Here is a 1153433-nt window from a genome sequence, read left to right as displayed (position 1 = left end):
CAAAAGCACTCACGGAAGCCACATGCGAATCATGCTACAAAATTACCTAGTAATCAGAACTATGTGAATATCAATCTCGAAAAAAATAAATTAGGGATCACTCCCAGACTCCCTGGGATCACATCCCTTAAGCTAGTCACTGCGAGACTGCTGTGCGAAAGGGGTCGCGGGTGAGAAGCACCGGAAAAAAAGACCACGGTGACGGCAGAAGGACGAATGAATCAATCCTTTTGACTGCATGTAGTTAAAACTCGCGCTAGGGGCCCGGAGGCCTAGGAAGTAGGGAACTGGCCTCTGATCGGCTGGAGGTTTCGGTCAAGTACTCGCTCCGCCGACTAAAATAAATCAATAACAAAATTCTGGCTTGTGCTAGAACTCTATCCTTGTTCAACAAATGAGAAGTTCACAAGCTGTCAGAAGCTGTTTTGTAATTTTTTATCTATTTTTTATTTTTTTATTGTTATTTTGAATTTTTTTCTGTGATTTTTTGATATTAAAGAAATGTGTGTGTCGGTTTTCTCCATGTGCTCCCAAATATTCTTGTCAATATTTTGATGGTTTTCTCCATGTACTCCCGATTATTCTTGTCTATATTTTGATGGTTTTCTCCATGTACTCCTGGTTGCGTCTGAGAAACAGATCTAAGCATGAAGGATTTTTTTATTTAATGAGTAATGTCATTAAATTCAGAGTTAAATTTAGTTAATTGAATTTCTGCTACTAAATCATCACTTGTAATATTTTTATCAGGTGTAATTCAAACGAAAATACCATTACTCAGTCATATTAATAATAAGCTCCGAGATATCTGAGAATCACTAATAAGCAAGACGAACTTCCTTCTCCTTGGTGCTTAGCGAAGCCATCCTTCTTTTGCGATCGTTAGTGAGCATCCTGCATCCCACATAAAATAACTAAATAATATTTACCTGTAAGCAGCATGTGGTGTCATCTGTTGCCAAGAATCGACACTACTTTAAACGGGTTATTTTGAATGAGATAAATTAACTCTCACCACTGAATGGTGCTATTGTAGTCAGTTAGAGCCAAGTAGTCTCGAAGGCACGTAGCCTCGTGTCCTTGAAGCTTCGTAGCTCTGTAGCCTCGCAGTATCGTAAACTTGTAGACTCGTAGTCACGTAGTCTCGTAACCTCATGGCTCGTAGTCGTGTGGTCATGATGCCTTGGAGCCTCGTAGACTTGTAGCTACGTAACCAAGTAGCCTCGTAGACTTGTAGCTACATCTCCAAGTAACCTTGTAATCTTATAACATAATGCTGTTGGAGCAGTTGGAGCAAAAGAGAAAATTCAGTTGAAGACAGATGCGCCAATTGAAGCCTTATAGACTTCTAGCTACATAACCAAGTAGCCTTGTAATGTTATAACATCATGCTGTTGGAGCAGTTGGAGCCAAAGAGAAAATTCAGCCGAAGACAGATGCAGCAATTGGAACCTTGTAGACTTGTAGCTTCGTAGTCAAGTACTCATGTAGACTAGACTTGTAGTCCTGTATTCTCGCAGTCTCGTAACCTTGTGTTCTAGAAGCATCATAGCTCTGTAGCTTCGAAGTCTCGTAAACTTGTAGACTCGTAGTCATGTATTCCCGTAACCTCATGGCTCGTAGTCGCGTAGTCATGATGACTTGGAGCCTCATAGACATGTAGCTACGTAACCAAGTAGCCTCTTAGACTTGTAGCTACATAACCAAGTACTCATAAAGACTTGTAGTCCTGTATCCTCGCAGTCTCGTAACCTTGTGTTCTAGAAGCTCCGTAGCTCTGTAGCCTTGCAGTCTCGTAAACTTGTAGACTCGTAGTCACGTAGTCTCGTAACCTCATGGCTCGTAGTCGCGTAGTCATGATGCCTTGGAGCCTCGTAGACTTGTAGCTACTTAACCAAGTAGCCTTGTAGACTTGTAGCAACGTAACCAAGTAGCCTTGTAATCTTTTAACATAATGTTGCTGGAGCAGTTGGAGCTCTGTAGACTCGTAGGCAGTTGGAGGAGTCTTGTAGATTAATAGAATTGAAGCTTTGAAGCCAAGTGGTCTTGTAGCCATGTAGCCTCGCAGTCATTTGGAGCCGAGTAGACTTGTATCCATGTAGCTCCATAGCCATGTAGTTTCGTAGCCACGCAGCCTTTTAGCCATACAGTCTCGCAGCCATGTATAACTCGTAACCTGCTAGATCCTTGTAGACTCATAGCCTTGTCACCTCATAGCCTCTTAGACTCGTAGCATCATAGTCAAATATTATTGGAGCTGTTGAAGCAAAGGGCAGTTGGAGCCAATGACTGTTAGAGCCAATGACTTTTGGAGTCAAAATACTGTTGGAGTCAATGACTGATTGAGCCAATGACTATGGGAGCCAATGACTTTTGGAACTAAAAACTGTTTGGATTCATAAACCGTAGGATACATTATATTCTAACTTATCATTGACGATCGCATCCTACCGAGTTGAATGAACGAGAGAAAGCACCTCTTTTTCGTTAAATGAGCTTTCGTTTTGTAGAATTTCCATCCAAACGTGCTTCGTTTTGATTAAATGCTTGTCCTGCGCGAACGATGCATAGTCATTGTGTGTACATTGCGTATATTGCGTACATTGCGTACATTGTGTGTACTTTGTGTGTATTGTGCGTCAATTGCGAGAACATTACGAGTTTGTTCTGTTTACTGTGTGTACTGTGTATTCATTTCGTTTCCTGTGTGTACTGTGAGTTCATTACATTTATTGTGCGTAAATTGCGTGTATTGCGCGTACATTGTGTACATTGCATGTTGGAGCTTTGGATCTTTGGAGCTGTTGGAGCACTTGAAGCTGATGGTCAATTGGAGCATTGGAGCCAAATGTAGATGGATCTGATGGCGCGAATTGTAGCTCTTGAAGCCAAATGTAGATGGATATGATGACACGAATTGAAGCTGACGACAGTCGTCGTGCCCTCCTAAATGCAGAGGCTGTACCTGTCCGCCGACGTGGGCCTAAGGGAGGTATGTTCCCCCTAGTGCACCGGCTGTGAAGTGCTACGAGCAGGGACGCACCCGCGTGCGCCCTGGTACGTCAGCGGACGTCAGGGTGTTGTAAATAGTTATGTTTTGTATGCACATTTTTAAGTAATCACGAGCCTCCACAATTATATATATGTGCGACGTAACAGAACTCTCACGTCTGGAATAGTGTATGTAAATGCTGTATAAATACTTCGCTTGTGTTTAATCTGTAACTTATTAATTAATTAATTTGTGTTTTCGTTTCATTAATTAATTATTTGTCATGTCGTTTAGTAATTCTTTGATTATTCAAGGGCTATGTAATCGCAGCCTGGCGCACCGCGAGGCGGGCCTCTCCCACGCCGGCCGATTTCCCCTCCCCTCCTCAGCGGCCCGCGGGCCTCGGTTCGCGGACAGGCGGAGGACGGCAGTGGCGAACCAGATGCGGGGACGAGCGGACGCGCGCTCGCTCCACTCCGCTCGGGAGACGTGGATCTTAGCTCCGATTTCGCAGTCAGTGTAAGCGTCACGGGACTGCCTCTGCAGTCGAGCTGCTCTATATCCGCATTCGTTGTACCGCTGGACTTTTCTCAGTCATTACATATCGTTTCGGGACTTTATTTGCATAAGTCATAGGTCGTGTATGTGCCTCTTCGAACCGCCGAACTCTCTCAGTCAGTACGTGGAGTTACTGGACCTTTTCCGCTTGTGTGACGGGTCGCGTATGTGCTGCGTAGCACTGCTGAACTTTCGTAACCGGTACGATTCGCTACAGGGTTGCATTCTCTGTCACATCGGGTCGCATTTTGTGGCCAAGAGTTATTTCCGGGAGTCCGGGTCGTGGTGGGGAGGACGCTCGTTCCGCGACGTGCCGGCCAGGCTGCGGCAGGATTCTTTACGGCATAAAAGGGGCTCGTGAAAACGGACATCATCGTATTATCCTTGTTACCATCTAACATTCCTTCCACATACGCAAAGTTCCCTCCTGGTCCCTTACTTTCCGGTTCCGGCCACGTTGGCCTGAACTCACTCTCCCTCAACGACGAGAGCTACATGGGCAAATCAGGACAGTTCACCACAGGAAATTAGGGACCATAGGCCGAGGGACTTCAAAGCTCTTGCAGCCTAGCGTATATTGGTGAGATCTAATTCATGAGAAGAGAACATATCACACCTAAACGATTATTTTCGATCATATGATCCTCTTTTTAAAATGTTGTTTTGACTCGTGAGTTATATAGGAATGTATGTCCGGGAGCAGGATCCAGGGTGAGGTGCCAGAGGTGCCGACCGCCATATTGGTTTGTGACATCACGGCGGCCATCATGGATGACAGTGGCCTTGACCTTTGACCTTGTCTTGACTTTGACCTCCATAATTTGCCAAAATTTGCCCAAAATTCCGCACAATTAGCCAAAATTCGCATAATTTTCCATTTTTTGGAAAAAAAAATTCCACCAAAAATTCTCAAAAATTCCTCAATTCAAAAATTAGGATTTCAAAAAACTTCAAAAGTCTTTTTGCTTTAGAAAGATTTCAAAATCCTAAAAGAGGCTTAAGCATCCATGTCTACAGTCTCCGATAAGCCTCTGATGTCATCTAGGATTTCATGACCGCCATCTTGGAATATGACGTCACCGTTGCAATTTCAGTTACAGCCGCCATCTTGAAAATCCATAATATTTTTATGTTAGAAAATCGGGAAAATTTTTAAACGTCATTAAAAAATTAATCCATCGAATTAAATAATAAAAATCTTAAAAAAACACCATTGCACTTTTCGTTACGGCCGCCATCTTGAAAATCCGTAATTTTAATGCGAGAGATTCGAGAAAAATTTCAAAATTCATCAAAAAATTTACTTATTAGAATACTGATTTATTATTTCGATTCCTGTCCTTGGTTCTAAACCGCTAAGAGCAAAAAAACAACAGATCCTTCCTCCACAGAAGCCACCTACAGACTGACCTACCACCACCATAACCAAGGTATATATATCGTCAGCTGGTATGACGTTATGTCCGCCATCTTGTCTTCATCCGCTGGAGACCACCATCTTGTTTTCGTCTGCTAGAGTGTGCTGATACCATGTTAGTATAATTTTATGTTCACCACCCATACAGCACAAAATGTTACAGATATGTTTCAGAAATATAACTTTTGAAACATTGTAACATGTTTGAAACATTTCGCAACCTACCTGAAACATCTCGGATATATTTCAGAAACGTCTAAATGTCCGCCCTGTGAAATATTTCAATGAAACCTCCCTGCAACATCAAATGGTAATGTTTCTGAAATGTTTCAATGAAACCTCCCTGCAACTTCAAATGGTAATGTTTCTGAAATGTTTCCACTAATGTCCCATCAATATTTCTGAAACATTTAACCGAAATATTTCCATAAATGTTCTGAAATACATATAAAATGTATCATGTGACCCAAAATACCTCTGGAAATTAGGATGACTGAGGGTATATTTATAATTTAAAAGAGTATTGCACTTTAACAGATACCATAATGTTACAGCTGCATTGGTCAGCTAGTTGCAGTGAAGTGCAGTGACTGTGTTCCAATTCATCACAGCATTCCCTCGTACACGTCCTCTTGATCACTTTTTGCATAATGCCCCTTGACCACACCCTTAGAAAGTGTTAATCGGTGGATTGATATGATCTTGTTCGTATCTTCTTGTTTTCGTCAAGTTTTGCTTGTCCATAGCAATGTGTCATTTTTTGATTATATAAAAAAATAGATATTGTAATATTATTTTGTTTGAAATTATTTTAAAGATGTGCTCTGGTAGGGCATAGAATGTAAATTTTTGTCATTTTTAATGTAATGATAATTGATTATATTTCTTAATAATTTGGCTTGTACAATAATTAAAAATTTACTTATAATTTCTAATGTAAGATTAAAAAGGCCTGCCGACAAAATCCAACAATTCAGGTAAATTAATGAAACCATATTCTCCACCCTACTGAGCTTAATTTATAATTTATATATATATATATATATATATATATATATATGTTGACGACAGTCGTCGTACCCTCCCAGATACAGAGGCCGTACCTGGCCACCGACGCGGGCCTGAGGGGGCCTGTTTTCCCCCCAGTGAACCCCAGTGTGTGCGACGGCCAGGGACGCACCCGCGTGCGCCCTAGCATGCCAACGAGTGTTTTTTCTATGTGACTTTATCTTTTATTTCAGTGTGTATATATTTGTAAACGATTAAGGGATTTGAATGTGTGTAATTAACTTATTTTATTTATTATTCATTGTGCAAGTTCGCTGTGTAATTAATGTCTCGTGTATGTCTTTGTAAATAATTCAATAACTTTTTCTGAAGTGTTTCGCCGTAGTATGTAATTGCAGCCTGGCGCGCCGCGGGACGGAGCTCTCTCCCACGCCGGCCGATTTTCCCCTCCCTCCCCGCCACCCGCGGGCGCTGGCCCGCGGGCGAGCGGGGAGAGGCAGTCGCGTCCTGGTCTCGAGCGGAGACAGACGTGTTCGTTGCTCCGCGAGCCGCGCACGTTGCGCTCGGGATTGAACGTTCGCTCAGTCCGCAGTCGGTCACGGCAGCTGAGCTGCCACCGCGAATCAGCTTAGCATTGTTAACTTACGAGTCATCGGGAGACGTGTCTAGCGGGCAGTTTCTACAACGCGAACGTGGTGCTACGAGTCTCTGAACTTTTCGCCGTCCACGGAACATTACGTAACGGGCCGCGTATGTACAGCGCTCCGTCTTCGGGCCCTCTCTCACTGAGTCAGCCTAGCATTAATAAACTTTACGATTCGCGCCGAAACGTATTTGAGAACCGCCCCATCATCAGGGAGTCCGTGTCGCCGTGGTAGGGCACTTGTTCCGCGACGGTTCCGCCAGGCTGCGGCAGGACTTTATAAGCGTTAATAAAAGACGGCTCGTGAAATTCGTTAATGCCGTGTTCTGCTTGCGACAACCTACCAACATTCCTCGCAATCACTTCACTCTCCCTCCAGGTCCCGCCTTTCCCGGTCCCGGCCACGTTGGCCTGGACCCACACCTCTCCGACGAGGGCAGTACGGGCATAACAGGACATTTATTTCAACGGGAAAACGGGGACCTGAAGCCGAGGGACGTCATTGTGTGTGTGTGTGTGTGAACCAAGTTAAAGAAATAATTTAATTAATAAAGACATCAGATGTTTTCCCAGGTCAGCGTACCAGACTTGCCTAACATTAATTTTACAAACTATTTTATTATTCTAAAAACAAATTATGGTTATAAAAGTAAAATTTAAATAAGTCTTCAGTATGCTTGCAAAGTGAATGAAACTTACATGAATGTAATAGGTAGCCCAGCATTGGTGTCCATGGTTCCTGTCCATTGCATTTTATTTTAATGGGGAATTTGAATGTGATATAGTGGCAGGCAGGCATGCATCTACATCAGTACATGGGGAAAAAGGGACAAGCTAATGCACAAAGGTTCCATTATTAAATACAATGACAATGTCATCTTGTAATGAATAAATTAAATTGAGGCTCCCCAAGCTATCTGGATGTGATCTCCTTATGCTCAGCACAGAAAGTATGCTAATATTTACTTAATCCATAACAACCAAACCCCACTTGCATAGGAGACATGATTACTGAGCATTTTAAAATATAATTTTCACAACCCAATGTGTTATGGCCACTTCAAGTTTGTTTTTGAGTATCATAAATGAGCACTTGTCCATCAATGTCTTTATCTGTATTTGAACAATGTCTTGAGAATTTGGGTATGGTTTTCTATTGCATTCCAGATGTTGACATTCTCAAAAATCACGACACTGTTATTGTGTACATATCAGTGGTCTAGATAATCATGTGGTATTACATTAACTTAAAATACTTGATACACACAAGAAAAAAAATCGCATTCAACCTCAAACAAATGTTATAGAAATAAAAAAATAATATACCTATATACAATACACTAACATATTATAATAGAAAATTCCTACTTGTATGTTGCACAGGAAACCGGTATTAACATAATGAACAGCCATGAGACTTGACCTGTGCTCGTATTGTGATGTACTTTTCTCCTTATTTAATGCTATAGTAAGTATATATGGCTGGTGCTTGTTTTTTGGACATTTGCAAGAAAAAAATGTGCGCTTGAAAACCCTCAAAAGACATGTAACAATTTTATGTTATAATTAATGTCTTTTTCTTCTTAAACACACTGACGTCCCTCGGCTTCAGGTCCCCGTTTTCCCGTTGAAATAAATGTCCTGTTATGCCCGTACTGCCCTCGTCGGAGAGGTGTGGGTCCAGGCCAACGTGGCCGGGACCGGGAAAGGCGGGACCTGGAGGGAGAGTGAAGTGATTGCGAGGAATGTTGGTAGGTTGTCGCAAGCAGAACACGGCATTAACGAATTTCACGAGCCGTCTTTTATTAACGCTTATAAAGTCCTGCCGCAGCCTGGCGGAACCGTCGCGGAACAAGTGCCCTACCACGGCGACACGGACTCCCTGATGACGGGGCGGTTCTCAAATACGTTTCGGCGCGAATCGTAAAGTTTATTAATGCTAGGCTGACTCAGTGAGAGAGGGCCCGAAGACGGAGCGCTGTACATACGCGGCCCGTTACGTAATGTTCCGTGGACGGCGAAAAGTTCAGAGACTCGTAGCACCACGTTCGCGTTGTAGAAACTGCCCGCTAGACACGTCTCCCGATGACTCGTAAGTTAACAATGCTAAGCTGATTCGCGGTGGCAGCTCAGCTGCCGTGACCGACTGCGGACTGAGCGAACGTTCAATCCCGAGCGCAACGTGCGCGGCTCGCGGAGCAACGAACACGTCTGTCTCCGCTCGAGACCAGGACGCGACTGCCTCTCCCCGCTCGCCCGCGGGCCAGCGCCCGCGGGTGGCGGGGAGGGAGGGGAAAATCGGCCGGCGTGGGAGAGAGCTCCGTCCCGCGGCGCGCCAGGCTGCAATTACATACTACGGCGAAACACTTCAGAAAAAGTTATTGAATTATTTACAAAGACATACACGAGACATTAATTACACAGCGAACTTGCACAATGAATAATAAATAAAATAAGTTAATTACACACATTCAAATCCCTTAATCGTTTACAAATATATACACACTGAAATAAAAGATAAAGTCACATAGAAAAAACACTCGTTGGCATGCTAGGGCGCACGCGGGTGCGTCCCTGGCCGTCGCACACACTGGGGTTCACTGGGGGGGAAAACAGGCCCCCTCAGGCCCGCGTCGGTGGCCAGGTACGGCCTCTGTATCTGGGAGGGTACGACGACTGTCGTCATATGCCCCCCCTCTCCCGAGGCCGTCCTGGCCCCCGACGCCGACCTAGACCGGCAGCCGCGTCCGCGTCCGGCCACTTGTCTGGTCGTCGGAGCTCGTCACGTCATTCCGTCCGGGTCGGGCAAACTGGGGCAGGAGCTGCATCACGCTGCAGCGTAACCCCCCGTCGGTCGTTTGTCTTACGTCGCGGGGTTTGCGCTGACTCCCCCACTCGTAGTCCCGGAGGTAGTGGGGGGCCGTCTTCTCACGCGTGGACCGGCGCAACGCCGGTCCCCTCCCCGCGTGAGCGGTCATCCTCGGCTCCCCGGAAGGCAAGTCCAGGACCACCTGCTGGGCCCTGTCGACATCGCCCTCCCCACTGAGGAGCCGGACCGTTACCCCGTCTGTCACGTCCTTGCTCACGTCCGTCCCCGTCACCCGCCGTTCCCAGGAGTGGACGTACCTCCGTCCACGTCTCTGGGTAGGCTCCGGCAACGTCACCACTGGTTCACTCAGGTCGACCAGGTCGCCCTGAGCAGTGTTGTCATGTGTTACGTCCTCGATGAGTGGTCCATCAGTGTCGTTGGCGTAGGCGCTGACGTCATCAGGCGGGAGCACCCGGTCCACGAAGCGCTCCAGCTCTGCCATGCTTGCGCCACGCGGACCCCTTCCGCCCCTTCTGACTGGCGTCCGTTCCCCGCCCCCTCTTGCCAGTTGCCAACCACCGTTCCCCTTTTTCTGTCCCCCCGTAGGAGGCTGAGTCGGTGTCGTCGTGGGGGCCCGTCCATGTGTCGTGCCCCAGGTGTCGTCATCCCTGTCAACGTTCCTGCCAACCCCCTGCAGTGACTTGGGGTGGGCGTGTCCTCGTCGACGTCCCAGATCCGGCTCCGGTGGCGTCACCACGGGGTCACCGAGGTCGACCAGGACTCCTACTGCGACGTTGTCATCGGTCCTGTCCCGTGTGTCACCGTCCCCGTCAGCGTTCCTGCCCACCCCCCGCAGTGACCTGGGGTGGGCGTGTCCCCGTCGACGTCCCAGATCCGGCTCCGGTGGCGTCACCACGGGGTCACCGAGGTCGACCAGGACTCCTACTGCGACGTTGTCATCGGTCCTGTCCCGTGTGTCGTCGTCCCTGTCAACGTTCCTGCCCACCCCCCGCAGTGACCTGGGGTGGGCGTGTCCCCGTCGACGTCCCTGATCCGGCTCCGGTGGCGTCACCACGGGGTCATCGAGGTCGACCAGGACTCCTACTGCGACGTTGTCATTGGTCCCGTCCCGTGTGTCGTCGTCCCTGTCAACGTTCCTGCCAACCCCCCGCAGTGACCTGGGGTGGGCGTGTCCCCGTCGACGTCCCAGGTCCGGCTCCGGCGGTACCACCACAGGGGCGCCGAGGTCGGCCAGTACACCTTCGGTGACGTCATCCTCGGCCTCGTCACCGTCCACTGGTCCGCTGTCGTCGTGGTAGTACTCGTCGTGCGGGTCGCCTATCAGTCGAATGTCGTCCCTGTGCACCTTAGTTGTCCGTCCGTCGGCGCGACGCACGAGGTACGAGGTGGTGCCCAGTCTGTCTACGATCTCCTGTGGCCCCGCCCACTTAGGAGCCAGACTGGCGCAAAAGCCCCGCTCGCCAGCCGACAGGTGATGACACTTAACAAACACCTGCTGGCCAGGCTCTAGTCGTGCTGGGGGCTGGTGCGTCTGCGGCGTACGTCTAGTCAGGTAGTCAGCTTGGCGACGTCGGGCGTCTTCGCGCAGATCGTCCGTGGTCATGTTGTGCAAGTCGGGGGTTGCGCGCGCTTCCCCGGGCAGGGCGAGGTTCCGGCCCTGCACCAGTTCAGCGGGGGAATGGCCCGTGACCGCGTTCGTCCGACGGCGCAGGCAAAACAGCAGCGTCGGCAGGTGCAGGTCCCACTTGGTGTGGTCCTCGTCCAACCGGATGCGCAGCTGAGTTTTAATGTCCTGATTCCGCCTTTCGGTCGGATTCGCGCGCGGATGGTAGGTGGGCGTCGTGTGATGCTCCACCCCCCAACCCGCGCAGGACACTCGCCAGCTTCTCCCCGTGAACTGCACCCCGTTGTCCGTCAGCAGGACCGCGGGGTACCCGTATCGCGGGAAGAACTCGCGCTCGAGCAGGGCAATCACGGTGCCGGCTTTCACGTTTGGTACTGCGAACGCCTCCGCCCAGCGGGTGAAGACATCCGTGACCACAACAATGAATCGCCGACCACGGGACGTGCGAGGATACGGCCCCATAATATTCACCGCCACAGTGTGGAAGGGATTCCGGGGCCGTCGTGGGACCTGCTGCTCCTTGCCGTCGGGTCGCCTGGACTTCCGCTCCTGGCAACGCAGGCAGGCCCGCACGTAGCGTCTCACTTCTGCCGCGTCGCCAGGCCAGCGGAACGTCCGTCTGACCTCACGCAGCGTCTGCTCCGCGCCCGGGTGTCCCGCCAGGGGGTGGTCATGCAGGTAGCTCAGGACCCAGCGCCTGGCCTCGGGCGGCACGTGGGTCCGCCACCCGCTCGACCTGTGAGCCCCCCTGGTCTGGAGCACCCCGTTCAGGCTCCGGCAGCCCGGTATCACCCCCTCCCCACACTCTGTCAGTCGGGTCCGGGTGTCGGGGTCCCGGAGTTGCGCCGCGTGGACCCACGCCAGCAGGTCAGTCATAGTCTCGGGTCGCGCGTCGGGTGCAGGAGCAGTGGGGCTTGTCAGCGCGTACAACGCGCACGGTCGCGGCACCGTGTCCTCTACCCCGCGCTCACGCTCAGGGAGGAGCACTTCCTCCCAGCCCTGGTCGTCGTGGAACTCATTCTCAGGGTCCGGATTCCGGGACAACTCGTCGGCCAACTGATTTTCACGTCCAGGAATGTGCTCGACCGTGAACGAGAATTCCTGGATCAGCATGGCCCACCGAGTGAACTTAGACTTCCGGCCCTGAGCGGAGTCCAACCAGCGGAGGCATTGGCTGTCGGTTCTCAGCGTGAATGAGCGGCCCTCGACGTGGTGACGGTACCTCTGTAGGGCCCAGACCACCGCAAGGCACTCTTGCTCATTCACGTGATACTTCCGCTCAGCCTGCCCAAACTTGGCGCTGGCGTACTCGATCACGCGCCTCTCGCCCCGGTCATCCATCTGGTACAACACCGCCCCCATCCCCTCCTGACTCGCATCCGTCTGGATGAAGATGGGGCGGCTGGGCACCAGGCGTGAGAGCGTGTGACAGTTCCTGAACCGGCGCTTCACCTGTCGCAAGGCCTCGTCCGCGGCGGGGGTCCACCGGAACTTAGTCTTCGGCGACAGTAGGTCCGTCATCGGGGCCGTCACCGTGGCGAAGTCGGGGACGAAGGACCGCAGCCAGTTGAGCAGCCCCAGCAGCTTCTGGAGCTGCTTCCTGGTCTTCGGTGCCCCCTTTCCCTCTATTAGCTCCAACTGCTCAGGTCGGGGGCGGCACCCCTCCGCCGTCACTATGTGTCCTAGGAACTCTATTTCCGTGGCCCCAATGTGGCATTTCTTTGGGGCGCACGTCAGTCCGTGTCTGGCCATACGTTCTAGCACCAATGCCAGATGGTGCGCGTGTTCCTCCCACGTCCTGGACCAGATGATAACGTCGTCCAGATAGGCACTGGCGAACTCACCAATGTACCCATCCAGAACACGTACCATCAGGGCCTGGAACGTGGCAGGGGCGTCCATGAGACCAAACGGCATGGCGCAGAACTGGTAACGTCGACCGTCTGGTGCCGTAAATGCCGTCTTAGGGCGGTCCTCCAGACATACCGGCACCTGCCAGTAGCCTGATTTTAAGTCTAGTGTCGTGAAAATAGTGGCGTCCCCCAGTCCTGCCAGTGCGTCTGTGATATTGATCTGCGGGGGCGGGGCGGGAATGGTCAGTTTGTTTATCGCCTTGAAGTTTACGCAAAAGCGTAGACTTCCGTCTTTCTTGGTGGCCAGCACCACCCGTGAGTTATACGGGGAGGTGCTGGGTTCCACTACCCCGTCACGTAACATCTCGTCAATTTGAGTCTGTATGGCCTCCCGTTCCCGGATGCCAAATCCGTATACCTTCTCAAAGGGAGGGCGGTGCGGTACCATCGGTATCCGGTGCTCCGTCACGTTTGTCCGTCGTAGCCGGTCCGCGGCCGCAAATACCTGTGCCTGAGAGGTGAGGACATGGTTGATGACATCGACGTACTCCTCTGGAACACCGTGCTGAAGGTCTTCTAGGCGAATGACTGACTGAGGGGGACTGGGGGGAACCTGGTGCACGCCGTACACCGTCCAGCGCCCCTGGGTGCCGAAGAGCATCCGGCCAGCTCGTACTTCCACGGTGGCGTCGACCTCGTGCAGCCATGGGACCCCCAGAATCAGCCCCTCGCGGAGCTCGGGGACCACCCAGGCCTCGACGTGGCTGACGTGACCAACGATGCTCATTGTTACCTGAGTGATGCCCCCTGCTGCAACGACGGCGTCCCTGGTGGCCAGCTGCACCAGCTCCCTCCGCGGTGTCACTGCCTCCGCTCCCACCAGGTGGGCCGCGATGTAGGTTCGGCTGGCGGCGGTGTCCACCAGGGCCAGCATCTCCCGCCCGTTAGCGCGGACAGGAATTCGCAGCAGCTCCGGCTCCTCGGGGCCGACCTGCCCCAGCTGTGCAGTCGTCTGTCCCCCACCGCCCCCGGCCACCTGGCCGTCCGGGCGTGGGGAACTCGCGGCGAGGTCCGCGGCTCGCTCCGGCGCCGACGTGTTGACGTTCCGGTGGTCCACCTCGTCGACGACAGGTCGACGAGGCGGCTGGTCCGGCCCTGGTATAACCGGCCTCAGGGCCGCGGTGGTGGCGCCGGCAGTCAGCTGTCCCCGCAGTTGCCTCGGCGTGGGGACAGCTGATGAGGAGTAGTCCCGTTGTCCCCTGCTTCCCGGCGGCATACAGGACGTTAGTGCGGTAGGCGCCGGTGGTGGTCGACGTGTTCTGTCAGTTACTGGGACTGCCGGTGGCTGGCGGGCCGGGGAGCGGCACCCAGTTGTCCCTCCGCCCCCGGTCCTGCGTTTCCCGCCTGCGACGTGTTGCCTTCGCGCGCCTCCTCCCACGCGGCTCTGGTGGGGCAGAGGCGATGCAAATGGTACGCGTCCGGGCAAAAACGGCATCGCGGCGGACGTTCGTCCCTCTCTCTCGTATCTGTCCGCTCGTGACGTCCTCCTCCTGTCGCAGCTGGTTCCGGGCGTTCCCTGGTGCCACCGCGGTCTGTTGTCCTGCGCGGTCCCGCGCCGCCGGCGTAGCTCACCACGGCCAAGTCACTGTCCGTGACCTCTGTGACGGTGACCCCCCGCGGCCCCGAGCGAGCACGGGGAGCTCTCGCGCCCCTGAGTGCCGTCCTCCACTGCGACATGTCACGTTCGATCACGCGGGCGAGGGCCACGAACTCCTCCGTGTCACGACCAGCAGCCGTCCTCATGAAGGGGCGAAACTCTGGCAGCAATTGTTCGACAATGGTTGGCAACGCCGCACTCACGTCCCCACTTGTCCCCAATCGGCGGAACATGCGTAACTTCTCGTAAATGAACTGCTCTGCACTCTCGTCCTCCTCCTGGTTTCGGCAATAAAATGTCCGCAAACACATTGCCCGCGCCTGATCGTTATCAAACCTAGTTTTGACTTGGCGTACAAAATGTCCCCACTCGGTATCAAAACTCCCGGCCATTGACCACCAGTTCCTTGCCTCACCGCGGAGCTGTCCCGCCACTCGCGGCGTCCACTCCGCCCGTCGCACTTCGTACAGTTTTAGGAGGTGTTCACACTCCCGCAAAAACTCCCGCGGGTCCTCGTTGTCTCTCCCCGCAAACTCTGGCAACTCAAACTGCGCGCTCACGTACCGCACTACCGGCCCATCTGCGTCCGCGTGCCTGTCCCCCTGTTCCCGATTACTGTCCTCAACTGTGCTGTCCGTGCTGTTCGCGCCCTCGGCCGCGCCGCCGGACCCGCACACCTCGTTTTTTACGTCCATTTTCGCGGAGTCTCCCTCCTCACACAAGTCCGTTTCGAAACTGATTAGATCGTATCTTTCTTGTCCCGCCTGTTTCCACGCCATCCTGTCCTCCTGTGCTACTGATCCGCGGATCGTGAACACAATCTCCCCCAGTAATACAATACGATCCTCCCCAGCGCGTTATCTTCAGTCCGGGATACCGCTGCACCGCCGTCTTGTATTTCTGTCCCACACGACGCGCTATCTCTCGCCGAAACGTCTCGTGTTCGCGCCGTTCCCGCGCTGCGTTATCTCCCGCCGGCGCGCCGGCGCGACGTCTCGAATTCGAGCCGCTCCCACGCCGCGCAGCCGCATCTGCTTCCGTTCTGTCCTGCACCTGCGCGCTTGCGTGCGCTTGCGTATGCTTACGGCCACACTAGTTGGGCGCCAAATGACGTCCCTCGGCTTCAGGTCCCCGTTTTCCCGTTGAAATAAATGTCCTGTTATGCCCGTACTGCCCTCGTCGGAGAGGTGTGGGTCCAGGCCAACGTGGCCGGGACCGGGAAAGGCGGGACCTGGAGGGAGAGTGAAGTGATTGCGAGGAATGTTGGTAGGTTGTCGCAAGCAGAACACGGCATTAACGAATTTCACGAGCCGTCTTTTATTAACGCTTATAAAGTCCTGCCGCAGCCTGGCGGAACCGTCGCGGAACAAGTGCCCTACCACGGCGACACGGACTCCCTGATGACGGGGCGGTTCTCAAATACGTTTCGGCGCGAATCGTAAAGTTTATTAATGCTAGGCTGACTCAGTGAGAGAGGGCCCGAAGACGGAGCGCTGTACATACGCGGCCCGTTACGTAATGTTCCGTGGACGGCGAAAAGTTCAGAGACTCGTAGCACCACGTTCGCGTTGTAGAAACTGCCCGCTAGACACGTCTCCCGATGACTCGTAAGTTAACAATGCTAAGCTGATTCGCGGTGGCAGCTCAGCTGCCGTGACCGACTGCGGACTGAGCGAACGTTCAATCCCGAGCGCAACGTGCGCGGCTCGCGGAGCAACGAACACGTCTGTCTCCGCTCGAGACCAGGACGCGACTGCCTCTCCCCGCTCGCCCGCGGGCCGGCGCCCGCGGGTGGCGGGGAGGGAGGGGAAAATCGGCCGGCGTGGGAGAGAGCTCCGTCCCGCGGCGCGCCAGGCTGCAATTACATACTACGGCGAAACACTTCAGAAAAAGTTATTGAATTATTTACAAAGACATACACGAGACATTAATTACACAGCGAACTTGCACAATGAATAATAAATAAAATAAGTTAATTACACACATTCAAATCCCTTATTCGTTTACAAATATATACACACTGAAATAAAAGATAAAGTCACATAGAAAAAACACTCGTTGGCATGCTAGGGCGCACGCGGGTGCGTCCCTGGCCGTCGCACACACTGGGGTTCACTGGGGGGGAAAACAGGCCCCCTCAGGCCCGCGTCGGTGGCCAGGTACGGCCTCTGTATCTGGGAGGGTACGACGACTGTCGTCAACACATATACTAATTTACAGAGGGTCTAAATATGAAACAATGCAGTCTTAATACAATTTCATCATATAGCTTTATAATCGACATATTGTTTTCCATTTCACACAAGCTCAACATAAATGAGACTGGACTAGAATCGGCTGTCCTCACTAAACAAAAAACTTGTCTGACCAGCCTAAATGAAGTGAGATGGTGGTGAAGTAGTGGAATATAAATGGGAATGAAACAAATGTGCAATGAGAAATACTTTTTAACATTGCAATGTCACTTTCCCTAATTGAAAGACTTATTGTATCAGACAAGAGCTCAAATTGATCCAACTTCCCTAACATTGAGTGGCCAGTGACTTGCTGAAGATACAATAGTGGCAGTCCATAAAAAATCTGGTTTCCTTAATTTTTTCTATAGATAGCATGTTAATCTACCTAAAGTTCGTGGATTAAGCTAGGTTTTATATTTGTATTTTAATACTACCAAATTGACTAAATAGCCTAAGGATAAAACAACAAATACAATATGGCAATAGTATATAGGGTCTCTAAAATCCAAATTTTCAAAGTAAATACACAAAATAATATTAACACAACAGTACTTCCACACAAACTATATTCAAATGAGATCACAAATTTATTGTAAACAAATAATATAAATAATTTTGTAATATGCAGTACAAAATTTTAAAATAATATGAATGGCGAGTTATACTTTGTACAAAATAGAAGGTAGCTAGTTTGGCCTAACTCGTCAACAATGAAGTCATTAGAGATAGAGACACTTATTCAAACAGACAATAGGGTTTTGGATTGTAACTTCTATGATCTATGTTATGAAACCAGCCAAGAATGCACCTGAAGTAAGTTAAGAACCATGTATAACCATAATCAGAAAGCCACACCAGGTCAAACCAGGTTCTTTCCATTTGAATACTTAACAATAGAGGCAAAGATGCAAAGGGGTATTTTCAATAACAAATAACAACATAGTCTGAGAAGTAGACTTTAATAAAAAAAACTATATATAAGTATATATAAATAATATATACAATACATGAAACTTTTAACTGACTCTCTATGCAGATGTTTTTGGAGATTTTTGCTGGAAAAAAAAGAAGAAAAAACAATTATTTTTAACTTGTTTCAGGTCAATTATGACATGTATGTGAGATTTTTAAACATGTAGACACTAAGTTGTTACATTATTTATTTTTAAATTACCATGCAAACAGAAAAAAAAAGTTTCTGATGCCAATGATAAATTTCAAAACTAAAAGTATCTTAAAATGGACAAATTGGTATTGCAACCTATGCATTTTTTTTTTCAAACTTATTAAGCAGGAATACTTCTTTACTGGGAATTTCTTAACATGCTATTTACATTCCTAATAATCAATTTAATGGTGTCTGGTTAATGCAAAGAGGCCCATGACATTGTATAATAACACATTTTAAGCAAAGTTTTAAAAGAAAACTTAAATTTAAATCCTAATGATTTCCTAATAAGTGTCTGTGTGAACAGTGCCTGTGATGTTACATCATTACAATTCAGCCCATGTTTTTGTGCAATAATACTCTAAAATTTCTAGTAATTTTTTGAGCAGATTCTCAATATTATCCTTTGTAGTGCACATTTAATGTTTATTTTCATTATTTAAATTGCTACCACTACATAACTATACACATGTAATCTAATAAATCATCATTTAATGTGTTTCCTTTATTGTCATATAATGGATGGAATTAGGTTTTGTCAAACTCTCCAAATCAAACATACTTGGTTACTACCATAATTTAGCATAAAAAAAACTAATTTAAATAGAAAAACCAATGATGCTTATGCTTAATACAACACAACTCGAAGACTTGTACCTTCTCTGCGGTAAAGGACAAGATTTATTTCAATTATTTTGCGCTGCAATTCCAGCCCACCAATAAAATGAAGGCCAGATTGCAGAAATAAATGCGAAATGGCAATTAATGAAACCGCTGTCTAATTATATGTGTAGGCCTAGTGCATTCACTTACAATAAATTACATTTATGACAAGCCAGATATAATAGCAGGCTTTATTAAATTTCCGTTAATAGTAATACGTAGGCCTACAACATACGATGTAAGTACTACAGAGTGCAGAACATAACATAATAAAAATAATTACTTAACCAGTAGAATTGTAAATTATTTCAAATAAAAAACTTCAATATTTATATTAAAATAAACACAACATAATTAATTTATGTGTTGTGCACAGTAAATAAACATTAATTACCCTTAACTACATATTATAGGTTATGAAATATATTTACTTAAGTATATTATAAAAGCCCGAAGGTGATAACTGAATAAAATAAATTGGTTTAATCAAATGCTATTAAAACCAAAATATTTAGGAACCTATAAGCGTGTGATTTTTAACTAAAGATAATAAATAACCCATACATTAGCATTCGTGTTCTACAGTCAACGACCATATATAGCTACAGTAAGTAGAAAACTCATTAGATGCTTTCGCAATTTTATTAAATCGCGAATATCCTGTTAATGCATCACATAAATTAAAAAATCAGACTGAAAACAGCGCACATATAAATATGGCACGGGAATGTTAAGCATACCGACAAAAAAAGACATTCCTTAACCTACAGATTTACACATTTCGAAGACGCATAAAAGAATGTTTCTATACCGGTACTTGCTTAAGTGCGAAAGTAAAAACAAAAAAAAAGTAAACTAACATGAAATAAATAATGTTAAAACTTACAATTTATTCACCACATATAAAAATCCAAGTACCAAAATACTGCGCCAAAACAAGAAATAATACACAAAGACAAAGATTTCTAAACTTCAGTGCCAACAAACATGATGGGAAGTTTCAATATAATGTCTCAGATACATTTCAGAATCAACCACAATGTAATATTGCCAAACGAATCTTGCTGAAATGTATCTGAAACTTCATTTATAGACATGAGTACTATGTGTCCAATGAAATGTTTATGAAATATTCCAGAAACATGACAGATGAAATGTAATCTATTCGAAACATAGTAATGTTACTGCAATATCACAGACATGTTACTGAAACATTGTGTGCTGTATGGGCATACATTTGTCCTCAACTGTTCACATTGAACTTTGACCTTGACCTTGAACTTTACCTTGACCCTGAAATTTTACCTTGACATTGACCTTGAAATTTGACCTTGAATTTGAAATTTGACATTGACCTTGAAATTTAACCTTGGCCTTGAAATTTAACCTTAACCTTGAAATTTTACTTTGACTTTGAAGACCATTATGGATACGTCATTTTGTGTTCAGTACATGCTACCAGGAGCTACCACCTGCTAGAAGTCATTGCCACCATCTTGTTTTGGTCTGCTGGAGGACTCCATCTTGTGTGTACATGTCCAGTGGCATCTCGTCAGGGCAAGCAAGGCAAGCAGTGCTTGCCCAGGCAGTTTCCAGACATCGTATTTTTTAAATAAATATTTTATTCAGAATAGTATTTTACTTTGGCTCGTGCAGTTAGGTGTATGTATTTTTTACACTATCTTCTTGGGACCCAATACTGTGCGCTATAAGAAAAGAACTCGTTGACACACAAGACATGCTGTTTTCGAAGCATTGCTACGTTTAGAAGCACTGGTAGGACCGCTTTCAGCAGGAAGGCTGCTGCAGTAGTTTCCTTTCGGAAGGGGGGTGGCATGGTACAAAGGTTCGAGGAGGGGGTTGACTGTAAAAATACGTGTTAGAAGCTAGGAAGGTAACACTTTCTTGCCAAACTGAAGCGAACATGGCCGAAGCAGAAGGTGGAATTCTTCCGCTGACTGCTTCGGCTATGTCCGCTACAGTTCGGCAGGGCAGGTGGCGAGGTGGCGTTTCAGGAATGATTGACGTGCCAGTTTCTTGGTACACGTACCAGTTAACAGAGTTTCTGATCACGTATGAAGATAATTTATTTTGTGTTGGTACGAAAAATACTATGATTTAATTTTTACTATGCTACAAATAATTAACAAAAAAGCCAGTTTTAGACTTAGGCGAGTTTCACAGTTAGTTTTAAAAATATGCGCGAACTGTGACGACAATTTTTGTCATGTGAACCAGTATTTGGACTGAAGTACCAATTTTTGTAGGTCAGTACCAGTGTTGTCTAACACCCACAGAATAGGATAATACAGTGTTACACGAAATCGTAATGTTTGTTTGCGCGCGCGGTAAACATCCACAAGAATAGGATAGTGACACTATTTCTTCAGCAAAAGGTTTCATCAGTTTGCCGTCGTCCAGGGTCTCGGGCTCGAGTCCCGGTGCGGCTCCTAGTGGGAATGGCTGTTGTCGATGTAGTGTTTCCGGGTGGGCGCCAGACTAGCTCTGTTTCTAGTCGATAGGTGGGTCGTGGGGTCGATTGCCCTGCGTGGCCCACTAGGATCGTCGGCGGTGTTGCGTGGGATATGAGGAGTTCCCTACTTGGTGGTGGTTGGGAGTCGTATTATTAATTGATTAGGCGCTGAAGTAGTGCAACAAATGACATGCGTCGTTTATTCATGCGACTGTGGGTTTGGTGTAATACTGTTGATTACACACCACGTCGTACAGAGGGTGACGTCACACAATACAGAAGTTACACAATTACACAAAGTTAGTTTAAAAGTTATGTAATAAAGGCGTGGCACAAGTTCACAAAAAAATGTTACGTGATGGTGCGTTGCACAAATTTACTGAATGTTACGTGGTGGCGCATCGCACAAGTTTACTCAAGAACGTTCCAGGTTCAAGGCGTCGCACAAAATTACTAAATGTTACGTATTAGCGTGGCACTAGGCGGTTCTGAGCCTGGTAATACAAAAGCGGGGTGGGGGCGATTGGAGGCGGCCAATCCCGTATATCAATGTCTCGAGGCGGTGTTTGCGTCCACGGTAGTGGAGCGCGGACCGCAGCTAAATTCGTCCAAGTTCCCCTACGGGGTGGTGTCAGCGCCGGGGCGACTGGTTTTAGTTCAATTTCTGTGGTTCGGGAGGCGGCCCGTGCCGTATACTGAAAACTACCCCGCAGACCAAGTATGGTGCAAAGGGTTTTAAAAGTTATGCGGCCGGATTAAGTCCTGGACCGAAAATTGGACCGGGTACGCACGGAGAGATTAGAAAAAAGAGGTTTCGAGGAAGTGACTATAATTACCAGAAGTGAGTTCAATGCAGACAATGGATGATGTCTCTCCGTGGGACGTGCGTCCGCCCCGGTCCGCGAGTCGCGCTGTACTGGCGTGATGTGATGGCATCCGGCCGAGGCTCTGTGTCCCTCGCGCCAAGGATGACCTCATTACGTTATTTTCTAATGTAACATGTTAGTAAGAGATTTTAAGGGCGCTAAATTCCTACATTAATTATTAAGGTTAAATTAACATTACTCATCCCTTCTACAATTTAGAGTTAGTATGTTTACGAATTGTGTCCTTTAAATTATACGTCACACCAGAGACTGTTCGTCTCTCGCCGGTGGGGGGTAGTAACGAAACACAAGGGTTAATAATTGTCACATGGGTTAATTAACTAATCTAGGCAGAAGGCCGCCAGGGGAACACTCACACACGTATCGACACATTTACACACGTGAGTGCCCGGGCACTCCTACGTCGCACTTTCGTTAATCAACTTTTAATTTATACGTAATATTGTTTAATATTCTGTGTGTGTTTTAGCAACGTGGTCGGCTGTAATGTCGGTCTGTTTATTATGGGGCTGGGTTCTACCTTGGCTGCTAATGGCTCGCCTGACTCGGGTGGGCCATGGCTAGGGGCGCGTTCCGTTAGCGGGGTTGAATGCTGGCGGTTGCAGGTCGGGCTTTAGGGTGGCCTTCGGTCGGATGACGTCAAGTTTTCTAGAAACTTTTGAAAATGTGTTTTTCCTAGTTCTATTTTCTAAGATTTTTGACAGCACTGGACACCTGTATAATATACTGCAGACCAAACAACACGACATCAGTTTCTGTATTCAGGAAATACAAGAAACGAAAGCATTTCTCTGTCAACTCAGAAACGATTTTGAAAGTGTTTTCTGTGGCACGCTAAAATTCGGCCTAGGACTAAAAAATAAACGTCGGAAACAAAAAGAAGTAGAAGACCAAACGCGAGAGTATTCGTGGCTACATGCTGAAATATTAATTAGACAATATCATGACACAAATCAAAACTCGGTTCGAAAACATCAATAAATTAAAATTTTTAGAACTTATAAATGCTCCAAAATTCCAGTAGTTTTCACAGAGATTTCCTGAGATACAATTTAAGTCCCTAATCGAATATTATGGCAGTTATTTTGAACTTGATAAGCTACGGTCTGAACTCAAAGTTGTGTATAGTCGAGATGCTATGAAATCCAAAAGTGTTCAAAATTTTCTTAAATACATTCATGACAATGATTTACAAGATGCTCTTCCACAGTTCCATAATTTGTATGTGTTGGTGGCAACAATACTGTTTACAACATCATCTGTGGAGCGTTCATTTTCTACGTTAAAACGAATGAAAACTTACTCACGAAATACAATGGGGCAAAACAGACTATTTGGTCTCGCACTTTCCTCTATAGAGAAGAAACTTTTGTCAAAAATAAAACTGACAGTTGAGTTTTATGAATGTGTCACGGCGGAATTTGTGAGAAAAAAGGAGAGAAGAATGAATTTTGTGTACAAAAGTTAGGGTAGTTTTGTTGTTTGTTGTATGAAATCTATTCAGAAGGCCTATATTAACCTATAAGGCAAGTACCCGTGAAGAGTGTAAACTGCTTTGAGGCATAGTGATCTAAACAGCTGGGACGTTGCGCATAATAGGTGAGTTTGTGAAAATCATTAAAAATGTTAATTCTAAATCGTTTTTTACTGTTTTGTAGATACCTACAGTTTTCATTTTAAAAAATCTAACATGTTGTCATAAATATTACTGGAATGCTATAATTTGTTCTATTAAAGATTTAATTAGTATTGCAATTTAAAAATTTATTTTCTGTCAATGAGAATTGTAATACATATTATAATTCTCGCGGTACAAAAATAATACAGATATTGACTGGCTAAGTCTTTGGGTTTGATAAAGGTATCTTTGTTAAATTCTTCACTCAAACAAATTAGGTATATGTACCATAAAAATATTAATATGTCTACCAGGTGTATATTATATGTTTAGGCACTAAAACCACTTAAATAGCACCAATTTGCCCCTATAATTTCAATTTTTCTCGGGAGAGGACCCCCGGACCCCCCACTTTATGAATGGGACGGATGTTCCTACACCAGTAGTAGCTTCCCCTAGTGGAAAACTCACCCCTTGCCATTGTACACGTCTTATAGAGTACATTACTATTATACTTGTCTAAGTTTTACCCGCTAGAGTACAGTAATAATTTATTATTACTAAGGTGCCCGCCATCTTGGAATTTGGGCACCATATTGAAATCGTGTAATTATTTATCTAGAAATTCAGGAAAAAAATCCTTAATTCATCAAAAAATTCACTCATTAAAGTAATGATTGATTATATCAATTCCTGTTCTTGGTTCGATCCTTGAATGATGCAAAAAAAATTGACTTTGTGTAAAAAATAATTTTAATAAATCATGATCAAAGTCCTAAAAGAGACTTTAAATCATCTACTACCATCATCCTTTACACCATTACGACCACCATCTTACATATTTGTATTTATTGACTTATTAGTTCAGGAAAAATTCCAAAATTCACCTAAAAAATCACACATTACTTTACATATTAAATCGAAACTTGGTTCGATCTATGGACGAAACTAAAAATAAATTTAATTTAAATACCAGAAAAGTGTCAGGTTCGAGAAATAAAACACCGCAAGTTCTTTTACAAACATAGTATTTATTACATAATTTCTATCCTATTACAGGATCGCTTGCGAAAGCCAGTAATCTTATAAACATTTAGCCCTGCATAGACATGAAACGACTAATTCTTAGCTCCAACAGCTAAAACTGCTCCAAATGCTTCAAATGCTCAACAGCTCCAACTGCTCCAAATGCCCCAACTGATTTCAATTACTTTTTTTAATGAACTTGACATGATTACTTGCATGACTTTATTAGTACCTATACATTTTGGCTGTCAGTGGTGAGTTTTTTACACCTTTAAGTTATAAATTTTATTTAGAAATGAGATTTCAAGAAATGATAAAATACATTTCGAGAAAAAAATATATTAATTTTTCTTCAAGTTTATACAAATGCCTTTAATCGAAGCCATTATTGTATGTAGCCAGATTCCCTCAGTTCGTTGAGTATGAAGGATATTTCTTTGATGCTCGAATAGTTTCCTGCACAAAGCGAGCTATGTAGAAGTCTTAGCATGTCAACCAATATGTTAGGATCTTCCCATGAGGTATAATTAGGGTTGCCATATTTTTTCACGGACCAACCGGGACAGTTCTGTCTTTTTTACTTTAGGTTTTAGGGATGTCGGTTTCGTCGTGGGGGGGGGGGGGGGGGGGTTATGAAAACAGTAATGTAAAAAACACTTAAAATATAGAATAGATAATCTTTGTTATTTTATTCATAATGGTACACAAACATATTTTTACAAAACAAAACAGTTTTCTACTTGTTGTACCACTCGTATTTTTCACTTGAGTGAACCTTTCTCAATAAGTCCTTCTTCTCTTTAATTTTATCATACAATTCATTGCAGCTAAGTCCGAAGTTAACTTTGCACACCATCAAACCGCGGACTGTGGACTCATGCATCAAACCCCGTTCATCACTCCAGGCACTGTTCATCATCGAATAAACCCGCTCAAATGGGGCGGACGTTCCAGGAAGACAGAACACAGACTCAACAACCATTCCAAGATTAGACATTGCGATGTTTTCTTGCTTGATTTTTTACGATCGTTTTCCTTTTCTTCTCTTTCCCAATCACCTACTTTAGAAGCCCAAAATTTCTTGGCAAGAACAACCTCATCAAAAAGCTCGTCAGTGTTAACCTTAGGTTTTCCGAGATTCTTGTTTATCAACTCTGCTGTTCTTTCAACGTTTTCCAATGAAATGATGTTTTCATTGATCCAGACAAAGTCTCGTGCTTCACCGAAACAGTCTTCCCACAGGTCAAGATAAGAGATACACCGACTGTAAAATTCTTTGAAGTCACTGGCAATGCGGTTGCAGTCTACATTGTCTTTCCCTTGAAATGATTTTAAGAGACATTTAGCCCCCTGGGGAACGAAGTTTGACTCTTTTCTTTCTTTTAAATTCTCCTTCAACAACTGTAATAAATGAGCAACATCAGTAGCACTGGACTTACTTTTTTCCAAGGCTGAAATTGTTTTATTAAACAATGTTAGCTGGCCATGCACAAACCAAAGAAACATTTCACCACATTCATCATCAAAAAAGTTTTTTATCAGAGCTGGACACATTTCTTGAGATAAGAAAGTACTCCTTCAAACCAGGAAATATTTGTAAAATTCGTTCAATTGCAGGCATGAGGGCGAGGAATCTTGTATTACTGTGTTTTAATAATTTACAATATTCAACATCTGCAAACTCACAGAACTCTTTGAGCTGAGTGACCCTTACTGTATAGATGTGAAAATACTTTTAAATCTTTACTACAAGGGCTTCGACTTCAATGGGAAGCACATCTACTGCAGTCTGGACTGCGTTGTGGACAATGTGAGCTCCACAACCGATACCATTTATTGTTCTCCCCAGTTCATTCTTTACAAGAGTAAAAACATTGTTTTTCCCTGCCCTCTTGATTCCACCAAAGTTTGTGTTGCAATTGTCACCACAAAAGCCCACTACTTTATCTTCCAGTTTATTTTCCTTGATGACTGTCATAAGATGACTTGTTAATATTTATGTCTGCAGTTTCACCAGGTACAGATTTAAATTCTAGTAGTTTGACTTGCACTCCAGATTCCTGTTTAAAATAACGCACAACTATGGGGACAAGTTTAACCTCTTTTCTGTTGGAAGCATCCATACTTAGCGTAACAAAATTTGCATTTATTACATCATTTTTTAATTCTTTCAGCGCTAAAGGTGCTATTCCATTTAATGTTATAGCCTAACATTTGGTTTTTCCCAATGAAAATTTTGGTTCAAAAAATTTGGAAATCAATCTAGAGGAACATGTGTTGAAATTGAAGCTTATGTTGTGATTTGATGTATGATAGGCGAATGTCGCTTATTTAGCAGCTATTTCATATTCAGAATCAAGAGGATTTGTATTTTTGAAAAAAGTTGATATTTTTGACGATCCAGCAAGGCTTAGTAAGCTATTTTTGTGTTTCTTTGAGTTTAAATGGTCGTTAATATCAGTTTGTCCTCCGTGAGCAACGGAAAAGTCAGAGCCACATTGTTCACATTTGACTCTATTATCGTGTGTACATACCTTTTTTAAAAACGGAAATTTACTCTGAAGGCTTTCACTAAATTTGCAGACTCTTTTCGGCATGGTTTTGAGGTTAGATTACTCGATGAAAAACACAAAGTCACACTGACACACAAACTGTTACATTGTTTTGCCTACTTGATGCAAGGAAAACTATACAAATAGTTATTAAATCGATTAAGGCAATATATTTAACTCCTGTAAAACACACTGAAATGACGATGAATAGTTAATACTTAATATTAATAATAAATTAATAACTAATACTGCACATGTGTACATGCTAGTACGTGACTGATGGAATGTTGGAGATGGCGACTACCGCGAGATTCCGTTAGTGCTTGGTACAAGTCGGGCAGTTTCGTAAGTGGTAGGTATATATTTTGGCGCTGCTAGAGTGGGGAAACATATTGACAATGACAATCACGTAGGGGCGGGATGCGTATTGGTTGATTCAAGGTTACGTCGACTGCAGGCTTCGCCTCCAACGGACTTCTCTGCTGCAGACTTCTGTAAATTTGTATTACTGTGTTACTTACCAAAATGTTACTGATCACACACGAGCAGATTAATATTTCTCTGATCTAATAATTTTGCTCAATTATTTCCAAGAAACTGTGCCCTGAATCTAAACCGGGACTATTTCAACAACCGGGCGGGACACCGGGACAACCCAGTATATCCGGGACTGTCCTGGCGAAACCGGGACGTATGGCAAGTCTAGGTATAATCAATCTCTTCTGCTACGTTCATCTTCCTTGTATGTTTATAATAAATATTATTATCCCTGATGTCTTCCGTTTTAACATCAACCACAAGGTCACTTTCGTCATCGAGCCAGTGATTATCACAAACTTGATCGGGATAATTTATTTTATTACGTCGTTTCCATCGTTTTGATCTCAAGCCACCATCACAGTCTTCGCCCTTGCATGATTTAGGTGCTTCAGCACAGTACTCAATAATGTCAGCCTTAGATGTGTCAGCACAGTCACCGATCATGTCAGCCTTAGATGTGTCACCACAATCTTCAATCATGTCAGCTTCAGATGATTCATCACAGTCTTCGGTCTTGTCAGCTTCAGGTGGTTCTCCATCTTTCACATTTTCATGGAGACGACCAGATATTGGTGTAAATATATTTTCATGTCTAATGTGGTCGCAACTTTCTTCGTTTGTTTTGAATTTTAAATTATTATCGTGATCTAGATCAGTATTTTTAGCATTATTTTTTTAGCCTTCGATCCTCTTCCGCGATGTTGTAGCACAGTCTTCGTTATAATTATTCATCTTAGTTGTACAGTTATTGTAATGTCTATCCAAATAATATCTTCTATCAAAGGATTTCTGACACTAACTGCAATTACACTAGCTTCTCTCATGTCGGTTAGCATTCTTTCTCAATGTAAACACCTTGCTGCAGTATCTACAGTGATGTTTTGATACAACTAAAGGCAATGGACAAGGGTACATGTTAGCTTCTGCGATTAATGGCAAATGCAAACTAAGAGCTCTAATTAAAACCATTCCTTAAATAGAATTCTTTAAATATTTCGTCAGCGAGAGTTCAGTTATCTCATGCAAAGGTACTTATAAGTAGTTCTGCTATTCAACAACAGATGTCACCACGTGTTGCATGCAGGTAAATATTAATTATTTCTTTTATAGGGGATGCGCACTAACGATCGCAATAGAAGGATGGCTTCGCTAGACTCCAAGGAGAAGGAAGTTTGTTATTCCAGTTAGGGCCGTATTCCAAGACACAAAAATAAGGGTTTAGGTGTTGAATATGCAATACCTGTACCCTAACCATATTCCAAGTGCAAGATAGGACACGGCCAGTCCCTTATTTTTAGGGCACTGATTTTTTGATGTCCTACCTGTTGCCGATTTGATCCATAACTATATATATGTATATATTTTCCTTTTTAATAAACTTTAACGGAACTTTTACGATTACAATTTCCCCCCTAAAATCTTAAAAAACAGCAAACAATAATGTGGCCAAAAATTCATCGTTTATTCTTGTACATCCAAAATTAAATATTTTATTTCACATTATAATTCCACAGTTTTAAAAAATAAGCTAAAATTACGATGTATTCCACGAAGTACAACTGTTTATAGCCTCGCACAAGTCCTCGTTTATTAAAATGGCTGCCGATCTGATACCTTATAGGGGTTCAGTTAGGACATGTTTTGGAATATGACCCGAGAGTTAGGGTACAGCAGGTGCCCAACAAGGCAGTGCATATTCGCTACCTTACTCAAACGTCTTGGAATACTGCCCTTAGAGTTTCTCAGATTTTTCAGAGCTTATTATTTTACTGAGTAATGATATTTTTTAAATTCCACCTAATAAAAATATTGCAAGTGTTGATTCAGTAGCAGAAATTCACTCATTAAATGTAACCTTGAATAAAATGACATGTCTCATTAAGAGTAAAACTCCTTCATGGAGAGATCGGTTTCCTAGAAATAACCAGAAGCACTTGGAGCAACCACATGAATGATCGCAAGCACATGGAAAAAACCATCAAAATATTGACAAGAATAATCAGGAGTACATGGAGAAAACCATCATAATATTGACAAGAATAATTAGGAGCACACAGAGAAAAACATCATAATATTGACGTGGATAATCGGGAACACACGGAGAAACCCACCACACATTTTCTTTGATAACATAAAATTATAAAAAAAATTAAAAAAATTGAAATAAAAAAATTACAAAATACAAAGAATTCTGGCTTGGACTAAAACTCTATCTTTGCTCAACAATGAGAAGTTCACAAGCTAGCAGAATCAGTATATCCTTGCTGACCCCAACTGGCACCTCTCCTACCTTGTCTGTGGCGCCATCGCTGGCTGTCTCTGCATCGCCATGCTTGTCGCCTCCTCGCCCGGCTGCCTACCCTGCTGGTGTCGCTGCGGCTCCAGCTCCCGTGGTGGTGCCGTCTGCTTCGTTTGCACCGCCGCCTTCGCTCCAGTCGTCTGCGGCTGCCATGACTCCATCCCCGGTGCTGGCCAACCGTTGCACCAATGCCTGGTCGACCTCCCGCGCCCATCACCGTCTGGCGTGGCGGACGGTTCTGCTGATCTGATGGAGGCCACCGAGGGACGTCTCGGCAAGCGTGCAGTGGCCACCGCATGGTGCAATGACTCTGAAGAGTGGATGGATGGCGCACATCCCAAACACCAGCAAGTGAAGTCCTCTGGGCCTCTCGGTCCTCGTCGTTGCGGTCTGGTGATGAATCCGGAGGCCGCGGTGCAGAAGCTTCTCCTGCTCGCTCCGCATCATCCCGGTCTCGTGGGGTGGTGTGCCAGCCTCAGGGGTCTGTCCCACAGCGCGGTGGACGTAGTTCTTCCCATTCTGCTGGCCCCCCGCGCGCGCCGCCCGCCGCGTCGCTGCAGCCGTCTCAGCCATCCGCGGCTACGCTACTCACACAGGCTAAGCCGAGGAAGCCACCGCTGATCAGTGGCGTAGCGTGGGTTGGGCGGAGGGGGTGGCCCGCCCCGGGCGGCAGCCCGCAGGGGCGGGTCGCCGGTGAAGCGGGTTGAGATCTGATCTATGATTCATTCATTACATGTGTCAGACACACTTTAATGTTCCATTTTTATCTAACATTTTGCGCACCAACTATTTTTTAATATTTATTTAAAAGAAAAACTGCGAAATCACTGACAGAGCTCTTATAACGTTTGTTTGTTTACATAGGAACGGCAACATCGCATCACGCCGCGCGAGCCGAGTTGAGCGGCACTCATTATTATGTTCATTACTCATACAAAATCTTTTGTTTCACGCGTCGGCCCGTTTCAATGCCTCTCTTTCGCAATCATTGAATTTAGTACTACGCATTGTACTGTAAAGTTTGACCTTAACCCAGGGCAAACCAAACAACTTCCGCAAACCGGGACACAGTAAAACTCATATATTGCCCCGTACCGCGAGCGCAGGTAAACCCAAAAAAATATTAAAACCCAAACTAATAGCAGGCTTAAAAAATACTAATAAGGTTGCGAACAGTGAGAGGAGGCAGCAAGTTAAAAAGACGCAAAATTTATATGACAACATTTAATAAATATATATATCATAAAATCGTTTTATCACAAATCGGCGCATCCATCATAAAATACATACCCTATTACTACTTATAAAAATAGCTATACAATAATACTAAAAAAATACTTTAACAATTCCCCCCAAAAATTATAATTTGATCATATACTTCGGAGCTCCGAAAATTAAATATAATTACCAAAAAGGCATTTAAAATATATAAGAACATATTAATACAAATACAAATACAAATATAGATACGCAACGGGCGTATCACCGCTGTAAATACCAATTAACATAGGCGAAATCTAGCAAAAAATGGACACACCTTAACATGCAAATAAATATACCAAAAAATTAGCAAATTACAAATTATGGGTTTACAAGCCCTTCTCAGTTAAGTCATTTTCTAACGGTCGACGCCTTTTTTCTTCTAGGTCTGGCAGGGATTGGGTGAAACACGCTGAACGTAAAATCCCTGTTTCAGTTTTATTAGTCCGTTAATTTAAATCCCAAAAATCCATAAATTATAGTTTCGCACCAGGGGTCAAAGGGGTGAACGGGGCGGTGGCACGGCTGGCACTTACTTGCTTTTTGACGTCGTGATGTCCGGTCACCAAATACACTCGTTTGCTCACGAGTGTTTTTAATGGCAAACCCTTGCCATTATACGTTACCATAGCTACAGGTAATTGTTCGGATATGACGAATCCTTCGCCATACCATCTTGGAGTTTATTTCGGCGCACATAATTCATCCTTGGAAAATCCTCGCGATATTCACACACGCCTCACCAAACAACCGCGTTCATCGTACCAAAACGTTCTAAATTATATAAATGAACCCCGTTCATATTCAAAAAGGAACACTCGTATACAGTTACTTCGATGTGGAACCATCACCATGTTCAACCCGCGTTTTACTTCACGTGCGCGCCCGCCTGGGCCTACCAGGCGACTCCGCTCGCCCGTCTCACCTGACGTCACACAATCAGCTGTTCTGCTCGCGCGCCGTCTAGCGCAGCGATTACCAACATATTCGGTAGTGTCCTCGAACTTTCCAGACCAATTTAATAACTTAAAATCTTAAACTTAAAAATAATAAGACTAAACAAGAATTACAAATTTCTTTTTTAAAACAACATATAACAAACTTAAATCCAAAATAACTCGTATTACCAGTGCATCCGAAAGATTAATAAAATACGTTAACCATTTCTGCCAACATAAACATTATCAAAGGTAGCAGCTGTAGCACACATGCTACAGTACTGATCTTTGTTTGTTTTAGTGCATCGTGAAATACCGTTACGCAATCACGCTTTACTCGTATGTTTGTTTCGCGAGAGTTTCGGATACGGAACGAAAGTCATTTTGATTGTGTTTCGATCTTTTAAATACTGTTACGATCGCGCTTGGCTGCAGTGCTTGGCGTCGCCGCGCTCGTTCGGCCTGTCTGCGCCCCCTTCCACCCGCATCCTCTCCCTGGTATCTCGTGTCATACTATCTCGCAACTTCCTGACCGTCGCAGCGCGCATCTGCCTCAGATCGAGTTACTTAAAAGAGGCCGCACTGCGGCATAAAAGGACTCAAGACATGTTTATCGGCGCATTTTGTGGGAACCTGATGCTGTTGCGTTTATCGGCATTCTTTGAGCAGCCGCCGCGTCCTTCGCCAGGACTCACGACGCGTTTCTGGACATTTCGACGGCGAAGGTCGCGCGATATCTCGGAGACATACCCGATTGTTCTGGACGGGAACCCAAGGGCTATATAAGGAGGTAGGCCCGAGGACATCAGTCAGTCTGAGTCGGAGACTGAGTGAGTTCTCCCGCGGCGGAGATCCGGGCAATAGTGCCGCGGGTGCGGCAGAGTGGCGAAGTCCTTGGACGAAGGTTCCAGGGCAGGGAGTGAGTGAGTTCAGTGGAGTCGGGAGTTTCCGGGCGATAGAGTTGCGGGCGCGGCGGAGTCCCGAGTGGAAGTTGCGAGCGAGTCGTCGTGTGGGATCTCGGCGAAGGATGTGACGGCGGCGGCGGAGTGCGGCGACGGGCAGTGGCGTAGCGTGGGTGGGGCGGAGGGGGCGGCCCGCCCCGGGCGGCAGCCCGCGGGGGCGGGTCGCCGGTGAAGCGGGTTGAGATCTGATCTATGATTCATTCATTACATGTGTCAGACACACTATAATGTTCCATTTTTATCTCAAATTTTGCGCACCAACTATTTTTTAATATATATTTAAAAGAAAAACTGCGAAATCACTGACAGAGCTCTTTATAACGTTTGTTTGTTTACATACGAACGGCAACATCGCACCACGCCGCGCCGCCCGGCGCGCGCGAGCCGAGTTGAGCGGCACTCCTTATTATGTTAATTACTCATACAAAATCTTTTGTTTCACGCGTCGGCCCGTGTCGATGCCTCTCTTTCGCACTCATTGAACTTAGTACTACGCATTGTACTGTAAAGTTTGACCTTAACCCAGGGCAAACCAAACAACTTCCGCAAACCGGGACACAGTAAAACTCATATATTGCCCCGTACCGCGAGCGCAGGTAAACCCAAAAAAATATTAAAACCCAAACTAATAGCAGGCTTAAAAAATACTAATAAGGTTGCGAACAGTGAGAGGAGGCAGCAAGTTAAAAAGACGCAAAATTTATATGACAACATTTAATATATATATATATATATATATATATATATATATATATATATATATATATATATATATATATATCATAAAATCGTTTCATCACAAATCGGTGCATCCATCATAAAATACATACCCTATTACTACTTATAAAAAATAGCTATATAATAATACTAGTAGTATAGGAATGACGGAACTAGATCTGGCGCTGGCGCGTGGTGCCGGTGCCGGTGTCCGCCATCTTGGATTTGTGACGTCACGGCGGCAAAAATTCCTCAAAATTCCTCAAAAATGACTCAAAATGACTCAAAAATTCCCGTTTTAAGAAAAAATTTCCCGTATTCGAGGGAAAGATTCCCATTTCGAGGGAAAATTTCCCGTTTTATTCCTCAAAAATACCAACGGCTAGAAATGTCCTGATAGAGGCTTAAGCATCCTTAACTCAAGCCTCAGTTAAGCCTCTATCAGGATGTGACCTTGACCTTTGACCTTGACCCCGACGGCCATCTTGGATCCACCATCTTGGATGACATCATTTCGTTTTCTCGAACATTCCGGCATTGTGTTATCCGCCATTTTGAATTATGACGTCACCGTTGCAATTTCCGTTACGGCCGCCATCTTTAACTTTTTTATTCATTATCCGATTTTAACGAAATTTTTTTTTAAAATTATAAAAAAATTTAAATAATAAAATTTTAATAAAATTTTTTTAAAAATCATACATTAACGACACGGAGTTTGGAGTCCTCGGTTCGAACCCGGTGAGGGCAAAGAAAAATTAAAAATGGCGACCGATCCTTCCCCTACGGTGGACGCAGGCATACTGACTCCCTCCACTTTTTTTTTCAAAGCATAAATATATCGTCAGGTAGTATGACGTCATGTCCGCCATCTTGTCCTCGTCTGCTGGAAGCCATCATCAGTGTATCGTCGGCGAGAGTGCGCTGACGCCATGTTAGTTTAATTCTTATCCGCTAGAGTGCAGTAATCATTTATTATTGCTGTGACACCCGACATCTTGTCATTTGGCTGCCATCTTGAAAATCCATAATTATTTAGCTAGAAATTCGGGAAAAATTCCAAAATGCATTAAATAAATTTGTAATCTATATACTGATCGATTAGGTCGACTAAGGTCCTTGGTACGATCTAGGACGATGCAAAAAAATTAAATATAACATCAATTTAACATAATAGTAACAGGTTCGAGGAATTAAACACCACAAGTTCTTTTACAAACATAATATTTATTACATAATGTCTATTCTACTACAGGATCATTTGCGAAAGCCAGCAATCTTATAATCATTTAGTTCCGCAGCGGTGTGAAATGACTAATTCTTAGCTCCAATCGGTTTATACTAGACAGAGTCCAGCCAGAACCTTTACAGACATAGTCCACCTCTTCTTGACAGAGTTTCTGGATACCGTTTTTAACAGTTTGCTTCACATCGTTAGAACTGTAAATTACTGCAGCCGATGTCTTGAATGCACACTTCTTCACTTTGTCATCGAACGGATATGGCTTTCCATATATACAGTCCAACCACAAGTTATATTTCAAAGGTCCGTTTGTTGCTACATCATCAGTAAGCTGATTGATTATCTTCTGTCTGATATCGTCAAGAAAATTACAAATGTCTTTCGACTCACCTAACGTATTTAAATAATAGTAGTCCTTCAATGTTCCACGAAATGCAGACTGCGCCAAGTAGAAACCATTATCGTTCACTTGTAATGCGCCGAACACAGTCTTAGGTTTATTTTCCTGTTCAGACGTCATACCAATCGGTTGCTGCACATCAGTTTTCTTGCTTGTACGCTCACGAGCCTTCAACCTAAACCGAGGAGTCGAAATTTCTGCAGGTAGTTCAGCAGTAGGCACACGGACTTCACCTTTACAGTTTTTCGCATGTCGACGCAAATTATCAATTCTAGTAAACCATTCATGACACTCATCACATCGAAACTTCATGCGAGATGGATTCTTCGTGCATTTGCTCCGCTCATGTCTTCGTGCATCATGGGAAAATGCGAACGACGTATCACAGTAGCTGCAAGGATACCGTGGTGATGAAGACGATCCTTTCAGACCCGATCCAGATACAGACGTTGCAACAGTAGTACCATTTCCAGGCATCCTCTTATGCACATCGATGCATCGTTGTTGCGACGAAACCTTTACTTTCTGCCGCACAGCAGGACCTTTGCATGCCTTCATGTGCGTTTTCATATTATCTTTTCTGGCAAACTGCTTATGACATTTCTCACAAACAAACATTTTACGATATAGGTTCTTGGCACATTCGCTCCTCTCGTGTCGTCGAGCATTGCTGCTGTTTGAGAAAATCTTGTCACAGTAACAACACCGATGTTCGTTAGTTGTTGTCGATTCGGCATCCATTGAAGCCTCCATCGAGGGCGAAACGAAGTTCGTCGAGTTTTCCTGCACAGCCAGCACTACCGGCATTAAAGTCTCTTCTGCTGGTGGTATCGCGTCTGATGAAGTCTCCTCCAGTGTTGTCGCCGTGGTTGTCAACGGAATCTGCTCCTTCTCCGTCGTAGATGTCGTCAAGGTTCCCGTAGTCGACGGTACAACCTCCATCGAGTTCGACGTTAAAGACGGTAAAGACGCCATCGAGGTCTCAAGAACAGATAATTGACACGACTTATGCACCAGAAGAAACAAACTAGACGATCCTTACACCGCCGACGTCAGTAACAAACTGAGCGATCTACTGTCTAGGACTCGCTTATATACATGCACCGTATGGAATAATACGCTAGTCAAATCAAGAACCATGTACAATAATACTAGAGTCAAATCTACAAAATTAAAAAAGAGGATCATTTGATCGAAAAAAATTCGATCTCTCCAATATACGCCAGGCTCCAAGAGCTACAATTCACGTCATCAGATCCATCTACATTTTGCTCCTATGCTTCAATTGACCATTAGCTGCAAGTTCTCCAACAGCTCCATCAGCTCCAACACGTAATGTACGTAATGTACGCGCAATACATGCAATTTACGTACAATAAATGTAATGATTACACAGTACACACAGGAAACGGAACGTACACACAGTACACACAGGAAACGGAAACGTACACACAGTACACACACAGGAAACTGAACGTACACACAGTACACACAGGAAACAGAACGTACACACAGTACACACAGGAAACGGAATGTACACACAGTACACACAGGAAACGGAACGTACACGCAATTTACGCAAAGTACACGCAATGTACGCAATGTACGCAATGTACACAATATATATGCAATGTACACACAATGACTACGCTTCGTTCGCGCAGGACAAGCATTTAATGAAAACGAAGCACGTTTGGACGGAAATTCTATAAAACGAAAGCTCATTTAACGAAAAGGAGGCACATTCTCTCGTTCATTCAACTTGGTAGGATACGATCGTCAATGATAAGTTAGGATATAATCTCTCCAACAGTCTATGAATCCAACAGTTTATATTTCCATTAGCCATCGACTCCAACAGTCATTGACTCCAACAGTCATTGGCTCCAACAGTCATTGCCTCCAACAGTCATTGGCTCCAACGGCCTTTTGGTTCATCAGCTCCAATGATATTTGGTTAGAATGCTACGACTCTAAGAGACTATGAGACTACAATTCTACGAGTGTACAAGACTCCTCCAACTACCTTCAAGTGTACAAAGCTCCAACTACTTCAGCAGCATTATGTTATAAGATTACATGACTGCTTGTTTACATAGCTACAAGTCAACGAGGTTACTTGGCTACGTAGCTACAAGTATACGAGGCTCCAAGCCATCATGACTACGCGACTACGAGCCATGAGGTAACGAGACTACGTGACTACGGGTATTCAAGCTTACGAGACTGCGAGGCTACAGAGATACGAAGCTTCTAGAACATACGTTTACGAGACTGCGAGAATACAGGACTACAAGTGTACACGAGTACTTGACTACTTCTTAGCTTCATCAGCTCCAAATGGCTCCAACAGGTCCAACAGCCTCCAAATGGCTCCAACAGCTCCAACAGCCTCCAAATGCTTAACACAGCTCCAAATGGCTCCAAATGCTCCAAACGACCTCCAAATGCTTGACAGCTCCAAATGTCTCCAAATGCTTAACACAGCTCCAAATGGCTCCAAATGCTCCAAACGGCCTCCAAATGGCTCCAACAGCTCCAACAGCCTCCAAATGCTTAACACAGCTCCAAATGGCTCCAAATGCTCCAAACGGCCTCCAAATGCTTGACAGCTCCAAAAGGCTCCAAATGCTTCAAAAGGCTCCAATTATCGCATCTGTCTTCGTCGGCATTTTCTCTTTTGCTCACACTGCTCCAACAGCATTATGTTATATGATTCCATGGATACTTTGTTACGTAGTTACAGGTCTACGAGGTTCCAATGCATCATGTTTACGAAGCTTCCAGAACACAGGGTTACGAGACTGCGAGGCTACAGGACTACGAAGCTTCCAGGACACGAGGCTACATGGCTACGAGACTACATGACTCTAACTGATTACAATAGCACCACTCAGTGGTGAGAGTTAGGTTATCTAATGCAAAGCAAATTGATGCAAGTAGTTCTGGCTGTCATCAACAGATGTAGCCACGTGTTGCTTGCAGGTGAATATTAATTAGTTATTTTATGTGGGATGCGGGATGCTCACTAACGATCGCAAAAGAAGGAAGGCTTCGCTAGACACCAAGGAGAAGGAAGTTCGTCCATCCTGTTAGTGCTTCTTAGATTTCTCAGAGATTATTTGACTGAATAATGATATATTTTTTTTAAATTTCCACCTGATAAAAATTTACAAGTGCTGATTTATTGGCAGAATTTCAATAATTAAATGCAACCTTGAATAAAAAATGACATGACTCATTAAGTAAAAAATTCTTCATGCAGAGATCAATTCCTCATCAGTAACCAGAAGCACTCGGAGAAAACCATCAGATGTCTAGTCAGGAATAATCAGGAGGACACGGAGAAAACCATCATAAAATTAGCAAGAATAATCAGCAGCACACGGAGAAAACCAACAAAATATTGACAAGAATAATCAGGAGCACACGGAGAAAACCACCAAAATATTGACAAGAATAATCAGGAGCACACGGAGAAAACCACCAAAATATTGACAAGAATAATCAGGAGCACACGGAGAAAACCGCCGCAAGTTTTCTTTGATATCATAAAATTTCAGGAAAAAATAGTAATAAAAAATTTAAAAAAATAAAATAAAAAAAATACATAAAATTCTGGCTTGTACTAGAACTCTATCTTTGTTCAACAATGAGAAGTTCACAAGCTAGCAGAATCTGTTTATGTATTTTTTTTATTTTATTTTTTTTAATTTTTTATTACTATTTTTTCCTGAAATTTTATGATATCAAAGAAAACTTGCGGCGGTTTTCTCCGTGTGCTCCTGATTATTCTTGTCAATATTTTGGTGGTTTTCTCCGTGTGCTCCTGATTATTCTTGTCAATATTTTGGTGGTTTTCTCCGTGTGCTCCTGATTATTCTTGTCAATATTTTGTTGGTTTTCTCCGTGTGCTGCTGATTATTCTTGCTAATTTTATGATGGTTTTCTCCGTGTCCTCCTGATTATTCCTGACTAGACATCTGATGGTTTTCTCCGAGTGCTTCTGGTTACTGATGAGGAATTGATCTCTGCATGAAGAATTTTTTACTTAATGAGTCATGTCATTTTTTATTCAAGGTTGCATTTAATTATTGAAATTCTGCCAATAAATCAGCACTTGTAAATTTTTATCAGGTGGAAATTTAAAAAAAATATATCATTATTCAGTCAAATAATCTCTGAGAAATCTAAGAAGCACTAACAGGATGGACGAACTTCCTTCTCCTTGGTGTCTAGCGAAGCCTTCCTTCTTTTGCGATCGTTAGTGAGCATCCCGCATCCCACATAAAATAACTAATTAATATTCACCTGCAAGCAACACGTGGCTACATCTGTTGATGACAGCCAGAACTACTTGCATCAATTTGCTTTGCATTAGATAACCTAACTCTCACCACTGAGTGGTGCTATTGTAATCAGTTAGAGTCATGTAGTCTCGTAGCCATGTAGCCTCGTGTCCTGGAAGCTTCGTAGTCCTGTAGCCTCGCAGTCTCGTAACCCTGTGTTCTGGAAGCTTCGTAAACATGATGCATTGGAACCTCGTAGACCTGTAGCTACGTAACAAAGTATCCATGGAATCATATAACATAATGCTGTTGGAGCAGTGTGAGCAAAAGAGAAAATGCCGACGAAGACAGATGCGATAATTGGAGCCTTTTGAAGCATTTGGAGCCTTTTGGAGCTGTCAAGCATTTGGAGGCCGTTTGGAGCATTTGGAGCCATTTGGAGCTGTGTTAAGCATTTGGAGGCTGTTGGAGCTGTTGGAGCCATTTGGAGGCCGTTTGGAGCATTTGGAGCCATTTGGAGCTGTGTTAAGCATTTGGAGACATTTGGAGCTGTCAAGCATTTGGAGGTCGTTTGGAGCATTTGGAGCCATTTGGAGCTGTGTTAAGCATTTGGAGGCTGTTGGAGCTGTTGGAGCCATTTGGAGGCTGTTGGACCTGTTGGAGCCATTTGGAGCTGATGAAGCTAAGAAGTAGTCAAGTACTCGTGTACACTTGTAGTCCTGTATTCTCGCAGTCTCGTAAACGTATGTTCTAGAAGCTTCGTATCTCTGTAGCCTCGCAGTCTCGTAAGCTTGAATACCCGTAGTCACGTAGTCTCGTTACCTCATGGCTCGTAGTCGCGTAGTCATGATGGCTTGGAGCCTCGTATACTTGTAGCTACGTAGCCAAGTAACCTCGTTGACTTGTAGCTATGTAAACAAGCAGTCATGTAATCTTATAACATAATGCTGCTGAAGTAGTTGGAGCTTTGTACACTTGAAGGTAGTTGGAGGAGTCTTGTACACTCGTAGAATTGTAGTCTCATAGTCTCTTAGAGTCGTAGCATTCTAACCAAATATCATTGGAGCTGATGAACCAAAAGGCCGTTGGAGCCAATGACTGTTGGAGGCAATGACTGTTGGAGCCAATGACTGTTGGAGTCAATGACTGTTGGAGTCGATGGCTAATGGAAATATAAACTGTTGGATTCATAGACTGTTGGAGAGATTATATCCTAACTTATCATTGACGATCGTATCCTACCAAGTTGAATGAACGAGAGAATGTGCCTCCTTTTCGTTAAATGAGCTTTCGTTTTATAGAATTTCCGTCCAAACGTGCTTCGTTTTCATTAAATGCTTGTCCTGCGCGAACGAAGCGTAGTCATTGTGTGTACATTGCATATATATTGTGTACATTGCGTACATTGCGTACATTGCGTGTACTTTGCGTAAATTGCGTGTACGTTCCGTTTCCTGTGTGTACTGTGTGTACATTCCGTTTCCTGTGTGTACTGTGTGTACGTTCTGTTTCCTGTGTGTACTGTGTGTACGTTCAGTTTCCTGTGTGTGTACTGTGTGTACGTTTCCGTTTCCTGTGTGTACTGTGTGTACGTTCCGTTTCCTGTGTGTACTGTGTAATCATTACATTTATTGTACGTAAATTGCATGTATTGCGCGTACATTACGTACATTACGTGTTGGAGCTGATGGAGCTGTTGGAGAACTTGCAGCTAATGGTCAATTGAAGCATAGGAGCAAAATGTAGATGGATCTGATGACGTGAATTGTAGCTCTTGGAGCCTGGCGTATATTGGAGAGATCGAATTTTTTTCGATCAAATGATCCTCTTTTTTAATTTTGTAGATTTGACTCTAGTATTATTGTACATGGTTCTTGATTTGACTAGCGTATTATTCCATACGGTGCATGTATATAAGCGAGTCCTAGACAGTAGATCGCTCAGTTTGTTACTGACGTCGGCGGTGTAAGGATCGTCTAGTTTGTTTCTTCTGGTGCATAAGTCGTGTCAATTATCTGTTCTTGAGACCTCGATGGCGTCTTTACCGTCTTTAACGTCGAACTCGATGGAGGTTGTACCGTCGACTACGGGAACCTTGACGACATCTACGACGGAGAAGGAGCAGATTCCGTTGACAACCACGGCGACAACACTGGAGGAGACTTCATCAGACGCGATACCACCAGCAGAAGAGACTTTAATGCCGGTAGTGCTGGCTGTGCAGGAAAACTCGACGAACTTCGTTTCGCCCTCGATGGAGGCTTCAATGGATGCCGAATCGACAACAACTAACGAACATCGGTGTTGTTACTGTGACAAGATTTTCTCAAACAGCAGCAATGCTCGACGACACGAGAGGAGCGAATGTGCCAAGAACCTATATCGTAAAATGTTTGTTTGTGAGAAATGTCATAAGCAGTTTGCCAGAAAAGATAATATGAAAACGCACATGAAGGCATGCAAAGGTCCTGCTGTGCGGCAGAAAGTAAAGGTTTCGTCGCAACAACGATGCATCGATGTGCATAAGAGGATGCCTGGAAATGGTACTACTGTTGCAACGTCTGTATCTGGATCGGGTCTGAAAGGATCGTCTTCATCACCACGGTATCCTTGCAGCTACTGTGATACGTCGTTCGCATTTTCCCATGATGCACGAAGACATGAGCGGAGCAAATGCACGAAGAATCCATCTCGCATGAAGTTTCGATGTGATGAGTGTCATGAATGGTTTACTAGAATTGATAATTTGCGTCGACATGCGAAAAACTGTAAAGGTGAAGTCCGTGTGCCTACTGCTGAACTACCTGCAGAAATTTCGACTCCTCGGTTTAGGTTGAAGGCTCGTGAGCGTACAAGCAAGAAAACTGATGTGCAGCAACCGATTGGTATGACGTCTGAACAGGAAAATAAACCTAAGACTGTGTTCGGCGCATTACAAGTGAACGATAATGGTTTCTACTTGGCGCAGTCTGCATTTCGTGGAACATTGAAGGACTACTATTATTTAAATACGTTAGGTGAGTCGAAAGACATTTGTAATTTTCTTGACGATATCAGACAGAAGATAATCAATCAGCTTACTGATGATGTAGCAACAAACGGACCTTTGAAATATAACTTGTGGTTGGACTGTATATATGGAAAGCCATATCCGTTCGATGACAAAGTGAAGAAGTGTGCATTCAAGACATCGGCTGCAGTAATTTACAGTTCTAACGATGTGAAGCAAACTGTTAAAAACGGTATCCAGAAACTCTGTCAAGAAGAGGTGGACTATGTCTGTAAAGGTTCTGGCTGGACTCTGTCTAGTATAAACCGATTGGAGCTAAGAATTAGTCATTTCACACCGCTGCGGAACTAAATGATTATAAGATTGCTGGCTTTCGCAAATGATCCTGTAGTAGAATAGACATTATGTAATAAATATTATGTTTGTAAAAGAACTTGTGGTGTTTAATTCCTCGAACCTGTTACTATTATGTTAAATTGATGTTATATTTAATTTTTTTGCATCGTCCTAGATCGTACCAAGGACCTTAGTCGACCTAATCGATCAGTATATAGATTACAAATTTATTTAATGCATTTTGGAATTTTTCCCGAATTTCTAGCTAAATAATTATGGATTTTCAAGATGGCAGCCAAATGACAAGATGTCGGGTGTCACAGCAATAATAAATGATTACTGCACTCTAGCGGATAAGAATTAAACTAACATGGCGTCAGCGCACTCTCGCCGACGATACACTGATGATGGCTTCCAGCAGACGAGGACAAGATGGCGGACATGACGTCATACTACCTGACGATATATTTATGCTTTGAAAAAAAAAGTGGAGGGAGTCAGTATGCCTGCGTCCACCGTAGGGGAAGGATCGGTCGCCATTTTTAATTTTTCTTTGCCCTCACCGGGTTCGAACCGAGGACTCCAAACTCCGTGTCGTTAATGTATGATTTTTAAAAAAATTTTATTAAAATTTTATTATTTAAATTTTTTTATAATTTTAAAAAAAATTTTCGTTAAAATCGGATAATGAATAAAAAAGTTAAAGATGGCGGCCGTAACGGAAATTGCAACGGTGACGTCATAATTCAAAATGGCGGATAACACAATGCCGGAATGTTCGAGAAAACGAAATGATGTCATCCAAGATGGTGGATCCAAGATGGCCGTCGGGGTCAAGGTCAAAGGTCAAGGTCACATCCTGATAGAGGCTTAACTGAGGCTTGAGTTAAGGATGCTTAAGCCTCTATCAGGACATTTCTAGCCGTTGGGATTTTTGAGGAATAAAACGGGAAATTTTCCCTCGAAATGGGAATTTTTCCCTCGAAAACGGGAAATTTTTTCTTAAAACGGGAATTTTTGAGTCATTTTGAGTCATTTTTGAGGAATTTTGAGGAATTTTTGCCGCCGTGACGTCACAAATCCAAGATGGCGGACACCGGCACCGGCACCATGCGCCAGCGCCAGATCTAGTTCCGTCATTCCTATACTACTAATACTAAAAAAATACTTTAACAATTCCCCCGAAAAATTATAATTTGATCATATACTTCGGAGCTCCGAAAATTAAATATAATTACCAAAAAGGCATTAGAAATATATAAGAACATAACTCCGCTAGACTATCAAACTTGACTATATTGTCGATTGAACAAGAATTGGCTGCTAATATTGATTTTGACAAAGTTATTTCTGACTTCGCTGCTCATAAGGCCCGTAGAATCCGCTTGTAAAACCGCTCATCCTATTTTAACTTCAATAAAAGGTACCTCATTGCATGTGAAATTTAATTTTAATTAAGCACCTATAGAATGGGGGCGGCAAAATGGGTTTCCCGCCCCAGGCGCCGAGATGGCACGCTACGCCACTGGCGACGGGAGTCCCGCGGCGGAGACCCACGAGGGGTGCTGCGGCGAGAGTTGCGCCAGAGTTTCGGCCCAGCGAGGTGTGTTGAACGAGTGACTGCGGAATTGACATTTATTTAAGTTTAATTAATTATTTGCTAATTTAGAAGATTATTTGTAAGTGACAAGTAGTGGTAATAAATAAAACTGTGTGTGTGAAATAAAATCTTTTAATTGGGCTATCCTTTACGAACCCGCAGGGAAATCGTAACAATACTGTTGAATCTTCTAAAACTAAACATTTAGAACTTTACCCAATCTTTGAACTAGTTTTTGAAAATGAAAAGAGTCAAAGAAAGCGGTGTGGATTCCGCAAAAAAAAGGCTAAGAAAGAAGCAGATGCGAAGAAGTCTCAAGGTGCATTACTGAAATATTTTAGTTCCATTTCTGGTTCGAAAGCCACGTTAACGTCTTCGGTGGCATCCTGCAGCAGCGGAAGTGATTCCAGTGTAAGTAGGTATATGATTCCTCCATCTAGAATCATGCATGGCCTAGAATTACTCCAGTTATTTATAATTATTATTTATTTATTGTTTACAAAAGTTACAATAATTCTTACATTAGTCTCGCAAAACCTATTCACCTAGGTTTGTCTGCGAGTACGGAGTCACACTCGTTCATTAAATCTTATTTTATAATACACTTAAAATTGCTATAATAGCTGTTTGAACATTGATAATTGTTTAAAAAGTATGGAGTATATTAACATTAATTACATTGAGTTAAGGTACATCTTTTTAAGTTTACGACTGAATTATGTCCTGCTACTTGAATTTAAAACTTCAATAGGGGATGTTTTGTAAATCAGGTAGTAGTCTAGGAATATATTTTTTTTTTGTTTTTGGATAACTTGATTATTTATGGTACCTGTCATACAAAGAAAACATAATTTTTCATTTAGCTCAAAAATGGCGCCAACGATTTTTCTCAAATTTCTCGTCATTTTATCTTTTAATAACATCTATAACATGGCTTACTCAGTCAGTTTTTACTGGGAAACTCTAAAAATGGTAGCTGCCATACAAAATCAATTTTGTTTGTAAATTTTCCTATAAGCCCGGCAAACCGCGCCGTCACCAAAACCACTTTTGTTTTGTGATAGATAAAATACTTATTTGAAATTCGAACGTGTCCTCCGGCCAATATTCATGGGAATACATAACTTATTTTACAGGTACAAGAAGAAGACGTACCTGCCGTCGCAGTTGGAAGTATTTCTGGTCCCACCACAGAGCAGGGTTAAGACGAAGTCGACTCATCAAAAGTACCTCAAGCATCTAGTCATAAGCATGTAGAAAAAGTGAATGTTGCCAAAGAAGACATAATTGAAATCGTGCCTTCTGCTCCTGCCAAAATCAAAGATGTGAATCTCGACGATGTAGGTTGCTGGCCTTCTCCTATGACCGACGAAGTAAGAACGCTTCTAGTACGTCGCGGATCTGACTCAGTACAGCACATCGATTCCAAATTTGCCGATGTTTTTCGCTCAGGGACTTCAATGAAAGGCGGTACCCGAAAACTATCCAAAGAGTGGTTCTACAAACCATTATCTAACGGCGAAAAGGTTCTCCGAACATGGATGGTGTACTCGCCTTTGAAGCAATCCTTGTATTGTTTTTCTTGCAAGCTGTTTGGCAATTCAGGCTCTAACTTCGCATCTGAAGAAGGATTCAACAAATGGTGGAAGCTAAATCCAAGAATAGGAGACCATGAAAATAGCCTGGGCCATGAACAGAGCTTCTTGAAATGGAAGGAGTTGGATGTTCGCCTGAACTGTAAAGCAACCATCGATCAGAAACAACAAGAAGTTTTCGAAAGTGAGGAGAAGAAGTGGAGGGATATACTGTACAAGTTGCTGAATATTATCCAGTTCTTAGCCAAACAGAATCTGGCCTTCAGAGGACATCGAGAAGACATTCGAGGAGATGATAGTGGCAATCGCGGGAACTTTCTGGAGTTAGTGCACCTCCTAGCTAAATACGACCCTCTTCTAATGGAACACCTGACAAAGATAAAGCTGGGAGCAAGAGTCTCAGTTTCGTATCTATCTCCAGAAACCCAGAATGAATTTATAAACTTACTGGGACAGCAAGTTCGATCCACCATCATCCGTCGTATTCAAGAAGCTAAATATTATTGCGTAATCTTCGACAGTACACCAGACATCTCCCACAATGACCAAATGAGCCAAGTTCTGCGATACGTACATATCGAAGGAGAAAAAGTCGCAGTGGTAGAATCTTTCATTGACTTCTTCGAACCAAAAGGAAAAAATGCAGAAGATCTCAGCAACGATATAATCGCGAAGATAACATCAGACGGACTGGACATACAGAATCTGAGAGGACAGGCTTATGACAATGCTGCCACAATGTCAGGGATCCACAATGGAGTTCAAGCCCGGATTAAAGCACTGAATCCGAAAGCTATATTCGTTGCATGCACAAACCACTCACTAAACTTGGCTGGGGTACACGCTGCTTCTGAATCAGTGGATTCCGTGACGTTTTTTGGAACTCTGGAGAAGCTGTTTGCCTTCTTTTCCGCATCAACTGTTCGATGGAACGCTTTAGTTGCCGTCACAGGTCAAGCAGTAAAACGAGTCACTGAAACGCGCTGGAGCGCTAGAAATGTAGCTGTCAAGATGCTTAAAAATAAGTTTGAGGTAGTTCTTGAGGTACTGGAACAATTAACAGATTCATCTCAAACTTCCGAAACAAGATCGGGAGCCAGTCTTCTCCTGACAGCCATGCAGTCATTTAACTTCCTAACTTTTCTTGGCTTTTGAGCTGCAGTGCTACCTGAAGTAGATGACGCACAGATTTACCTGCAGCAACGAGGACTAAGTGTGGATAAGTGTGCTCAGAAACTCTGCGCTTTGAAAACCCTCTTAGTGGAAAGTAGAGACCGTTTCGTGCAAGAAGCAATTGACTTTTCTAAGACTCTCTGCGAAAAACTCGGAATCGAACTCAAAACGAGAAGAATTCGCAGGAAAAAACGCATGCATGGCGATGAATCTTCTGAAGATGCAGCTTTGTCTCACGAACAGGAAATCCGTCGCGAGATTATCACATCATTCGACAAGATCATTCAAGAAATGACGACTCGATTCCAGCAAATTCAAGAAATATCGGACAAGTTCGGATTTTTGATGCCAGCGAAACTTTTGGACAGCAAGTTCGAGTGTGATCTTTCCCATGTATTAGAAGACATCGACAAGGACGAGTTTCAGATGGAGCGGAAGCGTCTTCAGCAGTTTGTTGTTGTTGCCTGTTCTGAATCAGAGGAAGATATAAGTGGTAAAGGACCACTGGAGCTCCTCCAGTTCATTCAAAAACTGAATCTCGGAATTTCGGTTCCAAATATAGTCATCTTGATTCGTATATATTTGACTTTGGCGATTAGTGTTGCAAGTTGTGAGAGAAGTTTTTCGAAGTTGAAGCTAATAAAAAATTACCTCAGATCTACTATGAGCTCCGCTAGACTATCAAACTTGGCTATATTGTCGATTGAACAAGAATTGGCTGCTAATATTGATTTTGACAAAGTTATTTCTGACTTCACTGCTCATAAGGCCCGTAGAATCCGCTTGTAAAACCGCTCATCCTATTTTAACTTCAATAAAAGGTACCTCATTGCATGTGAAATTTAATTTTAATTAAGCACCTATAGAATGGGGGCGGCAAAATGGGTCTCCCGCCCCAGGCGCCGAGATGGCACGCTACGCCACTGCCGCTGATTGTGTGCAAAGGGAGACTTTCTCCATCGGCGATTAAGGACATGGCTTCACTGCGGTCACTGTTCACAGCCGACTTTAAGTCGATGCACTACAGCCGCATTTCCACTTACCAAATGGCGAATCGCGAGGACCACTTCCGCATGGTCCAGCATCTTCGTGCGTCTGGCATGCGGTTCCACTCCTGGATGTGTGCTGAGTACCGCAATGCGATGATCGTCCTTCGGGGCCTGCATATTGACACCCCCACTGAGGATATTTCTGGGGCCCTCACGGAGCGCGGCATACTGCACTCATCTGTTGTCTGCTTGCAGTCTCGTCAGGAGTTTCCAGAGCCACTGCCTCTCTTTCTTATGATGCTTCAGGGTACTTCTCCTCTCCACTCGGCCCTTCAGCTGACCAACCTTTGTGGTGTCGGTGTTGTGGTTGAGCCATTCCGGGGTGGTGAGAAGCTGGTTAAGTGTTTCTGCAGCCAGGAGTTTGGGCAGCCACCCACAACTACGACGAGGCTCCGCGTTGCGTTCGCTGCAGGGAGGCCCACACCTCGCAGCAGTGCCTTCGGCCTGTGTCCGAGCCTGCAACCTGCTGCAATTGCCGTGGCGACCACCTGGCCAACTACTCCTAGTGCCCGCACCGGCTGCAGAAATTTGCCAACCTCGACAAGAAGAAGGAGGCGGCCACCCACCGTCCTCCACCTGTGGCGCTGCCGACTCCTTTTGCTGGCCGCCGGCGAGTTCCCGGGACGTCTTTCGCTGCTGCACTCTCTGGTGCTCCACCTCCCGCTGCTGATATTCGGGCCACGCCTGGTGCCGAGCCGTCCGTCTCCGACACCATTAGGGAGCTGCTGGTCTTCCTTCGCGGCCTGGATGTGAGCTTCAGGTTGCAGCGCCTTATGCGTTACCTCCCGCTGTTGCTCCGTGCCTCCACCTGGACGGCGCGTCTGGATGTCTTGCTAGCAGCTGCTGCTGATCTGTGCGCCTCTTTCCTGGCATCTTCCTCGATGCTCCCTTCTGCTGTCCATGGGTGACTTACTGTTGACGTGAAATGCACGCTCTCTGGTCCCTCGTCTCCCCGAGTTTCTTGCGGGTCTGTGCACGCACCGTCCTGCCATCGTCAGTGTCACGGAGACGTGGCTCGCGCCCAGTGTCCGGCTCCAGGTCCCTGGCTACATCGCTCACCGGTCTGATCGTGTCCCTGGGCCTCGGGGAGGCATTGCTCTGCTGGTCCGTGCCGATCTCCGCCACCATCGTCGTGTTCAGCCTCCTGCTCCATCTGTAGAGGCGGTCGCCATCAAGGTCTCTGGTGTGCAGACCCCTTTCACGTTCCTTGCCCTCTACATTGCTCCGCACATCGCCTTTCCTGCGGTGCCGCTCGCGGCGTTCCTGCAGCTGGACCGCCATTATGTCTTTGCCAGCGACTTCAACTGTCGGCATGTCCATTGGGGCTGCGCGAACACGCACTCTCGTGGCCACGGCCTTTATCGCTTGTCTTGCGCTGCTGGCTTTGGGATCTACGCGCCTCCCACACCGACCTATTTCCTGGCATGGGCTGCCCAGCGCCCTTCTGAGCACGACTTCTTCCTCACCACGGGGCTGCCCGTCGTGAATGTCGCGACGAAGCTGTTCTTGGCCTCCGATCACCTCCCTGTCTTTGGCTCTCTCCAGCTGCAGCCTGATTTTGGGGGTGTTCGGGAGCATCTCGACTTTCGGCGCGCTGACTGGCATTCCTATCATTGCCACCTGGATTTACACTTGGACCTGTCGGCTGTGCCTTGTTCGCCCCAGGCCTTGGATGTCGCTGTCGAGGGGTTCACGTCCCTTGTCACCATGTCGGCCGCCATCGCCATTCCTGTCCGTCGGGCGTCTCGGCACGGCCCGCCTCTGCCGGTGACCATTCATAATCTCCTCACGCTCCAGAATAGGGCGCGCGGCCGGTGGCAGTATTGCCATGCTGCCCCTCTCCTATTGGAATACCGGGCCCTCCGGTCTGAGGGGCGTCGTGAGATTACCGCCTGGCAGGTGCATGTCCAGCTGACCCACATTCTGTCGCTCTCCTTGACGCGGGGCACGGTCTGGACGTTTCTTCGTCAGCTGCGGGACAACCGCTCTCCCATGCCGCCGCTGTGCCTGGACGGCCGGCCCCTGGAGGACCCGGTCGCTAAGGCCGAGGCGTTGGCCAATGTGTTCCACGGGACTTTCCGGCACCACGGTCTAACCCCTGGCCATCTTCCTGCGTGTTTTCCTGACCCGCCTCCTGTGGACGTGATGCCCGGTCTCCACCTCTCCACCGTCTCTTGGCCACTTCTCGGGAGGTGCAGCGGTCCCTGGGACACCTCTGCACCGGGACGGCACCTGGGTACGATGGTGTGCAGGTGCAGCTTCTCCGCCAGCTGTCGCGGAAAAGGGTCATCTACCTGACCCAGCTCGTCAATGCCGTCCTTCTGCTGCAACACTTTCCTCTCCCGTGGAAGACCGCCGTGGTTGTGCCGATTCCCAAGCCCCGCCAACCTGGACACTTGCCCACTGCTTACCGTCCGATCTCGCTTCTCCCGATGATGTCGAAGGTCACCGAACGGGTCTTGCTCTCGCGGTTGCGCCTCATCACGGACCAGCTGTAGCTCCTGCCGCCGAAGCAGTTTTGTTTCCGCCAGCGGCACTCCGCTCTCCATCTGGTAGCTGTGGTTGCCGAAGACATCACCGCGGCGTTCAAGCGGTGGGAGCACTCCGTCCTTGTTCTTATCGACCTCTCGCAGGCATTCAACAGCCTCCATCACTTGTTCCTTCTTCGCAAACTCCGCTCTTACGGTTTCCCGGAGTATTTTCTGGGTGTTTTAGGCAGTTTTCTCTCTGGTCGGACTTTTCGTGTTCGTGTGGACGCGTCCCTGTCGGCCTTGCGCCCCGTTGCTGCCAGCACGCCACAGGGTGTCCTGGTCAGCCCTATGCTGTTTATCCTGTTCGTGGCGGACATCCCGACGCCCCCGTCCATGAGGATGCTCCAGTATGCTGATGACACCGCACTCCTGCTTTCTGGCCATGATGCTCTTTCGCTCGGGGCCCGGGCGCAGCACGGCCTCCGGGCTCTCAGCTTCTACTTGCAGTCCTAGGGCCTCATGTTCAACCTGCGGAAGACGGTGGTGCTCTTCTTTACGAAGCGACACTGCAGGCCCCCTGCTCCTCTGTCTCTGCTCGGCGCCATCATCCCCTGGGCGTCGTCGGCGAAGTATTTGGGTGTCCACCTCGATCCGACTCTGCTCTGGACCGACCACGTACACCAGATGACAAAGCATGCCCGCACGGCGATGCGGGCTCTTCAGCTGGTCCTGTCGTACCGCAGTCCGCTGCCTCTGGCGCTACAGGTCCGCCTGTGGCAGTCCCTTGTACTGCCGATCCTGCTGTGCGGTGTCGCCGTATGGGCTTATGTGCCGCCTTTCACCTTTCGGCATGTTCGCACTGCCTACAACTGGTGCCTGCGGCGTATGGTTGCCTGCCCTCACCACACCGCGGTCGACCTGCTCTACCAGCTGGCCGGTGTGGAGCCCACTGCAGTTGTCGCGCGGCGGATTGCGGCCTCTTTCTTCTACCAGTGTGGGTGCCATCTCAACCAGGTATCCAGGGTATCGCTGTCTACGATCCGGTGGCTGCGCACCACCACCGCAGGATCCGCGACTATGTGCTTTGGGACCCTCCCTAGTGCTGAGCTCTGACCTTGTGGGGACCTGTATTCTTATGCTGATGCCTCCTGTCTGTCTGCCCTGGCTTTTCGGGTCCTTGCCTCTTGCCTGTTTTTTAACCCCGTGAAGTGGTCGGTGCGCGTCACTTGAACTTCGCGCCGCGCGGCGGGCTTCGGCGCTCCTTCCCTTCCTATTCCCCCCCCCCTCTCTGCGTCTAGTGCTGTGTTTGTCTTCCCCTCGTGAGGTGTCCGCGCATGCGCGTGGCGCCCTCTTGCTTAATTAAAACTAGGTGTAATGCCATGAAGGCTCTTCTTGTTCGTTAGCAGTCAGTCGGTGCTGGTCGTGAATTAAGCATGTAGTCTGATACTTGCTTTAGAGAGTGTGTGACAGCGGGGAGAATGCACGTAAGTGTTGTAAGGTGGTGACCCTTACAGTAATGTAAACGGTACTTGGTAATAGCTGTATTATAAATTCCATTTCGGCCGTCACCATCTAAATTCTATTTGGCATTTATTGTTTTCCTTGATCATTTTTTTGTATTAGTACCATGCATAGTTTGTTTGACGTCTCTCCCCGTCTGGTCTACAGTCTTCGTTAGGACTTGTTTTTACGTAATGTATTTAATGTATTAATTTGTGAATTTTCCTTTTATATCATGCTTTATCATGCTTTACAGTAAGCTTATACCGCCTAGTGTAGGTTAGGCCGCGGTCGCCTGCATGTTCATTTGACGTTTTTGTATTCTCTAATGGCATGTTAGTGTTCACGACATTCATTATCCTTGTGTGTAAGCGTTAATACTTAATTGTAAAATTTCTTTCAAGTATCTATCAAGTTAATATTATGTATTCTATCAAGCATTTAATCCTAAAGAAAATATAGATATGCGTTCACGTATTTTGCCGTGGCATGTGTACTAGCACTATCAGTACCTATTAAGCAAGTATTAATTATATGTGAAAGAATGATGTATTTGTATAATGAACCACGTGAGGCCTTTGCCCATGATTAAACGAACTAAGTTAATGTAACTATTTGCTACTTCAACCTTTGCATCCATCCTTGGCTATAATTGTTAAATTACCCCTTTTTGAACACTATTTACTCAGCATAATTTATTCAGTATTTTTAGGATAGTGTTACACGCAGTTGAAGGTTCACGTGAATGTACTTCACCTGTTTACACTGTCCCATGAAGCTCATGGAAGCCTTCAACTGCGCGACTCTGCTATGTTATGCTGACCATTAAAGTGTTTGTTTTTCTCTTTTGTCTTGCATGCACCATGGGGTCACCGGTCACGGGATGGGTGTATCGTCTACGCCGTGACGATCTGGTTCAAATCCTCTCCGAGGAGGGCGTTTCCTTCGAGGAGGGCGCTACTGTTGCTGTTTTGAGGAGCCTACTCGTCCAGCATGTTCGTAACTCCTGGGAATCAGCTGATGAGGTACCGTCTCGGCAGTTCCCACCCCCTTCTGGCCCCACCTTGAACTCAAAATTTAATACAAAAATATTTTTTTCTAACCTTAAGCTTCTTCCTCGGCTTGATAGCTGCGAGCCACGAGCTGTTTTGGATTTTTTAAGTGCGGCATCACGTCTTGAAGGCCTGAAATTAGTTAGTGAGGCAGAATTGTTAAAGGCCCTGCTGAGTCTCTGTGGAGCCGCATTTTTGCAATTACTCACTGACGCAATTACTCAGAATCTTTCTTTTGCTCAGTTCAAAAGCTCAGTTTTGCAATTTGCCTGTCCTCCACGTGTGCTTGAGAGCTGTAAACGAGACTTAGTATTTAGGTTTCAATTGCCTAACGAGCCCACTCTTCAGTTCATTAATTCCGTGGCCAATTATGCGGCCGTTCTTAATTTAAACCTCACAGAAACGGAGTTAGTACAAACTATATTAGGGAATGTCTCTCCGCTTGTGCTTCAACATAGCACCATGCTTAGTCCTCCCACAACTTTGAATGCTTTACGCAAGTGGAGCTCTGAAGTGGAGAATCGCTTGCTCGCTGTTAGAAAATATAAGGAGGAATTCCCCATTTCTTCCACATCGCGGTTTTATAAGCCTAAAAACTATTAGAATTTAAGCCTGCTGTGAATGTTTATTCTCAGTCTGCTCGTGCTACGCGCGCGCCGCAGCTCGTTAATTGTGCGGTTAGTGTAACCGAGCCCCTTGTCGGCTCCGGCCGCGCTACTGACAGGCGCCCCCCTCCCACTAATGCGCCCGGCCTTAAGGCCAGCCGGTCCAGGTGTGCCAACTGCGGAAAGTTCGGTCACGCGGTGTCTGAGTGCACGCAGCCCGCTGTGAGCCGCGATTTACGCAAATGCTTTAGGTGCAACCGCGCAGGGCACTATAGGGATCAGTGTCCGGGAAACGGGCCCCGATCAGGGCGTATGAGCGGTCGCCGCGATCGTCGTCAGAGAAAAGCCGCCTTTCATAAATTTCACAATTTTTTTCATGTTAATTTGTTTAGTGATATTGTCCCGGCTTTAGTGGATTCCGGAGCCACTCGTTCTTTGTTGAGTGCTGATTTTTTTGATTCCTTATGTAATAAATTTCCTGCATTGCAGAGCTGTGTGACTACGTGCCCTGACATCATTATTTGTGTAGCTAACGGAGAAGTAGTACGCGCTAACATGACAGTTGAGCTTCACATAAAAAATTGCCGGATTTTCCTGGAACTGGCATTTTTACGTTATTCCTGGTTTGTGTCATTCACTTATCCTTGGTCTGGATTTTCTGGGGAAAACTCGTTGTTTGATTGACGTGGCTAATCAGCATCTTGTTTTTGGCTTTCATCCTTCATTAAAAATTAAATTAATTCCGCAGAATGCCGCCCATGAAGTCATGTCTTGTCCTGACATGAGTGACGTGACCTTCAGAGACTCTCTGATTTCGGACGTTTTCAGTAGTTATCCTGACGTAATAAACAGTCGTATAGGTAGGTGTGATGTATTGCCCTATAAGTTTTATTTAAAGGATCGCACGCCTGTTAAGGCCAAAGGCCACAGAGTATCACCCCCTAAACTACAAAAAATGAAGATTATTGTCGATCGCCTCATGGAAGCTGGGGTCATTGCCCCATCTATTTCTGATTTTAGCTCGCCTACTTTTCTAGTACCTAAAAAGGAGGCTGGAGAATTTCGCTTGGTTCACAACTTCAAATCTCTAAATGATAAGGTCATTCAGGACTCTTACGAATTACCGACGGTAGAGAGCGCTCTACAACACCTAGGAGAGGCAGCCATTTTTTCCGTCATCGATTTGAACGCCAGTTTCCATCAAATCCTCCTGCATCTGGATTGCCGTAAATACACCGCATTTTCTACCCCTTGGGGACAATTTCCGTTCAATAGGGTGCCCATGGGAGTTTCATTTGGTAGTCAGGCCATGAGCCGCGTGCTGGACCATATTCTTTCTGATTTAAAGTATAAATTTGTCTTTAACTATATTGATGATATTATTGTTTATAGCGCTAGCTTAGAAGAGCACAAACAACATCTAACTCAGGTATTTGACCGTCTTCGAGCGGCTGGGTTAACTGTTAATCCTGACAAACTTCGTTTGGCCCAGGACCATGTTAAGTTCCTTGGTTACATTATTTCTAAGGGAAAGCTCATTATGGACCCTGGCAAGGTTTTACCCATAGTTAATTTTCCGCCCCCTAAAAACGTCAAAGGAATTCAGAGATTCCTAGGCATGACAGGTTACTATGCACGCTTTATACCGGACTATGCTGCGGTCTGTGGTCCGTTGAATAAGCTGCGCAAGAAAAACACAGCCTTTGAATGGGGTGACGCGCAACAGAAAGCCTTTAATAATCTTAAGGCCCTTGTCTCTTCTCCTCCCGTTTTGATCCTTCCGGATTTTCAGCGTAGGTTCGCACTTCAGGTCGATGCGTCTAGTATTGCTCTAGGAGCCGTCCTAGGTCACCTCGAAAATGATAGATTACATCCCATAGCTTATGCTAGCCGATCGTTGACAGACGGAGAAAGGCGTCTCGGCGTGTATGAGAAGGAGGCGCTTGCATGTTTGTTCGGCGTTGAGAAGTTCGCCTCGTACCTGGACTGTCAGGAATTTGACCTGTACACTGACAATCAGGCACTTAGCTGGTTATTTAACCACCCTAACCAGCTAGGGAAATTAGGGCGCTGGGTGTTACGGCTGTCCCGCTTTAACTTTAAGCTACACCATCTTAAGGGTTGTGACAATGTGGTCGCGGACACGTTGTCACGGATGTTTACCCCTGAGGAGTTTGACACCAGTGCCTTGCCAGTATCTTGTTCTGAGCCGATTAGTGCCGCGGTGTGCAAGGTCTTCCCAGAGTCTTTTCTTAGTATCCGTGATTGTCAGAAGGATGACCCGCTGTGCGTTCACATACGCAGGGATTTGCATCATGGCACTGTTACGCCCTACGTAGAGGAACAAGGTGTAATTTATTACACAGGGAAGTCTGGCAAGCAGAGGAAGGCAGTGGTCCCTGCCTCCCTTCGTCCGATGGTTCTTAAGTACTTTCATGACTCATTGTTGGGTGCTCACTTGGGTATAGAAAAAACGTTCCGCCGCATCAGCGCGCATCTGGCATGGCCCAAACTACGAGCAGACGTGCGTCACCACGTGCGGTCCTGTGTTGACTGCCAGGTTTCTAAACCTCCGCAATGTGCCAAGGTTGGCCTGTATTGTGCGGATCCCCCGGTTGCTCCATGGCACGTTCTGCATATGGATATTTTTGGTCCTCTTACACGCTCCAAAAAGGGAAATATTTGCATTCTAGTGGTTCTGGATATCTGTTCCAAATTTGTGTTGTTACTCCCCTTAAAAAATATGAAGGCGATTAGTATTGTTAAAGCCTTAAGAGAGCAAGTGTGGAAATTTTTTGGTGCTCCTGCTATGATAACCTGTGATAATGCCCGTTACTTCCGGTCTGTATTATTTAAGGATATGTGTTTGAATGGGCTATTAAACCCATTTACAGTAGTCCCTATTGCCCCCAGGGTAATCAGTCTGAACGTGTAAACAAGGTGCTTAAAGCCACTCTTACTGCTTATTACAGGGATGATCAGTCGTTGTGGGACAGTGACCTTGAATTCATCAACGTGGCGTTTAATTCTGCTGTCCACATGGCGACAGGGTTTCCCCCTTCCACCCCCTTCATGGGCCGTGAGTTGACCCATCCTTTGCTTAACTCCTGGGGACTGCCGCCTCTGGAACTCGCCTCTGACAGTGATTCCCTGGAGGCCATGCTTGACGATGTGAGTTGTAATCTTAAGAAGGCCCGCGAGGCTGTAGCCGCCTCTTATAATGCTACGCGGAGACCACATGGTTTTGCTGTTAATGACTTTGTACTCTTAAAGAATTTTAAATTGCCAAAACTGGCTGATAATGTTAATTCAAAATTGATTTCTGCTTTTGTTGGGCCATTAGTGATTGATAAATTTTTGGGAGACAACACGGTCCTATTGCGTAACCCTTCTGGTTCTAGAAAATATAAAAAGGCCCATGTGGGTCAATTAAAGAAATTTCATCAATAATTTTTTTTCCTTTTTTTAGACTTAGTTTTTTTTTGCTGTTGTTTGGGTTTTCGTGTTTCCTTCTCTTTCTTTTTTTTCCTTTCCTCCCACCGATGCTCCCGCCACGCCCAGAAGAGGACTTGGCGCCGCTGCGCACCCGAAGCTCCTCGCCCTGCCCGAGATAGCGTGACCGCAGCCGCCCGCCGGGTTCGTCGTGTCTGCAAGGCCACTTGCTTGCTGGGACGTTGGTCGCCGTCACGTCACCGATGAGGAGCGGTGGCATGGAGTCGCCGCCGTCTCCTGCCCGTGAGGGGCCGTGACGCGTGCGGAGACTGACTCTTCTGCAGCGGCCGCTTCGGATGGCCCTGCCTGCCAGGCGCCGAGCGTGGGCAGGCGGTGGGGACGCCCGCCGTTCTTGCCCTGGGTTCGCGCTGGGTGAAGGCATGCTGTTCCTGCTACTCTGGGATGAAGAAGATGCTGTCCGATATTGAATTTATTAGGGACGTCCCGTACTCTAAACATTCTCTTTAGCGCTGAAGAGTCTTTATTTCAGTGGAAACGCTGAAGAGTTTTTATTTCAGTGGAAACGCTGAAGAATCTTTATTTCTGTGGATACACTGAGAATCATTGCTAGGTGTCCTACACGGAAAATTATGCCAGTCATGAACTCACTTCAAGAAATTGTTATTTAGAAACATTGGTTGTATTTGTATACACATAGACATGTGTTGAACTCACTTCAAGAAATTGTTATTTAGAAACATTGTTTGTATTCGTATACACAGAGACATGTGTTGAACTCACTTCAAGAAATTGTTATTTAGAAACATTGTTTGTATTTGTACACACATAGAATTGTGTTAACTTGACATTTGAGTTACTTCAAGAGTTGTGACCGGACCTGCAGTTCCTCGTGTCCTTGTGACTTGGTTGGCGAGGCTCGCGGTTGCGTTCGCCAAGGGTGGGGGAGTTGAAGTAGTCGGTGCGCGTCACTTGAACTTCACGCCGCGCGGCGGGCTTCGGCGCTCCTTCCCTTCCTATTTCCCCCCCCCCCTCTCTGCGTCTAGTGCTGTGTTTGTCTTCCCCTCGTGAGGTGTCCGCGCATGCGCGTGGCGCCCTCTTGCTTAATTAAAACTAGGTGTAATGCCATGAAGGCTCTTCTTGTTCGTTAGCAGTCAGTCGGTGCTGGTCGTGAATTAAGCATGTAGTCTGATACTTGCTTTAGAGAGAGTGTGTGACAGCGGGGAGAATGCACGTAAGTGTTGTAAGGTGGTGACCCTTACAGTAATGTAAACGGTACTTGGTAATAGCTGTATTATAAATTCCATTTCGGCCGTCACCGTCTAAATTCTATTTGGCATTTATTGTTTTCCTTGATCATTTTTTGTATTAGTACCATGCATAGTTTGTTTGACGTCTCTCCCCGTCTGGTCTACAGTCTTCGTTAGGACTTGTTTTTACGTAATGTATTTAATGTATTAATTTGTGAATTTTCCTTTTATATCATGCTTTATCATGCTTTACAGTAAGCTTATACCGCCTAGTGTAGGTTAGGCCGCGGTCGCCTGCATGTTCATTTGACGTTTTTGTATTCTCTAATGGCATGTTAGTGTTCACGACATTCATTATCCTTGTGTGTAAGCGTTAATACTTAATTGTAAAATTTCTTTCAAGTATCTATCAAGTTAATATTATGTATTCTATCAAGCATTTAATCCTAAAGAAAATATAGATATGCGTTCACGTATTTTGCCGTGGCATGTGTACTAGCACTATCAGTACCTATTAAGCAAGTATTAATTATATGTGAAAGAATGATGTATTTGTATAATGAACCACGTGAGGCCTTTGCCCATGATTAAACGAACTAAGTTAATGTAACTATTTGCTACTTCAACCTTTGCATCCATCCTTGGCTATAATTGTTAAATTACCCCTTTTTGAACACTATTTACTCAGCATAATTTATTCAGTATTTTTAGGATAGTGTTACACGCAGTTGAAGGTTCACGTGAATGTACTTCACCTGTTTACACTGTCCCATGAAGCTCATGGAAGCCTTCACCCGTTTATTGACCTTGCATTTGGGTGTATGACTATTTTGTACTCTTGCTGTTTTGTAAGTTTTGCTGTATGCTAGGTTTTTTGTATGTATTATAACTTTTCCTAGCATTCTTATGTATATGTGTTGTTCTCACCCTGTTTGATATGTGCTATGTGTTCTGTGTTAGCTCAGAGTCGTTGGAACGTGCTGTTCCCTCGGCTGCCCGGGTTCATTATGTAAACCTGTGTTGTGTTGTGTTGCAGTGATGAAAAAAAAAAAAAATGCTGCCCACAGACGTGCTAACTGCTGCTACCAGGAAAATACGGTAAGGGACGCCGTCAGAAACTAAGTCCCTAACGGACTTTGAAAATATTTCGGCTCAGTTGAAAGACATCTTACAGAAATTTCGTAATGAAATAGTTATCGTTGGACTTAGAACATTTTCGTAGAGTGAGGACATAGAAAAATTTCCCTCATCTGTTGGATAAAGGGGAATGTCTCGTGAAGAAGTCACGGGATATAAATATGTTTAACACTTGTAGTCTGATGTGGATGTAAAATTTAACAGTTCATCCTTTTTCTTTCGTATGTCACGCACTGTTTGTTCCCCAATGCCATATTCTTGGGACAGCTGTTTCGTACTTCTTCCTTTTTCTAGCTGACTGATAATTATTAATTTCTTTTTTAATGTTGAGTACCACTCGTTTGCGTTTATTAGACATTACTGTCAAAATATTACTACAGAAAACAATACCACACAATACAACTGCTGACTTAAATCTACGCGAGCCAGTATCAGTCGCATGAGTCACGCAGCAGCGGCACCGCGTCAGCGCTAACTTGAGCCCAGTTCACAAGGTCGCGTAGAACACAAGCGCGCACGGTTAACAGGGGTGCATTTATGATTGCTCCTGCTGTTTTGAAGTTCATGATGCATATTAATACTTACCAACTATGCATGTACCGTGTTTCGCAGCATTATTCGTCGAGAATCACAGCATAAAATGCTCAGTCACATCAATAGCTTACAAATATAAAAAAAAGGTTAAAAAATTATATTGGTTTTTATGGTTTATGGGAGTGAAATATGGCACTATAAATTTACAAACCGGTTATCCGCACCCGGATAATCGGGAGTCTACTGTATTTATAATATACTGCCCACTTTTGTATGGTAATACAGGAAAACCTCAATGTAAACAGAAAAAAAAAAATCAGTACTCATAAGTGATGTTTCACAAAGGGGGCGAATATTCTATGTAAGCATTGTAAGCAGTGCTTAGAGTTTGAAAATATTATACATGTTTGTTGAACAACATTCTGAAGTGGCTCGTTTCAATGATGCACGCTTATATGGCGAGCTCATAGTCACTCTCATACCACATCTGTCTCTTCCAATCTGAGTCTTCGCGATCTTTCATTGTAATTGCTGTACATCTCTCTCTCTCTGACCTCACGTCATCACTACAGGCTGGCTGCAGCCGGCCGAGCGGCCTCCTCACCCTCTTGCCCTGCTCTTGTGCTTGTCGTAAACACCCCTCTGTGAACACTTCTCCCTTGCATACAGGCGACTAAGAACTCCTATTGGCCAGACTGCTACCCCCACTCTCGACAGAGTGCCCGCTCAACTGAGAGTACCGTTACCATCCGCCTGCATGTTGAAAACCTAGCTGCACATGCTATAAGCACACTGTTTCTTGCTTGCAGCCAGTATCGTTAGACTGAAAATTTGTGACTACTTTGTGCATAGAGGGGAGGGGGGGGAAGGGAAACATTATCTTCACACTGAGTTTAGTGAGTAGTTGCCCTGGCAACAGTGTTTTTTTATGAAACGCATAGTGATATTGTTAGAAGTGTGGTTTAAGTACAAGATCTAATAAGTATATTGCAAACAAGGTTTTTTCAAGACTACTCTCAGCAGCTTTGTCTTCTTTCTCCCTCTTTTTCCAAATGCCATGGAAATGTTTGTACTCGCTGACACGCTGAGGCACATGTGCCAACTGTAGGCCGCACCAAAAAATTGAATGGCAAACGCTTCTCCCTACTTCTTGTAACACATTTCCATCACATTCACTACAATTACTCCCACCAAATGCCTTATGCAGAGAGTTAAGATATTACACATAAAAAAACCCACTAACACTACTATATAAAACCAAGGATGCTGTAACATACTAAACTTGTAAGAAAATCTCCCTACTTGGGCAGAGACTATAAATGCCCTTTTAATGGTGGTGTTGATAAATATATATTCTATCACACATAGTAGTTCCATATAAAACCACTAACATTTACATTACACCATTACTTTATCTTCAAATAACACAAACATATCCCAAACACCAACAATACCTTTAAGTACTCTTATCTTCCAAGAATTTTTTTTGGGGAATAAACTGAGAAAAGTCATACCCTATTAAAACCTAACTGTATTTCTGCTTAACAAGCTAGCACATAATACTGATTCCTCAAAATAAAATTGAATGGAGTGTGCTTCCCTACTTCCAGTTACACATTTCTGTTCTTAGACTTTTGTCGTATTTATGAAGTTACTCCCACCAAATGCCGTACCACTGAGAGCTAAAATTTTACACATCAAAAAACCTAGAAATTGAAAAGGTTCTGTTCAAATAAACTATTAGTTAGCCAAAGTTAGATTATAAGCACACATTAGAACATTAAAAATATTGTTGTACAAACTGCCAAAATTTTAATCTTGTCAGTTTGTACTCTGTATTAATGAGATTTGCTGTAATTACCTGACCTGGTTTTCCATACAATTATTTCTCCTCAATGCCGTAGGGCAGGCCTGCCACCAAATTAGGTTCCTAAATCCTCTTTAAAAATCCTGTTAAATTTATAGCCATAATTGACATAATTTATTTTTCGCGGTAATTTTAAATATACATTGCATTCCTAAACATAATTTTAAAAAAATCAAATAAATGTAAAAAATTGTTAAGATTTGCCACTTACATTACAAAACTAATAGTTGGTATCACAATGAAATGAAAAGTAATTTAAAAAGTTTCTCTTCAGTATAGGCTTTGGTGCTTTTCTTATTTACAAACAACTATAAATACATCCATACAACTGAAGTTATTTACAAGTTTAAAAAAAATTTATTTCACATCATTAACTAGCTTTTTCATGTTCTGTGCTCTTTTCCGCATCTCGTCAGTGGGCTTGAAAGCTAGACCTGCAGATATTCTCATTCTGCAATGCAAAAGCGCATTTAACATTGGTGATTCCATTGATGATCTGTGAGCAGTTTTAACCATCTTGAGATTACTGAAAAACCTTTCCACAGCAGCATTGCTGTGGGGAAGAATTAACATGGTTTTTGCAAGTTTTGAGAGCACAGGGTAAACCATCACATCATTTTTCCTGTGCTGAGACACACTGTGCCAGTAGGAATCTATTTCTTGTTTTGGTAAGGCTGGTACAGGTTCCCATAATGAATAAGATATAAACTCATCATTCAGTCTGTCATCTGGCCCGATGACATTCGGAAACCTGTTGGCAAGCTTCTCTACTTTGTGCCAGTCTCCTGATGGCTTGTTGCAGGGATCAAAAATTGTAATATTTTTTAACACATCATCCTCAAGAGGCAGGAGGCGATACAGCTCTTTATTTCCTGTCTGATAAAATTTTCTAACATTCCCAAAAGAATCTTTTTTCTGTTCGGTGGCTAAATTACAGGTTTCCAAGAAATCTCTGGTTTTTGTGACCAATAAAAATTCCTTCATCTGGCTGTTGGTTTTCACGCTTATCGTCTACTTTTGTGATACCACATTCCTGAATTATTGGAAATTTCACGTAGCTTGCAACAAATTGCCTGAGCAGCACACACATTTCAGGATAGAGTTTATGGATGTATGGTCTTTCTTGCTGAAACAAAGTGTTGAATTTGGAAAATCTTGGCAGTACAGCTTGAAGGAAGAAAAAGTAAAGTTTAACCAAATCTGAGTGTAAAGTACTGACAATGCGATAAACAGAATCTGATTTGCTTTCTTTCCCATCCAAATAATCAAAATACTTTATCAGTGTAGGCCACTGCTCTAACAAGCGCTCCACACACTGTAGGAGGGCCAGCCATCTTGTGAAACAAGGTCGAAGAATGTTGTGGGTCTCCATTTCCAACATTTCCTGAATATCCTTGAATTCATCTTTCTGCTTTCCTGAGGTTTTGAAGTGCACATAGAAATCTTTAGATAACTCTCCACACACGTCTGGCAGCTCACTGCAGGCATGAGATGCTGCTAGGTGAGCCACGTGGCATGTGCAATGTAAGAACCATACATTGCATTGTTGTTGTTTCACCCTGGATAGCATTGAATTGAATTCTCCAACCATCGCCTTTGCTCCATCAGTTGACATACTTAAACAATTTTTCCAGGGAATGACATCCTCTTCAAATGAGTAGTTCACCAAAGCAAAGAGATTTTATCCAGTTGCAGCACCACTCAAAGCCATTACTTTGTACAGATGAGTTTCAACAATCTCCGATGGCAAGAACCTTGCTAACACTACAACCTGCCTAGTAACTGTAACATCAGTTGAGTCATCAATCATCAGTGTGAAAAATTGTGTTTGCATTGCATAGGTAACATAATCTGCAGCTGATGTACCCAAAGATTGAATAATTATCTGGCTAGTTTTAGTGCGAGAACAATGAAAGTTTCTTGCGATTTTGCTATCTGGAAACATTTGCGGGACAAGTTTCGTGAAATTATCACTGAGTTTCACAGATAAATTGTTTTCAACTCAGCCATTTCAATTCTTGCTCCCATTCTTTACGATAATGCTGTTTGTAAAGTGACCTGTCTGGCGAAGCCTTTCAGCTTTTCTCCATCATAATCAGCTAAGCCCAAAACTACTACTTAAATCACGTAAGAAGTTTGTAAACAAATGCCGCACCTAAAACATTGTCATGGCAAAAAATTCCAATGTTTATTGACGCCATGACACTTCTTAGCATTTAACTCAACAAACAAAAAACATTTCCCCCGAAACCATAGATATTGTACTTCATGAAACAATGTGTGGGAGTACGTATATGTTTTTGGTTTGTGGTTAAACGATTGGACGTTCCATGGCGCTACACCTAATTTGAGTGTTTGCTTGACTGTTGGACGCTTGTATGGTTTGACAACTTCAAATAGGTAGTTGAATGTAAATATTTACACGAACAAAATTCAAATATGAAAATATCGGCGAAGCGTCATAAATATCTGTGAATGTCGCCGTTTATCCGTTAGTCCGTTTTAAGCTTCAAATATCTGTGAAAACTGATAAAATCCGTAAAAACGGCAGGCCTGCCGTAGGGTAATCTGAGAAATCCATCATTAATACTTTTAACTTCTTAATCGCCATACAGCACAAAAATGCTAGTTTTCATCAAGAAACATGTACATTCATATTTACTTTCTAATATATTTTTATTAATGATAAGATTACTGCATGCTCAAGGTGCTCTGTATTTGACTCTTAAAATTAATACTACATATTTTTCGAAGATATATTTTTGAGTAACATTCATTCCTGATTTCTTCTCTCCAAAAATACGAATTGCAAAATATTAATTTAAACTGTAGACAACATTACAAATATTCCTTAAGAAAATTGTAATAAATAACGACATTTAATGAAAGCTAAAGGAAGCTTACAGAAGTGAAAACACAATTAATAGTTTTAATAACTTTTATCTTAACTTGATGCTAGAGATGAGTAATGTTGAGGGTGCACATATTGTTAATGATGAAAATAATTCCCACCCTATTCTTACAAAAAGGAATGCATTGTAACCACTAAAAATGTTTGTTGCAACACAAATATGCAATTACTATATCACATCTTACATAACTATTGTATCAGACTACCATGGGCTTATAGGCATTCAAAATGACAAAAACTCATAAAGCACTATGTGATAAAGTCCCAAACACAATACCTTTTACATAACACAGCTTTTTACAAAATTGTTTACAATGCAAAGTTTTGACTGTAACAAATCAATTTTTTCTTGGACTACTTACATAATTACACAAAACATTACAAAACAATGTTGTTTGTTCTAATGGTAAACCATTATAATGATCACTGCACATTATTATACATCAAACATTTCTTTCATAAAAGAAAACAAAATACCAGGTTTTAATATTTCTAATTGGAAAACTGGGTGAATCAAGCCGAATAATGATCACGAAGTTCCCAACAGTAACTTAACAACTTGAGAACTGCAAATTCTTTGAAGAACATAATTACTCTAAAGGATGCAAGTTTTCCAGAAGAACGGGGTTCTCATAAAATAACTTTAAGGAATCATTCCCATTACTGCGAGCTATCAATGGCGTTGAACCAGTTGCGGGTGCCATTCTGGTCGGAGGGTATCCTGATCTGCACCAAGTGCACGGGCCCCCCTGCGGTCTGGATTGCCTGAGGCGAGCTCAGAGTCATGATGGAGGTCTCTTGACCCTGATCGTCTCCCTCCTCGTACGCCATCTCCCCTGCAGAGAGCATGTTGGGAGTGGCGGGGACCACGAGCGCGTGACGGCCCTCAGCTCCACGGTGCTGTGGGTAGCCGGCCGCCGCAGTGGTGGTGATCTCGGCCATGGACCCCACGTCCCTGTGCAGGCTCGCCAACTCGCTGGGGTCTGCGAAGTGCACCTGGCCATCGATAATCAGGTGCTCGTCTGCCTCCAGCTTCTCCGAGTACACGTGTTCCTCCTCTCCCTCCTGAATCAGCACGTGCTCCTTCAGCTCCGCGATGTACAGCTTGGTGTCTGTGTCGTGGCCCGCCGAGCCCTCTACGATGGTCATCTCCACCTCGCCGGCATCGTCGCCCGCCGTCAGCACGTCATCCTCGTTGGTCAGCCGGGGCTGGTTCACTACAATGGTGTCGTTCATGTGCCCCTGTGACTGCATGTGGTTGTACAGCAGCGGCTTGCGCATGAAGCCAGTGCCGCACACCAGGCACTCGTACGGCTTCTTGTCCGAGTGCACGAAGCGGTGGGCGTTGCGGTTGTCCCGGCTGTTGAATGCCTTGCCACACACCTCGCACAGGAACGGTTTCTCACCGGTGTGGATGCGACGGTGCTTTTTGAAATGCTCCGGATACACAAAGGTCGCTTCACAAATGGGGCACTTGTAGGGTCTCTCTCCGGTGTGTGCAGCTTTCACGTGGTAGTCTAGCAATCGTCTGCGCTTGAAGCCTTTTCCGCAATCCATGCACTTGTAGCGCTTATCCTGGTAGTGGGTGGCTCGCTTATGTGATTGTAGGTTGCTTCGTTGACTGAAAGTAGCTCCACAGAACTCGCACTGATAAGGCTTCTCCCCGGTATGAATGCGTTCATGGTCCCTAATTTCTGCCTTGCGGGCAAAAGCTTTTCCACAGGTTCGACATATGAAAGGCTTGTAACCGGAATGTACGACACTATGGACTTCTAGATTGCGAGCTGTGCCGAACGCTTTCCCACACTGGTCGCACACGTAGTTACGCATTCCATTATGGGTACGTTCATGTTGCATTAAATTCTGTTGGCTGAGAAACGATTTACCACACTCGCTGCAAGCAAAAGGCCGTGGTCTTACCTCGTGGGTTTTGGCATGAGCTTTAAATGTATATTTAGATGCAAAGTCCTTGCTGCAGAGTTTGCACTTATACGGCCGAACACCCAAGTGAGTATTTATGTGCTCGTCTAGAAGATTACGTGAGCTGTAACGCTTACCGCACGTTTCACAAGTCCATAACTTTGCTTGCGGATAGTGCATTCGCTTGTGCACACGGAACAAACGTAAGTTACTAAATATCCTATTGCAAACTTCGCACTGAAAGTCCCCTTCCTCTGCAGCGACATGATCGTCCAAGTGGAGAGAGAGTTCATTCCTTTTCCGGAAGTCCTGACCGCAGATGTCACATATGTATACACGGATACCGTGGACGGTCTTCATGTGAGTGCTTATTCCCTTCATGTCTCCAACAACTTTTTCCTCCCCAGTACACAACAAACACGCAAATTCATTTCCTTCACGCATTATCACTTGTTCCTGATCCACCTCGTGCACTGTGATCCTGGCTTTCTTCTTCATCATGGGCCGTCGGCCAATGTAATGCTTCATGTGGGTAATCTCTCCCGGCTCCAGCTTGATCTTCACGTGTAGCTCGCCCTCAGCCTCCATCATGTCGCCGTCCTGGGCAGCCGGCACCACGTTCAACTCGTCTTCACTGCCTACTTGAGTCGTCATCTCTGGTTCCAACATCGCAGAACTGTCCTGAAACACAAACACAATTGTATTATAGATCATGGAGGTTTTTAAACACTAAACCGTAACAATGCTAACATTTATAGTAAGTGGGAGTGTATGTGACCCTGAGGAGATGACAAAGGTCGACCACCACCACACATTTCCTGAGCACATATTCAAATTTGTTGCATGCGTAAAGTTGAGACCCTGTGTGTAGTAAATTGAAATTGAAAAAGTGAATAATACCGTATATACCCGAATCTAAGACAACATTTTTTACCATAATTTATAATTCAAAACAAAGGGGCCGCCTTAGATTCAGATACACTGATTTTTTAGGTAAACATACCTATTTTGGGTCAATGTTTTTGGGTTGTGCAGTAGTTACTGGCTGCACATGTTACGATCAATGTTTTTGGAATGTTCTATAGCACAAGATGGCACCCATCTTATAGACTAGTTTCTTGTACAAAAACATTAATGTAGGTTATACAGTACTTCCTTTATGCGATTATTTTTTTTCAGTTGGACAAACGGTTCCGCGAGTTATGTTATTTACATTTTAAACACAAATTATTATGTGAAAATGGCCGACCACCTGGAAATTAGAGGTACGTCTGCAAGCCGTTTTACTAAAAGGGAAAGAGAATTCTATGACAAAAACTTCAAGATGATGGTAATAAAGGGATGTTAGTGTTAGATGCATTCAAAGGACATTTAACGCCAGAGGTGAAATAATGTTATTAAAGGTATGAACACCGACCTTGTTATTATTCCTAGAGGCATGACTTCAAAGCTGCAGGTATTAGATGTGTGTATCAACAAACCATTTAAAGACCGTCTAAAAGTGCTATACTCTGAATGGCTCTTGGCAGGCAACCATGCTATAACACCAACAGGCAAAATCAGAAAACCAAGTGTAGCAGTCTTGTGTCAGTGGATTAAGGCTGCATGGGACACAATCTCATCGGAAGTGATCATCAAAGGCTTCAAGAAATGTTGCATTTCTATTTCATTGAAGTGAAGATGACAACAATGAAGCTGATGCATCTGCATAATGAAACACTAACAGTTTCCAACAGTTACAGTACCAGCCATATATGTATTTCTTTCTGTTTGTACATAAACTGTTAACAGTATTTCAAAAGTGGTGGTTGAAATACTTTGTAACATTCATATTTTCAATTTTATATCTAATTTGTTGGCATGTGTTTAATCTAATTTGTTGGCATGTGTTTAATACAAAATTTTTTTTTTTTCCTGAAAACATGAGGCTGTAGTTTGGGGGTCGTCTTAGATTCGGGCATATACGGTAGTACAGTGAAACCTCTTTAATATAAACCCGAGGAGACAGAAATTTACCCACTTTGTAATAACGAGGTTTGTAATAACCATATCTTTCCATAATGTGTACATTACATATGTCAAAAAAAAAAAAAGCACAAATTTCATTATTGATTTTGAAAATATTTCAATGTTTGTATATAGTATATACAGTTGAAAAACAATTTACATAATTATTAAAAAAATAATATACTAAGTATTACAAAACTACATAAAAAAAATTTGCATAAGTAAAAACATGGTTAGACTACGTAAAAGTTAACACAAAATGTTTTACAATTTTGAATGACATGTTGCTAAATATTATTACATATCTAGATCACTGAGAAGATTTAGGTAAAAAAATGAACAAATTTTGGTCTGCTTTTCATTTTTTTTTAATACACTTTGGACAAAGCCACACAGTTGGTCAAAGGCTTTGATTGTTTCAGTGTCAGCATCGCTGCACTGTATTACTGTTTCCAGAGTATTAAGAGCTTGCAAAGCTTCAGTTCTTTTGGGCAATGCAAGTGTTGGTGGCTCTTCACAGTCTACGGCTTCTGTGTTAACATCACCATCAGTGGTGTCACAGTCTGTCAACTCAAAGTCATCTGGTGTGGATGATGTAAGAAGTCCGTCATCTATTTTTACAAAACTGTTAAACTGTTCTGTGAAATTTAGCTTACTTTGAAGAATTTCCCATTCCTCTCTATCCACACCAGCACTGTCACCAGTATCACACGAAGAAAGGCCAATTGAGGCAGAACTGCCACTGGGAACATGAATGGTGAGGCTGATACTACCAGGGCTGCAGTCCTCTGTAGCAGATGATAGGTAGTTCAGGGCCTGAAGCTTCTTCATTGGTGGCTACTGTAGGGACTAACTTCTTGAAACAGTTTTGAATCACTCACTCACTCACACACACACACACACTCACACACACACACTCACACACTCACTCTCACTCTCTCTCTCTCTCTACCCTTGGTTGAAGGTTGGCATTGAACAAAGGTGCTTGAAAAGATACAACTGGCAAGGGGTGAAGGAATTTTTCAGCAGCACGTGAAGGCTTACAAAAAAAGGGGGAGGAAAATGCATCAGAGCTGCCACGTTTAGGGTGAGACTGGCCACAAATATTCAGACTGACAAGGGATGTTTTGAAGTTAAGTGTTCGTGCTTCTACTGAATAGTGTACATATTATGTACTGTTGAGTTTTGCATCCAAAATGGCTTCCAAAAAACAGCAAAGCATTAGACTTATACACAAAATTGGCGATAATACAAGAGCGTGAACTAGGATACGTCAGCAAGAGTGAAATTGGAAAACGATATGACCTCAGCTTGTCACCACTTTTTACTATCTTAAAGAACAAGGACAAAATAAAAGATACGATGTTGAAAGGTAGCGTCCCCGGGAATAGCAAACGTTTACGGGAGCCCGACCATGTGGAACTTGAATCAGTTCTTTTTGAATGGTTTTCCCTGCAGCGCACTGCTGGATTGCCAATTAGTGGGCCTATGATTAAACAAAATGCGTCAGAATTGGCTCTCCAAATGAAAGTTGATGATTTTACGTGTAACGAAGGTTGGCTGCGTTGTGTTAAGGTAAGGTGAGGGATTTTTCAGCATCAAATATTGGGTGAATCCAATCAGTATCTGTTAGCATCAGCCAAGTTAACGATTAGTATCCTGTGTTGAGTAAACTTTTGAAGTGCTACGAACCTCGATATGTGTACAATGCTGATGAATCGGGTATGTTTTATACTTTGTTACCTGACAAAACACTGACAGTTAAGGGAGTGCAATGTAAAGGGGAGAAAACACAGCAAAGAACATTTGATATTTCTCCTTCGTGCAAACATGGATGGCAGCAATAAAATCAAGCCATTCGTTATTGGTAAATTGGCAAATCCCCGGGAATTCCGTGGGGTAAAGAACATTCCGTGTACGTTGAAGCCAACAAGAAGGTGTGGATGGTGTCGAAACTTTTTAAACAGTGGCTGCACTCGTTTGATAGCAGAATGGGCATGAAAAACAGAAAAATATTTTTTTTTGTCAACCATTGCCCTGCACATCCTAAATTGACCCTTAGGAATATTAAAATTGTATTCTTACCTCCAAACACAACTAGTGTGTTACACCATCTATATCAGGGTGTGTTTTGCCTGGTGAAACATCACTTCCGTAAGATGTTGGTGCATTCCCTAATGCAAAAACTATCAATGGGAAAAATACTTGTCAAGTGGAACATCCTAGATGCAATCCGTGCCATAGCCGTTTCTTGGGGTAAGGTGAAGCCACAAGCATCTCCGGATGTTCCAGACATGCTGCCTTTCATCAAAATCCTCACGGCCCCAACAAATTGTATGTTGATGAGCTTGAGACAGACGAAGTAAACCAAAAGATGGAGGGAGGTCAAGGTGAAATGCAAGAGCCAGAATGTTGGAATTTATTGACGAGAGAAAATGCAAGTTGTGTGTCAGTACTCAGACTCTGTCACAGCAGACAATATCTTCATGTTTGTGGTGAAATGACTGACAGTGAACTAATAGACCTTGTTACAAACAAGGACTCAATTAGTTCATAAGACGATGAAGGGGGTGAAGGAATGGACTGTGACGTCCCTACTTAAACAGCACTCATGAAAGCCTTGAATTGCATTAGCAATTTTTATAGGTCTACAAGGGAAACAACTGAAGAGCTAGCCACATTGCAACAAATTGAAACTTTTGTCATTAAAACTAGCGTGAGAAACTAAAATAAATTACTCTAACCAAATTTTTCAATAAGGTTGTGTAATTCTCTGTTTGTATTAATTCACCATGCTAAATGTAAAATTTTAATACTGCATAGTGAATTCTAAGTGACATTTCTTTTTAGATTAAAAGACAAGTGTTTTGAATGCATATCATATAATACAAACAAAAATACTGTATTTATTCGCTAATGAAAGCACATATTGTGCCAATTTTGAATTTACAAAATTTAGTGCAACACTAATGAGTTTTCCACTTTGGGAATCAATTAAATATAATTCTACGTGGATTAATGAGCATAAAGCACTGTGTTCCATTGCTCCCTCATGCATCAGACCAATTAATTCCATATGAAAACGAAAACCATTGCAGATAAAAAAAAATCACAGAGACCTTTTCAATTTGCAATTTAATTTGCTACAACTTTTATTCAATGCATTTTTCACTGAAGTGCACCATTTTTGAGTTAAGGTGTGAAATTAAGAAATTTTTAAAAGTTTCAGGAATCTTAACTTTTTCTTTCAATTTTCTATATTGGTTATTACGAGTATTTTTCCCGCCATTGTCAGCTCTCGTAGTAACGCGGTTCCTCTGTATTTGAGTATTACCTATGTTTTTAATTCGGAGAACATTTTGGTCAGGAGTGGAGCATGAATGCTATTAAAAGCAGTTTCTATTGGCCTGGGATGGATAAGGAAGTGCAAGAAGGAGTGAGAAGTTCTATGATCCGTCAGCAGTTAAAAGCACAAAATTCACGAGATGTTGGTGTCTTCTCAAACATAGCACCTCAGTTTGTTTGGGAACGTGTATCTTGACTGTTTTGGATCTTACCCAGATCAAAGACGGGGAATTCTAGTCTCCTAGTACTTGTAGATATGTTCTCAAAGTATGTGATGACTTACCATGAAGAATCAGAAAGCCATGACTATTTCTAGAATCTTGTTAGAAAGTGTATTCCATTTTTTTGTTTTCCTGCTTTTATAGTAACCTACAATGCAAATATTTTTGTTTCCAATTGGGGTATTCGTCTAGTACAGACACGACCTTATCAACCAGCCAGTAACCTGGTAGAGAGTTGAATGAGATGTTAAGGGATTTTCATCTTGATTGTAACCAGGATTGGGATCTTCTCTTCATTTTTTGCTTTTATAAAACAGTAGCATTAGTCTGAAACTCATAACACCATAAACCAAATATTTTTTGCTTCATCCCTTGGTCAACGTCTGGGAAATAGGCCTTGAGGATAGCCCTGATAAGCCTGTTGCTCAGAGCCCGCCATTTCTGGTTAAAAACCAGTGAAAAACTAAGAAGCATTACGCTTAAAAATAAAAAAAAGCACAATGATAAACAAGATCCTGTTCCCTATCATATAGATGACCAGATCTTAATGAAGATTCATTTCCTAAGCAAAGCAGTAGACTAGTTCGGTAGTACACCGGGTGTTAAATTTGAAAAATTTATTACAGTAGAACCCTGTTATAACGAATCTAAAGGGCGTAGTTTATATGTTCACTATAGAGGGGAAACTTTATATCTGGGAAAACTTTTATATTGGCAATTCATACTCAAAAGCAAAATCTTAACTACACATAGGACTATGCCAAGAAAAGAATGAATGAAAATACTCAAAGCAACAGTTTTATGAGCAAATGCAGATATTATTTTTAATGAACTACACATGTACAAACTTTCTATTACCTAATGGTTCTTGGACATTGGGGTATTATCCTTTTTTCAGGCATTTAATACTCTGTGACGTTTTCGCAGCTTGTGAAAGAAGATTGTTCATCTTGTTTAATATTGTACTTAATGTGGATGTTGCAATTCCCAGTTCCTTTGCTGTTAACACGTGCGGGACAGTAATGTCCAGTTTATCTCGCACAGATAATGCCTTATGTTTTTTACCGCGTTTTTCACCCTTTTTTATGTACGTATTTCTTATTGAAGCACATTTGCAGCTTAATAACACGAAATTATTTTTACTGTCAAAAGTAAATAAACGAAAAATAACGAGTCTGGCGCATCAAAGATCACTACGCATCATTTAGTATCGCAGTTGCTAAAGCTGGAACGAAATTTTCTTACGTTCTATGGAAAAATTTAGTCCACAGAGTTCTATCTAGTGGTAGTCTTACGAACCTTACTCAATCAAAATGTCCGTAACGTGAACGATAAAAATGAGACGTAAAAATATTCAATTTGCTGCTATAATGTCCATACGTATTTGTGTGGCTGTAATTTATGTTTAATTTTGATAACATATTAAATGTTAACGCGTTCGCCCATTCTTTAACTATGCAGGGAAAAATATTTTTTATTTTCACCAAACTGATCACCATTTTTGGCTACACGTAGCCTACCGAGGCCACTCGAATACGACTTGTTTATAATATGAACAGTGGACAATCGAGTAGCGTATTGCTGAGAAAAACTTCAACGTGATCCAGAATAGACGTTTTGTGAAAAAACTTGTAATTATATGAAAATATTTGAGATAAATGTGCATTATGCCGGAAAAATTTGTTCGTGGTACAAGGGAAAACGTATCAACATTGACAAAAGTTGTGCGCTATATCCAATAAGTTAATACATAACCTCACATCATTTTGCCGGGACTGAGACGGAAATTCACAATAAACGGGAATTCATTATAGGCGGGTTCACTATAAACGGGTTCTACTGTATTTGTATTGTATTGTTAAAAAGGATGAGGAGAGCGACGTTTTCTAGAAGACATAAGAGCCTGATGTGACAGTTTAGTAATTCCTTTTAGGTTATAGGAGACTATTATTGTGATACCCAATAAATTTATATGTTATTACTATCTCTTGTATTATTATTATAGCTATTTACTGATGTATATTGTAACGGTTCGTTACAAAGAAAATAAAGATTTAAAGCGTCGATTTTCGTTGTTTTATTTTTTAAACTAGAATGCATAGACAAATTGAACCCAATGTTTCATTCACTCGTTTCACACATACATCTGCCCGTCGAAAACTGCCCTCAGTTCGCTTGATGAGATTTAATAATAAAATAATAACGTCGATTAAGTCCTTCAGTAATGTTTTACTGCAAGTACACGAAGATGGTGCGACCTCGAACAGGGCCGCACCCAGCGAAAAACGAATCTCGCCACGAGCCAAAACGCCTACGAAGGTGGCCGCAATTTCTAATTATACCCGAAACGAAATATATAGAAAATTAGGTTGATTTAATAATAGGCCTGGCTCCGGCCACCAACGTGGAATTATCTCTTCAAAATACTTCTACATCATCTGCGAGAAGCCACCGAACGCGACCTACTCGTCCAGCGTTCGACGGACGACTGGTGAAATCCTGCCACTGTCTCCTCCACGCAGGGAGTAGACGTCACATGACCTCACCGACCAATCACACGCACTCTTCCTTCTCGCTTACAGATACAAGCCAATCACAGAACAAGTTACAATACATGAAAAAACTTTGTACATACAGAACTCTGGGCTTCCCCTGATTTGTCTCTTTTCAATTTCACATCGAAATCGGGGACTTCCATTCTCGTTCTCTCTCCCACACCGTGAGAGAGCAGTTATCACTCAGTTCCCACGCAGGGGGGAAATTACAGTCTTTATCTCGGTTGGCGGGGAAGCACTGTTCCTTTCTCACTTACACTTACAGGCCTCTCATGCCTCTCTTTCTAACCATTAACACCAGCCCAGACACAGTACCGTGTTCTAGAATCATCCAACACGTTAATGCACATTATAAACAACAATTATAATACAAATTACTTTACCAAATTAAAATCATTTCGAAATAACCTGAAAAAGTAGGCCTAAACAGGCAAAAATCTAGAACAGCGGCTTCTTTGTGAATAATTACATAAAAATTACTAATGATAGAAAATGTCTGTTAAAACACAAAATACCTTCTTAAAAACAATAGCGAGTGAAAATAACATATATTAATATTCATAACGTTTGATTCTACTGTCTCATAATATACACACCACTCTAAAAACATTGACTTATATATATTTACTTATACAAAAAGAAGTTTAAAAGAAAATTATTTATTTGGGAGGGCAGGGTTCTGCAATGCTACATAAACCCCCCCCCCCCAACTTTTCAATTAAATTAACACTACATTTAATTGAAAAGTTACAAAAGTGAAAAAAAAATCTGTACAAAATAAATACAAAAACATCCTTAAATTCAAATGCATCCTGTCATTACACTCTTGTTTATAAAAGAAATTCAAAAACAATTATTTTTATAAATTACAAAGATTAATACCAATTTTCTGTTAAATTTAAAAAAGATATTTCAGTTTTGGTACAGTCAACAATCCTCATCCCTAATGTTATCTTAGTTTTATTAATACAAAATACAAGTAGTTTCAAATTTAATTTCTTCACAAATTTCAAGCAGTGTTCCCTGGTTTACGAAGAATCTTCCTATCACATCTCAACTCTCGTTGGAACAGCTGTGGACACCTCTACACAAACTGCAACAACTCCGACAAACTTAAATCTCGACGACATAACTATCTCAGCTGCACTAGCTGGAACAAGGACTGCAGGCATTACGTCCCTCTGACCACCTGAAACCAATCTCGACGACAAAAACAAACTCGACGACAAAAAACAATCTCGATGACAAAACAATCTTGACGACAAAAACAATCTCGACGACACCTACTTCAGCTGTGGAGCACCTCGACACTAGCTGGCAAATCGAACCCCAACTGACGATGAACAACAACAATCGCCTTCTCAGTACGACAACTGCACGACGACGGATAACTCTTCTATTACCAGGACCCCACTACTTTTATCCATGAATCAACCAAATCCTCCACCCCTCATACTTGCACCAACAAACTTTAATAACACTGCTAACTCAGACTGCTGACCAAACTTCTGATTCGACCTTTCTGCTGCTGATGCCTTTAATTTTATTATTATGATTATTATGAAGATTTTACTAATAGAATAATAACTGAAGATCTCATGAATAATATATATATGAAGAAACACTATGACGAATAGAATGACAAATACATTTTTTAACTTCCTTCCACTCTCAACAGTGAATCCACTATCTCCCTCATACAGCAGGTTGTTGACCCGTCTTCAAAAAGACGCAACCAAACCTTCATTTTATTTGGCCATCCTGGTCCCAGGGTCTTACTATACGGTATGGTTAAGGGGTGAAATACTCCACAGAACCAAGATCACCAGACTCATTTATTCTATGAAGAGAACAGGCTTGGAAATCTCAGCGGAAAGACTACTCCATCCAGTAACATTTTTGGAACTCTCAGTGGAGCCGTAACATCTTCTCCCTCATGACATAACATGCCCAGAAATCTCAGCAGGGCTGTGTCATAAACCTCACTAACAAACACGTCTAGAAATCTCTGCAGGGAACCCACGGCTTTACAGGCAGACAAACATGCCCCTAAACCTCAGCAGGGTTTCCATTTGTCATTCCAGGCAGAGGAATTTGTGTTGTCGAACCTAGAGAACGACATGTAGGTCCAACAGACCGAGAGACCCCTCTTCCCTATCATTCCTAGCTCCTGAGCTAGCCGAAAGGTAAGGGGCGCCCAACTAAAACCCTTTTAGCTGCTAGTCAGCTCGGCTAACCTACTTCACACCACAATATAAGTATCACTTTACAATGGTAGCGATAACTAAATGGTACAGATATTACAGTAAAGTTTCAAACTGTATTAAAACATATTTCTTAATTTACACCTTTACATACAAACATTTCAACATTATTTATTCTCTACACAACATTTTACTTTATATTCCATGGTCTTAGCAATGACACATGCCAATTCGTATGATTCACTCTGTACACATTATGGCCTACAATGGCCTCAACTTGATATGGTCCATCATATAATTTGAAAAACTTATGAATATTATTATCAATCAGCGAAGACAACTTATGTAAAGCAATCAAAACTTCATCACCCTCCTTAAAACTAATTTGCTTAACATTTTTATCAAATTTCTTTTTTCTCACACTAGCTTTATACATTAGTTTTTTCCTAGCATTTTCTAACTTGTCTTTTAACTGCATTTCCTCATTTTTAGGAAAATTAATTGCCTTTTGCAATCTCGTGGTAGGCAAAACCTGTAACATCAATTCAACAGGTGTGTACCCTGTACTCTCATGCCAACAATTATTTATCAGTTTTTCCACTTGACTTACAACAATTGCCCAATGGACATGGTTTTCGTTACAGTACACTCTAAACAACCGTCCCAATTCTCTCATCACCCTCTCTGCAGGGTTAGCAGCTGGATGGTATACCGCAGTGTATCCTAACTCAATACCCAAAATACTAGACAATGTTTTCCACTGCTCACTTCGAAATTGTGGTCCATTATCAGAAATTATTTTTTCTGGAAGGCCTACCTCTTTTACATACATGTCCATTACCTTCTCAGTAACCACTTGAGCGGTAGTCCTTTTAATAGGATACAATTTTACATACTTGGAAAAAACATCTACTACAACCAAAATATACTTAACACCACCTCTTCCTTTAGGTAAAGGTCCAAATAAATCAATACACACCAATTCTAATGGCTTGCTTGCCAAAATATTACCCATCAAACCTTGACATTTTTGATTCATTACCTTAGTTTGTGCACATAACAAACATGATTTGATACACTTAGACACTGTCCTATACATATCCCTAAAAATACAAAACTCTTGAATATATTTAACAGTTTTTGTTACACCAAAATGACCACATTCATTATGCATTAGAGCACATATTTCATTTCTTAAATTATTCGGAACACAGAGTACCCACTTAGGAATACTACTACTTACATTTTGAAACAAATGACCATCTTTGATTACAAATTTTTCCTTGATTACATTTCTACAATATGAAGATTCTAATTCTTGTATTACCTTACTTAACCGGGAATTCTTGTTTACCTCTTCAGCCAATTTCTTAGAAAATTCCTCTATACCCTCCTTTATTTCTTTTATCTGTTTACTTAAATTGCGAATTTGAAACTCTTTTACTCTTGCTGATTGTGAATCTGTTACTACTCTGGATAAGGCATCTGCAACTACTTGTTCTTTGCCTGGTATATGTTGAATGTTCAAATTATACTCCTGCAAGGCTAGGATCCATCTGGTAATACGCCCATGTAAAAGTTTACAAGAGCTCATGTGGCATAAGGCCTTATGATCTGTAAGCACTGTGGTTTCCCTTCCATAAATATATGCGCGAAATTTTGAAACAGAAAATACTATACTAAGTAGTTCCTTTTCTGTGGTCGTGTAATTTACTTCAGCTGCATTTAAAGCTCTGCTGGCAAAACTAATTGGAATCTGTTCCCCCTCCTGATTTATCTGAAAAAAGCATGGCACCTACTGCTTCATTAGATGCATCACATGAAATGTAAAATTTTTCATCTAATTTAGGATGATATAACAAAATCTCCCTTTCCAATTCCTGTTTAAGCCTTTCCAATGCCTGATCCTGAACTTCACCCCACTCCCAGCACTGACCTTTCTGAAGAAGTTTCCTTAATGGTCCACAAATATGACTGAAACCTGGAATGTATTTACGAAAAAAATTGAAAAACCCTATGAGTCTCACTAATTGTTTGCGGTTCTCTGGTGTGGGATAGTTCCTTACAGAATCCAGCTTATCAGGGTCAATATGAATTCCTTTGGCATTTACAACATTTCCTAAAAAGGTAAATTCATCTTTCAAGAACTCCGATTTCTGCAAGTTAGCTGTCATGCCCCCTTCCTGTAGTTTTTCAAGGACTAATTGTATTACATGGCTGTGTTCTTCAAATGTTTTTGTAGCAATTAGGATATCGTCCACATAAATTGTTACTAATTCCAGTACTTCCGGCCCCAAAACTTCTTCCAATCCTCGAATAAAATGACTCACAGAAACATTTAAACCAAATGGCATTCTTTTGAAACAATATGTTTTCCCTTGATACAAAAATGCTGTACTAGCTCTAGAATCTTCAACTAATGGTATCTGCCAATATGATGCAACTAAATCAATTTTTGAAAAATATTTACAACCCTCAAACTTTTGCAACAATTCTTCCATAGGTGCTGGTGATTCCCTATCTGTTATTATTATTTGGTTTAATTTTCGAGCATCCAAACATAACCTAACCCCTCCATTTTTCTTTTTTACCACTACCATGGGATTTGAATATTCAGAGCTACGCCTTTCAATAATATCCATACTAATCATGTTTTGGATCTCATTTTCTACTGCAGGTCTCAAATTGTAAGCGACTGGGTACTGTCTCTGCACAAAAGGTTTATGCTCCCTTACTTTTAGTTCACATCTGTATTTATTATTTAAACCTGGGAAATTAGCAAATGCTTTACGTTGTCTCTGTAAAATCTGTCTTAATTCTGCCTGTTGCTGATTCGTACCCCCTTGAAGCAAAATTTGTTCAACCTCAGTTTCTGTAATATAGGCCTTTTCTAAAAAATTACATTCCAATTCTAGTTCATTTGCACCCATTTCTCCCTTTAACATTTGTAACTGAAATGACTGTGTTTTCCCATCTACCTCAAAAGCAATTTTAGTCCCCATCAAACATATATATTGTTGTGAATAATCAATAACAGTTTCATTTCCTTGTAGCCAATCAGCTCCCAAAATTATTTTAACACTTAGCCCTTTTATGACAAGGAATGCAATCCACATGCTAATATCACCGAATTTTACTTCTAAAAGGACCTGTTTTTTCACATTTTTGTTTCTAACCACGGTAGCCCCTACTATAGTGACATTAGATACTGGTAACACTGCTAAAGATTTAGTGATTTTATTTCCTAATGAGTTAAAAAATTCTTCCGACATCGCAGTTACTTCACTGCCAGTGTCAATCAACATTTTTACTGTTGTTTTTACATCACTAATTTCCCCCAAAATATAAGGACATGTACCCATTTTTCCTTGAACAATTTGGTTACCCAATTCTTCAATATCATGTAATAAGTCATCTCTATCATGTGAGGTAATTTTATTATTACAATTTTGCAAAACCTGGCATTGTGATACTGCCCCTCTTGCATATGCTTGTGGGGGGGTCTGAGGCTAGATCCTCCCACCCAATTGGTTTAAATTTCTATTGTCTCGCCTCTCTTGTTGCTGTGGTTGTCTCTGCCCTTCTGGTGCCCTCCCTTCTTGCTGTTGTTCTCGCCTCCACCTGGGTACCCTTTCATTACCTTGTTCTTGGCGAGGAGGTTGTTGCTGGTAACCCGGCTGGTGGGTCCTCTCCCGGGGTGGTCCCTGCGGCCTGCCCTGGTACTCTGGGTCCCTGCCACGGAGCCCCTCCTCTCGCTCATCTCGTCGATCAAGAGTTTCAAGCAGCGCCACTACCTCCTCAACACTTTTGGCTCTCAATCCTAGGATGCAGTTTTGTACATGTCGATTAAAATGATGTACCACATGAGAGATGAACCGCTCATCCGCTATAGGATTACTGAGGTATTTCGCCTGACTGTGTAATTTGTGGACATAACTAGCCATGGGACCATCCCTTCCCCGGTGTTTCCCTGAAAACAAATATTGCAAAAAATCATCCTGCACATAAATTCTCCAATATTTTTCCAGGAAGGCTTGCCTAGCATCTGCAAAATTGTTCCACTCACTTTCCTTTTGCATTCCCCATTGCAATGCATCACCTGCCAATTTTGTTACAAATAATTCTATCTGCTGTTCATCAGATCCTTTAAGATATCGAAATACTTTGTCACATTTTGTAATAAATTGGATAGGCGTGGCCCCCCTGTTATCCCCATAAAATTTTGGAACAGTTTTCTCAAATGTGTTAATTTCATCAATGGTGAGGACTGAGCTACGAATGGTGCCATTATTATCACCTCGAAACTTCTCGAAATGGTTACCAATTCTCCGATTTTCCAGTAAAGCTTTTTCAATATTAACCTCAAACTTGCTTTTGACATCCTCAATTTCTTTTTAATTTAATAAAATACCCCAGGCATTCACATTTGCTTTACCATGTACTTCAATGAGCTCATTGTGGTCCCTATCCATGTTAATTTGAACCTGACTGATATTTTCCTGTATTGCCGATATTTTTTCTACATGTTCTTGTATATTATGTTTGATTATTCCTACGCTTTCCTTTACACTGCCCACCTCCCCATTACAGTTTTCCAAGCCAGTCTGTAGGTTATCAATTACGAACTCACATTTCTCAACCCTTTGTTCGCATGTACCCAATTGTTCTTTCATTTCTGTTTGTACGCGGTCAATTTTAACCTCCATCTTAACCAGTTCCTGTTGCATTTGTTTTATCATTTCAGATTCCACCTGTGAAATTTCCTGCCTTATTTCCTGTGTGTTTTGTGCTAGACTCTGTTCTAATTTTAGAGTAAGATCCTCTTTTAATTCCTGCTGTCCCTGTTATACCTGTTCAATTTTATTTGCCATTTCCTGCTGCCCCTGTTTCATTTCCTGGCTGTTTTGTTCGGTTTTCTGTTGTATTAATAATAGTAATTGCAGAATTTGGTCTGATCCCCCCATAACCTCAACTGAGCTATGAACAGTTGGATTTGTTCTCTGTTTACTTTCGGCAGGATGTTCCATGTTTTCAGTTACTTCCTGTTGACATGAAAAATCCTGTTCAATTAAACTTGTCTCAAAATTTGGATTTGACTGCTCAGAATCATCTACATTTTCCTGAAAACCTATAAAATCTGATTCGCTACTGTTGGTACTAGTGTTATCCATATTGACATACACAAATTATACAATTTTACACCAATACAAGATAAATTCTCAAAACCAATATAAATAACATAGTTTCTCTTAAATTTTTCACTTGCTATTATCGGCGACTCATCCCACGTTGTCCCGCGAAGCGACGATCTCGAAGTCCCGCGATGCGACGATCTCGATGTCCCGCGATGAGACAGGCCTGGTCCCACGACGCCTTGGGTCGCTCTGTCCTGCGATGTACCGCTTTCCGCCGGTTCTCTGGAACACTTCACTCGCTGAAACAGCCCGCCGTCTCTTGCCGCATTCTCCGCTCAGCTGTGCCAAAAATTCTGGATACACTTCGCCGTTTTCTTCTGAACTGTTCAATATTTGTCGTAGAATTTTTTTGTCCTTTGAGGTTATCGTAGTCACCAACTGTTTCACGAATGTTTATATTTTCTTCTCTGCTGCCGAAATGTTCGTCTTAATCTCAGGGTCGTGTCCAAATTCAAGCCGCGCGGCCGGGCGCCAATTGTAACGGTTCATTAGAAAGAAAATAAAAAGATTTAAAGCGTCGATTTTCGTTGTTTTATTTTTTAAACTAGAATGCATAGACAACTTGAACCCAATGTTTCATTCACTCGTTTCACACATACATCTGCCCGTCGAAAACTGCCCTCAGTTCGCTTGATGAGATTTAATAATAAAATAATAACGTCGATTAAGTCCTTCAGTAATGTTTTACTGCAAGTACACGAAGATGGTGCGACCTCGAACAGGGCCGCACCCAGCGAAAAACGAATCTCGCCACGAGCCAAAACGCCTACGAAGGTGGCCGCAATTTCTAATTATACCCGAAACGAAATATTTAGAAAATTAGGTTGATTTAATAATAGGCCTGGCTCCGGCCACCAACGTGAAATTATCTCTTCAAAATACTTCTACATCATCTGCGAGAAGCCACCGAACGCGACCTACTCGTCCAGCGTTCGACGGACGACTGGTGAAATCCTGCCACTGTCTCCTCCACGCAGGGAGTAGACGTCACATGACCTCACCGACCAATCACACGCACTCTTCATTCACGCTTACAGATACAAGCCAATCACAGAAAAAGTTACAATACATGAAAAAACTTTGTACATACAGAACTCTGGGCTTCCCCTGATTTGTCTCTTTTCAATTTCACATCGAAATCGGGGACTTCCATTCTCGTTCTCTCTCCCACACCGTGAGAGAGCAGTTATCACTCAGTTCCCACGCAGGGGGGAAATTACCGTCTTTATCTCGGTTGGCGGGGAAGCACTGTTCCTTTCTCACTTACACTTACAGGCCTCTCATGCCTCTCTTTCTAACCATTAACACCAGCCCAGACGCAGTACCGTGTTCTAGAATCATCCAACACGTTAATGCACATTATAAACAGTAATTATAATACAAATTACTTTACCAAATTAAAATCATTTCGAAATAACCTGAAAAAGTAGGCCTAAACAGGCAAAAATCTAGAACAGCGGCTTCTTTGTGAATAATTACATAATAATTACTAATGATAGAAAATGTCTGTTAAAACACAAAATACCTTCTTAAAAACAATAGCAAGTGAAAATAACATATATTAATATTCATAACGTTTGATTCTACTGTCTCATAATATACACATCACTCTAAAAACATTGACTTTTATATATTTACTTATACAAAAAGAAGTTTAAAAGAAAATTATTTATTTGGGAGGGCAGGGTTCTGCAATGCTACAATATGTTTGTATTTATACTTTGTTACTCTAGTTCTGTCAATTAGTTATATACCGGTGATGTGGTAATTATACAAATGGATATCACGAATCAATATAAATTAATTCTTTACATGGAAGGACAGGTATTGCAAATCAGAGTGGAGGAGGTAGCATTGTTTATTCCCAACCAATTGGAAGTGCCTGTAATGCAAGCAGTAGTTATTGACACTGTTTCAATTCCAGCCAAATATGAGAAGATAATAGCAGCCAGTAAAGAGACACTAAGAGTAACATGAGTTACATAATTTTACCTGATATTACTACAGGATTAGAGAAACTTTTAACTGCTTGAAGCATTCCTAAGGTTTGCGAGGTTGTACCAGTAAGGGATGCCAATCTCAACTCAAACACAAGGATTGTGAAACCAGGAGAACTAATAGCTGGCTGTCCAGTCCTCTGGGTAGTCCAATATGAAGCTACTACACCTCATGAGCGCACTCTACCACAACTTAGCTCTGAATTAGAGCAGTTATTAAAGCAATCTCTGGAGAACATTGCCCCTGAAGAAGTAGAAGTTAGTGCTTTTCTACAAAACAACCAGGATGTGTTCTCCTTGGGGGATACCAACCTTGGAAGAACAAACCTAGACTACCATTGCATTAACACAAGCAATGAAGAACCAAACAACAGGCAATATCGTGGCTCCTTTAGAAAAGCAACATGAAACTGGGAGATGATTACAGATATGATGAAGTGTGTGGTAACAGAGCCATCAGCGAGTATCTGGGCATCCACAGTCGTTTAGGTAGCAAAGAAAGACGGCAAACAAGGTTTTATGTGGACTACCACAACAGCTACTTCCTTCCATGTACCAACGATACTCTCAACACACTTGGTGGTTCTCGACACGACTTGAAGAGCGGTCCCTGGCAAGAGCAGCTTCATACAGAGAATAAGGAAAAGACAACTTTCTAAACAGAAAGTGGATTGCTTGTTTTTGCCATTTGGATTATGTAATGCTCCTGCAACTTTTGAAAGACTGATAGAATTTGTGTTGCATGGCTTGACTTAGAAAACACGCCTAGCATACCTGGATGACATTATTGTGATGGGAAATACTATGAAAGAGCATCTACAAAATCTCCAGGAGGTTTTTAACAGGCTTCATTCACCATGCACAACTGAAGCTACACCTTAAGAAGTGCTTCTTGTTCCAAGAAGTAACATTTTTAGCAGGGTTGGCTGGTTTAAACCAAATGGTTTTTATAAAACACCCAATGGTTTCTTTAAATAATGTACTTTAAATATAAAATCTTAAATATTTTTAATGAAAGGTCCGATTCCACTCTAATAGTAACAAAAGTTATCTCAATGTTTCAAGTGATTTACAGAACAAAAAAATATATACTAATCAAGATAACGTCTAAATTATCTGAATAGGTTGAAAATTAAACCAAACTAAATACTCCTATAAAATTAAATTAATTAGTGAACTGTAGACAGTGTAAAAAAAAGTAAATAAATAAATTTATTATTAATAATTCCTATTATGTGGGAAATCCCTGGACTACTGTAAATGACCTTTCTGTGGAAAACACCATTTTATGGAGAATCCTCCTCCTGTGGGAAAATACCCTTTCTGTGGTTAAGTCCCAGTCAGATGTGCAGATTTGCTGGACTTCAGTTCTTTGATGTTATAACTTTTCTGGTTCAAAATGAGCGGCAGAAAGTAGGATGTTGTATGTCTCATTTGAACATGCTGAGAACTAAAATAACTAACATAAAAAAAGGCTGGTTTAAACAAAAAAGTTTTTTTTAAACCTGGTTTTTTTCCAACCCTGATTTTTAGGACATGTGGCATCGCAGGATGGAATACAAAAGATCCTGATACAATCCAGTTTGTTAAGAAGTGGCCTCAACATAAATATAAACATGAAGTAAGTATTATTTTGAAAACTGTCCACGATACAGACATAATTAGAATATATTTTTTTTCTGTAAAAAAATTACACTCGCAAACATATAAATGGCTGCAAAATTTCCCTAATTATAGTAGAAAAAAATTCCAAATCCATTAAAAAGCTAAGATAAACTGTTTTTCATGGATATCATACAGGGGCTCCTTGAGGTGATTACCATTTCAAGGTCAATTACTTGTAACTCTTGACCTTGAATATGCTAACTCTGAAAAAGACAAAAAAAATATATATTATTGCTGTAACATTCTACCACCATATACTGGCACCCCAATGACAAGATAGCACGGGACCAACAGGAGCTGTTCCTGCAGACTTTTGCATGTAAGGCAGAGAGACATACCAGTGCAAAAAAAATCTCTTACTTTGCGGATACAGTATGTGTATTCATTAAAACAAATATCTAACAAGTATCTAGCTTTGCATTGTAGATACAAATTTTCAACAAAGCAATTATTTTTAATATACTTAAATACTGATAATTCAACTAATATCAAATTCTAATTTTTTTGTATCTAGTCTTTAAAATAAAATTTATTTAAAAATACTGTGTCAATATCATTGCAAAATATTAGCAGAAAGACTTTATTAAAAGCAGAAAATTATGTTTACCTGCAAAATATAAAGTTTCTATTTGTTTGTTTCTAATATAAATTTATATTTTTACTCCAATCTTGATGAAATTCTACACTTGACCTTCAAAATAAAAATCTTAAAATTGGCAGAATGATTTACATTGTCATATATGTCTTTAATACCAACTTTCAAAAACTAAATTTGTTGATTGAACTGACATGGAATGTCTCTTGAATATGGGAGAATATTCCTGATTCACAATGATCATGATGCAATTACCGTATTGGTCCGAAGATAGGCCGACCTCGAAAATAGGCCGACCCCTTCAACAGCACACTCAAAATCAGGGAAAAATAAATTTTAACTAACTAAAATGATTATCAGCAGCATATTACCACAGTAACACTTCAACTAAGTTAGTATTTATTGAACTGACCAAAATATTTAAAGAGTTAATATTTCCGTTTATCTTCACATTATTTTGTAGTGGTGCCAACATTTTACACGGCAATGGCTAAATTTTCTAAATTCATAGAAATTGTGACGTAAAAACATTTACCTTCACGTTTAATTTTGACGTAAAAAAACCCAAAATAGTTTCATGTAAAACGTGTATGAATCAACCATAAAACAGCCAATATTGCAAATAGGTTTTATTGTTCTTGTTACTGTTGGTATGTACCGGTATTTGTTTATTCGTGTCACAACTACAAGTTACCAACACTGGTGCTAATTTGTTTTTCCTGTGGTAGAAGAGTAAATAAAGCATACTACGGTAAATAACCGTACTGCAAAATTGCTGTTTTACTAACTGTTAACTGTAAATACCACATTTTACAAGCAAATAAAATTACAGCAGCCTGTTAAATACAGTTAAAAAATAACCAGATTGAGCTTTTAAAAGCTATGTGCTACAAGCGACCATATCTGTGTACTTAACTTAAAATATAATACGTTATTGGGGTTAAGTGTGTTTACTAAATTTCTAAGTTGGAAAAATTACTAATTTTACGTAAGTACGGCGTAATTTTAGGTCAATGAATTGTATATATGATAACATTTTTATGCTATAAGTGATTCTCCTAGAAATGTATGTGTTTAAATATACTATTTTGGCTAGTGCCCCATTATAGGCCGACTCTAGATTTCAAGGTTGACAAAACTGGCAAAATAGGTCGGCCTATTTTCGGACCAATACGGTAAGTGGCTGTTGCAGTTCAAAAACCCAAAAGGACAATTTGCTAGGTGGATTGAGCAGATACAGCAGTATTATTGCTGAATAGAACACAGGAACGACTGAACTCACAGCAATGATGACGCCCTCTCTTGCCCTCCATGCAATGTAGACTGCAACCATTGCAAAAGGGCAGAGTAAACGAAGAAATCAAAGACATCCGATGTATGACTATTGTTAACAGTGAGGATAGATGGGACCATTCAAGCCTAAAAGTGGCACAGCAACAAGACTCTGACCTACAACTCATTATAGACAAGACTGCTGAGGGTTAGAGGACATCCATCATGGCACGAGATATACAGTGACTGTGAAAGCTTATTGGGCACAATGGGATTTCTTAAGGATGGTGGATGGGTTGCTGAAGATGGCATGGGAAAGTCCAAATAGGAAAGTGGTTCCATGCAGCTACTCCTACTAAGGAGCCTAGTTCCAGAATTGCTGGGAAAAATGCATGATGAGACCACAGGTGGCCATCTTTGAGTAAATAAAACTCAACCAAGATTCGTCAGTGCTACTTCTGGTTAAGATACCATCACGACATAGAAACTTGGTGTAAAAAATATGACATGTTCAGCCAGGAAATGGCCACTATTATGTATTCGTTGAAAAATGAAATTCTACAATGTTGGAGCCCCATTTCAGAGGGTAGCCAATGACATTGCTGGGCCATTTTCAAGACTAAAAATGGTAACTGGTACACCTTAGCCAGAGCTTATGTTCTTCTTAACCAGGAAGCCAAGCCACCACTGTGGCCGACACACTAGTCAATAACCTCGTGTGCAGATTCGAGCTACTGATGTGTGTGTCGGTTACTGAGGACAATAGCAACGAGACTAGCTAGCCAACCAGCCAGTGTGTCAGCACGCAAGAGGGGAGTAATGCAGGTAGCACCCATACCTCTGCGGTAATCCAATTAGTGCAGCACCTCTCTCCCTCGCTCAAGCGTTCGGCATGTTTCCGGAGCCCTGTCTGCATGAAGTGATGTAACCAGGATAACATTGCTCTAGGAGCTTCAAGTGTTAAGTCTGAGATTCTGATGATACAACACTTTGAAGAGCTACAAGACCTTTCCAGGGTGAGGCTGAGAGGTATATTATTGGGGAGGATGACCTGCGAGGGCAGCAATAAGCGGTGGTTTTTGTGTAAGAAGAAGTTCAGATCACCGAGGATTGGTACATTGGAGGTGTTGCGGCATGGACGAGTGAGAAGTACAAAGCATTGTGTTGGGACCGTGGTGCATAAGAGAACAGTACACAGATCCAGTGTCGAGCCGAGCTCCAGTAGTGCACATATGAAAGAGTTATTAATTTGTGGCAAACATTAAAATTTTTATAATATAACTAATAATGTAAAATATGATAATAAATTAAACAGTTTTTAATTAATTGGCCATCCTTTCGAACATGTATTCCCACACGTGGAACAATACTGAAATACACAATTCAGTAAATATTACCGTTGATACTTATGTTTTGTATAGATAAAAGTACTCATTTTCACAATAAATGAATTCAAGATTAGTATTGCAGATGTTTTTGAGTGATTATCATAGCATCGGTTATTTCATAGAAAAATCTATACCTGCTACCATGGATGCTGGCAACAGTTTTGTTGAAAGCTTTTAGCAGAGCCTGTATGAAACATTCCATTTTAGCATACGACCTTAAGTCTGTAGATAAAAAGATGTCACAGTTAAGCGAAGCTTAGTAGTAATGCAGGTAAGTGACTATAAGAAAAAATATGGTACTCTTCTGCTGATATTTCTGAATAATTAGACCAATCAACATGTGCAGACTCATGTTCAGCTGGATTTAAAGTTATTTGCTTATAAATAAACAGTCTATTGTCGTAAGTATTGTCTCCATGACGATCCATTACCAGCAACTCTTCCGTGATGCCGTACTCTGCAACTTGCAAACCAAGGACTTTAGCTAATCCACTGTACCTAAATCAAACCAACTAGATGGGACAAACATAGGAATTGTTAGGTTTATTGCGGCAGTAGTGTTCGACAGCACAATGATGTCACAAAAGCTCTGAGAACGATGTTACATGGTGGCAAGCACCAAGAGACTACATGGCAAGACATAGGTACGAACCCCTGGCTCGTACTCCTCGTCGCTCCGACTGCTGGGCTTCTCGCGGGCGTGCTCCTCTCCGTCTTCTCCCTCGGCATCCAACTCGAGCGAGGCCTTGCCCCCCTCCACCTGCAGCACGAGGGTGCGCTTGTAGCTGTCCTGCAGCTCGGCGCGGATCTCCGCCAGACGCACCTCTATCTCGTCCGCCTCGTTCAGCAGCTTGTAGCACTTCTTGCAGATCACTGAGCTATGCACTGTTCCCTCGTGCACCTCTTGCTCCAACACGGAGGAGATGGATGCGCTCAGCGGCCGCTCTGACGTCGTCACCACCGCATCGCCCTGGAATACCTCGACGCTGTTCCGCGACGACACGCCCAACCGGCTGTTGCAGATTAGACACTGTGTGTTTGTTTTCAAGCTAGACGTCTGCTCTTTTTCCGTGTCAGCAGTCATCGCTCTGCAACAAAATATACAAAAATGTATGTAGATTCTATTAATGAAATGTAACTATGTCTATATTTTTAAAAAATACAGTTAAAGGTCTTCAATCTGGAATTCTATGGCTCCACACATTCTGTAATCATCAATTGAGCTACTACTGTGCTACCTGTGTTTTATAGCTAGCGCCCAAGTTTATTTAACTTCTCCAGAGAACATGAATGCATACTTCAAAATGGAATTTGTGGCATTTTTACCGTCAGAATCAGTTGATGCATAGAAAAATTCTTGGATTGAATGTAGTTACTTTACAAGCAAAAGATTATTTATTAATAAAATCATAGATTCTAAACAACCCTTTAAAATGCTATTGAGTGGTGAAACTACTACACATGAAATATTTAATAGAGGCCTGTGTTGTGTTGTGAATGGTAATGCTTAAAATACGTCTCCAGATTTTGAAACTAAATATTTTATCAAAAAAGTTTAACAATAGTTGAATATTTCAACTGAAATAAATGCATTGAGGTTACTCATTAAAGTGCAGTAAAAGCAAATAGGTTGCTTTTAAACACTTAGACTGGTATTCCAAGACAAAAACAATGGTTTAGTTATTGAATATGCTACACCTTTTCCTTAACAGTATTCTAAGTGCATTTTTATTTTCAGGTATTGAAAATACTTTTTAAATTCCCTGAGTTTTGTTTCTGAAATTTTTCCTGTCTACTGCAACCTTGAAAGTGACTAAGTTAATCACAACATAAGTGATTTGAATACTACCTACACCCTACTCAAACTAATAAACCAAACATATGATTTTCTACTAATGGATTTATTTTAACCAATAAATAAATCGAATGTTTTTTTTTTTTTTTTTAATTGTTCAGGCCAGCTCTTATTAATTTTATTTCTTAGTTCTACACAGCAATTATGAATTCCTTTCACAACCCCCCCCCCCCCCCCCCCCCAAAAAAAAAAACCCACGATAGTAGAAAAAGTATGAAAATTAAAGAGAAATAATTATCATTCTGTTATTACCTTCTTAAAGTTCAAGTAAACAAGAAAATGTTGCAGTGAAAAGTTTAATGAGAAATAAATAAAAGGAATTTTTGTTCTTAGTTTATTTAAAAACTTGAGTTTTGATGAAGTATTTTAATGCTTGTGTACAAATTGTGTGCATAATAATGATGGAAATTTTTGAAATTGTCTAAATTCTATTAAGATAGCTGCAATATGACAACACTTAGAAAATGTCATATATGTTAATAACTTTTTTTGTTCTGACGATAAGATAAAGAATAAACCTTAGAATAAAATGTGAAGCAATGGTGTTTCATCCCAATAATTGATTAGTTGTGACTTTGTCCTTGTTACAACCTTTTGTTTATTTCATTGTAAAGCTTTTGTAACTTTAAAGTTACACTTGCATTGTTTGGCTTATCACATTGTGAGTTCTTGGTAATTTGTAATAAACCACGATCCAGAGTAACAACCCTTACTTCAAAGTTTGTGTAGTGTCTGTAGTGTAATTAAAGGTTGCTACACATTTTTGAATCTCACTTTTCCAGGTTTTCAGTCTATATGAAAACTTTTATAGATCATTTTATATGATTGAAATCGTACTTGGTTACTTATCATGGAAAGTTTATAAACTGCAATATTTATCTAGCATACTTGCAGCAAGACTATTTGAAATTTTTATACCAGATGTACTTTCAGAAAGTTCAATCTCTTAGTATTAGTTAGCTTAAGTATTATTTTTAACGAGTGGTTTGACTATATGCAATTATACATTACGTAGCACAAACAAAAAAATTGTCAAAATGTACTAAAACATGAATTTCTATTATTCACATGTGCAGGCATACACATGAACAAATATACAATTGTAAAAAGATTAATTTTTAAAAAGTACCTACACATTTCTAAGAAGTAATGGTAAAGCTGCTATTTTGCAAGTTTAAAATAGCAAATATGACATGGTTAAACATATCAAATGTTCGTAGAATGTACAAAATCTCAGACTTTTCAAAATGCTGATAATAAGTATATTCACACGACCCCATCCATATAAATAAAAATGAAATGCTGTTCATTGGTAAGCGCATAACTTGAGAACGGCTGGACTGATAGGGCAATATTTTTTAAATTATCATTATAATTGAAATCTGTTTTAATGGAAAAATAAAAAAAATAGAAAAAAATATATTGACTAGAGATTTTGAAAATGAGTAAAACTTAAAATGTCATAGGTAAGCATTGACGTCGTCCGGGCCTGCGGCCCCTTTGAGCCCGATGACACCGCCCAACCACCGTTTCAGTTCAAACCTCCCGCTCGTGCGTGCGTGTGTGCGTGTGTTTCCAGCCCGGCAAGAGGGCGCCTAGCTGCAGTGCGCCGCACCCCTAAGTATACCAATTAATATTGTAACCCTTTTTCTTTTATTCTTTTGCCCCAGTGTCTTGTTGCAGTGTAATCATGTGTTTCTCCAGTTTAAATATTACAATTAATTATAAAACTATAGACGTTGCCCGGGCGGACCCGAATAGGCACGGACTTGGACGAGGGTAGGAATGTTTTTATATAAACTCTCAATAACTAAGTAAATATTAACTAACTTTAAATTTCCAGTATTTTTATATATTGTTTAATGTAATCTGTAATTTACTTAACTTTCGCCGGGGCACGGAATCACAGAATGTAATAACGGTAATTGTGTTGGCGCGAAGGGCGCCATGTTGCCACCTGCAAACCATGATCTCACCCCAGTCTCCTTCTACAGCCGGCCGAGAGCGGACGTCTCTGTCGACACCCCGAGGACATCACCGTTGAGTCACTGAGTAATAATTCCATAGTTTAATTTATTCGAATCTCTTTCTTTCATCCTCGGGGCCTCTCTCGGTCGGAGAGACTGTTTAAATAATTAATATTAACTCCTCGGAGTTTTTAATATCACCATCGTAATACGTAACGACTTGGGGCGGCCACGTGCGTGGTCCGCCTCTTCACCTAAGCCGATTCGTGCCCCGGGCCTTTTATCAGTTGTATCAGTGGAGGAACGTGTATGGAAATAAATCGTGAGTACAATAAACTAATTAACTGTGTTACGTGTCTTTGTGTTCGGGGGACCACGTGGGACCCCAACCTGGTCGGTGGCGTGTGGGACGCCCTGAGAGCCCACTGCGTGTTAGAAGCGTGCCCGACGCTGAGAGCGGGCTTAGGTAGGGTCGAGAGCGGCGCGTTCACTATCCAGAGGGCCAAATATCTCGCAGCACACGGGCCACGTAACGCCCTGGGCTAGAGTCTCTCGCCGGGTCCATGTGCCCACTCACGTGGTGGCGCCCACTAATTTGCTTCAATAATTTCTCCATAACACCGTACGCCCTCAAATGGCGCCCAAGAGCGTGTGGCGAGATATTCGTGTCGTGAATACCAGGTCCGCACGAGTTAGCGCGAGTTAGGCGGTTGTGCACCGGAGCGCGAGAGACAACGGTACCGAGCGGCCACGTGACCAGCCGAGCGCGTGCGCTTCCGAGAATTCGCAGCGAGCAGCCAGGTGGCTGCATTCCTGGCAACAACAACACACTCCGAGCAGTAAGTTACCGCAGGACTGATGTGGACGGAGATGTTCGTGAGTAGTTCGTGAGAACGTGGACGTGAGGACTGTTCGTGTGAAGAGTACCACGTGTGTAAATATGTACGCGGATGAGTGCATCGGGTGTTCCTACCCATTCCCGAGTTGGGACTTGTATGGCAGGACCGCCGCCGGGTATGAGTGTGGCTATTGCACCGAGTACCGCGTACACGGGGTGACGAAGTGTGGAGCTAGGTCGTGTCCCGGAGGTAGTAGCGAGGGCTACCGCTGCCAGGAATGTGCCGGCCTGTGGCATCGTGGCTGTATCGGCGGGCGTGAAAGGACCATACTGCGCAAGTTTTTCACCTTCACGTGCGCACGATGTACCGCCTACCTAGCCACCCAGGCGCAGTACGAGGCAGAGACGCCGAAAAAGACGCCACTCACGCCGACGCCAACCATGCCGAAAAAGACGCCGCTCACGCCGACGCCAACGACGTCGCTCATGCCGACGCCAACCACGCCGAAAAAGACGCCGCTCACGCTGACGCCAACCACGCCGAAAAAGACGCCGCTCACGCCGACGCTAACCACGCCGACGGCAACCACGCCAAAAAAGACGCCGCTCACGCCGACGCCAACCACGCCGAAAAAGACGCTGCTCGACTAGCCGACGCAGCCCGTGCCAAGGACGCTGCCCGTTGCCGGAACGGCACTGCAGCACCAAGCCCACTCCTCACGCACGACGCCGACACCAGCACCACGAAGGTACGTCCTGACGTCACCCGCACCGCCACGTGTTACGTTACCGACGCCTACCGTCCCGACGCCGACGCCCGTCGTCCCGACGCCCGCCGTGCCGACGCTCATCGACTTGACGTCTCCCGACACAAGTTCGATCCTGCCGCCGCCTGCCACACTGCGTTTCGTCGACCCGACGCTACTTATCCCGACGCCGACGCTCGCCGTCCCGACGCCGACAATTCCGCTCCCGCCACCTCCTGTCCTGGAGCCGCCAACCCCGGCACCTCTCGTCGACCTGACGTCTCCCGACGCTGGTCCAAACGCATCATCGCCAGCAAGACCTTGTTTCGCCGACCTGACGCCACTCATCCCGACTATGATGACGCTTGACTCGCCGAAGCCAACCGAGCGACGCCCGACAACGACCGTCCCGCCGCAGTCTGCCACGCCATCCAGCACACGCCTCGTGTCGGAGACACCTCCCGACGCCGGAATGACCTCGCCACCGCACCGAACCGCCGTCACCAAGGTCATTTCCGGCGAAACCCGCATCGTCTCCGCCACACGACTCGCCACGGACGCCTCCAGACTCGACGCCGACGCTTCGTGTCACCTTGTCGCCACCACCTGGCTTCGACGTCATCATGCCGTCGTCACCGCCACCAGATGCGCAGTCGCAAACAGGACGCTTTGCGACACGATGTCCAGGGCCCTGACGCCGAGACGCCTGAGCGCCGCCCCGCCGCCTGGGTTCGCTCCTCTGTGCCCGCCTGGCTTCGAGGCACAGCCGGTTGTACCTGCCCGAGTGAGACAGACGCGCGCGACGCCGACGCTGACGCCGCCTACATGCCCGCCGGACGCGACGCCCGGAACGACCGAGACGCCACGACGCCCGATTCCGATGCCGATCGCCGCAATACCGGAACAGCGGTCAAGTGCCCTGCCGCCCGAGACGCCACCAAAATGTCGCAAGTTGGCAACATTGGGACGCCGCACCGTGAAGAGTCGCCTGAGCTCCCTGCGTCCGCCTGTCGCGATGCAGGTCGACGCCACGACGCCGGGACGCCCGACCGTCCCACCACCGAACGTGACCACCACCCGGACTTCGACACCTGTCACCCGTCTGTCACGACGGGCCGCGAAGCGCCCGCCTGTCGGCGAGGCTGAGCCGGGCCGTGCCGAGCGCCGCCCGCGCTTGCTGCCCGCCTGCCACGAGCCGCCTGACCTTGGCCGCCGCCACCCCTGTCGGCCGGCGCCCTGGCCACCGCCGAGCTGTCACACGCAGCAGCCGCAGCAGCCGCCGCAGCCGCAGCTGACGCAGATTTGGGGCTCGGGACAACTGGTGGGTCACCACCCACAAGGTTAGTCAGCCAGCGCCCATTCTGTCCGTGTGTATCGTCCCCCATAGTGTAAATATTGCTCAACTGTCATGTAAACATTGCTCGCCCTTCCGTCGTGTAAACATTGCTTGTCCGTCCGCCATGTCAACATTGCCACCTGTCCGCACAAACGTAAACATCAACATTGCCACGTGGGAGTGCGCGACGTAAACAGTACAGGCAACGCCCCCCAACCATCTGTCAAACGGCGCTGTCATATCGGCCTACTTTCGGAGGGGGCAATTGACGTCGTCCGGGCCTGCGGCCCCTTTGAGCCCGATATGACACCGCCCAACCACGGTTTCAGTTCAAACCTCCCGCTCGTGCGTGTGTGCGTGTGTTTCCAGCCCAGCAAGAGGGCGCCTAGCTGCAGTGCACCGCACCCCTAAGTATACCAATTAATATTGTAACCCTTTTTCTTTTATTCTTTTGCCCCAGTGTCTTGTTGCAGTGTAATCATGTGTTTCTCCAGTTTAAATATTACAATTAATTATAAAACTATAGACGTTGCCCGGGCGGACCCGAATAGGCACGGACTTGGACGAGGGTAGGAATGTTTTTATATAAACTCTCAATAACTAAGTAAATATTAACTAACTTTAAATTGCCAGTAATTTTTATATATTGTTTAATGTAATCTGTAATTTACTTAACTTTCGCCGGGGCACGGAATCACAGAATGTAATAACGGTAATTGTGTTGGCGCGAAGGGCGTCATGTTGCCACCTGCAAACCATGATCTCACCCCAGTCTCCTTCTACAGCCGGCCGAGAGCGGACGTCTCTGTCGACACCCCGAGGACATCACCGTTGAGTCACTGAGTAATAATTCCATAGTTTAATTTATTCGAATCTCTTTCTTTCATCCTCGGGGCCTCTCTCGGTCGGAGAGACTGTTTAAATAATTAATATTAACTCCTCGGAGTTTTTAATATCACCATCGTAATACGTAACGACTTGGGGCGGCCACGTGCGTGGTCCGCCTCTTCACCTAAGCCGATTCGTGCCCCGGGCCTTTTATCAGTTGTATCAGTGGAGGAACGTGTACGGAAATAAATCGTGAGTACAATAAACTAATTAACTGTGTTACGTGTCTTTGTGTTCGGGGGACCACGTGGGACCCCAACCTGGTCGGTGGCGTGTGGGACGCCCTGAGAGCCCACTGCGTGTTAGAAGCGTGCCCGACGCTGAGAGCGGGCTTAGGTAGGGTCGAGAGCGGCGCGTTCACTATCCAGAGGGCCAAATATCTCGCCGCACACGGGCCACGTAACGCCCTGGGCTAGAGTCTCTCGCCGGGTCCACGTGCCCACTCACGTGGTGGCGCCCACTAATTTGCTCCGATAATTTCTCCATAACACCGTACGCCCTCAGCATATAACTTGAGAATGGCTGGACCAATTTGGCTAATAATTTTTTTTTAATAATCCTTACAATTCAAATAAGGTTTTAATGCAAAAATTATTTGGAAAAATTGCCCAGAAAATTGCAAAATTGGAGGAAAACTAAAATATATTTTTTCTATGAGATAAACCTGCATATAGGGTACATACAATACGTATTGGTGTGCCAAACACAACTTCATAATAGTAAAAATATTCTTTATTACGTTACATTATTTGTTATTTGTAGCCATAAAAAGAAATAAAGACAACATATTTAAATGCTGGCTTATTTTTGGGAGTATAATTAGATAACATTGAAATGTATTTATAGCATTATATTCCTTAATCAGTAGAGAGATTAGAATATGTTACACTTTATTTATTTGACACCATGTCAGGTCAGTCTAGTGGGAAATGTCACAGCTTCAGCGTCCTCTTTAATTACTTTCCTTTGCTCTGTTTTTTGCTTAGAGCAATTAACTTTATTTTGATTTGTGCAATTACCTTAATAAGTATCATTCTTTTTTTTTTAACCGCAACAGTTGTGATCTCAGATATAGAGAATTATTCCTTCCTACATGGGCAAAACCTTATTTTCTGAATTTTATTTTTTAATCTGTGACCTGGCCAAAGAGAATTGCTTCCTCTGTGATCAAGGTCGCACAATAATTTTTCTCTCTCGTAATCTTCAGTTTTTTTAATCTCAGTTGAAATCATAGAAAAGAGAGGGAGGGATAGAAAGGCCACTCTCTGAATAACAGCTAGAACGCTATTTTCCGCGCTGTTGTGGCCGTACACAGTACTAACCGTATAAACATTGGTGGAAGAATGACCTAAGTAGCTATTTATGCTAAAACCACCTATGTCACAAGCTAGCATTACTATTGAAGTTTGCAATCACATCTACAGCATTAAGAGGTTGGAGAGTTTTCAGCTTCTCGACGTTTATTCTCTGTATCCATTCATTGTATACCGTTTCTTCGTAAACTGGGAAGCTGTGTCTAACAGCAAATTTATCATCACAACCAGGCACACAGCTTTTTCGTACATGTGGCGGCATTGTATTTTACTTAATACGTAATTTTATACTCAATTTAACAATCTTACCTCAATGAAAATATGACCACTAAATAATTGAATAAATAAACGCGATATTTTCCAGTTTCCACCTACGAAGCAATAAGCAAGTAGCACGCAAATAACCTAAAGTTCTAAAAAAAAATACGAAAGAAAACTTGCCGCCATTACAAATGAGCCTTGGCAACGAATCGTAAACAAACATTGAGCAATGAGCACACTAGCGCTCTTACGGCCGTGCACACAAACAAAACATTGTTCAAGCATCTCTCTAATGAGTGCACATCCCGTGGTTGAAATGTTATAATCTGTTGTTCGTTCATCTGAATGTTTTCTTGAAAACATTTTTGTAGTTTTATCTCAAAAAAACAAATTTACAGATTAAATTTCAAAATACGGCGAGTTTTGAGGTGATAAACGTTTATAAATCATTGTTAAAGTTAAAAATTAATCTATTGTCAATTTTTAGTTGAATTGTATTTTTTCACAATGCTCAATGTGTCACAATTGAAACAATTGTATTGAATGAAGCACATTTTAATCATATTGCAATTCTACCAATAAGATGGAACAATTTAGGTTACAGAACTAGCAATGCTACAAACCAAACAAATTTTTGATCTAATCAAACTGCAGAGCAACACAAAGAATGAAATTAAAATGAACGGAATTGATTATCAAAAACACGTTAAGCACATAGGCTACACAAGAATAAAAAGAAAATGCAAATGGACATCATCGGTCAGTAGAAACCAATCGAGAGACAATGAATTTGAATAATCGTGCAAGCAAGATATTTCAATGCGCCAACAATTGATGTCGCCATTGTCGTCGTCTGTGAAAATATGGAATCCTGTAATATCATTCTACATCGGCGGAACGATCAGCTGCAGCGTGTGTACAAAACACACAGATCATATGATGCATTGTAATATCCCATAATATTTTGGCAAGGTGAAGATGGTTATCATTACGGGTGAGTGAAAAATCTATATTTTTTCTAATACAATAAGATAAGCTATTTTAATTGACACAAAAATTTATTTACAGGTGCCAAAACAAACAAAAAAGCGAGTTATATGAACTATTATTCATATCAACTGATGGTTCATCAAATTGAGGACATTCATACCTTGAAATATCAGGGTCTACTTCACCAATATTCTGTCATATATACATCAAAATTGAAACAGAGCTTGAAATTAATCAGATTGAACTAGAAAAACTCAGTTCCGAAGAGTATATCTAACTTCGAGCCATGACGTATATTCGTCATTATGGAACCCCAGATTTGTTTATCAGGTTCACATGCAATCCACAGTGGATAAATATTCAACAAGAGTTATTCTCTGGTCAATCGTCATGACATCACCATTGAGTCTTCAAACCGAAATTGAAATCACTGATGTATTTCATTGTGAAGCATTCCATGTTTGGAGATACATGTTGCTGGATGTATTCAGTGGTGTGGCAGAAACACTGATTGCCACACACACATATTCTCTTGGGTTGATTGAGAAGATAAGACAGAATGAAATTGATGTGATATCAGCAGAAATTCTAGATGAAGAAGATCAATCCTTGCATGAGGTTGTTACTAAGAACATTATTCATGGCCCATGCGGAAAATTAAATAATAATGCTCTGTGTATGGAAAATGTTCACAGCTTTACCCACGAGCATTAGCAGCAGAAACAATTACTGGAAATGACGTTTATCCACTATATTGTCGTCGATCAATGGAAGATGCGGACAATGGAAGATCAACAATTGTCAAATGAATCAAAAGAACATTGAAGTTGATAATTGTTGGATAGTTCCGTATTCGCTATTACTCTCAAAGACATTCGAAGCGCACATTAACGTTGAATCTTTCCATTCCGTGAAATCCATCAAATACATCTGCAAGTATGTGACCAAAGGAAGTGACATGGCTGTGATTGGAGTTGGAGCGGAGAATTCAAATGTTGAAGTCACTCAATATCACAATGACCGATATGTTAGCAGTAACAAAGCAATTTGACACTTTTTTTTTTAATTTGCCATTCATGAAAGACATCCCACTTTTGTTCACTTGGCTGTACATCTGGAAAATGGCCAAAGAGTATACTTCACTGCGAAGGACATATCACAATCAGCTAATAGACCACAATCTTCAACATTGACCAGTTTTTTTTTAAATGTGCCAGAATGATTACTTTGCCAGAACTCTGCTATACTCCAAAATGCCAAGCTATTATAATTGGGATCAATCGTCAAAGAAATTTCAACAACAGAAACAAGGAAATCCAGTTCCAGGTTATCCACATGTATTTTCCACCGATGCATTAGGTCACATTTACAGTCCATCCAAGCAAAGACGAGTGTTTCTATTTGCAATTGCTATTAGTAAACGTATGTGGCCCAACTTCATTCCAACATCTACGAAATCTTAATGGTGAACAGTGTGGCACATATAAAGAAGCCTGTCAAAGTTTGTGATTGCTAGAGAATGAAAATCATTGGGATTACACCCTCAGAGATGATATGATTTTGTCAAATGCTCATGAAATACGAAAATTGTTTTCGATAATTATCTCAACATATTTCCCATTGAAACTGATTGATTTATGGTTTAAATACAAAGATGACATGTCTGATGATATTTTGCATAAGATTGACGTCAACCAGGGCTACGCACTCCCTAAGCCCGATGTGCCTCACGCCACTGCTTACCCCCTCTCCTCCCACCAACACCCTCTGTTACAAGCCTCCCGCCAACAAGTGCGTGTGTGCGTGTGTTCGGTCGCCCTGCGCGAACCCTTTAGGCGCCCACCCTAACTGGAGCAGTGGAGTCTGCATGTTTTTTAAATAATGTAATTCTTAAATATCTGTAATATGTAATCCTTAAATCTTAATTAACTTGCAATTTTTAAAAGGTTTTAATAGTTATATTTAACTGTCTTTAATATTAATGTACTAACAGTAAGTTCAGCACTTCCTGCAGCCATGACACCCGGGGCCCGGGGCAGTCTCTTCCGTTCGCAGTGCGGGGTAGGACGCACCTCAGCACTTAGTCGACTTCAACATTTTCTTGTAACCGATCCGTTAACATCCGCCATCGTAGATATTTTTTAAACCTTTTTTAATCAACCTTCGAGGCCTATCCCGGCAGCAGACTGTTTAACTTAATTAATTAAAGCTCCCCGGAGCAATTTTAGATTAATCGGTGCACTTATACTATCGGAGCTGGGCCACACGGTGTCCTAGTCAGCAAGAAACCTGGACTATGTGCTGTTTCTGTGTGCGTCTTGAGTGTACGTGTCGTCGCCAATAAAGCTCTATATTCACTAGACTCGTTGCACTTAATTCTCGACCACGAGTTTCCCAGCACAGAGACGGAGGTGTGTGGGGCGCCTCAAGACCCCACGAGCAGTAACACAGCATGCCCGCCGCTGAGAGCGGGCCGGTGAGTGCTAGCGGGGGAGTCGAGCCTAGCTCCACATGGGTCACGTCACGGCCCTGGGACAGAGTCGGTAGCCGGGTCCACATGCCGATCCACGTGGTGGCGCCCATGATATAAACGTACGCAGATTTGAAAACCCGCCATATGACAAGATGCTTACTATAACTTCAAATCCATATTTGCAATTAAGCGAGGAAATTCACGAGCCATTGATATTAATTGAGGACATGTGCTTGATGATTTAGAACAAGGTATTACCTCAATTAGGCATTACACTGCCCAATCATCCGATGCACGACACATTTAATCAAAAGTTAAAACGCAAAAAACAATATGATTGTGATGCATCGAGAGAATAAGTTCGTACAAATGTTCCGCTCTTGAATCGTCAACAAAAATATGCGCATGACTCTGTCATGAAATTTGTAAACAATGGAACTGGAAAAACATTTTTTATCTCATTGATTTTGGTAATGATTCGCTCCCAGGATGAAATTGCACTTGCACTTGCTTCATCAGGAATCGCAGCTACATTATTGGAAGGTGGTCAAACAGCTCAATCAGCACTCAAGTTGCTGTTGAATATGCAAATCAATGAAACTCTAACATGCAACCTTTCGAAGAACTGTGCAATGACCAAAGTTTTGCTGCAATGAAAATTAATCGTTTGGGATGAATGTACGAAGGTGCATAAAAATTCTTTGAAGGCATTAGACCGATAGATCTACGAAACTATGAAAACTGGTTTGGAGGTGCAATGATTCTTTTGGTAGGTGAATTTTGCCAAACACTGCCAGTAAATCCACGGTCAACGCCAGCCGATGAACTTAATGCATTTTTGAAGTCCTCTATTTAGTGGAAACATGCGTGTTGAGTAGCAGAATGACCAATCTGGAGAAGTATTTTCAAAACAATGGCATAATCCCAACTGACATTTTGACTGGCTGCATTACATACATGCCCTGCCAATTTTTGCCAATTCACAGTATCAAAAACCGAACTCATCCGAAAGATATTTTCAAACCTGCTCAAAATTACAAAAATCATGATTGGTTGAGTAAACGTGATATATTGGCTGCAAAAAAACATTGAAGTCGAGGAATTGAATTTTAAGATTTAAAGCGAAATTGCTGGAATATTGATGAAGTACAAATTGGTGGATACCGTTACTAGCCAACTATCCAACTAAATTTTTTAACTCGCTGGAATTGCCCGGATTGCCACCTCACAATCTCCAATTGAAAGTCGGATCGGTAATCATAATGTTGAGAAATATCAACCATTTGTAATGGCACCCGACTTGTGGTGAAGAAACTGATGAACAATGCCATCGAAGCAACAATTCTTAAAAGAAAAGTACAAAGGAGAAAAGTTTTGATACCATGAATTCCAATGATTCCTACCAACATGCCATTCTACTTTAAATGCTAGCAGTTTGCGGTGCAGATTGCATTTGCAGTGACTATAAACAAATCACAAGGGCAGTCATTGAATGTCTGCAATATTAACCTTGAAAATCCATGCTTCTAGCATGGTCAATTGTATGTCGCCTGTTCCCGGGTCGGAAAAACATCAACTTTTTGTTTGTTTATGCGCCTGGAAACAAAACAAAAAATGTTGTGTATCATAAAGCATTGCAGTGAATGAAATGATGTCACAGCAAACCAATAGAATAAAAATATTACTATTTTTTATTGTTTAATTGCAATTCTGACTTCATTCATTTGTGACTAAGTGTTGAAACAAAACCGCATGGTTCCAAGATGATCACATTCCAGGCACATCACACATTTCCAGCATTTCAACGGTGTACTGCCGATAGAATTCATCTCACATGTAAAATTTACTAATATCCATAATTCTGAACGTACTCCTCCTTAAATTGAATATCTATGGCCACAATCGTTAATAAATACAATGATTATTCAGAATACCTTTTTTCTTTTCACCTTTACTTTGTTTACACATTAATGATAGCTTTTCATAAATTCACAAAAATATTACCAACACTTTTATTGAAATTTGGACAGGACAACATCTGTCGGATCAGCTAGTACAATAAAAATAAAAACTTGTGGCAAGTAGGTACACAAAATTATCATTCACAACATTTTAAGGCTACTGCTTGGCAATTTAAGATATTTCATCTTCTAATAGTTAAGCTTTTTCTGAACATTCAACCATTTCGAAGCAGGCAATAGGAAAATCACAAAAGGCAAAATCGCTGTCATTTTTGTTTACACACATCAGGTGGATCCATGGTATCACTTTTCATTTGAAGATATATATTTTCAGCACTTATTATCCAAACCGTTTATCTAATTGATTATTACATTATTATTCCTTTCAATTTAGATATTAACCTACTTGTGTTGCACAACGTTAAAAAGTGTAAAACCAGAAATCACTGCGGCAGAACATCTGGAGTCAAGGTCAAGGTATTCCAATTGCCTATTAGCCAGGTTTACCAGGAGGAAATTTATTCCCCCCCCCCCCCTCCTACATTTACTGATAAAGGTTCTAAGCTATATGTTTATTAAACATTGTTAACCCCAAATCTGATGGTAGTCTTCTCAAAACAAATTTTATAAAATGCAAAGTTATTAAACATTCTAGCTGATTGTAGCTTATATGCACAATCTAGGTACGTATATATGTATAAAAAATACTATTTTTGAACTTACCAATACTACAAAATACTAATGAAATCATCACAGCATGCCATGGAAGTGATAACAATTTTTCCATCTATTGCCCACATTGATTAGTCAAAATGGCCATTGGTCACAATGTACATCACAGCATTATGCTATTCCAAGATCAGTGCCTAACGTTTAGTCTAAATCGCAGGACACGCAATAAGGTCTATTATGGTTTGTTAAATGCTGTATTGCCTGTCATGTTTGAGTGATAGAATTAAAAATTACAGGAGAAAAAACACGTTTTCTTAAACAATTTGAAAACTATATATTTTAACAGTGTAAGAGTGTGTGTGTTTGTTCATAGTATGTATAGTAAATTCCAGAAATATATTTGATTTCCTTGACTTTTCCAGGATACATGGAATGTCCTGACCTTTCCCAGTAGCAACACTGGTTGAGGTGTTTGTGGGGAACATGGCAGGGCACGTTCACAGTATACGTAAAGCAGGTTATAAAGATGCAGGATGATTGTTCATATAGAAGTACAGACTGAAGCAGGTTGAAAGGGTATGGCAAGTTGCAGTAAACAAATGATTAACATCTTGAAATCTAAAAAATACTACAATAACTTGCAAAATGTGCATCATATAAAAAAAATTATACAACCAATATGTTTCTGTCAATTTTCTATCAAAATAAAATTTTATGTTTATTAAGAAGCACAACCAATTAGTTTATTTATTATGATGCCGTAAGCTTGGAGGGTACGTTCTGGATGTTATGTCGCTAATAGGGCGCCACCGTATGAGAAGGGCACACGGACCTGGTTGAGACTCCCCCAGGGTGTAACGTCATTTGTGTGGGGACGAGATTTTACCCTACTAGCTATCCAGAAATTACACAGAACTGGCCCGCTCTCAGCATCCCACACACCTGAGACTTACTGGGCGGTTACACATGGTCAGAGAGCAATATGGTTTTCTTACACTATTTTATTCACTAGAAATATTGTGCACGCTCTTTTACAACCCCATATTTTAACTGTCGAAAAGCTTAAAAGCATGAATCGGCTTAGGTGTGGTGCAGGCCACCCCCGTTGTAGCACAAAAAGGATTCACGTAATCTATAAATTAATTAATTAACTAAGCAGACTGCCGACCGAGGCAGGCACCAAGGATGAAAGTGAAAGTGATTTAGATAATGAAATTAAACAAATGGATGAGATCCCCGGGGTGCTGGTACGTCCTACCTCGGCCAGTGATAACAATAGACTGATGCCAGCAGAGCGCGCTCTTCGGAGTAAAATGGCATCTTCGCACCGAACTAGGAATCGATTATGCTTATCTGGATTTGTGCCAGCGGTTTTTAAAATACGAACACACAAAGCACTTTTACAATTAAGACACCTCATTTTATGCCCTTTTTGCTTAAAGAAAACAGTAAATTAAAATTTATTATTTAAAACAGTTACTACTTCGGCTATGCTCGGGACTGATCGGCTGCATCTGTATTCAGGTTACTTATTTCCTTAAAACAACTAAACAAGATACTTTACATTGTCAGCAGCACACAAAACACTTGGCACAGGGAAGGTTTACAATATAATTTACTGTTTCTATTTAAGACAACGATGCACTGATAGTACTGCGCCCTCTTGTGGTGGTCTGTGGCGCGCTATTCAAACACATGTCACGTGCATCAGCAAAACAGCCAGGAAGGAAAGGCTAATGGCTGGGGAGGGAGCTTAGTCTTAACAGGCTCGTTGGGCAAGGCCCCGTCCGATGTTAAATAAATGTGGTATTTTTTATCCTTTTTGCTATTTAAATTATAAGAAATACTTTGTACTATGCCCTTTCAAAATGTAATTTAAGTAAAAACTATCTTAGTAAACACTGGTAACAAACACTCACACTTTAAATACTGCCTATCTGCAATTGCTCAAAAAAATATTATTAAGGGGAAAAAAAAAAATAAAACCCAAAAGATTAAATTACCGGTCCACTAAAAAAATTACTCGGATGATTTATTGAGGAATCAAAATATTTGCTCATTGTTTATCAAAATATTTGTTTATACTAACTTTTCTATTAAATCATTTATAGTGACATTTGACATGAAGTCATTTTAAAAGGTTTTCTCAATAACAACCAGTTTTCGTAAATACTGACTCTTTACTTAAAGCCTAAAGCAGGGATTATTAACTAAGCAAGAATGCAAAAAATCATGATGCATAAAATTCAATAACTATGTTTCAAATACTTTTTTTATTAACTAGTATGTGAAACACAACACAAATATTGACCAAATTCCAACTTCTTGAAATTTGGCACGCGTTTCCCCCTTCCATATTTGAAGTGAAGTAATCCGAAAACTTTAAAAGCTACAGACATTGTGTGCCTAGAAGGCAACAATGTTATTTTTTCTAAAATACGTCACCATTTTACTGTTACAAACTTTAGCACAATGAAAGAAAATAAAACTTTTAAATAAAATTATTGAAAATTTCCAAAGTTATCATCATAAACATGGATTATCAAAAGAAGCCAAGGACACAAATTTGTTTTCTACTGATTCACATTTTCCAGTTATAGGGTAGGTGACAACCTAAGACTTGCTTGCTTTATAAACCACTGTGATTTTCTTGCATTATTGCAATCCTTGCGTAGTTTATAAACCCGGACTACAACCAGGTTTATAAACTATTCAAAAAATGCAAGAGACAATTTTAAATAACCACAGATTTCCTATATCAGTTCAAAAAATTCTGAAACATTCAAAAATTCAAGAAATGCCAAAATTAGTAACATGTGCGAAAACCTCACCTGGGAAAAATGGATATTAATAAATTCAAAAATCACCAATGTTACAAAATACACAGTAAAATTAAATCACTCATTTTTGCAACCAGATACAACAGTTCACAACACCCACATTTCCAATAACATACAAACATCTTGTTACAAAAAAACAATTTTGATGCTACTCCAGACTCTTCAAATCCTTTGTAACCCAAGAATCACAAGAGAGTTGAAACACTCCAAACCTCCCAGCTAGCTCAATGTTTTTGGTCTAGGGTGCACATTCATAAACACTTAAACAAATTAGTTGGGCACTGAAAAAATATGTTAAGTTCCAGGAGAAATGTTACTATCGGCAATTGGTTACAGAAATAATGTCTCTCTGACACAAACTGATATTAAAGTATTTTTATTAATACTTCAAGAATATTCAGTTATCATGACCACCATCTTGCAACCATGAGAACAAATACACGTAAAGTCCGCACATAGCCTCTTCACCGCTTACAAAATACAATTTTACTGTTCGTAGGTACTAAAAAAATCTTCAAAACTAGCTCACAAGAAAATCCAGTGGTTGCTTGCAACACATGGGAAAAACCGAAGAACTCAATCCTCAGGACAAAGACAAAGTTTACTCGATCAAAGTTTGGGCTAATACCAACAGCTATGGTCAAAAAATTATAATTGAACGTTCCAAAACATGAAAAAAGTTGATTATATACCGCAGCGCCTAAACCACATTAATAGACTCGCATTAATATGTTATTTGTGAGCCACCGCCCAATACGCAACAGACCGGTACCTCATACAGACAATGACTGAAGAACAAGGCATGCAGCTACATCAACACGCAGGGAAGAGGCAGATGTGTGGCTTCACCACCCAATCTCAGCACAGCACTCACAAAAACCCCGCAGTATACAAATTTCCTACCTCTTTTCAACCAGGCTTTTCCGGCAATAATTACAAGAAAAATCACAAAGTATTTTCCGATTGGCTGTCGTTTTAATGTGATAACATTGTCTCTACTAGGAAAGGACAAAGGGCGCTCAACCAATCACAAAAATACATGGAAAAATATAAGCCAGTCATGGTGCATGGAAACAGCAATTTGATTAACTTCCGAACTCTATCTTACACAACAGGTTAACTATTACATGAGCTCATTCAAACAAAGAACCCTCGCAAAAAAAAATAAAAAAATACCAAAGAAATTTATCTTAACATGCATTTACGAATAATGAAAAAAAAGCAATGCTTAAAAGATATGTGAAAGCATATAAAAATAATATAACCATCCAAATAAATAAGGAAAAATTACTTCTCGCGGCTTATTCACCATAAAACCAGAAAATCATCAGAAAATAGAAAGCATGAACCAATGTAAACTAAGATCATCTATACTAATATTATAAAGCTGAATAGTTTGTTTGTTTGTTTGAACACGTTAATCTCAGGAACCACTGGTCCGATTTGAAAAATTCTTTCAGTGTTGGATAGTACATTTATCGAGGAATGCTAAAGGCTATATTATATTAACAATAACATTAGGGATCCTTACTAAAAGTCCAATTTAGAATCAAATGCGTTGGAGGGGGTTAGATACAACATGAACTACACGTACGAAGTGTGTGTTGACAATGCCGCAGGTGCTGGAAGTTTATTTCCTATTGCCTATTAACATTGTTGCCACGCACTAGATGCCTTATCATTCTTAATTTTCCCATACAAGTAAAAAACACCAGTGTGATATTAACAACGAAGCAATCAGTACCCTCATAAGAGTTCAATTAGTATTTAAATACTTTTTATCACTTTAAATCGCAAACCTAAACTATTGTTTGTTTTCCTCTCTCTATGTTTAATTTGTTTTTTATTGCCCTTTTTTTCAAGTATATATATATTTTACAGACTTGAAACTTCACAGTAATGTTCCTTATGTTACGCAGGATGACATTTTCCGAAAATTAGATCCCAAGGGTGGTTAAAACCAGGCAACAGTGGGTACTTTGTCTGCATGAGAACAGGATTTTGCATTGTTCATGCCTTCTGCATCTCCATGGCAACGGGCATCGCGCGGCAGTGGCGTACCCACAAGGAGGGGCATGTATAATGAGCGGCGCAAGTGATCTGCCTGTATACTGCCGTAGCGAAGTACAGGTACATCAGTTGTACGTTGCGTGCACTAGTCGGGAAACCATCGGTGCTATTCATTTTCTCTCCGGTACATTATACAGCATTGTAAAAAATTTTCACTGAATTATTTTTTATTTACCATTACTGTAAATGGGAGATGAGGCTTAATTTTTTTCCATTAGTATAGCCGTGCGAAGCCGGGTCGGGCAGCTAGTAAAACATATATGGTAAACACAGGAATACTACTTAATAGGAATAAAAAGTTAGTTATTTAAATGATAGTGAACAACCTAACCATTGTTCTGCATATGATAAACAACCTAAATCCTTAATTCAGCTGTTTAACAAGTAGGAAGGCCCAACGAGATGAATGTGAAATAAAAAAAATTATAATTTTCCATCCAATCACGTTCAATGCATTTGTAAAGTAGGTTGACAAAATTTGCAGATGCAAGTCTCTCCATTATAAATTTATTTTATTTTTCTTGAGTCGCTTGGGTGTTAAGTTACTGAAAAAAGAATCAATATTTTATTTTACAATGCTGGCTGATTAGTGTAATGATAAAATCATTACTACATAGTATGATTTTAAAGTTTTCATTATTAAACTTGTTTGCAAAATTTTAAATTTGTTTTCATACAATTATTTTCCAAATAAACATTTAATTGTTATTTGATAACTTTTTTTATAATTTCATTAAAACAATCTTGTAAACATTGAATGCTATTTATATGTACTGTAAATCTTATGAGGATAAAAGTTAAAAATATATGTGTTGCTTGGTTAAAAATTGCACGTTCACAATAACATGATATTTTGCTGTCAGATTATGTCCTTCCCATATGATTCCACTATAATGCTTACTAGACAGGGCATTAACACTGTATCAATTCTAGTTACAATGCCAATTAGTAATTGTAGTAAGCTACCTAAGGGGCTTCAGCATGGAATAAATAAAAAAGTTCTTTTTTTACTAATGTTCCTTAATTGTCACACAAAACTCTGTTTAGTATTTTGAATATCTCTAACCAAACCAACCATCAACACTAATTTACAGTAATTTGAATGTAACTAAACTAGCCAATTTTTTTTCTTTCAAAAAATCAAAAATGCTTTATTTTTTCTACTAGATTTTGAATAATTTCCTATGAGGATGTTGTGATACTTTGAGTAGTTTATAGTTTTAACGAGTGGCTGGGTTTATACTGAATACTATTAGTTTTAACAAAATTGTTTTAAAATATTCGAAACTGCTTTTAATTTCTCTTTAAGGGCACCGTCTGAACGTTAGAAGAAAGGCACTGTAGACATTTAAAACTATAAATCTCAGTAAAAAAGTACTTGAGATTTTTATTTTTTGTTTGCGCAGGAAAGAAATAAAAAGTACAGTCGACATCTGTATGGTGGGTTTAAGTTGTCTTGTGCCCGAATTTACACTTTTCTGACCCTGCGAATATCACGAAAATTGCCTTTGTCAACCTACCTTTTTGCGAGTAAAAACCATCAAAATTTCAGGAACTCAACAGTCGGACATGCCCTAGAAATTCTTGCATTGATTCCTGCACTTGAGCAGCATGTCAACACTGAGAATTCTCAATGGCAATACTAGCTATAAATGTCTGCATCGACGAAACCGCTCACCATCTGGTGGGGCCCTCTAACAGCCTGCTGCCCGCTTCCCCTCACGCCGCGCTACAAGGGGAGAGGGAGGTAGAATGGCTGCCGCAACTTTTTCGAGCACAGTCATCACATCAGTTACGTCTCCTCTCACGAACGCTCGCATCAACCAATATTCAGTAGGATGGCAGACCACGAATAAATGCATAACTTTCACTAACAGTATCACAGTAAGTTGATTTGTGTACATAAAATCCCATCAGCTGTAGTGGCCTTGCATCATGCTACTACTGGTGTGCCCCACTGGGAATATAAGATAAGGTTTTTGCATAGAAATTGTAGATGCACACTTCCGACTTAACAAATTTAAAATTTCCTACAGCTGGACATACTCCGACATTAAAAAAATATTTTTGAGTCAATATAATCCAATGTAACTCCAATAAAATCATGTCTCAGACGGTGAATTTTCTTGTAAATTCAAGCACTTCCTTAGTTTCACTAAAAAAATAACTCTTGTATTCTTACAAACTAGAACAAAGGACTTTTAGGTATTTTTTTTTTACTAATACTTTTAAAATTTCAAATGCAATCTTTGTATGAATCACAATTAGTGTAAATTATTTCTTCAAGATCAGATAAAATTGGTTGTTTCAAAGATTAAAAAAACATATTAGCACAATATTAGTACTCTGTTAGTTATAACACATTAAAATATTTAGTGAAGAATTGATCCATCTGCGGTAGAGGCTTGCATATTTGCTTCTATTGAGGATGAAACAAGTTGAATCTCCATTGAAGCAAAAGGCATTCAGCAGGTAATAGTTCAGTAGGAATGTACCAAAACAACAACCTACAGTATGTTTGCTTTAACATCTGAAAGTAACGATAATGGCTTGAGGGCATCTTACAATATCTCATTACTTATAGCAAAATCTGAAAAAGAACACCATTGGACAACAGTTAATTTTACCCGCTGTTGAAAGGGTTATAAAAACTGTTCTGCACAAATCTCCATTAGACATACTCAAAAGAATTCCTTTGGGAAACAATACTGTACAAAGACGTATTGATGAAATGAGCTCTGATGTTGAAAGTTTCTTGTGTAATTATCTGCAAACAACTCATTTTTCTATTCAACTGGACGAAACAACTTTACCTGGTAATGTTCAATTTGTTATGGACGAAGAAATTCATGAAGAGCTACTATTCGCGAAAACTTTGGAGACAAGACACTAAAGGTGAATCAATATTTAATGTTCTGATTTTTTGACGTGACGTCTAATAAATCGATGAACGCCGGCTGCACGCACGAAAAAGTGTCCCACTACGGATGTGTTCTGTTTGCTCATTGTACGCATGCGTGGCATCTCTCTTCCACTCGATTGGAACAACCATCGATTTGACTTTTCAATTATATTTTCGTCGTTTGAATTATTAATATTATGTAATTTAACGATCGTCCACCGATTTTCAGGACAATCGGTACGGTTATTCAAAAGTAATGTTGAAAATTCAAATACGTTTTGAACCAACAATGGTGTTTTACAGTTACACATAATAATTCAAATTACACCCGGGATCTTTTGCACAATGTTTTAAAAAATATTATAAATTATAAATAAGTTCGGTGTATTTCGGATGCATATTTGTTATAAAATCGTGTTAATATTATACCCCTACCGTGAACAAAGTATATATATATATATAACATTTGAAACTACAGAACCTTAGTACGACCTCGGGGGCGTGTGGTTAGCGTACCCGGCAGCTGTGAAATTTTTTTTTGTACTTGTAAAAATAAATATGGCGCACACAATATTTCAAAAGTAATAAATATATTTGAATTAATGAATGCAAATAAAAGTAAATTTATTAATTCAATTGCACATTTCATTTCACTCCTTTCTATCCATACAAAATAGTGATAATTCAATCAAAATGATTCAATTTTATTCATAAATGTATGCAGAGGTAGATTTTATCATGCAAAAAGATTGAAAAATTAAAACAAATTCTTATTCAAAAAATATAATATTTTTAATGCCTAAATGGTTTGGTTGCAAAAACCTATTACGGCTCAGTCTCAGGCCGAATATATTTCCTTTTCTTCTGGATCAATCATTTCATCAATGTTTTGTTATGACGTTGTCACGTAAAACTATCGTCCGTAAACCAACTTTACAGACTACCAATTTTTTTTAAGGAAAAATCGATTCCATTCACAAACGTTATTTCAGTGGCAACAGATGGAGCTCCTGCCATGGTCAGGCGATATATGGGTTTATAAGCCATCTTAAAATAATTATACAAGAGGTAACTGCAATTCACTGTGTCATCCACCTACAACATCTTGTAGCGAAAAATTTGAGTGATAGATTGCACCAATTGCTTAAATTTGTGATTATGCCGTTAACAAAATAAGAAGCAATGTGTTGAATACACGTTTATTTGCACAATTGTGCGATGACTTCCAACAATTGCTCTTACATACTGAAGTACGCTGGTTGTCGAAAGGTGCATGTTTAACAAGATTTTACTCACTTTTTGAATCAGTTTTAGAGTTTCTGGAAAGTAAAGATCCAGATTTAAAAGAAAACCTGATCAATTTCAAAGCAGACATTGCATATTTGACAGATTTGTTCAAAAAATTTAATGACATTAACTTACAATTACAAGGGGACAGCCTCAATTTAATAAAAACAAAGGGTGTAATTTCAGTTTTTCTTGGAAAATTGAAATTTATGAAGCAAAATATAGTCAGCGCAAATTTTCCCAGTTTTCAAACTTGTCACAGGTAGAATGCCTTGATGAGGATATTCAGACATACGTTCAACATTTAATTGCCCTGCATGATGACTTCAAAATCAGATTTGAAGATATTCTGACGATGGGAATACCACCATGGTTCATACACAGAAGTGGAGAATGTGATATTACAAGAAGAGCTGCTCGAACTGAAGGTGAAATTTAAAAATGGATTCAAACATTTTGGATGCAGGCAGAAATACCCGAAAAATATCCTGAGCTTTTGATTGCGTTTCCCTTGTCATATCTTGTCGAAAAAAGTTTTAGTGTCGTTACAAACCTTTTAACAAAAAAAAAAAAAAAAGAGCAGATTGAATATCATGGAATGGGGAGATTTGCAGTTATTTCTAACAAAACTGAAAACAAATATTGATAATTTTCTGTCAATCCATCAAGTACATCACTCCCATTAAAATTATGACAATTTTGTGATTGCAATTGTAGAAGTTACGTTACGTTATTAATGTTTAATTTTAATTATATTATGACTGTTATCATATTACAATGTAATACGATAACAATAATAATTAATAGTGTAATAATTACATATTTGAATAAATACAAGACAAAAATATATAATATTTTTTATTTTTATCACTCCGAATGGGGAGTTTTCTAAATGAAATAAGAGAGAACTGATTGGTTCCTTGTGCTGTGAGTAGATGTCGAAAAAGTGAAGTTGGATGTAATCACTTTTTTGATTGGCCAAATTTTTCTTTTTTGACATCCACTCACAGCACAATCAATTAAAAAATTAATCAATCAATTCTAACTAATTTTTGAAAACTATTAATTTGTGGTTGGAACTCAGCCGCAATGCAAATTTCCATAGTAAGATCTAATATTCACATTTTTTGTTGAGTTTTGGGAATATGGTAGAAATGTAGCTGCAGGGGGTCCACCGGAACCAGCTAAATTTTCAAAGTGGTCTATGAGAAAAAAAGTCTGGGAACCTCTGGTCTAACACACAACACAGCTGCTGTCTACCTGTTTCAGAAAAAACTTTAAAATTTTTTGAAGCAGAGATTGAAGAGAACTCCCACGAATATATTATAATTTTCATATGGGTCTAGTGCACAATATTAACACAGAAAAACTTTCTGAACTTGTGTCACCACAAGAAAAACTTTCTTATTGCTGCAGTATGGCATTTTTCAGCAACAGCACATGGGAAATATAAAATAATTTTTTAAAAAGGTTGTTTTATGAAACTGTTAAGTCAGCCTACATACTACAGATTTCTTAACTATATTACATTAATAATGAAATTAAAATTAAATTTTTAACACTTACATCTTAGGCAAAATTTATTCAGAACTTCATGATTCGTGAAGTTCTTATGGCTTCTTCAGATGTTATTACATAAATCCTTCCTGTAAAAGTGGTGGGATCAACTTTACAAAGTACATCTGTCAGTGGTATCCAATATGTCCGGTTGTCTTGGATATAAAAATGATGATGAAGGACCAGCAGGATGCATAAATGTCACTTTTAGTTAATCTTCATATTCTTCTTCAACACACATGCCAGCCACCAATTTTGGTCATATACAGTGGTTATATATCCACTAACTTCAGGGCTTTTTGGATAGTCACTGTTTTCTTTGTTGTATCTTCAGAGAATATTTTTACATGTATTTTTGATACACTTGAATTTACAGGCATATAAGCATGATATTGCTAAGTTCCCTTAATAGTTACTGCTTGGCTGAAACGGTTATTCAGAAATTTCTTAAGACTCAACATACTCATCTTATGTGGAGAAGGTGAAATTAATTTCAGATAAATTTTCAACTGACCATTCATAATGTTGGACAGGAGTTAAAATTTGGTCGTCATATGGACGTTGTAGGCTTGCTCTTGCAGCAAGTCTCTTCACTGAGCCCCCAACTCCATCACATGGTCCTTTTCCATGGGCAGTAGCAGAAATATGCTATTCTGCCTCTACACCAAAGTCTTGCTTATGATAACATAAGTTGATGAAGTTTTTCTTATTTTTATATTGTGCAGCGCATCCTTCTGAGTAATAATTTTTTTTTGGCACTGATTGAAACTTTGTTGTTATGAATTCAACAAGTTTTTTTTCTGGAAAGTATGCACAGAAACAGTGTTATGCTCCAAACATGGTGAAATTACAACAAAACTTAAATGCTTAAGTATATTATTCTCTCTGTAATAAATAACAAATTAGTTTATTATCACATCATCACTTGCCCAGTGGAAACTTTGAGCTTCGTCCGAACGACAATATAGTTTTCAGAGAAATCTAGGTTTACTGCAAACTCAGACTCTTTAATATTTTCTTTTTTGTCATTAATGAATAATGACTGCTGCTTTGCAATAAAATCGTGCTTTATTAAAATGGTCAGTTTATCACAGAAAATATTTATAAAATCATTAGATTTCTGTAAAGTTTTGAAACTGCAACGATCAATAAACACACACTGATGAAAAGTGATATTTTGTATAAGATTTTCTTCAAAAGCCCCTTAAATGATTTTTCAAATTGGGGCAACACCTGGGCATTCTGTAAATTCACTTGTATAGCAATTAATGTTTGGTGGATTACACAGAAATTTTGCCAATCAGTGTTTATATGTATTTAGTTGTCCGTTTGTCAAAACTCTTAATTTCGTATTATCTATCATTAACTTCAAGTTCTGGTGGATTGTGAATACACAGACTGAAGGTGTACCACTTTCGGCTGCCAGTATGGAATGTTTTTGTCTCAGCTCAGCCAATTTTGAAAAACCTAGTGTAATATTTGAGAATCTTTCCTTAAACAATAAGTAAGCTTCCTTCAGCTTACACAATATGAGTCGTTTTGACATTTTTGTTTTAATTCCATTCCAATTGACTACAGTGGCTTTCTAAAATACCCCTTTCTTATAATATTATGTTTTTGCCTGTCTCACTATATAATTTGGTGCATTAAATACCCACATTATTTTTCTAATGCCCCATTTATCTGAGAGACACCTAAATATCATTAACTTCTTAACTTTATTTGTTGATGTAGAAAACTTTTCTTTGAGGTTTGGTAAAACTGACTCACCTAGATTGTCATCATCACTAGATGAATCTTCAGCTGCTAAAAAGAGTTTACGCTTCAATGCAAAGTTTATCTTTTTTACTTTCTCTGTAGAATAATGCTTAAAGCGAATTTTCTTTAACATTAATAAAATACTCATCTAGTTCAACTATTGAAGTATTGTGTCCTATTACAATTTTTGGATCTAAAGAAAAGGATGGGTCATGTGGCTGAGAACTGTATTCCTCATAGTTTTGACTGGAAAACAAGACAGGCCAGAGGGGTCAGGTTGATTAGTATTATCTACCTTTAAATTTCCAATTTATTTCATACAAAAATCAAAAATTTTGGATTCTTTAGGTATTTCAGGATATAAACCTAACATCCAAGATGTTACATTTCTCAATCTCTTATTGTCCTTAATTGTGTGATTAGTTTTGTTTAGCAGGTTAAAATATTGAATTTAATGAATTTGTTTTTACTTTCCATTGTCTGTTTTAAACAATTTTTTAAACTTTTGGAAAAAGACCATCTCACTAACATTATATAGGCCAAGCTTATTGTATTTTTATTGTGTTTTTCAAAAAGCTTCAAAAAATGTTTATCATGTAGTACTAAGAAAATAATATTCTTGTAAACACTCACTAAATACAAATTACTTTTAAGGAATTAATAGAACTTATATTTTAACTTATTTGAGCACAAAAGATTGTCCACTTTTAAACACCTACATTTTGTACGGACACCCTACTCATACCAACTGCAGATGCAGATAAACAATATAACACAGACAGTAGAGAGAACTGAGAGTGAGTCTGTCTCAACGTGACTGTGAGGCTCTTGTCAGCTCATGAAACAATCAACAGGCTACCCACTACCGGTATTAGTCTCCTTTCATGTCACAACTTGAAGAATCATCTGGAACAGACTCTGCTGATTGTTATTTATGAGTGTCTCCTTATATTTTCAAATAAAATGCATAATAAAGTAAGTTATAAAAACTATTTCCAACTTAATTAAAAAAAATTATTTTGTAAATAACTAAATTGTTGTCTTAGAAGCAACCCTCCTAAGTACATAATTAATTATGGTAATACTAAATCACCATCGTAAATAAATTAAGTAAAATTAGGGTACATAGTATTAATCTGAAACAAAAACTTATAAAACATCATTTTTTAAAATTATTATTTAACTAATAACATATATGAGCCTCCCACTTTGAAATTTTGAGAATCACTTACCAAAAGTATAAACTATTATTAGTTTTTTTTAATTTTCAAAAATGGACTTTTTATAACAAAATATGTTGTGTTGTACATCAAATGAAAGAGTATTTAAAACTGAGTAAAATGACACTACTCCCATCTCTCTAGCTCAATTAGAAGAAAAGCTATGGTGATTTAAAAATGTCGGTTACTTTTTTTGGCAGATTTTGGGAAACTTTACATAGCTGTAATTTTGAAACCATTTGAAATATTTGAAAAAAATTGGGATTTTTCTTAATCTGTATAACAACCTTCAAACCAAATTTCATAAAATTCTGAGGTGGTCAGGTTTATACCCTGTTTTGATTTGATATGGAATTACCCTTAGCTACATTAATACTACTACTAAAAAGTAAAAATGTTTGGTTAGGTTAACTGCATTTTATATTAGTAATTCCAAACTCAATTATTCAAACAATTTTATCTATCACACCATACACACAATTTTAAAGTGTTAAAAATTGCTAACTTAACCAAAGCCACTTTTAATGTAGCTACTCTAACACAATTGACTATTATCACAAAAACATATTATTTGCAATATATAACCTAATTACACATTAAAATTAAAAAGCGGTAATTGTTCTGTATCATGTACCAGTTTAAGCTTTGATCCTGATGGCATGATCCTGTACATTATGACCCTGTGGTACATGATGCTTGCTGTTTTAATTTAGTAAGCCGAAACATCATGCACATAACAAAAAACTATGATATAAGTATAAATTATGATATTAAGTTGAATAAAAAGGAAAATATAATTTGTATTCAACTTACAAACATTATTCATTGTTTTATGACAAGTTTTTTATGGGCAGCATCTTTTGACACACTAAATTAAAACTACATGCATCATATACCACAGGATCATAATGTACCGGATCATGCCAACAGGATCAAGAGATAAATTTGGAAAGGTGATACGGAACTTTTACCAAAAAACATTTTGTAATTTTTTTTCACATAAGTGACTTCTTCAGAATCACCCTCAATTTATCACTTAGATAATTATCGGACGTGGCGACTTTTTAGAACAGAAAGAAAAAATATCTGAAAACATGGTTTTCACACACTACACACGTCCCTAAATTTACTCTGAAAGGATGTTTTCATAATTCCATCTAGTTTGCGAAAAATTAAAATTTTAATCCTACAATACAATACCTGTGCTTTTACGCTGCCGCCGCCATTCATTGTTTACCAGCGAAAAATAGGCATATATGTTTTACATATACTAGAGATGTTCCAGATTTAATCCTGAAAGGAAGGCTTTCAATTTCTACAGGTTTCTGAAATTATAACATTTTATTATAGCTTACATTACAATACGTATATGTATTCATGCAAACGCAGACATTCATTGTTTACCTGTGTGTATTGTTTTTTAATTTTCTTTTGGAGAACTTTAGTCATTGTAGGTGTTGTAATGATGAAATCTGTTTAAATAATGACTGTATTGCAATTGTAAGGAAATTTTAGTGCTTATATTGCATGTTTGTTGTTTTATTAAAATAAATAACTGTATTACTAAATGTTTGTTCTGTTACATTGCATTTAAATTACATACTATTTTAAGTCAAACTGTAACGAACTAATGTAATGGGAGCCAAAAATTTGAATTGAATTGTCAGCGTTCATTTTCTGTGAGGAATATGTGCTATGCACTGAAGTAGCTGGCACATTGAATTTTGAAATATTTTCAGGGAATTCTTTGATTACAGCCGTCAAATATTCTGTGTTTGATAGGGCTGGTGTTTCAAGTATCCAAGTTTATCCCTGGATCCTGAAGGTTTGGTCCTGATGGCATGATCGTTTTGGCTTTGCTTGCTGTTTTAATTCAGTATGTAGGAAAATCCTGATGGCATGATACTGTTGGTTTGATCCTGTGGTACATGATGCTTTCTGTTTTAGTTCAAACGTCAAAAGATCCTGCACATAAAAGAAATTGCAAAATTAGAAAGAATTATGATTGTAAATTGAAAAACAAAAATATTTTTTATTCAACTAACTATCAAAATTCATTACATGAAAAAATTTAATGTTTTACAGATCTCCCGACGTACTGAATTAAAACCGCAGGCATCATGTACCACAGGATCAAACCTTCAGGATTCAGGGATAAACTTCAATATATGAAACGGAAGAATTAGCATATTTTTTATTCTCCATAGTTGGTTACAGTTGTGCTAAACAAAGATGTACACGATTACGGACAAACAATGACTGGAAGCAGTGTGAAAACACTGGCTTCATAACTAAGCTTTAAACTGTTATTTTTCACAAACCAGTAGGAATTAAGAAATGTTTTCAGGGTAAATTTTGGGATGTCTCTAGTACTTAAAAATATATCAAGTATTTTAAATTACTTTTCGTTCCGCAAAGCCGTGACGTCCAACTCTGGTATTGTAACGTAAGTTATAAACTATTATCTTTCACAAACTAGAACAAATTAACAAACCATCCCTTAAGGTGCATAGGGACATGTGTAGTGTGTAAAAACCATGTTTTCAGATTTTTTTTTTTCCTTTCTGTTATAAAAAGCCGCAATTATTAATAATTACCAATAATTACCTCACTCAACAAAAGCTAAACACAATTTGAGGTTCACAAGGTTTACATAATTTTTATAGCCTACAAGAAAGTGTTGTGGTGGGTGGGTGATTTCCTGAGGAATAGAAGACAAAGAGTGAGAGTGGGTGAGGAAAGCTCCGAGGAGGGGGAAGTGACGTCGGGGGTGCCACAGGGGAGTGTGCTGGGGCCTCTGTTGTTCACAATTATGATAAACGATCTGGGGGAGGGCATGAAAGCCAGATGGAGGCTATTTGCAGATGACTGTGTAGTGTATGAGGTTGTGGGGGAAGGGGGATGTTTAACAGAGGACTTGATAAGGTTGGAGCAATGGACGGAGAAAAATGGAATGTCCTTGAATGTTGGTAAGACAAAAGTTGTCAGATTTACAAAGAGGAGGAAAGTCACACGAAATGTATATTACTGGAAGGGGCAGGAGATAAGAGAGGCAGCAGGATATAAGTACCTGGGGGTGACACTGAAAAATGACCTAGGATGGGCGGAGCACATAGAGGGGGTGGTCAGGAGGGGAAGGCAGGCGCTGGGGTTGCTTGGTAGGACCCTGCAGGGAGCTGGGAGGAGGACAAAGGAGAAGGCATACTCCACATTGGTCAGGCCAATGTTGGAGTATGCGGCGGCGGTCTGGGACCCCTACCTGGTGACTGAGGTGAAGGAGCTGGAAGGGGTGCAGCGCAGAGCGGCTAGGTGGGTGATGGGAATGTGGAGAAGGAGGGAGGGGCAGGATGGGAAACTGCATAGCCCAACGGAAATGATTAAGGAGTTGGGGTGGGAAACGTTACAGAGGAGAAGAAGAGTGGAAAGGTTGGTCAGGATGTTCAAGGTGCTGAAGGGGGAAGGGGGATGGGGGCAATTGGGAAGCAAAGTACATAGAGGGGAGTACAGAGGACGAAGAGACCACAGATGTAAGCTCCAGAGGGTGTGGAGGCGGACAGAGAGAGGGCGGAACACCTTCCTGGTGAGGACGGGGAGGGAGTGGAATGGGCTGGGGGAGGAAATGGTGGAGGTCAGGGATGGGAGGGAGCTGAGGAGAAAGCTGATGGAGGGGGGGGGGGAGAGGGGAGTGAGTGGGAGTTCTTGCCACCGGGTGAAAGCCCAATTGCAGGTTAAGTAATAATAATAAAAAATAAAACTTGATAACTATTCACTAAACGCACACCAGAATATTACAAGAAATATTCATTTTAATCTGCAAGCTAGTTTAAAAATAAATTGTAAACACAGGCCAAGTACTAAGTACCCTTTAACAAATCAACACATACCTAAAAAATACATATTGTAGACATAACGAATTTGATTATGGTTAACATTAAACGGTTTATCTTTTGCTCGCCATTATATTGCTAAATCATATTCGATTAATTGTAATTCCAATATTGTAAAAGTACTGTAATAAAACGATATATTAAGTTCAATAGTTTTGCCTCCACTAGCATGTGCGATTTACTTAAAATGTATTAACAAAAAACTCATCATTAGCTTCTATCTGATAGGCGCTAAAAATTTAAAAGCAATATCAACATTAAAAACACGTCCGTCAACACCCAGAAAATCGTGAAACATGTAATTAAATAACCATAACACATGTCCCCGGTAAAAAAAAAGTCAATTTTTTAAAAACATAGTTGGCACACCACCGTTAGGCAACGTACTTTCAAACTCGAAAGAAAAATACCTGCTTCGTACTTCAACGATGTTCTGAAACTAGTTTGAGCAGGGATAAATTGTGTAACTATGTTAAATTCCCCTCCGGACGAATACATAAAACCCTTCCAATGAGTTACCAAAAAGCTTGAAATACCTTGGGACCCAATAGTACGGCAAAGGTTTAACATTCTCCACGCTTTATAAATGAAATAACACATATTTAACACTTATTAGCTACAAAAATGCAGTACTCGTAAGAACATTGGCTACGTAAAATTCTTCCTAACAAAGACATACAGCGAAATCGTAAGTATTATATTTACCAATCCCAAAAATATATTAACGTCAACGGTAAGTTGCCAGCCCTGACCAAACAATATGGCGAAGAGAGGACCTTGGTAGGAAAATTATAGTCACAAAAGCCATGGCATAGAGTAGAAAGTGAAGAGGTAAAATATTTACAAACTAAATTAGACAAATAGAATATAGATTAAGCTATAAATAAAATCATTCAGTGGAATTAATTAATTATCTTTGATTGAAAACCAAACACACATTATTAAATGTATCTAACGTAGCGCATCAAATTTTTAGTCTGTAAAAAATGCACAAAGATATCTGGTAAGTAATGTTAAAAAAACAAAAAAAATACTGTTGCAAACAATTGAATAAATATATGTGTTAAAACAAAAATAACAAAAATATTATAAACACAAAAATATTGGTGAATTTTTTTACTAATGCAGTTTTTTGGTCATACGCCATTGCAATTTGGCACTGTTTGCAATGGAAAAATTCAAAAATCAAATCAATAAATTAATAAAAAATATTAAGACAAAAATTTCACAGTAAACAAGACTGAATCCCCGATGTCAGACAAATAGAACCAACGGTGAAACCTAACAAGTATTAAGGCCATCACAACGACGACAGCATGAACAAAAAATATTTATCGTCTATATATATATATATATATATATATATATATATATATATATATATATATATATATATCTTGAATATAATAATGAAGGAATCACTGAAATTCAAAGACAACCAAAAACAAAACATTGCCACTCTGCTAGGACCAACAGACCGAAATGAACATCCAACAACACATAAAAAAAAACACAGTCATAAATACATCCAGAAGAATTCTTTCAGAATACTAAAAATCTGTTTTAGAGAAAGGACTCAATTTCAGTAGGTATTGCTTATCATAGAATCCCTGTTTAAACATAGTTTCTTTTGTATAAATCGCCATATTCAAGCTGCCAGCAGTCGAACAGGAGGAGTTTTGGTGGACCATTCGGACTGCCATTACATCAGCCAGGTCACCAAAACCAAATCTTTCCTCTGACGAACTTAAATTCATCAAAATACTAAAAGTAGATTCTGACATTGTCATACTTCCTGCTGACAAGGGCTGGACCACAGTCATAGTAGGCCCAAAATGCTATTATGATAAAATTACTAACCTGATAACCTCAGACAAATATGTTTATCTGAACTGTTGTGGGGGGTTAGCCTGAGCTAACCGGCAACATTGAATTAAGGGAAAAGGAGGTGACAGAGAGGCAGGTGATACTAAGTCACTTTCCAAAATACTATATTTATTATGGAAATGGGAGCAGGCCCAAACACTTAACATATTAATTACTGACTCCTACAAGATACTTTCGAGTCTCTATTACTTAACCTAATACATCACTGTTCATTGTCCTCATGAGGTATCATTCCCTGTATACGATTCATTAATGTCACTGTTTCCAAGGGGGGGGGGGGGGGAGACCAGCGAACACCGTCCCAGTTCATTAAGCACACGTAGGTATAGTTTTAGATGTCAAAACACAACGGTGTACACGGGCCGATTCTACCCCTCAGACTTTCCAGTACTTGCCTTTATAATCGCAGCCATCAGAGTCTGGGGTAAACAGGATATCACTCGTGTGCTAGCTGTAGAGACCGAAAATGGGCTCTACCACCAACTGCGACGAAGTCCTGTAGCGAAAGCTGGGCCGCTTGACATGGTAGAAGACTCAGGTGTGCAGTCCGGCTATAAGCTCGCGAGCAGGTATGTGCGCGAGCTAATATACCAGGCAGCCGAATGACGTCACGTGTTACGTAACCGCGGCAGTCGACTGACGTACTGCGGTACCACTTACACTAGATGAGGCCGCACGAGGCTCGGACGTCCCGGTTGTACACCCCGCAACAGAACAATGATCCAACTTCTAGCATTGAATGCAAAGTGTACCAGGACATAAAATAACACCAGAGCCACATACCAGAAAAAACCAGGTGCGCCCTAACAAATCACAGCAGTAAGCCACCTCACATTTATGGCCTAACAAAAATCCACAATCCAGGCCTGCCTTTGTGACCCATCATCAGCTCTTGTAATTCTCCATACCAAAATCTCTCCAAATTTCTGCTCAAAATTGTTGAACAACTCACTAGCCAAACACCTACCTTCATTACATTTTCTGGTCATTGCATCTCCATAACCAAGACATTAGAAATAGCACCAACTGACATACTGGTAAGCTTTGATGTTAAAAGCATTTTTACTACTATACCTATACCAGAAACACATACTGTTGTGTAAACCAAATATAAATATGACAGCACCTTGAAAGAAATAACAGAAATTGAACTTATTACTCTCTGTGTCAATACAACCTATTTCCAGTACAAAGACGAATTCTATAAGCAAACCCATGGCATGGCAATGGGTTCTTCACCTTTTCCCTTCAAGGCCAACATTCGCATGTAGAGTTTCGAGCAAGAAGCACTGAACACAACAAACACTTCACCTAAAACCTAGCTTCGTTATGTTGATGACACTTTCCTTGTTTGGCAACATGGCCCCAAAAAGTTAGAAGAGTTTGTCCAGTCCCTCAATTCTCTCAGGTCATCTATACAGATAACATATGATATGGAAACCAAAGAGAACCTTCCTTTCCTAGATGTCCTAGCTTGCAGGGAAAACTGAAAAATCAACACTTAAGTCTACAGGAAACAAACTCATACAGGCAAATACCTTTATTTCAATTCCAATCATCCAAAAAGAACCAAAACTGCCATAATTCACATTTTACTCAACCAAGCTCAAGTTATTTGTTCCTACAGGAAATCAGTAAATGAATAACAAAACACGTAAAGTATAAACTTCTAGCAAATGGCTACCCACCTGACATAAAACAGCACATGACATCAAAAAATATCCCTAATCACTCAACAAAAATCTACAGATAAATCAAGTGCTATATTAATGATTCCCTATGTTTGTGGTCTCCCGAAAAAAAAAAAATGTTTGGGAAACAAACATAGACTAAGAGCATATTTGAAGTCAAATTCCACTATCAAAAGCATGATTACCAGAGTAAAATCAGCCCTATATAAGTTTCAATATCAGGACTGTGTGTATCAGAGCCCCTGCGAATGTGGTTGCATGTACATAGAAGAAACTGGCAGTGCTCTTTCAACACACATTAAGGAGCACAAAAGTAACATAAAGAAGGGTGAAACTTAAAAATCTAGATTTGCTGAATATGCATGGGACAATAGCCATAGAATAATCTGGGACAATGCTGCACCACTCATACAGGAAGAACACCCAAATAAAAGAAAACTTAAGCAATCAGAACTTATTGTCAGCAATAGCAATATTATCAGTCAACAAAGCATTGAATTAAAAATATATGGATACTTTTAATATAAAAAAATTTACTACAGAACTGCATTGCAAACTAACATCAGCCAATAGGCTCAGATAAATGGTTTAATGGAACAACCCCCGGTAGCCATTTCTGGCTTACTGACATGGCTATCCCCATCGCCATGGCTGACTCAAGGACCGAATACCTGTTTGTAGCATCGAAATCCGGAGCCCGCAAGTAGTACCAGACGATGGAAGGCTTTTCATAACCTCCTGTTTGAAATTATAAATTGTCGTTAATGGGAGGTGCTGAATAAAATGTGCATGCAGGGCTGTTAAGCAGCATAATAAAAGTGTGTCCAAAAGGGCCTGTGAAATTCAACTAAGCTCATGGTGTTCCTATGTTAATTTCGGAGGGATCTAGCCCAAAAAGGGGGCCCGAGTTGAAGGGATTTTAGGTAGGTAGCTGAAAAGGAGGCCACATCTGTTCAGCTTGATTTGAGGCAATTATTAAATATTATTGCTGTGGGTTGGATATTTATTTAGTTCTACTGTGTGACTAGGTGTTGTAAGGCAAGCGAATTCCCAAGACCATGGGCCACTGACCCCCTCCTTTTAGCAGGAGTAGGGACTAGGCCTGCAGAGGGTATAAGTCCCCTCAACCCACAGCTGGCTCGGTGTATATCTTGGGCAATGCAGCACTGCAGCTAGCATTTCTGTTAGCTTAAGGATCGCACCATGTGAGATGGGTTGTGTTTGGGGAATTAGCCCAGATAGGTTTCGGTCTCTGGGGGGAGGCTGATTCTTGCAGTGGGCGAGCTGTGCTGCATGATGGGCGCCCTGGATGTTTAGTCCAGCCTCCAGGAGTCGAGTGGCCTTCTGAATTGTGGCGAAGGCCACTCTGTGGAGGCTAGTATTGTACCCAGTGGCCCTCGACAGTGTGTGGCCAGTTGAGCGCAATTCCTCGTCCACGTCTTCAGCCAGCACCCTGGCACCCCTGGTACCCCGTAGGACAATAAAGTGTCAGGGCATCGTCTCTGTCACAGGCTCGGCCCACACTGATCCGTAGCTGGCTGTTGTGCAGGCTTCTGCGCTGCTGAGACTGCCTCTTTTCTCTTGACGGACAGAGAGTGTCACCGTGCAGGTAACCACAGGTGGCAGCAGAGGCGAGTAATCTGGGGTGACTAGGAGAGCTGCAGTGGTACTTTTTTTTAGTTGTTAGAACAGCTCTTTGGGTCCCCACTGTACTGCTCCCCGCAGTAGTGTTGACTTGGGCTGAGGCATCTTGCGTTTCTATGTCAGGCTGTGTGTCTGGGTCAGAGACAGTTGAGGCTGTCGACTCGCCTTCTAGGAAATCATCGCAGTCGAGGACCGCTCTATAAGTGCTCCAGGGAATGTAGCGAACTAATTCTGTTGACATACGAATAGCTGGTTATTTGAGTAAAAGTTTGACTTCTTTCTTGACATGTAGTTCGAGGTTCTCCAGCACAATCCTGTCCCACATGCAGACCACGGCATGTGCTCCATTGGTCGTGCATGTGCCATCTTAGGTCGTGGGTGCGCGAGCTGCAATCATCTGGTGGAGCTTTTCTTGCAGAAATTGTCCATGCCACATCACTTCCGCGAAAAACATGAACTGTTCCGCGTCTTCCGGTTCATATGGCTTGTATTTTCGGGCTAGTCCTGAACCAGGTTACTTTGTTTGCTGTAGGCGTAGCACCTCCTCAAAGCTGAATGAAGGATTCAGCTCGAAGCTATCGTATGGCGATGCTTGGGCCTCAAAGAGAAATTTCTTTATCGTGCTTTTCTTGTTTTCTTTTGCAGTTGACATGGTGCAGGAGCGAAGGCAGAATGCATCCGCCTCGTACCACAGCGAGGAGACGAGTATGCGATGACGGGAACCGATGTCAGTTCTCGAAATGTCGCAACTGTTGTCATTGTAAAACCTTTAGGTTCGTCAGTGAAATCGTTTTTGTGTTGTCCATAGTACTTGTTTATATTTATTGTTGTGTTTATATGTTTGCTGTGTTGTCCAGGTTTGTTGTATGCCTGCATTTAATCTGTCTCGTCGTTGTTAGCCCACTGTGTTCGTCTGATATGTTATATTATTTTCCATGACTAAGTTTCTTCAACAGAATTCTTGTGCTGTCTGATATTTAGAGATTGAAGGTTTTTGTCCATGCTGTCGTCGTTGTGTTGTCCATAATATATGTTTGGTTTCATTGTTGGTTCTGTTTGTCCGACATCAGCTAATTCAATCTTGTATTCTGTAAAAAAATTTTCATATTTTTATTTATTGATTTTTGATTTTCTGTAAACATCACCTTGGCAGAAGGCAGAAGGCGTCACAGGTATATACCATAAGCTGGTATGATGACATGTCCGCCATCTTGTCTTCATCTTCTGGAGACCACCATCTTGTTTTAATCTGCTAGAGTGTGCTGATACCATGTTAGTATAATTTTCTGGTCACCATACCTTTGTCGTCAACTGTTGGCATTAAACTTTGACCTTGACCTTGAAATTTGACCTTGACCTTGAAATTTGACCTTAACCTTAAAATTTCACCTTGAACTTGAAATTTATCCTTGGCCTTGAAATTTGACTTTGACCTTGACGACCATCATGGATCCCACATTTCATTATCAGTACATGCTACCAGGAGCTATCGCCTGCTAGTGGTCATTGCCACCATCTTGTTTTCGTCTGCTGGAGGACACCATCTTGTATGTGTACTCGTCTTACCATCATGCTAGTTTATTCTAACCTGCTATAGTGCAGTAATTATTATTAATGAGGTTCCCGCTATCTTGAGATTTTGTGCGCCATCTTGAAATCATGTTATTATATAGCTAGAAATGCGGGAAATATTCAAAAAGTCTCCGAAACAATCAATTATTAATATACAGATTGTTTCGATCCGCTCCTGTCCTTGGTTCGATACTCGATCTATGTAATAACATTTAATTTTATGTAAAAAAAATAATAATTTCAATAAACCATGTTCAATAAATTAAAGACTTTAAATCCTCTACTACCATCATCCTATAAGCCATCAAGACCAATATCTTGGAAAAATTGTAATAATTAACCTAGAAATTCAGGAAAAAGTAAAAAATTCATTAAATAAATTTACAACAAATATACTGATTAATTAGGTGGACGAAGGTCCTTGGCACGATCCTGGACGAAGATAAAAGAAATTTAATTTAAATACCAGAAAAGTGTAAGGTTCGAGAAATAAAACACCACAAGTTCTTTTTACAAACATAATATTTATTACATAATTTCTATCCTACTACAGGATCACTTTGGAAAGACAGCAATCTTATAAACATTTAGCCCTTGATAGACGTGCAACAACTACTTCTTAGCTCCAACAGCTCCAACTGCTCCAAATGCTCCAACAGCTCCAACAGCTCCAAATGCCATATGCTCCAACCACTCCAAATGCTCCAACAGCTCCAAATGCTCCAAATGCTCCAACAGATCCAAATGCACAAAATGCTCAAAATGCTCCAATAGCTCCAAATGCTCCAAAGGCTACAAATGCTCCAATTGCTCCAAATGCTCCAAAGGCTCCAAATACTCCAACAGCTCCAAATGTCAAATGCTCCAACAGCTCCAAATGCACCAACAGCACCAAACACTCCAAATACTCAAACTATTTCTATTACTTTTTTTTATCGAACTTGACATGTTTACATGCATGACTTTATTAGTATACATTTTGGATGTCAGTGGTGACTTTTTTACACCTTTAAGTGATAAGTTTTATTTAGAATTGAGCTTTCGAGAAATTATAATATCCATTTTGAAAAATTTATTAATTTTTCTTCAAGTTTATACACATGCATTTAATTGAAACCATTATTTTATGTAGCCAGCTTCCCTCAGTTCTTTAAGTACATAGGATATTTCTTTGATGTTCGAATAGTTTCCTGCACAAAGAGAACCATGTAGAAGTCTTAGCCTGTCAACCAATATGTTAGGATATTCCCATGAGGTACAATCAATCTCTTCTGCTACGTTCATCTTCCTTGTATGTTTATAATAAATATTATTATCCCTGGTATCTTCTGTTTCAACACCAACTACAAGGTCACTTTCGTCATCGAGCCAGTGATTATCACAAGCTTGACTAGGATAATTTATTTTGTTACGTCGTTTCCATCGTTTTGATCTCAAGCAACCATCACTGTCTTCGCTCTTGCATGATTTAGGTGCTTCAGCACAGTACTCATTCATGTAAGCATTACAAGCTTGATCAGAATAATTCATTTTATTACATCGTTTCCATCGTTTTGGTCTCAAGCTACCATCACAGTCTTCGCTAATGCATGATTTAGGTGCTTCAGCACAGTACTCATTCATGTCAGCATTACAAGTTTGATCAGGATAATTTATTTTATTACGACGTTTCCATCGTTTTGGTCTCAGGCCGCCATCGCAGTGTTCGATCTTGCATGATTTAGGTGCTTGAGCACAGTACTCAATCATGTCAGCCTTAGATGTGTCAGCATAGTCATCGATCATGTCAGCCTCAGTTGTGTCACCACAATCTTCAATCGTGTCAGCTTCAGATGTTTCATCACAGTCTTCAGTCTTGTTAGCTTCAGGTGGTTCTCCATCTTTCACATTTTCATGGAGTCGAATAGATATTGATGTAAATATCTTTTCATTTCTAATGATGTTGCTACTTTCTTCGTTTGTTTTTAATTTTAAATTATTGTCTTGACTATTAGTAGTATTTTTAGCATTAACTTTTTTACATTCTTCATAATCATTATTGTCGTCTAATATCCTGCCTTCTTTACTCTTCCACGATGTAAGAGCACAGTCTTCGTTATCTTTATTCTACTTAGTTGTACAGTTCTTGTAATGTCTACCCGAGTAATATCTTCTACCAAAGGATTTATGACACTGACTGCAATTAAATGGTTTTTGACAAGGACCCAAATTACCCTCGCTTCTCTCATGTCGTTTAGCATTCTTTCTCAAGGTAAACACCTTGCTGCAGTTTCTACAGTGATGTCGGTTTGATACAGCTACAGGCAACGAACCAGGGTACATGTTAGCTTCTGCGACTAATGGCAGATGCAAACTAAGAGTTTTAAATTAAACCCATTACTTAATTAGAATTTGTTAAATATTTCGTCTGCGAGAGTTAGGTTATCTCATGCAAAAGTACTGGATGTAAGTAGTTCTGCTTTTCATCAACAGATGACGCCACTTGTTGCTTGCAGGTAAATAATATTTATTTCTTTTATGCGGGATGCGGGATGCTCACTGACGATCGCGAAAGAAGGATGGCTTCGCTAGACTCCGAGTAGAAGGAAGTTTGTTCTTCCAGTTAGTGTTTCTCAGATTTCTCAGGGCTTATTATTATTTGACTGAATAATGATTTTTTTTATATTCCACCTGATAAAAATATTGTAAGTGGAGATTTAGTAGCAGAAATTCACTAATTAAATGTAACCTTGAATAAAATGACATATCTCATTAAGAGTAAAACTCCTTCATGGAGAGAGCGGTTTCTCAGAAATAACCAGAAGCACTTGGAAAAACCACAGGAATGATCGCAAGCACACGGAAAAAAACCATTAAAATATTGACAAGAATAATCAGGAGCACACGGAAAAACCATCATAATATTAACATGGATAATCGGAAGCACACGGAGAAAACCACCACACATTTTCTTTGATAAATTACAAAACAAATTAAAAAAATTAAACACAAATTACAAAACATACAAAAACTGATTCTGCTAGCTTGTGAACTTCTCATTGTTGAGCAAAGATAGAGTTCTAGTCCAAGCCAGCATTTTTTGTATGTTTTGTAATTTGTGTTTAATATTTTAAATTTGTTTTGTAATTTATCAAAGAAAATGTGTGGTGGTTTTCTCCGTGTGCTCCCGATTATCCATGTCAATATTATGATGGTTTTTCCGTGTGCTCCTGATTATTCTTGTCAATATTTTAATGTTTTTTTTCCGTGTGGTTGCGATCATTCCTGTGGTTTCTCCAAGTGCTAGTGGTTATTTCTGAGAAACCGATCTCTCCATGAAGAAGTTTTACTCTTATTGAGATATGTCATTTCATTCAAGGTTACATTTAATTAGTGAATTTCTGCTACTAAATCACTACTTGAAATATTTTTATCAGGTGGAATTAAAAAAAAATCATTATTCAGTCAAATAATAATAAGCCCTGAGAAATCTGAGAAACACTAACTGGAAGAACAAACTTCCTTCTACTTGGAGTCTAGCGAAGCCATCCTTCTTTTGCGATCGTCAGTGAGCATCCCGCATCCCGCATAAAATAAATAAATATTATTTACCTGCAAGCAACACGTGGCATCATCTGTTGATGAAAAGCAGTACTACTTACAACCAGTACTTTTGCATGAGATAACTTAACTCTCGCAGACGAAATATTTAACAAATTCTATTTAAGTAATGGTTTTAATTTAAAACTCTTAGTTTGCATCTGCCATTAGTCGCAGAAGCTAACATGTACCCTGGTTCGTTGCTTGTAGCTGTATCAAACCGACATCACTGTAGATACTGCAGCAAGGTGTTTACCTTGAGAAATAATGCTAAAGAAATGAGAGAAGCGAGTGTAGTTTGGGTCCTTGTCAAAAAAATTTAATTGCAGTCAGTGTCATAAATACTTTGGTAGAAAATATTACTTGGATAGACATTGCAAGAACTGTACAACTAAGATGAATAAAGATAACGAAGACTGTGCTCTAACATCGTGGAAGAGGAACGAAGTCAGAATATTAGACGACAATAATGATTATAAAGAATGTAAAAAAGCTAATGTTAATAATACTGATAGATCAAGACAATAATTTAAAATTAAAAACAAATGAAGAAAGTAGCAACCTCATTAGAAATGAAAAGATATTTACATCAATATCTATTCGACTCCATGAAAATGTGAAAGATGGAGAACCACCTGAAGCTAACAAGAATGAAGACTGTGATGAAACATCTGAAGCTGGCACGATTGAAGATTGTGGTGACACAACTGAGGCTGGCATGATCGATGACTATGCTGACACATCTAAGGCTGACATGATTGATTACTGTGCTGAAGCACCTAAAGCGGTCAAGATCGAACACTGCGATGGCAGCCTGAGACCAAAACGGTGTAAACGTCGTAATAAAATAAATTATCCTGATCAAACTTGTAATGCTGACATGAATGAGTACTGTGCTGAAGCACCTAAATCATGCAAGAGCGAAGACTGTGATGGTGGCTGGAGACCAAAACGATGGAAACGATGTAATAAAATGAATTATTCTGATCAAGCTTGTGATGCTGACATGATTGAGTACTGTGCTCAAGCACCTAAATCATGCAAGATCGAACACTGCGATGGTGGCCTGAGACCAAAACGATGGAAACGTCGTAATAAAATAAATTATCCTGATCAAACTTGTAATGCTGACATGAATGAGTACTGTGCTGAAGCACCTAAATCATGCAAGAGCGAAGACTGTGATGGTGGCTTGAGACCAAAACGATGGAAACGATGGAATAAAATGAATTATTCTGATCAAGCTTGTGATGCTGACATGATTGAGTACTGTGTTGAAGCACCTAAAGCGGTCAAGAGCGAAGACAGTGATGGTTGCTTGAGATCAAAACGATGGAAACGACGTAACAAAATAAATGATCCTAATCAAGCTTGTGATAATCACTTGCTCGATGACGAATGTGACCTTGTAGTTGGTGTTGAAACAGAAGATACCAGGGATAATAATATTTATTATAAACATACAAGGAAGATGAACGTAGCAGAAGAGATTGATTGTACCTCATGGGAAGATCCTAACATATTGGTTGACAGGCTAAGACTTCTACATGGTTCGCTTTTTGCAGGAAATTATCGAACATCAAAGAAATATCCTTCATACTTAAAGAGCTGAGGGAAGCTGGCTACATAAAATAATGGTTTCAATTAAATTCATGTGTATAAACTTGAAGAAAAATTAATATATTTTTCAAAATGGATGTTATCATTTCTCGAAAGCTCATTTATAAATCAAACTTATCACTTAAAGGTTTAAATAAGTCACCACTGACATCCAAAATGTATACTAATAAAGTCATGCATGTAAACATGTCAAGTTCGATAAAAAAAAGTAACTGAAATCAGTTGGAGCATTTGGAGCATTTGGAGCATTTGGAGCTGTTGGAGCATTTGGAGCATTTGGAGCGGTTGGTGCATATGGCAATTGGAGCTGTTGGAGCTGTTGGAGCATTTGGAACATTTGGAGCTGTTGTAGCATTTGGAGCATTTGGAGCTGTTGGAGCATTTTGAGCAGTTGGAACTGTTGGAGCTAAGAAGTAGTCGTTGCACATCTATTAAGGGCTAAATGTTTATAAGATTTCTGTCTTTCGAAAGTGATACTGTAGTTGGATAGAAATTATGTAATAAATATTATGTTTGTAAAAGAACTTGTGGTGTTTTATTTCTCGAACCTTACACTTTTCTGGTATTTAAATTAAATTTCTTTTATCTTCGTCCAGGATCGTGCCAAGGACCTTAGTCGACCTAATTAATCAGTATATTGGTTGTAAATTTATTTAATTAACTTTTTACTTTTTCCTGAATTTCTAGGTTAATTATTACGAATTTTCCAATATTTTGGTCTTGATGGCTTATAGGATGATGTTAGTAGAGGATTTAAAGTCTCTTTAATTTATTGAAATTATTATTTTTTTACATAAAATTAAATGTTATTACATAGATCGAGTTATGAACCAAGGACAGGAGCGGATCGAAACAATCTGTATATTAATAATTGATTGTTTTGGAGACTTTTGGAATATTTTCCGCATTTCTAGCTAAATAGTTACATGATTTCAAGATGGCGCACAATATTCAAGATGGCGGGAACCTCAGTTATAATAATTACTGCACTGTAGCATGTTAGAATAAAACTAGCATGATGGTAAGACGAGTACACATACCAGATGGTGTCCTCCAGCAGACGAAAACAAGATGGTGGCAATGACCACTAGCAGGCGATAGCTCCTGGTAGCATGTACTGATCATGAAATGTAGGATCCATCATGGTCGTCAAGGTCAAAGTCAAATTTTAAGGCCAAGGACATATTTCAAGGTCAAAGTGAAATTTCAAGGTCAAGGTCAAATTTCAATGTCAAGGTCAAATTTCAATGTCAAGGTCAAATTTCATGGTCAAGGTCAAATTTCATGGTCAAGGTCAAATTTCATGGTCAAGGTCAAATTTCATGGTCAAGGTCAAGGTCAAAGTCCAATGCTAACAGTTGACGACAAAGGCATGGTGACCAGAAAATTATACTAACATGGTATCAGCACACTCTAGCAGACGAAAACAAGATGGTGGTCTCCAGCGGATGAAGACAAGATGGCGGACATGTCATCATACCAGCTTACGGTATATATCTGTATACCTTGGTATTGGTGGCGGTATATCAGTCTGTAGGTGGCTTCTGTGGAGGAAGGATCTGTTGTTTTTTTTGCTCTTAGCGGTATCGAACCAAGGACAGGAATCGAACTAATCAATCGGTATTCTAATAAGTAAATTTTTTGATGATTTTTGGAATATTTCTCGTATATGTAGCATTATAATTACGGATTTTCAAGATGGCGGCCGTCACAAAAAGTGCAACGGTGGTTTTAATGATTTTTAATATTCAATTCGGTTGATTAATTTTTTTAATGATTTTTAAATTTTTTCCCTGATTTTCTAACATAAAAATTACGGATTTTCAAGATGGCGACCGTAGCGATAATTACAACTGTTACGTCTTTATACACGATGGTGTTTCTGTCTCGGACAAGTGGTGTTATTATTACTTCAAATTAAAAAAAATTACAAGTCCGAATATTCATGTTATTTTTAAATATACCTTATTTAATTCTCAGTCTGGTAAATGTCTCGATGGCCATGCAGTTAAAGGCGTATGTTTTCCAACCTAGATATCAGAGCTGCGATGGTTCGAATCACAGCGCTTCCAATGTATTTTGTATAAAAAATTAAATTTAATATGTCGATAAGGACCATAATAGCTATGGTAGGTAATGGAACATCGACCTTATTGGACAAGACAGAGATATGCTGGCGCCATGGGGAGGAAACTGGAATAGAAAATCGTTGCACAGGCTTTTTTTTTATGATGGACCCTTTTTTTTTGTTAGTTCGTCATTCGCCATGATACAGGTGACCGCGCTAAATGCAATATCACACAATCACACTAAAGACTTCAACAAGTATAGCATAGCTACTTGTACTTGTAACGAAGTTTCTACATTAATTTTTAAAATTATTCAGTATTATAATAAAAATAATTTGCTTTGAAAATACTCCGCTAAAATAAGTAGGATATTTATTTGACTCGCAAGGGTTGACTTGCTGGCGCCATGTTGTGTTTAGTGGTAAACAACAACTTGCATCTGGTAAATTAGAAATAATTTTAAAATATTTGGTTAGCAAGAAAACGTGAAAAGATAAAAATGTCTGGACGATATGCCTATGAGCGAAAATGTGCAGTAAGATACTGTCGTTCAAAACCAGAAGAGCAAAGATTTGTTTCTAATGAGTTTAGTGAATATTATTATAAAATAGTGCATAACCAACTCCGTGTTCATCAGATTATTAATAATAATGTGTACAATACAGCCTCCATTTCTGGCACAACCTATACATCGTCTTCTATTTTCATATTTACTGTAACTAAAATTGAGTTATTGTCAGTAGTTCATAAATCAAAAGGTAAACGTTCATCAGGTTTAGATGCTGTACCTGATTTTATTATTAAAGACTGGTATTGATTATATAGTTGACCCATTGTTATATCTTTATAATGAATCTTTAATGCAAGGTTATTTTCCTACCTTATGGAACTGTTCAAAAGTTATTCCCTTGCATAAAAAAGGTCTTTGTGACGCCTGTCAGAATTACAGTCCAATATCTCTTCTGTCCTCATTCTCAAAAATATTAGAATTATTAATGTTTAATAGATTAATGTAATTTTTTGAGAAAAAATAATTTTAGTGGGCAGTCAACATGGATTCAGGCGTTGTAAATCGACGATAACTGCACTTTATGAATTTATCAGCATTATAACTATGGACCTACACAGAAGGAATCATCCTTTTGGGCTATTTTGTGACCTAAGTAAGGCTTTTGATAGTGTTAACCATAAAATATTAATTAAAAAGTTAAGCACATATGGTGTAAGAGATACAGTGCTTAATTGGTTAACATCTTACTTGTCTCAGCGTTCACTAGTAGTCGTAGTACAACGTATAGATCCCTTAACCAACATAAAATATAATGTTCATTCAGATAGGCAAAACATATCTGTTGGTGTTCCTCAGGGTTCTGTACTAGGACATTTGCTTTTTCTTATATACGTTAACGATTTGCCTAAAAATGTTGTATTATATGCTGACGACACTAATATATCTATACATGGAGATAACTCTTAAAGTTTAATTGCAAATATTAAAATTTTAACAAGGGACATCATAGATTGGTTTAAGGCTAAAGTAGGTATATATAGTTCATCCTGGGGCAGGGGAGGAGGGAGGGGGATTCGGGGATTTTGTCACTTCCTTCGACCATGCACACACGAAAAAGTGTCCCGTTACGTTCATCACCCATGTACGCACGAAAAAATGTCCTGTTACAGTAGTAGGATATAGCCGTTTCTGGGACAGGCGCAGGATCCAGGATCCGACCTTGACCTTTGACTTTGACCTTGAACCCTGAACTTTGACCTAGACATTGAACCGAGTCCTTGACCTTTGACCTTGACCTTTGACCTTGACCTTTAACTTTGACCTCAACCTTAAAATTTGACCTTGACCTTGAAATTTGACCCTGACATTGAAATTCCACCCTGACATTTAGCCTTGCGACCATCGATGTTGCCAACCTGATGACGTCATCTAATTCGTATGCCAATCCATATGCTAACCTAACCTAACCTAACCTAACCTAACTTAATCCATATACTAAACTATGCTAACCTAACCTAACCTAATCCATATGCTAAACTATGCTAACCTAACCTAACCTAACTTAACCTAATCCATATGCTAATCTATGCTAACCTAACCTAACCTAAACTAACCTAATCCATATGCTAATCTATGCTAACCTAACCTAACCTAAACTAACCTAACCTAACCTAATCCATATGCTAATCTATGCTAACCTAACCTAACCTAACCTTACCTAACCTAACCTAACCTAACCTAATCCATATGCTAAACTATGCTAACCTAACCTAACCTAACCAAACCTAACCTAACCTAACCTAATCCATATGCTAATCTATGCTAACCTAACCTAACCTAACCTAACCTAACCTAATCCATATGCTAATCTATGCTAACCTAACCTAACCTGACCTAACCTAACCTAATCCATATGCTAATCTATGCTAACCTAAACTAACCTAACCTAACCTAACCTAATCCATATGCTAATCTATGCTAACCTAACCTAACCTAACCTAATCCATATGCTAATCTATGCTAACCTAACCTAACCTAACGTAACCTAACCTAACCTAGCCTAATCCATATGCTAATCTATGCTAACCTAACCTAACCTAACGTAACCTAACCTAACCTAACCTAATCCATATGCTAATCTATGCTAACCTAACCTAACCTAACCTAACCTAATCCATATGCTAATCTATGCTAACCTAACCTAACCTAATCCATATGCTAACCTATGCTAACCTAACCTAACCCATGCCAATCTATGCTAATCCATGCCAATCTATGCTAATCAGTATGCCAATCTATGCTAATCTGTATGCCAATCTATGCTAATTAGTATGCCAATCTATACTAATCTGTATGCCAATCAATGCTAATCCATATGTTAATCTTTGCTAATCCATATGTTAATCCATGCTAATCCATCCGCCATTTTGTATTTCTAGAAATTTCCACCAACTTCGAATCGTGATGTCACTGTTGCACTTCTCGTCACGGCCGCCATCTTGGATTCGAATTTTTTTTCGAACTTCAACTTTTCGAAATTTGATGTAAACATTAGCCGCCATCTTGTTTCGTCTGCCGGTGGCCACCATCTGGTTTTCGTCTGCTGGTGGCCGCCATCTTGTTTTCTTCTGCTGGAGGCAGCCATCTTGGTTCTCAAGTTGGCTGCTATATGTCGCTAGTATCGCGCACCATATTCAAAAATTGTTGTCAGAGGCGCCGCCATCTTGGTTCTCAAGTTGGCTGGTAGATGGCACCACCGTCGACATATTCTAGTTCATATAATCGATACCAGATGACACCACCATCGCCATATTTAGTTCCTAGTGTTGCTACCAGAGTGTGCCACCGCCGCCATCTTTAATTCTTAAAGTTACCGCCGGAGTGCACCACCGACACCATCTTTAATTCTTAAAGTTACTGCCGGATGGCGCCAAGTGTTATGTAGTCAGTCGAGACAAGTCGGGAACGAGTCGAGACAAGTCTAGACAGTCGAGACAAGTCGAGATAAGTTTGGAACATGAAGCCATATTCTAAACTATGTTTATTATATATATGTATGCCTTTATATGTTTAGGTTTGATGATAGAGTAATGCAAGGGAATGGCTTTTCATTTATATTTGCGACAAACAAACCATCCATCCGATTACATTATTCCAAGTGACCATATTGGATGATGACATCACCGTTGCAATTTCCGTTACGACCGCCATCTTTAAATATATTATCCGAGTTTAATGAAAAAATTTTTAAAATTTATAAAAAAACAAACTTTTACGACACGGAGCTCGGAGTCCTCGGTTCGAACCTGGTGAGGGCAAAAAAAATGGCGACCTATCCTTCCCTCGTGGTGGCTGCAGGCAGACTGACTCCCACCACTTTTTTTTTCAAAGTATATATATCGTCATCTAGTATGACGCCATGTCCGCCATCTTGTCTTCGATGCTGGAAGCCATCATTATTGTATCGTCAGCGAGAGTACGCTGACGCCATGTTGGTTTAGTTCTTATCTGCTAGAGTGCAGTAATCATTTATTACTGTGACACCAACCATCTTGAAATTTGACCGCCATCTTGAAAATCCATAATTATTTAGCTAGGAATTCAGGAAAAAGTTCAAAATTCATTAAATAAATCACTCATTAATCTACATATTGATTCAATCGATTCCCGTCCTCGGTTCGATACCCGATCGATGCAATAATGTTTAATTTTATGAAAAAAATAATAATTTCAATAAACCATGTTCAACATTCGTAAAGAGACTCTAAATCCTCTACGACCATCATCCTATCAGACATTAAGACCACCATATTGGAAATGCGTAATTTTAATGCTAGAGATCCGGGAAAAAGTTCAAAATTCATTAAATAATTTTGTAATCTATATACTGATTGATTAGGGTCCTTGGTTCGATCCCTGACCGATACAAAACAACTTTAATATTTTAATAAATTACCACTAAAGTGTCAGGTTTGAGAAAATAAAAAACACAAGTTCTTTTAAAAAAACTTTTATTACATAAATTATACACTACCACAAGTACAAAAAACACACAGACAAATTACCAAAGTTTCGTGGATCTTTCGATTCAAACAGCCTTCTTACTATACGGACTATGTCCTTTACATGACTTTAAATGTCTATTCAGTTTATCAGCTCGACATATTGGTACACCACAATTTGCACACAAAGTCGAATTATCTTCATTCAAAGGACAGTGATATATTTCGTGTCGTTGTGCACTTCGAATATTTGCCAATGTTTTGTTACAAAATATACAGCTTGATTCCGATGAATGTACAGCCAGTCTATCACAATTCCTGAGGTGCCGTTTTAATCTTCCATATTGAACAAACTTGCTTAAACACCTGTTGCACTGATATTTAATGCGTTCAGAGTTATTACTACAATTGTGTATTACATAATACCATAATTCCAAGTTTTTGATCTTCTCACAGTACGTGCAGTCGGGTGATGGAACACCGCTGGTTGCTCCTTCCTTCATCAATGCCACTGGAACTGTTGACAACCATTGTAACACTGCTGACATGTTAACTTCTGAAGTCGTTGAGGTCTGCTCTGCGGAAGATGTTGCACAAGTCGAAATCTCCTGCTGTGCTGAGAGAGCAGGTGTAGCTGTAGACGTCGTTGTCATCGTGCTCTGCACTGATGATGGTAGACCTTCGATCCAGGTTGGTGTAGATAGTGGTAATGATACCATCGAGTTCTCAAGAATAGCTAGATACAGGTCTATTATGTTATACAAGTCTAACTATCCGATCCGTTCATCACAGCAGCCAGAGACGGACTGAAGTCCTTATCACCAGGGTCTCACTTATATAGTCTCATCAGCCGGTACAACACACGAGTCAAAACAATAACCAGGTTCATTATACTCGCACTTTACTTTCTCGGAGCATTTTTTATAATGAAGATGTAAGCTATCAAGACGTGAAATTAGTTTTTTGCACTTATTACACTGAAATTGTATTCTTTTAACATTATTAGAACAACTGCTTCTTTCATGTCTGCGAGCATTTGAGGTGATAGTAAATGATGCGTCACAGTATTTGCACTGACGCAATGTACGCTCTTCATTAGTTGAAGAATCCATTGCTGAAGATGAAACTTCAGCTGATGGTGGAACAGCACATATCGAAGTCTCCTCCAGTGTTGTCAGAGGCGTTGCCAACGGGATCTGCTCCAACATCGTCCGCGCTGAGGTCATGGTTCCCGTAGTCGATGGTACATCCTCCATCGAGTTCGACGTTAAAGTCGGTAAAGATGCCATCGAAATCTCAAGAACAGCTAATTGACACGACTCATGCACCAGAAGAAACAAACTAGGCGATCCTTACACCGCCGACGTCAGTAACAAACTGAGAATCCTGCTGTCTAGGACTCGCTTATATACATGCACCGTATGGAATAATACGCTAGTCAAATCAAGAACCATCAACAATAATACTAGAGTCAAAACAACATTAAAAATGAAGGACCATAAACGAAAAGGCAGCACAATAAAAAAAAGCAGCACATTTGTAAACACCATCAACAAAAAGGAAGCACATTTTGGAAGCACAATCAAAAAAGGCAGCACATTATGGAAGCACAATCAAAAAAGAGAGCACATTTGGAAGCACCATCAACTAAAAGGAAGCACTTTTGGAAACACCAGCAACAAAAAGGAAGCACATTTTGGAAGCACCATCAACGTAAAGACAGCACATTTTGGAAGCACAATCAATAAAGAGAGCACATTTGGAAGCACCATCAACAAAAAGGAAGCACATTTTGGAAGCACCATCAACATAAAGGCAGCACATTTTGGAAGCACAATCAATAAAGAGAGCACATTCGGAAGCACCATCAACAAAAAGGAAGCACATTTTGGAAGCACCATCAACATAAAGGCAGCACATTTTGGAAGCACAATCAATAAAGGAAGCACATTTTGGAAGCACCATCAACATAAAGGCAGCACATTTTGGAAGCACAATCAATAAAGGCAGAACATTTGGAAGCACCATCAACAAAAAGGAAGCACATTTTGGAAACACAATCAAAAAAGGCAGTACATTTTGGAAGCACAATCAATAAAGAGAGCACATTTGGAAGCACCATCAACAAAAAGTAAGCACATTTTGGAAGCACCATCAACATAAAGGCAGCACATTTTGGAAGCACAATCAATAAAGGCAACACATTTGGAAGCACCATCAACAAAAAGGAAGCACATTTTGGAAGCACCATCAAAAAGGCAGCACATTTTGGAAGCACAATCAATAAAGGCAGCACATTCGGAAGCACCATCAACAAAAAGGAAGAACATTTTGGAAGCACCTTCAAAAAGGCAGCACATTTTGGAAGCACCATCAAAAAGGCAGCACATTTTGGAAGCACAATCAAAAAAGGCAGCACATTTGGAAGCACCATCAACAAAAGAAGGAAGCACATTTTGGAAGCACCATCAAAAAGGCAACACATTTGGTAACACAAGTTACGAGAACTAAGTCTTAGTTAGAAATCAGAATGCAAGAAATAAAAACATTAAATTTTTACTTTTAATATTTAATTTATTTCTTAAGAATATACAAATAGAAGTAAAATAAGCCATTATTGTATGTAGCCAGCTTTCCTCAGTTATTCGAGTATGAAGGATATTTCTTTTATGCACGAATAGTTTCCTGCACAAAGCGAGTCATGTAGAAGTCTTAGCCGGTCAACCAATAAGTTTGGATCTTTCCACGATGTGTAATCAATCTCTTCTACCAACATCTCACTTGCTTGTTTATTATAAATACTTTTAATATCACAATCGTCCCAGTGGTCATAATAAGCGTTATCAGATTTATTTATTAAAACACACCGTTTCCATCGTTTCGGTCTCAGGACACCGTTACATTCTTCGATCTTGTCAGCTTTAGGTGCTTCATCACAGTCAATGCTTTTGTCAACAGCCTCAGAGTCACTGTAACAATCACTGTAGAAGACATCCTCTTCACCCAGATTACCATATGAATTCGATATCGATGATGTCGAAGTGCCATTATCGTCTTCATGCTTCCTTTTTAGGAGTCCATCATTTTTACAAAGTAAGAAAGATCTACTTGAATTCGGCTGGAATGTATTCTCACTTTTCACGTTAAGGATTCTTCCATTGTCTTCATTCTCCCATAAAACATCATCATCCTTCAATTTAAGTTCTTCGTCGAGATCGGAAGAGCCACGAACATAATCTCTCTCAAGACAAGGAAAATTATTGTCGTAATGCAGATCACTATTCCTTAGTCTAGTAGATCCATCGTTGTACTCTGGCTTGTACGCAGGCTTAATGTTACAAGTTCTGTCATGTCTTTTTAAGCTCTCTCTCCGCGTAAACGACTTGTTACATCGAACGCAACGTATCATATTGAGTAGTGAATTTTTAACACAGTCATTCTTCTGGTGTTGTCTTCCATTCTTTCTCAAGATAAATTCTTTGCTGCAAAACTTACACCTGTGTCCTTTCGATACAGCGACAGACACCGAATCAAGATTCATATTAGTTACTGTGACCAATGTTAGATACAAACAGACAGTTTTCCAATTGGAACCATTACTTAAATATTTTTTTTTTAAATATTTCTTAAGCGACAGTTAAGTTATCTCATGCAAAGGTACTTGTTGTAAGTAGTTCTGCTTTTCAACAAGAGATGACACCACGTATTGCTTGCAGGTAAATAATATTTCTTTCTTTCATGCGGGGATGCAGGATTCTCACTAACGATCGCAATAGAGGGATGGCATCGCTAGACTCCAAGGAGAAGGTAGTTTGTTCTTCCAGTTAGTGTTTCTCAGATTTCTCAGAGTATATATTATTATTTGACTGAATAATGATTTTTTTGAATTCCACCTAATAAAAATAAAATAGAAGCACTCAGAGAAAACCATCAGGGATGATGTCGTTTATAAACATCATAAATTACCAATTTTTTTTTTAGAGTAATTATGCTTGGGCTTGGATGCACAGTAGGGAATAATGTAAATTTTTGTTTGTTGTTATTTATGTTACATTGCTTTAATATATCCAAATAAAAAATATGCTTTGTTGTTTTACTTGATGCAACGTAAATAACAAAAAAAAAAATACGTGAGTCCCTACTGTGTACCCAAGCCCAAGCGTTAAGCCTTGCAGGAATTTTTTTTAGCAGTATGGAGGCGCGAATTGCCAACGTGTTACGTCGATAGCACGTAATGTGATGTATAAAAGAAATTATAATCTTTATTCAGGTTATGGGGGAACAAAATGTACAGGGCCAAGTGATAATCTTGGATACGCGATACAGAAATTTTACTTATTTATATTATATCAGTATTAATGTACGGGATACATGGTGATGGTAATTAGACTTTACATATGTGCTTCAAAATTATCAGCAAAACAACAGAATACAATGAAAAACACTGGAATACAACAGAAACCAACAGAACGTTTTGCAACAGAAAACAACAATACCCAACAGAATACAATGAAAAACAATGGAATACAACATAAACCAACAAAAACCAACAGAATACAATGAAAAACACTAGAATATAACAGAAACCAACATAACTTTTTGCAACAGAAAACAACAAAACCCAACAGAATACAATGAAAAACACTGGAATACATCAGAAACCAACACAACTCTTTGTAACAGAAAACAACAATACCCAACAAATACAATAAAAAACACTGGAATACAACAGAAACCAACAAAATCCAACAGAATACAATGAAAAACACTAGAATTTAACAGAAACCAACATAATTCTTTGCAACAGAATACAATGAAAAACACTGGAATACAACAGAAATCAACTAAACTATTTGCAACAGAAAACAACAATACCCAACAGAATACAATGAAAAACACTAGAATACAACAGAAATCAACAGAACTTTTTGCAACAGAAAACAACAAAACCCAACAGATTACAATGAAAAACACTGGAATACAACCTAAACCAACAGAACTCTTTGCAACAGAAAACAACAAGCCCCAATATAATACAGTGAATAACACTGGAATACAACAGAACACTCTGCAACATAAAACAACAACAACCCAACAGAACACAATGAACAACACTGGAATACAACAGAAACCAACAGAAAACAATAAAACCCATCAGAATACAATGAAAAACACTGGAATACAATAGAAACCAACAGAACTCTTGCAACAGATTGACGTTGTACCTCCTCTTTATTTAAACAAAAACCCGGGTCACAGTCCTGTCCGCGGCACAATTTTCCGGCCATGGCCATTGTAGTGCCACCACTCGTCACCAGATGGCAGTTGTAAAATATGAACAGACAATGTATTATAGTTATGTTCAGACATGTTATGATTGTAAATATTTATGAAGATTATTAAGTGTGTAGTGTAAGTATGTTTCGTAGCCTTGTAAATAATATTGTAAATGCAAAACATCCAAAGGGATAGCAATATGTAAAGTTGTAACATGAACGATTGTAGAAGGGAAATGTATATATCATGCGGGCTTAACAAGCCTAGACAGCGGAAAAGAGGGAGTTCGCCTTCGGCAGCAGAAGGAACCGGACGTGTGGAGCAGCTCTTCCAGACCTTCATGCTACAGTGAAGAAGTAGAAGAGAACTACAAAGCTGTGTGCACTTTTAAGTGCTACACAGCCCGTCTAGTTTCCTGTGCGCTTCTAAGCACGCAGGGGGTAACAACTGCTGACTGACTGACACGGACAAATCAGTGATCATCAGTACTGCTAACACCCAGAGTGCAGCACCATTTGGCCTAGCCGCGACCCTGGCTAACTAGCCCCAGGGAAGCGGTCAGTGGGTGTGGCAGTACAGTTAGGCTGCGACTGACAAAGACCACTTCAAACTCGAAATGGACACTTCCGAACAGGCTCCCATGACAGCAGGCGAGTGCGACAGTGACGGCCCATGGCAGACGAGCCAGGGCAAGCGCGTGAAAAGACACCACGAGGTCATGACAGGCCAGGCCGGGGGCCCCTCACCCCCCGCGCCCCCCGCAGCGCCCTCAGCGCCCACCGTGTGCGCAGCGCCAGCACAGCCGCAACAGGCAGCGACCAAACCGACCAAGAGCCAAATCAAGCCGCTGTTCGTATTCATAGACAAAGGGCACAATTACCCAATGATCTACAGCGCCCTGAAGAACTCCCTTCAGGAGAAGTTCACAGTATATAATCGTGGACGCGACCAACTGCAAATCCAGACCGCGAGTGTGCCCGAGTACCACACAGCAATCAGGGCCCTTAAGGCAATTGACGCGCAGTACTCCGTCCTTCTCCAGAAGGACGAAATTCCGAAAAAATTCGTTTTCCGGGGAATCCACAGGGAAACCCCGAGCGAATTTCTTACCGAAGTGTTCGCATCCATGCAGCTGCCAGTCCAGTCGTTCTGGTTTCTGGACAACCGCCAAACCAGACAAAAATGTGACAAGCTCGTAGTCGAGGTCCCTCAGACCTGCGACACGGAAAAAATCCTCGTGATTCGCGAATTCGCGGGGATGCTCATTCGAGTCGAGGACTACCGCCACCCTGCGGGTCCCAATCAATGTAGCCATTGCCAGCGCTTCACGCACGTCGGCAGGGGCTGCGCGGCCAAACCAGTGTGCCGATGGTGCAGCGGACAACATCGCGCTTCCGACTGCCCCCACGGTGGCAACCGCGACCATGTAAAATGTGCAAACTGCGGCGGACCACACGCAGCAAACTACCGCGGCTGCTCCGAGTACAAGGCAGCATCCCGCCAACATCTTCCCGCGCAAATCCGGAAGGAACGAGAGCGCCAGTCTAAGCGGGCGATGCGTGACAACAGGCGAGCTGCGGCTGCCTCACAGCCACAGCCACAATATCCAGGCCCCTCTGGCCAGCATCCATGCCCTTCAGGCCACCAGGGACCACCGAGGCCCAACCCATGGGGCCCTCCCAGGCACCCGGAGCCACACTACTTCGGGCAATACCTGGCCCAAGCCGCGCACAATCGGTACGCTCCACTCGCGCAGGAGCCTACCTACAATGAGCTGGAGTTCCCAGTCATCGCCAACGACTACCGGCCGCGACGACCCTATCAAGGGCAACCAAAGCCGCACTTCAAGAAGCACCACAGCGGCCACAAAAATGGTGGTGGTGCTTCTCAAACAAAAAAGAACACCGAGAGAAAGGAGCAGCAGGCCGCACCGGCGGCCCCTGCCCCCTCTCCGCAACCAACTCCGCGGGCCAAGCCACAAGCTGCCCCCGCCCCACCACCTGCCAAAACAATGGCAGTAGACGCGGCCCCAGGCCCATCGACCGAACCACAGGCCGTGCCACACAGTGAGCCCGCACCTGCGTCAGACATGTCGCAGTTCCTCCAGGTCTTGGAACAGTCCGAGACCTTTAAGGCTGACCCAGTTCTGGCCGCGACCATCCTCCCTATGTGCCAACTCATGGCCATATGGTGCAATCCCGCAACGGAGCTTAAAGAAAAAATCAGAGCCACAATGGGCTTTGTCCAGGTCATCACTGCTCGCCATAATGGCAGCAAATAATCAGGCACACGACACAACACAATCGACCAACAATACCAACTTACACAAAATCCTTTTCTGGAATGCAAATGGAATTAAAAATAAAATGAACGAATTTATTCATCACCTCAACAAATATAAAATAAATATTGCGGCAATAAATGAAACACACTTGCAACAATCCGATCGGTTCACAATTTTAAATTACGTCACATACAGATGCGATAGGCAAATTAATAGAGGAGGAGGCGTGGCCTTAGCGGTGCATAAGAGTATAAAACACTCAGAATGCCAGCTTCCTCCCTTTCCAAATTTAGAAGCAGTAGGAATAAATCTGGTAATAAACAGGCAGCAAATTAAATTAATTTCTATTTATGCGCGACCCGGCAGATCACTAGCAATAGCAGACCTAGATTTATTATTTGATGTAGGCCCTTCGTTTTTAGCTATCGGCGATATAAATGCGAAACATATAGAGTGGAACTGTAGGTACCAAACAGCGAATGGTAGACTACTCTACATGCACCAATTAAATAGAAACTATCATGTCTATGCTCCCTCAGAGCCCACGCATGATTTTGGTAGACAAAACACACGACCAGACATTTTAGATATTGCACTTAATAAAAGAGTAAATTCCGGATTTGAACTTGAAGTTGTACATGAAATGTCTTCCGATCACTTTCCGGTACACATTGTATTTGATGATGCAAAAACAGAGTCAAACACGCCTCGTAAAATCAAAGATTATAAAAAAACCGACTGGGGGGGTTTTCAAAATTATCTCCGAAATAATCTACCGGACGCGGCCGAAATAAACATAACAGACAGTGAAAATCTAGAGGCAGCAATCACTGAATTAACAACAAAAATTCAAACCGGAGTAACCAGGTGCATTCCAGAAAAGGAGATTAGGTTAATGCATGACGAGCTGCCAGCATACATAGGCCAATTAATTTCACAAAAAATTCGACTGCGCCGCGAATACACACGACGTAGAACGGCCCAAACCAAGCGTAGAATAAATTAATTACGAATAGTAATCTCGGACGAAATTGCCCTCTGGCGAGCGAGCAATTGGGACAAAAAAATATCTCGGCTCAAAATCCAGGACAACAGCGCCTGGACCATGACCAGACGCATCCTAAATAAAACAGATAAAATACCACCACTACAAACAGACACTGGTATTGCCTTCCAACCTCGTGATAAGGCAGAAGCCTTCGCGAATACACTTGAAGCTGCGTTCCGGCCTCACAATCAGCCGTGCGACAGACAATTCACTGCCCAAATATACAGGGAATTGCGCCTGAAACTACAACAACCTGCAGTTGCAGAACCAGTCCCTACACTAGCACAAGAAGTCAAACGTGTTATTAAACGCATGCGACCTAGAAAAGCCCCGGGGAATTATAGTATACAGGCTATCGTCCTAAAACAACTACCAGACGAAACACTCGAATACTTAGCAGCATGCATAAATGCTATGCTAACACTACACTACTTTCCGACACAATGGAAAGAAGCTAATGTTATAGTATTTCATAAGCCAGGAAAAGATAAATCCTTGCCGCAAAACTATAGGCAAATTAGCTTACTAAATACACTCTCTAAAGTAGCAGAATGTATATTATTGAACAGACTTAAAACACACATACGAGAAAATAACATATTGCCTGACGAGCAATTCGGTTTTCGTAGTGCACACTCGACTGTACAACAACTAGTCCGCCTAACGGAAGAAATAACTAGCGCATTTAATGTGCGGGATTATGCAGTAGCTACATTCCTGGACGTAGAAAAAGCCTTTGATCGAGTCTTTCACGCAGGTCTAATCTATAAAATGTATGAAACAGGCTTCCCTGACTGTTACATTAAATTAATAACATCTTACTTAGCCAATAGGACATTTAGAGTCACAACAGAAGGCTCTAAATCAGACATAAAACCTATAAATGCAGGCGTGCCACAAGGCAGCATTTTAGGCCCTGTTTTTTTTAATATATACGTGAGCGACATGCCAAAACCTGCACACCGCCTTGTAAAATTAGGCTGTTATGCGGACGACACAGTCCTATACAGCCGATCGCATAACCTACAATTAGCCACAAATAGGCTACAAACCGCACTGAGATCCATGCAAGATTGGTGCACAAAATGGCGCATAAAAATAAACACTACAAAGTCAGAAACTGTAATTTTCACGCGTAAAAATCTACCACCACACGATCGCAGGCCTGTATTAAACCTGTTCGGCGACCAAATTCCCCATAAAGACGTTGCTAAATACTTAGGTGTTCAAATGGACCGCAAACTACTATACAGGATTCACATAGATTCGAAGAAGGGACAGGCACATGGCATAATGTGTGCATTGTACCCAGTAATGAGTAGGCGCCTCGGAGGCACAGTTAAAAACGGACTGCTGCTCTATAACGCCCTCATCCGCCCAATAATTACATATGCAGCCCCTGTGTGGGCTATAGCAGCTAAATCACACCTTGCAAAACTACAGCGAATACAGAACAGATGCATTCGCATCGCCACAGACGCTCCCCGATACTGCCCAGTCGAGGCTCTCCATCGGGAAACGAACACAGAAACATTCATCACTAGGACAATATGATCCAGATGAAATAATTAAATTTAAGCGACCGAAAATGGTACTTGCGCACCGACCACCGTAAAGCGCTGTGATTGGCCGGACCCTCCGGCCAATCACAGCGCGCGCGCGCCCAGAGTCCGGACCCCGACCAAATGGTTGCGGATTGTTCAGAGAATTCCGTCCAGCGCCGAGTGTGGATATACTGTAATGGGTGGCCATGCCGCTGGGCACAATACACGAGCCTGCTGGCAGCTCAAACACTTACATCAAGCTCTCACACAGCCCGTACAACACCGTTAGAAATAAAGCGTAGGAGTTGTTGTTAGGGACCCGCGATGAAGGAGTGGGCAATTTCTCTAACCGACCGACTGCCTTTTGCTGGCGACAGGCGATCTGAAGCTATGTCCTCTCCAGAGTGTGTCCCGACACTTCAACTTGCGGGTAACACAATACAAATTAATTATTCGTAGCTTCATAGCGTAGATGTTGCGGCTAGGGTCTTGCAATGACGGATCAGGCAATTTCTCTAACTGCCGACTGCCATCTTGGCGACAGGCGACCTGAAGCTATGTCTGTTCCGGAGTACGACCCAGTGCCAATACTCGCGGTTAATTAATGCAATGAACAACATCGTGCGTACACAACATATTACACTTCTTCCTTATTTTAGGTACGCGAGCTGACTGGCAGCTTGGTGGGAACAACAACATGTTGCCCCTAAAGACCAGTGCCCACCAAAACAAATGCGGACAAAAGGTCCAAGCTCCCAAATTGCTTAGTAGAATTTTTCTATCTGTCCAACTCTTCTTCCAGGACCATCCTTCTTTTCCTGTACTCAACCTGCCTGCTAATAATGCATGATATTTTGCATCCCGCATGAAAGTGCCCAGGGTTTTCCCTCTGTCTATGGAGGTTTTACCTGGGCCCAACTTATCTAGTAATTAGTCTAGAATTAAGATAGGGGAGTTAGTCATGGCGCCAATTGCTGCCATGGCTGGCCAATCCCCGAACAAAGCACACGATGCATGCCTCCCTTTCTGCATGGCTTAAACCCAGCATGATTAGGCGTAAGGGCTTCGGCCTGGGACGCACCCAGAGTCTTTCCTAACCCAGACCCCTCCCAAACAAAATACACTTAGTTTTAGTTAGGTTAGGAAAAAGAAAAAAAAATTAGCCTAGACAGCTCTCTCTTGGCAACATGAAACCACAAAACCCAACAGAATACAATGAAATTCACAGGTATGCCTTAGAAACCAATATAACTCTTTGAACCAGTAAACAATGAAAAACACTGGAATATAACCGAAACCAACAGAATTCTTTGCAATATAAAACAACAAAAACCAACAGAATACATTGAATAACACTGGAATACAACAGAAACCATCAGAACTCTTAGCAACAGAAAACAACACAACCCAACAGAATACAATGAAAAACACTGGAATACAACAGAAATCAACAGAACTATTTGCAACAGAAAACAACAATACCCAACAGAATACAATGAATAACACTGAAATGCAACAGAAACCAACATAACTCTTTGCAACAGAAAACAACAAGACCCAACATAATACAATAAAAACCACAGAAAACAACAGAATCCATTAGAATGTTTTTCAACAAAAACCAATAGAAACCACTGAAATACACTAAGATTTACAACAGAAACCAACAGAAAGCGGCCAATTCCCGCATTAAATACAACAGAAAATCCTGTTGTATCCTATTGCATTTCAGTTGGTTTATGTTGTAAAGTTCTGTTGTATTTTCTGTTGTTTTCTGTTGTAAATTTTTGGTAGGGTGGCGCTATCTTGGAACAAACAACAGAAACAAAGTCGATGGCATCCAAGATGGCGGCCTCCAGCAGAACAGAAAAAATCAAGAGCGATGCTGGCGGTATCTAGGAACAAACAACAGAAACAAAGTCGTCGGTATCCAAGATGGCGGCCTCCAGCGGAACAGAAATAATCAATACGGCGACAGAGACGAAAATTTCATCATAATGAGTGGGGCGCTCGATTATAGATGGCGGATCCTAGATGACCACCTTGATCTACTTGTCCCGTTATGCTGCGTCCCGTAACACTGTGTCCCGTTACGCTGTGTCCCGTTACGCTAATCCAAGATGGCCGTCGTGACGTCAGAATCAGAGATGTGGCTTGGCACCGGCACCTCGCGCCTGGAGCCTGCGCTCGGAGCCCTCAAAACATACTACTGATTCATTATAACATTTTGTCATCATAGATAAAGTAAATCATATTAATACTCTTATTGTTGAAGTAAGTGTAATTATTGTAACTTTAAATACACAGCATAGTCCATTGGGTTGGTTATTTTACACTAGGCTAGGCATATTTTTTTTTTACTTACAAAAACAATAAATCTCATAGACATAATAGAACGTATATTACATGTGAAAGTGTGAATTCACACAGCCCTTGTGTAAGTTAAAGAGAGCTTTCTTTTAATTTTATTATATAAGCCCTTCTTTGATTAGGCGAATGACATACAGAGGTACACAAGGTAGAAATATTAGAAAAGGAAACTTAACTCTCGCATGAGGAAGTAGAAAATGGATCGTATTTAAAGGAAAAAAAAGTGGTGGTTTGCTTAAAGCTAACCCTTTTATTGTTATTGTTTTCATTTTTTCGTTTGAATGTTTTAAGAATTACAAAATTACACAGAACAATGATACTGGGAACCCGGCCATCAAAACTCATAGATTACAAATAGACTATTAAATGTACCTGAAATACAAATTTAACAAATTCCTTTGACGTACTAAGACATGTCATAAGTTTTAACAAAAACTAACATAAATAATATGCTAGGATGTTAAAACCTTTGTCCCAACCAGTACGAGACTTTATATATAAATAAATAAATAAATAAATATATATATATATATATATATATATATATATATATATACCTATTTATAAAGTAACTATTTTTGGTTTTAAATATTCTGATATAAAAGACTGTTCATTCGCGATGACTAGAAACGAGAAGAGGTGACGCCTCAAATGTTAGCCAGTTGGAAAGATGCGTGGAATTCATGTGCATTCAAAACGGAAACCTGATGCTGATATGCCGCCGGTGACGGAAGCCACACACATGGTACCAAGGCCAAGGCGTCCTCTGCTATACCATTACTGAAAGTAAATGAATCAACAAAATATCGTTAAACAGGGCGAATAAGATCAGAAAATTGAATAGGATCAAAAATGGGTAACATTACATTTTGAAACATACCTAATGTACCTACATTGTTTTAATATATTTCATGATAGTTCGAATAAATAGTTATATTAATTATAAACCTGGCCTTGTCTATAACAGCCTCATTAACAATATTTTTTTGTAAAAAATTGTTTGTCTGTAAAGTTGCTTTAACGTGACGTCATAACAAAACATTGATGAAATGATTGCATACTTTTATGAATAAAATTGAATCATTTTTATTTAATTATCACTATTTTGTATGGATACAAAGAAGGAGTGAAATGAAATCTACAATTTAATTGATAAATTTTCTTTTATTTGCACTCATTAATTCAAATATGTTTATTACTTTAACGAAGGGACTATTTTAACTATAACTTTTATACATGTTTGCTATTTAACTTCAAGATCGTCAAGAATGTTTTACGCTTTTTCGCAATTACACATTTATCGACGAAGTTTGATCGTCGTAAAATTAAACGTAGAATTTAATAAAAATTGGTTGTCTGTAAAGTCGGTTTACAGACGATAGTTTAACGGGACAATGTCATAACAAAACATTTATGAAATGATTGCATACTTTTATGAATAAAATTGAATCATTTTTTTAAATAATAAAAGAATAAATACTTGAAATTATACTAGTAATCAGATTTTTAAAATGCAAGAATAATTAACCTTTATTGCCGATATTGTTGTTGTAATAAGCAATAAGCAATGAAAACCACATTAACTTTTCACATCACTTTATAAACAGTCGACGAAAAAGTTCATGCAGGGGTGTTGCCAGAGGGGTTTTTAGGTCTTCTAACCGCCCCCCCCCCCCCCTTAGCCAGTATTTTTTTATTATCTGGTCGTTGTCATAATGGGTCTCGATCTGATGTACAAAATCGCCCCATCCTGTGCTTAAAACTCCCCGCCATGGACCACCAGTCCCTCGTGTCTTCACGAAGGTGCCCATTTTCCAGCGACTCCCATTCGCCCGGCTACACCTTATATAGTTCTAGGAGATGTTCGCACTCCCGCACAAACTCCTGTGGATCCTCATTGTCGTGACCCGAAAATGTCGGCAACGTGAGTGGCGCACTCATGTACTGAATCACTACGAGTCGATACATAAGCCGTGCGTGGCTGCGGACGTCAGAACTCGCGGAGAACGGAGTCGCAGGTCCGCACTCCTCGACAGTCAAGCGGCGAATGACTCGCCCCTCCCACCTTGCGCGCGCCCTGCGCCGTGCGAGGGGCGAGAGGTGGAGGGGGAAAGTCGGTGCGGAGAGACCGCGTGTTCGCTCTGAGCCAGGTGCGGCCCTTACATAACTATACATAAACCCTATTGACATATAATTATTATTTAAGTTAAATTTACAATATATACAAAATTGTCCGTCTTTGAGCGATCCTTATCATAGCCGCTACGGCGCACGCAAGTGCGTCCCTAATACGTCGGACAGCACTGCACTGCACTGGGGGGAAAAAGGCCGTGCCCCCTCTCAGGTACCCGGCGATGGGCAGAAACGGCCTCTAAGCCTAGGAGGGCACTACGACTGTCGTGAACTCTTTTTGATAAAAAAAAAAAAAACAAAGATTACATTATTTACATACCGGAATAAATACCACATAAAAATGAATATAGCTATCACTTTACTGATGTCGAAAGAAGTTATTTGCATTTGAATATCTTCAAGGAATAATTTTGAGTTTGAAAATATTTTTCCATTATCTAAATGTGTATACTTTTGTCATTGTTCCCATTCTTTACTCAAGTGAACGAACCCTTGTTTCAGATAAAAATCTTCGACATGAATATATATATATTTTTTTCCCAATATCTTTTCATTTTACACCAGAAATGCGATGTTATATAAAAAAGAAATAATTAAAGTGATATTTCTTATTTGTGTTCAATATTTACTGTCCTCTAACTAGGTACTGTACAAGAAACTAAAATATAATTTTTTCCCTCTGGGATGTGATTTCGATACAGTTTGTATATTAGTGTTGGTAGTGTCGCAGTAAAGTGTGGAGGTACTAGTTTTTCGTTCTTAGGGCCGGTTTTATGACCCCCGGCTAAATCTTCAGGTTAGATAGCCTTATGGTTAGGCTAGCCTCCGGTTAACGAACGAGGGGTGTATTATGACCCATATGTAGCCTGCATATCCGGACGTGCGTTGCCAACCTGGCAGCACACAATATACCACACTCCTCTCCTACCCATAGTAGCTAACAAACAAACAACAACGACACATGGACAAAGAGTACTACTAGAAATGTATGTTCACACACATCACAGGTTCATCATTTTTTTGGGGACCCTGTTCCTTTTGGGGTACCGTTGTTGACTACTGGCATCACCACTCACGAATACACTGTCTTCCCCTAGCACAAATCCCTTAAACCCGTTTTCCGCATTACTACACCTACTCCTTTCTTCATCTTGGACACTGCCAGCTACACTTTCCATCACGTTTTCCTGTGGCTCCTTTTCTGTCAGTGCTGCCCTGCCGCCTGTAGGCTCCGAAGTTGAGGATGTTTGGTGGCAGGGTGGCAGCTGTGTTTCTCTACCACTGACCCGCATGTTGTTGCTGCTGACTGTGTTTGCCTCCATCTGCAACAACGGTGGAAGGAGGTGAAGCTGATCTAGATGGTGGCGATGGGTGACTCCGCTGGCCCCTTGCACACTGTACGTGAGTGGAACCAACTTGCCAACGAGCACTCCCTTCTCCCAACTCTGTTTCCCACGTGCATAAACGGTAAACCCAACACTGTCATTCACATCAAAAGCTCTGTTCCTGAGGGTGGAACGTGAGACCACCGAACCCATTTGGCGAGTTGCAACAGTGGTGGCTACAGACGGGGATAGTAACGACAAACAGTTACGAACAACCCTACCGAACATTAAACTGCTAGGTGACTCCCCCATGACCGTATGGGGGGTTATTCTGTAGCTCAACAAGAAGCGAGGTAAGGCTGTGTTGAGCGGAACATTAGAGTGAACCAATGACTTCAGTTTGTTTTTAAAAGTTCTGACCATGTTTTCCGTCAGACCGTTTGAGGAAGGGTGATACGGAGGTGAAAATGTGCCTTATGGCATTGTGTTTACAAAAACGATTGAACTCTTCCGACGAGAACTGGACACCATTATCTGAAACTAGCAGTTCTGGCAACCTGTATACACCGAACCACCAACGCAACTGTGTTATGACTGCATCCGACGTAGTACTTAGAAGCACACTGATTTCTGGCCATTTTGAATGGCTATCCACAAGGACTAGGAAATGCTTTCCCATGAATGGACCGGCGATATCCACATGAATTATTTGCCAAGGTCGATCGGGCCACGCCCACGGCAGCAGGATTGACTTGTCCGGCAAGGAATTGTTCTGGGAGCATGGGGTACAACAAGAAACTACCCTCTCCAAATCCTTGTCTATCCGATGCCACCATACATACAAACATGCCAAGGCTTTCATTTTGCACATACCAAAGTGGCTGGTGTGCAACTCCTGCAACACTCGATCCTGCAAGGCTTGGGGAATGACGACCCGGTACCCCCACAAAACGCAGCCCCCTTCTAGTGCAAGTTCGTTTCTTTTGTCATAGAACGGTATGAGCATGTCGGACAGTTGCGTGGCCCAACCATCTCTAAGGCACCTAATAACTTTACCTAACACTCCATCCCTTTCAGATTCTCAACTGATTTCCTGAGGCGTCACTGGCAAAAACTCTGACACTCCAACATCCAAATATGAAAATTGGGTTGAAGAAGGCTCAACATTTGGAAGTGGCAACCTAGAGAGGCCATCAGCATTCGAATTGGCATCACCTTTGGCGTACTGAACTGTGTAGTCGAAACCCTGAAGAAGCACTGCCAAACGCTGCAGCCTATTGGCAGCGAGCTGCGGAATACCACAATGGCTACCTAGAATGTGTGTTAATGGTTGATGATCGGTAATCAGGGTAAAGCTTCGGCCATACAAGTACTGGAAGAACTTTTTAACTCCAAATATAATTGCTAATGCTTCTTTATCTATCTGAGAATACCCTCTCTCTGCAGACGACAAGGCGCGAGAAGCAAATGCAACTGGCTTCTCTTCCCCGCTGGGTAGGATGTGGCTTAGGACTGCTCCTACACCATACGGGGACGCATCGCATGCCAAACGAACTGGCAAATCCGGGTTGTAGTGTATGACAACATGCGAGGAGACAATCAGCTGTTTTAACTCTTTGAAGGCAGAATCACAGCTTTGTGCCCAAACCCACTTTTGACCCTTTTTCAAAAGCTCATGTAAAGGTGACAACACCGTAGCTAGGTTAGGCAGAAAATGGGCATAGTAATTAACCAGACCTAGCCACGCCCTCAACTGGTTGACATTACGAGGTGGCGGCGCATCTACTACCGCTTTGACTTTTTCATCACTCGTATGCAACCCCTCCTTATCTACCCTATGCCCCAGAAAAGAGACTGATGAACGGAAAAATGCACATTTCACTTTATTTACCTTGAAACCAGAGTCCTTCAGACATTGTAACAGTCCATGAAGATTTAGCCAGTGAATTTCCTTGGTAGTTCCTGGTACCAAAAGATCATCTTGAAAACACACAACACCTTCTAACCCCTGTAGGACTTGCTCCATTGTGCGTTGAAAAATAGCAGGGCAAGACACTATTCCAAAAGGGAGTCTGCTAAACCGAAACAATCCCCTATGCGTGTTGATAGTGCACAGCTCCTGCGACTTCTCATCGACCTGCAACTGCTGGAATGCCTGGGAAAGATCAATTTGAGAAAACTCTACCCCCCTTGAAGCTTGGAAAACAACTCATCAACTCGCGGTAAAGGATAATGTTCCACAATGAGGTTCGGGTTGACTGTGATCTTAAAATCAGCACAAATACGGACCGTACCATCACGTTTTGCAACCGGAACGATTGGGGTGGCCCACTCACTACATGACACCGGATGAAGTACACCTAACCCCAGAAGCCTGTCTAGCTCTTTATCAACCTTGCTCTTAAGCGCAAAGGCCAGGAGCCTAGCAGGTAAAAAGACTGGTACTGTCCCTTCACGTACATGCAATGACACCTTACTTCCAATGAACGTACCCAAACTGTCATCGAACAAGGCAGGGTACTGTTTGGTAATGACATTCAGCACTGACCTGTCATCTGAAGTGGCCCTGATATGGTTGAGACTCGGTTTTGGCAGCTCTAAAGCATCGTACCAATCCCTGCCAAGAAGTGGAGGGCCTCCATTTGGAACTACAAACAAATCTAGCTTCTTGGGCTTGCTCCACTTCACTTGCACCAGTACTGTAATTGTCCCGCACGGGTGTATTGCACCGTTCGTGTAAGACTTGAGACTAATCCGTGTCGGAGACAATGAGTATTTTGAAAACTGTGTCCTATACAGCCTTTCTGTAATAGCGGATATAGACGCGCCACTGTCGATTTCCATATGCAGCACCACGTCCCCCACCGACACCTCCATAACCCAAGGTCATGACCTGGCTGCAAACCCACACAACTGGAATAGAGACGCAAAATCCTCGTCCGACATGTGTACACTTTGGCGATCAGGGTTTTCATGCACAACATAATTATGACGGGTCCGGTCCTTCGTATCAGTCGACATGATGTTCGGGCACATTCGTTTAAGATGTCCTATACTTTTACAATTATTACACTTGTACTTACGGAACTTGCAGTCACGCACATAATGAGTAACATTTCCACAGCACAAACACCCGTGCCCGCCCTGGTTTTTGACGCCATCTTCCTGCGAACTTGTTTTCACTATGTGTACATTTACTGGTACCTCGGCCTGTTCCGCCGAGCTGTGTGAAATTTCAGCTTTTGGCACATTTACATTAAGGACTGCATTTCCCATGGCCGCTTCATGCTGAACTGCTATGCCTACTGCCTTTTCGAAGGTGAGGTCATCGGTTTCCATGTAAAGCCACTGGGTAATGTTTCTGTCACTTAACCCTACCACAAACTGTTCACGCAAGGCGGTGTCTAAGAAGGTACCAAAATTGAAAGAGCAAGAGCCCGTTAATTTCCGTAAATTCACCACAAAATCTGAAACTGTTTCCTGTTCTTGTTGGACACATTTGTGTTGTGACGCTCGGAAATCACAGACGGCCGTGGAGAAAAATGGCTCGTCAACAAAGTGACTAGCTCGCTGTAGGTGCGCTCCGATGGCTTCTCAGGCTCACACATATTGCGTAGCACTTCATACGTTTGTTTCCCTACAGACGAAATAAGGATTGAACGTCGTTTAACTTGATCCTCTGGCTTTATTCCCAAGCCATTTGCGATGAAAAGCTGTTCCAGCCTTTCAACATACGAGTCCCAAGTGTCCTCGCCGGGCGTAAAACTTTCAACTTTAAACCCCGACATTCTTTCTGAACATTACACGAGCCGTAATGCACGCAAAGAAACCAATACCACTCTCGTCGCCAATGTAGTAACCTTGGGATTACAATGTACAAACTGCGCACCAGTCTTTGTTTGGCCATGTATCACAATCCTCCATCCCGGAACTGTATATCCGGACGTGCGTTGCCAACCTGGCAGCTCACAATATACCACACATTTATTTTCACATTCAATTGTATTCATTGAATTAGAACCATGTCTGAAGTCGTATGAAGTTCATTTCATTCCTGGCATATGTCCACTGTATTATGGAAAAAAAAAATACAGATACAACTTCTACGAAACATGCATTTTATAGGTAATAATAACCCTCGTTTTGCAATTTTAAAATGCACTAATTTACACGTATTCTTAAGCAGGAACATTTAAGTTTATATACATTGCATACGTTTATGTACTTCATGATCAATTAAAGTCAAATAATAATATACGACTCGACGAGAATCGAAAAGCGTGACTACACTTTCATGTAATAATTAATAAAAAATTGACGAATATGGCGAAGCATTTTATATTTAGTAATAAAGTATTCCATCTCATCCTGGAAATATTCAATAGAATTCCTCAAATAGTCATCATCACTATCAACAACTAATCTCGCCTGAGACATCGCCATTTTATTTTCTGTTGCTTAGTCTCCAGTTAAGCAGCTAGCGGCAGGTTCATCCACCCGCTAGGTTAGCCGGGACTTTAACTGGAAGGTAGACGTAAACTGGGAGTCATAAAACCAAAATAAGAGCTAGCCTGTGGTTAAATTTTAGCCGGAGGTTTAGCCGGGGGTGCAGAAAACCGGTCCAGTACTAGCTTTGAGCGAGCTCTTTACAAGGATTTCTGGGTGGCTGTCTGAAATCCCTGCTTATTAGCCACAATAATGATATCATACTTAAAGCAAATGTCTTTGAGCATTTAGGTGGGGAGGGGGAGGGTTTTATAACCCGCCATTTTCACCCTGATAATTGAAAAAATTTCCAAAATTTTAATGAAGATAAATATTACTGTGTGAGATGCCATATTGTCTACAGCTACTACTGTAGGCCCATATGTCAGTGTGTACGTGACGTCGTACCTCCTCTTTATTTAAACAAAAACCCGGGTCACAGCCTTGTCTGCAGCACAATATTCCAGCCATGACCCTGGTAGTGCCACCACTCGTCACCAGATGGAAGTTGTAAATGTGACCGTGGGCATATTCCTCTCTCCTGCTCCCAGAATTTTCGCTAGCGACTCCTTGTGAGACCGCGGGCACCTTCCTTGTCAGCACGTCCTCGGTCAGCTGCACTGGGCCGAATGGTCCACTCCTGCCTCAGAGTGTGAGGCTGCTCTACCCAAGAGCTGGCGCTGGGCAAACACCACGAGTACCGAACGACCGAGCGACGTCCACCCCGTCTCCACATCTTCACCAAAGACGAAGCGGTGACATTTGGTGCCCAACGTGGGGCACACTTTATCATCGAGACTATAAGAGAGCACGAACAGCCAGCAGCATTTGGTGACCCGAAGTGTGTATATTCACTTAACAAGTATAGAAGAATGTATGTAGGACAGACAGTGTAGAAATTCATAAATAATGCTACCACACAGACTGACAACCACATGTGAGATGGGTCAGCCACCAAGGTACTTTGACATAATGACAGGAGAGGGACAGTGGCACGACACATCTGAGGGCAAACCAGTGAGATCGGAGTTAGCAACGGGTACATTGGTTTGGGACACAATATCAACACCAAGGCCCACACAGGCACCGACACAGAAGGCAGGGGCAAACTTCATAGACTGGGAGGTGCTTGCAAGCCCAGCAATGCATCCAAACATTGATATGGGGCGGACAGCTACCACAACAGGACGTATAGTGCTATCAGTGTTTAGTGGGCTAGCGCATGAGGACCCATGTGAGTTTGTACAGTGGTGTAAGGGACGGTTGACACAAAGTGGGGTGCCGATTGAAGAATGGACACAACGCACGAGTGAGCAATTACGCGGGCAAGCTCGTGAGTGGTGGAACCTGTGGGGACGCTATGACATGCAGTGGCACGAGTTCACTACCGGCTTAACACGGCGTTTTGATGACCGCATGGCAGTCATGAGCTGTAAGGCTCGCTTCTACGGCGAGTTCCAAAAGGACTCAGAATCGGTAGAGTAGTTCGTGGCAAACAAGCTGCGGCTGTACTGGTGCATAGCCCCAGGAGAAGACCCCGAGCAAGCTTTGCCAGAAGTTACTGCATTAATGCGAGAAGAATTGCAACCATTCCTCAGGCCATACTGCAATGGAACAGTAGAGGACTATGTACGACTGGCAACAGCTACCGAAGGCAACCTAAGACACCTCCTGTGACGTCGGACCGGGACAACTGTCCCCGAACGAGGACCCAGACATCAGGTTGGAGCACCTGCAGGGACAAGCAGGGACATACCGCAGGAACATCCATGGCAGACAGCAACACGGGCGATCGAGGGCCCATCTGGTGGGACAGGCCAGAACATATCTCCAGAATGGCGGAATGCAGGCAATCGGCGCGATGGAGGCCGACCACCACAATGCCATCTTGGATGCCCACAGGGCATGTATCACTGGCATCAGGACTGCCAGAGACACCAACAGCGACAATAACCAGCGGGAAACGGGCAGTAGGGGGTGTAGGACCTACAGTCCTAACACCCGCACCAGCCAATCCCCTGCCGCAAGCCACAGAGAACAACCTAGAACAACTGGGGCAGCACACCATGCTAGAAAACCGACTGATGCGGATCCCCATCACCCTGAAAGGGAGACAGACTGCCGCACTTATAGACACAGGGGCGAGCCATGTGTTCGTCGCCCAGCACTGTGTACCACCCGCAGATATCACACCCAGACACTGTGCCCTGCGCCTTGCTACGAACACTGGAACTGGGACAGCCATTGGAGATGCCATCATCACTGTGGGTATACGAGAGATGGTGACCCAAACTTCAGCAGTCATGGTAGAAGGACTCAGAGAAGATTTGGTACTCGGGCAGCCATGGTTGGTAGATCAGGATGCCTTGATTTCGCCAGCATCAGGCCTGGTAAATTTAGGAAAACATGAGCATCTGGCAGTATATACACTAAGAAGCATACCACCTTCCCACAGGTCACACGACCACAGGCCAAGAGACACGACCTGTCGCCTGCTCACTGTGGGAGAAGATGATGACCCACCTCCAGCGGACCTGATCGAACTCAAGCAACAAGTTCTCGACGCCCAACACACCTCCCCAGATGCTGAGCGTCGACGAGCAAAGCAAGCGGAAGGATTGGATGAGATATGGACCATGTGAGAGGGGGCGTGTTGTGTACGAAGGGGATTGGAACCAACCAAGAGTGGTGCATCTATGTACCACCAGAAGCACGGGAAGCCGTTCTGCGCTTCATGCACGATCATGATCTGGCAGGACATACAGGAGCTGACCAAACCCGACGGGCAACCAGCCAGCACTACCACTGGCCCGGCATAGCCCGGGACATACGGGGGTATGTAAGGACCTGCGAGAAGTGCCAGGAGCGAAAGGCACGGCAGAGTGATGGGACCGAGCAGCAGCGGCCGCGCCTCCCCACTACCCCATTCCAGTCCATCGCGCTGGATGTTATGGGGCCGTATCCCCATACTGCCCGAGGGAAGAGGTTCCTGGTGGTGGTCACAGACCTCTTCACACGATGGGTAGAAGCATATCCTACCAGTAACATCCGAGCCAAAACCATTGCAAGAATCCTGCAGACGGAATTCTTTCCACGATGGGGATACCCCAGGGACCTCCTGATGAAGAGACGTAACCAGGAGCTGAAAGTCCAAATGCGCATACGTCTGGGGAACGACCATACCACATGGGATGAACACATAGCGGAGGCCCTGTTCTGCATCCGCCGCAGGACCAATGCAGCCACAGAGATGTCCCCGGCACAAATGGTCCAAGGCCACATTATGCCCATGCCCGGCGAATGGACTGCCCACAGAGTGACAGATGAAGGGGAAGACCCCGAGGATCGCTGTCGGCGGCAAGGGATTGAACTGACAACAGTGCGAGAACACCAGAGGGCCAACACTCAGCAGATAACCCCGCAGACCACATGACAACCACCAGAGCTACAGCCAGGTGACCACGTGTATGTCCGCACATATCCCCTGTCCAACGCAATTAGGAACTACTGTGCTGGACTGAGCCCCAGGTGGTCGGGACCACACTGCATCCTGAAGCAGCTGAGTCAAAGCACTTATTTGGTGCGCCGGGGTAGACAAATGCGAAAATTACACCGGAACCACATCCGGAAAACAGCACTCCCGGAAGGGGGCAATGCCATGGAGGTCCCTACTCCAGATGTGACAGGACCGATGCCGGACAACCACAAATCTGTCACACCCCAAGGAATGCAGCATCTGTTCCAGGGAACACTGAGCCCAAGGACAAGAATGGAGAGGCCTGCAGAAGCCCCTGCCACGACCCCGAGGCGACAGCACCAGAGGCACCCAGCACGAATTCAGATTCTTGATGTCACTGGGACACCAGAGGCGGGCATAGGCACCACGAAGGAGCAGCCCCTGGTGACAGAACCGGATGACATTGAGACAACAGAACCACCTTCCCCTAGCCGAGGCGGATGGGGGCATGGTGCCTCCCTCGCCGATGCCGAATTTCGGGTCAAGGTGGAGGAACCAGCTGAGGACAACCAGAGACACCGCCGACGACGACACCGGCCCCCACTGTACCTGAGAGATTATGTCACCAGCCGCGAACTGGACACACTGGTGAATGGCGACCCAGGGAATCCGGAACCGGCAGGCCCGCCCTGATGCTCGCAACTACGAGGAGAGAAGGCATCATGTGCCTGCTGGAGGGCGCGCGGACGGCCTAGACCCGGGCTTTTCCAGGGGGGAGGGGGGGGGGTCTGACGTCGTACCTCCTATTTATTTAAACAAAAACCCGGGTCACAGCCCTGTCCGCGGAACAATATTCCAGCCATGGCCCTGGTAGTGCCACCACTCGTCACCAGATGGCAGTTGTAAATATAAAGAGACAATGTATTATAGTTATGTTTTATATGTTAATATTGTTAATATTTATGAAGATTATTAAGTGTGTATTGTAAGAATGTTTTGTAGACTTGTAAATAATATTGTAAATGCAAAAGATCCAAAGGGATGGGATTATGTAAAATTCTACCACAAACTGGATTGAACTGAACTTCGCGTCGCATCGCCTCTAACTCGCGGACATATGACTGGCAGCCGACCCGGGGAAGGTTTTTAATTCCTTAAGGGTCACCTCGAGCCTAGCCTGTTAAGGTCAGCGGCGAGCTCTCCTCTCCCAGCCAATACGGGAGAAGAAATACCATTATAAGCTCTCCTCATCCAGCCAATCTCGGAGAAGAAACATCATTATAAGCTCTCCTCTCCCAGCCAATCTGGGAGAATAAACACCAATACAAGTAATAGTGGATTTATTGGAATACCTCTCTCTCCCTCCCAGCTAGCGACTCCTAGTGAAACCGCGGGCTTCCTTCTCTCTCTCTCATCCTATCTGTCTCTGCCTACCCATCCGCTAGCGACTCTTTGTGACACCGCGGGCATCCCTCTCTCCCACTACCAACCTTTCCGCTAGCGACTCTTCGTGAGACCGCAGTCATATTCCTCTCTCCTGCTCTCAGACTTTCCGCTAGCGACTCCTTGTGAGACCGCGGGCTCCTTCCTTGTCAGCACGTCCTCGGTCAGCTGCACTGGGCCGAACGGTCCACTCCCGCTTTAGAGTGTGAGGCTGCTCTACCCAAGAGCTGGCGCCGGAAAAACACCACGACTACCGAACGACCGAGTGACGTCTACCCCGTCTCCACATCTTCACCAGAGACGAAGCGGCGACAACGTGTCAATAGTAGTGTAAAAGATTTTAAATACATGTGTTCAAATTATATTTTTTTTTTCAAAATTCCTGTACCCTCCTCCCCGGGAAAAAAATCCCAATATCCACCACTATTATCACATAATTTTTTTTTAAGCAAAATAAGGCTTTCAGATTTTAACACACTTAAATTAACTTCTCCATGAATATTTCAAGCATTGGTATATATCTAAATTTTATTATTACAGCATAAATACTACCAAATACGTTTTTTTAAAACATTAACACCTTGTAATGTTTATAATTTAATTAAAAATATTAACGCATAATTCATTTTATTAAAATTCCCGCTTCATTTGTCGCCACTTCGGAGAGCATTGCACACTTTCGGAGATATTTTTCGTTTACTCAAGCTTCTTGCAAGATTATCACACCGTACGCGATTCCAACCTCGGGTGCTGGATATTTGTGAATATCTTTGATAAGAACATTGAAAACAATTTAAAAGTGTTTACTTCTAAACAAGCGTAGAATTATTTAAATAAATGGTAAGTTAAATTATGTACGTTGTATTCAGAAAATTTTAAGTAATACTTTATTTTTATTTTTAAATTTAACATATTACTGTTGACATGTGTGTATGTATGTGGTTTATATAATTTGATATACTATTTTTTAGTTGCCGCTGTCATTATTGAGAACCGCTCAGAATCATCCAATGGTGAGTTATGTAATTTAAAATATTAAGACGGAAATTGGAAGCTGTTATAACCAGAGATGAAATCTCTGGTTATAACAATATCCGTTCTACAATGGCACGGAAACAGACGGATCACGTATACGGAGCTCTTGTAAAATTTCATAATTACGTCTAGGTTATGAAATATGAATCAAATAAAAACATTGGGTTTCGAGATCGTAGTATAGGCAGAATTTACATATATTATAAAAATAAACCACAAACCTATAATACATGACTATGTATTATTCTACTTTAAACATTTTTTAACATGTTTAGAACATAAACATGTTACCACCGAAGCCAAGTACTCTGCTTCTATTGGTCGCACGGAGTAACGTAAATGTAAGAGCTCAGAATTCCCGAGCTAATCAGTATGGGTCAGTTTCCGCCTGCATGCCATTGTAGAAACACTGTTCTGTAAGATCTGTCTCCATTTACGTAATCCTCCGTTTCCACGTCATTGTAGAACGAGCCTTAGGCCGAGTATATGGTTACAGTGGCAGCCTGTTTCTAAACATGTTGAATTTATTTTAAGTACAAGAATATTTAGTATTCTATTATGACTTTGTGGTTAATTTTTATTAATTATGTGAATCCTGTCTGTGGTATGATCTCAAAGAATTGTGTCTATACATATAGGTAAATATGTATTGTACGGATTAGCGCCAAAAAAAATCGTACAAATATGAAATAACTTTCATTATATGCTATCTTACGTCCTCTCTTCAGAACCGCCTGCGGAGATAAAAAATTCCAATTACTTTAGGAGATATCGAATTTTTTAATCTTCATTTTTTGGCGATTTTTTTTAAAAAAAATTTAAAAATCCGAAAATACCTTTATTCTGTGCTCTTAAACTTCCTCTTTTCATTAAACCCGGCTGAGATAAGAAATTCTAAATACTTTTGGAGATATCGAATTTTTTAATTTTCATCCTGTGCACTCATGCGGCGATAACGGTTGCTTGTTTACAAGTATGATTTTTTTTTTTTTTTGCGATGTTCCCGAACGGAGAAACCTAAGATGCACATAAAGTTCTGCCATTCCCGATTACACCCGAACAATTCACCTTCGGCCAACCTCGGGTTTATTTATTAATATTAATATTTCTCTGTTTATTTTAATGTAGCTATACTAACCTAACTAACCATCCAAATGGTTTTAAAGCGTTTTAATGTAGCTAACCTATCCGACCACTTCAATATTTCAATTCATTTTTCCTGCGCAAAAATAAATAAATCCCGAGGTTGGCCGAAGGTGAATATTCGGGTGTAATCGGGAATGGCAGAACTTTATGTGGATCTTAGGACTCTCACGTGAACGAATACATCATGTAAAAAGAAACTTACGTGAGTTTATTCTGTTCATCCTTTTTTCCCGGTTTGTTAGGTCAGGTCAGCTACATTATAAAAACTTTAAAACTAAACAACCAATAAAATTAATTTTATTATTTTTAATGTCTGTTCAGTTTCAAAGTATTTATAATGTAGCTGACCTGACCTAATCTACCTTTGTCCCATTTTGTTAGGTCAGGTCAGTTACATTATAAATACTTAAAACTATACAACATGTAAAATAAATTGATATTATTTTTAATTTTGGTTTATTTTGAAGTATTTATAATGTAACTAACCTTACCTAATGGAAAATTTCTGTTATTTAGACATTCACGCGCACACGGCAAAATATAAAATGGCGACGGTCAAATTATTACACACGTCTGGTATAGCAAAATAAGAACGGCCATATCTCCAAAAGTATTTGGAATTTTTTATCTCCGCAGGCGGTTCTGAAAAGAGGACGTAAGATAGCATATAATGAAAGTTATTTCATATTTGTACGATTTTTTTTGGCGCTAATCCGTACAATACATATTTACCTACATATAATATATATATAATGAAATTAATATTTTGTAACCTTAAAATGTTATTTATGTCATTGGTTGTCATTTGTTACGTTAGCAACAGATGCGGTAGTAAAATGTTCCTTGAGACCTGTCTCCGTTTACTTGATCAGTCTCCATTTATGTGATCCATTTCTGTTTATATGCCATTGTGGAATGGGCCTTATTCATTAGGCTATCAGCTGAATCGCTGCCCAGTAGACAGTGGGGAGTGGGATGACAAAAGAAGACCAAAAGTAGACAGTTAAGAATGCCCAAATTCTTCAAGAACGACTCCCGTATGCTTTCTGCCTAGCCAAACATATGGCCGTCTTCGATTTGCAGGTGTGAAATTTGGCAATACAGAATTGTCATTTCAATTAAGAAATAAAATTAAGTAAAAAAAGTTAAAACAAAACATATTTCATACAGATTCCCCTATTTGGTAATTCTGAAAGAGCTACTTTTCTGGGGAAAAAATTAAACATTTTTTTTTATTTTCCAAAATGTTTTTTAATCATTTCCTAAGAGGCTGTTTTAATACGTCAAGTAGTTTATCAGCAGTATACCATTTTAGTAGGTAGTTAGGTTAGGTTAGGTTTTAATATTAACATACTGTGATATCGTGAGAATGATGTGTTTATGTTGGGTAGGTATATTTAAAATAGTGTAAAATCATTTCAATGTTTCGTTAGTAATCACCAGTTTAAAATGTAGATTACTTAACATAATCAATTGCCCTTTGTATTTGTAGTGTTTTTAATGTAGCTAACTTAACGGGAGCATCCATGCACATGATATCTATGTATTTTTAAGTAGTTAAACTAATATTTTAAAGTATTTTTAATGTACGTATTGTAACCTAACCGACCATTATCAAAATAGTTATGAAAGTATTTGTAATGTACCTACCTAACTTAAAATAACCATAATGTTAAAACACTAAACTACTGGTAAAATACTTAAAGTATCACAATGCCCTCATAGGGAGTGATTCAAAAAGATGTTAGGAAATGGAAAAACAAATGTTTTGCAATTTTTAATTTTTTTCCTTCAGAAAAGTGGCTTTCCTTTGAAAAGTACCCATTATTTATTTACACATAATTGTTTAGCAAAATAAAAACTGACTTTATAAGCTACTGTTGCATTATATATTGTAAAAAAAAAAAAAATTAATGATATTATTTGATGATTCTGTTCAAGAGCATTATAATATTTTAAGAAGTGGGTACCGTATTACCCAAGCAGTTTACTTATTGTTTTTCTTTTTAATTGTCAGTTACGGTAACCACATTACAAATACGGTGCAATTATGTGAATGGTTGGTTAGGTTAGCTACATTAAAAATAATGTTGCTTTGTTTTAATAGCTGGTTGGGTTAGGTTAGGGATATTTATTATAATACTGAATGCTGTTTTGCAGGACAGTGATGGAACATTAGCTCAAAAATTCCAGTGTTTTTCTTGTGTATGCTAGTGACAAATTTGAGAGTATGTAATTTCGTTTGAAGTTCACTTTACTGTTCTTCACTAAATTTCCACAAACGTGAGGCCTATAAACAGTATGTAAACATGTAACTCTTCACATTTGAATATTATTCTGAGAGGTGAGTAGTTGTTGCTGAATGTATGTTGTTGGGTCATTCCATGCCAGATCATCCAGTTAAGATACACATTATTCACCCCACCATCTCAGATTTTGATGAAATTTGGTAGGCTACATGGTATCTTCAGACAAATATAAGAACCCATATTTTTCATTTTTGGAATATTGGCTCTAGTTTGGAATTTAAAGCCCTGGTGGATTTTTTTAATTTGCAACTAAAGTCGAGTGACACTCATCTTGTTTCAACTACATTTGTAATAACAGTTGTTATTAATGTAGAATCGTGAAATTCATCATACTTATTCAGAATTTTACGTAGATTTCAAATACCACTCGTAAAATTAAATTAAATGCCCAGAAGTACGTACATGCAATTTATGTTAGAAGTGGAAAAAATGTATTACCAAAAATTGTATGTATCATTTCAGTAATCCTTTTATAAATTTTTTCTATTAATATTGTTACAGTTTATAATGTGGGGAGAACTGGGTTCGTAAGGGATAGCCAAATTAAGTTTTATTACATTTTTATTGATTACTAATATTTACATTAATAATAAATAATTTTACTTCAAAATGTCCAATCTCAAATGAAATCACTGGCACTTAAAAATGTTTATCACTCAAGTCACTCAATGTCTGTCAAGTTCCGCAGTTAGCGCTCCTCACTGGAGCTAGACTCAACAGTAGTTCGCCCCTTACCTCGAGCCTGTCCACACACAGTCTTGTGTTACTCAGTCGCCGCACTTTCACAATCCAGTAGAACTTTGTGTCGTGCCCCACTCGGGGAGGGAGGTTCCTCTCACCCTCTTCGGCCAATGTCGCAGTTCCCTTCGCTCGGAATCCGCTCTGAACTGTCGCGGAACTCGCTCGGAACTTAGCGCTCACGCGGCACACTCTTGTCATGGGACTCGTCGCGGGCTCACGTTGCTGAATTCTTGCCACCTGCGGCACTCCCAAAAAACTGTCGCGGAGGCCGGCATCACTGCTTAAGTAGTTTGTGGCGCTCTTCTGGAACCTTCTTGTCATCCCAGGCTGACCCGACGCCCGAACAATCGAGAAGGGTGGTGTCGCTTGCTCACACTGCGACCCGCGGAATTCCTAAGGCCGTTCAGCTATAGAGAACAGCATCGAGGTAGGACGATGCGTGGGAAGCGGAGGGGGGTAGCAATGACCTTCATAATCCGGGCAGGCGCGCGTGGCATGCCTTACGCCAGCGGACCTCACGTGGCCACCGTACAGGGCCGCCAGCCAGTTCCGATCCTGGCATCGCGGTCTGGTCTCTCGCATTCGTAACAATATTTACAATCTTGGGCTTGGTACCATTAGAAAGATCACAAAATTTTCTACAAAATAGTGAAATAAAATTTGTCATGTGGATATTTACCTTCTCACCCTCACCCCACCTAAAGAAATGTTTTGGAGGGTGTAATTTTTGTTAACTGTTGTACATACAGTTCATTAGTTTATATAAATAAAATAAAATGACAGAATTACAGTACCTAGTCAAAGTTAGGCCTCCTAGCTGTGCTCATGAAAACTGCATTTTTTTACTACACCGGTGTCACTTGATGTTGTTCATATCTGAAGTAGGCCTAATTTAAGTTCTTTATCAATATAATCTATGAAGAAGCTGATTCCAGTTTGACCATTTTGATGTAATTTTTCTCTCACTTATGGATGTCAGTGTATAATGCACTCTTCCAACCTGAGAGTCAAGTTTCGGAATCAGCAGTGTAAATAATGTTTCAACCACTAACCCAATATAACACTTATCATCATAAACTGAACACATATACTGATTGTTTTTAATTTTGAGGCTCTGTGTTTTTTCAGTAAGAGTACTCTAATGAAAAATTCTCATCAGAGCTAATTCACTTAGCTGCCAATATAGTTTTAGATAGTGGAATGAAGTAGGTAGTGCAAGGATCTTGTTCCAGGCACAGTTGGGAACTCCGAGAAATTCTTGCTAAGTTTTTCTTCCACTTTGAGAACGTCGTCTTTTTTGATCAGCTGAAACTTAATTTTAATAAAGTATACATTGCAAAATTGAAAAATCTTCTCAGTTGTCAGAATTTTATCTTTATACGGTCTTTGCAAGCTCACTCTAGATACTGCCCTTTTAACACATCCTCTAACACCATCACAAGCTATTTTACCATGACTTGTTGCACGAAAGGTCCAAGAAGTTTTTAAATCAAAATCTTATAAGTGATAGCAGAGGTTGACCAAACTTTTAAAATTCTTGGATTGTGCTGCACTACCATCTATGATATACTCCACTTGATTAATGTTAAGGAATTCTTTATAAATTAGTAAGCTGAATCTTCTTTGAATCTTATATAAAAAGAGAACATCATGGTTTAGTAATCTGAGATAAAGCAGAAAGACATATTATACGTTCCTCCATACTTTCTGAAGGACAGAATTGCTGGATGTAATGTGCAAGCAGAACACACCCAATGATATGACTGAATTTCGTCTTGGATAACAAAATAATAGTTTTCTGCAAAGTCCATGTTCATTTAGCCGAATGTTTTCTTTCTTCTGTTTCACATAGTTTAACTGCTGTTTAGGGACGAATGAGTATGGTATTAAAGCTGCCAGTTTCTTCAAAGGCAGATCAATAAACTCTCATAAAAGAAGGACCAACGTTTGTAAATGGCTGCGATCAGTAGTGACCCATTGTGAAAACTGAATTTCACCTTTATCATCAAAATCAGTAAAAAGTTTATTACGTATTCTTGTTCTTTTTCAGAATTTGGACATTTAGGACATATTATTAGCATGCAATTGTGCCGCCAATTAGCATTTTTTGGGCACTATTTAAAAGTTGAAATTTGAAACATAAATTTTACCAGTAATTTTGCAGCTAAAACTTAAACTTTTTCCGCTCTCTGTACACTCCCATTTAATCGTTGTCAGGCCAGTCTCCCCAATCCATTCCCAGCCCTAGATCTGATTTTGCAGAGTCTTTTGCGAGTCAGCCTGTGTATATTTTTACCCCAGCTTGGGTGCACGCCCGTCGCCTGTAATTATCCTCTGATCCGTGGTCAAGACAGCTTATCTCTGTGTTCTAACAGAGCCTATTTTTCTCGGAGCTCTCCTGAGGCAAGCACCGAGAGGCACACTCGCGAGTCGTTTTTCTCAATGTCTTGGCACGCATCTGGCCTCTAATTTTCCACCGTCATGCAGTTCCCCCCCCCCCCCCCCCCCCCTCATTTACATCTTTCTTCAGCCTTTCCAAGGAACCCTGCGCCCAGTTCACTGACTGGCCACTTACCCCGGCTGAAGCCAAGGACACCCATCAATCTTTGAAATTACCGCCTCTGCCCTCTCGTGGCGGATTTGCGAGTTATTTCCCCTGGGTGTTTGAACGCCCGATAAATGCCTGCCCCCTGGCACCTCACGCCACAAGCAGTGCCCCGTAATTCATTTCCAGGCCACCAGAGCGCTGCACTAGTACCCTCCATAAGCTCCATGCTTTCAAAGTCGCCTTGTGCGAGAGATGCACGAGACAATCTCTTCTTGTTTTGGACACCCCTCAGTAGGTCTCGCTGCGATCGGGTACTAACACCAACGTCGAGATATCAAAGTCAGTATTTCTCAACCACCCCCTCGGAAATCTTCAGAACCTTTCGGTCCGGAAGCCGAAGTTAACCCTGCCTTTCTTTTGAAAGCAATCACCTGTTTTAATCACGAGTCGCTGCCGCCCCGCAGGGACTCCGCGCTGCGCTAGCAGACAGACCACCTCGGATCATCGGCGAGCAGACAGCAAGACTTCAATCAGTCGTCGTACGAAAATGTAGTCGGCTAGTCAAGGGATGTTGTCCGTAATCTCTTTCTTAACCAGTGATTATCAGTCTGTGTGCCTAGTAGAAATAGTTACAATTTGCTAATTTTCCTAATTATATTCATTTATGGAAACGTCCGCGCCTACGGCTTGTGTTCGGCGCTGGTCCTCGCCTCGCATCATGGCGGGCTACCTTTCTGAGCGCTAGGAGCCACTCCCTGTTTGGTGAGTTTTTGCCAACCTTTTATTCGCCGACCATCATCGTTTTTAGTGGGCATTTTTTGCCAACTTACTGACTCTGTGAACCAGTTCTGATCATGTTCGATTTGGGCTTGTTCACAGACAGGGTTCAAGAGCCTGCAGCGGACATGACTACAGATTCCTCGCTCCCTTCCTCGGGGATCCAGGACGGCTAAGGTGCCCTGGTAGCATGTAACAAATCACCTTCGGCCAGCTGACTTAAAATCTCCACACTTCCAAATTCTTAGTGATGTCGACAGCATGACAATTAGATCACTACGTTGAAGAGACTGGAACATCCTAAATTTTTCCTTGCGGGACTTTAACAACTCTAAGCACTAACTCTGGGATTTTTTATCTTAATCTTTTATTGTTTCTGATTCTGTTTATCTATGCCATATGAAACCTAATAGTAATATTCAAATTAGGGCCGGCCAATACATTAAAATGTTATAGTTTTAATATATATGTCAACCCATTCATTAAATGTTATAATTTTAATATATTTTGTAGTTGGAATGGCATGTTCTAGTAAGTGTGTTTTAGGGTTTGTGGATCGGATCTGTGGCAGTGTTCCATAGATGTATTTGAATGCTGTTTATTTGATTTTTGTTTTAGTCTTTCTGAATCTTTCTTAGATCAATTTTTATTTTGTTAGAAGAAGTGATGATAGGCCTACATGCAAGTAAGAAAATTAAATTAGATGTACTTTCAAAAAATCCTTTCAGCACGACATATGTATTTCAAAGACATAGTTCTGTTCCAGTTAGTTTTAAGATGATTTGTTCTTAATATAAATTTTTCCATGCACCTGTTTTATGAGAGAAATGAGGTATCTTTGTCACAAAAAAAAACAGTAATAAAATTATTTTACTTTCGGATCCTCTAGAATTTAAGTTATTTTGTATTTGTGTTACCATTGCCTCATTTCCGGCATAGTGTTGAAATATGTAAAAGTATTTTTAAATGCAGTTTTATTCTCGGGAAGTAAATAATTTCCAAAAAAAAACAATTTATGAAATAAATCACATGAACTGAAATTGTGTTAGAAATTCCTTTCATAACCTAATTTTTTAAAATCAATTTTTAAAGTACATTTGCATGTGCCAGCGATGTTAATTCAGTAGATGGAGTCAATTTAATATTTTATGAGTTTAAAAATGGCTTTAAGAAAGACTGATAGAGGTTTTTTTTATACAGTCTTGATTGAATTCTTGTAATTTAATCTAATTAAATTAAATAATTTAATCTAATAAAATTAAATTTGAATACTCATCTGGATGCACTAAAGCATTTTACACCATCTTAGAATTCTCATGTTTATATAATAATGCGTTGGTCAGTAAGTACTGATTGTCTTTTACTACACATAATAAAGGTCATATAAACGGCATTGGCCGTGACATACACACTATAACCAGATTTAAAAAAAAGAGTGGGAATACACCACTAGAGTAAAGTTAAGGTTTTAAACAATTTACAAACCAACACTTTTCCTTAAACTGTTTGAAAGTAGGTACAAAAAAATTTCAATTCATGACATTAAAAAACAAACACAATATAGGAACACAAACAATAAACACAAGAAATTGTTTAAGACATAAGATATTGATGACGTGGTTATGTTTTTCCCTGGTTAGGGGCTTTGTCAAGATATCTGATATGTCGTCTGCTGAGAAATAATTAACATCAATAGTTTTGTCTTGGACATGCCCCCTAACAAAATGATGCCTGATATCTATGTGTTTGGATCTTTGGCTGGTTACATTGGTTTTAGGTAGATGTATTGCCCCTTTTTTGTCAAAATTCACAATGGATAGCTTGCATTCATGTTTGGGTTGCAGTTAACCACACAACATTCTAAACCACAAGACTTCCTGAACAGTGAAGCTTAGCGCCATGTATTCACTCGACTGTGCTCAAGGCAACTGTTCTTAGCTTCTTACTAGCCCATGAAACCAGTCCGCCCATGAACTTGTCGCTGCAGCTAGTAATTGAGTGTCAGTTATTATTGTCACTCCCCCCCACCGGCATCTCTGTAGCTAAGTAACTCATGGTTCCCTTTTTATCACACACTAATTTCAAGTCCCTAGTTCATTTCAGGTATCTGAACACCCTCTTGACAGCAAGCCAATGGCATTTTTGTTGGTTGTTGTTAAATTGACTCAAGCAATTAACAGTACAAGATATGTCTGGGCGAGAAACTTGGGACAGGTACAGGAGACTGTCAATAGCTTGCTGGTATGGTACTGTCCTACCATAATTCACATTGTCACTATCACGTTCCGTTTTGTGAAGGGTCCCTAAGGGTGGTCCCGGCCTCCTATTCTGGAGGTTGCACGTATATTTCATCTAAGTGGCCATGTAAATAAGCAGTTTTCACATCCATAAGCACCATCTTATGGTCTTCCTTTACTGCTAGTGCAAAGAGGTATCTTAGTGAAGTGTGTTTGATTACCGGTGTGAAGATTTCCTCGTAGTCTATACCGAGCTTCTGTCTGCAACCCTCGACTACTAGTCTAGCCTTGTATTTATATTCCTTGGAGTCCGGATTTTAATTTTAAACACCCATTTTGATTTTAAAGACTTTGCGCCATATGGTAAGTCTACCCACTCATAAGTTTCATTAATAACAAATGAATATAGTTCTTCATCAATTACTTCCCTCCACTTTGCAGTTTGTGGACTTGTCAAAGCTTCCTCTGTTGTGAGTGGCTCGTTGTTTTCTGCAGCAAAGTAAGTCACAAAATCTGGATCAACATCTTTAGGCCTTGGGGTGTGATGAGAGCTTCTTAACTGTGAAGGACTGCAGGTTTCTTCAAAGTCATTATTTCCCCTGAATCCCTTGAAGGACTCTTTGTCTGAATCTGCAGCAAAGTTATTGATTTCCCTATACTGCTTAGATTCTGGTTCTTGAGAGATAAGTTGTTCATTATCACCAACAGTGATAATGCCACAGTTTGTGGCAAAGGACAACCTTCACTCGCCGGCCGTAGAGGAACAAGATCCGCAACTGCACCAACAGTTTGTGAGGTGAAATCGCTGCCTTCTCTCACCATTGAAGGCATTTTGTTGAGTTTATTTTCCTCTAAGAACACAACGTCTTTGCTGATAGTCACTTGTTTAGTTATTGGATTGATGAGGCAATAACCTTTCGTATTATCACAATAACCAATGAATATCAGTTTCTCGGATTTGGGGTCCCATTTTTTTCTCTTCTCTCTTGGAATTCGGGCCATGGCTTCACAACCGAAGATCCTGATTTAACTGAGCTTGGGCTTCCTTGAATATCAAGCTTCAAACTGTGTCTTTCCTTCAATGGCTTTCGTCGGGCTCCTGTTGAAATGGACAGAAGTCACTACAGCTTCGGCCCAATACATTTTCGGCAGTCCTGCAACTTGTAATAAACACCATGCCTTTTCAACAATTTTCTGATTAGCATGCTCCGTGACCCCGTTCTGCTGTGGTGAAGCTCTGACAGTGTGTTGGTGTCTAATGCCCTTCATTTTCAGGAAACTGCAGAACTCACTGTTTACGAACTCTGCCCCATTATATGAGCGCAAGATTTTTATTTTGTGACCCTTCTGGTTTCAACGAGTGCACAGTATTCTTTGAACAGACCTGATCCTTTGACCTCAGGAAATTTACATTTGTGTACTGAGAATAATCATCTACGAGGACAAAAAAGTACCTTCTGCCTCCAATGGATTCTGTCTCCATGGGACCACATAAGTCCGTGTGCACCAGTTCCGAGGGTTCCTTTGCTCTAAAGATGCTTTGTTTTATTGGAAAATGAGATTGTTTGCCTTTGACACAAACTTCACATGGGGCCTTGCTTGTCTGCAGGTTCTGCACCCCATCTGCAATTGTTTTTAACAAGTTCATATCTTTTCTGTTTAAATGACCTAACCTGTGGTGTCATAGATCTTCACTACAAGTGACAGCATACACTCTATCAACACATGGAGACTGCACTGTGTCTAACTGATAAATGCCATTTTTCAATGATGCCGAGGCTATCAGTTCATCATTTGAGTTCATTATTTTACCACCATTTTTATGAAAAATCACGGCATTTCTTTTGCTTGTGATTTTACTCACTAAGAGTAGGTTGGCTGCAATGTGTGGAGCATAATGCACTTCGTGGGTTGTGATGAGACTGGTCTTGTCATTGACTGACAGCTCAAGATCAACATTTCCCACAGATTCTGTCGTGAGAGGATTGTTTGCCATTAGGATTTTTAGCTTAGATACTGAACACACAATTCCTTAACTTATTTTTTTGGCAAATGCACTGATGCACATGGATCTAAATACCTCTTAGTTACACTGTTTTCCATGTTTATTAACATACATGCTAAAAATGCATTGTTGGTTTTTAGTCAAAATCATTATCCCTCATTTTTTCATTACTCTTTAACTTGACATGACAATCTGCAGCAAAATGTCCAGTCCGGTTGCAGTTGTAGCATTTGCGAGGTGCTGCATGGGGTTTGTTTTTTTGTTGTTCCATGATGATCGATTACTGTAGAAGGCTGTATCTATATTGGATAATAAAACTTGGCTTAGACAGATTTTACTTCTTTCAGCAATTTGATTTTAATAGCCTCAGCTGTAATTGGAATTCCTGAGCTCTCCAAGGCCATTATCATAGGTTTGTACTCTTCCGAGAGACCTGCTAGCAATAAAGTATTAAATCCATTCGTCAGATATCTCAAATTTAATATTACGTAGGCATTGAACTGTTATACTCTTCAACTGATTTTCAGTTATCTAAGCAAGTTAATATTAACTGATGCAACAACCAGACTTTCTGAGTGAGGCCAGAATCTTCAAATAGCATTTGGATCTTGTCCCGCGCTTGCTTTGATGTTTCACATTTTTCAGTGTGGTGGATTAAATCCTTCTCTACTAGTAATGAAATCTTGGCTAATGCCTTGTGATCTTTTTATTTCGCTTCATCTATCTTGATGTTTCCTGGGACGACATCCTACTGGTCTTCTAAGCTTAACAAAGCTTTCATATGAAATTTCCAAGTAGGTAGTTTTCACCACCTTTTAGTTTTTTCACAAAGGATAGACTGTTAGACGCCCTAACGTCACAATACAAAATGTTCATAATATCAGCACTCCTGTGTCGACCGAACTCTTTAATCAGCACTGATTGACACACCTGGGCCCATAACCTTTCTTGGGTATATGCAGTTTAGATAATAATGTTTATATAATAATTGGTCAATAAGTACTGATTGTCTTTTACTACACATGATAAACATCACACAAACGGCAATGGCCGCAACACACTATGATCGGATGCAAAAAAAAAAGGTGTGGGGATACACCACTAGAAATGAGTGTAAGAACCACAATGTTTTTATACAAAACATCTGACATCTGAATGAACATCACAGGCCCATATTTAGTGACAATTAACTGTCGCAGCTAAAACCATCCATCCATCCGTTAAATGTATGTGTTTGCTAAATTTTTGACGCGCCGACTGATGAAATTTTTCGAGCCCTCCGATTGCCTGCTGGTCACGAGATGGATGGGTGGAGGTGATGGGCTATTGTAATTCCGGGCTAAATCAAAATGTATTTCAGAACTTTATTACCTTTTATTAATGTTTTTTACTCCATACACAGGGGTTCGCAATTGGATGAAAGCACTGGTGTAAATAAACCCCTTAGCTCAGCTTAGTTTGCCTGGTTTGTTTTGTTTTCACAAAAATTTCTGTAAGTCGTTACAGTTTCATTACTTTTTGTTCACAAAAGAAGGATTTTTGTTCCATAAAATCAATGAGTTTTTTGCAGCATAAAACAGCTATTCAGTAGATAAATACATAGTTCTTTCCTGTTGGGTACAGAATCGTTGTTGCTGATGCCACTTTCAATATCTTGCAAGCATTTAAACGTTCTTCACCTTGTGATTACTTTTCGTTTTAATTTTCTCCATTTCTAACTCTGTTGAACTTCATACACACAGTAGACAGTTCTTGAGGAAACGCACATGTGCTTATAGTATTACAGTGCTCACATGAATATTGGTGCCAGAAATGTTATAATAGTAATACCAGTTAGTAGTGTCGGTATTCAGAACTAGTAGGCTTGTTGCCGTCTGTATCATGCATTATGAAAGTGATAAGAAATACAGCCTTCAAACAAATTCCGATTAAAAAAAATTGGTTGTCTGTAAAGTTGGTTTGTGGACGATAGTTTAACGTGACGTCATAACAAAACATTGATGAAATGATTGATCCAGAAGAAAATGAAATATCATATTCGGCCTGAGACTGAGCAGTAATAGGCTTTTGCAACAAAACCATTTAGGCATTAAAATATTATATTCTTTGAGGAAGAAATTTTTCTAAAATTTTTCTATCTTTTGCATGATAAAATCTATCTCTGCATACTTTTATGAATAAAATTGAATCATTTTTATTGAATTATCACTATTTTGTATGGATACAAAGGAGTGAAATGAAATCTACAATTTAATTAATAAATTTTACTTTTATTTGCATTCATTAATTCAAATATATTTATTACTTTGGAAGTGTCAGGCGCGCCGTATTTATTTTTACAAGTACAAAAAAAAATTTCAGCTGCCGAGATTCGAACCGATAACCAATTAATAATATTCCACGCACAATATTTGTTTGAATTTCTTCTAGCATATTCTCTGTTGGACTCGAAATATTTACACGCCCGTGGGCTCATAACTATAATACGGTGTGTGATATAGTTGATCAAATAATAACTCATGACAAATAATTACCAATGTCAAACTAAAGCGTGAAAAATATCATACCAGCAATAAATATCTAGTTACACAGCTAAAACAATACTCATACAACACTGTTTAAATATACTGATTTACACTAGTAATTAAAATAATATGTACTTGTGAGAACGACATTTCCTTGCGAATATACTCCCGTGGCGCGGTGCACAACAATAACCTCGAACCAGTACGCCACCACGTGCCGGCAGAGTTCTCTGTACCGTCCGCAACATACCAGAGATATGCCACGCATGCGTAAACACATTAGTAGTGGGACGTCCGTAGTGGGACATCCGTAGTGGGACAATTTCGTGCGTGCAGCCAGCATTCATCGATTTATTAGACGTCACGTCAAAAAATTTGTAATTAAAGTTGTACTTAAAATATGTCCATTTTTTTAGAATAGTCTGGTGTATTTTAGTTTGTTTGTTTTCGAAGGTTTTGAGTCAGCTGGTGTGATGGAATTCCAAACCACAGACAGATTGATCTAATTGACATCGTGCGTCTGCATGAGGGTCGTGTAGAAATGTGCTGTGGGAAGCTGTGGAGCGCAGGGGCCGGCCCAACTCCCGCCGGTAGAGCAACATGAGGGTGATTAGTGAATTATTGAATAATGATAACTAATTAGTTACAGAAATAAAAATATAACATAACTACATAAGTAATTCTGTTGTAGAGCGAGAAATTATACTCTATATTTTCCCTCCCTTTTCCACAGTTGTAGCTTTTTTTTGGGTGCCTGAAGCATATTCAAATATTATGTTATAATAAGAATCAAGAAAGGTTGGCATATGTATGCATAATTGTGATGCATATGCACAGGTATTTCAATATAAAACTAACCAATAATAAAATAATTTATTGCTGACATAACCTACATTATTTTTAGTTAAAACATTTTGTAGTGTATGTGTGTGTATGTAATTATATGTATGTATATAATCTGGGGACATACAAAACATTTTTTTAAGTACAAATTTGTGTCACTAACATTGTGGCTTCTGTTGTGTGTATGAAAATTGGTCATTTTTAGCATTTTAAAATGTCAATGGTAATTTAATTAATTGTTTTATGTAGTAAGGTATCAACAACTTTAAATAAAAACCAGCTTAATCTACTTGAAAACATTTACAATTTGTATGATTAAAGACTACTATTTTTTATAGAAGAGATGAAAAACTAATCAAATTTTCCCACAAAGTAATAATAGACCACTAGATGTTATTAAATTATGAGACCATTTACAATCTCTCCTTTATTTTTTAGGAGCTTTGCGATAATGAGAGTTGGCCAAAATGGTTTCTATTAGATAAAACTTGTTTTTATTTAAATTTGATATCTTAGTATTTAAAATAGTTATTTAACTTACAATTGACCTTTGAAATGGCCAAATATTACAAATTTAAAAAAAATGGCTAGTAAAGCCAAAGTGTTAGTGATAAGAATTTTAGGGAAAAAAACATTTTCCAACGCCCATATATATATATATATATATATATATATATACACATACATATATAAACGTATATGTGTGTGTGTGGATGTCTGTATATGTGTATGTATATTTGTATGTATGTTTATATTTCTTTATTTATTACAGTTGTGACATGCATGCCAACACCTCATAGAGAGGTTACTATGGTGTGCATGGGGATATAAAAAACGAAACAAAAACAATGAAAAAGCAGTAACACAATTAAAAACATAACATGTAAAGAGATACAAACAAGATACAAAGGAAAAAAATGAACAATAGACATGGACACAATAACAATTGATTTTTAATACAATCATACTCTACAGGAAGAGATGAAATAAACAAATTGTAGACATAATTTTACTGTTTATAGTGAATAGTTGGGTTCAATATAACAATAGAAAAAGAACTAATTATTGTAAGAATAGAAATAAAATATGGAGACTATGTGATTCAATTTAGTTTTCAAGTTGATCAATATTGATCAGATTTGATCAAATTTATTGTAATTCTTGACAGTCTAAAGATAATATAATTGGTTTTATTAATTGTACATAATGTAGATTTTAGACAACTATGAAATAGGGGAACCCTTAAACCAGTGTTGTCCAGAACATATTTACAATTAATTTTATAAATATAGCAGTTTTTTTTATAAACAGTAAGTCCAAATAGTCATGCCGATCAGACAGAGAAGTTATTTTAGGCAGAGAAAAATGTTTAAGAATGCAAAGTTTAATTAATTTATTTTGAATATTTTCTAATTTTTTGATATCAGATGAATTAATGTTGCTCCATAATATTGAACAATAGTCAAGTTAAGTTTAGATCTTATTAGTGCTGTGAAAAGAGATAAAATAGAATCACAATTTTTTTGTGTAAAAAAGTAATGTATTTTATTAGAGCTAGTGTTCTATGAGAGCTATAAGTTAGGTATTCTACATGCTGATGAAAAAATAATTTCAAATCTATAATTTAATAATTCCAAGGTTTTTAAACTGTAGTTTTTGGGATTAAAGCATTTTCTAATTTATAATCATATTTAATGGGAAGATATTTTCTGGTAAAGGATATTAATTTAATTTTATCATAGTTAAGAAGAACTAGATTTTATTTACACCATGGAGATTAACTTCATTATTATCTATATATATATATAAAGTAAATGTGTAACTAAAAGTTCAAATATATAATTATTTACTTTTTTATTAATTATTTATTATGATACCGGCCAAGTGCATAATGTTATTAAATGTAAAAAAAAAGTAGGGGAAAAGAATGACAGTGTGGAAGTGGCCATTGATAATTTTTGAATGGTGGAAGGAAGGAAAATATACTATGGTATTGGCAACAAAATATCACAGTGGAAAAAATACAAATTATAGTGTCTGAGTTTTGAATGATAGTAGCGGTCGTTTATACGAGGAATATCATTATAAATTTAATAAAAAGTATGTAATAAGAATTAAGTAAGTAATAATAAATTAGTTGGATATGTGGGGTAATGAGAGCAGTAGTGATGAGATAAGAGGAAGTTGTGTATTTATATTTAGAGACAACATTATATGCTGAATTGCGATTAAACCGAAATAACACCGAAAAACATGTCAATAACCCATATAACACCAAAATTTAAGTTAATACATCATGTAGCACCGAAATGCAAGTTATATAATGGAACTAGGCAGCATTTAACCAAAACTTAATTCAAATCAGAAAAAAAATAATATTTAATGTTTGAAATTCAAGGAATGTTGTTATTTGCAGACAAAATGTGCATCAAAGTGCGTGGACCAGAATTTAATTTTCAGGTAAGTAGATAGTGGTAAAATTTCAAAATCCTTGGTGGTTTAGAAATTTTTTCAGTCTCTTTTCCACTTCTATAAAGACATAATCTTTCTCTGACGATTTTGCAAATTGTTTAGGTAGCAACGTGGCCTACCTCTTCTACGACAACTATAAAACGTAACACACAAAGCTAGAATGCAATGAAAAATATGACAAAAATTTAACTCAAAAGTTAGCAGAGAAAATAACGCACAATCTGAGAAATTAAGAAGACTTGACATAGTGAGTACTTTATTACAGGCCTTACTGCATGAATTCAGGAAGAGTTATGTGTATGGTCATCTTACCTCTGTTGTGAAAAGAATTTGTTGAGTCACATATATTCATAATATTTTTCTAGATGTTCTAAGTATTTTACTTTAAATTATCTAAATAAAATTATTACATTACACAAAATGTTTTACATATTCAATTGGAAATCAAAAGACCAGCAAAAGTTTGATTTATCCCCAATTTTGACATACAGAAATTAGAATTAGACAGGTATTTATCATTAATTTACAGAAAATAAATTAAAAATTTCCAGGTATCATGTAAAGATACGCCATGTGCTGTCTTCATCCAGCAATATCTAGGATCACTGTTTGCAGTATTTTGAATGTGAATATTTTTGATTTTTGTACCTAGTGTTAGTTAGCTGTGTTAATGTTGCTGTCAATCAAAATGCTGCATGCTGAAGTTTGTGTGAATGTGTGTACCCATGTATGTATGTGTGAGAGATAGTGCTATATAGCACTATAATTTTATTAATTGTTTAATATTTTGTGGTTTCAGCTGGTTGAGCTCAAAAATGGAGAAACTTACAACGGTCATTTAGTAAGTTGTGATAACTGGATGAACATCAACTTACGAGAAGTCATTTGTACTTCACGTGTAAGTAGTATCGAGCAACTAAAAATATTCTATTGATTATATAGTAATTTTATACGTTTTACATTCGTCAATGTGGCTGGAATGACAAGACAGGTGGCCTGTCCCATGATTCCCACTTGGTCCATGTTAAACGGTGAAAACAATACTTGGATATTCAGTTTTGTATCTGTTCTGTTGGATCGACTCAATGTTTTTATATCAAGCAAAATGAAGGCTTTTTGGTTTTTAATGTAGGTAGTGTTCCAGTTGGTTGATTTGTAATTATTGGTTTGGTAACTTACAGTTTGGATGCAATAATCATTCACTTACAGTGTGCTTTCAAGATTAATATTAAACATTTTGAAAATGAATTAAAAAAGTTTCAGAGTTATAATCTTTTGCTTCTTTTACTGTCTCAAAATACATTTCTCAAATGCTTCAAACACAACTTATATAATTTCACCACTAATAGTTTTCATCTTTTCAGTAAAATAATTCTAAAAAAAATTCTAAATAAATTCTAAATAAATTCTAAATAATTGGTAAAATATAATATTTTTTGACCGCCACATGTAATTTATAAGTTTAAAGTAAGTCAGTAATACACATACATATTTATTTTGAAGATTTGGTGTTTTTATAACAATCATGGTAAATCTGTATCTTGATTTGAAATTTTGTGAGTTTCGTTATGGCATAAAATACTTAAAAAGAATTAAAAAATATGTATTACCATTTATACACATGTGACCGTTCTGAATACAAAATCTAAAATATTGCCTATTCAAATACTGCCTCACCAGATTGCCTTTTAGTAGCAGTTGAAACTTTTATGCCAGGTGTATAAACTAAGCAAGAAATGCAAGATTGTAAGCTGCAAGAAGGTCAATAATTATACATTTGTTTAGTCTTCAGGTAACTTAATATCTTAAAGTAAGAACCTAGTTGCTTATGTTACTCGTAGAACTTACTTTCTTTAAAACTAAATAAATACTCTTAACTACTCAAGTTGACTAACGTCTCTGTCTATAAAATTAAAATAGGTACTTCTATTTCATTGAAATAGCTCCTCACGGGTATTACACTATCTAAAATTAGTTTAATTCAAAATCTCAAGAAATAGTTTACTCAATCTTTCAAAAGATCAGGTTACTATCATCACTCAGAAGGAAACTAATATTTATTAAGCCTGGGCACCATAGAAAACTTGATAAGTAAACACTCAAAACAAACTACTATTGGACTTTCAACTCAGAAAGATGATTAAAACCAATAGAAAAAAGTTAGTTTGACAATTATTAGATATCAGCATATGCTATTCCCAGTTCATCAAAAAAAAAAACTTAGTTACGAAAAACTAAACTACAAATTAAACAATTTGTTGAACACATACACTTGGCATCAGTGTCACTGATGAAACTAGAATTTGAATTCAGATTAAATAATTAAATCAGTCGGTTTCATGTTTCCAAGTTAACTAAAAAAAAAAAAAACTTTAACCAGCTAGGTGTGATAGTGTTAAAATATTACAAATTACCTTTACCTTACTAGTCAGTACAGTAACCAAATAAGATAAAGTTAATACTCAGGGATCACTTCTGGGATATACTTAGTGAGAAACAGTAAAGGAGTTAACATTAAAATATGGTTTCTAACATCAATTAGCAATTCAAGTAAAGATGTAAATTAAAGCAGCAATCATCAACGTTAAATTGACTGACTAGCTTTCGAAAGAGAATGCTTGTTACCTAATATCATATAATCAACATTTACCCTGGATCATACCTTATTTTGCCGCAATACAATGTGAATTTTGTGGAGGGTTCAACTGTCAGAAAGAATTAAATCTTGACTTATGGAGAGAAGCAATCACTGATTGTCAGTTGACCTTGTGAATCGCGGTAGCGATGAATGTTCGAAGAAACCATCGAAAAACCCACAGCACTCTCGTCATTTTCCAGAATCAAGTGTAGTTTGACAATGTGGCTCATGACTTGATTATCCATATGTCCTGTAGAATTACATTGGTGGAGTCCATACCTTGACTAATTCCATAACTCGGTATCTACAAAAAATTCACTTAAACGTTTGTTCTACCAATAATGACATTCTTCGCAAATTAATGTTCATGCTCTTTCTTTATAATTCTTATCAAATGAGTAAAACTTCTTGTTCACCATAAGTTAAAATTTAACTCAAATGTTCCAAGCAGAATGTTTCTTCTTTGGTTGCTCCCGCTCCCAGTCAGTTGTTTTTAAGTAAAATAATAGAAGCTAAATTTAACAAAAAAAAAAAAAAAAAACTATAGGTCCAGTAAATTTGAATATAACAAGCATGTTTATAAAGTTATCATAGAGAAAGTAACATAACCTGGCATTACTCTGTGAACTTTAACAACAAAGAAGAAAAATAATTAAATAATTAAAGTTGTGTGAATATTTCTCCACAATATTTTATTTATTGAAAACTATAGTAATGTTATTAATACATCAGTACCAATCGTTACTGAGAATCTGGTTATGTGGGCCATTAGAAATCTTAAAGCCATTGGTTCTAATGGTATACCTAATTTTATAATCAAAGGCTGTATTAACATATTCATGCCACCATTAACACAAATCTTCAACACTAGCTTAAGAAATACTACCTTTCCTTCCACATGAAAAAGTGCAATGACACCTATCTTTTAAAAAAAAAATAAAAGAAAAAAATGTTAACTAATTATAGACTTATTTATTTGTTATGTAGTTGCTCAAAGGTATTGGAGAAAATTATATGAAAGCATATAAATTTTCATTTGAAAAAATATAATAATAAAAAAAACATTGATTTCAATCTGAATGATCCACTATTAACAGATTTGTTTGGTTATGTAAACAATCTTTCTAGACAGCAAACTGATGCTATCTATTTTGATATGAGTAAAGCATTTGACACATTACAAAAAACTTAATTCTTAAAAAAATGTGCATCTTAGGATTCGACAAGCAGTATGCAGCCTGGTTCTCTTAACCATCTCACAACTAGATACTTCTCATTCACAGTCTCTAATGTTTTGTCTTCAAGCTTCTCTGTTTCTTTGGTTTTGCCTTAAGGCAGTAATATATCTCCACTTCTCTTTAATATTTTCATAAACTATACTGTAAGTGTAATAAAAAATTTAAAAACTGATGACATTAAATTTTATAAAACCATAAGTAGTAAAGAATATTGTGAAGACCTTAACATTTTAGCTGTTTAGGCATTGTGCTCTAGCAATAATTGTATGCCACTTAATTATGAAAAAATATTTTGTATTCCTTTCTCAAGGAAAACATATCTTATTACCTTTAATTATTAAATCACAAGTAATGACATTAAATGTGTGAATCATATAAAAGATCTATATTAGATATTAAACTTTATTTTCATCAGCATGTGGTTAGTCTTCTTAGTGGTACACCTATCCCTCACTTAGCACGACTAATTTGTTCCTAAAATGCTAGTGTTATTTGAAATCGCGTATTCTGAAGCATTAGTTTCCATAAATAGCAAGGCTAATCTATTTAATGTGTTCCAAAATATGTAGGATAATATACTTAACATAATATGAATGCGTTGAATAACACTCAACTATAAATATCTCACACCATTTATCTTTATATGCCTCCCATCGCACTTTGTTTGACAAATACGACACCGCGTAATGGGAGATACATGGTTATGTACTTTATCGTAAGTCACTTTTACTGACAGTGAAACCGATATTACTGTTTGGATGATTACATTTTAATTTTTCAAAAATTAAAGTGCTTATTCGAGTATCACCACCTTGTTCACACCAATCCTGACAGGCCAATGATTATTTTTTTAATTGCAACATTCATTTAACAACCTTTTCCATGTGAATTATCTGTTCATTTCTGTTCCGGTATCTAATGTAAATATATTCCCGCTAGTACAACCAACAGCATGAGACTTATATAAACTTTTGGTAAGAGTCCTTATTTCGTACGATTATGCGCACAGTTGACTTGCTTAAAACTAAAGTGTGACCAACATAAGGGTGGCCTTCATGACAATCTGCATGCCGTAATACTTCTAGTTTTGTCTCAAATACTTGAACACGATGCATTATGAGTGATCATGCACATACAGTTACCGGCAGCTGAATGGGCAGACATTGCTTATGTCTGAGTGAATTCCCTGTCACTGGCTAGTCTGAGTTCACGGCCCGGTTTGTGGCCAGGTGTCAATGGTACGGCATGGCGGCATATGCGCAGATGTAAAAACATTTGGTCCTTTACACTCCATAGCTGCAATTTAACTTGTCATAGCTGATGTTTGTACAACAGCCGATAGCGTAGACAGACCTGCGCGCGCATCTCTTCCCCCCTTGTTTGGCAAACTGTATCCCACGGCACATCTGTTGTTTACAGAAGTTGAAACAGACTTCGTGGAATCGTGCTCAACATTTTTTTTGCCTGCCGAGATTTCGTGCTAACTGAAATTTACAGATGTGCTATTCAAAATTCACATTGCTTTAAATGAATCTGCGCAATCTGAAGATCTGCTAAGTGAGGGACAGGTGTACTTCAATAGCATTAGGATTATTCAAATTTATTACTGTTTTCGCATTGATATCTGACTCAATGCTGTGTTTATTCTTCACTTTAATAAAATCAAAATTAGAATATTACTCTGTAATATGGAATGCAATAACTGCTATGGACTCCAAGAGACTAGAATATATACAGAAAAAACATAGAGATGTATTTATAAAAAATTTCAGTCAGCCAACATCTGCTACATTTTTATCTGATTTTAAAATAAATTCTCTTTTCATTAGATACTCTACTAATGAGGCACTTTTTCACATTTTTTTAATTGCTCATTTTTAATATTGCAGATTGGCTTAAGAATCCTATATTATAATAATAGAACAAATGACATTTTCAATATGATAAGTAACCAGAATAGCTTAATAAGTAGGTGTGTTAAAAACTACATTACTTACTATTACAAACTAGAACCTTTTACTTGAAAGAAAATTAACCGCAAAGATAATAATTCGAAACTATTGATAATATATGACTCAATTGGCTTTGCCAAGGTACAGTTTTGACTTGGTGCTCACAAGTAACACTAAATAAAATTAGTTACAATATTATACATTGATAACATGAAAATGGTGATTTAAAATTCTGGTTAATTATAATACTTATAAAATGTGTCTCTCTGGATAGCAATTAATAAAAGGAGTAATATAAATATGGTATTGAAAATACTGTGTTCAAAACTACTAGTCATTCTCCAAAGAGAAAAATAACATAGAGTAAACCAACTTGAGTGTGGAAATACTATCTTCCCACTCTATGGGAATTAAATGATTGGTTTGCATTGCTCAAGTTATTTTCAAAGAAAGAATGAAGGCTGTTATATCCCAGGCTGGCCCAGCTAAACAGTTTTGAATAGTAACAATTCTTTTGAAAAGTTTTTGATATTAATATATGATGACTTTGAAGTTTTGTTTTGAGGTTTGTCTTTCCGCCAACATTGAGGATGAAATATTAATTTAAGATAAAAGTTTTATTTAGTTGTTTTTAAAATAAAAATTTTTAAGCAGTATTTTGTTTTATTGTCACAAAAATTTCATGGTAGATCACAACTTATATACCAGTACAGTTTCAGTTACAGATGATTTCATTTCACACTGACTCCGTTACTTGATAAAAAAATTAACTGATATCTTTCACTTAAATATATGTCCCAAGTGGTGATCACGGTCACCCTGGGCCAATGTCGACACCTGAGGTGAAATTTATAGTTATGAAAAAAAGATTAAAATTTGGTCTGGCCTCGACCAGCAGACGTGAAATTATCTTATCACACTTACATAAATAAATTCAGCAAGTTGCAGACGACACGATCTGTTGTTACGATGATCAAGCGACAAATAGTTGTACAATAAAGTTGCCTCCCCTCACAAAGGTGAAAACAAAGGGAGGCAACCCTGTGGGTCAACAGGCCAATCACAATACAGAACAGGACACATGACCATGTATGGATAAATGCGCTGCTAAAATTGTTCTCTGAAAGTCTGGAAACACACATCACACCATAGCATCGTTTGTTGTGATTGGCTGGCGAGAGAGCGCCCAGCCAATCTTCTGATCCATTGCTGCGCAGTCATGTGTCCTGGATTTTTCCCAACAACGCACTAAATACTGGTGCCGGAGTGTCTCGCCCATGTCTTTCTTTCTTTTTAAAGCTTCTAGAGTTTTGAAGCTAACCAGGAGTCTCATAGCACATATGTTAATTTTAACTGACCAGACAAAGCAATAAAACAATAAATAATTTTTAAAAATACCTCACTCTTTAGGTAAAATCTAACCATAATGATTAGTTATTACTTATGGTTTATTAACATGAACAAAATACCCTAAATACCAATGAATGATAAAAGGAACATGATTATAAAATACGTAACATAACACATTCTTAGTTAAAATGTCATTGAAAGCAGGGGGCAGGAGCTACGCTATGTTACGGAAACCAACAAGTTTCATGGTGTTCGTCCGTATTTAAAAGGATGATTGGTATTGGATATTGACTAGATCAGCAACAAACAATCTGTATGATAAGGCAGTTCCCTGATTGGCCCGGCTCTACTTACAATGGCTGGAGGGTATAAACTATTCTCTAAACCATGCCTTTTAACTAGGTTGATGTGAAAACATTGCTATGAATTTTTTTGTTAAGTTATCTGGTATAAATGATAAAAACCAGCACTTTTTTATTACAATATTGGAGTACTGAGCATAAATTATATAAATTACATTTGCTGTTATATATTGTAGTGTTACTTAATTTTTTAGTTTTTGGATTTTTATTCAATGTACTATTGTTTTAGAACTGTGGTGTTTAATGTGAAAGTGTATTTCACAATTTAATAATAAGCAGTAACTGTGTGAAAATCAGTTAATCTAATGTTCAACCACAGAGTGGATATCAGAAATGCTACAACAGAATAAAAATAGTTATCGCACCTATAATTATCTATACGTGTGCATTTTTAAAAGTAATAAAAGAAATTTGTTATGCAGCTCTTTTTCATTTCACATATTATCTTTTCGTACACCTGAAAGTCTCAACACATAGTACATTGTTAAGTTGTTGAGATTGTTGTTGTTTGAAGGTAAGGTAAACAGGCAGTATAATACATGTGAACATTTGCTACCCAAAAGTGGAAGCATCCTGCTGTGATGTAACAGCATGATTTAGAGAGCAGAGATTTTAAGTTAGTGGAGTTAGGTATGCAAATGTTCAGAGCCAAGTGATATGAATAAATGTGTCATTGTGCTAGCAAAAATAGTTGAGAATGTGCTGTAGTTGGCAAGCTGTAAGTGCGATCTATTTCCAGGATGGAGACAAGTTCTGGAGGATGCCCGAGTGTTACATCAGGGGCAGCACCATAAAGTACTTGCGGATCCCAGATGAAGTTATTGACATGGTAAAGGATGAAACGATAGTCAAAGGGAGAGGCCGTGGTGAAATGAAAGGCAGGGGTGGCCAGGCGAGAGGACGTGGTGTTGGCAGAGGTAAGATGCTGTTATGGCCTTTGCATCTCTCTGTTATATTTTATAGTTCAGAGAATAATAATTTACTTTGGAAGTGGCAGGCATTGGAAACAATACAAATCAACATTTTAAACCTCAGAGGCAAAACTAAAGGCCAACAACGAAGAAAGTCAATGTCTCCCTGAAAACACTTTGGGGACAGTGGATTGTTAGCTTCAAATTAATGAATAAAAAAAATGCAGGTTCTTCTATAGCTGTGCTTCTATTTATTTTGCTTTCATAGTTAATTTTAACAAGAGAAAACAAACATAATTCTGATAATAATAAGTTGGTTTAATAAAGAAGTTAATTACTTAAAATTTATAATAGGGCTAATACATTAATAAGTTAAAATTTTATAATAGGGGCTGGACCGTAAATATTTAAAACAATAATATGAAATAAAAATCCATTCTAAATATTAAACAAATAGCCAATTTACATGTTCACCCTTTCCGGTGGTGCTTAGAGTTAGTACCTATAGTTATTTACAATACCAGAATTATAATCATTAACACTTAGTGAAATATAAGTTGCTGGCATCCTGAGATTGTGCCGAACTGGCTTGCTGTGGGTGTCGCGGAGAATTTGGAGGTAATATTGTCGGAGCTTGTTAGTCGGGAGTGATAATTTATAGCCGGGCCACCAGGTGGTGCCTTGGTAGTCTTCGGGTACTGAGGACCAGAAAAAAACCGCAAACTCAGCTCTGTGTCTGGGACCCTGTCTGTGAACAAGCCAAATCCGAACAAATTAGACCTGCTTCACAGCCAGTTGTTAAATAGGCATAAATGCCCACAAAAAAGGGAATATTCGGGGAAGAGAATGGTTGTCGAAAACTCAACCAAAACAGGGTGTTGTAGCTGGAACTCAGGAGAGGTCTCGCCACAGTGCCTGCGAAATCTGGACCGAAACTAGCGCGGTGGCCGCGGAAGCACTCATAATTTAAATTTAACAAAATTTAGCAAATTATAAAATTCTCTACACTAAAGCACAGTCGGACTGATAACTTTATTAAAGCTTAGGGAAAGCATCCCTTGACGAGGCGACTACATCCTGGTAGTAGTAGCGAAGTTGAATCATACTGAGGGCTGGCCGAGAAACGATGTAGTCAGTGCGGAGTCACACGAAGGAGTCCCTGGTATGGCACCTGTGTCGTTTAATTAAATTCAGCACTTGCCTTGGAAGAGGGAGGGGATACTTCGGCTACATGGCCGAAAAGTTCTGAAGACGTCCGAGTGAGTGGTCGAGAAATACAGGCTTCGATAGCTCGGTGCTGCAGTTGGCACCTGATCGCAGCGCTATCTACTGGAAAGTGGCCGAAACAGAGGCGAAGTCGACTCGCACTTCTCGAACGAGAATATTTCAAAAGCATGAGGCTTATGGAGGAGACTGGTGGAACTCTCTGGTGGCTCGGAAAAGAACGACAGGAGAATGTTTGTTGCGAGAGGCGCTAGGGGGCAGGATGTGCTTGGCCAAGACTCAAAGTAGTTGATAACTCCACCACTAGAGGTCAGAGGCGGTTCATTTGAACACCAGTGTCCAGACCTAGAGACAGGCCGTCGCTGGCCCGGGTTAAGCACCGTTCAATGCTCTGGGTGGTGATTCGTGGAAAAGAGGGAAGGAGGGGGGTGCTGGCTCGTGAGAAATGTTTTACCCGGAGCACCTATACATGCTCAACAGTCCTGGAACATTAATGGGGCATGACTGTAAGTGCTTCACCTCAGGGAAGCTCTGATAAACAGGCTGCCCTTAGAAGCTGCAGAGATAAGCTGTTCTGATCACGGCTGCAGGCCGTGTTTCAGTCGTGCACAAAGGCAGAGAAAATACGAGGCAAGAGCTAGACTTGCAAAGATCGGCAAATTCTCAGATATGGCGCTGGGGACGACTTGATGAACTAGCTGAACAAAATTTAAGTGGGAGATTACAGTGGGATGAACAAGTTTAAATTCAAGCTATAAAATTCCTGTTAAGATAATAATATAAAATTCAAATTTAAAAATTGTGCCAAAAATCACTATTGGTGGCACAAATCCTGTTGTACTCATTTCACTGCCAATTTACAGATAAAAAAAAATTCTGCAAAATTAATTCACCAGAGTAAACATGCGTGTGGTTTCTGCCGGAGTCGGAGCCGACCTGACCGGCAGCTATTGGAGCAGCTGTGTTTTATTGCTGGCCAGCCGACACTGACTGTGCCTGTCTGTTCTCATGTCCGTGAGTACCGACGATTGAACTGAGATCTTGGTGGTGGAAGATCTTGAATTCCATTCTCAGAGTTATATTTTATGACATGTGAGGCTGACTGTATGAAATGAATCCTTGGAATTGTGATGTGCAAAACACAATTTTTTACATATTTTTCGGGCTTCTTGTTGCAGTGTAAACATTTTGTCACAACATTTGAAGAATCTGTAAGGCTAAGCTACAGCAATGTTACATAGCCTTGTAGAAATTAATTTTGATTGCTTTCTGTCTGAGTATCTGGAGGAGTCAGGGAATCTTGCTGGACACTGTAATCTAGCTCTTTTTATAATTTTTCCTTGTTAATAAATGTTAAATTGTTGGCTGTTATAGTGTATTTGCTCAGCTTTGAGTGTTATTATAAACATACATTAGGGCTGGGCGATTAATCAAAAATTACGGTTTCGATTTGATTCCATAAATAATTGAAATTGTATCTTTCGTTTAAATTAAGATTCGAAAAATTAGAATTTTGGCTAGGTCATTTGCATGGTGACAATTTCCCAACATTCAGTTTATTGTGCACATAAAGGTGTGGAATATAACTTTGTATGTACGTAAAACCTCAACGAATATTCCATTTAGCGACGCTCTTCCTATGTACTACGAACTTTGGTACTGCCAAACAATCATGATACATAATGTAATTTTTACCTCTCATCCTGTAAATAACAACACTCATTTTGTTCAAAATAGGAAAAATTCTCTTTACTACAAACGGCCGACATACATATTAACTATGCAATTGGAAAGTCCTCGAACCAATCGTAAAATACGTTTTCATTTCTGGGATGTGATTATAACCTCGATCATTGAAAGCAGTAAATAAATAAGCTCTAAGTACATTAGCTTCATAGACACTATACCGACGTGCATGCAACACTTCCCACAAAATGGCTTCCGAATTGAGTGCCTGCAACTTAAGCGCTAATGGTGGCAGACTTTAGTACCGTGGCTTGGACATAAAAAACGTCCGACATCAAAGCTGTGCATACAACAGCAGTCGTTGCACTGTATCTGTGATAACCACTTTATTTTTTTTTCGGGGATCCGGTACCGTGTATTTTGTTTATGTATTTTAAGGACGAAGTTTGATAGCTACATATGTGGTAATTGTGTTCTTTGTCTTTACATATATTCCTCGACTGCAGTATCACGCATATCGACGGCAACATTAATGGAAAATGCAAGTGTGATAGTTCTGTAGCAATGAGAAATGACCCATTATGTTTTTTTTCTTTTAACACGTACAATACCGTGTTGAGTTTCTAGCGTGAAAACAATCTTTGTTTTGATTGCAGAAATGAGTGAAAACGTGAAAGGTGTATTTAAACCTCGAAGTGCAGTTTGGAAATTTTACGAAAAAGTGTCCGAAACTCATTCAAAGTGCAAAACATGCGGCAACAAACTCAAACAAGTTCACGGGAGCACAACCAGCATGGCGAGACATCTCGCAAAACACACAGACGTATATTCAGAATTTTTAAAATTGCAATCTCAAATGAAATCTGTGGTACTTCCATCTTCATCTATACCGAAACATAAAATTGTCCAGCAGACATTGCAAACTGCATTTTCTAGGCAAGAAAAATATGCTAATGATCATCCCAGAGCAGTTTCCATTACTAATGCAATAGGCAAAATGTTGGCAACAGATCTTCAACCTTTCAGCATGGTCCAAGATATAGGTATTAGAGACCTCATGTCACTGGTCGAACCAAAATATAGCATGCCTGACCGTAGAACATTTGCAAGACGTGTGATTCCAGATCTTTATGAACATCATCTTGAAAGAATAAAAACAAAACTGGCAACAGACATTGACAATGGAGTAAATGCCATAGCTTTAACCACAGACATGTGGACTTCACGAAGTAATGATTCTTTCTTATCATTAACAGCTCACTACCTTGATGAAAATTTTGTACCTTCACATTTGATGCTGGGAAATTCTCCCTTCACAGGCGAACACACTGGAACTGCAATTGCACATACCTTAACTGGAATGTTTGAAAAGTATAACATTCCAAACTCGCTACCAGTATATGTTGTGTCGGACAATGCCAGAAACATCAAGTTGGCATTGTCAAAGACACCTTGGACTGCCTTCAGTTGTCTGGGTCATACATTACAACTGGCAATCAATGATGCAAAGAAAGAAACGCCTGGAATTGAGACCCTTTGCAAGAAAGCTCGTGCAATTTTAGGGCACTACAGAGGCAGCACACAAGCCCGTCAACGACTCCACGGTCTTCAAGTTTTAATGAAAATATCTGAAGAGTTAATTCAAGAAGTTGAAACTCGCTGGAACAGTGAATTTGCCATGTTGCAGAGACTTACTAAACAAAAAGAACCAATTTCAGCAGAAACTGCATCATCTGGATCCATTGACAACTTGAATTTAAATGAATGGAAGGTGTAGTTAAGGTTCTTGAACCTCTAAATCGTGCAACTCTAGAATTCAGTAGCCAGAATTTCCCAACAATTTCAATGATTATACCCATCATAGATGGTATAAGAAATATGCTACATTGTTTTGTATCAAAAGCAGAGTTGGGAGATGGAATTTTGTTTGCCAGGAATCTGTCGAAGGCTATTTTATCAAGGTTTACACATATTAAACTGACAGAAGAATATGTTGCAGGCATGATTCTTGACCTCAGGTTTAAAGCAGTTCTACTTGAAGCTCATGAACGAGAAAAGGCAATTGCCTTTATAAAGCGTATTATTCATTTTCATAACAATGTTAATGTGCCTGCCGAGTGCATTCGCGTACAGACAGAACAAATTGAATGTCAGGCTGGGCCATCTGTAAATATTTGGAGCAATTTCGAGGAACAATGTGCCAAGAATGAATCTTGTTTCGTTGAAGCATTCAGTGATCCGGTGGAGCATGAGATATCAAGATACCTCAATGAACCTGTTGAGAAAAGACATATTAACACATACGACTGGTGGAGAGAAAACAAGACTGTATACAAATATTTGTCAGCTGCTGCTAGGAGATTCCTATGCATTCCTGCAACATCAGTTCCCAGTGAACGTTTGTTTTCTGCTGCTGGAAACATTGTAACATCTCGAAGGCAATGCCTCTCGCCAGATGTTGAACAGTTATTGTTTTTACATGAAAACATAAATGCTAATTAGCAATAAAACTGATAGTGTCAATAACAGTGAAATAATTGATTTCTTATTCAGTTTATATATAGAAAATAATATGTATGCTTTTGATTAATCTACACTATTTCCAAGTACCAGTTTAAAGGGCATTTATCTTCAAATATGTAAGAAATTAGGGTAAGTAATATCATCTGTTTGTAATATTGGTTAAGAAATATATATCTGAAGATTAAAGAATGTTTGCCTACATTGTTATTAACTTTTTTACACTTTTGTACCTTATGCATTTGTTCTAGAATTAAGGAATCTAATCGAAATTTCAATTTTTTTTACAGTAATTCGAATCGGAATCAAATCGAAATGAAATCTGTGGAATCGCCCAGCCCTAACATACATAGTTTGAATTTCTTCTGTTATTGTACCTGTTATTGTGTTATGTTTCAGGAGCGTTTGGTGGTCGCGGTGGTAGATCAGCTCCTTTGGGTCGCGGGGGCCCTAAACACCCTCTCAAACAAAAGAATAAATAATACCTTTACACATGTATCTGTGAAGATGTCTCTGAAATCCTGTTTTCATGAAGTGGCAAACTGCCTTTACTTTTTTTTTAATTTTCTACTGCTGGAGAAAATTGTATTACTTGAAATGTTTTGTTACTAAAGTGGTCAGTAAATGTAATTGAAAGAATGGTATTTTTATTCTACTGTGTCATAAAGTATATATATAAAAAAACTAATTTAAAAATGTGATTACAGTGTTAAATTTATGTTCCTGTTGGCTTGGCATAAAAAATCAGGATGGCCACTCAATTCTAAATACAAAATTCCAGGTTTTTGCAGTTTTGTAAAAATTATTTGAACTACGATTTAGTTAAGCTTAAAGCTTGATTTTTGTAAATAGTTTTTAATGACCTGCATGTTTTTTTTTAAACATTTCTTAAACTTCTGATTTGCATAAACTGAGTACAAAGTAGGTCCGCTATGGCTCCATCGTCGTACCAAAGCACTGAGCATAAAACTGTCTTCCGGTAGTTCGTGACGCACTGTTGAAAACACACTACTACGTACTTAGGTAATTCCATGCCGGGAAGGAACGGGTGAAGATCAAGGAAAGGAGTTTAGTCCAACTAGGCTTATGGGGTGAAGCCCCGGTCGATGTCAATATATATAAACAATTTTTATCCTTTGTGGCTTCCATTTTCTCTTAAAGTTTCTTCCACATAAGCACTGGCTCAGGAATAGTGCATTTATTTTTATAAACATCAAGGGCTATGGAAATAGGCTTAAAAAATTAAATAAATCCTCTAAATTTCATTTCAAGGCAACTACCATTGCATTGTATTCCAGCACACTTCACTTCGGGAGGATTAATGTGTGAACATTATATTGTCTATAACATGCATTAGCAAAGAGGTTGTTTCTGATATATTTTATTATGTGTAACATGTGTGTCACACTTGAAATGTTTTAGATTTGTAACACAACAAACAAACTTTGAAAATAAAATATTTTAATGTCTGAGTAAAATGTTTTTGTAGTACACTTGCATATGACAGTATGTATTGTCTGGCAGAAACATGAAAGCGATACAGCATGTCTCTTAATATATGTATTTGATTAGCTAGTCAAAAAGTTATAGACAGCTTTATTTTTATTTACAAAAGACAATATTACTTATTTTACAACTAGTTCAATGCCACAGTTTTATTTTAAAAACATGGGACGTTTGAAAATGTCTTAAGTATTGCGGTTTTTGAAGTCTAACAATTGTTAACTAGAATATCAAAAGGAAATGGGAAAAATAATACAAGTTAACCTAATGTTATTTTATAATTCATATTCTGGTAATGTTATAGTTTAAACTAATTTTTTTTGTGTCCACTTAATAGTGTTAAAAATTACTTGTAAATAAAGGCTTATTCATAAAATACAGAAAATGTCATCATATGGTCCACTGTTCAGGAAGGCTATGGAGTGCAGGGTAGAAATCATTAAAAACAATGGTAAAATTACTATTGATATTTTCTCATTTTTAATTAACTAAACTATACAGTTATCTTTGACTGCAAATGCCTTCACAACTACTGAACTTTCCATAATCCAGTAGATATATAATACTCAATTTTAAAAGAAAGTGTACAATTTATTATTTTACTTATTCACATGACCCAATTAACTGTCAGGTAATAAATGTACATATATTAACTTGTAAATATAATGCTAATAGTATAATGGTACATTAACATACACACCAAAAATAAAAAAAAAATAAAAAAATTTATCCAACTTCTTAAGCTCGACTTCAATTATCAAGGACTTGAATTTTACTTGACTACAAAAATTATCAAGCGTGGACTTGACTCGAATGTATAAATAGTGAACTCGGCTCGACCCAAAAAATTTCTGACACTAGTTATATGGCAAACAAAACTGTTCCGCCACCAGATGGCATTGATGTTTCCTAATACATTTGTAATTTGTGTGTGTGGTGCACCAGGATATATGAATCTGAAGCTTCCCACTGTTCTGTTGCAGACAATATATCATTTTAGCAGGTTGTAATAATGTCCAAAATGGAAGCACTTTTTTCTAAGACCATCCTAATTAAAAATAGTATGAGGTAGATAGTTTTAGTTCCTTTACTGAAATTATAAACCATTCCTCTGCATTTTTCACATATATTTGTAACCATATGTCTATAGGTGGTGAACAACTTTAATTCAGACCCCCAATATCAAAATGTATTAGAGCCCTAATTTTGTCATGCAATTGGTAACAGCTAACAGGCACTTTGTGGGACCAAAAAACTAAAAATTTACAGTATTAAATTTTTTACACCCCCTACTAAACTATGTGACAAAGTTTAATACTTATGTGAACATCATTTTCAAACACAGAAATGAAGGTTGATACAGCTTGGATTTGTAATGTGAGTGAAATTGTTGGGTAAAAAATCAGGTAAGAATTGCTACTCTCGGTGCTGTATATATAAAACACGCCAAAAAATATGTGGAAAATAAAGGCGATCTCAATTTATTTCAAGAGAATAATTTTGCTACAGGACAAAATTTGCTGTGGTTGTAAAACTTCATTTAATAAAACAATATTCAGATCAGTATTAACTCTTAAATTCTTTTCTGTATTATTTACAATAAAAAGGTTGTTCAAACCCAACTTCAAATATGTAAACCAGTCTTGGAAAGCACTTTAGACTATGTCGTGTAAATGTTTTCAACTTATTTTGTAGTGAGAAATCTGCAACCAAAGTTGGTCGGTCAAATTCAGACTCACCTGTACGTGCGCACACGTATACATGCATGCACATGCAAATGTGCACACATGCACAAGCACCATAGAGGGTAACACTTTTACACCAGGAACATAAGTAGTGTAAGAGTATTAGAAATTGGAATATTTCTCTATGCAATATGTGTTGGATTTTTATTCAAGTTAATTTTTTTTCTTTTTTTTCCTTTGGTGTCTCAAATTTTTACAGTTTTTGCAATCAACAACCAGCAAACTTATATTTTGTACAAAATTATTCTTTTTACAATGTTAGTTGTATTTAACACCTCGTTCAGGCTAAAAGAATTTTCAAGTGAGACTGAAATGATTAATATAATATAAGTAATCATTACAATTTAGCAATTTTCACAATATCAGCTAAGATACGTTATGTGGTTATAAAATACACATGAAGATTTGTAAGAGATTGATTCCAAGTGAAAAAATTATAATTTTGTAAGAATTATATTAAGAATTTGGTGCTTCTCAAGATTAAAATTGTAAGAACTGCACAGAAATTTTGTCAAAGGAGATTGATGTTATTTCACTACGCTAATACAATAAGTCTACGATGTCAGTGTTGAATAACAACTGATTGAGAAGTATTGAGCATTTATAAGCCTGGAGTCAACACAGGTGTCTACAGACACTGAGGAAATGATTTTAGTGACATTTTGGGGACCCTTTAGCAAAATATTTCGTGTAACTTTTTGGGTTTAAAATGCATCAACATTTTTAGTATTTATGCATAAATTTATGGGTTAAATAAAATTTGTCTTACCTTATTAAACTTGGTATTTTCAATTGCAGGTAGAAACTATTCCAGTCTATATTTAGTTAGTATATAATTAACACAATCAGTACACAAAGTCAATGTACACTATGTTTAACAAATACTCAAAATACCCTTAAATAATTAGCACAGTAAAATGTAATAACTGTTAAACATATGGATGCTTGGAACCACATTTCGCAGTCTATCCAATATTAATAAATAAAATTTTATAACTTATGTATTTACACGAGAGAAATGTTTTAAGTCTGTTTTTTTAAAGCCTGTATTCTCTCTCCAAAAATTTTCACCTCTTCCTTATGTTGTTCCAGTATTCTAAATTTGGTGGCTTGGAGCTCTTTAGTTTCTGATAAGGCTCTCTTCTTTGCTTTTGCAGCTTCGTCTTTCTTTAAGCTCTTCTCTCTCAAAGTTCTTGTCTCTTCACAGATGCATTTCTCATAGAAAGAATCATGTTTTTGGTCACAGCAATGATCTTAACACCTCCTGCCGAATGTATGGCATCACAAACTCATCTCTGTGCTATAAGTGAGGCTTCTGTTAGGTTTTCAACCAGACACACACTATTTATAGAAAAACCTCTCTCCACTGCAGCATTGCCGTGAAACATTACAAGCAATTTCTGGAAAAATTTTAACAAGTTTGTGTTGTCAATTTTAGTCAAACAAATCATATTGACAAAAAAGCATCCAATTTTTGAGACTTCCAGTCAAATTTATTGACAGCTTCTTTTACAGCATCATTTTCACATAACAGTAGGTAATCTCACTTTACGCAGTCAGCTACGTGTGGTGCCATGTGTCTACTAGATACGAATACCTCCAAAGCAGTGGTGATACGACTGTTTCTTAACACACTACTTTTCATGATGTCAGGAGATAAACAAAATGCTCCTTTTTCAGCTGTGATGTTAGTTTCGCTAGTCAAATTTTTGTTTTCTTTGTGACCGCGCTGGTTATGTGAATACTTACGCATTCTGGTGAGGTGGTTTCGAACTAACCTTGCCTCGTAGTTCTCTGATTTGTCGTAGGAGGTCTCTGTATGCTGCGCGCTGGTAGTGCCACGATGGAGAAATTTTTGTTTGCCGTAGCCAGCTGTTGGTAGGGCTAGGGAAGTAAATTGTGAGGTTTGCGTCTGTATGGCGAGTTGTGATTGAAAACGTTGTGGTTTTTGGGGTGTTCTGTCGACGATGTAACTTCAACGAGTGGAGTTGAGCCGCTGTATACTATGGCAGTATTAAGCAATACGATTTACGAGTGGTGTTTGCGACGAGAATACTATGGCAATATTAAGCAATACGGTTTACGAGTGGTGTTTGCGACGAGTTCGTGCTGCTAGCTATTGCAGTGAAACGGCTTGGTGCCTGGTTGTACTTCAATTCCGATTACAGCAAACGTGGCGAGTTTAATGTAATTCATCGTGGTGGATGGTTACCGCATTTAACCAGGAAGTTCCGCTTGGTCTGGCACTGCTGTGTTTTCGGCCAGGATGCTATTCTTTGAAGCATGTTTTGGAGACCTGCCTTATGTAAGCGTTTTCGTTTACTAGTCCAGGAAACCAAGACTTAAAAAGCCACAAACCTGTGAAAAATTTGTCCAAAGCTGAATTTTTGCACAGTTGTAGATTTGACTATGCTTAATAACATACCGAAAGTTTACCGCTGTAGACCTTGTGCGTATCACCGAAAATTTTCATTTAAGTCCTAGATGACAGTGACTTACATCAGTCCATTAAAATGCCACCCATTTGTACAGTTTTAATTTAGACTGTCCATAAAACTACCAAAATAATCTTGAGACTCTAATACAGCTATTAATGTTGTAAAAAGCATAAATTGTTAATATTAGAGATGTGATATTAAGCGATTAATTCATGACATATTATTTTTTATCTTTGCCACTTAGATAAAAATACTATTTACACCAATTTGAAGAATCCAATGCGAAAAATGTCTAAATAAATGTTTTTGGTTATACCTTTAGCTTTAAGACAGTATATTTATAAAGAGTCTAACGTAATTAGTTGGCTCATTAAAGCGGCCCGAGCATTGCAGTGTACTGCGGCCGTACTGATCTCTCACGGCCACCGCCGTTCCAGCGCGGCATTGCGACACACTGCGTACTGCGACACTCATTCAACTGGGTCTTATTTAGGGATTACTTAAAACATAGCTAATTCATATGAGAGGGTGTATGTTACATGTAATGAGATATGCATTTTTTTTTCTTATATGAATGTTTTTAGATACAATAAAATTAACAATAAACGATTTCTGCTTGGAACTTGTAAATGAAAAACTCTAGAGGACCTCTGGTTTTATATCTGCATGGATTTATTCTGTTTAAAAAATTTTATTATTAAAAATTATTTTTTTAGCAACAAATTTTTTTTTTATTTCTGATACATCGTTTTATTTTCGATCAGAACAATGCAAAATTTTAATGTAGCCTGTATTCAACAAAATGAAAAATTATATATTTACTTCTTTAAAATCTGTTTACTACAAAAAAATTGAATAAAACGATACATTGTAAATGTACTCTAAGTTATTTTTTTTTTTTCACTTTTACAGCATAATTCCTATAATAATAGGTTTTTTTTCCAGAAAATATATAAAACACGAGTTGTGTTGTAAAACGTATAGGTAGCATTACATATTCAGTTTTTTTTTTAATAAGTTAATGTATTTGAGTGCTGCGCCTAGCTGACGTCGTTGGATTGCTAGTGGCAAAGAGCGGTGGTGGATGTTTTTGCAAGAGTTTGACCACATTTTATGACCCTACCTGTGAGAGGGTGTTCGTACCAGAAATTCTAACGGTTAAGGAAACTATCCATTCTCTGTAGTCACGTACGGGTGTGCTACTCGCGCAATATTGTCAAATATCACAACTTTCCGGGACGTTCGGTCATTTCTCGGTTAGCTCTGTTTCGCCATAGTAAACGGAACAAAATCTTGTCTGTAGTGATTTCATATTCCTATTACCGTAGTAGTATGGCGTTTGAGGACAAACCAAGTTTGCTGTATACTGGGAGCCTACTTAAAAAAAGTATTTATAGAGTTATTAAATTATTTACGAAACACAATTTTGTGGATCGTTTGGGAAATTATCATTTAGGACTTAACTGCTCGTTATTGGTGTGATCACAAGGGATCATCTGTAAACTTTTTGTATATTACTAAGAAACGTTTATTCTACAACTGTACAAAGTTTCTGCTTTGGGAAAATTTTCCATGTTTCTTAACAGCGAAATTCGTCCCGACCACAAGCCGACTTCGGCAACCTCACAGTAGTACACACTACACGGCTCGGATAGCTTCAGGGGTCAAACAAATTGTATGAATCCCTTAACAAATATACCCATTTAAAGAAGAATAAATATGCAACAACGTTTATTGAAAGCGATTTTCACGTAGGGCTCTATATATTTATGTAAGATGTATTAACTTTTCCGTAAAATTGAATGAAAATGAATTTATCAACTTTAATGATTTAAATTGTCTATTTTATATAAAGATGTTAAAATTGTGTAGTTTTTATTACAATCCTCAGATAGGGCAATGTTTCTAGATTATTTTGGGTTCCATACTGTCAGTCTACTCCATAAACTGCATTTGCAATATCCATTATTGTGGATCGTTGCAAAAAATTGACATTTTGGGCTTAACTGCTCGTTTTTGGCCTGACGCACAAGGTTTGCATCGGTAAACTTTTGATATGTTACTAAGAAACGTTCACTCTACAACTGTGCAAAGTTTCTTCTTTGGGATAATTTTCCATGTATTAAAAACCTTTGTTTCTTTACAGCGAAATTCGTCCTGACCCGAGCCTACTTCGACAACATCGCAATAGTATACACAGGGTGGCCACTACATTTGTGATAAAAAATTCCAGGTTTTTTCCAGGTTTTTCCAGGTATTTTCAAGATTTTCCAGGTTTTGCAATATATATACAAAATGACATGTTTTTATTTATGTAATACATTATACAAAGCACACATTTTAAAACACGGAACTGTATAGTACTAAATATAAAACAAAAATGCACAAAATGTGATACATACCCAACTAAAAAAACAGGTGGCAGTTTACTAAATATATATTTGCCACATAACTTTAACCTTTTTTGTGTTTAAAATTTCTTCGTCTATGAGAGCGGTCTGTTTTAAGGCATCACTCATTATTTTGACTCTTTTTGCCTTGGTTCTTTTCTGTTTTTTTTGAACCAAATATATTTGGTATATTTTGTGCGTATTAAACAGGGCACAACACTGGCCGGCTGGTGGTTATTTTCATTCAAAACGTGGCTAAAGAACTTGCATGGATCAAGCTGAAAACATCAGGCTATACGTTAAGTTATAAGGAATCTTATTAGTGTCATGAATTGAGATATGTTTTTCGAGTAGATATACACATCGACCTACCGGATGCTCGCCCGCGTCTTGTTTTAACTGTTGCAGCGATGTTTATTTTGACAGCTCAAGCAATTATCTTTTCCCGTGAGTTGATAGAAAAAGGTCGCTTCACACAGCATAAAAAAAGGAGCTACGCCACTTATTCCCCACGCAGGAAACACACTGGCTGCTGTCTGTCATCCCCCGCATTTCCCCTTCATTTCTTCTAACATTCCACGTCCCACCTCTCGCGCGAGCAATAACGAAGCGATGTAGCAATTGCACCACACATTGGGTCGTGTTTATGCTTTGCTGGTGACCGCAGGAGGTCCAACATGCTTTTATTCGGTATATATGATCTTTCATTGCGTTTTTTTTAAAATATTTTTTTCTGTTTTTCACATTTTGGTCAAAATTTCCAATTTTTTTATGGTTCCCGAGAATGTACTCGTAAAATCACTGCTTCGTTAAATCCGGTGTTCGTGAAATCGGGGTTCTGGTGTACATAATAATTATATGTTTAGTATTATTATTTTACAAATTGTAAGTGAACATAGCAGTACCGACGTTAAAGGTAAGTTAATGCGGAAGGTTTATCGGCCGGCCTCAACACGCTGAGAATATTTATAAAAAAACGTGTTGTGTCGTTAGTTACTGGACATATTTGACAGTTTATTGATAAGCGATGGATTACAAGACGTCGTAGTTTATAACACCGCTAAACCGTTGGAAGCTACTAGTATAAATTAAAGTACTAATAAAACTTTGTTACAGGAAGTGTGGGCTTCATCCTGAGCAGGTTGAGTGGAAACAAAATTCTGTAACTTGCAGGTTTCTTGATTGGTTAACTTATTTATAACTCTTTTGTAATTCTTAGATTTGGCATGGCTTGTAAATGCTCCCCTACCCATCGTATCGATCTTGAAACTTTTATTGCATATCTTGCATCTCGCACAAGTTCTGTCTTTCGCATCCTCAGTAGCCCATGGAACCTCAAGACTCATAACGACAGGAATACCTAGTAGACATTGCCGCAATAGCTTCCTAACAAACTGCACAGCGTAAGACTAAAACCGCTCGAAGACTTGTACTGAACAGAACAAATTAGAACAACACCCCGTGTTGCACGCCGTAGTGCGGTTCATATTCCCCCTCCCCCTCCGCCTCTTAGTGACGTATTGCGTCTATGAGGAAAGAAGAAACATGACACGCCTGGGAACACTACAGTCGCTGCCAACATGACACTGTACAGATTTGCCGCGTGATTATCAGACGCCGCGATGTACGTCTTATATAAGTTGTGCGCATTTACACCGCAGCATTTGCCCAGGAAAGAAATAAAATTCCAGACAGTTTCCCGGTTTTACCCGGGCCCTTTCAAATTCCCGACATATTCCCGGTTTTTCCCGTTTTCCCGGTTTGGTGGCCACCCTGTATACACTACGCGGCTCGGATCGCTTCAGCGGTCAGACAAATTGTATGAGACACTTAAAAAATATACCAATTTAAAGATGAATAAATATGCAACAACGTTTACTCTAAGCGATTTCCATTTTGGGCTCTTTAAGTTTATGTAAAATGTATTTATATTTCCTAAAAATTGAATGAAAGTGAATTCGTTAACTTTAATGATTTAAATTGTCTATTTTATAGAAAGATGTTTAAACTTTGTACTTTTTATCACTATCCTCAGATAGGGCAATGTTTCTAGATTATTTTGGGTTCCATACTGTCAGTCTACTCCATAAACTGCATTTGCAATATCCATTATTGTGGATCATTGCAAAAAATTGACATTTTGGGCTTAACTGCTCGTTTTTGGCATGACGCACAAGGTTTGCATCGGTAAACTTTTGATATGTTACTAAGAAACGTTCATTCTACAACTGTACAAAGTTTCTTCTTTGGGATAATTTTCCATGTATTAAAAACCTTTGTTTCTTTACAGCGAAATTCGTCCCGACCCGAGCCTACTTCGACAACCTCGCAGTAGTATACACTACGTGGCTCGGATCGCTTTAGCGGTCAGACACATTGTACCAAGCTCTCAACAAATAAACTAATTTAAAGTTTAAGAACTTTGCAACTACTTTTATTTAATGTTTTCACATCGGGCTCTACGTGTTTTTGTTATACGTATTTTCATTTGTGCCCTTTTTTCAGAACACCTCTCTTCTAATATTATTGAATAAATATCATATTTAGTCAAACGTAGTGAAAGATTTTTAAATTTAATCATTGAGAATAATGTTTTGAGTAAGTTTTGGTTTGCTATTCTGAAAGTATACTATAGTAATTACGTTATAGTGCCATATTGTTGAGTGGTCAATAAAGTATTATTTAGGACTTAACTTCTCGTTTTCGGTGTTCCGCGCAAGGTTTGCGGAGGTAAACATTTCAAATGTTGCTAGAAAACTTGAATGTTACCACTGTTTTAAATTTCAGTTAGGAGCAAATTTTACAAAGATTAAAAATCTTCGATTTCGTGGGAGTGAGAGTGGCCACAGCGTTTGCGGCTGTGGCTCTGTCGCAGTGCGTAGACGACATTGATAAGCTCGGGAGTCTCTAGTGATCCTATAAATTAAGCTAGAATTTTGAGAGATATGTCCCTGGAAAGCTTAAGAACTATACAACAACTTTTGTTAAAGAAATATTTGCGTAAGACCCTTTATTTTTAAGTGAATTGTCTTTTTATTGCCTTGACTGATGTAAAAAAACTTATTTCATTAATTTAACATTTTTTTTCTTACCTTTAATATTAACTTTTAGAACTTTATTCATTATAAATGTGAGTAGTAGTGCTTTAAGATTATTTTTATATAGCTATCGAGAGTCTACGGTTAAAAGTGCGAAAATGGGAAGCATTTTAATGAACTGCTGCAAGTCGCTGTCATCTAGGACTTAACTGCAAATTTTCAGTGATACGCACAAGGTCTACAGCGGTAAACTTTCGGTATGTTATTAAGTATAGTCGACTCTACCACTGTGCAAAAATTCAGCTTTGGACAAATTTTTCACAGGTTGAAACCTTTGTTTCCTGGGCTATACTGTCGACGAGGATTTGAACTGTTTTCCTTTGCTCATGATGAGCGATGTTGGGCAGCAAAGTAAGTTTTTGGCACTTAGTTTTAGCACCTCCCTGAATTTGGAGTAAAAGATGTGAGTGAACTTGCTAAGACTACCCGCAAGTTAAATGAAAAGTGTCACAGTCAGCCATTTATATTTTCAGTAATTTATTATCATTTTCAAGTTTGCCTGTTGGTGAGCGTTGACTATATGGTGTAAGATACAGTAACATATTTTAATTTGAGAGCGCTACTAGAGAGAAAGTTTATTTAATTTTCCTCAATAAAAAAAAAAATTATCAGTGCGACATATTGCCGATGGTTTTTTTTTGATGGTGCATATTGTAGGCATTTAGATGTGGTCCTACATTTTTCTTTTAGTGAAAAAAGTTATACCTTGAGGCAGGTATGTGTGTATAAAATATTGATGTAAAAGTATATTGAACTTTGAGAGAGATTTATATACACATACGTCCTTCATGTCCAAGTTTTAAAGTATCTTACCTTGTATTATTAACAGTTAACTGTTCTTTATAACATGTACCTGAAGCAATGTTTATTTTTTAAAGTTAATTAATATTCCATTATGTATACACACACTAAAGATTTGGTTATCTGAAGGAAGTAATGTTAAAATTAGTTCTGTTAAGATACATGCTGGTACATGATCTTATTTGTGGCAATTAGTGATTTTTAGTTGATGTTTTACTAATATTGTGAAGTATTTATTATTGCAAGTATTTTACACAGCCTGTACTGTTTATGTAGGCACATTATATTTGTATTCTTGGGGGGAGTACAAAGTTATGCTGGCATAACCTGTGCTGTATTTGGAGTCTGGTTATTAATATTTGTTGGTATTTACTCAGTCTGAGGCATGTGGTGTGGCCTGCGACTACCATCTCCAACCCCTCCATATTTTCATTTAATATTTGTGCGTTATTATTTTTGGTAAAAGTAATGGATTTATTAAAGTTAATAATTGATTACTATTATGAATGTTCCTACTAATATTTAGTGATCAGTGTAAATTTGCTGTGGAAGTGGTCAATGTAATTGTTGATGAGTACAGTATTAATTTTGTGGCCAAGTACAGGTAATAAATTCACTTTACTTCGACCTAGGATATTTTTTCTTTCCATCAGACTGCCCTACTTCCTCCCCTTCCGCTTAACGCTGTGGTTAGTGGAGATAACGGTGGTCTGACAGCTTTACTTCTAAGAGGACACTTTGCAGCCAGCTTTGAAAAGAGATGTTGAAAGTAACATTTGCCTTCATTTCTGAAAGTTAGTACTTCTGCCTCTTTATGTCTTTGCATGCAGCTTTGGCACCAAACCCTATGCCTAGGTTGCTAAGGGGTTTTAGGAAACTTGCATCATATGCATTGACATTCATCAGTTGAGTACCTGAGACGTTATACCTTCTACCACAGACTTCTTCAAAAATTTGGTACCAATACCCATCAAAAGACAAAGAGTATCTTGATACAGCAATGGAAACAGTGGATCTTTTGACTGGAATTTAATCAGAAAAGGCTCTAACTGCAATGAAACAGACAAAAGAAACTCTAGTTTTGCTAGAAGCAACTTGTCTGCCAGGGCTTCTTTCACTTTTGTGAAGTTTTGCGAACTAGGTGGATTTTTCTCTGTCAAGCTTACATACTTCATAAGAGCTGGAAACATTTCAATAGCTCTTTTTAGAACTCTTGAATTTTACACCCACCTAATATGACAGAATTTCAGTGGGAAAACTTCAGAAGCTGTTTTCTGAATATAGTCTGCTTGTCTAGATGGGAAGTCTTTGAAGAGATAAAATAATGCCCTCAAAAACTCATAAACATGCCAGCCAACCACATTGTGTGCTGTCTTGTATACACCTTGAACTATATGCTATGAGCATGTTCCAGTGTCAAATATTTTGCCTTCATTTTCGTCTAATATGTTGTTATGGAAATCTCGGAAATCACGTAAAAATTTAAAATTTGCATTGGGACCATCTGCAGAAATTTGCATAATGTGATTCATTGGCAGGCCTAAATTTGACATAGTAGTCATCAAAGCATTGACTAAATCTTTAGCAGTTGCTTGTTCCAAAAATGCTGAAGTGAGGTAACTTGTGGCAACTGAGCTTGAGTCATCATTCCAGTACCAAACAACTATATCCATCTGACCCTTTTGGCTGACCTTGTTTAGGCTTTCATCAAAAGAAACAGTAAAGAATGGCACAGATTTGACTTCTTCAATCAATTCATTTTGAAAGTATGGCCCAAGACCATACGTCATGCCATACGAGACCTTGTCTTTCTGCATCTGAAATTTCTGCGCAATGGCAATGTACGGAAACATATGCAAAAATAAATCTGAACTGGAACCTGAACTGGGTGATGAAGTATGTGTAACTGCTTTATTCAATGCCCAAATTATTTCTGCCCTGGTTACATTTTCCTTCAGAACAAATCCGCTTATATTTGATGTACTTACCAAGCTACTGGGTGTATTGTTACTATTACTGTTTTCATTAGTAGAGACAGTGTAAGCATTCTGTGGTTCAATAACAGACACTGAAAGTGAGCTGGAACAAGGGACTGAATCACCTGCATATGAGCTTGAAGTAGGCCCACTGATATTTCCAAAAACTTTTAGTGATGTTTGTTTCCCTGTGGGCAAGACAGAAACCCACTTAGCATGACATTTTCCCTTTTCATGTGTTTTCACGCAATAAACACCACCATGAGCAATATCAAATTCACTATTATTACATAGTGTACACAATGCCTTGCTCTATGAATTTTCAACAGGCCTCAGCCACAACATCCACGTTCCTTCGGCAGTGCATGGCAAACTGTACCACTGCTCCTGAAAACTGCATTTCCCGGAAATTTTATTTTAAAACACTACCGCATAAATTTTTCTTACACAATAAGATACATTTTTGACACTCCCACAGTCTGCAATGCACGTTAGATGTTAACTAGCTAGCCTATACACCACAGCACTATTGGCAAGACTGAGTTGTATAAAAAACGTTTAAGCCTTGATACAAAACCAAGAACACTTTCAACGTAACGCACTGAAACACTGATGCTGAATTAATCAGATAATATTTACCAGAAAGAAAAGGAGCACTATTTACTACTTTAGTTCTGTTAATTTTCTTTTACTTAATGCTGGAATCCTGGAATAACACAAGTAAATTACTTTAAAAATATTTAATTTCTTCCACTATTTTCTCTACTTTAGACAAAACAGACATTATTTCATATTTTAACACTTTGGTGCTATAACTTACAACAACACATATCTAACCTTAATACTGTTGCTGAAAAATAGGTCATATTTATTCCCTGCCAATTCACACGGATGTTTTGACGAATTCGCCCACTGCACAAGATATCTTGTATGCGTGATAATGTTTGGAACAAAGACAACTACAAATAACTGTACTAATATTAAACACCAAAAGAAAAATTATAAACATCAACACGGCCATTTTTTTTCCATTATTTCTGTAGACAGACGCTTCCCTATAGATTATATCTTCGATTTTTGTCTCGATCTCTCAATGCGTTGTCCAGTTCCGCATATCGATAAAATAAAGAGTTGTTGCGTATGTAGACAAACTGCACGGTGTATACAGCAAAAAATTATTGTAAAAACTATTTTTTTCGGGTCATTAAAATGTATATAGGTACTTTTTTGGTACTTTCGTGACCTAGGTGAAAGTTTCGTCGCTTTTCCGTTACTTTTGTGACTTTAGTAACCTGTAGACACCCTGCAACACAGGCTAACACTGATTAACACTGATAAGTTGATTTACATCACAGAAATAGTCGTTAAGTATTTCAAGAGACTACTGTCTGCAAGACTTCTGCTTCAAGAAATGCAAACTGAAGGAAGGAGTTCTACCGCCGTTTCCTAGGCATAGTTCCAGACCCAAGAAGAGAGTGTAGCAGCCTTGGTCCAGACGATAAACTCATCAGCGACAAACGACATTCCTTTACCGAGGACTATAGAGCCGTTGGTAGACTTTGGAGGGGCTACTTTGGTTAACCATAACCGAACTATACCAGGACATCTTATGATCTACGGTTTGGAAATACGAACAGTATTCATTTCTACAAACAAGTAAGACCTATTTAAACCGTGTAATGTGTGTTGGTAATATGGTACATTCAGTTGATGATTTCTAAGAGACAAAATATCTCTGACATGGATAGGTTGATAAGAATACCAGTTTTGGGACATAAAATCCTTTAGTTGAGAGTTCCTCATTGAATATAGTTAAGTTATTGCTCTGGTCATGCAATAATTGTTTGCATTCCACCATGAACTCTGATTTAATTTGCATAGTTTTGAAATTGAGACCATATTAGTCATGTTTGTCATTGGATGTCAAGGACTTATTTGCTTTAGAGTTTTGACCTTTGAACAGGGCATTTGACATATTTAAAAGTATTTGGATGATTAATTATATTTGTCTTGAATAATACTTGTATACCTGAACCAGTGGTCCTGCTCTACCACGCTGATTAAAGTCGAGATTAATTCTAGAATCACCACAGTCGAATCATATTTGTTATTTAAGTAAATATATAATTTGTTTGCTATTGTAACTAATTTTTAATACTGAAGGGGTCTGTAATATAGATCAAAGATTAAACACAGAATTGTTATTTCACCATACCATCTGTAAAGGTATTATGTTTTTATGTTCATTAGTTTACATTTAGAATAGTAATTGCTTCTTTTGAAAATTATTGAAAATATTTTTTTTATTCAGTTAATATGCAAAAGTATTATGGCACCCAACTATCATCGAAGGTGTGTTTTTCTATGAATCTGTAGGAGTAAAATTTAAATGTTGATCGTTACAATGAGCGACCAACAATTCTATTTATTCTTAACCGCTTGCAAAAAAAACAAAAGGCAGCTTATTGCGGTCAGCACAGTCCGTTTAGCAGTAATGCCTTTTCCCTCACAACTACACTACAGTTTAAACTACTGTCTAAATTAGGTTTCCAATGTTTCTCCAACACCACAATTTTTAACAACTTTCTGCCATTAGAAGAAATCTGACGTTTGATAGAATTGCTATTCAAAACTAACAAACATAGAGGTACTTGTGTGAGGAAAAGATTTATGTGACAATCAAGTAATAATCAACAAAAACACAAAATAGAACTTGTAAATCTGTAGCACTTTTTAAAAAATTCTGCAAACAACATGCACGTTGAAATATGTAACTGTTGAGGCTTTTCAAGTCTAAGACAATATGTAAAATAAGTAAAAACATTTCAATGCTAAAATCATAAAACTATTTTATTATTAAGTTATAAGTAAAGTACACTCTCAATATCATACTTTTTTATTTTTATAAATACCAATGCACACAACTCTACACATGTCGAATTAATTTACACAGCTCTTCTACAGTCTAGTACACTTCAATGGTGCACATGATCTTTCTTGTAGAAGCGCAGTCCACAGTATCCACAAGAGTGATTTCCAGGTTTATCCTGCAACAATAACATTCACAATGTGGTTGCTAGTTATCATAACTTGATACAATTACATTCACATTGTGGGTTATGAATGTTATTGCATGGAATATCTTGCAACAATGATATCCATCAAATAAATCTTGGCTTTGCACACTTCAACAGGGAACCTGTGATAAACACAGAAACTTAAGCTGTGGGGTGTACATTTTGCCTGAATGCAGCACCTAGGATGCAAAATTTTCTGTATGGAAAAAACAAAGATCCAAAATCACGATCAACTAATGCAATGTATCCATTTTTAGGTTGTAACTGCTAATTATTTCCAAATGTAAAGGTCTAGCAACACTTCCAGTGTCAACTGCAACCCCCAAATAAAACTTTTTTGACATTAAAGAGACTGAAGAACATTAGGTGACATAAGATTAACTGGACTCTCTCGCCTGGCTTTTCACCGTAGCATACAAGTAAAAACAAAAGAAGTTGCCTTCAGGTTTATGAAGATGCCAAGGTGTATTTTTGTAGGACACCACAGATCTCCTGCTCTTGCAAACTAATTTATTTCCTTTGCATTTCTACAATTTTTCATGTTTGTTGACTAAAGCAAAATGCCTAATTATGTGTTATGCATGGTGGTGCATAGGTGTACCCAACAAAAATGTGCTTTATTTTGGGGGTTGGGGGTGGGGGGTGGGGGAGGTTTCAGATGCCACTTTACACAAGATATTAAAGTAACATTACTTTGGATTATATTGTGACAGTTTTTTCCAGTTTTAAATTTTTTTTGTTATTATTGGTGGCATTGATTTTGGGATGGGTCAGTAATTGTCGTGTTCTGTGTGCTTGGCTCTCTGATAGGGGTGTGCGAATATTCGTAAACACGAATAGTTGCGAATAGTAACTGACGAACTATTCGCATTCATAAGTCAAATAGCAAAATTTAAAATTGTGAATACGTATGTACATGGCTGTTTTATTTCTCGTGGTGGTTCCAAGAGCTTCAGTTTTCACCAGCTTCTAATGCAATTTCCAAAGTACTTATACATTCTTACTAACATAACCGCAATGTATTTTTAAAAGGTTCATTTCAAGACAAAAACCAAACCAAAATCATCCTACATTAAATCAACATGTTTCAAAAGCCAGACTGTAAACATAAACACGACGCCATTTCCAAACTTATATAGTTAGCAGAAATGCCAACGACTACCGTATTTTTGATGAACGGTTGCCATTGTTTACAAAACCGTTAAAATTAACGGTTTCAAATATTTTATTCAATGATAACCTTTTTATATATTCGTTTTGAGTATTGAAGTTAATCACGGAGTTTTTCCTGTCATATATGTTGACGTACAATGAAATGATTTTCCCATGCTACACATTTTTTCATCCAAATTCTTCCATTGTGGTAACCGAAAGGAAAAACAATAAATAACAATTATTAAATATTATTATATACTAGCAGACCCGACAGACGTTGTCCTGTACACACGTCGTTAATTCGAAAATTTCAAACATTCTTCAAATAAGCTGTAACAATCTGGACTGTTTTGATGAAAATTATAATTCAAGAGTTATTTTAATATCTAACTTCATTACATGTACACTTATACAAATTCGACCGATCGGTAGCATGTGAGTATATACTGTGTGTGTAAGTATGCATATACTGTATGAGTGAAGTGAAATGTAGAAGCTGTGTTAACTAAAAAGATGCATCTATTACCACACTCCACGGATGAAATTTGTAGACTGGATAATAGCAGCCACTGTCTATGATTATTGACATGGATATTTCTAGGCGTCACCGAAAATTTTAAGTGAATGAAATGACTGATTACAGGTTGGGATATTATCCGTGGAGTGTGGCAATAACAGCATCGTAAATACAAACTTAATCTTGTTTTATGTAAAGGTAAACAATCTTATAATGAAACTATTTTATAACATTTATTTATTAATTTACAAAAACTTAATTTATCTTAATGCTATTGGATGTACAATATTTTTAGTTAATCCTTGAGGTGTATAAACAAACAAATTCGATGGTTTTCCAACTCTGGAACACGCAACATATAATTGACCGTGAGAAAAACACGTATTTTCTAAATCTAAGCCACAAATTGTCATGGTTTGGCCTTGTGACTTATTTATAGTCATAGCATATGCCAAGCGGATTGGAAATTGTAAACGTTTGAATGGTATAAGTGAATCTGAAGGAATCATTGGGATCCGTGGTAGAAGTACAACCTCACCTTGAAATTTTCCACTCAAAATAGTAGCTTCAAGAATGTTGCCCATGATATTTTTTTTATAACTAATTGCGTCCCATTACATAATTTCGGAGCATTCAAATTTCGAAGCAAAATTATAGGTGAACCAACCTTCAGTCGCAAATTATGTGGTGGCATTCCAGGTAAATCTACAGGATAGTTAACAACTTCATCAGGATCAACAACAGTGTCGATCGATTTAAATGTAGTTTCATTACCAGGCAGTAATTGCTGTATTTTGAAATTGATGGCATCAACATCTAAATTTTTCGCAGCTAAAATTGCTCGCTCTCGTAGCCATCCATGATTAGTACAATTATTTCTCAAATCTGGAAAGATACTGTTTATTAACTCATTTTTGGTAGCCACCACGTTGCAAAAATTCTCTGGAAGTCGAATATATTGTGTATCTTCATACAATTCAATTTTACTATTGCCAATATCCAACAATTGTTCAGAGAATCTTGACGCTAATGGATCATTTTGAAGTTGAACGCGCATATTAATAGTAAGGCATAATTTTCTGACACTTTGCCATAGATAAGATTCTTTTAAACATGCGTTTATTTCGTCTGCATATGTCGCGCGTGGAATGACTGGTAATGTTTGTCTGAAATCACCAGACAGCAACAATAGAGCACCACCGAAAAGCCTAGTATTATCCTTGATATCTTTCAGGGACCTGTCGAGAGCTTCAAGCGAATACTTGTGGGCCATGGTACATTCATCCCAGATAATAATTTTGCATTTTCTCAAAACTTGAGCCATGCCTGAATGCTTCTTTATGTTACACATTGCTTCGGGATTTGTGTGAACATTCAAAGGTAATTTAAGCGCTGAATGCGCCGTCCGTCCACCATCAAGTAACGTTGCTGCGATTCCTGATGAAGCAATAGCCAATGCAATATTATTTTATGATCGGATGCGCGCAAGTATCAATGAAATGAGGAATGTTTTACCAGTACCACCTGGTGCATCCAAAAAAAAGAATCCACCTTGTTGCGCTGCAATTGATACATTAATTTGATCATATACATTTCGTTGCTCAGCAGTGAGCAATTGTTCATTATTGGCAACAAAAGTAGCCAAAGAAGTTCTATCGAACAAGTGTTCCCGTTGAACATCGCTGTTGATGGTATCTACTGCTGGGCGGTTCGGCGCTGGCATGCCGAAATGGATGAGCGGCATTATCGAAATAAGAATACAAATATGCTCAATAATTATTAATGACTCATTATATATTTCTGCGGAGAATTCGATATTTTGATTTTGATTAGTAATTCTAATCCGATGTAAAATATCCTCACTCATTGAGTCTTTATATTTGTCCCACAAAGCAGATGCTTCAGACGGAAAACACATTGTCAATATTATTGAAAATAATTGACGAATTTGTTGTGGAGATGAGCTCAGTGCTGCATCTGCAAGTGTGAGATCCCAATGGTTATCATCCTCCAATAAATGTAACTCACGACTCGCATCAAAGAAAGTGTCGTGTAAAGTACCATTGACTTTTCGCAAATATCGGAAAGATGTTGGTCCAGGAACGGTAACCAATAACAAACGCAAAAAAAAACATTCGCGTTGCTTAGGATGAACTGTATATACTCGACCTAAAGTATTTGTCATAAATATGTCGGTGAATCCTGGGACTGGAATGCCTCGTTTCCGTGGTTCCCAATTTTTTTATTGTTTATTCCACGTAAAAATTTTAGGAACATCAGTATACATTAATGTCCTTGCGAATTTACCAACAACATCTTGTCGGCAACAAAGGTTGAAAAATTCAGTAAGAGTTGTTTTTGGAGCCGTTAAAGCTTGTTGTAGTGCAGTCTGTTCTGTAAAGTAAACACGCTGTCCGTTTTCAAGATGCACAGCCAAATGTATAACAGCAGGATCCCTTTCATGTATAGGAAACGTAAAAATGCGCAAAATAGCTTCGTTACTGCTTATGTATCGACCCATTTGATAAGGTGTAATTTCGTCATTGTCATTTACATTTTGAACAGCGAATACAGCTTTATCACTGCCCTTGTGAACATACTTACAAATGTATTTTATAGATTTCACTGAACTGCATAGTTCAACGTTTATGTGCGCTTTATAGGTTTTGCACAGCAATGGTAAATATGGAACTACCCAGCGATTATCAATATCTACTGTCACACCGTTTAACAGACGCAATTCATATGATTGACCGCCATTGTCTACGTCTCTACGCCGGTAAGATGGATAACCGTCAATATTGGTGATAGTATCAGATTGGAATGGATTTGGAAAATGTTTCGTACATTTTCCATTGTCCATACATGGTGACATCATGTTTAGAGTACCACATGGACCATGGATCATATTAGTAGTTACAATGTCAAACAATTCTTGATCAACATTCGGATCTGGAATTTCGGCTGAAATAATTTTGTCGATTTCTTCTGGGCGTACTTTATCCACCAACCAAATCAAAATATGCGCATGAGGTAAACCTCGTTTTTGCCATTCAACAGAGTAAAGCCAACAATGTGTTTCACCAAATACCGAGTGATGTGTAATCAAATTCATCAAAGATTTTAATTTTTGTTTAAAAACACGTGCAGTGATATCATGGCGATGCATCGATGTTTGACCTGGCAACAACAAACTTTGAATTTCATCCCAGTTTGGATTACACGTAAATGTGATAAAAAGATCTGGTCGGCCATATGCACGTACGTAAGTCATGGCGTCTTGAATATACTCTTGCATATGACGCGGACTACCAATGTATGATGATGGGAGAATATATGCGCTACCGATGTTGTTGATGTCATTAGATGCATCTACGTTACCAATAACGGCGTCACGCAAATGAATGTACTCCTCAGCACGAAGTTTTGTTTGATTAAATTTTATATATCGTAATCTCTCACTTTCGATTTTCACGTACATATCGACAATATACTGATGAAATAGCTGTCTGCATCGGAGAATGGTATTGTCTTCATTAGCACGTATCATCAATCGATATGCGTAGAAGTTCATAGCACTAACTTTCTTGATCAGTTCTTCACCTGCAAATAAATATATATATGAGAGATACAGAAATTATTTGGAAAAAAAAAAATCTGTAAGATAGTCTATAAGTTGTACCTGTAGTTGGATTCCTTTGTTTAATACTTAAATGGTATCCATCTTCTTCTTCCCAAAATATCAACGGATACTGCAATGCATCGTAAGAACGATGATTGTCTTGAATTAATTGCATCGTATTATCTCTGCGTTGAATGCAAATGTCCCGACGTTCACATGGGTCACCAGCCATAACAACTGCAACTTCATTAATAGTTGGAACATTATATGTGCCTGCGTGCTCTCCGTAGGGCACTTTGTCTGCTTTAATAATAATGGCGTAGTTGTCGTTTTGCAGTCTGCTAGAAAAAGTCTTGAACAATTGCAACAACTGGTTATGGTTTTGCAAAAACGTTTCCAAAATGTCCACAATTTCTCGTTCCTCCATCTGCTCTATATAGTTGTAAGCGCAGCGTGTGTGTGATTGTTGCTCCTCATTGCCCATAAAATAAATTTGGATCGGCATCAGGCATTGGGAGCAATGAACCAATTTGGTGGTACACTTGACCTTGAATTTTGAATGTAGATTCGAAATTACGACCATCTTCATTATGAACAATTTTTGTTGCTCCAAATGATGTCATTTGGAAGCATGAATTGAATTTACGAATTTTTCGCAAAAACAATTTCGATTGAGATTTGGTGCCAGCTAAAAGTGTTTTTAAAGGTTCCGGCGGTGGATTTAGCGATGGCAGTGAAATTTTTCCAGATGCGCAACATAAACCAGCTGATTCACCTTTGTACTTGAAAGCATGACAATGTTGACACTTTTTGTCCATACTACCAATCGAGATTAATGCATGTGACGAATAGTTGATTTCAGGATCATATTCAAACGCAAGGCGATTGAGTGATGCTCTTGTCAATGCTCGATCATTTTGCATCCGGCGTTGGTTACGTTCTCTATGTGCATCCGTCGCTTGTTGACGTGCCTCTCGTTGTCTTACTGCATTAGCACGAAGACGTCGAGTGCGTTGTACTGAATTTTCATTCGCACGTGTAGATGCAACTTGATCTCTCAGATTTGCATTATCCGCCGAGTGTTCTTCATCTGTTCTATTTATTCGACGATCATGGACCAATTGCGCGTTCGGAGTACGTCGACCAATATTTCTGGCTCTTCCTCGAAGACGTGGCATTTTTCTGAAGAAAAAAAAAAATACTGTAAAATAATACGCAACGAATGTGAGTTTTTTTTATTGAGAATGAAATTTTAATTAATTAACAAAAAAGATTTATTGTAACAAATTTTAGATAAAAAACGTGTAATTTTATTTTTTTGCTTGATAACTTTTAAAATGAATAATTTTTTCCAAAGTAAATAATTTTTAATAGAATTTTTTTCAAAATTTTTATAGTTTTATTTTAAATAGTTTTTTATTTAAAAAATTAATAATTTTTATTAAAAATGATTGAAAAAATTCGTTATGGAATCAATAAACTACACAAATAATTTTTATATTAGGGTGGTTGTTAACAAATTTATACGAAATAAACTCAATAATCCAAAACGAATATGAGTTAATTATAAAAATAAAATTTTTAATTATCACCGAAAACGATTTAAAGTATGTAATTTTTAATAGAATTTTTTTCTAATTTTTTAATAATTATTTTTATTTAAAACATGAATAAAAAAAAACAATTTAAAAAATTTATTATGAAATTAATGAGCTACACAAATAAATTTTTAGGTTAGGTTGGTTGTTATAAAACTCACGTTATAAAATTCTAATTTTTATTAAAAACAATTGAAAAATATGTTATGAAGTCAATAAGCTACCAAATAATTATTAGGTTATGTTGGTTGTTATAAAACTCACATTATAAAATTCTAATTTTTATTAAAAACAATTGAAAAATATGTTATGAAGTCAATAAGCTACCAAATAATTTTTAGGTTAGGTTGGTTGTTATAAAACTCACGTTATAAAATTCTAATTTTTATTAAAAACAATTGAAAAATATGTTATGAAGTCAATAAGCTACCAAATAATTATTAGGTTATGTTGGTTGTTATAAAACTCACGTGTAAATTTGATAAAAAATTTATACAAAATATATACTTACTTCAATTCCACCCTAAATTCGCAAAAAGTATCGTTTTTTAGGAACACTTCAAAACTCTTCAAACATCAATTTATATTCATAGTTAATATTTTAATTAGCACATGACTTAAGCGTACACAATAACACAAAATTTCACATATTTTTCTCAATTTGATCGCAGCACCAACTGTTGGGACAAACTGAAATTAAAATAGAATAATATTTAATATTTGATGCAGCGATGGTAGCGCAGTCTACTGGATCGAATGTAAAACATTCCAAAATTAACAACTACTTATAAATGAAAAATTAGTTAAATAAACATTTTCTAATTTTTATTAAAAACAATTGAAAAATATGTTATAAATTCAATAATTTTAAAAAAGGAATAATTTTTTCAAAGTATGTAATTTTTAATAGATTTTTTTCTAATTTTTTAATAATTATTTTTATTTAAAACATGAATAATAAAAACAATAAAAAAAATTATTATGAAATTAATGAGCTACACAAATAAATTTTTAGGTTAGGTTGGTTGTTATAAAACTCACGTGTATTTATATTTATACAAAATTTATACAAAATATATACTTACTTCGATTCCACCCTAAATTCGCAAAAAGTATCGTTTTTTAGGAACACTTCAAAACTCTTCAAACATCAATTTATATTCATAGTTAATATTTTAATTAGCACACGACTTAAACGAACACAATAATAACACAAAATTTCAAATATTTTTCTCAATTTGATCGCAGCACCAACTGTCGGGACGAACTGAAATTAAAATAGAATAATATTTAATATTTGATGCTGCGATGGTAGCGCAGTCTACCGGATCGATTGTAAAACATTCCAAAATTAACAACTACTTATAAATGAAAAATTAGTTAAATGAACATTTTCTAATTTTTATTAAAAACAATTGAAAAATATGTTATAAAGTCAATAATTTTGAAAATGAAAAATTTTCTCAAAGTATGTAATTTTTAATAGAATTTTTTTCTAATTTTTTAATAATTATTTTTATTTAAAACATAAATAATAAAAACAATTTAAAATATTTATTATGAAATTAATGAGCTACACAAATAAATTTTTAGGTTAGGTTGGTTGTTATAAAACTCACGTGTATTTATATTTATACAAAATTTATACAAAATATATACTTACTTCGATTCCACCCTAAATTCGAAAAAAGTATCGTTTTTTAGGAACACTTCAAAACTCTTCAAACATCAATTTATATTCATAGCTAATATTTTAATTAGCACACGGCTTAAACGAACACAATAATAACATAAAATTTCAAATATTTTTCTCAATTTGATCGCAGCACCAACTGTTGGGACAAACTGAAATTAAAATAGAATAATATTTAATATTTGATGCTGCGATGGTAGTGCAGTCTACCGGATCAAATGTAAAACATTCCAAAATTAACAACTACTTATAAATGAAAAATTAGTTAAATAAACATTTTCTAATTTTTATTGAAAACAATTGAAAAATGGTTGGTTGTTATAAAACTCACGTTATAAAATTCTAATTTTTATTAAAAACAATTGAAAAATGTTATGAAGTCAATAAGCTACCAAATAATTTTTAGGTTAGGTTGGTTGTTATAAGACTCACGTGTAAATTTGATAAAAAATTATTTTTTTTGCTTGATAACTTTTAAAATGAATAATTTTTCCAAAGTAAATAATTTTTAATAGAATTTTTTTTAATTTTTTTATAGTTTTATTTTAAATAGTTTTTTTATTTAAAAAATGAATAATTTTTATTAAAAATGATTGAAAAAATTCGTTATGGAATCAATAAACTACACAAATAATTTTATAGAGAAATGACACACACTCACTATTTGTGTGGCTATGAAACATGATTTTTTTCTGCAATTTAAATTGTAATATACAAAAAGGGTATTGAAAATTGAAACAAATATGGCGACACTATAAACTGTCAGGATCTTTATTTTTTTCTTACTCTCTACTTAGTTCCTTACAATAGCAAAACTTAATGGCTTCTAATAATGCGTTGCAATTTTTGCTTATAAAGCGTGTTTTTTTTAGTTTTTCTTAACTCAGAATCGAGATAAAATATCCAATTGTGAATCTAAACCATCCTCGAATCCCCGTGAACTCACACACAAAATTTCATCAAAATCGGTCCAGCCATCTAGGAGGAGTTCAGTGACATACACACGCACACAAGAAATATATATATAAAGATGAAATAAAAATTCATGTCCTCCATATCTCTTAAAAATACTAAGTGAACTTTTTTTTGTGGTTTCATTCACAGAAAATATCTTGTATAAACTAAATATATGAAAACCCGCCATTGTTCATTCGTGTTGGCCAAGTATCGACATCCATTGTCTTAAGGTTAAAGTGTTAAAACGTACTACATGGATAGGCTTAACCTTCGTGTTTGGTAAAAAAAAACATTAAGACAGGTTTATTATTTAAAATAAAATTAATTCTGGTTAATCAACGTAATGGATGCCCGGCAAAGGAAGAGAATCAAGTTCTAATTGTTTAAAACGTGGTGAACCAAACACTTCAAAGACTAATTTAATATGGGACTACTTCATAAAAAACTAGCAGATGGCAGAATGCAAAATGTACCACTGCATTCTGAAAACTCCAACAGGTAACCTATTTTAAATTATACTTGATGCATTATTGAACACGTTTTTTTTTAACTCTTAAGTAAAATGTAACATTAAATCACTTCATGTATTTATGGGTAATAATAATAATAATAATAATAATGATAATGATGATAATGATTGTAAAACATGTTTGGAAATGAAAGTATTTCTTCTTAAGGGGGGAAAAAGTTTTTCTTGCTTAGTTTGCCCATATTTATACATTCATTTATCTTAGGTACTGATCAACCACCTATCTGCAAGACACAAAAAGGAATATGCCCTTTACACCAATTAGCAGAGTAAGATCACTGATGGTCAGCCTAAGAATAAAAAGTTTTCCGAAGAAATCAAAGGAACATCACATCATACTTGATGCCAAAGTGGAAGCCAGTTCAAAAGAAGCACAATCACTTACTCATAAGATCGTAAAATTTGTAGTTTCTGGTTTACATCCATACAGTATCGTTGAGGAAGATGGATTTTGGGACCTAATTAAAGATGCTTTATCCACTATATACTGTACCTTCCCGTACAACATTCTCAAGAAATGTGGTGCCAAGTTTATTTCAGTCAACCAGAGCAGAATTGAAGAGAGAACTTCTTGAAGACAAGGGTAAAAATGTGCAGTCATTTTCCTTGACCACTGATTTTTGGATTTCTAGGACAAATGAAAGTTATGCCTCCTTAACAGGACATTATGTTACAGGTGAATTCGAGTTGAAATCAAAAATGCTTAATTGCTCTTACATGTCAGAATCTCACACTGCAGAGAACATCAAGGTTATGATCACAAGTCTTTTACTGAGTGGGAGATTCCTCAGACTGTGCCTGTGTATGTGGTAACTAACAATGCACACAAAATCCGTGCTGCAGTAAATTCTATGACATGGATGTCAGTGTCATGATTTTTCGTTTTGCTCATTCTTTACAACTCAGCATTCATGATGCAGAAAGTATGACGCCAGGAATCGAGAACATGTGCAAGAAACCCCTTAAAATTGTTGGGCATTACTCAAGAAGCTCCACAGCACAATATCGTCTTCAACAGAAGCAACGTCAAGTGGGATTCGAGTCTGTTCTTGAAGTCATCCAAGATGTGGAAACAAGATGGAACTCCAAGTTTCTAATGCTAAAACGACTTCTAGTTTTGAAAGAAGCAATTGCAGCTGAGCTTGCATCAGACCCTAACTGTAGTATCGACAGTTTATCAGCTAGTGGGGTGGTTGAAGTGTTGGAACCAATTGCTCAGGCAACTGAAGAAACAAGTTCCGAAAGCTAACCAACATTGGGCCTGGTAATACCACTGTTGCAGGGAATGCATTGTGTGTTACGAAACCATAAACAACAACACAAGCCTGGAAGTGTCTTTGCACAAAATTTGTGCAAAGCTCTGAAGTCAAGATTTCCCTAGGTAGAGCAAGAAAAACTGTACCTTATGGCTACTGCTGTCGATCCAAGAATTAAGACGGAAGGGATACATGAGGAATGTAAAGTACTAGCCAAACAATTTCTACAAGAAGAGTTCAGAAAACTGAGAAATAAGGTAAAAACTTTGTCTGAACAAGATACGCAGGTAATGACACCCGACGAGAATGTTACCAACACACAAACAAAAACGTGCACAAAGTCCGTATGGGGATGGTTGGAATCCATTCCAATCAAGAAAGAAGAAGTGACTGCCGACACTAAAGTAGAGGATCACGTTGAAAAGTTTATAATCATATCTAGGATTCCCAGATCAGCAAACCCTCTACAGTGGTGGAAAGGAAATTCCCAAATATTTCCTTTACTCTCTGAAGTGGCGCAGCATTTTTTTGGCTATACCAGCTACACAAGTCAGCAGTGAACAAGTATTTTAAACAGGAGGAAATGTCGTCCACAGCAGACGAGAAGTATTACTTTCCAGCCATGTTGAAGAATTGATTTTCCTTCATGAGATTTGTAAAAAAAAGTAGTGCACTCTAGTGAACTGAAGCGTGTGAACTGTATTAATACATCTGAACCTATAGTCCTTGAAACATATTTTTCTTCAATTCAAAATGTGTTCTTGAAGAGTTTTCAAAATAATCTTAGTTTCTCATTGAAGTAGAAAGTCATTGTTTTTCTATTAAGTGTTTTTTAATGTGAAGACAATGGAAATGCTCTATTTATAATGTTTGTTAATTTTAAATTTTTTAAACCTTTAGAACTGTTCTTTTGGACTGTATTAAGATAATCAACAATCTCGTTACTACTAATTTTGAAGTGGTGGATAACGTTATATAAAAAAATTTAAGAAAATTGTTCAACCATATTTTAACATTGTTAGTTTGTTTAGTTGATTTTTAAAAAAAACATTTAAAAATTTATTAATCTACATTAAAGAATAACATATGGTGATTACTGTAGTACTAGTATAACGTTTCTTTCCTATAAAGTCTCGTAAAAAACAATAATATATAAATGATTTAGCAGTTAAAACTGGCCCAAAAATGTTACATCATAATTTGTTAATTTATAGTTTTTTCAGTGTGGTAACACACACACACACACACACATATATATATATTACAACTATTCCACTTCGAAACTATTCGCATTCTATTCAAAAATTTTACTATTCAATTCGAAAATATTAGACCCTCAAAATCCACTATTCGCACACCCCTACTCGCTGAGTAGGTGGCGGCCGGGCGTGGCCATGAAAGTGTTCTGTAAGCCTTGTTGTTGTTGTTGTTGTTGTTGTTGTTGTTGTTGTTGTTGTTGTTGTTGTTGTTGTAAGCAGGCTAGGAGCGTGCGATTGCTTGGCGAGGCTGCCAGTTGCAGTTTTCCAGGTACCAACCATAACCTCCCCATCCCTTTTTTGGTCGAACAGCAGTTCTCAAATTCAGCAGTGGCAATGTGCTCGGACGAAAGAGATGGTGGGGGGACTGGGTACGAAGGTTGCATGGAGGGCAAGAGAAAGCTAGGACAGGATCGGCCCAATGAGGGTGCGGGTTTGTGGGGAGAAAGACTGCTGACAAACAATGGAGTGGATATGGTCGTTTTGTGAAGAAAAAATGATGAGCCACCAGGAGGAAGCTGTGATAAGTAGACACGTCATTTAGCACTCAATGCTTAATTCTTCTGGAATGAGTAAGTAATAATCTATGATGGTTTATTTGTGGCAGGTGTCTCATGTGTGTTAGATAGGCTACTTGAATGACTCAGTAAAATTATGTTAATTTTTGATGCACAAGAGCTCTTATAGTTTAAACTAATTTTTATTTGAGTTTTGTCTGTCTCAACAATATCTTTGATTTAATAATTATAACCTAACAGATATTATTGTTTAAAAATCGGGGAGGGTAAGAGCCTGGGTTGCTACAACTGCAATAAAACAAATTAACAAGTAATTAGCCATTTTGAGCATTAAAAAAATTACTATAGTCAACAAACATGAAAAATTAAAACAAAAATCAAAGGAAATAAATTAGTATCAAAAGCACAATATTATAAATAAAACAGGAGCTGTGGTGTCCTACAAAAAATTGGTTGTCTGTAAAGTCGGTTTACGGACGATAGTTTAACGTGACGTCATAACAAAACATTGATGAAATGATTGCATACTTTTATGAATAAAATCGAATCATTTTTATTGAATTATCACTATTTTTTATGGATACAAAGGAGTGAAATGAAATTTACAATTTAATGATAAATTTACTTTTATTTGCACTCATTAATTCAAATATGTTTATTACTTTAACGAAGAGATTTTAAATATAACTTTTATACATGTTTGCTATTTAACTTCTTCCAATCTGTGTTATTCTGTTAAGGATATATGTGTGTGTGTGTGTGTGTGTGTGTGTGTGTGTGTGTGTGTGTGTGTGTGTGTGTGTGTGTGTGTGTGTGTGTGTGTGTGTGTGTGTGTGTGTGTGTGTGTGTGTGTGTGTGTGTGTGTGTGTGTGTGTGTGTGTGTGTGTGTGTGTGTGTGTGTGTGTGTGTGTGTGTGTGTGTGTGTGTGTGTGTGTGTGTGTGTGTGTGTGTGTGTGTGTGTGTGTGTGTGTGTGTGTGTGTGTGTGTGTGTGTGTGTGTGTGTGTGTGTGTGTGTGTGTGTGTGTGTGTGTGTCTGAGCTGCACTGTTAAAATTTCTGGGTATAATTTTTCTCACAACATGTGCACCAGGAAAAATGGCCTAATTATGTTCACAATTTAATAATGCTGACTTAAAAAATTTGGCCAGCATACAAAACAAGAAAATCAAGACTGAAACTTTTGAAAAGCTGTTGTTCCAACAATATAATATTAGGAGGAGAAAAGCCCAAATGTGTAAAAGAATAACTAAAAGCTGAATTTTGGCACAGCTTTGGCGAACAACATATCAAAATACTCTGACTTTCTCATGTTGATACAAGATCTCTTTTTTATAATAGTCTTAAGGTGGAATTCATACTGGTCATATGACCTTGAAACAAGTGTAGCTTGTAATCATACTTAAGCACTATTTTCAATCCATAGTTGATGTTATGTTCACCAACTTTAGGTAATGCTTCATAAACTACTTGTTTTTCAAGTAACTCCCTGATGTTGACCGAAATGTTGGTGAAATCTTCACCTTCGACGCGGATATAACCCAGAAGCCAAGCAACTCCAGACAATGAGCGCAGTGATCATTATAAGTTAATAGTCAAAAAATAAGTAACGCTTTTAACGCTTTTTTCACTAGAATTTAGTTGCAAATAGGTATTAACTTATTTCTCAACAAGAATTGATAGTCAATAAAGCATTGCTTGTCTAGATAAGTAGATTTTCATCAAGTATGGGCTGTAGTTGACTTAATGATGTGGTGGAATTTGGATGGACACAGGCAATCACATGATGATATACAGCACAAACACAAGATGATATATTGTATTTAGCTCTTGAAGTGAATATAACCTTTATTAATTTTGTTTAAATAGTTTTTTTGGCATACGGTACATTGAACACTTTGGAAAATATTCATGAGAAAGTATTTTGCTATGATTTATATGTAATGGAGGAAAAACAAAGCATGAATTATCAACAATAATTCTAGTAAATAAAGGTTTTTTTTTGTGATTTTACTAAGCCATGATTTTTTTTAAACACAAAAAAACAAACTAAATAAAACAAGACTTATCAAATAATCAATAGTTTGAGAAATTTTTTTCAACAAATATGAAAAGTAAAAATATATGTTGTTCGGCCATAACAACAATATTTTACATTAGTAACAGTTAAAAATACAGTTTCTTGTGAAGCGTAAGCGTAAACACTTTTTAATCCATAAATGATAAATAGCATTAACTTGTCAAATTTCTTTCGCATATGTACAGCTCTATTCATTTACTATAAATGACACTACTATTTACTTTTGCATAAATTTTTTAATTAAAAATTACATTTTATTTTGAATGTCAAATGTGGGAAGTTTGGTGGAGGTAAAAAATAAAGGCCACGTGCCTACCTAGTGTAAAAAAACCAAACTAATGGACTGAGCTATGTATTTGAAGTTGTTATACAACAATTAGTTAAACAAATAACTACTAGTAACAATACAATTTTTTGACGTGACAACATCTAATAAATCGATGAACGCCGGCTGCACGCACGAAAAAGTGTCCCACTACGGATGTCCCACTACGGATGTGCCCTGTTTGCTCATTGTACGCATGCGTGGCATCTCTCTTCATGCTCATTGTACGCATGCGTGGCATCTCTCTTCCACTCGATTGGAACAACCATCGATTTGACTTTTCAATCATATTTTCGTCGTTTGAATTATTAATATTACGTAATTTAACGATCGTCCACCGATTTTCAGCACAATGGGTACGGTTATTTAAAAGTAATGTTGAATATTCAAATAGCCTACGTTTTGAACCAACAATGGTGTTTTACAGTTACACATAATAATTCAAATTACACCCGGGATCTTTTGCACAATGTTTTAAAAAATATTGTAACACATTATAAATAAGTTTGGTGTATTTGGGATGCGTATTTGTTATGAAATCGTGTTATAAAAACGAAATAATATTATTCCCCTACCGTGAACAAATTTTTTATTAACAGTATATACCATCTGAAACTATCAATATTTAAGATTGGCCTCGTGGTCTTGTGGTTAGCGTGGCTACTTTATAATCCAAAGGTTGTCGGTAATATATAATATTGTTACGATTTCCCTGCGGGTTCGTAAGGATAGTCCAATTAATAGATTTTATTCCACACACACAGTTTTATTTATTACCACTACTTGTCACTTACAAATAATCTTCTAAGATGGCAGATAATTAATTACAGGTAAAGAAATGCCAATTCCCCAGTCACTCGTTTCACACACCTCGCTGGGCCGCACTTCCGGCGCAACTCTGACCGCAGCACCCCTCGTGGGTCTCCGCCGCGGGACTCCGTCGCCGCACTCCGCCGCTGCCGTCACACTCTTCGCCGAGATCCCACACGACGACTCGCTTGCAACTTCACTCTGGACTCCGCCGCGCCCGCGACTCTATCGCCCGGAAACTCCACCGCGGGAAAACTCCCGACTCCACTGAGCTCTCTCACTCCCTGCCCTGGAACCTTCGTCCAAGGACTTCGCCACTCTGCCGCACCCGCGGCACTATCGCCCGGAAACTCCGCCGCGGGAGAACTCACTCAGTCACCGACTGACTGACTGACTCGAAGGTCGGCCCAACCTCCTTATATAGCCCTTGGGTTCCCGTCCAGAACAATCGGGCATGTCTCCGAGATATCGCGCGACCTTCGCCGTCGAAATGCCCAGAAACGCGTCGTGAGTCCTCGAAGGACGCGATGGCTGCTCTAAGAACGCCGATAAAGGCGTCTGAGTCCTTTTATTCCGCAGTGCGGCCTCTTTTAAGTAACCCGATCTGAGGCAGGTGCGCGCTGCGACGGTCAGGATGTCGCGCGATAGTATGACACAATATACCAGGGAGAGGATGCAGGTGGAAGGGGGCGCAGACAGGCCGAACGAGCGTGGCGACGCCAGCACTGCAGCCAAGCGCGATCGTAACATTGCCCCCTCCTTAAACCTGTTCGTCCCGAACAGGTAATGCATTTCCTCCTGGAGGTCCCCATGCTTCTCGAAGTTTAGGCCTCCTGCCTTTCCTCCATCGCGGGCTGTACAGTCTCACCAGATAACCCTCTCTCTCATTAGATGTAGCTTCTCTTGTCACCCGGCGACACTTCTGCGTCGCAGATGCCCCATGTCGTTCAGCCAGCTGCCCGAGACGGGCTGACCGATGCCTTGGACAGACCCGATACTCTTGAGTGCATTGCTTACTGCCTTCCAACGGTTTCCTTGTATCTTCCCTTTTTCTCTCCATTTCTTCTCTCGCAGCTACTTGTTCGCACAGCATTTCATCCCGGCTCCTCTTCGTCTCTTCTTGGTTACTTGTGCCCTCTCGGTTCTTCTGAGTCTCACCTGGACTGCACTTAGTTTCCCCTTGCACCCTCTTCATGACCCCTTGTGTTCTCATTTTCTCTTCTCTGTCTTTCTTCCCCTGTTCTTGGTCTTTCTTTACCTCTTCTTGGTCTTCCTGCGTCTCTTCTTGGTGTTTCTTCGTTTCTTCTTTGCACTTCTCTATCTCTTCTTGACTCATGTACATCTCTTCTCGGCTTTTCTTCATCTCTTCTTGGCATTTACCCCTCTCTCTTTGGTTTATCTTCATTTCTTTATGTTCAATATTCCTTACTTTGTAACTCATCTTCACTTCTGTACTTTTCTTCAGCTCTTCTTTCATCCTCATGTCCTGGCTGTTCTCTCCTTGGCTGATTTTCTCATGACTCTTTTTCTCATGACTCTTTTTCTCATCACTGTTCTTCTCATCGTTGTTCTTCTCATCGTTGTTCTTCTCATCGTTGTTCTTCTCTTCGTTGTTCTTCTCATCGTTGTTCTTCTCATCGTTGTTCTTTTCTTCGTTGTTCTTTTCTTCGTTGTTCTTCTCTTCGCTGTTCTTCTCTTCGCTGTTCTCCTCTTCGCTGTTATTCTCTTTGCTGTTCTTCTCTTCGCTGGTCTTCATTTCGCTGTTATTCTCTTCTTGGATAGTCTTCTCCTGGCCGGTCTTCTGTTCGCTGTTATTCTCTTCACTGTTTTTATCATGGCTATTCTTCTCTTGGCTGTTCTTCTCTTCTAGGCTTATCTTCACTTCGGTCATCATTTCATTCCTCACTTCTTCTTGGCCATGCTTCAGTTCATCCTGACCCTTCTTCATTTCCTCTAGGCTATTATTTGACCCGCTCTTCTTTTCTTCATGGTGGTTCTTACTCTCCTTCCTTCCACTCTTCATTTCTTCCGTAAAGTTCTCGATTTTGGTTACCATTTTTTCCATTTTATTATTGATCTCTTCTAGGGCAACCATTATCTCCTTGTATTGCTCGTCAGTAAGCTCTTCAGTAGCCATCTCTCTTTAAATCATTTACTAATAATTAAACAACCTAAATAATAATAATTTTTTGAATACTGTTCTTAATTTTAAATGACTTAGACGAACCTTCTAATTAAAATAACAATAACTCTATTACATTCAAGACTATCACTGACTACAGTAAATTCAAACTAGCTCTAGAAAATTACAAATTCACTAAATTTCTAAATGCTAACTTTACTCTCGAAAAACTAAATCCTATTTCTTAACTGAATCCTGAATCTATTAATTAGGGCTATCCCACTTCTGACACCAAAATGTTACGATTTCCCTGCGGGTTCGTAAGGATAGCCCAATTAATAGATTTTATTCCACACACACAGTTTTATTTATTACCACTACTTGTCACTTACAAATAATCTTCTAAGATGGCAGATAATTAATTACAGGTAAAGAAATGCCAATTCCCCAGTCACTCGTTTCACACACCTCGCTGGGCCGCACTTCCAGCCCAACTCTGACCGCAGCACCCCTCGTGGGTCTCCGCCGCGGGACTCCGTCGCCGCACTCCGCCGCTGCTGTCACACTCTTCGCCGAGATCCCACACGACGACTCGCTCGCAACTTCACTCGGGACTCCGCCGCGCTCGCGACTCTATCGCCCGGAAACTCCACCGCGGGAAAACTCCCGACTCCACTGAGCTCTCTCACTCCCTGCCCTGGAACCTTCGTCCAAGGACTTCGCCACTCTGCCGCACCCGCGGCACTATCGCCCGGAAACTCCGCCGCGGGAGAACTCACTCAGTCACCGACTGACTGACTGACTCGAAGGTCGGCCCAACCTCCTTATATAGCCCTTGGGTTCCCGTCCAGAACAATCGGGCATGTCTCCGAGATATCGCGCGACCTTCGCCGTCGAAATGCCCAGAAACGCGTCGTGAGTCCTCGAAGGACGCGATGGCTGCTCTAAGAACGCCGATAAAGGCGTCTGAGTCCTTTTATTCCGCAGTGCGGCCTCTTTTAAGTAACCCGATCTGAGGCAGGTGCGCGCTGCGACGGTCAGGATGTCGCGCGATAGTATGACACGATATACCAGGGAGAGGATGCAGGTGGAAGGGGGCGCAGACAGGCCGAACGAGCGTGGCGACGCCAGCACTGCAGCCAAGCGCGATCGTAACAATATAATAAATATATTTGAATTAATGAATGCAAATAAAAGTAAATTTATTAATTGAATTTTACATTTCATTTCACTCCTTTGTATCCATACAAAATAAAATAATTCAATAAAAATGATTCAATTTTATTCATAAATACATGCAGAGGTAGATTTTTATCATACAAAAGATAGAAAAATTAAAAAAAAAATTCTTCCTCAAACTGCCGTCGGCTGCGGTCTGGTGTTCGAGTCCGGGTGCGAGTTCTAGCGGGGTGGCTGGTCTTGTTAACGTTTTATGTTCCGGGAGGGCGCCAGGTTAGCTCGGTGTCTAACCAATGGGGGGGGGGGGGGGGGGTCGTGGTTCGTTGCCCCAGCGTGGTCCGCTAGAACCGTCGGCGGTATTGCCTGGGAATTTACGTTAAAGAAGAATGCGTGGGATTGCCGTAGTAGCGACGAGCCTTTATTCAAGGGGTTGACGTCACACCATACAATTACTGAGCACAGACATGCCCCTGAGGGCTACTTGTCCGTTGCGAGGTGCAGGCCGGTACATGTTCAATGTTTCGTGGCACTGGTTACTCGGGTAACAGTATGCAGGCAAAGTACACTTGATGCATGAGAGGCGCGCACAGATGACGTGGTGCAAAGTTACATTAACAAAGTACACTTAATGAAAATTAGGTGCGCACAAATGACGTGGCGCAAAGTTACGTTAACAAAGTACACTTAATGAAAATTAGGTGCGCACAAATGACGTGGCGCAAAGTTACGTTAACAAAGTACACTTAATGAAAATTAGGCGCGCACAATTGACGTGGCACACAGAGTTTGTGGGTGACTGGAGTCGGCCAGTCCCGTAAGCGATTGTTTCTACGCGGGTGCCGTGCCCACTGGGGTGGTACACGCACCGCCACTAAACTTGGCGAAGTTTCCCTTGCGGGTTTGTGGTCAGCGCGAAGGCGCGTGGCCTTAAGAAAAGTTCTCTGGTTTGCGGGAGGCGGCCCGTGCCGTATGCTGAAGAGCGACCCTGCGCACCAGGTGTGGTGCGGGGCGTCTTTACGTTTACGCGGTCGGATTAGGTCCTGAACCGTAAAAAACGGACCGGGCACGCACGGAGAGGTGAATAGAAAAAGGTTTGGTTTATGCTAAATGACTATATTTACCGGACGTTACTTGCGATGAAGACAATGGTTGTGGTCTCTCCGTGGGACGTAGGTCCGTCCCGGTCCGCGAGTCGAGTTGAACTGCCGAACTGGCATGGCGTCCGGTGGCGCGTCGGCCCCTGCCGCGCCAAGCTTGACCTCATTACGTTAAAAACTAAATGACTGCGTCTGGAAGAGACTTTAAGGTCACAAAATTCGTAATTAATTGTTTGAGGGGGAATGGGTGTGGTTCGTCTCTAGTCCACTCGGATTTAGTGTGCTTTATAATAATAATGTCTGGTTTGGCCGTTCGGCTCGGTGGCTCGCTCGACTCGGGTGGGCCACGGCCAGGGGTGCGTTCCGTTAGCGGGAGAGTATACTGGCGGGTGCAGGTCGGGCTTAGGGATGGTCGTCGGTCGGACGACGTCAAACGCCCCCCCCTCGAGAAGCCCGACCTTGCGCCGCTTATGGTCCCGCCACGTGGTAGCACCCCTAGCTCCGGCAGCCCTGTCCAGTTGCGGTTCGCGGCTCTGCAGCTGATAGGCCCCGCGTTCTGGAGCAGGTGTGCGCGCCCGTGGTTCGGCAGCTGGTAGGGTCGGCGCTCTGGACCTGCTGTGCACGCCACCCCGGCTGCCGCGGTGGTGGACCGGCCGGGGGCGGCGTCGTGGTGCCTGTGGAGGCGGGAGTGTTGCTGCCTTAGGGGTGGCAGCACGTCCGAGCTGGCGGGGGCCGTGGCGGCCGCAGCTGGTACACCCTGTCCCTTGCGGATGGGTCGTCCTGGGTTGGCGGCCCAGAGTGATGGGTGGTGGTGTTTCGCTTTGTGGGTCTCCCGAGGTCGTACTCAGCCAGATACCTCGGGTGTCGCCGGTCTCTTTGGGGTCTCCCCGTCTGTGGGGTTGGTGGCGCGGGTTCTGTTCCGTGCGTTGAGTGTGTCCTTGAGTCTGCCGGCATGTTCGGTTGGTCGGGCCTCAGTTGTTGGTCCCTGACGTCACCCGCTAGCGACCCACTTGCGTAGGGCTGCCTCCTGCGCTCCGGGATACCTGGAGCTTCGCTTGTCTCCGTGTCGTTGGGGTCGAATAGCTGGCGTGGCTCCGGTCCTGGGCGCGGTGCAGGGTTTCCCTCATCGGGTTCGTCTACGAACATCCGGAATGTGGCGTCCGCGAGAGAGGCCGTGTGTCCCCATGCTCCGCGTGTCGGGCTTACTAACTGGTCCGCGTCAAGTTCCTCTGGTTCCACTGCGATTGCCGTCACGTAATCCGGTTGCGGTGTTAAGTCCCCAGTCGTCATTTCAGTGATCGTGGCATGTTCGTATTCTGTCGTTCGTCCTGGCTGGTGCGGTGTCGTTGCCTCGTGCGGGACTTCTGGCGCGGGTGATAGTAGGTCTTCCGCGTTCTGTGCGTTCGCCTCTAGTATCGGTGGTGCGTCATCGCGGCCGTCACCTGCGGGTGGTGGACGGTGACCCTCCTCCGGTTCGTCGTATCCTGGTGGTTCGTCAAAGTTCTGGTCTCCTGGGGGAGGTTCCCCGGGAATCGAGGCGAGGCGTAAGTCGTCGTGGTGGATTTTACGCACTCGTCTGCCCCCGAGTCGGACCAGGTATGACGTCCTCCCTAGAGGTTTCTGCACGGTGTAGGGCCCCCCCCAGCGGGGTGCCAGCCCGGCGCAGTAGTTGCGAGGCGCTGCGGACAGTGGATGTAAGCGAGCGTATACGCGATCACCTGCTCGCACCGCGGGGGGCTTCCGCGCGGTTTTGGGGGTGATTTCCTGCGTATAGTTCATTTGGCGCTGTCTGGTGGCCTCGTGCATTGCTGTTAGGCGCCGTGCACGCTCCCTCTCTCCTTCCCCGGTGTGTGGGACGCCGTGAGTGGCCCACTCGCCTGGTAGTGGGAGGTTGTTCCCCTGTACCATTTCCGCCGGGGTTCGCCCGGTCGCGGCGTTTACGCGGTGGCGGGTACAAAACAACGCGTCGGCGACGTGCTGGTCCCACTGGGTGTGGTCGTCGCCGAGTCTGAGGCGGAGTTGGACCTTCAAGTCCTGGTTCCTGCGCTCCGTGGGGTTGGCCCGGGGGTGGTAGGCTGGGGTGGTGTGGTGCTGGATGCTCATCCCGTTACACCACTCCTGCCACTGTTTGCCAAGAAATTGGCTGCCGTTGTCCGTCAACGCTGATTGCGGGTAGCCCCACCGAGGCAGGAACTCGTGAGTCATGAGGTGGATGATGGTGTTGGCCCTCGCGTTGCTACAGGGGTAGGCTTCCGTCCATCGCGTAAACATGTCGGTCACCACGAGCAAAAATCGCTTGCCTCTGGGTGACCTGGGGTAGGGCCCCATCACGTCTAGCGCGATGGTCTGGAATGCCTGTGTTGGTTGGCGGGGTTGTTGTTGTTGTTCGCTGTCCCGTCGGCGTGGTTTACGCACTTGACATACTTCGCATTCGCGCACGTATTCCCTGACGTCCCTTGCCATCCCGGGCCAGTGGTGGTGTTGTGAGACCGCTCTCTGGGTTTGGTCTGCCCCCGGGTGGCCTGCAAGGTCGTGGTCGTACACGAAGCGGAGTACCGCCTCGCGTGCTTCGGGTGGCACGTATGTCTTCCAGCCTCCCGCGCCCCCTGGGGCACGATTTAGGATGCGGTTAGCTTCGACCCTCCAATTTGCGTGGGGTTCCTCCCTTAGGCGATGTCGCCGTCGGTCGGCCTCGGGAGACTGTTGTTGGGCTGCTAGTACCCGGAGGTCCAGGTCAGCGGCAGTGTTAGGTGGTGTGTCAGCCCCTTCCTCATCCGTGATTATGCGTGTGCACGTGGCTGGTGAGTGGTGCCAGCTGTCCTTCGGGGAGGGGGGTAGCATCTCCTCCCACCCTTCGGCATCTGTTACTTCGTGCTGATCGCTAGGGTGTCTGGATAGCATGTCTGGCAGTTGGTTTTCCTCTCCGGGTACGTGTTCCACTACGAAATCGAACGACTGGAGAAGGAGGGCCCAACGTATCAGTTTCCCCTTACGCCCCTGCATGGTCTGGAGCCAGGTAAGGCAGCGGTTGTCCGTGCGGAGGGTGAATGTCCGCCCTTCGAGGTGGGGACGGTACTTTTTCACGGCCCATATCACGGCTAAGCATTCTTGTTCATTGCTATGATATTTCCGCTCAGCGGACCCGAATTTCGCGCTGGCGTACTCAATGACCTGCTTGTTCCCCTGGTCATCCATTTGAAATAGTACCGCTCCTACCCCTAGCGCGCTTGCGTCGGTCTGGAGGATCAACGGGCGTTCGGGGTCAATGCGTGCTAAAGTATGACACCTGGTGAACGCGCCCTTTACCTGTTCAAATGCCTGTTGGGCCCAGGTGTTCCAGCGGTAGCGGGACTGGGGGGACAGTAAATCTGTGAGTGGTGAAATTACGTGGGAGAAGTTTGGTATGTAGTTCCTTAACCAATTCACCAGGCCGATGAATCGCTGCAATTGTTTCCGTGTGCGCGGGGTCTCTGCCGCTGCGATTTTTTGCGGGTGGGATGGTTGCGGGTGGCTCCCTTCCGCATTAACCATGTGCCCTAGGAACTCTACTTCCCGCGTGCCTAGATGACATTTCGCCGGGTTGGCTGTTAGGTGGTGGGTGGCGAGCCGTTCGAGGACTAGGGCAAGATGGCGACAGTGGTCCTCCCACGTCTCCGAGAAGACGATGACGTCATCTAAATATGCGAGAGCGAACTGGCCAAGGTACCCCTCCAGCACTCGGGTCATCATGGCTTGAAAGGTTGCTGGCGCGCATTTTAGGCCAAACGGCATGGCTCGGAATTGGAAACGTCGGCCATCGGGGACCGTGAATGCCGTTTTCTCCCGGTCTTGCTGCCGTATGGGCACTTGCCAGTACCCCGACTTGAGGTCTAGGGTGCTGAATATCCGGGCTCTACCTAGACTGGCTACAGCGGTCTCGACGCTGATCCGTGGGGGTGGTGAACTGATTGTCACAGTATTTAGTGGGCGGAAATCCGCGCAAAAACGTAATGTGCCGTCCTTCTTAGCAGCCAGTACTATGCATGCGTTATATGAGCTGTTGGAGGGCTCTATTACTCCGCTGTGTAGCATCTCCATCACCTGTTCGAGTATTACCCGCTGTTCGCGAAACCCGTACCCGCGAGGTGACTCGTAGATGGGTTGATCGGTGGTGGTGGGGATGGAATGTTCGGCTACCGTAATGCGCCGTAGGGGCTCGGTGGTCGTGAACACGTCCCGTTGTTCGCGTAAGATCTTGTTCACAGCGGCTTCGTATTCTGGGGGAACGTTATGACGCAAGTCGGCGAGAGTCACGCATTCATTTGCCGGTGTGGGGGCTCGTCCTATGGCGTAGACTACGAACCTTTTGGACTGACCGACATTCACTTTGGCGGGGCCTAGTTCCAGAACGGCATCGTGTTCGGCCAACCAGGGCTGACCTAGCACGAGCTCTTCACTTAGGTCACTCACAACGATGGCGGTCACGTTAGTACTTAGCTCTCTTAGGCTTACCTGGACGTCAGCGTACCCCACCATTAGGCCGGCGTGTGTGGCGGTGGCCAGGCGTAGCTCACCCCGGTGTGGGCGGAGGGAGCCGGGGGGTACCAGCGAGGGGTGGATGAACACGTGGCTCGCTCCCGTGTCCACGAGTGCAATGGCTGGTGTGTTGTTGACCTCTACCGGTATGCGGAGCAAGTTGTCCGGTGGTTGGGTCAGCTGCCCGAGTCTTGGGGGTTTGTGCCCCCCGGGGGTCGTGTTGGTCATCGCGTTTGTTGGGTCGGCGCGGTGGTTCGTTACCAGTGCGTTCGTGTGTGCGGTAGTTCCCGCGGCCGTTGTTGTCGCTGGAAGGTGGGTGGTGGTCACTTGGGGGGTTGGGGGACTCTGTTTCAGTTCCCCCTTGGCCCGTTTCCCGCCGGTTGTGTGTCGCGCGGCCCTTGTTGGCGGCTCTCCCTCTGCGTATTCCCCTTCCGTGGGCACTCATTGTGCCAGTGGTAAGTGCCCCTTGGGCACCCCAGTTGGCAGTGAGGCGGTCGGGGGGCTGTGTTGGCGTCCGCTTGAGGCCCCTCCAGCGCGTAGGGCGGGCGTCGGTCGTCGGGGTGTGAGGGCCTGCGTTGTTGGGGCGGTGGTGCCCCTTGGATGGCTAGTGGGCGCCGGTCGTTCGGCGGGTTGGGGTCCTCCCGGTTTGTCCTGCGCGGGTTTCTCCACCAGGCTCTCTGGAAATTTTGTTCCGTGGCTACTGCCAGTTGGACGTAGTCTTCGACGGTGGTGGCGCGTCCTATGCGTAGGAAGGGCTGGAGTTCGTCTCTGAGGAGTAGTGTGATGGTGGGTAGTGCCCTGGCTGGTTCTACGAGTAGTGATATCCGGCGGAATAGTTGTAGTTTGTGGGCTATGAAATTTTCCACTGGTTCCCCCTCTCGCTGCGTGCTACTGTAAAATTGTGAGGTGCATTGTACCAGTGTAGCCCCGGCGTTGAAACGGTGGTTGAGGGCCTCTGCGAACTCGGGCCACTCCATGTCGGCCCGTCCCCATAGTTGCCACCAGGCGAGGGCGGGTCCCCGCAACCGTTCGCTGGTCCTATCAGGCCACTCGTCGACGGTTATCCCGCTGCGTGCCAGGCGCACTTCGCATTGGTGTGTGTATGCTAGGGGGTCTTCGTGGGGTGCTCCGCTAAACTCTGGTAATTTCGCCATGTAGTTCGCTGTCCGCGTCGTGTCGGTACGTGTGGCCTCGGGTTGGGTGATGGCCCCGCCCTCGGCAGCGGTGTTGGTGCAGGTTGCGTGTCCGCACTCCTGGCGCGGTTGTGGTTTCGTATCGGTTGCGGCGGTTATTGGTACAGGTTGTAGTGGTATGGTTAACCCCGTCTCTATTTTTCCCTTCCAGATCTGATCCCAATTCACTTCCCATTGTTCGTGTTTCGGGTCGGTCTCCGGTGGTGTTCTGTTCAGTGATCGGCATTGGCAGGTGTTCTGCCAAGGTAATGGTCCCGTTAGTAGGTCCATTGTTCTCGGCCGTTGGCATTGCGCGCATGTCGCGTGGGCTCCGTGTGACAGCATGGTGCGTGGTTATTGACAGCTGAGCTCTGTTGACGGGGCGGGCGCACGTGTTGTCAGTTCGCCAGCGGCGCAGTCTGTGCTGTTAGGCTGTTCCACGCGCGGGCCGCGCTGGCCGGCTGGATGGGTGCCCGGACAGTCGCACAAAGCGGACGGGTGGAGGATTGAAAGGGGAGGGGAGCTGTCTGGATGGCTGCGCGAAGCGGAGAGTTGATAGGGGGTGGATGGGTGGGGGTTGAGCGCCCGGATGGCCGCACAAAGCGGAGAGTGAAGAACGAGGGTGGTTAGGTGGGAGGGGGGGAAGAGTACTCTGACCGCCGCGCGAAAGTGAAAGCGGGCGGGTGCGGGAGTGACGGGGGGTTGGGGGTGGTGCTGGGCTGTGATGTTGTTCGCCTGCGTCGCACGCTCTGCTGGAATGTCAGCGCTGGGTGTGGGGGTTGATGGATCCTTTGTCCGCCGCTCTTGGCGCGTCCAAAATGGCCGTTTTCTTGCCGTTTGCTCAATTTTCACGTTTTTTGCTTAAAATTTTGCCACACGCAGGGGCGCCATTTGCCGTCGGCTGCGGTCTCGTGTTCGAGTCCGGGCGCGAGTTCTAGCGGGGTGGCTGGTCTGGTTAACGTTTTATGTTCCGGGAGGGCGCCAGGTTAGCTCGGTGTCTAACCAATGGGGGGGGGGGGGGGGTCGTGGTTCGTTGCCCCAGCGTGGTCCGCTAGAACCGTCGGCGGTATTGCCTGGGAATTTACGTTAAAGAAGAATGCGTGGGATTGCCGTAGTAGCGACGAGCCTTTATTCAAGGGGTTGACGTCACACCATACAATTACTGAGCACAGACATGCCCCTGAGGGCTACTTGTCCGTTGCGAGGTGCAGGCCGGTACATGTTCAATGTTTCGTGGCACTGGTTACTCGGGTAACAGTATGCAGGCAAAGTACACTTGATGCATGAGAGGCGCGCACAGATGACGTGGTGCAAAGTTACATTAACAAAGTACACTTAATGAAAATTAGGTGCGCACAAATGACGTGGCGCAAAGTTACGTTAACAAAGTACACTTAATGAAAATTAGGCGCGCACAAATGACGTGGTGCAAAGTTACGTTAACAAAGTACACTTAATGAAAATTAGGCGCGCACAATTGACGTGGCACACAGAGTTTGTGGGTGACTGGAGTCGGCCAGTCCCGTAAGCGATTGCTTCTACGCGGGTGCCGTGCCCACTGGGGTGGTACACGCACCGCCACTAAACTTGGCGAAGTTTCCCTTGCGGGTTTGTGGTCAGCGCGAAGGCGCGTGGCCTTAAGAAAAGTTCTGTGGTTTGCGGGAGGCAGCCCGTGCCGTATGCTGAAGAGCGACCCTGCGCACCAGGTGTGGTGCGGGGCGTCTTTACGTTTACGCGGTCGGATTAGGTCCTGAACCGTAAAAAACGGACCGGGCACGCACGGAGAGGTGAATAGAAAAAGGTTTGGTTTATGCTAAATGACTATATTTACCGGACGTTACTTGCGATGAAGACAATGGTTGTGGTCTCTCCGTGGGACGTAGGTCCGTCCCGGTCCGCGAGTCGAGTTGAACTGCCGAACTGGCATGGCGTCCGGTGGTGCGTCGGCCCCTGCCGCGCCAAGCTTGACCTCATTACGTTAAAAACTAAATGACTAGGTCTGGAAGAGACTTTAAGGTCGCAAAATTCGTAATTAATTGTTTGAGGGGGAATGGGTGTGGTTCGTCTCTAGTCCACTCGGATTTAGTGTGCTTTATAATAATAATGTCTGGTTTGGCCGTTCGGCTCGGTGGCTCGCTCGACTCGGGTGGGCCACGGCCAGGGGTGCGTTCCGTTAGCGGGAGAGTATACTGGCGGGTGCAGGTCGGGCTTAGGGATGGTCGTCGGTCGGACGACGTCAAAACAATATAACATTTTTAATGCCTAAATGGTTTGGTTGCAAAAACCAATTACGGCTCAGTCTCAGGCCGAATATGATATTTCCTTTTCTTCTGGATCAATCATTTCATCAATGTTTTGTTATGACGTTGTCACGTTAAACTATCGTCAGTAAACCGACTTTACAGACAAACATTTTTATTTTATTTTAGTATTTAAAATCAATTAATAAATTGTACAAAAAATCAAAGACGTGGCATTATCAGTTCTAAATCTATAGATATATAACTAGATACATGCATCACGTTTTAATATTGCTGTAATTTCCGCCCACCTGCACAAATATTTCATCAGCAAGCACCACCCAGAAATCTGTTTGCTAAACAATTTTATAACAATCCATTATTTGTTATGAACCAAAAGTGACACATCAATTAAAATTTCCCTTCGAAATATCTTGTATCACTCCCTCCTCTGTAGCCTGTAGGTGCCTTCTGTAAAAACGTAACTTATTATAGCATCAAAAAACACCTTCAGAAACTCTATGATAACTATTAGCTACTTATTTTCTAAACAGACTACAGTGTAACATGAAATTTGCTTTACAGTGGAGTAGACACAAGTGGCATACCTATCAGAGTGAAAATCTGTAGGATATCTATGGGGTCTCTGTGGAATAAAGTTTACTATTTACTTTCGCAGTTAAGATTTTGCAGTTGCAAGTGTGCTCCCTCAGTGATGGGACTCTTTGATTTGGTGGAGGAGTGGGCTGGCAAGGGGGGGGTGGGGGTCTATGAGGTGGTGAAGAATGCCTTGTGTGTGTGTGTGTGTGTGTATAACCCCAACCTTGTATGTGTAGGTGAGTGAGCGAGTGTTGAGACTTATACATCATTCACTAATAGACTCTGCTCTTCACTAAGCAACACCTTCATTATGGGTAGTTAAAATAAACTCATGCAAATAATTATAGTTTGGGCGCCGTATAGTAAAAGTTAATTCTGAACACCTTATCAAGTATCTGTCTATTCTCAGGTTACGTAAATAATAAATTACTTGAATTGAAGTTAAATGTATTTTGTTGAAAAACCAAAACCAAACCCTACAACGTGACAACTTCCTGAACAGAATCGTAGTAGCCACAGAAATTATGTTGGTCTCAACTTCTTTACGAACCAGTAACACATTAAACAAACAGAACTCATAACTGAGGAATTCAAAATGTATGTTTGAGTACTGCTTCGCAGTCTCGTGTATGACTCTACGTTAAATACAATTAAATATATAAGTTGACTAGAGCAAAACAAATGACTCTAAACTTTATAGCAAACTTGGTTGCACTCGGTTCTAGCTCTGGCAGATAGCATCATAAATAAGAGATTCTATTAAAATTCTACAGGAACCACTGAGCGTTTCGTAGGACAAAGCAATAATTATCTTTAACACTGGTCTGTAATGTTAATGAGTGCAGGCAAAACAAGTGTGATTTCAAAGTTGTTAGCATGCTCAGTTATGCTGCTACATATATCTTGAATGCCTTAGCTACCAACACTAAAACTACAAAACTAAGTACTACACATGGAACACTTACTTAAATTCTAAGTCAAAATACCTTGAGTTGAACATTGTAAGAACATAAAACCTTTGAAACATACAATGCTGCCGATCAAATAATTCTTACAATATGAGATACAGAGGCAGTCAAACTAAACACCTCCGTAGGGAAACTTCAATATATTCCAACGCATTTTTGGTCTTCGACAGTTCTCGGGATGCAGATCCTTCGTGTCTTGGTTCGGGCGTAGATCAGGCTCGTGCAATCAGGAACATTTGCGACGTATTCTATTCCCAGATGAATAAGAGCGCTTCTTCTTATAGCTATGCGCTAAATAATTGTACATCCACCAATTTCATACACTTAACACATATCAGGTCAAGCAAATAGTGCCTCTTTATTTTACTTTGCACTTGTAACACAGTTCATGAAATATTATCACTCCAACGTACAATAACTTTTAAAGGTTGCATATTTCGTAGAAATAGGAGTGCGTACGAACAATATACAGTTTATATCAACTTCCTCCAGCTACTTACTGGGACGAAAGTAAAGTATTGAAATGGTGCTATATTAAAATAATATCAGCACAACTATAACACCACGAGTTCAGCTTGCTAATTAACTCATAGCAGCGAATCATTTCCATCAATTAGTGGTGTAAAACAACCAAAATTACACAAGAATATGAATTTCATGTTTGTCACATCAGAATAATTCCATGATTCTTTTCCTAGAACGTTTTTAATCGTCACTATGTACGAACAAAAAATGTATCTCTCCAACTTATTTCCAGAGCACAAGCGAAAATAAAATGTTTTAAATGATATTGCTGTGAACTGTCCATGGATTACAAAAGTTTCTCAGCGCTAATGAAATAATCAAAAGCATAGCATAAAGTCGAAGCTTAATAATTACCATCGAAAATGTAAAACAAATTAATGAGAATTTCTAATAAGGTTTTACCTTATAGGGGGTGGAAGAGCTAGATGCTCCACCTGGGATCTACGCCCATGAGATAACATACATATTCAAATTTTGGAAGGAGCAAATAACTAGAGGGTTTTAAGTGATATGGAATACCTCAGAGTTAAATGAAAAACCCAAAATTGGGGGGAAAAAAAATAGTAATAAAAAATTTAAAATAGAACAATTTTACAAAAAAAAACCCAGCAACCTCAAGAGTCACGAGTGGCTTGCAGTATGTAGGTCTATATTGTTTTAGGTCATTCCTCTAGTTTTTTTATTTGCGGGGGAAGCAATTTCTTCCCCCCCCCCCCCCCCCCCCGTAGTACCACCACTGGTATACACTCTCAAATGGCCTTTACATGAAACTGTTTCACTATGTCTATCTATCATTTGTTTGTGTGTATGTTTGAACGTAATCACTCTCACAAGTTCATCTTTCTTTCTGTTGCACTAGCAACGGAAATATAACTTGAGAATAGTACATCTGTTTGGAATGCAATCTTTAAAAGTTATATTTCCTTGAGTGGAGATGTTCTCATTTTAGACTTTTATAAAGAATTGGAGTGTGGAGGGGGTGTTAATATAAATTTTATGAGAAATCCCATTTGCATTTGGCAATGTTTCTCAAATGCCCAAAATTTTCATTCCTTACATTGTTAAATTCATCATGGGTGTATATCATCTCACTCCAAAATAGTTTAAGATTTCTTTTTTTTTTTGCTTTAATGTGATTTATCCAAAGGTAATAAAAACTGTTCAATTAATTTTTTCTTAAAAATAATATACCTCTATTGAAACTTTTACTTACTCACAGGCCATGTTATGTAATGTTCAATACATAAGGAAACATCTGAATATTGCCTTACATAAAATTATATTTTACTTCACTAAAACTAATAAAAAAAATCCATTTATACATGCCTTTCTCAAACCTTCTAAATAAAAATAGAAAATGCTCAAAATATTTTTGGAGGCACAAAAAGTACCTAATGACTTACAACCAGCACTATCTCTTCAAACTGCAGCACGATAATTGTTCAAAATTAAAAGTATTAAGAATACAAATTTCTGTGTTGGATCAAAGCGATACATATATATGACTAATAACTTACATGCTTAACATCCAAATACATACAGTTGCCATATTAGGTTCTGAATTTTCAGGTAAATAACCTTAAATAACATTAGTTCTAAACCACTTACACTAAATTGCATAGGGTTCTACCTTCTACATCAAACTTTTAATCCCAATAAGACCAATGACAGCTGACTTTATTAACTACAGTAGGTTGACTCAAAGCACTGTGCTATAAATAGGCATCCTACTAGTATCTGCTAGCATTTACATTATGACTACTCTTTGGCTCTTGGTAGATGTCAAACTAACACAATATATTAACAAATGATACTGAAAGCTAATAACCATGCAAATTATCTCACTATCTCAGTTTATGTACATACTGCAGATTAAACATGAGAAAGTTGACCATTATTACTTCTAACTATGATAATTATTTGTGGTAAAGATGTTATTTTGTTTAGTAAGGTTTTAAATCACACGCTTAGGCACAGAGGTTTTGGCATTGAAGTGGGCTCTAAACCATTTAAGTACTGACTCTGTTCTCATATTTTTTACTAGTCAAGCCGGGGTACTTGGAATAAACATACTCCTCTCTTACCACATGAGCGTGACATTTCAGTGATCCAGGTAACAGTGGACACCGTAAAAACACGATGATACATCATACTGAGGTAAAGCTCTAAGTAGCTACTCAGTGTTTTTGCTAACCATACTGACATTGTCACCAGGGCCACTGAGAGAAGCCAAGAACCCCTCCCTTGTACAACTTGTGACAAAAATTTAGTCACCATAATGCACACTAACAGATGGATAGTTAAGCCTGTACAGATGACGCAGCGAACGAATCCCGTGCTCAACCATACGCACATTGCCTTTATGTGAGCATAAGGCAGTAGCAATCAGTGAGACATTGATGTTTCAAGCAGTCAGTGATTGTAAATATGGGTAGATGTAAGAATATAACAGTGGCAAGAAGGGGAAATTGGGTTTGGCTGTACCCATGGCCATACGGTGCGTGAAGTTGCTGGATTATGGTGTTTTGCAGCGGACTGTTCAACGTGGTGTACTACACGTGGCCATGAAACAAGACATCAGAATTGTGGTCAGAAAAATATCCTGACTGAGAGGGACCAGAGATGCGTTTCACGAATTTCTTATCTCCGCCGCTTTTAATGAAAAGAGGAAGTTGAAGAGCATACAATAAAAGTATTTTCAGATTTTTAACATTTTTTTTCCGCAAATACCGCTGAACTACATATGATGAAATTTAAAAATTCGATATCTCCTAAAGTATTTGGAATTTCTTACCTCTGCCGCTTTTAATGAAAAGAGGAAGTTGAATAGCATACAATAAAGGTATTTTCGGATTTCTAACATATTTTTTTCGCAAATACCACTCAACTACATATTTACCTCTGGTGAGAAACTCCATACAATTACGTGACCTGTGCATATTGCATATCTTGCAAGGATTCCTGTATCTGTACCTCGGAAGCATAAGACAGTATGTACACTTGAAGGCAAATTCATTTTCAACCACAAACTTGACCATGTTTGACATTCTTTCTAGTGGCATACAACACTAAGATATGCAAAAAATTTTAAAATTCACATATTTTGGGTAAAAATAGTTCAGAAAATATGTGAAGCATTATTTAAAATTCTTTAAACTGCTCTCATGAAAAATATGGTTTACCTGACATAGTGCGTTATGCCTCCAAAGTAACAATCCCGAAACTCAACAGGGCCTTCCTGGAGTCTGGACACTCCCATCTCGAAGGCCCTCAATATCACTTTGTCTCTGGCAAATAAGCAACAATACCCACTGCACTTGCTCGATAATGTGAGACTCACCAAGTTGATGTAAACTTTAGGGTGGCCAGTCGGGCCCCCACCGCCATCACACCACACAACTCTCTCTTCTTTAGGGGTTGCTGGCACTTGGGCAATCAAATCAATGGCAAACTTGGTGTTTACGTGTTTGGGTCTATCAATGAATCTGGCCAGGCGATAATCATCAGCTTTCCATTCCTAAAAATTTTAATACATTAGTTAACACCACGTAGGCATAATACTTGTGGAGTTATGTTCTGTATAATTTTATATTTCATACAGATCTTTTACATCTAATGTAGCTACATTTTCAACATGGCACCATCACATTGTTATGATTATTGGCTTATAAAGAAGGCAGATTTAGTAACATCAACATAACATACTTAACTTCCAATTTTACTGCTATCTCTAAATCTGAGGAGGAAATATAGATAATACAGTAAGTTCCCAAGGTTGGTCATGTGATTGTTGTAATAAAAACAATCTTAAAGGTTGGTCATGTTAGGTGAGCTAAATTGAAAATACCTTGGAAACTGAGATGGGAAAAAAATAAACAATTTACTTTTAGGGTTGAATTCATAGTGGTGATATAAGCAATACTTGAAAAAAGTACTGCTTATATGCATGCTTAAGTATGGCATTAAATTCATAGCGAACAAAAAGAGCACTGCTTATTAGGACTACCTCAAGTAATACTTCACGAAGCACTGCATCAAATAAGTACTGCTCAATACGAATTCACAGTCATGAAATAAGTTTGCCTTGTTTCGTAAGTATTCATAATCAAATAAGCCATGCTTATTCATTGATATAAGTAATACTTCTTGAAGTCGAATATCTAGGTGACTCAAGTACTGTTACGGATTTGTTTGTTGTAAGGAATAGGTTATGTAAGGTATTAATTCCCGTTAATTTTTCCATATATTGAATTAAAATTGAGAGAGTAAACAAATTCAATTTGGGGAAAATAAGCGAAACAAATCGTTGCCGCTTAGTCTTGTAAACAATACAGGCTACGTACATAACCTCTTCTGCAGCTAGCGTGTTGTTTCGCTACCACGTGATTAACTTCACCCGCTTATAGATCACAGACACAAGATGGCCAACATAATTTAACAACACAAACATTCAAAACATATTTATGTAGTTGTAAATTCGTTTTTAATACATGTTCATATTTATGTTATTCAAGTTCACTATCAAATAAAGTATAATTATAATCTTACGTATTAATTTCATTATTTTAATCGCATACCTATATGGTTTGAAACGTGGGCATTTTTATTTTCAAACAGGTAAATATGTATTTACAGCAGTATATTTGCTTGCGTTACGTTCACACAAAATTCGTCCTTTACTTTTTGAGATACTTCATCAAGTACAGCATAGCCAATATAAGTAGTGCTTGTTCAAGTATTACTTCGTCACGTATAGGTTTATGAATTCATTGCTGGAATAAGTACTACTTGAAGAATAAGCACTACTTTATAAAGTATTACTTATTCGCCAAACAAGCCTTCGACTATGAATCCCGCCCTTAGACTGGATTCTAGGAATTTCAGTACTCAAGAACTGTATTGAAGTATGCAGAAATATGTGTTTTGGCATGACAATTCAATTCAATAGGTTTTTATTGTCACAATTTGTACACTTTACAGATTTTGGTATTACAACAGGGCACTTCAGCACTCAGTGCTCTTTTACCTAATTTAATTTGACATATATTTACATTTCTGATATGGTTATTGTAAAACTATGATTTGTTATTAAAGGAAAATTTAAAAAAACCTTTAGCAATGTCTTTTGGAGCCTCTTTTGGCTCAATGCTTTTTGTTTTGAATCTATACCTCAAACACATTTAGACTATATATTATTTACACATTCATAGGAACAAATTGTCTTTCACTGTACATAAAATTAAAAACATGGCTCTATAATTTAACTATTTACATACATGGCACTGTGGTGGGCGTCCATGGATATTCACGTCGGGTGAGCACAGTGGTCGGTGTCTCTTTGGTTGGTTTCACACGCGTTACCGATTCAGGGTGGCCTGCCAGGGTGGTAATCGGTGATGAGTTTGTGTGGGTATGGGCATGTTATGTCATGTTGTCCGATGTTCTGGATGAGTGTGGATGGGTGTTGTGCTGCTCTGTTGAAAAATTTGTCTGTGTATTGTATGACTAATTGACATGGTGATGGCGTGTCTGCGAGTTTGTGTAGTTGAATGTTAGTTACGTATTTGTATTTACCGAGTGTTGCTCTGAGTAGTTTATTGAAACATGTATTAATTTGGTGGAAATGGATATCGGGTACATGAGCAAATATAACAGAGGAGTACAATAGAATAGGGACGATGTACGCCTTGAAGAGGCGCACTCTATCCTGTCTGGCAGGGGGCTGTGGGGGCGGAGAATGGTGGACAGCGAGTTAAATGCGTGGTAGGCCTGGGCAGTGGCAGACGAGAAGTGCGGTGAGAAGCGCAGTGTGCGATCCAGCATCACACCGAGGTATTTCACTGAATCGCTCCACTTGATCACTGCGCCCCACACGAACAGTGCTGGTGGCAGACGGGGGCATCGTCTGGTGAAAAATATGGCTTCAGTTTTGGAGGCGTTTGGGAGGATGCCCCAGGAGGTAAAATACGTTGTAATAATGTGGATGGCCGAGGTCAACCTGGCGTTTATTTGTAGGGGATCATGTTTTACCATCAGCGCGGTATCGTCCGCGTACATGACGATCGTGCATTCGGGGGGTTGAGTAATATTGTGTGTATACAGGGAGAATAAGAGGGGTTAAAGCGTGGACTCCTGCAGTGAGCTCTCTCGAGGATGACAAAAATTAGTAAATATTGCTGAAACAAATATTTAATTTGTTATAATCTGTAGGCATACTTTCTTTACAGTAGGTAATTTAAATTATATTCAAAACACTATTTTTGTTTTTAATGAATTTTACAGCACAATTTTGCTGTACTATATCCATTCACACTACATAATACTATTTGAGAATCCAGTATGAAATTTAAAATTCTTTTCTTGGGGGAAAATTAAGGAACATTTGTGCGTAACGTACTCAAAAACACTTTATATTTATTAACACTTTGAGTGCTATGGACGTAATTTTACGTCCTTCGATTTCTTTTGAGAAATGCGACGGACGTACTGGTACGTCCATGATCTAAAAATAGGGTACTTTCCTTTGGCTAGTCGTAGCATTACGTCCGCCGTTTTACCAGTAAAAGTTCTTTGTTCATTTTAGTTTTGAATTCCACCGCTAGATCGCATAGGAATCAAAAATGTGGGCCGATAGAATCGATTGTTTTGCTTCGGCCAACCTGACACATTCTACGAATGCTAGGTGGCAGTTTAGTTCTCAACTGCGCGACGTTTATGAAATAAACACATTTGTTACAGCTTTGCGTACTATACATACTGGCTTACACATACACGATAATTTAGTGCTGTACACAAATAAATGGTACCGTTTTATGATAGTAGGCTCTTATTTTTGTAAGGATTATTTTTGATATGAAAGAAGGAAAATTTCAAAACATTTTTTTGTATTACTATCTAAGTACGTTTTCTTTTTTCTTTTTATTTATTAGTTTGAATGGAGCATCTTTTGTATTTATAAGCACTAACATGTATATGTTGGAATTATTTTGGGGGCTTTTACTGTTTCTCTACCTGTAATCTGTGGGTTTGAAAAGTCCAAGGGGACTTCCCTGTCTTCTGTGTTCCCAAAGATAGAAGGTGTTATATTTATTAGGGATTGCTGTGTGTGAATAAATAAATATTGTGGTAAATAAACATAAATAAGGTACCAAAAATGTTAAGTGATACAAGTGAAAGTAACTCGCAAAATGAATTTGAAGATAGTGATCTGGACCCAGAATTTTTTGTATCTTCAGATTATACAGATTCAGGTAGGATATATTTATGTATTTGTTTTTATGTTTCGGCCTGATAGGGTTTTCCATTGACTGCGCAGATGTGCAATCAATGTATATAGAAAACAAAACAAAAAAAAAAAGCAATAAAAATAATAAAAAGTATGATGCATGGTTTCAAAAATTTCTAATTTCAACAGTAAAAAAATATGAACATTGCTGCGCTATGGTTTAGTAGAAATCATAACTGTAATGTAGAATCTTACATTTCTTGGTACAGAAGCAATATTTGTTGCACATGCATATTTTGCTTGTGATTTCGCATGAAGTCCTATAGTAATTGAAATTCATCATAAGACAATTTTTCTTTTTTACATGGAAATCCTAATTCACTTAATTATTTTCCACAGACAGTGATGATGAAAATGATTCTGAAAGTGAACCTGAGAGTATTAGAAGTTGTTCAGTACCAGGTGTTGGGGGAAGAAACAGGGGGCAAGGGATGTGTACATGCTCACCACACAACATTAGGCTAAGATAATAACATATAATGACAGGAGGAGAAATGAGAAAATAAAACCTGCTGCTGTTGTCAGTTACAATGCTAAGAAGTTTGGTGTTGACCTTTCAGATCAGCACATGTCATACAGAGCTTTCAACCACAGATCTGTGAAATGGTGAAGGAAGTTGGCATTTCACATGATCCTTATTGGCATATCTAATGCATGTATTATGTACAATCAGAAAAAACCAAGATAATTATCAATTACATATTTTATGAAGCAGATTGCCAGTGACTTGGCTGTGTTCGAAGAGGACCCACAAGATAAGCCCAGTCGTTCTGGAGCTAGTTTTGCTAGACTCACGGGGAAACATTTTCTGGAAAAAATTCCAGTTCAAGATGGACAGAAAAAGAAACAAACAAAGTGTAGAGTGTGTGCAGAAACAGGTAGATCAAGGACTGGGACAGCAATACTCAAAGTGTTAATTTGGTAAATGTTTTGTTTTAAGTATCCAACTTTATCCCTTGATCCTGATGACATCATCTAGTAAATATTGATCCTGTAGTACAAGATGCTTGTTGTTTTAATTTAGTACGTCAAAAGATCCTGCACATAATGATCGTACGTTGAATAAAAAATGTATGGTAAATATTTAAAATCGCGGTAGATGCCAAAAAAAATGCTAAAAATCTGAAAATACTTTTATTCTGTGCCCTTTCACTTCCTCTTTTCAAAACAACCGGCGGAGGTAAGAAATTCCAAATACTTTAGGAGATATCGAATTTTTTAATTTCATTATATGTAGAGTCGCGGTAGATGCCAAAACAAATGCTAAAAATCTGAAAATACTTTTATTCTGTGCTCTTTCACTTCCTCTTTTTAAATCAACCGGCGGAGGTAAGAAATTCCAAATACTTTAGGAGATATCGAATTTTTAAATTGTCATCACAATACCTGCGTAGTATGCGGCGATGACCATTGTTTCTTGTCATAGATAATAAGGTTTCTTGTTTACGAGTATCATGTTTCTTATTGGACAATTTTGTCACGTGACTGTTCCGTTATTGGCCAGTATTCAAATGAACCAATATGTGATTATTTATTCAGTGATTGGTCAGTATTGAAATGAACCAATACGTGATTATTTATTCATTTATTGTTCAATACAATGTTTAATTAATCGGTCAACTTCTGCCGTGAACGACTACATCATTTCCTTATAGTGACAAAGGAAATGTACCCGCCTCCAACTTAGGTGAGTTTTTAAAGTTTCTAATTTTAAAGTATTATTTTATTTTTTTTGGATATTGTTGCGCAAGTAATAAGTAAAAAAAAAATTACGTGAGTTGTTGATGTTCATCATTTGTCCAGGTTTTGTTAGGTCAGGTCAGTTACATTATAAATAATTTAAAACTAAAGAACCATTAAATTAAATTCACATTATTTTTAATGTTCGCTTAGTTTGAAAGTACATATTTATAATGTAACTGACCTGACCTGATCAACCATTTTATTTATTACGCATTCACTAACACACGTCAAAATAAAAAATGGCGACGTTCGAAGGGTTAAACGGGCGTTGTATTGCTAAATTAAAAAATTCGATATCTCCTTAAGTATTTGGAATTTCTTATCTCCGCCGGTTGATTTGAAAAGAGGAAGTGAAAGAGCACAGAATAAAAGTATTTTCGAATTTTTAGCATTTTTTTTGGCATCTACCGCGATTGTAAATATTTACCAAATGTATTTTCCTTTTTATTGAACGAATGATATAAAATTTATTTTAAAACAAACATTTCACATCACAGATGCGGCGACAATAACAGGCCTGTGCGAAGCTTTGGGCGGTTTCCCGGCTTGCATAATGAACATTATGTCCGCTTCATGCAGGCCGCTGTGATAGTTTTATGTTGTTTAACACAATCATTTCAATAACACAACTCTACTATACATAAAAGGCGAACTTCTCTTTATTCAATCTGACTAGCTACAATCGTAGATTGCAATAAGCATATGCACAAGCCCTGTATTAGTGTTGAGCAGAGTTCGCTTCAAGTATACGTGATTAAAACTGTGTTATTGTTAAATCCAGTAAAACTGGCCACTTAAACTTGCATAAGACTCTGAAGTAAATTATGTAAGGAGTTACTAACTTGTCCCGTGTGAGTTTTTTTATCAACAGGCAGCCATGATTCATCGTTCGAAAATAGTCTAGGTAGAATTAATGAAATGTTAACATTTTGACGCAATTGCAACACTTTAGAATTCACTATCGTACACAATCTTACTGCAGACGCCATTTCTGCTTTAATCATAGATATATAAACATAATTATTCGTCTGAACATATATATCATGGAGAACATACTGGTCTTTTATTTTAAAACTACGATCATTCTCAGCTTATATTAGGGCGGTATTCCAAGACGTTTCAGTAAGGTAGCGAATATGCACTGCCTTGTTGGGCAACTGCCGTACCCTAACTCTCGGGTCATATTCCAAAACGTGTCCTAACTGAACCCCTGTAAGGTATCAGATCGGCAGCCGTTTTATTAAACGAGGACTTGTGCGAGGCTATAAACAATTGTACTTCGTGGAATCCATCGTAATTTTAGCTTATTTTTTAAAAATATGGAATTTTAATGTGAAATAAAATATTTAATTTTGGTTGTACAAGAATAAACGATGAATTTTTGGCCGTATTTATGTTTGCTGTTTTTTTATGATATTAGGGGTGGAAATTGTAATCGTAAAAGTTCCGATAAAGTTCATTAAAAAGGAAAAAAATATATATACAGTAATGGATCAAATCGGCAACAGATAGGACACAAAAAATCAGTGCCCTAAAAATAAGGGACTGGCCGTGTCCTATTGTGCACTTGGAATATGGTTAGGGTACAGGTATTGCATATTCAACACCTAAACCCTTATTTTTGTGTCTTGGAATACGGCCCTAAGTCTACTAGGCTGGATATTGCCATAAGAATCAACGAGGCGGCTGGTTATCGTGTTGATATTTTCTGTTTGCTGTAGTAACTTAGGTTTTTTAGGACCAATCTTACCACAATGTTGTTAACAGAATTTTAACTACGGGTACCTAGTTTAAAGTTACGTACTTAAACTTTTTAAACAACTTTTATGCATTTTTCACTTCACCAAACATTTCTTGTGTTTCCCTAACTTCAAACAGTTAAGTAAATTTGTTAAAGTTCGCTAGAAATTCAATTCCAAGCAGTGGTCAAAATTTTTTTTCGATTTTAAAGTCATTTCAAGTTACATTGGTAAACAAATATAGTTATTAAAGAATTAAAATATTTTATTTACTTTAGAGGTGGGTTGTTACAGCAATTTTCGGTATCTGTTCCAACCTGATACTGATACAGTAATGTACTAGTAACAAGTATCTGATACTTCTGTATCAGTTATAGCAGTAGCGGTCCCAGGACCGTGCGACCGGAAGGAGAATCTATTACATACTTTTTCACGCCCGGTAATTCTCTACCACTGTTACTCTCATGCCCGCCTGATACAGCCAGTATCAATCAGTTCAACATTCACTGCAGTTCGTCCTGGCCGTGTATTACCATGTACATTGTTGCGGGCTGTCATGCTTTTATCTTTGAAAGATGTGTGCAATGGGAGTGCATGACTTGATGTAGGCTTTTGGACATACGCCATTGCTTAGCACATGTATGTCTGCAGAAGAAAACTACAAAAAAACACAAATTACAAAAAACACAAATTAAGCAAAAATTGCTGTTGTCAGGATTTAACGCCACACAATATTCCACAACAGGAATATGGTCAACAAACAAGGAAAAAACAAAGAAAAATGGACTAACAGAACGAAAAAAAAAAAAACTACAAATGATGACAGCACAAAAATTCCGAACCCAAAAAAATTCAACACAATAGTAGAAACGAGACAAAAAACACAGCAAAACGAAAAGACGAAACAAACACAAAAGTTTTCCAAAAAATCAAAAAACAAAAAGAGAAACGAAAAAAAAACCCACAAATGATGACAGCACAAAAAATATTGAACCCAAAAAATTCAGCACAACAGTCAAAACGAGACAAAAACACGACCAAAAGAAAAGACAAAACAAACACAACAGTTTTCTAAAACAGAAACAAGCGACGTTTCGGGAACTGCTATCTGCTCCCGTCCTCAGGAAAGTATACTATTAAAAAGTTACAATAAATAAATATTAAAATGCACCATTAAATAATCTAAGGACATAAATAGTGTTATAAAAAATTAAATCATCTTACAATAAACTTTACGCAAAATAAAAATAAAAATAATATCCAAGACGACTGAGGCCGCCACAAGTGGCCTCAGGCCTGTGTCAGTCTAGATAAGCTGAGGACTTCGACCTACCACCGCTAGAGCTTCTCATCACAGCCGGAGCAACATCCACTTCCAGGAGTGCAGTAAACACCTGGTGGCGCCCAACCCAACTGAAGGATGTCTTCTGGATCCTGTGCAGCACCTCTTTGCAGTGCACCAGATGGACCCATCATTCCTTGTGTATGCTGCAATGCCCAGTTTCACCTACAATGCCTTGGTTTCATGGAACAAGTCTTTGAACAGGCATATATCCACATATGCCAGCCCTGCAGATATCTTCTGGTGGAGAAGAAGCCAACAGTTCCAGCTCCCCGGCGTTGCTTTGCACCGAACTGCCCTGGGACAGCCCTAGTCCTCGTCACCTGCCAGGCCTGCCATCGCGACTACCATCTCACCTGTCTAGGCTGGGAAGATACAACACTGAACCTTGCTGGGATGTCATTTACCTGCTCCCAGTGTAGAGTTAATCCCACTGCAACTTCAAGTACAAGATCTGCAAGTGCACCTCGGCCCTTTAGAGGTCAGGATCATGAGGACCCTGTGCAATCCGTCCACCAATGGGAGCAAGCCCTACGGGCATATGAAATCCACCCAACCGATTGGGTGGACCGGATAGGTCCATTTCTACTTGGGGAAGCCTCTAGATGGTGGAATAACCATGAAGGGCTGTATGACACCTGGGAAGAGTTCACAGGGGGCTTCCTGAACTATTTTGGAAACCAGCCAAGACTGGCAAAGCTTACCGCCCAATTATATGGTACCAAACAAAAGGAAGGAGAGGATGTTGAAAGTTTCTTACTACAGAAAAGGAAACTTTATGAGAGGCTACACCCAGGGAGAGATCCAAATGAATTTCTCCCTACCTTGTTGGAGCTGGTGCGGCCCAACCTACGGCCATTTCTGCGGCATCCACCTCCCGAGAATTTATCCGAACTTATTGTTTGAGCCACTGCCGTGCAGCGAGACTGTCTCGAAACTAGGGGCACTGCAACAAGCAAACCGTGGTCACCACCAACTCCGGTACAAGACTATGCTACCTCCAACAAAATATTGCCGAAGTGTTGGCACTGTCCTGAACAACACTTTCATCAAGACTGCCCAGTGCTCCGCTGCAAACAGTCTGAAAGGAACAGCCTCAACACAGTAGGCCCCTGGAGGGAAAAAGTGGTGCCAGCAAGCCCTACCCCTACACCCAAGGCAGAAGGCCTCAACTCCCAAGCTCGGCTCGAAAGTTTATCGACCCCGAGCATTATGTGCATACAGCACCACCCACAAGAACTGCCAAGAGTCAAGGTGCCACTGGACTCACAGCCCATTCAGGCCCTTATCGACTCGGCCGCCACCACTAATTATGTGCGCGAGAGTGTTGTGCAGATAACAGGGACCCCTATTAAGTCCCAACCCCAAATGGCCCAGCTTGCCACCCAGGGATCCACCATGACCTTACTGGGCAATGCTGTTGTGCAATGTGCATAGCCGATGTGGAGATGGAGATCCCATTTCTAGCCGCAAAGGACCTTCAAGAAGAACTTGTGCTGGGCCAAGATTGGCTCACACAGCAGCAGGCGACATTGTACTTCGAAGATAAAACTATACACTTCGGACGAACGTCCCGCCGAACTCTTAACTGGGGCACCAAAGGAATGTGTGACCTGAATGCCCCTAATCAAAGTGGTGTTAACCATAATCCTGGAATCAGCACGGAACAACAAAGAGACCACCCTCTAGTTGTGTTGGCGCAAGGGGACCAGCGACCCCAAGAAACATCTTCCCCACGCTCTGACACAACCAAGCTGAGCCAAAATAACTCAGGCAGTGGTTTTCAGTGATGCCAGAAAGGCCAAATCCCAAAGCGGAAATCAACCATGCAGTCATGGAAACAGCCGCTGAGCGGCGCCTTCATAAAGGCAAGATGCAACCGGAATAAAGAGTCCTTTCCAGAAAGAGGAATATGGATTCTCCAGAACAGGATTCACCTGCAGCCATGGAGACAGAAAACAGATATGTCAAAAAACCCCGAACCCCCAGGAACCTACGAGCTTCTCTTCACCAGAGCAGGGCCGTACCTCCAGGACCCTATGACCACGGGAACGGCTGGTCAGACCAGCCTGTTACGGCTAACCTCAGCATAGTGCAGTGGCCAGTGTAGGGAGGTCAGCCCTGGGACTGAAGCCCAGGTTACTGACCTCTGGCAGGTGCGACGATCCAGGCTGAGGCCACAGAGTGAGGGGGCGAATTGTCTTGCATTTGGCCTCGGCCCCCTTGTGAGAGTGCTACATGCTCATACCTGAAACAAACATGGCTGCCCCGACACCTCAGGGTAATTATTTTTACCTGATCTCTATGCCTAAGCTAGTTTTCCTGTAAGATGGTGATGCACCCGGCGCCGATAGATGGCGCCTGCTGCAGAATGTAAATAAGTGGGTTTCATTGTGTCATTACTCAGGGAAGGAGCGGGCTTCCGCTCGTGTTGGGAGCATCCCAAGAGTCAGAAATTAGCATATGATCAGGACAGTCAGTGACATCTTATAGAACATGCTGCAAAGGCTAAATCTGTAAATATTGACTGTAATGATAATGTAACCGACTTGTATATAAGCTTGGCTTGTACTGTACCAGTCAGATATCCTTACCACAGAGAAATCTGGGGAAATACAGCAGGAATCTAGAATTGGGTGTACTACTTTCTGCTCTCATCTTCTCCCTTCTCATTCTTTCTCTCTCTCCTTCCTCTGGAGGGGCCTTCGGGATTACGCTCTTCCCCTGGAGCGGCCTTTCGAGGATTACGCTCTAGGACTTTCCTCCTGGAGCGGCCTTTCGAGGATTACGATCGAGGGCCTTTCCCTCACTCCTCTTCCTTGTTCCCTGCCCAGCAAGAGGACCAGCCGCAGCCCTCTCAGCACGGCTGACTACCGACTACAGGAGCGGTTCAAGTGACGACTGAGGTCGTCACACCCCAAATCAAGCCACTCCAGCACTGGCCGCTGTTGCCGGGACACGTCACCGTGATTCAGTACCGCCATTCGAGGGCCGTGTGTGCGGAGATGAGAAGGATGACGATGATACGGCCAGTTACGTGACGATGTACTGTACCAGGTGAAGTACTGTATAGTGTGACGTGTTAATAAATCCAGTTACGTTTACGTGTGCTTTTAATCAGTTACGGCATCCTGGGTGACCAAAACAGCCCGGGGGGCCCTATGTCGACGTGTCCCTGCCTGCAGCCATGAGGCAAAGAACCCCGCCCTCGAGTAAGAATCCTTGTTCACGTTATTTAAATATAGTAATTTTAAGACAGGCAGCGGGGACGGCGTCAAGTTAATACATTTTGATATTGTCAGATTTCAGTCCATAATTAATTTGGTTAGGTTGTCAGCTACATTATTAACATGTACTGAATACGAAAATACAGTGGCAGCCCTAGACTTGACAGGGCCCTGGGCCATTTACTTTTGTTGGGCCCTAATATTTTGGAAAGCGAGCTTGGGAGCTTGAGGTATTTGAAAAATTAACAATTTAAACAACATTTTCAAGACAACTTATAACTTAAATTTTGAATATTGTTTTGCTAATTTAAATTAAAAAAGTTGATATTCTTAATAATATTCGAATAACTTATAGTAGTATAAAAAAGGGGTTCCGAGTGCTAGCTTGTGGCTGAGGTGCTGAGGTGCCAACCGCCATCTTGGATTGTGAAATCATGACGACCATTTTGTACACAAATATGACTCAAAATGACTCAAAATGACTCAATATTCCTTAAAATTTCCCATTTTCGCGAGAAAAATTCCAGTTTTGAGGGAAAAGTACCCATTTTTGTCCTTTAAAATGCCAATGGCTTGAAATGTCCATATTGAGGCTTAAGCATCCATATCTACAACCTCCGATAAGCTCCTGATGATTATTGGATAATGACGTCACCGTTTGAATTTCCGTTATGCCCGCCATCGGCACTTATTTAATATCAATTTTAAAAATTATATTTGTATCAAAAATACAAAAGTATAAAAATTCGCCAGACAGTACACATCAAATACTTATTCTATATTTCCCAAATTTCTAAGTTCATCAAGCATAGTCCAAGTTTCTTTGATTGCAGCGGTCAGCTCCGCTGCCTTCAAACTTCGCGCATCACCACGGGCGTCGGCGAAACCTTCCCCCTCCTCCTTCACCCTCTTAGTGTTGTGTTTTGTTTCTCCTTGCCACCCCTCTCGGTGTTGGCACATGCGCGCTGCGCCGCGCCGATTCCACATGAGCAGCCTTCAGGGTTTTATTCGCCCTTCTCTTCTTTTTAGTAGTCATGAGCATGTATTCTTCAAGTAGAGTTTCCTTTATCAACGACGTGTGAGAGGGACCTCGGGGGGGAAAGCTATGTAAGCGTCATATCTTGTGAGTGAGGCGGTGGCCTTTGCAATAATGTAATCTGCGTACTTTCACTTTTTGCTATTTAGTATAAATTCTTTTTCGGCTGCCACCTCGGAAAAATTGTGTTTGGATTTAATTTTCTGTCGTTTAATTTCTATTAATTGGTTACTCAGCTCTGTTGTACCCCGAGAAGTCGATAATGCTATTGATTATGATGATATTATTTATTAGTATGCAAACTTTATCGCGTGTAATAGTTTTTTGGTTCATGCATTTTTGCTATACATTTAAAGTTTACTATCCTGTATCTGTATCTGTGGCCCTTTTGATGGTCCGTACAGGGATTATACACCAGTTATGCGGGTATTAATTGCATTAAAAATGTTCATGGCCTTAATAATTGTAATGCTCGTCTATATTAGGCGTAATTATTCGTGTGTATCCCTTTAGGATATCATTGCTTGAGGCAATTGTATTTCGCTGGATTGTTTTCTTTTTTATTAACCTAAATTTATATGTCTTAATGTTCACGGACAGCATAACTTTAATGATAAATTCTAATGATAATGGTATTTCACCTGTCAGTATTACTTTGTATGAAATGTTCTATTGTGTATTGTGTAGCTTAATTAGGCTCTGGGCTTAAGTAAACATGAATTTAAATATACTCTTGTAGTAGTCCCAGATATGACCCCCGTTATTCGGGTTGCGTCGTATTCTCAGGGAGGGTTCAGGCCTCGTGGCAGGGGAAATTAACACTATCCGAGCGACAATCATGTTTCGACAGTTTGACCACAAGTATTTATTGAGCCCTTCGCGTAATCTAGGTAAATGGGCATCCGCGGCACAACACCCGCCCTTCCGCGGAGTGAGGCTCGGCTGCACGTGTTTGGGGTTGGGCAGGCGCCAAGTGCGGACTGCACCCCCTGGTTCCTTGTGCGATTGATGAACTGTCTCTGCCCCTTTCCTATGATAGCGAGAAACCAATTAATTTGGAATGCCATCGCCAGCGTTATAAAGTCCGCCCCATTGCGGCACGCACGTGTCCGCCGATGCACGCAGTGTCCCACCTCAACGAAACAAGAAAATACTTATATACAATTAAATTAGTTACAATGGCGACCGATAGCGTAACACATGTGAATGTGAGAGTCCCGATCGCCCGGATCCAATCTCACCAGTCGTGGCTTACGTCTCACTGCCACACTCGTCTCGCTGTGCGACCGCCTTGCTCAGCCGCCAGATGACTACTGCCCCCTCCTGCCGCGTCTCTGCCTCTCCGCCCGTCCTCCCCCCCACTCCGCGACACGTGCAGCGCTCGGAGTGATTCCGGGTGTTGGCCTCGGCTTCGTCGCCCGGTTACAGCAATTAACATTATACTTTAGAAAACATATAATTATAATGACAAAAGTTTACGAAAAAAATAATATATACAAATAATAAAAATGACATGTTATTAAATATAAAGTATGTTCCACATAACACACATTCACTGCACGGGGCAGGGGAGGATCAGGGGTTGGCGCAGCATAACTGACTTTATGAGCAGGGGAGACACTTTGGTCGACGTCTAATGCCCCCCCCTCAACGAAGCCGCTATGTGCGCCAAAACCCCTCTACCATGAACATATTTACAAGACACAATCGGGTACGTGCTGCATGCCGACTGGCCGCCCTAGGGATGTCCTGTCCGTGTTACCCCTGTTCGCGAACCAGGGCAGCAGGTTCATCACGCTGACACGTGGCGTCTCGTCACAAGTGGCTGTCTGTGTCGGTAGTGGGTGGTAATCGTAGTCCTTTAGGTAGGTCGGCACCCTGCATGCTCGTGAGGGTCTTCCTGTCTTGTATCCCTGGACTGCGGGTCCCCACCCCTCCCCTGACGTCGTGGAACCCTGGACAGCTTCGTCCGACATGTCGCACGACGTGTCTACCAGGATTCTCACCGGTTCATCCATGTGGTCGTGTGTCCCCTCATCAGGACTCGCCGGAAAACACGTCTGCACAGGTGTCTGCCGTCGGCGTGGCGGGTTCTTCCTCCCCTGAACTGACCCACTCATGTCCGACTCCTCCCCTTCCGACTCCGGCTCCGTAACGGATACCGTGAAACTGGAGGTAGCCAGGCTGACTTCCACTGGCCAGATAGGGCTGTACCAGTCCCCTAACGACTCTGTGTCTTCGCTGTCCATTTCTGGCTCCATGATGGTCCCCTCTTGCTCATTCCCCGCCAGCTCGGGGCTCGACGGCCACACTACCATGTCCCTCTTCTTCACTTCCGTAATCTCAATCTCCTCACCTTCCTCACCTGTCAGTTCCCGTGCCCGCCCTATGTCGTGTTAACCTTCCTGCCTCTTAAGACACACCACTTGCTCTGCTTTACCGTGATGCGGGGATACCTGCCTTTGGCCCTGCCCCTTTTTACACGCTACCCCTTTCCTGCTAGCCAGCGGGCTCCTGTCCGGTCCCCTCCCGGGCTCGTGTCCTCTGTACGCGCGGCAAAACCTCGCTCCAGGCTCTCGTGTGACTCAACGTCCACGTTCCTTTGCACCCCGCTTCTCCCCTGGCCAAAAATTCCTCGTTGATTCCTACAGGGTGTTTCCTCCTCCCGGTCCATAGACCGCGCCTGCCTCCTGTTCCCCGGTGACCATCCTTGCACCTCTGTCATCTCAGAATCCGCCTGGTCTCCTCCCGTCCGCCGAAGTTTGTCCCTTTGTATCTTTGCAGGTCGTCCGCTCGGCGTCCGTACCAGGTACGATGTGGGCCCGAACTTGTGGATGATCTACCTTGCTCTGACCATTTAGGAGCCAGCCCCGCATTGAAGTTCTTAGCCTTGGACAACAGGTGGTGCTGCCACACATGCACCATATCACCAGGTTCCAGCGGCGGAGAAGGATGTCCCGCCACCGGCGTCGTCTTTTGGACGTACGCCTCTTGGTGCTGACGTGCCTGTTCCCGCATGATGGACAACTCTGTCCTGAGGGCCTACCCCAGCTCCCCCTCCGTCGCCGTGGCCGCTACCCGGCACTCGCCCAGTAGGGCAAAGTTCTGGCCCAGGACCAGCTTCATGGGCGAGTACCCGGTAGCAGCGTTGGTCCGACATCTCAGACAATAAAGCAAGTTTGGAATATGTATGTCCCACTTTGTGTGATCGTTTCCCAACCGGAGACGGAGTTGAGCCTTGACCTCCTGGTTCCGTCTCTCGGTTAGGTTGGCACGGGGATGGTACGTAGGGGTCGTGTGGTGCTCGACCCCTCACTTCCTGCATGCCTCCTGCCAGCAGGCACCACTGAACTGTCCCCCATTGTCACTCAACAGCACAGCCGGATAGCCAAACCGGGTGAACACCTCCCCCTCCAACAGCGCCATTAGTGTACCCGACCTTACGTTGGACACTGGATATGCCTCAACCCAGCGCGTGAACAGATCGATAACGACAACCAGGAACCGTTTCCCCTTGGCTGTCCGGGGATACGGTCCCATGATGTCCAGTGCTACCGTCTGGAACGGCTGCTGTGGGCAGCATGGTCGCTGTTGCTCCTCCCCGTCTGACCTCCGTGCTTTGCGTTGTTAACACGTCTGGCACTAGCAGACGTAATCACGGATATCACGCGTCACCCCCGGCCAATGGAATGTCCTACGTACCCCTTCTATAGTCTGGTCAGCCCCAGGGTGTCCAGCTAAACTGTGATCGTGATAAAACGTGAGCACAGCAGCTCGTGTCCCCTTTGGTACGTACGTGCACCAGGTCCCCATGGCCCCTGGACTCCGGGTCTGCACGACTCAGTCCACGCACCGCTGAAATGGTGACTACTCCACCTCACATGAATCCCTCATCGTCAGCGTGTCTGCGTCCCCTACCTGGGTCTGTTTTAGGGCCTGCACCAGGTCATGCAGAGTGTCCACCGGCCCTGGATTCGCCTCCGACACGGGCTGTGCTGTGGCATACACAACTGCGGGTGTGTTGACGTCCGCGGTGTCGTGTCTCCTGCCCTCTGGTGGTACCAGGTCGTCCCAACTGCCCTCATCTTCGTATTCTACTGTCGTGTCCGGGTGTCGGGAGAGCTCGTCGGCCAGCTGGTTCGCTTTTCCCGGGACATGCTCCACCTGGAAGTCGTAATTCTGCAGTGTTATGGCCCAACGCGCAAACTTGGACTTCCGTCCTTGCATAGTATTGAGCCACTTCAAGCACTGGTTGTCAGTGCGCAGGGTGAATAAATGTCCATCCAGATGGTGCAGGTAGTGGCCAACCGCCCACACCACAGCCAAGCATTCCTGCTCGTTGACATCGTACCCCTGCGCGGCCGGGCCAAACTTCACGCTTGCGTACTCAATCATGCGCCGCTCATTGTCGGGCTTAACTTGGTACAGTACGGCCCCCATACCCACTTGACTGGCGTCAGTCTGTTGGTACAGGGGCTCGTCCGGGGTCAGTCTCGCCAAAGTACAACAGTCGCAGAACAAACCCTTGACCATGGTCAGCGCGCGGTCCGCCGCCTCCGTCCACTGGTACTTTGTCTTAGGTGATAGTAGGTCAGTCATTGGTGCTGTCACAGTGGCGAAGTCTGGGATGAATGACCTAAGCCAATTCAGTAGCCCCATGAGCTTCTGCAGTTGTTTCCGTGTCTTGGGTACTGGTTTTGTCGGAATCAGGTCCAAGTGTTCGGGCAGAGGCCGGCACTCGTCTGCACTGACAAGGTGCCCCAGAAACTGCAGGTCTGCCACCCCGACATGGCACTTACGTGGATTGCAGGTTAATCCATGTCTGGGCAGCTGCTCCAAGACCAGAGACAAATGTTGCGCGTGCTCCTCCCACGTGTCAGACCAGACAATCACATCGTCCAGGTAGGCTGTGACGAAGTCGCCAACAAATCCGTCCAGGACACAGACCATCATGGCCTGAAACGTCGCAGGAGCGTCCATTAGCCCGAACGGCATGGCGCAGAACTGGAATCTGCAACCATTGGGAACGGTGAACGCCGTCTTGGGGCGGTCCTCAGGGCAGACCGGCACCTGCCAGTACCCGGACTTTAGGTCAAGTGAAGTGAAAATCTTTGCCCTCCCCAGGCCAGCCAGGGCATCAGCTATGTTAATTAGCAGCGAGGGGGGGGGGGGGGGCAAGAACCGTCACAGAATTAATAGGCTTAAAGTTTACACAAAATCTTAGTGAGCCGTCTTTTTTCTTTGCCATGACAATGGTGTTATTGTACGGGGACTCGCTAGGTTCTATGACTCCCGTATGTAACATGTCCTTAATTTGTTCCTGTATGACCCGCCGCTCAACTGGACCAAACTCAAACAGTTTCACAAAAATAGGGGCATGGGGCCGAGTCGGGATCTTGTGTTCTGCGTACGTCGTGCGCCGCACAAGGTCCGCCTCTGCAAACACCTGCGGCTGCTGCTCCAACACCTCCTCGAACATGCACACGTACTCGGGCGGCACCTCGTTGCTTATCCCGGCCAGACCTATGAATGGGGGCGTAGGGGGTGGCCGTGGTGGTCCGACAGCATACAGAGTACGCCGCCCTTGCCGGCCCACGTGCAGCTTACCATCGCCGATGTCGATTGCTGCATCCTCCTGGATCAACCAGGGCAACCCCAGGATCAGGTCCTCGCGCAAGCCTGGGATCTCCAATGCGGTGGTCTGACTGTGCTTGTCTCGTACGGCGATGGTTAATTGCATGCGCCCAGATGTGAGCGCGTCTACTCCCTCCGTGGCCAGCTGGATGACGTCCTCCCCGGGCAGCAGCTGGGCCTCTGGCACCAGGCGGGCGGCGACGAACATGTGGCTCGCCGCCGTGTCCACCAGGGCGTGGATGGGCCGCCCATCCAGGCAGACAGGTACCAGCAGCAGATGTGCCGCGCCATCCCCCAGCTGTCCCAGCCGGGCAGGTGTGGCGTCCGGCTCCGCGTCGGCAGTCGCGCCTCACGCAGTTTAAGATGTGTGTGTTACAGTTCGCCATCCTCCACGGGTCTTGGAAACGTGTAAACGTGAGCTGGTATTCAGGTTTCAGAAGCCGAATGAACCATTATTACAATGTATTAATTCAGTTGCGACCTATGCTGAGGTGCTGGAATTAAACCTCCTGGAAACTGAATTAACTCAAACTATGGTAGGTAACATGTCGCCGCTGGGGTTACAATATAGCGCTCTGCTAAGCCCACCCTCCAGTCTGAGTGCTCTCCGCAAGTGGAGCTCAGACGTGTAAAATAGATTGTTAGCAGTTAAAAAGTATCAGGAGGATTTTCACACCATGCCTACGCCAGGTAGTTTTGCATCAAATTCTAAAGTAAAATTTCGTTATTTTCAGTCCGCTTCGAAGGTCAGTTCTGAACCCGCTTGCGCCATGCGTGCAATGCGACTCGTTGATTGCGCAGCTAGTGTTAGTGATCCCTCTGGCGGGGCGAGTCTTGCCGCTGGCAGATGTCCTGAGTCGGCTAATGCGCCCGGCCCTTACTCTAACCTTCCCAGGTGTGCCAACTGCTGTACTTTCGGCCACGCGGTGTCTGAGTGCACGCAGCCCGCTGTGAGCCGCGATAAGCGGAAATGTTTCTGGTGTAAACGCACGGGGCATTACAGAATTCAATGTCTGTGTCCGGGAAACGGGCGTGCGAGTGGTCGCCACGGTCGTCGCTTGAGGAGAGTCGCTCATAACTTTTTAAATAATTTTGTACACGTTAGTCTGTTTAGTGAAATAATTCCGGCCTTAATAGATTCTGGTGCCACCCGTTCTTTAATTAGCTCTGAATTGTTCGATGCTTGTTGCATCAAAAATCCTGCTAAGCCATGTATGTACCGGCTCTGACGTAAAAATTTGTGTCGCCAGCGGCGAGATTGTTTATTATGACGTTGAAGTTGAACTTCACTTAAAAATCGTGGGTTTCTCATGGAATTGGCGATTTAATGTAGTCCCGGGGTAATGTCACCCGCTCATTTTAGGATTAGATTTTCTGGGGAAAACTCGATGTTTGTTAGACGTCGCTATTCAGGGAATTGTATTCGGCTTTCATCCTTCCAAGAAAATTAAACTCATCAATCAGGACTCCACGCCTATTGTCATGTCATGCCCCGACAATTCTGACGTGATCAATAGAGACGCTGTTATTGCTGACATCATGAATGCATATTCTGACGTTATTACCAGCCGTATAGGCAGGTGTGATGTCATGCCCTATAAATTCTATCTTAAGGACGCGACTCCTGTCAGGGTCAAAGGACATAAAATTTCACTCCCCAAAGTTGCAAAAAATGAAAGGTATTATCGATCGTCTCTTAGACAGAGGAGTTATTGCTCCATCTATTTCCGATTTTAGTTAGCCCACCTTTTTAGTTCCTAAAAAGGTGGCTGGAGAATTTAGGCTAGTTCATAATTACAAAGAGCTTAACGATAAAATTAAAGAAGACGGCTACGAGTTGCCAACAGTTGAGATCGCCCTCCAACACCTCGGGAAGGCTGCCATATTTTCAGTTATTGATTTAAATGCTAGCTTCCACCAGTGTCTTTTACATCCTGACTGTCGTAAATACACTGCATTTTTTACCCCTTGGTGGCAATTTCAGTTTAATCGAGTGCCTACGAGTGTGTCTTTTGGTAGCCAGGCGATGAGCCGAGTTCTAGATCACATTTTCGGCGACTTGAAGTATAAATCAGTTTTTAATTACATTGACGATATTATCGTCTACAGTGCTAACCTGGAGGATCATAAAAAAAATTTGTGTCAGGTTTTTGATCGCCTCAGAGCCACCAATCTAACAGTAAATCCCGATAAGATTCCCTTGGGATAGGACTACGTTACATTTTTAGGTTACATCATTTCTAAGGGTAAACTTATCATGGATTCTGATAAAGTCTCCCCTATTGTAAATTTCCCTCCTCCTAGGAACGTCAGAGGAGTTCAAAGATTTCTGGGCATGACGGGATAGTACGCTCGCTTCATTCCCGATTACGCTGCAGTCTGTAGTCCGCTTAATAAGCTGCGTAAAAAGAATGTTGTTTTCGAGTGTGGCGACGCTCAACTGAAGGCCTTTGACAGCCTTAAGGCCTTGGTGTCCTCTCCCCCTGTCTTGGTTCTTCCTGATTGTCAACGCAGGTTCGCCCTGCAGGTTGATGCTTCAAGCATCGCTGTAGGTGCCATACTTGGGCATTTTGAAAACGATAGGTTACACCCTATCGCCTATGCCAGTAGAACACTCACTGATGGAGAACAATGTCTGGGTACCTACGAGAAGGAAGCCTTAGCGTGTTTGTTCGGCGTCGAGAAGTTCGCTTCCTATCTTGATTGTCACGAATTTGATTTGCACACGGACAATCAGGCACTCAGCTGGCTCTTCAACCATCCTAACCAGCTCGGTAAGCTCGGGCGCAGGGTGTTGAGGTTGTCTCGCTTTAAATTTTAATTGCATCATATTAAGGGTAGTGATAATGTGGTGGCTGACACGTTTTCGCGAATGTTTTCCCCGGAAGAGTTTGATACTCGTGTTTTGTCTGCGGCTGAAACGAAGCCGATTTGCGCTGCTGTATGTAAAGTATTTCCCGAGTCTTTTCTTAGCATTCGTCAATGTCAGCAGGAGGATCAGTTGTGTATTCAAATCCGGAAGGATTTGAGTGCCGGTAAAGTCGTGTCATACATTGAGGAACAGGTTGTCGTGTTTTATACCGGGAAGTCCGGTAAGCAAAAGAAGGCATTTGTTCCCGCCTCCCTCTGCCCTATGGTGTTGAAATACTTTCACGACTCCTTGTTGGGTGCGCACTTGGGCATCGACAACAATTTTCGTCGAATTAGTGCACATTTAGCCTGGCATGAATTGCGAGCTGATGTTAAAAAACATGTGCGATCATTTCGAGATTTTCAAGTCTCAAAGCCCCCGCAGTGTGCCAAAGTGGGCTTGTACTGCGCTGATGCTCCTGTCGCTCCCTGGCATGTGCTACACATTGACATTTTCGGTCCCCTCACACGATCAAAAAAAGGCAATAATTGCATTCTGGTCATATTGGATATTTTTTCTAAATTTGTGTTGCCTATTCCCTTAAAAAAATATGAAAGCCATTAGTATTATTAGGGCCTTACGAGATCAGGTGTGGAAATTTTTTTGTGCTCCTGCCATGATCACTTGTGATAACGCTCGTTATTTCCGTTCTGTACAGTTTAAAAACATGTGTTTCCAATGGGCCATTAGGCCTATTTACAGCAGTCATTACTGTCCTCAGGGAAATCAATCAGAGCGCGTTAATAAAGTGCTTAAAAGTATCCTTACTGCTTTCTTCAGGGATGATCAGTCGCTATGGGACAGTGATCTGGACCCCACCGATGTAAGAGCCCATCGATGTAAGAATCCCACCGATGTAAGAGCCCAGCGCCATAAAAACCCCACCGATGTAAGAGACCAGTGATGTAAGAACCCCACTGATGTAAGAGCCCAGCGAAGTAAGACTCCACCGATGTAAGAGCCTAGCGACATGAGAGCCCAGCGATGTAAGAACCCCACCGATGTAGAGCCCAGCCACGTAAGAACCCCACTGAACCCCACAGATGTAAGAGCCCAACGATGTAAGAACACCACCGATGTAAGAGCCCAGCGACGTAAAAACCTCCCGACGTAAGAGCCCAGCGATGTAAGAGCAGCAATGTAAGAACCCCACCGATGTAAAAGCCCAGCGGCGAAAGAACCCCACCGATGTAAGAGCCCACTGACGTAAGAACCCCACCGACATAAGAGCCCAGCGACATAAGAACCCCACCGACATAAGAGCCCAGCGATGTAAGAACCCCACCGACATAAGAGCCCAGCAACGTAATAACCCCACCGATGTAAGAGCCCAGCGACATAAGAACCCCACCGGTGAAAGAGCCCAGCGACATAAGAACCCCACCAATGTAAGACCCCATCGATGTAAGAATCCCACCGATGTAAGAGCCCAGCGACATAAGAACCCCACCGAACCGCACCGATGTAAGTGCGCAACGATGTAAGAAACCCACTGATGTAAGAGCCCAGCGACATAAGAGCCCAGCGATGTAAGAACCCCACCGATGTAAAAGCCCAGCGAAGAAAGAACCCCATTGATGTAAGAGCCCACCGAAGTAAGAAACCCACTGACACAAGAGCCCAGCGATGTATGAACCCCACCGACATAAGAGACCAGCAATGTAAGAACCCCACCGACATAAGAGCCCAGTGATGTAAGAACCCCACCAATGTAAGAGCCCAGCGAAGTAACAACCCAACAGATCAAAGAGCCCAGCGATGTAAGAACCCCACCGATGTAAGAGCACAGCAATATATAACCCCACCGATGTAAGAGCCCAGGGCCGTAAGAACCCCACAGATGTAAGAGCCCAGCGACATAAGAGCCCAGCGATGTAAGAACCCCACCGATGTAAAAGCCCAGCGATGTAAGAACCCCACCGATGTAAGAGCCCACCGATATAAGAAACCCACTGACATAAGAGCCCAGCAATATATGAACCCCACCGACATAAGAGACCAGCAATGTAAGAACCCCACCGACATAAGAGCCTAGTGATGTAAGAGCAGTGGTGGACCTAGACTCTGCGGGGCCCTGGACAATCTATTTAAGCGTGGCCCTTGTATCTCGGCGGGAGAGGGGGGGGATGGTCTTATCAGACTGGAGTATAGAATACCACTGGGGAAAGGGGGATTTGTGGTCACTCTCCCGGAAAATTAGAAAATTAAACTTTTGAGCCTACATTAAACCTAAATTTCGACGATGGTAAAGAAATTTTCTTTCGTAGAAATTGTAATTGGGTTAGTTTTATTAATGCATACAATTTAATTCTGGTGAAATCTGGTCATTTTATTAGTCTATAAAAGTTGTGAATATTTTTAAAAGTGAAATCAGAAAAAAAAATATAAAAAATCAAAAGCAAAAACAAAAAACAATAATATTTCCTTTTTTTTAGCCCAGGGGCTAAATGTATGAGCCGCTCAACAAACGTTAGTTCAACTTGGGACTTTGAGATCGGTCATGTAATGACCACCTGGAATGCGTACCTACAGGGGCCCTCTGCCTAAGTGTACTATGTAACCGTTACTCTCCTCGTGTACAGTTTATTCATCACTTCGTGTGCATACTGAATTAGTGTCATTTTTTTGTAACTGTTTAAGACTATTAATTCCGCACAACTAAAGACTTGTCATACCACGGGATACCTTGCAGTCTTCCATGTTTGGTAGGGAATAGGTATTGTTTTTGCCTCTCATACCATAGCTTGTTCCAGTTAACTTATGTGTGTGCGATTCAGTGTTACGCTTCATTTACTGTCTTCATGTCATCGTGCGACACAATTTTCATGCTGCATGAAGCCTTTTCTTGTGTAAATCACCACAAGGGGAAGATCCAGAGCTAGACAGATAGCTGCTAGTTGGTAATAGTTAATGTGTTGGAACATGCCTCGGCACCTGTACACAATGGAGTAGTTACATGGACAGCACATTGTAAAGTGTAGTTTTTCGAAAAAAAAGTCATATCATCCTAGTCTACAATCATTTTCCCGAGTGGGCAACACCTTGCTGGTTCCTTGTGGCAATGTTCTCAGCCATGTGACCCACACCTAGAATTGGTCAGTCAGTCTACATGACTCGATATAGCAACTCTAAACATCACCAGGGAACAGGTAGGGCACGTCAAATGGGGTCCAACTAGGGTGGCTTCGGACCGAAGTTAAAACTTAATTTCGAAAACTTTTCGAAATTTTTAACAACTTTCAAAACTCTCTAGTAAGCAGCAGGAGTTTGCGTAGGACAGGTGCAATGCGGGAGTGGAAGTCGGCGTCCCAGAGCGGCGCGAGATCATGTCGACACATAATGAGAAATGCGAATTATGAGGCATCGCACGCATAGAAACTATCAACACAACATGGCAGGAATGGCACTTCCCCCTTTTACTGCTCTTCGAGCTGGACACACGCTAGTGACCTGAACTCCATTTCGGCTGGGCGAGAACGAACCAAGCAAACAAAATCGAACATGGCCGTGTCAACTCGGTCACACTGCACAGGGGTGTCAACTTCTACGAGGCAGAGTGCATGCAGATACAGGGGACCTCCAGCGAGGAGAGAAGGGAAGGTGGTTCTCACTACATATCCTCGCACCACCACCGATGTCCTGACCCACCACTTGGGTCGGCCAGCAGCAAAGGAACAAGCAAAGCTACATGTATATGGCGATATACATGGAAAGACTATGAAGGGACTGTGGTAGGCCGTGCACGACCATTAGAACATTGGAGAGGGGTGCTGCATTAATGTACATGTGTATTAACAGAGCTAAAACCGAATGGGGCCCTGAAATTGCATGGGACGAAGCGAGTGTGATGTGCGCAGCAAAGGACTGTCCTGGAAACCCCGGCGAGATGGCACAATACCACCAGTGCAGCATAATGAAAAACCCTCCGAGTATCTCAGTTTCTCAGTATGGTTGTTCATGTGCACGTTCTGTGAGAACAGTTTGAACAACTCTAGCCAAGAACAGCCAAAGCCAGTTCGCCATACCGCGAGTGCATGTTTCGCTGCCCGAGTTGGCGGGACAGGCTCACGATGACTCTCGCGCATTTAATCAGTCATACCGGGATAGACTCGCGATGTATTCCATGACCCTCGAGGAGTACATGAGGAGGTTCAACAAACAGCTACGCAGAAGTTCTCAGACATAGTGGTCCATGGCCGGTGAATATCAGATGCCCTGGGATAATTTCACGACACGGTTGGAATCACGATTCGAAGATGCCCGCACACGCACCAACTGTCAATGCAATTTGTTCTGACATCCACAGACCACTAGAGAGAGCATGGAAGGATTCATTCATGGCAAGTTATGGCTATACCGACGCCTGACGATTTTAGGTCACATCGTTGAGATACTTCTCATAAACGTATAACTTTTTCTTTCTGAATTATGCCTATTAATGCTGTCTAGCATTGGGGAGAGTACTGAATGAATTCCTCGATATGGCAAGACATTCTGAACTTACGTATAGCACGCGGACCCACGACACAGCGACGTGTCAGCCCAGCTCCAACAGTCGTAACACCAGAGGATGCCATGGTGGTAGTATTGTATTTAGCTTCGCCACTACCATAGGAAATGTTAGCTTCGACAACGGAGTCGCGGTGACAGGACACTGCACAACCTGGCCTTCCGATGCAACGTTGGCATCAGCCCCACAAATAGGAGTGCGGAGGAGAATAGGCGGCCCATGAAGAGCGGCCATCACACTGTCAGTACTGCCATTCCGAAGAATACCATTGGCACAACATGTGCTCCACCAGAGCTGCCAGATGGGGAATGAGCAACAGAGATCAGACGACATCGAGAAACACTGAATAGGAAGCGGTGATACAGCTGGACATCGCCACCTGATGTCATGCCCAACCATACCCTGTGACATGCCGCCCCACCCACCTGACATCGGCAGGGCCAACCTGTACCATCACGATGCCCACAGCGAGTACCACTGCCCATGTCACGTCGACCATGGTTTCAGCTGCAGGTGCAAATGACCTGCCAACCCAGCCACCTGATGTCGGCAGGGCCAGCCTGCATCAGCACAATGGCCCACATCCCGAGGTCGCGGCAAGTACCACTTCCCATGTCACATCATAAGTCACCACGGCCACAGCTGCGGGCGCACATGACCTGAAGCTTCACTCACCTGTTGACGGCAGGACTGGCCTACACCATCACGAAAGGCCTCTCCCCGGGTTTCTGACAAGTGTTCCGACTCACGCCGTGGCCTCTGCAATCACGACCACAGCTGTATGACCTGGTGAAGCGCCGCCCCGACTTTTTTTTTTTTACATAAAATTAATTTTTTGCTACGTTCAAAATTTGAAAAGAGGACTGGACAGGAATCGATCGAATCAATAAGTATATCAATTATAGATATTTATTATGAACTATGGAATGTTATCCAAATTTCTAGCTAAATAATTACGGATTGCCAAGATGGCGTCCAAATGTAAATATGGCGGGCACCACAGTAATAAATGATTACTGCACTCTAGCGGGTAAAAATAAAACTAACATGGGACCAGTGCACTCTAGCCATAAAAAACAAGATGGCGGACATGATGTAATACTAGCTGGCGAAATAAATACCTTGGCATTAGTGGTGGAAGGTCAGTCTTCCAGTGGCTTCCATGGAGGAAGGATCCGTCGCCAATTTTTATTTTGCTTTCACCAGATTAGAACCAAGGGGTCCATGATGTGTTTTATTTCTTCATAATATTTTATTTAATTTTGATTATATAATTGTTTATGAATTTTAAACTAATTTTCCCGAATTGAAAGGATGATATCTATAGATTTTTAATATGAAGGCCATGATGCTAAAATCCTAATTGTTTTTTTTTATTTAAATTTTAATTAATTTTTTTTATTATTTTATTTTATTTCAATTTTCTGATACTAATTATGGATTTTCAAGATGGATGCCATTACGATAATTTCAACGGTTACGTCATAATTAATAATGCTGGGTGTTACATAATCAATTTTATTGATTCTTAAAAAAATTTACTAAGAATTTTTAAATTTTATATTAATAAATTAAATGTTTACTCTCGTCGGAAGTAGAACCAAGCACAGAAATCGATTAAATAAATAAACATTTGAAGTAAACAAATTTTTAATAATTTTTTAATTTTTTTCGGAATGTTTTGGTTAAAAATTAAAGAATTTTAATTTTACGGTCAAGGTCAACCTCAAAGTCAAGATGAACCAAGATGGCCGCCAAACGCTAAAACTCTTCAATAATTATTCTTGTAAATTCAGAAGTTATATAATTGTGAAGTTCAAACGCAGTGCTAATCGGTGTCTTAACTACAAGTACTGGATATAACAAGCGAAATCTCTTAACAATGCCTTAGCTAAAACTTTCTCTGAAATCAGTTCCATTAAAAAAGACTTTTCATGGCTATCTTCATGTAGCCTCACATTACCATTACTAGTTGTTTTAAATACTTATGCAAAAATGACGGGATGTAAAAATGTGCAATATGAATTTACTACAAGTTTCCTCCAACAATACCATACTTAAACACTTTCAAACTAAAAACCAGTTCCACAAAAAACAAATTGGAGCTATTTAACTAATAGTTTTCAGACACATCGTTAACGATATCGCACAAGCCATAACACATCATGGCTTAAACAAAACCACTTGAAAGGTTCATGTCAAGTCACTCGAATCTGTCTCTTTGTGGTATTATTTTTCAAATAATTACATTTTTTTTGCATCGATCGAGTATCGAACCAATGACAAGAATCGATAGAATCAATCAGTATATTAATTGCAGATTTTTTGATGTATTCTGAAATTTCTCCTGAATTTGTAGCTAAATAATTACGAATTTTCAAGATGGTAGCCAAGGCAATGGGCGTCAAAGTAATAAATTATTACTGCACTCTAGTGGGTAAAATTTAACTAACATGGCAGCCTTCAGCAAACAAAACAAAATGGTGGCCTCCAGCAGATGAAAAGAAGATGGCGGACATGATGTCACACTATTTGGCGATATTATATACCTTAGCATTAGTGGCGGAAGGTCAGTCTGCTGGTGGCTTCTGTGGAGGATCGATCCGTCGCCATTTTTAATCGAATGACCTCGCTAGGTTCGAACCGAGGACTCCATGATGTAAAGGTGTTTTTAGTAAAATTTTAATAAAATTCGTTACATTAATTTTTTGTAAATTTATATTTTTCCCCCAATTTTTTCCAATAATAATTACATTTTTTCAATATGGCAGCCATGATGTCATAATACAAGATGGCGAAATGTTTAGTAACTAAATTTTAGTACATAATTTTTTTATTAATTATAACTTTTTCCCAATTTATAGCATAATACATTTAGATTTCAAGATGGCAGTCATAATGATAAGGGCAAAGGTTACATCATAATTCAGAATGGCGGCCATGACTTCCTTCTTGTCAAGGTCATGACCTGGTTGGCTTATGGTGGCTTGCTTTTAGGACTCTTAAGCCACTGTTAGAAATTTTCAAGTCGTGTGAATTTTGGAGGAATAAAACGGGAAATTTTCCTTGAAAACGAAATTTTTTCCCTCGAAATAGAGATTTTTTTATTTTTCAAAATTTTTGAAATTTTTTGGCGTTTAAAAAAACTGTAAATTTTGGCAGATTTTATGAGTTGTTTTCAAATTTTGGCCAATACTGAGCATTTATGGCATATTGTGAGAAAATTTGAAGTTCAAAGGTCAAGGACAACCAAGATGGACGCCGTGATGTCACAATCCTAGATGGTGGTCTGCTCCTCCGGCTCCTCCTGGCGAAGTCTGGGTCAGTACCGGCTATTATATTGTTACGAACACAAGAGACCAGACTACTATGCCAGCTTCGGAGCTGGCGCATCTTCCTTCATCGGCGCTGTTATCTATCGCTGAGCGACATTGGGAATTCCGAGGGCCGCCGCACGGAGTGGCGTGAATGGACCTTTATGGACTTTTCGAGCGTTGGGTTGGCCCGGGATGACGCGATACGTCACAGCCGCTCTTGTCGGTTCAACAAGGGAGTCACAGGTACTTAAATAGCGACGCCGGCCTCCGCGACGAGTTCCATGCGAGTTCGGAGAGTTCTGCGAGTGAAGGGAAAAGCGACATCGGCGAAGAGGGTGAGATACCCCATCGAGAGTGGCGCGACGTGGAGCGAAGAGATCGAGAGAGTGCGACTGAGTGGCGTAACACTGTGTGTGTGGACAGGCGCGAGGTAAGGTACTTAAATTACCTCTTTTGTACTCATCAAGGATAGAACCAGGCACTGTAATCCATCGTGTCAATCAATAAATTAAAAGGGGAAATTTTTGTCCTCCATTTCCAACTAAATAATTTCAGATTTTTAACACAGTGTCCAAGATGGTTAACAAATGGCGATGTATGTCACATAAATAAATACCACTGCACTCTGCATGTAAAAATTAAATCAATATGGTGGCAGTGCCTTCTAGCAAACAACGTATGTACTGCATGATAATAGCGCTCCTGATATTGAGTATTAAAAACAAGATGGCGGCAGCACTCTCTAGTAAACAATGTGTGCACTAGTGCTACTATAAGCAAGTACTGAAAATAAATATGGCGGCAACACATTCTAGGAGGTAATGCTATTATTTTTTCAAACTAAAAAAATAATAGAAGTCCGAATATGTGTGTTTTTTTACATGCCTTATATAATTCTTGGTCTGACAATAAATCAAAGGAAAAAATTGAAAGGTGTGGAAATGTTATCTACTTAAACATATTAATGTGAAATAACCGAAATAATCATAAACTATACAAATGGAAATAAAATACATCCACATATACCGAAATGAATCGGAAACCTAATATAACAAACAAAATCACTTGATACAATACAAATGAAATTATTTGAACCCAAATGTAATTAAATAAATAAAATGAAGTAAAATTACATGTAAAAGCATCGAAAGAACCCGTTTATAATGAAATAAAAGTACTTTAATGCAATCGAATTTCAATGATTAAATGCTTGAATTTTAACAAAAAAATCGAAGGAAAGAACTGAAATGTGTGGAAATGTTACCAGTAGTATGTAATAGGGCATACTGGCACAGGCTTCAGGCTGAGGTGCGAGGTGTCGAGCCACATCTCTGACGTCACGTCCATCTCTGACGTCACGGCGGCCATCTTGGATGGTTGTGACCTTGACCTTTGACATTGACCTTGACCCCGGCGGCCATTTTGGATCCACCATCTTGGATCCGCCATTTTAGATGACGCCATTTTGTGTTCTCGAAAATTCCGGCATTGTGTTATCCGCCATATTGGATGATGATGTCACCGTTGCAATTTTCGTTACGGCTGCCATCTTTAACTTTTTTATTTATTATCCGATTTAAATTAAATTATTTTTAAAATTTATAAAAAAATTCAATTAATAAATTTTAATAAAAATATTTATAAAAAATGTACTTTTACGACACGGAGTTCGGAGTTCTCGGTTCGAACCCGATGAGGGCAAAAAAATAAAAATGACGACCGATCCTTCCCCCGCGGTGTCTGCTGACATACTAACTATCACCACTTTTTTCAAAGCATATATATCGCCAGTGAGCATGACGTCATGTCCGCCATCTTGAAAATCCGTAATTTTAATGCTAGAGATTCGGGAAAAAAATGTAAAAATCATTAAAAAAATTAATCAACCTAATTATGTAATAAAAAAATCCTTAACACCACCGTTTCACTTTTCGTGACGGCTGCCATCTTGAAATCACCTGCTGGTGGTCACCATCTCGTTTTCGTCCACTAGAGTGTGCTGATACCATGTTAGTATAATTATCTGGCCACCACACCTTTGACCTTGAGCTTTGACCTTGACCTTGAAATCCAAACTTGACCTTGAACTTGAAATTTAACCTTGACCTTGAACTTTGAACTTGACCTTGAAATTTGACCTTGACCTTGAACTTTGACCTTGACCTTGAAATTTGACCTTGACCTTGAACTTTGACCTTGACCTAGAAATTTGACTTTGAACTTGAAATTTGACCATGACCTTGAAATTTGACCTTGTCCTTGAAATTTGACCTTGACCTTGAAATTTGACTTTGACCTTGAAATTTGATTTTGTCCTTGAAATTTGACTTTGTCCTTGTCGACCATCATGGATCCGACATTTTATGTTCAGTACATGCTACCAGGAGCTACCACCTGCTGGAGTACGCCAACTTGTGTGTGTGTACTTGTATTATAGAGTACATTTCCATCTGGATAATTTTATTCTAACCCGCTACAATGCAGTAATCATTTATTATGGAGGTGCCCCCGCCATCTTGAAATTCGGCCACCATTTTGAAACCATGTAATAATGTAGCTAGAAAAGCGGGAAAAAATCCAAAATTCATTAAATAAATCACTCATTAACTTACATATCGATTCGATCCGCTCCAGTCCTTGGTTCGATCCTCGATCGATGCAATAATGTTTAATTATATGAAAAAAAAAATAATTCCAAAAAACCATGTTCAACATTCTTAAAGAGACTTTAAATCCTCTACTACCATCATCCTATCAGACATCAAGACCACCATATTGGAAATTCGTAATTGCAATGCTAGAGATTCGGGAAAAAGTTCAAAATTCATTAAATAAATTTGTAATCTATATACTGATTGATTAGATCGACTAAGGTCCTTGGTTCGATCCCTGGACGATAAAAAACAACTTTAATTTTAAAAAAGTGCCAGAAAAGTGTAAGGTTCGAGAAATAAAACACCAAAAAGTCTTTTACAAACATAATATTTATTACACAATTTCTATCCTACTACAGAATCACTTGCGAAAGCCAGCAATCTTATAAACATTTAGCCCTGCATAGACGTGCAACGACTACTTCTTAGCTCATACAGCTCCAAATCCTCCAAATGGCTCCAACAGCTCCAAATGGCTCCAAATGCTCCAAACGGCCTCAAAATGGCTCCAACAGCTCCAACAGCTCCAAATGCTCCAACTGCCTTTTCTTTCAACAGCTCCAATGATATTGGGCTACAATTCTACGAGTCTAAGAGACTACGAGGCTACAAGGCTACGAGTCTAATAGGATCTAGCTGGTTCCGAGTTATACATGGCTACGAAACTACATGACTTGATGTAAGTTTTTGGATATACGCCATTGCTAAGAACTTTTTCTGTTGAAGAAAAACTAATAAATAAAATAAATAAAAATACACAAGAAAGACAAAAAACACACAAAATTAAGCAAACAATTGCTGTTGCCAACAATAATATAAACACCACAAAATATTCCGAAACAGAAATATGGTCAACAAACAAAGAAAAAAGTACTGAGTGAACAAAAAAAAAAAAAACACACAAATTATGACAACACAAAAATATTGAAACCAAAATAATTCAGCACAACAGTTGAAACGAGACAAAAACACGACAAAACGAAAAGACAAAAAAATACAATAGTTTTACCAAAACAGAAACAAGCGACGTTTCGGGAACTGCTATCTGCTCCCGTCCTCAGGCAGAGACGCACATGGTACAGAAACACAGGTGCGACTGAGAAGGGGCTGCCGCCGATCCATCATATTGCCATCCGGGGCAGTTAGTGTGTGCGAGACCAGAAACCGAAGTTTCTATAACTCGCTTAGTGCATTGTAAATCAGGTGCACCCCACACTTTTGTAGAATCACTTGGATCAACGGGCGGGGCGCGTGTCTTGAGGGATAAGTTTGGCACACGGGCCTGTGTGTGCGCTGGTAGGTTGTGTAATGCTAGAAAAAATTACGTGTACCTAATTCGGCGGGGGAGAGAAGCTCCCCACCAGCTAGATCGGCTAACTGGCGTGATGTAGTGTCGTGTTGGTGTGCAATAGAGGCTTGTCGGTGTGCTGTAATTTCAAGTGACCTAGTTAAATTCGGGTGTGGCGTGTAGTGTAAAGCTGTGCAAGCCGCTCCTACGAACCCCTGGGAACACAGAAACATGCTAGGGTAGTTAGCCCATTATTGCATGTAACAAGGTAGTTCAGGCCGTCACTTCACACAGGCATATCATCGTGTGGTCGTGTTGGTGATACGGTAAAAGAAATTACATAGATTAGTAAACACCTGGCCGCCTTAAGGACCGAACTATTGCGTTCCAATATAGTTCGGTCAAAGTTAGGCTAAACCAGTATTGCTGTAGCTAGCCCCCTGGCTGTTGTCTTCTAAACCTGAAAAATAGAAAGTGAAATTAATAAATGAAGGTCGTCCTATTCTATTATTGTTCGAGCAGAGAGATGCCCTCGTCCAGTATTTTTTTTTTTTTTATTTATTTAATATTTTTTTTTAATTTTTATATATATTTTTTATTTTATTTTATTATTTTATAATTTTTTTTATTTTTATTTTTTTTTTATTTTTAAATCTAGACTTAAAGCTACTGTACAAGCCCCCAGAGCCCTGCCCTGACAGGCATGCATGCCTCTCGGCCCGGATCCCCAGCGAGGGCTGGGGCAGCTCCCTCTGCCAGTTCACCTGCATGATTCTGCCTTGACAAGGTGCTACATGTGTGTGGATTGTCGCGCGTGTTGTAGTGGTGTGGCTGTAAAATGTTACGTACCCCGGGGAAGGGAAAATTAATTAGGTGATGATGGATTTACGGAACTAGCTTTTTTAATTCAAAATCCCATGCCTTTCCGAAACGCGGCCGGCACTGGAGGTGAAGCCTGCCAGGCGGGTCTCGCCCTTCAGACATAGGGAGTCAGCCCTAACAACACAGGCAGTGAATCTCCCGGGAGCCAAAACCTACACCTGCGTGCTTCGGACCATTTTGAATTAGCTAGGAGAGAGAAAAATGCAGAGAATGTAAGAAATTTAATTTGCTATTATTAAGTGGTGAGCTATAAGTGTATTTTATTGTTATGATTCAAAATCCCCTGCCTTTCCAAAACGCGGCCGGCATTGGAGGTGAAACCTACCAGGCGGGCCGCGCCCTTCAGACACAAGGAGTCAGCCCTAACATCACAGGCAGTGAACCCGAGGGGGCCGCACATACCTGCGTGCTTTGGACCATTTTGAATCGAAAGAAGTGGAGTTAATGATGCTGAAGTTATTTTGTAGCTTGTATTTATTTATTTTTATTGTTGTTATTATATATAGAAATTATAATTGTTTCACAATTCAAAATCCCATGCCTTTCCGAAACGCGGCCGGCACTGGAGGTGAAGCCTGCCAGGCGGGTCTCGCCCTTCAGGCATAGGGAGTCAGCCCTAACAACACAGGCAGTGAATCTCCCGGGAGCCAAAACCTACACCTGCGTGCTTCGGACCATTTTGAATTGTATAGGCCGTGTAAACTTTAAACTTTAAACTGTAGGCTCTGCGCGGTGTGAACACGCCCGGAGCTGGAATGCGACTGCCTTGGTGTCGGGAGAAAAAAACAGTTTTGTTTGGGGGCCCCCAGCGCCCCGACCAATCAGAGAGCTTCTAGGCCTGTGATTGGCCGGGGCCCCGAAAGCCCCCGCACGAGGTGTTCGGAGAGCTATTTTATGTAATTTAAAATTTATTGAAGACTTTTTTTAAAAACTGAATCCATGTCGCTTTCGTTTTGTAATAATTATTGTTTTAATTTAATCGAGGTTTTTTATGTTTTCGTTGCTCGGACGGGTCGTAAATCGCTATTGAATTTATCAGTGCGTTTTCGTGCTGTGTAAATCTAGGTACATTTTATTATTATTCTTTGATATTATTTCGCGGATGTACGGAATTTTAAGTGCGTTGTGAATAGTTTCGTTACTCGTAAATCTGTTACAGTCTAAAATGGCCCTTAGGAAATTATTCTGTTTAACTTGTAGCCGATTTATATGGTGATTTGCAGCATAGCCCCAGACCTCGCAACCATATAGCAACTGCGGGCGTACAATTTGAGTGTAAAGTTGGAGTTTTTTCCTGCGTGGTAAATTAGGTGCTTTTAACATTGGGTACAGGCTTCTTAAGGATCCTGTTGCAATGTTTGTTGCTCGAGTAATGTGTTTGCTCCATAGTAATGTCCTGTCTAGCGTGAGTCCTAGATATTTTGCCTGTGAAACATTAGGAAAAGGTTGGTGAAAAATTTCTAGTTCCCTGTCTGGTCTGCCTCTACGTTTTGAAATTACAAGCGTGGTTGATTTAGCTGCATTAATTTTAATTCGCCACCGAGTGTAGTATTGCTCAAGTGCAGTTAGCTGCCTTTGGACGCATACCATGGCATATCTTAGGTTACCAGATTGTTTAATTATGGCTGTATCATCCGCATACATCTGTACGTAGGCGTTTGCATGCGGTATGTCGGCTGTGTAAATATTATAGAAGAAAGGAGAGAGTGGGGAGCCTTGTGGCACTCCAGCTGTAAGTTCGCGAGTAGTCGATTTAGCCCCGTCCAGAGCAACATAAAAGTTACGACGCCATAGATAGTGGGCCACCAGGTATATATATGTGTCTGGAAAATTGAAGTTTATTAATTTTTGAATAAGACCCGGAATCCAGACTTTGTCGAATGCTTTTTCTGCGTCGAGCATTGTCATTACTGTGTAGGCTTTAGATGGGTTATTAAATCCGTCGGTAGCATCTTCAACGATTTTAATTAAGGGGTGGATTGTTGAGTGACCTTTCCTGAAACCAAACTGAATGTCTGGAATCACGTCGTGTTCCTCTGCGTGTGTTTGAAGGCGCGAGAGTAAGGCTTTTTCAAAAATTTTACTCATACTGTTTAGAAGACTTATAGGTCGCCTGTTTTCTGGGATGGCTGGGTTTTTCCCTGGTTTAGGAATTGTGATTATTTTTGCAAGTTTCCAGGAATCGGGGTAAGTTTTGTGTGTTAGTATTGCGTTGAATATCGCCAGTAAATATTCGAGTGCCTCTAGAGGGAGTTTTTTAAGTGTTTCGTAATTTATTGCGTCCGTGCCGCCTGATTTGTTGTTCGGACTGGCTTTAATTAGCTTTAAAAGTTCCCTTAACGTTATGGGTTCAGGAACAGACTGCGTGCCTGTTTGTAAAAAGTTATTTACCGCCTGTGTTGTTGTTAAAGTGAAGTTTCTGTCATTTACGTCTGTGTTCGGGGAGAATTGTTTCTCCAGTAGGTCTGCGACTGCGTTGGCCTTGTCTTCTGCGATGTATTTAGCCCCGGTGGCTGTTATAATAGCTGGGGTTGAAATAAATTTTTTGTTGCCGCGGAGCCTGCGAGATAGTTTCCACATTTCCTGCGGTTTTGTGGCTACTTCGTTTATTAAGTTTCCGAATTGATTTATTTTTTCCTGTTTTAATTTGCGCTGTACGAGATTATTCAGTCTGTTGTATTCGTTTCTGGCTTCTGTTGTGCGGAGCCTTTGTGCTCTGTTTCTGGCTTGCCGCCTAAGAGAAATGTAATAATCCAGATCGGGGTAGTGTGTTCGAGTGAACTGCCTTTTTGTTTCAAAGCGAGAGTTTTTTTTAATGGCATTTTTTACTGTGTCCGTGAAAAGTTTTACGTGTGGATTTATTTCCTCGGGTGAATTTATTTCGGGGGGCTGATTTAGGGTGTCTATAAGTTCTATCTTAAACCCGTCCCAATCTGTAATCTTTAGTTTATTATTAAAGAGTTGTATGTTGGATGTAGCATTAAAAGTTATTTGTGTTAGCACCGGTAAATGATCGGAGTTTAGTTCATCTAAGGTTTCTGTATTTATCTGAGCGTTTGGAATGTTGGTTAGGGCTATGTCTAAAATTTCTGGGGTGCCACCATTTACTGGATAGCATGTCGGGGAGTCAGGCGCAATAATGATGTAGTTTCCTGCAACCGCGTGGCCGTGTAGAATGTTCCCGTTGGCGTTTGTTTGGGTGCAGCCCCAGTCAGTGTGTTTGCTGTTTAAGTCTCCTGCTATAAAAAATTGATCTTCGACTTCCATTAATTTATTGAGGTCCTGTGGTGTGAGTGGGTCTTGTGGCGTCTTGTATACCGCGGACATGCAAACATGCGAATTATTATTACGGACGTTTATGCTGGTGGCCTCAATGTGTTGTAGTCCATTTATTGTTATCGGGTGGTGGTGAATTCCGTGTTTTATTAGTATGGCTGTACCGCCGCCGTGGAGTGCGGGGCGGTCTGTTCTGTATATTGTGTAGCCGCATATGTACGCTCGCATGTGTGGTTTTAGAAAAGTTTCAGAGATGAAAGCGACATCGATTCCGTATACAAAAAGTAACTGTTCCAGTTAATATATTTTATTTTGGAGGCCGTGTGCATTGAAAATTAGGACCTGTAAAAGCTTCCCCGGGTTCTGTGCCATTTTAAGGTGTAGCGAGATTCAGGATTGCGGATAGTAAGATCATCTGTCGCTTCGATGCGTCTGTTTCAGCTCGGATGGCGGCGTAGTGTGGCGAGAGTGTAGCAATGAGCTGTGAGAAATTGCAGAGTTTCAGAATCTCTGCCAGCTCGAATAGATCACCGACGGTGTTACCTTCTACTCTGTTCTGCGCTGGAGTGTGTGTGGTGCGTGGTTCCTTCACGGCTTGCGAATATTTACGCTCCGATCGTGTCAGCTCGGTGGTTGTTGTTTGCGGCTGTGTCTGTGGCTTGTTGACCACCTGGGCGCGCGGCTGTGCGTGAGCGGGGCGGGTGGGGGGGAACTCCACCTGGCTGTGCGTGGCTGGCGGTTGTTGTTTTGTCTGCGCCTGTGTCTGCACGGATTGTCGCTGTGACCTACTCGTGACCATTTTCAAAAATACACTGACACTGCTTCCATGCTGCAGTGTGTCCCCGCACTTTACAGTTAAAGCAGAATTTATCTGCGTCGTCAGCTTTCGGGCAGTCCTTTCGGGTGTGATTTTCGCCACACCTGACGCATCGCGGTGGCTTACTGCAGCGAGTGTGGGTGTGATCAAATTCACCACAGCGCTTGCACTGGGCGATGTCTTGTGGGCGGGCCTGGTATTTTTGAATAGTCACTGTCGTATAGTGAAGTGTACGAACGGCGAGAATGTTGACGTCAGAGGCCGCGACTGTCGCGCAGAAAGTTCCCGACCTAAATCGTTGTTGCTGCCCTGTGGCGTCTGACCGGGTGACTTCGAAATTACGCACGTCATGAACTACGAATCCCTTCTCCGTCAGTTCCGCGGCAATGTCGGCCTCGACGACCTCCGGGTACAATCCCTTAATAACGACCTTTGTGTTGCGCTCGTCGGGATGCGCAAACGTGTGGTGGTAGATGTTGTGGCCTTTCAGGTATGAGAGAGCTTGAGAGTAGCCCTCTCTGTTCTCAAATGTCAGTCGCAGCTCTCTCCTGCGCGTGATCGTGTTCCTGAACGCGATTCTGTGTGTGTTCAGGAAAGTTGCGATCTCCTTGAGCTTCGCAACTTCCCTGACCATTATCGGTACACCCCTGTACCGTGTGCCGGCCGCGGTTGTGGTCTGTGGTTGTGCACTTGTCTGTGGTTGTGTGTCGGCAGGCAAATTTGCCAGCACGCCGTAGCTGTTCTGCAGCGGGATTGCGGATGTCGCTGCTGTGTGTTGTTGTGCGGAGCCGCGCCTCGAAATCCGCGCGTCCTCACTGTTCGCCAGTACCGTCTCCCGACGCCTACCGAGTGATGTGCTCCGGTTTCCCCTCAAGGCCTTTTTACCCGAGACCTGTTGGAAGTCGATCTCATCGTCAGCGCGTTCGCGTTTGGCGTTAGCCTGTTGGGTTTCCATGGCCTGTTCGTGTGTTGTTGTACTCGTACTCGCCATGATCCCTGTCCCTGTCGCGGTTCCGATTCGCGGGCTATCCGACCCGCCGGGTCGCCTAATACCTGAAGCAGTGGTGGCTGACAAACACTGATATGAACAGCGAAGCTAGGCCTTAGAGAGGCTGTCCTCTCTGCACCACTGCCTGGTGCGAAGTGTGTGAGTGTGTGTGAGAGAGAGAGAGAGAAGTGGCTATTTTCCCATGTATGTTCAGCAAGTCTGGGAAGACTCCACACCACTCATACAGGAATCTGATAAAATAAAAAGAAAAATCAAAGAATCAGCCTTCATTATTAGCAATAAAAATATTTTCAGCCAGCAGAGCATTGAATTAAAAAATATGTGGATCCCTTTGATAAAGAGAGAAACATCCCTGCAGCACAAAACAATAGCCAATACTCAACCCACCATAACCAATCCGCTTTAACTACATGGTGCACAGCCAATGGGGACACAGCTCGTCTGTCATTGGCTGAGCAAGATGTAGCCCTTTCTCTGATAAATACCCTCATTTTACAGCCCCTTCTCCATTCTTTACCGCGTGCTGGTCGGAGAAGGGTCAGCCTCTCTCTTTGCCTAGCCTGGCGTTCCTAAAAAGGAAGCTCAGGTCAGTGGCCAGTGCGTAAGGTGCTAGGTTCGATAGGTAGTTAGGACGCGGCGAACAGATAGGAATACCACGCTAGTTAGGTCGGACGATACGCCTGTTGTGTGCCCTGCTTTTTTCAAGGCGGGGCACCTACTTGCGATGAGTAGTAGCGACGAGGAGATGGAGGTCGGCACCGCGACGAAGCGCACGCATGAGGGCAGCGACTCAGAGACTGAACACTCTGTTCAGTCTAAAAAACCGTCAGGGCTCCAGCCCACCACAACCGAGGACGACAACAGTGGCTTCACCACTGTTGAGCGTAGACAACGCAGGCGTAATAGCGATGCGTCACAAGCGGTACCGACACCGCAACAACGGACACCAACTGACGAGGCTCCGCGCTACAAACGCGTCCCCTTCGTCGTACGCAACAGCCAGGCAATCGGCAGCTTGGGCCCTGCATTCGCGCGACTCGGCGTCAAAAACCGGATGACGCTAACGAAACGACAAGAAATTCGCATCACGTTCGACGGTAAATCCGATCAAGACAAGGCGACCGCGTGGTTCAAGGCCAACAATGTGCCCTACCACACCTTCTCCCAGCCCAGCGAGCGAGGCGAGAAGGTTGTAATTAAAAACCTTAGTAAATACACGCCAGTAGACGCGATCTCCGAGGAGCTCACCGCGCTAGGTTTCAAGGTAAACTTCATCAAACAGCTTAGTCGGCGGCTCACAGACCGCAACTCAGGGCAGGAAATTTTTGAACCAACTCCGTCATTCGTGGTGTGCGTGGCACCAAGCGCGCACGACATCTACGCCGTAAAACACTTGTACTACACAAGTGGAATAAAGATCGAGCGGTACACGACTCGCGCGGAGGACGTCCCGCTTTGTAAGAGGTGTAGTTCCTTCGGACACACCACAAAGAACTGCGCGGAGGTTCCGAAATGCATTAGGTGCGCGGGTTTGCATCCCCGCAGCGAATGTCCCGTCCCAGAGGAGGCACCAAAGGTGTGCTCGAACTGCAGGGAAACAGGCCACACCGCGGCCTGGCGACAGTGCCCCGCGTTTTTAAAGATCGTAGAGTCTCGGAGACAGGCCGCCGCGGAACAGGCAGCACAGAAAGCTGCGCGCACAGCCTCGCGAGCACAGCCGGCCGCACCGACGCGGGAAAGTTTCCCCCCTCCCCCCGCGCCCACCAGGGAACACGTGCACCGAACAACAACAACAACAGAGCGCAGTCCGCGAAACGCACGGCCCAGCGAGCAGGCCAGCCAACCGGGCATAACTCAATTACAGGCAGTAGCTTCCACGTCATACGCGGCAGCTACGTCAGGCGTAAGCGCACCGCGGCGCACGGCGGAGCAAATTGTGCAGGCTCGCGTCGAAAAAAGTCAACATAGAGCAGAAACCGCGCCAGAAGCACAGCCAACAAATAATATCACTAGCCTCGCGGAACTCGCAGAGATCTTACGCATGTGCGATTATTGGAATTTAGTGAAGGCACTCGAACCGTATTACGCACGCATCCGCTCCACCGAGAGCATTAAATACCGCCAAACCATTCTATTGGAAGCACTCGCGACAGTGCTCCAGTAAATGGCAGTAAATATGGGGAAAACACTACAACTCCTAAACTTTAATGCATGTGGTCTCCGCCTTCGGTCGTACGAGTTGGAACAGTGCCTTGTAATATATGGGATTGATGTGGCATTCATTACCGAGACTCACCTATCACCGCATCATCGATTTAATATTTGTGGTTACACCACTTACCGCACTGACCGCGCCACTCGTGGGGGCGGCACAGCCATATTAATTAAACACGGGATTCATCACCATCCGATAGAAATAACTGGCTTAGAGCACCTAGAGGCCACCAGCATAAATATTCGTAATAAAAATGCGCATGTCTGCATGTCGGCAGTATATAAACCCCCAGATAAGCCACTACTTTCTAGGGATTTAAATAAATTAATTAATCCACAGCAACACTTTTTCATCGCAGGCGATTTAAACAGCAAAAACGAAGACTGGGGATGCAAAAATACTAACCCAGCAGGCAGAAAATTATTAGATCATTCGGTAGCAAATAATTACGAAATTTTTGCTCCAGGCTCGCCAACTTGCTATCCAACGAATGGCGGCATGCCTGACATATTAGATATAGCTCTTACAAACATACCAGGTGCGCAGGTTATTTCAGAAAAATTAGATGAGCTTGACTCAGACCATTTTCCGGTACTAATTCAATTAACTTTTAATGCTCAATTTTGCGCAGCGATATTTAGCCGCACTTTTGGTATTCCCGACTGGGACAAATTTCGCGAAGACCTGGAATTAACTTTTACAGAAACTCCAGCGATAGACACAGCAGATGAGCTCGAAACTCACGTAAAACTTTTCACCGACACAATTACAGACGTGCGCAAAAAACACACGAAAATCGTGAATAAAAGAGAATTTACGCGAATAAATTACCCAGATGTAGACATGCTAATCGTTTTAAAACGTCAGGCGCGCAACACTTATCAACGAACGAGAACACCGCAAGCTAGGACTGAATACAATCGCCTTAAAGCTCAAGTCTCGCGAAAACTTAAAGATTTAAAAATAGAAAAATACGGAAACTTAATAACAGAGTGCGCAACTCAACCTCGGCAAATGTGGCGGCTCACACGCAATTTACGAGGGAAAAATAAATTTATCTCCACACCGGCCATTGTTTCAAACGCGGGCATTAAATATGACGCGATAGATAAAGCAAATGCTATAGCAGACATTTTTGAAAAACAATTTTCACCAAACGAGGACATAAACGAGCCTCAGTTTACTAGGACCACGACAGTAGCTGTTAATAACTATTTACAAATCGTTCCACAAGCCGAGCCGGAACTCGTAACAATTAAAGAGCTCTTAGAAGCTATTCACTCGCGACCAAAAAATAAAGCAGGCGGACCTGACGGAATAAATTTTGATACTTTAAAGAAATTATCATTTCAGGCTATACAATACTTTCTTAAAATAATAAATGCTATTTTTATTCTTAAATCCTACCCAGCGTCATGGAAACTAGCTAAAGTTATCACCATTCCGAAACCGGGAAAAAATGCGTCACTACCACAAAACAGGCGACCTATTAGCCTCCTAAATAGCATGAGTAAAATTTTCGAAAAAATTTTACTCAAACGACTTCAACACCATTCGGACGAACACGAAGTCATTCCAGATAACCAATTTGGTTTTAGAAGGGGCCACTCTACCTCTCACCCCCTAATTAAGCTCATTGAAGAGGCCACTGACGGTTTTAACTCACGAGCGAAATTTACTGTCGCAACGATGCTAGACGCGGAAAAAGCTTTCGACAAAGTTTGGATACCTGGCTTAATTCAAAAATTAATTACATTTAACTTTCCAGACACGTATATTCATCTGGTGGCCCACTATTTATGGCGTCGAAAATTTTTTGTATCAATAGAGGGGGCGAAATCATCCACTCGGGAGCTGACAGCAGGTGTGCCGCAGGGGTCCCCACTCTCACCCTTTTTCTATAATGTTTACACAGCCGACATCCCGCGGGAACATGCCCACGTGCAATTATATGCAGACGACACTGCAATAATATATCAATCCCCGAATTTGAAGTTTGCTTTAACCAAAGTTCAGAGGCAGCTTACCTCACTCGAACAATGGTACACTCGCTGGCGCATTAAAATAAATGGAGCCAAGTCCACAACTTTAATTTTAACTAAAAAATACACCGCCCCCGAACGCGAATTAAAAATTTTTAATCAAGCCATACCATTTGTTAAATCGGCTAGATATTTAGGTTTAACTCTAGATACCAGGCTCACCTGGAAAGTTCACACCACTAAGGTGACACAGTTTGCGCGAGGCACTTTGCGCAGCCTATACTCAATGTTTAAGGCCCCCCAATTTCCTAGAAAGAAAAATTACAGCTGTATTTACAAATAGTTCGCCCTCAATTATTATATGCTTGCGAAATCTGGGGCTATGCAGCAAAATGCCATATCGATAAAGTACAGGTCACTCAAAATAAATTTCTTAGAGCCATTGCAGATTGCGGCTGGTACACCAGCACACTAGAAGTACACCAGCTACTCAAAGTAGAATATGTAGAGGAATATATAAAACGGCAAAACAGGTCTTTTTATGGCCAGCTCCCTGAACATGCCAATACTTATATGAATTCACTTCCGGACTACGACCCAGCTGCACAGCGACAGTTTAAAAAACCGCGACTTGCCTAAGCCAGGTTATACTAGAATCCACACATCCCATGTACGCAGGGCAACTTAGCAAACATAGCAGACGTTTCTCTCTGGCCCCGATGTGCCTGTCTACGTCCTGCGGTGCAAATAATCAACATTGGACTAGCCAATGATTGACATGCCCAGGACTCGTAAATATTGCGTCAACACTACTTTTGGCCCAGCGGGGCTCTATTTTATTGCGTCAACACTACCTTTGACCCAGCGGGGCTCTAATTATAAACCAGCGACAACTCGACCGCAGGCCCAAATTCCTTTAATTACCAAATCTTTCCTTCCCCCACCTCCTCCACTAGTCCTTGCTAGTTGTTTTCCCCAGCCATTATTAATTAATTCATTAATGTAACTTTCATTTTCTTGCTAATTCGAAATGGTCCGAAGCATGCAGGTGTAGGTTTTGACCCATGCAGCGGTCCACTGCCTGTGTGTTAGGGCTGACTCCGTATGCCTGAAGGGCGAGACCCGCCTGGCAGGCTTCACCTCCAGTGCCGGCCGCGTTTCGGAAGGCATGGGTTTTTGAATTGCGACAAAAAAAAAAAAAAAAAAAAACCACTGGACGAGGGCATCTCTCTGCTCGAACAATAATAGATTAGGATGACATTCATTTACTAATTTCACTCTCTATTTTTCAGGTTTAGACGACAACAGCCTGGGGGCTAACTACAGCAATACTGGTTTAGCCTAACTTTGACCGAACTATACTGGAACGCAATAGTTCGGTCCTTAAGGCGGCCAGGTGTTTACTAATCTATGTAATTTCTCCTACACATCGGTAAACTTACACGATGATATGCCTGCTTGGTCAGCCGGGTATGTGCGGCCTTGGAGCTATACACTACACTCACACAACGAAATTAATTAGGCCATTTTTGCGCACACTCCACACGCCTCTAAATACAGACATCACGACACTCTCATGCATCAGTTAGCCAACTAACTGAGGGGAAAGGGTGACCTTCCCCCGCCTGACACCTACACTATTAAAAATAGAGCCAAGCAACATGCGACAGCTATTTTACTTCTTCTGGACCGTGAGCCACCTTTAATCTTAAAATCACACACATCGCGCCCCGCCGACGTTTCCAATGATTCGATCAAAGTGACGGGGTTGCACTATTTATATTGGCGACCACATAGCGAGTTATGGGAACGTAATAGTTCCCGGTATCGCTGTCACACGCTCCCGGCCGAGCATATGAGGAAACGGCGGCGGCCCCTTCTCAGTCGCGACTACTGCCACTGCCACTCACTGACTCTGGTGACAGCAGCAACAGCAGCAACATCGAGGAGCTCTCACTAGCAGCAAAGGAGAAGAGTGCTACGAGGGAAGAAGAGAGAAAACTTCAAGTGGAAGAACAACAAGGCTAGGGGATGCTTGGCAAGGGGGGAGCCTCTTCGGGGGATCGCTCCCCCTCCTCGAGCCTCGGAGGGAGGGAGGACTGCTCGCCTCCCTCGCGAGGGGAAAGGGGGGCGCGCTCTGATTCGCCGAGCCACTCGGCCACTCAGGAGAGGGCAGCCTCCTATAAAAGAGGAGGGCAATCGAAATAAGAAACCGACAAGCTACCAGAACTCTACAAGCTACCAGAACTCTACAAGCTACCAGAACTCTACAAGCAACAAGGACTCTACAAGCAACCAGAACTCTACAAGCAACCAGAACTCTACAAGCAACCAGAACTCTACAAGCAACCAGCGGAATTCATCATGCAAAAATCTACCCCTGGATAACCTTGCGGTGCTAACAAAGGGGGCAGAAAGCACACCTACTGGACTGCTGTCGGGGACAGTCCCCCAAGGCCTAGCCTCTCAGAGGTCAGTGGCAGCAGCCAGGGAGGTACACAACAACAAATCAGACAAGCTAGGTCGTGTCCAGGCCGCCGCAAGTCAGGCGGAGCTGGGCCCCACTCCGGGAGATACACCCTTTGAGGGCTCAGCCCCTGTGCACTGTAAGGGTCCCGGGAGTGGCGTAGGCACACAAGCCACAAGCAGCAAAGCTCTAAAGTCACTTTTAATTGTATAACTAAAAAAGCAACTCACAAAGTAACTAAGACACCCCTAAAAGCATACAGCAGGGAACACAAATTCCAATAGAAGCCAACAAAAGAAAAGCCAGCCCACAAGAAGGGAACAACTACAAAAAAAAATCGCGACTAGCACAATACAAAAGCAAAACGAACCAACAAACACAGAGCAGGAGAAGAGACCACCACCAATAGTAGTCACCTCCTTACAAGGTTTTAGAAAAGCAGCAAAAATAATATCAAACCACACAGATCAAACAACAAAGCTTATTTTCACAAAAGAAGGAGGCAAGATTTTGTGTCCCAACATCAGCACACACAACAAATGCCTAGAAGCTATAAAGTCGCAAAACATCCCCAGCTACACATTCAGGGAAAAGCCGAATTACACAACAGGCGTTTTACGAGGCCTCCATGCAACAATAACTGCAGAAGAGGCGCGATAACTACTCGAAGAGGAGGGATTCGAAATAATAAGCATAGCACAAATGACAAATTGGCAACAAAGAGGAACAGAAAAAGTCAGAGCACCCATGCCACTGTATAAAGTAGAAATTCCAACCCAAGAAAAAGAACACTTCATAAACCTAAACAGACTGGGGGGCTTCGTTGTAAGCACCGAAAAATACAACAAACCCAAAAGAATATTACAATGCTACAAATGTCAACAGTATGTACACCACAGCAGCTGCTGCAATCAGCAAGAAAAATGCATGAAATTTGCAGGAAACCACAGAACAAAAGAATGCACAGCAAACTAATCAGAACAAAAATGCGCAAACTGCAAGGCACAACACACAGAAAACAGCATGGCATGCCCAATCAGAAGAAGTGAAGATGAAAAAGTTCGAGCCAAATGGGAACAAGGGGAAAAATCTCGAACCAAGCAAACACCACAAGAAGCTCCGAAACAAACAATAGAAAACTTCCCGCAAATAAAATTAAAATGGGCTAACAATCAGGAAAAGGAAAATACACAAGCAAAAGAAAATAAGCATGAATCATTCCAAACTAAGAACAATTCGCAACCAATGAAAACTACAGCAGTACAAGACTTACAAGAAGCCATGGAATTCATCAACACAGAAGAATTCAAAAATGTAATAAAAAAAGTACTTCAAATCAAAAAGAAAGTAAACACATGTAAAAGCAAGCAAGAAAAAGAAAGCATAATACTACAAGAGTTACTTTCCCTAAGCTTCAATACAACAGAAGAAGAAAACACACTGCAAGAAACAAGGACACAGCAATACAGCAAGGACAAAATTGTAATGGAAACTGAAGAACAACAAGAAGAAGAACAAGATACACAAACCAACGAGGAAGAACAAGATTACATAGACATAATAACAATTCCGCAGGAAAATGAACCGAACAAATTGCAAATAAACCAGAACAAGAAAAACAAGACAAAGAAACCACAATGGACAATGTAAGAACAACAAGAAATACACAAAGTACACAACTCAAAACGATGGTATGGAATGCAAACGGCCTAAAAAACAAGCAATATGAACTAGCCACCATTCTGTTCAAAGAAAATATAGACATTGCTCTAATCACAGAAACGAAACTACAGGAAAAAACCAGGCACTACATACCAGACTACAACATATACAGGACAGCAAGGAAGGAAACAGCAGGTGGAGGAACAGCCATCTTCATAAAAAACGGTATAATACACATGCCAATTGGTGGACAAGAAGACAATACAACAGTCATAATACCAAACAAACAAGGAGACATTAGCATCACAGCCTGCTACAGCCACCCCAAAGACAGACAAATGAGTGAAAAAATAGAACACATAATAAGACAAGCTCCCTTCTACATAATGGGAGGAGATTTTAACAGTAAATCACCAAGCTGGGGAAATCAAAGGTATAAAAGAAAAGGAAAAGAGCTAGAACATCTAGCTGAAGCCTATAATTTTAGGATACAAGCACCAGAAGAACCCACTTATTATCCGCCGAACCACAGAAGTGCACCAGATATACTAGATTTCTTTGTCACAAATACAGAATTAATAACATAAATATAAGTCTTGCAGGAATTAAGCTCTGACCACCTACCAATAATAGCAAAAATAAGCATACCCTGCACAATATACAAACTGGAAAGCAAAATACGAATAACAAACTGGGAAAAATTCAAAGATAGCATACAAGACTACCCACAGATAGATGAAGAAATAGAAGACATAGAAACAGAAGTAAAAATCATTACAAACACCATTCAAGAGCACACGAGGCAAGCAACCGAAATGATATCGCCAAAAAGAATAAACTATGAAAACAACGAAGAACTAGACAAGCTAATAAAGACCAGAAACAGAACCAGAAGAATAAACCAAGCTTACAGCAACCCAATCACTCGTAAGCAGATACTAGAACTAAACAAAGAAATAAAACAAAAAGCAATGGAACACAAAAACAAATGCTGGGAAGACTTGATCAAAGATTTAATGAAAGATCGGAATAATATATGGAAACTAAATTGCAAACTGGCGGGGCGAAAAATAAAAACGCACACACCTGTTATACATGGAACAACTGGTCTCTGCTACGCGCCGAAGGAAAAAGCAGAAGCAATCGCAGATACACTGGAAATGCAATTCGAACCAAACCACGAATTAGTGGAAGAAGACCAACTAAGGAAAGCAAATAAAATAATAAGGGAAACACTGGAAAACTCCACAAATGAGGAAGTACCAGAAATAACTCTAAGAGAACTTCTAGAAGCAATTAAAACGCTTCCCAACAGGAAGGCAACAGGTCCTGACAAAATCCCAAATGAAGCAATTAAAAAACTACCAATTCAGGCACTTGAGCATCTTTTGGCAATTTATAATAAAATAATAAAAACAGCAAAATTTCCCACAGTCTGGAAACAAGCAAAAATCATAACATTACCAAAACCAAACAAGGATCCAAAATTCCCACAGAACAGAAGACCAATCAGCCTATTAAACACCATGGCAAAAACACCGGAGAAAATACTAGCAAAAAGAATAAGGAAGATAGCAACAGAAAAGAAATTATTACCAAACCAGCAATTTGGATTTAGGCAAAACCATTCCACCATACAAGCAATAACAAAGGTCTCCATATTTATACTGAAAGGACTAAACAGAAAGAAAACAACCATTGCAATATTTCTTGATATTGAAAAGGCTTTTGATAAGGTGCATCACACGTTTTTAATACAAAAACTAATACAGCCATACCAGAGGCATACTGGAAATTGATCAAAGATTACTTAACGAACAGAACATTTCAAGTGAACTTAAATGGAAGCAAATCAACCATAAGAAAAATAAAGGATGGGGTACCACAAGGAGGAGCCCTTTCACCTCTTCTGTATGCGCTCTACACCAGAGACATTCCGAAAGGAGAAGCCACAAACATGACAATCTACGCAGATGATACCGTCATATATGCCAAAGATACGAACAGAAGATTTGCAAAAATGTTAGTACAAAGACACATACAAAAGCTCGAAAAATACTGGCAGCAGTGGGCTATTAAAATAAACCCCACAAAAAGTGCGATACTTGAATGCACAAAGAAACGAAAACCTGATAAACATGAAATTACCTTATACAAAAAAACAGTACCTACAGTCAAAGAAATCAAATACTTAGGAGTATACATAGACTCAAAATTAACATGGAGACAGCACCTGAAAAAGACAGCACAAGCAGCAACAGGAAAAATGCTTAAATTATACTCTTTGCTAAAATCAAGCAACATAAAAATGAAAACGAAATTACTACTCTACTCATCAGTAATACGAACAGCCATGTTGTATGGAAATGAAATTTGGGGAAAGGCAGCAAAAATGCACATAGAACAGCTACAGGTAGCCCAGAACAAATGCCTCCGAATCATGTTACAGAGTGAAAGAGGAACAAGCAATGAAGAAATACACAACAAAACAAATATGAAAACAATAAAACAAAAAAAAGAAGAAATTAGACAAAAATTCTACCAAAAAATTAAAGGACACAAGAACCCTGCTGTACGCAAATTAGGGGTGTACAGCAACAAAGATAAGAAAAGGTTAATATAAATAATAGCAGTAGTATATAATAGGGGCTCCGAAGGCAGGCTTCAGGCTGTGGTGTGTGTGTCCGATCCGCCATATTGGATTGTGACGTCACGGTGGCCATCTTGGACGAGCGTAACGGGACACAGCGTAACGGGACACAGCGTAACGGGACACAGCGTAACGGGACACAGCGTAACGGGACACAGCGTAACGGGACACAGCGTAACGGGACAAGTATATCATGGCAGCCATCTTGGATCTGCCATTTTGGATGACGTCATTTTGTTTTCTCGAACATTCCAGCATTTTGTTTTCCGCCATTTTGAATGATGACGTCACCGGTGCATTTTCCGTTACGCCCGCCATCTTTAACTTGTTTATTTATTATCCGATTTTAATGAAATTTTTTTTAAAAATTATAAAAAAATTAAATTAATAAAATTTTAATATATTTTTTTTAAAAAACGTACTTTTTAGACACAGAGTTCGGAGTCCTCGGTTCGAACCCGACGAGGTCAAAAAAAAAAATTAAAAATGGCGACAGGCTCCTTCCCCCGTGGTGGCTGTAGGCAGACTGACTTCCCCCCACTACTTTTTACCATGCTTATATATCATCAGGTAACATGACGTCACGTCCGACATCTTGTCTTCATCCGCTGGAGACCACCATCTTGTTTTCGTCTGCTACAGTGTGCCGATACCATGTAAGTTTAATTCTTATCCGCTAGAGTGCAGTAATCATTTATTACTGTGACACCCGCCATCTTGAAATTTGGACGCCATCTTGAAAATCCGTAATTATTTAGCTAGAAATTCGGGAAAAAGTTCAAAATTCATCAAAAAATTAACTCATTAAGGAAAGTATTGATTCCTGACCTTGGTTCGATCCCTGACCGATACCAAACAACTTTAATTTAAAAAATACCACAAAAGCGACAGGTTTGAGAAAATAAAAACACCACAAGTTCTTTTAAAAATATTTTTATTACATACATTCTAATCTACTACAAGTACAAAAAATAATACACAGACATAGAACTAAAGTCTTGTGGATTTATCGATTCAAACAGTCTTCTTATTGTACGGACTAAGTCCTTTACATGACTTGAAATGTCTATTCAGTCTATCAGGTCGACATATTGGTTCACTACAATTTTTACACAAAACCGAATTATCGACTTCATTAAAAGGACAGTGATATATTTCATGTTGTTTAGCACTTCGAATAGTTGTAAATGTTTTGTTACAAAATATACAGCTTGATTCTGATGAATGTACAGCCAGTCTATTACAATTCCTGAGGTGTCGTTTTAATCTTCCATAGTGTATAAACTTGCTTAAACACCTGTTGCACTGATATTTAATACGTTCAGAGTTATTATTACAATTGTGTATTACATAATCACGTAATTTCAGGTTTTTGATCTTCTCACAGTACGTACAGTTGGGCGATGGAACACCGTTGGATGCTCCTTCCTTTATCAATGACACTGGAACTGTTGACAACCATTGTAACACTGCTGTCATGTTAACTTCGGAAGCCTTTGAGGTCTGCTCTGCGGAAGATGTTGCACGTGTCGAAATCCCCTGTTGTGCTGAGAGAGCAGGTGTAGCTGTAGAAGACGTAGTCATCGTGGTCTGCACTGATGATGGTAGACCTTCGATCCAGGTCGGTGTTGATACTGGTAAAGACGCCATCGAGGTCTCAAGAACAGCTAGATACTGGTCTATTATTCAAGTCTGACTACCCGATGCGATCATCACCACAGCCAGAGACGGACTAAAGTTCATATCACCAGGGTCTCATTAGCCGGTACAACATATGAGTCAAATCAATAACCATGTTCATTATAGGTCTCGGAGCATTTTATATAATGACGATGTAAGCTGTCGAGGCGTGAAATTAGTTTATTACACTTATTGCACTGAAATTGTATTCGTTTCAGTAAATTATTCGGACAACTGCTTCTTTCATGTCTGCGAGCGCTTGAAGTGCTAGTAAATGATGCGCCACAGTATTTGCACTGATTCGAAGTACGCTCTTCATTAATTGAAGTCTCCTCTGCAGTCGGTATCGGGATCTCCGCGACTGTCGACACCGCAGCCACTGAGCTCTCCGCTGTCGTGGTCTCCTCTACATCCGGTATCGGAATCTCCGACTCCATCATCATTGCTGTCATCGAGGTCCCCGCTGCTGACGGTAAACAGTCTATCCCGGTCGACATTGGAGCAGTAACTAAATCTCACGAAATTTACTGAAGAGAGCAGGTCCGTACTGCACCGCGGCCAGAGGTATACTAAGGGTCCACTCGTCTGAACTTCGCTTATATACCCGTGGTCTACTGGAATACTACATTAGTCAAAATATTGTCTGTAATTAAAATTAATTTTTATTAGGTACCTAAAAATTGTAGAAATAAAAAACAAACACAAGTTCAGGTTTTACACATTTATTTATAAAAAAATTACACAAATGCATGTTAGGTTAAGGAATTAAGCATTTTCGCAAGCAAAGTCTTTAATGCCGCACGAACTACCTCTTCGACTCCGGTTCCAACTGGTTCGCAGGTCACGGGATCAGGAACACAGGTTTCCAGCTGGTCATCTTCTGCGATGTCGTCATCTCGAGCGAGACTTGGTCAATGACGTCTGTGACCACGTCTGCGCCTTGGCTCTACTGCAGTGCTAGTTGGGACAGATTCACTGCCTGAACTTCGACGACGTGACGCACGCCGTTTGGAAGTCTGCGTAGAAGCATCACAGGTAGCAAAAGGTTGCAACACGCTCATGTTTGGTGTTACACGTGCAGACGAGGCGACTACCTCAGCGATGCTAGCAGGAAGAATTGTGTGAGGTCTCATGTGATAGACGGCACAGTTTCCAGGTTCGCAACAATCTAATAGCTGCTGAGTCGGTTCGTAGGACACATGAAAGTACGCAAACCACCAATGCTGAGCATCTACATCACAGGTTTCTGTATATGTACGTAGATACCCGGAATCCCAGTAGCTGTACTCGACACTGCTGAAGCTAGGTCTTGCGCTCACGTACACGTTAGCAGGATGAAACGTAATCATCTTCTTGCAGGTCGAACGACAACTGAAGGCACGTACGTAGGTACGTCATTTATATATGCAGGCTCCTACTAACACTGTGCGTGCCATTTCTGCATTAACTGCGAGTTTGTACAGGCACAGACACGTTCAAACTTGACACTTGGCTGCACATCGTATATTGCACTAAGCTTGCGCAGGGAAGGACAGCCATAGTCGGTCTGTAGGTCTTCAATTTCATCTGTTCCGTCGTCACATAGATCTCGTAGCCATTTCCTCTGTTCAGGTCCGGCAACGTATATTGTTTCGTTTTGAACAAGTAAATCTTGCAGTGTGTTTTTCACATGGTGGTATGGGATTTTTCCTTCGTCCCACTCTAGTCCGTGATAATATTTGCATAGCCATTCGTTCGAACGTTTACTTTTTTCGTCTAGTAGTTTCCAAGGATACGGAGGTCGGAAGCTGCGGGTTCGAGTCTTGTCTCCGGAGGTGACTCTGGAAACCTTGCAGGTTGCAGTACATCTTGTCGCTAGCAATGCTCGTTCGTAACTGAATTACTATCGCAAACGAAACATTATTTAAGTCAGAATTTTCACAAGTTTGTCTCGACAATTGTATGATGCAAGCCGATCGTGAAGTATCAGACAAAAAGCATAAGTGTTTGGTGGAATATTTACGCTAGTCGTTATCTCGATCCTACAGTCGATGATGTTTGAATTTAATCGATCATCCTGTTTGGAAACATCAAACACCATTAACGGAGCCTTGTTCTTGAAACTGTCGGGACTCAGTATCGGTGACTGTCTCCGCCCATAGTAAGCTTGCTGAAACTTGGCATACATTTGATATGCGAGAAGAAATCTTCCACTTTCAAAGTCCATGTTCATATCAACGTACGGATAACTTTCGCTGTTTAAAAATATTTTTACATTACGTAATTGACAGTTATCGAATAAGGAACGACTTACTGCTGCATTGAGCTGTCTTCCGGTCTGAAGCCCGACGATGATGTATCTTGGTTTTTCCGTAGCGAAGCTGGACTTTACTATCCAATTGATACGCTGACTATGAGGCAAGCCAGGATAAGTTTCCAGGCTCCAGGATCGGAATGGCACATCGAAGTTCTTGCCATTTTCTATGTTCTTCAACATCTTGACTCGTTCAACGGTGCTCACTTGGATGTGGGGCAGCATCCACTCGATAGATTGTAGTGTTAGCGAGACATCTTGAGGGTTTTCTGCAGCGACGACAATTGCATTAATGTGCGTGTTGGCTAGAAGCAGTACGAGCTCTTGTTTCGAATTAATGATTATATGCCTGTAGTCCTCAGCGAATCCAAGAAGCATGGACAGAGGAACACAAACTTCGAACTTTCCTTCGGCATAAACCGGAAGCTTATATTCATCCTCGAGAGCCCAACCGGCCATCTTTGCAGCAGACAGTTCATTTGGCGTGAGCGAAAGGTAATTTTTCATAGCAGATGTTATGCCTACATCTCTTGTCTGGTCTACCTCGACGCCATTGAGTACATAAGTAATGCGCTCGATGAGGTGAAGAATACCATTGCAGGATATTGTCGTCGTTGTCGGATGCGTACCATCCGCTTTTGTAAGCATGCCTCTTATACGTAGAAATGACTGTGAAGGTAAAGTACAAATGTCTTGGTGCTGTACAGCAATGCGTACTTCCGATGGAAGTGCGTACGGTCCGAGCAGGAAAGGCTGGTACTCGTGCAATTCCGTTTTCGTAATGCTGTCATCAAAAATGACCGGATCTTCCACGTTGAGGATTTCGTCTTCCATATTTATTCGGCACTTGACCAATACTAAGAAGATACTTTATGTTGTCAGGTGTTAATGCACCGATGTCTGGTAGAGAACTGTTCTTATTCACGTCAATACGACTTCTTTTATAACTGTTCGGTGTTACGAACTTTATGCCCATCGCTTCAAGTGCAGACGTAATGTAATTTCTTCGTCTTGAAAATTCACCAATCGTCCTCGCTGGTCAACGATTCTGACGACGACTTCGTGTGCGCACTTCACGACGACTGGAACGTAAATGATACTTTGCGGTACTTCGACCAGTTTATATCCTGGCGGGACCATCGGCGAAAATTCGTGCAGCATGTTGCTTAGTCTTCCGTTGAGATACGTTCCACTTGCCAAATTACAGTTTATTCTTATGACATTCACAGGCAAAATGTTTACTGTGCGCGTGGATTCGTACGTTCTTCCTGCATCATACACCTTTGATTCGAATCCTAACATCGAACCTATGGTCCCAGGTTTTGTAAAGTCGACAATTTCACTGCATGTTAGAATGCTTTTTTGAGTGTTTGGATTTCCACGCAGTTGAAAGTCTACATCCTGTGGTAACATATCCCTGATGTAATTTGCAATGTCGTCAATTTCGTAAGATCCAACAGGTAACTGTATTTCATGAGCGGTCCCATCGCTTTTCAGGAAGCAGATCTTGCAGTTTTCTTCGTCGATATTCGGTATGGCATTATACGTTTGAAAATCTACGAGTCCGATACTCCATTCTCCGTCTAAATCCAGAGGCGGGAAATGAACCGCCCGCAGCTCAGATGCATGACCTGTCAAGGTAAGTGTTATCGACATGACTAATAAATTATCATCACTGCACAACCTTTAAGTAGCAATTTTTATTTGTCAGCTAAATTATTTTTTTAGTTAAAAAGCGAAGACACAAGTGTCCGCAGTTTGTTTGATTAGGCTTCTGTTCCGTTTCGTAATTGTAGAACAATGTAGTGGTCCGGCCCAGGTACCGCCTAAGTTCAGGCGGAGGTCTCAAATTTCCAAAACTGTCGTAGTAAGTAGCTTTTTTTCCAGACTTTATATACGCTACCCAGTGCGTGCCGCGACCTGCCGTCGTGTCTAAAATAATTATGGCGCGTTCGTTGGTTTTTGGTTTGCTGGGTAAAGTGTCTCGCATAAACACGCCAAGGAAATTTGGTATTTTCAGTTTGCGTGCGTACTTTATTAAATCTACGTTGGTGAGCGGTCGTTTCGGCAAAGAACTTAGGATTTTCGTTTCTTTTTCATGCCTCGGCCTGATTTGAGAGGACGTAAGTACAGTCCTGCGCCGTTTTTTTTACCGATGGCAATGGCTTCCATGCTTGCATTATGTCGCTGTGCTTCTTTTAACTGCTTGCGTTCATTCTTAAAAGTGTTGACTGCCCGCACTATACCGCTCGTTGCACCGATGAGACCGCCGAGAGCACCCAATGCAGGCAAAAGCAAAGGAAGAAATCCTCCTATAATCTTCTTGTCGAGAGTCTGTAATTTTTGCTTGGCTTTTTGCACGCCTGCACCAGTCTTGCGTTTGGTCTTGCGTGAGTTAGTCTTTGACTTGATGGAGCTGGCTCGTCGAGCGCCCAGTCCTAATTTGGTCTTTGCCTTCATGATTTTAGATACGCCCCAGGCCGCGATTTTTTCTCCTAGTCCCGCGTTCGACGATTTACTTAGATCTTCGGCTTCCTGTGCCAATATCTGATTTGCTCTGTGCCTAGATTCCAGATCCTTGCTTAATGAATATGCGATATCGTGCTGCTTGCACTTTTCGTCGAGAGAATTAATTCCCACATCACCGCGAGCTAACCTTTTTGCTAGTTTAGTCCCGGGGCAGCAAAATCTGTAGCCGGGAATGTGTAGCTCGAATGGCAGATTGTTTATCAGCGAGTTCACGAGTCCTGCACCGCTGTGTTTTTTGTTCTTACCTCTTCGAGTCATTACGCGCAACTGACCTAAAATCAATAAATACGATTGTTCTTATAGGATGTTCGTCAGTAGCAATGGAGGTAGTCAAGCACGAAGCGTGTTTGCCCGTGCGCATTACGCAAGACGATGAAACTAGCGGTCGCGAATCGCGACATGGTGTATTGTTACCGTCCACCGTACGTTGCATCATAGCAGGACCGTCAAACTGTGGCAAGACGTGCGTTCTGCTGAGTTTACTGGAGGAGCCAAACGGTCTTCGGTTCGAGAACGTTTACTTGTATTCCAAGTCGTTGCAACAGTCAAAGTACCAGCGCTTGGCCACTGTTCTACGCTCGGTGGATGGTCTGGAGTATTATCCGTTTAGCGTTAATACCGATGTGGTGTCTACCGACGAAGCAAAGCCTAATTCCGTGTTTGTGTTCGACGATGTAATGTGCGAGAAGCAGGGTATTATACAAGAGTACTTTTCCATGGGCAGGCACGCCAAGGTAGACTGCGTATACCTGTGTCAGACGTACAGTAGAATACCCAAACATCTCCTACGAGATAATGCGAATGTTATAGTTTTGTTTCGCATGGACTAACTTAATTTACGTCACGCCTACGACGACCACGTTAACACTGACATGTCGTTTCATGAATTTAAAGACATGTGCTCCTTGTGTTGGAAAGACGAACACGGATTCATAGTCATCGTAAAGGACTTAGTCCATACAATAAGAAGACTGTTTGAATCGAGAAATCCACAAGACTTTAGTTCTATGTCTGTGTATTATTTTTTGTACTTGTAGTAGATTAGAATGTATGTAATAAAAATATTTTTAAAAGAACTTGTGGTGTTTTTATTTTCTCAAACCTGTCGCTTTTGTGGTATTTTTTAAATTAAAGTTGTTTGGTATCGGTCAGGGATCGAACCAAGGTCAGGAATCAATAATTTCCTTAATGAGTTAATTTTTTGATGAATTTTGAACTTTTTCCCGAATTTCTAGCTAAATAATTATGGATTTTCAAGATGGCGTCCAAATTTCAAGATGGCGGGTGTCACAGTAATAAATGATTACTGCACTCTAGCGGATAAGAATTAAACTAACATGGTATCGGCACACTGTAGCAGACGAAAACAAGATGGTGGTCTCCAGCGGATGAAGACAAGATGTCGGACGTGACGTCATGTTACCTGATGATATATAAGCATGGTAAAAAGTGGTGGGGGGAAGTCAGTCTGCCTACAGCCACCACGGGGGAAGGAGCCTGTCGCCATTTTTAATTTTTTTTTGACCTCGTCGGGTTCGAACCGAGGACTTTAAACTCGGTGTCTAAAAAGTACGTTTTTTAAAAAAAATATATTAAAATTTTATTAATTTAATTTTTTTATAATTTTAAAAAAAAATTCATTAAAATCGGATAATAAATAAAAAAGTTAAAGATGGTGGGCGTAATGGAAAATGCACCGGTGACGTCATCATTCAAAATGGCGGAAAACAAAATGCTGAAATGTTCGAGAAAACAAAATGACGTCATCCAAAATGGCAGATCCAAGATGGCTGCCGTGATCTACTTGTCCCGTTACGCTGTGTCCCGTTACGCTGTGTCCCGTTACGCTGTGTCCCGTTACGCTCGTCCAAGATGGCCACCGTGACGTCACAATCCAATATGGCGGATCGGACACACACACCACAGCCTGAAGCCTGCCGTCGGAGCCCCTATTATATACTACTAATAGCACACAACACAAAAACAAGGACGACCTGCGGGGGGGGGGGTGGGGGAGAACCTAAGTAGGGGACTGCCTGACAGGGCCAGTGCCGGTGGTGAGTAACACCCTCGAGCGCCACGCTAGCCGGATGGGTCTGTCAGGAACCCTGAAAACGGGGGACAGCTTCTAGGTCAACAGGGGCAATATACAATTAGTCAACTGTCAATTCAAACTAGTAGGGCTCAACTTTTAAGGATAATGAAAACATTAATGATTAAAATTGTAAAAAGCAGCAATCCCCAGTATTTGGCTATAATTATTGTAGAAGTGTAAGTAACTGTATAATTAATGTATTACAATGACGCTGCCATAGATTCAAGCAGGGAAGCCCCATCTAGGCGAAATATTACCTAGGTGGGGGTAGGCATAGAAAATAAATGTATTATGTAATGTATGTAATGTATTAATATAGACACAGGGACGACCGACTTACCAAAGCGGTAAAAAGCACATAGGCAAAAATTAATATAAAAAATAAAAATAAAAATAAAATTAAATTAAAAATAAAATAAAAATAAAATAAAATTAAAAATAAATAATATAAATTAGGTATTTAGGTATGCACATAGGGACAAATGGTGGACTGTCACACTAACTGACCACCATTCATATGGAGGGGGTTGGTGGGCAGAAAACCACAATAATCATAAGCAAGGCATAAGCCACAAATAATAGGTAATCAAATCTATCCCTTAGGCAGGAGGTAAAGGTCCAGTGGACCAGGTACTCCAAATCAAAATGCACGAGTCTCTGGGCGGCACTCTACACGAGAGCTGGCACAGGACTCAAGCAAACAAGTAATAAAAAAAAAATTCTCAGTCGCACCTGTGTTTCCGTACCATGTGCGTCTCTGCCTGAGGACGGGAGCAGATAGCAGTTCCCGAAACGTCGCTTGTTTCTGTTTTGGTAAAACTATTGTATTTTTTTGTCTTTTCGTTTTGTCGTGTTTTTGTCTCGTTTCAACTGTTGTGCTGAATTATTTTGGTTTCAATATTTTTGTGTTGTCATCATTTGTGTGTTTTTTTTTGTTCACTCAGTACTTTTTTTTTTGTTTGTTGACCATATTTCTGTTTCGGAATATTTTGTGGTGTTTATATTCTTGTTGACAACAGCAATTGTTTGCTTAATTTTGTGTGTTTTTTGTCTTTCTTGTGTATTTTTATTTATTTTATTTATTAGTTTTTCTTCAACAGAAAAAGTTCTTAACAATGGCGTATGTCCAAAAACTTACATCAAGTCATGCACTCCCATTGCACAAATCTTTTAAAGATAACACAAAACTACATGTCTATGAAGCTACAAGGATACAAGTCTACTTGGCTCCAACACGAAATGTACGCAATTTACACGCAATAAATGTAATGATTACACAGTACACACAGGAAACGAAAAGAAGAAATAATACACACACAGCAAAAAAAAAAAAACCGGAATGTACACACATTACACACACAGGAAACTGAACGTACACACAGTACACACAGGAAACTGAACGTACACACAGTACACACACAGGAAACCGAACGTACACACAGTACACACAGGAAACGGAACGTACACACAGTACACACAGGAAACTGAACGTACACACAGTACACACAGGAAACTGAACGTACACACAGGAAACGGAACGTGCACACAGTACACACAGGAAACGGAACGTACACACAGTACACACAGGAAACCGAACGTACACACAGTACACACAGGAAACGGAACGTACTCACAGTACACACAGGAAACGGAACGTACACACAGTACACACAGGAAACGGAACGTACACACACATACAGTAGCGGAAACACACAGGCTTAGTTGGAAATCAGAATACAAGAAATAAAAACATTAACTTTTTACTTTCAATATTTCATTACTTCTCAACATTACACAAATACAAGTAAAAGAAGCCTTTATTGTATGTAGCCAGCTTTCCTCAGTTCTTTGAGTATGAAGGATATTTCTTTGATGCACAAATAGTTTCCTGCACAAAGCGAGCCATGTAGAAGTCCTATGCGGTCAACCAATATGTTTAGATCTTTCCATGATGTGTAATCAATCTCTTCTACCACCATCTTACTTGCTTGTTTAATATAAATACTTTTAATATCACAATCGTCCCAGTGATCATAATAAGCATTATCAGATTTATTTATTATAACACGACGTTTCCATCGTTTCGGTCTCAGGACATCACCACTTTCTTCGATCTTGTCAGCTCTAGGTGCTTCATCACAGTCTATGCCTTTGTCAACAGCCTCAGAGTCACTGTAACAATCACTGTAGAAGATATCCTCTTCACCCAGATTACCGTATGAATTCGCTATCGATGATGTCGAAGTGTCTTCATCGTCTTCATGCTTACTTTTTAGGAGTCCATCATCATTTTTACAAAGAATGGAGGATCTACTGAATATAGGCTTGAATGTATTCTCACTTTTCACGGTGTTGATACTTCTATTAGTTTCAGTCTTCCCGAAGCCATTAGCATCCTTCAATTTATGTTCTTCCTCACGATCGGGTGAGCTAATACCATCAAGCTCAGGACAAGGAAAATTATTGTCGTAATGCAGATCACTCTTCTTTAGTCTAGTGGATCCATCGGTGTCCTCTATGCCGTAAGTAGTCTTGACTTTACATGTTCTACCATGTCTTTTTAAGCTGTCAATTCGTGTTAACAACCTGCTACAACGATTACAGCTTAACATGTTGCGTAGTGGGTTTCTAGCACAAGCATTCCTTCTCATGACAAAATCCATGCCACAGTATCTACAGCGGCTTCCTTCCGATTCAGCTGCAGATAACAAACCATGATCCATGGTAGCTTCTGTGACTAATGTTAGATACAAACTGTCAGTTTTCTCCAATTGGAACCATTTCTTAAATAGAATTTTTTTTAATATTTCATCAGCGAGAGTTAAGTTATCTAATGCAAAGCAAATTGATGCAAGTAGTTCTGGCTGTCATCAACAGATGTCGCCACGTGTTGCTTGCAGGTAAATAATATCGATTTCATTAATGCGGGATGCGGAATGCTCACAATCGATCGCAAAGGAAGGTTGGCTACGCTAGACTCCAAGGAGAAGGAAGTTCGTCCTTCCTGTTAGTGCATCTTAGATTTCTCAGAGATTATTATTATTCGACTGAATAATGATTTTTTTTTAAATTTCCACCTGATAAAAATTTACAAGTGACGATTAAGTAGCAGAAGTTCACTAATTAAATGTAACTCTGAATAACATGACATGACTCATTAAGTAAAAAATATTTCATGCAGAGACCGATTTCTCACCAATAATCAGGAACACTCGGAGAAAACCATCATATGTCTAGCCAGAAATAATGAGGAGCACTCGGAGAAAACCATCATATGTCTAGCCAGAAATAATCAGAAGCACTCGGAGAAATCCATCAAAATATTAACAAGAATAATCGGGAGCACACGGAGAAAACCATCATAATATTGACAAGGATAATCAGAAGCATTTGGAGAAAACCATCATATGTCTAGCCAGAAATAATCAGGAGCACTCGGAGAAAACCATCATATGTCTAGCCAGAAATAATCAGGAGCACTCGGAGAAAACCATCAGATGTCTAGCCAGAAATAATCAGAAGAACTCGGAGAAATCCATCAAAATATTAACAAGAATAATCGGGAGCACACGGAGAAAACCATCATAATATTGACAAGGTTATTCAGAAACATTTGGAGAAAATCATCAAATTTTGACAAGGATAATCAGAAGCACACGGAGAAAATCACCATAATATTGACAAGGATAATCTGGAGCACGCGGAGAAAACCATAATAATACTGACAAGAATAATCAGAAGCACACGGAGAAAACAACCACAAGTTTTCTTTGATATAATAAAAATGCAGGAAAAAAATATTTTAAATTAAAAAAATAATAAAAAATACATAAATAGATTCTGGCTTGTACTAGAACTCTATCTTTGCTCAACAATGAGAAGTTCACAAGATAGCAGAATCTATTTATGTATTTTTTATTAATTTTTTAATTTAAAATTTTTTTTTCTGTATTTTTATGATATCAAAGAAAACTTGTGGTGGTTTTCTCCGTGTGCTTCTGATTATTCTTGTCAATATTATTATGGTTTTCTCCTCGTGCTCCAGATCATCCTTGTCAATATTATGGTGATTTTCTCTGTGTGCTTTTGACTATCCTTGTCAAAATTTGATGGTTTTCTCCAAATGCTTCTGAATAACCTTGTCAATATTATGATGGTTTTCTCCGTGTGCTCCCGATTATTCTTGATAAAATTTGATGGTTTTCTCCAAATGCTTCTGATTATCCTTGTCGATATTATGATGGTTTTCTCCGTGTGCTCCCGATTATTCTTGTTAATATTTTGATGGATTTCTCCGAGTGCTTCTGATTATTTCTGGCTAGACATATGATGGTTTTCTCCGAGTGCTCCTGATTATTTCTGGCTAGACATATGATGGTTTTCTCCGAGTGCTCCTGATTATTTCTGGCTAGACATATGATGGTTTTCTCCGAATGCTTCTGATTATCCTTGTCAATATTATGATGGTTTTCTCAGTGTGCTCCCGATTATTCTTGTTAATATTTTGATGGATTTCTCCGAGTGCTTCTGATTATTTCTGGCTAGACATATGATGGTTTTCTCCGAGTGCTTCTGATTATTTCTGGCTAGACATATGATGGTTTTCTCCGAGTGCTCCTGATTATTTCTGGCTAGACATATGATGGTTTTCTCCGAGTGCTCCTGATTATTTCTGGCTAGACATATGATGGTTTTCTCCGAATGCTTCTGATTATCCTTGTCAATATTATGATGGTTTTCTCCGTGTGCTCCCGATTATTCTTGTTAATATTTTGATGGATTTCTCCGAGTGCTTCTGATTATTTCTGGCTTGACATATGATGGTTTTCTCCGAGTGCTCCTGATTATTTCTGGCTAGACATATGATGGTTTTTTTCGAGTTTTCCTGATTATTGGCGAGAAATCGGTCTCTGCATGAAGGATTTTTTACTTAATGAGTCATGTCATGTTATTCAGAGTTACATTTAATTAGTGAACTTCTGCTACTTAATCGTCACTTGTAATATTTTTATCAGGTGGAAATTTAAAAAAAAAATCATTATTCAGTCGAATAATAATAAACTCTGAGAAATCTAAAAAGCACTAACAGGAAGAACGAACTTCCTTCTCCTTGGAGTCTAGCGTAGCCAACCTTCCTTTGCGATCGATTGTGAGCATTCCGCATCCCGCATTAATGAAATCGATATTTTTTACCTGCAAGCAACACGTGGCGACATCTGTTGATGACAGCCAGAACTACTTGCATCAATTTGCTTTGCATTAGATAACTTAACTCTCGCTGATGAAATATTAAAAAAAATTCTATCTAAGAAATGGTTCCAATTGGAGAAAACTGACAGTTTGTATCTAACATTAGTCACAGAAGCTACCATGGATCATGGTTTGTTATCTGCAGCTGAATCGGAAGGAAGCCGCTGTAGATACTGTGGCAAGGATTTTGTCATGAGAAGGAATGCTTGTGCTAGAAACCCACTACGCAACATGTTAAGCTGTAATCGTTGTAGCAGGTTGTTAACACGAGTTGACAGCTTAAAAAGACATGGTAGAACATGTAAAGTCAAGACTACTTACGGCATAGAGGACACCGATGGATCCACTAGACTAAAGAAGAGTGATCTGCATTACGACAATAATTTTCCTTGTCCTGAGCGTGATGGTATTAGCTCACCCGATCGTGAGGAAGAACATAAATTGAAGGATGCTAATGGCTTCGGGAAGACTGAAACTAATGGAAATATCAACACCGTGAAAAGTGAGAATACATTCAAGCCTATATTCAGTAAATCCTCCATTCTTTGTAAAAATGATGATGGACTCCTAAAAAGGGAGCATGAAGACGATGAAGACACTTCGACATCATCGATAGCGAATTCATACGGTAATCTGGGTGAAGAGGATATCTTCTACAGTGATTGTTACAGTGACACTGAGGCTGTTGACAAAGGCATAGACTGTGATGAAGCACCTAGAGCTGACAAGATCGAAGAATGTGGCGATGTCCTGAGACCGAAACGATGGAAACGTCGTGTTATAATAAATAAATCTGATAATGCTTATTATGATCACTGGGACGATTGTGATATTAAAAGTATTTATATTATACAAGCAAGTAAGATGGTGGTAGAAGAGATTGATTACACATCATGGAAAGATCTAAACATATTGGTTGACCGGATAGGACTTCTACATGGCTCGCTTTGTGCAGGAAACTATTTGTGCATCAAAGAAATATCCTTCATACTCAAAGAACTGAGAATAGCTGGCTACATACAATAATGGCTTCTTTTACTTGTATTTGTGTAATGTTGAGAAGTAATGAAATATTGAAAGTAAAAATTTAATGTTTTTATTTCTTGTATTCTGATTTCCAACTAAGCCTGTGTGTTTCCGCTACTGTATGTGTGTGTACGTTCCGTTTCCTGTGTGTACTGTGTGTACGTTCCGTTTCCTGTGTGTACTGTGAGTACGTTCCGTTTCCTGTGTGTACTGTGTGTACGTTCGGTTTCCTGTGTGTACTGTGTGTACGTTCCGTTTCCTGTGTGTACTGTGTGTACGTTCAGTTTCCTGAGTGTACTGTGTGTACGTTCAGTTTTCCGTGTGTACTGTGTGTACATTCCGTTTCCTGTGTGTACTGTGTGTACGTTCGGTTTCCTGTGTGTGTACTGTGTGTACGTTCAGTTTCCTGTGTGTACTGTGTGTACGTTCAGTTTCCTGTGTGTGTACTGTGTGTACATTCCGTTTTTTTCCTGTGTGTGTATTATTTCTTCATTTCATTTCCTGTGTGTACTGTGTAATCATTACATTCATTGCATGTAAATTGCGTACATTGCGTTTTGGAGCCAAGTAGACTTGTATCCTTGTAGCTTCATAGACATGTAGTTTCGTAGCCATGCGGTATTTTAGTCATGCAGTCTCGCAGCCATGTACAACTCGGAACCAGCTAGATCCTATTAGACTCGTAGCCTTGTAGCCTCGTAGTCTCTTAGACTCGTAGAATTGTAGCCCAATATCATTGGAGCTGTTGAAAGAAAAGGCAGTTGGAGCATTTGGAGCTGTTGGAGCTGTTGGAGCCATTTTGAGGCCGTTTGGAGCATTTGGAGCCATTTGGAGCTGTTGGAGCCATTTGGAGGATTTGGAGCTGTATGAGCTAAGAAGTAGTCGTTGCACGTCTATGCAGGGCTAAATGTTTATAAGATTGCTGGCTTTCGCAAGTGATTCTGTAGTAGGATAGAAATTGTGTAATAAATATTATGTTTGTAAAAGACTTTTTGGTGTTTTATTTCTCGAACCTTACACTTTTCTGGCACTTTTTTAAAATTAAAGTTGTTTTTTATCGTCCAGGGATCGAACCAAGGACCTTAGTCGATCTAATCAATCAGTATATAGATTACAAATTTATTTAATGAATTTTGAACTTTTTCTCGAATCTCTAGCATTACAATTATGAATTTCCAATATAGTGGTCTTGATGTCTGATAGGATGATGGTAGTAGAGGATTTAAAGTCGCTTTAAGAATGTTGAACATGGTTTATTGGAATTATTTTTTTTTCATAAAATTAACATTATTGCATCGATCGAGGATCGAACCAAGAACTGGAGCATATCGAATCGATATGTAAGTTAATGAGTGATTTATTTAATGAATTTTGGATTTTTTCCCGCTTTTCTAGCTACATTATTACATGATTTCAAGATTGCGGCCGAATTTCAAGATGGCGGGGGCACCTCCTTAATAAATGATTACTGCACTGTAGCTGGTTAGAATAAAATTATCCAGATGTAAATGTACTCTATAATACAAGTACACACACACAATATGGCGTACTCCAGCAGGTGGTAGCTCCTGGTAGCATGAACTGAACATAAAATGTCGGATCCATGATGGTCGACAAGGACAAAGTCAAATTTCAAGGTCAAAGTCAAATTTCAAGGTCAAGGTCAAATTTCAATGTCAAGGTCAAATTTCAATGTCAAGGTCAAATTTCAAAGTCAAGGTCAAATTTCAAGGTCAATGTCAAATTTCAAGGTCAAGTTCAAAGTTCAAGGTCAAGGTCAAATTTCATGGTCAAGGTCAAAGTTTAAGGTCAAGGTCAAATTTCAAGGTCAAGTTCAAAGTTTAAGGTCAAGGTTAAATTTTTTTAGTTCAAGGTCAAGGTCAAGGTTGGATTTCAAGGTCAAAGTTCAAGGTCAAGGTCAAAGGTGTGGTGGCCAGATAATTATACTAACATGGTATCAGCACACTCTAGCGGACGAAAACAAGATGGTGACCTCCAGCGGGTGATTTCAAGATGGCAGCCGTCACGAAAAGTGAAACGGTGGTGTTAAGGATTTTTTTATTATTTAATTAGGTTGATTAATTTTTTTAAATGATTTTTACATTTTTCCCGAATCTCTAGCATTAAAACTACGGATTTTCAAGATGGCGGACATGACGTCATGCTCACTGGCGATATATATGCTTTGAAAAATGTGGTGGGAGTCAGTATGTCAGCAGACACCGCGGGGGAAGGATCAGTCGTCATTATTATTTTTTTGCCCTCACCGGGTTTGAACCGAGGACTCCGAACTCCGTGTCGTTAAAGTACATTTTTAAAAATATTTTTATTAAAATTTATTAATTGAATTTTTTTATAAATTTTAAAAAAAATTTCATTAAATCTGGATAATAAATAAAAAAGTTAAAGATGGCGGCCGTAACGAAAATTGCAACGGTGACGTCATCATCCAATATGGCGGATAACACAATGCCGGAATTTTCGAAAACACCTAATGACGTCATCCAAAATGGCGGATCCAAGATGGCGGATCCAAAATTGCCGTCGGGGTCAAGGTCAAGTTCAAAAGTCAAGGTCACAACCATCCAAGATGGCCGCCGTGACGTCAGAGATGGACGTGACGTCAGAGATGTGGCTCGACACCTCGCACCTCAGCCTGAAGCCTGTGCCAGTATACCCTATTACATACTACTGTTACCTAACTGTACATATTAATGTGAAATAACCGAAATAATCTGAAATGATAGAAATGGATGGCCGTGCAGTTAAAGATGTATGTTTCCCAACACAGAGGTTCGAGCCGTCATGTTTCGAATCACCTTGCTTCCAATGTATTTTGTGTAAAAAATTAAATTTAGTATGGTGATAAGGACCACAACAATATTGGTAGGAAATAGAACATCAACCTTATGTGAATGAGACAGAGCAATGTTGGCCTCTCTAGGAACAAATAGCAGAAACAAAGATAGTGGTATCGAAAATGTAGACCTCAAGCAGAACAAAAAAAAAAAAAAACAACATAGTGACCTCCAGCATATGACAACCAGTTGGTGGATGAAATGTCATCCAAGATGGTTGCTTCCAGCAGACGATCACATGATGGAGGATGCGATATTATTTTCAAAATGGCATAATGTTCTACTATAGCAAAAAGTGCAACGATCGTGAGTGGAATGCTCTATGACAAGATGGCGAAATTTAAGATAGTGGATTACAAAATGGTGATTAATGTGAAAGGTCAAGTTCAAGGTCAAACATCAAGGTCGTAGGTGAAAGTCAAGGTAATACAAGATAGCCGCAGTGACATCACAACCCAAGATGGCGGACGACATTACAACTACCACTACATGGACCCAGGTGCAGGACTGTAGTTTACATATTACTCAACATATCTCTAAAAAATTGTTTCAAATTAGATAACTAATTTATTTGCCTAACAAATGTGGATTATCTGTGTTGATTGTACATTGTTTCAGTCTTCACACTGAAGAACAGTTGTAATTATAATTTAGTTATATTTTGTCAAAGAGTTATTAAACACTTGATAGCCCAAGAAATAATAGACATAGAATAAAAGATAATGTTTTAATTGTAATGTATATCACATTCAAAGAACAACATATTGATCACAAGATTTGAATCTTTGTGATGTGTTCACATTTTTATTTTATTTTAACAATGCACAGTATTGTTAAAATTTGTCAATAATATTCAATTTACATGTCATCAGAAAAAAACAATGTCTTTTTAACACATATGCAGCAACAATGAAGTATTTACAGACATACACAGTAAAAAAGCTTTTTGACTTATTCAGGAAATAGAACTATTTTTACTATTGCATAATATGAAAACACATTTAGATACTAAGACAGACACTCCTGTGTTATAATATAATTAACTTCAACAAGATCCCTACATTTCTTTACATCTTGTCTGTTCCAAAGACTATATACTCACAGTTGCATGACCTAGTCACGAATGCACAACAGTTTAGCCATAGACAGTTATCTTGATTAAGTTACCAAATATGGATCTCATATAACATGTTCTCAAAAATACGCAACATTATCATTCTAGAGGCTGCATTATGTGTCCGACTATCGACGAAGGACTAATAAATGTTTTCTATATATATTTCATTATTTTTTGTCAGCAGATTTCCATGTGAACTTCAAACTTGTAAAACATAATTAGTCATTATTGCCATTACATAGCCTAAATTACTTAAGGAAATATTAGTTATTTTGATAATGTTTTTACCCAACTTAAAGTAATATGTGAAACTTTTGTGAAGCTGGAATAAGTTCACTCCAAAAGTTATGATGCAGTTATATCATTTTATTTATAAAATTATTTTTTGTGTGTTCATTCTACAGTAAGAACTGTTATTCCTCAAGCATATTTTGTAGTGAGTAATTATCAGAAACGTTTCACAAACCCAAAACGTGTCAGAGTATCAACACGTAGCCGGCTGGTTCCTGTTCTTGGCTGCCTCGCGAGAGTAAAAGTGAACATTGTTTAAGTGAGACCACCAGTGGCGAGGCGTGAGGTTTACATGAGGGGAAGCAATAACTCCGTTCACACCAAAACATGATGTGGTTGGGGGGGGGGGGGGGGGGGTCTGGGGGCCCTCCGCCGGGAAAATATGGATTTCAAGGGGTACAAAATGGTGCTATTTAAGTAGTTTTCTTAACTGAACATTGACTATTCCACAGGTAGAAAAATTGACATTTTTTTTAAATACATTATTTTTGAAAAATAATGATTGACTTACATTATTCTGATAGTAAAATACCTACTCTACATTACTTATATACTAAGTGGGAGTGGAGTATCATCGTACGCCCACAAATCCCCCACGCACTGCCAGCCAACAGCCCGCGGGAGAGATGCGCGCGCCCCGAGAGACGACCGCCGACTGAAACGCGACATCGCCACCTGCCTTGCCGAACTGTGGCGGACATAGCCGAAGCAGTCGGCGGAAAAATTCCACAGTCTGCTTCGGCCATGTTCGCTCCAGTTCGGCAAGAAAGCGTTACCTTCGTAGCTTCTACCGCGTATTTTTCCAGCCAATCCCCTCCCTGAACCTTTGTACCATGCCACCCCCCCCTCCCGTAAGGAAACTACTGCGGCAGCCTTCCTGCTGAAAGCGGTCCTGCCAGCGCTTCTAAACCTAGCAACGCTTCTAAAACAGCATGTTTTTGTGTCAACGAGTTCTTTTTTTATAGCGCACAGCGCACAGTATTGGGTCCCAAGAAGATAGTGTAAAAAATACATACACCTAACTGCACGAGCCAAAGTAAAATACTATTCTGAATAAAATATTTATTTAAAAAATACAATGTCTGGAAACTGCCTGGGCAAGCACTGCTTGCCTTGCTTGCCCTGACGAGACGCCACTGGAGACCACACACTAAATTATAAGTATTTTACAACTTGGTGTGATATTTTATTACTGACTAAGAACAATTTGACCCATAGACTACTTGAGTTTAATTAAAATTAAATTTTTCTTTTAATTTGGTCAATTTTAGAAACAGTGTTAGGGCTTTTTTTTTGGTGGGTTTAAGAATGTTAAGAAATAGTATAGTAATCTTATAATTATACGTGTTTTTTCTTTTTGTTATAATGTCATTAATTATTGTTTTAAATTACTGATTATAATTTTAACAAGCCTTAATTTTAGTTGAAAAATTTACCCAGAAATATATTTTTTTTTTTGCACGGGGCAGTCGCTAGGAGCGCGACTGTACATTCTAACGTCATGCGAGGCGAGTGCCGTGTGCGCGCACCAGCAAGGCTGGGACTCGTGATGTGCACCTGATAGTACTTTGGGATGTGCGGTGAAGCTGAGACTTGTTTCCGTTTATGAAGAATGAACTTAAGTGTAATAAAATTATTTTTGAAGAAAATCTTTTTAGCATAATCATTTATGTTTCTTAAAGGTATGTGTCCTGACGATAACCCACACAGCTATGAAATGAGCGTCGAGCTTATTGGCTGTAAAGTATCGCGTTCAGTATAGAACAGTGTCTAGACGTTCTTTAGAAACTATGTCATAGTAGTCATTAAGTTTATAATATTTTATGAGATGTATTAATATTTTAATGAATTAAATGTTATTAGTTTTATTTAAATATAATGCGACAAAGTCTGTTTTTTTAAACAATGCATTTGAATATTAAGGTTACATGTATTCTCAAATGATTTGTTAAGGCATTTTTAATCTCCTTTGTACTCGTTCAGTATTGATGTCAATGAAATATACAATAACAGAGTTCTTTTGAATCATATACACTTAGTAACATAGGCATTGTGGCAAGGGTTACTTTGCTAAAACAAGAAAGTTTAACGAAAGGAACACAGCTATTTGGCATAACTCTACTACTTCTGAAGTGCAAAACCACAAAATCATCTACGTTTCAACGCAATACATCTGCGTTACACTTCAAAGCCGATTGATTAGTTATTTTGGTAGAAAACTTTTTTGGTGACAGTTTTCCTGTTTCTTCTTGTCCGGTGTTCTAGGCTGTGTAGGAAACAAAACAATTAATTCTCTCTCTATCATCACGTAGCTCAAAACTTGTCCATTAAAAAAATATATTTAGTTATGGAAAAAAGAAAGTCGATATAATCTATTCTTTAAACATTTTTGTTGCCTGTAACTAAATGTATGTACTGAAATCTTTTAACAATTTTTTTAAAAGTAATTTTTAAACAAAATCATTGTAAAATACATATTTCCCCATAGGAAGCTATTTGCAAAATCTAAAATTGTTAGCAGCTTTCTAAGTAGCCGTCTAAAGGTAAGTGAATCATACATACAAGTACTAGAAAGAAATACTAAGAAATTAAAGCAACAAGCACACTGATTGTTGGCATTTATTTTAGTGTTCATAACCAGTAGTATATAATAGGGGCAGCTGGGACTGGCGCTGGCGCGTGGTGTGTGGCCGGTGGTGTTTTCCGCCATCTTGGATTGTGATGTCACGGCGGCCATCTTGGATGGTTGTGACCTTGACCTTTGACCTTGACATTTGACCTTCAAAATGTGTCAAAATCCGCCAAAATTGGGCAAAAATTGCCCAAAATTCCTCAAAAATCGCCAAAATTTACATTTCTTAGGAAAAAAATTCCACCAAAAAATCTCAAAAAATTCCTCAATTCAAAAATTAGAATTTCGAAAATCCTCAAAAGTCGTTTTGTTCTAGAAAGAACCCAAATTCCTAAAAGAGGCTTAAGCATCCTTGTCTACAGCCTCCGATAAGCCTCTGACGTCATCTAGGATTATGACCGCCATCTTGGAGGAGTGTAACGGGACATAGCGTAACGGGAAATAACGTAACGGGACAAGTAGATCACGGCGGCCATCTTGGATCCGCCATTTTGGATGACATAATTGTGTTCTCGAAAATTCCGGCATTGTGTTATCCGCCATATTGGATGATGACGTCACCGTTGCAATTTCCGTTACGGTCGCAATCTTTAACTTTTTTATTTATTATCCGATTTTAATGAAATTTTTTTTTAAAATTTATAAAAAAATTTAAATAATAAAATTTTAATAAATTATTAATAAAAAATGTACTTTTACGACATGGAGCTCGGAGTCCTCGGTTCGAACCCGGTGAGGGCAAAAAATTTAAAAATGGCGACAGGCTCCTTCCTCAATGGTGACTGCAGACAGACTGACTCCCACCACTTTTTTTAAAGCATATATATCGTCACCTAGTATGACGTCATGTACGCCATCTTGAAATTTGGACGCCATCTTGAAAATCTTTATTTATTATCCGATTTTAATGAAAAAAATTCCAAAATTCATCAAAAAATTAACGTATTTGAATTCTGTTTGATTATATCGATGTACGTCCTTGGTTCGATTCCCGGCGAGAGTAAACGGTCGATCCTTCCTCCATGAAAGCTACCTAGACTGATCTACCACCAACAATACCAAGGTATATATCGTCAACTGGTATGACATCATGTCCGCCATCTTGTCTTCATCCGCTGGAGACAACCATCTTGTTTTCGTCTACTAGAGTGTGCCGATAACATGTAGTATAATTATCTGGTCACCATACTTTTGTCCTCAACTGTTGACACTGAACATTGACCTTGAAATTTGACCTTGACCTTGAAATTTGACCTTGACCTTGAAATTTGCCCTTGACCTTGAAATTTGACTTTGTCCTTGTCGACCATCACGGACCCGACATTTTACGTTCAGTAGATGCTACCAGGAGCTACCTCCTGCTGGAGTATGCCATCTTGTGTGTGTACTCGTACTATAGAGTACATTTCCATCTGGATAATTTTATTCTAACACACTACAGTGCAGTAATCATTTATTACTGTGACACACGCCATCTTGAAATTCGGCCGCCATCTTGAAATCATGTAATAATGTAACTAGAAAAGCGGGAAAAAATCCAAAATTCATTAAATAAATTAGTAATCCATTTAATGATTGATTGGATCGACTAAGGTCCTTGGTTCGATCCCTGGCCGATACAAAACAACTTTAATTTTAAAAAAATACTAAAAAAGTGTTAAGTTTGAGAAAATAAAAACACCACAAGTTCTTTTAAAAAAAATTTATTACATAAATTCAATACACAACTACAAGTACAAAAAAACACACAGACAAATTACCAAAACCTTTTGGATTCCTCGATTCAAACAGTCTTCTTATTGTACGGACTAAGCCTTTTACATGACTTTAAATGTCTATCCGATCCGTTCATCACCACAGCCAGAGACGGACTGAAGTTCATAGCACTTATATATAGTCTTATTAGCCGGTACAACACATGAGTCAAATCAATAACCATGTTCATTATACGTCTCGGAGCATTTTTTATAATGACGATGTAAACTATCGAGACGCGAAATTAGTTTATTGCACTTATTGCACTGAAATTGTATTCTTTGAACATTATTAGAACAACCGCTTCTTTCATGTCTGCGAGCATTTGAGGTGATAGTAAATGATGCACCACAGTATTTGCACTGATGCGAAGTACGCTCTTCATTAATTGAAGTATTCAATGCTGATGAAACTTCAGATGATGGTGGAACAGCACATATCGAAGTCTCCTCCAATGTTATCAGAGGCGTTGCCAACGGGATCTTCTCCAACATCGTCGGCGCCGAGGTCATGATTCCCGTAGTCGCTGGTACATCCTCCATCGAGTACGTCGTTAAAGGCGGTAAAGAAGCCATCGAAGTCTCAAGAACAGGCAATTACGCGACTTATGCACCAGAAGAAACAAACTAGGTGATCCGTACACCGTCGACGACAGTAACAAACTGAGCGTCCTGCTGTCTAGGACTCGTTTATATACATTAACCGGTTTGAATAATACGCTAGTCAAATCAAGAACAATTTACTAAAATACTAGAGTCAAAACAACATTAAAAAAATAGAAGCACCATCAAAAAAAAAGGAAGCATATTTGGAAGCACCTTCAAAAAAGGAAAAACAATAGGAAGCACCGACTACGAAAAAACAGCACATTTGGAAGCACCGTCATCGAAAAGGCAGCACATTTGGAAGCACCGACTACGAAAAGGCAGCACATTTGGAAGCACCGACTACGAAAAGGCAGCACATTTGGCAGCACCGACAACGAAAAGGCAGCACATTTGGCAGCACCAACAACGAAAAGGCAGCACATTTGGAAGCACCGACAACGAAAAGACAGCACATTTGGAAGCACCGACTACGAAAAGGCAGCACATTTGGCAGCACCGACAACGAATAGGCAGCACATTTGAAAGCACCGACAACGAAAAGACAGCACATTTGGAAGCACCGACAACGAAAAGGCAGCACATTTGGAAGCACCGACAACGAAAAGACAGCACATTTGGAAGCACCGACAACGAAAAGGCAGCACATTTGGAAGCACCGACAATGAAAGGCAGCACATTTGGAAGCACCATCATCGAAAAGGCAGCACATTTGGAAGCTCCATCAACAAAAAAAGGCAAAAAGGAAGCACAAGTTACGAGATCTAAGTCTTAGTTAGAAATAAGAATACAAGAAATAAAAACATTAAATGCGTATAATTTAAATTATTTATTTTATTGCTTTACATTATACAAATGCAAGTAAAACAAGCCATTATTGTATGTAGCCAGCATTCCTCAGTTCCTTGAGTATGAAGGATATTTCTTTGATGCACGAATAGTTTCCTGCACAAAGCGAACCATGTAGAAGTCTTAGCCGGTCAACCAATATGTTTGGATCTTTCCATGATGTGTAATCAATCTCTTCTACCACCATCTTCCTTGCACCTTTATAAATATTATGATCTCTGGTGTCTTCCGTTTTACCACCAACCTCAGGGTAACTTTCATGTTTGAGACGGTGATCATCACAAGCTTGATCAGATTTATTTAATATATCACGTCGTTTCCACCGTTTCGGTCTCAGGACACCGCCACATTCTTCGATCTTGGCAGTTTTAGGTGCTTCATCATAGTCTATGTCTTTGTCAACAGCCTCAGAGTCACTGTAACAATCACCGTAGAAGGAATCATCTTCACCCAATTTACCGTAATAATTCTATGTTGATGATGTTGAAGTGTCTTCATCATCTTCATGCTTCCTTTTTAGGAGTCCATCATTTTTACAAAGTAGGAAAGATCTACTTGAATTCGGCTGGAATATATTCTCACTTTTCACGTTAAGGATTCTTCCATTGTCTTCATTCTTCCGTAAATCATCAACCTCCTTCAATTTAAGTTCTTTGTCAAGATCGGAAGAGCCAAGAAAATTATTGTCGTAATGCAGATCACTCTTCCTTAGGCTAGTAGATTCATCGTTGTCCTCTAGCTTGTACGCAGGCTTGGCGCTACAAGTTCTGCCATGTCTTTTTAAGCTCTCTCTCCGCGTAAACGACTTGCTACATCGAACACAACTTATCATATTGCGCAGTGGATTTTTAACACAGTCATTCTTCTCGTGTTGTCTTTTATTCTTTCTCAAGATAAACTCTTTACTGCAAAACTTACACCTATGTTCTTTCGATACAGCGTCAGATCCCAAATCAGAATTCATATTAGTTACTGAGACTAATGCCAGATACCAATTGAGTGTTTTAAATTAGATCCAATACTTAAATATAAATTTTTTCATATTTCATCAGCGAGAATTAATATATCTCATGCAAAAGTACTTTATGCATGTAGTTCTGCTTTTCAACAACAGATGTCGCCACATGTTGCTTGCAGGTAAATAATATTTAGTTCTTTTATGCGGGATGCGGGATGCTCACTAACGATCGCAAAAGAAGGATGGCTTCGCTAGACTCCAAGGAAAAGGAAGTTCGTCTTGCATGTTGGTGCTCCACAGATGTCTCATGGCATAATATTAATTTGACTGTGTAATTATATGTGTTAATTCCACCTTATAAAAATATTGCAAGTTTTGATTTAGTAGCAGAAATTAACGAATTAAATGTAACTCCAAATAAAATGACATGTCTCATTAGACAAAAAAAAATCCATGCAGAGAGCGGTTTCTCAGAATAGTCAGAAACACTTGAAGAAACCACAGGAATGATTGAAAGAACACGGGAAAACCCATCAAAATATTGACAAGAATAATCAGGAGCACACGGAGAAAACCATCAAAATATTGACAAGAATATTCAGGAGCACTCGGAGAAATCCATCAGATGTCTAGTTAGGTATAATCAGAAGCACCCGGAGAAAACCACCATAATATTGTCAAGAATAATCAGGAGCACACAGAGAAAACCACCACAAGTTTTCTTTGATATCATAAAAATTCAGAAAAAAAATATTTAAAAATAATAATAAATTGATTAAAAAATTTTAAATGACAAAAAAAATAAAATAAATAAATAAACAGATTCTGGCTTGTACTAGAACTATATCTTTGCTCAACAATGAGAAGTTCACAAGCTAGCAGAATCTGTTTATTTATTTTTTTTATTTTTTTTTGTCATTTAAAATTTTTTATTAATTTATTATTATTTTTAAATATTTTTTTTCTGAATTTTTATGATATCAAAGAAAACTTGTGGTGGTTTTCTCTGTGTGCTCCTGATTATTCTTGACAATATTATGGTGGTTTTCTCCGGGTGCTTCTGATTATACCTAACTAGACATCTGATGGATTTCTCCGAGTGCTCCTGAATATTCTTGTCAATATTTTGATGGTTTTCTCCGTGTGCTCCTGATTATTCTTGTCAATATTTTGATGGGTTTTCCCGTGTTCTTTCAATCATTCCTGTGGTTTCTTCAAGTGTTTCTGACTATTCTGAGAAACCGCTCTCTGCATGGATTTTTTTTTGTCTAATGAGACATGTCATTTTATTTGGAGTTACATTTAATTCGTTAATTTCTGCTACTAAATCAAAACTTGCAATATTTTTATAAGGTGGAATTAACACATATAATTACACAGTCAAATTAATATTATGCCATGAGACATCTGTGGAGCACCAACATGCAAGACGAACTTCCTTTTCCTTGGAGTCTAGCGAAGCCATCCTTCTTTTGCGATCGTTAGTGAGCATCCCGCATTCCGCATAAAAGAACTAAATATTATTTACCTGCAAGCAACATGTGGCGACATCTGTTGTTGAAAAGCAGAACTACATGCATAAAGTACTTTTGCATGAGATATATTAATTCTCGCTGATGAAATATGAAAAAATTTCTATTTAAGTATTGGATCTAATTTAAAACACTCAATTGGTATCTGGCATTAGTCTCAGTAACTAATATGAATTCTGATTTGGGATCTGACGCTGTATCGAAAGAACATAGGTGTAAGTTTTGCAGTAAAGAGTTTATCTTGAGAAAGAATAAAAGACAACACGAGAAGAATGACTGTGTTAAAAATCCACTGCGCAATATGATAAGTTGTGTTCGATGTAGCAAGTCGTTTACGCGGAGAGAGAGCTTAAAAAGACATGGCAGAACTTGTAGCGCCAAGCCTGCGTACAAGCTAGAGGACAACGATGAATATACTAGCCTAAGGAAGAGTGATCTGCATTACGACAATATTTTTCTTGGCTCTTCCGATCTTGACAAAGAACTTAAATTGAAGGAGGTTGATGATTTACGGAAGAATGAAGACAATGGAAGAATCCTTAACGTGAAAAGTGAGAATATATTCCAGCCGAATTCAAGTAGATCTTTCCTACTTTGTAAAAATGATGGACTCCTAAAAAGGAAGCATGAAGACGATGAAGACACTTCAACATCATCAACATCGAATTATTACGGTAAATTGGGTAAAGACGATTCCTTCTACGGTGATTGTTACAGTGACTCTGAGGCTGTTGACAAAGACATAGACTATGATGAAGCACCTAAAGCTGCCAAGATCGAAGAATGTGGCGGTGTCCTGAGACCGAAACGGTGGAAACGACGTGATATATTAAATAAATCTGATCAAGCTTGTGATGATCACCGTCTCAAACATGAAAGTTACCCTGAGGTTGGTGGTAAAACGAAAGACACCAGAGATCATAATATTTATAAAGGTGCAAGGAAGATGGTGGTAGAAGAGATTGATTACACATCGTGGAAAGATCCAAACATATTGGTTGACCGGCTAAGACTTCTACATGGTTCGCTTTGTGCAGGAAACTATTCGTGCATCAAAGAAATATCCTTCATACTCAAGGAACTGAGGAATGCTGGCTACATACAATAATGGCTTGTTTTACTTGCATTTGTATAATGTAAAGCAATAAAATAAATAATTTAAATTATACGAATTTAATGTTTTTATTTCTTGTATTCTTATTTCTAACTAAGACTTAGATCTCGTAACTTGTGCTTCCTTTTTGCCTTTTTTTGTTGATGGAGCTTCCAAATGTGCTGCCTTTTCGATGATGGTGCTTCCAAATGTGCTGCCTTTCGTTGTCGGTGCTTCCAAATGTGCTGCCTTTTCGTTGTCGGTGCTTCCAAATGTGCTGCCTTTTCGTTGTCGGTGCTTCCAAATGTGCTGCCTTTTCGTTGTCGGTGCTTCCAAATGTGCTGTCTTTTCGTTGTCGGTGCTTTCAAATGTGCTGCCTATTCGTTGTCGGTGCTGCCAAATGTGCTGCCTTTTCGTAGTCGGTGCTTCCAAATGTGCTGTCTTTTCGTTGTCGGTGCTTCCAAATGTGCTGCCTTTTCGTTGTTGGTGCTGCCAAATGTGCTGCCTTTTCGTTGTCGGTGCTGCCAAATGTGCTGCCTTTTCGTAGTCGGTGCTTCCAAATGTGCTGTCTTTTCGTAGTCGGTGCTTCCAAATGTGCTGCCTTTTCGTTGTCGGTGCTTCCAAATGTGCTGCCTTTTCGTAGTCGGTGCTTCCAAATGTGCTGCCTTTTCGTAGTCGGTGCTTCCAAATGTGCTGCCTTTTCGATGACGGTGCTTCCAAATGTGCTGTTTTTTCGTAGTCGGTGCTTCCTATTGTTTTTCCTTTTTTGAAGGTGCTTCCAAATATGCTTCCTTTTTTTTTTGATGGTGCTTCTATTTTTTTAATGTTGTTTTGACTCTAGTATTTTAGTAAATTGTTCTTGATTTGACTAGCGTATTATTCAAACCGGTTAATGTATATAAACGAGTCCTAGACAGCAGGACGCTCAGTTTGTTACTGTCGTCGACGGTGTACGGATCACCTAGTTTGTTTCTTCTGGTGCATAAGTCGCGTAATTGCCTGTTCTTGAGACTTCGATGGCTTCTTTACCGCCTTTAACGACGTACTCGATGGAGGATGTACCAGCGACTACGGGAATCATGACCTCGGCGCCGACGATGTTGGAGAAGATCCCGTTGGCAACGCCTCTGATAACATTGGAGGAGACTTCGATATGTGCTGTTCCACCATCATCTGAAGTTTCATCAGCATTGAATACTTCAATTAATGAAGAGCGTACTTCGCATCAGTGCAAATACTGTGGTGCATCATTTACTATCACCTCAAATGCTCGCAGACATGAAAGAAGCGGTTGTTCTAATAATGTTCAAAGAATACAATTTCAGTGCAATAAGTGCAATAAACTAATTTCGCGTCTCGATAGTTTACATCGTCATTATAAAAAATGCTCCGAGACGTATAATGAACATGGTTATTGATTTGACTCATGTGTTGTACCGGCTAATAAGACTATATATAAGTGCTATGAACTTCAGTCCGTCTCTGGCTGTGGTGATGAACGGATCGGATAGACATTTAAAGTCATGTAAAAGGCTTAGTCCGTACAATAAGAAGACTGTTTGAATCGAGGAATCCAAAAGGTTTTGGTAATTTGTCTGTGTATTTTTTTGTACTTGTAGTTGTGTATTGAATTTATGTAATAAATTTTTTTTAAAAGAACTTGTGGTGTTTTTATTTTCTCAAACTTAACACTTTTTTAGTATTTTTTTAAAATTAAAGTTGTTTTGTATCGGCCAGGGATCGAACCAAGGACCTTAGTCGATCCAATCAATCATTAAATGGATTACTAATTTATTTAATGAATTTGGATTTTTTCCCGCTTTTCTAGCTACATTATTACATGATTTCAAGATGGCGGCCGAATTTCAAGATGGCGTGTGTCACAGTAATAAATGATTACTGCACTGTAGTGTGTTAGAATAAAATTATCCAGATGGAAATGTACTCTATAGTACGAGTACACACACAAGATGGCATACTCCAGCAGGTGGTAGCTCCTGGTAGCATCTACTGAACGTAAAATGTCGGGTCCGTGATGGTCGACAAGGACAAAGTCAAATTTCAAGGTCAAGGGCAAATTTCAAGGTCAAGGTCAAATTTCAAGGTCAAGGTCAAATTTCAAGGTCAATGTTCAGTGTCAACAGTTGAGGACAAAAGTATGGTGACCAGATAATTATACTACCTGTTATCGGCACACTCTAGCAGACGAAAACAAGATGGTTGTCTCCAGCGGATGAAGACAAGATGGCGGACATGATGTCATACCAGTTGACGATATATACCTTGGTATTGTTGGTGGTAGATCAGTCTAGGTAGCTTTCATGGAGGAAGGATCGACCGTTTACTCTCGCCGGGAATCGAACCAAGGACGTACATCGATATAATCAAACAGAATTCAAATACGTTAATTTTTTGATGAATTTTGGAATTTATTTCATTAAAATCGGATAATAAATAAAGATTTTCAAGATGGCGTCCAAATTTCAAGATGGCGTACATGACGTCATACTAGGTGACGATATATATGCTTTAAAAAAAGTGGTGGGAGTCAGTCTGTCTGCAGTCACCATTGAGGAAGGAGCCTGTCGCCATTTTTAAATTTTTTGCCCTCACCGGGTTCGAACCGAGGACTCCGAGCTCCATGTCGTAAAAGTACATTTTTTATTAATAATTTATTAAAATTTTATTATTTAATTTTTTTATAAATTTTAAAAAAAATTTCATTAAAATCGGATAATAAATAAAAAAGTTAAAGATTGCGACCGTAACGGAAATTGCAACGGTGACGTCATCATCCAATATGGCGGATAACACAATGCCGGAATTTTCGAGAACACAATTATGTCATCCAAAATGGCGGATCCAAGATGGCCACCGTGATCTACTTGTCCCGTTACGTTATGTCCCGTTACGCTATGTCCCGTTACACTCCTCCAAGATGGCGGTCATAATCCTAGATGACGTCAGAGGCTTATCGGAGGCTGTAGACAAGGATGTTTAAGCCTCTTTTAGGAATTTGGGTTCTTTCTAGAACAAAACGACTTTTGAGGATTTTCGAAATTCTAATTTTTGAATTGAGGAATTTTTTGAGATTTTTTGGTGGAATTTTTTTCCTAAGAAATGTAAATTTTGGCGATTTTTGAGGAATTTTGGGCAATTTTTGCCCAATTTTGGCGGATTTTGACACATTTTGAAGGTCAAATGTCAAGGTCAAAGGTCAAGGTCACAACCATCCAAGATGGCCGCCGTGACATCACAATCCAAGATGGCGGAAAACACCACCGGCCACACACCACGCGCCAGCGCCAGCCCCAGCTGCCCCTATTATATACTACTATAACCTAATACGTAGTAATGCTACATAGTAACTTTGAGCATGTAACATTATCAATAATTTGTGACCAACAGAAGTACAATAAAATTATTTAGTGTCTAGGAATATGTAACTGGATTGAGATAACTAAACCAGTGAAGCCAAAATGAATGTGAAGTAATTTTCTGTTGAATAAAAAAATATTTAAACAAATTACAATTTATAGAAGCGTGTGTATTAATTTCGGTTAATTGTTTCTTAGCGGCCTAAGATATTAAAAAATAAATACATTTCTTTACTTAATTTCATGTTGTATCAGAATATAAAATTTTAATTTACTCAGTTTTCCTTTAGATTATGAAAAAAAAAAAACAACAACATTCAATAATGATAACATTGCCAATATAGGATCCACCAGATTTTACACTTTCATAAAGTGTCAAAAACATCGTTACTCGTGGTTGTAAAGTGAAGTGTGTATTTTATTTCCTTTTAAAGGATGGGGGGAAAAACATACAAAAAAGTATATAATAGCCTGTCCGAGCACAAGCTTCAGGTTGTGAATAGTGGATTATCGATGCCATTTTGGATTGTGACGTACGGCGGCCATCTTTGATGACATCAACCTTTGACCTTGATATTTACCTTTAAAATTTGCCCAAAAATACCAATGTTTATTCCTAGTTTTTTTAAAGAAAAAATTCCACCAAAAATATAAAAAAATGACAGATAACGAATTTCTCTATTTAGAAAGGATAAAACAGTTTTGAAGGAAAATTTCCCGTTTGAATCATCATAAATGCCAACGGCTTGAAAATTCCGAAAAGCGACTTAATGACCTAAAAGCAAGCCGACATAAGCCGCTGAGGTGATGACCTTGATATGTAGGATGGCATTACCACCATCTTAAATTATGAAGTAACCGTTTCAATTATCGTTACGGCCGCCTTTTTAAAGAAAATCGGGAAATATTTTAAAATTCATAAAAAAATTAGTTAAAAGTTCTTAATAAAAATTACGCCATCTTGAATAAAGACAACCATTGCACGTTTCGTTACGGTTGCCATAATGAATTCTAAAAACGTTGCATTTTTCGTTACGCCCGCCATGTGGATGTGTATAATGTGTATCGTGGCACATTAGTTACGACAGCAATTTTTAATTCTAGAATGTTGCACTTTTTGTAACAGCCGCCATCTCTAAAATCCGTATTTTTTATGCTAGAAACATTTAAAATTAAAAAATTAAATAATATCAATTTAAATAAAAAATTCTGCTATCTTGAACTGTACCTTCACGGCCTACATATTGAAAACCCGAATTTATTATCAGATTTATCTGAACATTTTTTAAAATTATAATAATAAAATTATATAAAAATTGTAATAAAAATGTTATTTAAAAACGAACTTAAATCATGGAGCTCGGAGTCCTCGGCTCGAACTCAGTAAGGACAAAAAAAGAAAAGAAAAAGACGACACAACCTTCCTCCACAGAAGCCACTGACAGACTGACCTCCCACCACCAATGCCAATGTACACATATATCACCAGCTAGTATGACGTCACACCTGTCATTTTTTTGTGTCTGCTGGAGGCTGCCATCTTGTTTTCGTCTGCTGGAAACAACCATCTAGTTTACGTCTGCTGGAGGCCACCACCTTGATTTCGTCTGCTGCAGGCCACCATCTGGTTTTCGTCTGCTAAGGAAACCTCTAGCTGCCATGTTAGTTTATATGACACAATTGAGTGCAGTAATAATTTATTATTACTGTGGCGTCCACCAACTTGAAATTTGGCTGCCATCTTGGAAATTCGTAATTAATTAGCTATAAATTCGGAAATAATTCGATCCGTGGCGGGTATATAAGCGAGTCCCAGATGAAAGGAATTTCAATATGTTACTGGCCTTGAAGGTATAAGGATCACCTAACTTGACTCATCTGATACATAGGTCACATAGTTACCTATTTTTTTTTGAAATCTTAATGGCATCTTTACCATCCTTAACAGCGAACTCAAAGTTTTACCATCGTCTACGGGCACCCTGACAGCAGCGACGATAACGTTGAAGAAGATCCCGTTGCCATCATCAACTATGATTAAGCAGATCTCGCTGTCTGTAGAGGAAACCACGATGAGCGACGTTTCGCCCTTGATGGAGACTTCAATGGCTGGTGATTCGTAAACAACTATCGAATATCGATGTCGTTACTGGAACAAGATATTCTCGAACAAAATTAATTCTCGTTGACATGAGAAAAGAGAATGTAATAAGAATCCTTCTCGCAAAATGTTTGACTGTGAATAATACCATAAGCAGTTTGTCAGAAAAGAAAATATGATGACGCACTTGAAGACATGCAGAGGTCGTACCGCACGGCATAAATTTAAGGTTTCGCTGCAAGAACGATGCAACGATGTGCACATGAGTACACCGGGCATTGGTACAAATGCAGTAACATCAGTATGTGGTTTCGGTCAGAAAGGTTCGTCTTCATCGACTAGACATCCTTGCGGATACTGTGATATGTCGTTCGCATTTTCCCATGATGCACGAATACACGAGAGAAGAACCCTTCTCGAATGAATTTTCGCTGCGATTAGTGCCATGTTTGGTTTTACCGTATGGACAGTTTTCGACAACATGCGAAAAACTGTAAATGTAATGTCCTTGATCCTACTGATGAACTACCTGCAGACATTTCGTCTCCTCGGTTTAGGTAGAAGACTCGTGTGCGTACCAACACACAATCATATGTCCCGCAACCGATTGCAATGCCATCTGGACTTGACACTAAACACACGGCTTTGCTCGTTGCTCTACAGGTAAATGATATTTTTGATTCCACCTGGCACAATCGGAATATCGTGTAATTTTGAAAGAATATTATTATCTAAATACGTCTAGTGAGTGGAAATACATTTTTCCTTATCTTGACGATATACAGCAGAACATTATAAATGAACTTACTGATGAAGTATCAACGTACAGACCTTTAAAATATAATTTGTGACTGTACTGCGTGTATGGTAATTTGTTTCCATTCGAGGACAAAGTGAAGAATTACGCAATCGAGACGGTGAATACTCCCATTTACAATTACGATTATGTGAAGCAGTCTGTTAAACACAGTATCTAGAAACTCTGTCGTTATGAAAACGATTACGTAGGAAAAGGATCTGGCTGGTTTCTGTCTTCGGTAAACCGAATGGAGCTAATAATTAGTCTGTTCAGGCCGATGCAAAACTAAATGATTATTAAGATTGATAAATTTAGCAAGTGTTCCTTTAGTAGATCAGAAATCATGTAATAAATATTTTGTTTGTTATATTGATTATTTTTTGAACGTGTAATATTTTAGTAATTTTATTAAATAACCTTTTGAAACGATCATGGATTGATATAAGAAGAGTAACCCCGATTCAATGAATACATTAATGAGTGATTTTTAATGATATTGGGAATGATTTCCGAATTTATATCTAATTAATTACGAATTTCTACGATTGCATCCAAATTTCAAGATTTTGGGTGCCACAGTAATAATACATTATTATTACTGCACTCTAATGTGTTATATAAACTAACATGGCAGCAAGAGGCTTCCTCCAGCAGACGAAAACCAGTTGGCGGTCTCTAGCAAACGAAAACAAGATGGCGGCTTCCAGCAGACGAAAACAAGATGGCAGCCTCTTGCAGTTGCAAACAGGATGATGGACGTGATATCATACTAGCTATCGATATATATTTATTTACCTTGGCATGGCCAGTGGGAGGTCAGTATGTCGGTGGCTTCCGTTGAGGAAGGATCTGTCATTTTTTTTTTAAATTTTATCCTCACTGCGTTCGATCTGAGACCGCCAAGATCTATGACGTAAGTGCGTTTTTAAAATAACATTTTATTACAATTTTATAAATATATATATATTTTAAATTTCCCATTAAAATAATAACGAATTTTTAATATGGCGGGTGTGATGTCATAAGTCAAGATAGCAACATGTTTTTATTTAAATTTATATTAATTATTTTTTAATTTTTAAATTTTTTTTCCTGATTTTCTAGCATAAAACATATGGTTTTAATGATGGTGGTCATAACCTAAATTGCTTAGTTCTAGAATAAATATGGCCACCGTAACTAAATCAGCATTTATGATTTCATACATATCCAAGATGACGGACGTAACGAAAAGTACAACGTTCTTAGAATCCAAGATGGTGTCTGTAAAGAAATGTGCAAAGGTGGTGCCTTTATTCAAAATGTAATGTTTCTTAAAATTTTATAATTAAAATTTGTTATAAATTTTAAAATTGTTTCCGATTTGCTAATCAAAAATACGGATTTTCAAGTTGTGGCCTTAACGAAAATTGCAACGGTTACGTAACATTTCAAAATGGTGGCCATGTCATTCTAATTGTGAAGGTCAAGACCTCAGCAGTTTATGGTGGCTAGCTTTTAGGATTTTTAAGCTGCTTTTAGAAATTGTCTAGCCATTGTCATTTTTTAGGACTAAAACGGGATATTTTCCTTCAAAATAGGAATGTTTTCCTTTAAAATAGAAAAAAAAATAATTTTGAGATTTTTTTGAGATTTTTTTGGCGGATTTTAAAAAATGTAAATCTGGTTGATTTAGGCGAATTTTGGGCAACTTTGGGCAAATTTTGGATCAGTTTGGCAAATTTTGACAAATTTTGCATGTCAAGGTAAAGGTAAAGTTCAAATGTCAAGGTAAAGGTCAAGTTAAAATGTAAAGGTCGAGATCATCCAAGATGGCCGCAGTAACGTCACAATTCAAGATAGCGTCGACAATACACAATCCACAGCCTGAAGCCCGGGCTAGGACCGGCTATCATATACTACTATCCACATGTATTCGCCGTTGATGGAAAAGAAACCTTAACCTCATAAACAAGAAGAAAGTAATTATTTGTTTGGAGAACAAGTACCTTTTGCGAAACAGTGATATGGCGAAAAATATTGAGGATAAAGCGGGTTAAACCTTCTCGTATTTTCTCATGTGTGGTCTCTGGTGCTTCATGCCTTGGCTCCAAGCACGTGCTGAGATTGTGTCTTACCATTGACCGCGGGTATCAACTTCCTTGCTCACTACCCCCAAGCGAAAGCGATTTCCTGCTAAGATTTGATAAAGAATGCAATTAGTGCCAAAGTGAGTGCAATGTCGGGTAATTACTTCCCCTTATCTTCATAATATAATATCCATAGATGATTAAGATATATATTTATTATATCTAAATGTTGATTTTTAGAACAATTTGTCATTAAAACTTTACATCAAGGTTCATAAAAACCGAAACTCCATTCACGGGCTAATGTATTTTACTGAATTTCTTATTGAATATACACACTGATTTCCTTCGTGTAAAGCCATTCCCCCCATTTCTGAGGAGAGTGTCCATAACTTCTCGCTGAAAATATTGGAAGGTCACTGTGTGTTGAAATTTTAAGAATTAACAGGCCTTAGGATGTGTGATAAATTACCATTATGGATACAATAAGTCGTATATTCATGGTTTGTTTATTCAAAACTCTAAGTCATGAGGTTCATGTGACCTTCGGCACTCTTGTGCACAAGAAGTCAAGATCATGTTGTTTCGCTGGTGCTCACCAGGATCTCTCGGAGACCTCATTAGTCATCAAGTTAACCTATAGTCAACTGGAGACTTACCAACCCATTCTAGATCTCGAAACATCATTCAACAAAAAGAGGATTTTGTTGATTACAAGACATTTCAGCTTTGAACTAATTCCCGATTTTTAAATTTGTATTTTTATTCATACAAATATAAATTTTTGAAAGAAAAGAACGAAATATCTGTATAGAACTTTTTTTTCGAAGATAAAACCTCTTTTATTTTGCCCTCGTAGATCCGTATCTCCGGATAGACGGATAAGATTTGTAAACATTTAATTCAATTTTTTCCAAAAAAATGTCCAACTACGTTAGCAAAAACGTAACTATAAGTACGCCAAATACTTATTTTTAAAAATTTAATGTACAGTTCCTGCATATATGGTAATAAAATGTTATTTATTTTGTATAAAATAGCACCGAACATCATGGCTTACTTGGAGCGTCATCCCGACACTGCTCCAGCTGAACTCGTTTGCGTGACCGACATACATGTTTGAAACAGTAGAAAGTGGACCAATTCTTTGTTTAGAAATGACATGAAAAGTTATTTTTTTTTAATATTTCTAATGTCTTAAAATGATAAGTCTGCTTATTTAAGGATTTGGGTTTTGCTTACTATCCGGATTTTAGAACGTCCGGATTACATTTAGTCCCAGTTAGTCCAGATATACGAGGTTCAACTATAGCTAAATCAGTTTATTCTGAACGTTCTTCTGTCAATAATCTGGAAAACGTAAGTTTGGCTTTGGAAAAATATATATTCTGAATGATTTTCTAATCAATAGGTATGTGAAATGTTCATATTAGTATTAACGGAAATGTTCTTTTCACCAAGTTTTTCTCAAACATACAACCTTTAAATGAGTTTTTTTTAAAAATAAATTTAACATTAAGTGACTGAAGCTCTTTCTGCTTGGAAGTTTAGTTCCTTCTATATGTAAGAAGTATTCAATTTATTTTACCGCTAATGTATGGTTTTAATTGTTAACACAACAATTTTTTTTTGTTTCGGCCGTTATAACGCTACGTGTGAATATTAACATGTTGAGCTTCCTGAATGTGAATATTTGTTAAATTTTTTTCGAACTTATTAAAATATCAGCTAATTTAAGAAAATATTTCTTCCATCAATTCAAAAACATTTTTAATTTATTTGATTACATGCGGTATTTTATTTTAGCATTATTTTAGACTAGGAATTGTCTTGTTAATATTACTCCTGAAATTTGATCAGTTATTTTGAGTAGTCACTGTAAATATTTTGTTAGTTGTTATTATTATCATCGTAAAATTTTTGTTTTACGATATATGGTTTTCATAACTTTACAATAAAAATATATATGTACACACAAAATATGTGTTCAAAAATATTTTAGTAATTAATATACTATATTTAGAATCTATAAGCGAAAATGTTCTTCACGTACTCTTGAAATTTTATTCAGCAATAAATAAGAAATATATCCAGTTCGGTGAAACATTCTAATGTTAGTGCAAACAGCATATAGTAGGTATAAAAATATCATAGTTTAAAAAATTTACAATTTAAGAAATCTACGAAATAGATCTTGGATTTATCAAAATATTTATCTGGCATATTTAATATTTTTTTAATACTTTAAGCTCTGAAAAACTAGTCAGTTAACGAAATCAGAAGTATTGGTTGAAATTATAAATATGACAGGTAAAATAAACCACGAGAAATTCTTTGTTTTTTTTTTTCTCTAGAAATTTTTTTATTAATGTTTTAATGGATCCATCTGAAAACATTAGCTTTAGATTAAGAGTTCCTTTGCTCTTTGAAAGTTTGATATGTTTTCTTAGTTTTCATAGCACTTGCCAATACAGCCATTATTTTAGAGTGTTTCGCGGACAGTTTTCAGTGATATATAGTTTGTTGTAATGCGTATTAAAAAATCAAATTGAGTTGGCTAGTATCCATGTTATAAAAGTATTCGTTGAACAAGTAATGAATATGCACATACACATACACTGGAAGCTAACATATACATAGTAAATAATGCACATTTTTAAATATACAACTTAAATGCAGCTTAATAATTTCTGCTGCTTCCTTCAAGGGTTACAACTACACGTGACGTGACACAGTAATGCATTCTTTTCGGTGAAAGGTAGGCAAACGTGTGAGTGAGCAGTTGCTGCAAATAACACACGCATCCACTTGTAGAATGAGGTTTTGCTGAGGACGTGGCTTTACGTGAAAACGTATCGCAGTAGCACCGAGTGTTTTGTGGAGGAGGCAGTTCAGAGTGTGGTACGCAAATGAAAATAAAGACGATACAGAGATATTCTGATCTTCTGAACAAGATGTCAGCTTGGAATTTATATTAGCTAATGGAACTGTCAAAATATGCATGCGTAAACAATGAAAATCTACTATTTACCAATAGTAGTTCTGCAGCGGACATATGCTTTTGTTGATGGAGAGATATAAGAGCCAAAATGCATTGCCTTGGATTTAACTGTTTCTCGGCCATACAATTTTTCTGTTGTTTATTACAGAAAGTTCGAGTTTTTAAATGCATGAAATGCTATGAGTTAACAATAAATGGTTGGAAAAAAAAGGGTTTCCGGTAAAATTATTGGGGTTTATAGATTATTTAATTTATTATAATGACTGAAAAATTAAAAGTATTATTATTAATCACGCTTTAAGAACTGCTAAAAATATATTGATGCGAGTTACGTTTCGAATCAAAGAAACAACTAACAATACAAACATATTTTAAACTAAATATTTTCCGAAACCAAGATGGCATTATTTGGTCTCTATCTCTCCCCCTTTAAATTGTTGAATGCGAAGTTTTAGGCCTAATTTGTCACAATTTTCACAAAGTGATCCGAGATCATAACCTCAAATTATGTGGTAACCATATTTGCCATGACCATAGATTTCGACAGTCCCACTGGCAAATAATCTATGTGGCACAAATATTGTGGCAGAACCACGAGAACGCTGCAAGCATGTGTGCGAGGTGTGTCCGGGTCACTTGCGGAAGGCATCGCGGTCCGCGAAGCAGCACAGCACGCACTGCATGTGGAGGTGCTGCGGCTGCCGGGCCCCGCGCCGCGGCCGCCCGCACTCCGCGCCTCAGGGCGGCCCCTCGCGGCCGACCTCGTCCTCGCCCTCGTCCCCGGCGGCGGGCGGGCTCGCCACGCCCTCCAGGTCCGGGTCCGAGCTCGAGTGCGTCAGCGTGAAGGGCAGCTTCAGGGCCAGCTCGCCGCCGATGGCGCCCACCAGCAGCTTCACCTGGGCACACGCAACACCTGCCCGTCAACTACCTTTCTGAGCGTTTAGCTCCAGCTATAACATTGCAATGCAGTTTATATCATATCGTTGTTTTTCTTGCGGAGGTCAGAGTTGTTTCGAAATAAATTTTTGAAATGCATTTACAATTTTTATAATTACATTTTAAATAAAAATTTAGATTTTTTTTGTAATAGGTACTTCTGTAAACATCTACAGTGCTATGTTTATCGGTTTTAAAATTACATTACATAAAATTTGTATTAAGTACTGTGCCGCCACCTAGTAATTTTGGCACACTTTTAAATTTGAATTTTTTTTAACTTAAATAATGTCTCCAATCATTCCTCTCCTGCATGAACTTAAACTTGTTCCGCCTCCTGTACACACCCATCCAACATTTGTCAGACTCGTCTCCCCAAAATTTCCCAGCCTTACCAATTCAATGACCCAGCAGGGCGATCCTTTTATTCACGCCTTGGCGCACGGATGTCTCCTGTAATTCGTCCCCGATTCGTGACGAGAACTGCTAGGCCCTGCAAGCTCTTAGGACCGGCCAGTTCCTAGACCTCGCCTGACGCGAGCACTTCTTGGCATGATCGCGAATCATCTTCGCCAAAGTACAGTCATGCCTCGGGGTCTTGTAGACCACCTTTCCCACTGGCATCTCAGTTTTAACCCCTCCCCCCTCTCCAAGTTTTCCTGGGAACACCGCCCCGGGTCTTTGACCGGCCAATAACCCCGGCCAGGCTCGGCCTCGCTCCAAGGCCACGACTGTAGTACACGAAGTACATGCTTATGCCACCTAGGGGTAGTTTTGCGAATCACTTCCCCTGGGAGTTTGAACACCCGCGGAATGCCTGCCCTCTGGCGTCTCCCGCAGGAACCAGTTCAAGTAGTTACTCCTCAGGCCACCATAGCGCTGGCTCAGTCCTCTTCATAAGCTAAATTCAGCTACCGGCTACCCGCGCAAGTCGATCTCTACTCAGTTCAGCCATACCTTAGTAGGTCGCGCTGACATCGGGCAGTACCACCAACTTCGAGATATCGAAGTCTGCCTTCCTCGACAAGCACCTCGGTAATGTTCGGAACCTTTTGGTTCAAAAGCCGAAGACCCCCCCTTTCTTCCGTTAACATCGCTTTTAATTACGAGTCTCGGCCGTCCCTAACTTACTGCATTGCGCGCCGCGATTCAGGACTGACTGCATAGAACGAGACATCATTGGGACGCCTCGCCGTGTTGTTCCTCTTAAGATGTGATCAGATTAGACATGGGATGTTTCCCAACATAGTAGTGTTTAGGCGTTAGTCAGTACACATAAATATAGCTAAAGTAGTCATGTATAAGTCATTGTAGATAAATTTTTTTTTTGAGAATCATGGATCATCCGCGTTGCGTTCGCCTGGTAAATCATCGGGCAGACCCTGGAAGACATCACCCTGTTTGGTGAGTTCTTAGCACCACCCCTCCCCCTCCTGTATTCCTGCCTATTCCACCTACTGTCTGTAATTCAGTCCTAAACATATGTGTTTGGATCTGTTCACAGACAGGGACCAAGTAACAGGGTTCAAGTGCCATAGTAACTCGTGCCAGAGTACAAGTACCAGGCACCGAACACCGGACCCAGGTACTTTGCCAAAGACCAGATCAGTCTACACAGGGTGGATGACCCAGGGCCTCTGAAGTCTCGTCAGCTGCCCCACTTCATCCCTCAATCTCCGAAATGCCAGCCTTGCATTTTTCTAAAACCTTTTTCGGACTAGCATCTTACCACGACGTTTCTTCGATATGAAATCAAGAACCTCACTACGATTATTTAAAGTGTTTAATTATCACGAATTTTCTTTAATTTGAGTGAATTGTATAATAAGGGCCAGCCCATTCTTATATTAATGTAATCTCAATTCCATGTTGTATATGCTTTCTGTTAATTAACTCACATTATGTAGCTTTATATAATTACAAATAGCCAAAAGTAAAATAAAAAACAGAGAAACTAACGTCTGGAGGACATCATTGTTTTACCTTCTGGAACCAAAAGATCCACTCGTTCCCCTCAGTTATCAGGTGAGAGTGACGAGACGGGACAGTACATAAATAAACTGCAAGAATAATTAAAATGGATAAAAATACATTGCTGCGTAATGGAACGTTTTTGTACACACGTCTTTGCTGATTTACTTTGTTAGCCATAGAAAAACTTCAAGAATGGACAACAAAGATGACTACACAAAAATGCAAGATAAATTGAAATCAATTTTTCCTACAGAAAAAAAGCATTAAAACGAATTAATTTTACTTGTGTTATTGTTTTTTAAATAGTATTACAATTACTGCAATTGAGTTCAAGAATGTCTGCATTAATAATGCTAGAACATGATTTGTAAGTTTTTTAATGCATGCAATTATAAAACATTTACTTAGAATACAATAGTGCTCGCTGAACTTAGACATGTATAAAACATTATTTAAAATTTGGCCAGTAGTTCCGACCACTCCAGCGTATGACGAATGTGATTTCGTCACGTTTGATGCTTCTAAACCTTTAGGTCGCTTTTGCGCGCGCGTGTGGTAGCTATTACGGATTAGTTCGGAGAGTTGGCATATGAAGCGCCTTTTGCCGAGCGTCCGGGCGAGGATTGTTTCTTAGCCGGAGGTTGGCAGCGCTGGGGAAGGCGCGCTGATGAATTTAAGGAGTTCGCTCAAGGTCTATAGAAAACAGGTTATTTCTGACAGTTATCGAGCCGTCATTGGACAGATGTGAGTGACGTAGGCGGACGACCACAAATTTGAGGGAATTCAAAATTTACTCGTGGTTAAAAGGTTTAAATTTTCGGGCTGATCTAAATTTAAGGATAAAACATACAGTCGAAACATATGATAAATTATAGTGAGTTCTATAGTCAAACTTTGTTATAGTTCTGTTTTTCCCATCAAAAATTAAGCTTAACTTATTATTTAAAAATGAAAAAAATTATAATGGGCAAGTTTTGAGCGCAATGTGCCGTTTTTTGCAATGCTCACAGCAACGGCTGATTTAATACTAATGCATTACGTACGCAATTTATATTGCCACCGGGATAAATATTAATAAAAGTTGAAGTATTATATTAAGAGTTATGTGATAGCTTCTTTGGGGGTTCGGTTCTAGTGTCATTAAGTGTCTTTTTGCAGACGCCAACAAAGCTGATCTGTGTAAACAGAAATTTATTAGTATAGACATTTTTAGAAGTTTTTTTATCTGAGCACTATGTAGATCAAGACTATTTTAAGGTCGTATAATGCTTAACTGTTGCTTGTGCTACCTTTAGTACATTTTGGACAGGACTTATGTATAAACATATTTAAATTTCCTTTAACCTAGTAGTAAGCTATTCATCACACTAATCTATCAAAATTGCATGAAGCAAAACAATTGAATTGTATCATTAAGCTCTTTGGACTACGAAACATGTTTACACATAAAGTATTTCTGGAGTGTAGCAGGTTCTAGGAAATAGGCGAATGTAACTAGTAGGTCTGTTAGGTTACTTACAATACGTTGTTAATTCTTTAACGTATCACACATGCTATGAACATCTCATAATATCAAGTTACCACATATGCTATTAACATCATTATGACATAGAAGGTCACATTAATTTGCAAATTCATTAGATTATTTATCATGCAGTGCATTTTAGTTTGCTTATTACACAGGTTATGAGATAGACATGTGAAGATGTTTTCAAGCTGGTGTTCGAAATGTGCACGTTCCACACTCCTCACTCACCAACGTGTCATCCAGCAATAGCCAGCGAGATACATATTGAACAAGAAAGAGGTCCTCAAATATGTAACTCAAAACCTGTATGTACAAAGGCCATTGATAACAGTCTTTATAATATGATTAATTTTGTCAGTTTCTCGATAGGTTTGTATGGGTTGAAATGGTTTCATTTCATACAGTATCTTATACAAAAATAATTATTCTTAGATAATTTGTGAGGCACCCTACCAAATATCCCATCGTGTAATCTGAACTGAGTCATCTACCTCAAATAAAATAATAAAATAAACTATCAAAAATTATATTTTCAGTTTATTGAGGGTTAAAAATTTATGTCAGTTATAAACATATTACGTGTTTTAAATTGCAACACTAGTGCACATATAATACTGGAGACAAGAATTGTTATTTGGTTTCTTGTCCATTGAGGTTTAAACTGGTGTTCTCTACAGCGTGTTGTGATTGTTTGCCTAGAGCGCCACCACATGTGACTGGGCATGTGGACCCGACGGCCATCTCAGGGCCGTGAAGTAGCCCGCGCGCGACTGCTCGCCAGCCCCTATACTGCTTGCCAGCCCCTATACTGCTTGCCAGCCCCTATACTGCTTGCAGTCCGACCTGCCTGCCCGCTCCGAGCGGCGGCCTCTTCGCACGAGTGGTGGTCGCCACAGGCTCTAGAGGTCCCTTCACAGGTGCTACACGTGGTCGGGGGATGAAGGCATTCACAGTGTCTGGTAAAAGGGGTTATATTACACATGTTAAGTATTCGGACAAACACTGATAAACCCTATACACATTGATTAAACTGCGAAAAAAATACAAACGTCAAATCGCCCGGTGTACGTGCGGGCCAGGACACCACGTGACCTGGCCTAGCAATATGTCTTGTAGTTTCGTTTAAAATAAGTTCCACGTAACTTAAAGAAATAAGTGAAACAGTCCAACACCCGGAGTAGAGTTATACATCAGTAATAACAGAGTAAACAGTAAGCCTAAACTCTGCTATCATTTTGTCACACTTCACGCTCTCTCTTCATGATATGTGTAACTAGTGGATATTTTAGTTTCAAAAGGCAAAATAATGATTTCGTCTAGATAGCTATAAGTGCCTCTATGTTTATTTAACTTTTGATTACTTTCACACAGAATAATGAACTTGATAAATTGATTGACAAATATATATTATAAAATTAAACTAACATGGATTTAAAATTACATTATCAAAAGAATGGGCCGGCCCTAATTAGAAAATTACCATTAATCGTTCTACATAATTACAATGGAATCAGAAACAATAAACAGATCGACAATAAACAATCCTATTAAAGTCCCGAAAGAAAAATTTCTGGTGTCCCGATATTTGCAACGTCGTGATTTAATGTTTATACAGAATACATAAAAAAAGCTGAAGGACTGGAGGTATGATGTTTGTTGGCCGAAGTTGAGCTGCTAACGAGGCGTCAGGGCGCCTTAGTCGTCCTGCTAGCTGGAGGAAGGACTCGAGGGTGGTGTTATTAGGTCCGCATCCGGCCCTTGGACCCTGTCTGTGAACAGGTCTGAATCAAACATGATCAGAACATGATCACAGACAGTTAGCGAAATAGACAGCAAATGCCTACTAACAAAGATGATTGTGGTAGGGGAATAAGGTAAGTCAAAAAATCACCATACAGGGAGATGGCTTCTAGCATCGGCCAGGGTGCGGAGCTCGCGAACACGCGGTTGTCGCGAACGTTTCCATGATTAAAAAATAGAAATTATTATGCAGCATTATAAACGAAGCATGGCTACTTCTACGAGGTACACAGACTGACTAATTACTAAAGTTGTGGGAATCACATTCTTTGCCTAATTGATTACATCTTTAAACAACGACCGGAGTGAAGTCTTGATGTGCGGCTCGCGGTGTGGTCAGTCTGCTGTCGCGGCGCGAAGTAAGTTTGGGGTGGCAGCGACTCGTAATTAAAAGACGAAGTCAATCAAAAGAAAGGGGGAAGGCTTCGGCTTCCGGACCGAAAGGTTCTGAAGATTTCCGAGGGGCTTGTCGAGAAATACTGACTTCGATATCTCGCAGTTGGTGGTACTGGCCGATGTCAGCGCGACCTACTGAGGGGTGTCCGAAACAAGTAAAAATCGACTCACACGAGGCTACTGCTAAAGCATTGGGCTTATGGAGGGGACTAGTGCTATGCTCTGGTGACTTGTAAATGAAGTACGGGTCACTGTTTGTTGCATGAGGTGCCAGGGGCCAGGCGTTTAGTGGGCGTTCAAACACCCAGGGGAAATAACTCGCAACTCTGCCACTAGATGGCAGAGGCAGTACTTTCGAAGACTAGTGTCGAGACACTGAGACAGGCCGACCCTGGCCGGGGTTAGTGGCCGGTCAGTGCTCTATGCAGTGTTCCCAGGAAAGCTTGGTGAAGTGGGCAGGGGGGGGGGGGTGGTTGTGGTAACTGCGATGACAGTGGGAACGAGGCTCGACTGAGCCTGGAGGCGTGACTGGACGTTGGTGAAAATGATTCGAGATCATGCCCTGGAGTGCTCACGTCAGGCAAGGTCTTAGAAACAGCCTGCCATGATAGCTTGCAGGGCATAGCAGTTCTTGTCTTGGCTTAAGGGAGAATGACAGGCGACGGATGTGCGCCATAGCGGGGATAAGACGATAGCACATGCTGGGTGTTTAGATGGTAGGCAAAATTATATTTATGCTGGAAACGATTGGGGAGACATGTCTGACAAAGATGAAACGGGAGTGAACAGGAGCCAGAGAAAGTTTAAGTTCTTGCAGCAAAAAATGACGCGACATTATTTTTCAAAAATTCAAATTTACCATTTTGCCCAAAATACTAGTTTGCGGCACAGTAGGCTTCATTAAATATTTATTTACAAAACAACCAATATCAATTTTTTCACTACTTTCACTCTGCCACCGTCACACGGTACTTATGGTTCCATCGATGTAGTGACAGTTGCTATAGGGCTTGGCAGATTCCATCCCAAGCATTCCTGGTTATGTCGTACGTTATCGTCTATAATAAAATTGCTGTCAACAAGACATTTAGCCAAGTAAAACAAATAAATAAAATAAATGTAGGCTCTCATGCTTTTAGTTTTACAAAATATTAATATTTTTGGTTTATATTCATAATATATATTTTTATAAATCTTAGTTACTTAAATAATTTAATTATTCACAGGGAAATACAATTTTATTCCATAACTCTCAGGTCACTAAGCAGCTCATTAATTAAAGTTTTATTTCATTATCTCACATTACAACCAACAGAATAGGGCTCTAAATTTTTTTTATTGCCTACGGTTTGAGAAACATTTAAGGCTTGTAACATTTTAATGATGATCATGTATATGATACAGAAGCATCTCAGATAACTCGATTACTGAGGGTGTATGACTTAACCACATTCAACTTGTAGCCAAATGGTTAGAATTTGATGATAATAAGAGACCATTATAGATGTGCCTGACATTTTTGTTATTAGCAATACATTAGTCAACCTTCAGAAAAACAAGAAAATTGAAAGGTTTTGAAAACTCTCTTAATGAAGGAGCATACGATCAACAGTTCTAACTGCTAACATTTATAAATAACATCTACTGTGAGAGATACTGTACCGTATGTATTAGAAACTATAAAACTAAACATTTGGCTACTGATACTCAGTCAGCAACTCCATCACAAATGTACGTTGATGAAATTTGTTTCCGGCTAACTATATCACACTCATATAAAAATCCCACTTATACGTATCCCATTTATTACAGTATAAAAGTGTAATTTATTGAAGCATTTTTGCCAAAATAAGATATAAAATGTTGATTCATAAATTGACTGATAATGTATCTGTTTCTCTCTCTCTCTCTCTACACATACAAACAAACATATACCTCTCGGTTCTTTTATTACACATAACAAACTTCAAATAATTGCACGTACAACTGCGGTACAGAACCAGAGAATCAACACAAGAACTTAGATGAAATAAAAAAACTGTCAATATTTTAAACTTTTATTAAAAATAAACAGTTAGATGGTTTGGTGTTCAAAAATTATCAAACATTATCGTAATACTAAATGAACTTTTTCCTTGATAACTTAATATACACGCCAAATTTAAAAATCTCTTCACACATTAAAGGAATCAATTGAAAATTATTATAAATTTGTTGTAATCTTCGTTATCTACTTTATTGCATCCATTAGATAATTTCAGTATATACAATACTGCACACAAGTAATGAAGGTTTGTTAAAAAAATACATAAAGAATAAATTCAATTTATATTATGTCAAAGTGCTAATACATCTGCAGCCACTTTAAATAGTTTGTAATCAACAAATTTAAAAAAAGGAAAGATACATTGAAAGTTAATTTTAAAAATACATTTATTTATTGTAACACAAATATTTATTGACAATAAATAAATTTAATAATGGGCAGCCAAGAATTATTTTATCTGTTCTTTCATAAGTTATCTATTTGAAAAGAACATTTTTTGCAAATGTCAAAGAGCATGTTTGTAAAGCTTTAATTGCTGAGTAAGAATGATTTTTGTTTGTTTTAAAAGTTATGTTTACAGGTGGCATATTATAAAACTTTTGTATTATTGTTTGCTTTGGAAAAGTATAATCCTTCTGAAATAATTTAGGCTTTTGGATAGAAACATGAGATAATGAGTATATGTTTAAACATGCTACGGGAAAAGCCTTTAGAGCATTTTAAACAGAAAGTTTCCGAGTCAGACATAGTGATTGTTTAGCAGTCTGTTGATTTTAAAAAAATTTCTTTGTCATTATAAATTAACTTTTGATATAAAAAATGAAATAATGTTTTAATCTAATTACCTAACACTAACACCATATTACTCAAGGCAAATCAAGCAGAATTGAGTTCCTGTAAAATATATTTACTATAAACTTTCCAGTTAATGTGGTTATGTACACACAACCCAAGAAATTTTGTTGCAGTGTTGAGTAAATTTCTACAATCATCTTTTTTTTTTTTTTTTTTATCTTTTTGACGCCAAAAAAAATACTAACATCAGCTGAAGTTTTTCTTTCATTAAAACTGAAGTTGGTTTGTTGCATAGAAGGCACTGTATCTTTTTTAGCACCTCAAAGAGAACAAAAATACTTTACAAAATTTAAAGCAAATGATTTGAAAAAAAAATTAAGTACATATTCATAAAAGTTATAAATAAAATGTGTTCTGATGGTGCATATTGCTAAGAAAGCACATATTGTGCACATTCAATTCCTTTGATATTTATAATTAAAATAATGTTAAAGTCGGTACTAATAAACATTACAACACATATATATTACTTTAGGGGATTCGGGATTTGTTGTAGGGTGGGAGGACTTTGGCAGGTGACCCATAAAAAGTAAAATACAAAATAGATAGAACACATAACAGCAGTATTTTATTCTTTCTTTTAGATACAAAACAAATCTAGCTGATAGATGGGGGTCCACTTGCTCTTTAGGAAGCAGAGTGGCATGGATTGGCGATGATAATGTTACGATTATAAAAACATAATCTTCGTTGTGGGAAAACTTCTGGGTTCATAAATGGATAGCCCAATTTAAGATTTTATTGCACAGTTTTATTGATAACTAATATTTACATCACTAACAAATAATCAATTACACTTAAAAATGTTTATTCTCCAGTCACTCGGATTTACACGCTGCAGCACCCCTCGTGGACCTCCGTCGCGGGACTCTGCCGCCACACTCAGTCGCCGCCGTTGCACTTCCCTTCGCCGAGGATCCGCTTGACGCTTCGTTCGGAACCTCGCTCGGGACTCTCGCCGCACCTGTTGCACTCTCGCCAACCAACTATCGCCGAGGAACTCCGCCGCAACCGCAGCACTATCGCTCAGACTGTCGCCGAGAAACTCTCTCGCCCAGACTCTCACCCAGACTCCGCCCGACCCACGGCACTATCACCCAGACACTCACCCCGGCACTGCCGCGGAGGCCGGCGTCTGGGCTTATACAGAGCCTCGCGCCCTTCTAGAAGTGACGAGCGCGGCCGGGGCCAGTCGCGTCATCTCGCACCGACCCGACGCCCGAAGCGTCGAGAAGGGAATCGGCACCTCGCGTGATGGCCGGCGGGATTCCCAATTGCTGCCAGGTGCCAGGTAACGGCGCTGAGTCAGGGCACCGCGCGGGCGCGGCGGGGTTAAGGAGGGTAGCGACGACCCTGGTAATCCGCCAGGCGCGCGTGGCATGTCTCACGTCAGCGGCGGCCACGTGACGTCAGTGGCCGTGCGGGGCCGCCAGCCAGCTCCGAACCTGCGCGCGCCGCGGCATTGCTTACTTTTCGTAACATAGGTTGGGGAAAATAGTATAAACTAAAGAAATTTTGTTTTGTAGGATAGTTAAAAAATAAAGTAACACCCAAAACAAAAATTTTCAGAAACTTTTTTTCTCTAAAACTTTTATGGCCATTGTTTACGAGACTGGCTTTTCAAAAGAATGTTAATTGAAAATTTACCAACACATTGGCAAGGTTTTACTTTGGTGGATAGGTTTTTGCAGGTCTAGAGGTAATTTTAAATAGCTTCTGAATAATAACTTAAATAAAAAATTAGTTGGATAATGTTATACTGGTGTCAATACACCACTTCACATATAAATGCGAGTTTCTCGGATTCCAATGGGAATTTTCAAATGCTGCTTTTAGGATAAATAAAGGTTGGTCTATAGTTTTGAAAACCACCACATTTTTAATTTTATTTTTTATGGAAAGTAATATATCTAGAAATTTAACATATACAAAATGTATTTTCATATTTATACATTAGTTTATTATCTAGAAGGGTTGCAACAGAAAAAAAGCAAATAAAAATATAAAATGGTTATTTTGTATTCTTGGATTTTTATAGTAATTCTGAAAAAAACAGTGAAGCTATAACTGTAATATTTCATTATCCAAGAAATAATTTTTTTCCATTAGTATGTACATAGAAGGATATAATTTCCAATAAGTTTATTATTTGAAACAAGACATCTGCATGTTTGGAGCTGTTGTAAGTCGTTGCAAAGGCATTTAATTATTGGTTATTCATATTTCATAATATTGGTGTGTGGTGATATTGGTTTTAACCTCTTAGCAACCTCTTAGCAACCTCTTTGCATGAACATTGTTTAACCTTCAATATTACCTCTTATTCAAATCTATGTTTTAATTCATGTAAATATCTAAGTCATGTTTTGTGCTTAATAAAGCCTTAGTTTCTGAAGATAAGGTTTATTATGTCAATTTATTAGGCACATTCTATCAAGAAACATTTAATACAAACAATGGACAAGTATTTCAAGCCCGAGAGATTTGAAGCAGATCACACAACTGGGAAAAGCTCCTCAGAATGGAATCACTGGAAGAAAACATTCGAAGTCTTCACAGCATTAATCAAGGCTTCTGAAGCTGATAAGCTGTTACTACTCTACAATCACGTGAGTCACAGTATATACGAACTTATTAGCGAATGTACTTCTTATGTGTCTACAATCGAAAAGCTAGATTCACTCTTTATTAAACCTAAGAATGAAATATTTTCAAGGCATAAACTAATGAGCCGACACCAGCAACCTGATGAAAGTGTAAATCAATTCTTACAATCTTTGCATCTCCTTAGCTCTGACTGCGAGTTCAAAGATGTTAAAGCAGCGGCTTATAGGGACGAATACATTAGAGATGCATTTATAAAAGGTCTCTCATCGAACAGTATCCGACAACGTTTGTTAGAAAACGCAACTCTTAGCCTGGATGAAGCATTTGCAAAAGCACGATCATTAGAATCAGCTCATATAATTTCTGAATCCTATATTCCTAGCCAGACACCTTTAGCCTCAACTGAGCCGGTTCAGCAACCAAATTCTCCTGTAACCGCAGCCAGCAGTAGTCAGAAATGTTTCTTCTGTGGGTTCCCTCGTCATCCTCGTTCTTCCTGTCCAGCGCGAGAAGCTACGTGCAAACTCTGTGGTAAGAAAGGCCACTATGCAAAAGTCTGTAGGTCAATTAAGCCCAAAGACCATACTGCCGCCTTACCTGACTCTCCTCAAGACACAGATGACTTCTCAACTGTTGCTTGCCTTCCTGCTAAGTCTCTGGTTTTCCCTACTAACCAATCTAATCGTAATCGTAAGACCAAACCAACATCTTAGAAAACATCAGCTGCTTCTCCAACTAGCCTTTCCAAAAACCATTGTCAAACTGAAAGTAAATGGTTTTCCAGCTGAAGGGCTAATAGACACTGGGAGTTCGGAGAGTTACATAAATGATGGTTTTGTCTCCAAACATAAATTAAAACAATATCCTACGTCATCTGAAGTAGCTATGGCATCGTCCTCTTTGGCCATGCCTATAAAAGCTTATTGTTCCGTAGATTTACAAATCTCGGACAATATATACAGAAAAACAAAGCTTAACGTTCTAAACAACTGTTGCGCAGATGTTATATTAGGGCACGATATCTTTAAGCAGCATTCCACTCTGTCGACAGTTTTTGGTGGTAATAAACCTGAACTGCAAATCAGTAGCTTAGCATGTGCCAAAGTCGGTCCGGCCACCCTCTTCGAACACTTAACGCCAGATTGTAGACCTATCGCGATCAAGTCCAGACGACACTCGAACGAAGACGAAAAATACATTCAATCCCACATAGAAAAATTTCTCTCTGACGGTGTCATTGAAGAAAGCAACTCACCCTGGAGGGCGCAGGTACTAGTCGTGAGTGGAACACATCGAAAACGTATGGTCGTCGACTATTCTCAGACTATAAACCGATACACGATGTTAGACGCTTACCCAATCCCTTCCATAGAGAAAATAGTTTCCGATGTAGCTAAATATAATATCCACAGCACAATAGATCTCAAGAGCGCATATTATCAAATACCAATAAGGGTTGAAGACAGGCCGTACACCGCCTTCGAGGCAGCAGGAAAACTCTGGCAATTCAAACGTATACCAATGGGCGTCACCAATGGAGTGTCTACATTCCAGAGGAAGATGGACGAGATCAAGACCAAAGAAAGACTACAAGGAGTTGACATCTACTTGGACGATGTGACGGTGAGCGGAAAAGACCAATCAGAACACGACTCCAATCTACGAATATTTTTAGACGTCTGCAAGAAATATAATTTAACCATCAATCAAGAAAAATCCCATTTCAATTTGAAGTCTCTTAAGCTCCTCGGTTATCTCATCGAAAACAATATACTCAAACCAGATCCCGACAGACTTAAGCCACTGATTGATTTCCCTATCCCTAGAAACAAAGCATCCTTGCAACGAGCACTAGCGATGCTCGCTTATTATTCTAAATGGATTCCAAAATTTTCAGATAAAATACGTAGATTAGTGAACTGTAAAGTATTTCCTATTGCCCCTGAACTAATCCAAGACTTCAACAATTTACGGAACTGCATAGTTAAATCCTTCGTCGTTAACGTAGAGGAAGACATCCCATTCTGCGTCGAAACAGATGCCTCTGACGTCGCCATCGCCGCCATTCTGACTCAAAACAAGAGACCAGTAGCCTTCTTCTCGAGAACCCTCACTAAGAGCGAACAACACCATTCAGCTGCCGAGAAGGAAGCTTATGCGATCATTGAAGCCCTTCGGAAGTGGAGGCATTACTTGATAGGAAGAAAGTTTCAACTTATAACCGACCAGAAGTCTATTTCTTACATGTTTAACATTCGGCATCCTGGTAAAATCAAGAACGAAAAATTTACAAGATGGCGGTTAGAACTTGCTCCTTACAACTATGACATCATCTACAGACCGGGGAAGGAGAACGTGGCAGCTGACGCTCTCTCTAGGACTTGCGGCTCGCTCCATACCTTCGACAGACTTGTCCACTACCACAAGGCTTTGTGTCACCCAGGGATCACCCGGATGGCTCACTGGGTGAAGAATCAGAACCTTCCCTACTCCATCGACGAGATACGCCGAGTCACGTCTTCCTGCAGAACATGCTCCGAAATCAAACCTCGCTTTCACAACAAGCGGAGCACCCTCATCAAGGCCACCGCACCCTTCGAACGGCTCAGCGTTGATTTTAAGGGACCATTACCATCCAACACTCCTCGGAAATATCTGTTAACGGTAGTCGACGAGTACTCCAGGTTCCCTTTTGCCATCCCTTGCAACAACCTATCCTCCACAACCGTCATTCAAGCACTAAATCAGATCTTTACACTCTTCGGATATCCTTCATACATTCACACAGACAGAGGCACATCCTTTATATTCAGAGAACTTCAATCATTCCTACATTCCAATGGAGTTGCTACTAGTCGTACTACACCATACAATCTGTGTGGAAATGGCCAAGTAGAACGTTACAATGGGATAATATGGAGAACTGTATCGCTGGCGCTGAAAACGAAGGGACTCGTGATAACGCAGTGGGAGAAGGTGTTACCTGAAGCGTTGCACTCCATCCGCACACTGCTCTGTACTGCTACTAACGCTACACCCCACGAACGTATGTTCTACTATAAGAGAAGGGCCAGTTCTGGAGTTACTCTTCCTTCGTGGCTTACTACACCAGGGAAAATTCTAATGAAGAATCACATCCGTCAGAGTAAATATGACCCCCTGGTGCAAGAAGTAACTTTGCTTGAGGCGAACCCTGACTATGCTCTGGTTCAACTTCCAGATGGTAAGAAGACAACAGTCAACCTCAGGCATTTTGCTCCTGCAGGAGATATTGTCAACAATGAACCTAACTTAGAAGACGTGAATTTTCCAAACCTCGCTGAGGATCCTAATCAACACACTGAAGTATCTGAAGACACCCAGCTGAACCTCACTCCAGAAGATTCACCTGAGAAGAACATGAATGATCAAGACCTACCTCAAGTGAACCCAATTCCGACTCCACCCAGATCTCCTCCCAGACCTCAACCTCCACTCCGGAGATCTTCCCGCACCACTAGACCTTCTGAATATCTCAAGGACTATGTCCTTAAATGAAGAGGGGGCGAATGTGGTGATATTGGTTTTAACCTCTTAGCAACCTCTTTGCAAGAACATTGTTTAACCTTCAATATTACCTCTTATTCAAATCTATGTATTAATTCATGTAAATATCTAAGTCATGTTATGTGCTTAATAAAGCCTTAGTTTCTGAAGATAAGGTTTATTATGTCATGGTGATTGTTCAATTACATTAAAATATGTTTCCATGGTTAGATTTTTGTGTATGTTGCAGATTATTGTAAAAAGAAAGGTTTGTTGGGTTAACTCTGATATATTAAAAAAACGTATATAATACACATTAAATACTACGTAATATATAATTAATGTAGCTGACCTGGCCTAATGTAACGAACCATTCACACATTTTTACAATATGTTTAATGTATTTAACCTAATCGAGCATTTACAGAAATCTATAGTATTTTTAATGTCACTTAACTAACCAAAAAATAAACTGTTAATTATTGGTAAACTACTTACTTTAATATAAAAATGCGATTTTACAGAATAATTTAAAAAAATTTTTGTAAATAAAAGTTGCATTTTCAGGTTTTTATTTTGTTATGTTTATTTGTGCCTCTTATCTTAATAATTACTTAATCTTATTCCTTACATAAAAGTTTTTTTCTGGAAAAAATCTCAGGTGATTAAATAATACATTTATAGCTAAACCGTTCAACAGAGCGTTAATACAAATGACATGACATGAATGCATGGCGAGGTGTAGAACAATATTTGATTATTTCTAACCTACCCAATGTAAAGGCAATAAATACTATGCAACACCTTAAACGTATAATGAATAATTTAAGTGTTCAATATATAATTTATTGTGTTTCTGTTAGATTTCATTCACATACAGTCTAGCGAGCATTTGTTTTCTTAAGAAAAGTTTATTTATAATTTATTTATAGTAGGTAATTATAGTATGTCGTGGCACACCGGGTCCAGGGTCGGGATTCGGGGATTCTAGGTGGCCATCTTGGATTACATCACTTCCTGTGGCCATCTTGGATTACATCACTTCCTGTGGCCATCTTGGATTTGACCTTGACCTTTGGCCCCGGCGGCCATTTTTTTTATCCGCCATTTTGTTTTCTAGAACATTCCGCCATTTTAAGTTTCGTCCACCATCTTGAAAATCTTTATGTTGAACCATACTGTGCGCAAGGTAAGTTCAAAACGTCACAGCATCCTTCAAGCTGAACCAGCCAAGGATGATTTAAAGAAAAAGATCGTAAAAAAAAAAAAACAAGTTTCTTAAGAAAGCAGGAGGTGTAGGGGAAAAATCGGCGCACCATCTACAGAAGAGCCCAAGATCTATGCAAGACTAATTTTTATTCACATTAGTAACAATCTCAAACATAACAAATATATAAACCGATGTTTCAAGCATAACAAAGAATTAAAAGATAATACATAAGTGGTATACTATACAACTTGTTATACTTTACACAATACAGAAAAAAGGTCAGGTGGTGACGCAATCGGTAAACGATATTAGAAACCTATAACTATAACAGCCTACTTTAACCAGGTGTTTATAATATTTCCCAGTGACCTGCAGTCAAACCAGATACGCAAAGATTTGAAACAAAATGACCACACTATAAATATTGACGGCGAGCGAGCCATATGGTCATGGGCGAAGAGAGAACAACGTGGCCAACGAAAGGAAAAAGAAAATTGACAAACTCTAGTTTAACTAGCCACTACAAACACAACAAACAAACAAACTTCATTAAGGTTCCATGTTACTCACGCCCATGACCACGGCTTCGACGTCACCAAGTGCACAAGTGCACACACCAAACGTCAAGGCAGACTGCAGGTAGCGACACCGCTAATAGCGGGTTTATATACTAATTAACTAGGGGCGGAGTAAGCACACAGGGGAGAGGGGAAGGAAGAGGGGAACTAGCCCGAACCGTCCAGACTGAACTGGCTTGACCGAGCACACTCCAGCAGAGGGGAGGCAAGGAGGGGCTGGGGAGGTGAGAAGGAAGTAACCACACACACAGAGAGCGCAGTCACGTAGCAGCCGGCGGACAGTGAGGAGACGTGAGTAGACACGTAGCAGCCGGCGGACAGGTGAGACATGCGTAAGCATGGCTCAATGTATTATCCGAATTTAATGAAAACAATTTTAAAAATTTATAAAAAAATTAAATAATAAAAATGACTAAATATTTAAAAAATATATTATTTAATAAAATTTTAATTAAAAACCTACGTACCGAACACCCCACTCCTCTACATTACGAATACACCATCTAGCACCCCGCTCCTCTGTTACAATGATATCGTCATCGAACACCCCACTCATCCCTGTTACAATTTTTCGTTACACCGCATTATTTAAAATAAATTTATTATCAATATAAAAAATATATACCATCGTTGTCTGCCAGAGTGGAGACCACCATCTTGATTTCATCTGATGGATGTTATCATCGGGTGTAGGTTTCTAAAGTACGTTTGTGTATGTAAGGTCGAGTTTCTATCCCGTACCAGCATTATTATGACCATTTTAAACAAAAATCTACAAAATCCACAGTAATTTCGTTGTTGTAACCACAATTTTTTCTTAAAGTCTTATCATTTATAGGTTTTAACTAAAATATATGTTATCATTATCAATACTATCTTTGTGGATGTGATAGTTAAAGTAATGATAGTTAAAAAAAATTTTTTTTTACTCCATATTAGCAGACCAGAAATTTTTCAGAGTCCTAACTCACAAGTAATATTCTCTTCTCATTTTTGCGTACTCGTGTTTTAAAGCTGCATGGAAGCAGATATTTTTAATGTCTGCGTATAATTACATTTTACCATTCTCTAAGACATTTATAAATATCAGTAGCTTGAGGGATATAGGTTATAAAAATTAAAAAATAATAAGTAATATGTAGGTAAAATCTTATTTATTAAATTAAGAACATACACTGAAACAGAAACTATACAACACAAACTATACAACAAAAACAGAAACTATACAACAAAAAAAGAAACTATACTACAAAAACGGAAACTATAAAACAAAAAACAGAAACTATATACCAAAAACGGAAACTATACAACAAAATGAAAACTATAAAACAAAAAATGGAAACTATACAACGAATGGAAACAAGAACCAAACTACCAAACTATTTACAATAAAAACTATTTACAGAAAAAAAATTTTTCGTCGCCTCCGATTTAGCCGTGGGGGACCGTGCGGATGCCGTCTTCACAAATTAAACGTTTGTCGTCCTCCCATGTTATGGCTAGTTTATTGCTGTATTCGCTGTACAGCACATGCTCTCTCGACTGTATGGCTCTAACACCTGCCCTCCTTGTGCGGTGGTCTTACAGGACATCCAGGTAATCACCGAATGTGATGTGGTTTTTGACCACACAAAGCTGGATGCCCTTAGCCTTCTTCTCAACCTTGCCACCGAACCTGTATGCATAGAGTTTGGCCCACAGACAGACAAACTCGCTCATTACTTCTCCCCCATATTTATTTTTGAATTTGCCAACAACTTTCTTGTTGATGGGGGGGAAGCATGGGTGGTCAGGAAGGTAGCAGCTGGTGTCGAATTCAGAGATGAACTTAGGGTCGGCTCTTAGATCATGGTAGAAGTCCTGTGTCTGAATCTCATACACAAAGCTGTCTGTATCCATATATGCCAGATGAATATTTTCCCGATATTTTGGTGTCATAGTATTGCAGTGGAAGTCGTACATGAGTGTTTTTGATAGATCAAGTACTGCGAGTCCAGCATAGATCGGCTTGTCGAAAATGACGGTCTCATGGTTCAGGTGGACAAGATACAAGTTTGGCTCATACATCGTGCGGTTCTTGAAGGACGGACGACACACCAACTTCTTAAAACGCTTCTCGGAGCACACAAACTCCATTTTGAGCCTCCGCCTCTTGTTCTCTATTAGTTTGCCGAATGTCGAGTTCACAGCGAGCTTGGAGAACTCCTCGAACTCGTTGGCTGCTGCTTTGCGCTTGTTGGTGTTCAGTCGAATATGGGGCTCCAACCATGCTGACTGCTCAAACTGAAGAACTTTATGGATTATTATGATTTTTAGACTATGCGATACTGCTTGCTGTAGGTTTTTATAGTGAACGATGTAGTGCTCTTTATTTTACAGCATTCTCATCAGCTTTGATTGCTTTGAGCCAGTCGGACACTGATTCACGGGAATAATGGCAGTACTTTGTGACTTTCGTGGAGTTCGAGAGGGTACTCCACATCACACTCGATAATGTAGCCTGTGGGGCAATTTTCCGGAATAGACATGAGATCAGTTGATGTGTCTGTTCATTGAAAATGACGAATAGGAACCGTCAAAGACATCGCCCACCCGTACAAGTTGTTTGCATCAATGTACTCCAGGAATGTGGATGGCTTGGAAGCATCATGTTTCTGGTACGTAGGCATTATTTGCTACGCAATGACGTTAATGATTTGCGCTACACCACCGCGAATACCAGCCTTCACAAACATATACATACATGTCGTAATCTGTGAGTAGCTCTAGCTGTACCCCTGTGGTTCGAAGCATCGTGTCGAAAGCGAAAACAGGACAAGAAATGTAGTGAAACGGATCTAAACTGTATGTTTCTAAGCAAAAACTGCGAAAATTCTCGAATACGTCCGCCAAAATCAGGACATCCCTCTTTAGGTACAAGTCAGAGTACTCCCCCAAAGTAGCACACTGAAACGAGTCCCAGACATTTTGTGCATGAGCGTAATCCGCCTCGGAAATCACGGAATCAGTAAGACTGTTGTAGAACTCATCGATGGATGGAAGACTAGTATCGTCTAGTCGAGCAAAAGAATCGACGAAGTAATATGGGAATACTCCTTTGCGGGTAACCAATTACAACTCATCAGGTGCGAAAAACTCAGTAGTACTTATAAACTTGTCTGCAGGCAAGAACTCGGCGAGCGAAGCGAGACCCCAACTCATAAAATGGAAAGTATCGACAAACTGAATGCTGAACTTATGAAGTAACTTCTTGGAAAAAGTTATCAGCTTCACCTCTGAATTCGGAATAATGAAAATATCTTTAGTGTCATACCCCAACTTCCTGATAATGAAGTTCTGATCGTATGCCAGGTTGTGGAAGAACACAATCAACTTTTTCGGTCTGGGTCTGAGAAGGTTGCAGTCATTACATGCAGGCCCAATAAATTCGCCGGTGAAGTGATTGTGGTCACGAACTTGCTTTACAGTTCCTCCGAACTTTCCCCCACAGTAGCAACAACACCTTGATTGTAGAAAAGCAATGTTCAGTGTATGTGTGAGCGGAGTCATAGGAACAGATGTAGAAAAGATTTTCTGAACATCCTGACCGATTTCGACAATGCAAGAAATGAATTTATCTTCTGCATCACAACCCCTGTATACTTCAGGCTGCGAAGGAAGTGAAGAAGTGAGGTGTGCAGGAATGACTGTGTTATCTGCTTTCACATAAATGCAGTAGCTGTACGCTTTATGCTTTTGGTACTGCAGCGTGTATGACTAATCAGGATTCGGGTGACACGTATGGATTTTCTCTAGAATAGCTTCAAAGTCGCAATATACCACGATGGGCATCTTATCAGCATGGTGGAAGTTTTTGAACTGCATAACAGGAGGCAAGCCATTTTGATCGGGCGATGGCATTTCCATCCTAACAGCAGTATGCTGTTTGCAGAGCTCACTGTGTTTTTACAAACACTGAAGACCAGTGAGCCCGCTAACCCTTTCCTGATCATCATAATGCTTTAAGCATCTTTTACAAATGTGGATAGCCTCAGTGTGTGTAGTGATTTGGGACCGAACCAGGGCAGAATTTTTTTTAATGTATGTGAAATTGGTCGAATTGTCATTAACCAAGAGCAGAAGATCGAAATGATGTTCTTTTTCTTCACGAGCGACTCGTGCAGGTACAATGTTCTGGTTCTCGTCGATGCTGTAAATGTTGATTGAGACTCCAGGGTTCTGTTTTTCGAACAGTGGTATTAGTTTATTTGGAGTAGGAAACTCAATATTTGCGAAGTTAAATTTCTCTTCCAAGTCATGATAGCGCTGGTTGACACGATCAGGATTCCGTCCTTCCACGTACTTCACAAGAATAGACCATTTAAGCACATGTGGTCTTCGAAGTTTTGTGGATTGATCACTACATGTTTTGTTTCGATGCATGTAGGTAGCTCGTTGTAGGAGCTGGCACGGAGTGGATCGAGCTTGTTTATTCGGAGTTGAAGTCACTTAACGGCCGACAAAGTCCATCCGGACCCCTTCCCCATGTAATCTTCCTCCTCCTTGCAGATCTTAGAGATGGACTCGGTAACTGCCTCCTCCACCTCATGAACTGCATAGAGGGGGACATTCATGGTTTTGAAGGCCCTCTTGTCTTCACTGGCATCTACTGGTTTTTCGTAGTCGCACTCGAGCACTATATTAAACTTCAGCGGTCTGTTCTCTTCTATCTCCTCCACAAGTTGGTTTATTATTTTGTCCTTGATGGAGTTCAGGTACATACAAATATCCTTGGCAGAACTTGACGTATTTACAGCAACGTAAGTCTTCAAGTTGCCCTTGAATCCCACTTCGGCGGTGATGAAGCCATGGGCATTGGCCAAACCCGTGCCGGTCACCACCTTTATTCGGCTGGTCGAAGGTTTAGGCGTAACTGCAGGTTTAACTGCTGCCATTCTCTGCTTCTTTGTCGGAGGTGGAGCAGGCCCCTTGCACACCTTAATGTGGTTGCGAAAATTGTCAGCCCTGGCGAACTCCTAAACACAGTTTTCGCAGGAATGTGCTATACGGTTAGGGTTGAGTCCGCAAGCCGACTTTTCATGTGGTCTGGCATGGCTGGAGTTTTCGAAGGCCTTATAGCAGAAACTGCACCTCATGCCTGATGTCGTGGCGACAGCTCCAGTACAAGTTGACAGGTGCTGCTGCATCTTGTCGGTGCGTGCAAACATCTTGCCACACAGGTGGCACTGCTGGAAGTCACGCTGCTGGTTGTCAGCACACTGACGCTCGTGACGGTAGCAGTTGTGGCTCAGCGAAAACACAGCAGGACAGAAACACCATTTTTGCGCGGTAGATGCCATCACAGCAATCTGTAGACTGGTCTCGACGTACGGAGAACTATAACAAAAGAATAAAGAAAGCAATGTAGCTAGATGTTACACGAAAACAAACATAACCTCAAATCTACAAAAGTCATTAAACTAATTTTCAAGTTAGTACAACATACTTGAAACCTCAAAATAGTAAACTCAAGCTAAAAGTTCAACCTAAACCTTAAATGTCGACAAAGTACTAGTAACTCTAAATGATTAAAGTGCATTCATAACCTAAACCAAATCCTCAAGTTAGTACTACATCCCTGAAATTAACCTAAAATTTTAGCAAAATGTTAAAGTACCTACTGTGACTAACAAGTTACACAAAAATATTCAAAGTTAAAGCTGAAAAAGTATTCAATGATAACTAAAAATGATTGATTACATTACCTCAAAACTACTCTAATGCACAACCCAAAAATGCTAGAATATATTTAAAGTACTGTTAAAAGTTTAAGCTAAACAATTCCTGGTTACCCACACATAAGTGTACAGAGAAAAAACTAGCTAGTTACAAAAAAGCTGAGAAACATAAAAAATATTAACGAAACATGTAGCATACCTCAGAAAACGATGAAGTGGAGCTGTAGAAGGCGATGTAGCGTTGGCGGTAGGAATCGTGGTAGCAGCGAAACTCACACACGAACTAACTCACTCAAACTCTTAAAACACACTGAAGCTCCGACAGCTAATCCCGGCCTTTTATAGTCCCGGAACTCCTTTTTTTAGTGTAGCCAATAGGAACAGAGTATTTCTGTTGTATCCACCAATAGGAACGTAGTACGTGGAGGGATGGGAACATGAGGGAGTACTATTGTCTTCGGAAAAGCCCAGCATGACTCATGCGCAGATCGTGGCAGGTCTGTGAGAGGTGTGGAGCAGATGCCCTACCACTCACGAGTCGGGTAAAACCACTAATGATCTAGGTGATGAGATAAGGTCGCGTGGCACTGCCTGCATCGTGACTCATCACTCAGGAATGTCGTCTCGCAGTGCCGAGGGGACCTGAACAATAGAGTTGACAGTGCATTTCACAACAGGTCCATAAGTCGCCCGACTTTGTGGTGCCACGAGGCGCTCAGGTAGCAGTCATGACCTGCTGCAAAAGACTCGTTAATCGTTAATAGTCCAAGCACTCGAACTGCACTCATGACGCGCTTGTTACAACAGGTCTGCGACTTCGTGGTGCCAAGCTGTGTTCGAGGAACATACAGCTAAATACTCATTATAGATATGTAAGGAAATAAAAAAAATGCGGGTAAGTTTAATACATTTATTAAAAGTAAGAACACACTAAAAAACTATAACATTAAAAATTTATTCTACATTTATTATCTCCGACATACTTTTTAAAATCTTTTGCATTTCATTGCGTACAATCCGTCGAACATCCACAGTATGCAGGGTCGTTGGTTCGAAGAAAGTACTTGTAGTTTTCAAATTGTTTTTAGCAGACTTGCGAGGATTTTTTTCTATCTGGTACACTGTTCGTCTGTCGGAAGTTTGTTCTTTCGTGGTTTGAATACCAATTTTACTCGTAGTAATACAGTTTGTTGCAGGATTGTAGAACTATTTAGTAGCACATTCGGGCGAATGAAGAGGCAGTCTTTCGGGATTCTTAGCGAATTCAATTACTTGATCGATAGAACTTGGTAGTACAGTTTTTACCTCATGTAATAAACAGGGCATTGTCTGTAAATTTGACAGCTAACAATATTTTGACAATGTTCATATGAATTCAAGTCATCGGAAACTATAGTATGAAATAGTCCGTCACATGTTTCCGTATAGCTTTTTAAATCAATGCCACTCCAATAAGAGTAGCTTACCTGGGATAAAGCTTGTTTCACACTGACGTACGGATTAGCAGGATGAAACGTCTGCATGCTGAGGCTTCCAAACTCGTACTGATCATTTTTTTTACATATACTACTTATCTGTTTTAACATATAACCGGTTAAAACCTGTTTGTATGACTCAACGTTAAAAAATATATGCAAACAGTCGTCGAATACATTCGCAGAAACCATGATAGTGGTGATGACAGTTACAATCGCAATTAATTTCTGTAGAACTTGTTTCTGTTTTAGGTACATTATCTGAAGAATTAATATTAAAAACAGGGCATTTTGAAGAATCACACATTTTAGTTTCAAATATTTTTATTGCTGATTTCTTTCCATGTAAATAACCAACATGACAGCCATCATTACACTGTTCGGAGAACACAACATATCCGTCCGAACTATAAGTAACAGTTTTATATCCCTTTAATAAAGTAACATAGTTTGCATCCACGCTGTACCGTAACATTTTACAGACTGAGACATTATTCGTTAACACACATTATTTAATCAGGTCCGTGAAGTTTCTTGCACCAGCCACGACTGTCTGGTGTTGATGGTATGTCTTCATTTTGTCCGAAATTCACATAACACTGGGTGCACGGCAGACAATCCACTATGTCCGGATCATTTTTCAAATTTGAGGCAAGTAGTTGAATACCCACTTTATTTGATTGGCTGCATACACCAGCAAAAATTCTTTAGGTAAGTAGGGTAGTTCTTCTGTCTTATCAAGTTCATTAAGGATGCCACACCTTCCAAATGCTAAAATGGCAGACAATGTTTTTTCATGACTCATTTTTTGCATCAGATTAGTCTGACACATCCATGGAACCGCAGTAACTGGTGTCGTCCTCGCCGTCGGAAACAGCCCAGCTCGGCTTATCGGCCAACCATTCGTCCAAAGCTTTCGAGTTACACTCTGCACACTGCAACCTCCTTTTACGTCGGTGGCATTCATGTAATTTATCCGCATACTTCACAACAAAGTTTGCAAGCGGCGGGCAGCAAAACTCGCTTTGTAGGTCGATAATATTAACACTATTTACAGTACCTCTGCAAATTTTCTGCAGCCACAACTTCTGCTGACAGTCGGCGACGTAGATTGTTCCAGTTAGTAGCTCTTTAATGGTACTACCGATCTTGTGGAATGGAAGTTCACCTTGATGCCATCGAAGCCCATGTTGAGTGCAGGCTAGTCGAATGTTGGTTTTCTTGCATCGCTGCTGTAGGTAATTCCAGTCGTATGATGGTTTGAATGTTTTTACTATTGTTACTCCGTCTTTACCAGTAAATGCGAGTTCTTTAACAATGTGCTGGGGATCTTTAAGGTTCCACGTTGTTATTAGAAATGAACAGAAACAAAGTGTGATTCCGTCTGAAATATAATTACTCCATACTGAGTAAACTTATAACAGATACAAGAGAATATTAACATACAATATTAATTACATTCTTAAACAGCTCTCAGGTATATTCAGAAAGAAAGAAAGAAAAAAAAATTGTGGGTCGACCCAACATTCAATTATAAAAAGTTTCATTTACTAAAAATACATAAACCAATAAAAAATTACAAATATGTTTAAACTATCCCAGTATATATACTTAAAGTCCAGAAATTATGTTTATCTAATGAACTGCATCTGACGATGTAATTTAAAGAAAGTTCAGAAAAGGGTCAAAAGATACAGAAGCACCGGAGGTCGGGGCTTCGTTTCCCGGAGATCACGCGGGAACATGATGCCAGGGCGCTTGTGTCCTGTTGAGGAAGGGAGATGAAAATGCCAATTCGGCGTCCGGCTCTCGGACCCTGTCTGCGAACAGTCCAAATCAAAACTGATCAGAACTAGAACACAGACAGTATACGGGACAGAAAAAGCCCAAAAAAGTTAAGGGGGGGGGGGGGGTTGGGGAAAGTCGCGGATCGTCACTCACCAGACAGGGAAGTAGGCTTCTATTTACTGATGCGTCACCCACCAGGAACTGGATCCCGCGAATGCGCGGATGGACGCGGATGTTTTCTTCATTTCAAAATAAATAATTTAAAAGAAAAATAACTATTACTCTTGTACTAAGCAGACGGACTAAACTACTTGAAAAAGATTATAGGGATGGCATCCCTTATTTAGGCGACTACATAGTCGGTTGCGGCCAGATGGAAATCTTGCAGTGTCTCGTCGACTCACTGATAATCGCAAAATGGTCCGTCTGCAGTCGCGACGCGAAGTGTCTCTCGAAGAACCGCGTCTCGTAATTAAAAGTAACTGTTCTATCAAAAGTGGAGGGGGAGGGGGACTGGGAGTCCGGACCAAAAGGTTCCGAAGTTCCCCGAGTGGGAATCATAAAAAAACTTGACTGATGTCTCGAAGTTGTTAGCACTGGCCGACCTTAGTGCTACCTGTTGAGGGGTGTCTGAAATAAAAAAGAATCGACTCGCCCAAGGCGTCTGCTTTAACAAGGGAATAAAGGGGCAATCAGGTGCTACACTCTGGCGGCCAAGATAATAAGTTACTGTTTCTGCCGCTAGATGTCGTGTGGTGGTCCATCATTTTTTATGCGAGGCGTCCTTGGAGACGGTCTCTGTCTGCTGGGGTTTATGACCGGTCATTGGTTTTAGGCGAATTCTTAGAACTGAAGGGGGGGGGGGTGGAGTAAGGTGGGGCAGAAAACGCAACGACGCTGAGAACTAGCGTCCATGACGTGACTCCAGGGTAGTGAACCTAATACATATTCGTGACGGTAAAGGCTATGGTCAGCTATGGTAACAGCTCGTCCAGAGCTGCTGTTTGCAGTTTTAGTCATGAAGTGAAGTAACGTTACAGGCCTGGGACGTGCCTGTAAGCGAGGGAAATGTTAAACGCTCTGCCAAAAAAGTCTTAGATCTGAAAAATATTCTATAGGTCTCTGGGAAAGGTGCTTCAGACTACTGGCACAAAGTTTAACTAAGGGGAGTACACCAGCCTAACAAAGAGTAAATCACCCAAAGAAACCAAATTATAAAGAAAAATAAAATTTCCAAAAATAATTTAAAATTATAATAAAAATTTAAAACAAATTGTGTCGAAATACCAAATTTCCGGCACAACAACGAACCCATTTTGTGAATTTAATCCTTGCACATTACACGTCATTCTGATACTGACTCATCTGCGCTGAATTCGCTTCCTTATATAGCTTCGGGGGTTTTTTTTGGCCCCATTTCCACATAAGCCATGTATTCATCCACGAGCTTGTTTCAACTGGACTATAGTATTCTTTTCGAAGTTGCGCAAGCGAGGGACAGTCATACTCATCATGAATATCTATTACATTAAATTCCGGTCTAAAATACGTTTTTAACATACGTTTTTGTTCGATTCCCGCCACGTACACACCGCCAAATAATATCTCATTGACATACTTTTCAATTTCTTTATGTGAAATATTACCATCGTCCCACCTGAGACCATGTAAATTTTTCGTTAGCCATTTCTTTGTAGACTTTGATTTTTTGTCCAAGTCATTCCATGCAAATGTAATCTTGAATACATAGGTAAGTAATTGATTTTCCATCATTGTAAGTTACGCTAAATTCTTTCGCTACAGTACTAAACTAGGACCGGAAGGCTTGAATGTTACAGTACATGCTAGCTCGAAGGTTAAGACACGACTGACATAATTAGATTAATATCTTAACCATTTTCCCTAGAATTGTAAGTTGCTAAGCGGTCATGGATTATTAGAGCGTACGCTTTTGTGTCTTTTGGTATATTTTCAGAGGCTGTCATTTCAATCCTACAGTCGATTATATTTGAGTTAATGCGATCGTCTTGTGCCGAAACATAAAAAACGAGAAGAGGTGCCATGAACATATAATTTTCCGGGTCGAGTATAGCAGAAGCTTGCCGACCAAAATAAGCTTGTTGGAATCTCGAATACATTTGAAAGGCCATTAGGAACAAACCACTGTTAAAATTAGCATTTAAATCCAAGTACGGATATGCCTGAGAATTGAGAAACACTTAAGCATTTTTTATATTAATTTGTTCGAAAACAGACTTATCGGCTGTTATCGTGTTTTGTCTTTCTTTCTGAAAACCTAATATAATAAATCGAGGCCTCTCCGATCCGAATGTAGAATTTACGTTCAAATTTATGCTATGTGACTGAGGTAAACTAGGGTAGCTTTCCAGTGACCATGATCTAAAAACAATTTCAATATCTTTAAATTTTTCTATAAACTTAAGCAGTCTTATTCGTTCTTGTGTTTTAACCTCAATGTGCGGTACCATCCACTCGATTGTTAATAAAGATAAAATCATATTTTCCGGATTTTCTTCAGATTCCAGTACGCTATTATTTCATGTGTTTGCAAGAGAAAATACTAGTTCTTGTTTCGAGTTGATTATTATATGTTTATAGTCGATTGCGAATCCTAGGATCTTAGCTAGCGGTATGAAAATTTCAAAATTCCCACCTTCATATACAGATACTTTAAAATATTCTTCGATACCCCACCCCGCCATCTTTGCTACAGGTAATTCGTTCCTCGTAAGATTTAAATAATTTTTTATTGTACATGTAATTCCAGGGTCTCTAACAGAGTCCAGTTCGATTCCACTTAAGTTATAAGATATTCTAGAAAATAAGTGTAGAACACCATTTCGAATAATCCGCGTAGTTGTTGGGTGTTGACCATTATTCTGTAAAAGCACGCCTCTTATTCGTATGAAAGACTGACTCGGAAGAGTATACACATCTTCGTTCTGAATAGTTATTATAACTTCGGAAGATTGTAAGTACGGACCTGAAATATAAGGAGAGTACCTATGTACTTCCGACTTAGTGATTGAATCATCAAAGCTGACTCCCTCATTAAGATTGAGGATTTCCGACTCCATACTTTCTTACTTTATATCCTAGACTGCGTAGAAAAGCCTGATTAGTAGTTGTTACCCTCTGACCTTCTTTCGCAAACTAACAATTATTTTAGTTATGTGCCTGCTTTTATATCCTCTGTTAAAATTAATTCCCATCTTTTTTCAAGTGTAGTCTCAAAGTTATTTCTTCTCCTCTAAAATTAACTAGCTTACCGTGTTGATCTACAAGTTGAACTGTTATTTCACTAACTGATTTTACTATTACAGGAATGTAGATTACGGTTTTTGGTATTTCAATCACACGATAGCCTGAATGAACATTTATTCCAAACTCATGTATTGTTGTAGATGGTTTACCATTTAAAAATGAAGATCCTACTAAATTACAATTTACACGAACTACATTTATCGGTAAAATATTTATCGACTTAACAGATTCATGAACTTTCCCTGCCTCATATACTCTAAGCTCGAAACCGAATAGTGATCCTATGCTACTGTCACCTTTAAAATCTATATCGCAACTGCTAACTAAAATACTTTTCATGGTATTTATATTCCCGAAAAGAATTATTGTTTCATCCGATTGTAAAATATTTTTTAAGTAATCTTCAATATCGCTAATTTCGTAACATCCAACAGGTATTTTTACCTCTTTAAAATTGTTTTTATCAGGCTGTCTGTATTTGAAAACATTATTCGATTCGTCAAATTTAGCTATAGAATTAAAAGTTTGTAAATCCGTCAGCGCAACTGACCAGTTTCCCTGCAGTTGTATTGGAGGAAAAAATATAGAAGTTAATTCGCTGCTAGCACCTGACAATATTGCTGTAATACTCATGAATATAACTAACTGGCTAATAAATTTACATGCATCTGTTTATATACTTTTTTACACGAGAAATGTTTTACCTGTAAAGTTTTCAAAGTATCAAAACTCGCTAGGAAATAAAGTATGTGCAAGCAAACTGCGGTTGGAGAAAGTCGTTAGTCAGATCGTTAAATGTTCCAAACCTCCTGGCGTGTCACAGCTCGTCGTGGAACGGGTACGTATTTCGTGCGGGAGCGCGTCATTGGTCGTGTGTCGAACTGCTTCCTGAAATGTTATGACGTCGGTACTGAGGAATGTGTGTTCGAACAGACGTCATTACTCGCGCGGATGTTTCACGACAGGTTTGGCGGCGGTATACTGTAGTCTGTCTGCGACTGCGACCAGAAATATTTCACGAATATTTCGACAGAAATATTAAACATAGTTTTCCACAATTTTCACAGTAAAAGTTTTGTTCTCTATTGTAATTGTATGAAATGTTAACACCTATTAAATAAATTAAGAGTTCTCTTGGATGATTTAACTCCCCGAAACTATCAAAGTAAATAGCTGTTTTACCTCGTTTCACATATGCTGTCCAGTGAGTTACTTTTACTAAGTTAACAATTGAAGATTCGTTAACATTAGGTTTTTCTGGCATTCCATCTATCATAAACACACCTCTAAAGTTCTTTATTTTTAGTTTATGGGCATATTTGTTTAATTCTGTGTTTGATAATGCTCGAGTCAGTATTGAGTTTATAACTTCTTGTTTTTCCGATGTTTTTTCTTTATTTTTCCACCTCCTTTTGTATATGGACGTAGAAACATTCCCTTTCCATTTTTTGAACTTATAGCTAGTGCCTCCATCTTCTCGTTGTGACGTCTGGCTTCTTCCAAGTATTTTTTATTGGTCTATGCCGAATTAATTGCCCTAACTACACCGCTTCCTGCACCGACCAATCCTGCTAGTGCGGCAATAGCAGGTAGAAGTGGAAGGAATCCACCCTTCTTGACTCGTTTCTTAATAGTTTTCTTGATTTTACGTTTTTTCTTAAGCCCCATACCTAATTTCACTTTTGAATTCATGATTTTTGAAACGGCAAATTAATCTAGCTTTTCACCTAGTTTAGTACCCCCCGCCTTGTACAAATTCTCTGCTGCCTGCGATAGGATTTTGTCGGCCTCGTGTCGGTCTTTCAGATCTGCGCTTTTACTATAAGCAACGTCGTGGTTTTTACAAAAAATATCAAGTTTGTTTATACCTTTATCTCCTCGCCTAAGCTCTTACCTAATTTCGTGCCCGGACCCAGTGGCGTAGCGTGGGTGGGGCGAAGGGGGCGGCCCGCCCCGGGCGGCAGCCCGCGGGGGCGGGTCGCCGGTGAAGCGGGTTGAGATCTGATCTATGATTCATTCATTACATGTGTCAGACACACTATAATGTTACATTTTTATCTAAAATTTTGCGCACCATCTATTTTTTAATATTTATTTAAAAGAAAAACTGCGAAATCACTGACAGAGCTCTTTATAACGTTTGTTTGTTTACAAACGAACGGCAACATCGCATCACGCCGCGCCGCCCGGCGCGCGCGAGCCGAGTTGAGCGGCACTCCATATTATGTTAATTACTCATACAAAATCTTTTGTTTCACGCGTCGGCCCGTGTCGATGCCTCTCTTTCGCACTCATTGAATTTAGTACTACGCATTGTACTGTAAAGTTTGACCTTAACCCAGGGAAAACCAAACAACTTCCGCAAACCGGGACACAGTAAAACTCCTATATTGCCCCGTACCGCGAGCGCAGGTAAACCCAAAAAAATATTAAAACCCAAACTAATAGCAGGCTTAAAAAATACTAATAATGTTGCGAACAGTGAGAGGAGGCAGGAAGTTAAAAAGACGCAAAATTTATATGACAACATTTAATAAATATATATATCATAAAATCGTTTCATCACAAATCGGCGCATCCATCATAAAATACATACCCTATTACTACTTATAAAAAAATAGCTATATAATAATACTAAAAAAATACTTTAACAATTCCCCCCAAAAATTATAATTTGATCATATATTTCGGAGCTCCGAAAATTAAATATAATTACCAAAAAGGCATTAAAAATATATAAGAACATAGTAATACAAATACAAATACAAATATAGATACGCACCGGGCGTATCACCGCTGTAAATACCAATTAACATAGGCGAAATCTAGCAAAAAATTGACACACCTTAACATGCAAATAAATATACCAAAAATTTAGCAAATTACAAATTATGGGTTTACAAGCCCTTCTCAGTTAAGTCATTTTCTAACGGTCGACGCCTTTTTTCTTCTAGGTCTGGCAGGGATTGGGTGAAACACGCTGAACGTAAAATCTCAGTTTCAGTTTTATTAGTCCGTTAATTTAAATCCCAAAAATCCAAAAATTATAGTTTCGCACCAGGAGTCAAAGGGGTCAACGGGGCAGTGGCACGGCTGGCACTTACTTGCTCTTTGACGTCGTGATGTCCGGTCACCAAATACACTCGTTTGCTCACGAGTGTTTTTAATGGCAAACCCTTGCCATTATACGTTACCGTAGCTGCAGGTAATTGTACGGATATGACGAATCCTTCGCCATACGTCTTGGAGTTTATTTCGGCGCACATAATTCATCCTTGGAAAATCCTCGCGATATTCACACACGCCTCACCAACCACTCGCGTTCATCGTACCAAAGCGTTCTAAATTATATAAATGAACCCCGTTCATATTCAAAAAGGAACACTCGTATACAGTTACTTCGATGTGGAACCATCACCATGGCCAACCCGCGTTTTACTTCACGTGCGCGCCCGCCTGGGCCTACCAGGCGACTCCGCTCGCCCGTCTCACCTGACGTCATACAATCAGCTGTTCTGCTCGCGCGCCATCTAGCGCAACGATTACCAACATATTCGGTAGTGTCCTCGAACTTTCCAGACCAATTTAATAGCTTAAAATCTTAAACTTAAAAATAATAAGACTAAACAAGAATTACAAATTTCTTTTTTAAAACAACATATAACAAACTTAAATCCAAAATAACTCGTATTACCAGGGCATCCGAAAAATTAATAAAATACGTTAACCATTTCTGCCAACATAAACATTATCAAAGGTAGCAGCTACAGTACTGATCTTTGTTTGTTTTAGTGCATCGTGAAGTACCGTTACGCAATCACGCTTTACTCGTATGTTTGTTTCGCGAGAGTTTCGGATACGGAACGAAAGTAATTTTGATTGTGTTTCGATCTTTTAAATACTGTTGAATATTCTAAAACTAATTATTTAGAACTTTACCCAATATTTGAACTAGTTTTTGAAAATGAAAAGAGTCAAAGAAAGCGGTGCGGAATTCCGCAAAAAAAAAAAAAGGCTAAGAAAGAAGCATATGCGAAAAAGTCTCAAGGTGCATTACTGAAATATTTTAGTTCCAGTTCTGGTTCGAAAGCCACGTTAACGTCTTCGGTGGCATCCTGCAGCAGCGGAAGTGATTCCAGTGTAAGTAGGTATATGATTCCTCCATCTAGAATCATGCATGGCCTAGAATTACTCCAGTTATTTATTATTATTATTATTATTTATTTATTGTTTACAAAAGTTACAATATATCTTACATTAGTCTCGCAAAACCTATTCACCTAGGTTTGTCTGCGAGTACCGAGTCACACTCGTTCATTAAATCTTATTTTATAATACACTTAAAATTGCTCTAATAGCTGTTTGAACATAGATTATTGTTTAAAAAGTATGGAGTATATTTACATAAATTACATTGAGTTAAGGTACATCTTTTTAAGTTTACGACTGAATTTTGTCCTGCTACTTGAATTTAAAACTTCAAAAGGGGATGTTTTGTAAATCTAGTAGTAGTCTAGGAATATTTTGTTTTTGGATAACTTGATTATTTATGGTACCTGTCATAAAGAAAACATACTTTTTCATTTAGCTCAAAAATGGTGCCAACGATTTTTCTCAAATTTCTCGTCATTTTATCTTTTAATAACATCTATAACATGGCTTACTCAGTCAGTTTTTACCGGGAAACTCTAAAAAAGGTAGCTGCCATACAAAATCAATTTTGTTTGTAAATTTTCCTATAAGCCCGGCAAACCGCGCCGTCACCAAAACCACTTTTGTTTTGTGATAGATAAAATACTTATTTGAAATTCAAACGTGTCCTCCGGCCAATATTCATGGGAATACATAACTTATTTTACAGGTACAAGAAGAAGACGTACCTGCCGTCGCAGTTGGAAGTAGTTCTGGTCCCACCACAGAGCAGGGTCAAGACGAAGTCGACTCATCAAAAGTACCTCAAGCATCTAGTCATAAGCCTGCAGAAAAAGTGAATGTTGCCAAAGAAGACATAATTGAAATCGTGCCTTCTGCTCCTGCCGAAATCAAAGATGTGAATCTCGACGATGTAGGTTGCTGGCCATCTCCTATGACCGACGAAGTAAGAACGCTTCTAGTACGTCGCGGATCTGACTCAGTACAGCACATCGATTCCAAATTTGCCTGTGTTGTTCGCTCAGGGACTTCAACGAAGGGCGGTACCCGAAAACTAACCAAAGAGTGGTTCTACAAACCATTATCTAATGGGGAAAAGGTTCTCCGAACATGGATGGTGTACTCGCCTTTGAAGCAATCCTTGTATTGTTTTTCTTGCAAGCTGTTTGGCAATTCCGGCTCTAACTTCGCATCTTAAGAAGGATTCAACAAATGGTGGAAGCTAAATCCAAGAATAGGAGACCATGAAAATAGCCTGGGCCATGAACAGAGCTTCTTGAAATGGAAGGAGTTGGAAGTTCGCCTGAACTGTAAAGCAACCATCGATCAGAAACAACAAGAAGTTTTCGAAAGTGAGGAGAAGAAGTGGAGGGATGTACTGTACAGGTTGCTGAATATCATCCAGTTCTTAGCCAAACAGAATCTGGCCTTCAGAGGACATCGAGAAGACATTCGAGGAGATGATAGTGGAAATCGCGGGAACTTTCTGGAGTTAGTGCACCTCCTAGCTAAATACGACCCTCTTCTAATGGAACACCTGACAAAGATAAAGCTGGGAGCAAGAGTCTCAGTTTCGTATCTATCTCCAGAAACCCAGAATGAATTTATAAAGTTACTGGGACAGCAAGTTCGATCCACCATCATCCGTCGTATTCAAGAAGCTAAATATTATTGCGTAATCTTCGACAGTACACCAGACACTCCCACAATGACCAAATGAGCCAAGTTCTGCGATACGTACATATCGAAGGAGAAAAAGTTGCCGTGGTAGAATCTTTCATTGACTTCTTCGAACCAAAAGGGGAAAAAAAATGCAGAAGATCTCAGCAACGATATAATCGCGAAGATAACATCAGAAGGACTGGACATACAGAATCTGAGAGGACAGGCTTATGACAATGCTGCCACAATGTCAGGGATCCACAATGGAGTTCAAGCCCGGATTAAAGCACTGAATCCGAAAGCTATATTCGTTGCATGCACAAACCACTCACTAAACTTGGCTGGGGTACACGCTGCTTCTGAACCAGTGGATTCCGTGACGTTTTTTGGAACTCTGGAGAAGCTGTTTGCCTTCTTTTCCTCATCAACTGTTCGATGGAACGCTTTGGTTGCCGTCACAGGTCAAGCAGTAAAACGAGTCACTGAAACGCACTGGAGCGCTAGACATGTAGCTGTCAAGATGCTTAAAAATAAGTTTGAGGTAGTTCTTGAGGTACTGGAACAATTAACAGATTCATCTCAAACTTCCGAAACAAGATCGGGAGCCAGTCTTCTCCTGACAGCCATGCAGTCATTTAACTTCCTAACTTTTCTTGGCTTTTGGGCTGCAGTGCTACCTGAAGTAGATGACGCACAGATTTACCTGCAGCAACGAGGACTAAGTGTGGATAAGTGTGCTCAGAAACTCTGCGCTTTGAAAACCCTCTTAGTGGAGCGTAGAGACCGTTTCGTGCAAGAAGCAATTGACTTTGCTAAGACTCTCTGCGAAAAACTCGGAATCGAACTCAAAACGAGAAGAATTCGCACGAAAAAATGCATGCATGGCGATGAATCTTCTAAAGATGCAGCTTTGTCTCACGAACAGGAAATCCGTCGAGAGATTATCGCATCATTCGACAAGATCATTCAAGAAATGACGACTCCATTCCAGCAAATTCAAGAAATATCGGACAAGTTCGGATTTTTGATGCCAGCGAAACTTTTGGACAGCAAGTTCGAGTGTGATCTTTCCCGTGTATTAGAAGACATCGACAAGGATGAGTTTCAGATGGAGCGGAAGCGTCTTCAGCAGTTTGTTGTTGTTGCCTGTTCTGAATCAGAGGAAGATATAAGTGGTAAAGGACCACTGGAGCTCCTCCAGTTCATTCAAAAACTGAATCTCGGAATTTCGGTTCCAAATATAGTCATCTTGATTCGTATATATTTGACTTTGGCGATTAGTGTTGCAAGTTGTGAGAGAAGTTTTTTGAAGTTGAAGCTAATAAAAAATTACCTCAGAACTACTATGAGCTCCGCTAGACTATCAAACTTGGCTATATTGTCGATTGAACAAGAATTGGCTGCTAATATTGATTTTGACAAAGTTATTTCTGACTTCGCTGCTCATAAGGCCCGTAGAATCCGCTTGTAAAACCGCTCATCCTATTTTAACTTCAATAAAAGGTACCTCATTGCATGTGAAATTTAATTTTAACTAAGCACCTATAGAATGGGGGCGGCAAAATGGGTCTCCCGCCCCAGGCGCCGAGATGGCACGCTACGCCACTGCCCGGACCACAGTAGTTATAACATGGAATGTGTAGTTCAAATTGTAATTTATTTATCAAACTATTTACTAATCCATAACCGAATTTGGACTTACTCTCACAAGTCATTGAAGTTTACTGAGGAAGACATACAGCTCCTTATATAGCTAAGTACCTCAGTTGTAAACTGAACGTTGAAGTAGTTACATCGACTGTGTCAGAATGTTTTACTTATGTAAATACTGCAAAAAATGTTTTGGTTTAAAACAGAATGATTCTCATCATGAAAAACACGTATGTTTAAAGAATTATTCCTACCGCTTGTTTCACTGTCTTAAATGTCCTCGCGAATTCAAGAGAGTTAGCAACTTGCGAAAACATAGTATTACTTGTGTCGATAAGCAAAAGCATTGTAGTATTTCTGACTCTGATAATCATGTCTCAAATACTAATCATATTTCAAACAAAAATTCATACTTGTTGAATGATGATTCAAACACCGACCACGTAATAACTAATAGTTTAGGTTGTGGTATGAAAATTATAAAACCTGATTTAACTTTACCTGTGGAAATATCAGAAGTGGACAAAATTTATAGTTCTTTAGAATGTAGACACGGAAGCTTACTACCGAATACTGTAAGATGTATAATTGCAGGGCCATCTGGGTGTGGGAAAACGTGTGTGCTCATGAGCTTGCTCGAGCATCCGAATGGTTTACGTTTTGAAAACATATAGGGTAAATCCAGTAGAGATGGACCACCTTTTTTGAAACTCTTATAATTTTGTTATTTGTCAAGATATTGGTGAAGTAAATTTTGCTATGATATTCTGGTGAACTATGTATATGAAAAGCAAAGGTATATGTAGAAAATTTACGTTAACAAAGTGAAGAAAAATTTTGAAAAATTTTGCAGTACTGGTCTATCTATACCATATACCTAGGGTTAGATGGACCAGCCTATATGGGAGAGATGGACCAGCATTGAGAAAGCTATTTTATCAGTTATGACTAACTTTAAATTCAGATTTAAGCACTCAATTAAACATACATCGTTTCTGATGTACAAGTCTACAGTGCCTATACATTAACATGATTTACAAGGTCTTTCATCTTTCAGATGTAGTTTTTTAAAACCCGTACAGATTTTAGTTCTTTTTTTCCACATACATCGCACTTATTTTCGTACTTTGTGCAGTTCTCATGCAACCAACGGGAACACACTGTGCATTTAATCCAGTCTTCTGTACTTTATGTAGTATTGTTGTCCTCATAACACCCAACACATTCATCTTCGTCCCAGTCACCATCATCACTGTCATCATACAAAATTGGCTGAGAAAATCATTTGGTGTTTGGTTTTTTATGTTTGGTAGGCCTAACAGTCCTAGTTAGGATAGCTTATTCTCTTCGTCTTTTTCTTTCTTATTCTTTTATTTTCTTCAGTTTGTCATATTTTCCTTGGGTAATACTTTGTACATTATCCTTAGAATTTAGTACTTTCGAAACACTTGCCCTCTTACCACGGGCTGTAGTTTTTTTGTTAAGATTGGAATAGGTGAGATGTTGTTCAAAATTTTTGTTGGCGTGGGGTTGTCGACCTCTTTGACTCCGGAGACACTGGTGGGCCCTGACGAAGTTCCAGGAGTCACCAGGCATTCATCACTGATAGGATGTTCGAAATGTCTTGTAGGCAGAGCAGATTCGAGTGGAGGGGTAGACCTATCGGTGACTATGGTTGCTTCTTGGTTTGATGTCAAACCAATGTCTGGAGAGTGTAGTTGAACTAAGTTCGTTTCAGTAGCTTCAGAAAGTGACGTTTCACTAGAACCTCTTGTGTCAGGGGTTATGATTGTTGAATCTTCGCTAGGTGTCAGGTAAACGTAGTCTGGTATTGCAGACATGTTTAGCGGAATAATTCCACATGCCTTGAAGCCGGAAACTGCATTTTTTACAGTCGCTGATTTGGACCAAGCACATCCTAGCAACTTGCCAAATTGCAGTCTCGTAATCTGCCGCAATGGGTTGTTCCTCATGAACACATTACATTCTTTGTTGTAGTTAAACTTCAAAGATTTAAAAAAGCTTTTGTCAAGTGGCTGCAAGAAATGGGTCGTGTGACTAGGAAGGCTAAACAAAATTATATCATTTTCATCAGCGAATTCAAGCATTTCCACACTGCTGCAATGGGAGGAGTGTCCGTCAAGAATCAACAGTACTTTTCCACCAGGCTTTCTTTGCAATAAGTGATGTTTCAACCAGTCGAAAAATAATTCAGATGTTATGTAAGCAGATTTCACGTTCATTGCAATCATGGAACCCGGAGGCATGCCATCACTGAACTTCTGTTTCTTATTCTTCCCTTTAAAAAAGCAATAGGAAGGAATGTAGTTGCGAATATTCATAGCCTTTTTTAAAAGTGGCAGAAATATAGTAATTTGATCGAATGATAAAAGTAACTATGGCCTCAAAAGTGCTCACTTTACCGCATACAGCCTACATTGTATTTTTGTATTTTAAGTAAGCTTAACGGAGATAATAATTTACCTTAAAAGTTTGGAAATTAACTTACAAATTACTTAATATTTTTTTGACTAATTTTTTTGTAGAAACGACAAATCAAATCTACAGCCTACTCATTAATAATACGTAGGCCCATTTAAAACGATGGTTCATCTCTCCCACTTTATTTTGGTCCATCTATCCCGATCGTTAGGGAGAGATGGACCAGGCCGCCATTACGTCCCTGTTGTACCCAGCGTAGCTACAGAACACTACAAAGATACGTTTAGCTTGTTTACATGTTGTAAGGAATGATGGTTCAAAAATATTGCAAAATACTGTCTCTACGACACAACTGCGTTAACATTAACAAATTTTTTGACCTACCTGTTTTCTATTTTCTTTAATATTTTTTCAATTTACTCATAAAAAGGAACTAAAACAACACAGCACGCGCAATACAGTTGCCACGACACTTTCCTACCAACCATGGCGCTTTCTATTAGCAGGTTCGTGAACTATGCCACCGGTCCATCTCACCCGGTGGTCCATCTCTCCTGGATTTATCCTACATTTACTCGAAATCCTTACAACAGCCTAAATATGTACGACTTGAATACATACTATAATGTATTGAGGGTATAGGATACTATCATTTTAGCGATAACGATGCAATCATACCTCCAGAAGAAGCTAAACATAATTTATTCTACAATTATATTCGATGACGTCGCTAACGAAAAACAGGGTAATATTCAAAGATATTTTTCGATGGGTCGACACTCATACGTGGATTGCATATACTTATGTAAAACATACTCGAGAATACTGAAACATCTTGTACGTGATAATGCAAATGTCATTATTTTATTCAAAATGGATGACCTAAATCTTAAACATGCGTACGAAGACCATATTTCGAGCGATATGACATTTAATGAGTTTAAACAAAAATGTGTTCCGTGTGTTGGAACGATAGGTTCGGTTTCATCTCGATTTTTAAAGATTTTCCACTATATAATGGACGTTTCGGAAGGCAGTTGGATCAGTATATTGTTAGAGATGGCATCTTTACCATCTTTAACAGTGAGCCCACGCGTTTCCAGTTACACGTAACCTCTCTCCAACCCATGCACCGGCTGTCACAAAGCGCAAGATACCCCGTATGAAATTTTCCGCATGTGGCTGCATACAAAGGCGTCTGGAACTTTCCGGCATAATTCAAAGCTGTCAACTCGTCTCATGTACTACTTAGTAAAGCCATAGTTGGCGCGCCAAATTTCATTACCTCCCTTGATATATTTAAAGTTTATAAAGCTACGTTACTATTTGCAGGGTGCCAGCTGGAGAATAATATACAACTGACTGTGCTCCAGCATACAGTGGGGCATGAGACTACTCAGGGTCAGGGGTTCGACATCTTATTACCAAGTTAGAGTGTTCTGGAGGTATGATGCACGATGGGTTAACTCTGGCTGTTCTGACCACCGGAACACCACACTGACAAATAGCACAAATGCGGAGACTGAAAAACTTTCGTTACTACCGACTTCAATATCGAAACTATGACTACTTGTAAAAGCACTAAGCAACTGCCCATTCAAAAACAGTGCTACTTCAATTCAAATGTCCGCATCTGACAACAGGTTAGCTACACTGTAGAGCTGAAGGCCAGCCCAAACATGCAGCCTCACCACTCCAGTTCCGAGCTCCATTCACACCTCATCAGGTCAGCTGCCGACTCCTCTGCTCCCCTCCTCCGCGCTGCCACCGATCGTACGCGAACGATGCCGACACCTACCTAGGGTAGCTCGCTCTCTCTATACAATGGTGCTTTATAATACAAATACATTTATATTATTAAAATTACCCTTATGAACTTACAAATATACAGTTATACTCTTAAATACAATAGTCCGTGTCCCTTTATCCTATAACATACATAATACTTTGAATGGCGAAACACAATGGAGGTCTCAAATGTCAGAAGTGCAACAGCATTAAACGTCAACCAGGTGGAATTTTATTTTTGAGATTCCTTAAATAATATTAAAGTAAATTAATACTATTATCCCTTGCTTAATTTGTTACTGAGTGTTTGTATTTCTGGGATGATTAAGCTAGTGGAAGATACGAAGGTTTAACTTATATTCTTCTAGTATTTTTATAGCAATATCAATTTGATGCCTAGGCAGTCAGTTAATATAATATCCTTAGAAATATTAATAAAGTCATCTACTGTCCTAGTTAACCTGGTTTACATACTCTTACTATTATTTGATAATTTTTTTATTCATAAGTAGTTTATAAATTATTGATTTTTAATTAGTATACATTATCTCTCGGATGGTTAGGTACGCAGGTGCATATTTTATAGACTGTTCTTAACTTTGGCATACAATAATTATATGCTATAAAAAGGCAAACAAATTTTAATGTTTAATGTTTTTGGGTGTTTTGACATTGGTAAAATCTGGGCCAGTGCTAAATCCCATTTGGAGATGAAATGGGTAAATGTTGGGTACCTGCTGCTCTGATGTAAGCTGTAAGTAATATTATATAAGCTTAAAAGGTGTTTCAGAGTGAGAAAGTGGGGAATTTTTTGAGTTAGTGCATTTAGTGTATTGGCCTGTCTCTACTATGGCCAGACTCCTTAAATACTCCCACTGTTTTTAATATTTGCTTACAAATTGGCTTGTGTGTAAACCTTTGATTAAGTTTATGTTTAAGACCTTTTGTTGATTTGTTATTTGCTAGATATACTATTTAATCTAGCATAACTGAATAAGCGTGTTTCTTTCCATAATTTCTACCCTGTTCCTTGTTTCCTTCCCTTTGAGACCGAAGCTGGAGTAGCGACAAGTGCCTCAGCCTTCGGCAGCCAGGCACTTTTTTGTCACATGCTACATTAGCTGTGGTATTACAGTTTCCCTTGACCCTCTGGATGTCCAGCTTGTGTAGCAGCCTTGCCAGCAAGCTCCTATATTGGGGTGCCCCTCTCCTGTAAGCTTTTTAGCTTTTTTGTCATGTGCAATTATCCCTTTTAGAAATACCACAACACTCCAGGCATAGCATGTATCACTGTGTTGGAACTGTGCTGGCAACTTTTATGAACCCATCCCATCCCTGTTTTTCACTGTTCTTCTTAGAAGTCGGACTAAGGCCAAACCCCACGCCACCAGTTTCTCCTCCCATATACATCAACCCTGCACATGCTTGCGCCAGCGATCAGCCCTCTTGCGCGATCTCTTTGCTTCCAGAGAAATAAATGTTGGCCCTTAATAACTCTGCTCTTTCCCAACAGGGAGAGACACCCTCCAAACCCTCGCCCCCCAGCTGTATGCATTAAAACTGTGGTTCTGTTCTCTACTTACCGAAACACCGTTAACCATATGTCAGCGCAGCCAATCCCGCATCTACAACATACAGTGACACTGTCCCCTTTGGTGGTCACTTTTCTTTCCCTACTCCACAGAACTCTGCCCCCTTTTCTTTTTTTTGAGTCCCCAAAGCCTCCACTTTAAAAAATGTGTGACAACCGCTCCTCTACAGCTGTCCACCTGCAACTTCCATTGTGTCTTTGTGCAGCTGCCAGAGACAACCACTGACGTTATTTCAACTACCGCGACGTGGATTAGATGGCTCTGTTTTCCGGATGATGTAGTCCCTCTTGATCTAAGGGATTTCTCCCCGCTTTTAGGATTTTTACAAGTCTGTAGTTAGTCCGAAATAAACTCCAATGTTCTGGTTGACTGTTCTTGTGCTCCATACCTACGGAGACTTCGTAGTGGTAAATAGTACTCTATCACCTTCCTTTTAGCTATCAGCCCTCTAAAGCTCTCTTTTAGGCCATTTTGTCTCTCTGTTCTTGCTATTTTTATCACTGTGGGACTTACTGTTTCGCATTGGGCTGCCAGTGATGGGCAGTAGTTTCGAGATGGTAGCAGAGCATGGTTATTTATGTCTTATCACTTAATTTCATTTTGTAGCATTTAACATGGTTCTTGTGTTATCATAGATCTTTAAAAATAAGTGGAATTGACTATGTTTCTATTTCATTAGTATGCTCTGTTGTAAGTCCATGGGACGTGACTTTATTTTAAGCTAGGTATGAAAAGGGAAACACATGCCACTTTTTTCAAGTATAATACATATCGACATGCTTATAGAATAAAAAATAGAAAATGCATTTTTTAACACTTTAAATTTAAAAAATTTAATGCATCCTATTCATACCACTAATTATAATTGTATGCTGCATAGAGCCGACCAAATTCATTAAGCCTGGTAGAAGTCTTTTCCATTCACCTTTGTGTTCAGAGAATGTGTGATTGAATTTGTGAAGTGTTTCTGTCCATACTCACAGCACTGCCCAGGAGTTGGTAACCCTGAACCACTGTCTCCTGACCCCCTGTTTGCACCTCGACGTCCAAATTTGCGACCTTTACCATTACCCTCTCCGCCCACATCAGACAGGACATTACCAACACCATAATCCCTGACTTAGCCAGGAAACCGACGACCTCCAATGGCTGACACATGTTTAACACTTACCAGTTGCTCTCACAAACCACTAGCCAGTTACCAGGTGGATTATTTCTTCACTTATTAATGCCCTGCATTTAATATAGTTTGTGCAGTAAATTAATTAGTAAGTTGTTTATTAGTGTGGAAAAAATCAATTTTTTTCTCTTTTGTCATTAAAAAAGGAACACCCCAAGGTATTTTTATGAACATGTGCATTTACTACACGCAAACTTATTGGATGGCCCAGAACTAATTAATATACTTAATATAAATTTTTTGTAATACTAAGAGGTTAGTGTTCACGTAAGTTCCCTTGTTTGGTTCTGTTCATTAACAATGTCCTTTCAGGGAATGCCCTCTGCCATCATATTTCTAGGAGCTTGCAAGCATTGTTATTTTACACCTACATTAATTCCATCTCCAGGTCGAACTTTCCCACCTGTACCACACCCTCTTCTGGGCACTGCCATATTGACATTGGTGCCAACCAATGTCACCTGAATTTCCCTTCCAGCTGGCTTTCTGTCACGGCACATAGTAAGTTCCGCGGTACCAACCTCCTAGGTCTCGCGATGTCAAGCCTCCCTTCTCCCCCTCTCCAGGTTGGCAGTAGCTGATAAGAAAGGTTCCCTGTTCCCCATGCCATGGCCCATCGGACATTCGAGCACGATCTGTCAACCTAGTGATAAGATCTGGCAAACACAAAAAGGTCACTCCATAACACCAACCAGCCACACTGCAGCATAGCGTTTTGTTTACTACTGCCACACTGAGTTAAAGAGACGCCTGTACTTCTGAGTAAAAAAAATATTGTCTATTGGTTACTATACATTTTATATAATATATGTTGTAGGTAAAATTTTACATTTAGGCATTTTACAAAAAATAAGTTGTTTGAGCTTAGTGGATACAAATAATATTTTATGTTTGAGGCTCAGCTAAAGTAAGTAACCACTCTGCCTAGTAATTACTGTAGATTAAAGGTAATATTTAAGAAATATATAATATTAAGAGTATTAAATGTTTTAGTGATTTTTGTGTGTAAATTAAGTTCCCATTTTGTATGCTGATACTCGTATAGCAATCTTCAAGTCATTTAGTCTAGAAAAACATTTATATTATAATATACAGATGTATCAAAATTTATGTTACAACGCTTGAGGGTAGAAAGCTCTTATTATTTGCAACCATTTTTGCCAATAAACATGTTGCCGGAAACGCGTAGTTAAGCCCCTGTAACCCCTGAAAGAGTCAGCGTAGGCAACCCATTGTAGAGTGTTATGTTGTGGATGTGCGGGCGTTCAAGTAGAGAAATAACCTTTTTAATCGTGGCACAGATTTTAATTTCACTCTGAAATAAATCACAGCTTCGGCTTTGTTTCACAACATTGAAATTGTTGCATACGTTTTAACAACGTGACAGCCGAAAGCAACGGCTCAAAAACACGCCCACCTTGAGCGACACAGTGGTGGCAACTGCGAATCATGTTTTCACGGATTCGCTGGAGCATGTGTGGAGTCGACCTTATGATTTCGAACGCTTCAATGATTCGCTGTGTAAGCTCTTCTACCATTTCTACTGGCATAGCGTAGATAAGCCCTTTTACGTAACCCCACAGAAAGAAATCTAACGGGGTTAGGTCCGGTGACCTTGGCGGCCATGCGACAGGGCCCGCTCGTCCAATCCATCGGTTTGGAAATGTTTGGTTTAAATACTCTAGCACTTGCAGGGAAAAATGAGGTGGTGCCCCGTCATGTTGGTACCACATCACATGTCGGACATGCAATGGAACCTCTTCAAGAAGACCTGGTTGTTCGTTCTGAAGGAAGTGGAGGTATCCAGCGCCGGTAAGTCTTGGCGGAAGAAAAAAAGGCCCGATGAGTACGCCGTCAACAATACCGGCCCACACATTAACTGAAAAACGTTCCTGGCGAGCTGTAACACACGTTGCATGCGGATTGACATCATTCCAAACATGACTGTTGTGCGAATTGAGAATAGCGTCTTGAGTGAACTCGGCTTCATCGCTGAATAAAACCGCTAACTCGGGGTTCCTCAATACTCTTCGAATGTACCAACGAGAAAAGGTCATGCAAAGAGGGTAGTCCACCGGACCCATGTGTTGCACTTTTTGAAGGTGGTACGGGTACAAGAGTTGCTCATGAAGAACTCGCCAAACAGCCATTTTGTCAGCGTCCATATCGGAACCTTCTGCCCTTGTGCTTGTATCCGGACTCTCCTCAAATCTCTGAAGTACATCTTCTTCAAAACTGGGAGTACGAACCCTGCATGGAGCACCAGCATTTGGTCTTGTGACGTCACATGTACCAGTATCACGCATTCGCTGAGTAAGTCTTGCAAACATGGTGTGAGCTGGAATCCTACGACCCGGGTATCGTTCTTCGTACAGACGACGGGCGGCTCGTCCATTTTGTCTAGCTTCCCCGTAAACAAGCAGCATGTCCGTGTACTCACTAAACGTGTAATCCATTGAGCTCCACTAAAACGTCGCCCTTTTCAGAACCACAGCGAAAGAAATGACACCACGAGTTTGCTTGTACGACAGAACAGTCAACGACAGACCACCAGTGATATCAAAACACACTGCGACACTACGATGTTACGCTGCGCAGTGCTATGGCACGGCACGAACGGAAGAAAAGAGGCGAGGGCGCCACCAATGGAAGTAAAAAGAGGCGGGGGTCAGCATTCGACATCGTACAGTCCTCTCGAGTGCTGCCCGGCGTCGTAAACACATAAGATAATTCACCACAGCATCGTCTGTCTCGCACAAAGCCCAACGGGTTGCCTACGCTGACTCTTTCTGGGGCTACAGGGGCTAAACTACGCGTTTCCGGCAACATGTTTATTGGCAAAAATGGTTGTAAATAATAAGAGCTTTCTACCCTCAAGTGCTGTAAGATAAATTTTGATACAGCCTGTATAAAAAACTTATGCTTTTTCATTATGATTTTCCCAAATGATTAATTCCAGGACGAGGTTCAATACGAACCTGATTTGAGAGGTTCTGACTCATCAGGAGATGCATAGGCACTTAGTAAATTCTTAAGTCTCGCCTGTCAAGACAATATTCCAACATCTCTCCACGATTTTGCATTGGGTGTCCTTGAGAATTTCAAAGGTTTGTCATTCGAAGTAACAGGATATCCTGGGTTCCACAAATAATATTGAAAGTGATACAAGCCAACCAAACCTTCAATACATCCTTTTCAGACTTTGTCATATTATATGCTGATACAAGAACCTCGAATTACTTTCGGCAAACAAGCTGAATGGGGTGTATAAAACATAAATTGACAAATGTTTACAACAGGTTCCTTCCATCTCTTTGAAATATAGGAATAGGTTAGTCTCGCTAGATGAGGGCCTTTTAATCAGCAAAAAATGATTTCCCTGCCCGGGGGCACCATAGATTCGATAGGCCAGACAAACCTCCTCCACCAGTAGTTGCACCACCAGACCCTAAGCTGCTAGAAGTTCACACCACTTTTATACCATTGTCATCATGGTCACCAAACCTCTCTCCTTTACAACCCACTTGCCACTTTTCATCCCACAATCACAATTTCAACTGCATACTCAGTATTTCATACCATTCACCCCACCATCATGCTTTTCAGTACCACCCTTATCATGACTCCTCTCACCCAGCTTGTCAGCCAGCCAGTTCACATCAAATCCATCCCAGCCTTCCTGCCATTTCCCTCCTACATGACCATCACAGCCAGATTCAACCCCTACCAACAATTTCCCTCTGTTTTCACCTCCTGCCAAACAACTCCTCTTCCCCCTGCAACCAATGTGCAGCATATCTTGACCACATCCATCCCTCACATCTCTCACTGCTTTTGACCCCCCTCTCTGTTTAGTGCCTCCAACATCAAAAACCGTCAATGGCTTCCCACCCCCTCACAAAATCCACCCCCACAACCTCAACCACCACACTTACCCCAAGACCATTAACTGTTCATAAACCCACAACAGGCTATGGGAATGAATACCTGTTACATGGGAAAATTCCCCACCCCATTGAGTGCCTACTCTTAGGCTGGAGTCATACAACAGGTTAAAAAACGTAATCAAGCCTTGCCTCATTACAGTGCAGAAATCAAGGAGGCAGCACAAATCCTACATTTAGGTGTTTCAGAAAGTGGGATAGTAATGGACATTCTTGATTGTATTGACTGTTACAAATGCTCATGTTTTTTTCCAAGCTCCCCCTCAGAATGTTGCTAAGCTGAATCATTTGTGCATACATTCCACGAATGTCGATTTCACCGACTACCAGAGGAACCCGCATTTATTTTTTGCAGAACAACAATACAATAAAAGAAACTTTTACCAACTTTATCAATACAAACCAAATCATCCAAGCAATTACCAGGCCTGGTACAGGAGCAGAAACCATTCTGCAGGTATTGTAAAAAATCAGCACAACAAACCAGATTATTAAAAAAAGGGAAACCAGTGGCCAGAATTTTTTTTTTCTGTGCCACCCCACTAACCAAACTTCAGGAGTTTTCCTACAATTAGTCATTTCACTCAGGTATTCAGCCGAAACAATGGTGTGAATCCAGAAAAACACAAAAACATCAAATACAAGAAAAAAAAATAGCGGAAAAAATAAATCATGTTAAACTGTTAAGTATCCTGCGGTAACCAAAAATACAGTGACCTTTACAAGACAATATAAAACATGCATATGTCCTAAGATAATGGAAATGTCACAGTGATTTTGGAAATATTCAACAGAATTACTCTATGTTATTACAATAATTGACACCCCCGAAATTACAGGTTTAATTGATACTGGATAAGTTTGTATTTTTAATTCAGGAAATATATTCAAATAAAACAGGAAAATTATCTAGTTAAGAAAATCAAATCGATAAATTAAGAAATGTTTAACTGCCTCGGAGCAGCCTTTGAATATTAGCATAGCTGCTGTATTCAAGGTCAAAATTGAGTTATTTTCATAGTCCTTTCCCTTTTTAGTGTCTCGCGACTAAGCGACTTCTCATTTTGGGCCCCAATTTCATTGCAAAACCATGCCTACTAATGGATATGCAAGCATAAAATTTTAATTTTAAATTTAGAAAACAAGATCAAATCCACCTTGTAGTGCCTGAACCAATAACTCAGAACAATGTCAATACACTAGTCACATGTTAAAAATATAGAAATATTTAATATTTTGATAATCTGAGCCAAGAGAAACAATTTGCAATCAAAAATCTAGTAAATTTTCATATGTTTTAATAAAAAATTGCACCGCACCCACTTGAATAAGATCATCAAACTGTTGGACCCAATTACATTAAAATGTCACCCATACCATTCGTTAGGTCCCAAAATGAAAATTATGTGAAACTAATTCAAAACTTGTTAGACAAAAATGCCATAGAATCCTCCACCTCCTCCTTCAATTTGCCCGTCTTTTTGGTTACAAAAGTTGGTTCCAAATATGTTGTGGTTGATATAAGAAAAACAAGCCAGCAGATTGATATAGAAACAATACCTCTCCCAGACATCAATTCAGCATTTCATTGATTTAGTGAGGCAAAATATTGCAGTTATTTGACCTTAATTCAGCGTAACACCAAATTCCACTCACTCAAACATCAAAACACGTCACTGCCTTTAGTGTACCATGGAATATATACCTACCAGTATGAGGTTGTAGGTACCATTTGGGTTGGCCAACTTTGCACAGATACTGACTTGCTTGCTAGAACAAGCACTGAGTAACATAAAATCTAATTTTTTTTTCAACTATTTGGATGATGTCGTTCATTTAGAAACATTTGAGGAACATATTGGTCATCTAACTGAGGTACTCAGTAGACTGTGCAGTGCAGGTCTAACAGTGAATACCAAGAAAGTATAATGTGCAGTCCAGGAAATATTTCTTGGTCATCTAGTCTAGCAAGGCAGTAACTATTGACCCCGCCTGTACAAATCCATCATACATTTCAAGCCCCCAAAAGACTCCAAAGGCATTGCCCACTTTATTAGCATGACAAATTTTATTCTAAGTACCTATATACAAATTTTGCAAAGCATGCTACACTTTAAATGCTCTGTGCAATAAAAATGTACAGTTACACTGGAAACCTAAACAGAAAAAGGCTTTCCAATTTCTAAAACAGGCAATAGTCAGTCCTCCAGTTACTCGAGTGGAATATTTCTCCAAACCCTTTATCCTACAGACAACTCCATCTAGCATAGCCATTGGCGCAGTACTATCCCAGGAATTGATGGTTGCCGACAGCCCATAGCTTTGCCTTACAAAAATATACCCATCAGGAAAGAAAAGCATCTTCAATATATGAGTTAATATTTTGGCAGTAGTTTTTGGCCTCGAAAATTCCAAAAAAATTGGAACATAAGGAATTTCTTCCGGAAACAGATAACCACGCCCTAGCATGGATTTTCACGAATCCTAAACAATTAGGCAAACTCAGGCATTGAATTGCCAAATTTTTTTCTCTTAAGTTCCAAATTCAGTACATCAAAGGCTCCCAAAATATCGTGGCATACACACTTTCTCAAATGTCTGAGAACCCCTCCGACCAAACTCCTCCAGCAGACTCACCATATTTGTGTCATGCTTTGCTCACTGATTTTCCGTTGGCATTTCAAAATTTTCAGTAGCACCAGAAGTCGGATGCATACATTTCTAATATAATTAAAGTTAAATCAGGCTCCGACTTTGAATTCTAAAATATTTTCAAAGGCCTTTTGTATCAGCATACACAACAGTCAAAACATTTGAAAATAGCTCTAATAAAAAATTTAAGGGTTATAATTTTTCAATATTACCATACTTCTCCTCTTGGTGCACATTTGGACAACTACAAAACAATTAAAGACTTAGCCATCGTTTTATTTTGGATGGCATGAATCATGACATTTCTTAACATGTCAAGTTATTCAAGCACTGTGCTCTCAGAAAACTGGTCCAGAAAACCCAGTATGGTTTCTTGTCGTCTGATGTGGTGGATCATCAAATGCAAAAACTCTTCATTGATTTTGTAGATCATTTTCACTTTTAAAAAGTTGTCACAACATGCTACTGGTATGCATAGATGCATTTTCAAATTTTTTCGGTCATTCCACTTCGGAAAGCTACAGCAAACACCACAGTAGTGTGTAATAGCCGGTCCTGAAACAGGCGCCAGGCGGTGGTGCCTGGTGCCAGTCCGCCATCTTGGATTGTGACATCACGGCGGCCATATTGGATGAGTGTAACGGGACACAGCACAACGTGACAAGTAGATTACGACGGCCATCTTGAATGAACGTGACTTTGACTTTTGACCTTAACCCCGGCGGCCATTTTGTATCCGCCATCTTGGATCCACCATCTTGGATCCACCATTTTAAATGATGTCATATTGTTTTCTCGAACATTCCGCCATTTGGTTTTCAGCCATTTTCAATTATGACATCACCGTTGCAATTTCCGTTACGACTGCCATCTTTAACTTTTTTATTTATTATCCAATTTTAATAAAAAAATTAAAATTAAAAAAAATCGTTAAATAAAATTTTAATAAAAAATATTTAAAAAATACATTTACGGCACGGATCTCGAAGTCCTCGGTTCGAACCCGGTGAGGCCAAAAAAAACAATAAAAAACAACAGATCTTCCCTCACTGTTGCTGCAGGCAGACTGACCCCCACCACTTTTTACCATGCATATATATCATCAGATAGTATGACGTCATGTCCGCCATATTGAAATTTGGACACCATCTTGGAAATCTTTATTTATTATCCGATTTTAATGAAAAAAATTCCAAAATTCATCAACAAATTAACTTATTAGAATTCTGATTGATTAGATCGATTTCCATCCTTGGTTCAAAACTGCTAAGAGAAAAAAAATATCAGATCCTTCCTGCACAGAAGCCACCTACAGACTGACCTACCACCAATACCAAGGTATATATCGTCAGCTGGTATGACGTTATGTCCGCCATCTTGTCATCGTCTGCTGGAGACCCCCATCTTGTTTTCGTCCTCTAGAGTGTGCCGGCGACATGTTAGTTTATTTTCTGTTCACTATTTCTTTAACCTCGACTGTTGGCATTGAACTTTGACATTGACCTTGAACTTTGACTTTGGCCTTGACCTTGAAATTTTACCTTGACCTTGAACTTTGACCCTGACCTTGAAGTTTTACCTTGACCTTGAATTTTTAACTTGACCTATAAATTTGACCTTTACCTTGAAATTTGACCTTGATCTTTGACTTTGACCTTGACGTTTATCATGGATCCATCATTTTATGTTCAGTACATGCTACCAGGAGCTACCACCTGCTAGTGGTCATTGCCACCATCTTGTTTTCGTCTGCTGGAGGACACCATCTTGTGTGTACTCGTCTAACCATCATGCTAGTTTTATTCTAACCTGCTAGAGTGCAGTAATCATTTATTATTACTGAGGTGCCCGCCATCTTGAAATTTGGGCGCCATCTTGAATTAATGTATTAATGTAACTAAAGATTTGGAAAAAATTCCAAAAGTCACCGAAAAAATCTTTTATTAATTTACATATTGAATCAATGGATTCCTGTCCTCGGTTCGATTCTTGACCAGTGACAGGTGTAACTAAATATTAAACATACTTAACATTTTGTTTTCCATTACTTTTCGCGGAGTTTATTAATCATTCACTCTACGAAAAACAACTCAAGTTAATATACCTGACCAATGAATTAAATACAGTGCCGATTAGCCTAACATAAAAGTCTAATTTTTCGCTCATCTGAATAACCTATAAGCCTATCAGGTACAAAGCCATCCATACATATAGACCAAGTGTCTCCGGACCATGAGAACGAGTCATGTCAATATCAGACGTATAGGCTAGTCATTTCAGGACCGCATTACCTTCTTCGCCGTTAGCTAATTGTATTCAATTAGTCAATCGTGTAATTTTTTATACATACTAAAGAACCAAGTGGCCTTGAAAAATATTTTAGTAACACCAAGAGGTTTTGAACTGGTAAATATTCAGTCACTACATTTTGTACTACGCGCAATCAACGAAAAGGCAGCACATTTGTCATTGGCTCCAATTGGCTCCAATATTCATTGGCTTCAATATTCATTGGCTCCAATATTCATTGGCTTCAATATTCATTGGCTCCAATATTAATGGGCTCCAATATTCATTGACTCCAATTGCTACAAATGCTCCTACAGGCTCCAAAAGGCTCTATAAGTCTTTTGGCTCAAACATTCTTTTGGCTCCAATAGTCATTGGCTCCAATAGTCATTGGCTACAATATTCATTGGTTCCAATATTCATTGACTCCAATATTCATTGGCTACAATATTCATCGGCTCCAATATTCATTGGCTCCAACAGTCATTGTTTCCATCAGTCTAGTGAATCCATCAGTCATTGGCTCCTACAGTCATTGGCTCCAACTGTCTTTTGTCTCATCAGCTCAAAATATATTTGGCTAGAATTCTACGAGTCCAAGAGACTATGAGGCCACAAGGCTAAGAGTCTAAAAGGATCTAGCTGGTTACGAGTTATATAGGGCTACGAGACAGCATGGCTAAAAGACCGCATGGCTACGAAACTACATGTCTTTGAAGCTACAAGAATACAAGTCTACTCGGCTCCAACTACTCCAGCATTATGTTATTAGATTACATGACTACTTGTTTACGTAGCTACAAGTCTACGAGGCTACTTGGATACGTAGCTACAATTATACGAGGTCCCAAGACATCATGACTATGTGACTACGAGCCATGAGGTTACGAGACTACGTGAATACGAATCTTCAAGTTAACGAGACTGCGAGGCTACAGAGCTACGAAGCCTCTAGAACACGAGTTTACGTGACTGCGAGGATACAGGACTACACGTCTGCATGAGTACTTGACTACGAAGCTACTCGTCTACAAGGCTCCAATTGCCGCATCTGTCTTCGTCGGAATTTTCTCTTTTGCTCCAACTACTCCAGCAGCATTATATTATAAGATTGCATGACTACTTGGTTACGTATTTACAAGTCTACGAAGCTACTTGGATACGTAGCTACAATTCTACGAGGTCCCAAGACATCATGACTACGCGACTACGAGCCTTGAGGTTACGAGACTACGTGACTACGAATCTTCAAGTTTACGAGACTGCGAGGCTACAGAGCTACGAAGCTTCTAGAACACAAGTTTACGTGACTGCGCGGATACAGGACAACAAGTCTGCATGAGTTCTTGACTACGAAGCTACTCTTCTACAAGGCTCCAATTGCCACATCTTTCTTCGACGGAATTTTCTCTTTGGCTTCAACTGCACCATCAGCATTGTGTTATGAGATTACAAGGCTACTTGCTTACATAGCTCCAAGTCTACGAGGCTCCAGTGCATCATGACTAGGTGACTACGAGCCTTGAGGTTACGAGACTAGGCGATTGCGAGTCTTCAAGGTTACGTGATCGCGAGGCTATAGGACTGCGTAGCTTCCAGAACGCATGGTTACGAGACTGCATGACTAATTGACCGCTGGGCTACGAAACTTTATGTCTCTAACGGACTACAATAGCACCATTCAGTGGTTAGAGTTAATTTATCTCATGCAAAGGTACTTGTTGCAATAAGTTCCGTTTTCAAACATCAGATGATGCCACGTGTTGCTTGAGGTAAATAATATTTATTTGTTTTATGCGGGATGCGGGATGCTTACTATTGATCGCATAAGGATGGCTTCGATAGTTTCCTAGGCGAAGGAAGTTCGTCCGTCCTGTTAGTGCTTCTCAGATTTCTCACGGTCCGCCATCTTGGATTGTGACGTCACGGCGGCCATCTTGGCTGGGTGTAACCTTGACATTTGACCGAAACCACAGGAATGATCGCAAGCACACGGAAAAAACCATACAAATATTGATAAGAATAATCACGAGCACACGGAGAAAACCATCATAATATTGGCAAGAATAATCAGGAGCACACGGAGAAATCCATCATAATTTTGTCATGGATAATCGGGAGCACACGGAGAAAACCGCCACACATTTTATTTGATATCATAAAATTAAAAAAAATAAAAAAATTAAAAATAAAAAAAATTACAAAAAATACATAAAATTCTGGCTTGAACTAGAACTCTATCTTTGCTCATCAATGAGACGTTCTCAAGCCAGGATAATAAATAAAGATTTCCATGATGGTGTCCAAATTTCATGATGGCGGACATGATGTCATACTATCTGATGATATATTTGCATGGTAAAAAGTGGTGGGGGTCAGTCTGCCTGCAGCCACAGTGAGGGAAGATCTGTTGTTTTTTATTGTTTTTTTGGCCTCACCGGGTTCGAACCGAGGACTTCGAGATCCGTGCTGTAAATGTATTTTTTAAATATTTTTTATTAAAATTTTATTAATTGATTTTTTTTTAATTTAAATTTTTTTCTCTAAAATCGGATAATAAATAAAAAAGTTAAAGATGGCGGGCGTAACGGAAATTGCAACGGTGACATCATAATTCAAAATGGCTGAAAACCAAATGGCGGAATGTTCGAGAAAACAATATGACGTCATCCAAAATGGCGGATCCAAGAATGCGGATCCAAAATGGCCGCCGGGGACAAGGTCAAAGTCACGTTCATCCAAGATGGCTGCCGTTATATACTTGTCCCATTACATTGTGTCCCGTTACACTCATCCAAGATGGCCGATGTGATGTCACTGTCCAAGATGGTGGACCGGCACCAGGCACCACCGCCTGGCGTCTGTTTCAGGACCGGCTATTACACACTACTCACCATCAATGCAGCTTTGCAAAACCACATCTTATATATGCTTGCCTTTTGTCCATAATCGTCTCAAATAATAGTTCTCAATTCATCTCCAAATTATTCATGAACATGTGTTTTTCTCATGTTATCCAGCGTGTAACCTCATCCCCCTATTACCCGAAGCCATCGCATGCAGAGCGTTTCAACAGGAACATCCATTCTGTGCTCATAGCATATCATGCGCCGTGTAGCCTCGTGGCTACGGACTGTGATCGGGACGAGTAGGATCGCATTTCAATGAAACACAGTATAGTTGGAGGCGTCCTTTATTGGCGGCAGCGAGAACGCGTACAAAATGCTATGACCAACCCTGTGCGCGTGGCTGTGTTCCGATCCGGACTGGCCCGCCTCTCGGGTCTTCCTTGCTGCGTGCCAGACCCCCCAGGGCGGGGGTGGCCTGCCGGCCTAACGGTACTCCTGGGGGGGGGGGGGGGGGCGCGCGCCCTGCCAGCTGTCCGCTCGCCCGCAGGGAACCCGTGAAGCCGGAGGGCTCCGGTCATCGCTGCAGGCAGCAGCGACCACGGCCGCTCGGCATTTGACATGGTGCACCGGCTGGCGCACCCGGGCATCAAGGCCACAAGGAAGTTGATCTCACAACGGTTCGTCTGGCCATCCATGCAAGCAGATTGTCGACTGTGGGCCCGATCTTGCATACCGTGCCAGCGGTCGAAGATTGCACGGCACACCTCCTCGCCGGTAGGATCTTTCATACCTCCTTCCTCCAGGTTCGACCATGTCCATCTAGACCTGGTCGGCCCTCTCCCATGTTCCCGAGGCTTTCGCTACTGCCTCACCATGGTTGACCGCTTCTCTCGCTGGCCAGAGGCCGTGCCTGTCGAGAACATCGAGGCAGCTACAGTCGCCAGAGCCTTCTACACCACATGGGTGGCACGTTTTGGCACCCCCCTGAGAGCTACCACCGATCAAGGCCGACAATTTACGTCCTCCCTGTTCGCGGCCCTCGCCGCCTTGGTGGGCATGACTCACCTCCAGACCACCGCCTACCACCCGGCCTCCAACGGGATGGTGGAGAGGTTGCACCGTTCGCTCAAGGCAGCCATCCGCTGCCATGCTACCGAGCACTGGGTAGATGTCCTACCTACCGTCTTGCTCGGCATTCGAGCCGCCTGGCGGGACGACCTTCGCGCCTCCGCTGCGGAGTTGGTCTACTGCCAGCCCCTGCGCCTACCGGGGGAATTTCTCGGAGAACATCCGGACGCCCCTCGGTTCGATGCCCCCGGCCTGGTGACGGACCTCCGCCTGCACTTCCGAGACCTGCGGCCAGTTAACGGCTCGCGGCATGGTGGGACAAGGCCGTTTGTCTCCAGGGACCTTCCGACGGCCACTGAGGTCTTCGTCCGCTGCGAGGGGCAAAAGGGGTCCCTACACGCGCCGTACGAGGGCCCCTTTCCGGTACTCGGCAGAACTCCGAAAACTGCAACTCTCCTGATGCATGGCCGGCGCACCACGGTCTCCATCGATCGACTCAAGCCTGCCTACATCTTGGCCGACCAGGAGCCACCAGCCACAGTCGCCCCCCCTCCTGTGGGGGAAACACCTCCCCAGCAACATCAGGGGCCCACCACGACTGCTCCTGCGCCTCCCGTGACACGGGCCGGGCGTCGTGTATGCTTCCCCGACCGCCTGCAGGGCGGTTTTTCGTGATGTGGCACATCACTGGCACGGGGGTGCTGTAGCAGCCGTGGTCGCTGCTGCCTGCAGCGATGACCGGAGCCCTCCGGCTTCACGGGTTCCCTGCGGGCGAGCGGACAGCTGGCAGGACGCGCGCCCCCCCCCCCCCTCCAGGAGTACCGTTAGGCCGGCAGGTCACCCCCGCCCTGGGGTGTCTGGCACGCAGCGAGGAAGACCCGAGAGGCGGGCCAGTCCGGCTCGGAACACAGCCACGCGCACAGGGTTGGTCATAGCATTTTGTACGCGTTCTCGCTGCCGCCAATAAAGGACGCCTCCAACTATACTGTGTTTCATTGAAATGCGATCCTACTCGTCCCGATCACAGTTCGTAGCCACGAGGCTACACGCCGAAACATGATTAATGGAATACCAACCCGGTGTGGTTACAGACGACATTTAACTATGCCCACCATAAAGGAAATAAGACAAAGTAATTTCAGTTAATGATCACATACTAGTACAACACCCTTCATTCCAATCTCTGGTCTTTGCAAGACATAATGCCCGATGTTCGAAAGGACATAGGTGGGATCTAGAAAAGAGCTAAAGCAATAGACGAGAAGTCAGCTTAACTCTCATGCTGCTTGATTGGCCCCTTACAGGCCCAGCGTTTTTGAGCCAGTTACAAATTTAGGAGATCCAAATTCTGGTTAGTATGTGAAACAAGCTCACTTGTCCCACTTAAAGAAAATACACCCTATACTTTTCCCTACTTCTTCTATCATTAGTTTTTCTAAGCTTTAGTAGGCCCAAGCATAGACTAGATGTTTATACTCACCATATAACCTAGGTCAAAACTTTAATTTTATATAAAACCATGGTACTAATTATAAGTATGCTAGTGGCACCACTCTAGTTTATAAGTTCATGTACAAGAGTTGGTTGTACTCTTCCCATGTGTATTAGTGCCGTATTTTGTTACACTGTAAAAGGTTATCTGCCTAACCTTGTGTTTTGGGTACAGGTTCTACGTCCCTAATAACTCCACTACCTCCCATTATGGAGAACCACCCTCTAGGGCCGCGTCACCTTTCAATATCCTTTACCACTGTGGCTCTGAGCTCTACCTCCTGGCACCACAGTAAACCGTATGTAGGCGCTTCCAATCTTATTTCCGCATCTCTGTCACCCAGCGCCACTGCCCACTTTGGTGATTTGGTGACCATTATTTTTCTCCTTCTCCACATAGTTACGCCCTTTTATATTTTTTTGAAACCCCGAACCCCCTTATTTAACTACAAGTAACAACTAACTCTCTACAGCAGTCCATCCGCAACTTCCATTGTGTCTTCGTGCAATTGTCAGAGACACTCGCTGACATTATTTAACTACTGCGGCATGGATTAAATGTCTCTGTTTTCCGGAGGATGTAGTCCTTCACCTAAGGGATTTAGCCCTGATTTAGCATTTTTATAAGTCTGCAGTTAGTCTGAAATTAGTGCCAATATTCTGGTTGACTATATTTTTGTACTCGTTACCCATGGAGAATGGTAAGTGGAACTCTATCACTCTTTTAGCCAACAGCTTTTCAAAGCTCACTTCTAAGCCATTTAATCTCTTTGCTATTTAAATTTTTTTAACTGGGGGCTTACAGTTCTGCAATGGGGTCCCAGTGATGGGCAGTAGTGTTGAGTCCCCGTACTGAGTACCCGCTCGGCCCCAAATTTCCTTGCGTCACTGCCGAGTCAGCCTTTCTTTTCAGGACAGTATCAACTTTGTGCTTCATGCACACGCCAGAAAAAATGCCAACCAAATGTAGAAAAATTGTTGGAACCTTCAACTCTACGACAACCGTTTTAGATTCTAAGAAAATTGTAGTCCATATAAATAGGTTTTTAAATAGACAGTCCTAAAGACAACTATCGGTACATTGAGATAATTGTTGTTATCTTATTATTTAAAATACCTTTATGTAAATTAATATTGATTTGTCATATCCAAACTTAAAATTATGTAGTATTGGCCAGCCATATTTTTGTTCACAGACCTTGCAGAACAAGTACTAGTATACCATTCAGTGTCTGTTAAACTATTATTTTCTGTCTTACTTAAGAATGTAAGATGTATAATATTTTCAAACTATAGCACGCTTAGTGCTCTTGATAATAAAAAGTACCATTTGTTTAGGATTTTTCTGATTGCATTAACCATTCAATTCAACTAGTAACGCAGCAATCAGATTCCCTGTCTTTTATACCACTTCGGCATTTATTGATCCTTCTCCTGCACACAACCAGTGTTCTGTTTTAAATATAATGTGCCTTACGGTGTTCCGCCTCTGATTTTTCGTTTACTTAAAACAATTGCTATTTTTTAAAAAAATTTAAGGAGTACTTTGAAGGAACAACCATGGTGTTATATTAATTACCAGCCTACGTACACAAATCCTATATTTCAAATGTATAATTTCGTTCGTAAATTAAGATATTGCGAATGTTTCTTTGAGTCGATGGGTTTTCTCGGGGTGTTTCTGTTTTTTCCACTAATCAATTTCATCGCTGCTTCATCTCAGCATTTCATCTATCATCCATCTTTAATGACTTGGATGTCGACAATAAGTTATTCTTCAATACAAACATTTATTTATAAAAGGCTTTGAAATTCGATATGAAATGAATCCAGATATACTCATAATCACAGTTTTATAGGCATAAGACATTACAGCTACAAAATATTCCAAAACATAATTTTTTTATCAATGAATAAATGTGTCAAGCTAACATGTACTGACAGTGAGAAACTCTCACATTGGTGAATTAATTCCAGAGGCTAGGATGAGGTTAGAAATCAGTATTAGTTTTTACCTAATTTGAGATTATTTAGAAATTGATTTCAGTGACACTAGGCTGATCAAGAGTGTGTGGGGATATTCTTATCCAAATAAACCTATTCTTTCCAGCAGCACAAATATTGATCTACATTTCTGTAATATTGCGGAAATGTGGGCAGTGTAGGTGACAGGAGTGGCCAACCTTGACGTAGTAGGAGACGTATATGGCGAAGACGTTGCGGTCCTCGGGTGAGTCGGAGGCGCAGGTGACGGTGGACGCCAGCGACGCGACCGCCTTGCTGAACGAGTCCTCGAGGGCAATCCAGTTCTTGGTGGCGCCCTTGGCCGGGTGCAGGGTGTACGTCTTGCTGAGGGACGAGCCCGGTCCAAGCGGGCACTCGCCCTGGCTGTTCACCAGCGCCACCACGTTCTTGAACTTGCCGTTCGAGAACATGCACACATCTACGTGCTGCACGACGAACACCTGCGACCAATGCCAGCACGCACTGCTGTCAGGGACCAACACGACAGAACAGTGCACACTTCTCCTACTCCTTCATCTGTGGCGAACTTGTGTTCCGTGTGTGTGACATACAGCAAACAAAAAAGTGAGGGAGTCTTTCAGTACTCGTCAAGATGCGTAACATATAACCTCGGTGACGAACATTTCATTTTGCAAACACACTAATAGTATGAAACTCGGACACAAATTCTAAAGCTGAATTATTTTAAGTAATGACGATTGTGATTTTTTTTTACACAAACTGTGTTTGCAACTAAACTTCTGAATGCGAATCAAACTCAGTTTCCGCACCCTCCGCTAGAATTCGTTGTCTATCGAATCATTCGATATTAGCAAAGCGAAATCCTAAACTATATAGCCTATAATGAAACGCCTCTGATAAAAGCTAAAAAGACTTGAAAAAAATTGGTTGTCTGTAAAGTCGGTTTACGGACGATAGTTTAACGTGACAACGTCATAACAAAACATTGATGAAATGAGTGCATACTTTTATGAATAAAATTGAATCATTTTTATTGAATTTTCACTATTTTGTATGGATACAAAGAAGGAGTGAAATGAAATCTTAAATTTAATTGATAAAATTACTTTTATTTGCACTCACTAATTCAAATATGTTTATTACTTTAACGAAGAGATTATTTTAACTATAATTTTTATACATGTTTTCTATTTAACTTCTTCCAATCTGCGTTATTCTGTTAAGGATAGGACGATGATAGGAAAAGAAGGAAACGAATGGGAGTGTTTCAAGGATGATGTGAAGGAAAATGGCTTACCCAACACCAAAATGCAGTCAAAAATAATATATTTGCGCCACGGACTGCAGCAATGCTAGGAGGAACGGGTTAGCAAAGAGCAATAAAAATGTTACATTAAAATGCATGAAAACAGAATTACGCCACGGACTCGGTCGCAATGCTAGGAGGTTCAGGTTACCAAAGAGCAATATAAAATGAGCGTAACGGAACACTGCGAAACGGGTTAATTTGCGCAACGGGACAGTTTTTCGTGCGTACAGTCGGCGTTCATCGATTTATTGGACGTTGTCACGTCAAAATGTAAACCCCGACTTTGAACCTGATATTCGATAAGGAACTCTATTAAAACACTTCCAATCCTGTTAAAATTCATTGAACAGTTAACATTATATAGTTTCCTTTTGGCTTTGTAAACTTTGGTTCACGCTATCCACCACAGATGATAGCACAGTGGTTACACATTTCCGTTCCATGCGATTTCCCTTCCATTCACGAAACTACTTCTACCAAATGCTGTATACCGAAACCTAAGATATTACACATCCTTAAAAAAAAATGGGTGTGTGGCCGCCACATGCATTAGAAGTGAAACTTCACAAATATGAGGCAAGTGAAACTTTTAGGGTACCTACTAATTGTAAAGCGTAATCATACATTGAAAATGTATGTTTATTTAATAGTGCCTGTCATTGTCTTCAATGGAATCTAAGAATGAATAAGTAATGGGTTTACAATAGGTAAAATATGATACATAACCATATTGGATATGTCGAAACAAACTGTCACACTTTTTCTAATGCTAAAACCGGATCCAACCTCAGATTTGAGATTATATAGTTTCAAATAACGAGTCGCGAATATATGCGAAGGTATGAGAAAACTATGCAAAAATTATGCAAGAGAAAATATGCAAAATTTTAAAACATATTGGAAAGTATATGAACTCATGCGCTGCTGTCATCTATAATCCTCTGCGAAGGTGTTTCAAGTTAAATTATTATTATATTTTTTAACACCGCACCATTGAACAATATTCCTTACATACGCTACACATACTACAAAGATTATAAATTAATTTTAATTAATTAAGATTTTAATTAAAATATGTATTTTATAAGCAATACTTATTTAGGGAATGACATTTTCTTTTTTATTTAAATAAAACTAAAAACAGTGCTGTTTGAAAAAAAGTATTTTAATATTAAGTCTCCGGTATCTACTCACTTAACCGTGTGGCCAGTACGCACTGGCACTTTTTATAAGGTGCTAATGGATTTTTGAGACACAAAAGATTATTTAAAACTTTAAATATTTTAAAAATAATTTTAATTTAATTTATTATTTTAATGAGTTAAGAGTACAAGATTTTAATTTTTGGACAGCATTTAAAAAGTTCATTTTAATATTTCATTAGTTTTTAACCATTTAAATTCTTTAAATTGGCTTCATTTATAATACGTATTTATTTAACCTTTTATCAGCTAGGTAAGAGTTTAGCGCGTATTGTTCTTCGTCGAGGTTGCGTACAAAACTGGCTTACGTGTGGTTATGATTTCTCAGGACTGACACTGCTGTGTGACCAGCATGTGTGACATCATTTTGACCAGCTAATCGGAGCATCATTTGGCGTTCGGCGGTCGGGATGGGAGATAGGTGTGCGGTAGTCGGCAGTCGGGGTGGAATATGGGTGGCGGCAATCGGGGTGGAGATGGGCATATGGTGATCGGCGATCGGGGTGGGTGATAGGTGTGTTGCGGTAGGCCGTCAGGGTGGGAGAAGGGTGTATGGAAGTCGGCGTTTGGGATGGGCGTCGGGTGTGTGGTGGTCAAAGTCAAATACTAGTTTTCGTCTGTTAGCATTTGAGGTGGGAAATGGATGTGTGGTGGTTTGGGTTATGGTGGGATATGGGTGTGCAGCAGACGGCAATTGGTATGGGAGACAGATGTGAAGCGGTTTGTTGTCGGGGTGGGAAATTGGCGTGTAGTGGTCGCGGTCGGTGTGGGTAAACGGTGAGTGGTGTAGAATTGTCTGTGTGGAAATGGGTGTGCGGTAGTCGGCAATAGTGGTGGGAAAATTCGGTTGTACGAATGTCGGCGTACGGTGTGGGAGACGAGTGTACAGTGGTCAGTGGTCGGAATGGGTTATTGATGTGCCGTGTTCGTCGGTCGGGGTGTAAGATGGGTGTGTGCCAGGTGTGGGTCGTTGATGGAGATGGTTGTGCTGTATTTGTCGGACGGAGTAGGACATGGGTGTTGTCGGTCGGTGTTCTGGGTGGAAGATGGATGTGCACTGGTCGATGGAAATTGGTGTGCGTTGATCGGCAGTCGGGGTGGGAGGTGTGTGTTCTGTGGTGGGCGGTCGGGGTGGGTTACGCTTGTGCTGTGGTCGAAGGCCGGGGTGGAAGATAGGCGTCGGTTTGTCGGTAATCAGTCTGGGAAATTGAAGTGCATTGATAGGCGGTCGGTGTGGGAGATGGATGTGTGGTAGTAGTTGGTTGGATTGGGAGACGGGTGTGCGGTGGTTGGCAGACCAGGTGTGTTATGAGTGTGAGGCGGTCTGTGGTCGGGGCGAGAGACTGGTTTGCATTGGTCAGTGGTTGGGGTTGGTTGATGGGTATGCGGCGGTAAGTGGTAAGGTTGGAATAAGTGTGTGCACTTGTAGGCAGACGGGATGGTAATTGGTAGTGCCGTGGTCAGTTGTTGGGGTTGGGATTTGGGTGTGCCGTTTTCGGCAGCCATGGTGGAAAATGGGTGTGCAGTGTTTGGGAGTGGTGGATGGAGACTGGTGTTGATGGCAGTCGACGGTCGGGGTAAGAGTAGTATGTATGTCGGGTGGCAGTCTGGGTGTGAGATGGGTGTGTGGCAATTTGCGGTCGGGTGGGAAAATGGGATACAGGTGTGCGTCGGTCGGCGTTTTGAGTGGGAGATGGATTTGCAGTGGTCAGCAGTTCGGGTGGGATATTCGGTGAGTGGTTATCGGCAGTCGGGGTTGGAGAAGGTGGTGCGGCGGTGGTGGTAGGGGTGGGAGAAGGATGTGTAGCAGTCGGCAGCCAGCATGGGAGATGGGTATGCGCCAGGTAGGTGCATGTGTGGAGACGGGTGTGTTGTGTTCGTCGGTCTGTTTGGGAGACGGGTGTGCGGCAGTCAAGGTTCGGGGTGAGAGATGGGTTTGCGTTGGTCGGTGATCTATATGGAAATAGGCGTGTCTCTGTCGATGGTCGGGGTGGGAAATTGGTGTGCTGTTATCGGTGGTGAGTTTAGGAGTCGGTTGTGCGGTGGGTGGCAGTCGGGTAGAAGACAGGTATGTGGTTGTTTGTTTTCGGGGTGGGAGATGGCTCTGGATCGGTCGGTTGTCGTGGTGGGAAATGGCTGTGCGGCGACCACCAGTTTGAGTTGAGACAGGTCTGCGGCAGTCGGCTGTCTGCGTGGGAGATGGGTGTGTAGTCTTGGGCAGTCGGGGAGGGAAATTGGTGTGCCTTGGCCAGCGGTCAGGGTGGGATATGGGTGTGCGATAGTTTTTGGTCGGCGTTGGTTACGGGTGTGCGGTGGTTGGCAGTCGTTCACGGAGACATGTGTGTGTTTGTCGGTAGTAAGAATGGGTAATTGGTGTGCTGTGGTCGGTGGTTAGGTAGAAAATTGCTTTGCGGTGGTTGACTTTCGGGCTGGGAAATTTGTGTGCTCTGGCAGCATTCGGGGTGGTACGGGTGTGTGGCGATCGGCGGCATAATTCTTCTGAGCACATTGATCTAGGAATGTGGGGCCGAGACTTTACCATCAGCTTTGGGGACCTGCGAGCTTCCACCATTATAATTGGCCTAAGCACTGTTATACAATGACACTGAAACATATACAGATTATGTACACAGAGACACGTCTTCTGGAAAAGAGATTCTACAATAGCATACAGTGGTAAACGGACTCGTACGGAATAGCTCGGCAAAGTTGAGCTCTTCTGTTTATGTTGAACTGTGTGACCAATAGAAGCCGCATAATTTGCTGCGGTGTTAGCTTGTTTGTTGTGTTCCAAATATGTTAATGATTAGTTTCAAGAACAATGATATAGTTATATTATTGCTTTGTCGTTTATTTTTATTACATATATAATTTTCGTCTATACTAAGATCGCGAAGCATTTCGTAATATATAATTTTTATTGAATTAATTTTTCGTAACCTTGAAATGCAATTTCGTTGGTTACTATTTGTTACGGTTCTTTGCATCGTAGAAACAACAGATGGGATATTAAAATGTTCCGGGCGATCAGTCCCCATTTACTTGATTCGTCTCTTTTTCCGTGCCATTGCAAAACTGTCGAGCCTAACTGTCTTAGGTTACTTGAGACTCCAGCTACGTTTTAACAAGTAAGTTACATTGACCTAGAACTTTATGCCCATGTACGCCCCGCGGGTGAAATTTTGAGAAAATTTTACCAAACCCTGTATTTTATGCAAGCTACCTATGTTTCGTTTATTTGTGCTCTTCCATAACCAATTTAAAAATGTACCGTTAGCAGTGTAAAACGCTCTAAGAAATATTTTGCCCACAAGTTGGATAAAATGGTGATAAGAAAACCTAACTTGCAACCGAATCTAATCGTTTTATATTGAAAATAAAATCTTATGATTCTAAATAATTCTTTCTAGCACTTGGGTTTTGAGTCAAACATTCGACAAAATCTTTTCGTAGCGATGCCCCCATCTTTTTTGTAAATAATCATCTTTGCGTTTTAAGTGTGTTTGTAATCATGAGCTCGGAAATCGTTTTAAGAGACCTGCATAAAAATATTAAAAGGTGTATTTTGAGTGCTGTATTTTATATGTTATGTTGCACTGGATGGGAAGTGATGTATGTAACCTTTATAAGTAGTAGCTAATATTTGTTTATTTTTATTGTGTGTTTTAATATTCAATATTTTAAATATAATTAATGTTCAGATTTTATTCGCGTTTAGGTTATCCATCTATAACAGTTTCAGCTTACTGTATATATTTGGTTTTGCTAAAGCTTTATCGGATATTTTAAAGGAAATGTATATTGGTAAAAAATATGTATAAAAATAATAAACTATTTTTTACACTAGCCCACTTCGTTTCTCTCTTCCTTGTTTAATATTTTGCGTATAAAAATTTGGTTATATAAACATCGGGTCTTGGTGATTTTGTAAATTAAATATTAGGATAAATTTTAATATTCTTAAAATTCTTTTGTGTGAAGTTTATGAATCCCAGCCGTGCGTGGGCCCGCGAGTCGATGAAAGTGTATAGCCGTTATCCTGTGATTCTTATATTAATGTACAGGATGTAAATTTTCACCTAAAAATTTGTAACTTTACATAATTAATTTCTGAAAAACCAGTTTCCAAGAAATTTTTATTGTAAAATAACAAAATAATTGCTATAAATTCTACAACATATTTATAGTAAAAAACATTAATTCTGCTTTTATATAAAGATGTATTTACGGTTTCAGTAACCTGTTATCACTCAGTAACTAGAACAGAGAAACAGGTTAGGTATTCGCAATTATCTGTTTTAGCCCAACCCTAATTTGCAATATCTGTATTCAATTTTTTTGTAATGTTGTAAAGAATGGTTTGTAATGGTAAAACAATCACTTACACTAGCACAATACAAGAAAAAAGTTCCAAAATCTCAATAGGGTCGCTCCCTCCGGGAAGGGATCGACTCAACGAAAGTCTAATACACTACTTGTCTCTGTTTAAATTTTATAGTATTCACTGGTTACTTTAATTGTTATTTCAATCCTACTGTTACGTTTCTTGTAATTATAAAAAATACAACTTTTCAAAAAATGTGTAGCTTTACAAATATTTCTTACTCTGTAACGAAAAGTACACAAGCACACGCATACTAGCTAATGCATTATAAAGATGGATATCCAGGATAATTTTAAAGCCTGTGAAACATTTCATAAAATCGGTACAGCGAAATGGAAAAGAATAACGTAACAAATTATATACCGCGTGAAAGAACAACTCTCAAAGTTTTTTTGAATGTAGCGCCAAAAAGCTATTTTAAAAAACAACCGACAGGGGCGCTAGTGCATGTAGTTGCTGAAAATGGCTGCGAACCAGGCAGAGAAAGCCTTTTGTGTGCTTGAATACGCCCGTAGCGAATCGGTAGTGAGTGTCCAAAGAGCTTTCCGTGGCAAGTTTAAACTAAACACCACCAGTTTACAATAGCATAACGAAGTGGTACAATAAATTCGAGGAAGATGGCTGTTTGTGCGACGCAAAACGGTCGGGTCGGCCAGGCGTGTCACAACAGACAGTGGATTGTGTACGGGATGTGATGGTGCGGGGTCCCAAGAAGTCAACTTATCGGGCTAGTGCAGAATTGAACATCCCTCAGCCAACAGTGTGGAAAATTCTTCGTAAGCGATTAAGAGTGAAGTCGTACAAATTGCAGCTTCTGTAAGCCATCAGCCACGATGACAAATTGCTCCGACTATAGTTCTGCATTGCCATGTAGAACCGTCTTGAAGACGATGACTTTGCAAGCAAATTAATCTTCTGTGACGAAGCCACTTTACAACTCTCAGGAAGAGTCAACCGACACAACACACGCATATGGGGGACAGAGAATCCACATGCAACTCTCGAACACGTCCGAGATTCGCCAAAAGTTAACGTGTTCTGCGCCATGTCAAACAAGACAGTTTATGGCCCCTTCTTCTTTGCTAAGAGAACTGTCACTGGTATCACCTACCTCGACATGCTGCAATTGTGGCTTATGCCACAACTTGAAGCTGATAGCAGGGACTTCATCTTCCAACAAGATGGTGCTCCACCTCATTACCACAATGTGGTACGAGATTATCTGAATGAAACGTTGCCACATCGCTGGATGGGCCGTGGGACGGCCGCTGACCAAGTGCTACTCCCGTGGCCACCACGATCACCGGACTTAACACCTTGCAATTTTTTCTTGTGGGGATACATCAATGATAGTGTTTATGTTCCACCTCTACCACAGAACCTTGACGAATTGAGACACCGCATCGTAGCAGCTGCTCTTACCATCACTCCTGATATTCTGGGTCGGCTATGGGCAGAATTGGACTATCGATTAGATGTGTGTCGTGTGACGCAAGGTGGACACATTGAACATTTATAACTAGTGAAAAAAAAAAAACTTTGAAAGTTTTTCTTTCACGTGGTATATAATTTGTTACATAATTCTTAGCCATTTCACTGTACCGATTTTTTGAAATGTTTCATGGATTTTATAATTACCCTTCCACTATCTTTCTTTTGCAAGTCTAGTTAAAACTCATGGAAATAATTTATAGCAGCTTTAGAAGACGAAATTAATTTGGGTGCACGAGACGAGTAGTGCAAATACCGTAGTATTTTTGAGTCTAGTAGTCATTTTTATTTATTTTTTTATTTTCCTTTTAAGTCCAACAATAGAAAATAGTGGTTCAAAAGTACATACTGTACATTGTATTTCATGATGGTTTTTTTACTCACTATCATAGTGCTAACTTCATAATACCCTACGGTCCCTAAATACAGTATTTATATTTACAAAATAATTTTATAACTGTATATTTCTATTTCGGTTATATTTTTGAATTTATATTACAAAAAATCAGTAATAAATTAATACCTATAAGTAACATAAACAATAAACTCTATCAAATTATATTGTGAAACACAAGGACTCAAATATGTTTGTCCAGTTGCATTGCAGTTAAAGACATTACATTTATATTGTAAATTTGGGACATTAAAATAAAAACAATTTTTTACTCTTACACTATTATTTTACCGCTATTTTAAATATTCAAGTTCGTTATTGCGTACACTACACGCCCGGTACAATAATATTCAGATCATATGTACGATAATATTATGCTTTGTTCAGTGGGTGAAGCAGCATTTCATTTGCCCGATATATCTAAGGTAATTTACGGTAACTATGGTGCAGCTGTGGTAGTTACAGTGTTTCTGTACTAACTATGAAACTATGGTGTTTATACATATGGAATTATGGTTTTTATACAGTAACTGTAAATCTTGGTGGTATTTTTTTTAAATGCTAATAATTGTGTTTGTGCTGTAACTATGGTGCTTCGTCCGTGTTTATTCGTCACTCGTTGTTTATTTATCTTCACTTCAGATGCACCATTATTATGTTCAACTAGGTGGACGGTAAAATTGATGCGTAATTTGTACGCTTATAAAATTTCCAGTGAAGAACTATGTAAATAATATTTATAATAAAAATAATATTTGAAGCCCATTTTAAGAAACCGGTGTTACTGCAGGAAATTCTGCAAAAATTTTAGTATGGCATTGGCAATGAAGTTATATTTTTATGTTTGTGGTATAGGTTAACGTAAACAAAATTATGATGTTGCACTTAATATCCGCAAATACGTCCAAACAAAAACGAAAAATGTAAATACAGTACGAGATTATGTAAAATCAGCCACCATCGCCAGCAAATTCAATAATTCATTATCTTCATCGTTAATAATAATGAAACAGCAAGAACATTTAAGCGTGCATGCTGAATGAGTGCCTTTATAAACAGTTCTGCATTAAATAATCTCGGTTTTTACTGAACTGCGCTACACGAGCATCACAATATATTAATAGAAATAGAATCATAGCTTCTTCCAGGTTTGTATTAATGATGTTTCATTATTGTTTTATTATGTTTCTAGACCAAACAGTAAATTTCTAGAATTTTATCGAGTTTTTAAATTAGGCTCGGCTGAGCAGTTAAAACTCATCTCGACTCGTAACTTCGAGTAATCGCACACCCCTAAAAAATAACAAGCTTATTTATTACAGCTGTGTAGTAGGCAGTATATAATAGGGCATCCGGTGACAAGCTTCGCCACGAGGAGACGGAGGAGCCGACCGCCATCTTTTTTTTGAGACGTCAAGGTGGCCATCTTGGATGGTCTTGAACTTGACCTTTGAACTGATAATGCTCTTCAAAATTTGCCAAAATTTTCCAAAAATGACTCATTATTTTCCAAAATTTTCCGCAAACTCGCTCAGATCCACCCAAATTTCCTGTTTTTAGAACAAAAATTCCGCCAAAGTTAAAAAATTTCAAAAATAAACAATTTACATATTTAGAGGAGAAAATTTCCTTTTTGAGGGAAATGTTCCCATTTTAGTCCTCAAAAATGCCAACGGCTTGAAAATTCCAAAAAAAGCGTTTTAAGAATCCTAAAAGCAAGGCACTATAAGCAGCTGAGGTCATGACTCGATCATAAGATGCCATAGTCACCATTTTGGATTGTTATGTAACCATTACAATTATCGCTAAGCTGCCATCTTGAATATCAGTATTTTTTATACTAGGAAATCGGGGAAAAAATTAAAAATAATAACAATGTAATTAATATACAATTTAATAAAAAACCTACCGCCATCCTGGATTATGTCATGGCCACCATATTGAAAATCTACAATTATGTTACAAAAAATTCGGGAAAAATTAAAATAATAAAAAAAAAAATTTAATTAAAAAACGCACTTACACCATGGTGTCCTCAGTTGGAACCGGCGATGACAAAAAAAAAAAATACGACAGATTCTTCCTCCATCGAAGGCATCGACAGACCAACCTCCCAAAACTAATGCCAAAGTAAATATATCGCCAGCTAGTACGATGTCACGTCCACCATATTGTTTTCGTCAGCTGGAGGCAGCTATCTTGTTTTCGTCAGCTTGAGGTCACCATCTTGTTTTCGTGTGCTAGGTTGCGCTGTCGACGTCTTGTTTTCGTCTGCTAGAGTATGCTGTCGCCATATTAGTTCAATTTTCACTCGATAGAGTGCCGTAATTATATATTGTCAGAGCCCCCGCCATCTTGAAATTTTACTGCAATCTTGGAAATATCTAATTATTTACCTAGAAATTCTAGAAATATTCCAAAATTCATAAAAAAAAATTGTAGAAATAATAGTTGATTCGATTGATTCACATCCTTGGTTAGATACATGATCAATGCAAAAAATTAATTTAGACAAAAAATACTTCTTTACAAAATAATGTTCAAAATCCTAAAAGCAGTTTAAGTTCCTCATCTACCAGCTTCCAGTCAGCCGATATGCCCGCCATTTTGGAAATTTGTTTTTACTTAACAAAAATTCAAAAAAAAACTCCAAAAATCATTAAAAAATCAATTATTCAAATAATGATTGTTTCAATTCATATCCATCCTTGGTTCGATTTTCCACCAGTGATAAAAGGAACTAAAACTTAAAATCAAATTATATAATGTTTCGTATTACACTTCTTGGAGTTAAATAATCATTCTCTCTACGAACAAAATAATCTATACGTGATACATGTCCGACGGATTAAAAATGTTGTCGCGTTGCCTAACACTAAAGTCTATTTTTTTTTCGATGCATGAAATATATTCCAACCAGTTCATGTACAATGCTATACATAAAGACCAAGTATCTTTGGACCATGAGACCAGGTCATGTACAATGTTAGACATATAGACAAGACGTCTCCGAACCACAAACCTTCTTCGTCAATAGCTAATATAACATATTTCAAGCAGTCAAGAAAGGCTTCGAACTGTCAGACATAAGAATCTGAAGGCTTCCATGAGCTTCATGGGAAAGTGTAAACAGGTGAAGTACATTCACGTGAACCTTCAACTGCGTGTAACACAATCCTTAAAAATACTGAATAAATTATGCTGAGTAAATAGTGTTCAAAAAGGTAATCTTACAATTATAGCCAAGGATGGATGCAAAGGTTAAAGTAGCAAATAGTGAATTTAAATACATATCGTTTAATCCTGGGCAAAAGCCTCACGTTAACCTTATACAAATTTATCATTCTTTCACATACAAGAGTAATACTGATAGCAAGAAAAATTAGCGGTACAAATGCCACGGCAAAATACGTGAACACATATCCATGTTTTCTTTAGGATTAAATACTTAATACAATACATGATAGAAACTTGATAGATACTTGATGGATAGAAATTTTACCATTAAGTATTAACGCTTACACACAGGGATAATGAATGTCGTGAACACAGACATGCTTCATTAGAGAATACAAAAAACGTCAAATGAACATGCAGGCGACCGCGGCCTGACCTACACTAGGCGGTATAAGCTTACTGTAAAGCATGATAAAGCATGATATAAAAAGAAAACTCACAAATTAATACATTAAATACATTACGTAAAAACAAGTCCTAACGAAGACTGTAGACCAGACGGGGAGAAACGTCAAACAAACTATGCATGGTATTAATACAAAAACGATCAAGGAAAACAAAAAATGCCAAATAGAATTTAGACGGTGACGGCCGAAATAAGAATTTATAGTACAGCTATTACCAAGTACCGTTTACATTACTGTAAGGGTCACCACCTTACAACACTTACGTGCATTCTCCCCGCTGTCACACTCTCTCTCTAAAGCAAGTATCTGACTACATGCTTAAATCACGACCAGCACCGACTGTGTGCTAACGAACAAGAAGAGCCTTCAAGGCATTACACCTAGTTTTAATTAAGCAAGAGGGCGCCACGCGCATGCGCGGACACCTCACGAGGGGAAGTCAGACACAGCACTGGACGTTGAGAAGGGGGGGGGGGGGGAAGTAGGAAGGGAAGGAGCGCCGAAGTCCGCCGCGCGGCGCGAAGTTCAAGTGACGCGCACCGACCACTTCAACTCCCCCACCCTTGACGAACGCAACCGCGAGCCTCGCCAACCAAGTCACAAGGACACGAGGAACTGCAGGTCCGGTCACAACTCTTATAGTAACTCAAATGTCAAGTCAACACAATTCTATGTGTGTACAAATACAAACAAATGTTTCTAAATAACAATTTCTTGATATCTAACTGACGATTTCTTGAAGTGAGTTCAACACATTTCTCTGTGTATACGAATACAAACAATGTTTCTAAATAACAATTTCTTGAAGTGAGTTCAACACATGTCTATGTGTATACAAATACAACCAATGTTTCTAAATAACAATTTCTTGAAGTGAGTTCATGACTGGCATAATTTTTCGTGTAGGACACCTAGTAAGGATTCTCAGTGTATCCACAGAAATAAAGAGTCTTCAGCGCTGAAGAGAAAGTTTAGAGTACGGGACGTCCCTAATAATTTCAAATTCGGACAGCATCTTCTTCATCCCAGAGTAGCAGGAACAGCATGCCTTCCCCCAGCGCGAACCCAGGGCAAGAACGGCGGGCGTCCCCACCGCCTGCCCACGCTAGACGCCTGGCAGGCAGGGCCATCCGAAGCGGCCGCTGCAGGAGAGTCAGTCTCCGCACGCGTCACGGCCCCTCACGGGCAGGAGACGGCGGCGACTCCATGCCACCGCTCCTCATCGGTGACGTGACGGCGACCAACGTCCCAGCAAGCAAGTGACCTTGCAGACACGACGAACCCGGCGGGCGGCTGCGGTCACGCTATCTCGGGCAGGGCGAGGAGCGTCGGGTGCGCTGCGGCGCGAAGTCCTCTTCTGGGCGTGGCGGGAGCATCGGTGGGAGGAAAGGAAAAAAAAAAAAAGAGAAGGAAACACGAACACCCAAACAACAACAAAAAAAAACTAAGTCCAAATAAAAGAAAAAAAAAGGTTATTGATGAAATTTCTTTAATTGACCCACATGGGCCTTTTTATATTTTCTAGAACCAGAAGGGTTACGCAATAGGACCGTGTTGTCTCCCAAAAATCTATCAATCACAAATGGCCCAACAAAAGCAGAAATCAATTTTGAATTAACATTATCAGCCAGTTTTGGCAATTTAAAATTCTTTAAGAGAACCAAGTCATTAACAGCAAAACCATGTGGTCTCCGCGTAGCATTATAAGAGGCGGCTACAGCCTCGTGGGCCTTCTTAAGATTACAACTCACATCGTCAAGCATGGCCTCCAGGGAATCACTGTCAGAGGCGAGTTCCAGAGGCGGCAGTCCCCAGGAGTTAAGCAAAGGATGGGTCAACTCACGGCCCATGAAGGGGATGGAAGGGGGAAACCCTGTCGCCATATGGACAGCAGAATTAAACGCCACGTTGATGAATTCAAGGTCACTGTCCCACAACGACTGATCATCCCTGTAATAAGCAGTAAGAGTGGCTTTAAGCACCTTGTTTACACGTTCAGACTGATTACCCTGGGGGCAATAGGGACTACTGTAAATGGGTTTAATAGCCCATTCAAAACACAATTCCTTAAATAATACAGACCGGAAGTAACGGGCATTATCACAGGTTATCATAGCAGGAGCACCAAAAAATTTCCACACTTGCTCTCTTAAGGCTTTAACAATACTAGTCGCCTTCATATTTTTTAAGGGGAGTAGTAACACAAATTTGGAAAAGATGTCCAGAACCACTAGAATGCAAATATTTCCCTTTTTGGAGCGTGTAAGGGGGCCAAAAATATCCATATGCAGAACGTGCCATGGAGCAACCGGGGGATCCGCACAATACAGGCCAACCTTGGCACATTTCGGGGGTTTAGAAATCTGGCAGTCAACACAGGACCTCACATGGTGACGCACGTCTGCACGTAGTTCGGGCCATGCCAGATGCGCGCTGATGCGGCGGAACGTTTTTTCGATACCCAAGTGAGCACCCAACAATGAGTCATGAAAGTACTTAAGAACCATCGGACGAAGGGAGGCAGGAACCACTGCCTTCCTCTGCTTGCCAGACTTCCCTGTGTAATAAATTACACCTTGTTCCTCTACGTAGAGCGAAACAGTGCCATGATGCAAATCCCTGCGTATGTGAACGCACAGCGGGTCATCCTTCTGACAATGACGGATACTAAGAAAAGACTCTGGGAAGACCTTGCACACCGCGGCACTAATCGGCTCAGAACAAGATACTGGCAAGGCACTGGTGTCAAACTCCTCAGGGGTAAACATCCGTGACAACGTGTCAGCGACCACATTGTCACTACCCTTAAGATGGTGTAGCTTAAAGTTAAAGCGGGACAGCCGTAACACCCAGCGCCCTAATTTTCCTAGCTGGTTAGGGTGGTTAAATAACCAGCTAAGCGCCTGATTGTCAGTGTACAGGTCAAATTCCTGACAGTCCAGGTACGAGGCGAACTTCTCAACGCCGAACAAGCATGCAAGCGCCTCCTTCTCATACACGCCGAGACGCCTTTCTCCGTCTGTCAACGATCGGCTTGCATAAGCTATGGGGCGTAATCTATCATTTTCGAGGTGACCTAAGACGGCTCCCAGAGCAATACTAGACGCATCGACCTGAAGTGCGAACCTACGCTGAAAATCCGGAAGGATCAAAACGGGAGGAGAAGAGACAAGGGCCTTAAGATTATCAAAGGCTTTCTGTTGCGCGTCACCCCATTCAAAGGCTGTGTTTTTCTTGCGCAGCTTATTCAACGGACCACAGACAACAGCATAGTCCGGTATAAAGCGTGCATAGTAACCTGTCATGCCTAGGAATCTCTGAATTCCCTTGATGTTTTTAGGGGGCGGAAAATTAACTATGGGTAAAACCTTGTCAGGGTCCATAATGAGCTTTCCCTTAGAAATAATGTAACCAAGGAACTTAACATGGTCCTGGGCCAAACGAAGTTTGTCAGGATTAACAGTTAACCCAGCCGCTCGAAGACGGTCAAACACCTGAGTTAGATGTTGTTTGTGCTCTTCTAAGCTAGCGCTATAAACAATAATATCATCAATATAGTTAAAGACAAATTTATACTTTAAATCAGAAAGAATATGGTCCAGCACGCGGCTCATGGCCTGACTACCAAATGAAACTCCCATAGGCACCCTATTGAACTGAAATTGTCCCCAAGGGGTAGAAAATGCGGTGTATTTACGGCAATCAGGATGCAAGAGGATTTGATGGAAACTGGCGTTCAAATCGATGACGGAAAAATGGCTGCCTCTCCTAGGTGTTGTAGAGCGCTTTCTACCATCGGTAATTCGTAAGAGTCCTGAATGACCTTATCATTGAGAGATTTGAAGTTGTGAACCAAGCGAAATTCTCCAGCCTCCTTTTTAGGATCTAGAAAAGTAGGCGAGCTAAAATCAGAAATAGATGGGGCAATGACCCCAGCTTCCATGAGGCGATCGACAATAATCTTCATTTTTTGTAGTTTAGGGGGTGATACTCTGTGGCCTTTGGCCTTAACAGGCGTGCGATCCTTTAAATAAAACTTATAGGGCAATACATCACACCTACCTATACGACTATTTATTACGTCAGGATAACGACTGAAAACGTCCGAAATCAGAGAGTCTCTGAAGGTCATGTCACTCATGTCAGGACAAGACATGACTTCAGGGGCGGCATTCTGCGGAATTAATTTAATTTTTAATGAAGGGTGAAAGCCAAAAACAAGATGCTGATTAGCCACGTCAATCAAACAACGAGTTTTCCCCAGAAAATCCAGACCAAGGATAAGTGAATGACACAAACCAGGAATAATGTAAAAATGCCAGTTCCAGGAAAATCCGGCAATTTTAATGTGAAGCTCAACTGTCATGTTAGCGCGTACTACTTCTCCGTTAGCTACACAAATAATGACGTCAGGGCACGTAGTCACACGGCTCCGCAATGCAGGAAATTTATTACATAAGGAATTAAAAAAATCAGCACTCAACAAAGAACGAGTGGCTCCGGAATCCACTAAAGCCGGGACAATATCACTAAACAAATTAACATGAACAAAATTGTGAAATTTATGAAAGGCGGCTTTTCTCTGACGACGATCGCGGCGACCGCTCATACGCCCGATCGGGGCCCGTTTCCCGGACACTGATCCCTATAGTGCCCTGCGCGGTTGCACCTAAAGCATTTGCGTAAATCACGGCTCACAGCGGGCTGCGTGCACTCAGACACCGCGTGACCGAACTTTCCGCAGTTGGCACACCTAGACCGGCTGGCCTTAAGGCCGGGCGCATTAGTTGGAGGGGGGCGCCTGTCGGTAGCGCGGCCGGAGCCAACAAGGGGCTCGGTTACACTAACCGCACAATCAACGAGCTGCGGCGCGCGCGTAGCACGAGCAGACTGAGAATAAACATTCACAGCAGGCTGAAATTCTAAGTTTTTAGGCTTATAAAACCGCGATGAAGATGAAATGGGGAATTCCTCCTTATATTTTCTAACTGCGAGCAAGCGATTCTCCACTTCAGAGCTCCACTTGCGTAAAGCATTCAAAGTTGTGGGAGGACTAAGCATGGCGCTATGTTGAAGCACAAGCGGAGAGACATTCCCTAATATAGTTTGTACTAACTCCGTTTCTGTGAGGTTTAAATTAAGAACGGCCGCATAATTGGCCACGGAATTAATGAACTGAAGAGTGGGCTCGTTAGGCAATTGAAACCTAAATACTAAGTCTCGTTTACAGCTCTCAAGCACACGTGGAGGACAGGCAAATTGCAAAACTGAGCTTTTGAACTGAGCAAAAGAAAGATTCTGAGTAATTGCGTCAGTAAGTAATTGCAAAAATGCGGCTCCACAGAGACTCAGCAGGGCCTTTAACAATTCTGCCTCACTAACTAATTTAAGCCCTTCAAGACGTGATGCCGCACTTAAAAAATCCAAAACAGCTCGTGGCTCGCAGCTATCAAGCCGAGGAAGAAGCTTAAGGTTAGAAAAAAATATTTTTGTATTAAATTTTGAGTTCAAGGCGGGGCCAGAAGGGGGTGGGAACTGCCGAGACGGTACCTCATCAGCCGATTCCCAGGAGTTACGAACATGCTGGACGAGTAGGCTCCTCAAAACAGCAACAGTAGCGCCCTCCTCGAAGGAAACGCCCTCCTCGGAGAGGATTTGAACCAGCTCGTCACGGCGCAGACGATACACCCATCCCGTGACCGGTGACCCCATGGTGCATGCAAGACAAAAGAGAAAAACAAACACTTTAATAGTCAGCATAACACAAGCAGAGTTGCGCAGTTGAAGGCTTCCATGAGCTTCATGGGAAAGTGTAAACAGGTGAAGTACATTCACGTGAACCTTCAACTGCGTGTAACACAATCCTTAAAAATACTGAATAAATTATGCTGAGTAAATAGTGTTCAAAAAGGTAATCTAACAATTATAGCCAAGGATGGATGCAAAGGTTAAAGTAGCAAATAGTGAATTTAAATACATATCGTTTAATCCTGGGCAAAAGCCTCACGTTAACCTTATACAAATTTATCATTCTTTCACATACAAGAGTAATACTGATAGCAAGAAAAATTAGCGGTACAAATGCCACGGCAAAATACGTGAACACATATCCATGTTTTCTTTAGGATTAAATACTTAATACAATACATGATAGACACTTGATAGATACTTGATGGATAGAAATTTTACCATTAAGTATTAACGCTTACACACAGGGATAATGAATGTCGTGAACACAGACATGCTTCATTAGAGAATACAAAAAACGTCAAATGAACATGCAGGCGACCGCGGCCTGACCTACACTAGGCGGTATAAGCTTACTGTAAAGCATGATAAAGCATGATATAAAAAGAAAACTCACAAATTAATACATTAAATACATTACGTAAAAACAAGTCCTAACGAAGACTGTAGACCAGACGGGGAGAAACGTCAAACAAACTATGCATGGTATTAATACAAAAACGATCAAGGAAAACAAAAAATGCCAAATAGAATTTAGACGGTGACGGCCGAAATAAGAATTTATAGTACAGCTATTACCAAGTACCGTTTACATTACTGTAAGGGTCACCACCTTACAACACTTACGTGCATTCTCCCCGCTGTCACACTCTCTCTCTAAAGCAAGTATCTGACTACATGCTTAAATCACGACCAGCACCGACTGTGTGCTAACGAACAAGAAGAGCCTTCAAGGCATTACACCTAGTTTTAATTAAGCAAGAGGGCGCCACGCGCATGCGCGGACACCTCACGAGGGGAAGTCAGACACAGCACTGGACGTTGAGAAGGGGGGGGGGGGAAAGTAGGAAGGGAAGGAGCGCCGAAGTCCGCCGCGCGGCGCGAAGTTCAAGTGACGCGCACCGACCACTTCAAATCGATGAAATCAATTTCAAGCAATTAGACCTACGAAACATGTTTTACGCTTACTTAAGGACCACGAATCTTTGAAACATATTTTATCAAGACCAAAAGGTTTTTAAAACAGTAAATATTCAGCGCTACTACAGATTTGACAACGATCATCCAACGAAACGACACATATTCAACAAAAAAAAGAACACACTATACACAGAATTGACACATAGTATACACACAGTACACATAATGGACACACAGTGCAGACACAGTAGACTCACTGGAGACACAATGGACACAATGTACACACACAGTACATGCAATGTAGGTCTACACATAATACACACACTGGAAACGCAATGTACATACAAAACATGCAATGCACAAACTTGACACGCAATTAACATACAATACACACTGGAAACGCAATGGACATGCAATGGACACATAGTAAACACAATGAACACACACACACACACACAGGACACGCATTTGACTAAAAGGAAGTGCATTTGGATGAAAATTTAACTTCGTGTGATACGATCTCATCAGTAGGTTACGATAATACAGACCTGACTACGTACATTTAACGAAAAGGACGTACATTTTCACGAACATTAAAATCAGTAGGAAACGAACCAAAATTTACGATAGAATATAATTCCTCCAAACAGTCATTGTCTCCAACAGTCATTGGCTCCAACAATCTTTGGCTCCAACAATCTTTGGCTTCAAAAAGTCTTTGGCTCCAACAGTCATTGACTCCAAATTTCTTTGGCTCCAGCTGTCTTTGGCTCCAGGTTTCTTAGGCCTAGCTGCTATTTGGCTAAGAGACTAGGAGGCTACGAAGCTACGAGACTGCAGGATAACAAGACTGCAAGGCCTCAACTGGCTACGAGGTTACAAGGCTACCTAGGCTACAAGTCTACGAGGTTATGAGACTACGAGATTAAAGGACTTCAAGTCTACGAGGCTACGAGACTACATGGCTACAAGTCTACGAGGTTATGAGACTACAGAGCTCTGACTGTCTTTTGCTCTATTCAGCTGTGAGAGTTAATTTATCTCATGCAAATAACTTGTTGCCAGTAGTCCCGATTCTTGTCAACAGATGTCGCCACGTGTTGTGTTGAGGTAAAAATTATTATTATTTTAATGTGGAATACGTGATGCTCACTAACGGTCGCAAGAGAAGGAAGGTTTCGCTAGACATCCAGGAGAAGGAAATTCGTCTTGTATGATAGTGCTTCTCAGCTGTCTTATGATATATTTGAGTAATGGATGTTTTTTGTTTGTATTTCACCTGATTTCAATATTGTAAGTGCTCATTCAGTAAGAGGAATGCAGTATTCTATACGAAACTCTGAATAAAATTGCATGACTCATTAATTAAATAAAATTTATGCAGAGATTGCTTCCTCAAAAATAACCAGAAGCACTTAGAGAAGATCAGCAGAAGTCTCGTCAGGAATAACCAAGATCACACGGAGAAAATCCAACAGAAACGTCACCATGAATGATCAAAAGAACTTGGAGAAACCAACAAAATAATGACTGGAATAAGAAGGATCACACGGAGAAAACTAACGCACATTTTATTAAATCAACATCACAAAAAATAAAAAAAGAATGAAAGTAATAAAAAAACCACAAACAAAAAAAATACACAAAATTCTAATTTGTGTTAGAACTCTATCCCTGCTCAACAAATAAAGAAGTTCACAAGCTGGCTGAAGCGGAATATGGAGGCTTTCTTTTAGGACTCTTACGCTGCTTTAAATAATTTTAAAAAGGTTGGGTTTTTGATGACCGAAATGGGAAATTTTCACTCAAAACGGGAATTCCCCCCTATAAATAATAAATTTTTAATTTTTGAAATTTTTTTAACTTTGGCGGAATTTTTGTTTTAAAAACTGAAATTTTCGGTGGAATTGGGCGATGTTTGGCCAATTTTGTCCATTTCTGAGTCACTTTTGGCAAATTTTGAACGTCAAGGTCAAGGGTCAAAGTCGAGATGATCCAAGATGGCCGCCATGACGTCACATTCCAAGATGGCGGTCGTCTGCTCCGTCTCCTTCTGGCGAAGCCTGTCCCCGGATGCCCTATTATATAAGCTACTACTCAGCTGGTTTAATTACATAATCAAATACGTACATAAAATATATTTGTACTGCATTGGACTTCCCAACAAAAATCATGAGCCATAAACCAGTACTGTGTGTTTTGTTCAATAAAGAGACTCGTGTGTACTGGGCTTATTAGGTTCTAAATTTTCAGTACCCAAACTTAAGTACATAAACGAAAACATAGCCTTATACTAATGGAAGATGCAATCAGAGTGTACAAGATGTGCGGTTCAAAATACGTTGGGCCCATAGGACTGTCAAAAAATATTTGTTACTGCACACTCACTTCGTGCATGCAGTTAAAACGTACCATGGTAATTTGTTTTTCCGACTTTCGATGCCACGATTTTTAGTAAATTGTGCATTTAAATATGTTGTGTGTCAAATTACACTAAATAAAAAATAATCTCCAAAACTGGGTGTCGTAGGAGATACATTAAAAAAATGGACATATTATTGTTTATATTGTCAAGCTTCAGAATTATCTAGTAATATCTTTTTTTCAAATCTAGTGTGCCTTGTTTTGGATACTGAGTGGGCGTTACAGCCACGGTGGCTTAACTCGGTAGCGGTTACGTGACGCCGAGCGCACCACATTCCTACGTGTGGCATAAGTAGTGCGGGCCACGCTAGCGTGCCACGACTCAGCTTGCCCAGGCCCTGGTTACGACATTTGGGTAGGGCGGGCCGAAACGTTCTTGAACGTGTGGCAGAGGCCTGTTGAGCCGGCATGAGTGGCTGAGCGGTGCTCACTCTGGGAAGAGTAGTTGCCCCTCGGAGGAAACGAGTTCACGATGCGAAGGTCGTCAGGCACTGAATGCGGGAGAGGCCCGAGTTTGTGTTTAAGTCATGGCATAGGACAAATTCCTTATCTTCATGAAAATCGTGAGTACTAAACTTTAACTTTAAGGAAACTTTAACTTTAAACTTTGAGGAAAAATAAATAAGTTATAAGATATAATTTTTTAAGTGAAATTTCTTTGGGCTCTATGAAAGTAACATTTCAATGCCGATATTTAGTGCAACGTTTTCGTGAAACATTGTTGTGAACCGATTTCTGACGCAAAAAGGATGGAAGATAGGTTGCAGGCGATGCAGAGAACTGGTCGGGCCTCGATCCCTTGAGCGGGCTCCACGTGGTGGCGTTGAACCCTGTCGTGCTGCAGGGTAGGCGGGTCGCAGCGGCTCGGACCCGTTTGCGCCTCACGCTTCCCGACTTGCTGGCATATAGTCAGGGAGTATTTGGGCAGAGGGAACTCAACGGGGTTTGAGCTTATTGTTGTGCGCCGAGCCACGCGCCATATTCGCAAGAAAAAGGTGTTTTTTTTTTCAATTACATATTATTTTAATTACTTGTGTAAAACAGCATTGTTAAATAGTGTTATAGGAATATTGGTTTAGATGTTTAACTAAATTATTTTTGCGGTTAGAATGCTTTTCACAATTTAGTTTCAAATGGTAATTATTTGTTAGAAATTATTGTTTAGTTAACTAAATCACACACATTACTATAATTATCATCCCAAGAGCACGTAAAAATGTTAAGTCCAAATAGTATTTGCTAGTTTAAAAAAAAAGGTTTAAACAAATTACGTGCATGGAATATTGTTTATATCTTCACTTTGTGGAAATATGGTTATAATGTAAAGAATTATCTTGAGGTCGGTCTTTGCATTTAGTTTTCGCGCCGTGGAGCAGTGGATATGTTGTCATTGTTCATTCATTCGACGGTAAAACATTATCAATTCCTATAAATGCATTGCACTACGTCTATGTAGCCTATTGACAGAATATGTTACACTATAACTCAATTGTACCGCGATATTTGCAGAACAACAAAATCAATCTCTAAGAATTGTCAATAACAGCTAACCTATACATAATGTTACGACTTATATAATGTGGGGGAAAAACTAACGGGTTCGTAAGGGATAGTCCAATTATGTTTTTTCATAGTTCAGTTTATAACTAATATTTACATTAATAATAAATAATCTTACTTAAAAATGCCTAATCACCAATTACTCGCACTTAAAATTGTTTGTACTAAAGTCACACTAAGTGTCTGTCAAGTTCCACATTCCGTACTTCTCTCTGGGCCGCACTATTCGCGCAACTCTCGCCGCACTCCTCGCGGAACTCTTCGCCCAAGAAACTCCCGCGAATGCCGGCGTCCCTGCTTAAGTAGTCTGTGGCGCCCTTATAGCCCTGACGAGAGCAGTCATCCCGCGCGACCCGACGCCCGAAGCGTCGATTATAGCGTCGCTCGCTCACGCGGTGGCCCGCGGAATTCCCAAAGCCGCTCAGTAGTGTACAATAGGGGCTTCGGGCCCAGGCTTAGGCTTGTGGAGCCAGAGCAGACCGACCTCTCTGAAATCATGGCGGCCATCTTGAATGACGACCTTTGACCCCGGTGGCCATTTCGTATCCGCCATCTTTTATCTGCCATCTCGGATCTGCCATCACTAATGCTACACTTTTCATTATGCCCGCCAACTTGGATGTGTATGTCGTCTACATTGCAGTTTTCGTTATGACCGCCATCTTGAATTCTAAGAAATCGTCCGCCTTCTTAGATTGGATTTCACAGTAATATTTTTTTCGATTCTGACACCATTTTGTTTTCGTCTGCTGAAGATCGCCATCTTGGATGTTGACACATCCACACTGAAAGAAAGGTTTGTTTGCCTCAACAAAATATTTGTTTATATATGGCGAAATAAATCTATTTTGTTAATTCAAACAAATCTGTTGTAGTATGAAAGATTCTGTTGAACCAAAAACAAAATGATTTTGTCAACTCAAATATATATATGGTTAGGTGTAACAAATTATTTTTGTTACTTACCGAGTTTGGTTAAACTAACAAAATATTTTGTTCCACCAAGTAAATATTTGTTTCGCCATATATAAATAAATATTTGTTTGATTTAGACAAACGTTTTTCTCTGTGCACTGTCTTGGTTTTTTCTGTTCCAGTGGAGGCTGCCATCTTGGTTACCACATCATTGTTATTGCTGTTTACTCCTAGAGAGCGCCAGCGTCGCTCTGTCTCATCACATAAGGTCGATGTTCCATTACCTACCAGAGCAATTATGGTCCTTATCACCGTTTAAATTTTTTTTTTTTTACAAAATACCTTGGAAGCACTAGGATTCGAACCATCGCAGCTCTAACCTCTTGGTTGGAAAACATACGCCTTTAACCGCACGGCCATCGAGACATTAACCAGACTGAGAATTAAATAAGGTATATAAAAAATTACATACATATTAAGACTTGTAATTTTTTTTAATTTGAAGGAATAATATCATCATCTGTTCGAGACAAAACCACTATCTTGTTTTCAGTACTTGATACCAGGAGCTCTAGTTAACAAACATGACGTCTGCTAGAGAGTGCTGTCGCCATATTGTTTTCAGTAATTGATACAAGGAGCGCTAGTGTCATGTAGTACACATGGCATCTGCTAGAGTGCATTACCATCATATTAGTTTAATTTTTACCCGACTGAGTACAGTAATAATTTATAAAACTGTGGTGCCCGCCATCTTGACATTTGGGTACCATCTTGGAAATTTGTAATTATTCATCTATAAATTCGGGAAAAATTCCAAAATTCATTAAATAAAATTGCAATTATATCCCGATTAATTCGATTAGTTTCTGTCCTTGGTTCGATCACTGGCCGATGCAAAAAAAAATAAGTTTATGTAAAAATACTCTTATTCAATGAAATATGGTGTTAAGTCCTAAAAGAAGCTTAGTTTCCTAGCCAACCAGCCTCCTATAAAACGATATGTGCACCATCTTGAAAATTCGTAATAATGTATCTATAAGTTCGGATGAAAGTTCAAAATCGATCAAAAAAATCACTCATTAATTTACTGATTGAATTGGTGGTTTCCTGTCCTTCATTAGATCCTTGATCGGCAGTTTAGGTTCCTAGTATACCAGCCTTCAGTAAGATGTTATGTATGCCATCTTGGAAATTTGTATTTATTGACATAGGAATTCTGGAAAATTCTAAATTTTTTCATAAAATTCAATTATTAATATGATGATAGGTGCGATAGATTCTTGTCCTTGATCTGATTATCGGTCAGTGATAAGGATAAATAAAGATTAAAATAAATTTTTAATTATTTTTCCCATTACCTTTCGTGGAGTTTATTAATCATTCACTCTACGAAAAATTATCACTAGACATATCCCTGTCCAACGAATTAAATACGTTGTCGCTATCTCTAATATGCAGGTATAATTTTTCGATAATTACAATACATTCCTACCAGTTCATGTAAAATTCTATATGTATAGGCCGGGTGTCTACGAACCACGAGACCAAGTCATGAACAATGTCAGTCTTATAGACCAGACATTTCCGAACCACATGACTATCTTCGTCGATAGATATTATAACATATTTAAGCCAGTAAAGACAAAGACTTCGAACTGTCAGACCTAAAATATCGATAAAGTGAATTACATGCATTTAGACCAACGGATCATGTTTTTACGCTTACAAGAGAACCAAGAATCCTTGAAAAATGTTTTATCAAGACAAAGAGCTTTTGGACTAGTAAATTTCAGAGCTACTACAGATTTGACTACGCGCATTTAACGATACGACAAACATTCAACAAAATAACAGAATACTCAGAATATACAGTACACACACAGGACACGGAATGAACAAACAGTACACTCAGTACATACACAGGATGTGGAATGAACACACAGTACAGGGAATCCAATGTATTTTGTAAAAAAGAATTAATATAATATAATATGGCGATAAAAACCGTAACAGCTCTGGTAGGTAATTGAACATCGACCTTATGTGATGAGATAGAGCGATGCTGGCGCTCTCTAGGAGTAAACAGCAGAAACAAAAATGTTGGTATCCATGATGGCAGCCTCCATCGAGACAGAAATAAAAACCAAGATGGTGGATGTGTCGACGTCCAAGATGAAGGTCTCCAGCAGACGAAAACCAATTGGTGTACATGGTGTCAGAATCGAAAAAAATAACTGTAAAATCAAATACAAAATGGTGGACATCTCATTAGAATCCCAGATGGCGGCTATGACGAAAAGTGCATTGTAGACATCATACAGGTCCAAGATGGTGGGCAAACGAAAAGTACAGCATTTGTGAGAGGGGCGCTTGATTTAAATATGGCGGATCCCAGATGGCGGATCCAAAATGGCCGGGGTAAAAGCTCAATATCAAAGTAAAGGTCATCCAAGATGGCCGCCGTGACGTCATAGTTCAAGATGGCCGCCATGATGTCAGAGAGGTTGGTCAGCTCCAGCTCCATAAGCCTAAGTCTGGGCCCGGAGCCCCTATTCTACACTACTCCGCTCAGCGATAGATAACGGCGCCGAGGCAGGACGATGTGTTTAATTTTGAGGGGGGAGGGGTGTAATGGCGACCCTTGTAATCCGGCTATGTGCGCGTGGCATGCCTTACGTCAGCGTGACCGTGCAGGGCTGCCAACCTGCTCCGAACCTGGCATCGTGGTCTGGTTCGTAACAATAATATAAAATTAATTTATAAACTAATTTATTATAATAAATTCTAGCTTTTATATTTAATAAACAAATTATCTTAATGTTGTGAGAGTTTGAAAAGTTAGTTATATTTATTTTTTAATAATCAAAGTGAGTAATTATTTGGTTAATTAATATTTCCTTAGAAAATTGGCTACTTTCTCTCTTACTATTTTTCTGCTTTTTAACCCCTTACGATATACTTAAGAGTATACTCTTAAGTACATCGTAAAAAAGGTTTCACTTCTAGAACATATACTGAGTTACGCGCGCTCTTTTTTTAGTATTCAAACAGATCCACACTAATGTTAACATTACAAAGTACGAAAAATACCTTTCAGCACAATCTACAGGCGTACCTAAATCTTCTGGAAATATTTTGGAAACTTCTATAAACTCCTGGAACATTTTAAGAATATAATTTAGGCTACACAACATCCTATATGTTCGCCAAAATTCAAAAATTTAAGATTTAACATTTTCTCATATTCCATGCAGCGAAAATATTTGGACTATTTTTAACATAATAAATCTAGATTAAAATCTTAAAAAAATTACATATTATGCCTAATAAGGCAATTACGCAATTATTTTCTCCAAATACTAGTTTTCAAACCTTATAACAATACGTACCCGTATATAATTGTTTTTGACCGAAGTATAAGGTTATATTAGAATGGTTACTAATAAATCCCGACGAATTTGATACTAAGAAACAGTTATTTTTATTTTCAGCCCCTAGTTTTACGGTAAAAGTTCGTTTCATCAAAAGTTGTTTCAGCCAAAGGTTTTAGATAAATTTTAGGAGATTTACAATAAATAATAATGGTTACGAAAGTATATATAATAAAAAAATTAATGATATTTGTCTTTCTACTATGTTATTTCCACCCCTTGCAGTAATTATTTGTGATATAAAATTTATGTTTGACACAAAATTTCAACAATATTCAGAAAGTTAAACTAAAGTAAAAATAAATTCAATAGAGTACATGGTATGTAAGTTTTACTTATTTTCTTATTTCAACCCCAGGTTTTTCCAACGCTTGCAGTAATAGTTTGTATTATAAAAAAATTGTTTCTGACAAAAGTTTTAGTTAAAAAATATAAAATTTACAAACGATTTAAAGGTTTTGATACTGTACCTAATAAGGGAGTTATGTTTTTTAATTCTCCCCGTCATTTTTTCAACCCCTTGCAGCAATCAAACCCTTCATCCAATTAAAAATTGTTTCGGAAAAATGTTTTAGATAAAAAATAATATTAACACACAATTTGTTCGAATTAGATGTTGTACCTACATACGATGGGAGTTATTATTTCTTTTGTCCTACAACCCTTGTCTTTTCAAACCCTTGCAGTTATGGTTGGTGGTATCAACAACTTGTTCAGACAAAATGTTTGGGTATTACTCCTACTAGTAATAATACATTAAAACGGATTTTTCCCCCCAGTATTATGGCAGTTAGAGCGATTTTTCCCATTTCTACACCTTTGGTCGGATATTGTTTATTAACGAACTCGTATGAGATTTTCCACTAAAAAGATTTTATGCATCAGTTTGGAAGTGAATTGTGAAAAATATCGGAAGTTATCATGTCCCCAAAATTATGATATATGTAGATATATAAATGTTTATAAACTTTGGAGTTGACGATGTTTTGTGGTCTATGGACCATAAAATGAAAAACTATAAACATTTTTTCCGGAATTCGCACAATGGTAACGTCTACAATAGGTAGTATTTCTTTAAAATCTACCTAAAAGAGCTATTGTGTATGCAGGCTAGTGATCCTCTGTGTCCACAATCGGAGTCGCGTCACGCTCATTACTCAAATTTATGAGCACTGAGTCATTATTTAAGTGGTCCAGAAGTGGTCCCTCGCCTTAATCTGTACGTGGTATAACCCTATTAAACAAAAAAAAATCACTAACAAATGTAGACTAGTATATATTTTTGTGTATTACTTGCACAGTTCACACACACATTTTTCCATTGGAACTCCTACGTATAATGTGCTATTATTTAATTTTGTACTTCAATTATGTGCCAACTGTGTAAGTAATGGCAGGTGTTTATGACAGTTGCTTTACGGCTTGCTTGCGCTTTGTGCCTCAGGGTTAATTATATTCCTGAGACTTACCTTGATACAGTGGATTCTGAGAAACAACTCATACTTTATTTCCAACAGAGACGATCTAGCTCAAAGTGACAAAGAATTTGTTTTTAAACTGTAGAAAAAATACGTTTCAAACATTGACAAGAGACACATCTTGGCCTAGCAGACAGTAACACGGCACTCTCCTTATTCATGCCAACATTAAAAAGGTATTAACCTATACCAAGCATACCGTAACAAGGATCTAGCTTTGACTTAGCAGACAGTGGCTTGATACTTACTTTGATATAGCAGATAGTGACAATGAACACAATTTAATACGGCAGACAGTAACAATGAACTACCCTTGATATTGCAGACAGCGACAGTAAACTCACATTGATCTATCATACAGAGACTTTGAAAAAAGAATGATTTAGTAGAGAGTGAAAATGAACTAGGCTTGATATAGCAAAAAGCGGCAATGAAATCACATTAATATTTCAGGCAGTTACAAAGAACTCGCCTTGATCTAGCATACAATGATAATGAATTCTCTTTGATATAGCAGACAGTGACAAGGAACTCGACTTAACATAGCAAAAATAATAAGGAATACGCCTTCATCTAGCATACAGTGACAATGAAATCTCCTTGATATAGCAGACAGTGACAATAAAATCGCCTGAATCAAGCCTACAGTGATAATGAACATGTTGATGTAGCAGACAAAAACAAAGTATTCAACTTTATTTAGCATACAGTGTCAAAGAAGTAACCTTAAATATTTAATTCAAAATTAATAATCATGCTTGGATCTAGAATATAGAGATAATGAACTCGATATGATGAATCATACACTGACAATGAACTCGCCTTGATATAGCTTATATTGAAAATGAACTTGCCGTGATATAGCAGACAGTGACAATGAACACATCTTGATCTAGCATTCAGTGACAAGGAACTCACCTTGTTTTAGCAGATTAAGACGAGACACTCACCTTGATCTAGTAGATAGTGACACGGATCTCCCATGGATATAACAGACAGTGACAATGAACTCGCCTTGATCTAGAAGACAGTGTCGAGGTACTTGGCATGATCTATCACACACTTACAATGAACACACCTTGATATAGCAGATAGTGACAATCAACTGGCCTTGACTGGCATACAGTGACAATAAACTCGCCTTTTTATAGCAGACAGGGACAATGAACTCTCCTTGATATAGCAGACAGTGACAAGAAACTAGACCTGATACAGCAAAAAGTGAAAAAAATTCGTCTTCATCAAGTGTACAGTAACAATGAACTCGACTTGATTTAGCATACAATGACAATGAACTTCCGTGGGTATAACTGACAGTTACAAGAAAATCATCTTGATGTAAAAGACAACGACGTTTGTCCAGCTTTGATATAGCAGACAATACAAGGACTCGTCTTGAACTAGTACACAGTGAAAACGAACTCTCCTTGATCTAGCATACCGTGGCGATGAATTTGCCATGAATTAGAATACGGCGACAATGAACTCGCTGTTATGTATCAGACAATGAACTCGCCTTGATATTGCACAAAGAGACAATGAACTAGCCCTGATCCAGCAGAAAGCGACGAGGGACCCACCTTGATGCGCCGGACGGTCTTGCTGCTGTTGTTGTTGACGGCGACGTTGACGAGCAGGGGCTCGCCGTGGGCATACACGGCCTTGTCGAGGGACGCCTCCAGCTCGACGCGGCCGTCGCTCAGCAGGAAGGGCTTGTCCACGCTGCCGTGCGGCGGCGCCGCCTCCTCGGCGCCGGGGACGGCGGCGCGCTGCACCACGCGGATGCCCATGCGCACCGTGCTGCGGCGGTGCAGCTTCTCGTCGGCGCGCTCCGCTGCGGGCCACAGCGCCACTCACATTGCGTCCACTGTCTCTCTCCTAACCTAACTACAACTGACAAGCGGAGGGCACGACTCGGGAATCACTTTGAGACGAGACTCTGTGTGTTTAGCGTGTTTACCCCTTTAAATAACAATGGGCACTTACCAGACAGTTTGGAGAAAAAAAAACTTTGAATATTTAAGCAAGATTTATGTACTAGTTATGTTTCACTCTGGCCAACGGTGCAGCGGACTTGTTTCCTGACCAGACGCTCGGGTTTCGATTCTCGCTGCAGTCCATGATTTTTAAATTTAAAATAAATAATATATATTTACAAATATTTTTATTTTAAACATATACAATTTTATTTATATTTATAAACTTATATTATTAGATATTTAAATTTTAGCAATAATTAAATAATTCAAAGACAAAATAATAGTGATTATAATAATATTTTATATATTGCTTATAATAACCAAAAAATTAGATATGTTTAGCAATAAAATTTTATTTATATATCTTGTTTTCAAACAAGATGCTGGATGATAATTATAAAAACGTTGGACAAAAAGTGATTAGTAGTATATAATTGGGGCTTCTGGTGCAGGTTTCAGGTTGTGGTGGGGTCAACGACCAACCAACCTGCGGTAATATTGGATGAACTTGACCTTTAACCTCGACCTTTGGCCTTGACCTATACCTTTGACCTTAACCCTATTTGCCAGTTTGGAGTCTCCATCTTGGATTATAAAACTTTCCACCATTTTGTTTTGCCACTATTATGGATTATATAACATTGACATGAAATCTGGCGCCCCACTCCTGTAACTTTTGTATTTATCGTTACCACACAATATATTTAAGCTAAAAATTTGGGGAAAATGTCAAAATTTATAAAAAAATATATAAGAAAATTTCAATAAACACGATTCCACCATTTTAAAATTATGAAGTTATGCCGCCATCTTGACAATAGGTATTTAAGCTAGAAAAAACAAGAAACATTTTATAATTAATCAAATATTTACTTTACCAAATTGTGATAATAAAATTTATAAAAAGGTACTGGGTTAAAAATTACGATAGATCCTTCCTCCACGGAAGCCACGAGGCACCGGATCTCCTCCACCACAAATGCTAAGGAATATATTACATCACCTAGTATAACATCATGGCGGCCATCTTGTTTTCGTCTTCAGGATGTCGTCATATTGGATCCGACATATTGTGTCCATCTGATAGAGTGCGCTGCCACCATATTAGTTTAATTTTTACCTATTAGAGTGCAGTAATTATTTATTAACTTGACCTGCGTTATATTTTTGGGATCTTGAAAATATGTAATTAATTAGTTTAAAATTCGGAAAAAATTCCTAAACTTATAACAAAAATCACTCATTAAAATATTGATTGATTCCATTAATTTATTGTGTTAGTTAAATTTTTGCTCAATGCCAAAAAAAATCAAGTATCCTTTTAATTAATTATAAACAGTGACAGGTTTAAGAAATAAAACAACACAACTTTAAATAAATAAATTTAAATAATTTTTTTTAAATTTAACTCTGCTATAATATGATAACTTTTGAATCTATTCGATCGTCCTGTTTTGAAATTTCAAACACAACAGAGCCTTGTGAAATTGTCGGGACTCAGTATTGGCGACATTCCGCGGCCATAGAACACTTGCTGAAACTTGGCAAACATTTAACATGCGAGAGAAGATATTCTGTTTTCAAAGTCTATGTTTGTGTCAACGTACAGGTAGATTTATCTGAATTTTTTTTTTTTACATTGCGAACTTTACAGTTATCGAATACGGAGAGGGGCTCACTCCTGCATTAAGCTGTCTTCCAGTCTGAAGCCTGACAATGATGTATCTTGGATATTCTGTAGTGAAGCTGGACTTAGCTATTCAATTGATACGCTGACTTTGAGGCTAGCCAGGATAAGTTTCCATGCTCCAGAATCTGAACGGTACGTCAATGTTCTTGCCATTTTCTACGTTCTTCAGTATCTTGATACATTGTACCGTGCTCACTTGGATGTAAGGCAGTATAAACTCGATAGACTCTAGTGTTCGTAGGATATCCTGGGGATTTTCTGCAGCAGCATCAATAACATTAATGTACGTGTTGGCTAGAAGCACTACGAGCTATTGTTTGAAATTGATGATTACATAATGTGGTCTCCAGCGAATCCAAGATGCATGGAGAGCAGAACCCAAACTTCGAATTTTCCTTCAGCATAAACAATTAGCTGGTTATTACCCTTCAGACCCCAGCTTGCCATCATTGCAGCAGAGAGTTCATTCAGATTAAGAGAAAGGCAATTATTAAATGCGAATGTTTTGCCCTCATCTCTCGTCTGGTCTACCTCAAAGCCATTGAGTACATATTAATACGCTCGATTAGGTGGAAAATACCATTGCAGGATTTTTATCCTACCTTTTTAAATTATTTCTTGTTTTTAATTCTATTGTATTGCTGGGGAGTTGCGTGGGAGTGAGGAATCAGTTTCCTCGTGTAGAGAGTTTACGTGACAGTAGGCAAAAAGAAGTGTCAGTTAGCTGCCCTGTAAAAAATACGTTGGGAGGTGTGTATTGTGAAGTGACGAGACATTCGGAGTCTGCCGTGAGTCGAGGATAGACCTCGTTATAGCGCCGCACGTGCGGGGAGTAAAATTAACCCGTGGTTGTTGGAGTGTACAGGCAATGCCCGTGCGCGGTGCAGCACTTTTCACGAAACTTTGAATTTCATACGATGAGCCCCGAGTATGTTTATTCGGCTTTAGGGGACAGGCAAAACAATGTTTTTGGGTTACAATGAAAGATTTTAGACTCTATATTTTAATTTAAGTTTGTATGAAAACCAAGAATTTTCGTAAAATATTGCGTGAAATAAAACAGAGCTATTATGATTAATAAAATTGTTTTTGATTCCATAAAATGCCCACTTCGACACCGTAATATATTTGATGTGTCTTTTAAGGATGTACTATTAACATTATTTTTCTTAACACTCGGGCTGTGTTCATGCGCGTACTTTTGGTATTATGTTGGAGTTTTTTTAAAATTATATTGCAATAAAACCAGTCGGGTGTTGAGTTTGTGTTACCTACCAGGTGCAGATGGTAGGTACTACAACTTGTAGTCGTGTAGTCTCCTAGCTTCGTAACCTCTTAGTCTCGTAGTTAAATATCAGCTAGGCCTAAGACAGTTGGAGCCAAAAACTATTGGAGGAAAAGACTGTTAGAGCAAAACACTTTTGGAGCAAATGTAAGTTGGAGCTAATTACTTTTGGAGCCTTGAGATTAGGAGAAAAAGATTTTGAGCTAAAGAATTTTTGAAACTAAAGACTGTTGAAGCAGATGACTGTTGGATCCAAAATACTCTTTGGAGGAAAATACTTTTGGAACGAAAGACTGTTGGATTGAAAGACTGTTGAAGCCAAAGACTGATGGTGCCAATGACTGTTGGAGCCAATGACTGTTGGAGCCAATTACTTTTTTGTACCCGAAAGACTGTTTGAGCCATAAATGTTGGAGCAGAAAACTTTTGGGAGCCAAAGTCTGTAGTAGCCTTAGACTATTGATGCTAAAGACAGATGGAGTCAATTAATGTTCGAGCCAATGACATTTTTGGAAGCGAAAGACTGTTGGGGCCATAAACTATTGGAGGCATTATATCCTATCGGAAATTGGTGAATGCATCCTACTGAGTTGAAAGTTCGTGGAAATTTATGTCCTTTTCGTTAAATGTTTGTAGTCAAGCCTTTATTATCGTATGCTACTGATGAGATCGTAACACATTAACTTGATTTTTCGGCCAAATGTGCTTCCTTTTATTCAAATGCGTGTCCTGTGTTTGTGTGTTGTGTGTGTTTATTGTGTGTCCAATGCATGTTTTGTGTGTTTACTGTGTCCATTGCGTTTCCAGTGTGTACTGTGTGTTCCTTCCTTGTCAAGTGTGTGCATTGCGTGTTCGTTGTGTGTATTGTGTGTAGTGTGTGTTAATGTATGTACAGTTCGTTTTCTGTGTGTGTATTAGGGGTCCATTGCGCCACCAGTGTATGCAATGCTTGCCCTCTAATTTTGTCAAATTTGCTTCTAATTAAGCTTGTTTTTTGAATGTGCTTCCTTTATTGAATGTTGTTTTGACTCGTGCATTATGGTAGATGTTTCTTCTTTTTACTACCATATTTTTTCGAACGGTTGCGGGTATATAAGCTAGTCCCCCGACAACAGGACATTCAGTTTGTTACTTCCTGCGGCAGTGTAAAGATCACATAGTTTGTCTCAACTGGCGCATAAGTCGTGTAATTACCTGTTCTCGTGAACTTGATGGCATCTATATCGTCTTTAACGTCGAACTTGATGGAAGTTATACCATCGTTAACGGAACCCTAAAGTCAGCGTTGAAGATAATGGCGCAGATCCCGTTGGCATCGTCGACGAAAACACTATATGAGACTCAACATGCGTGGTACCACTAGCAGAAGAGATTTTAATGGCTACAGAGCTGGCAGCGGAGAAAACCTCGATAGTAGTATGTAAATTGGGCTACGAGCCCTGGGTTCTGGGTGTGGAGCCGAGAGCCGAGCCACATCTCTGATATCACGTCCATCTCTGACGTCACGGCGGCCATCTTGTAGGAGTGTAACGGGACACCGCGTATCGGGACACCGCGTAACGGGACACATTGTAACGGGACAAGTATATCACAGCGGCCATTTTGGATCCACCATTTTGGATGACGTCATTTGGTGTTCTCGAACATTCCGACGTTGTGTGTTCTGCCAGATTGGATGATAACGTCACCGTTGCAATTACCGTTACGGTCACCATCTTTAAAATCTTTATTTATTATCCCATTTTAATGAAAAAATTTTTAAAAATTATAAAAAATTTAAATAATAAATTGTAACAAAAATATTTAAAAAACAAGCATTTACGACACGGAACTCGGAGTCCTCGGTTCGAACCAGTAAAAAAAAAAAAATGGCGGCCGATCCTTTCTCACAGTGGCTGCAGGCAGACTGACTCCCACCACTTTTTTTTCAAAGCATATATATCGCCAGTGAGCATGATGTCATGTCCACCATCTTGAAAATCTGTAATTTTAATGCTAGAGATTCGGGAAAATTTTTAAAAAACATAAAAAAAATAATCAACCTAATTAAATAACAAAAAAATCGTTAAAACCACCGTTGCACTTTTCGTGACGGTCGCCATCTTGAAATCACCCGCTGGAGATCACCATCTTGTTTTCGTCCGCTAGAGTGTGCTGATACCATGTTAGTATAATTATCTGGTCACCACACCTTTGACCTTGACATTGAAATTAAACCTTGACCTTGAACTTTGACCTTGGCCTAGAAATTAGACCTTGACCTTGAAATTCAACCTTGTCCTTGAACTTTGACCTTGACCTTGAAATTTGACCTTTACCTTGAACTTTGACCTTGACCTTGAAATTTGACCTTGACCTTGAAATTTGACCTTGACCTTGAAATTTGACTTTTTCCTTGTCGACCATCATGTATCCGACATTTTAAGTTCAGTACATGCTACCTGGAGCTACCACCTGCTGGAGTACACCATATTGTGTGTGTACTCGTATTATAGAGTACATTTCCATCTGGATAATTTTATTATAACCCTCTACAGTGCAGTAATCATTTATTACCGAGGTGCCCCCGCCATCTTGACATATGGCCGCCATCTTGATATCATGTAATAATGTAGTTAGAAAAGCGGCAAAAAAATCCAAAATACATAAAAAAAATCACTCAATAACTTACATATCGATTCGATCTGCTCCAGTCCTTGGTTCGATACTCGATCGATGCAATAATGTTTAATTTTATGAAAAAAATAATAATTTCAATAAACCACGTTCAACATTCTTAAAGAGACTTAAAATCCTCTACTACCATCATCCTTTCAGACATCAAGACCACCATATTGGAAATTCGTAATTGTAATGCTAGAGATTCGGGAAAAAGTTCAAAATTCATGAAATAAATTTGTAATCTATATACTGATCGATTAGATCTATTTAGGTCCTTGGTTCGATCCCTGGCCGATACAAAACAACTTTCATTTTAAAAAAGTACCAGAAAAGTGTAAGGTTCGAAAAATAAAACACCACAAAGTCTTTTACAAACGTAATATTTACTACACAATTTCTATCATACTACAGAATCACTTGCGAAAGCCAGCAATCTTATAAACATTTAGCCCTGCATAGATGTGCAACGACTACTTCTTAGCTGCAACAGCTCCAAATACTCCAAATGGCTCCAACAGCTCCAAATGGCTCGAAATGCTCCAAACGGCCTCCAAATGGCTCCAACAGCTCCAAATGCTCCAAATAGCTCCAACAGCTCCAATTGCTCCAAACGACCTCCAAATGCTTAACACATCTCCAAATGTTTGCTAGCTCCAAATGTCTCCAGCAGCTCCAAATGCTCCAAATGGCTCCAACAGCTCCAAATGCTCCAAATGACTCCAACAGCTCCAAATGCTCCAAATGACTCCAACAGCTCCAAATGCTCCAAATGGCTCCAACAGCTCCAAATGCTCCAAACGGCCTCCAAATGCTTAACACAGCTCCAAATGTTCCAACAGCCTCCAAATGCTTAACACAGCTCCAAATGCTTCAAAAGGCTCCAAAAGCTCCAACAGCCTCCAAATGCTCCAACAGCCTCCAAATGCTTAAGACAGCTCCAAATGCTCCAAATGGCTCCAACAGCTCCAAAAGGCTCCAAATGCTTCAAAAGGCTCCATTGGCTCCAACAGCTCCATCTTCAATTGGTTCCTACTGATTCCAATTACTTTTCTTATCGAACTTGGCATGATTACTAACATGTGTTTATTAGTATACATTTTGACTGGCAGTGGTAACGTATTTTGCACCTTTAAGTTATAAGGTTTATTTAGAAATCAGATTTCGATAAATGGTAGATACCATTTGGAAAGAAAATATATTAATTTATCTTCAAGTTTATACACATACATTTAATTTAAGCATTTATTGTATGTAGCCAGCTTCCCTCAGTTCTTTGAGTATGAAGGATATTTCTTTAATGTTCGAATATTTTCCTGCACAAAGCGATCCATGTAGTAGTCGTAGCCTGTCAACCAATATGTTAGGGTCTTCCCATGAGGTATAATGAATCTCTTCTGCTGCGTTGATCATCCTTGAATGTTTATAATAAATATTATTATCTCTGGTGTCTATCGTTTTAACACCAACCACAAGGTCACTTTCGTCATCGTGCCAGTGATTGTCACAAGCTTGATCAGGATAATTTATTTTATTACGAAATTTCCATCGTTTTCGTCTCAAACCAACATCACAGTCTTCGCTCTTGCATGCTTTTGGTGCTTCAGCACAGTACTCAATCATGTCAGCCTTAGATGTCAGCACAGTCTTCGATCATGCCAGCTTCTGATGTGTCACCACAGTATTCAATAATGTCAGCATCACAAACTTGGTCAGGATAATTTATTTTATTACGTCGTTTCCATCGTTTTGGTCTCAGACCGCCATCACAGTCTTCGATCTTGCCTGCTTTAGGTGCTTCAGTACAGTACTTAATCATGTCAGCCTCAGATGGGTCACCACAATCTTCAATCATGCCAGCTTCAGATGATTTATCAAAGTCTTCAACCTTGTAAGCTTCAGGTGGTTCTCCATCTTTCACATTTTCATAGAGACGACTAGATATTGGAGTAAATATATTTTCATTTCTAACGTGGTTACAACTTCCTTCGTTTGTTTTAAATTTTAAATTATTATCTTGATCTAGGTCAGTAATTTTAGCATTAGCTTTTTCCCCTTCGTTCCTCTTCCGCGATGTTGTAGCCCAGTCTTCGTTATCTTTATTCATCTTAATTGTACAGGTCTTGTAATGTCTATCCAAGTAATATCTTCTACCAAAGGATTTCTGACACTGACTGCAATGAAATGGTTTTTGACAAGGACCCAAATTACACTCGCTTCTTTAATGTCGTTTAGCATTCTTTCTAAAGGTAAATACCTTGCTACAGTATCTACAGTGATGACGTTTTGATACAGCAACAAATCCCGAATCAGGATTCATATAAGTTACTGAGACTAATGCCAGACGCAAACATAGAGTTTTAAATAAGATATATTACTATCTAGTAATCTACTAATATCTAGTCGTCTCCATGAAAATGTGAAAGATGGAGAACCACCTGAAGCTTACAAGGTTGAAGACTTTGATAAATCATCTGAAGCTGGCATGATTGAAGATTGTGGTGACCCATCTGAGGCTGACATGATTAAGTACTGTACTGAAGCACCTAAAGCAGGCAAGATCGAAGACTGTGATGGCGGTCTGAGACCAAAACGATGGAAACGACGTAATAAAATAAATTATCCTGACCAAGTTTGTGATGCTGACATTATTGAATACTGTGGTGACACATCAGAAGCTGGCATGATCGAAGACTGTGCTGACATCTAAGGCTGACATGATTGAGTACTGTGCTGAAGCACCAAAAGCATGCAAGAGCGAAGACTGTGATGTTGGTTTGAGACGAAAACGATGGAAATTTCGTAATAAAATAAATTATCCTGATCAAGCTTGTGACAATCACTGGCACGATGACGAAAGTGACCTTGTGGTTGGTGTTAAAACGATAGACACCAGAGATAATAATATTTATTATAAACATTCAAGGATGATCAACGCAGCAGAAGAGATTCATTATACCTCATGGGAAGACCCTAACATATTGGTTGACAGGCTACGACTACTACATGGATCGCTTTGTGCAGGAAAATATTCGAACATTAAAGAAATATCCTTCATACTCAAAGAACTGAGGGAAGCTGGCTACATACAATAATGGCTTAAATTAAATGTATGTGTATAAACTTGAAGATAAATTAATATATTTTCTTTCCAAATGGTATCTACCATTTAACGAAATCTGATTTCTAAATAAACCTTATAACTTAAAGGTGCAAAATACGTTACCACTGCCAGTCAAAATGTATACTAATAAACACATGTTAGTAATCATGCCAAGTTCGATAAGAAAAGTAATTGGAATCAGTTGGAACCAATTGAAGATGGAGCTGTTGGAGCCAATGGAGCCTTTTGAAGCATTTGGAGCCTTTTGGAGCTGTTGGAGCCATTTGGAGCATTTGGAGCTGTCTTAAGCATTTAGAGGCTGTTGGAGCATTTGGAGGCTGTTGGAGCTTTTGGAGCCTTTTGAAGCATTTGGAGCTGTGTTAAGCATTTGGAGGCTGTTGGAACATTTGCAGCTGTGTTAAGCATTTGGAGGCCGTTTGGAGCATTTGGAGCTGTTGGAGCCATTTGGAGCATTTGGAGCTGTTGGAGTCATTTGGAGCATTTGGAGCTGTTGGAGTCATTTGGAGCATTTGGAGCTGTTGGAGCCATTTGGAGCATTTGGAGCTGCTGGAGACATTTGGAGCTGTCAAGCATTTGGAGCTGTGTTAAGCATTTGGAGGTCTTTTGGAGCATTTGGAGCTGTTGGAGCCATTTGGAGCATTTGGAGCTGTTTGAGTCATTTGGAGCATTTGGAGCTGTTGGAGCCATTTGGAGCATTTGGAGCTGCTGGAGATATTTGGAGCTGTCAAGCATTTGGAGGCCGTTTGGAGCATTTGGAGCCATTTGGAGCATTTGGAGCTGTTGGAGCTATTTGGAGGCCGATTGGAGTATTTGGAGCTGTTGGAGCTAAGAAGTAGTCGTTGCACGTCTATGCAGGGCTAAATGTTTATAAGATTGCTGGCTTTCGCAAGTGATTCTGTAGTAGGATAGAAATTGTGTAGTAAATATTACGTTTGTAAAAGACTTTGTGGTGTTTTATTTCTCGAACCTTACACTTTTCTGGTACTTTTTGAAAATTAAAGTTGTTTTGTATCGGCCAGGGATCGAACCAAGGACCTAAATAGATCTAATCAATCAGTATATAGATTACAAATTTATTTAATGAATTTTGAACTTTTTCCCGAAGCTCTAGCATTACAATTACGAATTTCCAATATGGTGGTCTTGATGTCTGAAAGGATGATGGTAGTAGAGGACTTAAAGTATCTTTAAGAATGTTGAACGTGGTTTATTGAAATTATTGTTTTTTTCATAAAATTAAACATTATTGCATCGATCGAGTATCGATTCAAGGACTGGAGCAGATCGAATCGATATGTACGTTATTGAGTAATTTTTGTTATGTATTTTGGATTTTTTCCCGCTTTTATAGCTACATTATTACATGATTTCAAGATGGCGGCCATATGTCAAGATGGCGGGGGCACCTCGGTAATAAATGATTACTGCACTGTAGCGGGTTAGAATAAAATTATCCAGATGGAAATGTACTCTATAATACGAGTACACACACAAGATGGTGTACTTCAGCAGGTGGTAGCTCCTGGTAGCATGTACTGAACATAAAATGTCGGATCCTTGATGGTCGACAAGGACAAAGTCAAATTTCAAGGTCAAGGTCAAATTTCAAGGTCAAGGGCAAAGCTCAAGGACAAGGTTGATTTCAAGGTCAAGGTCAAAGTTCAAGGTCAAGGTTTAAATTTCAAGGTCAAGGTCAAAGGTGTAATGACCAGATAATTATACTAACATGGTATCAGCACACTCTAGCGGACGAAAACAAGATGGTGATCTCCAGCGGGTGATTTGAAGATGGCGACCGTCACGAAAAGTGCAACGGTGGTTTTAAGGATTTTTTTATTATTTAATTAGGTTGATTATTTTTTTTAATGATTTTTAATATTTTTCCCGAATCTCTAGCATTAAAATTAGGTATTTTCAAGATGGTGGACATGACGTCATGCACACTGGCGATATATATGCTTTGAAAAAAAGTGGTGGGAGTCAGTCTGCCTGCAGCCACTGTGAGGAAGGATCGGTCGGCATTTTTTTTTTTGGCTGGTTCGAACCAAGGACTCCGAGATTCGTGTCGTAAATGCTTGTTTTTTAAATATTTTTATTACAATTTTATTATTGAAATTTTTTTTTATAATTTTTAAATTTTTTTCCATTAAAATCGGATAATAAATAAAGATTTTAAAGATTGCGACCGTAACGGAAATTGCAACAGTGACGTCATCATCCAATATGGCGGAACACACAACGTTGGAATGTGCGAGAACACAAAATGATGTCATCCACAATGGTGGATCCAAAATGGCCGCCGTGATATACTTGTCCCGTTACAATGCGTCCCATTACGCGGTGCCCCGATACGCGGTGTCCCGTTACACTCCTCCAATATGGCCGCCGTGACGTCAGAGATGGACGTGACGTTAGAGATGTGGCTCGGCTCTCGGCTCCACACCCAGAACCCTGGGCTCGTAGCCCCATTTACATACTACTCTCGATGAATGACCCTTCGCCGTCGATGCATACTTCAATGGTTAGTGATTCGTCAACAACTAATGAGCATCGATTCAGTACTGTGACAAGATTTTCTCAAACAACAGTAATTCTCGACGACACGAGAAGAGAGAATGTGCTAAGAATCTACCTCGCAAAAAGTTTGACTGTAAACTATGTCTCAAGCAATTTTCAAGAAATGATAAGTTGAAAAGACACTTAAAGAATTGCTAAAGTCCTTCGCTACAACAGCGATTGACTTGTGTGTTTAAGAGTACACCGGGAATTAGTACTACATTAGTTACATCATCATCTGGTTCGAGCCTGAAAGGTTCGTCTTCATCAACTAGGCATCCTTGCAGCTACTGTGATACTGCATTGCTGCTACTTTTCGCATTTTCCCATGATGCACGACGACATGAGAGGAGCAAATATGTAAAAAATCCTATTCGAACGAAGTTTCGCTGCGATGAGTTCCATATTTAGTTTACATGTATTGACAGTTTGCGACTGCATGCGAAAAACTGCAAATGTAAAGTCCGTACATCAATTTAAGGCTAAGACTGTTCAGGGTTTATCACAGGTAAATGATAATGGATTCCCCTTGGCGAAATCAACATTTCGTGGAACTTTGAAGGACTACTATTATTTAAATATATGAGTCAAACAACATTTGTACTTTTCTTGATGATATTAAGAAGAATAAATCAATCAAATTACAGATGAAGTAAAAACGTATAGATCTTTAAAATTTAATTAGTGGTTGGACTGTTTATACGGTAAACCATTTACATTCGAGGACAAAGTGAAGAATTGCTTATTCATGAGAGTGAATACTCCTATTAACGATTCCGATGATTTGAAGTAGTCTGTTAAACACAGTATCGAGAAACTTTGTCAGGAAGAAAAAGACTATGTAGGAAAAGGATCTGGCTGGTCTCTGTCTTCAGTAAACTGTTTAGAGCTGAGAATCAGTCAGTTCAAGCCAATGCAGAACTAAATGTTTATAAGATTGATTTCACAAGTGTTCCTGTAATAGAGTATAAATTATGTAGTAAATTGTATTTTTTTTAAAAAAATTGTGGTTTTTTAACTAGTCTTTTTATGTTAAATTGATTTGACATTTAATTAAATATATTTTTTGTTTTGACCAAGGACCGAACCGAGGAATGATAGGTATCGATCGAATCAATCAGAATATAAATTGTAGTGATTTTTAATGAATTTTAGATTTATCCCCTATATTATAGCTAAATAATTATGCATTTCCAAGGTCGCGGCTGAATTTCAAGATTACCGGCACCCAGTTATAAATGATTACTGCACTCTAGTTGGTAAAAATTAAACAATAATGGCATTAGTGCACTCTAGCATATGAAAACATGATGGCAGCCTCTAGCATACGAAAACAAGATGGCGGACTTCATCAGACGAAAACAAGATGGCAGCCTCCAGCAGACGAAATTATGATGGCGGCCTCTAGGAGACGAAAACAAGATGACGGCCTCCAGCAGATGAAAACAAAATGGCGGACATGATATACTTGCTGGCGATATATAGGTATCTTAGCTTTAGTGGGAGCTCAATTAGCCTGCGGCTTCCTTGGAGTAAGGATCTGTCATCATTTTTATCTTTGCTCTCACTGGGTTCGAACCGTGGACTCCATGATGTAAATGCGTTTTTATTAAAATAAAATAAAAAATGGATTAAATAATAATTAATTAATAATTTTATAACATTTAAATCTTTTCCCATTTAAATATCATATAAATTATGGGTTTTCAATATGGTGGCCATGACGTCAGAATCCAAGATGGCGGAGTGTTTTTACTAAAATTTTTATAAAATAATTTTTTATCAATTTTAAAATTTTTCCCGATTTTCTAGCGTATAACATTCGGATTTTTGAGATGGTGGCCGTAACGATAATTGCAATGCTTACGTCATAATTTAAGATGGCGGCCATGTAATCCTTATGTACGAGGTCATGACCTCGGTGGCATAGAGCAGCTTGTCGCCGGGGAATTTAAGCCACTTTGAGGAATTTTCAAGCCATTGGTATTTTTGAGAACTACAACGTCAAGCTTTCCCTAAAAACGAGAATTTTTTCCCTCGAAATAGAGAAATTTATATTTTAAGATTATTTGAGATTTTTTGGCGTAATTTTTTTTCCAAAAAACTGGAAATGTTGGCGAATTTGGACGCATTATGGGCAAGTTATGGTTTAATCGGGACTACAGGTTGACCTCGAATGATACTCTAAATAGTTAAACACTGCGCGCGCTCTCCCTCTATCTCGAAAATGGTTCAATATATAAAAAAAAAAATATTTAATCAAACGTTGTCGAAAATTTAATCCTCTACAATATTTATAATAAAATAGCATTTAACCCGTAGGAAAATAGATATTTGCAATTAATGAGTATACAATCGATTTTTTAAACTTTTACATTGGAATATCTGTAGTCGCGGAAACCCTACGATAAGTAGGTTTGAGATAAGTTTTAGGGTGTCAAAATAAAGGTTTTTACAAGTTTATAGCTGACTATCTCTCATTCCGAGGTGAAACCCCTAATATTTCTGGCTACTAAGCCTTCACAAGAATAAAATAATTTTTGTATAGGGAATACCACACTCTCACATAAAAAGTACAACGTTATTAACCTATTTTTGACTGAAGACCTCTTATGATTTAACAAACGAAAATTCAAACTAATGTCTGGTTTCACATATCTAAAATTTGAGATAGTCAAGTGATGTAAATATATATATATATATTTTTTGTGATGTTTATTTTGTTCGGCAATTCCAAAGTATGTAAAATATAGACTTAATAGCCCTTATTTTTGGCTTAAGAAGGCATTCTCAAAAACATTACAATTATTTATAATTTTTTTCTTTAACATTTTTACTACACTTGTATTTACATAGCTTGTGACTGCCGTTTACATTGACGTCGCTTCAAATTCTTCTTCCAGTTTCCTAGACCGTTGTTGAACAATGCCACCTCTTTGCCCCGAGAGCACCCCCAGTGCGCGTGTGCGGTAAAGTGTACATAGAGGTGGGGGAACGAACGGTAGGACCACGGGCGCCAACGGGGGACACGTCACGAGTAAGATTCCGTCGCGAGCACCTGTAATATTGCAGAGTAGGGGACGACTGTGGAACGAAACGCGTGGAGCCGGGTTTTACACCACGGCGGCCACAGGCGGGTCAGTGATTGCCCCATGTATGAGCATGGATTATGGTAGTAAACGCAGCAATATTTAATAAACTGTTTTATTGGAATAAATGACAGGCTAGATCCTTCAGGCCACGAGGCTCGAACCCCTCTACCAGCTATCTGAGTAGCTGGGATTGTCACCACGCCAAACAGGGTCAGCCCCGGCGACATCAACATGTCATTACATTTTTGCCAATAGGTCCGACTGGTCAAACACTATGCAAGGTCTTTTTTTTTTTTTTTTTTTGGATTTCGAGGGTTATATATTCTCCTCCACCCATGCTATGCCCTTGCTAGGGTGTACTTGTTCCGTACAAGTGCAAAACTTTGACAATCTGTTTGATCCTTTAAAACCGAAAGTAGCCATATCACATTCGTAAACGGTGCATTCTCTATCCTATCAGTGCATTCTAAATTATGCTATGTATCTTCACAGTACCAGAAACGACGGGAACACTGGGATTCTTCAGCCACTGGTACACAAAGTAGTCAATTAACGCTGTTATTTTATCTCCTCCTGGCACCACATTCATGATTTGGAAGTACCCATATCCAATGTCCCCGCAGAGTATCACTGCCAGAACATGGAGCCTTATTTCTTCATTCCTTTAGTTCTGTTCAGATACGAGGTCTCGAGCCTTGCGTAATGAACGCTAATTTAAGCTGAAATTTCACCCTTTTTGACGTAAGACGGGAAGTTCAAAACAAGTGATTAAATTGAGGCAAATTCGAAGTCAATCATCATTCTTCCAGAATTCCATCCCAGTAAACAATATTCACTTTACAAAAAAATTCAGGTTGTTTGTGTCTCTTTTAATTTGTGGACAAGGAAGCGAAAACTACTGAAGTGATGTTCGTCTGTTCCTGTGTACTGTCGATATCTTTACTAACTATGTTGAGCTAAATTAACAACTTACTACGCGATTTGAAACTCCCGTCCTTGTAGTACTGATTCTGACTCTGCAGGATTTTTCTACCTTTAAAGCTAGAAAAAACAACATATTCTTTTCGATTCCTTCATATACTAAAATGAAACATTTTCAGTCATCTTTAGAAAAACAGTGTTCTCCAAAGATTATTTGTGCTTGCCGTCTCACATAGTTAGGGTGTGCAGGAACTTTTGTTACGAGATTGAATCCTTTATTAAACCGATAATTTTTTTTCCGTGCAGAGCTCAGAGCCAGGCTCTTTGCCTTCTCTTAAGTTTATCTTATTTTAAACTTATTGAATTAGGACTTATATTTTAAATTTGTGATCGGTTGTACTGATAATTTCGTGATTTCTTGTCACGAACTGTCATCTACATTTATCTAAATTCTGATAAACGTAAAGAAAAGTAGTTTACTTATAAGTATCCTTCTTAGATAGATATTGACATTCATTGAGAAAAAACGCCCTTCAGCCTTTCTTGCCTCAGTTATAATCAATCTATATATTATAACCTAATACATCCACCTACCTAACCAGGAGTTCTGGTAATGAGGATAACTGAAGCATTCTCGCTTGATGGTCACGTGGAGAGGTTCAAAAGGACCAAACAACATCACAAGGCACCTTCCCCATTTAATTATGATGGGCACATATATCTCACTTTTTGTGCGAGGGTGCAGTTTAAATGCTTCCATTAGATCATTTAAACCTAATTGTTTTTGATCATAGCTCTCTGTATAGGCTTCATTAATTGGTAACAGTAATTTCGTGAATTCTAAAAACATTCCCTCCATATTGTATTTGGTTTAAGTCATTTTTTGGATTCTGATATAATGTCCGCCTTTTGTTTTCATCTGCTAGAGACTGCCATCATGGATGACAACACGTCCACGATCTTGGATTATTCTGTTCCGATGGTGGGCGCCATCTTGGATACCGACATCATTATTTCTGCTATTTACTCATAGAGAGCTCCAGTATTTTTCTGTCTCATTACATAAGGTCGGTGTCCCATTACTTTCCAGAGCTGGTATGGTCCTTATCATATTAAATTTAATTTTTTGAAAAATACATTGGAAGTGCTGTGTTTCGAACTATTTCAGCTTTGACCTTTAGGTTGGAAAACATACACCATTAACCGCACGATCATCGAGATATTTACCAGACTGAGAATTAAATAAGGTATATTATAAATAACATTAATATTCAAAACTGGATTTTTATTTTAATTTGAAGGAATAATAGCATGGCCTGTTCAAGACAGAACCGCCATCTTGTTTTCAGTACTCGCTACCAGGAGCGCTAGTTAACACACATGGCGTCTGCTAGAGTGTGCTGCCACCATATTGTTTTCAATACTCGTTACTAGGAGCGCTAGTATCACTTAGTACATATGCAATCTGGTAGTTTCTGTTAGCATCATATTAATTTAATTATTGTCTGCAAGTGTGTAATAATTATTTATAATTAGTGTGGCATCCACCAACTAAACATTCGACTGCCATCTTAAAAATCCATTAATTTTATGCTATAAATTCGGAAAAAAATACATTCATTAAATAAATTTAAAAATAATATACTGATTTATTTGATTAGTTCATGTCCTTGGTTCGAACCTTAATCAATACAAATAGTTTCATTTAATGTAAACAATACTTATCTAATAAATAATGTTCAAAACACTAAAAGAGGTTAAATTCCTCATCTACCAGCCTACAGTAAGCCGTTATGACCGCGATCTTAAAAATTCATAATAATTAACCTGTAAATTCCGACAAAAGAAAAAGTGATAAAAAAAATCACTTATTAAAATAATGATTGACGCGATTCGTCTGCAAGAGTACGTTACCACCATGTTAGTTTAATTTTTGTCCGCTAGACAATTGGCCCTGACTGTTGTCCTTGACCTTGATCTTTGACCTTGAACTTGACCTTTGACATTGACCTTCAACTTTGACCATGATTTTGAACCTTGACATTTGATCTTGTCTTTGACTTTCTTCTAGACCTTGACCATAAATTTCGACCTAGAAAATGGCCTTTGACCTTTAAATTGATATTTGACTGTGACCTTTATCCTTGACCATAGTGACATCTTGGATTCATCATCTTGAGTTCAGTACTCGCTACCAGGAGCGCAAGTTAACACATATTACCTACTAGAGGACATCGCCGACAAAGCCACTAGAGTGTAGTATTATTTATTAACAGACCATTATCTCTCACGGTATCCACCATCTTGAATTTTGGACGCCTTCTTGGTAAATTCGTATTTATTGAGCTAGAAATTCTGGAGAAATATCAAAAATTATTTTTAAAAATAATTTACTAAAATAATGATTGAATCAAACGATATCCGTCCTCAGTTATATTCTTGATTGATGCGTATCGATATAATTTAAGGTAAAATAATACTTATTTAATTAACATTATCATAGGGTTACAAGTTCGACAAAAAAGTAACATAAATTCGAATAAAAAATTTATTAAATAAATTACACAAATACAAACAAGTAAATTACTAGCGTTTCTAGATTTCGAAAGTCTTCTTAGAAGGCGGAGCGAGTCCTTTGGAGACCCTGACATAAGTTTTAGAGTTAGTTATAAATAAAAGTTCATTAACCAGGCATGTCTTTTAAGTATCCAAGAACGTAATAGGCGGCCAGGCACACCAGTCGGTGGTTAGGCACTTCCAGATTGAGGTCAGGTTGACACGTTCAGTTAATAGTCAGGCACATCCAGTCGGTGACCAGGCACATACTATAGTTGTTAACTAGACACCTTCAGTCTGTCGCCAGGCACGTATATTCAGTGGCCAAAAAAGCATATCCATTAGGTGACAATACTTATCCCATTTGTAGTTAAGCCTTTCCATTCAGTAGCTGGGCATGTAATCGGCGTCCAGGTGCATTCAGTTTGTGGCCAACATGACCAGTTATCAGCCAGGCATGTCCAGTCAGCAACAACGCACGACCAGTTGGTGGCCAGAAATGTATTTGGCGGTCAGGCACGTCCATTAGGTAGTGAGTCATATCTATTCGGTATAGCCCGTCCCACTCTTAGATTGCAGTACATGGCTTATGGCGCGCGCTGTTGCCAAATCTCTAAAACATTACGAATTTCAGGAGATGTGTGTCTTTGTAATTCGGATCGAAGCATTTTAAGAAATCAAATCGTAATTTATAATACTTTATACTATTACACATATAAATGTGTAATAATGCCACTTTTATGTAAATTTCAAATAAAAGCTACCTATTGTAGACGAAATTTTTTTATAGTTTTCTTTTATGTTCTAAAAATCCCATATATATATATGATGTCACGCGGTAAAATTTTACGTGTAGGGTTTTTTGAACTTGGCTTTGCGCATGTAGTGCTTTGTGAGCCCGCGTGAGTTCCTGACACTTGTTTGCGACACTCGGGCATTGACTTTTGTTTTCCTGGCGCGGTAGATTGCTAACGCTTTCTGTTTTTCTGGGACGGTGGCGTGATTCGCCGCCCGAGGGCCTGGCCAGCTGCGTGGGCGGTTGTGTCATCCTGTCCTGGAATCTCCGGGAGTGTTGGCCGCCCTGGTTGGTTTCGCTGCGTTGCTGTTCTCGCGCCTGACGCGCTGGTGTTTGTGTCGCCACCAGGTGGCAGAAGTGCGAGTCTGGCATGACCGGTGGAGGGGGGGATAGCGTCGGTTGGCGGAATGGCGGTTGTGTTTGTGAAATCGCGGCCGGGATTTTTGTTTTCGCGTGGAGTGTTCTCGACGTGATGACGATGTGAAGTGAATTTAATAAAGGGGGCCACCCTGGGTGCGCCCGGGGGTGGTTCTTCTCGGAGAGGTGTTGGAGGTCTGTCGGAGCCCCGGCCTGGTGGGTAGCTGCGTGCTGCCGTTCGAAGGTGTTGTAAGTAATGGTGAACTCGTAATTTTCCTTCACCTCTTGTAACATCTGTGGGCGTATTTTAAAATTGTGTTAGAATGACTTAACGTTTTGATGCTTTCCAGGATTGCAGGCAGTTTGTGGTATCCAGTAATGTAAAATTTCTTTCGTTAATTTTAGCTTAAGGAAGGGTCGAGGTGTGCGTTAAGAATAATCATTTTATTTTAAAAAAAGTAATACTCGTTCTATTTTATTTATTTTAAAGGAGTATTTAATTTATTTTGTTTGTTACCAGAGTATTTTTACATTATTGACTTTATTTATTTAATTAGTTAATTATTTACTTTTGCGTTGGTCATCGTTTACCGGAAATAAAACCTGAAACGATGTGGGATAAATAATACTTTTTTTTTTCTTTCAGTCAACACCCTACACCCCCTGTCCTAAGGAGGTTAGACAATCCCTGTACCAGCTCTACTGCTACCACCCCCCTCCCTAATGTTTATTTTGAAATCTTAAGATGTTATTCTATTTTTTTTATTTTGAGTGACATTCGTGTAGATCTTGACGGAGCCCGAGCGCCCTTTGCGACAAATGGTGGAGGCGCCGGGTATGTCTAATTGTAGGGTGTGTGTTATTTTTTTAAATTTGTTTGGTGTAATGGTGATGTTTGGTTTTAACCATATCTGTTTCAGGGGTCACGAGGTACAGCCAGGTTATTTATAAATGTTTTAAGCATGAGTGATTATTATTTATTTTTTTTTAAAATTTGGTTTTAGTAATGGCCTATTTTGTAATGGTAATCATTTTCTTTTTTTTTCAGCCAGTGTTTGAGATAAGTGTCTATGTTTATCAGCAAGGAACAACATATTCGGGAGTTTTAATTAGCATACCTTCCATTTTCAGGTTTTAATTAGAGGAGTGGAGACAGAAAGCCTACTTACATGTACTCTGAATAAGTGTAGAAATGAAATGGTCTTGTTATAGAGTTAAGTATTTTAATTAAGTTAAGTAATTTTTTTTACAAATTGCACTTTAGTATTTCATTTGATTTTTTTTTGGTATTGTGTGCGTAATTATAAGCAGTTGATTTAAGATTTTTTTTTTTTTTAAGCCAGGTTAGGTAGGAGGCTGAATGTTTATCAGGAGCATGATTATTTTTTTTTAGTTTAAGTATGTCTACACACTGAGTATTCTGTTTATTTTTTTTATGTTTGGGCATGTCTTATCAATACACTCTTAGCCTATGTACTGACGACAAGACAGGGATACCTGATATTTGTGGAAATAGTAGTTCAGATGAGGAGCCCCTGGTAAAGATACAAGAAAAATTGCATTTGTTAAACTCAGCACCTAGAGGAGACCACCACGACACAATGGAGGCAGGAAAATTTTTTGTGGAACCTAGCTATTTTTGGGGGAGACAAATAGAAGATGTCGATGAGTTTATAAAACAGTTTAGAAGAGCAGCCAAGGTCAATGGCTGGAATGACCACAAATGTATTGCGTATTTACCCACATTTCTCAGGGGACCAGCTAGCCGCTGGTATGACAGTTATGAGTCAACATTGAAAAATTTGAAAAGTTTTGATGAATTAGCCACTGCTTTAAAGGCTGCTTTTGTTCGTGTAGGTCAGGTAGAAGACCTGGAAATAAGACTTCAATCAAGAGTACAGGGTGGGGAGGAACCATTTGAATCTTTTATTTACGACGTTCTTCACCTTTGTAATCGGCTTGACCCCAAAATGCCAGAAGCCAATAAAGTGAGATATTTATTAAGAGGCTTACGACCGGATATTGTGGAGAAAGTTATGCTGTTTCCTAACAACACAGTAGACCAGTTGCTAGGAAATTTAAGAAACATTGAGGCAGGTCTATACTATGCGAAGAGTCATGATAGGTTAAAGGGAAGTGGGGCTGTAAAACCAGAACAAGTTCCTGTTCGCAATATCAGGGAGGCAGACACAATGGATTCAAAAATAGAAAATAGACTAATGGAGTGGGGAAGCAGTTAAAGCAACTGCGTGAAGAAATGGAAATTTTAAGAGTTCAGCCCATACACTTACAAAACTTCAGACCTAGTGGAGAAAATAGAAATAAGTTTAATAAACACTTCCAACAACCTAACCAACAGAAACACAACAGTACACCTAGAGACACAACCCAAGAGCCCGGTTCTAGGACCTTTGCTAGACCCCAGAGGACCTTTGATGGGAAACCCATTTGTTTTAGATGTAACAAGCCTGGACACATTCAGTGGAACTGTCGCTCACAGCCAAATATGCAGAAAACAGGGAAACTAGGCAGGAAAAGTTATGCACAGACTAGGAATGCATTCTGTAAAAACACAATGTCCCTTTTTAAGTGCGATGGGGTGTTCAGTCTAAAAACTAAGATTTTTTGGACAGAGATCCCCGTTTTTATAGACAGCGGCGCAGCTGTATCTTTAGTGGACAGTAAGTTAATTCCTGAACGTTTTTGGAAACCCGCAGAACACAGAGTTTTTGCAGGGGTGTCTGGACAGAACCACCACTTAAATCACATGATTAGGCTACGTTTCCAGTTAGGTAAATTTGTTTATCATCACCCAGTAGGACTAGTTGAGACACCAATCTGTGGTCTTATTTTAGGATGTGATTTTCTTACTAAGTTTGAGGCAGTAATTTCATGTAAGGGAAACAGAAATACGCTATTTACAATAAACCATCCCTTTGCGAGTATTCCAGTTCAAGGCGCAGAAGTGAGGGAGGCGAAGCTCAGTAACCAAATCAAGTGCAGACACAGAAGATATGACAAAGTTAACACACCCCCTTGTGATAACCAGGTTAGGAAGCCAGTAACTGAAGATGATCCTAACAGTTTAAAAAAAATAGAACCAGAACCTACGTTGCGGATAGGTTGTGTCAGGGTAAAAGAACATTTACGCATAGATGCTCGGATGCACCAACTAATCCCAGTGTGTTTTGAAGGGAATGACTTAGCAGAGGAAGTTATGGTGGAACCAGCAGAGAACATTTACAATAAACTTTCAGTCCTAGTAACCCGCAGCATTGTTAACAGGAACAAACATACCCACCTCTGGGTCACTAATACCGCAAATCATCCGGTAACCTTACATCAAGGGATGAAGTTAGGTTTCTTACATGAATTTGATGATAATGTTCAACAGGAGTCTGGGGAAACTGACACAGTTTTACAAGCTAAGGAGCACGATGATTTCGACCTTACTCAACTTAACATTAATCCTACATTACTGCCTGACCAGAGGGATAAGATAGTAGAAACTTTGTATAAGTATCGTCAATGTTTTAGTTGGAACCCTAAGCAAATAGGACGTACCAAGGAGGAGGTGGTTTTTCTTGATACTGGAGACAGCCCTCCTGTTTCCTCCGTACCTTATAGAGTTTCACCGGGGGAACGAGAAATTATTAACAAAATTGTTCAAGATCACATTCAAAACAAAATAGTACGCCCTTGCGACACCAGCTGGTGTTCGCCTGTGGTTCTAGTTAGGAAGAAAGATAATGACTTCCGCATGTGTGTCGATTACCGCAAACTGAATTTGGTTCTGAAAGACAATAAATACCCTTTACCGAGAATTGATGATTTTTTGAGTCACCTGACTGGGGCTCGTTATTTCACTCACCTTGACATGAATGCTGGCTACCATCAGTTACGAGTAGCTGAAAGTGACAAGGAGAAAACTGCCTTTGTAACAACAGATGGTACTTATTGTTTCGAGACTTTGCCATTTGGACTGAAAACTGCCCCCTCTATTTTCCAGAGATACATGGATAAAACCTTAGCTGGGTTGAAGTGGGGCTCCTGCCTCGTATATTTGGATGATATATTGGTGGTAGGGAGCTCATTTAATCAACATGTGGCTAGACTAGAACTTGTCTTGGAAAGACTGCAAAAAGCTAATTTGACCTTGAAACCCTCCAAGTGTACTTTTGGTTATTTCGACACAGAGGTTTTAGGTCACCTCGTAAACATTGAAGGAGTTAGACCTCATCCCGATAAGGTTATGGCTGTTAGGAATTTCCCCCAGCCTAAGGATCAACGAGGAGTAAGGAGTTTTCTGGGGCTGGCTTCTTTTTACCGAAAGTTCATACCAAATTTTTCTCAAATTGCTAAACCTCTTTCAACCCTACTAAAAAAGAATGAGAAATTTGTTTGGGGGAATGATCAAGATAGGGCATTTCAAACTTTGAAAGAAAAATTAACGTCTGCCCCTGTATTGGCCCATTTTCATGAAAATTTACCCATTGAAGTACATACAGATGCTAGCACACTAGGTATAGGGGCAACTCTATTACAAAAGATCGAGGGTAAACTTCAACCTATTGCATACGCTAGTCGTACTTTGACCCCTGCGGAAACACGATATCCCATCACCCACTTGGAATGCTTAGCCTTGATTTATGCTCTGGACCAGTTTTGGCCTTACATTTACCTAAAACCATTCAAAATTGTTACAGACCACCATAGCCTATGTTACCTTGATCGGTTAAAATTTAATGCACACAGTGCAGGGAGGCTGACAAGGTGGGCTTTGAAACTAATGGAATACGACTACACTGTTTGCTATAGTAGTGGGAAGTCACACGGTCACGTGGACAGCTTGAGTCGTAATGCAGTTAGCAATGGAACCCTAAATGATGAAGAGAAATCATTAGAATTGCCAGTTTTTGTTCTGCAAGATGTTGATTTGGCTAAGATGCAACAGTCTGACCCCAGTTTAATGCCTTTAATAAATGAAGTTAAGCAACCTACAGGACTTAACACAAAATTAAGTAGGCGGGCTAAAAAATTTTCTTTGCTTAATGACGTATTATACCGTAACAATTCTAATCCTGGAGGTAAAGACAAATTGTTAGTTATACCTGAAAGTCTGAAACCTGAAATTCTGCGGGAGTGTCATGACAATCCTATTTTCGGTGGTCACCTAGGCGTGGCCCGCACCACTGACAAAATTACTAAACGTTACTATTGGACTAACATGATCAAAGAGATTCAAGCCTATGTACGTAGTTGTCGAGACTGCCAAGGGAAAAAGAGTGTCCCTCAAAGAAAAGCTGGTTTTCTACAACCTTTACCTGTATGTGAGCCATTCGAGCGGATTGGAGTTGACATATTAGGTCCGTTTCCTAAAACCTCCTCTGGTAATAAGTATGTGTTGGTTGCTATTGATTATGGCACTAGGTGGGCTGAGACAAAGGCCACCCCTACTAGCAATGCCACAGAGGTAGCCAATTTCCTATTGGAACAGATTATTTGCCATCATTCTGTGCCTTCGGCTATTCTTACGGATAGAGGAAAAGTTTTCAGTTCTAGGATTGTTAAGGAATTGTTTAGGCTACTTGATATTCAACCTATGATGACTTCTGGTTATAGACTAAATACTAACGGTCTTTGCGAACGATTAAACGGCACAATAACGGGAATGTTGTCACAGTATGTGGCCAGTTCTCAGCAGAATTGGGATGAGTTCCTACCCCTTGTAACATTTGTTTATAACACAGCAAAACAAGAAACTCTTAATTTCAGTCCTTTTATTTTGATCTATGGAAGGGAGCCTGTTCTGCCTTCGGAGATACACCTGAGCCAACCGGTGGAAGAGGACGAGAGCATTAGACTGCGGTTCCGCTGGAAGGACATCCTCCGCCAGGCCGCTGCCAACTTGCAAAAACAGCAAAAAGTAGACAAATGCAGGTACGACAAACGAAGACGAGCGGTGAGTTATAAGGTGGGGCAGGAAGTGTTAGTGTTTACTCCGATCCGGAAAAAGGGGCTTTCGGAGAAGTTGTTGCATCGCTGGTTTGGTCCTTTTGTCGTTGAGAAAAAAATATCTGATAATCTGTATCGGTTAAAAAAGTGTCAACGTGGTAAAGTTAGCTATGAGATAGCTAATGTGGAAAGAATGAAACCATTCTTTGCTGCCTGAGTTTATTTTTTTATTTTTTTTATGGTGATGTCAATTGTGAGCCCTGTTTGTATTATGTCTAGATTCTTTGTAAGGCCATCAAGTATTTGTTTTTGGTGTTCGTTTGTTGTGTATTGTAACCTGTGATACATTTCATTTCGGTCCTGGGTAATTTTGTTTAATAGTGACTTGTCAATTTAAGATTTGTTTTTTTTTAAGTCGCTCGTAAGAGTGTTTCAGGTACCCTAAAAGCCATTTGGGCCCTCATAATGAAGACAACTTGCTGGTGGCTACTGATGGGTATGCTGGTGCTGTCTCGAGGGGATGACGCGCCTCATTCGCCGTTCCAACCTGAGACAGTGGGGGTCATCGCTGGTGCCCATTTCGAACCTCTACCAAAGGTGATGTTGTATACCTCATCGGTACCTTTAAATTTTAAGGCCCCCTGGCCATTACAATTATCAGAAATTCATGAAGGTATAACACTTTTGAGTTCTTGCCCCCCTAACACATCCTCTGACTGGTGTTCAGTTTTCCGGGAATTAAAACAGGTTATGTTTTATTCTGATATGCTGTTGAATAAACTGAATGATGCAGCTGGTGAGAATTTGGAGTATGACAGTGTGGTTAATAGAGAAAAGCGAGGCTTATCTTTTATTGGCGATTTTGTAAGATGGTGTTGTGATGTGGCAGTGACCAGTCAAGTAGAAAGTTTATTTCTAAATCAGCAACATATTTCTCTGCATATTGATCAGATGGAAGCACAAATCATAGATGACCATGTGGCGCTTGCCAATTTGAGTAATTCTATTAGTGTTGTTAATGAAGCCATGACAAGTGTTTTAAAAAAAGTTCAAACGAAATTCACTAACCTTACTGATTACCTGAGAACTTTTAGAGAAGCAATGACAGTTCGTTTTTCCGGGATGGTAAAAGAAATAGGTCACTCTTTTCAGTTACAATTATTATTAGTGGCTCAGTTAGCTAAGCAAGCTCACACTCTAACTCGTATTGAAGTTTTGGATCAATGCCGCTCACATAAGATTCCTTCTGTTTTGATTACGCCGGCACTTTTACAGGAAAAATTGCAGGATTTAGAAGCTATCCTTGTTAAAGATGGTTATAAATTAGCAATTAGTAGTACCCAAGTTCAGACTTATTTCCATTTCCCTATTTGTAGATGTAATGCGTTTAAAGAAAGTCTGTATGTGTCAGTTAAAATCCCTATTGTACGCTATAGCTCTAATTGGAAGTTGTTTCAGTTTGTTGGTATACCTTTTCATTGGAAGAATAATACATGTCACCTAGAACATGAACCAAACTTTTTAGCGGTGGATGGTAACCACCTAGTGACGATCCAAGGACGTAATTTGTTGGACTGCCGGCCTTTGGAGGAGAATTTGTGTTTTGTGCCTAGATTTTCAGGAGACACCATGGGAAGTGCATTGTGTCCCAAAGCTTTGTTTCAGGGGGTTACAATCGAAATACTTGCAGAACTTTGTACTTTTCAATGCCGTTCCGGAACTCACCTCATGATCACGCAGGCTGGGCCGGAACACTATTTTTTGACTCACCTTAGGGGCAAGGTGGAGTTACAGTGTGCCAAGAATCCTAACCAAACTTTGTTTATAGATGATGAAGAACGACCAGGTGCTGTGGACATAGAAGTTCCGTGTGACTGTCGATTGTATCTGAATAGTGAATTGAAAATTAATGAATTGTACCCTTGTGACTATAGAGCTAAGTCAAAGTTTCAACTACTTCATGTGATCCCAGCAGCCTGGACTAGGTTAAAGAAATTAGAGATTTTTCCACGGACTGCTTCCAGCCACACAGTTTTCCCCTCATTGGAGGATTGTTTAGATGAGGACTGGCCCTCTGCCATTCCTCATTTGAATTTCACGGTTTCTCGGTTCACTAGATTGGACCCCTTTTCTTTGAATAAACCGGTTGAAGTATTGAGTTTCATGGTCAGACATGTTCAGAGTATTGCATTATTTGTGATAGGGGGTACCCTATTTTTGATTATTATTAGAAATCCATACCTTGTGGGTATTGGAACGTTTCCACGTGTAGCTGCACTGGATGAGACCACTATGTTAAATGCTGAACTTACTGTTATGGTTTTTATATTGGGAATTGTAATTGGTATGTTGGCTTTTCTTATCTGGAAGTGTATTCAACTTAAACGAAGTGCACAGAAAAATTTGAAGATATCGTCCCCTGTCACGCCTGTTGAGGCATCCACGAGTGGAGAGGCTATGGACTTACGAGAACGATTACGTAATGAAAATGTAATAAAGGCCAAATTGTCCAGTAACACTGGTGATGAATTTCTTGTAAACATCGCACTTATAGAACTATGAGGTAAATTTTCTTTGATTGATGGACTCATCCTAATTGTTTACTATTATCGCGGTTTGTAATTATTTCAAAATGGTATTTGTTGTTTAATGAAGAATTAGCTATGTTTTTAAAACAAAGTAAGTTACTAATTATTTGGGCACATTGGTGTATTGATTATAAAGATTTAGATTTTGTTTGTTAACCAGAGATGACCCTAGGTGTCTGTTATTTTGAAAGGTTATGCTGGATTGGAGGTTAAGCCAAGAAAGAGTTCCTTATATCTATTACCTCCCTTCCATACTCCTTCCAGTGTCATGTACTGTGCGTTTGAACCAGATTTCCATGGACTCGGAGAGCCAGGTCCAACTTTAAACTCGACATGTGGTGCTAGTGTAGAAGATGAACTGTTATAGCATCAATCATCGTGTCCATCCTCATTACCGAGGATCTGGGACTATAAAGCCTGTACCTGGTGGTGGGAAAAAGTAACTGTTATCCCATCCAGGAATTGTTGTGGGCTGTGTGTGACTCCTGTGGAAGTGCATTTGTCGGATGACCCCAGTTGATTGCGACATGTATGTGTGGACTCTCAGTTTCTAGAAGAGACGAGACTGCTTGGTCGCAGTGGGGTTCGCCGCTATCATGGCATTGCTACGTTGAGAAGCCAGTGCTACATTTCTGTACTAATGATTTTGGTGAACGTTCTATCCCGCAGCGGGTTGCTACCATTACGACTCTGTGAAGATTTTGGACTTCAACTAACTTTTGAAACTTTTGAACTACCTTCTGGTTCCTACCTAGAAGCATATCCTCTTTTTCCCTCGGTCCTCTTAAAAAGGGGAAGGATATTTTGTTGCAAACTTCTTGTTTTGCTTGGGTTAACCTTTATTTGTAGGTTATAAGTTTTGTATCCTAATTATTGAATCTGCGGGGTAAACAGGCACCTGGGTTCATCAATGGTTAGGCGTTTTTGGATTCCCATACCTACCTTGTTTGAGATTTGCCTATGTTAGACACTGTTGTTAAATGACATTAATGAAAGGTTAAATTTATGAGTATGTCATTTTCTATTGTTGAAGTATGTTGCTACCCCTATGTAAGTTTGTGTTTTTGAATCACCTAAGATTATTATTTTTTTGTTATTGTTTATTTTGTTGATGAATCTGATGCTGGGTATGAAAGTTTCACAGTATTGACGGATGGCACTGCTGGCAACATGCAGCAGAGATGGCTGGAGCTGAGGGGTGCTACTCCAAAAGGTGGAGCCCTGGACTCGGGGACGAGCTGCAGATCGTCCACCGGGATCATGGCTCCCGCTGCCCCTTCGAGCTGTTCTGTCACCATGCTTCGCCTCTCTCGGCTGTAGGCCAGTCAAGTTAGGCTTAAATGTGCTTGTACACAGTTTAAGTGAAAACCTCAAGATTACTTTATTTAGCTCAATACAACTATGTACACTCATAATTGGAGATATGAAAATGTTATTTTATGTTGTAAGCAATAGGATCAATCTTTGGATACCTCGAACCCGTCTTTAAGTTTATCTCTGTTTGTTATGTTATCGATTCCCCTCTGGCCGGTCTTGCTATGACTTTTAGGAATTGGCTCGTGCCTCTCAGGCTTCTTTTGTAATTTTAATAGTTAACATTTTAAAATTTTCTTTCAATCCTTTGTTTGTAAATATAAAGTTGTGGTTCTTGGCTTGTGGGGAACAAGCCCTCGTCGTCCGGAGTGATGTCACGCGGTAAAATTTTACGTGTATGGTTTTTTTGAACTTGGCTTTGCGCATGTAGTGCTTTGTGAGCCCGCGTGAGTTCCTGACACTTGTTTGCGACACTCGGGCATTGACTTTTGTTTTCCTGGCGCGGTAGATTGCTAACGCTCTCTGTTTTTCTGGGACGGTGGCGTGATTCGCCGCCCGAGGGCCTGGCCAGCTGCGCGGGCGGTTGCGTCATCCTGTCCTGGAATCTCCGGGAGTGTTGGCCGCCCTGGTTGGTTTCGCTGCGTTGCTGTTCTCGCGCCTGACGCGCTGGTGTTTGTGTCGCCACCAGGTGGCAGAAGTGCGAGTCTGGCATGACCGGTGGAGGGGGAGATAGCGTCGGTTGGCGGAATGGCGGTTGTGTTTGTGAAATCGCGGCCGGGATTTTTGTTTTCGCGTGGAGTGTTCTCGACGTGATGACGATGTGAAGTGAATTTAATAAAGGGGGCCACCCTGGGTGTGCCCGGGGGTGGTTCTTCTCGGAGAGGTGTTGGAGGTCTGTTGGAGCCCCGGCCTGGCGGGTAGCTGCGTGCTGCCGTTCGAAGGTGTTGTAAGTAATGGCGAACTCGTAATTTTCCTTCACCTCTTGTAACATCTGTGGGCGTATTTTAAAATTGTGTTTGAATGACTTAACGTTTTGATGCTTTCCAGGATTGCAGGCAGTTTGTGGTATCCAGTAATGTAAAATTTCTTTCGTTAATTTTAGCTTAAGGAAGGGTCGAGGTGTGCGTTAAGAATAATCATGTTATTTTAAAAAAAGTAATACTCGTTCTATTTTATTTATTTCAAAGGAGTATTTAATTTATTTTGTTTGTTACCAGAGTATTTTGACATTATTGACTTTATTTACTTATTTAATTAGTTAATTATTTACTTTTGTGTTGGTCATCGTTTACCGGAAATAAAACCTGAAACGATGTGGGATAAATAATACTCTTTTTTCTTTCAGTCAACACCCTACACCCCCTGTCCTAAGGAGGTTAGACAATCCCTGTACCAGCTCTACTGCTACCACCCCCCCTCCTAATGTTTATTTTGAAATCTTAAGATGTTATTCTATTTTTTTTTATTTTGAGTGCCATTCGTGTAGATCTTGACGGAGCCCGAGGGCCCTTTGCGACAATATATATATATATATATAACATTTTCATGGGCCCGATAAATGCCGTGTTTTTGGACAAGTCATGTCCAAAATGATCAATAAAATACGGTAATGGAAATTCTCGGTCGAGTAAGTTATGGGAAAAATCCGAACAATTGGTTCGAAATGGGGAAGATTTTTTGAAAAACAGAAAAATCGCAACAACTCCTATAATATGAATAATATCGAATCCGTTTTAACGTATGATAACTCGGAGTACCTAATGCCGAAAAATGTTTTCTAAATAAATTTTTGATACGACCAGCCATAACTGCATGGGTTCGAAAACAATTTTCACCGGACAAAAAAAAACGTAACTGCCTTAGTAGACACCTTATCAAATCTGTTTAAATTGTTTATAAATATCATAATTATTTTCCAAAACTTTGTCTAAAAGAATGTTTAATAAGATGCTTGGTGTTGAGAAGGATAGAAAAATAATTCAAAATTTTGTACCATGATCGCTATAAAATTCCTTCGTATTTATTTAATACATTTTACATATTATGTTCAAGAATCGATAAAAATATTTTTGTTGACTAAGGAAGCCATGTATTTGAAATTGCTTGTAGGACAGAACCCCACTTATCTAAACACACGACCCTGTTTCCTCTTACGACGGCAGCGCGCGCTCTTGTACTGATAATACACATCTTTAACAGCTATTTACATGGAAACTGTAGAAGAAATTGAGATGGAGCTGCTTTTAAAAACTAATTAAATTCATTGTGAACATTATTCATGCTTTCGTCCCCCATCTATCTTTAATAGAAACAATTTTTTCCGCTGGTCAACTTTTTGATGTGTCAGTTTGTGAGAAAATGCAATTCAATATTTTAAAAAAAATATTGAAGTGAAACCTGTACAGTTTTTGTCTTAACATTTGTTCGGTGGCGTCCTTAGGCATTAATTTATTAAGAAAAAAATCTGAACGAAATACACATGTAAGGTTTTTGGATGTGAAACATATCGGAATACTTCAAAACAGTTCGCAGCGAATAAGTTATGTTTTTTTAAATTTTTTAGGACACTTAAAATATTGTTAAGTATTAAAAATAAGCATTGCCTAATGCGTATTTTGATGCTATACAATATGAAAAAAAGCTTGGTCCAAAAATTGAAATTTTATTTTCGTTTGATATTTGGCAACAACGCACGAAGAAACAAGAACAGTGCTAACGGCAATCGGCGTGTGTTAAAGAGAGAGAGAATGCGCCCATTTACTTCCACACTGCAATCTAAGAGTGGGATGCTCTATAGTCAGGCGCATCCAGTAGGCGGTAGTAGTATATGAATGGGCGTCCGACGGCAGGATTCAGGATGTGGATGGTGTGGATTGTGATTGTCTGTCCGCCATCTTGGATTGTGACGTCACGGCGGCCATCTTGGATGACCTTGACCTTGACCCCGGCGGCCATTTTGGATCCGCCATCTAGGATCCGCCATTTTGGATCCGCCATCTTGGATGCAGCGTAACGGGTCACGCCGTAACGGGACACGCCGTAACGGTACACGGCGTAACGGGACAAGTAGGTCACGGTCGACATCTTTAAAATCCGCCATCTTTAAATCGAGCGCCCCACTCATTATGAAGAAATTTTCGTCTCTGTCGCCATAATGATTTTTTATGTTCCACTGGAGGCCGCCATTTTGGATACCGTCGACTCTGTTTCTGTCGTTTGTTCCTAGATAGCCCCAGCGTCACTCTTGAATTTTTTTCTGTTCCACTGGAGGCCGCCATCTTGGATACCGTTGACTTTGTTTCTGTTGTTTGTTCCTAGATAGCGCCAGCGGCGCACTTGATTTTTTTTTTCTGTTCCACTGGAGGCCGACATCTTGGATACCGTCGACTTTGTTTATGTTGTTTGTTCCTAGATAGCGCCAGCGTCGCTCTGTCTCAACACATAAGGTCGATGTTCCATTACCTACCAGAGCTAGTATGGTCCTTATCGACATATCAAATTTATTTTTTTATGCAAAATACATTGGAAGCGCTGTGATTCGAACCAGCGCAGCTCTGATCTCTAGGTTGGAAAACATACGCCTTTAACCGCTCGGCTATCGAGACATTTACCAGACTGAGAATAAAATAAGGTATATAAAAAAATAACATGCATATCGAGACTTGATTTTTTTTATTTAATTTTAAGTAATAATAGCACTACATGTTCGAGACAGATCCGCCATCTTGTAATAAGTCGTAACTGTTGCAATTATCGTTACGCCCGCAATCATTAAAATCCGCAATTTTTATGTTAGAAAATCGGGTAAAATTTTAAAAATCATTAAAAAAAATTATTTAATCGAATAAATAATAAAAATTTAAAAACCACTGTTGCAGTTATCGTTACGGCCGCCATCTTGGATTATATAAATTTTGCATATTTCGTTACACCCGCCATCTTGGTTGAGTACTATGTCATCGTTACACTTTATGTTGCGGCCGTCATATTGGATCCTATTAATGTTGCAATTACCGTTATGGTCGACATTTTGAAATTTAGTCGTCATCTTGGAAATACATAATTTTTATGTTAGAAAATCGGGAAAAATCCCAATATTCGTCAAAAAATTAACTTATTAGAATTCTGATTGATTATATCGATTCCCGTCCTTGGTTCGAAACCGTTAAGAGCATACAACCGATCCTTCCTACACGGAAGCTACCTAGACTGATCTACCACCACCAGTACCAAGGTATACATCGTCAGCTGGTATGACATCATGTCCGCCATCTTGTCTTAGTCCGCTGGAGACCGTCATCTTGTTTTCATCTGCTAGAGTGTGCCGATACCATGTAGTATAATTTTATGTTCACCATACCTTTAACCTCGACTGTAGGCATTGATCTTTGTCATTGACCTTGTACTTTGACCTTAACCTTGACCTTGAACTTTGACCTTGAACTTTGACCTTGACCTTGAAATTTGACCTTGACCTTGACATTCGACCTTTACATTCGACCTTGACCTTGAACTTTGACCTTGACGACCATCATGGATCCGACAGTTTATGTTTAGTAAATTCTACCAGGAGTACCTACCGCCTGCTAGTGGTCATTGCCACCATCTTGTTTTCATCGGATGGAGGACACCATCTTGTGTGTACTCGTCTTACCATTCTAACCCGCTGCAGTGCAGTAATCATTTATTATTACCGAGGTGCCCCCGCCATCTGGAAATCATGTAATTATGTAGCTAGAAAAGCGGGAAAAATTCCAATAGTCACCGAAAAAATAAATTATTAATTTACAAATTGATTAGATCAGTTCCTGTCCACGGTTAGATTCTTGAACAGTGACAGTTGTAACTAAATATTAAATAAATTTTAGATTCTGTTTTCCATTACCTTTCGTGGAGTTTATTAATCATTCACTCTACGAAAAGCAGCTCAAGACATTATACCTGACGAACGAATTAAATACAGCGTCGCTATGCTTTACATGAAAGTCTAGTTTTTTGATATTTAGATTATCCTTTAAAATTTTCATGTACAAAGTCATCCATACATATAACTCAAGTGTCTCAGGACCATGAGATCGAGTCATGAACAGTCAGTCATATAGTCCATGAACACAGCTCAAAGGGAAACGGAATGTACACACAGGAAAACGGAATTTACACGCAGGTAAACGAAATGTACACTCAGTACACACAGGAAAACAAAATGTACACACATTACACACAGGAAAACGGAATGTACACACAGTACACACAGGCAAACAAAATGTACACACAGGAAAACGGAATTTACACGCAGGAAAACGAAATGTACACACAGTACACACAGGAAACGGAACGTACACACAGGAAACGGAACGTACACACAGTACACACAGGAAACGGGGCGTACACACAGGAAAAAGAAATGTACACACAGGAAAACGAAATGTACACACAGGAAAACGAAATGTACAAACACGAAAAAGAAATGTACAAACAGGAAAACGAAATGTACAAACAGGAAAACGAAATGTACAAACAGGAAAACGAAATGTACAAACAGGAAAAAAAATGTACAAACAGGAAAACGAAATGTACACACAGGAAAACGAAATGTACACACAGGAAAACGAAATGTACACACAGGAAAACGAAATGTACAAACAGGAAAAAGAAATGTACAAACAGGAAAACGAAATGTACAAATAGGAAAACGAAATGTACAAACAGGAAAACGAAAAGTACAAACAGGAAAACGAAATGTACAAACAGGAAAACGAAATGTACAAACAGGAAAACGAAATGTACACACAGGAAAACGAAATGTACAAACAGGAAAACGAAATGTACAAACATGAAAACTAAATGTACACACAGGAAAACGAAATGTACACACAGGAAATAGGAACGTACGCACAGTACACACAGGAAACGGAATGATCACACATACAGTAGCGGAAACACAGACTTATTTGGAAATCTGGATACAAGAAATAAATCATACTTTTTTAAAATATAAATAATTCATTTTATTTTTCATTAGTACACACATGACAGTTAATCAAATGATTATTGTATGTAGCCAGCGTTCCGAAGTTCTTACAGTATGGACGATACATCCTCGATATGCGAGTAGTTCCCTCTACGAACAGATGCCACCATCAGTCTTAGCCGGTCAACCAATATGTTTGGATCTTTCCATGATGTGGAATCAACCTCTTCTGCCACCATCTTCCTTGCTGGTATATTATAAATACTTTTATTATCACAATCATCCCAGTGATCATAATAAGCTTGATCAGATTTATTATAACACGACGTTTCCATCGCTTCGGTCTCAGGACACCAACACATTCTTCGATCTTGTCAGCTTTAGGTTCTGCATCACAGTCTATGTCTTTGTAAACAGCCTCAGAGTCACTGTAGCAATCACCGTAGAAGACATCGTCTTCACCCAGATTACCGTATAAGAACTCGTTATCGTCGATGTCGAAGTATCTTCATCGCCTGTATGCTTCCTTTTCAGGAGTCCACCATTTATACAAAGTATGGACGATCTACTGAATATAGGCTTGAATGTATTCTCACTTTTCACAGTGTTGATACCTTCATTAGTTTAAGTCTTCCCGATACCATCAGCATCCTTCAATATTTGTTTCTCGTCACGATCGGCGTGCTAAGGCTTCCATCTTTTCTATATTAATAATATTATTTGTCTTAAAATCTCCGCGTCCGTGTCACTATCACAGATGTAAATCATCTCCATAGCTACCAGTTATAATACCAGGAGCTACATCAATATCACTCATTTTATGATATCGTCTACACATTTCAGTTGTCAGTGATTAACCACAATCTATGATATTGTGAGCTCCATTCTCATTTTCTTTAAAAGACTAAGTGTCCAGTTTTATTATTTAATCTGTCAACCCATCATCACAAACTCAATTAAATCATCTTAGTATATAGAAAAAAAATCATCAAAGTTCCTTTCATTTAATCTTAGGAACCGCATCATCCTTTCCACCTATAGTGAAGTTTCTTGAGCCCAAGAGTCTTTCATTATATATACCATGCAGTGTTCTTCAAGAGATGTGGTATACTAACAGTTCTACATACAAAACCATCCTATCAATAATTTGTTTACACATAAAAAAAAACCTTCACGCTATTTTTTCGTGTTTTACTAAATTATCTCTTCGTCTAAAATAATTACCACACATAGTAATTTCTACAAAGGACACTTTGTCCAAGTCATTTTAACCATCATCTGTCTGAAAACAACCATGTCCCATCTATATCACAAAGTAAACGAGGGTTAGTGGAGATAGGTCAAACAAGTGCTAGTCACTCATAGGGTAAGAACCATGTGTTCGATACATATCTCAGTCAATGTAGCATCTATGTATTTTTCTTACCTCATGTAGAAAAATATCTTACAATGCATACGAATTTAAACTTATTCACGTGCGACTAGTCAAAAGTACATAAATTCAAGCACGTCAACCTCAAAAAAAAAAAAAAATTCTCAAGGATAGAGACAGAGACTACACGATCGAGACACGCCTACCGTCACCCGCAAATGAACATTGACCCCTCGCGCGGGAGTTGCAAGCTAGCAGAATACTGCGACAGTCATATGTTTGCTCAAGACATGCATACATCACGTCGCTAGCTTTCCAACCCATTTCACGTAAAACTCCAGTGAAATCGTAATCCAGCATACGTAAAGTACTTGCTGGAACCACTTCAAAGTACACATCACTGAACCAGAGCAGAAAATTAGCTTACACATGTATAACTCGCTACCAACAAAAAATAAAAATTTGTAGCACATATACGAGAGGAGTCGAACCATTCATACCATACTCAATACTCCGTTAATTATAAGCGGCAAACTATTTTAAATCAAGACCCCGGCCAGTATATATTATTTTTTCATGTTTTAAAAATTCATGTTAGTAATCAGCAACGAAGGAGTGAGTAACTTGGACGAAGAATCGTTTACCAAGTATCCGGAATCTTACTGATACAACCCATCCAGTGCACCAGCTTACTCCGAAGTGTACGCAATTGGTATACATTATTCAATTTTTTAATATCACGTCCGCAGTGTACAACAATATATGACAGGTTACGATTTAAGACCATAAATTTCCCACAAGTCTGTTAGTTTTATTTCGGGGAGTAATAAATTATTACTCAGAAATAATAAATCAAGTTCCTATCAGATTTGCTCTAATGTTACGGTATTACCTGTAACTGCACATTACCAAATCATCTCCCATAAAAAATCTTAAGAATGCAGATGTCATACTCAGACAAAAATAATTTTAACAAAAAAAAAACAATCTTCAGCATTATTGATAAAAAATAATACACACAAACAAGACAAAACGGACATTTCAAATCCGACCTAAATTACGTGACACATATAGATTATTGCATTAAGATAAACGATGTAGGTTAGGGAAAAATATGTAAAAAATTCTTTAATTCTATAATTTATTTAAAATTTTACATTTATACACATTAAAATCTGACACTGTATATATTTTATAAATTTCTCAGTCCATGCGACATTCAATATTATTGAAATAAATTATAATAGTTCGTATTAAGAGTGAAAAAATACAAATAATTTATACAGATCACGATACATCAGATCAGGAGTGTAACACCTTAGAGGGCCAGAAATTATGCTAGAAACCCGTCTTTACAAAATTGATAATGTTTTTTTTTTCAAGTAAAATTTTCGTGTAACCTGTACACCGCACTTCTCACACAGAAATTTTACACGGTCAAGATTTCTTCTGCAGCCATGCCGTTCATGGATGCGTGTACTTCGTACTCGTTCAAAACGTTTACCACAGTAGCGGCACTGATAGAGATACTTATCGCAATTACCATCGCTTCCCCGATGTACTACTTGCAAATGAACTTAGCTTTTACAATACCTAATCAAATTACCTTTGTTTGTGAAATGTACACCACATGGCTCACACGGAAATGTCAAACGATTAACGTTTCTTCTACAGACATGATTTTCATGTCTTCTTGCATGTTGTCGGTATTTAAAACTTTTGCTACAGTACGTACACAGATGTCTCGTCGTTAGACCGTTAGTCACCGACGGCTCGGAAAGTATATTACTTTCAATGTGCACTGCTGTTGTAGGCGACGAAGTCCCGTATGTTGCATGAGCTGGAGATTTCCCAGTCGACATTGACAGATCATCTGTACTGGATGCCAAAGAATCTGAAGTATACACGACTGATTCAGAAGCTGGGAATTGCTCACAAAATGTTTTATTTACGAAATGCGGTGTATTTGCAGGTATCGGAGTCTCCTCTGCGTTCGATAATGAACACATTGAAGTCTCTTGGAGTGAAGAGACAGTAGATACAGCCATACATCGGGATCTATGGAGATGGTAGCTTCGTTACCATCGGAATCTCTGGAGCTTCCCTCATCGTTGTCATAGGGATCTGCTTCGTCATCATCGCCTCCGTCGTCAGGGACCCCGGTGAAGACGTGAGGCCCTCCGTCATGATCTCTGCAGTCGTTGACCCCGCTACCATTAGGATTTGTACCGATTTCAACGTTGCTACCATTGAGTTCGGATACACATCAATATTCATATACCAGACTTATATACAGCCAAAGACTCGCTTAAATAACAGTGTCCGCTTGTTTAATACACAAGGCAATTCATCATCCATTGTTATTACTTTAAAAAAATTAGGAATTTCAAGGAATAAGAATTTAAATTATATATTCAATCAACTAATCACACATCATACATACAAGGTTCATTTAGACCTACAAGAGGAGCAAGAGTCTGTAATCAATGGGACTTTCAGAATCCAAACAAAATTTAAAATACTCAAATGTAAATTTTATTATGTACAGCTACACATAACCTCCAACTGACTACAAATTTCTACAACGCATGACTAATTTATTTTATCCGATACCAGGCTAGGTCCAAAGTCAATTATTTTTTGTACCTCTCATCTTCAGTGCAGGGGAGCTTCAGTGCTGATATAGCTACAGCCAAGACATGCTCAGTACCACACATCTTCAAAATCCTAACCCTTCAAAGTCGATCCTTGTTAAGCCTTACGACAAAAGTCTCCGAAACAAGAGACCTACTCTATAATTTTACTAGACATTTTTAAGCTTTTCATAGCACACATCGATAAATATCTTCGTAAATAACCCAAAATATTATTAGAACACTAGCATTTGATTTATGCACATACTGTGGGTCACCAGCGTATTCATCATCACATGACCATTCTACATTAAGCTCCCCACTTACTTACATCAGTCTACTAGGCTCCACGCAGCACACATAAACTAAAAGAAGTCAATTAACAACCTATTATTTATTTACATTCGAATATTTAATAGCATACCGTCGACTAGTAAAATAATCCTGTCAGTGAACATATCAACAAAGTCTACATTTATATAGAACCAGGAATCCATTGAACATTCAGAACCTAGCTACACATACACAGTGCTGGATGCAAGTTAATTCTACACTTATTTATCATCACTGACACTCATATTACATCATAGGCACTTGAGTCAACACTCATTTTCCATCATTAACATACACATAAATGCAAATTAACCACCATCGACACTCAATGCAACCAACCACTTTCCATAATCTAATCTCAATTCGGCACTCATTTTCCAACATCGACACTCAATTCAACACTCAATTTAACACTCACTTTCCATCATCAGCACTCAGTTTCCTTCATCGACACTCAATTCAACACTCATTTTCCATAGTCGACCACAAATCATCACTCATTTTCCATAGTCGACACTCAATTCGACACTCATTTTCCATAATCGACACTCAATTCAACACTCATTTTCCATGATCGACACTGAATTCAACACTCATTTTCCATAGTCGACACTCAATTCGTCACTCATTTTCCATAATCAACACTCAATTCGACACTCAATTTCCATCATCGTCACCCAATTCGACACTCATTTTCCATCATCGACACTCAATTCAACACTCATATTTCCATCATAGACACTCAATTTGTCACTCAATTCCCATCATCGACACTCAATTCGACACTCATTTTCCATCGATGACACTCAATTCAACACTCATTTTCCGTCATCGATACTTAATTCTACATACTCCTTCCTTCTTCGACACTCATTTTCCATCATCTACATACAGTAAAATGGAAACTTTCCACACACACACACACACACACAGAGATATATATAAATATATTCATACTCAACTCAATTCTTTAAAGTAGCATACACATGAACTTTATTAGGGCATGAATAACGACACATTTTAATAACAATTTTTAAAATTACATTTATATCAAAAATACAAAAGTATATAAATTCATCAGTCAATAAACATTACTAACTTATTATATATATATTCTGAAATTCTAAGTTCATCAAGAATAGTCCACGTTTCTTTGATAACTGATACAATTTCGTCATCTTGCGAAACAAGTAAAAGTCGCAACCTGTTCACCAACACGTTCGGGTCTTTCAACGATATATAATCAATTTCACTTGATGACACCATCTTCTTCGAATGTTTGCTGAACATATTCTGAAAATCGTTGTAATAATGATTATGATAATTTGTATCATCATCATCATCGATGCTGTCCACATCTTTATCAAACACACTGACATCTTCATCTTGCATATCCCAGTATTTCGAATTTTTTGACATTGGAGTGCCATCATTGGCAACAAGCTTGCTTGCTAATTTTCCAAAAAAATATTCCAAAGTCCGTGGAAGTCTACTATAAGACGCCTTGTCACTTTTTCTGGAGATGTTACTTTCATTAACTTCTACCTTACTTATATCTCCAACACCATTTAAGCTATATCCTTTCTCAAGACCTGGAGAGATTTTAACACAATCGCTTTTAAGACTAAGTCGATCAATTTCATTGTAAGACATACTGTCCCCGAGCATATCGTCTCCATCTTCGTACTTTATCTCCTGAACGAGCTTGGCTTTACAAGTTTTATAGTGTCTTTTTAAATTCTCTCTTCGTGTCATCCGCCTACCACACTTGCCACAACTTAGTATTTGACGGAATGGACTTTTAACTCAATCGGTCTTTTCATGTCTACGAGCATTAGGGCCTATAGCTTTTATCAAAGTATTTGCTACAGTATGTACAATGTCCTTCAGATCGAGATCGATATTTGAGTATCGTACCTTCACCAGACTGTATGTACTCCATAATGTTTGAATAGACACTAAAAGTATTATTTAGGTACTTCGTATTTTTATGTATGAACATTCATCAATTATTTACGAAAAAAGATTATTTTTTTTTCTCATTTTGACTAAAAAAACTCATGTTCCACGTAGTTTTACTACCCGCCTTCATATTTCCTCATATGTTATGTTGTAAAAGCAACCAGAGTTGGTTGTAGGTTACGGAATGCTCACTCACGATCTCTTGAAAAAGGTGTGCCTCCCTAGATCTCAAGAGGAAGAACATTGACCTTATTTAAAAATTAGTGAATAATATCATGACCTAGCAAGAATCACAAGATAATCTATTCACATATTAGCAACCATCATGTATCACTTGTCTGTATAATCAGTCTCTGTTGTCTGTATAAGTAGACAATGTTTTGTGTGGTATGCGGGATGCTCCCTAACGATCACAACAGAAGGAAGGCTTCGCTAGAACTCAAGGGGAAGGGAAATCTTCGTATGTGATAGCTTTTCCCATTTGTTTCAAGGCGTAGTAATCGTCTGATTAATGAACTTTGGTTTTTGTGTGATTTCCACCTGTTAAAATTATTTTTTAAGTGTTGATTTGATAATATTGTCGCGGGTTGAAATTTTGCAGGGTTGTTGAAATCAAATTTAGGGACTTTACTGACGGGACTCTGGGCTGGCTGCTCTGTTCACTCGTCAGCGCAAGTGGCGTGACCATGTAATTGGGGCACGGGGCCGGCGCGGCGCGCTGCGGGCTTGCAGAATTTTGTTTGTTTGTTTGGCCGCACGCTGGCGCAGCCACGGGCCGCAGTTACTGGGGCGCGCTGTCGTAACAAGCCGCGCGGTGTGGCCTGCACATTGGGGTAGAGGGGGGGTAGTCTTCCCAGATGTTCTAGTTAGTTGTTTAGTAAATTTGACTTCAATAACGAGCTTTTGTTATGGTAGGCGCGGCAGGGCGCGCGAATTTAAGCGCAAGTGATTGGTGACTCAGGCTCACTCAGGCGGAGGCTATGCGTCTCACCTGTGGTCACGAGTTGTTAGTTCGTTCGTGATGTAGGAATTCAGGCTCACTCAGGCGGAGGCTATGCGTCTCACCTGTGGTCACGAGTTGTTAGTTCGTTCGTGATGTAGGAATTCAAGCTTTCGGGCGGAAGCTATGGTCGACGCCAGAGGCCACGAGTCGTTTAATTTAAGTTAGGTCATAATGTAGTCGTCAAGCTTTCGGGCGGAGGCTATGGCCCTCGTCAGGGGTCACGCGTCATAGTTTTTAAAATGTAATGTTCGTTCGGGATTTCAAGGGCAGGAGAGGCCCCTACGTTATTTTTTTAAAGTAATCGATCAAGAAAGGCTTTTCGGAAAATGTGAGTATGGACTTATCTTTGTTTTAATTTTAAGTATTAATTATGATTTGAGGTATTCGGAAGGACTAGGGAAGTGTTTAGTGAAGTTCTCTCATTCTCTCTCTTGTAAGGTCGTTCAATCGTTAAGGAAGTAAAGAGATTATTGTTTTAAATTGTAATCCCGCTATTTAAATGTTCTTTAAAATGATGTTGAGTATTTGACTTTAAGAATAAAATAATTTTAATTAAGTATTATGTTATTTTGCAAAATCTCCTTAGTTCAGCTCTCACCAGACATCCTGTACGGGATGACGAACCTATGATCCTAGGTACAGTAAAGTATTTTATGAAGTTAAGACTAGTTGATGCCAAGCGAGTTGTTTCTATGTAAAGAGCTACGATTCTCGCCCCCCCCCCTCTGAAGGTGAATCGTGACAGAAATGGTGGTGGCACCGGCTAGGTGCCACGTGACAGAAATGGTAGAGTTCGCCGGATAGGTTCTATTTCTGGAGAGAGAGAGAGGTAGATTTTTATGTTTATTATTAAGTTAGTTTCAGCTTCTGATAGCAGGTTATTAAGAGTTTACTTGAGGAGAGGATTACGGAATTTTAGTCTATAGTGGAGGAAGTCTTTGAGATTTTTTTTTTGACGTAACAGATGTTTATTTGAGGATACTTGTAAGGATAAAGTTTATAGTGATAAGTTGTTTTAAGTCGTTGAATTTATTGTAGATTTATATCGGGGATTATTACGTGAGGAGAATACGTTATAAGTTAAATGCTTATTAGAGATAATGCAAGTGGTTTAGTTTTATTAAAGTTAATTTAAGATTGTAGGTTAAGAGAATTATAATTTAAAATAAAAATTTTTTGTCGTAAATAGGAATTATTTTCAAGAGAAGTTTGTTTTGTTTTCGTGCGCGTAGGAGACGAGACGTACGAATTAAATCAGTCGAGGGAAGGATAAACGTTAGAAAGGAATTAAAGAGAAAACGAGAGTTTATGTAAAAGAGAGTTATAGAATTTATAGTGATGTTTTGTTTTAATTAGAAAAATGTTGAGAGTTGTTTCAGAACGACACGTCAGTGGACGTGGCAGAATGAACACGTGACGGGGAGGTGCTGAGACCTAGCGGAGAACGGAGGAACCGCAAGCGAGGGTTGGCGCACCTGATGGAATTCGGTGACGTCACGGGCTCATACGGAGACGTGGACAGGCCGTGACCTTGTTTTGATCAGCTGTACGGTAACTTAGCGATAAGAAAATAGACTATTGGTTAAATACATTTAAATTTAAGTGTGTTTTAGGAGAAGAGGAACTTTCAGTATGTAAGTAATTTAATTTAAGAAGTGTATGATGTATAGGCTAGAAGTGTTTCGTTGTAAGTTGTTTATGTTTTTGTTAGTTAAATTCTACCTCGGTTTTAAAAATATTTTTTTGGGATTTGTAAACATTATTAAGGAGGTACACTATAAAATCGATAAGCATTGAGAAAACTGGGAAGGCTAGATTTTGTGTGTAGAGGGAATTTACTCCAAAAGAACAGAGAGACAAAATTAATGTTTTCATTAGGGCGAGGGACCCTAAGGTGAGGTGTTGTGTCCCTGGGAAGAAAGGGAATTGTAGCGCAGACCATAGGAGATGGGCTGACTACGGAATTAAGGGTCAGGAGAATCCTGAGAGTTGTGAGTAGTTTGGGGCAGGAGTTCCCCATGGTAGTACCGAAGTGGCTATCCTGTATGGGATAGGGTACCATTTCAATGAAGTTTGTTGGTGGGGTTAGAATCCCTTGTTGTGTAGTGGGCCTATAGCAGATAGGCACTACAGTGAAATTTTTGGTTATTTTGTGAGGTAAATTCCCTGGAGGTTAAGTAAGATTGGATTCAGTTAGGAAGGAGGGAAATGAGAAACATTGCTGTAGAGAGTTAGTGTACTTGCCTAATGTGAAATTGAATGTTACTAAATTAATTTAGGAGAAAGTTTTGTTCGGTAAATAAATAATAATGGAAGATAGCTAGATAATTAATTAATTTTTTTTGAGTAAGGTGTTTTAAGTAATGAAATAAAATAAGGTGAAGTAATTTGAATAATTGGGGAGGAGTTTCTTTAAGAGTTTAGATAATTGTTTTTGAATTTATTGAGATATTCAGCCAGTGGAGTTTGAGTATGAGAGATACAGTGAGATTTCAAGGAAATTGGTTGTTTATTAATTAGGACGAATGAGATTTTATGATTTAGAGTCAGTAAGCATAGTTAAATTTACGACATAATATTTGTTGACAGTTTACAGTTATTAAGGAGAAAACAGAGTAATCTATTTATTTTTATTTTAAGGGTTTGAAGATAAGATTATGAATTTTTTTTTTGAAAGTTTCTTGGGCATGTTTGAATAATTTTTATTTGGATTTTAAGAAATTACAGAGAAAATTTAATTGATTTACATTAGTTTGGAAGTATGGAGGTTTAGTGTTCGATTAGCCCTAACTTGATGGTCGGATCTCAAAAGAATGCCGTAAAACCGATAGCCAATTGAGAGGAATGCGGTAGGCGCTTGTGTAGAGAGGGGTTGTGGGAAAACTCCTTGGGACTGATGGCAGATCAGGGGCCCTAAATAGTGTGTGATGCTGTAAAACCAGTGCAGGGAAAGCCTGGTATGCTTAAATTTTTGGGCACAGGTTATGTAAACCTGGGGTTCCATGGGATTTAGTCATGTTAGCTGCTGTGAGACATTAAGATTTCCAGGCTCCATAGTAAATTCAATGTAAATTTTTGTTTTCTTAAAATAATAAATTTGTTTTTAATTTATTTGAGATATTTGATTTGGAACAGTGAATACAGACCCCGAGGAATAAGAGTTATGCTGTGAGAGGAGAAGGTGGTAGGCCTAAAGGGTACAGGCACCACAGAGGTTATTTGTATTGCATAATTTAAATATAAGGAAACTTGAGAATTTGAAATTTTGTTGTTGGTTTGTACACCCATAAGAAGAGTATAGGCAGAATTTTTATTGTTATGAGATGTCTAATTTAATTGAAAAGAAGAAAGTTTAAAGATGCAAGGTAACATTATTATTGTAATAATTGAAAGAGATTAAGAGGTAGAGAGAAATAGGCAGTTTTTGTTTGTAAGTACTAAAGTTTACATATAGAAATTTAGTAACTAAGAATGAATAATAAGTTAAGTCTAGTGTAAAAGTTTTTTTTTAAGTTTGTTAAGTTAAGAGTCACAAGTAAATTTTTTTTTTAGAGAGAATGTCTTTGATAGGAAGTATTAGAAACTTATGGGAAGTTTAGGGTAACATAAATAATGTAGGTAATGAATAATAAATAGATGGTAGGTCTTAAGTTAGGATTAACATTTGAAGCAGAATTTAATTAAGAAGAAGGAAAATAAATAGGCCTAATGAAAAGAACAAAAAAGGATTTTATGGTAAAGCATTTTTTTTAAGTAATAAACAATGAATAATAATGTTGTTTCAGGGTAATGTGTACTAATAATACAATTTTTTTTTTAGGACCAAAGAACAGGAATTATGTAATTTAAATTAACATGTATTTTTGAAACTGTTACAGATTCCTTAAGATGAGCTGAGCAGCAGTCCAGTTTACAAGATGACAAGAGTTCGAGAGACAAGATACAAGATCACTGAAACAAGAGCCAAGACTGAAGATTCAAGAGAAGAGAAAGCTGGCAGCCATGGACTTACAAGTGGAGATTAATAAGGTCATGTAAAGTTTTATTTTTTTTATGGAAGACAGTAACTGGAGTTTTTTTTTGTTATAAACATTATTTACAGAACTTTTTAGGTTATAGTAATGTAATGGAACTAGTGAGTTGTGGTAGCTGTCAAAAAGAACTAATACCTTAAGTTTAATTTTTAAAGTTAATTTTCTTAATTTACAGAGGGATTAGTAGTTTTTTTTAAACCTTATTTAGGTTGGAATTTAAATACAATAGCTTATTATAAATGTGTACGAACAGTTCAAGTTCACAGTACTGATAGGTAGGTCAGATGATCTTATTGATTTTGATGATTTGTTGTTTTGAGTTGATTTTTAGGTGTTGTGAATTAGACAATGAAATAGTTCTGAAAACTTAAATTATTTCAAGCTAAGAAATAGTAAAGTTAATTGTAACTCAAAGGACACCAGAATTTAATTTTTTTTTTGAATTAGTAATGTTTGAAAATTTTATACTTTACAAGAAAGGTTATAAACAAACAGATCGGATGGAACAAGGATGCAGTAAATCACAATTTCATTTAGAATTATTGATTAGCTTTTGAGGTTATGAAGTAAAAGTAATTATAATTTAAAAGTTTGAATAAAAAAATGTTTTTTTTTATTTGTTTGAAATAGAAAGTTTAAAAGTTAATTAGTCATGATCTAGGTGGGTGATGGGGTGGGAATTGGCCACTCTTTTTCCCTATAACCTCCCTAACATGGCCTTCTATTACATCTAACAGAAAAAAAAAAGAAGAAAAAGAAGACTTATTATTAGTTAGAATGTTTTTTTATGAAGATACCTGATGAACTTTTTTTTTATTGTTGGGAAGAATAGTAGCAAGATTAATCAGATGTTTTACTCAGAAGAAGAAGAAGAAGAAGATAAAGCAGTTTTATGACTCGACAAGCCAGAGATTGGTGTTTCCCCTCTGCGCTCCTATTGACTACGTTGTTTACTCTCATGGGATAGCTGGTTCGGCACCATGGAGAGAGATTGGTGGGCATTGTGGTTGCCCCCAGAAGAAAAGAAGAGTAGAAGAGGTTATGGGTGGGTCATGTGAACTGACCTTCAACCCAGTTACTTCGTGGGGACTATTTGCTGTATAGAGAAGATCAAGACTCAAGAGTTAGGGAAAATCATTGGAGGTCATGTTTCCCTTCCTTAAGTTTTTCCTATCAAATTATTTGCCTGATTAGATTATGCTAAGGGTGGGATACTTTATGTTAGCAGTTGTATTAATTAATTTTATTTTTTTGTGTGTTTGCATCCTTGCCCATCGATTGCAGTTTAGTAGTTAGTTTTGTATTTGTCAGGCGTGATGGTAATGCCTGTTGATGATGTTTCAGAATTGTAATCTGTTCGTGATGAGGATGGCACAACTCCGAAGCAGATGTGGGGAGAAGTTGTGAGCTGCCCTGGAAGCCAGTCCAGTAGCTGTTGGAGTTGAGTGGTGTTTGCTGATGGCCAGCCCAGGGAGCTACTCTTCTCGACAACACTGACTTCGAGGAGTTGCACCAACCTTCACGAGATAAGAGTTTAATTAATTGAAACACTGTAAGGACACTTAATTTTTTTTGAAGAACGAAAGAAGTATGGTAATAAACAGAAACCGAAAAAAAAAATAATAATAATTATCAAGAATTTGCACATTGTTTAACGAATACTGAGAAACTAAGAACAGTAATTTAATTTGTAAAGAGAGCTTCACTAACAGAACAATTTTTTTTAGAATTGAGAACTCGAGCCTCTGAAGGTTCCTGTGAGAACAAACCAGATAAAAGTTTTACATTTAATTTTATGAATACTTGTTGTTTTAAAATAAATCTTATGCAGAATCTAGATGTATGTTCAGACAGCAAGGAACTAAGAAAATTATTATTTTTGTGAAATGAGGAATTTATAGTTATGGTTTAATGGAAAAAGACAATTTGTAATTTTGAGGTAGCTCGATGGGGCTCGAGCTCTGTGAGGGGAGGGTTATGTCGCGGGTTGAAATTTTGCAGGGTTGTTGAAATCAAATTTAGGGACTTTACTGACGGGACTCTGGGCTGGCTGCTCTGTTCACTCGTCAGCGCAAGTGGCGTGACCATGTAATTGGGGCACGGGGCCGGCGCGGCGCGCTGCGGGCTTGCAGAATTTTGTTTGTTTGTTTGGCCGCACGCTGGCGCAGCCACGGGCCGCAGTTACTGGGGCGCGCTGTCGTAACAAGCCGCGCGGTGTGGCCTGCACATTGGGGTAGAGGGGGGGTAGTCTTCCCAGATGTTCTAGTTAGTTGTTTAGTAAATTTGACTTCAATAACGAGCTTTTGTTATGGTAGGCGCGGCAGGGCGCGCGAATTTAAGCGCAAGTGATTGGTGACTCAGGCTCACTCAGGCGGAGGCTATGCGTCTCACCTGTGGTCACGAGTTGTTAGTTCGTTCGTGATGTAGGAATTCAGGCTCACTCAGGCGGAGGCTATGCGTCTCACCTGTGGTCACGAGTTGTTAGTTCGTTCGTGATGTAGGAATTCAAGCTTTCGGGCGGAAGCTATGGTCGACGCCAGAGGCCACGAGTCGTTTAATTTAAGTTAGGTCATAATGTAGTCGTCAAGCTTTCGGGCGGAGGCTATGGCCCTCGTCAGGGGTCACGCGTCATAGTTTTTAAAATGTAATGTTCGTTCGGGATTTCAAGGGCAGGAGAGGCCCCTACGTTATTTTTTTAAAGTAATCGATCAAGAAAGGCTTTTCGGAAAATGTGAGTATGGACTTATCTTTGTTTTAATTTTAAGTATTAATTATGATTTGAGGTATTCGGAAGGACTAGGGAAGTGTTTAGTGAAGTTCTCTCATTCTCTCTCTTGTAAGGTCGTTCAATCGTTAAGGAAGTAAAGAGATTATTGTTTTAAATTGTAATCCCGCTATTTAAATGTTCTTTAAAATGATGTTGAGTATTTGACTTTAAGAATAAAATAATTTTAATTAAGTATTATGTTATTTTGCAAAATCTCCTTAGTTCAGCTCTCACCAGACATCCTGTACGGGATGACGAACCTATGATCCTAGGTACAGTAAAGTATTTTATGAAGTTAAGACTAGTTGATGCCAAGCGAGTTGTTTCTATGTAAAGAGCTACGATTCTCGCCCCCCCCCCCTCTGAAGGTGAATCGTGACAGAAATGGTGGTGGCACCGGCTAGGTGCCACGTGACAATATGACTTCGGAAATTTATACGAAACTCTGAATAAAATTATCCTGTCTTAGACACCAAGGACAATACAGTTTGTCTTTCATGTTAATGCTTCTCAGCTGTATCAAAGCATATTATTTGTCTGAGTAAAGTTATTATTTTTTTTAATCCACCTGATAACAATATTGTAAGTGCTGATTTATTGACAGAATTTCACTGATTAAATGTAACTCTGAATAGAAATGACATGACTCAGTAAGTAAAAAAATTCTTCATGCAGAGATAGATCTCTCACAAATAATCAGGAGCACTCGGCGAAAAACATCAGATGTTTAGCCAGGAATAATCAGAAACACTTGGAGAAAGTCATCAATATAATATCAAGATTAATCAGAAGCACACGGAGAAAACCACCATAATATTGTCAAAAATAATCGGAAGCTCACGGAGAAAACCACCATAGTATTGTCATGAATAATCGGAAGCACACGGAGAAAACCATCAGGGAGGATGTCGTTTATAAACATCATAAATTACCAATTTTTTTAAAAAGTCAAAATTTTATCCTGCTTAAGCAAAGAGTTCACAAGCATACTTGTGCTAGAACTCTCATGTTGCTTAAGCAAAGAGTTCACAAGCGGGCTTGTGCTAGAACTCTCATGTTGCTTAAGCAAAGAGTTCACAAGCGGACTTGTGCTAGAACTCTCATGTTGCTTAAGCAAAGAGTACACAAGCGGACTTGTGCTAGAACTAGTGCTAGAACTTGTGCTAGGGAGCATCCCGCATCCCACACAAAACATTGTCTACTTATACAGACAACAGAGACTGATTATACAGACAAGTGATACATGATGGTTGCTAATATGTGAATAGATTATCTTGTGATTCTTGCTAGGTCATGATATTATTCACTAATTTTTAAATAAGGTCAATGTTCTTCCTCTTGAGATCTAGGGAGGCACACCTTTTTCAAGAGATCGTGAGTGAGCATTCCGTAACCTACAACCAACTCTGGTTGCTTTTACAACATAACATATGAGGAAATATGAAGGCGGGTAGTAAAACTACGTGGAACATGAGTTTTTTTAGTCAAAATGAGAAAAAAAAATAATCTTTTTTCGTAAATAATTGATGAATGTTCATACATAAAAATACGAAGTACCTAAATTATACTTTTAGTGTCTATTTAAACATTATGGAGTACATACAGTCTGGTGAAGGTACGATACTCAAATATCGATCTCGATCTGAAGGACATTGTACATACTGTAGCAAATACTTTGATAAAAGCTATAGGCCCTAATGCTCGTAGACATGAAAAGACCGATTGAGTTAAAAGTCCATTCCGTCAAATACTAAGTTGTGGCAAGTGTGGTAGGCGGATGACACGAAGAGAGAATTTAAAAAGACACTATAAAACTTGTAAAGCCAAGCTCGTTCAGGAGATAAAGTACGAAGATGGAGACGATATGCTCGGGGACAGTATGTCTTACAATGAAATTGATCGACTTAGTCTTAAAAGCGATTGTGTTAAAATCTCTCCAGGTCTTGAGAAAGGATATAGCTTAAATGGTGTTGGAGATATAAGTAAGGTAGAAGTTAATGAAAGTAACATCTCCAGAAAAAGTGACAAGGCGTCTTATAGTAGACTTCCACGGACTTTGGAATATTTTTTTGGAAAATTAGCAAGCAAGCTTGTTGCCAATGATGGCACTCCAATGTCAAAAAATTCGAAATACTGGGATATGCAAGATGAAGATGTCAGTGTGTTTGATAAAGATGTGGACAGCATCGATGATGATGATGATACAAATTATCATAATCATTATTACAACGATTTTCAGAATATGTTCAGCAAACATTCGAAGAAGATGGTGTCATCAAGTGAAATTGATTATATATCGTTGAAAGACCCGAACGTGTTGGTGAACAGGTTGCGACTTTTACTTGTTTCGCAAGATGACGAAATTGTATCAGTTATCAAAGAAACGTGGACTATTCTTGATGAACTTAGAATTTCAGAATATATATATAATAAGTTAGTAATGTTTATTGACTGATGAATTTATATACTTTTGTATTTTTGATATAAATGTAATTTTAAAAATTGTTATTAAAATGTGTCGTTATTCATGCCCTAATAAAGTTCATGTGTATGCTACTTTAAATAATTGAGTTGAGTATGAATATATTTATATATATCTCTGTGTGTGTGTGTGTGTGTGTGTGTGGAAAGTTTCCATTTTACTGTATGTAGATGATGGAAAATGAGTGTCGAAGAAGGAAGGAGTATGTAGAATTAAGTATATCGATGACGGAAAATGAGTGTTGAATTGAGTGTCATCGATGGAAAATGAGTGTCGAATTGAGTGTCGATGATGGAAATTGAGTGACAAATTGAGTGTCTATGATGGAAAATGAGTGTTGAATTGAGTGTCGATGATGGAAAATGAGTGTCGAATTGGGTGACGATGATGGAAATTGAGTGTCGAATTGAGTGTTGATTATGGAAAATGAGTGACGAATTGAGTGTCGACTATGGAAAATGAGTGTTGAATTCAGTGTCGATCATGGAAAATGAGTGTTGAATTGAGTGTCGATTATGGAAAATGAGTGTCGAATTGAGTGTCGACTATGGAAAATGAGTGATGATTTGTGGTCGACTATGGAAAATGAGTGTTGAATTGAGTGTCGATGAAGGAAACTGAGTGCTGATGATGGAAAGTGCATTGAGTGTCGATGGTGGTTAATTTGCATTTGTGTGTATGTTAATGATGGAAAATGAGTGTTGACTCAAGTGCCTATGATGTAATATGAGTGTCAGTGATGATAAATAAGTGTAGAATTAACTTGCATCCAGCACTGTGTATGTGTAGCTAGGTTCTGAATGTTCAATGGATTCCTGGTTCTATATAAATGTAGACTTTGTTGATATGGTTACTGACAGGATTATTTTACTAGTCGACGGTATGCTATTAAATATTCGAATGTAAATAAATAATAGGTTGTTAATTGACTTCTTTTAGTTTATGTGTGCTGCGTGGAGCCTAGTAGACTGATGTAAGTAAGTGGGGAGCTTAATGTAGAATGGTCATGTGATGATGAATACGCTGGTGACCCACAGTATGTGCATAAATAAATGCTAGTGTTCTAATAATATTTTGGGTTATTTACGAAGATATTTATCGATGTGTGCTATGAAAAGCTTAAAAATGTCTAGTAAAATTATAGAGTAGGTCTCTTGTTTCGGAGACTTTTGTCGTAAGGCTTAACAAGGATCGACTTTGAAGGTTTAGGATTTTGAAGATGTGTGGTACTGAGCATGTCTTGGCTGTAGCTATATCAGCACTGAAGCTCCCCTGCACTGAAGATGAGAGGTACAAAAAATAATTGACTTTGGACCTAGCCTGGTATCGGATAAAATAAATTAGTCATGCGTTGTAGAAATTTGTAGTCAGTTGGAGGTTATGTGTAGCTGTACATAATAAAATTTACATTTGAGTATTTTAAATTTTGTTTGGATTCTGAAAGTCCCATTGATTACAGACTCTTGCTCCTCTTGTAGGTCTAAATGAACCTTGTATGTATGATGTGTGATTAGTTGATTGAATATATAATTTAAATTCTTATTCCTTGAAATTCCTAATTTTTTTAAAGTAATAACAATGGATGATGAATTGCCTTGTGTATTAAACAAGCGGACACTGTTATTTAAGCGAGTCTTTGGCTGTATATAAGTCTGGTATATGAATATTGATGTGTATCCGAACTCAATGGTAGCAACGTTGAAATCGGTACAAATCCTAATGGTAGCGGGGTCAACGACTGCAGAGATCATGACGGAGGGCCTCACGTCTTCACCGGGGTCCCTGACGACGGAGGCGATGATGACGAAGCAGATCCCTATGACAACGATGAGGGAAGCTCCAGAGATTCCGATGGTAACGAAGCTACCATCTCCATAGATCCCGATGTATGGCTGTATCTACTGTCTCTTCACTCCAAGAGACTTCAATGTGTTCATTATCGAACGCAGAGGAGACTCCGATACCTGCAAATACACCGCATTTCGTAAATAAAACATTTTGTGAGCAATTCCCAGCTTCTGAATCAGTCGTGTATACTTCAGATTCTTTGGCATCCAGTACAGATGATCTGTCAATGTCGACTGGGAAATCTCCAGCTCATGCAACATACGGGACTTCGTCGCCTACAACAGCAGTGCACATTGAAAGTAATATACTTTCCGAGCCGTCGGTGACTAACGGTCTAACGACGAGACATCTGTGTACGTACTGTAGCAAAAGTTTTAAATACCGACAACATGCAAGAAGACATGAAAATCATGTCTGTAGAAGAAACGTTAATCGTTTGACATTTCCGTGTGAGCCATGTGGTGTACATTTCACAAACAAAGGTAATTTGATTAGGTATTGTAAAAGCTAAGTTCATTTGCAAGTAGTACATCGGGGAAGCGATGGTAATTGCGATAAGTATCTCTATCAGTGCCGCTACTGTGGTAAACGTTTTGAACGAGTACGAAGTACACGCATCCATGAACGGCATGGCTGCCGAAGAAATCTTGACCGTGTAAAATTTCTGTGTGAAAAGTGCGGTGTACAGGTTACACGAAAATTTTACTTGAAAAAAAAACATTATCAATTTTGTAAAGACGGGTTTCTAGCATAATTTCTGGCCCTCTAAGGTGTTACACTCCTGATCTGATGTATCGTGATCTGTATGAATTATTTGTATTTTTTCACTCTTAATACGAACTATTATTATTTATTTCAATAATATTGAATGTCGCATGGACTGAGAAATTTAAAAAATATATACAGTGTCAGATTTTAATGTGTAAAAATGTAAAATTTTAAATAAATTATAGAATTAAAGAATTTTTTACATATTTTTCCCTAACCTACATCGTTTATCTTAATGCAATAATCTATATGTGTCACGTAATTTAGGTCGGATTTGAAATGTCCGTTTTGTCTTGTTTGTGTGTATTATTTTTTATCAATAATGCTGAAGATTGTTTTTTTTTTTGTTAAAATTATTTTTGTCTGAGTATGACATCTGCATTCTTAAGATTTTTTATGGGAGATGATTTGGTAATGTGCAGGTACAGGTAATACCGTAACATTAGAGCAAATCTGATAGGAACTTGATTTATTATTTCTGAGTAATAATTTATTACTCCCCGAAATAAAACTAACAGACTTGTGGGAAATTTATGGTCTTAAATCGTAACCTGTCATATATAGTTGTACACAGCGGACGTGATATTAAAAAATTGAATAATGTTAACCAATTGCGTACACTTCGGAGTAAGCTGGTGCACTGGATGGGTTGTATCAGTAAGATTCCGGATACTTGGTAAACGATTCTTCGTCCAAGTTACTCACTCCTTCGTTGCTGATTACTAACATGAATTTTTAAAACATGAAAAAATAATATATACTGGCCGGGGTCTTGATTTAAAATAGTTTGCCGCTTATAATTAACGGAGTATTGAGTATGGTATGAAGGGTTCGACTCCTCTCGTATATGTGCTACAAATTTTTATTTTTTGTTGGTAGCGAGTTATACATGTGTAAGCTAATTTTCTGCTCTGGTTCAGTGATGTATACTTTGAAGTGGTTCCAGCAAGTACTAACGTATGCTGGATTACGATTTCACTGGAGTTTTACGTGAAATGGGTTGGAAGGCTAGTGACGTGATGTATGCATGTCTTGAGCAAACATATGACTGTCGCAGTATTCTGCTAGCTTGCTACTCCCGCGCGAGGGGTCAATGTTCATTTGCGGGTGACGGTAGGCGTGTCTCGATCGTGTAGTCTCTGTCTCTATCCTTGAGAATTTTTTTTTTTTTGAGGTTGACGTGCTTGAATTTATGTACTTTTGACTAGTCGCACGTGAATAAGTTTAAATTCGTATGTATTGTAAGATATTTTTCTACATGAGGTAAGAAAAATACATAGATGCTACATTGACTGAGATATGTATCGAACACATGGTTCTTACCCTATGAGTGACTAGCACTTGTTTGACCTATCTCCACTAACCCTCGTTTACTTTGTGATATAGATGGGACATGGTTGTTTTCAGACAGATGATGGTTAAAATGACTTGGACAAAGTGTCCTTTGTAGAAATTACTATGTGTGGTAATTATTTTAGACGAAGAGATAATTTAGTAAAACACGAAAAAATAGCGTGAAGGTTTTTTTTTATGTGTAAACAAATTATTGATAGGATGGTTTTGTATGTAGAACTGTTAGTATACCACATCTCTTGAAGAACACTGCATGGTATATATAATGAAAGACTCTTGGGCTCAAGAAACTTCACTATAGGTGGAAAGGATGATGCGGTTCCTAAGATTAAATGAAAGGAACTTTGATGATTTTTTTTTCTATATACTAAGATGATTTAATTGAGTTTGTGATGATGTGTTGACAGATTAAATAATAAAACTGGACACTTAGGCTTTTAAAGAAAATGAGAATGGAGCTCACAAGATCATAGATTGTGGTTAATCACTGACAACTGAAATGTGTAGACGATATCATAAAATGAGTGATATTGATGTAGCTCCTGGTATTATAACTGGTAGCTATGGAGATGATTTACATCTGTGATAGTGACACGGACGCGGAGATTTTAAGACAAATAATATTATTAATATAGAAAAGATGGAAGCCTTAGCACGCCGATCGTGACGAGAAACAAATATTGAAGGATGCTGATGGTATCGGGAAGACTTAAACTAATGAAGGTATCAACACTGTGAAAAGTGAGAATACATTCAAGCCTATATTCAGTAGATCGTCCATACTTTGTATAAATGGTGGACTCCTGAAAAGGAAGCATACAGGCGATGAAGACACTTCGACATCGACGATAACGAGTTCTTATACGGTAATCTGGGTGAAGACGATGTCTTCTACGGTGATTGCTACAGTGACTCTGAGGCTGTTTACAAAGACATAGACTGTGATGCAGAACCTAAAGCTGACAAGATCGAAGAATGTGTTGGTGTCCTGAGACCGAAGCGATGGAAACGTCGTGTTATAATAAATCTGATCAAGCTTATTATGATCACTGGGATGATTGTGATAGTAAAAGTATTTATAATATACCAGCAAGGAAGATGGTGGCAGAAGAGGTTGATTCCACATCATGGAAAGATCCAAACATATTGGTTGACCGGCTAAGACTGATGGTGGCATCTGTTCGTAGAGGGAACTACTCGCATATCGAGGATGTATCGTCCATACTGTAAGAACTTCGGAACGCTGGCTACATACAATAATCATTTGATTAACTGTCATGTGTGTACTAATGAAAAATAAAATGAATTATTTATATTTTAAAAAAGTATGATTTATTTCTTGTATCCAGATTTCCAAATAAGTCTGTGTTTCCGCTACTGTATGTGTGATCATTCCGTTTCCTGTGTGTACTGTGCGTACGTTCCTATTTCCTGTGTGTACATTTCGTTTTCCTGTGTGTACATTTAGTTTTCATGTTTGTACATTTCGTTTTCCTGTTTGTACATTTCGTTTTCCTGTGTGTACATTTCGTTTTCCTGTTTGTACATTTCGTTTTCCTGTTTGTACATTTCGTTTTCCTGTTTGTACATTTCGTTTTCCTGTTTGTACATTTCGTTTTCCTGTTTGTACATTTCGTTTTCCTGTTTGTACATTACTTTTTCCTGTTTGTACATTTCGTTTTCCTGTGTGTACATTTCTTTTTCCTGTGTGTACATTTCGTTTTCCTGTGTGTACATTTCGTTTTCCTGTTTGTACATTTCGTTTTCCTGTTTGTACATTTCGTTTTCCTGTTTGTACATTTCGTTTTCCTGTTTGTACATTTCGTTTTCCTGTTTGTACATTTCTTTTTCGTGTTTGTACATTTCGTTTTCCTGTGTGTACATTTCGTTTTCCTGTGTGTACATTTCTTTTTCCTGTGTGTACGCCCCGTTTCCTGTGTGTACTGTGTGTACGTTCCGTTTCCTGTGTGTACGTTCCGTTTCCTGTGTGTACTGTGTGTACATTTCGTTTTCCTGCGTGTAAATTCCGTTTTCCTGTGTGTACATTTTGTTTGCCTGTGTGTACTGTGTGTACATTCCGTTTTCCTGTGTGTAATGTGTGTACATTTCGTTTTCCTGTGTGTACTGAGTGTACATTTCGTTTACCTGCGTGTAAATTCCGTTTTCCTGTGTGTACATTCCGTTTCCCTTTGAGCTGTGTTCATGGACTATATGACTGACTGTTCATGACTCGATCTCATGGTCCTGAGACACTTGAGTTATATGTATGGATGACTTTGTACATGAAAATTTTAAAGGATAATCTAAATATCAAAAAACTAGACTTTCATGTAAAGCATAGCGACGCTGTATTTAATTCGTTCGTCAGGTATAATGTCTTGAGCTGCTTTTCGTAGAGTGAATGATTAATAAACTCCACGAAAGGTAATGGAAAACAGAATCTAAAATTTATTTAATATTTAGTTACAACTGTCACTGTTCAAGAATCTAACCGTGGACAGGAACTGATCTAATCAATTTGTAAATTAATAATTTATTTTTTCGGTGACTATTGGAATTTTTCCCGCTTTTCTAGCTACATAATTACATGATTTCCAGATGGCGGGGGCACCTCGGTAATAATAAATGATTACTGCACTGCAGCGGGTTAGAATGGTAAGACGAGTACACACAAGATGGTGTCCTCCATCCGATGAAAACAAGATGGTGGCAATGACCACTAGCAGGCGGTAGGTACTCCTGGTAGAATTTACTAAACATAAACTGTCGGATCCATGATGGTCGTCAAGGTCAAAGTTCAAGGTCAAGGTCGAATGTAAAGGTCGAATGTCAAGGTCAAGGTCAAATTTCAAGGTCAAGGTCAAAGTTCAAGGTCAAAGTTCAAGGTCAAGGTTAAGGTCAAAGTACAAGGTCAATGACAAAGATCAATGCCTACAGTCGAGGTTAAAGGTATGGTGAACATAAAATTATACTACATGGTATCGGCACACTCTAGCAGATGAAAACAAGATGACGGTCTCCAGCGGACTAAGACAAGATGGCGGACATGATGTCATACCAGCTGACGATGTATACCTTGGTACTGGTGGTGGTAGATCAGTCTAGGTAGCTTCCGTGTAGGAAGGATCGGTTGTATGCTCTTAACGGTTTCGAACCAAGGACGGGAATCGATATAATCAATCAGAATTCTAATAAGTTAATTTTTTGACGAATATTGGGATTTTTCCCGATTTTCTAACATAAAAATTATGTATTTCCAAGATGACGACTAAATTTCAAAATGTCGACCATAACGGTAATTGCAACATTAATAGGATCCAATATGACGGCCGCAACATAAAGTGTAACGATGACATAGTACTCAACCAAGATGGCGGGTGTAACGAAATATGCAAAATTTATATAATCCAAGATGGCGGCCGTAACGATAACTGCAACAGTGGTTTTTAAATTTTTATTATTTATTCGATTAAATAATTTTTTTTAATGATTTTTAAAATTTTACCCGATTTTCTAACATAAAAATTGCGGATTTTAATGATTGCGGGCGTAACGATAATTGCAACAGTTACGACTTATTACAAGATGGCGGATCTGTCTCGAACATGTAGTGCTATTATTACTTAAAATTAAATAAAAAAAATCAAGTCTCGATATGCATGTTATTTTTTTATATACCTTATTTTATTCTCAGTCTGGTAAATGTCTCGATAGCCGAGCGGTTAAAGGCGTATGTTTTCCAACCTAGAGATCAGAGCTGCGCTGGTTCGAATCACAGCGCTTCCAATGTATTTTGCATAAAAAAATAAATTTGATATGTCGATAAGGACCATACTAGCTCTGGTAGGTAATGGAACATCGACCTTATGTGTTGAGACAGAGCGACGCTGGCGCTATCTAGGAACAAACAACATAAACAAAGTCGACGGTATCCAAGATGTCGGCCTCCAGTGGAACAGAAAAAAAAAATCAAGTGCGCCGCTGGCGCTATCTAGGAACAAACAACAGAAACAAAGTCAACGGTATCCAAGATGGCGGCCTCCAGTGGAACAGAAAAAAATTCAAGAGTGACGCTGGGGCTATCTAGGAACAAACGACAGAAACAAAGTCAACGGTATCCAAGATGGCGGCCTCCAATGGAACAGAAAAAAATTCAAGAGTGACGCTGGGGCTATCTAGGAACAAACGACAGAAACAGAGTCGACGGTATCCAAAATGGCGGCCTCCAGTGGAACATAAAAAATCATTATGGCGACAGAGACGAAAATTTCTTCATAATGAGTGGGGCGCTCGATTTAAATATGGCGGATTTTAAAGATGTCGACCGTGACCTAATTGTCCCGTTACGCCGTGTCCCGTTACGGCGTGTCCCGTTACGACGTGTTCCGTTACGCTGCATCCAATATGGCGGATCCAAAATGGCGGATCCAAGATGGCGGATCCAAAATGGCCGCCGGGGTCAAGGTCAAGGTCAAAGGTCAAGGTCAAGGTCATCCAAGATGGCCGCCGTGACGTCACAATCCAAGATGGCGGACAGACAATCACAATCCACACCATCCACATCCTGAATCCTGCCTTCGGACGCCCATTCATATACTACTGGCGGTCAATACATCCAATCAGTAGTCAATATGTATTTTTTCGTCGATACTCGACGAACATTTTAAACAGTTGATGTACAAAATCATCACATGCGCCAAGCATCTCCGAACCAAGATGTTTCATTCACCGATAGGCGACCATAATTTTATATACGTCATGTTCAATGTCACGAAAATATACCAGTTGTCTCCGAACCATGAGGCCAATCATGTCCTGAGTACAGATTTATCTATGCTCATTCATCGACAAAAACCAAGCAGTTTCTAATAAGAATGCAGATTAGTAAAAAAAGGAAGCATAATCAAAACAACTTAGCACACTTTAAAAGTTAGCATATTTGGAAGAAAATTTGACAAAAAGAATGTACACGCAATACACACGTAGGATTCACAATACACGCAATGAACACGCTATGTACACGGAATGGACACGCAATGTACACTCTGAGTACGTAATGCACACACAATGTACACGCGATGCTCACGCAATACACTCATCGTACACGGAATGGATACGCTTGTACATACAATATACACGCAATTTACACACCGAAAACGTTATGTATACGCAGGTCAAGCATTTAACGATAAGAACGCACATTTGAATGCAAATTCGCGTAAAAGGAACCGCATGTAATGAAAAGGAGGTACATTTTCACGTACATTCAACTCAGTAGAATTCGATCGTCAATTTTACGATTGGATATAATGCCTCCAACAGTCATTTGTCTCATAGGCGTGCGCACGGTAGGTGCCACAGGTGCCTTGGCACCACCATTAGGGTTAATGTTATTTTGTTTTTTACAAGCAGAAATAATACATACTTACAAAAAACCGTATTTTTTCAACAAAAAAAAATGTTTTCCAATCGTGTCGAGTTACAGATATGTGCTCATAACACTATCAGTAGGCTATATCAATTATCAATCGAACCAACTATCACACGGAAACAAGCCAGGTGCAATTACTTGTGTTGTACACGCGGGCCGCGTCTACGAAACGTTTCCTAGTTCTCCTCGAATTACATAGAATGCGCGCTCGGTGTCCACTGTTCACTCCACTCGGCAGGCGCACGGAATAATAGCCGCCGTCCGTCAGGATTTATTTTAAAAAAAGAGAGAGAGTTTATTTAGTTAAAAGGATAGGCTTACTCGATGACTTATATGCAGTCGCCGACAAAACATTTTTGTTGTATTCCAAAAGTTAAAACTTTTGCCCACTCTTATTTGTGTATTTTTATTATTTTAATATTTTACATATTTGAGGTATGTTACAAAAACTCCCTTGTTTTGTTGATTTTAAAACTTAACATTTGAGAATGTTTTTTCTAGCTTTTATTTGGCGTCTTCAGAAAACATGTAAGTACGGTTTTTCAAAGCCACCAGCATGAATTCCGTGCAAACAATTTGTGCAATTTACTTTATGGCTCAACAAAGCTTAAAACTGTAAATAGTTTTGTAGTTTTCGTGGCGATTATAACGTTAAAAGCCATAACTTGTCATAAAAAATGTTAAAATTTTTACATCTGTGTATTTAATGTTTTTGTTCGGAAACACCTTAAATAGCACCATTTTGCGCTTTCAAATCCAAATTTTTCCGGGGGAGGACCCCCGGACCCCCCGCTTTAGTCTCGGGGTCCATGAATGATATGGCTGTTGTATAATCTGGCACCACCACTACTGAAGTTCTACGCACGCCTATGATTTGTCTCCAACGGTTTATTGATTCATCAGTCTTTTGGCTCTAACAGTCAATGGCGTCAAAAGTATTTGGCTCCAAATAGTCTTAGGCCTAGCTACTATTTGGCTACAAGACTAAGAGGTAACGAAGCTACGAGACTACAGGACTACAAGGCTTCAACAGGCGACGACGCTACAAGTCTACGACTCTACGAGATTATATAGCTAAAAGTTTACGAGGCTACAAGAATAGGGTAGGGTGGGCTATTTGGGCCACGGGGCTATTTGGATCGAAATAAGAAAAAGAAAACACCACTTTTTTTTTTTTTTTTTTTTTTTTTTTTTTTAGCTAAGACGCCATTTACTGCGTGAGAGCTTGTGAGTGAAGTTGTAAAAGGAAGTGCTTGAAGGTTTAACTAAATATCTGTAATGTATCTCATGTGATATCAATTCAAAATTTGTGAGGTAAGTATTTCATGTGAAAAAATGGCATTAATGTAGTTTCCGATGTTCGTTATTTAAGATCTTACGGGAAAAATAATTGAAACTCTGTGCATGTTGTGTTTGTATAGCGGTCTGCATAGACCACTTCGTCGTTCTATATGACAACTAGCGACATATGTTGCTTGGTTTCTGAACTATTAGAAGTTTTGAACTTTGTATCCCGTGGGGCTATTTGAACCATTTCTGGCGGGGCTATTTGAATCACACTGGATTTTTCCTTCGTTTACGTTTATATTGCATTTATGGGTTTTAGATTTAAGGTAAAGAGATTAAATTTAAAAAAATACAATACTTTATACAACAAAATAAGAATTTAGGTTTAATAGTTAAAAGTATATCTCACACCAGTCACTACAGTGCTTGGAGTATTGTGTGAAACATCAAATCGAGTTAGTATGTCTGCCACCACACACCACTCATGTCTTGCCACCTCTTTTGAAAAAAAGTTTTCAAGCCTTTGAAAACATTTTACCACCATGAAACAAACTCATTGGTGCATGCCAATCCCACAGATTACATCAGCAAGTTCGTTTCTGGTAGTATTTTCAATGCAGCATGGAGGAAGGGTGCAACTGTTGGCAACGCAGTAAAGGGATTCGAATGCACTGGTATTTATTTGTTTCATGCAGATAGTGTCTCCAGAAATGTTCCTTCCTTCAGCAATTTTTGACAATACATTTCCTAGCGACCATGACAATGGAACTGAATTACAAAATGAGGAATCATCAGAAATGCCAACTTCGTCAGCCAATTTATCTGCGCAACTAAATTATGAAAACCAAAAATCTTCAATTGCAACCACATCCTTTTCTGTAATACTGCCAACACCAGAAATGGGAAAAAAGAAGAAAATATTGACCAGAGCAAAGAGATCAGCGTGTCATATAAACACATTGAAAAAACAAGAACGAAAAAGAAATTATTTTTTAATAAATCAGCATAGACAAGAAACAAGCCAAGTTCTGTCGAACAGTTTCATAGAAAACAGAAGCGACAGCGCAGAATGAGGAAACAAAGTGAGAGCTGTACGAGCTCCGAAGAAATTTTGTCAGAAACATCAGATGAAGAAAATACACCATGTGGCTTCTGTGGTGTTAGACATTTGGAAGAAAAGTCACAGAGTAAAGGTGACTGGATAAGTTGCCAAAAGTGCTGCATATGGTTCCATGAAATTTGTGTTGGTGCTTATGGAAAAAAACTATTTCTTTGAGGTAAATGTGTTTGATGATTTTGAGAACTGTTTTAGACTTTATTATTGTGTTAATACGTGCACTATTAGGCAACAAATTACGTGATCCAAATAGCCCCTTGTGCGGTCCAAATAGCCCCACGATTTTTGGATGGTCATGTTTGAATAGTGCTGTAGTTAATAATTTTTTACCAGGAAATGACTTGACTAAAAATTTTGAAATTGATTTCATATGATGCAAAAATTGTAACATTGATGTATGTAATTTCTTGTATTTGATCGGATACAATGTTCAATTATTATTAAGCTTTAAACTTGAAATTATTCAAATAGCCCCACCTTACCCTATGAGGCTACATGACTCTTAACATGGTTTAGCTCAATTGAGCGGCGAGAGTTAATTTATATCATGCAAATTTAGTCCCGTTTCTTGCCAATAGTTGTCGCCACGTACTGTGAGGTAAAAATTATTTATTTTATTTTATAGCCAATGGGATGCGAGACGCTCACTAATGATCGCAAAAGAAGGAAGGCTTCGCTAGATACCAAGGAGAAGGAAGTTCGTACTTAGTGCTTCTCAGCTGTTTCAAAGCATATTAATGACTGAGTGATGGAAGTTTTTTGTTTGAATGCCACCTAAATATAATATTTTTAGTGATAATCTGGTAGCAGAAATTCACCAATTAAATATAACTCTGAATAAAATTGCACGACTCTTAAGTAAAACTTTTTTGACGTGATAACTTATGATAAATCAATAATCTCCAGCTGCACGCACGAAAAAGCATTACTCATTGTCACGTTCCGTCTGAGCCGAGCGTGCAAGCGAGAGCGCGGAACAAGCGTTAGAGAGGCACGATCATCCTAAGCGTTCGGCTTGTGACGCATCTATCTCTCTTCCACTCCATCGGCCGATGCGTCCGAGTAGAAGAGAGACAGCGGCAGCACACAACCTACACGTGAACTGTTTTGTCAACTGTTTATAGAGTGAAGTGAAAAGTTAATGTGGTTTCCATTGTTTATTACAACAATTGCGGCAAAAAAGGTAATTAATTCCTGTATTTTAAGAATTTGATTAGCGATATAATCTCATATATTTGTTCTTTTATTATTAAATATCGTCCAATCCTTAAAAGAATAACGCAGATTGGAGAATCTTAAATATCACAAATGTATATAAATTTTAAATAAATTGTTAATAGCACATTGTTACTTGTAATTAATATGTATAATTTAAGAAAAAAGATATTAAAATTAACGAGTTCAAATAAATGTTAATTTATCGAAAAAATTATAATTTTTAATTAACTCTTTCTTTGTATTATACAAAATAATGATAATCCAGTGATAATAATTCAATTAATCAAAGTATGCAATTTTTCATCAATGTTTTCTTATGACGTTATCACGTAAAATTATCGTCCGTAAACCGACTTTACAGACAACCCCCCTTTTTTATGGAGAGATAAATTTTTCGGAAGTAACCTAAGCACTCTGAGAACATCAGCAGAAGTCTCGACAGGAATAACGAGCACACGTAGAATACCATAAAAAAATATTATCAGGAATAATCAGGAACACACGGAGAAAACGAAAGCACGTTTTCCTTAAAATCAGAAATTCACAGAGTCATGCCCGGTTAATCAAATGTTATGTATAAATGACTCGAAAAAAAAATCAATGTATGCAAATTACTCGCTTCGCCTTCTAAAAAGACTGTAGAAATCGTGAAACGATGGTAATGTACTTGTTTGTATTTGTAGAATTTAGGTAATACATTTTTATTTGAATTTATGTTGCTTTCTTGTTGAACCTGTAACCTTTATGGTAATTTTAATTAACTCAGTATTCTTTTACCTGAAATTATATTGTTATGCATCAATCAAGGATAGAACCGAGGACGTATATCGTTCGAATCAATCATTATTTTAATAAGTGGTTTTTTATAAATTTAACATTTTTCCGGAATTTCTAGTACAGTAAATACGAATATCCAAGCTGACGTCCAAATTTAAATATGGCGGATTCCGTGAGAGATAATTGTCTGTTAAATAATAATACTTCACTCTAGTGGCTAAGAATAAAACTAACATCATGGTGGTAACTCACTCTAGCAGTTATCATGTGTACAACGTGACATTAGTGCTCCTTGTATCGATTACAGGATACAAGATGTCAGCGATGTTCTCTAGCAGGTTATATGTGTTAACTATCGCTCCTGGTAACGAGTTCTTAAATAATATGATGAATCTAAGAAGTCACAATGGTCAAGGAAAAAGGTCACAGTCAAATATCAATGTTAAGGTCAAAGCCCATGTTCAAGATCGAAGTTTATGATCAAGGTCTAGAAGAAAGTCAAATACAAGATCAAATGTGAAGGTTCATGATCATGGTCGAAGTTCAAGGTCAATGTCAAAGGTCAAGTGCAAGGTCAAAGATCAAGATGAAGGCCAACAGTCAGGGCCAATTGTCTAGTGGACCAAAATTAAACTAACATGGTGGTAACGCACTCCAGCAGATGAATCGCGTGAATCAATATTTTAATAATTTTTTTTGATCACTTTTTCTTTTGTTGGAATTATAGGTTAATTATTATGAATTTTTAAGATGGCGGTCATGACGGCTTACTGTAGGCTGGTAGATAAGGTATTTAACCTCTTTTAGCGTTTTGAACATTATTTATTAGATAAGTATTGTTTACATTGAATGAAATTATTTGTATTGATTAAGGTTCGAACCAAGGACATGTACTAATCGAATCAATCAGTATATTAATTTCAAATTTATTTTATGAATTTTGGTATTTTATTCCGAATATAAAGCATAAAAATTATGGATTTTCAAGATGGTGGTCAAATGTTTAGTTGGTGGATGCCACACTAATTATAAATGATTATTACACACTGGCAGACTAAAATTAAACTAATATGATGTTAACATACACTACCAGATGGCATGTGTACTAAGTGACACTAGCGCTCCTAGTAACAAGTATTGAAAACAATATGGCGGCAGCACTCTCTATCAGACACCATGTTTGTTAACTAGCGCTACTTGTAGCGAGTACTGAAAACAATATGGCGTTTCTGTCTTGAACAGGCGATGCTATTATTCCTACAAATTAAAAAAAAACATTTTATTCATATATGTGTGTTATTTACATCATACCTTATTTAATTCTCAGTCTAGTAAATGTCTCAATGGTCGTGCGGTTAAAGGCGTATGTTTTCCAACCTAGAGGTCAAAGCTGCGATGATTCGAAATACAGCACTTCCAAAGTATTTTTCAAAAAAATTAAATTAAAATGATAAGGACCATACTAGCTCTGTAAAGTAATGGAACACCGACCTTATGTAATGAGATAGAGAGATTCTGGTGCTCTCTATGTGTAAACAGCAGAATAAAGATGTCATTATCCAAGATGGCACCCACCATTAGTACAGAAAAGATTGTGGATGTGCCGTCATCCAAGATGGCGGCCTCTAGCAGACGTAAAAAAAAATGACGGACATTATATAACAATCCAAAAAAAGACAGAAATCAAATACAAGATAGCGGACATTTTATTATAATTTAATATGGTGTCCATAACAAAAATTGAAATGTTCTATAATTCCAGATGGCAGCCATATCGAAAAGAGCAAAAGAGACGTTATACAAATCCAAGATGGAGGGCGTAACGAAAAGTACATCATTAGTGAGTTGGGCGCTCGATTGAAATATGGCGGTTCGAAAATGGCCGCCGGGGCAAGGTCACAAGTCAAGATCTATGGTCAAGGTCAAGGTCAAGGTCATCCAAAATGGCTGCCATGACGGGGGATACAAGATGGTGGTCGGACAATCCCAATCCACATACTGCACCCTGTGCTCGGATCCCCATTTGTACACTACTGCCGGGGTTTGGAAAATTTTCAAGTCTTGTGCGCTTTTATGGGACCGGTTTCCTTATATGGGTTAAAATTTTGGTGTGTTAATCAAAGGATTCTTAAGCTGCTTAGGCAATGTGTTCTGGCAGCGGGTGCGGAAACTACGTGTCATTTGCGCCTATAAAATTATTTGAAAACACAATTTGCTCTTATTTATCACTTTTGGGATTATTTTTTAAGAATTATATATTAAACTTCGTACTAGAGGTTCCTATTATAAGTTTATTTGCAACGTGAGAACTCATGAATTTGCTTGTTACTGAGGTGAGGTTAGATGTTACACATCTCTGGCGAGTACTGAAATACTAGCTCACTTTTTATTTTCGTGGTCTGTCCCCATCAATAACAGGAATTTGAAAGCAGGAGGAATGCGATGTAACTCGATCGCGAGTAATGGAGGGAGCTCCGCGCACGCGACATCGATGTCCGTCGAGCCGCCGCGCCGCCGTAATGCCGGAACTACAACAGCGCGCCGTGCGACGACAAACCATCCTCTCGGCACTGGCGATCATTTGTGTGCGGAAAACAAAAACAAACGATTATATCTTAGATTTATATATTATATATATATTTGAAATGGTACAGAAATTATCATGACAAATAACGGATATTTGTAAATTTGTGCATTTACTTGAAAACAAATGTTTCATTAGAAAATAATGTTAGCATTAAGTACCTTGTATACCAGCATCCTATAAGCCGCTATGACAGTCCTTTCGGAAATTTGTAATTTATGGCTTAGAAATTCAGAAAAAATACAATTTTTTAATAATACTATTTATTACATGATTTCTATTCCCCTAGAGGAACACTTGCACTACCATCGTGGATGGTCATTATTATATATTTTTCTTCGTAATGGATACTTCTACTGTAAGAATCGTTTTACATTAGTTCTTATGGTGGTTCTTTAAAATATTTAAATACGTTAAAAATAAATCGGTGCTGGGTGGATTCAAATACACGACCTTCAGAATACGTGATATTACATATACATTGGGAACATGACAATTCAATTATTGGTCCTATCTATAAAGTACTACAGTGTAATGCTACCACTAACCAACCATGCTTAAAACCCAAATAAGGCTTGTGCTAGAACTCTATCCTCGCTCAACACAGCAGAAGTTCACAAGCTGGCAGAAGCTGTTTTTGTATTCATCCATTCAATTTTTTGTTTTTATTTTTAGTATTCCGTTATTTTTTTAAATATTTTTTTTTAATTTTTCTGAGATTTTCTGGTATTAAGGAAAATGTGCGTTAGTTTTCTCCGTGTGATCCTGATTAATCTAGCTAATATTTTAATGGTACTTTTTATGTGCTCCTTATTATTCACGTCAAGACATCTACCGATATTCTGCGAGTACTTCTGATTATTTCTGAGAAATTGATCTCAAAACAAAAACTTTTTTTTACTTAATGAGTCACGCAATTTTTTTAGTTACATTTAAATTGTGTATTTCTGCTGCCAAATTATCACTAAAATATTATTTTATTAGGTGGGATTCAAACAAGAATAATTAATTACTTAGTAACATAATATGCCTTGAATAGCTGAAAAGCACTAACATTCAAGACAAACTTCCTTCTCCTTGGTGTCCAGCGAAACCTTAGTTATTTTGCGATCGTTAGTGAGAATCCCGCATCCCACATAAAATAAATAAATAATTTGTACCTCAACACAACACAACACTTGCAAAATGTTCTTTTGCATGATGTAAATTAACTCTCACCAATAAAATACTTAAAAATTATATTTAAGTAATGTTTCCAATTTAAAACTGCCAGTAATCAATATGGTTCCTTTTTCGGTGTCTGCCGCTGTATCGAAATGACACAGGTGTAAGTTTTGCAGCAAAGGAATTTATCTTGAGAAAGAATGGTAGTGAACACGAGAAGAATGACTGGTTAAAAATCCCTACACAAAATGTTAAGTTGTGTTCGTTTAAGCATGTCGTTTACGGAAAGAGAGAGCTTCAAAAGACACGAAAGAGTTTGTAACACAAAGCCTGCTTCCAAGCTAGAAAACAACGAAGATTTTACTAATCTAAAGAAGAGTGTTCTGCGTTACGCCAATAATTATCCTTGTCTTGAACGAGACTATGTACATAGCTCTTGCTATCTCTACAAAGAACTTAAATAGAAGGACGTTTTTGATTTATGAAAGAATGAAGACAATTGAAGAATCCATAAACATGAAAAGTGAGAACACATTCATGCCAAATTCACGTAGATCCTCCGTACTTTGTAAAAATGATGGTCCATTTAATAGGAAGCTTGGAGAAGATAAAGAAGCTTCGACATCAATTATTTCGAATTTTTATAATCTGGGTGAAGACGATGACTTTTAGGATGATGACGACAGAGACTCTGAGGCTGGTGACAAAACAAAGACTGTGATGAAGCACCTAAAGCTGGCAAGATCGAAAGCTGTGATGAAGCCCAGTGACCGAAACGATGGAAACAGCATGTTAAAACAGATAATTTTGAACACGCTTATGATGAACACTGGGATTATCATGATCTTAAAAATATTAATAACATATATTCCAGGAATATGACGACAGCAGAATAAATTGATTATACATCATGGGAAGATCTTAACAAATTGATTGGTCTACGGAGACTGTTGGATGCATCGGTTCGTAGAGGAAACTACTCGCATATTGACGAAGTAGGTACCCTCCGTACTTAAAGAACTGAGGGAGCCTGGCTACAGAGAATAATCATAAGTTTAACTTGCATTTGTGTGTAATATTGAGCAATAAATAAATTATTAAAATTTCAAAAACAAAATGTTAGATTTTTGTAACTTATTTCTAACAATGACTTTCTTCTTGTAATATGGCTTCCTTTTTTATTGTGCTTCCAAATGTGCTTCCTTTATATTTTACTTTTTCTGATTGTCCTTCCTTTTCATTGATTTTGCTTCCAATTATGCTTAATTTTAGTTGATTGTGCTTCCTTTTAGTTGATTGTGCTTCCAATTATTATTCTTTTTCGATGTTTGTGCTTCCAAATATACTTCCTTTTCTAGGGTTGTACTTCCTCTTTGTCAAATGTGCTTCCAATTGTGCTTCCTTTTCGTTGATTGTGCTTCATTTTCTTTGATTGTTCTCCCGATTGTGTTTCTTTATCGTTGATTGTGCTTCCAAATGTGCGTCCTTTTTTTTTGATTGTGCATCCTCTTTGACGAATGTGCTTCTGATTGTGCTTTCTTTTCTATGATTCTGCTTCCAAATGTGCTTCCTTTTCTATGATTGTGCTTCCTCTTGGTCGAATGTGCTTCCGAGTGTGTTTTTTTTTCCGTTGACTGTGCTTCCTTTTCTTTTATTGTGCTTCAATTAGGGCTTACTTTTCGATGATTGTGTTTCCAAATCAGCGTCCTTTTCTTTAAATGAGTGTGGGTACTGTGGGTCCATTGCATGTCCTGTGTGTACTGTGCGTCCAGTATGTGTAATGTGTGTGTAATGTGTGTTCAATGTGTGTTAAATGTGTGTTCAATGTGTGTTCAGTGTATGTACTGTGTGTACTACGCGTTCAGTGAGTGTACTGTTCGTCCAGTGTGTGTACTGTGGGTGTACGGTGCGTCCAGTGTGTATACTGTGGGTTCAGTGCGTTCAGTGTGTGTACTGTGTTTTCAGTGTGTTTACTGTGTTTACTGTGTGTCCAGTGTGTGCACTGTTGTTTTTTTTGTTGAATGTGTGTCGTTTCGTTAAATATGCGTAGTTTGATCTGTAGTTGCTCTGAATATTTACTGGTTGAAAACCTCGTGGTCTTGATAAAACTTTTTATCAGGAATTCTTAGTCCTTTTGAAAGTGAGATATGTTCCATTGTTTAAAATACTTTTATTTGATTTTATCGATATTAAAGGCCTGACAGTTCGAAGACTTTAACTCTACTGCTTTAAATATGTTATATTAGTTATCGACGAAGTTCTTGTGGCTCGGAGACATATGGTTTATACATATGACATTGATCATGACCTGGGCTCATGGTCCGAAAACGCTTGATCTATACATATAGCATTGTACATGAACTGTTTGGAAGGTATTCTAAGTATCGAAAAATTACATTTCCATGTTAGGCAGCACGACAACGTATTTATTTTGTCGGGCAGGTATATTGTCTAGTGTTGTTTTTCGTAGAGTGAATGATTAATAAACTCAACGGGAAACAGAACTTAAAATTTATTTTAAGCTTTAGTTTTCCTTATTACTGGCCGAGAATCAAACCAAAGACGGAAATCTATCGCGTCAACCATTATTTTAATAAGGGAATTTTTGATAAGTTTTGGAATTATTCCACAATTTATAGCTTAAAATACCTATTTTCAAGAAGGCGGTCATATCAACTTACAACTGGTTGGTTGGCTAGGAAACAATGCTGGTTTTAGGACTTTTCACCATATTTTATTGAATAAGAGTATTTTTTTAAATAAAATTATTATTTTTTCAGCGATCAAGTATTGAACCAAGGACATAATTCTGTCGGTTCAATTATTAAATACTGAGAGATTTTTTAAAATGAATTTTTTAATTATTTCCTGTTTTATACATTAGTTATTTTGAGTTATCCAGATAAACTTCAATATGTCATCAATGGCTTACTAGAGGCTGGTAGTAAAGGAATTTAAGCTTTTTTTTTTAGTACTTTCGACCATATTTATTGAAATTATTTTCTTTTTACATGAAATTAAATATTTGCATCACCCAGGGATCGAACCTAGGACAGAAATCGTACGAATCAATCAGTATCTTAAATGCAGATGTCAAAAATTAATTTTGTTATTTTTCCCAAATTTCTAGTTAAATAATTATGAATTTTCAAAATGGCGAGTGACAGATATAATAAATGATAACTGTACTCTAGTAAGTAAAAATTAAATTAAAATGTCGACAGTGCACTCTATCAGTTGAAAACAAGATGGTAACCTCCAGCATACGAAAACAAGATGGCGGACATGATGTCATACTAACTGGCGATATATATATCTATATATATACCTTGGCATGGGTGGTGAGAGGTCAGTCTGCTGGTGGCTTCCGTGGAAGAATGATCTGTCATTATTCTTTTTTGCCCTCTCTGGGTTTGAACCAAGGTCTCAATGATGTAGGTGCTTTTTTAAATAATACATTATAAAAATTAGATTAATTATTTTTTTTATAAATTTAAAATCTTATAATACTTACGGCTTTTTTAAGAAGGCACCCGTGATGTCATAATCCAAGATGAAGGAGTGTTTTGATTTATATTTTTATTATAATTTTTATAAATTAAAAAAAATCCGATATTCTAGCATAAAATTATGGTTTTTAAAGATAGCGACTGTAACTATGATTGCAACATTGTAAATCCAAGCTGGCAGGCATAATGAAAAGTGCAACAATGACATCATTCACATCCAAGATGAAAGGTGTAACAAAACATGTAACTTTTCTAGAATCCAAGTTGGCAACCGTAACGATATGTGCAATGGAGTTTTTTACATAATTTTTATTAAAATGTTATTATTTAAATTTTTTAATTTTAAAATTTTTCCCTATTTTTATCATAAAAATTATGGATTTTCAATATGGCACCTGTAACGATAATTCCATTAGGGAGTGGGGCTTTAGATTCCAAGATTGTGGAAAGTTCTAGAAAACAAAATAGCGGATCCAAGATGGCGGGTATCCATAATGTCCGCCAGGGTCAAGTCAAGGTCAAAGGTCAAGGTTAATGCTATCCAATATGGCTGCTGTGACGTTACAATCCAAGATGGCGGACTCCAGCACTGGCAGCTCAAGCCGAAGCCAGTGCCAGAAAATACATTTCTATACTACTGTCTCCATCTGTTCCGTCCGTGACTAGTCTAGTTTCCGGTTTGTCGTGGCAGTATGTTCTCGCTGTGCGCTGGTTGCGATATAAGGCCGACCGTTTCCCACCTGAGAACACGGACCTGCCTCGCCCGGTGTACGGCTACTTGCATCGTGTGTTGACACTTCTATTGACCTGCCGATGCGGCGCCACTGCGACCCTCACTGGCGGCTGCGGCATTCGTCTCGTGCGCCAAGCAGTCATCCACTCCTTATTCCTGTTTCCATGCTCGTTGTTGCCGTGACTTCCTCCGAGTTGTTGCTCCAATCAAAGGGTGTAGTTGTGTCTGAGCTAGTCCTGTTCTTAACAGCGCCCGGCAGACCTGTCGATATATTAACATTTTCTTCATCCGTTGATACTGCCCGCTGTATGTGTGACTGTGTATGTTCAGTGCCGACCTGTGAAAGCATAGTATATTCATTTTACTATACAGGGTTCCCGTCACGCGATGGTAGGTGTTTACCACCTCTTCTGCGTTGTTTGTTTTGTCCCTCTGCAGTTGCCAAGGCCTAAGATGGCGCTGCTTCAGCCCCGTCAGTTGAGGGCAGTCTTCTGCCCGGATATGACCTGCCTCGTCACAAACACTGCACGTTTTCGGTAGATGTTCAAACGTCACGAAAGCTCGGTGAGCGTCGATATGCAGGTAAGAGGGAATGTCATTTTGCAGAGCCATTTTAACTAGCCGGACGCCCGTCTTCACTAGTATGTGTAGTTCTAATTCCAGTATTCGTCCTGTAGAGAAATCAATGTACCGTACGTCACCAACTTGTCATTGATACGAAGGTTGTCAATTTCTACCGGTAAGTCCACAACACGGACTAACAATTGGGTCGATAATTCTCTTTCTATATGCACCTGGATGGCTTCACCCGATGACGCCAGCAGCTGCGAAGATCCTCCCGTCTCTTGTAACACTTTGTCCGCGCGCATACTAAACGTAAACTTCGCAAACACACAGTTCAAATAGCCGTCAAGTTTTAGCGCCTCAACGGCACCTTCGGTTACACGTAGTTCATTTTATAACCGTTGGTGAATAACAATAGCACGCTGTGGTGACGTAAAGGTTACGCATAGCGTATTTATCCGCGTGACAGACATTGCCTCGCCGCGTGCCGCCGCACTCGACCGCGCGAAACTCCGCCGGGACCCGCTCCTGCACGAGGTGAGCGCCTCGGCTGCTCGCGCCCGACTAACCGCTCGGCTACTGGGTCGGTCATATTTAAGCATTGCTTATTAGTGCATCCTGGAAGTTTTTCTAACTTGGATAGTTCGGACTTCTGGATTGGAAAATATACACCTTTGTTCACCAGGCCATCGAGACATTTTACCAAACAGAATATAAATTAATTATTAAAAAAATTAAAAACACATATTCGGACTAATATATTTTTGAATTTGAAGGAAATATAGCATCTATTACCAGAGAGTGCAACAGACATATCGATTTAAATTTAACCCGCTAGAGTGCAGTATCACCATACAGACAACTGTCGTGACATCCGCCATCTTGTTGGTTGTGTTGGCCACTATATCGAAATTATGTAATTTTTCTGCTAGAAATTCCATAAAAAATCTAAAAATAATAAAAATGCTTATTAAAATTAAAATAGTGATAAAATCCAATCGATATTAATCCTCGGTTTGATATTTTCTCGATGTAAAAAATAATTTTTCGCAAAAAATACTTATTTAATAAAAATATGGTGATAATCAAAAAAGAAGCATAAACACCTCCTCTACAAACCTTCAATTGATACGATCAATTCCTGTCCTTGTTAGATCCTTGGTAAATGTATAATATTTATTTGAGAAAAAACTTAATAATTAACGGTGAAAAAAAAATTCTTGAATTCACCATCTACGTGCCGCCAGTAAGATACCCATGACATCTTGTATCTTGGAAATGTGTAATTATTAACTTAGAAGTTCAGAAACACTTCCAAAATTCATCAAAAAAATTCACTTATCAAAATAATGATTGATTTGATCCATATTCGTCCTTGGTTTTGATTATCGACCAGTGACCAGAGTACCTTAATCTTAAAATTAAATTAAATTTTATTTCCCAATACATTTCGTTGAGTTTATCTCTCTATACGAAAACTGACTCTATATGAGATAAATGTCCAAGAAATAATAATGTTGTCACTGTATATATTATGGAAGTATAATTTTCAATTTGCATGGAATACCTTCCAACAAGTTCATGTACAATGCTAGACGTATAGGTAAATTGTCTACAAACCACGAGGTCAGGTCATGTACAATGTTAGGCGTGTATGCAAAGCGTCTTCGAAACAAGAGGTATTATTCGACGATACGCACCCAACATTTTAAACAGGTAGGCTATTGTTCAACGTCAGGCGTACAAATTAGTCGTCACCGAACCACGAGGCCCATCATTTCCGGAGTACAGACATATCGATACACATTAAAAAAAAGGCAACATATTCTTAAAAGAAAGCACATCAAAAAGAAAGAACATTTAACGAAAATAGATACACATTTGTACGAAAATTTAACTCAGTAGTATATGATCTCATCAGAGGTATACGATCTCATCGGTAGGATACGATCAGTCGCAAGATGCCATATGATACAATACCTCCAACAGCCTTTATCTCCAAAAGTCATTGGCTCAAAAAGTCTTTCGCTTCAAAAGTTATTATGCAAAAGTATTTTGCTACAGCAGTCTTTGGCTAAAAAAGCCTTTGGTTCAAAAAGTCTCTGGCTCCAACTGTTTTTGGGTCAAAACGTCATTAGCTACAAAAGACTTTGTTTCCAATGTTTTTGGCTCCAACAGTCTTTGGCTACATAAGTCTTCGGTTCCAAATGTCATTGCGTCAAAAATTCTTTGGTTAAGCAGTCTTTGGGCCCAAATGCCACTAGCTCCAAAATATATTGTCTCCAACTCTCTTTATCTATAAATTTAATTGGCTCCAAAAGTCATTAGCTCCAAATGTCTATGGGTCCATTAGTCTTTGGATCCAAAAGTCTTTGGTTCCAATAGTCTTTGGCTCCCAAATTCATTGTATCCAGAAGTCTTTGGCTCCAAATGTCTTTGGCACCAAATGTCTTTGGCACCAAAAACCTTTGGATCCAAATGTCATTAGCTTTAAAGTCATTGACTCTAAAAGTCTTTGACTTTATAATTATTTTCTTAAAACGTCATTGGCTCCAAATGTGTTTGGCTCCAACAGTCTTTGGTTTCAAAATTCATTGACTCTAAAAGTCTTTGTTACAAACTGTCTTTGGCTCCTCCTGGCTTAGACCTTACTGCTCCAGGAACATTTGGCTATAAGGCGATTTGCATATAAAGCCACAAGTCTACAAGGCTTCTTGGCTACAAAGCTTCAAGTCTACGAGACTACAAGTCTCCAAGGCTACGAGCGTACGTGGCTACAGGGTTATGAAGTTACAAAGCTAAGAGGCTACTTGATTACGAGGCTACTAGATTATGTGGCTCCAACTAGCTACAAAATTACAAGGATATTAGAATACGATACTACAGGACCACAGGCTATTTGGTTACGAAGCTAAAAGTCTATGAAACTACAAGGCTGCCAGGATACGAGGTTACAATTGTACAAGGAAATGAGACTACATAGAAACAAAGGCTACTTGGCTACGAAGCTACAAGTTCACAATCCTAAAAGGCTCCAAGGCTACGACACTACGAGGCTACTAGATTACAAGTCTACGAGGCTACAAAACTGCATAGCTCTAACTGCCTTTGACTCATTCAGCTACGAGAGTTAATTTATCTTATGCAAAAGAACTGTTGCAAGTAGTTCCGATTCTTGCCAACAAGTCACCACATGTTGTGTTGAGGTAAGTATTATTTATTTTTTATGGGGGAAGCGGGATGCTTACTTATATCGCAAAAGAAGGAGAGCTTCGCTACACATAAATGAGAAGAAAGTTCGTGTTGTATGTCAGTGTTTCTCAGCTGTCTCAAGGCATAGTAATTGACTGAGTAATAATGTTTTTTGTCTGAAATCCCCATAATAAAAAATATTGTAAATTATGATTTGGTAGCAGAAATACTAACTAAACGATATTCAATAAATTTGCTTGTATAATTACAAAAATAAATTACGAGCAGGGATAGTTTTCTCAAAAATAACCAGAAACACTAGAATATATCAGCAGAAGTCTCACCAGAAATGACCATTGAGCACACAGAGAAAACCAAACAAAATATTGACACGAATAATCAAGAGCCCATGGTGATAACCAATAGAAGTCTTGTAAGGAATGACCAAAAGAACACAGAGAGAACCAACAAAATATTGACACAAAAAATGAGCACACGAAGAAATCTACACACGTTTTCCTAAATAAAAATCAGTTAATAACAACAAAATAAATAATAACAATATAAAAAATAAAAAATAAAAAATTCCAGTTTCTGCTAAAACTCTGTCCTTGCTGAACAAAGAAGTCCACAAGCTGACGGAAGTGGTTTGCAATTAGGTAATTATTTTATTTTAATTTAATATTTTTTTTGAATTCACTGATGTTGATTTACGAAAACGTGCGTAATTTTCTCCGTGTGCTCCTGATTATTTCTTTCAATATTTTGTTGGTTCTCTCCGTGTGCTTCTGGTCATTCCTGACAAGACATTTATTTGTTTCCTCCGTTTTATATTTATTATTCATGTCAATATTTTGTTTGTATTTCTCCGTGTGCTTCAACTTATTTCTGGGGAGACTGCTGCTGATATTCTCCTAGTGTTTCTGGTTATTCCAGGGCAAAATATCCATAGATAATATTTTTTTCGCAATTACACAAGAAAATTTATTAGGAATGACGTTTGTTAGTGAAATTCTGATACAAAAAAAAACATTACAATATTAGTTATAATGTAGGATTAAGACAAAAAAATATTTTTTACTTAGTCTATTAATATGCGTTGAGACAGCTGAGAAACACTCAATTGTGAACTATTAAATATAAATGCAAAACGAACTTCTTTCTCCTTGATGTTGTTACACATAGCAATGACAGAGTAAACAGTAAACCTAAGCTCTGCTATCATTTTGTCACACTTCAGTCTCTCTTGATGACTTGTGAAGCTGGTGGATCCTTTAGTTTCAAAAGGCAAATAATGATTTCGTCTAGATATAAGTAACTCTATGTTTATTTAACTTTTGATTGCTTTCACATAGAATAATAAACTTGATAAATTGATTGAAAAATATATTAAAATTATTAAATTATATTGACATGGATTTAAAATTACATTATCTATAGAATGGGCCGGCCTAATTAGAATCTTACCATTAATCATTGGACCTAATTAAAATAGAATCAGAAACAATAAACAAGTTAATATTTTTACAATCCCAGTACACTTAGAGCAATTAAAGTCCCGAAAGAAAAAATTCTGGTGTTCCTATATTTTCAATGTCGGGATTTAATGTTATTCTGAAGATATAAAAAAAAGCTGAAGGACTGGAGGTATGATGTTTGTTGGCCGAAGTTGAGCTGCTAACGAGGCGTCAGGGCGCCTTAGTCGTCCTGCTAGCTGGAGGAAGGACTCGAGGGTGGTGTTATTAGGTCCGCATCCGGCCCTTGGACCCTGTCTGTGAACAGGTCTGAATCAAACATGATCAGAACATGATCACAGACAGTTAGCAAAATAGACAGCAAATGCCTACTAACAAAGATGATTGTGGCCAGGGAATAAGGTAAGTCAAAAACTCACCATACAGGGAGATTGCTTCTAGCATCGGCCAGGGTGCGGAGCTCGCGAACACGCGGTTGTCGCGAACGTTTCCATTATTCAAAAGATAAAAAATACTATGAAGTATTATTAACGAAGCATGACTACTCCTTCGAGGTATGCAGACTTACTAATTACTAACTACTAATAGTTGTAGGGATCACATCCCTTGCCTAGGGGATTTCAGCTTTAAACAACGACCGGAGTGAAGTCTTGATGAGTGGCTCGCCGACGATTCGGTGTGGTCAGTCTGCTGTCGCGGCGCGAAGTTTTTTCGGGGTGGCAGCGACTCGTAATTAAAAGACGACATCAATCAAAAGAAAGGGGGATGCTTCTGCTTCTGGACCGAAAGGATCCGATGATTTCCGAAGGAGTGGTCGAGAAATACTAACTTCGATATCTCGCAGTTTGTGGTACTGGCCGATGTCAGCGCGACCTACTGAGGGGTGCCCGTAACAAGGAGAGATCTACTCACACGAGGCTACTGCTAAAGCATTGGGCTTATGGAGGGGACTAGTGCAGCACTCTGGTGTCTTGGAAATGAAGTACGGGTCACTGTTTGTTGCATGAGGCGCCAGGGGGCAGGCGTTTAGTGGGTGTTCAAACACCCAGGGGAAATAACTCACAACTCTGTCACTAGAGGTCAGATGCGATACATTTGGAGACTGGTGTCGTGCCTTGAGACAGGCTCGGGGTTGATGCTCGGTCATTGAACTGGGCCTGGTTCCCTGGAAAGGCTGTAAGGGGGGATGGGAAATGTGCTGCTGCCAGTGGGAAACACTCTCTGCAGAGGCCTGCGACGTGTCGAGGGCACGAGCAAAATGACCCAAGCTCATTCCCGAAATCACTCGCATAAGGCTGGCTTTTAGAACCTAGCTGCTCAAATAGCTTGCATGACATAGCAGTTCTTGTCACGGCTCGGAGGAGAATTACAGGCGACGGACGTGCACCAAGGTGGGAATAAGATGATAGCACTTTCTGGGTCATTAGATGGTTGGCAAAATTATATTTATGCTGGGAAAGATTGGGAAGACCGGCCTGACGGAGATTAAACGGGAGTGTACAGGAAGCGGAAAAAGTTTAAGTTCTTGCAGCAAAAAAATAAATAAATAAATAAATAACTGGCGATATAATTTGTCGAAAATTCAAATTTAGAATTGTGCCAAAAATAATAATTGGCGGCACAATGTGTAGCGAAGCCTTCCTTCTATTACGATCGTAAGTGAGCATCCTGGATCCCACATAAAAAAAAAATTATTTACCTCAACACAACACATGGTGACATCTTTTGGCAAAAATCGGGGCAAATGGAAAAGTTATTTGGCATGATTTAAATTAACTCTCGTAGCTGAATGGAGCTAAAAGACAGTTAGAGTCATTTACACAAGTAGTCTCGCAAACTTGTAGCCTATTAGCCTCGTAGTCTAGTAGTTATTTGAAGCCTTGTAGCCATGTAGTCTCGTGGTCTCGTAGCCTAGCAGTTTTGTAGCCCTGTAACCTCGTAGTCTCGTAGCATTGGAGACTTTTAGCCATGTGTCATTATAGCTTCGTAGTGAAGTAACCTTTGTTGTAATGTAGCCTCGTACCTTGTAGTCTTGTAGTCTGATAGACTTGTAGCTTCGTGGCCAAGAAGTCTGTAGGCTTGTAGTTTCGTAGTCTCGTAATCTCGTATCCTTGTAGTCTCTTAACTAGTTGGAACAACATAGTCTAGTAGCCTGGTAGTCTATTAGTGGACTTGTAGTCTTGTAGCTTCGTAGACCTACAGCCTCATATGCTCGTAGCCTTGAATCTTTGTAGGTCTCGTAGACTTGTAGCTTCGTAATATTTTAGTGCTATAACCTAGTAGTCACATAACCTTTGAGCCTTGTAGCCTCGTAGAATCGTAGCTTCGTAATCAAGTAGCCTTTGTTGCCATGTAGGCTCGTAGCCTTGCAGCCTTTTAGTCTCATAGATCTGTAGCTTCGTAAGCAAGAAGTCTGTAGCCCTGTCGTCGCGTAGCATTGTATTCTTGTAGTTCTGTAGTCTCGTAGTCACGGTGTTTCTTAGCAAAGTAGCCTTGCAGTCATGTAGCTTCGTAGCCAAGTCACCTTGAGTCAAAAGTCGCTGGAGAAGTTAGGCCTAAGATAGGAGAAGCCAAATACAGTTTGTAACAAAGACTTTTGGAGTCAATGACTTTTGGAGACAAAGACTGATAGAGCCAAAGTCTTTTGGAGCCAATGACGTTAGAAGCCAAAGACTTTTGGAACCAAAGACTGTTGTAGCCAAAAACTTTTGGAGCCAATGGCTGCTGTAGCCAAAGACTTTTGGAGACAAGACCTTTGAAGGCAAAGACTGTTGGATCCCAAGACCATGATCCAATATTGTTTGGAGCTAAAGACTGCTGGAGGTATTGTATCATACCGATTCTTACAACCGATCGTATCATACTGATGAGATGGTATCTCTCTGAATAGATCGTATCGTACTGAGTTTAGTTTTCGTACTGTGTGTGTGTTTCATTTTAGCTAAATGTGCTTACCATTTTAAATGTTTAAATATACTTCCTATTTGACAAATGTGCTTTCTTTCAATAAAATTCTTTCTTTTTTTTATTGTCAATTGTTAAGTCTTTATTCAGGACATGATTGGCCTCGTGGTGCGGAGACGGTTAATATATACGTATGACATTGAACATTCCTGTTTAAAATTGTGCGTGTATCGACGAATGATACCGCTTGGTTCGGAGACGATTGGACTAAACGTATTGCATTGTACATGAACGTGTTGGAAGGTGTTCCATGCAAATTGAAAAATATTAATCCATTATAGTCATAGTATTTATTTCACGGACAGATATATTGTCTAGAGTCGTCATCGAATAGCGAATGCTTAATAAACTCCATTAAATGTATCGGCAAATATAATTTAATTTTTAGCTTCAGTTACTCTTATCACTGGTCGAGAATCAATTAAAGGACGGATATCGATCGGAAAAATCATTATTTTAATAAGTGATTTTTTTGATGAATTTTGTAATATTTTCCGAATTTCTACGTTAATAATTACAAATTTACAAAATACAAAATGGCATTGGTAGCTTGCTGGCGTCTCGTGGAGGAGGAATTTAAGCGTTTTTTTTTTTTAATTTTTTACCGTTTTTTATTAAGTTTTTTCTTAAATAAAAATTATGCATTTACCAAGGTTTGAACCAAGGACAGGAGATGATAGTATCAATCGAAGGCTGGTAGATGAGGGATTTATGCATATTTTAGGATTATCACCATATTTTATTAAATGAGTATTTTTTGCCTAAAATTTTTTTTCCATCGAGCAAGTATCAAGAAGATGGATATCGATTGGTTTTATCATTACTTTAATAAGTATGCTTATTATTTTTATTTTTTCCAGAATTTCTAGCAAAAAGATTTACATTATTTCGAGATAGCCAAGACGACTGACAAGATGGCGGATGTCATGACAGTTGACTGTATGGTGATACTACACTCTAACGGGTTAAATTTAAATAAAAGTTTTGGTAACTCCCTCTATAAATATATGCTATAATTCCTTCCAATAGAAAATTTTATAAATCCGAAGTCTGTTAAATGTCTCGATGTCCAGAGGTCGGAGCTATCTACGTTCGAATTTACTTGTAATTAACAGTTATAAACAATATGTACTCTCATGTGATCAACCCAGTAGCCAAGTGCTCAACGCACTGGGTCGGTAGCTGACCTCGAAGTCGTGAATTCGAATCCGCCCACAACCGAATTATTTTTAACGTATTTAAATATTTTAAGTACCCACCATGAGAAATAACATAAAACGATTTTTATAGTAGAAGTATCCAATACCGAGAAAAAATGTAAAATAATGCATTCCACGACAGTAGTGCGCCTCGCAGCCGATACAAGCACAACTGTACAGTATTGTGGATGATTTTTTTTTTTATTCCTAACCTAACTAAAACTAAGTGTATTTTGGAGGGGTCCGGGTTAGGGAGGGACCTAGGTGCGTCTCAGGCCGAAGCCTATACGCCTAGTCATGCTGGGATTAGCCATGCAAGGAGAGGGTCGCATGCATCATGTGCTAGGAGGGGATTGGCCAGCCATGGCAGCGATTGGCGCCATGACTAACTCCCCTCACTCTTAAATCTAGACTATAACTAGAGATAGGTTGGGCCCAGGTAAAACCTGCATAGACACAGGGAAAACCCTGGGCACATTCATGCGGGATGCAAATTGGCATGCATTACGTGTAGGAGTTTACAGGAGACAGAGGATGGTCTGGATGAAGTGTTGGACAGAGTAGAAAAGAGTCTACCATGCGGGGGTTGGGAACTTGGACTCGTAGTCCGCTTTGCTTTTTATCCAGGACTGGATTTAGTGACCAGGGACGCAAGCGTCCCTGGTGGTGAGTGGTTGCACTGACCACTCACTCCGCCGCCAGTCAGCACCTAAAAAACTAAGAAACTAAAACAGAAAAAAGATAAATGACTTACAAACTAGGCATTTCGTTACGAAATATGCAAACACCCAACTCAGGGATGGACGTGCAGTGCTTAAGATAAAACTAAAATAAGAACTAAAAATATATATATATATATTTTATTTTTTTTTAATAGTTTTTTTTTTAGATTTTTTATTATTATTTTAGAAATATATATTTTTGATGACTATTACTTAGTATCTAGGACTTATTACTAATTTACAAATCTCTAATATCTACTACTATACTACTAGTTAAATATAGAGGAACTGTCGGTGTATAAAGTTACAGGTGAATTAAGTCAAGACCTATTCGCATTCTGGCATTGTTGCAAGCTTGTAATTCAAAATCCCATGTCTTTCAGAAACACAACCGGCACTGGAGGTGAAGCCTGCCAGGCGGGCCATGCCCATCGTACATAGGGAGTCAGCCCTAACACAACAGGCAGTGAACTCCCGGGAGCCGAACCTACACCTGCGTGCTTCGGACCATTTTGAATAAGCAAATTATTCGTTAATGTCTATAATTTAAGTTTAACTCGCGGGAGACTGATTGGCCGATCGCTCAGCCAGCCACAGCACACTACGGAGGTCTGTGAGCCAAGATTGAATTTGGCATTTTATATTTTCCATGCAACTCTGGATCTTGTTCGCCCAGTGATGAAATATATGGGTTTCTGCTTATGGCACATTTATCATAGAATTTTTGCGCAGTTCGGAAATAATAATGTTTTAAAAGTTCGAGTTTGAGCTCTCTGTGCATAGCCCTTACGGGGCAATACACAGGCGCATCTGTCGCAATACGAATACTCTTATTCTGAATTCTGTGTAGCTTGATTAAGTGAGATTCCGCTGCTGTTGCCCACACCGGCGCTGCATACGTGATTATTGGTTTTATTAGTGCGTTATAAATTATTATTCCGTTTTTAACAGAGCTACCTAAACGTCTGCTCATGACGGGGTAGAGGGTCATGAGCCTAGTGAATGCTGTTTTTCTTTTCGCCTCTATGTGATCGCGCCATAGTAGTTTCCTATCCATGTGTACGCCTAAATATTTAACCACATTTTTGTGAGGAATTTGCTCATTGAAAAGTGTTAGTCGTGGTCTATCTTCAAGTGGCAGGAGATGTTTACGCGTAAAAACTATAGCTTCTGATTTAGTAGGGTTTACCTTAATTCGCCATTTTGTGCACCACTGTTCTATTGAATTTAACGCGGTTTGTAATCTGTCTGCTGCGAGTTCTAGAATACTAGATCTGCTAAACAATACCGTATCGTCCGCGTAGCAGCCAAACTGAACTGATCGGTGTGCGGGCTTAGGCATATCGTGGATATAAATATTGAATAAAACCGGCCCCAAGATGCTGCCTTGTGGGACTCCTGCTTTAATTATTTTTAAATCGGATTGTGCTCCTTCTGTCGTGACTCTAAACGATCTATTTTCTAAATACGAGGCCAGTAATTTAATATAACAATCGGGGAAGCCAGTTTTATATAATTTATAAATTAAGCCTTCATGAAGTACTCTATCAAAGGCTTTTTCTATGTCCAAAAACGCTGCGAGATTATAGCTATTCTGATTGAACGCAGTTATTATTTGTTCTGTCATACGGACCAGTTGATGCGTTGTTGAATGCGCGCTGCGAAAACCAAATTGTTCGTCCGGCAGTACGTCATTTTCTTTAATGTGAGTATTTAGTCGCTGTAGAATTATGCATTCAGCTACTTTTGACAATGTACTCAGCAGACTAATGGGCCTATAATTTTGGGGCAGTGTCTTATCTTTTCCGGATTTATGAAAAACTATCACATTCGCTTCTTTCCACTGCGATGGAAAATACTGTAGTTTAAGTATTCCATTTATTAATTGAGCTAGGTATTCCAAAATTTCATCGGGCAGTTTCTTAAGGACTACTGCCTGAATGCCATCGTTTCCCGGTGCCTTACGTGGTTTCATACGCCTGATAGCCTGTTTAACTTCCTGAGATTGAGTTAAGTAAGGTTTTGAGGTTAAAGGCTGATTAAGTTTAATTGTAAGGTCTCTGTATATTCTGGCATTAAATTGCGGGTCACAGGGTTCGATATTAGGTTGAAAGGCTAATTCAAGGGTATTCGCGAAGGCTTATGCTTTGTGTGTCGGTGTAAAAGCGAACCCAGTGCGTGTTTATAGCGGAGGTATTTTATCTATCTTATGAAGGAATCGCTTTGTCATACTCCAGGTGCTACCATCTTGCACCTGTAGCTGAGAGAATTTCGTCTCCCATTGGCTGCTCCTCCATAGAGTTATTTCATCGGAAATTATTTTCTGTAATTCATTAATTCTCGCTTTAATGTCGCGCTGCCTACGTCGAGTATATTCGCGCCTTAATCTATTTTTCTGAGAAATTAAATCCCTAATATACACCGGCAGTTCATCTTGCTTAAATCTAACCACCTTTTCTGGGATGCACGAGTTAATTGCAGTTTGAATTTTAACTGTAAGTTCAGTGACTGCTGATTCGATGTTATCTTTTGTTTTGAAGTTGGCAGCATCGGCTGCAGGCAAATTATCGACTAAATACTTCTGAAAGCCTCTCCAGTCAGCTTTCTTGTAGTCTTTAATTTTTCTCGGAGGACTGATGTCAGTGTCCACGTCATCGAATAGTAGATGTACTGGAAAGTGGTCAGACGACATTTCGTGAAAGACTCTGAGTTCGAATCCCGTTTGAACTCTCTTATTTAATGCAATATCTAAAATATCGGGGTTGTGCCTTAGTACTCCGCTATCGTGAGTGGGCTCTGAGGGAGCATGTACTTGATAATTTTTGTTAGACTCGTGTCTTTGCAGCAGTAGGCCATTGGCTGTATTGCTCCGACAGTTCCAGTCTTTATGTTTGGCATTAATATCGCCGACTGCTAGGAATGTGGGAGCTGAGCCATATAAGATGTCCAGCTCGTTTTCAGTTAGTGACCTGCCCGGTGGTGCATACATCGAAATAAGCACAATTTGTTGTTTATTGACTTTAAAAGTAATTGCCACAGCTTCTAATTTATTAAATTCAGGTAAATGAAATTCACTATGTTGTATACTTATGTGGATTAGTAGGGCAACCCCTCCACTTCTGGTATCGCGGTCGCGCCTATAAATAGTGTAATTTAAGATAGTTAGACTATCTGTTGGAATTAAGTGTGTTTCGTTTATCGCCGCGATTCTAATATTATGTTTAATTAAATGATCGGTAAATTCGATTATTTTATTTCTAATTCCTCGCGCATTCCAGTAAAGGATGGTACTTAATCTACTGTCTACGGGGCTAGTATTAATGGCAGAACCTAAATTAAGGGTGTGCAGCATTAAAGCTGGCCGCTAATGCTGTCACGAAGCCCGTGGTGGCTTTTATTTTGTCCTCTATTGACTTGGACGGATTACACCAAATAGCCATTAAAATGCACATTGGTTCCAGGACGTGTGCCAGGTTAGGGTCCTGTGTAATGGCATCCGATTGGCCTACGAGCTTCAGAAAGTCGCTCGCGTCCATCGCTGGCTTCTCCGCGGGATTTAGCTGCGGTGAAGCAGTTGGCATTACTGTTGGTGAGTCAGTCTGCAACGGGCTGGCTTGTTGTTGCCCAGGCGCGACTTTCTTGGAATCACTGGGGGGAGTGGTGGAGTTGGGTGGCGCCTTAGTACCTGGCTGATCCATCACTTGACCTTGCGCCCGGCCTTTACCGTTTTTGTGCCCCGAATGGTGTTTCTTCGGGGGCCTCTGGGGCAGGGGCTGGCCTCTAGGTCTGGGTGGGTTTGCCAAGACAGGATACTCCAGTTCATGCCTATCGCTCAGCACTGAGTATTGGTTAGGGCTCTGCCATTGCGGGGGGGTGGGGTAGCTCGGGGCTCGCCACGGCTGCCTTGGGGGCTGGGGGCTGTAGCCTGAGGGGCCGGCTTGTTGTGGGGGCGGGCGGACTTGAGCCGCGGCTGTTGCTCGCTTGTTTTCGCGCAATGCGCGTTTGGACTGCAGCTCTCTGTCTTTCCGCTCCTGTTGCGGGAGGTGACGCCAGTTCTCCCTCTTGTAGGCCATGCAGCCTCTGTAATTTGCGCAATGCGGGCCTTCACATCGCGCGCACTTTGCCTTCGTCCTGTCACCTCCCTGGGGGCAAACCTTGGTTTTGTGCCCTTGGCTGCACCATCGGCACACAGGGGAGGCTCTGCAGCCTTTTGCGGGGTGGCCAAAACCTCTGACAGTTGCCACATTGGAGGGGGCCTTTGGGGTGTCGATAGTCCTCAACACGAATGCTGAGGCCTCCGAATGACTTCAGGTCGTAAATCCTTTCTGGATTTACGGCCTTCGGGAGCTCTACGACTAACTTATTTATAGGCTGCCTTGTCTGCCTGTTGTACAGAAACCAGAAGTTCTGCACTGGAAGACCCATTGCGGCGAACTCGGCCGGAATGAATTGTTTGTCGGTGCTGCTATGCACTCGACAAAACACAAACTTGTTCGGGATCTCGTCCCGTTGCAGCAGCACAGAGTGTTGCACTCCGGCCTGCTCCAGTGCACGCACTGCCCTGTGGTACTCTTCCACAGTGGCAGTGTGAATCATGAGCTGGTCATGGCCGCGACTGACGCACGACCAGCGCTCCTGCAGTGCTGCATCCAGCACTGTTTTAATGGCCGGGTAGCTGTGGCCAGAATCAACAAATACATACAGGGGTTTCACCTGCATTTTCTTTGCCTGAGGGGCAGGGTTTGGCGGGGCAGGGCTCGAACCTGCGGACGTGTTGGCGGCCGTTTGACTGGCCGAGTTGTTTGCCCTTCTGACGGGCTGCTTGCGAAGTCGCTCGGCCTGCTGCCTGGCGATCGCGGGGTTCGTCAGTGGGGGGCGCAGTCTTTCGTCCTTTCCTCCCGTTTTTTGTTTTTTTGAGACGACTGTTGTAAAGCCGTCGTCGCTAGACATTTCTTGTTCGTCGTCGCTCGGCAGGGGCACGTCGATACACTCCTGCATCACCTGCTTGTCACTTAACTGGTCAGTCATGTCGCTAGTTACACCCTACAACGCACTAACACCCACTGACCACGCACCCGGTATTAAGCCGGGTTGTGGCTAGGCTGTAGGGTTAGCTACAACCCGGGTTGTTTTGCACGCTTACACTTCTTAGAAAAAACCTGGGAATACCACCTGGCCTGTGTGCGAGCAAACAGGCTGTTCCTGGAATCTCGCAGCTCCGCTTGACGCGTCCGTCCTCGGCCAAGGCTCGAAGCGAACTCCGTATTGTGGATGAAAAAGACAAATGTTACCGAAGATGGTCGACGAGGTCCCGATCATAGTCAACGAGTGGCAGACACGCCCGAACATGGGCGAATTATTCCGATTCGTAAGCTGCAATCGTAGCTTCATAAGAATAACATTGCGCCAGCTTTACATTTTTCCAATTACTCTTTTTGTATAATTAACTGCCAAAGTTAGGTTTTTAAGGTTTTTGAGGCGTTCCAAGAATGAGAATTAAAATCATTACTGAACTGAAACTTTTATAGTTTACAGCCGATAATCCTGGCTACTTTATGAGAAGGCATAAATTTAAAATATGTAATTTTAGTATTATGTAAATGTTCCTCCGACACCAGGCTTCAGGCTGTGGAGCCATGGAGCCGAGCACCATCTTGGATTGTGACGTCATGGGGGCAATCATAGATGACCTTGACCCTTGATCTTGACCCCGGCGGCTATCTTGGATCAGCCAATTTAGATTCGCTATTTTGTTTCCTAAAACTTTCCGCCATTTTGAATTATGAGGTCACCGTTGCAATTTTAGTTACGGCCACCTTCTTGAAAATCTGTAATATTTATGCTTGAAAGTTGGAATTTTTAAATCAATCAAAAAAATTACTTGAAAAATTTTTAAATAATAATTTTTTAAAAACGCACTTACGTCATGGAGCTTAAAGATCTCGGTTCGAACCCGGTGACAGCTAAATTAAAAAGTAGCGTTCGATCCTTCTCCCATGAAAGCTGCTGACAGACTGACCCCCACCACTAATACCATTGAATATATGTGCTAACCCCCCTCACCTCCTATTTCTCCCTCTCCCACTCCCACCCTCCTCCACCCTCATTTTTCCAAATTTTTTTCTTGGAATTTTCCCCCTCCACCTCTTGCCACAACCTCTACAAATATTATTTTTTTTCCTTCTACCACCTACCCCATCAATTTTTTTTTCGCAATAAACTACCACTAATAATCCAACCTTTTATCTCTAAACTTTTTCACCACTCCCATTTCCCCTCTCCTTTACAACATTCCCACTCGATATTCTTAACCTTCTACCCCCCCTTACCATCCTTTAATGCTATAAATAACGACCCGATGAACTGGGAGCCTTCAGTTACCTGCGTTTAACGACCGAGCGAGATCCTTACCTATATTTGCATAAGCTCAGTGGGTGATTATAGTCGGACTTTGTGCGCGCAGTCGGACTTAGCTAAATTCGCACAACAGACTACCAGTTTGATTCCCATAACTGACAACCAAGCTTATTTGGATTATCACAACCAACAGTTTTGACTTCCTGCATTCAGTCGGACCAGTTCGATTCTCACAACATGTCATCCGGTCAAGATATCGACGAAGACTTGGCTACGAGGCAGCTTTTACGGCTCATTATATTAGGCCTTAACGGTGGCAGGCCTAGTTCAGAATCCACGCCAACCTCCGACCTCGCACCTAGTCCGGTACCCACGACTAGCGTCGAGCCCTGTGCAGCACCTCCATCATCATCAGCAGCAGCAGATCCACGTATCTACCAATGTTTGTCTACAACCGACAGACTACGGCAGGCCTCTTACCAGACACCGACCTGCTCCGCCTTCATCGACGCCACGCTTCCGTGGTGGAGCAGTTCAGAGAGTGGCTTAGGAAGTGACGAAGACACCACCACAGGTGAGGAAAACAGGACATTGGTATTTACAGAGAATTAATTGTTGGTCATAGAAAAGTAGCGTACCTGAATTCAAACGGTGTTAAACAAACTCAGTTTGGTAATGGAAAGGTTCACGCGGTAATATCCAAGGATCCCTTTTATGAGAGTAACAATGTTTGCAATACATTGTGTAAGTCAGAAGATGGCTATAGTGTCACCTCCGCCCAAATAGTGTACTCCCGTTTCCCCTGGAAACCATATGACCACAAAGCCGAGAAGAATCGTTGGTGGAAATGCGAGGGCGCTACACTGTTTATTACGATCTGCGTCGTCCGGATTCAAACACAGTAGGTACTCCGCTGGTCGGAGCGATGTAATGGTTCGAGTCACCGAACATGCAAACGCGGAAGTCAGGTGCAAATCACAAATGGCATGATGTCCCCATGCACTTTCTTCAAAGAGTCTAGACCTACGCCAATTATGTACACCACAATGAACAAGCATAACGGACTTCAGTCTGTAACGTTCAGCCCATTGCAAGTTTTCCAATGTACCATTTCTATGCTAAATGCAATGACGTACATTTACGAGCAACTAGGCGGTGAAGAGGCCGTGAATCACGTCGAGAGGTGTACTTACAACATACATTTAAATATTCAAAATAACCTGTTTAACGAAGGAGTTTCATTTACAGTCAAAAATTGTGTAAGCTGCGCCTGCACAGTCAATATGTGCCAACCATGAATGAAGTTTCCGAGTTCATTGGATGAAATGACAAACATAACTTCACGCCAGCGCATCATAACAAAATTCAGAAATGACACACTCGCCTTAGAACATAAAATTATTAGTTGACAAGATTTGATGTGATGTCTATAATATTGCGACGGAGCCACACAAACGTGAGAAATCACGCTGAACGACGAGGAATGGGTTCATATCGAATCGTGTATGTGTACCCGATACCTTTGCGACGTGTACCACAATATAAGACTCTCAGAGTGTGAATTTTCACCACTGGAGAGCCTCAATACTCATGCTGGTTAGAAAAAAAAATATTGACTCCTAATGTTTAATTTTATTTTTTTCAACGCTGATGTAAATTTTTTTGATGTAGGTATAGGTAATGAACTCTCTTCGTGTACTAAATGCGGGTAACGTTTTCGGGGTAAATGTAATGTAAAAGTTTTGTGAAAAAATTGGTAAATCACTCTGTGAAAATAAAAAACATTTTGTGAACATATATTGTTTGTGTACAAAAAAATAAATTTGCAAAATAAAAAAAAAAGACTGAAAAATTTTTCTTACTGTGTGTGTTATCATTTCAAACAAAACCCAACCGTTTTTTATTTTTAAGTATTAAAATTTCTAAGTTGTCTAAAAACAGACTTGAAAATTATTAAAACATAAATAAATGTTAGGTGAGTAAAAATAACAGTTGCCTATCCACACAAACTGCGGACACTTGTGCCTTCGGTTTTTGACTGAAGATAATTTGAGGCAAAATTTCTTTGTGCTTATAAAATAACTGTACAGATATGAAAACAAATCAGGTCATAGTTCGGAGCTGCGGGTAGTCCATTTCCCACCCCTGGAGTTGTAAGGAGAATGGTGTATCGGACTCGTAGATTTAAAAGTTATAATGCCATACCGAACATTGACAAAGAAAACTAGATAGATGGGACTGCTCATGAAATTCAGTTATTAGTTGGTGCGTACAAGCTGAGCGACATTTGGAGTAAATCAAGCAAGCCCTGACTTAAACTCCATGTTTGAATTATAAGATAATTCTAATACATTACAGTGCGAAATATTGTGTAGTGAACAAATTGACTTTACGAAATCTGGGACCATAGGTACGATGTTTGGATTCGAACAGACAATATATGCTGCCAACAATTTGCACGTATCTCGTGACCTGTACATATTATGTCGACAAAAGTCATAAGAATAAACTGTAATTTGGCAGAAGGTGTTTACATAAACAGTATGTACATAAAAGTACATAAAAGTATTTCCATTTATAGGTTTTTAAATACTGTACCACTGGGATGTAAGTTCATTCAAGTGCCACAAAGCATTATTTTTTGCCCGGTTATCGCCAAGACAGTGCACGAAGTAGTCATCGCCATAGTCGATCAGAGTGATAAACTTGTAAATTTTCGCGACAAACAATTAACATTACACCTACACTTGAAGCGATGGGCCTGATTTTCGAGACTTTTAAGCAAAGAAACGAACCCAGGATCAGTCTGTTGTGTGGCTGCGGTTTGTTAACACCTCTTAGCATTAAATATCTATTCCGTATAGGCTACATAGTACACAAGTATGGCGGACATCCTCACCATTGGGAAAAAGCTAGGTTTAGCGACTCAATGAATAAGGTTGAGTACCAATGCTGAGCGCTGTATCTCCAAGTACCATATTCGCTTGGAAGAGAAATGAGAATTCCTCTAATGCGAGAAGATGTCTACACATTATCATCGCAGTCGTTTCTTCGTATTAGAGGCTCATTGACAAATCCAGATGGCACGCATTAGGCAACGGCTTATTTCGGCCGAAATTGAATATTGAATTTATTCTAACGAGTCATGTTTGAGCTTAATGGCATTTCTATTGATGAAACGAGACACCCTGGTGTTACAGTATCTATAAAGAATTACATTTTCCTAACACCAAATAACCTAAGCGTGGCAAAAATCGCAGGTTTTGGCATGGAAAATGTTTTCAAGGTCTCCATTTAAAAATACAGAAAATTCAAAGTTTGCATGTGACTTTCCACGCTTCTCGGATTCGCTGAAGTTTATAAAAAAATATGTCTTCCAGCCTGCCAAGAACAGTGCTCATTCTCACGACTTACTTATCCATTTTTCTGGACGAATAAACTATATTTTTATTATGTCTGCTTGAAATGATTAATTATTGTTAATCTTTAATTTACTGAAAAAGTAAAATTGTTACTTTTTAAATATTTATATTTAAATATGCTTTGAAAGAATAAATAATAAGCTTTGCATTAGTGATTTTTTTCTGCACATACTTTCGAAAGAGTAGAATGAATAAACTTTTCATTAAACAAAGCTGCACTGAAATTCAAACACAAATACTTTGGTAAACATTTTTTATTTACAACAATTCATCATTACATTTAAAGAGGAATCAATATTTAAACATTTTATACATGTTTAGTTCTCGAAGTATAATAGATTGTCACAGAAACACAGCTTCAGTAACTGGCTAATACAATGTGCACAGTGGAAACTTTTACAAAATTTATCACACTTTTAAATTTCATTTCCATACATCTTGATAAGTCTGTTGAAGAAAGGACAGTTTCCTTGTTTACGTAAATCAATGTCTTTGACACTGCACAGTTCGCTCACAATAAATTTCTGTTGGCCTCCGAGGACGTAGACTACGAGGTCTGCCATCACCGTTTTCACTTGGTCATAGTCAACATCACCATCATTCCACGATATCGCATGAACTTCATAAGTCAGTCTTCGATTATCTCTTTGTGATTGTCTGTCTAGATCAGACCACTCGCACGGTGGTTTAAAAATGTATTGGTAAGATTTGGTTTCGTCACCACCGATGACAGAAGTCACGGAAAGTTGCTTCACTTTGGGGCCCTCTTGGGACGTAAGACACTGGATGTTGCACAGAAACAAGGTAATTGTCAGCACTCACAGTTACACACACACTGTGAAGCTGGAGTGACAAGGCTACGTGGACGGCGTGCTGGCTCTGCAAGGCTGCGAGGCTGGCCTTGACATGGCCGGATGCTAGATGCTCGTGAAGGAGGTGGTGGTGGTGGTACGGTGCACACGATTTTCTAGCTTATCTTTGATTCCTGCACCGCGACCTCATGTGTGGTGTGACGGGCATGGAAGGCATACCTCTGTCACACTCCGTACATGGCAAGCAGTCTTGAATGTCCTAATCCTGCTATAGGTACACTGGCAGGGATTTGTAGACGTATCTAATTTCTTGTGGTGCATAAACAAGCAGAAACTCTTTCGGCAGGTATTCTAACTCCGTCTCCTTGTTCAAAACTGCTAGCGAGCGGACATTACCGTACGCAACGATCGCCGATATGATATTCGCCCCACTCGCACAACAAGCAAACATTGTCTCCTCGGTAGACGACTGGTGCGGGCGAGGAACTGCATGTAACTGAAGACTCTCGGGTCATAAGATCGGTATTTAAAGCCTTAAAGGATAGTGACCGTGATAAGGGGGGGGGGGGGGCAGGTCCGAAAATTGGGTGTGAATGTTAGAAAGAAGACAGGGAAGGGGAGAGGTGACAATTTCTTGGAGAAATAAAAAGGTTGGGGGTAGTGGAGGTTTTTTTTTGCAGGAAAAAATAATAATTTTTAGGGAAGGGGGAGGGGTTAAGAGGAGAAGGGGGAAAATTAGAAGAAAAAAATAATTTGTAGGGGTAGTGGTAAGAGGGGAGGGGGAAATTTTTAAGTATTAGTGGTGGGGGTCAGTCTGCCAGCAGCCACCATGGGGAAGGTTCGGTCGGGTTCAAACCGTGGACTCCGAGCTTCATGAGGTAAGGGCGTTTTAAAATAATATTTTATTAAAACGTGATTAGTTAATTTTTTGATAAATTTAAGAAAAAAATAATATTTTCTAGCATAAAAATTAAGGATTTTCAAGATGGCGGCCGTATCGAAAATTGAAAAGGTTACATCGTTATTTAAAATGGCGGAAAGTTTGAGAAAACAAAATGGCAGAATGAAGATGGCCGCTGGGGTCATGATTAAGGTCATTAAAGATGGCCATCGTGACGTCAATATCAAAGATGGCGGTCGGCTCTACAGATCCACAGCCTAAAGCCTAACGCCAGAGGAACTTTTTTATACTACTAATTTTAATGAGCTTTTTTAAATTTCTTAATTTGGCAAGGATCTCGTAAACCAAACAAAATATACTAACTTATTTAAAATAAGTTTAATATAGTTCGTGAAGGAGCCAGTATCACTGTCTTTAAACCTAAACAGTTTCAGTTTTATTATCCGTTTGATTTTCCTTATTTGTACGACTCTGAGACATTTAAAATGGATTTTGGGCAGCTAATTATGCAACGTGTATGAATTGTAGATTTTTCATTTTGTGAAAGTTAAGCCACCCCAAAATTTCCCAAAGTAAATCGTGTTTTGATTACCGATTTCGACTGCCAACTAACATATAATAATAAATAATTTCATAAGAGCATGCATCGAGAGCGCACTCCACTATGACTGTACTCGGGACACGCACTCACTCTTGATCGCATGGAACAGCTCTCCCAGTTGTCACTGAGATCCCGGGTGCGCGAGGAGATCACCTGGCTCTCTGGGACGGGAGCTATGTTACACTTACCCCAGATCAGTTCCCGAACCTGTCTAAAGGTACAAGCTTACTCGCGCAAATTCACGGTCGGAATGGATAATATCACCATTGTGTGAGCGTTCATATAGTTGCACGTTTTTAAGGGCATTTTCAACTTCTCTAAGGTTAATTGTTTAACAGATTAGATACATCGAATTATAAGTTTGGCACATAGTAAATTTTGGCTGCTAAGTAGCGTTTTTTTTTCTCAGTGACCATCTCCATTTTGTTTTGCTGTTTCTGTGTGTACGAGGACTTGTGTGTTTGCATTGTCCACCATTAATCGTAGCAATATATCATTACTGAGGGTTTGTAACAATACAAAAAAAATCTGTCTACAAACAAATTTTTCATATTAAAATAAACCAATGAATGTGATTAAAAAAACATTAAATATAGTTCGTAATAACTCTTAGCTACATGCTAAATTTTCCAAATAAGGCATAACCTTACTAACAAGACTTAATTTTAAAGAAATTTGATTTATGAAATTGTCAAAAAATATCTCAATTTTTTTTAACAATGCAAGAGAGGTGGTAGGGACAATGTGAGCTAGTCTTTAGTACTCGCCAGAGATGTGTAATATTTAACAACTGATACAAAAAATTAACATGTTCTCATTTTGTAAATTTACTTAAAATACAAAACTCGGGCACGACACTTAACTAAGAATTTTTAATATAAAGTCAAGCGTGATTAATATAAGCAAATTGTGTTTTCAACTACATTTCTGGATATGAATCACACATAGTTTCCAAACCTCCCGCTAGAATTAGTTGCCGGATCAGCTCTGTCAAACAATTAAATCATTAGATTTGATGACCAATATTTAAACTATTTTATGAAATGGTTTTGATTAAAGCGAAAATTATTTGAAAAAATTCTAAATCCCGGCTTTTTACCTGACATTCGACAAATAATTATATCAAAATACTGACCATCTTGTAAAAATTCACTAAAACGTTACTACTAAAAAGTTTCATTTTGTTTATGTGAACTTTGACTCACGGAATTCGTCACAAATGAAAGCACCGTGGTTAATACACAATTTCATAACATGCGACTTCCTTTGCATTAACGAAATAACTCCCTCCAAATGCCGTGTTCCGAGAGCTAAGATGTTACACTTGATAAGATAATCGGAAGATGTATAAGTGCGGACTCAGGGATTCTAGTAGGCTCACCTACGTAGGCACGCACGTCATAGCTAGTGCCGATGGGCGCGCCGCTGTACTCCTTGGCAGGCACCAGCTGCACGCTGGGTGGTGCCAGAGGGGTCACCTCCATGGTGAAGGGGTGCGCGTTGGGACCGAGCCGCCGCACCAACGCCTCCTGCAACACACGGCACAGTCCAGTCAGCTCATCATACAACAAGCAGGGTCAGCACGGACTCCACACCAGGACCTGGTCGCCTCCATGGTGAAGGGGTGTGCGTAGGGACCGAGCCGCCGCACCAGCGCCTCCAGCAACACACGGCACAGTACAGTCAGCTCATCATCCAACAAGCAGGGGCAGCACGGACTCCACACCAGGACCTGGTCACCTCCATGGTGAAGGGGTGCGCGTTGGGACCGAGCCGCCGCACCAGCGCCTCCTGCAACACACGGCACAGTCCAGTCAGCTCATCATCCAACAAGCAGGAGCAGCACGGACTCCACACCAGGACCTGGTCGCCTCCATGGTGAAGGGGTGTGCGTAGGGACCGAGCCGCCGCACCAGCGCCTCCTGCAACACATGGCACATTCCAGTCAGCTCATCATCTAACAAGCAGGGGCAGCACGGACACCACACCAGGACCTGGTCACCTCCATGGTGAAGAGGTGTGCGTAGGGGTTGAGCCGCCGCACCAGCGCCTCCTGCAACACACGGCACAGTCCAGTCAGCTCATCATCCAACAAGCAGGGGCAGCACGGACTCCACACCAGGACCTGGTCACCTCCATGGTGAAGGGGTGTGCGTAGGGACCGAGCCGCCGCACCAGCGCCTCCTGCAACACACGGCACAGTCCAGTCAGCTCATCATCTAACAAGCAGGGGCAGCACGGACTCCACACCAGGACCTGGTCACCTCCATGGTGAAGGGGTGTGCGTATGGACCGAACCGCCGCAACAGCGCTACCTACAACACTCGGCACAGACCAGTCAGCTCATCATCCAACAAGCAGGGGCAGCACGGACTCCACACCAAGACCTGGTCACCTCCATGGTGAAGGGGTGTGCGTAGGGACCGAGCCGCCGCACCAGCGCCTCCTGCAACACACGGCACAGTCCAGTCTGCTCATCATCCAACAAGCAGGAGCAGCACGGACTCCACACCAGGACCTGGTCACCTCCTTGGTGAAGGGGTGTGCGTAGGGACCGAGCCGCTGCACCAGCACCTCCTGCAAAACACGGCACAGTCCAGTCAGCTCATCATCCAAAAGCAGGGACAGCACGGATTCCATACCAGGACCTGGTCACCTCCATGGTGAAGGGGTGTACGTAGGGACCGAGCCGCCGCAACAGCGCCTCCTGCAACACACGGCACAGTCCAGTCAGCTCATCATCCAACAAGCAGGGGCAGCACGGACTCCACACCAGGACCTGGTACCTCCATTGTGAAGGTGTGTGCGTAGGGACCGAGCCGCCGCACCAGCGCCTCCTGCAACACACGGCACAGTCGATTCAGCTCATCATCTAACAAGCAGGGGCAGCATGGAATCCACACCAGGACCTGATCACCTCCATGGTGAAGGGGTGTGCGTAGGGACCGAGCCGCCGCACCAGCGCCTCCTGCAACACACGGCACAGTCCAGTCAGCTCATCATCTAACAAGCAGGGGCAGCACGGACACCACACCAGGACCTGGTCACCTCCATGGTGAAGGGGTGTGCGTAGGGGTTGAGCCGCCGCACCAGCGCCTCCTGCAACACACGGCACAGTCCAGTCAGCTCATCATCCAACAAGCAGGGGCAGCACGGACTCCACACCAGGACCTGGTCACCTCCATGGTGAAGGGGTGTGCGTAGGGACCGAGCCGCCGCACCAGCGCCTCCTGCAACACACGGCACAGTCCAGTCAGCTCATCATCTAACAAGCAGGGGCAGCACGGACTCCACACCAGGACCTGGTCACCTCCATGGTGAAGGGGTGTGCGTATGGACCGAACCGCCGCAACAGCGCTACCTACAACACTCGGCACAGACCAGTCAGCTCATCATCCAACAAGCAGGGGCAGCACGGACTCCACACCAAGACCTGGTCACCTCCATGGTGAAGGGGTGTGCGTAGGGACCGAGCCGCCGCACCAGCGCCTCCTGCAACACACGGCACAGTCCAGTCTGCTCATCATCCAACAAGCAGGAGCAGCACGGACTCCACACCAGGACCTGGTCACCTCCTTGGTGAAGGGGTGTGCGTAGGGACCGAGCCGCTGCACCAGCACCTCCTGCAAAACACGGCACAGTCCAGTCAGCTCATCATCCAAAAGCAGGGACAGCACGGATTCCATACCAGGACCTGGTCACCTCCATGGTGAAGGGGTGTACGTAGGGACCGAGCCGCCGCAACAGCGCCTCCTGCAACACACGGCACAGTCCAGTCAGCTCATCATCCAACAAGCAGGGGCAGCACGGACTCCACACCAGGACCTGGTACCTCCATTGTGAAGGTGTGTGCGTAGGGACCGAGCCGCCGCACCAGCGCCTCCTGCAACACACGGCACAGTCGATTCAGCTCATCATCTAACAAGCAGGGGCAGCATGGAATCCACACCAGGACCTGATCACCTCCATGGTGAAGGGGTGTGCGTAACGACCGAGCCGCCGCACCAGCGCCTCCTGCAACACACGGCACAGTCCAGTCAGCTCATCATCCAACAAGCAGGGGCAGCACGGACTCCACACCAGGACCTGGTACCTCCATTGTGAAGGTGTGTGCGTAGGGACCGAGCCGCCGCACCAGTGCCTCCTGCAACACACGGCACAGTCCAGTCAGCTCATCATCCAACAAACAGGGGCAGCACGGACTCCACACCAGGACCTGGTCACCTCCATGGTGAAGGGGTGTGCGTAGGGACCGAGCCGCCGCACCAGCGCCTCCTGCAACACACGGCACAGTCCAGTCAGCTCATCATCCAACAAGAAGGGGCAGCACGGACTCCACACCAGGACCAGGTCACCTCCATGGTGAAGGGGTGTGCGTAGGGACCGAGCCGCCACACCAGCGCCTCCTGCAACACACAGCACAGTCCAGTCAGCTCATCATCCAACAAGCAGGGGCAGCACGGACTCCACACCAGGACCTGGTCACCTCCATGGTGAAGGGGTGTGCGTAGGGACCGAGCCGCCGCACCAGCGCCTCCTGCAACACACGGCACAGTCCAGTCAGCTCATCGTCCAACAAGCAGGGGCAGCACGGACTCCACACCAGGACCTGGTCACCTCCATGGTGAAGGGGTGTGCGTAGGGACCGAGCCGCCGCACCAGCGCCTCCTGCAACACACGGCACTGTCCAGTCAGCTCATCATCCAACAAGCAGGGGCAGCACGGACTCCACACCAGGACCTGGTCACCTCCACGGTGAAGAGGTGTGCGTAGGGACCGAGCCGCCGCACCAGCGCCTCCTGCAACACACGGCACAGTCCAGTCAGCTCATCATCCAACAAGCAGGTGCAGCACGGACTCCACACCAGGACCTGGTACCTTCATGGTGAAGGGGTGTGCGTAGGGACCGAGCCGCTGCACCAGCACCTCCTGCAACACACGGCACAGTCCAGTCAGCTCATCATCTAACAAGCAGGGACAGCACGGATTCCATACCAGGACCTGGTCACCTCCATGGTGAAGGGGTGTGCGTAGGGACCGAGCCGCTGCACCAGCACCTCCTGCAACACACGGCACAGTCCAGTCAGCTCATCATCCAAGAAGCAGGGGCAGCACGGACTCCACACCAGGACCTGGTCACCTCCATGATGAAGGGGTGTGCGTAGGGACCGAGCCGCCGCACCAGCGCCTCCTGCAACACACGGCACAGTCCAGTCAGCTCATCATCCAACAAGCAGGGGCTGCACGGACTCCACACCAGGACCTGGTACCTCCATGGTGAAGGTGTGTGCGTAGGGACCGAGCCGCTGCACCAGCACCTCCTGCAACACGCGGCACAGTCCAGTCATCTTATCATCCAACAAGCAGGGAAAGCACGGATTCCATACCAGGAACTGGTCACCTCCATGGTGAAGGGGTGTGCGTAGGGACCGAGCCGCCGCAACAGCGCCTCCTGCAACACACGGCACAGTCCAGTCAGCTCATAATCCAACAAGCAGGGACAGCACGGATTCCATACCAGGACCTGGTCACCTCCATGGTGAAGGGGTGTGCGTAGGGACCAAGCCGCCGCAACAGCGCCTCCTGCAACACACGGCACAGTCCAGTCAGCTCATCATCCAACAAGCAGGGACAGCACGGATTCCATACCAGGACCTGGTCACCTCCATGGTGAAGGGGTGTGAGTAGGGACCGAGCCGCCGCTACAGCGCCTCCTGCAACACTTGGCAGAGTCCAGTCGGATCATCATCCAACAAGCAGGGACAGCACGGACTCCACACCAGGACCTGGTCACCTTATGGTGAAGGGGTGTGCGTAGGGACCGAGCCGCTGCACCAGTGCCTCCTGCAACACACGGCACTGTCCAGTCAGCTCATCATCCATCAAGCAGGGACAGCACGGATACCATACTAGGACCTGGTCACCTCCATGGTGAAGGGGTGTGCGTAGGTACCGAGCCGCCGCAACAGCGCCTCCTGCAACACACGGCAGAGTCCAGTCAGCTCATCATCCAACAAGCAGGGACAGCACGGATTCCATACCAGGACCTGCTCATGTCAAGTTTCTAGGGTTGCTCGCGCCGTGACATTCTATTGTATTCTTCACATACTATAACACATACTTCATAATTATGATTTTTTTTTTTTAAATTTTAGTGGGTTATACAGTGTTGAATATTCTCCCTCAACCTGGTGAGTTTGGACAATAGGGTGAACCTAGAAATGTCTCCTCTTATTTATTTCATCATGTTTTTCATCATTAAGAATTATCGTGATTGTGATGAATGTAAGAATATAAAATGCCAAATGACGGGATACTAGCTGCGGGTTTGTATTCGATGTATATTCTTAATGGCACGTCGTAATCCTTAACAACTATTTGACCGCGAGTGGCTCACCCGACGTTATCGCCATTCGCAAATGGGCATTAGCAAGGAAGCCACCAATTTTTTAATTTTTACAAGTTAGAGTACAGTTTTTTTATTACCTTTTCAAACACTAACTTATTGGGCATATTGTCTTGGCCCAATCATGGAATTCTGTAATTATTTAACTAGAAATTCGGGCAAATGTTCAAAAATCGTCAAAAAATTGCTTATTTAAATAGTGATTGTATCAATTTGTAACAGTGCTTAGTTCGATACTAGGTCTGTACAAAAATTTTATTTAATTAAATATAAAAACAATTTACCAAAAAATTGCAGGTACAAGAAAAACTTACTACTTAAATTCTACAAGTAAAAAACACGCAAATTACAAGCATCCGTCGATATTTATGGTCTTCTCAGAATGCGAAGTGAGTCTATTACATGCCTTGATAATTGTTTTCATGCCATTTCCACATGACAGTCGATTAACCATGCTTGTCCAGTGGCAGGAAAAACCTGTTGATGACAATGCACAATGAGTTGTTGGCCAAACACACCAAGTTGGGGTTAGGCAAATCCAGTCCTCGGCCAGGCACATCTTGATGTAAGCTTTTAATGTCCAGTTGGTGACCATGCACGCACGTCCATTCGGTTAGTCAGGCACGACTATTCAGTGACAAGGAAAGCACCTTCAGTAGGTGGCAAGGCAGATCCAATTTTTTGGTTAGGGTAACACAAGCAGTGGTGGTCAGGCACATCCAGTCAGTGGCCAAGTACATCTAGTCGGTTGCCATGCATGATAGGCACATTTAGCAGGTTGGATAAGCACCCAGTAGATTGGTCAGAAATGTTCATTTAGTGGTCAAGTACATACAATCTGTAGCCAAGAGGTCTAGTTTTTCGAACCTCGGCGAACATTTTAAACAATTTATGTACAATATCTGGCGTATAGAACATGGATCTCCCGATCCAAACAAATTAAACAGGTCATGTACAACGTCATGCATTATACCGGAATCACCAAACCATCAAGACATAAATCCTGCATACGGACTTAACGATCCACAATAAAAATAGGCACATTTGAAATCTCAAACAAAAAAGTATGCACCTTTAGAAGCACAATAAAAAAATGAAACATATTGGGAAGCACACTCAAAAAAGGAAGCATATTAGGAATCAGATAAAAATGCAGGGCTTTTGAAAAAAGGACCAATATTTTTATAAAAAAATTACTTAACAACTTCCGGTAGCTTGTGACCTCTTTCTTTGTTCAGCAAGGATAGAGTTATAGCACTAGCCAACCATTTTTCGTAGTTTTTTTATGATTTACTGATCTTGATTTAGAAAAATAACATATTTGTTTTTTTTCCGTGTGCTCCTGAATATTTCTGCCGATATTTTGTTTGCTTGCTTCTTTTTCTTCTGATTATTACTGCCAATATTTTGTTGGTTTTATCTGTGTGCTCCTGATTATTCCTATCAACAATCTGTTTGTTTCTCTAAGTGCTTTTGGTAATTCCTAGCAATACTTATGTTGGTTTTAAACCATGTGTTTCCAGGTTATTTCTGGTGAGATAATTCTGATATTCTCCGAGTGATATTAGTTATTCCTTGAAAAAAAACAGAAATGTAATTTTTTTTTCGTAATGAGACAAGCAATTTAATGTAGAGTTTTACTTAATTAGTGAGTTCCTGTTACCAAATCAGCAAATTCAATATATTTTTTCATTTGGTGTATTTCAGACAAATATATTCATAACTCATGTGAATACTATGTCTTGAGACAGCTGAGTAACACTGTCATGCAAGTAGAACTGCCTTCTCTTGATGTCTAGCAAAGTCCACCTATGACGATCGTGAGTGAGCATCCCGCATCCTACTTGAAATTGTTTCTGTCTGTACAATACACAGAATAGAAAATTCATTACACAATCGATTACTTTTTCTTTAAACAACTAAGAAAATATATCATGCATGACGAACTTCCATCTCCTTGGTGTTTAGTGAGGCCCTAATTCTCTTACAACCGTGAGAGAGCATTTCGCATCACACATAAAAAAAAATATTTACAACAGAATATGTGACATTGCAACATGTTCTTTTGCATGTGATAAATCAACTTTCGCTGCTAAATATAACTATTTTAGCCATTTAGAGCCTTGTAGACACTTAGCCCTGTAGCCTCGTAGCCATATAGCTGCGCAGCCAGTAGCCTTGTGGCCATGCAGCCTCATAGCCATGTAGCCTCTTAGCTATTCGCAGCCTTTTAATCTGGAAGTCTTGTAGCCTTGTAGCAGCATATTTCTGTAGCCTCGCAGCTAGTTTGAGAATTATATATGCACATCCTTGTAGACTTGTAGCCCCATAGCCTCGTAGCCTTGTAGCTTCATAGCCAATAGTCTTGTAGCAATGCAGCCTCGCAGACATGTAGCCTCGTAGCCATTTGGAGCCACAGCCAATTGAAACTATGCAGCATCGTGACATTCTAGTCTCGTAGTTAGATTGATACTTGTAGACTCATATTCTTGTAGCCTCTTAGTCTTGTAGCATTGTAGCATGGTAGCCTCGAAGTCTTTTTGCCAAATGCAGTTGATGCTGTTGACGCCAAAGTCAGTTTTAGCCTTGAATACTTGTAGCCTCGTAAACCTTGTAGTTAAATGTCGTTGGAGTTGTTGGAGCCAAAGAGAGTTGGAGCCTTTAATACTTGTAGCCTCGTAAAACTTGTAGCTAAATGCCGATATAGCTATTGGAGCCAAAGAGAGTTGGAGCCAAGGACAGTTGAAGGCATTGTACCCTACTGTGTATATTGCTGATAGTATCTTGACGAGTTGAATGTTTGAGTAAATGGACATCCTTTTCGTTACATGCTCATAGTCAAGTCTGTAGTATTGTATATCTTTGTTGAGAGTATCACACTGATGATATCGTATCCTACTAAGTTAAATTGTCGTACAACTATTTGTTCTCAAACACGCTAAATTTTCGAATGTGCTTCCATAAATGCTTCCTCTTTTGATTATCTTCCATTTGTGTTTCCTTTTTTAGAATGACATTCCAAATGTTCTTCGTTTATTGACTACGCTTCCAAAGGTGCTTCATTTCATGGTATTTAAAATTGCTTTATTTATTGTACTTCCAAATGTAATTCAGTTGTCAAATCTGCTTCTAAATGTGCTTCCTTTTTTATTGTGCTTTTAAATGAGCTTCCTATTTTGATTGTGCTTCTAAATGTGCTTTTGACGTGACAACGTCTAATAAATCGATGAACGCCGGCTGCACGCACGAAAAAGTGTCCCGTTACACACATTGTCCCGTTACGCTGTGTCCCGTTACGCTCATGGTACGCTTGCGCCGCATCTATCTCTCTTCCACTCGATTGGAACAACCATCAACTTGACTTTTTCGAGGCACATTAAACTTGAAACACTCCCATTCGTTTCCTACTTTTCCTATCATCGTCCTATCCTTAACAGAATAACACAGATTGGAAGAAGTTAAATAGCAAACATGTATAAAAGTTATAGTTAAAATAATGTCTTCGTTAAAGTAATAAACATATTTGAATTAATGAGTGCAAATAATGGTAAATTTATCAATTAAATTGTAGATTTGATTTCACTGCTTCTTTGTATCCATAAAATAGTGATACTTCAATAAAAATGATTCACTTTTATTCACAAAAGTATGCAAATCATTTCATCAATGTTTTGTTATGACGTTGTCACGTTAAACTATCGTCCGTAAGCCGACTTTACAGACAACCAATTTTTTTAAAAATGGTTTTTACTAATGTGCCTCTATCTTAGATTGTGCTTCCGAATGTGGTGCATTTTTTAATTGTGTAGTGTTAAGTCTGTTCTCAGGACTGATGACTTGATGGTTTAAAGGTGCATGGCTTTAACGCCTGACATTGGACATGACCTGATTAAAATTTTGGCCAAGTATCGACCGAAAAATTACCTCTTTGTTCGGATATGTCTGGTCTTTACGTCTGACGTTGTACATGAGCTGTTTAAAAATGTCGCTAATATCGAAAACTTAGACCTCTTGGCTACTGACTGTATGTGCCTTACCACCAACAGGACCTGTCTAACCAATCTACTAATTGTGGCTGGCCAACCTTCTAGGTGTGTTTTTCCATGTCTGACGTGCCTGGACACCGACTGGATGTGACTTGCCACCAACTGGATGTGCCTGACTATCAACTGGTCGTGTTAGCCTTGAACAAAATATAGATTCGCCGTGCTACCTACTAGACGTGCTTTACTGGCCACTGAATAGTCGTGCATGGCCACCGATTGAGTGTACATTGTAACCAACTGGACGTGTTAGCCTGATCACAAATTGTAATTGTCTAACCACCAATTGGACGAGCATAGTTAATCGACTGTCATGTGGAGATATCCTAGAGACACATGCAAAGGCATGCAAAGGACTCGCTTAGCCTTTTAAGAAGACTGTAAATTTCGAGAAATACTTGTAATTTGCTTGTTTTTTGTACTTGTAGTTTTTATAAAAAAGATTTCCTGCCTGTCTTTTTTTGTAAATTGTGTTATTTAATTGAAATTTATTTTTATTGACAAGGATCGAATTAAGTACTGTAATTAATCGTATCAATCAATTTTATTATATGCGATATTTTGATGATTTCTTGAATTAACCAAATTTCAAGATAAATAATTACAGTATTTAAAGATATAGGCCAAGACTGCTGACAAGTAGCCGGATGTCAAGGTATTAAATAATACGATACTCTAGCGGGTAGAAATTAAATCATTATGGCAAAAGCACATTCAAGTATAAGGCTTGTGTAATACATGACACTCGCCTTCCTTGTATCAATTACTGAAAACAAGATGGCAGTGGCGCCCTCTTCGAGGTGATGAGTGTTATCTAGTGCACCTAGCATCGATCATTAAAAATAAATATGGCCGCTCGGTCTCAAACAGGTGATTCTATTCTTCCTTCAATTAGAACAATATTTACAAGTCCGAATATGTGTATGTTTTATATAACTTATTTAATACTCGGTCTAGTAAATGTTTCAATGGCCTTACGCACAAAGGTGTATGTTTTAAAACCCAGAGACCGAGCCGTCATGGTTAGTATCACCTCGGTTCTTATGTATTTAAATAAAAAATAAAAAAATGTGTGATGTTAAGGACTACAACAACATTGGTAAGTAATTGAACATCGACCTTACGTGCATAAGATACAGTGATGCTGGTGTTCTCTAGGAACAAACAGCAGAACCTAAGATGTCGGTATCTAAGATGACGGCCACCAGCAGTACAGGAAAATACCAAGGTGGCGGTCGTGACGCCATCCAATATGGCAGCTTCAAACAGACGACAGCGGCTGTGTCCTCAGAATCAAATAAAGTGGTAGTGATATCAGATCCAAGATGGCGGACGTGACATTAGAATTCAAGATGGTGACCATAACGAAAATTAGAACGTTCGATTATTGGGGCGCTCGATGTCAAGATGAGGCCGTTACGAAAATTACAACATTTATTGAGTGGGATGTTCGATATTCAAAATGGCGACTGAGGTCAAAGTTCAAGGTCAGAGGTCAGGGAAAAGGTAAAGTTTTATATAAATGTATAAGGTCAAGGTCAAAGGTCAAGGTCATCCAAGATAGCCGCCGTGACGTCATAGCAGTCGGTCATTGAACTAATCCTCACTTCTAACTCAGACTCCTGCGCCAATACACCCTATTATATACTTCTTATGTCACCTAATGTTTACGAATGTTTGCGGGTTTACGTGGCTTTACGTGGCTTTACGTGGCTTCACCATCTTTGTGACACTTCCCCGTTTATTGGTTTCCGTTCAGTTTTCACGAAATTACTCCTACCAAGTACCATATACCGACAACTAAGATGTTAACACATTATAAAAGCTCTATCAGATAAACTTCCTATTTGCATGTGAATTCTATGTATTTTTGAACATATTAACTACTCCAATGTTTAACTGGCTTAGATAAAATATATTTTTAAATCACAGGATACAAAAATAAAGAAAACTTATATCAAACCACCCACGAGTACCAGTATTAAAAAACAAATATAAATGGCATTTTGTAATGCGATGAATAAATTGGCTACACAGTTATATGAAAGTATTTCTTAATAAGGGCTTCCTAAAAGTTTTAATTAAACGTGAAACAACTATGAATATTGTGAGGGATGTGCATCCTCAAAACGAGATAACGTCTTACGTGCGATGGCGCTTTTGTAGCAGGTCCACTAGTACTTGTGATGAACGACAATGACATTAAATGAGATTGAGATGAAGACGTAACGAAATATATTAAATGTTGAAATGTTCAGACAAAGAACATTTTAAGTGTCTTGATATTCATTTATAAATACATATAAATTAAGACACAAATATATATAAATTTACTTTAAGGATTGACGTCTTCTCAGCAGGTGGTTTCGGACACAAATTACCAACAGTGGAGTCACTAGGCTTATTTGAAACTAAGATTAAACTATTTTCAGTTTGGTGAAATAGAGAGAAATTAAAATATCATAGTACTAAACGTTAGCTATAATAACAACTCGCTCGTTACTCTGACCATAACACAGAAAACGTTTCTCACCATGGCTTTTAAAATTAAACTTCCGCCGTCTTTTCGTCATTCTGCGAGTATTGTGGGGAGGATGGAAAGGGTAGGTTGGGCGGGAAAGTAATTCCGCAGCTTCCATGTCAGTGCGGCGTCAGAAGAGGATTACTGTAAGAGGCTTAGACTTTCACGGCCTAACATTTCTTGTGTCACACTAATGAGATAAGATGTGAGCAATCTTTGCCTGGAAAGCTAATAACGTGTTTTATTTAGAGCAGCGAATATCGGTTATAGAATCAAAGTCAATGTTTTGTGCAGTACAAACGATATAGTCGTTTATAGGTCTAAGTATCAGAAATAAAATTTTAAATTTAATGCTATTTTATCGTTTTGATTCTTCAGGTGGATGACTATATTCCTTATACCTGAATAAGTTTTTTCTTCGAATAATACAAGAAATAAAAATAACGAATAAAATTCATTAAATGGTCTAGGTTAAACAAAACATGCAAAATTTATTATGTAAATATACCTTATGCGCTAATACGGTTCTTTTTATCGGATTTTCAGTATAGCATCAGGTGGATTGTTTTTAGCACATTTGTTTATCAATGTAAAAAAAACCACGCTTTGGCTACGTTGTAGACCGAGCCTCTCCGTATACAGGAGTACAGTTTTTATAGCGACTGAAAGATTTCGTGTGTTTATTTTAAAGTAAGAACAAAATTTATTTAAAGCAAAACAAGCGACTAAACCAATCATTAGTAGTATGTTTTGGGGGCTCCGGGCACAGGAGTAGGAGTGTGGATTGTGATTGTAGGTCCGCCATCTTGGATTGTGACGTCACGGCGGCCATTTTTGACTCAAAAATTCCTCAAAATTCCTCAAAAATGACTCAAAACTTCCCGTTTTGAGGAAAAATTTCCCGTTTTATTCCTTAAAAATACCAGCAGCTAGAAATGTCCATATGTAGGCTTAAGCATCCATGTCTACAGCCTACGATAAGCCTCTGACGTCATCAAGGATAATGACGTCACCGTTGCAATTTCCGTTACGGCCACCATCTTTTATATCTTTATTTATTATACGAATTTAATTTTAAAAATTTAAAAATTATAAAAAAAAATTCAATTAATAAAATTTAAAAAACATAAATCTACGACCGGAGCTCGGAGTCCTCGGTTCTAACCCGACGAGTGCAAAAAATTATAAATGGCGACCGATCCTTTCACCGTGGTGGGTGCAGGCAGACTGGCCCCCACCACTTTGTTAATAGCATATTGAACATCAGGTAGTATGACGTCATGTCAGCCATCTTGTCTTTGTTTGCTGGAAGTCACGATCTTGTTATAGTCTGCGAGAGTGCGCTGACATCACGTTAGTGTGATTCTTACCAGATAGAGTGCAGTAATCATTTATTATTAATGTGACACCCGCCATCTTGTCATTTGGACACCATCTAGAAAATCCGTTATTTTAATGCTAGAGATGCGGGAAAAAGTTCAAAACTCATTAAATAAATTGGCAATAAATATAATGATTGATTAGATCGACTAAGGTCCTTGGTTCGAAACAAGTAAGAGCAAAAAATAAAAAAACAACAGATCCTCCACAGAAGCCACCTACAGACTGATCTACCAAGGTACATATATCGTCTGCTGATATGATGTCATGTCCGCCAACTAGCCTTCATCCGCTGGAGACCACCATCTTGTTTTCCTACGCTAGAGTGTGCCGATACCATGTTAGTATAATTTTCTGGTCACCATACCCTTGTCCTCAACTGTTGGCAATGAACTTTGACCTTAACCTTGAACTTTGACCTTGACCTTGAAATTTGACCTTGACCTTGAAATTTTACCATGACCTTGAAATTTGACTTTGTCCTTGGTGACCATCATGGATCCGACATTTTATGTTCAGTACATGCTACCAGGAGCTACCACCTGCTGGAGTACACCATCTTGTGTTTGTAGTCGTCTTACCATCATGCTAGTTTTATTCTAACCCGCTACAGTACAGTAATCATTTATTACCAAGGTGCCCCCGCCATCTTGAAATTTGGGTGCCATCTTGAAAAAGTGTAATAATTTAGCTAGAAATTCGTAAAAAATTCAAATTTCATAAAAAAAAATCACTCACTAATTTACATATTGAATCGCTGGATTCCTGCCCTCGATGCGATACTTGAACAGTGACAAGTGTAACTAAATATTAAATAAATTTAATATTCTGTTTTTCCATTACCTTTCGCGGCGTTTATAAATCATTCTCTCTTCAAAAATAAAACACAAGTCAATGTACAAAAATGTTCGACGAATTAAATACGTTGCCGATAAGCCTTACATGAAAGTCTAGTTTTTCGATAATCTGAATAACCTCTAAACCGTTAAAACTGCATGACTAAAAGACCGCATGGCTACGAAACTACATGTCTATGAAGCTACAAGGATACAAGTTTACTCGGTTCCAAAAGCGCCAACAGCTCCAACACGAAATGTACGCAATGTACGCGCAATACATGCAATTTACATGCAATAAATGTAATGATTACACAGTACACACAGGAAACAAAATGAAGAAATAGTACACACACAGGAAAAAACGGAATGTACACACAGTACACACAGGAAACGGAACGTACACACAGTACACACAGGAAACGGAACGTACACAGAGAACACACAGGAAACGGAACGTACACACAGTACACACAGGAAACGGAACATACACACAGTACACACACAGGAAACGGAACGTACACAGAGAACACACAGGAAACGGAACGTACACACAGTACACACAGGAAACGCAACATACACACAGTACACACACAGGAAACGGAACGTACACACAGTACACACAGGAAACGGAACGTACACACAGTACACTCAGGAATACGGAACGTACACGCAGTACACACAGGAAACTGAACGTACACACAGTACACACAGGAAACGGAACGTACACACACATACAGTAGCGGAAACACACAGACTTAGTTGGAAATCAGAATACAAGAAATAAAAACATTAAATTTATACTTTCAATATTTAATTACTTCTCAACATTACACAAATACAAGTAAAATAAGCCATTGTTGTATGTAGCCAGCTTTCCTCAGATCTTTGAGTATGAAAGATATTTCTTTGATGCACGAATAGTTTCCTGCACGAACCGAACCATGTAGAAGTCTTATCCGGTCAACCAATATGTTTGGATTTTTTTATGATGTGTAATCAATCTCTTCTACCTCCATCTTACTTGCTTGTTTACTATTAATACTTTTAATATCACAATCGTCCCAGTGATCATAATAAGCATTATCAGATTTATTTATTATAACACGACGTTTCCATCGTTTCGGTCTCAGGACATCGCCACATTCTTCGATCTTGTCAGCTCTAGGTGCTTCATCACAGTCTATGCCTTTGTCAACAGCCTCAGAGTCACTGTAACAATCACTGTAGAAGATATCCTCTTCACCCAGATTACCGTATGAATTCGCTATCGATGATGTCGAATTGTCTTCATCGTCTTCATGCTTCCTTTTTAGGAGTACATCATTTTTACAAAGAATGGAGGATATACTGAATATAGGCTTGAATGTATTCTCACTTTTCACGGTGTTGATACTTCCATTAGTTTCAGTCTTCCCGATGCTGTTAGCATCCTTCAATTTATGTTCTACCATCACGCTCAGGACAAGGAAAATTATTGACGTAATGCAGATCACTCTTCTTTAGTCTAGTGGATCCATCGGTGTCCTCTATGCCGTAAGTATTCTTGACTTTACATGTTCTACCATGTCTTTTTAAGCTGTCAATTCGTGTTAACAACTTGCTACATCGAAAAAAGCTTAACATGTTGCGTAGTGGGTTTCTAGCACAATCATTCCTTCTCATGACAAAATCCTTGCCACAGTATCTACAGCGGCTTCCTTCCGATTCAGCTGCAGATAACAAACCATGATCCATGGTAGCTTCTGTGAGTAATGTTAGATACAAACTGTCAGTTTTCTCCAATTGCAACCATTTCTTAAATAGAATTTTTTAAATATTTCATCAGCGAGAGTTAAGTTATCTTATGCAAAGCAAATTAATGCAAGTAGTTCTGGCTGTCATCAACAGATGTCGCCACGTGTTGCTTGCAGGTAAATAATATCTATTTCATTAATGCGGGATGCGGAATGCTCACTATCGATCGCAAAGGAAGGTTGGCTTCTCTAGACTCCAAGGAGAAGGAAGTTCGTCCTTCCTGTTAGTGCTTCTTAGATTTATCAGAGATTATTATTCGACTGAGTAATGATTTTTTTTTAAAATTTCCACCTGATAAAAATATTACAAATGATGATTAAGTAGCAGAAGTTCACTAATTAAATGTAACTCTGAATAACATGACATGACTCATTAAGTAAAATATCCTTCATGCAGAGACCGATTTCTCACAAATAATCAGGAACACTCGGAGAAAACCATAATATGTCTAGCCAGAAATAATCAGGAGCACTCGGAGAAAACCATCATATGTCTAGCCAGAAATAATCAGAAGAACTCGGAGAAATCCATCAAATTATTCACAAGAATAATCGGGAGCACACGGAGAAAACCATCAAAATTTTATCAAGAATAATCGGGTGCACACGGAGAAAACCATCATAATATTGACAAGGTTATTCAGAAGCATTTGGAGAAAACCATAAAATATTGACAAGGATAATCAGAAGCACACGGAGAATATCACCATAATATTGACAAGGATAATCTGGAGCACGCGGAGAAAACCATAATAATATTGACAAGAATAATCAGAAGCACACGGAGAAAACCACCACAAGTTTTCTGAGATATCATAAAAATACAGAAAAAAAAATTTTTAAATTGAAAAATTAATAAAAAAATACATAAATAAATTCTGGCTTGTACTAGAACTCTATCTTTGCTCAGCAATGAGAAGTTCACAAGCTAGCAGAATTTATTTATGTATTTTTTTATTAATTTTTTAATTTAAAATATTTTTTTTCTGTATTTTTATGATATCTCAGAAAACTTGTGGTGGTTTTCTCCGTGTGCTTCTGATTATTCTTGTCAATATTTGATGGTTTTCTCCAAATGCTTCTGAATAACCTTGTCAATATTATGATGGTTTTCTCCGTGTGCACCCGATTATTCTTGATAAAATTTGATGGTTTTCTCCAAATGCTTCTGATTATCCTTGTCAATATTATGATGGTTTTCTCCGTGTGCTCCCAATTATTCTTGTTAATATTTTGATGGTTTTCTCCGTGTGCTCCCGATTATTCTTGTGAATAATTTGATGGATTTCTCCGAGTTCTTCTGATTATTTCTGGCTAGACATATGATGGTTTTCTCCGAGTGCTCCTGATTATTTCTGGCTAGACATATTATGGTTTTCTCCGAGTGTTCCTGATTATTTGTGAGAAATCGGTCTCTGCATGAAGGATTTTTTACTTAATGAGTCATGTCATGTTATTCAGAGTTACATTTAATTAGTGAACTTCTGCTACTTAATCATCACTTTTAATATTTTTATCAGGTGGAAATTTAAAAAAAAAAATCATTACTCAGTCGAATAATAATCTCTGATAAATCTAAGAAGCACTAACAGGAAGGACGAACTTCCTTCTCCTTGCAGTCTAGAGAAGCCAACCTTCCTTTGCGATCGATAGTGAGCATTCCGCATCCCGCATTAATGAAATAGATATTATTTACCTGCAAGCAACACGTGGCGACATCTGTTGATGACAGCCAGAACTACTTGCATCAATTTGCTTTGCATAAGATAATTTAACTCTCGCTGATGAAATATTTAAAAAATTCTATTTAAGAAATGGTTGCAATTGGAGAAAACTGACAGTTTGTATCTAACATTACTCACAGAAGCTACCATGGATCATGGTTTGTTATCTGCAGCTGAATCGGAAGGAAGCCGCTGTAGATACTGTGGCAAGGATTTTGTCATGAGAAGGAATGATTGTGCTAGAAACCCACTACGCAACATGTTAAGCTTTTTTCGATATAGCAGGTTGTTAACACGAATTGACAGCTTAAAAAGACATGGTAGAACATGTAAAGTCAAGAATACTTACGGCATAGAGGACACCGATGGATCCACTAGACTAAAGAAGAGTGATCTGCATTACGTCAATAATTTTCCTTGTCCTGAGCGTGATGGTAGAACATAAATTGAAGGATGCTAACAGCATCGGGAAGACTGAAACTAATGGAAGTATCAACACCGTGAAAAGTGAGAATACATTCAAGCCTATATTCAGTATATCCTCCATTCTTTGTAAAAATGATGATGGACTCCTAAAAAGGAAGCATGAAGACAATGAAGACACTTCGACATCATCGATAGCGAATTCATACGGTAATCAGGGTGAAGAGGATGTCTTCTACAGTGATTGTTACAGTGACTCTGAGGCTGTTGTCAAAGGCATAGACTGTAATGAAGCACCTAAAGCTGACAGGATCGAAGAATGTGGCGGTGTCCTGAGACCGAAACGATGGAAACGTCGTGTTATAATAAATAAATCTGATAATGCTTTTTATGATCATTGGGATGATTGTGATATTAAAAGTATTATAATAAACAAGCAAGTAAGATGGTGATAGAAGTGATTGATTACACATCATGGAAATATCCAAATATATTGATTGACCGGCTAAGACTTCTACATGGCTCGCTTTGTGCAGGAACCTATTCGTGCATCAAAGAAATATCCTTCATACTCAAAGAACTGAGGAAAGCTGGCTACATACAGTAATGGCTTCTTTTACTTGTATTTGTGTAATGATGAGAAGTAATTAAATATTGAAATAAAAAATTTTATGTTTTTATTTCTTGTATTCTGATTTCCAACTAAGCCTGTGTTTCCGCTACTGTATGTGTGATCATTCCGTTAACTGTGTGTACTGTGTGATCAATCAGTTTACTGTGTGTACGTTCCTTTTTCTGTGTGTACTGTGTGTACGTTCCGTTTCCTATGTGTATTGTGTGTACGTTCCGTTTCCTGTGTGTACCGTCTGTACTTTCCGTTTCCTGTGTGTACTGTATGTATGTTCCGTTTCCTGTGTGTACTGTGTGTACGTTCCGATTCCTGTATGTACTGTGTGTACCTTCCGTTTCCTGTGTGTACTGTGTGTACGTTCCGTTTCCTGTGTGTACTGTGTGTACGATCCGTTTCCTGTGTGTACTGCGTGTACGTTCCGTTTCCTGTGTGTACTGTGTGTACGTTCCGTTTCCTGTGTGTACTGTGAAATCATTACATTTATTGCATGTAAATTGCATTTATTGCGCGTACATTGCGTACATTGCGTGTTGGAGCTGTTGGAGATTATGGAGCCGAGTAGACTTGTATCCTTGTATCTTCATAGACATGTAGTTTCGTAGCCATGCGGTCTTTTAGTCATGCAGTCTCAATGGTTTAGAGGTTATTTAGATTATCGAAAAACTAGACTTTCATGTTAGGCTTATCGGCAACGTATTTTATTCGTCGAACATTGTCGTACATTGACTTGTGTTTTATTTTCGAAGAGAGAATGATTTATAAACAACGTTAAATGTAATGGAAAAACAGAATATTAAATTTATTTAATATTTAGTTACACTTGTCACTGTTCAAGTATCGCTTCGAGGGCAGGAATACAGCGATTCAATATGTAAATTAGTGAGTTTTGGATTTTTTCCCGAATTTCTAGCTAAATTATTACACGATTTAAAGATGGCGTCCAAATTTCAAGATGGCGGGGGCACCTCGTTAATAAATGATTACTGTACTGTAGTGGGTTAGAATAAAACTAGCATGATGGTAAGACGACTACAAACACAAGATGGTGTACTCCAGCAGGTGGTAGCTCCTGGTAGCATGTACTGAACATAAAATTTCGGATCCATGATGGTCGACAAGGACAAAGTCAAATTTCAAGGTCAAGGTCAAATTTCAAGGTCAAGGTCAAAGTTCAAGGTCAAGGTCAAAGTTCAAGGTCAAGGTCAAAGTTCAAGTTCAATATCAAAGTTCAAGGTTAAGGTCAAAGTTCAATGCCAACAGTTGAGGACAAGGGTATGGTGACCAGAAAATTATACTTACATGGTATCGGCACACTCTAGCGGACGAAAACAAGATGGCGGTCTCCAGCGGATGAAGACAAGATGGCGGACATGACATCATATCAACTGACGATATATGTACCTTGGTAGATCAGTCTGTAGGTGGCTTCTGTGGAATTCTGTTTTTTTTTTATTTTTTGCTCTTACTAGTTTCGAACCAAGGACGTTAGTCGATCTGATCAATCATTATATTTATTGCCAATTTATTTAATGCATTTTGAACTTTTTCCCGCATCTCTAGCATTAAAACAACGGATTTTCAAGATGGCGTCCAAATGACAAGATGGCGGGTGTCACAGTAATAATAAATGGATACTGCACTCTATCGGGTAAGAATCACACTAACGTGATGTCAGCGCACTCTAGCAGACTATAACAAGATCGTGACTTCCAGCAAACGAAGACAAGATGGCTGACATGACGTCATACTACCTGATGTTAAATATTCTATTAACAAAGTAGTGGGGGCCAGTCTGCCTGCACCCACCACGGGGAAAGGATCGGTCGCCATTTTTTTTGCACTCGTCGGGTCGAACCGAGGACTCCGAGCTCCGTGTCGTAGATTTATGTTTTTTAAATTTTATTAATTGAATTTTAACTAAAGATTTTAAGGATGGCGGCCATAACGGAAATTGCAATGGTGACATCATTATTCATGATGACGTCAGAGGCTTATCGTAGGCTGTAGACATGGATGCTTAAGCTTACATATGGACATTTCTAGCTGCTGGTATTTTTAAGGAATAAAACGGGAAATTTTTCCTAAAAACAGGAATTTTTAAGTCATTTTTGAGGAATTTTAAGGAATTTTTGAGTCAAAAATGGCCGCCGTGACGTCACAATCCATGATGGCGGACCGACAATCACAATCTACACTCCTACTCCTGTGCCCGGAGTCCCCAAAACATACTACTATCATTCATGATTAAAACTAGTAGAAAATATCAAAACTAATTTTTGAAGATTGCAAATTCTCTCAAGAGAGCGATATAACATACATTATAAATCGACTGTCCTACTCGTGCTTGAACTAATGAAATTTCAGTAAACATGTAAAAACAAACTGACCTCTGTCCTGTAGGATGCCGTAGATTCTAAAGGCGTATTTTGCATTTAATTTATACTGTGTAAATGGCAAAATAAAGTTAAATCATATCAGGAAAAAATTTACCATCGTTTAGTTTCAAAATGAATTCTCATAATTTCCATAAATATAATTACTGCATAATGAAAGTCCTACTGCGTTTCGTTTACGTCATATATAAACATTTATGAATATATGATGAAGCCAAAATGCCAACTAATCTTAAATTAAATGTAGATATACAGTTAATTCACAGTAAAATATATTTATGAATGTTGACGATTTTTTTTTTTTATAAATTTATCACTTCATTATACATCTTTATAAATCCAAACTACCAGGCTTTCGAAGTTTTATTTCCTCATTGATGTAGACCTGCGTTCTTTCTTTGAATAAATTTTTTCTTTCGCTTTAATGCAATTTCTATGATATCTGAAAACCTTTTCCTTAAAAACACGTCTTTTATAGTTTTCATCTAACGTACGAATAACAGAGTTAGTAGTTTCATAACTTCAAAAGTTAAATTACAGGTAAATTGCTAGTTTACAAAGATTACGTACGTCAATTTATATAAATTTTACAATTTCTAGATAAATATATAAAGGTACTATTTTGGCTATACTTTAGAGAAATAAATACCAAACTCCAATAACAGAACAAAACCAATAACCATACGGATTATTGTTGGTTCTATTTTTCAAAAAAAATAATGACACAAAATTGGGTGTCTAATTTGTAGTTGTGCATTGAAGATTGGATGACCAAAGAAGCCTTAAATATATCATAATCAGGCACTTAGATGTAGTTATATCAAATGCGTTATAAAATACGAGCCGTCATTAAATCAGCTACACTTAATGCTACTAAAGGTTACTCTGGGCTGCTGGTAAGAACTCAGCGTTACAAAATATGGCTGGTTGTCTGAATAAAAGTTCACCAATATTTTTCCTTTAATAATATTATTTTGGAAATTTGTTTCTGAAATATACAAAACAAAGTATTATACTTGAAAGATTTGTGCAATGGGAGTGTATGACTTGATGTAAGCTTTTGCACATACGCCATTGCTAAGCACACGTATGTCTGTAAAAGAAAACTACAAAAACTAAAAGACAAAAACATAAATTAAGCAAAAAATTGCTGTTATCAACAGGATATAAACACCACATAATATTCCATAACAGGAATATGGTCAACAAACAAAGAAAAACAAAGAAAAATGGTCTAAGAGAACGAAAAAAAACCCACAAATGAAGACAGCACAAATATATTGAACCCAAAAAAATTCAACACAACAGTTGAAACGAGACAAAAACACGACAAAACGAAAAGACGAAACAAACACAATAGTTTTCCAAAACAGAAGAGAACGAAAAAACACCCACAAATGATGACAGCACAAACTTATTGAAATAGTCGCACCTGTGTTTTCGTACCATGTGCGTCTCTGCCTGAGGACGGGAGCAGATAGCAGTTCCCGAAACGTCGCTTGTTTCTGTTTTGGAAAACTATTGTGTTTGTTTCGTCTTTTCGTTTTGACGAGTTTTTGTCTCATTTCAACTGATGTGCTGAATTTTTTTGGGTTCAATATTTTTGTGCTGTCATTATTTGTGGAGGTTTTTTGTTCTCTTCTGTTTTGGAAAATTATTGTGTTTGTTTCGTCTTTTCGTTTTGTCGTGTTGTTGTCTCGTTTCAACTGTTGTGCTGAATTTTTTTGGGTTCAATATTTTTGTGCTGTCATTATTTGTGGTTTTTTTTTCGTCCTCTTAGTCCATTTTCCTTTGTTTTTCTTTGTTTGTTGACCGTATTCCTGTTATGGAATATTATGTGGTGTTTATATCCTGTTGACAATAGCAATTGTTTGCTTAATTTGTGTTTTTATCTTTTGGTTTTTTTTGTAGTTTTCTTCTACAGACATTCATGTGATTAGCAATGGCGTATGTCCAAAAGCTTACATTAAGTCACAAAACAAAGTGCAAAACGTTTTTGGAAAAATTAAACTGAGTAATAATGTAAATATTTGAGGGACTGAGTAACATAGTGATGTAGGTCAAAAATTTTACAAACATGAGTGTGCCTTGTCAACTAATTAATTGAACGTTATATTGGTGAAATATCCAGCTAACAAATTTTTTTTCTATTTAACCACAATGTTCAGTATATCTTAATTTGATGTAATATAAAAATAATATAAGTAACAATATTTATTCCCATTGGATAAACTTAAAAATTATACATAAAGCTGTTTATTCGGTTTTAAATTATAAGCAATCTACCGAGAGGTATATTCAATTTAACTGTACAGCGAGGTAATTGTCGTGATAAAATAGGTTCATATTTTTTAAATCTGGTTATTTGAGATGATTTACTTTGAGACACATTTTTTGTTATCACGCATAGCTTCTTTTTGCTATATGTATTTGCAGTCGCGGAACATATTATTACTGGAAGAAAAAAGCGAATACGTACTTAAGTGCAAAGTGTGTAAGCAAATTCAATACCGCCACTAAAATTAGCAATTTACAAACATACATAGTTTACAGAAAACATTACTCTTAATTTTATGGCGCGTCTTACTTTGTTTTAAAGCTAAACGTTAATGTTTTTAAATAACTTGTTTTCATGTATTTAAGAGTTTCTGTGACGAGGATATTAACATAACTTATAAGTATTTTACAAAACCACCGTGCCGAAAAACTCTGTAGCAAGATGGTATTTTACAGCGTAAGTTAAAGGCGGATTCAAAAACCAGCCATTACCATCTCACTTACCACACTAATACATACTATCACATGACAGGAAACATAAAAATCAGGCAAATGTTATCGTGTGATATTATTTTACACTGGAATGAATGTCCTTTCAAACTGTGAGAGTTATGCTTGTAATATTTTTAGACTACTATAAATTTGAATTATTGTACATTAAGTTATATTTGTATTAAAATGTAAGTTATATTATTTAAGGATGTAGCGTATGAACGGGGGCCCCGAGGTAGCAAGGCAGATGCACAACGAGTGGCAGTACTCTGAATGATCATACTGCGTTCCGTAATCGCTGTGGCGCTTTTGCCTACCCATGTCATGCAAAGTGGAATGGAAAGGGCAAAATTATCTTCCGAATCGTGAAATTTAAAAACTAAATTAGATTATTAATTGGGGATACAAGAACAAACTCTTCATCCCAAATAATAGAATCGTATATTCGTTACGAAAATTGAGCGAAAAGCGTTAATTTATAATTTATAATAACACGCGTAGCGATCAGTATGTCAATGCTAGAAAACACCATCTCAGCAAAAGATAAGTCGATAAGTCCTAGCATCTTCCATTCATTATTTCATATATCCAATCTATTCATACCTTTACTCCAAATTAAGTCATTGAGGTGAAGGGACTTTGGAAAGAGATCGGCACTGCCAGAGGAGAGGCATTCACGGAGGGAAACAGAGTTTGGCCATTAATCCCTGTGGCCGCAACCCCAGATTCATTTAGTCGGAATCACAAATAGAAAGAAGGTTTCCCTTTTGTCCCGCCATCTCTCTCTCCTCTCTCTCACGCCCCTTGCACATCGTGACCGAGGTTAAATGTGGATACCCGGTGTCCATTAACCGGACCGCACTTCGGCTCGTAAACAAATTGCTCTGCAGTGCAATCATACACATTCCATTTTCTACGTGGCTTGCTTCGTCGTTCGCTTGCAATCAATACAAACAGCTCTATTTTGGTTATAAAGTATGTGTATTTATGTATGAGTTTGAACCACTTCCAGTGGTGTTTAGATAAAAAAAGATAAAAGAGGAATAACTTAGGTAAACTTTTGAATATGATCATTTTTCAGTAATTTAATATGCGACTTTTGCAATAATGACTGAATGAATTTTTAATGAACTAAGGTGTAACGTTTCTGAACAAAGATATATTTGCAGACAGTGGTAGGGTGAATGGAGTATTCCGAGGAAACCCATTAGCTCAGTGACCAAATAAGAAACAGTTCTTACATTACGAAAATACGGGTTTTCTCCGTTAGGGATCGGCTATTGCGAGAGGTGCGTGACATGACAGTAGTATGTTATGCGCCTAAGGCTAGTGGCATTGTTCGACTTTGATCACCTCAATTTACTTCTTCCCACTCTTTCGTTTAATCTCTTTCCTCTTATCCCTCGTCCTACCCATACCAATTTTTTTTTATTTTTGTCTCTTAATATTTGACGTTTGGTATGTTTCATAACTAGAGACCCGGAAAATTCGCAGGTTCATTTCGTGTTATGCTAAAATTCAAATAATTATACCTTAGCGCTGCTTCTGTCATTGGTTCACTGTAAATCTGGAGGACTGAGGGCCAATTAGAGACCCTCACTCATAGAAGTGTCGAATCACAGGCCACCCAGTCGATACGACTCACAAGTCAGCAGCCAATGAACAGTTGGCATTTGCTCGAGTGTGTAGAGGATATTGGAGTCTATCCTGGAGGTCATTGAACCCGTGAATTTTCCGGGTCTCTATTCATAACCAAAGAGAAAAAACATTCCTAATTTTAGATTTGTTATTTAACACTCAAATAGTTTATTTTACAGTTTCGTAGACTTGCAAAAACTGATAAAGAATTAGTGACACCCGTGCCTTACGCGGACCTCGACATCTCGAATGGCGAGCCGGCGTGCACGAGCTCACCACGGAGACCGCCGTAGCACGTGCCTTACCCGGACCTCGACATCTCGCATGGCGAGCCGGCGTGCACGAGCTCACCACGGAGACCGTCGTAGCACGTGCCTTACCCGGACCTCGACATCTCGCATGGCGAGCCGGCGTGCACGAGCTCAGCACGGAGACCGCCGTAGCACGTGCCTTACCCGGGCCTCGACATCTCGCATGGCGAGCCGGCGTGCACGAGCTCACCACGGAGCCCACCATAGCACGTGCCTTACCCGGGCCTCGACATCTCGCATGGCGAGCCGGCGTGCACGAGCTCACCACGGAGACCGCCGTAGCACGTGCCTTACCCGGACCTCGACATCTCGCATGGCGAGCCGGCGTGCACGAGCTCACCACGGAGACCGCCGTAGCACGTGCCTTACCCGGACCTCAACATCTCGCATGGCGAGCCGGCGTGCACGAGCTCACCACGGAGCCCGCCATAGCACGTGCCTTACCCGGGCCTCGACATCTCGCATGGCGAGCCGGCGTGCACGAGCTCACCACGGAGCCCGCCATAGCACGTGCCTTACCCGGACCTCGACATCTCGCATGGCGAGCCGGCGTGCACGAGCTCAGCACGGAGACCGCCGTAGCACGTGCCTTACCCGGGCCTCGACATCTCGCATGGCGAGCCGGCATGCACGAGCTCAGCACGGAGACCGCGGTAGCACGTGCCTTACCCGGACCTCGACATCTCGCATGGCGAGCCGGCGTGCACGAGCTCACCACGGAGATCGCCGTAGCACGTGCCTTACCCGGACCTCGACATCTCGCATGGCGAGCCGGCGTGCACGAGCTCAGCACGGAGACCGCCGTAGCACGTGCCTTACCCGGACATCGACATCTAGCATGTTGAGCCGGCGTGCACGAGTTCACCACGGAGCCCGCCATAGCACGTGCCTTACCCGGCCCTCGACATCTCGCATGGCGAGCCGGCGTGCACGAGCTCACCACGGAGACAGCCGTAGCACGTGCCTTACCACGCCAGACCATGGCTCTCGCTGGACGGCTAGGTTCTCACGGAGAACGGTGGTGCCAGTTGTTGTGTCCTTTAGGCCCGTGCTGCAATTGCATGGACAAGGAGACGCATCTTCCGGAACACTGCAGCATTATCGTGTCTGCTGCTTCCATAATGCACGGAAAAGAAATAAATGGCAACTAATGAGTTGGCATTTCAAAGTTACGAAATATTAGTTTAAAAAAAGTAATTATGCTTGGAGATCATAGCATGGGCTGAATTTACATACATAATAAAAATTATAAACAAACTAATAATACAAAATTATTTATTCTTGAACTTAAAACAATTTGAACGTATTTAGAACATGTCTGCCACCACAGTCAAATACTCGTCTTCAATGTCGCACGGAGCAACGTAAACCGAAGAGCTCACAATGGCCTTGCTAACCCGTACGCGTATGTCTCCGTCTGCGTGCTATTTTAGAAATTTTGTTCTGGGAGATCCGTCTCCGATCCCTGTAGAATGGGCCCGCTGTAATAGAGCAGCTGGCGTCGTGTGGACGCAAGTGGCCTGAGATCACAAGTCAGTGGCGCTAATCTTTACAAGTACAGACAACTGTCTGAGGAGCAGATTAGCCCCTTAGGTGCATCCCCTTCCCCCTGCAACCAAACGTGTGTTGGCCTTGTGTAAACACGTTTGCCAACATATTTTCCCGCGGTTGAACTATTATATAACAGTTTATAAGATTATATAATAGTACTAGCTGCAGTACCCGTCGTTGCCCGGCCTGAACACAGGGTGATATTCCTACATGACAGTATGGTGGGCATAGATATATGACACACAATCACTGTTTGTATGACTATGACCTTCTCGATTTTCACAGTCTTCTTAGAAGACGAAGCGTGTGCTTTGCATGCCTTGACATGCGTTTTCGAGTTATTCATACATAACAGTTGATTAACCGGACATGTCTTTTCAGTAGCCAGGCACGTAATAGGCGTTCAGGTCCATTCAGGTCCAGTTATCAGCTGGACATGTCCAGTCAGCAACAAGGCACGACCAGTTGGTGACAAGGAATGTTTATTCAGCGTTCAGGAACGTACGACCATTAGGTGTGCAAGGCAAATCTCGTTGGTAGCCAGGCGCATCCAGTAGGTGGTCAAAGACATCCAACCAGTAGTCAAGAGGCATTTTTTCGTCGATACTCGATGAACATTTTAAACAGTTCATGTACAAAATCAAAATATATGCCAAGCATCTTCGAACCAAGAGGTTTCATTCACCGATAGGTGACCATAGTTTTAAACAGGTCATGTTCAATGTCACGACAATATACCAATCGTCTCCGAACCATGAGGCTAATCATGTCCTGAGTACAAACTTATCTATGCTCATTAATCGACAAAAATAAAACAGTTTATAAAAATAAAGCACATTAGTAAAAAAATAAGTACATTAAAAAACCAAGCGCATTAAAAAAGGAAGCATATATGAACGAAAATTCGATGTGGTGTGATACGATTTCGTCACAGGAATACCATATCTCTAATATATTGTAGGCACCAACTGCACCAATGCTCCAAGACGTCCAAATCTCTTATTGCTCCAACAGCTCTAAGTACTCAAATTGTTCCAAAAGCTCTAACTGCTCCAATGATTCATTTAATTGCTCCAAGTGCTCCTAAGCACCATTTGCTCCAAGAGCTCCAGTGCTGCAAATGCTCCATTTGGCCAACAGCTCTAAGTGCTCCAAAGCTACAAATGCTAATATTGCTGCAACAGCTCCAATTGCTCCAATTGCTCAATCAGCTTAATTTGCTCCAATTGGTCCAAGCGCTCTAATTGCTCCAAGTGCTCCGACTGTATGTTTTGATCGAACTTGACCAAAAGCATATTCGAAAAAAGGAAGCGCATTTGGAAGCACGTTCGGAAGCAGAATAAAAAACCCTCTAACGAAAACGACGTACATTTGAAGGAAAATTCAACTTGGTAAAATACGATCTCATAAAAATTACTCTGTCTGATCAGTCAGATATGATTTTACAGTCTTGTCTACACACATTTAAATAAAAAGAAGTATATTTACACAAACACTCCAATCAGTATGATGCGTTCGTCAATTTTTCTATAGGATATAATGCCTCCAACAGTCATTGGCTCCAACAATCATTGGTTCCAACAGTCATCGGCTCCAACAATCATTGGCTCAAACAATCATGGGATCCAACGGTCATTGTCTCCAACAATCTATGGCTCCAACAGTCTTTTGGCTTACAGTCATTGGCGCCAACAGTCTTTGTCTCCAACAGACTTTGGCTCCAAAATTCAATATCTCCAAACAGTCATTGACTGAAACAGTCATTGACTCAAACTGTCATTGGCTCCAACAGTTATTGGCTCATACAGTCTTTTGACTCCAAAATTCATTGGCTCCAACCATCATTGGCTATAACATTCATTGGCTCCAACAGTCATTGAATACAGCAGTCTTATGACTCAAAAATTCATTGGCTGCATCAGCAATTGGCTCTAACAGTCATTGGCTCCAGCAGTCATTGGCTCCTACAGTCTTTAGACTCAAAGATTCACTGGCTCCAAAAGTATTTAGTTCTAAAATGTCTTAGGCCAAGCAGCTATTTAGCTACTAGACTAGGAGGCTACGAAGCTATGAAACTAAAGGGCTACAAGACTACAAGGCTTCAACTGGCTACGAGGCTACAAGTCTACATGGCAACGAGACTATGTAGCTACAAGTCTACGAGGCTGCAAGACTGTGTACCTACAAGTCTACGAGGCTACACGGCTCTTAAATGTCTTTGGATCCATTCAGCGGCGAGAGTTAATTTATCTCATTCAAAAGAACTTGTTGCAAATAGTACCGAATCTTGCCAACAGATGTTGTCACATGTTGTGTTGAGGTTAAATTTATATATTTATTTTATGTGGGATGCGGGATGTTCACTAACGAACGCAAGCGAAGGAAGGCTTCGTTATACACCAAATAGGAGGAAGTTGGTCCTTCATGATAGTTCTTTTGAGCTGTCTCAAAGCATATTATTTGGCTAAGAAATGGGTTGAGAGAAAATAAAGTGGTGAATGCTTATGCGATGCTAATATTATTACTGTAAAAAATCACAAGTATTTTCACTCGATAAAACCAGATATATAAATAAATTAAAGATTTTGAATTTTTAAATTGTGTAAAAATGACAAGTAGTTATTAAATAAAAATACGTTTACTAAGTCACAAATTTTGTCGATTTTTGATGTTTACATATAAAAGAGTGAAAAAGCTAAAAAAAATTGCGGTTGCAAAATTACAAGTATTTTCACTCGATAAAACCAGATGTAGGAATTAAAGATTTTGAATTTTTAAATTGTGTTAAAATGACAAGTAGTTATTAAATAAAAGTACGTTTACTTAAGTCGCACATTTTGTCGATGTTTGATGTTTACATATAAAAGAATGAAAAAGCTAAAAAAAATTGCGGTTGCAAAATATTTTCATTGAAAAACTACTGTTTGTTTGTTACATACACACATTATTACTCTAAAAGAGAAAGAGCGACCAGCCATGGTCCTGAGAACGCATCCGGGGCCCGCAGCCGGTGGCTATCATTCTTGAAGATGTAATTAGGGGAGGGGGGGGGGGGAGCAGTAGAAGCGGTCAGTGGCAGGAGGCTGCCAGCCGGCGCCGGACTGGTGTCTCTTCCCCCTCCTTCCACCGACATGACGACCCATGCTCACTCTGCCAGAAGATAGTGACGGTCTCGCGAGGAGGCGATGAGAGCAGCACCGGGCAGTAAGCACCGGTGGGGGGGGTGGTGGTAGTGGTGGTTGTGTAGGCGATGGAGGAGAACGACTGTGTTGGTTTTGTTGCACACACATTAGGATGATTTTATCGGTACTCGTGATATTTCTGTGTGTTTCAACACAGTAGCAGCGAAGAGTTTTCATCATTGTTGTTGTTGCGGTTACTGCTACCACCACTGTTTCCGATACAGCTCGAACCAGGAAATGCTTGACGCATTCTTGTTTTAACAACAGCTAGAAACTCGCGCTCGTCAGTGCTCTGAATTTCTGCAGTAACTAAAAATAAGGACCTTGCTAATATATATCGCACAAGCTACGTGATTTTATCACCTTCATTGCACGATACATTTTCTGTGTTTTCGTTACGACATATGAGTACAAGCTCTCTTTCATAATCAGAGTCTATGGTGCCTGGGTGTACATAGGTACCAGTGGGTGCCAAAATTGCTTTACCAAAAATTTGTGCTTACACTCCTCCAAGCATTCGCAGACCAATTCCTGTGCTTTGGCTCATAGTTTGCCTTGGCCGCAGAGCACATTTTTCCGCGATACTCAAGTCCATTCCTAGTGCCCAAGTGCTTGAATAATACGGAATTTTAGAAGAGGGTTTCAGCTAGGAACTATCAGCTCGCTGAATATTTCCGCCCTTTTGAAAACTTGCATGGTTTATACTTACAGATGTTAGATCCGCGAGTAAGACTCTCGTCCATAGACTACGAGCGTTTGCTTGCTGCTACTTGGAGCTGATCGTGCTCCCAATTTTGCGGATCGACCTAAACACTACAGTAGTATAGGAATGACGGTCCGGGCGCAGGCGCCAGGCGGTGGTGGTGGTGTTTTTCGGCCATCTTGGATTCTGACGTCACGGCGGCCATCTTGGATTGTGACGTCACGGCGACCATCTTGGATAAGCGTAACGGGACACATCGTAACGGGACACATCGTAACGGGACAAGTAGATCACGGCAGCCATTTTGGATCCGCCATCTGTAAATCGAGCGCCCCACTCATGATGAAATGTTCGTCTCTGTCGCCATATTGATTTTTTTCTGTTCCGCTGCAGGCCGCCATCTTGGATACCGTCGACTTTGTTTCTGTTGTTTGTTCCTAGATAGCGCCAGCGTCGCTCTTGATTTTTTTCTGTTCCACTGGAGGCCGCCATCTTGGATGCCGTCGATTTTGTTTCTGTTTGTTCCTAGATAGCGCCAGCATCGCTCTTGATTTCTTTTGTTCCGCCGCAGGCCGCCATCTTGGATACCGTCGACTTTGTTTCTGTCGTTTGTTCCTAGAGAGCGCCAGCGTCGCTCTGTCTCATCACATAAGGTCGATGTTCCATTACCTACCATAGCTATTATGAACCTTATCGACATTTTAAATTTTATTTTTTATGAAAAATATATTGGAAACGCTGTGATTCGAACCATCGCAGCTCTGATCTCTAGGTTGGAAAACATACGCCTTTAACCGCTCGGCCATCGAGACATTTACCAGACCGAAGATTAAATAAGGTACATATAAAAATAACATGCATATTTGGACTTGTAATTTTTTAAATTTAAAGTAATAATAGCACCACCTGTTCGAGACAGACCCACCATCTTGTCATTTGGCCGCCATCTTGAAAATCCGTAATTTTTATGCTAGAGATGCGGGAAAAAGTTCAAAATTCATTAAATAAATTGACAATAAATATAATGATTGATTAAATCGATCCCCGTTCTTGGCTCGAAACCGGTGAGGGTAAAAAATAAAAATAAAAACATCAGATACTTCCTCCACAGAAGCCACCTACAGACCGATCTACCGTCACCAATACCAAGGTTCATATATCGTCAGCTGATATAACGTCATGTCCGCCATCTTGTATTCATACGCTGGAGACCACCATCTTGTTTTCGTCGGCTAGAGTGTGCCGATACCATGTTAGTATAATTATCTGGTCACCACACCATTGACCTTGACCTTGAAATTTGACCTTGAACTTGAAATTTGACCTTGACCTTGAAATTTGACCTTGACCTTGAAATTTGACTTTGACCTTGAAATTTGACCTTGACCTTGAAATTTGACCTTGACCTTGAAATTTGACCTTGACCTTGAAATTTGACTTTGACCTTGAAATTTGACCTTGACCTTGAAATTTGACATTGACTTTGAAATTTGACCTTGACTTTGAAATTTGACCTTCACCTTGAAATTTGACCTTGACTTTGAAGTTTGACTTTGTCCTTGTCGACCATCATGGATCCGACATTTAATGTTCAGTAGATGCTACCAGGAGCTACCACCTGCTGGAGTACGTCATCTTGTGTGTGTACTTGTATTATTGAGTACATTTCCATCTGGATAATTTCATTCTAACTCGCTACAGTGCAGTAAACATTTATTACCGAGGTGCCCCCCGCCATCATGAAATTCGGACGCCATCTTGAAATCATGTAATAATGTAGCTAGAAAAGCGGGAAAAAATCCAAAATTCATCAAAAAAATCACTCATTAATTTACATATCGATTCGATCCGCTCCAGTCCTTGGTTCGATCCTTGATAGTTGCAATAATGTTTACTTTTATGAAAAAATAATAACTTCAATAAGCCACATTCAACATTCTTAAAGAGACTTTAAAACCTCTACTACCATCATCCTATAAGCCATCAAGACCACCATATTGAAAATTCGTAATAATTAAACTAAAAATTCAGGAAAAAGTTAAAAATTTATTAAATAAATTTGCAAACAATATACTGATTAATTAGGTCGTCTAAGGTCCTTGGCACGATCCTGGACGAAGCTAAAATAAATTTAATTTAAATACCAGAAAAGCGTAAGGTTCGAGAAATAAAACACCACAAAGTCGTTTACAAACATAATATTTATTACACAATTTCTATCCTACTACAGAATCACTTGCGAAAGCCAGCAAACTTATAAACATTTAGCTTTGCATAGACGTGCAACGACTACTACTTAGCTCCAAATGCTTCAGCAGCTCCAAATGCTCCAACAGCCTCCAAATGCTCCAACAGCCTCCAAATGGCTCCAAAAGCTCCAAATGCCCCAACTACCTTTTCTTTCAACAGCTCCAATGATATTGGGCCACAATGCTACGAGTCTAAGAGACTACGAGGCTACAAGGCTACGAGTCTAAAAGGATCTAGCTGGTTCCGAGTTAACCATGGCTGAGAGACTGCATGACTAAAAGACCGCATGGCTACGAAACTAAATGTCTATGAAGCTACATGGATACAAGTCTACTCGGCTCCAACACGCAATGTACGCACAATTACACACACTAATCAAGCAATGTACACACAGGAAAATGTAATGTACACACAGGAAAACGAAAAGTAAACACAGGAAAACGAAATGTACAAACAGGAAAACGAAATGTACAAACAGGAAAACGAAATGTACACACAGGAAAACGAAATATACAAACAGGAAAACGAAATGTACAAACAGGAAAACGAAATGTACAAACAGGAAAACGAAATGTACAAACAGGAAAACGTAATGTACAAACAGGAAAACGAAATGTACAAACAGGAAAACGAAATGTACAAACAGGAAAACGAAATGTACAAACAGGAAAACGAAATGTACACACAGGAAATCGGAACGTACACACAGGAAATCGGAACGTACACACAGTACACACAGGAAACGGAATGATCACACATACAGTAGCGGAAACACAGGCTTATTTGGAAATCAGGATACAAGAAATAAATCATACTTTTTTTAAATATAAATAATTCATTTTATTTTTCATTAGTACACACATGACAGTTAATCAAATGATTATTGTATGTAGCCAGCGTTCCGAAGTTCTTACAGTATGGGCGATACTTCCACGATATGCAAGTAGTTTCCTCTACGAACAGATGCCACCATCAGTCTTAGCCGGTCAACCAATATTTTTGGATCTTTCCATGATGTGGAATCAATCTCTTCTGCCACCATCTTCATTGCTTGTTTATTATAAATATTATGATCTCTGGTGTCTTCCGTTTTAACACCATCCTCAGGGTTACTTTCATCATCTAGCCAGCGATCATCACAAGCTTGATCAGATTTATTTATTATAACACGACGTTTCCATCGCTTCGGTCTCAGGACACCACCACATTCTTCGATCTTGTCAGCTTTAGGTTCTGCATCACAGTCTTTACCTTTGTAAACAGCCTCAGAGTCACTGTAGCAATCACCGTAGAAGACAACGTCTTCACCCAGATTACTGCAAGAACTCAATATCGTTGATGTCGAAGTGTCTTCATCGCCTGTAAGCTTCCTTTTCAGGAGTCCACCATTTATACAAAGTATGGAGGATCTGCTAAATATAGGCTTGAATGTATTCTCACTTTTCACAGTGTTGATACCTTCATTAGTTTCAGTCTTCCCGATACCATCAACATCATTTAATATTTGTTTCTCGTCACGATCGGCGTGCTAAGGCTTCCATCTTTTCTATATTCATAATATTATTTGTTTTTAAATCTCCGCGTCCGTGTCACTATCACAGATGTAAATCATCATCATTGCTGTCATCAATATTGTCATGAGCTGCATCAATATAACTCATTTTATGATATCGTTTCCACATTTCAGTTGTCAGTGATTTACCATAATCTATGATCTTGTGAGCTCCATTCTCATTTTCTGTAAAAGCCTATGAGTCCAGTTTTATTATTTAATTCTTCAACCCATCATCACAAACTCAATTAAATAATTGTAGTATATAGAAAAAAAAATCATCAAAGTTCCTTTCATTTAATCTTGGAAACCGTATCATCCTTTCCACCTATAGTAGGTATAGTTTCTTGAGCCCAAGAGTCTTTCATTATATATACCATGCAGTGTTCTTCAAGAGATGTAGTATACCACCATTTCCACATACAAATTCATCCTATCATTAATTTGTTTACACATTAGAAAAACCTTCACGCTATTTTTACGTGTTTTATTAAATTACCACTTCGACTAAAATAATTACCACACATAGTAATTTCTACAAAGGACACTTTGTCCAAGACATTTTAACCATAATCTGTCTGAAAACAGCCATGTCCCATCTATATCACAAAGTAAACGAGGGTTAGTGGAGGTAGGTCAAACAAGTGCTAGTCACTCATAGGGTAAGAACCATGTGTTCGATACCTATCTCAGTGAATGTAGCATCTATGTATTTTTATTACCTCATGTAGAAAAATATGTTTCAATGCATACGAATTTAAACTTATTCACGTACGACTAGTCAAAAGTACATAAATTCAAGCACGCCAACCGCAAAAAAAAATTCTCAACGATAGAGGCAGAGACTTCTCGATCGAGACACGCCTACCATCACCTGCAAATGAACATTGACCCCTCGCGCGGGAATTGCAAGCTTGCAGAATGCTGCGACACTCATATGTTTTGCTCAAGACAAGCATACATCTCATCACTAGCCTTCCAACTCAGTACACGTAAAACTCAAGAGAATTTATAATCCAGCATACGTAAAGTACTTGCTGGAACCACTTCAAAGTATACATCACCGAACCAGAGCAGAAAATCAGCCTACGAATGTATATCTTGCTACCTACAAAAATAAATGTGTAGCACATATACGAGAGGAGTCGAACTTTACATACCATACTCAATACTCTGATAATTATAAGCGGCAAAATATTTTAAATCATGACCCCGGCTAGTATACATTTTTTTCGTGAACCCTAAATTCATGTTAGTAATCAGTACGAATGTGTGAGTAATTCGGACGAATAATCGCTTACCAAGTATCCAGAATCTTACTGTTACAGCCCAGCCAGTGCACCAGATTACTTCGAAGTGTACGCAATTGATTAACATTATTCAATTTTTTAATATCACCTCCGTAGTGTACACCAATATATGACAGGTTACGATTTAAGACCATAGATTTCCCACAAGTATGTTATGTTTATTTCGGGAGAGTAATAAATTATTATTTTAGAAATAATAAATCAAGTTCCTATCAGATTTGCTCTAATGTTACGGCATTACCTGTACCTGCACTTTACCAAAACATCTCCCATAAAAATCTTAAGAATGCAGATGGCATACTCAGACTGAAATAATTTTAGCAAAAAAAAAACTGTCTTCAGCATTATTGGTAAACAAAATAATACTCACAAACAAGACAAAACGGACATTACAAATCCGACCTAAATTACGTGCCACATGTAGTTTATTACATTAAGATAAACGATGTAAGGTTAAGAAAAATTAATAAAAAAATTCTTTAATTCAATAATTTATTTTAAATTGTACATGCATACACAATAAAATCTGACACTGTATGTATATATATCGTATACATTTTCTCAGTCCTTGCAACATTCATTTCTATTAAAATAAATTATTATATTTCGTTTTAAGAGTGACAAAATACAACTAATTCATACAGATCACGATACATCAGATCAGGAGTGTAACACCTTAGAGGACCAGAGATGATGCTACAAACCCATCTTTACAAAATTTATAATGTTTTTTCAAGTAAAATTTTCGTGTAACCTGTACACCGCACTTCTCACACAGAAATTTTACACGGTCAAGATTTCTTCTGCATCCATGCTTTTCATGGATGCGTGTACTTCGTAGTCGCTCAAATCGTTTACCACAGTAGCGGCACTGATACAGATATTCATCGCAATTATCATCGCTTCCTCGATGTTCAACTTGCAAATGAACTTTGCTTTTACAATGCCTAATCAAATTACTTTTGTTTGTGAAATGTACACCACATGGGTCACACGGAAATGTCACACGATTAGCGTTTCTTCTACAGACATGATTTTCATGTCTTCTTGCATGTTGACGGTATTTAAAACTTTTGTCACAGTAACAGCACCGATGTTCGTTAGTCGTTCTTGAATCACCAGTCATTGAAGTTTCCATCGAGGACGAAACGAAGTTCGTAGAGTTTTCCTGTGTAGCCAGCACCACCGGCATTAAAGTCTCTCCTGCTGACGGTATCACGACTGTTGAAGTCTCCTCTTGTGATGACGTCGTCGTCGTTGCCGACGGGATCTGCACCTTCTCCGCCATAGCTGACGTCAGGGTTCCCGTAGTCGATGGTACAACATCCATCAAGTTCGTCGTTTTAGATGGTAAAGATGCCATCGAGTTCACAAGAACAGGCAATTACGCGTCTTATGCACCAGAAGAATCAAACTAGGTGATCCTTACACCGTCGTCGTCGCCAGTAACAAACTGAGCGACCTGCTGTCTAGGACTCGCTTATATACGTGCACCGGTTGGAATAATACGCTAGTCAAATCAAGAACCATTTACTATAATACTCAAGTCGATACATCATCCAATGTTATTACTAAAAAAAATTAGGAATTTCAAGAAATAAAAGTTTAAATTATATATTGAAACAACTAATCTCTCATCCTACATACACGGTTCATTTAGACTTACTAGAAGGATTAAGAGTCTCTGAACAATGGAACTTTCAGAAACCAAACATAGTTTCAACTACTCAAATTTAAATTTTATTATGTACAGCTACACATAACCTCCAACTGACTCCAAATGTCTACAACACATTTCTAAAATAATTTATACGATACCGGGCTAGGTCCAAAGTCAATTATTTTTGTACCTCTCATCTACAGTTCAGGAGTCCTTCAGTGTTGATATAGCTACAGACAAGACATGTCCAGTACCATACATCTTCAAAGCCTTCAGAGTCGATCCTTGTTAAGCCTTATGACAAAAGTCTCCGAAACAAGAGTCCTACTCTATAAGTTTACTCTACACTTTTATGCTTTTCATAGCACACATCGATAAATATCTTCGTAAATAACCCAACATATTATCAGACCACTAGCATTCGATTTATGCACATACAGTAGGACACCAACATATCCATCAACACAAGTCCATTCTACATTAAGCTCCTCACTTATTTTCATCAGTCTACACTCAGCACACAAAAACTAAATGAAGTCAATTAACAACCTAGTATTTATATACATCCAGTCATCATGAAAGTAACCCTGAGGATGGTGTTAAAACGGAAGACACCAGAGATCATAATATTTATAATAAACAAGCAATGAAGATGGTGGCAGAAGAGATTGATTCCACATCATGGAAAGATCCAAAAATATTGGTTGACCGGCTAAGACTGATGGTGGCATCTGTTCGTAGAGGAAACTACTTGCATATCGTGGAAGTATCGCCCATACTGTAAGAACTTCGGAACGCTGGCTACATACAATAATCATTTGATTAACTGTCATGTGTGTACTAATGAAAAATAAAATGAATTATTTATATTTAAAAAAAGTATGATTTATTTCTTGTATCCTGATTTCCAAATAAGCCTGTGTTTCCGCTACAGTATGTGTGATCATTCCGTTTCCTGTGTGTACTGTGTGTACGTTCCGATTTCCTGTATGTACGTTCCGATTTCCTGTGTGTACATTGCGTTTTCCTGTTTGTACATTTCGTTTTCCTGTCTGTACATTTCGTTTTCCTGTTTGTACATTTCGTTTTCCTGTTTGTACATTTCGTTTTCCTGTTTGTACATTTCGTTTTCCTGTTTGTACATTTCGTTTTCCTGTTTGTACATTTCGTTTTCCTGTGTGTACTTTTCGTTTTCCTGTGTGTACATTACGTTTTCCTGTGTGTACATTGCTTGATCAGTGTGTGTAATTGTGCTTACATTGCGTGTTGGAGCCGAGTAGACTTGTATCCATGTAGCTTCATAGACATTTAGTTTCGTAGCCATGCGGTCTTTTAGTCATGCAGTCTCTCAGCCATGTTTAACTCGGAACCAGCTAGATCCTTTTTGACTCGTAGCCTTGTAGCCTCGTAGTCTCTTAGACTCGTAGCATTGTGGCCCAATATCATTGGAGCTGTTGAAAGAAAAGGTAGTTGGGGCATTTGGAGCTGTTGGAGCCATTTGGAGGCTGTTTGAGCATTTGGAGGCTGTTGGAGCATTTGGAGCTGCTGAAGCATTTGGAGCTAAGAAGTAGTCGTTGCACGTCTATGCAAAGCTAAATGTTTATAAGTTTTCTGGCTTTCGCAAGTGATTCTGTAGTAGGATAGAAATTGTGTAATAAATATTATGTTTGTAAACGACTTTGTGGTGTTTTATTCCTCGAACCTTACGCTTTTCTGGTATTTAAATAAAATTTATTTTAGCTTCGTCCAGGATCGTGCCTAAAAACCTTAGACGACCTAATTAATCAGTATATTGTTTGCAAATTTATTTAATAAATTTTTAACTTTTTCCTGAATTTTTAGTTTAATTATTACGAATTTTCAATATGGTGGTCTTGATGGCTTATAGGATGATGGTAGTAGAGGTTTTAAAGTCTCTTTAAGAATGTTGAACGTGGCTTATTGAAGTTATTATTTTTTCATAAAATTAAACATTATTGCAACTATCGAGGATCGAACCAAGGACTGGAGCGGATCGAATCGATATGTAAATTAATGAGTGATTTTTTTGATGAATTTTGGATTTTTTCCCGCTTTTCTAGCTACATTATTACATGATTTCAAGATGGCGTCCGAATTTCAAGATGGCGGGGGGCACCTCGGTAATAAATGTTTACTGCACTGTAGCGGGTTAGAATGAAATTATCCAGATGGAAATGTACTCAATAATACAAGTACACACACAAGATGACGTACTCCAGCAGGTGGTAGCTCCTGGTAGCATCTACTGAACATTAAATGTCGGATCCATGATGGTCGACAAGGACAAAGTCAAACTTCAAAGTCAAGGTCAAATTTCAAAGTGAAGGTCAAATTTCAAAGTCAAGGTCAAATATCAAAGTCAAGGTCAAATTTCAAGGTGAAGGTCAAATTTCAAAGTCAAAGTAAAATTTCAAGGTCAAGGTCAAATTTCAAGGTCAAGGTCAAAATCAAATTTCAAGGTCAAGGTCAAATTTCAAGGTCAAGGTCAAATTTCAAGGTCAAGGTCAAAGGTCAAGGTCAATGGTGTGGTGACCAGATAATTATACTAACATGGTATCGGCACACTCTAGCCGACGAAAACAAGATGGTGGTCTCCAGCGTATGAATACAAGATGGCGGACATGACGTTATATCAGCTGACGATATATGAACCTTGGTATTGGTGACGGTAGATCGGTCTGTAGGTGGCTTCTGTGGAGGAAGTATCTGATGTTTTTATTTTTATTTTTTACCCTCACCGGTTTCGAGCCAAGAACGGGGATCGATTTAATCAATCATTATATTTATTGTCAATTTATTTAATGAATTTTGAACTTTTTCCCGCATCTCTAGCATAAAAATTACGGATTTTCAAGATGGCGGCCAAATGACAAGATGGTGGGTCTGTCTCGAACAGGTGGTGCTATTATTACTTTAAATTTAAAAAATTACAAGTCCAAATATGCATGTTATTTTTATATGTACCTTATTTAATCTTCGGTCTGGTAAATGTCTCGATGGCCGAGCGGTTAAAGGCGTATGTTTTCCAACCTAGAGATCAGAGCTGCGATGGTTCGAATCACAGCGTTTCCAATATATTTTTCATAAAAAATAAAATTTAAAATGTCGATAAGGTTCATAATAGCTATGGTAGGTAATGGAACATCGACCTTATGTGATGAGACAGAGCGACGCTGGCGCTCTCTAGGAACAAACGACAGAAACAAAGTCGACGGTATCCAAGATGGCGGCCTGCGGCGGAACAAAAGAAATCAAGAGCGATGCTGGCGCTATCTAGGAACAAACAGAAACAAAATCGACGGCATCCAAGATGGCGGCCTCCAGTGGAACAGAAAAAAATCAAGAGCGACGCTGGCGCTATCTAGGAACAAACAACAGAAACAAAGTCGACGGTATCCAAGATGGCGGCCTGCAGCGGAACAGAAAAAAATCAATATGGCGACAGAGACGAACATTTCATCATGAGTGGGGCGCTCGATTTACAGATGGCGGATCCAAAATGGCTGCCGTGATCTACTTGTCCCGTTACGATGTGTCCCGTTACGATGTGTCCCGTTACGCTTATCCAAGATGGTCGCCGTGACGTCACAATCCAAGATGGCCGTCGTGACGTCAGAATCCAAGATGGCCGAAAAACACCACCACCACCGCCTGGCGCCTGCGCCCGGACCGTCATTCCTATACTACTGTAGTGTTTAGGTCGATCCGCAAAATTGGGAGCACGATCAGCTCCAAGTAGCAGCAAGCAAACGCTCGTAGTCTATGGACGAGAGTCTTACTCGCGGATCTAACATCTGTAAGTATAAACCATGCAAGTTTTCAAAAGGGCGGAAATATTCAGCGAGCTGATAGTTCCTAGCTGAAACCCTCTTCTAAAATTCCGTATTATTCAAGCACTTGGGCACTAGGAATGGACTTGAGTATCGCGGAAAAATGTGCTCTGCGGCCAAGGCAAACTATGAGCCAAAGCACAGGAATTGGTCTGCGAATGCTTGGAGGAGTGTAAGCACAAATTTTTGGTAAAGCAATTTTGGCACCCACTGGTACCTATGTACACCCAGGCACCATAGACTCTGATTATGAAAGAGAGCTTGTACTTATATGTCGTAACGAAAACACAGAAAATGTATCGTGCAATGAAGGTGATAAAATTCCAAGATGGCGGCCTGCAGCGGAACAGAAAAAAATCAATATGGCGACAGAGACGAACATTTCATCATGAATGGGGCGCTCGATTTACAGATGGCGGATCCAAAATGGCTGCCGTGATCTACTTGTCCCGTTACGATGTGTCCCGTTACGATGTGTCCCGTTACTCTGTGTCCCGTTACGCTTATCCAAGATGGTCGCCGTGACGTCACAATCCAAGATGGCCGCCGTGACGTCAGAATCCAAGATTGCCGAAAAACACCACCACCACCGCCTGGCGCCTGCGCCCGGACCGTCATTCCTATACTACTCACTACTTACCCAGTCGAGAGCAAGGAGGTGATTCTTGCGAGGGAACATTTTATTTTTTGTAGTAACGTTCTTGAATTTGAATATGACAGTACTATTTGTGACATGTAAGATCATCAAATGGTTAGGTACTCAAATATTACAACAGCTGTCGGGATTTCAAGAGCGCGATTCTGGATCGAGTCTGTTGCAAAAACTACAGCTCAGAATTAACATAAACCAATTTAACTTTTTTCATCAGGTTCTAATGTACGTCTACCGGCATGCATAACAACCTAACAGTATTCGTAAATGTTTGGGTTTTCCTAGATCGGTAGTTGCCTGTCTGTATCATACAGAAAAAAATTCGAGTCATACTACATCATACTCAGACTTTAAACAAGTCTTCATTAAAAAAATAGAATTTCCCTTTCAATTAATACATTTAAACATATTTGAAAATTAAAAACAATATTCATGTGTCTATTTAAGGTGCACTAATTGAAATTGGCGTTCCAATGTCTTCTGATTACCAAAAAAAGAAAAATACAAAATTGTGCCTTTTCGAGTGGCGAAAACCAAACATCCCTGGCATGTAAATATTGTCATGTTACAGATAGGAAATGCGACCATATATCATTTTTTTTTGTATATAAATTTGTCTTGGCACGTCGGAGGTCATAAAACAAGCCATAAAAAATTGAAATGCGAAAATTGTTTGAGTTACTTTAGATCTGAAAATAAATTGAAAATACATGTAAACAATTGTTGTGCTAAAAAAAATGTATATGCAGCATAATGCCTTCAGAAACGAATAAAGTATTTAAAATTTGGTAAAATCTCAAACAAATAGTATGTGCCATTTGTAGTCTATGCAGATACAGGCGCATTTTTTAAACCGATTAGCATTTCGCAAGCATCCCCGAAAACTTCTTACACTATAAAAACTCAACATCATAAAGCATTTGCCGTGGACTAGCACCTCAAATGCTCGTAAATTTACTCATTGTTAAGGTACCGTCATCACGTCGGTACCATACGGATTCTATCGTGGGGTTTATTTCACATTTAAATGAAATCGTTGGTATTGTTTCAAACATTTACAACACTGTGTGTCCTATTAGAAACATAAGAGATGAGGAAATGGATGCACTTTACTCTTTACCGAAATGTCACATATGCGAGTAATATTTTACTGTGCAAGTAATAGACCATTCTCATTTAACAGGAGAAGTGCGGGGAATGGCCCTTCAATCTTGCATTTTGAACTATTCGATAAAAAAAAATACATTTCGATTATCTTTCATAATCTCACCTCATACGATGGTCATATTTTATTCGTGCACTGCGCTCTCGGGAACTAATGGGTGGAAATGGAACCGTGCATGTCGGAAACTCCGGCAGTGTAAACTTACTACCAGTATCTTTGGAAAAATACATGTACATTTCTAAGTATGTGCCACCTAAACATAGAGACGGTCACATTGCATCCAGATTTAATGACTCCATAATTATTTTAGTTTATTTCTTTAAAAAATGGTATCATTTTTGCAGAACGATTTGCTGGAAATAACAAGCAAACAATACACTAATCCTGAACAATTTAAACTGGTAACACAAAAACGTAATTTTCCTTATAAACACATGACAGGTTTTGACTTGTTGCTTCTCGAAAACCTTTCTCCCATTTCTGCATTTCACAGTTCGCTCACTGGCGCTACAATCAGCGCGGATGCACACAAACATGCGCGAAAAGTTTGGTCTGTGTTAGAATGCAAACATTTAAAGAAGTAGTGTACAAATGGGGCTCCGGGCACTGGGTCCGGGGCGTGGAGCCGGAGCCGAGCCACATCTTGAATTGTGACGTCATGGCGGCCATCTTTGATGAGCGTAACGGGACACAGCATAACGGGTCAAGTAGGACATTGACCTTTGACATTGAAACCGACGGCCATTTTGGATCCGCCATCTTGGATCCGCCATTTTGGATGACGTAATTGTGTTCTCGAAAATTCCGGCGATGTGTTTTACGCCATCTTGGATTATGACGCCATCGTTGCAATTTCCGATACGGCCGCAATCTTTAAAATCTTTATTTATTATCCGATTTTAATGAAAAAAAAATTAAAAATATTAAAAAAATTCAATTAATAAAATTATTAATAAACATATTAAAAGAAATTACTTTTATGACACGGAGCTCAGAGTCCTCGGTTCGAACCCGACGAGTGCAAAAAAAAAATGGCAACCGATCCTTCCCCCGTGGTGGGTGCTGGCAGACTGACTCCCACCACTTTTTTTCAAAGCATATATATCGCCAGTGAGCATGACGTCATGTACGCCATCTTGTCTTCGATGCTGGAAGCCATTATCATTGTATCGTCGGCGAGAGTGCGCTGATGACATGTTAGATTAATTCTTATCCGCTAGAGTGCAGTAATTATTTATTATTTTTTCTGTGACACCCGCCATCTTGAAATTTGGCCGCCATCTTGAAAATCCGTAATTATTTAGCTAGAAATTCGGGAAAAGTTACAAAATTCATTAAATAAATCACTCATTAATTTACATATTGATTCGATCCGCTCCTGTCCTCAGTTCGATACCCGATCGATGCAATAATGTGTAATTTTATATTTAAAAAAAATAATTTCAATAAACCAATTTCAACATTCGTAAAGAGACGCTAAATCCTCTACGACCATCATCCTATCAGACATCAAGACTACCATATTGGAAATGCGTAATTTTAATGCTAGAGATTCGGGAAAAAGTTCAAAATTCTTTAAATAAATTTGTAATCTATATATTGATTGATTAGATCGACTTAGGTGCTTGGTTCGATCCCTGACCGATACAAAACAACTTTAAAATTTTAAAAAAGTACCACTAAAGTGGCATGTTTGAGATAATAAAAACACCGCAAGTTCTTTTAAAAAATACTTTTATTACATAAATTCTACACAACTACAAGTACAAAAATACACAGACAAATTACCAAAGTTTGGTGGATCTCTCGATTCAAACAGTCTTCTTACTATACGGACTAAGTCCTTTACATGACTTTAAATGTCTATTCAGTTTATCAGGTCGACATATTGGTACACCACAATTTTCACACAAAGACGAATTATCGACTTCATTAAAAGGACAGTGATACATTTCTTGTCGTTGTGCACTTTGAATATTTGCTAATAATGTTTTGTTACAAAATATACAGCTTGATTCCGATGAATGTACAGCCAGTCTATCACAATTCCTGAGATGCCATTTTAATCTTCCATAGAGTATAAACTTGCTTAAACACCTGTTGCACTGATATTTAATGCGTTCAGAGTTATTACTACAATTGTGTATTACATAATCCCGTAATTTCAAGTTTTTGATCTTCTCACAGTACGTGCAGTCGGGTGATGGAACACCACTGGATGCTCCTTCCTTCATCAACGCCACTGGAACTGTTGACAACCATTGTAACACTGCTGACATGTTAACTTCTGAAGCCTTTGAGGTCTGCTCTGCGGAAGATGTTGCACGCGTCGAAATCTCCTGATGTGCTGAGAGAGCAGGTGTAGCTGTAGACGTCGTTGTCATCGTGCTCTGCACTGATGATGGTAGACCTTCGATCCAGGTTGGTGTAGATAGTGGTAATGATGCCATCGAGTTCTCAACAATAGCTAGATACAGGTCTATTATGTTATACAAGTCTAACTATCCGATCCGTTCATCACCGCAGCAGAGACGGACTGAAGTCCATATCACCAGGGTCTCACTTATATAGACTCATCAGCCGGTACAACACAAGAGTCAAAACAATAACCATGTTCATTATACTCGCACTTAACTTTCTCGGAGCATTTTTTAAAATGAAGATGAAAGCTATCAAGACGTGAAATTAGTTTTTTGCACTTATTGCACTGAAATTGTATTCTTTTAACATTATTAGAACAACTGCTTCTTTCATGTCTGCGAGCATTTGAGGTGATAGTAAATGATGCGTTACAGTATTTCACTGACACAATGTACGCTCTTCATAAGTGGAAGTATCCATTGCTGATGATGAAACTTCGGATGATGGTGGTATCACATCTGTTGAAATCTCCTCCAATGTTGACGTCGTCGTCGTTGCCAACGGGATCTGCACCTTCTCCGTCGTAGCTGTCGTAAAGGTTCCCGTAGACGATGGTACAACCTCCGAGTTCGACGTTAAAGTCGGTAAAGATGCCATCGAGTTCGCAAGAACAGGTAATTAGCGATTTATGCACCAGATTAAACAAACTAGGTGATCCTTACACCACCGACGTCAGTAACAAACTGAGCGTCCTGCTGTCTAGGACTCGCTTATATACATGCACCGTATGGAATAATACGCTAGTCAAATCAAGAACCTTCTACAATAATACTAGAGTCAAAACAACATTAAAAATAGAAGGACCATCAACGAAAAGGCAGCACATTTGGAAGCACCGTCAACGAAAAGGTAGCACATTTGGAAGCACCATCAACGAAAATCAGCACATTTGGAAGCACCGACAACGAAAAGGCAGCACATTTGGAAGCACCGACAACGAAAAGGCAGCACATTTGGAAGCACCTACAACGAAAAAGCTGCACATTTGGAAGAACCGACAACGAAAAGGCAGCACATTTGGAAGCACCGACAGCGAAAAGGCAGCACATTTGAAAGCACCGACAACGAAAAGGCAGCACATTTGGAAGCACCGACAACGAAAAAGCAGCACATTTTGGATGCACCATCATAAAGGCAGCTTATTTTGAAACCACCATCGAATAAGGAAGCTCCATCAACAAAAAAAAAGGCAAAAAGGAAGCACATGTTACGAGATCTAAGTCTTGGTTAGAAATCAGAAATCAAGAAATAAAAACATCAAATTGTTATAATTTAAATTATTTATTTTATTTATTTACATTATACAAATGCAAGTAAAACAAGCCATTATTGTATGTAGCCAGCTTTCCTCAGTTCCTTGAGTATGAAAGATATTTCTTTGATGCACGAAGAGTTTCCTGCACAAAGCTTTCCATGTAGAAGTCTTAGCCGGTCAACCAATATGTTTGGATCTTTCCATGATGTGTAATCATTCTCTTCTACCACCATATTCCTTGCACGTTTATAATAAATATTATGATCTCTGGTGTCTTCCGTTTTACCACCAACCTCAGGGTAACTTTCATTTTTGAGACGGTGATCATCACAAGCTTGATCAGATTTATTTAATATATCACGTCGTTTCCATCGTTTCGGTCTCAGGACACCGCCACATTCTTCGATCTTGTCAGATTTAGTTGCTTCATCATAGTCTATGTCTTTGTCAACAGCCTCAGAGTCACTGTAACAATCACCGTAGAAGGAATCGTCTTCACCCAATTTACCGTATTAATTCGATGTTAATGATGTTGAAGTGTCTTCATCGTCTTCATGCTTTCTTTTTAGGAGTCCATCACTTCTACAAAGTAGGAAAGATATACTTGAATTCGGCTGGAATATATTCTCACTTTTCACGTTAAGGATTCTTCCACTGTCTTCATTCTTCCATAAATCATCAACCTCCTTCAATTTAAGTTTTTGTCGAGATCGGAAGAGCCAGGAAAATTATTGTCGTAATGTAGATCACTCTTCCTTAGTCTAGTAGATTCATCGTTGTCCTCTAGCTTGTACGCAGGCTTGGCGTTACAAGTTCTGCCATGTCTTTTTAAGCTCTCTCTCCGCATAAACGACTTTCTACATCGAACACAACTTATCATATTGCGCTGTAGATTTTTTACACAGTCATTCTTCTCGTGTTGTCTTTTATTCTTTCTCAAGATAAACTCTTTGCTGCAAAACTTACACCTATGTTCTTTCGATACAGCGCCAGATCCCAAATCGGAATTCATATTAGTTACTGAGACTAATGCCAGATACCAATTGAGTGTTTTAAATTAGATCCATTACTTAAATAGAATTTTTTTCATATTTCATTAGCGAGAATTAATATATTTCATGCATAAGTACTTTATGCATGTAGTTCTGCTTTTCAACAACAGATGTCGCCACATGTTGCTTGCAGGTAAATAATATTTAGTTCTTTTATGCGGGATGCGGGATGCTCACTAACGATCGCAAAAGAAGGATGGCTTCGCTAGACTCCAAGGAGAAGGAAGTCCGTCCTTCCTGTTAGTGCGTCTTAGATTTCTCAGAGATTATTATTATTTGACTGAGAAATGATATTTTTTTTTAATTTCCACCTGATAAAAATATTACAAGTGTTAATTAAGTAGCAGAAATTCACTAATTAAATATAACCTTAAATAAATTCACATGACTAATTAAATAAAAAAAAACCTTCATGAAGAGATCAATTGCTCATCTGTAACATGAAGCACTTGCAGAAAACCATCAAAATATTGTCAAGTATAATCAGGAGCACACAGGGAAAACCATCAAAATATTGACAAGAATATTCAGAAGCACCGGAGAAAATCACCATAATAAGGCCAAGAATAATTAGGAGCACACGGAGATAACCACCATAATATTGACAAGAATAATTGAAAGCACACGGAGAAAACCGCCACAAGTTTTCTTTGTTATCATAAAATTACAGAAAAAAAATTAATAAAAATAATAATAAAAAAAAACACAACAAATTCAAAACCTGATTCTAGCTTATGAACTTCTCATTGTTGAGCAAAGATAGAGTTCTAGTCCAATGCTCCGAGAAAGTTAAGTGCGAGTATAATGAACATTGTTATTGTTTTGACTCTTGTGTTGTACCGGCTGATGAGTCTATATAAGTGAGACCCTGGTTATATGGACTTCAGTCCGTCTCTGCTGCGGTGATGAACGGATCGGATAGTTAGACTTGTATAACATAATAGACCTGTATCTAGCTATTGTTGAGAACTCGATGGCATCATTACCATTATCTACACCAACCTGGATCGAAGGTCTACCATCATCAGTGCAGAGCACGATGACAACGACGTCTACAGCTACACCTGCTCTCTCAGCACAGCAGGAGATTTCGACGCGTGCAACATCTTCCGCAGAGCAGACCTCAAAGACTTCAGAAGTTAACATGTCAGCAGTGTTCCAATGGTTGTCAACAGTTCCAGTGGCATTGATGAAGGAAGGAGCATCCAGCGGTGTTCCATCACCCGACTGCACGTACTGTGAGAAGATCAAAAACTTGAAATTACGGGATTATGTAATACACAATTGTAGTAATAACTCTGAACGCATTAAATATCAGTGCAACAGGTGTTTAAGCAAGTTTATACTCTATGGAAGATTAAAATGGCATCTCAGGAATTGTGATAGACTGGCTGTACATTCATCGGAATCAAGCTGTATATTTTGTAACAAAACATTATTAGCAAATATTCAAAGTGCACAACGACAAGAAATGTATCACTGTCCTTTTAATGAAGTCGATAATTCGTCTTTGTGTGAAAATTGTGGTGTACCAATATGTCGACCTGATAAACTGAATAGACATTTAAAGTCATGTAAAGGACTTAGTCCGTATAGTAAGAAGACTGTTTGAATCGAGAGATCCACCAAACTTTGGTAATTTGTCTGTGTATTTTTGTACTTGTAGTTGTGTAGAATTTATGTAATAAAAGTATTTTTTAAAAGAACTTGCGGTGTTTTTATTATCTCAAACATGCCACTTTAGTGGTACTTTTTTAAAATTTTAAAGTTGTTTTGTATCGGTCAGGGATCGAACCAAGCACCTAAGTCGATCTAATCAATCAATATATAGATTACAAATTTATTTAAAGAATTTTGAACTTTTTCCCGAATCTCTAGCATTAAAATTACGCATTTCCAATATGGTAGTCTTGATGTCTGATAGGATGATGGTCGTAGAGGATTTAGCGTCTCTTTACGAATGTTGAAATTGGTTTATTGAAATTATTTTTTTTAAATATAAAATTACACATTATTGCATCGATCGGGTATCGAACTGAGGACAGGAGCGGATCGAATCAATATGTAAATTAATGAGTGATTTATTTAATGAATTTTGTAACTTTTCCCGAATTTCTAGCTAAATAATTACGGATTTTCAAGATGGCGGCCAAATTTCAAGATGGCGGGTGTCACAGAAAAAATAATAAATAATTACTGCACTCTAGCGGATAAGAATTAATCTAACATGTCATCAGCGCACTCTCGCCGACGATACAATGATGATGGCTTCCAGCATCGAAGACAAGATGGCGTACATGACGTCATGCTCACTGGCGATATATATGCTTTGAAAAAAAGTGGTGGGAGTCAGTCTGCCAGCACCCACCACGGGGGAAGGATCGGTTGCCATTTTTTTTTTGCACTCGTCGGGTTCGAACCGAGGACTCTGAGCTCCGTGTCATAAAAGTAATTTCTTTTAATATTTTTATTAATAATTTTATTAATTGAATTTTTTTATAATTTTTAATTTTTTTTTCATTAAAATCGGATAATAAATAAAGATTTTAAAGATTGCGGCCGTATCGGAAATTGCAACGATGGCGTCATAATCCAAGATGGCGTAAAACACATCGCCGGAATTTTCGAGAACACAATTACGTCATCCAAAATGGCGGATCCAAGATGGCGGATCCAAAATGGCGGATCCAAAATGGCCGTCGGGGTCAATGTCAAAGGTCAATGTCCTACTTGACCCGTTACGCTGTGTCCCGTTACGCTCATCCAAGATGGCCGCCGTGACGTCCCAATCCAAGATGTGGCTCGGCTCCTGCTCCACGCCCCGGACCCAGTGCCCGGAGCCCCATTTGTACACTACTTAAAGATTATGCGGAAATTTGTCTAAAAACCGATGTAACCTTACTTTCAGATGTGTTTTAAAATTTTCAAATATGTTACACGAATGTTTTCTCTCTGAATTCTTGTCACTAAATTAGAAGTCCGGAACAAAGGTTTAATGCTTTGTTAAAAACAATGTTACCCTAGAGATTTTTACCGATATTGACATGCAAATGATGGTTGAAATAAGTTATACGAGGTGGTATTTCTATTTGCTGCTTGCGTTATGCTCTTGTAAACAACAAACACATTTTATATACGATCCTCAGAAAGACAGTTAATATCTATTTTACATTGATGTTAATAAATTGTACGGTTTTGCAATGACAAAAAATTACCAATAGGAAAATTAGTATGGTTTAAGGCTTGCGGTGTTCATTTTCATAACATCAACACAAACGGTTCACACGGATAAATTTTTGAAGTTGACATTAGAGTATGAAAAATATCTTCACGATCTACATTCAGAATTGCCTTTTTCTGTCAAGCAAGAACACGAGGTGCCTCTTGGAGCGAAAGCACCTGCTAAGTTGTTGTGCATTGTAAACAACAAAATCAAATATGTTATAAATTTTGCGTTCTTAAAACAATGTTTAAACCTTGGCAAGAAACAAAAAAATAACCAGAGCGATTAAGTTCAAACAATAATCTTGGGTGTAATATTAAATAGAAATAAATGCGGAAATGCACAAAACATGAAATGGAATTCTATAAAATATTAACAATGTTATTTACAGGGAAACTAAAAAAAAAAAAAAAAAAAAGTTAGTATCGCAAAATATGAAACGTTGCTAAATTTGAACAGGGAGCTTTATTGCGAAACCAATCTACGAAAATTCTATGGTTCTAGAAAATGATCTTGCTTTGATTGAAACGAGTCCCATGAAATACCTACATTTTTACGTAGAATTTTCCATACTATATAATTCTAAAATAATTTTGTACGTGTTACATTATTCATACATGTTACGCAAATTTAAAACAAATTGCGTTAAATTGCTTTATACAGACACGCATAGTTTTATATACAAAATTTTCACTGATTATCTCTATAAATACATTGTTTCAGATATCGAACAACATTTCGACACGTCCAATCATCCTGCAGATAATAAATTTAACATAGATGAACATTGAAAGATAATTTGATTGGCACATTTTACGGATTAGGAGCAAAAAAGTATGCTTACGAAAACTATGACGAAAAAAGTGTCAAGAGAGCTAATTACCCTCACAGTATAAAATTATCACAAATTTTTATTTTAGAAAAAAGATTTCCTTGGGTACGCAGTCCATATAAGATCGTATATAAGAGAAATAAACAAAGTAAAAGTGAATAAACGCACTTTGTCTCACATTGACACTAAAGATTAATGTGTTTTTCCTGATGGTATTGAAACCTTAGGGTCATTACAAACAGATCTCCGGAGACATTTCTTCTGTTACTGCTGCTACTACTACTTTTGCTAATGACGGTGATGGTGATGACGATGTGTGTATAATTATTTAACAGTATTCACTGAATGTATCAGATAAAACATATCACACAGTTTTTGCAATAATTAATTAATGTTTCACTAACGTGTCACCTCGACGGAAATGATGTAGGTACTACGATTACTTGCTGATGTTTAAGAAAAAATATCTCAACATTAATTTATTGTAAACGAGTGTGAGCAATCTGCCAAACTGATTACCGGCGCAAGGGTTAAGCAGGGACGTCAGCCTCCGCGGGAGTTCTGGGGGCCGCGCGTGCAGCAAGAGTTCGGCGACGGAGTTGCACGGTGAGTTCCACGAGTGCGGCGAGAGTTTGGCGAGAGTTACGTGAGGAGTGTGGCTAGAGTTTGGCGACAGAGTCCCGCGGTACGTGCGGCGACAGAGTCCGCGGGGTGTGCCGCGTGGGTTCCGCGAGGAGTGCGGCCCAGTGAGGAGTGTGGGCTGTGGAACTTGACAGACACAGAGTCACTTACGATTTGACATTTTTAGGTACAAATATTTATAATGAATGTCAATATTAGTTATAAATAAAACTGTAATAAAACTTCATTTTGCTATACCTTGCGAACCCAGTAGTGCTCCCCACATTATAAAATCGCAAGAATAAGATAAAAGTGAAAATGTTTTATTATTTTTTATAACCTGTATTTTTTGTGTTTTATGTATATACCTACGAATACATATTTTGCAACTAAATATATTTTTTGACACTAAGGCTCCTCATAGTGAACTGTTTTAGAGATAAGGACGTGCTCGGTAAATGGTAAAATTAAATAATAAGGCTTTAATAAAAGTAATCTGTCCAGATGTGGAGAATGTGTGCATCACTATAAATTGGCTATAAACAGATATTGGGTAAGAAAGTGGATTGTATATAAAGTGGCTTAGAGTAGTAAACATCGCAAGGGAGAAATAGTTTTATGTTTATTCTCATGTTGCTCTGTTTTATTTAATCACATTCGTGAATGATATCCAGTGTGACAAACAAGTAATTTAATTAAACACATATTACCAAGTATTTAATAAGTAAAATGAGCGTTTACCTCTTTAGTAGAGATTCCGTTAAAATCCATTAGTAATCTCGAACTACATAATTGCTGGCCAGCTTACATTGATTATTTAATAATAAAATAAAATACGAAATAGACAAACTGACATGAATTAAACTTTAGGTTTTATTTTAGTCAATAAGTTTGAATTTCTTTTTGATACAATAAATTATTATAGTTAAAACAAGGTTCTCATAGTCCAATGGAAGATCTTGACTGTACTATCTAGTTTCAAGTATGTCCAGATGTTTGGGATGTGTTGTACATGGTTGCACGGACTACATCATTTTAAATTTCGGTGCGACTTAGCTGCTCCCTGCCAGATGATTGTGGGGATCAGCTGCTGACATCTTCCGTCAGCGGGACCGAGGACACGGGTAGAGTGACGACCTGCCCATCTGGCGAGGTGAACGGGGCTGGAGAAAGAAGTTAAATTTTGGAGCAGGAACCGGGACCTACACAGTGGTGGGTAGAGAAACCAAATCACCGCATCTCGCCGAAAATTGAGCACAACTCCGTACAAAACAATATAATGAAAGGCTAGCTCACTACACAAGGCTAAAAAGTCGAATAAAAAAAATTAAAATTTGGCGAATGAATTTCATCGGTTGGAACTACATCTTTCAGACAAAAGATTTGAAGCAATTGGAGCGCTAAAAATACAACTGCTAGCTATGGGTGGGGGTGGAGCAGGAGCAGGAGTTGGCGCTCCTTGTGAGGAGTCTTGGAACTGTGCCGGAAATTAGGCATTTCGTCACCTTTTTTTAAATTTTTTCTATAATTTTAAAATTTTTTGGGGTTTCTTATTTTTTTAATTTATCTGGTTGTTAATGGGGGTGATTTACTTTTGTTAGGCCGGTGTACGCCACGGATTTAAACTTTGTGCCAGTGGACCGAAGCCCCTTCCCAGAGGGCCAATCTGATATTTTGCTGTCTAATGTGGACATGGTCAGCCCAGTTGAAATTTCTCTCGCCTGCAGTCACGTCCCGAGTTTGTAATTTTAATTCCCTGCATGACCAAAACTGCATAGAGCAGCTTCTGGGCTGCAAGCTGCTACTTCTCAGAGAGCTGCTGAAAGTAGTAAGTCTTGTCACGAACGCGTATCCCATGGACGGTTGTTCCCAGCTTCGTTGCGCCTTTTGTTTCCCCCACGCTTACCCCTTAGTTCTGAGAAATCCAGGAGCAGTGACCTGACATGAACTTAGCCAAGAGACCTAAAGAGACCTCCACGAAACCTAGCGGCAGAAAAACGCAACTTCACCCATGGTGGCCAGCGAGCTGAGACTACGCTCGTGACACCTGGCGGCGAGTCAGTTCACCGCCTCCGTTAGTTCCCCTTTACGCCGCCAGAGCGCAGCGCCGCTACGCCTTATGGCCCTATGCTTCTTCCTCCCGACCTGTAGAAGTCGATTGTTGTTGCTTCCGGTACCTGCCGGTAGAGACCGCAGCAGTCGCCCCTTGACGCGAACTACTGAAGTCGTGCGTACAACCACTCGGGCACCTTCGGAAATTTTCGGCCTAGAACCGAACCTTCCCCCTTCTTTGACCCGGGGCCTCACCGCCCGATTTAATTAGGAGCTTTGTCCGATTGCGGGACTCAGTCCTCTGATCGCGGCTACTGACCACGTCTTCTCAACGTCCTCTGCGCTAGGAGGTTTTTCGCGGGGAATTGCGAATTCACATTCCCGTTTGTTGGCCTATTGCGCCAACGGTGTATGACTGTCTGGAAGCAGGTCTAATTCGTTTTGAATTTGGCTTGGTTTTCAGACAGGGTCGAAGTGCTGGAGAGACAAATTGCTCCCAGCTCGTGGTCCTGCACCTCCACTGCGGGTCACGTTAGAAGAGATGTTTCCGCGACCCAACATTATCTTTTGAAGACCCGGGTGGTAATGTAAAATCAACCTCCCCCCCCCCCTTTCTAGCTACCGTTCCTTTTTTTAATAACCATAATTCGTAAAGTAAACAATTGTAACGCCCCTCGTGCCTCAAAATATAATTATTTTAATTTAATTAAAAAGAGCCTTGGAAACTTGCTGGGTAAGTTTAATAAGAAAAATAAAGTTATTGACCAGAGGTGGCACGAGGTGGAGAACAAGACAATTTGGAACTCCCTGACACATGCAACTTGGGAGCTGTTGGATCGTTTAAGGGAAGAAGGTAAATCGTAAATAACTTAACACTACACAAGTAGCTTGGTCTATATGTTCCCTGTTTTATTTAAAAATGTAAATAATGAATTCTGTTTTCCATTTGATTTGGCTTCTATAAGTTTCCCAATTAATGATATTAATTATATACTTAAGTTTTTCGAGAACGGGCCAGCCCGATATTAGTATAACAACACATACTCAACTTTAACAACAAACAATTACATAAACAAAAATTTATAAGTATCACATCAAAATTTGATTCATCCAATTATTACATCGATGATTAGTTTTATTCATTCTACATATTCTTGAGGAAAGCACTGTTCGCTGGTAGGTTATTCATTCGATTAATGTAGTTCGTAGCTAGAAAAGGGGGGGGGGGGGAGTTTGATTTTACATTACCACCCGGGTCTTCAAAAGATAACATCGGGTCGCGGAAACATCTCTTCTAACGTGACCCGCAGTGGAGGTGCAGGACCATGAGCTCAGTGGCGTAGCGAGGGTGGGGCGGAGGGGGCGGCCCGCCCCGGGCGGCAGCCCGCGGGGGCGGGTCGCCGGTGAAGCGGGTTGAGATCTGATCTATGATTCATTCATTACATGTGTCAGACACACTATAATGTTACATTTTTATCTAAAATTTTGCGCACCAACTATTTTTTAATATTTATTTAAAAGAAAAACTGCGAAATCACTGACAGAGCTCTTTATAACGTTTGTTTGTTTACATACGAACGGCAACATCGCATCACGCCGCGCCGCCCGGCGCGCGCGAGCCGAGTTGAGCGGCACTCCATATTATGTTAATTACTCATACAAAATCTTTTGTTTCACGCGTCGGCCCGTGTCGATGCCTCTCTTTCGCACTCATTGAATTTAGTACTACGCATTGTACTGTAAAGTTTGACCTTAACCCAGGGCAAACCAAACAACTTCCGCAAACCGGGACACAGTAAAACTCCTATATTGCCCCGTACCGCGAGCGCAGGTAAACCCAAAAAAAATATTAAAACCCAAACTAATAGCAGGCTTAAAAAATACTAATAATGTTGCGAACAGTGAGAGGAGGCAGGAAGTTAAAAAGACGCAAAATTTATATGACATTTAATAAATATATATATCATAAAATCGTTTCATCACAAATCGGCGCATCCATCATAAAATACATACCCTATTACTACTTATAAAAAAATAGCTATATAATAATACTAAAAAAATACTTTAACAATTCCCCCCAAAAATTATAATTTGATCATATACTTCGGAGCTCCGAAAATTAAATATAATTACCAAAAAGGCATTAAAAATATATAAGAACATAGTAATACAAATACAAATACAAATATAGATACGCACCGGGCGTATCACCGCTGTAAATACCAATTAACATAGGCGAAATCTAGCAAAAAATTGACACACCTTAACATGCAAATAAATATACCAAAAATTTAGCAAATTACAAATTATGGGTTTACAAGCCCTTCTCAGTTAAGTCATTTTCTAACGGTCGACGCCTTTTTTCTTCTAGGTCTGGCAGGGATTGGGTGAAACACGCTGAACGTAAAATCTCAGTTTCAGTTTTATTAGTCCATTAATTTAAATCCCAAAAATCCAAAAATTATAGTTTCGCACCAGGAGTTAAAGGGGTCAACGGGGCAGTGGCACGGCTGGCACTTACTTGCTTTTTGACGTCGTGATGTCCGGTCACCAAATACACTCGTTTGCTCACGAGTGTTTTTAATGGCAAACCCTTGCCATTATACGTTACCGTAGCTGCAGGTACTTGTACGGATATGACGAATCCTTCGCCATACGTCTTGGAGTTTATTTCGGCGCACATAATTCATCCTTGGAAAATCCTCGCGATATTCACACACGCCTCACCAACCACTCGCGTTCATCGTACCAAAGCGTTCTAAATTATATAAATGAACCCCGTTCATATTCAAAAAGGAACACTCGTATACAGTTACTTCGATGTGGAACCATCACCATGGCCAACCCGCGTTTTACTTCACGTGCGCGCCCGCCTGGGCCTACCAGGCGACTCCGCTCGCCCGTCTCACCTGACGTCATACAATCAGCTGTTCTGCTCGCGCGCCATCTAGCGCAACGATTACCAACATATTCGGTAGTGTCCTCGAACTTTCCAGACCAATTTAATAGCTTAAAATCTTAAACTTAAAAATAATAAGACTAAACAAGAATTACAAATTTCTTTTTTAAAACAACATATAACAAACTTAAATCCAAAATAACTCGTATTACCAGGGCATCCGAAAGATTAATAAAATACGTTAACCATTTCTGCCAACATAAACATTATCAAAGGTAGCAGCTGTAGCACACATGCTACAGTACTGATCTTTGTTTGTTTTAGTGCATCGTGAAGTACCGTTACGCAATCACGCTTTACTCGTATGTTTGTTTCGCGAGAGCTTCGGATACGGAACGAAAGTAATTTTGATTGTGTTTCGATCTTTTAAATACTGTTGAATATTCTAAAACTAAACATTTAGAACTTTACCCAATATTTGAACTAGTTTTTGAAAATGAAAAGAGTCAAAGAAAGCGGTGCGGAATTCCGCAAAAAAAAAAAAGGCGAAAAAGTCTCAAGGTGCATTACTGAAATATTTTAGTTCCAGTTCTGGTTCGAAAGCCACGTTAACGTCTTCGGTGGCATCCTGCAGCAGCGGAAGTGATTCCAGTGTAAGTAGGTATATGATTCCTCCATCTAGAATCATGCATGGCCTAGAATTACTCCAGTTATTTATTATTATTATTATTATTTATTTATTGTTTACAAAAGTTACAATATATCTTACATTAGTCTCGCAAAACCTATTCACCTAGGTTTGTCTGCGAGTACCGAGTCACACTCGTTCATTAAATCTTATTTTATAATACACTTAAAATTGCTCTAATAGCTGTTTGAACATAGATTATTGTTTAAAAAGTATGGAGTATATTTACATAAATTACATTGAGTTAAGGTACATCTTTTTAAGTTTACGACTGAATTTTGTCCTGCTACTTGAATTTAAAACTTCAAAAGGGGATGTTTTGTAAATCTAGTAGTAGTCTAGGAATATTTTGTTTTTGGATAACTTGATTATTTATGGTACCTGTCATAAAGAAAACATACTTTTTCATTTAGCTCAAAAATGGTGCCAACGATTTTTCTCAAATTTCTCGTCATTTTATCTTTTAATAACATCTATAACATGGCTTACTCAGTCAGTTTTTACCGGGAAACTCTAAAAAAGGTAGCTGCCATACAAAATCAATTTTGTTTGTAAATTTTCCTATAAGCCCGGCAAACCGCGCCGTCACCAAAACCACTTTTGTTTTGTGATAGATAAAATACTTATTTGAAATTCAAACGTGTCCTCCGGCCAATATTCATGGGAATACATAACTTATTTTACAGGTACAAGAAGAAGACGTACCTGCCGTCGCAGTTGGAAGTAGTTCTGGTCCCACCACAGAGCAGGGTCAAGACGAAGTCGACTCATCAAAAGTACCTCAAGCATCTAGTCATAAGCCTGCAGAAAAAGTGAATGTTGCCAAAGAAGACATAATTGAAATCGTGCCTTCTGCTCCTGCCGAAATCAAAGATGTGAATCTCGACGATGTAGGTTGCTGGCCATCTCCTATGACCGACGAAGTAAGAACGCTTCTAGTACGTCGCGGATCTGACTCAGTACAGCACATCGATTCCAAATTTGCCGATGTTGTTCGCTCAGGGACTTCAACGAAGGGCGGTACCCGAAAACTAACCAAAGAGTGGTTCTACAAACCATTATCTAATGGCGAAAAGGTTCTCCGAACATGGATGGTGTACTCGCCTTTGAAGCAATCCTTGTATTGTTTTTCTTGCAAGCTGTTTGGCAATTCCGGCTCTAACTTCGCATCTGAAGAAGGATTCAACAAATGGTGGAAGCTAAATCCAAGAATAGGAGACCATGAAAATAGCCTGGGCCATGAACAGAGCTTCTTGAAATGGAAGGAGTTGGAAGTTCACCTGAACTGTAAAGCAACCATCGATCAGAAACAACAAGAAGTTTTCGAAAGTGAGGAGAAGAAGTGGAGGGATGTACTGTACAGGTTGCTGAATATCATCCAGTTCTTAGCCAAACAGAATCTGGCCTTCAGAGGACATCGAGAAGACATTCGAGGAGATGATAGTGGAAATCGCGGGAACTTTCTGGAGTTAGTGCACCTCCTAGCTAAATACGACCCTCTTCTAATGGAACACCTGACAAAGATAAAGCTGGGAGCAAGAGTCTCAGTTTCGTATCTATCTCCAGAAACCCAGAATGAATTTATAAAGTTACTGGGACAGCAAGTTCGATCCACCATCATCCGTCGTATTCAAGAAGCTAAATATTATTGCGTAATCTTCGACAGTACACCAGACACTCCCACAATGACCAAATGAGCCAAGTTCTGCGATACGTACATATCGAAGGAGAAAAAGTTGCCGTGGTAGAATCTTTCATTGACTTCTTCGAACCAAAAGGGAAAAAAAAATGCAGAAGATCTCAGCAACGATATAATCGCGAAGATAACATCAGACGGACTGGACATACAGAATCTGAGAGGACAGGCTTATGACAATGCTGCCACAATGTCAGGGATCCACAATGGAGTTCAAGCCCGGATTAAAGCACTGAATCCGAAAGCTATATTCGTTGCATGCACAAACCACTCACTAAACTTGGCTGGGGTACACGCTGCTTCTGAACCAGTGGATTCCGTGACGTTTTTTGGAACTCTGGAGAAGCTGTTTGCCTTCTTTTCCTCATCAACTGTTCGATGGAACGCTTTGGTTGCTGTCACAGGTCAAGCAGTAAAACGAGTCACTGAAACGCACTGGAGTGCTAGACATGTAGCTGTCAAGATGCTTAAAAATAAGTTTGAGGTAGTTCTTGAGGTACTGGAACAATTAACAGATTCATCTCAAACTTCCGAAACAAGATCGGGAGCCAGTCTCCTCCTGACAGCCATGCAGTCATTTAACTTCCTAACTTTTCTTGTCTTTTGGGCTGCAGTGCTACCTGAAGTAGATGACGCACAGATTTACCTGCAGCAACGAGGACTAAGTGTGGATAAGTGTGCTCAGAAACTCTGCGCTTTGAAAACCCTCTTAGTGGAAAGTAGAGACCGTTTTGTGCAAGAAGCAATTGACTTTGCTAAGACTCTCTGCGAAAAACTCGGAATCGAACTCAAAACGAGAAGAATTCGCAGGAAAAAACGCATGCATGGCGATGAATCTTCTGAAGATGCAGCTTTGTCTCACGAACAGGAAATCCGTCGAGAGATTATCGCATCATTCGACAAGATCATTCAAGAAATGACGACTCCATTCCAGCAAATTCAAGAAATATCGGACAAGTTCGGATTTTTGATGCCAGCGAAACTTTTGGACAGCAAGTTCGAGTGTGATCTTTCCCGTGTATTAGAAGACATCGACAAGGACGAGTTTCAGATGGAGCGGAAGCGTCTTCAGCAGTTTGTTGTTGTTGCCTGTTCTGAATCAGAGGAAGATATAAGTGGTAAAGGACCACTGGAGCTCCTCCAGTTCATTCAAAAACTGAATCTCGGAATTTCGGTTCCAAATATAGTCATCTTGATTCGTATATATTTGACTTTGGCGATTAGTGTTGCAAGTTGTGAGAGAAGTTTTTTGAAGTTGAAGCTAATAAAAAATTACCTCAGAACTACTATGAGCTCCGCTAGACTATCAAACTTGGCTATATTGTCGATTGAACAAGAATTGGCTGCTAATATTGATTTTGACAAAGTTATTTCTGACTTCGCTGCTCATAAGGCCCGTAGAATCCGCTTGTAAAACCGCTCATCCTATTTTAACTTCAATAAAAGGTACCTCATTGCATGTGAAATTTAATTTATTTAAGCACCTATAGAATGGGGGCGGCAAAATGGGTCTCCCGCCCCAGGCGCCTAAATGGCACGCTACGCCACTGCATGAGCTGGGAGCAATTTGTCTCTCCAGCACTTCGACCCTGTCTGAAAACCAAGCCAAATTCAAAACGAATTAGACCTGCTTCCAGACAGTCATACACCGTCGGCGCAAAAGGCCAACAAACGGGAATGTGGGGGAAAAGGCAGGATTACTCACCAAACAGGGTGTAGAGTTCGGAGCTCACTAGGTGTCTCGCGCCATCATGATGCCGCGGACCGAGAAGACGCGGATGCGCGAACGAAGTCGAAAATTTAGAAAAAAAAACAAAACTTAAAAATTAGAGACATGACTTGAACTAATTACTACTACTGACCGACTACTGAACAAATGGGATCACATCCCTTAGAGCAACTGACTACATCTCTTCTGCACCCGAATTCGCAATTCCCCGCGAAAAACCTCCTAGCGCAGAGGACGTCGAGAAGACGTGGTCAGTAGCCGCGATCAGAGGACTGAGTCCCGCAATCGGACAAAGCTCCTAATTAAATCGGGCGGTGAGGCCCCGGGTCAAAGGAGGGGGAAGGTTCGGTTCTAGGCCGAAAATTTCCGAAGGTGCCCGAGTGTTTGTACGCACGACTTCAGTAGTTCGCGCCAAGGGGCGTCTGCTGCGGTCTCTACCGGCAGGTACCGGAAGCAACAGCAATCGACTTCTACAGGTCGGGAGGAAGAAGCATATGGCCATAAGGCGTAGCGGCGCTGCGCTCTGGCGGCGTAAAGGGGAACTAACGGAGGCGGTGAACTGACTCGCTGCCAGGTGTCACGAGCTTAGTCTCAGCTCGCTGGCCACCATGGGTGAAGTTGCGTTTTTCTGCCGCTAGGTTTCGTGGAGGTCTCTTTAGGTCTCTTGGCTAAGATCATGTCAGGTCACTGCTCCTGGATTTCTCAGAACTAAGGGGTAAGCGTGGGGGAAACAAAAGGCGCAACGAAGCTGGGAACAACCGTCCATGGGATACGCATTCTTGACAAGACTTACTACTCTCAGCAGCTCTCTGAGAAGTAGCAGCTTGCAGCCCAGAAGCTGCTCTATGCAGTTTTGGTCATGCAGGGAATTAAAATTACAAACTCGGGACGTATCTGCAGGCGAGAGAAATTTCAACCGGGCTGACCATGTCCACATTAGAAAGCAAAATATCAGATTGGCCCCCTGGGAAGGGGCTTCGGTCCACTGGCACAAAGTTTAAATCCGTGGCGTACACCGGCCTAACAAAAGTAAATCACCCCCATTAAAAACCAGATAAATTAAAAAAATAAGAAACCCCAAAAAATTTTAAAATTATAGAAAAAATTAAAAAAAGGTGACGAAATGCCTAATTTCCGGCACAGAACTAAAGTCCCTAAGTATTAGTTACTGAGTGCGGGTAGATGGCATCCAGGGCTCAAGCATAGGGCGGGCTCAGACTCGCCCGCCAGATGTCGGGCAGAGGCAGTGAGACGAGCGCGGGCTGGCGCGGCGCTATGCCGGTCGAGCTCGAGCGGGCACGCGCGTGCGACAGGGCGTGGCGAGAAGTGCAAGGCGCGGCCACGGTCGTGGCTGGGCCGGAGACGCTGCATGCTTGCTATCACGTCTACGTGGCTGCACCCAGCGTGGGACAGTTGTAGATTGTCCGGCCACTCAGCGCTGAAGCTCTAGCAGGGTACCTCCCACTGGGAAGGCCACCATTGGGAAAAGTAAAATAAAATTAAATCTGAGCCACTGGATGCTTGTAAAATAATTGAATTAGTAAAAAGGTTAAATCTGTGCCGAGAAGTCGCTGATGTGCGCCACAATATATTTATCCAAATGCAGATTTGTAGTTAATGAAATGAGTGTAAATTTTCTTTTTAAAATATGTGTTATGTATTTTCTTTACAAAGTTATAAAATGAATTAGAAAATATAACACATACCTTTTTTTAAACACACCTTTAAAACAACTGTATATTTGTTTCAACACTTCTTGTAACAGTAGTTGTAATAGTAGTTCTTGTAGTTGTAAAAACTTCACACTCTATTTACACGACCACACATCAGATGTGTCCTAATCAATAAGTAAACTTCTGTGGAGTTAACCATTACAAGTTTCTACAACCTTGCAAGGCATGGTTTCCGTCTCAGCTGTAAACCAAGGCAGAAGGTATGACACAATTCCACACTCCTTATTTAACATTTGCATAATCGAGTCGTCATCACTACTGTATCTGTAATTATTCTCCATCTCTTGATACTTAAAGAACAATCAGACTAACAAAGTTTACAAACCAAGTGTTTTAAATTAACAGGCGAAAATGTAAATCATGTCCTGTGGTAGGAGTGACCCCTGCACCTGTCACCGCCCCCCCCCCCCCCCCTCAAACGGAGAGCCACAAAGGGGCTTGTGGGACCCGGGGCCGGTTGCGTAACATGTTTGGTTTTAGAAATTATTAAGGAGGGCACACGAAACAAAATCTGTATTTTCTAAATTATTATGCAAATGAGTGACCCTGAAACTCAAATTTTATTTGTATATGGGGAATAGACCTCAAAATTAAGAATTTTTGAATTACAATCGGCCTATATGTTAATAGATAGGGTAAACGAGTGACCTTGAAATTCAAAATGACTATTCGGAAACTCAAAATGGGCATTAGAATAATTCCGAAACACAAAAAATGCAACATTTTGATTTAGAATCGGTCTACATGTTAAAGGATAGGGGTACTCGAATGACCTTGAAACTCACTAGGGCGTTAAGGGCTAAAAGGTTACTAAGAATGGTGACCTTGATTTTGAGAATTTTCAGTTTAAATTTGCTTTGCTATACTACTTACAAACATTTACATGAATTACATACACAGACTTCTAAAACGATGCCTCATATGACCTTGTTGTTATTTTCAACTTCTTCTTTAAAAGCGTGTTGTGCACCTTAAAATCAATAATAAACCACTATTCATATTTTTATGTATTTGTTCATGACAAATGTTGTAGTCTGGAGCAGTAGCGTTAATTTCCACTCCTCCATTTAGTTTACCACCTATCCCTCCTCCGCTAACCAACCAGAAACTAGCCAAACAACACATGAGGCCTAAGAAATCAAGACATTGAAGATTCTCCTGAAAACAATTTGAGAGAATAAAAATTAATTCACAGTGCTCTGTATTTATATACATATTTTGTGGCTTGTTTTGGCACCAAGTGTATCCTAAAATTATCTTTATCATCTGATCGTTAATTATGTTTTGTTTCTCCCTAAATTTTCGTTTAGTAGGTTTTTTTTACAAATCCCAGTGGTTCACAGAGATTTTATGTGACAAGACCTCATATATATTATAGTGGCTTCTAACCACTCAGTTTAAAACTCAGTGCTCAATTACGTGAGTAATACTGGAGTATTGAGTTTAGAACCCACGACCATCGTCAAACGTATTGCCTACGTAATGAGAACAAAGATAACAAGTGTGAAATCAGCCAAGTTATACTTCAGCATCGTCATTGTGAACCAACAAGAAGGTTGCCTGGGAAGATGTTATCAGCAGTTTCTCGGCCCTCCTCGAAGACAGGGAACATCCTGCAGAAAGAGAGAACGGGAGAGAGAGAGATTGACTGCGACTCTCTCTTGGGGTCGACAACGCTTTGTCGAGTTCCCGCACACAATCAGGCCACGAATTACATCGGATCTCTTTGAGCGACCAGAATGTTTTGTGCTTAGACTTTCCATTAGTTCGACGGTGGCGTAATAAGCTCGGCAGGGGGTGCAGAATGGGGTATCGGGGGAGGAGTGGCAAGGAGAGCATATCGGAGCGTGAATAATGGGGCAAGGAACGTGGTGCCTCGTCGCTTCGATCCGCGAACATCCCAAAGCCCTCGTAGCGCCACGACGACGGCGCGCTGAAGACCGGACTAGCTCCACTGGAAGACTGACGACATCGCCAGGCCGCGCTGGTCACCTCCCGACAAAACTCCCAGTGAGGGCACTACCCGCACTTTTCTCAAGCGGTATACGTGGCGGACGTTGCCGAAAGCCGATGGGTCTTCTCGTGTTGCTCCATTACCCAACCATACATTCATCTTAAAAATGCTCTATTCTGCAAGATCAGCACGACAGAAGGTGTACAGAACTAGATATCAGACGATTAATTTTTTTTTGCTTTTGGACACACACCATTGCTTGTTACACTGGGTGTCATAAATAAATATAAATAATGGACAAAAAAGTTGAATACGCCATCACACAGAAGAAACGATAAAATTCGGCATTTTATTGGTGTGCTTTATATTCATCTTTATTGTCCTCAATTAAGGTTTCTCTGTGACCTACAAGATAAGCAGCAGTAGTATATGTACAAAATAATTAAATTAAATAAATCTTCCCCATTGCAAGAATAATTTAACAAATGTAAATATCGAATCTCTCGCGGTCATTCCTGACATACTATAACAAAGTTTATGGCATAGACATAGTCGGTTTTCTGCTCGTGGTTTCAACAATGGCTTACAATTTGCCAGTATAACTGTAATATTATATGTAAAAACGAATGTTTGTGTATGTATGTTCGTCTTCTATGCATTCGTGTATCGTTCAAATGATTGAGTTGAAACTTTGGACACTTGACCTTCGAAACACGGGGAAGGTGAGATTATAATAAAACACATCCTTAAAGTAGAATTTCATTTTTCTTGATTAAATTTCGTCATACCATTGATAACTCATCGTTAGAGCCCAGAAAAATTCGCGATTTCAAATACCTAAAGGATAGACTCCATGATCCTCTATGCACTCGTGCAAATTACATCTGCTGATTGGTTACCGACTCGTAACACCTGTTGACCGGAATGATCGTGATTCGCTAATTCTTCTGTTAAAGATTTTTCATTGGCTCGGAGTCTTTCAGATAAACTGTGGCCCAATCACTGAAGCAAAATAATGTCAAAAGTATTTGGACGCGAAATGAAACCGCGAATTTTACAGGTCTCTACCCATCGTTCATTCGATATCTATGAAATTTTGCACGCTTGATATTTTAAACCATGTAGGTGGAGTGATTGTCTGTTCTGAAGTTGAAATCAACAGGTTATCAATTGAGAAGCAAAACCAATCGTACCTGTATAAAGGATAATATAAACTTATATAAAACTGTATCCGTCTGTTTTTCTGTTTGTTTGAGAATTATGCAAAAAAAAAATACAGGAGCGATTTGGATGAAACGTTTTGTGTTTTAAAGATTATTTTAACAATTAAAAACTAGTATATATTTAATATCGCAACGATGACGGGAGCCGGAATTATAACATAAAAACCATATTTTTTGCATATTACTACAGGACTACGAAATGTATTAAATGTTGACCATTGGCTTAGATTAAAGGCCACGATTGCTTTATTTCGACTGGCTATATTTGGTTGATACAATAATGAAATTCTAACGCTAAGAGAATGAAAACGTCGTACATTCAGTTTTAAAATAGAAAATCATAGGTAAGTCATAGACAGAAAGTGTGTGTCATTTATCTGTGTCAGAAACTCGGTAGTGTTTTGGGTTTTGGCGAATTCCTATTCTCCTTAGCGAGACCGGTCCGCTTGGTGAAACTCGCGGCGGCTAGCAAACTAGCGGTACTAATGACAGTTACGTTTTGAATCTCCTCAACAGATGGCGTTGCCTTGAATTTATAACATTATTAGTTTGGTGCGTCCGGCACCATAAGCAGGAGCTGAAGGTTGGCGTCACAGTGTGACTGATACGTAACCTTGATGCACCGAGATTGTGCAACGGTACCAGACTGCGCATCACAGAGCTGGGGAGAAACAATATATTCTCACCGACTGGAGTAGCTAAAGGATAGAGCATGTTGATTCCCTGATAATTCTAATTCCCAATAAATATTCATTACAATTGAGGAGCTGCAATTCCTGCTTAAGTTAACATTTAAAATAAAAATGAGTGGCAGGAATTCCTTGGGCCTTTCCGTGCTTCTCGCATGGTCAGCTCTATGTTGGTTGTTCAAGAGTATCGAATGCGCAAAAATTATACATACTGGTGGAAATTAATTGTATAATGTTGCTAAAAATTTATATTGCATTAATTAAGAGTGAGGAACAATATAAATTCCACGTCTCTACCATGTCAATGAATTGCAAAATTGCAGTACAAATCAAACTCGACTATCTATTTAATAATTTATTTTTTTCTTTATTCATTTCCTTCTGTATCCGATTCTCAAGTTCATGCAAACGAAGTCACACATGAAATCATGTTATAAAATTAGTTAGGTAATTAATCTAGGTATACTTAAATTAAAATAAAAAGGCTTACGCACAACGACTAAAGTGAATATTCTTAAAAGTTTTCTTATGAATTTGTTCTTCTATAAAACTGATTATTAATTGTGTTTATTTCTTAATAAAAAATGTTTGAAATAAATCACATAATTTTTTACAACTGTAAAGTCTTAGCAATAGCCACGGGTTATTGTCTAGTGCGCTATAAATTTGATTGATAACTAGTTTGAAAGGAATCCTTTAGAAAGCTTTGTAAAGATCCCATCATATGATGAATATTTCTGAACAAACATAATACCAAACCTCTGCCAGAAATTAGGATTGAAATTCGTTACTGCCCTTGTGTAGTTAAATAAATTTTGTTATAAAAACCCTGGAAGCTGCTTAAAGTGGGCGAAATATATTACAGTATACTCACAGGTACACAAGGGAGAAACATTAAAAAAAAGGAAACTTACTTCTCACAATAGGAAGTAGAAAATGGAACGTATTAGAAGAAATAAATAAAAAAAGAAAAGGTTTGGTTAAAGCTTACCCTTTTTATTGTTTATTATAGTTTTCATTACTTTCTTTTGACAGTTTAAGGTACTACAAAATTACACAAATCAAAATTACTGGGGCCCCAGCCGTTAAAAATTCATCGATACAAATAGTACAAATCGTACAAATTTAACATTTTTCTTCGACCACTTAATAGACGTCATGATTCAGTTTTCACAAAAACTTACATAAATAAGTCAATTATGAAAGTGAAATGTCGGTTAACCCAACCAGTGTAGGACTATGTATACACCTATCTCTCACTTAACACGTATTCAGATAGCGCGAAATAATTTAGAGCGATGTGATTTTTACTGCCCCAGTCTGCACGTCTGTAAATTTCAGTTAGCACGAAATCTCGGCAGGCAAAAAAAAAGTCGAGCATGTCGCCACGAAGTCTGTTTAAACTTCTGTAAACAACCGATGTGCCGTTGAATAAGTTATTCAAACAAGTGGGGAAGAGATGCGCGCGCAGGTCTGTCTACGCTATCGGCTGAGGTACACAAATCAGCTACGGCAAGTTAAATTGCGGCTATGGAGTGTAAAGACCAAATGTTTTTACGTCCGTGCGTATGACGCCGTGCCGTACCGTTGTCACCTGGCCACAAACCGGGCCGTGAACTCAGTCTAGCCAGTGACAGGGAATTCACTCAAACAAAAGCAACGTCTGCCCATTCAGCTGCCGGTAACTGTACTTGCTTGGTCACTCATAATGCATCGTGTTCAAGTATTTGAGACAAAACTAGAAGTATTACGGCCTGCAGATTGTCATGAAGGCCATGGTTATGTTGGTCGCACTATAGTTTTAAGCAAGTCAACTGTGCCCACAATCGTACCAAATAAGGACTCTTACCAAAAGTTTATATAAGTCTGATGCTGTTGGTTGTACTAGCGGGAATATGTTTAACATTGGATACCGGAACAGAAATGAACAGATGATTCACGTGGAAAAGGTTGTTAAATGAATGTTGCAGTGAAAAAATAATAATAGTTGGCCTGACAGGATTGGTGTGAACCAGGTGGTGATACGCGAATAAGCACTTTAATTCTTGAAAAATTAAAATGTAACTATTCGTATATTAATATCGGTTTCACTGTCAGTAAAGGGTGGTTTGGAAAGGTACGCGACGTGAGATTAAGATCACGCCGTGGCGGACAAGTCAGCCAGCCGACTGACGATAAAGTAAATAACCACGTATCTCTCCTTACGCGGTGTCGCATTTTTCATACAAAGTGCAATGGGAGGCATATAAATATAAATGGTGTGGCATATTTATAGATGAGTGTTATTCAACACATTTATATTACGTAAAGTATTTTTTCCTTTACAATATTGGAACACATTAAATAAATTAGCCTTGCTATTTATGGAAACTAATGCTTCAGAATACGTGATTTCGAATAACACGAGCATTTTTAGGACCGAATTAGTCGTGCTAAGTGAGGGATAGGTGTATTCAGATTTAATAATATCTGATCGTTGACTGTTCACTGGCGACAACAAAAGCCGGAGAGACGCGTAGAATTCATGTCCATGTAAGAAACCAGCATGAAAATTTAGTAGAATTTCGTGATGGGCCTGAGTCGGAAAAAAACCTGAACTCTTGCACCATCTCTTGGACCCCACTGGAACAAAAAAAAAAGAGGGGATCCAGTGGTCAAGAGTATAAATTACTATGGCAAGCAGCAGAAATCGAGAAGTCGGGGTAAATGTTAAGTAGGAAGCCAACTATATACAAAAGGGCGTAGAATTGTCCCCTTACCATTCTGGGGGTGGAATTATGAAAACCACTCCCTTTGAAGCTGCACGAATGCTCGCGGTAGCCACGTGTCAGTAATGCTTCAAGATTACATAGTAATCCGAACTAACGCGACTAGAAATCTAGAAAGAAAAATTTAGGGATATATCCCGGACTACATGGGCTCACATCCTTTAAGTTAGTCGCGGCGAGACTGGTTCCGAATAGCGTCGCGGGTGTGAAGCCCTGGAGAGATACGACCACGGTTAAGACAGAAGGAATTATCAATCAATCCATAGGGTTGCGTGTATTTAAAACTTGAGCTAGGGGTCTGGAGGCCTAGTAAGTGGGGTAACTGGCCTCTGATTGGGTCGAACAAAATAAAATAACCAAAGTGGCTGGTAGCCTAACTTAATATGTATCGGAAGTCACTCGCGCTCCGAAAGGCAGCAGCGCAATCCTTCAGGGAACAGGAGAAACCGACTCAGGTTTAGTTAAAAAAAGTCCCGCAAGAGGGACTAACGTAAGACTGGCCCTTACGGGCCAACTGGTTCGCGCACTGTCTGGTTAAAAAGGAACTAGACAGAGGTGTGATGGCGGCCGCATGAGTTCGCGGAACTAAAGTTAGGTGGTTGTCATTTTCGCAGCGAGATGGCGAAGGCAGACCTTTTGCCAGCCAGCGAGAAGACCTTGAATTAGGTTCGTCGGGAGGTGAGGTTAAAGACCCGGTCGGTGTCTTGGCTGAAAATCGTGTAAAAGAAGAAGGGGGGGGGGGGACACGCTGGCTTGTGTGACAGGTGTAAGGCGAGCGCCAATACGTGCCCGACAGACCTGGAACATTAGAATAGGGTATGACTGGAGCTGCTAACCTCAGCTGAGCTCGGGGAACAGGGCTGCCCTGGGAGGATGCTGAGGAAAAGCACTCTCGGGCACGAAGTTGGACACTGTTACTGGGTTGCGTTCATGGACTGAGGCGGGAAGAAAAATGATGGCTAATATTTGCCAGGCGAAATCACACCGGGTTATCTGTTGTAGCGCTGGGAAAGTGTAGCGGGACTCTAGTAGAAAATATTTGATTAGGATGAACAATGGGCTAGCAAACTTTATATTAGAGAATATAGAAGAAAAATAAATTTGAGGCAATCATTTCAAACTTGTAGCACAACTTCGACATAGCCAAAAATTGTTTTGATATGCAGAAGGAAATTGTAGGGTAGGGGGAGAGAGAGTTTGAGATCCTTCTCATTTTGATTTCAAGTCTTAACATGTCAAAGATGCTATACACCTACTACCTCCACGTTTAAAACATGAGGAAGTTCACTGTTTAGGTGAGATTTCGATAAAATGAATCCATAAAGCATAAATTTAGGTAGTATCGGTTAATTACCCGTAAGTATTTTATGTAGGTTACTTTTTTCTATGGTCCAAATAATATTGTTGGAATGAGAGTCGTGATATATACCTATATAGAAAAATAAAAAGAGATAGATATAGAGATTGAAGAAGAAAGATACAGAGACAGAGAGTGATGGAGTGCGATAAATAAGGCTAGAGATAGAATGATAGAGAAATATAGTGGCGGATATATATAGTTGTACAGAATAAGTATTGGGGATAGAAAGATACAAAAGAGAATGATGTTTATATATAAAGATACAGGAGACATATATAGAGAAATAAAAAAGTGTTAGAGATATAGAGAATTATATGGCTATATTTATATAGACATAGACCGATATAGAGTGAAATAGAGAAATATGGTTATATAGTGAGATATATAGAGTTATGGTTTTACAGTGAAATGTATAGAGATATGTATATATATTTATATAAAGATAGGTATGGATGTATAGAGATAGATTTGAGAGAGACGTAGTAATATGGAGAGATGAATAGAAAGAGGTATTAGAGATATATAGAGTTATAATGAGATGGAGTAATATGGAGAGATGAATAGAAAGAGATATAGAGATATTAGAGATATATAGAGTTACAGAGAGACAGACATATAGATAGATACATGCTTTGTATGTGTGTACAAAAAACAATACAAAAATAATTAAAGAGGAATTACAACACATGCCGAGCATTAGCTCGTATTCAACTAAAGTAAACAATAACACAAGCGTTGGTTTTTAAAAGGTTTGCCAAAAACTTTTTTATAAAAATCTGGCTTATAACGCGCTGCTTCATTCGTGCAATTTAAACATATTGCTGATATAAGTATTCCCATTGAAAAAAAAAAGTATGTGATAGTAGTGTAAAATCGTGTATTGGTTCTTCAGAATACCAAACTTACATTTTAAGTAAATAAGTATACTATTAAAATGCGCATTTGTCAGTCTATAGTAAATTTTTACTACTCGACAATTGCAAATCAACAACTTTCTAAGTGATGAGTAATTACGTCTTCGTATGTTTCAGGATTGAATATACCTACCATGTTATAACAAGAATTCATACTAACCAAAATTTAAATGGAACATTTAAGTTTACTTTGTATTCTATGCGGTAATGATACGAAAGGAGATACTGTTGTTGTTACAAAAGGGTTGAAGACAATAACAGAAGCAAGCATTCTACAAAAAGGATGGGCTCCACGAGAACTTGAAAAGAAAATCAAGTGTTCGAGTACACAAACCGTGTAGGCAAAACTATACGAGACCATCAAGTATTAAAGCTGCAACTACATCATCACTAAGTCCTGCTGTATGTACTCCTTCAAAATTATCGCCTGTTTTTCGAAGTGTAGGAAATAATTTTGACTACAAAAAAGATTGCATTTTTTGTGGGGAAGAGGCAATTGTCGATTCTGCTTTGTATCGTAGGAAAAATGTTCGTATGGTAGCAACATTAGAAATTAAAGATAGTTTGTTGCAGAGATGTGAAGATCGGAGCGATGAATGGGGAGATCAAGTGAAAGCACGCATTTTAAATGTAAGTGACCTTGTAGCCCTAGAAGCACGATACCATAAAAACTGTCATGACACCTTTTCAAAGACAAACCCAAGTGAAGGATTTGTAGGCAGACCGATGACGGATAAAGAATCTTTTTTAATGTTGTGCAGTTACATTGAACAAAGCGATGAATGCCAATATTCAATTCAAGAGTTGCAATATATATTGGCATGCATTTCAGGGAAAAAAGATACATATTCCGACAAACACCTGACAATTTTTCTTCTAGAACACTTTAAAGAACGCATTATAGTATCTTATGTCTCAGGTAGAAAGAACATTGTGTGTTTGTCTGATACTGTCCATAAAATTATTTTGACCTGGTACAAAGAATGAGATAGGAACCTAGATACAGAAAAACTTAGTAATGTATTGGCTGCAGCTGAAATCATTAAAGAAGATATTCAAGAGAAGGCATATGATCATGAAAAATATCCAGGTACCATTGACATTACATGTGGAGGAGAACATTTAATACCAAATACATTAGCAGCTTTCACACAAAGAGTTACGAAAATGAAAAACGTTTCAGAGTTTGAAATGGTAGACAGAAAATGTGTAGTCAAAAACCATGCTATTATATCAGCTGTAAGACCCAGATCATTTTGGTTACGACTTTACATTGGCTTAGCTCTGACACTACATCGTTTATATGGATCTAAGCATCTTATCGACATGCTATCTTATATGGGTATTTGTGTATCCTATTACGAAGCTTCCGTGTACATTAATGCTCTCATAAATTCAGGATCACTAAATTCAATGAAGATGCTTTCATACAGCATGATTTTGATAATGCTGATGTCAATGTTTGAACACTGGATGGCGTGAACACGTTTCATGGAATGGGCGGGGTCCAAACTATTACCCCAGATTCTAGTGTTGAAACTCAAGTAAAGGTTGCATGGAAATCTTCTGGAAAATTTAATCCAGAATGCATTAGGATACGATCTTACCCAAAGAAAAAAGCCCACAACGGACTTAGTAGCATTTCTGTGAAAGACTACAACAAATTAAAAGCTGAACTGAAAAATTCAGACTTCACAGTAGCAACCATGTTTCCTCTAAACTCTATTTGGCTTTCTGGAATGAATTTCCAACCAGGATGGAATGGTTTCATGAAATTCATTAACAGCAGAAGGGGAAAATGTGACTCAACATGTCATGGCTCTTCCATTTATTAATTTGGATAAGTGTGTAAGAGAAGCAGGAGGCGAGAGAAACATACCGTCAGTTGGGGTAACATTGGCCCTTTGAGGGGAAACTTTGGCCCAAGACAAAAAAAAATGTTGATGGTACTTAAGCCAATTACCACATCTAAGCCTTTTGCACCAAATGATCTGTTGCACATAGTGTCATGTTCATGTAAATCTGCATGTGGGAACTATTGTGGATGTCAAAAGACAGGTTTACATTGCTCAGCTATGTGTGAACACTGCAATGATCTTTCGTGTAACAATGCAACAGCCATAGATGAAGATGAAGATGCAATTGATGATGTATAATTATGTATGTAGGCGTTGAGTCGAAAACGTTATGAATAGATCTGTTTGTAAAATACATTGAAGTACTTTTGTTGTAAGTAAAAATTGTCTATACAAATTAAATAGCATGATGTGTAAATAATAGCAACGTTTGTAAATGAAAAATGCACATAAAGAAGTGAATAATTCAGTAAATGTCACAGCAGATTAAAGTGGGTGGGTGGGTGGGTGGTCCGTGATGCGGTGAATGATACTGATTGTTCTTTATCACATACTGTGAATAAGCAGTCATGTATTTTAGTTCACAGCTGCCGGTTGTTGCCCAGTCCGGGACACAGCGGGTCCATAGGTGGTGGATAATTGAACGATCCTATGTGGGTTAGGGTTGAAGCCCCTCCGAACCAAAACTGGCAAAAATAATATAAAAATTAAACCAACTTTGTTTCTGTATTCTGAACTGAAATCGTATTTGTAATTTATTTAGAATAATTAGGAAGAATTACAAGTAACGTTTAAGGCCAGCGGAGCGAGCTTGAATAGGGTGCAGCAGATTGCTTTTAAGTCCGGGTTGCGAGAGGTGAGTTCTTGGTTTACTTACGGCCCTCTACTTCATGTTATCGTCATCCAAACTATGAAAAAATAATACCGTTGGAAAGCTAAAGAATCATTTTACACTTTTTATCTTAAGTGTTTCGTGAAATTGTCCCAAATAAAAATTTTAAACTTAAATATTCTTAACAAACTTTACATAAAATTGTAAAAATTGACATTCCTCAGCTAATATCTAGTTAACTGCTAATCTCAGAACAAAACTATACATAACTTAATTGTAGATAATAATATAAAAGGAATGAAACTATATATAGAAAATTTGACAGCGATAAATAACAACGGAAATATAAAGGGTAATCCAAATGCTTGCAAATCGGATGTTTAAGGGTGGGCAAGGGGAAGGGGGGAAGCACAAAGTGGAGGAGTGGAGACTTTTGGGAAAATACACCTCTTTTTGGGTCCTAACACCTACCAAAAGTTCAGCTTATCTCTAATTTTTCCCGACATTTATACATTTTTTCCTTTAATTTCTTGGGCTATTAGCCATGTAGCCTCAAAGCCTTTGGGATCGGAAGTAAGATAATAGGAAGTCTGGGACAGGCTTCAGGCTGTGGTGAGTGGTAAAGGACAATGACTACGACCATCAATTTGGATATTTTAGGGAGATAATCCTCAAAGTTCTTCTAAATTCCTCAAACATTATACAAAAATCCTGACAGTATTAAATGTTCCTATTTCAAGAAATAAATTCCCATTTCATAGAAAGAAATACTCATTTTAGTCCTAAAATAATATGGATGGCTTGAAAAGGCCTAAAAGTGGTTTAAGAGACCATTAAATCAAACTAATTCAAGCCATTGAATATGAACTGTGACATTTTGACCCCATTTGACTGAAATATACATGGAGTGATGTAATATTCAAGGAAACAAATATTTTGTACACAAGTATTAAAAAATTAAACAAATTATAAAAACCTGATAAGCCATCTAATCCTGAGTCCTCGGTTAGATCCCACTAAAGTCAGTGTAATACAATAGAAAATATATATATATATATTCGAATCAAAAATCTATAAATACTTTAATAAAAACCAAACTTATGCCCTACATTTTAGAGTTCAAAGTTCGATTCTAGGCGAATGACAGCAACTTTCCAAAAAAAAATTCACTCAACCAACTGACTAAAACACAATGCCTATATCACGTTAGCCATTATGACATCATGTCAGCCATCTTGGATTCAGACATATTGGATCCACATAATATTTTACTTATTCAATTGCTTAAAACTGCTACTTTGTTAACTAGCTAGAGTGCAGTAGTATTAATTATCAGACGTCATTACAACCGAACCTTGACAGCCATATTATCCTCCATCCTTAAAATATCTAATTATAAAGCTAGTTATTCCATAACAATTCCAAAATTCATCAATACTATGACCTATATTTATTGATTGATTTGATCATTTACTCTTTGTAGTTTAATCCTTGCTAAATGCAAAATCATCTATAAAACATTGGGGAAAAATCATAAAAGAGGCTTACATTCCACATCTACCAGCCTTCAATAAGCTGAGAGTAAAATATCATCCGCTATCTTGAAAAATCGTAATTCTTAACCACGAGATATGGGAAAAAAATAATTTTATTTTGAAAATCACTGATTAAATTAATATTTGGTTCAATCAATTTGTGACAATAATTTGATACCTGGCAGTAAATAGTTTAAAAATAGACTGATTAAACATTAAACTGTCTAAGCTCTTGGATGCAATAAATAAAAAACATCAATATTACATGAAAGAGCAGGACGGAGGAGAAAGGAGTTACCAGACGCAAAGAGATAGTTACTCATTGAGAGAGGCTCGTGCGTTCGATACGAGTTACAGCAGCAAATTAATAACTTTTTTTGCAAAGTATAGGAAATATGAATTATCCACATACGACTAGACAAAGAACCTAAATAAGCTTGTCTACCCCAAAGTTATTTAAAATATTCACGTGGCTGAACAAGGAACACTGCACCTCGTCATCGCTGCGAGGCAGGAGTTGCAATCTAGTAGAAACGTAGGGAAGTCAGCCAGCTGTTCTCTCCAGCACGCAGCACTCCCCTTCCCAGCCTTCTCGCTAATATAAAAAACTCTTTGAAATCATATATCGGTACATAAAAAGTACTTATCGGAAACGCTTCAAAGTATGAAAAACGGAAATACATTAGAAAACTAGCCTACGAATATAACATTTGCGCTTGCAAAAGGTTGTGCACTTGATCTAACACACATTAGAACCTAAGCCATATAACAAAAAAATATCGCTATGAAAATAAGAAAAAAATAAACCTTATTAACCCTTCTTCTGGTATATAACTTATCATACTTGAGGTCAATATACCAAGTCCAGGTGTTAAAATAAAAGCAAGAAAAAATTAAAATTTTTTAAAAGTTTTTCATACACGTTTTTACCGCCACAGTCATCATTTCACTGCAAACAAGGAATCAATAAAAGATACAAATATACCTGCTTGGCTTAGTAAATATTTTACTGGAACACACTGAACTATTAAATTATTCTTGAAATACCATATCACAAACAATTTTAGGAAGTTGGTCGCACCATCAGTCACACCAATCTGCAGGGGAGGTAATATGACTAGTTACCTGGCGCTTAGCAGGTCCGAGAGCCGATAACCAGGAGACGAAGAGGAAGAGGGCGTGGGCGTGTTGCCGCCTTCGGCACGCAAGCCTTGTGATGTCAGTAAGGTCTTCCGCATGCCCTCCGCTCCTGGGCGGGGGGATGAGCGAGGGATGACAAGAGGAGATGGATTTGAGAGAGGCAACACCTCGCGATAAGACATGTCGCGTGGCAGTGAGCGGAGATGCTAGCCTGTGGTCAAGCAACTGTTGAGGGCAGGGCATCCAACAGTAATGATCAAGTTGGTACCACTGATCCCGAATTTGTAGTAAAATATATGCGAAGAGGTGTGTGAGAGAACACCCTAAAAACACTTCTAAACTGGAAAATATCTGCCGACATGAAGCACAATGCTGTCCAAAAAATTAAAAAAAAAAAAATTCCCCAGCCATGGTAAGTGGAAAATGTTTTGATAAATAACACATCAAGTCGCAGGATGAAACCAGTGTGCATCAGTTTGCAGTGTACAGCCTTTTACATTCAGAGTAAACTTAATTTTAAACCTACAAAGATAACATAAAAAATTAAAAAAATTCCTATAGGAGCCAAATTAGTACTGAAACACTAGGGTATGTTTATAAACAAACCATGCCCTGCTAACATCTGATATCTCACTCGTGTTCTCTTGAGTAAATCGTTAAATAGTTAATGAAATGCCCAGGAAGCTGCTTGGGCAAAGAAAACATGAGTACAATTAAACCTGTGATGAACACGAGGGTGAACATTAAACCAATTTAATAACTCTCAAAAGAAGGAGAATAAAGCGGAACCAGTGGTGAATTAGTTAAATGAATGAAAGTGGTTTGTTTCAAAGATTACTTTGTTTGTTAGGAATTATAGTTTTATTTTATTTCGTACATGTTTTTTTTTGCTTAGCAGTTTTAGTTACATAAGACTGCAGATGAAACTTTATATTTTAACAGTATTAGAGAACCAATGACTGATTAAATGATAAATTGGGACTATGTGAGTTTAAAGTATTATATTAATTCACAAAAAAATGTTAATGAAACCCAAGCCATCAAAATTATCGATTACAAATAGACTATTTATTGTACCTGGAATACAAATTTAACATTTTTCTTTGACCAACTAAGACATCTCACAATCAAGCTTTCATAAAAAAATTAACGTTAAAATTTATCTAGGATAGTTCATGGTTAAAATAATGCATTAAAACATTTGTTAGCCGAACCAGTACTGATTTATCAATATAAAATATCGTTGACTGTTCACTGGCAGTGACTAGAAGTGAGGAAAAGCGGTGGTGGCTCAAATGTTAGCCGGATGGAGAGACGTGTGGAATTCATATCAGGAATATGATGTAAACTAGTGGCTTCATTGACTTGAGCCAGAGGAAGACCCGAACTCTTAAACCATCTCTTGGATCCTACTGGTACCAAATGAAAAGGAGGTCCAGTGGTCGATAATATGTATAAAGGGGACAAGAAACAAGTATCGTGAAATCAGGGCATGAAATTGATTTAAAAGTCAACCTATAAGCGAAAGGAGTAGAATTTAGCACTTACAATTTTAGTCGTAGAATGATGAAAATCACTCCCTCTGGAAATACACTAATGCCCGCGGGAGCAATGTACGAGTTATTCTAAAATTTACATAGTCAAAAATAACACGGATATCAAGCAATAAGTTAATAAAATAGGGATCACTCCCAGTCTTCATGGAATCACATCCCTTGAGCTAGTCAGCTAGTCGCAACGAGAATGATTCGTGGAAGAGGTCGCGGGTGAGAAGCACCGGAAAGAAGTGACCACGGTGATGGCAGAAGGACGAATCAATCGTCTCTTGTTCTGCATGTAGTTAAACCTCGCGCTAGGAGCCCAGCGGCTATGAAGTGGAGTAATTGGCCTCTGGCTGGCTGGAGGTTGCGGTCGACAGATCTCTCTGTCAAAAAAATAATAATAATAAAATTAGCTGGTAACCTTACTTGAGGGGCATCGGAGGTAACTTGAGTCATCCGAAAGCAGTGTGTTTTTTTTTTTGGGACACAGGCTAAACAAACTCAGGTTTAGTTCTCAAAAGTCCTGCCCCTCTCAGCGTAGCTGACTCCCGTAAGTCTGATGCTTATGGGCCTAAATAGTCTGCTTTCTGTCGGGCTAAAGGAGAGAGAGAGGTGTGGTGGCGGCCGCTGGATGCATTGCTACTCGCCGAAATAAAGTATAGTAGTTGGCGTCTTCACAACAAGATGGCAAAGGCAGATTTTTCACCGACCAGCGAGATGTCCTTTATTTCGGCCCTACTGAAAGCCGAGGTTAAGGCTCCGCAGTGCTCTTGTTGAGGATCAAGGAAAGGCATTAGTTGGGAAACGGGGAGAAATCTGCTGTCCTGATGGGAAGTGAACTTGACTGGAGCCCAGATTGTGCCTAGTACTTCGGAAACCCTAGAAAGAACCTTGACAAGAGTTGCTCACCTCAGGCAAGTTATCCGAATGAAGCTGCCCTGGGGGTATGGTGATAAAGGCACTAAGGAGCACGAAGTTATATAAAGCTGCAAGATGTGGTCGTTTCCCGAGATGGGAAGAACATGATTGAAGCAGCTTGTGCCATGCAGGGTTTTCTAACTCTCAGTTTAGGTGCTGGAAACCTCTTAAGGAACCCGGTGGGAAAAGATTTTATGGGAGATAACAATAAGATAACAAATGTAATGTAAAGCTATAAATTCTCTGTCAAAATTAATGCGAAATTAAATATTAGGTCAAAAATAATTCTGTGATGATAATCCCAAATTTGACAGACATCTCTGTGTCTATTAAGTGTTCGGTGTGTTTACTGCATGTTTATAGTATTTACTGTGTTCATTGCATGTATATTGCTTGCCCAGTGTGTGTATTAAATGTAATTTGCGAGTCCAGTGTGTTTACTGTGTTTTTATCATGTGTTTACTGTGTGTGTGTACTGTCTGTTTATTGTACTGTCTGCTAATTGTATGTGTATTGTGACTCCTGTGTATATATTGTGTGTCCAGTGTGTGTATTGCATATAATTTCATGTCCTGTGTCATTACATGTTAGGTGTAAATATTGTGTGTTTTTTTCTTTTGTTGAATGAGCTTTCTTTTTAAAGATTATCCTTTTTATCGTATTTTCATTGTCAAGTCTGTACTCAGGAAATGATTGGCCTCCTTGTTCAGAGATGACTTGTCTATACGCCTGACAATATACATGACGTGTTCGAAACGTTTTCGCATATGGGCGGATAACACATCTTGGCTAGAAGATGCTTGGCCTATGCACATGATATTGCACATGTTCTATTTAAAATTTTCGACGAGTATTGACAACATTTTTTTATTGGCTACTGAATTGCAGTGTTTGGCCTCCTTATGGATGCGCCTGGCTACCAACTAGATGTAGCTGGCCACCTACTGGCCATGCGTTCCTGGCCACTGACTTGGCATACCTAACCACCAACTGGACGTGATAGCCTTTCCAAACGACTGGTCGTGCATGTTTGACCAATCAACTGATGTGCCTGGTCACCAACTTGACACGAATAGCTTACATCAAGTCGTGGCTGGTCGCAGACTGGATGTATCTGACCACTGACTTGATGTGGCTGGTTAATTGACTGTGATGTGGAGATGTTCTGAAAACGCATGTCAAGGCATCCAAAGGATTCGCTTCGCCTTCTTAGACGACTGTAAACACCGAGTGACGACTGTAATTTGCTTGTATTTTGTATACATAGAATTTCTGTAATAATTTTTTTACTTGTAGTATTGTCCTTTTCTCTTGAAAATTTTTATGTATTTTAATTAAATTATAAATTTTTGCATCGAGTAAGATTAAACCCGAGGTAATCCAATCACTCAGTAAATTAACAAGTAATTTTTTTGATGAATTTTGTAATGTTTTTAGAATTTCTAGCTTAAAAATTAGAAAATTTCAAGATGGCACCCAAATGTCAGGATTGAGTGCGCTATAGTAATAAATGATTCCTGTACTCTAGGGGGGGAAATTAAATAAAAATATGGCGGAAACGTACTCTGTCAGACTTGTACACTAGCGCTCCAGGTATAGATAACTGAAGATGGCGGCGACACCCTCTAGTAGACGATGTGCGCTTCTGGTAACACGTATTAAAAAAATTAATATAGTAGCTTAACCACGAACAGATGATGCTATTATTCCTTCAAATGAAAAGTAATACAATTCCAAATGTGTGTTAATTTATTATATAACTTATTTAACTCTCGGTCTTTTAAATGTATCGATATCCGTGCGGTCAAAGGCGTATGTTTTACAACCCAGAGTTAAAAGCTGTCATGGTTCGAATCACAGTGCTTCCAATGTATTTAAAAAATAAAATTTAATATGTCGAAAAAAACTATAACAACATTAGCAGGTCTTGGAACATCGATTTTATATGAATGAGACAGAGCGATACTGGAGCTCTCTAGGAACAAACATGAGATACAAATGTGTCGGTATTCAAGATGGTGGCCTCCAGCAGAGAAGAATAAAACGAGATGGCGGTTGTGTTGTCATCCAAGTTGGCGTTCTCCAGCAGACGACAACAGGATAAATTCTGTGTCTTCTGAATAAAAAAAAACGTTTATGAGATTCTGGGACATCACATCCAAGATGGCGGACCTGTTATCAGAATTCAAGATGGTGACCATAACTTAAAATGCAACATTCTGGGATTAGGGTGCCCGATGACAAGATTGTGAGATCTAAGATGGTGACTGGGGTCATAGGCCAATTTGAAATTTAAAGTTCAAGGTCATCCAAAATGGTCACCGTGATGTCATCGGATACAAGGCAGCAGACACTGCCACCAACACCATGCTCCAGCTCTAGCAGTAGGAGCCATATTCATATACTACTCTTCCCGTTCAGTGAGATGGAAATTCATGAAACAAAACGCTGGCAGCTGTAGTCTGAAATACAGCCTACACAGAATTGTTTTTTTGTTTACGCTTACTTCCTGCTTCCCAAATAAATCTTTCTAAATAGATGCTGCGTCCTTAAATTAGTGAAATCGGGTCTCTTATATAATTAGTAGATTTGGCTGTGCTCACGACAGTGTTTTTTTTATTGTTTTAAGTAAATTTTCTCTTATCTGGAGAAGTTTTCACTATTTTTAATTGAGAGTTGCGTAGGCTCATAGTTGTGAGTTCACTAAAAATAAATTATGTAAATACCGCTTCGAGTTAAGCAAATATATTGAGAACAGTGAATGCAAAGTTACTGAGTGTCCTGCATAATCAGCGTAGCTCAAAACGCAATATCAGGGCACCTTCTTGTTGTACTAAATATCTGGGCACGAACTCATGAAATCTGAATATTGATTCTATTATAAGTATTCTCTCAAGAGCTGCGGTAACTCAATTACATTGCATTCTGTTCGAGAGTAAATATCTCCAAGCTGTATTGAAATAAAATTGAGGGGATGGAGCGACACGGTGGTATTGAAATCGAATTACCTCATTAGTCCGTCTCACCCGTGCCACTTATGGATGTGAAAAGGGTGCTCGCGAGTGAAAGAAACGAATTTAAACAATGGAAGCACGCTACACTTTCCTTTCCTGACAAGCAAGCTGGTGGAACTAACGGCATTAAGGCGCCACAGAGCGCCGAGTCACTAGACCGGAAAAAATTTCGCCGATTAATTTCACAATGGGAGTAAGTATTATATAACAGCCGAGTCTGTCTAGAAACTGTGTTCTGGGTGAGAAGCGAGAACTCGAGCTTGATCTTGAATCACATCTTGGAGGCTATATTGAACCCCATCTTAGATAATATTAAAAAATTAATAATTATTAAAGTTTATATAAAAATTCCTTTAATTTAAAACGGCTTACATCACGTATTCTGGAATACTTGCTTCGATCCCGAGTGCAATAATAAAAAAGAAAACATTTACACATTAAATTTCTCTAACAACGTCCACCAACATTCCCATTGGAAATAAATTATATATATATATATATATATATATATATCCACGGTACCATATAAGTACACGCCTTTAGGAGCTTTGTTATACAAATTCATGACAGAAATTTGGTTAAAATTACAGACATATTTCACTGAGGAGCATTTACCCGACTTGCAAATCCAAGACTGTCAAATGATGTTTGCTACCGTTTTTTGAGATGAGAAGGGCGATATTTTATTTGATTTAATGGAACTTTGGTCAAAAATTACAGAAAAAATTACAAACTACAACTGTAGGTGGCGAACTTCTTTGCAGAGGAATTAAAGAAACTAGTACAGAATTGCGGAAAGTGCTTGGAACTGAATGGCGATTATGTGAAAATGTGATAAAAATATGTAGTAAACTAAAAGTGTCAATAAAATTCATTATTACAGGGTTTTTTAATGACCAAACTGAGCTTAATTTATGAATATCACTTGTATTTTTCCCAGATATGACTATATTACGTTATATATTTTACAAAACTTTAAAATTTAACTACATGTTTAAAACTATAGCTGAATAGGTGATAAAAATATATAACATTACATAACTATATAAAAACTACTTACCACTATATATTACTTATTATTTAACATACATAACACAAAATGATTATTATTTTTATTTATCTTAAACAGAAACATTTTTATACTCGCGAACATATAACTACACCTTTTTAGTACGACGAATACTGAAAAAAATAATTAAGACCATATATTTTTAATACCATAAACCAATATTTTAAACATGTATAGAGGAATAACATAATTTTTAAAAAGTGAAATGAAAAGCCTTTAAGAAAGCACTAAAACAAAAATGTCTATAATCATACTTATAAGTTATTAACAGATAACAAAGTACGCCTATAAGGGTAGTTATAAGGATAACTTAGAAAACACAGTGAAATAGCCAATTTTAGCTATTACCAATAAAGTAAAATGTACACAAACAAAAGTTTTATTAAAATTACATTTTGTCAGTAAAACAATACGAAACAATGCACAAAAACTGATCGAGTAATAAAATGAAATAAAAAATGGGGAAAAATACTTACAACAGGCAGACATAACTGTATGACAGAACGCAGACAGCACAAACTAACAAAGCAGCGAAAACTCTATATAAACTAAAATGAGGTCCATCCACTTAAATAGAGTTTGTTGGGTACAGGTGCAAATAATTACGTTGAAAGAAGACATTTGCATAAACGATTAGGTTTTCTTTTGAATCTTCAAGTATAGTTTATAAGTATTATTTACATAAAGTACCAATGAAAACTGTCTTTTTATTTATCTGTATTTCCAGTCGTTGACTGCGGAGTGCTCTCATGCAACCAGCTGTATAAAGTGGTTATTCGTATTTATTTTCCGTTTTATAATTTATGACCCAGAAGCTGACGTTCTCGGAATTGCCCGGGCCTTAAGTAGAGTGAAAAGGCTTCATTTAGGGGGGATAAGGGATGGATTTCTGATATATTATGTAGACATTAACCATCCAATTGTTTTTAAGTTCAATAATGTAAACTTAAATCAACTGTGGAGTAAAAGAGTAAATAAAAAGAAAACACAAACTTATTTTTATGTGCAGGATGTTCGAAAATCACGATGTATAAATTTTAATGGATTGCAGGGAATGCCAAAATAAAACATATTTGCTAAGGAACATATGTTCATAAACATGACCCTGAAAAGTTAGATTCGTGAATAGTAGTTCGCAAAATTTAATTTCAAGGCCACAGGCCACCATTCCATAGCATTCAAGGACAAGCAGTCATCTGCTGGTGTGCCACCAATTAGAATTTTTTTGCACAATTGTAAATTTGAATTTTTAAATTATTATATTAGCAGTAATTTGGTATTCCACTCACTGCACACTCCCACTTAATCTGTGTCAGGCTAGTGCCAGCGATGTAACTGATTTTTGCCAACGATCTCATGAGCCAACATGCAGGCTCGTCTTATCCCCGCTTCGGTGCACGTCTGGGCACGGTAACACTGCCTGTCACCGTGACCAAGACCGCTTGTTCCTACAGTCTCCCAGGACCCCGTTTTTCTTGGAGCTTGCCTGATGCGAGCACTACTAAGCATGATCACGAGTCGTTTTACCAAACCCTCAGTCACGTCACCAGGCTCTGTAGAGCTAGTTTCCCAACTGCCCTTGCACATTTCCAACTCCCCCCTCTCCAGCCTTTCCTGGGAACACTGCCTAGAGCAGTGACCGGTCCTTAACCCCGGCCAGGGGTGGCCTGTCTCAATGTCTCGACAATAGTGTTCGAATGTACCGCCTCTGCCCTCTATTGGCGAAATTAGAAATTACTCTGAGTTGTTGTCAAGCTCAGCATGCCTCCTGGCGAATCACGCAAAAAGCATTTCCCTGTGTTTCTCTTCCCAGCCGCCAGAGCGCTCCACAAGTCTCCTCCATAAGCCCCATGCTCTCTAAATAACCTCGTGCGAGATATGCACTAGTCGATTTCTTCTCAGTTCGGCCACTACTCAACAGGTCGCGCTGCGAGTGGGCGCCAGAAGAAACGTCGAGATATTGAAGTCAGTATTTCTCGACCACCCCCTCGGAAGTCTGCGGAACCTTTCGGACCTGAAGCCGAAGTCCCCCCCCCCCCCCTCAAAAAAAATTCTTTTTAATTCAAGCGCCTGTTTTATTTAAGCGTCACCACGCCTTACCACGGATTTCAAGCCGCGACGTCAGACTAATTACTTCGCTTCTCGGCTAGCCCTCTACAAGATTACACTTCTGTCTTCGTACGAGAATGTAGTCGTCTCATCAAGGGATGTTTTCCTAATTTAGATAGTAGTTCGTCAGTCTGTGTTTTCCATTTAGAAATTTTTATATTTTGGCTAAATTTTATTTTTCTAAATTATGAGTGCTTCTGCGCCTGTTCGGTACTGTCGTCGCGCACCTCCCAGCAGGCCCACTTCCTGAGCGCTAGAAGCAACACCCTGTTTTGGTGAGTTTCGACAACCATATACTTCCTCGACCATCTCCGTTTTTGTAAGTATTTTTGCTCGTTTAATGACTATCTGTGAAACAGGCCTAATCCTTTTGAATTTGGCTTGTTCACAGGCAGGGTCCAAGAACCTGGAGCCGACATAGCATTTACAAGCTTTTACTCATTCTCTGTGACCAAGGACTGCTACGGCGCCCTGGTAGCCCAGCAAAATTCATCATCCTCGGCCAGCTATTTTCTAACATCATATCTCCAAATCCTCCGCGATACCTGCAGCATGCCAGTTAGGCTACTTCTTCGACGATCTTGAGAGATTTGACAATAATTAACTACAGGACTTTGATTAAGCTATGGTCTAAGAAATAAAATTCTGGGATTGATTATTTTTATTTGTATTCTTATTGTCGTACTAAATCAAAGAAAACTTGTTAATAATATTTTGATTAGAGCCGGCCCATGTAGCAAATTTTATAGTCCTACACATGGATTAATCCTATAATGTATTTGAAAGTATTGCTTTTAAGATAATGTTTTGTGTACTCATCTTCCAGCAGCTATAAAAGACCAAATAAATAGAAGCACAGATACAGAAGAAATTGCACTTAATGTTATTTATGTATTTGAAACTTAAAGATCCACTAACTCCCAAAATGTAACGAGGGAGTGTAATAATGGTTAAACAATATAAGGGCTTCCTATTCAGAACAATTCTGTAATGAAAGAACACCTGGAAAATAAGCACTGTTCCTGCTGCAATTAATGTCATCTTTCTATACACCAAATGCTTACGTGCAATTTTTGGAATGTAAAGACTTCCGCGCGATTGCTGTTTGTTAAATCTGTAATCGTAACAACATACAAACAGTCAAAATTGCGCTAATCCTCCAAAGCCAAACATTTAAACATACCTTAACCAACTATCCAGTGTGCTGTTGACCAGACAGCCGGTTGCTAGTGCGCATGGCTGACCACACGTCAAGCCCGGCTCGTCGCTCGCTTGAGCGAGGCGTCTGGCGACCGCGCGTCTAAGCCACGGGAGTGCCACCCTCACCTCGTGAAATACAGATTGTTACGCTACTGCTTATGTATGTAACTTTGCATTCTGGTGTTTCAGGTTATATATGTTCATGGATTCCCTGCTATCCGGTAGATTTATGCCCTTCAGTTTCTAAACCCTAAACATCAAACTCTAAGTGTAGTAGGAACATAAGTAAAACATCAAGCGAAAATAAAGATATACTCGATAAAGGAACAAAATACGGATTATTAAAAAAATATAAGTATTAATAAGATCTTTATCGTAGCTGTTCATACAACTTTTAGGATAACATTAAAAATTGTTTATTCCTTTCGTCGAAATCACTGCAGTAGTTCTCGAAGTTGTAAAAAAAAAAAACCAAAAGAAATGCATACATATATATATTTCTATTTGTTGTCTATTTTAAGCCTATTCATAACATAATGAAACTTATATATACATATAAACGAAGAAATCGAAACATGGACAGGATATTTAACACACACACATATATATATATAAGTGTATATATATATATATATATATATATATAGTGGCAAGAGTAATACATATACGAAAAATGTGTTTTCAACTACATTTCTTGATGCGAATCACACGTAGTTTACGCACCTAACGCTATAATTCGCTGCCAAAGAGCCACGTCAAATATAGTATCATTCGATTTGCAGTGCGAAAGATTAAATAAACAATGAACTGGTTCCAATAAAAAAAATGATCTAAAAAAAATACTATATACATGCTTTGGAATTGATTTTCGACAAGGAAATTGTATTCAATCACAGCTCATATTATTGTAATTCACCAAACAGTTAATTCTTTAAAGTTTCTCTTTGTCTCTATGAACTTTGGTTTGCGCCATCCGCCCGAGATGACAGCAACATGGTTACATATTTCAGTTCCATTCGATTCCATGCGGCTTACGTTTGATTCACGAAATAACTTCACTTCTACCAAATGCCAAATACTGAGATATGAGATGAGACATAACAAAAAAAAATTAATACAATTATATTTTCCACTCACATTTACATGAATGCATTTTATTGAAAATGTTTTGCTCATCCAACTTGCGCATCTGGTGCTGTGCATAGTAATAAAATAGGGTGTGGCTGTGTCATGGACATGGCCATGTGTTGTACGTGAATACGTGTACGTAACGGGTTATATTTTCTATACAAAATATAAAGTACGATATTTTATATGTTATAATCATGTTTGAACACTAAGAAGTCGCGTATAGGCCGAAATTATATTTTTTGACTATACTTTTTTATTTTAACACCATATATATACACTATAACTATTTTACACTAAAGTTTTCTATATTCTATCTATAGATTTTGACGAGAGGTGGCGATTGAAACTCAAACGAACGTCGTTGCTTCTCCGAGTCAAAAGTTATACTAAATGGAAATCTCGAAACGCAGCAAACTGACCTCAAAATGGTGGCGCTTCCCCCGACACAGCGCACGATGTGTCACAGTCCTCACTTAGCGGAACGAATTCTTTGATCCTTTAGCTATCCAGTGGTGTAATTAAATATTGGATGGAAATTTAAGATATGTTGCTGCAACACAAAACTCTATTACCCCGATTTTGTTATCATTCGTTTTTTGAATTGCCTCCCAATATATAAGCAATTTTAAAGACGTATTTACGTCAAAAGAATCGATACAAGATGTCACACATATTTCAAGTCTTTGTGAAACGCCCTGGTTTTTCCGAGGGACAGAACAGAGCTGGAGTGCGGGCGTCGATCCTCCGAAGCGCTGTAATGGGAGCCGTTACAGCTGTCACACGACCCGTTACAGCTGTCACACGACCCGTTACAGCTGTCACACGACCCATCAAATGGGGCGCGGGATGGCTTCGCGAGTCGGAAAGGTTTCAGCTGCATGTTGAGGCGTCGAACCTGGCTCGGGTACAGGAGAAGGCAACATCCTTTTTAACAGTTGCGGAGTGTGCTTCGAGAGAGACTGTCCAATTTTGAAGCCTGGGCTACCTTTGTAACCGTAGAGTGAGTGTAGATATGAAGCGAATTTAGACTTCTGCATACCATGTCATTTTAAACGGTCACTGTGAATTAAAATAACGTTGCTTTAGCATGATGACGAATTCCAGGCCAAGTATTAAAAGGAAAGTGTAACAATTCTGAATAATTTCGGGAATTTCTGGTATATTTTATTAGTAATTAGCTAATGCCTGGCATGCGTTGCAATAACTCATGCAAAATTTTTTTTTTACTTGGATTTAAGTAGGTACACATACACAAAGTATCTCTACATATCTTTATACCTCCCTATATATTTCTCTATATCTCTCCCGATATCGCTCTAACCCTCTATGTATATATCTCTCCATATATCTAACAATGTATCCATATTTATATACCTCTCCATAGCACAATATTGCTCTATCCTCCATCTTTCCATTCCTCCCATATATTTCTCCATCTCTCTCTATGTATTCACTATATCTCTCCATCTCTTCCTCTATCTCTGTACGTCTTTCTATCTATCTCTATTTCTCTATCTTAGTATATGTCACTCTATCTCTCTATATTTATCTATCTGTCTTTATTTCTCTCTCCAATAGCGTGCTAACATTAGTATTCGGACCATATAAAATTGAAACTGTCATAAAATACTTACTGGTAATTATCCGATACTACTCACGCGTCATATTAAATGCCGTGGATACGCAGGAGGCATTAACAATGAAAAAGCCCGTTGCCATGCAGAGGAATAAAGCGTCACAAATAAAATGACGAAATTTTATTAAAAATAACCAAATTCTGCTTGAGAGTTAGTTTTATCGAAATCTCACCTATACAGTGAAGTTCCCCTTGTTTTGAAGGTCAAATGTGCAAATTTTCAACTAAATCGGATGAACCATGTGTGAGCGCATATAATACGAACAAACAAACATTTATTTTTATATATTAGATTTTATACTTTTTTTGACGTGTGTTAAAATTAAATGTTCACATTCCAGTGTGTTTATTTTAATGTAAGTTTCAATCCTGATTGGGGTTGATTATTTCTTTCATGTATTTCTCTATGTTATTTCAGATAATATTGAAGGAAATAAATTGTATTTCATTGGCAGAAAATGCAGTAACATAGTATTTACTCTTGAAAGAATTGTAAAGGAACAGAATATTCTGTGTTTGGTCGAGTATCTTTTAGTTTCATGTCTACTGTGAGCGCACCAAACACAGCAAACCCATTCTGGATGGCCTGGTGAAATACGGCAATGACTTATCATGCATGTGGCCGCTAATTGCAAGGAAGAAACCACATTAACTAGTCTAAAGACCATTCATAATTTTTCGTGAAAAGTGCTTGCCCCTAACAATAAAAATAAAACAAATGGTTGTACAAAAACAGCCAACGTCACGGGCCAAGCTGTCAGACGTCTCCATCGCCTGTCCTCGAGCAGCAGTTTGGTGGCAAAATTCCATCCCTGAGTCAGTCGTTAGAGGACCTCCGTCAAACGCCCGATTAATTAACACCGTAATTAATTGGGAGTTGGTCCTCGGACGATTTTCCGTTCCTGCGCCGCCTCTGGTCTGTCCTAGTGGGTGTTCTCAAGGCGCCATTCGGCGGGTAATTGAAGTTGGTTTGGTTGAATGGTTTATTTCGGGGGAGGGGGGGGGGGGGAGCGCATTGTTTGTCTTGCAGGCTCGTCGTGATAGACGAAATTTTAATTAATTAATTAATTGGTGGCCGTCGCCCGCGGGAGTTGGTCTGCAAGAAGTTGGAGACGGAGTAGGAAGGCGTGTGTTGAAGGTGCCTGACGCACGAACACCTTCCCGAGACGGACAGTTACACCGTTCTCCCGACAGGCTGTTCCAGATAGGGTGAGACTTTCTTCAACAGGCGTTGAAAAGGACACTCATTCTCTGTCAGTTGAATTATATGCCACAGATTCATGTAGAACGAGTACTCGTTTATAATGTTTATTAAAATATTTTTTTGATTCACATATAATTATGATTTTTTGTAACTACTTTAGAGCGGAAAATTCCACACATAACAGGTAGAAAATATGAAGAAGAAAAATAGCTTGGCGTTAAACAGTTGTGCGCTATATTTAAACGTTATTGAAATTGACGAAGTAAATTTTTTTCGTACCCCTAATACTATATAAAATTAATAATTGAACGTCAGTAGGGGGACCGAGAGAGTCTGAGAGCTGATCTATGGTGCGGCGGGAACTCGGTAATGATCTGTGTTTGAGAACAGAGCCACATGTGGTTGCTCCACATTCACAGGTTGCTGGGCCACGTGTTTCGGATGTGAATACTGTGGTTGTTTTTAAAATATCACGTGGCAGAGAGACATCTTCTGGTGAAGTCCGTCTTGGTTAATCCTTTCGAAGCTATGGGGTGCTGATGTGGAGTACTGGTGTTACTTTTAAGAATAAAAACTTACCGCGGCAGGCGCGCCCCGAACCAGGGGTCGCGAATCAGAAGGCAGAAGCAATAATCACTAGATTAGGATGCCAGTTGAGATAATAACACAGAAATAAGGAATATGTAGTACTGGCTGGTCGTGCCAAATTAAAATTCAGAGAACGGCAAATAAAAACAAAATTAGTTAAATGCGTCACATTTAAACTTTATAATGCGCCAACGACTTTGTCGTCTGCAAGAGAGCCCATTGTTTGAAATAATATGGGAGGTGCCACGTTTAAACACCGATACCGCCATATTTTTGTATACTACTAGTCGGCGGTGCCATATTCAAACACCAAAGGAGCACCAAGTTTAAATTTCAAAAGGCGTCAATGAATTGTCCGCCAGGGAGCGTTATGTTTACAATCAGAGACCACAATCATTTTTCATACTACTAGTGGAAGCACAAATCAAATTCAAACACCAGAAGAGCGCCAAGATCAAATTTTAAAAGGGGCCAAGGACTTACTCGTCTGTTAGGGAGCGCTATGTTTCAATGTAAGAGGTGCCATCAATTTTGTAGTACTAATTGATTTTTTAAAGTTTTAGATACTTTTTAATGTTTTTGAAATATGTTTTCTGTGTATAAGTGACCACTGTAAAAAACTACCCTTATAAGAAAACTTTGTTATCTGTCTATTATAGTAATAAGTTATAGATTATAAGTTCACTTATAGGCATTTTTGTTTAAGGGACAGCTTAAAGGCATTTTTCTTTTACTTTGAGGTAGTTATGCTATACTTATATATTTGTAAAAAATATATGTTTATTGTATTAAAAATAAATGATGCTTAATTATTTATGTCAGTATTCGTCGTACTAAAAATTTGTGTGGTTTTATATTTGCAAGTATAAAAACGTTTTTGTTTTAGCTAAGTAAAATAATAATCATTACGTGTCAAGTCTATTAAATTATAAGTAGTTACGCAGTGTTATATATTTTTATTATATATTTAAAGTCATAAACATGTAGTTAAATTTTTAATTTTTAAAAAGTATATAAATTAATATAAACATATCATGGATAATTATAAGGTATATTCGTAAATTATGCTCAGCTTGGTCATTAAAAATTTAACGTGTGAGAAAGTTTGAAAGTTTTGTTTACTAGGTACATATTTTTGTCACATTTTCACATAATCGCGATTCAACTTTTCGAAACGCTGCACCAGTTTCCTTAACCCCTCTGTTTAGAAGCTTGCTACCTGGAAACTAAACTATTTAACACTTGTATTTTTGTAATTTTTGCTATAATTGTTTATTCAAAATCAATGGGAACGAAAAAAAAAAACATAATTTTCTTTTCGTCCCAAAAAGTTAACCACTATTTTACGACACCCATTCGGAGATTACTTAAACTATTTCCAGAGTTGATTACTAAGCACCAGTACTTAGGCTACATGCATTGCGTATTCTAATTCCATTTTCCCGTTTTAGTCCTCAAAAATTCCAACAGGTAGAAACATCCCAATGTGGTTTAAATTCCCCGACGACAAGCCGCTCTAAGCTGCCGAGTTCATGACATCGACTATTAAGATCTCACGGCCGCCATCTTGAATCATTACATAACCTTTGCAATTACCGTTACGGCCACCAATTTGAAAATCCGTTATTTTAATCTAGAAAAAAGGAAAATAAAAAAATAAAATAATTAACAAAACATTTCCCGCCGTCTATGATTATGGCGTCACGATGCCAGTGAAAATTCGTAATTATCATCAGATTTTAATGGAAAAAAGATTTAAAATTTATAAAAAATAAAGTAGACATATTTTAATAAAATTTTAATTAAAAAACAGCACTTACATCATGGTGTCCTCGGTTCGAATCCGGTAAGGGCATAATCAAAAAAATTTACAAATTATCCTGCCCCCACAGAAACCACCGACAGACTGACCTCCCACCACTAATGCCAAGGTATATATCGCCAGATAGTATGACGTCACGTCCGCCATCTTGCTTTCGTCTGATGGAGGCCGCGCTTTTGTTTTCGTTTCCAGGAGACGGCCATCTTCTTTTCATCTGCTAGATTGTTGTCCCACCATGTTAGTTTCATTTTAACCTGCTAGAGTGCAGTAAATATTTATTTCCAGGGAGTCAACCATGTTGAAATTTGGAGACCATTTTGGAAATTCGTCATTATTTTGCTATTAATTCGGGAAAAATTCCAAAATTTATTAAAAAAAATTGCTATTAATATGCTCTTTGATTTATTCGATATCCGTCTTTAGTTCGATACTTGATCGACGAAAACGGTAATTTTAAGTTAAAAATACTATTATTTAATAAAACATGGTTAGAAGTTGAACAGACAGCTTAGATTCGTAGTCAAAAAACCTCCAGTAAGTCTATGACGACATATTAGATGCCATCTTGGAAATTCATAATGTTTGACCTAGAAATTCGGAAAACATTCAAAAAATAATTTTTAAAAATGACTCAATAATGTACTTATTTATTTGATCAATGTCTGTCCACAGTTAGATACTCGGTCAATGCAAAGAAAAAAAATTAATTAAAGATCACACCAAGTTAATTTAAAAGTCACAGGTGGAAAAAATGCAACAGCTTTATTACAAATACAATTTAATACTACTTAATTTCTACTCTACTACAGGAACTCTTGCGAAAGTTAGAAATCTAATAAACATTTAGATCTACATCGGCTTGAACTGAGTACCTAAATCTTAGCTCCAATCGGTTTAATGAAGACAGAGACCAGACAGATCCTTTTCCTACATAGTCTTTTTCTTCCCAACAGAATTTCTTGATATTATGTTTAACAAACTACTTCATATCGTCAGAATTGTAAATGGGGTAATTCACTGTCTTTAATAAGCACTTCTTCACATTGTCTTCGAACGGAAATGGTTTGCCACAAATTATACTATATAAAAATTATACAAAAGTCCAACCACAAATTATATTTTAAAGATCTATACGTTGTTAATTCATCTATAAGGTGATTATGTTCTGCTTGACATCATAAATAAAAGTACAAATATCTTTCGACTCACTAAATTTATTTAGATAATATTAGTCTTTTAACGCTCCACAAAATGCAGAAATCGCCAATTGGAATTCGTTATCTTTTACCTTTAATAGGGCAAGCATAGTCTTACGCTTAGATAATTGTACAGGTCTCTACGCATTCGGTTGGTGAATATCTCTTTTTGTGCTTGTACACATACGAGTCTCCAATCTAAAGCAAGGAGTTGAAATGCATGCTGGTAGTTCATCAGTAAACACACGGACTTTACCTTTATATTTTTTGGCAAACCTTCGTAAACTATCAATAAATGTAAACCAAAAACTGCAATTATCGCAGCGAAACTTCGTAAGGTAGGTGACCCAATGGTGGCCATAACTAAGCTTTCAGTAATTTTCTTAATTTTTCTTTAGTGTATAAAAACTTTTAAATATTTTTATTTATGATTGTTATTCATTCTTTACAGTATACATAAATTACAGCCATGTATTAGTCACCACAACCGAGTAAAAATTCAAATTATAAGAACCACCAAATGGGCCACCTTTGGAACACGGGTACCAAAGGTGGCCCACCATAAGTTACCTAAGGTGGCCCATACAGGTTTTAGACATTTAAACCTAAAACTAAAGTGATTTGACAACAAAATACCTAACAAATGGATATTCATTCATATCACATACGATCGACAGGCATAAAAATGTATTAATCATTACTAAAAACATTATCTATCAATAACAACAGTTATTAAATTAATTGTCTGTAGTTGTAACACAAAAACATTCATTATCAATAAGTGATACATATTTACAGAATCAATTTTCAGTCTGAATCTCGACAAAACATACAACGGAAATTTGGTATTACATCGTTACGAGCAATACATACACATGCTTCGTGCACCTAACGCAAACAGAGATAGCAAAGTCTCATATCTTGACCTCTATCAGTCTTGCATAGGTTGAAAAACCAGGAATCATCGGGCTGGTTTTTCTTCTGAGAAGATTTGCTGGGCACTTCATAATGTGTCACTGATATCTTTCTCTTTTTTGTTTCTTTCAGATCAATTTTCTCTTTAACCTCGGTCTTCTTACTTTTCGCTTCAGAATTTATCATGTTCGACTTAGAATGTTTTTCTTCGGTTGCAGAAATATTCTCGTTGGTCTTAGTATGCATCTATTTGTTTTCAGATTTGTTCTCATTTCTCTTCGAAATTGTTTTTATTTTAGCCACATTCTTCTTGTAAGTAATTTGATTGCTGTTCTTTTGGGTGCAGTCGTGGCATTTTGGAAAAGACTAGCTATAACCTTTTGACCTCTGTAGTTTATTGATTTGCGTCTTTCTTTAATTTTGGTGATACCTTTTTTTCTTGAAATTGGGTAAAATTTCTGATATCGTAGGTGATAACTGACACTGTTCAGACTCTGAATGGTCGGTAACATCAAGATTTTCAGAGCTTGAATCATGCTCAGAGTAATCTGAATCTGAGAAAGAGCTTCCACCTTTATATTCTTGGATGTTTTGACATGACTTTTGTTTTGTCTTCAAGTATGTTGTACTCCAACTGGAAGATGGCTCCCCTGATAAAGACATTTCTTCTTCAGTACTATTTTCATGTGTGAAGAAAGCATCATTTTCTGGTGGTTGAATAGAGTGTCTTCTACGAGTATGAGTGGTTGGAAAGTGGGTTCACTTGGTGCAAATGCCTCATAAGGGATGGCACTGGGATCAAAGGGATGTATTCCAGTTGCTCTAAAGCCACTGCAGATATTGGATGGGGTGACAGACTTAGCTCAGGCCCTGGAAAAAACACTTCCGAATTGATATATTTTGATAAGTCGACCAGCAGTAACAACTTCTTCTGTGTCAGTATTATTTATAGGCCCTATTTGTGTCCTTAAAAGTGTAACCTTATTGTCCCAGTTAACTTCATATGACTTGAACACACTTTTGTCTAATGGTTGAAGCTCATGTTTTGTGTTGCTAGGCAGACAATATAAGGTTATCTCATATGCTTCTGCAGCAACAACTATGTTTGCATCAAGGTGTAAGGATTCTCCATCTAAAATTAAGAGGGCAGGGAATGGAGTCTTGTATTTTGCAAAGTGTTCAAGCCACTTGACGAAAGTCAGGGAATTCATCGACCCTTTTGGAGTCATAAATAACCTTACTCCCTGTAGGTAAATTTTCAGTCCAGTCTGGTTTCAAACGATTTCCTTCGTACAGGATGACAGGAGGCACTGCATGACCTAACACATTTACACAAGTTACTATTGTACAGTTTTCGCTATGTTCACTAGCCATATAATGTACACGTCTAGCTCCTTTTTTCGTTAAAACAGTTTGTGCTTTATGAAGACAAAGTCTGTTTCCCTTTTCATATATGTTATAACTTGACTGTGGCTTATCCATCACTCCAAGCTCTAGCATAACATTTTTGAATTTGTCAAAATGATCATTAACATTAAATCAGTTTTTTTGTGCTCTTGCAGGTTTAAGATTTTGTGACTACCTTTTGGATACAGTTGGGTGCCTTTGCAAGAACAATCTAAGCCATTTTTTTCAGCCAATGCTGTCTTGAGATAGAATGGATGTTTTATTTCACTAAGCTGACAAAACTTGAACACAGTTCTTTTCAAGACTTTTGGAGTGAGTGGCATTCCTACATTAGCTAATCTGAGGATCCACTAGCACAGCTCTAACTCCTGGTCAATAGAAGACCAGGTTTCCCACCTGTAATTTTCTGACGACTATCTAACAACAGACGATTTCGCAGAGTTCTCCTGGGGATGGCATGTGTGATGGCAGCGCTTCTTACCGACACCTTGTCTTTTAAAAAACTGCCCATAGCCTTCGTTATATCCTTTTGTTTCCATAATATTTCCAGCTTTCTTTTCATGATGGCCTAAAATAGAAACCCAAAATATTACAACAATGGCTACTATCACGGGATTATAACATAAAAAAATAACAATTTTGTCAACTGGTAAAAGCTATAAGCTTAAAATTACTGTTAATTACAATGATATAACTTTTAACCTCTAAATATTTATGGATCTAGAGGAATGCAGAATAAAGTACCTCGTTAAAAATTAAATTTAATTCATATTTGCTCTCTACAGCTATCTATATTCATATTATTCTAATTATAAAACAAATTTCAAACAAGATTCCCAAGGCGGCCCACGATGGCCACCTTAGGAACCTATCCAACGACGTTTTCAACAGTAGTTTGGTATCGTAGAGAAAAAATAAAACCTACATGTTACATATGCTTACATATTCATAAAACCCATTAAAAGATCTTTTCAAAACTATATAACAACAATGAAATGTCTAAAAATTTTTAGTTTTATTTAAGTTTCAAACTCACCTTGAAAATAACAAGTGGGGCCTGCGTGAACAGCGCAACTCTAATGATGGCTCACAAATGGCGGCCATTCAACCGAGAGGCTTAGTTCCTCGTTTCTCTACCTAGATCGCGACTCCGTCCAACAATATATTCTCATATTGCGGCTAGTGGCAGTGCCAACATGAAAAAATAACTGCGGGCCACCTTGAGAACCCGGGCCACCATTGGGTCACCTACCTTACGAGGAGAATTCTATAAATATTTGCTGTTTTCATGTATTCGTGCATTATCGGAAAATGAAAACGAAATATTACAGTTGCTGCAAAGATGCTTAGTTGATGAAAACGAACATTTCAGACACGAACCAGATTCTAATGTTGCAACATTTGTACCAATTCCCAGTGTACTCTTAAGCGAATCAATCAATCGCTGTTATAACGAAAAATTTACTTTCTGCCACGCAGCAGGAACTTTGCGTGTCTTCAAGTGTCTTTTAAACTTCTCATTTTTGTAAATTGCTTGCGTCATTGTTTAGAGACAAACTTTATACGACGTTAATACTTAGCATATTCTCTTTTCTAGTGTCGTCGAGCATTACTATTTATTGAAAAAATCTTGTCATAGTAACGGCATCGATGCTCGATAGTTGTTGTCGAAAAACCAGCCTTTGAAGTCTCCATCGACGGCGAAAATTCATTTATTGAGTTTTCTTCTGCAGCCAGCACTTTAGTCATTAAGCTCTCTTGTGCTAGTAGCACTATGCTTTTTGAAGTCTCCTCTAGTGTTGTCGTCGACGATGCTAACGGGATATGCGTCACCATCGTTAACGCTGACGATGGTACGTCCCACAGACGATTGTACAACTTCCATCGAGTTCAACGTTAAAGATGGTAATGATGCCACGGAGTTCACAAGAAAATGTAATTATTTGACTTATGTACCTGATGAGTCAAACTAAGTGATCCTTTCACCGCCACATCCAGTAAAAAAATAAAAGTGTATCCGTCTGGGAACTCGAAAATATAACCACAATTATTCGAATAATATGCTGATCAAAACGGCAACCATTTAATATAATAAACGATTGAAAAAATACATTCCAAGTAGGTGTATATAGTATGTATGGGGACACCGAAGGCAGGAGGGGGAGCCGGGGAGCCACGGCGGCCATCTTGGATTACGTCACTTCCGGCGGCCATCTTGGATTTGACCTTGACCTTTTATCCCGGAAGCAATTTTGTTTTTATCAGCAATTTTGTTTTCGGCCATCTTGGATTACGTCAATTTCGGTGACCATCTTGGATTACGTCACTTCCGGTGGCCATCTTGGATTTGACCTTAACCTTTGACCCCGGCGGCCATATTGTTTTCTAGAACATTCCGCCATTTTGTTTTTCTAGAACATTCTGCCATCTTGAAAATCTTTATTTATTATCCGATTTTAATAAAAAAAATTAAATTTATAAAACATTATAAATCAAAATTTAACAAATAAAATTTAAAAATATATATTATTTAGTAAAATTCTAATTATATACCCGCACATCGAACACCCTACTCCTCTAAATTACGAATACACCATCTAGCACCCCACTCCTCTGTTACAATGACATCGTAATCGAACATCCCACTCATCCCTGTTATCATTTTTCGTTACACCGCATTCTTTAAAATAAATTTATTATCAAAATAAAAAATATATACCATCGTTGTCTGCCGGAGGCAGCCATCTTATTTAGTGGAGACCACCATCTTGATTTCGTCTGATGGATGTTATCATCGGGTGTAGGTTTCTAAAGTACGTTAGTGTATGTAAGGTCGAGTTTCTATCCCGTACCAGCATTATTATGACCCTTATAGACAAAAATCCACAAATATCCACAAAATCCAGTCATTTTGATGTTGTAACCACCATTATTTCTTAAAGACTTATCATTTATATGTTTTGACTAAAATATATGTTATCAATACTATCATTGTGGATGCGATAGTTAAAGTAATGATAATTCAAAAAAAAACATTTATAACTCCATCTTAGCGGACCAGAAATGTTTCAGAGTCCTAACTCACAAGTAATATTTTCTTCTCATGTTTGCGTACTCGTGTTTTAAAAGCTACATGGAAGTAGATATTTTAATGTCTGCGTATAATTACATTCTTAAACAAGTTCATGTTTGCGTACTCGTGTTTTAAAAGCTACATGGAAGCAGATATTTTAATGTCTGCGTACATGTTTTCACAACGGACATATACATAAAAAAACAGAAACTATATACAACAATGACTCAGCATTGCAGATGCGTTGGTTATAGTAATAATACTTAGTAACTTTTTCTTCCATCAAATTCAATTAATTACTACTTAATAGTCGTCACAGGAACCAGAAATTTTTCAGAGTCCTAACCCATAAGTAGATAAGTAACTCTTCTAAGTAGGAACATGTTTGCGTACACGTGTTTACAATAGCTGCACGGAAGCAGATATTTAAAATGTTATGTATATATCCACCCACCCCCCCAACCACCCCTTAAAATTTTTAATGAAAGAAAAAACACACGTAGCTTTAATCGTTCAAGGGAATATTATGCTACAAACAAAAATACCGATTCACATTTGTACCGTTTTAGATGTTCCCCTATCTTCATGAGAGAGACCACATCCGACACATGACCTTTTACGTTTCAACTTAATGTCTGATCGCTATAGTGTATATGATGCAGTTACAACACTCACCTCAGCCATTACCTACTGTCGCTACGAGCAAAGTCATTACCTACTGCCACTACGAGATGTACTTCATATCAAATGAAAATAGTATTTTTTTAAGTCGTGGCAAGAAGTCGAAGTAAATAAAATATCAAATAAATATTTAACACTATTTAATAAAAAAACACACACTACTTCACACCATCTTCTCCCCTTTGTTAACACAATACCATTCAGAAGGCATTCCCGACCCCCTTCACAACACCCCGCTTCGCAGTACTTTCCATACTAGCCATCCATTACTCTGTCCGCACAACTATACAAGCATCACACAGATCCAAAAACGATAATTGAGGAATAAGTGCCTAATATCCTCCCCCCATGCAACAATATCCTCCACAGTCATAGTGGAGGTGTTCACAGGTACATCTGCGATTTATTCCCTGGACTCTTCGTCTTCATCCATCGCAAGAGCTTCTTCCTGGCCACTAGGCTCCTGACAGCACGCATAGAACTTATCCTCAGCTATCTTCTCATAGCTGGCACGACACATCTTACTAGCTCTGTTGATAACTACGAATGATACATCCTAAGATTGCAATTGTTCAATTATCCCCACCCCTCTACCCTTTCTATTACAGTCCTGCTCGTGCGTGCCAAGCACACATGTCACTGACGCACGGCCTTTGACGTCAGCAGACCTACCCCCTCCTCACTCAACCTGAACCATCCACACCCCAAATAGCTGCGTCATTTAGACCTGTCGCCACGCGTCCCCAGCCTCCTAATACCATTTTAAGCACCTTCGACGAACATCCCGACCTGTGGTAACTAGTGAATGTTTCAAACAGCACATGAATATATACATTTTTTATTTATTTTAAACTTGCATTTATTAATCTAAAAATTTACAAAATTTCAAAACATTAAAATTTGTATGGCATCAGTTTATTTTATCCAACTAATTTTAACATTTATCGAATGCTAGCCACTTCACAAACAAGGGATCATCTTTCTAATACATCAATTTTTCTACTTAATAATCGCTTGGGTACTTGGTAGGCTGAATTTCTTCCCCATAGAATCCGCCACGTATTGCCGAACTTCGTAAATCTTCCAAGTAGTAACATCTCGGATGGTAATTAGGTATTTTAACAACACGGAATATTTATGGCGACCATTTATAAATACACACAAAATATTCAATTTTAGCTCTAAGTTTTATTACGTCTAGTTTATTTGCATAAAAATAATCAGTTTCCAGGAGTGAGTTATCTTTTACATTATCAGGCACCATTACAGTTTTTCTGTATTATCTGTAACATATAAATCCACATTTATGTCCCTTTTGCTGCGAACTCCCTTCACATGACTTCCTTTAGAGCAGGAATAAATCACCTATCCACCCATCATTTTATCTCTGTGAAAATAGTTTAATTATTTCTTCCGAACAAGGCTACACGACTTCTTGGCTACAAAGCTACAAGCTACAAGGTTCCAATCGGCTACGAGTCTACAATACTACCAGGCTACAAGACCACGAGGCTACAAGGATACATCAAAAACACATAGAAAAAAATCTTGGTATAAAAATACCAACTCAGCAAATTTAAAGCTTACTGTAGAGCAAAAACATCCCTGAAATATGTATTTTATGCTAACTACAAGACCAAGTGGGTTTTGAACCATTACATATTCAGCCCTGGCTACAGACTTGACAACAAACATTCAATGAAACGGGCACACATTTGGATACAACATTCAAATCAGTAGGATACGATATCTAGGATACATTAGCTAAAATACTAAAGGAAACGATAGGATCCAGCTCGAACCGGCTACAATGCCTTCAACCACATTTGGCTCCAAATGATTTTAGTTACAATGTAACACGTACCCGCTACAATTATGACACTTCCTTTTGTTAGTCATTTATCACGAATTTTACACCTTAAAGTTAGAAGTTGTACTACGAGAACCCAACCTTAGCTAGAAATTAGATTACAATAAAAAAACAAACTTTTTTTATCCAAAGTATAATTTTGTTGTTCACTTTTATATTTTATATGAATTCTTATCAGCTACTTGAGTATTTAGTTAAATGTTGGCATAACGTAGGTTGAGAAAACACCTACAACGAACTGGACCAAGGATGCACTGATCGCGTGGCTGGAGAAGAATGAGATAAAACATGAAAATAATTTGTTGAAAGTGGAGCTGCTGAGAATAGCTAAACAAAACAAGCCCCGAATACGGTATATTATTTCGTTTTTTTTACAGCATTTCTTTAAAAGTGAGATAGTTGCAAAAAATTACGTATACGCCTTGTTCTAACACACTTTTCAGATATGAGGTAGACGAGTTGGCTTGTAACTATGGCCACAAAATTCTACGACTCCCACCCTATCACTGCCACTATAATGCAATCGAACTAGTTTGGGCTCAATGTAAACACCATTACAATAGTAACGTGGGGCGGGCCAAGAGATTTGACAATGATGCAGTTGCAGCCATCTGGAAAGAGGCTCTTGATGCTTCCACACCAGAGAGGTATTTTCATGTTGCATGACCAATGGGGTATTCCTTTTGAAGTAGAAATTGTTTTATTTTCCTGTAGAACATTCCTCAAGCTTCAGCAAAACCCTTACCATACATTTTTACATAATACGTAAGTATTGTTGCCTAGCAGCCTGGTCCTACCATTCCTTTTGATAACTTTGTGTGCTAGTGTGTGTATAGTGTGATTATCATTTTGTGTATATTCATATACCAGTAATACAGTTTTAAAACAATTGGTAAAAATAAGTGGTTTGAATTTGTGTAGTTGTCGTTTTGAAAATGTGTTGCATGTATGTGTTTGTGTTCGTGTTTGTGTTTGTAATTTTATTACCATGTGATTCATACATATCTGTGTAGTTTCTAGATCTAACAGTGGTGACTTATTTGCAAGTTTTTTTTTTGTAATTGCAGTCCATTTGCAATTGTTTCATTTCCATAAATAGTTTTGTATTTATTAGTATTGTGATATTACTTTCTGTTATGCTTAATCTTGTGTCAATGACTTTAAAGTTATGGTGGGTTCAGTGCTGTAGGCAGATTTCAATATTCAGATAAAATTTCAACGTAGAGAATTTTGAATATTTTCATCTAGCGAACTTGAATAGGTATTTACACATGTAGTTCTTGCACATTAGTATTTTCAAAAGTTATGTTATTATAGTGAAATACATATACAGTAAATCATCAAAACTATTCAAAAAATTAAATTTTCGCTATATCTCACTGTTTTTGTCTGGGACAAATTTTGACCAAAAACAAACACAAAAGTTATGAAATAAATATTTTATCATATGCATTCTAAGCCTTTATTGATAACATAGAAAATATTTACAGCTTTATTATATCTTGAATAAACCACTCAAATTTTTTTTTTCAGATAACATAAAACAAAACATGTTACTTCAAGTATTAAATAATAGCTTTGATAGTTGAGGAAAACACATTAAATGAGTTTTGTTGTGTTTAAAAATAGTTTCTTGTGGAGTGAGTTCAAAATTGTATGTAATAAAGAGCATGCCATGCATTGTTTACTATGCCGTTTTGACAGAAACAAACATATTTTGTTATAGAGTGGTTTTTGCTATAAACAGGTCATTTATATAGAGGTTTTACTGTATACATTAATTTTTTTAGATGGGCGAGGTGTGTGGATCACGTGGAGAAGCTAATTCAAGCAGACTGGGAGAGAGAAGTCCACATAGACAGCGGCACCATTCCTCCACTCATCATCCACCTCGGCGAGGATAGTTCAAGTGAAGACAGTGACAGCGAAGAATTTGAGGTTACGACACAGCAAGTAGATGGAGACAGTGAAGTACTGGCAGTTCCTCTTGATGATTTACCCGGGTGTTCTTATTGAGGTCTGTATGTAATAAACACCTGGGCAACTGTAAGTATTGGGGTTTGAAACATTTTTTTTTCTTTTATGCATTCCCATTAAGTATGTTGATTACTGGAACTTTATGTATTAACTTTATATTACACATATTATAAAATTAATAATAAATTTCATTTCTGGATTCGTATAGGTGTATGTGAAACATTTTATTTTGTTGTGTCTCTTCATTTTTCAGTGAACTTACTTGGAAAACAAAAAGCCAGTCCCCATCCAGGGCCACAAATAAATAATGCATATAAGTGGTATAGAAATTACTGTCAATTCTTTACCACAATTTTACTGTTCATAAAATTATGATTTTGTCTAATAAGTATACTCAGGAAAATGTATATAACCATATTTTTATTTGTGGCCTTAACCGGCAAAATGGTAGGGGTTTATTAAATAAAAGAAGAAAATTCATTTTTAAATGTTTTCATCTGAATTTGTTAATTTTATTAAACCTTCAATCCTTAGTCTTTTCCAGATTGCTTAGATGGACAGCCATATGTATAATTTACAATACTTTTTTTTTCAGATGCAGAAAACTGTGTTGAACTGTACTAAAGGGTGATATTTATTGCTTACATAAATGTTGTAAATTTATATGTTCTCCTAAAAATTTACTTTAAATTATATGTTATTTCTTTAGCTAACAAACTTATTTTTTAATATTTTTACCATTGGGTATCATAAATGTTATGCACATATACATGTATACTTAGATCATATTCAAATTACTTATATATATATATATATATATATATATATATATATATATATATACATACATACACACACACACACACACACACATTGTTTTGACAGCTGGTGATTGTAAACAAACCATTTGACATTTGTCACATGGCAATGTTTTTGTTTACATACGGCGGAAGGATACATAGTGACATTAAAGTAGATCCGGTGAAAAGCAGGGCTTCAGAAACGTAGGAGGTTACCGTGGATGGACTATACACATGCAGGCAATACAAGTTATTTTTGTATGTAGCATGCATTTCTTATTTCACAAAGTATAGACCATATTTGTTTGGTATTGGGTAAATTTTCTTCATTTTTGCAAGGCAAGTAGAAGTCTTAACCTATCTACCAATATGTTAGAATATTTCCATGTAATGTAATAAATCTCTTCAGCTTCTAACATCTTACGTGAATTTTCATTACTAATACTTTTAAGATCTCTGAAGTTCTTTTTTTAATACCAGCCTCAAAGACATTAAAATTGTAATAGTTCCACTGACCATCATAAGCCTAATCTGAATAATTTAGTTTAATAAGTCGTTTCCATCATTTTGGTCTCAACACTTTATCACAGTATTCGATCTTGTGAGCTTCAAGTTCTTAATCGTAGACTTAGTTCTTGTAAGCTTCAGGTGAATCATCGCAGTCTTCGACATTTTCAGCTTTAGGCTGTTCTAAAGTGCTCTCAATTTCATGGAGGCGACTAGAACTTGGTGTAAAAAATTTTTAATTCCCCATGAAAATGCTACTTTGATCGATAACTTTTAGTTCCAAATAATTAACAAGACCTGGTATTGTACTATTAGAATCATCATCTTCTTATTTCTCTTGATCATTATAGTCATCTAATATTGTGCTGCCATTTCACTTCCTTGCTTTTATAGACACACCATTATTAACATTAATTAGCCTTGTTTTACAGATAGAGGACTTGGCCAGACTTCAAGGGGGAAGAGAATCATCTTACAAACGAGTGTTTCTCGGCTGTACTTAACCTATTTAACGAATGAGTAATTGATATTTTTATTCAAGTATCACCTGATTAAAATGCGGAAATTTCTTATTTGGTGTCAGGAATTCAAAATACAAACGGATATCTCTTAATATATTCCAAGACCAATACAAAAAATAAAACTCAATAAAAGATGTATGACTCAAGAAAAACTGGAAGCACATTACATTAAATTAATTTATTAACTCAGGACACACACATTTAAAACACTAATACTCGTATTTCAAAAACAATTCATCATATTTCAAACACTAATCAGCATATTTCAAAACAATATTCACAAAAACCGTATATTTCAAGACCAAGAACTTAAGTTTGAAGTGATGTTCTTTTCTCTTCTAGAGCGACACGTGATGTTACAATCATCTGGTTTTCGTCGATGCTATAGATGTTTATGCAGGCACGAGGATTCTGTTTCTCGAATAGAGGGATCTGGCGAAGTGTATTGGAAACTCGTTGTTACTGAAGTTGAACCTTCCCTCCAAGTCATTGTAGCACTGATTAACATGCTCAGATGATCACCCGCATCTAACTTTATCAGAATTGCACACTTAAAACGTATGTGCTCATCTAAGTATTTACAGATTGACCACAGCATATTTTTCTTTGATGCAGGTAGATATTTCGATGTAGGAGCTAGCTCGAAGTGGATCAAGCTTGTTAATGTGTAGTTGTAGTCGTTTAGCACCAGACAAAGACCATCCGGACCCCTTTCATAATTAGTATTCTTCCTATTTACATATCTTAAAGATGTATTCAGTAATGACATCCTCCACTTCAAACTGCAAAGAGTGGAACATTCGTGGTTTTGAAGGCCCTCTTGTCTTCACATGTACCCATTGGCTTTTCACAATTACACTCAAGCACGATGTAATACTTGTAATACTTAAGTGGACCATCCTCGTCAATATACTCTATAAGTTGGCTTATTAATTAAACCATGATAGAGTCCAAGTATGTACATGTGTCCTTGATAGAACTGGTATTATTTTCTACCACACAAGTCTTCAAGTTACCCCAGATTCCCACTTCTGCAATGATGAAGTCGTGTATGTTGGTCAAAACCCGCCTCTGTAACCAGCTATGTTCGGCTGGTACTTGGCTTAGGTATGACTACAGGCTTAAGCGCGGCCATTCTCTGCTTCTTAGTTGATAGTGGATCAGGACCCTTGCACACTTTGGTATGTGCTTTCAAATTACCAGCCCTGGCGAACACTTTAGCATAGTTCCCACACGAATACATTTTATGGCTAGGGTTGAGACCGCAAGCCGTATTATCATGATGTGTGACATAGCTGGTGTTTTCGAAGGTTTTGAAGCAGAAGCTACACCAAATGACTGAAGTCGTGAGGGCAGCACCAGTACATGTTGTAAGATATTACCGCAATTTATCACTGCGAGCAACCATCTTTCCACACAGATGACACTGCTTGAGGTAATGCTGCTGGTTGTCAGCACACTGACGTTAATAACGCTAGCAGTTATTAGCTGCCGTATAGGTAGCAGGGCAGAAACGTCATTTCTGCATGGTTGATGTCATCACAACAATCAGTAGTCTGTGCTCAATGCACGGAACACACGAAGGAAGCCCGACGTACGGAGAACTATAACAGAAGTCTTAAGAAAACAATGTAGCTACCCATTACATGGAAATGTTTGCATACATAACTTCAAGCCTACAAACTACAGCTTCAACAAACCAATCCTTAAGTTAGCACTAGCTTGCCCCCGAAAATAATCTAAAAATCACTAAAATGTTATAGTACTGTAACTGACAAGTTACACAGGAATAGTCAAAAAATATTCAAAGTCCTGGTAACTGGAAACTTTTACAAATTTTTAAGTACAGAGAAGCATTTAGCTGAAAAATATTCAAAGTCCACACAACCCCTTCTCCACACAAATGTTTAAGTATAGAGAAGCATTAAACTGAAAAATAATTCAAAACCCCCACAGCTAGATTTTCACACAAAAGTTTAAGTACACAGAAGAAGCTAGCAGAAAAAAATGTTCAAAGTTTTGATAGCTAACAAAATTATTTAAAAGATCATATAGATATCTATCTGCAAAAGGAAAAAAAAATGAATACACAGCCTCAAATCCACTCACTTACACAAAATCAAAAAATTTAACCCACAAAATATAACTAATCATACCACCCCTACATATAACAAAGAAGCCCCTTGCTTGAAACCAACCAAACCTAAAAATTGTTACAATTTTAGCACAAAACGTAGCTCATGTGCAGGTTTTCACAACAACTCTTGAGTTTCGGTAGGTCTGTGATGTGTGAAGGGGTATGGGGTAAAATATTGTATCAACCATGCAACAAGTATGATTAACCTCTATAGCTTGGACCAAGTACAACCACTATTGGCTTTGCCAATTAGAGATGGGGTCGCGAGGTACTTTCACAATCATGACTCATCTCTCAATAATGTCTGAGAGCCTGAGCTATCCACAACAGTCTCAAGCAATTCACGGCTTCGTGGACCCAAGAATCCCTCAGCACACAACCATTATCTACACACACAGTTAAACTTCAACATGACAATACTTGGCATGGTAAATGTTACAGTTATGAAAGGAAACAGAAAAATTGAAATCCAATACTCTTTTGGATTCAGAACATACACATACATGTGTGAAACTAAGCATGGGACTTGAGCGAAAACATTAGTTGCTCACGAAACATTTTGTGTAAATACCTTTATACCTACAAACCCACATTAAATCCATAATTCATAGTGATAAATTATCAAACCAACCCACAGCACCATCAAATTAATCCACACATTAGCATATTGCAGCTACCCCCACCGCCTTTTGAATTCAATCTAACATAAAAATCACTCAAATACCACCAATGTAAAAATTGCAAGTCGAAAAAATATGCATGAGTTCAAGTATGGAGGTGATCTCATCCATGTCAGTATAGGCTCCTACACAAAAAGAAACAATTAAATGTAAATGTAAATGTAAATTAAATGTAATGCAGCGGCGTCGTTCCGTCCACCAGCAGTCAGTAGGCCACCTTGACTTCCACGACGATGACGACTGTTTCCTGCTCCAGTCCTCTCTCCTCTGCGGTTGTTCAGCAGCCGTCGGCAGCCGGCGCGGCTGATTCTGCTGTTCCTGCGGCCCTTATTCTCGCGGCATTCATCATCTTCTGCGCTCGATGTGGCGATGGCACCTCCCTCTTCCCCGGGACATGGTTTGCCATCTCCTGGTCTTACCCCGGTGCCGCTCGGTGTCGCGCCCCCAGCTGCTGTTGCATCAGGTGGAAGCCCCCTTCCGCCTGGGCCCGCTGCTGGGCTGTCTAGTGCGCGGGACACCACTGTTGACCTGTTTCCAGCTGTTTCTTCGCCCCAGGACACCCCCTCTCCTGTGGTTGCTTCTACTCCTGGTGGGCTGTGGACTGGTCTGCCTCTCAGGGCCTCTGCTCCTCTGTCGGGCTCTGGTGGTTTTGTGTTTGGGCCACCTTCTTCCTGCCCTGTTTCTGTGTCTGCCGCTTCTGGGCCTGGTGCTATTCCCTGCCACCTGCCCCCCTTCTGTTTCGGTGCTGCTGGTACTTGTGGTTCTTCTGCTGCTGCGAGGGCCCAGGCTGGCCCTTTGGATGTTCCTGCGGGTCGTCTGGGGAAGCATACTTTTGGCACGGGTGCCCTTGGTGATTGGGCTGAAGATCACGACGAGTGAACTGATGGTCCGCCTCCTGCGCGGCCTCCCTCCTCATGGAGCGGCGATGATTCTATGCCGCCGCCGAAGCAGCAACGCTCCCGGCGTGGTGCGCAGGACCCATTTCGCGCCCTGCCCCGGCCTGTTGCTGGCCCGTCTCGGCCAGATACTAGCCATCCTGCTCCTGCGGCTGGCCCTTCCGGCACCTCGCGCCGTCAGCAGTCATCTGCTGCTCGGTCGTCGGTGCCCACGTCTGCCGTCGATTCTGCCGCTGCATCACCGCCATCCAGACCAAAGAAGCCCCCTCTCATTGTTTGTTGTGGGGGACTGACGCCATCGGCTATTCGTGATCTGTCTGCCCTTCGCAAGGAGTTTTCCTCTAAATTTGTGGCGAGGCAGTACTCTACCTCCTCAACGTACCAGATGGCCAATCGTGGGGACCATCTGAAGATGTTGTGCTGCTGCGCGCGAAAGGGGTGCGCCACCACTCCTGGACATGCCCTGAAGACCATAATGCGTGGGTGGTTCTGCGCAATCTCCATATTGACACCCCGGTGGAGGATATTTCAGAGAGTCTTACGGCAGCCGGCATCCGCCACTCCCGGGTGCTGCGCATGGAGTCTGGCGGGTGCTCCCCCGAGCCGTACCCGCTGTTATTGGTCATCCTCGATGGTGTCGACCAGTTTCACCAGGTGCTTAAGCTGAATCGGCTTGGTCATGTGGGTTGTCAAGTAGAGTTGTACAGAGGCAACCGTCGGGCCGTCCAATGCTTTCGTTGCCAAGGCATTGGGCACACCTCCCACAATTGTTTTGAAGTTCTGGTCTGTGTGCGCTGTGGTGAGGGGCACGCGTCAGTTGATTTTCCTCGCCCTCCCTCCGAGAAGCCCACCTGCTGCTTCTGCAAGGGGGACCATACAGTCAACTATTCGGGCTGCCCAGAGAGGGAGAAGTTGATCCATGCCAAGGAGTTGCATCGAAAAGAGCGGGTGGATAAGTTGCAGGCCCAGCGTACTGTCCAGCCGCGCCCTGCGGTGGATTCGGCTTGGCGTCAGCCCGGTCGGTCTTTCTCCTCTGCGGTTTCTGGTCGTTCTGCTGCCGCACATCTGTCGTCCTCCCGTGATGCTGCTCCTTCCAATTTCGGTCCAACTTTGGACTCCCTTCGGGACTTTGTTGGCATGCTCCGCCGTCTCGACTTCTGTTCCTGGCTGTCGCGTCTTCGGCAGGCCTTTGGCGGTCTTCGCAGTGCTGGCAACCTGTTTGACAAGTGTGAGGCTCAGCTTTCGGGTCTGGGTGTCGTCCTTGAGGCGCTGGATGCTTTCTCTGTGGTGTTTTTTACTTGCTTCTTCAGCGACTGATGAATGACTATCTTCTTCTTTGGGATTGCCGTTCCCTTGCTCCTCGCCTGCCCGAGTTTCTAGCGTTGCTGGACAGGTTTCGCCTGCTGCTGGTATGCCTGTCGGAGACGTGGCTCAAGCCTCATTCCCGTCATCACGTTCCTGGTTATGTCGTGCATCGTTCTGACCGTGTCGATGCTCCGCGTGGTGGAGTGGCTCTTCTGGTTCGGGATGGTGTGCGCCATTATCGTCGCAATCTCCCGCCGGGCCTGGCCCTTGAGGCTCTGGCGGTTCAGGTCACTGGTTTTCACCACCCTTTCACGCTTTTGTCTGTTTACTTGCCGCCCCACTGTGCGTTTCCTTCTGGTGATCTCGACTTGCTGTCCCGGCTTGAATCTCTCCTCATCATGGCGGGGATTTTAATTGCAAACATGTAGCGTGGGGCTGCGCCATCATAGACTTCCGGGGCCGGGGCCTGTCTCGGTTTGCTGCTGCCCGTGTTTTCCGCATCTTTGCGCCCAGCAATCATACGTATGTTCCTGCGTGTGTGCACCAGCATGCATCAGTTTTGTATCTGGTGGTGACTACTCCTGGCTTTGCTGTTTCCCACATTTTGTCATACGTGGGGCTCGATTCGGACCACTTACCAGTTATTAGCAACATTCAGGTCGGACCCGCGTGCGGCCCTGCAGAGTATCGGTGGGACTTTAGCAGGGCGGATTGGCGGCGCTATCGGCAGGAACTGGACTCTCGGCTCGATCTTACTGCCGTGCCTCGGACCGTGCTATCGCTGGAGGCAGCTGTGCAAGACTTCACCTCTGCAATTCTTGGGGCTGCTGCTGCTGCTGCCATTCCTCGTTGCCGGCCTGCACACCTGGGCACCCCCTTCTTCCCGGCGGACATCAAACACCTGATCCGTCTGCGTGACCGGTCTCTTTCTCGGTGGCAGCGTTCTCGTTTGCAGGGGGATTTGAACCTATTCCACTCTTACCGCCGTCGCGCCCAATTGGCGATTTCTGTGTGGCGAGCGAATCTTAATCTGCAGAAGCTTCAGGGGCTCTCCATGTCCACTGGTATGGTCTGTAAATTTGTATGCCGAATGCGCGCTACTCCACGTGATATTCCCCCGCTGTCCTCGCTGGAGGGCGTGCTGGAGGATCCGGCGGCCAAGGCGTCTGCGCTGTTCGAATTGTTTTGTGCTACGTTTCGTCCAGTGGAAGCGCCTTCTGGGGCACCTGGTGCCGATTTGCGCTCACTTCGCTTCCAGCGAGAGACTGCGCCCGAGCTTCCCATGGGGATGCTTGCCACTCCGCGGGAGGTGTCCCGGGTTCTGGGACGCCTAAAGTGCGGCAAAGCTGTCGGTGCTGACCTGTTGCCTGTTCGGTTGCTTAGGTCTCTCTCCCGCAAGGGGGTTGTTTACCTTACGCAGATTGTGAACTGTATCTTTCTGGTCATGTCCTTTCCTCAGTTGTGGAAGTTGGTGGTTGTTGTTCCTGTGCTCAAGCGCGATGCTCCTCCTATGCAGCTGACGTCTTACAGGCCGATATTTTTGCTGTCGGTTTTGTCGAAGGTTGCTGAGCGTGTCTTGCTGTCCCAGCTGATGTTGTACACCGACCAGCTAAATGTATTGCCAGACACGCAATTCGGCTTCCGCTGGCGTCATTCTGCCCTACATGATGTTGCTTTTGTTGTTGACTCTGTCACCACCGGGTTTTGTGCGCGTCTTCATTCTGCTTTGGTTTTGTTGGATTTGTCCCGCATCTTCGATTCCATCCCTCATGATGCTCTGCTCTGAAAGCTCCGCCATTTTCAGTTACCCGAGCATTTCATTTCCATTCTCCATAGCTTTCTCTCCCATAGAGTTTTCCAGGTGCGCATCTCTGGTGTCCTGTCTCCGCCTTTGCCGGTAGCAGCGGGGATACCTCAGGGTTCGCTGTTGAGCCCCCTCCTGTTCGCCATTTATGTGGCTGACTTACCTTTGCTGCCCACTGCTCATACCTTGCAGTACGCAGATGATGTGGCCATTCTTCTCAGCGGTGAAACTGCTCTCGTGCTGCAAGCGCATGTTCAGTGCTCGCTTAGGTCTGTCAGCACTTACTTTCAGCGCTGGGGTGTTCGCCCGAATCCTGAAAAGACTGCAATCATGTTTCTCACCAGGCACCGGAAGCGACCTCCCGCACTGCCGGTCCTGTTGGGCCATCCCCTCTTCTGGGCGTCGGTTGTGCGGTACTTGGGTGTCCTTATCGACTCCACATTGACTTGGCACCCCCACATTCGATCCATGTCCGCCAAGGCTCTGACTGCGCTGCATTCTGTCCGTTATGTTCTGATTCCGGCTTGTCCTCTGGCGGAGACCCTGTGTGTTAAACTGTGGCAGGCTCTTGTACTCCCCATCCTGTTGTATGGGGCTGTGCTTTGGACCTATGCCCCTGCCTCCTGTCGCCGGCCCATTCTGTCAGGCTATCACCGTGGGCTTCACACTATCCTGGGCATGCTGCTGAACACCGCCGTTACGCTGCTGTATCGTCTTGCTGGTGTCCCATCTCCATCGGAGCTGATCACCCGCATCGCATCAAGATTCTTCCTTCGGGGCGCCCGCCATCACAACCCTGTCCTCTTCGGCATCGGCAGTTACGACGTGCTGGCGCCCCATGTGCATCGTCGCATCAGAGACTTCGTTCTCGAAGACTTCCCCCCTAGTGAAGTGGTTCATCTTGTGCTGTGTTTCATGCCCGTGCATGATTGTGTGGTGTGCCATGCCCGTGCATGGTTGTGTCGTGTGTCATGCCCATGCATGGTTTTGTAGTGTGTTATGCCCGTGCATGGTTCTTATGTACTTTTATGGTGTTCTTTAGTGTTGTTTTGTTTATGCCTTGTGTCTGTTAAGTGCTATGTTAGTGTTTTGAATTAAACACCTTGTTTATTGTTCCTCCCTATAGCGGCCCCAATTGGGTGCCTCCCTCACTGTGTTTTCTTTTGCCTTGTGTTAATTATTCTTCTGTACTCTCTAGCATATAAGTATTTTAGAGCTTATTTTTAACTACTTGTATTTACCTTATTATTACCTTTTCACTTTCCTTGCCGGTATTACTTACCTGTTGTTGTGGGCTAATTGGTCCTTCGCTTTCATAATTTTTGATTTTTTTTTTGTAATATTTAGTTTCTACCCTTTGTAAGCCGCTATTTTGGCTCCCAGAGACAATTCTTTCATTCTCCCATCTGAAAGCAAGTTGGCGAACTGCCTTTTATATTTGCTTTACCGACCCTCCATCTTTCTTTCATTACTTCGGATCGTTTTTTACTTCATTACTGTTCACTATTGACTTGCTGTGCTCTGGTTTTTTTATACTTTTTCCTGGAATTTATTATGATGATATTTATTGTACTTTTGTGTTATTTTACTTTTATCATGTATTTATTTTTAAGCACGAAAGAGCTGAGTCAGCTGGAGCGTGCTATTTTCTTTGCTGTTGTGTTCTTTGTAACTGTGTATTTTATTGCTGAAATAAATGAATTTCAAACTTAAACTAACTGACTACCAATCGATAGGTTGACGGATCAAATTATGACGGCTGAAATTTTTTTTGTACTCGTAAAAATAAATACGGCGCCAACGACACTTCAAAAGAAATAAATATATTTGAATTAATGAATGCAAATAAAAGTAAATTTTTAAATTAAATTGTAGATTTCATTTCACTCCTTCTTTGTATCCTTACAAAATATTTAAAATTCAATAAAAATGATTCAATTTTATTCATAAAAATATAGAGAGGTAGATTTTATCATACAAAAAATATAAAAATTTAAAAAAAATTTCTTCCTCAAAGAATATAATATTTTTAATGCCTAAATGGTTTGGTTGCAAAAACCTATTACGGCTCAGTCTCAGGCCGAATATGATATTTCATTTTCTTCTGGATCAATAATTTCATCAATGTTTTGTTATGACGTCACGTTAAAATATTGTCCGTAAACCGACTTTACAGACAAACAATTTTTTTGTACACGTACTTTCATTCTAAAAAAAATCGCATATGCACGATTTACCTCTTTTTTTTCCACATAGACGCGTAATGGACTTCCTTTCTACATTAAAAAAAAAAAACATCTACATTTTAATTCAATAACTCATTTGTATATTTATAAACAATTTTATACCAAGGATGCAGTGACCACTATAAAACCGACAAGAGTTCGGTATGAATTGCAAGGTCACGCGATTAAATGCGAGAGGCGACCAGGAAACAACTGGCCACTCAGACGTGGCATTCGGTCGAACATGTGGTATCAGCATCCTTATTGATGCCATCGCGGATCTCGGCGCATCTTTGCTTTAGTCCCAAACCGTGAGAAGCGACGAAACAGTGCGCGCAAGGTGGTTCGAGGAAGGGCTAGTGTAAAAGGGAAATCAAGGGGGAGGGGAGAGGTTGTAGACGTCGCACTAAGTGATGAATCGCCACCCGGGGGACATCAATCTGAGTGCCACCCCTCCCGGCCCCCCCACCGCCTCAGACGAGTGAGGGGATGGAGACACCCCTCCGAGCCGCGACGTCGTCGGCGCCTGAGGACTGTTGGCAAACAAAAAGGCGCACCACAGCAGAGATTACATTAGGTCCTCCCGCCATTACAGTCACGCTCCAAGAGCGATAGTGGAGTCTTGTGTCCTGTAACTTCTCTCAAAACTAGTACTCAACTGTTTGTTTGCGACCTCTAACACTCACATGCAGTTGTTTACAAACACCTGGCTACAGAGAAACAGTGGCAGGAAGCCCGAAACATGGGTTAGTTTGAATGAAAAGTGAAAATAGCTCGCCTAGTGTAAGTCGTCCCAGGTATCAGCAGTGCGCTGGGGCGCACCGACGAGCAGTGGACAACTGTCAGGTATATGAACCCGAGCAGTCGGCAGCCCCAGGGTCCGAACATCGGGCATTACTCTGGAAGCACTTCGGCAGACGCGCGCCAGAAGCTATACGACAAGGCTACTGGCGACCAGGAACGAGCGAGCAGATATCGGTGGGCGAGACGTCAAATATTACTCGCTTTAAAAACTCAGAGAATTCCATCGAAGGAATTTAGTCACAAAAATTACAGCACAGAGAAAACAGCTGATTGAAAACTAGACGTGTGTTCATTTTTGATGACCGCTCGAGAGGCTTTATACTATGACAACCAGCATGATCGAGATCATGTGAAAGTAATTGTTTTAAATCAACATTTCTCATTGCAATAATCATTCAAAGACCGTTTTATAATAATGTTAAAATATGATGTGACCGTGTATATTGGTCACGAGACGTTTCGTGTTAATTTTCTCCTTTAAAAACATTTAAGGACACGATAAAAACATAACCTTGCCTGTTTACCATGTGTAATCAACATCGTGTGACATCACATTCATAGAAATGCTACTGCTATGTATTGTTTAAGACAGTACCACTTGATGTAAGCTTTTGGACATACGCCATTGCTAAGCTTAGAACCATTGGGTTGTAAATCGTCCTCCAGTATGGAAAGGCCAAGATATATTATTCTTACAGTACAAACAGACATGCAAATGAACCCAAAGGCTGACAGATCGGGATTCGATCACTGCTTCCTGGAAAATGTAATATTATTTTTGAACAGCGAAATCTATCCGTACGTTGACATGAACATGCACTTTGAAAATGTTGGAATTTCCTTTCCATTTAACATGTACACTCATTTTAAATCTTCGTACTACGGCAGGGAACCGTACCCACTACTGAGTCCAGGAACATAGAAATCAATAGCTCCATTACTTGTATTTGATGTGTCCAAGCAGGATGAAACTATTAGAAATTCTATGAGTGACTGTAGATTAGAAATTACCACAAAAGTTAATGTTCGACCAAACATGACGGCATACTGCCTGATACTCCACGATAGAATCATAAATTACAATACGTTTGCAGGTATCGTGGAAATTCTGTCTTAAATAACGGAGAGTAGCGAGATTAATTTAGTTTCAGTCGTGCATTGTCAGCGTCAGGATGCACTGCAACGTACACGGTTTTCAGAGCCAACACGGATGCGTGCTCAAGGAAATTTCCGCCACCTCCGGCGACAAGACTCGAACTCGCACATTTCAACCTCCCTGGGGATTATTGGGCGAAACATCTAAACGCACCAACGAATGGCTATGCAAATACTACCATGACCTGGAGTGGGACGAAGGTAAAATTCCGTACCACCAAGTGAAAAACACTCTCCAAGATTTATTATTCCAAAACGAAATAATTTACCTTGCCGGACCCGAGCAGAAGAAATGGCTGAGCAAGATGTGCGATGTTGAAATTGTAGACCTTCAGACCGAATACAGCTGTCCTTCTATGCGCAAGCTCGGTGCAATGTATGGTGGGCAGCCACACGACAAGTTTGAACGAGTCTGCGCTTGCACAAATACTCAGCTAATGCATAAATGGCACTTACAAAAAAAAATGCGAATATTAGCACCCCGAAAATTATTATTATTTTTAAATTAATGGGCGCACTTAAATATTATTTTTATTTTCAAACGTAAACAAACCTGAAAATTAATTTTTATATAAATAACAGTGAAATCATCCAGATAAATCAGTTTACGTTCGGACGCAGTTACGATGACACCGTTTAACCCGGAAACCAAGTACTTCACTGCCAATCCGGATTTTGGATGCGTAGAATATAGTTACCCGGAAGATGATGAAGAATTAAATGTACTCACATATACGTAAATCTGTTACGGAGGTGTGCTTCATTTCCTAATGGCTCATACATCTCGAAGCTTCGAACCGTCTCAGTTACAAATAGACTGTACGTGTAGTGTTTCACCACAAGCCACAAACCATACTCCCGTGCAGCAAAGAACAAATTTTGCCCAGCATGGCCCCGCAGCGTGACAAAGAACCCAAGGCTCCACACCGCCGACACCGCAGCGTCGATAAGCCTGCACCTCGACGTCGTCGGAGAACTACAGTGAACTATGGTGAACTAGCAGCAACAGCAGCACCCAGCAGTGAACCAGCAGTCATCAATCATCCAAATAATAATGCCACAGACTTAAACGAGATTAGCGAACAAATAGTTCGCAGCATAGTGCGGACACTACTTGAAGATTGTTTAAAAAATATCTGAATTAATGTATATGTGTGTTGCAGTAATATATAAATATATACTTCTTTAAATGTGTACGTAGCAGTAGAATGTGTACTTTTAAAAGATAAAATAAATAGTATGTAAAAAACTGTTTAATTTTTGTGTTTGTATTTATTTCACCGCTCATTTAATAAAAATTTATACACAACACGAAAAAGGTATGTGTTAAAAAAAATTACAAGTTAGTATAATTTTGGTTATAAATTGGTTTTTCTTCAACACTTAGTTTTTTTATAAGTATAAAAAAATTAATCGCGTTATTTCCTTTTTAACCAAGTGATTATCATGAGGCTCTTCAAACTACCAGGAACTGAATGATTCTGATTGGCTAGTGGCTATCCCCCCCAAAAGGTCGCCACATCCCCTACCAATTTCGTTATGGCTCCTCCCACTTTCCCCGCAGTCCCCACAATTTCACCCCATCGTCCCTTCCCATGATTGCCAAATCGCGCTGACATAGCATCGGCTCCAACGGTCTGTGATTGGCTAGGGCCTGTGGCAAAGGAGGGAATATACTTATAAATTAACTAGATGGAGCAAAGGAGCCTCATTTCTGCTCCAGTCTCTGCAGGAGTCAGACTACCTTCCAGAGTTCCTACTCACGTCCGATCATCTTCAGCTGTGTGGTAAGTACAACTTAATGTTTTTAACTAGTAATTTATTAGCTTATTTTAAAATTCACTTGTCAATTTTAACTCATAATTTATCCGCTCATTTTTAAATTTACTTGTCAATTTTAACTCGTGATTTCTCCGATCATTTTTAATTTTGAAAATTATCCAGTCTCTCTTGCCTGTGCCCGCCCCGTCCTTCACGCAGCCGGCTCCAGCTGTTGCGAAGGTTTTGCAAGGCATGCAGATAGAAACACAGCGCTCTCGGTCGGCCGCGAGGTGGGCAAGTTCACAGGGGGAAAAAAAAAGGCTGGCTTACGCACGGTTCTTTCTTGACTCGCTAGTTTCGTTGCATGAAAAAATAATGGCTGTTAACATGCTTTAATCATGTCTATAAAAATGCAAAATTTTGTAGCGTATTAATTTCGTGACTTAGTATTATTTTAAAAAGATTATTTGGTGCATAAATTTCAATCATCATCTTGTAAAACAACCTTCTAGTACGATTATGTACGATTTAGAAAAATATACTGTTGGAGGATAAAGTTACGAACATGAGCAAGGCCGCGACACGTGCAGGTGCACAGCTGGCTGACATCATGTAGCCGCCGCAACATGAGACGTGCCACGCGCGTCTGTAGATTACAAGGGTCGCCGCTTTCCCCCCTCCTTCCCCCATTACCCACGCGGCACCGATAACCTGACACTTGACACCTGACAGCTGGGGAGTTCTGTGAGCCACCTGGCAGCTGCCGACGCGTGTCTAGAGATTTCTCGCGTCGGGTCGGCGCGGAATGACGCGACTGGCCCCAGCCGCGCTCGTGAATTATAGAAGGGCGCCTGGGCCGATATATAAGCCCGGGATGCCGGCCTCCGAGTGGAGTTCAGCTGGGAGCTGGGAGTTTTCCCGTGGCGGAGTTTCCGGGGTGATAGTGCTGCGGGTGCGGCAGAGTGGCGAAGTCCTTAGACGAAGGTTCCAGGGTGGAGAGTTCAGTCCCGGGCGATAGTGTCGCGGGCGCGGCGGAATTCGGAGCGAAGTTCCGAGTGAAGCGTTGAGTGGACCTCGGCGAAGGGAAGTGCGACGGCGGCGGAGTGCGACGACGGAGTCCCGCGACGGAGTCCAGCGAGAGGTGCTGCGGCGAGAGTTGTGACAGAGGTGCGGCCCAGCGAGGTGTGCGGTGAGTAAAACTGAGTGACTGGGGAAGCAACATTTTTAAGTGCAATTGATTATTTGGCATTTTAGAAGATTATTTGTTAGTGAAGTAAATAGTGGCAATAAATAAAACTGTGTGGTAGTCAAATATTTAATTGGGCTATCCTTTACGAACCCCGATCGCAACAATATTTTGCTAGGTTACTTTCAGTGTGCGAAATTATGTCAGACATACGGCTGATATCTTTCAATTGTTAGAATTTTAATGTAAACTTTAATTCATTCGTGACTAAGTATATAAATAGTCTAAACTTGTTTTTATAAAGACTCTTAAATTACTTTTTCTGCGATGACTTTAGTTACCTACATTATTTATTTAATTATCCAATTCTCGTAAGTAATGTTAATGATGAAAGTAGCGAAACATATGTGTTGTGTATGGATTTAACACATGGGGATAAACAAAATGGTTGCAGCGCGCGCACGAATGAGTGGGGGAGTGCGGTGGCAGGGGAGGTCATATCACGTACGAGAGAGAGAGAGAGAGAGAGCGAGAGAGAGAAGGACTGCCTGCCTGCGGAGCGCTCGCAGGAGCTCCGTGTACCTTGAGATGCTGTGATGGCCTGTCGGCTCGCACTGGTGGGAGGTAGCGTGCCCCTCCTCTGCCCAGGTCGACCGGTCGCCTCCTCCCTGGCCATGCCACGCACGGAGGAGTAGAGACGTCCTGTCGTTACACCCGGCTCCACATGGCGCGCTACTCACACATGCCCCCTCCCCACGCTTCAAGCGCTCGATCAAATCGCTCACGCCCCGTAGCACGTAAATTTCTAGGCTCAAGCTGTTCTTACATAAATAATGTAGAATGTTTTAATACCGATTTTTTATACACATAATTAATTCTTACGGTACAATTAATAAAACCTAATTTAATACGATACTTTTTTCCCTGTAGGATAAATTATCTTAATGTTTTAACACATTATTTGTATTTTATCAGTAGAAGTTTTATTTTTACACTAAATCTTTTATTCAAACAGTAATTTTTAACCGCAAAATTAAAAAAAAAAAACAGTACAGAAATTAGTATTTTATTACTTGAAATATTTAACTAGTCCACACACAAAATATACGTACACGAACATTTATTGTTTTCTATAGTACATTATTTAAATAATTATTAATGTTTTACAGGCTTTCAGTGTATCCTCTCATGTCGAGCTACCTTCGTGTGTGATCCATGGAGAGAGTTCCTGTCTGCTCCCTGAAGATCAGCACCGTTCTTCTTCGTTTCCGGTCAGTACACGTAAACAATATTTTATCATCATTTTGTCCGTTTGTATGCGCTGTCAAAAAAACATAATAATGAACATATATACTAAGGCGGTTCCTTTTTTTCTATGTTTAAGGCTTCTGCATCCAGTGTGTGATGCACGTGGTCCCCGTCCTTCTTTGAGCGTGCAGTACACGCAGTCAGAACAGTCTCTTCGCCTGTTTACTTTATGCGCGCGCACACGATTGAGTGTATATGCAATTGAGCGTATGATTGTATGTATATGTGTATCTGTACCTGTGTGCTTGTTGGAAATTTTGGCTAATTTTGGCTAATTTTGGCTAACTTTGAGTAAATTTTAGCAAATTTTGACAAATTTTGGCTAATTTAAAGGTAAAAGGTCAAGGCAATCCAAGATGGCCTCCGTGACGTCAGAAATCCAAGATGGCCGCCGTCCACTCGCTCCTCACCCAGAACCCTGGCGCAGGAGGAACCAAACTATACTACTGCCAGGCTACGATTTTTAGTTCGGTGGATGGTCTGGATTATTTTACATATAATGGTAATGCAAATGTGGTTTCTACAAAAAAAAAAACAAGAGCCAATTCAGTATTTGTTTTTGACTTTTACTTCGGAAGACACACCAAAGTAAAATGCATTTACCTGTGCTAGACGTTTAGTCGTATTCCGAAGCATCTGCTTCGTGACAATGCGAATATCATAGTACGTTTTCGAATAGACGAACTTAATTTACGTCATGCTTACAACGATCACGTGGACCCCGACATGGAATTTCTGAAATTAAAAGACATGAGCTCCTTGTGCTAGAAATATGAGCAAGGATTCCTAGTTATAGTCAAAGACTGGCCTCTATATAAAGACAGGTAGAGACAAGGTTTCGATCAGTTTGTCGTTAAACATGAGTAATAGCATTTAAAAATTCTGTCTTAGTGGTCGTTCTACTGAAATGCATACTGTTCTCAAGTCTCACGATGCCGAATTCGGGAAATAAACTTCTCTACTGGCTCAAAAAGTAAAAAGTGCAAAAACAAATTACTAGGGTACATGGTTGCCATCGACCAGCGAGTGGAGGCCTCGGATTCTCGAATTCAATACATGATCGAAGAATCAAAAGCACAAAGGCGTGACGATTTACAAGGCCTTTCAAAGCAACCTGAATGCATCACTAAATCGCTTGGCAGCAAAAACAGATCTGTCTAACCACAGGTTAAACGTTTCTTTGGACGAAAAAACTATAGGAAATCTTGCAATATTTTTTCAGCCAGTACAATGTCGAACTTAGCCAGTGACCTTCATCGTGCCATACCGTCTGTTTGTGAAAAATATTTACTTTTTAGAAGAGACAAACCTGCATATGAAATGGGAAGTAAAGATATATATATATATGTATATATATATACATACAAACCAATCACTAGTTGTCTCGACGAATTTAAAAATAAGGAAGAGCCACCCATCATGGTGAAGACAGAAGTTGATGACGAGATTCCAACTGTAAAGAAGAGGAAATATGTTCCAGCTCCAGGAGAAGAGGACTTTACAAGTAAGTACAGAGTATATGCACGACAAAAAATTACAGCTATGTAGACACCAAATTAATGCAATGTTCAAGCCATAACTAATATATTTCACGAGTCTAAACAATGACAAGATCTATGGAGTGTACAGAAAACATAATAAGTGGTTTCTCAGCACTAAAGAAATATACTATTTCCCAGGAAATATCGTATGCATAGAAGAGTTCAAACCACACGAGACTCTGGGTTTGAACGAACTACTCTTTCGCAGGGAACCATAAGGCTATTCTCACGAAGATTTGCAATAGTACAAAACACTTCTAGAGCAAACAATGTCCATTTTTGTGATAAAAATCCGGAAAGTGGCATGCATGAAGACAAAGATCATGGAAAATTCGACATTCATACCAATATCTTCAGTGAACTGGCAAAACATTGTGAAGGTTTGAAAAAGCTATTAAGTGGTCAGAACTTTTACTTTGTGTATTTGGATAATCAAAACGAATCGTTCTAAATGTTAAGACAATGACATGCTGCACTTAGTGGAGGAAACTATTTGCACATCAACTAAATAGTCTACACACTTAAAGAATTGAGGGAAGCTTGCTACATACAATGAACCCAACTGTTCTCTCTCACCAACATCACTCTCTTGCAAGACGGAAATACCTTCGTCGCAAAGTCGTACTGCATAGACTTGATCATTTGTTCCAGGCAGATGTTGTTCAGATGATACCACATTCCCGAATGAATAAAGGTTCAAGAACATGTTAACGGTCATCAACGTGCATATCAAATTCGCTTGGACCAACCTGTGAGATTCAAAAATTTTACCGACGTTACCAAGGCTATGCCAGACATTTTGAGTAATGGACATGTATTGTCGCACTCGGTAATGGGATTTCAGCAAATAATTAAATGTTGTGACCTGCAAAACTTTGATTAGGAAGTTTAGCATCAAACACAGTAGTATGTTTTGGTTCCTACTGGCACAGGCTTCAGGCTGTGGTGCCGTAGTATTTACCGCCATATTGGATTATGACGTCACGGCGGCCATCTTGGATGACCGGACCTTGACCTTTGGCCTTGACCCCGGCGGCCATTTTGGATCCGCCGTCTTGGATGATGTCATTTTTTTTTTGAAAATTCCGCCATTTTTCCCCGCCATTTTGAATTATAACGTCACCGTTGCAATGAAGCACTTACCTTCATACACACAGCCTATGTAGGTATTTAGTTGGAAATTTGGAAGTTCTAGTTTTTGCGATAAACTATACCTCGATGAAAAATATTTGTCACTGCTTAGTATTAGATAGTGGTTGGAAAAAATGGAAAGATTTTGTGCCAGGTACAGTTTTATGTTCACTAAAATGCTGAGTCAACTTTGGTTCTACATTTTCTACACTGTATATATTAATTAAGTGAAATATTATTTTTGAAAAGTGTTTGCTACAAAACTCAAACATTTCTTCTGGTGTGCAAATTTGGTCTTTATATGGTCTTTGGAGGTTGGCTCGTGTAACAGATCGTTTAACTGAGCCACCTATACGATCGCAAGCACATTTTCCATGGCTTGTTGCATGAAAAGTCCAGGAAGCTTTTAGACTAAAATCTGCTTCATGAAAACAAAGATTGACTAAACTCTTGAAATTTTTGTATTGTGCAGCACAGCCATCTGTGATGTAATCTACTGTTGTTACTTTTGGTTGTTTTGCTTTCATGTAACTGCAAATTCTGCTTTGTACTTCATAAACAAAGTTTACATCATGTTTCATGTAATCTGATAAAAAGCAGAATGATTGCTGTGAAACAGAGGAGCTATCATTGTCACTGAAATAAACTACTACTGGATGTAGTGTGCAAGATGCATGGGACCAATGATAACTTTGATTCTCATCTTGAAGGTTAAATCCGTAATTTTCAGAAAAATCCATAAATCAAAGCACTTTGTTTTGGGATGCATTTTCTTTCCTTTTTTTATGTATTCAGATTGTTGCTTTGAAATATAAGAATGATGTATCAAGGTTTCAAGTTTTTCATTAAAAAGTGTAATGTACTCGGACAATGGTAGGACCATTGTTTGAAGCTGGCTCCGGTCAGTATTTGTCCATTGCTTGAATATTATTTGGTTGTATCATCATAGTCTTCCAGTGTTGTTTTAACTAAATCATCCAATTTGTCAGAATTAGGACATTTATCACACATTCTTAACATGCATTCTCTTTTTACATCTTCACACATTAACATTTGAGTTAATTCCTTCAATTTTATTTTATCCAGATTCATTGGACTTATAAGTAGTACAGGGTTTTGATAAATGCAACAAACACATACTGAATGAACACCTCTTTGATTAACTGTTACACACCACTTGAACCTAAGTTCACAAATCTTTGATAGTCCAATTTTGGCAATAGGGTACATTTCTTTAAAAGCTGAGTACAGTTCCACAATATTACAATGCATTAAATGCTTTTGAATATGGAAATTTCTTGAAATACTAACTTTATCTTTTGTTCCTGGCATGATCCTACTAAATTCGTCATCCTCATAAAAAGCTTTGACATTTTCTAATACATCAATATGAACTTTGTTTCCTTCTTTTGGCTCAGGCATAGACAAAATGCCTCTTGTTTGACGCAACTGGCGAGCCTTTCTAACCATGTATTCAGTCACTTTAAATTCTGATGCAGTTTTCTTCCTCGACCATGATTGGGGTGTCAGAGTTAAAATTTTAATTTTTTCTCTCTTACTTTGGGTGATTATGAGCTTCTCTTTAATAGCATTGACAAGGTTGTCAAAATCTTGGGCCTTTTGTGCTATTTTGGATACAGCTTCTGTTGATGAATTTGAATCATCAGATTCTAACTCATTTTCTGGTAGAGTCAAGACATGTGCAACCTTTGATTTTCTTTTACATTTAATTTCACTAACTTTTCGTTTCGCATATTTAACCTTGGATCCTGTTGAGAGTGATTTTACTTTTATCGGTGAAACTCCTAGAGTTGCCATACTTGTGTCTAAATCGTGCTTTTCTAAAGCTTTTTTGGACAGTGGATCAATTTTATTAATATTTACTGACGTTAGCATGCTACTATCAAGGGAGTTGTCACTGCAACTGTCACTTATTTCGTCACCGTCATCATCGTCTAAAACAATTTTTTTCCTGCAGTTGTCACAAATCTTTTTGCCAGGAACTAACACTGCTCCTTTTTAGCTTTTTACTGCTTTAGCAAATTTCAGTGAAATCGGTCTTAAGCCTGTTTTAATGACTTTTTTGTGGACATTGTTTGGGTCACAACACTTTTTTTGGTTATCTTCATAATATTCGGTATAGTACAGAATGTGATGTAAGCATACATATGAACTAGGTGTCAAGGTTGTTGCTAACCTCCAACTAAGAATTTCTTGTACTTGATCTGGTAATTTTGAAACTAACAGAATTTCTTTCTTATCCGTAAAATCGATACTATGACAATTAGAATCGATTATTAGGCCCACACTACAATTTTATTTAGGTAATAATGGCAACTCTTCATCTGAACTCATTTTTACAGTTCGTAGCCAGCATGAATTAACAATTTGCCATTTATCTTGATATCACTAAAATATCAAAAAATATTTGTTTTGAAACACTTAATCAGTTTACTCTAACTACTTACTGCACAGTTTACTTGGTCCAAAACTCACACTGTTTTCTTTTATGTATAAATTAATTTACTATAACAACTATTTTACAAAACTACTTTTCATAATTTTTATACTTGTTCACAATTAACTAATGATAAAAACTGCTAGTGCTATGCTGCTCTTGTCACAACAGGGTCAAAGAGCTAACTGATGTTAGAGAGCTCAACATCCCTGCTGCTATGAGTCACTACTCTCTCTAAAAATGATGTCAAAAAGGTCTTTGGTCTGACCCTTCTTATCTCTCACCTCCTCAGCTGTCACATTTGTCACACTTGAACAAAAATTAAATACAAGGAAGGAGGGAGAAGGGGGCCTCTCCAGCAGATTGAGAAATACAGGTGTGCGGGGAAGGGGAGGTGGGTAGTGCTGTAAGGTTTACATTCCAATAGCTGAGAAAAAATACAATGACTTCTCTTGTGCTCAGAATTCTACTGAAGGCAAATATATGGTGCAATCCAAATTCGAGGGCTCTTAGCATGAAAAGGATTATCCAGGGTTTTTACATGGGTGGTTTTAATTAACATGGATAATCGAGAGTTTACTGTAAATGTAAATCTCAAGTAAAAGAAGGTTAACTAATTTTAAAGTTTGCACAAACTATATGTAATGCGTAATAATAAATAAATAAAATTAATATGATTGTTCTAACCATTGATTTGATAATGATTTAGAGCTAACCTACATATTTTCAGCAGTATAATAATGTTTTCCCTTTTTATCAAATGATAACATCAAATACCCATGAATTTTATTTTATATTATTATAGTACTTTTCATCCTCTTTCAAATGAGACATTTCTTTGCCTCATTGGATCTGCCAGAAAAAAGGTATGAACATTTACGGTAAACGCTGTACACATGAAAAAAAATACAGAGCGCCAACTTTAAAGAGTGGAAACAGGGTTTAATATGAGTCTAATGTTATTTTTAACCTGATTTTTGGAACCCTGATGTAATTTAAAGTAAGAATTGTAAAATTCATTAGTTAGTATTAAATAATAACTTCACAATTAAATTTTTACTGAAAAGTGCCTTTTTCATCTTGCACCTCAAATAACAGATTGGTTAAAATGCACCATTTTTTAAAAAAATTATAAAATAATAACTAAAGCAAATATGTCCAAAATAAAAAACACGCGTTGTTATATTTGTTCATAGATGCTGTAAAAAAAATTTCATAAAAATTGGAGAGGGTGGGGTGAAAAATTTTGTTTTCTCTGGATGATTTGATTTGGAATGACCCACCTGTTAACATGTCGGGGCACAACCGAGCACTGCTTAGGCTTGAGATGCAAGTTTTGCGGTCAGGCATTTACATTTGGACATGATGCCAGACGACATGAAAAGAGCCAGTGCTCATTCAATCCTGACCGCGTAACACTTACATGTACGAAATGCCAGGGCGAGTTTACCCTCAAAGATAATTTATTAACGTACAGTAAGACATGTAATGGTCTGGCCCCTAAGAGACGCTAAGTAGACGCGACCTCTGACCTGCAACAGACCGGCCCCAGCACTCGTCCGCATTACGTGGCGAGTGTGCCCGACCATGCTCAGCAAGTCGTGGCGGCAGGAGGTACCAGGTTTGTTGAGGTAGAGTGCGTTCCGCCGGAACATTAAGACATATGTGGCGGAAAATAATAATGGTGCCACAAAATATATTTGCTCTTACATGACCCAAATGAAGACTAACCTGATAAATCAGATATCTCACGAAGTGCAAGAAAACGGCCCAGTAAAATTCAATATCTGGCTCGAGAGTAATTATGTCAAGCCGCCCCCATTCGATGAAGGCGTGGACAAAAGGGCTTTCAAGACCAAAAATATTCCCATTTACGAAATGAGCGATATTGAAGAGGCCATTGATGAAAGTATAATGAAAACATGTAAAGAAGAGGAAGACTATGCCAGCAAGGGATCTGGATGGACCTTGTCTGCCGTGAAGCGACTCCAGCTCCGCTTCAATAAGCTTGTGCCTCTTCGCGTCTCTTCATACATTGATCTGCCTGCCGCCATTAAGAACAGGAAAGCAGTAATCAATCCACAGAACCTGGAAGACAACATGTGTTTCAAGTGGGCCATACTGGAGTGGTACGTGGAGGGGGAGAATCCTCAGCGTATAGACAAGAGGTACCACAAGCTGGAGGGGAAGTTTGATTTTTCAGGGCTTGAGTTCCCCACCCCCCTCCACCAAATCAAGGTATTCGAATGTAAGAACCCAGAAGTGTCCGTAAAAGTCTATGCAATCGACGAGGACAACAAGATCGCGCCAGTGCGTGTGGGGAAGGACTAAAAACATAATTTCGACCTCCTGATGCTGTCTAGCGAAGAAAATAACTCGCACTTTTGCTACATAAAGAATTTATCAAGACTCGTCAGACCCCAGATCACAGCCCACCATGCGAATATACATGTGTGCAAACGGTTCTTCACTTATTATGATGAAAGGCCACATGTTTCAGGACTGACAGGGCAGCAGTGTCTCGACGCGCACAATAAATTCTGCAACACCCACGCTTCCGTGCGCGTCGGGATGCCGAAGCCTGACACGAACGGCCAGCCCCCAGTCATGGAATTTAAAAATTACCATCACATGACAAATTGCCAATCGTTGTTTATGCGAATTTTGAAGCCCTGCTATAGTACTCATCCAGACATGCCAGCCGGACCCCCAGAAAACAGGTTCTCATGCATATCAAAAACATGAAGCATATAGTTATTGCATACACATTAGGACCGACAGTAAGTCATCCCGGCTACGCTCACTTTCTCGCTGCCAAAAGAACCTGTACTATACAGGGGTCCCGATGCTGAGAAGAAGTTCGTGGAGACGATTGATGATATCGGAAATAAAGTAAAGGATATTTACGAGACCAGCCTACCCATAATGACGCTGACGTCACTAGAGCACATCAGCTTCGTCGCAGCCCAACAGTGCCGCTACTGTAATACAGTATTTACGGCTGATAATTATATAGTTAAGGACAACGACCACTTCAGTGGAAATTACCTAGGAGCCGCCTGCAACAGCTGCAACCTTCTGCGCAGGCGGCCTAAGAAACTGTTGGTGTACTTTCACAATTTTGCCTACGATGAGAAGTTTATTATAAAACAGCTGGGCTTTGACAACAAGGAAATTTTCATGATCCCCCAAACACAAGCGAAGATGGTTACCTTTTCAAAGAAGCTGGGCGACAAGTTTTCAGTGCAGTTTGTCGATAGTTTTAGATTCATGGCCCATAGTTTGGCGTCCCTTGCGTCGTACCTGCCAGCCGACAAGTTTATTGGAACAGGAAAGTATTTTACATCGGAAGAAATGTCCCTCGTCACAAGAAAAGGTGTTTACCTCTATGATTATGTATCAAGCTGGGAAAAACTGGATGAGCCGCAACTGCCACCTAAAGAAGAATTCTACAATAAACTAAATGACAGCAACATTAGTGAAGAAGATTATAAACATGCAAAAGCATAATGGGATAAGTTCGGCTGCGTGACCCTGGGCGACTACAGTGATGTGTACCTAAATACTGACATACTGCTGCTCGCAGATGTTTTTGAGAGCTTTCGTCAGCTGTGTCTGACAACCTACGGTCTTGACTGCAGCCACTACGTCAGTGCGCCAGGGTTCACGTTCGACACAATGTTGAAGGATACGCAAGTATGGCTGGACCTGATGACTGATTACGATATGTATATGTTCATCGAAGCTGGGATCAGGGGCGGGGTCGCTCAAGTGGTGAAGCGTCACTGTGAAACAAGCAACACCTGCCTTCCCCGCACCTGCGATCCCAGCCAGCCGTCAAATCATATTATGTATGTTGACGCCAACAATTTATATGGATGGGCCATGTCGTTGCCTATTCCTAACAACGGCAACGGCTTCAAGTGGGTGGGCACGGACATTGACTTGATGATAATTACCTGACGGGGGGCAGACGGGCTACATCCTAGAAGTTGATGTGGAGTATTCGTCTGCCCTCCATGAGGAAGATAAGGATCTACCGTTCCTGACCATCAGCAAGTGCCCGCCCGGCTCGCGTCAGTCAAAATTGATGACGACGCTCGAGCAAAAGACCAACTATATAATACATTACAGAAACTTGAAGAAAGTTCTCCAGCACGGACTGAGAATAAAGAAAATACATAGGTAGTCCTCGAATTCAAGCAGCGTGCCTGGATGGAATCATTTATTAAGAAAAATACGTTGAAAAGACAAGCAGCTACAAATGACTTTAAAAAGGAATTCTTCAAGCTTGCCAACAATGCTTCTTTCGGTAAATTTTTAGAGAGTAAATTTTTGAGGCAATGAATGGAACTTGTGTGCAGCGAGAAGAGACTTAGAAAAGTGATTGCCAAGCCAGCGTTCCAGGACCGAATCACCTTCAACGAAAATCTAACACTAGTAAAACTTCAACATGAAACCATCTTTCTTGACCGCCCTATATATGCATATTTAAGACATATATATGTCTATATAAGAAATTGATGTATAATTTCCACTGTGATGTGATGAAACAGAATTATAAAGACAACATAACGCTGGCATACATGGACACGGACAGCTTCATATATGACATCAAGACGCGCAACCTGGCCGACGACTCTGCGCTGATGGATATATTTGACACGAGCAGCTATCCCATTGACCACTCCTGCTACTCACCTACAAACAAGAAGGTAGTAGGCAAGTTCAAAGACGAGTGCAACGGGGTGGCAATGGAGGAGTTTGTCGGTCTAAGGGCAAAACTGTATACATACAAGTACAATAATAATATAACTAAAATAGCTAAAGGAATACAGAAGTGCGTGGTGAAAAATAAAATAACAGAAGATTTTCTTGAGGTCCTGGAGCAGCACACAGAGAAGCGCGCAAAGGTCCGGTACATACGATCGCACCAAATGATATTGTATACTGAATGTATAAATAAATTAGCACTAACCTGGCACGACGACAAAAAAGTTATCTGTGAAGATGGCATAAATACTTTGCCATATGTATATGAAAGAATTGACTAATATATAAAAGTATGTAATACTGTATATACAAAAAATATATATATATAACTTGAAATTAATGCCCATACTCTTATGTTTCGCGCAGTATTTTCTGTAGGGGTGAAGCACAGTGGGGACATCGTGGGCGCCGGGCCGCTAAGGTAGCCGGGAAGGCCCTTCAGGAATATGAACCGCAATGTACGAGTATGGGACTAGTGTTTGCCACATGGTAGCCAACCAACTCTGTTGATTTGGTGTACATAGCCTTCGTCGATGGATTATGCATCGATGAATTTTCGTCGTTTATTCTTTGCATCGTTGTTCGAGCTATCATGCTTTTCTTCGTTATGTTTTTTAATCATGCACCCTCGTTGTTTGTGGTGCTGCGTTTTCTTGGTTGGTTGGTTTTCTGCACCTACATTGTTTTGTAGTGCTGCATTTTCTTGGTTGGATGGTTGGTGGTGAAGATTGTGGTACGTTTGTACACTAACGTTGTTTGTGGTGCAATGCATTTTTTTTTTACACTGATGCGTTTTACACCGATGCATTTTACTCCGATGTGTTTTACACCGATGCGTTATTTACATAGATAGATTTTTTTACATCGATGTATTTTTACACCTATGCGTTTTACACTAATGCGTTTACTCGGATGCGTTTTACACCTATGCATTTTTTACATCGTTGGATTTTTTCATCGATGGGCTTTGACGGTGGTGGAGTATGGTGGTACGTTTTTGCACCTTCGTTGTTTTGTGGTGCTGTATTTTCTTGGTTGGTTGGATGGTGGTTGATTGGTTTTTATGCACCCTCGTTAATTTGTGGTGCTGAATTTTCTTGGTTGGTTGGATGGTGGTTGTTTGATTGGTTTTACGTGTTTTTTTGGTGCAGCGTTTTCTTGGTTGGATGGTTGGATGGAGGTTGGTTGGTTTTCTGCGCCTACGTTGTTTTGTGGTGCTGCGTTTTTTCTTGGTTGGATGGTTGGTGGTTGGTTGGTTTTTATGCACTCTCGTTGTTTTTTGGTGCTGCATTTCCTTGGTTGGTTAGACCCAGAAAGTTCAAGGCTTTATTTGGTTTTCACAATAAAGTAATATTATGATATATATTCTGAACACACCCCTAACTTTCTACTGGTTGATCTATTACTGCAGAACCTTTACTTCTTTCGGGTTGGTCAACTTGATTCAGTCCCTTTTCTGCTAGCTGCTGGCTGACTGGAACATATTCGTTGATGGGAATGAATAAACAATTGTGACGCATTCATGAAAGCAATGCAAAGGTATAAATAAATGTTCGCAGACTGCCTTGCGACCAAACGTACCCCACGGATGGGGAAGTACGGCAGCAGGCGGAGAACGCGTGGTACTGAATGGAGTCTGGCCTGGAGCGAGACGAGCCAGTTCTGTAGGTGTGTGAATACAGCGCAGCCCAGCCAGAAGTGAGGCAGGAAGGGAGGACGCCCTTCGCGCCTCAAGAGACACTGCGCGGGATCGCAGTGACGTCACGGCCACTTTAGGCCCGCGAGGCACTCAGGCCGTGCTGTCTGGGTCAACCACGTGCCCGCGTGCCCAGGCCAGCATGGCGACCAGCCACTCCGTGCACTTGCATGACGACAATCTTCGCGCGGGACTCGAACACATATGTGGCTGTGATTTCCCGATTATTATGTATTCAAGTATTTTCCTTCTGGACGGAATTATTTAATACAAAATGTGCGGACCTTATTTTTAAAAATAAAAGGTTTACGACAGTATACTCATAATTAATTCATTCTTTTTAATGTGATATCTCCAAAGGTCTTCACGATATTATAATGCTATACCATTAACTTTTTTTGTTTATAACTTCAACGAAGAGTTATAATTTTCTACAATTTTTTTTAATATACTTAACTTTTATGAAAAGTATTTTTTATTCTTTTTTTATAAAAACACTTTGTCTGAATTATTCTGACCACGCAAACCAAGTTAGTCTTAAACATATCTGCTCGCATTGCACACAATTGGTGGTTATTTCGATATGTATTTTGTAGTAAAGGATTAAAATAAATATTTTAAAGCTCTATTACCTTGAAGTAAATAATTACGCTAGAATTAATAAAATTATTTTAAGAAATTTAAATAAAAAAAATAAAAAAATATCAAACAGGCCAGTGAGACACATTAAGCACTGAATGGTTATCTTATCTTGGAATTGTTAACTGCTTCGAGATATAGTTCAAAGCGGCTAATATTAACCTCTTGGACTCAGCTTCTGGCTGTTATTCTTGACAATAAATTGATAAAATTAAACTTAGAGATAGCATTTGTTACACCCGTTCCAATTAAAGCGCAGTAGGAGAAGGATACTGTTAGAAACTACAATATATATATATATATATATATATATATATATATATATATATATATATATAATGTTTGATGTAGAATGTACCCAAACCAACGAAGGTCTCTCCACGATGAAACATAACGGATTATAAGAAAATCTACAGCTAATTGTTATTCTTTTTTGTGTTCCGTCATAAACACTGCTAACGTTTTTGTTAGTTCACAAGTATTTTTCTTGGCCATTATTGTTCAAAATAAGTAAATTCTGTATTCTTTAATTTACGAAAATATCAATAAATTTAGTACGATCACTGGAAAATTTGTAGCCAAAGTTCTTCGAAAAATTAGTGTAAAAATTCTTAAAAGCATTTTTTTTTCCATATATTTTGTGTGTTTCTTGATTGAGAAGAAACATAAAAATAAAACTGATTTATATTAGATGACAACAACTTTATGGCGGAACACAAGTTTGCGGAACACAAGTTTAGAACTCCAGGTGCCTAATCTGGTCCTGAAAATGGCTGCCCCATGGCATGCTAAAACACCGGTAATACTGACGTGGTTTCACCCAGAAGCCAAGGTTTGTCTGATTATAATATTAACCCACACAGGGGGTTGACAAAAATTTAGTATCTTGAAATTTTTACCGTTATGTTGATGGACAAATGTGATTAAGTCCTCACTGGCATCGTCTATTATAAGACTTAAAATAATTAATAATTTCCACATTAAATGAATGTGGCAGCAGATGTTAGTTGAAGTTTACACAACCATGTTTTGGTATATTTCAACTCTTGTGCTCAAGTAAAATACTATCAGATGACATCATACTATACACATCAATTCCTACGGTTTAGTAATTTTGCCAATATGTTGGTGTATTTATATCTGCGATTGAAATGCATGTGTAAATTAATCACAAATTGAAGTTTTTTTTTTTATCTTTTCATGTATACTTACTTCCGAATCGTAATTTATCATGTCCAACTCCCCACCGTGTGCCGCGAAACCCCACGTTAATATGTTTTTTTTTTTTCTGACGGTGTGGGGTTATTTGGAAGCGCACCTTACAGTTAAACTTACCAGACGGCTGTTCTAAAGGACGGCGGACACATGAAGGCCTTGAGCCGCGAATATGAGTTGGGGGGTGGTGGAAGGGGGAGAGCGGCGGCGCACTGCGCGATTCTCTCCGGGCAAGGGAGCAGGGAGATGCCCCCTTCCCCTTGACAGATCCTTCCCCACTCTTCCTGACGAAGCCCACCGGCGCGTGTGAAGGGAGTGGAAGTGGTGGTGGGAGGGGTTGGGGTTGGCGTTGAGGAGAATGTTTAAAGGGAAAGAAGGGGGAAAGCAGTGCAGGTGGAAGGGAGTGTTAGTAGAAGGGTGAGATGGTGGGAACGTGGGTTGGATGGTGGAGGGAGGGGAAAGTTTGGAAGCGGAAAAGGAAGGGGAGTGTGAGAACGACTGAATACGCTGCGCCACTCTGCCCGGCGACGCCACTCGCAGTCAAGTATATATTCAAATTGGTCCCCAGATCCTCGACCGGGACAGGCATATACCGGCTCCTCGCATGCACAACTAGGCTCGCCTCCGCAGACAAAGATCTCGTGTCGCGTCCACCGCGCCGGCACGAGGTTGACTTCGGCGCGACAGCGACATTTTCAAATATTCACTTTAGACTCACGAAAAACACGGGTACTAGTTACCCAAGGATGTTAGAAATTTGAGGATATTCTCGTAAATTTAGGAAACTAAGCTAACGTAATTAAAACATGTACAATAATTGAACTGTTAACAAAAAAAAAATCTCCTTTCCTGTTTGCTAAAAATAAAAATATATTTTAAGAAATTGAGAGTCAAATTAACAACGTAGTTTCTAAGAAGATATAAGACCGATTGAAAAATCAGATAAGTAAAATCCCAGCAAAAACTTTGCAGGTAATCAAATTGAGAATGATTTACTTGGCCTAAAGTCAATACTGTGGAAGCCGGCCATAGTCTCATGGAATAACATCAAACCCTTCGTTTATCCAAGTGTGACACAACTAAACCATGAAATCAAAATCGTTGTTCCTGTATTTCTTTTCTAAAAATAATCATTTCTCAAAAATATAGTTGTTTCTTATTTTATGACGTCACATTTTCTTATTCGGGGGAAACGCCCCGCTTTTGGTGCATCGCCAATACTCTGTTAAATAACACCACTGCGTTAGTGAGAATTTGATGTGTTTTGAGGTGACTTTTACTTATGTACACAGTTGTACACATTACCTCAAAATCACTGTGACCTGAGTATTTCTTTATTTAATCTTAAAGAGTACACAAAAAGTTTTTACTTTATTATTGATTTTTCAGAGTCGATGAATAAATTATTTCTGCATTTTAGAACTAAAAGTTCTTAAGTCACATTTACGAAATCTTGCACTGGGGTAAAAATCATCTTTCAAAGATACTATGTTTCCATCAAACATATACATGTGGCCAAAAATATGGAACATGTAAATAATTTCTTCAAATTGAAAGATTTATTCCAACAAGTTCATCTAAATAAAACTGTAAGCGGACTTTGTTTCTAGTTTAACTATGACTTGGAATAAGGCTCTTTTAAATCACACTAAATTCTTTAAAAATTGTATAGTCTTTAAATGATACGTCCTGATGTAAACCAAATTTTCTAAACAAATTCTATTTTCTAAACAAATTCCTTTGTTGCCGTGCATATAGTAGATGACAAACGCTTGTTTCTGACAGGGATCACTCAGGCTAGGCCAGGACGGGCATGGTAGCCCCTGCGGCTCTTGCTCGTTAGGCCGCGGCATTGCGCGCGTGTACTGCACGCAGTATGCACCACCCGCCAAAGGCGTGTTCTACAAACGGAGCTGCTTGTGTTGTTAGTTAACAAACTCAGTCCCAACATATTTCTCAAGAGAATAACTCACCATTGCTCGCTAATACCCACCTTTAAAATTCACTTTGCATTTGATGGTGATATAATAATTTATAACAACATTTAAGACATACTTAGATTTAAATATTTAGAGCTAAAACGAGAAACAGAAAAAGGCCGAAACGTTTAAAATATCTTAAATTTTTTTTCTCCGTAAATTGTTCTAAAATTTTTTTATTTTGGTTTATGAATATTTTTTTTTACAATCAGGAACAGTTGTATACAAAAGGGCATAGGCACAGGGTTCAGTTTGAAAAGCAGCGGAGCCGACCGCCATATCGCATTCTGACGTCATAGCCTATATATTGTATTACAATGACCTTGACATTTGCACTTTACCCCGGTGGCCGTTTTGGATTCGCCATCATGGATTCCACCATATTGGATTTTATAAAATTTCTCTAATTGGTTTTGCGGCCATTTTGTTTTGTAGAACTTTCCTTTATCTTGAAATCAAGTGTACCAATCCTTGCATTGCACGTTTAGTTATGATCGCCATTTGATTTTCCGAATGTTTTATGGAAGAAAATTGGGAAAATATTTAAATTTATTAAAAAATAATGTATAAAGTTTTTATAAAAACACATTCCGCCATTTTGCAATAATTGTGTCACATTCGCCAACTTGAAAATTTGTAATTTTATTAAGAAAACGCAAAAAAATAAAAAAATAAAAAATATATATTTTAAGTTTAATTAATATAAAATAAATTTTTTTAAAACACAGTTGCATCGTGGAGCTCAGCGTCTTCGGTTCTAAGCTAGTTAGAACAAAAAATTACAATAGATTTTTCCTTCACGGACACCTCTGGCAGACTGACCTCCCACCAATAATACCAAGGTAAAAATTACATTCGCCATTATGTCGTCATTGCGGCCATCTTGTATCCACCACTTTATTTTTGTCTGCTAAATGATGCTGCTTTCATATTATTTTAAGTTTTATCTGGTTTAGTGCAATATTATTTATTATCTTGATATCTCCCATATTGTCGGCCAACTTAGCCATCATCTTGAAAATCTGTAATTATAAAGCTAGAAATTCGAAAAAAAAAACAAATACAACCATAATAAATGTTCTATTAACCATATTGTATCATTCGATCTTTTACAGATTCAGTTCGCTTTTTAAGAGATAACAAAATTTATTTTTGGTAAAAATAATTACTTAATTTTAATTACAGTAAAAGCCACAGGTTCAAATATGCATAAAATAAAATAAACAATTAAAAATGGTTACATAATTTCTACTCTACTACAAGAAAAAAAACCAAAAAAATATAAATAGCGTTTCTCGATTTCTACAATCTTCTTAGAGTGTGAAGCGAGTCCATTTCATACCGTGACATGTATTTCCAGTTTATCAAATTGACTAATTGGTACAACACATTTTTCACACACAGAAGAATTTTCGATTTCATTAAAAGGACAGTGGTATATTCCAGAAGTTTTGCACTTGGAATATTTGCTAATGTTTTACCAACGATTATACAGTTTGATTCTAATGATTGATCAAGCATTGCTTTGCAAAATCACATGTGCTTTTTCAAGTTTCCGTATCATATAAACTTTCCAAACTACCTGTTGCACTAATAGTTAATACATTCAGAGTTATTATTACATTTGTGTATCATGCAATCATGAATTATCAAGGTTTTGGTGTTGATACAGTATATACAGTTGGGTGATGGAACAACGTCAGTTACTGTTTCCTTTATCGTTGTCACTGGCAATGTTATCAACCATTGCAACACTGATGAAACATCAACCACGGAAGTCTTCAAGGTCTACTATTTTTTCGATAAGCATGCGTTGAAATCTCCTGCAGAGCTGGAAGAGTAGGTCCAACTGTTGATACCGCTGCCAACAGAATCTGCGTCGTCGTCACCATCATTGAAATGGTGATTCCTTAAGTTGTCAGCAATGTAGCAATCGGGGTCTTCGCTGTTGTGGTAGCCTTCCATTCAGGTCTTCGTTAATGATGATAATGATGCCATCGAGTTCTCAAGAATTCCCAGATACCAGACCTATTTGTGAGATGAGCCAAACTAGTCTGTCCGCATTGCACCACAGCCAGAGATGTATTATTAATGTTTTAAATAAACTTTTAAAATATTCCCGCTTTCCTAGCATAAAAATACGGAAAATCAAGATGGCGTTCCATGTCATAATCCAGAATAGCGGAACATTTTTATTAAAATCTTAATTACATTTTATTAAATTTCTACCGTAATATTTACGGATTTTCAAGATGGTGGCCGTAACAAAAAGTGGAACATTCCAGAATAAAAGATAGCAGGTGTATCATAAGTAAGGATTTTTATATTTTTCATTGAATTGTAATTAATTTTTTTGTATTTATTTATTAATAAATCACATGTTTTTTTTTTCGCCGGGAATCGAACCAGAGAACCGAATACATTTAGGTAACTAAACATTTGAATTAAGCACTTTTTTCGGAACTTTTTGGTTAAAAATTAAATAATTGAAGTTCACTGTCAAAGTCGAGGTCAAATTCAAAGCTTCCCTTTAAAGTCTTTTGGAGCCTTACTAACGGGTAATTTATACCCTAATGGGAGATTTTTTTTTCCTTCTTCGGCAAAAATTATTTGAGGTTTTTAGAATTTTGAATTTTTGAAGAAAAAAACGAGAAATTTTCCTTAAAAAAAAGGGAACTTTCCCCTCGAAATTAGGTAATTTCTAGCAATTTGAGTCATTTTGAGTAATTTTTGAGAAATTTTAAGGAAATCTTAGTCCAAGATAGCCGCCGTGACGTCATCGGAGATGTAGATTTCAAGGCAGCAGATACCACCGCCACCACCACCACACTCCGACTGCAGATCTCGCAACAATCAATATTTACTACTCACGGTGTACCGGTATACAGTTCAGGAGGACTGGTATGAGAAAATGCATGGGGACTACCAAGAACAGGCTCGTCCCAGCAGGGGACTTGTGGCCAAACTGTCCGCCTCCAGTGAACCAGCGACGGTGGTTAAGCCATCTAGTCCACATCTTTAACGGGTGAACTGAGTGTCCATAAACAGTCGTTGCTTCTTGCATGTCACCGAGAGAGGGCGACGCCCGGGTCCGCAGGGAAGGAGGCGACTATCGCGCCGCGACATCGTCATGCCATTGGAGAATATAATGGGGATCGTAGACGAGTGACGTCATCGAATGCAGTAACGGCTGAAAAAGAACCATCGCAACATCCGCCCGCAACACATTGAGTCTAAGGTGGGAGCCACCCAGTAATCTATACATCTTCAAAATTAGACTGTTGATAGGCTATACTCTTTTTTTTATTTTATTGTGAGTTAAAAAAATGTTAAATAAATGTAAAGTAAATTGCATACATTTGTTTGGATAAAGGCCCAGAAATATGTATTTGTCTGGTTTATTGTCAGCCGCCCTGTTTTTAATATTTGAAGGCAGAATTAAATATATTTTTTTTTAGTCGTTAAGCCTATCAACGGGCTTAATGTAGGAGCGCTACTCTGATCCTTCAGAGCAGAGGTGGTGGTAGTCAAGAGTATGAATGGGTTGATTGAAAGGTATGAAATTTCAAAGTTTCGAGTTGAAAATTGTCAAAGTTACCATTGTCAAACTGTAAAGTTACTTTGTATACAGGTGTGTCGCTAGCGTATGTAATAATGATAATTATTATTACAATCATGTCCGCTGGCACGTCTTGGACGCAGATGCTCTGTAAGGCGGCGTCAGGCACGATGCTGAGTGAGGCCGAGGTCGAGCTCAGCTCGGAGGAAGGCCAAGGCTCGGGGTCTCAGTCGCCAGGACGGCGCCGGTGATAAGGATATATATTGGCTGCAGGCAGCGTGGGTTACCCGAGCCAGCGAGCACAAACGTGTACGTAGAGTCACGCCGTTGATAGATAAAATACTTGACTTACGTAGAATGGACGTAGACGATGTTATTCAATTTTTGGTAGAGCTGAATGAAATGTTAAAGTTAGGCATTGGAGCACGTAAAATGTGGTACGGGGGAATGATCTCTAAAGAATCGGAAAATTTTCGGGAAATATTTGCCGAAGCTACATTAGTGGTTTTGCCTACCGATAAATTGTTTTTAATGTGCCTCAGCAAGGTTTGTTCAAATTGGACGTTGATAACGGTACGCCTACGGTACTAAGAAATGACTCAAAGAGCAAGAAAAAGTTTGTCAGATTATGTTGCTGACATTATTTGTCACGTCGAAATTTTAGTCATGCCAGATGAGGAAGAAAATTATACGGCTATCAAAATGAATAATTTCCGTGATTAATACGTGCTGTATTTTATAGGAGCAGTACGGCCTGTTACTTTGGCAGCTCGTGGAGGAAAAGAAAATGGAAAAATTGGACAGTGCCAAAGTTGTACGCCTAATCCCAGATAGAAACGGTTCCCGGTACACGAGAACACAGTGTAGCATTTTTCGACGTAGTAATCACACGACTACAGAATGTTACTTAAATGGTAAAGCGTGATGGAATCAGAAACGCGACAAAGATTATTCAAAAATAAAAAGTCACAAAAATAGAAAGTTTGAATGTTGGAATTACGGAAAACCTACAAACAAGGGGGAAAAGGAGTTACATGCGGTGTAAAGTAGGGAAAGCCGCAGGGAAAGTAACAAGGAATTTGTGGAACATGAGGTAGGAAGACGTAAACGAAGCAAACAGAAAAGCTGTTGAAATTGGGGTCAGATGATCATGTACGTAGTGATTGTGTAGTGACTTCAGACACGGAATCCGAAAGTACACGTGAATGGCTTCGAAACGGGTCGTCGTGCAAAATATTCCAGAATACTTAGTAATAAAAAAATCAAGTTCAATTAAAGTATTTATTTTAATTGTTGAAAATTGCGTGAATGGTCTTGTTGACCCAGGTACGCTGATAATTAAAATTGATGGTACCAGATACTCATGAAAAATGATATTGGGGTTATAAGAGTAAAGAAAATACCTCGGGTAAAATTCACTATAGCTGATGGAATTTTTGTCATCGGAATGAATAGCGCGTGTACCAAATAGGAATGGGTGAATTCACATGGTAATATGATTGTTATGTGCTAAATGGCATAAAAAAGCAAACAAAAAAAAAACACGTGTATAGAGTCGGAACATACGAAGAACTTAAAAAGATGGTAGAGTATTTTCAGGAAAGATATTCGAATGTTTTGTCCGAGAAGTTGGTCATTGTATCGTTTTGCCTTTTCGTTTTCACTTCAAGGACGGAGATCAAGTTTGCGCGCCGTATAAGGTTGCTGCAGTGAAGATGAAACAATTTCGAGAAATGATTATATAATGCTTGGCGAAGGAGAAATAGTGAAATCGATTATTAATTACTCAAGTCCGACATTTTTGGTACCGAAATAGAGGGGAAACCATTCGCGTATCGCTTACTAACAGATGTGAGATTGGTCAACCTTATGTTATGCCCGGACCCATTTCCGGCACCAAGTGTGGATTATATTTACAGCAGATGGGAAAAGCAAATTATTTTACTATACTGGACTTGAACCGGGCATTTTTGCAAATTGAATTACACCCAGATTCTAGAGAACCCTCATCACGCGTTACTGGTGTCGCGTGTCGTTCGGTTGTAATAGAAATGTACAGGCTTTCTCAAGAGTACTAGACCATGTATTAGGAAAATATCAGCACGAGTTTGTGTTTAATTCCATCGATAATGTTTGTATTTATAGTAACACACCAGAAGAGCATAAAACGCACATCGAAACTGTATTAAAAGCCTTAAGCGAGATAGGATTGAAGGTAAATCCGAAGAAGGAAACCTGTGCTCAGGAGCAAACTATTTTTTTTTTTTAAATTGATTGTTGCGGAAGGTCATTTAAGACAGGATCCGGTAAACATAGCGGCATTAATAAATTTTCCTTGAAGGTGGTACGAAGATTGTTCTGCATGTGTAAGTAGTATGTAAAGGGGGTTTCTCCGCCAGGCGCCAGGCAGTGGAGCCGTGGAGCCGTGGAGCCTACCGCCATATTGGATTGTGACGTCAATGCGGCTATCTTGGATGACCATGACCTTGACCTTTGACCATTTTCAGTCCGCCATCTTGAATCCACCATTTTTAAATCGCGCGCTTCATTCACTCACTCATGATGAAATTTTCGTCACGGCCGCAATATTAATTTTTTTCGGTTCTGCTGGAGGCCGCCATCTTGAATACCGTCGACTTTGTTTCTGCTGTTTGTTCCTAGAGAGCACCAGCGTGCTCTGTCTCATCACATAAGGACCTTTACCTACCAGAACTATTATAGTCCTTATCACCATATTAAATTTAATTTTTTATGCAAAATACATTGGAAGCGCTGTGATTCGAACCATCGCAGCTCTGACCTCTAGGTTGGAAAACCTAGAGGCCGCACGGCCATCGAGAAATTTACTAGACTGAGAATTAAAAAAAAGGTATATATATACAAATAACACATATTATGGCTTTAATTATCACCTGTTCGAGACTGAAGCACCATCTTGTATTAAGACGTAACTGTTGCAATTATCGTTACGGCCACCATCTTGAAAATTCATTATTTTAATGCTAGATATTCCGAAAAAATTCCAAAAGAAAATTGTTAAAAATTGTCTACTTAAAAAGTTTAGTTACTTAATAAAGTAGGGTCCCCGGTTCGATTCCCGGCGAGAGTAAACCAGTAAATTATAAAAAAAATATTTTTAAAAAATTCTCAATAAAAGTAATAAAAATGTATTTCACCACACCCGACATTATGAATTATGACACCAATGTTGTAATTATACTGATTTTAATGAAAAAAAATTTAAAAATCATACGACGACATGTCCAACATCTTGTTTTCGTCTCTTGGAGGCCATCGTCTTGTTTACGTTTACTAGAGTGCGCTACTGTCATATTAAAGTTAAACCCTTTAGAGTGCAGTAATCATTTATTATTACTGAGGCGTCCGCCATCTTGAAACTGGGACGCTATATTGTAAATCCATAGTAATATAGCTACAAATTCGAGAAAAATTCCAAAATTACCAAAAAAAAAAAATCGCAGAAAAAAAGAATAACTGAATCGATGGATTTCTGTCCTCGGTTTGATTCTCGACCAGTGACAAGTGTAATTAAATATTAAATAAATTTTATTTTCTGTTTCAAATTACCTTTCATGGAGTTTATTAATCAATCACTCTAAGAAAATCAACTCAGGACAATATACCTGTCTGACGAATTAAATACGTTGTCGACAAGCCTATAATGTAAGTCAAATTTTCAATACTTAGAATAACCTATAAACCGTTCATGTACAAAGCCACATATATATATATACCAAGCGTCTTCGGACCACGAGACCGGGTCATAAACAATGGCTGACGCAGGGGTGCAACAACAGGGGGGCAAGGGTATTTTGCCCCCCCCCCCCTGAAACCTTGCGCAGACGTATAGGCTAGACATTTCCGATCCTCATGACCTTCGTCGTTAGCTAATTACAGTCAATATCGTGTGTTATTTTTATATATAGCTTATTTAATTCTCAGTCTAGTAAACGTCTCTATGGCAGTGCGGTCAAAGGCGTATGTTTTCCAACCTAGTGGTCAGAGCTGCGGTGGTTTGAATCACAGCGCTTCCTATTTTGCATTAAAAAATTTACTTTAATATGTCGATAAGAACCATAATAGTTTTGGTAAGTAATGGAACATCGACCTTATGTAATGAGACAGAGCAACGCTGGCGCTCTCTAGGAACAAACAGCAGAAACATAGACGGTATCCAAGATGGCGGCCTCTAGCGGAACCGAAAAAAATCATTATTGCTGCCGTGACGAAAATTTCATCAGGAGTGAATGCGGCGCTCGATTTAAAGATGGCGGATCCAAGATGGCGGACATAAAATGAATGCCGGGTCAAATGTCAAGGTAAAAGGTCAAAGTAACGGTCATCCAAGATGGCCACCGTGACGTCACATACCAAGATGGCGTTCGGCTCCACGGCTCCACCGTCTGGCACCTGCCGCAGGAACCCCTTTTACATACTACTTGTGTAGATACTACCCTAAATTAATCAAATTATATTTATCAGATTTATCAAAGGATTTTTATTGAAAACAAATTGAGTAGATTTTAACTGAAACGAAAGACAGGAAAATGCATTCAAAACTCTTAAACGTGCGTTAACCACCCTGCCAGTTTTGACATTGCCGAATGTTGACAATGTATTTGTTCTCCAGACAGATGTGAGTGACATTGCTGGAGAGGCCGTATTAAATTAGCGGGAAAATGGAGATTTAAAGTCTGTAGCTTACGCTAGTCGCCCATTGCATGTGAACGAACTTAAATATACAGTGCACTAAAAAGAATGTTAACATATGTGGTGAGCGTGGAAAAATTTAGCTAGTATTTGGAGCCAGTAAAGTTTTAAGTAGAAACGGATAACCAGGCATTAAATTGATTGCTTAAATTCAAGAAGCCCATAGGGCGGATTATTCGTTGGGTTATGCGTTTTACTCGTTTTTATTTAACCAGTAAGCATATTAAGGGTGCCGATAACAAAGTCGGGGACTGTTTGTCTAAGATGTTTTCAAAGGAAAATACTAACGTGAGCGATGACGTCACGGACTATAGTGACGTATACTATGGTTTGTATTAATTCAAGTACCAGAGATCTTGGACATAAAAGGGAAATAAGGGAAACAAGGGAAAGATCCGGAATGCGGGGAAATAACATGGAAAATGAAACAGGGAAGCAAAGAGTATGTGGTAAAGAGCAGTCTGATCAGTAAAACTGACAAGATGGGAAAATTCGAGGTACTTTTGCCGTGGGAGATACGAAGACTCGCTTTTAGATATTACAATGATAAGTTTTTGGGAGCACATCAATGGCGGAAATGTACACTGCAACGTATAAAACGTGTTTTTTTTTGCCGGAATATAACTGGGTACGCAAATGTAAAATCTGTCAATAAACGAAACCACGAAATGTCAAAATACAAGGTAAACATCACGCGACAGTGGATAATAAACCATGGCAGCGTGTCTATACGGAAGTAGTATATGATTGGTGCTCCAGGAACATGGATCAAGGGTCAAAGCTCAAGTGGGGGGTCAATAACTGACCTCTGATGTCATGGAGTCATCTTGGATGACCTCGACCATAAAAATAACTCCAAATGACTCAAAATGACTTAACATTCCGAAAATTTTCTCCTATTTCAAAGGAAAAAAAAAGTTTTTAAGGAAAAAATAATCAGTTTTTATACCAGAATAATTATAGAATTATAAATGTCCCCATTGAAGCAAAACTTCTCCATTTTCAAGCCTCCAATAAGCCTCTCGTGGGTAACTTTGACCTTGACATTAACCTTGACCGCAATCGTGGCACTTTTTGTTACGGCCACCATATTAAAAATTCGTAATTATCATCCAATTTTTACGAAAAAAATATAATTATAAAAAAGAATATTAGAAAAATATTTTAATAATAATCTATCCACCATTGTGGATTATAACGTCAAAGCCACCATAATTGATTCTGTAAACATTGCGTTTATTGTTACACCCGCCAACTTGGGTTCTTGAATGAAGCACATATCTTCACGGTCGCCATCTTATATGTGTATTGTGTCATCGTTGTAATTTCCGTTACGGCCGGCATCTCTAACTTTTTTATTTTATATCCGATTTTAATGAAAAAAAATTTAAAATTTTTAAATAGAATAAAAAAAAACATTTAAAAATTCGGCAATTTTAAAAACTAGCCACTATCACAGTAGAATATGAATGGGGCTCCGGGGACTGGCTTCTGGCTGTGGTGCCTGGTCTGCTAGCTTGTGAACTTCTCATTGTTGAGCAAAGACAGAGTTCTAGTACAAGCCAGAATTCTATGTATATTTTTATTAATTTTTTAATTTAAAATATTTATTCTTATGTATTTTTATGATATCAAAGAAAACTTGTGGTGTTTTTTCCGTGTGCTTCTGATTATTCTTGTCAATATTATTATTGTTTTCTCCGCGTGCTCCAGATTATCCTTGTCAATATTATGGTGATTTTCTCCGTGTGCTTCTGACTATCCTTGTCAAAATTTGATGGTTTTCTCCAAATGCTTCTCAATAACCTTGACAATATTATGATGGTTTTCTCCGTGTGCTCCCGATTATCCTTGTTAATATTTTGATGGTTTTCTCCGTGTGCACCCAATTATTCTTGTTAATATATTGATGGATTTCTCCGAGTGCTTCTGATTATTTCTGGCTAGACATATGATGGTTTTCTCCGAGTGCTCCTGATTATTTCTGGCTAGACATATGATGGTTTTCTCCGAGTGTCCTGATTATTTCTGGCTAGACATATGATGGTTTTCTCCGAGTGTTCCTGATTATTTGTGAGAAATCGGTCTCTCCATGAAGGATTTTTTACTTAATGAACCATGTCATGTTATTCAGAGTTACATTTAATTAGTGAACTTCTGCTACTTAATTATCACTTATAATATTTTTATCAGGTGGAAATTTAAAAAAAAATCATTATTTAGTCGAATAATAATAATCACTGAGAAATCTAAGAAGCACTAACAGGAAGAACGAACTTCCTTCTCCTTGGAGTCTAGCCAAGCCAACCTTCCTTAGCGATCGATAGTGAGCATTCCGCTTCCCGCATTAATGAAATAGATATTATTTACCTGCAAGCAACACGTGGCTACATCTGTTGATGACAGCCAGAACTACTTGCATCAATTTGCTTTGCATTAGATAACTTAACTCTCGCTGATGAAATATTTAAAAAATTCTATTTAAGAAATGGTTCCAATTGGAGAAAACTGACAGTTTGTATCTAACATAAGTCACAAAAGCTAGCATGGATCGTGGATTGTTATCTGCTTCTGTAGATACTGTGGCAAGTATTTTGCCATGAGAAGGAATGCTAGACGTCATGAGAAGAATGATTGTGCTAGAAACCCACTACGCAACATGTTAAGCTGTAATCGTTGTAGCAGGTTGTTAACACAAATTGACAGCTTAAAAAGACATGGTTGAACATGTAAAGTCAAGACTACTTACGGCATAAAGGACACCGATGGATCCACTAGACTAAAGAAGTGTGATCTGCATTACGACAATAATTTTCCTTGTCCTGAGCGTGATGGTATTAGCTCACCCGATCGTGAGGAAGAACATAAATTGAAGGATGCTAATGGCTTCGGGAAGACTGAAACTAATGGAAGTATCAACACCGTGAAAAGTGAGAATACATTCAAGCCTATATTCAGTAGATCCTCCATTCTTTGTAAAAATGATGATGGACTCCTAAAACGGAAGCATGAAGACGATGAAGACACTTCGACATCATCGATAGCGAATTCATACGGTAATCTGGATGAAGAGGATGTCTTCTGCAGTGATTGTTACAGTGACTATGAGGCTGTTGATAAAGGCATAGACTGTGATGAAGCACCTAGAGCTGACAAGATCGAAGAATGTGGCGATGTCCTGAGACCGAAACGATGGAATCGTCGTGTTATAATAAATAAATCTGATAATGCTTATTATGATCACTGGGACGATTGTGATATTAAAAGTATTTATAATAAATAAGCAAGTAAGATGGTGGTAGAAGAGATTGATTACACATCATGGAAAGATCCAAACATATTGGTTGACCGGATAAGACTTCTACATGGCTCGCTTTGTGCAGGAAACTATTTGTGCATCAAAGAAATATCCTTCATACTCAAAGAACTGAGGACTGCTGGCTACATACAATAATGGCTTCTTTTACTTGTATTTGTGTAATGTTGAGAAGTAATTAAATATTGAAAGTAAAAATTTAATGTTTTTTTTCTTGTATTCTGATTTCAAACTAAGCCTGTGTGTTTCCGCTACTGTATGTGTGTGTACATTCCGTTTCCTGTGTGTACTGTGTGTACGTTCCGTTTCCTGTGTGAACTGTGTGTACGTTCCGTTTCCTGTGTGTGTACTGTGTGTACGTTCCGTTTCCTGTGTGTACTGTGTGATCATTACATTTATTGCGTGTAAATTGCATGTATTGCGCGTACATTGCGTACATTGCGTGTTGGAGCCGAGTAGACTTGTATCCTTGTAGCTACATAGACATGTAGTTTCGTAGCCATGCGGTCTTTTAGTCATGCAGTCTCGCAGCCATGTATAACTCGGAACCAGCTAGATCCTTTTAGACTCGTAGCCTTGTAGCCTCGTAGTCTGTTAGTCTCGTAGCATTGTAGCCCAATATCATTGGAGCTGTTGAAAGAAAAGGCAGTAGGAGCATTTGGAGCTGTTGGAGCTGTTGGTACCATTTTGAGGCCGTTTGGAGAATTTGGAGCCATTTGGAGCTGTTGGAGCCATTTTGAGCATTTGGAGCTGTTGGAGCTAAGAAGTAGTCGTTGCATGTCTATGCAGGGCTAAATGTTTATAAGATTGCTGGCTTTCGCAAGTGATTTTGTAGTAGGATAGAAATTGTGTAATAAATATTATGTTTGTAAAAGACTTTGTGGTGTTTTATTTCTCGAACCTTACACTTTTCTGGTACTTTTTTAAAATTAAAGTTGTTTTGTATCGGCCAGGGATCGAACCAAGGACCTTAGTCGATCTAATCAATCAGTATATAGATAAAAAATTTATTTAATGAATTTTGAACTTTTTCCCGAATCTTTAGCATTACAATTACGAATTTACAATATGGTGGTCTTGATGTCTGATAGGATGATGGTAGTAGAGGATTTAAAGTATCTTTAAGAATGTTGAACATGGTTTATTGGAATTATTATTTTTTCCATAAAATTAAACATTATTGCATCGATCGAGGATTGAACCCAGGACTGGAGCGGATCGAATCGATATGTAAGTTAATGAGTGATTTATTTAATGAATTTTGGAATTTTTCCCGCTTTTCTAGCTACATTATTACATGATTTCAAGATGGCGGCCGAATTTCAAGATGGCGGGGGCACCTCCGTAATATCTGATTACTGCACTGTAGCGGGTTAGAATAAAATTATCCAGATGGAAATGTACTCTATAATACAAGTACATACACCTACAAGATGGCGTACTCCAGCAGGTGGTAGCTCCTGGTAGCATGTACTGAACATTAAAATTTGGATCCATGATGGTTGACAAGGATAAAGTCAAATTTCAATGTCAAGGTTAAATTTCAAGGTCAATGTCAAATTTCAAGGTCAAGTTCAAAGTTCAAGGTCAAGGTCAAATTTCAAGGTCAAGGTCATAGTTCAAGTTCAAGGTCAAATTTCAAAGTCAAGGTCAAAGTCAAATTTCAAGGTCAAGGTCAAAGTCAAATTTCAAGGTCAAGTTCAAAGTTCAAGGTCGAGGTCAAATTTCTAGGTCAAATTTCAAGGTCAAGGTCAAATTACAAGGTCAAGGTCAAATTACCAGGTCAAGGTCAAAGTTCAAGGTCAAGGTCAAAGGTGTGGTGACCAGATAATTATACTAACATTGTATCAGCACACACTTACGGACGAAAACAAGATGGTGATCTCCAGCGGACGAAGACAAGATAGCGGACATGACGTCATACCATCTGACGATATATATGCTTTGAAAAAAAGTGGTGGGAGTCAGTATGCCAGCAGCCACCACGGGGGAAGGATCGGTCGTCATTATTATTTTTTCCCCTCACCGGGTTCGAATCGAGGACTCCGAACTCCGCGTCGTAAAAGTACAATATTTTAATGTTTTTCATTAAAATTTTATTAAGTGAATTTTTTTTTAATTTTTTAATTTTTTTCCATTAAAATCGGATAATAAATAAAAAAGTTAAAGATGGCGACCATAACGGAAATTGCAACGGTGACGTCATTATCCAATATGGCGGAAAACACAACGCCGGAATGTTCGAGAAAACAAAATGATGGATCCAAAATGGCCGCCGTGATCTACTTGTCCCGTTACGCTGTGTCCCGTTACGATGTGTTCCGTAACGCTGTGTCCCGTTACGCTCATACAAGATGGCGGCCTCCATTGGAACAGAAAAAAATCAATATGACGACAGGGACGAAAATTTCATCATAATGAGTGGGGCGCTCGATTTAAAGATGGCGGATCCAAGATGGCCGCTGAGGTCGAGGTCAAGGTCACGGTACTACTTGTCCCGTTACGCTGTGTCCCGTTTCGCTCATCCAAGATGGCCGCCGTGACGTCACATATGGACGTGACTATAGAGATGTGGTTCGGCACCAGGCACCACAGCCAGAAGCCAGTCCCCGGAGCCCCATTCATACACTACTTATCACGAAAGCCAAGATTAATTTTCTGATTTTAACGGGATTAGCTTCAGAAATACGACATTTCCAAAAAAATATTAATTACCTTTTTAACCCTTTTACTTCGAATATAGAAAAATGCAAAGTTTGAAACTAATTTTAAATTTATTTTCCTCATTCTTGCTCAGTTTATTAGTGTCTTATTAATTTTTTTGGATATATGAATTACTACTATAACAACTAACGTGCCCCCTTTGGACTGGCTTTTGAGTCGAATATAAAAAATAAAGGTGAAATAACTCTGCACAGTTAATTATTTACGTTACTTAAGCTACGTTTCTTACATCCAGTTTTATTTGTTATGGAGCTATGAAATATTCATGAAAAATCATAATTTTCCCCCTTTTCCCACACTTAAAAGATGAAATCCGGAAAAACTGACAAAAAGAAATACAATTTGCAACTGTGTATGATTGTTGTTCATTCTTAATTTCAAACCCTTAAATCTAATAAATTGAGAAAAATACAGTTTTTTTCTTTACTCTTAACGTTACCCCTTTACACTCTTTAGGGGATAAATCTTTAAATTAATTAAAGTAATAATTTTTAGTTACTTATCTTTATAATTTAATTTACATAATTCTTAATTGTTTTCAGAGATAAGATTATTTAAAATTAATGAAAACTCTTCCATTATTACCCCATTAAAAGTTGAAGTTTTAAAACGCAAAAAATAAGCGATACGTAACTATTAATGCGGTTTTTTTTAGTATCTTACTTTTAGTTCTAATGGAACTGGAAGAGTTCAATTTTTTGGTTTTAAAAACACACCTACCCCTTTTACTAACATTAGAGTTTACAGAAAGGAAAATGGTAGAACAGTGGTTGGTAGTTTTCGTATGTGTATTATTAGTACCCAATTTTTTTATTGTACTTGATTAAATTCGCATTTTAAATCATTTATATTAAAACCATATTCACTCCTTTTTACACCTGACGGTTTGAACTTCGCAAAATGGTAAAATTGTAGTTGGTAATTTTCGTATGTTTATTATTGGTAGAAACAATATTTTACTTTTCTTAATATTTTAAATAGGCGGTATAAATATTAATCAAAATTTACAATATTTAATTTAGCAAAATATAAAAAATGTGGTAAGTAATTGTATGTTTCTTATTGGTACCCAATATTACTTACTAAAGCTTTATGAAATTTGGAGATATTATTATTAATCTTAAAACATATTTTCTCTTTTTTAACACCTTGAGGGTTAAATTTCGCAAAATATAAAAATTGTGGTTAATAGTTTTCGTATGTTTAAATTGCAACAATTGCAATCATTTATTATGATTAATTAAGATATAAATAATTAAGTTATTAATAAAGTTATAATCTTAAATATAAACATCTTTTTCACCAAAACAATTGTTTTAAGTAATTGCATGTTTATTATTGGTATCAAAATCATTCATTACACTTAATTAAATTCAAAGATAGTAGAATATAATAGTTCCTCCGGCGCCAGGCTTTGAGCTGAGGATTGAAGGATTGTCCACGCCATCTTGGATTGTGACGTCACGGCGGCAATCTTGGATGACCTGGACCTTAAAAATTGGACAAAATTTTTCAATAATTGCAAAAAATTGCAGGTTTTTTTAAAATAATTTCCGTCAAAAAATCACAAAAAAAAATCTCTATTTTGGAGGAAAAATGCCCGTTTTGAGGTAATATTTCCTGTTTTTGTCCTGAAAAATACGGAGTTAATACATGAAGACTCCGTTCAGTATGTATTTTCACTACGATAAGTGTCCTGTTTGGTTTACACGTATTGATAATTTAAAACGGCATGCGAAAAAATGTAAAGGTGAAGTCCGTTTACCTATTGATCAACTACATGCAGACAATTAGATTCCACTCCTTATATTGGAGACTCGTATGCGTACAAGCATAAAAACGGATGTTCAGCAACCGAATGCGATGAGGCCTGAACACGAAACTAAGCCTAAGACTGTGCTTGGTGCATTACAGGTTAATAACGGATTACACTTGGCGAAAACTGCATTCTTTAGTTCGTTGAAAGAAAACTATTATCTTAATACATTTAGTGAGTCAAAATACATTTGTATTTTTCTTGATTATACCAAACAGAACATATTCAATCAGTTTACAGATGAAGTAGCAACGTGCATACGGATCTTTAAAATATAATTGGTGGTTGGAGTCTGTTTATAGCTAACCATTTCCGTTGGAGGACAAATTAAAGAAGTGCGCATTCAAGACAATGAATACTCCCATTTACAATTTCAACGATGTGAAGCAGTATGTTAAACATAGTATCAAGAAGCATTTGGCTATGTAGGAAAATAATCTGGCTGGACTCTGTCTTCAGTAATCCGATTAGAGCTAAGAACTAGTCAAATCAATCTGGCACAGAACAAAAAGTTTACCAGATTGTTCATTTTTGTTAATATTCGTGTATTAGAGTTTAAACTATGTAATAAATTGTATTTGTAATAAAAGTGTTGATTTTTTTTAAACATGTCACTTTTATGTTAATTTGATATATTATTTAATTTATTTTTTCATTGACTAAATATTAAACCAAGGAAAGGAATCTAGCGAGTCAATAAGTAAATTAAAAATTTTTTTTGGTGAAATTTGGTTAAAAAATTATTGGATTTTCAAGATGGCATTCAATATGTCCTCATAAACTTACTATATGCTGGTTAACTATGAATCTAAGCAGTTTTTAGTACTTTCTAACATATTTTATGAAATCGGAGTATTTTAAACCTAAAATTAACTTTTTTAATCGATCAAGCTTAGAACCAAGGACATGAACCAGTATACTATTGATGATTTTATACTTGTAGCTTAAGAATTATGAATTTCCAATTAAGAAGCCAAATTTCAATATGTTGGACGCCCTGGAAACCAATCTTTGCTCTACTCTAACAGGTAAAAATTAAACAAACATTGTGGTAGCGCACTCTAGCAGACCGAAACATAATGGCGGCCTTCAGCAGACGAAACCAAGATGGCAACGTCCAGAAGACCAAATAAAAAAAGATTGAGGCTTCCAGGGGACGAAAACAAGATGGCGGCCTTCAGTAGACGAAAACATGATGGTGGACGTGACGTCATACTAGCTGGCGATATATACCTTGGCATTAGTAATGGGAATTCAGTCTGTCGTTGGCCTCCGTGAAATAAGTTTTTGTCGTCTTTTATTGGCCCCCACCTGGTTCAAATCGAGGACACCATTGTTACTGCCCTTGTGTAGTTAAAAAAATATTTATAATATTTGTGTTATAAAATTTCTGGAAGCTGCTTTGAGCGGAGGAAAGACACTACAGTATACTCAGAGGTACACAGGGGAGAAACAATATAAAATAAATATTTTTCTCACAATAGGAAGCAGAAAATGGATCATATATGAAGTTATAAATAAAAATGTGAAGAAGTTTGCTTAAAGCTTACCATTTTTATTGTTAGTTATAATAAGACCACAATGGAACCAAAAAAAAAAAGGGATCCAGTGGTGAAAAAAAGGAAATTAATGTAGCAAGCAACAGGAATCGAGAAGTCAGGGCAAAAGTTAAGTAGGGAGCCAACTATAGGCTAAAGGTCATAGAATTTTCCACTACCCATTCAGGGGGGTGGGAGAAGTGAAATAAAGAAAATAACTCCTTTTGAAGCTATACGAGTGCTCGCTGTAGCCACGCGTGAGTCATGCTACGAGATTGCATAGTAATCCGAACTACAGCGACTAGCCATCTAGAAAATAAAAAAACTCAGGGAACACTCCCGGACTACATGGGATCACATCCCTTAAGTTAGTCGTGGCGAGACTACTTCCGAATAGAGTTGTGGGTGAGAAGCACCGAAGAGATGCGACCATGATGACGACATAAAGACAAGACAAATCAATCAATCAACACAGTGGCATGCAGTTAAAAAATTGGACTAGGGACTCGAAGGCCTAGGAAGTGGGGGAAATGGCCTCTGATTGGCTAGAGGTAGCGCCGACCAAAAGAAAAAAAATAACAAAGGTGGCTGGTGGTCTAACTGAAGGGGCATCGGAGGTCACTCTCACTCCTTAAGGCAGCTCACGCCGTCGGGGCCAACTGGATTGTGTTCTGTTGGGCTAAAAGGGAACTAGAGAGAAGTATGAATGGCGACCGGTACATGTAGCGGAACTAAAGTTTTAAGTGGTTGTCATTTTCGCTGCGAGATGGCGAAGGCAAGCTTTTCGCCTGCCAGCGAGAAATGCTTGTTTTAGGCTCGCCGGGAGCGGAGGTAAATGGCCCGTTAGTGCCCTAAATGGAGTTCGTGGAACATGCTCGTTTGTGAGAAATGTCTTAGGCCGGGCGCCGATACATGTCTGACAGCCCTGGAACATTAGAATGGGGCATTACTGGAGCTGCAATCATAAATTGAGCTCTGTGAAGAGGGCTGCCCTAGAAGGATGCTGATAAAAGCACTTTCGGTCACGAAGTCGTACACTGCTACTGGTCGCGTTCGTGGCCTAAGGCGGGAAGAAAAGCGATGTCTTAAACTTGCCGGGCGAAATCACACCGGGCTATCGGTTGCGGTGCTGGAAAAACATAGCGGGACTCTAGTAGGAAAGTTGTGATCAGGATGAACTATTGGCTAACAAAGTTTATGTTATGGAATTTAGGTGAAATTAAAATTTTTGCCAAATATTTCAAATTTGCGGTACATTATGTTGTATGTGCGTTTTTTATTATAATTTTATTAAAAATTTAATTTATTAATTTAAATTAAAAATTTAAATATTTCCCATTAAAATCTCATAATAATTATATCTTTTCAATATTGTAGCCATAACATCATAATCTATAATACAGAAATCTGTTTTAATAATTTTTTTTGCTTAATTTTTTATTAATATTAAAAAAATTTCCTATTTTCTAGCTTTAAAAAATGATTTTCAAATATGTTTGCCATTAAGATAATTGCAATGGATATTTCATAATTCAAGATGTCGGCCGTGAAATTCTAATGGTCGAGGTAATGACCTCGGTGGCTTACAGTGGCTTCTGTCAGGGGAATTTAAGCCAATTTGGGCAATTTTCAAGCCTTTGACATTTTTAAGAATTAAAGATTAAAATTTTGTTTTAAAATGGGGATTTTGCCTCAAAATAGATAGAATGTTTTTCGAAAAAAATGGAAATATTGGCGAATTTTATCCCATTTTGCTCAACGTTTGGAAAATTTGGAGACACCAGCTAATTTGGGCACATTTGAAGGTCAAGGTCAAAGGTCAAGCTAAATGTAATCTAAGATGGCCGCCGTAACGTCACAATCCAAGATGAAGTCGACAATCCTCCAATTCTTAGCCTAAAGCGTCGCGCCGGAGGAACTGGAGCTATAATTATTGATTTTTAAATTATACTGATATATTTTTCACCCCTTAGGTTTTGAATTCTGCATAATATAAAAATTGTTGAATGTATTTGTATGTTAATTATTGGTACTCAAAATAGTTCATTAACTAATTTTTAATCTTATTTTTGGAGATATAATTATTAATTTTTAAAACATACATAATTTTTACCCCTTAGGAGTTGAATCTCAAAACATTTAAAAATGGTTGTAATTCTTTATGTTTATAATTGGTTCCTTAAAACATGCATTACGCTTAATTAATTTTGTACATATAATTACTAAGTTTTAAATTATACTTACCTCATTTTCTCCCTTAGATTTTGAATTTCGCAAAATATAAAATTTGTTGTTGTAAGCCTAATTAAATGCGGAGATATAATTATTAAATTATAAAAAATTCTTACCCTGTTCAACCCCTAAGAGTTTGAAATTCACAAAATATAAAATTGTGGTGGGTATTTTTCGAATGTTTGTTATTGGTACCCATTATCTTTTCTTAATTATGATTAGTTTTAGAAATATAATTAATTACTTTTAAAGCTTTATTTACCCCCTTTTCACACCCTTAGGAGTGTAATTCTGTATTTAGATCATGCCTAGTCTCTAAGTTAGCCAAAAATATTTCCATTAAAAAAACCTCAATCAAAATCCGTCCAGTAGTTTTCGATTGATGCTCGAACAAACAAACAAAAATTAAAAAAGTATATATATTTCTGAGTTTTCAGTAATGTAAATATCCATTTGCAATAGTTTATCATAATTTTATCCAATGTACGTACAGAATTTTTTCCTTGCACATTTTAGTACCTATTACTATAAATTAAGAAAGTTCAGTTTTATTCATTAAAACTTATCACGACTTTGAAGTTAATTATTATTTAATTTATTTTTATTTTTGCAAAAATTTCAAAAATGTCATTATTTGCTTGTATTTGTCACAGTATTTGGCGGGACAAACAGAAACAGTAAAATGATTACATAAGTTATTTTGTTACCTTTAGGCAAGTAAACTATAGTTTTTGGTACCAGTCATGTGCAGTTGTTAGTCGTAGGTTTGGGAACTAAGCATGGTAATTTTAATTTTGTGATTATTATTTTTTTTTATAAAAGTGAACATTCACGAAAACTATTTCAGTCCAAATAATCTACACACGCAGAAAGCTCAAAGAGTTGTGCAACCTAGAAAAAAAAATTTTTCTGCTCTAATTAATGAATTATCTTCTTATATTATCACACAGATATCCTTATTGGTGGCATAATGAGAGTCACAGATTAAGAGAAAAAGAAATGATTTTTTGAATGGATGATATTGCAGAGAAGGGCGTAAGTGGCGCTCCCATTACCACTAGGGAGCGGGTGGTGGTTGATGCGGGGGGAGAGTGAGGAAGTGAAAACAAAATACCCCTTGAGTGGGAGGGGGGTAGAGGAGGCAGGTGTTGTTTACAAAAAAATAAGGGGGCGGCTGAGATTTGATCCGGGGGGACGTGAGTACGACGAGGTTAGAAAGTAGAGACTTTAGCAACTAGACTACAACGTCAATTGAATAGTACAGAACAATAATAAACTACTATGGAACATAACTTTTAAAATATTATTGAATACTAAGCAAACACTTATGGTTGTACTTGCACCCATGTGTTTAGCGTGTTTTTACATGGTCGGAATAAGTCGTAGTTTCCACGAAGATCAAGTTATTTGAGATAACGAACACACACTTTTTTTTTTAATTTCAGGATGATCCCTTTTTTGATTGGTCGGCAAATGTAAGGTAATATGCAAGAGTGTAGTAAGCAGGAGGAAGCGCTGCGGTTACCTGGAGCGGGGTCATGGGCTCGTGCTGCGCTCTCTCGTGCGGCGGGTGCAGCTGCGCCAGGCACATGACCGCCTCGTTGCAGAACTTGAGTCCCATCACCTCCTCGTCCTCGCGCCCGTAGCGGAAGGTCAGCGTCACTTGGCCGAACACCTGCGCACAGCCCCGGGCATCACCCACATCTGCAATTTTCGTTACGGCCGCTGTCTTGAAAATCCATACATTTTAAGCCAGGGGGAGAATTTATTGTGCCTGCTGGCCTTCTTTCACCCCTGTCTGTATTCTGTGTATGTTTTTGCTGTGCCTTGCTTTTTTTGGGATGTATCATCCCTGAGTTATAGACCACCACTAAGGAAGCATTAAAAAAATGCTACAGGTTATAAAAAAGTATCTGTAAAGAAAAATGCGTTCTATGTGTAAACAGACTGCAATGTGACCAAGAAATAGGTTTATAATTACTCAGTTCTCGAAACTTCGAGAAGGATCTTTATTAAAGTTACGAGCGAGTTAGTCGGATATATGAACCCTGGCGAAGAGTTGCAGAAGGAGAACAGAGGGAGAAACCTGCCTACGAGAAACTGCTGCTTCACCTCGCTCCAGGTCGTTACCAGGCTTGACGTCACACTGTCAGATACGTCACTCAAGAAGAGGACCTGTGGTATGGCATCGGCGCTGCATTTGAATAGGGAAATATACTTATTTCGTGAAGCTACTACATGTTGGATTTAATAATTTGTCTCAGGCTTCGATGATAGAATTTGGGCCAGAGAGGTGGGTCTTGGACTAAGTTATTTTTTTGGAAGAAATCTCCCATTATGTGATTGCTTGTGGACAAGTGATGTTTAGATTTGAAATGTTTATTTGGTTCAGCTGGTAACGTTTCTGTTGAGCTGTAATGGCGAGGTGTCTACAATAAAACCGACTTTGATATTATGTATTCGGCCGTGGCATCCATAATAGTTAATAATTATACGTATGCAATGTCACACGCTTAGGTTATAATACGTATGAATGGTAGTTATGCTTATATTAACTCCTACCAATTACCCGAAAACCTTTCTTAATTTTTACCACTCTAGTGGAAAGTTTATCTGAACATTTACAATTGCTCACATCATTAACATAAGATAACTTAATCGCTTGCTTTGGAACTGAGTTTTTCAGAAGTAGTCTCCAGTGCAGTACAAGAGCGAGGCCGCTAATATTGACAGACGTTGCAAGTTTCGAAGTTATGCCCTATGTGAATATTGTGATAACGATTTCCTGCGATGTGTTCAGGAATTGCCACGTAGTTCTGTTTAGGTGAGCCATCGTACCAGATGAGAGGCTTGGGGGCTGCTCCCAAATATTACAATTATTAGCTAAGAAAGCTGGTCGCTGCTGAGAGGTGCTAGAGTGAGCGCCAGCAACGACAACGTGTGCGCTTTTTTCTAGACAATATAAATTAGGCGATTTATTGTTTTTCTTATAGGCACCACAAGTCGGATATAGTCACAATAGCAAGGTTGAATACTTTTTGCCTTTTTTTTTCATGAATGTAAAAAGTTGTCAAGCCATAAGAGGTATCGAAGCTTTAAAAAGGCAAATGGGATTTACCTAACACAGGCAATTAATACTTTTATTTATAGATGGTACCGAGCCAAGGGTTCTTATGTATATTTTACACATATAATTTTTTTAAAAATAATATTTTTGATGTTTGTTTATTTAGCTGCAGTTCTTGTTAACACAAAGTGATTATTTTCCCACATAATCTTTGTTAAAGGATTTTTATTTAAGTTTTATTGTTTCGTTTGAAGTTGGAGCAGTTGAAGCGAAATACCATTGGAACAATTGGAGCGAAAGTAGTTTGAGCAATTCGAGCGGAGTTCAGTTGGAGCAATTAGAAAAGTTGGAGCCACCTGCAGTTGGAGCCTCATTTTGAAGATTTCGTAACAAAATTCAGCTGAATTCAATACTGAATATTTAATGTCTCAAACCTCTTGTTCTTTTAGTAAGCGTAAATTTTGTAAGGTAGTTTTGCTCTTTTGGTTAGCACAAAACGTGCTTAGTTAGTTGGAATATTTACTTGTAATACATTACATCTATACTTTAAGTCTGACAGTACGAATTATTTTGTTTTGCCTGCTTGAAATATGACACATTTGTTTGAAAGGAATGCCAAGTATAAAAAAAGAATACATCGAGGTTCGAAATCTCTTTGCCTATATTTATAGTTGTCATTGGACATGTCCTGTTAGAAAGGAATGACAAGTACTGACAAGGAAAACTTCTTTATTCAGAGACGATTGACTTATACACCTGTTCTCGTTGTTCGGATACACTTGATCAATATGTATTAAATTGGGCATTACTTGTATGAAAGTTAGTCCAAGTATTAAAAAAAAAAGCCTCGTATTCGGAGATACTCGTTCTATATGCTTGCAGTTGGAATATAAGGTTCTCCGAATGCAGCCTCCATGGTAGGTGAAGTGATTTCGATTGACATAGTTTAGTTGTGAGAATGAATAACAAACATGATAATAGGTAATGGGAATAATATAAATAATTATTTTAAGCTTAATTTATTTTTATCATTGGCCAATAATCAAACCAAGGATAAAAAAAAACAACACAGAATCGTTACATAAATATATTATATTTTTAATGGTTTTTAGAATTTTTCGAATTTCTACTTTAGTTTATGTAAATGTTCCTACGAGGACTGGCTTCTGGCTCTAGATCCGGTGCCGAGGTTCCAGATGTGGACCCGGTGAAGCTGGTCAATGACCGATTGCTCTGACGTCACGGTGGCCATCTTGGATGATTTTGACCTAGACCTTTGATCTTGGCCACAGTGGTCATCTTGAATCCGCCATTTTGTTTTCTAGAACTTTCTGCCATTTTGAATTCCGCCATTTTGAAATCCACCAATTAGATTTCCAGAACTTTCCACCATATAGAAATCGAATTCTTTACTCCCTAATGTTGCAATTTTCGTTAAGGGCGCGGCTGAACAGAATTTTCAATTTGGCACCATTTATAGCTGTAATTTCTGGCGTTCAAATATGATTACTGAAAAAGGTATTCATGTATATAGATTAATAAAGGTTATTTTAAAAAGTATAATAGGAGTTCCAATGGTTAGTATTTTTTCAATGTGAAAAAATTGTCATAATTTATAATGCAACATATGTGCTGTAATACATGAGAATTTCAAAGAAAACTTTTAAAATAACAAATGAAACTATAAAAAAAATATATATTATAAGAATAATCACTTTTTCGTACGGAATTAGCTCCTAAACATTGAATGGAATATTATATTAAAGTTTTAAAATAATTTATTTCTCTGTAGTAGCATTTAATCAACATTTGAAAACTACATTTTTTGATCGAAAAACACATTTTAAACACATTATACTTAACATAGTTGAAAGAGGAAATTCCGCAGATTTTGAATTGGTACTTGCGGTTTACGTAGCCCGTATAGATTTTGAATGGCATGTGAAATACTTGTGCATCGCGCGCGGCAGCGTTCCGGTGTACTTCGAAACGCGCCGAAAGAATGCGCCACTACTAGCAAACCACGAAGGCCGCGCTCAGTGTTGCCAAGTCCAATTTTGTGTCTTCGCAGAGAGAGAGGAACGGGTTTTTTGAGATCTGTTGCCGTATTGCTTTGCAGTAAATGTGATATTTAGCACAATTTTTAATTCTGCAGTTATTATTATAACATATATATTTAAATAACGTATTTTGAATAGAGTTACCTTGTGAGGGAGACTAAAGCTTTGAAAATTTAGTCTCTGATTGATTTAATTAATAATGTAAAAATTAGTTCATTTTCACGAGAATATCACCGGTTGAAGAAATCAAAGAAAGCTGTCGCAAGAGAATTGTACTTTCGGAATAAGAAAATTGAAAAATCAAATGACGAAAACACTCAAGATGTTGAGCAATCGCCGCTTGCATCACTGTTATAAACAGTTTTGTTAGTTATGCTTATTGTTATGCTAACATAGAATTAGGTAACATAGTGTTTGTTTTATGTTTTTCACGTAAGTTAATTGCAGTTGCTCAAAATATTCAAAGTGTTTATTGTTTTCGCGATCAACACATTTTCAAAAAAAAAAAAATATATATATATAACTAGATAATGCCCGGCATGCGTTGCAATGCCTCAATCAATTTTTTAAACGTATACTAAGCATCTCTCTTTATCTCTCTAATTCTCTATCTCTCTATGGATATCTCTATAACTCTCTCTATCTTTCTATTTATATCTCTATCACTATATATCTTTCTACATATATATCTCTATATATCTTTCTAGGGGACCCGACAGACACTGTCCTGCCCAAATGTACATATGTCGGTAAGTATTTCTACGCTGGACATTTTGTATCTTCTCATTATACATACCCCTCCTCTTGGGCACGCCACTGCCGTTACCAAAAACCTTTCCCATGGTTACGCAGAAGGCAACAACAATGCAAAAGCCCGTTGCCATGTAGGCTAATTTGCAACAATGCTTAGTTTTTTTGCTTTTAAAGCGTGTATTTTTAGTTTTTTTTAACTCAGAATCGAGATAAAATATCCAATTGTGAATCTAAACCATCCTCGAATCCCCGTGAACTCACACACAAAATTTCATCAAAATCGCGTACAAACAGACAGACAGAAAAAGTACTGTTTTATTATAGTAAGATAGATAGATTATTCTTACATGTTCGCATCCATGCAGTAAATGAAAAATCAGCATGCATAGCCCCACACCTATAACTATACGTATCTGCTGCCCACGACTTTTTCCGCATGGAATTTTGTATTATCTTGCACCATTTAGAAATTTAAACATTATAACATAACAGTTGATACAGTTGTAGTAGTTTTCTTATGTTCACAAATGATAATTTTTCTCACCTGTATTTCAGTCTTTGCAATAAAAATATGTTACTACCTAAATTTTGAGTAAATATGTTTCAACTTTCAAATGTAATGACCGGAAGACACTTCATAAAATGTCTTTGTAAACCACATTTACTGTTTTTTCTGTCTCGAGCTAGAATGTAAAGATTGTCTGCATTACTGACCCGCGAGCAAGCTACATACATTTCAGAGAGAGAGAGAGTGAGAGAAAGACACCTATTGAATGTCTATCTAACTAATTTTTTATGAGAGCATATTTTCATTAAATAAATCATGAAATCATTCAACGATAAAAGCTGTTTATTTAATTTAGCGGACGGGTTCGCTCCAAGGAGAAAATTGACGCGGCGAGACCTCGTGGACATAGAGAAATGACACACACTCACTATTTGTGTGGCTATGAAACATGATTTATTTCTGCAATTTAAATTGTAATATACAAAAAGGGTTTTGAAAATTGAAACAAATATGGCGACACTATAAACTGTCAGGATCTTTATTTTTTTCTTACTTTCTACTTAGTTCCTTACAATAGCAAAACTAAATGGCTTCTAATAATGCGTTGCAGTTTTTGCTTTTAAAGCATGTTTTTTTAGTTTTTCTTAACTCAGAATCGAGATAAAATATCCAATTGTGAATCTAAACCATCCTCACTATTTGTGTGGCTATGAATCATGATTTTTTTTCTGCAATTTAAATTGTAATATACAATAAGGGTATTGAAAATTGAAACAAATATGGCGACGCTATAAACTGTCAGGATCTTAATTTTTTTCTCACTCTCTACTTAGTTTCTTACAATAGCAAAACTTAATGGCTTCTAATAATGCGTTGCAATTTTTGCTTTTAAAGCGTGTTTTTTTAGTTTTTCTTAACTCAGAATCGAGATAAAATATCCAATTGTGAATATAAACCATCCTCACTATTTGTGTGGCTATGAAACATGATTTTTTTTCTGCAATTTAAAATGTAATATACAAAAAGGGTATTGAAAATTGAAACAAATATGGCGACACTATAAACTGTCAGGTTCTTTATTTTTTTCTTACTCTCTACTAAGTTCCTTACAATAGCAAAACTTAATGGCTTCTATCAATGCGTTGCAATTTTTGCTTTTAAAGTGTGTTTTTTTAGTTTTTCTTAACTCAGAATCGAGATAAAATATCCAATTGTGAATCTAAACCATCCTCACTATTTGTGTGGCTGTGACACATGATTTTTTTTCTGCAATTTAAATTGTAATATACAAAAAGGGTATTGAAAGTTGAAACAAATATGGCGACACTATAAACTGTCAGGTTCTTTATTTTTTTCTTACTCTCTACTTAGTTCCTTACAATAGCAAAACTTAATGGCTTCTAATAATGCGTTGCAATTTTTGCTTTTAAAGTGTGTTTTTTTAGTTTTTCTTAACTCAGAATCGAGATAAAATATCCAATTGTGAATCTAAACCATCCTCGAATCCCCGTGAACTCACACACAAAATTTCATCAAAATCGGTCCAGCCGTCTAGGAGGAGTTCAGTGACATACACACGCACACAAGAAATATATATATAAAGATTGAGACCTTTGTTTCTTGTTTGTAAATTTTATTTCATCCAGAAATCTAACTTCACCATACTAATAATAGCAGCAGAACTGTATAAATGTGAACACTTGAATGACAGCGGCCAGTGTGGGCTAGGCGCCGCGCCAGCCTGCGGTGCACGAGGACCCGGGCTCGGATCCCGGCTCGGGCAGAGCTGTTGTGGTGTTTGTTCTTCACGCCATACTGCGGAAGGCAATAGCGAAACCATCGCAGAAACATGTCACGTAGAGAACCTTGGAGGGCAGTGGTTCTCTCCCCGACGCCTCTCGAGTCGATACCTGCCTTCGTGGCGGATCACGCTTTCAATAAGTAATAGTATGGTAATATCATTTACCGAAGGGAGAGGGGTCAAGGCCATAATAGGGAGTTAGTTTTAACTGGTGCAAAGTATTCAAATAATTCCTAACTGAACACTTTGAAAAAAAAAAAAGATGTACTGTCCTACCATACACAAATTTATGTAAACATTTTGCAAACTGATGTACCTTTGACTACAAAAGCTTATTTTACTTATTTTTTGCTTATTTGAGCACCTTAAAGTTGCAAAATACGAAGAAACTGCGATAAGTTACTGACTGTTTAAAAAATTTTGAGTGCAATATTATATTGTTACGGCCCCGACGAGCTGCAGTTGTGCGTGTTTCTGTGTCGTTTCGGCCCGCCTGTTCCTTCCCCTCGCCAAAGTATTTTTCTCCTGCGACATCCTACACTTTGGCGGTGCGCACTATCTTATGTCTGCCTCGCGTGATATCTCACCCTTTGTTATACATAAGTATGATATATACATAATTCTATATTGTTTGGTTTGAATTTTATGAAACACTTCCGTGCTTCACCACATGTAGCACGTACATGACATTTCAATTTCTCCCCTCACGATAACAGCAACAGTCAATCTTTTTATAATTGAGTGTGTGTGTATATATACACACACATAGTAATTTATTGATTGGAAGTCGGAAGGGACCAGCAGCTATATTTAAGATGTGTGATGAATGGGGCAAACATGGAATACTTGAACGAAAGGGAGAAGAAAATTGTGTTCCTTGCGAAAACCAGCCGACCAACAACTTTGTTAGGACAATTGAAAAAAAAAATTGTTTACCCGACCCGGAATCAAACCCGTTTCACCTTCACAGCTATTATAGTAGTAGCTACTGTTTTAAATGATTCACGATTTTCGTTGAGGCAATTCTACAGGAAATGTCGTGCTTAAAATATAAAAATTAGTAATAAAATGTTTTGAAGGTTACTGTAATTGAAACTAAGGTAATGTTTCCATGACTTAAAAGGAAAGTAATCACACTAATATACTACTGGCTTCAGTTTCTAAAATTAGTCTTAAACTACCACTTGCTAAGCGTCCGATTTTCGGATGAGACATAACGTGACGTTCAGTGTCGGGGATGTAAACCTCTTTTTTAAACATGAAATCCCTCTTTTATAAATGGCTTTCTGTCAGTTTTCCTGTAGCATTTACGATATTACACACTTGATTAGTAGCAGACTGTGCATACTTTTTTTTTATCTCTGCTAATATTTGTGAAATAGGTACTTGTTATTTCAGTCGTAATAAATTACCGTGATACCTTTGACACTGACTCATTACTGTCAAGATAATGGACATTTGACCATTTTAAATATAACAGTGTTTAAAACATTTTTCATGCAGAACTTTTTCGTTTTACTTTTTATACCGATAATTAATGTTACCTTAGTGAATCACTCTTTTAATATTTTCGGAATTCAAAATTCAAAATTGACGGCCTATGAAGTGAAATGCACTATCTGCCTACAATAGAAAAAGCCACCAAAGTAATTAACCTTAATTGTTATTTGTTTCTGCAACACTGAAACGTTTGTTTTTTTGTAATTTATTTATTAGCCTTTATTTCAAGCAGTTAAAATAAACTCATTTCTTAAAACATACAAAAAATACTGCATGAGCGAATGGCGCTAGTATTCGTACAACAAAGGTTGTCGCACAGTATCGCAGAGTCCTAACATGTGTCCCATTCGCGTTTTATGCAGAATACATGCGCGGATGTACCACTTCGGACATACGTATCCCTCAATAATTTATAGCTGCAATACACAGAGTTAGGTCATAGTAGCCGAGGACTGTGGCCCTCCGAGCCAAGTCCAGTGAACACGCAAGGCATCTAGACTGTTCGTTCAACGAGAACGTTTGGAACCATAATGTGGGTCCGCAAACATGGCCAGTGACAACTACTATGTATTTGGAGGGTCAGTAGCACCAGCTGTAGCATGATATTAAGGGCCAGATTTAGGGGAGGGCAACCGGGGCGAAAGCCCCGGGGCCTCCACAAACGGAGGGCCCCCACAATAGAGACTTCGGAAAAAAAATCTTTCAAATTTATGTATGCTTTTTTTAAATACTAACAAAATCTACTTGATTTCAAAATAAATTATTTATTGGAAAACTCGACTGAAAAAAAATTGTTCATTTTATTTGGAAAATAATTTGGGGCCGGGATGCCTCCGCTCCTCTGTTGCCCCGAGGCCTCCAGACCTCTTAATCCGGCCCTGATGATCTTATTCAGGAGAATATCTGACTTATGTATGCTTCCATGTGAGATTGTAACACCATCTGTCTCCATGTTACTGGCTGGCCCATGCCTACTAAGACATTGCATCTTACAAATGTTGGTCCCCTGCAAAACATGATTTGCGTATTACAATAATTTGAAGTGCTGTGTATACATTTTTCCAATGTCTGTTCCGCATGCGTGCTATGGTACTTTTAGAGAAAACAATTTTTTTTTTGTTGCAAATGTGAGTATTTTGATGTGGTTTGTTTTTGTAGATTAATTCATATGTTGCTAATTATTTTCATTTATTGTTCCGAAATTTGTAAATTAATATAGGGTAACTTGGTAAATACTAATAATTTCATCGGGCCTATGATTTGCGTCTATGCCTGGACATTAATTGCTGCCTTATATTATTGACACCTCCATTCTCATGTCGATTTTAGCTCATATTACGTATCGAATTCCTGCACAATATTTACACAACAAGGCACTCTGGATTTTAAATGGATTGAGTGTTTAAATGTTGCGGTATTGCATTGAAAGTTAATGTGACCAACCAATTACATTAAACAGTGTGGGATTGGGATAATCAGGAAACTAAATCTAGATGTGTTATTTCTCAAAATTTATTTCTTGATATGTAATAAAATAAATGATAGAATCATGTTATATCATGCTTATCCATTGTAATTTCTCTATTACTGTGAATACTATTAACGTGGTTTAAATATAAAATATATTATTTGCGTACTGCCACTGAAGATGACAATGTGGGAAAAACGTTGTACTTAAATAAAATGTAAATAAAAAAAACGCTAATAACAGCCAGCAAAATCTAAATATTTTACTGTTATTAAACAAACTCTATGTACTGTATTTCTTTAATTATTTTTGTACTGCTTAATATTGTAATAAAATGATTGTAACTTACATTCTTTTTACTAATAATTTTAATTATAACTGCTGTATTACTAGTGTTTTATATTTTAGTATGTAGTCACACTCAAGTTTCTGTATAATTAATTAGTGATATGTCATGTACTGCGAAGAGTTTTGTCACACCACCAAAATGTTACTTTGCAAAAATTGCAACTTTGATATGTTTGAATTGGGTTGGCATAAAAGGAGACTTTTTAACAATGGTAACAGTTTCAATTTATATTCTTCTATAATTAATACTAAGTATGTTTTATACAGTAATTTTATACCATCAAAATCGCCCTTCTTTTCACAGTGATCATTTCATGAATCATGTATGATAGTGTAAATATTATATATATATATATATATATATATATATATATATATATATATATATATATATATATATACATACTGTATATTGGATCTTTACATTCTGTTCTTGCGAAATTCTCATATGTGGCATACTACCTATTGAAAGTGTACTTGCATAAGACTCAAGAGGCATTTCAAGTTAATACATGTCTAATAGAATATTTATGTAGCCGCTAACTGTATCAGAAGGTATGTTTATGAGACTGTTTAATTCGCTTATTAGTTTCTACTCATTTTTATACTGTTTCATGATGTGACACTAAATATAATGTGCCGCCAGATATATGTAAAATTTTTGTAGGATAATTAAAGTACATAATTGTAACTTAAAAACCTTCGTGAAGTTTATTTTTAAAAGTTATTTACCAACAGAATTACTAGCAGTGACAGCGGCAGGGAAATAATGGACGACGCAACGAATATTTGGCTATGAAATACATAATGTCTACCGTCAATTGCAAATCAACATAAAATGATAGTGAGAATATAATCGTAGTGTAAGATAATGTGTCTTTCATAATAACGCTTTTGATATATTGTTTGTCCCGTCCACTCGCTGCCTCATCCTCGCGTTCAGCCGGCCGCCTGGGTCAGACAGCCGCGCGCCCCTGGGAGGGGAGGGAGCAGTCTGGCAACGCTGCGCGGAGGCGGTAGGCACTCATGGAAGAGGGGAGAAGGGAGGTTTCCCAGAGCTCGCGCGCTCCGGTTTCAAGGCCAAACAGAGCAGCGACACAACCTCCCCGCTCGACGACTCTCTCGCGACTGAACCGCGCTGGGACCGGCCCTAGCCTAAATACAAGCGCGCGGAGTAGTGGGGGACATCGCTTTGAGTCCCCTAATGACATCACGACCGCAAAATAATGTTTCGGAACAGTGACGATTTTTTCGACTTGAACCGCGCCCTTAAGGTCGCCATCTTGAAAATACGGATATTTTAATTCTAGAAATTCGGGAAAAAAATTAAAAATGTATAAAAAAATAAAAATGTAAATCAAAACTTTACTCCATCATCGATTATGATATCATAGTCGCTTGAAAATCCGAAATTATCAAATTTTAAAGGGAAATATTTTGAAATTTAGAAGAAAAAAAAATTAATTTTTAATAATATATTATTTTAAAAACGTCCTTAAATCATGGAGCCCTTGGTTAAAAACCGGCAAGGGCAATAAAAAGACGACGTCCTTCCGCTACGGAAGCCGCCAGCAGACTGACATCCCACCACTAATGCCAAGGTATATATATCGCCAGCTGTATGGCGTCGTATCTGCTATCTTGTTTTCGTATACTAGAGTGCACTGCCAACATGTTAATGTAATTATTACCAAATAGAAATTGGTCCTTGACCTTGACTGTTAGCCTTGAAATTTGACATTGAACTTTGACTTGACATTGACATTTGACTTTTACATTGACCTTTATTCTTGAACTTTGACCTTGACCTTTTACCTTGACCTTTTACCTTAAAATTGACATTTGTCATTAACCTTTGAACTAACCTTTAATCTTTGATCTAGAACTTTGACCTTGGAATTACAATTTGACATTGACCTTTTACCTTGACCTTTAACCTTGACCCTGGTGACCATAACGGATCCAACATCTTGGTTTCAGTACTCGCTACCAGGAGCGCTAGTTAACACACATCGCCTGCTAGAGGACTTCGCCACCATTTTGTTTTCAATACTTGTTACTAGGAGCACTAAATTCATGTAGTAAACATGTCATCTGCTAGAGTGTATTGCCGTCATATTAGTTTAATTCTTAGCCACAAATGAGCAGTATTATTTATAAACAGACAGTTATCTCTCACGGTATCCGCCATTTTTAAATTTGAACAACTTGGAAATTCGTAATTATTGACCTATAAATTAGGAAAATATTCCAAAATTCAACAACAACAAAAAAATTATTAAAATAATGGTTGACGCGATAGATTTCCGTCTTTGTTTTTATTCTCGGCCATTGATAAGGATAACTAAAGCTTAAAATAATTTTTTAAATTCCATTTCTCGTTACCTTTCGTGAAGTTTATTAATCATTCATTCTACGCAAAAAATACTAGACAAGATTGCTGTCCGACGAATTAAAATGTTGTCGCACTGCCTAACATGAAGTTTTTTTTTTTTCGCTGCATGAAATACATTCCAATCAGTTCATGTATAATGCTGTACGCATTGGCCAAGTGTCTTCACACCATGAGAACAGGTAATAAGCAATGTCAGATGTATAGACCAGACATTTCCGTACCTCAAGAATTTCTTCGTTGATAGCATAACATATTTCAAGCAGTCAAATAAAGTCTTCGAATTGTCAGACCTAATATATTGATATAATCAATTACAAGCATTTAGACCAACGGAAAATATTTTACGTTTACAAAAGGATCAAGAAACCCTGGAAAATGTTTAATCAGTATCAAGATGTTTGAACTAGTAAATATTCAGAGCTACTACAGATTTGACAACACACATTTAATGAAAAAGCACATTCAACAAAATAAAAGAACACGAAGTACACACTGGAGGCACAGTACACACAATACGCACACTGAACACACAGTACAAATAGGACACACCTTAGGCACACAGTACACACAGTACACACACTAGACTCACAGTACAATCAGTACACACTAGACACACGGTATACACAGTACAAACACTGGACACACAGTACACAGAGTACACAAACTAGACACGCAATGGACATGCAGTACACGCAAAGGACACAGAGTACGCTGCTCCAAAGCTAAAAGTGCTCTAAAGTTCCAATATTTTCAAAGCTTCAATCGCTCCAATCGCTCCAATGCTCAAATTGCTCTAGTGCTCCAACTGCTCCAAAGTTTCAACAGCTACAAGTGCTCCAATACTCTAAGAGCTCCAAAGCTTCAATTTCTCCCACAGCTCCAAGTGATGAAATGCTCTAATTGCTCCAAAGTTACAATTTCTCCAAAAGTTACAAAGCTTCAAAATCTCCAACAGCTCCAAGTGCTACAATTGCTCCAACAGCTCCAAGTGCTCCAACTACATTCGGCTCCAACTGATTTCAATTGCATTTTTGGATGTAACTTGGCCAGACGCATATTCGATAAAAGGAAGCATATTTAGAGACACAATAATAAAAGGAAGCAAATTTAAAGAAAAGGATGCATATTTGGACAAAAATTCAACTTGGGAATATAAGATCACTCCAGAATGACACTGTCCCATCAGTCTGATATTATACTACAGTCTTGTCTACGCACATTTAACGCAAATGGCGTACATTTACACAAACATTAAATCCAGTAGGATACCTTTTCATTAGTAGGATACGATCTCAGTAGTATAGTTTGGGGGCTACGGGCGCAGGCTTTAAGGCTGAGTAGCCAGAGAATATGACTGCCATATTGGATTGTGACGTCACGGCAGCCATCTTGTATGGTTGTGACCTTGACCTTTGACCTTGACCTTTAATTTGACCCTCAAAATTGTCAAAATTTGCCAAAATTGGGAAAAATTGCCCAAAATTTCAATTTCTATGGAAAAAAATTCCACAATTCAAAAATTAGGATTTCGAAAATCTTCAAAAGTCGTTTTTCCCTAGAAAGAACCCAAATTCCTACATGCGGCTTAAAACTCCTAAGAGCTAGCCGCTTAAAGCCGCTGAGGTCATGCCCTTGAAAATTAGGATGTCATGACAGACATTTTGAATTATGTCGTCACCGTTGCAACTATCGTCATGGCCGCCATCTTTAACTTTTTTATTTATTGTCCTATTTTAAAAGGAAATTTTTTTGAAATTTATAAAAAAATTCAATTAATAAAATTTTAATAAAAATATTTAAAAAACAAACATTTACGACATGGAGCTCGGAGTCCTCGGTTCGAACCCGACGAGTGCAAAAAAAAATGGCGACCGATCCTTCCCCTGTGGTGGAAGCAGGCAGACTGACTCCCACCACATTTTTCAAAGCATATATATCGTCAGGTAACATGACGTCACGTACGCCCTCTTGAAAATCCGTAATTTTTATGTTGGAGAATCGGGAAAAAATTTAAAAATCATTAAAAATATTAATCAACCGAATTAAATATTAAAAATCCTTAAAACCACCGTTGCACTTTTAGTGACGGCCGCCATCTTGTCTTCATCTGCTGGAGACCACCATCTTGTTTTCGTCCGCTAGAGTGTGCTGATACCATGTTAGTATAATTTTCTGGTCACCATACCTTTGTCCTCAACTGCTGACATTGAACTTTGACCTTGAAATATGAAAATGACCTTGAAATTTGACATTGACCTTGATCTACCACTTTGACTTTGACGACCATCATGGAACCGACATTTTGCATTCAGTACATGATACAAGGAGCTACCACATGATAGTGATCATTGCCACGATTTTGTTTTCGTCTGCTGGAGGAAACCATCTTGTGTGTGTACACATTTTACGATCATGCTTGTCTAAGTTTTACCTGCTAGAGTGCAATAAACATTTATTATTACTGAGGTGCCCGCCATCATGATTATTTGGGCGCCATCTTGAAATCATATAATTATTTAGCTATAAATGCGGGAAAAATTCCAAAATTAATTAAAAAATTGGCAATCATTATACAGATTAATTCGATCCACTCCTGTCCTTGATTCGATACTCGATCGATGTAATAACGTTTAATTTTATGTAACAAAATAATAATTTCAATAAACCATGTTCGAAATTCTTAAAGAGACTTTAAATCCTCTACTACCATTATCCTATAAGCCATAAACATAAAATCTTGGAAAATTCGTAATAATTAACCTAGAAATTCAGGAAAAGTTCAAAATTTATAAATAAATTTGCAAACAATATACTGATTAATTAGGTCGACTAAGATCCTTGGCACGATCCTGGACGAAGCTAAAGGAAATGTAATTTAAATACTAGAAAAGTGTAACGTTCGAGAAATAAAACACCACACGTTCTTTTACAAACATAATATTTACTACACAATTTCCATCCTACTACAGGATCACTTGCGAAAGCCAGCAATCTTATAAACATTTAGCCCTGCATAGATGTGCAACGACTACTTCTTAGCTCCAACAGCTCCAAATGCTCCAAAAGCTCCAACAGCTCCAACAGCTCCAAATGCTCCAACAGCTCCAAATGCTCCAACAGCTCCAAATGCTCCAACAGCTCCAATAATATTGGGCTACAATGCTACGAGTCTAAGAGACTACGAGGCTACAAGGCTACGAGTCTAAAAGGATCTAGCTGGTTCCGAGTTATACATGGCTGCGAGACAGCATGACTAAAAGCCCGCATGGCTACGAAACTACATGTCTATGAAGCTACAAGGATACAAGTCTACTTGACTCCAAAAGCTCCAACAGCTCCAACACGCAATGTACGCAATGTACGCGCAATGCATGCAATTTACGCGCAATAAATGTAATGATTACACAGTACACACAGGAAAAGGAACGTACACACAGAAAACGGAACGTACACACAGTACACACAGGAAACGGAACGAACACACAGGAAACGGAATGATCACACATACAGTAGTGGAAACACAGGCTTAGTTTGAAATCAGAATACAAGAAATAAAACCATGAAATTTTTACTTTCAATATTTAATTTATTTCTAAACATTACACAAACACAAGTAAAAGAAGCCATTATTGTATGTAGCGAGCTTTCCTCAGTTCTTTGAGTATGAAGTATATTTCTTTGATGCACGAATAGTTTCCTGCACAATGCGAGCCATGTAGAAGTCTTAGCTGGTCAACCAATATGTTTGGATTTTTCCATGATGTGTAATCAATCTCTTCTACCACCATCTTACTTGCTTGTTTATTATACATACTTTTAATATCACAATCGTCCCAGTGATCATAATAAGCATTATCAGATTTATTTATTATAACACATCGTTTCGGTCTCATGACACCGCCACATTCTTCGATCTTGTCAGCTTTAGGTGCTTCATCACAGTCTATGCCTTTGTCAACAGCCTCAGAGTCACTGCAACAATCACTGTAGAAGAGATCCTCTTCACCCAGATTACCTTATGAATTCGATATCGATGATGTCGAAGTGTCTTCATCGTCTTCTTGCTTCCTTTTTAGGAGTCCGTCATTTTTACAAAGAATGGAGCATCTACTGAATATAGGCTTGAATGTATTCTTACTTTTCACGGTGTTGATACTTCCATTAGTTTCAGTCTTCCCGAAACCATCAGCATTTTTAAATTTTGTTCTTCGTCTCGATCGGGTGAGCTAATACCATCACGCTCAAGATAAGGAAAATTATTGTCGTAATGCAGATCACTCTTCTTTAGTCTAGTGGATCCATCTATGTACTCTATGCCGTAAGAAGGTTTGGCTTTACATGTTCTATTATGTCTGTTTAAGCTGTCAATTCGTGTTAATAACCTGCTACACCGATTAGAGCTTAACATTTTGCGTAGTGGGTTTTTAGCACAATCATTCCTCTCATGACGTCTAGCATTCCTTCTCATGACAAAATCCTCGCCACAGTATCTACAGCGGATTCCTTCCAATTCAGCTGCAGATAACAAACCATGATCCATGATAGCTTCTGTGACTAATGTTAGATACAAACTGACAGTTTTCCACTTGGAACCATTTTTTAAATATAATTTTTTAAATATTTCATCAGCGAGAGTTAAGTTATCTAATGCAAAGCAAATTGATGCAAGTAGTTCTGCTTGTCAACAACAGATGTCGACAAATTTTTGCTTGCAGGTAAATATTATTTATTTTATGTGGTATGCGGGATGCTCACTAATGATCGCCAAAGATGGATGGCTTCGCTAGACATCAAGGAGAAGGAAGTTCGTCCTTCGTGTTAGTGTTTCTCTTCCGTCTTATCAGATATTTTTGGACTGAGTCATGTTTTTTATTTTTTGAAATCCACCTTATAAAAAAATATGTTGTCAGTTCTGATTTAGTACCAGAAATTAACAATTTATTTGCATCACAGGATAAAATGACATAACTCATAAGGTATAAAGTCCTTCATGCGGAGATAAATTTCTCATCTGTTACCAGAATCTCTCGGAGAAAACCATCAGAGGTCTAGTCAGGAATAATCGGAAGCACACGGAGAAAACCACCATAAGATCGACAAGAGTAACCGGAAGCACACGGAGAAAACCACCTCAAGTTTTCTTTAATGGCATGAAATTACAGAAAAAAATTAATAAAAAAATAATAATATAAACGAAAGAATACAAAGGAATCTGCTAGCTTGTGAACTTCTTATTGTTGTGCAAAGTAAGAGTTCTAGTACAAGCCAGAATTATTTGTATTTGTTCCTGACTAGACTTCTGATGGTTTTCCGCGAGTGCTTCTGGTTACAGATGAGAAATTTATCTCCGCATGAAGGACTTTTTACCTTATGAGTTATGTCATTTTATCCTGTGATGCAAATAAATTGTTATTTTCTGGTACTAAATTAGAAATGACAACATTTTTTTATAAGGTGGATTTCAAAAAATAAAAACCATACTCAGTCCAAAAATATCTGATAAGATGGAAGAGAAACACTAACACGAAGGACGAACTTCCTTCTCCTTGATGTCTAACGAAGCCATCCTTCTTTTGCGATCATTAGTGAGCATCCCGCATACCACATTAAATAAATAATATTTACCTGCAAGCAAAAATTTGTCGACATCTGTTGTTGACAAGCAGAACTACTTGAATCAATTTGCTTTGTATTAGATAATTTACCTCTCGCTGATGAAATATTTAAAAAATTATATTTAAAAAATGGTTCCGATTGGAAAACTGTCAGTTTGTATCTAACATTAGTCACAGAAGCTATCATGGATCATGGTTTGTTATCTGCAGCTGAATCGGAAGGAATCCGCTGTAGATACTGTGGCAAGGATTTTGTCATGAGAAGGAATGCTAGACGTCATGAGAGGAATGATTGTGCTAAAAACCCACTACGCAAAATGTTAAGCTGTAATTGGTGTAGCAGGTTGTTAACACGAATTGACAGCTTAAACAGACATGATAAAACATGTAAAGCCAAGCCTACTTACGGCATAGAGGACATCGATAGATCCACTAGACTAAAGAAGAGTGATCTGCATTACGACAATAATTTTCCTTGTCCTGAGCGTGATGGTATTAGCTCACCCGATCGTGACGAAGAACATGAATTAAAGGATGCTGATGGTATTGGGAAGACTGAAACTAATGGAAGTATCAACACCGTGAAAAGTAAGAATACATTCAAGCCTATATTCAGTAGATCCTCCATTCTTTGTAAAAATGATGGACTCCAAAAAAGGAAGCAAGAAGACGATGAAGACACTTCAACATCATCGATATCGAATTCATACGGTAATCTGGGTGAAGAGGATGTCTTCTACAATTATTGTTGCAGTGACTCTGAGGCTGTTGACAAAGGCATAGACTGTGATGAAGCACCTAAAACTGACAAGATCGAAGAATGTGGCGGTGTTCTGAGACCGAAACGATGGAAACGACGTGTTATCCTTACTAATATTATAAATGCGAAAGTAACTCTGTCTGTCTGTCTGTTTGTCTGTTTGATTGTTACCTTTTCCCGGCTGAACGGCTGGACGGATATAATGAAATTTGGCAAGGAGATATATTATATCCTGGGGATGGACATAGGCTATCTTTTGTCTAAAAAAATAAATTTTAAAGGGGTTAAAAATATATGTCTTAATTTTGTGTAATGTGTGTCATAGATATACAAACTGTTAGTGTCATTCCTCTATGTCTGCCGAGCAATAGCTTTCAAGCCATTACGTTACGTTTTTCTATTGTAAAGAACAAAGTAGAGAGTAAGAAAAAAATAAAGATCTTGACAGTTTGTAGTGTCGCCATATTTGTTTCCATTTTTAATACCGTTTTTGTATATTACAATTTAAATTGCAGAAAAAAATCATGTTTCATAGACACATAAATAGTGAGTGTGTGTCATCTCTCTATGTCCACGAGGTCTCGCCGCGTCAATTTTCTCCTTGGGGCTAACCCGTCCGCTTAGTTAAATAAACAGCTTTTATCGTTGAACGATTTCATGATTTATTTCATGAAAATCTGCTCTCATAAAAAAGTTAGTTTTATAGACATTCAATAGGTCTCTCTCTCTCTCTCTGAAGATCAATCTATGAATGGTTACAAATTTATTTCCTTTATTTTTTTAGTATGATTTGATACAATATGATTTCACTAAAAATAAATTTCTACCCCTTCCTATTTGCATTTCCACATTACGAAGTTTCACTTCTTCCACGTGGTGGGACTCCACGCAATATTTTTGCATGCAATTAAAAACTATTTTTTAATGATGCCAAAGAAGTATAACTTCTCAGGCGCGTACCTAAGTAAACTCACCCATTTTTAAATTTAATTTCTTCTTATATATTTTCTCCCTACCTAGGGCACTCATAATTCTTTTAAATTTCAAGTGTATGTTTTCAATGTCATTCGAGTTGTACAATTTTTTTGGTCAAATTGGTCATTATTTATACTTTGTTTCATTTTGGAAACATACATACGTATTTTAAGTATTAACAAATAAAAAAAAAAGTTTCACTAACATTCTTAGGTTTTTATTGTGTGGATAGTTTCAAGTTTAATATTATGTAGGTACATAAATTCTTAAAGTTATAAATTTCTTCGAAATTTATTCATAGGTTGGTAGGGCCTACTAATATTTTCTATTTGTCAATATTGTAATTTTTTTTACAGAACCTACTTATTTGCAAGGAGTTTGGTTTAGTGTTTATAATTTATCTGCTGAGCGTCAAGAGTCTTAGAGCTGCCGAGACCGAAGACCAGAAATATTTATCAATTATGTTATATATTGTTGAAAAATTTGAATTTTACTATTTCAGGAAATTTGATTTTTTTTATTAATTAGAATAGTTACGTGTAATTGCCATCTTCATTTATTTCATATTAAACATTATGTTTGGTTGAGTGTGAGATAATTTTATTTATGTATGTTTTAATTTCATTTAATTTCTTATATATATTATTACCTAACTACTTCTATTAAATTTCAGGCGGATGTTAACATTGTCATTCCAGTTGTATAATTTTTTTTGTCAAATTAGTTGTTATTTATACTTTTTGTTTCATTTTGGACTATGTTTTTTTTTTTACTTAATTCAAAGTTTTGTGGTGTGTACAGGGAGTGATATCTCTATTAATTTCTATACTCCTTTGGATAAGCGGAATATTGCCACCACAGTTTTACATATAAACAAATCCTACAAATGTTTTAAACATTATGACAAATAAAAAATAGTTTCAAAAACATCCTTGTTTTTTTTTTGGTGTGTATAGTTTGAAGTTTAATATTTTTTATGTACGTAAATTCTTAAACATACAGTTATTAATTAATTTATTTAGATAATTATTCATAGGTAGTTAATAAGCTTTCTATTTGTCAATATTGTTATTATGGTAGATAGGAGTACAGTAAATGCCTACATTCTTATATTCCTTTATATTTCTTTCGATTTGGAGTGTTTCCGAGCCATTCGGGGTGCTCAACCTAACCCCCCCCCCCCCCCAACCCCCCACCACGAGGTAGTTAAAGCCCCAAAATTTCGAAGTTTAAAAAATTTTAAAAATCTATCTCTTTCGATTTTAAGGGTTTTCGAACCATTCAGGGTCCTCGAACCACCCGCCCCCCTCTGGGAACAAAGCCCCAAAAGTTAGAAATTTCAGGAATTTCAAATATCTATTCTTTCGAGATGGAGTGTTCCAAACCATTCGAGGTCCTGAACATCCACTTTCCGCAAAAGTGAAAGCCCCAAAATTTCGAAATATAAGAATATATATAATTGGATGTTGGTATGTATGACGTTGATAAACTCTTACACCGTTTGACCGATCGCCATGAAAGTTGGCACATCGAAGTGTTTTTATGATAGAAAAAATTTTTATGCTAACCATTTTTTTTAACTCGCCGCTAGATGGCGCAGTAGCGCATCAACTTCTAAACCTTTAAACCGATCGTCATGGGTAAACAGAAAACCATAGGTCACAGATACACAAACAGTAATTATGTGTCATTTCTTAATGTCCAACACACTGGACATATCGCTATCCATTTTGCTGTAACTCGCGGACAATATATCACCCGGTGTTCAGCCCGGGCAAAGCCGGGTACTGCAGCTAGTAATAAATAAATCTGATAATGCTTATTATGATCACTTGGACGATTGTGACATTAAAATGAATGTATAATAAACAAGCAAGTAAGATGGTGGTATAAGAGATTGATTACACATCATGGAAAGATCCAAACATATTGGTTGACCGGCTAAGACTTCTACATGGCTCGCATTGTGCAGGAAACTATTCGTGCATCAAAGAAATATACTTAATAATCAAAGAACTGAGGAAACCTCGCTACATACAATAATGGCTTCTTTTACTTGTGTTTGTGTAATGTTTAGAAATAAATTAAATATTGAAAGTAAAAATTTAATGTTTTTATTTCTTGTATTCTGATTTAAAACTAAGCCTGTGTTTCCACTACTGTATGTGTGATCAATCCGTTTCCTGTGTGTTCGTTCCGTTTCCTGTGTGTACTGTGTGTACGTTCCGTTTTCTGTGTGTACGTTCCGTTTCCTGTGTGTACTGTGTAATCATTACATTTATTGCGCGTAAATTGCATGTATTGCGCGTACATTGCGTACATTGCGTGTTGGAGCTGTTGGAGCTTTTGGAGTCGAGTAGACTTGTATCCTTGTAGCTTCATAGACATGTAGTTTCGTAGCCATGCGGTCTTTTAGTCATGCTGTCTCGCAGCCATGTATAACTCGGAACCAGCTAGATCCTTTTAGACTCGTAGCCTTGTAGCCTCGTAGTCTCATAGACTCGTAGCATTGTAGCCCAATATTATTGGAGCTGTTGGAGCTGTTGGAGCATTTGGAGCTGTTGGAGCATTTAGAGCTGTTGGAGCTGTTGGAGCTTTTGGAGCATTTGGAGCTGTTGGAGCTAAGGAGTAGTCGTTGCACATCTATGCAGGGCTAAATGTTTATAAGATTGCTGGCTTTCGCAAGTGATCCTGTAGTAGGATGGAAATTGTGTAATAAATATTATGTTTGTAAAAGAACGTGTGGTGTTTTATTTCTCGAACGTTACACTTTTCTAGTATTTAAATTACATTTCCTTTAGCTTTGTCCAGGATCGTGCCAAGGATCTTAGTCGACCTAATTAATCAGTATATTGTTTGCAAATTTATTTATAAATTTTGAACTTTTCCTGAATTTCTAGGTTAATTATTACGAATTTTCCAAGATTTTGGTGTTTATGGCTTATAGGATAATGGTAGTAGAGGATTTAATTTCTCTTTTAGAATTTCGAACATGGTTTATTGAAATTTTTATTTTGATACATAAAATTAAACGTTATTACATCGACCGAGTATCGAACCATGGACAGGAGCGGATCAAATTAATCTGTAGAATGATTGCCAATTTTTAAATTAATTTAGGAATTTTTCCCGCAATTCTAGCTAAATAATTACATGATTTCAAGATGGCGCCCAAATAATCAAGATGGCGGGTACCTCAGTAATAATAAATGATTACTGCACTCTAGCGGGTAAAACATAGACTAGCATGATGGTTAGATGTGTACACACACACAAGATGGTGTCCTCCAGCAGACGAAAACAAGATGGTGGCAATGACCACTAGCATGTGGTAGCTCCTAATATCATGTTCTGAATGCAAAATGTCGGATCCATGATGGTCGTCAAGGTCAAAGTGGTAGATCAAGGTCAATGTCAAATTTCAAGGTCAATTTCAAATTTCAAGGTCAAAGTTCAATGTCAGCAGTTGAGGACAAAGGTATGGTGACCAGAAAATTATACTAACATGGTATCAGCACACTCTAGCGGACGAAAACAAGATGGTGGTCTCCAGCAGATGAAGACAAGATGGCGGCCGTCACGAAAAGTGCAACGGTGGTTTTAAGGATTTTTATTATTTAATTCGGTTGATTAATATTTTTATTGATTTTTAAATTTTTTCCCAATTTTCTAACATAAAAATTACGGATTTTCAAGATGGCGGACATGACGTCATGTTACCTGCCGATGTATATGCTTTAAAAAATGTGGTGGGAGTCAGTCTGCCTGCACCCACCACGGGGGAAGGATCGGTCACAATTTTTATTTTTTTTGTACTTGTCATGTTCGAACCGAGGACTCCAAGCTCCGTGTCGTAAATGTTTGTTTTTTAATTATTTTTTATTAAAATTTTATGAATTAAATTTTTATTTAAATTTCAAAATTTTTTCCATTAAAATTGGACAATAAATAAAAAAGTTAAAGTTGGTGGCCGTAACGATAGTTGCAACGGTGACGACATAATTCAAAATGTCTGTCATGACATCCTAATTTTCAAGGTCATGACTTTAGCGGCTTAAAGCGGCTAGCTCTTAGGAGTTTTAAGCCGCTTGTAGGAATTTGGGTTCTTTCTAGGGCAAAACGACTTTTGAGGATTTTCGAAATCGTAATTTTTGAATTGTGGAATTTTTTTAGATTTTTTGGCGGAATTTTTTTCCATAGTAATTAAAATTTTGGCGAATTTTGAGGAATTTTGGGAAATATTTGCCCAATTTTGGCAAATTTTGACAATTTTGAGGGTCAAATTAAAGGTCAAGGTCAAAGGTCAAGGTCACACCATTCAAGATGGCTGCCGTGACGTCACAATCTAATATGGCGGTCAGTTACTCTGGCTCCTCAGCCTTAAAGCCTGCGCCCGGAGCCCCCAAACTTTACTACTGAGCTCCAATCTACTGTAGACCTCAAATGCTCCAAAAAAACTTTGGCTTCTATGGTCGTTTGACTTCAACTGCTCCAACGACATTTGGATACATGACTTACAAGACTGCTCTTTACAAAGCTACAATTCTAAGGAGACTTCAATTTCTGCATCTTTCTTCAGCTCAAATCCTTTGGCTCCAGCTGCTCCAACGACATTATGTTGTTAAATTACAAGGCTAATTGGTTACGCAGCTACAAGTCTACGAGGCTCCGAGGCAACATAGTTACGTGACTACGAGACTACGAAGTTACAAGACTACAATGCTAAGAGACTACGAGGCTTCGAGGATACATGGCTTTAACTGGCTTCAATAGCTCCATTCAGCAGCGAGAGTTATTTTATTATTTGCAAAAAAACTTGTCTCTACTAGTTCCAACACATGTCAACGCCTGTCTCCTAATGCTATGCCCAGGTAATTGTTTTTTTTGAATGTGGAATGCGGGATGCTCACTCATGATCGTAAGAGAAGGATGGCTTTGCTAGACATCAAGGAGAAGGAAGCTTGTATTGCATGATAGCATTTCTCAGCTGTTCCAAGACATATTAATGGACTGAGTAATATATATATTGTCTGAAGTATTCCTGATAAAGAAAATATTGTAAGAAATTTTTCTTGTACCTGAATCAAGGAGATATAGGATGTATCAATAAGAATCATCCGATTTGGCACGTCTATATTTCTGAAACTAATAAACATATACAATTAATTTTTTTTTTTTGCTGAAAGAGAAACTCAACAAGTTTTTTTCAAAGGTGTTCCATATGTACCCCTTTAGATGCAAGGCATATGTCAAGGCGGTATTCAAATTGGTCCCACACTGCAGCGAGTTTGTCTTGCGTTACTGCTTCCACGGCTACTGTTATGCGTTGTCTCAGTTCATTAATTGTAGTTGGTAACGGAGGCACATAAACAGAGTCTTTTATAAATCCCCACAAGAAAAAATCACATACAGTCAGGTCCGGTGACCATGGACGCCAGTAATGTAAGGCTGCATCATTTGGTCCAGTGCGACCCATCCATCTTTCAGAAATCCTTTGATTAAAAAATTCCCGCACTTCCAGATGCCAGTGTGGCAGTGCCCCATCCTGTTGGTAAATGAAGTCGTTCGAATCAGTCTCCAACTGCGGGAAAAGATAGTTCTCAAGCATATCGAGATATGTTATTCCTGCGACAGTGTTCTCAGGAATAAAATGGACCGTACACCTTTTTCCGTGCAACCGCACAAAACACATTAAATTTTGGAGAGGCTTTCTCATGATGTACAACTTCATGTGGTTGTTCTGTACCCCATATTCTCATGTTATGGCGGTTCACCTTTCCATTTAAGTGGAATGTTGTTGCCTCGTCACTCAACACTAAGCGTGGAACAAAACTGTCACCATCCTCCATCTTGTCAAGAACGAACTTACAAAACTCCACACGTCGTTCTTTGTCACCTCCACGAAGAGTTTGCAGTAGCTGAATTTTGTGAGGTTTTATGTGTAAACGTCGACGCAACACACACAACACGGACATCGAGGGCATGTTGAGTTGTCGAGCTGCACGGCGAACAGATTTCTTCGGACTGTATGTGAAACAATGACGGATGCGCTCCATGTCTGCGTCGGGCACTCGGGGACGGCCCGGCGATTTGCCTTTACATAAACAACCTGTTTCTCGGAATTGCTCATGCCATCGTCTAATGCTCTGTGCTGTAGGAGGATCAACACCGTACCTAGTACGAAAGTCACGTTGAACTGTTATTACTGACTTGCAATGCGCAAAATGTAGAACACAAAATGCTTTCTCTTGTCCAGATGACATGTTTACTAGAACTGAAGTGAGCGCTTCTACCTAGTGGGAACCATGTAAAACTCGAGAGTTTTCTCTTTCCAACAGTACGTTGTTCACGCACACCTATAAAAAATCTTTTTGAGTTTCTCTTTAGCAAAAAAAAATAAATTGTATATGTTTATTAGTTTCAGAAATATAGACATGCCAAATCAGATAATTCTTATTGATACATCCTGTACATCTATTTTTGTATGTATTTAAATTGTTTATTTGAGAGAGATTTTAATGACTGTGGTTATGGAGTACATTCTTCTATCTCAGAATTTTTTCGAGAGATAATATGATTATTCACAATAAAATTATTAATTAATTTGACTTGTCTTGTTGATGTTCTGCCACCTTCAAAGTGTTCAACATTTAGTTTATCTTTCTTTTTGAAATTTTCGAATATGCAGGTTAGGCCCCATGTGAGCAAGCAAGTTTATCTTATGTATCTAAACCTTGGTAAATAGAGTGGTGCATTCAGTGGGGATTTGGGACCAGATGGGACCAGCCTCATGACGTGGGCACTCTGTTTACCCTTGTTGTCTTACACAGTTAGTGTGGCAGAACATTGTATCAGGTGGTGATGGTGCCTAATCTTGTGTGGAAGGGTTGCTGGGTGTTTGCCATAATGTCTACAGGACCACGTACTGCATGGATCCAGTCCCTAAACAAAACTTCCGTGATCGCGCTGTTGACCGATGCTGGGGTAGCATTCGAGAAGTCGGATAAGGTTAACAAGTGGCGGAGTGCAGCCCGTTCGTTAGTAAGGAAGAATGATGAGTCTGTTTATGATTAGGGTGAGTCGATTCTAAAAAAATTGAAAGCCTTTCCCAGTAGTGTGGTGGATAGGTTTCCTCTGCTCAAAAGCCTTGGGCTGTCTTCGGTAGTGTCATTTTTTGTAGTAATTTTGAAGGTTAGTAAACTGGGCATTTGTAATGAGAAAGTTGTTTATGCTGCAGCGTTGTTGAAGTTTTCGAGTTACTGCAGCCTATATTCAGTGAGGCAATTCACACAAACTGGGACTTTGGTAAATTAAATCAGGAAGTGTCAAGAAATGTGGGCTCTATCGTTGCGATTCCGAAAATCCAACAGCAGAATCTGGATAGGAGTCAATGTTCACAAGAATCAATGCGTTCGTTCATTTATGAAACCATGTGTCTTGTGGAATTTATAGGTTTTCCCTGTGAGGAGAGTTACTTGGTTAAATTAAAGTTTCATAATTTGGCACCAAACTATGGTCGCTTTTTTGTGTTTTCTAAGAAACCATCTATCCTATCCGAGTTGCTTATCTTGGTCACCCAAGTGCATTTAACCATAGCTGACAGTAATACTAGTATCGCTCTAAAACCGAGAGTATCAACACTTCAGAAATGTGAATTTTGCCATAGAGCTAATCATGTCACCGAGAACTGTTTTCGATTGCAAAATTCTCAACAGGTTAATCCCTAGAAAGGGAAAGTTTTTGAAGTTAAGCAGACTTATCTTCCTAAAGAATCAGGATACCAGGATGAGGTTAAGGGAGTAGACAAAGTATTTGTTAAAAATAATACTGTAAGCAATGATAATTTGGACAAAAGTGAGGGGAGGTAAGCAATTAAATGTTTGTCTTTGTGTGGTAAGATAGGGCATATTCAGTATTTTTATCCTGGTAAGAATAATCCCCAAGGTCTTAAATGTGTGAATCAGAATAGTGAAGAGATGAAGTATGGGTTGCTTAATGTATTATTCGGAATGAGGTGCTTGGATTAATTGATTCAGGGGAATCAAATTCATTGATGAATGTCACTTTTTGTAATCATTTGCAGCAAAATTCCCCAGTTGGGTCAGTTAAGGTTTTTAAAGATTAGGTAATGGCTTTGCTCTTGCGGATGGATGTTTAGTAAAATCTTGTACCATGGTTAAAGTTAAAATTAAATTGAAATTTTTTATGTATAAACAGTTTTTAGTTTTTGAAAATTTGTCCGAAGATAATTAATTAAAGTTTGATTATTTATAAAAAACACGAGCAAGGTTTGATGGTCGTAATAAAAGTTTGGAATTTGAATTTTGTCCAGAGAGGGCAGTTTCATTGGTGACAAAATCTTTTCAGAACAGGAACCTTCAACTCTCAAGCTTAGATGAATTTCAGGGTGTGGAAATTGAGAAAGTGATAATATAATTTTCTGATATACTTACTTCCGATTTAGGGTACTGAATTAAATAACCCATAGTTTAGGAATTGAAAGATAATATTCCGGTAGATTCTATCCCCTACAGGGTAACACCTACTAAGTTAAAGATTTTTAAGAATTGAGTCGTCCAGTTGCAAAACACATTATGTCCAGAGAAACAGATTTTTCAGGAAGGGCAAAAAACTGTGGTTAATGAAATATTGCAGATAGAAATTTGGAATTTGTACTAATAAATAGACAATAAATATCACAAATTATCAACCAGAGAGTGGATAATTTTCACTTAAATTACCAAAGTTATTTCCAAAACATGTTTGGACATAATGAGTTTTGCAGCAGTTAGGAGGACTTAATGCATTTTGCTGCAGTATGTAACACTGGGGACTCTTTATACTAAGTTTACCAGATTCGAAAAAAATATAAATGCAATTTATCTGCAGTATACATCTAAAATAACAATGGGTATACTCTGTAGAAATATTACCAGACAAAATAATGCAAATACAATATTCTAAATAAATGTAAACACAATTTTGCTGCAGTACACAATTTTCTTCAAAATGGGTATACTTTATACAAAATACTTTACATTTCATTCATGTACATACAATCACATTCCAATAAAGTAAATAGAATGCAATATTTTCAGTATACATCTTTCATCACAATGGGTATTCTACATAAAAAATTAACAGATACAATACTAATGTAGACCTAAATACAAAGGTAATTTCCCATAAACTTTAAAGTATCAGCCCTTCCTTTTCTTCTAACAATTCCCCTAGATCAGAATCATTTTCTGCCACTTCTTCAGTTAATGATTCTTGCTGTGAAAACAAAGTTTTGAAGAACAATACGTTATCCATTTCAACCCAGTCATTACCAAAGTGCTTTTTCAACAACGTGTTCAAATCGGTAACTTTTTCTTTCTTAAGTGGTATTCATTTTTTCTCTTCTTTCGGTTTGATAGCTGACAACATTTTCCCACGTTTCAACACACTTTTTGGTTCACAAATATCAGTATTATAGTTGACTTCTCCCCTAATTACACACTTACCAGGTGAAGTTCGAGTAATTACTACCCTCTTGCAAGGTTGAAGTTTGAAATGCCATTGACCGGGCTCTTTAATAACTTTGGAAACTGCATCTTTCCAATGCAATACAGGACATTCTTCTCCCAAACGTTTCAGGGTTGCGTGGGATTCAATAATGTTTTCATAATCTTGGCGAGTAAGGATTGTTGATTTTTTCTTTACTTGCGATTCAATCCGTCCGAATATCCTGTCAGGAGGGATGAAGGAGTGTCCAGTTACTGGGAATACCAAAGTTACTTGGTTTACTGATGTAGGAGCATCTTCAGCCAGATATTTGCAGAGCATACCTATAAGAATTTTGTTCTTGTTTTGGCCTCCACAGCCATCTGCTACCAACTTTATTGATTTGTAATTTGTTAAGTCTGCGGACAATAATTGATGATGGAGGGCACTAGCAATTTGGTTTGATCCCTTCTTGTATTCGTCTTCAAGCCATACATAAGAAAATGTATTCTCCTTCCGCTGGCTTTCTTTTGAATTTCCAACACAAATAGTGAAGTTATATAAATATAACTGCCTTAGATAGTATGCTGACTGGTCGGGTATTTTAGGAATTGGCTGGTTTTTCTGGCAATCAAAGCTAAATGTGATTTCCTGTTCATTGCTGTGTCGTAAGATATCATAAAATGCTTTTGCTCGTTGTTCATGAATGATGAGTTCTGTTTGCAGTTCCTTTCTCTGTTGCACATCTGTGCATTTCTTTATTCGTTCCTTAAGTGAAAGGCATACTGAACAGCAGTCAGTAGCTGGAGAACAGAAACCTATGTTAAAGTCACTATCAAAAATGCTGCGAAAATAATCGTACTTGACGTGCACCTTTTTGTCATGTGTGTCTTGATATTTTGTCCAAAGGGATTTAATGCTTAGTTCACTAGGAAGATATTGCCTAGTTATATTTTTACTGCGACAGTAATGTGATTCAAGTACAGTAAGTGAATTTATGAATTCCTTTACTGACTGCCTCTTATCTGAATAACGGATGGATATTTTGTCTCCTCCACGTTTGTCCACAGGCACATCGTCTAGTTGCAGAAACTTTCTGCATAAACTTCGAACACGGTCTCCTGATACACATAAGGTCTGTATAAATTGTTTTTTGCAGACTTGTATATTTACCGTGTGACTACCGTTCAAACATGGAATGAAATATTTTGTGCTTACTTTTTTTCGGTGAAAATCGCTATTGCGATTTCTTGACCTTCCTCGTTTTGGTGTGCACACTACAACATGATGTAATATAAAATTTTGTTGTCCTTCTCTATCATGGTGGCCGTAGAAACGTTGATGCATTCTCCTCACATCTTGATACGTCACCTCACTGCAACGATACGCCTCTGCTGCCTTGTGGTTACATGACGGCGGTCGTGGTAATGATGGTGCAGAGTACCTAAACATCAACAGAAAAACACATTGTTAATGTAACAACATAAATATACACCTAAAATCTTTTACTTTGTTATTTACTAACATTTATTTTCATGCATAACCTAAATATAACTATGTATATTATGAATGTGTACAATACCTCATTCTCTTGGCAACATTTCTTTTCCAACTGTCCTTCAATGCCCTTTTCTTTCTTCCTTTTCCAGGCTGGGCTTCCTGTACTTGTAAAGGATTCATGATTAATATTAATACTGTATAAACTGTTTACGATGCTTTGTTTATAGTTGACTGAATGCAAATACTTTGACAATGTTTACTGCAATAATGAAAAAAAAAATCATAGATTATAAGACGTAGAGAAGTTTTTCCATGATAGCCAATCTTACAACTTGAATCTCGTAATTTTTTCATGTCTAGTATTCAAGAACACATTGTGAAAATACTGAACACACTCTCGGTGTTACAATTTGGACATGGTGCATTTTGTTTCAGTTTATTATATTCAATATGTATTACTCTTGGACATAACGAGTTTTGCATCAGTTTGATTAGTTGGACATAATAAGTATTGCAGCAGTTCTGCTCATGGACATAACGAGTTATGCTGCAGTACGGGTTTTTCAATGCCTGTTTAACACTGGATTAAATGAGATTTGCATCGCTACAATTATCCTAGATTGTGTATTTTTCACTGAAGAACAACATGGAGTAAATAACTCAATTTCCGGAAAATGTGGACATAATGAGTTTTGCAACTGGACGACTCAATTAATTTCTGATTTTAAGGAGGAAGGTGTTATAGAGTATTCAAATAGATGTTTATGCTAGCCCTGCATTTTTAGTACCTAAGAAATCTCCTGGGCAATATGGTTTGGTCCATGACTTTCGAAAAATTAATGAAATGATAGTTTTGGATTCATACCCAATTCCTTTTGATAGATTCAGTTTTTCAGTATGTTGGCAAAGCCAAACACTTTAATATTTTTTTATTTAATTTTCTGCATTTCATCAGTGTGAACTTCATTCGGACTCACGTGAACCATTAGCTGTATGTACAGTTTGTACGCCATGGGGTTTGTATAAGTGGACAACGTTACCGATGGGAGAAATTGTTGGCCCCAAGCTATGTTGAGATTCTTGTATAAGGTGTTAGGAAAGTTTATTCATGATTTTGTATTCACCTACATTGTTGATGTGTGCATTTACAGTTCAGGTTTTGATGAATATGTTTATCACATCCGTCAAGTGCTGGAAGCATTGCAGAAAGAAGTCTTAACTGTTTCTCCAAATAAAGTTACTGTGGCAGAGAATCATGTGCGCTATTTAGGGTTTATCATTTCTAATGGCGAGTTGAGAACAGATCCGGACAAGGTGAAGTCAGTGTTAGTTTTAATTCCTCTAAATAATATGAACGGGGTTAGGTAATTTTTGGAGATGGCTGTCTTTTATGCAAAATTTATTTCAAATTTCGCTCAGCTAGCAGAACCTTTAAATTAATTTAAAAGGAAGAATGTATATTTTGTGTGGTGAGCTCAACAACATCAAACATTTTTTTAATTAAAAGAAGCTCTTTGTTAACCTCCTGTGTTACAACTTCCCAATTTCGAAAAGAAAATTGAATTGCATGTTGATGTTAATCCCATTGAACTTGGCACTTGATTTAATAGTGAAAAAATTAATGGAAAGCTTGCACCAGTTGCTTTTGCTAGCTGTCTTTTGACTCAGGCTGAAAGTAAGTATACCGTCTATGAGAAGGAGTGTTTGACATGTCTATTTGGGATGGAGCACTTTTCGGAGTATCTTGAATTTAGCTTTTTTCTGTTTACTTATAATCAAGCCTTAAGCTGTCTCCTTGCTTCAAAGAAACCTGTTGGTAGATTGGTACATTGATTGGTGAGATTGTCTGCTTTCAATTAGGAGGTGAATCATTTCAGGGGATTGAGAACATCGTGGTCGATGCTCTCTGGCGGATGTACTGTGAGGATGAAGTTTTATAGTCCCCTGTTCCTGTAAACAGTCATGTTGAACCAGCTGTGCATACAGCTGAGGACAAAATTGTATCTGTAATACATCAGTTTCCAAAGTCCTTTATCAATATCAAAGAACATCAGGAAAAAGATAAAGAGTGTCAGGAGTTTATGAATAATATTTTTGAAGGAACTTCTGAGTACAGTTGAAATAAAGGTTTAATAGGTTTAACTATCAAAGCAGGTTATTGCCGCATTTTTGCTCCAGAAGAGGTTCGTAGTATGATTTTTGATTATTACCTTAATTCATTTTCTTTGGTAGGGCATGGCAAGACAATGGCTCAGATTAATAAATTGTTTACTTGGCCAGGTCTGTGTAAGGAGGTAGAGATGAAAGTTAAGGCATGTGTAAATGGCCAAAAGGCAAAATCATGTAATAATAAGAGGAAAAGGTTCATATGCTGCGAATGTATCTAGTTATATGTGGGAATGCTTGTACTTGGATGTAGTAGGTCCTTTGACCCGAACCACTTCAGGTTATTCTGATATCTTGGTAGGTGTAGACAGCTGTACTAAATATTGTTTTTTCTTTCCCCTAAGAACCATTAAGGCCAGCGATATATGTCGACACCTAAGACAATATTTGTTTCCTAATTTTGGATCACCTGTTTCCATAATATGTGATAATGCCACCTAATTCTCTTCTATAGCACTGAAACATCTTTTGTTTACTTGGGAAAGTAAGTAGGTACACACTTTACCCTATCACCCTCAAAGCAATAACATGGACATGTATTACCGGACTTTGAAAGTGGCGCTTCGGGCTCTCTTGGAGGATTCACAGCAAAAGTGGAATGAATCCATGTACTACCTGGTGTTATGTTATAATAATGTAGTGAATGATTCTACATGGCATAGTCCAGGACACCTATTCCTCGGGAGGGCACTGTTTTAACCCTTGGTGAACATGTGGTCATTGAATCCATTTGTGTGGGATTCAGGCAAAATGGAAAAGATTGAGGATATTTGGTCGGATGTTGCAAAGAATTTAACCAAATACCATCAAAAGTTGGCAGGAAAGTATAATGTGAATAATTCTAATGTCTCTTATAAAGTGGGAGATCTAATACTGCTAAGGTCTCATTTTCTCAGCTCTAAAGTTGACTAATTGTTTCAGCAAAGTTGGCCCCAATGTGGTTGGGTCCTTTCAAAATAATAAAACTCACCACGCAGGTGTCAGTGGTGCTTGAGGATGTGGAGCAACCATTTAAAAAGTTCAAAGCTCACATTGGGCAAATTAAGCACTTCCATGCTTAAATATATTTTTATGTAACAGGATCTCTCTCTAGAAACGAAGTAGTGTCTTAATATTGTATATAGCTTTGTTACGAGTATGATGTGTTAATAATTAAACCTGTTTTTAAAGGTTATATTTGTATATTGATGTAAAACTGTTATGGAAACAGAAAATGCCTCATTATATACATTAAGGATAAAATTATGTTATCTAGTTGAATTTTAAAAGATTGTTTATGATATTTGAATCTGGTCAAAGATGTTTATCTGTAATTTTTCAGTGTATTTTTTTTTTGTGTGGAAACATAAATTAATATTGGGTCTTGTGTCTCTCTATGTTTTATTTTGTGGGGGATGATTATATTTTTAAGACTCTCTCTTCGCCTCTTGTCTCTCTTTGTTTTGGGACTGATTCTTCTCCATATGCAAGGACATCAGCTCCATGAAGACTTGAACCTTCACATTCACCAGCCACAATCGACGACATCCAAGAACCTGTTCCGGTACCAGCAACTAGGCCTACATCATCATTTACAGCAACTTTCGAGCAGGTACCCTCGTCCGTTTTCTTATTACTTCGACTTATTGACCTATGGAGACAACTGGCAGGTGAAAAAGTGACTTGAGACTGGCCATCCTCTGACTGTTCATAACCAGCAAGAAGACACCCTCCTCCAGTGAAGTTTTAGGGGAGGAGGATGTGACCATGTGTTTGGTCACAAGACGTTTCATGTTTAAATTCTACATTGGAAAACATTAAGGACATTTGAGAAAACACATGACTTTACATTTTGTTACCATGTGGACGTAACATCTTGTGACATCACAATTTATAGACAGGCTACTGCTGGGTGCAGGAAAACTCCAACCAAAATTCATAGGTTTCCTTGCAAAAACAGCTTCAAACTCAGGGGTAAAAACTGAGATCTTAGGAAGAAGAAGAAGAATTATACCACCGGAAGACTTGCCTGTGTGTCGATTGTTTAGACTAGAAAGAAGAACCTTCTAGAACATTCTATTATAGTCTCCAATTTTCTGTTTCTTTCCATAAATTTGAAAGGCATAGGTGGGAGAACGGAGGAGATATTTAATTTAGGGTATATAAGCTGAGGATTTAGGCAGTTAGTTATGGAGCTGCAGGACCATCACTAGACTCGCCATGGAACATTGAAATCGCATGTACGCACAGATATATATATATATATATATATATATATATATATATACATATATATACATATATATATATATAGAGATAGAGAATAGCCCGAGACTTAGCAGGTTATTGGAGAGCTATGTATTGATTTGGTATGTTCAGTAATGGCCAGTAGAATATTTTCTAAGTGTTGTTTGTAATGTTTAATGTATTCTTGCTGGATTATGTGGTTTTTTTATGAAGCTGTTTTTACGATGCACCTTGTTCAGTTAGTGTGTGATTCGGGGTGCTCGTAATTCCCACATTAGTGCATTAAACTGTTGACAGCCATATTTCTTTCAGATAGTTTTCCATAGCTCTCCAAGACCTGAAATCACCATAATATGCCAAGTGCATTATGATTTGTTTCGAATAAAAAATTAATAAAAGAATCACAAAAAATTCAAAAACTGATTCTGCTAGCTTGTGAACTTCTCATTGTTGAGCAAAGATAGAGTTCTAGTCCAAGCCAGAATCAGTGACGGGAGGTAAGCAGGTTAGGCCCCATCTGAGCAAGCAAGTTTACCTTGTATATCTAAACCTGTGCTTTCAGTGCTTTCAGTGCTTTCAGTAGGGATTTGGGACCTGATAGGACCGGCCTCACCTTAAAACTTGACATTGTACTTTGATGTTGACCTTAAAACTTGACCTTGTACTTTGATAATCACAAACAGTGACAATCATGGATCCAACATCTTGTTTTCAGTACTCGCTACCAGGAGCACTAATTAACACACATCGGGTTCTAGAGGACATCGCCACCATCTTGTTTCCAATACTTGTTACTAGGAGTGCTATTGTCCACAGTACACATGTCATCTGCTAGAGTATGTATCCATTAAATTAGTTTTATTCTTAGCCACAAGTGTGCAGTATTATTTATTAACAGACTGTTATCTCTCACGGTATCCGCCATATTGACATTTGGACGACATATTAGAAGTTCGTAATTATTGACCTAGAAATTGTTAAAATATTCCAAAATTTATCAAAAAACATTTATTAAAATAATGATTTATTCGAACGACATCCGTCCTCGGTTGTATCCATTATTGATGTAAAACAATATAATATCAGGTAAAAGCATACTAATTTTATTAAAATTATCATAAAGGTTACAGGTTCAAGCAATAAAGCAACACTTATTGAAAAAAAAAATTATTACATAAATTCTACAAAAACAAACAAGTAAATTAATAGCATTTCTTAATTTCTACAGTCTTCTTAGAAGGAGAAACGAGTCCTTTGCATGCCTTGACAACAGTTTTCGAGTCAGTATATAACAGTTGATTAACCATGCATGTATATTCAGTAGCCAGGCAAGTAATAGGCAAAAAGGCTCATCAAGTCGGTGGATAAGCACAGTCAGTCCGTGGACAGGCATGTATTTGACGGACAATCACGTCCAGTAGGTGACAAGTCGTATTCAGTCGTTTGCCACGCATGTATATTCAGTGGTCAGTCATGTATTTAGCGTACAGCCATATTCAGGCTTTAGGCTAGACATGTCCAAATTGTTAGGCACTTCCAGATTGAAGACAAGCTATCACATCAATTAGTGTTCAAACACAACCATCCGGTGGCCAAGCACATCCAATAGTTATTAGCTATTATCTTTGAAAGATTTGTGCAATGGAAGTGCATGACTTGATGTAAGCTTTTGGACATACGCCATTGCTAAGCACATGTATGTCTGTAGAAGAAAACTACAAAAAACCAAAAGACAAAAAACACATTAAGCAAAAATTGCTGTTGTCAACAGGATATATACACCACATAATATTCCATGACAGGAATATGGTCAACAACAAAGAAAAACAAAGAAAAATGGACTAAGGGAACGAAAAAAAACCCACAAATGATGAATTGAACCCCAAGAAAATACAGAGTCGCACCTGTGTTTTCGTACCATGTGCGTCTATGCCTGAGGACAGGAACAGATAGCAGTTCTCGAAACGTCGCTTGTTTCTGTTTTGGAAAACTATTGTGTTTGTTTCGTCTTTTCGTTTCTGTTGTGGTTTTGTCTCGTTTCAACTGTTGTGCTGGTATGTTTCTGTTTTGGAAAACTATTGTGTTTGTTTCGTCTTTTCGTTTTGTTGTGTTTTTGTCTCGTTTCAACTGTTGTGCTGAATTTTTTTTGGGGTTCAATTCATCATTTGTGTTTTTTTTTTCGTTCTCTTAGTTCATTTTTCTTTGTTTTTCTTTTTTTGTTGACCATATTCCTGTCATGGAATATTATGTGGTGTATATATATCCTGTTGAGAACAGCAATTTTTGCTTAATTTGTGTTTTTTGTCTTTTGATTTTTTGTAGTTTTCTTCTACAGACATACATGTGCTTAGCAATGGCGTATGTCCTAGCGCTTACATCAAGTCAATTCTTAGCTACACATCTACTTGCAGCGGACTTCTCTGCTGCTTTGAAGACCGCGCGCTTGCCGTTATCTGGTTCCCCCTCCACCTTTCGCCCACCGAAAACAAACCCCGGCTCCACAATCCAAGCCTTTTGTCATAGTGACGTGTATGTACCTTCTGATTCACTTATGCCTTAAATTTCCACTTCTGCTACTGCGCAGTGAGGGGTTGTGTATGTTTATTTAAGGCCGTGTCGCCATTTTGGACTCTCTTTCGTCTAGTTTGTTTCGGCTGTTAACTTCGCTTAGCTTCTCGCTGCCGTCTTGCTTTATGCTCCACCTTTTTTCGGCGTTTGGCTTCACATGTCTATGGTATCGTAACTTGTCAATTTAGGGCTAAGCTTGTAATTCTCCTTCATTCCTTGCTGTTCGTTCTCAACGTGGAGTGCTGGAGTGTTTTTTTGTCAGCCCTGGTTTGTTTGTGGATGTAACTCCTTTAATTTGGTTTGGTTTCCTCAAGGACGTGACGTCTGCATTCCGCATGTGACTCGGATAGTTAAAGATTCTGTTTTGTCCGTCTTTTCTTCACACGGTTTTCTTGCTCGCGGACTAGTGTATAGTTTATTATATATATTCATTTAAGCTTTGTAGGATTGTCTCACTCGTTGCTCGGTGGTGACGTTATTTGATAGACATGTGTGTCTCGAGGTTCGATTGCGCACCACCGAGGTGTCTTGGTAACTGAGGCCGATCGATTGGTGTAAACACGCAACACTTTTATGTATGCTTTGTGTGGTGTTTAGATATTTCGCCTAGTGGTATTGTAGAAATGTAGTAATGTAATAATGTTTTTTTACTAAAATATTTTTTACCCTTACTCTGTCTATTGATGCTCGTTTTCATTGCCTAATTGACCATTTGTATGAGCGGTTTGTGTACCTGCATTGTGAGTGTTAATGCGAGCCTTGTTAGGCCTAGTGTTTATCGATTACCATTTTTTAATAAAACAGTAATTGTCATTTATTTTTTAATTCCCCGCCACGAATGCTGTCCTACACACTACGATCTGTACTCTTCTACGCTGTTACTAAGTTCAAAACCAAACTCGTAAACCCTCTGCATCCTCGTTCTAGCACGAGGCTGCGTTTCATGTACTGTAACCATGAGCGCTCCTCCTACGAGTTGGATTTAGAAGTTGCAGCGCGCCGACTTGCTCGACCACCTGAACGACAATGACCTAGACTTCGAACTCATAGAGACCGTGGCCGACCTCCGAGCCAGGCTCGTGCGGTTCGTGAAAGAGTCCCGGGACACTGCGGGTGCGGCAGAGCCGCGGCAAGCCAAAGAGGGAGTGAGTCGGGCGGCGAATAATTCCTTTAAACTTAAATTGTTTTTCAGTTCGCTTAAGGGCCTACCTATGCTCGATGGTGTCAAGCCTCGAGCTGTGTTTGAGTTTCTCATGAAGCCACCCTGACTAACCCGTTGAGTTTAGTAACCGATGACGTGTTCCTTAAGGCTCTACTCAGCAAGTGTGGCAGCACATATGTGCAATTGATCACTGATGCTTTTGTGCATAAGAGTAGTTTTGCAGAATTCAAGTCGCGGGTCCTGCAGTTTGTTTGTCCACCTCGTGTTCTTGACACGTGTAAGCGTGACTGTTTGTTGATTTCAGTCACCTAAAGAGTCGGTAATTGCCTTTATCAACTCGGTAGTTTCGTATGCGCAGGTACTCGAATTGGGTATGCCTGAGGGTGATCTGATGCATATTATTCTGGAAAACCTGTCTCCGCTTACCTGCAACCATAGTTTTATGTCTAATCCTCCCACCACCATAGAGGAGCTGCGGCTTTGGAGTAGCGAGGTGGAGGAACGAATCCTAGCTACCAGGAAATATCATGCTGCATTTCCGCCCCCTGTTTCTAGCCTGGCGCCTCATGCGCACGCTAAATCTAGTTTTCGGTCGTCTGTGCAAATGTGTGCTGCTAGCCTTGATGGGCTAGCGCCCGCCGGTGCTGCACCCAATAGTGTAAGCCAACCATGTGATGACGCCCCGCGCATAAGGGCCCCATACACTAGCGGATATGCTCGCCGACTTGGCTCGGCGAGCATGCTCGGTGCATGGCCACTACCACAAACTACACGAGCATGCTCGTCTCTTTCTCTATAAAGAAAGTCTGTGCTGTACTTTTACAATGGCTGCAAGCTGCATTACACTGTGTGGCGAATTATATTGTTTGAATGAAGAGCCACTAAAAAAGAAAAGGAAGAGTTTGGTCTAAAAGGTGGCTTGTGGAACGAAATCGTTATAGTGACATATCACTGCTGAGAGAGCTAGAAATCTCGGAGCCAACAGACCTGCATAGTTATTTGAGGATGGATAAATGTACAGTTAATGTTTTGTTAAAACTTGTAACTAAAAAAAATCAGGAAAATGAACATTAAGCTACGAGAATCAGTAAGCCCAGAAGAACGACTAATGGCTTCCCTGCGCTTGCTAGCTATTGTCAGAAGTTACGGAGATTTGAAGTTCAGCTGTGCTGTTTCGCCTCAATTGCTTGGACAAACTATTCCGCCATATTTATAGTGTTTGTATTGAAATAAATATATACACTTACTGGGCTGTTGTATACATCTTCAACTTCTCCATCATCATCTGTCTACAACTCATTGTCTGCAATGAAGAAATTCCTTTGCGCACACATTCTTGGTCAACAGTGAAATGCAGTAAATTAAAATACCACAATGTCGGCTGGTAAAGATCATTACTTTCACTTCCTGTTGTATTGGATATTTTAATTTTTCGAAGTTCACGACGAAAGATTGCACGTAAATTGTCAATTTGTTTCTTCGCAAAGTTGACGTCGGCATTTGGAAAAATTTATCTGGCTTTTTTCACTAGCTGTTCTTAGCACTCTCGTTTTATATGCCTATTGACATATTTCTTACTCCTTATATCCCACACTGGTCGAAGAGTGCGATATTAATTTATGAACTCCTCCCAAAAACTTATTGTAATTAAAGGACATGATGATGCGACAACAGGCAGCACACTCACTGTGGGCTTGGGGCGAGCATGTTGGGACCTGCCACACACTGGCGGATATGCTCGGTCAGGGGCTCGGCTCCGAGGGAATTTCCATCCGACGGCAAGCCGAGCATGCTCGGTCTGACAGAGGCTGGACCAGCCCATACACTACCTGATATGCCAAGTCGGCGAGCATATCCGCTAGCGTATGGGGCGCTTAAAGGGATCGGCCATTATCGGGCTCAATGCCAGGGAAACAGGCTGACCAGACGTAAACTTGGGCGTCTCCATCGTAAATTCAGTAAAGCCTAGTCTCGTAATTTCCTTCATTTCATGTCTGTTCATATCCCTGCCTTGATTGATTTAGTAACTACATGTTCACTTATCAGCAAAAGCATGTTTGAGCACTTGTGCAAACGCATTCCTTTTCTGTCTAAACGTGTTACGTGTGACTCTGACGTAAGATTTTGCACAGCTAACAGTGATGTTGTGAAGGCGAATACTTCGGTTGTTATCCACGTTAAAATAACTCGTTTCTCCTGGGACTGGATGTTCACTATGGTGCCAGGTCTTTCGTTCAATTTAATCCTCGGCCTTGACTTTCTGGGTGGGACAGGTTGCGTTCTTGACATCCGCCCGCACAAGTTGCGGTTTGGTTTCGTCCCCAAATTAAGGGTGTTGCTCAACCAAGAGTTCGTCCGCCAGATTGTTATGGGTTGCGCTGAGTCCCCTGCTCTTGACCAGGACAGAGCCTTGGCGGATTTAATTGCGGCCTATCTCAATGTCATTACCAAGAAACTGGGTAGATGTGACTTTTCGCCATACTGGTTTTATTTAAAAGATGAGACACCCGTTCGTTTTAATATATAAATGTTTCGCCTCCCAAACTGCAGGGTATGAGAGAGATTTTCAACCAGTTGCTGAATGCCGGCGTTATCACGCCTTTGGTATCTGATTATAGCACGCCTACATTTCTCGTTCCGAAGAGGGATTCTTCTGAATTTCGAATGGTACACTGCTTCAAGGCCTTAAATGACAAGATAGTCGATGACATATTTCCCTTGCCCACTGTCGAGAGTGCCCTCCAGCATCTCGGCGGTGCTAATGTTTATTCCGTCATTGATTTAAACTAAAGTTTCCACCAGTGTTTCTTTATCTGGCGTCTCGCAAGTATACAGCATTTTCCACCTCGTGGGGACACATCCAGTTCAATCGCATTCCTATGGGAGTGAGTTTTGACAGTCAAGCCTTGCGTCGGGTACTCGGCTACGTCTTGAGTGACCTCAAATTACATTGACGACATAATAGTGTACAGTTCGACATTTAAGGAACACCTTAACCACTTGAGAGAGGTCTTTGAGCGCCTTAAGAGTGCCCACATGACTGTCAACCTCAACAAAATTGATTTTGGTAAAATGTACGTCAAATTTCTAGGCTTCATTATTTTTCAAGGCAAGCTTGAATTGGACCCAGAGAAAGTCTCCCCTATTGTAAATTTCCCGAGGCCCAAGAATCTTAAGGGTGTGCAATGCTTCTTGGGGATGATTGGCTATTTCTCACGTTTTGTTCCTAACTTTGTTCTGTTTGTATTCCCCTTAACAGTCTTCGTAAAAAATTGTTTTGTTTACCTGGGCGACGAGCAGGAGAAAGCCTTTTCTACCCTCAAAGGGCTCGTTGCATCCCCTCCGATTCTTATTCTCCCTGACTTCAACAGGTGGTTTACCTTGCAAGACTATGCCTCTTCTCTCGCCTTGGACGCGGTTCTAGGCCATGTAGAGAACGGCGTGCTCCGTCCGATCGCCTATGCCAGTCGAACTCTTCGGGAGTCGGAGAGACGGCTGGGAATGTATGAGAAAAAGGCTCTGGCATGCCTGTTTGGAGTAGAGAAACTTGACTCGTACCTGGATTGTCGTGAATTCGATTTATTCACATATAACCAGGCGCTTTCTTGGCTTTTTAATCATCCGCACCAGCTGAGGAAGCTAGCAGGTGGATTCTCCGCCTGTCAAGATTCCGGTTAAGGATTCACCACATTGAGGAAAGGGATGAAATCATTGCTGATACGCTGTTGCGTATGTTTTCCGCAGACGAATAAGAGGTGAGCGCACCTCAGCCTGAGTCCGAGGCTGAGCAGGTGTTTGTCAGTAATTTTTTTCCGTAATCGTATTTCAACATCAGGGATTGTTAAAAGGAGGAACCAATAAGCATTAATATTAGAAAATACCTGTGACTTTATAAACCCGTTCCTTATGTGGACGATGGTGGGTAAGGGTTTTTCACGGGAAAATCCGGCCGAGTCCGCAAGTCTGTGATTCCCGCTGTTCTGCGTACTATGGTGCTGGCTTACTACCACGCGTCGCTTATTGGTGGCCATCTAGGCATAGACAAGACATTCCGCAGAATTTCCGCCCACTCAGTTTAGCCTGAGTTGTGTGCCGATGTGCATAATTATGTCCGCTTCTGTCACAACTGCCAGGTGTCCAAGCCACCGCATAACGTCAGGGTAGACTTGTATTGCGCCGACCCGCCTGTGGCGCCGTCGCACGTCGTGCACATGGATATTTTCAGCCCACTCACAGGTTCCCGCAAGTCAACAATTGTCTCTTGGTACTTTTAGACATATTTTCGAAATTCGTAATTTTGTTGCCTCTCAGAAACATGAAGGCCCCCACGATAGTTAAGGCACTGAGAGACTATGTCTGGAGGCTGCTGGGAGCTCCAGCGATGCTGGTCACCAATAATGCTAGGTACTTCAAATCCACACTGTGTACAAGGAAATGCGTTTGGAATGGGCTATAAAACCCGTTTTTAGCAGTGCTTATTTCCCCCAGGGGAACCAATCTGAGCGCGTAAACAAGGTGTTAAAAGGTATTCTCACCTCGTTTTACCGCGCAGATCATACGTTGTGGGACTCGGATCTTGACTTTATCAATGTTTAATTCGGCCCATCATTTGGCCTCTGGTTTTCCTCCGTCGGTCCCGTTTTTAGGTAGGGAATTGACTCATCCCCTCCTTAACCAGTGGGGCTTGCCGCCGCTCGACTCCGCACTCGACAGCACCTCCCTCCACATGGTTCATGATTCAGTGGCCTGTAATATGCAAAAGGCCCGGGACAATGTTGCCGCAACTTATAATAAATCTAGGAGTGTGCATGACTTTTGTGTTGACTTGGTTCTTTGCCGTAGTTTCTGTTACCATCACGTGTTGATAATCTTAATTGTAAGCTCTTGCCCCTTTTTCATTGCCCGTATAAAATTGTGAGACTCTTAGGCCCTAACACTGCCTCGCTTGAAAAGATTGGTTTCAAGGGCAAATTCCGAATGTGCCACGTCACACATTTAAGGCCATATTACCCTTATGGGTTGGTCTTTTCTTACGCTCTGTATTTTTTTATGGCCCTTTTCACCCCATTTTATTAAATACTGGTGTGTAATTTTTTTTATTTACCCCCTGTTTTTGTCTTTTTTTGCCTCTCGAAACTTCACCCCCTCCCTCCCCTAGCATCTTCCTGTGCTGCTTGTCTGGGTTCTCGTCTTGTACATCTTGGTTGCAGCTTGGAGCCCGCCGGCTGCTTAGACCCTTTCCCCAACCTGTCCCGAGGTAGCGCGCGGCGTTGGACGAGGAGCTGCCTTTGCTGACTTCGCGGATTGCTGCCGCTGATTGGATCCTCCTCGCCACTGCTGTCGTCTTTTGCCCCGCACTTGGGTGACCTACCAGTTTGAGCGCCACTGGACGTCGTCGCCACGCCAGTTCCTGTTGGCCTGCTTGAACTTCTGCCTGCTGCTTCACTTGCGGCCTCGGATTCCGTGGCAGGGCCCGCCAAGGATGTCCTTGATGGTCACAGAAGATAGCAGCTGTCTCCTCCGAGGCCCGAACAGTGCCGTCCTGACCTGTGTTCGAAAGGACTATGTATATCGCCTGCCTGAGATGCCTTCTGGATCGTTGCGTTGCATTCGTTGGAGTACCTGAATTCTCCGCATGCAGAGATGGCTGTATCTTGGCAATAGCCCTGGCACCTGGTTGAGACGTGCCTCCTGACCCCGTTCACGCTGATTTGATGTTCGATGCCACGCCTGAGCAGGCTGGAGTGCAGGCAGGTCCTGTCATCCTGTCTTCAGTCTCTGGCCGCTACCCGGCAGCTAGTCCTTCCGCTGTGCTGCATGGGCCGGCGGGCTGCCCGTCTCGCAATCTTCAAGACGCCAGACCCCTGCCTTCTGGACGAAATGCACTTCAGCTCCGGCTTCCAGAGAAGATCGTCGCCTGTCTACAGATTCAAGCCACCGATGCAGTTATCTGTTACGTCACTGTCTATGAACTTTTGTCAAGAGTTTGCAAAGCTGAATGAAAATATTCAGTCTTTGGTTTAGTTATTCGTGTCAGCTCTCTTGCTGACAAACTGTGCTTTGGTCGCTCCTGGTAGGAACTTTTTAAGCAGGGGGAGTTGCAGAAAACGTCAGCGCTGCTTTGAAGTCCACGCGCTTGCCGTTATCTGGTCCCCCCTCTCCACTTCCCCTTCATACCACCACCCGCTCCCATCTCCAAGTCTTTTGTCATAGTGATGTGTATGTACCTTGTGATTCTCTTTTCCCCTAAATTTCCACTTCTGCTACTGCGCAGTGGGGGTTGTGTATGCTTATTTAAGGCCGTGTCTCCATTTTGGACTCTCTTTCGTCTAGTTTGTTTCAGGCTGTTAACTTCGCTTGGCGTCTCGCCGCCGTCTAGCTTTATGCTCCACCTTTTTTCGGCGTCTGGCTTCACATGTCTATGGTATCATAACTGGTCAATTTAGGGCTTAGCTTGTAGTTATTCTTCATATGTCCTTGCTGTTCGCTCTTGACGTGGTGTGCTGGAGTGTTTTTTGTCAGCCCTGGTTTGTTTGTGGATGTAACTCCTTTAATTTGGTTTGGTTTCCTCAGGAATGTGATGTCTGCATTGCGTAAGTGACTTGGATAGTTAAAGATTCTGTTTTGGCAGTCTTTTCTCCACACGGTTTTCTTGCTCGCGTGCTCGTGTATAGTTTATTATATATATTCATTAAAGCTTTGTATGTTTGTCTCACTCGTTGCTTGGTGGTGACGTAATTTGATAAACATGTGTGTCTCGAGGTTCGATTTCGCATCACCGAGGTGTCTTGGTAACTGAGGCCATCGATTGGTGTAAACACGCGACACTTTTGTGTACCCTCTGTGTGGCGTCTAGATATTCCACCCAGTGGTATTGTAGAAATGTAGTAATGTAATAATGTTTTTTTACTAAAATATTTTTTACCCTTACTCTGTCTATTGATGCTCGTTTTCTATGCCTAATTGACTATTTGTATGAGCGGTCTGTGTACCAGCATTGTGAGTGTAAATGCGAGTCTTGTTAGGTATAGTGTTTATCGATTACAATTTTTTGAATAAAACGGTAATTGGCATTTATTTTATAATTCCCCGCCACGAATGCTGTCCTACACACAGCAATCTGTACTCTTCTACGCTGTTACCAAGTTCAAAACCAAACTCGTAAACCCTCTGCATCCTCGTTCTAGCACGAGGCTGCGTTTGTGTGTCTTTTGTGTGCGCGCTGATGTAAGTTGCTAGGACCGCGGATCTAGGAGGCTACACAGTCCTTGGCCATCACAAATATCTACTCGCCAGAAAAGCACATCCAGATGGTGTCAAGACGTATCCAGTTGGTAGTTAAGCCTTTATATTTAGTAGCCAGGCATGTAGTCGTCGTCCAAGTGCATTAAGTTTGTGGCCGACATGTCCAGTTATCATCTAGGCATGTCCAGTCAGCATTAAAGGTACGACCAGTTGGTGGCCAAGCATGTATTCCGTGGTCAGGCACATCCAGTAGTTCGCAATACACACCCAGTCGGTAGCCATGAATGATTATTCAGTGTTCAGGAATGTATGTCCATTAGGTGGCAAGTCATATCTAGTTGGTAGCCATTCGCATCCAGTAGGTTGTCAAACACATCCAAACAGTAGTCAAGAGATATTTTTTCGTCGTTAGTCGACGAACATTTTAATCAGTTCGTGTACAAAATCATACGCATAGGCCAAGCGTCTCCGAACTAAAAGATTTAATTCATCGATATGCGACGAACACTTTAAACAGGTCATGTTCAATGTCACGACAAGATACCAGTCGTCTCCGAACCATTAGGCAATGCTCTCATTCATCGACAATAAGGAAGCAGTTTCTAAAAAGAAAGCACGTTATTAAAAAAGGAAACACAATCATACAAAAGCAAGTACAATCAAAGAAAAGGATGCACAATCGAAAGTACATTCGACAAAGGGGTAGCACAATCATAGAAAATGGAGCACATTTGGAAGCTCAATAAACGAAAAAGAAGGCCATTAAAAAAAATATAGCACATTTGGAAGCACAATAAACGAAAAAGAAGGCCAATAAAAAAAGAAAGCACATTTGGAAGCACAATAAACGAAAAATAAGGCCAATAAAAAAAGAAACCATATTTGGAAGCACAAAAATGGAAGCACATTTAACGAAAAAGACGAACATTTGGATGAAAAGTCAAATTGATAAAATACAATCTCATCAGATTGACTCTGCCCCATGAATCGGATATGATACCACAGTCTTGTCTACGCACATTTAACGAAAACATTTTCACGAACATTCAACACATTAGGATGCGATCGCCAATTTTGCGATGGAATATAACGCCTCAAAAAGACATTGGCTCCAGCAGACTTTTGGTTCCACCAGGCATTAGCTCCAACAGTCATTGGCTCCAAAGATCATTAGTACCATCAGTCATTGTATCCATCAGTCTTTGACTCAAGCTGTTTTTTGGTTGCTAGACTAGGATACTACGAAGCTGCGAGACTACAGGACTGCAAGCTTCAACTGGCTACGAGGCTAGTATTCTACTAGGAAACAAGTCTACAATGCTATGTAACTATTTGGCTCTAACTGTCTTTGATTCCATTCAGCTCCGAGAGTTAATTTATCTCCTGTAAAGGAACTTGATGTAAGTAGTCCCGGTTCTGGACAACTGATGATGACATGTTTTGCATGTAATTAAATATTATTTATTTTATGTGGGATGCGAGAAGCATACTAATGATAACAAAAGAAGGAAGGCTTCACTAGACATCAAGTAGAAGGTGTTTCGTCTTGCATGTTATTGCTTCTCAGCTGTCTCATGGCATATTTTTTGACAGAGTAATGGATGTTTTTTGTTTGAATTTAACTTGATAAAAAAATATTTGTAGTAGTAATTTGATAGCAAAAATTCACAATTTAAATGTCAATCAAAATAAAATTGCGTGACTCGTTATGTAAAAAAAAAGCATGCATTGACCAATTTTTAGAAATAACCATAAGCACTCGGAGAATATCAGCAGAAGTCTCGATAGGAATAATAAGGAGCACCCAAAGAATACCATCAAAATATTGACAGGAATAATCAGGAGCACATGGAGAAATCTAATGCGCGTTTTTCTTAATATCTGATAAACACAAAAATAAAAAATTTAAGGAAAATTTACAAAAACCATTTCTGCCAGCATGTGAAATTCTCCTTTGTTCAGCAAGGACAGAGTTATAGTACAAGCCAGATGCGGAGCCAATCCGACAAGCACTATGCCGGCTTACTCTAGAAAAACATAAAGAAGCAGATAAGTTGATTGCAGGTATGATGAGTGTGGTGTAATAGAACCATCAGTGACCTCTTGGGGTTCTCTAGTCGTTTTAATAGCGAAGAAGAATGGCCAACTATGGTTCTGCGTGGACTATCGGAAGCTGAATAACGTCTCCAAAAAGTCCAGCTACCCTCTCACACGTATCGATAACACATTTAATACACTCTCTGGCACCATGTGGTTCTCTACACTGGGCCTGAAGAGTGGTACTAGCTGGCTAGTAGAGTTGCACCCCGAGGAGAAAGAGAAGACTACGTTTACAATAGTTAGGTGGCTGTCCTAGTTAACTAATTTATAATTCAGATTATGTAAGGCCCCTGCTACTTTTGAGAGTGGTATGGAACTAGTGTCAGGAACATTTGCGTAATCTCCAGGATGTGTTCGACAGGCTTCGGAATGCCCAACTTAAGTTAATTCAATTCGTAAGAAGTGCTTCTTGTTCCAGCATGATGTAACATTCCAACGACATGACATATTGTACCACAGGATGGCGTGCGAACAGATTTTAAGAAGATCCAGTCTGTTAAGGAGTGACCTCAACCCAAGAATAATCATTAAGTAAGGAGTCTCTTAGGACTCTGTGCCTACTATAGGCAGTTTGTGCCTGGGTTCTAGACAATCGCAAAACCACTACATCAGCTGACCGAGGACAAGAGACAATTTCTATGGACTTTATTATTTGAGACTGCCTTTGAAGATCTAAATGATACCTGTGTATCAGCTGTATACATGCCTACTCTCATTAACTTGGAGAGTATGTCCCCGATACAAATGCAAGTGTAGATTGGTTGGTTGCTATACTTTTCCATATTCAAAATGTAAATTAACGAGTAATAGCATACTAGAGCGAAGTTTAGTTTAAGCCTGTACACAACTAGTGTCTCACAAGAAGAGAGCACTTGGATGTACTGAAGTCTCTGCAACATTTCAATAAACATTTTTGTATGAGAAAATTAATTTTATGCACTAATCGTACCGCAATTTAGTGGCATACAGTTCAAAAATTCAGAAGAAAAATTCCTAGGTGGAATGAACTGATAGAGCAGTATGAAACTTTAGCCAAGATCCGTCAAAGATACTATTAGTTGAAGTGTCACCAGTATGTGGAGGCTTGGTGTAGGCAATACAAAGGATGCTCGGCTAGAAAAGGGCCACAAAACCAGAGTGGTGGGAAAATGAGGTCCTATAATGTAGGGGCCCCTTGAGAGAGGATAGCCATAGACATCGCTTGACCATTTCCTAAGACTAATGACAGTACCTGGTATATTCTGGTAGCAATGGATTACTTCAGTAAGTGGCCTGAGGCTTATGCACTTCCTAACCAAGAATCCACTACCATTGCTGATGAAATAGTCAACAACTTCATTTGAAGATTTGGAGTACCAATGGAACTCCACTCAGACCAAGGCTGCAATATCTGTTTGATAATATTTCAGGATGTGTGTCGGTTGCTGGGGATAAATAAAACCATCACTACAGCTGTGCGTCCTCAGTCCAATGGCATTGTGGAAAGTTTCAACAGAACCCTTGAGGGAGACTTTGCCAAGGTTGTGGCCTAACATCAACAGGATTGGAATCAACACATCCAATTTTTTTCCTGTTGACATATAGGGTTGCCATCCATGACTCCACTGGGTAGACCCATGCGAGTATTGTGTTTGGACAGGAGTTGAGGTTTCTCTGTGACATCAAGTTCGGCCATTCTCGCAGAGAGCCAACCAGCAAACCATGTTATGTGAAATGTCTGGTGGATTGTGTGGCACATATACAGGAACAAGCCATAAAATTTTTATATTAGTGAAAAACGGAATGTTGACGAGGTCCGAATAGAATGTTAAACCGACAGGATTTCAGGTAGGTGATTTGGTGGGCCATTCGACCCGCAACGAAGGAAGGGCAGGTGCCCTAAGCTTCATGCAGTGTAGGAAGGCCCTTATGAAGTCTTTAAATTCTCAAACAATGTTGTCTACCGCATCTTGAGGGGAAAGAGGGGACGAATGAAAGTGGTGCATTTGGACCGACTTAAAGACCGATGCGTTACATGTTAGAGACGTACAGGTTAAGGTCGGGGGAAGTGTAACCGATGGGCGTGGGAGATAAGACCGCGCCGCCACATGCCAGGTATATGGCCTGGTGGCCCCGCAGGGCTGCTGAAATCACATGTGCATTAGTGTGGCTTGATCTCGCCACACTATCCCCCCTTTTCAGCGCACATTCTTTCGTTCGGCGATGATATCTATCCCTTAATGGCCTGGAATTCTGCGGGCTTCCTGAGGCTGCCGCGTATAGTGGCAGGAATGAACACCGTATTTCTGGGTGTTTCGAGCATCGGGTAGGCCCAGGATGGCGCGACACATGTGAAAGCAACTCCTGTTTGTTCGACGACTGCTAGCTGGTATAAAAGCAGTGACGCTGGCCTCCGTGTGAGTTCAGAGAGTTCTGAGTGTCGAGTGAAGTTCGAAATCCGAGAAGGCGGTGAGAGATCCCTCCACTCTCCCTCGAATGCGGCGCGACATGGAGCGACAGGACCACCGTGAGAGTGTGACTAAGTGGCGCAATAATGTGTGTGTGGACAGGTGCAAGGTAAGGGGCGAACAACTGTAGAGCCTAGCTACAGTGAGATGTTCCAACTGGGGAACTTGTCAGACATTGAGTAACTTGTGAACATACTCTTTTTTATGTGCAATTATTTATTAGTAATGTTAATATTAGTAACTAATAAAATTGTATTATCTTAATTGTGATATCTTTAGGAAACCCAGTTCACCCCATATTACTGCTAACAATATTTTAAAAAATTACAAGTTGGAATATGTTTATTATTATTTTATATAGCTTATTTTATTCTCTCTGGTAAATGTCTCAATGGCCGTGTGGTCAAAGGTGTATGTTTTCTATTCTAGAGATCCGAGCAGTCATTGTTCGATTCACCTAGCTTCCAGTGAATTTTATATAAAATATTAAATTAAACTCTTAGATATGGGTCATACCAACCATTGTAGTAAATTTAACATTGAACATAAGTGCACGATACACAGCTATTCTGGCGTTCTCTAGGAACAAACGTGAAAAAAAATGGTGGACAATATTTTATCCAAGATTGCGATCACCACAGAACATATATATATATATATATATATATATATATATATATATATATATATATATATAAATCTATATATAGTATCTGTTCCGTAATTCAGAATGACGACCTCCAACAGAGGAAAACAAGATGGTGGCTGTGTCGTTCTTATTGGGAAAAAAAAGACTGAAGACTGTCATCCGAAATGGCTGAATCCAAAATTACCTATGGGTCAAGGTGAAAGGTTTAGTTTAATTGTCATGGCTAAGGTAATCAAAAAAAAACCGTGACAAGAGATGGTGGTCGTTCATTGATCTCATGTGCTATCTACAGACTGGAAACTGCCGCAGGAGCCGCTTAAAAATACCACTCATTTTGTATGTGATTAAAATATTTTAAAAGGTTTAAGTTAAAAAAAGTCTAAGAAACACTTAAAAGATGTGACAAAGACTTTCAGCACTCGCCAGAGAGCTGTAAACATGTAACCTCGGTAACGAGCAAATGCATGTGTTCTCGTGTAAATTATGTTGCAAATTAACTTATAGGACCAAACTTAGATACGAATATTAACGTAAAATACTTTAAAATAATGCTAAGCGGAAATAATTTACAAAATTTATTCATTTTAGAGATTTTGGTAAATTATTATTTTTTTTCTAAACGGTAGTGATAATTCGGTTCAACAAATATGAACTAACCTATACAAACCTATTCCAACCTAATCCATGTTAAGTTACACAATTTTTAATTTTTTTTCTTTCGAAATCATTGCATTTATGCGCTTCGGGTTGTTTCGGAACATTTATGCAACATTTCGTGCACTGGTGTAGCCAGGGTGGCTCAAAGAACCGAAAGAAAAGTTAGAGCACTTGATCTGCTAAAGGTAGTTTCGTAACAACTTCGATGCTTTGGTGTGAACTGATACCAACTGAACCCGGGTTATGTTAAGTTAGTGTTTATTTATTTCCTACTTTTTTTTCTCAATGTCGGTGCTTTTTATGCGCTTTGAGTGGTTTTGGTATAGTTAAGTTGCAGTTTGTGCTCTGGAGTATTCAGGGTAGCTAAACAGAACAAAAATTAAATTTAAGGCACTTGATGTGCTACATGTAGTTTTCAAACAGCTACGATGTTTCTGTGTGAACCGAACCCAACACAACCCAGGTTAGGTTAGGCCAATACTTACTTATTACCTACAATTTTCCTAAAATTTGGTTCATTTTATGCACTTTGGGTAGTTCCGGAACAGATATAATGCTGTTAAGATGGTTTAATTTTTATTAAATGATCAATGGAAAAAATATGTTTTCTTTTGAATTACTCTATAATTTTTTTAAATTTAACTTTGATCATAAATGATGGCCAACTGCCAAATCTTAAAAAATTTAAAAAATATATATATATATATTTTAAATTTAATTAACCTCATTCGGTTTCTTTCTTAAAAATGGTGTTTGTATCATTTCGAATATCACGCGTATGGCAACATTGACCATTACCTATCTCGTGAAGTTCGTTATCAAACATAACCTAAAAATAGGGTACATTTGTTTACGTTCGTCATAACTAAAAAAAGTAATTATTTTAATATGTTTTATAAATGGAATTATTTATTTAATCAGAATGTTATTTTTAACAGCGTTAGGAATATGTGCTGAATTTACATTTCATCAATAAGTCAGATGTGAGGTTTTTGTGATATATTTAGGCTTTGTCTGTCAAATACATGTGGAAATTTTTTTCTTTTTACACGAAGTAAAATGACTACATGAAATGTTTTTTTTTTTTAAATATAAAATTAGTTTTCTTCAGATTTTTACTATTAATAAATGAAAAGGCAGTCGTGGGAACTGTCGATAGAAATGAAAACTTAAAACTTTGTTTTAAATGTGTAATGTGACATAATGTCTACGTCAAATGTACGTAAGAAAATTATATTGCTATTATATCACTTGGATGTCTGTGACGCGAACCCATACGTTTTGCTTCTACAAATAATAATTTAAAAATTTAATGAAGTAAGTTTTATCATTTAAAAAAAAAAAAAACTATTACCTTAAATCCACTAATAATCAACATTCTCTATGTAAATAACTAAACAAAAGAAAATTGCTCAACGTCGTCAATTTTACTTCATTTACTGCTATTTCAGCATGTTGGTAATGCGAACTCACATGATTTTATCCATCCAAAAAGAGTCCAACACTCACATAATACAGTCGAGTATGAACAATGTATTAATGTATATATGCGTATACATGTACACAGGCCACTGCGCGTCGCCAGTCTGGTGAAACACGTCACTAGAAGGTCGGTGCGCAAACCCATAGGTTTTTACCTTACCAAAAATGGCTCCACGCGGCTAAAGAAGTTTTCAATTCAAAAATGGTTTTTCCTGAAGTACTATCCCGAGAAGAAAATATGAATTTCCCGTAGTTCGGGAACGGTATCTTTTTCCATTCTTATCCCATGTTTCGGAATCCCGTCCATCTATATACCTGTATATATATATATATATATATATATATATATATATATATATATATATATATATATATATATATATATATATATATGCGTGTGTGTGTAGGTGTGTGTGTGAGTGTGTGAACGAATTCCGCAGTTCTGCCATCTTTTCAAGGTTTCTGAGACTTCTGCGCGTGCCCACCCTTGTTACGCATTTCCGTTTTCCGTTCCATTCACGAAATTATTCCTGCCAAATGCCGTATACAGAGAGCTAAGATGTTTAAACATAAAAAAAAAAGAAGCTAAACGAAGGTGACCGCAGCTATACACACTCCCTGCTTGCTCTGCGACAGACCATTCAATTTCCTGACGCCTTGTGTCGGCAAAGGCGAGTACCTGTCTGGAGCCGTGAGCTGGCCGACCCTCCGGGGCGGGTGTTGCTAGTGACGGCACACCTTATCGCCACGCGCGCCCACGCCGCCACATCGACCACTCTCCACTTGCCTTTCCGGACAACTCGCGGGCGCGAGGCCTCGGGGAGATGAGGGAGGATCAGGATGAAGAGAGACGGCAGCATCCACTTGTACTATGGAGTTCCTCGAACATAAGCTACCATCTCGGTCCCTCCCAGCCAATTGCTGGGCTGGAAGCTTGGGGAGGTATAAATCACCCACGAATGAGTACAATGTTTTGCTGCTTCATAAACCTTTTATTTTCATATAACTTGAAGTTTCTTAGCTGTTACACGGGAAAAAAATAAACTGCGGTATTATTTGCGGTCCTTGTTTAAGAATGAATTCAACAGTTACCAAGCTTTCAGATATTATGTGAAAACTGTACGCACCTTTACTCCCTCTGCAACAGAACTAAAGATCGTAGGTATACAGTCAGATCTCAGCGACGCGTCTAGTTATACATCTGGGACAATAATACTAGACTTTACCGAGTACAATGGTATGGCAAATTTCATAATAAAAATATTTTGCATGATGGCAATTATTTAGCTAACTTTAAATAGAAAGTGTAGTACCCAAAACCATGTGTGTATAGTCCAAATTCATGTGGATTCTGGTGAGTGCTAGTATTTGTTCGAATATATCCTTGCGTTCAAATGGCGTATGAATGTCCCTTTCATGGAGACAAAATGTAAACGCATGCTCGCCAGTATAGGTGAAGATTTTGTGTACCTTTATGATGTTTGTCTCCCCCCCCCCCCCAACCCACCCACGTGACTCACGCCTAATTACTTTCAAACTTATACATTTGTTATCGTCATTACCAGGGGTGCTGGTTAGGTGAATATATGTCTACTTTGTAATGAATTATTTGACTATAATCTAGATAGAGAAATGCAAGCAGTGTGCTTTATTCGAAGGAAATCAATACATAAATAAGAATGATACAAGTGAGTAAACGACTTTGCTTTGTTTTCAAGTCAAGACAGAGAAGTAAAGGACAGTTAGTGGCAAAATGGCAAGAATATTTGAGTGCAAACAATACAAAGTGCAAACCAGACGCTGCTAAAACGAGTGGCAGTTAAGAAAAAAGAAATTAATTGCAAAGAGCTTATCTCCAACCATCGACAGGAAAAAAATGTGTTATCTGTTTCTCAATAATTCTGCCTCGCGACAGATGTTACTGCATACTCCAACTTAAAATGCAGCATGGATTTTGTGAGATACAAGCACGAAATCAACACGACCAGGTATGATTTCACTCAAGATGACAGAATATGTTACCTTTTAGTAGATGAAGGAGTTAAACAGAGAATACTGGTTTGTTCGATCTCAAAAGTCAGAAAATACTGCGGAGTCACAAGCAGTGCTACATTAACGGGACTTTCAAAAATTTTTAGCAAGCAGTTTACCCAACTGTGCATAATTTATGCAGATCTTAGCAGTATAGAGGACCAGATGAACTTCACTTGAGTACCATTAGCTTTACTTCAAAACAGAAAAGGAAACAAAAACTTCCTTTTTTATAAATAACAATTTTTTTTTTTACCAGGATGGCATTAGGGATTCATGATTGACTTCAAAGACGAATGAGTTTCTTCGCTTGTTTCAGTATTCCCATCGAGCACCGAAAACGTGTGTGATTTCCTCTTGTGACGTTTCTAAATCCGGCAAATTTTAAATTAGTAATTAAAAAATATTTTTTTTTGTTATTTATTTTTTAAATATGTTTTATGGCAATGTTTAAATTTGATTTTTATTTATTTCTAAATATTTTCACTATCGATATATTGATATAATTTTGTATTTTTCCAGAATTGGTAAAATAATAAATTACCTATTTTAGTTTGTTTCTAGTATATCCAAATGTTTAAAATAAAAACATTCAGTTATAGTTCTATGGCTGTATTGTTTATTTTGATAAAACCTACTTGTAGTAAACATGCTTTCTGTCGTGGCAAATTAAAAGGACTTACTTTGCCCTTTAAGAATTAATTTATATAATCTTCTACATATTTTTTGTGTTGAAGTAAAAATTGATTTTATCGTGTAACATATAAATCTTAACCACCGTTTTGGGCGATTAGAAATTTATCCTACGGTAAAAGTGTATCACACAGTAATTATTTTGGGATTGATGATAATCATTTGTTTATTTTATTTAATAGAAAAAAATTTTGTAATTTTTTTAATAACTAAATTTTCAGTACTGATATAAATTAATTAATAATTTTTATTCATTACATTCAATTAATTAAAATTTTCCTTAACACATTATTGTACCAGTTGGAGTTGTCTAGCTGTTATTTAAACATCATCAAACATAACTTCTATGGCCAATTTTCAGATATGTATATATTTTGGGTTCCATTCCCAATCTAGCTTTCTCTCGTAGGTACCTACTGTTCCTGCCTGAGAAACTGATCATTCTTCACAGTATTAACTATTTGATTGTACGTTCAGCTAATAATGTTGATTCCTGGGCCGAGTTTCCACTTCGCTTAGTTGAGGGAGCAATTAACTTTTTTATAGGCAGGGGCGTAAACTCTCCATTTTGTACCCATAATTTCACATGGAAAGGTGTATAGTTTCAATTTTGTACTGAGTTTATAAGGACAGAGTTCCAATGGTTGTTTTCATTTTTTTTTATATCTCGTGTCTATCAGCGAATCTTTACCATATACAAAATCTAGAATCATATTTTTTATTTTTTTTTTGACCTGATCTGCATTTTGTGGCAAAGATTTTTAATGTGCTGTATTTTAATTTATTTTTAAAAGTTATTTTTTATAGTAATGTTGGTTATGTTTAGGATATTATTGCCACCAGCCTGACATTGTGGTAATTAGAAGGGAGAAGTGTGTGCAGTTTCTATTTACTGCCCTTTAAATTAATTATTAATTAACATATTTTGATTTTTTGTTATTTACTTTTAAAATAGGTTTTTACGCAACATTTTATTTTTCATTTCGGTTTCATCTTAAATATTTTTTTATTATTTATGAATTGTTTATGCTTTGGAGTTTTACAGAATTAGTAAAATAATATATTAATAATATTTGTATTCAGTACATCAGAATGTTTAAAAGAAAAATTTTCAGTAATAGTTCTATGGCTATCTTGTTTATTTTGATAACACCTACTTGGGGTTAACTCTATGTTTTCTTTCGTACCCAAACGAAAAGGATTTACCTTGTCCTTTTAGAATTAATTTCTCTCATAATCTACACATTTTTAGTGCTGATGTAAAAATGTTTATTATCATGTAAGTAGTATGTATTGGGGGCTCCGACGCCTGGCGCTGGCGCGTGGTGTGTGTGTCGGTGTCCGCCATCTTAGATTGTGACGTCACGGCGGCCATCTTGGATCAGCGTAATGGGACACAGCGTAACGGGACACAGCGTAACGGGACAAGTAGATCACGGTGGCCATCTTGAAGACCGTGACCTTGACCTTTAACCTTAACCTGTTAACTGGTCCTTGACCCCGGAAGACATATTGGATCCGCCATATTGGATCAGACATCTTGGATACCGTCGACTTTGTTTCTGTTGTTCGTTCTTAGATAGCGCCAGTGTCGCTCTGTCTCATCACATAAGGTCGATGTTTCATTACCTACCAGAGCTATTATGGTCCTTATCGACATATTAAATTTATTTTTTTATGCAAAATACATTGGAAGTGCTGTGATTCGAACCAGCGCAGCTCTGATATCTAGGTTGGAAAACATACGCATTTAACCGCTCGGCTATCGAGGCAATTACCACACTGAGAATTAAATAAGGTATAAGTATAAAAAATTAACATGCATATTCGGACTTGAAATTTTCTTTTAATGTTAAGTAATAGTAGCACTACCTGTTCAAGAAAAAACCAAAATCTTGGTTTATGACGTCACCGTTTCAATTTCCGTTACGGTCGCCATCTTGAAAATCTGTAATTTTTATGTTAGAAAATCGGGATAAATTTTAAAAATCATTAAAAAAAATTATTTAATCTAATAAATAATAAAAATCTTAAAAACCACTGTTGGACTTATCGTTACGGTCGCCATATTGGATTATATAAATGTTGCATATTTCGTTACACCCGCCATCTTGGTTGAGTACTATGTCATCGTTACACTTTATGTTATGATCGTCATATTGGATCCTATTAATGTTGCAATTACCATTATGATCACAATCTTGAAATTTAAACACCATCTTGTAAATCCGTAATTTTTATGTTAGAAAATCGGGAAAAATTCCAAAATTCATCAAAAAATTAACTTAATAGAATTCTGATTGATTATATCGATTCACGTCCTTGGTTTGAAACCGTTCAGGGCAAAAAATAAAAAAAAACATCAGATCCTTCCTCCACAGAAGCCACCTACAGACAGACTTACCACCACCAATAACAAGGTATTTACCATCAGCTGGTATGACGTCATGTCCGCCATCTTTTCTTCGTTCACTGGAGGCCGCCATCTTGTTTTAGTCTGCTAGAGTGTGCTGGCGACATGTTAGTATAATGTTCTGTTCACCATAACTTTAACCTTGTCTATTTACATTGATTTTTGACCTTGAACCTTGACCTCGACCATGACCTTTGACCTTGAACTTGAACTTTGACCTTGAACTTTAACTTTGACCTTGAACTTTGACATTGACCTTGAACTTCGACCTAGACCTTGAACTTTGACCTTAACCTTGACCTTTGACATTGACTTTGTATTTGAAATTTTACCTTGACATTGAACTTTAACCTTGACTTTGTACTTTGACCTTGACCTTGAACTATGACCTTTACCTTGAACTTTGACCTTGGCCTTGAAATTTGACCTTGACCTTGATCTTTGACTTTGATCTTGACGTCCATCATGGATCCATCATTGTATGTTCAGTACATGCTACCAGGAGCTACCACATGCTAGCTGTCATTGCCACCATCATGTTTTCGTCTGCTGGAGGACATCATCTTGTGTGTACTCGTCTTACCATCATGCTAGTTTTATTATAACCTACTACAGTGCAGTAATAATTAATTACTGAGGTACCCGCCATCTTGAAATCATGTAATTATTTAGCTAGAAAAGCAGGGAAAAATCCAAAATTTTGGCTTGTACTAGAACTCTATATTTGCTCATCAATGATAAGTTTACAAGCTAGCAAAATTTGTTTTTGTATTTTGATTATTTTTTTATTTTTTATTAATTTATTTTTATTTTTAAATATTTTTTCCTGTTATTTTATTATATCAAAGAATTCATGCGTCGTTTTTCTCTGTGTGCTTCTGATTATTTTTATCAATATTATGTTGGTTTTCTCTGTGTGCTCCTGATTATTCTTGCCAATATTAAGATGGTTTTCTCCGTGTGCTCTTGATTATTCTTATCAATATTTTGATGGTTAATCCGTGTGCTTGCGATCATTCCTGCGGTTTCGGTCAAAGGTCAAGTTCACACCCATTAAAGATGGTCGCCGTAACGTCGCAATCCAAGATGGCGGACCGTGAGAAATCTGAGAAGCACTAGCATGAAGGACGAAATTCCTTCTCCTTGGAGACTAACGAAGCCATCCTTCTTATGCGATCGATAGTGAGCATCCCGCATAAAATAAATAAATATTATTTACCTGCAAGCAACACATGATGTCATCTGATGTTGAAAAGCGCAACTACTTGCAGCAAGTACCTTTGCATGAGATAAATTAACTCTCACCACTGAAAAGTGCTATTGTAGTCAGTTATAGACATGAAGTTTCGTAGCCGCGCGGCCAATTAGTCATGCAGTCTCGTAACCATGCGTTCTGGAAGCTTCGTAGTCCTATAGCCTCACGATCACGTAACCTTGAAGAATTGCAATCGCATAGTCTCGTAACCTCATGGCACGTAGTCTCGTAGTCATGATGCATTGGAGCCTCGTAGACTTGAAGCTACGTAAGCAAGTAGCCTTGTAATCTTATAACATAATGCTGATGGTGCAGATGTAGCAAAAGAGAAAATTCCGTCGAAGACAGATGTGACATTTGGAGCCTTGTAGACGAGTAGCTTCGTAGTCAAGAACTCATGCAGACTTGTATTCCTGTATCCATGCAGACACATAAACTCGTTTTTTAGAGGCTTCGTAGCTCTGAAGCCTCGTAGTCACATAATCTCGTAACCTCATTGCTCGAAGTCGTGTAGTCATGATGCATTGGAGCCTCGTAGACTTGCAGCTACGTAAGCAAGTAGCCATGTTATCTTATAACATAATGCTGGTGGTGCAGTTGGAGCAAAAGAGAAAATTCCGACGAAGACTGATGCTGTAATTGGAGCCTTGTAGACGAGTAGCTTCGTAGTCAAGTACTCATGCAGACTTGATGACCTCTATCCTCGCAGTCACGTAAACTAGTTTTCTTGAGGCTTCGTAGCTCTTTAGCCTCGCAGTCTCGTAAACTTGAAGATTCGTAGTCAAGTAGTCTCGTAACCTCATGGCTCGTAGTCGCGTAGACATGATGTCTTGGGACCTCGTAGAATTGTAGCCTCGCAGTCTCGTAACCATGCGTTCTGGCAGCTTCGTAGTCTTATAATCGCATAGACTCGTAACCTCGTGGCTCGTAGTCTCGTAGTCATGATGCATTGGAGCCTGGTAGACTTGAAGCTACGTAAGCAAGCAACCTTGTAATCTTCTAACATAATGCTGATGGAGCAGTTGTGCCGTTTCATGTTTCGGCACTAGTAAAATAGTAAAAATATTTTTGTTTTCTGTACCTAATAATTATTTTATATTGAGTCTTATAATGTTTACTTGTGTTTAATTACATTTTAAACTTAATTTAATTTTTTTAAATTTAATATTATTAATGATATTTACTTTAAATTTTTCTATTATATTCCATTAAGCACACAATTCTATTTTTCGTTTGGCTTCAGTCAAAACCTTCCATTTGTTCGCCAGATGTTCTGTGCTAGCCTAAGAGTTTTTAGTAACGCCCGCCTGTCCGCCGTGTCCCGGCGTGCTGTCCACGTGATTGTCAGCAGTTGCTTGCAGATTCTCCTCGCTTCTTCACGTGATTTCATATAAAAAATCTGTACTCTAGAACATTTTTTTTCTGGAGCATTTTTTTTTAGTACCGTCCACGCAACCTGGTGGCAGTTCGGTAAGCTTCCGATGCTCCATTGTTTTATGATTACTTACCCGCTTCGTCCGTTGTTCTCGGCATTCGCCAAGATGGCTCTAGTCAGTGATGGTGGTTGATTAATGTACTTTTTCGCACCATAGTTTTTTTTTTGTAGACATCTCACGTAGAAGTGGTGTTTTTATTTGGTTTTAAAAGATGACGTGAAATTCAGTGTAAATTTCTTCAGCCTCCGATTTCGGTAAGTCACGAGAAAACATGAGAGAGAGTGAGAGTATTTTTTTGTTGTTGCCTTTTTGATTTAATTTTTGATTTTCTGCAACCCTATTTTGCAGGAGGTTAACGTTTTGGATCCTCTTCAAGTTCTTTACGTTTTGGGTTATTCTTTAACCTACCTTCTAAAATTATGAATTGAATCTACGTCCTGTCGGCCCGGGAAGCACGGTTCTGCGCCGGCTTCTGTACAAGTTTTCGTCCTGAACATGTCACGGATATTTCTCATCTTCAGCTAAGTCCGTTCCTTTTTTTTAATGAATTTTTATTATTCCTTGTCGTCCAAACGTTTCGTCACCTAACGCTTACAGAAGAAAAAGACTTTCGTCGCCTAATGTTGGGCAAAAGATTTTAATTACCTAATGTTTCCAAAAAAGGACTTTAATTATTAAATGAAGTATTTGTGTATAATGTTTTGTTATGTTCCTGAAGAAGTTTTTAATCTACATTTAAAGTTATAGACTCAATTAGTAAAATCTTAACTATGGATATAACATGATATTTAAATCTATATATATAAAAATGTTATGTTGGTTTGTGTACGCTTCAAAAACTCAAAAAGTTCTGCACCGATCGAGCTGAAATTTTACCATTATATACAACCCGCATCAAGGATTGTTTTTATCTACTTTTAACGTCAGCAACATACCCGCGACCGCGGAAAAGTAACTGCGCCATTTTATTAATATGTTTTCTCACCAATAAAAACAAAAAAAAAAACACGCATTTTCTGTTATGGAAACGTTTCTCCATGCCAAAGGATTTCTCTTAGCAATGGAAAAAAAACTACGTCAAGTGAAGCGAGCGGGAAATGGCTATATACAATGAGAATGCTTTTATTGTGAGGTACAATAATTAAAAAAATGACTAAGCATACCGGTATGGGACTAATTATACAATATGAATGAGGTACTTTAGTGTGATCTTGTCTCGATTGAGCTGCGCCGTTATCCAAATCGTAAGTAGAGGTTATGTTTGTATGGGTCTATCACCACTTTATGTGGGATTGCATGTAGATGATTCTATTGCAAATAAAGTTCTTAGTCAATTAGGAATGCCAGCACCAACCCGAACTGCGACTGCTGCATTTGATGTAGATTTACGCCGTGAACAGAGTTATAACATTGATGATCTTCAGACATATGTCCAATCGAACATTCCCAAATTAAAGCGTGAACAGAAAGACATTTATGATCGCATAATGCAAATGATAAATGACGGAATTGGGGGGGATCTTCTTCTTGGATGCGCCAGGAGGAACTGGGAAAACATTTCTAATTAGATTGATTCTAGCAACGGTTCGATCAAAAAAATGACATAGCCTTAGCTCTTGCTTCGTCTGAAATAGCTGCGACATTGTTACCAGGTGGAAGAACTGCACATTCAGCTCTAAAGTTGCCAATAAACATGCAAATCATCGAGACTCCTACGTGCAATATTTCCAAAGCATCCGGTATGGGAAAAGTATTACAAAAATGTAAACTAATTGTTTGGGATGAATGCACGATGGCACATAAAAAATCGCTTGAAACTCTTGATCGATCGTTACGAGATTTACGTGGAAACGTTCAACCATTCGGGAATGCATTGATATTGCTCACAGGAGACTTTAGGCAAACATTGCCTGTAATTTCTCCATCGACACCAGCAGACGAAATAAATGCTTGCCCGAAATATTCAACACTATGGTGGCACGTACGTACATTGCAGTTGACTACGAATATGCGTGTCCAGTTGCAGAATGATCCATCAGCTGAGGTATTCTCAAGACAGTTACTGGAAATTGGAAACGGACAGCTGCCAGTCGATGAGACGTCTAGACGAATATCATTTCCCGATCATTTTTGTAATTTAGTAACATCGAAAGAAGAACTGATCGAAAAAGTATTTCCTGACATTCAAAAAAATCATAGAAATCACGATTGGCTCAGTGAAAGAGCTATCCTTGCCGCAAAGAATAAATATGTCTATCAACTTAATAATGTTATTCAATTCAGTATTCAAAGTGATGAAATTACATATAAGTCGATAGACACCATTGTGGAAGCAGATGATGTAGTTAATTATCCAACGGAATTTTTTAACTCACTTGATCTGCCAGGGATACCACCATACATACTTAAATTGAAAATAGGTGTGCCAATTATGCTCTTGCGGAATATTAATCAGCCAAAACTCTGCAACGGCACGTGACTTTCAGTTAAGAAATTAATGAATAACGTAGTGGAAGCAACGATTTTAACGGGGCCTTTCAAAGGTGAAGATGTCCTCATTCCTCGAATACCCATGATCCCGACCGATAGACCATTTCAATTTAAAAGATTGCAATTCCCAATTCGATTGGCATTTGCAATCACAATCAATAAAGCTCAAAGTCAATCTTTAGAATTTTGTGGTTTAGATTTAGATGCGGATTGCTTTTCACATGGACAACTGTATGTTGCGTGTTCCCGAGTCGGAAAACCAGATAGCCTTTATATCTACGCATACAGTGGAAAAACAAAAAAATATTGTATATCCACAAATATTGCAAAATTAAACTTATATGAAATGTTTTCTTTGTTTTGTTTCTCATTTCTCAACTATTCAATCACAATGTGCCACAGCGAAGCGTGCCAGGGTACAGCTAGTTTATTATAAAAACTAAGTAACTAATATAAAGTAATTTTAACATCATTAACCTGTAATTTGGGTGCACTATAGGTTTACTATTGATAACAAAAATTACATTTTAATGATAATTTTATGACTTTTGTTTACCTCTTAAGATGAGTCATTGTTTTTTTGTTTAGCTTTAAATGTATTTTCTAACTAAATATATCACCACTAATAGATGAAGATACGTATGTTGTTGTCATTTACTAAACTAAGTTCCTCTGGACTTACGTAATTATAATTGATGAGGTGTATTCTGTTGTGAGGCTGGTTTATCCTGACACGTTTCCAGTCAAGCATTCTACTTACATAAACAAATAATTTTATAATATCAATATTTATTTCACTATAATTTGGTAGCAGTAACAAGTCAAATCAAAATCAACTAAATAATAATAAAAACAACCAGTTGTCACACAGTTGGAACAAAAGAGAAAATTCAGTCGAAGACAGATACGGCAACTGGAGCCTTGTAGACGACTAGCTTCGTAGTCAAGTACTCGTGCAGACTTGTATTCCTGTATCCATGCAGACACATAAACTCGTTTCTTAGAGGCTTCGTAGCTCTGAAGCCTCGTAGTCACGTAATCTCCTAACCTCATTGCTCGAAGTCGTGTAGTAATGATGCATTAGAGCCTGGTAGACTTGAAGCTACGTAAGCAAGCAACCTTGTAATCTTATAACATAATGCTGATGGTGCAGATGTAGCAAAAGAGAAAATTCCGCCGAAGACAGATACGGCAACTGGAGCCTTTTAGACGAGTAGCTTCGTAGTCAAGTACTTATGCAGACTTGTAGTCCTGTGTCCTATCAGAAACATAAACTTGTGTACTAGAAGCTTCGTAGCTCTATAGCCTCGCAAGCCATGTATAACTCGAAACCAGCTAGATCATTTTAGACTCGTAGCCATGTGGTCTCATAGTCTCTTAGACTCGAAGAATTCTAGCAAAATATATTTTGAGCCAAAAGACTTTTGGAACCAAAAGACTGTTGGTGTCAATGACTGATGGAATCAATGAATATTGAAGCCAATGAATATTGTAGCCAATGAATATTGGAGCCAATGAATATTGGAGCCAATGAATATTGGAGCCGATGAATATTGGAGCCGATGAATATTGGAGCCTGTGATCATTCCGTTTCCTGTGTGTACGTTCCATTTCCTGTGTGTACGTTCCGTTTCCTGAGGGTACGTTCCATTTCCTGTGTCTACGTTCCGTTTCCTGTTTGTACATTCCGTTCCCTGTTTGTAAGTTCCGTTTTCCTGCGTGTACATTCCGTTTTCCTGCGTGAACACTCCGTTTTCCTGCGTGTATGTTCCTTTTTGCTGCGTGTACATTCCGTTTTCCTGCGTGAACATTCCGTTTTCCTGCTTGTATGTTTTGTTTTCCTGCGTGTAAATTCATTTTTTCCTGCGTGTAAATTCCGTTTTCCTGTGTGTATATTCCGTTTTCCTGCGTGTATATTCCGTTTTCCTGTATGTACGTTCCGTTTTCCTGCGTGTACATTCCGTTTTCCTGCGTGTACGTTCCGTTTTCCTGCGTGTACATTCCGTTTTCCTGTGTGTACTGAGTTCATGGTCTATATGTCTGATATTGCCATGACCCGGTCTTGCGGTCCGTGCCTTTTCGTTGACGGTGCTTCCAAATGTGCCGCCTTTTCGATGGCGGTGCTGCCTTTTCGTTGTTCGGTGCTTCCAAATGAGCTGCCTTTTCGTTGGTGGTGCTGTCTTTTCGTTGACGGTGCTTTCTTTTTGTTGATTGCGCGTAGTACAAAATGTAGTGATTGAATATTTACTAATTTAAAACCTCTTGGTGTTACTAAAATATTTTTCAAGGTCACTTGGTCCTTTAGTATGTATAAAAAATGTCACGATGGATTAAAAGAATATAATTAGATAACGACGAAGGTCATGCGGTCCTGAAATGACTAGCCTATACGTCTGATAATGTCATGATTTGTTCTCATGGACTGAAGACAATTGATCTATATGTGTGGCTTTGTACATGAACGGCTTATAGGTTATTCAGATTATTGAAAAATTAGACTTTCATGTAATGCATGGAAGTACTGTATTAATTCGCTGGTCAGGTATATTGACTTGAGTTGTTTTTCGTAGAGCGAATGATTAATAAACTCCATGAAAGGTAATGGAAAACAGAATCTAAAATTTATTTAAAAATTAGTTACAACTGTCACTGGTCAGGAATCGAACCGTGGACAGAAATCCATCGATTCAATTTGTAAATTAATAATTGATGTTTTCGGAGACTTTTGGAAATTTCCCCGCATTTCTAGCTAAATAATTACATGATTTCAAGATGGCGGCCAAATTTCAAACTGGCGGGCACCTCAGTAATAAATTATTACTGCACTGTAGCAGGTTATAATAAAACTAGCATGATGGTAAGACGAGTACACACAAGATAGTGTCCTCCAGCAGACGAAAACATGAAGGTGGCAATGACAGCTAGCATGTGGTAGCTCCTGGTAGCATGTACTGAACATACAATGACGGATCCATGATGGAAGTCAAGATCAAAGTCAAAGATCAAGGTCAAGGTCAAATTTCAAGGCCAAGGTCAAAGTTCAAGGTAAAGGTCATAGTTCAAGGTCAAGGTCAAGATCAAATGTCAAGGTCATGGTCAAAGGTCAAGGTCAAAGTTCAAGGTCAAGGTTAAAGCTCAAGGTCAAGGTCAAAGTACAAGGTCAATATCAAAGTTCAAGGTCAAGGTCAAAGTTAAAGGTCAAGGTCAAAGTTAAAGGTCAAGGTCAAAGGTCAAGACCGAGGTCAAGGTTCAAAGTCATTGTCAAAGTTCAAGGTCAATGAAAAAGTTCAATGTAAATAGACAAGGTTAAAGTTATGGTGAACAGAACATTATACTAACATGTCGCCAGCACACTCTAGCAGACGAAAACAAGATGGCGGCCTCCAGTGAACGAAGACAAGATGGCGGACATGACGTCATACCAGCTTATGGTAAATACCTTGTTATTGGTGGTGGTAAGTCTGTCTGTAGGTGGCTTCTGTGGAGGAAGGATCTGATGTTTTTTTTAATTTTTGCCCTGAACGGTTTCGAACCAAGGACGTGAATCGATATAATCAATCAGAATTCTATTAAGTTAATTTTTTGATGAATTTTGGAACTTTTCCCGATTTTCTAACATAAAAATTACGGATTTACAAGATGGTGTCTAAATTTCAAGATGGTGATCATAACGGTAATTGCAACATTAATAGGATCCAATATGACGGTCATAACATAAAGTGTAACGATGACATAGTACTTAACCAAGATGGCAGGTGTAACGCAATATGCAACATTTCTATAAACCAATATGGCGACCGTAACGATAAGTCCAACAGTGGTTTTTAAGATTTTTATTATTTATAAGATTAAATAATTTTTTTTAATGATTTTTAAAATTTATCCCGAATTTCTAACATAAAAATTACAGATTTTCAAGATGGCGACCGTAAAGGAAATTGAAACGGTGACGTCATAAACCAAGATTTTGGTTTTGTCTTGAACAGGTAGTGCTACTATTACTTAACATTAAAAGAAAATTTCAAGTCCGAATGTGCATGTTATTTTTTTATACTTATACCTTATTTAATTCTCAGTGTGGTAATTGCCTCGATAGCCGAGCGGTTAAAGGCGTATGTTTTCCAACCTTGATATCAGAGCTGCGCTGGTTCGAATCACAGCACTTCCAATGTATTTTGCACAAAAAAATAAATTTAATATGTCGATAAGGACCATAATAGCTCTGGTAGGTAATGAAACATCGACCTTATGTGATGAGACAGAGCGACGCTGGCGCTATCTAGGAACGAACAACAGAAACAAAGTCGACGGTATTCAAGATGGCGGCCTCCAGTGGAACAGAAAAAAAATCAAGAGTGCCGCTGGCGCTATCTAGGAACAAACAGAAACAAAGTCGACGGTATTCAAGATAACGACCTCCAGTGGAACAGAAAAAAATCACGAGCGACGCTGGCGCTATCTAGGAACAAACAACAGAAACAAAGTCGACGGTATCCAAGATGTCTGATCCAATATGGCGCATCCAATATGTCTGCCGGGGTCAAGGACCAGTTAACAGGTTAAGGTTAAAGGTCAAGATCACGGTCATCCAAGATGGCCACCGTGATCTACTTGTCCCGTTACGCTATGTCCCGTTACGCTGTGTCCCGTTACGCTGATCCATGATGGCCGCCGTATCGTCACAATCCAAGATGGCGGACACCGACACACACACCACGCGCCAGCGCCAGGCGTCGGAGCCCCCAATACATACTACTCATGTAACATATAAATCTTAACCTCCGTTTTGGGTGAGTATAAGTTTTGTTTATGGTTGAAGTGAATTCCAAAATATTTATTTCGGCATTGAAGTTAATCCTTTTATTTATTTATTTAACAGCGGTTCGAGTCATGGGCCTCCTCCTGGCTCTGGTGTCCCACAGAGGGAAACAGTTAACACAATCGCACATCACTTCAGTAAAGGCTAGAAATTTTATTAGGCCCTACCCTTATTTTATAAGGGTATGTTTTCTGTACGTGTGTACTGTGACGGCATCTCACTTGGTTTTGGACTTAATATAAATTTTTCTGCTATTCAACTTTTGAATCTATGAAGAATGATCTTTAATGCTTTAAACTTTCGTCGGCTAAAATAAACTTTCAAGAAACGATAAAAAGAATACTAAAAAAATTTTTTAATCAACTGTTTAAAAATTTTCTTTTATCTAATGTAATTATTTAACATTTTTGATTTGTAGTTCATAAGGTACGTACCTAGTTATAGGCGAGCTCGTCACCTAGCTTTAATACTCAATTATGATTAAACATATGTTGTAAACGTGTTTGTTAATGCTACTTTATATTTTATTTTGTAGGCCAATTATTGCAGTTAACACCAATCCAATATGTGTGTGTTAGTTTTTAAAGCATAATCTTTTTCTTTATTTTAACCCTTTTCACTTCTACATCATATTAATGTTGGTGTATTGACAGTACCTCTGTTTTCTAAATTATCTCATTTCATATTTTTTTATTACTTATATTTTTTTATTAATTATCCATTATAAAACAGTACGGTAGATTTAAACGATTTTGACATGTCTGTGACTTTCACCGGTTGTGGTGTTTTCGTTAACGAAGTTATGTGGGACGCTACCGCTAATGAAAGCCGAGCAGTTTAAAGCATGTCACGCCCTTCAATCAGTGTTTATGTTGCAAGGATCAAAACTTACGTTTTTTTAGCACTGCATGAATGGTGGTGAAGGCATTACGTACACATGATCAGCGCTTTAGAAATGATACACTACAAGGACGTTGAAGACGGATGGCTCCAAATCCATACGTCACTAGAAGGAGAGTAACTAACAAAGTTCTTTGACTTCTTTAAGCACAATTTTCTGAAAAATTCAAACATTTCGCTCGATATCTGACACTGTGGAAATACAAATAATCGAACAAAAATGGCTGCGAAAAGTTTAACAATCAAATTAAGAATTAAGTTCACCAGAACCCCCTTTACCCAAATTTCTACACCTTTTGGGAAACACTGAAGTAAGGAGGACTTTGTACATTTATTACCAAATATTTCCACAATAATGTTTTTACTACCTTCCTTTTCTTTATATTAAATTTCGGTCCAATGTATGTACAAAACGGCGAACTAACCTAATGTTACTATTATTTAGAAACATCATTTGAGACTGACTCATCAATAACTCGCAGACTTGTTTCCTGGTCCGCAACACTGTTCCCGAAAATTCTATAACCACTACTTGCTTGCGCTGCTTCGCTTCAGCCACCCCGGGTGGCCCTCTGTTCCGCCACGAAGATTCTCTTGCCGGCCGAACAATCACTTACCATAGCCTATACTCCATCGTAGGTATCGCTAAACTGAAAGACCGCACAAACTGGTCGGTGGCATTGATCAAGGAAGATCTCGCAGATATATTATTGTACTATGAACCAAATGTCTTTAAGTGACAACTGTAAGCTCTCGGGCCAGGGCGAGTAAAACTGCTCGAGATGTTAGGAGGGCAAGACACAGCAGCTGCGTGATGGCGAGCGAGAGCTGGTGTGCCGATGCAGAGTTGTCGCTAAACATACATAAAAACTATTCTGAAGTTTTGTGTAAACATGTGTTACAGTTGCAGTTAGTTGAGTATAGTGTCTGTTGGCCTAACTTTGGGAAGCGAGGTGGTTATAATTGCGATTAAAAGAGCGGAGAGAATAGTCAGAAATTAAAAAAAAAAACATATTGGGTTACATTGATCTTTACCCCGGACACCATTTTTGGACTACACAATTTTGGATTGTGGCATCATAGAAACAATTTTGTTTTCTAGAATATTATTCCAATTTTGATTTTGCCATCTTGTATGATATCATGTCCGCTATCTTGCCTGCCATCATGTTTTTGTCTGCCAGATGCCACAATATTTTATTTTGTTTGTATTTAGAGTTTGCCAGTGTCACTATATCTCGTGCATGTAAGATCGATGTTCCATTATTACCGGTTTTATTATAAATTTTATTGACATAAAAAATTAATTTTTATACGCAAATTCATTGAAAGCTAGTTGATTCGAACCATTAAAGGTTGGACTTCTAGTACTAAAAACTAATTCATTTGACCACATGGCCATCGAGACATATAGAGACTAAGATTTAAATTAAGAATAAAATAATACATATATGCAATCGTGTTTTTTAATAATATGGAGGATTAAAGTCAGTAACTTTTGGAGACCAGGCCACCATCCTTCTTTTAAATACTTGCCACTACAGTGATTAGTTTCGCATATTGTACATGTCGACTGCTAGAGGATGCCAATGCCATCTTTGTTTTCAATGCTTGACACTAGGAATGTTACTGTAGTGTATTACACACATCGTCCGCTAGAGTGCACTGCTGTCATATTGGTTAATTTTTTTCCCACTTAAGTGCAGAAGTGTGAATCACAATGTCGTAGCTATATTAGCATCCACCATCTTGTCAGCCATATTATTAAAATTAATTATTACCATTTCCTTTTGCCAAGCATAATAATTTTATTCACTACAAACATTGACTTTATACAATACAACAATTGAAACAATATGAAATTCAATATCATTATGCCAACCATGGAGGTCGTATTCGGTATGAGTGTATGTGTGTGTATATATATATGTGTGTGTGTATGTCCGGAAACTGATGCCAGTGCGGGGTGCCTGGTGATGGTCTGCCATCAAGGATTCTAATGATACAGTGGTCATCTTAGATGACCTACACCTTAACCTTGACCTTGACCTACAAAATTTGCAAAATATCCTAAAACGTACTCAAAATTAGCCAAAAATTCACCAAACTTCACCAAAATTTTAAGTTCTCAGGAAAACATTTCCACTTACAGTTAAAAAAAAAAAATCCCCTTTTTGAAGGGAATCCCTGTAAAAAATATCAAAAATTCTAAATTCTAAATGCCTGAAATGATTTTTGACTTTAAAATAACGAAATTTTCCCCCTGAAACTTACATGTCACGTTGTTAAGTCTCCATAGGCTCTGTAGGGGAGCTATAACCTAGACGCTGGCCTCGGCCACAATCTTGGAGATATCACGAACACATTTAGAAAATCTGAAATGATAATACTAGAAAATTGGGGAAAAAAATATTTAAATACAATTTTAATACAATTTTAATTAAAAAACTATATTTGTGGAGTCGGAAACCTCGGTTCAAACCCGGTGAGAGCAGAATAATTACAACGTATCCTTCCGCCACAGAAGCCACCGGCAGACTCCCTGTAGGCTGCCATCTTGGATCCGCTATATTGTTTTCGCCTGCTAGAGGTCGCTCCTGACATATTGATTTAATTTTTACTAACTAGAGAGCAGTTGTATTTACTACCGTGGCATCCGCCATCTTGTCACCCATCTGGACCGCCATATTAAAATTCTGTAATTATTAAGCTAGAATCTGGGAAATATTTCAAAATTTATCAAAAAATAACTTATTAATTTATTGATTTAATTCAATCGATTTCGATCCTCCGTTCCATCTTTGAATAATGCAAAAAAAGGAATTTACTTAAATATCACATAAATTTTTTAATAAAGTGACAGATATCAAAATATACACAAGATTTTTACAAATAGAAATTTATTCTATAAATTCTACTCTACCATAGGAACACTTACGAAAGTAAGCAATCTAATAAATATATAGTTTTGCATTGGCTTGCACTGACTCATTCTTAGCTTTAAACGGTTTACTGAAAACAGAGACCAGCCATATCCTTTACCTACATATTCTTCTTCTTCCAACAGAGTTTCTCAATACTATGTTAAACAGATTGCTTCACTTCGTTGGCATTGTAAATGTGGAGTATTCACTGTATTAAATGCGCACTTCTACACTTTGTTATCAAACGAATATGGTTTACCATATTCACAGTTCAGCCAAAAGTTATATTTTAAAGGTTCATGCGTTGCTACTTTATCAGTAAGCTTAGTGATAATTTTCTGCTTGATTTCATTAAGAAAAGTACAAATTTCTTTTGACTCACTTAAGATATGTATTTATATGAATTTAGTCTTTCAAAAATTTACGAAAAGCAGATTTCACCAATGTTGTCATTTCCTTGGCCGTATTAGAAATTTGTTTTTTCCTTAAAAAATTAACTTATTATATCACTTATGATTTTAGATTTATTCTTTATTAATGCTATAATTGGTTTATTGATTAAATTTAAGTCAAAAGCTAGCGATTTTTGTAAGCCAAGTTTTAAAAGGAAAAGGCTTATCTTAAAAGCTGTCAACTGTAACGTAAGTGACTCTTTTCACTTGAGTGAACAGCACGTAGGTTGGAGCGCGCTAAAAGTGTATTTACAAACTGTCGCGGTTCCTAGTGTGGTCTCTCTCTGTCTGTGTGTGTGTGTGTGTGTGTGTGGAGGCAGACGAAGACTTGGGAGCACGAATGATCAGCCTTGCAGGACGTGAATTAGATGGCATTCGTTTTAAATAGTTCGGTACCTATTGGTGACGAAGAAGCTCAAGTAGGGGCAATTTCGATACTGCAAATACGATGAAATGAACTGTAAGTACTGCCTGCTCCAATTTTTTTCATGTTAATGGTTGGCCGGATTTATTAGCGTGGCTATAAAAACTCTTGCTTGATCATGGAAGAGAAACTATGATGCCTTAGCAAGCTCCTCGAATTGGACAGCTTTAGTACGATATTGATTACACTTGTTAAAGAAGAAAACAGCCATAGTTTTTAGAAACATACAGTTTATGTCAGTGGTTTAATTGCCTTTGGAGAGAATATATTTTGTGGGACCCCAAATATAATTGTTATATTTTGGATTATAAAAACTTTTAAATACATTTTATTAAATAAATATTTTTAATAAAAAATTCTCTCTCAGTTATTACCAAATTGTAATATAGTTTATTATGAATGTTTTGGTGTATCAGCATTAAATCATGTGATTTTTAAAATATCCTTGAGCTGCAAAATTCCGATGTTTTAAAATTACTTATCAATTTTAAAATTGTATTAGAAATTTTTGAAGCGATTTTAATATATATATTTTTTAATTGTATTAAGGAAGTACATTGGTAACGATAAAACTGTGAAAAAAAACTCAAGTACCAATCGATAAACATTCAATACGAACAATTTGTATGTTTATGGTTGCAGGATAAATTGCTAGTGGAAATTATTTTGCTATGTTATGAATTCTGGTGTTGGCCCAATTGTACAGCGTTGCTTTAGGTAGACCATTTTTGGTGTGATTTTTGAGCCAACACCAGCACAGTTATTTTGCTAAGATGTAGTTATATTTTTATTTTAAAATAATTGAATATATTTTAAAAATCACTTGCGGAGTGTTTGGGTTGTGTGATCGACCACTAAATGAGAGAAGAACAACCACAAAGTGGAATCCTTTATCATTTACCTGTTATGCACCGAATGCAGTCCTGGGTTTTGTTTCATGTCCAGGTATCATTGCAATCAGTTTAAGAAAATCTGCTTATTTTTGCATGTACGAATAGGATTTTCTAACATAAACCAAGGAATTAAAATGTCTTTCAGTAGTTATGCATGAGAACAAGAACTTCACCTTTACAATTTTTCGCACGTAGTCTCAAATTATCAATGCATGTAAACCAAACATACACTTATCGCAGTGATTATTAGTGGTGACTTCCGTGAAGGGTGGGTGATCCATCGGCATTGTTTTGACCTTGCTGTGTTTGAACCGAGGACTCCAATCTCAATGACGTAAGTAAATTTGTTAATTAAAATAATATAAAAAATACTAAATATATATTATATTTTTTAAATTATCTTTCTACACAAATTTAAGATGGTAGTCATAACGTCATCCAAGATGGCGGTCGAGGCCAAGGACGAGGTCAAAGCTCCCCTCCAGAGGCCTGTTTGGTGCATGAAAATGGCTAATCAAAGTGTAAAACGGGAATATTATTCTTTAAATGGTAAAAGTAAGTTGAAGCATTTCGAATTTTGAAGAATTGAAATTTTTAACGGGGGTTTTCACCTTAAGAATATAATATTTTATTTTTCAGAATTTATTTTTAGATTTTTCTTGCGGATTTTTTTTAAATGGGTAATTTTGGTAAATTTAGGTGAATTTTTATTGAATTGTTGAAAATTTTGAGTTACCTGCAAATTTGGACAAATTTTGAACGTTAAGGTAAAGTCAAAGCTCAAGTTCTTTAAGATTGCTGCCGTGACGCCACAATCAAAGATGGCGTCCCAGGCCAGGCATTTCACACCAGCACCAGTTTCCGGACATACATTTATATACTTTTTTCGATGCACTTTATGAATGCTGGAGTCCAACTACAAGCGTAAATACCAATGACAAGATCATATACCAAGCGTCTCGAGACACGAGGCCTGCTGAGCGGTTTTACTCGATATACTTTATACTTACGAAAATACCTATTTCAAAATTTTAAGACAATGGTCACGAACTGTCATTTTAACGTAACTTGTATTATATTATAATTTTACTTTGGTATTTTCGTTTAAACTATATTAACATTTTAGTATCCGGAAATCTTACTCATCTACATTGCCGGTGTCCCGTACACACAGGGTTGAACCTGTATTTGTGGACTAATTTCCCAATACATTATTTATACTAATAATTCCAATTCATGCTGCAGAACTCTAATATATAGTTTCTCATGTCGTAGATATCATGAACGGCTTCCTTGGTAAATAACCCTCTAAAAATGTACTTTCAACGCAGCGCTTACCTTGCGGTCCTGCAGGTAGTCAGGGTCGACGAGCAGCACACCCTGTAGCTTGTCGATCTTCTTGTCGGAAATGACGAGGTCACGACTGGCCAGGTACAGTGTCAGTTTGTTGTTGGGCGCCGACTTCTTGAACACCCTGTACAACACAACTTACTTTAATCTACAATCAACAACACTTCTAGATCGGCCCTGGCCCCTTTTGAATGTCAAAATACATATTTGAGAAAAGAAGTAATACTTTACAACCCCATATACGCTCTTGAAATCTAACGCCTAGGGCCCTTACACAAGGGCGACTTTCTGTCGCAGCGACGGAGCGACAGAAAATCGCAGCTTCTGGCGACAGTCACTTGACCTTGCACACGAGCGTCTTTTTTGTCGCAGTATCGAGATGGATTTCGTAGAGTTAGCATGCCTTTCTGTACTTCTTGTTCGAAACGCACGTGATAAAAGAAAAAAAAACGAAGACTGCGATGGGTACATCCGCTAGTAAGTCAGCGACTTATTAAAGGACAGTTTCACAAGATATATCAAGATCTGATATTATCTTTGAAAGATTTGTGCAATGGGAGTGCATGAATTGATGTAAGTTTTTGGACATACGCCATTCCTAAGAACTTTTTCTGTTGAAGAGAACTAAAAACTAAAATAAAATAAATAAATAAAAATACCCAAAATACAAAAAACACAAATTAAGGCGATTGGTGCATGGAAAATATTACAACAAAACTAATTTAACTGTACATATTTATTTTTGATGCTTCTTTTAAAGACATAATATACCTAGGATATTTTTAATAACCTTTATTTACTGAGTTATGTCATTTTAAATGCATTTATTTTTAGTCCAAGCCAGAATTATTTAGAAAACACATAATTATGTTAAACTTAAATATAGTTCAAGAAACGAGTGTACGAATAGGTTTCTGCACCTATAAAAGTAAGAAAAAATTTTCACCGTCAAAATTACAGTTTAATATTGACAATTTCCACTGATCACTGCTGGACTACTTCAAGAGCGATTTAAAGAAAAAATTTAAATGAAAATGAAAACATAATTGGCAGAACACTATTGAGTTATGTATATATTTTCATATACTTTTGTTTTTGATACGATCCGACTCAAAACACGCCCTCTGGAGTGACAGTTCTAGTGCTGCGTGTAAAACTCTCGCCGCCGGGAAGAATGTCCCCGCGACGTGGCGCTGAGGGGCGGCGCTTGTCGGAACCAGGTAGTCCGGCGGAGCTCCGGCCGGCTGGCCGCAGCCTACTGGAGGGAAGGGGGAATAATGGGAAGTAGTGGGAGGACGAGAGAGGAGGCCGAAGAAACGAAGGGTCTGTCAAGGTCGCGCTTCATAGTGGAGTCTATCTTCGCTCAAGCAAGGAAATTGTCTCTGTACAGAAAAATTCGTACAGCGAAATTCTTTTTAGCGGTTATGTTTTGACATGAAGTTGAATATTGACACTGTGATTATTCTTTGTGGTGGTTGTTTACACATATGAATAAATTTTTAACATACAGATTAATATGTTTTGACAGCATAGAACATCAGTTGTGTATTCCGGTTAGTTAGGGTATGCTATATGCACACTAGAATGACAGATCTAAATTTAACCAAAAAATATATTTTATTTTTATTAAAATTTATTTAGAACACCAAATCAACACTAGGCTATTCCAGTTATATGAAATTAAAAAAAATTGGAAATGTTAGCTAGCGATGCCAGAATGTCGGGCACACTAATTACAAATGTCCTATTGTAATATTACATTGCACAGAACACTGAAACCCTAATACTTCAAGTGTTTGTTTACAGTTTTATTATTCTGTGCTACGTTATTTAAATTTATATGTTTAATTTATTTTGTGTTTTGAACTATATTTCTGACATTGTTACAGACGTTTGGGCTTTTCTCTATGTAATTATTAAGTAATTGCGGCTTTTGGAATTACGTTTTTCACGGCCAGAAATTGCCCGAGGTTTCGGCGGAACTTTCAAAAAGTGTCTGGAGCCTATTGTTGTAAAAGTTACGCTACTAAAAAGAAGCATGGTTTTGGCCGTTTTGGTGCGTGCAGCTCCGCGTCAGGACGTTTCTGACGCGGGCCTACCATAAGTTATGTTACATGTTCGGTAATCATAGTATGTATAAAACGTTTATCATCAGACTGCTGATTGTATGTTAAGTTGCGAACGGGAATACGCGATTTTAAAGTTATTAACGTCAGAAGATATCATTGGCCATTTTGTTATTACTCTATCACTAACGCTGTACTGACGCCCTACAACTTTTTAACATTGCCGATTGATATTATGACTTTGTTGATGTTGCTGGGATAAACTAAAACCAGGCGCTATTAAATATTATATTAACTAAATTAATTTGCATCTCAGTATTATTAATGGCACGATCATTTGAACATACAATGCACAACTATCTTAGTGGCCTTGAGTCTATAGGTCTTATGTTTTATCGGAAAATTTATTTAATTAATGAGTTAGTGAATTTTTCGAACCGTAAATCCATTTTTAAACTCTACGTGAAACATTAACGTTTGCGAAGTCGTGCCCATGTACCTGGCAACGAAAGTTAAAAAAAATCGGAGTGATATTTTGGTTAAATGGAATTACTGTATTGAGGGATACGTGGTATTTGTTTATTCGTGTGTAAGTAATAAATCAGTCTTAAAATCAGTTAATTATTTTATCTTCCTATTTCGTATTCTAATTGAGATAAATATCAGATAAGTATGTGTTACTTGTATCACGACATCAAGGTATTATTTATCAGTAATGAATATTTTATTTTATTTTTTTGTTAACTAATGTGCATAGGGCAGTGCACTAGACATCACTACCTTTGTGTAGTGCTTCGTTACACTTTTTAACGCATTAGAGTTCACATAAAATGATAAATCCAAAATTTCGTTTAAAAGTATAAATATCAGCGATCAATTTAATTAATGTCCAGTATAACTCATTCAGAAAAACACTCGGAAATATGTATAGGAACTGTTAACCTAAATATTTGTTAACAGTTAAACTGAACTAAGATGTGTTAGTGTTTTTTTCTCTTCGTATATTAGAGGAATGGGACATCAAAATACGCATCTGTCGCCCATTGACTTTAAATACAGAATTATAAACTACATATTGTGAAAACATCCTGCATCAGTTTTTGCTGAACGGAAAAACACGGATGAGAAGACAGACGAAATGTGTTTGGTAAGTGATTTTTCGTCAAATGAAATGAAACAGGGCAGTGCTTATCAGAATGAAAGTACAGAACTACTTTTGTGCAAGGAAATGTATTTTACAAAGACATTTCAAGAGAAATCACCTTTAAATGAAATAGATCTTGCTGACATGGAAGAAATAGACTTATATTTAGAGGCCAGGCCCCTTTCAAGTGACGAAATTTCTCTTGAAGGGCTGAAATATGTTTCTGGCTATATAGCTCACCGTTTCATAAATAAATATCCTGACCTTGGCACTACGGATTTCAATTCGGAGGACGATAGCTGGATACATGTACAATCAAAGGGTAACTTAAAATGTCCCACTAATGAATTTTTGGAATTAATAAAGATCGCTGAAATGTGTTTTGATAATGTTCATGGCAACAATTTGTGCAAAAAAGAGCGGATTTTTGAATCACTGACTAAAATTATTTGCGAAACTACTGAAAATAAATATCCAGAAGAAGTTATATACTGTTTTGTCAGGACAAGAACGTATATGCGTATCAAGTATTTGAACATGAAATATTTTAACGAACAAGACCAAAAACGCAAAGAAAGAAATAAGATGAGGAAAACTACCCTCTAAGATTTTTCAGTGTGATAGTGTTCACTTTCCTTCACCATAATATGTATGCTCATAATTTATTTACGATGTTTTTTAACTACTATATTTAAGAAAAGCATTATTTGTGAATATCGCAGCAATTATGTAGGGCTTAAGGTATTTATTGTATTCCAAATATTGAGTATGTCATTTTTATTGCCTTTATTAAAAATAATATATACGTTAACAATGTAACAAAATTGCGATATTTTTGTATTGCTATTGCAATTTCCTTTCTTGTAAACATTATTTTAGACTTTGTCATATTGAAATTAAATTTTCTATAGGGTTGTTTGTATTTTAATTTTACAGTTATACGATTTTTTATAAGTTAGTTACTGTTTACAAACATTTGAAAAATATTTCCTTAACCATATTTCCATTTCCATGACAATAGTTTTGTTAGCTTTTCGGGTAACTCTTCTACATGGATGATAAGATGGTGCGACATCTAAAACATATCACACCACCTTTACATAACTATTAAACTAAGAGTTTTTTTCTTTACATAATATTAAAGCACAATGTTTCCTAGTGGCGTAGGATATTTAGAATTTCCATTTATATAGAAAAATGGGCTTTCAGAATGTTTTTTTAACACACAGTGTTTCGGAAGGTTTTTGAAGAAAAAAATGAACTACCCATTTTATTTTTTTGCAGCTGTATTCGGGCACGTGCATGAAATATAATTAATCCATAGGAAGCGCAATGGTTTAAAGTATTGATGTTGATGATTTGAAAAGATTTATTGAAATAGTGTGAGATAACGAGCGAGTTGAGTGAGAAGATGTGCGGGAGTGGCAGAGGTTAGCTCTCAGCCACATGTGCGCAGTTTCGGACAAAAAGTAATCCATTCCGCCTCCCTATGGCGAAGGATGAGTGAAAGAGAAACCTGCTAAACCTTCCCCTCCTCCGGGCACGATAGAACCGTATCGGCTGTGTGTTAGAGGGAGAGGGAGATAAAACCTTCGAGGTTCTGTTAATTCCTCCTAGATAGCAGGCCGCAGAGCGACCACCAGCAACACCCTTCCCGTCTGAAGGCCATCTCGCCACTGACGAGCTGGAACTAAGCTCCTGACCTCCCTACATAGTAACGGTCACCCACATAGGCATCTAGACTCTTTAGTGGTCATATGATACAAAATTCATTGTTTTCGGGCCTGTGACCATTTTTTACCGTGCACCAATCGCCTTAAGCAAAAAATTGCTGTTGTCAACAGGAAATAAACACCACAAAATATTCCGTAACAGGAATCCCACCAAAAACATTCTGTAAAAAAATTAGCCAAGTCTCGATGGAGCTGCTTGTTTATCTCTAAAAAGTAATTAAATCTAGACAAAGTCGTGCCAAGTCTAAGGTTCCTTACTGCGATTTCTGCGATTTTATTTTTCGAAGAAAATCTTACAACAAAAATGTACAACCGCTTAGCGTCTTACGATTACGACATTGATTATTAACTTCATATTAAATCTATGTTTTAAGTTAAAGCCACAAAACTTTTAATGCGCATTTATTTTGTAATGTGTGTGTTTATGCTTAAAAAAGGACCATTTAAGTAGGATTTTAAAAACATCGCCTTTTTTATGCAAGCTATTTAAAAAATTGGACAACCTATTGTCTATGATGACTTATGTAAAGTGATTTGTGTATTATAATATAATTTTTTTCTAATTATAGATATTTATTTCATACTGTTGCAGAACAGTGTCTATCTCAAAGTTTGCATACCTATTGTAAAAAAAATAGGTTTTCTTAGGATGGTTTTCGTATTCCGTATTTTTCACGTAAAAAATATAATATTTGAAAAGTAAAGCTTTCAATGGATATAATATCACCTTGCAAGTTTTTACGATACTTACAAATGGTTTGGCAACCGTTTATTTACAATGTTAAATAAAAATGTTAAATAGTAACTTTTGATTTAGGTTAAAGTGAGATAAAACTTGCAGCAAAATTTGATTATTTCAAAATGAACCTGTGCAATATATTTATGTATTTGTAACCTATTGTAGCCAGTTTTTATACCCAAACCTGTTAAATTAAATTTTGAAGAATGGTAAAAATATTAAAGATGGAGGGCACCCGTCCACATGGTCGTTGCTCGCAAAGTTTTGCTGAAGTGATTTAAGGCACTTCACCCGTCACGCCGTTTCAATTATTGCATTTTCACATTTATACTTTTTATTTAAGAAATTTCTTGATATACAAGCATTTAATTTTGTATTCTGCAGAAATTAATCTCCTCTCCTGTCATATATAACTTATTAATTTTGGGTTGTAAAATATGTCTTGCAAATTTTTACTATTGTAATTTGTTGTTTGACTTATTACATTGAGGTCGCAAACTAGAAATTATTTTTTCTGAGTTTCCACAAATATGGATAAAAAATTACAAACTGTTTCTATAATACAATTATCTAAACAATTTTAAACAAAGTTCTACAAGTGGTGAAACACTAAAAATTCAACAATCCAACGAGATGGGTACGACGCGATGGCATTGATGCAATTATATATTTTTTGTAACCAATCCGTGTCGTCATCGCAGCAAAATTTGCGGACGAAGCAGACCACCTTAGTAGTAAATAAATGTAGCTCCTGCGCCTAGGTTCATGGGTGAGGTGCGCGAGGAGCCGACCGTCATCTTGAATTCTGACGTCATGGCAGCTAGCTTGTATGACCTTGACCTTGAACTTTAACCTTAACCTTCAATATTAGACAAAAATGATATAAAGTTTGGCAAATATTCACCAAAATTAGACAAAATTTATAGTTTTTAGGAAAAATGTATGCCAAAAATTAAAAATTACAATAGTCCATTTTCAAGGTGAACAAATAATAAATAATAGGCCTAAATTTTAAATTATAAATATCTCAAAATATTTTTGACTTAAAAAAAGAAAAGTCCCCATCCAAAAAAACCTCTGACGGGGAGTTTTGATATCGACCATGGCTACGACCACCATATTGGATGATGTTATGTCCGAAGGCTTAGATTATGACATCACGGTCGCCTTCTTAAAAATCCGATATTTTCATCACAAACAATTGGAAAATATTTTAATTTATAAAAAGTGTTTAAAATTAAAATTTTATAAAATTTTTATAAAAAACTACTTGTGGACCTCCGTCGCCGCCATCTCAATTCCCTTCGCCGAGCAGCTGTCGCGGAGGCCGGCGTCCAGGCTTATATAGACCCTGGCGCCCTTTTAGATGTGACGAGCGCGGCTGGGGCCAGTCGCGTCACCCTGTGCCGACCCGACACCCTAAGGGTCGAGAAGAGCATTGTTAGATCACGCGATGGCACGGGATGACGAGTTACGTCATCCCGCGCCAACCCGATGCTCGAAGCGTCGAGAAGGGCTTCGGCAGCTCTTGCGAGGCATGGCGCCGCATGGGGAGCGGAGAGGAGGAGGGGGGAAGCGACGACCCTTGTAATTCAGCCAGGCACATGTGGCATGTCTTACGTCAATGGATGGCGCATGACGTCAGTGACCGTGCGGGGCCGCAAGCTAGCTCTAAACTTGGCATCGCGGTCTTGTCTCTCGCGTTGGTAACATTGCCCCTTTCTTAAATCTGTTCATCCCAAACAGGTAACACTGAGCTGTTGTAGATCATGCTGCGAAGCAATCCTACGCATCGGGCAGGTGTACTTGATATGGCTCAATTCTTGGCATATGTAACAACGCGGCCTTCCTCCGACTCTTCGGGGCCATAGGTCAGCTTTGCAATTACTATGGGTCTCGCTCTTCTGCACTTGCTGCGGTGGCGCTTCCCTTTCCATCAGGCAACCCTGCAGAACACGTTCCCTTTCCGGGCGTCTCCTTTTAACATGCCGTTGTCGGCATGCAGAACACTGTAGGCGACCTTCTGCTCCTTACCTTCGAGTTGTCACCCTCCTTCATCCCATCGTCGCATCGATGTCCTTCCCCTTTAGGTTTCCTCACACGATTCGGGCATTCATGCTGGACATCCCCTCTTTCTCGACACGCGAAACACAGTGGGCGGATTCTTCTACGTTGGACCAGTAGATTCTTCTCTGGTTCGATCGCTGCCTCATAGCATTTTCCTTCTCTCTGGGATTTCCTACCACGATTCGGACACCCGCGCCGGATGTGTCCTAGTTCCTTGCAGACCAAGCACCGCGGGCGTTCTCCTGCTCTCCTGATCTGGTTACCTAGAGTGTCATTCAGCAGCTTCTTCAATGCCCTGAGAATATCTACTTCATCAGTTGTGTTTCTAGCATGTGCTGCATTGTAGGGATCCAGTCCAACTCTCCTTGTCCTGATGCTTGTGTTTGAGGCACTGCATGCAGCCTCAATTTCCTGGGCATGGACCAAGGCCTCGCAGCTCTTCTTGTGTCGGGCCAAACAAAGAGTTTGATGAACCTCCGAATCTCTGAGTCCGTCTATAAAACCACTAGTGGCTAGCTGCTGGCGGAACTCTGTTGGTGCTTCTGGGTAGGCGAGTTGCACAAGCCGCTCGATGTCGACTTCGAATTCTTGGAGGGTTTCTGAAGATCGCTTTTGACGTGTCTTCAGGGTTGTTCTATACACCTCGCTTATGTGTCGGTCGCCATACCTCAGCTCAAGGGCCTCTACCAATACTCCATAGTCTTTCTTCTATGTAACTGGTATGGTCTGCAGCAGCTCTAGTGGAGATCCTCGCAGGGCCAATGCGAGTGCTGTAGCCTTTTCTTCCTCGTCTCAGTTACTTACTTCAGCAGCTGCCTCTGTCACCTGTAGACAGCCCATGGCGATTGGCCATTAAAGGTGGGTCGGCTTGAAATTTGAGTGGCCAGTTGCGCCTTCCACCTTCACGACTCCAGAATAACTGCTCCTTTTTGTAACCGATGTAGCTTCATTGATCATCCGATAGCACTCTTCAGTTACAGCTGCTATACGCTGTTCGGTGGTCTGCTTGAGCTGAGCTAGCTGTTGTGCCACCATTTCTTCATGTTCGGCTAGCTGTTGCTGTTATTCTGCAAGATGCTATCCAAACACTTCACTTTCCCTTCCAACTGATTAATGGTTTCATCCATCTCCTTCTTTAATTATTCTTGAGCAGCCAAGAGTTCATTATGCATATCTTCTTAACCCCTCTTCATCAGCAATTGGTTCTTCTTCATGTCTTCGATCTCGGTCTTCATGTCATTCTTCATCCCTTCTTGGCAGTTCTTCATTTTACTCTTCATTTCATTCTTCATTTCTTCTTGGCAGTTCTTCATTTGGCTATTCATTTCTTCTTGGCTATTTATTGTCAATTATATTTTTCATCTCTTCTTGGCAGTTCTTCATTTGGCTCTTTATCACTTCTTGGCCTTTCTCTATTTTATTATTCATTTCGGCCAAGAAAGCCATTTAGTTTTTAAGTTCGGCCGCTGCCATTTTTCTTGTCAACATACACTACAAGACTTGCACTACTGTCTTATAACTAAACTGTAATTTCTCTTATGGGCTAACTTAACCTATTACTAAAGACTAACACTAATTTTAAAACTACTACACTTAAAACTAACTACAGTTCCCAACACTAATTTTAATACGGAATATAGAAATACTAATTTAATTTTTTTAATTACTAATAATTGTTTGTAAATTATTTAATTATTTCTATCCCACTTCTGACACCAAAAAGTTACGATTTTAATAATCGTTGAGTGGGAAGAACTGGGTTCGTATACGATTAACCAAATTATTATTTTTTGCACAGTTTTATTAAATGCTAATATTAACAACACTGATACATAATCTTACTTAAAATGCCTACTAATCAATTACTCGCACTCAGTATCTCAAGTCCTTACACACCGCACCCCTCGCGCAACTCTCACCGCAGCACCCCTCGTGGACCTCCGTCACCGCCGTCGCACTCCCTTCACCGAGCCACTGTCGCGGAGACCGGCGTCCAGGATTATATAGACCCTGGCGCCCTTCTAGAAGTGACGAGCGCAGCTGGGGCCAGTCGCGTCACCCTGTGCCAACCTGACGCCCGTAGCACCGAGAAGGGCATCGACAGCTAGCGCGAGGCATAAAGCCGCGCGGGGAGCGGTAGATGGGTGAGGCGGGGGGGGGGGGGGGTGGTAGCGACGATCCTTGTAATGCAGCCAGGCACGCTGGGCGTGTCTTACGTCAATGGATGGTGCATGATGTCAGTGACGATGCGAGGCCGCCAGACAGCTCTGAACCTGGCATCGCGGTCTTGTATCTCGCGTTCGTAACAATATATTTAGTTAACATGCTTGAATTTAGGAATAATTACTAGTCGTACATCTAATCTTTTAATTTTTCTTGTATTGGAAGTTATTTCCTATGCAAGAGAATAAATACATAATTTTAGGATGGTGGACATGGTGGCCGACAAGATGGCGGATGTCATGGTGATAAATATTTACTGCACTCTAGCAGGTAAAAATAAAATAATATTGTGGCAGCGCACTCTAGCAGACGAATACATTATGGTAGCCTCTAAAAGACGAACACAAGATGGCTTATACAACATCATACTAACTGATGCAATTTCCTTCTTGGTATTAGTGGTAGTTTTCCGATTGCTTCCGTAGAGGAAGCCCTTGCAAGGTTGTAACCGAGGACTCCGTGATGTGTGTTATTATTGTGTTATTAAATTCAAACTGAACTTTTTTTTTTAATTTGAGAATTTTTACGAATTTTTTCTGTTGAAAATAACAGATTTTCAAGATGTTGCTCGTCTCATCATAATCAAAGATTGTGAAAGTAACGACTTTCAATATGGCTGCCGAGGCCCATGTCGAGCTCAAAGCTCCCCTTCAGAGGCTTTCTGAGGGCTTGATGCATAAGAATTTAAGCTTCAATGTAAAATTTTCTTGTCTTAAGGCCAACAATTATAAGATATTTAGAATTTAAAATTAATGATTTTTTTCTCCTTTCCCTCGAAAATGTATTTTTATTTCTTATTTCTTATTTTTTTTCCACAAAATTTTCTTAAAAATGGGAAATTTGGCAAAATTTGAGCGAATACTCGGCAAGTTTTTCAAATTTTGAGTAACATTTTCACAATTTTTGGCCAATTTGGGAAATCAAGGTCAAAGGCCATGGTCAAGGTCATACAAAATGCCACCTTGATGTCAGAATTCAAGATGTTGGTCGGCTTCTTGTGCATCTCACCCATCAACCCCATTCACAGGACCTACACTTATCTACTACTCTCCTTATTAGAAAGTTGTTCTATTTTCATCTCATCGCTGGCGCGATTATATTGTAACACGAATAAGAGTTTTATTTCTGAATGATGGGTAAACTGGTGCGTTGAAAAAACAAATGTATTTTGTGCTTTTTTAAACTATTTTTAGTAAATTAGTTCTTGGAATTTTTTTAATTTGAACCGGTAAAAAATTTTTTTTTCCGTATAGATATTCAATTTTGATCATGATAGTTATTTTCTAAACATGAGAATTCAAATTAACCTTTAAACATGAATTGCTTTCGTGTATGTAGCGAGACTGTAATTTCAAGAGGAAACATTTTCTATATCTAGTAGTTTTGTTTCATTTTGTGACGCGTTAAAAAAAAAAAACACAAGTTAACGATGATAAGAATATTCGCTGTGGAATCCTGTGCTTCGCGTCGCGTCTGCTGCTCTGTCATGAGACTCCAGTAATGTAGAGCGCAGGGGGTGATGCTACGAAAACAGTCGAGCGCATTAGCACTTCTTTCTCCTTATATTCCCGCTCTCTGCTCTTGTCGCTAGATAGAGGGTCATTGTGCACGAGATGTGACAGACGGCCGTGCCGGATGGATGAATTGGGGAGGCGTATTTCTAGAAACCCCGTCGGGCAGCCATTATTCACGAGAGGCACATTAGCGCGAAGTATCACGGCGTGTCTCGCGCCCAACCGACACGTCTTCTCCACCAGGAGATTCACCGAGCTGTCTCTTCGTCCACGGAGATAACCAAGTTTAACTGTATTTATTTTTATTTCACGCTTTCGTGACGTGAAAGCATTCTTGATTCTTCAGCTTGCCAAATGATTAATGGCCTGAGGCAAAGAATCTTTACCACCTAAAACGGAGGCAGGTTTTCTGAAAAAGAGGCGAATTATGTAACGTCCCTCCTCCTTCAGTATCATCGTTTTTGAAAGAAAGGTTTTTGGTGGAAACATGTTTAGTTCAAAAAATACTCAGATTAGTATATAATAATACGTTCCGGTGCCAGGTATAGGCTGTGGTGCCAAACACCATCTTGGAATATGACGTCACTGTGACCATTTTGGATGACCGTGACCTTGGTCTCTGACCTTGGCCCTGGAAGTCATTTTAAATTATAGAAATTTCCTCTATCTTTGAATCCTCCATTTTGAATGACATCATCTTTGCATTTATCATTACGGCCACCATTTGGATGTGTATGATGTCACCATTGCAATTTTCATTACGGCCACCATTTTGAAGATCTCTAATTTTTAACGTAGAAAATCTGGAAAAATTAAAAAATTAAAAAAAAAAAATTATATTTTGATAATATATATTGACCAGCAAGGACATTGTTAAATTATCTGGACGAAGAAATAAAATAATGTCTACACTAGAAGCTATGGGCAAATGGTTTGTAAGACCGAACAGTTATAAATGTGATCGCATTGGCATGCAAATGACTAGTTCTTTACCAGACGTCGATGCATTAAAATCTGATGGCGTAAGTTTCTTCTAAGTATCGGAAAAGTGTCGAATAGATATAGAATACAAATTTCTATATATAGAAGACCCGGTAATTGTTGATAAAGGCTTTACGAAAATTTAAATGCACGAATACCAGTCTATTCTACTCGGGCCGTGCGCATCGCTGTCCAGCAGCAAAATATTTGTACTTTACCTTCGCAGTCATTTCTATATATAATAGGTACGCTGACGAAAGCAGATTACATGCATTCGAAAACGAGACAATGACAAAAATATCCTGCAATGGTATTCTTCACATAATCGAGCACATTACAAATGTACTAAATGGCGTCGGTAAACAATACTATAGATGTAAGCATAACATCTGCAATTAAAATTTACCCTTCACTCACGCCGAACAGACAGCTGCAATTGTGGCTGGATGGGGCATCGTGGATGAATACAAGCTACCTATTTGTAACAGAGAAAAATTCAAATTTTGTGTTTCGCTGGCCACGCTTCTTAGATTCGCTGAAGACTACAAGCTTATAGTTATTAAGAGCTCTTACTGATTCTAGCCACCACGCACATTAATGCAAATTCTGCTAATGCAGAAAATCCCCATTATGTCCAGCTAACACTACATTATATCGAGTGAATTCGGCTTCACGTCCAAGTCAGCACGATCGAAGGTATTAAGATGCCAAAGAACATAAAAATTGCAATAAAATTGATGTACTATTCCTATTATGGAGCCTAAAATTATCCTGGCTTGCCACAAAGACAGTATATTATCATCGGGTTTCAGACTGGAAGACAGCTAAACGCAGAAAAGAACCAGTCCGTGTTCGATAATTGTCAAATATATAAAGTATAAATATTTTAAACAGTGAAAGCTACCTGTAAGTCAAAATGTAAAATTACTTTGAAATGGAAAATTTATTCTCCCATATTAAATGTATGCCAAGTTTCAAAAATGATACTAATGCTGCGGACAGTCACCGATACTGAGTCCCGACACTTTCAAGAACAAGGCTCCATTAATGGTGTAAGTCGTTTCCAAACAGGACAATCGAATAAATTCAAACATCATCAACTGTAGGTTTGAGATATCAACGAGTGGAAATATTCCACCAAACACTTATGCATTTTGTCTGTTACTTCACGATCGCCTTTCATCGTACAACTGCTAAAAGAGGCTTGTGAAAATTCTCTCATAAATACCAGTGTGTTTGCGAGATTTAGTTACAGGCAAGCATTGCTAGCATCAAGATGTACTGCAACCTGCGAGGTTTTCAGAGAAAAAAATGATTTGTCCTCGAGGAGGTTATTGTAATGTATGATGATGGCAGGAAATTAAACCGCACCTTCCGGCCTCCATATCCCTGGAAACATATGGACGAAAACGTAAACACTAAATTGAATGGCTATGCAAATACTACCATGGTCTGGATTGGAACAAAGGTAAAATTTCGGACCAGCAATTTAATTTGCTACTCTATAATCCGGGTGCATCATTTATGTCACAGAACCTGAGCAGAACAAATGTCTGAGCAATAAGTGCGGTGAAGCCACCGAAATCGCCGACTTGAATACCAACTATGACTGCCCATCCTTTCGCAAGAGATTAGTGCAATATATGGCAACCAGCAACATGACACGTTTGAACGAGTATGTGCTGTACAAACTCGCAGCTAAAGTGGAAATCGCACCTGCTATGTGAGTAGACTTGTCTGCCTGCTTAAATAAAATGTGTTCTACCTGCAATAATATGTTTTCTTTCAATCTTGTCAACGTGTACGTGAGCATAAGACCTATCTTTATTTGTGTCGAGTACAGCTACTGGGATGCCAGATATCTGCGCACATATACGGAAACATGTGATGGAGGCGCTCAGCACTGATGGTTTTCGCACTTTCCTGTGTCCTTCGAACCGACTCAATAGCTGCTAGATTGCTGTGAACCTGGAAACTGTGCCATATATCACAAGAGACAGCATACTATCCTTCCAGTCAGAATTGAAGAAGTAGTCGCTTTGTCCGCTTGTGCAACACCAAACTTGGATATGTTGCAACCTGTTGAGATGCGTCAGTCAGTGATCCTGTCCCAACAAGCACCGAGTATAATACAAGTCGCAGCCATGGTCTCAGACTTCGTCTTTCATGTCTCACCGAAGCAGTCGTCGCCAGTCTGATACCTGTGTCCCCGAGTCTAAGACTAGCGAACTAGTTGGAACTGTAATCGCTGTGGCAGTACCTATAGTTTAAGAAGTACTCTGTGCATAGTTAAAGAGTTGGCTTATTGAAATGCTTAATTTCTTAACCTAATATGTTATTGTTTTTTTTAAAACAAATTTAAGAAAGTTTAACTTTTTTGGTTTTTATTTTTAGAGTTTTTAGGTACCTGCGAATATATAATAAAAAAATTTGAAACAAAATGTTATTGATTTTATTTACATAGTATACCAGCAACTGTGGGTGTATAAGTGCATTTTAGCCGAAAGGGAACTCAGTCCACCTCTTGCAATCGGCTCTCTTTAGTAAGTTTCTCGATATTTAGTTCGTTGTCCAATGGCGACCTTGATGGATGGTCTACAATCATCAGCGCAGACTTCGATGGCTGCAATGCCGATCCTGACGAGATCGCGATATCAAGTGAGATACCGGCTGCAGAGAAGAAATCAGCAGGTGCTGGTAATCGGTTGAAGTTTTGCCAGCAACCTTGGAGACTTAAACGAATGATGAACTGTCATCGCGCCAGTGCAACCTTCAAATGCGGGCAGAAAAAAGAAGTGGATGTTAAAGTAATGTACTGCAATGAACACTGTTTCAGTGCATCAAATGTAATAAACATTTTAACCATCAAATCTGTACTGGGACAGGTAACGACAAGCAGAACCTGTTTCCAGCTGTGCCACTGTGGCAATACATTTATGCTAGCACAGAGTGCTAGATGTCATGAAGACTGGACTGCCAATCAAACAATTCTTTAAGTTCGGCAGTATGCAGAAATTGTGAAGTTTTATATGGACATCGTGACTATTTAGCAGTCCATTTGAAATACTGTGAAGGTAGAAACTGAAATTTTGTCATCTCCACAGTGTCTAATTTATGTTGCATATAAATATATAACTAGCTTTTGACTGTGACTCTCAGTGCTTCTTTGTATTTGGCATAGAGAGGACCGACTCTTCTGTTGGGTAAACAGTGTTTATCCATACTCGGACTTCAAAGCTGTAGTGAACAATAACTATGGCATCTTTATCATTTTTAATGATAAACTCGATGACACCTGTGCCATCAGAAATAGTTGGACCTTCAGCCCAGTCTGATCTAAAAACTACAAACAATAACAATGTCAACTCCTTCATAAACATCGAGGACCCTGACTGCAGCAACATAGATGGAAATACAAATCCCGATGACAAAATATCCTGATAGTAACGATGCTGACAACTCCTGAGATCCCAATGGATTGTGTACATCTTCACCGACAGAAATACAGGAGATTTTAAAGTGTTCAGTGTCTTCAGCTACAAAGAAATCAGTAGCAAATGAAACCATAAATGACAGTGTTCTATCATCCAACAGTACGTACTGTGACCGCAATAGAAGCTTGAATTTTCGTGATTTTCACCTTCCTGCACTTGGCGATAAGGGTGAAAATACTAGGTACAAGTTGGCGAATAGTGTGCCTGTGCAACAACTCACAGAGCAATGAGACTCTGGGAATTTTGGGCGTGATGTCACAGAATAACCACAGGGTGTTACAGCCCCCAAAATGCTGCAAACACCATGTAATCACAAACGAAACACTGGTACAGAAGGTTTATTTTTGCATGCCCTTTACTGTAACGACACTTGTCCATGACCTGTCCCTCTGTGTGAAGTATATGGACCTACTGTTGCAAGTCTCTTAATGGCGAGCAAAAGAAAATGCGGTCCTTAAACCATTGCATGATCTGCGGAAGGCAACCCGGCCCATAATCCATTTCAGGGTCTTCTGACGTGAAACACAACTGATCAGTTACCTGATCACTGAGTCACACGTGATGCATGACTATGCACTCAGAGTTCAATGTGAGTACAATGGGTAAATATGTATGCTATACTGGTAGCACACCATTGGTGCGGAAGCAAATAGAGCATCAATCCTACGAATGCATGAGTGCAGTGATGTACATAATGCATGGAACAGAGAAGCCTGCATTCAATCATCTTAATACAGTAAAGAGCCAGTTTGCTTTAAATGACCACAGGCTTATTAGGGAGCACACAAATTATCCTAGCACACCACCTAAGTGGCCAAATCACTACAAAAAGGCCGAGGATAAACTCTTGTCCCAGCATTATTTCACAGATCATTAATGAGATGTACTGTTACACATACTATATATGAAATAAGCCGAGTGGGTGAAGCCACAGGGCTATTAGCTGAGGAACACACTTTTGCTGCTACTGAATGTTAGCTGCAGAAAAGCTTGATCGCTGTGGTCACGAGATGTGTTATTACAAGAGGAGAGGTTAGCGGGGACTGCCTTCCCCTGGCAGAGAGATACCCCCACCTGGGGCGGCTTGGGCGGGAGACACACATTAGTCGGCGGCTGGTCTTGGTCACATTTGTATAAACACACAACCCTACTCATTAATTTGCAAATAACTTACAAAGAGGGGTGGTGTGTTGCCTGCTTTTAAATGTTTCCTGTAACTACAAACATGTAAAATTGTAACTCCAGAAAATTTTTCTGGTTGTAAGTATTCCGTGTGCGATAGCTAGTACGGTCCCTGGGCATTCATATTTGCTACACGGCACTGTTCTCCTTTGGCAAGTGTTCGGAGCGGTGCATGCCCCTACACCTGTTACACATGCCTCGTTGTGGCATCGACAAGGCAGAATGGTCTGCATGACCAAAAGAAGAACCGGGGGTCAGCATCAAATGCCCTCTCCCCTACATGTGGCCGGTATGCCCATGGATGTCTGATGTCCCACGAATTGAATCGGTATTCTGAAATTTCCTTTGCCCTTTTGTGAGTGTCGGGGGCACGAATGAGGTATTGATGTGTGTGTCATTGTGACGGGCTAAGAGGAGAAGCAACTGTATTACATTACATCACTGACCTGGGCCCGGGTTCATTCCCCAAGAGTGGGAAGTGTGCCAATCATAGTACTGCAGGTGGTTTGGGTTCTTGCATGTCCGGCCTATGCAGGTTTATCCCCTTACTCTTACTGGCCCATCTTTGTTGTTTGGTAATGACTCAGTCGGCTCTCACTCAGTAGGTTCATCAATGGGGATTTATATTGGACGCTCTCGCTAATAATCCTCGACTGATTCCAGGGCTGTTGTACGTTACTGACCCTCAGTCGCCCGATCCGACACGCCGTTCCTTCGGCACCTCGACCATTACATTAAAGGTGGAATCTGTCAAACTGATGTTCAGAAGCCAACGCAATGCCAGGGGGTCGGGCATCCTCGTCACCCAGTTGCCGGATGACTGGTTCCGTGTCCAAGTGTACTGTATATGTTTGGGGTAGTTGATGTGTGTCGTGAGCTTGAATTGTGTGCAGTTCCGGTAAGGTGGGCCCGGATTCGGTTTCCGAATGGTCGTGGCTCTCATCAGTGCTGCTTGGGGTCGAGGGGTTCTGCTCTGGTGTTGCCCACCCTGGTGCTGGATTGGCCGTGACCTCAGTGATCGGGGGAGTGACTTCTGTCCCATGACATAAGACATGTCAGTGTATCTTGGCCAGTCGCCTGTTGGGTAGCCTCACGACATAAGATGAATGTCCTATCTTCCAATTGGTGGCAAGACCTGTAAAAATGCTGCAGGCACTAGCTGACAGGTGGTTCTGTCGCACATAGACCAACTGCCCAGATTCAAGTGGTGGCGGCCTGGTTTGTGGCCTATGGTTGCCTAGGAATTTTGCCTACCATTGCTCGGCCTGTTTCTGCATCTCCTCGATGACGATTTGGATCTCCTCTCCAAATATTGTGTCAGTAACTACCACTGCCACTCCATTCTTCCCTGGAAGGGCTATATTATGCCCTAGCAGTAGCTTGGCGAGTGTTTTCTCTGTGACCACATTTGTCCATTGCCTCAGGCAGTACAAAAGCTTAAGCAAGTTTATATCCCACTTCGAATGGTCCTTTCCCAATCGTAGTCAGAGCTGGACCTTTATCTCCTGGTTCCTATGCTCTGTAGAGTTTGCTTGAGATGGTAAGGGGAAGGTGTGGTCTTCCAGGCCCCATCAGCGACAAGTGGCTCTTTATCGCTTACTGTCGAAGTTTTTGCAGTTGTCCATCTAGAGCACCCTGAGAAACCTATATTGGGGAAAATCACACTGTCCATCAGTGGTGCGAGCGTCCTGGCATGGACATTTGTCACCGGGAACACCTCTACCCACCATGTTTAGATATCAGTTATTATAACCAGAAACTTCCTTCTCTTCGAGGTTCGGGGAAGGGCCCCGTGATGTCAAGGGTTACCTTGTGGAATGGTTCGTGGGATCGATCGGAGAATTGTAGCTCAACACTATCTGACCACCATGATTTTCTCTGTTGACAATGCTTGCACTGCAGGACGTAGTCTCTGATGTACCAGGTAACACCAAGCCAGTGGAATGTATGGTAAAGCTCGTTCAGCATCTGTTTGGCCCCCAGGTAGCAGGCTAGGTCGTAGTCGTCATTAAATATGAGCATCTCGGGCTGTTATACCATTGACACACATGCGTGGGCCAGGCGTACTTGATCCCTGGGACCTAAGTCTGAAGTACTCCATCTACACAGTGTTGAAATGGCTGTACTTTCAACCTGCAAGCTTCTACTTAGGCTTGAATGGTCTTATCCGACAGCTGTGACTGGTTCACAGCCAGGATGTGGCAGACCAGCGTGTTTAACCTGTCCGGCAGGGGGTTTCTGGCACCCCCTTACATTGCATACAGTATGGTAGGTGAGTGGTGGGTTCTTTCCATTGGGACTGAGTGGTTGCCCGATGGTGGTCACAGATTCTTCCATTCGTGATCATGATATGTGATTTATGCCATGTCCACCTCAGTCGGCTAGGTTAACCTCGTGGGGCGGACACAACAGGGAAGCCCCAGGACCTTAGGCTCAATGACACTGTTTTTTATGTGAAGAGAAATATATAAGCAGAACAAACATGCGCTGACTGGCTCATCACACTGTAAAAAAAATTTGTGTAAATTTACACAAATGTTGGTGGCAGCACGAATCTCCTCGCAAGTTTGTGTATTTTTACACAGACACATGTTGAGTAAAATAACACAAACATACGTCGTAAAAATGCAACCACGTATATTACATTTACACAAACAATGTCAGTGTAAGTTAACATTATAGCTGGTGTATGTTGACACATATGTCGTGTAAAAATCCACAGGCATAGACTTTGTAAAAACACTACTACATGTTGTCATTGCACACATAGTTAGTGTAAATTCACACAAACATAGTTGGAGAGATTTTACTTCTCGGTTTGTAATTTAGCAAACAGAAAGTGTAAAACTACACAGCCATCGCATGCATAAAATCACAATTACATTTTGTTATTTTACACGTACGTCTTGAGAATTTACAGTAACTTTGTCAGGGTATTTTTGATGACTGATATTGTATTTTAACACGACGGAAATGTGAAACTGCACAAACATGGTCTGTGTTAAATTACCAGCATTATTTGTTTTTATTGATGTACATTGCGTAGATTTACACCAACGTCGCCAGTGTAATTTAACTTTCAGTTTCATATTTTAACAAGGCAAGTATGTATTAAAACACAGATAAAGTTACAGTAGATTAACAAGTATGTTTTGTTATTTTGCACGTACTTTGTGAGAATTTACAGTAACTTTGTCAGGGTATTTTTGATGACTGATACTCTATTTTAACACGACGGGAATGTAAAACCACACAAACATTGTCTGTGTAAAATTACCAGCGTTCTTTGTTTTTATTGATGTATATGGCGTAGATTTACACCAACGTCGCCAGTGTAATTTAACTTTCAGTTTCATATTTTAACAAGGCAGGTATGTATTAAAACACAGATAAAGTTACAGTAGATTAACAAGTACGTTTTGTTATTCTACACGTACTTTGTGAGAATTTACAGTAACTTTGTCAGGGTATTTTTGATGACTGATATTCTATTTTAACACGACGGGAATGTGAAACCACACAAACATGGTCTGTGTTAAATTACCAGCATTTGTTTTTATTGACTTACATTGCGTAGATTTACACCAACGTCGCCAGTGTAATTTAACTTTTAGTTTCATATTTTAACAAGGCAAGTATGTATTAAAACACAGATAAAGTTACAGTAAATAACTTCCCGTTCCAAATTTCAGCACAGCATATATGTATTTAAACACTGGGAAATAAACTATGTAATTTAACTAGTAAATTTTTTTATTTTACACCTATTCGTTGTAAATTTGCACTAAGATTGCCAGTGAGTTTACCTCTTGGCATGTGCAAAACTACGCAGATACCGTCAGTGTAAAATTACCTTTATATATGAAATATAGTCTAAGTTAACATTTATACATTCTGTTCTTAAACGCCTTCAATATCAATGTCACCTATAGGTATACTACTTAAATTTTAATGTGTAATCCATGCAAAACCTAACTTAGATAGATCGGGTGTACAAATAATAATAATGTGTATTTTCTAAAACGTTAATATGGAATAATTCATATTAAAATTGTATGATTATATTAATTTTGTCCTATTACAACTCTGTTGTATAACAACTCGCACCAAAATGATAGTACCCTTACACTTAATACTTTTAAACCTCTCAATTGAACAGTTGCACTGATATAACTATTATTAAAAATTGCTCAATTCTCATTTTCATACTTATCAAAATAATGCACAACAATTGTAGATTTTTTCAATATATGTTGTATCTGCTTGTTTGATATGTTACTAAAAAAATCACTTTATTTTGTAAACATTCATATTCTACAGCTGTTTGACATTTCTGGAGTTTTTAAGGATGTTAAAAAGGAAATCTGTACTGAAATTGCATGATAGTAATATACCTTGAATTGGTTTTTATGTCTGCTTTTTTATAATAAACTGCGCCAATATCTTTAAAGAAATTATAATGCTTCAATTTTCTAGCTGACAGTTCTTATGCCCTTCATATAAACTACACAAAATATTTGAAAAAATAATGTTTACTATCTTAGTGAAAACTAAGTTACAATTTTGAATACAGGGAACAAATGCTACATTAACTCGCCTAGTAACTTTCTGCTTAACAAATGTTCCATGTTATCTTACAAAAGCATATTTAAAGTGTAAAATTTTTCTTGTAGACTGAACTGACAAAGTAGAAAGAACCAACTTTACAGTCAGAACAAAACATGCTGAAGTGCTAACAAAATAACAATCTGTTTTTAAAAATTTTATTTTTCCATTAGGTAACAAAATGATAAATTATGTGAAATAACAACTATTACGTTTAGTACAAACTATTAGGAATGTTTGTTTTATAATAACTATTTTTGTAACTTTATATTACTTAACGTTTTTGCTGTCGCTGCAAATTCGACTGTTTAGTACATGAAAGACGCCTTTTATTAGTTGTAATTTACAAGCTAAATTACAACTGCATTAATACTTTTTGGTGTATTAATATGTACTTTAGTGTTTTTAATGTCTACAAATCACATTTAATTAAAGTTGTCTACATTAACCAAGTACGGTGATTTTTGTTGCAGAACCTTACGATTATAAAGTTAAAGCAACATGGTCTTAACCTCAGATTACTGAAAATTTAATATTCTGATAAGGCTTCACATTAATTTATAAAGATTTCAGAAATCCATCTGAAACACTAATAAATTCTTTGAACTAGTATTAAATTTTTTTGTAAGTAAGTTGTCTTAGTTGATTTCCCGCATCAATGTCAAAATTGACGCAAGAATAATTGAGAGTGTATCATAGAAAAATACTGCTTAAATATTTTTGAGATAAAAATTTATTTGAACATAGTAGTATTTATTCAATTGGTAATTGAATATGTATTTTACAACAAATTTTTAATATCTGTATTCATATCGGTACAATTTTGATGTAGCAAGAATAATATACGATTTACATATTTAACTCAAAACAGTCCAGCAAATAAATATCAAACACTTTCAACCATAACTGTAATATATATATATATTTTTTAATTTTCCAAGTTTCTTTGAATTGTCTCAAGGATTGAAGAAGAGTTGCCACTCGACTGTTGACAGTAGCTGGCGACGATTCGATCCTTTTCACCTTAGATCCCTCGCCATCAATTTTGAAGACAACTCTAGAACATAAAAAATCATGCCAATATAAAATAAAATAAAGAATTCATATCCGCCAGATTAACAAGTGTTAAGAGATTTAATAAATTAACAAACTTTGTGGAAATAAAAGTAATTTTAGTATACGAAATTTATTTTTATATAAGGGATCCATAAGCACCCCATAGGAGAAATATTTAAAAGAATGCTACAAAATGTGACAATTTTTGTAGTCGATAATACGAAAGTGTTAAATTAGCTAGGCATATATTAATTATTTTGGGAAAAAATGCTTATTTTATTCTATAATGGAAACGTTCACTTTAATTTCAATCGTAAGTAAAGCCAGTGTGTAAATTTTTATTGCATTAACATGTAAGACTCATATTAAGTTCAGATGATCCTAAAGAAAAAAGAAACTTTGTAAGCCATGAACAAAACAAAACTGTGACATATGAACTTTAAATATTTAAAATATTAACATATAAATTTCATACGGGTGCGAAGACATGTGTTATGTTATTCATATCTAAGACAATAAGTACTTTTGGAGTTATATTTGGGTTAATACTTAGTATATTCCAATGTATAAACGGAAAAATTCTCATAAAAAACTTAATTTTTAAACTAATAAAAAACATGTCTTAGACATATACAAAATATTAATTACTAATAGCATATAAATATAATAATATATAATAAATAAAAATAATAAATAATTAAATATAATATTATATATAATATATAAATTATATTTATGACACATTTTATGTGATGCAGGTTTAAACGGGGTCTTGTACTTTAAACTTAACCGTAGGGTAAAAAATATCATTGAGGCGCTTATTATGTATAGAGCATCAGACACGCTTTACCCGACTTGCCTTGAATAAAGCGATACCTTTTTTAAAATTTTTTGTAAGGTTGTGTCCACATTCAACTAAATTTACACTGCTAGTGATAATAAATTCAGTAAAAAAAAGATTGAAATTTCCCTTACCCTACTTAACCATAGGTCCTGCAAACTATGCTTTTAAATAATTTTCTCATTTAGTTTTTAAAAACCTTCTGCCAACATAAAATAAAATAAGAATTATTTTAAATTTCCTGTGAATTTAAGTATGGTACTACATCAAACTTGGCATCAAAAAAAAAGAAACAAAAACAATTACCGGACCCTTTCTTGTGCTGCTCGGCTTCCTTGCCTTTTCCAGTAATTGTTTTCTTGTTCGTGTTATGGAAATTTGTGTATATCGTATAGTGTATTTTTTGTGATGTATGTTTTATTTATTACTTGTTACGTGTTACGTGTTCTCGTCAGTGTAATGATGCTGTTTTTATTAGTTTAGTGTACTTGTTAGTTTTTTTATATTTATTTTAAATTTAGTATTTACAATTTTGATTTTATTATTATGAAGCCAAGCATTTAAAAATTATAAATAAAAACTGTGTGAAGTTGTTTTGTATAAGAAATGGGGTTATGGTAAGATAGGAATTGGAATAGAAGGGAGTGCGAATTTGTATATGTTAATATATATTCTAAATTAATTCCTTGTGTTTGTCGTTTGTCTAGGGGTACAGGGTGCATAGAAACCCGCACCTAAATTTTTGTTTATTTAGGATAGGATGGGAAAAGGGTTATGGTGGTTTTTGATATGTTTTAGGTACATTTCAAAGAAATACTACCTATTGTAGCCGAACCCATGGTGCAAATTGTGGGAAATGTTTATAGTTTTTCGTTTCATGGTCCATAGACCTAAAATCCATCGTTAAATCAAAAGTTTGTATATATATATATATATATATATATATATATATATATATATATATAATCACAAATTTTTGGTCACGACAATTGAGCAATTCTTCACCAATCACTTCTAAACTGATACATGAATTCTAAAAGAAAAATCTCGGTCGAGTTCGTTAATGGGCGATATCTGACCAAAAGGGTAGAAATGGGGAAGGTTTTTCAAAAAACAGAAAAATCACTATAACTCCCATTACACGAAATATATCACGCCAGTTTGAACGTATTAGAATTTGTAGAAGTAATACGAAACTTTTTTGTCTTAGCTATTTTTTATAAGACCAACCATAACTGCAAGAGGTTGAAAAAACAAGTACTGGCGGACAAAAAAATTCATAGCTCCCGTTGTAGGCACAACATCGGATCCAAACAAATTTTGTATTATTTTTATAATTTTTATCTAAAACGTTTGTCAAAAACATTTTTTGATAAGACGAGCCAGTATTACAAGGGGTTATAAAAACAATGGTTGGCGGACAAAAAAAAAATCATAGCTCTTATTGTAGGCATAACATTGGATCCAAACAAATGTAGTGTTATTCCTATGATATTTGTATAAAACTTTTGTCTAAAATATTTTTTGAGGAGACGAGCCAGTATTGCAAGTGGTTATAAAAGCAAGGGTTGGCAAACAAAAAAATGTCATAGCTCTTATTGTAGGCAAAAAAAACGGATCCAAACAATTTTTATTATTATTATTATAATTTTTATCTAAAACTTTTGTCCAAAACATTTGTTGATGAGACAAGCCAGTATTGCAAGGGGTTATAAAAACCAGGGTTGGCGGACAACAAAATCATAGCTCCCGTTGTAGGCACAACATCGGATCTAAACAAATTTTGTATTATTCTTATAATTTTTATCTAAAACTTTTGTCCAAAACATTTTTTGATTAGACGAATTATTTCTGAAATAAAAAATTAGCGAAGACAAAAATTTATTACATTACATACTTCTAAAAATTTGAATTAATTCAAACGGATGTGATATTTTTTATACTATGGGAGTTATAGCGATTTTTCTGCTTTTAGAAAAACCTTCCCCGTTTCTACCCCTATTGTAACTCGACCGAGATTTTCCCCTTCTAGAATTTATGTATAATTTTAGAAGTGATAGGTGAAAAATTGCTGTAGTTATCGTGTGTGTGTATATGTGTGTGTATATATATGTGTGTGTGTGTATATATATATATATATATAATATATATATATATATATATATTAACTTGTGAGTTGACGATGGATTTGAGGTCTATGGACCATGAAACGAAAAACTATATAAACATTTCCCGCAATTCGCAACATTATCTACGGCTTCAATAGGTAGTAGGTATTTCTTTGAAATCTACCTAGAAATTACTGTAAGCGATAATATTTATTCCGGCGATGTTATATGGTATACGCGAATAACTGAACAAATACAAATGCACACATAGGCCTATACAATATCTACTCTTGGGATTCCAACTTAAAATGATTTCCCACCAGTTTGCAGCAACTGTTTATGTGATGGCGAATGTCATGTTAATAATGAGTTTTCTTCGTTCCTGTGAAAATAATTCAAAAATTTTGTAACCGATTGTTTTATAAAATTCAAGGTCCACAGTAATGAAATACCATGAATAAAACTGTGTTGAAACATTTGTTAATTGTATATGAAACTATCTTTAAAAATATTTTTTATCATTTTGACTTGTTTATACCGAAAACGATACTCTTTTGATGCAAAATATACAAAAAAAAATTAAAACCTCTGAGTTTTAACGATATAAATTCTTTTCTATGAACAGAATTTAAAGTTTTCCAAAACAAATTAAAATAAAATAATGTAAAATTATTATGTAATACACTACAAGACACTACGACATTGCCTTAAAAACAAGGGTAATTGTCTTTTTCCAAAGAGCAAGCGCGTGAGAGAGCAAGAGTTAAGATTAAATGAGTTTTTTTTTTTAAAAAAAAGAATCTAAACAGCGTCAGCCATTAACCACGCTCACAAAATTTATCTACATCCCTAACTTGCCACTGCCCCAGACTCTTCACCTTCCTACCGACAAAACCGGATTTGCAAACCATACAATGAAAATACGTGAAATTATTGCCGTCTACAAAAATTCCACGTGCAAGACATTACAACTCCAAAAGTGAAAATTTCGCATTTGTAATTAATTTTTTCTTCACATTTTCGCATTAAGTTTAATGTAAATAATTATATCCATCATAGTTCTGTGTTTCTTGGGCAGCTAAAATTTCACAGTTGTGTATAAAATGTTACTTTTACACAAAAAAAAAACATACTGCAGGATTTGTCGTTAAATCGCACTTCTACAAGAAAATTGCAACGTTCTATAACTGTTTGGGATGTACATGGCGCGTATTTAATCTGGAATCACTGAACTGAGGAAGATTGCAAGTTGGCTAAATTCTTTTTTTTTTGTTTTGTTTTTGAACAATAGCTATTTAAAAACGAACGTCCTAAAATAAGCATTTGCTCAGTTCCATTGGCTTCTTGCGTATCTTATTCACCTGGCCTGATTATATATGTATATAAATGTATTTATTATTATTTTTATTTATGTTGCCGGTAAATAAAATGTTTGCTTTTAGAAGGTTGGGCTTAATTTAAGTTTCATATAAACGTGGCTGAAAAATCATAATTCTAATTAAAGCTTATTTTACTTGAATGTTTAAATAATATATTCAAAAGAACTTACCTTAACTCTTCTTTCGTATCTGTCGCAGCTTCACTTCTGTTAGGTTCCACTGCACATACACTTCCAAAGACCATGTACTCTTCTGAGCTACTGGTGACAAACAGAATCGAGTCTCCAGGTAGGGGTGGTAACAGCGCCAATGTAGTAAACAAGTACGGAGCGTATGAGGGCGGGAAGGGGGGGGGGGGCAGTTGAGAGGCTGGACGGCTATCCGAGTACACTGTGTTCAAAATACAAAAGACTTAGGCCTTCGTCGCCAAGTGACACGTAGAACTTTATTCGCATAGTTTTCAGTTGAAAACTGAACACTGTTCACTTTTGTCCCCGTGATAAATAACATTAAATAATTCCTTCGAATTGGAAAACAGGTTCACGGTTTTCCATTACATAACTACTGCGAATTATTTTGATTAAAATGTTTACACAGGAGCTTATAAGTAACTTTCAGGTCTGACACAAAGCCTTTATCTTCAGTAAAAATATATGAATTAATTAATAATGCCACCACTGATGGCCCATAGTAATGGTAGAACAACAAAAAGAGCGCACCTGTTCTGTTACTTACACGGTAGAGCAATGTGGCATGTACTGCGAAGTTATCTTTGGCTACTGTAGCCTCTAATTTTCTAGCTCGCGAACATTCGAAATAGCTCTTGGCAGACGGGAGAGGTAATGATCTTACTACTGGTTAGTCCATTAATTACAATGGATTATTTTTAATAACTAAACACTTTTTTGGCGAAATAAAATAATGTGTGCGTGAAATTGCTATTGCCGAATACAACACAATGTTTGCAATATGTATTAATGATGGTTGCAAAACAATGTATGAAAACAGTTTTTAGAACCTTAAAAATGGCCAAAAAAGTTTGTTAACAAGTCCTTTTTGAAAAGCTACCAAAAGTGTGTTGATAAGAAAGCACGATATTAAACTGCATTGCTGTAGGTATAGAATATTCACTACTAAAGTATTCACTTTTTGCTTTCACACACAGTGACGAACGCTGCACGCCACTTTACTCCCTGCACTTAGGGTCGAAAGGGCACTTGAAGCAATCCTGTGTTACTGCTTCTTTCGCTTAATTTCTGTTTCCGAGACTTATTACAAGAACAAACAGACTATATAGACTACGGAGAGGTTTGTGCTTTAAGGCTGGTATCTACCTGGCGTGGAAACTCCATTACACATTGTTTGTGTTAGGAGAAAAATTTTTATGCGTCAAAAAAAATTAACATTCCAAGCAATGTTACTACCACTCTGAAATTAAGTTAGGGCTCTGCTTTTATTATGTAAGCATTTTTGAATATCCAAACACTGAATTTTTCGTACCATATTCGTTAAACACAATGTAAGAGAAATGAGTTGGCAATAAAAGGTTTTCAAAAATTATATATTATTGGTATATCGTTTGAAGCTGCGTGGATAAAAAGATTTTACTAATTGTAATATACCCATACACTTTTCAGTTGACTGGTACTCGCATAGAAGAGGCAAGGTTGCCGCGCCTGTCAGCGGTGATCTAATCTTCAATCGCTGTTCTGTTTCTGGCCTTCAAGCGGGCCTATGTGCCAGAAAACTTCACTGACGTGTTATGGCTGTCCAGCAAGTGCTCTAAAACCTTTAAAAACATGTGCCACGATATTTTATGAAACAGAGTTCAATTTATATCTTACGTTCCACAGTTACTTGGAATATTTAGTAGTATCTGCCAAACACTCTTTTTAAAAAATAGTAAAAAAAGTCTATACTGGCCCTTTGTAGAAGTACCATAAAACGGGGTCAATAGAAAAAGTCTGCTAAGAAGGTATTTATAAATAAAACCATTAATTTATAATCCTTCTATTTTTAGAGTAATTTGCCAACATTGTTAAAAATGATTTTTCATTGAAGATTTAGTTTTTCTGAATCTCTAAATGGACCGTTTCTATTCACCCCGCTGTTTATATTCACCCCGTTTTACGGTAGTTTGGCACTTGAGACACTGTCTGCCTCGCGCGCAAACGGTGTTGCAGATGTTTGTCACACTTGTTTGTTAAATGATTGTGTTTTTGAACATTACAGATCTTCCTTTATTTATCCTAAAAAAAATTCTGTAAAGTCGGTTTACGGACGATAATTTTACGTGATGTCACAAGAAAACTTTGATGAAAAATGGCATACTTTTATGAATTGAATTGAATAATTATCATTAAATCATCATTATTTTGTATAATACAAAGAAGCATCGGCCAATGGAGTGGAAGAGAGATAGATGCGTCACAAGCCCAACTGTTCCGCGCTCTCGCTTGCACGCTCGGCTCAGATGGAACGTGGCAAAGAGTCATGCTTTTTCGTGCGTGCAGCTGGCGTTCATCGATTTATAAGACGTTATCACGTCAAAAAATAATTATTTTACGTGCATCCACGCAGTTTACTTACAAAAATAAATCAAACTTTAGACTATGTCAGACTAATTCTTTCAAACGCTCTTTGAATGTTTGATGCAATGGGGAATAATGATTTACTTCAGATTTTTGTACAAACTCCATTGTCATTTATTTGTTTATTTATTTTCGGAGTTTACCATGATAAACTGTGCAAAAATAACAATGGCCTTTGTCAAAAATCGAAGTAAATAATTCTTTCAAGCCACCATGTTTATTGCAAACACTATTCCAAATACCTTAAAAATGGCCAAAAACTGCTTTTTCAGACTGCCATATCTTGAAATATTCTGTGTAAAAACTAGTGAAAACACCAGAGGGACATGCGTTACACCTTTCTGCATAGTTCACATAAATAAAAAGATGGGGTAATCGCTTAAGTCCCGTGATAAAAGTAGTGCGATGAAAATGCTGCACGCAAGTTCGGTGCCTTGCACGTAGAGGCACCGCCGGGGCAGTTGAAGCGCGTGTGTTGACCCTTATCGCTCCCCGACTTATGTGGCTAAAACGAACAAAATACCTCTAGCAAGATGGTGCCCTTAAGGATTGATTTGATCCGTATTATACCACTCGACGGAGCCGTTTTAATGCATTGTGCAACTTGTAACACTCTCTAAGTTCAGTGTCACCGGTGATTCTACGATAGGGTGACCAAATCATAAACTTGAAAAAACGGGACACATCCAAGGAGGGTTTGGGGGCGATACCCTCCAGCTAAAGAGTCAGAGGGGCCTCCATCGAGACGTAATCATTGAAACATGCTCTTTTTTGGCTAATTTGAGACCTATTATTCTTTTTCAATTTACCTATGAATATGTAATTTAATTTAAATTGTGAGGCGTATAATAAATAAAAACAATAACTTTTCAGTGAATACTTATTTATTATAAGTATGTCTGACATTTAAAAACATAATTAAACAAGGTAACTAAAATGGGTGAGTTCAACTGTCGAGAAGAGGGGAAGACTGTCCGAGGAGAGGCGCGACTAAAGTGTATCATCAACCCAACGTAAATACGGGACATTTAGGCGTCCCGGGAGACTTTTTCGGGACCCCGTGTACGATCGTTAAAAAACGGGATAATCCCGTTTTTACGGGACGTTTGGTCACCCTATTCTACGACCACTTCCATTTATGTGTTTGTGTAATGTTTGAAGCTACCCCTCTATTTGAAGTATTTATGTATGTTTCAAATTGTTTTAATTTTAATGTTATTAACTTTTTATTTTTTATTTTCTTTAGTAATACATATGTCTGGATTTTATTTTCTAAGGTATTAGTATTAGTTAAGGTGAATTTAGTATTGTAAGTTTATAAAGTCCGATTTTTGTGCAGCTTGTGAATAGCTTTGGTTAAGTGTAAGAGAAGGCTAAAAGCCTTAACTTCGCCACTAAGACAATAAATAAATATAATAAACAAACTTGTCATAATAAAATCGAGTGATCACAGAGGAAAGTCACAAATTCTAGATTACAAAAACATTGCATGCTGATTCAATATTCTAGGCGGAAAGGTGATATTGTTGTCTTAAAAGTTGGATCGCCTTCACGGTTTAGTGCTCCCCCCTCCTAAACCGTCCCAGGAAATATTTGAACTACAGTCGTCTCCCCCTCTGACTCATTTGCTGCTACACCTCCCAGCCAATAGCGAGCAAGTGGTTGACCTTCGCGACAAGCAGCCGTACAGTCTCGTTAGCTGGAAAGTTGTAACCAGTGTTATGTTTAGTTTTGGTCCAGGTCGTGTCGTAATGTACATGTGCATCCATTGGCGTACCCAGGAGAAGTGATTTGGACGTTGAACCCACCACCAATTATTATCATTATTGTTAATTTTACTCAAACAAAATTTATCTTAGTAAAATATTTTTATTTTTACTAACTTTACATTCTCTGGTTAGATATAGAACCTGCTTTGGCGAGGAAGGGGATTTCGAACCTCAGCTTATTAGAGGGCGGGTCCGGGTAGATGAGCCAGACGCAGCTTATTAGGAATAGAGGGTCAACTTGAATATAAAGATAAAAATTAGATATTTGGTTAATTCGATACAGCTGATACTTACTTTGAAAGTTTAATGCAATGGGGTGTATTGATTTAGTACAGATTTTTGGATTTTCGCCATTGCAGTTTTGCACTGTTTGTCATGGAAAAACTTCAAAAATAAATAAATAATACAGCTGATTACGAATGTCTAGATGCGGACATCTAATTCGGTAGATTTCTGCCTCAAAATGACGTTCAAATATGGCAGATCTGATGACTAGAACGTTTCGTTTAGTTAATGTATTAGTTTTTCTGTACTTCTTTTCAAAAAAGCTATGAAAAGAATTTTGTCCGTCTTAAATACCGTGTGTGTGTGTGTGTGTATATATATATATATATATATATATATATATATATATATATATAATCTGCAAGAACATTCTGTTTACAATATTAGTTTATGTACACTCACGTTGCAACGCAAATTCTGAAAATGTTTCAAGAGCAATAAAAAAATTAGTGAGACGAAGTTTTAAGTGCAGTGTATTTATAGCACATCAAGATAAACGACATTTGTATGTATTTGTATGTAGAAGGATGCGCGAGTCAGCGTGTTGGAACTTTTACATTTGCGTTTTGTTTACAAGTATGGTAGTTCGTTTGTAATTCGCCTTTATTCCCATTCAACTCTTGTTTATTATAGAAATTAAAGCAGACAATAAATAATTAGTAATAAATAAGACTACTATTCTACATATTATGTTGCTTAGTAATGGTGCGTTTAAGAACGTTTGGGGCCTTTTGGGGAAAATAGTGACAAATATTTTGGCAAACTAGTTGAACTTACTGTCCTAAATGAGAGAACAAATACTTAAACGAGATTCTAATCACGAGAATTAGGTCAGGAAATAATTCACTTATACTCAACCCCCCCCCCCCCCCCCCTTTTGCAGTAAAGTATCAAAAATATAGAGTGCTATTGATGTTTGGGGAACATAGTTTGCTGACTTTGGTTGACTTCTGCTCGTGGACGAACACGTGCTGGCTCAGTGTGGTTCCCCACCCCCTCATTAGTAGCCAGGTGGTCCCACTCAGGTAAACAACCAAACAGTGCAACGGTCTTCAGGGATGTCCAAAATGGTGATATGTAACTCGCAATGCAAAAAACCAATTACCTAGAATCTAGGTGCGTTTAAGAACGTTGGGGCCTTTTGGGGAAAATAGTGACAAATATTTTGGCAAACTAGTTGAACTTACTGTCCTAAATGAGAGAACAAATACTAATACAAATTATCTAGGTCCTAGATAATCATCCTGTATATACAGGCTTGGCTTCCAAGATCAAATTTTGTGTACAAATATTAAATTTTATCAGTTTTGAATGCTTGCAATTAACACGTGCGTATCTAGTTCTTGCCATGAATGTTATTTTGGAAAATTTCAAAACCCCTTTACTAGCGCGTATGCGTTAAGATGAAAAGTAAAGAAGTTTTAGGTAAAAAGTTTTAGATAAAAATTATAAAAATAATACAAAAATTTGTTCGGATCCGATGTTGTGCCTACAATTGGAGCTATGATTATTTTTGTCCGCCAACCCTTGTTTTTAAAACCTCTTCTTGCAATACTGGCTCGTCTCATCAAAATGTTTTAGACAAAAGTTTTAGATAAAAATTATAAGAATAATAAAAAAATTGTTTGGATCCGATGTTGTGCTTACAACGGGAGCTATGATTTTTTTTTGTCCGCCAACCCATGGTTTTTCAACCCCCTGCAGTTATGGTTGATCGTATAAAAAAATAGCTAAGACAAAAAAGTTTTGTATTACTTCTACAAGTTTTAATACGTTCAAATGGTTGTGATATATTTCGTATTATGGAGTTAAAGCTATTTTTCTGTTTTTCGAAAAACCTTCCCCATTTCTACCCTTTTGGTCAGATATAGCTATGAACGAACTCGACCGAGATTTTTCTCTTTTAGAATTTATGTAAAAGTTTAGAAGTGATTGGTGAAAAATTGCTCAGTTATCGTGACCACAAATTTGTGATATATATATATATAAACTTTTGATTTAACGATGGGTTTTAGGGCTATGGACCATGAAACGAAAAAGTATATAAAAATTTCTCGCAATCGCACCATGGGTACGGCTACAATAGGTAGTATTTCTTTGAAATCTACCCAAAAGTTTCATAGGAAACTATTAACTTTAGGTTACCACACAGGAAAAAAATTTTTTGTGGTGGCTACAAAATATGTTGTTGGTATTCTCCCTACCAAATAATGTCTGTGGTCATCAAAAAACATTTTGCTGTCACCACTAAACATTTATTGTTGCCACAAAATAGTTTTGCGCTCACCCCAAAATAATTTTGTAGGAAGATGTTCCCGAAAAATAAATTTCATTCAGTGCATATTATGAAATGATAAAAAAAACTCCATAAAGTCAACTGCTGTATCTGTATATGTTCCGTCTAGTGGAATTTGATGTTTACTGGACATTTAAAGCTCCACGATTCATGCAAAGATAATCTAAGGAAATGTGAAAAAATGTTTGTAAACAATCTAAGGAAGCACACATCACTTTTTTTGAAACAAGATCGTTAAAATTAAATGATACCATACGAGTATTACGCTCTCACTGACCCTATTGACAATAACCACATATCGATTGCTCGGCAACGATTTGGTGATATTGAGGTTAACAAGCATGAACTAAACTCCTAAAATTAAAAAAAAAAATAGAAATCTTTCCTTAATGTTGTTTTTAGACGCTGTGGATTAAATATAGGGATATAAATGTTATAATACGGGCAAATTTTGGATATCAGCTCCAATAAATACAAACCTAAAAATTTGAAGTTTTTTATCTATGCTGTATTCACACTAATTTCATATATTTTTAATGCTTAAGCAGAAATAAAATTAAAACATATTTTTGGCAGGCTAAATATAAAGCTTTCGAATGTAATTTACAACGACTCATTCCACGTAAATGTTTCGAAATGTAAGTCAGTAACAGAAATTATGCTTTTAAATGGCTGATAATTGTAATAAACATATACAATAAGTCAACAAAACAAAACATTATCTTATAATATAAATAACTATAAATCAATAATCTAACAAATTTGGCATTTAATAATGACTTGCGTTTCCGCAGAAAATGATCGAGTGAGGTATGGCTCAACGGTAACATATTAGATTCGCATTCAGGAGGACCTGGGTTTGATGCCCGGCTCCAGCCAATCAGATTGCGGTAATCCATAAACCACGAAACCGCACTCAAGGGGAATGCTAAGACGACGGTTCCGTAAGGCCAACTTTTCTTCTAGTACTTGATGCGTCCAGTGGTGTCACCGTCTCTAATGACATCACCATCAACTAGACGTAAAACCCACTTTATTAAACTCCACAGGAATGGGAAAATTCTCTAAGGTCCTATGTTACAGTATGTCAAATAAATAATGGTCCTCGCGGCTATACAAATGCACATTTGTTAGTGTGCTCAATATGTGTTACGGTATGTTAAATAAACAACACCGCAACTATACTGGGATAGAAAATGTTGATATTTCTATATATACCCCGTAAGCCTTGAACACATTCCCAAGTTGCGTGCTTAATTTTTACTTTGTTGCTGTTGCGCAATTTTGCTCTTAATTTTATACTGGCGTTTTTATGTTGACATTGTTATAACGGTATCCAACGAGTTCAATACTGGACTGCTTAATAAAGTTGATATTTTATACTTAATTCTTTATATTCCCGTTGATGGCTATTTAATTTTGATTGCAATTATTAAAACTGTGCAGAAAACAAGGCAGATAGACTACCATCGATAGGTTTGAAGATTGTAATTAATTATTGAACTTTATAAACTCTACCAACTTGTTTGTTGGTTAAATGAGTAACAATCCGGAGCAAAGAAACACGACATTACCTGTAGTGTGTAGAAAGAAAACAGACTTTTGTTTAGTGCAAATTTGGTTCATTCATAAGATTGTTCCATTAGGCTCACTCTTTAAGCTGACACCAAACTGAGACTGAATTGGTTCAATTAGTTAATAGTTCTGCAAGTTACATTGTCGCAAGTTGCCGTGTATGGTACGCCGAAAGGTAAAGCTATTGAAATGTATTATATTACAATTCAATGCACAAAGCTCTACATATAATTTACGAACAAGTTATTTGATTATGTTATTAGCCCAAATATCCTTTAAAATCGTCAAAGAGTATAGGTTGTTTTGAAAACAAATGATTGGGTACACGAAAATCATATTACCCTAATTCCAAGAAAACTTGAACGTCCTGCTCGCAATAAAACAATTACTTTGTAAAAATTCACTGTGCTTCAGACAACTTACAATTTTCATTTAACATTCTTTCATATGTTGATAAAAAAATGTCAGTTGGTACTAAATTGAGAAAAAATATTTCTTGATCAAACAAGTAACAACTACACGACCAAATTGTACGTGTCAAATATATAGTAACAAAGCTTATAAACTTATCTCAGAATGCTGTAAATTGAGTCGAATTTTCACAGAAGGAACGCAAGTACTAGAATTTCAGATGTCAAATAACAGACAGCTTATGGAATGTATTACACATCAAAGTGATATGACATACTGTAATACAATTTTAAAAACCACTTTATCATAAACAATATCAACGAATGTATACCATAAGCGGAATGCTGTGTCCATGTGCCAGATTCCCACTACAAAATGATTCATAGTAAATAAGCTAAAAAAATATAAATGTAACCTAGAGAATGAATGAATCAAACATGTTCGTTCAATGCATGTTGAGGCACTGCTTGATGTAGAGCTATATTAAATGTTATTCAATGTTTCCAAATGCTGTCTTTAGTTCGCCTTTCTTTATAGATCCTGTAGTAAGCTTTTATTTCGAAAGACCTTCAAGGGAAACATTCAAAAGTATTAGTACATTAAATTTAGAACGAAGACTTTTTTTTATATATTTTATTGGCTAAAGTAGTCACTCAACTTCGGTAAAGACGAACATTTTCCACAAACCGTTCAATAACGTAGCAATCCATGCAATTTAGCTTTCAACTGCGCCATTTAATAATGACTGGCTACACTTACTCTGCTTTTGTAAATGTAGCAACATCCATTTGTAATTTTAAAGTGACTTCCAGTGAATTTTCGTGACACTAATGGTGTCAGTTTACCGGTTTAATGAGTAAAAATACATAAGTTTATTTCATTTTTACACACATGCGCGATTTTCAGAAATCACGATGTTGATGTATTTTTACACACATGGCATGTTAGTCAAATTAATACGTACAGTTTGTGTAAAAATACTCTAAGCTTTGTTTTTTTACACGTATTATGCTTTACACCATGCCATATCGCAATCATTTGAGTAAAAGTTAATATTTTAGGTATAATTTTCCATACACTGCCGATTTATGTCTACACCGACATTGCTTTCGTAAATTTATCAACACATATTTGTAATTTTAAAGTGGCTTACAGTGTGTTTTCACAACGACACTAGTGGTGTCAATTTACATAGGTACGATGTTTAAAGCACACAAAGTTTGTGTATTTTTACACACATGGTACGTTGTTAGAATAAACACCTACAGATTGTGTAAAATTACTTTAAGTTTTGTTTATTTTACTCGTACCTAATATTTTGTACGCTACGACGTCAAAATATGAGTAAAAGTACAATATTATAAAGTGTAATTTTTCATGTAATGTTAATGTCTTTTTACACTGACATTGTTTTCGTACATATATAAATACATAGTTGTAATTTTAAAGTGGCGTATAGTGTATTTTTACGAAGACACTGGCGGTGTAGTTTTACAAACTTAATGTGTAAAAACACAAAAAAGGTAGCATATTTATGCTTACATGGCGGGAATTTCTAGTTTACACCAACTTAAGTGTCAAAGTACTTTACGTAATTGTTTTTTTACTTAGAATATGATGTACATCTGGTGTGTTCATCTTAATACGAGTAAAATTACACAATGTGTTTGTGTAATTTTGAAACTCTTGTCATTGTTTTTCTACACAGAAGTTGCAAGCGTATATTTACCAACACAGGTGTGTGATTTTACGATGTTTGTGTGTGTATGTCTACCAGGACAGGATTAATGTAATTTTACTAATGAAATGTGTTATAATACACTCTGTTTGTGTTATTTCACACAAACTGCAGATTTTTTTTATTTACTCATACTTTAAGTGTAAAAATACCCAAATGTCATTGTATTTATACACACGTCGTGTAGGATATTTCTCATTCGAGGTAACATTTGTGTAAAATTACACCAACTTTTGGTGTTTTTCTGAAATAACACACCAAAAAATGTAAAAATACACCAACATGGCTAGTGTAAAATTACACTTTTTTTTACAGTGCACTTGTCTCTTACAACCAACAGATTTTACTAAGATAATGATTACTAAATGGAAGGATTTGATTTTATATAAAAAATTGCATATATACTTCGGTTCAGGCCATTTTTATTTTAAAAATCATGCACATACTTAACTTACAAATATCTTATGAGTATTATAGTTAACAATAGTTTGTAAAATTACCAAGCTTGGGGGCCCTGCAAGAGAAAATAAATATTTTTAAAAAAATTCACACATGGCTGGTTACACCAGTGGCAATTACAATAACAAGATCAACATTTAAAATATTTTAAAGATTATAACTAAAAATTTTAATTTTAATTTATTAGATAGTTAAAAGAAGAAAAGTTCCTTTCGCTTATTTATTTAATATATTTTTCGATGATATGTTAGCAAAAGTCAAAATAATATTCATGCCAAAACATGCTGGAAGCCGAAAGAGAATTGAGGAGTGACTTTCCTTAAATAGTAGGCTGCATCCTGTGGGTCGAGCATGGTTCTTTTCCTCGCCACCGTCATAGCGACGACGCGTCGCCGGTATGACGGCGGAGTTATGACGGCCGCGGGAAAATGCGATCACGGATCCCATCGTCATATCTCTCCCGTCATCGCTAAGGCGCCTTACCTACGACGGCTTGGCAATCGATAATATGCAGAGGTTGGCAGTGAATTTACAGAAAGGATGTGTTTTATTTGGCAGTTGGTGTATCTGCTAGCAATTTACAGCCAATAGAAAACTACCTACACGAAAACAAGATTGTGGACATTCTTAAAACTTAGGCATGATGTGCCTATCGAATTATATATTTTCCAGAACTAAGATATTCAATATTTATATCATTTCTCATTGTACGCCTGTTGGTTTTCCGTAAATATAAGTTTTACAGACTATTTTTTACTCAGTAAAACACCTGTCACGTCTCAGTCTCAAAATATAATAAAATCATTTTACATAGCAAAGTCGTTTATGATTATTAAATAGTATATAAGAAGGTTAAGGAGTGCATTAGAAACTGTGAAAGTTTGTAGTTTTTAATATGAAAATATTATTTAGCGATCTTGTGAAACGTGTTGCCCGTTATTATTAATTTTGTTTTCAATGGTCAGTTATTATTACTTTAAATCATATAATGAAAAAAAAAATTTTAAAAACACTTTTGTGACTCGACGTGAAACATTACAATACTACTAGACCTGATAAAATCATTATTTGGTAATTTTCGTCACCGTTAAAGTTAATTTGCCTATTTGAAGGTACCGAAACAACTTATACGTCCCACTGTTCAAAAAATACTACTGTTATATTTAATTACATTATCCTTAGACTTGTTTATAGCATATTTTCTAGTGCACTGCAAGTTTTATTCACACTATTTTGTACCGTAGCATATATATTGGGTGAATACGCTGATAATATTAATTATTTAGCATCTTGCAAGCTTGAAACAATATAACACGAAGTCGGTGTTGTTAATTAAATGCCTGAATATAATTTATTAAGTAAACTGTAGTTTACAGTATTGTGTCTGCATTTTATAAATACCCGAAGAGTAGAGGAACTAAAACTACCCTTTAACGGAATTAATTACTTTCTTTTCACATAAGCCACTCCTCTCACAAATTACAATTTTCGTATGAACTATAAACACGAAACCTCTCAACTCTACATGAAACACTATTATTCCTACATTGTTGCCATTTTACCATACTGAAAGTATTTGGGCAAATCTTAGGTGAATAAAATACGTTTCAATATGCGATACAGCAGGAGCAAACGAAGCCACCAACGAGGGTGGGGAGTAGGTCTAACCTAAAAGTCACTAAATGTTTGGAGGAAATGCTTTGTGTTTAAAATGAGATAAAACGAAGGTTTAAAATAACCATCAGACTACTATGTATTCATCAGTGGCATTCTTGTGAATTTTCAACCTTATCTATGCATATATTTTATTTTTACAAGTGATTTTTTTTATTACCTACACATATGGAAACTGAAGGGGAAATGAGTTGTTTTTATAAGTTTAATAAGCCACACACTTAGACTATAGGTGTTTTACACTTAACTTTTATACAGAATAATTAACTAATGTGATGTTATCTTCTATCTAGTTGAAATATTACGTATTTTGTCCTGACCTTTATTTTTTTATATGACAAAAGTAGGCAGATTGGCAGTTTTTTTAGTACGATATATTTTGGTAAACTGAGTATTGTGCAGTTAAAAATAACGAGAAAAAAGAATCAATGTGTCTTATTCACACGAATCATAGAAACTATTTATTTATGCGGCGTGATTATTGTCGGAAACAAGTTGTTTCGAAGTTTGTTCAGAGAAAAACATAACTTTTTTTTAGATACATCGTATATCTCACATACGTAATTTTTGAGTAAATAGAATTGAGGCAAAACCTTAAATATCATGAAAATATATTATTTAACTCATTTGAAAGAATTATTTCCCAGTATTAACCCTTTAGCGACGGACGCCGAGTGCGTAGTGCGTGACCTTGAGGCCGGCCGAGCCCCTGTACGGGCCTCTTCTGACTGGAATCCACCTGATGAGCCCGCTCGCTTGTTTTGTCCGCTCTTCTCAAAATAAATAACATTTTTACCAGTAATTTTTGATTTTACGAATAAAACTTTTTACATGATTATATTGTACATGCTACTATTACATTATTATTTAGTGTATCGGCAGCAGCGCACAAACATTATTAGAATTCGCATAGATTTTCTTTGAATATTTACTGCGATTTCTTAGCTGAGCTGTACTTGCAGGTAGGAAGACCTTGGTACTTCTTGAAATAAACCTGGCTACTTGTCAAAATAAACCTTGGTTTCAAATGAAATAATCCCTTTCTTTGCAGTGTTTTAGTTTTAATTACAAACAGTCAATATTTGTGTAGAAGTAAAAACAAAATATTTTTATTTGAACTTACGAATCTGCTCTGTAGAAATTTTGATTTCGAAACGACTTCGCTTTGCTGGGATATACTGTTTTATTTTTAGACGTCCGTTGAACAGAATGAGTGATTCGTCCACACAAAGATTTTCAAATGGGTAAAAAATGTGCTCTGAAAACCCTGCGAAAATGCTCCAAAATGGGACGAAGTTAGAATAAATAAACCGTGGTTTCCACAGTATTGTCATTGAAGTGTAGGAACCTAAGGATTGAAAAGTATCTGTCCCGTGAAAGTTGAGAAAAAATCTGAGTTTCCAGATCCAGATTTTTTGACCAATACTCCGATAAGGCCAACTTTTTTACCCTGGTCATAATGAGAAACATAGCAAAAAAAATAAAAAAATTCATTTGGAATCAGTTCTGTACATTCATTCTTTATTCTGTCCGTCAAAACGTCAGCCCTTTGTGTTAAATATTTGTTTGTTTCCTGGTAAATATGAGCCACAATTTGTTCAGTTACAAACAAGGAAAACAAACTGAAAAAACTGTTTGTATGAACATCGCTTTTTAGTCCAGATTCTGCGGAGAAAATCTTATGTTTTTGTGGGGTGAGATTTCTACAAGACCACACAAGTTTCGGTTTTGCTTCTGGAGATGTAATTGTTCCTTCATCCCCTTCCCCCCCTCTGAAGAATCATCAGACAATTCAGGGTCAGGTGTTGTCGATGGACCTGACCACGATTGTTGAGTAGAATTTTTTCGTTGCAATGATTCATTTTCCGATTCATCACTACTGACCTCAAAGTCACTGTCTAACAGAAGCTGCAAGGCTTCTTTGGTTGTGTAAAAACGTTTGCTCGTTTTAAAGTATAACCCACAGAAGTAATGCAATAAAACAGTCAGGGAAAATTTGTAAAAACAACGAATAAATTTCCATTACAAATAAGAATTGTCAGCTCAAAACATACTCATACTCACGTTTCAACACAGTGATAGCTCAAAATAAATTTTCATTATAAGTTAAAGTAAAACAATAATTTAGCACCTTATTCCCGTGTAAAAATATTCGGCAGCGCCGCAGGTCGCAGAGTGAATGGTGATGACATCTAGAGGCAGAAAAATGTACTACTAGTCTCCCGACAGCCCGCTAGTTATCGCCAAGGTCGGACTTCCACAGCAGTTCACCGTAGCGAAACGGGAAAGAGGTAGATTCGTCAGGACTTCTAGAGCAGTCCACCGGTGGGAAGGCACTGCATCCAGAGGACTTCTGCAGCAGTCAGCCGTCTGTATGGCCCGACTATGGCCGACTTCTACAGAAGTCAACTGGGGCTAAAGGGTTAAATGAAACTTACACACGTAGTCGGCTGCATGACGGGGTTATGACGGCTATGACGGGTCTACGACTGACAAGCCATTGCGCCTTACGTATGACGGGCATGTCGTAACTAAGGCGTCTTCCAGAAGGCGAAACAAGATCCATGCTCGCTTTTAGTAGCGAAGCGTCATACCGATGACGCGTCATCCCTATGACGGGCGAAAAAGAGAACCATGCTCGCCCGGCAGGTGCCAATAGAGGAGGAGAAGGTCTCACTCCCGTCCGTACTTATTGGTCTAAATCAAGAATGGCCCGGATGTTTCACGCCACACAAGGACCGCTAAAAGGCGGTAAGTGGTTATCAAATCACAGCATAATCCAGCGGATTTAAACAGATACAAGTAGTGCGATGTTCACATAATGGCTGACTGACAAGGAAGAAGAAAGGGCAAAGTAAGACATCTCTTTAAAAAGGTACGCCATAGATAGTGACTCAAACTTGGTGAACAAAAATTAAACGGTACAGGTTTAGTTCCAAAATGATCAATAAAACATCTCAGCTAAAGTAAATGAAAAAGTTTACGGTAATTAAATATTAGTTTTAAAAATGTTTCTTGTTCATTAAGTATTTTAAATCAATGTTTTTTTTCTTTTTTATATATTGAAGCACTTCACTTTAGATTAGAAATAAACTTCATATTTCTCACAATTTACATTAAGATATATGCCTAATATGATTAAAATAAAAAAAATACATAACAAAGGAATTATTTTTAATTTTCACAAAATTGAGCAGCCTGCATGATGTCCAGTATTCAAAAAAAAAAAAATTCATGAAAACAGGTTGAGTACATGCAATCTTACGAAGTGCAACAACACAGATTGCAGAGTCGGGATGACGGGACAGGTCGTCCACCAGCTGGTTCTCATGCCCTTATACATGCTCTACTACAAAGTCGAATTTCTGCAAGGCAAGTGCCACGTGGTAAACTTTGACTGGCAACCCTGGGCTGAGTCCAGCCATTTTAGACACTGGCTGTTGGTGCGCAAGGTGAATGGGTATCCCTCCATTTGGTACACTGCCCAAATGACAGTCATGCACACCTGCTTATTTACATGATACCATTATTCGGCAGGCCCGAACATAGCACTGGCATACTCAAACACAATGCATTCTCCCTCCTCCAGCTGGTACAACACGATTCCCATGCTCTCTTGGCTGGCGTTGGTTTGGACATACATCTGCAGGCGTGCTAATGTATGGCACTCCAGGAACAGTCGCTTCATGATGATGAGTGCATTCTCTGCCTTGCTTGTCAACCAGAACAGGGTCTTCGGGGAAAGCAGGTCTGTCATGCGGGCACTGACACTAAATTGGGTATGAACGACCTGAGCCATTTCAGCAGTCCCATTAGTCATTGCAGTTTCTTCGAGTGCAGGAATTTGATTTGGCCTCGATGGGCTCGAGCTGGTCTGGCAAGGGCCGGCAGCCCTCCACACTGACCACATTCTCCAGAAACTCCCGTTTCTGCACCCCGATGTGGTACTTGTGTGGTGCGCATGTAAGCCTGTGCAAAGCCAATCTTTCGAGGACCAATACTAGGTGCTGGCCATGGTACTCCCATGTGCGTGATCATATTATCACGTCATTTAGATATGCCATGTCAAACTCGCCAAAGTACCCATCTAGATTGCAGAACATCATGACATGAAACGTCATGGGGGCGTCCATTAGCCCGATACACATGGCACAGAAATGGAAATGATGCCCATCTGGTGGAGTGAATGCAGTCTTGGGCCTATTTTGGGAGCTTACAGGTACCTGGCAGTATCCAGATTTCAGGTCCAACGAGAATAATATCTGGGTGTCGCCCAGACCGGTGAGAAAATCGGTGACATTGATGAGTGGTGGGGTTGCTGGGATGGTATCAGAATTCATTGGCTTGAAGTTCACAAATAACCTCAATGACCCGTCCTTATTTTTGGCCATCACTATCAGTTAATTGTAAGGATAGTCACTTGGTTATATTACTCCATCCCAGAACATATCTGCATCTTGCACTTGGAGAGTCTCTCATTCATTGGTCCCAAATCCTATTGGCTAGATGAACCTGTGTTCGTGGGGATGGGTGGGTATAGCAAGCTCGGCTACCATAGTCGGTCACAGCATGTCCATCGCTGCGAACACCCGCGGCTGCTGGGCAAGGACATGGTTGATAAGCACCATGTGTTCGTCCTGAACCTCATTCCAGAGCTCCACCAGAGTAACGGTAGGCCCTTGGTAGAGGGCAGGGCTCTGACCCAGGCTGTACAGTGTTCGCCATTTTCGGGTACCCATGTGTAACTTATCCTTGTGTATCTCTATTGTTACATTCTCCTGGAACAAACAGGGCAACCCCAGGATGTGCTCGTCCCTCAGGTCCCGGACGACAGGGGCGGTGGTCTGACTAGACTGTTCCCGAATCATAAACATTATGGAGCGTTTAAGTATTACGTAATGCAAGTAGGGGAAGGGGGGTCTTGTAAAATGTTACGATGCATTACAAAGGTGGGAGGGGGGTTTCGGAAAATGTGTTACCTAAAATGTTTTTTTTTATTTAAATCAAAAACTAGGCAATTAAAATTTCCCAATTTTGCAACACTTTTCGTATATGTTTAATGGGGAATCCCTCGACTGTATTGTACGTCATTGTTATGTTGTTTTCGTTTTTAGTATTCATTAGTGTGTACGCAGAAGCACATTGATGTAGTTAGTGTTGATAAAGTGAGTTTATACTGTAATGTCTTTAAAAGAGGGAGATTTGCATCATCAGCTGTTCTTGGCCTATAAAAGCTCTCATTCTGACTTGTCGGTGCAACTTTGCCAAAAATATGCCAACGAAATTTGGAAAACGGCTAAAGAAATATGATGTTATACAAGAGTTCACGGTGAAGGCTACGAAGAAGAAAGCAACAATTCTTATTTATTTTACATAGGTAAGTTTACTGCTAACATATCATAATATTACTTATAGGTTAGGTATGTAATATATAAACAAAACCTAGATTTTTTATAAAATAACTGGTCATAAGTATTATGTACTTTTAGCTACCTATGACCACCTCAAGCACGACAGCAACACTATTGACAACAAAGTCCAATGTCTCACCGACATCGCGTACACCAACAAAAACAGGTGTGTATGTACACTTTTTCAGTACAGTTTACAGTAACCTAAGAGGTAAACGCTCTTACTAACAGCTGAGGGTCACGGATTTATTTCCTGCTAGGGGCAAACATTTATTTGATGAACTTAGATCTTCGTTATGAGTAATCGACCCAATCAATATTAAGTAAACGTAGCATTATTTTCATGAAAATTTTAGGTCGATTTTACTAAATAAAAAAATTAAGATTTCCGATGTTGTAAACGTTTTTATATATGCTTTATTGTTTAACACACTATCCTGCTTATATATGTATGTTTGTTTATGTTATATATTGCATGTCTCAGTAATACCTATTCTTAACTTATTTTCATTTCGTTTATAGGATTCGGATGCTGTAGCTTCATCCGCGTGTTCATCTCTTATGGAATCGATTGTCGGCGTCGCTGGAAGAGAAAGCACTGCCGTCAAACGTAATATGAGCGATACACATGATAAGCGAAGTGAGATTAATGATGAGGAAACTGTGGACAACCTGGACATCCCGTGTACGGAACCACATACGACTTCGATTGTTTCGGATATCACTAAAAATGTTCTAAACAAACCAGCTCAAGAAACTCTTATGAAGAAAATTGGCCTACATAAACAGAGAATAAATGTTCTTACTGAAGGGACACTGGTAAAGCCAAAGATAATGTTCACGATGAAATAAAAAGCTACGGAAATAATTTAAAGAAGAAGAAAAATGTTTAAAGAAAAAAAGAGACAGTGCCAAGCATGCATAAAAATTTCGAGCCAAAGAAAACTTGAGAAAGCTGAACGTCAGAAAACCAATCCTGCTGCAGTAAAACCTCGATCTGGCCCTGGGCATCCCCCTTTGGTTGACTCGCAACCTGCTCTCCTGGATACCATAATTAACATTGCCATTCATTGCAGCGCGCTGATGAACGCCACCGAAAATAAATTATTAGGAGTTGTCTCACTCTGTCCGACCTGCAGGAGAGGATCTTGTTGATTGGATTCCAAATTTCTCGAAGCGGAACATATTTGAATTTACTCCCACACGTTTCTATCACTCAAGAGGGAAGAAGGCGCGTATGTACTGTACCCATAAAGTTAGCAAAACCACAGTCCCAGATGCACAAAAAACACGAGCACGGGGAGTTCTGGACTGCTACAATTATGTCCTTGGAATCTCTTGCTTCGCTTCTGGGACCACAGCAAGTACTTGTTCTGTCTCAAGACGATAAGGTCCGTGTACCAATAGGTTTACCCGCAGTGAAAAGTCAGAGGGTTTTTTTTTGATGCATATTGAATACAGAGTACTTTTACCTGACCATGACTGGGTCGTGGCAGAGCAGCACAAACTTATTCCTTCTGTATACGCCGGCGTCAACGTGGATCCTGACGGTTTCGGTAAAGAAGAAGCTGTTGGTTACAACGGGCTGACACACATATCCATAAGGAGTGGTAAACACGCATCCTCCACAGCGAACACACATGCTTATGATTTAGAATCACTTTGATCAGTGTCTGCATTCAAACCCTTAATGATGACAGAATCGAACACCGTGAAGCCAGTGATCATCCTCTTTGTAGATGGTGGGCCGGACAAAAACCCGCGTTATCGGAAAGTCAAGAACTTAGCCACACAACACTTCAAAAATTACAACCTGTACGCTCTGTTCATAGCAACTAATGCTCCTGGGCGGAGTGCATACAACCGAGTTGAGCGACACATGGCCCCCCTCAGCAAACGACTGTCAGGCATTATCCTGCCGCATAAAAATTTTGGTTCTCATCTCGACAACGAAGGTATTACTATTGATAATGATTTAGAAAAACACAATTTTCAGCATGCTGGGGAGACACTTGAGTAGTATAGAATAGGGCATACTGGGACATGGCGCTGGCGCGAGGAGCGAGTGTACGGAGGCTATCTTGGATTTCTGACGTCACGGCGGCCATCTTAGATGACCTTGACCTTGAACTTTGACCTTTACCTTGAAAGTTGACCTTAAAAATTTGCCAAAATTTGCCGAAAATTCCTCAAAATTAGGTAACATTTCCATTTTTTGGAGAGAAAAAAACGCCAAATTGTTTTAAAAAATTCTACAATTATAAAATTAGGATTTCGAAAACCTCAAAATACTTTTTGCCTTAAAAAAACACAATGTCCTAAAAGAGGCTTAAGCTACCATGTCTAAAGCCTCTGATAAGCCTCTGACATTATCTAGGATTATGACCTCAATCTTGGATTATGTCATCATCGTTGCAATTTCCGTTATAGTCACCATCTTGAAAATCCATAATTTGTATGTTAGAAAATAAGGAAAATATTTTAAAATTAATAAGAAAATTAATCAATCGAACCAATCAATCGGTTCGAACCTGGTGAGGGCAAAAAAAATTACGACCAATCCTTCCTCTACGGAAGCATCTGGCAAACTGACCTCCCACCACTTATGCCAAAGTATATATATCGTCAACTAGTATGATGTTACGACCACCATTTTGAAAATATATATTTATTATCCGATTTTAATGAAAAAAGTATAAACATTCATAAAAAATAAATTGTCAAAATTTTATTAAAAATATTTTTTAAAAACCATTGCATGTTTCGTTACGACCACCATCTTGAAAATCCGTAATTTCAATGCTAGAAATTCAGAAAAAATTCAATTTTTTTTTAAAAAAATTGCCTACTTAAAATATTTAGTTATTTAAACGATATTGGTCCTCGGTGAGAGAAAACCAGTAATTTATTAATGTATTTAAAAATATTCTCAATAAAAAGTAATAAAAACCTTTTACATCACACCCAACATTTTGAATTATGTCACCACTGTATCGATTATCATTATGGACACCATCTTGGAAATTTTTAATAACTGACCAAATATAATGAAAAAAGTTCAAAATTCATAAAAAAATTAACTTATTAGAATACTAATTCATTAGATCGATTCCCGTCCTTGGTTCGTAACCTGTAAGAGCAAAAAATAAAAAACGACCGATCCTTCCTCCACGGAAGCCACCTAGACTGACCTCACACCACCAATACCAAAGAATATATCGTCAACTGGTATGACGTCATGTTAGCCACCTCGTATTCGTCTGCTGGAAGCTGCCATCTTGTTTTCTTCTGCCAGAGTGTGCTGACACCATGTTATTATAATTTTCTGTTCACCATACCTTTGACCTCGACTGTTGGCATTGAACTTTGACCTTGATCTTAAACTTTGACATTGACCTTGAAATTTGACTTTGACCTTGGACTTTGACCTTGACCTTGGACTTTGACATTGAACTTTGACCTTGAATTTGCACTTTGACCTTGACCTTGTAATTTAAATTTGACCTTGACCTCGAAATTTGACCTTGACCTTGAAAATTGTCTTCGACCTTGACCATAATGGATCCGACATTTTGTTTTCAGTAAATGCTACGAGGAGCTACCACCTTCTGGAGGACGTTGCCACCATCTTGTTTTCGTCTGCCGGAGTACACCATCTTGTGTGTGTACTCGTCTAGAGTACATTACAATAATGCTAGTTTTATTCTAACCTGCTAGAGTGCAGTAATAATTTATTATTACTGAGGTGCCCGGTCTCTTGAAATTGGGACACCATCATGGAATAGTGTATTTTTTGACTCATAAATTTGGAAAAAATCTAATATTCATGGAAAAAATCACTCATTAAGTAACTGATTGATTTGAAACTTGGCTCGATCCCTGGATGATATAAAATTAATTTAATATATCACAAAAGTGACAGGTTCGAGAAATAAAACACATCAATTTCTTTTAAAAATGTAATATGTATTACTTAATTTCTATTCTACTATAGGATCACCCTGCGAAGGCTAGCAAATCTTTGCGTGTTCGTTCCGTTTACTGTGTGTACTGTGTGTTCATGCTGTTTCCTGTGTGTACTGTGCGTACATTCCGTTTCCTGTGTGTACATTGCGTGAACACTGCATTTATTGCGTGTCAATTGCGTGAATTACGTGTACATTGCTTGAACATTGCTTAGTCATTGCGTGTACTTTGCATGAACATTTCTTGTATTGCGTGTAAATTGCGTAAACATTGTAAGAACAGTGGGTGTACATTGCAATGCATGTACATTTATTTTGTCGAATTTGCTTTTAAATTTGCTACCTTTTTTAGCGTCCTTTCATTTTTTTGGAATTATGTTTTGACTCGTGTATTGTAGTAAATGGTTCTAAATTGACTAGCATATTATTCCATCCGTTGCATGTATATAAGCCAGTCCTCGGGCAGTGGTACTTTCATTTTGTTACTGACGTCTACGGTGTAAGGATCACTTAGTTTGTCTCATCTGGTGCATAAGTAGCGTAATTACCTGATCTTGTGAACTCAATGGCATCTGTACCGTCTTTAACGTCGAACTCGATGGAGGTTGTGCAAATGACTACGGGAACACGACGTCGATGACAGCGGAGAGATCAATGACAGCGGTGTCGGCAGCGTCAGAGATCCCAGAGTTATCGGTACCATCAACTGCAGACATTTAGATGAAGGTTGTACCATCGACTACGTGAACCCTGACGTCAGCGCCAACGATGATGGTGCAGATCCCGTTTAAAACGTCACCGTTAACACAAGAGAAGACTTCAACAGCAGTGGTACCATCATCAGAAGAGAACTTATTGACTTCAGTGCTGACAGTATAGGAAACAATGATGAAATATGTTTCGCCCTGGATGGAGGCTTCAATGGATGGTGATTTGTCAACAACTATCGTGCATCGATGCCGTTACTGCGACAAATTTTCTCAAATAACAGCAATGCCCGTCAACTTGACAAGAGAGAATGTGCTAAGAAACCTCCTCGCAAAATGTTTGGTTGTGAGAAATGTCATAAGATGTTTGCCAGAAAAGATAATATGAAAACGCACATGAAGACATGCAAAGGTCGTGCTGTACGGCAGAAGGTAGGCCTACGGGTTTCACTGCAACAGCGATGCATTGATGTTCATAAGTGTATGCCGGGAATTGGTAGAACTGTGGCAACGTAAGTATCTGGATCGGGTCTAAAATGCTCATCTTCATCACCGCGGTATCCTTGCAGCTACTGTGATATGACGTTCGCATTTTCCCATGTAGCACGAAGACATGAACGGAGTAAATGTGTAAAGAATCCTTCTCGTACGAAGTTTCGCTGTTATGAGTGTCATGTTTGGTTGACACATATTAACAGTTTGCGACAGCATGTGAAAAAATGTAAAGTCCAAATCAGTGTGAGTACTGATGAACTACCCGCAGAAATTACGACTCCTCGCTTTATTTTAGATACTCGTATGCGTACAAGATTAAAAACAGACGGGCAGCTACCGATTTCTATGACGTCTTAACATGAAACCAAGCCGAATACCGTGTTCGGTGCATTACAGGTGAATGATAATGGGTTTTCCTTGGCGCAGTCAGCATTAAGTACAACATTGAAAGACTACTATTATCTAAATATGTTCGGTGAGTCTAAGGAGACTTGTAATTTTCTTGACGATATCAGGCAGAACATATTCAATCAGCTTACTGATGACGTAGCAACAAACCTACCTTGAAAATATAACTTTTGTATATGACCGAGTATATGGTAAACCATATCCTTACGATAACAAAGTGAAGTGAAGTGTGCGTTCAAGACATCGGCTGCTGTAATTTTCAGTTCTGACGATGTAAAGCAAGCTGTTAAGCATGGTATACAGAAACTCTGTCAAGAAGAGGAAGACTATGTTAGTAAAGGATCTGGCTGGACTCTTGTCTAGTATTAACCAATTGGAGCTAAATATTAGTCATTTCACGCCGATGCAGGACTAAATGTTTATAGGATTGCTAACTTTAGCAAGTTTTCCTGTAGTAGAATAGAAATTATGTAATGAAATTTATGTTTGAACAAGAACTTGTGGTATTTTATTTATCAAACCTTACCACTATTACGTAAAATTGATGTTATATTTAATTTTTTGCATCGGCCAAGGATCGAACCTAGGACAGGCATCGATCGAATCAATAATTAAATCAATTGTTAATTTATTAAATATATTTTTGAATTTTTCCGAATTTCTATGTTATTTATTACGATTTTCCATGATGGCGTCGCAATTTTAAGATGGCGGGTGCCATAGTAATAATAAATGATTACTTCACTCTAGAGGGTAAAAATTAAACTTATATGATGGTAGCGCACTTTAGTAGACGTAAAGAAGATGCCGGCCTCTAGCAGACGAAAACAAGATGTCGGACAAGACGTCATACTAGCTGATTATAATATACCTTGGCATTAGTGGTGAGTGGTCAGTCTGCCGGCAACTTCCGTGGAGGAAGGATCTATCAATAATTTTATTATTTTTTCCCTCACCAGGTTCAACCCGAGGACTCGATGACGTAAGTGCGTTTTTAAATGGTAGGCCTAATTTATTAAATTTTGATGAATTAATTATTTTTATACTATTTAAATTTTTTCTCGATTTTCTAGCATTTTAATTACAGATTTTCAAGATGGCGTCCGTAACTGAAATTTCAACTTTTAGATTATAATTTGGCTGTCGTAACGAAAAGTGAAACGATGACGTCATACTTTTAAAGATGGCGGGCATAACGAAACAACCATAACTGCTGAATCCAAGATGGTGACTGTTACGATATGTGCAACGTTGTTTTTTTAGAAATATTTTATTAGAATTTTATCAATTAATTTTTTATGCATTTTAGAATTTTTTTTTCATTAAAATCGAATAATAAAACAAGATTTTCAAGGTGGCGGCCGTAACGGAAACTGCAACCGTGACGACATAATCCTAGATGACAGCGTCTTTAAGCGGCTAGCTCTTTGGAATTTTAAGCCGCTTAATGAATTTGTGTTCTTTATATGGCAAAAGTCTTTTGAGGTTTTTCAAATTCCGAAATTTGAATTTTTTTAGGAATAAAACGGGAAATTTTCACTCAAAACGGGGTAATTGTTAGGAATTTTGAGTTATTTTGAGTACTTTTTGAGGAATTTTGAGGAATTTAGAGTCAAAAATGCCTACCGTGACGTCAGAGAGGTCGGTCATTGACCCAGCACCAGGTATTATAGCCTAGAAGCCTGTGCCAATACATACCAAAACATACTACTCGAGTCTTTCATTATTCGCCAGTGATGAGTAAACATTTAATCCTTGTAACGAGCAAATTTATCTTTCTTATTCTGCAAACAAAACATATTACACGAATCTTACGTACGAAATTTAACGTAGAATTCTTTAAAATATTTACTTTAGTACCGTTACTTTATTATCTAGGAAAATTGTTTCAAAACAAACATGGTATCAAAGATATTAATATTTTTCTTTGTTAACTAGAGAATTACGTAGTGCTATTTTTTAAAAGTATTTTTCAAAGTAAGTTGCAGTCCAATAGATATATTATATAAAATTAACCCGATACATTTTAAAACACGTACTATAACACTAAGTATATAATTGTGTATTTGTTCTTGTTAAACGACAGAAATCAGTCTGTAAATTCTTTCTACAAATAAACAATCTTATTGAGCTGTAAAACATTTAATATTTAACAGTACAAAATTTTATCTCGAATTTAATTTTTCAACCAGACGTTGAACTTGTGTAGACTAACAACTTTTTGTCTCTCGTCAGTGTGATGAACGCTACGCTTTATCTACATTTCAGTTTTAAATAAGGATTTTCATAAATGTAATGCCATAATTTTAACGTATTTTTTATGTTGTCATTATATATTTTTATGGCTATAAATTATATCATGTAGTATTAAAGGATAGTTGTACTATTACAAAGTGTTTTTTTTTTTTTAATATCTTTGCGTGATGTATGCTCTGTGATGTTCACGAAAGCCATATATACGGATGAATTACGTGGGTTCACCATATTTTCGAGATTTCTGAGACTTCCACAGATAGCAGCACCGTTTTTACACATTTCCCTTCAAATGACTTCCGTTACATTCACTGAACTTATCCTACCAAATGCCGTATGATGAGCGCTAATACGTTTAAACTTTAAAAAAAAACTTTTTCCTCAAAATAAATATAAATTCCGAAATTTGCTACTGCGCCAGATATTAAAATTCACGAGAATATAAAAAGAGGTATTATTAATACCAAGAACATTGATGATATAAACATTTTTGCTGAGAAAGCGAAATGAAAGGGGGGGAAATAATATGAGAGAAAGGCAGCCGTATTATATTCTGTTGACCGTTTTCATCAAGATGCTAAATCTAACCCCCACTTTTTTTTCTTGGAAAACTCGCTGTAACAGATGTAGGCACATCTCAAGGGCTGGTGAAACCTCCGGGGAAGAATAAGGCAAGAACTTCGGGGAGTATCAAGGGGTTTCGTAATCTCGCTGGTTGCTGTATCTGTCGTCACGTGACGTGGAGTGGCTCCTCGGTCCTACCGCCGACGACACTCGAGTTGGCAGTCGCTGGCACGACGCCAAGTGGAGCCACGAACCCTCGTGGCAGTCCCAGCCACGGGCTGCCGCAGTTGGTCATATCAACGTCAACTTATAAATGGGTAAAAGTAGGGTATTGCGTCATAAGGCTTTACACATAAGCTTTTTTTTTGGTCTTACTGTCATGTTTTTTTTATTTCAATGTTATTTCTATTATTTAAATTCTTTCCTATAAATTCACTATCAAAGTTTATATAATTTGTTGTTTAGTTGCAAATGTTGTCATCAGATAGTTACCAAACTTTATTTGCGAATAGCAAAAAAAGCAAGCAAATAATGAATTTTATGAACTTTGGAAAGACGATTTTATTCATTTTGAAAATTTACCCGCATACAAATATTAGATTAAAACATCAAATGCCAAAGAATTATCTTGGTAAAACTTATAAGATTAGCCCTTAAATTAAAAGAAAAGAGAACAAATTGGATTAAAAAAATAAAGAGTTTAATCACTGTTATTTTATTTTTTTAAATTTTTGCAACAATTGTAAATATAAGCTCTTTAATAAAAAATGACATAAAGAGGCATACATTACATATTACCTACCTTTTATACCGCGCAACTAACCAGACTACAGTGTGTAAGCGCCCGGACAAAATAATTGATGGTTTTCGCAGAAAATTAAACAGTTTTAAAAGTTAAAACTCAGCCAACGAATGTAGACTTCAACGCATTCTTTTATCTAAGTCCTTGTTATTTACAGCTAATTATAAATTAATACCGAAGCGGTTTTGGGGGCCACAGAAACATACTTGTAAATTCAGTGTACAGGAACAAAACAGCACTTGCAGTCCACGCCACCTGACGCCGACCAGTGGTTGCAATCGACGTCTGGCCGGAGGATCGGGATAGAACCCGGCCCACGGTCGTGAGCTGAAGACGTGCACACATTAGGGCGGATCATACAGAGGAGTGATAGCAACAGAAGCGCAATGTTATTTCAACCGATTTTAAACATGTAATGTTGGGAATTCTCTTTCATAGAGGCAAACATTACACTGTAAGATATTTTCAAAGACCAAAACTACAGTGTCTGTTGACAGTCATTCCCAAAAATAATTTAATTCTGGACACCAATGGATTCACAGGAAAATTATTTTTGGCAGCAGGTCACTGCTTACTTCAGGCATTCCACGAAATGATAAACACTGATTTACTGTAACCAAACATAAAAATTGAATATAATAAAATATTTACTGAAAATAATAAAAATTTTAAAACAAGATGGCACCGTTTGGTGTCTTTCTCTCACCTTATAATCAAAAGGTTGACAGTTTCTCTAAGAATAACGCCAAAATATAACTTAAGCATTTACCTAATGCCAGTAGCATGGTTAGAAATGTTTCCAAATTTTTTAAATGAATTTCTTAGTCGTGTACAGTTAACTTTACCGATAAGACCCACAAAATATGCAATAACTGGGGAAAGAAAAAGTCAAAAAATATTTACAGTCTTATAAACTATGTTTTCTACCAATTTAACTACTATATGAAAACAAAACGACACCTAGTTTAGAAATTGCGGGTTTATTGGTAAACATTTTATTTCTGTAAAGTTTCTTCAAAACTGATGTTAGGTTTTTATAAATATTTAACTTGGATAGAGAAAACCGTTTCTGTGCCTAAGAGATGTAAACAAGAGCTGAGCAAAATATCAATTGATTTTTTATACATACCTCATTTGACAGTGAAGCGTTAGGATCGCAGCTTCGTTCAAAATTCGCGCGTCTGCGCGGGCGGCGGCTCGTCGTCCCCCCCCTTCCTTTCCCCACCTAGGGTGTGCTGGCTTGTTTCTCGCCTCTCCTCCTCCGTTCGGCGCATGCGCGCTGCGCGGCACATATGTTATAAAACCTGGAGATTTCGATTTATCCGGTCTTGTTCGTCTTAGTCACTTTCAAGAGCTCGAGTAGTCTGTAATCCGGCATGTAGTCAGTCAGTTAGGATTAAATTTGTGCGACGTGCGCGACCTCGGGGGAAAAGAAAATGTAAGTTGTAGTGAGGCGGTGGCCCTTGCCATAATGTAAACGTTTGTTAATGTTTGAGTATTTTGTCTAAATTCCCTTTCGATCGCCACCTAAAAAATCTTGTTTGAATTTATTTGATTTAACTTAATTTAATTTAAATTCACGTTGTTGGTAACTGTTCTCCCCTGAGACGTCGACGTACGTAAAACGTACTATAATTAAAATGTTTTAAGAAAATGTAACTTACTTTTGTAACGCATGTAATGCACATAATGTAGTGGTTTTCCCTCTATTTTGACAATGTTGTAAATGTAGCAGTTTCAATGCGTCTACCTTTTGACGCCCCTTTTTATGGCCCTTAATGGGACCGCGCATGTTTTGTACCACGTTGCGCCGGCGTAAACTCTCACCTTTTTTGTGGCCTTGATAATGGCTCGTTCTATTTTGCTGTGTGTGATAAGAACTTTAAAATAACATTTTTATTTGTTTGTTACGTAAATGATCACCTTGTTATTTATTTTTGTTTGGCTTTATTAAAACTTTATTACTGTTAATGTTGTTGTAGTGTTACAAATACCCGTTCTCAATTCTTGCCATGCTATGGCGTTCCACCCCGTCCTTATACCTGTAGGCATTACAACAGGAATTATTTTTTTATATTTTCTTGGTAGCAAAATAATTTTACGTACGATTGTTAATTACAAACGTTTGCTAATAACTCAATGAAATTTTCTTCATGAAGATCAATGGTGTATTCATACCTTATTTAATTATTTATATATTTTAAATTCCTTTTTTATTTCTTTTAATAATTTAATAAACTAACGAACCAATTAGGCGCTCACAAAAACAAACTTGTGTGAGTGTTTCTGGTCACTTTAATTTTTAAATGGTATTTTGAAAGATGTAAACTCTTAAAATATTTTAGCAACTGACAAATAAATCACTAAAAATAACAAAAAAGATTGCATTTTTTTTATAATGCTAAAAGTTTGTAGAAGGCCACAGATTGAAATACGATTTCCAGTAGGACATTGTTTCAGAAAGATCTTTGTAGGTATTATATATAAAAGTCAAAAAATAATACTGTAGCCGTTTGAACTGTGCGCGCCGCATCGGCCTCCGGCATTCCGCTCCCCTCCTCCTTCTCCCTCCTTTCCCCCCCCCCCCCCCTACTAGTGGTTGTACTATGTCTACTTGATCACCCCCTCCCTCCTTGATTGGCGTATGCGCGTGCTGCGGCGCGATGTTATAAAAGGAGCTGCAAATTGGTCAAGAGCCTCTTTCTTTCTTGATTTTAGTCAGGCTCGGTTGTCAGCTGTTGTAATCTACGAGCATGTAGTTGGTTAGGTTCAGTTTTGAACTACGTGAGTGTGCGACCTCAAGGGAAAATGTAAGTTGGTTTGAGTTGTGTGTGAGGCGGTGGCCCTTACCTTAATGTAGAGTCATTTATTCTTAAATTGGTTTGTCTAAATTCATTTTCGGCTGCCACCTTGAAAATTGTTTAGTTTGAATTAACGCATTAATGTAACTTCACTGTCAACTTGGTTTTCATTGGTAACTGTCTCCCCCTGAGAAGTCGTCGCACGTATTTGATTAATTCTCATTAATGTAAATTCCCTCTGTAATTGTAACTGAACTTTGCAGTAGTTCTGACAAACGTAATTATGTAAAGTATTTCCTTAATTGTAACTGCACTTTGCAGTAGTTCTGACAAACGTAATTATGTAAAGTATTTCCTTAATCGTAACTACACTTCGCAGTAGTTTTGTACATCGTAATGAATATAACATCTTTCTGTTATTTTTATTTGTAACTGCACCTTGCAGAAGTTTGAAAAATGTAAAAATGTTTGGATTTAACTGCATACTTGCCACTGTCTTTGCTTCGCGTCAACAGCGTGTTGTATAATGGGATCGCTTACGGTGTAGCCGGCTTACCTTCGAAGCCCGTTTTGTCTATAACCATTGTTTTTGGTTTTTGTTTTAAGCCTTGCTTAAATTGTATTAACGCAACTTCATCAGTAACCTAATGTTATGATTTGATGTTTTAATAAAATGTTTGTGTACCTGATACCATTTACCTTGCTTACCTAAACTGCTCCATTCACGTAAACCTCAGTCCATGCCAGGTTCTGGCCAACTATCCCAATGTTCCGAAGCTAGACAAGCTTTACAACTGCGCAACTCTGCTCAGGACTGTGAGTGCTTACGTGTTTCTGTTATTTTTTTCATGAACCATGGGGACTCCGGCAACCGGGTGGATTTACCGTTTGCGGAGAGACGACCTCATCCAGGTTTTGACGGAGGAAGCCGTTCCTTTGGGGGAGGACGCAAATGTGGCGACCCTTCGTGGATTGCTCGTCAGGCACGTGCGCGGCGCCTGGGAGTCGTCAGACGAGGTACCGTCTCGGCAAGTCCCCACCCCCGCTAATCCAGCTGAGAATAATTCCAGATTTAATGAAAAGATTTTTTTTTTCTAATTTGAAACTTATCCCACGTCTTGATAGTTGTGAACCGCGTGCAGTTCTTGATTTTCTGAGTGCCGCGACACGTTTAGCTGGTTTAAAGTTTGTCAGTGAGGCGGAGTTTTTGAAAGCTCTCCTGAGCCTGTGTGGGCCGGCATTTTTGCCACTGCTCACTGACGTCATAAATCAGAACCAGACCTTCGCACAGTTCAAGACGTCTGTGCTACAGTTTGCCTGTCCGCCTCGTGTGCTAGAAACGTGTAAACGTGAACTTGTATTCAGGTTTCTGAAGCCTGACGAGCCCCTGTTGCAATTTATTAATTCAGTTTCGGCCTATGATGAAGTACTGGAGTTGAACCTCCCTGAGGCAGAATTAACGCAAACTATTGTCAGAAACGTGTCTCCGCTAGTGTTACAGCATAGCGCTATGCTTAGCCCTCCCTCCAGTCTGAGTGCTCTCCGTAAGTGGAGCGCAGAAGTGGAAAATAGACTGCTAGCTGTAAAAAAATATCACGAGGATTTTCACTCCAAGCCCACTCCATACAGTTTTGTTCCTGTTTCTAATTCTAATTCTCATTCTAATTCTAAATTCAATTCTCCTAATGTTCCGTTTACGTCTCAAGTCAACACCGTACCTGCTCAAGCGGTGCGCGCAACGCGGCCAGTTGAGTGCGCGGCTAGTGTAAGTGATCCCTCTTTCGGGGCGAGTTTTGCCGCCGGCAGACGGCTAATGCACCCGGCCCGTCCTCCAACCGTCCCAGGTGTGCCAACTGTTGTACTTACGGCCACGCGGTATCTGAGTGCACACAGCCCGCTGTGAGCCGTGAGCAGCGAAAATGTTTTCGTTGTAAGCGCACTGGGCATTACAGAAATCAATGTCCGGGAAACGGGCCTTGACCGGGCGTGCGAGTGGTCGCCACGGTCGTCGCTTGAGGAAAGCCGCTCATTAATCTTACAATAATTTTGTACACGTTCATCTGTTTGGAAATAATATTCCGGCCTTAATTGATTCCGGTGCTACCCGTTCCTTGATTAGTTCCGAATTGTTCGATGCATGTTGCATCAAACATCCGCATTTGTTAAGCCGTGTATGTACCGGCTCTGACGTGAAAATTTGTGTCGCCAACGGCGTAATTGTTACGTCAGACGTAGAAGTTGAAATGCACATTAAGATCGCTGGTTTCTCTTGGAACTGGCACTTTAATGTTGTTCCCGGGTTATGCCACCCTCTTATTCTAGGTTTAGATTTTCTGGGAAAGACGCGATGTTTGTTAGACGTCGCTAACCAGGAACTGGTTTTTGGTTTTCATCCTGCACGTAAAATTAAACTTATTCATCATAACTCCGCTCCTATCGTCATGTCGTGCGCCGACAAGTCTGACGTCATTAGTAAGGACTCGGTCATTGCTGACGTCATGAACAGGTATTCTGACGTAATTACCAACCGGATAGGCAGGTGTGACGTCATGCCCTATAAATTTTATTTAAAGGACACGACTCCTGTTAGGGCTAAAGGACATAAAATGTCTCCTCCCAAATTGCAAAAGTTGAAAAAACATTATCGATCGACTCCTAGAAGCAGGAGTTATTGCTCCATCTGTTTCCGATTTCAGTTCGCCTTCCTTTTTAGTCCCTAAAAAGGAAGCGGGGGAATTCCGGCTGGTACACAATTACAAGGAACTGAATGACAAAATTAAGGAGGACAGCTACGAGTTGCCGACCGTAGAGAGCGCCCTTCAACATTTAGGGAATGCCGCAATATTTTCCGTCATTGATTTAAATGCTAGTTTCCACCAATGTTTGTTGCATCCTGATTGTCGTAAATATACTGCATTTTCTACCCCGTGGGGGCAATTTCAATTTAATCGTGTGCCTATGGGTGTGTCTTTTGGTAGCCAGGCAATGAGCCGAGTGCTAGATCACATTCTAAGCGACTTAAAATATAAATCAGTTTTCAATTACATTGACGATATTATCGTCTACAGTGATAATCTTGAACAGCACAAGCAACATTTGTGTCAGGTGTTTGAACGTCTCAGAGCCGCTAACTTGACAGTTAATCCCGACAAAATTCATCTGGGAAAAGATTACGTAAAATTTTTAGGTTTCATTATTTCGCAAGGCAAACTCATAATGGATCCCGATAAAGTTTCCCCCATCGTTAACTTTCCTCCTCTTAGGAGGAATGTCAGAGGAGTTCAGAGATTTCTCGGCATGACGGGATATTATTCACGTTTCATCCCCGATTACGCCGCAGTATGTGGTCCACTTAATAACTTACATAAAAAGAATGTTGTTTTTGAGTGGGGCGACGCTCAACGGAAGGACTTTGACAGTCTTAAGGCCTTGATCTCTTCTCCCCCTGTCTTGGTTTTACCTGATTTTCAATGCAGGTTCGCCCTCCAGGTAGATGCGTCAAGCATCGCGGTAGGTGCTGTATTGGGGCATATTGAAAACGATAGGTTGCGCCCTATTGCCTATGCCAGTAGAACACTTACTGACGGGGAACGATGTCTGGGTACCTATGAGAAGGAAGCCTTAGCATGTCTGTTTGGCGTCGAGAAATTCGCGTCATATCTCGATTGTCACGAGTTCGATCTATTTACGGACAATCAAGCGCTCAGTTGGCTGTTTAACCATCCGAATCAGCTTGGTAAACTAGGGCGCTGGGTGTTAAGACTGTCCCGCTTCAAATTCAAAATGCATCATATTAAGGTTATTGACAACGTTGTGGCAGACGTGCTTTCGCGAATGTTTTCGCCTGATGAATTTGCGACTCGTGTTTCGTCTGCGGATGAAACACAGCCGATTTGTGCAGCTGTTTGCAAAGTATTTCCGGAATTTTTTTCTTAGTATTCATCAATGTCAACAGGAGGATTCTTTGTGTGTTCAAATCCGGAAGGATTTGAGTGCCGGTAAAGCCGTGCCATATGTTGAGGAACAGGGTGTTGTTTACTATACCGGGACAACTGGTAGGCAAAGGAAGGCTGTAGTTCCTACATCCCTCCGCCCTATGGTTCTGAAATATTTTCACGATTACTTATTGGGTGCACATTTGGGCATTGACAAAATGTTCCGTCGAATTAGTGCACATTTAGCTTGGCCTGAATTGCGAGCTGATGTACAAAAACACGTGCGAACTTGTCGAGATTGTCAAGTCTCGAAACCGCCACAGTGTGCCAAAGTCGGCTTGTATTGTGCTGATGCTCCTGTTGCCCCCTGGCATGTGCTTCACATTGACATTTTTGGTCCCCTAACACGTTCTAAAAAAGGTAACAATTGTATTTTGGTTATTCTGGACATTTTTTCGAAATTTGTGTTGCTAATCCCCTTAAAAAACATGAAAGCAAATAGTATTGTTAAAGCCTTACGTGATCAGGTGTGGAAATTTTTTGGTGCTCCTGCCATGATCACGCGTAATAACGCACGTTACTTCCGCTCTGTACTGTTCAAAGACATGTGTTTTCAATGGGCCATTAAGCCTATTTACAGAAGTCCTTACTGTCACCAGGGAAACCAATCCGAGCGAGTCAATAAAGTGCTTAAGAGCATTCTTACTGCTTTCTACAGGGATGATCAGTCGCTATGGGACAGCGACCTGGATTTTATCAACGTAGGGCTTAATTCAGCTGTGCATTCCGCTACTCGATTCCCTCCTTCAATTCCGTTTCAAGGTTGGGAGCTGACCCACCCTCTCCTTAACCTGTGGGGACTGCCGCCCCTGGAGGCTGCCTCGGATGACAAGTCACTGGAGGCCGTGCTGGATAGTGTGGCTTGCAATCTCACGAAGGCTCGTCAAGCAGTGGCTAGTTCATATAACGCTTACCGGAGCCCTCATGATTTTTCTGTTGGACAGTTGGACCTTATTTAGCTGAAAAGATTAATGTTAAATTAATTCCCCCATATGTGGGACCTTATGTGATCAATACATTTCTTAGTGAGAATACTGTTTTGATGCACAGTATGTCTGGTTCTAAAAAATTTAGAAAGGCTCATGTCTGGCAGTTAAAAAAGTTTAATACTTAATTAGAGGGTTTGTTGTTGTTTTGGCGTGCGCGTATAGTTTTTTTTTTTTTTTTTTCAGTTTGGTTTGGTTATCGTTCCTCCCCCCTCCTTCCTCGTCGCGGATGCCGTGCCCTCAAGAGGATCTGCGCAGCTACGGACCTGAGACTCCTCGGCCTGCCCGCTCCGTCATGGTCACTGGTGCCCGCCCGCTATTCGCTGCGTCTACGAGGCAGCCCGCTTCTTTCGCTGTCTGAGTCCGTGGATGCGTCCATGCGACTCCGTCATTTGGAGTTCCGCATCAGCATGCTGCTGTGCGGCTCTTCCCTGGCTCGCCCTGAGGTGCCTACTTGAGTCGCCGCGGTTGATGGATGCTGTCCCTGGGTGAGCGAGCGGCCGGCTGCTTTGACGTGCTGGCGTGCCAGCGTGCTGGCGTGAGATTCCATTCCGCCAGTCTCGAGCTGTGATGCATGCCGCATGCGAGCCTGCACGATGCACGCAATGGCATCTGGAAGCCCTCATCCCTTGTGAGCATGCAACCCGCTCGACAGGGTAGCGAGGTGAAGAGTCGAACCTGCCAGGCGCCATCGGCGTCAGCTGCTGTGGGGACGCCTGCGGCAGTTACGTCCGGAATTGCGTCTGTCTGTCGACGTACGAGCTTTGGAGCTAGTTGCTACAATTTGTTTCAAAAATGAACTTTCCTGGGACGTCCCTCAAGATCAAGAAATGTCTTCAGCGCCGAAGATGCTCCTTTTGGTCTTTGTATTTGACCTATGTAATCCTTCAGGAATCCTTGGCCATTATATACGGCGTGTAAACCTTGTATGTTAATAAGTTTAGACTGACAGTTAAAATTGTGATCGTCATGAAATTGAACAGTGACTTTGTCTTCAAGATGGAGAGGGTGGCAGGTACCGTGGTTTAAGGGCAGGGGAGTTGTAGCGGTTTGAACTGTGCGCGCCGCATCGGCCTCCGGCACTCCGCTCCCCTCCTCCTTCTCCCTCCTTTCCCCCGCCCCCTCCTAATGGTTGTACTATGTCTACTTGTTCACCCCCTCCCTCCTTGATTGGCGCATGCGCGCGCTGCGGTGCGATGTTATAAAAGGAGCTGCAAATTGGTCAGGAGCCTCTTTCTTTCTTGATTTTAGTCAGGCTCGGTTGTCAGCTGTTGTAATCTACGAGCATGTAGTCGATTAGGTTCAGTTTTGAACTACGTGGGTGTGCAACCTCAAGGGAAAATGTAAGTTGGTTTGAGTTGTGTGTGAGGCGGTGGCCCTTACCTTAATGTAGAGTCATTTATTCTTAAATTGGTTTGTCTAAATTCATTTTCGGCTGCCACCTTGAAAATTGTTTAGTTTGAATTAACGCATTAATGTAACTTCACTGTCAACTTGGTTTTCATTGGTAACTGTCTCCCCCTGAGAAGTCGTCGCACGTATTTGATTAATTCTCATTAATGTAAATTCCCTCTGTAATTGTAACTGCACTTTGCAGTAGTTCTGACAAACGTTATTATGTAAAGTATTTCCTAAATTGTAACTGCACTTTGCAGTAGTTCTGACAAACGTAATTATGTAAAGTATTTCCTTAATTGTAACTGCACTTTGCAGTAGTTCTGACAAACGTAATTATATAAAGTATTTCCTTAATCGTAACTGCACTTCGCAGTAGTTTTGTACATCGTAATGAATATAACATATTTCTGTTATTTTTTAATTGTAACTGCACCTTGCAGCAGTTTGAAAAATGTAAAAATGTTTGTATTTAACTGCAATACTTGCCACTGCCTTTGCTTCGCGTCAACAGCGTGTTGTATAATGGGATCGCTTACAGTGAGCCGGCTTACCTTCGAAGCCCGTTTTGTCTATAACCATTGTTTTTGGTTTTTGTATTTAGCCTTGCTTAAATTGTACTAACGTAAATTCATCAGTAACCTAATGTTATGATTTGATGTTTGAATAAAATGTCTGTGTACCTGATACCATTTACCTTGCTTACTTAAACTGCTCCATTCACGTAAACCCCAGTCCATGCCAGGTTCTGGCCAAGTATCCCAATATTCCGAAGCTAAACAAGCTTTACAATATTTTAATTACAAAATACACGTACCTAAATAAGCTACAACAATATATTAAAATGTTACAAAAATATTAAATAAATTCGTTCGCCAGTTTAATTATATGGGCAGGTATTGAAATATCTATTTATTTATTTTTAATTATTCAGAAAATATAATTTGAATTTTTGAAACCAATAGTTTTAAAAAATTGTGTGAAATTTTTTTTTTGAAGTTATACTTCTTTAGGCGCGTTATGAAAAAATGATGACAGTGAAATTTTAAGATGCGCGCGCATCACTGTAACAGAAAATTAACAGGTTGAAGCTGCCCGTTAAGTCTCGAAAAAAAACTACCAACAAAATATAAATAGAACCTCTATTAGTCGCGCATGTTGGCACGCTCGTCGCCTCTGATGACTGTTTTCATATTTATAATATTTATCCACATGTTTCTAGTTTCTACATTCACAACACGTGTTTTAGTTTAATACAAGTGCGAATTATATATGTGCTAATAAATTATATTCAGAAGTGATTTAAATTGAATATTTTGATTACTATTATTAACTATTCGTAAATATTAGTAAAAAAATTGCTCTTTTATACTTTTTCAAGTGCTACAATATAATTGAGGCTAACTATCCATAAGTATTATTTATTGATATAAATTATAATATTTTTTAATATTATTAATACTAAATATTATTAAATTATTAATTAATTAATACTCTTAAATATTTATTATTGGTTATGAAATATTAACAAAATAAAGATATAAATTGAATTAAGCATTTAATAAAAAAATTGTGATAAAAATTAAACTCGAACTTCAAATGTAATATTCATTAATAATATTTAATATTAAATTGAATAAATAATAAATATTTATAAAAAAAAGAACAATTTAATGAAAACTTTTGATAAAAATGAAAAGGTAATATTAATTTAAGAAAATAACAAATATTTAAAAATTAATAAACTTAAAATAAAGTTTTGTAATTATTAAATTTATTTATTCTTTTAAAAATTAAATAATCAATAATATATATTTAAAATTAAAATCTTATAATATTTATTACAAATTATGCCATATATATTTATTATTCTCTAAATTTTATTATTTTAATTTTTCAAATTTAAACTGAACTTTATTGACTGTGTTTACTATCTCTTTCCAGTCCTTTTTTTAATTTTATTGTAATTAATTATTTGCATGCAATTAAAAACTATTTTAAATGATGCCAAAGAAGTATAACTTCTCACGCGCGTACATAAGTACACGCACCCATTTTTTTTATGAAATAGAGGAATATATAAATTTATGTTCTGTCTAATCCGTGTAGCATGAATATGGGCTATCCTATTGTTACGAACGTTATCCAGGCCGCGTCACGCGCAGCTGCACGCCGTAACATGAGATGTGCCGTGCGCACCTGGGTCGCCGCTTTATCTCCCTTCAGCCCTCCGCTCCCCCCCCCCCCCCCCGCGCGAAAGTTAGTTGGACATCCGAAACCTGCCAGCTGTTGTGTTGCGCGAGCCGCCGACACATGTTTTCGAGAGATTTCTGCCGTCGGGATGGCTCGGAGTGACGCTACGGGCCCCTGCCGCTCTCGTTTTCCCGCGGCGGAGTTTCCGGGCGATAGAGTGGCGAAGTCCCTGGACGAAGGTTTCAGGGCGAAGAGTTCAGTTCCGGGCGATAGTGCCGAGAGCGCGGCAGAGTTCCGAGCGAAGTTCCGAGCGAGGCGTCGAGTGGGATCCCGGCGAAGGGGAAGTGCGACAGCGGCGGCGGAGTGCGGCGACGGAGTCCCACGGCGGAGGACCACGAGGGGTGCTGCGGCGAGAGTTGCGCCAGAGGTGCGGCCCAGCGAGGTGTGTGGATTGTGAGAAACGAGTGTCTGGAGTAAGCAACATTTTTTAAGTACAATTTATTATTTGGAATTTTTAGATTATTAGCTAGTAATGTAAATAGTGGCAATAAATAAAACTGTGTGTGATAAAAATCTTTAATTGGGCTATCAAATACTCTTAAAGTTAATAAAGCATTTGTTTGCTTTACTACAAGAAATGAGTGCCGAACTATGAAAATAAATAACAAGTGTATTAACTATGTTTAAGCTTTTATTTTAAAAAATGTCAATATTATAAAAAATTCTAAGGGGACCGGGAATGCCCTATCTTGACAGTGTTAAAATTAGCATCTTAATGTCCCATTTTCTCAGGAACCTTTTGTCACAGCATGTTGAAATTTTTTTTACGTATTCATGAAGCCTTAATTATGGAATAGACATAAGTAAATTGTATTGTGTTATAATTGGGGGAGAAAAATTTAAGCATTTTCAAATATTTTACAAAATATTATCAAAATTTTTCGCAATAACATTTTCTAATTAATTTAGAAAAATAATCTTGTGTTAAAAGTCGCATAATTATACGAGCAATTTATGTTCCAAGTTTCATTATTCTATCTCGAATAGTTCCTGAGAAAAAGGGGCATTTGCAGATAAAACCCTTTATTTTGAGAAAAATGCGTTTAAAGTAAATACTGTATACAAAATATCTCACCTAATATTCTAATACATTCCAGCTCCATATGATGGCTCATCCGGGTTTTCTTGCTGCTCATACAGATACTCCAACTTCCGTTTTGCTGCATTTCTCTTCTGCCTGGCTTTCATTTCAATATTTTTCACCACACGCTTTGTTTCGTCTATTCTGTAGCTGTCTGGTCTCTTCATTACTTCCACACAAATTTTTCCAGGAGGGTAACACAATCTTTCATACACATGACACACCACCAAATTTCCATCATTGAATGATGCAAGAGCATCCCACACTCCAAAATGCAAGGTACGGAAACCAACAAATGTAGTTTTGGGAAGTCTGTTCCAGATAACACTGTTTACACTCTCATTTGGATTATGTGTCCTTCTATGTAAACATTTATTCAGCAACTCGGGCTCACTTAGGTCTCTAAATATGGGTTTCATTTCTTCAACATGACACGAGGAAGGTGAAAGTGATCAGCATGTTTATAACATTCTCCTTTACTCTTTGCACGCTGATATTTATACCAACTTTCTGAACCCTTAGGACAGAGTCTATGCTGGGGGTCTTCATCCGATGATGGTAAATGGAAATACTCTGCCCATACACTCTCTCTCATTCCTTGAAGATTATTGCTAATACATAATATTTTGAATGTCCGCTATGGCTGAATCAGCAACTCGTCCTCGGCCTCCAAAAACTTTGCCATATTCTAGTTTCTTTCCCTGCAATTTGGTTTTTAAATTTTTCAACCTAGTACCCATCCTCTTCTGTACATGCCCTAAGCATAAGGGGCAGCCTGAAGAACAGCTTTATGTCTCTTGCAATCACCATCACTTAAATAGTTTGTATATCGTATATCGTACATTGTACTGTGATATGGATCGATTGAAAATGTTTACAACACCAGAAACCTACATGCCACCACTAGTGCCTTTGTAGTTTGCAGTGCATGCTTCTTCATGCTGACCTTTTAGTTTATCCTTGCATGTACAGTGCTTCGATAAAATATCTACATCTATAACTTCACCAGTATCAACACTCGTACATGTTACAACACCATGCAGTGAAACATGCCCTCTACGATGCCACGACCCATCAAGGGAAACTGTCAAATCACGATCATTATTATTTTGTGCCACTGCTTATTCCATAGCTGTTTTCATTGAGTCTTTGCATACATCTTCTACAGCAGAACCTAAAGTGCTTACATAGCGTTGAAACTTCGATGGAGGTTTGGGTAAGTTCAGGGCACTACAAAGCTTCTCGCCAGCTCTTCCTCCTTTCCCAATACTACTTAACCCATAAACCAGTCTCAAATTAATTTCATCATAACTTACTTTTTTTATTTTCTGTAGAATAATGATGTTTCTTACTATTAGAAAACTCTAGTTTCTCCTCACACACACTACAGGGCAATGCCATTTCACAGGCAACATAGAGAAACAATGCCACTGCAACTTTTACAGACAAAAAATTTCTGAATAGCTTCTTGTAATACAGATAAATTAATAATTTAATTTCAGTCACAGTTATTTTCAAATCTGTTGTAAATATCTCTCTAACTATAAGTCCCAATATAATAGCATTTTAAAATAAAAAGTTATTGGACATGGAATTTTGTAATTGTTTTCGTATTTGATGTTATTTTTCTGAAAATCAATCACAACGTTTAATATATTATTTTTAACTAAATTATATTAGCATTTCCCCTTTGTATAATATATCATTTTAAAGCTAACATTCTGAAGAAAAGTAATCTGCAAAAACATAAAAAAATCATTTTCTTAAACAATTTTAAGTAAGAAAGAATGAAAATACAGCTACTAAAAAGCGAAATTGATGTTACTGCCAGCTATGCTATATGTTGAGCTGTATCGTTTATAGAGCAATAATTTACAACCATTTATTTAGACATGCAAAATTTCTTAAATGCACACAGAATTGCAGTTTACAAGATTATTATAGCTGTAAATTTCAAATTTGCTCAATAATATAAAACTTGTTTTGCGTTTGTAAAAAAAACAATGTAAGTGATAGCATATTGGTAGATATGATGGTAAATAGCATTTGTAAATCAGACTCATAGAATTATGTTTTGAATTAAAGAATATATGTAAACTACTATAATTAATTATACTAAACAATAAATTAAACAAAAAGCAATTTATTTTACAAACAGTTGAGTCAGTTTTTGGGAGGCCATTTTTTGCACATATTCTTGGTTATTTTTAAGTACTATTCTACACGGTGTTTATATAGATTATTATTGCTTTGGTTACAAGAAAACGCAAATTAATATGAAATTACTAGTGCGTGAATGAAATACATTTTCAATAAATCTAAAAGAAAATATTTTCGAGATGCTTTGGGTTAATTATAGCTGGTAATGTATGCAGTTATTTATTGTACTGTCATTTAGATGAGACTTTTATTACGCTAATCTGTTGTCTTTTATTCTTTCAATTATCGCTGTTACAGTGTGTGCACAACGGAACATTTGGATTACCGTCATAAAGTAACAAGATATATTTTCTGTGCCCTACAGTTGATAATGGCAACATGTATTTTAACAACCGCTACTTATGAAACCGATGTGTCGCTTAGAAAGTAGCGCCAGTTTGTTCTCCATGTCACAACTGGTTCCCATTTACGTGTTAAATAATTTGTCGAGTTAAGCAAATAGTGCATGCACTCAGTATGACGAAAAATTTAAATGCACAAAAAATACTGTATGAGTGATAGTTTTTTTTACAAGTTGGTGCATCTCACGTGGAAAAATGTTGGCTACAATAATTAATGACTTTGTATTGGAAAATGTTTTTGATATGTACAAAAATTTTTGCAGCATGTCATTTTTGTGTGGCAATCAAATTTTTCTGCTTTAAAACCTGATTGGAGCATTTTATAGCTAATTAGCAGAATCCGGTAGATATGGTTCTGCCAGTGTAAGATAGAAGTTGATGCTCTGCAGCGCCATCTAGTTGATACGCTACTAAACTTGACAGGATCACCCGCTGGACCGAACCCGAGATCGCCAGATGGTAGACCAAAGATAGTTTCCGTGTTGTTTATTGATGTTATGTTTACAGTTGGTTTTATGTATTCAGTTAGGTACTGGATACTGATACTGATACTGTTAGTTCTTTATTAGGGAAATTTACCTATCACATAAGTAAAATATAGTTAAACAAGTCTTACTCATGTTATTTATTAAATTATTCTGGTTCACTCAACTCGAACCACACAATTGTGATAAGGACAGTATGACAAGACACTCACATAAAACATGTGGTGCACATTATTGGACTTTTCCAGGGACGGGGTGTTTATTAAGTGAATTAACAAGAAAATAAAATAATCATTCACTAATTTCGCTTATTAAAATAACCGCCAGAGAAGCAATATGTAATTAGCAAGCAAACAAAAAACTTGCGAACAGAAAAGTTCATCAGTGTTTAATCCGCTAAACTTATTTTAAGTTTTCTAGCTATGTTGAATGTTCGAAGAGTGTGGTAGATAGATAGAGATAGAGAGAGCTAAATGTGCAAGCACTTCCTTTTGCCAGAAATAAAGTACTTTCTACCAAATGATCAAAAATTGTTTGGCCTAAAATCATTTGACCTTAAATAATTTTCGGAAACTTATTTGACCTAAAATAATTTGGCCTAAAGACGTTTGGCCTAAACATATTTGGCCTAAAGCCATTTGACATAAATTTGTTTGGCCTAAAGTCATTTGACCTAAAATTATTTCGCCTAAAGTCGTTTGGCATAAAGATATTTGACCAAAAGTCATTTGACCTAATATTGTTTGGCATAAAGTCACATGGCCAAAAAATATTTAGCCTAATTTTAGGCCAAATTATTTTAGGCCTACTGGCGGGTACCCAGTTAGATAATACCTACTTGAGTATGTAATACCTCAAAACGGATTTCGAAAATAATTATACAATAATGCATACTAACAAAGAACGGAAATAACATCATAATAGAAACAGTGATTTAGACAGATATTTGAAAATCGTTACATAAACACCAATAAAATTCAATCAATTGACATACATAAAGGTTCGCTTGAGTTTATAACTTGAATGGACGTTTACCATGTATTGCGAAAGAATTCTCATCAATGCTATCGTAACGTAAATTTTTTAAAAAGAAATAATTTTAATAACATTTTTATTAAAATATATTTGTTATTTTGGAGTTTTTTCCAGCATTATGGTAGAGGGTTTAAATACATAGGGGAAGGAATTTTTGGTAATCATGTAAACAAAAGTAGTGGGGTTTGGCCCAGTTTGGTGCAGGTTTTGGCTGGGGGAGCAAGGAACAGGTCACTGACCGGTGGCCAACTCGAATTTTTTTGGGAACAATTCCTCACAAGTACTTCAAATTCCCGAAAATTTTCAAAATTCTCATATTTTGAGGGGAAAATAACCATTTTTAGTAAAACATTTCCTTTTTATACATAAACATTTTTCGAGGTTTGAAATGTCCCCAAAGCGGCTTAAATTCCACATCGACAAGTCACCCAAAGCCACTTTGGTCATGACATCTACCATAGGAATGTCGTGGCTGCCATTGAATTGTTGAATTGTGACGTCACCTTTGCACTTTTCATCATGGTCGCTATCATTAATTCTGATGTCACATCGGACATCATTAATCTGACATCACAGTCACTTTTTAGATTCTGACAGCAAGTCCACCATCTTGTCGCATGCTAGAGGCCGCCATATTGGATGACATTACGACCACCATCTTGGTTTTTTCTGTTCTACTAGATGCCACCATCTTTGATACCAGAATCTTTGTTCTGCTGTTTGTAGCTGTCTCACGCTCGTAAGGTCGATGTTCCATCAACTGCCAATGTTCTTATTGTCTTTATCGACATACTAAATTTAATTTTTTATACAAAATACATTGTAACCGTGGTGATTCGAACCATAGCAGCTCGAACGACTGGGATGATAACTACGCCTTTAATTGCAAGGCCATCAAGACATTTACCAGAACGAGAATGAAATAAGATATAAACAACACATACCTACTAGGACTTATAACTAATTTTAATTTGAAGTTATAATAATATCACCTGCTAGAGAGCGTTGCCGCCATCATTTTCTTTCAGTACTTGCTACCACGAGTGCTAGTAATACACATCGTCTGTTAGAGTGTGCTTCAATATTATTTTAATTTTTATAGGCTAGAGTTTATTATTATTATTTAATCCCTTTACATCTGCCATCTTGTAGGTCGTCTTGAATGCCATTTGAAGATCTCGAAACATGTAACTAGAAAAAAAAAAAAAAAAAAAATCCGAAATTGATAAAAAAAAATAGTTATCAATTAAATGATTAATTCTATTTATTTATGTACTTAAATCAATCCTTGCTCAATCAAAAAATATTAACTATAAGTAAAAAAAACTTTATTTAATAATATATGGTCAGTATCCTGAAAGCGGCTGAAATTTCTCATCTACCATCGCCTCCAGTCAGCCTATGATGATAGGTATATTGACCACCATCTTGGAAATTCGTATTAATTAACCAACAAATTCGGAAAAAACTCTAAATGTCATCAGAATATAACCTTTTAATAAAATAACGATTTGTTTAATTTCAGTACTTGCTTCGATCCTCGGTCGATATAAAATGTAACATATGTTACAAAAAAAGTATTTAATTAATCATCCCTCTGCAAACAAAGACTACTGCCGGCTGAATAAATATGTTACTCGATATCACTACGCCTACTAAGAAGACTGTACACAGACCACTTTAAAAAAAAGTGTCAACTACAAGCATATAGGCTAAGCGTCTTGAATCACGAGGCTATGCCATGTACAATGTCAGGCATATAGAACAAGCAAATCCAAACCATGAGGCCGTCTTGGAACGATACATGTTACAAATTTCAAACACATATGATATATTTCAAGCAGACAAGACACGAGTCTTCGAACTGTCAGACAGTATGAAAAGTATCTGCAGCAGTTGTTGCTACAGTTCATAGGCGCGCGCTAGCCGTCTTCACTTCCTCTCGTGCACCACTCCCTCCTCAATTACCCTCCCTATTTAACAGTAATGAGTTCTCCTTAATTTCCCTTCTTCCCTCTGCGCGCTTGCGTAGTAACATTAGTCTAAGCTCTAAACTGTCATTGACCTGGGGGACTAGTCTCTTTCGTATTTATTTCTTCGATGGGTTAAGGCTTTTCGAAGTTTCAGCTCCTGCTGAACTGTTGGATCGGGATTAGTTTCTACATAATGAATGTAGCGAGAGAGCGGCTTGACTGTAGTACAAGGCAGCTGCGCTCGTAAAGTAATGGGTACATGTTCATCACACCATCTTGTTGTTTCAATGTTTTTTTTGTTGCTTAATAATTTGATTTGGACTTTAACGTAATAGTTTGTTCGCTTGTGATGGGCGCTGTTGGAGTAGAACCAAATTAATGAGGCCATGACAGGTGAGTTTATGCCTCGAGTGCATAACCTTATATAAATTATTTTTGGAAAAGTGTTTTTACTTCTTATAATTTTATCTTGATCCCGTCCCGCCCGGGCTAGGCTAAGCATGAGTTTGATTCAGCCTCGAATGGTCTTTGTTTTGCATGTATTTGCCTTCCGCCCGTCTGGGCTATATATAGTAATTGCGAGTCTTTGGTCTGCCCCCTGCAGGCCGTTAAGGACCACTCTTTGAATTAAGTTTTCTTGGATGTTACGTATTTCTTGGCTAGTCTTTAAATTATTTGCGCGTGTTCACCACACGCCGGGCTTGTTAGTCAGCCCTGTTTGACTGGAAGGTTTATAACGTTACCACGTCATTAATATTGCCAGATTGTGTCTTTGTGTAACTTTCCACTTGTCTCCTGGGCCATCGGAACAAATAAACATAGCATAGTGTTTGTAAATAAAAAATGTTTTGTTTGAATATTGGATTTTTATTATATTGTAAGGTGCTTAACGTAATAATCGTGGGACTCATCTCATGTCAGTTGTTTGATGACGTTAGCATTGTGCATTATTTTATAAGGCAACGTAAAAGTTTTGATTTAATTATGTATGAACTGAAAATATTATTATGTATCATTTCTCATAAATATTTCATGAAGTACAGTCCTTTTTTTATGGATATAAAATTCGTAACTTCAATTTTTAATAGCTTACACATATATTAAATATTTAAAGAATTATATTTGCTTGTGAATTTGTGTTTATTTCTAGCCATTTATAATGAAAATAATAAATTTTATTATTTATTTCCACATCTACTGACATGTAATGCAAGACCCTAATTTCTCTAATATTTCCAATCCAGGTAATGGATATCACTTATGATAATGTTGCAGGGAACGTATTTAATAATACAGGTAAATGGGTATTAAACGGAATTTTTGTCATCGCCCTTTAAGAACATTGTGTTTTATTAATTTTGTCATTAAAAAAACTATAAGAAAGTTATAATTACCCATCAATATTTGCTTGCCTCACATTCAGAACTAACAGTTTCTCTGTATACATATTAAATCTTATGTGAAGTGTCATTGTTGTCGCAGTCCGCAATATTGTAATCCCTTGGGATTCAGGCTCCCTAGAGGATGCAAATCTATTACAAGCAAGTAAACTAAGTAACATTTTTTTACGTAAACTAAAGGACCAAGAATCCCTTTAAAATGTTTTATCAAGACCTATAGGTTTTGAACCAGTAAATATTAAGAGATAACTACAAATTTGAGTACGCACATGAAACAAAATGACACACATTCACCAATAAAAGACTCGCAATGCACACAGTTAACACAATAGACATGCAATGCACACATTTAAAACACAATATACATGCAAGGCACACACTGGACACACAATAGACATGCAAGGCACACACTGGACACACAATAGACATGTAAGGCACACACTGGGTACACAATGCACACACTGGAAACACAATACATACACAAAGCAATCACTAGACACACAATAGTCAACCACTGCATACAATGAACACGCAATGCCCACACCGGATCCACAATGGACACGCAATGCACTCACTGGACACACTATAGACATTTAATGCATACACTGGACATACAATACACACGCAATGCACACAATGGACAAAAACAGTCACGCAATGCACACATTGGACACACAATAGACACACAGTGCACACACTAGACACAAAATAGGCATACAATGCTCACACTTAACCCAATAGACATGAAATGCAAACACTGAATACACAATAGACATGCAATGCATACAATGGACACACAATGGAGATAAAATACACCAACGGGGCATAAAATGAAAACAATGAACACGCAATGTTTATCCAGGACACACAGTTAGACAACTGAGTCTTTGTAAGAAATATGATTTCGAGAAATAAAACAATTACTTTTAAAATTCAAAATTAATATTTATTTTTCAATTTTATACAATTGCAAGTAAAACAAGTTATATTTTTATGTAGCCAGCTTGCCCTAGTTATTTGAGTGTCAGTTTTTTCTCCACTAATCGAGGCCAGTAGCAGTCTCAGATAATCGACCAATAGTTTAAGATCTTCCCGTTAACTGTAATCAATCTCTTCTATTGCCAATATCTTTCTAGAATGTTTATTTTTATTAATCTTAAAATCTCTGATGTCGTCTGTTTTAGTCTGAAAGTCACTGTCGCTATCATAGCTATCAGTATCATCGTCGTAAGCTTGATCAGAATAATTAATTTTTTCATCTCGTTTCTATTATTTTGGTCTCAGGGAATCATAAAAGTTTTCGTTCTTGCCCACTTTAAGTGCTTCGTCACATTCTTTGGTCTTGTCACCAGCTTCAAAGTCACTGTCGCCATCTTCGTAGAAGTCAGAATATTTACATTCATTACTATAAGAAATCTAAATAAGCTTCTTCATGGTCTACAAGCTTCTTTTTTATGTGTCCATTATCTTTTACAAGTAACGATATTATACTTGAGATGGGCTGAATGTATTCTCACTCTCAAAGGTTATAATACTTCCATTGTATGTAGTCTCCCTTTAATCTTTAATGTCCTTCAATTTAAGTTATTTGTTGAGATCAGGAGAGCTTTCAGCATAAGGAAAATTATTGTTGTCATGCAGCACACTCTTCTTTAGTGTAGTGGTTGTACGATGTTCTCTATCTGGTCTACATTGTATTGGGCACGGCTTTGCAAGTCCTGCCATGTATTTTCATGCTATAAATTCGTGTGAACAACCTGATACACCGATCCCATATTAAAACTTTCGCTATTAGGATTTTAAACAACCATTTTTCTCGTGACGTCTACCACTCTTCCTCAGTAAAAATTTCTTGCTGCAGTATCTACAACTAGTCCAGTTAAATTGTGTTTTTACCGAGAAAGTTTTGGGGTATTTTTGATTTTTTAAATTCTTATGTTTAATGGGGTACTGAATCCGAATTTGAGGTTTGCTAACAAAATTTCGTGACGCAACATTTAAAAAAATAATAAAAAAAAGGTAAAAAAGAACCTCAATTTTTGGCAGTTTATTGCTTATGACTCGAAAACTATCAACTTTTTGTAAATAACCTTTCTATTCAAAATGAAAGTATCTATAATTTCCTACAATTTGTTTATTTATGTTTTATTTCTCCGACTAACCGTTTGGGCTCAAGCGCTAGTTGAAAATTTGGTGTAGTTTGGCTGTGACCCCAAATACTCACTTCTTCCACTCCAAGACTCTAATTTATCATTAACAGCTGTAATTTTAGTGAATTCCTTTCAGTTATCTGTACATATCTTACTTTGATCGTATATGTGAAGGTAGATACAGGTCATTTTTCAAAAATTACATAATTTTCAAGTTATTAAAATAAGTCAAATGCCTCCAACAGTATTTGGATCGGTATTTGGTTCCAACAGCTCCAAATGCACTCAGGGTGGTATTTATATTCACGTCTTGAGCAATTCCTTCGTCAAGAAATTCTTATATGCATTCTTATTTAACATTTGTGTACATTAGAGGTTGCTTGAGATGATCTCAAGTGATCGCAAACAAGACAATCTTGATGAAGACCAACTTATGATAGTCCCATATTTCTTATTTCTGAGAGGGCATTCTCCTGTCTCATAGTCGTTGCTTGAGAACACCATCGTATAAGCATGTTTCATAGTCGCTGAGACCGTGCTTAATAACACGAATAAGATCGTCTTTGCCAAGACCACTGCAGGCATGTCTCAAGCAATTGCTTGTACTGATCGCAATGTAGAAAATGGCGGATTCTCGTGAACCTCGTATTTTTAAACTTAAATAAATCCTGTTTGAAGTGCTGAAGCAATTTTATATGTATTTTAAATGAGTTTAGTGTTTGTTTGTGACCAGTGGTTACATTTTCAAGTGCTAAACAGACACGTTTATTTACATATCGATCACAGAACGAGTAGGTACAATGGATGTGGAAAACGATGCGTTTAATGATGGTTGATGGTACATATCACAATCAGAAAATTTATGTCTACATTCGTGACACCCAGAACACATTAAAAAAAATTTAAGAAAAAGTGGCATTACAGTTAATATAAAATAATTTCCCACAGAGGATTGGTAGTGTAATGGTTAGGAAGTTGGTTATGAAGTCCATGAATAGAGGAAAAAATACTAATGTGGTTCAAATCCTGACACTGACAGTACTTTTTTTTTATAGTTAAAGTTAATGAAAAATGCAAATATAGCTTTAAGAGAAATTTTATTAGAATATTTTTTTTAAAATCTAATTGTTATAATATATTTAAATACATAGCTCAGTTTATTGGTTTGGTTATTTCATACGCAGTAGTCTTTGAGACATAATGTAGTCTATATATTTTACTTATAATACGATTAAATTATAGAATCACAAGTAACTTGAACAATTAAAATTAACCTATTATATGAGGAAATTAATGTCTTATATTATTGATGAATAAACAAACACTTTATAAAGGGTTTACAAAATTTTAAGTTCCTTACTATGTAGCCTTATCAGATTCGTTCAAACTTATTGTTATAATTCTAGACATACATTTTTCTTACTTTAATTAAAATATTTATTTTACTGTGTAATTAAATCTGATATTTTTTATTAAACTAACATTTACTGTACTTTATCCTGAAGCTGAAGCAGAGTGACCTTTTCTCTTAAAAAAAAAAAAAAACCGTTTTTCACCACCTGAAATATTTTTTGATGATTCTGTAAAGACAAGAAGCTTTTAAACAAGTTGTAATTCAGTATTAACAGTTCTGAAGATGATAACTTAATTTTATTGCATTATTTTGTTAAAAGGGGATTATTAAAACATTAGATACATAATTTCTTAATGTTAAACTTGCACAGGAAAGACAAAAGTCTATAAAGCTCTTAATTTCATTCATCTGAAGTGACACAAGTTGAGATGTACTAGAAGGTGTGCATATTTGTGGTCACAAAACATCATATTTTCCATTAGTGAATCGAGAGTATTAAAACAATAAACGAATTCTTCACATCAACGTACAAAGGCACTTCGAATGTAGTGATATATACTCACTAAATCTTGTTACTATAAATAACCTCAAATTCTGGGGTTTTAGTGCTTGGTGTGAATAGTACCAGAATATTTAACGAAAACAGTTCAATCGGCAAAGTTCGTGTATGCTCGTGTCTTTTCGGCTGTCTCAAGTAAGTGCTTCGTCAAGCCATAAGTACGGCAAATAAGCTCTTGCTTGAGCATGCAGTCTTCATGAAGCTCGTCTTGTTCGCGGAATATGAAACATGGAGATTGAAATCGCTGCCTTAAGAAACAAGACCGTCTTCATCAAGACGGTCTCAAGACATTGCTCAAGATGCGACTATAAATACCAGCCTAAGTGCTTCTACTGTCTTTGACTACAACAGTCATTGGCTCCAAAATTTAATGCTCAATTTATCAAATTGCTCCAAAAACTCAAACTGCTCCAATGCTCTAATTGCTCCAAGAGCTGCAAAGCTCCAATTGCTCCAAGATCTCTAATACTCCAATGCTCCAATTGCACCAATTGACCATCAGCTCCATGTGGTCCAAAACTCCAATTGCTCCAACAGCACCAATCGCTCCAATTGCTCCAACAGCACCAATCGCTCTAAACATCAACACTCCAAAGCTCCAATTGCTCCAAGAGCTACAACTGCTCCAAAAGACAATGCTCCAATGCTCCAATTAAACCAAGAGCTCATAAGCTAAAATTGCTCCATAAGCTCCTATGCTCCAATTGCTCCAACTGGCCAACAGCTCCAACTGCTCAAAATCTCCAAATGATACAATTGATCCAACAGCTCCAACTACTCAAATTGCTCCAAAGCTCCAATTGCTCCAACAGATCCAACTGCTCTAACAGCTCCAAGTGCTCTAAAGCTCCAAGTGCTTCAATGCTTAAATTGCACCAAGAGCTTCAAATCTCCAATTGCTACAACAGCTCAAAGTTGCTCTAACTGCTCCAACTGTGCCAAGTGCTCCAATTGCTTTAAGTTCTCCAAATGCTTTATCTACATTTTGCTTCTTCTACTGATATCAATTGCATTTTTTTTATCGAACTTAGCATAATTGATGGTTTGACTTTATTATTACTCTCCAGTAATATGTTTTGGTTCCTACTAGCGGAGGGTTCTAGGTTGTGGAGCTGGAGCTGGGTCAATGACCGATTGCTCTGACGTCACGGCGGCCATTTTGGACTCAAAAATTCCTCAAAATTCCTCAAAAATGACTCAATATTTCCCTTTTTCGAGGGAAAATTTCCCGTTTTTAAGGAAAATTCTCCTTTTTTATCAATAAAAATACCAGCAGCTAGAAATGTCCACATTGAGGCTTAAGCATCAATGTCTAAGGCCTCCGATAAGCCTCTGAGGTCATCACGGAATATGTCGTCATAGAATATGACTTCACCTTTTCAATTTCCGTTACGGCGGCCATCTTGAAAACAATATTTATTATCCAATTTTAATGAAAAAAATTAAAAATTATAAAAAAAAATTCAATAAATTTTTTTTTAATAAATAATATTTAAAACACATACATCTACGTCATGGAGCTCGGAGTCCTCGGTTCCAACCTGGTGAGAGCAAAAAATATATAAATGGCGAGCGATCCTTCCCTCAAGGTGGCTACTGGCAGACTGACCCTCCACCACTTAAGTAAAGGTATCTATATATATCGTCAGCAAGTATGACGTCATGTCCTCCATCTTGAAAATCCGTAACTTTAAAGCTAGAAATTCGGGAAAAATTTTCAAAAGTTTATAAAAATTAATTAAATAAATTTTAATAACAAATCTTAAAAAACACCGTTGCAAATGTTGTTACGGCCTCCACCTTGGATTCTATATAGGTTGCATGTTTTGTTACGCCCATCCTCTTGGTTGAGTATGAAGTCATCGTCTAACTTTTCGTTATGACTACCATATTAAATTCAAGAGCGTTGCACTTTTCATTATGGCCGCCATCTTAAAAAAACCATCATTATTATGCTAGAAATTCCAAAAAAATTAAAAAAATTAAAAAATATATAAATTAAAATATAATAAAATACAATTTATAAGTGCACTTAGGCCTTGAAGTCCTCGGTTCGATCCCTAGACGATGAAAAAAAATTTAATTTTATGTAAAAAATAATAATTTCAATAAATCATGTTCAAAATTCTTAAAAAGCCTTAACCTCCTCTACTACCAGCCTTCAGTAAGCCATTATGACCGCCATCTTGTAAATTTGTATTTAATGACCCATAAACTTAATAAAAAATTTAAATTCATAAAAATAGTCAAACATTAATTTACATTTTGAATCGATACTTGGTTCGATCTATGGACGAAGCTAAAAATAAATTTAATGAAAATACCAGAAAAGGGTTAGGTTCGAGAAATTAAGCACCACGAGTTCTTTTACAAACATAATATTTATTACATAGGTAAATAATAATGGTTTCTACTTGGTAAAGTGTGCATTTCGTGGAACATTGAAATACTACTATTATCTAAATACGTTTAGTTAGTCAAAATATATTTGTAATTTTCTTGAGGATGTCAGACAGAACATAATTAGCTTACTGATGAAGTAGCAACAAATGGACCTTTGAAATAAAACTTGTGGTTGGACTGTATATATGGAAAGCCATATCCATTCCAAGACGAGGTGAAGAAGTGTGCATTCAAGACATCGGCTGCAGTAATTTACAATTCTGATGATGTGAAGCAAACTGTTAAAAACGGTATCCAGAAACTCTGTCAAGAAGAGGAGGACTATGTCTGTAAAGGTTCTGGTTTGTCTCTGTCTAGTATAAACCGTTTGGAGCTAAGAATTAGTCATTTCACGCCTATGCATGGCTAAATGTTTATAAGATTGCTGGCTTTCGCAAGTGTTTCTGTAGTAAAATAGAAATTATGTAATAAATATTATGTTTGTAAAAGAACTTGAGGTGCTTTATTTCTTGAACGTGACCCTTTTCTGGTATTTTAATTAAATTTATTTTTATCTTCGTACAAAGATCGAACCAAGTATCGATTCAATATGTAAGTTAATGTGTGATTATTTTTATGAATTTAATATTTTTTTATAAATTTATGGGTCATTAAATACAAATTTCCAAGATGGCGGTCATAATGGCTTACTGGAGGCTGGTAGTAGAGGATTTTAAGCTTTTTTAATAATTGTGAACATGATTAATTGAAATTATTATTTTATACATAAAACTATTATTTTTTGCATCGTCCAGGGATTGAACCGAGGACTTCAAGTCCTAAGTGCATTTTTAAATTGTATTTTATTATATTTTAATTATTTTTTTATATTTTTTAAAAATTTTTCCTAACTTATAGCATAAAAATTACTGTTTTTTAAGATGGCGGCCGTAAAGAAAAGTGCAACGCTTATTAAATCTTATATGTTAGGCATAACGAAAAGTGAAACGATGACATACTCAACTCATATGATGGGCTTATCGAAACATGCAACCTTTATAGAATCTAAGATGGAGACCGTAACGATATTTGCAATGGTGTTGTTTTAAAGATTTTTTATTATATTTAATTATTATTAGTTTTGTAAATTTTGAAATTTTGTCAGAATTTCTAGCATTAAATTACGATTTTCAAGATGGCAGCTGTATAGAAAAGTGCAACGCTTTTGAATCTAATATGGTAGACATAACGAAAAGTGAAACGATGACATACTCAACTAAATTGATGGGCATAACAAAACATGCAACCTTTATAGAATCCAAGAGGGAGGCCGTTACAATATTTTCAACGGTGTTGTTTTAAAGATTTTTTATTATATTCCAATTATTATTTGTTTTATAAATTTTGAAATTTTGTCCGATTTTCTAGCATAAAAATTACAGTTTTTCAAGATGGCTGCCGTAACAAAAATTGCAACCCTTTTGAATCTAATATGGTAGGCATAACGAAAAGTGAAACGATGACATACTCAACCAATATGATTGGCGTAACGAAACATGCAACCTTTATAGAATCCAAGATGAAGGCCGTAAAGATTTTTGCAAAGGTGGTTTTTCATTGATTTTTATTAAAATTTATTTCATTAATTTTTAATAAACTTTTGAAATTTTTTCACGATATTCTAGCATTAAAATTACGGATTTTCAAGATGGCGGACATGACGTCATACTTGCTGACGATATAGATACCTTGACATATGTGGTGGGGGGTCAGTCTGCCAGCAGCTACCATGAGGAAACGATCGCTCGCCGTTTTTATTCCTCACTAGGTTTGAACCGAGGACTCCGAGCTCCATGTCGTAGTTGTATGTTTTTATAACATTTTTTATCAAAATGTTATTATTTGAATTTTTTTATAAATTTTAAATTTTTTTTATTAAAATTGCATAATTAATAATGTTTTTCAATATGGCCGCCGTAACGTATATTGCAACGGTGATGTCATATTCCATGACGACATATTCCATGATGACGTCAGAGGCTTATCGGAGGCTGTAGATATGGATACTTAAGCCTCAATATGTACATTTCTAGCCGCTGGTATTTTTAAAGATAAAAAAGGGAAATTTTCCTTCAAAACGGGAAATTTTCCCTCGAAAACTGGAAATTTTGAGTCATTTGGAATGTTTTTTTTTTTTTTAGGAATTTTGAGGAATTTGAGTCCAAAATGGCCGCCGTGACGTCAGAGCAATCGGTCATTGACCCGGCTCCAGCTCCACAACCCTGAACCCGGCGCTCGGAGGAACAAATCATACTACTCTCTCCATTTTCAATGATGATGAAATTACATTTTTTAAGTAAAAGCTGTATTAGGAGAACTCGCCATTAGATATAAATCATATTTCGAGAAATAATACAATCACTTTTGATATCCAATACATAATTTATATTTTCAATTGTATACACATGTAAGTAATGCAAGACATTATTGTATGTAGGCAGCTTCCCTCAGTTATTTGAATATGAGCGATTCTTCTTTGTTGTGCGAATACTTTCATGCACAAATCGAAAAATGAGGATGACTTAATCTGTCGATCAATATGTTAGGATCTTCCCATGAAACATAATAAATCTCTTCTGCTATCATCTTCCATGCATATTTATAACAAATATTATTAACATCTCTAGAGTATTCTGTTTTAACACCAGCCTCAAGTTCACTTTCGTTATCGACCCAGTGAACATAGCAAGCTTGATCAGAATAATTTTTTTCTACACGTAGTTTCAAACCTTTTTTGCCACAATGCTTCATCACAGTCTTCGATCATGTGAGCTTCAGGTTTGTGATCAGAGTAAACGATCGTGTAGGCATCCTATGCGTAATTACAGTCTTCGATCTGGTAAGCTTCAGGTCGTTCTCCATTCGCATTTTCATGGAGGCGACTACAATTTAGTGTAAATAGATATCTATTAATTTCCCATGAAGTTGCTACTTTTATCGTTTGTTTAAAATTTTAAATTTTTATTTAGTTCTAAGATAGTATTATTAGCATCAGCATTTTTACATTCTCTGTAATAATTAAAGTCGTCTAATATTTTGCCTTTGTTCCATTTCCTCAGTGTTGTAGACCTGTCATCATAATCTTTAGTCAGCTTAGCTGTACAGGTATTGTAATGTTTATTCAAGAAATATCTTCGACCAAAGCATTTCACACTGACTGCAAATAATTGGTTTTGGCAAGTACCCAAAATACACTTACTTATCTCCTCTTGTTTATCATTTTTTTCTGAAAGTAAACTCCTTGCCACAGATTCTATAGCGATGTCGTTTGATACAGCTACAGAGAACAAACCAGTATACATGTTAGCTGCTGCGACTTATGCCAGATGCAAACTGAGTGTTTTAAATTGGAACAATTACTTATATAGAATTTTTGCTAATTTTTCATCGGCGAGAGTTATTTATCTCATACATAAAACTTCTTTTCGCAAGTAATTCTGCCTTTTAAGAACAGATGGTGCCACATGGTGCATAGTGGTAAATATTAATCAATTTTTTTTAATGTGTGATGCGGGATGCTCTCTCAGACATAAGAGGAGGTGGTCTACGCTAGAGATCAAGTAGAAGGAAGTTCATCTTGCACGATAGTGTTTCTCAGTTGTTTTAAGACACATCAATCGTCTGTTAATAAATCTCTTTTGTTTGAATTCCACACAATAAATATAAAAATATATTGTCAGTGCAGATTTGGTGACAATAATTCACTAAGTAAACGAAACTCTGAATAAAATTGCTTATCTCAAGAAGAACAAAATTACATGTAGATTAGTTTGTCAGGAATAACCAGAAACACTTGCATAATATCAGCAGAAGTCTCACCATGAATAATCATGATTACACGGGAACACCGAATAAATCGGTCAGGAATATTTAAATGCATTCATATAAGAGCAATATATTGGCCATAATATTTCGAAAGTCAGTGTGTTCTACCCTGGTTGGATTATTTACTGTTTTAACAATGGAAGATGAGTTTGATGACATACAAAGAACAGTTAACATGGTTAAAAATCAATATTGACATCGTTGGCGTATAAGTGTCGGTAATGTGAAATTTTGTTCACTAAAACAAACAATGCAAGACGTAATGAGAAAGGTAATTGTGCAAAGAGTCCTTTGCAAAAAATGTTACGTTGCGACGATTATGGCTTTCAGTTTAAACAAAATGGTAAATTAAAAATAAACACACCAAACCATTGAAGGTACTCTTTTTTTTTCTACTGAGATGAAGTCGGTGTTTGGACCAAATGTGTGTGGAGTTGGCATAAATAATCACACTTGGGCATCTGCATCGCCTGCAATGAAATTTAATGATATTCCAGCATCGAAGAAATGGAAACAGGCTGTCCTGCTACAACAAGAAAATGATGACATTTTTCCTATGATGAGTCATTAAGGATTTTATATTCCTACAGAATTATGTGATAGATTTTCTTTTACTCGGACTGAAGGATTAAATAATATTACTGAAAACCATGAAAGGAAGAACATATTTTCAAAAAATGAGAATAATATAGAAGAATTTTGAATCTCCCAAGAGAGAAGATTTGGATGTTTCACTGAGGCCAAAATGATGGATTAAACAAAGTTATTTTGATAAAGCTTATGATCGTCACTGAGACGATAGTGGTGGTGGCTTTGAGGCTGGTGTTAAAACAGAAAACTTCAGAGATCTTAAAAAATAATAAACATGCACAGAAGAGTTACGTAGCAGCAGGAGAGAATTATTACAACTCATGGAAAATCCTAACATAATGGTCGATCATCTGAGACTGTTGGTGGCATCGGGTCTTGGAAGAAACTACTCGCCCATCGATGAAGTAGCCTCTCTAATTAAAGATCTGAGGGAAGCTAGCTTCATACAATAACCACATGTTTCACTTGCATGTGTATAATATTGAAAAATAAATTAATTTACATTTCAAATTTAATAGTTTTATTTCTTGTAATCTGTACATGGTCTGTCCTCATTGTACTAAGACACATGGCTTATAGCCAAACATTGTACAAGACCTGGTGGAAGGTATTCTAAGTATTTAAAAATTATACTTCCATGGTAGGCACAGTGACAACATATTTATTTCGTTGGACAGTATCTTGTGTAGAGTCATTTTTTTTCGTAGAGAGAATGATACTTAAACTCCACGAAATGTAATTGAAAATAGAATATAATTTTATTTTAAGTTTTATTTACTCTTATCACTCGCCGAGAATCATACCAAGGATGGAAATCCTGCGAGTCAATCACTATTTTAATGAATAATATTATGGATTATTTTACAAAAACAGCTTCGGCCAGCTTGTGAACTTCTCCTTTGTTGAGCAAGGATTGAGTTATCGTACAAGCTGGTAGAAGCTGTTTTTTTATTTTAATAAAAAAATAATTTTATTATTTTTATTATTATTTGAATTTTGTAATTTTTATTTTTTAATTTATGTTCTAAAATTTGCTTATATGGATAAAAGAAAACTTATGTTCGTTTTCTCCGTGTGCTACTGATTATTGCTGCCAATATTTTGAAGGTATTCTTCATATGCTCATTATTCCTGTCGAGACTTCTGCTGATGTTATCCTAGTGATTCAGGCTATTTCCGAGCAATCGATTTCTACACGATTTTTTTTTTTACTTAATGAGTCACATAATTTTATTCAGAGTAACATTTTAAGTGTGAATTTCTGCTACAAATTCAAACTGAAAATTTATTTTAACTGGTGGAATTCAAAGAAACAATATCCAATACTCAGATAAATAATATGCCCTGAGAGAGCTGAGGAATACTCTCATGCAAGACGAACTTCCTTCTAATTGATGTCTAGCAAAACATTCCTTCTCTTGCGATCGTTAGTGAGCACATGCATCCAACATGAAAAATAAATAATATTAACCTCAACACAACATATGGTGACATCTGTTGTTGATAAACAGAACAACTTGTGACAAGAAGTTTCATGTATGAGATAAATAACTCTCGCTTATGAAAAATTAGCAAATATTCGATTTATGTAATGGTTCCAATTTAAAACTCTCAGTTTACATCTAGTATTAGTCGCAGAAGCTAACATGTATCTTGATTCGTTGTCTATAGCTGTATAAAAAATACATCGCTGTAAATACTGCTGCAAGGAGTTTACCTTTAGAAAAAATTATAAACATCTTGAGAGAAGAGAGAAAGTTTTTGATCTTTACCAAAAACCATTTAGTTGCAGTAAGTGTCATAAATCATTTGGACGAAGATATTTATTGAATAGAAATTGCATGGCCCGTATAACTAAGCTGACTAAAGATATCAAGTACTGGTCTACAACACCGAGAAAGAGGAATGAAGGCAAAGTTTTAGACGACTATATTAAATACGAATAATTTTAAAATGCTACTGCTAAAAATACTATTCTTTATCTCGATAATAATTTAAAATTTAAAACTGACATAGAAATTTGCAACTTCATTGGAAGTTAAAAGATATTTACACCAAATTTTAGTCCTCTCCATGAAAATGTGAACCATAGAGAACTACCTGAAGCTGACGTAATGGAAGACTTCGATGAAGCATCTGAAGCTTACATGATCGAAGACAATGATGACACAACTGAGGCTGACACGATCAAAGACTGTGATAACATATCTGAATCTCACGAGATCGAAGACTGTGATGAAGCGTTGAGACCAAAACGATTGAAAAGACAAGTTAAAATAAATTATTTTTTTCAAGGTTACGATGACCAATGGGTTTGATGATGAAAGTGACCTTGAGGATAGTGTTAAAATGGAAGACTCCAGAAATATTTATAATATTTATTATAAACATGCCAGGAAGATGAATGCAGCAGAATAGATTGATTAGGCATTATGGGAAGATCCTATAATGGTCGACACGTTAAGACTTCTAAATGTTTCGCTTTGTGCAGGAAACTATCTGCACATCAAAGAAGTATCCTTCATTGGAAGAGAAATACATTGCAATGTTCGACCATTAGAGACAGAGACTTACAAACATTGAAAGGAAATCTTTTTTTGTGGGATTTATTCTTAAAGGCATTATTTGAACTCTTAAATTTTTGGGCAACTATTTTAGATTTTAAATAAAACTCACAATAACTTACTTAAACTATTTGTAAGCATTGTTCTGCGCTGGAGACATTATATTTTGTAAAAAAAAAAAGAAAACGGAAGTACTTTATTGATGCTTTGATACTTTGCTGTAGCATATTTCATTCTTAAAGTCTTGGCATTAAAGTGCTTTGAGTTCATATCTTCTTTCCTGGTATTTATAGCTATTGACAAATGGGCCAGTTCCCCCCTTCCCTTCTCCATCTCTCTAACCAACTTTCCTCGTTGCTTGCATCTGTGTGGGAAGCCAATCAGCCACGGAAAGTTACTTACTTCCTGCTCCTGGCACTGCTTGCATGAAGAGGATGAAATTACGGCTTCATTCTACTTCTTTTTATGTTATTGATGCTTCCTTGAATTATTTTTATGTGTACGTCACAGCCTTCTGATCACCAATATCGCTACTGGAGACCAACCTTTAATCACTCTAATCAAGTATAGATAACTTTAAATTTATAATATTAGGTTTTCTGGGTCCTAAATACTGATATTTTGTATGATTTTTGACCTCGCGAAAGTATATGAACATTTAAAACCATCTTTTCAATATAATAATATTTCCTAAACCTAAAACAAGCACATCATACTCTATGACACGTCACCCTTGCCGTTTTCATCTAGTCGGACAACTAGGAAACATGGCGGCTTGGACTTTGCGGGCCCTGATGTTGTTTGAAGAGGTCAACCTGGGGAGCTTGACGGATATAGAATCCCTTCCCGAGAAAAATCTTAATCAAAGTATTTTCTCTTTAAAATATTAAAATATATTAGCACAAACCGTAAATTATTCTCAAATATTTCGCTATTTTATCTTAATAAATGTAAGAATTATTATTAAAATTCAGATAAATTACGTTCATGTTGTATAATGAAATAACTAACATACCCTTGCTTCGCTTCGGAAGTCTACAGGCATTACACTCGCACTGCTCATTATGCAGACAGGCTGACAGTTACAGGCGCAAACTTTCTCTTGTATTGCCTATTGCTTCAAGTGTAGGCGAATTGTAATTTCCTCGTTTCGAAAATTCACCAAGCATCCTCTCTTGACAACGATTCTGACGACGACTTCGTCTGCGCACTTCACGACGACTGGAACTTATGATACTTTGCGGTGCTTCGACCAACTTATATCCGGCAGAACCATTGATAAAATCTCGCGTAGAGTGTTGTTTAGTCTTCCATTGGATATGTTCCACTTGCCAAATTGCAGATTATTTATATAGCAGTAGTATAGCAATTTATTTTCTGGCACAGTCTTAAGGCTGCGGTGCCTGTGGTGCCGTCTACCATATTGAATTATGACATCATGGTGACCATCTTGGTGTCAAATTCCTCAAAAAGACTCAAAATTCCTATAAAAAACTTAAATAATTTCCCTATGTTGATTATAAATTTCCGTTTTTGGAGAAAATTTCCCATTTCTTTCCTAAAAAAAATAAGTTTAATTTTTCTCAGAAAAGCTTAATTTTCTTTATGGAGGCTTAATTTTTTCTCTGAGAGGCTTAAATTCCTTAAAATGCCAAAAAACCAAGCCTCCCGAACATGACAACCTTGACCAAAAATTATTTAATTTTCGACCAAATAATTCCAAAAGTATTCCAATAATTAAAAAAAAATTGCTTACTTCAAATGTTTAGCTACTCAATCTATTTCAGTCCTTGTTTCAATTCCAGGCAGGTATAAACATGTAATTTGTTGATAAAAAATAATGAAAAATTATTAATTACAATTTAAATTAAATTTTAAAACTCTTAAAAAACCAAGCAGACAAGGTGTTCATGTGTCTAAAGAAATATCATTTGAGCTGCAAGTAGCTGCCCGCTACGTGTGCATTATGAATGCTCGTCCAAATATGTTGTGTTATGTCTGTGCTTTAGTCTCAGCAACGCCCTTCATTTTGCGTTCCCAAGTCATTATATTTGTTTGGGTTCCATTTTCACGGATGTTTCCAGCCTTTCACAGGGAGTAGTTACCATCATGCTCGGGATTTGAAACCATTTATGCAGCTGTATCTGACCAAATTTACAAGCATTGAAGATCAATTTTCATAGTTAATGTTTGCTCCAGTTATGTTATTCGTGTCATAACTATTTGTAAAAACTAATGCATATATTCGTCACTAACATTGTGTCATGGTAAATAACTTAAAATTATTTTTCTTTGTTTCCAACGCTGGAGGCACGTATTTTTTGCGAAAAGATCTCAAAACTATATAAGAGTTAAATCACTGTAGCTTCATCTGTTTTGTGATTTGTTGAATTTCTTTCAGGTTCGTGTCTACAATCAGCACACATCCTAAATGGCCCAGCCGAATAAAGCCATGACTTCTCTTGAAGACGGCCACAAATCACAAGTAAAAGATATCTGGCATGGATGTACCATACTGCAGTCTAATAGGCGTTTAAATTTTTTTTCGCGGAATATTCCTGCCCCTTTTTATCGCATATTTAAGATACTTTTTATATACTTCGTAAATATTTGGAATTACCTACGCGTAGAGGCATGTATTTCTCGCGAAAAAAAGTTGATCGCTCATTAGACTGCAATAAGGTATGAATGCGCTAGTGATTGTTTCCTTTTAATCGGTGGCCGTTTGCAAGAGAAGCCATTGCCCTACTTCGCTGGACCATTCTGGACGCGTTTCCTTCCGCACTGGATGTCTGGGATTGGTTTACCGTCAGTAGACATATACATGAAATAAACAAGCCAACCACGAAAACACAGACGCTGCTGCAGTGTTTTAACGCACAGCTAGTCTGAACTTTTTTCGCGAAATTTTTTTGGCCATGCTTGCCATTGCGCTGGTGAGGATGATTATCAAGTCTAGCCAAAATGCTTCCACTAGGTGCATCGCATCTCCTGTGACAACGAGCAGACATAAAGTTCTCAAATAATAAATTCTGACTCATCAAGTGACGATTGAATTTCAAGCAAGCATATTCATTACGAAACTGTAAAGAAATGCTGTATTGTTTCCAACTTCGTTGTTAATGTTGATGTTTTATATGAGACGCTTTGAAAAAATAATAAAAAAAATGTAATTGCTAAGTTTCTTTCAACTATTTGTTTATATTTCAAAAATAATTAATTTAATAAAATCAAAGAGATCAATTTTTTTGTTTGCAATTTTGAATTTCTGCCGAATGTATGTTTTTCTCCTTATCACGTGACAAATATAAAGATGAGATCCACCACAGTATAACACTCAGTGTGCGTCGAGCCTGCAAGGCCCATGTTCACACGTATCTTCCTCGGTCGGTCGCATACAGGAGCCGAGCCCTCTCCCCGCAGCCAGAGTGCGGCGGTGATATTCCATCCCGTGTTAACAGACGTCCACGGCTCGTCACAGAGGCGGCGGATCGACGCAATCCCCTCAAGCGCTCATTACGGGGCCGGTTTACGACCGCAGCCCGTATCGCCAGTTAATTCCCAGCAGGTCCAGCTATCCGCGTGCGAGCGAAACTGCGAGCCAAGCGTAAGCCAATTCAAGAACCCACAGCTGGCCAGACGTATTTATTTCAATTTTAAAATAGCTTCGGTTAAAAAAATTAACTTTAAAAAACACATTTTTTTAAAATCTTGGTTGCCTTATAAAACAGCTGTATCTAAGACATAGTAAATTGTTTAAAAAACCTTGAAACTAGCCATTACTAAGAATATTTTTCAACAGATGCACACTAAACGCAAGTTTGTAATGTCGTTATAATAACGGAATAATACTAATGAAGATCTGAGATACTTTTGCTATGAAGTTTTTTCTATTGATACGATGAAGTGTTTGTGTTGTTAGTCAAACATTGTCTCTATAAACTTTTCACTGCAAAAAAAAAGTGTTTATAAACCAAATATAAAAAAACACTACTTTCAATATTAATCAATAATGTAACAATATCATTTACATGTAATTATTAATTTTAACAAACAAATGTTTTAAATACTTTTTTCCTATGGCATAGCAAAAGTAATTTTAAAATTCAGAAGTAAATTTTGTAAATAATATTATGGAGGGTAAAAAAAAATTAGTACAACGGATATTTTATGGTATTTAAGATTTCAAAAATATTAAATTAAATATAAAGTAGCATTTATTTTAGTGAAACTAAAGTCACAAATAAGAGTGATATTAAATGTAGTATATTAAAGTATTTCCAGACACAAGGTTTAGGGTAAGGATCCGAGGAAGCTACACACCTCTGAATTCACGTCCACCATATCGGAAGACCTTGGATGACCTTAATCTTTGACATTAAACTTCAAAACTTTCCCAATTGACAAAAAAGTACTCCAAATATACAAATATTTTCCAAAAATTAGCCAAAGTTCACTAATGGTTTCAAGATTTTTTAGAAAGAAATTACGCCAAACAGTCTACTAATTTAAAAATTACATTTTTGTAAGGGGGAAAAAAAATTCAAAATCATGCAAAATTCTTTAGTTTTTGATAAAGAATTTCGAAAAATTACCGAAAAAATAAAAAAATTGTTTACTTGAAAAGTTTAGTTAATTCATTCATATAGGTCCTCGGTTAAGTTCCCAGTGAAAGTAAACATGTAAATTAATTATGAAAATATTAAAAAAAAATAATTAAAATTTAAATAAAATTTAAATAAACCATATTTTTATGTCACTCGCCAACTTAGAATCGATAACCCCAATACGCGAAAAAAAAATTAAATTACAGCCAATATTTTGAAAATAACTTCACTGTGACACTTGTCGTGATCCACGCCATCATGAAAATCCGTAATAAAATTATAAGAAATCGGTATGAGTTAAAATAATTAATATAATAAAAAAACTAAAATGTCAGTCATGGGGACTGTCGACAGAAGTGAAAACTTAAAATTTTGTTTTTTAAATGTGTAATATGAAATCATTTCTACGTCAAATGTACGCAATACAATGATTTTGGTATTATATCACTAGCATGTCGGTGACGCGAACCCATAAGTTTTGCCCCTACCAATAACAACTTTAAAACAAAAAGAAATGAAGTTTTTTTCATTGACAGAATAATATTTTTTTAACTTAATTATGTACCACACAATAAAGTTAAAATTTCCTTGGAAAATAAAGATGAAATTGAAAACTTGTATCTTTAAAAATAGAAAAAAAATTAAGTTTTATCCTTGAAATATAAAAATAATTAACACATCAAGTGACCATGTCGATGACGACTTACATGAATTTACTATCCATCCAAACCTTCCTATAGAAATTTTCACTTCAAAAATGGATAAAAAACGTAATTGAGCCTTAGAGTGCTTGGTTAGAACCCGGTGAGAGCAATCGAATATAAATAGCGACAGATCCTTCCTCCACTGAAGCCACCGGCATACTGACCTTCCACCACAGATGCCAAGGCAGATATTACATCGGCAATTATGACGTCTTTATTACCATATTGTATTCGTCTTCTTAAGGCAGCCATCTTAGATCGGACACATAGTTTTCGTCTACTAGAGTGCACAACTGCATATAAGTATGCCCGCTAGAGAGCTAATCACCATACTGACGCAAAATCCTTTATCTTTTCGGCCGTCTTGGCCGCCATCAGAAATACTGCAAGTATTTAGCTGGAAATTCGGAAAAAAATTTCAAATATCATCAAAAAAATTACTAGTCATATTACAGTTTGATTCATTCGATAGATATAATTGCTCGATACGATCCTTGACTGATACAAAAATATATAATTTTAAAAATTACTATAAAAATGACAGATTCAAGAAATAAAGCCACAATATAAAATATTTATTACATAATTTCAACTCAACTTAAAAAAAAATCACTGGAATTTCTTTAACTCTACAGTCTTTATAGAGCACACAAAAAATCCTATAAATTGTTTTAAATGTTTTTTTTTTCATTTAAGTTCCACATGTAAAATAATTAACACATTTTTCATATAGCACAGAGTTCTGAGTTTCTTTAAATGGACAGTGATATGTTTCATGATGCCTTGCATGTTTTATGCATACAAATGTCTTACCGCAGAATAAACAGTTTGATTCTGATGAATGTTTAATAAGTCCTTGGCAAAACCACATGTTTACATAGTGCATAAACCAACTGCAAGATATATTGTTCAGAAATATTATTACAATTATGTAATATGTAATTACAAATTTTCAAGTTTTTGATTTTGTTACAGTACGTAGAGTTGGATGATGGGAATACCATTAGTTACTAAGTCATTTTTCGATTCCAATGGCACTGTTGACATAAATTATTCTGCTGCTGACGACACTGCAAGCTTTAAAATCATCTGCTCTACTGTAACAGTAGGTGCAACTTGAAACGCCCCTCGTGCCTCAAAATTAGATTATTTTAAATTAATTAAAAGGAGCCTTGGAAACTGCTGGGTAAAAAAAAAAATAAGAAAAATTAAGTTATTGACCAGAGGTGGCACGAGGTGGAGAACAAGATAATTTGGATCTCCCTGACACAAGCAACTGGGGAGCTGGTGGATCTTTTAAGGGAACAAGGTATATCATAAATAAATTAACACTACACAAGTAGCTTGGTCTATAGGTTCCCTGTTTTATTATTAAGGAATTTTGTGTTCGTATTATTCAAACCTGACAATAAAAATCTTAGCAAATAACAAAGTTAAAGGGAGCGCCCCAGGAGTAATTAAAACAGTACATGTTACACCTTAGCAAAAATTATTACATAATTAAAATTTAAAAATTGCACCAAATTTGAATGTCCCAACAATTACATCGCTGATTAGTTTTATTGATTCTACATATTCTTGAGGAAAGCACTGTTCGCTGGTAGGCTATTCATTCGATTTATGTAGTTCGTAGCTAGAAAGTGGGGGGGGGGGGGGGATGTTGATTTCACATTACCACCCGGGTCTTCAAAAAATAACGTCGGGTCGCGGAAACCTCTTTTCTAACGTGACCCGCAGTGGAGGTGCAGGACCACGAGCTGGGAGCGATTTCTCTCTCCAGCACTTCGACCCTGTCTGAAACCCAAATCAAATCCAAAACGAATTAGACTTGCTTCCAGACAGTCCTATACCGTCGGCGCAAAAGGCCAACAAACGGGAATGGGGGGGGGGGGGGGGAAAGAAAAAAAATTACTCACCAACCAGGGTGTAGAGTTCGGAGCTCACTAGGTGTCTCGCGCCGACATCAGGATGCCGCGGACCGAGAAATCAGGATGCGCGGACGAAACAGGAATTTTTAGAATTAAATAAGAAGAAATAAAAATTTAACTACGCATGACTTTTCTAAAAACTACCTCTGCCTGGCTACTGTACAAACGGGATCACATCCCTTAAGCAAACTGACTACATTCTCGTGCACGCGAAAATCACCGTTCCCGCAAAAAGCCTCTTATCGCAGAGGACGTAGATGAGACGAGGTCAGTAGCCGAGGTCAGAGGGCTGAGTCCCCGCAGTCGGCCAAAACCCCAAATTAAATCGGGCGGTAAGGCCCCGGGTCAAAGGAGGGGGTAGGTTCGGTTCTAAGCCGAAAATTTCCGAAGGAGTCCGAGGCGGTCGTGGCAACAACACGACATGCGCGCTCTCTACCGGACCGAAACGAAAACAAAGAACAATCGACTTCTCCGGGCCGCGAGAGGAAAGCATAGTGCCTTATGGCACCGCGACGCTGCCTTCTAGCGGCGTAAGGGGGAACTACTTGAGGTGGTGAGCAGACTTGCCACCAGGTGTCATGAGGGTAAGCTCTGCCCGCTGGCGACCAGGCCCGCGGTTACTTTTTTTGCCGCTAGATGTCAGGGATGTGTCTGTCGGACCCGGGAGAAGGTTTTTGCATCAGGTCATCGTCCCATCCGGTCACTGCTCTTAGCTTAATTTCTCAGAACTAAAGTGAGGAGGAGAGAGAGGAAGGGGGGGGCAGAAATAGCCACTAAGGTGGGAACGCAGCTCCACTGGAGACTGCTTCGTGACGAGACATGCTTTTCTCAGCAGGCCTCTACAAGGTAGCAGCTTGCAGCCCAGGAGCTGCTCAAAGCAGTTTTGGTCATGCAGGGAATTAAAATTACAAACTCGGGGCGTGACTGCAGGCGAGAGAAATTTCAACCGGGCTGACCATGTCCACATTAGACAGCAAAATATCAGATTGGCCCCCTGGGAAGGGGCTTCGGTCCACTGGCACAAAGTTTAAATCGGTGGCGTACACCCGCCTAACAAAAAGTAAATCACCCCCATTAACCACCAGATAAATTAAAAAAAATGGAAACCCCAAAAAATTTTAAAATTATAGAAAAAATTAAAAAAAGTGACGAAATGCCAAATTTCCAGCACATACTCCCCCGCTTGAATGCGGAGCATATAGGGAAGAAAAAAAAACAACACTTACACTGCTCAGTAAAACTAGTACCAGGTTCGCCTGTATCCTACTACTTATATTCTAACACCTTTGAGACGCGTCCGCCTCTCAGGCACAACATATCGATAACCCTTAAACAAACTTATTAACTAAGAGCTTATTAACTAAGTGGCCACTTAAAACTAATACAACGTAAAGCTAGCATTCTTATTTCTAGTACCATGGATTTTTAAGACCTCGAGGATTTATGGCATGCCTAATATTAGAGAGTCCCCTATGTTAGGGTAAAGAAAATTAAACACATCTACTTTAAGTCCGCCTGTGTTTTCTTTAGATGGGAGATGTGCGCTCTGGTCACGAATTCTCCCGAACTGGGGTCAGCTAGGCTAACCGTAACTGGCGTTAAAAATCGCTGTATTTGAAAAGGACCTCTCCAGCGGTACGCCAGCTTAGCGGAAAACTTATCCACTGCCTTGCTGAGTGGGTGTGCCTTACAAAGCACAAAATCGCCTACCCTGTAAGGGTTAGGAGATCGGTTTTCGTTGTATTTCTTTTTTCTGCTCTCATGAGCCAGGTTGAGATTTTTACGAGCTCTTCTCCAAATTTCCCTGATGTCTCTCGGATCATCGGGCAATAGGTCATTCAAAGACCAAAGATTTGAAAGAGGGGTATTAGGTCGGTAAGTGAACATGAGTTCGAAAGGAGTACTTTTGTGTCCTTCATGAAGTGCATAATTAAAGGCCATTTGCAGCCACACCAAATTCGAATCCCATTTATCCTGCTCCTGCGCATGGTAAGCTATTAAAGCAGACCGGAGATTGCGGTTGAATCTCTCAGCATGCGAGGGCTGTGGATAATAAGGCGAGGTTGTGACGTGCAGAATGCCATGTGAGAAGCACATGTTCTTAAAAATCCTAGCCGTGAACTGGGTTGCATTATCTGACACTACTATAGACGGGACTCCCGACGTCTTGAAGATCTGATTACGTAGCGCAGATACAGTGTTTTCTGCGGTGGCTTTTCGCATGGGGATGAGCCAGACAAATTTTGTGAAGGCGTCGATACACACCAGCAGCATAGTGTTTCCTGTCTTTGAGCGCGGGAAAGGCCCGACAAAGTCGATAAACATCTTTTACATGGGGCGCTCGGCCACATCTGAAGTTAAATAACCGAAACGAGTGTTCTGCGCTGGCTTACTCAGCGCACAGATTTTGCATAGTTTCACCTGCTCGGTGATGTCCTTGTGCATGCCGTCCCACACGAAATGACGTTGGATACCCTGAATGGTCTTATATATACCGAGGTGTGCGCCCACCGGCGAGGTGTGATAATAATGGAATATCATATTACGTAGATTTTGCGGGAGCACGATTTTGTATGTTTTTGATTGGGGGGTGCGTTTTTGCAACAGCCCCTTAGACATCCTAAAGTATTTTGGCGCCGTTCCTGAACTAAAACGTTTAATAATACTGGAAATGTGTGGGTCAGCTTCCTGCTGGCTCTGTAAATCCTGAAATGCCAACGGAAAGTCTGTCAATAGGGCTTGACATAAGAGTGGTGTTCCTTCGGGCGGAGTCTGAGTTGGGTTTTCGAACATGCGAGACAGTGTGTCCGCTACTATATTCTGTGTGCCCCGAATATGTTGGATTTTGAACTTCAAAGAGGAAATTTTTGCAATCCATCGCCCGAGTTTCCCTAATGGTTTCGGGTGTGCCAAAAGCCAGGCTAATGCCTGATTATCTGTCTCCAACAGGAATTCCCTGTGTTCTATAAATTGGCGGAATTTGTCAATGCCAAAAACCACGGCGAGGCATTCTAATTCGTAGATCGAGGAGGCTTTCCTCTCGGCGTGGGTAAGTGTCCGCGATGCAAACGCAATAGGCTGTCTGCAGCCTTCGACTTCCTGTGACAGTACTGCGCCAATAGCCACACTGGACGCATCAGTCTGTAAAATGAAAGGTTTGGTGAAATCTGCCATGCGGAGTACAGGCGGGGAAGAAATCGCCTGTTTCAGGAAATTAAAGGCTTTTTCTTGTTCCGGACCCCATGTGAAAGGTGTGTTTTTCTTGCGCAAGGTATTTAGTGGTGCTGCGTGCTCAGCGAAATTAGGAATATATTTTGAGTAAAAATTTGCCATCCCAATAAAACGTGAAATACCCTTAGGGTTTGTGGGAGGCGGAAAATCCCGAATAGCTTGTGTACGTGAAGGATCAATGGTGACTCCCTTGCTAGAAACCAGGTGTCCTAGAAAAGACAGTTCTTGAACTGCAAACTTAACCTTTTTTGTGTTGACAGTTAACCCTGCTTTACGAAATCTACTTAGGACTTCCTCTAAATGTTTGATGTGTTCTTCGAATGTTTCTGAATATACGACGACATCGTCTAGATAGTTGTACACTGTTTTGAATTTTAGATCTCCTAGTATCTGATCCAGGAGTCGAGTTAGTACTTGGGCTCCCGTGGCAAGTCCGAAAGGTACTACTGTGTATTGGTACAAGTTCCAAGGGACACAGAAGGCTGTGATGGGTTTTGAATCCGCAGTAAGGGGAATTTGGTGGTAGGCAGAATTTAGATCAAACACACTAAAATATTTGGCCTTACTGAACCAATGAAAAGCAGTGTTTAGGTCTGGCAAAGGTATGTTTTGTATGACTATTTTCTCATTAACTTTTCTGTAATCAATTACACATCGTTGTTGATCCTTGCCCTTAGGCACCAGGAAAGCTGGGGAACTGTAGGCGGAGGTCGAGGGTTCGATTACCCCTTTTTCCAAAAGCTCCTGAACATGATTGCGCATCGTCTGCATCTTAGGGCCTAAAAATTGATAAGGGTGAGATCTCACTGGTATTTTATCCGCTAACTCAATTCGGTACTCGACTAAATTTGTGCGACCTAGTTTACTAGTCAAGACATCTGGAAAACTACTGCATAATTTATCAATGGCGGCCCGCTGCTGTGTATTAAGGTGCTCGTGTGAAGTGGTGTTACCCTGATCGAAGATGGCTGCCGTTGGCTCGGCCGGAACTGAAACTATTTGTTCAGGGGTCCCACAAGGAATAGGATTACCCATGTTGAATTTGAAAACAAAATTCTTCGCCTGAAGATTAATGATTAGACCTGTCTTGGCTATGAAATCAGACCCGTAGATTAGGTCTGTGGCAAGTTGATCAGACACCAAAAATGGGAAATTCCATGAATATAAATCAATCTTCACCTTGATCACAACTGCTAACGTAATATTTAATGGCTGCTCTGAAGCTGTGAAACATTGTAACTTAGTGGTCTCAGTTCTTAGAATTAATTTGCTCTGTTTTAACTTGTTAAATAACTGCCCAGAAATCAGGCTGCGCGCTGATCCTGTATCAATTAGTCCCGATACAGTGTGTTCGCCAATCGTTGTTACTGCATACGGAATTACTGTAGGAATATTGCCAAAAATTTGGTGGCACTTTCTCTTGCCCTTATTTGTAGGATCAACACACGTTTTACATGAATACGTGTGCGTTGAATTACCATTTCCCTTATTTTTGTTGTTTCTCCTGCTATTGTGCTTTCTTTGTTTATGTTTGTGAACTCGCTTGTTACTTTTATTCCTGGACTCCTTGTTGTTAGGATTATTGTTTTTGTGTAATGGTGTTTCTTGTGTACGGCCATTACTTGGCGCAAGTTGAACTTCCCACTTATAAGAAAAATTGTTAACACTTGAATTTTTCGGTGGCCCTGAATAAGGTTGTTCAGGCCACCGCGTTATGCGTTTTTTGAAGTGTCGCCATTTTGTTTGTTGTTTTTGTGGTAACACTGGGACAGGGAATGTCCGTCTCTTTTACAGAAAGTACAATGTGCATTTTGTTGATATCTCCCTTGTGGTCTTGAAGAGAAAAATGTATTGCCCTGATGTTTCTGTGCTGCATTCTTATACTGCGAATTACTGCGCTCCGTTCCCGCGCTGCTACCTTGTTGACTAGCGAATGTGGCTTGTTTATTTCGCTGAAAATCAGCGTATTCTATGTTTGTGGCGTGTACGCAAAGTTTATCTAACTCAGCATAATTTTGGGGGCGTGCCTGGAACACTGAGCGCGAGCGCTCCGCTGGGTTCAAACCGTCTAGAATCGTACTCACGACCTCTCTCTCGGAAACCTTTAACCTGAGTACCTGGTTGGCTTCGCGTATGTCAGCCACGTAATTTGGCAAGGCTTCATTACGCTGCTGCAGGCGGTTAAACCACTCCAACCGAATGTTTGTGAGTAGCCTACTCGGTATACAAAAATTTAACACGTCTTCATGAAACTCATCGAAAGTGAGGTCATTCTCAATGGCTGCCATGATCCGCTCACTTAAGGGAGCTTGGGTGTATGGGTAAACAATTTCAAAAATTTGTTTGTCGGGAATCCCTCCCTTTTGTCGCATCTTTAATAAGACTCGAAGGAAATCAATTAGTTTGTGTGCGTCCAGACCCGACGCCTCTGGCAAATCCCTGAGTAGCCTTTCAACAGGATGGGTGATTTTTCCGTAGAAACTGTAGCCAGTTTCTGGGGCTGTCGTGCTCCTCGATACTGAGTCGTGGGGCTGAGCCGCGGCTCCTGCCGGCTGAGGTGAAGGCTGGTGTGACACCGGGTGCGACTGAGTCTGTTCCCGAGTCGCACCCGAGGGGCTGATTTGTGGTGGAGTGAGCTGGGGCGTTGTGAGTGGCGGCTGCAGACCAGCACTCGGAAGTGGGGTGGTTTGCCATGAAGGAAACTGTGGTTGAAATTGCGCATAAGGGTTAAAATAGCCCTGAGCGGTCGGATACGGGAAAAACATGTTTGGTGGGTACGGTTGCGTCATTTGGTGTGCCAAGGTTGGTAATCCCTGTGAAAATGTCACACTAGTGACGGGGTGGGTTGTCACATGACTCGTTGTAATGTTTGTCGCCGCTGTCGTCGACTGCACAAGCGGCTCTGAATGAGTGGTAGATACGTGTATCGGTTGGTTTGGAAGCGATGTTAGTGGCTGTGAGTCAGGGGCTGCGTCTGGTAATCTGCTCGTTTCCGTCTCCTGTCTGTTTACCGTCGCCCGTACTTCTGATTGTCGCGTGTCGGGTTGCTCTACTCCCAGGGGCAAGCTAGGAGCGTCCCCTTCCGGGAAGGCGGGACAATCGATGCCTAAAGCCTGTGCCTCAGCCACATAATGCTGACTGCGTCGTGTGTCTTCCAAAACGGCTACTCTCGCCGCCAATTTTGAATGGAAACCTGCCGTCTGTTGCAAACATCGTTCTACCTATTTTATATAAATTCCATGGAGAAGGTCTGCCGAAAGCTGTTTCAGGTTTTGCAAACGTCGGGTAACATGTTTTAGCCTGACTATATGTCGTTCGACATTGGGTAAATTTTCCTCCACATCTAGATAGCTTACGAAAGCCGATATATCATAAAACTTGGCGCAAGCAAGGTTGAATTCTTCAGTTACATCTAAATCCAAATTCGATACACTAGTGGGCACACCATCATGAAGGGCGGCCCTGAGCCTCTTCCTGAGGACTTGGACATTGCCACTGGAGGGCAAATTGCGTAGCTGTAACTCATAGGTCAGCTCGTCTGACGGCAATAACTCCGGCTTAAACATACTGCTCGGACGTAAATTACTGCTAATTAAAACAAAAATTTAACACCCATGTACGATTCAAACGTACACCATAAATACTCCTCCCTTAAAAACTATCTTAATTTTAAATATTTCATAAGGCTTCCTATATTATTATAAAATACCAACTAGCCCCAATGCGTGGGGAGTAAGCCACACTTTCAAGGTGGGGGGGTATGTGCCCAAACTTATTTGCGTAAAGAGTCGCTGTACTACTCAGACAACTGCGCGAGCTTCCCCTGTCAGTTTGACTTGCCAACCTGTATACTCAACAGGGGGACTGACCTGCCGCTCGCAAGGTCGTCTCCCACGATGGACAAGGAAGAGGGGTGTGCGGGAGGAACAGGGCCGTGTCGTCGCCCTCAGATAACGGGCGTGTCGCTGGCTCAAGCGGGGAAGATGGGGGGGGGGGGACGCCAGCTGAGGCGAGAGATAAGACACGTCTCGCTGCCGGCCTGCTAGCGGACCGGACGCCGCGACTTCTTGCGCCGCGCGCAGACTAAGTCCGCACGGCACTTTAAAACTCAATCATAACCTTAAAATACAAAAGCAAAATAACTACCGGGTGTACCAGCGATCAGTTCACAATGTTATCATTACAAAATTGCTATCACAAAAATTAATTAATTTAATTTTAAATTTTTTTTTTTTATATTTTATTTTAGGTATGCCTACTTTATTTAGGTATGCCTATAGACCAAACCATGCTCTGCTACCAATTGAAACGCCCCTCGTGCCTCAAAATTAGATTATTTTAAATTAATTAAAAGGAGCCTTGGAAACTGCTGGGTAAAAAAAAATAAGAAAATTTAAGTTATTGACCAGAGGTGGCACGAGGTGGAGAACAAGATAATTTGGATCTCCCTGACACAAGCAACTGGGGAGCTGGTGGATCTTTTAAGGGAACAAGGTATATCATAAATAAATTAACACTACACAAGTATCTTGGTCTATAGGTTCCCTGTTTTATTATTAAGGAATTTTGTGTTCGTATTATTCAAACCTGACAATAAAAATCTTAGCAAATAACAAAGTTAAAGGGGGCGCCCCAGGAGTAATTAAAACAGTACATGTTACACCTTAGCAAAAATTATTACATAATTAAAATTTAAAAATTGCACCAAATTTGAATGTCCCAACAATTACATCGCTGATTAGTTTTATTGATTCTACATATTCTTGAGGAAAGCACTGTTCGCTGGTAGGCTATTCATTCGATTTATGTAGTTCGTAGCTAGAAAGTGGGGGGGGGGGGCGGGGGGGATGTTTATTTCACATTACCACCCGGGTCTTCAAAAAATAACGTCGGGTCGCGGAAACCTCTTTTCTAACGTGACCCGCAGTGGAGGTGCAGGACCACGAGCTGGGAGCGATTTCTCTCTCCAGCACTTCGACCCTGTCTGAAACCCAAATCAAATCCAAAACGAATTAGACTTGCTTCCAGACAGTCCTATACCGTCGGCGCAAAAGGCCAACAAACGGGAATGGGGGGGGGGGGGGGGGGAAAGAAAAAAAATTACTCACCAACCAGGGTGTAGAGTTCGGAGCTCACTAGGTGTCTCGCGCCGACATCAGGATGCCGCGGACCGAGAAATCAGGATGCGCGGACGAAACCGGAATTTTTAGAATTAAATAAGAAGAAATAAAAATTTAACTACGCATGACTTTTCTAAAAACTACCTCTGCCTGGCTACTGTACAAACGGGATCACATCCCTTAAGCAAACTGACTACATTCTCGTGCACGCGAAAATCACCGTTCCCGCAAAAAGCCTCTTATCGCAGAGGACGTAGATGAGACGAGGTCAGTAGCCGAGGTCAGAGGGCTGAGTCCCCGCAGTCGGCCAAAACCCCAAATTAAATCGGGCGGTAAGGCCCCGGGTCAAAGGAGGGGGTAGGTTCGGTTCTAAGCCGAAAATTTCCGAAGGAGTCCGAGGCGGTCGTGGCAACAACACGACATGCGCGCTCTCTACCGGACCGAAACGAAAACAAAGAACAATCGACTTCTCCGGGCCGCGAGAGGAAAGCATAGTGCCTTATGGCACCGCGACGCTGCCTTCTAGCGGCGTAAGGGGGAACTACTTGAGGTGGTGAGCAGACTTGCCACCAGGTGTCATGAGGGTAAGCTCTGCCCGCTGGCGACCAGGCCCGCGGTTACTTTTTTTGCCGCTAGATGTCAGGGATGTGTCTGTCGGACCCGGGAGAAGGTTTTTGCATCAGGTCATCGTCCCGTCCGGTCACTGCTCTTAGGTTAATTTCTCAGAACTAAAGTGAGGAGGAGAGAGAGGAAGGGGGGGGCAGAAATAGCCACTAAGGTGGGAACGCAGCTCCACTGGAGACTGCTTCGTGACGAGACATGCTTTTCTCAGCAGGCCTCTACAAGGTAGCAGCTTGCAGCCCAGGAGCTGCTCAAAGCAGTTTTGGTCATGCAGGGAATTAAAATTACAAACTCGGGGCGTGACTGCAGGCGAGAGAAATTTCAACCGGGCTGACCATGTCCACATTAGACAGCAAAATATCAGATTGGCCCCCTGGGAAGGGGCTTCGGTCCACTGGCACAAAGTTTAAATCGGTGGCGTACACCCGCCTAACAAAAAGTAAATCACCCCCATTAACCACCAGATAAATTAAAAAAAATGGAAACCCCAAAAAATTTTAAAATTATAGAAAAAATTAAAAAAAGTGACGAAATGCCTAATTTCCGGCACAAACTGCTGTGACGCCCTTGGTAATATAATCTGCGTCGTCGTCGCCATCGCTGACATCAGGATCTCTGGAGCTGTCAGCTATGTTGCCATTGGGGTCTTCACAGTTAATGGTAGGCCTTCCATCCAAGTCGTCATCGATAATGATGGTAATAATGCCATCGAGTTCTCAAGAATAGCCAGATACAGGGTTTATATATGTGAGATGAGTAAATTAGGTGATCTACACTGAACCACAGCTAGAGGTGGACAGATAGTCACTTATTCCACTCCTCAAAATTATACTCGCAGCGACTAGCATGAGACGAGAGTCCAAACAACAGCCAGTTAAATTTTTACAAACAAGTTCTTGCTTGCACTTAACTAACCCAGTGCAGATTTCACAATGTCGATTTAGTCTAGCTAGCCGTCAAATTAGTTTACTACATTTTATGCACTGAAACAGTATTCTTTGAGCATTATTCTAGCATCCGCCTCTTTTGTGCATGCGAGTGCTTGAAGTAGTACTGAATGAGGTATCACAGTATTTATACTGGCGGGATGAAAGTCCGTCTGTCATTGAAGTCTCCGAGGTTGCTGGCGAAACATCAATCAATGGAAAATCACTTTTAGATTCCTCTCCTACAGCTGTTATCACAGATGCCATCGGTATCTGCGCTTCCGTTGGCGTCGCTGCATCGAAGTCTTCGCTGTCGTCGACGATGCCATCAGGTTCGGATAGTATTTTCATCTCATGATACTTAATTTTATTCTTTAAATGTTTTTTCACTTATTAAAAAAATCGTCAGCTCTTCCCCAAGTTTTGGCGGATTCTTCTCCTTTCAGTAGGCGCACAATCACCTCCCGACCTATGGGGATGTTGACATTTTAATATTGAAGATGAAATTTAGTTCAGTCTCTCGCTCGCTATCTTTTGACTTCGGCGCGGGCCAGCGGCTCACAGCTGCCGCGCGACGTGTCTTATCGCGCACTTCGTTGTCCTCCCCCCCTCAACTTCCTTCATGACCCGGAGGGCCGAGGCAGGAGAAGATCGCCAAGTTTAACTCATCAAAGAAACCCGTGAACCAATTTAATAATTTGTTTTTCTTCTTCCACTCTTTCCCCTCTGCGTTTTGCTGTCGTCTTCTAGCTTAATCTCGCAGGAAATAGCGGCACCTTTGAGGCGAGACACTTTAATTGCATCGACGTAAATTCTCTAAATGCTAGCCTCGTTCCGAAAAAGGTTCATTATAAAGTTGCGCAAAAAAGTGCAAATTACTAAAGAAAAAAGATCGTTTGGCCACCTTTTACAAAAAAAATTTTAGGTTTAGTTTAAACACTGTCCAATAAAAGCTACACACTTAGAAAACGTTTAAACCGTGAATACCACTACCGTATGCAATAATGTGCAATTTACTGGAATGTTCTACTGCGCCTGTGGAACTGTGATTCTTGTGATGTGAGTCGGAAAAAACTGTTAAAACACGATAAAGATCGCAGGCTTTCACGGCCATTGTCTGAAGTAGCTTGGCTTCTGGGTTGTACTTAGTTGGTGACTACCATGATGATTGCGACTGCAATGTCCACTGAAAAGCCGGTAATATATTAGCCTTGGACGCGGCTACAACCCAGAAGCTAAGCTACTGTTTAAACATGTATCGCTCTACCCATGCTGTGAGATAAATATAGGTTTTCACGTTGAAAATTAAGCACGGAAGGTCCATAGAGATTATATATGTCAGAACCGCTTGGCATTCACTAGGTTCTATTAATTTGAAGTCATGTCAGTGTGTTCCGATTGATTGCTACAAACTTATTTTAAAACAATCCTCTTTCTTTGTCGTAAATAATTATGTCATATATGTGTACTTAAAATAATGCAAGCTACGCCATGTAACACTTTTCCTGCGGTTGCATCCTCTGTACATAATTGAATTGATAAAAATATTGTGTATGGTACAACTCTCGACCATAAGCCGATTTATAATAGAGGAATATTAAAGTATTTCCGGTATCAGGATTCCGGCTGAGGAGCCGTGGAGCCAACCGACCACTGGCGTCACATCCGCCATATTGGATTTTGACATCATGGCAACAATCTTGGACGACCTTGAACTTTGACCTTTGCCTTAAAAAAAGCCCGAATATTGCCAAATAATGAAACAAAAGTTGCCAAAATCATCCAAAATGCCGTCAAAATACACCAAAATTTCCAGTAGAAAAAATATTCTGACAATAATCTTTATATGTGTATATATATATATATATATATATATATATATATATATATATATATATATATAATGTTATGTTGGTTTGTGTACGCTTCAAAAACTCAAAAAGTTCTGCACCGATCGAGCTGAAATTTTACCATTATATACAACCCGCATCAAGGATTGTTTTTATCTACTTTTCACATCAGCAACATACCCGCGACAGCGATAAAGTAACTGCGCCATTTTATTAATGTGTTTTCTCACCAATAAAAACAAAAAAACACACATTTTCTGTTATGGAAACGTTTTTCCATGCCAAAGGATTTCTCTTAGCAATGGAAAAAACTACGTCAAGTGAAGCGAGCGGGAAATGGCTATATACAATGAAAATGCTTTTATTTTGAGGTGCAATAATTAAAAAATGTCTAAGCGTACAGGTATGGGACTAATTATACAATATGAATGAGGTACTTTAGTGTGATCGTGTCTCGATTGAGCTGCGCCGTTATCCAAATCGTAAGTAGAGGTTGTGTTTTGTATGTGTCTATCACCACTTGATGTGGGATTACATGTACCTAGATGGTTCTAGGCTATTCATTTTTTGAAATCCTTAGGCCCTATACCTTTATTTAAATTTTTAATTTAATTAATATGTTCTATCGCAAATAACAATTGCATCACATTCATAGCACAAGTGCGAAAAACAGTTTTTTTTTTTACCTATTAGCTGTGTACCAGTGACCGCGCCATCTGCCGTAAGCGAGGAAAACACTCGCAGACAACCACAATAGTAATGGCGCAGTCACATGAGAAACAATATTCGTTTCCAATTACATGATGGACAGTAAATATATTAATAATTTTCAATGCTGTCTATCCTGTGTCTCATTGTTGCCGAGCTGCAGCTATGAGAATCACGAGAGATAGGAGAATATAAGAGATGTGAGAGCCATAAGAAGTTATAATCTCATTCATTTCTTCTGTTTCAGTGAAAACCGAAATATTGCCTAGCAGAAAGTCAAATTTGGGCCGTCGCACTCGCCACACAGAAGGATCAAGAAGACGGCTTTCAAATATGACTGAGGAAGAGCGAGCATCCGTACAAGAGACGAACAGACTAAGCACTATCCAGACACGTAACGTGGAACCAGCGGAAAGACGAACAGCCAGGCTTGAGGATGCACGATTGCGAGCACGTCAGTCGCGTTCTGCAGCAACAAATTTGGTTCGTTTTGAACGGAATGAACGCGAAAGGGTGAGGATAGCTGAAACACGAACAGAAAGAACAGCTGATCTGCATCTGGAATACAATCGTCTTGCGTTCCGGTACAATCCAGCAGGCTCTAAAGTTTAATAATGAAACGAAATGGATGTGTTGCGCTGGCGAAAAATCAAATTGCCTCAACTTGATGCACCACCAGACACAATGACATTTTTACTTGCTGGATCTACCACTGTATCGAAGGATTTCCTATCGAACATGAGGAAATATAACGCTTGCTTCCAAATGACGTGTTTTGGTGCGGATATCGTGACTGCTTAATTCATGCCAACTTTTTAAATCAAAGGGCAAATATATCACAAATCTGACTCCCTGCTCCCGTTCTCAGATAGTGACCATAAATTCCTACAAATAGACTTCATTGGTGATGATAGAGATGATGTAGATGCATGTTGTGGAATACATACCTCGCTAAGAAGATCCATTATTTCGAAACTGCAGGAGATTCTTCACGAAAGGAACAATTTGGTGCGTTTGTTCAAAACAGCAATTGATATGATTCAATCAGATACCCACAAAATTATTATTCACGCAGACAAAACTCCCGCTGGAGAACATGTCCGGAGATATAATGCTCCAACTATAGACAAAGTAGCAATTGTAATAGTCGGAGATCAGTTATAACCTAGATATATTGTTCTCCATCGAAAAAATAATCAATTGATAAACGTAGCAGAAACTCACCGTTGTTACGATGCTTTACAATAACCAGTGATCTTTTGGGATGGTGCCGATGGATATCATTTCAATGTGAAAATGATAAATCCAGTAAATGGTGCAGAAATCAACAAAAAATGCAGCTCAATGAACTTTTACGCATACCGCTTAATGTTTCGAAGGAGCGAGGACAATTATATTTTAAAATGCCATCAGTTGTTTCACCAGTATATTTTGGATATGTATGCAAAAATTGAAACGGAACGTTTGCTATTTCTCCGTTTGAATCAGACTAAACTACACTCTGAAGAATATGTTCATTTGCGAGATGCAGTTGTGAATGACGGTAATGCAATCAACGTGGGAAAGCTAACTATTTAGCCATCTTCATACATTGGCAGTCCACGTCACATGCAAGAATATGCTCAAGATGCAATGTCATATGTTCGTCATTACGGGCGTCCAGATTTATTTATCACTTTTACATGCAATACAGCTTAGGACGAGATACGGCAGCTGTTACTACTGTCACACGTCGAAAGGCATGACATTATAGCACGTGTTTTCCGACAAAAGCATAAATCGCTGATAGATTTCATCGTGAAACATGAAGTATTTGGATCTGTGCACTGCTGTATGTAGATGTATTCAGTGGAATGACAAAAGAGAGGATTGCCACATGCGCATATACTTATCTGGCTCTACAATAAAATAACTTCAGACGAAATCGGCGATGTGATATGCGCTGAGATTCCACGGGCTGATGTCGATAAGGATTTGCATGCAGTTATTATTAAAAACATGATACATGGACCATGTGGTACACTAAATCCAAATTCACCATGCATGGTAGATGGAAAATTATCTAAGCAATATCCTCGAGCATTCACAGCCAACACAGTAACAGGCCACGATGGATATCCTCGGTATAGAAGACGATCAACTGAAGATGGTGGGAATTCGGCAACTATACTCATGCAAAATGGTGATATTGATGTAGACAACCGTTGGGTGGTTCCATATTCTCCTTTGCTGTCAAAAACATATAAAGCCCACATAAACGTAGAATATTGCAATTCAGTCAAATCCATTAAATACATCTGTAAATATGTTAATAAAGGCAGTGATATGGCAGTTTTTAGTGTGCAATCAGATAATAGTGACAAAAATGCAGTACGAGATATCGATGAAATTGCTCAATACCAGGCTGAGAGATACATAAGCAGCAATGAGGCTGCATGGTGAATTTTTTCATTACCCATTCATGAACGCTATCCAGCTGTGGTTCACTTGGCAGTACATTTAGAAAATGGACAGCGTGTTTATTTCGCAGATTCAAATGTGCAAGAAAGATCCCTTAATCCACCTGGTACAACTCTGACTGCTTTTTTCACCTTATGCCAGGACGACACTTTCGCCAGAACACTGATGTATTCAGAAGTTCCCTCTTATTACACGTGGAATGTAACTAAAAAAGTATTCGTACGACGCAGACGAGGGGAGCCAGTTGACGGTCAACCTGGCATTTTCAAAGAAAATACAATTAGTAGACTTTATACAGCGCATCCCAATCAAGATGAATGTTTTTTCCTTCGCATGCTATTGGTAAATGTGCCTGGTCCTAGATCTTTTCAGCAATTAAAAATAGTTGATGGCGTCACACATGCCACTTTCCACGCTGCGTGTCAAGCTCTGAATTTATTAGAAAATGACCAACAGTGGAATATATGCATTAATGAGGCGTGCAGCACTGCACGTATAAACCAAATTCGCGGATTATTCGCAATTATATTGACCGCTTGCTTTCCTTCATCTCCCACAGACTTATGGGAAAAATATCGATCTCATATGGCTGAGGATATTTTGCATAGAGTACGCCTTGAAAATGCCAATATGACCTTAGAATTAACAGAAGGCATTAACAACGAAGTTTTAATAAATATTGAATACAAGTGCTTAGCTATTGCAAATAAAGTTCTTAGTCAATTAGGAATGCCAGCACCAACCCGAACTGCGACTGCTGCATTTGATGTAGATTTACGCCGTGAACAGAGTTATAACATTGATGATCTTCAGACATATGTCCAATCGAACATTCCCAAATTAACGCGTGAACAGAAACGCATTTATGAACGCATAATGCAAATGATAAATGACGGAATTGGGGGGATCTTCTTCTTGGATGCGCCAGGAGGAACTGGGAAAACATTCCTAATAAGATTGATTCTAGCAACGGTTCAATCAAAATATGACATAGCCTTAGCTCTTGCTTCGTCTGGAATAGCTGCGACATTGTTACCAGGTGGAATAACTGCGCATTCAGCTCTAAAGTTGCCATTAATCATGCAAATCATCGAGACTCCTACGTGCAATATTTCCAAAGCATCCAGTATGGGAAAAGTATTACAAAAATGTAAACTAATTGTTTGGGATGAATGCACGATGGCACATTAAATATCGCCTGAAGCTCTTGATCGATCGTTACGAGATTTGCGTGGAAACGTTCAACCATTCGGGAATGCATTGATATTGCTCGCAGTAGTTTTTAGGCAAGCTTTGCCTGTAATTTCTCGATCGACACCAGCAGACGAAATAAATTCTTGCCTGAAATATTCAACACTATGGCGGCACGTACGTACATTGCAGTTGACTACGAATATGCGTGTCCAGTTGCAGAATGGTCCATCAGCTGAGGTATTCTCACGACATTTACTGGAAATTGGAAACGGACAGCTGCCAGTCGATGAGACGTCTAGACGAATATCATTTCCCAATCATTTTTGTAATTTAGTAACATCGAAAGAAGAACTGATCGAAAAAGTATTTCCTGACATTCAAAAAAATCATAGAAATCTATATTGGCTCAGTGAAAGAGCTATCCTTGCCGCAAAGAATAAAGATGTCTATAAACTTAATAATGTTATTCAATCCAGTATTGCAAGTGATGAAATTACATTAAGTCGATAGACACCATTGTGGAAGCAGATGAAGTAGTTAATTATCCAACAGAATTTTTAAACTCACTTGATCTGCCAGGGATACCACACACATACTTAAATTGAAAATAGGTGTGCATATTATCCTCGTGCGGAATATTAATCAGCCAAAACTCTGCAACGGCACGCGACTTTCAGTTAAGAAATTAATGAATAACGTAGTGGAAGCAACGATTTTAACGGGGCCTTTCAAAGTTGAGATGTCCTCATTCCTCGAATACCCATGATCCCGACCGATACACCATTTCAAATTAAAATATTGCGATTCCCAATTCGATTTGCATTTGCAATCACAATCAATAAAGCTCAAGGTCAATCTTTAAAATTGTGTGGTTTAGATTTATATGCGGATTGCTTTTTACATGGACAACTGTATGTTGCGTGTTCCCGAGTCGGAAAACCAGTTAGTCTTTATATCTACGCATACAGTGGAAAAACAAAAAATATTGTATATCCACAATTATTGCAAAATTAAACTTATATGAAATGTATTCTTTGTTTTGTTTCTCTTGTCTCAACTATTCAATCACAATGTGCCACAGCGAAGCGTGGCAGGGTACAGCTAGTAAATCATAAATTTTAAATTCCAAATAACTTATCAAAAATGGAAAATCCTAAAAAATGCTGCTTGAATTCATTATCGGTAAGCTGCCCTAAACAGTCAAGGACATGACCTTGACCAAAACCGTAAACTAAAAATTCTTTGATTTTTGACCAAACAATTTAAAAAAAGTACCGAAAATATATATTAAAAAAATTGGTTGTCTGTAAAGTCAGTTTACGGACGATAGTTTGACGTGACGTCATAACAAAATATTGATGAAATGATTGCATACTTTTATGCATAAAATTGAATGTTTTATTTTAATAATAAAAGAATAAATACTTGAAATTACACTAGTAATCAGATTTTTAAATGCAAGAATAATTAACGTTTATTACCGCCATTTTTGTTGTAATAAGCAATGAAAACCACATTAACTTTTCACTTCACTTTATCAACAGTCGACGAAACAGTTCACGTGTCGTGAATAGATAGCGCGATTCGTTCGGTTCGCGTCCGTCACCGTAGATTGCAGCACTGTAGGGGAATAATATTATTTCGTTTTTATAATACGATTTTCTAACAAATACGCATCCCAAATACATCAAACTTATTTATAATGTGTAACAATATTTTTTTAAAACATTGTGCAAAAGATCCCGTGTGTAATTTTAATTATTATGTGTAACTGTAAACACCATATTTCGTTAAAAACGTATTTGAATATTCAGCATTACTTTTAAATAACCGTATCTACCGATTGTGCTGAAAATCGATGGACGATCGTTAAATGACATATTATTAATAATTCAAACGACGAAAACATGATTATAAAGTCAAATCGATATCTGTTCCAATCGTGTGGAAGAGACATTCCACGCATGTATACAATGAGCATAACAGGACACATCCGTAGTAGGACATCCGTAGTGGGACAATGTGCGTTATGGGACACTTTTTCGTGCGTGCAGCTGGTGTTCATCGATTTATTAGACGTTTCACGTCAAAAACTACTTTACATGTTTACTTAATCCATCTAGGTCCTAGGTACGATCCCCTGTGAGAGTAAACATGATAATAGTATCTGAAAAATATTCTTAATTACAATTTAAATAAAATTTTAATAAATTTTTTTATGTCATATTCATCTTCTTGTAATAGAATGCCCCAATCCACGAACGATGCAAATTTAAAAATCCGTAATTTTTATAATAAGAAAACGGGAAGGAAAAAAAAATAATAAAAAAATAGGTTGTCTTAAAGTCGGTTTACGGACGATAGTTTAACGTGACAACGTCATAACATTGATGAAATGATTGCATACTTTTATGAATAAAATTGAATAATTTTTATTGAATTATCACTATTTTGTATGAATACAAAGAAGGAGTGAAATGAAATCTACAAGTTAATTGATAAAATTACTTTTATTTACACTGATTAATTCAAATATGTTTATTACTTTAATGAAGGGATTATTATAACTCTAACTTTTATACATGTTTGCTATTTAACTTCTTCCAATCTGTGTTATTCTATTAAGGATAGGACGATGATAGGAAAAGTAGGAAACGAATGGGAGTGTTTCAAGTATAATGTGCCTCGAAAAAGTCAAATCGATGGTTGTTCCAATCGAGTGGAAGAAAGATAGATGCGGCGCAAGCGTACAATAAGCGTAACGGGACACAGCGTAACGGGACAATGTGCGTAACGGGACACTTTTTCGTGCGTGAAGCCGGCGTTCGTCGATTTATTAGACGTTTTCACGTCAAATATATATAATAAAATAATGATAAAAAACGTTTTTACGCCTTAGAGTGCTCGGTGGTACCCAGTGAGGGCAATAGATTAAAAATGACAACAGATACTTCCTTCATTGAAGAAACCTGTATACTGACCTTCCACCACTCATGCCACGGCAGATATTACATCGGCCAGTATGACTTCTTGATTGCCATATTGTATTCGTTTGCTTGAGGCCGCCATATTGGATCGGACTACGATTTTGAGATGGCTTCCTGTGGCCGATTGCCAATCTTAAGGATTCGGTCATCTTCGGGCGTGTTCGCATATCGTTGTCTATGATCAGGAAATCGGCGGCTATTTTATATGACTCCAGATCCACTATCTTAGAATACATTATTTTTCAAATCAGTAACTGTTAAGCTAGAAATTCGGGAAAAAATCCTGACTTTATTTTTAAAAAAAACCTGCATTAATTGGTGGATTGATTAAATTTATTTCCGTCCTTGGTTTGATCCTTGTTCGATTTACAAAAAAAATTAGGGGAAATATTAATTATTTAATAAAATAAGGTGCAAAAATCCTAAAAGCGGCATACATTCTTTATCTACCAGCCTCCAATTGAATATATAAATTACTGTCTTTGGTTCGATCCTTGGTAAATGCAATTTTATTATTTTATAAAATAGTCAAGTAATAAAATATGTTGAATTATTCTAAACACTGCGTAAATTCCTGATCCACCAGTGGACAGTAAGCTACCGATGCGTTATTGGCTCCATTTTGGATATTCGTAATTATTAATTTGATTTTCAGGAAAAAAAACAAAAAATCATCAAAAACATAGCGTCTTAAAATAATGATGAATTTTATCTAGATCCATCCTTGGTTCAATCCATACTCGATGTAAAAAATATATAATTTAATCAAAACTACAAAAAAAGAGGTTTGGAAAATATAAACAACAAAATTAAAACTAAAATAATTTATTGCACATTTTATACTCTTCTACAAGAACAAAAACAAGGAAATTAGAAGCGTTTATCGATTTCTAGGTTATTACAAGGTGAGGCGAGTATTTTACATGACTTGTCATGTTTTCAGGGTTTTTCCACATTACAGATGACTAACCAGATACGTCCAGTTGGGGCTTAGGCACATCCAGTATGCAGCCAGGCACATCTTGATGTAAGCTTTTCATTTCAAGTTTGTGACTATGCACATTAGTCGGTTGGCCAGGCACACATGTCAAGAGAGTGGCAGGCTAACACATCCAGTTGGTGGAAAGGTACGCCCAGTCGTCGGCCAGGCACGTCTATTCAGTGGCCAGGAACCATGTCCTGTAGGTGGCAAGATGCATCCAGTTTTTCGACAGACTATAATGATCAGTTGGGGGTCAGACACATACAGTTTTTGGCCAGGCACATCCAGTTGGTGGCAAGGTACGCCCAGCCGGTGGCCAGGCATATCAGGCAGGTTGGTCAGACACATTCAAAAGGTTGGCCAGGCACAACAAGTAGATTAGTCAAACATGTCTATTTGATGTTCAGACACAAAGAGTCAGTAGCCAAGAGGTATAATTTTTATACTCGGGGAACCTTTTTAAAAAGTCATTTAAAATGTCAATCGTATAAACCAGGCGTCTCCATACAACGTGACCAATTATGATCTAACTACTGATACGACGATGCACAATCAACGAAAAGTAAGCACAATCGAAACCACAATAAAAAATAAGATCAGTTGAACGCACATTGAACAAAAAAAGAAACACATTTGACAAAAAGGCAGCACATTTGGAAGCACACTAGAAAACCAGGAAGCACAATTGGGAGCACATTTGACATAAAGGAAGTACATGAATAAAACAAGGAAGAAAATTCTACAAAAAAGAAGTCCATTAGACAAAAGGAAGAAAATTTCAAATAACAATAAAAAATGAAGCACATTTAACAAAAATGAAGGACTTTCAACATAAAGGAAGCACATTAGGAAGTACATTATAGGTAGCACATTAAAAAGGGATACACATTTAAAGAAAAGGACAAACTTTGGACGCAAATTCAACTTGGTTATGTTGGATTTCGTCAGAGGGATATGACATCATCACAGGGATATGATATAGTCACAGGGATACGATGTCATCACAGGGATATGTTCTCGTCACAGGGACACACTCAGTAATATATATTGGTTCCTCAGCCGCCTGGGTTCTAAGTGTGCATAGGGATTGTGATGTCAAGGCGGTCATCTTGGATGACCTTGTCCTTAGAACTTGACCTTCAAAATTTGCCAAATACACAAAATTGGCCCCAAAAGTCGCCAAAATTCGCAAAATTACATTTATTAAAAAAACCAGCCAAAAAATTTCAAAGAAAAATTAAAAATAAAAATTGTTTTACTTCGAGAGAAAAATTCCCGTCTTAGGGGAAATTTTTCCGTTTTTCTCCTCAAAAATGCTATTGGCTTGAAATGTCCATATTCAGGTTTAAATTCCATATCAACAAGCCTCTGATAAGCCTCATATATCTTGGATAATAACGTCACTGTTGCAATTACCGTTACGACCGCCATCTTGAAAAATTTATTTATTATCAGATTTCAATGAAAAAAAATTCCTAAACTAATAAAAAAAATTAAAACAATAAAATTTTAATAAAAAAATATTAAATCTCACTTAAGCCATGGAGATCAGAGTCCTCGGCTTGAACCCGGTGAGGGCACAATAAAAATAAGATGACCGATCCTTCCTACACAAAAGCTGACGGTAGAATGACCTCCCACCACTAATGCCAAGGTGTATATATCGTCAGGTAGTATGACGTCATGTCCGGCATCTTGTTTTCGCCTTATGTATGCCACCATCTTGTTTTCGTCTGCTAGAGTGCGTTACCTCCAGTTAGTTTAATTTTTACCCGCTAGAGTGCAGTAATAATTTATTATAACTGTGGCACCCCCAGCTTGACATTTGGGCGCTATCTTGGTAATTCGTAATTATTTAGGTATAAATTCGGGAAAAATCCCAAAATTGATTAATTATACTGGTTGATTCGAATAGTTTATGTCATCGGTTCGATACATGATCGACGAATAAAAATAATTTTATGTAAAAAATAATTTCATTAAATCATGTTCAAAATCCTAAACACAGCTTAGTTTCCTCATATAACAAACTCTAGTAAGCCGATATGTCCGCCATTTTGAATATTTGTAATAATTAACCTATAAAATCTGGAAGAATTCCGAAATTCATCAAAAAAATCAATTAATAATTTATTGATTGATTAGATTGTCTTGGTACGATTTTTGATTAATAATTTAGATAAAAATGACATTTTCAAGAAATAAAAGGCCATAAAAGAAGAAACGTAAATAGTATTACATAATCTCTATTATACTACAGAACGAGTTGCTAAAGTTAGCAATCTTATAAACATTTAGTTCTGCATCAGCTTGAACTGACTAATTATTAGCTCCAATCGGTTTACTGAAGAGAGAAAACAGCCAGATCCTTTGCTTCTTAGTCATTTTCTTCCCGAAAGAGATTATCAATACTATGTATAACAGACTGCTTCACATCGTCGGAATTGTAAATTTGTAGTATTCACTGTTTTGAATGCACACTTATTCACTTTGTCATTAAACGAATATGGTTTGGCATATACACAGTCACAGACAAAACAAAAGTTATATTTTAAAGTTCCGTATGTAGCTACTTCATCAGTAAGCTGATTGATTAAGTTCTGCCTGATATCGTTAAGAAAAGTACAAATGTCCTTTGACTCACTGAACTTATTTAGATAATAGTAGTCTTTCAATGTTCCACGAAATGCAGACTGAGCCAAGTATAACCCATTATCATTCACCTGTAAGGCACCGAAAACAGTCTTGTGTTTAGTTTCATGTCCAGAGATCATAGCAATTGGTTGCTGCACAACTGTTTTTTCTTGCTTGTATGCTCACAAGACTCAAATCTAAAGCGAAATTTACGTAGGTAGTTCAACAGTAGGCACACGGACTTCACCTTTACATTTTTTTTCGCATGACGTCGCAAACTGTCAATACATATAAACAAAACATGACACTTATCACAGCGAAACTTTATACGAGAAGGATTCTTCTTGCATCTATTCCGTTCATGTATTCGTGCTACGTGGGAAAATGCGAACGACGTATCGCAGTAGCTGCAAGGATACCGCGGAGATGAAGACGAGCCTTTCAGACCCAATCCAGAGTAGCATATATTGGCCGGTACTAGATCAGGCTTCAGGCTGTGGAGCCGGAGCCGATGTCGGCCATATTGGATTGTAACGTCACGGCGGCCATCTTGGATTATTGTGACCTTGACCTTTGTCCTTGACCTTGAAAATTGACCCTCAAAAATTGCCAAAAATGTCAAAAATGGGCAAAATTCGCCCAAAATTCCTCCAAAATCTACAAAATTACCATTTTTGTGAAAAAAATTCGGCCGATAAATCTCAAAAAATTCCACAGTTCAAAAATTAGGATTTGGAAAATCCTCAAAAGTTGTTTTTCCCTAGAAATAACCCAAATTCCTAAAAACGGCTTAAGCATCCATGTCTAAAGCCTACGGTAAGCCATTTCTAGGAATAAGGATACCAAGACCACCAATTTGTATTAGGACGTCACCGTCGCAATTTCCGTTACGGCCGCCATCTTTAAAATCTTTATTTATTATCCGATTTTGATGAAAAAAATTTAAAATTAATAAAAATATTAAATAATATGATTTTAATAAAAAATATAAAAAAAAAAAAACATTTACGACATGGAGCTCAGAGTCCTCGGTTCGAACCCGACGAGTGCAAAAACAAATGGCGGCCGATCCTTCCCCCGTGGTGGGTGCAGACAGACTGACCCCCCCCCCCCCACTATCTTAAAAGCATATATATCATCAGACAGTATGACGTCATGTCCGCCATCTTGTAAATCTGTAATAATTATGTTAGAAAATCGGGAAAATTTTTAAAAATTCATTAAAAAAAATCAAACAATCGAATTAAATAATAAAAATCTTTACAAAACACCGTCGCACTTTTCGTTACGACAGCCATCTTGAAAATCCGTTATTTTAATGCCAGAAATTCGGGAAAAATCCCATAATCCATCAAAAAATTCACTCACTAAGGAAATGATTGATTCGAAACTTGGTTCGATCCCTGGACGATACAAAACAACATTAATTAAAAAAATACCACAAAGTGACAGGTTTGAGAGACTAAAACCACCACAATTTCTTTTAAAAACAAATAATTTTATTACATAATATATATTTTACTACAGAATCACTTGCGAAGGTTAGTAATATTATAATCATTTAGGGTCTGCAAAGGCGAAAAATGAAATTTCTTAGCTCCAATCGGTTTTATACTAGACAGAGACCAACCAGAACCTTTACTAACACAGTCCTCCTCTTCTTGGCAGAGTTTCTGGATACAGTGTTCGACAGATTGCTCCACATCGTCAGAACTGTAAGATTGTAACGGTCGATGTCTTGAGAGGACTTCTTCTCTAGGTCAACGAAAGGATACGATTTACCACAAGTTATAATTAAAAGGTCCGTACATTGTTACTTCATCAGTAAGCTGATTGATTATGTTCTCCCTGATATCCTCAAGAAAAATTAAAATGTTATTAGCTCCAAATGCTCCAAATGCTCCAAATGCTCCAACAGCTCCAAAAGGCTCCAAATGCTCCAACAGGCTCCAAATGCTCCAACAGGCTCCAAATGCTCCAACAGCTCCAAATGGCTCCAACAGCTTCAAAAGGCTCCAAATGCTCCAAAAAGCTCCAAATGCTACAAAAGACTCCAAATGATCAATCGGCTCCAAATGCTCCAACAGATCCCTCTTCATTTGGCTCCAACTGATTTCAATTACTTTTTTTATCGAACTTGGCATGATTACTTACATGTCTTTATTAGTATACATTTTGACTGGCAGTGGTGACATTTTTACAACTTTAAGTTATAAGTTTTATTTAAAAATCAGATATCGAGAAGTGGTAGATACCATCTTGAAAAAAATTTATATTAATTTATCTTCAAGATTATACACATAAAATTAATTTAAGCCATTATTGTAAGTAGCCAGCTTCCCTCAGTTCTTTGAGAATGAAGGTTATTTCTTTAATGCTCGAATAGTTTCCTGCACAAAGCGAACCATGTAGTAGCCTTAGCATGTCAACCAATATGTTAGGATCTTCCCATGAGGTATAATCAATCTCTTCTGCTACGTTCATCATCCTTGCATGTTTATAATAAATATTATTATCTCTGGTGTCTTTCGTTTTAACACCAACCACAAGGTCACTTTCGTCATCGTGCCAGTGATTATCACAAGCCTGTTCAGGATAATTTATTTTATTACGACGTTTCCATCGTTTTGGTCTCAAGCCACCATCACAGTCTTCGATCTTGCCTGCTTTAGGTGCTTCAGTACAGTATTCAATCATGTCAGCCTTAGATGTGTCAGCACAGTCATCGATCATGTCAGCTTCAGATGTGTCACCACAGTCTTCAATCATGTCAGCATCACAAGCTTGATCAGGATAATTTATTTTATTACGTCGTTTCCATCGTTTGGTCTCAGACCACCATCACAGTCTTCGATCTTGCCTGCTTTAGGTGCTTCAGTACAGTACTCAATCATGTCAGCCTTTAGGTATGTGTTAGCACAGTCATCGATCATGTCACCCTCAGATGTGTCACCACAATCTTCAATAATGCCAGCTTCAGATGATTCATCAAAATTTTCGACCTTCTTAGCTTCAGGTGGTTCTCCATTTTTCACATTTTCATGGAGACGACTAGATATAGGAGTAAATATCTTTTCATTTCTAAATATGGTTGCAACTTTCTTCGTATGTTTTAAATTTTAAATTATTATCTTGATTCAGATCAGTATTTTTAGTATTAGCTTTTTCGCCTTCGTTCCTCTTCCACGATGTTGTAGCCCAGTCTTCGTTATCTTTATTCATATTAATTGTACAGGTCTTGCAATGACTATCCATGTAATATCTTCTACCAAAGGATTTCTGACACTGACTGCAATGAAATGGTTTTTGACAAGTACCCAAATTACACTCGATTCTCTCATGTCGTTTAACATTCTTTCTCAAGGTAAACACCTTGCTACAGTATCTACAGTGATGACGTTTTGATACAGCTACAAATCCCAAATCAGGATTCATATTAGTTACTGAAACTAATGCCAGATGCAAACAAAGAGTTTTAAATTAGATCTATTACTTAAATAGAATTTTTTAATTATTCCATCAGCGAGAATTTATTTATCTCATTCAAAGGTACTTGTTGCAAGTATTTCTGCTTTTCAACAACAGATGTCGCCACATGTTACTTGCAGGTAAATAATATTTAGTTATTTTATGTGGGATGCGGGATGCTCACCAACGATCGCAAAAGATGGATGGCTTCGTTAGGCTCCAAGGAGAAGGAAGTTTGTTCTTCCAGTAAGTGTTTCTCAGATGTCTCATGGCATATTATTATTTAACTGAGTAATGGTTGTTTATTTTTTAATTCCACCTGATAAAAAAATATGGCAAGTGCTGATTTAGTAGCAGAAATTCTCGAATTAAATGTAACTCCAAATAAAATGTCATGTCTATTTGGTAAAAATTCCTTCATGGAGAGGTCAAGTAATCATCTGTAACCACAAGCACTGGGAGAAAATCGACAGATTTCTAGCCAGGAATAATCGGAACTACTTGGAGAAAACCATCAAAATATTGTCAAGTATAATGAGGAGAACACGGAGAAAACCGCCATAATATTGTCAAGAATAAACGGAACTACTTGGAGAAAACCACCATTATATTGTCAAGAATATTCAGGAGCACACGTAAAAACCGCCGAAAGTTTTCTTTGATATCACAAAATTACAGAAAAAAATTAATACAAAATTTTAAATAAAAAAAAAGGAAAAATACAAAAACAGATTCTGCTAGCTTGTGAGCTTCTCGTTGTTGATCAAAGTTAGTGATCTAGTACAAGCCAAAATCTGTTTTTGTATTGTTTCTTTTTATTTTAAATTTAAAATTAATTTTTTTTGTAATTTTTTGATATCAAAGAAAACTTTTGGCGGTTTTCTCCGTGTGCTTCCGATTATTCTTGTCAATTATATGGTGGTTTTCTCAGTGTGCCCCTAAATATTCTTGTCAATATAATGGTGGTTTTCTCCAAGTAGTTCCGTTTTTTCTTGACAATATTATGGCAGTTTTCTCCGTGTGCTCCTCATTATACTTGACAATATTTTGATGGTTTTCTCCAAGTAGTTTCTATTATTCCTGGCTAGAAATCTGACGATTTTCTCCGAGTGATTCTGGTTACAGATGATTATTTGATCTCTCCATGAAGGAATTTTTACCAAATAGACATGACATTTTATTTGGAGTTACATTTAATTCTAGAATTTCTGCTACTAAATCAGCACTTGCGATATTTTTTTATCAGGTGGAATTAAAAAATATACAACCATTACTCAGTTAAATAATAATATGCCATGAGACATCTGAGAAACACTAACTGGAAGAACAAACTTCCTTCTCCTTGGAGTCTAGCGAAGCCATCCTTCTTTTGCGACCGTTAGTGAGCATAACGCATCCCGCATAAAATAACTAAATATTATTTAACTGCAAGTTACATGTGGCGACATCTGTTGTTGAAAAGCAGAACTACTTGCAACAAGTACTTTTGAATGAGATAAATAAATTCTCGCTGATGAAATAATTAAAAAATTCTATTTAAGTAATAGATCTAATTTAAAACTCTTAGTTTGCATCTGGCATTAGTTTCAGTAACTAAAATGAATCCTGATTTGGGATTTGTAGCTGTATCAAAACGTCATCACTGTAGATACTTTAGCAAGGTGTTAACCTTGAGAAAGAATGTTAAACGACATGAGAGAAGCGAGTGTAATTTGGGTACTTGTCAAAAACCATTTCATTGCAGTCAGTGTCAGAAATCCTTTGGTAGAAGATATTACTTGGATAGACATTGCAAGACCTGTACAATTAAGATGAATAAAGATAACGAAGACTGGGCTACAACATCGTGGAAGAGGAACGAAGGCGAAAAAGCTAATACTAAAAATACTGATCTGAATCAAGATAATAATTTAAAATTTAAAACATACGAAGAAAGTTGCAACCATATTTAGAAATGAAAAGATATTTACTCCAATATCTAGTCGTCTCCATGAAAATGTGAAAAATGGAGAACCACCTGAAGCTAAGAAGGTCGAAAACTTTGATGAATCATCTGAAGCTGGCATGATTGAAGATTGTGGTGACACATCTGAGGGTGACATGATCGATGACTGTGCTAACACATACCTATAAGGCTGACATGATTGAGTACTGTACTGAAGCACCTAAAGCAGGCAAGATCGAAGACTGTGATGGTGGTCTGAGACCAAAACGATGGAAACGACGTAATAAAATAAATCATCCTGATCAAGCTTGTGATGCTGACATGATTGAAGACTGTGGTGACACATCTGAAGCTGACATGATCGTTGACTGTGCTGACACATCTAAGGCTGACATGATTAAGTACTGTGCTGAAGCACCAAAAGCATGCCAGAGCGAAGACTGTAATGGTGGCTTGAGACCAAAACGATGGAAACGTCGTAATAAAATAAATTATCCTGAACAGGCTTGTGATAATCACTGGCACGATGACGAAAGTGACCTTGTGGTTGGTGTTAAAACGAAAGACACCAGAGATAATAATATTTATTATAAACATGCAAGGATGATGAACGTAGCAGAAGAGATAGATTATACCTCATGGGAAAATCCTAACATATTGGTTGACACGCTAAGACTACTACATGGTTCGCTTTGTGCAGGAAACTATTCGAGCATTAAAGAAATAACCTTCATTCTCAAAGAACTGAGGGAAGCTGGCTACTTACAATAATGGCTTAAATTAATTTTATGTGTATAAACTTGAAGATAAATTAATATAAATTTTTTTCAAGATGGTATCTACCACTTCTCGATATCTGATTTCTAAATAAAACTTATAACTTAAAGTTGTAAAAATGTCACCACTGCCAGTCAAAATGTATACTAATAAAGACATGTAAGTAATCATGCCAAGTTCGATAAAAAAAGTAATTGAAATCAGTTGGAGCCAAATGAAGAGGGATCTGTTGGAGCATTTGGAGCCGATTGATCATTTGGAATCTTTTGGAGCATTTGGAGCCTTTTGGAGCATTTGGAGCCTTTTGAAGCTGTTGGAGCCATTTGGAGCTGTTGGAGCATTTGGAGCCTGTTGGAGCATTTGGAGCCTGTTGGAGCATTTGGAGCCTTTTGGAGCTGTTGGAGCATTTGGAGCATTTGGAGCATTTGGAGCTAATAACATTTTAATTTTTCTTGAGGATATCAGGTAGAACATAATCAATAAGCTTACTGATGAAGTAACAATGTACGGACCTTTTAATTATAACTTGTGGTAAATCGTATCCTTTCGTTGACCTAGAGAAGAAGTCCTCTCAAGACATCGACCGTTACAATCTTACAGTTCTGACGATGTGGAGCAATCTGTCGAACACTGTATCCAGAAACTCTGCCAAGAAGAGGAGGACTGTATTAGTAAAGGTTCTGGTTGGTCTCTGTCTAGTATAAAACCGATTGGAGCTAAGAATTATTCATTTTTCGCCTTTGCAGACCCTAAATGATTATAATATTACTAACCTTCGCAAGTGATTCTGTAGTAAAATATATATTATGTAATAAAATTATTTGTTTTTAAAAGAAATTGTGGTGGTTTTAGTCTCTCAAACCTGTCACTTTGTGGTATTTTTTTAATTAATGTTGTTTTGTATCGTCCAGGGATCGAACCAAGTTTCGAATCAATCATTTCCTTAGTGAGTGAATTTTTTGATGGATTATGGGAATTTTTCCCTAATTTATGGCATTGAAATTACGGATTTTCAAGATGGCTGTCGTAACGAAAAGTGCGACGGTGTGTTTTAACGATTTTTATTATTTAATTCGATTGATTAATTTTTTTGATGATTTTAAAATTTTTCCCTGATTATCTTACATAATTATTACAGATTTACAAGATGGCGGACATGATGTCATACTGCCTGATGATATATATGCTATTAAGATAGTGGTGGGGGTCAGTCTGCCTGCACCCACCACGGGGGAAGGATCGGCCGCCATTTGTTTTTGCACTCGTCGGGTTCGAACAGAGGACTCCGAGCTCCATGTCGTAAATGTTTGTTCTTTTTAATATTTTTTATTAAAATTTTATTATTTAATTTTTTTATAAATTTTTAATTTTTTCATCAAAATCGGATAATAAATAATGATTTTAAAGATGGCGGCCGTAATGGTAATTGCGACGGTGACGTCCTAATCCAAATTGGTGTTCATGGTATCTTTATTCCTAGAAATGGCTTACCGGAGGCTTTTGACATGGATGCTTAAGCCGTTTTTTGAAATTTGGGTTTTTTCTAGGGAAAAACGACTTTTGAGGGTTTTCGAAATCCTAATTTTTGAATTGTGGAATTTGATATTTTTCGGAGGAATTTTTTTCCACAAAATGTAAATTTTGTCGATTTTGGAGGATTTTTGGGCAAATTTTGCCCAATTTTGACAACTTTTGGCTATTTTTGAGGGTAAAATTTTCAAGATTAAGGTAAAAAGTCAAGGTCATACCATCCAAGATGGCCGCTGTGACGTCACAATCCAATATGGCCGACATCATCCCCGGCTCCACAGCCTGAAGCCTGATATAGTACCGGCCAATATATACTACTATACAGATACTGACGTTACTGAAGTGGTGCCAATTCCCGACATACTCTTAAGAACATCAATGCATCGCTATTGCAGCGAAACTCGTACTTTCTGCTGTACATCACGACCTCTGCATGTCTTCATGTGCGTTTTCATATTTTCTTTTCTGGCAAACTGCTTATGACATTTCTCACAGCCAATCATTTTGCGAGGAGGATTCTTGGCACATTCTCTCTACTCATGTCATCGAACATTACTGTTGTTCGTGAAAATCTTGTCTCAGTAATGACACTTATGCAGGGATGTTGCTCCTGCAGCCAGAACTATCGGTTTTAAACTCTCTTCTGCTGGTGGTACCACGACTGTTGAAATATTCTATAATTTTTACGCCGACTATGGCAATCATTCCATCTAGTTATACGTCGACACCGTCGCTACAATTGAGGTCTCCGTTGATGGTAGAACTTCCATCAAGGCCATCGCTAAAGATGGTAAAGATACCATGTAGTTCTAAAGATTATCGGACTAATGTATCAGACGAGTCAAACTAAGTGATCCTTACACCGTCGTAGTCGGTAACAAACGGAAAGTCCTGTCGCCTAGGACTCGCTTATGTACCCGCAACCAGTCGAATAATATGTTAGTCAAAACAAGAACCATTTACATTAATACTCTAGTCAAAACAACATTAAAAAAGGTAGCACAATCGGAAGCAATTGGAACTTATAAATGGGCACACAATACACACAATGGACAGCACAAAATGTATACGCAATGACCACGTAATGAACATGCAATGACCACGCAATTTACGCACTGGACACTATATGTACACGCAATGACAACGCAATGTACACGCCAAATACGTAATGCACGCACTGGACACGAAATGTGCACACAATGGCCACGCAATGATGACTCCATGTACACATCCAGCACGCAATGTACACACCGAACACGAAATGTACACACCTAGCACGCAATGTATACACAGGACACGCATTTAACGAAAAAGACGTACATTTGAACAAATATTCGAAAAAAAGGAAGAACATTTAACGTAAAGGACGCACATTTAACGAAAAGGACGTGCATGTGCATACATTTAAATCAGTAAAATGCGATCGTCAATCTACGAAACGATATAATACCTCCAACTGTCATTGACTCCAACAGTCATTGGTTCCATCAGTCATTGACTCCAACAGTTTTTTGCTCCATCAATTTTGGCTCCATCAGTCGTTTGGCCCCAATAGTCAATGGCTCCAACAGTCATTGGCTCCAACAGTCATTGGCTCCAAACGGTTTTTTGCTCCATCAATTTTGGCTCCATCAGTCGTTTGGCCCCAACAGCCAATGGCCCCAACAGTCATTGGCTCCAACAATCATTGTCTCCAACAGTCATTGTCTCCAACAGTCATTGGCTCCATCAGTCTTTAGGCTCCAACAGTTATTGGCTCCAAATAGTCTTAGACATAGCTGCTATTTGGCTACTATACTGGAGGCTACGAAGCTACGACATTAAAGGACTACAATATTACTAGGCTACAAGAATACTAAGGCTACAAGTCTACGAGGCTACAAGTCTACAAGTCTGCATGGGTACGAGACTACTTGGCTATAACTTTCTTGGACTCCATTTAGATGCGAGAGTTAATTTAGCTCATGCAAAAGGAAATTGTTGTAAGTAATCCCGATTCTTGCCAACGGATGTCGTTTTGTGTTGCATGTAGGTAAATATTATTTACTTCTTTTATGTGGGATGCGGGATACTCACTAACGATCGCAAAAGAAGGAAGGCATCGCTAGACACCAAGTAGAAGGAAGTTCGTCTTTCATGACAGTGCTTCCCAGCTGTCTCAAAGCATATTATTTAACTGAGTAATTTATTTATTTTTTTGTATTCCAACTGATTTTAATAGCGTAAGGGCTGATTTAATAAAAGGTATTAAACAATTTATTCTAAACTCTGTATTAAAAAACATGTCTCATTAATTAAAACTTTTTTCATGTAGAAATTGTTCCTCAGAAATATACAGAAGCACTTGGAGAACATCAGGAGATGTTTAGCCAGAATTAATGAGAAGCAATCGGAGAAAACCATTAATATATTGTCAGAAATAATCAGGAGCACACTGCGAAAACTAAAGCACGTTTTCCTTAATATCAGAAATTCACAGATACAAGATAAATATAATTAAAAATAATGAATATCAAACATAAAAGAATAAAAACATTAATCAAAAATTGCAATAAATCTGGCTACCAAATTCAGGAACCGATATAATCTCTCAGAATATTAATTGCAGATTTTTTTTATGAATTTCGGATATTTTTAGATTTTTTAGATAATTAATTACGAGTTTCTAAGATGTCGCCCAAATTTATATATGGTGGGCGCCACAGTTATAATAAATTATTACTGCACTCTAGCGGGTATAAATTAAACTAACATTGACGTATCGCACTCTAGCAGACGAAAACAAGATGGTGGCCTACAACACAAGAAAACAAAATGCCGGACCTGACGTCATTCTAGCTGACGATATATATGTATATATACATACCTTGGAATTAGTAGTGGGAGGTCAGTCTGACGTCGGCTTTTGCGTAGAAGGGATAGGTCAACATTTTTTTGTTTTGTTTTGCCCTCATCGGGTTCGAACCGAGGACTCCGAGCTCCATGGCGTAAGTGCGTTTTTCAAATATTTTTTTATTATAATTCAATTAATAAAATGTTTTTATAAATTTCAGAATTTTTTTTTATTTTCTATGAAAAAAATTAAGGAATTTCAAAATGCCGGTGTTGATGCCATAATAAAATATGGCGGAGTTTTTTTATTGAATGTTTTTTTTATTATTTTTTATTTTTTTTCTCAATTTTACAGCATAAATGTTACGCATTTTCAAGATAGCGGGTGTAACGGAAATTGCAACGGTGTTGTCATAATCAAAGATGTCATCAGAGTCTTACCACAGACTTGTCGATATGGAACTTACGCCTCGATATGGACATCTGAAGCCGTTTGCAGTTTTAAGGACTAAGTCGTGAAATTTCCCCCCTAAATAGGAGTTTTTCCCTCGAAGATGAGACCTTTTTTTCCCAATTTTTTCGAGATTTATTGGCGGAATTTTGTTCCAAAAACTGAAATATTTTGCTAATTTTGGAGGTCAGGTTCAAAGGTCAATGTCATCCAAGATGGCCGCCTTGATGTGACACGTAATGGAATGCAGCGGTGCACGCTGCGCGGGAAGGTGCCGCACGCTGCGCGGGAAGGTGCTGCAATCTACCGGAGATCTGAAGAACTAGGCTGGTCGAGATGGAGGTAGAGTACCATCGTTGGGTCGTTTCTTGTGTTTCAGCACAACGAATTACAATATTTTCTGGATACACTGATAGCTTCTTTGGAGGAGCAATGGCTGGATTTTTTTAGTTGTGTGGAGTATCTCACATTTAAATATGAAGTTAAAAATATTGAATACTGACAGCCCCCAAAACTGCTATTTTCATTTTTTATGGAAATATGTGCGGAAGCATTTCACAGCGCCCCGCGTACTTACCTTACTGTGGCGCGCTTGCGAGTGATTTCTTTTGTTGAAACAAGCGCGAGCTAGTATCGAAATCGGGGGTGTGGGCGTGTGAACGGGGGATAGCAGACTGCCAGTCGGTCAGTCGCAGCGCAAACCGCGGAGCAACCGTTCATTTGTTTTGTGATTTGTCGAGTTTTCTTTCGTTTGATAAAAAATCTTTTTGTACATACGTTAATATGGATCCTAAAAAGCGAAATGTGGACAGTGAAAATAGGAGGTTTCTGGCAGAATGGACTAAACAATTTTGTTTTACACTGCCTGATAGGTCTCAAGCGGTTCCAGTTTGCCTTATATGCAATAAAACTGTCGCTATTGTTAAAAGTGGAAATTTGAAGCGACACTATGAAACAACTCATCAGCAATTACACAAAAACTTTCCTCTTGGCAGTGAGCCTCATAAAGAAAAACTTCAGGCATATCTGAGTTCTTACAATAAAAGCACCAAATTACTAGTTTGTTGCATGAGTGAGCAAGAAAAAACCACAGAAGCAGCGTTACGTGTGTGCTGGACGCTTAATAAACACCAAAAACAGTTTTCAGATTGTGAGATAGTGAAGGAATGTATGTTGGCAGTAGTCACGGTACTTTAAAAAAAATAAAAAATTCGCTGCAATTCAAAGTATTCCATTGTCAGCGAGAAGTAATACATGAAGAACTGAAATTTTAGCTGCTGATATCTAAAACACTCTTCTCAAACTTCTGCAAAAGTCACCTTGCTACGCCATAGCACTTGATGAGTCATGTGACATTGTTGATGATGAACAAATGTCTATTTTCGTAAGATTTCTTGAAATTGAGTGTCAAATTTTTAGGGAAGAGTTGTTAGCAATATTGCCGTTGAAAGGTAACATTCTAGGAGAAGATTTATTCAAGGTCATCGAAGAATTTATTACTAAATCTAACATCAGTTACGATAAAATGGTGTCGCTTTCAACTGACGGGGTCCCAGCAATGATTGGCAAAGAAAAAGGTGTAGTAAAGAGAATCAGAGATAAAAATTCAGGTATAATATCGTATCAGTGCATAATTCACCTGGCAGCCCATTGTGGAAAGCTTAGTGCTACACTCAAATAAGTGATCGACAGCTTGGTCTAGTTAATTAATTTAATGAGATCTCATTCTGCTCTTCAGCACCGACATTTCAAGGAGTTTCTTTCTGAATGTGATTCAGCGTATTCTGACTTCTTGCAACACAACAATGTTCGTTGGCTAAGTAAAGGTCAAGTTATTGAACGTTTCTGGCTAATAAAAGAACAAGTAACCTCCTTCTTTCAAAACTTAGATACGCAGGGAGCCAGGAAGCACTTTGAGTTCGTAACAAATAAGCGCAATATGCTGGTTGTGGCTTTGCTAAAAGATATTTTGAAATATTTAAATGCGCTCAACACAGAGTTACAAGGAAATGGAAAATTAATATGTGATCTGATACAAAGCGTGTCTGCTTTTCGTCGTAAGCTGGATATCTTTGAAAAAGATATTGCAAGACAAGAATATAATTATTTTCCGACAATTCTTGAATATAAAAAGGAGAACTCTGAAGAAGGCATTGCAGTCTTTGTAAAATTTTTGGCCGATCTTAGGAACGAATTTGCTACAATATTCCAAGACTTTGCAGAGATAGGCAAGTATCTCCGTTTCTTAAATCGCCATTTGAAATTGATGTAGCGGCAGAATGGACAGATGTGGCTGCCAAGTTGTTTAATTTGTCAAAGCCATCACTTCAAATGGAAATAATTTATATGCAAGAAGATGTGTCTTTGCAAATATATAAAACTGTATCCACTGAAGAATTTTGGGCCAAACATGTCCCAGAAAAATATGAAAATTGCAAAAAAAAACTAGCTATCAATTTGGCCACTATGTTTGAGGAAGATGATTCACATACTTATGTCAAGCAAAAGATGAATTTTTTGAAAAACAAATATTGTTCGAGATTAACGGACACCCACCTAGAAGACACTTCGAATTTGCTGTTCTTCTCGAGAACCAAACTATAAAAAACTGGCTCGAGACCGTCGGTGCAATCTCTCAAATTAATTTTTGGTCTTGTGTTTTATAATTCAGAATTTTATTTGAAACCATACAATAAATAGGCAGCACTTAATCATTATCAGTTTTTTTTCTGTACCTCGTTAAAATTTTCCCACAGTATCTGCACCCCACCTAAAACTACTTGCCGACCCCAGCACTAGGTGATTGAAATATATACAAGTGAACTTTGAGACTTAGACTTTTAAAGAGTCTGCCCTGTGGTGACGTGATATAAATAGTATATATGTAATGCGCATGGACAAAACTTTATCGAGTGACATGGAAGTGTGGCGGAATAAGTGAGTTTCTCGTAACGACTTTACTTACCTGATGTACCAATCTATTCAACGGTCGAGTACATAATTGACGTAAGGTATTTTACGCTTACGTAACATAAACAGATGCTACTTCGGAGATGAAGCAGTACTTAGCCGCCTCATGCTAGGGAATGATTGGAGTGGAATTTGGTGACTGTAATGAAGTCACGATCGTAACGTGACGTAAATTACGTACGAAGAGTTCGTGAAGATAGTGGTTATCGATGCGGGATATGACTGCATATGACACTAGGTGCGCTGTGAACAGTTATTTAGGCTGCAGGCATGTGATGTGTTGGAGTTGTGACCAGACGGAAGTGAAGCGTGTTGGAGATTGGCCCGCTTCCGTTTAGACTCCGTAAAGACAGCGCCGTTACGGAGACCCATACGTAAGAACACGTCGGTGACGTACAAGACAGCCTGAGGCAGCCGCCAAGCAACAGATGGGGACGTCTTCGCCACTCGCTGCACGTGTGCTGACTTCGGGTACGAGTTGTGCCGCCTTCTGGACCTCGACCCAAAGACAAAAACGAGTGTGAACTCTTGGCCCTTCGGGACATCAGGCGAGTTACTAAAACCTGCCAATACCACCTGTTGCCAGGTTGTCCTTTTGCTTCAAGAAAGCGAGAAGTAAGTTTTGAATAAGTTTTCATTTGTTAATTTACACCATATTAAATTTGGTAACAGCATCTTTATTTAATTTTCAATGTCGATAAACGATTTTAAATCAATTTTAATTCTCTCTTGGTATTAGATATGCAAGTAAACTTCGTGGTGCGGCTAATGTTGTAAAATCTGTGGAAAGTTTCTGGTGGAGTCCAATCATGAGTAGAATATTTTTGTGAATCATTAATATTATGTATTTAGTTTTTTGGTAAACGCATTACGCAACGAGTCCATCCGCTCTGTTGCTAATCATGTTTGAAATGATACAATTATTTATGTGGTAATTTAATTATATTGTAGAGATCTGAAATTATGTAGATACATATTTTGTAAGCGCCAAATGCAAGGAGCCCAACACTTGTGTAAATAATCATGTTAATGTGGTTCATGTTTTTTTTTTCAATATGTTACAGTAGTCAGCCGCCAGCTTTAATAAGTTCCACTGTGAAGTTCGTTAGCACAGCAAGAGTCTTGTTGATTGTAAATCATATATCATTTGTTGTTAATGTAAATCCACGGTTCATTGCTTGTCATTTATAAACAAAATTGTGTTTTAGCATTAGTCGCTCTGCTCTATGTCTATGCTTTATGAGATTACATCTTAGCTCACCCACTGCAATGCTTCCATTACACCCACATGTCTGAACTTGCGTTTGAACTGGCGTTGTTAATCCCACCAACAATAAGTTACCCGAAAATAATCTGTGATCCGGCAGTAAAATTATCGGCATATTATGGATCTGACACCTATCGAGCCACTGGCATTCAGATTTATTTCCAGTGTATTCTCGCTTTGACCTCGGCTCCAGGTCGCATTACGGTTTAGCCAGCTTTACTGGTTCTCTCAGTATCAGTTTCAGTTTCAGTTTATGTTTTAATATAATTGCAGTGTTTCCTTTTTACTAATAGATTACACTTAACCTTTAGCGGGTACATTTTCGTAGCAATATTTCAAAGAATACCAATGCTTATCTGTGTTTTATCATTATATAAAGCAGTTAACACAACTCTTTTGAAAAACTTTTACTTTTCATTAACCATTCTCCTGTATGCTCTTTAAAAACGTTTTGCCATTCTTTTAATTGTTACATGTGGTTTTGTATCCTTTAAAAATCTTATTTCCCGCCCCGACTTGTACTTGTATGTCGCCTGTAAGCAGACTAACCGCCGAACATGGAATCTTATGTCCTTGTTCTCTTCCTCTCTCATGAGTGTTTAGCAGTGGCGAGGCGTGAGGTTTACATGAGGGAAAGCAACAAATCCGTTCACCCCAAAACATGGTCCAAGGGGGAGAGGGGGGGTCCGGGGTCCTCCCCGGGAAAATATGGATTTCAAGGTACAAAAGGGTGCTATTTAAGTAGTTTTCTTAACTGAACATTGACCATTCCACACGTAGAAAAATTGACATTTTTTTTAATTATAAATTATTTTTGAAAAATAATAAATTTACTTACATTATTCTGATAATAAAATACCTACTCTACATTATTTATATACTAATACTAAGTGGGAGTGTAGTATCATCGATATCTGGTACAAAATATATAAACAGACAACACATGGCAAAGTAAGTACTTAAAACAAAGAGAAGAACCTCATAAAAATGTACTAGAATAGTAAAAATTAAATGTTGGTATTTTTCGTACCAACACAAAAGAAACTATCTTCATACGTGATCAGAAACTCTGTTAACTGGTGCGTGCACCAAGAAACTGGCACGTCAATCATTCCATTCCTGAAACGCCATTTCGCCACCTGCCGTGTCGAACTGTAGCGGACATAGCCGGAGCAGTCGGCGGAAGAATTCCACCGTCTGCTTCGGCCATGTTCGCTTCAGTTCGGCAAGAAAGCGTTACCTTCGTAGCTTCTACCACGTATTTTTACAGCCAATCCCCTCCTCGAACCTTTGTACCATGCTAACCCCCTTCCGAAAGGAAACTACTGCGGCAGCCTTCCTGCTGAAAGCGGTCCTATCAGCGCTTCTAAACCTAACAACGCTTCTAAAACAGCATGTTTTGTGTGTCAACGAGATCTTTTCTTATAGCGCACAGCGCACAGTATTGGGTCCCAAGAAGATAGGGTAAAAAATACATACACCTAACTGCACGAGCCAAAGTAAAATACTATTCTGAATAAAATATTTATTTAAAAAATACAATGTCTGGAAACTGCCTGGGCAAGCACTGCTTGCCTTGCTTGCCCTGACGAGACGCCACTGGTGTTTAGGCGTCACTACTACGTTCCACGTCAGCCCTCGAGGCCGAATAGCGCCGACCACGTGACACTCGAGCTCTTCCGAACGAGGCTTCAGAAGATAATTCTCAGATTTTCTGAAAGCCGAAGTTCGTTGGGCTCAGGCGATTATAAAAATCCCTCTGGAAGCTAAGGGAGTGAGCAGTCATCTACAACAGTCCAACAGTCCTCCACCGAAGAAGACCGTCTCCTGACTACCCCACCCCACTTCCGCCCACAATGAGGTCGTCGTACTGCCCGAGTGCAACTGCAGCCGATGCCAGGGTTTAGCCGCCACAGTAATACGTGGAATCAACATACCAAGTTCAGCTGGACTTAGCACCTGACGAGAAGAAGCAAACAGAGATAGTCGTAAAATCTAAGGTAATTCATCGAGGGAAAAGAAATTCCACTCTCTCATAGTCAACTCGCTGGGCGATTAAATTATGGAAACTCGCTTAGTGTAATCTGAAGGTTTTAGTACTGTAAAACAGCTGAAGGTATGTCAACGTACTCGCCGGTGAAATCACATGTTTCACTTGCTGGGCGAGTAAGTGACGAGCAATTAGAGGGCGAGCGAGTTCACGGGGCGGCAAGCGATAGTGAACCCAAGTACCCGTTGGGTCAGGAATTAATGAACTCGGAAAACCTAGCCAACTGTGGTCTCAGGCGAGTAATAAACAAGGAATTAGACTTTTGCGACATGACAGGTGGTGTAGAAGTCGTTGCCAGGTCGCTGGAGGACGAAGGAAGCGAATCCAGAAGTGAAGGTTAGTGACCGACATAAACATTGAGTGTTCGAATGAATGTGTTGAGTCATCTTTACAGCAGTCTCGAGTGGAGGTCATCACCCAGGGCTTGGTGGTGTTTCCCGATTCATCTCGTCCAGATTTCTCGTCATCGAAGTCCAGGTGCTTATCTACAGTAACTCATTTTGGTCGTAACTCTAAGATATATTGTGCAAAATGCCAATTTTGCCAATCAGCATTTCCAAATTGTAAATAGTTAACTGTAATAAAGTTGCTAAGAGTGAGTTGCTGAGATATTTAAATATTTTTGAAACCACTGGTTTCAATAGTTCTAATCATATTTCGTGAAGTGAAATATTTTATTGTATTTTATTGAAACACTTAACTACTTGAATATTTGTCATTATATTATTTGGCAAAATGAACCTGCCGATATCAGAAACATATAAAGTATATCGTATAATAATTTTGTATAAAAGCGATATAATTTGTGATATAATAACAGACAACGGTTATTGGTGTTTAGCGACTGCAATTGTAATCAATCCCGGGCTAATATACATGAATAATTTTATTTTTTCTATTATTTTTAACAATTGCGTATCCATGCTATCAAACTATTCGTCAAATCATGGAAGGAAGCAAAGAAAATGTGCAATGTCCAGGTTAAATTCTGTTTTGCTTTGTCTGATTTGGTCATTGAAAATAAAATTAATCCTGCTTTGGCACATTCGATTGTTTATCAAAAATATCCTACATGTTTTTCCTTCCGAGGTTCCACAGAATGGTTCATGGAATGGTGAAGAAAGATGAAAGATTTTTTTTGGACACGGAATGTCGTACATCCCAAAAAAAAATATACATTTTTCAAATCACTATATTGCCATTCGATAATCTAGAAAAATCGCTAGCCTGGCGTGGGTCTCGTCCAGAACGCGCTGTTTCAAAGGACCTTCACTTTATGTAGTTGAAAAATAACTTGAAAACATTCCTCTTTCGTGATTCTCGAAAAGTGTTAACAGTACCTCGTATATAGCGAGTGTTTATGCATACTAAGCTTGCTAGCGTCCCTCCATTTTTTTTTCTCCGCACACTCGTTTTCCCCACTAGAAACCACCCCTCCCACCCGGGCAAACACGGGTTGTTGCTGTCGTAATCATCCGCTCCATCGGGGCGGCATGCTGCACGCAGCCCGCCAGGTGGAAAAACCGCGGCAGAGGATGGCAAATTTAAAACGATTTAGTGTCCGAGCGGCAGATTCGGAGGTGAAATTTTAGACATCGTCACACACGTCATACGCCCCGTTCCCTCACAAAAAATCATCCAACCAAAACCCAGCCTGTTTCCAGGATCGGTGCTTTTCCTGCTGCCTTCTCTGAATCCTGTCCGCCTAATGTGTTTCCCATATATAATAAAATTCATGAGCAGAATGAACAGCTACAATCCACGTTATTCATCCATAATAACACAAAATATAGAATTTTCATTTCCCTCTTTCAAAGCTTCGCATATATGTATATTTTATTCTTGACACAGCAACGAGTATATCATGGACTCATTTGTTATTTTCCTTAAAAAACTTATTTTAAAAATTTTTATCTGGAATTAGATGAAAATTACAAATTACATTTAAAAGAATTTCATAAACCTACTGCACGTTAATTCACAATTCGTTATATTATGTGCGCCAAAATCATGTTCGTCTCAGTGAGTCTTCGGCTGTCTACGACCTTCGTCAGCGTTAGTGTCGTGTTCCTCCCCCCACCCCTCACCGCGTCTTGCTTACCCCTCCTACCAACTCCAGTTTTCTGGTGAACCTCCCTCCTTCCCTTCTTAGGAACTATTTTTTGCTTTCGTATTTATATCCCGCTTAATTTATATAAGCTCTTGATCACTTGCCTTTCGAATTACTTCACTTAAGTTCCTTGGACGAGCTTGTTGTCACGGCCGGTCTAGGCGCCGATCATGGGTAAGTGTCTTAGTTTAAATTCGCGAGTAATGTGACTCAGTGTTAGTTCTTGTATACTGTGTAGATTTAGTTTCATTGCCACGTTATAAATTGAGGTTTGGATTCACGGGTCTCTTAATATTGGTTTATCTGGATATGTTACCCATGATCAGCACCCAGATGATACGCATCGCATATGATGCACTAGCCTTGCTTTGTAGAACCCTAACTTTAGGGTTTGTATAGTTAAGCTCATACTCTCCTATGGTTTGTACCTTGCACACGTAATATTGCATAATGTTTATTCTCTAATGATAAGTGTTGCGTTTGCTTATTAGTAACTAACATCCACTAATTACTTACGTTTCATTCATACGTTCCTTATGTTGTACGTGCTGTACACACTTGTATTGTACACACACTACGTCAGTACGTCTCTTTTGTATCTTACGTTAAACATACTGTATACACGTAGAGATATTGTACACATATAAACACTATTAGTATATACGTTCCCTACGTTTCTAGGCACCTATCCTTTGCAAAGTTTCGCCTATTTTTTATGTTCAATGATTTCATTATTTTAAATGTATTAAGGAAATTACTTTTCATACGTAAAGTACAAAGAACGTCATACGTCTCTTACGTGTGACATATAGCGTGTGTATTACGCTTATCCATGTATACTACTATTGTACCTTAGTGGAGTATATATTCCGTGTTATTTAATTTATACTTATTTGTCTAAATTGTTGTACTGCATCTATATATGAATAAATATGCCTTGCCTTTAAAATGGTGTTCCATAATTAAATGTTAAACACATATGAGAACTCTTATAGCTTTTCACATTGTGCCTACCTCTAGGGTCTTATTGGTACTTCTACATCTGTTTTTATTTATCCCCGTCGCCTGCTGGAGCTTCCTTTGACGGGGCTACGACCTCATTGTACGCTTCATATTAATAACAAGGGAAAATTTTTTCCATGAAGTCAATAAGTGGCTTTTTAACTAACCAAATTTTCAAACACAATGGTTCTAAAACCCAAATCTTCTCACACGAAGTAAAATGTCTTTTTTGAAAAAGAAAAAAAAATCAAATTTATTTTTATCTTAATTCTGAAAACTAATTTTACTCATATCCAAATTTTGGCAAAAATTTATACAATTTCATTTTTTTTAATAGAGTAAATATAGAATGTCTCCTCGCAGATGAGAATTTCAGAAAAATACTATATAAATAATGGATAAAGAACAATCCTATAAAGAACTGCGCATAGTATCAAAATAATAATTGCCTTAAAAGACTATTGCTGCCAAACTGAGGGTTTCCATTCTACTCGTGTGGCTAGGTGTAGGTAGTACATAAAATATTTTCGATGCTTTTATAAAATAAAAATAATGAATTTTAGATAATAACAAAATATTTAATACCCTTTTAGAAATCCCAATTACAAGAAAACAGATCAATATATACAACATTTAATAATAGCTGACTTCTGACAGTATTACCATATATATAATTAATCTGAAACTGAATATTGTCTGTATAAATAACTTTTTAATCCAAAAATAGTTTTAAAAAACTAAAACGGGAAATTTTCCCTCAAAACGGGAATTTTTCCCACGAAATCCGCAATATTTTAGGAATTTTGAGTAATGTAGAGGAATTTTTGAGGAATTTTTAACAATTTTTAACTCCAAAATGGCCGCAGTGACCTTACAATTCAAGATGGAGGTTCGGCTTCACGGCTCCACAGCCAGAAGCCAGGCGCAGGACATACATTTTTACACTACTTATAGTGCTTAAAGTATTTTATGATTTTTTTCTAAATTCAGAATTAATTGCGGAATGAAGATTCAACCACTTTATGAATGTAACCGATGATAATTTGGTTTTACTAGCTAAGTGCTTTATTTTAACCATTCTTACAAAAAGTAAAATTGATAATTTTTTTAATACGACTTTTCAGGTTAACTCTAAATCATTGACAGCACAGAATAACACCGTGGGCTCACAAAGACGAGACAGTTGCTACAAGTATAGTGAACATGGTTGTTGTTGATACAACGAAATTATAAGGACAATCACAGAAGGCACGGTAACCAACGATAAGATGTATGTTCACCAAAATAGTTATTATTTAATATTATTTCAACTTTTTAGAAACATTCATGACTATAAAAATTCATGATTTCATCATCTACTTACTATAGTCGTAACATATGATTCACTAGGCAAACGAGCTGTGAAGCAGATTAAAAGTAAAACATATGTATTACGGGAACACTATTGCACAAACGTTACTCGTCTATGTTTTCAGTTTTTGAATCGCCTATAAGTGGCTGCATGGATTTACTGCTGTATAGCGAGCAGTAAAATTATTAAACAATTCTCAGGGACTTTTTATACAAAGTTTAGACATTTTTAGTGCCACATAAGGTCATGAAACCATACAAAAAGAAAACCACTTTAATTAACACACTACACTAGACATCACCCTATTTAAGTACAGTTACTTCATCTTACTCGCTTTTGATTCATCGGGACAAGTTTGATCTCATTGACACCTGATTTTATTCGCTACTGGTTTGTGTGGCTTTTAAGGATGTTTCTACTTGCCTTAAAATTCTTAGTTGTTCATGACCCTTCGGACTGGCGTTTTCCTCTCGCTTTGCGCAGTTGGCAGCCGTTGTAGCCGTGACGAACTGGTATCAGACTCCGTTGGAGCAATGAATTTCACTCACAGAGTTGCAGGGATAAGAAGTTCATGCTTTAACACTTCAGAGGTTCACTTACTATCTCTGGAGACCATCCTCGTGATCATCAGTAGCAACTGGTTTACTGGCTCCCTGGCCGTGGTGACAAACTAGCTCAGCGAGTTTAAACCAGAACCTGTCCTTGTTCTTCCGGCTTCAGATTGCTCCTTCAGTTCTAAAAAACGTTCAGCTGCACAGCTTAACATCTTATACCGGCCCTCATTACACACTCGCTCAGCGACTGTGTGCTCATTCAAGCTTCTTTCTACCTGAATGGCTGATATCTCTGCAAAGTCGTAACGTAACTCGGTCAGATATTTTTCACATATAACGACTCGAAGGCGTGTGCTAATAACTTCGTCATTTACGAGTCTTAGGTGAACCAGCTCAGTAGTCGACTATGATAGTCACTTCGTTCCGAATGCCCACTTAAGAGACCACGCCTTTATATACACAGCCGACTCAGGAATATAAATGACTAGAGAACCATCGTTACTAGTATGGAACTCTGTACCAGTCACTGACTTCGAGTTTGTCCACCTCTCACTCCTCACCCGAGGAACCCTCTGAATTTTGGGTGACGCACAGATTAACTGACTTGCGTTCAGACTGTGTCACTTCTCTCGCTTGACCTTATCAGGGGCAAAACATAAGGTAGTAACAATAAAAAAGTATGTGAGAGTAAAGTAGTTAGTTTAAATATGCTGAGAAATAATTCACCAAAAAAAATATTTTGAACAAATAACAAAAAAATTAATGTATAGAAATTCAAAGAGCATTATAAATATATGAAAAATGAATGCACAACTTACATAATTCAGTTTGTCTCATAGCAACAAGGGGGCAAAGAAAGGTTTGTTCACACCAGGGCCGACAGTCAGTGCCTCTCATATATGTAACACTAATATGAATAACTTCATGCCATATACAACACACTTTCCTTAGATGATTACCAACCCCCTGCTTGGCGCACTATTTATCTTATAAACAACTTCCCCTTTCTTCCTGAAAGCATTTATAACCTCCAAGTTAACTTCCAATTTGGTCTCTTTATGTTTTTTTCACATACATTAAAATATTAATACAGACTCATTAATATTGTGAACCTACATAAAATTAAAATAATAAAATCTCTTATCAAGCAAATAGCACTTAACACACTTGTATTAAAGTTAGCTCATTACTAAATAATATCCCTGTATATCTCAATTAGCTAATCACTCTATAATTATATCTCCATATCTTTATACTCTATACTAAAATATAAAAAAACGCACCAATATACTAACATTTGTATTAATTTTTAAATAACAACAAAAGTCAATTATGTTTAGTGAGTAATTTCAAATTTTATTGTTTTAAATTCTGTCTCTAACCAAGATAATTGAATTCTCTAACAATTCTCAAAATATGTCAACATATCGCCTATAGGCCTATGACAAAAAAAAACTCTAGAGAATTGTACAAACTCTAGAGAATTGTACAATCTCCTCTGTGATCTGTGACCACACATTACCATCAGACTATTTAAATGTAGCTCAAAATTATTTTTATAGCAAATAAAAAATAAAGTTTCTGCTCAAGTCACAGAAATCATTCGCTTCTCCTACTTCACCATCCAGTGTTCCAAAAAAAAAGTGACAATTAATTTAACATCAGGTTACTGGGTATATTTATGTAACACTCACTAAGTTCTAATATACAACTCAAGAACTTGTAACCAAGCACTGGTTGCATTGCTGTGTCATCTCTATCCACTCTCACCTTCGCATTAAGTCTTGTGCAAATATTAAAAAAAAAAAAAAATGTTATTTCACCAGCTTAGTAATCAGGGAAATTCAGATGAACTAAGCCACTAAGAAAATGGCCGCCTCGTGTCTCTAGTAGCAACACCTTAGTCATAAGGATCTTAATTGACCAGAACCAGTTTACTACACACTAACTAATTATTTTTCTAGGCAAAACACGCGTAAAATAAATTTATGCTGCGCTCGGTAAATCTGCTCAGCATATAAAAAAAATTCAACAAGCTATTACAGTTTTGTTACATTAGGAATCCAGTATTAAATTGCGTCATGCAATTTAACCAAAATGTGTCTACAGCTGAAACTTCGTGGCAAGGAAACACATCTTCAACCGATACATAAGCCAGGCGCAGCATCAGGAAACTCTTAAATTTACCTGCAGTTACTGCCCAATTTCACATGGCGATCTCTGACGATGTCATCGAATTCCAGCATGATTACATAAATAATTCTTCCAGAGAAATATCAGTGATAACTTAATCAAAGATTACCAAACTATGACTCGTTAACGACAAGAGAAACATGGCAGTATTTCACTACACTGCCAAACTGCATAGCTTCTTGTCACACACTTAGCTCGGGCTACTGATACCTACAGCCATTTTAAAATTCAATTCCATGCATCTTTACTTGCACTTTCCATGTTTGCAATTTATCGAAGAGTCCCTACAACATTCACACTCAATTCTCTATACAGCTGTTTGCTCTGAACCACAACTATCTACCTACCAAAGGGCACGAAAAACGCAGCCACTCCCGAACCTCGCCGAAGCCAGCCGAGCCCGCCCACCACACTCGGGACTCCTCGCGCCTAGCCCGAACACCCGAGATCTCAGATCGCGCTAACAGAACCGCGTCACGACACAGGAGCAGCACACAAGCTAACCACCCAAGCCTGTGACGAACGCTGACAGATAGTTCACGCCCGACAGATACGCTGGCTCGGCGGCGCGCACACAGAACGAAAAATAATTATGTGGCACTCGATCAGAAGTATCACAATAGGAGTCACAAAAATGTGACTGGACGATAGGAAAATCACCCAGTTACAATTCAAAAACTACATTGGAAAACACCCCATCAAACAGTCCAATCCAAATATAATAGTGTGCCCCATTTAAGTAATTTATAACATTTTTTATTTTATATTTTTATATTTGTCATTTTTAAGGGAATTTTAATTTAAAGATATTTACATAGTTTTCTCAAGCCTTTCGGCTTGGCATCTTCAGCCTCCTGTCGTCAAGAGGAAGATTAATCCGACCTTACAGCCAGCATTCTCGCGTTCCCCTCATACATATGCGTCCTAATAGGGTAGGGTGGGAGTAACATTCCAGTTCTCTTTGATTAAACATTCCAGAGCTTTTAGAAAAACAGAACTGTGATGGATCGCTCCTGTTGTTGATCGGGAGGGTATTAAACCTTCGGCGCCGACCAGCGGCTGGGGCCACCAACCCAGCATAATCGCTGCCTCAGCCCCTTTACCGCACTCAGTTAACCAGACAGTTGGCTGTGTCCTGAGCCCTAAGACTTTGTCAGCACTGCTGGCGCCTTCCCCGATCTCCCACATCACGCTGGGACCCCTCAAAACACTCAGTGAACCCGTGGTCCGGTGGAGGCCTATCCAACCTCTGTTAGCTATCCAGGCTAGTACCGAAGCTGTGTCGTCGCTCACCACGTTGACTCCGCATCGGGCTAGAGAACCCTTGGAGCCTGCTCCAAGCGATCGGAGCACAACTACCAAGTATGAGTCCTACCCAATCAGAATCCTGGGCCTTGGAGAAAACCTCAGCGGGACACCATTCAATATTTCATGGATTCTTTCCGTACTACTACCAACTTGGCGTCGATTCAGCAGACCGTTCGCCAGCAGCTAGCCGACTGCCACTCTTCAGAATTACTCCACTGGATGTCCTCGTCTCCTCGGACTACTCTCCGACCTGCCGTAGGTCAGCCCAGCAGATTTACAGTCTATTAAGGCCCGGAAGTGCCTGAACTTATCCGGCGGCGATCGCAGGAAGCCCTGGCTAGCATTGACAGACCAACTGTGCGTATGCTGGAGGGCATCGGGTTACCTCGGTACCTCCCCGGACCTCTGTACTAGGGGAATGTATCAAACCTAGTCGAGCAGTTTACACCTCTTTTTTAAGCCCGGGTGCACCCGAACACAGCGGCGCCTTTCTCGGTCCGTCCATGACCATAGACCTGATCCATTCACTATGGGGCCATTTGGGGCCGAAATGCCGAGGCTCAGCAGTCGAACCCCCCAGAAAGGTTTCAAATGCATCTGCTGTTTCCCGCAGATTCAGCCAATTCACCATTTCTAGTCCCATACATGCAATTGAGGATGCACTGCGACAGTGTTAAGCCTGGCATTGTCCTCTTCAGTTAAGCCGATGCTATGACCAGAGGTTGAGGCTACCCATCGCAACATGGTCACCACGATTCGCCCCCAGCAGGGGTGCCCACGTGGAGGCAGAGGATTGTTACTTTGTGCGGAGAGGCTATATATTCGTGTCCTTGCACCCATTCCGTGAACCTGTTGGATCATGTGATGGACACTAGAGCCAGCAACATCTCCGACACCTCAGAAGACAATCACCTTCCCCGCAGGGTCAGTTCCACTCACGCCTGTCGCCAAGAGGCAGTGTTCTTAATTGTTTTTTTAGTGCTGTTTACATTTCCTGTATCTCGTGCAAAAGCGCATCATGCCACTCTAACACCCTCTCCCCGCCTTCTTTCCAGCGCGATGCTTCGCCCACTCAAAAATCTTTCCCCGTGCCCCGCGAGTCTAAATCCTTTTCGCAACTCGTCAGCGTCCTGGCCTGCCCACTTTTAGCCTTATGCGTACTAATTCTTGTGAATTTTGATTTATCCCCCCCCCCTCTGTGCATAATACGCCCATGTTTAACCTGCCTCGACCTCTCGCAAAACTTTTGGCTCCCTGCGCACTGATACACGAGGTTTCCCGCATCCCTCAGCTCTCGCCGGGAAGCCACAGAAACTCTTGCCCACCTCGTCGAGAACAGACGTAACATCAATGTTCGTCTTGAGTTTTTCTTTACGTTCGTTAGTGCCTGTTTTTAATACGGCATTTAGTCGCTTAACTATATGGGATAGTTCCCAAATTTTTTCTTCTCTTCGATATGTAGTTAAGTTGCTCATGTCGTTTATTATTTTAATTGTGTTGTACCACACCCCGGAGCATGGATGCACCTGTGCGACATCTTCTCGTCGGCAAGTCGTGACGACCCGCTTTCTCTACCCACTTTTGTGGATTCAACGTTTCCACTTTTCTACTTCTTACTTGTCAAGTTTATAATGCTTCTAATATTTCAACGAATGGCTTCACCGGTTTCCTTCTTTTTGAGGGATTCCTACAAAATCGCCTTCAGTCCGGAGTATTCCTTCTTCAATACGCTACTTCCTTAACTTCTACTCAGCTCCTATGTTTAAGGGATGAGACACTTCTGGTGTCTCATGTTATTATGTTTAATGTTTAACTATGTTTAATTTTAATGTTAACATAATTTTTTAGTTAATGCTTTCATATTTTTTTTATTTATGTCTTCAAAAGTCTCAGTTCAAATTAATCAAAGACTTTGGATTTACGTGCGGCCATTTACCTCTGTTGAATGGACTTGTCCACGTATGAAAGAGGGGGAATTAGCGGAGGGAGGTGGATGACGTCACGGGAGTGTGACGTGTGTAGTGGAGAGACTGTTTGGACTCTGGCAACGACAGAGGCTTGCGGGCATTAACCGACGACGGAACAGCTAATAGTTCCATGAATATGGAGTGTCGGTGTAGCTCGTGCACGGGAGTATGGACGCGACACACGCGGTCGTTGTTAGCTGTTAGCCGTGGAGAGTGCTACGCGGTGCCGTCTTTGCCACGGCCTGGATCAGCTGATTTTTTTTATAATTTGGAAGGAACGGCAACGTATTTACCGTAAGCAATCTTAAATTTCTCGTGAGTCGCGAGTGTTAATGCACCTCGTCCCGAAGTGCGAAGACCGCTGCCGTTTGACTGTGCTACATGTGTCACCTACGCCGAGTGTTCACCCTGGGTACCCGGAGGCGCTACAGTTTTGGTAAATTTCTACTACACTGCGAGAATTACTGTAAGTAAAACTTTAATTTGTTATTGGTGGAAGAAGTTCGCTTGGGACAGTAGGCAAGCTTTGGTGTGGACTCCCCTCTCCCCCGCGTCTTTCAAGTACGAACTTAGACGTATGCGAAGGCAAGGCCTTGGTGTTGTAGGTAACGTGATCGCTACGGCCGGGCATCATGTAAGGACTGTAAATTTTTTCGTCTTTTTTATGTATTTTATCCTACTTGTTAATAGTCCGTGTATTATAATTTATCCTTTTTTGTGTGTCAGATTAAATTTAAATGTTTGCTTTAAAAAGTAATTAGTATGAACGCTGCAATAATCTACACAAAACATAATCAAGCATTTTATTTTAGTTTTGCGTCCCTACCATGTCTACGCAACTAGCCATGGTAAAGTCAGTCAGCTGGGTTCAAACAGAATGATTGTAACTGGCTGTCCTGGTAGAGACGGACGTGGGCTGCTCGCCACGGCACGGCGTAGCAGGCTTTAGGGAAGCAACAACTTTTATTTATTTAATTTTATTAACAAAGCAGTGAAAACTTTAGGACTTATAACAGTTTTAAAATGATAATTTGTATATCTATAATCTTATATGTAAATTATGTACAAAGGGCTCTTTCTTTATCTACCCACATGATAATTTTGTTCGATTACAGTAATCTCATATGAAAACCAAGTTAAGAGACCAGCATTGTATACAAATTTGTTGCTTTTGTTATAGTTTATTTATTGGAAAATCCTGGTCATTAGAAAGACTCCGATTCACTTATTAGTAAGTTAGGTTTTATACGGGTCTCTCAACATCTGCTTATAAATGCTTATATAAACTGAGAAATCATCAAACCCTTTATTAGATTATTCTTTTCAAACAGAGGGACTGTTCCAATACTAAAAAGATCATCTACACAACACAAAGATGCTCAAGCAAACTAAGCTATGTAACTGAACCAATATTCAAGAGCATGTCTCAATTTTCCGCAGGCATCTTGGAACGCATGCCCGTCTAGTCGTTGCACTCCTTGACATACTTCCACGGTCAAGGCCGACAAAATTTTCCAACACGCACGCTACCAAGCGGGTCAGTCACACAGCTTTCCGAAGCAAGCTGTCTACACTCGCTTCCCCGAAGTCTGAGTCCCCACCTCCATGAGCATGCAGTGAGGGATTACAGAAATTTATCAAACACGTTATCATCAACATCTTGTAGAATAGCATCTAATGCGTAGCGATAATTAAAAGAAAAACCAACCATTTAAACTTTAAGCTAACTTTCTCCAGAAGCCAAGAAAATGCAGACAATGGCCGTGAAAGCCTGCGATCTTTATTAACTTTCTGTATTTTACTAAATTAAATTACAATCCTGAAAACGACCATGGCTGTTGCGACATACTTTAAAATGTCATTTTATGCACATGTTAAACCTTTTTTAAAGTCCATACACTTTATAACAACCAAAAAAATATGTTTAATACCTACAACTAATATATCGCACCCTGAGTACAAGACTATCGTAACTCAAATAATTTAGTTTGTGAGATATTTTTACCATAAGCAGGAAAATATCATTATCTAGGCACTGCAAGACAATCGCAATATTATATTTACTTTTACGGGACTTATGGCAAATAATGTAGTGTTGTACTCTGGAAAACATTATATAAGAATATGTGCAAGACTATGGTAAATGAGTTGTGATAGTATTGCACTGATTTTTGAGTTACGATAGTCTTGTACTCAGGGTGCGATATGTGCAGTGTTATAATATAAGAGTAAATATCTATCAAAAGAAATACAGTTAAAAAAATATAATTGTTTGCACAACACCTATTCACCCCACACTGGCGTCTCAAGGCGTTACCCGTAACTCATGGTGTGAGTTCCTCCCCGTGGTCGTCCACACTCGCAGCAGGCGAAATTTATAAGTCCCAGGGTCGCCGATAGTTCGCACCGCAGCACACTCTCTCGCTGCTCGTTTGTTCTTGTACGTCTTCAGGCGCACTCGGCTCTTTCCGAAAACAACCGAAGCGGGAATATTACGTAAGCTTGCCCGGGAAACGCTAATTACAACAAAAAAATTAAAACATTGTTTTAAATATTTAAAGAAAGAATACTTTAATCAGACTATAAAATTAACAGAAAGAAAAATTAGTGTTACTAAAATTGTAAAATAGTAATTTAAAAAAACATACTCAAACACATTTAAATTCTGATTGCCAACATAATGAAAAATATATCAGATAACTGATAACAGTATATTCGGAAGCCCCCACTAATATTGGCTGTGCGATGGGCACTTATCCATCATATCACAAGGAGCAGAAAGCCTGCAAAACCTATTTCCTGTTTGCGATAACACCCACCCAACTAATCTGTGCAGAAATATCTTACCCAACTTATAATTCGACGCATTGTGACATGAAAATCCCGAGCTTCCCCCCAGCAGCACTGTGCTGGTGACATACATACCGACATATCACTAGGCGTAAAGCCAACAGCTTCAGTAGTAACGAATTCATGCCAAGCTGCACTTCTTGGCAGCCAACTGAATCGAAATATCACTAGAAGCAGTACAGATTGAAAATCTTTTATACGCGAGTTTCTACCGAGCCACACTGTGCGAAGTACAGTATGCCCGAAATATAACTAAGCAAAGTGTGGCTTGGACGTCCTTTATTTTCGAGCTAACGCCAATCTGTGCTTTGCGGTTGGCAGCTTACCTAAAATTTCACTAGGAATGGTAGAGATAGCAGCTCCTTTATTTGTGAACTAACATAATGATGTGTTGTGCAGCGGACAGCTAACCCGTTACATCATTATGTGCCGTGCGGCATGCAGCTCTTCTAATTGCGAGATAACAAAAAGCCATGCTATGCGGTGGGTAGCTTACCTTACATATCGCTAGGTTAAGTGCAGACTGCAGAAGCATTATTCGCGAACTAACACAAAGCTGCATTGTGCTGCGGACAGCTTACCCGATATATCACTTTGTGCAGTGAGGCGTGCAGCTCCTATATTTGCGAGCTAACACCTAGCAGTATTGTCGGTGGGTAGTTTACATAAATTTTACAAGGCATAGAGCAGACTGCATCTACTTTATTCGCGAGCTTACAAGAAGCTCCACTGTTAGGTTGGCAGCGTACCTAACATATTACTAGGCACAGTGTTGTATGTGACTCCTCTATTCTCGAGCTAACATCAAGCTGTGATGTCCGGTGGACATCTAATATAAATATCACTAGGCACAGTCTAGACTGCAGCTTTATTCGCTAACTAAAACAAAGCCACAATGTGCCGAGGACTGATAACCAATATATTGCAGTTGTTATATTTGCGAGCTAACACAAAACCGCGATGTGCTGTAGGTAGTTTATCTAACATATCACAAGGCACAGGCAAACTGCAGTTCATCTGTAGTAATGTGCGATTTGCATCGTTCTTAACATAGCACTAGCACAGTAATGATTCCAATTCCTCTATTATCGAGCTAACACCATTCGCGCAGTGCGGTTGGCAGCTTACCTAAAATATCACTAGGCTAAGTGCAGACATAAACCCGTCTATTCGCGAAGTAACACCAAACTGCGCTGTGCGGCGGGCAGTTAAACTAATACATAACTACAGACAGTAATGACTGCAGCTCTTCTCTTTCCGAGCTAACACCAATATACGTTGTGCAGTGGGAAGCTTAACTAACATATTTCTTGGAACATTCGGCTGCAGTTCTTCTATTAGTCAGCTATCACCTAGACACACTGTGCCATTGGTAGTGTAATTAACATCTCACTAGGCTCAGTGATGATGCCAGCTCCTATATTAATAGGCCTACAACAAGCCCCACTATGCAGTTGACAGGGTATCTAGGTAAAGTAATAAATGCGGCTCTTCTATTCACGAGATAACACCATGCCGTTATGCGCGATTGGCTGCAAAACTATCATCACTAGGCACAGTTAAGACAGCATATTCTCTATTCGCAAGCTAACACTAAACCGCTCTGGGCAGTTGGCAGTGTACCTGACATAACACTAGACTCAGTGATGAATGCAGTTATTTTATTTGCAAACTAGCACCAAGCCACACTGTGAAGTTTGCAACGTATCTAACAAACCACTAGTCACAGGTTTGACTTTAACTACTCTATTGGCTTACCATCACCAAGCCGCGCTGATAAGTGAGTAGCCTACCTAACATTTAACTAGGCAAAGTGCAAACAGCAGCTCCACGATTCGCGAACTTCAAACATTCCACTCTGTGTTGTGTTCAACTTACTCATCAGTCGCCTGCCTCCAACCACAGCAGACGAGATATAATCGAAGAGAACAAGAGAACTTCGCAATGCCAAGCCTCCCACACAAAAAAAAATAGCAGGAAAGGAAAGAGGACACTGAAAGAGCTCTACAATGACTAAGATGTTGTGATTCTGAAGTAGACAAAGGAATTGCGACAGTGGTATTGAATACTTCCAACTATGAAGCAATGATCCACAACCTTCTTGCAGAACCTAAACATAAACAGTCAAGAAAATCCACTTAAATTATTGAATTAGCCCCAAAGATATTGGTCAGCGAGTCAACCTTCGGAAATACTCTAAAAAAACATCTAATTATCAAATATGCCAGAACCCTGATATCGGATTTGCTTCCACAGATACTTAAGGAGGACATTCCTCTTCGTCCAATAGTTAGTGCTATTTACTCTCCTACCCAAGCACTAGTCAGATACTTGCATGTATCAATTCAAACTTTATTACCCACTACAGCCACTAATTTCGAATATTCTGAACATTTCATTTCAATTCTTACACAACTTTATATTTAACCAACAGATCTCTTGATGAGCTTTAATGTGGTATAGCTCTTCACTTAGGTGCCTGTCCCAGAAGCCCTTCGAATTCTCCTCACATATCTGGGAGAAGACAACCTGAGTAAAGGCACAGTAAAGATCACAGAACACTGTGTTCCTCCTTACTTTTTTCTCATTCAAGGGGCTGATCTACAAGCAACAGTAAGGCATCGCCATGGACTCACCACGCTCTCCCCTGTTAGCCAACATTTTTATGGCCGAATTTAAAGAGAAAGCTATAAGTACCAGCCATTTTAAATCCAAAGGTTTGTACAGATATGTAGATGATACCTTTCTGATTTGGAGCCATTGCTAAGATAAGCTGCAAGACTTCCTGAAACACCTGAACAGCATCCATCCGAACATACAATTCAACATGCAGGTGGGAGTTTAAGGAAAAGTTTCCTTTTCTGGAAGGCTTGTTCAAAAGGGGTGTGGATAAACATACAACACAGTATTTACAGGAAACCAACCCACACAGACAGGTATCTACAGGCGAGTTCACACCACCCTCCATCTAGGAAGAGAACTGTCATCTCAACTAGGGTCAACAGAGCTAGAGCCACTTGCAATGAAGAGAATATTGGGGAAGAAATGATACATTTATCGAGTATTCTACAAGCAAATGGTTATTCAAAATCAGAATTTAGGAAAGCCACGAAGCCACCACATCAACAGCATTTGAAAGAGTATCTTCCTAATAAAGCCTTCATTCTTTACATGAAAGGAATTTAGACTAATAGGCAATAATTGTTCGGAAGCATGAAAATTATACAATGGTCAAACCCACAAACAAGTTTAAGTGGTCTCTGACATTTGTGAAAGATAAAATTCCAGTCGAGAACCTAGCTGGTGTGTACAATATTCCATGATCTTACAGCAAGAATATATGTAAGACAAACTGAAAGACGATTAATCACAAGGGCAAAAAAACATCAGCGACTATAAACACAAAAACCCACGATCAGCTATATCAGATCACTTCTTGGAAACCAGACACATCATTGATTTCTACAAATTACAAACCATAGGCAACATCCGAAAATTAAATGACGATACATTCGAGAATCAGTTGAAATATTAAAAACTCAGCAAACATTAAAAGAGATGATGGCAACAAATTGTTCAGAATATGGTATCCACTATTCAGAAAACCCCAAACCATATCTCTGCATCTAACAAAAGACATGTTGCTTCTAGGTGGCCAAAAGGCCCAGCTAATTAGAAAGAGAAAAAGTCACTTATTTGCCAGCACCCACAGACAATAACAGAAGCCGAGATCCGATTGGTTTAACCAAAAAGCCATTCAGACGAAAGAAGTCTGTGTTTGGCTCATAGCTGCAGTTTATCGGGAAACACTCCCGATTTATGTCACTCGCGAGAGTATTAAAATGCAGAAGAACTTATATAACCTCAGTAGGTAACTCTACCCTGACGGTTGAGGCCGGGCCCCATCAGAGTCCCAACTCCCACTGCAAGCATCAACTCTTGTTACCATCCAAAAGGTAAACACTTGCCCAGATGGGGCCTTACCTGCATATTAAATTCAAACAAAGGGATAAAATCTATGCTGAAAATGTAAGGTGGCAGAACATTGACCAAACACATAATATTAGTTCCAACATTTATTGTTAATCTTTAACATATCTCATAAATAAATTCCAGTACAAAAATAGTTATATCTGTGATGACTAGTTAGTCCAAACAAATATTATAATTTAAACACAATAAATACTATATCTAACTCTATAGTTTTCTTTAGTACAAGCTCTAGGCTAGAAAAGCTAACATTTATAAGCTACATTTGAATGTTTAATATCTGTACCAATATTAACAAAATTACTAACCAACTCATAAGGCAAGGTCTTTGGAGTGCTAAATTAAGATATTGAAAGCAATATGGCCGCCAAACAAGAAAATGCACATGAGGTGCAGAAAATGGAACAAGTGCCAAATCCATATTATGATCACCTAAACAACACTTTAAGTTTAAACAGGTGCATCATATTCACAAAAAAAAAAACACAAGTCCAACAGATACTACACACACTATCAAAGCTATCATCATCAAACTCTACTGGCCATTTCATAACAGATAATTACAACCCTACCAATACTTAGCTCTCCAAAACACCTTTTCTTGCTATCGGTCTCTCTCTCTCTCTCTCTCTCTCTCTCTCTCTCATGCCTCACGATGTTGGTGGTGAATGTTCTAGAAGGATCTTCACACCAGTTCACATAATTGATATATATATATAACAGATTTCCGGGTTTTATTCTTCTTCTTGCTAAATCCGGTGTTGGTAACACTGAATTCGATGTTGTGATATCCACTTTGTCTATTGTTTTTGTGTGAAAGTGCACTGTCTTTGCCGCACACAGCCTTAACCTATCTATGAGTCATGATGTCACAATATGTCAGTTTATTCCTACCTGCTAACATGAAAGGTAAGCTTCTTCATGTCCTTAAATGTTTTGTGTGTAGAATCTTACGTTGACGTCTCGTGACCATACACGGTCACACGGTTGCGACAGCAATGTCGACCGAAGCGAAGGTGAGATATTTGCTTTGGACGTGGCTGCAACCTAGAATTCAAGCAACTTACAAAGTTTTAATAACTTTTCATTTTATAACTTTTTGTGTTACCCATAAGGGGTGTTCATCTATACACTGAGATATTACTTAATATAGAAAATATGGTTAAGATTTTTTTAGTTTAATTTTATAGCATAAAATTAGTGAGCCCTGATACCAATTCAACTATTCTATATTAGCGTAATAATTGGTACTGAAATACCAGGCTTGGTGCTAAGATATATTTATCTTTTATAACAGTCGGTAATGTGCAAAGCTCTGAGCTATAGTTTAATTGGCATAAATAAATATTTTATTGCTTTTTTTTGTATGTTTAAATTTTGAGTGATGTAAGGTGGAAGCTGTCAAGCTTATTGATAAAGAACTTATGTTAAACATTAAATCTTGAAGTTATTATTTACCAAGGTTTTGAAGATCGGAATATACATGGTATTGATAAATATGCCTTCGGTTATTTATAATTAGAATTCCATGTTTATTGTATATTGGTTGTCGTTTATACTGAATAGTGCTAACTCTGATACTATATAATTTAATTTGTATTTAAATATATTTTACACTTGTACGAGTGGTATAATATTGTGGTTTCTTATTAATGATTAGTAAATTTACCTGATAGCTAGACATGTTTACCAATTCCAAGGTAATTGATAAAAGAATATTTGATTCACAAAATATTTTGGTGTTAATTATTATTTAAACAAAGTTGATCCCTTTTTATGATGAGATAAATATGGAAGGCCTACCTATTATTAAGGATGCTTAATAATTAGGGATAATAATTTTAGTTATAGTTAATGTTAGTATTCTGTTGCTGTTGTATTCATGTAAACAGAAGTTAAAAGCTATGTAGTTTCTGTTTCTGGAGCAATTAACATTTTGTCCACCGATAATATATTCTTAAAACTTAAGATCAAAAGCAAACATATATATTAGTAGTTGTCTATTTTCTTTTAATCGTTTGTGAACCAATTGGGATTTTTAGTGCACTTTGAGTTATTAGGAGATAATAAATTTTGTTTAAAATTTGAATCCAAAAAAATAATTTCCTTGTCTTTAAGTGAAAGACTTCTTCTAGTACTCTGTCCCCTTGTTGGCTAGAAGTGAGATAGATGAAAACTTTTACAACACTAACATCAAGCCACGCTGTGCGGTTGGCAACGTACCTAATATATCATTAGGCACAGTAAAGACTGCAATACCTCTATTTGCAAACTAACATCAACCAAGCTGTGTGGTTGGCAGCATACCTATCATATCACTAAGCACAGAGATGGCTGCAGCTCCTCTATTCGCGAGCTTACAGCATGCAGCGCTGTGCAATGGGTAGCTAACCTGTCATATTACTATGCACAGTGCAGGTTTCTATCCTCTATTTGCAAGCTTACACCTAGTCGTACTGAGCAGTTTTCAGCATACCTAAAATATCAGTAGGCACAGTCAAGGCAGCAGCTGCTTCTTTCGCAAGCTAACACCAAGACGTGGTGTTGTTGGCAATGTACCTAACATATAAATAATCACAGTGATAACTGAAGCTCCTCTATTTTCAAGCTTAACACTGCATCTCTTCTATGAGCGAGCTAACAAGCTGTGCCGCAAGTTTTGGCACAAATTTATTTTTCACCAAAATTCCCTAATATAAATTTGGTTAGCCCATTGTTCATCCTGATCAAATCTTCCCCAATAAAGTCCCTGGCGTTTTCCCAGTGCTGCAATCGAGAACCTGATGTGATTTCACCAGGCTGATATTAGGCATCATTTTTCTCCCCACCTCGGGCCACGAACGCGACCAGTAATATTGTCCTGCTTCGTGACCAAGAGTACTTTTCTCAGCTGCCTCCCAGAGCAGTCCACTTCCTAGAGCTCAGCTTAGGTTAGAAGCTCCAGTCATGCCCGATTCTAATCTTCCAGGACTGTTGAGCACGTATCGGCGCCCGGCCCAAGACTTTTCTCACAAGCCAGAAGACCCCTCTACTCACTCTTTTCCACGAACTCCAGCCAGAAGTTCGACCAGGTCTTTAACCCCCGCTCCGGCAGAGCCTAAATTAAGGTTTCCTCGCTGGCTGGCGAAAGGTCTGCTTCCAACATCTCGCGGTAACGAGACAAACTAACTTACCTTAGTTCGATACTGGAGCAAAAATTCTAGCGGCCGTCACCACACCTCTCCCTAGTTTCCTTTTTGTCTTAAAGAGCGCGCACTAGTTGGTCCCATAAGGGCCAGGCCTACACTAGTCCCTCTTGCGGGACTTTTGCGTTATATATCCGAATCGGTTCCGCCTGTTCCCCGACAGAGCGCACTGCTTTTGGAGCGCGATTAGCATTCGATGCCACTTAAGTTAGGCCACCAACCAACTTTAATTTTTTTTTCGTTTTGTCTGTGGAGCGAGTCCTCCGCGCGCCACCTCCAGCCAATCAGAGAATAGTTCTCCCCCCCCCCCCCCTCCTAGACCTCCGGACCTCTAGCCTAAGTTCTTAACTACATGCAGCCCGATGCATTGAGGGAGGATTCATCCTTCTGTCTTCACCGTGGCCACATCTCTCCGCTGCTTATCGCCCGCGACTTGATTTCGGAAGCAGTCTCGCCGCAACTAAATTAAGGGATGTGATCCCTAGAGTCCAGGAGTGATTCCAAGTTTTGTTTTATTTTCTAGTCTGCTAGTCGTTGTAGTTCGGATTACTAGATAATCTCGTTATCATGACTCACGCGTGGCTACCGCGAGCATTCATGCAGCTTCCGAGGGAGTGATTTTCTTCATTCCACCCCCAGATTGTGGGATTCAAGAGATGGTGCAAGATCGCAGGGCTTCATCCGGCTCAAGCCTATCCCGAAATTCAACTAAAAATACGCATTTCCATCGGGAATAGATTTTAAGAGTCTCCCCCGCTCAGGTCAGGTATTTATAATCATATTTTATATAGTCCGGCACTGGTTGGGCTAACAAATGTTTAAACTTCCTAACAAATTAGTTAAATTAATTTATGTTATTTTTTGTGTAAACCTGATTGTTAAATTTGTACTATTTATTATATATTTGTAATTGATTACTTATAACAGCCGGGGCCCCACAATTAACTTTAATCTGTGTATTCTTGTTACTTCTTATATTATAAAAGAAAATAATGAAAACCATTATTAAAAATAAAAAGTGTAAGTTCTAAGAAAAATTATTCTTTTTTATTTATTACTATAAATACGAACCATTTTGTACTTCCTATTGTTAGAAGTAAGTTCCCTTTATAATGTTTCTCCCTTGTGTATCTATGAATATACTGTAGTGTCTTTCGCCCACTTACAGCAGCTTACAGGACTATTTTAACAAAATTAATATAAAGGTTTCTTTAACTACACAAGTGTAGTAACAAAGCCGCTGAGCTGTGTAATTGGCAGCGTACCTAAAATATAATTAGACACATTGCTGACTGAGGCTCTTATTCGCTAGTTAACACCAAATTCCACTGAGTGGTTGGCAGTGTACCTAACATATCACTAGGCACAGTGATGATTGCAGCTTCTCTATTCGCGTGCGAACACCAAGCCACGTTTTGCGTTTGGCAGCTTACCTTACATATCACTTAGTGTAGTGCAGTTTGCAGCTCCTGCATTCGTGAGCTTTTGTGGCGTTCTGTACATCTCATTTTTTTCGTCGAGCCTCTTCTCTTTTATATGACGTTTTGTAGGTTTATTTTTCTTTAATTTAAAAGCTGCTTTAGTGTAATCTTTTAATCCTAAAATTATTTTATTTCTTGTTAAATACATACGTGTATTTGGACCCATTTTTACGCGTTCTTTCACGTTATGCGCAGTGTTACTATTGCCTTCGTGTACAGAAACTATCAGACTTTAATTCTGATTCTGTTCCGACTCTCTGCACCGAGCAACCATCGTCGTGGACGAGCGAGGAGTTATGGCTGCAGTCACGTATTTGCTTTTGCACAGTCCTGCGCGGAGGACGGCTGTCAACCAGAGTGCTTTACTGTTTTCGCCGGCCATGGACTCACGACTTTGACCATCCAGAGGACTCAGGAATCAGCAACACTTTGCTCAGCTTTTATTCTTCAAGTAAGCCTGTAACTGCGTGCCCTCCAGCCGACTATCGGGCTGTTACATGTGTGTGTGGTGCGCCGAAAGGCAGCTTAACTTTGCTTACACCAGCATATTCGGGAAACAGTTTACAATGAACTTACAAAAATGTAGGTACTGTTACAACACAAAGCATAAATTTCCGACCAAGAATCTGAGCCCAGTATAAAAAACAACTATTTAGTGATAGAGTTTCTTTCACATGAATGTACAATTTTATAAATAACATGATTAATTTATTTAATTATTTAATTAAATAATTTTTACCATTTTTAGCAAGCTGATAATTTGACTTCGAAGGCAATTTTTTTTTCAAATGAGAATCGAAGTGGAACTAGCCATGAGCTATTGTTTTTTCTCAGTGTACTCTCGTTCCTCCCACCCATGCTTTTTGTTAATGCTCCAATATTATATCCATATTCACCACTCAGTGTCTCTTGAAATTGACTTAAGGTTTGGTTCTAAATTTTTAGGTAAGTAATTATGGATTTTTAAGATGGCTGACAAGATTGTAAAAGCTACGATGGTCTGGTGATTGACACTACTGCTTTCTAGATGGTAAAAAATAAAAAAATATATACATGGTGGCAGCGAAATCTAGCAAATTAAAACAAAATGGTGGGTCAGTAAGCCGGTAGTCTCCATGAATGAAGGAGACTTTGCCTTTTTGTGCACTACCTGGTTAGAAACCAGGACTTATACGATTATGACGTTAGTTCATTTGTTATTGATATTATATCAAAATAGTAATTACTATTTTTCTTATAAATATTTTCATTGTTTTGGATTTTATTGTATAATAATTACGAATTATAAAAATGGTGACAGATACATGATAATTCATAATAGTAGAATCTAAAATGGTGGTAATTGCTAGCTAAAAAAAAAATGGTGTAAATTTATGGAAAACAAAATGGCGAAATCCAACGAGGCATCCGAGGTCGAAAACCCAAAAGGCCTCCAGGGTCAAGGTCAAGGTAAAGTTAATTCAAAATGGCCGCTGTGATGACACAATCCAATATGGAGGAACCCCAACTCCATTCCCAGTAGCTCCATTATACTACTAACATATTTTTGGAAACATCAAAATATTGTTGTTGTATGTTTATAGTAACAGGAATAGACCTCGAAGATATAATATGAGTAGTTAGGAATAGCCGATCCGGGGACAGTGGTGCTTGGTGCAGGATTCAGGATTGGTGACCCTTGACCCCTGACGTCACTGTTATGACCTTTGACCGATGACATCATCACCGATTTCCTGGAAATTTCCCGATTTTCCGCCAATTTTCCTCAAAATTTCCCGTTTTTCCCTCAAATTTTCCTCAAAATTTCCCATTTTCCTACAAAATTTCCCTACAAAATTTCCCCATTTCAGGAATTTTCTAACAACCCGCAAATCTCCGGATAGTGGCTTGGTATCCCCCTTACCTACCCTCCCATCTCCGGATAGCGGGTTGGTATCCTCCTTACCTACCCACCCACCCATAGATGACATCACCGCACCCCCATCTTGGATTACGTCATTTCCGGCCACCATTTTGAATTCTAGAACTTTCAACCATTTTGTTTTCCAGTATTTAATATTATGAATTCATAGCCGCCATTTTAATCACACCTGTTGCAATTTTCGTTACGATCGTCATCTTTGTTTATGAATTCACAACAATCATTTGTTTTCGTCTGCTGGAGGCCGCCATCTTGAATGTTGTTACTATCGCCATCTTGATTTTTTTTCTTCTGTGCTGGGGCCCACCATCTTGTTTTACATTATGTTCCGCCATCTTGGATTTCCCCATCTATGTTTCTGATGTTTTTTTTTCCTAGAGAGTATCATCGCCATCGCTCTATTCATACACATAAGGTCGATATTACGTTACATACCAATGTTATTATGGTCCTTATCAATATATTAAAATATTTTTTTTTATACAAAATACATTCGGAACTGCTGAGATTCGAACCATCACACAGCTCTGACCTTTAGGTTAGAAAACATACGCCTTTAACCGCTCGGCCATCAAGACAATTACCGATGTAAGAATTAAATAAGGTATATATATATAAAACATTAACACACATATTCGGACTTGTAATATTTTTATTGAAAGTAATAATAGCATCATCTTTTCGAGAATTATACGACATATATATTTTTATTATTGTTTCAATACTTGCTACCAGGAGCACTAGTGTCTAGCAGAGTGCAGCCGCCATCTTGTTTTCCGTATTCGCTACCAGGAGCGCTAGTGTCTAGCAGAGTGTGCAGCGGCCATCTTGTTTTCAAAATTCGCTACCAGGAGCGCTAGTGTCTAGCAGAGTGTGCAGCGGCCATCTTGTTTTCAATATTCGCTACCAGGAGCGCTAATGTCTAGACAAGTGCAGCCGCCATCTTGTTTTCAATATTCACTACTAGGAGCGCTAGTATCACTTAGTACACACATTAACTGCCAGAGGGCGTCATATTAGTTTGATTCTGCCCTGCTGGAGTGTAGTGCTGTCTTGACCTATAACATCTTAAATATGTCCCTCACCTTGAACTTTCCACTATATTGGATTATAGCATTTATGTTCGTCATCTTGTCACCAACACTATCTTGGCATCATCACATTTCACATTACTGTCGACACCCTGAACTTCCCGCCATCTTGGACTATATCATCACATTTGACTTATAACATATCCACACCGCCGCCAACTTAGATTTTGTTATCACACACTTTAATCTTGACCACCAACATATTATATTATCATCTCATGTCTGCACCCACCATACTTGATTATATTAGCATACTAACTTTCATCCTCTGCTAGAGTATGTAGCTTAATTATTCGTAATGAGCATCACCTGATCCTCCCAAATACTAAGATTTAAAAAAATGTATTGTCATTAAACTTATCACGGTCCTTATACCAAAGTCATACTGCAGACTGTGCACTGTAGCACCCTACTCAAACTGACTTACATAGCTTATGTTTTCTTTACATGCTTTCATTTGCGCTTACAATTTCTTTGAGGGCTTTCATTTGCGCTTACATTTTCTTTGCGCTTACATTTTCTTAACATGCTTTCACTTGAGACTACAATTTCTTTGAGGGCTTTCCTCTACACTTATGTTTTCTTTGAGTGTTTTAAGGTTCGCTTATGTTTTCTTTACATGCATTCCTTTGCGCTTACATTTTATTTATATTGTAACTCAGTATCTCATGTAAAGAATATTTAAGTATCCATATATATTATTAATCTTAATAGCAAATGTTATGGTCATGCATGCATCCTTATTTTTATAGTTGTCACCATAAATTAAGCAGGATAAATTAAGTGAAATTAAAAACATAGTATACATGAAACATTTATTTTAATTACAAAGTTTATTATACACAGTCTTTTTACACAAAGATATATACATCTATTTATCTAGTGGGTCGAAATGGCTAATTCTCAGCTCCAGACGGTTCACCGAATTCAGCGTCCAACCAGATCCTTTACCCATAAATTCTTCTTCTTCCTTGCAGAGTTTTTCAATATTCTGTTTAACTGACTGTTTCACATCGTTTGAAGTATAAATTGCAGCAGCCGATGTCTTGAAAGCACGCTTGCTCACTCGATTCTCGTGCGGCTCCAGTTTACCATATAGACAATCCAACCATAAGTTATATTTTAAAGGCCCATGCGATGCTGTATCATCCATAATCTGTTGTATTATATTCTGCTCAATATCACTCAGAAAAGTGCAAATATCTTTTGCCTCACTAAAAGTATTTAGATAGTAATAGTCTTTCAGAACTCCTCCAAATGCAGATTGTGCCAAGTAAAATCCATTAGCATTTGTCTGTAACTGACCAAGCACAGTGTTAGATTTATGTCCAGTTGACGATGCGGGTGGTTGTTGATGCTGATTTCCTTTAATGCCGGAGCCTGTGCGCATGGGTACCTCTAGTTTAAATTGAGGAGTCGTGACGTTCACATGCTGTTCTACAGGCAAGCGAACTACACCTTTACAAATCTTCATATGTCTTTTCAAATTATCTTTGCGAGTAAACCACTGATTGCACTTAACACACCGAATCTTTATACGAGAGGGACTCTTCATACATTTACTTCTCTCGTGCCTTCGCGCATGATGAGCAAATGCAAACATCATGTCGCAGTAGTTGCAAGGATGTCTATTTGATGTGCCTTCCATGTCTCGGTTAGCTGTGTCCAAGACCGATGGTGCTTCACTTAAGTTTGGTGTGCTATTTTCAAAATCAATGCAACGCTGTTGTGCTGATGTCCTAACTTTCGACCGCTTAGCTCTTCCTTTGCATATCTTCAGGTGTATTTTCAAATCATCATTGCGAGTAAACTTCTTCCAACATTCATCACATCTAATCATAGTGCGAGACGGATTATTCAGGCAATTACTCTTCTCATGACGTCTCATATTAAAACCTGTTGAGAACATCATATTACAGTGCGGACACCGATGCTTGATTGGTGGCGATGGCTCCATGCAGGATTCCGAAGAACTCGCGGTAGGATCCATACTCTCCCCAGATGTCTTTGTAGTTAAACAAGAAAGATAGCTCCCAAGCGATGTTCACTCTTCGGAGTCAGGATGACAACTAAGCTACTAATTCCGTCCACATCCCTACATATATAAAGACAACACCTACCCCCACTACGGCACTCTTCACATCATCAAAATGTTTACTTAGGACTCAGCTTACACAGGGTCTCTCTCTCTCTTCTACTCCAAATCATTCAACTATCATAGAAGTCTTGAAACTATCTAGATGATGCAGATTCATAACCTGACCAATTCAATCATGAGATGATTCTTGGTATGGTAAACACAACTAAAATACATCTCCTCCAGCTGCCATGATATATTATTAATAAAAAAAAGCCTAGCATCCTCTTAAATATTAACATCCTTATAGGACTTTGCACACCTCATTTAATTTCAAAAACTCCCAGCCACTATATCTACGCGGAACAATAAATAATTAATACTATCCCAACTCAGTCTCGCACCAGCATATTTGTGTAATATTATCCACTGTATTTTTTTCGTAAAGTTAGCATTCCAACATAACCTACTGATATAATACTTAAATAATGTTATGTAGCATTTTGTCCCATTATATCAGTTAAAGTTGTTACCGTGCATAAATATACTCTAGCCATTGTTCCAAAGCAGCCAGAATTTAATACTATCAGTCCATCATCATCAAACTACTTAATATAATTCCATAAACATTTACCATATGCAAACATTAACTACACCATATTAAATATGTACTTGGTCCACTCAACAATCCAAAATGAATATCGGTCAAAAGGCAGTTTTAAATCTACGAGCCATAACATACATTCCTATTCCTCAGCCTGCAGTACCCAACATTCTTCAGCTTACAAACTCTTTAAATTAAACATTTATACATTTATGTACTTTTTTTCATGCTTTGAATGATTCTTGCAGTAAAGAATTTTGAGTCAAATACCACTTACAGACATGACCAGTCACATCATGCCATACAAAAAAAAATCACAGCACATCTCGACTTAACCATAGGATAAATCCATACAACATCTTCAACTAAATAGATAATACTTAAGATATGTACAAAGTCCGATCTAACATTCTGGTCGAGTCATTGCATATGAATACAAATATGAGGAGGGTACATACAAGCTAAGTCATTACATACGAATACAAACATGAGGAGGAGGGATCGTAGCATACATAAATTACACCCAACTTTACTCAAATACCAACTATATCAACCAGAAAGTAAATTATAAGAGTTCTGTTTCCAATTTAAATTACTTTCCGATCAATCATTCAGAAACCAAGGCACAAAACAAAACATAAAAATTTCGTCTAAGATCAAAAGAACTGCAAAGTCAACATATAATAAAACTGATGTCACAGTCTAAGCCATAAGATCTATGTCCATCGCATTTTTATCAACCTTTTCGCTTATCCACCTAAAGTGTATGAAATCTAAGGCCAGCAAAAAGAAATATTCGATACATATCGCCCATTTTAATTGTCCTTTTTCACAATGAAAATACCTGTAATGATTATGCGTAGAGATTCCGAAACCAATTTCTTACTTAAATAACAACTACTATGCCACCAATTCATATTATGAGTACTGGTAATACCACATCTCCTTACCCACATAATACGAACGTAGTGTCAAAAAAATAATAATTAACCATCATTCTCAGTTCTCATATTCCTCAACATGTTAGTAGATCTACATAACAACAATATGTAAAGTCATATGTATAAGTATTTACAAAACTTGCACGAATCTAGAAGTTAAACCATACAGGCTAAACATCACTTTAAGACTTTTAAAAGCAGTTCACAACGAGTTTTCCCGAACGATGGAACATATATTTAGCTTTTGCATTGTTGCTAAGCTACATACATACACCCAAGTTAATGACATTAGCAATCATTCGATTATTGAGTAACAATATTGAAGCAACATCTATAATGTAATGTCAGAAAAAGGAGAAGTAAATGAAATGAGAAGAATCTAGAATTAACAACAAATGCTGTAATTTGGCGCATAGCTTAATTTTACTATCTATCACTGATACGGGTAGGTACATGATAGCATGGACAAGTTCTTGCACTTTCAATTACGGCCGATAATATTCGATGATTCTGGATTCAACTGCGAAAACATATCATGAAAAAAAAAATTTCTTTATCAGGTTCTTGTAGTCGGACATTACTTAATGTGCCAAGTTAAATCTCTTTAGGTGAATATCTATTACACACCGTTAGTGAACAATCATTTCCAACTGCTTCACTTGAAAATCACATCATCATCATCATCAGGAAGCTGGCGAGATCTTGTAAACTGGAGGCCAGTCTCATAGTAGTTTGTGCTGGGCTGGATGCTTTCATAAGAATGAAATTATATGTTGAAGCGACTCATGTGCACATTCAAAATATCGCTTCGTGAAAACAACTTTCCACATCTATCACACTGATGCGACTTGGAGGTAGGATTCACAAGACAATGATGTTCTTCATGTCGCCGAGCACTACTGCTGCTTGCAAACTTCTGCTTACAATATCTACACAAAATTCCGGATTTACACTTCACAATATGGAGGTTAAAATTTTCTCGTCGCATCAACAACTTTCCACATCTGTCACACAGAAGTATTATATCGGGGGAAGTCTTCATACATTCATATTTTCCAACACGTGATGATTCTGGTGACACTATAGGTGATGTAGGCGTTGGTGATGACGGGTGCGATGACCTCGGCTTCATTTCCTGTGTAGTAGAATGATTCACTGCTAGTGATCTACCACTAAATATTTGGCCCATTGCAGGAGAAAAAATAACCCGGGAAGGCTATCCCAAAGAGTCTCCGCTATTTAAAGCCCAGAAACAAACTGATGGATTGCTATTTACATTGCGCCTTATATACTCTCGAAACCATGATCACATCATAATAACCAATTAAAGAGAGCCAAGTTCTCTTACATACATAAATATGTATTCACATGGACATTCACTGCACTCACTGAATACACACAATGACCATACAATGAGACTAAAAACTAGCTCCAAATGGATCCAAATACCTTCAGTAGCTATAATAGCTCCAACTGCTACCATAGCTCCAACTATCTCCAATAGCCCAAATAAGTTCATTAGCTCCAACTAGCTCCAATAGTCCAACTAACTTCATTAACTCTAACTAGCTCCAATAGTCCAACCAACTTCATTAGCACCACCTAGCCCCAATAGTCCAACTATCTCCAACTAGCTCCAATATCAACAACTGCTACATTATCCCCAACTAACTTCATTAGCTCCAACTAGCTCCAACAGCTCCAACTAGCTCCAATAGTTCCAACTATCTCCAATAGTTACAACTATCTCCAATAGTTCCAACTTCTATAATAGTCCAACTGCTGCAATGACTCAAAATGAATCCAACTGATAAAATAGCTGCAAACGGCTCCAACTATCCAAATAAATCCAATAGCTCCAACTAGCTCTAATAGCTACAATAGCTTTAACTAGCTTCAGTACTTACAATTAGCTCCAACCTCATCTGAATCTAGCGCCTCAATTGCCCCATAGACTCCAAAGCACCAACCGATTTCAGATATAAGATTACACGAAATAAAAAAGTTTATATTCATATTAAAAATTTATTTCACAATTTTATACACGCTTCGGTAAAACATATTATTGTATGTAGCCTGCTCTCCTTAGTTAACGAAGTATAGTCAATGTTTCTTTGGTGATGAATACTTTTTCAGCATTTTGAAAAGCAAGTAGAAGCCTTAACCTATCGACCAATACATTAGGATCAGCTCATGATGTTTAATCTATCTCGCCTGCTGCTGCAATCTTCCTAACATGTTTGTTATTAATATTTTTAAGCTATCTGAAGTCTTCTGTTTTAGCAACCATCTCATTGTCTTCCACGCAGTGATCATCATAAGAATGACCAGGTTTATTTATTTTAACACGACGTTACCATCGTTTAGGTCTCACCGCTTCAACATATTCTTTAATAGTTTTATCTTCGGGTGCTTCATCAAAGTCTTTGATGTTTTCAGTAACTCAACACTTCCCTTGTTTAGATCTCACAACTTCATCACATTCTTCAATCTTGTCAGTTTCGGACACTCCATCACATTCTTCAATCTTGTCAGTTTCGGGCACTTCATCAAAATCTTCGATACCTACGGTTCCATCGTTTAGGTCTCAAAACTTCATCACAGTTCATAATCTTGTGAGCTTTAGGAGCCGCATTACAGTCTTCGATATTGCCAGCTTCGAGTGCTTCATCAAAATCTTTGAAGTTGTCAGCTTCAGCCTATTCTATGTTGTTCATAATTTAGTGAAGGTAACTTGATTTTGGTGTAAATAATTTTTTTTAATTTCGAATGAAGACACTACTTTCATCATTAGATTTCAATTCTATTTCATTAGTGATATCTAGTTATAGTTGGTAGAACCAGCATTTTCAACTTCGAGTTCATAATAATTTTTTAATAATTTATCTTATTTCCTCTTCTTTGCTGTTGTAGACCTGACATCGTTATCATTAGATAGCCTGGTTGCACATATCTTGTGATGTTTATTCAACAAATATCTTCGACCAAAGTATTTCTGACACAGATTGCAACAAAATGGCTTTTGGTAAGGACTTAATGTACACTCTGCTCTGTCATGTCGCTTCGCATTATTTTTCCCCCTCAAGGTGAATTCCTTGTCGGAATATACACACCTGTGTCCTTTCGACTAATACCAGATGCATATTGGAAGTTTTAATTTGTAACAAATACTTAAATATTATTTTTTTAACATGCCATCAGCGGTAACTAAATTTCCTTTTTTAAAATATGTAGGTTGCAAGTAGTTTCGCTTCATGCTAACATATATCACCACATGCTGTGTCAAAGTAAAGTTTGTGTATAATTAGGTAGGATGCTCTTTCACAGTCACAAGAGATGGAGAAATTCGTTAGACCTCTAGGGGGGAAAATTATTTCTCAAGGAAAAGATCAGGTAACATACCGAACTGATGCTGGTAGCGATAAATAATCCATGTTAGCTTCTACAACCAATACAACTTATGTGTTATTTTAATAATAGACTTATAAAATTCCAACACCAAGAATAAATGTTACTACTAAGATAAATAAAATAATAAATTGGAGAAGGAGATGTATCAATGTATTTGAATATTAGAATATGTCGTTGCGGATGAATGTATGTGTGTTGACAGCTTTCTTAATATTTTTTTTTATAACAACTGCCTGCAGTCAGCTAAAGAAAAATCAAGCTATAATAAAATAAATTATCTCCCACGACGGACAATTTCTTTTCTGATGTAGGTGGGCACCATAACTTTTATGCTTGCATATTTGTATTATATATATATTTAAAACATATGCTGAAGCATATATATTTTAACATATCTAAAATTAAAATTTATTTATGCTTAAGCATATTATATGCTTTAGCATAAGTTATATACTATATATATATGGTGCCCACCTACATCAGAAAATAAATTGTCCGTCGTGGGAGATAATTTATTTTATTATAGCTTGATTTTTCTTTAGCTGACTGCAGGCAGTTGTTATAAAAAAAATTATTAAGAATACTGTCAACACACATACATTCATCCGCAACGACATATTCTAATATTCAAATACATTGATACATCTCCTTCTCCAATTTATTATTTTATTTATCTTAGTAGTAACATTTATTCTTGGTGCTGGAATTTTATAAGTCTACTATTAAAATAACACATAAGTTGTATTGGTTGTAGAAGCTAACATGGATTATTTATCGCTACCAGCATTAGTTCGGTATGTTACCTGATCTTTTCCTTGAGAAATAATTCTTCCCTCTAGAGGTCTAACGAATCTCTCCATCTCTTGTGACTGTGAAAGAGCATCCTACCTAATTATACACAAACTTTACTTTGACACAGCATGTGGTGATATATGTTAGCATGAAGCGAAACTACTTGCAACCTACATATTTTAAAAAAGGAAAATTAGTTACCGCTGATGGCATGTTAAAAAAATAATATTTAAGTATTTGTTACAAATTAAAACTTCCAATATGAATCTGGTATTAGTCGAAAGGACACAGGTGTGTATATTCCGACAAGGAATTCACCTTGAGGGGGAAAAAAAAATGCGAAGCGACATGACAGAGCAGAGTGTACATTAAGTCCTTACCAAAAGCCATTTTGTTGCAATCTGTGTCAGAAATACTTTGGTCGAAGATATTTGTTGAATAAACATCACAAGATATGTGCAACCAGGCTATCTAATGATAACGATGTCAGGTCTACAACAGCAAAGAAGAGGAAAGAAGATAAATTATTAAAAAATTATTATGAACTCGAAGTTGAAAATGCTGGTTCTACCAACTATAACTAGATATCACTAATGAAATAGAATTGAAATCTAATGATGAAAGTAGTGTCTTCATTCGAAATTAAAAAAAAATATTTACACCAAATTCAAGTTACCTTCACTAAATTATGAACAACATAGAATAGGCTGAAGCTGACAACTTCAAAGATTTTGATGAAGCACTCGAAGCTGGCAATATCGAAGACTGTAATGCGGCTCCTAAAGCTCACAAGATTATGAACTGTGATGAAGTTTTGAGACCTAAACGATGGAACCGTAGGTATCGAAGATTTTGATGAAGTGCCAGAAACTGACAAGATTGAAGAATGTGATGGAGTGTCCGAAACTGACAAGATTGAAGAATGTGATGAAGTTGTGAGATCTAAACAAGGGAAGTGTTGAGTTACTGAAAACATCAAAGACTTTGATGAAGCACCCGAAGATAAAACTATTAAAGAATATGTTGAAGCGGTGAGACCTAAACGATGGAAACGTCGTGTTAAAATAAATAAACCTGGTCATTCTTATGATGATCACTGCGTGGAAGACAATGAGATGGTTGCTAAAACAGAAGACTTCAGATAGCTTAAAAATATTAATAACAAACATGTTAGGAAGATTGCAGCAGCAGGCGAGATAGATTAAACATCATGAGCTGATCCTAATGTATTGGTCGATAGGTTAAGGCTTCTACTTGCTTTTCAAAATGCTGAAAAAGTATTCATCACCAAAGAAACATTGACTATACTTCGTTAACTAAGGAGAGCAGGCTACATACAATAATATGTTTTACCGAAGCGTGTATAAAATTGTGAAATAAATTTTTAATATGAATATAAACTTTTTTATTTCGTGTAATCTTATATCTGAAATCGGTTGGTGCTTTGGAGTCTATGGGGCAATTGAGGCGCTAGATTCAGATGAGGTTGGAGCTAATTGTAAGTACTGAAGCTAGTTAAAGCTATTGTAGCTATTAGAGCTAGTTGGAGCTATTGGATTTATTTGGATAGTTGGAGCCGTTTGCAGCTATTTTATCAGTTGGATTCATTTTGAGTCATTGCAGCAGTTGGACTATTATAGAAGTTGGAACTATTGGAGATAGTTGTAACTATTGGAGATAGTTGGAACTATTGGAGCTAGTTGGAGCTGTTGGAGCTAGTTGGAGCTAATGAAGTTAGTTGGGGATAATGTAGCAGTTGTTGATATTGGAGCTAGTTGGAGATAGTTGGACTATTGGGGCTAGGTGGTGCTAATGAAGTTGGTTGGACTATTGGAGCTAGTTAGAGTTAATGAAGTTAGTTGGACTATTGGAGCTAGTTGGAGCTAATGAACTTATTTGGGCTATTGGAGATAGTTGGAGCTATGGTAGCAGTTGGAGCTATTATAGCTACTGAAGGTATTTGGATCCATTTGGAGCTAGTTTTTAGTCTCATTGTATGGTCATTGTGTGTATTCAGTGAGTGCAGTGAATGTCCATGTGAATACATATTTATGTATGTAAGAGAACTTGGCTCTCTTTAATTGGTTATTATGATGTGATCATGGTTTCGAGAGTATATAAGGCGCAATGTAAATAGCAATCCATCAGTTTGTTTCTGGGCTTTAAATAGCGGAGACTCTTTGGGATAGCCTTCCCGGGTTATTTTTTCTCCTGCAATGGGCCAAATATTTAGTGGTAGATCACTAGCAGTGAATCATTCTACTACACAGGAAATGAAGCCGAGGTCATCGCACCCGTCATCACCAACGCCTACATCACCTATAGTGTCACCAGAATCATCACGTGTTGGAAAATATGAATGTATGAAGACTTCCCCCGATATAATACTTCTGTGTGACAGATGTGGAAAGTTGTTGATGCGACGAGAAAATTTTAACCTCCATATTGTGAAGTGTAAATCCGGAATTTTGTGTAGATATTGTAAGCAGAAGTTTGCAAGCAGCAGTAGTGCTCGGCGACATGAAGAACATCATTGTCTTGTGAATCCTACCTCCAAGTCGCATCAGTGTGATAGATGTGGAAAGTTGTTTTCACGAAGCGATATTTTGAATGTGCACATGAGTCGCTTCAACATATAATTTCATTCTTATGAAAGCATCCAGCCCAGCACAAACTACTATGAGACTGGCCTCCAGTTTACAAGATCTCGCCAGCTTCCTGATGATGATGATGATGTGATTTTCAATTGAAGCAGTTGGAAATGATTGTTCACTAACGGTGTGTAATAGATATTCACATAAAGAGATTTAACTTGGCACATTAAGTAATGTCCGACTACAAGAACCTGATAAAGAAATTTTTTTTTTCATGATATGTTTTCGCAGTTGAATCCAGAATCATCGAATATTATCGGCCGTAATTGAAAGTGCAAGAACTTGTCCATGCTATCATGTACCTACCTGTATCAGTGATAGATAGTAAAATTAAGCTATGCGCCAAATTACAGCATTTGTTGTTAATTCTAGATTCTTCTCATTTCATTTACTTCTCCTTTTTCTGACATTACATTATAGATGTTGCTTCAATATTGTTACTCAATAATCGAATGATTGCTAATGTCATTAACTTGGGTGTATGTATGTAGCTTAGCAACAATGCAAAAGCTAAATATATGTTCCATCGTTCGGGAAAACTCGTTGTGAACTGCTTTTAAAAGTCTTAAAGTGATGTTTAGCCAGTATGGTTTAACTTCTAGATTCGTGCAAGTTTTGTAAATACTTATACATATGACTTTACATATTGTTGTTATGTAGATCTACTAACATGTTGAGGAATATGAGAACTGAGAATGATGGTTGATTATTTTTTTTTTTTGACACTACGTTCGTATTATGTGGGTAAGGAGATGTGGTATTACCAGTACTCATAATATGAATTGGTGGCATAGAAGTTGTTATTTAAGTAAGAAATTGGTTTCGGAATCTCTACGCATAATCATTACAGGTATTTTCATTGTGAAAAAGGACAATTAAAATGGGCGATATGTATCGAGTATTTCTTTTTGCTGGCCTTAGATTTCATACACTTTAGGTGGATAAGGGAAAAGGTTGATAAAAATGCGATGGACATAGATCTTATGGCTTAGACTGTGACATCAGTTTTATTATATGTTGACTTTGCAGTTCTTTTGATCTTAGACGAAATTTTTATGTTTTGTTTTGTGCCTTGGTTTCTGAATGATTGATCGGAAAGTAATTTAAATTGGAAACAGAACTCTTATAATTTACTTTCTGGTTGATATAGTTGGTATTTGAGTAAATTTGGGTGTAATTTATGTATGCTACGATCCCTCCTCCTCATGTTTGTATTCGTATGTAATGACTTAGCTTGTATGTACCCTCCTCATATTTGTATTCATATGCAATGACTCGACCAGAATGTTAGATCGGACTTTGTACATATCTTAAGTATTATCTATTTAGTTGAAGATGTTGTATGGATTTATCCTATGGTTAAGTCGAGATGTGCTGTGATTTTTTTTTGTATGGCATGATGTGACTGGTCATGTCTGTAAGTGGTATTTGACTCAAAATTCTTTACTGCAAGATTCATTCAAAGCATGAAAGAAAGTACATAAATGTATAAATGTTTAATTTAAAGAGTTTGTAAGCTGAAGAATGTTGGGTACTGCAGGCTGAGGAATAGGAATGTATGTTATGGCTCGTAGATTTAAAACTGCCTTTTGACCGATATTCATTTTGGATTGTTGAGTGGACCATGTACATATTTAATATGGTGTAGTTAATGTTTGCATATGGTAAATGTTTATGGAATTATATTAAGTAGTTTGATGATGATGGACTGATAGTATTAAATTCTGGCTGCTTTGGAACAATGGCTAGAGTATAGTTATGCACGGTAACAACTTTAACTGATATAATGGGACGGAATGCTACATAACATTATTTAAGTATTATGTCAGTAGGTTATGTTGGAATGCTAACTTTACGAAAAAAATACAGTGGATAATATTACACAAATATGCTGGTGTGAGACTGAGTTGGGATAGTATTAATTATTTATTGTTCCGCGTAGATATAGTGGCTGGGAGTTTTTGAAATTAAATGAGGTGTGCAAAGTCCTATAAGGATGTTAATATTTAAGAGGATGCTAGGCTTTTTTTTATTAATAATATATCATGGCAGCTGGAGGAGATGTATTTTAGTTGTGTTTACCATACCAAGAATCATCTCATGATTGAATTGGTCAGGTTATGAATCTGCATCATCTAGATAGTTTCAAGACTTCTATGATAGTTGAATGATTTGGAGTAGAAGAGAGAGAGAGAGACCCTGTGTAAGCTGAGTCCTAAGTAAACATTTTGATGATGTGAAGAGTGCCGTAGTGGGGGTAGGTGTTGTCTTTATATATGTAGGGATGTGGACGGAATTAGTAGCTTAGTTGTCATCCTGACTCCGAAGAGTGAACATCGCTTGGGAGCTATCTTTCTTGTTTAACTACAAAGACATCTGGGGAGAGTATGGATCCTACCGCGAGTTCTTCGGAATCCTGCATGGAGCCATCGCCACCAATCAAGCATCGGTGTCCGCACTGTAATATGATGTTCTCAACAGGTTTTAATATGAGACGTCATGAGAAGAGTAATTGCCTGAATAATCCGTCTCGCACTATGATTAGATGTGATGAATGTTGGAAGAAGTTTACTCGCAATGATGATTTGAAAATACACCTGAAGATATGCAAAGGAAGAGCTAAGCGGTCGAAAGTTAGGACATCAGCACAACAGCGTTGCATTGATTTTGAAAATAGCACACCAAACTTAAGTGAAGCACCATCGGTCTTGGACACAGCTAACCGAGACATGGAAGGCACATCAAATAGACATCCTTGCAACTACTGCGACATGATGTTTGCATTTGCTCATCATGCGCGAAGGCACGAGAGAAGTAAATGTATGAAGAGTCCCTCTCGTATAAAGATTCGGTGTGTTAAGTGCAATCAGTGGTTTACTCGCAAAGATAATTTGAAAAGACATATGAAGATTTGTAAAGGTGTAGTTCGCTTGCCTGTAGAACAGCATGTGAACGTCACGACTCCTCAATTTAAACTAGATGTACCCATGCGCACAGGCACCGGCATTAAAGGAAATCAGCATCAACAACCACCCGCATCGTCAACTGGACATAAATCTAACACTGTGTTTGGTCAGTTACAGACAAATGCTAATGGATTTTACTTGGCACAATCTGCATTTGGAGGAGTTCTGAAAGACTATTACTATCTAAATACTTTTAGTGAGGCAAAAGATATTTGCACTTTTCTGAGTGATATTGAGCAGAATATAATACAACAGATTATGGATGATACAGCATCGCATGGGCCTTTAAAATATAACTTATGGTTGGATTGTCTATATGGTAAACCGGAGCCGCACGAGAATCGAGTGAGCAAGCGTGCTTTCAAGACATCGGCTGCTGCAATTTATACTTCAAACGATGTGAAACAGTCAGTTAAACAGAATATTGAAAAACTCTGCAAGGAAGAAGAAGAATATATGGGTAAAGGATCTGGTTGGACGCTGAATTCGGTGAACCGTCTGGAGCTGAGAATTAGCCATTTCGACCCACTAGATAAATAGATGTATATATCTTTGTGTAAAAAGACTGTGTATAATAAACTTTGTAATTAAAATAAATGTTTCATGTATACTATGTTTTTAATTTCACTTAATTTATCCTGCTTAATTTATGGTGACAACTATAAAAATAAGGATGCATGCATGACCATAACATTTGCTATTAAGATTAATAATATATATGGATACTTAAATATTCTTTACATGAGATACTGAGTTACAATATAAATAAAATGTAAGCGCAAAGGAATGCATGTAAAGAAAACATAAGCGAACCTTAAAACACTCAAAGAAAACATAAGTGTAGAGGAAAGCCCTCAAAGAAATTGTAGTCTCAAGTGAAAGCATGTTAAGAAAATGTAAGCGTAAAGAAAATGTAAGCGCAAATGAAAGCCCTCAAAGAAATTGTAAGCGCAAATGAAAGCATGTAAAGAAAACATAAGCTATGTAAGTCAGTTTGAGTAGGGTGCTACAGTGCACAGTCTGCAGTATGACTTTGGTATAAGGACCGTGATAAGTTTAATGACAATACATTTTTTTAAATCTTAGTATTTGGGAGGATCAGGTGATGCTCATTACGAATAATTAAGCTACATACTCTAGCAGAGGATGAAAGTTAGTATGCTAATATAATCAAGTATGGTGGGTGCAGACATGAGATGATAATATAATATGTTGGTGGTCAAGATTAAAGTGTGTGATAACAAAATCTAAGTTGGCGGCGGTGTGGATATGTTATAAGTCAAATGTGATGATATAGTCCAAGATGGCGGGAAGTTCAGGGTGTCGACAGTAATGTGAAATGTGATGATGCCAAGATAGTGTTGGTGACAAGATGACGAACATAAATGCTATAATCCAATATAGTGGAAAGTTCAAGGTGAGGGACATATTTAAGATGTTATAGGTCAAGACAGCACTACACTCCAGCAGGGCAGAATCAAACTAATATGACGCCCTCTGGCAGTTAATGTGTGTACTAAGTGATACTAGCACTCCTAGTAGTGAATATTGAAAACAAGATGGCGGCTGCACTTGTCTAGACATTAGCGCTCCTGGTAGCGAATATTGAAAACAAGATGGCCGCTGCACACTCTGCTAGACACTAGCGCTTCTGGTAGCGAATTTTGAAAACAAGATGGCCGCTGCACACTCTGCTAGACACTAGCGCTCCTGGTAGCGAATACGGAAAACAAGATGGCGGCTGCACTCTGCTAGACACTAGTGCTCCTGGTAGCAAGTATTGAAACAATAATAAAAATATATATGTCGTATAATTCTCGAAAAGATGATGCTATTATTACTTTCAATAAAAATATTACAAGTCCGAATATGTGTGTTAATGTTTTATATATATATATACCTTATTTAATTCTTACATCGGTAATTGTCTTGAAGGCCGAGCGGTTGAAGGCGTATGTTTTCTAACCTAAAGGTCAGAGCTGTGTGATGGTTCGAATCTCAGCAGTTCCGAATGTATTTTGTATAAAAAAAAATATTTTAATATATTGATAAGGACCATAATAACATTGGTATGTAACGTAATATCGACCTTATGTGTATGAATAGAGCGATGGCGATGATACTCTCTAGGAAAAAAAAACATCAGAAACATAGATGGGGAAATCCTAGATGGCAGAACATAATGTAAAACAAGATGGTGGGCCCCAGCACAGAAGAAAAAAAAATCAAGATGGCGATAGTAACAACATTCAAGATGGCGGCCTCCAGCAAACGAAAACAAATGATTGTTGTGAATTCATAAACAAATATGACGATCGTAACGAAAATTGCAACAGGTGTGATTAAAATGGCGGCTATGAATTAATAATATTAAATACTGGAAAACAAAATGGTTGAAAGTTCTAGAATTCAAAATGGTGGCCGGAAATGACGTAATCCAAGATGGGGGTGCGGTGATGTCATCTATGGGTGGGTGGGTAGGTAAGGAGGATACCAACCCGCTATCCGGAGATGGGAGGGTAGGTAAGGGGGATACCAAGCCACTATCCGGAGATTTGCGGGTTGTTAGAAAATTCCTGAAATGGGGAAATTTTGTAGGGAAATTTTGTAGGAAAATGGGAAATTTTGAGGAAAATTTGAGGGAAAAACGGGAAATTTTGAGGAAAATTGGCGGAAAATCGGGAAATTTCCAGGAAATCAGTGATGATGTCATCGGTCAAAGGTCATAACAGTGACGTCAGGGGTCAAGGGTCACCAATCCTGAATCCTGCACCAAGCACCATTGTCCCCGGATCGGCTATTCCTAACTACTAATATGGTTCTGCTATGCCATAAATAAGTTACAGAAACAAAAATTCATTATTCATTTTTAACTACGTAGGTAGTGTTTCTAGGAGCAAATTACAGATGTCCTAACGATCTATTCCGTTGGACCTGCAGAGTAACCGTGTTTTAACATCATCTCAATCTTGTTACTATTGCTGTATATTTATTTTATTCTACATAAATTACCATGTCCTTTAGAACAAAAACTTGTAAAAATGTCAAACCGTTTAGCAGAGAACTATGTGACTGTCCTTACAATGCAGTACAGTTAAAATAACCTTTTGTTTTATTTGGGCTACAGTGTAGCTTTTTGCCTATTGCAATGTACCACTGGCTCGCCTAGCCTAAAAACGAACAAGAAGTAGTACCTTTAATTTTATCTTATCAGGTTTACCAGTTTAAACCATACTGTGAAATATTATAAACATATCTACTACGATAAGTAGGTTTGAAAATAAAATGTGTTCATATCACAGTCTTATTTTTGATAATAACCCTTTCAGGAACAATTTTTTAAGTCAGATATTTTTTAGTTTATATTTCTACTTACCTCTGCGAGCTGAGATTGTCAGGCGTGTCCGTCACAGATGTCTTGCCCCTGTAATAAAAATAATTTCCATTAATTACATTTGTAAGTTAAAATATTTTTACATTCAAGCTACATTTATATTGGCGAGTCCTAATACTAGAGTCGGTTTGGGCTGAGATGTCCGGTATCTTGGATTGTGACGCAATGTCGACCATTTTGTATTGTGCTGGTGTCTTTAAGATTTCACAATGATATTATAAATGAACACAAACAAGGTGTGATTCCGTCTCAATATAATTACTCCATACTTTGGAAACTTATAACAGATATTAACAAAAATATTAACATACAATATCAGTAGTATAGGAAAGTATTTTCTGGCGCAGGCGTCAGGGTGTGGTGCCTGTGGTGCCGACCGCCATCTTTGATTGTGACGTCACGGCGGATACATCTTGAATGACCTTGAACATGACCGTTGACCTTGACCTTGAATTTGATCCTCAAAACGGGTCAAAATTTGCCAAAATTGGGCAAAAATTGCCCAAAATTCCTCAAAAATCGCCAAAATATCCATTTCTGTGGAAAAAAGTTCCGCCAAAAATTCGCGAAAAATTCCTCAATTCGAAAATCGGGATTTCGAAAATCCTCAAAAGTCGTTTTGCCCTAGAAAGAACCCTAATTCCTAAAACTGGCTTAAAACTCCTAAGAGATAGCCGCTTATAAGCCATTTCTAGGAATAAGGTTACCATGACCGCCATCTTGGATTATGTCGTCACCGATGCATTTTTCGTTACGGCCGCCATCTTTAACTTTTTTATTTATTATCCGATTTTAATAAAATATTTTTTAAAAATTATAAAAAAAAATTAAATAATACAATTTTAATAAAACATTTATAAAAAACAAACATTAACGACACGGAGTTCGGAGTCCTCGGTTCGAACCCGGTGAGGGCAAAAAAAAATTAAAAATGGCGACAGGCTCCTTCCTTAATGGTGGCTGCAGGCAGACTGACTCCCACCACTTTTCTTAAAGCAGATATATCGTCACCTAGTATGACGTCATGTCCACCATCTTGTCTTCGTTGCTGGAGACCACCATCTTGTTTTTGTCGGCGAGAGTGCGCTGACGCCATGTTAGTTTAGTTCTTATCCGCTAGAGTGCAGTAATCATTTATTATAGAGGTGCCCCCCGCCATCTTGAAATACGGCCGCCATCTTGAAATCATGTAATAATGTAGCTAGAAAAGCGGGAAAAAATCCAAATTTCATTAAATAAATCACTCATTAACTTACATATTGATTCGATCGATTCCTGTCCTCGGTTCGATACCCGATCGATGCAATAATGTTTAATATTATGTAAAAAATAATAATTTCAATAAACCATGTTCAACATACGTAAAGAGACTCTAAATCCTCTACAACCATCATCCTATCAGACATCAAGACCAACATATTGGTAATTCATAATTTTAATGCTAGAAACGGAACGTACACACCGTACACACAGGAAACTAAACGTACACACCGTACACACAGGAAACTAAACGTACACACCGTACACACAGTACACACAGGAAACTAAACGTACACACAGTACACACAGGAAACGGAACTTACACACAGTACACAGGAAACGGAACGTACACACAGTACACACAGGAAACGGAACGTACACACAGTACACACAGGAAACGGAACGTACACACAGTACACACAGAAAATGGGACGTACACACAGTACACACAGGAAACGGAACGTACACACAAAAAACGGAACGTACACACAGTACACAGGAAACGGAACGTACACACAGTACACACAGGAAACGTAATGATCACACATACAGTAGCGGAAACACACACAGGCTTAGTTGGAAATCAGAATACAAGAAATAAAAACATTAAATTTTTACTTTTAATATTTTATTACTTCTCAACATTACACAAATACAAGTAAAAGAAGCCATTATTGTATGTAGCCAGCTTTCCTCAGTTCTTTGAGTATGAAGGATATTTCTTTGATGCACGGATAGTTTCCTGCACAAAGCGAGCCATGTAGAAGTCTTAGCCGGTCAACCAATATGTTTGGATCTTTCCATGATGTATAATCAATTTCTTCTACCACCATCTTACTTGCTTGTTTATTATAAATACTTTTAATATCACAATCGTCCCAGTAATCATAATTAGCATTATCAGATTTATTTATTATAACACGACGTTTCCATCGTTACGGTCTCAGGACATCGCCACATTCTTCGATCTTGTCAGCTCTAGGTGCTTCATCACAGTCTATGCCTTTGTCAACAGCCTCAGAGTCACTGTAACAATCACTGTAGAAGACATCCTCTTCGCCCAGATTACCGTATGAATTCGCTATCGATGATGTCGAAGTGTCTTCATCGTCTTCATGCTTCCTTTTTTTAGGAGTCCATCATTTTTACAAAGAATGGAGGATCTACTTAATATAGGCTTGAATGCATTCTCACTTTTCACGGTGTTGATACTTCCATTAGTTTCAGTCTTCCCGAAGCCATTAGCATCCTTCAATTTATGTTCTTCCTCACGATCGGGTGAGCTAATACCATCACGCTCAGGACAAGGAAAATTATTGTCATAATGCAGATCACTCTTCTTTAGTCTAGTGGATACATCGGTGTCCTCTATGCCGTCAGTAGTCTTGACTTTACATGTTCTACCATGTCTTTTTAAACTGTCAATTCGTGTTAACAACCTGCTACAACGATTACAGCTTAACATGTTGCGTAGTGGGTTTCTAGCACAATCATTCTTCTCATGACGTCTAGCATTCCTTCTCATGACAAAATCCTTGCCACAGTATCTACAGCGGCTTTCTCCGATTCAGCTATAGATAACAAACCATGATCCATGGTAGCTTCTGTGACTAATTTTAGATACAAACTGTCAGTTTTCACCAATTGGAACCATTTCTTAAATAGAGTTTTTGAAATATTTCATCAGCGAGAGTTAAGTTATCTAATGCAAAGCAAATTGATGCAAGTAGTTCCGGCTGTCGTCAACAGATGGCGCCACGTGTTGCTTGCAGGTAAATAATATATATTTCATTAATGTGGAATGCGGAACGCTCACTATCGATCGCAAAGGGAGGTTGGCTTCGATAGTATCCAAGGAGAAAAAAGTTTGTCCTGCCTGCTAGTGCTTCTCAGATTTCCCACGGTCCGCCATCTTGGATTACGACATCACGGTGACCATCTTGGATGGGTGTGACCATGACCTTTGACCGAAACCGCAGGAATGATCGCAAGCACACGGATTAACCATCAAAATATTGATAAGAATAATCAGGAGCACACGGAGAAAACCATCATAATATTGGCAAGAATAATCAGGAGCACACACGGAGAAAACCGCCACAAGTTTTCTTTGATATCATTAAAATACAAAAAAATTAATAAAAAATTAAAAATAAAAACGAAAAAAAATTCAAACATTCTGGCTTGTACTAGAACTCTATCTTTGCTCAACAATGAGAAGTTCACAAGCTAGCAGAATGTTTGAATTTTTTTTCGTTTTTATTTTTAATTTTTTATTAATTTTTTTGTATTTTAATGATATCAAAAAAATTTGTGGCGGTTTTCTCCGTGTGTGCTCCTGATTATTCTTGCCAATATTATGATGGTTTTCTCCGTGTGCTCCTGATTATTCTTATTAATATTTTGATGGTTAATCCGTGTGCTTGCGATCATTCCTGCGGTTTCAGTCAAAGGTCATGGTCACACCCATCCAAGATGGTCACCGTGATGTCGTAATCCAAGATGGCGGACCGTGGGAAATCTGAGAAGCACTAGCAGGAAGGACGAACTTTTTTCTCCTTGGATACTATCGAAGCCAACCTCCCTTTGCGATCGATAGTGAGCGTTCCGCATTCCACATTAATGAAATATATATTATTTACCTGCAAGCAACACGTGGCGCCATCTGTTGACGACAGCCGGAACTACTTGCATCAATTTGCTTTGCATTAGATAACTTAACTCTCGCTGATGAAATATTTCAAAAACTCTATTTAAGAAATGGTTCCAATTGGTGAAAACTGACAGTTTGTATCTAAAATTAGTCACAGAAGCTACCATGGATCATGGTTTGTTATCTATAGCTGAATCGGAAGGAAGCCGCTGTAGATACTGTGGCAAGGATTTTGTCATGAGAAGGAATGCTAGACGTCATGAGAAGAATGATTGTGCTAGAAACCCACTACGCAACATGTTAAGCTGTAATCGTTGTAGCAGGTTGTTAACACGAATTGACAGCTTAAAAAGACATGGTAGAACATGTAAAGTCAAGATTACTTACGGCATAGAGGACACCGATGGATCCACTAGACTAAAGAAGAGTGATCTGCATTATGACAATAATTTTCCTTGTCCTGAGCGTGATGGTATTAGCTCACCCGATCGTGAGGAAGAACATAAATTGAAGGATGCTAATGGCTTCGGGAAGACTGAAACTAATGGAAGTATCAACACCGTGAAAAGTGAGAATACATTCAAGCCTATATTCAGTAGATCCTCCATTCTTTGTAAAAATGATGGACTCCTAAAAAGGAAGCATGAAGACGATGAAGACACTTCGACATCATCGATAGCGAATTCATACGGTAATCTGGGTGAAGAGGATGTCTTCTACAGTGATTGTTACAGTGACTCTGAGGCTGTTGACAAAGGCATAGACTGTGATGAAGCACCTAGAGCTGACAAGATCGAAGAATGTGGCGATGTCCTGAGACCGAAACGATGGAAACGTCGTGTTATAATAAATAAATCTGATAATGCTTATTATGATCACTGGGACGATTGTGATATTAAAAGTATTTATAATAAACAAGCAAGTAAGATGGTGGTAGAAGAGATTGATTATACATCATGGAAAGATCCAAACATATTGGTTGACCGGCTAAGACTTCTACATGGCTCGCTTTGTGCAGGAAACTATCCGTGCATCAAAGAAATATCCTTCATACTAAAAGAACTGAGGAAAGCTGGCTACATACAATAATGGCTTCTTTTACTTGTATTTGTGTAATGTTGAGAAGTAATAAAATATTAAAAGTAAAAATTTAATGTTTTTATTTCTTGTATTCTGATTTCCAACTAAGCCTGTGTGTGTTTCCGCTACTGTATGTGTGATCATTACGTTTCCTGTGTGTACTGTGTGTACGTTCCGTTTCCTGTGTGTACTGTGTGTACGTTCCGTTTCCTGTGTGTACTGTGTGTACGTCCCGTTTTCTGTGTGTACTGTGTGTACGTTCCGTTTCCTGTGTGTACTGTGTGTACGTTCCGTTTCCTGTGTGTACTGTGTGTACGTTCCGTTTCCTGTGTACTGTGTGTAAGTTCCGTTTCCTGTGTGTACTGTGTGTACGTTTATTTTCCTGTGTGTACTGTGTGTACGGTGTGTACGTTTAGTTTCCTGTGTGTACGGTGTGTACGTTCCGTTTCCTGTGTGTACGGTGTGTACGTTCCGTTTCCTGTGTGTACGGTGTGTACGTTCCGTTTCCTGTGTGTACTGTGTGTACGTCCCGTTTTCTGTGTGTACTGTGTGTACGTTCAGTTTCCTGTGTGTGCTGTGTGTACGTTCAGTTTCCTGTGTGTACTGTGTGTACGTTCCGTTTCCTGTGTGTACTGTGTGTACGTTTAGTTTCCTGTGTTTACTGTGTGTACGTTTAGTTTCCTGTGTGTACTGTGTAATCATTACATTTATTGTGTGTAAATTGCATGTATTGCGCGTAAATTGCGTACATTACGTGTTGGAGCTGATGGAGCTGTTGGAGCACTTGTAGCTAATGGTCAATTGAAGCATAGGAGCAAAATGTAGATGGATCTGATGACGTGAATTGTAGCTCTTGGAGCCTGGCGTATATTGGAGGGATCGAATTTTTTTTCCGATCAAATGATCCTCTTTTTTAATTTGTATATTTGACTCTAGTATTATTGTACATGGTTCTTGATTTGACTAGCCTATTATTCCATATGGTGCATGTATATAAGCGAGTCCTAGACAGCAGGACGCTCAGTTTGTTTCTGACGACGGTGGTGTAAGGATCACCTAGTTTGTTTCTTCTGGTGCATAAGTCGTGTCAATTAGCTGTTCTTGAGACCTCGATGGCATCTTTACCGTCTTTAACGTTGAACTCGGAGGTTGTACCATCGATTACGGGAACCTTGACGACAGCTACGACGGAGAAGGAGCAGATCCCGTGTGCAACGACGATGTCAACATTGGAGGAGATTTCAACAGACGTGATACCACCATCATCCGAAGTTTCATCGTCAGCAATGGATTCTTCAACTAATGAAGAGCGTACATTGCGTCAGTGCAAATACTGTGACGCATCATTTACTATCACCTGAAATGCTCGCAGACATGAAAGAAGCAGTTGTTCTAATAATGTTAAAAGAATACAATTTCAGTGCAATAAGTGCAAAAAACTAATTTCACGTCTTGATAGCTTACATCTTCATTATAAAAAATTCTCCGAGAAAGTTAAGTGCGCGTATAATGAACATGGTTATTGTTTTGACTCTTGTGTTGTACCGGCTGATGAGTCTATATAAGTGAGACCCTGGTGATATGGACTTCAGTCCGTCTGTGGCTGTGGTGATGACCGGATCGGATAGATATTTAAAGTCATGTAAAAGGCTTAGTCCGTACAATAAGAAGACTGTTTGAATCGAGGAATCCAAAAGGCTTTGCTAATTTGTCAGTGTTTTTTTGTACTTGTAGTAGTGTATTGAATTTATGTAATAAAATTTTTTTAAAAGAACTTGTGGTGTTTTTATTTTCTCAAACCTAACACTTTTTTAGTATTTTTTTAATTAAAGTTGTTTTGTATCGGCTAGGGATCGAACCAAGGACCTTAGTCGATCCAATCAATCATTATATGGATTACAAATTTATTGATTGAATTTTGGATTTTTTCCCGAATTTCTAGCATTAAAATTATGAATTACCAATATGTTGGTCTTGATGTCTGATAGGATGATGGTTGTAGAGGATTTAGAGTCTCTTTACGTATGTTGAACATGGTTTATTGAAATTATTATTTTTTACATAATATTAAACATTATTGCATCGATCGGGTATCGAACCGAGGACAGGAATCGATCGAATCAATATGTAAGTTAATGAGTGATTTATTTAATGAATTTTGGATTTTTTTCCGCTTTTCTAGCTACATTATTACATGATTTCAAGATGGCGGCCGTATTTCAAGATGGCGGGGGGCACCTCTATAATAAATGATTACTGCACTCTAGCGGATAAGAACTAAACTAACATGGCGTCAGCGCACTCTCGCCGACGAAAACAAGATGGTGGTCTCCAGCAACGAAGACAAGATGGTGGACATGACGTCATACTAGGTGACGATATATCTGCTTTAAGAAAAGTGGTGGGAGTCAGTCTGCCTGCAGCCACCATTAAGGAAGGAGCCTGTCGCCATTTTTAATTTTTTTTGCCCTCACCGGGTTCGAACCGAGGACTCCGAACTCCGTGTCGTTAATGTTTGTTTTTTATAAATGTTTTATTAAAATTGTATTATTTAATTTTTTTTATAATTTTTAAAAAATATTTTATTAAAATCGGATAATAAATAAAAAAGTTAAAGATGGCGGCCGTAACGAAAAATGCATCGGTGACGACATAATCCAAGATGGCGGTCATGGTATCCTTATTCCTAGAAATGGCTTATAAGCGGCTATCTCTTAGGAGTTTTAAGCCAGTTTTAGGAATTAGGGTTCTTTCTAGGGCAAAACGACTTTTGAGGATTTTCGAAATCCCGATTTTCGAATTGAGGAATTTTTCGCGTATTTTTGGCGGAACTTTTTTCCACAGAAATGGAAATTTTGGCGATTTTTGAGGAATTTTGGGCAATTTTTGCCCAATTTTGGCAAATTTTGACCCGTTTTGAGGATCAAATTCAAGGTCAAGGTCAAAGGTCAAATTCAAGGTCATTCAAGATGGCCGCCGTGACATCACAATCAAAGATGGCGGTCGGCACCACAGGCACCACACCCTGACGCCTGCGCCAGAAAATACTTTCCTATACTACTAATATCAATTATGTATTTAAACAGATCTCAGGTATATTCAGAAAGAAGGAAAAATATGGGCTGGCCCTAAATTAAATTATAAAAAGGTTTCATTTAAAAAAATACATAAACCAATAAAAAAATACAAATATTTTTAAACCATCCCAGTATATAATCTTAATGTCCTGAAATGATGTTTATCTGATTAACTTCGTCTGTCGGCGTAGTTTATGAAAGTTCAGAAAAGGTTAAAACATACATTAGCACCGGAGGTCGGGGCTTCGTCTCCCGGAGATCAATCAGGAACATGATGCCAGGGCGCATGTGTGTTGTTAAGGAAGGGTGGTGAAAATGCCAATTCGGTGTCCGGCTCTTGGACCCTGTCTGGAACAGTCCGAATCAAAACTGATCAGAAATAGTACACTGACAGTATAAACTGGGCAGAGAATACCCACTAAAGTTAAGGGGAGGTTGGGAAATGTCGCGGATCGTCACTCACCAGACAGTGAAGTTGGCTTCTATTATCCGATGCGTCGCCCGTCCGGATCTGGAGCCCGCGAATACGCGGCTGGGCGCGGACGTTTCCACCATTTCAAAAAGAAATTATTTAAAAGAAACTAACTATTACTCGTTGTACTATGCAGACGGACTAAACTACTTAAAGTAGATTACAGGGATAGCATCCCTTATTTAATGGACTATATCGTCGGTTGCGGCCGGATGGAAGTATGTCTCGTCGATCCGCCGATAATCACAAACGGTCCGTCTGCAGTCGCGACGCGAAGTGTCTCGCAAAGAACCGCGTCTCGTAATTAAAAGTAAATGTTCAACCAATTTTTTTTTTTTGGGAGGAGGGGGGGGACTGGGACGTCCGTACCGAAAGGTTCCGATGTTCCCCGAGTGGGACTTATAAAAAACTCTGACATTGATGTCTCGAAGTTGGTAGCACTGGCCAACTTTAGCGCTACCTGTTGAGGGGTGTCTGAAATAAAATAGAATCGACTCGCCCAAGATGTTTGCTTTAACCCAGGACTAATGGCGCAGTCTGGAGCTGAACTCTGGCGGCCTACATGGGAAGGTAGCTGGGAGGTTAGTAAGTTTGTCACCAGATGTCGCGAGGGTCAGCTCCACGGGCTCGTCACAAGAGAAGAAGTTACTATGTCCGCCGCTAGATGTCGTGTGTGGTCCATCTTTGCACACACATGTTTTATGCCAGTCGTCCTTGGAGTCGGTCAACTCTTGGCGGAGTTCACGCCAGGGCAATGCTCCAGAGCTAAATTCTTAGAATCCAGGTGGTGTGTTGGAAGAGTAAGGGGGGGGGGGGGCAGAAAACGCAACCGGGCTGGGAACGGGCCTCCTAGCCGTGACTTTCGGGGAGTGAACCTAAGATGTATGCATGACGGTAAAGACTATGGTCAGCTCGTCTCTGAGAAATGGTAAAAACTCGTCCAGAGCTGTTGTATGCAGTTTTAGTCATGAAGGGAAGTAATGTTACAGGCCTGGGACGTGCCTGCAAGCGGGAGAAATGTCAAACGGGCTGCCAACGAAGTATTAGATTTGCTAAAGATCCGATAGGTCTCCGAGAAAGGTACTTCAGTCTACTGGCACAAAGTTTAACTACGTAGAATACACCAGCCTAACAAAGTGTAAATCGCCCTTTAGTAACCAAATTATATAGCCAATAAAATTTTCAAAAATAAAGTTAAAAATTTAATAAAATTTAAAAAAAAAAAAAACGTGTCGAAATAGCTAATTTCCGGCACAGTATGATCTAGAACTTCACCCCGGCCGCAACTTTAATACTCCATTTCGTTTTCTGACATTTTGTTTTCAAAAACTTTCCGCAATTTGGATCAAGTCATTGTATCAATTTTCATTACGACCGCCATTTTGAATTCTGACATGTCCGCCATCTGGGATCTGACATCACAGTGACTTCTTTTTAATCTGACATAAGCGCCATTTTTGCCAACATTTGCTGGAGTCCGCCATAATGGATTCCTCCATCATTGTTCCTGGTGTTTGTTCCTAAAAGGTGCCAAAATCACTCTGTCTCATGGAGATAAGGTCGAAATTCCATTACCTGCCAATGCAGTTGTGGTCCTTATCGAAATATAATTTTTTTATACAATATACATTAGAAGCGTTGTGATTCGAACCACCACAGCTCTGACGTCTGGATTGGAAAACATTAGCCTCTAACCCCATGACCATCAAGACGTAAACCAGACTGAGGATAAATGGATGTATTTAAAAATATTAAGCACATATTCGGACTTGGAAATTTTTAATATCGAAGGAACAATAGCATTACCTGTTCGAGAAAATTCCCGTTTTAAAAGGGTTTTACTCTTAGATTACCTTTGGTAACACCACTCTCTTAGGCTTCTGCCCTGTTCATCCCTGGGCCCCACAGTTGTAGATACAGATACGCCGTATACGCGAGACAGGAGAGGTTTTATAGATCCAGCTATGATCAGAGGCTCAGGGTTCCCATATCAGCTAAATCACCACCTTCACTCCCCGCCTTACTTAGCTAACCAGACAATTGATTTTTTCCGTGTGCTCCTGGTTGTTCTTGGTGAGACTATAGGTGATATTTTCCGAGTTTTTTCGATTATTCCTGACAAAACAATACATGCATGTAATTTTATTTGTGCTGAGGCAAGCAAATTTATTCAGAGTTTCGTTTTATTAGTGAATATCTGTTACTAAATCAACAAGAACAATATTTTTAATCAAGTGAAATGCAAACATAAAACATCCATTACTCAGTCAAATAATATGCCTTGAGACAGCTGATTAGCACAGCATGCAAGACGAATTTCCTTACCATTGATGACTACCGAAGGCATCATTTCATTGCAATCGTGAGTTAGCATCACGCATCCCGCATAAAAAAACAAACAAATAAAATTGTTACGATTTATTTAAATTAAATATAATAAATCGTCGTGGGAAAACTACTGGGTTAGTAAATGGATAGCCCAATTAGAGATTTTACTAAACAGTTTTATTGTTTGCCACTATTTATGTCATTAATAAATAATCTTCTAGAAATGCCTGATAATCAATTACACTTAAAAATGTTTACTCCCCAGTCACTCGGTTACTACACACCGCACACCTCGCTGGGTCGCACTTCTGGCGCAACTCTTGCCGCAGCACCCCTCGTGGACCTCCGTCGCAGGACTCCGTAGCCGCACTCCACCACCGCCGTTGCACTTCCCTTCGCCGAGGTTCCGATCGATGCTTCGCTCAGGATACGCTCGACGCTTCGCTCGGAACTTCGCTTGGGACTCTCGCCGCACCCACGGCCTCTCGCCACCCAACTATCACCGAGAAACTCGCTCGCCGAGGAACTCCTCGCCCAGGAACTCCGCAACTCCCGCGACACCATCGCCCGGATCAACTCCACTCTCCACTGCACTCTCCGCCCTGGAACCTTCGTCCAGGGACTTCGCAGCTTCGCCGTGGGAAAACTCCCAACCTCTCACTCAACTTCCTTGGAGGCCGGCGTCCTGGGCTTATATAGACCCAGGCGCCACTTCTAGAATTCGCGAGCCTGGCTGGGGCCAGTCGCGTCATTCCGCGCCGACCCAACGGCGAATTCTCTCGAAAGGCGTCGGCAGCTCGCATGGCGGCGCGCGGTAACCCCAGCTGTCAGGTTATCAGCGCCGCATTGGGAGCGGAGGGAAGGAGAGGGGAAAGCGGCGACCCTTGTAATCTACCAGGCGCGCGCGGCACATCTCACGTTGAGGCGACAGCGTGACATCAGTGGCCGTGTTTCACATTGCGGTGGCAGCGTGACATCAGTGGCCATGTGGGGCCGCCAGCTAACTCCGAAACTGCGCGCACCACAGCCCTGCTCACGTTCGTAACAATATTTACCTTAACACAACATGTGGTGACATCTGTTGGATAGAATAGGAAATATTGCAACATATTTCTTGTATTAGAGAAACTTCAAATGATGAAATATTAAATAATCTATTTTAATAATTGAACCAATTAAAATTCAGTAAGAATTTGGCATTAGTCACAGAAGCTAATATGTACCCTGATTCGTTGCATGCAGCTGAATGTGAAGGACGCCGCTGTAGATACTATAGCAAGAATTTTGCCCTGGCAAGGAATTCTAAATGTCACGAGAATAATGATTGTGTTAAAAACCTGCTACGCAAAATGTTAAGCTGTGTTCGGTGTAGCAGATTGTTTACACGAAATGATGCCCCGAAAAGGCGACGCTGAATTGCGCCCCATTGGAAAGGGCGCCTTTCATGTTTTTCATAAATATGCAAAACAATTTACAAAATTCTGATATGCTGCCTTTCCAGGGCTTGATTTTTGCTTTGTTGTTTGCGATAAAATATCCTGAATTGTGCCCCATTGGAAAGGGTGCCTTTCAGAAATTTTTAGTTTTCGTTAGATTGTTGTGGGCACTGAATTGTGCCCCATCGGAAGGCCACCTTTCAGGTTTTTTCCTTGTGCGCATACAGTTCGTAAAATCCTGATGGGCTGCCTTTCCAGAGTTGGCTGTTCGCTTTGTTTTAAGTGAAAGAAAACCCTGAATGGTGCCCCATCGGAAAGTCCGCCTTTCAGGTTTTTTCCTTGTGCGCATTCAGTTCATAAAATCCTGATGGGCTGCCTTTCCAGAGTTGGCTGTTCGCTTTGTTTTAAGCGAAAGAAAACCCTGAATTGTGCCCCATCGGAAAGTCCGCCTTTCAGGTTTTTTCCTTGTGCGCATACAGTTCGTAAAATCCTGATGGGCTGCCTTTCCAGAGTTGGCTGTTCGCTTTGTTTTAAGTGAAAGAAAACCCTGAATGGTGCCCCATCAGAAAGGCTGCCTTTCAGGTTTTTTCCTTGTGCGCATTCAGTTCGTAAAATTCTGATGGGCTGCCTTTCCAGAGTTGGCTGTTCGCTTTGATTTAAGCGAAAGAAAACCCTGAATTGTGCCCATCGGAAAGGCCGCCTTTCAGGTTTTTTCCTTGTACGCATACAGTTCGTAAAATCCTGATGGGCTGCCTTTCCAGAGTTGGCTGTCCGCTTTGATTTAAGCGAAAGATAACCCTGAATTGTGCCCCATCGGAAAGGCCGCCTTTCAGGTATTTTTCTTGTACGCAATCAGTTCGTAAAATCCTGATGGGCGACTCAGACAGTTTATACTCTTTATTTTATTCCAAGACCATTTTGAATTTTCCCCTATTGTTGAATGATTGGCGCACACAAAATGCACACAAAATGCAACCAATGTATGTCTGTACAAATTATTATTCAAGTTATGGTGTGCGAAAAAACGAACAATTTTAGTTTCCTTGTAATATTATATTTAAGCACTAGCAGCGATACCCGGCGTTGCTCGGGTTAAGATACATCGCATGTTTAATGGTATAAAAAATATATAAGGATACGTTTTTTAACATTGATATTATTGATTTATTTTTTCGATATTGAGGGACTTATTCGGCCATTAAACATGCGGTGTATATAGAGTATATCTAATAGAGTAAACTAATTAACGAATTAAAATAATTTTAAGAAAAAGATAAGTAAGTGAAATATTCATGTTTTATTTACATATTTATATATTATATTATTCATATAGCCTACACATTACATGTTACATTATATATTGACATATATTGTACATTTACATTTTTTATTTTAGTATTATTTTTTTAATTTATTTTTACAACACTTGCTTATACACTACATTTATAGTTTTGTTGTTCCGACTGTAAATAAACAAATCTCGAGGTGATCCTACTCGTGAGCATGCGACGTATAGTTGGCAGTGTGCAAAGCATGGTTAGTCAACTCCACAGTACTGGAATGTTTGGCCCTGTGCTTTGTTAATGGTCATGCTGTAAGCCAACTTCACAGGGAACTGTAAGCGTTTAAAAGTAAAGGGCAATCCATTTGATATTAAAGGTATCCGTGGTATAAATACTATCTTTCTTTCTTCTTTACCAGTCATTATACTGGCTTCGATGACGTTATTTTGTAGCTGTTTGATGCAGAGTCTCGTACCATTACACAGTTTTGGCGAGTTCAGATTTCGTAATAAAATAACTGGTGAACCAATTTTTAAATTTAAAACAGTGTAATGGCATTCCTGAAACATTTAATGAATTAAAAAATTCAGTAGGAAATTGATGCTTTCTATCTCATCAAGCATTGTATCAATTGACATGTAAATTTTCTCTTCCGCCGGAATCATTTCCTGGATGATGTTGTCGATGTCGTTGACAATGTCGTTCTTCGTGGCTAGAATAATTCGGTCGCGTAACCATTCTGAATTGGTATAATTTCCAACAATATTGGGATATACTTCATTAATAAGTTGTTCAGGTGTTTCAACAACATTACATAACTCATTAGTTAATGTTATTTGGCCAGTATTTTCGTCTATTGGATAGGTGCCTTCTCCTATTTGTAAAAGTTTTTCAGAAAATTCTTGTGCCTTTTCATCTCCTGAAATGTGCGCCCTCATGTTCGTTGTTAATTTGATTATTTTTGCGTGTTGCCATATGGACGACTTCTTTAAGCAAGCATTAATTTCATCTGCCAGCGTCGATTTGGGAATGACAGAAAGCGTTTGACGAAAATCACCTTGACGCCTTCTGCCTTCTGCCGAGGTGATATTAAGGGTGTGGTGTTGCTTTTGGGCGCCAACTAGCAATATTAACTACGAGCTAGTGCGTAGCCGAGACTCTTGTCTCAGGGCGTGACGTCGCCACGTGGCCGGCAAGCAGTAGGGGTCGTTCCGTCAGAGTTAGCCCTGGCTGTTTTAGCCACCAGGGACGCTATGCTACGGGTGTTGTAACATATACGCGGAGGCTCAATTTACAGTGTTTTATTACAAGGCACGCTATACATGCGCTGCGTCGTACATGGTCCGTTTACTGGGAGCGGGGCTTTACAGGTCACGTTTCTGATAAACTTGTGCCGCGCTACCCTAATTTTCCCTGCAACATTATACAAATGTTAAACAGTTCCGGAATTTATACACACAGTTCAAGGATCCACGTAACACGGGGAGTTCCGGTGATGAGCTCAAATTAAGTAAGGCTATCAGTGAACTCAGGTCGACTAGCCGGGCTGTCCGTGAGGCTCGGAGCTGACGGGTTTAAAAACTCACGCAATTCCGGTAGAGACGGCAAGGGCGGAGGTCGAGAGGCTCCGCGGGCGACCCGCGACTAGTCTCCTTGGAGGGCGGTGATCAACTGGCGATGGCTGTGGCGTCCGCACGACTCCCCAGCCTCGCTCCCGCGAAAACCTGTCGTGTGCAAAAGTAATACCGGGCCATGCACGCTGCCTGATCGCGCTAAAGTCCAGAATTACAAATAACATTTAACCATAGCTGTTACTCAATTAAGATCGTTTTCAAGAGCGCTGAAAGTTAATTACAAAGTCCAGATAATCAGGTCACCTCACAGTACCCCCGTGGTCGGCTATCGCACGGGCGACAGTCGATTAGGCGGGCAGCTTATGTTCGAGGCGTTGCACCACCCTGCACCCAGGTGCGTTCACGTCACACTCGCTCGGGGCGAGGCGGCGACGCACAATAGCAGTCTGTGCGGATTCGAGGAGCACTAACGGTTGGCGTCAACCTGATAGTATTAACAACACACCTCCCATTATATTCGTGTTGTCGCGTAAATCTTGAAGTTTTCTATTGAGTGCTTCTAGAATTTTTCAATAGGCCATTGTGTTTCCGTCCTATATAATGGCTTTGCACTGTTAGTCCAGGCATTTTATGAGAAAAAGGGGTCGATTTATGGACAAATGGCAAGAAAAGGGTTTATTATATCAAAATTTACAGAACAATTCTTAGAATAAAATATCCAAAATCCACCGAAATACACTTTATTTTGGTAAAGTTTTTTCCGGGATTTGTCCCGAAAAATTGCGGAATAAATTAATAACTGGAAAACGGTACAATCTACGAAAGGTATAGACACTAAAATTAAAGAGAGCAAAATTGATCATAACATATAAAAAATTTACAAAAATCCACTAATAACTACTATTTTGTTTTCTGGAATTCGTCCCGGAAAAACCTAAAATATTGAAATAAATTGAAAATGGCGCATTTTACAGCAAAATGTTTCAGGACAAAGTTAAAGTACACAATGATTTTCATAATATATTACAAATTCACAAAAAATCAACACAAAATAGGTTTTTGGTTTTCCAGAAAATTTCCTGAAAAAAAAAGACAAAACGAAAACGTTGTATCGTACGTCAAAGAAAGTCGTGACTAAAATGAAAGAATTTTTTTTTGTATTAAATAAAATTTAAATTCACCAAAATCTGCTCATATATATATTAATATATATATTTACATATGTATATAGTTTTTTTGTGACTCGTCCTGGAAAATCTTAAAAAATTCAATAAAACGAAAACGGAACATCGTATTGAAAAAGTTTCGGTGGGACAAACAGAAGCACACATGATTTCCTATACTAGATCCTTAATTCACTGAAATCTGGTAAATAGATTTTATTTTGTGATCGGCCACGGAAAAAGTATTGAATATGTAGGCTAAATAACAGAAAGCATTGTATCCCATGTCAAATTATGTCAGATCCGAACTATATTCATTTTCCATAATATATTTTAAAGTCACTTAAATTATATTCCTTTTTCAGTTAGTGATGTGTTAAAACGTTTTTGAAATCTACCAAAATTATTTTCCAGAAAGGAAAAAAAACAGACTCATTTCAACTGCTTATCGTTTGAAAGAAAATTTCGACACGTCTATTCTCACAAAACATACCATACAATTAAATTTACACAATATTTCCAGTGACCTGTTTCGAGAAGAAATAGAAAAATTACACACATTGGGATGCACTCTGCAACACACAATACTAAATAAACATGCATGGATATGTAGGAACACCCTACCTTAAAAGCCGTCACAGTAATTGCATTCCTCGGGAGGTAATTCACGCCGGTTTTTACAGGTTGATCCATGACAGTTTCCATAAACCGAAGAACATGGGATGCCGTGTTTCCTACAACTGCAGTTGGATGCATCGCAACCATCTTCCTTGCAAGTGCACCTGATTACCTTCAAAAGGCATTTCGGAGCTGTTGGCTTGTCTGTCGAAATTGGCAAGAGAAGGTGGCCACATTTTATCCATCCCCATTCTTCTGGATTCATCTTAATTCCTTTCCATTATTGTATCTGATAGAAAACCCTTAAGAAATGGAAACGAGCTGAAGCAATAGTTGGAGGTAACTGTTCTGGTTGTACACATTTGGAACTAGTAGCTGCTTTCTCACTAAACACTTTAAAACGCAGGGTGTCGAGTGTGTCACTTCTCGAGCCATTGCACAGGCGTACTGGCAGCTGTTCTCCCGATTTTACAATGTATTCTTTTGACACACTGGGAATACTATCTGAAAATACTTTCGCAAGTTGCCTGAAGGCACTGTCATTCTCGATCAGATCCATTATTTTCCCTTATCCTATACCATGTATGTGTGATTATGTGTCACATCCCATGAATGCATGGCAGAAAAGAATATTACTAAAAATTGCATCACCGAGCTTCAGCTTTAGCTCCTTAATGTAATATGTTTTCTTCTGCCTTTGTTCACTTTTTAAACACAAGCAGTTGTGTGATTGTGGGTCAAAGTAGTAGAGTAAAAGAAGAAGTAAATCGGTGTCTGTTCCTATAACTGTTGTCAACTGTACTTTTGCACATTTTAGATCTTCTTTGACAATGTAAATATCTGCATCACCTGGTGTTTCGACAACAGGACATTCTGCTTCGCGTAAATGTATTGCTAATAACCTTAAAAATTGTCCTTTATTACGCTCCTTCAAAAGAAACACATCTTTACGGAGTGATATTTGCATTTCTCCTGTGAATTCAACTACAGGTGATGCATTACCTCTTGTTCTTCTCATATGTGCTGTGTCTTTAGTACTGTGAGTTTTCCCATATCCATCAAATACAGTAGTTGCTAATTCATAATTGTGATAAAGGTCAATTATATAATGATGTTTTTTTGCCCTTAATTTAATTCACGATTCATTTTGAAGTTCGGTGCACAGTTTGCGTTTTTATTTTTCTCTTTTGATAACTTTTTTCCGGGACATTTCCTGTAAAACAAAAAAAAACACAATTAAATATTGATCTGTGTGAAATTCTAATATATTACGAAAAACATTGTTTACTTTATCTTTTTCCTAAACCATTATGCTGTAAAGTGCACAATTTTCGATTTATTTCATTTTTAATATTTTTTCCGGGACTAATCCCGGAAAACAAAGCAAAATTTATAAGCGGATTTGCTTCAACTTTGGATATGTTATGGAAAAGTTAATGTTGTTTAATTTTTGTCTCTACAGGTTTTGTCGTCAGATGCACCGTTTATGAGTTATTATTTTTTTTTTTCGCGTTTTTCCGGGACAAAAACCCGGAAAAAATGTACCAAAAGATAGTGGATTTCGGTGGATTTTGGATAGGTTATTCTACGAATTTTTCTGCGAATTTTGATGTAAAAAAACCTTTTCTTGCAATTTGTCCATGTTTTTTTCATATCTTTCCTGGACTATGTTTCAATATTTGTCCACGTGCTGATTATTTAGTGATGTCACATACCGGAAATTCATAGTCAGCTACATTTAATGGTAATTTTAAAACAGAATGCGCTGTTTGTCCACCATCCATGAGTGTAGCCGCTATCCCCGATGATGCTAGGGCGAGAACAATTTCTTTATTTGCACGGATTTCAGCTAGAATTAAATTGATCAAAAATGTTTTCCTGGTGCTGCCAGGTGCCTCTAAAAATATTATGCCACCTTGCTGTTTGCTATAATAATACATTATTATAATATAATATGCCTATTTTTGACTCTAAATTAATAAGGGTTTGTTGTGTTGGATGTAAAGCCCCAATTCGTCGATTTTATAATTTGTTTCTTTTAAAAATTCACTGTTCATAGCATCCAAATGACTTCGTTTAGGAGATTGAACACCTAGTTGTACTAACGTTTGGTTAGATATTGTTAAACATTTATCTTCTATCAAAATCAAAGCTTTGTTAAAAATTTCTTCATTGAAATCAATTTCTAAGTCCGGGTTTTGTCGTCGTAGTTCAGCCAAGATGTCATCGCTCATATATTCTCGATATTTAAGCCATAGTCGATTTGGATTAGAAGGATTACATGTAGTTAATATAATTGCAAATAGCTCACGAATTTGTTTCGCTGTTGCCATTTGGACTGCTTCGTTCATAGCTAACTCCCAATGATTATCGTTTTCTAGTAGGCCTAATCTTTGACATTCCTCTCGATATGTTTCACAAATGTAACGATTGATAGTTTTTAGGTCTTGAAATCACGTTGGGCCACGAATAGTGCGTAGTAATAAAGGTAGATAGAAACATTCAGCGTTTTTGGATGCACTGTGTAGACTCGTCCTATTGTGTTACTCTTGAATACTCCATCATGTCCTTTTACTGGCATTCCACGTTTTCGAGAATTATATTGTTTACTTGTTGTATTCCATATATAATAACTTGGTACTTCTGAATAAAGTAAAGTCTTAGCAAATGGATCTTTCTGGCATAATTCGAAAAATGCTGTTAAAGTTTTTCGTGTTGGTGGTTCTGTCGCAACTTTTTGTGCCGTTTCTGTACTGAAAAACTCACGTTGTCCATTTTCTAAGTGGACGGATAAATGGAGAACCAGCGGATCTCGATCATGAATGGGAAAACTTAAAATTCGCCAAATTGCTTCGTTGGTCTTGATGTAACGACCCATTTGATACTGAATTATCGCATCATGTTGGTTTTCTTGGTTACCGTAAAAACTGCCTTTATTAATATATTTGCACACACATTTAATCTTTTTGACAGAACTACAGTATTCAACATTGATATGGGCATTAAACATTTTGGATAAAAGTGGATTGTATGGAACTACCCATTGATTGTTAATTTGAATTTCTTCATTGCCTCGTACTTTAATTTTAGCTGTAAATCCGCCTTATTCTGGTGGTCAAAGTCTGTATTTCGGATATCCGTCTTCACCGGTGATTGTTTCTTTCAAAAGTGGCTTCGGATAACGTTTCGTATATTTTTCATCTTTCATACACGGAGATCTTCTATTTAGTTAACCACATGGGCCATGAACCTTGTTTATCACTATTATATTATAAAGATCAGGATCTTCTTCCGGGTTTGGAAACTCAGCCTCGAAGATATAATCTATTTGATTCGGTTGATTTCTATTTTGAATCAAATTAAGTTGTGAGAATGTGGCAATCCTCGTTTCTGCCATTCAATTGAAAACACCCAGCAGGTAACAGCAACAAATATTTGATTTTTTACGATGGCGTCAATAAATTTAATTTATTTTTGACGAAAAACTCGGGCAGCAATATCATGTCGATCACTGGCCGCCTGTCCATATTGTAATTCGTCTTTTATTTCCACCCATGAAGAATTACATGTAAATGTTATAAATAAATCTGGTTGGCCGTGTTTTCTGACAAAGTTATCGTATCTTGAGCATATTCATGCATATGACGTGGACTTCCAGTAAACGTAGATGGTAAGATGACCAATTTTCCCATGTTAACGACGTTTCCATCATTCATCATATCATAGTTCAAATGAATGTGATGTGATGTGTTTCAGCAATACGTTGCAATTGATTACTTCGGCGTTGGATAATAATATCACGACGACTATATTCGTGATCAACAATTACTACAGCAACTTCGTTCGTTTGAGGTGCATTGAACCATCGTTCGTGTTGACCAGCTGGTCGTTTATCTGCGCGAATGACAGTCTTATGATTGTCTGCAACCATTTGGTCTAAAGAACTTTTAAACACATTGATTAGGTGATTATGATTATGAGGTAGACATAATTTTTGAATAATGTCTCGATGTAGTCCCCGAATGTGAGAGCAATGTTGATCTCTTTCAAGGTCTTCTTCACCAATAAATTATACTTGAAGAAACTTTAGAGTCGCATTAGAAATTGGCATGAGTGACCCTACTCGGTGATAAATTTGACCTTGAACCTTGAAAACTGGACTGAAATTTTCTTCCTGGCATATAGCTCGAAATGAAGTCATTTGAAAACAACAGTTGTACCGACGTATAATTTGTAGAAAATGATTGGAATCTGGTGATTCTCCATTCATATATGCGAGTAATTCTGGTGGTGGTATATTTAATACTGGTAAATTGACTTTACTACTTGAACAGCACATACCAGCAGTTTCTCCCTTGAATTTCCGTGCATGGCAATACTCGCATATCGTATCCATTTTTCCTATGACAATATTTGGATGGTCACAATATTTATTTGGCAATCATAATGGAATGCCTGAAGTTCTAAACTCTCATGTGTAGCAGCTTGTTGTTGGCGTAGAGTGCCCATTGTTGCTTTACTTTTTCTCTTTTCCAATTCACGTTGGTCAGCAGCCTGATGATTTCGAATCGATTTGACTCGGGATCGGGTTTCTTCGTTAGTGCGTGCTATTTCTTCTTCGGTTTGATTCTCTATAAGTCTTTTCACGCCTTGACGAATGTTCTTCTGTTTCATTTTGACGTGTAACTTTTTTTCTTTGTGAATCCACATTATATTAGGTAAATACTTTTATCCGCTTTGAAATTTTGTATAGGTATATACAACAACGATGAAGTAAAGTTACACAAAATAAATCTCTTGATTGTTACAATGATAACACTGACGAAAAGTCACTGCATTTCGGTTTATATACCATTAGAGACCGAAATTTCTAGTATTAGAACAGTCCAGAACATTTAAATAGTTTGTTCTTTTTCACTTGTGAAAATCACTTCATTTCTTTCTGTAACTGTTTACTCTTGATTCCAATTGATCTTCACTCGACTGCAAACACAATTGAATTGACAAAAAGTCACTGAATTTCGGTTTATATACCATCAGACACCGAAATTTCCAGTACCAGATCACTCTAGAATATTTAGATGTACATCACTTCGATTTCGTTCTTTTAGATCAATAATAACACTCGTACACATTTTGGAACTTTATACACCAATCCAAAAAAATTTAGAACTTTCTGGAACATTTTAAATCGCTTATAATAAATTGCACTAATTTTAAATTTTCTAGATCATTCAAGAAATTTCTAGAACTTTCTCGAACATTTGAAATAGCCTATAATAAATTGCACCCATTTTAGAATTTTCTAGAACTTTCTCGAACATTCCAAATCGATCATAATCAATTGCACTCATTTTGGAACTTTCCAGATCATTCGGAAAATTTCTCGAACTTTCTCGATCATTCCAAATCGATCATAATAAATTGCAATAATTTTGAAAAGTTGTGGCAATGTGAGCAATAATTATTCAAATTCTATTCGTGTACTGGCTGACCCGACAGACGTTGTCCTGTCCTTAGAATTTGTCCAATATTACTTATCTACGAACCTACTCTGACATAGCTACCCACCACCTACCTCCCTGCCTTGAAAGACTGACTGATTATTCGCATATCTGGTAGTGGTAACAGCGCACCTAGTACGTTAGCACGTGAGACAGCTCTATCAATCGCGCGAAGTTTTATTTTGTTAAATTTTCTAATTTTCCACGCAACTTCATAAGAACCTTCTCCTGACAATAACAAACAAAAAAAAAAAAAGGAAGTAGCGAAATCGGTCCAGACGTTGACTCGTGCTGCCGTGACCAAGGGAAATAGGGTTTCACGTTCTGGCCAAAGATGGCAAAAAAATTAAATAAATAAAATGTATTTCTGAGTGATCAGGTTATTTATTTTCTCAACAATAAACAACGATTACTTACAAAAATAATTGTTTATTTCGTACACTACAATACTTTATAAATGTGTTGATATTCATTCTAATGCTTTATGGTATACGATATTTTTTGTTTCGTTGCCTGGCGCGTAAACAAATAAAGCTGACGGTTTCCCAACGCGGGAGCAGGTGACATTAAACTGTCCATGAGAGAAACATTGGTTTTCAAGATTAACGCCGCAAACACTCAACGCCTGACCGTGGGAATTATTTACAGTCATAGCAAAAGCACGCCGCCTTGGAAATTTTAGTCGTTTAATTTCAAATGTTATGTCAGTTGTTACCATTGGGATGCGAGGTATCAACACTTCTTCTCCCTTACATTTTCCTTTTAGAATTGTTGCTTGGATCACATTGTTAAGTAAATTTTTCACTTCTAGACGTGTACCGTTACAAAGACGCGGAGGGTTTATATTTCTTAACATTATTACTACTGATCCTACTTTCAATTGAAGATTATAGGGTGTCAATCTTGACAAATCCAATGAGTTCAAAAATTCTGGGGGATAGTTAACATCATCTACATTAGTTGCGCAATCAACTGATTTGTAGTATGTCCTTAATTTACAGGCATTTTCATTTTGAATTTTGAAGTTTATTTCATTTACATCCGTGTTTTTGGCAGCTGATATAGCACGTTCGCTTAACAAAAAATGATCTTTGTAATTTTGAGCGACGTTTGGGAACACCTTTTGTATGAGCTCGGTTTTTGTTTCAGTAAACTGACAAAAATTGACAGGAAATGAAATGCAGCCAGTCAAAATATCTACAGGGATTTTGCCATTACCAATGTCAATTAGTAGTTTAGAAAATATTTCTCCAGATCGATAATTTTGTAATTCCACACGCACATTATTGCTTAAATTTAGTATATTAACGTATTTCCACAAAATGGAGGACTTTAAACATGCACTAAGTTCATCCGCTGGCGTTGACCGTGGAATCACTGGTAATGTTTGACGAAAATCTCCTGCTAACAAAATCATCGCTCCACCAAATATGTTTTTATAGTTACGCAGATCTTTCATAGTTCTGTCTAACGCCTTCAAAAACTTTTTATGTGCCATCGTGCATTCATCCCACACGATCAACCTACATTGCTGGAAAACCTTTGCATTGCTTTTAGAACCATCAGTAGTTGTTTCCGGAACAATGAGTATGTAATATGTTACTGGTCTTCAATACTAGAGAAGCACTCAATTCTTTAAGTAACAAATACGCGCAGGCGTTTTAAAATTCTGTAAGGAATGGAGGTCTATACTATTCCGAAAATTAATTTCACCCACTGGTAATATCTAATGTTTAATTGTATTTGTATAATTTTGTTCAGGACTGATTTGGCTTAACACAAAATGACCAAAATATCTGGGAAGGCAGCCCATCAGGATTTTACGAACTGTATGCGTACAAGGAAAAAACCTGAAAGGCAGCCTTTCCGATGGTGCACAATTCAGGGTTTTCTTTCGCTTAAAACAAAGCGAACACCCAACTCTGGAAAGGCAGCCCATCAGGATTTTACGAACTGTATGCGCACAAGGAAAAAAACCTGAAAGGCGGCCTATCCGATGGGGCACAATTCAGGGTTTTCTTTCGCTTAAAACAAAGCGAACAGCCAACTTTGGAAAGGCAGCCCATCAGGATTTTACGAACTGTAGGCGCACAAGGAAAAAACCTGAAAGGCGGCCTTTCCGATGGGGCACAATTCAGTTCCCACAACAATCTAACGAAAACTAAATATTTCTGAAAGGCACCCTTTCCAATGGGGCACAATTCAGGATATTTTCCCGCAAACAACAAAGCAAAAATCAAGCCCTGGAAAGGCAGCCTATCAGAATTTTGTAAATTTTTTTGCATATGAAGAAAAACATGAAAAGCGCCCTTTCCAATGGGGCATATTTCAGGATAATTTTTGTCTTAAAGGAAGTCTATAACACTTTCTGGAAAGGCAGCCTATCAGGATTTTACAAATTCTTTTGCTTATGTAGAAAAACCTGAAAGGCACCCTTTCCAATGGGGCACATTTCAGGATTCTTTTCGGTTTAAAATTCAGTTAATAACTCGTTCTGGAAAGGCAGCCTATCAGGATTTAAAGAATTGTGTGTTTGCTTGAAAAAACCAGAAAGCCGCCCTTTCCAATGGGGCGCAATTCAGTCGCCCCATTGAAAAGAGATGGAATAACTTGCTAAGCCAAGCCCACTTCGAGATAGAGGACATCGATAAAGCCACTAGGCTAAAGAAGAGCGTGTTGCATGATGTAAATAATTTTTCTTGTCTTGAATGTGATTATGTTCATAGCTCTCCTGATCTCGACAAAAAAATTAAATTGAAGGATACTTATTATTTAACGAAAACTGATACCAGTGGAAATTGAGAATACACTGAAGCCCATAGAAAAGATCCTACATACTTTAGAAAATGAATGAACACTTAAAAGGAAGCCTTTATCTGAGAAGAAGCTCTGATGTCTACGATTTAGAATTATTACAGTAATCCAGATGAGAATGCAGGTTTATACAATGTTGACGACATTGACTCTGAAGCTGGTAACAAGACAAGCACTGAGACGAAGGACTTTCAGCTGGCAACATCGAAGATTGTGATTAAGCATTGATACCAAAACGATGGAAATGTTGTGGTAAAAAAATACTCTGGTAAAGATTAGATAAACACTGGGTGGATGACGAAAGTGACTTGGAGGCTGGGGTTGATAGGGAAGAATTCGTAAATCTTTATAATATTTATTATTAACATGTAAGGAAGATGATTGCTACAAAAGAGATTGATTACGCCTTATGGAATGATCCAACATATTTGACGTCAGGTTAAGACTTCAATTTGCTTCACTTTGTGCAGGAAACTATTCGCACATCAAAAACATAGCATTCATTTTCAAAGACGTGAGGGATGCTCTCTACATACAATTATGTATTTTAACACTTGCGTGTGTATTAAATTGAAAAATATATTATACTTTACAATTTAATATTAATTATTCTATGTCTCTAAATATAATTTCTTACTTCTACTGAGTTCTCGTAACTGCGTGTTCTATGTTTGCATTGTACATTCAATGTGTACATTGCATGTTCATGTAATGTTCAGTGTTTGCATTGACCTGTATATGTGTTTTTGTGTGTACTGTGTGTAAATTGCATGTCCAATGTGTATAGTGTGTGTCCATTGCATGTCTTGTGTGAGTATTTTGTGTCTATTCCATGTTCATTACACATGTACTATGTGTTTATTGCGTGTCCTCTGCATCAAGAGCATGTCCTGGGTGTATTCTGTGTGTCCATAGCATGTGTACTGTGTGGCCATTGTGTGTCCATAGCATGTGCAATGTGTGTCAAATCTGGGTCCTGTGTGTCCGGCGTGTCCTTTGTGTGTCCATTGCATGTTCCTGTGTGTGACCATTAGAATTTTTGTTGACCCATTTATTCATAGTGATAAATACTTTACAAGAAAATTTTATCTCTTCTGAGGTAAAGGTTATGGACTAATAACTTGAAGAGTGGCCAGATGCTTCCAGTCCATTCTTGCCTCTCCTCCCTTCCTTTCCCCTTCCCTCCTCCTCCTCATCCTTCGACCTTCCAGATTGTTCGGGCCTTCTAAATCTGTCTTACCATCCCTCCCCCCTCATCTCTTCCCCTCGACCCGCCAACTAGGTTACTAGTAAGTGAGCAGGCCGCTTCACTGCTTGGTCGACTTGCAGCGGTCCTGGCTCCCGTCGCGGTCGCCCCTGTCTCTGGTAAGGCGTATTTGAAGGCGTGCTCGGCTATGTCCATTTCTAATTCACCTATTTTTCTTCCACTCCAAGCGCTGGCGCCTGCTGTCGGGCATTGTTGCTGTTCTTGGGCTTAATGTTCACGTTTTCTGGTCGTGCCCACTTGTTTTTACACTGTTCGCCTTGCTGTCGAGCCCGATTTGATTAATTAGTGATGCTTTTGAATCTTACTTGCTTAAGCCACTCATTGACTGTGTGATTCAGGCCTTCTGCCCCTTTGTTTAGCCATCTCGTTTTTCAATCCTGGATTGTTTCCACGACTTACCAGATCCCCAGGGGCGACTCATAATTATCACTTTTAAAATGATTTTGTCGTCATTTGCTTTTATTCTTAGATGCTAATTTGTTAAGATTGAGAATAGAATATCCTTCGGTTGATATTGAGGTTACGAGCGGTGTAATATCTGTCTTGTATAAATGATTGCGAACTCTTATGAATATCAATATTACTCTCTTATAGGTTCACAGCAACCACTTGTTTTATACTTTGATATCCTTATAATTCTTGTAATGTTAGTTTTTGGGGCTGTGTGATGCCTTTGTTATTGTACTTGCGTACATCGCAAATATAACCTGATCCAACTCTTAGATCGTTAAGATCTTTGTCCGAAATAACGCTCTCATGAGCTGGCTTACGGCCATTCTGTATGATGAGTGTGCCATTTCAGTATTAATATTTTTATATACCTACATACTCATATTATATAGCGATTCATTGCAACGTTTTTTTGAATCAGGCCTTGTGCCCGCCATGTAATTACCATTGTCAATGTGTGATGTTCCTTATTGTTCATGAATAAAAAGACATGTTGTTTGCATCATACAAATGGATTTCTCTGCATTACTTATTTACTTGTTTTCTTTTTTTATAATTGTGTCTTGTGACGCTTGTGGCAGTCAGGTGGGTGACTCGTGCCCCACCTGGTTCAAACTATCTGGTATAAAATATGTAAATATACATACCAGCATCATAATTGGGATATCCGAACATTATTGTTGAGTTACAAATTTAATTTCTTAGCTGTGTGTGTCCATTGAGTGTACATTGTGTGTACTGTGTGTGTACTGTGTGTTCATTCTATGTTCAGTGTGTGTACTGTGTGTTCATTGCGTTTTCTGAGTGTATTGCACTTATTTTGCTTTCCTTAGTGTGTACTGCGTGTCATGTGTTTCTATTGTGTGTTAATTATGTGTACTGTGATTTCATTGCTTGTCCAGTGTTTGTACTGTGTGTTTTTTTTGTTGAATTTTTTTTAAATTGAGTTGTCAAACCTGTAAACAGCTCTTAATATTTATTGGTTCAAAACTTCTCGTTCTTGATTGAACATTTTTCAGGGATGCTTGATTCTTTGTAAACATAAAATTGTTCCTTTGGTCTGATTGCATGTAAATATTTTATGGATACTTTAGTTCTGACAGTTCGGAGACTTTGTCTTGACTGCTTGAAGTATTTTATATTTTTTATTGACTAAGAAGTTACTGTGGTAAGCAGACATTTGGTTTATACGCCTGACATTGTACATGACCTGGCCTCATGGTTCAAAGACACTTGGCCTATACACCTAACATTGTACATAGCCTGGCTGGAAGGTATTCTAAGAATAGAAAATTATACCTTCATGCTAGGGACAGCTACAACGTATTTTAATTTTTTCGGACAGGTATCTTGTATAAAGTCGTATTTCTTAGAGATAATTATTAATGAACTTCACGAAAGTTTATGATAACCAGAATTAATTTTTTTAAAGCTTTAGTTAATCTTATGAATGACCGATAATCGAACCATAGACAGGAATCTATCGAATCTATATTTTATTTAATAAGTAATCTATAAATAATTTTTGGAATTTTTCCCGAATCTGGCATTATTATTCAGAATTTTCAAGATGGTGGCCATTATGTCATCATTGTCTTACTGGAAGCTGGTAGATGAGGAATTTAAGCATCTTTTAGGAGTTTTCACTTTTTCAAATCTAATTAATATCTACTTTTTTTTTACTTAAAATAAACATTTTTATTCGAACAAGGATCGAACCAAGCACTTAATGCATCAAATAAACTATTATATTATTTAGTAATTATTTCATGAATTATGCAATTTTCTTATATTTTTAAGCTTACTAAATACAGATTTCCATGATGGTGGCCATACTACTAACAAGATTGCGGGCACTTTGGTTATAAATAATTACTGCACTCTAGCAAGTTAAAAATAAACTAACATGGTGCCTGCGCACTCTGGCAAACGATGTGTGTACTACATGACACTAGCAATTATGGTAGCGAGTATTGAAAAATAATAGATGGTGGTCCTATCTCGAACAGATGATGCTATTATTCCTTCGAATTCAGAAAATTCACAAGTTCGAATATGTGCTTTATTTTTATATACCTTATTTGATTCTCAGTCTTGTAATTATCTGTATGACCATGCGTTTAAAGGCTTATATTTTCAACCCAGAGGTCAGAGCTATGATGGTTCTAATCACAGTGCTTATAATGTATTCTGTATAGAATACTGAATTTAATATGTTGATGAGGACCACGACTGAAATGGTAGGTAATTGAACATCGACCTTATGTGCATGAGAAAGTGCGATGGTGGAATCCAAGATAGCGACCTCTAGCAGACGACGGCAAAATTGAGCATGTGATATCAGAATCAAAAAAAAAGTGTCGGTGGTGTCGGATCCGATATGGCGTACATAATGTCAGAATTTAACATGAGGGCCGTAACATAAATTGCAACTTTATAGAATATAATATGGCGACCATAATGAAAACTGCAACGCTGATGTCATACACATCCAAGATGGCAGCCCTAACGAAAATTGAAACTATTATGTCATTCAAAATGGTAGAAAGTTTTAGTAAACAAAATAGCGTAAAACAAAATGGCGGATCCATGATGGCGGTCAAGAGGGGCACAGTGACATCAGAATCCAAGATGGCGGACAGCAGCAGCACCCCCACCACCACCACCACCACACTCCGACTTCACTAGCAGGACCAGCCAATATATACATATCTCCAAGTTCTTGCAATCTGCTAGGGACGTCATTTAAGTTAGAGAGTGCTCTTTGGAAGATGATTCTCATTTCCTCAAAGTACATAATTAAAGACAACCTCTTTATCGCGGGAAATACAGATTCTTCTTTATACTTTGACAAACTGGGTCATATTTTGCGCAAAAATTGATTATTATTGGGTTACAAACTAAGTGCTGCAAGTTGTGAATCACTTTTCACCATTTTTAAATAACAAATAAAAAATGAGGCATATGTTGCTTTTAAAACATTAGAGGTACTAATAAAAGCTCAAAACTGTAACGACATGATTTTCAATTAATTTGGATAACACACAGCTACATGTTGTGTATGTTGGTTTATGACGCCTATATTAAAAAAAATAGCTTTGCAAGTTATTAAAATATATCTCGTTGAACAATTATTTTACTATTTTTTGTTGCCTATTTATGGTCCACTAACAGTAATGTAGTCTCTTAGTCACACTAGGTACTTACTACGTGTAACAGTAAAATGCAATATTTTTAATTGAATCTCGCTTGGTTTGCAGAAAAAAAAAAATCATTGCAGTGTCAAGGAGAATATACGGTTAAGACTTGGAAACATATCGATTTATACCACAAAATTTCTTAAATAGTTTTTTTTGCACTTCAAAAAGTGAAAAATTTAGTTTTAAAGTGAGTGTAAATGTTTGCGAGGAGTAAATATGCTGAAAAATTAAATTTTTAACTCAATAATAATATACATATATCCCAATTATGACATAGTTTTATATATTTACATATTTTATGTTAAATAGTTATGACTCCTCCCGAGATAACATTTTATTGAAAAGTATTTTTCACTATAAATAATTGATTCAACCAAAAATATGCTAATGGTCACAATTTTTAAAATAATATTTTTGTAATATTTAGGCAGTATTATATAAATAAAAGTATTACAACTTTTTCACTAGTCAGAAAGAAGTTTGGTTTAAACATTACCACCAGCGTGTTTGTTTTCAGAACTGAAACGTAAAAAAAGTGTTGGGAATCACAAAATCCCTGTAAATGCCGAGGCAAGTCCGTGGAGGCCACAATGAAAGCCCCCTCATTTGGGCCTCCATTGTTCTGCACGGTTATCTCGTGATCAATAGCTATCTGGTGGTATTTTGCGCTGCGTGTCGATTCAGACTGTGAGTTCGGGAAGGTCCTATTGACCACAGTTTCCGAAAATCACACCGTCATTCACGCTGACGCACGTTGCCAAAATTGGCTACCAGTGCCTTAACTATTTGCGATTTATATAATTTCTTTTTAAAGAGTCCTTTATTTAAACAAATTTAGAAGTGTTAACCACAGGACCCGATATCATAACTGGCCTTCATTTAATACGTTATTGTATTAATTTTAGCTAAAAAAAACTCAAAGACAGCGTTATCATGAAGCTCAGTCTCGCCCGCCTAGTTGTTTGTTTAATTTTATTGTCCTTTTATTAATTATATAATTTTAATAAAAATTTATTCCGATAGATATCTTGCATTAGTCGCTGGATCAAAAACTGAAACTGTACTTGGAGTGGGGAGCCGGCAGCGGAGGTCAAGGCTATCCAATATGACAAACAAGATCTAGGTCAAAGGTAAAGATATTCCAAAATGACGGCCGTAAGAGTACAGTTTCAGATGGAAACCAACAAAAAAAATATCAAAGCGATTGTAGTATATAATAGTTCCTTCGGGCACAATGTATTTCTTATTGGATTACGATTTTGGTGGTGGCGGCTTGCCAATAGTAAGAATTCGTCCATATTGGTATCAAAGGTCCTCAAAACTGACCCAAAATTACTCCAAAATTCCTAGAAATTTCACATATTTCGAGGGGACAAGTCTCGTTATAAGGGTAAATTGGCCGTTTCATTCCTCAAAAATTAAAAAAATTCGAAATTATTCAAAAGACTTTTGCCTATGGAAGATCCAAAAGTCCGCCAAACTGATTAAGTCTCTTAAAACCAACTCGCCTTAAGCCGCCGAGGTCAAAAACATAACTTTGAAGGTAAACTTGAAATTCTTTAAATTTAACCAAAAAATTCCGAAAAAAATTAAATAAAATTATTTGGTTCAACTGTTTATTAACGCAATCCTACTCAGTCCTCGGTTGGATTCCCGCCGTGAGTAGGGGAGGTAGGGGAGGGATGGGCACTTTTTCACAATTTAATGCATAAAAAATCAGATGTTATAGATAAAAAACATTTTTTGCCAATTCTTATTTCACCACAAATTTAGCTAGATATCTTAAAGTGAATTTTCTTAAAATTATAATCAGTCTCAACATTACGAGATAATTTCAAAATTAGTCAAAAGTGCCCAATGATCCCTATAGCAGGGAAGTTTGGACACATCCACGGGAGGTTTGGACACATCCTGTAGGAGGCTTGGGCATGGCCTATAAAACATTTTATATGCATAACTAGCTGCAATACCCGGCGTTGCCCGGGCTAAACACAGGGGGAGGGGACCTTTTTCGAAATCAGATGTAGTTAGTAATTGTCTTCTTAATTTGAATGTCAAGTGTGAAAATTAATTTAAATCACTTTCAGATCCCGACACACGTTGTTCTGCCTGTTTATAGTTATTTACCTGGTCTGTATGTAATTTAGACTTTATAAAACAATATAGAAAAAATCTGAAAAATAAGAGATTACTAATATTGAAAAGATTCCATTATCTAGCTAATGCTCGGCCTGCAATGCAATGCCTCATTCAGTTTTGTTTTGTAATATGTTTGAAGTAGTTCCACATATAAAAATCATCTAACAAATCTCTATATATTTTTTTCTATCTACATCTATGTATCTCTCTACTCTATTTATCTCTTTATATCTAAATATATACTTCCCACTATCTCTATATCTTCTATATATAAGTCTCTAGATAGCTCTATACATCTATAGTTATATATCTTTATCTAACCCATTTCATTCTCTATACCTCGCTCTATCACAACATATCTCTCCGTCTCTATCTCACTCTATATATATATATATATATATATATATATATATATATCTGTCTCTCTTTTATATTTAAATAAATTGTGTCATGCGAGCGCATTTATACAACAAAAACAGACAAAGTGCCGCTATATAAAATGAAATAAACACATTTTTTTGACACGATTTGTGCTCCAACTATTGAAAAATAGTTATACCGTCTCAGTAACTTTCATGGGCATGCGCATAACAAATCACCAAAATTTCATCACAATCGGATGAATGGTATAGAAAAGCATACGGCACAAACAAACGAAAATAAAAGACATGACAAACACATCAAACGACGGTGCGTTTAAAATTCAAGGCAACTCTATCTATTGACGAAGATAAGAACAAAACTGTTATTAGCGCCTTTATTTTGCTAGCCACTGCGGGCTCCACTAAGCGGACGGGTCTCACCAAGGAGAAAAATATTAATTTGCCAGACCTTACTATGTGTATGATCGTGTGTCAGACATAGAGAAATGACACTCACTCACTATTTGTATGTCTATGAACTATGATTTTTTCTGTTATAAAATGAAATTATCACTTTTTCACTCCCTTAGGGATGGAATTTCATATTAATATGGGATCTATGTGTTAATCCATGTTATAAGCTAGCTGTATGCCAAATTTCATTCAAATCCATTCAGTAGTTTTTACGTGAAAGAGTAACAAACATCCATACTTACAAACTTTCGCGTTTATAATATTAGTAGGATAGAATCCAAAAATAAAAGTTAACAACAAATAAAAGACATCTTAAATAGTATCTTCTTAACTTATCTAAGATTAGGTATAACCCATAAAGGTATATCAAATGTGTACTTAGAGCTACCACGTTTGGTTTTATTGCATGTCTTTGGACCTGGCAGTTTAGTTTTGATGTAGTCTAGTGGGGCACTAGATATGTCTTCTACTTCAGGAAAAAAAGGTGTTTCTTATCTTACTCAGCCTCATAAATTTTATTCTAGCCATGGTATGACTACTGTAATCGATTCGGCCGACATAGTGCACAACAGTCTATTTTGTATTAAATTTAACGATCACAAAATCATTCATTTGAAAGTTCTGTCAATCATTATCACATGATCTTCATCTAACTCTACTTCAGACGTTTGCTTCACAAATCATCCCTCAAAACTGTCAGCGAGTAAAACATTTTTAACATCACTATCACTACTGCTCATTTGCCTTTTCTGTACTCTATCTGATGTTATTTCTTGTGTAAGTTTAGTAATCTGTTTCTCCTCAATTTGAACGGCATCTTTCTGTAGATAAAAATAATTCAAATAGTTTAATTAAAGCAGGTAATTAGAATTTAAAAAAATCCTCCTATACTCAACTATATAGGAGCATTGGGCATGCCCAAACCTCCCTCACATCAGAATGCCCATTACTCCCTCTGTATACATTTTCAATATAAGTTAGCGGTATCTTTTTATTTAGGTATTTAAGCGTGAATTTAAGTTTAATTTATAAGTAAGTAAATATAAAATAGATAAATAATAAAAAAACATACATACCTTTCGTTAGTTTTCTCTTTTTACGATCCGAAACCACAATAAAATATTTACTTTTTACGAGCGCATAACCTTCAAACGTTTCTGTGTTTAACAACTGACAAAAAAAAAAAAACGATAGTCTATGGATAAACAGTGTTGCCAGTTGGTAAAGTAAACTACCAAATTAGGAAAAAAAAATCAAATCTGTGACTGGATCAGAATAAAAGGGGGGTGCCCATGTCTCCCGACTGCCTTTCCCTCCCCTACCACCCCAAAACATGTAATATATGTAGAAATAGTTAAAACAATTCTTAATATAATTTTTTTAAAAAGATAATAAATAATGCATATGTCACACATGCAATCTTGAATTCAAGAAACTTTGCGCTTTTCGTTATGCCCGCTATCTTAAAAAATCGTAATTTTTATGCAAACAATTAGGGAAAAATTCCAAAATTCTTCAAAAACATTAGTGAAAAAATTAATTGATTGTATTAATATACGTTCTTTCTTCGATATGTAAGCAAAGCAAAAAAATTATTAGACAAAAAACTTATTTAATATATCGTGTTCAAAATCCTAAAACCAGCTTAAATTCTTCTAATAATAGCCTCCCATAAGCCGATTAGGCCATCATCCTGGTAGTTTGTATTTACTGACCTAGAAATTCGGAAAAATTCCAAAATTCATAAAATATTTCATTTATAAGAATTATTATACGTGAGATAGATTTCCGTCCTTGGTTTCATTCTCGGCCAGTGATATGGATAACTATAGCATAAAATTAATTTCATAATCAGTTTCCCGTTACCTTTCGTGGAGTTTATTGTTAATTCACCCTACGAAAGTCATAAAAAGACAAAAAAACAGTCCAACGAATTTAATACGTAGCCTCTATGCCTAACATGGAAGTCTAATTTTTCGATACTTAGAATAAATTCCGACCAGTTCATGTAAAATACTATATTTATAGGCAAAGTGTCTTCGTACCCGAGACCAGGTCATAATTAATGTCAGTCGTATAGACCAATCATTTCCGAAGCATGAGACCAATCATGTTCCTGAGTACAGACTTAAAGATCGACAGTCAAAAAAGTAAGTACCTACAATTGGAAGTATAAACAAAGAAAAGGAAGCACAATCGGAAGAACAATAAACGAAAAGGAAGCACAATCAGAAGCACAATAAACGAAAAGGAAGCACTATCAGAAACACAGTCAACGAAAAGGAAGCACGATTGGAAGCACAATAAACGAAGAGTTAGATGTATTACGAGATCTCAGTCTTGGTTAGAAATCTTTTTACAACAAATATTTTTTTTTGAAATTTCATTATTATTTTATTTCAATATTATACTCATGAAAGTTAAACAAGTGATTGCTCTAAGTAGCCAGCATCCCGCAGTTCTTAAAGTATGGACGCTTCTTTGTCGATATGCGAGTATTTTCCTCTACGAACAGATACCACCAACAGTCTCAGGCGATCAACTAATATGTTAGGATCTACCCAGGACATATAATAAATTTCTTCTTATATCGTCATCTTCCTGGAATGTATGTTATTAAAATTTTTAAGATCACTTTCGTTCCAGTGTTCATCATAAGCCTGATCAGAATTATTTATTTTACCACGATGTTTCCATAGTTGCAGTTCCACGGCTTCATCAAAACTTACGATTATTCCCAGCTTTAAGTGCTCAGCACAGTCGTTGTTTTTGTCACCAGCCTCAGAGTCACTGTCGCCATCATAGAAGTCATCGTCTTCATCCAGATAACTTTATGAATTCGAAATCGTTGATGTCAAAGCTTCTGCATCGTCTTCAAACTTCATTTTTAAGAGTCCGCCATTTTTACAAAGTACGGAGTTTCTACTTGAATTCGGCTTGAATGTATTCTCACTTTTTATGTTAAGGATTATTCCACTGTTTTTGTACTTCCTTAAATCATCAACTTCCTTCAATTAAAGTTCTTTGTCGCGATCTAAAGAGCCTTGAACATAATCTCGTTTAAAACAATGAAAATTATTGCCGTAATACAGAACACTCTTCTTTACATTAGTAGATCCATCGTTGTCCTCCAGCTTGTAAGCAGGCTTGAGTTACAAGTTCTATCGTGTCTTTTTAATCTCTCTCTTCGTGTAAACGACTTGCTACATCGATTACAAATTATCATTTTGCGTAGAGGATTTTTATCACAGTCATACCTCACATGTTGTCTACCATTCTTTCTCAAGATAAATTCCTTGCTGCAAAACTTACACATGTATCCTTTCGATACAGCTACAGACATCGAACAAGGATCCATGTTAGTAACTGAGACTAATAGCATATGTTTACTGCGAGTTTTAAATTGGAACCATTACTTAAATAGGATTTTTTTTAATATTTCGTCAGTGAGAGTTAATTCATCTCATACAAAAACTTGTTGCAAGTAGTTCCTATCCCTGCCAACAGATTGAAGAAAACCAAAAAAATAGTGGCATAAATAATCAGTAGCACACGGAGAAAACAAACTCGAGTTATCCTTATTATAAAAAAATCACAAAAAAAATGAAAAGAAAAAAATACATAATAATTAAAAATATTAAAAATTAAACAAAAAAATTAAAAAATTACAAAAAATGTCATAAAAAGATCTTAACATATTGATTAGTCGCCTAAGACTATTGGTGGCATCTGTTCGTAGAAAAAACTACTCGCATATCGACAAAGAAGCGTCAATACTTTAATAACTGTGGGATGCTAGCTACATACAATAATCACTTGTTTAACTTTCATGAGTACGAAATTTAAAAAAATTTTAATTTATTTTAAAAAGAAATGTTTTATTTCTTGGAAACTGATTTCTAACTAAGACTGAGATCTCGTTATACAGCTACCACTTCGTTTATTGTGCTTCAAATTATACTTCCTTTTCTTTTGTTGTGCTTCCTTTTCTTTGATTGTGGTTCCTTTTCATTGATTATGCTTCGAAATGTGCTTCCTCTTTAACATATGTGCTTCCTTTTCGTTGATTGTGCATTCCGATTGTACTTCCTTTCGATGATTGAGCTTCCGATTGTGTTTCCTTTTCGTTGATGGTGCTTCCTTTCGATGATCGTTCTTCTGATTGTGCTTCCTATTGTGGTTCCTTTTTGCTAACTGTGCTTCCAATTGTGCTTCCTTTTCGTTTATTGTGCTTCTAATTGTGCTTCCATAAAGTTTATTGTGCTTCCGATTGTGCATCCTTTTCTTTCATAATACTTATAATTGTGCTTCCTTTCGATGCTTAAGCTTCCAATTGTGTTTCCTTTTCGTTGATTGCGCTTCCGATTGTGCTTCTTTTTTGTTGACTGTGCTTCTGATTGTGCTTCCTTTTCGTTTATTGTGATTCTGGTTGTGCTTCCATAAGGTTTATTGTGCTTCCGATTGTGCTTTCTTTTCTTTGATTATACTTCTAATTGTGCTTCCTTTTTTGACTGTCGATCGTTATGTCTGTACTCAGGGCATGATTTGTCTCATGGTTTGGAAATGTGTGGTCTGTAAAACTGTCACTAATCATGACCTGGTCTCGTGGTCCGAAGACACTTGGCCTACATGTAGGCTATAGCAATTTACATGAACTGTCAGTATGTATTTCAAGTATCGAAAAATTATTTTTCCATGTTTGTCATAGCAGCTATGTATTTAATTCGCTGCACTGTTTTTTTTTGTCTCGTGATTATTTTCGTAGAGTGAATGAGTAATAAACTCCACAAAAGGTAATGGGAAACCGAATATAAAATTAATTTTTTATGCTTTAGTTATCTTTATCATTGGCCGAGAATAAAAACCAAGGACGGAAATCTATCGCATTTATCATAAATCTTATAAATGATTTTTTTTTTATGAATGTTGGAATTTTCCCGAATTTCTAGGACTGTAAATACAAACTTTGAAGATGGCGGCCTTATCGGCTTATGGGAGGCTGGTAGTAGAGGAATTTAAGCTGGTTTTAGGATTTTGAACATGCTTTTTTAAATAATTATTTTTACATCAAATTCAAATATTTGCGTTGGTCAAAATCGAAAATAGGACAGGAATCCTCAATTCGATCAGTAAATTTATGAGCGATATTTTTTTGTTTAGTTTTGAACTTTTTCCCGAATTTCTTGGTTAATTATTACGAATTTTCCAGATGAGGAACATAATAACCTACTGGAGGCTTGTTGGTAAGGAGTCCATAGGCGTGCCCAGATATTTCCATTAGGGGGGGCCCTGAGAATTTTTAAATCAGAAGCTGAATTTGGAATGCTAAATAGCCCTAATACATTCCCTCATTGACTTGTTTATATTTTTGTGCAGTATCAACGAGATACTAGTTAATATTTATATCCGTATAATTTTAAGAATATTGAAAATATGTTTTTTTTTCCATAGACAATTTTTATAGGGTACTTACACATTTTCCCCCCTCGAATTTTTCAATAGCTTGGTCCAGATCTACCTTGAAATGAACTTCTTTTTACTGAATGCAAACACAGCAATCCAGGCAACAGAACTTTAACAAACCTCTTAAAATATTTGTTTGCTTTGAAATACATACATCATCGTAAAAAAAATTAAATCAAAATTCTAGATGTCACAGACGACACTCAAAAGGTACATGTTTTTTAAACCACAATAGCTTGAATTTTCAACTGACCTTGTTTTACAATTAATGATTGTTCAATCCATCAAATTTTAAAAACATTACAAAATATTTTGATTTATGTGGTGATATATTGCACTCAAGTATCTTCAAGTTAACTCAAAGCACTGATTACCAACACAAATTTTAACAAACCTGCAAAATATTCTTATTTACATGGTAATACATTCTACTTTATTATGTTCAAATTAACATAAAGTCCTTATTTAAAACACACATTTTAACAAACCTGCAAAAGATTTTCATTTACATGGTAATAAAATCTACGAAATTACGTTAAAGCAAACGTTATCTCAAATTTCTGATTACAATCACAAACACAAATATTATAAACCTGCAAAGCATCTTCTTTTTTTCAATCAATTTTTTATAGACTCAACAAATTGAGAACAGTTTTGATTACAAAAAAGTTAATTTTTAGAAACATTCTACTGTATTTAATTACGTTCAAGTTAACCCAAAGTTATAGTTACGAACACGCAAAAAAGTCAAGGTAACTTTCTCTCAACAGCTTGGAACTATCGAAGATAATTTAAAGTTGTTTTCCAATGAACAGAAATATAATGATATCCAGGCAATTGTAAGTTAAACAAACCGGCAAGCATTTTTATTTATCTGGCAATACTTGCACAGTTTGAGTGTCACAGTGTCAGGAATATACGAATATTAACGAACGCATTAGAGAAAATGCCGGTCTGAGTGATTACATTAGGGGGGGGGGGCCATGGCCCACCTGGCCCCCCCTGTAGGCACGCCTATGAAGGAGTCTATGCTTTTATTTAGGACTTTCCATCATATTTAATGAAATGATTATTTTTTAGATAAAATTAATAATTTGCATCACCTCGGAATCGATCCAAGGACAGGAACTGATCGAATCAATCAGTATATTACATGCAGATTTTTTTAATGAATTGTGTAATTTTTCCATATTTCTGGGAAAATAATTGCGAATTTACAAGATGACGTTCAAATGTCAAGATAGCAGATGCCACGGTAATAATAAATGATCACTACACTCTAGCAGACAAAAATTAAACTAATATTATGATAATGCACTCCAGCAGATGGCATGTGTACTACATGACACCAGCGCTCCTTGTATCGATTACTGAAAACAAAATGACGACATCACTCTCTAGCAGACACCATGTGTGTTAACTAACGCTTCGGGTAGCAAGTACTGAAAACCAATATGGTGTCTCGGTCTCAAACAGACGATACTATTTTCCCTTCAAATTAAAAAAAATTACAAGTCCGAATATGTGTGTTATATTTATATACCTTATTTATTTCTCAGTCTGGTAAATGTCTCGATGGCCCTGTGGTTAAGGCGTATGTGTTTCCAACATTCCAACTTAGGTCAGACCTGTGATGGTTCGAATCACAGCGATTCCAATGTACTTGCTAAAAAAAATTAAATTTAATATGTCGATAAGGACCATAATAGCTTTGGTAGGTAATGGAACATCGACCTTATGTGATGAGACAGAGCGACACTGTCACACTCTAGACGTAAACAGCAGAAACAATGATGTTGGTATCCAAGATAGTGGCCTCAATGGGAACAGAAAAACCAAGATGGTGGACATGTCATCCAAGATGGCGGGCTCCAGAACACGAAAACAAAATGGTGGACATGTCAGAATAAAAAACGTTTAGCTTTGAAAACAAATTCAAGATGGCGGACATATAGCCCTCCACGACGAGGCACGACGCCAACAATAGGGTTATGCCTCCAAAATCACGCACCATATTGTTTTTTTCTGTTCTGCTAGAGGCCGACATCTTGGATGCCGTCGACTTTTTTCCTGTTGTTTGTTCCTAGAGAGCACCAGCGTCACTCTGTCTCAAAACATAAGGACGATGTTCCATTACCTACCATAGTTATTATGGTCCTTATCAACATATTAAATTTAATTTTTTATGAAAAATATATTGGAAGCGCTGTGATTCGAACCATCGCAGCTCCGATCTCTAGGTTGGAAAACATACGCCTTTAACCGCACGGCCATCGAGACATTTACCAGACTGAAAATTAAATAAGGTATATATAAAATTAACATGCATATTCGGACTTGTAATTTTTTAAATTGAAGTAATAATATCATCACCTGTTCGAGACGGAATCACCATCTTGTATTAAGAGGTAACTGATGCAATTATCGTTACGGCCGCCAGCTTAAAAATCCGTAATTTTTATGTTAGATAATCGGGAAAAATTTTAAAAACTTAAAAAAATTAATTAATCTAATTAAATAGTAAAAATCTTAAAAAACACCGTTGCACTTTTCGTTACGGCCGCCATCTTGAACATCCGTAATTTTAATGCTAGAGATTCGAGAAAAATTCCAAAATTCATCCAAAAATTTTCTTATTAGAATACTGATTGATTAGTTCGATTCCTGTCCTTGGTTCGAAACCGCTAAGAGCAAAAAAAAAAAACAGAATCTTCCCCCACAGAAGCCACCTACAGACTGATATACCGCCACCAATACCAAGGTAGGTATATATATCGTTAGCTAATATGATGTCATGTCCGCCATCTTGTCTTCATCCGCTGGAGACCACCATCTTGTTTTCGTCTGTTAGAGTGTGCTGATACGATATTAGTATAATTTTCTGGTCACTATACCTTTGTACTCAACTGTTGGTATTGAAATTTGACCTTGATGTTGAATTTTGACCTTAAACTTTGACCTTGACCTTAAAATTTGACCTTGACCTTGAAATTTGACCTTGACCTTGATATTTGACTTTGACCTTAACGACCATCTTGTATCAGACATTTTATGTTCAGTACATGCTACTAGGAGCTACCACCTGCTAGTTGTCATTGACACCATCTTGTTTTCGTCTGCTGTAGGACACCTTGTGTGTACTCGTCTTACCATCATGCTAGTTTTTATTCTAAGCCTGCTACAGTGCAGTTATGATTTATTATTACTGAGGTGCCCATCATCTTGAAATTTGGGCGCCATCTTGAAATCATGTAATTATTTAGCTAGAAATGCGGGAAAAATTACAAAAGTCACCGAAAAAAATAAATTATTAATTGACAAATTAATTATATCAATTCCGTTTCTTGGTTCTATTCATGACCGGTGACAGTAGTAAATAAATATTAAATAAATTTTAGTTTCTGTTTTCCATTACCTTTCGCGGAGTTTATTAATCATTCACTCTATGAAAAACAACTCAAGTCAATATACCTGACCAACGAATTAAATACAGTGCCGATTAGCCTAAAATGAAAGTCTAGTTTTTTGATACTTATATTAACCTTTAAAATGTTCATGTACAAAACCATCCATACAGAGCAATTGTCTCTGGACAACGAGACCGGGTCATAATCAATGTAAGACGTATAGACCAGTTATTTCCGAACCTAACGACCTTCTTCGTCTTTAGTTAATTACAGTCAATTACACCACCGTGAAATTTTTTTTAATACTAAAGGACCAAGTGACCATGAAAAATATTTTAGTAACACCAAGAGGTTTTGAACTAGTAAAAATTCAGTCACTACAGATTTTACAACACGCAATCAACAAAAAGGAAGCACCATCAAATAAAAAAGGAAGCATATTTATGAAGCACCATCAACAAAAAGGCAGCACATTTGGTAGCACCGACAACGAAAAGGCAGCACATTTGGAAGCACCGACAACGAAAAGGCAGCACATTTTGGATGCACTATCATAAAGGCAGCACATTTTGGAAGCACCATCGAATAAGGAAGCACATTTGGAAGCTCCATCAACAAAAAAAAAAAAGGCAAAAAGGAAGCAAAATTTACGAGATATAAGTCTTAGTTAGAAATCAGAATACAAGAAATAAAAACATTAAATTCTTATAATTTAAATTATTTATTTTACTTCTTTACATTATACAAATGCAAGTAAAACAAGCCATTATTGTATGTAGCCAACTTCCCTCAGTTCTTTGAGTATGAAGGATATTTCTTTGATGCACGAATAGTTTCCTGCACAAAGCGAGCCATGTAGTAGTCTTATCCGGTCAACCAATATGTTTGGATCTTTCCATGATGTGTAATCAATCTCTTCTACCACCATCTTACTTGCTTGTTTATTATAAGTACTTTTAATATCACAATCGTCCCAGTGATCATAATAAGCATTATCAGATTTATTTATTATAACACGACGTTTCCATCGTTTCCATCGTTTCGGTCTCAGGACACCGCCACATTCTTCGATCTTGTCAGCTCTAGGTGCTTCATCACAGTCTATGCCTTTGTCAACAGCCTCAGAGTCACTGTTACAATCACTGTAGAAGACATCCTCTTCACCCTGATTACCGTATGAATTTGCTATCGATGATGTCGAAGTGTCTTCATCGTCTTCATGCTTCCTTTTTAGGAATCCATCATTTTTTTAAATAGGAAAGATCTACTTGATTTCGGCTGGAATGTATTCTCACTTTTCACGTTTAGGATTCTTCCATGGTCCTCATTCTTCCATAAATCATCAACGTCCTTCAAATAAAGTTCTTTGTCGAGATCTGAAGAGCCACGAACAAATCTCTCCCAAGACAAGGAAATTATTGTCGTAATGAAGATCACTCTTACTTAGTCTAGTAGATCTTTCGTTGTCCTCTAGCTTGTACGCAGGCTTGTCATTACAAGTTCTGTCATGTCTTTTTAAGCTCTCTCTCCGCGTAAACGACTTGCTACATCGAACACAACTTATCATATTGCGTAGTGGATTTTTAACACTATCATTCTTATCGTGTTGTCTTCCATTCTTTCTCAAGATAAATTCATTGCTGCAAAACTTACACCTGTGTCCTTTCGATACAACGTCAGACATCGAATCAGGATTCATATTAGTTACTGAGACTAATGCCAGATGCAAAACTGAGTGTTTTAAATTAGATCCATTACTTACATAGAATTTTTTTCATATTTCATCAGCGAGAATTAAGTTACCTTATACAAAAAAAAATCTTGTTACAGGTAGTTCCGATTATTAGCACGAGATGTCGCTACGTGTTGTATTGAGTCATAATTTATTTAGTTATTTTATGTGGGATGCGGGATGCTTACTAACGATCGCAAAAGAAGGATGGCTTCGCTAGACACCAGGGAGAAGGAAGTTCGTCTTGTACGTTAGTGCTTCACAGATTTCTCATGATATATTATTTGACTGAGTAATGTTTTTTTTTTAAATTTCACCTGATAAAAATATTGCAATTGTTGATTTAGTGGCTGAAATTCACTAATTAAAAGTAACCTTACATAAAATCAAATATCTCATTAAGAGTAAAACAATTCCATGGAGAGATCGATTTATCAGAAATAACCAGAAGCACTTGGAGAAACCACAGGAGTGATCGCAAGCACAGGGAAAAAACCATAAAAATATTGACAAGAAAAATCAGGAGCACACGGAGAAAACCATCATGTAATTGACATGGATAATCGGAGTACACTGAGAAAACCATCACACATTTTCTTTGATAACATAAATTTACAAAAAAATTTTAAAAATTTAAAATTTATAAATTACAAAAAATAAAAAATATATTCTGCTAGCTTGTGAACTTCTCATTGTTGAGCAAGAATAGAGTTCTAGTCCAAGCCAGAATCAAATTTTCAAAATGGCAGCCGTAACGATAATTGCAACAGTTACGTCTTAATACAAGATGGTGGTTCTGTCTCGAACAGGTGATGATATTATTACTTCAAATTAAAAAAAAATTGCAAGCCCGAATATGTATGTTATTTTTATACATATATATATATGTTCCTTATTTAATTTTCAGTCTGGTAAATATCTCGATGGCCGTGCGGTTAAAGGCGTATGTTTTCCAACCTAGAGATCAGAGCTGCGATGGTTCGAATCACAGCGCTTCCAATATATTTTTCATAAAAAATTAAATTTAATATGTTGATAAGGACCATAATAGCTATGGTAGGTAAAGGAACATCGTCCTTATGTGATGAGACAGAGCGACGCTGGTGCTCTCTAGGAACAAATAACAGAAAAACGTCAACGGCATCCAAGATGGCGGTCTCCAGCGGAACAGAAAAAAAATCTAGAGCGATGCTGGCGCTCTCTAGGAACAAACAACAGAAAAAAAGTCGTCGGTATCCAAGATGTCGGCCTCCAGCAGAACAGAAAATATCAATATGGCACCCATGACGAAAATTTCATCATATGAGTGGGGCGCTTGATTTAAAGATGACGGATCCAATATGGCGGATCCAATATGGCGGAAAAAATATGGCTGCCGGGGACAAGGTCAAGTTTAAAGGTCAAGGTCAAAGGTCAAGGTAACGGTCATCCAAGATGGCTGCCCAGATCTACTTTTCCCGATACGCTGTGTCCCGTTACGCTCATTGTACGCTTGCGCCACCGTGACATCACAATAAGAGATGGCGGACCGACAATCACAATCCACACCCTGAACCCTGGCGCCGGAGCCCCCAATATATACTACTGACGTATTTTATAACAGGACACGCATTTAACAAAGGGACACATATTTAGACGAAAATACGACAAATAGAATGCACATTTAAAAAAAGGACGCACATTTGGATGAAAATTCTACAAAAAGGAAGCACATTTAAAGGAAAGGACGCACATTTGAACGCAAATTTGAGTAAAAGGTAGTATATTTAAAGAAATGAACGTACATGTGCACAATTATTCAAATCATTAGAATGCAATCTTCAATTTATGTTAGGATAAAATGCCTCCTACAGTCTATTGCTCCAACACTATTTGGCTCCAGAAGTTATTGGCTAAAACAGCCATTGGAACCAGCAGTATTTTGGTTCCTAAAGTCATTGGCTCCTAACGTCATTAGCTCCAACAGTCATTTCGTTCCAAAATTCATTGGCTTCAAATGCCATTGGTTCCCACAGTCATTCGCTCTAACTGTCTTTGGTTTCAGCTGTCTTTGGCTCCAGCTATTTGGCTACGAGACAAAGTGGCTACGAAGCTGCGAGGCTACAGGACGACAAGGCTTCAACTGGGTACTTGGGTACTAGGCTACAAGACTACTAGGCTACAAGTCTACGAGGCTACGACACTACTTGGCTCTCAATGTCTTTGACTCCATTCAGCTGCGAGAGTTAATTTATCTCATGCAAAAGAACTGGTGTAAGTAGTCCCAATTCTTGCCAACAGATTTCGTCACGTGTTGTGTTGAGATAACAATTATTTATTTATTTTATGTGGGATCCGGGATGCTCTCTAACGATCGCAAAAGAAGGAAGGCTTCGCTAGACATCAAGAAGAATGAAGTTTATCTTGCATGATAGTGCTTCTCAGCTGTCTGAATGCAAATTACTTGAGTAATAGATGTTATTTGTTTAAAATCAACCAGATAAAAAATCTTTTTAGTGATAATTTGGTAGCATAAATTCTCAATTTAAATGTAACTTAAAATTTAGTTGCATGACTCATTAAATTAAAAAAAATTCGTGCAGAGATGAATTTCTCAGAAATAACGAGAAGTCTTATAGCCTAATCTCGAAAATATGGTGGACCTGCGTGATTCGTCCGTATATATACTTTCGTGATCATTGCAGGATTTACATTACAAATAATAATTAAAAAATATATTGTTATAATAGTACAACTATTATTTAATAACTTGTTATATTTTAGAGTCATAAAAATAAATGACCAGATGACAACAAAAAAATACGTTAGTACCCGGTCTTTACAACCCTTACTAACATCGACATAAAAATGTAGCGTAGCTTTTATCATACTGGAGAGATACAGCAAATTGTTAACCTACATATATTCAACGCCATTAAAAATATAAATACTTCGTTACAAAATTTTTGCCGTTAAATCTTTAATGATGAATCAGCACAATAAGGTTCAAGTTTGTTTTTAGGAAGTATTAAATGACTGATTTTTGTCGCGTAAGCAAGAAAAAATATACACATAGAGTTATACTTAGTGTTATAATATATGTTTTGAATTTTTTGGATAGTTTTTTTATTGTATGTATTGAAATGCAACATTAAGTTTGAAATAAAATAAAGATAGTTCCACGTTCGTAAAGCTATAGATAACTAACTAATAGTTAAACGAATTTAACATCATGTTTGTTTCAACACAATATTCCAGGCAAATAAAACAGTTATTTTATAGTTCATATTTTATCTTGTTAAGACTATTTAAGTTGAAAAGAATATATTCTAGGATACTTTCAATAATATAAAATTTCCTTTGATATACTATAAAAATTAATAGATAAGGATGCATGTTGCCACACGTGGGTCCACCGTATTGACGAATTCGGCTACAGAAGTTTCTGCATGCATGATCATTATACTTGCGACCTAATAAATTTCCGTTGTGTAATGCGCACTATTTCATTGCATTTCTGGTGCATAGTAAAATGTTTCTTACATTAATCGCGCTTGGCATTATTTTAAAGAAATCAACGTAAAATTTTGTGTTCGAGACCCGTATAGTAAGTTTATTTGCAACAAGAGACTAGGGGCCTACATGAATTTGCTTGTTACCTAAGTTAGATGTTTACACATCATTGGCGAGAACTGAAAGTCTCGCTCACTTTTATTCAAATTTTAAGGGCACGTCCTGGTGTCACAGTTTTGTGCTTCATTTATAACCGTGCCAAACGAGTCTTAGGTACCTTGATGATGAGCGCAGTGTTAAAAAATGTGTATTAACTCCTCGAAGAAAAATTTCATCGAAAAGAAGAGAAGAAAAAAATTATATCCCGTTACTTCAAACTTACTGCTAGTTTTAAAGATGTATCTACGTCGTTACTTCTTGGTTACAATTTTCATTAGTAAAATCATATTGAGACAATATACACACCAATTACTCCTAATGTAAAATAATAAATAATGAAACTTTTATTTATATTAATTACTCAAAATAACATAAAATGCTCATATAGTTTTGGAGTTACAATGTTTGCTAACTCACTCATTGAAAATTTAGAGTTACGGTTTCTAAAAGTGTAAATTGTGTTACTGTGTTCGATACAAGACTTGCAGAGATCATGCAGATCATGCATGAGAGGAACATGATGCAACGCAGTGGAGAGGTCAGCTAGTATGCCGCGCGAGCAGTGAGCGCAGAGCCGCAGAGCCGCAGAGCCGCAGAGCCGCCGACCTGGGGCGGAACGACATGCCGGCTCTCGGCGGGGCTATTTGCGGGCAGCCGGAAGCCCGGCGCGGGCCGGAAGTGCCCGCAGATTGGCCGAGATGATAAATGGCGCTGCGTGGCTGCTTCCCTTGCCTGGCGTCGGCCCTCCTCATTCCTCCAATTTCTCCAATCCCCCAATCCCCCAATCCCCCAATCTCCCAATCCACCCAATCTCGGGGAGGTTCTGGCCCGGCGCCAGGACCTAATGTGAGGAGATGTGCTAGCTTCAACCACTCAGCTTCAGTCAACCTCCAGTCGGCCGTATACACTCATTGCGAGCTCCTTTTTTTAAGGGGGATTACAAACATTTATCAGATCTTTAAAACGTTTGTTACAGTTCACGGCTTCACAAACTATCAATGCCTAACTTGAGAACCTTGTTACGGCCTAGTGTTACCATCATGTCAAGTGTAGCAGCTCAAATAACAAAAAAAGAAAAAAATTGTTGTCCGTAAAGTAGGTTTACGAACGATAGTTTAACGTGACAATGTCATAACAAAACATTGATGAAATGATTGCATACTTTTATGAATAAAATTGAATAATTTTTATTGATTTATCACTATTTTGTATGGATACAAAGAAGGAGTGAAATAAAATCTACAATTTAATTTATATATTTACTTTTATTTGCACTCATTAATTCAAATATGTTTATAACTTTAACGAAGAGATTATTTTAAATTTATTTTTTTTACATGTTTGCTATTTAACTTCTTCCAATCTGTGTTATTCTGTTAAGGATAGGACGATGATAGGAAAAGTAGGAAACGAATGGGAGTGTTTCAAGTTTAATGTGCCTCAAAAAAGTCAAATCGATGGTTGTTCCAATCGAATAGAATAGAGCTAAATGCGGCGCAAGCGTACAATGAGCGTTACGGGACACAGCGTCACGGGACAATGTGCGTAACGGGACAATGAGTAATCCTTTTTCGTGCATGCAGCAGGCGTTCATCGATTTATTAGACGTTGTCACGTCAAAAACTGGCGTTTAGCTATAAAGTTGAAATATAATTATGAATACGTTTTTATATAAATAAAGAGTAATAAAATTTCTATCATCAATTATATGAATCAGCATAATTTTTTAGTCAATTGTAACATAAACTATTATTACTGCACTTTATGAACAAGTTTTTATATAAATAAAATGTAATCAAATATCTAACATAGCCTAAATACTTGAAATTATACCAGTAATCAGATTTTTAAAATGCAAGTATAATTAACCTTTATTGCCTAAATTATTGTTGTAATAAGCAATGAAAACCACATTAACTTTTCAATTCACTTATAACCAGTCGACGAAACAGTTCACGTGCAGATGTAAGTTGTGGGCTGCCGCTGTCTTTCTTCTCCTCGGACGCATAGGCCAATCGAGTGGAAAAGAGATAGATGCGGCGCAAGCGTACAATGAGCGTAACGGGACACCGCGTAACGGAACAATGAGCGTATCGGGACACAGCGTAACGGAACAATGTGCGTAACGGGACACTTTTCGTGCGTGCAGCTGGCGTTCATCGATTTATTAGACGTCACGTCAAAAAAATTAAAAAAAAGCTAATTTTTTTTCACAGCTCTAGATGCTGGAGCCAATTCATTAATACCAAATGGAGAGGGTGAAACCTTGAAACAACTAGGTAAGTAATTATTTATCCCTTTCGTGTGTCTCCCAATAAAAATATTTAAAAATACGAATGAAAAGAACAGTTAAAAGATAACAGGCATGAGCCCCTTTTGAGGACATCAGTGAACTTTTCCCGGCACATTTTTCAACATGCTATAAAAATTTAATATTTATACTGTTTAAACTTGATGAGCAAAGTAGCTGTTTGCAAACAGGGGCTTCAGACGACAGCAGGCTTCTAACCACTAGGCATCCAAACCCTTGCCCCAAGGTAGCGGCACTTAGTGGTCAGTTGACTGAACAACTATTACTGCGTCACTAGCAGCTGTAAATATCACTTCAGTTTCTTATATCAAGTGATCATAAATAAGTTCATTAAACGGCCACTTAAAGTCACTTTGCGTTTTTGTTATATATTTGTGTTTCTGTTTTGCTTTTGTGAGATACATATCATGTAATAGCAATTTCTATACAAGATCTATTTATTATTTTGTATATAAGTTTATGTTCTCATTTCGGTTAAAAATCTGCTACAACCAACTCTATACAAAATGTTCTGGTTGTAAATATGATATTATAAAATAATTTATATTATAAATAATTTAAAGCCCAGTTACAACCAATGTCGGACGTTTCCGTAACTTTGTGTTTATCGGCAGTGTTCCTGTTTCTTCCTCTAGTGCATTCCAACACTATTCTATCTCACCCTGTCACCTTTCGCCTGTTTGAAGTGTCAAACCAAGATTCATTAACTATTTTGAGCAATATTGTAATAAGTTGTTTGCTAACATCACGCACACAAAAAACTATGCCGCAGCACACTTTGAGGACCCAAGAGACATCGGAATAATTTAGCATTGTTCGGGCATTTTGTAATATGCCAATAATTTACTTGCTTTCATTCAAACTTTAGTTTTAACATCTAATGCCAAATATTTAAAAGAAATATGGGAAAAGTACATAATAAAATAAGTGTTTTATATATACATATTTTTCAGCACCTACCAAATCTTTTACGGAGTTATAGGCATTAGGGGTCGTAATTTTCTTAATGGGCTGCCTATCAGCCAAGCGAAGTGCTTGAACATAACAGGACCCACCAATTACGTGTAGATTTTGAAAGAAACATTAATTTTTAACTTTATTCTTCCAGTTGAATGGTTGTGACTTTGAACGAACGCCTTGCCAATTTCGATCAACATTTATTTTGCTTGCGAAAAATGAATGGACCACAAAAAATACAAAGATACGAAGTGAAATTATTACGAGAAGTGCCTGATTTATAAGTCGACATAAGCTTTTACAAAAATTTAAATATATTGTCTTAAAGTTATGGTATAAAATTAGACCGTAGTTTTCTGTGAAACCCACCTTTTTCATTAAAAAAATATAAATGTACTCATATGAATGCTTAAAGGTTTTAGTCGTGCACGTACTTCATCAAATTCAGACATCACAAAATAATCATAAAATATATTTATTTAATAGGTTATTTAATGATGCACATTGTTGTTCGTTAACTTAATTTGTTTGATTATGAATGGTAAATTAATGTTTTCCTAAGAACAAATGATTGCAGGAAGATCATTTGTATTGTAACCGACTAAATCACCAACTCATTTGCATGTGTAGGTTAATGTTATGAAGTCGTTTATAATAATAGCACAAAAATCTTTTAATATTCCTTTTTTTTGATTAGATAGTAAAAAAAAAGGCTGAGTTACTTTTACGTAACATCACTACAATAACCATGAGCTGCGATGAGATTAAATAATAATGTATTCTATGATAAACATTTTTACAGTTTCTTTCTTTGCATTATTTACAGTACAAATACTCAGGGGAAATACGCGAATATCTTAACGTTATTGCGAAGCCGTAAAGAGCATACCATAGTTTTTTAAAAAAGGGAATACAGGCACAATGTTAATTTTATGGGAATAAGATTTTGTGGTGGATTTTGGTGGTGGCTTGTCAATCGTCAGAATTCTGCTATGTTTAGGCGTGTCCGCTGTTCGTTGACTATGATCAGGACCTCAACAGTCATCTTGGATGAAGCCACATCCACCATCTTGAAATCCACAATTTTAGAAAACTGTAATTATTTAGCTAGAAATTCGGAAATAATTATATAAATCCTCAAAAAATATGCTTATCAAAATAATTATTGATTCTAATGATTTCTGTCTATATTTCGATCCATGACTGACGCAAAAAAGTTAATTAAAGGTAAAAAAAATTTATTCAATAAAATATAGCGAAATATCCTAACAACACTTAAATTCGTCATCCACCAGCCGTCATTAAGCTGCCGATGCAATCATGAGAGCCATCTAAAAAATTCGTAATTATTTACCTATACAAAGAGAAAAAAATCCCTAAAATCATCGAAATTTTTTTTTTAAAATATTTATTCATTTAATACCCTTAGTTAAATTATTTGCTTGATGAAAAAATATAATTTTCTGTTAAAAATATTAACTTAATTAAAATTACCATACAATTGTCGGGTTCGACAGCTAAAACAACCAAGTTCAAAATAAAAGAATTTTAAAATTAGTCTGCAACATCAAACAAAATACTAACATTTCTCGACTTTTACAGTCTTCTTAAAAGGCAAAGCATATCCTTTGCATGAATTGACATGTGTTTACTTGCCAGTTATACATAACAGTCGATTAACCAGGCACGTCCAATCAGTGGGCAAGCACATCCATTTGGTGCCCAGTCTCATCCAGTTGGTTGTCTAGGAACGGCAGATAGGTTCAACAAACACATTAATCGGTTGGCCAGGCTGACACGACAAAATGTTGGCAAGGTACAACAAGTCGGTGGCCAGGCACGTCTATTCAGTGGCCAGGAACACACGTACAGTAACTGACAAGACACATTCAGTTGGTAGCTAGGCATATATTCAGTAGTTAGACACATAATTGGTGACCAGGTACATTCAGTTGGCGGCCCACTTATCCAGTTATCAGCTAGGTATGTATAATTGGCAAGAAATCACATGTCAAGGCTTGCAAAGGACATACTTCGCTTTTAAGAAAACTGTTTTTTGAGATATGTTAGTAGTTTGTTTGATCTTGCAGACTTAATGTAATAATTTTTTTTACTTGGAACTTAGTTTTTTTTATTTCTCGAACGTTGTCACTTTTATGGGTATTTTATCAAATTTAGTAATTTTTTACCTAAAATTATATTTTTTGCATAAGCAAGGAATAATTCATTTCTTAAAGAAAAGATTATTTGAAGATTCTTAAAGTTTTTCCTGATTTTATATGTTAATAATTACGAATTTCTTACATGGCAGCCATGATGGCATCGGCAGCTACTGACGGCTGGTGGATAAGTAATTTAAGCATTTATTTAGGATATTTCATCATAATTTTGTATAAATATTTTTAATCTATCAGTTAAGAATTGAACTAAGGAAACGATCATTAGAATCAATAAATATGTTAATAATCGATTTTTATGATGATTTATGTAAATATATCCAAATTTCTAGCTAAATATTTACAGACTTTAAAAAATGTGGATTCCAAGATGGCGGATGTGGCGTCATCCAAGATGGCTCCTGAGATCCTGAATGGCGGACACGCCTAAAAATTACCGAATCCTGACACTCACAAGCCACCTCAAGAATCCAACATAAAGTCGTAGTCCCCTAAGAATAACATTGTTGTGGTATGACCTTTTTTACACTACTATTTATATATATTTTTACAAGTTTTGTTTCCAAGCATCAAAATGGTATGAAAACCCGTTTAATAGAAAAATAAGTAGTTTGTGTAAGAAAAAGGTAAAGGAAAAAAGACAGCAGTTATATATATATATATATATATATATATATATATATATATATATATATATGTGGTATGGCGTTTTCGAGGAAAACGCTTTTGCTAATTAGACAAGGCCAATTTTCCTCGTTCATCTCGCAATCACACGGAGATCCATGTGGACATGGAGTGATTAAAGCTAGTATAGCCTAAGCCTCAGGTCGTTGGCGTGGTCAGTAGTTTGGTGAGGGGGGTAAAGGAAGGCGGGAAGGATCAAGCGAAAGAAAGAGAGAGAGAGAGCTGATAGCGATACGCTCAATATGCGGCTTGTAATATCGCTAAGTGCGGTGATGCAAGTCCTCAGGGTCACGCTATATGCTAGATAGATATGGAAGAGAAATGCCAAAAAGGGTAAGGTTCCGATACAAATCATTCAATCCCAATTTAAAGGGGGGGGGGGGGAAATTAAGAAAAAATTTATCTTGCGTTCCACATATTTTTTTAACTTTGAACATTTGAATGAGTTTAGTAGGCATTAAAAACGGCATAAAAATAATGTGAGCTAATCTTTCAGTACTCGCCACTGATGGGTAAATATCTAACCTGAGTGACGATCAAATACATGTGTTCTTATGTAGTTCTTGTTGCAGATAAATTTATATAACGAAATTCGGAAACGAAATTTAACACAGAATTCTTTAAAATAATGCCAAACGTGATAAATAAAATATTCGTTTTACAAACACCAAAATTTCTGGATGTGAATATAAGACACACACTTTATGAGCCACCACTAAAATTCTCTGCCTGAATCTTAAACTGAATTGGTCATTTGGGAAACCCCACATGTCCACTTTTGGCCGAAATGGAGTTATACACAGGATGTTGTAAAAAAATAGCAAGCTGTATCGGTTACTGTTAAAACCCCGCATGTACATACACAAATAATGCATTGCCTTGAAAAAAAAAACCTCATTTTCAGGACATGAGGGGTTTCTCAAATGACTACTACTGTGTCATATAGAGTGCAGCACATTGTAGGGCATACGGTGCTGCAACCTATAATACCAGTCGACACAAATTCATAGTAAATAACTCATCCGTGCTTTATTGTTGTATGGTGCAAGTGAAATGCAGTCTTCAAGTAGTGAAAGTGATTTCAATGATCAAAATAAGAGCACGAAGGGCATTAAAAAAGTAGAGTACAATAGTGAGAAGATTAAAAAGGCAAGAGTTAAAAATAAGCAGTATGTGAATTGGAAATGAAATGTTGTGGAAGCCAAACCTCATGGAAACGAATGCAAGAAAGTAACATAACCATGTTTTATTATCATATTTATGTTTATTACAAATTGTCATATAACTTCCTACATTTATAACATTTATTTACGAAGTTACACTAGTTCTAAAGGAACTTAAAAACACTCCATATCGCAATATTATGAACGATGTATAATGGCCAAAGAGTAAGAGTAAATAAGAGCATGTTCATTGTTGAGGCTAAAGAATGTGGTAGCATTTTACAATGTTATATATATGACCATTAAACAACATAACACAACGTTAAATAATACTCGTAATCAGGCCTTTTGGTGACAGTACAGTATTTTTATATCGTTCGTCTTGACAGAAATATTGGTTTTCATAGGGAATAAAAAAAGTATTTTTCTTAGTTTTTAATATAACAAAAAGAGGCAAAGTTATAAAATATTATTATTTACGTTTTTTCATGAGATAAATATTACATTTTTCGTAATGTGTAAAATGGAAAGTAATTGTTTAATACATATTAACATTATAAATTTAAATTAAAAATAATATATTGTTTCAGGTGTAAGTGGTAATGCATTCCTTCAAGAGTATGTGAAGATGATACATTACAGATCCACACAAATTTCATTGACTTTGATACAAAAATGAAAGGGACGCTTATCTACAAAGTCTTATCGAGTGCCAACTAATCAAGCAAGTAAAAACGTCCGCGCTGTCCTTCTGATGCCCGAAGTGGAAAACCAAAATCAAATACACCCTGTCTACGTCAAGGGGAAGAGTTCACGTGTGTAAAACTTATTTCCTCTCTATCAATGGTATTTTTAGTTATCGTGTTAGACGAATTTGCAACCTGTTGTCTGAAGGTAAATCACCAAAGGATGCAATAGGTAAAAATACCCCTGGAAACACAAAATCGGGACATGAAGTGAAGCGTATCGAAGAGCACGTTGCTTCTTTCCCTACTAAGGAAGCGCATTACACAAGTAAGACATTTCGTTATATAAGTGCAATTATTGAAAGAAAAAACCTATACATGGATGTCATGTACAAATTTTGTTTTTAAGTTTTTCAAGAGAACTTCAGACTTACGTTTGGAAGACTACAGGCGGATACATGTTGTCTGTGTGAAGAATTTTCTGTGAAAATAAAAATTCCTGCAATTAATGATGCTACTAAATCGGTTAATGTAGCTGAATTATTAGTACACAAAAGAAGAGCCAATAAATTGTATAAAACTATTGATAAGAGACAGACATCAGTGTTTGTAAGATAGTGAAGTGGCTGGTATGTGTATGGACTTCATGATGAACATGCAATTGCCAGAAATTCCTGTGCAAAAGATGTTTTATATGCGGCAACTCACCATGAACGTATTCGTCATACATGACATCAAAACGCAGCACGGGAAAATGTACGTGTACCATAAAGGAATAGCAAAGAAAGGGCCCAACGAGGTTTGCTCTTTTCTGCTAGATTACATAAACAATAAAATTAACCCAAATGTTAAACTTTTGTATCTGTTTTCTGATGGAGCTGGGGGCCAAAATAAAAACCACACTGTAGTGAGGTTATTGTTTACAGTCGTGGAGACTGGGAGGTTTCAGACAGTTCATCATTACTTTCCGTTCAGAAGGCACTCGTTTTTATCCGGTGACAGAGATTTCAATGTCATTAAAAGTAAACTTAAAAGGACTGATCGAATATATACACCCAACGAACCTGACATGTCAACATAATTAGCCTACAGAGAAGGTTGTGTACCCATAAACAATAAGAAAATGGAAGATATAAAGAAACTGCAGAGATTTATTCCTCCTGAAATAGGAAATGACATTTATGCAGAACTCTTTCAGTGGCCAACTGCCACTACATACGTAGAGCGCATTACGTAAACATTTTATTTTCCTAGGTATTCTCATTACTATGCTTGTTAATTACAAGCAGTGAGATGTCATGATCAAACTCCCATCATAGCAACTAAACTATTTAAGTTTTACATTATACATTTTTTTATGACCAATGATAGAGACTTCTGAAAGTATATTGATGGTTGCCTATGTTATAAAAGTTCATTAAGTGCAAGTATTATTCGTTTTTTTTACATGATAACATTTTCTTTGCATTCAAAGCAATAAAATGCCTACTTTATTTGCCAGTCTTTTGAGAAACCACACGTGTCCAGATAATTAATTATGCTTTCACAAACACAAGAGTTGATATTTATGTCTCTTATTTTAAAACATAATAGTATAACGACTATTCTAACTAACAAAAGTAACAAAACCTTTGTATCATTTATCTTATTTAACTACAAACATTTTCTTTGAATATCTCACTTTTCTGGACATGTGGGGTTTTTCAAATGACCGATTCAACTTGGCTTGCCACTATTAAACGCAGATAGAGCTAGGTATGAGCAAAATATTTCTTTTATAACCCAAGTTATGCCAGTAATTTCTCCAATTAAATTACTTGTTATTTAGATGGCTAAGATTATTATTTAATTATTAATCAATGACATAGCCATTGATGCAGGGCCTGATTAACTGTTAGGCTAATTAGGCTGCAGCCTATGGCGTGAGGATCGGGGGGGGGGGGGGGTCGCTGAAATCGTGTCGTCGCATGCACTATTAATCTAGCATCATTGCATCTACCCTAAATATTTCAACTAGACCGAGACAAAACACTAAAACTAAATGCGCTGTTAACTGAAAAAGCTTGGGACTCCCTGATTTTAACAATAAATTTTGAAATTTTAGTCGAGTAAACAAAGTCAAAACTAATATACTACTTTTTAGGCCGACAGTAACACACACACAACAGGCGGGGGCGCTTCCTCATAACGGCAATCGGCGTGTGTTAGAGAGAGAGAGAGAGAGAATGCGCCCATTTACTTCCACACTGAAATCTAGGAGTGGGATGCTCTATACCAGGGGTGCTTTTTTTAAATTTCATTCTATATTTAATGGGCACATCACTCTCCTCTCAACAGGGGATATAGAGTATCTAACCACAAAATTTTTCGCAAGTGAAAAACATTACAGATGCTGCATTTAGCCGGTGATTTTTTTTTAATAATCCTGTTTTGGAACAGTGAAGAGCGCTCGGCAGGCAGCCATTGAAGGCCTTAGTTCAGGCCTCAAACCTCCTACAGGACGAGGTGCATGTTTTGCATTAGAGCATGCAGGTAATGAGGACGGTTTTGTTCAAAATGCTGCCCTTACTTTCTTGTGCAAAAAGAACACAGCTGACGCTTATGATGAAATGACTGCAGATAGGTATGAAAAGTGATTTGCCGAACAACTTTTACCAAACACTCCAGAGGGATCTGTTATTGTTTTGGATAATGCGTCATACCATAGCAGGATGTGTGAACCGATTCCCGTGCAACGTTGGCGTGTGGGGGATATAAGACAGTGGCTCACGGAGAAAAGCATTCCTTATGATGCCAGTATGATTAAGCGGGAATTGCTACACATAGTAGGAAGAGAAAGGCACAAGTACAAGAAATACAAACTTGAAGAGACAAATGCGTAGGTCGAACTGTACTTCGCGTGGCGCTCATCCACGCGGTATACGGTCAACCTGGAGGAGTTGGCCCAGGAGATGGGACTAGCCTCTGGTGAGGGAAGGGAGCCCAGAGCCATGCCGCCCCAAACACCTTATCGAGGAAACGAATCTGTGGAGGCTCCAGCCTGTTCGGGCACTGGATGGTCAAGAAGGGTCGGGCTCACAGAGTCCAAGACCACACTTTGCCTGAAGGTGGCTCTCGGCAGGAGGGCCCTGCAGACAGCTCGGATTCTGAGCACAATGTGGGGACAAGGAGCAGGTTGGCCTCCAAGAGGATTGGTGCTGGAAAGACTGGTAAGGGGAAGTCTAAAACTAAGGACAAGCCCCTAAAGGGCAAGTCTGATGATGGAGGACTATCCGCCGATGATCCGAAGCGTCCTCCTGCCATGGAGAACGCTGAAAAGCCATGTGATAAACCTCAGGAGGGAGTGACTATCGTTGATAGTCCATTTAGTCTGAGTCAGCTGATTCTGACCACTAATAAGATAGTTGGGGAGCTATCGAAAGTACTGAATAATAAAGAACTTATTCAACCTGAGGTTGCTCTTGAGTTGAGTAGTTACATAGAAACACTCCAGATGATCATTCATCGCATGGTCCACACCAATCTGTTCTTGGCAGGCCGTCTTGAAGGCAGGAGTGAGATGTGTGTTGAGGCTCCGGTTGGGCAGCGCCCCTCATATGCTGCTGCAGCCCGGGGAGTAAATGTATCCCAACCAGGAACATCCCAGGTGGTGAAGAGTTCAGCGGGACCTGTCCCAATCCAGCCAGTAAAGAAGGTGTTGGTAGTCTATCCGGTGGAAACACTTGTGCCAAGTACATCAATCAAAGTTGCCTTGGTTGGTGGTCTTGGCAAAACAAAGGAAATCAAGATAAAGGCGATTAGGCCGGTCGCCAAAGGCGAAGTGCTGGTAGAAGCTGGAGACGACACCACACTTAAGCATATACGTTCCGTGCTTAAGGACTCCTCAGAGGTTCGGGTGCATGAACCGAGGAAACTTCTTCCATCAGTCATTGTATATGATGTGCCAAGACATCTGGCAAATGAAGCTGTGGCAGATATAGTTTAAGAAAATACTGTAGCCCAGCTGATGAAACTCGTGAGGAGTTTAAGGCGGACTTCAAGATCAGGCAGGTGATTGGTGACAGGAAAAAAGAGAAGGTACATCTGGTGGTTCAATGTAATGCAAGAACCAGACGTACACTGATCTCGATGGGTTGGATCTACTTGGGATACACCTCTTGTAGGGTTGCAGATTTCCTAAGCCCACTGAGATGTTATAAATGCCAGAGGTATGGACATCTCTTCGGTAGCTGCAAGCAGGCACAAACATGTGGAAGATGTGGTAAAGAAGGACACTCTAATAAGCAGTGTGAGGCCACAAGGGTTTTCTGTGCTAACTGTAAGCGAGAGAACCTCACTGATCTCGATCATGAGGTAACTGCCCGCACATGTCCAACTCTGGTCAAGATGACCGCCTTAGAGGCTTCTCGCATTGATTATGGTTAAGTGTGCGCAGCTAAATATGCGAGGTTCTTCGGTTGTCTCGGCTGAGCTTGAAGCTGTATGCCGAGAAAATAATATCAACATTGCATTGGTGCAGGAGTCGTATTCTGTAGGTGGAAAACTGCCGGGATTGACGGGAAGAAAGGTTTTCGTAGGAGAACATCTCCAGGCGGCGATTGTAGTCTGGAATGAGACTATTGATATGCTGGTATGTGGCCACCTCTCTGGGAAATATCATATAGTGTTGCAGCTAACGGGGGCTGCACGAGAAGAGATATACATGGTCTCCTCCTACTTAAAGTTTTCAGATGATGTCAAAGTTCACCTGGACCATTGGGACAAGATCCTAAGAAGTATCGGGCACAAACGAGTTATACTCTGTGCAGATGTGAATGCTAAATCCCAGCTGTGGCACTCACCCGTTGTTGACCGCAATGGAGGAGGTTGACAGGTTTCTCTTGGCAAACGGTTTGCACATCGTAAACCAGCCTGGGATGCTGGCCACATATGTTTCGGCCCAAGGAAGCGAAACATTTATTGATGTTACAGTATGCACAGAACGTGCCTGGTGAGTGATTCCAAATTGGGAGGTAACAAATCATACCTCAAGTGATCATAGAATGATTCTATTCAGTGTTGACCTCTTCCCTGTCAATGCCACAACTGAGACTGTTTCCAGGACCTGTTACATCCACTAAGGAACAAATTGGAAACAATTTGACGATGTACTTCTGCAGAACGTGCTGGAGTACCAAGACCCGCTAGAATCTGACTCCATTGATGAAAGAGCACAAGCTATTACGAAAATAATACAGGAGACCTCAGAAGCTGTGCTAAGGAAACGCAAGAACAATCGCGTTGGGAACTCATGGTGGACGTGCGAACTTGAATGTGCACGGAAGCGGTTGAGGGCAGCTCGCCGTCGTCTGTCCTCTCTTCATGGTCTAGACCGTGAGGAGGGGTCACTGCGGTACCGGCACCTCTGCCGTGAGTACAACCATCGAGTGAGGGAAGTTAGATTGGAGTCATGGCGAAGTTTTGTGGAGACTGAAGGTAATAAGGATCCGTGGGGAATTGTATACAAAATAGCTGCCCAGAAAGGGCGAGTGGCCAGTGCGATGCATGGACTGAATATGGGGAATCAATTCAGTACCGATATAGTGGAGAGCTCGGCTGAGATGATGGGAATGCTCGACTCTCTTTTTGGGGAGAGCAACACGCATATGCAAACCATAATGTCAATCTTACAGCCATATCATGCGGAGGACACTCCTCCTTTTGAGAGGGACGAGCTTACGGATGCAGTCTATAAGATGAAAAACAGAAAAGCCCCTTGTCACGATAAAATTATGTCAGAGATACTTAAGAGGGTCTACCCCAGGATTTCAGACCACCTGCTACAGCTACGTAATAAATCACTCACTGAGGGGAAATTTCTGAAGACCTGGAAAAAGGGTATTCTTGGAGCTCTTTATAAAGGTGATGGGAAGGATCCGGCAAATGCGAAGTCATACCGGCCTCTCACACTACTCCAGTCCTGGGGAAAGTCATCGAAAAGCTTATCAACGGGCGGCTCACTCACTACCTTGAGCAAGTGGGGGGACTGCATATCCGTCAGTACGGCATTCGATCTGGTATTGGAATGGAAACCGCTCTGCACGACCTCCTCAGCGGTGTAGAGCGATGTACGGAAAAGTACCAGATAGGGATATTCCTGGACATCACCAGTGCCTTTGACACAGCGTGGTGGCCGGGGATTCTCAGCCGGCTGAGAGAGCTGGAGTGTCCTCAGAACCTCTACTCCTTGTTGTGAGACTACTTCCGCAACTGCATAGCTGTGGTGGAATCGCGGAATGCGGAAGTAGAAAAGACTTTGTCGCAGGGCTGCCCCCAGGGCTCCGTGCTTGGTCCCTTGTTATGTAACATACTATTCGATGGATTTCTCCGTATTCGGCTGCCTGAGGGTTGCGAGATCATTGGGTACGCTGATGATGGACTCATTCTCGTTTCTGGTGGTTCCAGGGCTGCTCTTGAGCGGCGATGTGATGAGATCTTGGGGCAGATTTCATCTTGGGCTGACTCGGTGAAACTTCGGTTCTCGTCGGGAAAGTCCAGATGCATGATGCTAAAGGGCAAGTTTAGCGGAGCTTGGGCTCACTACCCACGTGTGAGCCTGGGGGGTGAGTGCCTGAAATTTACCACCACGCATAAGTATCTGGGAGTCTGACTGGACGACCGGCTCTCATTTGCGAAGCACTTGGAGTATGTGTCGCAGAAGGCTGTGGTGATGTTCCATCGCCTCCGAGGATTGTCCCCGACCAACCGGGGCCTTTCGTCGCCTACGCTGGCATGTCTGTACAGGGGGGTGTTCATCCCAATCATGACCTATGGTGCAGTTGCATGGTGGCATCGATTAGGATTAGTACACATGAGGAGACAACTGCAGTCGGCGCAGCGTGCTGCCCTACTTGCGGTTACCGGGGCCTACTGTACTGTATCCAATGACGTTCTGCAGGTCCTCGCTGGGGCGATCCCCTTGGATCTGCTCGCAGCTGAAAAGGGGCAGCTTGCTGCCCTGAAAGCTGCGGGCACCCTCAGACCAGAGGACTACAAATGGCTCAGAGAAGTGGCCATGGGGCAGTGCAGTGCAACTGGGAAGCTAGTGAAAAAGGTAGACATACCTATGAGATCTTCCCTAGGGTACAAGATCGACTCCACTGCAAGCATATAGAACTAACGCGAGCCACGGTTCAACTTCTATCTGGGCATGGTAACTTTAAGACCAAACTACACCAATTTGGTCTAGCAGAGAATCCTCTGTGTGGGCACTGCCACACAGTGGATGATGTTAATCATGTACTGTATAATTGTTGAAAAGTCGAGGATCTCCGAGAACAGCTGAAGTTCCACCTAGGTCTGATTGGGTATGACCTTGCAAATGTGGTGGTGCAGAAGGAGAGTTGGATTCTCTTCCGTGAATTTGCTCAGAGAGTCATAGTGAGACTGCAAGTGGCTGATGAGATCGGGCCACTGGCTCCGTGAGCAGTTATCTCCTTGCAGCTGCTAGCGGAGCAGTGTTCATCCACTGCTGAGATACTAAACGTGTGTTCTCCTGGAAATAAAGCACGCACCAGGAACGATTTGACTGACTACTGGCTAATCAGGACCTTAACAGGACCTGGCCCCAGTAGACAGTCCCCAAATTGTGGATATACCTGGATTGACTGATGGGTAGCAGTGTGCTGAAACATGTCTGGCAAGATCAAGTATAAGGATATATAATCAATATTAATGGACATATAATGGACATATAATGGATATATAATCAATATATAATGGGCATATAATGGACATATAATGGATTTAAAAAGAATAAAGCGGTTCATATACATATATATCGCATGGCAATTAATTCTGCTGGGCTGTGGAAGTACCTGACTTGAACCCTTACCCGGACGTAGCTCCACCTGGGGATTTCAGTCTCCAGGTTCCTGTAAAGCCACTTTTATAGCCCAGCGGGTGCTGTAGTGGTGGAGGGGGCATGTTTTCTGGATCTGGTAGTTTCAGTAAGGCGGAGTTCTGGATTATACAGATCTGCAAGCAGACTCCCAATCTACCCTTAAAGGGCGCACATTTGGGAGGGGCGGAAGGAGGGTGCGTTGAGCTTCGGGCCTCCGAAAACATGTACTTCGCTTGCCCCCATATCATTGCGAGCTAAACCCTATTGAAATGGTATGGGCCCAAGTGAAATTGTTCGTAAAACTGCATAACACAACTTTCATCGCACATGATATGGAGTCCTTAATAACAAAGGGTTATGACCACGTATCAAAAGAAAACTGGAAAAATTATGTACAAACTGTGAAAAACATGGAAGAAGAGCTGTGGAGAGCTGACGAACTTCAAGATGACGAGGAAAGATTTTTGATAAGTTTAGCCTCGTCCAATAATTCATCCCAGTCATCTCCATAGCCCCAACCCCATTCTTCTGGTCAGCACTGTGTTACTCTTATGGTAGGGGTATCAATATTGGTCAGCGGTAGTGATAGTGATTAAAAGGTATATGATGATATTAATTTCTTAATCAAGTTAACGTTACATTTATCGTATAAATTCATATGAATTAAATGTGTGTGAACAGATTATTTTTGTAAGTTAAAGTTAAAAAAAATTCCATATCAGCACAGCCTAAAGGTGCAGGAAGATGTTGATTTTTATATTTCATTACATTAGAAATAAAAAAAATTTTAAATTCTTATACCACAATTTTTTTCTTCCCCTTGCAGAAATGGTTTGCTAAAATATATATTTTAATCGAATCTTGAACATAATATGTAAAATGTATGAAATAAATACGAAGGAATTTAATAGCGATCATGGTACAACATTTTGAATTATTTTTCTATCCTTGTCAACACCAAGCATCTTATCAAACATTGTTTTAGACAAAGTTTTGGAAAATAATTATGATATTTACAAACAATTCAAACAGATTTGATAAGGTGCCTACTTTGGCAGTAACGTTTTTTTCGTCTGGTGAAAATTTTTTTCGAACCCATGCAGTTATGGCTGGTCGTATCAAAAATTTATTTAGAAAACAATTTTTTGGCATTAGGTACTCCGAGTTATCATACGTTAAAACGGATGCGATATTATTAATATCATGGGAGTTGTTGCGATTTTTCTGTTTTTCAAAATATCTTCCCCATTTCGACCCAATTGTTCGGATTTTTCCCATAACTAACTCGACCGAGAATTTCCATTACCGTATTTTATTTATCATTTTGGACATGACTTGTCCAAAAATACGGCATTTATCGTGCCCATGAAAATGTGATATATATATATATATATATCTGGGTGGATCTTTAAGGTTGCACAATGATATTAGAAATGAACACAAACAAGGTGTGATTCCGTCTGAATATAATTACTCCATACTTAGGAAACTTATAACAGATATTAACACAAATATTAACATACAATATCAATTACGTACTTAAACAGACCTCAGGTATATTCAGAAAGAATAAAAAAATATGGGCCGGCCCTAAATTAAATAATAAAAAGGTTTCATCAAAAAAAATACATAAACCAATAAAAAAAATACAAATATGTTTAAACCATCCCAGTATACATTCTTAAAGTCCAGAAATGATGTTTATCTGATAAACTTCGTCTGACGGCATAGTTTAAGAAAGTTCAGAAAAGGTTAAAACATACAGTAGCACCGGAGGTCGGGGCTTCGTTTCCCGGAGATCAATCGGGCACATGATGCCAGGGAACCTGTGTGTTGTTGAGGAAGGGTGGTGAAAATGCCAATTCGGTGTCCGGCTCTCGGACCCTGTCTGCGAACAGTCCGAATCAAAACTGATCAGAACTAGTACACAGACAGCAAACTGGGCATAAAATGCCCGCAAAAGTTAAGGGGAGGTTGGGAAATGTCGCGGATCGTAACTCACCAGACAGGGAAGTTGGCTTCTATTTTCCGATGCGTCGCAAGTCCGGATATGGAGCCCGCGAATACGCGGTTGGGCGCGGACGTTTCTACCATTTAAAAAAGAAATTATTTAAAATAAAATAACTACTATTCGTTGTACTACGCAGACGGACTTAACAACTTAAAAAAGATTACAGGGATAGCATCCCTTATTTAATCGACTACAATGTCGGTTGCGGCCGGATGGAAGTCTTGCAGTGCATTGATACGCCGATAATCACAAACAGTCTGTCTGCAATCGCGACGCGAAGTGTCTCGCGAAGAACCGCGTCTCGTAATTAAAAGTAAATGTTCAATCAAAAGTGGACGGGGAGACTGGGACGTCCGGACCGAAAGGTTCCGAAGTTCACCGAGTGGGCATTATAAAAAACTCTGACTTTGATGTCTCGAAGTTGGTAGTACTGGCCGACTTTAGCGCTAACTGTTGAGGGGTGTCTGAAATAAAAAAAATGAATCGACTTGCCCAAGACGTCTGCTTTAACCTAGGGCTAATGGCGCAGTCTGGAGCTGCACTCTGGCGGCCTACAGGGGAAGGTAGCTGGGAGGTTAGTAAGTTTGTCATCAGATGTCGCGAGGGTCAGCTCCACGGGCTCGTCACAAAAGAAGAGGTTACTATGTACGCCGCTAGTTGTCGTATGTGGTCCATCTTTGCACACACATTTTTTATGCAAGTCGTCCTTGGAGTCGGTCACTGCCTGGCGGAGATCACCTTCGGTCAATGGTCTTGGGCTAAATTTTTTAGAGCTGTGGGGGAGGGGGTGGATAAAAAGGCAACGACGCTGGGAACGAGCATCCACGGGATACTCGTTCGTGCCGAGACTCGCTACTCTCAGCGGTCTCTGAGAAGTAGCAGCTTGCAGGCCAGAAGCTGCTCTATGTGATTTTAGTCAAGAAGGGACGTAATGTTACAAACCCAGGACGTGACTGCAGGCGAGAGAAATGTCAAACAGGCTGCCAACGAAGTCTTAGATTTGCAAAAGATCCGATAGGTCTATGAGAAAAGTGCTTCAGTCTACTGGCACAAAGTTTAACTACCTAGAGTACACCAGCCTAACAAAGTGTAAATCGCCCTTTAGTAACCAAATTATATAGCAAATAAAATTTTCAAAAATAATTTAAAATTATAAGAAAATTAGAAAAGGTGTCGAAAAACCTAATTTCCGGCACATAATAAATATAAATATATATATATATATATATATATATATATGTGTGATTTTTAGAATATAAAAGAAAACTATATGTAATTTTCGTCTACAATAGGTAGTTTTTATTTGAAAATTACATAAAAGTGTCATTATTACAAATTTATAGGTATGTGTAATAGTATAAAACATTATAAATTACGATATGATTTCTTAAAATGCTTCTTATTCGATCCAATTACAATGACACACATCTCCTGAAATTCGTAATGTGAAGCGATATGGCAACAGCGCGCGCCATAAGCCGTGTACTGCAATCTTAAAGTGGGATGGGATATAGTGATTTTTCACAGCAGCAGCTGATGCAGTAGGCCTCAGTCAAGGAGCGTTGTTGGCCTCAGCAAAGGTTCTCCAGCCATGACGCGCGAGGGGTGAAACGACCTGCGGCTGACACAAATCCCTAGTTACGATGTGCCATAGCGGTAAGCTTGGTGCTAATGGCGCACAGTCCCTCTGTGAACTGGGATATCCACTCTGATGTTATGGACACATTTTAATGCGAACGTAAGGACGTTGACTGAGGAGATAATGAGCCAAACACTATAGGTGTCCTCCTTCGTGATTTGCAATATAATTATTTAGTATTTTGGCCCACTCAATTTATAATTTTTGATCTAAATGATTATTAATTATTTGTGCAAGATTCACTTTATCACAATACGTTCATTTTTGCCTCTTCAAACCTTATAATATCTATGTTAGTGCCTATGGATGACAAAAATATAAGCACCAGCAAGAAAAAAATTAATATTTGTTGTGAAAAATTTGTACAATAGTATTTTTTTCCACAAGCAACAAGACGATATTAATGAAAGGAAAACACGATTTTATTCAAATGTGCATTGGGTTATAAGCTCAGAAGAGTAAACATATATAAATATTACAGTTTACCTTGAGTGTTAAATTAAATTTGGTTACACTTCGAGTGTGGCCTTCCATATTTTCGGAAATCTTTCATATTAAAACTAATGAGTATATATTTTCACTTTATGATTCATTCAATGACAGAAATATTTTATTATAATTTTGTGAAAATAAGTGTTTATTTAAATCTATTTATTTGTTACTATGGTATAAGAAAAGATTCTTTTTGTGTGTTTATTTTTAATTCAGTAAACTTATTACCTATAATGAGATTTTTGTTAATCTTTCTGCCGTATTTTTAGGTGTATATAAAGTGTCCACACTTAAATGTTTTATATCATTTAACTGAAAAAACAAAACAAAAATTGACACATATTAACCATTATTTCTGTTTTTTAAAAAGGATTTCGGTGGGTTCATATAGCGCAGTTAATAGTTCAAGTAAAACCTCTAGCATCGATATAATAAAAAGTATTGAGGACTAAGTTAACGCTTCGAATCAGGTAGTGCTTGAGAATTACGGAACCCATTTTAATTCTTGAAGCACAGTAGGTATCCTTGAGCATTTCTGTTAAATAATGTACTTTTTAACACTGTATTTAAATTTCTCTACACAAAATTATGACTTGGTCAACAAAACTTTTCTTTTAAAGATGTATATATACACACATATATTTATATATATATATATATAAACATATTTTACTCTTTGCATGTTTCAGTTACATTAAAGACCAAAATCGGTATTTTCCAAAAATTATTTGGGTAGCACACTCTCAGCGTCTTTGTCTTCCATTTCTGTCATTCCACTTCATAAGATGAGATTCATTGCACAATAAACCAAGACTAACAAACTTATGAATTGATACGGAATAAAATTATGACGTAAGTAATCTTTAAATTTTTATCGTGTTGTTTCCGCACAGCAAAAAATGACTGTCATTAATTTTTGTAATATTTCAATGTCCTGCAGTAGAAAACGTCTATCATTCTCCATATTTTTTGCATTCGTTTTTGAGAGGATCCAAAAAAAATTCTGGATTAGTCAAACTGAATATGGACTTTAATTGTTTTTTTAACTAAGGGGGTATATCTTCCTTTATGTTTTTTATAATTTTGTGCCTAACACTAATACCCAATGCAGAAAAACCCAATATAAAATATTTGCCTAAGATGATTGTAAAACCAATACACTCGTATACTTCATTATCACTAAAGAACCCATTTGGTGAGTGATGACGAACCGTAATACATGTACCGATTCAAATCAACAGGTTATCAACACAAAACGATATTTATAAAAAGAATCATCAATGTTTTTCTCAGCGTATAAACATGCTTAGGTGTTATATTTTATGATAGCTAGAGACCTGAAAAAATCGCGGGTTCATTTCGTGTTATGCTAAAATTTAAAAAAATTATACCTTAGTGCTGCTTCTGTCATTGGTTCACTGTTAATCTGGATGACTGAGGGCCAATTAGAGACCCTCACTCATAGAAGTGTCGATACACAGGCCACCCAGTCGAGACGACTCGCAAGTCAGCAGCCAATGAACATTTGGCATTTTCCCGAGTGTGTAGAGGATATTGGAGTCTATACTGGAGGTCATTGAACCAGCGAATTTTTCCGGTCTCTAATGATAGCGGATTTTGACTGTACTAAAAAATCTTTAAATTTATTAGTTCTAAGTAAATAACAATTTTAGTGGTTATAAGAAATTTCCAAATAAAGCCAAATTATGGTTAGAAAACTACACGCATACAATTGTTACAAAGGACTGAAAGCCAGTACCTAACTTGACCCCTCGACCAACAGGTTGAGCGCAATAAACAAGCAGAGCCACATGGTTAAATTGGTTCATTGCCTCATACAGTCGTTCACTCCAGACACACAATGAAACAAAGTAGTATGTTTTGGTATGTCCGGGCACAGGCGCAAGGCAGTGGTGGTGGTGTTTTTTCCGCCATCTTGTAAATCCGTAATTTTTATGCTAGAAATTGGAAAAAAATTCAAAAATTATAATAATTTTTTTAAATCACATTTTAATAAAACAAATATTTTAAAACACAAGTTTTGATGTCCTCGGTTCTAACCTACTAAGAGCAAAAAAAAAAAAATGTCGATTAAAAATTCTTCCAAGAAAGCCACCTGCCGACTGACCCAACAATACCAAGGAATATATAACATCAGATTGTATTATGTCATATCCGCCATCTTGTCTTCGTCTGCTGGAGGCTACAATCTGGTTTTCGGCTCCTAGAGTGCGCTGACGCAATGTTAGTGTAGATTTACCCACTAGAGTGCAGTAATCATTTATTATTAGCGTGGCACCCATCATCTTGAAATTAGGACACCATCTTGGAATTGTGTAATTATTTAGATAGAAATTGGGGAAAAAATCCAAAAATTATAAAAAAAAACATTAATGTACATATTGAAACGATATTTGGTTCGATCTCTGAACGAAGCTAAAATAAATTTAATTAAAATACCAGAAAAGTGTCAGGTTCAAGGAATAAAACACTGCAAGTTCTTTTACAAACATTAAATTTATTACATAATTTCTGTTCTACTACAGGAACAATTGCGAAAGTTAACAATCTTATAAAAATTTAGCCCTGCATAGACGTGAAATGGCTAATTATTAGTTCCAGTCGGTTTATACTAGACCGAGACCACCCAGAACCTTTACAGACATAGTCCTCCTCTTCTTGAAAGAGTTTCTGGATACCGTGTTTAAAAGTTTGCTTCACATCGTCAGAACTGTAAATTACTACAGCCGATGTCTTGAATGCACACTTCTTCACTTTGTTAACGCTCGGATATGGTTTTCCATATATACAGTACAAACACAAGCTATATTTAAAAGGTCCGTTTATTGCTACGTCATCAGTAAGCTGATTGAGTATGTTCTGTTGATTATCGTCAAGAAAATAACAAATGTTTTTTGACTCACTAATCCTATTTAGATAGTAGTAGTCCTTCAATGTTCCACGAAATAGACTGCGCCAAGTAGAAGCCATTATTATTCACCTGTACAGCACCGATAACAGTCTTAGGTTTAGTCTCATGTCCAGACGTCATACCAATTGGTTGCTGCTCATCTGTTTTATTGCCTGTACGCTCACGAGTCTTCAACCTAAACCGAGGAGTCGAAATTTCTTCAGGTAGTTTATCAGTAGGCACACGGACTTTACCGTTGCATTTTTTCGCATGTCGTCACAAACTATCATTTCGAGTAATCCATTCATGACACTCATCGCAGCGAAACTTCGTGCGAGAAGGATTCTTCTTGCATTTACTCCGTTCATGTCTCCGTGCATCATGGGAAAATGCGAACGAAATATCGCAGTTGCTACAAGGATACCGTGCTGATTAAGTCGAATCTTCCATACCCGAACCTGATGTCGATGTTACTGTAATTGTACCATTTCCAGGCATACTCTTATGCACATAAATCATTCGTCGAAGTCCGAAATCTTTAAGTTCTGCCGCGCAGCTGGACCTTTGCATGTCTTCATGTGTGTTTTCATATTAACTATTCTGGCAAACTGCTTACGACATTTCTTACAAACAAAAAATTTACGATATAGGTTCTTGGCACATTCGCTCTTCTCGTGTCGTCGACCATGCTGTTGTTTGGGAAAATCTTGTCGCAGTAACAGCACCGATGTTCGTTAGTTGTTGTCGAATCGCCAAACATTGATGTCTCTAACGAGGGCGAATCGTCGTTCATCGTGGTTTCCTGCGCAGCCAGCTCTGTAGTCATTAAGCTCTCTTCTGCTGGTGGTACCACGACTGTTGAAGAATCCTCCAATGTTGACGTCGTCGTTGCCAACGGGATCTGTTCCTTCTTCGTCGCAGCTGACGTCAGGGTTCCCGTAGACGATGATACAACCTCCATCGAGTTTGACGTTAAAGACGGTAAAGATACCATCGAGTTCACAAGAACAGGTAATTACGTGACTTATGCACCAAAAGAAACAAACTAGGTGATTCTTACACCGTCGACGAAAGTAATAAACCCAGCGACCTGCTGTCTAGGACTCGCTTATATACATTCACCGGATGGAATAATAAGCTATTCAAATTAATAACCATTTACTATAATACTAGAGTCAAAACAACATAAAGAATAGAAACCCATTCAACGAAAAAGGAAGCACATTAAAAAAGGCAGCACATTTTGGAAGCACAATCAAAAAGGCAGCACATAAAGGAAGAACAATTAAAAAACAGCACATTTAGGAAGCACAATCAAAAAGGCAGCACATTTTGGAAGCACAATAAAAAAAGCAGCACATTTTGGAAGCAAAATCAACAAAAAAGACGCACAATCGGAAACACACTCAACAAACAGGAAGCACATTCAACTAACAGAAGGCGCACCTAACATAAAGGACGCACATTTTCAACTCAGTAGGTTGCGTTCGTTATTTTACGTTCAATCAGTCATTTGTGCGAACTGTCTTAGGCTCCATTAATCAATGACGTCAAAAGTATTTGACTTCAAATAGTCTTAAGCCTAGCGCTATTTGTCTACAAGATTAGGTGGCTACGAAGCTACGAGACTACATGTCTACCTGAGGACTTGACTACGATGCTACAAGCAAACAAGACTCCAACTGCCCTTTGCTTCAGCAGCCCCATTGATATTTGACTAGAACGCTACGATTCTACGAGGCTATGAGGCTACAAGGCTACGAGTCCACAATGATCTAGCTGGTTACGAGTTATACATGGCTGCGAGACTGCATGACTAAAAGGCTGCGTGGCTATGAAACTACATGGCAATGAAGCTACAAGGATGCAAGTCTACTCGGCTCCAAATGATTGCGAGGCTACATGGTTTCAAGGCCCCTTGGCTAAAAGCTCCAATTCTACGAGTATACAAGGCTCTTCCAACTATCTACGAGTCTACAAAGCTCCAACTGCTCCAGCAGCATTATTTTATATGATTAGAAGTCTACTTTGTTACGTAGCTACAAGTCTACGAGGCTCCAAGGCAACATGACTTTGCGACTACGAGCCATGAGGTTACCAAACTACGCGACTACGAGTCTACAAGGATACAGCACTACGAGGCTACAAGACTACGAAGCTTCCAGAACACAAGGTTACGTGATTACGAGGATACAGAACTACAAAGCTTCCAGAACACAAGTTTATGTGATTTCAAGGCTACTTGGTTACGTAGCTACAAGTCTACGCGGCTTCAAGGCATCATGACTACGAAGCTTCCAGAACACAAGGCTGCGAGGCTACAGGCCTACGAATCTTCCAGGACACGAGGCTACGTGGCTACGAGACTAAATGACTCTTAACTTACTACAATAACACCATTCAGTGATGAGAGTTAATTTATCTCATGCAAAATAACCTGTTTAAATTAGTGTCGATTATTGTCAACAGATGACACCACATGTTACTTAGAGGTAAATTTAATTTATATATTTTATGTGGGATGCGGGATGCTCAATAACGATTGCAAGAGAAGGATGGCTTCGCTAGACACCAAGGAGTAGGAAGTTCGTCTTGCATGATGGTGCTTCACTGATGTCTCATGGTATATTATTTGACTGAGTAATGGTTGTTTATTTTTTGAATTCCACCTGTGGAAAAAAAAATGTTAATGCTGATTTAGTAGCAGAAATTCACGAATTAAATATAACTCCAAATAAAATGTCATGACTCATTAGGTAAAAAATCCTTCATGCAGAGAGCGGTTTCTCAGAATAGAAAGAAGCACTTGAAGAAACCACAGGAATAATATGGAGCACACGGAGAAAACCATCACCACATTGACAAGAATAATCAGGAGCAAACGTATTGACAAGAATAATTGGGAACACACGGAGAAAACCAACACACTTTTCTTTGATATCATAAAATAACAGAAAAAATATTGAATAAATAAAAATATATTAATAAAAAATTTGAAATGACAAAAAAAATACAAAAAAATTCATAAACTGATAGAGTTCTAGTACAAGCCAGAACTATATGTATTTTTTTTGTAAATTTCTTAATTTCATTATAATTTTTTTTATTAATTCTTTTTTTTATTTATTTCGCCCTCGATGGAGACTTCAATGGCTGGCGATTCGACAACTAACGAACATCGGTGCTGTTACTGCGACAAGATTTTCTCAAACAACAGCAATGCTCGACGACACGAGAAGAGCGAATGTGCCAAGAACCTATATCGAAAAATGTTTGTTTGTAAGAAATGTCACAAGCAGTTGGCCAGAAAAATAATATGAAAACGCACATGAAGACATGCAAAGGTCCAATTGCGCGGCAGAAAATAAAGGTTTCGGTGCAACAATGTATGATTCATGTGCATAAGATTATGCCTAAAAATTGTACAATTGCAGTAACATCGACATTTGGTTCGGATCTGGCAGGTTCGACTTCATCAGCACGGTATCCTTGCAGCTACTGCGATATGTCGTTCGCATTTTCCCATGATGCACGGAGACATGAACGGAGTAAATGCAAGAAGAATCCTTCTCGCACGAAATTTCGCTGCGATGAGTGTCATGAATGGATTACTCGAAATGATAGTTTGCGACGACATGCGAAAAAATGCAACGGTAAAGTCCGTGTGCCTACTGATAAACTACCTGCAGAAATTTTGACTCCTCGGTTTAGGTTGAAGACTCGTGAGCGTACAGGCAATAAAACAGATGAGCAGCAACCAATTGGTATGACGTCTGGACATGAAACTAAACCTAAGACTGTTATCGGTGCTGTACAGGTGAATAATAATGGCTTCTACTTGGCGCAGTCTATTTCGTGGAACATTGAAGGACTACTATTATCTAAATAGGATTAGTGAGTCAAAAAACATTTGTTATTTTCTTGACGATAATCAACAGAACATATTCAATCAGCTTACTGATGACGTAGCAATAAACGGACCTTTGAAATATAGCTTGTGTTTGTACTGTATATATGGAAAACCATATACGTTCGATAACAAAGTGAAGAAGTGTGCATTCAAGACATCGGCTGTAGTAATTTACAGTTCTGACGATGTGAAGCAAACTTTTAAACACGGTATCCAGAAACTCTTTCAAGAAGAGGAGGACTATGTCTGTAAAGGTTCTGGGTGGTCTCGGTCTAGTATAAACCGACTGGAACTAATAATTAGCCATTTCACGTCTATGCAGGGCTAAATTTTTATAAGATTGTTAACTTTCGCAATTGTTCCTGTAGTAGAACAGAAATTATGTAATAAATTTAATGTTTGTAAAAGAACTTGCAGTGTTTTATTCCTTGAACCTGACACTTTTCTGGTATTTTAATTAAATTTATTTTTAGCTTCGTTCAGAGATCGAACCAAATATCGTTTCAATATGTACATTAATGTTTTTTTTATAATTTTTGGATTTTTTCCCGAATTTCTATCTAAATAATTACACAATTCCAAGATGGTGTCCTAATTTCAAGATGATGGGTGCCACGCTAATAATAAATGATTACTGCACTCTAGTGGGTAAAAATTACACTAACATTGCGTCAGCGCACTCTAGGAGCCGAAAACAATATTGTAGCCTCCAGCAGACAAAAACAAGATGGCGGACATGACATAATACCAGCTGATCATATATATACCTTGGTATTGGTGGGTCAGTCGGCAGGTGGCTTTCATGGAAGAATGATTAATCGACTTTTTTTTTTTTTGCTGTTAGCGGCTTCTAACCGAGGACATCAAGGCGTGTTTTTTTAAATATCATTTTATTAAAATGTAATTAATAAAATTTTACTATAATTTTTGAATTTTTTTTCCAAATTTCTAGCATAAAAATTACAGATTAACAAAATGGTGGAAAACACCACCACCACCACCACCACCACCACCACCACCTGGCACCTGTGCCCGGACATACCAAAACATACTACTAAACAAGCAGCCATAGGCTCCACACATTTGTGTTGCCCGGGACTCAAAGCCAGAACCTTTCTCGACGCCTCGACCCACAGGTTGTGTGTACACAAACACGTAGGATCATACGGTTCACTTAGATCACTGCATCCTCGAGTGAAGCGGGTAGTCACTGGTCCTCAAAGAGAGTAAAGTAAAGTGGGTCGTCACTGTTTCTCTAAGAGAGTAAATTGGGGGTCACTTGTACTTAAAGAGAGTGATCTGGGCTGTCACAGGTCCTTAAAAATACTGAAGAGTGCACTAATTTATACACAAAGAGAATGATTAATGATGTTATTGGTTATCAAACAGAGTAAAAATTCGCTGTTACTTGAAGTGGGCCATCATATGAGTGAATCTGACCTTTGCAGGTTTTTAAAAGAGTGAAGTGTTCTGTCGCTGGGACTAAAAAAGCATGAAGTAAGACGACACTGGTCATCAAAGACAGTGAAATGGTCTATCATTATACCTCAAAGAAAGTGAATTGGCTGACACTGGTCCTAGAAGAGAATGATATGGCCCTTCACTGGTATTCAAAGAGAAATTCAGTCGACACCGGTCTTCAAAGAGAAAGAATTAAGACATCATTGGTCATCAAAGATAGTGAAATTGACCATAACTGGTCCCCAAAGAAAGTAAAGACTGCCTAAACTATTCCTAAATGATAATGAAGTGGGCTGCCACTTGTTCTCAAAGGGAGTGAAATGGGACATCACAAATTCTCCAAGTGAGTGTATTGGGCCGTCAATTTTCCAAAAAAGTGAGTGACGAGAGCCGTAACTGGGCCCCCCAAAAAAGAAAATTTTTCGTAATTTTTTCTCAAAGAGAGTAAAGTGGGCCGTCACTGGTCCTTAATAAGAGTGGAGTGGGTCCTCGCTGGTCCTCAAAGAGAGTTAATTGAACCATAATTGCTCCTCAATATGGTTAATTAGGCCGTAACTGGTCCTAAACGAGAGTGAAGTGGGCCGTAACTGGTCCTCAAAGAGATAGAAGAGGGTCGTAAATACTCATCAAACAGATTGATGTAGACTCTCATTAGTCCTCAAAGAGACTGATAAGTGCCATAACTGGTTCTCAAAGAGTGTGACGTTCGTTGTCAATGGTCTTAAATGATAGTGAATTGGGACCTCATTGGTTCTCATAGAGAGATATCTGTGCCATATCTGGTCGCCAAAAAGTGTGAATAAGTCGTCACTTGCCCTCAAAAAGAGTTGAGAGAGGTATCGCTGGTACTCAGAGAGAGTGGAGTAGCCCGACTCTGGTCCTTAAAGAGAGTAAAGTAGGTAGTCACTGATCTTCAAAGGAATAAGATTAGCATTCACTGGTTCTCAAGAGAGTGATGAAGGTTGTTGATGGTTTTTAAAGTGAGTGAAGAGGGCCGTCAATGAACCTCAAAGAGAGTGTATTGAGCCATCAATTACCCTTAGAGTGAATAATGCCATGACTGGTCCTCAAAGAGTATCAATTTGAGGTCACTCTTTATAAATCAGAGTGAACTGGGTCGTCACTGGTCCTCAAAGAAAGTGAATTGTGTCGTCCATGGTCATCAATGATTTTGAAATGGGCCCTCAATGTTTCTCAAAGAGAGAGATTTGTACCATCTTTGATTCACAAAAAGTGAAGTGGGTCTACACTTGTCCTCAAAAAGAGTTAAGTAGAATGTCCTGGTCCTAAAATAATTTGAGGTGGACCATCACTGGATCTTAAATAGAGTGAAATGTGACATTATGGTCAATATAGTGAGTGAAGTGGGTTGTCACTGGTACTAAAAATGAGTAAAATTAGCCGTTGTTGGTCCTAAAAGAGCGTGTTAGGATCGTCCCTGGCCCTCAAAAAGAGTTGAGAGGGCCGTTAATGGTCCTATTAGAAAGAGAAATGAGGCATCACTTGTCCTTAAATAGAGTTAAGAGGGCCGTCAGTGTTTCAAAGTGAGAAAATTGGGTCGTCACTGGTGCTCAAATAGAATGAAGTGTGTAGTCACTGGGTCTCAAATAGAATGAAGTGTGTCGTCACTGGTCTTCAAAGGGAAAGCATTGGTTCGTAACTATTCCTATTGGGTCTTCCCTGGTCCTCAAAGAAAGTGTACGTGGCTGTCATTGGTACTCAAAGACTGAAAAGTGGGTAATCACGGGTTCTCAATGAGAGTAAAGTGGGCCGTTACATTTCCTCAATAAGAGTGAAGGGTACCGTCACTTGTTTTCAAACAGACTGAAGTGGGACCTGAATCATGCTTTGCCTGGAGTCTGTCTTTTGGCTTATTTAATTTATTATTTTGGGTGCGCTTCTATTTGGTGTTTTACTTAATGCGCAAACGTAAAGAGCGGCTTAAATTTATTATTTGAGTTATTTATAAACTCATTTATACTAAAAGATTTTGAATATTACCTTCACTTGTCCTCAATGAGAGTGAAGACGGCATTCACTGGTCCTCAAAGAGACTGACGTGGGCAGTCGCTGGTCCTCAAAGAAAGTGGAGTGGGCCGTCAATTTTCCTCAAAGAGTGTGAAGTTAGCCTTTACTAGTCATTAAAGTATGTGAAGTGGGGTGTCACTTGTCATCAAAGAGAGGGAAGTGGGTCGCCATTTGTCCCTGTTCTGAAGTGCCTCTGCCACAGGGAACCAGAAGCCCCTCTGCTGGTACAAGTAACGATTATTGTTGTTGCGCACAACGATTTTTAAAAGGTAAAAAACATTCATTTTGTTAGAAAAAAGTCGAAAAACTTTCTTAATATACGTCTTTCCACGCAAACTCTTTTCTCTTCGTTTTCATTTCCCCCCTTCTCAAATCACGCTTCCATTCCTACCAAAAGCATTTATTATATATGCTCTCCGTCGGACTATCAAACTCTTGCCTTCTTGCTTTCCCCGCCACCCCCTCAAACGCCTATCCTTTACGTCTACCTACTATATCAGGAAAATAAACAAAAAAGTTGAGGGAGTTTTAAAATACTGCCTCGAAAAAGGTATGGCATTTTCGGAAAAAAATTTAACTTGGGGAAATGAATGTTACAACTATTTTTTTTTCAAACGGGACATTTCCAGGCGGGAGACAGTTACTACATACACACTCAGTCGCTATAGAAATAAATAAAATAAGCGTAGTTGCATATCTCAGCTCAGTCGTGTACAGACTTAAAGCGTGCTTTTCTTGAGAAAGTATGTTCGTGCAATCTTTGAGCTTCTGACTGTAACCTTAATTAAACCACATTATTATCTTTGGAATTTTACCACTACCCTTGTCTGGGTAAGTGATAAAAAACCTCAGCACCCTGCGAGGAACTAAGATAAACTAAAGCGGCACACAATGAACAAAATTTTTAAGTGCAGCAGTGATCAAAGAACTAGTTTTCGCGTGTAAAAGGGTGTTAATAAAATAATACCAAAAGTAATGAAATTGGAAAACATTTAAGTTTAGAAATAGAGGAGTATGGATAGGCGGTTTCATAAAAAAATCAGAATTATCATTTAACAAATTACTATAAAAATCGTCAAGATTATTAAACACCTCTTGCAGTTGAAAGTACACATGGCCTTAATTTGTTTTGCAAAACACACTCGATAAGAGGGATTTACCCTCTATACATAAACTTAACGTACAAATTACCATAAAATTAAAACCATTATAAAAACATATACCTATAAAAACCTCATAAAAATTTATGGCAAACTTTTACAAACATAAAAAATTTAATTCTGGGCTCGCCTTTATTAATTTTCTTATCAAAGTCAGTTACACACTTTGTATGTGCGTAAAGATTTTGCTACACCAACAAAAAATACGTAAAAGGTCCGTTAAACGTCAGTGGCGATTTCCTCATAAATATACTGAGTTAGTTCCAGAGATTTAAAACATTATCATAAACAGTCTCACGAATCCAAGACCAACAACAATGTTTTGCTCTCAAGTCTATACTTGAACACCCCAAATGACTCAGTACTGACGTGGTAATATTCTGTACATGAAAAAGTACTGTTTTACCAGGAACGTACGTAACTGTGGTTCACCAACACTTACTTGTAAGCCCATAGCTTCTAGAGGGTTTCTTCCTTAATGTGTGGTATAACCAATAGCAATCTACAGGATCACAGGACGTGCCCGACGACCAATAGTAGTGGTGTTATAGAGCACACATCCAGGCACTCATATCTTGAAAACCAGCAACCACTTTTTGCAGTAGTCATTTTAAAAACATAGTTACACAGTTATTTTGCGATACGTGCGAGGGTATCAAAAATACGTTACATTCGCGCAACCACGATTTAAAGTACTCTCGCGCGTCTCCCGCACAGGCTATTCTCCCCCCCCCCCCCTTTTTTTATAAACGTCCTCGTGCGGAAGCACACGTGACATCTCCCGGTCAACACACACGCAAGAAAAACTGCTAGCACCCTTTTATAGTTACCTGCCGTTTACTAAGTTAGCCATATTTTAATATAAAGATGTTAAATTATGCATCTAAAAATTAACACGATAAAATTCTCTAAAATACTTTTAACATAATAAATACTTTATCTACTGTACTAGATCTGAATGTTCTCCGACCTTCCAGACAATTTCAGGTCTTACCAACATTACAGTCATTTCTATTAGGCATGTTTACAAACTATTCGCCGATTAAAATATATAAATTATGAACTAAACATAAAAACTAACTTATAAGCGAGTCAAAATTTATGAATTACAAATAAAGGGCAAAATATACTAGTGTTTCTAGAAAAAATAATTAAATTTTTAAACCAGGACGAAACCAGGGGTTTCGGGAAGACCAATATTATAATAGTTACTGAAAGAACTAAACATACTTATAAATTCCTTTTCAAATATTTTCCCCAACGATAACTCGAACCAATAGTTTTATAGAAAGATAACTTATTAGCTCACAAATACGATAAATCTTACTCTACTATTTTTTATGCCTGTCTAGTACACGAGTATTCTCCTTCGTTTTAACCTTTACTATCTGCACGTTAAATTTACAACTATTATATTACTTTTTGGGCTATAATATTTCATTTAAATTTTTTCGAAATGTTAGTTTTTTTTTATAATATGGGTTACAAAGACAAAGTTACTTCTCTTATAACCATCAAATGCAACAAACTTAATTGAATTGATCGAAAAATATCTTTTTGCAATTTTGGGAAGCACATTGGCTTATTTACTGTAGAAAATGTATTTAGTTAGGCGATTAATAGTATTAAAATTATAATTATTATCTTATTACATTTTATAGTTTCATAGTTCCAAATTTATGATCTGTTAAAATTTATTGTATATTGCTGAATAGTATTTGTTCAGTTTGCGAACATTTTTTTAAATGATAAGACACATTTAAACATATTTTATAGGTTTGTGACCATTCAGCATTTTTTTTTTAATTTGGGAACGCATCGCTACAAAGTATGACATGATTGTGTATATATTATGAACTGCAAATAACCCGCAGCTTCGCTCGTATGATTTCAGAATACTGTTACGAATGTGGGAGGCAAGGCCACGACGCGCTCTAGGTTCCTGACCCCGCGCGGCCACTGACGGCACGCCCGCATACCTTCGGGGATTAGGGCACATGGACTCGCCAGAACCCTGCCACCGCTCCCTCCATCCACGGCACGGTCATCTATCCCATAACGGCCTGGAAATTCCTTGGGCATAATTAAGTTACCGCATGGAGTGGCATGAATAAGCGCCGCTGTTCTGTATGTTTTTCAGCTAGTGTAGATTAGCTGCGTGATACAGTGAGATGTTTAAATTGGAAAATAATAAGTGAGTCCTAGAAATAAAGGGACTGTTTAAAGGAAATAAATGTTAACAGATCCAAGAGGGATGGCTTTTAATGTTTTATGAGTGTTGTGGGATAGGAGACCCCTAGTATGTGTAATTGTTTTGGGGCAAATTAACCCTAGGAAAATGAGAACATGGTATGGTGTGTCCATTTGTGTAGCAGTGTCTACCATAGTAAGAGGAACCATAAAGCAGAATTGGTTGGCATGAAGGAATAATCACCACGGGGATGGTTTGCTTGACAAACACAGCCGTTGGAAAATTTGAATAAATTTTTTTTTTTTTGGGTTTAAGGCCCATGAGAAGGGAGTAAAGTAGTTTTGATGGTTATATTTGATGTCTAAAGGAAATGTGGGAAAAGGTTTTAGGAGCAGAGTAACTGTGGATTGGAACAGATAAGAATAAGGGGAGAATAACTAAAGAGAAAGAATGTTACAGAGAATAAGATGTAGGGAGAAAAATTCGTTTATCCAGTCGATATAGATTTTTTTTTAAATATGTAGGCCTTAAGTAAGTAAGAATTTATTTAATAGTAAATATGACCGAGTTGGATAAAAAGTGATAAAATATAAATAAATTTATAGTAATTTTAATATTTAATTTGATGTAATTATTTACAAAAAGGTTTAGAGGTAAATAATTTTTAGACTAATGTGTTTAGAGTAATGTGTACTAATATTTTTTTTTATTACCAAGGGTAAAATGTGAATATTTATGTGAATGTCAAGACAAAAATTATTTTGAAAGTGTTACAGATAACCTAAAAGATGAGCAGTGCATTTGACCAGGTTCAAGATTACAAGACACTAGCCTCAAGATTCATGTAGAATTTTTTATTATTTACTTTATGACCCGGTGAACTTCGTACCGCCTAACAGTCAATGAATGTCGTGTTAACTTTTAGTTAAACTTAATTTAGGATTTTATTATCGTCATAAAACGCATACTAAAAATTCAATAAAAGTACAAAAATCAAGTATTTCAATGGCATGTCAGCAATACATGTGCTTTATTGAAGCTATGTATTTTGCTGCATGGGTTGCACTCGGGTTGATTCTCTTCAGTGAAGAACCTTGTAATATACAAAAATTTTGGTTTTGTTATCAGGCGCAAGAACAAATAAAGCGGATGGTTTGCCGACACATGAATGCCACGTATAATTGACTGTAAGAAAATCATGCAATTACTAGATTCAGACCACAAACACATAAGAATTGTCCTTGTGATATGTTAATCGCCATGGCGAATGCAAGACGATTCGGAATTTGAATTTGATTAAAATTAAAGGGCATATCGGTTGGGATCATCGGAATCCTCGGAATAGAAACTTCCTCACCTTTCAATTTTCCTTTGAGTATCATCGCGTGAATCACATTGATCATCGGTTTTATTATAACCAAACGCGTTCCATTGTATAGTTTTTGTTGGTTTATATTTCGAAGCATGATCACTACCGAGCAAACCTTCAGTTGTAAATTGTGCGGTTGTAAGCCAGGCACATCCAAGGAGTTTAAATAATTCAGTTGGATAGTTGGTGGCTGCGTCTTCGTTTGTTACACTGTCAATAAATTTGAATGAATGAAGAGTACCAACGGTTTGATTCTGAATTATGAAGTTATAGTCATCCACATCTTTGTTCTTAGTCCCCAAAATTGCTCGCTCACTCAACCATTTGTTATTTTTTTTTGTTAGTAATGATGTTCGGGAACACTCTTTCTTGATAAGCTCGTCTTTTGATGAGACAAAATTGCAAAAATTCGGAGGAAATAGAGTCAATCCGTTAAATTCGTCGAGAGGAACACGGCCATTACCGATAGTCAGCAATTGCTTTGAGAAATCTTCAGAATATGGATCATTCAGCAATGCAACTCTCATGTTTGCTGCCAGTTGAAGTTTCTTCACATAGCGCCACAGATTTGATGATTTGAAGCAAGCGTTTATTTATTCGGCAGCAGTGGATATTGGAATAACTGGCAGTGTTTGGCGGGAATCGCTAGACAGTAAAAACATTGCGCCTTCAAAACAGCTCGAGTCATTGCGCAGATCTTTCAATGTTCGGCCAAGTGATTCCAACGCACGTTTGTGCGCCATTGTGCATTCGTCCCAGATGATGATTTTAGTTGCTGCTAAAACCTTGGCCATTGCTGAGTGTTTCGCAATGTTACATGTCGGTTGTTCAGTGGTTTAAAGGTTTAAAGACAATTTTAACGCTGAATGAGCCGTACGGCATCCTTCTAAAAATGTGGCCGCTATTCCAGAAGAAGTAACTGCTACTGAAATGTCGGATCTCGTACAAACAGGTGGCAAAATCAATGACATGAGGGATGTCTTCCCAGTTCCACCGATAAGCTCGACGAATTCTCATTGTCAACCGAGCCGTTTCATGGGCTGCCTCTCTTTGCTCTTGTGTTTGAGAAGCACGAAGTTGAGCCATACTAACGCGGTGCTCTTCTCTTGAGATTTCTCGTGTTTCTTTGCAATATTCCGAAGCCTAATTACATTACGGCTTTGTTGGGAAAGATTGGATCTTCTTTTTCACGGCACTGCTAATAATAATACTCGCACAATAAAATATATTAATAACACTCGCAAAAAACAAAAACAAATGACTGGTAACCTTTAGATACTTTTTTGAAAACAAATCATAAACATGAAATAAAAAAAATTACACTTTCGCGACTTACAGCGTATATACTTACTGACAGGCAGCAATGTTCCGAGAGTTTCTCATACATTTTTGACGTGACGTCTAATAAATCGATGAACGCTGGCTGCACGCACGAAATTGTCCCACTACGGATGTCCCACTACATGCGTGGCATCTCTCTGTTATGTTGCGGACGGTACAGAGAACTCGCCCGGCACGTGGCGTACTGGTTCGAGGTTATTGTTGTGCACCGCGCCACGGGAGTATATTCGCAAGGAAATGGCGTTCTTACAAGTTACAAGTACGTATTATTTTAATTACTAGTGTAAATCAGTATATTTAAACAGTGTTGTATGAGTATTGTTTTAGCTGTGTAACTAAATATTTATTGCTGGTATGATAATTTCATGCTTTAGTTTGACATTGGTAATTATTTGTCATGAGTTATATTTGATCAACTAAATCACACACCCTATTATAGTTATGAGCCCACGAGCGTGTAAATATTTCGAGTCCAACAGAGAATATGCTAGTTAAAAGAAATTCAAACAAATATCGTGCATGGAATATTATTAAATTAGACCATCTGAATCGTGTGGTTAGCGTGGATGACTTACAATCCAAAGATTATCGGTTCGAATCTCGGCAGCTGCGAATTTTTTTTGTACTTGTAAAAATAAATACGTCGCACGCAACATTTAAAAAGTAATAAATATATTTGAATAAATGAATGCAAATAAAAGTAAATTTATTAATTAAATTGTACATTTCATTTCACTCCTTTGTATCCATACAAAATAGTGATAATTCAATAAAATGGATTCAATTTTATTCATAAAAGTATGCAGAGGTAGATTTTATCATACAAAAGATAAAAAAAATCAAAAAAAAATTCTTCCTCAAAGAATATAATATTTTTAATGCCTAAATGGTTTGGTTGCAAAAACCTATTACGGCTCAGTCTCAGGCCGAATATGATATTTCCTTTTCTTCTGGATCAATAATTTCATCAATGTTTTGTTATGACGTTGTCAAGTTAAACTATCATCCGTAAACCGACTTTACAGACAACCAATTTTTTGTTATCAATCTTTTTCATAACTTTTTTTTTTCTCTGGTAGTGCTGTAGTGTTAATGTGATTGGGTGATTCATTTTAATTAATTTTAATGATAAAAGTAAACAATAAATCACAAAATGGGTAAAAACAATTGTTCAAAACATGACGGGGACAAACGGTTTAGAGCTTTAGTTTTTCTTACTCTCTCTACTTTATTGGTTAGAATAGTTTCGCGACCATTGCTTGGCGGACATAGAGAATTAACACCCACAGTCTGTACGCCTATAACTTTGTATGTCTATGGCCAACCTACATGACATTGTTAGTGACATTTACCCCCGGACTTAATAGGTGGTAAGAGAAGTAGATGACACCATAATTTTAAGTGGCTAACCATTTTAAATTTCAGTGAATCAGAACTAACGGCATGTTTTCTATGTTTCGAGGTGATCTAACATTTTCTTATTTCAGTGATTTAATGGTTTGCAGGACGGACCATCAGAGTTGTGGTTTTAGGTTAACATAGTTATTGAAAAATCTTTAATCTGTGTTTTCTTTAAATGTGGTTACACATTAAAGCTAGTTACTTTTATGTTACTTGGATAGTTAAAGTTTTTGGTAGCCAATTTTTCTGGGATGATGAAAAGTTAATAAGTAATTAATTCATTTTGAAGTTTTTCTTTCATTAATATTTCTTTGTTGTTATTGATTTTATTTAATAAGAGGGTGAGCTTTATTATTTATTTAATTATGTTATGAACAGTTTATTTATGAATGGAAAGTTACTTGAAAAAGGAAAAGAAAAGTTAATGGTTTAGTGTGTGATTACTGTCTTTTTTTAAAGTGGAGAGTGTTAAAGGATAATGCTAATAATGATGTTAAAATTATTTATTTTTTTATACATTAGAATTTCTAAGATAGTAATCGTTGAGAAAAACATGAGTTTTACTGTCCCCTTAAATTTTATTTGTTCTAATTAATGGAGAATACAACATATTTATTTTAATGACACGGGTTTTTTGGTTGATTTAATAATTATTTCTAAATAATTCATAAACTGATAGGTATGATAAGCATGCCTTATATTCACATTTCAATTAAGAGTATTTATTTTTATTTTGGGTCTTTGAAGAATAATTTTATTTTTAAAGTATTTAATTTTTATGGGGTAGGCAGGTGATGGGGTGGGAGGTTGTCACTTTTCCCCCATACCCTTCATAACATTACCACTACGAAAGAAAATAACGTTTTAAAAGAAATGTGAGAATGCTGGAAGATTCACATCGAAGTTGTTATGAACTGGACTTGGTACTGATAAACAGCATTATTCTAAGATGGACCTTGGCTGTCACACTTGATTACCTGTTTAGACCCTATGTTTTAAAGAAGAAGCACTGACGACAAACACTTTTGGTGGTTTGTAAGAAGCGTATTTCTGTTAATGAGATTTTCAGAAGCCGAAGAAGCAGAAGCTGAATTGGTTTTGTTCAAGAAGCCTGAGAGTGGTGTTTATGGTGTTTCCCCCTGAGCTTCCATTGACTTTATTGTTTTCTCCGGTGGGATAGCTGGATCAGCACCACGGAGAGATGTTAGTGGGCAGTATGGCCGCCACCGGAATAAAATAAACAATATTAGAGTTTATGGAATTTGTTATGACGTTAAGGTGGCGTTTTGACAAAAGATTTTCAAGAATAAAGTTTTAGGGAAAGTCGTCTGAGGTCATGTTTCCTTCCTGAAAATTTTTCTTGTGTTATCTGGTAATGTGGTTTTCTTATGTATGATGTTGTGAGGGTGGTAATTTTAAATGATAATTAACAGTATTTACTTGATTTTTTTATTTTATGTCTAGGCATCCTTGATTATCACTTTTAGTTTAGTTGTGTGCCGGAAAGTAGTTATTTCGGCACTTTTTTATTTTTATTATAATTTTAAATTATTTTTGGAAATCTTGCTTTTTCATATTTATTGGTTACACAAGGGTGATTTACACTTTGTTAGGCTGGTGTACTCTACTTAGTTAAACTTTGCGGCAGGGGACCGAGGCACCTTTTCTCAGGAGCCAATCTGAGCTTTTGCAAGCCTAAAGACTGCGTTAGCAGCCCGGATGACATTTCTCCCACTTGCAGTCACTCCCGTGGGCCTGTAACTTTAATTCCCTGCATGAATAAATTTGCAAACAACAGCTCTGGACGAGTTGTTACCACTTCTCAGAGACCAGCTTACAACAGCTCTTCCCGTCATGCATACGTCTTAGGTTCACTCATATAAAGTCACATTAGGACGCTCTTTCCCAGCCTCGTTGCGTTTTTTGTCCACCCTCACCCCCCAGTCACCCCTTTGGTTCTCAGAATTTAGCCCAGTATCATTGCCCTGACGTGAACACGCCAGGCAGTGGCCTACTTTAAGGACGATTTGCCACAGAAAAAATATGTGCAGATATGGACCACCTACGACATCTAATGGCAGAAATAGTAACCTCTGCTCTTGTCGCCAGCGAGTGGAGCTAACGCCCGCGACACCTAGTGGCGACTTTGCTAACCTCCTCCTTTCCTTCCCCTTTAGGCCTCCAGAGAGCAGCACTGGCTGCGCCATAAGGCCCTATGCTTTCCACTCGCATCCTGTAGAAGTAGATTGTATGTAGCTTTCTGTGCCCACTGGTAGAGAGCGCAGTCGTCGTCCCTCGGCGCAACAACTGAAGTTGTAGTTATGCCCACATCGGTCACCTCCGGAAGTTTTCTGTCCAGAGCCAAACCTTCCCCCTCTTTTCCCTAGGGCCCAGCACCCGTTTTAATTAGGAGCTTTGTCCGCCATTGCGGCACTTGAGACTTCGGCTACTGACCACGTCATCTCGGCGTCCCCTCTGTTGAGAGGCTTTTTCGTGGCAAAGACGAACTCTTTTGAATAAGGAATGTAGTCAGCAGTGTTAAGGGATGTGATCCCAGTTTCTAAATGTAGCAGTAGCCTGTCAGTCGTTGTCTTTAGGCAACAAGTTTTGTCTTATTTTAAATTTTTTTTTTAATTTTCCTAAATCTTAGTTTATTCTGCGTTATCCGCGCTATTCTCAGTCCGCGCCTTTTGGATGTCGGTGCGAGACAGTTCCTGAGTCCAGGAGCTACACCCTGTTTAGGTCCAACATTTGGGCGCCAAAATTGCACCCATCATGTTGTCCAGGATCTCGAGCTTCAAGTCTCTTTAAGAAGAGCTTTATCCTGGCCAGACGACCAACTTTGAAGCCCCGGGTGATATTTAAAATATAACTTCTCCCTACAACCAACGAAAGAAATTATTTAAATGAATACCAGCGAGCAGTGCCATAGAGAACTTAACAAATATGATTATGTGAAATTGTTACATTAATGAGTGGATGAACCTAACCTGCTATAATATGACAGGAAAGACATTTTAAAATTGTTTTTCTGTGCTTGACTTGTTAATCGTATAGTATAACGTGTGTTAATCATATCGGGCTGGCCCTCCTTTTATTAACTTGTTAATACCTTTAATTGTGAAACCAAAACAAAGGGAAAACAGATTTGATTAATTTTTTTTATAAACCAGGAAACCTATAGACCAATCTACTTATGAAGTGATTTATTTAGTTCTGATTAACCTATATATATTTAAACAATCCTCTAGCTCCCAAGTTGCTTGTGTTCAGGGAGTATCAAATTGTCTTGTTCCCCAACTCGTGCCACCTCTGGTAATACTTGTCTTTTTCTTATAATTTTGCTCAGCTGTTTCCTAGGATTTTTTATTGAATTTAAATAAAATAATTTTGGGGCACGAGGGGCGTTACAGTTGTTGAAAATAAATACCCTGTAGTCTAAATTTTTTTTTGAAAATTGTAAACGTATTAAAAAAAAAGTTCAAGAACCAAGGATAGGAGTGATATGTTTTTTTATGCTTGTTGGTAATGCTTGTTAATGATGTTTCCGAATAACTAACGTTTATTGTGGGCATCAACTTATATAGCGGATGTTGGAGAGATATGAGCTTACCCGGAAGACAGTAAAGTGGCTGTTGTTTGCAGTTTAGCTGGTGGTTCGTTCAATGTCGGCCCAGGAAGCTGCCCTTCTCGATATGTTACACCGGCCTTCACGTGATATGAATTTAAAAAATTTTGTGACATACAGATTTAAAAATTGTAAGAAAATTATTTTAAACTTAAAGCGCATGGAATTATAATTGTGATTGATACTAATTTCTACATTTCGAAAGATATTTTCTGTGTAAAAATAATTTTTAATATTAAATTAAAAGAGATCCTCACTAACATTACAACTTTTTTTCAATTATGATCTTCAGCAATATCGTTACATATTATATATATGTGTATATATATAAATATATATATTAACTATGCGGATATAACATTTGTATTTTTGAGTGTAAGAAAAAACACATAATCATATAAATAATCTTGAACCATATTATTCTTTAAAAAAAAAAATTATGCTAAAAATAACAAATGCAGAATCTACGTGTATGTTCAGTAATCATGTAACAAAGACGAAGAATTATTTATTTTTTGATAATTTAGGAAAGTGAAAAATTACCAGCTAGAGAAATTTAAATTTTAGTTTTGGAGGTAGAATGATATGGCACGAGCTCCACGAGGAAGTGGTAGTGTCAGATTCAGAAACTTTCAGTACCAACTTATTACCATTTTCGTGTGTCTTGGTTCGGAATCTGAGTGAGTGATGCAACTCGGTAGCGACTGTGCACACTGTCTCGTTGTTGCTCTAGCGCAGAACAGTCTCGTGTGCAGTGTTTCTACTGCCGAGCGCCCGCCTGGTTAGGCTCGTGCTGGCGCATTTTGCACTAACGTACCACAGTCCCTTGTTCTGTGTTACTGCTGTTGGGTGACGTCTGACATATCTCGCCGTGTTGCTTGTTGTGCTAGGGCACCACAGTCCCTTGTTCTGTGTTACTGCTGTTGGGTGACGTCTGACATATCTCGCCGTGTTGCTTGTTGTGCTAGGGCACCACAGTCCCTTGTTCTGTGTTACTGCTGTTGGGTGACGTCTGACATATCTCGCCGTGTTGCTTGTTGTGCTAGGGCACCACAGTCCCTTGTTCTGTGTTACTGCTGTTGGGTGACGTCTGACATATCTCGCCGTGCTGCTTGTTGTGCTAGGGCACCACAGTCCCCTGTTCTGTGTTACTGCTGTTGGGTGACGTCTGACATATCTCGCCGTGTTGCTTGTTGTGCTAGGGCACCACAGTCCCTTGTGCTGTGTTAGTGGTGGCGAGCGCCGTCTGGGGCGACACGTTTTGCGCTTGTTGTGCTAGAGCACAATTTCTTAATGCTGAGTTTCTGCTCCCAAGCTCCGCCTATAATTTTTTGATATTAAGGTATACATGCGCTTGTTTTCTCTGTATGCTCCTTATTTTTTTAGTCGAGAAATCTGCTGATATTCTCCGAGGGCTTCTGGTTTTTTGTGAGAAATCAATACCTGCATGAAAATTTATTTTTTTATGAGTCATGTCATTTTATTCAGAGTTTCGTATAAATTTGCTAACTTCCTTTTATTTAATTAGCACTTATGATTATAAATCAAATGGAATTTGCACAAAAAAAAATACTCAGTCAAATAATATGCTATGAGACAGCTCAGAAGCACTATCATGCAAAACGTACTTTCTTTCTCCTTCATGTCTAGTGAAACCTCCTTCTATTGCGACAGTGAGTGAGTACCCTGCATCTTTCGTAAAAAAATTAATAACATTTATTTCATCACAATACGGGATGCTATCAGTTGGCGGGAATAGGAAATATTTCAACAAGTTTCTTGTATGTGTTAAATTAACTCTAACTGACGAGATATTAAAAAAAATTATTTTAATAATGCTTCCAATTTAAAACTCTCAGTAAACATCTGTTATTAGTCTCAGTAACTAATATGATACCTGTTCAATGTCTGGAGCTGTATTGATAGGACACAGGTCTAATTTTCGCAAATAGGAATGTATCTTGGGAAAGAATGTTAGACAACACGAGAATAATTACTCTTTTACAAATCCGCTTACCCAAATGATAAGTTGCTTTCATTATAGCCAGGACTTTACAAGAAAATATATCTTAAAATTAAACAACAAAACTTATAACACCAGGCTTCCTTTCAAACTAAAGAGTAATGATGGGCCTATTTTCTAAAGAAGAGTGTTCTGCATTACGTCAATAATTTCCTTGTCTTGAACGAGATTATATACATAGCTCTTCTGATTTTGACAAAGAACAAAAAATTGAAGTACAATGAATATTTATAGAAAAATATAGATAATTGAAGTATCCTTGACATGAAAAGTTAGAATAATAGAATCCATTCAAACCGAATTAAGCTAGGTCCTAATTAATTTGTAAAAATGATATACTCCTAAAAATTATGCTTGAATACGTTGAAGAAGATTCAACGTTAACGATTTTGAATTATTTTAATAATCTGATTGAATGCGCTGACTTCTGCAATGATGGCGACAGTGACTCTGAGGCTGGTGACGAAACTAAAAGACTGTGATGAAGCACCTAAAGTTGTGTAGATCGAAAGCTGTGATGAAGCCCTGAGACTGAAACGATGGAAACAGCGTGATCAAAAAATAATTCTTATCAAGCATACGATGATCACCGGGACGATAGTGATCTAAAAAAATTAATAACACATTCCAGGAAGACGACGATTGCAGACGAGATTAATTATATGTCATAGGAAGATCCTATGATATTGGTTGGTCGCTTAAGACTATTGGTGGCATTGGTTCGTAGAGGAAACTATTCGCACATAGAAGTTGCCTCCATACTTAAATAACTGATGGAAGCTGGTTACATAATATAATTACTTGTTTAACCTGCATGTGTAAAATATTAAAAACATGAAATTTTTTAAATTTCAAAAATTTAATTATTTTTTGTAAACAGATTTATATCTATAATAACTGAGTTCTCGTAATGCAGCTTACTTTTTTTATTGTCCTTCCAAATGTGCTTCCTTTTTTACTGTACTAACTTTTCGAAGATTGTTCTTCCTTGATTGTCCTTCCTTTTCATTTGTTGTGGTGGTTTCGCGTCGCACAACGAGAGAAGAGACTTGCCCATGAAGTGACTGTCACCAGTGCTACGTACTTGTGTGGCGGGTGTCCAACACCACAGGCGCACTACTTAAAGAAGCGCACATGCGCCCCATCCAGAGCCGCAGTGGAAGTGGTAACCACGTGACTGGAGAGTGGTAACGTGACTCGTCACATGACCTCCTTCCCCTAGTCGTCCAGACTGAAGTAGGAGTAACCACGAGGTTCTAGATGGTCGGTGAATAGAGGGGAAGGCAGCCCGAGGGATATTTAAACCCCCGACCACGGCGCTTAAGAGACAGAACAACATCGGTGACCAGCGGAAGTGCTGCTCTACCGCCCTGCCTGACCTCCAAGAAGACGGTCACTCTGCCTGAATGTACTATGAACACCGGTATTGGACTAAGGCTCTCCAAAGGGTAAGCTGGACTTAGTTATTTTTCGTCGTCAGTCGGACTTATCGCAATTCGCGTAGAGCAACGCTCGATCTCTACGAGATAGTCTGCGACCTAGTGCCAAAGTTATAAACAACGAGAAGAGTGTCGACTGTGTGGCGACCGAGAGACTCGCTGGAGAAGTTGTGGAGTAGGGAACTTAATAATAGCGAGTCCGAGACAGAGTCGGGCAAGAGCAGATGGTTATAAACACTCGTATTTTGAATGATATAGTTATTCGTAGAACTGCACAGTAATTACGGGTGCATGTATGTAACGTCAGTTAAACTGTGTGGTCAGACAGGGGCAGGCATACCAAGGCAGTGTATGACAATTCCCGACTTATACTTTGTACACCAGTTGAGGGGTGTAGGGGTGTAGGGGTGTAGGGGTGTTCACTCGGTCCACAACTCATCCAGGAGAAAATTATTGTTTGGAAGTTTCCATTCACTGGTGTGAGTGTGACAGGTGCGGACATCGAGACTGTCCGGCCAAGGGAATTAATTCATGGCCTGTCCTTCGCAACTCTCTTCGCGGTTGGCAAGGGAACTACAGGCTCCGGGACAACAGTGCACCAGCGAAGTCCACCCACGGGTCGCTAGGGAAGCAGGGCGCTGGATGGCCGGTGCGCAACCTGCAGTGGCGACTCGGCGAGCGAGCCCCGGGACAGGAGGACCACCGAGTGCTGAGGCGAGTGTCCGGCCGTATTGGAGCCGGGGCCACGAGGGGTCTATTAAATATGTTTTTGTAAATATTCTTGTAAGCCACAAGGCAGGCTTGGATTTTTAAGATTATTAATGTGTAATATTTGTTACATAAATTGTTCCATAATCTTGTAATATTTCCTTTGTTAAAAGTTCTGTATTTAATATATATATATATATTTATTAGAATCTATTTGTTCCTAATTAACATACATATGGACTCACTCTTGATTCTTGGTTTTATAGAGTAAAACTAGCCAAGGAACTATACAATTTTTCCAAGTTTTTTTGTAGAGTAATAATAAATTATGCTGTAATTTTATGTATTATTATATTTGCATGCATATGCCTTATTTTTGTGTTGGCAGCAAGCAAGTTTATTGGAGCGGGTCAAGTTACAGACCAAAAATTAATGTTCCAAGAAAACTTGAATGTGTCGTATTAACACGATTATTGCTTTCTTTCATCTTTTTGTGTTAATAAATCGTGATACTCTTACAACGCGTTTTCTTGTGTCGCTATAACTATATCCCTTTTTTTTCCTTTGTCCGGGGACAACACATTGATTGTGATTCCAATTTTGCTTCCTTTTAATTGATTTTGCTTTTAATTGTGGTTCCTTTTCGTTTATTGTGCTTCCGATTGTGATTACAAATATGCCACTTATTAGTTGATTGTGCTTCCAATTGTGCTTTCTTTTTTGATTGTGCTTCCTTTTTGTTGATTGTGTTTTCTTAATGTTGGATGTACTTCCGATTGTGCTTCCTTTACTTCGATTAAGCTTCCTCTTTGTCGAATGTGCTTATGATTGTGCTTCCAATGGTGCTTCCTTGTCGTTGTTCGTGCTTCCGATTGTGCTTCCTTTTTTTGATTTTCATTACAAATTTGCTTCCTATTTATTGATTGTGGATCGTTAAGTCTGTACTCTGGACATTATTGATCTCATAGTTCGTAGATGTCTGGTTGAAACGCCTGATATTGGAATATTGCTTTTAAAAAAAGGTGTTGTTTATCATCGAAAAAAAAACCTCATGGTTCGGAGATCCTTGGTCTATACGCCTAACATTGAACAATACCTGGTTGGAAGGTATTCCAAGTATCGAATAATTAGACTTTCTTGGTAGGCACAGTGACAACGTATTTATTTAATGCGACAGGTATCTTGTATAAAGTCGATTTTCATAGAGTGAATGATATACTCCACGAATGGTTTTGGGAAACCGAATTAAAAATTTAATTTAAGCTTAAGTTATTCTTATCACTGGTAGAGAATAAAACGAAGCTCAGAAACCTATTGAGCCAATCTTACATTTATAGATGAATTTTTTGTTGATTATTACAATTTTTCCGAATTTCTATGTCAAACATTATGGATTTCTAAGATGGCGACCAATAATTCATCAATGGCTTACTGAAGGGTGGTAGTAGATGAATTTAAACCTCTTTTTAGGACTTCCCAACATAATTTATTAAAAAAGAGTTTTTTTCTAAATTATATATTTTTTTGTATGACCAAGGACCGAACCGAGAAAGGATATAGCTTGAATAATTAATAACATATTTATTGATTTTTTGTTGTGATTTTTGTACTTTTCCTGAATTTATAGCTGAATACGGATTTTCAAGATGGCGAAAAATATGTCATCATCGGCTTACTGGAGGCTGGTATTATGTAGATGAATTTAAGTCTCTTCTAGGATATCCCACTATATTTTATAATTTATTTTTTTACCTAACAATAAAAAAATTGCATTGAACAGGACAGAAATACATCAATACAATCAGTATTTAATGAGTGATTTTTATGATAATTTTCAGAATTTTTCCCAAATGCCTAGCTAAATAATTACGAATTTCCAAGATAGCAGTAAAATTTCAAGATGACGGAAACCCTAGTAAAAAACGATTACTGCACTTTATCGGGTAAAAATTAAAATAACATGGCGGTAGCACCCTCCAGTAGACGAAAACCAGATGGCTGCCTCCAGAAGACTAAACGAGATGTCAGCCTCCAGCAATCGAAAACAATATGGTGGACGTGTCGTCATACTAGACGACGATATACTCGTGTACCACGGCATTGGTGGTACGAGGTCAGTCTGTCGGTGGCTTCCTTGGAGGAAGGATATTGCATAATTTTTATTTTGTCCTCGCCATGTTAGTGAGGCCACTTGTGGCGGCCTCAGTCGTCATGGATATTATTATTATTTTTATTTTGCGTAAAGTTTATTCTAAGATGAGTTAATTTTTTATAACACTATTTATGTCCTTATATTATTTAATGGTGTATTTTAATATTTATTTATTGTAACTTTTTAATAGTATACTTGGTGTATTTTACGTTAAGTACTCTTACTCTGTAGTGGGACGTACGAGAAGAAACGAGAACGTTCTAGCGGAGTGAGGGGTGGTAGCAGAGGAGGGGGTGACGTCAGCTGACGTGACGAGTAGGAGGTAGCTGCCAGCTGTTTGCGGGGAGTGTGTTTTTGACCGCCGGCCGCGGAACTGCTCGTGAATGTAGGAATCGCATCCCAGCCATGGGGAAGTTGTGTTACGTTACGTGAACAAGAATTAACGGAATATGACGGTAATGCCATGGCACGTTGGGCGAAGCGAAAAACGTGGTGGTACACGAGCGCGCGATGGTGTGGGGCTAGCGCACGGGCCACAGAAGCATTGCGCTGCTAGAAGCGCAAATAGTGAGTGGGGTTTACGCCCGACCCCGGGAGTCTCCGGCTTCAGAGGTATGCTTCAGTACCAAGTAAGTCTGAGAACTGGATTTTAGTACTTTATTTTCCCGGGTGGTACGATTTACAGAAGATGTGTATTGAAAACAGAGTGCAGCGACGGGATTTAGTGGTTGGATTATATAGGCTGAAGAACGTCATAATTTCGGTTCCTCCCCCTCCTCCGTAATAGACTTTTTTTTGGGACTTTGGATTAGAATTAATTGTACTGCGAATTACACTGTGAATGTAATTATACCAATTTAAATGATACTTAGAATTTACCTTTTAAGTCTCTTTGCCTTTTTACGATATTTAAGTTTGAGCATCTTTGGTTTGGTAATTCATTATTATACCTATCACGATAGAGTTTTCAGGACTGTAGGTAAATTTAGTATGCTAATATATTTTTTTGCGCACTTGCCAAATGTTAGACCAGTCGATGCGCGTCTGTTAAACTTAATTTCTTTACACTCTCATTATCAGTATGTCAGTGGTGACGCGTATACGGGACTGGCGTGGTGAGTGCGAGCGTGTGCAGCTACCCCGGTATAAGGGGGGTTGGCCACAGGTGCGCGACTCTGCTACGGCAGTATTGTTGTTGGTCCTTACTGTGATAGTGCTTCTGAGTATCCTGGAAACGATCAGCCTATTGATGGCCGTAAGCTGGTTATATAATTTAGGCAAAGCTGAGTTGTTGGCTAATATTCGAGCGGCAGGTTTAGTAGCGGCCGAGGACCTGGACATTGACGGGCTCAGGAAAAATTTTTCAACCCATTTGAAAAGCAAATGACGTGTGGAACTTCCCGAAGGTCAGGAGGAGGATGTACTGGGGATTAGTGGGTCGACCAGTGAAAAAATGGGTTGGGTGAACCAAATTGAGAAAAACCAACTGGTAGAATACGTAAACAATATCCCGAAAATTTTAAGAGGAGACGCTGGGGAGTTGATTGAGTTTTGTGTGGAAACTGAAAAACTGAGGAAATTTTGTATTTTTGACCAAGATAAGGACTTGTTAAGGTGTTTAGTAGGAAAGTGTGGAGGCGTAGCTAGACAGATAATGGTTCGTTGTTTGGAAAATTGTATGGATTGGGAGCACACTAAGTCCAGTTTGTGGGAGAATCTTTTCCCTCGTAGATTAAGGGAAAAACTGATTAAAGAGAAAGTGTACTGTTTTCAAGGAGAGGAAGAAAACATAGGGGTATTTGTTGAAAGTATATTATTCATGAATAGAGTATTTGGGACCGGCCTTACTGATAAAGAATTAATAGAAATAATTCTTGAAAATATGTACGCCAGAAAAAGAATGGAATGTTCATTTATACAGAGGCCTACAAAGGTAAGGGATTTGTTTACCTGGGCTATAGAAGTGGAAAATGTGTGGCAAGCCCGGCGGGACTCAGGGAACTTTAAGAATGATAAAGTAGAAAGGGTGTGGGGTAAATCGAATGGTCCGGGGGGTAATAAAAGGATTTGTTTTAAATGTGGCTTGGAAGGGCATTATAAGGTAAATTGTCCGAATAGCGGAAATAGTATGTTTAAGTGTAATTATTGTGGAAAAAAAGGCCATGTAGAAAAGTTTTGCTATAAGGCAAAGGCGGATAGGAAAAGGAACGTACCAGAGGAATTATGATGAACTTGTGTTGAACAGCTTAATTTCGACCACGTTTCTTGATAATCTCACTTAACTGCTTTTAGATGGTAAATTGAGTTTGGGTGTGTCTTCAATTGTTAAGTTTAAGGAATTGAAAACTTAATGACGTATGTTTTGAATTTAAAATTATATAAAAATTTTATTATTTAAGTTTTTATAAATTAACAAATTGTTTCCCAATTTTTTTTATTATAACTGTATTTCAATACGGCAGCCATGATGTCATAATCCAATATATTTATTTAATTTTTATAAATTTAATATCGTTTCCTTATTTTCTACCATATAAAACGATTTTCAAAATGATATCCATAACAAAAAAAGCTAAGTTCCAGAATCCAAATTGGCGGGTGTAACAAAACGTACAATGATGACGTCATAAAGAACCACTATAGCAGGTGTAACGAAAAGTGCAACGTTTATAGAATCCGGGATGGTGGCCGTAACGAAATGTGCAAAGTTGATGTCTTTAATTAACATGTCGCAATTTTTTATTAAAATTGTATTAATCAATTTTGTTTATAATTTTTTTCTTCAAATTTCTAGTATAAAAATGACTGATTTTTAAGATGGCAGCTGTAACAATAATTGCAACGATTACGTCATAATTAAAGATGGTGGGTGTGACTTGAGCAAATTTTTATTAAATATTTAAAAAAAATTGTATTTAATTTTTTAATACACAAATTAAATGTTTACTCTCGCTGACAATCTAACAGAGGACCAAAATCGATATAGTAATTAAACATTTGAAGTAAGCAGTTTTTTGAATTTTTTTAAATTTTTTGTTTGAAAATTAAGGATTTCAAGTTTATGGTCAATGTCAAGGTCATGACCTCGGTGACTAAGCGAGGCTTTTCGTCATGAAATTTTAGCCACTTTGTAGACTATTTATTCTTTATAAAGGAAAAGTCTTTTAAAGGTTTTTTGATTTTCGAATTTTTGAATATTTGAGGAATAAACGGAAAAATTTTCCCTCAAAACTAAATTTTTTTTGACAAAATTTTTGAGATTTTTTGGGCAATTTTTTTTTTTAACTGGAAATTTTTCCGGATTTGAGAATTTTGTTAAATTTTTAGGAATTTTCGGGAATATTTGACCAATTTTTGAAGGTCAAGTTCAGGGTCAAGTGTAAAGGTCAAGGTTATAAAAGTTGACCACCATGATATAATAATCTACAACCTGAACCCCGGCACAAGGCACCTCTGGGCTCGGTCCGGCCAATATACATATACTACTTTCGTCTATTTCCAGCAACTGTATTGAATGCACGCCTCTTCAATGAAATTATTTACAATACATAAAATTAAATGAATTTAATAACTTCTAAACTTCAATAAACAGCAGCACGAAAGAGTATCCTTAATCGTTATGTGTCTATGTAATGTGATTCGTCTCAAATTTGTTTGTTTTAAAAATAATGTAGTGCCGCATGTTTGATATCTTTTTGCCACTGTTGTTTCATGCAAACAGCTTCTTCTTGTAGCTGTCAGTACTCGTACATGAACTTCACTTAATGCTTTGCAAGCGGATGTGGGGAATGCCACAACTGGAACTACTTCTGAGAACTGTCAGATTGGAGGCATGGCTGCGGTGAGATACCTCTAAGAAAACACGGGGCCTGTAACATCACGCTCCGCCCTGCCTTCTGCACGTCTGGCACCGAGCAAGCACGTGAGCACGGGAGGCGCGCGAAAGGACAGGAGGAATGAGACGGGAAGACGCGCAGGAGAAGAGGAGGCAGAGGTCAGTGACCAGGAGCCGAGTGAGTAAATTCGCGCCATACGCCGTGCCGGGTCATTACTTTATCCGGCGTAGTAAATTTTAATGAGCGTTCGTTATCTTAGCCGGCCAAACGTAGCCACTAGGGTGGTATTCTCACTCTCTCAGCCCCTTTGCCACGTCTCCTTCTGCCCGCCACTTTTTCACTATTAGTCCAGCATTATCTGGCACGCTTCCCCCCCTTTCGTATCTTCTCTACGCTTTTATAACAAGATAACATGGATTAACACACCTAATTATGACTTATGGTTTTGGTTCCAATAAAGCTACTGCACTGCCCGTTATCTTGGTGAAAATATCCCCTAAGCTGCAAAATGTTTCATTAGAATAGTCACAGGCAATTAGGACAAGAAAAATTTCAAGCAATGACGTTTAGGCTAATATTTAATGTAGCACCTTAAAACAATGAAATAATATAAGGCGATGGTATCTTGGAGTATATGTGACTCCGAACCCATTGACTCACTACTGGTTGAGCCAGAATTTAACGCAGAATTATCACGAAAAAATATTTTCAAAACATATTCACGCCTTATGGTCTATAGTTCTTTTCAAGATTGATAGAAACCAATAAAGTTGAAGCTGTACAACTTATTAATTACAAAAAATAAAGTATTTAAAATATAATACCATGCGTCTATAAAATTATTAATCTCACAAAGTTCTACAAAACCTAAAACTTTTCACTGTATTGAAATTATTTCATTTAACTCATGAGGGTTATCACATTTCCTTTTTTTTCTGAAGTGTTCATACCACCAATTATTTACACGATATAATTTTCAACAGCGACAAGTTTTACAGTAGAACTTTGTCTAGCAACACTATCCAGACGCTCAGTGTTCCATTATTAATCAGTTATCCATTGTTTGTAATAAACTAGTTAATAAATTCCAAACTAAAAGGTGTGTATTTTTTTGAGAAGCATTTTAGTCCGTTAGTTGTACATTTATTTTAATATTTTGTCACTAACCTGCAGCCGAATTTATAGTTGAATTCAGAATCATGATTATTATTACAATGCTCATACTAGCTCATATGCTGTGACTTGAGTGTTGCACTTAAGTAACCACGGCCACTGTAGACAATCTTTAAATTTTCCATTGCCAAACCTATTGTATCCGTAACGATCAACACCGTATTCTGTTACTAAATCGAAGGCACAAAAATCACTTGCCCCGAAAAATCATTCCGTTACTCCATCCAAGCGTTCTTGAAGGCGTACCGGATTGTCTCTCATTCATAATTTTAGTCATCTACGCCATAACAAATACTTCCTTACACCCCGTACCGGGAGTATTTACTGAATGATGTTATTCAATTATCCCCAGAGAGAAAACATAAATGTCTCTAAATATGAAATTGTTTAAATATAACATATCAGTAGCACTATTATGCAAAACTATTTTAAAAATGCTGTAGTTAGAATCTGCGTAGTTCATCAACGAAATAAAATTATTTTTAATATTTTTAAAAAATTATTTTTTTGATTTGTCCTTGCACTTCTGTAAGAGATCACTAGAAAATAACACATATTAAAAAGTAATTTTTTGTAAAGTATTAACATACTTAACTAAAAAATATATTGTTTCCTCCTAATGTTTTCAACCTTCGCCTTCGGTGTTTTAACCGCTTGGTTTCTCACCACGTATGGATGATGCACGGGGTTTGACGGAACCAGAAAGACGTAACAGTTAACTTTATGCTCTCGATTTACATTCAAAACTTCAGCCTCTTTGTTCAGAGTTTTGGAGTTCACTAATGGAACAAGGAAAAAAAAAAAAAAAAGAAAGTATAACCAATATTTGTGAGAGACTAATTCTGTATTCTGGACTCTTCTGGCATGAGACAATATTCATATACTAACATCTACGTAAAGTAGGCAAACTCTCTTCCAAATATACGAGAATCTGTTGTTGACCACCGTATAATGAATTTGAACTCCTTTACCTACATAAAAGTAACAAAATTCTGTACATACACAATAATTTGTGTGCATTGCATATTCAAATATGACCACAATTTTATGGGAATAATAATGTAGAATATTCCTTTTATGGACAAAAATGATTTAACATTAGTAGTAAATATTATATCGCAAACTCTTTTGCTTTGCAGAAGGAGTGCCAAGCTTAATTAAAAATATTGTTAGCAGAACGAATTATAACAATCGTACGTTATATTTCAAATAATTTGTAAAAAATAACAGAAAAAAAAATTTACAGTGTCAAAAAAAATAATTACTATACCAACCAGTATGTTTCAATATTTCTCTGTAAACATAGGTAAGGGTCCAATGCTTTGAGAAATATGACCTGAAGGTGTGGCTACTCCTCACTTCCAGAATCAGTATTCACAACTCGAGAACCCCGCTGGGAATAGCGCCTGCGTCTCCAAACCAATTATTTTATTTTCATAAATAATTCTTTAAACCACATGCAATCAAAACCACGCCCTCCTACTGAAGGGATGTTCTAAAATCAAAGATCTTTAGTATCGGATAACAAATTTGCTGAAAGGCCAAATTAAATTTAGCAGAATTAAAGTTTACAATTTTACTTTTAAGTGAAAAATAAATTATTAACCTTTTTAAACTACATTGAGCATAAACTGACAACTAGATGGTTTTATATTAAATTTTCTAAAACTATAAAAATTCTAAGTAAAGCATTAAGTAAACTGGAAGCGTGCACGCTTAGTAAATTACTACAAATTGATAAGTAAAAAATTACTCTAAAACTCAATAAAACTATTATAAAATTTATATGCCTCTTAATAAATTCTATGTAAAATATAATCATAATAAAAGCATAAAGCGAATTTCCCTGCATCCAGGCTTTTTGTACACTTTTGTAAAAGTTATATCTGTACAGCCATTTATATTATTTGTTTAATATAAATTGGTTACTTTTTACACTAAGTGAATTGTTCCACCAAAAGTTACGTACATACTGGGAAATGATTTTGAGAAAGTATTAACAGTGTCTGAACTTAAAAAACATGACAGGGTAAATGAATGGAAAAGTTTTATATAAATAATAGGTTGACCGGAAATAAATGGTTATTTACTAAAAGGGATGCTACTTTCTTACAGACTGACGACGTGCAATTAGACGAACCGAAACACTGGAGCCTCAGTTCTTCAGCGGGGCCGCAGTTACATGGTTGACGTAACTTTCTTGCAGTGTCGTAGTTGGCGTCGCACGAATGGTGTTCCATCAAAGCGTGCCCTCGGCACACTACCATGAGCAGGCCAGGATGTCATGCAGATACACATATTACAAATATGTAACACCAGCACTCCTGCATTTTGGATTCGTGCGGATCATTCAGCGCGCGACCACCCAATCAGGTGGCCACTACTTTCACTCCGCAGCACAGCTCACAGCTGGCGGAATGTGACGTCACGCTCGCTCTTGACCAGGCCTCCAGCCGCACTAAGTGGAACTACTTGCTGCCAAATATAAACTCATTAAACAAAGTCTATTTCCTACCCAATTGTATGTATCAATAAAATATATTTTTCACATTTTCAAAACGAACCTTTAAAATCTGAAGGAGGGGAGGTGGAACAAATCTTGTACTAAAAGTTGTATATTAAATAAAGAAATAAATATAACTAAAAATTACAAAAAAATGAAAATTTAAAAAGTGTTCTTTCAAATGCAATAATTATTTAAGTCCATTGCTAACTGGTGACCTCATTCACACAAGTACATTAAAGTAAAACGTAGCGTGGTAAAAATATATATATGGAAAAATACCTTGTGACGCGATGCATTTATTTACACAGTGCAAGTTCAAACATATAGGTAAGTCGTACACAAAAATATGACATAAATGAGGTAAAACCTATCTAAACATTATATGTTTACCATTAGATTTTCATATGTCAAAAATTACATCACTTAGTATATTATTATTGCGAAAGTGTGTTTCTTGGTTTCACATCTTCCACGCATCTACAAAGCAACGAATAGATATGGATTTTTTTGCATAGGGATAGTTTATGGTCCGGAGGGTAATATAAGCTACGCTTTATCACGAAAAAGTTCACGGTTGCTGTGGGATATATCTGGGGCCTTGAATCCATGGTACCGGGATGTTTCTTTGTTGATACCTTCTGCATATCCATGACAACGACCATTGCATCGGTTTCTTGCAGTTCGGGTTGGATATGTCGAGTATTTAATATTTCTACTAATTTTTGACTTGGTTTTGTTTTGTTACTGAGATGTTATTTTAATGTGTCACAACATAACTTAAAACTTACGCTATTACACTGCTGATTTTTTCTTCGTATCCAAAGCAACGGCTATTGCATTATTGATGTGTTCTGCAAAGGTCATTGTGTATTTTGATTTTGGCGCAGCAGTGGAATACCCGCGAGGAGGGCGTGTGTGATGAGCTGCGAGAGTTTTCTGCCTGTGGACTTGCGTTGCGAAGCTCGGATGCATAACCTGTGCAAGGGCTGTTGAATTTCGCAAAGGTCTGTTTCACATTCGCTGTCAACATGTTGAAGCAAATCAATTACGTATTCAAGAAGAAGAATTTCGTAATGTTCTACATGCAACAAAACATACCGAATGACTCATTAATCACATATGAATTAAAGAAAATAAAACGGTTTATGTTTGAGCCCACCCGCCTGGATATTAATATTAAACATTTTATTGTAAACAAATCAAGAAGTGATAAGGAAGACATCGAGTCACTACAAGTGCACTGTTATAAATTACTTTAATTTTCCTAAATTTTAAATAAAGAACGTACTCAGGCAAACAACTATTTTACATAAACAAGATATTATTTTGAAAACCAGTTGCAAAGAAAATATTTGTTATAATATATAAAAATTTTTGTCAATAGGTACAACACATTGCTATGTTTTTTTTGCACCTATAAAATACGATTTTAAAAACAATTCTGATAACTTCTTGTCGCACTTACGATAATTGGCGCTATTAATTAAAATTTTTATGGATTTTTCTTGCAAGTCTATTTTGTTATCCTTGAAATTTTTATTGAGTATTCAGCAACTGGACTTCAATTTATTTTATTATGCTTATAAATGTGCTTATTTAATATTGGAAAGTTATTCAAAGAAAATATTATAAATAGCTTTAAATAATGTAGGTTCTGAAATAACAAATCTTAAATGCCCAGGCAGAATTTTAACTTACTATTACTATAAAAAATGTTTGTAGCCATACAGTTAATTTCAAGTGAATGTACAAATTTACAAATATTTTTAACACTTAAAATTTTTTTCAGTTCCATTGGCCAAAAAAAGTATAAAATCTACATCTAAAAATAAAACATTCTTTTTATTTTCATAAAACTGGATTTTTTTCAACGAACTATGGCACATACATACTAAATACGCCTACTACTAATGTCTGTCATTTTCACTGAAATTATTTTAATGCAATAATATTTAAACCGATCGTGGCTGTGTCTGAATACCATAGTGTCTCTTAACAAGAATATTTTCCACGTAAGTTACAATGTATATATTTCACTGTATAGGCATTTAAAAAGTTTATACATCCTTTTTTATACTAATTATTATGCAATTTTTACTAACCATGCCATAAATATACATAAAAAAAGTCTGCATGGAGTCCACGCATGACAAAAGTGAAACTTATTGTTTATTAGGTATGAATAGAGATAACGTATTTGTATTTTTTTTACTGAATGAAAAGTTATAATTGATAATGGTAATAATTCAATACTCTCGTAACACTTTTCAAAAATACTGATTTTCACAAGTAAATGAAATAATAATATGAACATAAGAGAACAATATTTTTTGCGAAGATGGCCGGTGGCGTGGTGCACACAATAAGCTCAAACCCCGTTGTGTTGCCCTCGTCCCAAGTAGTCCCTGAAGTCGGGGTGGCGTCAGGCGCAGGCGGGTCCCTACCGCCGCGACCCACCTATGCATACAGCATTGTGTGGTTGAACCTGAGTCGCTAGCCACCACGTGCAGCCTACTCAAGGCTGCTACAGCGATCACCGACCACGCCAACGGCCCCGGAGTAGGGATAGCTCGACGCGCCACTCCCAAGAAACAACATTGCTTATGCAAGTGTGCAAGGGCGCAAATAGTCGAAAGCGCAAGTGCATGAAGTGCACGAGTGGGTAAAGTGTGCAAGTGCCCAAGATGGCAAGAGCGAAACTATGAAAGTGTGAGAGTGTGAACATGTACAAAAGTATACCAAAGTGTGTAAAGTATGCAAAAGTGTGCAACAGTATGCAAATGTGTATAAAAGTTTATAATATATTATATAAAGTGTATAAAGGTTTAAAAAGTGTATAACAGTGTATAAAAATGTATTAACGAGTGTAAAGTTTAAAAGAGATTGTAGGAATTTGTTGGTCTATAAAAGTGTGTGTTAAAGGCTTTGAAAAATTGTGTGTAAAATTGTGTTAGAGACTGTGTTAAAGACTGTATAAAAGTGTGCGTAAATAGTGTGTAAAAGTGTGTGTTAAAGTGTATGTAAAAGTATGTGCAAAAATGTATGTAATTATGTGTGTAAAAATGTGTGTAAAAGGCTGTGAAATAGTGTGTGTAAAAGTCTGTGTATTAGTGGTAAAAATTATTTGTAAAGGTGTGTATTAAAGTTTGTGTAAACATGTGTGTAAAAGTGTGGTTAATGTATGTGTTAAAGGGTGTGTAAAAGTGTTTGTAAAGGTATCTGTTAAAGGCTCTTTAAAAGTGTGTGTTAAAGTGTGGATTAAAGTATGGGTAAAAGTATGTGTTAAAATCTGTGAAAAGTGTATGTAAAAATGTGTTTAAAAGTTTGTGTTAAAAGTTGTGTTAAAGTATGTGTTTAAGTGTTAGTGAAAGTGTGTGCCTTGCCGTCTCTTCCTCTGCCGGTTCTTCCACCCCGTTCTTAACTATTTCCCCTCCTCTCCACGTTCCTCCATCCCATACATAATTATACCATCCTCTCCCGGTTCACCCACCACATTCCTAGATATTTCTCCTTTAACGATCGGAATTTTCGTAATGCTCGAAAATTGTTACCCTCACCAAATAAGTTTACTTCAAAAAAATTAAGAGACACTTAAATATATTTATACATTATAAAATCTCAAACAATTTACTCTCAATAAAACTAATTCAAATAAAAAATATTATAATTTTTGAACAATAAATTCAAGGTACCATCACTAACCGAATTTTCATTTGGCCGTTTATAAAAATGTCGTAATTCCGTGTCCTTTACCAACACTCTTGCCTATGCAACTATTCCGCGCACATTCAATTACTTCAATCACGTTGCATTTTATAATTTACGTAATTTTTTCAAATGTTCATAAGCACAGATATTTATCAGTGAAGAAGAACGAACTCACTGTTCATTGACTGTTTCCCATTTTGCTCACACTGACGTATAGAATTCATCAGTAATCAAACAAAAGATTTTACTGTCTGATTTAATATTACGTTAAAGTGCAGTTTAACTTATACGAGTCTTTAGTGGAAATCTGTTACCACCCTATGCAAAGCTAAGGTTCGTTACTGCTCAATTCACAGACACAGCAAGTCCGTGACACTATAATAAGTTTTTATAATTTACAAGTTTTTGCACTCAGCAGCTTACAGCTATTCGTGTGTTAACAACGTGTAGTCCAGTGGCGTGGGTCGAAACTCATGGTAGGAGTTTGACGTCGTCCTCGGCGGGCGCAGACAGCTCGGCCCACCACACTCGTTGCCGGCGAAGTCACAAGTATTCTCGTTGTCGGCCGGTCTCGTTCCACACTGCCGACCACCCTTTACTGTGTGACCGTGTGTGGTCACGAGACGGTAATTTATGACCCTGCACCACAAAACATTTAAGGACATGAAGAAGCTTATCTTTCATGTTGACATGTAGGAATAAACTGACCACTTGTGACGTCACGACTCATAGATAGGCTACGGCTGTGTGCGGCAGAAGACAGTGCACTTTCAAACAAAATACCATAGACAAAGTGGAGACTTCATTCCTACACAACATCATTTTCAGTGTTACCAACTCCGGATTTAGCAAGAAGAAGAATAAATCCCGGAAATTGGTTGTTTATCGATTATGTGAACTGGTATGAAGATCCTTCTTGGACCTTCGATAATCATCTCTATTAATCCCGAGATTTGGAGGGGCAATAGGTGGGAAGGGGGGGTGAGAAATGGGTATATAAGCCGGGGATTTTGACCAGTTAAGCATGGAGCAGCAGGACCATCACCAACATCATCATGAGGCATTAGAGAGAGAGAGATTGACAGAAGGCAAGGTGTTTTGGAGAGCTAAGTATGAGTGTTGTAATTATTTGTTATGATATGGCCAGTAGAGTTTAAAGTTTTGATAATGATGAAAATAACTTTGAGTAGTAACCATTGGACTTGTGTTTTGTGCGAATATGATGCACCTGTTTAAACTTAGTGTTGCTTTAGGTGTTCATAATGTGGATTGATACTTGGTAAAATTTTCTGCCCTCCTGTTCATTTTGCTTGTTGTTGGCGGCCATATTGCTTTCAATAATTTATTTTAGCTCTCCAAAGACCTTTTCCTTACGAGTTGTAATAGTTTGTTTATGTTTGGTCTAAAGACATGAAGCATAATAAATGTTGGCTTTTCCAGCCTAGAGTTTGAAAAAACCAAAGAAAGCATTAAAGTCAGATATATTTATGGTGTGTAAATTATAAAATATTTGTTATTTATGAAATCTAACTATTTTTGTTCTATTTATGAGATATCTCTTGTCAATTATAAAATATTTGTGATATATTTATGAGATCTAACTATTTTTGTACTATTTATGAGATATAAAGATTAACAATTAACTTGGAAAATATACTTGTGTTCGGTCAATGTTTTTGCCACCTTACATTTTTCAGCATAGGTTTTGATTTTGGTTTTGATTTTGAATTTAATATGCAGGTTAGGCCCCATCTGGGCAAGTGTTACCTTGTGGAAGGAAACCAGAGTATGTGCTTGCAGTGGGAGTTGGGACTCTGATGGGGCCCGGCCTCAACTGTTTCAGCATAGTTTAACTGCTCCACTTGGAACTCGTTCCGAAAACAACCGAAGAAAGGGATCGGAGATCGTGCATGGCACAAGCAATTAAAAATCAGGAAATAAAAATAGGGTGTTATTTAAAACTTAAAAATAAATTAACCTGGTTACTAAAATTAACAGAATTAATTTAAAGGTAATAAAAATTACATCAACATATTATTAAAACAAAACAATGAAGCGATCTTAACTCGGGTTGCCAATATATGGAGAAAGTTACCAGAAAACTGGTAACAAAAGGTGCAAAGGCGAACGGACTCAGACCGGCTGCCTCGCTTGTACATGTAGTTAATCCAGGACCGACGACCTGGCAGAATAATACCAGATAAAGCCCCTGGTGGGTATTATTTATTTGCACGGATAAGGCACGGAAAATGGGGTGGGTGACATAATGGAGGCTCACCACCCACTTTTTGATGCTCAGGCGTGGATGAAATTAGTAACTAAGAAATCTAGTTAGTGTGCTGAGAGGCCGCGATATGGCGACCAAGGCAGTGGGTAGCACATATAGGCAGATCTGAGACATTGATGTGGTGGCCTGAAGGGAAATAGAGGTGGATAGATTCTGATGAAAAACATCACGGGTGCTGGCACTTCTGAAAGGGAGGCATAATTCAGTGCGTGCGGCACCCAACATATGGCATACCAAGGCAGCACCACAGGGGTGGGTAATGGACCAAATGGCCATCCCATTGGGTTGGGGGGGGGGGGGTGATGACCAAATGGTGGGCGACCCTGGGGTGCGGGGAGAGGTGAGGGAAATTATGCCGATGTTGTGGCGAGAAACGATTAGCGAGTGGGGAGGGGGAGTATATTCCAGCGTAGGGTGGGAATGGTGTTTGTGCAGGCTGGATGCATTCACCGTGCGTGTCTGGCACGACAGCACCGGGAACTCGGACGTAATGAAAGATGCAGCGTTTGTGCTGGGTGCTTGAGGTTGTTCGTGATGGCAGATGGAAAAAAACCGACATGCTGCCAACAAGGTGTGGAACAGTGTGACTCCGGCCACAGCGGTAGTACCGACTGGTTAAAGTTTAAATCGTAAGCACTCCATTGGGTACAGAAATTAAAGAAAATAAAATATGAGCATCTTGATGTTCATTAAAGGCCTGGATAAATAAAGAATGTAAAATTGTGCCAAGAAAATCCATAATTTGCGACACACATTATGGATTAAAAGTGACCATGGTTAAAATTTTTCTCCAGCTGTTTATATTTAATTTTTTCACCGTTTTCCCGCAATCACTACAAGAATATTTTATGAATATTCCACACACATGGATTCGTGTTGTTGCGTATCACCTTTCTGCCTATTTTCAGGATACACAAGGCGAGTGGAAGACTGCAAAGAATTGAGCGCGGGAGTGTTTCCTTCCTTAATGACGTCCTCGTGGCAAATTCATCAACATGGCACTTTGCACGCTCCCTGCAGCCTCTCCGGCTTCTGGCGACAAGGCGAGCCTAATTACAGCGGCGCACCATTATCCGTAATGACGCCGCACGATGCCTAGCGACAACCCGCGCCGGGCTGCTGCTGTTGTGATACAGCATCTCCGTTAGGAGTGGAACTTTACACATAGCGGTTACGGTACCGTATAATAATATTCCCAAATATGCAAGTGTGGCTTAGTGCCAACATGCTCTCGCATGCCCCATGCTTGGGCCCCCTCACGCATTTTGTAAAATAGTTCAAACTGTTACACTTTTTGTTACCCTTGAGCATTGCACTGTCATGCTCTGATGACTGCGTCGCCGTCACTTGCTCTACCAACTGCAAATAAGGTCCACTTCCGCTCTCGCAAATTCAAAATATTGCTGTTATCTTAACATTGAAAGTAAAGTATGCCATTAATATAATAAGTTTTACAAAAAGAATAGACACTACAAATCGAGAGGTGCATAAAAGATTAAATTTCAATCAAAACCACTTAAGAATAATTTTTATGTGCTTATGCGTAGTATTAGTAAATAAATTGTGGTCCTGCTGCAGGAGTAGGAATGTGGAGCGAGAGCGGGTCAATGACCGACCACTTGACGTCACGGTGACCATCTGGTATTATGATGTCACAGTTTCACTTTTCGTTACAGCTTCCACATTGAATTCTAACATCAAGGCAGCCATCTTGGATGACCTTTACCTTTAATTTTGACTGACTTTGAACTTTTTCCTCGACCTGTAACTTTGGCCTTGACCTTAAACTTTGGCCTTGACCTTGAACTTTAGCATTGAACTAGATCTTTAGCATTGACCTTGAACTTTGATATCAGTTGCCATCTTGCATTTCTACATCTTTTCTCCAAGCGCCCCAATCCTCAAATATAGCAATCTTCGTTATGGTCGCCGTCATAGATAAGATTTCACAGCTTATTTTCAAATTCTGATTTCATGTCCACCAACTTTTTTTAGTCAGCTGGAGGCCGCCATCTGGAATGACGACTTCCTTGTTCCTGCTGTTTGTTTCTATAAAGCGCCAGCAAGGCTCTGTCTCATGCACATAAGGTTGATGTACCATTACCTGCTAATGTTGATGTGGTTTATATCGGCAGAATAAATTATATATGGTTTTTTACAAAATACATTTGAATCTTTTCAATTCGAACTATCACAGCTCTGACTTCTATGTTGGAACACATACGTCTTTGACCTCATGGCCATCATGTCATTATCAGAATGATAATTATTTCCGGTACCTATATAAAAATAACACACATTCGGACTTTTTTTATGGAATAAAACCATTACCCAAAAAACTATTTCGACACATCGCCTGGTAGAGAACGCAGACCCCGTATTGTTTTCAGTAATTGATAGTGGGAGCACTAGTGTCATGAAGCACACATGCCATCTGCTAGAATGTGTTGCCTTCATATTAGTTCAATTTTTAAATGCTAGAGTGCAGTTTTATGTTCTATGTTGTATGTAATACTATTTATTATTCCAGAAGTATTATTCATCGAATCAATTTTCAGAGCTTTTTTAAACAGTCAACTGTCATGGTTTTCTGCCATCTTGTCGGCCGTCTTGACCACCGTATTGAAATTATTTATTTATTTTGTTATAAATTGAGAAAAATAAAAAAAGCAAAAGATATTCAGCAATTAGTTTTATGATTGATTCGATTGGTTGTTGTATTTTGTTCGATCCTTGGTTGATGCAAGAATGTAAATTTTAGGTCAAAAAAATATTATTTCAATAGAATCGAAAAATCCTAAAAAATAAATGGCTAAGATTCCTGGTTTATCAGACTTCAATAAGCTTTTGATAACATATTGACCACCATTTTTGAAATTAAAAATAATTAACCTATAAATACGGAACAATTTCTAAAAATAATCAAATATCGTGCATTATTTAAAGATTCACTCTAAAGATTTCCGTTCTTGGTTTGATTCTCGACCAGTGATAAGAACTTAAGCTTAAATTAGATTTTAATTTATGTTTCCCATTAAATTTCGTGGAGTAAATCAATCATTCTCTCTACGAAAAACGACTCTATACAAGATACCTGTTCTACCAAATAAATACGTTCTCACTGTGCCTAACATGGAAGTCTAACTTTTTGATACTTGGAATACATTCCAGCTAGGTATTGACCAATGTAAGGCGTATAGATCAAGTGTCTCCGAAACAAGAGGTATTATTCGATGATATTTGACGAATTTTTTAAATATACCCTGTCCAATGTCTGACATTAAGTACGAAAGTCTCCGAACCATTAGGTCAATCGTGACCTAACTTCATTCTTCGCTACACATAATTAACGAAACTACACTCATTCAACAATATAAACAAAACACTTCTCACCCAGAACATGCAATGAACATGCACTGCACACAAAGGACACGCAATGAGCCCACTGTACAATCCAATAAACACACACACTACAAACACAAATAAACACATAGCACACACATAGACCATGCAATGTGCAAACATACAAACACAGTACACGCACAGGACACGCAGTACACTAACTGGACACACAGTACACACACTGTACATGCAATTACATATATTTCAAACGCAAAAAAAAACACAATACACACAGGAAACGGAAATAGACATGCAAAACACATGTCACGTAATACACAAACGATACGCAATTAACACGTAATACAAACACCGTACGTGCAATTAACACACAATACACACAACCAACACACAATGAACACGCAATGCACACATTGAACATGCAGTCACGAAAACTTGAGACACTTCTGGTGTCTCATGTTATTATGTTTAATGTTTAATTATGTTTAAAGTTTAATGTTAACGTAAGTTTTTAGTTAATGCTTTCATATTAATTTTTATTTATGTCTTCAAAAGTCTCAGTTAAAATTAATCAAAGACTTTGGTTTTCCGTGCGGCCATTTACCTCTGTTGAATGGACTTGTCCACGTATGAAAGAGGGGGAATTAGCGGAGGGAGGTGGATGACGTCACGGGAGTGTGACGTATGCAGGAGAGAGACTGTTTGGACTCTGGCGATGACAGTGGCTCGCGGGCGTTGACCGCCGACGGAACAGCTATGAATAGGGGGTGTCGGTGTAGCTCTGTGCACGCAAGTGTGGACGCAACCCACACGGCCGTTGTTAGCTGTTAACCCTGGAGACTGCTATACGGAACTATCGTTGCCGCGGCCTGCATCAGCTGATTTTTATTTATAATTTGGAAGGAACAGCAACGTATTTTCCATAAGCGATTTTAAACTTTTCGTGAGACGCGAGTGTTAATTCACCTCATCCCGAAATAGGAAGACCGCTGCCATTTGACTGTGCTACATGTGTCACCTACGCCGAGTCTACAGCCCGGGTACCCGATGGCGCTACAGTTTTGGTAAATTTCTACTACACGGCGAGAATTACTGTAAGTAAAACTTTAATTTGTTATTGGTGGAAGAAGAAGTTGGTTTGGGACGGTGGGAAAGCTTTGGTGTGTACTCCCCCTCTCCCCCGCGTCTTTCAAGTACGGACTTCAACTTATGCGAAAGCAAGGCCTTGGTGTTGTAGGTAACGTGATCGCTACGGCTGGGCATCACGTCAAGATTGTAATTTTTTATGTCTTTTTTTATGTATTTTATGCCACTTGTAAGTAGTCCGTGTATTATAATTTATCTTTTTTTTATGTGTCAGAATCAATTTTCGAATGCTGCAATAATCTACTCAACACATAATCAAGCATTTTATTTTAGTTTTGCGTCCCTACCGTGTCTACGCGACTAGCCATGGTTAAAAAGCCGGGTTCAAACAGAATGATTGTAACTGGCTGTCCGGGTAGGGACGGACGTGGGCTGCACGCCCCGGCACGGGGTAGCAGGCTACAAACTATATCTTTGTCAGATATTATAAAAGGAGGATACAAACAATCATTTTTAAAAAAAATATTTATTTTAATTTTATACGAATTCAGGTAAAACAAGTCAATATTGTATGTAGCCAGCTTTCCCCAGATTTATGAGTATTAAGGATACTTCATTAAGATGCGAGTAGTTTCCTGTACGAAGCGTAGCCATCATTAGTCTCAGACGATCGACCAATATGTTAGGATCTTCCCAAGAAGTATAATTCAACATTTCTGCTATTGTCATCTTTCTGGAATATTTGTTAGTAATATTTTTAAAATCACTATCGTCCCATTGATCGTAGTAAGTTTGATCAGAATAATTTATATTTTCACATTTCCCTAGTTTTGTTCTCAGGGTTTCATTACAGTCTTCTATCATGCTAGCTTTAGGTAATTCATCACAATTTTTGGTCTTGTCACCTGCTTCAGAGTCACTGTCACCATCATTGTAGAAGTCGGCGTATTCACCTGGATTACTGTAAGGATTTTTAAATCATTGACGTCAAAGCTCCTTTATCGTCTAAAAGAATCCATTTTAGGAGTCCGTCATTAATTCAAAGTATAGAGGATATACTTGATATGGGCTTGATTATATTAGCATTTTTCATAGTAATTATCCTACCATATATGTTAGTAGTCCTTAAACCATTTTCATCCTTCAATTTAAGATTATCGTCAAGATAACGAGAGCTATGAACATAATCACATTCAAGATAAGGAAAATTTTGTCGTCAGGCAGCATACTCTTCCTTAGTAGTAGGTAATTATAGTAGGTCCTGGGACACCGGAGGCAGGAGGGGGAGCCGGGGATCCACGGCAGCCATCTTGGATTACGTCACTTCCGGCGGCCATCTTGGATTACGTAACTTCCGGCGGCCATCTTGGATTACGTCACTTCCGGCGGCCATCTTGGATTACGTCACTTCCGGCCGCCATCTTGGATTTGACTTTAACCTTTGACCCCGACGACCATTTTGTTTTCTATAACATTCCACCTTATTATGACGTCATGTCCGCCATCTTGAAAATCCTTATTTATTATCCGATTTTAATTTAAAAAAATAAAAATTAATAATTTAATTTTAATTAAATTTACAATTATCTAGCACCACACTCCTATACATTACATTTACATCATCGAGCGCCCCACTCTTCTACATTATGATTACATCATCGAACACCCCACTCATCCCTGTCGCAATTTTTCGTAACACCACCATCTTTAAAATAAATTTATTATAAAAACAATAATCTAAACCATTATCGTCTGCTGGAGGCAGCCATCCTGGATTCCGCCATATTGATTTCATCCGATGATGTCATCACCATCCTAAAGCACCTTAGTGTATGTAAGGCCGACTTTCTATCCCGTACAAATGTTGTTATGATCCTTATAGACCATAAAATCCTGAGTCATTTAGTTGTTGTAACCACCATTTTTTCTTAAAGTCTTATCACTTATAGGTTCTGACTAAAATATATGTTATCAATACTATCGTTGTGGATGCGATGGTTAAAGTAATGATAATTTAAAAAAAAACATTTATTACTCCATCTTAGCTGACCAGAAATTTTTCAGAGTCCTAACCCACAAGTAGACAAGTATCTCTTCTAAGTAAGAACATGTTTGCGTACACGTGTTTACAAGAGCTGCATGGAAGCAGATATTTTTAATGTCTGCGTATAATATCATTTCACTTTTCAAACCAAGTCCATGTTTGCGTACTCGTGTTTAAAAGCTGCATGGAAGCAGATATTTTTAATGTCTGCGTATAATATCATTTCACTTTTCAAATCAAGACCATGTTTGCGTACTCGTGTTTTAAAAGCTGCATGGAAGCAGATATATTAATGTTTGCGTACATGTTTTCACTAACTCTCGCATGTTAATACCTTGGAAACAATAACAAGTTACCTTGAAACATAAATTCAAAGAAAAAAAATAAATGAAAAGAATTTATTTAACACAAAAACACATCTCAAAAATATTTACATCAGACACTTATTTTCCTCCAAATCGCTCACGCAAAAATATATTGAGGAGTCGTACCTCCACGCTCAGGTTACCTAGTATGTGTTCTAGATTGTCGTACCGGGCGTTGAAGCCCTCTTCCATCAGGGCTAGTCTCTCGCCCAGCCCAGCACACCCACACACACTCACTTGCCTGCAGTCACTTTTAAAAAAATTAATTTCAAAACATATTTAATTTTCTACAAAAACCACTAATTTAAAAAATAATTTTCACCCCATATCACTTCTTGCCATAATAATACCATGTATTATATTTCTACTCAGCATCCTTGCCGACGACACTTCCACCTCACTCTCTATATCAGCAATAATATTTTCAGCCCATTCGGCTACCCGCTCACACAAGTCTCTAGTAGACAACTCTGCAAACAACGTCAACAGCCTCCCTACAGTCACATTCACTTTACTTTCCACCGTCACATCAATGTAGCTCCCCTCGTCCACGAACACCTCTTCAATCCCGTAGCTCGACACCTCCTCTTCGACTACCACAATCTCAGGATCTTCCACATCATCACTCGTCACCTCCATATCGTCTTCAAACACCTCCCAGCTCGCATTGGACCCCTCCTCAACAATCTCTTCATAGGTGGCACGACACATCTTACTATCTCTATTGATAACTACGAATGAAACGTCCTAAGGGTGAAATGGTTCAACTGTCCCCACCCCTCTACCCTTTCTATTGCAGTCCTGTCCATGCATGCCAAGCGCACACCTCTGACGCACGACCCTTGACGTCAGCAGACCTACCCCCTCCCCCTCTCCTTGATCCTTCCCAGCCCAAATAGCTGAATCATTTAGACCTGTCGCCACGCGTCCCCAGCTTCCTAATACCATTTTAAGCACCTTCGACGAGCATCCCAAACTCTGGTAACTAGTGAAAAGTTTCAAACAGTACACGAATAAATACATTTTTTATTTATTTTAGACTTGCATTTATTAATATAAAAATCTACAACATTTCAAAACATTAAAATTTATATGGCATCAGTAAATTTTATGCAACTGATTTTCACATTTAACGAATCCTAGCCACTTCACAAACAAGGGATCATCTTTCTAATGTATCAATTTTTCTACTTAATAATAGTTTGGGTACTTGGTAGGCTTAATTTCTTCCCCATAGAATCCACCACGTATCTTCGAACCTCGTAAATCTTCCAAGTAGTAACATCTCGGATGGTAATTACTTATTTTAACAACACGGAATATTTATGTCGACCATTTATAAATACACACAAAATATTCATTTTTAGCTCTAAGTTTTATTACGCCTAGTATATTTGCATCAAAATAAACAGTTTCCAGGAGTGAGCTATCTTTTACATTAACAGGAACCATGCCAAATTTCTGTGTTTTCTGTAACTTATAAATCCACATGTAACTCCCTTTTGCTGCGAACTCCCTTTACATGACTTCCTTTAGAGCAGGAATAAATCAATCATCCACCCATCCTTTATCTCGGTGAACAAAGTTGAATTTTTTATTTCAAACAAGGCTACAAGACTTCTTGGCTACAAAGCTACAAGCTACAAGGTTCCAATCGGCTACGAGTCTACAATACTACCAGGCTACAAGACCACGAGGCTACAAGGATACATAAAACAAATAGAATAAAAATCTTGGTAAAAAGTACCAACTCAGCAAATTTAAAGCTTAATGTAGAGCCGAAACATCCCTGAATTATGTATTTTATGCTTCCTACAAGGCCAAGGGGTTTTTAACCATTAAATATTCAGCCCTGGTTACAGACTTGACAACAAACATTCAATGAAACAGGCACAAATTTGATAAAACATTCAACTCAGCAGGATGCGATATCTAGGATACATTAGCTAAAATACTAAAAGAAACAATAGGATCCAGCTCAAGCCGACTACAATGCCTCCATCCACATTTGACTCCAAATGATTTTAGTTACAATGTAGCGCGTACCCGCCAATTAGTCATTTATTACAAATTTTACATCTTTAAGTTAGAAGTTGTACTACGGGAACCCAACCTTAGCTATAAATTAGATTACAATAAATAAAAACAAACTTTTTTATCGAAAGTATAATTATGTTTTTCCCTTATATACACATGCAGACAAAACAAGTTATTATTGTATGTAGCATACATTTCTTATTTCACGAAGTATAGACCATATTTATTTGGTATTGGGTAAATTTTCTTCATTTATGCGAGGCAAGTAGAAGACTTAACCTATCTACCAATATATTAGAATATTTCCATGTGGTGTAATAAATCTCTTCAGCTTCTAACATCTTATGTAAATTTTTATTACTAATACTTTTAAGACCTCTGAAATTCCTTTTTTAATACCAGCCCCAAAGACATTGAAATTGTAATCGCCCCACTGACCATCATAAGCCTAATCTGAATAATTTAGTTTAATAAGTCGTTTCCATCATTTTGGTCTCAACATTTATCATAGTATTCGATCTTGTGAGCTTCAAGTTCTTAATCATAGTCTTAGTTATTGTAAGCTTCAGGTGAATCATCGCAGTCTTCGACATTTTCAGCTTTAGGCTGTTCTAAAGTGCTCTCAATTTCATGGAGGCGACTAGAACTTGGCGTAATTTTTTTTAATTCCCCATGAAAATGCTACTTTCTTCGCTAACTTTTAGTTCCAAATAATTAACAAGACCTGGTATAGTACTATTAGAATCATCTTCACATTTCTCGTGATCATTATAGTCATCTAATATTTTGCTATCATTTCACTTCCTTGCTTTTATAGACACACCATTCTTAACATTAACCAGCCTTGTTTTACAGATAGAGGGTTTTACCAGTCCTCAAGGGGGAAGAGAACCATCTTACAAACGAGTGTTTCTCGGCATTAATCATTAACGAATGAGTAATGGATATTTTTATTCAAGTGCCATTTGATTAAAATGCGGAAATTTATTGTTTGGTGTCAGAAATTCAAAATACAAACGGATATCTCTCAATATATTCCAAGACCAATACAAAAAATAAAACCCAATAAAAAATATACGACACAAGAAAAACTGGAATCACATTACATTAAATTAATTTATTAACTCAGAATCATTCCTCTATAAGAATACAAATGTGTTTATTACTAATGTGAACACACATTTAAAACACTAATAGTCATATTTCAAACACAATTCATCATATTTCAAACACAAATCAGCATATTTCTAAACAATAATCTACACAATTCACCGAAACCGCATATTTCAAGACCAAGAACATAAGTTTGAAGTGATGTTCTTTTCTCTTCTAGAGCGGCACATGATGTTACAATCATCTAGTTTTCGTCGAAGCTATAGATGTTTATGCAGGCACAAGGATTCTGTTTCTCGAACAGAGGGATCTGGCGAAGTGGATTGGAAAACTCGTTGTTAGTGAAGTTGAACCTTCCCTACAAGTCATTGTAGCACTGATTAACATGCTCAGATGCTCACCCGTATCTAACTTGGCCAGAATTGCATACTTAAAACGTATGTGCTCATCTAAGTATTTACAGATTGACCACCGCATATTTTTCTTTGATGCAGGTAGGTATTTCGATGTAGGAGCTAGCTCGAAGTGGATCAAGCTTGTTAATGTGTAGTTGTAGTAACTTCACACCACACAAAGACCATCCGGGCCCCTTTCATAATAAGTATTCTACTCTTTACATATTTTTAAGATGTATTCAGTAATGACATCCTCCAGTTCACGAACTGCAAGGAGTGGAACATTCGTGGTTTTGAAGGCCCTCTTGTCTTCACACGTACCCATTGGCTTTTCGCAATTGCAATCAAGCACGATGTAATACTTGAGTGGACCATCCTCTTCAATTTCCTCTAGAAGTTGGCTTATTAGTTTAACCTTGATAGAGTCCAAGTATGTACATGTGTCCTTGACAGAACTGGTATTATTTTCTACCACACAAGTCTTCAAGTTACCCCAGATTCACACTTCTGCAATGATGAAGTCGTGGATGTTGGCCAAAACCCGCCTCTGTCACCAGCAACGTTCAGCTGGTGCTTGGCTTAGGTATGACTACAGGCTTAAGTGCGGCTATTCTCTGCTTCTTAGTTGATAGTGGATCAGGACCCTTACACACTTTGGTATGTGCTTTCAACTTACCAGCCCTGGCGAACACTTTAGCATAGTTCCCACACAAATACATTTTATGGCTAGGGTTGAGACCGCAAGCCATCTTCTCATGATGTGTGACATGACTGGAGTTTTCGAAGGTTTTGAAGCAGAAGCTAAACCAGGTGACTGAAGTCGTGAGGGCAGCACCAGTACATGTTGTAAGATATTACCGCAATTTATCACTGCGAGCAACCATCTTTCCACACAGATGACACTGCTTGAGGTCATGCTGCCGGTTGTCAGCACACTGACGTTCATAACGGCAGTAGTTATTAGCTGCCATATAGGTAGCAGGGCAGAAACTTCATTTCTGTATGGTTTATGTCATCACAACAATCGGTAGTCTGTGCTCAATGCACGGAACACACGAAGGAAGCCCGACGTACGGAGAACTATAAAAGAAGTCTTAAGAAAACAATGTAGCTACCCATTACATGAAAATGTTTGCATACATAACTTCAAACCTACAAACTACAGCTTCAACAAACCAATACTTAAGTTAGCACTACCTTACCCCGAAAAAATCTTAAAAAATCACTAAAATGTTAAAGTACTGTAACTGACAAGTTACGCAGAAGTAGTCAAAAAATATTCAAAGTCCTGGTAACTGGTAACTTTAACAAATTTTTAAGTACAGAGAAGCATTTAGCTGAAAAATATTCAAAGTCAATACAACTCCCTATCCACACAAATGTTTAAGTACAGAGAAGCATTAAACTGAAAAATATTCAAAAGCCCGCACAGCTACATTTTCACACAATAGTTTTAAGTACACAGAAAAAGCAAGCAGAAACAAATTTCAAAGTTCTGATAGCTAACAAAATTATTTAAAAGATCATATAGATAGCTATCTACAAAAGGAAAAAAAAATGAATACACAGCCTCAAATCCACTCATTTACACGAAATCCAAAAAATTAACCCACAAACTACAACTAATCATACTACCCCTCAATATAACAAAGAAGCCCCTTGCTTGAAACCAATCAAACCTAAAAATTGTTTTAATTTTAGCACAAAACGTAGCTCATGTGCAGGTTTTCATAACAATTCCTGAGTTTCGGTAGGTCTGTGATGTGTGAAGGGGTACGGGGTAAAAACATGTAGCAACCATGCAACAAGTATGATTAACCTCTATAGCTTGGACCAAGTACAACCACTATTGGCTTTGCCAATTAGAAATGGGGTCGCGAGGTACTTTCACAATCATGACTCATCTCTCAAAAATGTCCGAGAGCCTGAGCTATCCACAACAGTCTCAAGCAATTCACGGAATCGTGGACCCATGAGTCCCTCAGCACACTACCATTATCTACACACACAGTTAAACTTCTACATGACAATACTTGACATGGTAAATGTTATAGTTGTGAAAGGAAATAGTTAGAAAAATTAAAATCTAATACTTTTTCGGATTCAGAACATACACATACATGTGTGAAACTAAGCATGGGACTTGAGCGAAAACATTCGTTGCTCACGAAACATTTTGTGTAAATAACTTCATAACTACAAACCCACATTAAATCCATAATTCATAGTGATAAATTATCAAACCAACCCACAACACCATCAAATTAATCCGCACATTACCATTTTGCAGCTACCCCCACCACCCTTTGAATTCAATCTAACATAAAAATCACTCAAATAACACCAATGTAAGTAAGTAAGTAAGTCGAAAAATTATGCATGAGTTCAAGTATGGAGGTGATCTCATCCATATCGGTATAGGCTCCTACACAAAAAGAAACAATTAAATGTATCACCCCGGCCACCAAATCATTTAGACCATCCCAAGACACATACAATATCTCTTATGCTGCCATTATTCTGAAAATCACAAAATTCATTGTTTTTAACACCAGCTACATAGTCATTATCCTCATCATCTTCTCAGATATCATCGACACAGCCATCATCATGATCAACATGCTCATCCAGATTACTGTCATATTTAGTAATCTTAGGCATCGAAGCTTCTTATTTGTCTTGAAGCATCCTTTATAAGTGTCCATCCATTCTCAAAGTTCGAAGGCTCTGGAGAAATGGGCTGAAACATATTCTCACTATTCACAATAATGATACTTCCACCATCTTCGGTCTTCCTTAAACCTTCAACATCCTTAATTTCGAGTTCTTTGTCGTAATCAGAAGAGCTACGAACATTCATCCCAAGGAATAACATTCATCAGTGAGCATAACTTTACAAGTCTTACAATGTCTTTTTAAGCTCTCTCTTAGAACAAAATAACTGTCACACCGATTAAAACTTAACATTTTATATAGTTGGTTTTTGACATCATTCCTTCTCAATGTAAAACCCCTGTCACAATAACAACACCGGTGACCTTTTCTTGACGTTAATAGCACCGATCCAGAATCCATATTAGTTTCTACGACAAATGTCAGAAGCAACCTGAAAGTTAAACGCAAACACTAAACTTAAATAGAACATTTAAATAAACTATCAGCGAGAGTTAATTCCGAATTTTAAATAATACATAGTTAAGTAGTTCCGCTTCTCACCAACATATTTTGCAATATGCCGATTTAAAGTAATTAATTATTTATTTCTAATGAAGTAAACCTTATACAAAGTACATAATATTAGTTAAGTAAACATAAATGTTACCCACATATGGATCTTCAACCCACTTCGTTTCAGAGTATGATGGGTGCATTCATACTGTTTATAAAGCTATGTTATTATGTAGCATGCAGGATGTATACTTGGTGTTCGCAAGAGAAGTAAGGATTCGATAGGTCTCAAGGGAAAGAAAAACCAAATTTGTGTTGTCCTCGTAACAAGCTACCTTTTGCTTATATGTAACAAAATAGTGAATTTTAATCAAGTGTCATCGTTATTTTCATTTGTTTAAACTAACCGAAATTCTCAGCACATAACCAGTCACATGTAGAAATAATCTGACTATGGTGGATTATTACCACAGAATTCACTGAAAAATGCTATGTGAGAATCAATTTTATTTCTAAATAAGGTCACATTCGCCAGTTCTAAGAGTGAACATTATGGAGGATGTATACTTGGTGTTCGCAAGAGAAGTAAGGATTCGATAGGTATCAAGAGAAAATCATCAAATTCTTGTCAGGTAAAAAGCATAAGCACACGAAAAAAAAATTCTGACACAGTAAAGTTGAAGCAAACTTAGAAATCCATCGAAATTTCACGTGAAAAAATAGGAGCACTCAGAGAAAACCATCAGGGAGAAGATGTCGTTTATAGACATAATATATTATCATTTTTTTAAAAATTTCAAATTTAATCCTGCTTAAGCAAAGAGTTCACAAGCTGACTTGTGCTAGAACTCTCATGTTGCTTAAGCAAAGAGTTCACAAGCTGACTTGTGCCAGAACTCTCATGTTGCTTAAGCAAAGAGTTCACAAGCTGACTTGTGCTAGAACTCTCATGTTGCTTAAGCAAAGAGTTCACAAGCTGACTTGTGCCAGAACTCTCATGTTGCTTAAGCAAAGAGTTCACAAGCTGACTTGTGCCAGAACTCTTTGCTTAAGCAGGATTAAATTTGAACTTTTTAAAAAAATGATAATATATTATGTCTATAAACGACATCTTCTCCCTGATGGTTTTCTCTGAGTGCTCCTATTTTTTCACGTGAAATTTCGATGGATTTCTAAGTTTGCTTCAACTTTACTGTGTCAGAATTTTTTTTCGTGTGCTTATGCTTTTTACCTGACAAGAATTTGATGATTTTCTCTTGATACCTATCGAATCCTTACTTCTCTTGCGAACACCAAGTATACATCCTCCATAATGTTCACTCTTAGAACTGGCGAATGTGACCTTATTTAGAAATAAAATTGATTCTCACATAGCATTTTTCAGTGAATTCTGTGGTAATAATCCACCATAGTCAGATTATTTCTACATGTGACTGGTTATGTGCTGAGAATTTCGGTTAGTTTAAACAAATGAAAATAACGATGACACTTGATTAAAATTCACTATTTTGTTACATATAAGCAAAAGGTAGCTTGTTACGAGGACAACACAAATTTGATTTTCTTTCCCTTGAGACCTATCGAATCCTTACTTCTCTTGCGAACACCAAGTATACATCCTGCATGCTACATAATAACATAGCTTTATAAACAGTATGAATGCACCCATCATACTCTGAAACGAAGTGGGTTGAAGATCCATATGTGGGTAACATTTATGTTTACTTAACTAATATTATGTACTTTGTATAAGGTTTACTTCATTAGAAATAAATAATTAATTACTTTAAATCGGCATGTTGCAAAATATGTTGGTGAGAAGCGGAACTACTTAACTATGTATTATTTAAAATTCGGAATTAACTCTCGCTGATAGTTTATTTTAATGTTCTATTTAAGTTTAGTGTTTGCTTTTAACTTTCAGGTTGCTTCTGACATTTGTCGTAGAAACTAATATGGATTCTGGATCGGTGCTATTAACGTCAAGAAAAGGTCACTGGTGTTGTTATTGTGACAGGGGTTTTACATTGAGAAGGAATGATGTCAAAAACCAACTATATAAAATGTTAAGTTTTAATCGGTGTGACAGTTATTTTGTTCTAAGAGAGAGCTTAAAAAGACATTGTAAGACTTGTAAAGTTATGCTCACTGATGAATGTTATTCCTTGGGATGAATGTTCGTAGCTCTTCTGATTACGACAAAGAACTCGAAATTAAGGATGTTGAAGGTTTAAGGAAGACCGAAGATGGTGGAAGTATCATTATTGTGAATAGTGAGAATATGTTTCAGCCCATTTCTCCAGAGCCTTCGAACTTTGAGAATGGATGGACACTTATAAAGGATGCTTCAAGACAAATAAGAAGCTTCGATGCCTAAGATTACTAAATATGACAGTAATCTGGATGAGCATGTTGATCATGATGATGGCTGTGTCGATGATATCTGAGAAGATGATGAGGATAATGACTATGTAGCTGGTGTTAAAAACAACGAATTTTGTGATTTTCAGAATAATGGCAGCATAAGAGATATTGTATGTGTCTTGGGATGGTCTAAATGATTTGGTGGCCGGGGTGATACATTTAATTGTTTCTTTTTGTGTAGGAGCCTATACCGATATGGATGAGATCACCTCCATACTTGAACTCATGCATAATTTTTCGACTTACTTACTTACTTACATTGGTGTTATTTGAGTGATTTTTATGTTAGATTGAATTCAAAGGGTGGTGGGGGTAGCTGCAAAATGGTAATGTGCGGATTAATTTGATGGTGTTGTGGGTTGGTTTGATAATTTATCACTATGAATTATGGATTTAATGTGGGTTTGTAGTTATGAAGTTATTTACACAAAATGTTTCGTGAGCAACGAATGTTTTCGCTCAAGTCCCATGCTTAGTTTCACACATGTATGTGTATGTTCTGAATCCGAAAAAGTATTAGATTTTAATTTTTCTAACTATTTCCTTTCACAACTATAACATTTACCATGTCAAGTATTGTCATGTAGAAGTTTAACTGTGTGTGTAGATAATGGTAGTGTGCTGAGGGACTCATGGGTCCACGATTCCGTGAATTGCTTGAGACTGTTGTGGATAGCTCAGGCTCTCGGACATTTTTGAGAGATGAGTCATGATTGTGAAAGTACCTCGCGACCCCATTTCTAATTGGCAAAGCCAATAGTGGTTGTACTTGGTCCAAGCTATAGAGGTTAATCATACTTGTTGCATGGTTGCTACATGTTTTTACCCCGTACCCCTTCACACATCACAGACCTACCGAAACTCAGGAATTGTTATGAAAACCTGCACATGAGCTACGTTTTGTGCTAAAATTAAAACAATTTTTAGGTTTGATTGGTTTCAAGCAAGGGGCTTCTTTGTTATATTGAGGGGTAGTATGATTAGTTGTAGTTTGTGGGTTAATTTTTTGGATTTCGTGTAAATGAGTGGATTTGAGGCTGTGTATTCATTTTTTTTTCCTTTTGTAGATAGCTATCTATATGATCTTTTAAATAATTTTGTTAGCTATCAGAACTTTGAAATTTGTTTCTGCTTGCTTTTTCTGTGTACTTAAAACTATTGTGTGAAAATGTAGCTGTGCGGGCTTTTGAATATTTTTCAGTTTAATGCTTCTCTGTACTTAAACATTTGTGTGGATAGGGAGTTGTATTGACTTTGAATATTTTTCAGCTAAATGCTTCTCTGTACTTAAAAATTTGTTAAAGTTACCAGTTACCAGGACTTTGAATATTTTTTGACTACTTCTGCGTAACTTGTCAGTTACAGTACTTTAACATTTTAGTGATTTTTTAAGATTTTTTCGGGGTAAGGTAGTGCTAACTTAAGGATTGGTTTGTTGAAGCTGTAGTTTGTAGGTTTGAAGTTATGTATGCAAACATTTTCATGTAATGGGTAGCTACATTGTTTTCTTAAGACTTCTGTTATAGTTCTCCGTACGTCGGGCTTCCTTCGTGTGTTCCGTGCATTGAGCACAGACTACCGATTGTTGTGATGACATAAACCATACAGAAATGAAGTTTCTGCCCTGCTACCTATATGGCAGCTAATAACTACTGCCGTTATGAACGTCAGTGTGCTGACAACCGGCAGCATGACCTCAAGCAGTGTCATCTGTGTGGAAAGATGGTTGCTCGCAGTGATAAATTGCGGTAATATCTTACAACATGTACTGGTGCTGCCCTCACGACTTCAGTCACCTGGTTTAGCTTCTGCTTCAAAACCTTCGAAAACTCCAGTCATGTCACACATCATGAGAAGATGGCTTGCGGTCTCAACCCTAGCCATAAAATGTATTTGTGTGGGAACTATGCTAAAGTGTTCGCCAGGGCTGGTAAGTTGAAAGCACATACCAAAGTGTGTAAGGGTCCTGATCCACTATCAACTAAGAAGCAGAGAATAGCCGCACTTAAGCCTGTAGTCATACCTAAGCCAAGCACCAGCTGAACGTTGCTGGTGACAGAGGCGGGTTTTGGCCAACATCCACGACTTCATCATTGCAGAAGTGTGAATCTGGGGTAACTTGAAGACTTGTGTGGTAGAAAATAATACCAGTTCTGTCAAGGACACATGTACATACTTGGACTCTATCAAGGTTAAACTAATAAGCCAACTTCTAGAGGAAATTGAAGAGGATGGTCCACTCAAGTATTACATCGTGCTTGATTGCAATTGCGAAAAGCCAATGGGTACGTGTGAAGACAAGAGGGCCTTCAAAACCACGAATGTTCCACTCCTTGCAGTTCGTGAACTGGAGGATGTCATTACTGAATACATCTTAAAAATATGTAAAGAGTAGAATACTTATTATGAAAGGGGCCCGGATGGTCTTTGTGTGGTGTGAAGTTACTACAACTACACATTAACAAGCTTGATCCACTTCGAGCTAGCTCCTACATCGAAATACCTACCTGCATCAAAGAAAAATATGCGGTGGTCAATCTGTAAATACTTAGATGAGCACATACGTTTTAAGTATGCAATTCTGGCCAAGTTAGATACGGGTGAGCATCTGAGCATGTTAATCAGTGCTACAATGACTTGTAGGGAAGGTTCAACTTCACTAACAACGAGTTTTCCAATCCACTTCGCCAGATCCCTCTGTTCGAGAAACAGAATCCTTGTGCCTGCATAAACATCTATAGCTTCGACGAAAACTAGATGATTGTAACATCATGTGCCGCTCTAGAAGAGAAAAGAACATCACTTCAAACTTATGTTCTTGGTCTTGAAATATGCGGTTTCGGTGAATTGTGTAGATTATTGTTTAGAAATATGCTGATTTGTGTTTGAAATATGATGAATTGTGTTTGAAATATGACTATTAGTGTTTTAAATGTGTGTTCACATTAGTAATAAACACATTTGTATTCTTATAGAGGAATGATTCTGAGTTAATAAATTAATTTAATGTAATGTGATTCCAGTTTTTCTTGTGTCGTATATTTTTTATTGGGTTTTATTTTTTGTATTGGTCTTGGAATATATTGAGAGATATCCGTTTGTATTTTGAATTTCTGACACCAAACAATAAATTTCCGCATTTTAATCAAATGGCACTTGAATAAAAATATCCATTACTCATTCGTTAATGATTAATGCCGAGAAACACTCGTTTGTAAGATGGTTCTCTTCCCCCTTGAGGACTGGTAAAACCCTCTATCTGTAAAACAAGGCTGGTTAATGTTAAGAATGGTGTGTCTATAAAAGCAAGGAAGTGAAATGATAGCAAAATATTAGATGACTATAATGATCACGAGAAATGTGAAGATGATTCTAATAGTACTATACCAGGTCTTGTTAATTATTTGGAACTAAAAGTTAGCGAAGAAAGTAGCATTTTCATGGGGAATTAAAAAAAATTACGCCAAGTTCTAGTCGCCTCCATGAAATTGAGAGCACTTTAGAACAGCCTAAAGCTGAAAATGTCGAAGACTGCGATGATTCACCTGAAGCTTACAATAACTAAGACTATGATTAAGAACTTGAAGCTCACAAGATCGAATACTATGATAAATGTTGAGACCAAAATGATGGAAACGACTTATAAACTAAATTATTCAGATTAGGCTTATGATGGTCAGTGGGGCGATTACAATTTCAATGTCTTTGGGGCTGGTATTAAAAAAGGAATTTCAGAGGTCTTAAAAGTATTAGTAATAAAAATTTACATAAGATGTTAGAAGCTGAAGAGATTTATTACACCACATGGAAATATTCTAATATATTGGTAGATAGGTTAAGTCTTCTACTTGCCTCGCATAAATGAAGAAAATTTACCCAATACCAAATAAATATGGTCTATACTTCGTGAAATAAGAAATGTATGCTACATACAATAATAACTTGTTTTGTCTGCATGTGTATATAAGGGAAAAACATAATTATACTTTCGATAAAAAAGTTTGTTTTTATTTATTGTAATCTAATTTATAGCTAAGGTTGGGTTCCCGTAGTACAACTTCTAACTTAAAGATGTAAAATTTGTAATAAATGACTAATTGGCGGGTACGCGCTACATTGTAACTAAAATCATTTGGAGTCAAATGTGGATGGAGGCATTGTAGTCGGCTTGAGCTGGATCCTATTGTTTCTTTTAGTATTTTAGCTAATGTATCCTAGATATCGCATCCTGCTGAGTTGAATGTTTTATCAAATTTGTGCCTGTTTCATTGAATGTTTGTTGTCAAGTCTGTAACCAGGGCTGAATATTTAATGGTTAAAAACCCCTTGGCCTTGTAGGAAGCATAAAATACATAATTCAGGGATGTTTCGGCTCTACATTAAGCTTTAAATTTGCTGAGTTGGTACTTTTTACCAAGATTTTTATTCTATTTGTTTGATGTATCCTTGTAGCCTCGTGGTCTTGTAGCCTGGTAGTATTGTAGACTCGTAGCCGATTGGAACCTTGTAGCTTGTAGCTTTGTAGCCAAGAAGTCTTGTAGCCTTGTTTGAAATAAAAAATTCAACTTTGTTCACCGAGATAAAGGATGGGTGGATGATTGATTTATTCCTGCTCTAAAGGAAGTCATGTAAAGGGAGTTCGCAGCAAAAGGGAGTTACATGTGGATTTATAAGTTACAGAAAACACAGAAATTTGGAATGTTCCTGTTAATGTAAAAGATAGCTCACTCCTGGAAACTGTTTATTTTGATGCAAATATACTAGGCGTAATAAAACTTAGAGCTAAAAATGAATATTTTGTGTGTATTTATAAATGGTCGACATAAATATTCCGTGTTGTTAAAATAAGTAATTACCATCCGAGATGTTACTACTTGGAAGATTTACGAGGTTCGAAGATACGTGGTGGATTCTATGGGGAAGAAATTAAGCCTACCAAGTACCCAAACTATTATTAAGTAGAAAAATTGATACATTAGAAAGATGATCCCTTGTTTGTGAAGTGGCTAGGATTCGTTAAATGTGAAAATCAGTTGCATAAAATTTACTGATGCCATATAAATTTTAATGTTTTGAAATGTTGTAGATTTTTATATTAATAAATGCAAGTCTAAAATAAATAAAAAATGTATTTATTCGTGTACTGTTTGAAACTTTTCACTAGTTACCAGAGTTTGGGATGCTCGTCGAAGGTGCTTAAAATGGTATTAGGAAGCTGGGGACGCGTGGCGACAGGTCTAAATGATTCAGCTATTTGGGCTGGGAAGGATCAAGGAGAGGGGGAGGGGGTAGGTCTGCTGACGTCAAGGGTCGTGCGTCAGAGGTGTGCGCTTGGCATGCATGGACAGGACTGCAATAGAAAGGGTAGAGGGGTGGGGACAGTTGAACCATTTCACCCTTAGGACGTTTCATTCGTAGTTATCAATAGAGATAGTAAGATGTGTCGTGCCACCTATGAAGAGATTGTTGAGGAGGGGTCCAATGCGAGCTGGGAGGTGTTTGAAGACGATATGGAGGTGACGAGTGATGATGTGGAAGATCCTGAGATTGTGGTAGTCGAAGAGGAGGTGTCGAGCTACGGGATTGAAGAGGTGTTCGTGGACGAGGGGAGCTACATTGATGTGACGGTGGAAAGTAAAGTGAATGTGACTGTAGGGAGGCTGTTGACGTTGTTTGCAGAGTTGTCTACTAGAGACTTGTGTGAGCGGGTAGCCGAATGGGCTGAAAATATTATTGCTGATATAGAGAGTGAGGTGGAAGTGTCGTCGGCAAGGATGCTGAGTAGAAATATAATACATGGTATTATTATGGCAAGAAGTGATATGGGGTGAAAATTATTTTTTAAATTAGTGGTTTTTGTAGAAAATTAAATATGTTTTGAAATTAATTTTTTTAAAAGTGACTGCAGGCAAGTGAGTGTGTGTGGGTGTGCTGGGCTGGGCGAGAGACTAGCCCTGATGGAAGAGGGCTTCAACGCCCGGTACGACAATCTAGAACACATACTAGGTAACCTGAGCGTGGAGGTACGACTCCTCAATATATTTTTGCGTGAGCGATTTGGAGGAAAATAAGTGTCTGATGTAAATATTTTTGAGATGTGTTTTTGTGTTAAATAAATTCTTTTCATTTATTTTTTTTCTTTGAATTTATGTTTCAAGGTAACTTGTTATTGTTTCCAAGGTATTAACATGCGAGAGTTAGTGAAAACATGTACGCAAACATTAATATATCTGCTTCCATGCAGCTTTTAAAACACGAGTACGCAAACATGGTCTTGATTTGAAAAGTGAAATGATATTATACGCAGACATTAAAAATATCTGCTTCCATGCAGCTTTTAAACACGAGTACGCAAACATGGACTTGGTTTGAAAAGTGAAATGATATTATACGCAGACATTAAAAATATCTGCTTCCATGCAGCTCTTGTAAACACGTGTACGCAAACATGTTCTTACTTAGAAGAGATACTTGTCTACTTGTGGGTTAGGACTCTGAAAAATTTCTGGTCAGCTAAGATGGAGTAATAAATGTGTTTTTTTAAATTATCATTACTTTAACCATCGCATCCACAACGATAGTATTGATAACATATATTTTAGTCAGAACCTATAAGTGATAAGACTTTAAGAAAAAATGGTGGTTACAACAACTAAATGACTCAGGATTTTATGGTCTATAAGGATCATAACAACATTTGTACGGGATAGAAAGTCGGCCTTACATACACTAAGGTGCTTTAGGATGGTGATGACATCATCGGATGAAATCAATATGGCGGAATCCAGGATGGCTGCCTCCAGCAGACGATAATGGTTTAGATTATTGTTTTTATAATAAATTTATTTTAAAGATGGTGGTGTTACGAAAAATTGCGACAGGGATGAGTGGGGTGTTCGATGATGTAATCATAATGTAGAAGAGTGGGGCGCTCGATGATGTAAACGTAATGTATAGGAGTGTGGTGCTAGATAATTGTAACATTTAATTAAAATTAAATTATTAATTTTTATTTTTTTAAATTAAAATCGGATAATAAATAAGGATTTTCAAGATGGCGGACATGACGTCATAATAAGGTGGAATGTTATAGAAAACAAAATGGTCGTCGGGGTCAAAGGTTAAAGTCAAATCCAAGATGGCGGCCGGAAGTGACGTAATCCAAGATGGCCGCCGGAAGTGACGTAATCCAAGATGGCCGCCGGAAGTGACGTAATCCAAGATGGCCGCCGGAAGTGACGTAATCCAAGATGGCCGCCGGAAGTGACGTAATCCAAGATGGCCGCCGGAAGTGACGTAATCCAAGATGGCCGCCGGAAGTGACGTAATCCAAGATGGCCGCCGGAAGTGACGTAATCCAAGATGGCTGCCGTGGCTCCCCGGCTCCCCCTCCTGCCTCCGGTGTCCCAGGACCTACTATAATTACCTACTCTTAGTGTAGTGGCTTTATCGATGTCCTCTTTCTCATATGTAGGCTTGGCTTTACAAGTACTGGCATGTGTTTTAAAGCTATCAATTCTTGTGAAAAAAGCTGCTACACCGATCACAGCTTAAAGTTTAACGTAGTGGATTTCTAACACAATCATTCTTCTCGTGGTGTCTAGCATTCCTTCTCATAAAATTATTCCTGACTGCTGTGCCATTGTACTGTTTTGTGGCACTTGCTCAACTTTAATTACTTTATAATTTAGCTGTTTTTATGGAAAACTGGTTTCCACACATTTATTTTATTCAATTTGGAATTTATTAATTTAATATGTAATATTGAAATAATGAAAGTTTACAACTGGACAAAGTTGGAATTGTTTATAATAATTGGAATTAGGAGTAACTTAAAATTTTATAACGCAGCAATTTTGTTATTGTGCAAACGTAAATTCCAGTTTATTATGAACCATGATTTATTCTAATTAAATTATTTTAATAAATGTGTAAAGGAACAATTTCATAAATTATAAGTTAAATCATTGTTTTGTGGTAAAATATTGTCAAGTAATAATCGATATATATTGTATTTCCAAAAGGTATTGTCTACTAGTACTATGTTCTATGTTCTTTGTCTTGGCGTGCGCAAGAAAGGACTTTCTATTTCAACACCTTGACACCATGATTAAGTAGTGAGAATTCGTGTCTGTAGAAGTTTGGGAATTTAACATGTTTTGAGCATTGTTTTGCCGCACTAAGTGGTGAGTTTTTCTGATCAGTTAATTAAGAATGTCTGGTAATGTTTGTAATACCGGACATGGTCAAATATCTTGGTTATTTTGTTAATAGCGGTCGACAAGTACCGGCCATGCGGTTTACTTGAGTCAACCTAGTGCTGTGTAGTATGAGGCCTGTTCTCATCGGCCCTGAAGCCATGCAGTGACCGCATCTGCCAGGAAAGCTGTCATCTGATTTATTTTTTTTGGCATGATTTACTAACCTCAAAGGCATGTGTTAAAAATTTTTTTGAACTGAATCATGTCGGACATTTTCATCTAAATCCTGCAACGCAGCAAGCTAAATTCTTTTGGAACAACATAACCACAACGTTAAAATAAAAAATTATAATAATTAGAGAAAGAGAAATTATGTAACAACAAAATTTAAGATATGTTTCTCATAAAAAAAGCCCGTATCTGAATGTTCATTAATTACCTTTTGTGATAGCAGGGCCCTTGCTAAATACATAAAAATATTAGTATATCTAAATAAAATTTAAAATGATTATGTAAATGACGATACTCAAGAGATATTATGTAATTGATATTATTTTATTTAAAATTATTGTATTTATTTTAAATCATGTATTTGACTAATAGTATTTATTTTTAACCACTTTTAAATACTGTCTGTCCTGTGTCTCATTGTTGTCGACATAGAGTTGTAAAAACGAGAGATGGGCAGAACAAAATATTAATAAAGGTTTTTCCCTCTTAGAATTTCAGAATCTTTATTATAATTTTTTTGTTCCTACACCAAGCAACATTTTGATTTAAGTGCTTTTCAGTGGTCGCATTTGGATTTCACTGTGCTGTTCGCCAAAATCGAAGTACAGTTTAAGCTTTGTGTACTTTGTACCGAAATTTTTGTTACTAGCCAATAAATTTTGTCCTTTGTCTCATCGTTGTCGAGCTGAGGCTATGAAAACCATGAGAGATAGGTGAAAAAAATTATATGAAACTTTTTGGCCTCTTTAAAGTGAAAATTTTTCGTTATTAAACTTCTTGTTCTATCTCTCATGTTTTTCAACCAAGAAATGTGAGAGCCACAAGAGGTTATAATCTTATCCCTTCTTTCTATTCCAGTGAAAACCGAAAAAATGCCTAGCAGAAAAACGAAATTGGGTCGTCGCACTCACCACACAGAAGGTTCGAGAAGACGGCTTTCAAATATGACTGAGGAAGAGCGGGCATCCGTACGAGAGACGAACAGACTAAGCACTATCCAGGCGCGTACACGGAACCAGCAGAGAGACGAGCAGCCAGGCTTGAGGATGCACGATTGCGGGCACGGCATTCACGTTCTGCAGCAACCGATTTGATTCGTTCTCAACAGAGTGGACGCGAGCTGTCAAGGATAACTGAAACATGTACCCAAAGAACTGCAGATCTGAAACTACAATACAATCGTCTTGCATTCTGGTACAATCCAGCTGTTGATTATAGTTCAAGTCCGTACGTTGTCATTGGCCAGATGAGTCATGTCTAAACCTACTGCCGGGCTCTAAAGTTCAATAATGAAATAAAAGGGATGTGTTGCGCTGGCGGAAAAATCAATTTGCCTCATCTTGAAGCACCACCAGAGCCGCTGAAAAATATACTTGCTGGATCCATCGCTGAATCGAAGCATTTCCTATCGAACATCAGGGAATATAACTTATGCTTACAAATGACATCGTTTGGTGTGGAAATTGTGACTGCTCAATTCATGCAAAGTTTTAAAATCAAAGGACAAATAAATCACAAAGTTGGCTCCCTGCTCCCGTTTCCAGGTGGTTGCCATAAATTCCTTCAAATATATATCATCGGTGATGATAGAGATGAAGTCGATGCACGTTGTGGAATACATACCTCGCTAAGAATATTCATCATTTCGCAACTACATGAGCTCCTTTGCGAAAAAAAAAAAACAATTTGGTGGTTTTGTTCTAAACGGCAATGGATTCAATGCCATCATATACCCACAAGATTGTCATTCAAGCCGACAAAACGCCCGCTGGAGAACATGTCCGGAGATATAATGCTCCAACTATAGACGAAGTAGCAATTATCACAGTCGGAGATCAGTTCCAACCTAGAGATATTGTTTTCCGTCGAAGAAACGATCAATTGATAATCGTCGAAGAAACTCACAGTTGTTACGATGTTTTGCAATATCCAGTTATCTTCTGGGATGGTGCCGATGGATATAATTTCAATGTGAGAATGATAAACCCAGTGAAGGATGCAGATAATAAAAAAGTGCAGTGCAAGAACTTTGACGCCTATCGCTTAATGATTGGGGGGAACGAGGACAATTATTATATTTTGAAGTGCCGTCAGTTGTTTCACCAGTACATTGTGGATATGTATGCAAAAATTGAAACCGAGTGTTTGCTGTTCCTTCGTTTGAATCAAACCAAACTTCGCTCCGAAGAATACATTCATTTGCGAGATGCAGTTGTGAATGACGGTAATACAACCAACATTGGAAAGATAACTATTTGGCCATCTTCATACATAGGCAGTCCACATCACATGCAGGAATATGCTCAAGATACAATGGCATATGTTCGTCATTACGGGCGTCCAGACTTTTTATCACCTTCACATGCAATCCAGCTTGGGACGAGATACAGAAGCTGTTACTTCTTGGACAATCACCCGTGGATAGGCATGACATCACAGCACGTGTTTTCAGACAAAAGCTTAAGTCGCTAAAGGATTTCGTTGTGAAACATGAAGTGTTTGGATCTGTGCGCTGCTGGATGTATTCAGTAGAATGGCAAAAGAGAAGATTGCCTCATGCGCATATACTAATCTGGCTCTACGATAAAATAAATTTAGACGAAATCGACGATGTGATATGAGCTGAGATTCCACGGGCCAACGTCGATAAGGATATGCATGCAGTTGTTATCAAAAACATGATACACGGACCATGCGGTACACTTATTCCGAATTCACCATGCATCGTAAACGGGAAATGCTCTATAAGCAATATCTTCGAGCATTCACAGCCAACACAGTATCAGGACACGATGGATATCGGTATCCTCGGTATCCTCGGTATAGGAGACGATCAACTGAAGGTGGTGGGAATTCGGCAACTATACACATGCGAAATGGTGATATTGATGTAGACAACCGTTGGGTGGTCCCATATTCGCCACTCTTGTCAAAAACATACCACGCGCACATAAATGTAGAATATTGTAATTCTGTCAAATCGATTAAATACAAATGTAAGTATGTGAATAAAGGCGGTGATATGGCACTGTTTGGTGTGCAACCAGAAAATAGTGACAGAAATACAGTACGAGTTATCGATGAAATTGCACAATACCAGGCTGGAAGATACATAAGCAGTAATGAGGCTGCATGGCGAAATTTTCATTTACCATGCATGAAAGCCATCCAGCTGTTGTACTAAGCAGTAAATTTAGAGAATGGGCAGCACGTTTATTTCACAGATGCAAATGTGCAGCCAAGAGCCCTTAATCCACCTGATACAACTCTGACCGCTTTCTTCACCTTATGTCAGAACGAAGCTTTCGCCAGAACTCTGATGTACTCAGAGGTGCCTTCTTATTACACGTGGAATGTAACTAAAAAGCATTCCTACGACGCAGACGAGGTGAGCTAGTAGATGGCCAACCTGGCATTTTCAGAGAAAATACAATTGGTAGACTTTATACAGTGCATCCTAATCAAGATGAATGTTTTTTCCTTCGCATGCTGTTGGTAAATGTGCCTGGTCCTAGATATTTTGAGCAATTAAAAATTGTTGACGGCGTCACACATGCTACTTTTCGCAGTGCGTGCCAAGCTCTGAATTTATTAGAAAACGACCAACAGTGGGATATATGTATTAATGACGCGTGCAACACAGCATATCCAAAGCAAATTCGCGCTTTTTTTTTCAATTATATTGACCGCAAGCTTTCCTTCATCTCCCACAGAGTTACATTTGGGAAAGATATCGATTACAAATGGTTGAGGATATTTTGCACAGAGTACGCCTAGAAAATGCCTCTATGTCCATGGAATTTACCGAAGGCATTTACAACGAAACGTTAATAAATATTGAAGACACATGCTTAGCTATTGCAAATAAAGATCTTAGTCAATTGGGAATGTTAACACCCACCCGAGCTGCGACTGCTTCATTCGATGTGGATTTGCGCCGTGAACAGAGTTACAACACTGGTGATCTCCAGTTATATGTCCAATCAAACATTCCCAAATTAAATCGTGAATAGAAGGGCATTTATCGTCACATATTGCAAATGAAAAATGGCTGAGTTGGGGGGAATCTTCTTGGATGCGCCAGGAGGAACTGAAAAAAAAAAATCCTTATCAGATTGAATTTGGCAACGATTTGATCAAAAAATGACACAGCCTTAGCTCTCGCTTCATCTGTAATAGCTGCGACATTGATACCAGGTGGAAGGACTGCTCATTCATTTCTAAAGTTGCCATTAAACATGCAGATCATCGCGACTCCCACGTGCAATATTTCCAAAGCATCAGGTATGGAAAAGAATTACAAAAATGTCAGCTCATTGTTTGGGATGAATGCACGATGGCACATAAAAAATCGCTTGAAGCTCTTGATCGATAGTTGCGAGATTTGCGTGGAAACGTTCAGCTATTCGGGAATGCAGTGATATTGCTCGTAGGAGATTTTAGGCAAACATTGCCTGTAATTTCTCGATCGACACCAGCGGACGAAATAAACGCTTGCCTGAATTATTCAACATTGTGGCGACACATACGTACATTGCAGTTGACTACGAATATGCGTGTCCAGCTGCAGAACGATCAATCAGCCGAGGTATTCTCACGAAAATTACAGGATATTAGGAACGGAGAGCTGCCAGTCGATGGGACGTCAAGACGAATATAATATCCTGATAAATTTTATAATTTAGTAACATCGAAAGAAGAATTGATAAAAATTATATTTCCTAATATTAAAATTAAGTATGGGAATCATTATTAGCTCAGTGAACGAGCTATCCTGGCCGCGAAGAATACACATGTCAAATTAATAATGTTATTCAAACCACCATTCAAAGTGAGGAAATTACTTACAAGTAGATAGACACCGTTGTGGAAGCAGATGAAGTAGTTAATTATCCAACGGAATTTTCGAACTTACTTGATCTGCCAGGGATGATAGAGATGAAGTCGATGCACGTTGATAATAGGCGTGCCAATTATCATGTTGCGGAATATTAATCAGCTAAAACTCTGCAACGGTACGCGGCTCGCAGTTAAATTATATATATTGAAGAGCTGGCTGAGCTGATTTCTGCCAGCTTTGTTGATATGAGTTCGCGCTCCGTCAAACCCGACAAGTGCGCCATCCTCCAAGAAACTGTGAACCAGGTAAGTCATGACACAGTGCGTTATGGAGGGTCGTTACCACAACGCCGAAATACCACAACGCCGAACGTACAATAACGCCGAATACCATAACGCCGAATTCCAAATTGACCACAACGCCGACGACCCGAAAACTGCTGTGTACCACAACGCCGAATGACCACAACGCCGAATGACCATAACGCCGAAAAATGTTGCTGCGGGAGTGCCAAATGAGCAAACTGAAAACAACTAAATGAATTTATGTGTGTTTCTCAAAAGTACCTTAACGCCGAAATACCACAACGCCGAATGCCATAACGCCGAATCGGTAATTGACAATAACGCAGAATTCAATGTTGACGATAACGCCGAAATCCAAATTGACCATAACGCCGAATCTATACTTGACCACAACGCCGAAACCCTAGCGTGTTGCCTACCAGCCAGGAACGTAAACGCAGTATTTGGAAACTTATTTTCTTTATAACGAAAGCAGCAAAGTTTAGAATCTTATCTGTAGTTGTAAAGTTGCACAATTAATTAAAGTAAGTTATAATTGTCAGTTGTTATATGAATTGTTAGCGATGATTAGTAGCCCCGGATACTTGGTGAACGCAATAGTTATTTATAAAATCATTCCTCTCGAGCTGTCTCCTCAGTTAATACTTCGTTATCATTTCATGATAGCATTTAAACTCACTTCCATGTATAATTATTAACCGCAATGCCTAAGTTTCATTGTGCACTGTGGAGGTACATATAATTGAAGTAGGTATTCAAATGCTTGGAAAACATTTAAGTCTTTCAAGATGACTACATAACATAATTATGCATTGTATTAAGGTGGTTTGGACGCAATAACAGTTGTAGTTTTATATTTGTACCAAACAATGTCCAACCTTTAAACATTGATTGCGGTTTTCAATTATTTCCCGAAAGGATAATGCTGAAATGGCGCGGTTGAGATATTCGGGCGTTTTTAGGGTCTTGAAAATTACATTTCATAAATTCCTAACATATCGCAGGGGTTTGTGAATTTTTTCATGTTAAGAATAAATCTTGTTCTAGCCGCAAATGCGTTCTTAAATGCGATATAAATGTGTTTAATAAAAAAAATAAGCATAGTACACCTAATAATTTTTTCTTGAACAATTCGTATTTATGTTACAGATTTTATGAAAGTATAATTAGCGAACATATTTTGATGTTTTTTTTTTTCATTCATAGGGGCTTTATCTTGAGCCTAGCATAGAAAGAAATTAGTGTGAATTGTGTGATGCAATAAACAATAAATTAAATATTATTTACTTGGATACTGTAAATTGTATGCACCTAATTATAAATTTATCTTATTAAAGCGTAGCGACGAATTAGTAAAATAGCATGTATGTAAACTGATAGAGCTAGAGTTAGGTCCCGTTCGTAAGTTTACTGCGTTCAAGAAAGGTAATTGGTTCGTGCAGGAGCCCAAGAACAAACTATTCTCTATACCGCGAGGGTAAACGTTGCTTCCGAAGAGCCCGCTAGAACGCGTGGAGTAGTGTGCTAAGGAAGGCGCGCTGTTGTCACTTACTCGTCTGTTCTTTTCCAAGTCAACGAAGAGCGCCGGAAAGTCCAGAACACAAAACGTGACAACTTCGTAGTCGACAGTGTGAATATTTATGTAAACTAAATGTATGTATGTTCAGTTAGAAAGCGTAGGTCAGATATTCTATTGGGTTTGCCATAAATTTACGTTGCCGTGATGCAGTAGGTACTGCGCGTATAGTGAAAAATCGTTACGTTTTCTAGTAAGGCCTGTTCTAAAATGCAACGGTAACAGAACAGACGGGACCGAAAACGAAAACGGATCGTTGTTCCGTTCCGTCCGTATTTTTCTCTTTCTACAACTACACAGACCCGTAATAAAAACAGCCGGTAAATAGCAAGCGTGACGTCACATAAAACTAAGAGTATCAAATTAATTACTTTTTAAATCTTTGTATATGTACGGTAGTATATCTGGAAATATATTAAATAGACATTTGGAAAGGAATTCCGAAATAATGGAAGGCATAAATCTCCTCGTCTTACGTTTAAACATTTCATTTTAAAGTTTTTCTCCTTCTTGTCATATAGTAAATATTTTACCATGAAAATCAGCAGTTCGTTAAAATTCATCACGACGAAAAACACGCGAACAATTAAATCACAACACTTGTTTCCATTTTGTTTCTGTAAAGTAAAAATAAAAAAATAAAAAATTTTACAAAAATAAATTAAAACAAATTGCGGGAGGTTATGCTGTCCACCCTGGATAGTCAAGGTCACTGTGCGGAATGAGCGTTTTGTAGTAGGAGTGTGGGGGTGGTGGTGGAGGGTTAAACCAAATATTTTAGAATGACAATATAGGAAACTCGAGCCTTTTAACATGGTGAAAGCTGGCGACACCCGACAGCTGCGACCCTGGTGGCATTGCCTAAAGGAACGCCCGCGAAATTAAAATTCCCATGTATTACAATGGGAGATACCAGCACAGATTTACTCTCGTCTCTTAAAATATTGTTGTTATCGTGAAATAAATTTACGGTGAATATATTTTTACTGAAACAGAGTATTCATATTTCAAAACAGTTACCCAATTTACAAAGCTATATTGATTTTTAAGACCATTAAATATAGTGTTACTGTAAACATAAAAGACAACAAAATGACGCAAATCAGACAGTTTTTAATAATGAAACATACTTAACTCTAAACCTGAAATTTTGTAAATCACATATTTTATAAATATTCCGTGAAAGTTGAAAAAAAATTTCCTCGAGGAACTGCTTAAAGTGAAAAAAAAAACAACTTAAAATTTGAATATGAATTGTCCCGAACCAAAATTAAGTATTTTTAATGTTGCTAATTGAAGTCAACCAAACACTTATAAAATTGAGATTAATTTAATTTATTTAACATAACCAAACACTTAAAACTAATTTACATTATTTTTATGTTGAAAACCAAACATAAAACCTTTGAAATCAATAATTTAGGTAAACTGCTTGAAATACTACAGTGACAACTAAGTCATTCAGCATGAGTGGAGCGCAAAAATACAGATTTGAGGATATTTAAATTATTTTTTAGGTAATGCTCTGGTTTAAAAATAAACAATAAAAATTTAAAAACAAAATTATATTAAAATAGATTAAAAAATATTTTAAAACATTGAATGTTGAAATATGTATCATTGTTTCCAATAATGCACTATCATTTTTAAACAGTGGAAAATGAATATTTGATTTAAACTATACACGAATAAACATGGCTATAGCAAATATTGTAGTTCCTATTAAGATATTTGGCTATAGTTTCAGCCTTCGGAAAACTAACAAACGACTTCTAACAGCTAGATACATCGTAATTATTGCAACCAAACATTGCACAAACTTTTCCAGTCATTATAAATAACTTAAACAGGAGAAAACAAAGAAAAAACGTCCATTCAAAATTATCAAAATAACATTGTCTCAAATGCGCTTACAACGTATGTCCAGGCTAGGCCGCCAGAATGCGCTGCTGAATGTGTCGCCCGTTTTTTTGATGAATTTCCTATATTGTCCTTAAATATTTGGTTGAACCATCCTCACACTACCATAAACCTGTTTAGGGACTTAAGTGGGGGGGGGGGGGGCGGGGTGGTACATATCCCACATTGTAAACAAACAACGTCTACCATAAACTACTAAGTACTATAACTACTATTATAAACGTTCATTTAGTAGTGTGTCAACGGTGTGAGGGATATAATAGACTATAGATGATGATAATACACACAGATTCACGCAATTACTGAATGCTGGTTGTGATCTGCCATACCACTGGCGCTAAAATACTAAATTCTTCCACGCTTGATAACTTAAAAAAAATATTTTCATATTTGAATTGTTTTCACCTTGTAAACACCGCTCTTAAAGTGACAACAGATGGTTAACACCACTATGCAAGACTAATTTATATTCAAAGTCATCCACCAATCCCTTGTCATAAGCTTGGAACAGTTTACCGACATCAGATTAGTCATCCCATGGCTGAGGGGATGACACTGACATCACGCAAAATGTTTATTCAGATCTGTAGCCTATAATTTTGGGTGTGAGTGTACATGAACGTAATAGAATTGTAATTTTTTATATTAGTACTTAGTCTGCCACTTAGGAGTGTTTTTGTGTATTTGTAACATTTATGTAATTGTATCGTTTGAGCATTGATTTTTAAATAACATATCAATAAAAAGAAAGTGTTTTTTTAATGTATCCAGTGTAAGGAACGTTAGCATGCCCTCTGCGCTTTTAAAGACGTTCATAAATGAGAATGAATCACTGGAATATTAGGTGTAGGAATAGCGATATATATACACTTTCTCATGCCAGATAGGCATGAATACTTATCAGCAGAAGTACGTCATAAGCACAGGGATATTGCCGTTAGGGTCCTGTACAAGCAAAAAAAAACAAAATATATAGGTATATTCCATGTACTAATTAAACTGAAGACTTTTCATGATAAATTTAACACTTCTGAGCACCTGGTTACTTTTTTCTATCGATCAATTTCACTACTTATTTATGCTAAATATTTATATTTTTCTATTCAGGATACTCTGTTTTTTTCAACCCAACAAAAATTATATGTCCGAAACCTCCACGAAATATAATATTGGTTGTTGTTGTTATTCAAATAGTAGTGATTTTCAAAGTGTCCACTTTACCGTGAACGGCCTACCTTAAAAATGAATTATGTAACATGTTAGAAAAATATGAAGATATAATCTTATTAGATGATTTCAACATAAATATGTTAAAACTTTCCGCTGTGAAACAGTTCTACGCAGGAATCCTAAATATTGCGCAACGATTTAAGGTGGCCGCCTGATAGCGGGTATGATTTAATGTTCGAGGCGTGGGAAGGGCGGGAGAGCTAAGAGCGATACAGACACGCGCATCAAGGTCCTAACGCCTATATCTGCCAGGCGGTCTTCTGACATGCAGCAACATTGTCGAAGACTCCCCTCTAAGGCAATTTCAGTGGGGATCCTATCATTTTATGACGAAATATTAAATATGAAGTTTTTTTGCACGTTCCTATACCATTTTCAAGTCAGTGAAACTTTATTTTCAAACCTAAAATTGACGGTGAAAATTACCATTTTAGCCATTTTCAGCTTCCAAAAGAGGTTATTTATATAGAGGATTGTATAAGCTGGCAATGGTCTAGGAACACGTGTAACATATGTTAAGTGGTATTGGTAGCAAGTGCCGAGCACACACGCGGTACACTTGTGTGATACGTGATCTGCTGAAGCTCTGCACAGTATTTATAGTGGCCGGTCTAAACAACCTCCTTAAATAATTTCACGTAACTGGATATAATAACCCAAAGATATCACCTGAATACCAGAAGAACCTCGTATTTTACAAAAAAAAAATTGAAAACTCAGCAATTATAAAAAAAAGAAGAAATTATTTCGTTATGGGTATATTTCAGCATATTGCCTATCGCATGTAATTTCATTCTGAATAATTTTATATTGGTTTTTACTTATTGTATGCTCGTGTAACATGCATATTTTGTCTTTAACAAGCTGTTTTGAGAAAAATATGCAAACTATGCTTACAACTAATGTATACAGAATTAACGATATTTATAATAAACATCAAACTGTGAATTTTTCACACTTGAACGCCTTTAAAGGGCCCGCCTATTGCAACGCCCTTAAGTTCATTTGTATCCAGCTAGTACATTTTCTGAAATAGCACCCTAAACACCCCAGTTTTGGCTATTTAGACGCGACCTAAAAGGTGTTTATATTGCGCATGTTTTCTTGAAAAGGTGTGTGTTTTTTTTTTTTCGTAGATAAACAGCATAAAGACACTTTACTAAATCTGTAAAAAAATTATTCTGACATGCTACAATGCAGTTTAGGCACATGTAGGCGAGCTCCTTAGGGAAATGCCAGATTGTTTTACAGTGGTTATAATTTTTTTAAATATAAATATAGTAGGCTTATTGGTATTAAAGAATCTCTTCATTATTTCGACAGTATTTATACAATTATGTATAGCCTATTTACATTATTTTATAGCAATGAATCAAATAGTTTTTAAATTTATGCACCTAAAGTATTGTAAATATTGTTATGAAAATAGCCTAAAATGGTATAATACTTTTTTTGCAGACAAGTATTGCACTATTTGCAAAAAGCGTACATTTTAAAAAATACTTTATGTATAAATTACGAACTACAAACTACAACACTTATTGAGACAAATGTTTAAGACGCTCGTCCACTCACAGGTTACTTGTGTGAATGAGACACAAATTCGATAAACCGCCCTTATCCACGGTGCCTCCAACTCTGAGTCGCCCTTCACGCACAAGCAATTGAACGAGCATGCAGCGTGTACCTACGGGATTTAAGCGGTAACCCTATCATTTTTGTTATAACTACGTAAGTCTGAATCGAATAATATATTAGTAACTGCAAGAGTGGAGGTTAGCTACAGCATTAGCCTCCCACCTAGGCGATCCGGGTCCAATTTTCAACGAAAGTTGGCAAATTTTTTGGGATCTCGTGTTTCTCCTGCCCATCATTCCCGGCGCTACTTCATATCTAATTTATTTCCTCAAATCAACTCAAAGGAGCTGACATTTCAAAAGGCCGCCTCCTCTTCTCGAAACCCTTGTAAAAATGTTGCATTTTCGAAATAAAAAACCTTCAACTTGACCTTGAATTGTAAAAAAAAAAAAAAATTTATTATTCTTTCAAAAATATATTTCATTTCAATCAATGTTCCATTTGCCCTATAAAAAATAATAAAGTGTTATGTTTTAACTAGGGGAAAAATCAGTACTCATATTGAATGTGCAAAACGATAAACATGTTGGCTGTATGTTTAGCTTCACAGTTGCAAGAGAGTGCGCTTATCTTACGAATACACCATTTCAATGCCTGGCAGGTAGGCAACAAGTTATGGTTTCGGCGTTATGGTCATATTAGAATTTCGGCGTTATGGTCATATAATGGTTTCGGCGTTATGGTCACATTGTAGATCCGTTGTTGTGGCATTCGGCGTTATGGTATTTCGGCGTTGTTGTACATTTGAATTCTCTTTTAGTATATTTAGTGACTTTCTTCTGAGTTTGTTTTTGTGGCAATACTGCAATGACATTTTTCGGCGTTAATGTATTACGGCGTTGTGGTCATTCGGCGTTGTGGTACACGGCAGTTTTCGGGTCGTCGGCGTTGTGGTCAATTTGGAATTCGGCGTTATGGTATTCGGCGTTATTGTACGTTCGGCGTTGTGGTATTTCGGCGTTGTGGTGCGTCCCCCGTTATGGAACAAGAAATAGTGAACAAGGTAGTGGAAGCAACGATTTTAACGGAGCATTTCAAAGGTTAAGATGTCATCCCTCGAATTCCCATGATCCCTACTGATACACCATTTCATTTTAAAATATTCCAATTCCCAATCTGATTGGCGTTTGCAATCACAATTAATAAAGCTGAATGTAAATCTTTAGAATTGTGTGGTTTAGATTTAGATGCTGATTTCTTCTCACATGGAAACTGTGTGTTGCGTATTCCCATGTCGGCAAACCAGATAGCCTTTATATCTACGCAGACAATGGAAAAACAAAAAGTATTGTATACCCTCAAGTATTGCAAAATTAAATTTCAGTGAAACGTATGCTTTGTTTTGTCCTTTATTTCTCATCCATTCAACCACAATGTGCCACCGCAAAGCGTGGCAGGGTACAGCTATATTGTATAAGTACACTACGTAATTAATTTTTTAAAAAAATTTTTTTACTAAGTTCATCATATTCAGTTTAATTTGATGGATGTATAGGACTTTTTTTTGTCGTAAAACAAAACTTATTCCTTTTTAAAACTCTAACAAGATGTAATCCGGAAAATTGAAAAAAATACAATTCGTAACTCTAAATTCTTGATGTTCATTCTTGATTTCTAACCCTTAAATTTAGTAGATCCATAAATATTTTTTTTCTTTAAATCATACTTAATTCCGTTACACACCTCGGGGATGACATCTGGATATTAAGTCAATTATAATTTAAATATATTATTACAGTGAATTTTAGTGGAAATTAATTACTTATAGAGTAGTTTTTTTAATAAACAATTTACCCATATTCGACCCCTTTAAAACTCATTTTAATAAATAAAAAAATGCAATATGTATCTCTAAATGCAAGTTTTTTTAATTCTCTTACTTAAAGTTCCAATTATATCGGAATTGTTATTTTTGAGTTTTTAAATTATTTGTACAAACTTAAACCAAAGATAGGGTTTAAATTTCGCAAAATGGTACAATTCTGTTTGTAAATTCTTGTAGGGTTTAATTGGGCCGCAATATGCTTGGTAAGCTTCAAATACAAAATTATTAATCTTTTAAACTTATAAACCCCTTTATTACACCTTAGAAATTGAATTTCGCAAAATCGTAAAATTAGATTTGGTAGTTTATGTATGTTTAATTTTGGTACCAATTTGTTTTTAATAAACTTAATTAGATTTGAAATTTGAATTATTTATCTTTAAATAATATTATTAAACTTGATTGAATTCAAAGTTAAATTTAATATTCTTAAAACCATTTTCACCCTTTAGGGGTGCATTTTGGAAAAATGGTAAAATGGTGGTTGGTAGTTTTGAATGTTTATGTTTGGTCCCCAGCATCTTTGCTTATACATTAATATTTTCAGATATTTATTTGTTTTAAAACGATTTTTTACTATTTGAATCCCATTAAGAATATAATTCTGTAATTATATCAAGTTTTGGTTTTAAGTTAGCCAAAGACTTTCCAATAAATAAATGATTCAAAATTGTTTCCAACTGTGTTTTCGTGAAGTAATATTATATCTAAAATATTATACAAAAGTTTTCCTCAACTAGTTATGATTAATTTATGATACAAACAGACAAACGGACGAACAAAAATAAATAAAAACTATATTTTTGGGTTCTAAATAATTATTTAAATAGCCATTTACAATAGCTTTTTCATCATTTTATCCAATGTACAGACGTTTTATTTCGAACAGTTTTGTTACTATTATAGATAACAATTTCACTTAGACGCATGTTTCTTACGTGAACTTAAATACAGGCAGCCAATAAGAAATTTAAAAAAATCAATTCGGCCCAATATATCCAATCCAGACATAAGGTAGTAGTGGCGGTATAGAAGTAAAGGCATTGGTTGGTTTATCACAAGTGTATTGAGATTAGCTAAGTACCTTCTTAAAAAAATTCATGCAATCGGGAATTTTTATTTAATACAATTTTTTCTACATACACCTTTGCAGTTTTGCACTGTTGGATAGCTTTTTATCATAAGGTTAATGTTATTTATATTTTATTATTGTTTTTTCTTAAATTTTTTAATGACAAAAATGCAGAACTGCAATGGCGTATGTCACAAAATTTTATTAATTTAGTATAGTACCACAGCATAGCTTAAATTTTGCATCCTTTCAATCATGGTTTATGTAAAAGAAATCTGGATTATAGCACAAGTGTACTATATTGTGATACAAATTTCTTGTTTATTGATAGATTCTATAATAGCACTCTTAGCCACCCTGGGCTTTGACAGTCCTTGAAGGCTCGTGACTGATTGGCTGTAAGCTCAACTTACAGAACTCTCACGCCGAGGTGGCAAGCGACAGGTGGTCGATCGTATTTGGCTGGTGGCACATGATGTGGCGATTGAGGCCAGGTAGTCAAGTGGGCAAATAAATATCCCCTCCCTACCAACCAAACCCAACCATACATAGGTAATTCTGATGAGATTACCAACGGGGTAAACACTCTATTGCTTACTTCGCAAATGGGGAACATGTCAGAGCGTTGCCATGGGTTGGTGGGTTTTTTCGGGATCCTCTTCATTATTCAAACAATTCCGAATAGAAAATTGAAATTTAAAAAAAATATATTTTGAAAAAATATATTTAAAAAAAATAATTAATTTTTAATATAATTTTAATTTAAAAAAGCACGCCATGGAGTTTTCAAATCGAACCTAGTAAGGATAAAATAAAAATTACGACAGATCCTTCCTCGCCTGAAGCTACTGACAGACTGACCTCCCACCACCACCATCAATGCCACGGTAAAAATATCGCCGGTATGTGTGACGTCACGTCCGCCAACTTGTTTTCGTCTGCTAGAAGGTATTACCGCGATATTAGTTTAATTTTTACCCGATAGAGAGTAGTAATAGTCCGGCCGTCTTGGGCGCCATCTTGTAAATCTGTATTTATTAAGCTGTACATTTGGAAAAAAATTCCGTAGTTCATAAAATCAATCAGCAATCAATTACTTGATTGATTCGATCGATTACAGATTTTGGTTCGATCCTTGCTCGATCCAAAAAGGACAATTTTAGGATAAAAATATTTATTTCAATAAATATGGTAAAAAGTCCTAAAATACGCTTAAATTCCTCTACTACCAGTCTCCAATAAGTCGATGATGACATATTGACCACCATCTTAAAAATTTGAAATAATTAACCTAGAAATTGGTGAAAAATTCCAAAAATCGTAAAAAAATAATCCTTAAAATAATGAATGACTCGATTGATTTCTGTTCTTGGTTCGATTTACAGTCAGTGATAAGAGTAAATAAAAATTAAATTTTAAATTCTGTTTCCCACTAACATAAGTGGAGTTTTATTAAACATTGTTTCTACGAAAAATGACTCCAAACAAATACGTTTTCGTTATGCCTACCATGGAAGTCTAATTTTCGATACTTGGAGTACCTTCAAACCAAGTCTTGTACAATGTTAAGCGTATAGGCCAAGTGTCTTCGGACCACGAGGCCAGGCCATATACAATGTTAGGCGTATGATGGGCGAAGTGTCTTCGGACGTCACAATCCAAGATGGCGCTCGGGTCCTCCGACTTCTGGCGAAGTCTGGGCTCAGATGCTCTATTATACCTATACTACTTTGAGGGCATGCCATCAACTACTCGACAAGGAGTCGTTAGGCTCGCACTGAGGATTCCACTTAAAATTGCAGCTGAATCGTTGCATCAGGCAGGGCAGCCAGCGTTTATGTCAGTCATCAAATTGACACTGTACGAGATTCAAATTAACAACATTAAAAAACTATTTGATACCTAATCCTAAATGACAATTAATTAAATTTGTTTAATAGCACTCTTTTATACTGGGAAGGGTCGTGGTCACAAGAAAGAGAGATACAGCCAAAATTAGATACTTTAAGTTAACCAGTCAAACAAGTATACTTTATTACTGTTTACTCAAGAACTCGTGGCAAATTTCACAAAATCTTGTTCAGATGTGAAATGGATATTGTGGAGGACAACTCAAACATGTACCTAAAAAAGGCAAAAGAAATAAATATATAAAGGTGTGTATTCATGCTTTTTATTCAATAAAATGACCATACAGATGGCGTCCTGCCAGGTTGTGACGTTATGGTGGGTGATATGGTAGAGGTCGCCAACTAGCCTTAATTCGTTATTCCTTTGGACTAGTTAACAGGCAGATTGGAGTCCCTTCTCTGGGTTATGACTGGGGTATTTGGAACTCAACCAATTTTAAGAACCCGGAATTCCGGTACAAGACTTACGAGAACTACCGGTACTGTCGGTACTAACCAGTTTTTTTTTTTATTAAAGGTGCAAAAGTCGGTGATTGAAGTAATAATAGTTAGTTTTGAACTTTTAACATGTTTTAGTGACTAAAAGAGAAAAATGAACAAAAATCTGTGTTAAATATTTTTATTGCAAAACGTATTTACAATCTTGAAGTTTTGAAAAAAAAAAACAATTATACAAATAATGGTTTTAATGCATGCCAAATCACAGAATTAGTAACTTAAATTAAAATTTATTTATTCCATTCGTAACAAAACGAAAACAACATAATGTCGTTATGTAAAGAATACTGGCGCAGCAACCACGGGCTCTAGCGCACACAGCAGTTCCAACACCGTCAGGCGACTGAGGAGCGACAGACTCGCTCCCCTCTCCCCGCCCGCCGCAGAGATCCTAGCCAGGCGAGAGTTCAAATGAAAGTAACCTTAGCGTGCAGTAAAAGAGACATTTAATTGTGTCAATTTAGAGTCACAAAAGTATCAAAAGAAGCGGGAATCGATTTTAAATTCTCGTTTCTTTTACTATAGCAAAAATAGATGGAATTACCGGTACTTTCGGCACCGGGATTTTCCGGGTCTGAATCCAAGTCATGACGTTGCCACGTGACAGGCAGAAAAGAATGGTTTTTAAAATGAGATCCCGGCTGTTACAGCTACCAAAGACACTGATCTACTGAAAGGTCAACTTTTTACTGAATAATTACAACACAAATTCTGGTATGGTGATTTTTATTGAGCACTGTACAGTACACGGCGCTACCACTGGCATGGCCTTTCCTATGCCGCACCAGTGATCTCACGTGGCAAGTGTCGTAGTTACGCTAACGTAGCAGTTAAAAACGGTTGAAACGGAAAGTTACGAGTTAAGGGCCCGTTGGCCTAGAAACAAAATTTAATTGCATTAGCACTTAAGACACGCTGTCTTAAATAGTAAATGGCTGTATACGCACGGCAATACGATAATGGCGTTTACTTTTTTCGACTGGGCGAACATTAGAATTATATTAACACGGAAACACTGAACATTTTAGACCCACTAGAACTGTGGACAATATTTACGTATGAAGCATAATAAACAATGTGGTGCTCGGTCCTAAATTAGGATGAATCGCTTGGGCGAACAAGGAACGAGTCCCGAAAGTCCGCGAGCCTAAATTGAATGAAAAGTAAACGAGTTCCCTGAGGTTGTGAAACTGACTGATGTGGGCCAGATGCCGGGCCGATGGACCGTGGTGGATACGATGGGGAACCACGAGAGGCTCTGCGGTGCGCGGGTGCGTCCTGCTCTGCTGGCATCCGAAGACGGACTGAACTTGGCTCTACGCGCCGCCAAGGACTCGTTCCCGCGTACTAAGGGCATGATCGCGTTGGTTGAATCTTGTTACAAGATGATTGCAATGTATATTAATTACTGATTCCCTGAAATAACTGTAAGAGCTCTATCTTTACTGCGTCTTTTTTGTGTTGTAATTGTATTTCTGCTGGCAAGTTATTTTTATTTTTTGAATGTGGTCGATTTTATGATATTGCGTGAGTGTAGTTGTAGTAATGTCCAGCAGTATTCATTTTACTCTCTTAAGTTATGTTTTTTCAATATTCTGCAAGCAGTGTTGTTCTCGCCTCCTAGACATTGCTGCGAAGCTAGTTGACCTGAGCCAACTGGAGCTCTTAGTGCAAGAGAGGATTAGAGATCTCAACTCGAAGGACATTGTAAGCCACATGGTTGCGTCCGTCACTAGCGGAGTTACTGAGGCAGTCGTCCGGGAGTTTATGGTCACTAAGGCATTCGATTTGTGGGGGGGGGGGGGAGGAGATGTGGGAGGACTTCCTATCTTTGGAGGAAAAACCATTAAAACCTAAGCGGCAGGACAGGAAGTACATTGCCTAGGACAAATTGGCGTAATACCTACCAGAGACTTTCGAACCTGCGGGTGTTTGGAGTTCCTGAAACTGACAGCGAGGACGATGATGGCATTATTATCGATATGTTGCACAACATACTCAAATTGGCACATGTTTCTATTGGAGCCATCGCGTTGTTGCAAAAAAAAAAGGTTGAAAGCCCCGGCCAGTGGATTCTCAAGTGAAATGAAATAGGCAGAACCTCCAGTATGTACCCGAACCTTCTCTCTTAAGCTGTGATGAAGAAGAACACGGCAGGATGTCAATGTTACTATAACAAAATGCAGGAATTGAGCATGCTTCTGTTTTAATACCAATTAGTGATAATACACATGCTCATGCAGCAGCATACCTTGGTTCACAATGTAACATATAATATATACATATATAAAGATGGACTATCATGCGATTAATATACAGTGAAACAAGAGATTAAAAAATGCAAATATTTTGTGTGCTGAATGCGATTATAGTTATCACACTATTGATTACACGATAGAACCAAATTTCAAAATTAATAAGTACGTACTGAATTTAGTGACTAAACGTAGAGTTGAAATCGTGGCCACCGACACAAACGATTACAAATTACAGTGACTGGCATAATGGCTAGAAAGGCGAAGCATCATGTGAAGGCGCTCGCTCGTTTCCAAACAAATTATCGTATATTCTTCATGCCTGCAAGCATGTCCACGTTCCTGTGCTTTTCCTTTTACTTCACAAAGCTGAAGTGCGCCAGCAATGTAAGGTAAAACCCATAGTACAGTTCCTCACAATCGTGCATAGCATATGGGTCCCGAAGCGTACCCAACATTGAGCACGTGCTCATTCATTTCTTAAATTCAAACTAATCATCAATTATAAAATACATAAATATCATTAAATATTACCATGTAACATTCTATCCCGTTTGACAAGGAGTTATACTGCAAGTGATCCTACTTGCAGGCTCTTGGCAGCTACAAATAATCAGCCTAAAATGGAATAAGACAGCCTTGAGTGCTATTTACAAACGCAACTTTAAGCAGCCCGAATCGTGGCCGATTTTTTTTTTGCCACTCGAGCTCAAGTGTTGAAGATGTGCCTCCAAGCAGGGTGGCGAGTCTGAGAAACACTCAGCGCAGGGAGTGGGCAGTCGGGGAGTGGGGGACAGCTCCGGCCACCTTCCTCTTCCCTTCTTTCTTGACAGCTCTCGTTCCTCGAGGAAGAGCGGTAGGAGGGGAGAATGAGAGAATGATAGCAGGCCGTGGTGTCACGAACGAGTAGCCGGCGACTGCTCGCTTCCCTGTCCCAGCAATGCATATTTTTGCTCTGCATAATCTACGTGCTAGGCTATTCCGTACAAGACGCACATTATTAGCCTGTATTGCGCCAATAGTTTCCCAGATTATAATGCCCTATTTGGTACTTTTTAAATTTTTTAATATTCTATCATAAATAAGGGTTTATTATAGAAATACAAGTCTTGCAATTTTTTAAGATCGATATAACGTTATCTTAAAGTATATACCTAATAAATAACTGCTAAATGGATAATACAATTTTCTAACTCTGCTTGGACCCATAAACATGCCCATTTAAATACATTTTCCATCTTCCAGTCATTAAACTTTACCGTAGATTTAACTCGTATGGGTTTTAAAGACCTTGTTCGATAGGAGAATAGGTACGGGTAAAAACTGTAAACATAATTTGTGATGAATTGTTTTTTTTGGGAATTGGTTCTTAAAGGACTTTGAAGAAAACATGTTTATATATTAAAATTATTATTACTTAATCTGAAATATATTATTTGTACATTGGCTTTTCAACTTCTTATACTTCATAACTTTAATTCTCCAGTTATTTTTGGTGTAGGTTACGTCCAAATATTCTTCACGTAAATTAAGCCCATCCCTTGTGATGCCAAATTTCTGGTTTATCTGCAATTATATCCATGGGGATAAAAATGGGCATAAAAGTTTATCTAGCAGAAGAGAAGAAAGAATTAGTTACTCCATACACACGATACCTAGAATGCTAACAGAAAACCAGCCAACGCAGTTGCTGACTAATCAAGCTTATCGGGCTAGGATAGGCATGTTAATGTCCATTTAATCAATTACTGAAAATATATGAAAATTTAACTTGTGTATTTTAAAATAATGTAACGTGGTGAATGAATTTTTGTATTTAATCTTTTACACCACTTAAAAAAAATACAACAAATTTTTTGCAGTATTAAAAAAATGAAGAGCAATTTTAAAATTAGCGAGAATGAATATACCTTAGAAGGTTGGTTTCAAAATCTAGTAACATAAAATTAGAAGGATAAAAGGTAATTCGGGTTTGCTAAATGTAGTTTATTTATTATATATTCATAATTTTTTATTAATAAGAGAGCTCATCCAACTAATTCAAATATTATTTGTGCTATTTTTATTTTACTAGTTACAAATGGTACCGCTTCATATATTTTATACGCACGTATATACTGATTGGTTACGTACTTATTCTACTACTTAAAGAAATTGTTACTAACAATTTTCGTCAACAAGTGAGACAAAGAATCACGCTCAGGATAACATAGTAGTTGTTCGCATAGTAAACCTAAATCTGAAGTGAAGGAAAACCATCTCGCATTTTCGTTTAGGCTAACAGGTGTGGAGTTTCTATGAAGTGCTAAATTTATTCAGTAATAATATTTGAAGATTAATTTCCAAATAAACATAGAGAATTAATTATTTGTTAAAATTACTTGTATGAAATAATCAAACCAAAGGACTAAGCTATGAATTTCATGTTATTATAACAATAAGATAAACCAATTAAATACATTAGTAAGCATTTGCTTTAAGATTTTTTTTAAAAAAGTCAGTTATAATTTATAAATAAAATAAATAAAATTATTTTCCAGTACCTAGGTTGAAAAATAGCGCGCTCTATCGACGCACAACCAAGACTCTGGGAACTTTAGGAGGAGATGATGTATTATTAGTAAAAAAAATCAAGTGTTCTTACGTATTTTAAAACATGAGATTTCTTCTTTCTATGACAATTTAAGTTTACCACATACATTCCAGAGTAGTTACAATATCATAAAATTTAATTTGCCACACTACTATGATCCTTAATGTTTACATTAGTTTATATATACAGGTTTATGTTCTTACATGCGGGTCCATCATCTTGACAACCTATATATTTTAGCGCCTGCCGGCGCCTTAGACAACCTAAGGTAAACAAAGGCGCAAGGAAAGTGGTTAAATAAAATACTAAAGTTAAAATAGATTTAATTTTAATCACAACCATATTTTTTATAAAGCAAGGGAAATCAAAATACATTAATATTAACACAACAGCATCAAACAACATAGAAAAAATATGCCAGTGGCATGATGATGCCTCACAAAGTGTTCTGCAGAATTAGGAACTTCTCCTTCCCATCGCAAATAAAAAAAATTTAATCCTAAAAAAAGTGTTAACATTGTTGTGGTTGCGGTGAACAATAGGCTTGTTTGCTAGAGCTTGGTTTGGGCGGCACCTTGCACTGAAGTGATCACTGCCGATGGTAAATGTAAACGAGTCTCGTTTGCCTTTCCTTTTTTTTCATCAGCGGAGAGCGGCAACGCTCTTGTTTACTCCCGCCCCGCAGACAGGGAGCTTTTCAATTACAGTTTCTTACGACCAGTCGAGCGAGAACAGGTTTCAGGGATCTCGCACCAGGCGTTGTTGTCTTCTAGCTAGAAGCTTGTGTTTTCGACGTTGCAAAAAATAAGCTGGGAAAAAATAAAGTTTTTCCACCCGTTGAAATTTAATCCACGCAAGGAAAGACTTTCATTTTAAATTAGTGGTAAAATGAAGGGGTAGGGAAGAGAGAAATAAAGGGGGATAGCGGATGAAGTTTGGATTGGATGGGATCCACAGACATTAAGGGATGAGGCACACAGCAGTTAAGGTTGGTTCACACTTGTTTACATGTACGTAATATCGTAATTGTAAGACCTGATGCATAAAAACGCGAGATCAAATGATTTTGTGTTAAATCAATATCACAAAACCCAGTAGGCTATTTCGGAAAATATATAACGTTTTACCATATAACATAAAAATGGCCATCTCCGCACTGGGCAGCAAAAAAATATTCATTAATTCACTTTTCTTTCACTTTACCTGCAAATGTAAGGAAAAATAAGTCACTCTTACTCTCTGATAATTTTATATTTCAACATTTTCTCAAGTCCACATATCAATACGTGTTCCTCGAAGCACGTACTCGGTTGAAGGAAAACAGAACCGTCAGCCTACACACACCTGCGTTTGGTTTCCTAGAAGTGTTAAAGTACGTTCTACAGTGACAGGGAAATGGAGACGGATGTCACGGAACAGAGTTTCCACAAAAAGACGCCGAAGGTGAGGCACCCGTGCGAATAAGCTCGGCAATGCTCAGCTTTTCCGTTTACGTTCCCGCCACCAATGCCAAGGTAGTTAGTTATATTGGCAGGTATTAAAACGTCATGTCCGTCATCGTTTTTTTTCGTCTGCTGGAGGCAGCCATCTTGTTTTCGTCTCCTGGAGGCCGCTATCTTGTTTTAGTCTGCTAAACTGTGCTGCGGAAATCTTTTTTTCGTCTCCTAGATTGCGTTACCACCATGCTAGTTTCATTTTTATCCACTAGAGTGCAGTGATAATTTATTACTATGACGCCTTCCCTCTTGATATTTGGGTTCCATCATGTAAATTTGTAATTATTTAGCTAGAAATTAGAGAATAATTAAAAAAAAACATTTAAAAAATATGTTTACATACTAATTGATTCAATTGTTTCCTTTCCTTGTTCAATACTTAAACGATACAAAAATTAAATTTTAAAGAAAAATATTAATTTCTAAAATATAATTAAAAATAATAAAATCAGATAAATGTTTTTTATTCCCAGTCTCCAGTAAGACGATAATAACATATTGACTGACATCTGGAAATTAAATCGTATTAATTAACCTATAAGATCGGGATAAATTCCAAATATCATCAAAAATAATTTATTAAAATAATTATTGACTCAATTAATTCCCGTCCTCGGTTCGATTCACAGACGGTGATAAGAGTAACTATATTTAAAAATTCATATTCATTCTTTTTACCAATACATTCCGTGGTGTTTATTAATCACTCACTCTACGAAACACGACTCTATACAAGATACCTACCTGTCCTCCGAAATAAATACGTTATGTTCCTACCATGGAAGTCAAATTTTTTCGATACTTGGAATACGTTCCAACCAGGTATTGTTCAGTGTCACGCATATAGACCAAGCATCTCCGAACTAAGTGTTATTTTTCGATGATACTCGAAAAAAGGTTTTTAAACAGAAAATATCCAATATCAGGCGTCCAAGCAAGACATCTCCGAACCACGAGACCAATCATATCATGATTACAGACTTAACGATACACAATGAATGAAAAATAAGTACATTTGGAAGCACAATCGAAAGCACAATATCAGAGAAAGAAGCACAATTTGAAGCACATTAAAAAAAAGAGAGCACAATCTGAAGCACATTAGACAAAGAGGAAGTATAATCAGCGAAAAGGAAGCACAATCAATGAAAAGTAAGCACAATTAACGAAAAGGAAACACAAACGGAAGCATATTCGAATGAGAGGTAGTACAATAAACGAAAAGGAAGCACATTTGGAAGGTAATCAACGAAAAGGACGCACAATTGGAATATAATTAACAAAAAAGGACACATAATCAACGAATAGGAATCACAATGAAAAGGAAAAAAAACACTTAGAAGCACAATCAAAGAAGGAAGATGCATTACGAGACCACAGTTTTAGTTAGAAATTAGTTTGCAAGAAATAAAACATTTTTTTAAATTCTAAATAACTGATTTATTTTTCAATAACCCAAATATGCAAGTTAAAGAAGTGATTATTGTATGACGCCAGCTTCGCTCAGTTCATTAAGTATGGAGGCTACTTTGTCAATATGCGAGTAGTTTCCTCCACGAACCGATGCCACAACCTTCTAAGGCAATCAACTAATATATAAGAATATTAATATGATTATAATCAATCACTTCTGCTATCGTCATATTAATGAAATGTCTGTTAATAAAAATTTTAAGATCACTAACGTCCCAGTGTTCATCGTAAGCTTGATAAGAATAATTAATTTTATCATGCCGTTTCCATCGTTTCGGTCTTAGGGCTTCATTTCAGCTTTTGATCTAGCCAGATTTAGGTGCTTCATCACAGTCGTTGGTTTTGTCGCCAGCCTCGAAGTCACTGGCGTCTTCTTTGTATGTAGATGTTATCATATTCACACATATTACTGTAAGAATTCGTAATCTTTGACGTCGAATATTCTTCATCTTCATTGAGATTTCTTTTTAAGAGTCTATAAATTTTACAACGTACAAAGGATCTACCTGAATTCGGTTTTAATTTATTCTCAGTTCTCATTTTAAGGATACTTCCATTGTCTTTATTCTTCTATAAATCATACATGTCCTCAATTTTGTTCTTTGTAAAGATCAGGAGATCTTGAAACATAATGTCTATCAAGACAAGAAAAATTATTGACGTAATGCAGAACACTTTTATTTAGAAAAGTAGCTATACCTTTGCCCTTTAGCTTGTAAGCAGGCTTGGCGGTACTAGTTCTGTCGTGACCTTTAAAGCTCTCTCTTCGCGTAAACGATTGCTACAACGAACGCGACTTATCGTTTTGCGTAGCGGATTTTTACAACAGTCTTTTTTCTCGTGTTGTTTACCATTCTTTTTCAAGATAAATCCTTATTTGCAAAACTTAGACCTTAGTACTTTCGATACAGCTGCACATATAGAGCAGGGATCCATATTAGTTACAAAGACTAATAGCAGTTTTTTAATGAGTGTTCTAAATTGGAACCATTATTTAAAACGAATTTTTTTCATTTTCCGTCAGTGATAGTTAATTTATCTCATTCAAGTAACTTGTTTGCAAGTAGTTTTTATTCCCGTCAACTGATATCACGTTTTTTGTTTAGGTAAGTATTTTTTTTGAAGGTTTTGGGAGGCTCACTCACGATTACAAGAGAATGAAGGCTTCGATTGATATCAAGGAGGAGGAAGTTTGTTTTGCATGATAGTACTTCTTAGCTGTATCAAAGCATATTATTTGACTGAGTAATGTTTTCTTTTTTAATTCCAACTGATTTTAATATTGTATGTGCTGAATTCGAAAAGGTAATTCAGCAATTTATACGAAACTCGGAATAAAATTACATGCCTCATTATTATTCATTTTTCGTGCAGAAATTGATTTCTCAGAACATTTACCGAATTCTGAAGAGGAATAACCAGGAGCATACGGAGAAAACTAACGAACGTATATTTCTTCATCAATATCAGTAAATTACAAAAGAAAAATACAAACCAATTAAATGAATAATCATAAAAATTACAAAAATAATAATTATTATGAGAAGTAGTATGTAAATGGGCATCCGGAAACTGGGTCCGGGGCGTGGATTGAAGATTGTTTACATTGTGACGTCACGGCGGCCATCTTTAATGAGTGTAACGGGACAAGTAGTACATTGACCTTTGACCCTCAAAATTCGACAAAATTGGGCAAAAATTGCCCAAAATTCCTCAAAAATCGCCAAAATTTCAATTTCTGTGAAAACAAATTCCGCCAAAAAATCTCAAAAAATTCCTCAATTCAAAACTCAGAATTTCGAAAATCCTCAAAAGTCGTTTTGCCCTAGAAAGAACCCTAAATCCTAAAAGAGGCTTAAGCATCCATGTCTAAAGCCTCCGATAAGCCTCTGACGTCATCTAGGATAATGAAAGCCATCTTGGATTATGTCGTTACCGTTGCAATTTCCGTTCCGTTAAAAATTTACTTTTACGACACGGAGATCGGAGTCCTCGGTTCGAACCCGACGAGGGCAAAAATAAAATAAAAATGGCGATCGATCCTTCCCCCCGTGGTGGCTGCTGACAGACTGACTCCCACCACTTTTTTTCAAACCATATATATCGCCAGTGAGCATGACGTCATGTCCGCCATATTGAAAATCCGTAATTTTAATGCTAGAGATTCGGGAAAAAATTTAAAAATCATTAAAAAAAATTAATCAACCTAATTAAATAATAAAAAAAATCCTTAAAACTACCGTTGCACTTTTCGTGACGGCCGCCATCCTGAAATCACCCGCTTGAGATCACCATCTTGTTTCGTCCGCTAGAGTGTGCTGATACCATGTTAGTATAATTATCAGGTCACCACACCTTTGACCTTGACCTTGAAATTTGACCTTGACCTTGAACTTTGACCTTGACCTTGAAATATGACCTTGACTTTGAAATTTGACCTTGACATTGAACTTTAACCGTGACCTTCAAATTTGACTTTGTCCTTGTCGACCATCATGGATCCGACATTTAATGTTCAGTACATGCTACCAGGAACTACCACCTGCTGGAGCACACCATATTGTGTGTGTACTCGTATTATAGAGTACATTTCCATCTGGATAATTTTATTCTAACCCGCTACAGTGCAGTTATCATTTATTACCGAGGTGCCCCCGCCATCTAGAAATTTGGGCACCATCTTGAAATCATGTAATAATGTAGCTATAAAAGCGGGAAAAAAAATCCAAAATTCTTTAAAAAAATCACTCATTAACTTACATATTGATTCGATATGCTCCAATCCTTGGTTCGATACTCGATCGATGCAATAATGTTTAATTTTATGAAAAAAATAATAATTTCAATAAACCACGTTCAACATTCTTAAAGAGACATTAAATCATCTACTACTATCATCCTATCATACATCAAGACCAACATCTTGGAATATTCGTAATAATTAACATAGAAAGTCAGGAAAAAGTTAAAAATTCATTAAATAATTTTGCAAACAATATACTGATTAATTAGGTCGACAAAGGTCCTTGGCACGATCCTGGACGAAGCTAAAATAAATTTAATTTAAATACCAGAAAAGTGTAAGGTTCGAGAAATAAAACACCACAAAGTCCTTTACAAACATAATATTTAATACACAATTTCTATCCTACTACAGGATCACTTGCGAAAGCCAGCAATCTTATAAACATTAAGGCCTGCATAGACGTGCAACGACAACTTCTTAGCTCCAACAGCTCCAAATGCTCCAACTGCCTTTTCTTTCAACAGCTCCAATGATATTGGGCTACATTGCTACGAGTCTGAGACACTACGAGGCTACAAGGCTACGAGTCTAAAAGGATCTAGCTGGTTCCGAGTAATACATGGCTGCGAGACTGCATGACTAAAAGACCGCATGGCTACGAAACTACATGTCTATGAAGCTACAAGAATACAAGTCTACTCGGCTCCAACACGCAATGAATGTAATGATTACACAGTACACACAGGAAACGAAATGAAGAAATAATACACACACAGGAAAAAAAACGGAATGTACACACAGTACACACAGGAAACGGAACGTACACACAGTACACACAGGAAACTGAACGTACACACAGGGAACGGAACGTACACACAGCACACACAGGAAACGGAACGTACACACAGTACACACAGGAAACTGAACGTACACACAGTACACACAGGAAATGGAACGTACACACAGGAAACGGAACGTACACACAGTACACACAGGAAACGGAACGTACACACATACAGTAGCGGAAACACACAGGCTTAGTTGGAAATCAGAATACAAGAAATAAAAATATTAAATTTTTACTTTCAATATTTAATTACTTCTCAACATTACACAAATACAAGTAAAAGAAGCCATTATTGTATGTAGCCAGCTTTCCTCAGTTCTTTGAGTATGAAGGATATTTCTTTAATGCACGAATAGTTTCCTGCACAAAGCGAGCCATGAAGAAGTCTTATCCGATCAACCAATATGTTTGGATCTTTCCATGATGTGTAATCAATCTCTTCTACCACCATCTTACTTGCTTGTTTATTATAAATACTTTTAATATCACAATCATCCCAGTGATAATAATAAGTAATATCAGATTTATTTATTATAACAAGACATTTCCATCGTTTCGGTCTCAGGACATCGCCACATTCTTCGATCTTGTCAGCTCTAGGTGCTTCATCACAGTATATGCCTTTGTCAACAGCCTCAGAGTCACTGTAACAATCACTGTAGAAGACATCCTCTTCACCCAGATTACCGTATGAATTCGCTATCGATGATGTCGAAGTGCCTTCATCGTCTTCATGCTTCCTTTTTAGGAGTCCATCATTTTTACAAAGAATGGAGGATCTACTGAATATAGGCTTGAATGTATTCTCACTTTTACGGTGTTGATACTTCCATTAGCTTCAGTCTTCCCGAAGCCATTAGCATCCTTCAATTTATGTTCTTCCTCACGATCGGGTGAGCTAATACCATCACGCCCAGGAGAAGGAAAATTATTGTCGTAATGCAGATCACTCTTCTTTAGTCTAGTGGATCCATCAGTGTCCTCTATGCCGTAAGTAGTCTTGACTTTACATGTTCTACCATGTCTTTTTAAGCTGTCAATTCGTGTTAACAACCTGCTACAACGATTACAGCTTAACATGTTGCGTAGTCGGTTTCTAGCACAATCATTCTTCTCATGACGTCTAGCATTCCTTCTCATGACAAAATACTTTCCACAGTATCTACAGCGGCTTCCTTCCGATTCAGCTGCAGATAACAAACCATGATCCATGGTAGCTTCTGTGACTAATGTTAGATACAAACTGTCAGTTTTCTTCAATTGGAACCATTTCTTAAATATAATTTTTTGAAAATTTCATCAGCGAGAGTTAAGTTTTCTAATGCAAAGCAAATTGATGCAAGTAGTTCTGGCTGTCATCAACAGATGTCGCTACGTGTTGCTTGCAGGTAAATAATATATATTTCATTAATGCGGGATGCGGAATGCTCACTATCGATCGCAAAGGAAAGTTGGCTTCGCTAGACTCCAAGGAGAAGGAAGTTTGTCCTTCCTGTTAGTGCTTCTTAGTTTTCTCAGAGATTATTATTATTCGACTGAGTAATGATTTTTTTAAATTTCCACCTGAGAAAAATATTACAAGTGATCATTAGGTAGCAGAAGTTCACTAATTAAATGCCCCCTTGAATGAAAATGACATGTCTCATTAAGTAAAAAAATCCTTCATGCAGAGATCAATTCCTCATCAGTAACCAGAAGCACTCGGAGAAAACCATCAGATGTCTAGTCAGGAATAATCAGGAGCACACGGAGAAATCCACCATAATATTGTCAAGAAAAAACGGGAACACACGGAGAAAACCACCATAATATTGACGAGAATAATTGGAAGCACAGCACGGAGAAAACCGCCACAAGTTTTCTTTGATATCATAAAATTACAAAAAAAATTAATAAAAAATTAAAAATAAAAATGAAAAAAGTTCAAAAACTGATTCTGGCTTGTACTAGAACTCTAACTTTGCACATCAAAGAGAAGTTCACAAGCTAGCAGAATGTTTGTATTTTTTCGTTTTAATTATTAATTTTTTATTAATTTTTTTTGTAATTTTATGATATCAAAGAAAACTTGTGGCGGTTTTCTCCGTGTGCTTCCGATTATTCTTGTCAATATTATGGTGGTTTTCTCCGTGTGCTCCCGTTTATTCTGGACAATATTATTGTGGATTTATCCGTGTGCTCCTGATTATTCTTGTCAATATTATGGTAGTTTTCTCCGGGTGCTCCTGATCATTCTTGTCAATATTATGGTGGTTACGTCCGTGTGCTCCCGTTTATTCTTGAGAATATTATGGTGGATTTCTCCGTGTGCTCCTGATTATTCCTGACTAGACATCTGATGGTTTTCTCCGATTGCTTCTGGTTACTGATGTGGAATTGATCTCTGCATGAAGGATTTTTTTACTTTATGAAGCATGTCATTTTTATTCAAGGTTGCATTTAATTAGTGAACTTCTGCTACTTAATGATCACTTGTAATATTTTTATCAGGTAGAAATAAAAAAAATCATTACTCAGTCGAATAATAATAATCTCTGAGAAATCTAAGAAGCACTAACAGGATCATTACTCAGTCGAATAATAATAATCTCTGAGAAATCTAAGAAGCACTAACAGGAAGGACGAACTTCCTTCTCCTTGGAGCATAGCGAAGCCAACCTTCCTTTGCGATCGATAGTTAGCATTCCGCATCCCGCATTAATGAAAAAAAAAATTATTTAACCGGAAAGCAACACGTGGCGACATCTGTTGATGACAGCCAGAACTACTTGCATCAATTTGCTTTGCATTAGATAACTTAACTCTCGCTGATGAAATATTAAATAAAATTCTATTTAAGAAATGGTTCCAACTGGAGAAAACTGACAGTTTGTATCTAACATTAGTCACAGAAGCTACCATGGATCATGGTTTGTTATTTGCAGCTGAATCGGAAGGAAGCCGCTGTAGATACTGTGGCAAGTATTTTGTCATGAGACGGAATGCTAGACGTCAAGAGAAGAATGTTTGTGCTAGAAACCGACTACGCAACATGTTAAGCTGTAATCGTTGTAGCAGGTTGTTAACACGAATTGACAGCTTAAAAAGACATGGTAGAACATGTAAAGTCAAGACTACTTACGGCATAGAGGACACTGATGGATCCACTAGACTAAAGAAGAGTGATCTGCATTACGACAATAATTTTCCTTCTCCTGGGCGTGATGGTATTAGCTCACCCGATCGTGAGGAAGAACATAAATTGAAGGATGCTAATGGCTTCGGGAAGACTGAAGCTAATGGAAGTATCAACACCGTAAAAGTGAGAATACATTCAAGCCTATATTCAGTAGATCCTCCATTCTTTGTAAAAATGATGGACTCCTAAAAAGGAAGCATGAAGACGATGAAGACACTTCGACATCATCGATAGCGAATTCATACGGTAATCTGGGTGAAGAGGATGTCTTCTACAGTGATTGTTACAGTGACTCTGAGGCTGTTGACAAAGGCATATACTGTGATGAAGCACCTAGATCTGACAAGATCGAAGAATGTGGCGATGTCCTGAGACCGAAACGATGGAAACGTCGTGTTATAATAAATAAATCTGATAATGCTTATTATGATCACTGGGAAGATTTTGATATTAAAAGTATTTATAATATACAACCAAGTAAGATGGTGGTACAAGCGATTGATTACACATCATGGAATGATCCAATCATATTGGTTGACCGGATAAGACTTCTTCATGGCTCGCTTTGTGCAGGAAACTATTCGTGCATTAAAGAAATATCCTTCATACTCAAAGAACTGAGGAAAGCTGGTTACATACAATAATGGCTTCTTTTACTTGTATTTGTGTAATGTTGAGAAGTAATTAAATATTGAAAGTAAAAATTTAATATTTTTATTTCTTGTATTCTGATTTCCAACTAAGCCTGTGTGTTTCCGCTACTGTATGTGTGTACGTTCCGTTTCCTGTGTGTACTGTGTGTACGTTCAGTTTCCTGTGTGTACTGTATGTACGTTCCGTTTCCTGTGTGTACTGTGTGTACGTTCCGTTACCTGTGTGTACTGTGTGTACGTTCAGTTTCCTGTGTGTACTGTGTGTACGTTCCGTTTCCTGTGTGTACTGTGTGTACGTTCCGTTTCCTGTGTGTACTGTGTGTACGTTCCGTTTCCTGTTTGTACTGTGTGTACGTTCCATTTCCTGTGTGTACTGTGTGTACGTTTAGTTTCCTGTGTGTACTGTGTGTACGTTCAGTTTCCTGTGTGTACTGTGTAATCATTACATTTATTGCTTGTAAATTCCGTACATTGCATGTTGCAGCCGAGTAGACTTGTATCCTTGTAGCTTCATAGACACGTAGTTTCGTAGCCATGCGGTCTTTTAGTCATGCAGTCTCTCAGCCATGTATAACTCGGAACCAGCTAGGTCCTTTTAGACTCGTAGCCTTGTAGCCTCGTAGTCTCTTAGACTCGTATCATTGTAGCCCAATATCATTGGAGCTGTTGAAAGAAAAGGCAGTTGGAGCATTTGGAGCTGTTGGAGCATTTGGAGCTGTTGGAGCATTTGGAGCTGTTGGAGCTAAGAAGTTGTCGTTGCACGTGTATGCAGGGCTAAATGTTTATAAGATTGCTGGCTTTCGCAAGTGATCCTGTAGTAGGATAGAAATTGTGTATTAGATATTATGTTTGTAAAAGTCTGTTTGGTGTTTTATTTCTCGAACCTTACACTTTTCTGGTATTTAAATTAAATTTATTTTAGTTTTGTCCAGGATCGTGCCAAGGACCTTTGTCGACCTAATAAATCAGTATATTGTTTGCAATATTATTTAATGAATTTTTAACTTTTTCCTGAATTTATATGTTAATTATTACAAATATTCCAAGATGTTGGTCTTGATGTCTGATAGGATGATGGTAGTAGAGGATTTAAAGTCTCTTTAAGAATGTTGAACGTGGTTTATTGAAATTATTATTTTTTTCATAAAATAAACATTATTGCATCGATCGAGTATCGAACCAAGGTTTGGAGCATATCGAATCAATATGTAAGTTAATGAGTGATTTTTTTGACGAATTTTGGATTTTTTTTCCCGCTTTTATAGCTACATTATTACACGATTTCAAGATGGTGCCCAAATTTCTAGATGGCGGAGGCACCTCGGTAATAAATGATTACTGCACTGTAGCGGGTTAGAATAAAATTATCCAGATGGAAATGTACTCTATAATACGAGTACACACACAATATGGTGTACTCCAGCAGGTGGTAGCTCCTGGTAGCATGTACTGAACATTAAATGTCGGATCTATGATGGTCGACAATGACAAAGTCAAATTTCAAGGTCACGGTTAAAGTTCAAGGTCAAGGTCAAATTTCAAGGTCAAAGTTCAAGGTCAAGGTTAAATATCAAGGTCAAGTTTAAATTTTAAGGTCAAGGTCAAAGGTGTGGTGACCTGATAATTATACTAACATGGTATCAGCACACTCTAGCGGACAAAACAAGATGGTGATCTCAAGCGGGTGGTTTCAAGATGGCGGCCGTCACGAAAAGTGCAACGGTAGTTTTAAGGATTTTTTAATTTTTTAATTAGGTTGATTAATTTTTTTAATGATTTTTAAATTTTTTCCCGAATCTCTAGCATTAAAATTACGGATTTTCAAGATGGCGGACATGACTTCATGCTCACTGGCGATATATATGCTTTGATAAAAAGTGGTGGGAGTCAGTCTGTCAGCAGCAACCACGGGGGGAAGGATCGGTCGCCATTTTTATTTTTTTTGCCCTCGTCGGGTTCGAACCGAGGACTCCGATCTCCATGTCGTAAAAGTAAATTTTGAAATATTTATTTTATTTTAATAATTGAATTTATTTATAAATTTTAAAAAAAATTTCATTTAAATCGGATAATCAATAAAGATTTTCAAGATGGCGGCCGTAACGGAAATTGCAACGATGACGACATAATCCAAGATGGCTTTCATAATCCTAGATGACGTCAGAGGCTTATCGGAGGCTTTAGACATGGATGCTTAAGCCTATTTTAGGATTTAGGTTTCTTTCTAGGTCAAAACGACTTTTGAGGATTTTTGAAATCCTGATTTTTGAATTGAGGAATTTTTTGAGATTTTTTGGCGGAATCTTTTTCACAGAAATGGAAATTTTGGCGATTTTTGAGGAATTTTGGGCAATTTTTGCCCAATTTTGGCGATTTTTGAGGGTGAAATGTCAATGCCCTACTTATCCCGTTACAATGTGTCCCATTACGCGGTGTCCCGTTACGCGGTGTCCCGTTACACTCATTCAAGATGGCCGCCGTGACGTCAGAATGTAAACAATCTTCAATCCACGCCCCGGACCCAGTTTCCGGATGCCCATTTACATACTACTATGAGAATATTAAGAAAATTAAAAAAAACTAAAAACTAAATGAAAAAAATTGGTTTTTATTAGAATTCTATCCTTTCTCAACAAAGAAGAAGTTCACATCTGACAAAAGCTTAACTTGTATTTTTTTATATTCGTTATTGTTTTATTATTTTTTTATTTTGTTATTTTTACTTTATATTATTTATTAAAAATTTTAATTTTTAATTTAATAATATATATTTTTTTGTAATTTTATGATTTGGATTCAGGAATATATGCGTTGGTTTTCACCGTATTCTCCTGGTTATTCCTGTCGAGGTGTCTGCTTATGTTCTCCAAATGCTTCTGGTTATTTCTGAGAAATCAATTTCTGCATGAAAACTTTTTTAATTAATTATGCATGTAATTTTATTTAGAGTTTCATATAACTGCCTGAATACCTCTTAATAAATAAGCGCACAATATTTAAATCAGGTAGAATTAAAAAAAAAAACTATTACTGAGTCAAATAATATGCTTTGAGACAGCTAAAAAGCACAATCAATCAAGAAACACTTACTTTTCCTTGATGTCTACCGAAGGCTTCCTTCCCTCGACCCTGTGAGTGAGTATCCCGCTTCACGCATAACAAATAATATTTACCTCAACAAAACACGTGATGATGTCTGTTAACGGGAATATAAACTGCTTGTAAGATGTTTGTTGCATGAGATACATTAAATTTCACTGGAAAAATATTTAAAAAGTTCTATTAAAATAATGGTTTTAATTTAAATCTCTCAGTAACCATCTGATATTAGTCTCAGGAACATATATAGATCTCTGATAGTTTTCGGCAGCATTATCAAAAGAACACAGATCAAAGTTTTGCAGGAAGGAATATATATTTTTAAGGAATGGTAGAAAACACGAGAAGAATGATTGTGTTAAAAATCCTTTACACAAAATGTTTAATTTTGTTCATTGTTGCAATCGTTTACGCGAAGAGAGAACTTAAAAAGACACGACAGAACTTGTAACGCCAAGCCTCCTTACAAGCTTAAGGGCAAAGATAGAACTACTTTTCTAAAGAAGAGTGTTCTGCAATACGTCAATAATTTTCCTTGTTTTGAAAGACATATTGTTCATAGCTCTTCTGATCTCGACAAAGAAATTAAATCTAAAGACTTTTATGAATTATGGAAGAATGTAAACAATGGAAGTTTCCTTAACATTAAATGTGAGAATAAATTCAAGCCTAATTTAGGTAGATCATACTTTGTAAAAATTATGGACTCTTAAAAAGGAAGCTTTAAGCCGATGAAGAAGCTTCGACGTCAACGATTTTGAAATCTTGACGCTGACTTCTACGGTGATGTGACAGTTACTCTGACGCTAGTGACAAAATTAAAGACAGTGATGAACCAGCTAAAGCTGGCAAGATAGAAACCTGCGTAGAAGCCCTGAGATCGAAATAATGTAAACGGTGTGATAAAATAAATTATTCTGATCAATCTTACGATGAACACTTGGACGAAAGTAATCATAAAAATATTAATAAAAGACATTCCAGGACGATGACGATAGCAGAAGAGAATGAATTAATAAACGTCATGGGAAGATTCTAACATATAGGTTGATTGTCTATGACGGTTGGTGGCATCGGTTCGTGGAGGAAAGTACTCGTACATCGACGAAGTAACCTGCATGCTTAAAGAACTGAGGTAAACTGGTTACTTATAATAATCACTGGTTTAACTTACATAATTTATATTATAGAAAAATAAATAACTTTTTGAGATTTAAAAAATTTAATTTTTTATTTCGTGTAATCTGATTACTAATACTGAGTGCTTCTAAATGCACTTCCGTTTTTAATTGTATATTTCCATTGACGTTGATTTTTTTCCAAATGTGCTTCCTTTTAGTTTGTTTGGCTTCCTTTTCGTTTATTCTGCATCCTTTACTTTGATTGATCTTCCAATTGTGCTTCCTTTTCCTGGATTGTGTTTACTCTTCATCGAATGTGCTTTCATCAGTGCTTACTTTTCGTTTATTGTGTTACCTTTTCGATGATTGTACTACATTTTCGATGATTGTGCTTACTTTTCGCTGATTATACTTCCTCTTTGTCTAATATGCTTTCGATTGTGTTCTCTTTTTTGATTGTGCATCCAATTGTGCTTCTTTCTGTGATATTGTGCTTTCGAATTTGCTTCCTTTATGATTGTGTTTCCAAATGCGCTTACTTTTTATTGATTGCTAATCATTAAGACTTATTCCAGACATGATTGGTCTTGTGGTTTGGAAACGTCTGGCATAGATTCCTGATATTGGACATTGCCTGTTTAAAATTGTTTTCGTGTATCATCGAAAAATAACTCTTGGTTCGGAGATGCTTGGTGTATATGTCTATCATTGAAGTATACCTGGTTGGAACGTATTGCAAGTATCGAAAGTATAGAGACGTTTTTCATACAGTAAATGATTAACAAAATACACGAAAGGTAATGGAAAACAGAATTTTTGAAATGTACTTTAAATTTAGTTACTCTTATCACTGACTGTGAATCGAACCAAGAACGTAAATCTATTGAGTCAATCATTCTTTTAATGATTCATTAAAAAATATTTTTGTAATCTATGTCGAATTTTTATGTTAATTATTACGATTTTATTTCAATATGGTGGTCAATATGTTATTATCGTTTACTGGAGACTGGAAGTAAAAAAAAAAATATTAGCTGCTTTTATGATTTTTTTTCATTTATTGAAATTAATATTTAAAAAAATATATGTATCGTTTAAATACCGAACAAGGACAGGAACCGATCGAATCAATCAGTAGCTATATTAATGAGTGGATTTTTGATGATTGTTGGATTTTTCCCCGAATTTCTAGCTAAATTATTACGAATTTTCAAATTGAGACCAAAATGTCAAAATGGCAGGCGTCACCAGTAACAAATAATTACTGCACTTTATCGGAAAAATTTAAACTAACTTGAAGGTACCGCATTTAACAGTTGAAAACTAGAAGTCGGCAGTGCACTCTAGTAGATGAAAACAAAATGGCTGCCTCCAGGAGACGTAGGTAAACAATATGGTTGCGTCTAGTATACGAAAACCAGATGTAGTAAATGACATCATTCTAGCTGGCAATATATCTACTTTGGCATTGGTGATGGTAGGTCAGTTTGTCGGTGGCTTCCGTGGAGGAAAGACCCTTCATCATTATGTTTTATGTTGCCTTAACCGGTGTCAATCTGAAGACTCCATGACGTAAGTGCGTTTTAAATCTAAATTTTATTAATTTAAAATGTTTAAAATTTATTTTTTTCCCAAATTATTTTGATTACAAATACGGATAATCAATATGGCAACAATGACGTGAAAACCCAGATGTCAGAAGGTTTCTGTTTTTCATCTTAAATTTTTATTAATTTTAAAATTTTTTCCCGATTTTCTATCATTTAAAAAGTATATTCATAACGGCGTCCGTAAATAACACTGCCATGTGATTTAAAAAATAAGATATCTGATGTAACGTATGCAATTTTTTTTTAAAATTTGAATTAATTTTTTACATTTTTTAAAAAAAATTACATTTTTAATTTCTTCGGGAACAGAACCGAAGATCGAAATCGATTAAGTAACTAAATTTTAAGCAAGCTATTTTGTATATTTTATTGGATTTTTTGGGAAATGTTTGGTTGAAAATTAATGATTGAATGTTTACGATCAATATCAAGGTCATGATCTCGGTGGCTTACATGTAGCTTGTAGATGCGGAATTTAAACTGCTTTGCTGACTTTTGGCATTTTTAAGGTTTTTAATTTTGATTTTTTTATTTTTTGAGGAATGAAACAAGAAGTTTTCTATCAAAACCGGAATTTTTTCTTCATAATATTAAAATTAATTTTTTAGATTTATTGGCGAAATTTTTTTCCGAATAACTGGAAATTTTGGTGGATTTGGGAGAATATTGGACAAATTAGGGCAAAATATGAGGCATTTTTTGAGCAAATTTTTAAGTTCATAGTCAAGGTCAAAAGTCAAGGTTATCCAAGATGGCCGCTTTGACGTTCAATTCCAAGATTGTGTCGACAATCCTCAATCTTCACCCTGAAGCCTGGGTCAGTACCGGCCAATATATAGGTACTACTTTTGGGTTTACATGGTTTATCTAAACCATTTCAGACAAATTTTGGTGTATGCACTTAATATTGGCACTGTTCGTATACTCGTTTCTCAGATTATCTGCGTATGGCTAAGGGCCGGTTTTATGACCTCCGGCTAAAGTTCCGGCTAAAATTTAACCGCAGGCTAGCTCTTATTTCGGTTTTATGACTCCCTGTTAACGTCTACCTTCCAGCTAAAGTTCCGGCTAACCTAGCGGGTGGATGAACCGGCCGCTAGCTGCTTAACCGGAGGCTAAGCAACAGAAAATAAAATGGCGATGTATCAGGCGAGGTTAGTTGTTGATAGTGATGATGACTATTTGAGGAATTCTATTGAATATTTACAGGATGCGATGGAATAATTTATTACTAAATGTAAAATGCTTCGCCGTATTCGTCAAAGTTTTATTAAAAATTACATGGCATGAAAGTGTAGTCACGCTTTTCTATTTCCGTCGAGTCGTGTATTATTATTTGACTTTAATTGATCACGAAGTACATAAACGTATGCTATGTATATAAACTTGAATGTTCCTGCTTAAGAATATGTGTAAATAAGTGAATTTTAAAATTGCAAAACGAGGGTTATTATTACCTATAAAATGCGTGTTTTCGTGGAAGTTGTATCTGTGAATTTTTATTCGTAATACAGTGGACATATGCCGGGAATGTAATGCACTTCATACGACTTCAGACGTGGTTCTAATTCAATGAATACAATTGAATGTGAAAATAAATGTTACCCAATTATCCCTTCCCTATCTTACAAACCATTAGGTACTTATTAACTACCTGCCACGCAAGTGCAAAACGAAAACAGCACTGGAATTATTCTGTTTACCGTATCCAAGCTTATCCTTTGATCCTATCGGCATGACCCTTTATATGTTGGTCTTGTTTTACATTATACTTGCTGTTTTAATTTAGAATGTTGAAAAATCCTGTACATAACACAAAATACCTAACATATCACGATGCAAACAAATTATGTCAGGTCTTGTAAAAATATATTTCTTTCGTATACATTTTACAATCATAATTATTTCCCCAGTGAATCCTATATCTAGGATCTTTCGACCTACTAAATTAAAACAGCAAGCATCCTATACCACAAACTAATTCCATCAGGATCGGATTAATTTGGATATGTGATACGAAACTATTAGTACAAAAATGAAACCTACACCAGTGAAATGAAAATCGACAAGTATTTTCCCGAAACGGGGTCTATATTATTTGATTATGAAAGAAATTTATGAAAGAAATAAGTGTTCTCTAGCAAAAATGTCATCCCTATTTATTTGTTGGTATAGAATTACTTCGTTAGTTTTGGCTTAATATATAACCTAACAAAATCATTTGTTTCAATACAAGAGTAAAGTTGAAAATACACGGTTTTGAATCGTAAATTGTAATTTTATGGTTAAATACAAAGCAGGTTTGACGTCAAAGTAATTTTTGGTTAATTTAATTATATCTGTTGCAAGATAAAGTTCGCGGCATATTTCTTTACTGCAGCTGTAAACATTCCGAATCACAATACAAACAAACAGCTGACTAACATTCTACCAGAAAAAATAACTGTCTTGCAACAAAAGTTACCAAATTCTGTTTTATTTCATTACCAACACAACCATTATTACACCACACGCTTCGTCAGGTTCCGGTTAGCCAACCGCAGGCTAAGTATGGGTCATAATACACCCCTCGTTCGTTAACCGGAGGCTAGCCTTACCTGGAGGCTAGCTAACCTGAGGATTTAGCCGGAGGTCATAATATCGGCCCTAAGTGGAGTATGAGAGTTGAATATATTTCCACCCATATTATAAATGTAACTTTACGTGTAATATTATACTTTTATATAATTTTAAGAGCCAAACTACATATTTGGTGGTTGTCATATAGTTAAAACGCATAATACTGCAGTACAAGTATACACATACGGTAAAAAGTGTTATTTTACACTAGTAAATATAATTTTATACATGCATATAGGTACTGTGTATTAACGTTAATAATGTATGTATAAATTTAAATTGAAATTAGTAAAATTACTCATTTAAACTATGTGAAATTACGCATACAGTGTGTATATGTGTTTTTAACTGCTACATGGCTAACACCTTATTCGTTTGTGTTATATACGACAAAACTTTGTGGTAAAAAGAACACAAACTCATGTAAGGTAAATATACACCTAAATCGGTGGAGATACAGTGCCATCTACATTATTGTAAAATTACGTTTTTTTTAAGTATACGTACATGTTTTTTTCCAATGTAATTCTTGATAACAAAAAGTAATGATAGAATTTAATAAAATACATACAACATAACTTTAAATTTTTTCTTGCTTTGGAGAACAGGTTGTGATTACAATTAACGCTTCTGTTGCAGACATGGACGAAAATCTGTGGAATTTACAAAAGGAGGGAGGGGGATGGGCGCGTGATATATGTGACCTGAGATTTTTGCACTTGGGGTTAACCAAAAACGTCTTCCTTGGATGGTGTGCTCATATTTTGTACACATTATTTGTAAAAATAATTTATTGCTCATTTAAGTTGTGTTAACTTGTTAAAAAATGCCAACCAGCTCATGTTTTAGTAATGATTAATCATTGACTTTAAAGATTAGAGCATAAAACATTTACACATACAATTATTCATGTTATCTTTCAATTATGTTTTAACAATTTGCTTACCACGATGCATATTTGACTTAAAAAACAAATCATTAAAATAATATACATTAATATGAAAAAAAAATGATATCTCTCCACAATTATATCACCATTTTTAAAAAAAGTGTTTATTCTAGTTTTAGATCTTCAAGCAAAATCCTTTGCTAATTCATGTAAACTAAGTTCATCCCAACGACCTTTGTGGACATGACACACAATCACCGAGTTGAGACGGGTTTTAGTCATTGTCGTTCTTAACCATGTCTTCAGACGCCTCAGAGCACTGAAGGTGCGCTCACATTTCCCCGAAGAAGCTGGAATAACTAAAAGCAATTTGGCCAGATGCTCTACTTGATGAAATAAATTCCTCACCTGCAAGCAAAACAATGTACTAAATTTAAATATATATATTATATATATACAATGACGATCATATAATAATTTATGTTTCCATATGTTTTGATAAAATTGTCGTAAATTGAAACTTACAAAATTAGGTTATATTTAAAAAGAAATTGTGATTACTTAAATATATTTACCACTGGAATCATAGCTTTGAACACCCTGATGGCACCATGAACACTGCTATCCTTGTATTAAGCATGGAACATCAACATTGCATGGTTAAATTCTGTGTATTCTCTCAGACAATCAAGTACACTGCCTTGAAGAAGTGAATCTTAATTCTTTTTGGTAATGTCCAATGTCAGGTTGTTTAACTTTTCTTCAAGATGTATCACTGGTATATCAATCATGTAGAAATACTCCTTTATAAAATGCCTTAATTCCAAATTTACTGTGCTTCCCCTGGGTTTCATTATTGTCTGCAAACTATTTTTCTTTCTTATGTCTTCTGCTGACTTAAATAAAATTGCAAAGCCTTCTACGGTCCTTTTACCGTTATAGGCCTGTGTGACAGTTTTAACGACCTGAAGTGTTCTACTGATTGTTGGCCAACACCCTGAACAACTCTGTTTATGTTTTCCAGAGGGTCTAAAATATCAACAGCCATACAGAGTCCAAGGATAATGTTTCAGTCACTCAAAGAAGGCTTCAGAGCACTTGTTTTATTGATTTATTTTTCTTTGCATCTCTTCAAGGGCAGTTTTAATGGCTTCATAGTTTTGAAGGATCGATTTTATCGGCAAAACTTTAGCTGACTACCTAGTAGGACAGAGTGGCCAAACATTCACTGCGGATGGATTTTCACACAGTTATATGTTAATGATTTAAGAATAATTTAAATTTGCAGCTCTTACTTATTAAGTTTCTTAAAGAACTGACCTGCATTTTAGCTTGTAACATTTGTGTTACATCTCCACCATTTTAAGGCTAGTCTGAATTTTTTTAATTTTATATTTAAATTTACCTTTCAGGATCTAATTTTTCCGTTATTAGGCCATAATTTGCATGAAACTTAATATTTCTTATTTATGGTGTTATAATTTTCGTGTACGATGTTAGATTATTATTTTTAATGTATTTAGGCATAAATATAATGTATAAACTACATAAGACTGAATATATAACCAGTAATTGTTTGTGCCGCTAAAGTAAGGGCGTGTGGTCGTGACGTCAGTGAGAGAAGGTAAGTGACGTCACATTCCAGCTGATGGGCTGAGAGTAGTTCCGCACGGAAAATGAGACGGTGCATGTCGGCGGGCTGCCGCTTGTAATTTACAACGCGGAATTTTATGTTTAAGGAAAATATGGTTTTACAAGTGTTGAAAGTAACACTGAGTGCGTATAATTTACGCGAGAGTGTGTGCAACGGAAAACGAAGAAGCAACTACCTTCGTAACTGCCTGTCATATGCTTTTAGTCGGCACACCGTTGCGCGTGTGTGTATTAAGGTGTGACGTTATAAGAAGAGACGCCTTGGCATTAGATGACTAAGCTAGTCATCAGGTTTGGATGCCCTGCGGAATACAAGTATGTGACCACTTACAACGATATTTGTGAGACGGAGTTTTTGAATGGTGCGAAGATGTGTCATCCAACTATGTTAGACACGAAGGATTTTGCTTCGATTAATATTTAAAATGATGTTGCCAAGTATAACTTAATTTTCACGCAACTTAAGTGCACAGAAAGGTGACGTATAATTACACCGTTTGAAGACCCAGAGTATAGTTGCTGACGTCACCTTTGCATTAGACTATCAACTAACTTTAGTAGGCGGTGAAGACTGCCCGGGCTATGAACTTTTCTTAACGACCAATTAAATGTTAATATTTTATCGTTATATATTTACATTAAAATATTTAAGATTGTATATCAGATTAAGTCATAATTTTTATCGATAAATGTGTAAGCCTCTTTTAGTATTGTGCCGTTTCAGTGCTACTTTCAGACACAAATGCACGATTTACTTAATGTTACGAATTTTTTACATTTTTTTAATTTTATCTTCCATATGATGTCCTCTTTCTTTTTTCCTCATCGAGATTTGTTCAGTTGAGTGTACCGAAAGGTTAGTTTTTTTAGCAGTCTAGTGCTCCCAACGCCGTTCCCAGCGATGAAGGGTGAGGTTTGCTGGCCACATGCTGGGCCAGCGATCGCCTCGTCTGGACCCTGCTAGGCGTCACGCGTCGAGCTGTTCGCCCTAGACGGTAGCGTGACTAGAAAAGCTGTTCTCTGCTTCCAAAGATGCTAACTCCTCTTCTTGGAGTTGTGCTGAAGTTAGCTACCCCTCTCAAGAAACGGGTTCCGTTCATCAGCCCAACAACACGTATCGTCGTGTCGGACCAGCCTGTTCCCAGGCCGGGTCAGTCACCGGGCGTAAGCCCCCCCCCCCTTTTTCTTCTGGTCCACGGATGTCATAACCCACAGCGCCAATGCCCGGGATGAAGGCTACAGCCCCTCGCGCCCCAGATGGCCGCCATCCTGCATCCTCACGACATCATGCGGGAGTTTCGCCAACTACCAGACATGCTCCCTCGCCTCTACGCCAGAGGACAGCACAGTCCCCTCCTATCCAAGCCAGGCCTTAAGGATCGACTTGCATCCAAGTCATGAGGTCTTTTAGGGCTTGTAGTTCAGTGCGCACTCGCCAGGATGCGCTAGAGTGCGGCTACTCCAATCGGAACCATTCGGGTTCCCTTCGGGTTTTCCGAAGCACCTCCCCTGGACAAGCGACCAAAAGCAGTTTTAATTAGGCGAGCCGGCGCCATTTTTGATGATTCGGCGGGCAGCACGCGGTAAGGGCGCATCTCTCTTCGCGGCCCGAGACAACGCGCTTCTGAAAAGTCGTGAACGGCTTTCTCTAAAGCATGTAGTCGGTTATCGACAAGGCCATGTGCCTTAGCACAATTTTTTTTTTTTTTTTTTTTTTTTTTAGCTGCCCGAAATAATTTAGTTTTTGAAATAGTTTTTTGCCTTAACTTATTATTCCTCATGGCTACCGCGAACTTCCCCATCGCGCATCACCTGGCCATCTCCAGGGAATGACCTGATCTACTCCACCCCGCAGCTTAGGTAAGTTGTTTCATCGCCCCACACACACGTTTCCTTTTGCTTTTCACCTGGGCTTAACTTCGCCCAACATCAGCCGCCTGTTAACCAACATAATTTGATGGGAATACTGGTTACAGACGGGGCTCAAGAATTAGGGCGAGAAATTCCGCTCCAAATTCAACTCCCGAATGCGCAGTTTATGAGTTAGTTCATCGAAATTCATCGCTTCCTGCAATCGGAGAATTTCTTAAGAGTTCCAGCTTTCAACGTCTTTTCCCCTGAGTGGAAAAACCACAAAGTAATTTATAATTCTAAACAACCAGTTTCAGGACACTTTTTATTTATTTAACGAGTAAATGTAATTTTTTATAATTTGTTTTATGAAGAGACTGCGCGCTCAATATTCAATGGCCTGTAAAGTTAAGAGACCAAATGACCTAAGATTCAGTCAAGTATAACCATTGTTACTTATGTATAATATCTCGCCCCGGAGCCTCCCCTTTTTGTTTTTTATCTAACAAGATTTAATGTATTAAGTATAGCAAATAAGGTCAACAATTTTCTTGGTATTTTGTTTCGGCTGTAATGCCATGGGTCATCTTCAGTTGGATAATGTTTTGTAAAGACAAAAACAACAGCAACAAAATCATTAAGTATGATTTAGTAAATGCCTGTATAAACCAAACCAGATATTATTATTTTCTTATCCTGTGATCACGATCCACATAACCTTCCCAAGTTTTAAGGAGGTTAATCATAAATTTCATTGTGCGTGCGCTGTGCCCCTATGGGTAATGTGTTTAGTAGCTACTGTTTTCTGCCTGGCGCTTCCACGGCCAATCTTTATTTGTTCTTTAGACGAAATGTCATATTGAGCACAGCCGCACGTTACAGTATAAAGCAAACAAGAAAATTTGTTTTGTGGTAGTTTTAAGTGAGCGTATTTTAGGGCTACTAATTGGTAAAGGTCCGAGACGAGAAATACGTGCGGCATTATCCTGTGCTTAAAATCGTGCATGCAGCCTTTTGGGATAAATTATTTATGTATAATTTATAATGTATTTTTATTAAAATTATTTTTTCGATTAAATAAATGGCCACACGAATGTCAGTATATTTATAATTGGCCATTTTGCAATTACTGTGTTATAGACGAGACAACGTCTAATAAATCGATGAACGCCGGCTGCACGCACGAAAAAGTGTCCCGTAACGCACATTGTCCCACTACGGTGACCCGTTACGCTCATTGTACGCTTGCGCCGCATCTATCTTCCACTCGATTGGAACAACCATCGATTTGACTTTTCAATCATGTTTTCGTCGTTTGAATTATTAATATTATGTAATTTAACGATCGTCCACCGATTTTCAGCACAATCGATACGGTTATTTAAAAGTAATGTTGAATTTTCAAATACGTTTTTGTACGAACAATGGTGTTTTACAGTGACACATAATAATTCAAATTACACCCAGGATTTTTGCACAATGTTTTAAAAAATATTGTAACACATTATAAATAAGTTTCGTGTATTTGTGATGCGTATTTGTTATAAAATCTTATTATGAAAACGAAATAATATTATTCAAAATACGGTGCTGCCATCTACGGTGAAGGACGCGAACCGAACGAATTGCGCTATCTATCAACTTCCGCGGCAACCAGGCACTCGTTAATACATATTTTCCTTTGTTTATCGCGAGGGGCATTATTATTAATAAATTATAAATAAAATTTCGTGCCCGGGGCCACAATTGCATATCATTTTGAGCACTGGAAGACATAAAAACGTAAAATATATTCGACGAATTTTAATCTCGGCCCCAGCGCACCACGAGCGTCTGGATTGGAGATTAAAACCAAAAATTCTTTCTTAAACTTACTAATACTTTCTTATTAACTGCAAGGGCATTTTTATTAAATTCTACGTTTAATTTCACGACGAAAAAACTTCGTCGTTAAATGTGTAATTGCGAAAAAGCGTAAAACTTTCTCGACGATCTTGAAGTTAAATAGCAAACATGTATATAAGTTATATTTAAAATAATCTCTTTGTTAATGTAATAAATATATTTGAATTAATGAGTGCAAATAAAAATAAATTTATCAAATAAATTGTAGATCATTTCACTCCTTCTTTGTATCCATACAAAATAGTGATAATTAAATAAAAAAGATTCAATTTTATTCATAAAAGTATGCAATCATTTCGTCAATGTTTTGTTAGGACGTTGTCACGTTAAACTATCGTCCGTAAACTGACTTTATAGACAACCAATTTTTTTTGATGGAAATGAATAAGTAAATATATATTTTAAGTCATAGGTATACAGTATTAAAATTTTATTTTGGTATTTTAATTAATTCATGCTGCTAGTTCCGGATACTATCATGTTTTGATTTGACAGTGCTGTTTAATTTAATATTATGCATTTACCTGTCCCCTTTATCATCGGTTGTGTTTTACAAGAAGTTAAAGCTTTTGAAGCAAAGTTCCCGTTGCGGTGTGCATTTTGAATGTGAACCGAGGCCGTGGGCGGGAGTTGCCGCCATTAGTATGCCCAGTAACCAAGGCGAAGCGCGACAAAGTGCGACACTCTGCTAGGGGTAGCCTGCCGCTAAGATAAGTTGGAGCGAGCCCAAGCGTAGACTTTGGTTATATCTGAGAAATCAATTTCTGCATGAAAAAAAAATTATTTAATGAGGCGAGTTATTTTATCCATAGTTTCATATAAAATACTGAATTCATTTTACTAAATATAAACATAAAATATTTAAAACAGGTGTAATTTAAAAAAATCAAAACTCAGTGAAATAATATGCTTGAGACAGGTGAAAAGCACTATCCAGCAACACGAACTTCCTTCTCCTTGATGTCTAACGAAGCCTTCCTTCCCATGCGACCGTGATTGAATAACCTGCTACACGCAAAAATAATATTTACCTCAACACAACACGTAATGACATCTGTTGACAGGAATAGGAACTACTTGCAACAAGTTTCTTGCATGAGATAAATTAACTATCTTTGTCAAAATATTTATAAAAAAATTTATTTATATAATGTTTCCAAATTAAAACTTTCAGTTAACATTTACTATTAGCCTCAGTAACAAATATGGATCCGTGATCGTTGTCCTCAATAGTATCGACACAGGAGTAAGTTTTGCAGCAAGGAATTTATCTTGAGAAAGAATGGTAGGCAACACGAGAAGAATGACTGTGTTAAAAATCCGCTACGCAAAATTATAAGTTGCATTGGTTGTAGCAAGTCGTTTACGTGAAGAGAGAGCTTAAAAAGACACGATAGACATTGAAACAACAGGCTTGATTACAAGCTAGAGAACAAAGAAAGAGATACATATCTAAAGAAGAGTATTGTGCATTATGTCTTTAATTTTCTTTGTATTTAACGACATTACGTTCCAAGCTCTACTGATATCGACAAAGAACCTAGATTTAAGGACATTGATGATAAATGGGAAAATGAAAACAATGGAAGTATCCTTATCATGAAAGTTGAGAATACATTCAAGCCGAATTCAAGAATATCCTCCTTACTTTGTAAAAATGATGGTCTTGAAGCTTGCAAGATCGAAATAATTAATGAAGCTCTGAAACCGAAACAATGCAAAAAGTGTGATAAAATATATTAATCTGATCAAGCTTACTATGAACACTAGGACGACAGTGATGCAAAATAATATTAAAAAAATGACATTCCATAACGATGACGATAGCAGAAGTGATTGATCATATGTCATGGGTAATGCCTAACATATTGGTTGATAGCCTGATTCTGTTAGTGGCATCGGTTCGTATAGGAAACTACTCGAATATAGACGAAGTAGCGTCTATTCTCAAATAACTGAGGGAAGTTGGCTACATACAATAATAACTTATTTATCTTTCATGTGTATATAATGGTAAAATATATCAATAATTCAGTTGTTAAAATTTAATTTTTTTTTCTTATAACTGATTTATAACAAAGACTGAGTTCTCTTAAGACGTTTGATTTTTGATTGTGATTTCAATGGTTCTTCATTTTCGTTGATTGTGGTTCATATTGTGTTTCAATTCGTTTAATGTGCTTCCTCTTTGTCGAATGTTCTTCCGATTGTCCTTCCTTTTCTTTAATTCTGCTTCCGTTTCCTCGATTGTGCTTCAAATTTTTCTTGCTTTTCGTTGATTGTGCTTCTTATTGTGCTTCATTTTATTTATTGTGCCACATTTTCTTTATTGGGCTTCCTCTCCGACGAAAATCTTTCCAATTGTGCTTCTTTTTTTATTGCTCTTGCAATTTTTCTTCCTTCTCGTTAATTGTGCTTACTTTTTTGATTGAGTTTTCAAATGGGATCCTTTTTTATTGATTGTGGATCGTTAAGTCTGTACTCAGAACGTGATTGGTCTCATGGTTCGGAGTTGTTTGGTCTAAACGCCTGACATTGGACATTGCCTGTTTTAAAAGTTTTTTTCAAGTAGCATTTAAAATACTTCTTGGTTCGGAAATGCTTGTTCTATACGCCTTAAAATAACTACAATACCTGGTTGGAACATATTCTAAGTATAGAAAAATTATATTTTCATGGTGGGCACAGCGACAACGTATTTGATTCGTCGAAAATGTATTTTGTATAAAGTCTTTTTTCGTAGAGTGAATGGGAAAAAGAAATTAAAATTCATTAAAATTTTAGTTACTTTTATAACCAGCCGAGAATCAAACTGATGGATCAGGAATCTATCGAATCAATATTTCATTAATAGACGAGTTTGTGTTGATTTTTTGAATGTTCTCCGAATTTCTAGGTCAATTATCATGGATTTCCGAGATGGCGACAAATATGTCATCATCGGCTTACTGGAGGCTAGTAGTAGAAAAATTTAATGCTATTTTTGGAATTTCCACAAAATTTTTTTGAATAAGAGTTTGTTAAAATCAAATTATTATTTTTTTGGGATGAGTTGGGATCGAACTAAGGACTGAAATCGATCGAAACAAACAATTGAATATTTTGTGATATTTCTGACGAGTTTTTTTATTTTTTCCCGAATTTCCAACTTAATAAATACAAATTTATTGGATGGTGGTCTATAAGTTATCATCAGTTTCCTGGAGGATGTTAGACTAGATATTTAATCTGCTTTTATTAAATAAATTTATTTTACAAAAATTATATTATTTTAATCGATAAAGTTTCCAACCAAGAAAAGAAACTGATTGAATCAATATTTATTTTAATAAGTGATTTTTTTAATGACTTTTGGAATTTTCCCCGAAATTATAGCTAAATTATTACATTTTTCCAAGATTGTGTCCTGATTTCAAGATGGCTGGCGCCACAGTAATAGGCTAATTGATTACTGCACTCTAGTGGGTACAACTTAAACTAACATTGTGCTGGTACACTCTAGTAGACGAATAAAAGATGGACGGCCTCCGACAGACAAAAATAAGATGGTGGCCTCCAGCAAACAAAAACAAGACTGCGGACATGATTTCATACTAGCTGGCGATATATATGTACCTTGACATTAGTGGTGGGAAGTCTGTCTGTCGGTGGCTTCCGTAAAGAAAAGATCTGTCGTTATTTATTAAATTGTGTCCTCGCCGGGTTTGAACCGAGGATTTCGAGCTCCATGACGTAATTGCGTTTTTTTTAAATTATATCAAAATTTAATAATTAATTAATTTCATAAAATTTTTCCCAAATTTTTGGGTAATTAAAAATTACAATATGGCGGCCGTGGGTTCATAATTAAAGATGGCGGAATGTTTTTCATTCAAATTTATGTTAATTATTTTTTTATAAATTTTTGTATTTTCCCCTATTTCCTAACATAAAAAAATAATTTAAAAATGGTGGTCATTATGTCATAAACCAAGACTTCGGTATGTATTTTTATAATTTTCTATAATAATTTATTTTATAAATTTAAAAATATTTTCCGATATTTTAGCATAAAAATAATTTTCATGATCGCGACCATAACGGTAATTGCAACAGTTATGTAATAATTCAATATGGATCCGTGACATCCAAATGGTCGAAATCATGACCTTGGAAGCATATGGAAGCTTAGTTTTAGGACTCTTAGGCCGCTTATAAGAATTTTCAAGCTGTCCCTCAAAACTGACATTTTCTCTCGAAATATAAAATTTTGGTTATTTTTCAAACATTTTAACAATTTATGGAGAAATTTCTTTTCTAAAAACTGGAAATCGTAGCTTATTTTGGGCAAATTTTGGCAAATGTTTGGTAAAATTTTAAGGTCTAGGTCAAAGGTCAAGGTCGTCATCCAAAATGGTTGCCATGACGTCAAAATCTAAGATAGCAGTCGGACAATCCTCATCCACAACCAGGACCCAGTTCTAGTACCGGATTTTATATACTATTCAGAAAAATTTATTATTTTAGGTAGATTAAAAAAAATACTACCAATTGTAGCCGTTACCATGGTGTGACTTTCGAAATATATTTATATATTTCTTCGTTTTATGGTTCATAGACCCCAAATCCATATATCCCTACTAATATTATAAATGTGAATGTAAGTTTGTTTGTTACGCTTTCATGCGAAAACTACTTAACCGATCATGAAACCTTTTTCACATTTTCTTGGAGGTATTAGAAGTAACATAGGATACTATTTATTGAAAAAAAAAAATATATTTTTTTTTCCGAAGGGCAAAAATATTGATATTTGTATGTATGATCGTCTGACTGCGAGTTTGAGTAATTTGAATGACACTTAACGCCATCTGGTGTTTCAATGAGTAAACTAAATAATTCGCTAATTAATTAAAATAATTCTGGCGGTCAATTTACTATTCAATTTTATTTTTCTGTCACCGCCAAGCAATACTTACACTTTTTAAATTTTTGAGGTTAGGTGTCTATTTTCTTCGGTGATTGTTGTTTGGACATTGATGCTGAAGGTTGTATTTTACTTTCAAAAAATTTTGTAATTTAGTAAAAATGATGTGGATATAATTACTCAAGTTTTCCCGGACTTGCAGTAAAACTTGAATAGTGATCGTTTGTTGTAGGTATGCAAGAGCAATATTGGCGCCCAAAAATTTATATCGTTAATAAATCTACACTTATATTTTAAAAGAGGTGCAAGGGGAAATGGAGTATTTGTCAATAGATACAATCATGGATACAGAACATCGCACTTTATATCCTTTGGAGTTTTTAAATTCATTTGAACTTTCGGGTGTACCCTCACATAAACTTCAAATGAAACTAAATGTAGGCCTACAAGTTTCGCTTGTACGAAATGTAGATGCTCCTCGACTATGTAATGGAACGAGGCTTCGGATCACACAAATGGGGCAGAATATTAATTTATTTATTTTTTGATTCTCCGTTAATACTTTGAACTTTTTAAAATGTTGGGATTAAAATTATTCTTTTTGTAATATTGAAACATATTTCAATAAAGCATGTTTTCAGTTTTTTAAGCTAAATCGGATGTTAGAATTTTTAAATACTGATGATTCCAGTCACGCAATAAAAAAACAAATTACCATATTTTATTTTATTTGCAATGATCTATGATACATAACAACATAACGCGAGCGAAGCCTCGGGTAAAAACTAGTATGTATATATATATATATAATAAAATTGTGATATATATATATATATATATATATCACAATTTTAAATTTTGTGAACACGGTACTTGTTGCAACTTTTCTCAAACTGATACACAAATAATAGTAGTGGAATATTTCAATCGAGTTCGTTAATGGGCAAAATTAACTAAAAGGGTAGATATGGGGAAGGTTTCTTGATAAACAGAAAAATCTCTCTAACTCCTATAATATGGAAAATATTCATTGGTTTAAACTTTTTGTAACTCGAAGCCATTACACCAAATTATTTGTTCTCAATGAGTTTTTAATATTACCAACCTTAACTGCAAGGGGTAAACAACAAGATTTGGAGGACAAAAAAATTATAACCCCCTTCAAAGGCACAACATCGAATTCGTACGAACTGTATATTAATCTTTTAATTTTTATCTAAACGTTTGGCTGTAACAATTTTAAATTATGATACTAACCATTGCTGCAAGAGCTTGAAAAATTATAATTAAAAAAATTAATAACTTCCTTGGTAAGAAAACTATCAAATCCGTTCATTTTGTTTGTAAATATTTTAATTTTTATTTAAAACTTTTTTTCTGAAACAAAGTTTTGTTATAAGAACCACTGTTATAAGTAGTTGAAAAAATTAAGTGTTAGAATTTAAAAAGAAAATCTTAAATTACGTACCATAGAATCTTTTAAATCCTTTATTATTTATTGTAAAACCTTTATTTATTATCTACATCTTTCGTCAAAAATAATTATTTATACGACCAACCATTACTGCAATGGGTAGAATAAACAAGGGATTGAGGGAAATAAATCATATCTCCCTTCTTAGGCACAAAATCAAATTCCTACTAATGGCGTATTAATCTTTTAATTTTTATCCAAACTATTGTCTAAAACAAATTTTTATTAAACCAACCATTGCTGCAAAGGGTTAAAAAAAATGAGGGGGTAGATTTAAAAAAAAATCATAACTTATTTGTAGGTACACTATCAAATCCTTCAAAAGTTTGTAAATATTATAATTTTTTTCTAAATCGTCTGTCTGAAACAGTTTTTGATTAGACAAACCATTAATGCATGTGGTTTTTAAAAAAAACAAGTAGAAATTAAAAAAAACATAAAATCTGTAACTTTTACACTATTATATTCATTCCTTTTTATTGAAAAACCTAAAAATATTATCTACAACTTTAGACCGAAAATATTTTTTATGTTACCAACCATTAATGCAAGGGGTGTAAAATAACAGGTGTTGAAAGTTTAAAAAGTTCTAAATTCCTTAATATGCACACTATAAAATCTGTTAAAAAAATTTTTAACCGTATAACTATTATCTAAAACTTTCTTCTCGAAATAGTTTTTATACGATCAACCATAATTATTAGGGGTGAAAAAAATAACAAAGGTTGGATATAAAAAATATATATGTAAGTACACAATCGAATCTGTTCAAAATGTTCGTAAACATTAAAATTTTTATCTTAAACATTTGTCTGAAACTATTTTTTAATAATACAAAAATTATTATTGCAAGGGGTTGAAAAAACCCGGGTTTGAAATGAGAAAATAAATAAAACTTTCCTACCCGTTACACTATCGAATATATTCTTATTTTATTTTAACTTATTAAATATTTACTAAAACTGTTTTTAAGATAATTTTTTGTTTGCCCAACTGTTACTGCAAGGTGTAGAAATAACAAGGTATTAAAGTAAAACATAATTATTACTATTAAATATATAAACTATCATATGCGTTATCATTTACTATATTAATTCCGAACTTCATATAAAACTTTGGCTAAAACATTTTTTTATGAAACCAATTATTACCTTAAATCATGGGTTGAAATAAAAAAAATTCTAAACTTTCTTATTACGAAATTCGTTTGAATTTATTTTAAACCATGTTTTGTTATCTTAAGCATTGGTTATATACAATTACTTTAATGGGCATATAATATGAAATTCGTTCTAAGCTATACAATCATGCGTTTTAAACTATTGCATGATTGATACATTGAGTTAAATTATTCGTAATATGTTCGCTGCATGGAACATGAGCAAATAATTAATTGATCATTTTGTAAAATGGGAGAACATAAATGTGTTATGTACATTAAGTTTTTAAATGTTCCAGAAGTTCCTGAAGTTTCTAAAATATTCCAGAGTAAATAAGTACTTCGAAATCGACCTACGCCTGGAAGTCTACGCCGAAAGGAGTATTTTATTTTTTGAATAAGTTTTACATCGCACGGTTATACACAAAGCCTTCAAATGACATGACTTCCAATATTGTAGTGTTTTTTGTGAATTATATTCTTTAAGTGATTCGTGTAATAGGGAATATTAATTTTAAAGAATTTTATGCACATACTCCATTGCTGATTTTGGATTGTGTTTACGCATTCATCTTTCATTATTCATTCCTTAGGTTTTCTATGACAGCCAGAATAAAACAGCCCAATCCGAACCCATTCTTATCCGGAATTCGAACCCAGAACTCCTCTTCTTTAAATCCAGCATGCATCCAACTGCTTTATTTTCTTTTATATTTTTTAATTAGTTATTAAGATGTTATTCTTTGTAATTTTTGTAGACTGTTATGTATCAGTTTTACTTAACAAAAATAAATAGCCATGCCATAAAGATGCTTTAAGTCAATAGACAGACAGCGCAAACTTGTGATTTGTGAATGAACGCATTATTGATATAGTTTATATGCTGTCCTGACATAATCAGCTCCTTTGAGAATAAACGTGTGGCTCACATTGACAAGAAAATATGGCTTCTTAACTTATTCTAACTGAACGCAAGCTCTTTTATTGTTGGCCGTCAGTCGCAACACAGCAGTGACGAGTCAGGCTGGGAACTGTCGCTGTATTCTTGCACTCGGTGCGAGGAACGTGGAGTTCTGTAACACAAGCAGGGCCATGAGTGTAAGTGGCTCGCAATGCTTCCTTCCGCCAATACCGTGCAGCATTCGCAAGTGGTCCGTTGCACAAGCGAATAATAGGATGGTCTCTCCAGGTGCGAATGTTTGGCAGGAAATGTGATATATTTGAACTAACGGGTTGATTACTCAACGTAAAACGAATAAGAGCAAGTGTTATGAGACAATGACCGAACACCGTGGAGTAAATTGTGGAATTAAGGCTTATTCTGATTCTACAATCTCATAAGCGCGACGGAAACCACGCAAACGACGCAATGTGACAGCAAAATATTGCAATATTTTGTACATATGGTTTTTTCCCTAGCAGCAAAAAAGCCATTATATATGCACTACACGTACGATAGCCATCAATGATGAGAATATTTTAATGGACATGTATAAGAACAGAAAGTATAATTAAAATTTATAATTAATTTGGAATTCATTGTGCCTTAATACATTCCAATAATATTCCTAATGATTTTGAAAAAAAAAAATAAAAAGATATATTTGAGTACTAATGATATTTCTATTGCATCAGTCTAACAGTCATTCGTAATAATATATAGGTAGGTATATATGATTATGTTTCTCCCCCATCACGCCCGCGAAGCACTGTTAATAAAAAAATCTTTTGAATTGGAAAGTTTGTTGTACCTGCGAATATTTACACTTTAATGTCACGGATGATTAAACTGTTGGTTAGAAATCAGTTGTATTTGCGTTGAGGTGATCGTGATTTTGAGATTCCAGCATTGAGTGTTTTGAAGGTTTGCATCTTTCGAAAAACTGACCTCCCAAACGAGTATACGTATGTCATTCCGTTACAGTTTAGAGAACGTGCTAATAGAGAAACTGAACGGCACTCCTGGATCCGCGTGTTCGTGTCTTCGTGTGGGAAACGGAACACTGTAGTAGCTCCCTGGAAGTAGCACTCTGAATCATCAACCCTCTCGTGACAGGTGAGCGCCTCCACACTAGTTTCTTTACAGTTCCCAACTCCCCAGCTGCCGCGAGCCAGCTGTGACAAAGTTTGTGCTATGTCGCTTGTCTCAAATTTAACAGCTATCAAAATTTTAACTGGTGGCACCAATTTCCCAACTCTTGCTACCAAAGCAACACATGATGTTTGTTTCCGAATACGGACAACTTCATGAAGTTGTTTACTAACACAGTTGACAGAACAAATAGCAGTAGAAGGATACGGGAACCATTTGGTACAACTTTTGATAACTGTCAACTTTGAGACTACGTGGCACAAACTTGAGCAGTATGAAATGTAATTTACTAATTTTTGCGGTACTGAGTGTGAAATTAAGCGTAAAAGCCCTACTTAGTAAAATACTACTTTTTAAAAAGTCTTTCTTAATTGATTGATGAATTTATAACGTTTAAGAATGTGTTGCTTGGTAACAAAGCAATACTTAAACGTCCCCTTTTGCACTTGATAAAGAAATGGTATTCACTTTCTGACTTATTGGTTACTGATTTAAAAATACTCGTTGTATCCGCTGATGAAAAATTTTATTTCTATCTATTTTGGTAAAAAAATTATGTAGGAAATGACATACTTAAATCAAATATATATTTCAGTAACAAGACAAATTAATTTTGAACCACTTGTGTGTTTAAAACAGATATGCTTCTGCAGACTTAATAATAAAATCTATTTCCTCAAAGATATTCTTTAAACAATACATTGTAAACCAAAATCAATTGCAAAAAAAATGATTTTTTTTTTTTTTACTTTTTATTCTCTTAATAAACTGCTCACACACAATTTGCCTGCAGTGCGTTTTGCTCTTAATGATCAAACGATTTCAATCATCCATTAAAATTCCCTAATTTATTGAAGCAAATAAAGGTTCACAGGCCTATACACATCGAAAACAGAAAATTTAAAGATGTTGTCAATGTGGAAGTCAACTACAGCACATAATTTATAAAAAAGAAATTATTTCTTTAAATAAGCCCTGATGTATTGACTGTTAGAAATATATTTTTGCGACCTATGTGGGGAGAATTGGGTTCGTAAGTGGTTAGCCCAATTAATTTTTCCATTTAAATTTTGTTGCATTTATAAATTGCTAATATTTACATTACTAATAAATAATAGTACTTAAAAATGTCCGAACACAAATCACTGGCACTTAAAAATGTTTACTCGCATGTCACTCAATGTCTGTTAAGGTCAACATTTTGCACTTCTCGATGGAGCTATGCTCAAAAAAGGTTTCTTACCACGCGCCTGTCAACACACGCTGTCTCGTGTCACTCGATTGCACTTTGTCGATCTCAAAACTCTGGGTCGCTTCCCTTCACTTTCGGAACTCGAATGGAACTCGCTTGGAACTCCAGTTAAAGACGGCGTCACACTTTTATGCTAGTGGGTCGTCTTTCCAGATCCGACGAGAGCAGCTGTGACGAGTCGTGTCATCCCGGGCCGATCGGACACCGCGTAGCGATAGATAACAGCGCCGAGGAAGGAAGATGTGCTTGGTTAGGAGGGAGAGGCGGTAACGACGACACTTGTAATGCGGCCAGGCACGCGTGGCATGCCTTATGTCAGTGGAAGGCACGTGACACGGTGCGTGACGCCATTCGCCGTGCAGGGCCGCCAGCAAGAGCTCCGAAGCTTACACGTGTTGCGGTCATGTCTGCATTCATAACACTGCCTTTGCCGTAAACCTGTTCGTCCCAAACAGGTAACGCATCCCTTCCAGCATATTCCCTCAACCGGTCCAAATGTACCACTTTCATCCATTATTTATTTTTTCTCTGGATGTGGTAGACCACATAATTTTGCCACTTCAAGACTTCATATAAGCTTTCCCACGCTGCTTGAAGTTTAGGGCATGTTCCCTTCCTTCATTGCAGGTTGTACAGCCACACCAAATCGCCCTCCTGAAACCCACTTTATTTAGCCTTCAGGAAATAAATCATGTTCATTTGATTCGTCGCTAGACGAAGAATTTTGCGGTCTTCTTCATGTATAAGCGCCAATCGCTCCTCTAGACGATTTACATAATCAGTGGTACTGGTCGGCTCTATGCGAGGACGACCGACCTTTACATCACAGGGCAGCCACAACTCCTGTCCAAACACATTAGTCGCAGGGGTCTGCCCAGTGAAGTCATGGATGGCAAACCTATATGTATGTTGGAACTGGATGTGTTGATCCCAATCCTGTTGATGTTCGGCCACAACCTTGGCAAGGTGTTCCTCGAGAGTCTTGTTGAACCTCTCCACCATGCCATAGTACTGAGGATGTAGGGCTGTAGTCCTGGTTTTATTTATTCCGAGCAACCAACATAACTTCTGAAGTATTGACGACTCGAAATTGCTGTCTTGTGGTCTGAGTGGTGTGCCTATGGTACCCCAAATATGCAAATAATGTTGTTGAACATTGCATCCACAATAGTAGTGGCTTTTTGATTAGGAATTGCATAAGCTTCTGGCCACTTACGGAAGTAATACATTGCTTCCAGAATATACTGGTTAGCATCTTTAATCTTAGTAAATGGTCCAGCGATGTTAATGGTTATCGTTTCAAAATAGCCCGCTACATTGTAGGCCCTCATTTTCCCACGACTCTGGTGTGTGGCCTTTTTAGCCGAGGATGCTTCGCATTGTCTTCACCAAGCCTCCACAGCATGGCGACACCTAAACCAATAGTAGCATTGACAGGTCTTGGCTAGAGTTGTGTTCACCCCTAGAGAGGTACCAACATGGATTTTTTTTCAACACCTCTGCCAATAGACTCTTTCGAAGGAGTAGTTGCAAGGTAGACTACTACCATTGCAATAGTTTAGAGAAAAATGAAGGGATAGAATATGTGCGGCGAACAACAATAACTTGAAGCATGTGCTTCATGCTTTGGCCACATAGCCCAGCAATTCCTTCCCCTCTCCTTGTTGTTCCCCCTCACCTACTCCTGTTTGGTTGGTATATTTTCCCTTCCACATCCCCTCTTCTTCGTCAGCAGTTTTGATTCCCTGCCGAAGCACATGTGCCCCTTGTGCCACTTGTATTTAAGGGTTTGTCTGCCCTGGACTCGGGTCTGTTGCTGTCTGTTCCTGACTTTTTCAATCTGTTGTTCGGTCTGTCTGCTACGGTCTACGCGGTCGATCGGTTGCAGATGTGTGAGCTCTAGTCAGTATTGGCGATGACGTTTACTTAATGCACGACTCAGTAACTGTAAGTTTTGCACGATGTGGCCGTGCTCAGCTTGAAACACGTTTACCAAGCCCTCTAGTTTTCAGCTTGTTTCGGCACTGTGTAATTATGCATGAGCTTTTACTCTCTTTGGGCTCTTTGCTTTAGGCTGTAAATTTTGTGTCACGCCATGCTGTCACTTGCATTTTATAGTGTTTGCATCGCCATGTTGATGATATTTTTCATTTTGCTTCCTTGTAGTTTACCAACCTCTCATGACGCACTGATATAGGTTTATTCGCTTGTTTTTGTGGGCATGTAATTATTTTAGGCTTAACTTTGTTTGTATTATTGCCCTGTAACTTTAACTTGTCTTTTCTGCGAGCCTATATCGTGTTTGGGCGAAATGTATGCCCCCCCCCCTGCACCAAACCACCCATCGCATTTCTTTTGGTATAATTTTTGGTACTCATTGTAACGTATGACATGCGTTGCCTGTGTAAATTATTATGCCATTTGTAACCCGAATAAGTACATAACTTTTAATGCACCCTGTTTTTTCTCATTGACGGGTGTTATCCCGCATAACCTGGCGATTCTTGTCGCACTTTGTACATGCAAACAAGCCCTGGTAAAACTACACCTGTGTATTTGTAGTATTCAAATCAAGCTGTTATGCTTGTACGTACTGAAATTGTCAGCAGCTATAAGATACTGCCCTGTTTGTTAAATATTTTGTTAATAACATTTTATATGAATAAAATTATTATCTTCGCTAAACAATTTGAAAACACTCTAGATCTCTGCAATTTCCCCTAACTGAAGGGGAGTACTTATTCATTCCATGCACGCCCATCTTGCGCACTAATCTTCGTTACTTTGTAGTCTATTTGAACTTTGCGTTTAAGCAGGCTGCAAACTAATGGGGAAGAAAAATTTGATAAATCCAGCTTATATTCTAAGCTGGCTAGCGAATGGTACTGGCCGTCCAATAAAGCATGAAATCTCCAGTGGCTGAAGGGCTATGAAAGCTTAATGGGAACAGTGGGACTCCATGAGGATGGTAGTTTCTATTTGGTCTCTCCCATGATCTCGTTAGTAGCCCATTTAACATAGTGCAATGTATCTGACGAAACTCCAACCGATGGAACAGCACAAGGCAATGTCGGTATCACCGATTGCATCGAATTTTCTGCGGTTGATGGAACCGATGATGTTGTTATCATCGAGGCTGCCGGCTCCATTGCCATTGAGATCTTCACTTTCATTGGCGTCACTGCTTTCGGCGCCGGTGCCATCAGGGTCATCTGATGTCAATGGTAGATTATCCATCCATGTTGATGTTCAAGAAGCTATCTTGTTCTCAAGAACAATGGACTTATACTAGACTTATACTACTTATTATACCAGACTAGTCAATCAAGACGATCCGCACTGCACCACGACTAGAGGAGAACTGTGGGTCGAGTCGTATGGACCTCGATTATATAACCGCGGTCTGTTGGTGTCTGTTGGTATAACACATGAATCAAAATATCAACTTTATAAAAATAATTTTTTTCTGTGTTAATATTCAGATACCATAAAATTAAAAAAAAATTAAAAAAAACAAAAGTTTAAGATTTACAAATTTATTTAAAAAAAATACACAAATGCACATTAGGTTAAGGAATTTAGCATTTTTGTAAGCAAAGTCTTTAACGCTGCATGAACTGATTCGTAGACTCCGGTTCCAATTGGTTGGTCGATTCAGGTTCCAACTGGTTCGCAGGACCCAGGCTCAGGAACACAGGTTTCCTTATGGACATATTATTCGGCAACGACCGCTTCGGTGTGATATGGTCGATGACGTCCGTGACCACGTCTGTGCCTGGGCTTTACTGCAGTGCTAGTTGGGACAGGTTCACTGCCTGAACTTCGACGAGACGCACGTCGTTTGGGCGTCTGCGTAGAAGCATCACAGGTCGCAACAGGTTGCAACACACTAATGTTTGGTGTTGCGGGTGCAGACCAGGCGACTGCCTCGTCGATGCTAGCAGGAAGGATTGTGTGTGGTCTCATGTGATAGACGGCACAGTTTCCAGGTTCGCAGCAATGTAGTATCTGCTGAGTCGGTTCGTCATTGCTGAGCTCCTCTATCACAGGTTTCCGTATATGTGCGCAGATATCCGGCATCTCAGTAGCTGTACTCGACACAGCTGAAGCTAGGACTTACACTCACGTAGACGTTGGCAGGATGAAACGAAAACATATTCTTTCAGGTCTGACAATTATTGAAGGCACGCACGTTTGCACGCCATTTATTTATGCAGGCTCCTTCACATACCGTGAGTGCCATTTCTGCATTAGTTGCAAGTTTTTACAAGCACATACTCATTCAAACTTGTGTATCTGCACGCCATAAATTGCACTGATCTTGCTAAGTGAAGGACAGCCGCAGTCGTTCTGCAGGTCTACAATTTCTACTGGTGATTCAAAAATTTGCTCAGCCCCAATTCTTCTTCTCAGGTCTGGCTACATAAATGATACCATGTGGTTTCCTCAGTAGCAAATCATCTAGAATGTTTTTCACTTGGTGGTACGGAATTTTACCTTCGTCCCAATCCAGGACGTTGAGCGTTTAATTTGTTCTTTGAGTGGTTTCCAAAGTACGGAGGCCAGAAGGTGCGTATTCGTGTCCTGCTATCGACGTAGTAAGTAATGCCAATCTCCTTGAGCAATAATCAATTATTACTCTGTAAACCTTGCAGGTTGCATTACATCTTGCCGCTAGCAGTGCTCGGTCGTAACTAAATCAATATCGCAAACGAAACAGCATTTATGACATAATTTTCACAAGCTATTCTCAGCAATTGTACGATGCAAGCCGATCGTGAAGTATCAGACGAAAAGCACAGGTGTTTAATGGAGTACTTACACTCGTTGATATCTCGATCCTACAGTCGATGATGTTTGAATTTATTGAAACATCCTGTTTGGAAATGTAAAAATCATAATGGGGAAATGTTTCATTTTTCCAATTTAAGATATTTTTTCGTGGAATTAAATAAAAAAGAACTGGAAATTTGGCGGAGTTTGGCGAATTTATGGACAAATTTTCACAAAATTTGAGTCATTTTGGCAAATTTTGAAAGTCAAGTTCATCCAAGATGGCTTCCGTGACGTCACATCCAAGATTGCGTCGACTATCCTAAATCCTCAGCCTGAAGCCTGGGCCAGTACCGGCTATTAAATACTACAACTTTTAGTTCTTGAGAAAAATGTAAAACCTATTTTCCCACTGTGTTTTCCCGGAAAAACAGCATTATTTATTTTTTTGTCTATGAATGTGAAACAATAAATAATTGATGATGCATTATCAAAAGGGTGTAAAATAAGTAATACTTGTTTCCAGGACCATTAATTAAATATAATAAAAAACACATTACAATGAACTCTTATTTTGAGTAGTTAGATAACTCTATAGTTTACACGTTTTGTGTGCACTTCTTGAAGACCTCTTTACTTAGGTAACTCTTGCCTTTGCAAATCCTCCCTCTTTATGCCAAATCAAAAACTGCAGGGTATCTGTGTCCGTTTCCATTATTTGGTCGCGTGCAATTTATGTATTAGAAACATTAATATATTTATTTCATATGTTTTGTTCAAATTATATTGAATAGCATACATCCTCTACTTACAAAAATAAATAAGACTTTAGAAAATTTATAGTAATGGCTGTACGTGCAGTTTTCTGCAGTATGACATTGTTTTTGAAAGCGTTTTTTCAGCAATTTTGTGATAAATTATCCTTTTAAAAATACTTAAAGGTACATGGACATGTAATTTTATTTTGGTTTAGGCTTTGTGGAAATATGCCATGAAATTTAATTTTAAATGGTATAGAAAATTATGTCCCATATTTATTACAATATCAAACATAATGTTGTTTTTGAATAAGATTTGTAATACATGAAGTTTATTCGATGCATTTATAACTAATAATTTAACACTAACGGACTAAATTTACACTATTTGTGTTTATTCTTATAAAAATATCATGACTCGCACAAATCAAGGTCAGCGAACCTACAATATCATCATTTTCGCTGGTTAATCATAAATGTAACCTTTTTTATTTTTATAAAATATTATTACTATAAAAATCTGTGGCTTATGAAACAAAAATTTAAGAGATTACTTTATATCGTTATTAGATCTCAAAAATGTGTACGTTTTATTATTTCTGGTAACTTCAGTAAGTTTTTATTTTAGAAGTTTTGCAAAACATCAAAATAATATCCAACTTGTATTTTTGAGTAAATCAGTTTATTTTAATAACTTGTTTTTATGGGACTTAGAATCATACTCAAATAATAAATTAATCGTAATTTTGAAGGTTGGTGTCGTTGGTGAAGCCTTACCATAACTGTCAACTTAATAAATTTGGCGAATTAAAGTTATAACCTAGTAAAATTTGTACCAAGTACAAAGTGGAAATTACGTTACCCGTTTAGGGTATTCAGTGACAGTGCTTGCTAGTATGTTACATACAAGGGGATGAGGTTTGGGTTCGAAACTAACTCCCGTCAGAACTGATCAATATTCACATGGTTTTGAGCTCTTTTCAATTCTAGAGTTCACCTTTCTTTACGCACCCGCATAGAAAAGAAAACGTTTAGTACTAACCTTGTACATGTGGCCTGACAGTTAAGATGCATACATACAACTCTAACGTTTCGCGTTACCATGTCATGTCAGATCCCAGAAGTGTTCACTTTGGTCTGATGTTTCCTTGTGTCATCCGTCACTGTGTGGATACTTTGCAGAGTGCATCGTTTTGTAAAACAGTTGAAATGGCTGAAAGTATGTACTTCGAGGTAAACTTAATGAAGAGGAAGAATGTGCTGCAGCTGTAATATGTGACATGTTAGCTCTTCACGGGAAAAACAGTGGGTACATCCTATAAACTTACACAGGGAAACAATGGGTGTCACATGATGCCACAACTTCTGGAAGATGAGGAGCGATTTTTTGTGTACTTCCGTATGACGAAACATGAATATTATGGCTTACTCCATATGGTTGCACCGAATTTGAGGAAATGTAATACTCAATTAAGACGTAAATCAGTTGAAGAACGGCTCTTTGTGTGTTTAAGGTAACAGAAATAACAACATAATTAATTAACAAAATCTTTATTGAAAAAAAAACTGAAAAAAATATATATGTAAAAACACAAAGTTACAAACGAAATAACTTTGTACACTTTTTCTTATTAATGAAAGAAATAATGTCCGTCTTAGCCATACCGTATACAGAACTGTAGACATCTGCTCTAAGAAAGATATTGGGACAAAATCATGTTCATAAAAAGAAATCATGTAATACGAATTTGATTTTGAGGGAGAGGGGTTTCATACAGGAGATAAATAAGTTTGGGGACTAGTGCTTGGTTTCGAACATTGCAAACGAGGTGTAGCTATTAAATAACCGGACTGATGCTGATCCCAACAAACTGCGAGCGTGCCGCGACATGTTTGAACATGATTGTGTCTGATGGTCTTTCCCCGACCCTGAACTCGCTAGACAAGCCAGCAGGTCGTTCAGTTTGAGTGTAGCAGTTGATTGAATTAGTCTACGCACTAGTGACTCGTCGGAAAAATGCCAAGTGGTCAGACGGAGCAACGGGTTAACCTTAAGTTTCTTGTTAAACGAGGAAGAACTGCCACAGAAGCTTACGCAATGTTGAATGAAGTCTACGGGAATGAATGTTCATCCCGCACACAAGTTTTTGAGTGGATTAAATGGTTTACAGAAGGGCGTGAAACAACCGAAGACAATCGGCTCCCAGGACGGCCATCAACGTCAAAAACGAAAAAATAAAACATTTGAAAAATTGGTAAATTAATCCGCGTTTATCATCATCTGAGCATCCGAGGGCTTGCTGAAATGACAGGAATCGACAAAGAAAGTGTTCAACATATTTTGCATGAATCACTTCAGATGCGGAAGGTTTGCGCAAAAATGGTGCCAAAACTCCTCACTCCCGAGCAAAAGGAATCGATACAGAACATTTTTAGTGACATCTTAAAAACATTGCCACTAATCCAGATTTGTTAGACAGTGTGATTATTTGTGATGAATCGTGGTTTTATACTTGCGATCCCGAAACAAAGAGGCAATCCATGCTTTGGAAGAGCCCAAGCTCGGTAAGGCCAAAAAAAGCCAGGATGAGCAAATCAAAATTCAAAGGAATGATGATTGTATTTTTCGACATTCAGGTATTGTGTACGTTTACTAGATACCCAAGGGTCAGACGGTCGATCAAAATTTTATTCCGAGGTTCTGACGGCCCTACGTGAGCATTTGAGAAGACAAAGACCCGATTTTTGGAAGACCAAGTCCTGGATCCTTCACCAAGACAATGCACCAGCCCATTCTGCCTGGTCTGTGAAAGCGTCCCTCGTAAAATACGGTATCATCATGTTGGAACATCCACCGTACTCGCCCGACCTTGCCCTCTGTGACTTTTTCTATTTTACAAGGTCAAGTCGGCGCTGAAGGGGACAGGATTTGAAAGTGTGGAAGCAGTTAAAGCAAAAGCGGCGGAGGTTCTCAACCAGCTGACAGAAGAGGACATCCAGCACTGCTTTCAACAATGGAAACGTCGTATGGAGCGGTGGAGGGATCGCCAAGAGGAGTACATTGAAGGCGATAAATTTCTGCTGTAATTGGTGACTTCATTCCGGTTTTTTAATAGCCATACCTCGTATCACGCTATTCAGCCTGAAATACATTACAAATGTCTATTGTTTTTCTAGTTTGTTCCTCACTACTCATTTGTTTAACAGCCGAAGCCATACTTAAGAAATGTATACCTGTCTCATCACGTGGATTATTTTCATGTTTGGTAGGTGCAGGGGATATAGAAAGATACTGCCAACGAAGGAGACTATAATTTAATATAATCTTCCATAATTTTGACCATTTTGTTTAATTGACGAGTCAATTGAACGAGTTCTGTTTCGGTGTTGATTCTTTATTGTGGGATTGTAATCAAAATTTAATGATAAAAGGGGAGAGGCAAAAGAGTACTGGTATGAAAAGGACAACAAGAAATGCTTTCAAGGTTTTTCATTATCTGTGAATTCCCTACTCTTTTACCATACAATTAGAAAATAGAATACAAATATTATTTTTAATTTACATGTTCAAAAGGAAATTAGGGACAACAGTGGTCCAATGGCTAGAGCGTTGGACTCCTGCAAATTACATCCGATCCGGATTCGATTTCCGGCAGTTAATTAGGCAGTTAATTTGCTTGTGGAGTTGCAGTAAAATATATTTTAGGTAAAGAAAAAGGGCTATAAAAATGTTGTAATACACCTATAATAAATTATTGCATAAGACTGTGTGAGGTCTAGCGATAAAGTAGTGTACCACAACAACCTGTTTGAATGTGTTTGAAGTTAATAGTACATTTAAAAAAAACTCTCTTTACAATTTCTCTACCGATTGCTTGCCAAGCTTGGACACTAGCCGGCTGGTTCCTATAGTACTTGCTTGAAATGTCATATAAAGTTTTGCAATAAAGCACTAATTCAATCACTTTTTCCTCCATTGCTAGTCGTATCTGATATGTGTTACGACTTATTATGACGCGCTCGGCATCAGAAAACACTTAAAGTCAGAGCGATGTGAGTACTCCAATATATAAGTATTGGTGTATTTATCCTGTAACACGTGTTACCACATGTTAACACGTGTTGAAAAGAAATGTCAGCGTAGTGTGTATGCAGCTTGAGGCGTCCGCATGTCTGTCTGTGTGTGTATTCACGGTGAGACGCCCATTGGCCATTATCTCGATAATCACAACATTATCGAGCCTTGTTTACCACATGGACCTCCAGGGGTGGGCATTATTGAATGAACCCTGCGCGAAGATGCTTTCTATTCAGCTTTTGGTCCACCGCATTTTTCTGGACACATTGAGCACAGTGGACCATTTATGTCTAAATGAAACATGGATTAGTTCAATTTTTAATTTGTGGACATACATTCTAGTCTTAGTCATTATTTAGGTCTATAAAAAATGTTTTATTTAATTATATGCTCTAATATGAAATTTATATATTTATGGGTATTAAAATTATAGGTAAGGATTATAACCACATAAGTATTAGAATTTTTTAAATTTAATTAAACGAATGTGATTAAAAAGGTTAAAGAACTGGGCTTTATGGAAGGGACTGTAATCAACGTCGGAAATTAAAATCCACACTCATCTGCCAACTGCAGCTATCATGAGTAAAGTTCTCCCGAAGTTTTAGGTTTTGTAATCGGGAAATGGTGAAGTAGAAAGTGGCTTCAACCACGTCACAACATTACCACAACTCCTGACGAATCCAACATGTTGGGACACAAAGCAGAATCACGCGGTGGTTAAACAAACTAGATTAGTCACCTTTTAGCCAAACCAGACTTTTTTCACTGGTGGAATAGGTGGCGAACGTTGCGTAAAATAGTAGATTTTTTCCGGATCTTCTCTTTTGCACAACAATTCAAACTTAGTAGTCTCTATCGACTTCGATGTCAACGAGGAGCTAACCACGACCCATTAACTAATTTTTTGACTGCAATAAAAATGAACATAGAAATAAGTGGAAAAATTAAATATCGACACGCAGTTTACCGCCTGAGGCATGGTTGACATGGATAGAATGGGCTGACTCTCACAGGAGCCGGCTGTCCTACCCGAGAGACAGACCTGTCGTTCCGGCCAGCCTGGGGGATGCGTCAGGTTTGATGAGATGGGGTATGGAGCAGCGACGATTTCCACTTGAGTGTAAAATATATAGGTATTATTAATAATAATTGTAGTTATTTTTTTCAAATATTATTAACTCAGTAGTGCAAATAAAATATGAAGCTTGTGTTCAGCATAATAGTAGAAATAGAGCTTGTTCCTGGAGTGTCACTGCTCAGTTGTCCTGCCCCAGCGAGACGCCGCGCGGATGACAGCTGCGGCCAGTTGTCCGCAGGTCTGCGGGTCGATAGCCGCGGCGCGCTATTTATAGGCGGCCCTTCTGGCGGGTGATGAGTGTGAGCCGGCATCTCGCCACTGGGCCGGCGATAGCGGATCGTCTCGTCATTAGAGAGAGGGTCACGTCACGGATCTATCGGGGACTGTCAGTTGTGTTACGGGTACCCGTGAACACGAACATAAATATGTCTGCGCCCCTACGAAGTGTGATACTGTCCCGCCACACACGGAGCACGCGGGTATTTGCGTGCTGCGGCCGCTGCCTAGTCTGGGTCGGTGAACTTCGGCATTCCTCGGTGCTCCCGTCCAGTGGTTGGAAGCGGAAATGGCGCTCACCGAACGTAGCTGTCCCGGCTAGTTTGGTGATATGGACGAGGGTATCGAACTCGTCTGAAGGGCTGTATAAACCCCTCCTCAGCTCGTAGAGGAGAAGCAGCCCAGCGGACGACGCCGAAGACCGCCACGCGCCGGAACACCTCGCGACCACTCTGTCAACAAGCTGCCCGCTGCCGCCGCCCCGCCGATGTCGTCAGCACAAGTTGGACTTAGTCTTAGTTGGGCTTAGTCATTTCCAAGCCAGCCTAAGCTTACAAATGTACTGTAACAAATTTTACCAAACATTTAGAAGATAGAATACAAATATGGTTTTTAATTTATATGTTCAAAAGGAAATGAGGGACCACGTGGTCCAATGACTAGAGCGTCGTCGATTACACATTGCTTGAGTTAAATAAGTAGACTGGTTACAGATAGTGGGAGAAGTTACCCAGTAGTTATATGACTGTGGCAGTACAGAGTAGCAAGTGTTAATTTAACTCGTTTGTTAAAGTAGAGTGCTCAAGCAACCAAGTAGTTGAAGTCACGAGGGCTAGTGGCAACGGTTAAGTTCGCGAGGTGCAGGCAAGCAAACAATAACAGTATTATAGTTTGGGGGCTCCAAACCCAGGCTTCAGGCTGTGGTACTTGGTGCCGACCTCTATCATGGATGGCTTTAACATTGACCTCTTGATCTCAACCCCGGCAGCCATTTTAGATTCGCCATATTGGGTCCGAGGTCTCAAAATGCCATTTCGAGTTCCGCCATTTCGAATTGTGCCATTTTGTTTTCTAAAACTTTCCACAATTTTGGATTAAGACGTCACCATTGAAATTTTTGTTAAAAACGCCATCTAGAAAATACGCAATTTTTAAACTAGAAATTTGAAAAAAATAAATATTTATAAAAATTAATTAATCAAAATTTAATATAATATTATTTTAAAAATGCACTTATGTCACAAAGTTCAGAATCCTCTGTTCGAAAACACTGAGAGCAAAATAAAAAAATTAAAAAGCAGTCTATAGGACTGCTGACTGAAGTGAAAACTTAAAACTACCTATAAACAAACAGAAATAACTATTATAAATATTAATAATTTAATTTAGAAAATACAAATATAATTTGGAATAAGAAATACTAACTATGTTAAATATAATTGTGTAACATAAGAAAATATTTTTTGATAAAAATCAGAGACGTTTTCACAATTTTTAGGGAAAAATATTATCACACAACAAATTTGTTTTATCACGTTAGTAAAATAACTCCTTAATTACTATAAAATACGCATTGCATAGTAATTGTAGGCATTAAAAAAAATAATAATGATGTTTTTAATTTTTATGATATATTGCTACAAAGACTCCGTTTTCTTCGTTATTCAAATGAGAATATTAATATATTTGTACGTACTCATTTTTATTGCATATTAATCGTATACTTAAAATTTAAAATAAAAATTGAACAAAAACACAATTTGAACACTGTATACACACATTCGATTCACATATGCACAGCACTGATGTACAGCGACTGAAGACGATGAATTTACTCCCCATCCAAACCTTCCTATAGAAGTTTTCACTTCAAAAATGACAAGCTATCCATCCTCCACAGAAGCAGAAGACAGACTGACCTCCCACCAATAATGCCAGGGTATAAATATGGGAGAGTTGGACAAAACCGGGTGGTCTGGTAAAACGGGGTACCGCTGTTATTTCCACTATACCGTGCTGCCATCTACCTCTGCTCGTGTCAGTTAATTACTCGTACGAGTACCACTAGCCAGCAACAAATAGCGCGGCAGTCGGCAGCGTCAAGCGTTGTATATTGAGAAAAGTGTGTTTTCTGATTGATGTGATGTAATTTTTGGCTTTTGTTTGTATGATAACTGCAGATGAATGAAACCGTCAAACTATACCGGTGAGTGGGCATAGAAATGAGTGTAGTATGCACTACAAATACGTGTGTGTACTTACTTGTACGTTTCTCATCTTTCCTTAGAAATTAATTTATTTTGTAGCAAGGCGTAGTCTGACAAAACAGGGTACTGCGTGGTCGGTTAAAACAGGGTAGTACCCTGTTTTATCCGACTATACCCTGTTTTATCAAACCGTTTCTTAACGATAGCTTTAAGTACAATGATCATTTGATATTGTTACCCATAAGTTCCAAACCATTATTTATTTGGTTTAGGGCACAAATTAATGTACAGTATTTTATTTAGACAGTGAATCATCATGCCTTATGTTCGCCAAACCAACAGACAGTCTTGGTCTCAAGATGCTATGAAAAATGCAGTTGCTGAGGTTTTGGCTGCCAAGAATGGGATACCTTAAGGCTTCTAAAATGTTTGGCGTCCCACAATCAACTTCTTAAAGCGAGAGTGAAAAAAGCCAGAACTGGTTTATCGCTTAAGGATGCTACTAAGAAAGGCAAGCACTTTAAAATTAATGCATTCTAAGAATTGTAAAAAATAAATATGTATCAGTTTTTAATATATTTATTGGGAAAAAACTAAATAAAATCTCTATTATTTTGCTGAATGTTGACTTTTTAAAATAAGAAGCATCATAATGTGTGAATTATTATGTTTTAGGCTTGGGCTGGATGTTCCAACCTGCTGAAACCACTGAAAGGCCTCTAGAGGAAATGTCTCGTCAGAAAATTTTGGCCATTTCAAGCATCCACCAATCATTGGTATAACCTACCATGGCTGAATCTGAACCTATGGCCATCACACCTGAACCTGCATCTAGCCAACGTGAATCTCATGGGCCATTTTCGCAGTGTCTTTTGGATTCCGAAGCATCCACATCAACAGCCACATCGGCATTTGCTGTGTCACCGAAATACATTTAACCCATACCTATAGCTCAGAGGAAGTTTGAAACCAAAAATAACAGGAGACGTGGCAAAACTGTGATCCTCACAAGCTCTCCTTATAAAAATGAACTAGGCCTAATTGCTGCAAAAAGTAAGACATCTGCGCATAGTTCTACTGCTAATCCCAAAACAGTAAAAAGAAAACTGAATTCATCTAGATACAGGTCACATGTTAATGAGTCTACAACTCGCAAAGACCACAGTAATAAAAAATGCAGTAAAATATCCGTAATGACTCAGGACAACTCTGAAACATCTGATGAAGAGGAAACAAATGCAGCATGTCTCTTCTGCTATGACTTGTATTCAAACTCCAAATCAGAAGAAGGGTGGATTAAGTGTGTTATGTGCGATGAATGGGCACACGAACAGTGTGCAGGTATAGACAGTGATGATGTTGGTCCTTACACTTGTGATTATTGCCAGCGATAGAATATTGTTTTTGGTATAAATGTGTTGTATAACTTGCACTGATACTCAGAGAGTCTGTGATTTCAGGCATTTTGAAAAATGAGATCCTCAGAAACTGATAATGATGACATTTGACTTCATTATTGTGCTATTTGTTAATGTATCATAGTAAACTGTAATATACATGCAAGCCATAAATAATATGTAATAACGTTGTCAACAGTTTTTATTAAATATGTCTCAATTTGTATCGAAATACCTGCACTAATATGTTACACATTGATGTACCCCGTTTTATCCGACCGGTATGATAAAACAGGGTACTTAGCAACATGAAAGAAAAATATTAATGTTTTATTTCACATTGCTTGGATCCGACTCTTCATATGCACAATATCAGTAGGGATATATATAGTGTTTCCTTGCAAATAATGGATACACAGGTATAATTACCAGACACTTAATGAGCATATAAACACTAAGTACCCCGTTTTAGCCAACTCTCCCCTACATCGCCAGCTAGTATTACGACACCTGGGCCATCTTGTTTTCTTCTGCTATAGACAGCCATCAAGTATTCTTCTGCTGGGTACATCCATCTTATTTTCGTCTGCTAGAGTCTGGTACTAGCATGTTAGTTTAATTTTTACCCACTATAATGCAGTAATTATTTATTATTGCTGTGGCACTTGCCATCTTGAAATTTAGGCGCCATTTCGGAAATCTGTAATTATTTAGCTATAAATTCAGGAAACGTAAAAATCATAAAAAAACACTCGTTAATTTACTGATTGATTCGATCGATATCTGTCCTTGGTTCAAACCGTGATCAATGCAAAAAAATTAAGTAAAAAATACGCTCATTTAATAAATCATATTCAAAATCCTAAAAGCAGCTTAGTTTCCTGTCCAACTGGCCTCCAGTAAGCCGTAATGACCACATCCTTAAATAATTATTTGGCTATACATTCGGGGGATAAAACAACACTTTATTAAAAAGAATACAATTTTGACATAAATTCTATACTACTACAGGTACACTTGCTCAAGTAAGAAATTTTATAATCATTTAGTTTTGGATTGGTTTAAACTGACTGATTCTTAGCTCCAATTAGTTAACTGAAAACAGAGACCAGCTAGAACCTTTGCCTACATAGACATTTTCTTTCCAACAGAGTTTCTCGATAGGTACTGTTTTTAACAGACTGCTTCACATCGTCGGAATTGTTATTGGGAGTATTCGCTGTCTTTAATAAACACGTCTTCAATTTTCCTCGAACGGATATTATTTTAAAGATCCGTATGTAGCTACTTCTTTAGTAAGCTGATTGATAATGATGCCAATAAATGGACAAATGTCTTTGTCTCCATCAGTCTTAAGCTCCAACTGTCTTTGGCTTCAAAGGACAATGCTCCAATGCTTCAATTGCTCCAATTGCTCCAAGAGCTCCAATGGTTCAATTGGCTAACAGATTTAAGTGCTTCAAATCTCCAAATTTTCTAACAGCCATTGCCTCCATATGCCAATGCTAAAATTCTCCAAGTACTCCAACAGCTCCAACTGCTCCCATTCATCAAAGTGCTCCAATGCTACTATTGGCTGTCAGCTCCATGTGCTCCAAAGCTCCAAATGCTCCAACAGCTCTTACTGCTCCAATGCTATAATAGCCTCCAACTGCTCCAAAGTTACAACAGCTCAAAGTGCACCAAATGCTGCAATGCTCCAATTGCTCCAATTGCTCAAATTGTTCCAATTGCATAAATTGCTATAATGTGTTCCAACTGCTCCAAAGTTCCAAAAACTCTAAATCCACCAATTGCTCTAATAGGCTGCAAATGCTCCAAAGTTCTAATATATCCAATTGCTCCAACTGCTCTAACGCTCCAATTGCACCAAATGGTCTAATTTGCTCCAACTTATCCTAAGTTACAACAGCTACAATTTATCCAATGCACCAATAGGCCATCAGCTCCAAGTGATCCAAAGCTCCAATTTCTCCAAAAGCAATTGGCACCAAAATCAATGCTCCAAAATTTCCAACAGCTACAAGTGCCCAAATGCTCCAATTGCTTCAATTGCTCCAAGAGTTCCAAAGCTCCAATTGCTCCAAGTTGTCCAAAATTACAATTGCTCCAAAACCACCAATTTTCCAATATCCATTGGTTCCAAATGTCAATGTTACGATGCTCCAAGTGCTCCAACATCTCCAAATGTTCCAATTGCCCCAAGTGCTCCAATCCACTAATTGCTTCAACTACAATTGCTCCAATACTCCAATTGTATCAACAGCTCCAAATCTACAATTGCGCCATGAACACCGATACTCCAAGAGCTCCGTCTGCTTCATCGACATTTGGCTCCAACTGATATCATTTGCAATTTTTGATCAAACTTGAAAATAAGCATATTTGAAAAATGGAAGTGCATTTGTATGCACATTTGGAAGCAGAGTAAAAAAATGGGTAAAAATATTTTAACAATAAGGGAATACATTTGGACGTAAATTCAACTTGGTAATATACAATCTCATCTGAATGACTTTGTCCCATCAGTCAGAAATGATACTACAATCTGGTCTACACACATTTAAGGAAAAAGAAGTACATTTTCAAGAACATTTACATCAGTAAGAAGCATTCGCCAATTTTACAGTAGGATATAATGAATACAACAGTCATTGGCTAAAATAGTTATATGGCTCCAACGATCATGGCCTCAACAGTCATCGGCTCCAATAATCATTGACTCCTTCAGTTATTGGCTCAAAATATTATTGGCTTCAATAGTCTATGGCTCCAACAGTCATTGGCTCCAACAGTCATTGGCGCCAGCATTCTTATAACACCAAAATGCATTGGCTCCATCAGTAATTAAATCCAACAGTCATTGACACAAACAGTCATTGGCTCTAACAGTCATTGCCTCCAACAGTCATTGGCTCCATCGATCATTGTTTCCAACAGTCTATGGCTCCATCAATAATTGGCTTCAACAGGCATTGGCTCCAACAGTTATTGGCAACAGCGGTCATTGGCTCCAATGGTCATTGTGTCCAATGGCTTAGGCTCTTGACTCCTAAAGTCATTGGCTCCAACAGTCATTGGCTCTATGTCATTGTCTCCAAACGTTATTGGCTCCAGTAGTCATTGGCTCCAGCAGTCTCAAGGCTCCAACCATTATTGCTTTAACAGTAATTGGCTCCAACAGTCATTGGCTTCAACAGTCTTTAGGCTCCCAACATTCTTTGGCTTCAACAGAATTTTGGCTACAAAAGCCCTTTTGGCTCCAACTTTTCTTAGTCCTAGTTGCTAATTAGATACTAGACTAGGAGGCTACAAAGCTACGACACTATAGGACTACAAGACTACTAAGCTACAAGACTACTAGGCTAAACGTCTGAGAGGCTACATGTCTGCAAGTCTACATAGCTACGAGACTACTTGGCTACGAGACTACTTGGCTCTAACTTTCTTGGACTCCGTTCGGCTGCGAGATTTAATTTATTTCATGCAAAGAAACTTGCTGAACGTATTCCCGATTCCTGCCAACAGATGACCTTATGTGTTTCATGTAGGTAAGTATTATTTATTACTTTTATACAGTACCCGGCGTTGCCCGGGTTGAAAACAGGGTGAAGGGGACATTTTTCGAAATCAGATGTAGTTAGTAATTGTCTTCTTAATTTGAATGTCAAGTGTGCAAAATAATTTATATCACTTTCAGATCCTGACGGACGTTGTTCTGCCAGTGTATAGTTATTTACCTGTATATAAAAAAAAAATAGTTGGTGGTTTTATGTAATCTAGACTTTATAAAGCACTATTGAAAAAAAGTTGAAAAACAAGAGATTAATAATATTGAAAAGATTCCTTTATCTAGCTAATGCTTGGCATGCATTGCAATGCCTTATTCAGTTTTGTTTTGTAATATGTTTGAAGTAGTTATACATATACAAACCATCTATCCATCTCTCTAAATATATATTTATCTCTTTCTACATCTAAATATATCTATGCATCTCTCTATCTCTATTTATCTCTTTATATCTACATATATAAATATATACCTCCCACTACCTCTATCTCTTCTATATATAAATCTCTATATAGCTCTATATATCTATATATATATCTTTATCTAACCCATTATATTATCTATACCCTGCTCTATCTCAACTTTTCTCTCTGTCTCTCTCTATCTCACTCTATATATATATGTATAACTCTATCTGACTCTCTCTCTCTCTTTTATATTTAAATAAATTGTGTCATGCGTGCGCACTTATACAACAAAAACAGACGAAGTACCGCTATATAATATGAAATAAACACATTTTTCAAACGATTCGTGCTTCAACTATTGAAAAATAGTTATACCGTATCAGAAACCATCACGGGCATGCGCATAACAACTCACCAAAATTTCATCGCAATCGGATGAATGGTATAGGAACGCATACGGCACAAACAAACGAAAATTATAGACATGACAAACGCATCAAAAGATGGTGCGTTTAAAATTCAAGGGAACTCTATCTATTGACGAAGTTAAGAACAAAACTGTTATTAGCGCCATTATTTTGCTAGCCACTGCGAGCTCCACTAAGCGGGCTTGTCTCACCAAGGAGCAAAATATGAATTTGCCAGACCTTACTATGTGTATGATCGTGTGGCAGATATAGAGGAATGACACTATCTCACAATTTGTATGTCTATGACATATGATTGTTTCTGTTATAAAATGAAATTATCACTTTTTCACTCCCTTAAGGAAGGAATTTCATATAAATATGTGGTCTATGTGTTAATCCAGGTTATGAACTCGCTGTGGGCCAAATTTCATCCAGATCCATTCAGCCGTTCTGGCGTGATTGAGTAACAAACATCCATCTATCCAAACTTTCACCACATTTTATGACCTACAAATTATTGCTCTACGTTAGGATTTTACAAATACTATTCTAAACCATTTCCATTTCGCCACTCTTTATATACTCTTTAACCACTTAAAATTATATTACGTTAATCACGAATAAATCTAGGAGTGGGAGCATGTAAATAAACATTTAAGTTAATTAACAGTCATATGGTTAAGTAACAGGTCACAAAAGTGTCTTGTTATAATATATATACATAGATACTTTTTCGAGTAAATACTGCACATTCTTGTAAGTCATTCTAAATATTTGCAACTGTCATGACTGTTCAAAATTTATGAGGTAAATGAAACCTAAGTGTTAAATATGTTATTTGTTGTAATCACTGTTTATTCCAGACGGCACACTACAATAACATTTTTTCACTCTCGAGCAAAGAAAATATCTTAAAACAATCACAATTGTTTTCAATAACTCATTTTAAATACCGAAATCCACGAGAAAGTTTTTGAGTAGGTTCGTATGTGTCCGGTTTGACTCGCGTGCCCAGTTTGCCGACTCGTACATGTATGGCATTTAAAATGATCTGGCAATGAGCGAATACGCGGAGAGACCAAAGGACTTGCAGGCTGCAGTTGCTATGCTACGGTCCATACCCTCATCACCCAAAAAAGCATCCTTTTCACTATAAGGAAATTGCTGAGATAAGATTAGTTGACGGTCGACAATTTAAAACCCATTTTTGGTAGGATTAATAAAATACATATTTTATAGTTACTACAAAACTTTTTTTTAAAGACTGGTCAAGTTTTTATTATTGAAGTCCTTCCTTAAACATAATTTTTTTTCTACTTTTTCAGAATCAGTCTGTAAACTGTCTTCTAATTAGTCACTGACAAAATGAGATAACGATTTGTATGATTGTTTGTGTGTGTAAATGTATATTTACAACGGCAACATTGCATGGTATGTTACTTAGTTAATTTTCTCTTCTATGTAAGAAACCATTTATAAAACCTTATGATATTTTATGGTTGAACTGTATAGTAAATTTACTTATTTAATATTTACACTGTTCAAAGTTATATGACATCACAGAAACGGAGCAAGTTATTCCACCGATAAGACACTACACAGGACTCGCCTTTTGTAGTTATTTTAGTAACTCATCCATAATATAGAATTTTAATTAATAAATAATTTTTTTCTTGGTTACAACTTTAATCATGAATTATTATGTGGGGGAAGAAGACAGTTGAATTTACACTTCACTATCAGTCTTTTTTTGCAATTACTGCCGAACACGAGATGATATAACACTCAATCACCGTAGCCAAGTGTTAACTGCGTTATTACCGACTGCATGCATTTGACGGTTCTATTAATAGACGAGCCGTTCAAATCAACTTCTCCGCAACGAGCACTCATGCGTCTCCACCGCGCGCTTCTCTCCGTGGCTGGCCCATCGAACCTGCTCCAGTTAGCTTTGAGTGGCCGGCGCAGACATTGCGCAGTGGGCAGCACTTGTATCTGACTGGGAGCGAACATTGGATGATCGACAAATATAATTAGTAGTATGTTTTGGGGGCTCCGGAAACTGGCTTCTGGGTGTGGTGCCTGTGGGGTCACCGCCATCTTGGATTTTGACGTCACGGCGGCCATCTTGGACTCAAAAATTCTTCAAAATTCCTCAAAAATGACTCAAAAAGTCCCGTTTTGAGGAAAAATTTCCCGTTTTAGTCCTTAAAAATACCAGCAGCTAGAAATTTCCATATATGTAGGCTTAAGCATCAATGTCTACAGCCTCCTATAAGCCTCTGACGTCATCATGGATAATGACGTCACTGTTGCAGTTTCCGTTACGGCCGCCATCTTTAAAATCTTTATTTATTACCCGATTTTAATGAAAAAATTATAAAATTTATAAAATTCTAATAAAAATATTTTTAAAAACATACATTTACGACATGGAGCTTGGAGTCCTCGGTTCGAACCCGCGAGGGCAAAAAATAAAAAAATGGTGACCTATCCTTCCTCCATGGTGGGTGCTGGCAAACTGACTCCCACCACTTGTTTCAAAGCATATATATAGCCAGTTAGCATGACGTCAGTCCGCCATTTTGAAAATCCATAATTTTTATGTTAGAAAATCGGGAAAAATTTAAAAATCATTATAAAAATTATTCAATCAAGTTAAATAATAAAAATCCTTAAAACCACCGTTGCACTTTTCGTGACGGCCGCCATCTTGAAAATCCATAATTTTAATGCTAGAGATTCGAGAAAAATTCAAAAATTCATCAAAAAAATTACTTATTAGAATACCGATTGATTAGTTCGATTCCCGTCCTTAGTTCTAAAACGCTAAGAGCAAAAAACAACAGATCCATCCTCCACAGAAGCCACCTACAGACTGATCTACCGCCACCAATACCAAGGTATACAGGTATATATACCATCAGCTGGTATGACGAGGCCAAGGTCAAATTTCAAGGTCAAGGTCAAATTTCAAGGTCGAAGTCAAAGTTCAAGTTCAAGGTCAAAGTTCAAAGTCAAGGTCAAATTTCAAGGTCAAGGTCTAAGTTCAATGCCAACAGTTGAGGACAAAGGTATGCTGACCAGAAAATTATACTTACATGGTATCAGCACACTCTTGCGGACGAAAACAAGATGGTGGTCTCCAGTGATGAAGACAAGATGGCGGACATGTCGTCATACCAGCTGATGGTATATATACCTGTATACCTTGGTATTGGTGGCGGTAGATCAGTCTGTAGGTGGCTTCTGTGGAGGATGGAT

At 38.8% G+C, this 1153433-nt stretch overlaps 3 protein-coding genes across 9 annotated transcripts; 1 reads left to right on the top strand and 2 right to left on the bottom strand.

Annotated features, from left to right (window-relative positions):
• Positions 1-65407: 65407 nt before the first annotated feature.
• Positions 65408-123570, bottom strand: LOC134527355 (zinc finger protein 431-like). 6 transcript variants are annotated; one of them, XM_063359968.1, is made up of 3 exons: positions 123285-123570; positions 90411-90846; positions 65408-67995 (listed from the first exon to the last, which is right to left on the bottom strand). In XM_063359968.1, the coding sequence occupies exons 2-3, from the start codon at positions 90840-90842 to the stop codon at positions 66055-66057; spliced, it is 2373 nt and encodes a 790-aa protein (XP_063216038.1). In that variant the 5' UTR covers positions 90843-90846; positions 123285-123570; the 3' UTR covers positions 65408-66054. The 6 variants fall into 6 exon arrangements, with proteins under 6 accessions (XP_063216038.1, XP_063216034.1, XP_063216036.1 ...); XM_063359964.1 differs by having other exon boundaries at positions 123116-123323; XM_063359966.1 differs by having other exon boundaries at positions 122990-123309.
• A 43610-nt stretch (positions 123571-167180) lies between these two features.
• On the top strand, positions 167181-199677 carry LOC134527354 (U6 snRNA-associated Sm-like protein LSm4). 2 transcript variants are annotated; one of them, XM_063359962.1, is made up of 5 exons: positions 167181-167359; positions 167491-167532; positions 185957-186055; positions 193437-193614; positions 199438-199677. In XM_063359962.1, the coding sequence occupies exons 1-5, from the start codon at positions 167357-167359 to the stop codon at positions 199518-199520; spliced, it is 405 nt and encodes a 134-aa protein (XP_063216032.1). In that variant the 5' UTR covers positions 167181-167356; the 3' UTR covers positions 199521-199677. The 2 variants fall into 2 exon arrangements, with proteins under 2 accessions (XP_063216032.1, XP_063216033.1); XM_063359963.1 differs by lacking the exons at positions 167181-167359; positions 167491-167532 and adding an exon at positions 182296-182448.
• A 136362-nt stretch (positions 199678-336039) lies between these two features.
• On the bottom strand, positions 336040-858649 carry LOC134546166 (arrestin homolog). The gene is made up of 9 exons (XM_063388746.1): positions 858605-858649; positions 763381-763516; positions 687900-688049; positions 528749-528896; positions 431522-431775; positions 401016-401297; positions 341114-341248; positions 340989-341050; positions 336040-336199 (listed from the first exon to the last, which is right to left on the bottom strand). Exons 3-9 carry the CDS (start codon positions 687993-687995, stop codon positions 336070-336072), a joined length of 1107 nt encoding a protein of 368 aa, XP_063244816.1. The 5' UTR covers positions 687996-688049; positions 763381-763516; positions 858605-858649; the 3' UTR covers positions 336040-336069.
• Positions 858650-1153433: the final 294784 nt, after the last annotated feature.

The sequence above is a fragment of the Bacillus rossius genome, chromosome 1 (assembly GCF_032445375.1).
Source record: "Bacillus rossius redtenbacheri isolate Brsri chromosome 1, Brsri_v3, whole genome shotgun sequence".
Lineage (NCBI taxonomy): Eukaryota > Metazoa > Arthropoda > Insecta > Phasmatodea > Bacillidae > Bacillus > Bacillus rossius.
This window is presented reverse-complemented; position numbering and strand designations above follow the sequence as displayed.

Excerpts from the sequence above, each read along its gene's own strand:
- LOC134546166 (XM_063388746.1), bottom strand. The coding sequence starts at position 687,995 with ATGGGACTCAAGTTCTGCAACGAGGCGGTCATGTGCCTGGCGCAGCTG. Across the intron at positions 341,249-401,015 it reads ACGTCTCCTACTACGTCAAG|GTGAAGCTGCTGGTGGGCGC; the intron begins GTTGGCCACTCC and ends GCGTGTGCCCAG. Across the intron at positions 341,051-341,113 it reads GGGACGAGGGCGAGGACGAG|CCGCAGCACCTCCACATGCA; the intron begins GTCGGCCGCGAG and ends GGGGCCCGGCAG.
- LOC134527355 (XM_063359968.1), bottom strand. The coding sequence starts at position 90,842 with ATGACTGCTGACACGGAAAAAGAGCAGACGTCTAGCTTGAAAACAAAC. Across the intron at positions 67,996-90,410 it reads ACGAGGAGTACGAGCCAGGG|GACAGTTCTGCGATGTTGGA; the intron begins GTTCGTACCTAT and ends TTTGTGTTTCAG.
- LOC134527354 (XM_063359962.1), top strand. Across the intron at positions 186,056-193,436 it reads AAGTCATTTGTACTTCACGT|GATGGAGACAAGTTCTGGAG; the intron begins GTAAGTAGTATC and ends ATCTATTTCCAG. Across the intron at positions 193,615-199,437 it reads AGGACGTGGTGTTGGCAGAG|GAGCGTTTGGTGGTCGCGGT; the intron begins GTAAGATGCTGT and ends GTTATGTTTCAG.